General features: G+C 46.6%; 329 protein-coding genes across 329 annotated transcripts; 157 read left to right on the plus strand and 172 right to left on the minus strand.

The window, feature by feature from the left end:
- Positions 1-611: 611 nt before the first annotated feature.
- N7483_011233 (recombinase RAD51) lies at positions 612-3,685 on the plus strand (the record flags this gene model as incomplete). Its single annotated transcript, XM_057094660.1, has 7 exons — positions 612-656; positions 796-1,493; positions 1,539-1,656; positions 2,424-2,486; positions 2,569-2,648; positions 2,731-2,798; positions 2,874-3,685. The coding sequence occupies 7 exons, from the start codon at positions 612-614 to the stop codon at positions 3,683-3,685; spliced, it is 1,884 nt and encodes a 627-aa protein (XP_056940631.1).
- A 443-nt stretch (positions 3,686-4,128) lies between these two features.
- N7483_011234 (nucleoporin Nup120/160) lies at positions 4,129-8,228 on the plus strand (the record flags this gene model as incomplete). Its single annotated transcript, XM_057094661.1, has 3 exons — positions 4,129-4,768; positions 4,843-6,987; positions 7,042-8,228. 3 exons carry the CDS (start codon positions 4,129-4,131, stop codon positions 8,226-8,228), a joined length of 3,972 nt encoding a protein of 1,323 aa, XP_056940632.1.
- Positions 8,229-9,100: 872 nt separating this feature from the next.
- Positions 9,101-9,627, plus strand: N7483_011235 (uncharacterized protein; the record flags this gene model as incomplete). The annotated part of the gene is made up of 2 exons (XM_057094662.1): positions 9,101-9,421; positions 9,487-9,627. 2 exons carry the CDS (start codon positions 9,101-9,103, stop codon positions 9,625-9,627), a joined length of 462 nt encoding a protein of 153 aa, XP_056940633.1.
- A 4,107-nt stretch (positions 9,628-13,734) lies between these two features.
- On the minus strand, positions 13,735-15,758 carry abr2 (laccase abr2; the record flags this gene model as incomplete). Its single annotated transcript, XM_057094663.1, has 6 exons — positions 13,735-14,767; positions 14,819-14,941; positions 14,990-15,160; positions 15,211-15,381; positions 15,450-15,505; positions 15,561-15,758. The coding sequence occupies 6 exons, from the start codon at positions 15,756-15,758 to the stop codon at positions 13,735-13,737; spliced, it is 1,752 nt and encodes a 583-aa protein (XP_056940634.1).
- Positions 15,759-16,652: 894 nt separating this feature from the next.
- Positions 16,653-17,218, plus strand: N7483_011237 (GFA family protein; the record flags this gene model as incomplete). Its single annotated transcript, XM_057094664.1, has 3 exons — positions 16,653-16,718; positions 16,801-16,963; positions 17,019-17,218. 3 exons carry the CDS (start codon positions 16,653-16,655, stop codon positions 17,216-17,218), a joined length of 429 nt encoding a protein of 142 aa, XP_056940635.1.
- A 213-nt stretch (positions 17,219-17,431) lies between these two features.
- N7483_011238 (uncharacterized protein) lies at positions 17,432-18,124 on the minus strand (the record flags this gene model as incomplete). Its single annotated transcript, XM_057094665.1, has 3 exons — positions 17,432-17,516; positions 17,589-17,811; positions 17,914-18,124. The coding sequence occupies 3 exons, from the start codon at positions 18,122-18,124 to the stop codon at positions 17,432-17,434; spliced, it is 519 nt and encodes a 172-aa protein (XP_056940636.1).
- A 1,730-nt stretch (positions 18,125-19,854) lies between these two features.
- abcB (uncharacterized protein) lies at positions 19,855-25,041 on the minus strand (the record flags this gene model as incomplete). Its single annotated transcript, XM_057094666.1, has 10 exons — positions 19,855-20,089; positions 20,384-20,758; positions 20,815-20,895; positions 20,961-22,242; positions 22,293-23,228; positions 23,279-23,512; positions 23,570-23,849; positions 23,898-24,124; positions 24,181-24,718; positions 24,814-25,041. 10 exons carry the CDS (start codon positions 25,039-25,041, stop codon positions 19,855-19,857), a joined length of 4,416 nt encoding a protein of 1,471 aa, XP_056940637.1.
- Positions 25,042-30,220: 5,179 nt separating this feature from the next.
- nrps1 (uncharacterized protein) lies at positions 30,221-48,803 on the plus strand (the record flags this gene model as incomplete). Its single annotated transcript, XM_057094667.1, has 8 exons — positions 30,221-30,718; positions 30,780-31,196; positions 31,249-31,551; positions 31,609-43,210; positions 43,274-43,656; positions 43,708-44,368; positions 44,422-46,037; positions 46,092-48,803. 8 exons carry the CDS (start codon positions 30,221-30,223, stop codon positions 48,801-48,803), a joined length of 18,192 nt encoding a protein of 6,063 aa, XP_056940638.1.
- Positions 48,804-51,366: 2,563 nt separating this feature from the next.
- N7483_011241 (uncharacterized protein) lies at positions 51,367-52,098 on the plus strand (the record flags this gene model as incomplete). The annotated part of the gene is made up of 2 exons (XM_057094668.1): positions 51,367-51,426; positions 51,514-52,098. The coding sequence occupies 2 exons, from the start codon at positions 51,367-51,369 to the stop codon at positions 52,096-52,098; spliced, it is 645 nt and encodes a 214-aa protein (XP_056940639.1).
- Positions 52,099-52,693: 595 nt separating this feature from the next.
- On the minus strand, positions 52,694-54,423 carry N7483_011242 (MFS transporter; the record flags this gene model as incomplete). Its single annotated transcript, XM_057094669.1, has 2 exons — positions 52,694-53,539; positions 53,605-54,423. The coding sequence occupies 2 exons, from the start codon at positions 54,421-54,423 to the stop codon at positions 52,694-52,696; spliced, it is 1,665 nt and encodes a 554-aa protein (XP_056940640.1).
- A 992-nt stretch (positions 54,424-55,415) lies between these two features.
- On the minus strand, positions 55,416-58,060 carry N7483_011243 (TTC39/IML2 family protein; the record flags this gene model as incomplete). The annotated part of the gene is made up of 5 exons (XM_057094670.1): positions 55,416-56,309; positions 56,375-57,450; positions 57,513-57,579; positions 57,686-57,762; positions 57,973-58,060. 5 exons carry the CDS (start codon positions 58,058-58,060, stop codon positions 55,416-55,418), a joined length of 2,202 nt encoding a protein of 733 aa, XP_056940641.1.
- A 693-nt stretch (positions 58,061-58,753) lies between these two features.
- Positions 58,754-59,246, plus strand: N7483_011244 (proteasome regulatory particle lid subunit SEM1; the record flags this gene model as incomplete). Its single annotated transcript, XM_057094671.1, has 3 exons — positions 58,754-58,862; positions 58,950-59,061; positions 59,213-59,246. The coding sequence occupies 3 exons, from the start codon at positions 58,754-58,756 to the stop codon at positions 59,244-59,246; spliced, it is 255 nt and encodes an 84-aa protein (XP_056940642.1).
- Positions 59,247-59,951: 705 nt separating this feature from the next.
- Positions 59,952-61,378, minus strand: pgkA (phosphoglycerate kinase pgkA; the record flags this gene model as incomplete). The annotated part of the gene is made up of 3 exons (XM_057094672.1): positions 59,952-60,725; positions 60,804-61,220; positions 61,313-61,378. The coding sequence occupies 3 exons, from the start codon at positions 61,376-61,378 to the stop codon at positions 59,952-59,954; spliced, it is 1,257 nt and encodes a 418-aa protein (XP_056940643.1).
- Positions 61,379-62,300: 922 nt separating this feature from the next.
- On the minus strand, positions 62,301-63,454 carry N7483_011246 (Mpv17/PMP22 family protein; the record flags this gene model as incomplete). Its single annotated transcript, XM_057094673.1, has 6 exons — positions 62,301-62,372; positions 62,435-62,601; positions 62,661-63,003; positions 63,073-63,098; positions 63,161-63,251; positions 63,389-63,454. 6 exons carry the CDS (start codon positions 63,452-63,454, stop codon positions 62,301-62,303), a joined length of 765 nt encoding a protein of 254 aa, XP_056940644.1.
- Positions 63,455-63,971: 517 nt separating this feature from the next.
- N7483_011247 (TRAPP trafficking subunit Trs65 domain-containing protein) lies at positions 63,972-65,883 on the minus strand (the record flags this gene model as incomplete). Its single annotated transcript, XM_057094674.1, has 4 exons — positions 63,972-64,137; positions 64,209-65,319; positions 65,373-65,648; positions 65,709-65,883. 4 exons carry the CDS (start codon positions 65,881-65,883, stop codon positions 63,972-63,974), a joined length of 1,728 nt encoding a protein of 575 aa, XP_056940645.1.
- A 187-nt stretch (positions 65,884-66,070) lies between these two features.
- N7483_011248 (snoRNA-splicing protein PRP40) lies at positions 66,071-68,576 on the plus strand (the record flags this gene model as incomplete). Its single annotated transcript, XM_057094675.1, has 4 exons — positions 66,071-66,211; positions 66,272-66,426; positions 66,477-67,545; positions 67,608-68,576. 4 exons carry the CDS (start codon positions 66,071-66,073, stop codon positions 68,574-68,576), a joined length of 2,334 nt encoding a protein of 777 aa, XP_056940646.1.
- Positions 68,577-69,008: 432 nt separating this feature from the next.
- On the plus strand, positions 69,009-69,752 carry N7483_011249 (uncharacterized protein; the record flags this gene model as incomplete). The annotated part of the gene is made up of 1 exon (XM_057094676.1): positions 69,009-69,752. One exon carries the CDS (start codon positions 69,009-69,011, stop codon positions 69,750-69,752), a length of 744 nt encoding a protein of 247 aa, XP_056940647.1.
- Positions 69,753-72,304: 2,552 nt separating this feature from the next.
- N7483_011250 (aldo/keto reductase family protein) lies at positions 72,305-73,392 on the plus strand (the record flags this gene model as incomplete). Its single annotated transcript, XM_057094677.1, has 3 exons — positions 72,305-72,356; positions 72,412-72,844; positions 72,912-73,392. The coding sequence occupies 3 exons, from the start codon at positions 72,305-72,307 to the stop codon at positions 73,390-73,392; spliced, it is 966 nt and encodes a 321-aa protein (XP_056940648.1).
- A 521-nt stretch (positions 73,393-73,913) lies between these two features.
- On the plus strand, positions 73,914-75,238 carry N7483_011251 (C2H2-type zinc finger protein; the record flags this gene model as incomplete). Its single annotated transcript, XM_057094678.1, has 2 exons — positions 73,914-74,463; positions 74,580-75,238. The coding sequence occupies 2 exons, from the start codon at positions 73,914-73,916 to the stop codon at positions 75,236-75,238; spliced, it is 1,209 nt and encodes a 402-aa protein (XP_056940649.1).
- Positions 75,239-76,278: 1,040 nt separating this feature from the next.
- On the minus strand, positions 76,279-80,798 carry N7483_011252 (chromatin-remodeling ATPase CHD1; the record flags this gene model as incomplete). Its single annotated transcript, XM_057094679.1, has 2 exons — positions 76,279-76,396; positions 76,462-80,798. The coding sequence occupies 2 exons, from the start codon at positions 80,796-80,798 to the stop codon at positions 76,279-76,281; spliced, it is 4,455 nt and encodes a 1,484-aa protein (XP_056940650.1).
- Positions 80,799-81,907: 1,109 nt separating this feature from the next.
- Positions 81,908-84,104, plus strand: N7483_011253 (ATP-binding cassette domain-containing protein; the record flags this gene model as incomplete). Its single annotated transcript, XM_057094680.1, has 6 exons — positions 81,908-81,927; positions 82,005-82,029; positions 82,176-82,578; positions 82,634-82,795; positions 82,851-82,947; positions 83,009-84,104. The coding sequence occupies 6 exons, from the start codon at positions 81,908-81,910 to the stop codon at positions 84,102-84,104; spliced, it is 1,803 nt and encodes a 600-aa protein (XP_056940651.1).
- Positions 84,105-84,118: 14 nt separating this feature from the next.
- N7483_011254 (uncharacterized protein) lies at positions 84,119-84,357 on the plus strand (the record flags this gene model as incomplete). Its single annotated transcript, XM_057094681.1, has 2 exons — positions 84,119-84,215; positions 84,251-84,357. The coding sequence occupies 2 exons, from the start codon at positions 84,119-84,121 to the stop codon at positions 84,355-84,357; spliced, it is 204 nt and encodes a 67-aa protein (XP_056940652.1).
- Positions 84,358-85,233: 876 nt separating this feature from the next.
- On the plus strand, positions 85,234-86,687 carry N7483_011255 (WD40 repeat domain-containing protein; the record flags this gene model as incomplete). The annotated part of the gene is made up of 3 exons (XM_057094682.1): positions 85,234-85,271; positions 85,322-85,487; positions 85,542-86,687. The coding sequence occupies 3 exons, from the start codon at positions 85,234-85,236 to the stop codon at positions 86,685-86,687; spliced, it is 1,350 nt and encodes a 449-aa protein (XP_056940653.1).
- Positions 86,688-87,039: 352 nt separating this feature from the next.
- Positions 87,040-87,674, minus strand: N7483_011256 (uncharacterized protein; the record flags this gene model as incomplete). Its single annotated transcript, XM_057094683.1, has 2 exons — positions 87,040-87,471; positions 87,528-87,674. 2 exons carry the CDS (start codon positions 87,672-87,674, stop codon positions 87,040-87,042), a joined length of 579 nt encoding a protein of 192 aa, XP_056940654.1.
- Positions 87,675-88,516: 842 nt separating this feature from the next.
- On the minus strand, positions 88,517-89,650 carry N7483_011257 (uncharacterized protein; the record flags this gene model as incomplete). The annotated part of the gene is made up of 4 exons (XM_057094684.1): positions 88,517-88,555; positions 88,610-88,702; positions 88,752-88,966; positions 89,023-89,650. The coding sequence occupies 4 exons, from the start codon at positions 89,648-89,650 to the stop codon at positions 88,517-88,519; spliced, it is 975 nt and encodes a 324-aa protein (XP_056940655.1).
- A 741-nt stretch (positions 89,651-90,391) lies between these two features.
- N7483_011258 (uncharacterized protein) lies at positions 90,392-91,229 on the minus strand (the record flags this gene model as incomplete). The annotated part of the gene is made up of 2 exons (XM_057094685.1): positions 90,392-90,567; positions 90,632-91,229. The coding sequence occupies 2 exons, from the start codon at positions 91,227-91,229 to the stop codon at positions 90,392-90,394; spliced, it is 774 nt and encodes a 257-aa protein (XP_056940656.1).
- A 1,301-nt stretch (positions 91,230-92,530) lies between these two features.
- N7483_011259 (U4/U6-U5 snRNP complex subunit PRP31) lies at positions 92,531-94,105 on the minus strand (the record flags this gene model as incomplete). The annotated part of the gene is made up of 1 exon (XM_057094686.1): positions 92,531-94,105. The coding sequence occupies one exon, from the start codon at positions 94,103-94,105 to the stop codon at positions 92,531-92,533; it is 1,575 nt and encodes a 524-aa protein (XP_056940657.1).
- Positions 94,106-94,544: 439 nt separating this feature from the next.
- Positions 94,545-96,631, plus strand: clf1 (putative cell cycle control protein (Cwf4); the record flags this gene model as incomplete). Its single annotated transcript, XM_057094687.1, has 2 exons — positions 94,545-96,326; positions 96,401-96,631. 2 exons carry the CDS (start codon positions 94,545-94,547, stop codon positions 96,629-96,631), a joined length of 2,013 nt encoding a protein of 670 aa, XP_056940658.1.
- A 7,589-nt stretch (positions 96,632-104,220) lies between these two features.
- N7483_011261 (uncharacterized protein) lies at positions 104,221-105,003 on the plus strand (the record flags this gene model as incomplete). Its single annotated transcript, XM_057094688.1, has 1 exon — positions 104,221-105,003. One exon carries the CDS (start codon positions 104,221-104,223, stop codon positions 105,001-105,003), a length of 783 nt encoding a protein of 260 aa, XP_056940659.1.
- Positions 105,004-106,759: 1,756 nt separating this feature from the next.
- On the plus strand, positions 106,760-106,945 carry N7483_011262 (uncharacterized protein; the record flags this gene model as incomplete). Its single annotated transcript, XM_057094689.1, has 1 exon — positions 106,760-106,945. One exon carries the CDS (start codon positions 106,760-106,762, stop codon positions 106,943-106,945), a length of 186 nt encoding a protein of 61 aa, XP_056940660.1.
- Positions 106,946-107,712: 767 nt separating this feature from the next.
- Positions 107,713-107,973, minus strand: N7483_011263 (uncharacterized protein; the record flags this gene model as incomplete). Its single annotated transcript, XM_057094690.1, has 2 exons — positions 107,713-107,911; positions 107,945-107,973. The coding sequence occupies 2 exons, from the start codon at positions 107,971-107,973 to the stop codon at positions 107,713-107,715; spliced, it is 228 nt and encodes a 75-aa protein (XP_056940661.1).
- A 1,432-nt stretch (positions 107,974-109,405) lies between these two features.
- On the minus strand, positions 109,406-109,795 carry N7483_011264 (uncharacterized protein; the record flags this gene model as incomplete). The annotated part of the gene is made up of 2 exons (XM_057094691.1): positions 109,406-109,665; positions 109,771-109,795. The coding sequence occupies 2 exons, from the start codon at positions 109,793-109,795 to the stop codon at positions 109,406-109,408; spliced, it is 285 nt and encodes a 94-aa protein (XP_056940662.1).
- Positions 109,796-112,809: 3,014 nt separating this feature from the next.
- N7483_011265 (uncharacterized protein) lies at positions 112,810-113,808 on the plus strand (the record flags this gene model as incomplete). Its single annotated transcript, XM_057094692.1, has 4 exons — positions 112,810-113,101; positions 113,155-113,246; positions 113,307-113,663; positions 113,740-113,808. The coding sequence occupies 4 exons, from the start codon at positions 112,810-112,812 to the stop codon at positions 113,806-113,808; spliced, it is 810 nt and encodes a 269-aa protein (XP_056940663.1).
- A 1,554-nt stretch (positions 113,809-115,362) lies between these two features.
- N7483_011266 (uncharacterized protein) lies at positions 115,363-116,166 on the plus strand (the record flags this gene model as incomplete). Its single annotated transcript, XM_057094693.1, has 1 exon — positions 115,363-116,166. One exon carries the CDS (start codon positions 115,363-115,365, stop codon positions 116,164-116,166), a length of 804 nt encoding a protein of 267 aa, XP_056940664.1.
- A 508-nt stretch (positions 116,167-116,674) lies between these two features.
- On the plus strand, positions 116,675-121,591 carry N7483_011267 (multidrug resistance-associated protein; the record flags this gene model as incomplete). Its single annotated transcript, XM_057094694.1, has 11 exons — positions 116,675-116,875; positions 116,936-117,920; positions 118,398-119,180; positions 119,235-119,549; positions 119,606-119,717; positions 119,775-119,846; positions 119,900-120,015; positions 120,066-120,491; positions 120,548-120,734; positions 120,821-120,901; positions 120,973-121,591. The coding sequence occupies 11 exons, from the start codon at positions 116,675-116,677 to the stop codon at positions 121,589-121,591; spliced, it is 3,897 nt and encodes a 1,298-aa protein (XP_056940665.1).
- Positions 121,592-123,065: 1,474 nt separating this feature from the next.
- Positions 123,066-123,296, plus strand: N7483_011268 (uncharacterized protein; the record flags this gene model as incomplete). Its single annotated transcript, XM_057094695.1, has 1 exon — positions 123,066-123,296. One exon carries the CDS (start codon positions 123,066-123,068, stop codon positions 123,294-123,296), a length of 231 nt encoding a protein of 76 aa, XP_056940666.1.
- Positions 123,297-124,688: 1,392 nt separating this feature from the next.
- N7483_011269 (uncharacterized protein) lies at positions 124,689-125,869 on the minus strand (the record flags this gene model as incomplete). The annotated part of the gene is made up of 3 exons (XM_057094696.1): positions 124,689-125,263; positions 125,323-125,340; positions 125,833-125,869. 3 exons carry the CDS (start codon positions 125,867-125,869, stop codon positions 124,689-124,691), a joined length of 630 nt encoding a protein of 209 aa, XP_056940667.1.
- A 5,487-nt stretch (positions 125,870-131,356) lies between these two features.
- N7483_011270 (uncharacterized protein) lies at positions 131,357-133,478 on the plus strand (the record flags this gene model as incomplete). Its single annotated transcript, XM_057094697.1, has 2 exons — positions 131,357-132,717; positions 132,785-133,478. The coding sequence occupies 2 exons, from the start codon at positions 131,357-131,359 to the stop codon at positions 133,476-133,478; spliced, it is 2,055 nt and encodes a 684-aa protein (XP_056940668.1).
- A 545-nt stretch (positions 133,479-134,023) lies between these two features.
- On the minus strand, positions 134,024-138,099 carry N7483_011271 (ankyrin repeat-containing protein; the record flags this gene model as incomplete). Its single annotated transcript, XM_057094698.1, has 8 exons — positions 134,024-135,754; positions 135,891-136,032; positions 136,101-136,231; positions 136,286-137,278; positions 137,332-137,447; positions 137,505-137,596; positions 137,781-137,866; positions 137,917-138,099. 8 exons carry the CDS (start codon positions 138,097-138,099, stop codon positions 134,024-134,026), a joined length of 3,474 nt encoding a protein of 1,157 aa, XP_056940669.1.
- Positions 138,100-138,364: 265 nt separating this feature from the next.
- Positions 138,365-140,521, minus strand: N7483_011272 (MDR family MFS transporter; the record flags this gene model as incomplete). The annotated part of the gene is made up of 9 exons (XM_057094699.1): positions 138,365-138,757; positions 138,810-138,937; positions 139,026-139,529; positions 139,587-139,658; positions 139,708-139,731; positions 139,792-139,966; positions 140,026-140,077; positions 140,134-140,210; positions 140,261-140,521. The coding sequence occupies 9 exons, from the start codon at positions 140,519-140,521 to the stop codon at positions 138,365-138,367; spliced, it is 1,686 nt and encodes a 561-aa protein (XP_056940670.1).
- Positions 140,522-141,022: 501 nt separating this feature from the next.
- On the plus strand, positions 141,023-142,718 carry N7483_011273 (uncharacterized protein; the record flags this gene model as incomplete). The annotated part of the gene is made up of 4 exons (XM_057094700.1): positions 141,023-141,377; positions 141,588-141,714; positions 141,767-142,190; positions 142,242-142,718. 4 exons carry the CDS (start codon positions 141,023-141,025, stop codon positions 142,716-142,718), a joined length of 1,383 nt encoding a protein of 460 aa, XP_056940671.1.
- Positions 142,719-142,994: 276 nt separating this feature from the next.
- Positions 142,995-144,344, minus strand: N7483_011274 (uncharacterized protein; the record flags this gene model as incomplete). The annotated part of the gene is made up of 2 exons (XM_057094701.1): positions 142,995-143,726; positions 143,964-144,344. The coding sequence occupies 2 exons, from the start codon at positions 144,342-144,344 to the stop codon at positions 142,995-142,997; spliced, it is 1,113 nt and encodes a 370-aa protein (XP_056940672.1).
- Positions 144,345-145,050: 706 nt separating this feature from the next.
- Positions 145,051-146,160, minus strand: N7483_011275 (uncharacterized protein; the record flags this gene model as incomplete). The annotated part of the gene is made up of 1 exon (XM_057094702.1): positions 145,051-146,160. The coding sequence occupies one exon, from the start codon at positions 146,158-146,160 to the stop codon at positions 145,051-145,053; it is 1,110 nt and encodes a 369-aa protein (XP_056940673.1).
- An 877-nt stretch (positions 146,161-147,037) lies between these two features.
- N7483_011276 (hyaluronan synthase) lies at positions 147,038-147,661 on the plus strand (the record flags this gene model as incomplete). The annotated part of the gene is made up of 2 exons (XM_057094703.1): positions 147,038-147,325; positions 147,374-147,661. 2 exons carry the CDS (start codon positions 147,038-147,040, stop codon positions 147,659-147,661), a joined length of 576 nt encoding a protein of 191 aa, XP_056940674.1.
- A 48-nt stretch (positions 147,662-147,709) lies between these two features.
- N7483_011277 (hyaluronan synthase) lies at positions 147,710-148,224 on the plus strand (the record flags this gene model as incomplete). The annotated part of the gene is made up of 3 exons (XM_057094704.1): positions 147,710-147,961; positions 148,011-148,136; positions 148,183-148,224. 3 exons carry the CDS (start codon positions 147,710-147,712, stop codon positions 148,222-148,224), a joined length of 420 nt encoding a protein of 139 aa, XP_056940675.1.
- A 923-nt stretch (positions 148,225-149,147) lies between these two features.
- On the minus strand, positions 149,148-151,734 carry N7483_011278 (uncharacterized protein; the record flags this gene model as incomplete). The annotated part of the gene is made up of 2 exons (XM_057094705.1): positions 149,148-150,856; positions 150,933-151,734. 2 exons carry the CDS (start codon positions 151,732-151,734, stop codon positions 149,148-149,150), a joined length of 2,511 nt encoding a protein of 836 aa, XP_056940676.1.
- Positions 151,735-153,980: 2,246 nt separating this feature from the next.
- N7483_011279 (SDR family NAD(P)-dependent oxidoreductase) lies at positions 153,981-154,931 on the minus strand (the record flags this gene model as incomplete). Its single annotated transcript, XM_057094706.1, has 2 exons — positions 153,981-154,816; positions 154,871-154,931. 2 exons carry the CDS (start codon positions 154,929-154,931, stop codon positions 153,981-153,983), a joined length of 897 nt encoding a protein of 298 aa, XP_056940677.1.
- Positions 154,932-155,198: 267 nt separating this feature from the next.
- On the minus strand, positions 155,199-156,223 carry N7483_011280 (TIM-barrel enzyme family protein; the record flags this gene model as incomplete). Its single annotated transcript, XM_057094707.1, has 3 exons — positions 155,199-155,807; positions 155,934-156,079; positions 156,136-156,223. The coding sequence occupies 3 exons, from the start codon at positions 156,221-156,223 to the stop codon at positions 155,199-155,201; spliced, it is 843 nt and encodes a 280-aa protein (XP_056940678.1).
- Positions 156,224-161,611: 5,388 nt separating this feature from the next.
- Positions 161,612-162,016, minus strand: N7483_011281 (uncharacterized protein; the record flags this gene model as incomplete). Its single annotated transcript, XM_057094708.1, has 2 exons — positions 161,612-161,829; positions 162,004-162,016. 2 exons carry the CDS (start codon positions 162,014-162,016, stop codon positions 161,612-161,614), a joined length of 231 nt encoding a protein of 76 aa, XP_056940679.1.
- Positions 162,017-165,311: 3,295 nt separating this feature from the next.
- On the plus strand, positions 165,312-166,124 carry N7483_011282 (C2H2-type zinc finger protein; the record flags this gene model as incomplete). The annotated part of the gene is made up of 1 exon (XM_057094709.1): positions 165,312-166,124. One exon carries the CDS (start codon positions 165,312-165,314, stop codon positions 166,122-166,124), a length of 813 nt encoding a protein of 270 aa, XP_056940680.1.
- Positions 166,125-168,135: 2,011 nt separating this feature from the next.
- On the plus strand, positions 168,136-169,326 carry N7483_011283 (uncharacterized protein; the record flags this gene model as incomplete). Its single annotated transcript, XM_057094710.1, has 1 exon — positions 168,136-169,326. The coding sequence occupies one exon, from the start codon at positions 168,136-168,138 to the stop codon at positions 169,324-169,326; it is 1,191 nt and encodes a 396-aa protein (XP_056940681.1).
- A 160-nt stretch (positions 169,327-169,486) lies between these two features.
- On the plus strand, positions 169,487-170,095 carry N7483_011284 (uncharacterized protein; the record flags this gene model as incomplete). Its single annotated transcript, XM_057094711.1, has 1 exon — positions 169,487-170,095. The coding sequence occupies one exon, from the start codon at positions 169,487-169,489 to the stop codon at positions 170,093-170,095; it is 609 nt and encodes a 202-aa protein (XP_056940682.1).
- An 845-nt stretch (positions 170,096-170,940) lies between these two features.
- On the plus strand, positions 170,941-172,450 carry N7483_011285 (adenosylhomocysteinase; the record flags this gene model as incomplete). The annotated part of the gene is made up of 3 exons (XM_057094712.1): positions 170,941-170,979; positions 171,046-171,178; positions 171,276-172,450. The coding sequence occupies 3 exons, from the start codon at positions 170,941-170,943 to the stop codon at positions 172,448-172,450; spliced, it is 1,347 nt and encodes a 448-aa protein (XP_056940683.1).
- Positions 172,451-174,564: 2,114 nt separating this feature from the next.
- N7483_011286 (Tm-1-like ATP-binding domain-containing protein) lies at positions 174,565-175,875 on the plus strand (the record flags this gene model as incomplete). The annotated part of the gene is made up of 1 exon (XM_057094713.1): positions 174,565-175,875. One exon carries the CDS (start codon positions 174,565-174,567, stop codon positions 175,873-175,875), a length of 1,311 nt encoding a protein of 436 aa, XP_056940684.1.
- Positions 175,876-175,980: 105 nt separating this feature from the next.
- Positions 175,981-177,276, minus strand: N7483_011287 (uncharacterized protein; the record flags this gene model as incomplete). The annotated part of the gene is made up of 4 exons (XM_057094714.1): positions 175,981-176,413; positions 176,469-176,887; positions 176,949-177,053; positions 177,115-177,276. The coding sequence occupies 4 exons, from the start codon at positions 177,274-177,276 to the stop codon at positions 175,981-175,983; spliced, it is 1,119 nt and encodes a 372-aa protein (XP_056940685.1).
- A 3,241-nt stretch (positions 177,277-180,517) lies between these two features.
- On the minus strand, positions 180,518-182,486 carry N7483_011288 (allantoate permease family MFS transporter; the record flags this gene model as incomplete). The annotated part of the gene is made up of 8 exons (XM_057094715.1): positions 180,518-180,736; positions 180,792-181,026; positions 181,086-181,151; positions 181,211-181,311; positions 181,361-181,624; positions 181,681-181,999; positions 182,056-182,214; positions 182,278-182,486. Coding segments are annotated over 8 exons (1,572 nt in total), but the record flags the coding sequence as incomplete, so codon positions are not given.
- Positions 182,487-182,956: 470 nt separating this feature from the next.
- Positions 182,957-184,392, minus strand: N7483_011289 (M20 family metallopeptidase; the record flags this gene model as incomplete). The annotated part of the gene is made up of 4 exons (XM_057094716.1): positions 182,957-183,171; positions 183,225-183,364; positions 183,428-184,233; positions 184,300-184,392. 4 exons carry the CDS (start codon positions 184,390-184,392, stop codon positions 182,957-182,959), a joined length of 1,254 nt encoding a protein of 417 aa, XP_056940687.1.
- A 464-nt stretch (positions 184,393-184,856) lies between these two features.
- Positions 184,857-186,835, plus strand: N7483_011290 (uncharacterized protein; the record flags this gene model as incomplete). The annotated part of the gene is made up of 3 exons (XM_057094717.1): positions 184,857-184,890; positions 184,956-186,313; positions 186,377-186,835. 3 exons carry the CDS (start codon positions 184,857-184,859, stop codon positions 186,833-186,835), a joined length of 1,851 nt encoding a protein of 616 aa, XP_056940688.1.
- A 557-nt stretch (positions 186,836-187,392) lies between these two features.
- On the plus strand, positions 187,393-188,490 carry N7483_011291 (uncharacterized protein; the record flags this gene model as incomplete). The annotated part of the gene is made up of 1 exon (XM_057094718.1): positions 187,393-188,490. The coding sequence occupies one exon, from the start codon at positions 187,393-187,395 to the stop codon at positions 188,488-188,490; it is 1,098 nt and encodes a 365-aa protein (XP_056940689.1).
- Positions 188,491-190,970: 2,480 nt separating this feature from the next.
- Positions 190,971-191,597, plus strand: N7483_011292 (GNAT family N-acetyltransferase; the record flags this gene model as incomplete). Its single annotated transcript, XM_057094719.1, has 1 exon — positions 190,971-191,597. The coding sequence occupies one exon, from the start codon at positions 190,971-190,973 to the stop codon at positions 191,595-191,597; it is 627 nt and encodes a 208-aa protein (XP_056940690.1).
- A 229-nt stretch (positions 191,598-191,826) lies between these two features.
- Positions 191,827-192,905, minus strand: N7483_011293 (oxidase ustYa family protein; the record flags this gene model as incomplete). Its single annotated transcript, XM_057094720.1, has 5 exons — positions 191,827-192,076; positions 192,122-192,225; positions 192,276-192,406; positions 192,473-192,604; positions 192,665-192,905. The coding sequence occupies 5 exons, from the start codon at positions 192,903-192,905 to the stop codon at positions 191,827-191,829; spliced, it is 858 nt and encodes a 285-aa protein (XP_056940691.1).
- A 1,011-nt stretch (positions 192,906-193,916) lies between these two features.
- N7483_011294 (uncharacterized protein) lies at positions 193,917-195,461 on the plus strand (the record flags this gene model as incomplete). The annotated part of the gene is made up of 1 exon (XM_057094721.1): positions 193,917-195,461. One exon carries the CDS (start codon positions 193,917-193,919, stop codon positions 195,459-195,461), a length of 1,545 nt encoding a protein of 514 aa, XP_056940692.1.
- Positions 195,462-195,742: 281 nt separating this feature from the next.
- Positions 195,743-196,993, minus strand: N7483_011295 (glycoside hydrolase family 7 protein; the record flags this gene model as incomplete). Its single annotated transcript, XM_057094722.1, has 1 exon — positions 195,743-196,993. The coding sequence occupies one exon, from the start codon at positions 196,991-196,993 to the stop codon at positions 195,743-195,745; it is 1,251 nt and encodes a 416-aa protein (XP_056940693.1).
- Positions 196,994-197,850: 857 nt separating this feature from the next.
- Positions 197,851-199,520, minus strand: N7483_011296 (uncharacterized protein; the record flags this gene model as incomplete). The annotated part of the gene is made up of 6 exons (XM_057094723.1): positions 197,851-197,907; positions 197,959-198,045; positions 198,099-198,263; positions 198,325-198,588; positions 198,641-199,419; positions 199,478-199,520. The coding sequence occupies 6 exons, from the start codon at positions 199,518-199,520 to the stop codon at positions 197,851-197,853; spliced, it is 1,395 nt and encodes a 464-aa protein (XP_056940694.1).
- A 1,699-nt stretch (positions 199,521-201,219) lies between these two features.
- On the plus strand, positions 201,220-202,369 carry N7483_011297 (casein kinase II subunit beta family protein; the record flags this gene model as incomplete). Its single annotated transcript, XM_057094724.1, has 3 exons — positions 201,220-201,279; positions 201,562-201,807; positions 201,875-202,369. 3 exons carry the CDS (start codon positions 201,220-201,222, stop codon positions 202,367-202,369), a joined length of 801 nt encoding a protein of 266 aa, XP_056940695.1.
- Positions 202,370-202,614: 245 nt separating this feature from the next.
- On the minus strand, positions 202,615-203,733 carry N7483_011298 (arylformamidase; the record flags this gene model as incomplete). The annotated part of the gene is made up of 2 exons (XM_057094725.1): positions 202,615-203,527; positions 203,618-203,733. The coding sequence occupies 2 exons, from the start codon at positions 203,731-203,733 to the stop codon at positions 202,615-202,617; spliced, it is 1,029 nt and encodes a 342-aa protein (XP_056940696.1).
- Positions 203,734-204,231: 498 nt separating this feature from the next.
- Positions 204,232-205,527, plus strand: N7483_011299 (putative eukaryotic translation initiation factor 3 subunit EifCh; the record flags this gene model as incomplete). The annotated part of the gene is made up of 5 exons (XM_057094726.1): positions 204,232-204,239; positions 204,294-204,333; positions 204,408-204,590; positions 204,617-204,876; positions 204,951-205,527. The coding sequence occupies 5 exons, from the start codon at positions 204,232-204,234 to the stop codon at positions 205,525-205,527; spliced, it is 1,068 nt and encodes a 355-aa protein (XP_056940697.1).
- Positions 205,528-206,014: 487 nt separating this feature from the next.
- On the plus strand, positions 206,015-207,517 carry N7483_011300 (putative mitochondrial carrier protein; the record flags this gene model as incomplete). Its single annotated transcript, XM_057094727.1, has 3 exons — positions 206,015-206,044; positions 206,186-206,375; positions 206,610-207,517. 3 exons carry the CDS (start codon positions 206,015-206,017, stop codon positions 207,515-207,517), a joined length of 1,128 nt encoding a protein of 375 aa, XP_056940698.1.
- Positions 207,518-208,041: 524 nt separating this feature from the next.
- N7483_011301 (uncharacterized protein) lies at positions 208,042-209,471 on the minus strand (the record flags this gene model as incomplete). Its single annotated transcript, XM_057094728.1, has 2 exons — positions 208,042-209,328; positions 209,385-209,471. The coding sequence occupies 2 exons, from the start codon at positions 209,469-209,471 to the stop codon at positions 208,042-208,044; spliced, it is 1,374 nt and encodes a 457-aa protein (XP_056940699.1).
- Positions 209,472-209,538: 67 nt separating this feature from the next.
- N7483_011302 (uncharacterized protein) lies at positions 209,539-213,759 on the minus strand (the record flags this gene model as incomplete). The annotated part of the gene is made up of 3 exons (XM_057094729.1): positions 209,539-212,384; positions 212,456-212,789; positions 212,860-213,759. The coding sequence occupies 3 exons, from the start codon at positions 213,757-213,759 to the stop codon at positions 209,539-209,541; spliced, it is 4,080 nt and encodes a 1,359-aa protein (XP_056940700.1).
- Positions 213,760-215,762: 2,003 nt separating this feature from the next.
- On the minus strand, positions 215,763-216,822 carry N7483_011303 (uncharacterized protein; the record flags this gene model as incomplete). Its single annotated transcript, XM_057094730.1, has 3 exons — positions 215,763-215,852; positions 215,918-216,220; positions 216,298-216,822. Coding segments are annotated over 3 exons (918 nt in total), but the record flags the coding sequence as incomplete, so codon positions are not given.
- Positions 216,823-217,346: 524 nt separating this feature from the next.
- N7483_011304 (uncharacterized protein) lies at positions 217,347-221,019 on the plus strand (the record flags this gene model as incomplete). Its single annotated transcript, XM_057094731.1, has 4 exons — positions 217,347-217,411; positions 217,736-217,793; positions 217,860-220,680; positions 220,745-221,019. 4 exons carry the CDS (start codon positions 217,347-217,349, stop codon positions 221,017-221,019), a joined length of 3,219 nt encoding a protein of 1,072 aa, XP_056940702.1.
- A 741-nt stretch (positions 221,020-221,760) lies between these two features.
- On the minus strand, positions 221,761-223,751 carry N7483_011305 (C2H2-type zinc finger protein; the record flags this gene model as incomplete). The annotated part of the gene is made up of 5 exons (XM_057094732.1): positions 221,761-221,864; positions 221,934-221,996; positions 222,058-222,162; positions 222,213-222,353; positions 222,431-223,751. The coding sequence occupies 5 exons, from the start codon at positions 223,749-223,751 to the stop codon at positions 221,761-221,763; spliced, it is 1,734 nt and encodes a 577-aa protein (XP_056940703.1).
- A 1,367-nt stretch (positions 223,752-225,118) lies between these two features.
- N7483_011306 (uncharacterized protein) lies at positions 225,119-225,576 on the plus strand (the record flags this gene model as incomplete). The annotated part of the gene is made up of 2 exons (XM_057094733.1): positions 225,119-225,343; positions 225,415-225,576. The coding sequence occupies 2 exons, from the start codon at positions 225,119-225,121 to the stop codon at positions 225,574-225,576; spliced, it is 387 nt and encodes a 128-aa protein (XP_056940704.1).
- A 533-nt stretch (positions 225,577-226,109) lies between these two features.
- N7483_011307 (uncharacterized protein) lies at positions 226,110-226,820 on the minus strand (the record flags this gene model as incomplete). Its single annotated transcript, XM_057094734.1, has 1 exon — positions 226,110-226,820. One exon carries the CDS (start codon positions 226,818-226,820, stop codon positions 226,110-226,112), a length of 711 nt encoding a protein of 236 aa, XP_056940705.1.
- Positions 226,821-227,606: 786 nt separating this feature from the next.
- N7483_011308 (uncharacterized protein) lies at positions 227,607-229,027 on the minus strand (the record flags this gene model as incomplete). The annotated part of the gene is made up of 2 exons (XM_057094735.1): positions 227,607-228,915; positions 228,975-229,027. 2 exons carry the CDS (start codon positions 229,025-229,027, stop codon positions 227,607-227,609), a joined length of 1,362 nt encoding a protein of 453 aa, XP_056940706.1.
- A 900-nt stretch (positions 229,028-229,927) lies between these two features.
- On the minus strand, positions 229,928-230,949 carry gcy1 (putative glycerol dehydrogenase Gcy1; the record flags this gene model as incomplete). The annotated part of the gene is made up of 3 exons (XM_057094736.1): positions 229,928-230,423; positions 230,482-230,859; positions 230,930-230,949. 3 exons carry the CDS (start codon positions 230,947-230,949, stop codon positions 229,928-229,930), a joined length of 894 nt encoding a protein of 297 aa, XP_056940707.1.
- Positions 230,950-231,608: 659 nt separating this feature from the next.
- On the plus strand, positions 231,609-232,451 carry N7483_011310 (PSME3-interacting protein; the record flags this gene model as incomplete). Its single annotated transcript, XM_057094737.1, has 2 exons — positions 231,609-231,774; positions 231,901-232,451. The coding sequence occupies 2 exons, from the start codon at positions 231,609-231,611 to the stop codon at positions 232,449-232,451; spliced, it is 717 nt and encodes a 238-aa protein (XP_056940708.1).
- A 283-nt stretch (positions 232,452-232,734) lies between these two features.
- N7483_011311 (sugar porter family MFS transporter) lies at positions 232,735-234,593 on the minus strand (the record flags this gene model as incomplete). The annotated part of the gene is made up of 7 exons (XM_057094738.1): positions 232,735-233,392; positions 233,445-233,701; positions 233,753-233,996; positions 234,076-234,267; positions 234,329-234,404; positions 234,465-234,510; positions 234,567-234,593. 7 exons carry the CDS (start codon positions 234,591-234,593, stop codon positions 232,735-232,737), a joined length of 1,500 nt encoding a protein of 499 aa, XP_056940709.1.
- A 920-nt stretch (positions 234,594-235,513) lies between these two features.
- Positions 235,514-237,318, plus strand: N7483_011312 (alpha-N-arabinofuranosidase; the record flags this gene model as incomplete). The annotated part of the gene is made up of 6 exons (XM_057094739.1): positions 235,514-235,620; positions 235,694-235,888; positions 235,939-236,066; positions 236,121-236,209; positions 236,261-236,360; positions 236,420-237,318. The coding sequence occupies 6 exons, from the start codon at positions 235,514-235,516 to the stop codon at positions 237,316-237,318; spliced, it is 1,518 nt and encodes a 505-aa protein (XP_056940710.1).
- Positions 237,319-237,484: 166 nt separating this feature from the next.
- N7483_011313 (uncharacterized protein) lies at positions 237,485-237,869 on the minus strand (the record flags this gene model as incomplete). The annotated part of the gene is made up of 3 exons (XM_057094740.1): positions 237,485-237,539; positions 237,610-237,692; positions 237,765-237,869. 3 exons carry the CDS (start codon positions 237,867-237,869, stop codon positions 237,485-237,487), a joined length of 243 nt encoding a protein of 80 aa, XP_056940711.1.
- A 5,027-nt stretch (positions 237,870-242,896) lies between these two features.
- On the plus strand, positions 242,897-244,615 carry N7483_011314 (FAD-binding oxidoreductase; the record flags this gene model as incomplete). Its single annotated transcript, XM_057094741.1, has 1 exon — positions 242,897-244,615. The coding sequence occupies one exon, from the start codon at positions 242,897-242,899 to the stop codon at positions 244,613-244,615; it is 1,719 nt and encodes a 572-aa protein (XP_056940712.1).
- Positions 244,616-244,863: 248 nt separating this feature from the next.
- On the plus strand, positions 244,864-245,155 carry N7483_011315 (Nucleic acid-binding OB-fold; the record flags this gene model as incomplete). The annotated part of the gene is made up of 2 exons (XM_057094742.1): positions 244,864-245,019; positions 245,072-245,155. The coding sequence occupies 2 exons, from the start codon at positions 244,864-244,866 to the stop codon at positions 245,153-245,155; spliced, it is 240 nt and encodes a 79-aa protein (XP_056940713.1).
- Positions 245,156-245,455: 300 nt separating this feature from the next.
- N7483_011316 (putative amino acid permease) lies at positions 245,456-247,311 on the minus strand (the record flags this gene model as incomplete). The annotated part of the gene is made up of 5 exons (XM_057094743.1): positions 245,456-245,914; positions 245,982-246,331; positions 246,402-246,979; positions 247,035-247,105; positions 247,174-247,311. The coding sequence occupies 5 exons, from the start codon at positions 247,309-247,311 to the stop codon at positions 245,456-245,458; spliced, it is 1,596 nt and encodes a 531-aa protein (XP_056940714.1).
- Positions 247,312-248,523: 1,212 nt separating this feature from the next.
- N7483_011317 (uncharacterized protein) lies at positions 248,524-249,968 on the plus strand (the record flags this gene model as incomplete). The annotated part of the gene is made up of 7 exons (XM_057094744.1): positions 248,524-248,703; positions 248,778-248,882; positions 248,951-249,178; positions 249,248-249,390; positions 249,445-249,512; positions 249,568-249,598; positions 249,662-249,968. The coding sequence occupies 7 exons, from the start codon at positions 248,524-248,526 to the stop codon at positions 249,966-249,968; spliced, it is 1,062 nt and encodes a 353-aa protein (XP_056940715.1).
- A 115-nt stretch (positions 249,969-250,083) lies between these two features.
- N7483_011318 (uncharacterized protein) lies at positions 250,084-250,740 on the minus strand (the record flags this gene model as incomplete). The annotated part of the gene is made up of 1 exon (XM_057094745.1): positions 250,084-250,740. The coding sequence occupies one exon, from the start codon at positions 250,738-250,740 to the stop codon at positions 250,084-250,086; it is 657 nt and encodes a 218-aa protein (XP_056940716.1).
- A 702-nt stretch (positions 250,741-251,442) lies between these two features.
- Positions 251,443-254,032, minus strand: N7483_011319 (WD40 repeat domain-containing protein; the record flags this gene model as incomplete). The annotated part of the gene is made up of 4 exons (XM_057094746.1): positions 251,443-252,656; positions 252,876-252,946; positions 253,349-253,755; positions 253,814-254,032. The coding sequence occupies 4 exons, from the start codon at positions 254,030-254,032 to the stop codon at positions 251,443-251,445; spliced, it is 1,911 nt and encodes a 636-aa protein (XP_056940717.1).
- A 1,366-nt stretch (positions 254,033-255,398) lies between these two features.
- On the minus strand, positions 255,399-256,472 carry N7483_011320 (uncharacterized protein; the record flags this gene model as incomplete). Its single annotated transcript, XM_057094747.1, has 3 exons — positions 255,399-255,851; positions 255,934-256,401; positions 256,461-256,472. 3 exons carry the CDS (start codon positions 256,470-256,472, stop codon positions 255,399-255,401), a joined length of 933 nt encoding a protein of 310 aa, XP_056940718.1.
- Positions 256,473-257,129: 657 nt separating this feature from the next.
- N7483_011321 (uncharacterized protein) lies at positions 257,130-257,963 on the minus strand (the record flags this gene model as incomplete). The annotated part of the gene is made up of 2 exons (XM_057094748.1): positions 257,130-257,793; positions 257,863-257,963. The coding sequence occupies 2 exons, from the start codon at positions 257,961-257,963 to the stop codon at positions 257,130-257,132; spliced, it is 765 nt and encodes a 254-aa protein (XP_056940719.1).
- An 828-nt stretch (positions 257,964-258,791) lies between these two features.
- On the plus strand, positions 258,792-259,784 carry N7483_011322 (uncharacterized protein; the record flags this gene model as incomplete). Its single annotated transcript, XM_057094749.1, has 1 exon — positions 258,792-259,784. The coding sequence occupies one exon, from the start codon at positions 258,792-258,794 to the stop codon at positions 259,782-259,784; it is 993 nt and encodes a 330-aa protein (XP_056940720.1).
- Positions 259,785-260,492: 708 nt separating this feature from the next.
- Positions 260,493-264,540, minus strand: N7483_011323 (putative VPS9 domain protein; the record flags this gene model as incomplete). Its single annotated transcript, XM_057094750.1, has 3 exons — positions 260,493-264,088; positions 264,146-264,395; positions 264,463-264,540. The coding sequence occupies 3 exons, from the start codon at positions 264,538-264,540 to the stop codon at positions 260,493-260,495; spliced, it is 3,924 nt and encodes a 1,307-aa protein (XP_056940721.1).
- A 639-nt stretch (positions 264,541-265,179) lies between these two features.
- On the minus strand, positions 265,180-265,875 carry N7483_011324 (mitochondrial 37S ribosomal protein uS11m; the record flags this gene model as incomplete). The annotated part of the gene is made up of 1 exon (XM_057094751.1): positions 265,180-265,875. One exon carries the CDS (start codon positions 265,873-265,875, stop codon positions 265,180-265,182), a length of 696 nt encoding a protein of 231 aa, XP_056940722.1.
- A 397-nt stretch (positions 265,876-266,272) lies between these two features.
- tim44 (protein translocase subunit TIM44) lies at positions 266,273-267,841 on the plus strand (the record flags this gene model as incomplete). Its single annotated transcript, XM_057094752.1, has 2 exons — positions 266,273-267,114; positions 267,166-267,841. 2 exons carry the CDS (start codon positions 266,273-266,275, stop codon positions 267,839-267,841), a joined length of 1,518 nt encoding a protein of 505 aa, XP_056940723.1.
- An 812-nt stretch (positions 267,842-268,653) lies between these two features.
- On the minus strand, positions 268,654-269,801 carry N7483_011326 (uncharacterized protein; the record flags this gene model as incomplete). The annotated part of the gene is made up of 3 exons (XM_057094753.1): positions 268,654-268,705; positions 268,762-269,738; positions 269,799-269,801. The coding sequence occupies 3 exons, from the start codon at positions 269,799-269,801 to the stop codon at positions 268,654-268,656; spliced, it is 1,032 nt and encodes a 343-aa protein (XP_056940724.1).
- A 293-nt stretch (positions 269,802-270,094) lies between these two features.
- N7483_011327 (RIC1 family protein) lies at positions 270,095-273,599 on the plus strand (the record flags this gene model as incomplete). Its single annotated transcript, XM_057094754.1, has 5 exons — positions 270,095-270,406; positions 270,479-271,873; positions 271,924-272,191; positions 272,244-272,719; positions 272,796-273,599. 5 exons carry the CDS (start codon positions 270,095-270,097, stop codon positions 273,597-273,599), a joined length of 3,255 nt encoding a protein of 1,084 aa, XP_056940725.1.
- Positions 273,600-273,919: 320 nt separating this feature from the next.
- On the minus strand, positions 273,920-274,861 carry N7483_011328 (translation machinery-associated protein 20; the record flags this gene model as incomplete). The annotated part of the gene is made up of 3 exons (XM_057094755.1): positions 273,920-274,310; positions 274,435-274,575; positions 274,848-274,861. The coding sequence occupies 3 exons, from the start codon at positions 274,859-274,861 to the stop codon at positions 273,920-273,922; spliced, it is 546 nt and encodes a 181-aa protein (XP_056940726.1).
- A 288-nt stretch (positions 274,862-275,149) lies between these two features.
- Positions 275,150-276,815, minus strand: N7483_011329 (YchF/Obg family ATPase; the record flags this gene model as incomplete). The annotated part of the gene is made up of 3 exons (XM_057094756.1): positions 275,150-275,701; positions 275,953-276,510; positions 276,741-276,815. The coding sequence occupies 3 exons, from the start codon at positions 276,813-276,815 to the stop codon at positions 275,150-275,152; spliced, it is 1,185 nt and encodes a 394-aa protein (XP_056940727.1).
- Positions 276,816-277,540: 725 nt separating this feature from the next.
- On the minus strand, positions 277,541-281,133 carry hir1 (putative histone transcription regulator Hir1; the record flags this gene model as incomplete). Its single annotated transcript, XM_057094757.1, has 5 exons — positions 277,541-277,635; positions 277,695-280,457; positions 280,534-280,755; positions 280,886-280,960; positions 281,097-281,133. 5 exons carry the CDS (start codon positions 281,131-281,133, stop codon positions 277,541-277,543), a joined length of 3,192 nt encoding a protein of 1,063 aa, XP_056940728.1.
- A 655-nt stretch (positions 281,134-281,788) lies between these two features.
- N7483_011331 (thioesterase-like superfamily-domain-containing protein) lies at positions 281,789-282,628 on the minus strand (the record flags this gene model as incomplete). The annotated part of the gene is made up of 2 exons (XM_057094758.1): positions 281,789-282,491; positions 282,573-282,628. The coding sequence occupies 2 exons, from the start codon at positions 282,626-282,628 to the stop codon at positions 281,789-281,791; spliced, it is 759 nt and encodes a 252-aa protein (XP_056940729.1).
- Positions 282,629-283,700: 1,072 nt separating this feature from the next.
- Positions 283,701-285,097, minus strand: N7483_011332 (SPFH domain-containing protein; the record flags this gene model as incomplete). Its single annotated transcript, XM_057094759.1, has 2 exons — positions 283,701-284,508; positions 284,595-285,097. 2 exons carry the CDS (start codon positions 285,095-285,097, stop codon positions 283,701-283,703), a joined length of 1,311 nt encoding a protein of 436 aa, XP_056940730.1.
- Positions 285,098-288,170: 3,073 nt separating this feature from the next.
- On the minus strand, positions 288,171-291,289 carry N7483_011333 (La domain family; the record flags this gene model as incomplete). The annotated part of the gene is made up of 2 exons (XM_057094760.1): positions 288,171-288,803; positions 288,851-291,289. 2 exons carry the CDS (start codon positions 291,287-291,289, stop codon positions 288,171-288,173), a joined length of 3,072 nt encoding a protein of 1,023 aa, XP_056940731.1.
- A 4,323-nt stretch (positions 291,290-295,612) lies between these two features.
- Positions 295,613-296,158, plus strand: N7483_011334 (HET domain-containing protein; the record flags this gene model as incomplete). The annotated part of the gene is made up of 1 exon (XM_057094761.1): positions 295,613-296,158. One exon carries the CDS (start codon positions 295,613-295,615, stop codon positions 296,156-296,158), a length of 546 nt encoding a protein of 181 aa, XP_056940732.1.
- Positions 296,159-296,307: 149 nt separating this feature from the next.
- On the plus strand, positions 296,308-298,956 carry N7483_011335 (uncharacterized protein; the record flags this gene model as incomplete). Its single annotated transcript, XM_057094762.1, has 1 exon — positions 296,308-298,956. One exon carries the CDS (start codon positions 296,308-296,310, stop codon positions 298,954-298,956), a length of 2,649 nt encoding a protein of 882 aa, XP_056940733.1.
- Positions 298,957-299,155: 199 nt separating this feature from the next.
- On the plus strand, positions 299,156-300,088 carry N7483_011336 (uncharacterized protein; the record flags this gene model as incomplete). Its single annotated transcript, XM_057094763.1, has 1 exon — positions 299,156-300,088. The coding sequence occupies one exon, from the start codon at positions 299,156-299,158 to the stop codon at positions 300,086-300,088; it is 933 nt and encodes a 310-aa protein (XP_056940734.1).
- A 292-nt stretch (positions 300,089-300,380) lies between these two features.
- N7483_011337 (nitrogen permease regulator 3 family protein) lies at positions 300,381-302,913 on the minus strand (the record flags this gene model as incomplete). Its single annotated transcript, XM_057094764.1, has 2 exons — positions 300,381-301,738; positions 301,794-302,913. 2 exons carry the CDS (start codon positions 302,911-302,913, stop codon positions 300,381-300,383), a joined length of 2,478 nt encoding a protein of 825 aa, XP_056940735.1.
- A 339-nt stretch (positions 302,914-303,252) lies between these two features.
- N7483_011338 (coiled-coil-helix-coiled-coil-helix domain-containing protein) lies at positions 303,253-303,902 on the minus strand (the record flags this gene model as incomplete). The annotated part of the gene is made up of 4 exons (XM_057094765.1): positions 303,253-303,376; positions 303,501-303,615; positions 303,683-303,717; positions 303,853-303,902. The coding sequence occupies 4 exons, from the start codon at positions 303,900-303,902 to the stop codon at positions 303,253-303,255; spliced, it is 324 nt and encodes a 107-aa protein (XP_056940736.1).
- Positions 303,903-304,448: 546 nt separating this feature from the next.
- On the plus strand, positions 304,449-305,156 carry N7483_011339 (GFA family protein; the record flags this gene model as incomplete). Its single annotated transcript, XM_057094766.1, has 3 exons — positions 304,449-304,456; positions 304,485-304,781; positions 304,850-305,156. 3 exons carry the CDS (start codon positions 304,449-304,451, stop codon positions 305,154-305,156), a joined length of 612 nt encoding a protein of 203 aa, XP_056940737.1.
- Positions 305,157-307,689: 2,533 nt separating this feature from the next.
- Positions 307,690-308,811, plus strand: N7483_011340 (aldo/keto reductase; the record flags this gene model as incomplete). Its single annotated transcript, XM_057094767.1, has 4 exons — positions 307,690-307,829; positions 307,896-308,157; positions 308,217-308,544; positions 308,609-308,811. The coding sequence occupies 4 exons, from the start codon at positions 307,690-307,692 to the stop codon at positions 308,809-308,811; spliced, it is 933 nt and encodes a 310-aa protein (XP_056940738.1).
- A 272-nt stretch (positions 308,812-309,083) lies between these two features.
- Positions 309,084-309,969, plus strand: N7483_011341 (uncharacterized protein; the record flags this gene model as incomplete). The annotated part of the gene is made up of 2 exons (XM_057094768.1): positions 309,084-309,297; positions 309,356-309,969. 2 exons carry the CDS (start codon positions 309,084-309,086, stop codon positions 309,967-309,969), a joined length of 828 nt encoding a protein of 275 aa, XP_056940739.1.
- A 2,350-nt stretch (positions 309,970-312,319) lies between these two features.
- N7483_011342 (uncharacterized protein) lies at positions 312,320-312,955 on the minus strand (the record flags this gene model as incomplete). Its single annotated transcript, XM_057094769.1, has 2 exons — positions 312,320-312,344; positions 312,378-312,955. 2 exons carry the CDS (start codon positions 312,953-312,955, stop codon positions 312,320-312,322), a joined length of 603 nt encoding a protein of 200 aa, XP_056940740.1.
- A 3,588-nt stretch (positions 312,956-316,543) lies between these two features.
- On the plus strand, positions 316,544-317,206 carry N7483_011343 (uncharacterized protein; the record flags this gene model as incomplete). Its single annotated transcript, XM_057094770.1, has 1 exon — positions 316,544-317,206. One exon carries the CDS (start codon positions 316,544-316,546, stop codon positions 317,204-317,206), a length of 663 nt encoding a protein of 220 aa, XP_056940741.1.
- A 272-nt stretch (positions 317,207-317,478) lies between these two features.
- On the minus strand, positions 317,479-318,134 carry N7483_011344 (uncharacterized protein; the record flags this gene model as incomplete). Its single annotated transcript, XM_057094771.1, has 2 exons — positions 317,479-317,817; positions 317,844-318,134. The coding sequence occupies 2 exons, from the start codon at positions 318,132-318,134 to the stop codon at positions 317,479-317,481; spliced, it is 630 nt and encodes a 209-aa protein (XP_056940742.1).
- Positions 318,135-320,020: 1,886 nt separating this feature from the next.
- Positions 320,021-321,106, minus strand: N7483_011345 (uncharacterized protein; the record flags this gene model as incomplete). Its single annotated transcript, XM_057094772.1, has 2 exons — positions 320,021-320,327; positions 320,436-321,106. 2 exons carry the CDS (start codon positions 321,104-321,106, stop codon positions 320,021-320,023), a joined length of 978 nt encoding a protein of 325 aa, XP_056940743.1.
- Positions 321,107-321,486: 380 nt separating this feature from the next.
- Positions 321,487-321,912, minus strand: N7483_011346 (uncharacterized protein; the record flags this gene model as incomplete). Its single annotated transcript, XM_057094773.1, has 1 exon — positions 321,487-321,912. One exon carries the CDS (start codon positions 321,910-321,912, stop codon positions 321,487-321,489), a length of 426 nt encoding a protein of 141 aa, XP_056940744.1.
- Positions 321,913-322,241: 329 nt separating this feature from the next.
- On the plus strand, positions 322,242-324,549 carry N7483_011347 (general amidase; the record flags this gene model as incomplete). The annotated part of the gene is made up of 10 exons (XM_057094774.1): positions 322,242-322,529; positions 322,592-322,867; positions 323,004-323,085; positions 323,149-323,205; positions 323,254-323,345; positions 323,396-323,686; positions 323,745-323,792; positions 323,842-324,043; positions 324,225-324,359; positions 324,425-324,549. 10 exons carry the CDS (start codon positions 322,242-322,244, stop codon positions 324,547-324,549), a joined length of 1,596 nt encoding a protein of 531 aa, XP_056940745.1.
- Positions 324,550-324,738: 189 nt separating this feature from the next.
- On the minus strand, positions 324,739-326,873 carry N7483_011348 (uncharacterized protein; the record flags this gene model as incomplete). The annotated part of the gene is made up of 3 exons (XM_057094775.1): positions 324,739-325,043; positions 325,216-325,981; positions 326,202-326,873. 3 exons carry the CDS (start codon positions 326,871-326,873, stop codon positions 324,739-324,741), a joined length of 1,743 nt encoding a protein of 580 aa, XP_056940746.1.
- Positions 326,874-329,072: 2,199 nt separating this feature from the next.
- N7483_011349 (ubiquitin carboxyl-terminal hydrolase) lies at positions 329,073-330,334 on the minus strand (the record flags this gene model as incomplete). Its single annotated transcript, XM_057094776.1, has 2 exons — positions 329,073-329,145; positions 329,433-330,334. The coding sequence occupies 2 exons, from the start codon at positions 330,332-330,334 to the stop codon at positions 329,073-329,075; spliced, it is 975 nt and encodes a 324-aa protein (XP_056940747.1).
- Positions 330,335-330,533: 199 nt separating this feature from the next.
- On the minus strand, positions 330,534-331,139 carry N7483_011350 (uncharacterized protein; the record flags this gene model as incomplete). Its single annotated transcript, XM_057094777.1, has 3 exons — positions 330,534-330,675; positions 330,766-331,022; positions 331,086-331,139. The coding sequence occupies 3 exons, from the start codon at positions 331,137-331,139 to the stop codon at positions 330,534-330,536; spliced, it is 453 nt and encodes a 150-aa protein (XP_056940748.1).
- A 1,209-nt stretch (positions 331,140-332,348) lies between these two features.
- On the minus strand, positions 332,349-334,376 carry N7483_011351 (flavin monoamine oxidase family protein; the record flags this gene model as incomplete). Its single annotated transcript, XM_057094778.1, has 1 exon — positions 332,349-334,376. The coding sequence occupies one exon, from the start codon at positions 334,374-334,376 to the stop codon at positions 332,349-332,351; it is 2,028 nt and encodes a 675-aa protein (XP_056940749.1).
- A 1,947-nt stretch (positions 334,377-336,323) lies between these two features.
- Positions 336,324-337,337, plus strand: N7483_011352 (putative plasma membrane ammonium transporter (Ato3); the record flags this gene model as incomplete). Its single annotated transcript, XM_057094779.1, has 5 exons — positions 336,324-336,595; positions 336,662-336,882; positions 336,941-337,035; positions 337,113-337,115; positions 337,176-337,337. 5 exons carry the CDS (start codon positions 336,324-336,326, stop codon positions 337,335-337,337), a joined length of 753 nt encoding a protein of 250 aa, XP_056940750.1.
- A 291-nt stretch (positions 337,338-337,628) lies between these two features.
- On the minus strand, positions 337,629-338,475 carry N7483_011353 (vacuolar protein sorting family 37 protein; the record flags this gene model as incomplete). The annotated part of the gene is made up of 2 exons (XM_057094780.1): positions 337,629-338,115; positions 338,168-338,475. The coding sequence occupies 2 exons, from the start codon at positions 338,473-338,475 to the stop codon at positions 337,629-337,631; spliced, it is 795 nt and encodes a 264-aa protein (XP_056940751.1).
- A 311-nt stretch (positions 338,476-338,786) lies between these two features.
- Positions 338,787-339,446, minus strand: N7483_011354 (ankyrin repeat protein; the record flags this gene model as incomplete). The annotated part of the gene is made up of 1 exon (XM_057094781.1): positions 338,787-339,446. The coding sequence occupies one exon, from the start codon at positions 339,444-339,446 to the stop codon at positions 338,787-338,789; it is 660 nt and encodes a 219-aa protein (XP_056940752.1).
- A 421-nt stretch (positions 339,447-339,867) lies between these two features.
- On the plus strand, positions 339,868-342,363 carry N7483_011355 (tRNA ligase; the record flags this gene model as incomplete). The annotated part of the gene is made up of 1 exon (XM_057094782.1): positions 339,868-342,363. One exon carries the CDS (start codon positions 339,868-339,870, stop codon positions 342,361-342,363), a length of 2,496 nt encoding a protein of 831 aa, XP_056940753.1.
- Positions 342,364-342,565: 202 nt separating this feature from the next.
- On the minus strand, positions 342,566-343,666 carry N7483_011356 (zinc-binding alcohol dehydrogenase family protein; the record flags this gene model as incomplete). Its single annotated transcript, XM_057094783.1, has 1 exon — positions 342,566-343,666. The coding sequence occupies one exon, from the start codon at positions 343,664-343,666 to the stop codon at positions 342,566-342,568; it is 1,101 nt and encodes a 366-aa protein (XP_056940754.1).
- Positions 343,667-344,777: 1,111 nt separating this feature from the next.
- N7483_011357 (uncharacterized protein) lies at positions 344,778-345,157 on the plus strand (the record flags this gene model as incomplete). Its single annotated transcript, XM_057094784.1, is given in 3 exon segments — positions 344,778-344,793; positions 344,811-344,992; positions 345,152-345,157. 3 exon segments carry the CDS (start codon positions 344,778-344,780, stop codon positions 345,155-345,157), a joined length of 204 nt encoding a protein of 67 aa, XP_056940755.1.
- A 174-nt stretch (positions 345,158-345,331) lies between these two features.
- Positions 345,332-346,081, plus strand: N7483_011358 (uncharacterized protein; the record flags this gene model as incomplete). Its single annotated transcript, XM_057094785.1, has 2 exons — positions 345,332-345,660; positions 345,724-346,081. The coding sequence occupies 2 exons, from the start codon at positions 345,332-345,334 to the stop codon at positions 346,079-346,081; spliced, it is 687 nt and encodes a 228-aa protein (XP_056940756.1).
- Positions 346,082-346,288: 207 nt separating this feature from the next.
- N7483_011359 (flavin-containing monooxygenase) lies at positions 346,289-347,755 on the plus strand (the record flags this gene model as incomplete). Its single annotated transcript, XM_057094786.1, has 1 exon — positions 346,289-347,755. The coding sequence occupies one exon, from the start codon at positions 346,289-346,291 to the stop codon at positions 347,753-347,755; it is 1,467 nt and encodes a 488-aa protein (XP_056940757.1).
- Positions 347,756-348,410: 655 nt separating this feature from the next.
- On the minus strand, positions 348,411-350,121 carry N7483_011360 (putative Golgi traffic protein SFT2; the record flags this gene model as incomplete). The annotated part of the gene is made up of 5 exons (XM_057094787.1): positions 348,411-348,563; positions 348,633-348,809; positions 349,032-349,182; positions 349,488-349,608; positions 349,890-350,121. The coding sequence occupies 5 exons, from the start codon at positions 350,119-350,121 to the stop codon at positions 348,411-348,413; spliced, it is 834 nt and encodes a 277-aa protein (XP_056940758.1).
- A 5,549-nt stretch (positions 350,122-355,670) lies between these two features.
- N7483_011361 (basic helix-loop-helix domain-containing protein) lies at positions 355,671-357,227 on the plus strand (the record flags this gene model as incomplete). The annotated part of the gene is made up of 1 exon (XM_057094788.1): positions 355,671-357,227. One exon carries the CDS (start codon positions 355,671-355,673, stop codon positions 357,225-357,227), a length of 1,557 nt encoding a protein of 518 aa, XP_056940759.1.
- Positions 357,228-363,943: 6,716 nt separating this feature from the next.
- On the minus strand, positions 363,944-365,692 carry N7483_011362 (fungal specific transcription factor domain-containing protein; the record flags this gene model as incomplete). Its single annotated transcript, XM_057094789.1, has 1 exon — positions 363,944-365,692. One exon carries the CDS (start codon positions 365,690-365,692, stop codon positions 363,944-363,946), a length of 1,749 nt encoding a protein of 582 aa, XP_056940760.1.
- Positions 365,693-366,169: 477 nt separating this feature from the next.
- Positions 366,170-368,700, minus strand: N7483_011363 (beta-glucosidase; the record flags this gene model as incomplete). Its single annotated transcript, XM_057094790.1, has 2 exons — positions 366,170-368,463; positions 368,523-368,700. The coding sequence occupies 2 exons, from the start codon at positions 368,698-368,700 to the stop codon at positions 366,170-366,172; spliced, it is 2,472 nt and encodes an 823-aa protein (XP_056940761.1).
- Positions 368,701-370,208: 1,508 nt separating this feature from the next.
- On the plus strand, positions 370,209-373,373 carry N7483_011364 (uncharacterized protein; the record flags this gene model as incomplete). Its single annotated transcript, XM_057094791.1, has 4 exons — positions 370,209-370,571; positions 370,662-371,103; positions 371,846-372,870; positions 372,939-373,373. The coding sequence occupies 4 exons, from the start codon at positions 370,209-370,211 to the stop codon at positions 373,371-373,373; spliced, it is 2,265 nt and encodes a 754-aa protein (XP_056940762.1).
- A 365-nt stretch (positions 373,374-373,738) lies between these two features.
- Positions 373,739-376,635, minus strand: N7483_011365 (uncharacterized protein; the record flags this gene model as incomplete). The annotated part of the gene is made up of 7 exons (XM_057094792.1): positions 373,739-374,450; positions 374,540-374,626; positions 374,699-374,728; positions 374,816-374,856; positions 374,967-375,059; positions 375,372-375,892; positions 375,972-376,635. The coding sequence occupies 7 exons, from the start codon at positions 376,633-376,635 to the stop codon at positions 373,739-373,741; spliced, it is 2,148 nt and encodes a 715-aa protein (XP_056940763.1).
- Positions 376,636-377,376: 741 nt separating this feature from the next.
- On the minus strand, positions 377,377-380,613 carry N7483_011366 (formin-mediated actin nucleation enhancer; the record flags this gene model as incomplete). Its single annotated transcript, XM_057094793.1, has 2 exons — positions 377,377-380,304; positions 380,377-380,613. The coding sequence occupies 2 exons, from the start codon at positions 380,611-380,613 to the stop codon at positions 377,377-377,379; spliced, it is 3,165 nt and encodes a 1,054-aa protein (XP_056940764.1).
- A 3,254-nt stretch (positions 380,614-383,867) lies between these two features.
- N7483_011367 (putative PAB1 binding protein (Pbp1)) lies at positions 383,868-387,585 on the plus strand (the record flags this gene model as incomplete). The annotated part of the gene is made up of 5 exons (XM_057094794.1): positions 383,868-384,022; positions 384,369-384,552; positions 384,610-384,883; positions 384,948-387,302; positions 387,377-387,585. 5 exons carry the CDS (start codon positions 383,868-383,870, stop codon positions 387,583-387,585), a joined length of 3,177 nt encoding a protein of 1,058 aa, XP_056940765.1.
- A 1,457-nt stretch (positions 387,586-389,042) lies between these two features.
- On the plus strand, positions 389,043-391,881 carry N7483_011368 (COPI-interacting protein CEX1; the record flags this gene model as incomplete). The annotated part of the gene is made up of 9 exons (XM_057094795.1): positions 389,043-389,165; positions 389,242-389,379; positions 389,480-389,590; positions 389,655-389,801; positions 389,857-390,227; positions 390,277-390,571; positions 390,624-390,827; positions 390,878-391,050; positions 391,101-391,881. 9 exons carry the CDS (start codon positions 389,043-389,045, stop codon positions 391,879-391,881), a joined length of 2,343 nt encoding a protein of 780 aa, XP_056940766.1.
- Positions 391,882-392,645: 764 nt separating this feature from the next.
- On the plus strand, positions 392,646-394,940 carry N7483_011369 (uncharacterized protein; the record flags this gene model as incomplete). Its single annotated transcript, XM_057094796.1, has 1 exon — positions 392,646-394,940. One exon carries the CDS (start codon positions 392,646-392,648, stop codon positions 394,938-394,940), a length of 2,295 nt encoding a protein of 764 aa, XP_056940767.1.
- Positions 394,941-395,281: 341 nt separating this feature from the next.
- N7483_011370 (peptide alpha-N-acetyltransferase complex A subunit ARD1) lies at positions 395,282-396,107 on the minus strand (the record flags this gene model as incomplete). The annotated part of the gene is made up of 2 exons (XM_057094797.1): positions 395,282-395,667; positions 395,747-396,107. The coding sequence occupies 2 exons, from the start codon at positions 396,105-396,107 to the stop codon at positions 395,282-395,284; spliced, it is 747 nt and encodes a 248-aa protein (XP_056940768.1).
- A 329-nt stretch (positions 396,108-396,436) lies between these two features.
- N7483_011371 (uncharacterized protein) lies at positions 396,437-397,603 on the minus strand (the record flags this gene model as incomplete). The annotated part of the gene is made up of 1 exon (XM_057094798.1): positions 396,437-397,603. One exon carries the CDS (start codon positions 397,601-397,603, stop codon positions 396,437-396,439), a length of 1,167 nt encoding a protein of 388 aa, XP_056940769.1.
- Positions 397,604-397,659: 56 nt separating this feature from the next.
- On the minus strand, positions 397,660-398,459 carry N7483_011372 (lysophospholipase 1; the record flags this gene model as incomplete). The annotated part of the gene is made up of 2 exons (XM_057094799.1): positions 397,660-398,318; positions 398,420-398,459. 2 exons carry the CDS (start codon positions 398,457-398,459, stop codon positions 397,660-397,662), a joined length of 699 nt encoding a protein of 232 aa, XP_056940770.1.
- Positions 398,460-399,774: 1,315 nt separating this feature from the next.
- N7483_011373 (uncharacterized protein) lies at positions 399,775-401,093 on the minus strand (the record flags this gene model as incomplete). The annotated part of the gene is made up of 2 exons (XM_057094800.1): positions 399,775-400,359; positions 400,416-401,093. 2 exons carry the CDS (start codon positions 401,091-401,093, stop codon positions 399,775-399,777), a joined length of 1,263 nt encoding a protein of 420 aa, XP_056940771.1.
- A 2,024-nt stretch (positions 401,094-403,117) lies between these two features.
- Positions 403,118-403,606, minus strand: N7483_011374 (uncharacterized protein; the record flags this gene model as incomplete). Its single annotated transcript, XM_057094801.1, has 1 exon — positions 403,118-403,606. One exon carries the CDS (start codon positions 403,604-403,606, stop codon positions 403,118-403,120), a length of 489 nt encoding a protein of 162 aa, XP_056940772.1.
- Positions 403,607-404,437: 831 nt separating this feature from the next.
- N7483_011375 (M20 family metallopeptidase) lies at positions 404,438-405,700 on the plus strand (the record flags this gene model as incomplete). Its single annotated transcript, XM_057094802.1, has 1 exon — positions 404,438-405,700. One exon carries the CDS (start codon positions 404,438-404,440, stop codon positions 405,698-405,700), a length of 1,263 nt encoding a protein of 420 aa, XP_056940773.1.
- Positions 405,701-405,883: 183 nt separating this feature from the next.
- N7483_011376 (PI-PLC domain-containing protein) lies at positions 405,884-407,394 on the minus strand (the record flags this gene model as incomplete). Its single annotated transcript, XM_057094803.1, has 3 exons — positions 405,884-406,107; positions 406,166-406,765; positions 406,830-407,394. The coding sequence occupies 3 exons, from the start codon at positions 407,392-407,394 to the stop codon at positions 405,884-405,886; spliced, it is 1,389 nt and encodes a 462-aa protein (XP_056940774.1).
- An 812-nt stretch (positions 407,395-408,206) lies between these two features.
- On the plus strand, positions 408,207-409,405 carry N7483_011377 (SUR7/PalI family protein; the record flags this gene model as incomplete). The annotated part of the gene is made up of 2 exons (XM_057094804.1): positions 408,207-408,645; positions 408,780-409,405. The coding sequence occupies 2 exons, from the start codon at positions 408,207-408,209 to the stop codon at positions 409,403-409,405; spliced, it is 1,065 nt and encodes a 354-aa protein (XP_056940775.1).
- A 5,774-nt stretch (positions 409,406-415,179) lies between these two features.
- N7483_011378 (WD40 repeat domain-containing protein) lies at positions 415,180-416,533 on the plus strand (the record flags this gene model as incomplete). Its single annotated transcript, XM_057094805.1, has 3 exons — positions 415,180-415,217; positions 415,323-415,818; positions 415,874-416,533. 3 exons carry the CDS (start codon positions 415,180-415,182, stop codon positions 416,531-416,533), a joined length of 1,194 nt encoding a protein of 397 aa, XP_056940776.1.
- Positions 416,534-417,144: 611 nt separating this feature from the next.
- Positions 417,145-417,807, minus strand: N7483_011379 (dynein light chain Tctex-type family protein; the record flags this gene model as incomplete). The annotated part of the gene is made up of 4 exons (XM_057094806.1): positions 417,145-417,429; positions 417,487-417,561; positions 417,639-417,677; positions 417,778-417,807. The coding sequence occupies 4 exons, from the start codon at positions 417,805-417,807 to the stop codon at positions 417,145-417,147; spliced, it is 429 nt and encodes a 142-aa protein (XP_056940777.1).
- A 1,803-nt stretch (positions 417,808-419,610) lies between these two features.
- On the minus strand, positions 419,611-420,302 carry N7483_011380 (uncharacterized protein; the record flags this gene model as incomplete). The annotated part of the gene is made up of 2 exons (XM_057094807.1): positions 419,611-419,928; positions 419,955-420,302. 2 exons carry the CDS (start codon positions 420,300-420,302, stop codon positions 419,611-419,613), a joined length of 666 nt encoding a protein of 221 aa, XP_056940778.1.
- Positions 420,303-422,106: 1,804 nt separating this feature from the next.
- On the plus strand, positions 422,107-423,370 carry N7483_011381 (uncharacterized protein; the record flags this gene model as incomplete). The annotated part of the gene is made up of 2 exons (XM_057094808.1): positions 422,107-422,226; positions 422,288-423,370. 2 exons carry the CDS (start codon positions 422,107-422,109, stop codon positions 423,368-423,370), a joined length of 1,203 nt encoding a protein of 400 aa, XP_056940779.1.
- A 79-nt stretch (positions 423,371-423,449) lies between these two features.
- On the minus strand, positions 423,450-425,147 carry N7483_011382 (Zn(II)2Cys6 transcription factor domain-containing protein; the record flags this gene model as incomplete). The annotated part of the gene is made up of 4 exons (XM_057094809.1): positions 423,450-424,253; positions 424,302-424,376; positions 424,427-425,031; positions 425,084-425,147. Coding segments are annotated over 4 exons (1,548 nt in total), but the record flags the coding sequence as incomplete, so codon positions are not given.
- A 462-nt stretch (positions 425,148-425,609) lies between these two features.
- Positions 425,610-427,350, minus strand: N7483_011383 (MFS general substrate transporter; the record flags this gene model as incomplete). The annotated part of the gene is made up of 7 exons (XM_057094810.1): positions 425,610-425,879; positions 425,932-426,034; positions 426,412-426,560; positions 426,706-426,739; positions 426,793-426,824; positions 426,886-427,011; positions 427,072-427,350. Coding segments are annotated over 7 exons (993 nt in total), but the record flags the coding sequence as incomplete, so codon positions are not given.
- A 1,391-nt stretch (positions 427,351-428,741) lies between these two features.
- On the plus strand, positions 428,742-430,015 carry N7483_011384 (TauD/TfdA dioxygenase family protein; the record flags this gene model as incomplete). The annotated part of the gene is made up of 5 exons (XM_057094811.1): positions 428,742-428,910; positions 428,977-429,494; positions 429,546-429,594; positions 429,651-429,782; positions 429,840-430,015. 5 exons carry the CDS (start codon positions 428,742-428,744, stop codon positions 430,013-430,015), a joined length of 1,044 nt encoding a protein of 347 aa, XP_056940782.1.
- A 624-nt stretch (positions 430,016-430,639) lies between these two features.
- Positions 430,640-430,914, minus strand: N7483_011385 (uncharacterized protein; the record flags this gene model as incomplete). The annotated part of the gene is made up of 2 exons (XM_057094812.1): positions 430,640-430,816; positions 430,861-430,914. The coding sequence occupies 2 exons, from the start codon at positions 430,912-430,914 to the stop codon at positions 430,640-430,642; spliced, it is 231 nt and encodes a 76-aa protein (XP_056940783.1).
- Positions 430,915-434,697: 3,783 nt separating this feature from the next.
- N7483_011386 (uncharacterized protein) lies at positions 434,698-436,808 on the minus strand (the record flags this gene model as incomplete). The annotated part of the gene is made up of 2 exons (XM_057094813.1): positions 434,698-435,211; positions 435,262-436,808. The coding sequence occupies 2 exons, from the start codon at positions 436,806-436,808 to the stop codon at positions 434,698-434,700; spliced, it is 2,061 nt and encodes a 686-aa protein (XP_056940784.1).
- Positions 436,809-438,059: 1,251 nt separating this feature from the next.
- On the plus strand, positions 438,060-441,848 carry N7483_011387 (hybrid sensor histidine kinase/response regulator; the record flags this gene model as incomplete). Its single annotated transcript, XM_057094814.1, has 6 exons — positions 438,060-438,136; positions 438,209-439,372; positions 439,425-440,156; positions 440,209-441,237; positions 441,285-441,570; positions 441,633-441,848. The coding sequence occupies 6 exons, from the start codon at positions 438,060-438,062 to the stop codon at positions 441,846-441,848; spliced, it is 3,504 nt and encodes a 1,167-aa protein (XP_056940785.1).
- Positions 441,849-442,191: 343 nt separating this feature from the next.
- N7483_011388 (MFS transporter) lies at positions 442,192-443,694 on the minus strand (the record flags this gene model as incomplete). The annotated part of the gene is made up of 4 exons (XM_057094815.1): positions 442,192-442,902; positions 442,957-443,165; positions 443,294-443,357; positions 443,428-443,694. 4 exons carry the CDS (start codon positions 443,692-443,694, stop codon positions 442,192-442,194), a joined length of 1,251 nt encoding a protein of 416 aa, XP_056940786.1.
- Positions 443,695-445,093: 1,399 nt separating this feature from the next.
- N7483_011389 (NEDD4 family E3 ubiquitin-protein ligase) lies at positions 445,094-448,243 on the minus strand (the record flags this gene model as incomplete). The annotated part of the gene is made up of 11 exons (XM_057094816.1): positions 445,094-445,193; positions 445,289-445,645; positions 445,695-445,832; positions 445,890-446,183; positions 446,239-446,917; positions 446,967-447,497; positions 447,563-447,696; positions 447,771-447,876; positions 447,949-447,987; positions 448,089-448,111; positions 448,224-448,243. The coding sequence occupies 11 exons, from the start codon at positions 448,241-448,243 to the stop codon at positions 445,094-445,096; spliced, it is 2,421 nt and encodes an 806-aa protein (XP_056940787.1).
- Positions 448,244-449,295: 1,052 nt separating this feature from the next.
- On the minus strand, positions 449,296-450,076 carry N7483_011390 (polyadenylate-binding protein; the record flags this gene model as incomplete). Its single annotated transcript, XM_057094817.1, has 4 exons — positions 449,296-449,436; positions 449,500-449,587; positions 449,647-449,903; positions 450,011-450,076. The coding sequence occupies 4 exons, from the start codon at positions 450,074-450,076 to the stop codon at positions 449,296-449,298; spliced, it is 552 nt and encodes a 183-aa protein (XP_056940788.1).
- Positions 450,077-450,901: 825 nt separating this feature from the next.
- On the minus strand, positions 450,902-451,691 carry N7483_011391 (vacuolar protein sorting-associated protein 29; the record flags this gene model as incomplete). Its single annotated transcript, XM_057094818.1, has 4 exons — positions 450,902-451,018; positions 451,082-451,495; positions 451,549-451,563; positions 451,635-451,691. 4 exons carry the CDS (start codon positions 451,689-451,691, stop codon positions 450,902-450,904), a joined length of 603 nt encoding a protein of 200 aa, XP_056940789.1.
- A 1,331-nt stretch (positions 451,692-453,022) lies between these two features.
- Positions 453,023-454,261, plus strand: N7483_011392 (alanine--glyoxylate transaminase; the record flags this gene model as incomplete). The annotated part of the gene is made up of 2 exons (XM_057094819.1): positions 453,023-453,111; positions 453,190-454,261. 2 exons carry the CDS (start codon positions 453,023-453,025, stop codon positions 454,259-454,261), a joined length of 1,161 nt encoding a protein of 386 aa, XP_056940790.1.
- A 1,298-nt stretch (positions 454,262-455,559) lies between these two features.
- N7483_011393 (GPI anchored serine-threonine rich protein) lies at positions 455,560-455,946 on the plus strand (the record flags this gene model as incomplete). The annotated part of the gene is made up of 1 exon (XM_057094820.1): positions 455,560-455,946. The coding sequence occupies one exon, from the start codon at positions 455,560-455,562 to the stop codon at positions 455,944-455,946; it is 387 nt and encodes a 128-aa protein (XP_056940791.1).
- A 784-nt stretch (positions 455,947-456,730) lies between these two features.
- On the plus strand, positions 456,731-457,873 carry N7483_011394 (uncharacterized protein; the record flags this gene model as incomplete). The annotated part of the gene is made up of 4 exons (XM_057094821.1): positions 456,731-456,895; positions 456,949-457,357; positions 457,478-457,654; positions 457,710-457,873. 4 exons carry the CDS (start codon positions 456,731-456,733, stop codon positions 457,871-457,873), a joined length of 915 nt encoding a protein of 304 aa, XP_056940792.1.
- Positions 457,874-457,976: 103 nt separating this feature from the next.
- On the minus strand, positions 457,977-459,101 carry N7483_011395 (uncharacterized protein; the record flags this gene model as incomplete). The annotated part of the gene is made up of 2 exons (XM_057094822.1): positions 457,977-458,667; positions 458,725-459,101. 2 exons carry the CDS (start codon positions 459,099-459,101, stop codon positions 457,977-457,979), a joined length of 1,068 nt encoding a protein of 355 aa, XP_056940793.1.
- Positions 459,102-459,923: 822 nt separating this feature from the next.
- Positions 459,924-462,038, minus strand: N7483_011396 (uncharacterized protein; the record flags this gene model as incomplete). The annotated part of the gene is made up of 1 exon (XM_057094823.1): positions 459,924-462,038. One exon carries the CDS (start codon positions 462,036-462,038, stop codon positions 459,924-459,926), a length of 2,115 nt encoding a protein of 704 aa, XP_056940794.1.
- A 1,675-nt stretch (positions 462,039-463,713) lies between these two features.
- N7483_011397 (uncharacterized protein) lies at positions 463,714-464,910 on the plus strand (the record flags this gene model as incomplete). The annotated part of the gene is made up of 1 exon (XM_057094824.1): positions 463,714-464,910. One exon carries the CDS (start codon positions 463,714-463,716, stop codon positions 464,908-464,910), a length of 1,197 nt encoding a protein of 398 aa, XP_056940795.1.
- A 97-nt stretch (positions 464,911-465,007) lies between these two features.
- Positions 465,008-466,294, minus strand: N7483_011398 (uncharacterized protein; the record flags this gene model as incomplete). Its single annotated transcript, XM_057094825.1, has 3 exons — positions 465,008-465,282; positions 465,333-466,046; positions 466,132-466,294. 3 exons carry the CDS (start codon positions 466,292-466,294, stop codon positions 465,008-465,010), a joined length of 1,152 nt encoding a protein of 383 aa, XP_056940796.1.
- An 8-nt stretch (positions 466,295-466,302) lies between these two features.
- N7483_011399 (uncharacterized protein) lies at positions 466,303-466,609 on the minus strand (the record flags this gene model as incomplete). Its single annotated transcript, XM_057094826.1, is given in 3 exon segments — positions 466,303-466,393; positions 466,412-466,566; positions 466,577-466,609. The coding sequence occupies 3 exon segments, from the start codon at positions 466,607-466,609 to the stop codon at positions 466,303-466,305; spliced, it is 279 nt and encodes a 92-aa protein (XP_056940797.1).
- A 2,862-nt stretch (positions 466,610-469,471) lies between these two features.
- Positions 469,472-470,011, minus strand: N7483_011400 (uncharacterized protein; the record flags this gene model as incomplete). The annotated part of the gene is made up of 1 exon (XM_057094827.1): positions 469,472-470,011. One exon carries the CDS (start codon positions 470,009-470,011, stop codon positions 469,472-469,474), a length of 540 nt encoding a protein of 179 aa, XP_056940798.1.
- Positions 470,012-471,752: 1,741 nt separating this feature from the next.
- N7483_011401 (Major facilitator superfamily domain general substrate transporter) lies at positions 471,753-473,312 on the minus strand (the record flags this gene model as incomplete). Its single annotated transcript, XM_057094828.1, has 1 exon — positions 471,753-473,312. One exon carries the CDS (start codon positions 473,310-473,312, stop codon positions 471,753-471,755), a length of 1,560 nt encoding a protein of 519 aa, XP_056940799.1.
- A 371-nt stretch (positions 473,313-473,683) lies between these two features.
- On the plus strand, positions 473,684-474,703 carry N7483_011402 (alpha/beta fold hydrolase; the record flags this gene model as incomplete). Its single annotated transcript, XM_057094829.1, has 4 exons — positions 473,684-473,786; positions 473,856-474,137; positions 474,202-474,417; positions 474,465-474,703. The coding sequence occupies 4 exons, from the start codon at positions 473,684-473,686 to the stop codon at positions 474,701-474,703; spliced, it is 840 nt and encodes a 279-aa protein (XP_056940800.1).
- A 427-nt stretch (positions 474,704-475,130) lies between these two features.
- N7483_011403 (uncharacterized protein) lies at positions 475,131-478,994 on the plus strand (the record flags this gene model as incomplete). The annotated part of the gene is made up of 2 exons (XM_057094830.1): positions 475,131-475,161; positions 475,213-478,994. The coding sequence occupies 2 exons, from the start codon at positions 475,131-475,133 to the stop codon at positions 478,992-478,994; spliced, it is 3,813 nt and encodes a 1,270-aa protein (XP_056940801.1).
- Positions 478,995-479,158: 164 nt separating this feature from the next.
- On the minus strand, positions 479,159-480,303 carry N7483_011404 (uncharacterized protein; the record flags this gene model as incomplete). The annotated part of the gene is made up of 5 exons (XM_057094831.1): positions 479,159-479,335; positions 479,398-479,694; positions 479,746-479,805; positions 479,894-480,116; positions 480,164-480,303. The coding sequence occupies 5 exons, from the start codon at positions 480,301-480,303 to the stop codon at positions 479,159-479,161; spliced, it is 897 nt and encodes a 298-aa protein (XP_056940802.1).
- A 303-nt stretch (positions 480,304-480,606) lies between these two features.
- Positions 480,607-481,371, plus strand: N7483_011405 (N-terminal protein methyltransferase; the record flags this gene model as incomplete). The annotated part of the gene is made up of 1 exon (XM_057094832.1): positions 480,607-481,371. The coding sequence occupies one exon, from the start codon at positions 480,607-480,609 to the stop codon at positions 481,369-481,371; it is 765 nt and encodes a 254-aa protein (XP_056940803.1).
- A 577-nt stretch (positions 481,372-481,948) lies between these two features.
- N7483_011406 (uncharacterized protein) lies at positions 481,949-482,667 on the minus strand (the record flags this gene model as incomplete). Its single annotated transcript, XM_057094833.1, has 3 exons — positions 481,949-482,140; positions 482,194-482,490; positions 482,554-482,667. The coding sequence occupies 3 exons, from the start codon at positions 482,665-482,667 to the stop codon at positions 481,949-481,951; spliced, it is 603 nt and encodes a 200-aa protein (XP_056940804.1).
- A 19-nt stretch (positions 482,668-482,686) lies between these two features.
- On the minus strand, positions 482,687-485,667 carry N7483_011407 (uncharacterized protein; the record flags this gene model as incomplete). The annotated part of the gene is given in 8 exon segments (XM_057094834.1): positions 482,687-483,139; positions 483,195-483,516; positions 483,566-483,795; positions 483,825-483,893; positions 484,007-484,196; positions 484,258-484,653; positions 484,668-485,403; positions 485,418-485,667. The coding sequence occupies 8 exon segments, from the start codon at positions 485,665-485,667 to the stop codon at positions 482,687-482,689; spliced, it is 2,646 nt and encodes an 881-aa protein (XP_056940805.1).
- Positions 485,668-486,310: 643 nt separating this feature from the next.
- Positions 486,311-487,899, minus strand: nemA (Nem1-Spo7 phosphatase catalytic subunit NEM1; the record flags this gene model as incomplete). The annotated part of the gene is made up of 2 exons (XM_057094835.1): positions 486,311-486,453; positions 486,510-487,899. 2 exons carry the CDS (start codon positions 487,897-487,899, stop codon positions 486,311-486,313), a joined length of 1,533 nt encoding a protein of 510 aa, XP_056940806.1.
- Positions 487,900-488,490: 591 nt separating this feature from the next.
- Positions 488,491-490,025, plus strand: N7483_011409 (translation initiation factor eIF2B subunit beta; the record flags this gene model as incomplete). The annotated part of the gene is made up of 4 exons (XM_057094836.1): positions 488,491-488,588; positions 488,652-488,947; positions 489,036-489,882; positions 489,953-490,025. 4 exons carry the CDS (start codon positions 488,491-488,493, stop codon positions 490,023-490,025), a joined length of 1,314 nt encoding a protein of 437 aa, XP_056940807.1.
- A 1,063-nt stretch (positions 490,026-491,088) lies between these two features.
- rps23 (40S ribosomal protein uS12) lies at positions 491,089-491,662 on the minus strand (the record flags this gene model as incomplete). The annotated part of the gene is made up of 2 exons (XM_057094837.1): positions 491,089-491,267; positions 491,404-491,662. 2 exons carry the CDS (start codon positions 491,660-491,662, stop codon positions 491,089-491,091), a joined length of 438 nt encoding a protein of 145 aa, XP_056940808.1.
- Positions 491,663-492,247: 585 nt separating this feature from the next.
- On the plus strand, positions 492,248-493,009 carry N7483_011411 (DUF5315 domain-containing protein; the record flags this gene model as incomplete). Its single annotated transcript, XM_057094838.1, has 1 exon — positions 492,248-493,009. One exon carries the CDS (start codon positions 492,248-492,250, stop codon positions 493,007-493,009), a length of 762 nt encoding a protein of 253 aa, XP_056940809.1.
- Positions 493,010-493,290: 281 nt separating this feature from the next.
- On the minus strand, positions 493,291-493,731 carry N7483_011412 (MICOS complex subunit Mic12 family protein; the record flags this gene model as incomplete). Its single annotated transcript, XM_057094839.1, has 2 exons — positions 493,291-493,644; positions 493,711-493,731. The coding sequence occupies 2 exons, from the start codon at positions 493,729-493,731 to the stop codon at positions 493,291-493,293; spliced, it is 375 nt and encodes a 124-aa protein (XP_056940810.1).
- A 360-nt stretch (positions 493,732-494,091) lies between these two features.
- On the plus strand, positions 494,092-494,802 carry N7483_011413 (mitochondrial 54S ribosomal protein bL17m; the record flags this gene model as incomplete). The annotated part of the gene is made up of 2 exons (XM_057094840.1): positions 494,092-494,307; positions 494,383-494,802. 2 exons carry the CDS (start codon positions 494,092-494,094, stop codon positions 494,800-494,802), a joined length of 636 nt encoding a protein of 211 aa, XP_056940811.1.
- A 262-nt stretch (positions 494,803-495,064) lies between these two features.
- N7483_011414 (uncharacterized protein) lies at positions 495,065-495,571 on the minus strand (the record flags this gene model as incomplete). The annotated part of the gene is made up of 3 exons (XM_057094841.1): positions 495,065-495,102; positions 495,159-495,209; positions 495,274-495,571. The coding sequence occupies 3 exons, from the start codon at positions 495,569-495,571 to the stop codon at positions 495,065-495,067; spliced, it is 387 nt and encodes a 128-aa protein (XP_056940812.1).
- Positions 495,572-495,941: 370 nt separating this feature from the next.
- On the minus strand, positions 495,942-497,011 carry N7483_011415 (aldo/keto reductase; the record flags this gene model as incomplete). The annotated part of the gene is made up of 3 exons (XM_057094842.1): positions 495,942-496,311; positions 496,376-496,910; positions 496,975-497,011. The coding sequence occupies 3 exons, from the start codon at positions 497,009-497,011 to the stop codon at positions 495,942-495,944; spliced, it is 942 nt and encodes a 313-aa protein (XP_056940813.1).
- A 1,614-nt stretch (positions 497,012-498,625) lies between these two features.
- On the plus strand, positions 498,626-499,690 carry N7483_011416 (sterol desaturase family protein; the record flags this gene model as incomplete). Its single annotated transcript, XM_057094843.1, has 1 exon — positions 498,626-499,690. One exon carries the CDS (start codon positions 498,626-498,628, stop codon positions 499,688-499,690), a length of 1,065 nt encoding a protein of 354 aa, XP_056940814.1.
- Positions 499,691-499,790: 100 nt separating this feature from the next.
- On the minus strand, positions 499,791-503,718 carry N7483_011417 (uncharacterized protein; the record flags this gene model as incomplete). The annotated part of the gene is made up of 4 exons (XM_057094844.1): positions 499,791-501,550; positions 501,608-501,721; positions 501,770-503,375; positions 503,434-503,718. 4 exons carry the CDS (start codon positions 503,716-503,718, stop codon positions 499,791-499,793), a joined length of 3,765 nt encoding a protein of 1,254 aa, XP_056940815.1.
- Positions 503,719-505,428: 1,710 nt separating this feature from the next.
- N7483_011418 (alpha/beta fold hydrolase) lies at positions 505,429-508,169 on the plus strand (the record flags this gene model as incomplete). Its single annotated transcript, XM_057094845.1, has 3 exons — positions 505,429-505,674; positions 505,718-507,203; positions 507,256-508,169. The coding sequence occupies 3 exons, from the start codon at positions 505,429-505,431 to the stop codon at positions 508,167-508,169; spliced, it is 2,646 nt and encodes an 881-aa protein (XP_056940816.1).
- A 720-nt stretch (positions 508,170-508,889) lies between these two features.
- On the plus strand, positions 508,890-511,776 carry N7483_011419 (60S ribosomal uL6 domain-containing protein; the record flags this gene model as incomplete). Its single annotated transcript, XM_057094846.1, has 7 exons — positions 508,890-508,964; positions 509,046-509,433; positions 509,484-509,793; positions 510,635-510,801; positions 511,093-511,396; positions 511,488-511,665; positions 511,726-511,776. 7 exons carry the CDS (start codon positions 508,890-508,892, stop codon positions 511,774-511,776), a joined length of 1,473 nt encoding a protein of 490 aa, XP_056940817.1.
- Positions 511,777-512,262: 486 nt separating this feature from the next.
- N7483_011420 (triacylglycerol lipase family protein) lies at positions 512,263-514,210 on the plus strand (the record flags this gene model as incomplete). Its single annotated transcript, XM_057094847.1, has 4 exons — positions 512,263-512,346; positions 512,407-512,537; positions 512,603-513,404; positions 513,458-514,210. The coding sequence occupies 4 exons, from the start codon at positions 512,263-512,265 to the stop codon at positions 514,208-514,210; spliced, it is 1,770 nt and encodes a 589-aa protein (XP_056940818.1).
- Positions 514,211-514,593: 383 nt separating this feature from the next.
- On the minus strand, positions 514,594-515,439 carry N7483_011421 (uncharacterized protein; the record flags this gene model as incomplete). Its single annotated transcript, XM_057094848.1, has 3 exons — positions 514,594-514,714; positions 514,805-514,893; positions 515,335-515,439. 3 exons carry the CDS (start codon positions 515,437-515,439, stop codon positions 514,594-514,596), a joined length of 315 nt encoding a protein of 104 aa, XP_056940819.1.
- A 772-nt stretch (positions 515,440-516,211) lies between these two features.
- On the minus strand, positions 516,212-517,820 carry N7483_011422 (putative amino acid permease; the record flags this gene model as incomplete). Its single annotated transcript, XM_057094849.1, has 2 exons — positions 516,212-516,246; positions 516,302-517,820. 2 exons carry the CDS (start codon positions 517,818-517,820, stop codon positions 516,212-516,214), a joined length of 1,554 nt encoding a protein of 517 aa, XP_056940820.1.
- Positions 517,821-518,693: 873 nt separating this feature from the next.
- Positions 518,694-521,045, minus strand: N7483_011423 (uncharacterized protein; the record flags this gene model as incomplete). Its single annotated transcript, XM_057094850.1, is given in 3 exon segments — positions 518,694-519,536; positions 519,550-520,889; positions 521,021-521,045. 3 exon segments carry the CDS (start codon positions 521,043-521,045, stop codon positions 518,694-518,696), a joined length of 2,208 nt encoding a protein of 735 aa, XP_056940821.1.
- A 4,206-nt stretch (positions 521,046-525,251) lies between these two features.
- On the plus strand, positions 525,252-526,420 carry N7483_011424 (uncharacterized protein; the record flags this gene model as incomplete). The annotated part of the gene is made up of 2 exons (XM_057094851.1): positions 525,252-525,789; positions 525,843-526,420. 2 exons carry the CDS (start codon positions 525,252-525,254, stop codon positions 526,418-526,420), a joined length of 1,116 nt encoding a protein of 371 aa, XP_056940822.1.
- Positions 526,421-526,876: 456 nt separating this feature from the next.
- Positions 526,877-527,309, plus strand: N7483_011425 (uncharacterized protein; the record flags this gene model as incomplete). Its single annotated transcript, XM_057094852.1, has 2 exons — positions 526,877-527,209; positions 527,256-527,309. The coding sequence occupies 2 exons, from the start codon at positions 526,877-526,879 to the stop codon at positions 527,307-527,309; spliced, it is 387 nt and encodes a 128-aa protein (XP_056940823.1).
- A 275-nt stretch (positions 527,310-527,584) lies between these two features.
- On the minus strand, positions 527,585-528,961 carry N7483_011426 (Mob1/phocein family protein; the record flags this gene model as incomplete). Its single annotated transcript, XM_057094853.1, has 4 exons — positions 527,585-528,122; positions 528,182-528,296; positions 528,357-528,700; positions 528,939-528,961. The coding sequence occupies 4 exons, from the start codon at positions 528,959-528,961 to the stop codon at positions 527,585-527,587; spliced, it is 1,020 nt and encodes a 339-aa protein (XP_056940824.1).
- Positions 528,962-529,239: 278 nt separating this feature from the next.
- N7483_011427 (Paf1-complex subunit LEO1) lies at positions 529,240-530,689 on the plus strand (the record flags this gene model as incomplete). Its single annotated transcript, XM_057094854.1, has 3 exons — positions 529,240-529,412; positions 529,465-529,639; positions 529,691-530,689. 3 exons carry the CDS (start codon positions 529,240-529,242, stop codon positions 530,687-530,689), a joined length of 1,347 nt encoding a protein of 448 aa, XP_056940825.1.
- Positions 530,690-531,006: 317 nt separating this feature from the next.
- N7483_011428 (Zn(II)2Cys6 transcription factor rglT) lies at positions 531,007-532,089 on the minus strand (the record flags this gene model as incomplete). Its single annotated transcript, XM_057094855.1, has 1 exon — positions 531,007-532,089. The coding sequence occupies one exon, from the start codon at positions 532,087-532,089 to the stop codon at positions 531,007-531,009; it is 1,083 nt and encodes a 360-aa protein (XP_056940826.1).
- Positions 532,090-532,519: 430 nt separating this feature from the next.
- On the plus strand, positions 532,520-534,847 carry erb1 (ribosome biogenesis protein ERB1; the record flags this gene model as incomplete). Its single annotated transcript, XM_057094856.1, has 1 exon — positions 532,520-534,847. One exon carries the CDS (start codon positions 532,520-532,522, stop codon positions 534,845-534,847), a length of 2,328 nt encoding a protein of 775 aa, XP_056940827.1.
- A 501-nt stretch (positions 534,848-535,348) lies between these two features.
- Positions 535,349-537,626, minus strand: N7483_011430 (putative AAA family ATPase/60S ribosome export protein Rix7; the record flags this gene model as incomplete). The annotated part of the gene is made up of 3 exons (XM_057094857.1): positions 535,349-537,220; positions 537,279-537,518; positions 537,573-537,626. 3 exons carry the CDS (start codon positions 537,624-537,626, stop codon positions 535,349-535,351), a joined length of 2,166 nt encoding a protein of 721 aa, XP_056940828.1.
- Positions 537,627-537,780: 154 nt separating this feature from the next.
- Positions 537,781-538,616, plus strand: N7483_011431 (ESCRT-III subunit protein VPS20; the record flags this gene model as incomplete). The annotated part of the gene is made up of 2 exons (XM_057094858.1): positions 537,781-537,824; positions 537,968-538,616. 2 exons carry the CDS (start codon positions 537,781-537,783, stop codon positions 538,614-538,616), a joined length of 693 nt encoding a protein of 230 aa, XP_056940829.1.
- A 233-nt stretch (positions 538,617-538,849) lies between these two features.
- Positions 538,850-539,761, minus strand: N7483_011432 (PITH domain-containing protein; the record flags this gene model as incomplete). Its single annotated transcript, XM_057094859.1, has 3 exons — positions 538,850-539,270; positions 539,440-539,551; positions 539,623-539,761. 3 exons carry the CDS (start codon positions 539,759-539,761, stop codon positions 538,850-538,852), a joined length of 672 nt encoding a protein of 223 aa, XP_056940830.1.
- A 319-nt stretch (positions 539,762-540,080) lies between these two features.
- Positions 540,081-542,210, minus strand: N7483_011433 (putative ATP dependent RNA helicase; the record flags this gene model as incomplete). Its single annotated transcript, XM_057094860.1, has 3 exons — positions 540,081-540,212; positions 540,274-541,929; positions 541,986-542,210. 3 exons carry the CDS (start codon positions 542,208-542,210, stop codon positions 540,081-540,083), a joined length of 2,013 nt encoding a protein of 670 aa, XP_056940831.1.
- Positions 542,211-542,549: 339 nt separating this feature from the next.
- Positions 542,550-543,985, plus strand: N7483_011434 (uncharacterized protein; the record flags this gene model as incomplete). The annotated part of the gene is made up of 4 exons (XM_057094861.1): positions 542,550-542,574; positions 542,698-542,934; positions 542,994-543,239; positions 543,300-543,985. 4 exons carry the CDS (start codon positions 542,550-542,552, stop codon positions 543,983-543,985), a joined length of 1,194 nt encoding a protein of 397 aa, XP_056940832.1.
- A 316-nt stretch (positions 543,986-544,301) lies between these two features.
- Positions 544,302-544,686, minus strand: N7483_011435 (mitotic-spindle organizing protein 1; the record flags this gene model as incomplete). Its single annotated transcript, XM_057094862.1, has 3 exons — positions 544,302-544,355; positions 544,424-544,501; positions 544,609-544,686. 3 exons carry the CDS (start codon positions 544,684-544,686, stop codon positions 544,302-544,304), a joined length of 210 nt encoding a protein of 69 aa, XP_056940833.1.
- An 849-nt stretch (positions 544,687-545,535) lies between these two features.
- On the plus strand, positions 545,536-546,030 carry N7483_011436 (GNAT family N-acetyltransferase; the record flags this gene model as incomplete). The annotated part of the gene is made up of 1 exon (XM_057094863.1): positions 545,536-546,030. One exon carries the CDS (start codon positions 545,536-545,538, stop codon positions 546,028-546,030), a length of 495 nt encoding a protein of 164 aa, XP_056940834.1.
- A 559-nt stretch (positions 546,031-546,589) lies between these two features.
- Positions 546,590-549,370, plus strand: N7483_011437 (putative transmembrane glycoprotein; the record flags this gene model as incomplete). Its single annotated transcript, XM_057094864.1, has 1 exon — positions 546,590-549,370. The coding sequence occupies one exon, from the start codon at positions 546,590-546,592 to the stop codon at positions 549,368-549,370; it is 2,781 nt and encodes a 926-aa protein (XP_056940835.1).
- An 861-nt stretch (positions 549,371-550,231) lies between these two features.
- Positions 550,232-552,259, plus strand: N7483_011438 (PP2C family serine/threonine-protein phosphatase; the record flags this gene model as incomplete). Its single annotated transcript, XM_057094865.1, has 7 exons — positions 550,232-550,267; positions 550,667-550,985; positions 551,088-551,161; positions 551,213-551,297; positions 551,350-551,556; positions 551,616-551,876; positions 551,928-552,259. The coding sequence occupies 7 exons, from the start codon at positions 550,232-550,234 to the stop codon at positions 552,257-552,259; spliced, it is 1,314 nt and encodes a 437-aa protein (XP_056940836.1).
- Positions 552,260-553,151: 892 nt separating this feature from the next.
- On the plus strand, positions 553,152-554,785 carry N7483_011439 (choline-phosphate cytidylyltransferase; the record flags this gene model as incomplete). The annotated part of the gene is made up of 5 exons (XM_057094866.1): positions 553,152-553,436; positions 553,501-553,625; positions 553,778-554,128; positions 554,198-554,607; positions 554,655-554,785. 5 exons carry the CDS (start codon positions 553,152-553,154, stop codon positions 554,783-554,785), a joined length of 1,302 nt encoding a protein of 433 aa, XP_056940837.1.
- A 2,271-nt stretch (positions 554,786-557,056) lies between these two features.
- N7483_011440 (DUF3632 domain-containing protein) lies at positions 557,057-558,092 on the minus strand (the record flags this gene model as incomplete). Its single annotated transcript, XM_057094867.1, has 3 exons — positions 557,057-557,565; positions 557,624-557,687; positions 557,751-558,092. The coding sequence occupies 3 exons, from the start codon at positions 558,090-558,092 to the stop codon at positions 557,057-557,059; spliced, it is 915 nt and encodes a 304-aa protein (XP_056940838.1).
- Positions 558,093-558,584: 492 nt separating this feature from the next.
- Positions 558,585-559,706, minus strand: N7483_011441 (uncharacterized protein; the record flags this gene model as incomplete). Its single annotated transcript, XM_057094868.1, has 1 exon — positions 558,585-559,706. The coding sequence occupies one exon, from the start codon at positions 559,704-559,706 to the stop codon at positions 558,585-558,587; it is 1,122 nt and encodes a 373-aa protein (XP_056940839.1).
- Positions 559,707-560,183: 477 nt separating this feature from the next.
- Positions 560,184-561,560, minus strand: N7483_011442 (DMT family transporter; the record flags this gene model as incomplete). Its single annotated transcript, XM_057094869.1, has 2 exons — positions 560,184-561,062; positions 561,234-561,560. The coding sequence occupies 2 exons, from the start codon at positions 561,558-561,560 to the stop codon at positions 560,184-560,186; spliced, it is 1,206 nt and encodes a 401-aa protein (XP_056940840.1).
- A 474-nt stretch (positions 561,561-562,034) lies between these two features.
- Positions 562,035-564,346, minus strand: N7483_011443 (UTP25 family protein; the record flags this gene model as incomplete). The annotated part of the gene is made up of 4 exons (XM_057094870.1): positions 562,035-562,947; positions 563,004-563,578; positions 563,629-564,175; positions 564,228-564,346. 4 exons carry the CDS (start codon positions 564,344-564,346, stop codon positions 562,035-562,037), a joined length of 2,154 nt encoding a protein of 717 aa, XP_056940841.1.
- A 248-nt stretch (positions 564,347-564,594) lies between these two features.
- Positions 564,595-565,751, plus strand: N7483_011444 (eukaryotic translation initiation factor 3 subunit F; the record flags this gene model as incomplete). The annotated part of the gene is made up of 3 exons (XM_057094871.1): positions 564,595-564,693; positions 564,760-565,472; positions 565,529-565,751. The coding sequence occupies 3 exons, from the start codon at positions 564,595-564,597 to the stop codon at positions 565,749-565,751; spliced, it is 1,035 nt and encodes a 344-aa protein (XP_056940842.1).
- A 733-nt stretch (positions 565,752-566,484) lies between these two features.
- Positions 566,485-568,437, minus strand: N7483_011445 (flavin-containing monooxygenase; the record flags this gene model as incomplete). Its single annotated transcript, XM_057094872.1, has 1 exon — positions 566,485-568,437. The coding sequence occupies one exon, from the start codon at positions 568,435-568,437 to the stop codon at positions 566,485-566,487; it is 1,953 nt and encodes a 650-aa protein (XP_056940843.1).
- Positions 568,438-568,989: 552 nt separating this feature from the next.
- Positions 568,990-569,473, plus strand: N7483_011446 (uncharacterized protein; the record flags this gene model as incomplete). The annotated part of the gene is made up of 3 exons (XM_057094873.1): positions 568,990-569,008; positions 569,063-569,158; positions 569,211-569,473. 3 exons carry the CDS (start codon positions 568,990-568,992, stop codon positions 569,471-569,473), a joined length of 378 nt encoding a protein of 125 aa, XP_056940844.1.
- A 520-nt stretch (positions 569,474-569,993) lies between these two features.
- On the minus strand, positions 569,994-571,569 carry N7483_011447 (glycoside hydrolase family 76 protein; the record flags this gene model as incomplete). The annotated part of the gene is made up of 4 exons (XM_057094874.1): positions 569,994-570,575; positions 570,643-571,095; positions 571,152-571,408; positions 571,479-571,569. 4 exons carry the CDS (start codon positions 571,567-571,569, stop codon positions 569,994-569,996), a joined length of 1,383 nt encoding a protein of 460 aa, XP_056940845.1.
- A 2,617-nt stretch (positions 571,570-574,186) lies between these two features.
- On the plus strand, positions 574,187-575,896 carry N7483_011448 (uncharacterized protein; the record flags this gene model as incomplete). Its single annotated transcript, XM_057094875.1, has 3 exons — positions 574,187-574,875; positions 574,930-575,017; positions 575,084-575,896. 3 exons carry the CDS (start codon positions 574,187-574,189, stop codon positions 575,894-575,896), a joined length of 1,590 nt encoding a protein of 529 aa, XP_056940846.1.
- Positions 575,897-577,539: 1,643 nt separating this feature from the next.
- On the plus strand, positions 577,540-578,713 carry N7483_011449 (porphobilinogen synthase HEM2; the record flags this gene model as incomplete). Its single annotated transcript, XM_057094876.1, is given in 3 exon segments — positions 577,540-577,758; positions 577,810-577,950; positions 577,967-578,713. 3 exon segments carry the CDS (start codon positions 577,540-577,542, stop codon positions 578,711-578,713), a joined length of 1,107 nt encoding a protein of 368 aa, XP_056940847.1.
- A 668-nt stretch (positions 578,714-579,381) lies between these two features.
- Positions 579,382-581,566, minus strand: N7483_011450 (uncharacterized protein; the record flags this gene model as incomplete). Its single annotated transcript, XM_057094877.1, has 3 exons — positions 579,382-580,619; positions 580,764-581,284; positions 581,331-581,566. 3 exons carry the CDS (start codon positions 581,564-581,566, stop codon positions 579,382-579,384), a joined length of 1,995 nt encoding a protein of 664 aa, XP_056940848.1.
- Positions 581,567-584,022: 2,456 nt separating this feature from the next.
- Positions 584,023-587,825, plus strand: N7483_011451 (exportin CRM1; the record flags this gene model as incomplete). The annotated part of the gene is made up of 10 exons (XM_057094878.1): positions 584,023-584,088; positions 584,149-584,178; positions 584,240-584,312; positions 584,381-584,452; positions 584,545-585,257; positions 585,320-586,562; positions 586,619-586,848; positions 586,919-587,297; positions 587,362-587,533; positions 587,585-587,825. The coding sequence occupies 10 exons, from the start codon at positions 584,023-584,025 to the stop codon at positions 587,823-587,825; spliced, it is 3,219 nt and encodes a 1,072-aa protein (XP_056940849.1).
- A 576-nt stretch (positions 587,826-588,401) lies between these two features.
- Positions 588,402-588,968, plus strand: N7483_011452 (PPP1R11/YPI1 family protein; the record flags this gene model as incomplete). The annotated part of the gene is made up of 2 exons (XM_057094879.1): positions 588,402-588,606; positions 588,688-588,968. 2 exons carry the CDS (start codon positions 588,402-588,404, stop codon positions 588,966-588,968), a joined length of 486 nt encoding a protein of 161 aa, XP_056940850.1.
- Positions 588,969-589,196: 228 nt separating this feature from the next.
- N7483_011453 (shugoshin family protein) lies at positions 589,197-591,135 on the minus strand (the record flags this gene model as incomplete). Its single annotated transcript, XM_057094880.1, has 4 exons — positions 589,197-589,987; positions 590,046-590,548; positions 590,599-591,013; positions 591,087-591,135. 4 exons carry the CDS (start codon positions 591,133-591,135, stop codon positions 589,197-589,199), a joined length of 1,758 nt encoding a protein of 585 aa, XP_056940851.1.
- A 348-nt stretch (positions 591,136-591,483) lies between these two features.
- Positions 591,484-591,958, plus strand: N7483_011454 (DASH complex subunit DAD2; the record flags this gene model as incomplete). Its single annotated transcript, XM_057094881.1, has 3 exons — positions 591,484-591,685; positions 591,759-591,818; positions 591,870-591,958. The coding sequence occupies 3 exons, from the start codon at positions 591,484-591,486 to the stop codon at positions 591,956-591,958; spliced, it is 351 nt and encodes a 116-aa protein (XP_056940852.1).
- Positions 591,959-593,341: 1,383 nt separating this feature from the next.
- N7483_011455 (uncharacterized protein) lies at positions 593,342-593,686 on the plus strand (the record flags this gene model as incomplete). Its single annotated transcript, XM_057094882.1, has 1 exon — positions 593,342-593,686. One exon carries the CDS (start codon positions 593,342-593,344, stop codon positions 593,684-593,686), a length of 345 nt encoding a protein of 114 aa, XP_056940853.1.
- Positions 593,687-594,335: 649 nt separating this feature from the next.
- N7483_011456 (cytochrome P450) lies at positions 594,336-596,096 on the minus strand (the record flags this gene model as incomplete). The annotated part of the gene is made up of 4 exons (XM_057094883.1): positions 594,336-594,646; positions 594,702-594,820; positions 594,902-595,659; positions 595,728-596,096. 4 exons carry the CDS (start codon positions 596,094-596,096, stop codon positions 594,336-594,338), a joined length of 1,557 nt encoding a protein of 518 aa, XP_056940854.1.
- A 748-nt stretch (positions 596,097-596,844) lies between these two features.
- On the minus strand, positions 596,845-598,307 carry N7483_011457 (uncharacterized protein; the record flags this gene model as incomplete). The annotated part of the gene is made up of 5 exons (XM_057094884.1): positions 596,845-597,023; positions 597,081-597,246; positions 597,296-597,303; positions 597,680-598,011; positions 598,060-598,307. The coding sequence occupies 5 exons, from the start codon at positions 598,305-598,307 to the stop codon at positions 596,845-596,847; spliced, it is 933 nt and encodes a 310-aa protein (XP_056940855.1).
- Positions 598,308-600,172: 1,865 nt separating this feature from the next.
- On the plus strand, positions 600,173-602,467 carry N7483_011458 (glycerol-3-phosphate dehydrogenase GUT2; the record flags this gene model as incomplete). The annotated part of the gene is made up of 4 exons (XM_057094885.1): positions 600,173-600,603; positions 600,686-600,945; positions 600,994-602,322; positions 602,385-602,467. The coding sequence occupies 4 exons, from the start codon at positions 600,173-600,175 to the stop codon at positions 602,465-602,467; spliced, it is 2,103 nt and encodes a 700-aa protein (XP_056940856.1).
- A 215-nt stretch (positions 602,468-602,682) lies between these two features.
- Positions 602,683-602,910, plus strand: N7483_011459 (uncharacterized protein; the record flags this gene model as incomplete). Its single annotated transcript, XM_057094886.1, has 1 exon — positions 602,683-602,910. The coding sequence occupies one exon, from the start codon at positions 602,683-602,685 to the stop codon at positions 602,908-602,910; it is 228 nt and encodes a 75-aa protein (XP_056940857.1).
- Positions 602,911-602,964: 54 nt separating this feature from the next.
- Positions 602,965-603,807, plus strand: N7483_011460 (uncharacterized protein; the record flags this gene model as incomplete). The annotated part of the gene is made up of 2 exons (XM_057094887.1): positions 602,965-603,035; positions 603,087-603,807. 2 exons carry the CDS (start codon positions 602,965-602,967, stop codon positions 603,805-603,807), a joined length of 792 nt encoding a protein of 263 aa, XP_056940858.1.
- A 1,828-nt stretch (positions 603,808-605,635) lies between these two features.
- On the minus strand, positions 605,636-605,929 carry N7483_011461 (uncharacterized protein; the record flags this gene model as incomplete). Its single annotated transcript, XM_057094888.1, has 1 exon — positions 605,636-605,929. The coding sequence occupies one exon, from the start codon at positions 605,927-605,929 to the stop codon at positions 605,636-605,638; it is 294 nt and encodes a 97-aa protein (XP_056940859.1).
- Positions 605,930-608,852: 2,923 nt separating this feature from the next.
- N7483_011462 (uncharacterized protein) lies at positions 608,853-609,710 on the plus strand (the record flags this gene model as incomplete). The annotated part of the gene is given in 4 exon segments (XM_057094889.1): positions 608,853-608,925; positions 609,073-609,133; positions 609,151-609,254; positions 609,310-609,710. The coding sequence occupies 4 exon segments, from the start codon at positions 608,853-608,855 to the stop codon at positions 609,708-609,710; spliced, it is 639 nt and encodes a 212-aa protein (XP_056940860.1).
- A 566-nt stretch (positions 609,711-610,276) lies between these two features.
- N7483_011463 (putative Golgi matrix protein) lies at positions 610,277-612,183 on the plus strand (the record flags this gene model as incomplete). Its single annotated transcript, XM_057094890.1, has 4 exons — positions 610,277-610,307; positions 610,373-610,947; positions 611,006-611,721; positions 611,775-612,183. The coding sequence occupies 4 exons, from the start codon at positions 610,277-610,279 to the stop codon at positions 612,181-612,183; spliced, it is 1,731 nt and encodes a 576-aa protein (XP_056940861.1).
- A 520-nt stretch (positions 612,184-612,703) lies between these two features.
- On the minus strand, positions 612,704-614,057 carry aspD (septin aspD; the record flags this gene model as incomplete). The annotated part of the gene is made up of 6 exons (XM_057094891.1): positions 612,704-613,036; positions 613,091-613,304; positions 613,360-613,497; positions 613,556-613,637; positions 613,696-613,824; positions 613,919-614,057. 6 exons carry the CDS (start codon positions 614,055-614,057, stop codon positions 612,704-612,706), a joined length of 1,035 nt encoding a protein of 344 aa, XP_056940862.1.
- A 309-nt stretch (positions 614,058-614,366) lies between these two features.
- On the plus strand, positions 614,367-614,777 carry N7483_011465 (mitochondrial 54S ribosomal protein bL32m; the record flags this gene model as incomplete). Its single annotated transcript, XM_057094892.1, has 1 exon — positions 614,367-614,777. The coding sequence occupies one exon, from the start codon at positions 614,367-614,369 to the stop codon at positions 614,775-614,777; it is 411 nt and encodes a 136-aa protein (XP_056940863.1).
- A 598-nt stretch (positions 614,778-615,375) lies between these two features.
- On the plus strand, positions 615,376-616,646 carry N7483_011466 (SKI complex subunit WD repeat protein SKI8; the record flags this gene model as incomplete). Its single annotated transcript, XM_057094893.1, has 7 exons — positions 615,376-615,378; positions 615,449-615,485; positions 615,536-615,796; positions 615,854-616,017; positions 616,069-616,162; positions 616,217-616,403; positions 616,460-616,646. The coding sequence occupies 7 exons, from the start codon at positions 615,376-615,378 to the stop codon at positions 616,644-616,646; spliced, it is 933 nt and encodes a 310-aa protein (XP_056940864.1).
- Positions 616,647-616,787: 141 nt separating this feature from the next.
- N7483_011467 (kinetochore Spc25 family protein) lies at positions 616,788-617,624 on the minus strand (the record flags this gene model as incomplete). The annotated part of the gene is made up of 2 exons (XM_057094894.1): positions 616,788-617,332; positions 617,393-617,624. The coding sequence occupies 2 exons, from the start codon at positions 617,622-617,624 to the stop codon at positions 616,788-616,790; spliced, it is 777 nt and encodes a 258-aa protein (XP_056940865.1).
- Positions 617,625-617,901: 277 nt separating this feature from the next.
- On the plus strand, positions 617,902-620,910 carry N7483_011468 (uncharacterized protein; the record flags this gene model as incomplete). Its single annotated transcript, XM_057094895.1, has 4 exons — positions 617,902-619,198; positions 619,246-619,359; positions 619,506-619,914; positions 619,968-620,910. The coding sequence occupies 4 exons, from the start codon at positions 617,902-617,904 to the stop codon at positions 620,908-620,910; spliced, it is 2,763 nt and encodes a 920-aa protein (XP_056940866.1).
- A 509-nt stretch (positions 620,911-621,419) lies between these two features.
- Positions 621,420-621,736, plus strand: N7483_011469 (copper metallochaperone ATX1; the record flags this gene model as incomplete). The annotated part of the gene is made up of 2 exons (XM_057094896.1): positions 621,420-621,507; positions 621,582-621,736. 2 exons carry the CDS (start codon positions 621,420-621,422, stop codon positions 621,734-621,736), a joined length of 243 nt encoding a protein of 80 aa, XP_056940867.1.
- A 412-nt stretch (positions 621,737-622,148) lies between these two features.
- On the minus strand, positions 622,149-625,222 carry N7483_011470 (DUF2293 domain-containing protein; the record flags this gene model as incomplete). The annotated part of the gene is made up of 5 exons (XM_057094897.1): positions 622,149-622,305; positions 622,340-624,510; positions 624,575-624,865; positions 624,916-625,035; positions 625,088-625,222. The coding sequence occupies 5 exons, from the start codon at positions 625,220-625,222 to the stop codon at positions 622,149-622,151; spliced, it is 2,874 nt and encodes a 957-aa protein (XP_056940868.1).
- A 554-nt stretch (positions 625,223-625,776) lies between these two features.
- Positions 625,777-626,052, plus strand: N7483_011471 (uncharacterized protein; the record flags this gene model as incomplete). The annotated part of the gene is made up of 1 exon (XM_057094898.1): positions 625,777-626,052. The coding sequence occupies one exon, from the start codon at positions 625,777-625,779 to the stop codon at positions 626,050-626,052; it is 276 nt and encodes a 91-aa protein (XP_056940869.1).
- Positions 626,053-627,153: 1,101 nt separating this feature from the next.
- On the plus strand, positions 627,154-629,458 carry N7483_011472 (RING finger and CHY zinc finger domain-containing protein; the record flags this gene model as incomplete). Its single annotated transcript, XM_057094899.1, has 3 exons — positions 627,154-628,389; positions 628,442-628,806; positions 628,858-629,458. 3 exons carry the CDS (start codon positions 627,154-627,156, stop codon positions 629,456-629,458), a joined length of 2,202 nt encoding a protein of 733 aa, XP_056940870.1.
- A 1,117-nt stretch (positions 629,459-630,575) lies between these two features.
- N7483_011473 (glycoside hydrolase family 127 protein) lies at positions 630,576-632,867 on the plus strand (the record flags this gene model as incomplete). Its single annotated transcript, XM_057094900.1, has 6 exons — positions 630,576-630,982; positions 631,042-631,395; positions 631,452-631,782; positions 631,841-632,266; positions 632,333-632,554; positions 632,613-632,867. 6 exons carry the CDS (start codon positions 630,576-630,578, stop codon positions 632,865-632,867), a joined length of 1,995 nt encoding a protein of 664 aa, XP_056940871.1.
- A 720-nt stretch (positions 632,868-633,587) lies between these two features.
- N7483_011474 (RXT2 domain-containing protein) lies at positions 633,588-635,353 on the plus strand (the record flags this gene model as incomplete). The annotated part of the gene is made up of 4 exons (XM_057094901.1): positions 633,588-633,660; positions 633,721-633,842; positions 633,939-634,092; positions 634,158-635,353. The coding sequence occupies 4 exons, from the start codon at positions 633,588-633,590 to the stop codon at positions 635,351-635,353; spliced, it is 1,545 nt and encodes a 514-aa protein (XP_056940872.1).
- Positions 635,354-637,977: 2,624 nt separating this feature from the next.
- Positions 637,978-639,019, plus strand: N7483_011475 (amidohydrolase family protein; the record flags this gene model as incomplete). Its single annotated transcript, XM_057094902.1, has 2 exons — positions 637,978-638,028; positions 638,069-639,019. The coding sequence occupies 2 exons, from the start codon at positions 637,978-637,980 to the stop codon at positions 639,017-639,019; spliced, it is 1,002 nt and encodes a 333-aa protein (XP_056940873.1).
- A 689-nt stretch (positions 639,020-639,708) lies between these two features.
- Positions 639,709-641,016, minus strand: N7483_011476 (F-box protein; the record flags this gene model as incomplete). Its single annotated transcript, XM_057094903.1, has 1 exon — positions 639,709-641,016. The coding sequence occupies one exon, from the start codon at positions 641,014-641,016 to the stop codon at positions 639,709-639,711; it is 1,308 nt and encodes a 435-aa protein (XP_056940874.1).
- A 996-nt stretch (positions 641,017-642,012) lies between these two features.
- On the minus strand, positions 642,013-642,874 carry N7483_011477 (bifunctional phosphatidyl-N-methylethanolamine N-methyltransferase/phosphatidyl-N-dimethylethanolamine N-methyltransferase; the record flags this gene model as incomplete). The annotated part of the gene is made up of 5 exons (XM_057094904.1): positions 642,013-642,085; positions 642,144-642,570; positions 642,639-642,655; positions 642,709-642,748; positions 642,826-642,874. The coding sequence occupies 5 exons, from the start codon at positions 642,872-642,874 to the stop codon at positions 642,013-642,015; spliced, it is 606 nt and encodes a 201-aa protein (XP_056940875.1).
- Positions 642,875-643,256: 382 nt separating this feature from the next.
- rgsC (putative intermediate filament protein (Mdm1)) lies at positions 643,257-647,017 on the plus strand (the record flags this gene model as incomplete). The annotated part of the gene is made up of 2 exons (XM_057094905.1): positions 643,257-645,906; positions 645,975-647,017. The coding sequence occupies 2 exons, from the start codon at positions 643,257-643,259 to the stop codon at positions 647,015-647,017; spliced, it is 3,693 nt and encodes a 1,230-aa protein (XP_056940876.1).
- An 843-nt stretch (positions 647,018-647,860) lies between these two features.
- On the minus strand, positions 647,861-648,570 carry N7483_011479 (uncharacterized protein; the record flags this gene model as incomplete). Its single annotated transcript, XM_057094906.1, has 4 exons — positions 647,861-648,013; positions 648,070-648,253; positions 648,303-648,354; positions 648,408-648,570. The coding sequence occupies 4 exons, from the start codon at positions 648,568-648,570 to the stop codon at positions 647,861-647,863; spliced, it is 552 nt and encodes a 183-aa protein (XP_056940877.1).
- Positions 648,571-653,551: 4,981 nt separating this feature from the next.
- Positions 653,552-654,725, plus strand: sonA (putative nuclear pore complex protein (SonA); the record flags this gene model as incomplete). Its single annotated transcript, XM_057094907.1, has 2 exons — positions 653,552-653,818; positions 653,895-654,725. The coding sequence occupies 2 exons, from the start codon at positions 653,552-653,554 to the stop codon at positions 654,723-654,725; spliced, it is 1,098 nt and encodes a 365-aa protein (XP_056940878.1).
- Positions 654,726-655,332: 607 nt separating this feature from the next.
- On the minus strand, positions 655,333-657,366 carry N7483_011481 (methionine--tRNA ligase MES1; the record flags this gene model as incomplete). Its single annotated transcript, XM_057094908.1, has 2 exons — positions 655,333-657,154; positions 657,233-657,366. 2 exons carry the CDS (start codon positions 657,364-657,366, stop codon positions 655,333-655,335), a joined length of 1,956 nt encoding a protein of 651 aa, XP_056940879.1.
- Positions 657,367-657,541: 175 nt separating this feature from the next.
- Positions 657,542-658,039, plus strand: N7483_011482 (Yae1 family protein; the record flags this gene model as incomplete). Its single annotated transcript, XM_057094909.1, has 1 exon — positions 657,542-658,039. The coding sequence occupies one exon, from the start codon at positions 657,542-657,544 to the stop codon at positions 658,037-658,039; it is 498 nt and encodes a 165-aa protein (XP_056940880.1).
- A 763-nt stretch (positions 658,040-658,802) lies between these two features.
- On the minus strand, positions 658,803-659,943 carry N7483_011483 (MYG1 family protein; the record flags this gene model as incomplete). Its single annotated transcript, XM_057094910.1, has 3 exons — positions 658,803-659,101; positions 659,143-659,810; positions 659,888-659,943. 3 exons carry the CDS (start codon positions 659,941-659,943, stop codon positions 658,803-658,805), a joined length of 1,023 nt encoding a protein of 340 aa, XP_056940881.1.
- An 868-nt stretch (positions 659,944-660,811) lies between these two features.
- N7483_011484 (ICE2 family protein) lies at positions 660,812-662,202 on the plus strand (the record flags this gene model as incomplete). Its single annotated transcript, XM_057094911.1, has 2 exons — positions 660,812-661,333; positions 661,399-662,202. 2 exons carry the CDS (start codon positions 660,812-660,814, stop codon positions 662,200-662,202), a joined length of 1,326 nt encoding a protein of 441 aa, XP_056940882.1.
- A 1,396-nt stretch (positions 662,203-663,598) lies between these two features.
- On the minus strand, positions 663,599-664,296 carry N7483_011485 (endosulfine family protein; the record flags this gene model as incomplete). The annotated part of the gene is made up of 3 exons (XM_057094912.1): positions 663,599-663,988; positions 664,121-664,204; positions 664,261-664,296. The coding sequence occupies 3 exons, from the start codon at positions 664,294-664,296 to the stop codon at positions 663,599-663,601; spliced, it is 510 nt and encodes a 169-aa protein (XP_056940883.1).
- A 650-nt stretch (positions 664,297-664,946) lies between these two features.
- On the plus strand, positions 664,947-665,847 carry N7483_011486 (SAM-dependent methyltransferase; the record flags this gene model as incomplete). The annotated part of the gene is made up of 5 exons (XM_057094913.1): positions 664,947-665,268; positions 665,378-665,395; positions 665,446-665,556; positions 665,616-665,734; positions 665,791-665,847. The coding sequence occupies 5 exons, from the start codon at positions 664,947-664,949 to the stop codon at positions 665,845-665,847; spliced, it is 627 nt and encodes a 208-aa protein (XP_056940884.1).
- Positions 665,848-666,633: 786 nt separating this feature from the next.
- On the plus strand, positions 666,634-668,663 carry kexA (serine-type carboxypeptidase kexA; the record flags this gene model as incomplete). The annotated part of the gene is made up of 3 exons (XM_057094914.1): positions 666,634-666,809; positions 666,878-667,238; positions 667,314-668,663. 3 exons carry the CDS (start codon positions 666,634-666,636, stop codon positions 668,661-668,663), a joined length of 1,887 nt encoding a protein of 628 aa, XP_056940885.1.
- A 320-nt stretch (positions 668,664-668,983) lies between these two features.
- On the minus strand, positions 668,984-670,288 carry cia1 (iron-sulfur cluster assembly protein CIA1; the record flags this gene model as incomplete). Its single annotated transcript, XM_057094915.1, has 1 exon — positions 668,984-670,288. One exon carries the CDS (start codon positions 670,286-670,288, stop codon positions 668,984-668,986), a length of 1,305 nt encoding a protein of 434 aa, XP_056940886.1.
- A 424-nt stretch (positions 670,289-670,712) lies between these two features.
- N7483_011489 (IQ calmodulin-binding motif domain protein) lies at positions 670,713-673,667 on the minus strand (the record flags this gene model as incomplete). The annotated part of the gene is made up of 1 exon (XM_057094916.1): positions 670,713-673,667. One exon carries the CDS (start codon positions 673,665-673,667, stop codon positions 670,713-670,715), a length of 2,955 nt encoding a protein of 984 aa, XP_056940887.1.
- Positions 673,668-675,607: 1,940 nt separating this feature from the next.
- On the minus strand, positions 675,608-678,262 carry N7483_011490 (putative R3H domain protein; the record flags this gene model as incomplete). Its single annotated transcript, XM_057094917.1, is given in 5 exon segments — positions 675,608-676,026; positions 676,040-677,073; positions 677,141-677,281; positions 677,351-678,156; positions 678,212-678,262. 5 exon segments carry the CDS (start codon positions 678,260-678,262, stop codon positions 675,608-675,610), a joined length of 2,451 nt encoding a protein of 816 aa, XP_056940888.1.
- Positions 678,263-679,015: 753 nt separating this feature from the next.
- Positions 679,016-680,043, plus strand: N7483_011491 (zinc finger CCHC-type containing 10; the record flags this gene model as incomplete). Its single annotated transcript, XM_057094918.1, has 2 exons — positions 679,016-679,290; positions 679,380-680,043. The coding sequence occupies 2 exons, from the start codon at positions 679,016-679,018 to the stop codon at positions 680,041-680,043; spliced, it is 939 nt and encodes a 312-aa protein (XP_056940889.1).
- Positions 680,044-680,398: 355 nt separating this feature from the next.
- Positions 680,399-680,977, minus strand: N7483_011492 (CCDC12/cwf18 family protein; the record flags this gene model as incomplete). The annotated part of the gene is made up of 1 exon (XM_057094919.1): positions 680,399-680,977. One exon carries the CDS (start codon positions 680,975-680,977, stop codon positions 680,399-680,401), a length of 579 nt encoding a protein of 192 aa, XP_056940890.1.
- Positions 680,978-681,703: 726 nt separating this feature from the next.
- N7483_011493 (pentatricopeptide repeat protein) lies at positions 681,704-683,707 on the plus strand (the record flags this gene model as incomplete). The annotated part of the gene is made up of 1 exon (XM_057094920.1): positions 681,704-683,707. One exon carries the CDS (start codon positions 681,704-681,706, stop codon positions 683,705-683,707), a length of 2,004 nt encoding a protein of 667 aa, XP_056940891.1.
- A 370-nt stretch (positions 683,708-684,077) lies between these two features.
- On the minus strand, positions 684,078-684,409 carry N7483_011494 (protein kish; the record flags this gene model as incomplete). The annotated part of the gene is made up of 2 exons (XM_057094921.1): positions 684,078-684,198; positions 684,300-684,409. Coding segments are annotated over 2 exons (231 nt in total), but the record flags the coding sequence as incomplete, so codon positions are not given.
- Positions 684,410-684,677: 268 nt separating this feature from the next.
- Positions 684,678-685,629, plus strand: N7483_011495 (putative transcription initiation factor TFIID subunit 13; the record flags this gene model as incomplete). Its single annotated transcript, XM_057094922.1, has 2 exons — positions 684,678-685,101; positions 685,160-685,629. The coding sequence occupies 2 exons, from the start codon at positions 684,678-684,680 to the stop codon at positions 685,627-685,629; spliced, it is 894 nt and encodes a 297-aa protein (XP_056940893.1).
- An 888-nt stretch (positions 685,630-686,517) lies between these two features.
- N7483_011496 (cytochrome P450) lies at positions 686,518-688,574 on the plus strand (the record flags this gene model as incomplete). Its single annotated transcript, XM_057094923.1, has 3 exons — positions 686,518-686,601; positions 686,917-687,410; positions 687,473-688,574. 3 exons carry the CDS (start codon positions 686,518-686,520, stop codon positions 688,572-688,574), a joined length of 1,680 nt encoding a protein of 559 aa, XP_056940894.1.
- Positions 688,575-688,945: 371 nt separating this feature from the next.
- N7483_011497 (HD domain-containing protein) lies at positions 688,946-689,976 on the minus strand (the record flags this gene model as incomplete). The annotated part of the gene is made up of 4 exons (XM_057094924.1): positions 688,946-689,200; positions 689,344-689,528; positions 689,659-689,791; positions 689,866-689,976. 4 exons carry the CDS (start codon positions 689,974-689,976, stop codon positions 688,946-688,948), a joined length of 684 nt encoding a protein of 227 aa, XP_056940895.1.
- An 899-nt stretch (positions 689,977-690,875) lies between these two features.
- N7483_011498 (GPALPP motifs-containing protein 1) lies at positions 690,876-691,693 on the minus strand (the record flags this gene model as incomplete). Its single annotated transcript, XM_057094925.1, has 2 exons — positions 690,876-691,073; positions 691,142-691,693. The coding sequence occupies 2 exons, from the start codon at positions 691,691-691,693 to the stop codon at positions 690,876-690,878; spliced, it is 750 nt and encodes a 249-aa protein (XP_056940896.1).
- Positions 691,694-692,316: 623 nt separating this feature from the next.
- On the plus strand, positions 692,317-694,035 carry N7483_011499 (uncharacterized protein; the record flags this gene model as incomplete). The annotated part of the gene is made up of 1 exon (XM_057094926.1): positions 692,317-694,035. One exon carries the CDS (start codon positions 692,317-692,319, stop codon positions 694,033-694,035), a length of 1,719 nt encoding a protein of 572 aa, XP_056940897.1.
- A 2,280-nt stretch (positions 694,036-696,315) lies between these two features.
- N7483_011500 (uncharacterized protein) lies at positions 696,316-696,975 on the minus strand (the record flags this gene model as incomplete). The annotated part of the gene is made up of 4 exons (XM_057094927.1): positions 696,316-696,408; positions 696,445-696,564; positions 696,677-696,802; positions 696,868-696,975. The coding sequence occupies 4 exons, from the start codon at positions 696,973-696,975 to the stop codon at positions 696,316-696,318; spliced, it is 447 nt and encodes a 148-aa protein (XP_056940898.1).
- An 8-nt stretch (positions 696,976-696,983) lies between these two features.
- Positions 696,984-697,455, minus strand: N7483_011501 (Mur ligase; the record flags this gene model as incomplete). The annotated part of the gene is made up of 2 exons (XM_057094928.1): positions 696,984-697,028; positions 697,054-697,455. The coding sequence occupies 2 exons, from the start codon at positions 697,453-697,455 to the stop codon at positions 696,984-696,986; spliced, it is 447 nt and encodes a 148-aa protein (XP_056940899.1).
- Positions 697,456-697,467: 12 nt separating this feature from the next.
- N7483_011502 (folylpolyglutamate synthase) lies at positions 697,468-697,846 on the minus strand (the record flags this gene model as incomplete). The annotated part of the gene is made up of 2 exons (XM_057094929.1): positions 697,468-697,538; positions 697,609-697,846. The coding sequence occupies 2 exons, from the start codon at positions 697,844-697,846 to the stop codon at positions 697,468-697,470; spliced, it is 309 nt and encodes a 102-aa protein (XP_056940900.1).
- Positions 697,847-700,338: 2,492 nt separating this feature from the next.
- Positions 700,339-701,815, plus strand: N7483_011503 (uncharacterized protein; the record flags this gene model as incomplete). Its single annotated transcript, XM_057094930.1, has 3 exons — positions 700,339-700,615; positions 700,772-701,036; positions 701,221-701,815. 3 exons carry the CDS (start codon positions 700,339-700,341, stop codon positions 701,813-701,815), a joined length of 1,137 nt encoding a protein of 378 aa, XP_056940901.1.
- A 2,211-nt stretch (positions 701,816-704,026) lies between these two features.
- N7483_011504 (uncharacterized protein) lies at positions 704,027-704,764 on the plus strand (the record flags this gene model as incomplete). The annotated part of the gene is made up of 2 exons (XM_057094931.1): positions 704,027-704,183; positions 704,241-704,764. The coding sequence occupies 2 exons, from the start codon at positions 704,027-704,029 to the stop codon at positions 704,762-704,764; spliced, it is 681 nt and encodes a 226-aa protein (XP_056940902.1).
- A 2,029-nt stretch (positions 704,765-706,793) lies between these two features.
- N7483_011505 (serine hydrolase domain-containing protein) lies at positions 706,794-707,879 on the plus strand (the record flags this gene model as incomplete). Its single annotated transcript, XM_057094932.1, has 2 exons — positions 706,794-707,051; positions 707,094-707,879. 2 exons carry the CDS (start codon positions 706,794-706,796, stop codon positions 707,877-707,879), a joined length of 1,044 nt encoding a protein of 347 aa, XP_056940903.1.
- Positions 707,851-709,283, minus strand: N7483_011506 (uncharacterized protein; the record flags this gene model as incomplete). The annotated part of the gene is made up of 2 exons (XM_057094933.1): positions 707,851-708,234; positions 708,306-709,283. Coding segments are annotated over 2 exons (1,362 nt in total), but the record flags the coding sequence as incomplete, so codon positions are not given.
- Positions 709,284-710,052: 769 nt separating this feature from the next.
- N7483_011507 (uncharacterized protein) lies at positions 710,053-711,848 on the minus strand (the record flags this gene model as incomplete). The annotated part of the gene is made up of 7 exons (XM_057094934.1): positions 710,053-710,357; positions 710,425-710,672; positions 710,719-710,795; positions 710,936-711,266; positions 711,379-711,570; positions 711,648-711,712; positions 711,756-711,848. 7 exons carry the CDS (start codon positions 711,846-711,848, stop codon positions 710,053-710,055), a joined length of 1,311 nt encoding a protein of 436 aa, XP_056940905.1.
- A 24-nt stretch (positions 711,849-711,872) lies between these two features.
- N7483_011508 (uncharacterized protein) lies at positions 711,873-712,990 on the plus strand (the record flags this gene model as incomplete). The annotated part of the gene is made up of 2 exons (XM_057094935.1): positions 711,873-711,937; positions 712,213-712,990. The coding sequence occupies 2 exons, from the start codon at positions 711,873-711,875 to the stop codon at positions 712,988-712,990; spliced, it is 843 nt and encodes a 280-aa protein (XP_056940906.1).
- A 304-nt stretch (positions 712,991-713,294) lies between these two features.
- On the minus strand, positions 713,295-714,122 carry N7483_011509 (SDR family oxidoreductase; the record flags this gene model as incomplete). The annotated part of the gene is made up of 2 exons (XM_057094936.1): positions 713,295-713,466; positions 713,548-714,122. The coding sequence occupies 2 exons, from the start codon at positions 714,120-714,122 to the stop codon at positions 713,295-713,297; spliced, it is 747 nt and encodes a 248-aa protein (XP_056940907.1).
- A 665-nt stretch (positions 714,123-714,787) lies between these two features.
- Positions 714,788-715,625, plus strand: N7483_011510 (uncharacterized protein; the record flags this gene model as incomplete). Its single annotated transcript, XM_057094937.1, has 2 exons — positions 714,788-715,072; positions 715,152-715,625. The coding sequence occupies 2 exons, from the start codon at positions 714,788-714,790 to the stop codon at positions 715,623-715,625; spliced, it is 759 nt and encodes a 252-aa protein (XP_056940908.1).
- Positions 715,626-716,114: 489 nt separating this feature from the next.
- Positions 716,115-716,951, plus strand: N7483_011511 (uncharacterized protein; the record flags this gene model as incomplete). The annotated part of the gene is made up of 1 exon (XM_057094938.1): positions 716,115-716,951. One exon carries the CDS (start codon positions 716,115-716,117, stop codon positions 716,949-716,951), a length of 837 nt encoding a protein of 278 aa, XP_056940909.1.
- A 409-nt stretch (positions 716,952-717,360) lies between these two features.
- N7483_011512 (uncharacterized protein) lies at positions 717,361-717,950 on the plus strand (the record flags this gene model as incomplete). The annotated part of the gene is made up of 2 exons (XM_057094939.1): positions 717,361-717,656; positions 717,716-717,950. Coding segments are annotated over 2 exons (531 nt in total), but the record flags the coding sequence as incomplete, so codon positions are not given.
- Positions 717,951-718,785: 835 nt separating this feature from the next.
- On the plus strand, positions 718,786-719,191 carry N7483_011513 (uncharacterized protein; the record flags this gene model as incomplete). Its single annotated transcript, XM_057094940.1, has 2 exons — positions 718,786-719,071; positions 719,109-719,191. 2 exons carry the CDS (start codon positions 718,786-718,788, stop codon positions 719,189-719,191), a joined length of 369 nt encoding a protein of 122 aa, XP_056940911.1.
- Positions 719,192-719,677: 486 nt separating this feature from the next.
- Positions 719,678-720,166, plus strand: N7483_011514 (uncharacterized protein; the record flags this gene model as incomplete). Its single annotated transcript, XM_057094941.1, has 1 exon — positions 719,678-720,166. The coding sequence occupies one exon, from the start codon at positions 719,678-719,680 to the stop codon at positions 720,164-720,166; it is 489 nt and encodes a 162-aa protein (XP_056940912.1).
- Positions 720,167-725,788: 5,622 nt separating this feature from the next.
- On the plus strand, positions 725,789-726,136 carry N7483_011515 (uncharacterized protein; the record flags this gene model as incomplete). The annotated part of the gene is made up of 2 exons (XM_057094942.1): positions 725,789-725,807; positions 725,856-726,136. 2 exons carry the CDS (start codon positions 725,789-725,791, stop codon positions 726,134-726,136), a joined length of 300 nt encoding a protein of 99 aa, XP_056940913.1.
- A 2,251-nt stretch (positions 726,137-728,387) lies between these two features.
- On the minus strand, positions 728,388-728,863 carry N7483_011516 (uncharacterized protein; the record flags this gene model as incomplete). The annotated part of the gene is made up of 2 exons (XM_057094943.1): positions 728,388-728,677; positions 728,770-728,863. The coding sequence occupies 2 exons, from the start codon at positions 728,861-728,863 to the stop codon at positions 728,388-728,390; spliced, it is 384 nt and encodes a 127-aa protein (XP_056940914.1).
- A 7,851-nt stretch (positions 728,864-736,714) lies between these two features.
- N7483_011517 (uncharacterized protein) lies at positions 736,715-737,203 on the minus strand (the record flags this gene model as incomplete). Its single annotated transcript, XM_057094944.1, has 2 exons — positions 736,715-736,877; positions 737,115-737,203. The coding sequence occupies 2 exons, from the start codon at positions 737,201-737,203 to the stop codon at positions 736,715-736,717; spliced, it is 252 nt and encodes an 83-aa protein (XP_056940915.1).
- Positions 737,204-739,382: 2,179 nt separating this feature from the next.
- On the plus strand, positions 739,383-741,605 carry N7483_011518 (uncharacterized protein; the record flags this gene model as incomplete). Its single annotated transcript, XM_057094945.1, has 1 exon — positions 739,383-741,605. The coding sequence occupies one exon, from the start codon at positions 739,383-739,385 to the stop codon at positions 741,603-741,605; it is 2,223 nt and encodes a 740-aa protein (XP_056940916.1).
- Positions 741,606-744,213: 2,608 nt separating this feature from the next.
- Positions 744,214-745,767, minus strand: nscD (prenyltransferase nscD; the record flags this gene model as incomplete). The annotated part of the gene is made up of 2 exons (XM_057094946.1): positions 744,214-745,591; positions 745,673-745,767. 2 exons carry the CDS (start codon positions 745,765-745,767, stop codon positions 744,214-744,216), a joined length of 1,473 nt encoding a protein of 490 aa, XP_056940917.1.
- Positions 745,768-747,498: 1,731 nt separating this feature from the next.
- On the minus strand, positions 747,499-753,140 carry nscA (non-reducing polyketide synthase nscA; the record flags this gene model as incomplete). Its single annotated transcript, XM_057094947.1, has 3 exons — positions 747,499-751,542; positions 751,623-752,730; positions 752,818-753,140. 3 exons carry the CDS (start codon positions 753,138-753,140, stop codon positions 747,499-747,501), a joined length of 5,475 nt encoding a protein of 1,824 aa, XP_056940918.1.
- A 2,497-nt stretch (positions 753,141-755,637) lies between these two features.
- nscR (Zn(II)2Cys6 domain-containing transcription factor nscR) lies at positions 755,638-758,243 on the plus strand (the record flags this gene model as incomplete). The annotated part of the gene is made up of 5 exons (XM_057094948.1): positions 755,638-756,039; positions 756,098-756,226; positions 756,351-756,818; positions 756,891-757,089; positions 757,174-758,243. 5 exons carry the CDS (start codon positions 755,638-755,640, stop codon positions 758,241-758,243), a joined length of 2,268 nt encoding a protein of 755 aa, XP_056940919.1.
- Positions 758,244-758,561: 318 nt separating this feature from the next.
- On the minus strand, positions 758,562-759,732 carry N7483_011522 (FPP/GGPP synthase family protein; the record flags this gene model as incomplete). The annotated part of the gene is made up of 3 exons (XM_057094949.1): positions 758,562-759,179; positions 759,248-759,562; positions 759,616-759,732. The coding sequence occupies 3 exons, from the start codon at positions 759,730-759,732 to the stop codon at positions 758,562-758,564; spliced, it is 1,050 nt and encodes a 349-aa protein (XP_056940920.1).
- A 488-nt stretch (positions 759,733-760,220) lies between these two features.
- N7483_011523 (putative C6 transcription factor) lies at positions 760,221-762,372 on the minus strand (the record flags this gene model as incomplete). The annotated part of the gene is made up of 2 exons (XM_057094950.1): positions 760,221-761,727; positions 761,759-762,372. 2 exons carry the CDS (start codon positions 762,370-762,372, stop codon positions 760,221-760,223), a joined length of 2,121 nt encoding a protein of 706 aa, XP_056940921.1.
- Positions 762,373-763,135: 763 nt separating this feature from the next.
- Positions 763,136-764,431, plus strand: nscC (FAD-dependent monooxygenase nscC; the record flags this gene model as incomplete). Its single annotated transcript, XM_057094951.1, has 2 exons — positions 763,136-763,408; positions 764,240-764,431. 2 exons carry the CDS (start codon positions 763,136-763,138, stop codon positions 764,429-764,431), a joined length of 465 nt encoding a protein of 154 aa, XP_056940922.1.
- Positions 764,432-764,841: 410 nt separating this feature from the next.
- Positions 764,842-765,890, minus strand: nscB (metallo-beta-lactamase type thioesterase nscB; the record flags this gene model as incomplete). The annotated part of the gene is made up of 2 exons (XM_057094952.1): positions 764,842-765,606; positions 765,681-765,890. The coding sequence occupies 2 exons, from the start codon at positions 765,888-765,890 to the stop codon at positions 764,842-764,844; spliced, it is 975 nt and encodes a 324-aa protein (XP_056940923.1).
- A 388-nt stretch (positions 765,891-766,278) lies between these two features.
- On the plus strand, positions 766,279-766,974 carry N7483_011526 (class I SAM-dependent methyltransferase; the record flags this gene model as incomplete). The annotated part of the gene is made up of 1 exon (XM_057094953.1): positions 766,279-766,974. One exon carries the CDS (start codon positions 766,279-766,281, stop codon positions 766,972-766,974), a length of 696 nt encoding a protein of 231 aa, XP_056940924.1.
- Positions 766,975-767,844: 870 nt separating this feature from the next.
- N7483_011527 (MFS transporter) lies at positions 767,845-769,430 on the plus strand (the record flags this gene model as incomplete). Its single annotated transcript, XM_057094954.1, has 2 exons — positions 767,845-768,392; positions 768,455-769,430. 2 exons carry the CDS (start codon positions 767,845-767,847, stop codon positions 769,428-769,430), a joined length of 1,524 nt encoding a protein of 507 aa, XP_056940925.1.
- Positions 769,431-770,146: 716 nt separating this feature from the next.
- Positions 770,147-772,089, plus strand: N7483_011528 (cytochrome P450; the record flags this gene model as incomplete). The annotated part of the gene is made up of 6 exons (XM_057094955.1): positions 770,147-770,407; positions 770,519-770,656; positions 770,750-770,855; positions 770,906-771,024; positions 771,107-771,902; positions 771,944-772,089. 6 exons carry the CDS (start codon positions 770,147-770,149, stop codon positions 772,087-772,089), a joined length of 1,566 nt encoding a protein of 521 aa, XP_056940926.1.
- An 834-nt stretch (positions 772,090-772,923) lies between these two features.
- On the plus strand, positions 772,924-774,759 carry N7483_011529 (cytochrome P450; the record flags this gene model as incomplete). Its single annotated transcript, XM_057094956.1, has 7 exons — positions 772,924-772,977; positions 773,138-773,514; positions 773,575-773,662; positions 773,742-774,208; positions 774,253-774,291; positions 774,353-774,512; positions 774,574-774,759. The coding sequence occupies 7 exons, from the start codon at positions 772,924-772,926 to the stop codon at positions 774,757-774,759; spliced, it is 1,371 nt and encodes a 456-aa protein (XP_056940927.1).
- A 2,398-nt stretch (positions 774,760-777,157) lies between these two features.
- N7483_011530 (uncharacterized protein) lies at positions 777,158-778,054 on the plus strand (the record flags this gene model as incomplete). Its single annotated transcript, XM_057094957.1, has 4 exons — positions 777,158-777,171; positions 777,236-777,423; positions 777,478-777,789; positions 777,840-778,054. 4 exons carry the CDS (start codon positions 777,158-777,160, stop codon positions 778,052-778,054), a joined length of 729 nt encoding a protein of 242 aa, XP_056940928.1.
- Positions 778,055-780,631: 2,577 nt separating this feature from the next.
- Positions 780,632-781,213, plus strand: N7483_011531 (uncharacterized protein; the record flags this gene model as incomplete). The annotated part of the gene is made up of 1 exon (XM_057094958.1): positions 780,632-781,213. The coding sequence occupies one exon, from the start codon at positions 780,632-780,634 to the stop codon at positions 781,211-781,213; it is 582 nt and encodes a 193-aa protein (XP_056940929.1).
- A 294-nt stretch (positions 781,214-781,507) lies between these two features.
- On the minus strand, positions 781,508-782,900 carry N7483_011532 (ATP-binding protein; the record flags this gene model as incomplete). Its single annotated transcript, XM_057094959.1, has 3 exons — positions 781,508-781,837; positions 781,896-782,590; positions 782,828-782,900. 3 exons carry the CDS (start codon positions 782,898-782,900, stop codon positions 781,508-781,510), a joined length of 1,098 nt encoding a protein of 365 aa, XP_056940930.1.
- Positions 782,901-783,005: 105 nt separating this feature from the next.
- On the minus strand, positions 783,006-783,582 carry N7483_011533 (uncharacterized protein; the record flags this gene model as incomplete). The annotated part of the gene is given in 3 exon segments (XM_057094960.1): positions 783,006-783,264; positions 783,276-783,448; positions 783,472-783,582. The coding sequence occupies 3 exon segments, from the start codon at positions 783,580-783,582 to the stop codon at positions 783,006-783,008; spliced, it is 543 nt and encodes a 180-aa protein (XP_056940931.1).
- A 1,176-nt stretch (positions 783,583-784,758) lies between these two features.
- N7483_011534 (uncharacterized protein) lies at positions 784,759-789,171 on the minus strand (the record flags this gene model as incomplete). The annotated part of the gene is made up of 3 exons (XM_057094961.1): positions 784,759-786,225; positions 786,288-788,636; positions 788,707-789,171. 3 exons carry the CDS (start codon positions 789,169-789,171, stop codon positions 784,759-784,761), a joined length of 4,281 nt encoding a protein of 1,426 aa, XP_056940932.1.
- Positions 789,172-789,866: 695 nt separating this feature from the next.
- N7483_011535 (uncharacterized protein) lies at positions 789,867-790,181 on the minus strand (the record flags this gene model as incomplete). The annotated part of the gene is made up of 1 exon (XM_057094962.1): positions 789,867-790,181. The coding sequence occupies one exon, from the start codon at positions 790,179-790,181 to the stop codon at positions 789,867-789,869; it is 315 nt and encodes a 104-aa protein (XP_056940933.1).
- Positions 790,182-791,227: 1,046 nt separating this feature from the next.
- N7483_011536 (uncharacterized protein) lies at positions 791,228-792,823 on the minus strand (the record flags this gene model as incomplete). Its single annotated transcript, XM_057094963.1, has 1 exon — positions 791,228-792,823. The coding sequence occupies one exon, from the start codon at positions 792,821-792,823 to the stop codon at positions 791,228-791,230; it is 1,596 nt and encodes a 531-aa protein (XP_056940934.1).
- A 498-nt stretch (positions 792,824-793,321) lies between these two features.
- Positions 793,322-795,123, plus strand: N7483_011537 (uncharacterized protein; the record flags this gene model as incomplete). The annotated part of the gene is made up of 4 exons (XM_057094964.1): positions 793,322-793,751; positions 793,823-794,007; positions 794,102-794,156; positions 794,219-795,123. The coding sequence occupies 4 exons, from the start codon at positions 793,322-793,324 to the stop codon at positions 795,121-795,123; spliced, it is 1,575 nt and encodes a 524-aa protein (XP_056940935.1).
- A 1,090-nt stretch (positions 795,124-796,213) lies between these two features.
- N7483_011538 (MFS general substrate transporter) lies at positions 796,214-797,994 on the plus strand (the record flags this gene model as incomplete). The annotated part of the gene is made up of 6 exons (XM_057094965.1): positions 796,214-796,382; positions 796,437-796,807; positions 796,857-796,987; positions 797,080-797,132; positions 797,334-797,553; positions 797,619-797,994. The coding sequence occupies 6 exons, from the start codon at positions 796,214-796,216 to the stop codon at positions 797,992-797,994; spliced, it is 1,320 nt and encodes a 439-aa protein (XP_056940936.1).
- A 1,335-nt stretch (positions 797,995-799,329) lies between these two features.
- N7483_011539 (uncharacterized protein) lies at positions 799,330-799,672 on the plus strand (the record flags this gene model as incomplete). The annotated part of the gene is made up of 2 exons (XM_057094966.1): positions 799,330-799,534; positions 799,608-799,672. 2 exons carry the CDS (start codon positions 799,330-799,332, stop codon positions 799,670-799,672), a joined length of 270 nt encoding a protein of 89 aa, XP_056940937.1.
- Positions 799,673-801,922: 2,250 nt separating this feature from the next.
- On the plus strand, positions 801,923-804,582 carry N7483_011540 (alpha-L-rhamnosidase; the record flags this gene model as incomplete). The annotated part of the gene is given in 5 exon segments (XM_057094967.1): positions 801,923-803,006; positions 803,034-803,437; positions 803,457-803,785; positions 803,804-804,126; positions 804,137-804,582. The coding sequence occupies 5 exon segments, from the start codon at positions 801,923-801,925 to the stop codon at positions 804,580-804,582; spliced, it is 2,586 nt and encodes an 861-aa protein (XP_056940938.1).
- A 1,309-nt stretch (positions 804,583-805,891) lies between these two features.
- N7483_011541 (Benzoate 4-monooxygenase) lies at positions 805,892-807,692 on the minus strand (the record flags this gene model as incomplete). Its single annotated transcript, XM_057094968.1, has 4 exons — positions 805,892-806,254; positions 806,319-806,607; positions 806,685-807,223; positions 807,294-807,692. The coding sequence occupies 4 exons, from the start codon at positions 807,690-807,692 to the stop codon at positions 805,892-805,894; spliced, it is 1,590 nt and encodes a 529-aa protein (XP_056940939.1).
- An 874-nt stretch (positions 807,693-808,566) lies between these two features.
- N7483_011542 (cytochrome P450) lies at positions 808,567-809,888 on the minus strand (the record flags this gene model as incomplete). Its single annotated transcript, XM_057094969.1, has 2 exons — positions 808,567-808,758; positions 808,815-809,888. 2 exons carry the CDS (start codon positions 809,886-809,888, stop codon positions 808,567-808,569), a joined length of 1,266 nt encoding a protein of 421 aa, XP_056940940.1.
- Positions 809,889-810,833: 945 nt separating this feature from the next.
- Positions 810,834-812,952, plus strand: N7483_011543 (Alpha/Beta hydrolase protein; the record flags this gene model as incomplete). The annotated part of the gene is made up of 5 exons (XM_057094970.1): positions 810,834-811,122; positions 811,200-811,365; positions 811,430-811,692; positions 811,762-811,881; positions 812,237-812,952. 5 exons carry the CDS (start codon positions 810,834-810,836, stop codon positions 812,950-812,952), a joined length of 1,554 nt encoding a protein of 517 aa, XP_056940941.1.
- A 1,033-nt stretch (positions 812,953-813,985) lies between these two features.
- N7483_011544 (uncharacterized protein) lies at positions 813,986-814,515 on the minus strand (the record flags this gene model as incomplete). Its single annotated transcript, XM_057094971.1, has 2 exons — positions 813,986-814,179; positions 814,272-814,515. The coding sequence occupies 2 exons, from the start codon at positions 814,513-814,515 to the stop codon at positions 813,986-813,988; spliced, it is 438 nt and encodes a 145-aa protein (XP_056940942.1).
- A 432-nt stretch (positions 814,516-814,947) lies between these two features.
- On the minus strand, positions 814,948-817,998 carry N7483_011545 (uncharacterized protein; the record flags this gene model as incomplete). Its single annotated transcript, XM_057094972.1, has 6 exons — positions 814,948-815,653; positions 815,720-815,820; positions 816,530-816,722; positions 816,805-816,999; positions 817,067-817,256; positions 817,308-817,998. 6 exons carry the CDS (start codon positions 817,996-817,998, stop codon positions 814,948-814,950), a joined length of 2,076 nt encoding a protein of 691 aa, XP_056940943.1.
- Positions 817,999-818,474: 476 nt separating this feature from the next.
- N7483_011546 (MBL fold metallo-hydrolase) lies at positions 818,475-819,709 on the plus strand (the record flags this gene model as incomplete). Its single annotated transcript, XM_057094973.1, has 4 exons — positions 818,475-818,505; positions 818,566-818,713; positions 818,768-819,526; positions 819,586-819,709. The coding sequence occupies 4 exons, from the start codon at positions 818,475-818,477 to the stop codon at positions 819,707-819,709; spliced, it is 1,062 nt and encodes a 353-aa protein (XP_056940944.1).
- A 960-nt stretch (positions 819,710-820,669) lies between these two features.
- N7483_011547 (P-type ATPase) lies at positions 820,670-822,120 on the minus strand (the record flags this gene model as incomplete). The annotated part of the gene is made up of 5 exons (XM_057094974.1): positions 820,670-821,079; positions 821,204-821,268; positions 821,325-821,719; positions 821,787-821,894; positions 821,959-822,120. The coding sequence occupies 5 exons, from the start codon at positions 822,118-822,120 to the stop codon at positions 820,670-820,672; spliced, it is 1,140 nt and encodes a 379-aa protein (XP_056940945.1).
- A 1,783-nt stretch (positions 822,121-823,903) lies between these two features.
- On the minus strand, positions 823,904-824,264 carry N7483_011548 (uncharacterized protein; the record flags this gene model as incomplete). Its single annotated transcript, XM_057094975.1, has 2 exons — positions 823,904-824,163; positions 824,240-824,264. 2 exons carry the CDS (start codon positions 824,262-824,264, stop codon positions 823,904-823,906), a joined length of 285 nt encoding a protein of 94 aa, XP_056940946.1.
- A 1,208-nt stretch (positions 824,265-825,472) lies between these two features.
- N7483_011549 (uncharacterized protein) lies at positions 825,473-826,140 on the plus strand (the record flags this gene model as incomplete). The annotated part of the gene is made up of 3 exons (XM_057094976.1): positions 825,473-825,539; positions 825,589-825,682; positions 825,705-826,140. 3 exons carry the CDS (start codon positions 825,473-825,475, stop codon positions 826,138-826,140), a joined length of 597 nt encoding a protein of 198 aa, XP_056940947.1.
- A 2-nt stretch (positions 826,141-826,142) lies between these two features.
- N7483_011550 (uncharacterized protein) lies at positions 826,143-826,325 on the plus strand (the record flags this gene model as incomplete). The annotated part of the gene is made up of 1 exon (XM_057094977.1): positions 826,143-826,325. One exon carries the CDS (start codon positions 826,143-826,145, stop codon positions 826,323-826,325), a length of 183 nt encoding a protein of 60 aa, XP_056940948.1.
- A 408-nt stretch (positions 826,326-826,733) lies between these two features.
- Positions 826,734-827,964, minus strand: N7483_011551 (ankyrin repeat domain-containing protein; the record flags this gene model as incomplete). Its single annotated transcript, XM_057094978.1, has 2 exons — positions 826,734-827,181; positions 827,507-827,964. The coding sequence occupies 2 exons, from the start codon at positions 827,962-827,964 to the stop codon at positions 826,734-826,736; spliced, it is 906 nt and encodes a 301-aa protein (XP_056940949.1).
- A 90-nt stretch (positions 827,965-828,054) lies between these two features.
- Positions 828,055-828,388, minus strand: N7483_011552 (uncharacterized protein; the record flags this gene model as incomplete). The annotated part of the gene is made up of 2 exons (XM_057094979.1): positions 828,055-828,155; positions 828,193-828,388. The coding sequence occupies 2 exons, from the start codon at positions 828,386-828,388 to the stop codon at positions 828,055-828,057; spliced, it is 297 nt and encodes a 98-aa protein (XP_056940950.1).
- A 1,945-nt stretch (positions 828,389-830,333) lies between these two features.
- On the minus strand, positions 830,334-830,897 carry N7483_011553 (uncharacterized protein; the record flags this gene model as incomplete). The annotated part of the gene is made up of 1 exon (XM_057094980.1): positions 830,334-830,897. The coding sequence occupies one exon, from the start codon at positions 830,895-830,897 to the stop codon at positions 830,334-830,336; it is 564 nt and encodes a 187-aa protein (XP_056940951.1).
- A 1,562-nt stretch (positions 830,898-832,459) lies between these two features.
- N7483_011554 (SGNH/GDSL hydrolase family protein) lies at positions 832,460-833,685 on the minus strand (the record flags this gene model as incomplete). Its single annotated transcript, XM_057094981.1, has 3 exons — positions 832,460-832,690; positions 832,763-833,386; positions 833,497-833,685. 3 exons carry the CDS (start codon positions 833,683-833,685, stop codon positions 832,460-832,462), a joined length of 1,044 nt encoding a protein of 347 aa, XP_056940952.1.
- Positions 833,686-834,861: 1,176 nt separating this feature from the next.
- On the minus strand, positions 834,862-836,128 carry N7483_011555 (peroxidase family protein; the record flags this gene model as incomplete). The annotated part of the gene is made up of 7 exons (XM_057094982.1): positions 834,862-834,954; positions 835,012-835,145; positions 835,201-835,423; positions 835,495-835,661; positions 835,717-835,739; positions 835,799-835,929; positions 836,009-836,128. The coding sequence occupies 7 exons, from the start codon at positions 836,126-836,128 to the stop codon at positions 834,862-834,864; spliced, it is 891 nt and encodes a 296-aa protein (XP_056940953.1).
- Positions 836,129-837,108: 980 nt separating this feature from the next.
- On the minus strand, positions 837,109-838,074 carry N7483_011556 (terpenoid synthase; the record flags this gene model as incomplete). The annotated part of the gene is made up of 1 exon (XM_057094983.1): positions 837,109-838,074. One exon carries the CDS (start codon positions 838,072-838,074, stop codon positions 837,109-837,111), a length of 966 nt encoding a protein of 321 aa, XP_056940954.1.
- A 2,308-nt stretch (positions 838,075-840,382) lies between these two features.
- Positions 840,383-842,200, minus strand: N7483_011557 (cytochrome P450; the record flags this gene model as incomplete). Its single annotated transcript, XM_057094984.1, is given in 7 exon segments — positions 840,383-840,508; positions 840,567-840,719; positions 840,744-840,961; positions 840,973-841,436; positions 841,506-841,630; positions 841,690-841,877; positions 841,963-842,200. The coding sequence occupies 7 exon segments, from the start codon at positions 842,198-842,200 to the stop codon at positions 840,383-840,385; spliced, it is 1,512 nt and encodes a 503-aa protein (XP_056940955.1).
- Positions 842,201-843,778: 1,578 nt separating this feature from the next.
- On the minus strand, positions 843,779-844,816 carry N7483_011558 (uncharacterized protein; the record flags this gene model as incomplete). Its single annotated transcript, XM_057094985.1, has 1 exon — positions 843,779-844,816. The coding sequence occupies one exon, from the start codon at positions 844,814-844,816 to the stop codon at positions 843,779-843,781; it is 1,038 nt and encodes a 345-aa protein (XP_056940956.1).
- Positions 844,817-846,071: 1,255 nt separating this feature from the next.
- Positions 846,072-847,204, plus strand: N7483_011559 (FPP/GGPP synthase family protein; the record flags this gene model as incomplete). Its single annotated transcript, XM_057094986.1, has 2 exons — positions 846,072-846,209; positions 846,281-847,204. 2 exons carry the CDS (start codon positions 846,072-846,074, stop codon positions 847,202-847,204), a joined length of 1,062 nt encoding a protein of 353 aa, XP_056940957.1.
- Positions 847,205-847,919: 715 nt separating this feature from the next.
- Positions 847,920-848,371, plus strand: N7483_011560 (uncharacterized protein; the record flags this gene model as incomplete). The annotated part of the gene is made up of 3 exons (XM_057094987.1): positions 847,920-848,016; positions 848,108-848,184; positions 848,321-848,371. The coding sequence occupies 3 exons, from the start codon at positions 847,920-847,922 to the stop codon at positions 848,369-848,371; spliced, it is 225 nt and encodes a 74-aa protein (XP_056940958.1).
- Positions 848,372-850,314: 1,943 nt separating this feature from the next.
- On the minus strand, positions 850,315-850,709 carry N7483_011561 (uncharacterized protein; the record flags this gene model as incomplete). The annotated part of the gene is made up of 2 exons (XM_057094988.1): positions 850,315-850,469; positions 850,694-850,709. 2 exons carry the CDS (start codon positions 850,707-850,709, stop codon positions 850,315-850,317), a joined length of 171 nt encoding a protein of 56 aa, XP_056940959.1.
- Positions 850,710-854,772: the final 4,063 nt, after the last annotated feature.

Raw genomic sequence — 854,772 nt, forward strand, 5'->3', positions numbered from 1 at the left:
CTCGATTGGCCAAGGTCCCTCCGAGTATGACACTATCGTTATTTTGACAAAGCAATAGTTGGTCAAGTGTGAATTCGTTATCATCATGATACCATATTTTCATACCCTGAATAGGCCAGAACCTTGCAGTGAGAGAGTGTGATAGTAAGCACAAAAGAGAGCAAGAGTATCAGAGCTCACTATCCATGGATGAACCTGTACATATTTGCCAGGACCTTCAAGTGAGTAGATTGTTGTAGATACTCAAACAAACAATGAATTTGCAACAAAGGGTAGATTTTATGTGAAGCAGTGGAGCTTCACCACCAAGAGGATGTGGAAGGAAGACCATGGGTGATAAATGAAATGATGATTCGGGCCCCTTAAATATCAGGGATACTCATAATATAGCCGGAGTCTGTTTTGAGCTCTGACTTTTTGATTTTCGCATGAAGATTTCCAATGTTTTATCTTCCAACCTTCGAAGTAACTGCCAATCCATAAGGCAGGTGCTACCCTTGGACACCAACTTTTTAATACCCCAAGATTCTTTCGAATGTTCTTGTTCCTTCACATTTATACCTCACTTTTACTTCTTTCACGGTACAACTGCTACCACTCAGTCAGCGACCATGGCATTCTGGGTTGATTGGCAGCTATGGGAAAAGTTAAGCATGGTATGAACCTCAACTTCCTCTACTCTTCTGTCGTTCGTTCACTGACGAGAAAATTCTGAAACTTTAGGTTTTGGGTCTTTTGATAGTACAGCAATCTCCTCATCTTTCCTTAATGAAGCAGCACTGACTAGTTCTTCAGGTTATCGTGGTGACATATGCGTGTTGTGTCCTGGTATACAATCGATGGAGGGTACGCAGATATGCTGCCATTGAGGCACGGCAGAAAGAAGAAGAAGCTGGGCTATACCCAATGTTGAAGGGAGTCGACATACCATTCGGCGCTCGCGCTCTAGAGAGAGGTGTAGAGGTCCCAGGCATTTGGATCTCCAACCAGACTACTCCTACTCCCAGCCCTCGCGTCCCTGGAACACCCATCAGAAGCCGATCGCCAAGTCCGGCTCCAAAACCTTATCCAGTTCGCCCAGGCAGCATGTCATCATCGTTAATGACAGATATCATTGCAAGCAGCTCACAGAATATACCTCCATATGCTCATCATCTGCCCGCACCGGAGATTGACATGCTTGCGGCCAACAACTACCGTTACGAACATTACAGACCTGGTGGGATTTATCCGCCGGCAACCCTGAACAGCATGCCTAAATCGCCCAGAAATTTCCATCGACGAAGTGAAAGCTTTCCCCACGGCGACAAGCGTGCGAGCTTCCCCACTCGACTCTTCCGTCCAACTCACACTCACACGTTGGATGCCAAACGCAGTAGGTCCGGAACTAGCGAGCAGGATTCGGGTCTGGGATCACTTGGTTCTGAGCATGATTCCCGTCCCCCAACTGAACAGCATAAGACTTCACGTATACACAGTAAGCGGAGAGCGTGGTCTGCTGGTAACTTGGGGGAAAGAAACTAACTTGTGTCTCCCAGGAGTCCTTCGCAGACGATCATCGGAGGAATTCAGACGCAGGATGAGCCAGATATTCAACGAGAGAATACATATGAACATGCCCAACGACCAACTCCAATTGAATCCTGGATTGCCAGAGTCTCAGAGACGAACCTTTCGACAATCGATACTTTCAACCTTTCGATCTTGAAAGCGAATCTCAAACTGGGTCCAGCTAGAAAAAACGACAATGAAAAGGGAAGCGGCTGGATACTACACATATGGGACAGGACCAGTAAATACGGCTTAACATGTGCTTGGCTGGAAAAAAATTGTACTATGGCCGACTTGGATTAGTAGCGGTTGATTATGGGTGGGTTGATGGTGGGTGAAGAGAAGCTCGGGTATGAGGCTCTGATGGGGTCCTTTTTTTGTTTCGTTTGAGAGGAGGGGTTGTATTTCTTATAGACCCACAAATGAGATTCGATCAATAGAAATTGAGACGATCTCTCAATATTAGTATAAATACGGAGAAGATTGTGATGATTATACCCAAACGGTGATAGTGTTGTTATTGTTGCCTTGTCGCTTGGTAAACACACCACGTGACCTCGCGACACAATGAACGCGTCCAGTAAGGAAACATTTGGGTTCGTGTAGAGAAGCCTGATTTTGCCACAGACAGAATCTTTGTGGGCCACGGCTGCCTGGTGACTCATTTATCTATTGAAATAGACGTGTTTTCTCTGACCCCGAAGAAAACACTGGACCAAGCTGTACGAATCTTCGTTTGATACCGGAGACACGTGCTCCTCCCTACGAAGAGAGACCCTCGATCTCGACGAGCCGATTGCGATCGCGATTATTACAACAAAGCAGCCTAAAATAAAAAACCCGGAAACATGACCGCAGATACGGAGACCCAGGGCGACTATGATGAGAGTCAACTGCCTGGCCCAGGTGCCCCAACCCCGCTTTCTGCACTGGAGGTGAGAGAGCCCTCAGAAACACCCGTGGACAGGAATAGCACCACGATATAGTCACCGATGAGTATGCTAACTGTGTCATCAGGGAGTTGCAGGCTTGACCGGGAGAGATATTAAGTTGTTTGTGGATGCTGGCTACCACACTGTCGAAGCAATCGCCTACACGTACGTTTGAAGGCACATCTATTCTTATCGCTGCTTACACCTCGAGCTTCGAATATATACTGATTTGATAAAAAATTGCTAGACCAAAGCGATTGCTGGAGCAGATTAAGGGAATCTCCGAACAGAAGGCCACAAAAGTCTTGGTGGAAGGTATGTCACTATGCGCGAGGGAATCCAAAGCCTCTCTGCTGCATAAGCATTGTCTGATAACCCTCCTCTGTATAGCCGCGAAATTAGTGCCCATGGGTTTCACTACGGCCACCGAAATGCACGCCCGACGAAGCGAACTCATATCTATTACAACGGGATCGAAGCGCCTTGACACCCTTCTCGGTGGTGGTATCGAGACTGGTTCAATAACAGAGATATTCGGAGAATTCAGAACGGGTAAAAGTCAGATCTGTCACACGCTCGCAGTCACCTGTCAGTTACCCTTTGACATGGGCGGTGGTGAAGGAAAGTGTCTATACATCGACACAGAGGGAACCTTCCGACCCGTCCGACTCCTTGCCGTGGCACAGAGATTTGGACTTGTGGGAGAGGAAGTTCTGGATAACGTGGCATACGCCCGCGCGTACAACTCGGATCATCAATTGCAACTTTTGAACCAAGCGTCGCAAATGATGTGTGAGACTCGATTCTCGCTGCTTGTGGTTGACTCGGCAACTGCATTGTATCGAACGGATTTCAATGGCCGTGGAGAGTTATCAACACGACAGACCCATCTAGCAAAGTTCATGCGTACACTTCAGCGCTTGGCTGATGAGTTCGGTATTGCAGTTGTTATCACGAACCAGGTTGTGGCCCAGGTTGACGGTGGTCCATCCTCAATGTTCAATCCTGATCCTAAGAAGCCCATCGGTGGTAATATCATTGCCCACGCTAGTACTACCCGTCTTAGCTTGAAGAAGGGTCGTGGTGAAACTCGAATTTGCAAGATCTATGACAGCCCCTGCTTGCCTGAGAGTGACTGTCTCTTTGCCATCAACGAGGATGGTATTGGTGACCCCAATGAGAAAGATGTGGAGAATGATTAAGGGGCTAATGATTCCTTCTTTATGTTATCGCCTATCTTATTCCTTACTATTGACACGATTTTAGTGACTTGACGAGCCTATTCAATATTTCACGGAGAGTATGGACATTGGTGAATTTTCTTTGCCTTTAGACTATCTCATTTTGACAATTGTACTTTAAAATGCACAATCATTGAAAATAAAACATTCAAAATTTCTGCCCTTTAGTATTCCTCTAGACTAGATATGTGAGACTGAGTAAATTAAATAGGATGTATTCCAACCTTGGAAGGTTGCTGATGTCCACCTGGGCAGACATAAGGCGGTAATGTTATTGCGGGTCGACCGCGCGCCAAGACTTTGTTTTTTGAGAGCTCCAGCTTTCCGCCCTGCAACTCTTTCCCGCCTTTAAAGCCATGGTCTGAAACGCCTCTGATCCTTGTGCTGTCCCAGAGCTGTTCACCATGGCGAAGATTTACAAAGATACCAGAGTCGACCTGCGACCGTTCTCACCGACCACAGTCGCCAACATTCAGATTTCTCCCGAGAGTGCGATACGCCGGACACGCTTTTCGATCTCATCAGGTTCCGACCACCACGAAACTCCCGTCGCGAAGGATGAAGATGAATTCGCCAGAAAATATCTAGCGACACAAGGGACAGTCTATTTCCGCAAGCGCAAGACGTATCCGCGAACATTCCTTTGGCGAGTTGTCAATGACAACAAAGTGTTGGAGATTCAATGCGCAGACCTTACCAAGGCCGGCTCAGAGAAGTTCGAATACAATGTGACACTGCGATTGAATTTCCCGGAACAGATTATCCCATCAGGTGTTGCGCTGGCCGACCATGAGGACCATGAGATTCTCAGTGTGTTTGTGATTACAGCCTCGAAACAACTCCACACATTGTCTCTCCGGCCGGAGTTCTTCAGAAGAATCGATTCAATCGATGAAAATGTGTCAGACTGGTGCAAGTCGAGCGTTCCGGCGCCTTTGTCTTTCTCTAATCCTCATCGACTCCATGCGAGCAGCCCACTCGAGCTGTTCATCTCTCTCGATAACGGCGCACTTCTACGACTTACCCGAAGAGCTGGGGACGACGGTACGCTTGTGATGGCTTTGGCATACAGTGTTGGTGATACGAAACTCGTGAAACTGACTTTTGATTTTCATTAGGCTCCCATTGGACCCCTCTGACATTCGATGAACGAACATGGGGTGCTTCGATCCGTGGCCTCGTGAAATGGAATGCACCCTCCTCACTTCGACACAATGGGCGCAACATCGACTTGAATGCCGCCAATGCGATTGCCACGACATCCGACGAGACCTACGTTTTTGCTATCTGTTTGAACCACACATTGAAGATCTGGAATCTGGCAACAAACAAGTTGGCAGCAACAAAGGACCTCCTGGGTCGCCCGATGGATCCGGATACCATACCCTATACCCTGAACCCCGCCGAGACATCGTTCATCCGAGTGTTCAATGCTGAGCGAGCTCTTGATGGAAGCCATCGCTTCTACGTGGTAACATACTCACCATTCGAAGATGGGCGCTTTAAGTTTTGGGCTGTGAAGGGAGGTCTTACATCGGATCTGGTCATTGAAGATCTCTTTGCAGATGCTGTTTTCCGACCAGTGGACCCAGATGTGACTGGCAACATGTTTTGGAGCATTGCAGACTTCCAAGTGAAGCCTATGGATGAAGGCAAGGGAATGGAGCTTTGGGTGCTTTGGAGAAACCATGGTCTGTACCAGCTGTATACCCTCCACTTCGATCTTCAGACAATGGTACAAGATTGGGAAAGGAATTGGGTCTCAACGGCATTTGAAGCACATCGACAAGAACCATTGCCCGCGGCAACCTTGGATGACGTGGTTGATCCGACCGAGAAATGGCTTGAATACCTTTTGCATCCGAACCGCTACCAGCCTGAAGTCCTCGAGACCGCCCTGGCTATCTACCAAGAAGCCCTCAAGCCCCTATCTTCTTCCTCATCTGTGGTTCTGAAGAAGGATAAGTCATTGGCAGAGAGGCTGTGCTCTACCGTTGCGGCGACAGTTTCACTACGCAAGTATGCTGAAGATGAAATGGGATACAGCCGCTACCGCAACGACACAGATGCCAAGTGGCGGCAGTTCTGGCAAGTTGCAGATGACCTCAACAAGCGGAGGTTCGAGCCTGTATCATTGGCTTATGATTCATACTTTGACATGCCATGGCTCCTTCTATCTGACTCTTGTGCTGTTATTCGTGAATGCAACACCACGGAATTACTTTTACACAACTCCGGATCTGAACTCAGTGAGGAGAGGCCGATTATTGTGGATCGCTGGAAGCACCGCAATTTGAGTGCCGAGCTTGGAAACTTGTATGAGCAAGCTTCTTCGTTAATGAAGGTTGCCTCGGATTTCAGGAAACGATTCTCTGCAGAACTTGACGCGGCTTGTCAGGCTGCCCTCGATGTCGAGATCTACAACGAGCCCTCATCGTCTATTACCGACCGCATGGATAGCTTCCGTGAGCGTTGTGAATTTGCGGATCAGATTTCCAATAGGACGTTTGATGGCCTCGTTGCAGCTTTGAATGAGAACCTGGACGCAGAGAACCTCTCCGGAGAGGTCTTCTACGCTATCATCGACACACTCCCTCTTGGATTTAATGGAAAGGACTCAGAACTTCTGTCGACATTCTTTGGGGCGCGAGTACTCGTTAGTGGTGCTTTAGAGACAATTCTTCTCAATCACCGGATGCTCTTTGATCTTTTAATCCTTGTCGCGTTTGTAGACAGTGAGATTGAGCAGGGCGCAGCTTCTACATTTGACGCCGCAGGATTGTTCTCCACTCTCACCGATCTTCTCAAAGAATATGAAATGATGCGCTGGCTCAGCTCCAATGTTCGGAAATGCGCCGATCGACCTGCGAATACAAAGTCCGACGCCTCAACGCCGATATTCTCCTTGAAAGACGCCCAGTCCAAGGTCAAGAACCAGAAGACAGCGACGATTCTTGAGGATCTATTTGTCACGGATATCAAGCCGCGTCAAGCGATTGGATTGCCCCAGAGCTATACTCTCTGTCTGGGCATCCGTGATGTCTTGGCCTGGGTCACCCGCCCAGGCGAAGTGGCTTACCCAAACGCTTTGGCATACATTCAGTGCGATCTCATTGCAAAGAACAACATTGACCTGGCATGGGATTTCCTTCGATTCCAACCCAGTACATCATGGGCTACTTATGTTAAGGGACGTCTGCATGTAGCGATGTCAGAGTTTGACATGGCCGCAATTTACTTCCGAAAGGCAGCATACTTGCTTTGTAAGTTTTGATACATTTTTTTCTACTGTCAAGCATCTAACTAATTGTCTCTAGCGTGTGGCAAGCCCCTGGGCAATCTGCATGAGATGTCGTCTACATTACTGGACCTCGTCTCTGTCAACTCCTTCCATAACGGTATTCCAAAGTACTACCAACATATCCTTTCCGTGTTCGAGAAAGTGCGATCATTCTCACACGTCGCGGACTTTGCCAGCCTGGCGCTGCAGGCTCTCGATTCTGAAGCATTGGCTGAGCAGGACCCTGAGTACGCCATTATGCGCACGGACCTGCTATCCCGATTATTCCATGCATCTCTCAAGACTTGCCAATTCGATCAGGCTTACTCTGCCCTGGCTCGTTACCAGGACCTTGCTCTCCAGAGATCAGCTCTCAGCTCACTCATCTCCAACATCCTCACCGTCTCTGGGCCTGGAGCTACAGGTCTCAAGCAAATTCTCCGTTTTCCCACCTCCCTCGTGCCCAACATCGCTTCTCACATCGACGATATTCTCGTCTCCCTTGCTCGCAAACAAAGTTCCTTCAATTCATGGCTGGACGTTGAAAACAATGAATCCGACAACGCACCGGACTATCACCGCATCTTGCAAGCTTATCGTATTGCCCGCTGCGACTACCGTGGTGCTGCTGAGATAGCATACCGCAATGTCCAGCGTCTTCGCCATGCCCGAGATGCACCATCATCCGCTCTTACCCTCAAATCGAAGGAAGTCGAAGAATATGTGGTTCCCGAAGACGATCCCGAGAGCAAGGAGATCCGACACGAACTCCTGTCCTTGATCAATCTTCTGGCCTCAGTTGATAAGAGCGAGGCTTACATTCTCGTTGAGACTGGCCCACTTCCATCTTCTGGTTCTGTTGGTGACTCATCGCATGCCCGCCCTCGCAGCTCCCACACTGACGAGGACGGTAACGTCTTCATGGAAGATGCAGAGATGGAATCCCCTACAGCCTCCCATAGACGTCGGTCGTCCAATGCTTCCTTCGCATCTTCAGGCCGCCGAGGTAGCCGTTCGTCCATCAGCCTTGGACACAGCGGGGTCTTATTCAAATCAATTACTGAACAACCTCAACAACGCGTAATTGTTACACTCGAGCACTTGCGTCGCGAATACCAATCCGAATTAGATCGCGTCAGTCGCATCGAGCGCGGTGACTGGGAGTTCGGTCTTTTGGACGACGAGGAGGAAGAATTTGATAACGATGAAACGATGGTTCTCTAGTTGAGGATGGCATAGTTGATTTTACACTCTATGAAAATCTTTTTTTTCTTATCGAGGTCTGCTTAAGGCTATAGATGGCTGATACCTGACTTTGATAATCGCTTTTGATATTTTCTTTTATGTTATGTGCAGCTGGAAGTTGACATTCGGTGGAGTTTCAAGCATCATGTCCGAATAGTTTCTTTTTGTTTTATTATAGGATAGTTTTGTGCCAAATCGGATTTCACGTCTTTTTTGTGACTTGGAGCTTTCTTCTCTTCATCCATCCCATCGTGCGGAGTTAATAGTTGCACTTTTTGATATCACACCATCCACAGTCAGGGATATCTCGGATCACAGGGACCTCAGGCTGATAGTATGAGCCACTGCACCCAGCCACTAGGGGCCCGGGCCGAGACTGTTGACTGTGGCAACTGTCCGAGCGCAAGTTGATCTCAATGGCCTATGTGTCGTGCCCCGTAGCCCAAGGCAAATGCTGGAAGTAGCTCCCCCAACACAAATGGGCATAGGCTTTCACCGCAAGAAATTCATCTGCCTACGTTAACTGGTTGCCTACGCTGATAACTTATTTAAGCGCCTTGAGTCCACTGTATAAAAGTCAAGGTGATCTCTCATTTCAGGGGAAGCTCGTGATTATCCACAGATACGGAGTACTCTGCAGCTGCTCCTGTCCCTGCATATCTCATTTTCTGTGTATGTGTGTGCACGCATATGAGCCATGGACTCTATCTCCCCACTCAATACTTCTCCTTGCTTTTTTACCCCTGCAGCAGAAAACAGGAACCGTCCTCAAACCCCTGGAATTATCAGTCAGCCAGTAGTCCCACCAAAGCCCGATGGAAATGAAATTCTGGTTAAACTCCTCATCTTTAATGGTGCTCCTTTCAAAGATCATTGGGCCTATTGGGTGTGCTCTCGTGATGACCCCCCTAATCGGAGTCAAAGTGCATGTCATGGGCGATGTGAGAGCTGGCTTCGAGTTCCAGGCCAAGAGAAGCCACAGTCTGCATTCATCTACCAACCTCCCCTCGAAGCGGGTCCCACTTCAGTGGGTCTCAGCCCATTTCTTTGATGAGGAGGCCATGCTTAATCATGGAATTGAGAATGATGATGATATGCCCATTGGGCCTTTTGAAGTTACTGCCCGACTGGCTGAGCCTCCAGGGAAAACATTGAATACTGTTGATAAAAGGGTAACCAGCAGACTTTTAGAAAGAATTTCATTTCCGGAGTTATGATGCTAATCAAACGAGTCTAGAACATCTCCGAAAGGCCTGTCCGAAGACGAATCATTCAACGAGACTGCCAGACGTGGGTTTGTGAGTCTGCTGATAAGCTTGTCGAAGGTGGGATTTTCAGAGAGGATGTTGCTGCATACCTACGTGCCATCACACAGTGAACGAATTCTGGCATGCTGTAATTCTACAGACTGCCAATGCCCAGACCGGCCTGTCCAGATGTTGTCAGCAAAAGAAATTATTGGCTCATATTGGTAATGACTCCTCCAATCTTCACATATTCTAATAATGGTTATATGGAGCAGTGATGCCATAACTACCGTGTAGTATGCATCACAGGGCTCGGCATATATGCCCTGGTAATAATATCAGAGGCCCTAGGACAGAACGAAGATCATGATCCATCAAGTGCTATCTGCTCAATACTGTACGGAGTATTATTCAAGCTATCGGATAATGCCTCCGTTGGAGATTGTCTGGACCTATGAATTTCGGGAAACCGAATCCTGTTTTTACTGTGCCACATAGTTCAGCCTTGCATCCACACAATCCGGCCCGTCGGCCCTTGGAATGTACGAGCTCCCACCTTTGCTTATATTGCACTATTTCAACGTGATAGCTTATCTCCAGCATTATAGGATGTATCAAGAGGCCATACTAAAGCTAAATGTTAGACGCAGCCAAGTAGAGAAAATACCTTGGCTACATTCTTCTCAAGTTGCAGAAGAAGAGCTCCACGTGGCGCAAGTTATACGTAGAGGGAGCTCCGTGCCGACAGGGGCAGCTTTAGGCAGGAAATTTTTGAAAAACAGGATTATGTAGTCATTCATATAGGATGTGGCCTGTCTGGGCACTGGAATCAGCAACAGAAACACCTGGGCAGTGGCAACGTCCACGCAAAGATGCTGTCAATAGCAGCTCTTTTGGATTATAACTCACTCGTCTTACATTATGGCTATTTCATTTTTGTTGCTGCGATTGGCAGCATCATACTTTATTTTACTTCTGCGCAGATCTCGGATCTCCACTACGCTGACGCGTCATTCATGAGCTTCAGTGCTGTGACGGGAACTGGGCTGAACGTGGTGCGTCTAAACTCCAATCGGCCTTGACTGACTATTACTGTGGCTAATGCTGGATGATATGCATAGGTTGATCTTTCCCTCCTGACTACTGTCCAACAAGCAACCTTGCTTGCCCTGCTCATCCTCGGACATGCGATTCCGCTACTGGGAGTTTCCTCCTCCATACGTGCTTGGGTGTTTTACCATACACTAAAAGATGAATCATATAAAAAGGAAGAGCTAGAGAGAAAAATTGGTATATCTTGTTTGGAGTTCAAGATTTCACAGCTCTTGGATGAGAAGGATGGGACGAAAAACACCACATCCCTTGATATCAAATCCACAGTAGTGGAATCATCTGCGACCTCGACTCTGGATGGCCGAGATCAATTAAGCGAGGCTGGTCAGTGCACCATCATCACCGATTTGACCAATCCAAACCAGATCCAACAGTTGGTCATTGTTGATGAGAAAAGGAACACGCACCCTAAAAACAGGATCCTTTCTCGTCTAGTTGCTCGATCAAGGAAGACAGTTCAATGGACAAGGAACCATTTGAAGCCGAGGTTATCGAGTAACCTCACTAGCTCAGATGGCGTGGAGTGCAGAGCACTTTTATTTCTTGCATTGCTCATTTTCTCTTACTTTTTTCTCTTCCTCTCACTCGGAATCTTGATATTGGGTCTTTGCTTAGACCTTTACCACCCAGATATTCCACGGGCTGATGGTGTCTCACCTATATGGGCAGGCGTTTTCCTTGCTACGTCTGCATTTGTCAATAATGGCATGTCTCTAATTGATGCTAATATGGCACCTTTTCAAAGGAAGTAAGTCATCAAATACGCAAGAATGAACTCCTCTGGACAGATTCTCACCTAACTAGCGCCATTCCACTCCTTGTCTGTGGTTTCTTGATCTCAGCGGGCAATACTCTCTTCCCTTGCTTGTTGCGATTGTATATCTGGGCAATGAGAAAGCTCTCACCCAGGAAGCCCAGTTGGCAGGCTTGGCGCCAAACACTGGATTTCACTCTCATTGAGTCCCAAAATGTTAGTTTGTCAATCTCGAAATAAATAATCGTACACTGACCAGGCATACAGATTTGTTCCTCGTTGTACCCAACTTGGCATACGTGGTTCTTGCTTGGCACAATACTGGTCTTGAATAGCGTTATGTGGGGGGGCTTTTGAGCTTGCTGCTATTCAAGATACGGAAATCAAAGCTTTGCCTGCCGGATACAGAGTCCTCGATGGACTTTTCCAGTCTTTGTGTAGGTCTCCTCTGTTTGGTCGTTTGGGCGCATGTGCTGATCAATTACTTCAAGCTATACGCGGTGGTGGATTCTCCGTTGTATCATTTGACAGGCTGCCACAGAGTCTACTCATTCTCTATGGTATGTTTCTCGTTTTGAAATAATTCCCTCCATCTGGGTCCTAGCTAACAAATTTCTCCTGTAGCTCTGATGATGGTAAGATACTGATTAATAAATAAAGGAGCAACATTCTAATATTTTCTTATGCAGTATCTCTCTGCCTTTCCAGTCTCCGCTGCAATTAGGTACGATAACCCCAGCTCTTTGTACAGCATTATTCTTACGTTGAACAGAAGCGCAGAAGTAGTCACGAGGCTCAAAATGACCGACATGATATCAAAAGAGGACCCTTATTCCAAATCATCATACACAGACAACCCCTATCTCTCCAAACTGGCACGGGGCCGATTCATTTACCACCAAATACGCTCTCAATTCAGCCATGACATATGGTGGCTTTCGCTGACAACCATCGTTATCACCATTGCCGAATCAGATCATTTCAAGTCTGAACCTATTCCCTTTTCTACGTTCAACATCATTTTTGAAGTTGTATCCGCATACAGCTGTGTGGGCGCGAGTATTGGGTATCCCGATAAGACTTATTCTTTTTGCGGTAAATGGCATACTTTTAGCAAGTTGCTGTTGGTAGCGGTCTCTTTGAAAGGAAGACTCCGTGGTGTGTCTATCGCGAGTGCGAGGTCAACGTCATTTTATGAGTCTTGGAAGAAGAGGAGGGATGTTGAGTTGCAGAAAGATCATGATATAGAATTTAATGCAAAATAATATTCCTGCGCTTGATTCTGCGCGTCATGTTAGGCTCTTCTTCAATGTTTTAGTGATCTTCAGCTAGCTTCTGGGCTCTCACTCAGAGTGACTTACTATGTAGAATTTGATGGAAGTGATTTATATTAATAGTAATATCAATATCAGACTCAGAGGGTACAATATGATTTCTCTATGGCAACCTGGGTACTGCGCAGCTCAAGTTACAGGAAAATAAAAAAAAGAAAACAATGTGAGCAGGGACTGAGCCAGGGACTTTTGATTTCGCGATGAATGCGTCAAGTGAGGCATCAAAATGAGCAGGATGATGACAGCTTCAACTTTCAAAAAAACGTAATAAATCCAATAAAATAGATGAAAATATAAAATTAATATCAAAAGAAAGAGCAAAAAGAAAAAGGCTCCGCAGAAGTCTTTCGCATAGTCCGCGGCATGCTTTCTCACGGTGGTGTTCCACTTAGGCAAGTCTCACGCTCGCTGATGCTACTTGACAACCCTCAGTCCCAGCAAACCAGACTTATGGTATCATAGTGTCAAATCAACTCGGGACAGACACGATAGCCCGCATGGCTACTACGATGCGGATGGTTATCTGGACTCCAATTTACCCCTGTAACTGAGAAACCATATTAACGCCAGAATTTACAGGCAGCTTAAGTGCTATTGCCACTTCACTTCTTTGACTTGGAGAGACCTCACTACTACCTACTCTTAACCATCCATGGATTATCTAAAGAGTACTTTTCTTGTTTTTCTATATGAGTACCACACCTACACCTGCCATCAATCATTTTTTTTTTAAAAAAATATACCTACTAGTTTCTAGCCTAGGGTGTAGTATAGGTCTTAAGTTCAAATATTAGATTAGGCTGGACTTTTATGGTATAAAATTGGAAAATTAATTTCGTGGATTTTTATTCAGAACTTGAAACTATTGACACATGGCGCTCAATCGCAGTATATTATAATTATCAACATTTGAACCACTGTTATCTCCATAATCGTATGTGGTGGATGGTCCAGATATGCCGCGTCATTGTGTATCATAGCTAGTAATCTCTTGTTGCCTCATTACTTCCACAATTTATTAAATCCGAGATTTTTTATCAGATCTTAGGCCAAGCATCTACACCATCCAATAACACCATACCCATACCAGAAGCCAAATGTGTCTCCATATGACAGTGTAGGAAAAATGCTCCTGGGTTCACAACCTGATACCGAATAGCAATCCAGGATTCACCAGTCGGGGCAGTTATGAAGGTATCTCGGTAGATTGGAGTATCAAAGAAGCTTTCCGGGGATTCTTCGACTGCGTCTTCAATAGATCCCCAGGTGAACTGCCCCTGGCCTGCACCGATCAAAAATGCTTTGTTGGAGTGTTTGTGGATTGGATGAGGGGGCTGAAGTCGAGTAGGCTCCGGGATCACAAGCTGGAAGACAATATCCACCCAAGTATTATTCTTTGTCTCGATCTTGAGTGTTGAATCAAGTCCGGGCGCTTGTGGGTTGAAAAGGACGGGCTCCATTTCAGCGAGGTTCGCGGGTAGGAAGGTAGAGCCATCTAGAGTCCATTCCCACGATGAGTTGATTCTTCCCAGACTCAGAAGATGGAAATCATCCGCATAGGTGGCTGGTTGGATCTGAGGGTATGGGGGGAGATTGGTGGTGTTTAACTCTATCACAGAAGCTGTGGTGTTGAGACCTCCGTATGTAATGTATGGTGTAGACTCGCGCTGGCTTTCCTCGCCGCCTTTATAGCTGACTGTTGCGAAGCCGGAGATGATCTGATTTCCGTTTCCAGCAGCCCTGATTGTGTAGTTTGCAGGCTCTTGGTCCAATCGGACCATAACAGAATATCGTTCGCCATTATAGATTGGAACAGAATGAGCCAGTTGAGGCTCAATTGATCGCCCGTCCACCTCATAAACATACATCGGGTGCTCATCAATGGATACAGCCAATGCTTTGAGACCCGCGGCACTGATGAAATTGAAGCTAGCCCATTTTTTGTCCGAGTCGACGTTGAAAACCGATGGAGGGCCTTCGCTGGGGACGCAGCCAGAGATGATACCCCCAGGCAACTTGTCGGGATGATGGTCCCAATTACCTTCCAATGTTGGAATAAGAGGATCGCACCTATTGAGTGTCAGAGCTGGTTGTGTTAGAAGGGAGAGCCACAAGACTTACCCCTTGTCCGTTAGTGTTGCATTGATAGCTGCTTTGATTTGCGCCGGTTGCATATCAGTCAACTCCTGAGGATCTTTGCAATACACCGATCCCTGACCATTGATCAGGATACTATCAGAGCAACTGGTAAAGTTAGCCTAGTCTCACGGAGTAGTCTGTCATATCACTTACAAGATGTCATATCCTGACTCTCGCTCAGCTTGCATGTAGGCGTCCGAAGTGAGGTGGTCCCAATCCGACAGAACTACTATTTGAGGGTCCCTTCGTGCTTCTTCCATAGCACTTATTTCGGTCGGGTCATCTGTAATAATCGAAAAGGGCGACTCATTTTCGGCGGATGGTCTGATGACACATTAGCGGAGCCGATGAATCGCGATTATATGCGAACTGACCGTATGTAGATGGCGCCGTATAAGCCATCCATTATTTTTGACTTATCATGCGAATGATACCAGTAAGTTCCATACTGTGTGGCCTGCCAGTTGTACGTATATTTCTGACCAGGAAGTATGCCCCATTGCGAGAGACCCGATACTCCATCGGCCTGCGGTGTGCCCATTTGTCTGAATTGAAGACAATCAAGCCCAAGTTAGTCAACTTTTCGGCGCGCATTTATTTGCTAGGGACGTACTCAATGCCATGGAAGTGAATAGATGTATTGAAAGGTAGGTTATTTGTCACTTCGATCTTATCCGGTCAGTACATGATCTCGAATAGATACAGATGATGGTCTCAAACTCACTATTACATCATCGCCTTCATCGAAGATCAGCGGTGGTCCAGGAAACTGATCATTGATGAACACCATCTCCCGCTCAACGCCATTGGGAGAGCCCCTTTGCCAGGTGAGATCCAAGGCGAAATGAACTTGAGCCGCTTGTGCTAGCGCAATCAAGTCGATAACGCCCAGAGCGAGCCATTTTGTACGCGCCATCATCATCGATTTTCTCGAGATTTTCAGCACTTAATGACGACCAACTGAGCGCTTGCCCCAGTGGACGCGATCCCCGTGTTTTATTGTATTCAACTCATCTTTCTGGAGCCCATTCCTACATACCTGCCAAGCCACAACATAGTTGCAATGTTTACATTCTTTCGTTCGGCCCGTTCGGCAGATCTTGCACAGGCAGCAAAAATATGGTTTCATGACTCGTGGAATTGTGAACGGTAGGAATGAATGGCTGAAATCAGTTATAGGTCTGGACTGAAACTTGGTGGTGGGTGGCTGGCTCCCAGTGCCCCTAGAAAGATTGATATTGATATGCATGCACTGAAAGTCTCCCTGGTGGTTTGACTGTCCAACCTTCCGAACTCAGTCCTTGGGAGGGGGGGTGGGGTTAAATTCCTCTGTGAAATTCGAGTATTGAATTTAACTCTCACTCTAGCTCTCACCCTGTCCTGAGATATCGATTTGTTGTTTATTATGCCCAGGTGGAGATGGATCAATATGCTGAACCCCACCTGGGCACCAGCCTTGGGAGCAAGATGCAAGAATATTATAATTTATCATAGTTTATGTAATTCAGCTCACTAAAATAGTTATTATTTACTCCGTACAGATATCCCCAATATGAAGATATTTCTTCACAGAAATGATGAAATCCCAACCAAACTCATTCTCCTTACGCGTCGCGGAATACGCTGTTGTTGGGGTGAGCTTTGTAAGCTAACGCTTACTGGATGAGGTTGGGGCCGTCTCAATTGTCATCATATGACTTATCACGACCTCAAGTTGCCTGGCCTTTAATAAGAACCTTGGAAGATAAAAAAGAGTGCGAAGTATCAACATTTGAAGGTCAAGTTTCAATCCTCTCTGAAGACTACGTCCTCAAACATGGCTGTTGGTGGGTGTTTTTGCGGAAATGTCCGCATCGAATATACTGGTCAGCCTATTGCGTCGGTGAGACAACCACTCCGAGTCTTGAAAGTATCACTTAGACGTGTGTGAACTGACTTTTTTTTCTCTTTGCTCCTCATCAAAGGCACTATGTCATTGTGAGGATTGCCGCAAACTGACCGGCACACTGTACTCATACAGTCTCGTGATCAATGCCGAAGACTTGAAGGTTACTGGAAGCCCAAAGGCAGTGGCTAAGGTATCGGACGCTGGAAATCACTTAAACAACTTCTTTTGTCCAGACTGCGGTAGGTCATACAATTCTCATCGAGTCATTGAAATTGCGTCTGACGAGCTTCATAGGCACACCTATCTATGGTCACAAAGTTGACTCAGCTGATAAGCCCCTCGGAGTGGTAGTTCTTCGAGCGGGCATTTTTGATAATCCTGAGCTCCTGAGCCAGCGCAAGCCTGTGGCAGAGATTTATACTAAAAACCGCGTAAGCTGGCTTAGTCCCATCGAAGGAGCCGATCAATACCCCGAGGGATTGGCGCTGCCATAGGTCGTTGCGTCGTCATATTCGGAGAATGAGATGAAATGGATATCGTAAAATTGGAAATGCACTGATAAGACTTCCCATTGTAATTTATTGTTTATTTAAGACGGTTTAATGCGAGGCCAATAAACGAAAACTCGAATGCTAGAGACTCGGACTGTCGTGATTCAATAATATTGTAGTCTATCAGGGGCTTTGTCCTGAAATTGTTTACGACACTTAATCATCCAGGCCAGGACAGTTCTCACTAGTCTCTGAAGTGATATCAGTATAGGGAGATGGGTCAGTCCAGATGATGTTAAAGCTATAATCGGATTAGTTTTACACCCTCGACAATATTGAATCTCACAAGGGATATGATCGGACAAAAACATACCTATCATCTGGATAATCAGGAGCATCATCATCACCAAGCTTCTCGACAATATCGGTTAGAGCATCATGCTCCCAGCAAATAAGGATATTTCCCGATCCAGTGTATCCGTCAACAACATCCTTGACACAGCCAGGGTCATCCCGGTCACAAGATGTATCAACAGTCAGACCCAGATCCTCTGCCAGAGGTTCGACTGTGTCGTACGGACGCTGACGGCTGCCATCTATATCGGTCATCAGACACATGATAATCCTTAAACGAATCGAGTCAAAGACGTTTGAGAATCCAAACTGGAAGTCTCCATTGAGAAAAAAAATTCACTAACCACTTTGAGGAGTTTGTGCCATGATATGGCCAATATTGTAGCTGGAGCTCGCACCAAACACGGTCCGCAAGCACTGAGCCCGCTCAAGACCCTCGGAGCTCAGTCCATCTCCATCATCGGGCTTCTCACCATGACGGATGAGATAGACAGTTGGATCAGCAACTGCGAGTGAGGCAGCGGCCAAAAACAAAAGGGAAATAGCCTTGACCATATTGACGGTTGAATCAAGCTTGATTCAATGTTGGAAGGATCTTGGCCTTATTGCTTGAGTTATTGTTAACGAGCTGTGTGAGATGCTTGACTGTTTTATAGTTGAATCTCGCGAATATACTTTACACGATTCAATCGAATGCTACCTTCTCTTGCATCTCGCGGCTTATGCCGATTCCAAGATACCCATACACCGTTTCGATCAGGATGACATGGGTAGTCGTGTGAGTGTGATTCGTTCGGCGATCAGTTAGCTAGGCTTGTCTAGGTAATTGAAGAGAAACCTTGGAATTGCGCCCGCTCCCGCTTTTTACGATCCCGAAGCTTGGCGGGTCTTGGCTATTGAGAGCCTGAGGCTACCAGGCCACTATTTACTATCAGATTTGATTCCAAAGGTTTCTCTTGTCTTTTGAAAAAGAAATTAAATTGGTCTCGTGAATATTCGATTGTTTGTTCACTATGGGGTGTAGGCTCACATCCATCATCATCAGCAGATGGTGTGCAACTTCAAGTTCCCGTTTCCGGGTTTCATGGATCATCTCAAATCCCTCAACATCATTTCAACATCATTTCAACATATTAGACGAAAACATCAACGGAACAATTTCTCGGATTCTTTTACATTCACTCCTGGTCAATCTTGAGTTCAAGTGCGAATTCAAATTGGTGGAAAGTTTCACTATGACTCAATAGAAATGGATTCCAAGTTGATGTTCAAGTGAACCGTGACCGGCGTGAAAATGATATATATCTTCGGAGGAAAACCACACCTACTACCTAGTATGCGTGGACTAGTACGTACTACTACACAACATAGTACCTATAGGGACTAGTAAATATGGGAAGACTCGTGGTTTCCAATGTTGTATTTTTATAATAGTATTAACTTGCACATGTGAGCAAATCTATCATGCATGACTGATGAGGGAACTGGAGAAGATTACATAGTTCAAACACTTTGAATGTTGACTTTATGGAAATTTATGAGTGTCACGGTTGTGGAATTGCCAAGAGGGAAGCGACCGCTGGCAGTTGACACATGTACTAGGATGTGTGCAGACACTGGCATCGGAGCCCGAATATTCAGATTGGACTCCCGATAACTCGAGCATTAGCCCTGGAGAGTCTGACAATACAACACTGAAGTCAGGGTTTTGAGAAAGACGACGAGAAAAGCGCCCACTAGTAGTACCGCCCGTGTACCGTGTCACGCATCATCTGGTGTATCTCGACTTGATTGAAGCTGAGGACTTGAGTGCTGGAGTTACTATGGGACGATTCTACGAGCCCGAGGGAAGGAGAAATCTATGAGGTTGAGTGTTGTAATTTGAAAGTGCAATAAGAAAAATCATCATTTTCGTTAGAAAGAGACTAATGCGCAGTATATCATATTATATCCATCTTAACCAGTCAACAAATTCATAGTAAGTTGAAAAGGGGTTAACGAGAGTCAAGAAAAAAAAGACAAACCACAGTTCGAACCAGAGGCTTGGAAGTCAGACAAACGAGCGTCGAGAATCAATCAAAGAATAATGACAAAATAAGAAAAAAGGCAGAAGTACAAGAACGCCTGGCAACGAACTCTGTATGTTGACGTCGATATGTACCATAAAGACAGTGGATTGGCGCGCCAAACAAAGGCTCAATTTGTGCAGTGCCATAATGTAAAAGAAAAGAGGACAGCGAAAATTGCTGGAAGAAGCCACGTAAGTGGGAACACAAATGAGAAGCTTATTCCGAGTCTTCTGAGGCCATTGCGCTGGCGTAGAGCTTGCTAAAGTGAGACTTGGGTTCTGTTAGTAGCGTGTACGGTTCACCCGTTTCCACGATACGGCCAGCCTCCAGCACCACAATGCGGTCAAAGTCGAGAATGGTATCGAGCTTATGCGCTACAGAGATAATTGTGTGATTACAGAATTTCTCACGGATGACGCGTTGCATGATTTCATCGGTCTTGGTGTCGATGCTGTTCGAGATTTGAGATTAGCAAAATGTCTTGTGTACTGTAAGGGGTGGATAGGGGGAATAGTGGGGCGAGACGCGTTGGTCTGAGCGGGTTATCGCGCTCGGATCAGACAAGTCGCCTATGCAGGGGGTTTGTGGCAGACAGGAACAAGACACAGGTTCCAAAAAAGCAAAAAAAAGTAAATGAAATCAATATGGAAGGAGGCAAACAATCAAAAGTGGAGATTTCCCCTAAGCGAGGAGTGCAAGTGCAAACGTGAGGGGGTAAGACAATAATTGATAGGTGTGTACTCACTTGCTGGTCGCCTCATCGAGAATGAGGATGTTGCCCTGGCGAAGAATTGCTCGTGCTAGGCAGAAGAGCTGCTTCTGGCCGTGAGACAGGTGGATCTCATCGATCTCGGTATCCAAGTCACCTTTCTCTTGGATGGCTGGTAAGAGTTGCACGGTCTTCAATGCAGCTAGAATGTCTTTATCGGTGGAGACGCCGGTTGGGTCGGCATTCAGGCGAACACTGCCCTTGAACAAGAGTGAATCTTGTGACACTCCGTTAATGCGGGATCGAATCTCGGATCTTGGGAGCCGAGAGATATCTTCTCCATCCACCGTAACAACACCGTTTGTCAATTCGATCATGCGGAATATAGTCATAATCATGGAAGTTTTGCCACTGTGTTCATGTAAGCGCAGTCCGATTTGGAATAATAGTCTGGACGGGTATCTTACCTTCCTGTTCGGCCGCAGATGCCGACCTTCTCCCCGGCCTTCACAGATAAAGACACATCGTTGAGAACTGGCTCAGTGGGTCTTGCATAGAGAGTCAGTATTTCAAATGCTTTTAGAAATGAAGGGTGGTGGAGAATCAATAATACCTGTAAGCTGCTGAAACGGAGTGGAAGTTGATAGCACCTTGAGAAGGCCAGTTCGGGGGAATCTCGCCATCTTCACCGGGCAAGTCCTCTGACTCCACTGTACCGGTGAATTCCTTGATGCGTTGAATTGAACCAATGTGGGTCTCCAGATTTGTCCAGAAGGTGACCATGAGTTTGATTGTCTGGCTGAACTGGATCACGTTCAGAAGGGCGATACCCATTGAGCCTGCATTGAAAGAAGTGCCACGAAGGACCACAACCAGAACAACGAGGAGAATGGCAATACCAGCGACTAGCATATCGAGAGATAGAGTCAACCATCTTTGAATAGCAAACATGTAGTAGAACGGGCGTTGGGAGATATCCAGGAGTTCAATGTTCTTCTGTTCCATGCCATGTTGCCAACCAAACGCTCTCAAAGTAACGAGTCCTTGAAGAGAATCGGTGAAGTGAGAGAATAGAGGTGCTTTTGTCTCAAGGTCGAGGTATCGTAGCTGACGAGAAGTTCGGAGATACAGCTTCTGGATAATGAAGAGGGCACCAAGAACAACTGGGAAGGAGATAGCAGCATACTTTGACCCAACTCCGATTAAAGCCATCTGTGCCATGCAGAGGAAGACAGTAGCGATGGTGTTGATAGCGGCGATAGGGAGGTCCATGTCAATAAGCTGCAAGTCTTGACTGAATCTGTTCAGAATGGAGCCACTGTCTGTTGTGGAGAAGAAAAGCATAGGTGCGCTGAGAACAGTAGTCAATAGGCGACGGTGGAAAGACTCGCCAGACCTAGGGACCATGACAATGATCATTTGCCAGGCACCTACAACGAGAGCAATCATGCCAATACAGCCAAGCATTACATAGATTCCAAGATAATATCCAACGCGTTGCCTGGGGTGGGCAGTATCAGACTCTGCCCACCACTCAACCCAGATGCTGGGAAACGAGATGCAGAAGACAAAACCAGCCATGGCAACGAGAAAAACCAGTGTGGGGAACCAACCGATAGCATTGACGTAGTAATGATAAATGCCAAGGTCACCACCGGTTGGGCGATTTTCAGGCTCTGGGTCTAGGTCTTCCTTCTCATTCTCAATCGAATCAAAAGTACTGTAGCTGGGAGAGTCAGAGAACCGCTTGGGCTTGTAATCCCAGTCAGGTGCAGTGAGTCCGAAGCTGGATACGTATCCACCAGTCTTGTTAAGAGCGCTGAAGCTTCCCTGTTCCATCATACGTCCTTGACTATCCAAGACGACAATGACATCGGTGTAAGGTAGGCGTTTCACTATAGAATGTTAGATTAAGGACAATTAACAAAGGGAGAAAAAATCTTACCAGATGAGGAGGCAATGATGATGGAAGTACCAATCTCCTTCAGAAGACCCATGGTTCCAAACAAGTTGTAGAAGATGTTGTTTTCAGTAGTAGCGTCGAGACCGCTCAAGGCGTCATCCAGGATAATAATCTTGCGGCGAGCGTAAACAGCGCGAGCGAGCGCAATACGCTGACTCTGGCCGCCACTGAGAGCAACACCCTTGCTTCCAATAATACTACGATCCCCACGGGGGAATTGTGCAAGGTCCTCTTCAAGCGCACAAGCCTGGACAACAGAAGCATACCATCTAGGGTCGTATCCCGAGAGGGCAACAATACTGTCTTTGATGGTACCATTCATATGCCATGGGGTTTGGTCGCAGAAAGCCACACTTTCAGAAGCCAGTTCGACCTTACCTTCTGTGCAAGGCATTTCACCAAGGAGAGCTTTGAGCAGCGAGGATTTACCACAACCGGAAGGACCAATGATCATAGTAAAGCTTCCACGAGGGACGGTAAAGCTGATGTCCTTCAGAGTGGGTTCCTTCTCAGAATCCCAGGTGAAAGTTGCATTTTGGACCATTGCAGAGTTGGTGGAAGAGGCGGTAGAGATACGCTTAAATGACTCGAGGGAATCAGATGGAGTTGAGGCAATATCCAGATCACCATCTTTGGAAAGCAGCTTGGCCTCACCAAGGTCCTCGAGGGAAGGAAGCATAGGAGCGTGCAGACGCTGGTCACTGTGATCTTCCTTGTCAAGGAACTCTTGAATTCGAGCAAATGAACCAACTGATCCGGCAAATGACATAAGAGCCATGACCAATGTCAACAATGGGTCTGAAAGAAGCGAGAAGAGCGCCAAGGCGGTATAGACTTTGGTGATAGTGAGTGGGCTGCTGGAAACAGCTTCATAAACACCAAATGTGAAGATAGGGGCAAAGATGCGAGTCAACCAGGCTACGAGAGTCAGTATTGATAGAAAGAGGTGATGAAAGTGGATCTCATACCGAATGCCATGTTGTAAACCAGAAGGATACGGAATTTTCTCGAGATATTGATTTCATCAAGACGAAGCCCATGAACAAATTTCATGAATGAGTTCTGCAGTCCGAGCATCTTGACTCCTTTGATTGAGCCCAGCATGCCAGTGGTGGAAGAGATTCGTTTCTCAATAGCTTCGAGCCACTGTGCCTGGCGAGCCACGACAAAGGACATTCCAATAAAAGAGCCGATCAATGCGGCTATTGAGAGTTAGGGTCATGCAATCCATAAGGGCCATTATTGAGGGAAGAACTTACCAAGGGCAACACCAACAGGGACAACACACGAGGTTCCAAGTTGACGATCCAGAAGGTAGATTGCGATTGCAATCTCGCACGAGTTGGCCCACATCTCGTTCATAGTTTGCCAGCCGGTAGTGATTCGCTCCACATCAGCGCTCATGAGAGTCAGAGAATTGGCAGGATCGGCATTGCTGATAGTTGTGTTGGTGGCTTTCTTGTAGAGCATAGTGACCAGGACACCTCGGACCATGGTGATTCCACGGTATGTCATATGCTGGTACTGGCCCATACCAACCTGTGGTTGTTAGTGAATGCTAAAATATGACCATTCTGAAAGACTTACTGCCATGCCGAAGTAAACCAAAGCATAAGCTCCAATAAGACCATATCCGACATTTGTAGTCTCTTGGGTAACCGGCTCGTCGAAGTATGTAAGTGACCTCGTCAAGAGCAAAGGTTGACAAACGTTGAATGCCACCACGGCGGCTCGGGAGGGAATAGCTGCCAGGAGTGGCCATTTCGCAGCCTTGAAGCACTCCCACTGAAGCGAATTTCCAGTCTTGTTTTTGACTATGCAAAGTTAGCTATTAATTCTCCACTCTTCTTTGCCTTAAAGTGTTATTTACCATTCTTCCAGCGCTCCTCGAACATTGTCAACAGTCTCTCAGAGCTAAGCTCTTTGTCCAACGCAAACAAATCCTCTACATTGAGAGTGCTCGTGTAGCCAATTTTGAACAATGGGTTCAGCCAATAAAACATAGCTTGGCTATAAAAACCAGAAGTTGCCTCTGGAGGATAGCCTTGATACTCTTCCTTGAGGATGCGTCGCTTTTCAACAGCCTCCAAGATCACAAGCAAGAGTTTGACGCACATCGCAATTGAGGTGACAGTTGCGATGATATCATTGAAGCTGTTGATAGAGCGAAGCCATAGTGTTCTAGCGTGAGCGGCGTCAAACAGCAGCGTGATAAGGAGGTATGCATTCAAGATGAAGGATGGTCGGACAGATCGAGTGTGTTCCGCGTATGAGAGGACAATCAGAACCAGTGAGCCAATTGTCAGCAAGGCATTAGTCGCCAAAGAGGCTTTGGTTCCATCGGCAGAAGGCAAGGCCCATAGGACAGTTTGGGTGATTTGAAGTCCGAGTAAGAATAACCAAGCAGCCTATGCATTCAGCAGACTGTGATTAGTATCCATCAAGTTCCAGCTGCACCCAAGCATCACATTGGCTTTCGGTGAAATAGAATCAATGAACTCACCAACTTAGACATAAGCAACCATGAATCAACCACCTTTTGCCGTTTTTGTGACAGCTGGTAGATTCGAAAGGGGACAAGTATTATCATTAATGCAATTGGTAGGATTTGCAAAATAGTCTCTTCAAAAAGCAGTGTAAAATCAAATCCTCCGCGACATGAACCGGCCCAAGCCTGCATGGTGTTGTCAACATCATGGCACAAAGGCCCTGTGGAATTTGTTGAAGCCATTGCTACTCTCCTACTACCATCCAGCTGACAAGTTGAAGATGGATCAAGAGAGTAGTTATTGAATTTGGCACCACGAGTTTTGAAGGTGGAGGAGATGTCCAGAAGAAAGCACTACTTGAGGGGCAAAACCTTGGGGTAATGAGTCTAGATCAGATTAATCCGAAATTGTTTTCATGTCCTACTGACGCATCATCCCTCTGCAGGAGCTTACTATCCTGCATCTAGGAGACGAATATCCTCAGCTCCTATAGGAGCTGACCAGGCTATAATGGGTCCCTGCACTAAAGTGGAAATTTGATGCAACGCTCTTACAGTGTTTTTCATTTTCATTCTTTACTGGTTAGCCTCGAGGTCTCTATGGAGATGATTTTATTCTTTGTTTTTTTTCTTTCTCTTTAGCGTCTTATGTGGCACCCTTGCCGAGCTCTCTATTTTTACCACTATCCTTGTAATTAGTTTCCAAGATTCATTCACTAGTAATTCATTTTTCTTTTCTTTTTTTCTACGTATAGAAAAGTTTCTTCATTGCCATTACAATGTATTGTCCGGAGTAGTCCGTGTTTGACACGAATAGTACTGGTTACTATCATCTACTAGTATTAGCTCCCGGACCACCTGTTGTCCTGTCAAGGTTGAGGCCTTATTCCCTTTTCTCCTCTCTCTATTTTTTTTTCATTTCCCCCTTGGGTATGTGGGGGATGCGTTAGTATCAATAGAGCTCGACCCCCTGTTGCAAATCACAAAACGATATCAGGACACCCCTCGACAATTAGGAATCAAAAGCCTCATGATGAGCTCAGCGGATGAGATGCTCAACACGAGGGAGCCAGGTTACCTTGCAGAACAATTTTAACGATGTGCCAATCGTGATGTTGAATTGAAGACGGGCTAAATCTCCCGCACCTATTGGGTTCAGCCCCGTACTTCCCGAAGGTAATACAACCGAGACTTTATGCGAGGAGTTAACTCCATATGTACGATATATGATTTCTGCAGATCCCTTTGACGATCTCTCCTTGGCTCTTTGAAACATCGAATCCGAGCGGAAGCCTTTTACGGAACCTTCCTTGACCGCATAGCCTTGGGGTCTCAAGTCAGACAGTATGATGCCTGAGTCTGCTCGTATGACGAGATAATCGGTGCAGATGCCAATTGGGTGTCAGGTGTACCTGGTAGATTTTGTACTACAGAATCAGCCTCAGCTCTTGGAGAACTCTAATGTCATTTCCTCTTCTGGTTCCCGAGGCCGTAGAAGCCATGCATGGATTCGGACTTGCAGCACTTGAGTGTTAGTATTCGTGTCTCCATGCTTTACCGATGAAGTGGGCGCATTCGTGCCCAGTTTCCGAGGTTTTTCCTTGAGTATTGGGTACAATTGGAGAACTTGAATAATGGACTTTTTTTTTCTTCACGCGTCTGGACTGTGTGTAGACTATCCCACTTGGTACTTCTTGTTTTTTTTTCTTTTTTTGTTCCGTTTCCTTTTGTCGGGATTACTCCGTTTACTCCACCAAGCCCGACTTGGATGGGTTGGATGCTCCACTGGTCGATCCACCTTGTCATGTACGGAGTACGGGATTTGCTTTCCTCCCTCCGCTCGTAAGGAACAAAGTGCGATTCTCGTTAGCGGAATCATTGAGCCAATCAATCCACGCGTTGATGATGTATTCAGGAGTCAGAACCGAGAAATTCTAGTCTAGATGCCCACCGATGGTCGGCGACGGCTGGATGTTGTGGCTGATCATGTTCCATTGTAATTGCGACTGACATGGCAAGACATGCGTAGGGCGACGTGGAAGCCCACCCCGTGGCCCTGTCAGCCAATGCATCAGCTGGAATGCGTACCTACAGCAAGCAAGCCCGCCCAGAAAGCTCGCAAGCGAAGTGCATGCAAGATGACCAGGATACACCTGGTTTTATCCAGCGTGGTTGATGGGTGGCAATTGTGGGATGCACCACCGTACTTTTTACCCCAGAGCCCACTTCCCCTTCCAAGGTTCCCACCTTGTCATCCCTATGGAGTACGGAGTACATGATTCCAAATCCCTTTTCTCCGTTCTCCATCAATATTCGGGCCATTACATCAGGTGGATGAAGATATTTCCCAAAACAGAAGCCAACAAACAAGAAAATTCAATCTTCGATCCGATATGATAAAGATCTTGATTTGACCTGTCAGTGCGATATTTTTAGTGGTTGATCACAATGGACCAGTTCATTACTATTCTGGTGAGCCACTAGTGTACTTAGTGGACGCGGACCCCAACCACCGCGGGAACTAGATGCGTTAGTCTACTCCACGCAGCCAAGGATCAATGGTTCGTTGGCCAAGATGCCCACTTCTATCGGCTCGTTGACCTGTACTCCGTATATTGCTCTAGTTCGCAAGCCCCTCATTCCTTTATACGGCCTGTGGATCGGGATTGATACGGTCTAGAAGCTATTAGCTTGTCAATCAAACAAGCCCTGAACGGGCGGCTTTCTATCCCGCGAAGGACTAACGTCCACAAATTGTTAGTGTGACGCCTCGCGATTTGCCGTGGATGAGGTTAAAGCCTCCACATCCGTGATTTTGCAACCCAACAATGATCCAGTATCGTGTTTGTTTGCTATATGAAGATCACAACCTGCTAAGGAAAGCGGATGAAAAATCCGGGAAAAAGAAACCTGGGTTACCCGCTAGAGGAACATGGATGATTGGTAAGGAGATTCCAAGGTTATGTCACATGGACGGAGAATTGTTCGCGTACAGAGTACAGGATTTACCATACCATGCTTTTTTTTCACTGCCAACCCTACCAGTAGTAAAAAAAATAAAAATAAAAGTGGGAAACAGATATGAATTCACTTTCACACATCGGGGTGGATTACGGGTGGAGTCGAAGGAACAGGATAGACTGCATTTTTTACTTCTCATGGTCAGCACTATTAATTTTTGAAATTGCTATGCATTCATAAAAGTGATGTATCTACTAGGGATAAAAGAAAAGAAAAGGGGGACCCACGTTAGTACTAAAAAGTTGACCCCGATGCCGGAAGATTGGTCACCTAGAGGATAGGTCGATCCCCTGGAAGCGGCCCCCGGCGGATCGACCCGAGATCATCCTCTTAGTGCCCTTGCAGAGCTTGACTCGCGACCACTAGTCGTCGGGCGTATTTTAGTTTGGCGCCACTAACTTGATAAGTCGCACGAAAGTACCTGGTACGCGTCAAAACGTTGCGTCCTCCTGCTATAAACTCGTTTGTGTTACTTGATCACGACTTTAACACTCAAACCTGACCAATTATATTGATTGTCATGGAGACTTCATACCCCTTGAACTCTCAATGTAATCAGCTATACTCATCCGAGGGATTAGTCTGATTATACTATCAACATATGTAGACACGATTCATCGGATCAGATACTCGGAAAGGGATGCAAGATCCAATTGTTGCTTTTTGTCATTTATTTATTTATGTATTTTCTTTTTCTTTTTTATTGAATTATTTAATGTTTTTTCTATTGCGCCATGTGAACCTAAGCGATGGTAACTCTCTCCACCGACTATTCCTTCATTTGTTGTCAATGCAGACGGCTGAGAAGACTCATGTACTCAGCTCTTCAGCAGCGAACACGACCGCGAAATGCAAGACAAATGTAGTCATCGAAGTCCTGAAGGACCGTTTAGCCCCGAGATCCATGCGATTTCACCTCCACTTGAGAGCCCGGTGCGCGGTCAACTCCCTAAAGCGCGTTGTACATCATAGATCTCCCCGTCCCGTATTAGCAAAACCTTGCTGATTCTCATGAACTTATGCTTTGTGCGGAGCACTGACTGCAACATCCGCGAGATGCTTCTCATCTGTAACCCCAGGTGGGAGAGATGAAGGGCTGCCCCAGGTGGAGACTGCCATGTGTGCAGCTTGGGCACAACCAGTAGGTGTAACAATACATTTGAATGTAGAGAGTTTGAGATCTGGTGAAATCAGTATGGACTGAATCCCGCATTGGCGCTGGACCCTACATGTTACAATTGGAGATTCAAGATGAGGGTAATAACATGTCATCCCCCTTCATAGCTTCATGTACCTGTTCTCCATGTTTAAAACCCTACGCACCTTCTAGAAACCGTCATCGTCATCATAATCATCAGCAGATCACTTTGACTAGCCATGAGTTAATGACCCCGTGCATAGGAATGTGAGAAAAATCCCGCGCCATCTGAGATGACTTGAGTGGCGCGGCCCCAATGGCAAGCTCACGGCTGTTGACAGCCTGGCGTGCCTTGCTGAACCACGTTCGAGACTGGATGCCAGGGGTCTTGATCGGGAAATTATCAGTGGACCACACCGGCAAAGTGATCTATGATGCAAATTATTAAAAAAAAAAAAAAAACAAACAAACAAAATCGATACAGAAATTTCCAAGAAATAAAAATTACAATTAACCGGATGAATTATGCATAAGGCGTTATACTATCCTCAGAACATGATACGGCTGCCCTATTCCTGGAGTATTGCTTTTTGTCATTTTTATTTCATCTTACACATAAAATTCCAACTTTGAAAGATCAGACCCACTAAGTATGGGCACTATTCTGGTCTGGCCGCTTAGAGCTATTCTAGTAAGGCTGTCTGACCCGGTTCCACAGAGGCAAATGGTCTCCACTTAGCCCGCACTGGCTCCATGCGCCGCTCTCCAACCCTTTCTCATCGAAATTCGAACTCAATGCAAGGAAGAGATACATGCAAGATTCTGAAATTGCAAGTTTTCCCTCTAGCGTTATTATTGGTGCTTAGATCTCGTATTACTGTAATCCAATACATACAAGGCGTGAACGAGCCGAAGCATGGCCATGCAGCATCTAGTCCCAATGACCAAGAAGCGATGGTGTAACTATTTTGGCTACTAATTGCTAAAGAAAAAAAAATCAAAAATCAAAAATCAAACTACTGTTCCTTTAAAACGAGTGAGACATCCGAGTTCGCGGGACCTATGTCGAAGAGTGACCTCTAATCTGGATCTAATTTATTCGTATCCAACTTAATTCGAGGCTCTTTTCTCACGCTCTCTGTCATTACATCGTCGACTTGAGCGTATTACTTCCCCCCTTAAAAGGTATTTTTGTTTGTTCTAGAGAAAAGGAAAACGCAAAAGGAACAAAATTTGAATTTTGTAATAGAATCATTTTATACAATGGCTCAATCATCTCACTGTTACCTCCCCCGGTTTACTACCACGGTTGATGGACCAAAACGACCGATTTCGATGAAGACGAAATCATCTGCTTCGCAAAATGCGCAGTTATTAACCGCCTGGCACGAGGGACGCTTGAAATCGGTATTGCAGGCCACTTGGGCACTGGTCCTGCATTACTACCTCCGAACCGAGGACATATCCTTCGGCTACCAACATATCGACGGCGATTCCTCTCCCTCCCGAAACCTTGTACAGCAGTCGACTGCTACCCCCATTTCGACAATTCGACTGGCGATTGATGAGAATGACACGATCAACAGAGTTGTGGATAAAGTTCGCAAGGAGGATGAGAGCAATGCGCAGATTGCTGGAGGAATCGTGGAGGCTTCCGACGGCTTCTTGCCATACAATACCATCCTGATGTTGCGTACATACCAAAAGACGTCGGATCCGTCTTTTTCCCAACCAATGTTGGCGATTGCTCTACCAGATCAGGTTCGTAATCGATTCCGACCGGAAATCGAATAAGAGGAGAATTAACTAATGGATTTTTTAGTGCCAAGTTCGTCTCCATGTGAAGGTGTTGCGCCGGGATATCAACATCTTTCTTGAGTGGCGGAATGGGGACATGTCTGGAGAGCAGATGAAGAGTGTCTCCAATATCTTTGAAAACATTCTGACCAAAGTGCTTTCTGCCGAGAACCCCGCTATTACACAGCTTAATTTGTTCTCGGAGAATGACTGGCAGCGAATTCAAAAGTGGAACTCCCACACACCTAAGCTTTACGACCGATGCATTCACGAAGCGATTCACGATCAGGCCGTAAGCGGGCCAGACCGCGAGGCTATTTGTGCTTGGGATGGAAGTCTAACTTATGGCGAACTTGACAAACTCGCCTCGAAGTTGGCATGTCACTTGCGTATGCAGGGTGTTGGCCCTGAAGTTCGAGTGGGTTTGCTCTTCGATAAATCGGTAAGTTTTCGAGCATTCAATCAAAATGAATTTTAGGACTGACTAGTGACAGAAATGGAACGTTGTTGCGATGCTCGCCGTCATGAAGGCTGGCGGTGCTTTCGTCCCACTTGATCCTACACATCCAACCTCCCGCCTGCAGCGTCTGATTGAATCCGTTAAGGCGACGGTTGCGTTGTGCTCTGAGAACAGGGCCGATGTTCTTCGACCTATCGTGAAAACTTTAATTCCTCTGTGCAGCGAGACTATGGATCGTTTGGCGGATCCAGCTGCTGGGGTTGATCTCGCATCTGGTGTCACCAGCCAAAATGCTGCGTACATCTTGTTCACTTCCGGATCCACGGGAGAGCCTAAGGTAAGTTTAGAATTTCAAAAAAATGTGACGAGATTGGAAGAACTGACAAATCTGCAGGGAACCCTGCTGGAACACCGCGCGTTCCTGTCTGGCGCTATGGTTCACGGCCCCGGACTTCTCATTTTCCGGGATTCACGATGTCTGCATTTCGCAGCTCACACTTTTGACGCCAGCTTATCGGAGTCAATAACCCCACTAATTCATGGCGCCTGTGTCTGTATCCCCAGCGAGGAGACACGGCTGAATGATATAGTGGGTTTCATCAATAAAATGCGAGTCACTCAGGCGTGCTTTACCCCGTCTTTCATTGGCTTCATTGACATTGAAAGCGTACCTACATTGGAAAGTCTTGTTTTAGCTGGAGAAGCAATGTCCCAGTCTCAACTGGCGGTCTGGTCCAAAATAAAACTGATCAATGGTTACGGGCCTACGGAAGCCAGTGTTGCGTCAGTGCTAAACACAGGGGTAACACCCGAGACAGACTGCAAAGATATTGGTTTACCTATCGGCGTGAGAATCTGGGTTGTTGATCCTGAAAACCATGATGAACTGGTTCCTGTCGGCTGCCCAGGCGAACTTCTCCTGGAAGGTCCAACACTGGCTCGATGCTACGTCAACAACCCGGAGAAAACAAACGAATCTTTCATTTACGACCCCGCCTGGACGAAGATGGATCGACGAGGAATTACAAATCGCAGATTTTACAAGACTGGAGACCTGGTCAGGTACAATTCGGACAGTGGTTCGCTCAACTATGTTGGTCGGAAAGATACGCAGGTTAAGGTGCATGGACAGCGAATTGAGCTGGGCGAGATTGAGAACCAATTAATTCGGGATTCATTGGTAACCCATTGCTCAGTTCTTTTCCCAAAGGCTGGTTTCTCAAAAGGCAGATTAGCGGCTGTGATTTCTTTCGCGGGATTACTTGCGGAAGAGTCACAGACGGAGCTCGAGCCGCTGCGATTGATTCCTGCCTCCAGGAAGGCTGAATTCATCCCCACAATTCGCGAACAAATCTCTGCACGATTGCCAACTTACATGGTGCCAGCCGTTTGGTTCTGTGTTGAGTCTCTACCCATGTTACCATCCGGGAAACTTGATCGGAAAGGCATCGCGACGTGGGTTACCAGCATGGAAAGCGATCCAGATATTGGAAAGATCATCTCCAGTCCTTCACTTCGGGTGGAGGCATATCAGGCCTCAAACCAAACTGAGGAGGCTCTGGTCGCTGTCTACAGTCGTGTGCTTAATCTTCCCGAAAGTCTTGTTAATCTGAATGAGAGCTTTCTGGCCCTGGGAGGTGATTCTATTGCAGCTATGACCTGCATTGGATTATGCAAGAAGCGGGGAATTGGTCTTTCAGTCCAGGATGTGCTTCGTAGCAGCTCAATTCGCGACCTTGCCACGCGGGCGAAAGCCATTGACCATGGGACAACTTACCAGGAATCTATCGATGAGCCTTTCAATTTGTCTCCGATCCAGGTTTTGCACTTTGGTCTGCGCAAAGAGGGTCAGGGGCACTTCAACCAAGGAATCTTGACACGATTGAACAAGCCCCTCGACGAAAAGACTCTACGCAAAGGTATCGACAAGCTGGTGTCCAGACACTCGATGCTGCGATCCCGGTTTGACAACAGTGGCAATGCTACCGCATCCACTCAGAGAATCACTCGTAATGTGCAGGGTTCATACCGCTGGCGGATGCACACTGTTAACAACATGGAGGAAATCAAGCCACTGGTAGCGGAGAGCCAGTCTTGCATCAACTGCTTCTCTGGTCCACTGCTGGCGGTAGACTACTTCTGCATGGAGGACAGTAATGAATCTCACGTTCTGTCTATGACTGCGCACCATCTTGTTGTTGATATTGTCTCCTGGAAGATCATTCTCGAGGATCTCGAAGATCTGGTCCTCAACCCAAATACTTCTGCATCGGATGCTGGTTCCCTCCCATTCCAGACATGGTGCCGCCTTCAGGAGGAGCATTCAAAGTCCTTACTCACTGAGCGCAAGGCACCAACCAAGCCACTTCCAGCAATTGACTTTGGTTACTGGGGTCTTCAAAACAGCGAGACTACCTACGGCGACGTTGACTGTGCCTCATTCGAGATTGATGAGGCTCATACTCAATCTATTCTTCTAGAATGCCATAAAGCGTTGGAAACCGAGCCCATTGATATCTTCTTGGCATCCATGCTTCACTCTTTCGGTCAGTCGTTCAATGATCGATCACTGCCGGTGATATATAACGAGGGCCATGGGCGTGAAGTGTGGGATCCTTCCATTGACATCTCCCATACTGTTGGATGGTTCACAATTCTGCACCCCATCTTTGTCAATGGGTATACAGCCGATAATGCCATGAACACACTTATACAGGTCAAGGATCTTCGTCGCCAGGTGTCTGACAATGGTCGATCGGATTTCGCCAGTCGAGTCCTCAAGATTGCTGGTCAGGACTGTGGTGATTATCCCCATCCTTTCGAGATGTCATTCAACTACGTCGGTCAGCACCGTGATCTCCAGCGAAAGGACGGTCTTTTCCAACTTGTTGATCAGATGGCTGGTGAGGCTGGACAGGGTAGTGACGCTGCCGATTTCGGTCGTGACACTCCTCGATTCGGTTTATTCGAGATCTCAGCTATGGTTGTCGCTGGCAAGATCCGGTTCACATTTTCCTTCAACAAGTTCATGCAGCATCAGGATAGTATTCACAACTGGGTTTCCAACTGTCAAAAGCAATTGGTTGCCATGTCGGATCAGCTCTCGACCATGGCTCCTCGCCTTACCTTGAGCTCCTTCCCGATGCTATCCTTGGATTACACAAGCCTGGACAAGTTGCTCACGCAGAAGCTACCTGCTCTTGGCATCTCCTCTCCTCGTATTGTTGAGGACATTTATCCTTGTTCTCGCATGCAGCAGGGCATTTTGCTGGGTCAGTCGCGGGATAGTTCGTTTTATGCTGTGCATGATACTTTCGAAATCCATGGCAGTGGATCAACAGCTCCAAATGTCGACCGCCTCGTTGAGGCCTGGAAGCAAGTTGTATCTCATCATGCGATGTTCCGAACGATCTTCGTTGAGAACCTTACACCACGAGACCCATTCTGTCAAGTGGTTCTGAAGGAATACGATGCTACTCCTGTCTTCCTCCAATCAGCCGGTGATAGTGATGTGTTGGCCACCTTTGATGCTCAGGAGCCCAAGAGCTACAAGGATAAAACACCCGCATACCGCTTCACGATTTGTCAGACATCCACGGAGAGACTGTTCTGTCGTATTGAATTGAGCCATGCTGCTATGGATGGAAATTCCATTTCTATCATCCTTCGAGACCTGCAACTCGCATATGTTGGCAGACTGGAGGAAACCCGTCGACCGTTGTTCAAGGACTATATCCGTTTTCTCCAAGATGCGCCTCAGACTGCTAGCATGAACTATTGGAGTTCTTACCTCTCGGATGCCAAGCCCTGCGTCTTCCCAACCCTTCGCGATGGTGAGATGGGTCAGGAGAAGAGCCTTCGGTCTATCCCAGTTAACTTCGTCTCCTTGACTCAGCTGCAAAGCGCTTGTGAAAAGCGTGGAATCACCTTGTCCAATGTCTTCAATGCTGCCTGGGGTCTTACCCTTCGCCTGTTCTGTGGATCCGACGATGTCAGCTTTAGCTACATGGCCTCTCTACGTGATGTGACTGTTGACGGAATCCAAACCGTTGTTGGTCCCGTCATCAACCTCATGATATGTCGCATGAAGCTCTCTAGCGATTCCCGTCTCAGCGATGTCCTGAAGCAGATTCAAGATGATTACATGGAAAGCCTCCCTTTCCGTCACACCTCACTAATCGACATTCAACATGCGTTGAAGCTGTCCGATGTCAACCTGTTCAACTCGGGTGTGTCATACCGTCGTCTTCCGGGCGTGAAGGACGCTATCAGCAGCGATATTGAGTGTGTCGAGGTGGGTTCTATCCACGATCCTGCTGAGTTCCCTGTATTCATCAACATTGAAGCTATGGACACGAAGGCAAGAATTGATCTTAACTACTGGACTACGACTCTTTCCGATGCTCAAGCTCTCAATGTCGCAAATACCTATGTCAAGTGCTTGGAGACAATCATGACCCGAACTGACAGCCCACTCCGCGAACTCGATTTGGTCAATGAGCAGAACAAGTCCGACATTCTCACTTGGAATGGAAAGATGCCCCAAGCCATTCAGAAGTGTGCTCACAAGGTGGTTCAAGAGATTGCTGCCAAGAAGCCTGATGGTCTGGCAGTTACATCTTGGGATGGGTCTTTGACCTACTCTAAGCTTGATCAGTACTCCTCGCGACTTGCCAGCTACCTCATCACTTTCGGAGTCGGTCCCGGAAGCCTCATTCCAACATCGTTTAACAAGTCAGTCTGGAACATTGTCTCTATGCTCGCAATTATGAAGGCGGGAGGTGGTTGTATTCCTGTGGACAGCCCTCAGACGATGACACTCATTAAAAAGTGGGTTGTTGATAATTCCGTCCAGGTCGCTCTAGCCTCGCCTGAAAGGGCCCAGGTACTCGAGGAGAGCATTCCATATGTGGTTCCAGTCAGCGAGTCACTTCTTGAATATCTGAATGATGAGCCTCTTGCTTCCGCTGCCTCGCCCAGTGATGCTGCTTATGTTGCCTTCACATCGGGTACTTCTCAAGCGTCCCGCGCTGTGATTCTAGAGCATTCCTCCATCATGACTAGGGCTGAGGCTTTCGCTTCATCCGTTAAGATCACGGATGTGTCCAGAGTTCTTCAATTCGCAGCTCATACCAGCGACTCGTTTCTCCTCGAGGTTTTTGGTGCATTTGTTCATGGAGCATGCGTTTGTATCCCCGCCGATGCGCATCCCACAACCCTTGCCACATCAATTGAGACTCTTCACGCTAACGTTGCGTGTCTGACCCCGACTGTGGCGAGTTTCATCAACCCCAAGGATGTGCCCGGCCTGAAGACTCTCGCCATGTTTGGCGAAATAACGACCCAGGGCAAAATCGAGACGTGGCAGGTCGAAGACCTCCAGCTGCACAATCTCTATGGAACAGCTGAAACATCGTCAGCTTCATTCCAAATTCCCATGCTGCCTGGGCTTGAGTCTACTATGATCGGAGCTGCTGTATCCAGTGTGTCATGGGTGGTTGACCCGTCGAATTGCCACACCCTGGTACCGGTCGGCGCTGTTGGTGAACTCGTCCTTGAAGGGCCTGTTCTTGGTGCTAATTACCTGGGACAAGAGCAATCGGAGAGTTTCTTCCAAAATCCATCATGGTTGGCTAAAATGGACGGTCACTCTGATGTGAATGCACTCCAATCTCGCAAGTTTTTCAAGACTGGAGATTTGGTTCGGTACAATGCCGATGGCTCCCTTGTGTATGTGGGTCCGAAGAACACAGACCGCGATTATGCTCCTTGTGCCGATCGCCTCCTTGTTGAAGAATGCATCAACAACTTCTTCCGATATGGCCGTCGCTGTATTGTCCAATCATTGCCTCTGGATGGGGAGAGCCGCACCGTCGTTTTCGTGTGTGCTCCCGAATCTACTATCGCAGCATCGGGTGACCGTGTCATCCAGACCTCGGCGCCCGAGTTGAAGGCCACAATTTCCGCCTTGCACATCCATTTGTGTACTAAGATCTCCAGCGGAAAGATTCCAAGTTTATACATCCCCATCTCCGCGATCCCACTTACTCCATTTGGTAAGACCGACTTCCAGAGTTTGGCGGTTGAGATTACCAATCTCTCTACCACCAATGTTCGTTCATTTGAGATCAAGAATTGGACAGGAACGAAGGCTGGGAACAGAATCTCGCACCAGTCTTTCTCCAAGACCAATCTGGATTTCTGGAAAGAGTACCTCGCGGAAATCGAGCCATGCAACTTCCCACTCCTCTCCCAGGAGCCTGGCAAGAAGGGTCGATCCACTCGGACTCTCAACAAGCAGACCATCCAATTGCACGCATTCAGTCGCATGTATGGTGTGTCTGTTGAAAATCTTTTCCAGATTGCTTGGGCCATGGTTCTACGATGCTACACGGCAAATGACGATGTTTGCTTTGGATACTCAGCGTCCGAGACCGATGACTCTGCCTCTGTGGCCATTGCCCGCCTTATGTTGAACAATGATCGCAACATGAATGAGGTTCTGCAGCAAACAAAGACCGACTTTTTAAAGAGCAGAGAGAATTTCGCCGAGCTGACTGTTGTGAAACACCAGTTGGGCCTAGATGATACCGGCGTGTTCAACACTCTTCTCACCTATCGCGCTGTCTCTTCTCTACCAGAGCGTCGAATCCGTGACACTGCTACTTCCAAGCCGTACAATGTTGCTGTTACTGCTCAGGTTTCCAAATCTGTTGCTGAAATTTTGTTCAGCTACTCTACTGATACCTTAACCTCTGTACAAGTGACTCATGTTATCGATACCTTTGACCAGATTCTGAACGACATGATCTCCGTTGATCCTCGAAAGCACACAATTGGTAGCCTTGATTTGATGTCTCCGCGCTCTTGTCGCCAGATTCGTGATTGGAATGCCACCATGCCTCCACGAGTTGAGAAGTGCGCCGATGAACTCATCCAGCAGCAGGCTCTTTTGCATCCCCGCGCTGAAGCCATCTGTTCATGGGACAAGAACTTTACCTATGGACAACTGGAGATTGTGTCCAGTCGGTTAGCCCGCTTCATTACGGCGCTAGGTGTCAAGCCGGAAGTTTTCGTGGTCTTGTGCTTCGAGAAATCCGCGTGGGCGATCGTTGCGCAATTGGCCGTCCTGAAAGCCGGTGGGGCGTTCGTTTCCATCGACCCTTCCCATCCTGAGTCTCGACTCAAGATGTTGGTTGATGAGATTGGTGCCGATTTGGTGCTCTGTTCATCTGATCTCCAGCCAAAGATGGCCAGTCTTTGCAAGAAGGCATTTGCAGTGTCGCAGAAAGGCGTCTCACAGCTTCCCGAATCCCCTCTAGCTTTGCCAGGAAGTCGTCCGTCTCCTAGCAATGCTGCCTATGCTATCTTCACATCTGGAACGACTGGAAAGCCTAAGGCAACTGTTGTTGAGCACATTGCCCTGAGCACGACTGCCATTGCCATGATGGATGCCCTCCATATGAACTCCGGCACGAGGGCCTTGCAGTTCTCTAACTACACCTTTGATGTCAGTGTCCTTGAAATCATGATGACCTTGATGACGGGTGGCTGCGTTTGTGTCCCCAGTGAGGAGGAGCGCATGAACAACCTGGGTGGTGCTATTCGTCGCATGGAAGCCAACTACATGTCATCTCCACCAGCCATAGTCAACACTCTTGAGCCAAAGACTGTGCCGACTCTCAAGACTATCATCACTGGTGGTGAAAAGATGCCCGCCCACCATATCGATCGTTGGCACGACCGCTTTGTTATCAATGCCTATGGTCCTTCAGAAGCCACTGTGGTTGCCACTGTTGGTGTGAAGGTTGACTGGGATGGCAATCGTGTCAATGATGATCCCACCTCTATCGGTACAGCGGCTAACTGCCGAGTCTGGATTGTCGACCCCAATAACTACAACCGCCTGCTTCCAGTTGGTGCAGTTGGTGAGATGCTCCTGGAAGGTAGCAACATTGCTCGTGAATATCTTGGCAACCCCGAGAAGACCAAAGCTGCCTTCGTTGAGGATCCTGTCTGGAGTCACCACACCGGTCTGCATGGAATCTTCAAACGTAGCGACCGTATGTACCGCACTGGCGATCTAGTCCGTTACAACAGTGATGGCACGCTCACGTTCATCTCTCGCAAAGACACTCAGATCAAGTTCAATGGCCAGCGTATTGAACTCGAGGAAATTGAGCACCAGTGCATTCGCTGCCTCCCCAACGGCTCGCAAGTCGCTGTTGACGTCGTTGTCCCTGGAGAGAAGACAGTCGCCAAAGCTCTTGCCGCATTCTTCACTGTTCATGATGGCGACCTTGATCAAGGTGGAGCCAATGACCAATTTGCTCCAACTGTTCCTGGCGCCGATGCCCTTCTGTTGCCCATCTCTGTATCAAATATGGATGCTGTCCAGAAGCTCAAGACATCTCTTCCGGACCATTTACCGCAGAGCATGATGCCCCGTCTTTTCTTTTCCCTCAGAAATCTTCCATTCACCTCTTCCGCCAAAATCGATCGCAGGCGACTGCGTGCCATGGTGCAGAATCTGTCCAAGAACACTCTCAAGTCATACATCACCTTCAACAATGGCGAGCAGAGAAGCCAGGTATCGGATGATGGTATTGAGTCACAGCTTCGAATGCTCTGGGAGAAGACCCTTGATCTTGAGGATGGATCTGTTACAAATGAAGACAGCTTCTTTGCACTCGGTGGCGATTCATTCTCCGCTATGAACCTTGTTGGAGCTGCCCAGGCTCTCGGAATCACTCTCACTGTTGCTGCGATCTTCAAAGCCCCTGTCCTTCTTGAAATGGCTAAGATGTGCACTTCCTCCACAGATGTTGTGGCCACAACCGAGCAGAAATCACTCAACCCGTTCTCGTTGTTGCCGTCTGGTGTCGACCTTGAAGGTCTTATTGATGAGCTAAGTGACGGATGCATTGTTTCAAAAGACGCTATCATCGACGCATATCCCTGCAGTGCTGTCCAAGAGGGTCTCCTTACACTTTCTGTCAAGCAGAATGGAGCATATGTTGCCCAGCCAGCCTTCCGTCTTGCCGACTCCACCGACCTTGATCGTTTCAAGGCAGCTTGGGAACAGACCGTTGCTGATCTTGATATTCTTCGTACTCGAATCATGCATACGGAGGCTATGAACTTCGCCCAGGTCATTCTCAAGGATGATCCAATCTCTTGGGTCCATGCCGAATCATTCGCCGGATTGCCAAATGATTCAATTGAACTTCCTAAGTACAATGGTGGAAGATTAACCGGCTACGCCATCGTTCAGCCCCCGGGTTCCTCGGCTCGCTACTTCGTTTGGTCTGTTCACCACGCCCTCTACGATGGCTGGAGTATTCCTCTTGTGTACCGCCGATTCGAGGAAAACTACAAGGCCTCTTCCGCTAAGGAGCCAGCTACATCTTACGGTCTCTTCATCGAATACCTCAATAACAATAATATGGCTGAATCAGATGCTTTCTGGACTTCTTACCTTGCGGATATCTCCAGCATCCCCTTCCCACACAACAAGAAGGCCGTTCCCGATGCTGTCCGTGCAGGAAACACGCAGCGTCACAGCATCAAGGTTTCCCGACCGGCAAACAGCGTCAACTACACCATCCCTGTGCTTCTGCGTGCTGCATGGGGTATTGTAGTCGCTGCTCATACCGGGTCTGGAGATGTCTGCTTCGGAGAGACCCTATCTGGTCGCAACATCGACTTGCCCGGAGTCGGTGACATTGCGGGTCCCGTTCTGTCTACTGTTCCAACCCGCGTTCAAGTTGATAACGAAATGACTATTGTCCAGTATCTGGAGCGCATGAATCAGTCCACCACTGATATGATTCCTCACCTCCACGCTGGTCTCCAACGAATTCGTCAACTCAGTTCCCACACTGCGACCGGCTGCAACTTCCAGAACTTACTCGTCATTCAACCCACAGAAGGTCAGCTGGATGACAGTATTTGGACTGACGAGAAGCGTGAAACCAGCGAAGACTTTTTCACCCATCCTCTTGTTCTGGAGTGTGGTATTTCCAAGACCGAAATTGTCTTCACTGCCCATCATGATGAGCTCGTTGTCAATGGCTGGCAGACCCAGCGACTGATCGAACAATTCGGTCATGTTCTCAAGCATCTCATGTCCGTTCCAAAGACCAGCAATGACAAGCTCTCCCGTGTTGACATCTCCAGCGCGGAAGACAAGGGCATTATCGCGGAATGGAACAATCGCACACCCCTGGCAATTGAGAAGTGTGTCCATGAGTTCATTCGTGAGAAGTGCATTGAGACTCCCAATGCTCCTGCCGTCTGCGCTTGGGATGGAGAACTTACGTACAAAGAGCTTTGGGACATGGCGTCCGCTTTTGCTAAATACCTTGTGTCTCGAGGAGTTGGCCCTGAAGTCTTTGTTCCGGTCTGCCTTGACAAGTCCGCCTGGGCTATGGTTACCCTCGTCAGCATCCTCATTGCTGGTGGCGCATACATTCCCCTTGATCCGCATCATCCAACCTCCCGCCACGAGGAAATCTTGGCAGATGTTGGAGCCAACATGATTCTTTGCAGTCCAAGCTATATCAGCAGGTATACCAGAGTTGTGAAGACTGTTCTTGCCATTAGCAAGGAAACTCTGAAAGCCTATGGATCGTTACAATCTACAGTCCGAGCTGGTGCTCAGGTCACCCCATCCAACATGGCATACGCGCTCTTCACCTCTGGCAGCACTGGTCGTGCCAAGGGTATCATTGTTGAGCATCGCAACTGCGTCAGTAGTATCTTGGCTTACGCTCCAGTTTGCTACATGGACTCAACCTCGCGAGTCTTCCAGTTTGCATCATTGACCTTTGATGCCGCTATTCTTGAGACCCTGACTGTTCTCATGATTGGTGGTTGCATCTGTGTTCCGAGTGAGGACGAGCGACTCAACGATGTTTCTGGTGCCATTCGGCGCATGAATGTGAATTGGTCTTTCCTGACCCCTGCTATTGCGAGCATCATCGAACCTTCGTCAGTCCCATCAATTAAATACATGGCTGTTGGTGGCGAGTTGGTAGCACAGGAAGTCATTACGAAATGGGTAAACTGCGTGAAATTGATGATAGTCTACGGACCAACCGAGACTGTTGTCTTTGCCACCGTGGACACTGAAGTGACATCTCACCGTGACCCAGCTCGCATTGGTTACGGCATTCCAAGCACACTTACCTGGATCGTGGATGCTGAAGACCATAACAAACTTGCCCCTCTCGGCGCAGTTGGCGAACTCGCTTTGGAGGGTATGTGTTTGGCTCGTGAATACATGAACAATCCTGAAAAGAACGCAGAGTCATTCATTGAAAACCCAACTTGGGGGCAGAAGTTTAAGTCCCACCTCGCCGGCCCAAGGCGTATCTACAAGACCGGTGATCTCTGTTACTACAACACTGATGGATCTATCCAGTACGTCAGTCGCAAGGACCACCAAGTCAAGGTTCATGGCCAAAGAATGGAACTTGGAGAGATTGAACACCGAATTGTCGCGAACACTCTCGTGCGTCATGCTGTTGTGATCTTGCCCAAGGCCGGCCCACTCCAGAAACGATTGGTTACTGTGATGTCCCTTAACAAGATTTCGGCTGACAACAAGCTCATTTCAGACAAGGCTTGCGAACTTATTGATGATGATGACTTTAACAAGGATGGCCTTGCTGACCTGGTTGAGGTCCAAAAGAGTCTCGAATCGCAGCTACCCATCTACATGGTTCCGCAGACTTGGGCTTTGATCAAGAAACTTCCCATGCTTGTTTCCGGAAAGCTTGATCGGAAGAAGATCACTGCTTGGCTTGAGAGTATCGATGATGATTCATACGAGCGTATTATGCAAGCCTACGATGCCATGAAGCGTGGTCCGACCGAGAAGCCGCAGGAGCAAGAAGAAGACAGCTCTCTGAGGATTATCCGTGAAATTTTTTCGCAGGTCCTCAACATTTCTCTGTCCAAGGTTAACGTGGACCGCTCTTTTGTCAGCCTGGGTGAGTTTTGAACTGAAGTTGGTCCCAATTAAAAAGGGTCACGATGCTAACAAAATTGACTAGGCGGCGACAGCATCACCGGCATGGCAGTGATTTCCAGGGCGCGCAAGCAGGGTCTTTGCGTCACCTTGAATGACATACTCCAAAGTCGATCGGTGAAAGAGTTGGCGCAAGCTGCCACTGCTAAAGATTCTGCTCCATCCCATCGCGAGGAGAAGGCTGGGGAAGGCTTCGGTCTATCCCCTGTTCAAAAGATTTACATGAATTGTTCGAGCTCATTCAAGGGTGCGGCCCGCTTCAACCAGAGCATCACGGTGCGCATCTCGCGCAGGGTTGAAGGCGAGGTACTGCGCCGGGCTATCAAGGCTGTCACAAGCCAACACTCTATGTTCCGTGCCCGTTTCAACAAGGGCAAAGATGGTATTTGGCAACAGAAGGCGGTAGCGGTATGTATTATTGAGCTTCATCATCGTACAGCGAACTAACAAAACTCATAGGAGGTCGATGACTCCTATCGCTTCCGGGTTCACTCCGTCAATGACACTCGTGCAATGGTTCCCAAGGTTGCCGACAGCCAATCCTGTCTGGATCCTATCAATGGTCCTATCTTTGCTGCAGACCTCTTCAACTTGCGCACTGGTGGCCAGGTTTTGTTCTTGGTCGCCCATCACCTATGTGTTGACATGGTCTCGTGGCGAATCATCCTCTCAGACCTCGAGGAGATGATTGTCTCTGGCTCTCTCTCCGATGAGAAAGCACTTTCGTTCCAGAGCTGGTGTGTCATGCAGCTTGAACGAGTCAAGGCCCATGATATGGAGTTGGCTCTCCCATTCACTCCAGAACCATCCGATCTATCGTACTGGGGCATGCAGGACTGCTCCAATGTGTACGGGGACATTAAGATGGAGACTTTCAGCTTGACTGAAGCTGCGACTCAATTTATCCTGGATGGATGCCACTCAACCTTCGGCACAGAGCCCGTGGATGTGCTGCTTGCATGCATTATCAACTCCTTCCATCAGGTTTTCGATGATCGCAAGGTGCCCACCATTTACAACGAAGGGCATGGTCGAGAGTCATGGGATTCCCGTGTAGACTTATCCCGAACCGTCGGCTGGTTCACCACAATGGCTCCCTTACTTATTGATGGGGCTCAAGGTAAGTTTTCATTCCATCTGATTCCTTTCATCCCAATATCTAACGCAATCCAGAAAACATCAAGAACATCATCAAGCGTGTCAAGGATACCCGACGCAAGATCGCAGACAATGGTCGGCCTTACTTCGCTAAGAGTATGCTCCAAGCTGGGAGCGAAGACTTCCAGGTTCCCTTGGAGATCCTCTTCAACTATCTCGGTAAGCTACAACAGCTTGAGCGTGAGGACTCCCTTTTCCTTCACCAGGGTAGTGTCTTCGACAGTTCGGATTTCGCAGTCGCTGGCGACATGGGTCCGCAGACCGTTCGATTTGCCCTTTTTGAGGTCTCTGCGATTGTTATCAAGGATCGACTCAACATTGCATTCACCTACAACCGCAACATGCAACGCGAGGGTCAGATCCGCCGATGGATTCTCCAATGCAAGCAGACTTTGGAGAAGGACGTGCTCCAGCTCAAAAATGCAACTCCCGAGCCCACTTTGAGCGACTACCCATTGTTGCCAATCAACTACCAGGGACTACAGATCCTCACCAACAACACTTTCCGCAAGCTTGGCATCCGAAGCAAGCACGAGGTTGAGGATATCTATCCTTGCTCTCCTATGCAGGAGGGTCTCCTGCTCAGTCAGCTCCGCGACCCCAGTGCCTACATTTTCCATACCGTCTTCGAAATGAAGGACGCGCGAACTGACAAGGTTGACGCCGAGCGACTTGCCCGATCTTGGCGCCTGCTCGTTGATCGTCACCCTGTCCTCCGAACTGTCTTCATTGATAGCAGCTATAGTGGTGGATCTTTTGACCAGCTTGTTTTGAAGAAGATCCCTGACAACGTCCTCCGCGTCGAATGTGCCGATGCCCAAGTTCAGGAGAAGCTTGATGCAATTTCCATGCGCGAGCTGAATTCTATGCGACAAGCTAAATTTTCAAATCAATTGACTGTTTGCAAGACTTCAAGCGGCCGAGTTGTCGTCAAGATGGAGATTAACCATGCTATCATCGATGGTGGTGGTGTGGATGTGCTCCTGCGCGACCTGACTATGGCGTATGACCGCCGGCTCCCTGATAGCCCCGGGCCATGCTTCAGTGACTACATCAAGTATATCAAGACCCAAAGCCAAGTCGAAGCACTCAATCACTGGAAGCAGTACCTCAGTGGTGTCAACCCATGCCACCTTTCCCAGACGAACGCCTCTCAGTCTAAGCGCGAGCTGAAGGGAATTTTGATGGACTTCAACCGATACCCCGAGCTACTCAAATTCTGCGAGAAAACATCGGTCACCTTGGCGAACCTCACACTCTCAGCTTGGGCTATTGTCCTCAAACAATTCACCGGATCTGACGATGTCTGCTTTGGTTATCTGTCTGCTGGTCGCGATGCCCCTGTCAATGGTATCCAAGATATGGTTGGCATCTTCATCAACATGCTTTGCTGCCGAGTCCAATTCTCTCCTAAGCAAACTCTCACCGATATTTCCAAGCGAGTCAACGGAGACTATGTTCGCAGCATCCCTCACCAAAGCTGTTCGTTGGCTACTATCCAGCATGAGCTTGGATCGCAGGGCCAGTCTCTGTTCAACACGACTTTGTCGATTCAGAACCACGGAGCCTCTGGAACTAACAAGGAAAAGGGCTTGTCTTTTGATCTTCAGCATGCTCACGATCCTAGTGAGGTGAGTTACTCTCCCCCATCCAACTTACTCCGAAATTTGACTAATCAAGAACAGTACGCGGTCACCGTCAATGCGGATATTTCTCGTGGAGCTGAAGGCATTATGCTCCGATACTGGAACGACATGGTATCGGATGAGCAAGCCCAGTCTCTAGTTGACACCATTGCAAAGGTGTTCACAGGATTCATCGAGGGTCCCAATATGACCATCGCATCATCCAACTTCAACGTTGTGAAGACACCAGGTGCCGGTTGGGATAATCCCCAGGCGACTTTCCAAGAGAAGATGCGATCCAATGCCGATTCTCTGGATGGCGCTGCTATTCAGAAGATTATTGATGATCGTGTGCATGAGATTATCGGTCAGATGCTGAGGGAAGGCAAGTTGATGGTTCCACAGTTTCAGACCTCCGGCCTGTCTAGCTATGGTAACACTGATGATGGAATCGACTCGCCTTACCCATTGGAAGGAGCTCAAGGAGCGGATGACTCGGGTGTTTGTTCAGCGACCTCGCGGTGCAGTGAGGAGGGTATGTTGTCGGCGGATGTGGAGCGAAGACTTTGGAATCTTTGGAGCACTGCCCTGGGCCTGTCACCTAATGTGGTCAGGTACCAGGACAGTTTCTTCAAACTTGGAGGTGACAGCATCACTGCCATGAAGATGGTCAGTGCTGCTCGCGAGGATGGTTTGGTTCTTACTGTTGCAGATGTGTTCAACAATCCCGTCTTTGAAGACATGCTTGCTACTGTTCGGGCTTCCAATGCGACACAGCAGATTTTGGACGCTGATCTCCAGCCCGCACACAAGGAGGTTGAGTCCTTCTCGGATAGCAAGCCAACTACACTTGCACCAACTCCCTCATCTGAAAGTATTACTGTGCTGCGTCCTACAAAGCCAGTGGACGATGCTTCGGTCCAAAGTGGCATTTGCCCCAAGATTGGTGTTTTCAAGGGAGGAATTGCAGATGTTCTTCCCGTGACTGACTTCCAAGCTATGTCGTTGACTGCTACTCTATTCCAGTCCCGCTGGATGTTGAACTACTTTTTCTTGGAAGGAAGCGGTCCCTTGGATCTGCGACGCCTTCGCGAGAGCTGCTTGAAGGTTGTCGATGCATTCGACATCTTGCGTACAGTATTTGTCTGTTTCCATGACCAATTCTTCCAGGTTGTGCTGCGCAAGATCCGTCCAAGCATCTTTGTCTATGAGACTGATAAGGGCCTCGATGAGTTCACCAGCACCCTTCAGCAGCGCGACCGGGAGCATGGTCCGCGTGAGGGTGAACAATATGTGCAGTTCTACGTTGTCAAGAAGAAGGGCAGCGATCTCCACCGCATTATGATCCGACTTTCCCACACTCAGTACGACGGTGTCTGTCTTTCTAAGATCATGTCGGCCATCAAGCTTGGCTACGAGGGTAGCCCTCTTCCTCCTGTTACTCCTTATGCCGGCTATCTTCGTCAGCTTCCGGGAACTATCGGTCCGGATCATTACGACCACTGGACCAACCTCCTCAAGGGCTCTCAAATGACACAGGTGATCCGCCGAAAGGGCACATCCATGTTCCAGAACATTGGCGCATTTACTGAGATCCGCAAGACCATCGAGGTCCCACCAACTGCTCTCGGAAATGTCACTGTCGCAACAGTTATGCAGGCTGCCTGGGCCCTGACTCTCGCCAAGCTGTCAGCTCAACAAGATGTTGTCTTTGGTCTTACCATTAGCGGTCGCAATGCCACAGTTCCCGGCATTGAAAACACGGTCGGACCCTGCGTAAACGTGATCCCTGTCCGCGTCAAGTTCGACGAAAACTGGACTGGCCTTGAGCTGTTCCGATACCTCCAAGACCAGCAGGTCTCCAATATGCCTTATGAATCCGTAGGATTCCGTGAGATCATCAAGCAATGCACCGATTGGCCCGCCTGGACCTACTTCACTACAGCTGTCTTCCACCAGAACGTCGATTACGAAGGCTCCCTGGAACTCGACACCACTAAGTACCGCATGGGTGGTGCTGGTGTCAACGACAACTTTGCAGACCTTACCATGGTTTCTCGCCCTGCGGATGAGCACAATCTCACTGTCACTCTTGGCTACTCCGAAAAGGGACCCGTCCTTCCCGACTTCGCCGAGAAAGTCCTCGACATGGTTTGCGAGACTGCTCAATCTCTTATCGCAAACCCTTCAACTGCCCTTCCATCCCCAAGCATGTTGGTCTCTCTCCCTCCACAAGTCATCGACGACCTCCCTCGTACCACAGACGAGCACTTCCTCAGCGCCCACCTCAAGTCACGCTCCATCGCCGAGCTCCTTGTGCACTCGGATATCCTCTCCCGCTCTTGGAATCAGGTCTTGCCTCCTCGTGATTCAACCAAGACAGTTGACTCAGACGCAGCCGAGAAACCATCTAACCAGGCTGCGTTCCAACTGGACGCATCGTTCTTCGATCTTGGAGGCGACATCTTCAATATGGCGCAGCTCACTTGGCTTCTGGAGCAAGAGGGTCTTAAGGTCCGCCTTGAGGATCTTCTCGAACATCCCTCTTTCTTGGGTCAGATGGCTGTTCTCGCGCTCCACAATGCTAAGCATCAGGAAGACTTCCCAGCCGATTTTGCTACCGGTGCTGTTTCACCTGATCCATCTGTGAGAACTCGATCTGAGAAGAAGAAGACTTGGGAGAAGGCTATGAGTCTGGCGAGAAAGTTGACTCGTCGCAATGGCAATGGCAATAGCAATGGCAATGGAAGCATCGTGTCTAGTAAGGCTTGATCTGGATCAATGCCTTGTTAATCATTTCGGTAATCAAATTGACAATAACAAGCAAAAAGAAAAAAGAAAAGAGAAAAAAGAAATCAAAATGAAGAAAGAAAAGAAGAAGTGATGAAAAAGAAGAAAAAGCAGAAATCAGGTTTGAGTTATTTGGAGCAACGGAGTCTGTTCATTACTATATTGTTTCCTTTTTCTTGTCCATGAATAACGTGCTGTCTTCATCAAAGCTGGATGCATTCATTCTTATCTCTACGATGTTCTCTATGGGGTGTTTATTTCGATTCTTTAGATGGATCTCAACTCGGACTCTCGTTCAATCTCTCTCCTACTCTATTGTCTGTCTAGTTTTTTGTTGTCTCGTGTCTCTTATCTACTATCCCTACATCATGATGTCCACTACTTATAATGGAAACCGGTAACTACCAAACAATTCATTTCCACGTAAGATTCCCGCAGGTCCTAGCACCATAATAGAGAAAGCTATGTACTGAGCAGTTCAGCGCTTGGCTAGGCCGCTCAGTCAACTCAGGCTGTACGTACCCATATCAACCCAATCGGATTAATGTGTAAGCGCACCTACCCGGGCCCAGGTGTGTTAAGCACTTAAGAGTAAGGCCCAGGTAGAATAGAATTAAAATTATATTAACGTTATACATACAACCAGAAGGTCCACTCCCAAAAATCAATATTTGTTGAAGACTATTTGAATAGTTTAAGCACAACCTAGGAACCATTTTTCTCTTGAATAATGATAATGACCTCCTCCTTTGCTAACCCTCCGGCGCTTCACCCCCCAGAGGCCATGGTGGTGTCTAAGCAATCTGAATTACTAGCACTTTAGTAAAATAGCGGGGCAAAGAAGTTATACTTTTATCGCTGCTAGGAATATGGGCTTCTGCTCCCTGCAGTTGTTCCCACTCTCCCTCGTTCTGTCGTGCCCGCCAGGCCAAGAAGTTGACGCGGTCTATCGCCGCATCTCCAGTCCTGGCCGGGCGGGACTCTGGAGGAGGTGGAAGTTCTGGGCTCTGGTCTCGTGGTGTCCTCTCACGGACTGACCGACGTATACCTTCCCGTGCGGGGGACATTGACCGTGTCCGCTCCTGCTGGTGGTGACCTTGGCCATGCTGAGAGTTTATGCGCCTCTTACGCTGTTTGCCTTCCTTATTAGAGGAGCTGTGTTGGGGACTTGGCGGACCTCTTGATCTTCCCGGACATTTTGGAAGCCCCGGAAACCAAGAGGGTGTCCTTCTTCATCTTGGTATCTATTTCTTCAAGGCTGATGTAGGGGCTCACTGCCATTATGCTGGTGCTGGTGTTGTTCCTGTATCATGATAGTTGGCTCCGGTCTATATCCCATCTTTAAGCGACCCCCAAAATCATTCCAAGCGTCTGCTTGGAGCTAGAGAAAATGGACATAATATTAGTTATTAGAATCTTCAATTGAAGAATAAAAAAAAGAGAAAAAAAAAGAAAAAGCAAAAGAGACTTACTCCTCGTAGGGTCTGGCAGAGGATTGTTGAGTGCATACTACATATGAAGATAGTCACACTCAGCAGACCGGTGTGACAGCTGGTTGCAATAGCGACAGCGGTAGTCACACCAATAGTTCGGTGATCAGACAAGTTCCTCTCTTACCTCTCGACGTCGAGGAACTTGAACCTCACACCTAGTTTTGGTGTATCGGTAAAGAGTTAGTTAAAATCCATCAAAAAAGTAATAAGGGAGATCATCAAATACCAGGAACAAGCAGCAAGTAACAAGCAGCAAGGAATGAGGAGCAGATAATAAGCAAGAAGGAATAAGTAATAAGAACCAAGCAACAAGCAACAAGCAACTCGATTCCACTGCAACTGAAGACACCCCAGCATGAGACTATGATGGAGGCCAGGATAATCAGTCTCTTTGAACCATTCACTTTCTCCTGTGCGCTGGTAATTCGAATCAACTGTCCTGCTTCAACAAGCAACAAGCAATAAGCAATGAGGAATAAGGAATAAGGAATAAATAACAGGGAGTAGGGAACAAGTAGCAAGTACTAATCAGCAATAAATAATAAGCCATAAGTGAGCCCTGTAGAAGTAAGAAGTAACAAGCAAGTAAGAAGTACTAATAAGTAACAAGTCCTCATATCATACTTTATATGACACTATAACAGCGAAGTTAGGAAAGGTATATCCCTAGCACTCAAGTTTTTTAATATTAGCAGGGTCTATAGGTAGCTGCCTCTCACTTTAGATATCGATAGGACTGGTAGTTACCTATATGATGTTCGGTTATACTTGGATGGTATTTGATCATCTTTCTTTTGTCAATGTTATATCTTTCTTACTCATGTATTATCTTCTTTGATGGAGTTTAACTCATTCTTTATTCCTTAGCCCCGATACACCAAAACTAGTTTGGGTATGTTTTTGCTTTCAGAAAATTATGACATCTGGAGGTTCCTCACGGCTGAGAGATCAAGAAATCAAGAGAGCAACTTGTCTGATCACTGAACTATTAGTGTGACTGTGCTGTGCTACATACTGCAATAGGCTCTTACACCGCACTGAGGAGTTTGAGCATGTTCAAATGTTCACTTACACTCGAGAATCCTTCTCACCTGTGGCAGTCTCTAAGAGAAGTAAGTCGTTTCAAATGTTTTTATTTCAAGAGTTATTTTATTTCTTTACTTAAGACCATAATAGCTAACATTGATTCCTATTTGTAGCTACAGGCTGAAGCCATTCATTTGGAAGCAATCTTCAAATGGGCTATAGACCCCCCTACGAAGCCCACCAAGCCCACCAACACCAGCAACAACAAGATCCCCAAAACTACCAAAATGCTCAACAGGAGAGACCGAATATACAAGATTATCAGAGGCAACAAGCCCCAAATCCTCCCAACCTACATGAGCAGGATAGAAGACCTCAGCACCGGAATGAAGAACACCATGGTCATCAAAATGAAGAAGAGAATGGTCAGATTCAACAAGACCATCAAGACCATCAACAACAACAAGAAGAAAGAGTCAGAGTGTAGAGACAACAAAATCGACAAGAAGAGCGCCAGAACGCACCAAGACCACACCCTGGTGGTTTTCGTGCTCTCCAAAACCAACAACAAAGACAGGATATCCACCGGGAGAATCATCGTACACAAAGAGATAGATCGCCGTCTCCCAATCAACAGGCCCCACAACGCCCAATGCGCCAAAGGACTCCAGATCTATCTACACGAGGTCAAAGCACTACAACCCCCTTCCCACCAACTCCAAGCAGACGGCCGGCCAGAACCGGTGATGCCGCTGTAGACCGAGCTAACTTTTTAGCTTGGCGGGCGGCGCAGAATGAGTTGGAGTGGGAGCAGGAAATAGCAGCAGAGCTAGAAGCCCCTGCCAGTGGTAATGAAGATAATGGTATGTTCTATTTCACTTTTCTCATATCTACTCAGTGCTAAATCAGATTTCTTAGATACAACGATGGGGTCACCAAATGCCGAGAAAGATTGAAGAGGAGAGGGCACTATTACAATTAACTAATATACTTGTATCATTAATAATTATGTTAATTACTATTAATACCAACTTTAGCCTATTAACAATTAATAGGCCTTACTCTTCAAATGTTACTAGTAGGTACTAAAGTTGGTATCTTGAAATTCTTGAAGTTTAGCTTTAATACAATATTGAAATGAATCATAAGGATAACTTTTGAATTATATGTGTGTTATAAAAGTCGTATATTTACCTTTCCCGCGTTGACGCGTGCATGGACTCAGACCCAACAAATCAATCATAAAACCAAACAAGTATGAAGGGGTATCTTTCAAGTACTCAGTCTAAGTGATACTCAACTCGGTACAAACAAAACAAACAAAGACCCGAGTCGAAATCTCAAATCTCAAATCTAAACCGAACCAGCAGACCACTTTCCACGAGCACGAATCCGCTTTCCGTAAGTATAGAACAAGTACGGAATTGGAATCAAGGCTATAGCGATGAAACCCAGGGTACTGGCTGCCCACGGAACACCAAGATTATGAAACATGGCATTCGTGAAGAGTGGGAATGCACCCGCGAAAATTGAACGCAGGAAAGTGTTCGCGGCGATGGCACTCGCAGCGGTTTTCTGGAAGGTATCAACGAGATAGTTGAGTGCAGCCTGGAAGATAGTGAAGAAGCCGAAACCCATCATCACGGCACCAATGATTGGCGCAATCCAGTGGATATCCTTTGGACTAGTCCAACCAAAGACGAACATGCCAGCTGCGAAGAGAATGGAACCGATCATCATGGGTGGGAGACGAGCTTCAGGAACGGGGCGGTTGTTATTCGCCTTGAAGCGTTTGATGTAGAAACGCTGGTTGGAGAGGTTGACTCCAGCACCGATGAAGATACCGATTAGATAGGCAAGGAAAGGGAGGGCACCGACGACTTGGTTCCAGCCACGAATTTCTTGGAAGACGATTGGGAAAGCGGCGAGACTGAGGTAGAGAATACCGTAGACAAATGAGGCGTATAGAGCTACCAGGAAGCAAATTGGTGTGGCGAGAAGAGCGAATGGGCGGATAAGGTATTTGTTACCGAGCTCTTTGAATGTGACATCCCATTCTTCGTGTCGAGCGTGCAGAGCCCAGTTTCCGGTTTCGAAACGTAGACGACGGGCCTTGTAGACCAGGAGAACCGGTGGGTAACTCTCATCAATAAAGACAAGATCCAGTACAAGGAAAAACATCATCATGATACCAGTAAGCTAGGAGTTGTTAGTTTTTTACTATTCAAGTTCAATAAATGTTGAACAGGAGAAGAGATACTTACATATTGTGTCCATCGCCAACCTAAGTAGCTTTGGCAAATAGCACCACCAACAATAGGTCCCAAAACAGGTCCACCAACGACAGCCATCGCATAACCAACAATCGCAGCTCCACGCTGCTCAGCCGACCAAACATCACTCAACACACCACCAGTATTAGTAACAGGCGCTGCACCAAAGAAGCCCGTAAAGAATCGAGTCAACATAATAGTTTGTAAATCCTTCGCAGCACCTGTTCCGAATGACATAACGGCCGCGATAAAGTACGGCGCTAGCACGGCAGGCTTACGCCCATAAACCTCCGACAACGGAGCCCAGATCAGCGGGCCCAGACCCAACCCGAAAAGTAACAAAGAAGTTCCCAGCGTCGCTACCTCGGTCGATACACCAAATTCATCCGCAACTTGGTCTGTACCCGTAGAGAAAATGGAACTCGCCCACGTCGTGCCCATAGTTGTCATTCCGTATAGAATAGTCGCAACGGCTTTCTTGGTGAATGACCAATTCATCGGTCTATAAGGATCATCGGGGCCATCAAAGTCGACAATATACTCTGTGCTGGTCTTAGTGTTCGAAAGAGGGTGTGTGAACTTGGCGATCTGAGCTGGGTCTCGACTTCGAATGCGCGATACTACTGATTGTGCGCGCTCCTCGAAAACTGAGCGGCCTGATGCTGCGGTGCTTTGTTTCTCCAGTGCTGCAATTGGCTCGGCATTATCGTTGATCTCGTGGTGTTCGTTGCTTATCGAGTGAGTCTCATTATGGGAGCCCGTTTCCTCGCTGGAGTCGTAATTATAGTCATGCTCTGTTCGTTCCGCCATTGCGAAGGCTTGGTAGTATACTCTTCTCTTGATAGAGGAGATACAGTCACAAATGACTCGGAGGCAAGAAAATTATAAGAAAAGAAACTTGGATTTGAATATGCGACAGGTTGAAATTTCTGGTTCCTGGGGAAATTCAAGGTGGAAAATGAATTACCCCCGCGCTAAGATAGAATAGAACTGGCGGGCTTTGAAGATTTCATCCACTCCAAGTTGTCCCGAGATCACCGTAGGTTGAAAAAAGAGCAGGGTCCACGGTGTTGCTGGGTCGCAGCTGTATTAATACTGCTTGACTGGGGCCAGGGATTTCAAACCTAATCAAGCTTCTTAATCTTTTCATCGGACCTCCGACATTGAAGCCGCTTTATCCGGGAGCGCTTGAGAGCTCTGGTTAGATGTGGGGCGTATAGCGTAGTAACCTAGGGTCCGATTTCGGGTTTGGTCAGGGATTAGAGATGATATAGAGCGTCATTGATCGTAGTATTTTGTCTTTTGGACTGATGATAAATCCATGTTGATTCTTGACCATCATGTTTTTACATTTTTTCGAGTGACCCTGTGCTCTTTTTTTTTGAAGATTTTTGCGCCGCTCGGCGTTTGACGTTGACAGCCGAACCTCGATGGGGCACGAGTGGACATGGCAATGTTTCTCTATGGGTCAGCACCCACCAATCGGGCTTAAAGTAAAGAGGGCGAAGCATTTTGCCAACCGTATGCTCGGACTCGTGGAGATCAAGTATATCAGCCCGAAGGCAATATGTACAAGGTAGATGGTAGTCAGGGCAAGAAGGCTTGTCGCCGAGTCACATGATCAATTTTCATATCTAACAACTTGAAGTGAACAAGTCTATATAGGATTCTAAAATGCGATTGATCCAAATCAAAATGGCGGGGAAAAAAGGCAAAACAACTAGAAGGTCTAAAGCCTTCTTATTGTACATAATTCACAGATATGAACCGTAAATGAAAATATGTGCTATCCATCATCATGATCAGGTCGAGTGCGCACTCTCCCACTTACGAATGGCCTCGTTTCCAGCCGTCACTTTCAAACCAATTCGAGCATCCAGCTCATAGCTATCCCATTTAGCTGCTTGTTCCAGATGCTCTTTGCACTGGCGGACCAGCTTCCTCTCGGCCTCTGTGATGGTCGGAGTTTCGGGGTTACCCGATTCGGGTGATCCCCGACCGTTATCCCCGGAGGTAGTCTCAGTAGCTTTATCTTCGGAGGACTGTGATGTCTGCACGGGCTCCGAAGATACATGCAAAGAGACGTAATTGGGGCGCTCCATCCACAAGTTAGCGGCCATCTCGAAGTGCGCAGCGGGGAGGACCCAGTCATCCTTGAGATTGCCCTTGAACACAGATTTCTCATGGTTCAAGACCTTAGTCTTGATTATAGTCTTGGCTTCTTCGTGTCGACGCTGAGATCGGTACACAGCAGCGCGTAGAAGCTCCAGAATAGCCTTTTCCTCGGCTCCTTCACGGGACCAATTCTTGTTTGAGTCACTTTCGCACCATGCGAGTCGGTCCAGGGATTCCTGGAGTTGGCTTTCAGTCATGCGGCTGTGTCCGTTCCAGAAGAAGATCATTTCCTCAATAGGATCCACGCCAATCGCATCCACCAGTGAGACATTCCACTCCTTAGCTCGGGCTTCCCATTTAGCGATCTTGCGAGTGACAAAGACGTCAAATGGAAGTTGACGCGCCATGAACTTCTTCTTGCCTGCCAATGTTGGTGCTTTGCGAAGGTACTCAGTGGCGATCTTAGCATGTTCCTGTGCTTTTTTGGGGTCGTCATTGAGATGTTGTCGGTAAAGTGCAACATGGGATGATCCGGCAATGAAGTAGTACAATGCGTGAGACCAGGAGTTAAGATCCACACACTAAAAGAATCGGTGTTAGCCTATGGCCCTGGGTGCTTCAATTCAACCCCGAAAGATAACCATACCTCAATGAAGGACTCTGCGCACACAACATATTGGTGCAAGAATAAGGCGTTCAAACTCTGCTCAAATACACTAAGGGCCTGCACTTGTTTCAATGGGCTCTTTTTGCTGTTGGCGAGGAGTTCCAATGCACCCTCAAGATTCTTGTTAGCTCCCATCATCCGTGATTCTTCCAACAACCAAAGCTGACTGTTCGGGAAGCGAGAGCGCATGTCGGCCAATAATGCAGTCAATCTCTCTGCCGGATAACCCTCCACGGTGTCCTCGCCCTCGCCCGGAGTCGGATCAGACATGATATCACAGTAACGGACAAATCCATTGTAATACGCCAGCATGGCCAATCCAGCCATAGCACCAATGATGTTATGGAATTTACTCGCTTGCCATAGCATCCTCAAACCGCGCTGCTTATCCCCGTGGAAGCCGATGATAGCAAGCAGCTTGCTGAAGGCTGGAGGAACCATGGAGATAAGAATGAGTAGAATTCCAAAACAGAAGTTAGCACCCGAGTGAATAAAGATGTCGATATCATTCTTGAAGATTTCGGAGTCCGGATCGTGATTGATGTTCGAACCACCGGGTGTGCATGTTCCAGAGACAGGCTCCGAGGGGGTTTCAGAGGCAATATCCAGTCCAGAGACACTTTTCGCGAGTTCGGTGTCCAACGGGGTAACGGATTTGGCAGTCACAGGGGATCCTTTCATCGAAGACGTCCTACTGGTTGGTTCCAGTGATTTCGTACCCGAACTAGCGCTCAACTTGGAGAGATCACTGGATCGTGTAGAGAGGGTTGGGTGCGAGCCACGAGTTTCCATAAACTTCTCTTCCATTTTCATAATGGCATCCAGAGTAATGTATGCCTTGCGAAGTCGATAAAACGCCTTGATACTCTCGGTCAGACTCTCATTCAACACTCCAACCACGGCGCCCATAAGTTGCGCAATGGCCTGGCATAGTGCATACTCTGCGCCGACATTGTAAATCTCAGAGTGAAAAGCATTGGGCGCATTAGCATTATTCTGAGCACGTTGTTGTTCACTGGCGGCGGTAGTCTCAGCTTCGCTTAAACGTTCCGAAGCTGCACAAGGTATCAGAATTAGAACAAAGTAGGTGGAATAGTGTTCCGGTTTCAATGCGAACCTTCTCTCATAATCTCCTGTTCAAATCCCAGAGTTGCTCGAACAAAGGCAACCATACCTCTCCCCAACTAGTATTGAAGGTCAGTTACTGCCATGATGGTTCCAACTACGTCATCTGACACAGCTGAATTTCCCAGATTAAACAAAGAAAAACAAAATTTGAAGAGAACCCACATTGTGAAAGGCTGAATGACCCTTTGCCAGTCCTTCTTCTGCACTATCAACATCATCGTTAAGAATCCATGTTGTCGCTATAGAGAATTTGTTAGTTTCTGTTATGTATGATGGTGGTCCATGCGTCAGAGATAACACGAACCTTTCATCGCCTCATCCACTTCCCCGCTCGTAAAATTCCACGGTCAGCCAGAGCCTCATAATAATTCCATATGAAGGGGAAGAGAGTAAATCCGGGTACTTTGTAGCACAAAGTTGAATCCCAGGTTTAAATCTTGAGAACATACAGTCTTTCAATTCTACCAGTGAATCCAATGACTGGTTAGACGCGTTTGCTGGCTTTTTGCCATAGAGCCAGGACCCCACGCGTAACATGGTGGGATCAGAATCAAATATCCAATATATCAGAAGAAAGAAGAGGAAAAAGAAAAAGAAATGAATATGAATATGAATATGAATATTAGATCGGGATGAGAATCATGGCCAAAGCCGAGAACACAGACGGAACGGGAAGAATGTTAATGGGGCTCCATATGATGCCGGATTTCCGAGAACAGAGAAGAAAAAGGAGATCAAAGGAGATCAAAGATCAAAAGGAATCAGAAAGAGGAGAGCCTGACACTAGAGTGCATGTCAAATTCAAGACTAAGCAGTGGCTGAGTCCTTGGTTCATTTTCTATGGGCTTCGGATTGCCGGTGAATCCGAGAGAGAATGCATAATTCGGGTTTCTAATACGAGTACTAGATTAACTAGACTAGTCATTATTTATATTATTACTAACTTCAAATAATCAAGTTGAACATCCAGGTGAATATTTCAAGTTGTAGGATTTCACTATCTATAACATTATCCTAGTATAATATACAAAGATAACCCTGACCACATACTACATCATAATCACTGTTGTGCTGATCTCTGGGATTTTCTGACTAAGTCAACCCGGTCAAACCTCCGCATAGCTACCACTGACCACTTCTCCCCTCATCATCTTACATCCCCATCCACAACATCATTCAGAGAATATCAGCTTTTCAAAGTACATTTCTCTTCCTTTTGCAGCTTTCAAAATGTCGAATTCTACAGCTCAAGACAAGGTCAACGCCGAACAACCCCCACAGCAACAGAAGCCTCAGGTCCTGGAAGAGGACGACGAGTTCGAGGATTTCCCCGTTGAAGGTACATTGACTTCGCATTCATCTTTTAATCAATATTCAATCTCACAATTTATTTCGGAACATCGCCCGCTAACTGTCGATGTCTCAGATTGGAGCCAGGAGGAAGCAGAGCAGTCCGCCGCTAACGGCGGCAACGAGCACCTGTGGGAAGAGAGCTGGGATGACGATGATGCCGCAGAGGACTTCTCAAAGCAGCTGAAGTAAGTTCATCTTTACCTTTCTCCCAGCTTGCCAGATAGCTAGCTAGCTAGCTATCATCCGACAACTGGAACCACGAGAATCGCTCCATCATCCCCATCCACCCCACCCAGGCATCTATTAATTAAGCATCCTGACACTCTTTCTCGATAGAGAAGAATTGAAGAAAGTCGAAGCATCGAGCTAGACAGATCGAACAAATCAAATAAACCTTGGAACGATAGATGATACGGTCATGCATCTGCCACGGTTCCACTCCCAAATCACTACAACCGCATCGGAATTGATTTCGTGACTCCAGGAGTCTGTCGAGCGCATATCCCATAACTACACTATACCCCCTTCAATCTACTTTTTTTCTTGGGATCTGTGAATCACGCCTAGTTATACCTGGGCCCTTGCCCCTTGGTTGTAATAGGAGCCGATCGAGTGAGAGGGCCAAGTCTTATGTCCTTGACCTGATAATGACATGTCTTGCCGTGGTGGATTTGGAAGTCTTTCATAGTGGAATTAGAAACCTTTACTACTATGTGGATGAATAATGTCACTGGGCTCCCAAGAGTCCCTACCATGCCCCGCTCAATGCCAACTCAAACTTCGTCATTCTTTCTCAGGTTCGACATTATAGTATAGGATCAGTCCTATTTTAGGGCAATAATCTTTGTAGTATGTACAGTATTAGATGCCTTCCCAGCTCCTTTCCATCTAACTCACAATTTCGGTCTCGTAGCTACAGATCCACCACTTAGCTTCTAAACAAACAAGAGGAAACAGAACTATGGTTTTTAAGGGAAAAAATTGAACATTTGTTTTTAAGACGTATCGGCTGTGTACATTACAGTTTCATGATAAACAAAAAGAAATATGGGCGAGCTTCCTATGCACACCAAATTTAAGAAGACTTACTAGAGATAGCAGCAACACCAGGCAGCTCCTTGCCCTCCAGCAGCTCAAGAGAAGCACCACCACCAGTGGAGACGTGAGAGAGTTTGTCCTCAACACCGTACTTAGCAGCAACAGTAGCAGTGTCACCACCACCAATGATGACAATAGCACCAGAGGTAGCAGCCTTGACAGCCGCATCGAGAGTCTTCTCGGTAGCGTTAGCGAAAGGCTTCAGCTCGAAGACACCAGGAGGACCGTTCCAGAGAATGGTCTTGGCCTCAGCAATAGTCTTCTGGTAAAGCTTAACAGACTCAGGACCAACATCCAGACCCATGTAGCCATCGGGGATACCAGTGGCATCGGTAGCAGCGCCGATGGTAGCATCAGCGGAGAACTTGTCAGCAGTGACGTAGTCAACGGGCAAGACAATCTCGACATTGTACTTCTTGGCCTTCTCGACGATGTCACCGACTATCTTGCTGCCGGCTTCGTCGAAGAGAGAGTTACCGATCTTCACGTTCTCAAGGGTCTTCTTGAAGGTGAAGGCCATGGCACCGGTGATGATCAGGCTGTTCACCTTGGGCAGAAGGTTGTCGATCAGCTGGATCTTGTCGGAGACCTTAGCACCACCCAGAATGGCGAGGAATGGACGGGCAGGGCTCTCGAGGGCCTTGGCGAAGTACTCCAGCTCCTTCTTGACGAGGAAACCGGCGGCCTTCTGGGGGGAGCTCGACACCGACCATGGAGCTGTGGGCACGGTGGGCAGTGCCGAAGGCATCGTCTGGGAAGATTGAGTTAGTATATATGGTTAATAGCTAATGGGGACATTCTTTGGCTGAAAGGTGCTATACTTACTGACGTAGACATCACCAAGGGCAGTGAGACCCTTACGGAACTCAGCAACCTTCTCCTTCTCAGCCTTAACCTTCTTGCCCTCGGCATCCTTGGAGCTGCCCTCCTCCTCGGCGTGGAAACGCAGGTTCTCCAACAGAACAATCTGGCCACCGGAGGCCTTGTTGACAGTCTCCTCAACCTGGGGACCGACACAGTCCTCGGTGAAGATAACGCTCTTGCCGAGCAGCTTCTCCAGGACGGGGACAACAGGCTTCAGGCTGTACTTGGGGTTGACCTTGCCGTCAGGACGACCCAGGTGGGACATCAGGACAACAGCCTTAGCACCGTTCTCGATGGCGTACTTGATGGTGGGAAGGGCACCGGCAATGCGCTGAGGGTTGGTGACATTCTTGTTCTCATCGAGAGGGACGTTGAAGTCGACCTGTTTTGGAAAGAGGGTTGTATTAGCAATTGGGGTTTGTTTATTGTATGGAGAGAGGGGGAAGAAAACCCCTCCATGGGAGATTGACTTACTCGGATCAAGACACGCTTGTCCTTAAGGTCGACCTCGGTGATGCTAAGCTTGTTGGAGAGAGACATTGTGTATAGAAGTCTAATGATTAACAATGTTAGATGCAGAGAAGAGCTGAAAAAAAGGGTTGGGTATGGGCTACCTCGATAGACGAAAGTTACGGAGTAGTAAAGAAGGGGAAAATGAATAGTAATAAATGAACTTAATCAGGGCCACGGTGAGTCGCGACAACTAAAGATTGGAGGGGCAGAAGCACTTATGGTGGGGCCCGGTGAGAGTGATATGCCCGCATCCAGTTGATGTTACAACATGTACCTCTTATTGATGTAGATATGGCATGATTCAAATGTTAGTACTTAGACCCAGTATATATTATACTACTGTTCACCAAGTACCTATAGCTGCATCAGTACATCAATTCCATGTAACTCAATCCTCTCGGGCGCTTTTATCGGGCTGATGCGGGACTGATGTCACAGCTTCCGTTTATGCGGAACAGGCCGGACAGTCTGGGGTGTTCGATAGCCTCGGAGTCGGGGAATGCTGGGGAGATCGAAGAATTGGGGCTACTTCATTGGTTGGGCTGGAATTGGACATATCCGCTACATTCATGGAGTGTAGAGGTATTTTCGTGACACGGAAACCCTGCCATTGCAACCATCAGAGAGCACAAAAGCAACATTTGCATTGATAATCCTAAAATTTCGAGCAACCCAGAAAACATGTCGGCAAGAGAAGAAATGTCATGATAAAGTGCAAAAAGCAAAGGAAGAAAAAGAAAGGTGTACCCGAATTATCCCAAGCGACAAATAACGAAAGACCTTTTGAAAATGCAACCTGTTCCTCTGCCATGCGAAAAATCATATCCCCCATGTACAGGAATCCCAATAATCCTGAACCAACCAGAACGCCTGAACCAATAGACCGCAAACGAAAGAAATGTATAGCCCGGAGTGGATCGTGATCGTAAAGATGTCTGTCAAGACGAGTTTAAGACTCCTCAGAGGAGTTGGTGAGTGAGAGGTATGCGGTCCACGCAATACCAATAGATGAGACAAATGGCTAGAGATTTAGTCAGTATAACCAATTCAGTGTCAAGCAGGAGCTCAAGTTTGAGTTCTTACAATCTGGAATTGAATGGGAATAACCCGGAAATTGATTATCTGCACAGCCGGCCAGAGCACAAAGTTGGCTTTGAGAGTTGGCAGGTAAACATCTCGGAATTTTTGTGTTAAAGCTCTCTTTCCTCCACCTTCAGCAATCGTCATGTAGGTGAAGAAACAAGCCAAACCTATTCCAAACAGTCAGCATCATCCCAAGATCCACCCATTGCGACAAAGTAAAGCTTACCAAACGGCGCGAAAATAAATTGATCAAAAGCAACCCGCTTCAAGGCTGGCACAGTCGGATTTGCCTTGGTGAGAGGGAATGCCCTGGATAAGAAACCAAACCACTGGAATTGCACAGGGGCCATGAAGAAACCATACGCCATGAACCGAGTGAGTCGCTCAAAGTCGAATGGTGGCGGCGAACCTATCATATAGCCTAGCTCCCCAGCACTCGACGGTTTCCTCTTATCCAGGTCTGGAATCTCTATAGAGATAAATTCGCTATCTTCTGACGATCGTTGTTGCGAATGAGTGTTGAATGCCGTGATTAACTGCGCAACTGTGTCCGCGACCCCACCAAGCACCTATTGTATCGTCAATCCCCCATCCACTTGTTCAGGTATAATTTGGTTCGAGGGAGGCTCTGTTCTTACCGCGTTGGTGGCCATGGTGGTAAGCACTATATTGCAAGCAAGGTCAGTCACGTCTCATTCTGCAACACCGGGATGGGGCGGAGCTTACCTGGCTTATCAGCATAATAGGTATTGAATTTGGCGGCAAGGCGAGCAGCTATGGCCATTTCGATAAGGAATATGATCGTGTGCAAGAGAGGCTAGAAGGCATGACAGTCCACTGGGTCAGCTATCTTACTACGATCAGGAATGAGACTAGAGGAAGCACACGAGCCGCATATTTGGCTCCATGTCTGCGTTCCTTCTTATCATCACACCATCCCCCGGGGATACATACCACGCGACCGTAGATATATCGGCGGTTCAGTCCATCGAGAACTTTCCGCTTGATGGCGGCAATCATGATGAAGAAAGGAGGTGGCTCTCAACCCTAGAGGTTCGTTTGATGGTAAGATTTCCGGGACAGAGGTGGCTGCGCGCCAGTATGACGCAAATGGCTAGGGAACCGGATCAAGGGAGAGAAAGGGACCGGATAAAATTCCCTCAATATAGTGGAAGTCGATAAGGTGGTAGAAGGTGTAGATGAAATAATTAGAGACCTGATTCACCTTTACCCCAGATCCGAGAATCATTCAGCTCAAAGGTGGAGGATGCGACTCCGCTTATGACTAAAAAGTCACGTTTTGTATGTAACTTGAACTCCGGTGACCTCATTAGCTTAACATGAGCGATTAATGCCCAGGTGCATTACATGTGTCCTATCATATTTTACCTTTATTGTTGGTGCTCCGAGGATTGATTTATTAATAGATATGTTATATTCTCTATTTTACCTATGCTCATGCTCATGCTCATACTCGTACTCATTTTCACTATCAATGTACATGGAGGATTGGTTTCAATCCCACCTGGGCATCCTCCTAGGATCGAGGTTGGTCATCAGCCAAAATATCCGGCAAATCGCGGATATCAGTCGTTTCATTCGTATTTACATCCACAAGTCGTACAGCCTCCAAGTGAAGAGGTCCAGTTGCAAGAGGTAGCAACTTGATTTCAGTGGAGTGACAGGTTCCAGGCAATAGCGGTCTATAGAGAAGAGTTAGCGTCAGATGGGATCGGAATTATGCAAGAAGCAACTAATAAGATCATAAACTCACCCCACTCGGATATCGGTACTTAAGCTGATCAACTCAGCCTCTTGGCCTACCATACTCTTTTGCATGGCATGTACAATGTTGTCATCAGTCACTGCTTCTGCCACATTGTCCTCTTTCCGACTAGAGATAGAAGCAGAAGAGGGACGCGCAACATGACCTCGCGGATCAACACGTTTACGGCGCGGAATGGCCATCAATGCAAATTTACGGGGTATGTTGGATCGATTCACGATGAAAACACCCCAAGAAAATGGTGTTCCAACTTGGACTCTGCTCGGGCCGGAAAAGGAGATTGTAACTCCCACATCTGTAACAGAATAAGCTCGCTCTCGCAAAGAGCTTCGGGCAGCCGTGGCCGCGACAGACTGACCTGACATGGAAAGACTTGTTGGACGATTGTTCCTCTGCAATGCGGTGCTAGGCCCGCCAAATGTAGGGTTTAGCGCCAGTGAGAAGTCCACGTTTGTCTTCCATTCCATAGAGATTCTCGGGTGACAATCGTCGGACAATAGGATCACCGCACCTAAAGAGATGTCCAGCACACTCATCACGGCGGTAGATGACGGATTCGTCTCCGGGCCATACTCTGGGGTGAGTTTGTAAACCAATGTCACATCATCTCTAGGTCGACATGTCAAGGGAAGAGCAAGGCCTGGAACATCTGACATAGACTCGATAGTTCCTTCAGATAGACTGAGTGCTGCTTTATCGAACGAGACTTCACAATTTAGGAAGGGCGTTACCTCAAAATCCAGGCTAGCAACGGTCGTAGGAATGCCCGTGTAAGAGCTGAGTCTTGAGTATCGGATCCTAGCACTTGCTGCAGGAACGACTCGGAATGGATGGCCATGCTGCTGTTGGATATTGTATATGGGGTCTTCGTTGTATGCTGTAGGTACGACACGTAGCAAGCGTGATGCTGGGAGGAATGGATCTTTGTGGGAAGGAGATTTATCTCCTGCCAAGGACTGCAACATATTTGTTGACGCAGGAATAAGAGGCGGGAGGTAATCATCTTCGGGGTCTTCTGTTCGACAGCCTTCTGAAGGGTTTAAAGTTGCTGAGCCAATGAACAAGAGCGAGGGGTGCTGAATGCGGTTGCGAGGGCGTTCTTAGAAATCAGTAAATATTGATCGATATTGCAAATTCAGAATTCCAACTCACTCAAGAAGCTGTCGATGCTCCATATGAGGTAGACATGGTTCCCAGTGCCACCGTCTTCGCCCTCAAACTCATTGAAAATGACTAGTGGCTCCTCATCTGTACTCACAACGCCAGAGAAGATAACCTCCCGAGTAGGTGTTGGATTCTCTGCGACAGATTCCGTCGGGTCTATCGCAAAGACATCTAGCTTAACTTCCAGACGAGGCGCGTAGTGCTTTAGAAGGGCCTCTGTGCAGTCGGAGAGTCGGAGGACAATGCGAACGGGAAGGGTCTCATCTAAAGAGCTTTTTATGAGTAAGATAAGATCGCAAATTGAAGCTGAAGTTAGAAACCCACCAAAGAAAAGAACAGAACGTTGGCGGATTGCGGCCAGCACGGAGGGCAAATCATCGGCACCATCTTCCAATGCGGAGGTCAATGCTCCCTCTAAGTCAAGCCCTGGAGCATGAGGTACAACTGTTTCTAGAACAGCATGTCGCAAAAACTCGCCCGGAATTTCCAGACCAGGCATTGCGACCAAAATGTCCCCTTGGATTCTCTTAATTAGCTCCGGGGAAGTCGCAACAACAACTGGGCGCATTAAAGGAGATACGGGATGATAAGGTGATGATGATGCAAACAATGCAAACTCCAAGCTTGATCTGCGCGCTTCTCTTTTTCCACTTCATTGTCTCATCACCTTCCGCTCTACTGCAACCATGAACTCGATGAATGGTCCAGGTGGTGCCCCAGCTGTATGGCAGGAGGCACGCAATGCAGATGGTAGGGTCTATTACTACAATGTGCAGACGAAAGTCACACAATGGGCCAAACCCGTCGAGTTGATGAACCCCGTTGAGGTTGGTATCCCCAGCTATCACTTTCGTAGCTAGATTTGAGCTAACATTCTGCCTTTACAGCGAGCCCTGGCTGACCAGCCTTGGAAGGAGTACACAACGGATGCAGGCCGGAAGTACTGGTCCAATACGGAGACCAAGCAGAGCACATGGGAGATGCCTGAGGTTTACAAGAATGCGCTGGCACAGGCACCGCCTGCGCCGGTCGCGCCAGTAGCGTAAGTCCGCTATGCTTGATTCTGACTACACAATCCCTAATATCTTTCAGGGCTCCATCTTTTGTCGCAGGTAGCGGCAGCTCCTACCCGCATCAACAACGTGAACGCGATGACTACGATCGAGGCGATCGGGGTGACCGAGGTGACCGAGGATACAACGACCGACGTGGATATGGAAATTTTGAACCGAACAGCATGGTTGCTGCACCAGCATTGGCCACCTCCGAACCCGAGTACGGCTCCGTCGAGGAAGCCGAAGGTGCTTTTATGAAGATGCTCAAGCGACACAACGTGCAGCCGGATTGGACCTGGGAACAGACCATGCGAGTGACGATTAAAGACCCACAATACCGCTCTCTCAAGGATCCACGGGATCGCAAAACTGCTTTTGAGAAATATGCGGTCGAGGTTCGCATGCAGGAGAAGGATCGTGCGAAAGAGAGATTCGCCAAACTCCGAGCAGATTTTAATACCATGCTTCAGCGTCATCCAGAGATCAAGCACTACAGTCGTTGGAAGACAATTCGTCCGATTATCGAGGGAGAGACTACTTTCCGGGCAACAAACGATGAAGATGAAAGACGCCAGCTTTTCGAGGACTATGTTACTGAACTCAAGAAGGCCCATGCAGAGCAACAGGCTGCCACACGAAAGGCCGCTCTGGATGAATTAGTCAAAATTCTGGGCGGTCTAGAACTCGAACCATACACACGTTGGGCTGAGGCTCAAGCCGTTATCGAGTCCAATGACAAGGTGCAGGGTGACCTTAAGTTCAAGGCCCTAACAAAATGTGATCTTTTGAATGCGTTTGAAGACCATATTAAGAATTTGGAACGCACGTTCAACGACGCCCGTCAGGAACAGAAGGCGGCTCGGGCCCGCAAGGAGCGCCACAACCGAGAGAATTTCCTTGAGCTCCTGAAGGAACTGAGATCTCAAGGGAAGATCAAGGCAGGCAGTCAGTGGATGAACATCTGTCCCCTGGTTCAGGAGGATTCCAGGTACCAAGCTATGCTTGGTCAGTCTGGATCTACTCCCCTTGACCTATTCTGGGACATGGTCGAGGAAGAGGAACGCTCACTTCGTGGTCCTCGCAATGATGTGCTGGACGTTCTTGATGTAAGTCAACTACATCGGTAATATCTCTTCTTTTGAATTTTGCTAACAGACATCTTCCACAGGACAAACGCTACGAAGTCACTGCTAAGACCACGTTTGAGGAGTTCAACACTGTGATTGAAGCTGACCGACGCACCTCCAAGATCGACCCCGATATTCTCCAGCTTATCTTCGCCCGCATTCAAGATAAAGCAGTTCGTCGAGATGAAGAAGAAAAACATGCCGCTGATCGTCACCAGCGTCGTGCCGTTGACGCGCTACGCTCACGTATCAAGCGGCTTGAACCCCCAGTTCGCGTCACAGATACATGGGACCAAATCCAGCCTCGCCTAGAAAAGTACGAAGAATACAAGGCTGTTGAGAGCGACGAACTTCGTCAGTCTGCATTTGACAAGCTTATTCGACGCCTCAGAGAAAAGGAGGAAGACATGGAGAAAGACCGTGAGTTGCGTGACCGTGACCGAAATCGCCGAGACTATGATCGTGAATACCGCAGTCGGGGAGAGAGACGTGGTGGCAGCCGTGCCAGTCGCTCACCCGAGCCAGATGCCTATGAAGCAGACCGCCGCAAGGCCCAGGCCGATCGCGAGCGATCCTACCGTACTCGTGACGACCGCGATCGCGACAGAGACCGTGACCGTGATCGCTACCGTGACCGTGGTGACCGGGACCGGGATCGTGACCTTGATCGCCGCCCAGGTCGGGACTTGGACCGCCGCGAAGATGAGCGCGAGCGCCTGTACCGCACTCGCGGTGACCCCCGCGGAGGTCGTGATGAGCTAGACTATGGTGAAACCCGTACTACGGCCAGTGGTGGTGGTGAGCGCAGACGCAGACGAGAAAGCGACGCTGAGAGTGTGGCAAGTCGATCTGCGAAACGATACCGTCGGGAGAGCCGTGAGCGTGAACGCAGCAAGGGCCCACGGCGGGATCGTGCCCGAGAGCGGTCCGCCATTCCTGAACAGGAGATGAAGGACGCCGAAAAGGCTATCCATTCCGGTAGCGAAGAAGGAGAGATTGAAGAGGATTAGAAGATTCAAGGTGTTGTACATCTACAAATGTCATTTACCTAAGCTTGTTGAGCAGTTTACCGATGCATAACACTGAATGTATGGATTCTGTAGTTCTTGAAAGCCTCATGTTCAGTAATATGTATCAGCGCTTCGATGGCTACCAGACTATGTCCTGGTCAATTTGCCTGAAATTGGTGTCATAAATTTACTACCTAGTATTCCAACCTTGAAAGGTTCTTCTCGAGCTCTATGCGGATGTAGCTATAGCTCTGAGGCGGGGGTGCTCGCCCAGCTTCAGGGTTGTCAGGTGGAAAATTACAGGTAATTTAACCACTGAATACAACAATTTGAAATTTATATTTATCAAAATCTCCAGGTACTACATCTTTTCTGTTATTTTCTCCCTTCTGAAGCCTTTGATCTAAACACAATTACTAGAATCAATTTGAGATGGAAACTTCTCCATCCATAAGGGATCAAAATCAAGGCGATCCAATTCCGAGGGCCGATCAAAATGCAAGCTCCGAGCAAAATTCAAGCTCTGATCAAAATACAAGCCCTGATCAAAATCCAAGTCCTGCTCAAGATGAATCCTGGGACCTTCCTCCTCCTCCACCGGCAGTGTACGCATCTCGCGATATTGCCAAAAACCGTTTAAATGAGTTTGCTACGCAACATGGATATTCGATCTCCTTTAAAAGCACATCGAGAAACGGCAGAATCTCGTATATTGGCTGTCATCGCTCTGGAAACAGAACCTCAAAATCGCAAGGCATTCGCTCTAAAACAACTCAGCAAACAGACTGTCGGTTTCAAGCCCGTCGTACTAAGCGTTATGACGACCAGCTCCAATTTACAGTCGACAATCCAAGCCATAACCATCCTGCAACTGCTGAATCAACATTAGTGGCTAATCGAAGATTCCAAATCCGCATGTTTCAGCGATTAATCAAAAGGCTATTTGCTGGACATACGAATCAACAAATTCTTGGTATCATTCGGAGCCGAACTCGCAATGGGGAATACCATCTGTCTGTTCGGGATATCCAAAACTTTCGCACAAGTGAGCGAACTCGCGATCTCGCGGAGCGTTTATATGCTGAGAGTAGAGTTCCATTGAATGAAATACTACCAAACCCGATAACACCACTAGTCAGACCGCCAATATGCAGCAGTGGCACGGACACGATATGATCAGAATATCACCGAACTCGTTCCAGATAACGATGACTCGGAACAACATGTCTTTTCGATTTGACGAATGTCGGAGGGCGTACCATATGCCGTACATGAAATTCTCGCCTGTATTCAATGGTGGTCGGTTCTTGTATGAGAACTTCAAGTTCGAGTCAAGTTTGTGACGGTCCCAGCAGCGCAGATCTGTCTGACAGTACCAAATAACAGTCGACTGGCTCATCTACGCTAGAATTTTACCAGGTAGATGCGCTAGTCAAGGTATCAATTTCGAGGTCAACCCGTGGACGATGATCCTGAATAATACCAATTTTTTTCTGGTCAATTGGTGATTTCAACTTGGAGTTTGATGTTAGAGATATCAGGAAGCACAGGTCCTATATACATCCGACTCCAGGCTAAGAATGGGACATCTGAAAGAACAAATTATGTTTATCCATATTCTGTCAGTTCCAAGGTTATTGATAGGAGCATGAAAGGTTCAAGTTTTTACTAGTACTTGGATAGATAGAATCAAGATAATAGTATACACTATATGTCTTGGGATCATAACAGCATAACATTACTAGTAAGTAAACCTTAGAGTAAGGCAGAGACAAAGGGAACATCTGGAGGATCCCTTATAGTTGAGTAAAGGGGGAGAAAAGTAACATTTGAACAACTCAGCCCTGCTAGCCTAACGGAATAGCGGCGTCAGACTCTAAGAGGACAGATGGATTAGCACTGGCATTTATCAGGATGGTCTGGGTCCTGGTCGGTGGCTGAGTTAGTATACCAGAGGGCGGGCGGGATTCAGCTTCGGCTGGACATAATGATTTTTTTTTTAAATTTTCGAGATTTTTATATAGAATACTTTGAGATTTGCTCTCTCTATCCTTGATCACAAGTTGCCACACCCATGATGAGAATATTCGATATATTGGACTTGAAGATATAAGTTGAGTGTTATACTAGGAAGAAAGGGAAATCATCATTGGAGAAATTATATCAGTAAGAAGAGAAGAGCGAAGTAAGGAATCGATTTAGTATACATATCGTCTACTCAAAGCTCTCGCTTGTATGCTGGGCACCGAATCCTGGATCTCTCACTTTCTTGACCATTTTTAACCCCCTCCTTCTTCCAACCTACAACTCTCTCAACATCTATAAACCTCTTACCTCCAATCGAGATTTTAAAAGTTCATCTAACCTTAACTATGTCAGGTATCTATATATACAGATAATTCCCTCTATTGCTAAATGAAGCCAATGACACTAATGACACTACTTAGACGCCGCCATCATGACCCTGACGACTCTGAAGACCACTCCGTAGTCATTCCTGACCTCAACTTCGGCAAGCCGATCCATCGTGAACCCGGAGATTAGGCTCACTTTCTAAAAGAAACCTTCCTTACTAACTCACGACAAGGAGATAGCAACTTAACGAAGACACTAGATGTACTCCGTGAACTCTATCTGAAGCGAGACCTGGTTCTGAGAGAACATGAGAATTGGGGGCCTAGCGGATTTTTTGGGGCTCTGAACGAAGCCGTTGAGCATGTGGAGTCAGCCTTCTTTTTATCAGAACTCGAAAATCATCAAAAAAATGAGCGAGATATTGAGGGTAATGGCGTGGTGTCAGATGTATCAAGTGAGGCTATTCGCAGCATCTCGCCTCTCCCTTCGATGCGAACCCGATATCAATTTCCCAACTTGATTTCAAAGCCACCGGTTTAATTCCAGCTGTGATAGCTTTTTGATCTCTAAAAAAGGACTTTTTTGGTCGATCTCAAGTGCTCTTCAGCTTGCAGCACTTGAGCCTTGAGCTCACCCAGTGAATCATATTTCCTTCTGCGAATAGTGTGTAGCAGATATGTACATAGCATCCAGTCAAGCTCACAATCGTGAGTCCTGTGCCTCGCAGAATCTGAGCTCCTCTTCTTTCTTTGAAAGTTCTCTCAAATTCCACAAGGCGAGTCAACTCCTAAAAAATGAGTCCAATGTTCATATCCCATTCTCTAGTAGCCAGCCTTGTCTCCGAGTCCTGGTGTATATGTCGGATTTAGGACTTAGGTGAATAATACATTCAGTTCAAAATATTTAGATCATGATCCTTTCATAGTATTTGAATCAAACATTAGAAATAGTAAATCAAGTATAATGTTGGAGCTTACATGTAGTTCAGTGCTTAACTCCGTTGCCCCACCTATTTTTTCTCGCATTTTCACCTTAACCCCGTTGACGTCGCGGAGACCGATCGTATAATTCCTGAAGAGCTTGAATAGTCTCCACTAAATACCATAATCCAATAATGATTAAGAACAGGACCGTCGATGCAGGGAAGGTATCCACTATCAGCCACTCAATTGGGAGGAATTGTTGAAGTATGAAGACATCCGAGTCAGGGAGCCCGCCAGTGGTTATATAAAGAGCCCCTCACTGCCACGGATAACATCATTACCAACAACTCGATTCAACTTCCCTCTCTCATCCGAGTCCTCACAACTCTGAAATCTTTCCAAGGTTTCACTCAATCAACTTACCAGAGACTCAATTGAAAAATATCCATCATGCCTACTCTTGTCGGGAAAGAAGTCGGTGTCACCGGATATGGCACTATGAGTAAGTTTTTGCGCAAACTCATTCCACAACGACAATCGCACTGACTTCAACCCAGGAATTACCTGGAACCCCACCCCACCGACAGAAGAAGTTGCTTTTGAATCTCTCAACAAGACCCTGGAGCTTGGCGCCAACTTCTGGAACGGCGGTGAGCTTTATGGAACCCCCGAGCACAACTCTCTGCACTTGATGAACAAGTACTTTACCAAGTACCCAGAAAATGCCGACAAGGTCGTCCTCAGTATCAAGGGTGGCTTGAAGGCTGGCGCCCTGATTCCAGATGGTTCTGAGGAGAACATTCGTCGCAGTGTAGATGAATGTATCAGGGTACTGGATGGCAAGAAGAAGGTTGATATCTTCGAGTGCGCACGTCAGGACCCTAACTTCACTATTGAGCACACCGTTGAGGTCCTTGCCCAGTGTGTTAAGGAGGGCAAGATTGGGGGAATTGGATTGAGCGAAGTGAACGCCGAGACTATCCGACGCGCGTATGTTCGAGATATGAATATTTTTCAACAAATTCGTGTCTATACATATACTAACTATATTCTGTAGAGCTAAGGTACACCCTATCGCAGCTGTTGAAGTCGAGGTATCCTTGTGGTCCACCGACATCTTCGAAAACGGCATCGCCGAGACCTGCGCTGAACTCAACATCCCCATCGTGGCCTACTCGCCACTGGGTCGGGGTTTCCTGACTGGAACCCTGACCTCGCGATCGGATATCCCGCAGGGTGATTTCCGCTTGTTGGTTCCGCGATTCTCAGAAGAGAATTTTGGGCAAAATATGAAGCTCATCAACGAGGTCAAGAGCCTAGCGTCTCGCAAGGGTCTTGCCCCTGCTCAGGTGGCTTTGGGATGGCTTCTAAGCTTGAGCAACAAGCCTAACATGCCCACCATTATCCCCATCCCAGGAGGTACTACTGTCGACAAGGTTACACAAAACTTGGTTGGAGTCAAGTTGCTTTCTGATGAAGAGCTAGCAGAGGTCGATGCTGTCCTTAAGGAGAACGCTGTTGCTGGAGGACGGTACTAGGATCATGTCTGCTTTATCGTTAGAAAATGGTTCAAAACTTAAAGCAATGAATGACAAATCATTATGTATAAATCAATCAAGAGATCAGATCAAGTGTAGAAGAGTCAACATGCAATCTCACGGGAAATCGAACCCGAGAGTCCAATACGGAGATTGTCTGCATTGCAGAATTCTTCTTTGCGTTCATCAGGGAAGGAGAGTGAATTGTAAGAGGAATAGGGTCAAGAGCATACCTATTGATTACAAATTGATAGAAATGGAGAATTCCAAGGTTGTGTCTATTGTTAATTTTCATTTCCATAGTTGAATACATTGTGTGTGATAGAAGAGGAGGAAGAAAAAAAAAACATGGAAAATCCAAGTTAAGCTAAGACATCCTCACGTGATTCTTGGGGAACCCAACAGCTTCACTGTCTCTCACTTCAGTGGAAACAACAAGTGGAATAAATTCCCGACCCCCCTGGTCCTTGTTTCTGTCTCGACACAACTTTCTTTGTCGCTGACAACCCTTGACTTTAACAATGGCGTCCCGCGATTCCCCCGGTTCCCCCCTTTCATCAGTCGGTACCGCAGATGAGTCCGACCACGAGTCCATCAGACATGAAAGCCGCGCGCAATCCCCATCAGCATCATCGAATATGCCTCCGTCAAAACGACGCCGTACAGGCGTAGCTTCATGGGATCGCAATACTCCTCTTTCCTCTGTCCACGATGACGTCCCTCCTCCAGCTTCGCCCACAGCCTCCATCTCATCCGATAGCTCAGGCGACATCCCAAACTCCCCTAGCCTGGCTGGTCTCCTTGGCAACAATGTGGACGAGGATTACAGCGGTCAAAGTACCGACCAGGTCACTGTATGCCAGTGGGATGGATGCACAGTCGGTGACCTGAGCAACATGGATGGGTTGGTGCAGCACCTCCACAACGAGCACATCGGGAGCCGACAGAAGCGGTACTCCTGCGAGTGGATCGACTGCAGCCGTAAAGGCCAAACACATGCCAGTGCGTACGCTCTTCGAGCTCATATGCGCAGTCATACTCGCGAGAAGCCTTTCTACTGTACTCTACCCGGTATGTTTAACTTGCTCCCTTTCATGCGAATTTACAGACAAATCGGAGGAAGTCGATATCGTCATGCAATTACAATGCATATAAAGAGCATCTTCAGACTAACGTTGTATACTCAGAATGTGACCGCAATTTCACTCGCTCCGATGCCTTGACGAAACATATGCGCTCGGTCCATGAAATCGATTCCCTCCGCCAAGCAGAAGCAAAAGCTCATGCTGCTGCTAATGCCAATTCCACTCCCACTGTCAGTATTGCGCCAAGCGTTACTGGTACACCCGCCTCAAAGCTTCAGCGTATCCGCTTGAAGCTATCGCACCCACACAAAGACGGCGAAGCCGATCATCCAGACCAGATCATTTCGATGAGCGCTGCACCGCTACCAGAACCCGACGTCGAAGATACGATGCCCGAGCTTGGTCCTGAGCTCGGACTCGAACCTCACGAGCTTGCGATGCCGCCGCGCGAGCTGTACAGGTTGCTTCGGCGGCAGATTCACTGGGCGGAGAATGAGGGGTCTGAATTACGTGCAGAATGGGAGCTGCTTCAGCCTAGACGCGAGCGCGCGTGGAGAGAGAAGGATGCCGTGTTCGATGACCTCATTGAGGCTGAACTCAAGCTATTTAATGTTCTGATTGGCGATTCAGATGACGCGAATGTGAACTTGATGACCAGTCTTGAAAGACTTCAACAGCAGCAAGTCTTGTTCACGCGACAGCAGGAGGATCTTAGAGCTAAGTCTGTGGAGATGGATGTGGATGATGCTGCAGCAGTCTAGTTTGACGCATTATTATTAACTCTGATCTCTTTTTACGGAACCTGTTAAGCTTTTATTGATCGGTGTCCATGGCGTTTCTTTTCTTTACATTATGACCAAGGGTTGGAAGGGATGGACAATTGTATGAATAGTTTACTTTTATTTCTATGCTGGATGCTAGCATATTCCCGGTTATCTTTATCAAACTGATTTACGACGGACTTGTCGATATCGATGTCCCTAATACTATCTTATTACGATCTACCAAGTATCTGTGAAAGAAAATAGAGTAAGAAGTCCTGATGAGGACGTTTCATTTATTCTAAAAATAAAACATGGGAGATTGGGCATCACAAATAGTGCTCCAAGCCAGCTGAATGATCTTGTGCAAATACAGAAAAATCAGTCGACGCCGGGTAGCCACACTCCATAGGATACAATGTGCTGAAAAACAAAATGACATCGAGAAATTCCAATGTTGAATCAAAATGGGAAAGGAAGCCGTGGCCTGCTAGAACAGTTTTAATGACTGTATCTGAGCACGTTCGGAGACGAGAAAATTAGACGTGGGCAGATCCAGCTACCCTAGATCTCCAAAGGGTAGAGATCAAGTTTCGCGATCTGCCGAAGGATGGAGGGACAGAGAGAAAGAGAGAAGGAAGAAATAATAAATGGAAAAAAGCCAAAGCTGAAAAGACGAGCAAGGAGATAGAAACTCCGAAAAGAGAACCCCAAACACGCCATGCAAATATCATCTGACGTTCGAATCGTAATCCGAGTCAAATCGAATTCTCCTTCTGTGCTTGTTTTTGGGTAGCGCAAATCATTCGACGCCTTTCGCAATGCCATGCATACAGCTCATTGAATCCGTATGTACTTTCAATGAAATCATTGACTTTTCTTTTTAAAAAAGCGCGGTGAAGTGAGGGAGGGAGGGAAGTGACGTGGATCTGAGAGATAAGAAAAATTGAGATGGGCACTCCCGCCGCTCTTTATGACATGTGTGTTGCCATCTGTAAGGAAGAGTGTGGATGTGGGTGGATGTGCAGAGACGGAGAACTCTATGAGCCGGCAGAGGGCTTCGAGGCATTCTTCGCTTCCTGGACCTTTTGGAACATGGTTTGAAGCTTGGTGCCAGTAACCTCTCTGTTAGGCCAGTAGTTGACCGAAACATAGTCCCTGATTAGAAGGTTAGCAGATGAACGGATGTGTATTGATTAAGAGATATTTCATAGTGAACTTACCACAGGCGTTTTTCCAGAGAGGCCATAGCCTTATCACTGCCCAGAGTTTCACAAATGAACTCGCCAATTTTCATAATGGTGGTTCGAAGCTCGTGAGCCCGTTTAGACTTATCTGGGTAGTTCTTGGCTGTGATCTTGGACACGTTGTCCAGGATGCCTACAATAGGCTTAAACAGCATGAAGGCCATATCTTCCTTCTCTTTGCTCGATCCACCATTCTCTTGAGATTTCCGACGACGAAGCTCGTCAGCGTCAGACGTACGATGTCGAGGACGACCAGCATCATGGCCGGATTTGGGCCGGTCGTGACTGGGGGTGTGACGGTCGTTGCCATCCCGACCAGTATTAGTGTGGGAGCGTTGTCGTGCACGATCAACCTCTCTTTGACCCTTCCGAGATGATGGAGCAGGAGATGCTGACACACTGCCACTGCCAAAACGAGAATTACGCTTGTTGTTTCGGTGATGGTTGTCCACAGCCCGTCTAGCGCTGGCGTTGTTGCCGCTGCTGTATTTGTTCCTCAGAACTGAGAGCAGATACTCCGCTCGGCGAACAAGATGAACAGCGCCAGGAGATTTGGTAGACTTTTCCTCGCCCTGCAAACGTTGGGTCTTCCTTTCCACACGATGCTCCTCTAAGAAGAACTTATCACCGAGACCCAAGTCTGTGTCGTCGCGGATTTGAGTCCACGCACCGAATCCGTGTCGAGCGATACCAACCAAGAGCATACCGTCCTCTCGGGCACCCCAGGGGCAACTGTAGTCTGCTAGTTTCGTGGCCTCTGGAAGACGGAAATTCCTGAAGTCTGCGAGAGAGGTAGTCATATCTCGAACAAGTCGCATATCAGGTGGTCGGTCAACAATGGTCCAGGCATTCAACCGTTTGACACCGTGATGATCAAAAAGAACAGCCTTTTGTTCTTTCTTCGTGAGATTCTTGCCAGATTGCTTGAGAGCCTCCAACTGAGCCAAGTTCTCCTGGACAAGAGATTCGGCCTTCTGAGTCATCTCGTCGAGAGCGGCCTTTACTGTATCCCGATCGCGATTCTGTAACCGAGAATCTTCGAGGATGAGTTCCTCGCAATCCTCCATGGCACCATAACGAAGGAACGCACGAGAAAGAGCCCGGTATTCCTTTTCACCCAAGGGGCGCTTCGGGTCCAGTGAGCTGTTGTCATCGTCGTCATCTTCTTCAATAGCAACTTGAGCTCGAGCTTGTCGCTTTGCCTTGCGCTCCTCCCGTGAATCCCGGGACTGAGTGGCAGCTTGGCGTTTTCGCGGCTGATTCTGCTCGATCACATCTGCAAGATACTTCTCATCTGCTTTGCGCTTCTCCTCCGCCTTGATCTCGTTCAGTTGCTCTTTGGGGATAATGTCATCCCAGCTAAGATCATCCACTTTGATGTCAACGAAATCGAAGGCCTTCAAGAATTCTTCACCACCGTCCGCTTGAATCTGCTCAGTTTCTTCGGTCTGGTGAAGCTCGGCGTTGGCAAGCACAGACTCAATATCAAGCGACTCCAGCTTCTTCTGGTTGTCAGTCTGCTCAAACATCTTCTGGCCACGACGCTTAAGAATGCGAGAAATATCTTCTGTTGAATTGGGTTCACCGAGGACCCGAGACATCTTAGTCTGCATCTCAGAGGCTTCCTTATCAGTGACACCACGTTGGATTGTGATGAACTCCAGTAACAGCTTGTTTCGAGCTCTTTCGATAACTTCTTCTTCGATTGTGTCTTTTGAAACCAGGCGATAGACACTGACAGGGCGGGTCTGTCCAATTCGATGAGCACGAGCCATGGCCTGCAGATCAGCCTGTGGGTTCCAATCCGAGTCAAACAGGACGACTGTATCCGCAGTCATCAAGTTAATTCCAAGACCACCGGCACGCGTGGAGAGAAGGAATGCAAAATCGGTACTTTCGGGGGCATTGTAGTGCTCAATGGCCAAGCGACGAGCAGCTGAAGGAATGGTTCCGTCCAGACGCTGATACTTGTAGTTACGATACTCCATGTATTCACTGAGGATGTTGAGCATGCCAACCATTTGACAGAAAATCAAAACACGATGACCGTCTCTCTTCAGCTTGCCGAGAAGTTGATCCAGCAACATCATCTTTCCACTGCTGGTAATCATAGCGCGCAGGATATCCTCACGTCTGGTGCTTCCTTCAAGAATTCTCGCCTCTGCATTGGGAAACATGAAAGGATGGTTACTGGCTTTCTTCAGTTCCATCATGATATTCAAAAGTGACTGCTTGACTCCCCTGGCACCATCATTGAGTGCAGCGTAATTCTTGGTGAGAATGTTCTTGTAGTACTCCAGCTGAACGTCGGAGAGCTCAACTCGAATGATTTTCTCTGTCTTTGGAGGAAGGTCACTCTCCACCTTGGACTTAGTACGTCGTAGCATGTACGGTTGAATAGCATCTGTCAACTCGGCCAGCTTCTGTGATGCGGCATCAGAGTTGAGATCCATGTCAACATCAACTTGGATCACACCGGGGTTCAGAAAGTCCATGAGAGATGCCAGTTCGGCAAGATTGTTTTGAATTGGTGTACCAGTGATAAGGAGACGGGCTTGACATTTCCACTCGACCAGCTTCATGTAAAGCTGGGAGTCACGATTCTTGAGACGATGGGCCTCGTCAACGGCCATAAACTGCCATTTGAATTGTCCAAGGAATGGGGAGTCATTCATGGCGTACTCATAGGTCGTTAACAGCACGTGGAATTTTGGTCGTTTGGGATTCCCATCAACCATCAATTCATAGTCGCGCAGAACGCTGCGAGCCTTTTCGCTGCCATTGTAAACAACGTAATTCAGGTCCGGTGTCCAGTAATCAAAGGTATCAGCCCATGCAGGCATTGTTGACAAGGGGACAATCACAATGAAAGGACCTTGTTGCCTGCGAACATGTCGCATCCAATTGATGAAAGACACAGTTTGCACGGTCTTACCAAGACCCATCTCATCAGCCAGCACCACGTTACGATCTCGAACCCAATTGAATGCAAGGAAGTTCAAGCCCTTCACTTGGAAGTCTTTCAGCTCGCCATTTTCTAAGAAGCTCGGTGAGGTATGAATAGGTTCGAATGACTTGCGCGTGGCCGGATTTGTTTCCATCTTGTCGGAGACAGGGTGACGAGCAGAACGATCAATGAAGCGGTCAATCTCACGCTGTGCGATCTCACTGACCAGGTCTTCTGGTTCCCAAGTACATGAATCATAGAAGAGACGTTTCCACTTGACAAGATATTCGGTTACGCCATTGTCTTCCCGAACACCAATCACACGCTCAACCTGCTTGTAATCCTCAATGGCCTCAACGTCTCTTTCGCGATCGAGGTTCCACTTTTCACGATCTTCCGGAGGGGCATCTGGGTCATGCTGGAGGCGAAGATCTTCATTGAGGACCTTGCGAACGTAATTATCCACACGACGAGTGCTCCGATAGTTCACAAGTTCTTCATTGGGGACCCAACTGGAATGGTAGTAAGATTGGTCTTGCCACTTAATGTAGAACTCGAAGTCTTGGCGGTCTACGTCCGCGCCATTGGAATCTGAGTCGTCCTTGAGTCGATGATTAAGAACGACATCGACGGCTGGTCGGGTATCTTCTGCGTAGCTGGCAGCCCAGTAATCTGGGCCGAGCTCATCGGCATCCTCCTCAAATATCTCATCATCCTCATCCTCATTGTAATTTGACACTTTGGACGCGTTTCTGGTAGAAAAGCGAACCTCGGAGAGGGATGGTTCCATGCCTGGAGCTTGCTGAAGACGACGACGCCTCGCCTTGTCCGCACGAGCATTTTTCCCACCGTACTCATCATCACTTTCTGTCTCTGAGAACGATGACACAGTAGCTGACCGCGAGGTTTTGGAAGGCTGTTGAGATGGTTCCTTGCGCCGACGCTTCAAGCGCGGCGCAACAGCGTCAGATTCCGAGTCGGATGAGTCCACGAGATGGCGTGTTGTGCGAGCACGACCACTTCGACGCAGTCCGAAGAGATCGGCATTTTGGTTGATGTACTCGCGTTCATCCGGCGGCGATGATTTGCGCTTCATACCTCGATCGCCATTGGGTGATGAAGAGTTTTCACGACTCGACCGATCCATTTCCTCATCACTGTTTTCCATCACGACGTCTTCATCTTCGGCATCAGAAGCTTGAGATTCGGCATCATATGAATCGTCCGCGACATCGGGTTCGGGGGAGGACTCGGAGACAGGATGGGACTCGACAGGTTCGGAGGGGCTTCGTTCGCTTCTCGCAAATGCATCGCTATCTGCTCCGGCGTAGTCGGCAGATGGCGAATGCAAGAAGCCATTTGACATTGTAGATGTAGAAGGAGGTTCTTGACCTGATGGGATCACCATGCTAGATGCTATGACCGAGGGGTCAGTCAGCATTGAAGCTCAATTCAGGCTCGTGGGGATGCTAGGTTTGTGAAGTTGGGTAGAACAGTGATACGCGACTCAATTTGCAGGGATTTGAAGCTAATAGATGGTAGATTGGGGTATGATATCAAGACTTGATGGGCTTTGATGGATTTTGATGCTCAGCCTGATGGACGCGGTCACGACTGAAGCAGGCGCCACGAGGGGATTGACCACGATGAACCATCCAGTAAGAACGAGAACATCACATTTGGGTAATTCGGTTTATCAGATTCCTCCACCTCGTGTAAACCATATGATTTTGGCAATCTTGACAGTGGGTCGATGAACGCGGAGAAGTACCCGGACAAAGGTGCTCTGGCGACATGTTTTGGGAATGCGTTAACACGAAAAGAAAAAAATAATAACTTACACTCCATAGCGTGGTGACCCCAGAAGAGGGGAGACTAAGGTATCAATGTTGTAAAAAAGTAATGGTGGGTGGGGAAGGCGAAGATGCTGGAGATAGAAGACAAGACGAGTGAGGGAGATGAGAGTTGGGGGAGGATGATTCGGGTTTGGTTTGGTTTCCGGGCAAGGATCGACTGCGGGGCCTGAGGGGTCAGGCATTAACTTTCCCGGGCTTACCGATATGGACTAGCGTACTCGCTTCGCGCGTGAACAACTGTCAGTCATGTGATATCAAACGATGACTGGATTAACTATTATTCCGTGACTATTCTCTCAACCAATTAAATCCCTGATAAATAATGCGGGCATCCCTCTGGGCGGTCACTACGTTTTAGCCTGAGGCACCTCAGCCCACAATAAGAAAGAAGAAAGCCTAGTTCATTTCTTGCCCCCGACGCTGCCATTGTTGTCTTCAACTCCGCCAGTTTGAGCCTGCGCAGATACTTGCTGCTCTACTGCAACCGATCAACAGTGTCGTGCAAGTTACGCTCTTGCCTCCCCTCAACGGTCCCTCTTTGAAAATCCCTAGCGCACGCATTCCTTGTTACCCGCTTTTATACCTGACACTGGTTCCTTGAACCGAAGCCGCCGCCATCATGTCTGACAAGCTTACACGGTATGTACTTGATGTCTATGGAGAATCAAGATTCCACTTCTATAAATGCGCGTCGCTAATCAGTTTGCGTCTTGAAGTATTGCTATTATCAACTCGGACAAGGTTCGTTCCAAGTCTACCCCGCTAATGCGATGAAAAAAAACCTCGTTCACAGCCCGCTTACCAAAATTTCCGAACCATTAGTGCAAACCGAAGGTATGAGAAGTCGTATGGGATATCAAAACGAGCTTTATACTGATTTATAACAGAAATGTCGTCAAGAGTGCAAGAAGGCCTGCCCTGTCGTCCGTACCGGTAAACTCTGTATCGAGGTCACCCCCGAGTCGAAGATCGCCTTCATTTCCGAGCGCCTGTGTATTGGTTGCGGTATCTGTCCGAAGAAATGTCCCTTCGGCGCTATTCACATCATCAACTTGCCTACCAACCTGGAGAGCCAGGTCACCCACCGTTACTCGGCCAACAGCTTCAAGCTTCACCGTCTTCCCATGCCCCGCCCTGGACAGGTCCTTGGTCTTGTTGGAACAAACGGTATCGGAAAGAGTACTGCTTTGAAGATTCTCAGTGGAAAGCTCAAGCCTAACCTGGGTCGTTATGATAATCCTCCTGACTGGGAGGAGATCCTGAAGTACTTCCGTGGTTCCGAGTTGCAGAGTCAGTCTTCAAAATATGCGTTCTACAAGGAGTTCAATTTACTAACTTGAGGTAGACTACTTCACCAAGATCCTGGAAGATGACTTGAAGGCTGTCGTGAAGCCTCAGTACGTTGACCAGATTCCTCGCGCCGTGAAGGGACCCGTCAAGGAGGTGCAGGCGCTCATTCAGAGTCGTGCCCAACTTGACAACATGGAGGAGATCATGGATGTTTTGGGTAAGTCAATCGATATAAAAAAAATTGTCCTTGGATTTGGGCTAATTTCTCGCAGAATTGAGACAGGTTGCCGACCGTGATATTAATCACCTTTCCGGTGGTGAGCTGCAGCGTTTTGCCCTTGGTCTGGTCTGTGTCCAGAACGCTGATGTGTAAGTACCTATTCAAGCAAACACCAAGAAAAAGCGGAGCTCGCGTCTGACTTCATCCTAGCTACATGTTTGACGAGCCTTCCTCCTACCTCGATGTCAAGCAGCGTCTGGCTGCTGCTCGTACCATCCGAAGCCTTCTCCGTCCCGATGACTATGTTATTGTTGTGGAGCACGATTTGTCCGTCCTCGATTATCTTTCCGACTTCATCTGTGTTCTTTACGGTCGCCCTGCCGTCTATGGTGTTGTGACTCTGCCTTCCTCTGTCCGTGAGGGTATCAACATCTTCTTGGATGGTCACATCCCCACTGAGAACTTGCGTTTCCGTGAGGAATCTCTCAGCTTCCGTCTGAGCGAGGCTGGTGACGACTTCCTTGCCGACAAGGCCCGTGCCTTCAGCTACCCCAACATGGAGAAGACCCTCGGCAACTTCCACCTCAAGATCGACTCTGGTCGATTCACCGATTCCGAGATTATTGTCATGATGGGTGAGAACGGAACTGGAAAGACTACTTTCTGTAAGATGCTTGCTGGTGCTGAGAAGCCCGACCACGGCTCTTCGATTCCCAAGATGAACATCTCCATGAAGCCCCAGAAGATTACCCCCAAGTTCCAGGGTACTGTGCGTCAACTGTTCTTCAAGCGTATTAAGGCTGCCTTCCTTTCGCCCCAATTCCAGACCGATGTCTACAAGCCCCTTAAGCTTGACGATTTCATTGACCAGGAGGTCCAGAACCTGTCTGGTGGTGAGTTGCAGCGTGTCGCCATTGTCCTGGCTCTGGGTATCCCCGCCGATATCTACCTCATTGACGAGCCTTCTGCCTACCTTGACTCTGAACAGCGTATTATCGCTGCTCGTGTGATTAAGCGTTTCATCATGCACACCAAGAAGACTGCCTTCATCGTCGAGCACGATTTCATCATGGCTACCTACCTTGCTGACCGTGTCATCGTTTTCGACGGTAAGCCCTCCATCGACGCCCACGCCAACACTCCCGAGTCTCTGGTCACTGGCTGCAACAAGTTCCTGCAGAACCTGGATGTCACTTTCCGTCGTGACCCCAACAGTTACCGTCCTCGTATCAACAAGTACCAGAGTCAGATGGACCAGGAGCAGAAGTTGGCAGGCAACTACTACTTCCTGGAGGAGGAGGCCTGAAGAGGGCATCTTCAATGAGCATCATCGTCGCCATCACCGCCGTGATGGCCGCGATTCTGAGCGGCGGCGCAACCGGCGCCGGTTGCGCCGTAGCACAAAAGGGTTCAGGCGGTTAATGGCGTTCCCAGGCGTTTTCAGAGTCCCAGTGCGGATGCAGGGCGAGATGTACTCTCGTGGTGAGGATTCTCCCATGGACAGTGACGAGGATGGTGGTGGCGACGATGATGATCCTGGTGGCAAGAAATTTGGCTAGACAATGGCTCTAACTACCCTTTGGGCAATTCTTCGTCCATCTCTTGGATCATCGTGAGCTCGCCCACCCCTCGTAATCTGCCCTGCAAGCAATTCCACAGGCTCTCCGGTCACTGTTTTACACGCATACCCGGATTTTTTTGGCGGAATCGCCTCCCTGATCTTTTGGTCGGGGATTTTTATTTGCTTGGCATGATTTTCGAAAGGAGTTATTTCATGGTTTCTTAAAAGCTATCGATGACTTCATGAATGATATAGAGATGGAGGTTTTTTTTCTTCAGAAGAATCCGCCATGTGCGGGGGAAAAGTCATTGTTGAACAGCTTATCTTGTACATTGATGCGTTTTTAGACGCATTATTATGGTTATCTCTCAGTTATTGATGATATTTTCTATTCAAGTTCCTACTGAAGTCTTCCATTCAATCTTGTGAGAAATCAAGGATTCTATTCAATCGCTAATCCGATCATCCTGCGAGCTCTGGGCATAGACCTTGATAGCACAGCCAGCCTTGCATCTTATGGCTAAAAAGGCTTGGACTAGATGTGATTAGTAAACTCCCTGCATGGCGGCCCATTATCCAACCCCTGACACCATTGCCCAGGTAGCAGACACCGGAATTTACGAAACAACTTGAAGTATTGCAGTAAAGCCTTTCTCTATTCTTGTTGGAATAGGTTTCGCTGAGCCCCTGGTGATGAAAGAAGCAATCCCGAGGTCTAGTTCTTTGTTCAAACATTTCAATACTTAAGTCACGCCCGGGCGGTGTTGCTACAGCTTCAATCTCACTGGCAACTCCCCACCTGCAACCAAAGTATACCTTCACTAATACTATACCCTGGGGAACAATTAATATCAAGGTCCGAGTCACATTGATCATGGGAACTGTTTTGACCGAGTCACAGTCTACAGAGCTGTATACTTATCCTTTCCCCGAGTTGAAAGAACTTTACTGATTATCAACAGACACAAAGCGATAATTGGATATCTATCAACAATAAACGCCCAGAAATCTGTGACAACTCTACGGGACGAATTGGGGTTGAATGAAGATTATACCGACCAGACACTGCAACAGCTTTCCAAGATACTGAAGAAAAAATGGACTACCAACACACTACTTCAGAGGAGGGTATGAGGAATTCCTTTATACCCAAGTAGTCTATCATTACTAAAATATTCCCAGATCATGGTGCTAGAAAGTCAGGTCGAACAACTAAGCAAAGAACTTGAATCATTGCCTAAATCACAGCCACGCAGCAAGGACCCAGTCAACTGGCTTCCAGTACAGCCAACATATACTTTGCAATCTCACCGAGCTGCAATTACATGTGTGGCATTCCACCCTCGATTCTCCTCTTTGGCATCCAGTTCAGAGGACTGTACCATCAAGATCTGGGATTGGGAGCTCGGTGAACTCGACAAGACCTTTAAAGGACACACCGGAACCATAACAGGGCTTGATTTCGGTGGTCAAAATGACCGCACCATACTTGCCTCCTGCTCTAATGACCTACTAATCAAGATCTGGGATCCTAGCAATAATTACGCGAACATTCGAACTCTCTCAGGACATGATCATTCTGTGTCTTCTATTCGATTTCTCCAGCCGGATCAAAATATCCTTGTCTCAGCTAGCCGTGACTCATCGATTCGTTTATGGGACGTCTCAAGTGGCACCTGCGTGAAAACAATTTCTACATATTGCGACTGGATCCGGGATGTGGCACCTTCGTTCGATGGGAGATGGCTTGTATCTGGTGGTAAAGATCATGATGCAACAATTTGGGATGTTACCACAGGTGCTTCTCAAGCTGTCCTTCGAGGCCATGGAAACTACCTCGAATGCTGTGCTTTTGCTCCCCCAGCCAGCCATCGGTATCTTGCAGCACTAGCAGGCCTTAAACCAGATCCGAAAGTGACACCATCAGCTTTATTTGTTGCTACAGCCGGTCGGGATATGGCGATCAAGCTTTGGCATTCGCACGGTGCCCTGATTAAGACTCTGGTGGGTCATGACGGCTGGGTTCGAGATTTGGTGTTTCATCCAGGCGGAAGATACCTGCTTAGTGTGGGCGATGATCGAGTGTTACGGTGCTGGGATCTGGCTGAGGGGGCAAGGTTGTGGAAGACAATGGAGAATGTGCATGGCGGGTTTGTCAGTTGTATTCGATGGGTGCCTAATGCACCGGGTGATGTTGAAAACCCCAGTTTATCGACGCTTTGTCTGGAAACTAAAAGAGACCCTGGAAGTGAAAGTGGTCAGTCTGAGTTAAGATGTGTTTTGGCTACTGGTAGTGCAGATCGGAAAGTACGCATCTTTACTGCTTAGTTACCAAACCCCATGGGCCTTTGCCTTCAAATGTCGGAGATGGTATCGATTGATATGATTTCACAGATGGGATTGAAATACTAGTACATAATAGTGATGTTTCAGTGGAGAAATCGTTGAAAACAGATGAGCATATCTGAACTACAACTTTCTAAGAGAATTACCTGAAACTCGATTTCCAGTATTATCTCCAAAAACAAAGTAGTTATACAATTGTTAAGCTATAAAATCATCATAGAATAATAACATCACATCACATCATCCAATCCTGTCAAATTATAACTTCTTTTGAAAAAGAAAAATCTCCAAGTCTTCAAATCACCCAAACACAGACATATAACCTCCCAACCGATCACTCATCATCCAGGGTAAGCTCATCGGAGCTATCAACAAAATCGTTAAGCCGATCTGCAACCGCACTGTAAACAGAATCCATGATGAACGGGACATCAGAAGCATGGATCCTGTTTCCACCGTGCCATCCACTTCCAATCTGGATGTTCTCAATCGGTTTGGTATCCTTGTTCTTGTTGATGGAGGTTGTAACGGTCCAGCCATCTATATACTGAGTCGCAGAAGGAGTGGGACTGTATTGCTGGACCTTGGATGGTGTTGCGGCGACTGGTGTCGGAATGACACTCTGTGCTTTACCATGGCTTGCTTGGCTAGTTGGTGTTGCGGCCACTGAAGGGGTGCTTGATGGGACATCCGATGCTCCTGGTGATGGGATGCCTAGCATACCTAGGACGTCGGCAAGGTAGCGCTCAGTATCGGGAATAATTCTCTGTGAGAGTGTTAGAAAGGTTAAGAGAAGCTGGATCGTGCATGGCGTTGACTTACCGGGTCGCGAGGCTCTATCACTGAAGCCCGTTGCGCATCAGTTCGAGTTGCACCCGAATCATGGATTGGAACAGCGTAAACAGTCGTGGCCAAAAGCGCAGTGACCATGGCGAGTGTCCAAGAGGACCCGGATCCGAGAGAAAGCATTTTGATTATGGTTGTTGGATGAAGTTGAGGTCTGAAATTGAATGTTTGAAAAGTGCTGGAGTTACAGCAATGCCAAGGGGGAAGTACACAAGAAGAATAGAGGGTCTCCACACCCGTGGTCGATCAGGATCCACTGGTGATTCATATAGCTTGTTTTCTCAGGAGTTGAAAATTGTTTATCACTTGAAGGGTCCTGTGGAATGAGGGATTGATACAATGAATTCCGGCTCTCGCATACTTTATCCAGTAAACCTAGTGCCTCATATTTTCTAAAACGGCTACATTTAACAACCAATTGAATTTCCCGCTATTTGATTCAATCTAACTATTTTTCAGTTTACTTTGAAGATAAATTTCCCGCTATTGTGGTCTCTTAGGAGACCCTTGATGCGAAACTAGAGATGTCTGTGCACGTCGTTAATCCCTGGAATGACAACCGACATTCCCCGTCCAACCAACGTCAAAACACAACAAAACTCTGAACCTGGTATGTCATCATGACAGTGCCGAGAAGGGGCTCAATCAAAGCTCTATTGCAGTATAGGGAGGGTTGTAATCGGGGGGGGGGGGGGTACTGGGAATGAAGTGTGTTACTCCCCTGAGCCATATTGACGTCGTTTGGTTCTAATTTTAGTCGAGGAGATCTTCAAATGTTGTGTAATAACATTTGAACTTTGGAATATTCTCATCTCTCAAACTACTTAATATATACCTTTTTGGAAAATGAAAACAAAGATATCACAGCGTACGAGGTTGAATATACGACTCGACGATGGATGACAGCAGCCATGCAATGGTAGTGCCAGCCTTTGTATATGACTTCGAGTTCCTGATAAAAAATATCAAACGCCATCATTGAAAGTATAATGGTTCATCCATCTCTAAGACATCATTAGAATCTTCATCTTATCATGATCAAGATTCGAGAAACAAACCTTATCATATGGCTTTGACGAGTCACAGAATCGAAGATCGGTAGCAAGGCGGATAACATTATCCGGATCATGATTGATAGTGGATGCATGGATCTAGAATTACCATTAACTTAGGCACATCAACTAGATGAGGTCAACATACCATGTGAGGCTTATGCAAGACAACATCACCAGCTTCGTAGGCCGAGACCAGCCAACGTCGGCCATGTTCACGGGCAAATTCAGCCGGGAATTCCGACAGCAAGCCCGTTGCCATCATATTCGAATTAAAGGCATTTTTAGCCTCGTCATCACTCATCCCGGCTTCTTTTGCCTTTTTGTAAAATGCCAACTCAAGCTCAACTCCAATGCTATCCCCTGTGACATTGTTAGTATCTATGATCAGTGTAAGTAGAAGCGACGCCGCAACATACCATTTTCCAGATAGATCAGTCCACCACCATTCAACTTGATATCTCCAATAGGAACCCAGGCGGTGATGCTAGTCGGATCGCCGTGGCGCAAGAAGATCTGATCATAGTGTACACCAATCGGCTTGGAGCCGGGAATATTATTCCTTAGCAGTGTACGGCGTAGGTTAAGGGTATCCTTATTCCAACCGGAGAACTTCGCAATGAAGTCGTACAATGCGGGATGGTTGCAGAACTTCTCGGCATACCAGTCCGCGTAGTGAGCGTTTAGAGCAAGGTCGACAAATGCCGCTGCTTGGTCACCACCAGGTCTTCCGTTACCCTCGGCATGTCCTGCGCCAATACCTGGGTAGTCTTCGTGACTCTTGGATGGGTTGAAGATTCCTTCCACAGACTCAGATCCTGGCTTCAGGACACCAGTGGATTGTACTGATGAGAAATATGCGTTGCGAGCTTCGAGGACATCTTCTCGGGGGATGATTTGCTTCAGGAAGAGGTATCCGTCATTATCGTATCGCTTGCGGAGCTCTTCAAGAGGGAGTGAGGGATCAGAGGGGCGGAGGAGGACTGCATTGTCTGAGTTCAAGGGTCCGTCGGTGACTGCAAGGTTGTCTGCTAAGATAGCGACCATTTTGGATTTGTTGCCCAGTTAGTCTGGTAAAAGCACGTATGATTCTTAAGATGAATGGAATAATCACCAGGTCACACTGCATATTTATACCATTTTGAACCGTGACCTTCCAGTATTCTCTTTAATCCTGGACCCCACCATCGCGGGGAACTTGAAGACAAGAAATAAACCCTTCAACCCTCCAACCAGAAGTTAATAATTGTCATACATGCCCCGCTTCTAAGGGTATGTCAGCAGTTCTGTGGTGCTTGTGACTGAATGTTAATTCAACTGATACCCAGACCTCAACAACAAGGGTAACTATCCCCGCTTTGTTGCGGGAATTTATACTAAATTAGGAGCTGAGTGGATCCTAGAGCGCCTCCACAGCGGGGGATAATACCCTTTCCCTTTCAAGTGGGGAGTGTCAGTGGATACAAGTGATTTCATAGTGTTCCTATTCAAATGTTGAACTGGGTCAAGTTCTTCATACTATTGCTCCAGATGTCAGCTTGGACATCTGGACAGGCTTTATTCTTATCCGGGCCCAGGTGATCAAGTGATGAGGATCCAGCGTGTTGGCACATGCGTGAGTTCACCTATCTGACCATCCTAGTAGTAAGTGAACAGGGTAGATATTTCAGATGTTGCATTATTAATTCAAGTTTGTCTCATAGTTTCTCGCTTCAAATCACAGGTGATGCAACATGATCTATACACAACAAAACTAACACCGATATGCTAATGAGAGATATAGCCCCATCATTCGTCTTCCTTCGTCCATTCACTCATGCTCCAAGATGAAACACCATTCTCAATAACCAACTTCATGGTCGAGAAGACAATCTCTTCATACCATTCTCGCCCAGCCGCTCTCGCCTTGGCGTGCCACGGTCCTCGACCACCCAGCCTCGCATCATTTCTATTGCGCCAGATACCTACAAAAAATCATCAATACTTGATCACCAAAGTGAGAACTGGATGAGAGAGTTTTCCACTTACAAGTTGCCAGGTTCTGCCGCTGCTCATTCTTCGTCCCAAACCAATATTTCAACAATCCACCACTTGCGGTAGCTTCCTGGTGCGAGTAGGCATCCAATGCATGCAAATACTCATTATCGATATTTGGCTGTAACCGTGACCGAAAGGACACGACATAGAATGTTTGCGTTGTCCATGTGTGACCCTCATTCTCTGAAAAAGTCTTCAGGAGATCGAAGACTTCGGTCCAGTTGAAAGAGTCTAAGTACTCTGCTGTGGCATAGTCGTTTCGAATAGGCTTGAAATACGCCAATGCAAGAGATAAAAGTCGACTTTGGTCGTCCAGAGTCTTCAAATCGAGAAGATGCGGAGATTCATTATATGGCGAGGCGATTAGACGGGAATCAGTGTCCGAAGATGGATATTGCTGTCCTTCTTTTTGCAATTGCAATTGACGGGATGCTGCAGCTTGGAATTTCAATTCCTCAAAGTCTGATGTTACCAGATCGTGACGAAGAAGACTGTTCAAGGTCTGGTCAGGACTTGATACTTGTTCTTTGTTCAAGTCGAGTTTTGTCGATGTGATTACCGGTTTTTGGATGGGGATTTCTATCGCCATGATTGAATGCGAACGATGCTTTCTGAAATATGAATTTTGTTTAAAGAAAAGAAAGAAAAGAAAAGTCACAGGGTATATGCAAGTGTATATGTATCGACGTGTCTCGATGATGGCCTTGATAATGTTGAAAAAAGATGCTGTACTCGACAACAAGGTGCAAAGGGTATAATGAAAAGGACAAAAGCTTTTCATCTCTTATACCATAAAATGAGCACGCAAGCTCTGCACACCGCTACCATGTTTCTCTATTTGTGCCACATTCCCCCAGATTGCGAAAGACCGGCTAAAGAAATCGGCACTAGCACGCCATATCAAAGTTTGGGTCAGGGATTACGTTGACATTTACTGGTCACTTTTTTCTATATATGCATTTACTAATAGAAATTCATTGATTCGTAGTATCTCTTTGAACTTGAATTGATCTACACGGTGAAAGGGTGACAAATTACTCCACGTGTTTCAGGACAACCCTAATTTTTTTCTGATTTCGAATATTCATCTCAAGTGCTGGATCTGGTACCTGGATCCGTTGCCGCTTTTATGCGTAAATTTTGCAGGTGGCGATATTTCCAAACTTATGGATTACGTGATTTGCTACCAAACTTGAACAGTGATTGAACTTGTTTGAAATTATCTTATTTAATTTATTGTAGATTCTGCATTGTAATTGAGCACATGTGGAAGATGGCAGTAGTATAGAACGGATGAGTTGGATCATCCGACATCTCCAGGGCTAAAGTCATGGATGATCATACTACCTAGTAATATTGAAGTTGAAAATTTCCACACGTACAATCTCACTGGTCAAGATTCGACTGGAATCTGGGTTTTCTGTGGACGGAGTACTCCGTCCAACCCAATAAATCAATCAATAATAGCACATAAAGAAAATATATTCCTCTCAATTGTCGGTGTGTGTACGGAGTAAAGCGGCGAGGTTGATCAGCAACGCCTCGTAGACATTTGAGTAGTGGAGCCCAAGGTTATTCATGTTGAAGTGCAGCTGGTCAAAGGTTGCCCCTGGACCACTGCAAGGTCCTGCATAATACCAAAACGTGTCGCGGTGGCAACTTGAAGTAAGTATTTACCGTAGATCACTGATTAAAAGCGAGAGAAAGACATCTCAAATGAGACCATGTAGCTATCCATATCCAGGGCACATAAATTTTATCATTGGATATTGTCTACTATACAAAAGAGGTATCACATTAACATGAAAGCCAAGCCCCGTCATTGATCATATTTGAACGCCTCCCAAATGCAAATTGCGCAAGCAAAAGAAATATGATAAGCGCATGCAACTATGGCCTAGCGGGAGGTCCCATCTTGCCATTCCCGGTATCCACCTTCTTCTTAGGTGGCAATGTAGGGACCTTAAACCCTTCTTTATCCTTGACTTGCACGCTGCTTTGTCCACCGCCAACCTGGGTGAATGTTCCAGAGTTGAACCATCGGTCCTCCTCGGCCTTGCGCTTGCGATTCAGTTCCGCTTGCACCTTAGGATCAACAAGCTCTAGACCCTGCACCGGTGTGAAAGCAATAGTACTGGCCGTTCCAGCCGAGCCACCGCCCAGAGAAGTTCCAACTCCAGAGCTGCGGAGACCCTTGGATTGGAGAACGCTGGCTGTACCGCTCATACCACCCTGACCAAAACCACGTAGTGAGGAAGCTGTGCCGCTGGATGGTGTGGCTCCTCCCCAGCCCTTATTGTTCTTGCTGAGCTTCGCACGTGTGCGCTGGTCGATTTGTGTAGCACGAATCCGGCCATCGTTCTGTTGACCCAGCATACCCAGACCAACAGTTCCTTCACCAGTGCCGTATCCAACCTCTGATTCTTCCTTACCGAATGCAACCCGGTTCTGAGCCTTGCGCAGTTCGGTCATGGCGATAGCTTCCTTCGCCTTTCGGGCACGCCGACCACCACGCTTTCGGGAAGGCTTGTCGTCAGGTGCTGGGAGAGCCTTCACTCCAGAGTTGGGGGCAGGTTCGGTCAATTTTTCCAGACGCTTGAAGCACTGTTCTTTCAAGTCTTCGCCGAGAGAACCGTCCTTGCTGTAGTTTGATACATCGGCACGAGTAGCCAGAACCATTTTTGCAGAGACAATTCGAATAGCTTGTTTTTTCAGATCATTGGGCACCTCTTGAATGAGTGGTGAGTCGTAGAGGAATCCCTGAGACCGGACTCCATGATTCGTAGCAAAACCCAATCCATCCTGTCGTCTGGATCCCTGTGCACCGAGGTTACAGGCGGGGATCTTAGCCAGTTCGAGTAATCCACCAGTCTGGTTAAGGAACTGCGCAGCGGTTTGGGCTCCGATGAGGGTTGCGAGATTAGGCGCAATTTGATTCACGCGGGATCGGATACTCTCTGTAAGAGCTGTACGCTCACGATCCAATCTGATGATCTTTTCACATGTATCCAGAACCACCTTCAGCTCGGAATCGGTCATCTCACGGCCACGGGTAGTTGTTCCTTCGACTGCCACAACCATCAGAGATGGGCCGTCCAATACGGACTTGAGCGACTCGCCCACCATATCATCTATGGAGTTTGACAGCGCTTTGATATCGTCCAGAGGTCCATTTTTGAGGATACCGACGGTTTTCGCATACTTGATAGGACTCGTGACGAGGGTTTCTAGTTCCGGGAATCGGATAGAGTAGTGGTCGCGTAGAACTTTGTGTAGTCGGGTGAGCTCGTCACCTGTAGTGATCGAACGGTCAAACTCGTTGGTGGGGTCGGCGCCTTCTTTGGATGCGTTTAGCTCTTCATCTTGATCCATGCTTTCATCTTGGTCTTGATCTTGTTCAAGGCCGTCATCCTGGAAGTCTGAATCTTCTTCGAAATCGCGCAGAAGCTCCTCCGCGGTCGACATGGTGACGGTTTATGGAGGCGTAACCTTCCTCGGATATTGAACAACAGAAGTGAGAGGTGTTACTGACGCTGTTGGAAGAAGTCAAGTTTCTTTAGAATGATTTGCGATGCAAAGCGGAAGAAGAGCTGCGCTTAGTCACGCAAGCTAATACGGGTGCGGGTAAAACCCAGATGCGCAGGTTTATCGATTTCAATCGGGAAGTGAACCTGGAGGACCAAGAAGCTATAAATCGCCTTCACCTGTGATAGGGTCTGGGTGTCACAAATTTTTCTTGAGGAAATAGCCTGCATACTCTAGGCTACCCTCATTTCATCTAAATCCCACAAGTGCCGTCAGTTCGACGACCACTTTCCCGAATACATTTCTACTCTCCGGCCGACCTTCTGCAAATTACCATCTTTGATCTCCCCACGAACCCCGATTCCCCCAACCCGCCATAATGGAGGCTTCTCGAGGCCCTCCCCGGGTCAAGAACAAGGCCGCTGCGCCTATCCAGATTTCTGCAGAGCAGCTGCTCCGCGAAGCCGTGGATCGACAAGAGCCTGGTCTGCAAGCCCCGACCCAGCGCTTCGCTGATCTGGAGGAGCTCCACGAGTTCCAGGGTCGCAAGCGCAAGGAATTCGAAGACTATGTGCGTCGAAACCGAATTAACATGAACAACTGGATGCGCTATGCGGCATGGGAATTAGAACAGAAAGAATTCCGTCGCGCGCGATCCATCTTCGAGCGAGCCCTGGACGTCGACTCGACCGCCCCCGTGTTATGGATTCGGTACATTGAAGCTGAGATGAAAACCCGGAACATCAACCATGCTCGCAACTTGCTCGATCGCGCCGTTACTATCCTCCCTCGCGTCGATAAACTCTGGTACAAATATGTCTACATGGAGGAGACCCTGGGTAATATCCCTGGTACCCGGCAAGTCTTTGAGCGGTGGATGGCATGGGAGCCAGAGGAGGGAGCTTGGAGTGCGTACATCAAGTTGGAAAAACGTTATAATGAGTTTGAGCGGGCGCGGGCGATCTACCAGCGATTCACTATTGTGCATCCCGACCCGCGCAATTGGATCAAATGGGCTCGTTTCGAGGAAGAGTCCGGAACGAGTGATCTGGTTCGCGAGGTCTACGGCATTGCTATTGAGACACTGGGAGAAGACTTTATGGACGAGAAGCTCTTCATTGCTTATGCCAAGTTTGAGGCAAAGCTGAAGGAGTATGAGCGTGCTCGAGCAATTTACAAATACGCCCTGGACCGTATGTCCCGATCTAAGTCTATGACTTTGCACAAGGCCTACACAACCTTTGAAAAGCAGTTCGGAGATCGCGAAGGTGTTGAAGATGTGATTCTTTCTAAGCGTCGGGTTCAATATGAAGAGCAGCTGAAGGAGAACCCACGGAATTACGATATATGGTTCGACTTCGCCCGGTTGGAGGAAACCGCTGGCGACGCAGAGAAAGTCCGCGATGTCTACGAGCGTGCCATTGCTCAGATCCCGCCTTCACAAGAAAAGCGCCACTGGCGTCGTTATATCTACCTCTGGATCTTCTACGCTGTATGGGAAGAGATGGAGGCGAAGGATATCTCTCGTGCGCGACAGATCTACCAAGAATGCATCAAGTTGATCCCGCACAAGAAGTTCACTTTCGCAAAGGTGTGGTTGATGAAGGCACAGTTTGAGGTCCGACAAATGGAGCTGCAGACCGCACGGAAGACATTGGGCATGGCTATTGGTGCTTGCCCGAAGGATAAGCTTTTCCGTGGATACATTGAATTGGAGCGACAGCTCTTCGAGTTCGTGCGATGCCGGACCTTGTATGAGAAGCAGATTGAATGGAATTCCTCCAACAGTCAATCCTGGATCCAATATGCGGAACTGGAACGCGGCTTGGATGATCTTGACCGTGCACGTGGTCTTTACGAGTTGGGCATCGAACAACCCACACTGGATATGCCCGAGTTGGTGTGGAAGTCCTACATTGACTTTGAAGAGTACGAAGGCGAGTATGATCGTGTTCGGGCGCTATACGAGCGTCTCCTCTCGAAGACCGATCATGTGAAGGTGTGGATCAACTACGCCCGGTTCGAGATCAACGTACCGGAAGACGAAGAGGAAGAAGAGGAGGAGGAGGAGCGACCCATCAGTGAAGAAGCGAAACAACGAGCTCGTGCCGTCTTCACCCGGGCCCACAAAGTGTTCAAAGACAAGGACCTCAAGGAAGAGGTATGTTTTTACTCCCATTTGCAGCGTATACTATCTGCCTATGAAAATTGTATACTAATCTTTTTTTTCTTTAGCGGGTGGAATTGCTCAATGCCTGGCGATCATTTGAAAACACTCATGGTTCGCCAGAGGATATCGAGAAGATCGAGAAACAGATGCCGCGGCGGGTCAAAAAACGTCGTAAGCTGGAGGATGATCGGTACGAGGAGTACATGGACTACGTGTTCCCAGCAGATGACCAATCGGCGGCCAATCTGTCACGACTGCTCCAGAAGGCACACCAATGGAAACAAGCCCAGGGATAAAAGTTCTGAAGGAGATGTTCGAGTATTTAGTGTGATTCATAATATCCATATTGTTCTGGTACGAAGTATATCTTCAAATTTTGCCCACTATATCATCCTAATCAGATTAGCTTGTAAGTGTCCATGCGTTGACGATATACCTGTACATGTCCTGATGTGTTCACATACTTACTAGGTACTCAGACAGTACTAGTATCATCTACAGGTGCCAGTGACTGAAAGGCTAGCTGCTCATCAAGTTTATACATGTGGACATACTGACATGGTAGTACTAGTAGGCAACTGGCAGCCCTCGGGATAACCTTCCAAGATTGGAATATTTGAAGCTACCCGTGGCCCCGGGGACTAGGTGTGTATCAATACATAGACTGATTCTGCCTCTCTCCTCGGGTATTATACCAGGCGGTGAGTAAGTAAAAGAGATACGGCTAACATCCATGGATGGATTGATCCGAGTCATAGTATAAATCAAACATTTGAATCAATGTTAGCTTTCAAGTCGAATCATGATACGGGACTCCGAACTTGAACTTGAACAGCTGCCACCTGCCAGTGCACATCCATCAATCCATCATGATCATGCCAGTGGACATGATCTGGATGGGCAGTAAATCAAGCACTTGAGATATATACTACGCCATAGTACCGGCATAATAGTACGCCTAGCCATCCATCGGAAGCGCGAACATTTGAACTCCGACTCGGAGCCCGAGTCCAAGTCTTAACTTGAAACTTCAAAACTTGAACCAGGTACATAGTATCAACTACTACTACATATAGTACCTAGGCACCTGTACGTACTGGATTTCCCCCGAAAAGTGGGGCTTTCCTAATCTGGTGACCGCCGCTTTTATGAGGGCGCTCAGGCTCAGGCTCAGTGAGTAGTTTGCAGTCTGGGGCTCAGGCTCACTGAGCGAGTCTGTGAGTCACGTGAGTGCTTAGTGAGTGTTCAGTGATCCTGATCCTGATCATTCGCTGACTCATCGCATTGGCTGACTGGAGGCATCTATTCGGCACCTAAGCTACTTCCTACCTATAACAATAGTAGTATCAATCATCAACCAGGCCCATTAATGTTTTCATCAAGTTCTTGATGGCCCTTCGTTCCCACATGGTCGGCATTCCCTCGTATCTCAATATCCTTAATGTATTATTAGCTCTAGACTATGGCGCATACCCACCATCCTAATCCATGTCTTATTAATCGTCTTGGTTACCAACATAAATAATGCTTAGATCTCCTCCATTTTATCTCCATCATATCTAAGACTTGTTTTCTGAAATGATCATTCTTCATACGAGCTTTATCATTGAGATTCAAATGACATCTTCAGTGTCACCGAGGCTCAATTGAAACATGCAACCGACTCTGAAAAGGAAATTTTCCGCTCCTGGAAAAGAAGATCTTATCAAACGTAGGAAGATAAACCGACAGATACAGAATGGCTATGTGTTTGGCGCCCATGTAAAGGAGGATGCGATCAGAAATAAAGATAAGCGTTTGCCAATAACAAAGGGCATATGCGCACAGATCCTGAAGTCTTAGATGAAGTACGTTTTCATACAACTCTATGTTATAAAATGAGTACTAAACCGGATTATTGATTTGATTACAGATTCGTCAAGAAGTACAATCTCACATAATACGACTTAAGGCCAGGCAGCGCGATTCTAGACCACGTCACTCTTAAAGAGTTCATCCGCTTCTATATACACGATGCAAAAGGAAGGATATGTGAGAATGGTCGACCAGTGATGTCAAGTGTCGTCAACTGCGCAGAAAGGCTTTTTGGTGGATTTGAAGAGAAAATTTCTATCACCATTGTAGAAGAAGATTGGCAGGAAATTTATAATGTGAGTGCGGATTAATAATTTGCGATCTTCTTGTGAGTAAGTTACGCTAATCATGAACAGTGGATCAAGAATACTTTGACCGCAAAAGAAAAAGTGATTAAAGATGTCAAGTCCCTGAGCCTCAAGTTTACAAGAAAGGACTTCTTGAGGATAGTCTCCTCCTTATGGGAAACAGACCATTCTAAGTTTATGCCTGGATTGCTTAAAGTCACGATTTTACTGGCACTTTAACTATATCTGCTCACTGGAGCTAGAATAGGTATATTTATTCCATCTTATGACCAAAGGTTCGAAAGAGGTCTCTGATATAAAGTAGGTGAAGCATCTAGGAATTTTAAAAGGACCTTATGCTAAGGGGTTTGTAGCATATCAAGTTGGTATTTTTTTAATCTTCCAAAGCTCCATGGAGGGTTGATTTCAAGGTGGATTAAGTTTGGCTAAAGAACAATCAAAATGTAAAATATACTGTGTAAGTCAACTACAAGCCATCTTGAGTAACTGCTTAGCTGAATTTTCGCCTTAACAACTACTTTAGTTTTGGGATTGGAATTTGAGACACTAAAAAACCCTAATTTGCCGCTAGCTACATCCTTTTATCTCTTGCTCTCAATCATGGTGCAATTTTTGGGATTGAATCAGTCGAGGATCTAGCCTAGTTTAACCTTTTAGATGGTCCAATTCCTTTGCGTTGGAAAGATAAATATCTGGAAAAGCCTATACTCAGGTATATCATAGCCCAAGGGCCCTATGATATTCCACCCATAAAGACGCTATTCTATGAATATCTTTGGGATATGTTTTCTGCTGTAGGGTATGAAAAAAGAAAAAGACCGATAGTGCATAGTGTTCGAAAAAGTCTCGGCAGTGTTATTAAAGGTCAGTAATCGCTACTTATAATGATAAAAAAGAATACTTAACCAAAACTGGGCTTAGGAAAATATAGATCCGCCTTGGTCTCTCAAATCTATAGATATAAAAGCGCAGACACTTACCTAAAGGATTATGTCCTATACTGTTCCTCTATTAATATTGTTACGGCTATTCTAGACAAAGACCCAGACAAAGATGGAGGGTCGGAGTATATCGAGTATTTTCAAGGATTTGCCAGATATTATAAGCTGGGTTTACTTAGCTTACTTCCCGCTTAAGTTAAGCGCGATATTCTGCAAAGACCTGAACTATTGGAGATAAAAAATCATATTGAGTATCTTCAAATGTAGGGTGGTAACAAGACGACAATCGATTCGGATATCAAAAATTACAAGAAGACTCTCCTATAATACCGGCTATCTGAGCTCAAAGAGTATCAGTAGTCCTGGATAAAAAGAGAAACAAGACCTTAGAGTTCTTGTGAAAGGTAAGAGTGGGGCACCAGCTCGCGAGAATGATGTTTGAACACATGCCCTAGGTCTGATAATGCCGGAAAGCGCTTGAATCGCTACAATGATGTTGTGTATAGAAGAGCTATCATTTAAGAGGATGCTTCTTTTTATGCAAGACTTAAGAAAGTATTGTACTCACTTATGACGTGGTCTATCTTCCAGGTGAGTACTCTGTGAAAGGCCGTTGCCCTGTAAGCACCTATTAAATATCAATTTCAAGGTAAGGATCAATCATATCTATGATTTAGCGATATACGCTTACCTTATTAGCCTCCCCAAAAAGGAGAGAAGCATTTATACTTACTCCTATACTCAGAGACTGATAGCAAATGGCTTATAGGTATCTGAGGACAACCTAAAGTATTATTATGAATGCATGGAATAGGTATTAGTCGATAAATGGACGAACCATTTCCAAGATCACTTCAATATTTGGAACACAAAACATTGTGAGGTCATCACGTATCACCACACTATAATCCGGCCTGTCTACTATCCATTTTGTTTGTGGGGTAGCAGGATCCTAGCCATAGATCGATGTCGCTACTGGCTTAAAGCTAATAAGTTAAGGGAACATCTCAAAGACCAGTATATAAGTCAGCTACAATTTCCAACAAGCGAGCCGATCTGCAGCTGCTCTCAAAATTTTAAGGATGAATGTGATCTTCGACACCATTTGTACGATATACATGGCTTGAACAAGGCTATTTAGCAAAATATCGATCTCCCCAAGGAGAAGGAAAAGAAACGGACAACTAAGAGAAAATAAGAGAAACTTCCATTTTCTCCTGAAACGCAAAAGCAAGTTAGTGGGCGATACAAGACTGTCCGCTTTTCTCATTACATACCTTCGACCTGCGACCCCGAAAAGAGAATATCTTGCGATACCGTTTTACCAATCAGTACATTAAGCACTTCTGTGGCAGATAATATGGATTAATTTGACTGTTTAGGCTCTGTTCAGAGCTCTAAAGCCTCTAGCAGAAGTAGTTCAGTTGCTTATTGCCTCTCTGCAGTGAGCTTACCTATCGAATCACATGCAGAGACCGGGAATAAAATGATTAATCCCAGAGTTCTGGGCTTTGATGAGATAACGGACCAAACAAAGATGATGAGAGACATTCCTATGCAGTTAGAGACCAAAACGAGCCCAGAAGATGGAGCATTCAGGGGCTCTTTGTTTTTGATTACCTCCACTCAGTGTCCCGCTATAGAGTCTACACTCAGGTCTCATTATGATGTTATGGATACTAGTGTTCGGATCATACATTTTCCAGTGCCTTTGAAAGGAGTGGAAAGGAGATCACCAACGGAGGCAGATGAATCGCGTTGGCCTCATGACAGCCTCTGTCCACACGAAGCGACTTTGCAGGGCGATTGTCAGACAGAAATATTGAGGACTTCAAATCGTTCGCCTCCTGAGCTTCAATCAAAGGCCCCTTGCGAAAGACATGAAAAAGCGAATCTTAACGTTCTCCAGATGGGAACTGAGACAAGAGTAGGGAAAAGAGCCCGCACCGTTGAAGACAGTGCGAACGAAGATAAGAAGCGAAGGAAGCTAACCGCGAAAGAGAAACAAAGATTGTGGGACCTCAAGGACAAGAATCTTAAATTGAGGCAAATAGGATCTCAATTTGCGGTAAGCATGGGAGGAATCGGTGCCTTCCCTGAGGATTACTAGGTCGATGGCTAGAGGAGGGCGGTAGAACAGCAGCCATTGAGAGCCCCGACTACCATTCAACAGGACTGAGCATACGATTTTACTTCTTTGGGGTTTTGACCTTCGTTATGTGTCGATAATACATAAGATGGGATTCCTGGAATGGTCTGCAGCGGAGAGATCACATTACAAAATTACGAAAATAAAGCACCGCCATAATTTTGCTGTATTAGTATCTTGTATCAAATAAATTACAGTACTATACAGTGACGGGTCGTACGTATTTGCACCCTCTAAAGTCCCGCTCCATAACCGCCCATACCGCCTTCCTAATTAGATCAAACATTAAGCCATCTTCAGGACGTGACAGAGCGACCGGTCGCAATCCACATTATTGGCTTTTCCTCGTTGCAAAAGTTTAGATTAGAAGTTGCAGTCCTATCTCAGTCGCGATAATAATCAAATAAACTCTGTAACAAACTGTTATTGCGTTAAAAGCACCATTCTCCAATGTAGGCTGGATTTTCCTTTTTGCAGTTGTAAAGCTCGCATGGCATCAAAATTTATCTTGAGGTCTTAGGGCGACAATCAAATTTGATGGAATCATGACTTTGAGATGAGAGTAATTAAATGAGAGTGATGAAATGAGAGTGATGAAATGAGAGTGATGAAATGAGAGTGATGAAATGAGAGTGATGAAATGAGAGTGATGAAATGAGAGTCATAAAATGAGAGTGATGAAATGAGAGTCATAAGTGATCATTTCATGATAGTTCAATCTCGAAAGAATCAATTCTTCAGACCCCTGTTGATTGAAGAATCTTGAGGCCCATCTCTTTGATTAGGTACAACCTGGAGAGGTGGTTCCTTTTGGAATGGACGAATATCTTCCACAATCTCATATCGTGCATCTTATTTTTGAGGTTACTTTGCGAAAAAAGCAAATTGAATTAGCTCCTATTGATGTGTAGTTTGTTTGAGGGAGCCAGATCGGTGGGAGTTATCAAGGACATGCCGCGCGGCTCAATTTCCACACGTTGTTGTATCTAGAAGTAGGATCTCTATATGTATCACACTTGACTCGTCAAGGACTTCGGCTGTAGCGCTAGTTTTGAATCATGTCAGTTCAAGCATGGCTTTTACATCGTGAGGATACTCACCCGCGTAACCAGCTGTTAATTTCGCGAAATTCCATGCGCTTTCACATTTCTGTCGGCTATCATACTTCACTTGCCATGACACTGCAGAATTTGTAATGTCTTCTTCTGCAGGACAGTGCCAGAAGAAGATATCTTTTATGACATACTTATCAACTCCGTGTATAGTACAGTAAGCATCGGGACAGGTCGAAAGAATAGTGATAGCACTGTACCTTTCGAGTTTTTCTGGGTCGAATGTAATTCTGAGAAAGTGTTCCCCCATTGCTTGATGAGCGATTCTGGTGTCAGAGGCTTGTGTGAGGTGCTTTGAGGGAGATGCTGGCGTGAACTTTCCCTTTGGATTCTTTTCGCGTTCTTATGAGCAATTGTAACCTCGCTAGGTGGCGGTGGCAGTGCTAGTGTAGCGATCCATGACCAAATTGAAGACAAATAGCTCGGCTGTAGACAAACTATGAAACCAGATTCCTCTTCGGACTTACAAGTCTTTTTTCCTGTCGACCTACATTTAATGAGGCGGAATGAATCCGACCAGTAGAAGCTTTTTGATTGGCATCCAATACTGAGAGTTACAGAATTACCCCAAGGCTAGTCTCGTCCAAGCTACATATTGTAGTGGGGTACCCTGTCCCCTACTACATATACCGTACGGGTATGATATTTCGGTACTGTTCATTCCTTACGTTATGTTATGTTGTGTTATTGTACGTACAAGATTGGCGTTCGATACTAGAAGACAATACACACTCCTACACATCTCTGATCTGACCCCTACGGGTAGTCCGGACACATTGTCTTTGTTGGTTGGTGTTGTTCTTTCAGTCTAGCTGGATCGACCCGTGTATCTCGAATACACTGCCTCACGGTTCCCCTCTTTAATATGTAAAACGGCTTTACATGTATTTGTGTTTGACCGACGCGAGCGTCACGAGAGTGGTATCCGGAACGCGGAAAGCCTTCTATTCATATGATGTTAAAAAGCTAAGACTGCATCAAGAGTGAAATTCAATTTGCCAGGTTCATCAGAGACTATGAAAGATTATAGTTACATAAATAATGATATGTACAGAATGAGATTCTTCAAAGCAGATAATATCATGGCTGTCAAGATTGGCCCTCAGAAAAAGGCCGCTCTAAATCAAGAACTTTGTTCATTTGCTCCTCGGAGCTTCTCGTAGTGATGGAATTTGGAAATTCAATCTCTCCGCAACTAAGTTCAATACATACGAAAATCATTAGAACTCCCGTGTGGCTTCCTTGAGGGAGGTGACTCCCGGGAGCGATCCATGAGTGTCATTGGGAATCGTGGTGAATGATCTCCATGGAATCCAATAGAATGCAGATCTGGCTCTCAGGAATATTTTCCTCTCCGGATTTTGCTCGTTTAGGCGCAGGGCGTGATTGAGAGATGGGATTAAAATCCCGAAGGAATTGTTAGGGACCTTTAAAATGCGGCATTATCCCACTTTCTTGCTATCAAACTCATCTTGATACAAACCTGTCGACAATCATATCTGTTCATCCAGTCTGCGCAAAATGAACTCTCTGATCACTACCAGCAACAAGAGAAAAGCCGAATCGTCTCTTTTGGGCCCAATGAAGCACCCATGCAGACCTATTTCACCTTCGAGAGATCTGTCGTATGAAGAATTTGAGCTTCTTGATAATCGAACACGAAAGAAGTATTTTGATTCTATGCGCAAATGGACTAATGACTGGGAATCCTTCAAAAAAGCGGGTCCTCGCATTGATATCATGGTCCTTCAACACCACGACAGGGATAATCGCCTGACCTCGGAGGAACAAAGCAATGCCAACAGTGTGGACATGATGCTGAAGGAAATCTGGCGGCTCAAAGGTTTGCCAGTGAATGTAGATTCAGAGCACCGGAGTTCAAGAGCAAACGAACGAAAAACCCGCTGGTATGATGATGACCTTCGATGGAACCAAGACGAGTGTCATTTTGAACTTGAATGCTCCCAGCGACCTTACCGCCATGCCGTGGATATGGATGGGGCATTGAGCCAATATGGGCTTTGCAAACATATATCTTCCTCTCTTCTTTGGTATCGCCTCAATATCTTTACGAAGTCTCCAATTACCACCGATACCGACAATTATAAACAGGCTTGGGATATGCAGTTTCACCATTTGGACGGTGCGAGTACTCTCAGAGTCTGGAATAGCAAGGGAGCCCCCAGAGCAGTCTTCGACGGCTTGGAGAAGTCACAAATTGACGCTCAAAAATTTCTGAATTTCTTGACCATGTTCAAGTTTCCCCATACCTATGACGGAGTGATAGCTGGCACGGTGGCGTAGCGATCAGTTGACGATCTGCCTCCCACTGGGAGCCCGCTTCATAACTTCCAAGCCTTTTCAAACTCAAGTTATATAGTCCTATACAGGCCCTATTCGTTTCAATTCCCAATGCTCCAATTGTCACAATTTATATCGACAAGCGAGAGGTAGGCGACTGTTCTCATTAAATTCAAATACGCTCTAAATCAGTTTCACGTCCTTCTCTCTTTAAACATGGCATTTATGGTTGATCTGCCTTTGAGCTAAATTGTTGGTAGTATCTTGAGTGACCTGGTAAATACATTTCGATTTTACATAAACAGCGAAACTACTCTCCCTAATAAACTTTCATGATCGATAAGGAATATTAGAGAACCTTGTTCCTCCATGCTCTGACGCTAGCGATTTACAGCCCCCTTGCAAAGTCTGCTTCCTCCCCAACGATCCTTTCTTATCCCTCATGCCTCACTGCCAAGACCTCAACGCAGGTCTTTCATTGCTCAGGCCATATTAATTTCAGGGCTATTGTAAATTCCGTGTATTATATTTTATCTAGTACGACAACGTCATTTCTAAACTTTTCTCTGAGGCTGGAGAATCCTCTAATTGGAGGGCAATGGTCGTCACTTGCCTAGAGTGTTCCAAGCTGACATTCCATAGCGCAATCAAAGATGGTAAAACCATTGGAATTCATCGAGATAGAAGGTATTCCAAACTTTCTTGGTTTTGGCGGATATCCATGTTCAATCACTGGGTATGCAGAAACACGCCAAGGTTTGCTCTATCGCTCTTCTCATACTAGGGGTACATACACTCTTTATCATCTTAGGGGTTGGTCGTTCGTAGGTCCCGCAGACATGCTTGATCCAATGATTCTGTTTGTCCTAAGGTCGTTCCCAGTTCAGTCGCATTCTCCTAGCAGCTGATCATTCTACTTACCGATTTTCAAATTATGAATATTGCCGTTTATCACTCCTGATTGTAATCCATGATTAAGACCATTGTGGTTAATGTTAGTCGTCATGGTTGGTGCTCAAGTATTTTGAGAGGATCTCCCAGATTCCGGCCTACCCCGCTCTCAGGTGATGGATCTAGATGCAGAAGAGCTGGAGTACGTCAACCCGATCGCTCGCTTTCTTTTCTTTTTTAGACAGAGATGACTGGTTCCTAAGTGTCACCTCCCATAGTAACCCATATCCCGGTGATGTGAAACACACTGTGTGATGAAACATCCACTACGTACCTACACGTTCTATACCACCTCTTCCAATTCCTACATTGAATAATTGCCCGAGTGACGCAGAAAAAATAATCATTCAGTTTCTTATTCGATCCGTTCGTTCAACCAAAAATTACATAGTGTTGGAGTGGCAGATTACAGATCGGTATATGCCACTACAAAATGTGTTGTTTCCTGCTATGACGCCAAGATCGTCCACAAAAATGTCTATGATTGATAGCAAAGATAATATTGTATAACTTCGAGCATTTTGTTACATATGCTCACTTCTTATTTCATCATCATCATCATATTAGTGGAAAACATACCAATTTTGGTGGAATTCATGGCAGCAGAAAGGTACATAAATGTTCGTTTGCTCCTCGGAGCTTCTCAAAATGATCTCTCCGCAAATAAATTCAATACATTAGAACTCCTGGGAGCTAATTTGATCCACGTAAGCTTTCGTACTTTTCTCAGGGCGTGCGCAGCCACTGTGTTTATATATAAGAGATCGACTCCTTTGAATGGTCATTCCATTCTTTCATTCTCTCAAACATGGAGCTGTCGGCTTGTCAGCTCCTCACCGAAAAGCTGTGGCGCTGTCTTGAAAGCAACGAAGTCAAAACCCATGATCATATGCCATCTGAACTGTCCGGACTGAAGGTACTCGAAGAAAGCTTCTATTATTGTCCTCGAACAGCCAAGCCAAAGGATGAATCTCTCAAGACCAAGCTTTTATGAAGCTCTTCCCCCGCACCTATTCTTGCATTGCTCGACCCAGTCCCATAATCGTCACAAGAATTTTCTCTCATTCCTCCGAATCTCCCAAATTGTCTATCTCCGGACAACATGCCTCACATCTCTCACAGCCTTTTATTCCGAGCTACGGTCATGCAGGAGAAGATCTGGTTGGGGAGTCAGGTCTGAAGGTTAAGAGATGCGGGAAAATAGTAAAAGAGAAAGTACTGGTGATGATTTCAGTATAAAGTCCCAGAAGTAGATGTAAGTTGATGACCAGTAACCACAAGTTGATTTGCTTTTTTAAGATAGATATGCGTCACTTTACATGATAGCCGTCCCGATCAACGTGCATATCATGGTTCAGATATTCCAATGGTTGGTCATGCTCGGCACGCATCAATATTGCTTTGGTGATTTAATCTTGAAGCAATGCCACCCGTATAACTAAGAATCTCGGCCAAGTCGATCAAAAGATCTAAATTACCCGTAATGGTCGGGATCAGAGATATGTCACAATGTCGGAGTGTATATTCTTGAACTAACTGAAATCGCAAAATCGGAGCTAGATACAGGATATATCTGCTGCATTCAGCATTATACTAATATATGATGGACTTCGGCTGGTGGGTCAAGTAGTTAAAAAATGGGACTACTACCCGGTCCTCCGTAGATGCATATCACCTCACTCCGAGTCTACCCTCTTCAAAGTTTCCTCCCTTCCATTAGCCAACGTTCAATTCCTTTCTGCCAATTTCAATAGCCCAAAATTAAATGCTTCCCCCCTTGTAGGCTTGATGTCCGCCACACTCAGCGCTATCAAGACCACGCTTGCTGCAACTGTCTCGAGCAACAATCTCCTCCCGCTTGTATGCTTGATGTCCGCCACACTCGGCGCTATCAAGACCACGCTTGCTGCAGCTGTCTCGAGCAGCAATTGAAGAATATTCAGAGATAGAGGTTAGTGTGCTAGTAGTCAGTTTAAAGAGCAGAGAGAGATACCTCCGGTAGGTGCAGCAAGGCACAGGCATGGCAGAGCGAACAAAATGTAAATCAATCTCATCTTGCGTAACCGTTATCACTGAAATGGAGGATTCAATATTGAATTGCGTGGGTAAGGAGTAGAAAGAAGACAGAATCCTTAAAGGGTGGTTTTCGTCTTTGAACCGGAGTTGGCCTGGACTTTATAGAAAATCAACCCAGAGCAGCAAGCCGCTTATTGATTAGCACGCTATGCTATAGATATTGCTAAAATCAGCGTTCAGCATACACTACCCCACTTTCATACTACTTATCTCCCCTCTTTCTACATATCCCCATGGTATCTCTCTTGTATAAGCAAAAATAGCATATTGTTCTTTAGATACGCCCTTTGAGCTTTGATTACGTATACCTCTCTCGCAGTCCCACATACCTCCTCATTATGCAACCCAGTGAGATCCTTATGCCGCTTGACGCATCGTAACAAGGATAAAGAGATATGAAAGACCTACTACATGAATTTATAATGCTGGGCGAAATAAATGATCAAATCCAGTGTTTGGCGCAGAGTCTAATGCATGATCTAGCAGAACATCGAATGAGAATTCAGGAAATATAATTGCTCGAAGGTAGCAGGAATTATAAAATGCATAGAGCGTAGATAGCAAATGCTCATCTCCGGTGATTCTACCCGAGTTCATATCCTCCGTACGTCCTGTCCAGCCGAGATTCGTTTCTATGACTCAGTGTTTGGCATAGGTCGTATGAGGTATCTACAATGACCGTCGGACTCCGCCACACAGTTTCCTTCTCTCTTCAATCCAACTTACCAGATCTCCGCTTTCGTCATGAAGTTTATAGGTGTAGAAGCAAATTTGCATTCTCCGTAAAAGTGACGTGGCAGACTAGTGGAGAATTTCAAAGTAGTTCTACCTTGAGCTTTGAATGCCTAGTATCTTTACAAGAGCCACAAGTAGAGGATATTGACTTTAAATATATTTCGAAATTAAGACCTGAGAAACTGGTCTTGTACAGAGGAAATGAAAATGATCAAATTCCTGATACATATGGTGGAATGACTAGCTCTTTGTTCAATTCCGGTTTTGATGAGAGACTTCCAGATGTCCACACATCTGAGCAACTTCAAATGTTTAAGCCCCTACGAAAACTTTCGAATGGTAGGATGAAAGAGTAGATATGGATAGCCTCAGGCACTGACATCTGGAAGATAATGAAAAGGGGAAAAGGGCAGATACTCTGGTGGAGGCCATTCAAATGAAAGCCAGCGTAACTTATATCATGATGAATGATTTGCTCCTGGGAGGGTATGGAATCTCCATATTCACGTAAAAGAATCTATACCAGAAAACATATCATTCCTCCCACTGCGCGCGCTTTATCAGGGCGAGTTCCCGCTGATAGTGAAGTTGAATGGGCTTGCTGGAGTAGAAATACTCGTTAAATCCTTTCTCGTTTAGTCTTTCAAGTTGTCACAGGGCATTTCTTACGTAGCTCAGGGTGATAATTAGGATGGCGGATTAAGTCAGGATCATATCCATTAAAACTGTGAGATAAAACCCATCCCTCAATTGACTCCCAATTTGCGCATTTATGCACAACCTCAAAATTCGGCCACGGCTTTGGATAATTTGGAATCCAGTCAAATGTATTGATAGACAAATCCGCGTTGCACATCACATACTGACGTAAGCCTTCTAAACAATGGTCTCCGGGGAGATTAGCTTGACTGGAATGAAGAGGTATTGACCAGTGGCAGGCTCACCTATATGCTGGCCTAGATTTTCCTCCGTCATGTTGTAGTGGTCCTGGTGAATATATCTGCGCACCCACCTCTTTAAGACTCACATTCATCAGCATAAAGTCCTTAGATCTTCCCATTCATCTAATTCTTGAACGCTCACCAAGCAATGCAGTTGATGATAAACATCCAAGGCAGCCATATAGCCAGACCCATCCAACAGTTCAACAGAACTCCGATTGATTTTGTGAAGGGTGTCCTTGTCCACAAGGATGGCGGCGGAGGGATGAAGCAGATTGTTCCATGCTTCTTCGAATTCGGGTCTGGGTGGTCCTTTATACGGATTTGATATCTCAAGTTGATTTTCGAAGGTTCTCACTTCCCACTTCAGCGCCGACGATGCTGGACCTGAGGCTTTCTGTAAGCAATACTTATCAGTTCAACGAATGTTAGACACTCACTGTAGGTTCGGGCAAACTCAGGCCCGTCTGTTTGAGAGCAACGAATTTGTGAATAGCTCCATAAAACGAAGAAAATGGACGTATAACAGGCGAGGATGATGAGATGTATAAACCACGGGGTAGACTGCTTCCAATACCCCCTGTCTTTCTTTGCTATGTGAATATATCTGTTGCTAAACTCTTGTTCTTCATCTACGTCTGGTGAATCGGGCCTTTTTGGGAGAAAAGACTTCTCCTCAATCAAATCATTTTGTAGATTTGCCATTTCTTGTCCACCAGAGTCCTGGAAAGAGCAATATTGGAGCACCAATGCGAATGAAAATAGATTTTTGAAAACCGCTGGAGTCTTCTCGGGGAGTCTAGGATGCGGGACTCTACGCGAGATTCTGTTTATCTCGGAACCCCTCCTACCGTGATTAGTTAGACCATGTATCTACATTAGAGCTGTTGAATACATAAGATGTTGAAGTGCCAATGTGCATAATGTTGCAGGGTGGCGTAGATCCTTCTGTAACGTCGCTAGTGTGGTAAGGCGACACTAAGTTTGCCCCACAATATCTTTGAGGCAGCCACTAACGTAATCCACAAGCGAGTCGGACACGCCACCAAAAATCGCGTCTTTATACCACCCTACCTAATTCAAACACCCACCATGCCACCAATTCGCAATATTTCGGCCAAAAGAAATGCCAATCAAGAGGGCAAGATCTTATTAGCCCTTGACGATATTCAAAATGGCCGAATTGATTCTATTCGCGCTGCAGCGAAGCTATATGAAATACCACGCTCAACCTTAGCCGATCGCGTGAATGGCACCCAAGCACGCGTTGATAAGCGCCCAAACAGCCATAAATTGACTCAGCTAGAAGAGGATTCGCTTACTGAGTGGGTGATCTCTATGGATATGCGTGGTGCAGCGCCTAGGCTATCTACTATAAGAGAAATGGCTAATATCCTCCTGGCTGCACGTGGTCACTACCCTCCACCTACTGTTGGTGTTAATTGGTCTTCAAATTTTGTTAAACGTCATGATGAGCTTCGGACACGCTTCTCAAGAAGTTATGATTACCAACGTGCCCTAAACGAAGACCCTAAGTCCCTACGAGAGTGGTTTACCACCGTACAGTGTGTTATTGATGAGAATGGTATCCAACCAGAGGATATTTATAATTTTAATGAGACAGGCTTTGCAATGGGCCTTATTTCAGCACAAAAGGTTGTTACTCGGCAAGAATACTATGGTCGGCGAACTATCTTACAGCCTGGAAACCGTGAATGGGTTACTGTAATTGAATCAATCTGTGCAGATGGCTATTTACTTCCACCATGTGTGATTTTCAAAGCCAAGGTTGCTATAGCGAGCTGGTTTGATGGCTTACCACAAGACTGGCGATTTGAGGTCTCAAATAATGGTTGGACTACTGATGAGATTGGCCTACGTTGGCTAGAAAAGCTATTTATCCCATCAACAAATTCACGTGTCCGTGGTCGATTTCGGCTATTGATTCTTGATGGCCATGGAAGTCACCTTACACCCCAATTTGACCGAATCTGCACTGAAAACAATATTATCCCACTCTGTATGCCTGCACATTCATCACATCTATTACAGCCATTAGATGTTGGCTGTTTTGCGGTATTAAAACGTGCCTATGGTCGCTTTATAAGTGATCTCGCGCGTACAGGCTATAACCATATCGACAAGCTTGATTTCTTAGCTGATTATCAACGCGCCCGGTTTGAAGCTTTTCAACCTACCAATATTCAGAACAGCTTTCTAGCTACTGGATTACTGCCAATTGATGCAGAAAGGGTGCTTTCTAAGCTGAATATTTCTCTTCGAACACCTACACCACCAGCTAGCCGACCAAGCCGCAGATCTAGTGAATTTACACCCCAAACACCTAGCATTGTGGTTCAGCTACAGAAACAAGCTTTAATGCTTGAAGATCTTCTCAAACAGCGATCAAACAGCCCTCCAAGCCCATCGAAATTGATATTAGATCAAATTATCAAGGGCCACTTATAGCGTTACAGAATACTGCGTTACTAGCACAAGAAAACGCCAATTTACGTGCTAGTAATGAGAAGAAACGGCAGAAGAACAGTCGATCAGCTAGGCAAATACTATGTGATCAGGGCCTAACAGTCGAAGAGGGCTTACAGCTAGCCCGGCAGCTAGAATCGATGGATAGAGCTGCTGGTATCGGACCAGACACACAGGCTGACACGCCTAATCAGCCTAGTCAGCCACGTCCTAAGGCTCCACCAAGGTGTAGTGGGTGTCGAGAGGTTGGCCATCGGATTAATGTATGTAAAAATCGTATTTATAACTGAATTTATTCGTGTTGGGTTGAAATATTTGAATTTAGAGATTTCTAATGGGGTAAGGTGTCCGGCTCGCTTGTGGATTTCGTTAGTCGTAATCAATTATGCAGCTATTTCTGACTACTGCAGTAACACCAGAAGATAAGAACAAGATGCACTGTTTGGATAAGCACAACAGAGCGCTGTCAGAAATACTAGCTATTGCCCGCTCATGAAAGCAAATTGCATTCAGCATTACTCTACAAAGAATTCGAAGAGCTTAGTGGCGCCTGCTCCGTCTATAAGCAAAAGGCCCTCTTAACCCCCACTCTTAGTATTTACACGAGCTTTCAAGCAACATGGGCTTCAACATCAGCTCCCTTGTCGGGGATAAGTTCGAGATCAATCAGGAATACTCTGTGCTGAGCTCCAAAGATCCTGAAGTTATAGAGCCAACCAAGGCTCCGACGTCTTTTTTCGTGCAGAGAAACATCTCGCGATTTGGTGGCTATTCTCAGTTCAAGGTCGTCCTTGTATTTGCCACTATCAGCGTGGCAGCCGCTTTGGCAATGATATTCTTTGCATTCTTAGGATGGAATGTGTGCTCTGCATGCCATCCCCACTATCTTCTGAAGACTCCGGTCCCATCCTGTATGCTTTGGAAGAATATCACCTGAATGAGTCATGAACTTATCAATTTACAGTTGCAAAAAAAATCCGGTATTTTGAGTGGAATCAAACTTATGTTGACCCACCAAGTCCCGAAAGTGATATGACATGGGATAAACTATTGCCTGTATGTTACCTACCACTTACAGACCATGTTTTTAGAGATTGACTGACGGAGTGAGCATAGGACGGACGAGGGTATATTTACGTCGAGAATGGCGCGCAATACGACATGGAACCAGGCGTCATAAAGGAAAGTGGAGAGATATATGGCGTCTCAATGTTCCACCAGATTCACTGCCTCGGTGTCATTCGCCGGGCCTACTATACCTTGGCAATGGGTCTCCAGGATGATGATATTGCGGAATTGAAAGAAACGGCTGAGCAACAACTTCTTAACGAGCATATAGGCCATTGTTTTGATTATCTGAGGCAAGCGTTTGAATGTTCTGCCGATATGACCCTGGAATGGCCGAGAACAGAAAAAGATGGAAGACGCTTTCAAACGGACGGAAGAGGTATTCCTCATGTTTGTACAAATAAGGTAAGCTTCTATATTCTGTAAAGTTCGCTTATTGCCTTGACTTCTCGGGATAATAAATTGCTAATATCATATCTAGGATGCAATTATGGACTTTATGGAGATTTATGGATACCGCGATGCCACGAATCATGATATCGCAGCTTGACTTTATCCATAGCTTCATTGAAAACACCAAACAGGCGCAGCAAAGATGATACTTCAAGTTCAAATCATGTACAGGGGAAGGCCACTGCATAAAGACTCTATTTCTTTCCATTCCGGGCAACTCTCTTGCCACATTTGGCTTCACATAGTCTACGCCTACCGGAGAAAAGTGAATGCAATAGAATAGCTTTTTGTCATATCACTAAGGAATTCCCTCTTATCCACAGCTCTTGGGCATTATATTGCAAGCAGAAGGCGACTTAAATCAATGGAGTGTGATTTCGAATAGTAAAACTGTATAGATCGGGTCTTGCTTCGCTTCAATAGGCTATTTTCCCACCTGGCTGCATTTCATATGACTCCAAGCCCTTTTCGTCTTACTGCAACTGGGATTAGTGACATGAGAGAGAAAAGGAACGCCACAAAAGATGCATAAGACTTCCACATCTAAAGTTAGCACACCGTCGTAACAATTAGGGTCTGTCTCAAAGCGTCCTAATAGGAAACAAGCTAGATACTATCAATTGAAGCGAAGTCTCTCAATCGACTATATGTGGTATCTGGTGTCTGCTGATGTGGTAAGAACGATAAGGAACAATATTTCTTATGAAACGAATCAGGCTAAGAATCCCTCGCGTCATGTCGCAGACGGTATCCTCCGACCAATGAAATCCCCCTCATGTAGAAAACTTGGACTCATATAAAGTCATGCAACTATTTTGAGTTCCTGACACTACCCAGCATCTCTGAGATTAAAAGATTTGATGTCCAGAATACCTAATTTGGGTCGAGTTCCGAAGCAATGCATGATGCACATGTGCGTACCTATACTCCAAACTCATTTTGTGTTTTGTTTGCTCGAAAGTATAAGCCCGATAAGAATTCCAAAAATCCGAAATTGAGGCGGTCGCCCAGCAGAAATTGCTGCGGGAGCAATGCTAAAACGGACTACGACGGTGATCCGTGACGATTTTCAATCGGCCCCCAAAGCGAATCGTAATTGGAACCAAATGAGGGGTCTGCGGGCTCAAAGTATCGATGTGGCGTGTGTTGGAGAGACCAACTGAAATTAGAATATCTTAGCTGCAGGGCCTTTTCAGCTAGTCTTCCGCTAGTTAAAACACAGAGGGCTTTGAAGGATAAATAGCTGATAATACAGTCGGAGTCATGTCACACGGGTAAGAATTGCCGTGGGCGAGCACAAGTAGCTGATATGAACTGAGTAACATTGGAACAGATTATTATATTGTCTGTGGATTTTAGTTGGATAATCTAGAATATTACATTTCTTCTTTCCAAAAAAAAAAAAAGAAAACTGAACAGCTGTCTCACTAGAATATGCATCCATTAACCTATAAGATATCTAGAATTTCTTTATCTACAGTATATCAATGCGAGTTTCTGTCGGCAGATATCTTTACATAGTCCAATCATCACCCTTCTATATTTCCTACTTGAATTTTTTATCAAACTCTCCGAGGTCAACTTTTTACTTAAGTCGTATCGCTTTTGGGTCCTTGAGTTTGTCGCTGTGATAAAAAAAACATACACCAATATGACCGGCGAAATTTTCTCATACAAGTTCTCTGCATTAAAGGACTCCAGGGGTTCCAGGATGGATGACTCTGACCCATACGATCCCCTTTTGGATGACACAGACGACAAATCTTCACACAAAGATGGAAGTAGAATTCCCAGCCGCGTTCGACATCGTTTCTTCATCTTAGGCGGTGGCTTACTACTGGTATCAATCCTAACATTAATCATCGGAGGTGTCAATACTGCTATAATCTCGTCTGTTGCAAACCGTACTCTCAAGATGACCGACGAAGTCACATCTATGCAAGCGGCAACGACAAAAAACAGTCCATATCGGCCCTCAGGAGAATCGACTGGAGATGAATTTGGTCATTGTGGGAAGTCCATTCATGAGGCCCGAGAACTGGGCTGTATCTTCGATCCAATGTCGTGGGCCTGGCAACGACCAGAATGCTACCACGCCGATTTGGTGAATGACTTCCTAGAGAGAATGGATTGGCATTTCTGGCTCAGTAATGAAACTCTCCCATCTGAAGAGGTGCCGCGCGAAGAATGGGAGCGTGGAGACTATACCCTTCTTTGGGGTCCACGTATGTGGCATCAGTTTCACTGTACTTATTCTTGGAGGAAATTCCACGATGCCTTCCGCAATGGAATGCCTATGGATAATGACATTCTGAAACCCGAACACACACTCCACTGCGATAGCGTTTTCCTCCACGACTACGACCCAAAGATCTCGGTTCCGTGCGATCACTTGGAGAGCGGATGCCACACAACAGAGCTTCATGCAGGATTCAATCGTTGCGGTTGGTCTTGAAGGGGCGCTAAAGAGCGGAAGGTTACTGAAGGATAGTTACATAACTATATTCCAGTGCACCAAACTAAGGGGAGAGCTATTAGATAAAGAGCAAGTCACTAGTTTAGCTATGTTCAAGGTGAAAGATAGTGCCAGAACTTGAAACATACCCATTGAGGAAGTGACATATACCGATCAATGAACACATAATTATTTCTCAAATAATTTGATTCAAGACCGAAAGATGAGTTTAATCATATGGTATTGACATGGATGCTGTTAGTGCACTCGATATCCAATACATCTAGGTAATTACAGTGGCCCCAATGCATTCATCGCGTAATACTTAGATTATCGCAGATTATCGCAGATAGCAGCCTGGCTGGAGCGTCGGTTGGCTTAATCAGCCCAATTAGCGTGCAGGCACCTGAGCAATAAAGGACTCCCTACTAATTTCCCCTTCCCCCTTTGTTTCATTGAAATATGCCGTGGAGAAAAGATAAAAAGGAAGCACGACGAGATCATCACAATGCCATCCGAATGCTCGCTCCAAGCTGGCAACAGCTTCGGGGACATGATAGCTCGCGAATGCCGTGTTGGCGTTGATTTCACGCTCTCGTTTCATCTTGTTCCCACAATCGCGTTTCTTATCATCTGCCCTCTTCGATTGCGAATTCTAGCCAGAAGAGATGTGCGAACGAAACCTCACATAATGAGATTGGTAAAACTGGTAAGCCCCGTTTTATACTTACTCGTAGAGCTGAACATGACTTGACGTCCACTTCCCTAGACGACTGCCTTGATTTTCGCCGCGATTCAACTGGCCTTGCTCATCAGCTGGGTAAAGAAAATTCAGCCATACCCCAAGCTCTCTCTAACATCAAGCGCACTGAGTTTGCTAGTGGTAATGGAAATCGTGATTTTGTCATGGATGGAAGATGAGCGGTCTGTCAGGCCATCATCACTCCTCGCCATCTACCTTATCGTCACCTTACTTTTTGATATTGTACAGATCGGAAATTCGTGGCTATCCCACAGGAATTCCTTAATACCGGGGCTCTTTACAGCTTTTGTATCTACAAAAGCAGCGATGTTACTTTTCGAGAGTTTGGGGAAGCAGGAGCACTTGATCGATTCTTATCGAGATCTTTCACGAGAGTCAACAAGCGGAATTGTGAATCGATCATTCATGTGGTGGCTGAACCGCCTGATTTTTGTTGGTTTTCGCTCTACACTCACTGTCGATGATCTTGATCCTCTTGACAAGCCCCTACAGTCCAGCCGAACGGCACAGATGGCACAGAAAGCCTGGGACTTTCGCCAGCGTCCCGAGCGCCGGTTCGAGTTCCCATGGCAAATGATCCGAGCTTTCAAGAGCCCACTCGCTCTTACAATACTTCCACGCCTCTGTTTGATCGGCTTTACCTTCTCGCAGCCCTTCTTGATTACATATATTCTCAAATGGCTTGATGATTCTGGTCGCGTGGGTACTAGTAGCCTAAGTGACGGTTATGGTCTCATCGGGGTCACATCTTTGATTTATCTTGGAATAGCCCTCTCCACTGTGCTTCATGACCGGATGCTTAATAGATTTGTCACGACTTTTCGAGGGGCAGCCTCATTAATGATCTACGACCATGCCTTGCAGACTCCCGATGGAAGCATAGGGGATCGATCTGCTGCCATTACTCTAATAACTACCGACATTGACCGGATCATCAACTGTCTAGTCATCTTAAATGAATACTGGGCGCGGAGCATTGAAGTTGTCATAGGTACTACGCTACTAGCGCGTAGGCTAGGGTGGGTTTGCCTGGTGCCAATAGTGATCGTTATCCGTATGGACTCTTTCCACGACTTAAATGCGCCTACTCCTTACTGACAGTCAATAATAGTATCTAGTGGCGGAAGTATTTACATATCAAAGCACATAGGAGGACATCAAAAAGTATGGATTGATGCTGTGCAGCACCGAATAGCGATCACACGTTCAATGCTGGAGCATATTCAGTCGGTCAAGGGATTGGGCTTAGCTCTAACTTTCATCCAGCTGGTACAAAGGAAAAGGGCTCAAGAAACTCATCAGATGGCCAAATACCGATATAGTATGGTCTGGAAGAATATGGTGCAGAATTTGCCTTGGGCCTTAGCGCCAGCTTTGACCTTCATCATCTACGCTGCTCAGGGGAATGAACTGAATCCTACTAAAGTATTCAGCAGTCTGTCAATTATTACTCTTTTAACTAACCCAGCTTCCAAGCTGTTGAGCGCGATTCCTTCCATAGCAGCATCCACTGGATCCTTTGACAGAATACAAGAATTTCTTTTGTCAGAAAGGCGTCCTCAAGATGCAGCGGATGACCTATTTGGCACAATTGAAGCGGAAACACAATGCAACTCTTTCAATGGTGTATCAGAAACTACCGACCTTCAAAAGCCTGTCATTTCTATGAAAAGCCTCAGTATTCGCCCATCGCCATCGGCAAATTTTGTCTTGAGAGATGTTAGCTTCAAAGTCCCTTTTGGGGTGCTAGTCATCGTCCAAGGGCCAGTTGGATCAGGCAAATCGACCCTTCTTCGGGCTATACTCGGCCAAGCAGTCTGTGAGACAGGGTCAATGGCTTTGACCACTGGAAAGCTTGCCTTCTGTGCGCAAACACCATGGGTTCCAAATGGCACCATCCGCGATGCAATTTGTGGAACTCTTTCAGCATGTTCCGCCAAGGGGTACGAATTTGAGCCAAATTGGTACTCGGCTGTTCTTCACGCATGCGATTTGAATCTGGACCTTGATATACTCCACGACGGAGACAGGACGCGGATTGGAGATGGATCCGGGCAGAGGCTGAGTGTTGGTCAAATGCATCGCGTCGCTCTTGCTCGAGCACTCTACGCTCGTAGGAAGCTTTTACTTCTAGACGACATATTCAGCGCTTTGGACAAGAAAACCAAGATGACGATCATCTCACGTCTTTTTGGAGCCGATGGACTGCTCCGAAAGGCAAATGTGACAGTGATCTTGGTGACACATGAGAGTACGGGCCCCTTCAATATTTCCTTCTGACTATTTTAAGCTAACAAACTTTAAGATCTCCGGATGTTTCCTGCAGATCAGATTTACATTCTTTCGGATGGGTATTTTCGTCGCAAGGAGTCTTCTGAGGGGGATATTTACCAAGGAGTGGCACTTGATGTTGTGGAGACTGAAGAATTTGAGGAATCCCCAGCTTTGGGGCAAGATGACAAAGCTGCCTTGATCTGTGAGGCGAATGAGATTGACGATTTAAAGAGGGCAAGAGGGGACTCAGCCATTTATAAGTATTATTTGCGCTACGTTGGATGGCCCAATGCTGTCATATTTGTTCTCTTCGTGATGATGAATGTCTTTTCTGCTACATACGGTCGTAAGTAAAGTTTCCTTCGGGCAATGTTGTGATACTACTCACATGATGTCTATCAGAAATTTGGCTTGAGCAATGGACTAGTCGTTGCGGGGAGCAGAAAGCACTCTATGTCACGGTTTATCTCCTCCTTGGGATTTGCAACATTGTTGGAAATGGTGGTTATGTTTGGTGAGGGGCTCTAATGTTGCGGCTATAAATTATGGCATGTTACTAATAAGGTGATAGGGCTATCCTCATTCTGATCTCTCCGTCGACGGCGCGCCGACTCCATTATACCGTATTGAAGACTGTTATGATGTACATTGAACTCTTGTTTCATACAGTTGGCTCCACTGCTGACATATAGGAAGGGCAACACCTCAATTCTTAGCGGCTGCTGATATTGGGTCAATCCTCAACAGATTTAGCCAGGATATGACCCTTATAGAAAGTGATTTACCGATCGGCATTTTAATCATGGTCTCAAGTAAGGGCCTCATCGTTTGCCAATCATGAGTCTGGTACTAAGAACTCCAGATCTCTTTTCATCAATTGCCAATGCTGCATTAACTGCGACCGGGTCGAAGTACATGGCAGTGTCCGTGCCTTTTCTAATGGTCGCTCTCTTTCTACTACAGAACTTTTACTTGAAGACATCGCGACAACTTCGCCTTCTGGAACTGGAAAGCCGAAGTCCATTGTACTCTCATCTTCTTAGCACGGTCGAGGGCCTTGCTACCATTCAGGCTTTTGGATGGGAGGCAGAATTTCGAACCGCCAGTTCAAAATTCTTGGATACTACGCAGCGCACTTATTATGTGCTGAATTGCGTTCAGCGTTGGCTAACACTGGTCTTGGATCTCATCGTGGCTGCCGAAGCGATCATTGTTGTCAGCTTGGCTATATGCTTCAAAAATACAACGAGTCTTGGATTTCTTGGAGTATCGCTCAACAGTATTCTTGGTATGCTTTTCTCATACTACTCAAACCCACTGGTACATACTAACATATCCAAAAAGCCTTCAATGGTAGCCTTTCATCTCTCATATCGGGTTGGGCACAATTGGAGATATCTCTAGGCTCCATTTTCCGTGTCAAGGATTTTGAGCTCACAGTACCAAGGGAGACTTCAACTAAGCAAGGTGCTCCTCCCAATTGGCCAAGCCAAGGCGCTATCAAGATCTCGGGGATAACTGCACAATACAAGTAAGTATCCCGCACCTCGAAAAAAAATGTATAAGCCGGCATTACTATTTTTCAAGGTATTGCTTTACTAACCGAGTCACACGCAGTTCTGAGTCAACAGTACTAAGCAACGTCTCTCTGGAATGCTCACCAGGTCAGAAAGTCGGCATCTACGGACGGACCGGGAGGTGAGAATTACCTTCTCATTGATTAATATGACTTCTTGCCCAGGCTAACTTTCTGATGCGCAATAACTTAGTGGAAAGAGCTCTCTGTTATCGACCCTATTGAGTATGCTCACCGTGACCCACGGTTCAATCGTGATCGACGGCATTGATATCGCTACTCTTCACCCTGATCAAGTCCGCGAAAGGCTTATCACCATTTCCCAAACACCATTCATCATGGTTGGCTGTACCGTTCGATTCAATATTGATCCTACCGAAAACATCCCTGATGCAGATATCATCGCGGCTCTTGATCGAGTTGGAATCTGGCATGGTGTACTACTTGAAAGAGGAGGGTTGAATGCTGAAATAACCGACATCCTATCACTATCTCGAGGCGAGCAGCAGTTGCTTCAACTTGCTCGAGCAATGCTGAAACTACAAGCCAGTGATTCCAAGATTCTGTTGGTTGATGAAGGTACCAGCAGCGTCGACATGGAGACTGATGCTCGTATACAAGATCTACTGGAACAGGATCCATTTCGTTCATGCACAATTCTCACAGCCGCACATCGTGTCCACACTCTTTTGAATTATGATCTGGTAATTGGGCTAGAACGAGGAAAGGTGGTAGAGATGGGCCAGCCAACTGTTTTGAGTAAGTTGAAGGATAGCATTTTCAGCACCGCTCATGATTCTAGCCGGTCTTAATTTACCAACGGGATATTCATGGATTGATCCAATCGGACTCATTACACGATTGCTCGCTGGTGATGACGATTATTGTTGTATGGAGATAGGTTTAACGCTCCTGTGTTTTGATTCATCACATGCTCCTAATTATGCCGATCGGAAAGGAGAGGTCGTGTTCCGTGTCCTAGTACACCGTGAGCCCAACCATGATAACCAGCCCAGTCACCATGATCGATTGCATTGGGGAAAATGATGAAGCTGAGGAGCACTTCGAAAGTTCTAAAACCATGGATTATCAGTAAAGTTTCCTGACCGTAAGTTTCAAGGGGCCTTATACCCTCGTTTGCCCATGCACACATGTTCATGAGGCTGAGCGTAACGTCTTCATAAAGCGTAGTGTTGTAAAAGGTTGAGTTGTAGCAATCGTTTTCAATCTTACAAATCTCGGATTGATTCGTAGTTGTGAGCGTGAATGAGGCGTACTCGCACAGGCACTTCGCATGAGACCGCTTTGTACTAGATGCCCCAACCGAGTAGTTGCCACACTTCGCTGTATCAAAGACTGAATCATAGTACTGTTCCCCATAACATGGACGCATGCAACTTTAGAATCCGTCCACCCAAGCATCATAAGAACATGGGGTGTATGCAGCTACACTCAAGCCCAACAGAGCGACAGCAAGAAATATGTGAATCGAGGCCGGACCATGGCTCAAGAGTGGACTAGGAGGGTAGGCAAAGGAAAATTTGACAATAGTAAATGCTCTTATTGTGATGGGGGAAGCTTTTGTCTTAAGAAATGAATCCACAAGCCCCTTCATCGCACTTGGCTACATTCAGATGTCGGCTAATCTGCCGACCAAATTTTCAATTAGACTAAGAATTGATACTACTACCTGCGAGGCAATCAGAGACAGAAACATTGAATTTTTTGGGTCCTTGCTCCAGGGGCTAATATCCACCAACGCGTCTCATTGGTCACCGGAAAAATCGGCAAATGGAATTTAGGGCAGAGCCAAACCCGTGGACCAAGATCGGGAGGCCCGAACATTCAGTGGATCATCCGAAGATTGATTATGCCTAATTAGTAGGAAGGTCCACTGGTAGACCCTAGACCCTTCACTAGTAGCTAGTAAGGTAGGCCAGAAATAATCTGCTCGACTGCATTCCGCGATTGACCTCGGACATTAAGTCTACTAGTAGAATGGTGTGCTTTACGAAACATATGTAATGCACATCTAATATGTAGAGAGGCATTAGGGCGGAGATGGGCCAAAACACGGGCATCCCGAGATCTCCGCCCGGGCGCTCATATCGAAGTGATCAACCTTGGAACTGAACGACAAGATTTTCATATTACGGTGCCAGCTAATTCCAGTTTCAAGTTTGATTCATTCCACCCAAGAGTAGAATATAATGGACAAAATGGTGTATATGGATTGAGCAACAGAATACCCACGGCTGATACATTATTGAGCTGGAATGGACTGACATGAAGACTGAGATACAACCTTGGAATGAACTGTCAACTGGTGGCTACCCTTGCCGGAACTGTCCTTCCAAGGTTTCTGCCGCGGATTATTACTTTCTCAAAAACGCATATACCTCTTCGAGCTGTGACAGCAAGACTAGTGGTACTGTCGTTGATGGTTACTGCTACACCCTCAACTATCCCTGGGCTACACGGAGTGTTGCCAGTGACTCTACCTTTACGAGCGAGTAGTGATCTCAAAACGCTGGAGAATAACTACTATGTGTACATGACGGAGCTCTATCTCAACTCATACCAATTTAAAAACAAGACTGGCACTTACGGTGGAAGTATGGTCATCGGCATTATGCAAACTTCCTTGACTCTGCCGACTTGCTTTTACAACCTCCCTGTCTTCACAGTCGAGACGCAGGAAGAAGACTGCGATGAGAATTTCTATTCATCGCCCTGTTAGATTTATTACAACACTAAGACCGCCGAAATACCCGAGCTTGGTGTCACATGGTTGGCCGCAAACCTGAAGGCCATCTTTGCCGAGAATGTTTGCACTTGCACTGCAGCCGCTCTGTGTGACCGGTACTAGATGTTAATAGACTTGGAGTCTGACCTCCTGCTTAGGCCAAGGGAGGAAGGAGAGAAGGAGGATGACAAAAGTATTGAGAACCCAGTGGCAGCAAGAAGATGAACTTGGAAGCATCAACATTGAATATATCAATGGTATACAGTCCGTGGGCTTACAAATATCCAAGCCACGGGCACTGGTTCAAGTTCGCCTAAATAGTTTCTTTGAATTCCAACCTTGGAAGGTTGGGGTTTAAGACTTACTGACTTTCGATCTTCCAAAGTTCGTTCTTATTATTAGTGAGCATTTAAATATTCAACATTGAAGGATTGCCAGTGCTCGGGACTGCTCGGGCTTAGTGTTGCCCACATGAAGTGCCAGCACTTGAGTGCTTAAGGAGCAGATCTCTATGTACCCAACAACCTTGGAACACATGCGCATGTAATACCCGAGTCGCGGTATAATACCTAGGTACTATATCCCGCGTGCAGTCGGTATCTTTCTAACTCCAGGGCTTGAACCTCAAGTTCAACATTGAAGTTCCAAGATTCAAGTTGGAACAGAGGTCAAATGGAATAACAAGCGTAGCCAAGATTTTATCCATGTATTGATGGATTGAGGTGGTATCAATATATTCAAGTTTCATCTTCAATTGCTCTAGAGATCTTGCTCGACACAAAATCCTTGACATAGCATTCTCGAAGAAAGGTACATATAACACGCCAAATTTAAAGGCCCTTCACCTCATCCCTTTACTATCGTACTGTGTCATGACTTGCAGCTTCAAAGTAGAAATGACCTCCCTTGACCAGCAGATAGTCCAGCAAATTCTCTCCTCCGTCTCTTTTCACGGCTAATCCTGCCTTTTCTAGTCCATCCAATATAGCTTTATCGTTATCTGTGATCATTTGGGTCATTCCCATGCCCAGGGTGCGAACCACAGCAGTTGGGAAAGAGTTTCCCAGAAGATCGGCATCTTCAGTGCTTACTCCTGGAGTGTTCCAGACTGATGTCTAAAACTTTTCCATTGAATCAAGAGAAGTGACGAACATAGACGCACGTTATATCATCGTGACAGCGCCAACTCCATGGTTAACGAAGTCCTGGGCAACGTCATGCGCGGAGGTTCCAGCACCGATGATAGTGACCTTTTTGTTCTGCAGATCCGGGATAGTGGCTGCTGATTTGTGGGCTAAAGTGTGGTAGATCTGGCCCTTGAATAACTCCTCACCAGGGAAGTCAGGGCGAATTGGGATATCAGCAAATGATCCTGTAGCTAGCACGACATGCTTAGGATTGATTTTTTCCACACTGCCATTGCTCTCCAATTCGACTGACCACTGTTGCGTGGAATCATTGTATTCAATATTCTTCGCAAATGTATCATATCGGACTTTGAGACCCAGGGTCTGCTGATAGTGCTCCATCCATTTCAGAATATCTTCCTTGTCGAGATAGCGGGCCGAATCACTCGGGTATTTCAAAAACGGATAGTGGCCCGTTTCAGTCGGCGTGTGCAGGTTGATTGTGTCATATCTCGTTCGCCAAGCATCTCCAACTTGAGAAGCCTTATCCACGATGAGATATTTGAGACCAAGTTCTTGCAGATGAGCTGCAAGGTAAAGTCCCGAATGACCTAAAAGTCGAGTGTGAGTTGTTTATTTCCTCAAAATGCATTGAGTATGGTCGGCTTACCTGCGCCCACAATCAAAACTTGCAGAGAGTCAAGTGAAGCATTGGATTAAGTCTCTGCTTCCTGCTCCTTCAGATGTTCAAGGGTGGTGAAAATAGTCCATGCTTTCCATTGGTCGGGTCCAATACTGGCTAGCCTCAGAACTCCTCTGCCCACACCGACCGATCTAGAATTGTGAACACAGGTTTCACAGGGCCTAACTATGGTATTCAAGCCACAACAGTTGATGGACCGACTTCATTTATCTTCCGTCGCTAGAATACTCAGCAAGCCCTTTCCTCTACAGTATCAAGTTTTGTGGTCAATCGCAAGGTCGGGAATACTCGGATTGTGCTTGCAAGGCGGATGGCTTTGGCAGCAAAGAATGCTTAGGTAAATTGGCCATTTTGACCATCTGATTTATTTCTAGTCACGGGCGAATAATATGAAGATATCAGCCATACCCTTCTACCCTTGCGACGTCTGCGCCAGTTGATACATCTGAACGATAAGAAATCTTCGGGTTTGCTTACTGGTTCTTCCTTCTAAACTGCTTCCATGAAAGTCCATTACTTGTAATTTATAACAAAGATGAAAGATGCCACAGGCCATCCTGCCTCCTCACCATCACCCCGCCACCTAAGGTTATCCAAAGAAATATTTCCGAGTAACCAGGCGCCCAGCGAACTCAACTAATAAAGACTTTTCGGCTAATCCGGAAGGGTAATCCGTACATCGCTTGACGCATCCTTTCGAAGCTCCTCACTGTATAAGACGGTTCATTTCTTCTTCGCTATATTTATCATACAAGGCTTAGCGTAAGATAAGAGCCCTAGACTAGGGTGTTCTCACGGCACATTCTGTACCCAAAAGAGTATCTGGAATCTTCTGATATTTCCAGGCTGAAAAAATCTGAAGTGTGTTTCGTGATATAAAGTTATTCGAAGTGATAGGCCTTGCGTACTTTGAAGCGGCATAACAAGTACATGAGAATGTCGCACCTGCTCATTTCAAATGACATTGAGAGAGTCATGGACTGACTTGGGACTTAAACAACTCGGCATTAAAAGCTGATTCTCAGAAATTTGTGGAAATTCACCGATCAAATTCACCAGTCTAGTGGCGGTGGCCAATTGTTCGATCCGATCATAGTCTCCCATTTGCATATGTAGTGCGAAATGGCTAAAGAAAATGGGGGAAAATAGACTTAAAGGCATTATGTGACTGCCAGAGCATACAAACTACTTTCCGAGGTCGCGGTGGCAAACGGCGCTTAGTGTGTTTCTGAAAACTTGTGTATTCGAGGAATTCGAGGAGAAGACCTTGAACTGTTCCGATTTTTGCGAGATGATCAACTATTGTCTTGAGGAATTAATTGAAATATTAAAGAACCCACGTAGATTTGAGTGCATTCAATTGCAGATTAAATTAATGTAAGTGATCATCTAAAGCGGTTACCGAACTCCAGTGAATGAATTAGCCAGCTGCAGCTGTGAAGTCCAGGGAAGTAATTCAGTCAAGTTTCTCTCTACCTTGAACAGAAATTAATTTAAAAGACCAATTTTAGCAAAACAGTCATGTTGACATCGATACTAAAGTTCTTGTACATGATGTTGGGTTTTCCTAGCTCAGCTCGGTGTCCCGTTTTAATTTTGGATCAAATTGTGCGATTGGCGGAAATTACAAAACAATACCATATGTGTTCCACATTTACGAGACGATGTTGCGCCCTGCCCATGCTGTGGCTGTGTATATTGTATCGTGGCTGTGTGGAAACACGGTATGTATACCATACCAGTCTTGGTTGTTAAAAATCCTTCGCCAGTCTTACCTTCTAATAAGCTCAGACCGAACAATACACCAAAAGCTTATGGATAGGATTTGCTGAAGCCGGAGTGCCTCTTGGATGGACTTACTGCATCGATATTATTGTGTCAACAGGCCCATTCTCAAGTCTCACTAGCTCTGCCGTCTTACGAAATGTATAGAATAGACAGAGTCGATATTAATACATAGATACGAGTAATGAACATGACGCAGATTAGTTCAATTTGGCATTAAGGACACCCTACTTGATACATGTGAGCACTATACTTGTGCTATGAAATTAATAAATTTCAACTCATCATGAATAAGAACAAATGGATGGAGAAAAATCCTCTAGGATACATGAGACATCAATTTTGATCTATATGTCGTAGGTAAAAGCAGCATGAGATGACGAGTAGCTTAGGCCAAATATTACGAGTCGTATAAATATTCCAATTGATCTTCCTTGTCACACCGGCGAGTGTTTTGAAATTCTAAACCATTCTCAGAGCTCGATCTTAATCGTATAGATGATCCTCATCCGCAGCGCATTTACATGTTCCTTTTCGCAGGATAGGAGTCAGCATACTCCGTTGAACAACATTATTGGCTGTTTCCCTTCTTGCTATGATATCTTCGCATCTGTGCTGCATGATTTTGATGGCGAGTCGAAGTGCTACTCGAGAAGGATTGAAATCATGATTATCTACGCCCGAATAATCGGAAACTTGCTCTAGGTATTTCATCACGTTATCCATAAACCCCACAGAAATCTTTATTTGTTCCTTGTGATATTCCTTTCTTTTTGGAGAAGATTCATCGAGACGCCAATTTTCCCTAGCTCTCCTCAGAGCATCTCCCATGCTATGTTCAATGCGAGCTTGGTTTTCGACATCTTCATCAATCGGCGTTGGCTGCCTTGAATCAACCAACTCAGTGACTACAGAAGTAGCAGGTGATGTAGATATAGAAGCGGGTAGAGCAGCCGCGACTAGGTTACTGCGGTGGCGGTGTATGTTTGAATCCAAAGAGTACTCATCAGGGTGAATCTGCAGTCGTTTGGAAGGGGGATGATCTGTTAGATCGAGTCAGTAGACCATAGCTCTTTAGGTGTAGAGTAGAATATTCAAATTACCTGCATTATCTTTTGCATCGGGTAGGAAATGAGATATGGTGGCTCTTCACCTTTTCAAGGGAGTTGAAGACCGGCTGCGTTGTTCTAGATCCATAGTGTGTCAAGACCAAAAGGGATCGTGAAGGCATGAATAGAGCGAGAATGATTCTCGAGAAAGAGGTTCTTTAAGTACACTTTCATCCCCAAATAATGCTGAACGTTCGAATTTGATGATGAAAAACTGAGGGCGGCGTGACACTGCAAACTCGGCTGGTTCCTGGGAACCATGGGTGACATGGCTCAATAAACATCTTGATCACCGCCATTCATAGCTCCTGGGAGATGAAAATCCTCGAATCATCGGTTGTACTTGTACTTGTTCGCATGTTCCTATACCAGTGTAAGCTTCAAGTTTGCGAGTCGGCGACAGGGAAAGTAGACCTACCCAGTACTTGTTGAAGCCAACACCATCGGAGACTTCATCATAGGTCAGAATTGTAGGGGTAAGCAGCCGATCCAAGCCATAGCAACTAGCTTCCTAGGAGCAACTGTGATGGGGCAATTAATTTTTTCGAGCCAGCAAGTAGTTGAGTTGAGAGTTGAGGTGAGTGGCTTCTGGGAGCAAGAATCTACGCAGAGTCTGATAGGCTAGAAATCCTGATTTAGCACTGTTGATTCTCAAGGTGAAACGGAAAATGTGAAATGCCATAGGACTATGCAGCAGGCCATCTCTTTTTAGATGGGAGATTGATTGAAAAGTAGGTCCCCTCATTTGCACTAGCGCCGTGCGTTTTATTCTGGTGGCCAACTCATACTCTTGGCTCTCTTTGGTGTGATTGGTGGGTGAACCACAGGAGTGAGCGCAGGCTCAGTGAGCTCAGGCCCCAGCTCACTGATCGGCTCACTGAGCATGCGCCTGAGCTTACATAAGGCTCAGTGAGCCGATCAGTGAGCCGGAAGCCGTGCTCAGATCTACTCAGTGAGTAAAAGCGGCGACTCAGTGAGCACTAATCCGGAAAGAGCAACCAAAATCCGCCGGGGGAAATCCATTACGTAGGTGCTCAGGTGGCGCCGAAGTGCTAGGTCAACTGGTAGTAGTACGATTCAAATGTTCGTATTATGGATATCATTCTACCACTAGGTACTTCAACCTTGGAAGTTCCAAGGTTATACTCCAGGCTGCCCAGGTGGCACCTGGGCAGTGCACATGTGGTGACTTGCAGCCTCAGAGCGAGAGAAGAGGCCCGGACCCGGGGTTCCACTACTAACTAGCACTTGAGTAGATACTAGTACCTAGTAGTAGCCAAAATGGATCTGGGCATTCGATGGCTAAGAAACTGGATCTCATGCCCATGTGTATGTGCCAGGTGCTTATTGTGAGATACAGATTCTTTCACTGACCGATGTCAACTTCGTGATTTGGCATTTGAACCGTCCTCAAAGATAGAATTTATTACGTGACATGAATATTCAGCTACATAGTAGAGTGGAGCTAATCGTACTCCAGGGCTTCGTAGAGGCCGCCTCACAAGGTGGAGTAGACATAGTGGAGGTACATTATCGACACAGCGGACTGTTTCAGACAATTTTTTCAGGATTCAACTTCAACATTTGAAATGTTCAAGTTCAAGTTACTGCTGGTAGTTCAACTTTGGAAGTTGGTCACGGTGATGGATGATAGCTGGAGGTAGTGATACTAGAGAACAATGAGAAATTATTCATAGGATCATGATATCAGCACTTGAGACCAACATCCGTCATAGCCGGAGCTATGATAATTTATTGACACTAGTAGGAAATAACTGAAATTTGAGATTTGAGATTTTGGGAGGTATTTATCTAATTATTAGGGACTTCTAGAAGGATTCTATAGTATATGTACTACTAGGTAGTAGTAACAGGGCAACTTGAAACTTGAAACTTGCTTATTGAACCATGACCCGGAGTCAATCACACGAGGCAATAGCCGAAGCGCGTTTAAATTGGGGGCCATTTGGGTTCATTTTGCTGCGGAGATGTGAAAAGGATCAACATGAAACAAGCCATGATGAGCCCGTTTATTCCATTTTACTTCTACTTGATTTCTTGTTTTTTTGTTCCGTGGTCGCACCATGCACGAGCCAAGCTGTATCCATGGTTCCATAGTATACCTCAAAATACTCCTGAATAAACATAGGAATATAGACCACTGTGTAGGAGAAGGAGAGTACTCCCTTGCATTATTCTAGGGGCTCATATAGTTTCTTTATGTACCTTCGTACATCGTACAGGAAGAAGTCACTCCCTGTTCGAGGTCAAGGTTCTGTTCCTGAGCACGGACCCACTCAGGGGGGAAGTAGGTAGAGAATTCAGACACATGAGAGGAGTAATAAAGGAGTAACCAGAATGATAGGTTAGTAAATGAGAATAATAATATTATAGAAGATGATAGGAATATGATATAGAGAATATAATAGATCAACTCATACAAAAAAGAATCGAGCGTAAAAGTAAAAAAAGAAAAGAGATTTCGTCATTGAGGATCCATTAGGGGGGGTTGGCGTTCTTTCCCTTTCCCGTTAGGGGGCATATTGTGTCTCACTCCATTTTGCTTCTCTTTCTTCTCCTCTTTGTTTCTTTGTCCCTCATCGTGCTGCGCACTTGCTTTGTTTACTTTGCTCAACTTCCTTCTTTTTTCGCGACGTGTCACTTTCGCTCTTTGTTCACCCCTTGTCTTGTTGTTTCCCCGACGCGTTGAATCCCCCCTCCCCGATTTGACTCCGACTCCGCAATTTGGGAAGACTCGACTCTTTTTTCCCTTCGATACCTCCACTTGGATCTGGTGGATCCAAAAATTCGATCTTACGACACTCGTTTACCTCAAAGATCACAACTCGTGTTCACCCCGCGTGTTGACCCGACGCGTTATCCCCCGATTTGAATAACCTCCCCCAGTCCTTCGAAACCGAAAAAAAAAGACACAGATTTTGACTTGCCGAATGCTGGCCTATTTTTCTTGAGCTCCCCCTCGGGCCGAGATGAGATAGTGCTCTGGTAGTCGTCCATTCTCTACTATCTGGTCCGTCTTGCCGGCTGGCATCCCGCATTCTTTTCTTGTTGGTCTGGTATCATCCTTCTTTTCTTCAAACTTCAACATGACGGTCCCGCAACCCCCTATGACCTTGACTGGTCATTGCTCCGCCGTCCACAATAACACACTTTACGTCTACACCCACAATGGTTTCGCCTCCATCGATCTGCAGGCAAATCAGGTTTGGAAACCACTTTCCCCCGGCGTATCGGTTGAAGGAGCTGCTTGTGTGTCAGCCGCAATTGAGGGCGACACCGAGAACTTGGCATTTTACGTAGTCGGCGGGACCGGCAACTCATCTTCTTATCCTTCTTATTCCGGACTTCAGCGGTACTCTTACCAGGATGGGAATTGGACTACCTTGCCCGGTGATCCCACGGACATGCACAACCGCACTTCTCACGGCGTGGGCTACCTAGAGTCTTCAGGTTCGATCTTGGTATATGGAGGAAGCACAGACAGCGATGAGGCTTCCGAGTCGACCTTCACGATCTCTACGACCTATCCCTACACTATGAACTCGGAGAACAGTCAAGGTGCCCCCGCAGCGGCGGACCCGATGCTCTTGACTTGGAATGAATCGGCAGTGGCTTTGATTGGTGGATCCTCGACAAACACCGACGTCTACATTTATGTCGACCCTACGGGCTGGACAGCTTCTGGTTCGACTCTTTTGTCTGCTATCTCGGAATCCAATCGATGCGCACTCGCTACTGATGATGATGGGAACAAAATCCTGGAAGAATTTGACCTGAATGCGTCACCAAATACCGTCACCAACTACGAATTGATGAAATCAGGACAGGCATTAAGTCCCGCTACGGTGTTGAATTCTTCGTCGACAAAGCGAAGTCTCAGCGATTACCCTTCGTACAACAGCGCGAACGCCCCAACCACGATAAGCACGGATTATTCGGTAGCTCAAAGTAGTAATAACCTGGTCGTTATTTCCGGTGGCAGCGGCAACGATTCCCTATCGATCTTCAACCAAACGAGCAACAGCTGGAAGAATGTAACGGAGCTTTTCTATGGGAGTGGCACACAGAGTGCCCTGCACGGAAGTACGACTACATCCACAACATCTACGACATCTACATCACCCACTGCCACCTCGGCCTCTGCTACTATATCCGCTGCTGCTGCATCTTCTGGTGACTCTGGCGCGAAGGTTGGTGTCATTATTGGTGCAACTCTGGGCAGTTTGTGTGGTGCAATTGTCATCCTGGTCGTCATCCTGTTTCTGCTTCGCCGTGCCAGGCTCAGGAATAACCCAGCCGGTGAAGGAAAGGGCGGAGATGGCAAGGACCGTTTGAGCTTTCAAGATCAAGGCATTGAGCCCCTGGCAGAGGGTGCTTATCCTATGGCCAAGAGCCCCGTCCCCGTTGCCACAATATCAGATGACTCGCTTGCGATCATGACGGGCAAGTATACTGGAGAGAAGTCCCTGCGGCCCCCCCAGTCAAGGCTACGGATATGGATTATCCCGGAATAGCCCAATTTCCACCATCCCGTCTAGCGGCGCGATGCCGTCAAGCATGTATTCCGATGACTCGGACCGATCTGCCGCCGTCGCTGCCGCCGTCGAGGCCATCTCCAGCCCTGGAAACAAGCCTGGAGATCGCACCACTGATGAAGGATGGGGCAAGTACTTTGAGGACAATAGCGCGAACAATCTTGCTGGAATGCAATCCGATCGCTCGACTATCAGCTCCGTGTACACAAAATCCGATTACCGTGGTAGCAGCGCCTGGCCAATGACCAACCTCGCTCCTTTGAATTTCGGCTTCCTCGATCAGCCCACACCTCTTGGCCGTGTTGTCAGTGCCAGTCCTACCACAGAGAATGGAGAGACAACTGGTCGCCGTCTCATTATCCCCGAAAGTCAATCCGCCCGAATATCTAGCGCGGACTCTGTTAGCGTCATCTCTGATGATGACCCCCATGATACCAATTGGACTGGCGCAGCCCACAGCAGCTGGCTTGGACGTCCGACTAGCAGTAACTACAGCACAAGCTTTTACAACAGCAGTAACAACAACCTCCCTGCCACGAACTCTCAGAACTACGCACGCTACTCCAACGGTCGCAAGTCCAGCGTCATAATCCCAGATGACATCGAGGAGCTACCACACCCTGGAACTATGAATTCCGATATGAGTTGGCTCAACCTCAACGCTGATCGTTAACCATTTGAACCATCTCCACCACTTTGGTCACACCATCTATCTCCTACCTCATCTCATCTGTAGACCCACACCCTCTCCCTGTGTGTAGCTTTCTATCTCCAACCCTCTACCATCCCTATCTCTCCTACTGTCGAATCCTGTCTGTTCCTTGCATGGCGTCTCCTGGTCGCGGTGTCCTGTAAAAGTCTCCTTGTCGGTCCCTTCGTTGCATCTCCCTTGCATTTACCTTCTCTGCCTTGTCTGTGTGCGAGCGATTCTTTAGCGATGCCTCACAGTTGCCTTTAGTCGCCTGTTTACTGTCTGTCTTGTCAGTTGTCCATATCGCTCGGTTAACTTCTGCTCTATTGAGCTCGAGTTGATCTCGTTTTGTACATATTCTGAATTATGAATGTATGAGTACCTGGTACTCTGTTCTCCCTCGATATGCCTTACTTCCTTGCATATACCCAAGTGTTTTACTTGGTAGTAGAAGTAGATCTTTTATACATTTGAGACATGATGAAATTTGCTTGCTGGGGTTGCTAGGAGAATTCTGGCTCCCAAGGCTAGCCCTTGGGAGATGTATTTCTCTCTCTAGTCATGATCAAGGTTTCAATTAGACGCTTCAGATCCAGAATCGTCTCTCTCATCTCTTTTATCTCCCCCTTCATGTCATCCATAAAAGATTTGACGTTCTGTTGCCAAGCTTTATCGTCATCTGCCTTACTCTCTGTAATATCACTATCCTCGAGCGCAATCGCGCTCGCGGCGAGCGGTGACAAAGAGTTGATGATATTTTCCTTCTCATTCTTCATCCGAAGTCCTTTAAAAAGCCGTTTCAGTATGCGAGTACGAGACACTGGAAGAGGCGAGGAAAGTAAATGGCTCAGGATCTGGGCAAAATATTCGGCGACCACTTGCCTAAGTGCAGAATGCTTCGAATAATCTGGGTATTTGCTCAAGAAAGATTCTTGGCGGCCAATAGAGGTTGCTAAATAATCAATCAGCTCCATGGTGTCCACATCGCCATCGACTGATATAGCAAGGAGCACCAGCCAGGAAAGCGCTCGTGGTATGAAGCTCCTGCAGTCAAGATCCTCTTCTCGCATCCGTTCAGAGCAGATCACCAATGCAGTATACTCTCTTACCTGGCCCTTGTACTCTGCTAGCCTTCGAAAAGCATGGTCACCAAAGGCACGTAGCATGAAGTCTTGGTACGATGAACTCGCGAGAGCAATAGATCGGGTATGAATGCAGATGGCCAGTAGCTGTAAATCTGAGTCCACAGACAGGGGTAGAAAACTCGATTTTATGCGTAGCAAATTACGTAGCCTCTCTGTAATTCTGATTCTCTGGATGGTGGCGTAGTTTGATTCCCAGGCAGTAGCCCATGCTTGACCTCTTCCATTTTCATCTTCCATCCTAGAACCGTGCGCATCAAAGAATGCAAGAAGATCGAGATCATTGAGGGCGAGAGCCATCTGCTGTGCTGTTCCAAAGGTCCCACCCCGCAAGTTCACATCGGCCCCGAAATTGGAGATCAAGCTAATTGAAACGGCTTTTTGTTTACCAGCAATCGATGCTTGTAATGGTGTACCATAGACGTTGTCCACGCTGTTGATATCTGTCCCTGAAATCATCAAAGAAAAGATGGTCATGTTTCCTAGATAGCAAGCGGTTTGAAGAGGGAAGCCATGCTTGCCTCCCCTAGAGGTGGCGGATGACCCTTGGTCAAGACAGAATTGAACAATATCGGGCATTTCTAAAATGACGGCATAATATGAAGGGTCGGGCTCTTTGGACAATTGGAATGACTCAACAGCATCGAAAACAGAGACCCATCTCCGAAACGTGTCAGAATTTCTCATATGAAACAGACTTTTGATTTTAGCAAGAATCTCGTCTTGGAAGTATTTGTCATTGCACAAGGCTGCGTGCTTTGGCCAGAATTTGCAAGCATAAGTGAGCAATGGGCTACCCTCTGATTCCTCTTTGGTCCAGTTTTTAGAATCCAGGATAATATCCAGGCATTCAGTGCAGATCCTGGAGCTTGCTAGTTGAAGAGACGTCTCACGTGCAATTCTTAGAACATTCTCATCTGTGTTTTCCACATCGTTGCTCTCTTGGTCTGTATGGAGAAACTGCTTGATCCGACGAGATAACTTAAGGCTAAGATAATCTCGAGCCGAGGAATGTGAGAGTGTGACAGTTCCTTCATCGGAAAGAAAGAGGAAATTGCGACAAATTTTTGATATTCGAACCTCAGATACTCCGTCTGTGCTCTCTGCAATATCATCCTGGACCATGAAATAATCATCATGCGTCAGTGGCTTGACTGCTCCAAGTACCCAAAAGGGCGCTCGCTCAGCTTTCAGCTCTGATGAAGATGGCACGGCCTGGTGTTTTGTGAGGGAGGCTTTTCTCGTAAAGGACCTCGTAAATCTGGATAAAGTCCCTTGTAGCCCATTGGAACTCTGCGCTCTTAATTGATTGCCAGTTGGTGTTGATTTCTTTGGCATTGATTTCACTATCTGGATCAAGAACAGCCTTTAGAGTCAGCTCTGCCCATTTGAAACTGGTATAACGTAAGACATTATTAGTGCTTCGTAAAGATTTATGGAAATATCATAGGGGCACACTAACGTTCCTTCTGCCTTCTCTGGGAGGGTTTCGATGATATCCGCGGCTAGGGTCTCGTCGATGAGGTTTGGGCGTTGAACCTGAAACCTACGAAGTTCCCCCTCAACGAACATTTTCATGTCTGGGAAGCTGTCCTTTCCACCAGCCACTGCAGATACACCTCAAGGGAAATAGCGATCAACAGGTACCACATATTGGCTTGAGAACAGAATCTTGAGGTTGTTTGCACGATGATCAATTGTTTGCGAACTGGAGAGAAGTGAAACGAAGGAAGGGAATTCATCCAATCCATCCAGGATGAGAATGGTCTCATCTCGACTGTTGATAACTTCAACCAGCAGCTCAGACGCTTGTTGAAAATCTAGTGGTGTTGGCGACCGCAGCGTTCCCTCTTCCACTGCTCTAGTGAAATAAAGGTCTTCCTCTTCGGCAATCCGGTCACCATTTGGGGATAAAGCAAGCTGCTCTATAAGAGCCCGCAGGAATTTGGTAAGATGCATGTTTTTCCCCGAAGCACTATCCGCAAAGCTGCCGCTGAAGTAGAAAAAGGCGAGGTTTTCAAACGTTTGTTTGACATGATATTGAACAATCGAAACCAGTGATGTTTTCCCTGTCCCAATGACCCCTTGAATCCAGAATTGTCCCTGAGAGCCTTGAATCCAATCTTGAAACTCTGGTGAGTCAAGAAGCCACTTTCCGGGTTCTCGATATTGTGCGCCAAGTTTCTCCCTTGTACTCGCATGCTGATATTCCACATCAACATCATGGACCAGCCATTTCTTGACTCGATCAATATGGTCATCTAATTGTATCTCGCGCAAAGAGTCCAGAATCCCATCAGGTTTCCCAAGAAGCGTTGAGAGGCCAAGAGAAACCGTAAATGGATGGCAGTCTTTATCGGCTTGTTCTACAGCGGATTGTGCCGAAGTCCAGGAATCAGCGGCAAAGGTCCCTCGCAGAGTTCTTTTGAAGGTTGACCTAGCAAAATAACAGGAGGCCTTCATGTAGAATAGAGTGACCTTGCGATAAAGTCTCACCAGAGCTTTCTCAAAAGAAGGATCATGGTTTATGCTCCCAGAAGTGTAATCGCGATCCGATGTCGTGTATCGCGCGGTAATGCGCGTCATGACCTCGATCCCATCAATAGCTATTTGTCTTTCTTTGGTATCATTTGTAATCAACTGGAGCCTATCAGTCATGCCTGTTTATCGGGAACTGGAGATGGCTAGCATACCGGTAGAAGAACACAGACTCCTGCCCATGCGAGTCCCGCATGCTGTGAGGTATCCAATGCCGCCACACTTCCCAGAAAGCCAGAGAACTTTTCCACGATTTGCACAATCGTGGACACTTGCTTTCGAACGTTGAAGATCTCTTTTCCTTTCCACTACAATTTCCACTCCTTACTCTGCATTTCTTCAAGTCGCACGGTCGCAAACTTTCTCATGTGTGCCTCATCACCCACATTGTGCTTGGCCATGATATCCTCGTCAAGTTTGCTAGAGAACCCGGGAAGGGCTTCGTCATAATTAGGAGACAAGTCAGAACCAGATTCTGGTTTGCTTCTGCTCTGTTTCGTTCTCGAGGTTATGTTCTTCGTTGGAGTTGTCATGCAAGAGAATTCCATCCGCCTCTACCAACTTCTAAATTTCTTCATCTTTGTCATTGTCGATCTCTCAGTACGCTCTTTCCCAGAAAGTGAGCTTCTCCGTGGTCTGGATACGAGCAGCCGTATAATCAGTAGAAACGAGCTGTTGAGAAGTCTCGACCTGAAAATGCAAGTTAGATCCGCTCGGAGCGATTTGCATTATTATCGTACAAGGTGATCTGCCAGCACTTTCTCGTTCTTCATGGTTGACTGTTCACCGGTATTGTGCCCAGATTTGGGGATGAGGCTGCTTGTGGCCTCACGCTGCTGGACTCCCGCTTTTTTGGACTTCTTATTGGGGTTTCGTCTGAAATTTAGAAAATGGTGGGCCTTTGTCGCAGCCTGTTCGTCCATCTTGAATTATACAGACTAACCGGTTTCAGATTCAGGTTTCTCAAAGAGAAGCATGTGCCTCCGAGTCGTCCTGAGGGGGAAACGCCTTAAACGTTAATGCTGACCCCGCTAGTACTAGGAGGTCGCCCACTAAGTCACCTGCTCCATGCATATACCCAAGCGCGCATAGGTATATGCCGAGGTGTGCTCACATTTTCTCGGCAAGCCATACTAGTATTCATAAAATACTCAAGTGCTCAGTCAGTGGTATATACTGGTATCCTTTTCAAGCCCTGGAAGCCTGACGCTCATCCGACTCGGAGTTCTTTGCTTTCTTTACACTCTTCCACCCTAACCCGCAACCGAAAACTACAGCAACAGCAGTAGTGCCAGCTACTACATAGAAAACCTCCTTAACACCAACCATATAGGCCATGATCACGCCAGTCACCTTGTCCTGTGGTATAATTGTTCGTATTCCTGATACACCAGCCGATGAAACTGTAGCAGCAGAAACACCGGGAGCATATTTCGGCAAAGCATGATCAAGTCCAATATCAAACGCCGTTTCGGCAAAAGAGAGCAATAGGGATCCGCCGAAGTTCTGACAGAATTTGAGGAAGGCCATGCTAACCGCGATTTGTGATACAGGCACGTTGGTTTGGACTGCTACAAGAGGCTGGTTTGAAATGTCAGTAGCGTCGCTCTTAAACTAAATGAATCAGACATACCATTTGAATAGATAAACCACGCCCCACGCCGGCAATGATTTGATATCCGATCCAGGTTCCAGTATTGGTATTTTTAGTGAATGTACTGATCAACCCGGATCCAACCGCTGCCAGGGCTGTACCGATAACTGACCATGGTAAGTAGTAGCCGAGTCGGGTAACTTATAAAATATTGATTTGAGTCATCTAGGTACCAGTATAAGAAATCAGACATACCGGTAAAGCCAGCCAAAATCCCACAAATCATCTGGCCGAGGATTCTCGGCAGCGTGTAAACTCCACTCAATGTTGGTGTCTTCCCTCGCACACCTTGAAAATAAATCGCAAGGTAGTAGGCTGTTACCACATTATTTGCATAGAGAAAGAATATATTCAGACCACAGCAATAAATTACTCTTTTCTTCACCATCTGGAATGGGATCATCGCAGAATACCCCTTTTTGTATTCCCAGATCAAGAAAACAGCGATATTGCCAGCAGATCCGCAGAATAGGCCGATGATAACTGCACTATTCCAAGGATATGTCGAGCCGCCCCATTGAAGAGCTAGGAGAAACATGATCATAGATGGGGAGAATAGGAGACAGCCCATGATGTCGAGCTCATGAAAAAGAGAAATGAGATTCATCCGCTTATGATCTTCCTTGTTGAGTTTGGGGACTGCTACCCAAAGTAAAGCAGCAACCGCGAATCCGCCTATGGGAAGATTCAGGTAGAAGCCTATGGCAAGTGTGAGAAACTGTTTGTATTCCAAGGTTTATTTTGGGGACTGTTTACACCATCTCCAAGTCGTATATTCTGTCAAGGCACCTCCAATCAATGTTCCGAAGACAACGCCCAACTGACCAACTAAACCGATTAGCATCAACATCATGAAAAAACCCAATCGAGAACTTACATGATCCTGTGATACTAATATACACTGTAATATATGCGGGTTAGTTAAGTTTATGCTGAATTTTAAGGTTCAAGGCAAGCTTACAAGCTCTCTTTTCAAGAGGAACCATGGCAGAAACTATGGTGAGTGCACCATTTCCCACCCCAGCACTGCCCATTCCAGCAACTGCTCTTCCGACTATCAGCATATTAAAGGAGGTAGCAACACCGCATATGAGCGACCCAAGTTCAAAAATACCAATAAAGGCTATGTAAGTGTACTGTGATACAGAATGTCAGTTTTCAGCTTTTGTTTATAGCGAAGAGAAGAACAATTGACCTTGATACTGAAATGAGCATATAACTTTCCCGTAGCAGGCTGAAGAGCAGAGCTTGCGAATTGTAAGTAGACCGGAAGTCAATAGTTAACTTGCGAGAATGAACTCACCTTGTCAACAAGTAAGCAGCTCCATACCATCCGACATCCGGAAGAGAATGAAACTGGTCTGTAATTTTCGGGGTTGCCTTGGTAGTGTAAGTACATCATTCAAGTTCTTGATATGGATCACATTTACCGTAGCAAGTATTGACCCGTCAAGTGTTATGAGAATAGCAGTTAGGGTTACTGCGGACACAAGCGTGGCTAACTTGATCCCAGTGGCATATTGTATATCTTCAATTTCATCAGCAGCGTTAGGCTGATTCAAGTTCTTTTCTGGATCTTGTGAGACAGCATTTTTTGTGGGAACTGTATTAATGCCGCGAGTAGTACTTGTGATCTCCGCGATTGTATTCTCCACCTCAGGGATTCTGTTCTCCACCTTCGCTTCCTCCATCGTGTCTTCGATGATCGGCAGTTTGCAGGTCGTGGATCCCGGGCTTCGGATGGCGGCCCCACGATCGCTTGTTTTTTTAAAGACAATAGATCAACGCAAACTGATCTCTTGGCATTTGACTTGTGAATTTAGGGGGTGAACAGGTGAATATGATAACAAAGAAATTAATTATTTATAGGGGGGGGTTATCATGTGATCTTGAGAATAGTTATGCCTGAACAGGCCCCCAAATGAACCAGGAAAAAAACATATATTATTTTGTTACCTGCTATCTGTCCCGAGTTCTAATACCCAGGCATTACTTACTGATAAGTCCAGCAAGTCTTTTTTGTAACAATTTTTTACTAATGCGATGGCTTCCAAACGGTGGGCACCCACGTGGGGCCATAGGCCCATGTGTGAGCTGTAGTCTGTAGCTATCCCTTTCTTTCCTTCTCTCTCCTGTAACTCCTTCACCCCCCAAATCGTTTGTCCTCATTCTCGAGTTCTGCCCTCATCAGAATGATGTTTGAGGCAGATCAAAGTGAGAATACCCCTCTCCTGGAGACACCTGGACCTCAACAGGGAAGAGTCGGAAGACTGTGCAATGTTCTTCCCCAGTGGACATGGATTCAGTGGAGGGTAACGCTGCTCGCAGCCTTCCTCATGTTCTCCGTCAATTTTGGGCATTTTATGGGGACAGCTCCGCAGCTAGCAATATTCGAGAACGTCATTTGTGAAAACTACAAGCGATCTCTCGGTCGGGAAGCTCCGTATACGACCGTAGAATTCGACAACAATATATGCAAATCAGAGCCCGTGCAGAGTGAACTTGCCTTCCTCCTTGGATGGAAGAACACTCTTGATGTGTTACCAGGTATGAGTTGTTACGTCATCTTTTCAAACAATCACTCACATAAACAGCTCTTATTCTGGCTTTGCCTTATGGTGTTTTGGCCGATAAAGTTGGAAGAAGACCTTTTGTTATTCTTTCTACAGCGGCGACAGCAATCAGTGAATGCTGGCCAAGAGTGATATGTACAGCTCCCCTGGCTTGTGTTTAATTCTGGTATACTGATTATAATAGGCTGGTTCAACTGGCCTCTCCGCCTGGTGTGGTTGACAGGGATGTTTCGAGCGCCCAGAGGCGGTGATCAGTTCGCTACATTCATTCTTATGACTATCATAGCGGACGTACTCAATGAGGAACAGAGGTATTCTGCAACTATTCCAATAAGAAAGATTACATTTATTAATTAGAATTAGAACCGTAGCTTTGTTTCGGTTGGCCTCATTACCTATCATCACTGAAGTGGTGGTAACTCCCATCAGTGCAACTGTTATGAAAATCAGACCCTGGATCCCATTCTTGCTAGGTCCTATAGTTGTCCTTATCGGCGCTGCATTCAGCATCTTGGTTCCGGAAACTATTGACAAATCAAAGACAATACCAACGCCGGAGGAATCTAGTCAAAGGGAAGTTATCGGATCTCTTGCGCCATCAAAACAGAATGCACTTGGCCTTATCACAAGCAAAGCAGAGAAATTCGTCACCGAAACTAAATTTTTGTGGCAAACTCCCAAACGGGTGATCTCCCTTGGTGTTGTTTTTGCCGGAATTCTAGATAAAAGTTCCCTATTTCTGCTCATCCAGTATGCATCTAACAAGTTGCCCTGGACTATTGCCAGGGTAAGCTCTGCATAATAATATAGTGCTCAACAAAACTGACTGTCAGCACAGGCAAGTTATCTTATCTCAATTCGAGGCTGTATGACTCTGGCAACCTTCCTCGGATTCGTCCCGCTGTTGTCTTCCTACCTTACCCGACAATTGCATTACACCACTTTGAAAAAAGACCTCGCTGTCGCAAAGATCGCCGTGGTGGCTGGCTCAATAGGTTACTTTTTGATCTTTCTAGCCTCTGATGCGGCTCTGCTCACTATCGGGTGCCTATCTGTCTCAGTATCTATGCCATTTGTGGTCACCGTTATTAGCATTGCAACTTATTTTACCCCGGCCGAACGTGTCGCCACTTTGTACACAGCCATGTCCGTATCTCAATCCATCGGCATCATCATTGCCGGACCAATATTCGCCAAATTGTATAGTGCAGGTATGCATATTGGGCTTGAGTGGTCAGGTCTCCCTTTCCTTGCTGCTGCATCTCTTTTCCCTGTGATTATGATCCCGCTTCTTTTTCTTGGGCCGGGGTCTTGAATTGGGGGAAAGCGAGTGGGCTCAAGTCCTTATAGAATGAGCTCCATTTGAACTGGAAAGTTAATCATGGCATGGAATCAAAACTAATTGATGAGAAGGATTCATCACTGTCAAAAAGTTTGTATATAAAGGACATGGAGAGAGTGTCAGATGTGTTTCAATTAAATTGAAAACTTTGAGAAACTTGAAGTATCATACATATAAATGGTGTCCATCACTAGGTATAATTCAGTGACAGGGTCATACAGCTGGCTATGGAGTACTCTGAAGATAGATCTAAACAACCGCCAACTCTTCCGCCTCCCAATCATATCCTAACTCGATCTTATCTCCCACCTCCAACTCTCGCCCCAGTCTGCCCTCCAGAGTCTGCACCACAGCAGACAAATCCACCAGCATATTGTATTTCTCATCCACCGGGTCCTCCATCAGTACAGCAAATGGCTGATCCCGCATCTTCGCGCTCTCATAGAACGTGAGATCCGGCCTTGAGGTTGGCTGGAACTCTACCACCAGTGTATCCGGTGCGGTCCAAAGATGATGATGCAGGGCACTCCCATGGGGACCGACCACCGCTTTGACGTTCTGCTGCAAGTAGCGGATCAAGGTCTTCATATCAGGAAAATCATTGTGATTGAAGATCTCGAGTTTCTCATTATTTCCTCTGAAGTCAAGCACAGACCTGATTCCTGCTAGTAAGACATCCTCGTTGATCACCTCTCGGCCCTTGTCACGGGTTAAGCCGTTTGATCGCGTCATATATAGAATCAGATTTCGATCAGACACAGGAACGGGCTTGAGACTGTCAGGCGCTAGTAGCGAAAGTGACGTTTTTGTCAACCGTGGGTGGATTAACGGTGCGCGGCAACCCCAAATAAGTTTTGATGCCACGAAACTCGTGTCACGATGTAGAACATGGTCGGGTGGGTAGCCTAGAGATGACCATAAATCCCGAACGGGCTTGTCACCCTTGCGCCCAGTGTCCCGGTCGGTAGTCACGCGATTGAGCTACAACGCGCATGGCACGGTCCAGGAAGTGCTGCAAGGACCATGAGTCTGGGACATTGGCTAGAAGAACGCTGTCATGTGTAGGTGTGTGACTGCTGGGCAAGGCGTAGGAGGTCGGCGCGAAGCTCGACATGCATGAGTCCATGGTCCATGTGTCAAATGGAGCTGCGGTGGATAATGTCACGTTTTCGAACACCTGGAGGTCAGTCTAGCTCGGTAATTGGTCTGGGTACTTACATAGATCTGACCGTGCTTTTCAGGGTAGCGTAGCCGCGTGTCTAGCTTGTAGGCACGATCCCACAGTAGCCACGTCGTGTTCCACCATTTTTCGGCATCTTGGGGACGAGATGACGCAAATATTGGAGGGGTTATGCTGAGTCCCGGGTAGAGAAGCTCTTCTCCAGCTAACGCATGAGGGAGTGTCTGTGCAAGACATGGTGCATAGTAACTCGGGGTTGCATCGGTGCACTCGGTAAGACGAAGGGGATGAATTGGGTCTTTGCCAGCCCCAGCTAAAGGTTGAATATCGTGCGAGAACTCTATGTGAATGAGTTGACGAGAGTGATGGAAGTTTTTCGCTTCCAGGAAGAGCACAAGGAGGGAGGCAGATAGCGCCATGAACAAGAAGGGGCGGCGCATCATCCTTTGGGAGAATTCTATGATCTGTGATATGTTTGCGGTTCGATATACAACATAGCAGAGGGGCCTTCAGTGATCGCAAATAGTATCATAAAGTCAAACTTGCTATCACACTCAGATCACTCAGTTCACCACAAGTTGGGGGCGCCAGCACCTATTACTCCGGACTCCGTACACAAGGCTCTGCTAATTGGTGATTGAATTCAGGCACGACCGGCCAAGACATGATCTGCAGAATCAGAGCGTCAATAATGAGGCACAGCTGCAGATCATGTCAAACACGAGGATCTGCATTGCCCGAGACGGCTTGCATGTTACCCGAGCTGACACCCCGGGGCCGTGGACCCTGCCCAGCCCTGCCCAGCCCTGCCCAGGAGTGGGTCAACTCCAGGGCTTCAACCCTGGAACATTGGAAGCTCTGAGCGCCCTATTCTAATCTATACCAGTACATCAATCTGTTTCAACATTGAAGTTCGAAATTTACTAGTATATATTCATTGTTTCGGCTACACATATCCGCGACTTCTTTTTAGATAGCCACGCCCATTCTTGGTATTTGGTATTGGTATATCAAAAGCAACCCCTGAAAGTCATTCATTCTAAAATAATATCAAAATAAAAACGGTTCACTACCAGGTAGGCCGTAGATTCATGCAAGAGATATAGAAAATACTCTGAAGCTGCACTAGTGCCCGCAAAGAACCTTCTCCACCTGATACGACCACGCAACTGACCTCCGATCAATATAGCCAGCCATATAGTTCGATGCCAAGACTAGTAACAGCCCCACGATAAATCCTGCAGCCACCCAGGCCAGGAACAAGACATGCCAGGCGGACTCATCCTGCCGGGTCTGCCAAAAGTCCGTTCCCCACAGACTGTGGCAAACCCCCTCCAGGATACGATTCCGCAGGATCATGATGAATAACGGGTGCAGCAGGTAGATCGAGAAGGATATTACTCCTCGGAACTGTGCAAATTTAGGCTCAAGAGAGGCGCGCACTAAGGGAAGATGTCTGAGGGCTCCAACAACGAGTATAGCTCCGATGGCGTGCCAAGCTCGGATGCGGATTTGAGGATCTACATAGAAAAGCAGTGCAAGCTGTGACTGAAACCAGAACTCGGGAGGGAAATTCGGGTCTTGTGGGAGGCAAAGGAGGAAGATGCCAATATTGAAGAGCAGCCCCGGAAGCAAGTTCAGACAGGTTGCGCGAAGTCTGGTGTGATACCGTTTGCCCACTCCAGTGGATGGATACAAACTATTCTCCTTTGCAACGTCAAGCTCGGCGAACATAAGACCTGCCAGGAATGCCGAGATGATGGGTGATCCGAACCAAATGAACACGGCCCCCAGGGAGGCAATAGCCATCAGCCGTACCCAAGCCTTGGCTGATGCGAGGCCAAAGATCACCAAGTAGATAGACAGTGAGCATCGAAACTCATAGGAAATTGTCCACAGCTGGAAGTTGTACCCAGTCACTTGCAAGAATCTAGTAAGATCCAGCGTGGACAGGAATGTCATGGTCAAACAGCTGAGATGGGATCCAAGTGCTGACCACGGTTCCGCTCCAGGGCGTCCTTCTGTCGGGTTACCAGTGTTCCAGTCAATGAGTCCGGCGAAGAGAGCCACGTGAGACAGCAAGCAAGTGGCAAGTACAGGAATGTAGAGTCGAAACCCGCGCCGGAGAACAGAAGACGTCAGTTTCCAATAGAAGTGCATGGGGGCAGCCTCGCGGAGTCGGATAATGGAGATCGACACCGCGTATCCGGAGATCACGAAAAACAGAAGGACCATCGACTGGCCTGCAAAAAAGATACGGAATGGAGGCAGCTGAAACCAATATCGATTTGCCTCCGCGGGGTCGGCCCAGAATGATCGATAAGGGGGCCCATTTCGCCCACCGTGAAGTGAAATCAGGCCACGATGGCAGCCGCAATGCCACGGAGGCCATTTAGTCAGTGCTCTCGCTTGGTGACCGCTGCAGTTAATGCCATAGGTAGGGTATCGGAGGTTTTAGGAGGGAGTGGAAACGTCAAGCAAAAAAAAACAGAATTCCGCGGCCAAGCCAACGGGTTTATGCCCATTGACGGGCAGTGTAATGTACTTTTTACATATGTGCCTTGAAGGATCTGGATATCAAACACTGAACTGCAGGTCAAGACTGATTTGTTTTGATCCGCCACCCGAAGGTCGAATATCATACGTCAACAGTGCATTGGAGAACCTCCTGCCAAGACGGTAAGGTCTTATGTGACAGCAGCCTTCCTGTAGGGGCCGGAGCATTTGATCTACATCCAGCGTAAAGATACTCTGAGAAGACTCGGCAGCTTTGATTGGCATAGGGCATTGGAATAGGGCATTGCTCGTGCTGGTTGCAACTTTCGTATAAGTTTGTTTCAGGCTGCTTGACCAGATATCATATAAAGCAGACACCTGCACTCAGTTAGTCCTTTTTTTGAGCTAAGCGTTTCATTTTACCTTTATGTCATTGAACACCATGTACTATACTCCCAAGCCCCCGAGGCCGCATATTGGCGTTCGCTCTGGTCATCGCTCTGGTCAGGGATTGGTGTCCCTGGCTGAGTAGGCTTTAGATTTTCTTGGCTGCATTGCTGCAGCCGCCATATACGGCTATGGCTTAAACTACCTCGAGCAGCCATTAACCTTCGACATGATACTCAGTATCGTGCTGGCGGAGTATTGTCGGTGGGGAAATAACCAAAGACGCAGGCGTGCGGTGCTGCAGGAAGAGAACGGTCAGCTTGGTCTGGCTGAGAAAGGCAAATCCAGCGAGCAGAGACTAGACTGCGTGGCAGCTGTGGTTGGGTACCGAGAAGAGCCTGCCCTTTGGCGAACAGCACTGAACAGCTATTCTCAAGCACAAAACTGCCGGTTTCTCCTCATATGTATAGACGGAGATGCAGAGGAGGATCGAGAAATGGTGGAAGTGTTTCAAAATGTAAGTACACCGTGCCCGGGCCTTTCAATTGTACTCACACCTCAGTAGTTGTACCCAGAGAAGTCAGCTCTGATACATTTGGATCTGCCCTTGGCAGAGATTGCTATGCAAATGGACCGAGCAAGATCCAGCCAGACCCCAGATACAGACATAATCGCTCAGTGTTGCTCCATTGCGAAAGCGAATCTGGAGAAGAACAATATCAAACTGGTCGGTGACCAGGCAATCACCAGGTTGTGTGTTAGCCAGCCACACATGCACAAGAAGGGTGTTATGTTCACCTCGTTCATCATTTCACTGGTTATTTCAGACATGTTAGATATTGAGTTCCTGTGAACATCGGACTCGGATTCTATCATGATGCCTGATACTTTAACACGCACGATGGCGACCTGTGCTGCAAATCCAGGTATTGGAGGTGCCAGCACAGCACTCACCATTCACAATAGAGAAGACACAGTGATTACCCAGCTTGGAAACGCTGTCTACCTCAATGAACTGTATCTGGCGCGGTCCTTCACCGGTGCGGCTGCCGCAAATGATTGTCAAAGTGGACCATCTGCTGCCTTTCGGTTTAGCGCTGTCAGCGGAGAGTTGCTCGCCTGGTACAAGCAAAATGTTTTCGGTCATTGGATGGTTAGTATATTGTACCTTCAAGTTGCCTTCTATATGCTAAGCCTTTCAGGTTGTAAACGAGGATCGGCACTTGACGACACGCCTTCTCTTGAAAGGATGGAAGGTAGTCTTTGTATCCGACGTGATGACTGCTACCGAGTCACCCACAACATTCCGAAGATGGTTGCTGCAGCAGGTATGTGCACACTCAGAAATGGTCAAATATCATATTGACTCTGCAGGTTTGCTGGGCTCGAGTGGTCCACGTCGAAAGCTTTCACTGACCAGGTGTTTACCTGATGCAATCCCCCATCCTCTTCTTTGCTGCTCTCCGAAGACAGTTTGCAGCCTTTGTCATGCCAGTTATACCTTATTTCTGGCATGCTCCCGTTTCGGTCCTTTTCTCTTCATGATTACTCTTATCGGCTGGGCTTGACGATCACTTACCTCGCACTTCGTAATCATTATCGACCAACAGCTAAGGAGTGGATGTGGAGTCTTCCTGCCAATTTGTTTTATCATTTTCCATTGCCTGTCATCCAAGTATGGAACTTTCTGACCGTGCTCCATAAGGGCCCTACTGCGAGATCGAGAACAGAGGTTGCAAAGCAATCGAAGTTGTGGCTGAAGATTTGGGAAGTGGGATTTTTCATCTTCTGGATGGGGATCCTAGGAGGTGCTGCTGGTCGGTATGTGGCTACCACATTCATGCCAGGATCGGTGGATGTCATAACTTTCATCCTCCTTGGAGTAGTGCCTGTGTGGATTGTGTGTGGATGGTGGATGGTTGTTGCAAAGTGAGAGTGCGAGATTTTTCTAATCACTGCAAGAGAGGAGATGATTAGTGTCCCTCCTGTGACCTAATCTTGACGATTCTTACGAAGTGTCTATAATATAAGTGGCTTTTTCCATCCTCGAGGATAAGAATATCGCCCCAGGGGTTGATCGCTGATAAGCATCATGCTTCATAACTGCCATTCAACTCCAAGAAACACAAAAGAGGTGTCATAGTATGTCCAGTTCCAGCAATATATGGTATGATGTTACATGTCAATTTCATCATCATCATCAAGTAAGGCACCCAGACTCCATCCATTGTTTAGTGCAAGCAGGGCACTAAATATCAAATATCAAGATCACCAAAAAGCCGAAAATTCTGACTCCCATCAAAGCATAGAAAAAGGAATAAAAGATCAAGAGTAGACACTCAATAAAACTTCCCCAACCATGATCCACGCTTCGAAAGTCTCCTAAACTCATTAACAGCCGGACTCACAGGCTTAATTCCGTCCTCAAGGTCTTCATCAATAGTAACAACTCTGGCATACCCTGAGGATTCAGTTCCATCCGCCTTCGCACGAATATAGTAATGCTCATCAGTCTCTTCCATCCCAATGAACCATCTCTCATTCATCTCATTCCCCTCAGGACCACATCCACAAGCGCCTCTAAGTCTTGAACTCTGCGGACTATTAACCGCGAGCGCAAAAAGGTTCTGTGGCTCCGTAAAGTCCGTAACCTGGTGTCCGCGTGCCTCAATGATCATGAAAACCAAGCAACCAGCACTAGTCATGAACGCAAATACAAGGACCACGAAGAAAACGTTTTGCCATCCCTCCGTTCCACCGGATTGATATGCAGCCACCTGTAGCTTCGCCGTAAAGTGCTGGTATACCGGCTCAGGCAGAATATTTTCTGCGACCGTGTAGTTCCATCCTTGAACGAAGGGAGTGTGCTGCGTGCCCAGAATAGCTGTGCAACCCGACATAACCGCTAATGCTTCACTGATAGATGGTAGATCTGGATTCAGTGTGTATGTATTTGTTGAGCTATCGTACGATGGCATCATTTGCATGATTAATCGCTCGTTAGATGCGTCTGAATCCGTAATTCCCGATCCAAGATTGAGCGCGGTCGCCCAGTCGTTTGCGACATTCTTCCAATCGGAAGACCAGTCCCCTTCAACGAAGTTTGAAACTTGCTTGTCATACTGCAGTTTGTTGGAACTATCTTCACAATTTGTGTAAAGTGATGCACCGCTGGATTCTGCGTCGTAGGATGTGGAGCATACACCTGTTAATTTTGCGCGGATCGCGCACATGACATACTCTGGATTTGAGGCTTCGGGCTTTCCGAGAAGGTAGACCGCGTTTGCGGTCAAATAACCGGTTACGTTGATTATTGTGTTGTATTCTTCCGGGTACGTGCCAAAGACTGGTGGCCGTTGACCGTATTTGGGACCAAAGCCGAAAAGTGAGTCCACAACCGTGCTGTTTAGCCAGTCTGGGAACAGCGGGATGCCGGGTCCTGCACTATTACTCCATGTTGTCGAGTTGAAGTTGGCACTACCATCTGGCCAGGTGGTGTATACCATTGGTGCTAGCTCGGATTTGTTCATGCCGGCACACAGTACGTTTATGGCCGGCGAGGGGACGGAGGCTTCGATGCTGTATTTGCCTTCACCGGATGTTGGCTGGGGTTGACATATGCCGTTCTTTTCATCCATTGCCGCGGCGGGAATACCGGTGTGAGGGAAAGCCATCGTGATATTGTTTACCATACGACCCCACACTTTGGATAGTTCGGTGATGTTCTGCAACTCGATCCATGTTCCTGTGATGGTTGTATTATCCCACATTGAGCCCGTCGGCTTTGGTCGGTTGGCCAGCTTGTTTGAGGTGTCGTTCCCACTGGTAAGTAGCGTAGTCCATGATTGGATCCATTGTTGGTAGTTGTGATAAGCTGCGCCAGCATGCTCGATCGAAAGGCATGTATTATTTCTATTGGATGGGTCCATTGCTCCTGGAATGGGTGATTGGCATGTGTCTTTAAGATAGTATTCATTCGCAAAGCTCGCTTGGACTTGTCCCCAGAGGATGGTTGACTTATTTTGACCTGGATTGAGCTTTGGTGATACTGTAAAAGAGATAATATCGGGAATTAGTATTTACAATCTGCAGGTGATGATGATGACAGGTGCGCTGAGACTTACCTAGCGCCTCAGCAGCTGTAGTGTAGAGCATTGCGACGATGGTTGAGGTCAACGCGATGAGACCCAGGAAGGTCATTGCAGAGTATCGCACAGCTTCCCACCGCACAAACATCGATCCCGGCTGCATGATCCACGAGCGCATACTCATATCTGAAATGGTAATGCCGCGAGAATCCTTGGTTAATGCTCGCCGGCTGAGCACTTGACCAATGAACGCGACACATATCGTAACATATGCCAATTCAATCGTTTTGGCAAAGAATGCACAGAGGAGATTGGCCGTAGACGCACTCATTGACAGCCCAGTACCAACAGTCGTCCATCTTGGCTTCACAAACGCGACGATTAGATAAATCCCTGACCATATTGTAGCATACAATGCAAGTATGAACATGGAAATAGGAACCCATCCGAATCGTCGTTGTAGAACTGTCGAGCGACTGGGACAGTTGGGTAGGTGTTTCGACGCAGAGAACCCGGGTGTACCTAGTGGGGTTTTCAGGAAACCCGGTGTATTCGGTTGACTGGATTCACTGGATAAGTAAGAGTCTCGTTTTCCACGGGGAGGAAACGTATGGCCAGAATCGTTGGAGATTCCCAGTCCAACATCTCGAAGAACTTCATCGGTGAAGCTTAAGCTTTCGCTTTCGCGGGAGTTGTAGTGATCTAGAGCATAGGCATAATCGGGCTCAATCGCGGATCCTCTTCGGCCGAGTGGATTCCACGATCGGTTTGGGTGTACTGTGACCAGGTCCTCCTCTTCGGGGAGAAGTGAGAGCTGGGATTCGCGGGACTCAGTCATCGTGGACACACGACAAGGGAGAAACTGATGAAGCTCAAAGAGAAAATGAAGCTTTTGAAGGCATGTTTCCTTCCATGACTCGGATCTCCCCGTTTTAAAAATAACTGAACAGACCAAATATTGAGCTGAAGCCCGGGCGCTGGATTAGAAGCTTGGCGCTCGTAAATGTCGATCCCTATGTGGCTATCAACGCCGGAGTCCGCACTGGGATGTAGCAAACATCTCGATCCTGGTCAAGCTGGGCTTCATGGTACAGGAGCATTGTTTCCCTACCAATATGGAATTTCAGGTGAACCAGATGATATTGATGCTAGCTTTATCTGAATCCAGAAGGATCATTCTGAGAGAGAAAATCGGGGTTGAGGGTCAGTTCTTTCATGATCAAAACACTCTGACCCGGGGGGGCCATGCATGGGGCCAAAAAGAGGGTAAAGTGGAGACTAAAGAACGGGGTTCCCGGGCCTAATTTATGTAGAAACCTTGGAAGAATAAGCCGCATTGAAAGTTATACCAGGAATAGTGAAGTTTGAACAAGTCACTTGAGGCAAATCAGAACAAGTTAAAATAAGCATGGTGAGCCCAGTATATCTGCCTTACCCTTGAGGTGTTGAATTCCCTAATTTGGATATCATCAAAGGTCCACGGGTGTTAAATGAACACCCCCTGTTCATTGTAGATGTGACGCACGTGCCCCAGGGCCCATGTCCCATTAGGCTAAAATAAGGGGGCGTGAGCAAATTGAAAGCGAGAATATAGGATGCACATGTGATGAGAGACAGGTGAAATGGCGACTTTGCTGGTCCCCCAAATACTAGTAAGAGTATTCAGATGTCAACTTAGAGTATGTCTATTGATGTATCTGTTCTCAAGGGGACTTACAATTGAGTTCTATTTAAGATCAATATCAGGCGTCCAGCTAACAGCGCTCGACCCATTATGGTATCATACCTCAAGTGCTGGGTCAGGTGATATAATTCTGCTACTGGTATGTTGATCTGTATCCATATCCCTGAATGTTACCTATATCCTGTAAGCTCCGTTTTTACCTCCGAGACGAACCTGACTGGAACAGTGTTTCTTTTCTCCAGGCCTATATTGAAACAAGAGCATTACCTTGGAATGACTGGTCATTCGGGAACTTGGTCTCAGCGATCCCACTGGTACTACTTTGTCCGATAATATCCTCCGGCAAGTCCTGACCACACAGTGGTTATTCACGAGCACTGCCACTTCTTTTACGTGTCTGCAAGAAAAACCAAAAAAAACGCTTGCCTCTATCGGAAACAGCAGCATTATCATCATACACAGATATCGAATTCATATGCTGATTAACTTTCGGCATCGTCACGGTACGAACCACATTTGGATGCTTGATTTTGATCACTGCAACATATGGGATGAATCCGTTACCGAGCCCCGATGCAATGATATCACTAAATGGAGATGTGATATCCTTTTTTGAAAACGATCCATATTATTCCCTTTCGTTGATGGAAAGTCACTTGAATCAACGGGAAGCTTTTGCCAGCCAATATCTCAAACGGAAAGTTCTTGCATGGAAGAGATAGCAGAGATTGATCAGTGCCGATTGCCTCAAATTTCATCGATCCATGTCACTGTGAGGGCAACCTTGGAAACCCGTTACCAAATCGGCCTTTTTCAAGGGCACAGCCAAGTCCGTGCAAGCAAAGGTGGCTTCTTCGAGAACCCGAGGATTCTGAAGGAAACATGGTAATAGAGGAGTGATTCCACTATCTTGATCTTTTCAAAACCCTCGCTTTCAGTATGTGTCGAGAAGGAGAAATTGAGGAGGACATGAAAATGGCTGTTGTCATGCCTCGGTGGTCACTGCGACGACAAGCAATGGTACCTATTGGTACGTCATGTTATTTTCTTTACTCCGTAGCTCAGTTATCCCCAAATTAATAGGGTCTGAATCCCATGATAGTATTTCTTCCACAATGTGACATTCATGGATACCATCTGCAAATTTTAAAAGCTGAGGTAAACAAGCCCAGTCTTCGAATCTATAATCGACCGACAGATACTACATACATGTTTAATCGGTGATAATTTTATGCCACTGGCGGTGTAAGGTATCTTTTGAACAACCTTGAAATGCTGCCCAGCGAAGCGCTGAGTACTACTAGTGCGTAGGTAGCTTTCCAAACTTCACTACTTAGCGCGGCGCTACGAGCTGTTCACGAGTCCTTGAAATCTTGTATTCAACTTAATCTTGCTAAGGATTACACAGTCATCCTCATGCCTCCATTAGCAGAAACCACACTTCCAGTGGTCCACTGTCCATCAGGAGTGCACAACATACACACCGTACCAGCAACTTCGCTAGTAAAACCCGGTCTCCGACCACCCATCTTTTCCTGAATAAGACGAGCCTGCTCCTCTGAAATTCTCCCCATAGTATCCGGGTCACTGACATCCAATTTGCTTCCAGGGGTGTTATCCTGGAAACCTTGAATATCCTTCCAGAAGGCCTCGCCAGCCAAGAAATACATATCACCAATAACAGGACCAGGGTTCACCGCATTAACCGTCGCACGATCAGCTAACTCACGCGCCCATGTCCGTGTCATAGCTTCCAGCGCAGCTTTGGTTCCACCGTAGATTGACTGACCCACGAATCCCATTGCGGAAGATACACTGGAAATATTGACAATGCGACCGCTGCGGTCGTTGGGTAGGAACGGCGCAACCGCTTGGGTGAGTAGCAATGGAGCGAGGACATTAATTGTGTAGTGCCAGTTGAATAAGTCCGCGTCAATGGGTCCCTTGGCCGCATCGTTCAGGTCTCGGTCAGCGGAAACGCCGGCATTATTGACGAGGATGTCGATCTGCAGCTTCCCGGAGGGGCTGAACTTCTCTTGCGCAGCGCTGAGGATGGCTTTCACCGCTTCATCGGGCTTGTTAAGATCGGCTTGGACGCTTTCGCATTGGATGTTGTGGGCGGTGGCTAGAGAGGTACACAGCTCATTTGTGGGAGCGCGAGAGGACTCGGATGTGAAATTGAGAAGGAGGGAGGCGCCCTTCGAGGCGAGATTGCGGGCAATGGCTTCACCGATTCCTGGGGTGGTTGATGATTAGAGTGGATCTTATCGTTAAATGGGGGGATGCTTACCCCGCGATCCGCCAGTGATGATGGCGAACTTTCCCTCGAGAATGCGATCTGATTTAGTCATTATGAGTGAAGTAGTGAGTTGAATGGACGAAGAGAATCTAAAATTGAAAATCTATGATTTAGAGAAGACGAAGTTGCCAGATGGTCCCTTCTTTGTACTACAACGCAATTTAACCGACAATAGTATTCAGTCCCCGCAGATTCCACTTTGATTCCACTCCCGCGGGGAGAAATTGCCCTTTTAGACTCAAAAAAGGGTAAAAAAGGAGAACATCCGCGGGTAATTAACATTCCCCCTTCTCCATCTCATTTGCACCAATCACCAACCTCACTCTAACCGTACCTTCAATCGCTTAAATTGTTCTGCGTTCTCCTTGATGGCAATTTCAACGGGTAATCGCTCCATACTACTTGCACCAAAGAATCCATGCACCCCCACAGTCCTCGAAAGAACAAACTTCGCGTCCGTTGGGCGTGCAATCGGTCCTCCGTGACATAGAACCAGGATCTCGGGGTTCACCGCAACAGCAGCATCACGAATATCTTGTACAAATTTCACACAGTCCTCAAGCGACCGACCACTTAGTGCTCCAATTGAGCCGGAGGTTGTGAGTCCCGCATGCGCAACGACGACATCTGCGCCTGCCTGAGCCATCTTGACTGCATCCTCGGTGCTAAATACGTAAGGGGTTGTCACGAGACCGAGTTTATGTGCAGTGGCTATCATTTCCACTTCTTGATCATAGCCCATCCCTGTTTCTTCTAGGTTCTGTCGGAACTGCCCATCGATAAGTCCGACTGTGGGAAAATTCTGAACGCCCACAAGGCCGAGTCCTTTTAGCTCCGTGAGAAAGGTGGGCATTTCACGGAATGGATCTGTGCCGCAGACACCGGCTAGAACGGGGGCATTCTGTATAACGGGGAGAACTTCTTGGGCCTGTTCAGTTGTCGTTAGCTTGTTCCGATGCTCGGAGAATATGTTCCTGTCCGCCGGCGGCGTTCAGAACTTGAAGTGGATGTGATGACATGAGTGAATTATGACCATAAGGCGCAATAGACTCACCATCTCCACAACCACTTGATTAGCGTCGGAGTAGGGCATCAAGCCAGCAAGAGAACCACGTCCGGCCATCCGGAATCGACCAGAGTTGTAGATAAGGATGAGATCGGCGCCACCAGCCTCAACTGCTTTGGCCGAGAGGCCGATTCCTATATGAGGTTAAGATTATGAAGACATGTGTAGGATTGTGACATGGTTAGCTTACCAGCACCAGCTCCAACAATAATCGAGCCATCATCGACTGTCTTGCGAAGGCGGGCGATGACTTCGTCCCGGTTGGTTGGACGAGGCATACTTAGTAAGATTTAATCATTTAATCAAGATAGATGGATGTAGAGATATCAGTCTATTATAATCAATCTATCTCGTCGATTTTGACGATCTCTTTATGTCTGAAAGAAGAAAAAAACTGGCACTGAGTATTGAACATGTGGAATGATGGATCTGGTGCTTTTGAGCTGTCACTTCCTACCCCTCACTGCCCCACGAATTACCTCATGCTGCATCTCAGTCCCTCAAGTTGCATGATGACTCGATAACAATGTGAATGAAATCTCTTTGCAATATCGAAATACCTGGTATACTATGGAATAATTCAATTCCACATGCGGACTCGGAGTGAATTTGAATATCGCTAATCGCAAGGTTCAAATTTACTAACCGTGCATGCAGTCCCGTTCGAAATAAATATAAAATAGAATGCTTCAAATTGAAGTTCAAGCCTGAGTTACTATGGTCATAGTACTATATGTTCACTGATATCGATACCATACTAATAATCCCATGTAAAAAGGTCCCTGGGTACTTGAGATGGAAAGAGATTGAAATAGTGACCAAAAATGTTGGTTATTTTGTTGAGAGTTGCCGGATCTTCATCGGACGAAAGTAAAACATGGTTGAATATATACGTAGTGAAGATAAGAGGAAACATAATTGAGGAAGACATTGATTGACGCCCCAAGTGTCAGATTAAGGATCAAAAGGGCTGAAGACTGAAACAGTGTGTACTATGAATTTGATCATCATAACCAGTTAGTTTACATGAGTACTATGCAGAAAAAGAGCCATGGATGGAAATATAGAAGAGCCCTATGGGTATGCTTATTTTATCGATTAGTTTAGAAACAGTGCCTGTGATTAAATCAAGTTCTTGAGTCTATTGATCTTCTATCTGTGACTCGAAACATTCAATGCGTTGATATGGATCTAGTCCAAGGGACTTGATACTTTCTGGAGACGAGCCTCGGGATATCTGTAGGCTCTGCAGACATCGAGCGCGCTTTGCGCACCGTATCAATTGATATTAACATTTGAATAAACTCATGAATGAAAACTGATACTAATTCTTGGTTTGAATTCATACATATGCCAGATCAAGCATTGAAAGTAGCATATGAAGAAGTTATATACAAACCCCTCAATTTCAGCCTGTCTTGGTCATGTCAGCTTGTCACAAGATATCTCCCAGGCTGTGACACCATCCAGCCAGAACGGGAATTATGCTCGCACTTAGGGCTTCGACGGTGTAACGGCAAGATATTGATTGTGAAATGTATTTTTCTGACCCTCGAAAGGATGCTTGGACCAGTATTGGCGAGTTGAGATAAAACGACTGCACTTCAGAGTGAGTGAAGCTTGTCGGATTCTGTATCCGAACAGTAACAGTCTCCTCACCTTTATCCAAGCCGTGGGGTTTCCAGACCCAGACGTCTGGATGTCCTCTGCCATGCAACACTGACAGTGGCAGATGAAATGTGTGTCGTCAGCACTTACTCACGTGGGTTTCTCATCGACCGGTCAACGAGCCATATCTACGACATCCTCGCTGTTCCTCATTCCGGACCCATTTGTGGACTCAATCCTATCATCTCAGCGACTTATTATTCAACGCGTGCTGTGGGCTAATTATATCAGAGTGCATATTCATTCAGCCCTCAAGCACAGCGAAAACGAGCCAACCGTCCATCCAAAACCATTCAAAGACAACCAAACACTCGTGCAAATGCAAGCCAAGAAATTCTATTCATAAGTACCGAAGCCCCCAAGCCACAGCTGTACGTACGGAGTCCACCCCCATGCAGTTATCTAAACTCAGCTCAGGGACCGAAACTCTCCACCACGCAACACGTTCATAGCCGCAATATCGTCTATCCAGCGTATGCAGGGGCTAACCCATGAAGTGTCTATCTAAACGAACTAATCTCCGCTCTAGCAAAACAGAAGCAATTCCGGAAGACGACGTGGAGTGGTTGGTTAACCCACCCACCAACATGACGTCTCGGCTTACGCAGCCCGAGCAGATTCGGCGTGCTAGTCTGTCCACCCTGCGTTGAACAGTACAAGACCCACGCTTGAACTATCGTAACCTGAACGATAGGAACGTATTCAGACATACTCCGCTGGTATCGCTCATTTTAATTAAAGAAAAAGGAAACAAAGCGCAAATATACGTATCGACTCTGCTGCATCATCTCAAAAAGCGAGTCAGCCACTCTGACGACATCTCGCAGTCATAATTCGCTTATACATTACGGAGACATACATGCATGCGTGCGAATGGATACAGACTGCTCTGCCCCTGCGAATCCACACCTCATCCAACTTAGGAACATACCCTGTATCAGTACGGAGTACTGAGCTGCACTGTGCTCCGAACTCCGTCCACTCCACTGCATCATTACAATCCCCAAATAAAAAGATGAAAAAAGAAATCAATCGGCTCCACCTGGCTTCATGCTCATTTACTACCCTTGTTGCCTAGGCTCACGAGCTCCATTTCACCAGGGAACCAAACTAAGCTTCGTACGCAAGAGCTTGGTATACTCCCCATCGGAATCAACACAAGCGAAGAAAAGATCTACTTCATTTTCTGTTCTGAATGTGTCTTTGCGAATACAGGACTCGTCACCTTGTAGATCTGTGTACACAGTAATTCAACCCCAGAAGTCACAGAATCCTCTGTACGCAGGGATGTCGACTTGAAATTGACCTGTGTGTTTTTTTCTTTTCTTTTTCTAGCCCCGCCCCCACTACATCTCGGCCGGACCCTATGTTCTGCTGAACGTGTAGATGCGAAATCTTGGGGCTTCAGTTCGGTTGGAAGATTGATGAGGGGCCTTTTTATTACTATGAGTTCATCTCCAGGATTATTTGGGTACATAGATGGATGCCTAGAGGTATCTGCTTCGTACACGACTTCTTCTTCGGGATTCGCTACCACTGACGGAGAGTCCGTCAGAGCTCCGGATTATACGATTGTATGCATATAGGGTATTGCAGGAAGTCTGCGGTCAAGGCACATACATGCGGATAATTTTGTCAATATCCTCCATGATGAAAGTCCCTGCTTTAGCCGCCATTCGTGCATACTCATTTGTCTCACGTTTACATACTTGTGCTTGCTTGTAACGCTATATGACCTACCCGGGATTTTCTTATGTATCGGATTTCTTTTCCCCCATAGTACAGACAGCGTGGAATCTCCCGAGGTATAATTCAGCGTTGAGCTCTGCCATCAATCGGCCAGCACAAATAAGTGCCCAGGTGGACTTGCGAGATTGAGTGGGTTCATCAGTCCAAATGTTTAAGACCAACCGAACTGCATCGTTTCCATTTTGTCTAGAAAAAAACCCCCCACCGGAGTCAAAATGGGTATGAATAGATCAAAACTCCAAGGTTTATGGAAGCTTGTACTCTTGAATCAACAGGGATTAAAAGAAGTATACATTCGGAGGGATCGAAGGAAACATACGTGGATAGAAATAAATTAATCAAAATTAATCGAAGCGAAAAAAAAAGCCCCAAGTTCGCCGAGAAACTAAATAATTACCGGAGATCCACATCCATGGGATGTGGTATTGTGGCTTGACCTATCTAGCCCCCTGCAGATATCTCAGGCATCGCTGATTTTGTGCCTTCTAATTCTTTTTTTCCCACGCACAGGCTTTTCCATCGGAATGTATACCATACCAATTTGTATGCGTCACAACGTCACTTCATGTCACTTTTGAATGTTTTGTTTGTTTTTCGCCCCTAGGATATCGGTTCTCACAAAACAAGCTTGATTTATTGCTATTTTAGCTTTAACTTCTCACCATCCCTCTAACAATAGAAAAGACCTAGTCGTTCTCATACTCCGTCCCCGAGTCCGTCCTCGCAATATGCCAAGTTTTCACATTTCATGACCCAGTTTGAAGGTTTTAGTCAACGCATGTACCCTCTATGCATCTGGAGTACGTACTCGTACTCGCACATAATTTGGATCAAATGGATGTTCCCACTGTATTTTCTTCATCCTCTTTCCATCAAACTATCGACAGGGTCGTACGTATACCCGTGCCCCGTGTGACGGGGCCTGTCGATCAATTATCCAAGCGAGGATCAGGGTAGTTGGCAGGCGATGACTCAGCGGCAAATTCATGGATCCATATTGGCGCAGGCCTAGATGTGGCGCGGGTTTAATACATGGATGAGATCGTATCCGATACGATACTTTCGTACATTTGAATGCGAGAGCTTGTCTACGGATACATGCATGTAATTCAGAGCTTTGGCTATATTCAAGTTTGGATTTTGTGATCAACCATGGATCGCGGAGATTCTCTGCCAGTGCGTCACTCACTACCAACTGGAGTGACTATTGACTAGTATTGCTATTTTGTTACTTTGCTCCATTTACAGTGCTAGTAACACAAAGGCACGAGTGTTCTATAATTATGCCAGTTATTTTTATCATCAGGCCTACTATCTCCGGCACCAACGGCCGGGATGTCCAACTCTGAGGGTCTCAAGATCCAACAGAACTAGTGATCCCGAACTACGTACGTACACCTGGGGCATCAGGGGTATCAGGGGCCCATCGACAACTTGAACATTCAAGTTATTGACAAGCACTGACACCCATGGACCCAAAATTGAAACTTCCCGCAATGGCCGCAGTCAACATGACATGCGCCACAACGCGACAGTGGAGTGATGCTGTGTGCGGATGACAAGCTTGGTGATGTATGCAGTTTCAGAAGCCGGAATAGAATTCACGATCGGGGGGGAAAAATAAACACCGGCACTTCTTGTGCAGGATCGTCGGTTGGTATGGGACCAAATTATCTGCCGAGTGGCTGGAGCTTCTTAGCGTCAATAGTTTGTGGTGCTCTTTCTTTTTCTAGAAGCTAGGCAGCAGTTCTAAGGATGGAGTGTGGCTGATGAAATAGAAGTTCAATATTCAAGTTCCAAGATCCTGAGCTTGATCGAATGGATGGATGTTGGGGCCAGAATGAAGGATTAGTTAAGCGGGAGGGTTTTGCTGGGTTGCCACGTTTCCTGATATCCACTCATGCTAGGGGTATGATCCATGGATATGCCATTGATTTTTTTTACTCTGGAATGAAATTTTTGGAGGGATCTCGGATAGTCAATCATGATGTTTGCGAGAGTAATTTTATGTACATGTGTATGGTAGGTATTTTACTGATTTAATCGGACTCCAATTGCTGGTACTCTCGTCCAGTTATTCGTTTATCAATCGGACCAATAAATTGACATAATCTCAATTTTCCATCTACATCTCAATAACTAAAACCCCAACCAATGACAGGTGTGGCAAATGATATCAAAAGCAAGTTGGGGTCCAAATCCTCCCAGAGCTTCTTTGAACAGCACCCTGAACCAACACCAACAAGGATTTAATTGCAAGCCACCCCAATCCTGCCGATGGCGTACAGAGGAGATAGTGCAGCAAAAGGCCGCGTGGGCAGGCGTGACCGGTGCAGGAATGGCACCCAGTCGTAAATTAGGAGCTCCATAGCACTAAGCATGATAAGGTAAGGCTCAAAGACGCTGGGACCAGTTGACGCCAACGCTAAGCTATACATGGTCAAAGGAGGGGACTGGCCACGAGTCCCTGCATTCAGGGTTAAATGTATTAATATGTATTGGTACCGTAAGTGGGGTAATAAAAAAATAATGAGCCACAAAAAATTGGAAATGAAAATAAGGGTCCGCTTGAAGGAACCACACTAAAAAGTCCCTGACAAGTCAAACATGTGGCGTAATCTCGCAAGAGTGGTTGACGTACGAATCATGGACATGATGCGAGCACTAGTTGGACTAGTCAGGATAAGCACAGAAGTATAATCGCTGGATCGGGTTTAGTTCAGCCCAGTGGGGGGTGGATATACGTAGACTGCATACGTATGCCCCGTCCAACATTCTCACGGAACAAATCATCGCTCGGCTTGATACACCTTCTGTTCATTTTTTACATGATTTTTTCTTTTCTTTTTTTCGGTACTGTGTACTCAGTACGGAGTAAACCCCTTTCGTTTCTTTACCAGCACGAACCACCTATCCATTTCAGGGTCGAGATCGGGAGATGCAGAAGCTTGGCTGATCGGCATTTTACTTGTGGCTGGCTTATGCCATCGAGGGGCTTCTAGGCGTAAGAATCATGAACACCTGAATGGCTCGGTTTATTTTCTATTTTCTTTTCTTTTCGAAAGAGTTAGGTGTTCTTTCGTGATGGGGAGAGACGTGGGGTCGAGGATTCGTCAACTGGTTCTTCTGTACTCCGTATTCTCAGGAGATTGTAATTTTCACTAGTTTTGACTGCGTGCGTCAAATGACACAAACCTGCCTCGTCAACAGGGCATTTTCATCATTCATACGTCGCCGACTTACGCACGCTGGGCGGAGAGTCCCCGCGCATATAAGTTGAGTGACTCGGGGCGGGGCGGTAGACGCGTACGAGTACGAGGGTTGCACGGGCCAAAAGTGGCTCCCCCCCTGAGCCCTAGGGGCCTGTAAGTTCAGGGATACGCAGCTGAGGGTCATTAGAGGCGATCCCAAGGCTTATCTGTGTTACAGGACATTCCAATTCCCCTCAGTTAATCAATTCAGATCAAATGATTTGCAGTTTTGAACTGGGGGGTTTGTCCTAAGATTATTGATCTGTTCTTTGTGCGAGTTGAATCTCGGTGCAGGATACTATTTAGAGGAAGAAATGCCGTCGATCGGGAGGAACGCGCCACGTTTTTTGTTTTCTGCCAGAAATTTATAGAGGAGTTCATCTGGGGGTAATATCTGATCTGTGTATTTTTTTTATTCTTTTTCCCTGTTATTTTTCTTTTTTCATCCCGTTTTGTTTGACATCGAAATTCAGTACTATACAATGGGCCCTGCAGAATAGCAAAGTAGGAGACGTATGGATGATAGGGCTGCGCAAGCGCCCATTCTTTTGGAGAGAATAATCTCCACCGCCTAAATTTCGGAGCCGGAGGTGAGTTCCCAATCTGGACAGGTGACGAGCGCAACATCATCACCTTACGTACGTCCCCGGACTCCAGCGGCTCGCCCCCAAGCTCTGAATAATGTTGAAAATCTTTGAGATCTTTCAGTTCCTTTTTGAATTCATATCAAATATCATTATACTTCAACATTTGAAGTCAATACGAGAGAAAAAAGTATCATCTATATAACCTTGGAACACCATTAAGGTTGTTCTAATGCGAAGAGGCGAAAAGTCAGGGTAAATACTAGTCCGAACCCAGATGATCAGGGATGGAGTCCCTGCGCCGATTATCGATTATCGTTCCCAGGGTCCATGGAACGGTAAAAAAATGTTCATAATGATGTTGACTTTTTCTCGTACCCTGTTTTATTTTATTTTGACATTATTTTTCAATCTTTTTCTCCAACTTTTCTTTATATCCGTTCACCTGATATGCTTCATTGTACTCTGTATAGTGGAGAATATCGCTTGGGCCAACCGAAGCCCTAGTCTAGTCCTATTGGTAATCTAGACATTGGAGAGAATTAATTGCACATGACAAAGTAAATGTACACCGTAAACCAGAAATTAGGGGATAAGAAATAAAAGTTAAAAAAAACAGAACGGAATATTGCCGTAGAAATCCCGAGAGAAATGAATTTACCAAACTCATGGAGCCCTTCGATCTTTAGCTGACGACTCCCGTCCCCGCCAGGGTCATTATGGGGCGGGCCGGAAGAAACGGAGCCCAACAAAACGGGTCTGCACAGAAACCACCATAGTTCCAGGGGTGGGTTAGAGATCCTGTCGTGTCTCCGATTGGAATAGAACTTCCTCTCATTTTATTTGATTTTCCGTTAATTTTTTATAATAAAATAATTTTTTTTTTTCACTGTCCCGCAATACATACGTATACGTTTGCACTTGGTATTGCCCTGATCCGCCCTTAGACTCCACTCTAACGGCTAGTGCGAGTCCTCTTATGGTATCGAGAATTACATGGAGCTTCTGGGGAGCCTCGCCGAACAGACCCTGGAAGCTTGGCCTTTATTCTGGCATATTTATGTATTTCTTAGTTCCTGAAATGGTTGATCGTAAAAAAAAAATAATAAGAATTTATCTCTTTAACCTTTCCTTGTTTTTTTTTCTCCGACTTCGTCTTCTTCTTCTCTCTCCTACACAACAATTCACCCATACAACGCCTTATCTAACACGAATTTCCTCATCACACCCCTCCACTACGATCTTCTTTTAAGTCTCAACAATCTAGGACTACCGACTATCGCCCTGACAACTTGTGATAAGACTTCCAATCAATCTATCGAAGACATACTTGGCTGTGATCGACTAGGATTTGACAACTTGGGAGGATTTGCTTCTTATCCCCGCGGCCAATCATTTCAGACCAGTGTAACTGCCGTTGAGGATTGTGTCCCCCATGACGTTTCCGAAAAGCAGGGGCGAATAAATTTCAGAGCAAACAAACACACGATCCAGCACGATCTGGAACAAAATAAAGGGAAATTTGTTGGAAAGACGACTCAAGGGAACACCAATACAGACGACATACGCCTAGAGCTATTTTGGCTTTACCCTTGCTACTACGACTATAAACGTCCCGCAGACTGTTGTCCGCCATAACCCAGTCTCATTTGGAAGTATCACGACGGAATTCTTTTTTCTGTCAGGACCCAATTTAAAGGTCCATTTGGGACTCTTTATTCGTGGGCCTCGCCTTCCAATCGACTTTATTATCTAGACCCTGAAGCAACTGCTTCGAGTCTTCCCGGTCTTGCTACTCGCCTGCAGGCCGAAGGTGCCTACTAAAGAGGGCCTAATGTTATCAAACATTTTTCGTGAACCATTGGTGCGTTTATAATGCCGTTAAGGTGGTGGAACGACACGAGGCACAAAGCCCCTCTATGTCTCCTTCTCTCCGTCTTTCCATCCGCTTCCCATCTACATCCTGATCCGTCGGATCACCTCGAATATCTTGGCCCGACCGAGGAGGAGGCACCTTGCAACAAGTTGAGGAAACAACAAGTACTAACGAGTTCTTGTTCACTCTCCAGTATAGCTTCCCAGCCCCGTTAACCCTGCATCGGGGCACAGAGGCAATGTCCGGCAAGAGGCCGAATATAGTGTCGATCCTCAACAATGACGATAATCCATCATTTGCTGTTCGATCCAACCCCAGACTCAGCGGGTCTTCATTACATCCCTCGCACTCTGAGCAACAGCGTCTACCGCCCGTCAGTGACCTGGGCTTTTCGCGCCCGGCTACTTTATCCAAGTCTCCCTCAGCATCTCCCCGAGGACTACGGAATCTTTTCGAACCCGTCAGTGAGAGTGTGCAGCCAACATCACCGAATACTTCAGAAGACTCAACCTATGACTACCTATTAAGCCAACCTTCATCTATCGGCTACCACCCGTACGCTCGGCAGGACCTGCGACGGGATCCGTACCGGTATCCTTCACGAGGACCCGCTGCGCCGCGGACTCCTCCTCAGATTCACTCTTCTACACCATCCGAGAATAAACCTCAGTCTGGCGGTACCAGGGGCACAGGTAGAAAAAACAAGTATCCGTGTCCATACGCCGCTAGTCATGGTTGCACGGCTACATTCACCACCTCGGGCCATGCGGCTCGTCATGGAAAGAAGCATACGGGCGAGAAGAGTGTGCACTGTCCCATTTGCAATAAAGCATTCACTCGCAAGGACAATATGAAGCAACATATCCGCACTCACCGCACACATTCCGATGACATGCGCTCGACGACATCTGAACCGGATTCCGAGACTAGATGGGCTTTGTCTAGACCTGATTCTGGCTATGCCACTTCGACTACTCACCATCGAACAATCAGTCAGGCTACAGATGCTCCTATGCCTCCTCCTACCAGTGGATCGCGACTTCCTTCATGAGATGATGAGAGTTGAGGAGACTCTTGAAGTACCCATCTTTTGTCCCACTGTTTTATACACTAAATCCCGTTACAACACATGACCTCATCCGGCTTCCTCCTACCTCCCGATGCCATCCTCCAAAAGCCAAATCTATTCAAAACCACAACTGCTGTGCGGTGTGGTCATCATTTGTTTTTATAGCGCATTTGCTCCAAGGAGTCTTTTCTTTTCTTTTTTCTTCATCTCATCAATCGTCATATCCATATCCAACTCTATCTCATGGCAGGTCTCAAATCATGAACCTGGAAGAATCACCTCATCGAGAATATCAACATGAATACCTCCGATGCGAAATATGATCTCTTCAATCATCTCCGGACTTCTTCTTTCATCTTTTCTTCTTTTTTCTTATACCATTTCTGTTAATTTCATGCTGTATATCCCATGTACCATTGCATCTGCATCTATTATTCATGCTATGTTATGCATAAACTCAGGGTCAGGAAAGAGTGTCGGACGGAAACCGGGAACTTGGGACCCGAGAGACCCTGGAGTTGAGTTCGAGTTGTTTGTCTGTATAGTACCGAACAAGGAATCCCATGAATGGAATGACCCCGTGTGCGACCGATCTGGCCACACTTTGCAACATTGAAATTGTTTGTTTATGTAGTCTAGTGTTGTAGCGTCACAGTAAGCCATGAGTCCGCCAATCTTGTGTTGACTCGGAGTATTGGTGGGGCTTCCGGGGATTGATCTGTGGAACGTCAATCTCCAGATGTTCAGTGAAAACAACTGGTAGATTCTTACCATATGGCATTTTTCAACTTGATTTTAGAATAGCTGTGGCGGAGCAAGGGTCCTCATCTGTGATCCTCAATGCTAGAGCATTTATAGCCGTGCTGTCAACTGGTGCTGGCTGATGTATGCAATAGAACGTTGAGTGGGAAAATCAAGATATGCCAATACTCGTAATAAATTTCAAATTTTTGGTGAGGCTATGACCACTTCATAGTCCAGGTATCCATGATATGTGTAGTTGGGAAAGCCCATGATGACCGAAAAAAGGTGCCGCTCGACTCAGGGTCCACGGGTCCAGGTCAACCCTTCCATGTTGATATGTGGTGCTCGAATGAATATCCCAAGATGGCTAGGGTTCACTATATCTAGTAGTACACTATACAACAGGCTCCAACCTCCCCAGCCACTACAGTTATAGCCACAATCTCACATCCTTACTATAACAGGGTTGGTGGATCCATCATGAGCGATGTTCCAGAATTCTCCCGCACGGACATCCCTTCTCAAAAGCGCTAGATGGCTTGTCTTCGAGATTAATTTCAATGCAGGATGACGTCTAGCGCCATGACCATGCCATGTCATGGCCAGGACAGTAGCAAATTCCACAGTTATGAGCGCTTTTCCGTAGGATGTGTATTTCCCTCGACATTTCATCCCATTATTTCCCAGTCTCAAGGTTGATGACCGACGTCATCTTGGCGACATGGGTACATTTCTCTTCCCTGAGTTCATATATGAGATGGCTGGCCAGTTCTGGACCTTGCTTTGAAGTTACTTTGTTCTTACTTACTCTTTGAATCAAAGAATATTTGTTCTCCTGCTATTGTTCCAATTAGCATCCACTTTTTGAAGATATCAAAACTACAGAACCACGGATCCAATATTGAAAACCTGGGAATTATCAGCCTTGTGGAGTAAAATTAAGATCAAAGATTGGTCAAAAAGGGGGAATTTGTTGTGTACTTCTGATTCATATTGACATAGATCTACAGTCTCTCATCTTGCTCTCTTTCTCTGTCTCTATCTCTACATCCGGTTCTCTGTTCTCTTTCCCGCCAAGTCTAGCCGCCTTTGATCCCTGCTTGACGTCACGCCACCTTGCCCCGCTGTCAACTTTCTTTCTCTTTCACTCATCATCCCAGTGAACGGTTGATAGTTTCACATTTTGGCACCCTTTTCTCTGAATTCATTTCGCTTCTATCTTTGTGTTTCTTGGTCTTCATAGTGGGCTATGGCTTACTACGATGAGCGTCGTTATCGTGCCCCGCGCGACCGCGCCGCCCGTCCTGTCAGCAGTTATGCGCCGGAGTATTATGACGAGCCTCGCTATGCAAGGTACGATCGGGATGTCTACCCCGAGGATTCTGTTGAAGAAATTCAACGTGAATATCCACCTGGCGATCCCTACGGCTACGAGCGTGGCTATGATTCGCGTCGATCCAGGCGTCCGGTCTATGAGAATGTGAGAAGGTCCTCATCGGTTAGCGGATATGATCCATACTATGATGGTGGTTATTCTCGGTCGCGTCCACACGCGTCTCGATATGATGATCGACGTAAGTTATCATTATATCTCTTTTATGTTGATTGTTTTGTTTATAATTTCACATTCAATACTATTTCAACACTTTTGGTTCGATTTTTTGAAATGTTGCTGACTGAAGTAGGCTCTCGCCGCAAATATGACTCTCCATCGCCTAGCCCATCGCCTCCACGTCAGAGACGTCGCAAATCATTCAGTGAAAAAGCTATGAGTGCCATCGGATTAGGATCTTCATCCAAATACGACAGCGACCGAGGCCGTGATCGCTCATCTTCCCGGCGCCGTCGCTATGACTCTTATTCCCGATCACGCAGTCGCGACCGTGACGATAAAGGCCAGCGTAGCTCCCGCAGTGAACAACGTCTAGCCCAAGCTGCCCGAGCTGCATTAACAGCCGGTGCCGTGGAAGCTTTTCGAGCTCGCAAAGACCCCGGTGAATGGACTGGTGAAAAGGGCAAACGAGTTCTCACTGCCGCTGTGACTGCTGCCGGCACAGATGGACTAGTTGACCGAGACCCCAGAAAGCATGGTAAACGCCATGTCCTAGAGTCTACACTCGCTGGTCTTGCCGCAAGTCACTTCATGAATGGAGGCCGATCTAGCTCTCAAGGTCGGAACGGTCGCAGTGGCCGAGGTCGATCAGCTAGTGGCGGACTCAAAGAACTTGCTGCAACTGGCGTCTTGGCTGCGGCTGGCAAAGAAATCTACGACCGTATTTCCCGGTCGCGATCTCGACCCCGTGGACGGGCAGACTCGGATAGCGAAGATGATCGACGTGGTTCAAAGAAGCGCAGCAAGAGTGTTTCTGAATACATCACCAAGGGCATTTCTGCACTTGGTCTCAGGTGGAGACAGCCATGGCCGGTCAGACGAACGTGACCGAGGCAATCGCCGTCGATCAGACCGTCGCTCCCGACATGACTACGACTCATATTCCGATACCGAATCAGAGAACGACTACCACCGAGACAGAAAAACCAGAGACTCACAACGGAGACAAGACAGCAGAGATTCGAGAGATGTAGGTCAATATCGTTCTATGAACGGAAAGAACCCCTTGCCCCTTAGTGATAGAAGAGCTGCGCCAACTAGTGCGCCGCGTGGAAGTATCGGAGGCGATAACGCGGCGCTTATCAAGAAGGGCCGCAGCAATTCTAGTTCATCGAGTGATTCTGACCTCGGAGACAGTTCTGATGAAAGAGAGAAACACAAGAAGATGCAGCGTGATATGCTGGTTACCGGTGGCCTGGCTACTGTGGCGACTATTCATGCGGCACATAGTGTTCACAGTGGTATTGAGAAACGAAAGAAGCGATTGAAGGAGCTAGAAGAAGGAAAGATTACACCGGAGGAGGCGCGCAAACGAAAGATCAAGGCTAATACGTTGGATGCGGCGAGTGTTGGATTGGCGGCGTTGGGTATCAGAGGTGCTTACAAGGAGTGGCAGGAGGTGAATGAGAAGCGGAAGGAGCATCATGAGTTTCAGAAGGAGTGTGAGGAGCGGGCAAAGAAGAGACTGTTGAAGAGATCGCAGAGTCATGCTACGTCTTCTCGTCACCGTTGGCCTGATGAGATTGAATATCCGTCTTCCCGGAGTTCGCCCCTTGCGCACCAAAGTGCTTCGATTCAACCCCAGATCTCGTACTAGTTTTACTTGTGCATGATTATTTGTCGGGAGGTTTGTTTTTTTCTTTTTTTTTCTGTGCCTTTTTACAAGTTTGGAGGATTGTCTGGTGACTATGAATTTATGATTAATGATGAGACGGCCTTTGAAACTGGGTTAGCGGGGGTATTCCAATACTTTGATGATCTGCTATTGTTTACCTCAGTATGGAAGATTATTTTATTTTTTTTGTCTCAGTTTCTGGCCATAACTTTCACTCTGTATTATCCGTAGAGCTCTGATTATGACAGGTATGTTAATGATGCATCTCATGCATTCTATATGCATTCTGTGCTACGTGTTAGGGCAAGGTGGGGCACACGTATTTCGTATCCATATTTCTCAGGCCACCAAAGAAACTCCGCATTCCGTGCTCCGTGCGTGTCAATATCAAACAAACAATTGTTGATGCAGTCCTCAAGTCCTGTCCTTCTCGAACCGGTTAAACTCAGGAGGAGTTTTCGGACAATTCGGAGTAATTCGAAGTAAAGTACAGGTTGCTTGCAGGGTCCTCTGTGTCTTAACAGTAAATCGGCAGCTTAATGCCCGTTGCCTGCCGATAATTCTGACTAAGCTGTGGCTTCCCCCACCATTGGGTACTAGTACATGTCCGTGCATATAAAATTCTATGCACGTGGAAGTACCAAGCACTCTGGAAGTTTTCCCCTCTAAGATCTGCAAAGTCCCCTCCCTTTTCCCTCTTCTTTCTTCCCTCTTCCATCCCTCTCCCCTATTAATATTCTTGGTTTGTCCCCCCTTCAATCTTACTTTTTCTCTTTCTTCTTCATTCTTACTGACTTTAATTCAGTTTGTATTTCAATTCACACAAAATGTCTGCTCCTGCCCACACATTCAAGGTCGCTGATATCGTATGTGCCCCTCCTGGCCTCAATGGTTTACCTCAATTCGTTTCAATTTCTAACTCCTCCGTTTAGTCCCTGGCTGCCTTTGGTCGCCGGGAGATCGAGCTCTCCGAGGTTGAGATGCCCGGTCTCATGGCCATCCGTGAGAAGTACGGTGCTGACCAGCCCCTCGCCGGTGCCCGTATCGCCGGTTGTCTCCACATGAGTACGTTTTTTTCTGTCCCACCCCCCCTAGCTGAGAAGGAAAAAAAAGCAAAAAACAATCAAAAGCGGGGAAAATTTGAAATCTAATTCCCTCTTAGCCATCCAGACCGCTGTCCTCATCGAGACCCTTACTCACCTCGGTGCTGAGGTCACCTGGACTTCATGCAACATCTTCTCCACCCAGGACCACGCTGCCGCTGCCATTGCTGCCGCCGGTGTCCCCGTCTTCGCCTGGAAGGGTGAGACCGAGGAGGAGTACGAGTGGTGTCTCGAGCAGCAGCTCAAGGCCTTCAAGGATGGCAAGAAGCTCAACCTGATCCTCGATGACGGTGGTGACCTCACCTCCCTCATCCACAAGAAGTTCCCCGAGCAGCTCGAGGACTGCTTCGGTGTCTCCGAGGAGACCACCACCGGTGTTCACCACCTGTACCGTATGCTGAAGGAGGGTGCCCTCAAGGTCCCTGCCATCAACGTCAACGACTGTGTCACCAAGTCCAAGTTCGACAACCTGTACGGTTGCCGTGAGTCCCTCATTGACGGTATCAAGCGTGCCACCGATGTCATGATCGCTGGTAAGATTGCTGTCGTCGCCGGATACGGTGATGTCGGTAAGGGTTGTGCCCAGGCTCTGCACTCCATGGGTGCTCGTGTCATCGTCACCGAGGTTGACCCCATCAACGCCCTCCAGGCTGCTGTCCAGGGTTACGAGGTCACCACCATGGAGGAGGCTGCCTCCGTCGGTCAGATCTTCGTCACCACCACTGGTTGCCGTGACATCCTGGTTGGCCGTCACTTCGAGGCCATGCGCAACGATGCCATCGTTTGCAACATTGGTCACTTCGACATTGAGATCGACGTTGCCTGGTTGAAGGCCAACGCTCAGTCCGTCCAGAACATCAAGCCCCAGGTTGACCGTTACCTCCTCAACGGCAAGCACATCATTCTCCTTGCTGAGGGTCGTCTCGTCAACCTTGGCTGTGCTACCGGTCACTCTTCATTCGTCATGTCCTGCTCTTTCTCCAACCAGGTCCTTGCCCAGATCGCTCTGTACAAGGCTGACGATGCCGCTTTCGGCGCCAAGTACATTGAGTTCGGTACCTCCGGCAAGAAGCCTGTTGGTGTCTACGTTCTGCCCAAGCAGCTGGATGAGCAGGTCGCTCGCTGCCACTTGGACCACGTTAACGCCAAGCTGACTGAGCTGACCCCCGTTCAGGCCGAGTACCTTGGTCTGGAGGTTGCCGGTCCTTTCAAGCCCGAGATCTACCGCTACTAAGCGAAAAACGCAACCACCTCCCTTACTGCACTACTTACATGCAGATAGGGAAGATTTCCAATTGCGTCCGGTATTTTCATTGAATTTTTTCTTCTTCAATCTCTCTTGAGAAATAGACTTTCAACATGATTCGACGATGTTACGATTGGCATTCGGGTTCTTTATCAACTTTGAACTCAAAAGTGGTTGTCCTTCAACGGCATAAAAAGTGGTTTCCACGACTCGGGGTGTGTCTTGTTTGATTTTTATATGGCGTGTGACCGGGATGGTCTTGCATTCAACACTGCGTACGGATAGGCTTTAATTCTTGATACCTGAACTATGCTGCCTGGCCATGACTGGTGCAGCAATGAAATAATGATGCTGTGTGCAAATGGTTTTCCAATTCTCGTAGCTCGTAGCTCAAAGTCAGTAGATACTAGTAACCCCAACCCACCCTCCACAAATCCCATGGATCATCCATTCAGCCAATTGACGCTGATAGTCCACCTCACCTGGGCATCACCGACTCCAGGTTACCCTGGTCTAGTGCAGTGGCACAAAAATACGGAGTACATCTGCACATGCCCCAACTTTAAGTCAGGATTTGTGTTCTTCAGCTCTACCCTCAGGCTGTGATCTAATCGTGAGCTTTGGTTCAATTAGCATCAGTCTGCCTATAAATAATCAAAACGCACCCAGAAGAACATTTGAAGCTATCCTAAGAAACAGACACTCCTCACTTTAATCAAACGAATACAGAGCAAAAGGGCAGACAAAATCCTTCCCTAATCAATTTACGTATACGAACACTCTATCAAAAATCAAAATGCCTTCCCTCTCAGCAATATTTTTCCCATTCATCCTCCTTATTCTGTTTCGCAGTCTCTCTCCCAGCGGACGGCCCGGTACAAGATCGACTAGATAGCCCCGTACAAAACTTCGAAAGGCTTGGATCCAGCGCACTCTGTGAGTACTCCAAGTCTGGTACTAAAAGAATCATGATATCACACCAATCAATGCCACCCGACTAGTATATCCAAATTTTCTTCGGCACGCTAATGTAGAATCCAGGTTCATCACACTACGTCCTCCAACCACAAGATGATAAATGTATCACAGTGGTCGCCAAGTTCCCAGATCTGGGCTACGGTGCAAGAGGACTAGCGAATTTCTATGCATGGAATCCACAGGTGAATAGTCCTAGTTGTGATAATCTCCACGTCGGTCAGCAGTATTGTGTTGGTGCTATGGATTTGGATGTGGTTTGCCCTCTTCGTCGCGGGCGGCTTGGGGACTCGGATCTGGGTGATTGGAGAGATCGTCTCAGCACTTGGAGAGCTCAGGCTGAATAAGGCATACTAAGGGATGGTTCAGGGGTTAAGGCTGAGAGGCTAGTAGCATCCATCGAATCTTTTACCTTGGTATAGGTTTTTTGGTCCACCGTGATGGCAGTTTTTTTCCTGTGCCCCATTACTATGCGAATGCAGAGGCAATCAAGATTGTGTTTATTTGCCTAATTTCACTGAAATACTCTAAAATTCTAATATGCCCTAGTGGGTGGGTTTTTAATTTATTTATTCTACACAAAGCTCAAAACTTGGAGACGTCGAGATGGGATGAAAGTTAAAGTGCAGATTTACGGTCTTGCAGATAGTACCTTGATTGATCTTATTGTCTGATCTGATTTTCAATGGATTCTATCATCCTGGATCAGGATTTGACACATGCCTCCCTTATTATTAACAAGACCAATAGCTTTTACTATGCAATATGTGTGACAAATTATAAGGTTCGTTCGGATTTAGACTCAGTCAACAAATCAAATATCTCTAGATATTGGGTAACACACTCAGCAAGTGAATCTAGCCACGGATTACCTTATATTTCAGGTACCTGAGACACTCAAGGTACATTAGTCCTTCGCTTCAATGCATGGCAGTGGGACATATGCAGACTCCGAGTCAACATATGACGCACCAGCCCCTCATCCCCTCATCTCTGCATAACACCATCCTCTCAGCCCTGGAGTGTAAAACCTTTCTTTCCATCCCATCTTCCCAATCCATTTGGAAATAGTAGTATCTTATAATTCATCCAAACTATAAACCCAAAATTTGTAATTGCATGTTACCATGGCCCATCAGTCCAAACGCACAATCCTCCTCCTCGGCACATGCGACACCAAACTCGCAGAACTCCTCTACACAAAATCCACCCTCGAATCTCAAAACACAACAGTCCTATTAATGGACCTAGGCTGGACTGCGACCTCTAACCCCGAAATCTCCATAACGCAACAAACAATCCTCCACTCTATCCCAGATTCAGACCCAAACTCAAAAATCACCAACCTGAATTCCTTAACCAGGGAAGCATATATAAAAACCATAACCGCACCCGCTATTCGAACCGTCACAGACTTATTCAAGGAATTCTTTATTCATGGAATCCTGGGTATAGGTGGCTCCTGTGGAACAGCTCTATCCACATCAATTATGCGTGATGCTGTTCCAATTGGGTTCCCAAAGTTGATGGTCTCAACTATGGCATCTGGTGATGTCGCACCTTATATCGGTGAAACGGATATCGGGATGATATATTCCATTGTTGATATTGCAGGTCGGAATCGAGTGTTGGATATGGTACTTGGAAATGCCGTTGGAGCGATCACCGGAATGGCGAGGACATATATGGAGCGCCAGCGATTTCATTCCCTTGAACTTGAAACAAAGAAGACTCGAATTGGGATCACCATGTTTGGGGTTACCACGCCAGGTGTCACCGCTGCTAAAGAACACTTGACAAAAGTATTTGGGGAGAAATGTGAGATATTTATCTTTCATGCGACGGGATCTGGGGGACGCGCGATGGAGAGGTTGATTAAAGAGGGTCAGATTGATGCGGTTCTGGATCTCACGACCACGGAGATCGCTGATGAGGTCGTTGGTGGGGTTTTGAGTGCTGGTGAAAATCGACTTCGAGCAGCGACAGAAAGGAATTTGCCCCGGATTGTTAGTGTTGGAGCGTGTGATATGGTGAATTTTGGACCGGCTGAAACTGTTCCTCCCGCATTCTCTGATCAGGGGGCGAAGCGTTTGCTATATCGGCATAATCCCACTGTCACTATTGTGAGGACTACGAAGGAGGAGTGTGTTGAGATTGGAAAATTGATTGCAAGAAATCTTATTGGAAATTGTGGTGAGAACAATGGAGTTGGGTGTAGGACTAAAGTTGTGCTTCCTGTGGGTGGGATTAGTCTGCTTGATGCTCTGGGCCAGGCATTTTGGGACCCTGAGGCGGATGAGGCTTTATTCTCAACATTGGAAGATGGGTTGGCTGGGACTCATATTGAGATCATTCGGGATCAACATAATGTTAATGATCCTGAGTTTGCGATTCGCGTTGTGGATATGTTATGTGATTTAATCAAGGACTGTAAATGAGGCATACCTAGATAATACATTGGGAACACTACTCAACGGATGTTATGATACTATCTCCAAGTAAGAAGTCTGCGAAAATTATATTCTTCTCAAAATTAATTAACATTAGTTGACAGGGCTCTGTCTAGCACTTGTACTTTCAACCCATGTATGAGGCTCCTGTATAATATGCGCCTGACTAGATTGGCTATCTACCTCCCAATCCCTAGTCACTAGAATCTGGGTTTTCTTTTGTAGCGGAAATGAACCAAAATTTAGTTCATTCTTCCCGGGCCTTGACCTAGACTGTGTAGGCGACTGGAGGTTCGATCGCCCGTATGCATTCGCATAGTTGGTGTAGTCAAAGTCTTGGATTCGGAGTCCACTAGATTTCAACCAAGACAAGAATGGCTTGAGTTGGCCCCAGCATGCGGTAATCATGCTTAGACATTGGGAAGTCTCTTGGAGTATAGTCACGTCGCAGTAGGTATATGTAGGGTCCGTTGTGTTTGCGGCCTTGTGGGTGAAAATCAGTTCGGCGAGAACTGCACCAATAACGCTAGCGGATATAGATGTTAGATTGGAAATCAAGTGCAAGGGAGATTTAGACATACAGAAGCCGGGGTAGAAAAAGGCTTGCTATCAAAAGACGCTTTGTTACAGCCGCCTGCACACGATACAGCAGGAGAAATCCTTGAGCGAGAATGAGGAAATCGGTCACGATGTTGAGATGCAGACAAAGTAGCGCCACGCTTCCTGAAGAGACCTTTAGTGCTGAACATTGCGTAAAAAGGCTGAGATGGCTCACAATATTAAAGCATTTCCCATTCCAAAAGTCCCAAGTATTTGGCACGGAGCATTGGAATGCATATCCAAAAATACTGACCACGGCCCAAATACCAGTCACAATCTCAATCAAGAGGGCGAAAAGGTGATCTTTACTAGATGGTGTAAGGCTTCTAATAAAAATGACCAAGGATAACATCGAGAAGCAAAGACTGGCGATGTATAACATGGTGCTCGAGTAGAGGTACTAGGTTGAAAGTTGTGAGATGAATTACCAACGCTACCAGCCATGCAAAATCACCACTTACTTTCATCACAGTGTCAAATTGATGAGTGGATAATTCTTCGAAATGATTTCCATGACCCGCACCAACTGCCATAGAAACACAGATGCTTTGAATTGCACAAAATGTCTGCCAGCTTCATTAGAATGACTTGATAACCAGTGATGTTGTACAGTAGGTAAGCCCCTACCAAAGATGCAATGATAAAACAATCATCTAATGTCAATCTCTTGAATAAACGTAACTTTGTTTCCAGTCGTGCAAGAACGCCTAAAATGACAGTGCTGAACAAGACCCACTTAGTCACATTGACCGCTGGGTCTTTCGTGTTGCCAGCAAATCGAGTATTCATGGCCACTGAATGTAATAATACTGAGGCAATAAAAGTCAGTAGCACAAATACCCAGATGTCAATTTTCAGTCACCCCGGTCGCAATCGACTTTTCTTTTCATTTATGTATATCAGAGTTCAAGTTGTACCTCCCCTTGGCAGCTCTGAAGGGTCCGAGTGTCAGATCCAAACTACATTCCCCGGAATCAACCTCATATTCCAGTGGCGCCAGATTAAAGAAATTAAGACTTGCGCCGAACAAGCCCATCCCACCAAACATGCTAGTCCTTGTCTCAGGCCTGATAGCGCAATCTCAGCTGATATGTATATTCTCACGTCAATAGGTTCAAACATCTTGGTATAAGTGACTTTGCCGCAGTTCGCACGGACCAATCATCCATGTAAAGAAGCCATCACAGTGTGCCTGGGAGTGCTTGAGAACATTAGCTTTGCGCTACTTAATTTTTTCCCCCAAAGAACCATCGCTCACCCCGGGTTCGTGGCTTTGCGTACAAGATAACAGGGTATCCAGTCGTGGGCCTTGTAAACAACCTAGTTTGATATCGGCCCCACCGAAGATGCATGGATTTTGGGGTGATTGGTCTCTGTTGTTCCGCCACAGGAGTATTTCGCCGCGATCGTCGCTATAATCGCGCGATGTGGACCGTGTCTGGCCTGGTCTTTTGTTCCATAGAATCACTGTCGCTGTGTGCTGAACTCGATGCATAATCTTGATTGAATTTATCACGTTTGATCTTCATTGTAACCTGGACCATGCATGGCTTAATCATCGACATGAACGTTTGACAAATTGGACGGCACTCCCTGCCTTCCCCTGTGTTGAAAAAAGAAAGATTTCCTCTCACTATCAGTCTATTTGAAATTCAAGTCATTTGTTTAACTCAAAATGGAGTCCTATGAGATGAAAGATCGTGCTGTTTATAGCGCTCGTGAGGTTGATGGTTTCTCTGCGACTAATCGTGATGATATTCGACTCCAGCGATTGTGTAAGAAGCCAGTACTCAAGGTGAGAGCTGCATGGATTATGAGCTTCACCTCTCCTAGGCTAATGGTACTCCTTTAGAGAAATTTTGGGATTCTTTCTCTTCTTGGATTCAGTTGTACGATTCTTGCTACATGGGAAGGTTTACTTAGCACCTTTGTGGAGCCCTTGGAGAAGTATGTGCTCTTAACCTTTAAATGTTTTCTCACATCGCAGACTAACACTTGGTAGTGGAGGCTCAGCCGGAGCGGTCTACGCTTACATCTTTGCATGGACAGGTACTGGGTGCTGTTTTGTCCTTTTATCGGAGCTCTCTTCAATGTTTGTTCTCTTCCTGCCTCCTGCCTCTGAGATCCTAACATTTATAGGGCGCCTACATCCGGAGGTCAATACCACTGGTGTGCCATGCTCGCACCAATTCACTCGATGAGGTTCCTCAGCTACATAACTGGTATGCTCGACGCTACCATCTCAAATGACAATTGCTGATATTATTAGGTTGGCTTACCACAATTGGCTGGCAAGCTGCATTCGCCTCCGCGAGCTACATGTGCGGCACAGAAATCCAAGGTGTGGTCATCCTTGCTTGGGAGAACTATGATCCGAAAGCATGGCAAGGAACATTGATTGTCTGGTGCTCACTCCTTGTCGCTTTCGGTGCCAACATGATAGGAGGAGAGTTCCTTCCAAGAGCAGAGAGTCTTATTCTAGTTATACATGTCCTGGGATTCTTCGGCATCTTGATCCCTCTGGTCTATATGTCAAACCACAATACTGCCGACAAGGTGTTCCTGGAATTTCTGAACGAAGGGTACTTTGCGACAGATGGCTTGTCTTGGTTTGTTGGAATGACAGGCTGTGTCTTTTCTTTCGCTGGTGGTGATGCGGCCGTTCATGCATGTATCCCATCCCGCTTGCACATTTAGAAGTACTATACTAACTTTTCTAGATGGCTGAGGAAGTGGGAAATGCTGCAGTTGCTATTCCACGAGCTATCCTTCTTTCCGTTGTCATGAATGGTATCCTTGGATTTGCGATGCTGATTGGCGTGCTTTTCTGCCTGGGAGATATCGAACAGGCTTTAGGGACAAAAACAGGGTATCCTTTTATTGAGATCTTCTACCAAGGTACTGGATCTATCCCAGGCACAGTTGGTATGTGCTCAATTGTCCTCATTATCGCTGTGGCCTCCGGAGTCGGTATGCTAGCAGCTACATCTCGTCAATTCTGGTCATTTGCTCGCGACAAGGGAGTTCCAGGATGGCGCCTGTGGAGTCAAGTGAGTTCCTCTGATATATCTGATGTATCCAAATTTTCATTTTCTAACATTGCAAAGGTCTCTTCCCAAAGTCTGCCTCATTACGCGATATACCTCACAATGACAGTAGCCTGGCTATTGGCCCTTATCAACATCGGCTCCGCGGTCGCATTGAACGATGTTGTCTCGTTGGCTGTATCAGCCCTATACCTTTCTTACCTTGTCATTGGAACTTTACTCTTATACCGCCGTTGCAGGGGAGAGATCTCACTATCAAATGAAAATGATGACGTGGCGATCAATGTCCCCGGTGCAAAGCTCGTTTGGGGCCCCTTCCGCGTGCCTGGTATCGGGGGAATCTTGATCAACATCTACGCGGTTATCTACATGATCATTGTCATCTTCTTCAGCTTTTGGCCAAGTAAGATGAACCCCGGCGTTGCGGGCATGGACTACAGTGCTGTGGGTACTGTGGGTACAATCATCTTGGCTGTTGTGTACTATGTTCTACGGGCGCTTCATGTCTACCAGGGACCCATTCTGGAAACTATGATATAGAATTTCTATTTTCTTGGGGGAGAGGAGCTGAACTTGTATGATTCAAGTTAGTCTTGGGGCTGTCTCAGGCTACAGGGACTGCTGTACCAAAGTGGTGCTTTGGGATTTCCACTGAGACCTTTGCAAATGGGTCTCCCGCAGCAAAATCTGTCCCGCATCCCGTCCCGCAAAATCCCAGTGTGATTTTGCGGGACGAAGCGGGATTTCCTGGGATTTCCTGGGATTTTGCGGGAGGCCCAATGGGACGAGCGGGATCCATTTGCAAAGGTCTAGTTTCCACCAAAATTTCTGTCTACTCATTTTGTATTAAGAAAGTATTCACAAAAAAAAGATCTTATAAAATTCTGGAAAATTTGACTCATATGTCATCTTTCATTGATAGAAGTAGACTTGTAGTATCTATTCAATGTACATCCAACTTGAAGTTGTAATCTCGGAACCCCCTAGTACACATATCGGAATCGCAAATTCTTCCGATCTGTGACATTCTCAAGTTGAAACTCAGTCTGCATAACACCTTCTGGTTGCTTCTCTGAAGTCGGAGTCTCATATGGTATATCCATCTTATCCCTGCGGCTATTCTGCCATTTGAGATAAAACATCAGAGCAAAGCAATCAGCCACACAAATAACAAGACAGATGATAATTGCCAAGAACCCGCTCTGATATTTTGTTAGTTATCGTCGCTCTTGAGTTGGAGCTCAATGTTTTGCCTACCTGATATTTTGGTGCTTGATCGGCAAAGAAAAGTTGAGGGCCGACGATATTTCCTGCACAGTACATGATGAAGTATATAGCGCTAACCGTAGCTCTCTTCGTGAAACCGCCGACATTTGAACTGATCATTGCCAAGGATACGGGCATGGCAGCGGAATATATGCCCATGATGAGCAGACCGCCATACTTGGCAGCAATGTTTGGTCCGGCGTAGACAAGGGCGCTGCCTAGGATACTGTAGGATGTTTATCTTAGCGTGAAAATTATACAAATATCGAGGGAATAATTTCATACCCAAGCAAGAACATGACAGCCATGACAATGCATCTGCTATTTTGCACTTTGGATGAGATAAAACCACTATGTTCATACGACGAGGTTAGTACCATGAATAATCAATATGGCCTTGGGCGACTCACGACATGAAAACAAAAACACAAACAATAACACCACCTGGAAGACCCATTAGCAGGGTATGGAAGGTATCGAAGCCAAAGCCCTCGAGGACTAGACTATTGAACTAATAATTTTTAGTTAGAGCAATTGGAGCTTAGCAATGGTATCCATACTGTCGTGAAGCCTCCATTTGCGACATCGCATGCGAAAATCATTATAGCGAGCAGCCAGGTCTGAACATCCGTCAAGGCTTCGAAGATTTGCGCCTGATCAATTTCTGTATTCTTGAATCCAGCTTTGTTATCCTTGAGGCGCTCCATTGCAATCAGCCTCTCTCGCTCAGTAAGGAATTTTGCGTCGGCAGGGGAGTCAGGTAGTCGGAGTAGCATGACTATGCCGAATAGAAACGTAATAATCCCGAAGATAATGAACAGCCACTTTGAGAAACTCGAGATTAGTATCATTCAACAAAAACGGAGGATGGGTCTCTTACCTGCCATGATTCAAGTTTGCTTTTAATGTGAATAATACCAGAAGCGATAAGATTTCCAAAAATTAGTGAAAGTGAGTTTCCACAAAACCATATACCCGCACGAAGAGGTTGTTCAGAAGTACGGTACCAAAGAGATGTTAGAAGTGTGAAGCCAGGGGAAAGACTCGCTTCTGCACATCCAAGGAAGAATCGAGTCACCATGAAAGTGGCAAATTCTTTTGTCGCTGCATGACAGGCAAGAATGATTGCCCATAACATGAAGGTGACCGCAAGATATTTTCCAAGGGGGAATTTGACCATGAGTAGTGAAGCTGGATATCTGTCGATGTCACGGCTGTTAGGAGGCACACGACTGAATATGGCTTATGTACGTACGAGAAAAAGAGGTATCCAAAGTAGAAGACACTAGAGGTCCAGCTGTATTGTGTGCCCACCAAGTGAAGGTCTTGCTCGAGTCCCATTATAGCGCCATAGTTGAGAGTCTGTTTATCCAGGAATGCCATGGTGTAGGCAAAGATCATGATTGGAAGGATCCTAATAGAACCTAAGTTAGCACTTCAGTGTTTCCTGTGTCTGATTATTTGCAATGCAACGCACGTGGAGTCAATCTTTCTGACCAGTTTCCTTTCTTCCTCGGGAGAGAACTGTGGTGAGGATTGAAGTCGCTCAAGAGCTCCATTATCGACGCTTTGGCAGTCCGCTTCTTGGGTCTCCCGGCTCCCTTTGATCTCGATATTTGAATCGCTCATATTTTGAGAGATAATAAACAATGTCACTGGTGAAATGCTGAGATCGAAGAGTACATTCTACGCCATGATACCCAGATAAATGCTTTTATTTATACAATCCGCCTCAATATCATCTAGACACCTTATCATTGCCACTTGATATCAGGAAAGAAGGGGTGCATAATCCCCGCAATCTTTGCTTTTAATGTCTGATAACGCCTATTCTCATATTGATCTCGGCAAGACGTTATTGGTTGTATCGGCACGGCAGGCGATGGCTTGGCAGGATAGACCTTGAGTTGAATAATCGGCAAGCTCTCTCTGCCTAGGTGCAGGATCTAGTTCATACTGATTGGTGGTTTCGTCAATTCAGCTTCTTTAGCTCAGATAATAGAGGCGAGCTTACTCCATCGGATTTTGTCGGGAAAAGCTATGGCTAAAAGTTGCATGTGTCTAGCACACGAGCTCTTGAGTCAGGTAATGATAAAATTCTATTGCGGTATGACTACTGCGAGTAACTACTGCTAGTGATCCGAAGAATTTCCCTATCACTCCTGGTTGAAGTTACTCTTGACTGCCTCGGCAAATTTATCGTCAACTAGCAGCTGACATGCCACGACTGCCATTCCCGCGGCGCAAGCGATAGCCCGCTCGTGTCCTTCAGATGAGCCCGCTCCATTGGTAAACTGAGGGGTATGATTGACGCCTTCGGTTGGGATGCAAAAGATACCATGGAAACCAGGTACAACATAAGAGACATTTCCTGAGACTAGTGTTAGTGAAATTTACGAGGTCAATGAGTCTAGTAGAACTTACCCATGTCAGTGGATGCACCGGCAAGAGCCCCCTTTTGCCCGGAATTATCGAGAAGAGTGTGGTGACCCATCGCTCTCATTGCCGAGACGTAGCTTTCGCAGATAGGGATATTGCTCTTCAGGTCGTCGTAAGAAGGTCCCCTATAATGAAAATCAATCGCCTCTCCTTCCACTAAAATGAGTTAAATGCGTCTATCGACATACCATTCGAAATCAACCTTGCAGCCTGTTGCAGTAGCCGCGGCTTCGAAACACTTGATAACCCTCTCAGTCAAAGGCTTGAGAGTCTTCTTGTTTGGCGATCTAATATAGTAGTCCACAGTAGCGGACATCGGGATAATATTTGGTCGATCTCCTCCATTCTTGATAACTCCATGGACTTTCTGCGTCGGCAGAATCTGTTGGCGCAGCATGGATATATTGACATAGGCTGATACAACTGCGTCAAGTGCATTGATACCCTCCCAAGGTGCAGCAGCAGCGTGGGCGGGCTTGCCAGTGAAGGTCACTTGGACTTTGTCATTGGCGAGGTAACCTCCTTCTATCACGGTTGCCATACTTAAGAGCGAAGGATTTCCGGGAGACATTGGAATGGGATGCACCATCAGACAGGCATCAACGTCCTTGTATGCTCCATTGTCAATAAGCTTGACTTTACCACCACCGGACTCTTCAGCCGGAGTGCCAAGCAGACGAACGGTAAATCCTGAAACGGACAAGCTATCAGCCTGGGCTTTCATAGCTTCACAAGTAGCGATAAATGCAGCAATAGAGCTGGTGGCTATCAGGTTATGGCCACAGGCATGACCAATACCTGGGAGAGCATCATATTCAGCATTGAAGACCACAACTCGACCCCCGTTGCCGAAGGTGTACTCGACTTCAAGAGCAGTTTCAACACCATAAGCTTTTCGCTGAACTTTGTATCCAGACTGAAGAGTTTCAAAGATTTCGCAAATATTGTTGTGTGCTTCATATTCTGCGTAAGCTAGCTCTGGGTTGGACCAAATCTATAACAAGTCAGTTCCAATATTCTAGTTGGTCTTTCACATTCCAGTCCACGGCGATGATCATACTTTGTGGTTTATCTCCCTCAATTTCGAATCATACCGGCGAAGTGCCTCTTGCACGGTATCAAGGAACACTCTTTGAGATTCGGGTACATGCATCCTGGTTGATTTGGTGATCTGATTGGGTTCGGCCAAGCGTGAGGGTTTGTTCTAAAGGCGCCATGTGTGGACCTTCCACCATTTTTATATGGCGGAAACATCGGCATTGGAAATAAATCCGATAACCAGTGCCTGAATCCCACTCAAACTCATTCTCTTATCATAGAATATTCGGCTACAACGCCTCGGCACCGCTTGGAATTGCTAGATTGGAATCTGCCGATATAGCCAATCGGCAACTCGCAGTCTCCACTCGGCAGATAAGGTCGTGTTCTTCTCTGGCCTCCACTTTCCCCTCAACGTGCATTTCGTTTCCCATTGTCACCTTCTCCCGTAATAGGCCCATAGTCCCTGTTTCTATGAGCTAAATACCCCGGATTTGGGCGCCTCAAGTTCCCCTAACCGAGCGGGTCGGATTTTTTTGGGGACCAGATGTAGCCGCGACGGCTAGAAAGCTCGGCACTATGCATAAACTGGGGAAGACGCGTTCTAAGACAGGTAAAGATCCACATTCCTTTTGTCTTACCGTGCCCTCTTTTCCTTGGGCTAATGTTAGCGTGTAGGTTGTCGAACTTGTCGAGTTCGCAAGGTAAAATGCGATGAGGAGAAACACCCCGTGCCAGGCGGAGAGCCTCAATGTACGCGATGTAAAGCTGCGCGCATCCATTGTGAATGGAAGGGCGCACCTATTCCGCGAAAGTCAGCAACAAACTCCTCATCTAAGAAAGGCCGAGAAGAATCTCAGCCCGCAGAAACACCTGGAGAGTCAAGCAAGGCAGTTGCCAAACCGCCTCACACTAACAACCAACAACTGGTCGCCCCCACCCAGCAACCGACCTTACTTCCATTGCAGCGATTCAATGGGAGTAATAGCGACCAAAGCGTAACTGCAGCCAATTCCTTGACTCTATCGGGATTTGACCGAGAATGTCTCAACTATCTTCAAAATTCGACACTGGTGGTCCTTCTTGGAAAGCACTGGCCATGGTCGGCGGTTTCTTATACCTACCACAAAATTGCTGTAAAAGAACCGATGGTGATGAGCATGATACTTGCTAGCACCGCCAAAGAGATACATCGATCCCGTCTCTATGACCAAGATGTTCTGCCCAGTTCTTCACCAAATAATGAGTCTAGAGTGCAGGATGGATCAATGCATTACGGTCGAGCGCTATCGAGTCTGCGCCACGCTCTCAAACAAGACGTGAAATCACCACAGAAGATAGAGGCTATCTTTATCACTCTTTGGCTCATGATTGACTACGAAAATCGATTCGGTAGTGGGGCAACTGCAATCAACATTCACATACGCGGCATTGAAACAATCCTTTATAATCATATTGTGCCTCTCATACAAGATCAAGGGTCAGACAAGGCCCTCCCATCCCAAGCAATATCATCGCCAACACCTACAGTTGATGGAACATCTCCCTCACAATCAAGTCAAGAAGCGCAAGTTATCAATCCTCCATTGACACCAGAAACGACCTCGCCAATGCTTTACCACCATCCTAATTCATTAGAGACATTGCGATGTACATCCGTGCCGCTTTTCCTGCTTTGGACCTTATACTTTTTTACACCTGCAGCTCTGTTCTTTGGTCCTGGAACGGCGCGGCTGGACACTAGCATCTTTCAATTCTTCCTGGGTGCTGAAACCCCGGGCGCTGGACCCTTGTCATTGCCAGAACTGTACCGAATCAGCAGGCAATCCCCTGCTCGCTTCTGGGGTGACGTGTACCCAGTGTCTGCCCGATTAGATGACATGGAAAATCTTCCCGGCCTCACACTGTACCACCGAAGCCATGTGATACAATTCAAAATAACCGAAATGTTCAAACAGGGGCCTCAAGTGGAGAGTACGACGGGGATGGTGTCACCATACCAATGTCTCATCGACGAGATAAACACACTTTCTATTGTATGACAAACCCCGGATTTTATCTCCGTCCACTTACCAACTCTAACTTTAACTTGACTTCAGGAACACGATTCGCTACTCACCTCTGCTAAATCAACACCATCCTGCGAATCAGTCGGTGGTGACCGCCGCGTCATGGAGACAATTTACTGGGCATCTATCACTTTTTACAGCACAATGGTCTATTTCCATCTCTGCTTTCAGGATATACTGAACAATAGCCCGGAGACTTACGTCCGTGGCGAACTTATGTCTCTCAAAACTGCAGTATCTCATGTCCTGGAGCTGAGTCTCAAGCTGCATCGCAGCCGGCCACGCCTTATGGTGAGAATCACTTGGCCGTTGTTTATTGCTGGCATTGCAACGTCCGATCAGATCTATCAAGATTGGGTCTCGATTCGGCTGCGAGAATTGGGTCGATATGGACAGAATTATGGGCGGATCAGCCAGCGATATGATGAGATTATTCAGGGTTGTCATCCCTATGCATATGACCGACAAGGACACTTTCTGAGTTGTTAGATACCAATTTTTACATACAGACTTTGCATGAATAACCCCGGGTCTGAAGAGCATTTCCCTCACCTTTCAAAAATTGAGTCATAACTCTTTCTTTACCCAGGTCATTTCTTGGAGTTTAGATGAGAAAAACAAATCCCCTAACCAGCTTGTTAGCCCACTCATCCCGGATCGTACCGGCCACAGTCGGTAGATCTTTGTTGGTCTGGCTGAGATACCATTTCAAAATAAACAACTCTGCGAAGAGAGAATCAGGAAGTAAGCATTAATATGCGCAATAACTTGAAGGTATTAGAGGGGTGTTTAGTATCACGTGGGATTTTAGCGGCGCTTATATGTCTGCCAGCGCGAGAAAAGGTACACGCCACGTCTCATCACACCTGCTACTCAAAATCCGAAATTCTAGTACACGGCACAACTATCCTGCCTAAATTCCAGTTGAAACTACCATGATTGACCCCAATGACAGATTCTGGGCTGATGGCCAGTCCTATTTCGGCGCGAGTGACAATCCCCAAACTGAATTTCAGTGCGATGTCTGGGATTGGGATTAACTGCGCATGGTCAAAATCAAGGGGACCGCCAAGCTGTTCAAAGAAGACCAAGATATAGAACTTTCGATCTTTGCGCCATTTGCCGATTACCTCTCTCCTGAAGTTCGCTCTATCACCGTCGATGATGATGGTCTTCTTATCGGAGTTTCGACAGATTCAGGAGAGGACAATAGTCCATATGTTGCATATCCACCCTTAGCAATCTGTGACACCCTTTCTTATTGTCGGAAAATTCAGAAATCTGAGTTACAAGAGCTCGATCGGCTTGGTCCATTTGTTGATCTTGTGTCCTATAAGGATGAGGGCGGGACGCCTCACAAGGTTGTTTTCAAGTTCAATGTGATGGATAAGCCGCTCAGACTACAAATGGCCTGGGACGAAATCAATATTCTAAGCCTTTTACCGCCACATCCTAATATACTACCATTTGACCGTATTGTGGTCGAAGGAGAAGAATCCAGGGTGCTTGGCTTTACAACGCGGTATATCCCAGGTCAAACGCTGGACAATCCAAAAATCCCATTCCGGTTTGAATGGTTGCAACAGCTCACTCAAGTGGTGGATTTTCTCAATTTGGAATTAGGGATTATGCATCAAGATATTGCTCCTCGGAACCTTCTTATCGATGCCGAGACTGAAAAGATTCTCCTTTTCGACTTTGACCGTGCTGCATCCGGAAAGAAAAACTTATCTAATGGTCCAGACGATGTGACTGCCGTTGCATTCACTCTTTATAAGCTCATTACAAATCACGAGTCCTTCTCGCATATCCCTCATTGGGATCGAACTATACATCGGGTTCAAAATATTTCTGAGTGGCCGAGTCACCGCCCCTTAGATGCTAAAGTGGCCAAATTTCGCAACTTCTTGAATGAATGGATAGAAACACGATCTGATGGGGATATGAAGCGATATCTCAATGCACCACGTCGATTCACATGGCCGGACCGGCCTGAAGCGTCTGAGTACAGTGTACCATTCCAGTTGGGCACATTCACAGATGGCAAACCATATATGACAACGGGTCCTCGATCTAGAAGAACCGCAATGAAGTTGGGCAGTATTGCTTTCGCTGGGAACGACCCCCACAGAGCCGGTTGTTGAAAAAGGCCGAGTAATCCATGATATACAAAGTCGCAAGAGTATACATACTACAAAAAATCTGACCACCCGTATGCTCGGCACGGAGCTTTCAGCCATGTTGAGTCCTTAGGATGCTGAAATATGGCGTTTGTGCATACTAGTGATATAGTGTTTTTCTTAAGGGGGTACTTTTGTCCCAATGAGTACTAGTAAGCAGGTTATATTTTGGTCTCAAGTTCAAGTGCACGCTTAGTAGAGGCGGGGTAGTAATGACCTCGGGAGTCATGACCAACTTGAAGAGTTCAAGTTATGATTGCAAATATTCGTAGGAGATAACACAATCAAGAGATTCAAGTTGATATCAAACATTTTTGATTGAGGAGCTTCGGGCTTTGAACTCGGAACTCCGACGCCTAGCCGCTAACTACCTATAACGTAATTCCCGGTCTCGCCGTACACCCCATCAAAAATCACGTCCATCTACCTACCTACCTACTTCAAACATCTACCATGCCACCAATTCGCTCTGAATCTCGGCAGAAATTAATCAACCAAGAGGGCAAGATCCTATTGGCACTGGAAGATTTAAAAAATTGCCGTATCACCACTCTCCGTGCAGCAGCGAAGCTCTACAATATACCCCATACAACGCTAGTCGACCGCGTAAATGGCGTACAAGCACGCGTTGATCAACGCCTACCTAGCTATAAATTGACACAGCTTGAGGAATATTCGCTTACTGAATGGATAATATCTATGGATACACGTGGCGCAGCTCCTAGGCCATCTACTGTAAGAGATATGGCCAATATTCTACTAGCTGCGCGTGGTAGCCATCCCCCACCTACAGTCGGCAAGAATTGGCCATCAACCTTTATCAATCGACGTGATGAGATTCGAACACGTGTCTCTAGACGATATGACTACCAACCTGCCCTAAACGAAGCCCCCAAATCAATTCAAGCATGGTTTACAACTGTACAACAAGTTATCGATGAGAACGGGATCCAACCCGAAGATATCTACAACTTTGATGAGACAGGCTTTGCAATGGGCCTTATTTCAACACAGATAGTTGTTACTCGGCAGGAATACTACGGTCGGCGATCTATTCTACAGCCTGGAAACCGTGAATGGGTTACTGCAATTGAATCAATCTGTGCAGATGGCTATTCATTACCACCATGTGTGATCTTTAAAGGCAAGGTTGCAGTAGCAAGCTGGTTTGATAATCTACCATCTGACTGGCGATTTGAAGTCTCAGCTAATGGCTGGACTACTGATGAGATTGGTCTACGTTGGCTAAAAAAGCTATTCATCCCATCAACAAATTCACGTGTCCGTGGTCGCTTTCGGCTATTGATTCTTGATGGCCATGGAAGCCATCTTACACCCGAATTTGACCGAATCTGCTCAGAGAATGATATTATTCCACTCTGTATGCCACCACATTCTTCACATCTTTTACAGCCCCTAGATGTTGGCTGTTTTTCTGTGTTGAAAATTGCCTATGGTCGCTTTATAAGTGATCTTGCACGTACAGGCTATAACCATATCGACAAGCTTGATTTCTTAGCTGATTTCCAACGTGCACGGGCTGAGGCATTTCGGCCGAATACTATCCAAAATAGCTTTTTAGCTACTGGATTAGTTCCAATTGATGCAGAAAGAGTTCTCTCCAAATTGAATATTTCTCTTCGAACACCTACACCACCAGGTAGCCGACCAAGCAGCAGATCTAGTCAATTTTCACCTAAAACACCTAGAACTGTGGTTCAGCTTCAGAAGCAAGCTTCAATGCTTAAAGATCTCCTAAAACAGCGATCAAACAGCCCTCCAAGCCCGTCAAAATTGATGCTAGATCAAATTATCAAAGGGCATTCGATAGCACTACATAACACTGCGCTACTAGCTCAAGAAAACGCCAATTTACGCGCAGCGAACGAGAAGAAACGACAGAAGCGCAGTCGATCCGCTAGACAGATACCATGTGAACAGGGTTTGACTGTTGAAGAAGGCCTACAGCTACTTACACAGCTGGATTTGCCAGTGGAACCACCTGTGGTTGAATCACACACCCAGGTTGAACTGCCTGTTCAGCCGAATCAGCCAGCGCCTAGGGCTCAGCCTAGGTGTAGTGGGTGTCGAGAGGTTGGACATCGAATTAATGTATGTAAAAATCGTATTTATAACTGAATTTATTGGTGTTGGGTTAAAATATTTGAATTTTAAAAATTCTAGTGGGGTAGAGTGTACGGCGAGACCGGGTGTACGGCGAGACCGGGAACTACGTTAATGAGTCAACCTGAGTCAACTTCAGTCACTCCCTAATTAGGCTTAAACTGCGAGTTCATGGCTTCTCTCTGTCAAATTTACTGAGTAGCTACAATCTAAATGATAATGCAATACTTTAGAGCTGCAAACATGAATACTATTTATACCAACCGATTTCCATTCTTAATTCCTAGAAGTTTTCAGTGATCAAGATTCAAGACCAAACAATGTCAACACAAGCACAATCCCCGTTCCCACCCGGGTTCGCTATCTCAACTTCACGCTTACGCATCGTTCCATTCGACCCTGACAATCAAGAGCACTGCGAATTCCTCGTCCGCTTGTGGAACACAGAGCTGTTCATCAAATCTTGTGGCGCCACCGGTATCCGAGATGCCGCAAGCGCATCGAAATTCATCCGTAACCGTGTGCTCGGGGACTACGAATATCAAAAACATGGCATTTTCCTAGTACTGCTCTACGATGAAGAAACAAAGACTACAGCTCCGATCGGCACAGCCTCCCTTATGAAAGGCAGGCCTCCTGGTGCGCATTACCTGACGCCGGATATCGGCTACGCTATTTTACCCGAGATGAATGGAAAGGGGTACGCGACCGAGGCGGCGAAAGGACTGATCGACTATGCGAGGACGGACCTTGGAATTGAAGGTGTCTTTGGACTTTGTGATTCGAAAAACATGCATAGTCGCAGGGTTCTTGAGAAGATTGGCATGGATTTCAGAGGAATTGCCGAGTTGACGGTGTTTGGCAATGCTTTGAGCGCTGTTTATACTTTGCCAGGGATGGATCAGGATCTGGGTGTTTATGGAATGACTGAGACAATGCAAAAATAACCTAAAAGGCAGACATGATCATTCCTGGCTTTGAATCATACCATCTTCGAGGTTTTTTGTCTAAGCATGATGCACAGTGTTAGGGTTCTGTCTCAAGTCTCATATCATATGTGGGGAAGCTTCTGTTCTTCCCCTTCCTGTGTACCCAAATACATGTATACAAGGAAATAAATAATAAATATCAATTTTTTACATCGAAATATTATTCTTGATTATTCATCACTTCATATCATGGCATTTCATCATATATCGTATCGTGTTGTGTAGGAGGTATCAGAAAATCGTTTGGTAGATTAGTAGGCAGTTGATTCATCTCAGCCCAACGGCGAACTTTTTCAAAGTTCTTACATCGATGCTGGGTGTTAAAGTCAACATATGGCTCTGGGTTCTCAGGGTAGATCCACACTTGACCAAAAACACCAGTATCGATCGTACACATGAGCTGCTGTCGAAGAATATCGAGGCAGTGTGCTGTACGCCTGTGTTAACTAGATATGACCAACAAAGATATACGAGACAAATACCTACAAACATGGTGTCGAACAATGTAATCACCATTGCTGAAGGCTCCCTCGCCTTTGGAATGGTAATACTCATAGTTGTAGTATAAAGACTGTCGGAGAAGATCCTGAGCCGAGTTAGATATGAAGGCTGAGACTTGAGATTAGTTTAACTTACCAAGCAATGCAAATGATGAAGACCCTCAACATTGGCTGGAAACCCTCCCCCATATTTTGGGTTAATCTTGACCTGATCTGATGCTATACCCGAGTCCTGAGCATCTTCAGGTGCTACTCGAATGGCCCGGTCTATGAAAATGAGTCATGAGTAAGTCGAAAAGGAGGTTGGTAATTCGGCGAAAGATTTGAGCTTACAATTCACTCCAAGAGACTCCCAAGCAGCGTCGACTTCAGGGCTTGCATCTTGCCGAAAGATATTCTCTTTAAGTAGGGAACCATTGAACTTCTGAGTGATATACTCAACTCCAGGTTCTTTTAATACAGGCGCTGTTTGCTGGAGTCAGTATATAGTAACTGTCGAGGGTTGAGTGACCGTGACTGACTCACAGTACTGAGAAACATGGTAAGCACATAGACTGTCTAGATCACCACGGCAGAAGAACCCAACCAAAGCACCACTCATGAAAAAGACGCATATAGCAAGGAAGCGAAAGAAAATCATTGCAAATTGGCCGCAAGGACTGAAACTTTGGTTTTGAATCCATGGTAAACCCTCTTCTTCCACTAACAGGCGCTCTTCAGACCCCTTATCCAGATTCTTCAGCTCGGAAGATTTGCCCCCAATCATTATAAAACTTTGTCGAAGAATAGAACCCGCTAAATGATTCAAAGCTGCAAAAGGAAAAAGACAGTGCGCAGTGCATGAGTAAGACTTCAAAGTGACTAGGGACGGATTAAACTTCTCTTGAGTTGAATCGTTGTTAGACCGCCAGTTCTTCGAAATGTCGCACAATTTGAAGAACCCAGCCTGACTACTCCAGGGCTATCCCTCACTCGAGATGTTACTAACAATAGGAGCTCGGGCATCGTGGATGTTTCCCCTGCATGTCTTACATATGGTGTCGTCCAATGACAAACATTTAGTCTAGATGATCATAGGAGGCCTAAAGCTATCTCAAGGGGCTGGGTGCACACAATGAAAATCAACATGGATAGAAACAAGCATATACGGATTTGCCGTCGTAAGCAAACTCTTGTCAATACACCCAAGTGCTTTTGATCTGCACATCCGAGGCCCGGGTGATCATCTGAAATGTGGTTAAGCCCCTTCCGGTGCGATCTGCACTGCCAGCACGCTATTACCGCTGATCTTAATGCGAGGTTCATCAACAATGTCCAAGCGTAGTATAGGAAGACATGAAACGCGAGGGTACTTTTTCAAACATCATGTTCGCTCACGGCCTTCTGAAGTCATCGTGCGTTCTCAAAATGCCGATTTACCGTCAATTGTCCCAAGGCAGAATGATTCTTGGCCACACGTTGAGCTCGGCCCCTTGCAGTCGTGCCCTAATCCTCTGCTCAACTCCATGATGTGATGGTTTACTGAGCTCAGAAAATACCCTCAAAGCTGGAGAGAGCTCAGCAGAGGTTCGAGCACTTGAATCAAATACGTAATAATAACTTTCAATATCGAGTCTATTCATCTCAGCTCGACTATAAATACAAGTCTATCAGACGGATCAGGACTTTCATCTCATCAGGCAAAGCGACTCTCAAGATTCTCAGGATCCCAAGAGTCTGCAAAAATCAAATCCCACAACTTTCAAGATTTTCGATTATAAGACAAACTCATTCCAATATGCGCTACTCTTTGATCAATGGCATACTCCTCCTGGCTGTCTCGCCACTGACCGCGCTCGCCCTCCCGGTCGACCCCAATGACCAGTCTGGTGTCTGGGACCCCAGTGGTCAGTACCGCAGGGGTCACTATGTGAATGGCCAATTTGTTCCTAATTCTGGATCCGAATACAACAATGGCCAGTGGAATAATGGCCAGAACAATAATGACGGCCAGTACCAGAATGGCGAGTACAACAACGGTCAATACAACAACGACCAGTATAACAATGGCCAGTACGGCAATAAAAATGTCAACACCGAATACAATAACGGTGAATACAACGACAACGGCGAGTACAACCGCTACCAGCGCCGTGGCATGAGCGCCCGTCCCTTTGGCAATGGTCGTCCCCACGTCGGTATTCCTGGCGCTGGTATCCCCGGCCTGAATGCTCGCAGCTGGCCCTATGACAGCAACCAGCAAGGTGGCTGGACCAATGACAATGGCCAGTGGCACTCCAACAACGACCAGAATGGTTGGACTGGTGCCAATGGTCAGTGGCACTCGAACACTCAGAACGACCAGAATGGCTGGTACGACAACAACGGCCAGTGGCATGCTAACGCGAAGCGAGGTATTGGGCTTCCTGGCGTCGGTCTTCCTGGTGTCCATGGCGTTCCCACTGGTAACGACCGATTGGAAAATGCTGCTGCGTCTGCTCTCCACGTCCGCTGGAACCGCCCCGAGAACTACGATGGAAACGATGGCTACTACAACAATGATGGCGACTATAACAATGATGGCTACTCTCACAACAGTGAGAGCGAGCGCGAGCGTGAACGCGAGGAAGACCGTGAAGACAACCGTGAGGATGCTGCCGATGCCGCTCAGGCTGCCACCTCTGTGATCAACAACCTGAAGGCTCGCAACTACCCCAACGATGAGTACCATAACGGTGAGTACAACAACAACGGCTATTACCAGAATGGTGAAGGGGAGCATGAGCATGAGCGGGAAGAGGATCGCGAGGAAGATCGCGAGACGGCCGCCGATGTCACCTCCACCGTCCTTAACGGACTGAAGGCTCGTGAGAGCAGCAATGAAGACGCGATGTACAGCACTGGCTACCACGACGACATTCATGGTCGCAACGGCCGTGAGGCTATTGCTAATGTCCTGACATCGACCCCTACCGTTCCTGTTCCCGTCAAGCGCTGGTGGCCATTCGCTTCTGGCTTCAACCGCAACAACGACAACTACAACAACGACGAAAATGACAACTATGGCTACCAGGACAAGTGCAAGAGCAATGACGAGGAAGACCGCTCTGGCTGGGATTGTCGCCATGACTGGGACGCTAACCGCCACTCCACTCCTACTCCTCGTGTCTGGGCTCGCAACTACCCCAACGACCAGTACAGCTCGAACTACCCCCAGGCTACCCCTGGTGTTCAGAATGGAAACTATTACAGCTACAAGAACTACGGCTCTTACCAGAACTACCCTACCAATGGCCAGACTCAGGACCAGAACCTCAAGGCCGCTGGTGGTGAGCAGCAGTAAACGAGAGATTTGATGGTAGATTGGTCGATGATCCATTTCGGTACGTTCATCGCTCTTCTCATATACAACACACCACTTACTCATTTTTCAGAGAGGATCGCACGCACGCAGGAGTTGGATGATTTTCATGCAAGTGATGATTGTTTAATGATATCACGAACTGTATACGCTCTTTACTTTGTTATTTGGCTTAGATTTCGGGTGGCTTTCATCGTAAATGTTAGCTACAGCAGGTAGTTTAGAAATGAAATGCAATAAATTGATGCAAAAGACTCTCAGGATTAGGCGTATGTAGATCCAAGGTCACCCCATCTGATATTCGAGAACGTCACTGAAGTACCTGGATACTTCGCTTCAATGAGAGTTGGATTTCCTTCAGTACTGTTACAAGGCCCAGCACTGCCACTGTCCAACCAATTCATATAAGCCCCAGAGTCATTCCAGATGCTGAAAATTAAAACCATGCCTCGACCGATAGCCTTGCCAACCTGCTTCAAACCTCCCATACTCTGGAAATAGCTCGCAGAGCCCGAGCAATACTCATTTGTGATCGAGTCCGTCTCAACACCAGAAACATCCACGACAGCATTCTGGATAACTTTGTTATCCTGGACATATAACCGGCGGATCTCAGTCAATGAGCCCTGCGATGTATGATCATCCGTGATGAATTGTGTCACAACTGTAAATACTCTCGTCGTATCGACCACCTTTCTATATCCATAATACCCAGTATCACCCAGGGCATAAGGATTAAACCCACACCCGGACTCATCGCAAACCCCAGAACTTCCACATTGATCCCCCGTACATTCATACAACCCCGAAATATTGCACGCATGCGGCGTCAAAGCCGTAGCCCGCGCATTAGCCTCCCAGAGATCCATCTCGCTACAACAAGATCCCTTCCCAGCAATATTAGCCACACCATTAATCCACGGATCATCTGAGCACTGCGCATCACAGTACCCAGTTCCATACTGTGCGCCCGCAGGATTCAGAGCTCCCCGGCCGCCAGACTCCGCCATCTCAGCCAAATACAACGCGCCGTTCATACCGCAAACAAGCGATGAGACATTCACATCGAAACTGATCTCTTGGTTCAGTAAGCGAAGCATGTCGTAGTTGCGCCCACTCTCATCAAGTAAATATACACGCGGTGTTACAGCGCTCCATGTTCCGTCAGTCTCGAGATATTGATGCATAATAAGACTACCGCCCTGCGTCTGTACACCGTGTGCTGCGTAATCTGCACCCTCGAGAACGCAGTTCTCGGCGCAGGATTCCTGTGTTGCGCAGAGTATTGGGTTTAATCCTGTGTCCCAGGATCCACATGATACGCTGCTGTTTCCCTTTTCGTGGAGTGGGTGTGAGAGAGCATCGAGGACGACGGAGGTGTCTTGTGGGATGCAACCTGCTTCTGTTGTACATTTCCAAGTTTGGAGCTTAGGGTGAATTTCAGGGATTTTGCCGATTTGTTGAGCGGTTGTGAGGTGGATTATACCTCCTACTAAGAGGAGGAAACGCGCCATGTTTATGTAGTTCGCGTTCAAGTTGAGATGAATGATAGTAAATTTTCGGATTAATGATCTCGGATTCTCAGTTTCCGGTTAACATGCTTGTTCTTGTATTTCAATTGTGAATTCCTTTGCAATGGTCATATTTTGGAAGGCGCTGGCTTCAATTAATAGTGAGAAGGGGTGTGATATTAGGCTTAAAAGGGGACTCGGAACTAGAAGACACATCACAAAAATGAAAGTGAAATCCCCCTTTTCATTGCTTTCACCCGAAGACCCGGAATGGCCAAGGAGCTATTGAATTGGAATGTGAGAATCGCATTGCTCTGTTTACTCCGAATCTTCTTCTCCGCATTTCGGCCCTGAAGAATTTAGCCGCTGATACTGCAAGTTGACAACTTTCCACCAGTGGTAGCAACGCAGATAAAGTAGTATGTTTCAAGGGTCCCCTGCACTAAAGCCACTTTTCTCTTTTTGATACGGAGCATTGAGAGTTCAAATAATGATTTAGCCGTTCGGTTATTGATGATACTACGCAGGACGGATTACATTGATTGTGATCGTCGGTGAGGCTGGCCAGGGGTAGTGGCGCGAGTCATTACCATGTGAAGCTTGGCAAAGATCAGTCGACTTTCATAATTCATGCAGGTAATACGTGCTAGTAATTGTTCGAAATTAGAGTGGTAAGTTAAGTTTTCAAATAGATTATTGCTCAAAGAGTGACTGAGAGTGAGATAGCAATTCTGCAGCAACGCAAGAACCATGTTAAATGGTGATCAGTAACAATCAGTGACATGCCATGTTGGATGGCTTGAAATAAGGAACAAAAAAGTAAAAAGCGCATGCGTTTACTATTGTGCAGCTAGCTGAGCTTAATAGTCATCGCCGCGACTAATGACTTCTTTGCCAGATTGGCCCAGCAAGATGGTCTAAGACGGAATTAGAACAGTGAACACTAGCGATGAGGAGACACAACATACATGTTCAAACTGGGCAGAGTAAGAGCCTTCGATGTCCATCAGGGGTGGATAGTGGTCGACGACTCCTTGGGAAATGAGGTAGTTCATCTGTGAAAAATTAATACGACATTCCATTCAATTGTATCACGGGGAGTACTTACGCCGGCAAGATACCGGTCTACCCCGAGACGTTCAAGATAACGACGACAGAAAACAATCGTGCCGAAGTTATCGTTGATGGTCTTGTACAGAGATCGGGCTGAAGCAAGAGGGGTCATCACTCTTTTCGGAGCCTTATAACTCTTGCCGTACCCATAGACGCCAGGCTAAACATTCAATGTCAGAGTGCAGGTTTTCTTCGTGAAAGGGGAGAGTTGCTCAACATACACCGTCTACTGTACGTCCTCTTCCTGTAGATCCAAATGTCTCGACAGCAAAAACTTCGCCTTCTTCCATTTTGGTCTGGTTCTTCGTTCGCACGAAGGGAATGGATTTCCCTCCATGGATCTGGTATTGCCTGATATTGTGGCCACTGAGATCTCGTACCGCTTTGACTGGATACGTTTGACCTCTGATCTCCACTTCATAGCTTTCCATGGCCTCTTGGATGGCAGCGCTTACATCGCTGATTCGGACGTCGATACCAGCATTCTGGTCAAGAGATTAGTTGTTGTTTTGAGGATAGGCTACAGGTTCATCTCACCTTGATACCGGTGTTTGTCGCATCCTTAACTGCAGCAAGCAGATTGTCATATGTTGGATCAAATGACATAGTGAAGGCACTGTCAACAATCCAACCATTGATGTGGACACCAAAGTCCACTTTCATGACATCACTTTTTTGCAAGATAACATCTTTCTGGCCTGGGTTCGGTGTGTAATGCGCAACGCAATTATTTACCGCAAGTCCAGTCGGGAATCCCATTCCAGACACAAGACAACCTCCCGTCTCAAGGCCGGGGTTATCGAGCAGCGCTCTCACGCCATCATCAATACCATCAGCAATCTCTCTGAGAGTCTGGCCAGGTCTGACGTTGTCTTGAGTCCATCGCCGAACCTGACGATGAATCTCGGCGGCTTTACGATAGTTCGTGAGCCATGTCTTGTCCTGGACGGAACGGCGAGAATCGTAGCGAGCTTCCTCAGCGGTGGTGCGAGCCGTATTGTCGACCACGGCCTCATAGTTCTGCATTTCTCCACTCGGGTACTGCTCATTGCGGAATATGGTAGTCAGAGGGATACGTGGAGGCGACGACTGCTTGATGGTCGTCTTCTTCTTGGACTTCTTTCTTTTCTTCTTCTTTGAAGCGTCTGTTGGGGCGGGTTGGGGCGTTAGCGACTCGGTAACAGCCCCAGGCTGATTGTCGCCGTCGTCGTCATCGCTGTCCCCGTCACCCAAACTTCCATCACCATCGCGGGAGAGATGAACTCCTCGCGGTTCTCCACCAGTAGCGGCAGACTTGTTTGAGTTGGACGGGTCATCTATTCCAAGGTTAGTTGGGGAATATTACGGGGTATATGGAGTTGCATCGAAACTTACTACCGCCATTCTGGCTCTCGTTCTCAGCTGTCTTGGAGCCCATTTCCACATGAAGTAATTTATGTTGTCACGCGAGATTAGGATAAGGAGAAAAGATAAACGGCCCCTCGGAGGGTCCTTCTGTGGAGACGGAGAGCGGTGTGGGGCCACTTAGAGCAGATCATGATATGTATAGAGGCAATTCTTGAGGCTAATTAGGCGAAATGATGGAAATTGTGAGATAGTTTACAGGTATTGATAGAGTCTGCGGGTTCTTGGCTCGGATCTCAGCCTATTATGAACATGTTGGAGTCTTCATCATAATTTCCTGCATGTTTTCCAGAGACCTCCAGATGATGTAACAATCTACAAGTCTTCACGCCGCGCTTTGCGCGACACTGACAGTGTACATAGCAGCGAGCATTTGAAAATTGGAAAGATACTATGTCCCCAGCACTCAAGTGTTTAGCCAGGTGTGTTCACATACATAAGTACAGGGCTCAGTCCGAGTCAGTAGCATCTATTATAGAGGTGACTGAGGACCGACCTCTCTTTCAAGTTGTATGTAGGTACCTAGTATAGGGTTACCTACAAGGTTATATACATGTTTATCTACAGGCACTTAGCTGGAAGTTTATCTGAAAGGGAAGTTAGCTGATATGTTGTTGGATATAGGCAACTGGTATGTAGCCCTGTAAGATGTAGTCTATCCTCCCGAGGTCGGGTATCAAGATTCAAGACAGACGGGTGAATAAAAGTGCAGGAACCCAAGTAGTAAAAGAGGTCTACAGTGATCCGAATTCATATGAACATCTTAAGATTCAAAGTGCACTATTGTGAGCAGCCATTAATTGCTTAATGATACCAAATGGATTATTGTACTGTGCTTGCTTACCACAGTCTGATACCAGTCCGAGTCTGAGGGGCGATTCAGTCTCCAGATGTCTAGTGATGTAGTACCATTTAGAGCTCTATCCTGATCAAGTTCGAGCTTTAGTAGACTGCTAAAGTCTTATGAACAGCTTTCTTCTCTAGAATGGTGCAATTTTGCTGATTTCTACCCACAGCAAACTGTGCTCGCAGGTTTGTATTTCTGTCAATGCTTCGCGGGCATGGGGGTGAAAGATTCCAAGTACTTGAAGATATCCAGCCTCATGTATGGATTCCAATGTTCAAAATAGTACATTTGTCGCCTTTCAAACGTGGCCAGATCATATCAAATGCAGGTGAGACCAGTTGACCCAATAAGAGCTTGATCTTTCAGGCTGAGGCTGAAAACGTCAGGCATATATGCCTGCTAACAAGGCTCGGGGGATTTTGGGATATATCACACCATCTTATTGCCCGTGGTCAATAGTAAAATGATAGATGAAGTTGGGCAGGAAATAAATAATAATAATAAAAACAGCTTGAATGGTGCATAATGATGTAGACTTGAGCTGTGAAGTGGAACTGGAAACAATGAGCAAACCAGATCGGCAGAGATCAGTCGGCAGTACCATCACCGCCCGCCCGCTGGGCCCGCACTTTCATCAATTCCACCACCACCAGCCCTCCCATTATTAGCGACTCTTCCTGACCTCCGAGAGCTGACCGCGAATATCTATCCCTTTCAATATCTAATACCTGCACTGCGCAGTCAGACAAGTAAAGGGGTTACAGCACCCCGGGGTTGATCAACCAATCTCTGCGGCTGTCACCTACCCCTCGACTCCGCGCAAACACCGAGAACGGATACTGAGACGGACCTCTAAACCGCCAAAATGATGGAGGATTTCAACAGCGAGACAGACAGCGACTATACAAGCTACTGGCGAGACTGGGTACGTTATTGGTGGATGGGTTGCGATAGGACACTTTTTTTGCCCCGCAGATGGGTCCTCCCGGTTGTGGTTGAAGACCTGCGGTCGAAGCCTTCGCATTTGAGATCACCCTGCATCGCACTATGGAGGAATTGGAGAACGAAAATATGACTCTATGATCTCTCTTCATACCTCCTGCAGGGGAACTCTCTTTGCCAGGATCATCAGCCTTAATTCACCTTAGATCTGGCTATTTCTATGATGTTTATGAACGAAGACAGCTAACATTTGTCTCTATTTCAGTTTGTTTCGTCACGGGGAAACGAATACTTCTGTGAAATCGATGAAGACTACCTGACAGACCGATTCAACCTGACGGGTCTTAACACCGAGGTCCCATACTATCAATATGCGCTGGACCTTGTGACCGACGTCTTTGACCTTGATGCGGATGATGATCTACGCGAGCAGATTGAGAAGTCCGCTCGCCATCTGTATGGCCTGGTTCACGCACGCTATATTGTTACTACCCGCGGTTTGGCCAAAATGGTATGTCTTACATCTAGACCCGTCACTGTAATGTGCCAAGCATGGTGAGCTGATATAATCAAAACAGCTTGATAAATACAAGAAGCTCGACTTTGGAAAATGCCCACGGGTGATATGCGATGGCCACCCTCTTCTGCCAATGGGCCAGTCTGATCTCCCCAGTATGACTACCGTTAAGCTCTACTGTCCCAAGTGCGAGGACATCTACAACCCCAAATCTTCCCGACATGCCTCAATTGACGGTGCTTACTTCGGCACCTCCTTCCACTCCATTCTTTTCCAAGTCTACCCGGCATTGAACCCCGAAAAGAGCTTGCGTCGTTATGAGCCCCGTATTTACGGCTTCAAGGTTCACGCCGCTGCTGCTCTGGCGCGCTGGCAAGATAGCCACCGAGAGGACCTCCACTGGCGTCTAGGTGAATTTGATATGGCGCATAGGTTCATCGAGGAAAGCGAAAGTGAAGATGAGGATGCCTTTGAGTATGGTGAACAGGCTCCTGAGGCAAAGGTCGAGAAAGTAGCCGGGGATGCGGCATCCGGTCGCATGGATCTTGGCAACTGATTGCACCACCGCACTGGATCTTTTTATGGGCAAATTCGGCGCAATGAAGGATTTCCTAGGATTTGATCACCCGTTCTATGGGTTAACGAATAATGGCGTTCTCCGGCCTGACTGGCCTACCTCCGACTGTATCTACATCAATCCTCCGTCTCCCCAAGGAATTCTGAAATGAAGGAGATCGATACTTTCTTATCGTATTTTTTTAGAGTTCTTTAACTTAGTCAATGATTATTCACACTTCTTTACTATGCAACGCTTGAGCCCCCCAGAACCTTGGGCTCTGGTGCCAGGCCCATCTTCTGCAACTCGACAAATGCGTATTTGATTGCCCGAGCCAGCTCCTCTCCTTGACTCCATATTTCATCATGGCCACCCTCGAGAGACAACATTTGTACCCGCCTCTCGCGAGTGGACAACTCCCGCACCGGGATCTGAGCTGGCTTCTGTTCCCATCCTCGCAAAGCCTCTTTCATTTCCAACATCTGGCCCTCGTCCACGAGTCCATCATCCTTAGAATGGGCTAGCACGACTAATCTCCCAGTTTTCCAGCCACCCTCCACGCCCCGCGACCCAACCATCTGCGCCGGTGACACGCCATCCCAAAGCATCACATCATTCCCAAATGCCCCTTCAATGAACTCCCTGTATGCCCCAATCTCCCGGTGCGCATCCTGTAGTCTCCGTAGATCGTATATCCCCGCCACACCCACTATCGCTGCTGGTTGCGCCGACAGCTTCGGCGGTAATGGTCCGGGAGACATAGAGACCTGCTCCGCGCCCGCACCGTCGTCATTCGCACCTCCACTGAACGACTGCTCGCTATGACTTGCAACAGCACCCATAACAGCTTGGAAAGCCAAAGTAGCGCCACAGCTATGCCCAACGAGAATATATCGGGGACCGAAGTTATAGGTATTCTGCAAAAATGCCAATGCAGCCTCAACGTCACGGATATGGTCCGGATGCTTTGCATTGCGGAATTCCTTGGCCGGGGTTTCTAGTTCATCTTGCGGGTGGTTGGGGTGTGCGCTTAGTCTGTAGGAGATTGAAGCAATGCCGGAGATAGGAAGTCCGGGGGAGCTACGCAGGATCTTCGAGGTGGCATCGAATGAATCGGATTTTATAGTTGGATCACGCCACGCACCACCGTGTATATAGCTATTTCACGGGCCATGCGGTTAGTTATTAGGCCATCTTATTCGTGGTGTAGCTTCGATATTCCAGCGAACTCTGGTGGGGTTGCGATACATCACCCAGTAGCCATCTGGATTGGTGTCTAATAGTGTCACAGATATGGTTTGGAGAACATGGGATCGCCCGTATGTGACGATTCTTTTCCCTGGCTGAGCTTGTTGGGAGCTCATCTTGGACTTGGGATGAATGCCAGTGCAGGACTCGGAGAGACTGATATTGGGCTGATAATGATATAGATAGTAGACGATAGCGGGAAGCGGGACAATCGCCGTGTTATGACTAAGGGTCAAGCAATTGGGTACAAATTTGAGTACATGAATATCGTGTCTTAAAGAAGAAAAGAAGTAGAATAGAAACTGGGAATATTCGGAGTATATTTTTATGTGACTATTTAAATTTCAATGCTAGTATCGGTATCAGATATACAACGCAGGTTGTTGTCCTCAGGCACAATGCGGAGTTGAAGTTGCGGCGAGGGATACGTTATGATACTGTAATACCCCTCAATCTTTGAGCCGTTTGGTGCAGGGACCTTGTAATTTGATACGCACTTACCATACCACGCTAAACCGTAATAGGACCACCCGTTTGAATTGTTCTCACACAAACCGATCTTCCCCATCAAAGAGACTCTCAACCCACTCTCCCCAGTGCAACTAGCTTTCAATATGGCCGAGTATGTATCATGGAATGCTGTCACTTAGACCGCTTGACTAATGTGAAATCTTAGAGCACAAGCCCCTCTCGTGGCCGTCAAGGTCGAGGCCCTGGTACGATCCCCTCCAAATCTTGAAAATCTGGCCTAGCCCTCGCCAGCGAGAAATACTCATGCCCTATGTTATAGGTGGTGATGAAAATCATCAAGCACTGCAACCAGACCTTCCCCACTACCGCGACCGGTTCCCTCGTTGGTATGGACATCGACAACACCCTCGAGATCACCAACTCTTTCAACTTCCCCGTAGTTGATGTGCCCACCGAGTCGCACTTCGACAATGCCGCCCCAAACCCTGCTGCCGCCGCTCCCGTGCTAAGGCCAACGCCGCTTACCAGGCTGAGATGATTCGCATGGTGCGCGAGGTCAATGTTGACGCCAACAACGTCGGATGGTACACCAGCGCCAACATGGGCAACTTCGTCAACATGAACGTGATTGAGAACCAATTCTACTACCAGAAGGAGATGAACGAGCGAACAGTCGCGCTGGTCCACGATGTCAGCCGTAGCGCCCAGGGTGCCCTCAGCCTGCGTGCTTTCCGCCTTTCCGCCAAGTTCATTGAGGCTTTCAAGGAGAACAAGTTCAACTCCGAGGAGTATGTGGCGCTCTTTTTTATACCCTTTTCCAAAAGAAGAGGCTACGGAATTTCCTTTACTGACTGCGACACAGGCTGCAAAAGTCTAACCTCCGCTACCAAGACATCTTCGACGAGCTCCCCGTCGAGATCCACAACTCCCACCTGATCACTTCCTTCATTCACCAGCTGCAGACCCCCAAGAATGCTCCTACCGACCTTCCCGCCTCCCTCGCTGCTCTTGAGGCCAGCCCCTTCTCTCAATCCTCCGTTCTCTCTCCCAACCTTGACAACCTGTCTCTCAGCATCGACCCCTTCCTCGAGAAGAACTGCGACCTCCTCCTGGAGAGCATCGAGAACCACAACACCGAGGTCAACAACTACCAGTACTACCAGCGTGTTCTGGGTCGCGAGCAGCAGAAGATCAACAACTGGAAGCAGAAGCGCACCCAGGAGAACGCCACCCGCGCCACCCTCAAGCAGCCCCTCCTGCCCGAGGACGAGTGGCAGCGTCTTTTCAAGCTCCCCGCCGAGCCCAGTCGGTTGGAGAGCATGCTCAACACCCGCCAGGTGGAGCAGTTCTCGCGCCAGGTCGACAGCTTTGTCTCGTCGACTACCGGCAAGATGTTCGCTGTTAAGGGCAACCTGCTGCCCGGTGAGACTGCGAAATAGATGGGTGTGGACCTGAGGCTTTTGGGATTGCATGACCTTATTACGGCGTAGGGAGGGAAAATGTTCCTTGGATGTTTATACGACTTCCTCTTTTTTTTCTTATTTTGTATTCGTGACGTTTCGAGTCCTTTTTTTCTTGTCTAATTTTTGACATATCTGGACTCAGAGCTGTTCATAGAAAACAATGACTTTGTCTAGACATGAAATATTTATTTGCACGCTACCTTATATCAAATATATACTTCTGCTTTTTACTACCAGTTGACAGCTATGTAGATCTATCGCCCCCTTTTAGCCCTAATCTACAGGGTATGATCTGTCATGTGACCTATATTCTATGACTTCATCGATAGTGACAACATTACAATGAGTCGTAGTATAATCAGGGCAGTACATCTGGAGGAATCAGGTTGGTCCTTCACGAGATGTCTTTTCAGGCTGTCATTCATCTTAAGTCAACTCCACATCATTCAACAACTATCGTGCGATGTATAATAGTCATACGGACATCTGGATTGTGAGTATCCACTTTAGATCTATAACCAAACTGCATGTCAACTTGAACTTGGACTTGAAGGAGAATGAGCACCTCTGCCCAAAATGAATTTTCATTTCAAGCTCAAATAACATACTAACGAGCCCCAAACATTTTATTTAGGCCGGTGCATTTGCAGCGGTTGTGGTCGATTTCATCGTCTACCCTTTTGACACCCTGAAAACACGCGTCCAGTCTCCAAATTATGAGCGTGTCTTCAAAGATCCACGGACAGGTGCCGTGAAGCGCAATATATTATTCCGAGGTTTATACCAAGGCGTTTGGAGTGTTGTTTTTTCAACTATTCCATCTTGTGAGTGCAAGTTGTGAGAATTCAAGTTTTCCACCTGCACTGGCACCTTCATATATATTTCTTCAAATCTTACTAGCCTGGAGCTTGCACCATGATCCTTCAAGTTCAAGTCGGAATTTCAAGCCCATGATATACTATCCTAGTAGCTGCCAGTGCTTACTACCTAGGTAGTAGCCCTGGAGCCCTGGAGTATCTATGGACGTACCACACATGTGCATTACTAACAACCTCCAGCAGGAGCCTTTTTTACAACATACGAAGCTGTTAAATATGCCTCCTACAACTCCTCCAGAAACCCCCAAGGGGCCAGCCCAACAATTCAGACATCCCGCTCAACACTACGTCTTCCATTCGACCATTCTCTGCCTGCACCAGTAATCCACGCCATCGCATCTTCATCCGCAGAGATGGTCTCATGTCTCATGCTCACGCCAGCAGAGGTTCTGAAACAAAACGCTCAGATGGTCAATACTTCTACTTCACCCGCATCCTCTAATACTACCTCGAAACATCAAAACACAAACGCTATGCGCGAAGTTCTTTCAAAATTCAAATCTCAACCATGGCGTCTATGGAGTGGCTATACCGCTCTTGTTGGTCGCAATCTCCCATTTACAGGACTGCAATTCCCGATGTTTGAGTTTGTGCGTTCGCGTGTTATTGACTGGAGAAGAAGACGGAAGACACAGAAACACATCCTGTCAGGGGAAACAAGGAAGACACCCTCCTCAGTGCAACGAGATGAGTTGGTTGAACGGACTTTGTTGACTGGTCTTTCGGCAGCTGTATCGGGGACCGTCTCTTCTTTTGTTACGACGCCCATTGATGTCGTGAAGACGCGAGTCATGCTTTCTGCTACTGATATCCCTCATCAGCCTGAGCATGGGTCCAAATCTGATTATAGAACCGCAGAAGAGCGGCCCACAGGGAAGAAGATGGAAAGGCCGCCTACGAAAGGCACCTGGGATATTGGGAAAGAGATATTTCGGAATGAGGGGCTGAGAGGATTGTTCAAAGGGGGTGCTATTCGGTCTGGCTGGACAGCTATCTCTTTGAGTTTATATCTTAGTCTATACGAAGGCGGGCGGATGTTCTTAGAGAACCGACGGAAGGAGATGGAGGGCATAAGTCCTGGTACTTGATATGAAGAGCAAATTTAAACACGAGATATCTAGACATTGAAAGCTTTTAGACTCTGGTTGTGGATGTGAAAGAAATAATTCCGAGTCACACCTGTGATTTTGAATTTAAAATGGTCTTTAATGACTTCTCACATCTCTGTGCCTATACAGATGTCTATCGATAAAGCTATACCGGGAATCTGAAGATAATTATATGTGGGAATTCAACTTGAAATTTTGAGCACTTCATATCTTTCAATCATATTCAAATGTTGCATGTCATGGAATCATTTCGTATCTGTCGTAAAGACGGCCAAAGTTTGAGGCCAAGACTTTCATAGAAAAGAGAAGGAAACACATCAAGGGGAATATTCATCACAAAATCAAAAAAGAAAAGAGAAGGAAACAAATACAGAACCGCCAGCACCATGATAGTCAAACAAGAAGGGGAGGGGAGAGAAGGGGGAACAGAAAAGTGAAATAGATACAGCCAGGCCATGATACTCAGTTTCACACGAGTGAAGGATGTATATGTTGATCGTATTTTAAAAGTTTGCAAGCTTGCGCAGCCAACTTGACTTCTTGGTTCCAGAGCTTGGAGGAGCATCTTGACGACTTCCACGGGATCGCATACCACGGTCTCGTTCATAGTCTCCGCTACCTGAGCTGCTCTTCGGATCACGGCGCGATTCTCGACGACGAGAACGCGTGTCATCAATTTCTTCGTCGGGAATATCTCCGTATTTAGCACGACGACGGGCTCTGCGACGGACCGCACGACGAGCTTCCTCGTCAGAGGAGAGCGAGTGAGCGTTTAAGCCCTCAGCAGCAGCGGCAGCAGCAGCAGGAGGCATATCAATGAAGGTAGGGACGAGTTGTGGAGGCTCTGGTGGTTCATCGGCTTGAGAGTAGACCCAGGAAGATGTCTTATCCTTTGGTCTGCCGAGAAGGCCACCAGTCATAGCAGGTTCGGGGTATTCGTCAATAATAGGTCTGGGCCTGCGACGGGTCTTCGAGTCATCTGTACGTGAGCCCCGACGACGTTCATCAGGGTAGAGATTTACGGGCTCTTCAGCACGTGAACGACGCCGTCTGGCTTGCGCGGCCATCTCCTCGTCCCGAAGGTCCCGAAGTCGACGACGTTCGCGTCTCTCTGCAGCTCTGGCTTCGGCTTCGGCAGCGGCCTCCGCTTCACGGGCTGCTTGTTCTTCGCGTGCGCGACGTTCTTCCCGTGCAGCGCGGCGGATACGTCGTCTCTCTTCTTCCTCTGCCAGTTCCCGGTCTCGTTGCTCGCGTGCTCTTTCTTTCTCTCTGCGTCTCGCACGACGTTCCTCGGCTTCTCGTACCTCTTCGAAATCACGCGTGTCAGACGGAGCTTGTCGAGATGAGCGTTTTGCTCGTCTGGCAGCTCTACGGGCTTCTGCATCTTCAGGTTCTATCTCGAAAGCGGCGGCGCCAGCGAAATCAGTAGCGAACCCCTCTGCATCTGTATCTGGTCTAACAGATCGACGGCGACGGTCTCGGTCATCACGGCGTGCTGCTCGTCGAGGATCATCGCGTTCGGGTTCGGTCATGTACCGATACTCATCGTCGCGGTACGAGCGGGATTTACGTCGATCAGGCATTTCTGGTCGAGTGTTCTTTCTCAAAGACCCAAAGAGACCCATCAAACCACCAGACTCTTGCTTCTTTGGCGGAGCAGTATTTGCACGCTTCAAGCGTCGATCCCTTGGGTCTCTGGGCGTATCGACAAGCACACCGTCATCTGGACCAGATGGACCTTGGTCAGCATCAACCATAACGGCGTCGTCGTATTCGGGCCTCGGGCGTGACTATGAGAAATTGGTTAGAAGTGCGGTCAAGGTAAGGTTAGATCAGAGTTATTCACCTCTTTCCGTGACCTGCGTTTGGATGGTGCAGATCCCTTAGAGCTGTCTTTAGGTGATTGACCCTCGGCGTCTTCCACATCAACCATGACCAAGTCATCATCATCAATTACGTACGGGTCTCGAGGGGCTAAAGGTACAATTAGGCTTCGGACGTTAGCGTGGGATGTAAATTATGAGCTTACCTGACTTTCGTCTCTCTGTCCGTGGACGTTCACGCTGCTTCGATTTGGAAGCGCTCATGCCCATCAACTTAGCTGCCTTATCGGGCATCTCACGTCGCTCACGTCTCTCATCTGGAGAGGGTGATAGCATGGCGTCCTCGTCTACTGATGGCCTTCGAGATACCGGTCTAGAAGCTGATTTTGATGTGGGCGGCTTACGTGTTGACTTTGTCCGTGCAGATGGCGGAGTACCAAGAATGAAATTGGAAATGGCGGTGGCACGCTGCTGTTTGGAGGCGCGTGCTTCACGTTCTCGTTGTTTATCGCGGTCTGATGTCGATGATTTCTCCAGATCTTGCTCAGGCTCCTTTGGTCGAGACTTGGTGGCCTTTGGTCGTACGGCTGCAGCAGGGCGCTCTTCTCGAGTGAATTCCTTTTTCCGGGATTCCTTGGTCTTCGAAGATTTCTTTTCCTTGGGTAGTGCCTTAGGAGGCTCTTCTTCTTGCGGAGCTTCTGCTTCCTCGGGCTCTACCACCTCGGGCTCCGCTACTGGCTCTGGCTCTGGTTCCGGTTCTGGTGCTGCCTCGGGCTCAGACTCGGGCTCTGGTGCTGGTTCCGGCTCAGGCTCCTTCGGTGGTTTAGCCTCCTTCTTGCTTGATTTCTTTGGAGGTGGTGCTGCACCCCAGAAACTACCCCAGCCAGAGGAGGTAGTGGTGCGTTCCGCACGGGGGCGCTCCTTTTTTGAGAATTTGGTAGGCTTTGGTTCCGGTTCCTCAGGGGGAGGTGTTGGCGGCGCACCGTCATCAGCCGCATCAACTGGATCAGCTGCCTCCGCAGCCTCAGGTTCAGGTGCAGGCTCAAGTTCGGGCTCAGGTTGAGATTCAGGTTCCGGAGCTGGGGGCTCTTCTGGTGGTGGTGGCGCAGCAAATTCCTTGGCGGCAGCGGCTGCTGCTTGGGCCTTCTTATACTTCTTCAGCTCCTTCTTACTCATCTTGGAAAGATCAGGTTCCGGCTCAGGTTCAGGTTCAGGCTCTTGTACTACTTCAGGCTCAGGTTCTGGTTCTGGTTCTGGCTCGGGTTCCGGTTCTGGCTCGGGTTCCGGTTCTGGCTCTGGTTCAGCAGGAGGCTCATCTGGGAAACTGCCAGGAACCGAGTCTCTGGAAAGTTCTCTGTCCTCATCGGGGTCTCTTTTAGACTTGGACTTTTTCTTTGGCTCTTCTACAGGTGGTTCTGGCTCAGGAATGACTTCTGGTTCAGGTGCAGGTTCAGCTTCAACCTTCTTCTCCTTGGACTTGGATTTGGAAGTCTTTGCCTCGAGTTTTTCCCTTCTGTTTTGTTCCAGAACCTTGATACGCTCAGCGACCGAAAGCTTGGCCTTGGCCTTGGGCTTTTCTGGCTCTGGTTCCGGTTCCGGCTCTGGCTCATGCTCAGGCTCAGGCTCTGGTTCCGGCTCAGGCTCTGGTTCAACTTCAGGTTCAGCAGGAGGGTCGTCTTCAACGTCGATCAAAAGGTCTTCCTCCTGAGGAGGCTCCTCCTTCTTCGACTTGGTCTTGGCTGCTGATCCACCAGTAAGAGTTGCCCAGAAACCCTTTGCCGCGGGCTTTTCTTCCTTTGAAGCCTCAATAGCTTTGGTCTTTTTGTTCTTAGAACCCTTGGGAGCCAGCTCCGCCCATATGTCGTCGGCGCCTTCATTAAATGTTTCGGGCTCTGGAGAATAGCTCTGAGGTGGAGGCGTGGGGGCACGCGGTGGGGGCTCTTCGGCCTTCTTCTTCTTCTTTGTTTTGGTAGCACCCCATACTCCCAGGGTTCCCCAACCATCGTCTTCAACTGGCATTTCAGGTTCGGCTGCTGGCGCAGGCTCCGGGTCAGTTTGAGGCTCTGGTTCGGGTTCAGGCTCAGGCTCAGGCTCAGGCTTCAGTTCGGGTTCGGGTTCAGGTTGAATTTCTGGCTCGGGCTCGGGCTCGGGTGGCTTGTCAGAAGGAAGTAGGAATCCATCTTTTCCAGGAATGGGAAGACCTTTCCGCGTTAATGTTTTTTCTCTCTTCTTCCTGTCCTTGGAGGAGAGGTTGTGCCAATTATCATAAAGAGGATCAAGAGGTTCCGCGGGCTCAGTTTCCGGCTCCGGCTCTGGTTCAGGTTCAGGTTCAGGTTCAGGCTCTGGCTCTGGCTCGGGTATAACTTCAGGTTCAACCACAGGCTCCGGTTCAGGTTCAGGTTCCTTGCCCTTTTTCTTCTTCTCCTTGACAGGGACATCCCAGCTACCCCAGTCATCTCCATTTTTGGCGGGTTCCGGAATAGGATCCTCAATGAGTGGTTCTGGATCCTTGGACTTTTTCTTCTTGTCGGCTGTTCCCCAACTACCCATCCAATCATCCTCGGCAGGGGGGTCGGGTGCAGGTAATGGATCAGCCAGAAGATCGATCTTCTTCTTCTTTTTGTCCTTTTTACTTGGGACATTCCAGGACCAGTCATTGGATGCTTCCCGTGCCTTTTTGGCCTCTTCTTCCTCCTTGGCCTTCTGTTCCGCCTCCTCTTGGGCTTTTCTTTCCTCTTCTTTGATTTCTTTGGCAAGGCGCTCTTCTTCCTCTTTAACAAGGCGCTCCTCCTCTTCTTTAGCAGCTAGTGCTTCTTCCTTGGCCTTCCTCTTCTCCTCCCTGGCCTGAGCTCTAGCCTCGGCCGCTGCTTGTGCTTCCTTTACCTTTTTCTCCCACTCTTTCTTGGCCTTTCGCTTCTCCTTGCTGTTCAGACTGAGGTACCAGGTTTCTTGGGTGATGTCTTTTATAGGTTCAGGTTCAGGTTCAGATTCCTCCTCAGGCTCGGGTTCCGGTGGTGCTGGTGCTTCTGGTATAGGTTCAGGTTCGGGTTCGGGTTCCTGTTCCAATATGTTCATTTTCTTTTTATCCTTGGACGCACTGCCCAAGCACCCCAATCATCTTCAGGCTTGGATTCGGAAGGAGGAGGTCCCAGGTCACCAAAATCAAACCCACCGGGAGCTTTTGAAGATTTGTTCTTCCCAGTTGCCCATGGATTAAGATCTTTGGACTCTTCCTTCGGCGCAGACTCACCGATGCCTCCAAGCCAACCAGCACCACCCGCACCACCCTTACTGCCAGTATTCCAGTCTTTGCCCCAGCCGCCGAAACTGAAACCAGTCCCGCCGGTCTTAGGACCTGTGTCGAAGCTTAAATCCAGCTGTGGCGCCGCATCGTTCAAGCCGACCTCCTGGAATTCATCTACCGCAGGCTCATCCTGTTATCCAGGTCAGTTGATCGTGGTAAATCACAATTAAGAAGTAAGTCAGTGATTTTCGTACCTTGCCTTTCTTCTTCTTTCCAGCCGATGTAAAGGCCCAATCATCACCAGCCCCATCTCCTTCATCAGCCCAGCTGAGATTAGGAGCAGCAGCAGCTTCGGCAGCCTTCTTCTCCTCTTCTTCTTTAGCAAGGCGCTCTTCTTCCTCTTTAGCAAGACGCTCCTCTTCCTCCTCTTCCTCTTGCTTTTTAGTCTTCTTTTTGGACCCCGCTGTAGCCCAATCATCCCAGCCATCGTCACCACCTCCGTCGCCTCCACCACCACCATCTCCACCATTCCCTGCCCCATCACCATTCGAGGGATCATCTCCAGCCCCATCTGATGGTGCATTTTCTTCCGGCGGAGGAGGAGGAGGAGGGGCCGGAGGGGTCGGCGCAGCCTGTTTCTTAGGTGCGGCTCCCTTCTTCTTTTTGTGTTCGCGTACACCTATCGCACTCTCAAAGTCCAGATCTATGTAATTCCTCCGATCCTCAAAAAGATCAGACGAATTACCAGCCGGCCTCGATTTCGATTTCTGGGCTAGTGCTGGAATCATCACAGGCAGAGATATCTTTCCGCACTGTGCTCGCTCCTCCGTCTCATATCCTGGCGGTAAATCCTTCACGGCATCATCGTAGGACGGTGGAGGCAGGGTGTACAAGGGTAGCGCAGGAGACCGGAAACTCAGTTTGGGATTGGTCCTGGCGTCTGTCTCAACGACCAGCTGACGCTGACTGTGTCCATTCTGACACTGAACCATATCGGTTTCCCGTTGGCCCAGTACCAGTAATTTCCACACGTCATCCACGAGTATATCCACCGTATCTTCCCAGCATAGTTGGAGAGTCCCCGCACTATGGACGGAATCCACCTGCACAATGCTGGCGCATTCGCTGTACTGAGGACTTGCGACTGTCGCCATGACGAATTTCCTTTTGACGGATTTATATATGCTCACTTAATAGTGACTCCGGGCCTTCGTGGCTGTTGGGGAGGAACACATGGGGTAATCGTCCGGGCTGTGGTTGATCCCACTGCGATGAGTCAAGGATGCGAATACAAATATAGTCTTGCTAGTCGGCCGCAATAGGAATAGCAATCAAGGGATCGATTTAAGGCAATTTTTTCGAGTGTAAAACGGTGTAAAGAGCAAACAAAAAAGACACGATAGCCACCCTGCACGACCGGCGCGATTTCGGTGCTGTGAGCTCGATTCGGATAGCGTTGGCGATAGACGATAGGGATATTTGGATAGGATTCGAGTCAGGAGGATTAGTCTGTTCTTCTGTAGAATATAATAGTCGTATCTCCTAGAAATAATCAGAGACCAGCATCGAAGAATAGAGAATAGAGAGAAGCAAGAAAAGAGGAGGAGGCAGGGATGGAACGGGGCGGTGGGCGATCATCACATACTGTACTACTACTTATACTCTCAACGTTCTTTCCCTCCAGATACACTTCAACTTTTGCAACTTTCTCAATATGAATGCGCTTGAATATCTTCACAGATGAATCCTTCAATGATGCATAAGAAGATTGAAGCTGATGAACGCCTGTTCGGGGCGATCCGAGGAAACCAGCCCCAGAAAAAAAAAGCTAAAAAAAAAAAAAATCTCCAAAACTGGATGGCTGGGATGAATAACTCGATTATATTCCGAAGTACATCTACATTGGAATCTCCGAGTCTAAAAGGACTTGAAATCTCTGTTTCGCGTCTTCCTACAGATCCTCCGCATATTGTCACACTTATATGCGCACTGATATGCGGTATATGCGCAACGTACAGGATGCAGCACACGGCTCAGACCACTTAACCCGTCATCCGCCTATCGATAACCATTCTCCCCCTCCATCGGGGAATCTTACGAGGCCCCTGCTCCAAGCAGGGGATGGTTTAAAATCTCTACTTCCCTGGTTATATACATGTACTATGTACTATGCACACCGTGATACTATTCTTGATCTTTTACTCTCTCTTTTTGATACTTGATATAGTTTCTTCACCGCAATAAAATGTAAACAACCCCTCATTCGAGTCATTCCATGGATTCCACTAGTTATGTACCGTGGATGCCCGACTAGCGGGTATGCCCGCATTAAGTATACTCGGAGTAATCATTTCAATGTTCTATAATAAAGTACTGTTTACTAATGAATGCAGGGACAACGATCTAGCTACGTGCAGGAACTCGTTCTGGGTAATTAGCTAGGCCTTTATTTTTTCAATGTACCAGTACAATACGTGATTGATATCCATTCCTCTATATCGTATCCTTGACTTGATCCCTTTGAATCCCTTCCAACCCCTATCTAGGAGGCCCTGATTTCCAGTGAAAAAATTTTCAGCTCTCCAATTGACAGATTTGCCACAGGTGAAACCCTCTGCAGAGGATTCAGAGCCACTTTGGGCTGCGCTGCACGCCAGACACCTCGTTTTACTCACCGCCACTTTGTAGTGAAATCCACTGGTGCGGGGGAATGAGAGTCCGGACTCCGCTGTGGAGGGGTCCTCAATACTGATAAAGACTCAATCGAATACTATGCAGATTTTTCGGAGATCAGATCGGAAGACAGTGGAATCTCGTAAAAGTTGCATCGTAGTTCAATTGTTATAAAGGAGTAGTGCGGAGTAGAAAAGTTGAATGTCGATACTGTAGGAGGGGAAAGTGGGGAAGGTACAGAATGGGTGGTATTAAAATAGACACGCAAGCTACAATACAGGACAAAAGAAATATCAGGGAATCGAGCGAGATGGGATATGGGGGAAGACAGGAAAACAGAAAAAAAAATAAACACAATACCCAATCCATTAATCCATTGGTCTTTTTCCAGGGCTCTGAGAAACCCATTCCCTTATCTAAAACACCACACTACTAGGTACCGCCAAAACTACAGGTAAGGAAATGTGCTCGCGTGAGCTTACTCCACCTTGGTGGTTTTCGGGGGCACACCATACGCTTCCTGGTGCTCACGAGTGTATCGCTCACGGTCCTGGAGAGCCAGCTTGTGGAAGCGCTGGTAAAATAATCAGCATATGAACACTACAATGGAGACCTGGTTACTTGATGTGTTCAACTTACCTCCTTCTCGGACTCTGTCAGGTTCTTCCACTCGTTGGCAGTGCGGACGGAAATCTCCGCCACCTGCATGTGCTTGAAATCCCCGGATCCAGTGCGCTCTCTCGAGAAAATCAGGTATGAGGACAAAGGTCGCTTAACCAATCGGTCATCCTTCAGCAGAGAGCAGGTCTTGCCGAGTTTCTTCGCAAGCCGGCGACGGGCCTCGTTGGCGTCCTTGATCTGAGCCGGGGTGTGCGAAAGGATCCATGAAGCGTAGGCGGCTTCATTTGAAGCGCGATTCTGATCGGCTTGGATTGTGTATCGCTAGGATATCGTCTGTTAGCATTGGGACGAACAGCAATATTATTCGCAGAGATGCATGGGGGTTGCAGGCAAGATACCTCGAATTCATATGAAGGCATCTCCTTGACGAACTTCACTGTAGCCGCGAAGTTCTCGTTCTGGGTCTTCTTCTCGTCTCGGACTTCTGAGATCTTGTCCTGCAAGGCAAGGGTATGAGCTCTTTGAGGGAGCTTCTTCGGGGCCTCGAGGGAAGCTTCCTTGAGCTGTTTGATGAGATCCCGCTCAGCTTTCTTGGCCTTAGCCTCCTTTTGCTTCTCGGTCAATTGGCGCTTAGGCTTAGGCTTCGTCTCCTTCTTTGCGGTGGTGCTCTTGCGCTTGCCATCGGTGGTCTTGGTGGCTTTCTTGGTCTCTGTGGAGGTAGTCTGAGTCGCAAAGCCATTCGATTGCTGGGTAGTAGTTGTAGACAAGACTCCGACGCGGGAAGTAGTCAACCGAGGGACACTCGACAAAGAAAGTTGTCGAAATTGGTTCTGCACTGCGATCACACGACTAGGACGAGACAAGACATCACCGAGGTTGAGGTGTCGCAGAATGCCTGCACGGCCGGCCAACTGTGAAGCCATAGTGTACTTGTGGTATCCTTAGTGTAGGGTATGCAATTCGAAGCGGGGAAGCTCTGGCAGCAAATTCCACGAGAGAATGATATCAAAATAAAGAAGCAAATCAGGCGGTAAGGATCTATCCTGACGCAAGCGGTGGCTGGGGTCGAAGGGGTCGCGTCCGAGCTTCGTTTGGAACTTTCCGTTTTGGGCCTAGCATACATCATATGGCACGTGACAGCGATCACTCCAAGTTGACGGCGAAAATAGCTTCAACAAACACTTGCATATCTTTGGGCCCACTCTGCCTTTTTCTTCGAGCACAAGAATTGGGAATCAACTGACCGACTAGTGAGCGCTGTATGCTACTCTGGTGTTATCGCGCAAGGGTTCATTGCTCCGAAAACTGAATTCTTTTTCCCGGTGCTCTTGAGTTTCAGTAATCCTCACACATCGTTGGCCTGCAAGAATGGCTCGCCACGGGGATACTCGCTCACCATCTCCTGTAGGCAGCACATACTCTTCATCCAAGCACGGTCGCAGAGACAATGACCGCTTTGATCGAAACCGGCGGGATGAAGGACGCGGCTATCGTCGATCCCGCAGCCCAGATGTACGTGGACCACAACGCTCATACAATGGACCTCCAGTTCGTTCTAATCAAATTGAACCTATTCAGCGCCGATTCCGTGATCGTGACCTTGGACGAGACAGAGACAGCGGCTACCGAAGGCGAGACCGTTCCTTAGATCGCCGCGATGAAGATACATACCGACCCAACCGCAGAGAACGATCTCGAGACCGTCGACGGTCCAAGGATAGAGATGATTATCGCCGGCGCAGCCGGGATAGAGAATACCGACCCAGGCGAGATGATTCACGCGACCGCGACCGCAGGCGCCTGAGATGATTCTGCTGATATAAAACCCAAATCTAGACGGGAAGATAGTCGTGACCGTGGCGTGATTCGACGTTCGAGATCGGGTACCCGTGAGGTATGTTATACAAAGATTCTTGCTTTGCGACCTCATTCAGATCATATGCCTAACGTTGGTCTACAGCCATCTAAACCATCAACCCCCGCACCCGCGCCCGCCGCGCAGACAGACGAGCAGAAGAAAGCCGAGCGACTTGCTAAGCTACAAGCATGGAAAGAGAAGCAAGCGGCGGAGCGAGAACGCAAACAACGCGAGCAAGCTGCTGCCGGTCCTCGAGAGATTTTGGACGCGATTGATCGAAAATCAGTTGCTTCCCCCGCTGTTGGATCGCCTCAAACATCCGCCACCCCTGTTGATTCCCCCGCCCCAACTCCATACCCTGGGAAATTCGACCCGAAGGCAATTGCAAAGAATGCGACGAACTCATCGGCATCACCGGCTGTGCTTGGAATCGATGTGCCTGTTCCTGGCGCTGCACAGGCTCCGACAAAACCCTCAAAACTCCCATCCGTCCCAGCCCCCGCCTCTGCTCCCTTGAAGCCGAAAGGAAATGTCAGCGGATTCGGACTGGGAGCGAAGCAGGCTTCTGATAAGGACAAATCAACAGCCACTCGGACATTGGGCTTCGATGAGGAGGAAACTACACGCAAGAAGCTTGAGAGACTTCCTACCCCACCGTTGGATGATGGCAAGGATAATGGAGTGGAGGACGCCGCTGACGATGATGTCGATATGCAAGATGACGAGACGGAAGAAGATGCGGCTGCTGCTGCGCGTGCGGCGGCAGAACGACGAGAAGAGCGCTTGCAGAGTGCCATTCAGTCAGAGGGCGATGGCAAGTCTGAATCCCAAACAAATGGTGATGTTCAGATGACAGACGCAGCAGTGCAGCCAGCCGAACCGGAAAGTAACCAGATGGATGTAGACGAGGAAGAGGACCCCTTGGATGCGTTCATGTCAGGCTTAACGGAAATGGCACCACCTAAGAAGAAAACATTTGGGTCGAAGTTCTACAAGAAGAAAGAGCAACAGCAACCTCAAGCAATGTTCGGTGACGAGGAAGACGTTACCATCACAGCTGTCGGAGAAGATGACGCTGGTGATGTCCTAGCCATTGCCAATAAAAAGAAGAAGAAGGAGATTCCTGCCATTGACCATGCAAAGGTCGAGTATGAGTCCTTTAGAAAAAAGTTCTATCACGAGCCATCCGATCTTGCAGGAATGAGCGAGGAAGAGGCTGCTAACTTGCGACTTGAACTGGATGGAATCAAGGTTCGGGGTTCAGACATCCCCAAACCAGTTCAGAAATGGGCACAGTGCGGTCTGGGTGTTCAGACGCTTGATGTTGTTGAGCGACTTGGCTTTGAGAATCTCACATCTATTCAATCACAAGCGATTCCCTCCATTATGTCCGGCCGTGATGTGATTGGTGTTGCGAAGACCGGTTCAGGAAAAACTATGGCATTCTTGATTCCAATGTTCCGGCACATCAAGGATCAACGGCCCCTCGATAATATGGAGGGCCCAATCGGTCTTGTCATGACACCGACGCGTGAACTGGCTACTCAGATCCACAAAGACTGCAAGCCTTTCTTGAAAGCTCTTGGTCTTCGTGCAGTCTGTGCATATGGCGGTGCGCCCATCAAGGATCAGATTTCCGAGCTCAAGCGGGGTGCAGAGATTGTCGTATGTACTCCTGGGCGCATGATCGATCTTCTTGCCGCAAATGCAGGACGAGTCACCAATTTACGGCGAGTCACTTATGTGGTTCTTGACGAGGCGGACCGCATGTTCGACATGGGTTTTGAGCCCCAGGTTGTGAAGATCATGACCAACGTCAGACCTGATCGCCAGACTGTCCTTTTCTCGGCCACATTCCCCAAAAACATGGAGGCCTTAGCCCGAAAGACGCTGAAGAAGCCGGTAGAAATCACTGTTGGCGGAAAGAGTGTTGTGGCTCCTGAGATCACTCAGATTGTCGAGGTCCGCAATGAGGATCAGAAGTTCTTCCGTCTACTTGAATTGCTGGGCAATTTGTATTCAGATGATGCCAATGAGGATGCGCGATCGCTGATTTTCGTAGATCGTCAAGAATCAGCCGACAATCTCCTCAAGGAGCTCATGCGCAAGGGCTACCCTTGCATGTCCATCCACGGTGGTAAGGATCAAATTGATCGTGATTCCACTATTCAAGATTTCAAGGCAGGTATCTTCCCCGTTTTGATCGCCACTTCCGTTGCGGCGCGTGGTTTGGATGTGAAGCAACTTAAACTTGTCGTCAATTATGACGCGCCCAACCATTTGGAGGATTATGTTCATCGTGCTGGTCGAACCGGTCGTGCTGGAAACACCGGAACTGCTGTCACCTTCCTCACGGATCAGCAAGAACGGTACTCCGTGGATATTGCCAAGGCGTTGAAGCAAAGTGGCCAGGAGATTCCTGAACCTGTTCAGAAGCTGGTGGATGCCTTCATGGAGAAGGTCAAGGCTGGCAAAGAAAGGGCTGGCGCCTCTGGATTCGGTGGAAAGGGTCTCGAGCGTCTCGATCAGGAGCGCGAGTCAGCGCGTAACCGCGAGCGTCGCACCTACAAGACTGGCGAGGAAGGTGATGAGGAGGAGGAGAAGGAAGAAAAGACAGCCCAGGATGAAGAACGCTTCAATAAGGCTCTCTCCTCTATTCAATCTGCCGCTGCTCCAGCACCTCCTCCTCAGCTTGTGGGTGTGCCTAAGGGCATCGACCTGGATGGCAAGATCACAGTACACAGGACAGAGAAGCCCGCCGATGATGGATCTAAGAACGCACTTGACAAGGTCGGCTCTGCCGTCGCTGATATCCACGCTCGTTTGAGCCGAGCTGGTGTAATGAGATCTGGAGTTCCCATCGACAACCGTGGCCCAGACGCAGGCGCGTTCCATGCCACCCTTGAGATCAACGATTTCCCCCGTAAGTTCCTATTCCACTGTCCAGATATTCATATAAAACCACACATACTAATCCTTTACTACAGAGAAAGCTCGTTGGGCCGTTACCAACCGTACAAATGTCGCCAAGATCCTGGAATCGACTGGAACATCCATCACAACGAAGGGCAATTTCTACGCCTCCGGCAAAGAACCCGCTACGGGCGAAGCACCCAAGCTGTACATCTTGGTCGAGGGCGAAACAGAAATTACCGTTACGAATGCTATGCGTGAGCTGATGCGTCTATTGAAAGAGGGTACGATTGCTGCTGCCGATAGCGATGCTCGTGCTCCTACAACCGGTCGCTATAATGTCGTTTAGCGTCGTTTGAACGTTTGTTTTTCTCATTTGTTTCGGATTGGAAAGAGTAGAGCCGTTTTTGGTTCATGATATCTTTCCATAAATCGTCATGTATGCGGTAACTACCAGGCTGTACAATAATCTTGGATCAGAAATACTATGTCCAGACGTGACATTGATGCATACATACCCTACCATCCTAGCACTGTGTCTTTCTCACCTTAGAATCAATCTCTACCTGCCAGTGGGTACGTATGAGTGTGAACGAGCTACAGCGTTTATCCTTCCAAGTTCTAAGAGATGCGAACTTCTTGACATACCGTTCTGTTCTACTTCAAGTTCCCACCATGTCCATAGTAGATTTGCACGTTTTGAAATAAACACGTATGACATGAATATTATTCATTGCCTCTAAGCTAGATGCCAAATTAAGGCCAATAAAGTATAATCTCTAAATCCGAGATTCGATTTGAATTCAGGTCCAGAGAACGGAAGTCTGGACCAGGAGAACCATTTTTCATCTCTGGTTCTCATAACAAAACACAAGAAAAGAACCGAATATGTCAATAACGCGATAACTCCAAGGAAAATCCCAAATCGAGGCCCGCTTCAGTGAGCCATCAACGCCCAGCCCCATTGCGCCGATTCATTCCGTTTTGGGATCGTGAGTAATAGGTGGGAGGGTGTATAGATATCATGATATTTAGATCAGATTGTTCGGTATTGGGATGTGGTAATTGATCGGGGTTCAAGTTGAAGTCGTTATACCATCGTGAAAGGGGTCATGGTGAAGTGGTCAGGGCTTGGAGAGAGAAGCATAGAGGATGAGTCTTTGTGTGTTGTGCGTTGGTGGCGTTTTAATTGGTCTAAGGACATTGGCGTTAGTAAATTATTAAAACTCAGGAAATTTTTTGTTAAGGATATTCAAGACATACCGGGTCGAGTAAAACTCTTCGTGCAACCAGGATAGGTGCATTTGTGTTTGCGTTCCCCATGCGCTGCAACATGTTAGTGTTGGTTCTTTCGATCTTTCGATAATTTAGGAATACTAGCACGTACTCAATCTATGGCTTGACATATTTGAAGAGTCTCCGGTCTCGAAGTTGCATCCGGGCCAAGTACATTTGAAGGGCTTTTCACCTGTATGAGTGCGCGAATGCGTTTCTGTTTTGTTAGATGCTTCGTTCATCTCCCAAGTATAGAATGTGACTTACTCAGTTCACTGCTATCGGTGAATGTCTTGCCACAATCCTTGCACTTGTACGGCTTGTCGCCGCGATGACTGCGCTCGTGTCGGTCGAGGGTCGCTTGGCGAGCAAAAGACTTTCCGCAGACAGAGCAGCAGAAATTTTTATCTATGGAACCAGCACAGTTAGTTTCATTAATATACAAAAAAAGAAAAAAAGAAATATTGTAAAAATGCAAAACTTACAGTTGCTGTGTGTCAGGAAATGACCCTGCAATTTAGACTTCTGTGAGAACGGCTCATTGGGGCGATGGCACCCAGTCCAGCAACAGTAATAGCCATTTCCCTTGGCTCCATCAACGGTGCTCATATGGCTAGCGACAAGATGATCCTGAAGAGCGCCAGCAGTACCAAAAGCAGCACCGCAAGTCGCCCGGATCCCATTCAAATTTGTTGTCCATTTGCAGATGTGCACGTCTTTGTCCTCGGCTGAAAATTCAGGGGTAGTCAAAACTGAAGACACACCCCCGTCCAGCGGCGGTGGCGTTTCTCCGGGGCTAGAAAGGAAATGCGAGCTAATGCTTGATCGGGACTGTCGAGAGTAGGGAGAATAGGGGTGGGCGTGGTGGTGATGACTTCGGCATCGCTGATGATGATGCCGATGGGGGCCATGGCCAAGGTTAATATTCAAGTCATTGGGGTTCTTAAAATGGTCATGGCCGTGGTCATGCACATGATGATGCTCGGGGTGGGGTTGGAAGCAGCCCAGGGGGTCAGATAAGTTGTTCTTAGGGAGGTCGAGGGTATTTGAGATTGTTTGACCGTGAGGGAAGTGAGGATCACTTTGGACTGTAAAGTCCGGACAAACCCCAAGCAGCTGAAAGACATCGTTAGGGTTGACATCCGCCTGAGTGGGGAGCTGTTGGATCGGAAAGATGCCCTGCAAATCTTTCTGGAAATCATGGCACTCAAAATGACTCGCGACATTTTGCTCGCAATGAGTGGCATGCGCTTGATACGATGACAAGAAATCTTGATGGTAACATGGATCTATGATCCCCGGCAAAGTATGATCAGAAAATTTCCCCGTTTCGCTAATAGCATTTTGCGGAACTGAGCTTGGTGGCAATATCCCCGGTGTGTCTAACGATAGAGGTGTATTGAGGCCGAAGAACGAGTCAAACTCACAATTCTGCGCCTCAAGTGTGTCACAGCAGTGGTCTTCGAAGCAAACAGGGTCTGTGCTTTCGCAATGATCCTCGTCACACTGGGCATCTTCACAGTGATTATCGTCGCAATGAGCAACAGAACAGACAGTGGAAGTATCGCAGTCCACAAAGCCGTCGCATGCTGAACCGCATTCTAGCGAGCAGTCATCCACATCACAGCATGCCTCATCCACCTCGCAATGGGCAGCATTAAGCGCCGTGTTATGCGCCTGGTTCGAGCAGTTCCACTCAGACCGAGACTGTCCACCTGCGGCAGTAAACTCATCCTTGCCATCAATATGGAACCCCTCCCAACGGCACTCGAGACAAAAGTCACCTCCTTGGGGTTGAGGAGTCATCGTGCGTATGATTCAGGTACGAAATATCCAAAAATGGAATAAGGGAACAAGGAACGGGGAGAGGGAAGAAGGTTGGAACGGAATAGAGTTAAATCTAGCTCACACCACAGCCAGGTATAATATATCCAAGGAAGATGGGGAACAGACAGTGGAAGAACCAAGAGGAATGTGCGACGACAAAGTGGGATTGGTCTGGCTACGCCAGGTACAATCTTTCCTGCAGCAGGAAATCACGTAACCGGTCAAAGGCCAACGCCGCCACTCTTCTCCCCGTAGTGCTAATCCACTATGGGGTCAACTAGAGAAGCCTCAGGAACGAATCAACACCAGTTTCCACTTTCTATACAAGAGACCCTCCACAACGGGCGATAATCTCAGATTTGTGACATATGCTAGGACCGCGGAAGTGGTCTGTAGCGTCAGACCGAGGAGGGGGATCAACGGCGCAATCGGAGATTTGGCGAACAATCGTGCAGGATGGGAATTCCAAAATCCAGAATGAGGACCTTGGAAGTCATAGAAAAAGTAATAACCGGCTTCGAACTGAGAGGGGGCGCTACACTCCTAGAATTCTAAGAAGTATCGTGGGGACCTTTGGGACGACGGAGATGGTGAGGACCTTGGGGGTTAGGCGTCATGATTTTTGGACGAATTGCAGCACCGCAGTTGGCAAGCGGTCACGCTGGAAACTTTATCGATATTGATCCATAGTCGCAGGTAATCCGCCTGCATTCAAATTATGGGTATATTCTGCGGGGAGATGCTCCGATAAAGAAGAATTGAATCTCTTTACCATTTTTTCTCTTTCTCTGTTCTCGATGACTAACCGGGAAAAATGGATCCAAGGAGCGATCTGCCCCGCTGACCTGCAAATGATTCTAGGGTTTGAACCGAAGCTTAATGGTCGTGAAATGAAATATCCTTGGTCTCATTCGAGTCGCGGATATCTGGCGACAAGTAATTAACCAATCGATTAGTATCAATGGCAATTATGAAGTCGATAGATGCACCTGGGCATCTATAGATCGAACTTCGATTGCTGACGTAACTCCACGTGCCCCGGATTGCCGATAGCTTATCGGTCGCAAACAAGTCAAACATCTCAAACATCTCAAACAACCCGACGTTGCGACGGCACTAACCACTGCAAAGCACCTGGTCACAATCTGTCATTTAACAGCCTGGAAAGGACTACATTGCTTATCTCCAGATCCGATGATTTTGATCTAATCATAAACCTTATCACTGCAAAAATTGAGCATTTCATCCGATTCTCTTGCATTTCAATCCCAAGGCATCCTCCAATCCCAGGAGTCAGGACTACCCCAACCTCCAACCCCCACATCCTCCTCCCCCGCACCATCGAAATGGGTAATATCTGCTCCCGCTCCTCAAACAATGACCCAGATGCCTTTGCTGGCCCAGGCCACGTAGTTGGCACCTCCCCAAATTCAAACCCTGCTCCGCGCGCCTCCGTCCCTACTAAAACAAACTGGAAGTCCACGCCCGGCCGGACCGTTGGTGAGAGTGCAGCAAGCGGAGTGCAGGGAGGTGCAGATGAGGCGCGGTCCAATGCAGCAATTGCAGCACAGGTGAGAACTCAATTTAAAGGGCTATGACACGGTATTGTCGCGTGGCATTATAATCTAACACTGGAGGTCAGAAACGAGCGGACACCGCGTCCTCGGCGAACAAAGGAAAGCTAGGTGCCAAGTTGGCGGCTGATAAGGCGAAGACGCAGAATCAGACACTGAACGAAGCTAGTCAGGATGAGCGAGCTGCACGGGACGCGGACAAGGCTGCCGAGGCCAGGCAATGGTCGTAAATAGCGCGGTCCTTTTCGGTTGGTCTTTTCATGGGAGTTTGGGATTTTTATTTCACTTCTTCTCCAAGCGCTTCATAGCGTTATTGTTATTGTATACTCTTCTTGTTTCTTAGCTTATACCTCGCTGGGCAGAACTTTCTATATTGCAAGGTTTCTGTACCAAGGCTGCCTTACAAGCACTTTGCGCCACGCACCCGAGTCTCCGGATGCTAATGGAAGTCATATTGTCTAATACTCTTACTATCTATATTCGAATATTGACTTTCTCTAGGCGATTGACAGTGAGAAGGTATATTCACTACGCAACGCACAAGTGGTCCGAGTGACCAACCCCACATCCGAGTCCATGTCACCACATGTGCAGGTTATTAAAATATTATCTCCTAGTCCAATACTCCAAAGCTCCTACCTATGTGTTTGCACGGCGCCTTTTGTATTCAGATGCCGAGTAACTATACTAGCATTTCAGCTATACATATGCACCACTGGCAAGTCTCAACAAAGTTCAAGTAACAACCAAAGCTTTCAGGGTTCTACTCCTCCATAGCCCTCTCCTCCAAATGCTCAACAGCATTCCTCAATTCCCTAACCCTCTGCCCAACTCTCCTTCTCACTTCCTCCCTCACAGCTACCTCAACATTCTGAGGCTCAAATCCCGTATCAACGACTCTGCCCTCTCCCTCTTCTTGTCCCTCACTCAAAATAACCGATTCCCCACTGAGAAGCTTCGATCCACTCAGCTTCTCCCCAGAGCGTAGCAGGATCCCCGTATCTTCATCACCTGGCTTGTGGGTATACAAGAAATAAGTAGCGCAGAGGTCATTCAGCGCATCGCGCGCAGAATCTCGATCCGAAGCAGCGTAGATGGTTCCGCCATCTGTGCTTTCTGTTGCGATTTCGAATTCGTCTTTGGCTATTTCGTAAAGATCTTGTAGTTCTTCGATTACAGCATCGGCTGTTGGGAGATTTTTGTTGCTGTTGCCGTATAGTCTGGATTGTTGGAGTTGCAGATTCAAGTTACTGCGTGGTGATGCGTTTAGGGATCTCTGTTCGGGAGAGAGAGAGGTTGGTCTGAGGGTTTGAATTGGGAAGTTCTTGGTGGTGCATTGAACAGATTGGAAGCGTCCCGTGGTTAGACTGGATAAGCCCCGTGGTGCTGTCGGGGTGTGGGAGCTTAATCGGGCATCTTGAAGGGCGCGGAGATGGAAAGTAAATGTCCTGGAGCGTATTGGAAGAAATGCCATTTTGAGAGTTTTTGGGGTCAATTGTATCTTATTGCAGTGAGAACGCAATTTGGAATGGATTTTCTCAGAGCTTGAGTTGGGAAATGCATGTTCAAGTTGAGAGTCTTGAGCTCCTCTGGTAGACTACAGCTATGATGTAATATCACGTGCTGGCAGTCGCGATGACAAATGTCATTGTTTGAGGATTTTCTCTTTCTCTAAGAAAAAGAAGTAATATATACTGGAATTCGTCAAGTTTCAAGTTTATCCAAGGTGTGATAGAGAGATATACAGGGCTGATAAGAGACATGGAAGAATGAAAGGAATAAGGAGTACTTATAGTAGTGAATGGATCCCGCAGCTGCCATGGCCCATGGACTATAGTACTAGTAGTAGACTCCAGAGCTGATACCTAGGTACCTAGGTACCTAGCACAGACTTTGGTACTATGTAGTATCTGCTGCCAGTACCCCCTGGCAGTGCCAGTGCTTCGGGTTGAAATAATTTTGATATGCTATTCTTGGGTTTCTGAGTCTACGCATACGACTTTTGTGAAATATCGCTGTTAGCTGATCGGTATACAAGATGCAGAGAAAGATTTTCAAGGTGTTCAATAAATTCTGTACTATCGCCAGGATAACAGAGAGAAGTGACCAAAAGAAATAAAATGTAGAGAGTGGAGTGGTATCGGCGCTGTCATCATAAATCGGCTTCTACCAGGATAGCCAAATAGAAAAACCAAACAATCAAAAAGAAAATCATTACAAAGGAAGAAAGGACAGGGAATGAGAGGTCCGGCGGCATCAATTACCGTCGCGCCTGGTCACACTCGGCCAAGAATCTATAAATGCCTTGCACACCATCATACTCTAGCACGCTCTGAGACGGACAAGCGCTGGAGTCAAGGACATCTGGGAAGAAAGCACGATCTCCAAGTTCACTGATGTTAATACTAGAGTATGCCGATTGTGGCGAGGTCCACGGATTCTCACAGAACAACTCATTGTCATCGAAGCTAATCGCATTGCCAGAGTCTTGCGACTTTCGAGAAATTGGGCTGCTCTCCGGTGTAAGCATAGCGTGCCAGTCTAGCTCCGAAGTAGCCGCATGATATGGATTTGCGGGCTTCTCGAAGTAGTAATCGGTATCAGAGGACGGGGCAACACTAGGGGCGAATGGAAATAGCAATGCTAGATCAGCACCCGTGCGAAAATCAAAGTCTTCGTCCTGTACAACACGACCTCGCTGCACGCCGACCTCATCGCAGAGGCGCTCGACTGTCTCGGCGTCATAACCAGGGAAGTGTACGCGGATGGTTGATTTATCATGAAGAAGGATCGGAAGATCACCTAATGAAGAGAGACGCTTGAGATCATTCAAGATAGTAGCGAATTCCTTCAGGGCACGAGCAAAGTCACCAGAGAGCATATCCATAAGTCCATCGGACTGGAGTGTCTGAGCGGCAACAGCGCCATTCTCCTTGTTGAGACCAGCGAAGACACCGAGGGCAGTGATGGTGGGAGAAAGCTGGAAGTCAATGTGCGAGCCAGGGGCGGTACGAGGAATAGCCGTCATCTTCCGGCCAGCCTGGTCTTGAATAGCACTAACAGCCTTGTACCGCTTTTCACCCGTGTGGGGATCAATGCCATCAAAACGGACCTTTTGTCCCGAAAGGAAAAACGCCCGGACCCCCTGCGACACATTCTGAATGACCTGAGCTGGAGCCGCGGGTCCATGAGAGAAGTACCGAGCTCCACCGAAACGGCCAGCGCCGAAGGCATATCCGCTCGCTGTGCGACTCAATGTACCGCCAGTTAGGTTGGGACGAAGAGTCGAGGCAAACGGAGCACGTGCAGTGAGGCGGCTGATGCTTGAAGCGATGCGAGTAGCCTTGTAACCACTGACATCTGCTTGGGCACCACGAACGGCGGAGACGAAGGCTCCAGCAGCCCGAGTCGAGAAATGACGACTGCGGGCCTGGCGAATAGCTGCGGCGCGGCTGATAGGTTGCCCGGTGTTAATGCGGGCATAGACTGGTTGATAACGCAAGGCAGAAGTTTGGGTTGGTTCGGGTAATTTGGCCCGTATGGCCTTGGAGGCCTTCTCATAGGCAAACCTGGGATGGGATTAGCTATGAGTCACAAGATTAGGCGGTGCTATTTCGGGATATCGTACCTTGCTGCCCTCCATATTTTGGGAAGCAGCAGGTGCCCACTGGGAGGCGCCATACTGATGGTTCAACTGAAGAGTATAGATGCTTATACTGGGTAGCACAAGGAGGAGTATGGAGGAGAGAAGAGGTTGCTTATCAGTGGGCCTAAGGCAGCCTCCCCCGGTGGCGAATGAGGCAGTGCATAGCCACAAATAGTTTAGCCTGTTTACCTAATACGGTTAGAGCGTTTCCATTGGACGATCATTGTATCAATCTGTATGGTCCATGTTGTGCTGCGTAGCACACAGTATGGATTATATGGTTGATGAGGTACTGATGTAAAGTGGTTGAAAGAAGTGATAAGAGTAAAACTTGTAGCCCAAGGTGGGATGAAAAGTTTGGGTAAGGTGCAACTTGCAACTTGAAGTCACCGGGACATACAATGTAGATAGTGCATAGTGAGCATACCTACTAATAGGCTACTATAACATTCCCTTTGGGGCTCTCTTCACTCATCGAGCAGGTATTGAGTCTCTTTTTAATAAGATAGGCCATCACTTGAAATACCCAAGAAATGCTCTGTCGATCTTCTGGGGCACCGTTCCTCACTCTTGTATACACTAGGAACTTGAACTTGAGGAAAAGCGACACTACCAGTTGGACTCGTCCCATCTAGTCTCCCCAGAGACTCCGCCAAACCAGTATTGAGTCAACAAAGTCATATTTTCTATCGCTTCCAAGCTTTCCTTCGGGAGATCATACCACCACTTGGTGGCGCGGATGATGTGTGGGTCGCTACGTCTAGTGATTACTAGTAGGAATGATGTAGCATCGACAAGAGAATAGTGGAAGCGTTATCTTGCCTAAGGATCGTAAAAAAGTAGATTTCATCAATGGAAGTCATCTCTAAATTCTTTTGGTATCTAAAAACCCATGTCTCATAAAAAATGTCAAGCCGTTCAGGGTATATCCAAATTTACTCATCATCGCCAAAGAAAACCTTGACAGGCAACCAAGCGTCACCGCAAACCTTGAAGCGGTCCTTCAGGTTATCAAGCTGGTTAATTTCCTCAGCAGTCAAATTCCAGCCATCGATCTCGTAGTTGCCCTCAATGCGAGACTTGCTAACAGACTTGGGAATAACACTCCAGCCCTTCTGGATACCCCAGACAAGCAGGACCTGCTGAGGAGTCTTGCCCTTGTTCTCGGCAATCTTCAGGAGAGTAGAATCCTTGTAAAGAGGGGAGTTGGTGGAGCCAAGGCAGGAGTAGCCGGTGGAGTGGATGCCCTTAGAGGTGTTGTAGGCGACCAGCTTGGGAGAGGGGTTGTTGGGGTGAAGCTCAATCTGGTTAACGGCGGGAACGATCTTGGTGGTAGGGTCGTTCAGAAGCTTTTCCAGGTTCTGGATGCCGAAGTTGGAAACACCGATGTTGCGGACCTTGCCAGTGGCAGGGAGCTTCTGCACCTCTTGCCTACAAATATGTAATTAGCAATTGAATTTGAGGATAATTATATAGGATTACCACTTACCAGGTCTTGATGAAGTTCCAGTCGGGAAGGTGCTTGGACTTGTCTGCAGGGTCGGTCGAGCTGGGCCAGTGAACGAGGTAGAGATCAACGTAGTCGACGCCCAGGTCCTTGAGGGAGGAGTTGATTCCATCCTCCACACGGTGGTGCCAGGTGTTGTCGAGCTTGGTGGTGATCCAGATCTCCTCGCGGGGCACGCCGGAGTCCTTAATACCAGCACCAACCTCAGCCTCGTTGCCATAGGCAAGGGCAGTGTCAATATGGCGGTAACCCTTCAGCAGAGCGTTCTTGACAGCCTCACGAACCTCATTGGGCTTAGACTGCCAAGTACCCAGGCCAATGGCGGGGATCTTGGCACCGGTGTTGAGGGTGTAGGTCTTTCTGTTGGTGACAAGTTAGATATTGTAAATTTGAAGTGAGACAAGTGATATGGTTATTCAAGAGAGCTTACTGAGTGTGCTGGTTAGACATTTTGAAATGAAGATGGGTGAATGAAGTTCAAAGATTATCAAGTGGGAATTGGAGACTTTTATATCAGAGTGGCGGAATATTGCGAATAAAGTGGGCAGGTCCAAGCTATGATGTCGTGGCAGTGGTGCCCCTCCTTACAGAATGTGGGGGGATAAGACTAAGGTTACATTTCCTACTCATTATTGATCACATTATTAAGAGTTTACATTATAATATGAATATCATTTCCTTATTCCAGGAAGAATTCATGTTCAGATAGAACTTGTTTCAAACTATGATGTATATAATCAGGAACAATCGAGTAAAGACAGGGATTATCGATCTGGTTCATTTCCCGGCTAAATGCAAGTTCTTTTTGTCCTGCATTGATCCCCTGTTCTTTACCCAATTATATCACCCAATATTGACCCACCAACTATCTCAACCAGCTTCATCTTACACCCTGGCAACATCATTTCCAGAAACTTCGACTTCAATTTATCCCCTCGGTTCAATCTTCCCGATACTCCTCTCTCCTCAATCCCGTTACTGTAACTGGTCCACAGCGGATAATTATACGCTCCACCCGCATTATACCCGAGACCGGATTCCGACTTATTACGCGCTCGGGAAAAAAGAAACTCATCAACTGACCCCAAATTTCCCCAACCGCTGTCGTCATGTCTTCGGGATTCGTATCAGCCGGAACAAACGAGCAACCCATTGAGCGGGACGATGAATGGTTAAAGGCACAACAAGAGCTGGAGGAGGAGCGTCGACGCAAGGCGGAAATCGGCAAGCAAAATGACGGGAAGAGTCTATTTGAAGTTCTGCAACAGAACAAAAGTGAGCTTTTTCTCCATGATGACACTGGATAAGCTCTTCATGAGCTACACGGATACATCCAGCAGGACTTGGAGGTAAGGTTCTTGGCGGCTAACATGTTAGGGTGATTTCCTCCTCGGCGCGTAGTGGCGAAGCAGGATCAATTCGAAGAGAAAATGCGACTGAAGAACCAGTTCCGATCGCTGGATGACGATGAGGTGGAATTCTTGGATTCAGTGCTCGAGTCGACGCGGGCGCAGGAGGCTGCTGTGAAGAAGGATACCGCGGACCAGCTCGAGGCGTTTCGCAAGCAGCGGGAAGAGGCGGAGAAATCAGCCTTGGGTCCTACCTCGTCGGAGGTCACCCCTGCCGAGGAGGAGGAATGGACGATACCGGCGCGCAAGAGACGGCGTGAGAAAAAGGATTTGCTGCTCCCTGGTAAGAGGCGCAAGTCCTCCGGTGCCGAGGCTATTTCTCCGCAGGAGAAGTCCCCCGAAAAGCCCGGTCAGGGTAGTGAATCCGCTGCGAAGGCTGAAAATGCCTCGAAGCCTATACCAAATACAGCGAACGCGAAGGCCCCTGCTGTCTCTGCAAAGCCTGCGTCTGCCGGTCCGGATGCGTCAAAGGCTGCAGAGAAGCCTGCTGCTAAGCCAGCCTTGGGACTGGTTGGCTATGGATCTGACTCCGATCCAGAATAAGACGGTAATTTCGCAAAATACTGCATTTAATGGACTTGTCGGCGTATAATCTATTTCTGGTGGGATATCCACTACTCCGACTCTACAAGGGTTGCTAAAAGTCAGTATTTCAAGGGTTGTTTCAGCATTGTGAAGACATACTATGTGTTCAATATTTGATTAATGGATATCAATACTACTAAGAACCACTAAATGGAATAGTAGTCTTTTGAACAAATTCCCAGCCACCCTTGCATACTCAACCAACTTCAAGTTGAAGTTGAACACCACGCCCATGTGCAATCTACTCATAATGCACAGCATTCTGCTTAACCTCCTGCTCCTCAACCTTCCGCTCCAAATCATGCGGCAAGTAGTCCTCCTTCCTTGAACTAGGTACAATCCACGGTGCATGAGAGAACATGTAATTCATCTCCTCAAGCGGCACCTTCTTCGTCTCTGGCAACAGTGCATAGAAGAAGAGCGCATTCGTGAAATTGCAAATCACGAAAAGGAAGTAATACCGGTAGTGAATACTTCCCATGGCAATTGGCGTAACCTGACCAATCATAGTGTTAAATGCGAACGAAGTCATGGTCGCAATAGATACACCCTTGGACCGAGTCCTCGTGTCGAATACTTCGGCAGGGATGATCCAAGACAGTGGGCCGCATGTTGCGCTGAATGAGAAATTGTATAGCCAGGTCATGATGATGAAGGCCCAGTGAGCACCTGTGCTGTTGGTGGTGGGTGGGAATTTGGCTAACAACACAGTCGCAATAATGAATGTTACCATGTTGCCTAAGTTTCCACCGATCAGGGTCCAGCGACGACCGAAACGGTCGATGAACAGGATGCAAAGGAATTGGGCGATCAGGGCGATGATGGAGTTGATTGCTTGATAACGTAGAGTGGCTTCACCAGAAATACCAATTTGCTCGTAGATTGTCACGGAGTAGTATCTGGACGGTGAATCAGCATCTTGTTTCCAACCCTGGGAAAGTTTACTCTTACTGGATGGCAGATACTCCAGTCATTTGAACAGAGGCTTGAAGGGCACAGCAGAGGAATAGACGTCGGAAAGAGGACCTGTTCTTGAAGAGTTCGACGTATGATTTGGCCTCATGCTCGTGTTCAAAGGTGATACTCTCTTGAATTTGAGAGTATTCCGCTTGAACCCAAGGGTCATTTTCATCTCCATGAGCATGAAGTTTGGCCAGAGTTCGAAGACCATCTTCCGAACGACCGTGGTCAATGAGCCAACGGGGTGACTGGAAAGATTTAGTAAGATAGTCATAGATTCAGACAAGCTGGAGTCTCACCTCAGGAAAGAACATGATCAGTAGACCGAGAAGCACAGCGGGCAACATTTGTAAACCCAGTGGTAGTTGCCACTGAGCGTCGTTGGTAGAAGAGAACCCAATGTAGGTACCATATGAGATCCAAGAAGCACACAGAGCTCCCACACCAAGCATAAATTGTTGGAGTGCGGTGACTCGTCCACGGATGCTTGGGTGGCAGATCTCGGCTTGGTAAAGTGGGATCACCATGGTAAGAAAACCAACTCTGTACAAGAAGTGTTAGCTATCTATCTCTCATCGTTATACTTAGACGACAACTTCTATCAGCAGGTGTAGATACATACCCAACGCCTGCGAAAAACCGTCCACTATATAGGAAAGCGAGGGTTCGTGCTCCAGTCTGTAGACCCCCTCCTAGACAGAAGAGTAGACATCCCAGCGAGATTGTCTTTCGTCGACCAAAGTAGTCGCCACTTGGTCCTCCAAATCCAGCACCGAAGAATGCACCAGTTGTGAACATAGAAACCACAAGTCCACTAGAAATCTGTCAGTCTTGATCTGAGCTCGAAGCATAGTATCCTGTATAGTCTCGCAAACCTTTGTGTCGAATTAGCAGCAAACTTTGAAGTAAAAGAGTCACAGACAATGACCTCCGCAATTACACCGAGATCATCTTGATTCAATGTTAGATATTTTATTTCCAAGTAAATGACCTTGTAGAATGGGTACATACATCCGTAAAGGAATGAACCGAGAGAGGCGAAGACGCCTACCAGAAACTACATTTGATGCAATAATTAGTGATAAAACAAGCATGTTGGGACAGAAGACAAACCTGGTACCACGCAGGTGAGAGACGCATGATGAATCACCCAAATTTCCCTTCAAAATACAAATAACTTGAATGGACCCACGATATTATGGGGATCTCCACAAGGGTCTCATTTTTGCGGGGAAGCACGTCGCTCTATATACACCCAACCTCGGAACCTCCATGATCGCATCCCACAAGGAAACATTTGAACTCGAATGAGCCTTTACGACTCGGAGAAACTTCCAAAAGCCAAGAGTTTAAACTCTATGATCATGAACCTCGACGATTTAACCGAGCTTCAACCACGTCCTCATCCCCGCAAAAAGACCCCAAATTTAGCTCGGCAACAAAGTTATTTAACCTTCGACATATTGTACCCTAGCGCTCATTGGACCCTGTATCTTGAAACATCAAGCGACAGCCTAGATGAGCCTGGAGCTATGGGACTGGGGCCATGTGGCTTACTGCCAGATCTGCATCATGATTGATGGAAGATCTCATTGATCCTTGGCGACCCATCTCATCGCCTGATTAACCTATCAAGACATTAACAGAACTCATGAAAGCTTCGATATTGGTCCGTTCTCAAGTCCTTAATGAATATTCATGCTATCCCGCAACAGGATACGCGTCGTTTAACCAGACTGGTTTACTATTGGGCTCGGGATGGTGAACCCGGAGCTACGCGTTCCATTTACTTGCCCCGCAGGAGATTTACCACATCAAGGGAATCACGCAGAAGGAGGGGAAATAAATTCGCTTGAAGATGACCTCTATTGGTCTTGAATTTTCTTTGGCGCTTTACTGTGACCTATTTATTTTTGGCTTTGATTTCCTGAATACTATAACTGAGCTAAACTCTCTTAATAGTCTTCAGCCACACGATAAATCGGGTTTGAAGCACTTCCTATATAGTAGAGAGACCTATAGCAATATCTGACATCGGGATTTCTTTCACACTATTCACCATGACCTCCTTTACCAAATTGAGCGACCAGGATACGCCTGTCATCTCTGTTCATCCTTCTCGGCCAGTCTCAAAGATTAATCCGAACATCTATGCCGGTTTCACCGAGTAAGTCAATAATATCCCATGAATGACCGTGACTCCAGATTTACATGTTTGACTCTGTACTAATTAAAAACAGGCACATGGGAAGATGTATCTACGGTGGTATTTATGAGCCAGGTAGCCCTCTCGCAGATGAAAATGGATTTCGCAAAGATGTCCTCGAAGCTCTGAAAGAGCTTGATATCCCTGTTGTTCGGTACCCCGGTGGAAACTTCTGTGCCACCTATCACTGGTTGGATGGTGTTGGTCCTAAGGAGCAGCGTCCATCTCGGTAAGCGTAAGTGTCAGAGTATATAATGAATATCATGCTAATGCATCCAGACCGGAACTCGCCTGGCTCGGCACTGAGACGAATCAATTTGGAACGGATGAATTCATGAAATGGTGTGAGGTTCTTGGAACTGAGCCTTATCTTTGCTTTAACTTTGGAACTGGTACACTTGATGAAGGTAAGTGATTGCTGTATCATCTATCGCGATTGTATTGGTATTGATAATTTACAGCACTGGGATGGTTGGAGTATTGCAATGGCACCAGAGACACATACTATGCCAACTTGCGACGGAAGAATGGCCGAGAGGAGCCTTATAATGTATTTTGTCCCATGATCTATTTTTTCGGACGAGAAGCTAAATATTTTCAGGTTAAATATTGGGCTCTTGGAAATGAGACCTGGGGACCCTGGCAGGTAGAGCAAGCAACAAAGGAATCGTATGCTCACAAGGCAGTGCAATGGGCTAAGGGTATTTCAACCTCCGTGATCCTTATTTCATGACACCAAGTATATTGACTGGTACTACAGCTCTCAAACTGCTTGACCCCAGTATTGTCCTCATTCTCTGTGGTCAAGATGGGACAGCCTCATGGGACTACTATACTCTCAACAAATGTCTTCTTCCAGCACACTCAGCACTATCCACCAGTGCTGTTCCTTTAATTGATATGCACAGCATCCATATGTACACCTGCTCCTCGGAGCATCTCCCCAACGCAACAGCCCCACGAGCCGCTGAGCGTGCAATCGAAATCACATCATCCCTAATCGACCTTGCCCGCATTGAAAATGGTGTCCCACCGTCCCAGCCCCGCCCGACTATCTGCTTCGACGAATGGAACGTATGGGATCCCATCCGCGCAGAGGGAAGCCTAGGCGCAGAAGAGAATTACACTCTTTCAGACGCACTCGCCGTCGCCGTCTGGCTAAATGTTTTCATTCGCAAGAGCCGTGATGTAGGCATGGCTTGTATTGCACAAAGCGTTAATGTTATCTCGCCGCTTATGACAACCAAGGAGAAGACTATCAAGCAGACAACTTGGTGGCCTCTGTACCTTTTCTCGAAGTTCATGCGTGGATCTACAATTACGTCGCATGTTGCTTGTGGCACCTATGAAGGCGAGACTGCGCCAAAGTGGCTTCGTGGAACTGTTGATACTCCTTGGCTAGATGTTAGTGCTGCGCTTGGAGATGATGGCTTTGCTAATCTGGCTGTGGTGAATATTCATGAGAGCCAGGATTTTGAGACCATTCTTGAGGGTGTTGCCAGTAATGCGCAGGTCTTTACTGTTACGGGTAATCATGTCGCAGCTTCGAATATGAAGGCTCAGGAAGAGGTTGGTGTGAAGGAGTCTGTGTGGAATGGGGCTGGGAAGTATGTGTTCCCTAAGCTTTCCTTGACTTTGCTTAGATGGAAGCCGGAGTAAATTTCCAGTTTTCTATTTGGTTGTACCGCGATTATAGACTACATACTAAGTTGATGGGCTGACAAATTCAATAAATTCCGAGAAATTGAAAATTAAAATTAAAAATCATGATCGACGTGTACTATCATTTCTTTGCTATTGGCAATCCATAACGCGATTTCATGATCTAGCCGTAGTTCACATCCTTGACAGTGCCATCAGGACCAAGGTGAATATTCAATCTGAGCACCAGTTAGCACTCATAGCTTCCAAATTATGTACTCGATATCTGGCAGGATTCTCAACACATACCTGTTTGGCTGGTGATCCATAGTCTTCATGGCATCATGTTCCAGAATACGGTGAGACTCAGGAAGGTCTGTCTTGGCGAACATCTATCCGGACAAGATACGATTAGCCATCATTCATTTTCAAGTTGAAGCTCAAATGAGAAAATTCTGACTCACCGTCTCATTGGTAGACGAATCACTGATCTTCTTGCCCATCAGCTTGTTGACCCACTCGGACTTATCGCCCATGGTGGAGTTGATACCCGGAACGACGAGAGGCATGATTTGTTTTTGTTTGAGACTGGCGGTTCTTCGTAGGAAGTGGTAGTTTATTGTGAGTGAAGTGAGGTTTGAAGTTGATAAAGTTGAAACTTGAATTTATCCACTACGTCAAGAAACATTTGAATATTTTGCGTGAGGCACTTATATATGGGATGAAGTACGGCCGATGACGTAGGTGATGATAAGAGCCCCCTCAGTCTAACTACAGGATTAGTCATTTTTACCGACATCTATGATGGATGCCTAGCAAGAAACTCGGACAATATTAATTAAAATGATCGGCGATGACGGAGTTAAGCAAAGATTAATTATTTCAAGTTTGCCCATGTTGGGTTGGGCGTGTTGCGCATCAGTGATACTAGAGTACTGATAGTCGGATGATTCCAGCGGCAGGTGAAATGCAATTTGAGCATCATGATTTGAACATTGAAGATTCAACCTGAAGTTCTGGGACCCAGGTCAACTAGTTCTCGCATGCAAGTGCTGGAAGAGCTAGTGATTTCTCATCTTGATATTGAAGCCCAAATGGATGCTCAAATTAAAGGAATCGGAGTTCTGCCACATGGGTAGTGACTCATTGATATATCATAGCTCTTTCAGGCTGCACTGTTCAACTGCCAGGTGCACATCCATGTCGGCCGCTTATATATTTCAAATACCGTATTTGGTGCCAAATACTGTGTGGAATACTGTACAAAGACGATATGAGTATTCCAAGGTTCGTTTGAGTATTTGATCAACTACGGTATTTGGTGAAATACTATATTCGAAAAATGCCTCGGGGGCAAACTTTTGACGCGTCGTGAGATAACAAACCACAAAAAACCATTTAACAAATATGTAGGAACTTTAGCACATTTAACCGAGAGGCCGTTTCAATGTTCAAAAAATCCACCTGGGTTCTCTATAGTGCAATTAGATGATTCAAGCCTCTTAATAAGAATGGACGCAACAGGAGTAAAATGGCCTATGCACGATGTAACTTGAACCTTTTACAGACTCGGAATACTGCAGGGGACAAGAGTACCGACTCTGTGGACTGCTACTATCTACTCCCGAGGCCCGCACTCCAACTTGAACTTTTCTAGAAGCGACCTCGGGAACTTCAGATGTCTACTAACCGAATTCAGAGTTATAGGACTCCTGCAAGATCCTGCAGCTGCAAGTGGGGATATATTAAGAGATAGTACATAGTGATTTTGGTATAAACTGCGACTGCAACTTGAAGATCACATGGCCTCACGACCTCGCCTACCTACTAGGACTAGTACTAGATAGTCTTTCCGAACTACAGCCCCGGGGCCTCAGATATACCCTAAGTCATCGGGGAATATTCCAACCTTGGAAGGTTTCTCCGCCAATGTTCTGAGTCCTACCCCAGGTAGCATGCTATCAGTACTAGTAGTGTCAGAATTAAGCAAATTCAAGAAATTGAACCTTTATGCGAAGTATAACGAAATAAGCATTGTACTCCCGACCAAATGCCATGTGGCCATGATTCAATGCCAGTGTTTATTTCAATTTATTCTAGGACATCTGGAGTAACTTCCAAATTTCTGATTTTCGATTGATACCTATGGTTAATTCAAAATTTATTCAATATTACTACCTAGGTACATTCCACATTTCCAACTTCAAATGTTGGTTCAATTACTTCAAGTTCGAAATATTAGAACCAGGGGGGCCAAGGGCACCCCCGGACTCACACGCCAAAGTGGGGCTGATAGGTAACCTCTAGTTGCGTACGCAGTATTTTGATTATTTCTTAGTTATTTTTTTCTATATCATTTGCTTATTCTACATTTCCAAGGTTCTCTGCCATAGGATCATTGAACAACTTGAAGCTCATGGAACACAATATCCATAGAATAAGTACTAGTAACCTGTAATATCTATTTTTCCATATCTTAACCAGGAGTAGTATCCATAGGCCGGACCTTGGAATATTATATGATATTAATGATATTAAACCTGTTTTCCAACCCTACTTGTATGAATTTAAGCGGTCAAAAAGCTGGATGAGCGGCAAGCCCGAAAGGATTTCTTCCTCGAGAGCCAAAGGGACGCTAAAATAAAAACTAGATCTTGATGCTACCTAGTTATTGTTGAGACCAAATATGATCTCTTGTGTACTAGTAGTTATCTCCTTTGATACCTACTTATCCCTCTTCTTTCTAAAGCACAGTTCCCCCCACATTTACCCTATAAATAGGCTTATATTTCCTTTAAAACTGATATTTTAAAAAGTCTCATTCTACCCATCAACCAAGCTCTTCAGAATATTACACATATACTCCGAGTCGGTAGAACATTTGAACACCATGCGTCTCAACATTTTACCTACTTTTACTCTTCTCGCATTGAGCCACTTCTCATTTACAGTGACTGCAAATTCTGGCTATGCAGCAACTTGCAATAGTATAGAACTTTGCGATAAAGTAGACTGCGGATGTTTCGTGATCAGTGGTGATTGTGAACAGGAGGATACTGTTTACACCGTCAACGTGAATCTTCACCTTGGAATCTGTTTCGGGAATGAGAACGGTGTACTTGTTGGTCAACTCAAGTAAGTTATATTGAGTACATGTACCTTGAACATTTTTGAATGTTTGGATTATTTACTTACTAGTAACTTGAAATAGTGGAGAATTTGGTAATTCTTGTGAGGATATGACTCTCAGTGGCACTACCCTTAGTGGCAAGTGCAAAAATGATGCTGGAGATTATATTGATGCGTCAATTGACATGGGTGATTATTCTCTATCTATATGTGGTGGATGTCTTTGCTAATGATGATAAATATTAAATTTGATAGATGATTATATCGGGAACGTCAATGGTGGACTGTGGTGTTGGAACAACTACGGGGAAGCATGTACTGCGACGTCATACTAGTATACCTATACTACTATATCCATCTATGGATGCACAGGGTGTAACTTGAATACATACCTACTAGGCTTATGGTTTTTCAAATGTTCAACGATGTTCATTCAACCTTAGAAAGTTGTAGGATTACTTCAGAATCAAAACGTTATTCAAGTGCTACATATAGGTACTAGACCTTGGGAGCTATCCTAGTAGCAAAAGATGTTATAACTTCAAATGTTGGACTCCCGAGGTCGTATGTTCAAATGATTCCTTTTCAGAACTATTTCCAAGATTAATAGGACTGCCCTTCATGGTTATACTCAATCAACCATAGCCCACTATCAATAGCTGATATGAATTCTCGAATAGGAACTTTAGGTAGCACATTTAACCGAGAGGCCATTTTGTAAAGAATCCACCTTGGTGCTCTACAGTACAATTAAATGATTTAAAAAAGATGAGCACCCCAGGAACGGATTCCGGAGTGCACATTCATGCGAAGTGGCCTATTGAAGATGTGACTTGAACCATTCACCCACTAGCAGGATACTACAGGGTACAAGAATGTGGACTCTGTGGACTGCTACTCCGCACTCCAATTTTTCTAGTAAGAGAACTCAACCCCGATTCAGAGTTATTTCGCTCCTGCAAGATCCTGCGGCTGCAAGATAGATTAAGAGGTAGTAATTTGGGTATAGACTGCCGACTGCGAGATCACAGGGCCTTTCGACCTCGATTAACTAAATTACTAGTAGATACCCTTTCGGTACCACGGCCCCGGGGGTGTACCCTAACATTTGAAGTAACCTTGGAATATTCCAAGGTTTCTCCGGCTTCATAGCTAGCACGTTATTCTACCCTGGGTAGCATGCTATCAGCAGTTTCAAAATTAAGCAAATTTAAGAATTCATGTAGTGAGAAGTATAACGAAATAAGCCTTCTACTCCCCATGTGGCCATGATTTATTTATTCTCGGAATGACTCCAGGGCTTCCACTGGCAGGGTTCGATTGATAGCTATGGTCCCGGGCATTTAGTTCAAATTTTATTAATATTGACCATATTTCAATTCAAACATTCAATGTTTGAACCTTATGTAGAAGATAAGTTACAAAATATTAGAACCAGCACTTGAGGGGCCCGGGGGCCAAGGACGCCTCCCGCACAGACTCCCTGGTCCAAGCTGGGCCTGATAGCCATACTACATAGTTGCGTCCGCAGTACGGAGTACGTAAAGATATGGAATAACCTTGGACGTGCACATGTACTCCGTACTAGTATCGTATATGGGCGTTGGAGTTGGGAATAATAATACCATAAATAGAGGACTCAAGTTCTGGGAAAGTCGATAGATTTAGAAGAGCTGTCTTGAATTAATTACGACAAGATTTGATGTATTGGGGGATGACAGGATATGATCGAAATCAGATTCACCAGTTAGCAGTTACACCCAGATTTTTATCTCAAGCCCTCCTTCCAATACCTCTTGTGGTTTATCTACCGCGACTCCGTATCTTGGCCGTATCTTGATATAGGCGTAAATAACAGCCTAGAAATAGATTGTGTATTCAAGTCGTATGACTTGAACATGTTTCTAGAATGCCGATCTTGCAAACAAGCCAAACAAAGGGCGAGAAACCGTCTGGTCTTTCCACCAAGTAGTCCAGATGTCCGAACTTCTCGATAAACATAAGACGAAATCAGTATTTTGTTACAGTATAGTGAGTGATACTAGTGTTTTCTCCAGGGCTAGTTCGTAAATAACTTCCAAGGTTGAATACTCTATAAGCGACTGACATTTGATAGGCTCTGACTAGTGCAATACTAGTACTGGTAGATATACATCATCATTATATACTAGTGATGCAATGCCTTCAAGTTTGCCTTCAAGTTCATATCAATGACGACTCGGGGTCACGGCACCTAGTACTTGAATTTAAAGATATCAACTTTGGAAATCATAATCACCGAAGCAGCTGAGAGCCCCAGATCTAGTACTAGTGTTCCCAAGCACGCCTGCAACCTTGGAAAGTATACATGACTTAATTGAGTGTCGCTCGCGTTTGTGGCGTATCCACTATACTTCACATGTGCAAACATCATTTTTGAATTGTGTATTTGACTTCTTTCAAATGTTCTGGAATCAACCTTGGAATTATGGTCCGAATTCAAGATTTTGAGGGGATGCAATACTCCCGCGATGGGACTCCAGCTGAGAAACAAGACTACACCTACTTCAATCAGCAATATGCGACCTCAACTCACGAGGATGATCACAGCATGTACCCAGATCTCATCGTTCAGCCGAAGCGAGACGAAGACGTCATCCAGACTGTGAACTGGGCCAGAGAGAACAAAGTCGCTATCGCCATCAAGAGTGGTGGTCACCAGTACAGCGGTGCATCGTCTACCAGTGGCAAGAACATTCAGATCGACCTCAGCAACACATACAAGGACTTGATGGTTCTGAATACCCGCGACCCCGTTCACCAGGATAGAGCACTGGTATACGTTGGCGTCAGCAATCAACTCAAGGACTTCAACTCATACCTCAAGCACAACCAACTATTTGTCCCCCACGGACAGTGCGCTTATGTATGTCTGGGTGGTCATGGTCAGACTGGTGGGTATGGCCAACTTGGCCGTAGCTTTGGCCTTTTCGGCGATCACATCATAACCATCCGTATGGTCTGTCATGACGGTGTCATTCGAGACATCTCTAAGAGGAACGAGACCGAACTTTTGTACGCCATACTTGGGGGCAGTCCAGGTAATTTTGGCATCATCACGCACTATATTGTCGAGGTATATCAAGCCAAGAGTTATATGGGGAGAGTTTCCGGTCCAAATGGATTCAAGGGGCCGCATGGTATTAAAGGACTCTGGATCTACTCTCCGGAAGTCCTCAAAAATCTGCTTACTACAGTCGCACAAATGGCTGACGATAGTAATGTCCCGCGAGGCTTTGATCTCTGTGTGAGCGTCCTCAGTACCGACTTTCCCATCACGATGCTATTTCCCACATTGAAAAATGCTGGCGAATGGGAACGCATTCGAAATAAGATCAAGGGAGCCCTCGCAGATAAGTTCCTTGACTGGCTGGATGGCAGCTTCCCAGCCGTCATCGTGCTCTATGCGCAGTGGTGCCCAACCAGTAAGGATGACAAGTATGACGATAGTGTTGATGAATGGTTTAACAAGTTTCGGGCCTTGAAGGGTTTATTTGAAAACGAAACCCTGCTCATCCACGAGCTCGAAGAGGACATGTCTCAAATGACTGGAAGATGGATTTTTCCCAAGCAGCGAGAGTTTGATCTCCCTTACGTCAAGCGAACCTACTCTACGAACTCGAAGACTCTCGAAAAAGACGGCTGGGTCGAAAATGTGGTTCATCGCATCGACTTGATCTATAACCCGCACCACTTGCTCGATAGTAACCCGGGAGACATGGAGTACGAAGTCTACACACATTGCAAGCTTTCAGTGCAGATCCAATGCTATGGAGGCGACAATTCACTTTTCTTTTTAAACAAGGATAACGGCACCTCTTACAGCTGGAGGGACTCATCGGTTGTCCAGACGCTAGACTGCTTTCATGATACGGGTGAGAAGTATAAAGGGTATGCCGAAAGATGGCAGGCCAAGAATGACTCCATTATGGTTGGTCCCTCGAGCCCTTTTAGCAAGCAGGACAGACGTTTGCTCTGGGGGTCTTACGGTGACTGGGACCTGGGGAAGCAGGAGATCTGGAAATGTTATTATGAGGATGCGGACAAGTACCAGAGACTGGGTATGGCAAGGGGTAAGGCTGATCCAAACGGTACCTTCACTGCAAACCCGTTCGCTGTTTCGGCTATTGCAACCAGGAACATTTGAACTGTAAGATTTTTCGTTCACTGCTGAATCCATGTCTCAGGCTCGACATGGCACGTATGCACGGGTGTAGCAGTCTCAAGTGGTCTAGGCGAAATTGTACACATGGAGAAAATCAAATTTGGATCGACTGTAAGGAGAGTATTCAATGTTTACGAAGAGTTACGCGACTCTATTATGAATGGGAAAAAGGATTTGAAAAAAACTTCATTGTTGACATTGAGAAAGCTTCTGCACTAGATTCAATCCACATGCCAGCACCAAGAAATTTTCCCACATCAAAGAAGAAATCAAGGATAAAGCACCTTTCAGACCTCCTCGACACCCACCAGCACCAGCCGACCGAAGTCAGACGCCGAGAACTGGTAAAGATCATCACCACTCCCTGGACACGAAAAGCAGACACTGTAAACAGCACGCGTGACACGTCGAGTCGGAAGTAAAAAGGTTTCACTTTAGGGCATCGAGGACATAGAAGTCATCAGCAAGGGTGGAGATTCTGTGGCTCTTTTAAAGAGCTTAGAAGTGGGACGTCTACTCTAAAGTGATTCTTTGAACTGTAGCAGAAAAAGGTCAGTAAAAAGTCCTGAGAGAGGTGGTTGACCTGTATGGGGGTGGGAGAACATACGTAGAGTCGCTTGAAGAAAAGAAAACCTTGGAGGGAAAAGTTTCTTTATATACCCTACGGTGGATACCATATGACTGACTAAGCGACCCACCTTGTTTGCTCTGTTTGTTTTGTTTACTCGGCATATTCCACTGCACTAGTTACCGTTAGTTCAATTATTTGACCAAAAGAAGAAATTTTCAAGATCTCATTATGTAAATTATTAGAAAAAGCTCTTAAGGAATATTCCGCTTGCTCTCTGGCTGCATGACATCCATCATTGGTCCGATGTACTTCTTCCTAGCCCGGAATACCCAATCTATTATCAATAATATGCAGACTCCAAGAAAAACAGGACCTGACCAGTTCATATTAGCAGCTGTGACAGGTATCTCTGTAGGGAAGGGAACGAAAATGCAGACGAAGATGCCGAAAGCCAGCGCAAAAACATTGATCGCCATGCCATACCGTCCCAGATTCCAAGGTCCAAACTGGATTGGCCCTCGACTGGTATCTAATCGCCGGATGATCATCATGACGATCGGAATAAGATATGAGACGTAGAGAGAGCTGGTCGAAAGAGCAAGAATGGCACTCAGAGCAGTCTCTGACGCGGCGTTAATTGTAGAGAGAATGACGACTGCGGCACACACAAGGTAAATCGCGCGTTTTGGCACGCGCTGATTGCGGTCGATCTGTCGAGACGTTAGATATGGCCAAATGATAGTAGATAGGCGGCCCCGAAGCTCAGTGTGGACTTACATGGGCAAAATAGTTAGAGAACGGGAGTCCGCCATCGCGAGCGAAAGCCCAAGTAAGCCGTGAGACAGATGCAACCACACCAGTATTGGACACCATTCCAATGAGAGAGATACCAGTTTGCATAGCAGTGGCGGCGCCTACGGATTGTGTAGAGCTCTTGAAGATCCCAATCATCGGGTAAATATATTGCGGGTTCAATGCGTCTTCCACACTGTTGAGGCAGAACAGTATAACAAGCACGAAGACAAAGGCCATCAAGCCGTTGAGAGCGATGGTTTGGATCAAGATGCGAGGGATAACGACTGCCGGATTGCGAACTTCCTCACTCATGTGAATTGCTCCATCAAATCCTAGAAAAAAATGACTTATTAGTATGCAGATGAAAGTATGGAGATGTTGGTCATAGCTCAGTTTACTCACCCAGAAAACAATATGTTACTACCAACATCCCAAGACACCAAGCAACACCATGTGACTGCCATCCCTCTTCCCCTACCATCAGCTCAGTAAAGACAAACGATGAGGTACTTCGGCGAGACAAGAGGACCAGAGGAATGCAAATTGCAATGAAGAAGGTAATGTGCATAATACCCCCAAGCATCTGTAAGGCCGGCATGATCTTGATTCCATAGATGTTGATAAAGCCGGCAGAAAGGACAATCGCCCACATGAGAAGTGTGCCATGCCATTGCTTAGGATTATAGTCCGAATTATTCAATAGAACCATTCCTTGAATCTGGGTTGCCATCAAGTAACAAATACTTGCGACTGCAGCCTGCCATCCGAAAACAGTAATCCAACCCTGCATCCAGGTAGTGAAAGCGCGAATCTTGGGTGGTGCTAGAACGGCTGTCCAGTGGTATTGTGCCCCTGCTCGGGGGCAAATCGATGCTAGCTCAGCGAGCGACATGGCCATCGCCATTGTTCCTATTATTGATAGCACCATGCCCCAGACGAGGCCTGCTGGACCGCCATTCAGAAGACCAGACGCGAAGCTGCTGTGTGGATGTGAGCTAACTTGGGTGAATCTGCTTGAACGTCCTCAGTGCTTACTTCGCAATAGACTCCCATGAAGATAGTAAAATAAGTGATAGTGACAGCATTGAAAGAGATCCAAATTTTCGCTAACAAGAATTTGTGAGTGTTACTTTACTGCCATCCGTTTCCAAGTCTTTTACTCAAACAAACTTACCTCCAAATTCTTCCTACTTGACCTTGATGTGGAAACACCGCCATGATATCCACCATCTGAGCCTGAACGAGCATGCGACACGCTGACCTGAACTGACTTGGCAGCCATTTGGCCCATTTCGATGCCGTGACTCGCCATAATGACGAGAGACTTCTCAGGAGCACTCAGAACACTGGTGTAAATCTGACGCAACCGAGGTATGGGTGTTCTTAAACGGCAAAATGCAATGTCATATGTACCAGTGAGCACGTCAATAATTGATATCGAATTCCACGTGCTTGGCCCATGCAAATGCAAACTAATTGTCCAGCCTCAAGAAAAAAAAAGAAGCTCAATTCCCTACCAAGAGCCGGATTTGGTGGAATCTCCACCTTATCGGACCATGCGCACGAGCTCCTGACTATTTTGGCCTTAGAGGCTCCCTGATACGTACAAAATCCACAAAACAGGGCTTAATCAATCGCGTATTCTGATTCGCAAATGACAAGAATGGTGCAAGCCACGCATGTGTTCCAAGTATCAAGAGATTCTGATTCGATGGCGGGAGTTAGATCTAGAGGTCCACTTCTCGCTCATCGGGGTATCTCCTCCGCGTCGGGGCCACCGTCACTCCCGAGGTTCCACCTTTGATAGCCCAGAATGCGGGAGAATAAGCCCATTCTGATTCTGAAACATGGCTTGGACTATTGTCTCCTCGGGTTGAAAGGAATAATTAAAGACAATTTAGTTCAGCTTATAACGAGCTAGTGACCACCCTTGTTACGGAGCAATGTTCTCCTTGTTCATTTCTGGCCTAAATCGCTATCTTGGAGACCGAAATCGGCATTTGGTAGGGCCAAGCGAACGCCAAAGTTAATAACTTTGACTTTGAGCTTACGTCTCCTAAAAGCCATCTAGCCATGCGATAAATGGGGAACACACAGACCCTCAGGAGGAGAACCTTTGGACCCCTGTTACCGCTGCACGCCACTCCAAGCACTCCGGCCGGAGTCCGGCGAAATTTCAGATATCAACGGCGCAAGATAAAGGAATAAAAAGATCTTGGGTCTTGCCAATAAGATTCCATTGTTCTTTGGTACGAACGGACGATGGAAAAGAAAACTGCAGTTCCTCCGAATAGTCTGGTACCCTGGACGAGCGCTATCAGTATACAGGGATATTCTCGACTACTTTCTTGTCATTAAAGTTCAGGGGCATAGTGGTATGAGGTAACATGGTCTAACGCTTGTTAGACGACATTGCCACGGGCCTGTCAAATATACGCGACCCGCCGATCTGCGGGCTGCCATCCATTTTTGTTTCTGGAGTTCCTAGAATACCAATTGTGGGATTATCTTGTCGCATTTTGTGATGGCGGGCACCCTGCCTCCGCTTTTTGCTATATCTGATGAGGATCATGGCGGATATGTGGCTGTCGCAGTTTATACTCTCTTGGTATTGAGTATCTTTGTGGTGGTCACTCGATTGACCTCTAGATGGTATATCGGTCGCGTGATCCATTCAGATGATATTTTGCTAGGAGCATCCGCAGTGAGTTTCTCGCTATACCTAGGTATTGTCACTGAAGGCATTCAAAATTGCTAATTGATTGCTACGACCTATAGCTATGCGGTCTATTGCAGAGTGTTTTTGTTCAACTTGCGATTTCAGATGGACTCGGCAAGAAACGGTCCACAATCACGAATCATGCATTTATTCAGTTTCTCAAGGTATGGAACAGTGCGACTATTCCCTTTGCTTTCAATGAACAGAGACTGACTTGGTGGTTTTCCTATAGCATGAATACGCCGCACAGATCCTCCTCATCATAACGATAACGCTTAGCAAACTCTCGTCCGGGCTGCTCTTCCAGAGTACAATGACATCGCGCGGGTATACATGGGCAAATGGAGCTTTGATGGTTATTATTGTTGCATGGGCTCTTGGCACTATCCTCGCTCTAGGCCTGCGATGTTCTATGCCAACTCCATGGAAATGGAGTTCGTCTGGCCAATGTATCAACCAGGTAGGCTCCTGAATCCAGGATTTCATACCAATGACTCTCAATGAACATCTATTCTAACTCTGTTCCTAGGAAGCACTGTATCAGTCAATTGCAGCCTTGAACATCAGTACAGATGTCGCACTTGTAGTGCTTCCGTGCATTTTGCTCCGCAATGTGCAGCTGTCTCGATGGAAACGATTCCGAATCATGGCACTTATCGCTAGCAAGCTAATGTGAGATGTCTTCATCTAAAAACATAATATGGTTTCTTTACTAATAGCATGCAGGGTCTGCGCTGCTACCGGAGTTGAGATTCATCACATTCTTCTTATGCTCCAGTCATCCGATGTTACATGTGAGTTTAACAAAAAAATAATCCTCCAAATACCGTATTCTAATTTGATGATAAGGGGCCAGTACCAACTCTACTGTATGGGACCAGTAAGTAATTTGGAAATTATTCTTTCCACCGAATTTGACAGCCAAACTAACAGTATAACTCAGAGCGATGATGAACCTCAGCATTATCACAACTGCTCTTCCATCCCTGGGTCGTCTGGTTGTGGAACTTCAACCAAATGTCTACGCGTTCAAAATCCACGATGACCGTACAGAAGGACCTTCCAAAACGAATACTTACATTTCATCCAAGAGGAAATCGCATCCGGGGGATCCGCCTCTAAGCCCAGGAACATCAGTACTGGTAACCAGTGGATGGCGGGAATCATACAGAGATGATACTGAAAGCGTGGAGGGTCTAGTCAACCAACCAAATGTGATCCAACAAACGATCCACTTCGAGGTTCACTAAATTTATAGGAAAAAAACGACGATACGATACTTGATGTCACTTCTGTACATATTCAGTCTCAATTCAGCTCTTTACTTATGTCTCTTAGAAATACATGAGCCCACTTATTTCCAATCTACCACAGTCGATTCTTCTTTGCATCTCTTTTCCTCTTCTCACAGAGTGTAAGATAGGAAGTCAGAGTAATCAGACTAAATTTATCACCATATGTCATCAAAATTTCCAATGAACCATGTTGGCCTGAAGCCGAATTCACATTGTGTGCAATAGCTGCCACATTCCCCGTAAGCTCATCCACCAATTTCCAATCGGAGGAACATTTCCAAACAAAAGGCCGAGGACTCGTCAAGCTGAGCCCAGAGATACCTAGTGGATTCGCATTCCGTACTTTTGCCATGAAACGGAACTGTTCAAAGATCGAAGTCTCAGGGTCCATAGCCGACCACCAAAGTGTCGACCTATCGCCAAATGAATCCTTCGTAACGGCCATATCTACAGAACATGTCTTTTCTCTGAATTCACAGGAAGCGAGTTCCGTCTTTTTGGTTGGTTCTTTGCCGCGGTAGAAGATCAAATCTGGTTTGAGACTCCATTCATGTGGTTGGACCTTTATTCCGAGCTCGTTGTCGTGCTCAGATGTTATGCGGTATTCGCGCTCTAAGAACCCGATGTGGAATATGACGGGGTTCAATCTTGTACTCGCCGATGTCGCTGCGGGAGTTGCCGGATCGTGTGGGAGATAAGGTGGTGGTGGTTCATAGAATGCGGCCATGTTGAAATTGGAGCTTGAAAAATGTGCAAAAATGAGGAATTTCTAAAGTGATTTTTTTTTGGTTGGATTTCGGAATGTTCAATGGATCAATGTGATTTCAAGTTCTAACTTCTTATGGAGCCTGGTCCCTTCGGACCCTTCAAGCCGGATCTCCATCCCAAAATGCAACATGGACCATCGATCAATGATTATATAATCCTTTATGGAGCTAACGCTCAAGCGAGGCACCATTGATGAACTAGTAGTACAGTGGGTATTCTGTACAGGATACGGGCTCAATTAAGAAGGTCTAAGTGATAAGATGTAGGTTTATTCTAAGTTATGGTTAGAATTACTTTAATTTTGATTCTTGATTATATTGGATCAATGAAGCCTTGGCATCATCTTGGCATGGAACCATGGAAGATAAATGGAACACGGAGTATGTACTTGGTATAAATGTACCAGTTGACTCGTGATGAAATCTCTAAGTCCTGAAAAAATTTGACTTAAAGCGATGGATCGGACTACATAATAGCGCGATAGAGCCTGCTGTTTTAATTTAGTCGAGGAAAATACACCAGGGCTTGAGATTTTCGGTTTTTAGACTTGGCAACTGTTGCAGATTCTGGTGTAGAAGATTCGCGGATTCACTTCCCGAAAAACTTTTCTCTTGGAGGAAAGTAAACACAACGCAAGGAGGATGAAGTTCAACACTTTTTTTCAGAGGTTGGGAATACCATTGAACATAAAGGCCACAAGGTGGAGCTCCTTAAAGACAAATGCAATAGTATTGCCCTTGTAATCCTCTCGCAAGTCTGTGAAATTGGACTCGGAGTTATCGCCCTGAAATTTGCGTGGGAGCGCCAGTATCTTTTTGTTGTCATGGAGGATCCATTCCCCTGAGCCGTCGAGTGTATAGAAGGGCTCTTCTACCCAGGAGTCATCGGAGGAGAATTGCAAGTGTCGGACCAGAAATGGTCGGCCTTTTAATATCCACTGAGTCTCGCCCGTAGATATCACACGGATAGAGACCTCCCCGACATCCCATCCAACTGCTATTCTGGTATCTTGGGTTGAAAATGCGATGCAAGCTGGTCTCCCATCATGTTTGAACGAAAGCTTCTTAGTTTGGCCACGATTGTTCTCCAATACATCCACCCCTGTATCAAAGCCGATGGCCAACATCTTGGAATGATGAGACAGAGTTGCACAAAGGAGTTCCTCAGATAAGTAAGTTTCAAGTTCAATTTCCCCAGTTTCCACGCACCAAACTATAACGGAACCAGTCCAAGAAGTTGGTAGGTCGGGGTCATCAATATTAAGGTGTCTCGAGCAAATCATGACCCGTGTTCCGTCAGCGGAGAATTCAGCACCGAGACTGGGTGTCATATTCGAGTTGATTAGTGCAATTCCAAAATTCGTGGCATGTCTCGCAGTCTGGTGGAGATGCCACGGTGTACTATCTTCACAGAGCTCCCAAATCTCGATGAGAAGCTCACAATATTTGATATGATGGGACTCAAGAGTACTAGGATCACGTCCTCCAAATTTGTCAATAATGGCAATTCTTGTTCCACTCGAGGAAACGGCCACTGCTACAGTGTCCCACCTTCCTAAGCTTGTAGGGACAACGGTGCCTTTTGTAAGATGTGGTATCTCAGTCATCAGGCTCCATATCCATAGCCCTTGCTTTCCTTTCCATTCAATGCCGTCTTTTTCCCCGTCCATTTGATGTGAAATTCCCTGGAATACAAGGCCATGGCTGCTGTCAAGCTTCCAGTATGTCCCATATTTGGAAAGCGAAGCTACATCTTCTTTCACAAGATCCAAAATGTGAATATAACCTTTAGGGGCCGAATGTTCAAAAGAACCTTTGTTCCATCGACGTTGAGTGAAAGTAGACCAGAGAATTTGTCCATGCGAAGGACATGTGGCTGCGCAGGATCAAGTACCTGGACACAATGAGAGGCACCAGTAAGGATTCTGTTACTCTGAGGGAGCAAAGCCAGAGCGAAAGAGAAGTTAGGGGTATTGAGGGGAGTAGACCAATTGATTGGAATCCAGGTCCCATAGCTCAAAAGAACGATAACTCATAGAGTATACGAGTTTGCTTCCATCAGATGAAATAGTCAAATTCCAGATTGGACCCTTACCAAAACATCGAATATCGTGTTCTTTGTCATTTTCGATGTCACGGACTTTGATCAGTGGTCCTCCTAATGCACTATTCCGGTCAAACTGAAGGGCAACTTTGGTTTCTGATACCGCAACATTCCATATCGATCCTTTTTCATCGGGGAATTTCCAAATGCGTCTGATGCTTCTTGTATCAGAGTTTCCAATGTATGCACAGTTTTTTTCAAAGAGTGCTATCACTTTCCAATCCGTGGAAATGGATATCTGAAATTCTTCCCATGTCGAACCATTTTCTGGTTCCAATGAAAAATCTCTGTTCTGGGGATTGCCACAGTTAAATTCGAATTTCCAGCGATTGAAGTCTCCCAAAGAAAGTAAATTGAGCTCTTCCTGTGGGAATCTTGTCAAAGCTTTTCCTGTTATCAGACTCCAGCCTTTTAGTCTCAATTCCCCTTGGGCTATCCTATACTCTGGATCAAACAAAGCATACAGTTCAGTTCCAGCTGGAGAGAACCTGAGATAATTCCCGGCTTGACTGAAGCTTCTTTGATTCATAACATGTTCTAATTTGCCAGTCACCAAATTCCAGACGTGGATTCCGTACTTGGTAAAAGCCGCTGCCAATTTCTCGTCATTTGATACCGCGACAGTATGAATATGGCCGTCAGATGCGAAACTCTGTTCTTGCGAGTCCCAATCACGCTCCATGATAGGGGATTTACGCAGCCACGCCGGGAAGTGGCTCGAGAATTCCTTTTTCATAAGGCTATTTGTGGGTGTGAAAATGGCTGCCATGTAGTAAACCTGGAGAGGTGCTTCTTCAATAGTCGGTCGATGATAAAGAATAAAGCGATGAGCGTCCTTGACGAAGCTTTCAAGATCTGACTGCTCCAAACTCTGATTTTCGTCTAGCTATGCACGCAATCTCATAAGAATAATTTATAAATTAACTCACCGATGCGAGAATCTTCAAATTTGCAAGTCCATTGACCGCATCATCGATTCTTCCGATGATGGCAAGAGTCTCAACCCAATGTAAAAGATACTCATGGAGAAAATCAAGAATTCTCTTGTTATCTCCAGTTTTGAATAATTTGCTTGCTGCTTCTGTCAAATGAGAGACCCAATACTGCGAACAATACTGGATAACATGAGGGACCTTATGTGGGTCCATTTCAGAGATGAGTGTTCCTGGGTGATATCGGTGCATATTCTCTTCCAGTCCGCTCGATAGATGCCTGAAGCAGTTTTCAAATGAATTTTTGTGAGCCTCGCTTTCATCTATAAAAAACCTCATATCTTGACATCTCTCTGGATTCACAAGGAAGTCACGGAATGAAAGATGAAACAGTCGAATTGAGGTCTGTCGGTCTTGAGCAACGATCAAAACGGACAGTAGATGACTCAGTATGAAATTTATCTCTCTTGTATTCAGACCAAGCATGGTCTCCATGTCGCGCACGTTCATTGGCTCTTTGGAAACAAGTATAGTCCCTATAACCATGGGATATATTTTAGCAAATCTGGTCTTGTCTGGACCTGCTGCAGCTGCAGATGCGGAGTGAAGTAAAAGACTGAACATGTTGTCAAGAGGATTGTTATCGTTCATCGTTCTTTTTGCCTCGAGAAACTCTTGCAGTGTGTCTTCTGGAAATTTTCCCAGCTGGAGATAGCGACATGCAGGAGCCGCAGCGATGAACAAATTTCCACTCCATTGTAGAAGTTCCTGGATCTGGCTCTCTTCAGGCCATGGCTCCAACTATTTTGATATTGAAATTTTGGTAAGACTATCTCTGACGTACTTAGAGATATCGTCCCTTGTATCTATCTCTTTCTCCAATGATAGTTGAGTCACATCTGGCTTTCCTTCAAGCTGCTGTAAGATGTAGTCCTCATTTCGACTAGTCAGAAAGATCCTCAGATGAATTCGCAAACAGACGAATTAATTCAGGAACAGCTGTAGTTCCTTTGCATTCATCCAGAGCATCTATGACAACCACCAAAATAAGCGGCACCAATAACGATGCTCCGAGAGCTTGGAGGGGCCGAAGAATTAAATGATCCCATTGATCCTTGAGAGACTTGGATCGCAAGTCCTCATATTTGGGAAGACTTCGAAATAAGCATTCATTAAATCCAGAGACCTTTGCAGCAAGATCGAGGGCAAGAGTCGAAAAGAAGTTCTCGGATTTAGCCCGCTCGTCATGAACTCGGGAAAAGAAAAAGCTGGCTCCTAGCTGTCCCTTCTTATCAAGCTCATGCCCAATGGTACGAGCGACTGTTGATTTTCCAGTGCAGCCATGCCGCTCAACCAAAAGACACGATTTGCATCCATACTTGCGTCATGTATCCAAGCTCTAATGTTTTCCAATGTGTTTGCTCTGGTATCTTTGAAGCATGAAGGAAGAAGCTCACCATCCACAGTGGCATCAAACGCTGCAGATTTCACTCGGTGGAGACCTTTGATGACATTTTCTTTTGAAAGATCCTGTACTATGGTAAGCTAGGAGATCTGGCACTGTTTAGTATATGATGAAAAATTATACCTTGACATTTTTGTGTACTTCGTTCATTCGATCCATGATCTCTTTGAAGTTGCTTCTGGGTGGTACCAATTGGCGATCAACATCAACTATCGTGACGCTGTCCATCATTTGCAAAGTCTTCAAAGCATCACCCGAAATCTCCTGAATTTTTGAGAAGTTTCCCAGTGATGTAGAGGGAATATCCTGAATCGCTCGTCGAAATTTGTTGTGCGAATAATGATCCATGAGGTCAATTTGACGCTCAAGTATTTCTTTATACAGCTCAATAGTTTGGTCTCTGAGCTGGCTGTGGAGCTTTCGAATGTGATCAGAGGCTCCAAATCTTTCCTCTGGATTTTCAGATAGATCATAGGTAACCTCAATAGCACGGTATTGAATAAGGAGAGTTGAAATGCCATCCAAATCATTGAGAGCATCGTCAGTTTGCGATAACGCGGTGGAGAGGATCTAGATAGTAAGGATCATTAGAGAGCCACTTCTTCCTAATTACCTTTTTCTTCGTAATCTTCAGACGACTTCATGTACTTACTAGTAAGAGGGCAGTGATGCCACCCCAAGCAAGGCTGGCATGAGTCTCGGAAGCTACAGCCGCTGTAATTATGTCCTTGTAGCTGAGAATGGTCCTGATCACCTTCATAGCTCCATCCCTGATCTGCAAGACTTCACCATTCCGAAGCTTCAACTTCAATCTAGAATCTTTGATGTCATTTATTTTTTGCTTTACTGCATCTTGCAGTTCTTCTGGCGTTTTCTCATCCCCATCATTGACCTGTCTCTGGAGCCGATCCAATCGCTGCTTATCGATTTTGGCATGAGCCGCTTCCCAAAGCCCTTTCCCTATGGAGGAAACTCTTGCTTTTTCCGCTCTTGCGGCTCGCTCTTCGTCAGTAAAAATCGTTTTGATGGGCTCGTTTTTTCCGTCCGGTTCTCGGGGCTCGCTAGAGGACGCATCGATTTGCTGGGCTCTCGAAGAGAGGGATGGGTTTGCTTCTACATTCTTTGAGTCCTGGTCAGCATGGGTTTGTTCAAAAAGAACCTTAGAGTAGGATCACGTACTGGGCGATGCATCCTGCGAGGCTCTGGAGTCTGGACGTTTTGTTATGATTAATCTGGACTGCCACTGCGGGGGTTTGACCAGACTATCTCAAGGATAGGTCTGGGTATAGAATAGAAAGGGAACCATTCTGGCAAAGGCAAAGTCGGCAAACCCCTTAGAAATTACTAGTATGTTAGGCATACCCTCCAATATTGCCAGGCGCTTATGTAGAGACAACTTAAGCCTCCGCCCCCCCCCCCTGCTGTAATCTATGGAGCACTAGGTATCTGCAGGGCTGGATACCTGTGGGCCCTATGAATTATCGGTAAAAATAACCTGACATTAACGATATAAAGCCATGAAGTCTGCATTATGATTGGCTATTCGAGTTGCTAGCCAGTGGTTATTGTAAAACTAGTTACTGGGAAGATATGCGCCCGGCGGGTGGGCTATGCAGGTGCTTTTGTTTAGCTGGCTCAGCCTTTCTAAGGAACGCTCTACGGAGTAGAGTGAGGCAGTGTACGCTACATTCACATATGGGGGAACGTATCGACTGACAAGGCTGGCATTACCCAATAATCGGCCAGTGGGCATGGCTTCTGCGAGGTACACTCACTGATCCGGTCTCCGTACAAAACGTGCAGTACTCGGATACCTAGTATGATACAAGAACAACGTCGTGATAGCAGCTATGCTTGTTCCTGAGTGATCCAGATCTGCTCTGCCATCTGCTCCAAACTCTCCCGGGCAAAAGTGAGGTCACACTCAGTCGACTTGGGCTTTTTTGGTCGGAGGTACAGATCCTCAAATGAAATTGTGAGATTTTCAGTTATCTTGTGCGGACTTTTCTTGTTGGGACTCCTGGTGATTTCGATTTTTCCGGTGGGAAATGGAATTGGATCGGCTCGATTAGGTCGGCGATGTAGATTCCATCTTTGGATTTTTATCTTATAGCCCCTAGAGATTGAAACTGTGATCATAACTTTGACATCTCCATCCGACTCATCTACCCAAAAGATGATATCCTCCATCAGGTGCGATATGGGTTCTGACAACTTAATCTCAACAACCAGAATTGGCCACTTCCAACTTTTTCCACATGGGAGTTCTTCCCGTGGAAGCTTCAATGAACCGTCCGGCCTTATCATGCGACCCTCGCAGTTATCTCGCATCTTTCCACAGACCGATGCAGAAACTGTTGATAATATGAGAGTTTCCGATTGGCGCAACCAAGTGTCAGTGATGTAACCAAATGCAGCACACGCTACAGCGTGTATGCAGGACGGTATTTCGATAACCACCATAGACTGTTGCGGATCATAAGATTTACAACATTTCCGCAGAAGATCCTCCCTAGAATTGGTAAAGTGTTTGTCGAAGGTACGTTCATCGACTGAGGTTATAACCATATAGAAATCTTACCTTATGCCCTCATATTTGTCAAGCTCCTGATTGATAAATTGACAGCATTGCTCTTCTCCAATAAACTGTAAAACCGGTGCTTTCGCTGGAGGTTTGTACATGTTGCGAGTTGATCGTGGGGGTTGAAGTCTCGTAGAATAGAATGCAACTCCGAGTCTGGGACTTGACGAGAGAAATTCCAAATGTGGCACATACTACTAGATGTATGTAGAAGCAAACAGCCCATGAGGTTCTCATGACCACGAGGAAATTAATGACCTCATCCCATGTGACATCGGCTACAAGTAAGGACTGACAGCTCTGAGTCTATGTCATGATTTATCACCACCTCCAGGTTTAAGCACTCATCGCACACCACGTACTCCAAATTATACACAATGTTTAAATGGAGTTTTGGACCGTATATTATGATTGCAGATTGAACAATGGTACCACTAGTAGAAGCTACGGATGCGAACCAAGCATGAATGTATACTATCATGATGGATTGATGCTCCCAGGTACTAGGTACCAGTTCTCATCCCTAGTGCCAGTGACATCTACAGCTGAATGGTTACCTACTCCTCTACCTACCCATGTATGTGACCTTGGAAGTACTCAAGTGGTTAAAGGGTTAGTAACTTGAAGTATCTCAAATGCTAAGAGGCCCCGGGAGTCGCTCACTGGCAGGATCAAATCTAGAAGAAGACTCGGAGTCGTGCCTGCTACTTCTGGCCTTGGTCCCTTTTAGATCTACATTTGTGTTTATATTTGTCTTCTCCATGATTATTACATCCTTTTATCTTGCAACGCCAACAAAATCTGCAGATTGAATAGAATCAGCCCTCGCTTCTTGTTGAATGACCCGGAAAGCCCAATTTTGTGAAAATTCCAGCGCAATTCGGTCCATCATCACTTCAGCAAGCAACCACTATACCAATTTCCTCGAAATGAGAAACTACGGATTCTCCAAACCAAAGGCCTCCAGTTGGTCTTATGCCAATAAAGCATCGATTGCCGTCGCAAGTATCCTCGGAACCCTGACTTTCTTCGGCATCGTCTTCCTGGCAGTATGGTGCATCAAAAGAGCACGAGCCCGACGCCTCCGCAAAATTCGAAACGAAAGCCAAGATCTTTTCTGTCAATCTACTCTCACTTTAACCGACGATACGAGCAAGACTCTTGACACATTCCTCATGGAAGACGTTCAACCAGAACGCACATCCCTCATGTTCAGTCGCAGCCGTTCGCCTTCTTTCACATTTGTCGTTGAGGAAAGTAATCGCCAGAGCCCCGTGAATGGACTATATCGTGCAAGCTATGATGCCTCCTCAAACAATATCAGCAAACTAGACTCTCTGACAACAGTCTCAACTGATATTTCTCTACCGAGCATGATGGTCTCACCTCTCACACAGACAACATCAAACAACTCGGACAAACCCACTTCTCCAATTTGTCTTTCCAGGGCCTCTACTGTGACAACTTCACCTAGGTCATCGGCACTCTGGGTAACTACATCTGCTTCATCAACTAATACTGCTAGTACTGCATCGAGAAGCATGGAATCGAGCTCGATATTCGGTTCGCAAGAACCGGTCAGCTCAAGAACCTCGCAGTTTGCGCCATCATCGAATATCTTGCTCAGTCCTGCTAGTTCTCTTGTTCGTTCGACTACGTCTAATACATCGGGAGCTTCGCCCTCATCGAATATCTTGCCTAGTCCTGCCAGCTCTCTTGTTCGTTCGACTATGTCGACTACTTCGGGAGCTCCGAGTCGTTACGCTGGTTATAATGCTAGACACTCTGCGCCGCCCTTGGGTCATCCTCCTCCGGCTGGGTCTAGAAGAGTGCAGGTCATGTCTCATCGGCAAAGTCCCTCGGCTGTCCAGTCGCCTATGCAGTTATCATCTAACAATTCGGGTCAGTCGTCACAAGTATGATTTATGTTTTGAGTACTGGTTTTTCTTGTTTTGAATGCCAGTGGTGTAATGGTTTTCAAGTTGATGGACGCTTTCCGTCCGGAGATGATAAATATTGTGATTCAAGTTGAAGGCAGTGGCGGACAACAGGAAAGCCGTCGGCTGAGAAAATGGAGTTTGTTTTACTTCCAGTAAAGTTTTGAATGTGGAACTTCAATTGATGTTGATACTGTTTCGCTTTGCAAAAATAATATCCTGCAGGTTTATCCCCTATGACCTCTTGACGATTGCTTTTACTATGTAGGGTAGTAGTATGTGGTGACAGATTTTAGCATACTAATAATCTTAAGCTTCATGGTCATCATTTATTAGGCAGGCTATTAACTATCTGGGCAAAGGAAGTAAGGTATCATAGATGTATCAAGATCACTCCAAGGTTGATCCTTCGATGCCAGTGGTAAATTGCAGACTATCGTGGAATATGTGTGTAAGGATAATGAGAAGGGTACAACGCCCATTTACGCCAGCGCCTTGGAGCAATCGTGAACAATCCGAAATGGGGAGGGGGGAAGCAAGGAACCAAGCAAAAGGAAACATTGAGGGGATAATGAAACCAGGAACACATGTCCGTCATGAAATATACAAAATTCAACACACTCGCTCGGAACCCGCAGGTATTCGCTGCAATCAAATCTATGAGAAACATGGTTGAGTGGAAACACTCGGGTATCATGATTTCATCTCTCGCACGGTGCGTAGGCAACGCTCCATACGTTTGCCGCGCTCTTTTTCACGGACGAGAGTGTTCTTCACGAAATCTCGGATTGCTTCACGCCCCACTTTCTCGCGCCAGGTTGTCCAGCCGGCTAGTTCGCCGACAACGACATCTTTGTTCCATGATATCTCCGTCGCCAGGCGAGCTGACTCGGCTTCGCCCGTTTGAATCTTTTGTTCAAGATCGCGGACAGACTTTTGTCGTGACTCTTCAAAGCCTGGAAGGTTGATATTGAACTTGCGAGGGAGTGATGATGAAATAAGAGAGGAGCGGTTTCGTGAAACATTGCGGTTTGTGGAGGTGAGATCTGAAATAAGGGATAAAGGACGAGAGAGGGATGTGAGAACGGCCGCGGTGGTGTTGTCGATAGCAGTAAGCACAGCGAGATAGTGGAGAAGTGGGGAGGAATCGGAGTTGGAGGTGGAAAGACAAGCACCATAACGAGTGAAGGCATCTATGTATGATTGTGGAAGCGCATTCGTGGGCTCTTTGAGCGTTGAGAGGATAGGTGCGCAGAGGGCAACAGCATCCGCGCAATCCGAAACGCTATTGTGTAGCGCGTGTCCACGGCGGATCAGACTGCGGGTGTTGACATGTACACCACGGACCATGTCCTGTGCATGGGATACAAATTGCTCTGTGTCCCGCATACCCTCGAGGGAGATTGGCGAAAACTCATCGGCAATGGTTTCGGTCAGCACAGCTGCTTTGCTGCGAGATCGATCCGCCATCATCTCTGGCTGTAGTTCTGGAACAAGGAAGAACTCCCAAAGCATTTCATGGGTAGAAAATGTCGGGTGAGTTAGAAGAGCTTTCAGGAAACGATCAAGCTTTTCTTGGAGGTCGTGAAGCACAGATCGAGATGGCTTAGAGTGGATTTGGAATGGGTTCCGAAAATCGGATAGAGATGGTACATAGGAGGCAGGATGCTCGACTGAAAGCCATTTCGCTAGGTTTTCAAAATCTTGAAAGCTTCGCCGACATGTCGTAACAGTGTATGTTGTTGACCCGTAACGGGGTGATAATGGCTCTGATGGAGTATGTGGAGCACCGGACTTGAGAATGAACCGCACAGTTGCGTCTTCGACGAAGAAAGATCGCACCACAGTAGTAACACGACCTGACGGGTCACCCAAAGCCGATGGCGGATGCGATAGTAGAATCAAATCATCGATTCTATTTCGAACCTCGTCGTCTTTGGCAAGCTCGACCGCTGTCAATCCACGGGATTCCTTTACATGTACATCCACTCTTGGATCCAAGAACAGGATTCGCACTTGGTCCACGCGCCCATATTTGCTTGCCATCATCAGCGGTGTAAATTTCTTGTCGTTGGTGGCGTTGGGATCGCAATCACACTGTTGAAGGATGCGTGTAGTTATTTCAGGATCACCCACGATGTGTAGCAATGTATTGCCCTTGATGTCAACATGATCATCAAGTTGAAGAGGTTTTCCATTGCCTTGCGCTTTCTGTGCTGCTGTCAAGGCAGACTGAACCATAATCTTGTACTCTGGATGATCATATGACCGACAGAGCGCGAAGAGTGGTGTCTGCCCATGTTTGTCTCTCTGTCGCCAGGGAAGAAGACCTCCAAGCCGGGCCAGAAGTGAAGGCGTGCTAAAAAGATAATGACCCACAGTTCGACCATGGACATCCGACTTTGTCAAGTACGCTGCAATCACGCTATGATCTGTCTTGCTGAAAAGAAAGTCTAGAATGATTTCAACAATCTCACTATGTGCAAGCTGCACGGCTGCATTGAGCAAAGTGGTACCATCCGCATTTGTGTCTTCAAGAATATCCTCCAACGGATAATATTCTTCAAGACTCAACAGATACTTAAGCGCCTCCGTTTGACGGCTTTCCACGGCCATCATAGGTATTGAATCACCCGCTGGATCTTGGGTTTTTGTCAAAGTTTCAATAGAACTATCACCTTCGATGCCACTTGCCATAGATCCAATAGTAGTGGTTCTAGAAAGGAAAGAAACAGCTGATGACTCTGACAAACTGCGGACATCCATAGAAACCTTCTTCACAGGCCGAGTAAAGTCTATGACAGTGGACGGACCATTCCAGGTTTGGAATGGAAAGACGTGAGACAGGGGCGGTGCTTCAGATGGAGGGCCATCAACTGCCGATTCACCATTTGTGAACACTGGGTTGCTATAGACAGACGACGTCTCAAAAGGCGACTCCTCTGGCTCCTCGGAGCTGTCTGTTTGGAAAAGTACCGATTTGCGCTCAGGTTCGCGAGGAATGGCTTCATCAATAGATTCATGATCTCCATTTGGTTCCAAGATACTCTTCATATCTGAAACACGACCCCCTTTTGTAGCTTGCCACAGCCGTCGGTTTCGCACACTTGCGCGCCGGAGACCAGCTGAGTCTGTGACTAGATACATCAAGACTGCTTCAAATGTGCTGAGTGCGTAGCCCATCTCGCCGCTATCGACATCATCAATGTAGATGAAGTGTTGCATGTAAAGCAAGCGGGCTTGCAAATGACGAATTTGTGACCGGATAACGACAACCAGCAGCAATGAAACCAATACATCCGCATTGATTGTTATTGGCGATCGACCTTTCTCGGATCCCAGTCCATCCACTTGATTGTAACTGCCGGGGAAAGAGATCACTTTGACAGTCTCCAGCAGTGTGTTAAGCATTTCATGGGGACTTTTGGCATCGCCCATCTTGCGAAATTCTTCCACACCGCGGCCCAGCCGACGAATCAGTTCTCTTTTCCCTTCACGCCCTCCTTCAACGCTGATCCCAACTTGGGTTACATCGATGCTTTCCATGTATCGAATCCTAGAATCTAATTCCGAATCTTCAGGTTGTCGGAAGGCACATAGACGAGGAAATAGGAGAGGCTCATGAACTTGCTCAGCAACATAGCGCTCAATAAGCCGCTCGACGAGTGGACCAGTGAGATCGGTTGTCGCACCAAGAAGAGATAATTGCTGCTTATCGACCAATCTAAAGAGGTCAATTGCAGCAGTCACCGCAGTCTCTAGGCTCCGCCGCATAAGATCTTCGTCATCTTCAAAATATTCCTCTGAGTTAAATGGCAGGCGTCCGCGACGAGATGACCAGCTGCGAACGGATGAACTCTCGTCCACCAAAGTCTCCGCGCGGGACATTTTGTGATCGGGTTCGCTTCCAGATGCAGAGGGCGAACGCGATGGAGGAGGAGGCAGCGGCTTCCCAAGCTCCTTGCCAAATTCGCGAAATAGCCGTTCTAGACCAGGTTGCATTTGCTTTGCAATCATTGGGAAATTGGCCAGTAACTCGCCAAGTGATTTGATTTCTTGCTTCGCTGGTGTATTATCTCCATTTGTACTCTTTCTATCCCGAGGAGGCAATTCCACGCGCTTGACAGTTGTACCTGGGACGACGGCAGGAATTATTCTGGCTGGATCGAAGGTTCCGATCAACGGGCGAGAGATGTAATATATGAGCCATGGTCGCGATTCGCTGGACGATGTGTTATTGTAGTATAATGCGTCAGACAAAAGCTGGGCCTGAGTGAGTGACTTAAAGCCTAATAGATCCACGAGTTAGCATCAGTAAACCATCCGGGGTTCAACAATTTCCCCACCTTTGTTACTGTATACCGAGTTCTCTTTGATAATGACCGTTCTTCCATTGAATGTTGTGACCTGTTTTGCTTTCCCTCTATTATCTCGGACGTTTAATTCCTCCTTTCCATCCTTTGAGCCCGTGATGAGCGGGATCCGCAACACATGACTGCCTAGAAATTCTTCCGACGCGACTAGATCCGAGTAGTAAAGGCTAGACTCTCTGTCCCGCGAGCCGACCAGGCAATCTGTAGTAGGAACAAGAAGTACCTGGATTATTCGAATTAGGATCAATCGGCCTCCCGCTATCGATTCAGATGATCATAGCTCTACTTACATGATTCTCCACGGGTGTACACTGCCCCGGAACAGTGCTTCGGAAGAAGGCACGGAGGAAGGGATTTAGAGGGTGCATCCAAACGGTTTTGGACGGCCCGGTAGATAATATTCAGGAATCATCAAGGTCGTGGGGATCAGTTTGTTGAAGCTTGGGGAAACAAGGTTGTATGGACTAGTCGTTTCGCGGGGAAGAGCTCCGGCGCATTCGAATGCAGGCAACAGTTGATGACTTCACGAAGCCGAGGTTCACCCGTCAGAGCGGCCCGGACGACACAGAAGACCAAAAATCAATTCGCAGAATGACACGATAAAAGAATCAAGAAAAGCGCATGAAACTGGAACACGGTTGTAAGTAGGGAAGTTCGAGAACGTGATCGCTGCGGGAGCTGATTCCACGCTATACCTGCTTGGGTAATTCAGGGCCTCTTAGTCAACTGGTCAATACTGACAAATGTTGGAGTGATATCTCATCATCTACATTGAATATCCAAACTATACGGAGGTATGAATTGAGAATTGTGGATTGAAAATTTTAAATTGTTATTGTACAGTATATGGAATCATAGTAGGAAGCTATATCAGGGTAGTAGGATTCCCTGTGGTTCTCTGACCAAGCTGTCCTCCAATACAAGCATCCCGCGTGGATATGCAACAAGTCACAGAAACTCCCTCAAGCAAGACAAGATAAGAACCAAATACAACTGAGTCTTTCCCCTTAACCCAGTCTGCGAACCTTGCGGCTACGAGTACCACCGAACTTGAGACGAGTCGAATCGGTCACTCGGCTGACCAGTCCACGAATGTGACGACCCTCGTTTCCAAGAAGTACCTTGGTGAAAGCCTCTCGGCCCTTTCCGAAGCCACGGTAAACGATCTCAAGTCGCTTCAGCTCCATCAGCAATCCACGTTCCTTGATCTGGGTCATCACGTGGGCCGACAGTTGATACGCCGGGTCGAAGCCACCACGGCCAGCCTTGCGGAAGCCAATTTGACCGGCACCAATAGAGAAAATAGGAGATCCATTGGGCCGTGTCAAAGTGATGATAGTGTTGTGTTTGTGGGTGAAGACGTGCATGTGGTGAGGAGGGGCGCGGTCCGCGTAGGGGTTTTTCATCATATCGGCCTCGAGGCTCTCAGCTAGTCTGGCATAATCGGAGCTGACACGGGAATTGGAGGAGCCATCCTGCATCATCTTTGTAATAGCGGACAATGGTGACGAATCGCCGGAGCTCTGGGGGTTGCGGTTGAGGATTTGGCTCTCGATCGAGGACTTGCGGTCCTTAAGGCCGGCGCTGACATTTGGCGTGGACGAGATCGAGCGAACAGTCTGGAAGCTGACAGCCCGGTTCTGAGATTGCCGACATACTGAAGGCAGGTGCTTGGCGAGTGTGTTCATGCAAAAGGAATTCATCGCGGCGATATGGTGCCGGGTTTGTCGGCGACAAAGACCACGCGGTGGAGTAATGAGGGATATAGGGACAACTCCAATACCTTTTTAGTATTGAAAAAAAGCGACACACAAATTCCCGGAGGATCAATTGCCTTAAAGAATCCGTGACAGGCCGGGGTAGAGGTGTAGCCGTGATCGGAGACAGAGGCGGAAAAGGGAAACACTGGAAGTTTTTCGAAGTCTTGGCAATCTTGACTTTTTCCCCTACTCACATCTCTCTTTCCCGGTCCAACCTCATTCTTCAACTTTACCCCGAACTATCCGGGCTGGGCTGGATTAATACTACTTTTACTCTTTTACTCTCTTCCTAATACCTCTTCCTTTTCTCCTTCGATCCCAGAGCATGATTTCTAACAAGATGTCCTCTGCCGCGCGCGCGGCCACCATGCGGTCTCACGCTCCGGTCCTCAGAACCGTCCAGGGCTCTCGGGCCGTGTCATACTCGGCTCTGCCGATGCAGAGTTCGAAGCTGACCTCTAGCCAAAGGAGCGCTCTTCAGCACACTCACCTCCCCTCTCAGCTCGTTTCGCCGTTTGCCGCTCTTCCCTTGACTCGATCTTTCCACGCAGGCAATTCCTTGTTCCAACAGCAGAAGGAGGAGAAGAAGACTGAGGAGAAGGGTGAGGAGGCCAAGTCTGAATCCAAAGAGCAGGAGAAGGAAGGCGAGGAGGGAGATAAGAAGGAGAAGAAAGAAGAGGCTCCTCCCCCGCCACCTCATGGAGACAAGTCCCCGTGGCAAGTGTTCCGTGACACCCTTCAGACCGAATTCAAGGCTTCTAAGGAGTGGAATGAATCAACTAAGGCTCTGGCATCCTCCGCTCATCAGTTCTCAGAGAATGAGAACATTAAGCGTGCACGTGAGGCCTACCAGGCTGCTTCGGGAGCAGCCACTACCCGCACTGGTGCGGCTCTTAAGTCTACCGGAGAGGTCATTGGAAAGGGTGCATCCTGGACTTGGAACACTCCAGTGGTGAAGGGTGTGCGTAAGGGTGTCAATGCCACTGGTGCGGGTCTCGAGAAGGCCACCCGACCTGTGCGTGAGACTGAGGCTTACAAGAGCGTGAAGGATGCCATTGATGATGGTAGCAGCTCTCGCTACGGTGGATGGATTGAGAAGGAGGAGCGTCGCAAGCGTCGTGAAGAGTGGGAGGCTAAGGCTGGAGGCAAGCCCAAGCTTGAGCGAATGGAGGAAGATCCTGAGTAAGTTTTTGCTGCATGTCGGTTTCAGGTTCTGTGACTAACCTACATCAGGGCCGGTACCAACGTTACCCTCCACAAGGATGCTGCTTGGAAGGAATCCTGGCGCACCTTCCGTGACTCCAACCCCATGATGCAGAAGCTGTTCACCGCACGCGAGGCTTACGAGGAGTCTGAGAACCCACTTATCAGCACTGCGCGCAGCATTACTGACCGTATCGGTGGCTTCTTTGCCGAGAATGAGACCGCTCAGGTTGTCAAGAAGTTCCGCGAAATCGACCCCAACTTCCAGATGGAGGAGTTCCTGCGCGAGCTGCGTGAGTACATGCTCCCCGAGGTTCTTGACGCCTATGTCAAGGGTGACATCGAGACTCTGAAGCTTTGGCTTTCCGATGCTCAGTACTCCGTTTACGCCGCTCTTTCCAAGCAGTACACCACCGCTGGTCTCCGCTCGGATGGCCGTATTCTGGATGTTCGTGGTGTTGACGTTTCCCACGCCCGTCTGTTGGACCCTGGTGACATCCCCGTCTTTGTTGTCACTTGCCGTGCCCAGGAGGTCCACGTTTACCGTAACGTGAAGACTGGCAAGCTTGCCGCCGGTATGGAGGATAAGGTCCAATTGGTCACATATGCTATTGGCATGACCCGAATCCCCGAGGAAGTCAACAACCCTGAGACCCGTGGTTGGAGACTGATTGAGCTGCAGAAGGCTGCTCGCGACTACATCTAAGGCGGCAGGCTGTCTTTTTTCTTCGGTGTGCAACCGACTTCTCAGTCCTTTTATCCAATCCCCTTGAAACTCTTCACCCATTCAACCTTTACCCCTCGTCCTCTCGACTGTACAATATGATTGTTCTATACTAGGCCAGGTGGAATTGGCGCTTTTCCTACGGTTATGTCTGTTCAAGTGACCGGTTGTTTTCCTTCATGTATTAATGTTCACTTTTTTTCCTTTCTCATCTGTCTCTCTGTTACTTGCGGCCTTGTCAAGGCTCTCCACCAAATTCCCTCTGGTTGAACAGAAAAAACAACTGTCCATCCCCTCCATAGACTCGGGCTACAGCTGCATGTGGGATTTTAGCTGGTCTGATGGCATTTGGGCTTGAGGTGTTTTGCGGCGTTTTTCTCATTGCATTTTATTTCTTCTTCACTCTCCCCTCGACACTGTCTGATCTGCATGTGGGCCGTTTATATCGGTCATTGAGATTTCGGTTGGCCGTGATGCGATTAGATCGAGCTATTCAAACAAGAATAACCGATCCTGTCGCATTCAGGCCGTGTAAATATACTATCAACGGAGACGTATCTGTTTCAAGTTCTACCCTCGGTCCGTCATCTCAGTAGTAGTCATCCAGATGGATGCAATAATCAAGCTTAAACGTATTAGACTATTCTATAAGATGAGAATCCTAGTAAAACTGAGCGCAAAGTAAAGATCAAAGTAGAAATGATTTGTGTCTAAAGAAAGCGCTCGCCCCAATATCATCAGATCGTGTCTTTTTGAAGTTATCCATCAAGTCATTCAATCCATGAACCCAAAGTTTACTGTTGACCGCGTCCAGCACCGCCACCGCCACCCATCATGTTACGAGCCCTAGAAATAGTTAGTATCAGCACCTTACACAATATATAATATCAGGGGCTGCTTACATCTCAGCAAGGTTGGGGTCGCTCATCAGGCTAGACATATCGGGCATACCGCCGCCCTGGCCAAAGTTCTCAGCCATCTGGCGAAGACGAGGGTTGTTCATCAGGTTGCCCAGCATATCGGGGTTGCTCATAAGGTTTTGAGCCATGCTAGAAAACATAGGGTTGCTCATCAAAGAACCCAAGTCAGGCATACCACCACCGCCACCACCACCCATCATACCGGCAAGAGCCGACAGGTCGGGCATACCACCGGCACCACGAGAGGCACCAGGAGCAGTGTCCAGCTCCTCAGAGGGGGGCTCAGGGGCACGGCTGGCCTCCTCAATCTTGCGCGATGAGGTCTCAAGACCACGCTTCATGGCATCACTGCCACCGTTGCCCTCAGCCTCAATACCCTTCTCGTAAGCCTCCTTAGCGGCATGGTAGTCACCCATATCGAAACGGGCGAGACCCAGACGGCTCCAGGCCTTGGAGTACTTGGGGTCGACGGCAACAGCGAGCTCGGCATCCTCGGCGGCCTTCTCGTGCTGGTTAGAGGCGGAGTAGGCAGCAGCGCGGTTGGAAAGGTAGATAGGGTTGCCGGGGGCGATCTCCAGGGCCTTGCTGTACTGCTCAACAGCACCAGCATAGTCCTTGCGGGACATCAGGGCGTTACCCTCAGACTTCAGCTTGTCGGACTCAGCGGTGGGCGCACCAGCCTTGGGCTTCTCCTCCTGGGCGCTAGCACTGTCGGCCTGAGGGGTAGACTTGTTGCGCAACTTCTCGTAGACGCTGTAGATGCTGGCGAGGGACTGTCCCCCGAGCGCCTCCTTAACGGCGGCCTCATCGGTGGGGTCAACCTGGAATGTATCGGCAATACAGGACTGGGCGATCTCGATTGACTCGGCATCGTCGGCGGTCAGAGTGCCATCCTTGAGGCTGGAGCCAAGGAAGTCAATGATGGCCAAAGCCAGGCGCTTCTTGCTCTCTGTGGGGGCCTACACGTAATGCGGTTAGCACATTTCACTGAGAATAGACAATACCAGACATATCCTCACCATGATATCAATAAACCCAAGTAAAATGATGTTCAGAGAATACAGGACACGTTAACTTGCGTTTGAGGGGGAAAGAAAAAACAGTTGAATGCGGGGAGCTTGTCGCACGTGATGCCGCCTATCGTCCCCGTTGGACTGTTTAGATCTTCAGCAACTTCACCTAGAGCATTCGAGTATCTTCTCTCTTTTAATTCATTACACAATAGTGGAACTCCAATCGCATTTGCTCTCTGTCGAAATGACTCCATGTGAGCTCCACTGCCAGTCATAATAGCCCCCTGTCCAATCCGGGAGCCATGTATTGGCCTAATGGAGTCCCCCGGGTTTACGCCATCAACGGCCCCGACATTTCCGAGATCTCCTATGATGAGGATCGCCAACATATCCCTCCTTCTCCAGATCAGCGCAGCTCATTAGAGAATAGTTCTGATGCTACAGAGAGCTCAGAGGTGCCAGTCAGCGAGGCAAATGAGCCAATCACTGAACCCCGGACCCAAAAGGATCACCCGAAATGGGAGAGTGAAGCTATCAATGGCCTATGCGTTTCTCGGTCTGGTCACATATTTGCGACTATAACTGAGTCTTCAACTTCACTATGGCAAACCAGAGTATGTACCCCATGAGCCCTTAGTAAAGTCGTCTTTTTGGCTCTAGAGCTTAGATGCTAATGCGCCCCATAGCCAACCGCAGTTGTTGCTGCGTTAGTACGGTCCTTCTCTTCGCTGGAAATTTACGGATCTAATGTGGCACTTTTGATGCATCCGGATTCGTCAATATTGGTTGTTCAGACTCTAAATGGATACCTTCTCACATACACAGTCGCATCCGACCCAGCAACACGAGTCTACCAACAGCGGTTCGATCATTCAACGCATCCACGTCGCCAACAGCTCGCGCACTTCTCTGCGGTCGAAGAATCCAATGTTGTTGGAGACATCAGTATCAGGTTCCGAATGGCAATCAAGATTGAATCTGGGATTGTCAAGGCGCTGGCGCTGGATCAGGAGCTGGTTGTTGCTACAGTTAAACCACCGGCCGTACAGTGTATTCGGTGGAATCGCGATGCAAGTGGACCCCAGACTACATCTGAAATGCTGAATCGCATTCTGGGAACACCAAAAGATGTCTCAATCTCGGATATGGTTTATGATCGCGCCATGAACCTATTAATATGGCTTACAAGTAATGGTCAGGCGTATGCTGTGCAACGAGCAGCCAGGAGTCAGTCTGATTCTGAAGCGCCGAAGAAGCTCTTCCATGGACATTGTTTCCATGATCCTAAGGATGAGGGAGAGAAAGCAGTCAAGGTCACAGTGAACGCGCGATTTTCTCTGCTGACGGTCAACTGTGCAAATGGCGAGATTCTGGTTTACACAGCCAAAGACTATACAGGAAATGTACCACTTTCTCAGAAGCTACAACTACCAGCATCGCCTACAACTACAGGAGCATTGACATTTATGAGCTATTCGCCGGACGGATACTGTCTCTTTGCTGGCTTTGAGAATGGTTGGACAACGTGGAGTGTCTTTGGAAAGCCGGGAGGAAATAGCTTCACTGTTGATGTCTCTTTGGCGAAGTCAAATGAAGAGAGTTGGCTAACTGGTGTCTCGAGTGGCTGCTGGATTGGCGGTGGATCCGATATCATTCTGTCGGGACAAAATGATCGGCGTCTCTGGATTCTGGAGACGGCCCGCAGCGCTTTAACGGGCTGCTTTTCCGCTGCTAATCTTGCTCGGGGATTGTTGCAAACGGGAACAGAATTTATTCTGTATCGGGGTCATGACTTGCCTGAATTGATGACTATCTCGGGCAAAGATTCTCTTTGGCATCATGCTCAATATCCACCTGCATACCTCCATTCCCAGTGGCCCATCCGGTCATGTGTCGTGTCTCAAGATGGGCGGTATGTTGCCATTGCTGGTCGAAGAGGGTTGGCCCATTATAGTGTCAACAGTGGCCGGTGGAAGGTGTTTGAGGATTCCAAAATAGAGAATTCGTTCGCTGTTCGCGGCGGTATGTGCTGGTATGGTCATATATTGATCGCCGCTGTGGAAAGCGACGGATCGTATGAGGTAAGTGCTATTAGAGCGAAACAAACGTCCAAAGCTAATGATTAATCCAGCTGCGTCTTTACTCCCGCGAGGCGCCATTGAATAATAATTCGATGATGTTTATCGAGTATCTTCCATCCCCTGTGGTGTTCATCGGTCCGTCTGGAGAAGACTCTCTCCTGGTCTACACCTACGACAACATTCTATACCACTATATCATCAACGCCACCCAACCGCAAATCACTATTGTTCCTGTGGGACAAATTGCGTTCAATGGCATTGTACGAGCTCCAACTCGTGTTAGAGCGATTAGCTGGGTCTTGCCCGAGGAACAAATGCGTATGTTTCACCAACTTTTCGTATTCACTGCCGAGGTTCTGACACTATACAGGAAACGGTGATCCTTCGCAGGATGTTAAGGTAGCATCTGTCATTCTTCTAGTGGACGGCAATCTAGTTCTATTGCAGCCCACGGTAACGGATTCAGGCGATCTCAAATACGACATGCGGGTCATTTCCCACGATGTGGAATATTACATATTGATGCGCGATCAGCTCTCCTTCAATTTCTCGCCTCAAGTTGACGAATCCCTTCCAGCCAGTCCCTCTGTCGAGCTGGCTCTTGGGTCGTCTCATAGCACTCTATCGCTTCGAGACTCCCTATGGATGTTCCGCGGGCAAGATCTTTTGGCATGGAACGATGTGCATGATATTCTGCAGCAAGAGACGGTGCCGGCACCACTCAATATACCCCTGGACTTCTATCCTCTCTCGGTGCTATTGAACAAAGGCATTGTACTGGGAGTAGAATCCGAAATGATGCAGCGACGAGACGTCACATTCACCAGCCTGAAGTTTGCCATCCGAGTATGATCCACCCTCACCTCTGTCATTTTTTATCAGTGACATTATGAAAAAAAGTATGTCTAACATATTCATCTAGACCCATCTCTTCCTCCCATACTTCCTCCAATACAGCCTTATCAACCTCGGCACTCCAGCCACCCTCTCTCTCTGCCGACACTTCTCTCACCTTTCATACTTTGCACACGGATTAGAAATCCTACTTCATCACGTCCTTGACGATGAAGTAGATAATCAGAGTCGCGCCAACAAATCCGATGTTCCAATCCTCCGTGAGGGCCCTCTTCTCCCCACTGTCATCACCTTCCTCCAGGCATCTCTTCCAACACGCGAATACCTCGACATCGTTGTACAATGTACCCGGAAAACCGAGCTCCGGTCCTGGCGTACCCTCTTCGCCTACCTACCTCCACCAAAGGACCTCTTTGAACAAGCCCTAAAACTCGACGCCCTCAAAACAGCCGTCGGGTATCTCCTAGTCCTCCAAGCCTTCGAAGACGAGGACCATGGTAACGACGGCCGCATAGAGGAATACGTCGTACGTCTTATCGGACTAGCCTCACAAAAGGGTGACTGGGAACTCTGTGGCGAATTAGCCAGGTTCTTAATTGCTCTCGATGCCTCGGGTGAAATGCTGCAGCGTGCTATTGGCCGCGTAGGACTACGTTCCTGGACCTCGAGGAACGGGAGCAATTCCGGATTCGGATCGAGATCTGGCTCAGCGGCTGGTGTTAAGGGACTAGGACTTAGTCTTCCTGTGCGTACCCCGTCCTGGTCATCTCTCTCTCCGACGGGCTCGGGGTCAATGTCTCCGAGCAATGCTCGAGATGGGAATGTTTCGGATGAATATCCCCATTCAATAGATAGTCGAGACGATATTTAAGTTATTAATCTCCTCCTGGACATTTGTGCCGCTTTCAATGTTTATTCCCAACTTGTATATTTTTGTCACTTTACTCTCAGATGGAACGTAGATATACATCTACATATTGATGCCACTTTCGGAGCCCAACTTCTACTTACTACTGGTATCACCTCCAAATTGAACTTGAAGTTCATCCTTCAAGTTATAACACACATCATGCAATTCAATATTTTATACCAATCATCAGGAAATCCTGGAAATCATCATATAAGGGTAAATCAAAACCCAAATCTCATAACCATCATAAGCACCCCACACACCTCACACCTTCAAGCCATCTAATCCAACTGCATCTTCCAAAGTCCATCTCCAAGATAATGACCCTCATCCATAACAACACCCTTGCCCTTACTCTTCATCTCCTCTGTTCCAACCTTCAAAGCACCAACAAGACAAACTTCCTCCTTGCCCTCGGCCTTAATAGCAACAACCTGTCCAGCCTCCAACGCATTCTCCGCATCGGGTAACCGGCCACCAGGAGATGTCAAACCCGGTGCCATGAGTGCCGCGCCGGAAAGAACGAAACGGATGGCGCCACGGTCGATTTGGATGGTTGGGAGAGCGGATGGGAAAGCGTGAACGAGACGGAGATGGGGAATTGGGGGACCGTCGAAGGGTTGGAAGAAGAGGGGAGTGGAATCTATTGTGTAGAGGGTAACGCGGTCTGGACTGCGGGTTGATTATTGTTAGTGGATCTTTTCTCGTGGTTTGATTGTATGGGATTCAGGATGAAATATATTCTTGGGATGAAGGTTGTAGGTTGTATAATAGTTGATTGGAATACTTCACGTACAGTTTGACGGCCTCAAGAGATGCTTTCTTGGGGAGGATTTCCTCGATATATGGCTCGAATCCGGGGTATGTCTCCAGCAGCTTTTGGCGCAGACCTCGCTGCACGGAGGACTTGACCTTGGAGCGGTTGCTCGATGGGATACTGGACGGTGGTTAGCTGATACAGTGCTTTGTGCTTATAACCTTTCTTTGCAATGTCGAGTCCCTGAAGTGGTCATGGCGTGGTGGCAGGGTAGTAGTTCCAATCCACTTCTGTTATGTTTCCATCTTTCTTGCTTCAGCTGGAGCTGGTAGAGCTTGCAATTTTGCGGCTCGGATTTGGGACCATTGTGCTTGGTTTAAGGGATTGACTGGGTGGGTGTGGTGTGGATGTTCGAGATGGAAGATCAGAATATTCTTTCAGCCTTAACTTACTCTTTCTTAAACATGATGGCGTGCTGTAGGAGAGCGGTTGATATGTATCGGGCTGTATCAAGGTGAAGTGGGATGCGCGGGGAGGTCATGTGATGATATGGATAAGTGTCGTCAACTGGTGTATGAACTGGTGTATGAAGTGATCAAAGTTCAAAAGAGAGCAACAGTGGAACCTTTGGAACTTGGAAGCATTCAGTGTACTTTGGATTGTAGGTCTAAATTTACAGGGAAAGTTTTGGAGATAAAAAAAATATATATAGCTTCAAGTGTTCATGAATTGATTTGTTTCAATATTGGTATATCTAGCTCTTGGCAGCACCGGCCTTGATGAGGAGGATGTCACCATCCTCAACAACGTAGTCCTTGCCCTTGGTCATGATCTTACCGGCAGCCTTGACTGCGGCTTCGTCACCAAGCTCCTTCAGCATGGCGTAGTTGTAGACAATAGCCTGAATGAAGGTCTTCTCAAAGTCACCGTGAATAACACCAGCGGCCTGAGGAGCCTTGATACCCTTGCGGATAGTCCACTGGCGAACCTCATCGGTACCAGTGGTGAAGAAGCTGCCAAGGTTCAGAGCCTGACGCATGGTAACAATGACCTTGGGCAGACCAGACTTGGTGCCAAGCTTCTTGCACTCCTCCTCGGCGGCAACGTCGTCCTGCATAAGGGCCAGACGTTCCTCGAAGCAAGCAGAGATTGGCAGAATGGGGTTACCAGGAGAGTGCTCCTTGATCCAGGCAAACAGGCTGGGGAGGTACTTGTTCTTCTGGCGGATGTAATCCTTCTCGCTCAGGTTGACCAAGTACACAACGGGCTTAGCAGTGAGGAGGAACAGAGGGTTGATGACCTCGACCTATAACCATTTGAGTCAGTAAGGAATCAAAATGGATTGAGTAATTTGACTGTGCAAGACAAAAGAACTCCAATTCTTTTTCAGACAAGGATTTTATTTCAATATGTCCTCAACGTGATATAAAATGGGACATTTTCAACGAGCTGGGTTATATTCGAGCTATGCTCTTATTCATCATATAAAGAATTGGAGTTCCAATGCGGTGGAGGTGGTTGGGTGGGAAACGGGAGCAGGGATTTGATAAAACATACCTCCTTGGGGCTCCAGTCACCGTTGCGGATATCCTTGCCATCCTTCAGCCACTCAAGGATTTTGGCGGTGGTAGCCTCCTCCTCCTTGAGCTTCTTCATCTCCAGTGACTGACCACCACGGCGAGTCTGCTTGCCAAGGCCCTCGAGAGCCTTCTCGACGAACTCGATATCCTTGATGCGAAGCTCCTCACTGATGATAGTCAGATCACGGACAGGGTCGACATCACCCTCGACGTGAATAATTTCAGCATCGTCGAAGCAACGAACAACCTGGAAGATGGCATCAACAGCACGGATGTGGGACAAGAAAGAGTTACCCAGACCAGCACCAGTCGAGGCACCACGGGTCAGACCGGCAATATCATACACGGTCAAGTTGGCGGGAACCACAGACTTGGGCTTGTACTGTTCGCACAGCCAGTCGAATCGCTCATCAGGAACAATGACACGGGCCTCCTCGGGATCGATGGTAGCATAAGGGAAGTTGGCTGGGTTACCCAGAGTAGACTTGGTAATGGACTGGAACAGAGTCGACTTTCCGACGTTCGCAAGACCAACCTAAATCATGATGAGTTAGTATCTAAAGAGCATAGTATATAAAATGCAGAATATGTATTTCAATGGAAAAAGTCCATGGTGAAGTGTGAAGGAAAAGTGAAAGGGGAAGGAGAGGAAGAGGGAAGGGGGTGGTTTAAATAGTTTTTGTGTGGACTTAAAAAGTGGACTGTGCTGTGAAAAAAAAAACGCGAAAAATTTCACAGGGACAAGTGGGGACATTGCTCACATACGATACCACTCTTCAAGTTGTTTCCAGGACGGCCCAGCAGGACCTTTTCCTGAACTTGCGCCTTCTTGGGAGGCATTTTATTCGATTTCTTCTTGGAGTAAAAACGATAGAAGACCTTGGGAAGTGGGAGGTGGGGGGGATGGACCAAGGCGGAAGCGGCAAGACTCGCGCGCGGTGAAAGCAGAACCAGCTGCGGATCGATCAACGATACGAAGGAAAAAGACGGAGGAGTTGAGGAGAGACGTTGTGGCGGTACCCACCAAAAGGAGGGTCAGAGATCAATTGAGATGGCAATTGATCAAAAGAAATAGAAAATAATGAGAGTAAAAGAGTGATCTTTTGTTCTTTGAATTGTATCTTGTTGTTCTTATCTACAGAAGAAAACATGTCATCACAATTTTCTGCCCGTTTTCTCTGACCGCCTCACGTGAAGCTTGCTGCCCTTGACGTCACTGCTTACTCCATAGTACACACTTACACCACATCGTACATACTGCATAATGCAGGGGGGTTTATAAATCCACCTTTTGTGATAGTGATTTATGGGTAAGGAATATATAATAGAAGCTGAGTCTTCGGAAGAATGTATGATGCTTTTAGCTCCGTGCATATCAAAGTATAATACAAATACATCACCCTAATCGGATATTGGAATATCGGAATTTGAAAACCAGGGTAGGAAAAGAAGACATAAGTAAAAGCAAATAGAACCCACCCCAGCCAACCCCGGAAAAATAAGCACTCATGAAACGCCAGGATAAAGCAGGAATTCATACGGAATAACCGGACGGACCAGGTTCATCATAGATCCATCGCATCGGCATCTGCTCTGCTATCCACCATATCCAACAATTTGGCATACGGAACAGTCACACGTTGGAGTTCACGGTATTTGCCTGGGAAATGTCAGTATAAGACAGTGTTAATGAATAAGAGAGAGAGAGAATAAATATACCAAGAGCAAGAATCACCTCCTTCAGTAAAGTCTCCCGCGGCCAGCCACACAGATCTTCTGATCCTTCACGCCAGTTACGGCCCTCACGCTCATTAGCCTGGAGCTTAGATACGACATCCGAACCTTCTTCATCCTCAAATAGTCCACCGATTAGCCCCTTGAGCAGCTCCTCTACCTTCAATTTGAGTCCCTCTGCACCGATGCGCTTGGCATACATGTTCAGGTATAGACGGAACTCCTCCTTCGCGCCCAGAGAGAGCGCAGCAGCCATGCGGTTCTCTAGATGAGCAATCGAAACCGTGGATTCAAAGGTTTCGTAGCCCTCACGAGAGAGCAGAACTTTGATGAGTCGTTGAAGGAAGTATGCACGGCCACGAAGAAGAGTCTCATTGGTGGTATTACGCTCCAAGAAGGGAATGATGCCTGCCGACACCGCAGCTTTGGCGTCTTTGGTGTCTTGTTGTGCGTCTCGGGCCTGTAGATTGCCCACGGGCGCTTCGGTAGAGTTCCAGTATTGACTGCCAACAGCCCACCACGCTTCAGAAACTCGTTGCCACGTGTACATTGATGGTGAGTACGAGTAGCCTTCGCCATTTGTCAATGACACGACAATTCGACCTTCTGAGTTGATCCTGGCGTTCGTGACAGCGGGAACATTTGTGGGATTGGCACCCATGACGTAGATAGCGGCATCGAGAACAGGCTGTAAAGAGACGGGAGGGTGGGGAGAAGAGAGGTGCTTCACGTTCCAGACATAGCACATGCCTACGGAAGAAATGCAGAGAATCCATGGGCCATTGCATTCGAGAATCACAGGCTGTGCTTCCAGAACCAGGGCACTCACTAAACGACGACCAGCAGGAGTCCAGAGATAGACCGAACCATCCTCACAGGCAGCCGCCCACATGCTTTGGTTTCCCGTGACCAGTAAAACAGACTTAGGCAGGAAGTCTTGCCATAATGGCTGCTCGCCACGGAAAAGGGTAAGACGGACTGGTTCCCGATCCACAGCCCGGCCAGTCAGACTAGCTGGGGAAGGATTCCGAGCTTCAAAAACAACATCGACGCGAGACTTGGTGCTTGAATCTCCTCCACCAGGAGCAGGCGGCTCTGTAGGCTTTCCGGTAGAATCAAGGGCACGCAAGATATGACTTCGAAGCTTGGGCACTGCAAGTCGGAGTTGACTGACAGACATGCAAGGGTTTACGACTGCAGGTCGAATGAATTCAGGAGTAGGTTGTTGGCCCGCTGGAGCAGATTGTGTTTGAGCAGGAAGCAGCCCATCGGGAGTATTGGCCATGATGGGTGTTGCGCCGTTTTGACTTGCAACTGCGACACGTTTTTCCGTTTGTCCCTCCTCGTCACCGTCAATTTGAGCGAGCTTTCGCTTGTTTCCAAGGAGTAAAGCAGCCAGACCACCTTTGGGCAAACCGTCAAACGGTTTTGAGAGATCAACGATGGAAGTTGGCGCGTCACCTTTCACTTGACTACTCACTGAAGCCATCAGGCGAGCTTGTGGTAAAGAAGACTCTCCACCACCGGCTCCAGAAACAAGTAAAGGAGCAATACGTTTTCTGCCGTCTTTTGTGTATGTCGGACGTTGCTTAAGCCTTTCTAGCTTAGCAAGGTATGGGTCTGGCTTTTCGGGCTCACTTGCGGCGGGGGTTGACGTGGTTCCATTCGTTTGCGTCTTCGCAGGTTCTGGATTGGGAGAAGAGGCTTTGGCAGGAGTTGTGCCATTTGGTGGCTGGGTTGTAGTTCCTCCATTCACAGCGGCAGCTTCCGCGCCGTCACCCATAAGTGCCCCCATGCGGCCTTCAACACCCTTGATCTCACCAGCTTTGCTCTTCTCTTCGAGTAACAAACCGTCGGTGGTCTCCGTGATACCGGCGCCCTTACGGTTCGTTCCAAACTTAGTCAATGACTTTTCGTTCTCTTCCATCTCGGTTGCGTAGCCTAGCTCGCCTTCCTCAAAACGGACTGCCAAAATGGTCCCGTCCAATGCAGTGGCATAAAGACATTTGCCATCTGGACTCCAGGCGAGATCTGAAATTGACTTGGCGGCCATCTCTTGGGCTACCACCATCGGGCGAGCATTACTTGTGATCCAGACACTTAAGGACTTATCAGCACCCGCACAGGCAATAACGGTGATATGGGCCTGTGCACCATTTCCCTGGCTATCGGCTGATTGCTTCTGAGGTGGCTCGCGAGAGTAAAGTCGTGGAGAAAATGAGCAAACTTCAACAGGAGCTTCATGGCCAATGAGATTGATATCACCATCCCATGAGCCACGATTGATAATAGCTACCGAGCTGACAGGTCCATTGACTGCATTTGCCGCAGCAATATGCATACCATCTGGTGACCAAGAGCATCGTCGGAAGTAAGCTGTTAAAGGGGAGTTGGCGAAAGGTGCTGTGATGGTCTGCTCCAAGACAAAGTTGTTCATCTGATCATGAGATGTAGAATTTGGTGCTGGAGAAGTAAATCGGAAAATACGGACAGTACGATCGTCACTAGCCGTTGCGAAGTACTTGTTGGCAGGGTCGAAAGTAATACCCTTCACATGACTCTGGTGTACAGCTATTGTTTTCAACTTCTCGAAAGTGTGTCCTGACCAAACAACGACCTTTGAGTCCAGTCCCACGGATACAAGAATCGAGGAATCATGCGACCATCCTAGATCCTGAACATCGTTGTCGTGGCCGATCAATCGTCGGATCGTACGCCAGTTCTCAACTGGTGGTGCTTCGTCCGAACCTACATATCGTTTCATCCCAATTAGCCTCTTACCCCTCAGCACTCCACCCAACCATATATAACCATATTTACCTACCAAACGTTGATGTGTGGGTCGGAGGATTCGCATCAAGTGTGTAAACGCAAACAATCTTATCATCCGCCCCTGAAGCAAGGTATTTTCCATTGGGTGAGAATCGAACCGTGTGGATTGTGCCGGAGTGATTGCTCATCGATGCAAGTTGTTTCGGTTTGCTAGCGAATTCCGCAGTTCCGGTATTGTAGATGGCCTCGGTAGACCAAATGCGCACGTAGCCATCTACATCACAAGAAAATTCAAAGTCAGTCGCTATCTTTCGACGTTCCCAGTAGTGTATTGCTGGCCCGACTCTGCTCCTCTCGACCCCGCAACGACCCTGCTGCTTTATTTGACCTCGTTCCAAGCTTACCTCCTGCTGCAGTCACCAATCTCTTCCCATCTGGCGAAACGTCGCAACTGTAAACCTCGAAGTCTTTCCGTTCACCTGTTTAATTGTATATAATGATCAGCTACTGTTTTCGTACGATGAAAGAAGCTTTTGTTTCTTGTGCACTCAATGAAGCACCAATATTAGCGTCAAAAAGGAGATACAATCAACTTTAAATTGTAGACCCGCGTACCTCCATGGGTAAGCCAGACTGGCTTAATGATGTGCATGGCGCAAAATAGTCGGAGTGCGCCACTCCCTCAAGACACTCAAATAGTGTAAATTATTCGCGTTTTGGTCGGATTTCTGACCGGGAAATCAAGTTCCTTAAGAAGCGAAGGGTTGGCAAACGAGCGGAGCCGTAATTCGTGGTCGGGTAAGAAGGTCAGGTGTTAATCGTAAAGGACATCGCCGAGAGAAAGTGTCCTGATCAGCCTCCTCTAGGTGGTTTCTGTGGGATCTCGCAACTGTAACGAAGATGAAGCCCGATGATCGACGATGTTGAATGTGAAGGTGGATGTTGCGGGATACAAGGGGAGATGCTAATCAGGGCGCGAAATCGAAAAGTCGCGATCTCCAGATTTGGTGGCCCGAGCTCCCTTGCGCGTTATCCAGGCGGAGTATCTAGTATTCGCTACGCATCAAGTTGAAGTACATCATAGCTTCAAGTTGATATTAATCAAAGTTTAATCATAGATTGTCATTATATTACGTATCTATTTAGAATACTACGAAATATTATTAACATTGGAAAGAATATAAATGAAATTTATACTAGTAGTAGATCATGCTATTGGTACCTATACTCCTAGGAAGACTATAGTATAGTAAAACACTCCAATGCCAATTATACTAGTAGCACTCAACTAAAATTCAACTGGACTCCTATATCTTCGCCTTAATTACCCCCTTCTCATGCTTCTTAGCAGAAGGTATAATCTGGGCAACATGTTGACTAACAGCAATCAACTCCAATCTTTCATCACACAAAAGAATCTCCATATCCATCCTCCCATCCATAATACTCTTAACCTCCGTCCTCAAATAAAGCCACCGAGCACCAGAGACCGGAAGATTCTTCTTAATCTCCGTCGACATGGAAAGCGTCACATTGATAGTCTGCGTAATGGGTTCCATAGACCCATCATCCTCTAACGCCCTCCAATTCTCCTGTCCCAGTACACGAGCCTGTCTCTGCTTATCTGCAAACTCAAGCGTAGCAGCAATACTACCCATTGGTAACTTCTTCCCGGGTATATGGGGAAAGAAGTTTTCCTGTACTGGGAAGCTCATGTCGATGGCGAATTGAATCATCTCTGTTGTCCAGAGCGCCTTTTCTTCTTCATGCGCGGGGCAGGATCCTTGTGGGAGACAGTCCCAGCCTGGTAGAATCCATTGCTCTGTATATTTTATTTCAGATGACCAGAATACTGGGATGAAGTTTCGGGCGTAGGAATGGGCATGTCGGAAGCCAATTTTATGGAAAGCTGTTTGGTAAGATGTCCATTCGGGATCTTGATCGGCTTCTAGCTTGGCGAGATCTACTGGATGGGTGAGGCTATTTTCCAGCCTGTTTGTAGACTGATTCCTGGTATTTTGAAATTTGAAAGCCTGTGTAAGCTGCATCAGTACTGCTTTCCCGGACCTGGATAGTTGTGGGTAGTCCTACCAGATATCTGCAGATGCAGCAATCTTCCCGAATTGAAATGTCTCGCGTAGCTGCATTTCAACTGGCTTAGTTGCGATGATTGGACGATAGAACTGAACCAACGAATTTCGGATATCCGTTTGCGAGCGCAAGGTCTCATGCTTAGATGCATGGACGACGGCATATTTGGTCATAAGGCAAGCTACATAGCCTCCACAACTTACTGAATTCTTTTGTTAGATAATATGCCTGGATTTTGGTCGCCGAGGATAGAAAAGTGGCTGAAATCACAACCCTGCTCCAAATGCAATATCTGTGGAAAGTGAAGGAGAGAATTGATTCCCTGAAGGGGAGATGCCCAAAGCAGTAGATAGACTGGTTGGTAACTTGTCTGACATTTTTATCTGAATGTTCTGAATGTAATATGAATCGTTCATCGGATGTGCTTGGTCTGAAAACAAGGGTTTATATCCGCAGGATTAACCAGTGACGTCTGCCGTCCCGAGGTTACCTAGTAGGTTGGCCCCCACGAGTGCACATGCGTATGTACTAGGTAGTATTTCATCCTGTCAATACCAAGCTCGGACTAATCCTTAGATTTATCTGAATTTGAACTTGAGATCATTTGAATGCAGTCTCGCAAATGTAGCTGACGCCTGGGTTAATACGGTTTCCCCATACGATTGCCCCATAAACGCAGCTCTCAAGGAAGAGCCTCATGTTGCTGCACATAAAATGAGGGACACCCCATTAAGAGGAATATGACATAGGCTAATTAGGCTCACCATATCTTTCAAGGACCGATTGAGATAATTTCTGCTACACGCTATCATACAGGTGATGTCTTTTCAGGTCCTTTTCTGTCCTCATCCTGGCCTCAGTGCCCGCGATCCCTATGTACACATACAGATGGGAGCTCAATTGAGTCCCGCACCGCCAGAGTAGAAGTTCCCATCTGACTCCCAGAGAAATGCTTCCGAGTCAAGAAAAAAACACACACACATAAGAAATGAGAGTGGAATGATAAAGAGATAAGAGTGGAGGAAGCCATACAGTACAGCCGGTGGATCATGACTGGATGGAACAGATGTAGATTGAGTAACAGCTCGCTTGCCTCAAAGACGTAGTAATAGACGTAGCTGATACTTCTTACTCCTTGACTCGTTGGCTGGCCTCATCGAAGGATTTCAAGACACTCTCGGTAACCTCGTTGGGCAAAGCTTCCGTCTCAACACCCTCAGTCTCAAGTTGGGTCTGGTTCTGTGTCTCGCTGGGAGCAGACTTCTCGGACTCCGGAGCACCAATAGCCTTAGCAGCAATGCTTCTAGCCTGACTCTCACTGACCTTTCCGTAAACAGCCATAGCACTGGCAATCATACCACCGATATCACCAACATTACCCGGTACAACAACCGATGTACCCTCCTTAGCCAACTTGGAGAACGCCTCGACATACTTCTCAGCAACGCTCAAGCTAATAGCGCTCTGAGCATTCTCCTGACCTTCTTGAATAGCCTTCGCAACGGCCTCAATACCCCGAGCGGTAGCTTGTGCCTTCAGCTGAATAGCCTCAGACTCACCAGTCGCCAGATTAATCGCCTCGGCGCGCAGAGCTTCCGAAGCAAGGATAACGGATTGCTTTCGTCCCTCGGCAATATTGATTGCGCTCTGGCGCTGACCCTCTGAGTCGAGGATCTCGGCACGCTTGGATCGTTCTGCGGTAACTTGGCGATGCATAGCTGCCACAACGCCGTCCGGCGCGTGGATATCCCTGATCTCGTATCGCAGACATACAACACCCCAGTCTTGAGCGGCTTCGTTGATCGCTTGTGTGATATTTGTGTTGAGTGTGGCACGCTCCTTGAGGACGTGATCGAGGGTCAACTGACCGATCTCGGATCGCATGGTTGTCTGTGCAAGTTGGGAGATGGCGTATTCCGCATCCTCAACGCCGTAGCTATAACAAAAGCATCAGTTCATCAACCCATTCCAGCGCCAATTATATAAATCAACGGATATAATGTTGACGAGTCGTAGTCTTACCTAGCCTTGTATGCATCAAAAACTCGTGTGTAGAGTACACCATCTAGCTCCAACGTAACATTATCCGCGGTGATTGCATTCTGGCTCGGTATCTCCAGCGCGGACTCCTTTAAGCTCTTAACATAGGCAATGCGGTCGAGAAATGGGACAAGAATGGCAAGACCAGGCTCAAGGATCCGGTGGAACTTGCCCATGCGCTCAACGATCCATGCTGTCTGCTGCGGCACGAATCGCACAATCGTGTTTGCGGGGAGTGTGGGTCGACTCGTAAAGTAGGTGGTGGGAGTACCAGAGGGTTGATTGTGAGATGCAGTAGAAGTACCTCCGAATTGGGTAAATAGAGACTCGGGGGCAAGGTTGCGATTCGAATTTGAGAGTGCTCGGCTTTGTGTCGTGGTCAGGCGTGTCCGGGTAACTGGTCGTGGGAGGCGACTCTGCTGTGCTAGCAGGTTTGTGCCTCGGGATCGAAGAATCCTTGATGTTTGTCTGGATGCGCCCTCCATTTTGAGTGGGTATATGATGTAGAGGGAGCGGTTTGAGGGGGAAGAGGTGAAGGAGTCAGCTGGTCTCTGAGCTCGGAAACCAGTCGGGGAAGTTGCTCCGTTTGCCTTATTTTTGCCTGAGGCAGCAAGTTACTCCAGACGTTCAAAGATGCGGGCCACCCGGAGCGGAGGAATAACATTAGGTACTGGGTATTTGTTCTCGAACAGGGGTGTTTAAATAGATATTGGTTTACATTCCCTTGGGTTCTTAAGAGAAATGCTTATTGGTATGTAGGTACAAGAATAGGCCTAAACCCTGATTATTACCTATTAGAATATCTTTGAGTAAAAAGAGAAAGAGGAAAAATAATAATAGTAGGTAGAAATAGAAAAAAGAAGGATGAATAAAAGAAAAAAAGCTTGACCGGTGCAGGGCTTGAACCAACGACCTTGAGATTTGCTGGAGAAATTGTTAGTGAAAAGTTCGGATAATAGGTGAGTTTCAGAGTGACATACGAATCTCACGCTCTACCAACTGAGCTAACCAGCCAATTACATTTCACAGCAGGCCAGTGATTATAGATAGCGTATTTCAGGACTTGCTATAGCTTATCTAGGTAACTATAATAACTTACAAGATTGGTTTATAGGTTCTTAAGATAAATCTAGACTTATTGGTATATATCTAGGTATAAGCCTAAACCGTGATCATTACCTATTTACATATCTTTAAGTAAAAAAGAAAGGGGGGGAAATAATAATAGCAGGTATATAGGATATAAATTTACATAAAATATAAATTAAAAAAATAAAAAAAAGAATGACCGGTGCAGGGCTTGAACCAACGACCTTGAGATTTGCTAGAGAAATTGTTAGTGAAAAGTTCAGGTGATAGGTGAGTTCCAGAGTGACATACGAATCTCACGCTCTACCAACTGAGCTAACCAGCCACTGGTTGGTAAATCCGTCAGAATAACGGTATATACTCCAAGATACCATAACCCTGGTATAGTATAAAAAAGATATAGTCTTTAACCCCTAACTTAAATTAAATACTTTTGATTTAATAAGGGAATAAGTCTGAATTTTTATTTCATTAAAAACACAACCTCCATCTAGACAGGGCTTAGATTAAGAGCAGGCAGTCTTTGTATGTAACGGTCCTTGTCCATAGAACGTTTGAAATTACATTACCCTACTTCACGTCCAACCCGTCAATCTTTGAATTGTTTACTCAAAAATAACATTATGAACACATGAATTTCGTTTTATGAATCTTGTGAACCTCTCAGCTTTTAGTCAAAGCTTAATCGGATTGTGTTCCAGGTCCGTCCTCATCCTCGCCCTCTTCTCGCAGCCACTTTCTAGACTTGTCCCGATTATGTTGAATCAAGTTCCCATTATCATCAGTATATCCACCGCCAATAAACCCGTTGAGAAAAGGATATTGCCCGCATATCAATGTTGAGTGTTTTTGAACCAAGACATAACGCCGGGGTCTCTTAGCAATCTGAACAATGTGATCTCCGTTCAAAGCATCCATGAGTCCATTTGCTTAACAGGCCGCCCTTTCTCCATTTGCAGAGGGATACTGGACTTCCATCTCAGTTGTTCGAGTCTCTAAGGCTGATACGAATGGCCAAGCGCGAGCCAGGGTCCTCTAGTTTAGCATCCAAGGCCCATATTGATTCTACTAATCTTCTCTCTTTATAGACAAAGAAATATTCCGCAGAGGAGCCTAAGACACAAAATCTTCCCATTCATACAATAATCTATATAATACCTATTTTCACATGCTTTTCCCTTCTTCCAGGACTGGGTTTTCACAACTACATATTCAGGTACATAGATATCCAAATCTAGGGTGCCTAGAAAAACAATCTGTCATCATGATTCAGTCTCTCCATTGTGTGGAGAAGAACAAGGACTCCACGGTGCCTTCCTCTCCGCATTAGTAGGTAGATTGGCACTCCACGGCTCCCGAGGTCCCAGTCTACCTAGGTATACGAACGAGATGGAAATACTTTTCTTTCTAATATATCCATCCAATACTAGCCTTTTAACCTTGGAAGTACTTATTTTCAACTTAACCTTGGAAATTTTTACCAGTGTATCAGGGAAGTTCATAACCAAACAAAAAACATTTCTCATTATGCATTTACCGCATTCACTGCACCTCACAGCAGTACTCCAGCTGATCCTGTAAACCAGGTTTTATGAACAACATTTAACATTGATACGCCTATCGCAGCTCCAGCTGCAACCCTAACAAAAAACGCCCGGCATCCCGATGGTAACAAAGAAGAGAAAGAAGAAAATTCCGCACTAAGCCGCACTTTTCGGAAAATGACCTGAAGTAGACGCCACTGGTGACATGTAAAGAGAGTGTCACTCTGAGAGCCGTATGTAGATAACGTAATCGAAGAAATTCCACTGCAGGGAATAGGATGGGAAAGAGGATAGGTGGTCATTCAATACTTTTGTTTTCATTGTTGTCTGAACCATTGCTTCGCTCTTGATCGATGTAGAGTCATGCTGATCAACTTGAAACTGGCTAATATGTGGGCGTCAAGATGAACCGCATAGACACTTCAACTGCATAAGAATAGAAGTAGAAAAACTTCCCGGATGGAGGAGGAACGCAGAATGTCTATGATCAGAAGAAAAAAAAAGAGCACAACTGAATCATTTTTTAGGCCTGAACCACCACAGAAACAGGCATCGAAAAGTAGGGGGAATATCACCCATAAGATCATGCCAGGACTCCGGAGCATTTTGGAGAAAGTCCATGAATGGAAACATGACAAATTTGACGGGAAAAAAAAACATGGGAAAAATAAAATAGATGAGAAACGCCGAGGCTGCAGAAAGACGGGGTTGAGAATAAGACCCATCATGGTGCAATGGAAATATGACCACTCGGGTTTCTAAAACGGAAAAGAGTCGAGAATGCATGCAATAGAAACCTTTTTGAACACAACAATGCTGGTCATGACGTAGCGCAAAGCAATAAAAGATAAAGAAGATGAAGCAAATAAAAAATGAATCCCAGAAAACATATTCAAAAGTGGAACAATGGATAGTGATCGATCGGTTATGGGAATTTCGATAATGGTCGTCTCCATTGAGTACCGAACTTGCGGTTGAAAACATCGCGAACACGGGCGTAATTGCAGTGATCCAATTCTCGGGCAAAAACTGCAGACGACAGCATTTCAAAGATTTTATCGCGAGGTTTCAGCAGCTCATTGTAGCACAAGCCCGCCATATCATCAAGAACTTCATCGGGAAATCGACGATGACGGGTTAAAGAAGAACGGTAAAATTCAAGAAGAAGATTGAATCCATTGTCGATGTGTCGTGTGAAAAGATCATCAAGGGCTGAACGCCTAAATTCATTGTACATTTGCGAATCGAATTTGATCATCAAGGCCTCAGCCCAGGTTTGGTAGCGAGCTGGATCCTCCTGGAAAGGATCACCAATAGAAGACCACACCGGTGTGGCTTGAATCTCAGAACTTCGATTTTGAGGGGAATAATGTTGATCATGCAGATAAGCAGGCTTGTTTTGCGTATGGAAGCTCCTTCCATTCTGCTCGACCAGATGTTGACTTTGTTTATAGGGTGGTCTGTTGTTTGAATGAACGTAAGAGTAAGAGTTGCTCGGGCGACGCATCCTGCGCTCCCCATCAAATCTAATAGTTAGGGAAGAAAGGTAGTCAGCTGGCTGTTAATCGAAGATTTAAAGACTCAAGGCAACAAATTTGATCATACCCAGACTGCTGTCTCGTTAATACAGGTGGTGAGGGATGGGGGGGTCGGTTGTCGGGAATCTATTCGGCGCGCTGAGCCAGGATTGTCAATAACTGCGATTTGAAATTGAACGAAGTCAGGATAAGGGGATGCCAGTCCGGGGTGGGCTCTAGGCGAGGGGAAATAATCCTTGGGGGTCCCTACATTGGCAATTTCATTCTGCGCCGAAGGCAAAAACTCTGGGGCAGTAGACGAAAGGGATGTCTGAAGATTGCTGTGGCCGGTACCGTTGGGGATGAATTGTTGTGATCCGGGGTTGATGGAAGAACCATTTGAAACAGCGTCGGCGTGGTTGTTGAGGGGAACGTTCTCATCGTTCTTTGCGGACTGTGCAGGAGCAGCACCGTCATGTTGAGCAGCAGCATCGCGTTGGTCGTAGGGCAAGACCCATTGAGACCATCTCTCACGAGGACGCAGGCGGTCAATGCCATCCTCACCAGTCTGGATCTCCACGTTGCGAAGTTGGCGGGCGACGTGGCGCAGAAGCTCAAAGTCCTCGGTCATGCACTTGACACGCTTAAAGCTGGCAATCACATTGAGAGGAACAAATCCTTGAGAATCCATCTGACGGCGAAGGAACATGTCCTTGCACATGTTATCAACGGAGAAGTAGTACTCCAGTTGCATGGAAAGCATGGACATGAGAGAGTAGGGCTCCATATACTGTTGGAAGGGGACGGCACTCATAGGACCGGGGTTCACACCCTGGTAAGGGTACATGGTGTTGATATCAGCAGGGAAGGGGTAGACACCACCGTACACACCAGCCGAGGCAGGCAATGAGGGCGAACGGATGGGCATCCGGTTGGGCTGCTGAGAGCCGTTAGGCACGTTGTGCTGGGATCGTTGGCGGTCGTTGAAGCCAAAGTTCTTGGGAACAAAGTTGTTTCCAACGTTGCCGAACTGGGAGTTCTGGCCTCCGAATCCTCCTGAGTAAGGACCCCCACGGCCCCGGTTGGAACGGCCTCCGCGTTGCTCCCGGTTGAACTCCTGGAAGCCACCAGGACCAGCACCTTCGCGGTTAATGTCGGCTGACTTGGAACCAGACTCGAAGCGGCGGTCATTGTTGCGGGGCGCAGCCTGGGGATCAACAGTCAAGTTACCACCTTTGCCATTGCGAGAATCATTGTTCCGGTTGAACTGCTTTCCATCACGGGGAGCGCGACTAGCGTTCTCGGTGCCGTTTGCTTGCTTTCCATTCGCGACAGCCGCCTCTTCAGTGCGGGGAGCCCGGTTGTTCCGCTCAGCGGCTTGAGCCTTACGTCCCTCGGCGGCGTTCGCGTCAGTGCTGGTGGAGCGACGAGGTTGTGCGGGGAGAGATGTGGCACGGTTAGTGTTGGCTTCGTTACGACCACGGTCTCCAGAGGCCTGCTTGCCGGTAGCGGTAGGAGTAGCCTGACCAGAAGCAGCCTTGTCGCCGGCTGGAGCACCGGCACCATGGGCTCCACCACGACCACCATCGCGTCCGCCACGAGCGGGTCTTCGACCACCTCCTCCACGGCCAGCGGAGGGGAGGGGGGTGTTGAAGACAGCTGTGGGGACATAGTTAACGGGCATCCACTTCTCCTTGCCGTGAGGTCGCATGACTGGGCTCTTCTCGGTCTTCTCAGTCTTGTCAGTCTTCTCTTGGGCCTTCTTCTTGTCTTCGCCAATGGCGACCTGCGGTGTAGGCCATGATGAGGCATCTTCGACAGGAGGCAGTGCACCATCTCGGCCCTTGCCGTCAGCCTTCTTGGTCTTGTTGCTTTCTTGGGCACCATCGGCCGACTTCTTCTTGGAGGTCTTCACAGAATCTTGCTGGTTTTCCTCAGTTGCTTTCCCAGAAGCAGACTTATCAGACTCAGGGACTGGTGAAGTCTTGGCTTTAGCCTCTTGGGCCTCTTTCCGTTGTTGCCAGATGTTGACTGTTGGAAGAGGAGCCGCCTTCAGCTCCTTTGGTGGGGTGTTCTTCTCGGCCTTGTCCGATTTTCCAGCCTTTTCTTTGGTCTCCTCAGAGCCGTTCTCAGTCTTTTCAGTCTTCTCGGCCTTGGTATCAGCCTGAACCTGCTTCTCGGATGATGCATCTGGGGTCCCGTTGGAGGTATTTGAGGAATCACCCTCTTTGGTCGGTGTGGTGGTGGAACGGACGCTCGGAGATGAAGTCCTGGAATGAGGCACCTTGGATCTGGCCTTGCTGGTCACAGTAGTGAATTCACCTTCTGGGTCAACACTAGAAACCACCTTCTCGGTCTCCTGTGGGGTATCCGGCTCGGAGGTTGTGGGCACCGACTCTGCGGAGACATTGTTGGTCTGCTCTTCCGGCTTGAAATCGGTTTTCTCGGGCTCTGTAGAAACCGCCTTGGTGGCTACTGGTGTCTCGGACACGCCCTTCGCAGCTTGCGCGTAGCTGAATGTAGGCATTTTGGGTGTAGAGAGCTAAAGCTCAATCAGACAAAAAACTGGCTGAAGTATGATGTGGTAAGTTCCGTTCGGAGTCACAGCCGATTTATGCTGTGGAACGGATATTTCCTTCAGCGAGCCTGGAGAGTTCAAATCAACGCCCACGCGCGAGATATCTCCGGCACCGTATCAAATCGGGAGGGGAAAAATAAGTCCCACTTTCTTGTACCCCCACTTCGTGACAGCACTTTGGTTCTCAGAAGAGTCTCTCTCACACGGAGATTTCACTGAAACGGCGTATGTATTCGAAAAAGACACAACCGAGAAGTCGTGTCTTGGAATGTGATCGTATGACTAGGTATTGGTGTCTAGACCGCAAATCGCATCGATGAGACGTCGGTTTCGTAGAGGAGCCGGATGGCAACGAGGCAAGGAAAATATGCAGAGAAAAGATTGGCGACCGAAAGTGTCACGCGTGATTTCAGCGACAAAGAATAGGCGCCGCCTGATCAATGTCGTCTCAGAGAATCAGAAGTAAAGGCCGAACGGCGGGAAAAGGTCGAAATATCACAACAACTTGATTTTCTCTGTTGCGGTAGAAATATCCACCTCAGTTCAGACTTAGTAAGGTCCAAATAGTCGAAGAAATTTAGAGTGCACGTCGACGATATTAACGCACAGGGATGTTAAATCGACTGGGTCAGTCAAACTAAACCTGCAGTTCCTTAAAAAAAAAATGATCCCTTGTAGAAATCGTAGGACAGTCGACGCGAATCGCACGTGACGGTCAAATCAGAGTCGACAAGGAGGTAGAAAGAAGAAACGGTAGGAATTTTCGAACGGGACTCCAGTCGCGAGTTGAAGGTCCGGGGAGGGAAGATGTCGGAGTACTTTCGCACGAGACAAACGGTTTCACACTCGGAGGGAAATTCGCTAGTGGAGCACGAGTCTAGAAGGGACTCAGCACCGTCGAATCAAAAATCGAAAACAAGGGAGGAATGGAAAGTGAGGAACGGACACCCGAGAGAGGGGGGTAAGAGGGGAGGATGGTGAGGGTAAGAGGAGCAAGAACGCAAAATTATTATTTTGGGTAATAATCAGGGCAAATGATTATTGGCAGCCAAATGGTAGCGGGGGCTTTTTTTTCTTACCTTACACAAGGTCAATGGGATACTTGACGTAAAAAAAATTTCCAGAAAAGAAAAAAAAATAATAATCAAAAATTCTGGAAATATTTAATCAATGAGAGAAATCAATTTTACCTGTGTACCCCAGTTGTGGAATTTCGCATAAAAAAATCTGTTATGGAGTGGATGGAGCCCAGCGGATTAATCCCTCGGTGCCGGACGCACAAATATAAGTGCTTGGAACTTGTAACTTGGAACTCATTGGGGATTTGTACGACGGGGACTCAAAGTCACTTTGATCCTGTTTAAGTTCGAATGCTACTGATGTTCTACATATAAGATATTTACAGAATCTCGACGAGGTTATCAGAATCATAGCTTATTATATGTCGATGATTGAACTTCAATCTTGTACAGATTTCTAATTTGGGTTTAGCGTGATTCAGAGTACTCATGTATTGACATTACCAAAGTGACAATACCTTAATACAGTCATCCACGGGTGGATTTATACACTTCCAAGCTTGATGGAGTCAACTGGTACAATGTGTGAACAACATGATTTGAATGAAAAAGGCTAGAATCTCACGGAGAATATAGACTATATCCAAGTACTACATGGATAGCTGAAGTGACAAGGAATGGTACATAGAGAGATCCAATCGTAACCCCAGGGATAAAGTTCCCTCTGCTCAGGGTCCTTCCAGGAAGGCCTGGAATGGGGCAGGATCCAACCAATGGAATGATAGTAGGTACAAATTCAATTCAGTGGTACTACGAGTAATATGTATGAACTTGAAGTATTCCTATACAGAGGGATATCAAGATCTGATAAAGTATTTATTAGATGTATAACCTCAAAAATTCAAGTTGAAGATTCAAGTTACCAAGGTGGGGACCGGGCGTGGAAGTGCCTTGTATGTACATATTTACCCTGGACAGCATTTGAGTATGCGCCTAGTACTAGAAACTTGAACATGGATTCTTGAACTACTAATACACAGGGATCACCACCTGGGCAGGCTAGATACGTGTGTACTCCATATAACTTGGAGTACTACTAGTAAGAGTACCTAGGTAGGTATCATTCATCCGGCGTCATAGGCATTCAACTTGAAGCTCCAGGCTTCATCTGAGAACAAAATTGTAGAATCAAATCGTATTGCGGGGTCCACTTCCAAGTCCACGATTGGTCCCTGGGGCATACATCCGTCTAAGATTTACCTGACGCGGTGCAACGGGAAGTCAATTCGCTTTTAATTCAAATCACTCGGCCCAAATGTACTCTCAAGGTTGTGCTTCAGGCTTCAAGGGTCCCCCTCTAAAATTCAAGGTATCATGGCATATACTTTCAAATGTTATCCCATAATTTTTATCCAGGTATCATCAGATGTACTACTATTTCACCAAATTATACAGGCGGAAATCACAGCCAACACGGTAATCTCCCCAAGCGCTTTCTTCTTCCGCACAGTTCATTCGGCCGGATATATGGAAATCCTCGGGTACCTGACTGGGCCCGTAACATTTAAATGGAGCCCTCGACTACATGCGTAATAGATGTGTAATAGTAATACCATGAACCGTCGGAACTTTGGAACACACACGTACAAAACTTGAGATCCATCAACGGTGCAGGATTCCTAGTCTAATGACTCTAGTACTAGTATTATGCACTTAATACTCCGTGCTGATTGGTTCTCTCCCATACTAGTGTACATACTGTACCCATTTCTTTCCGTTCGAGTTCTCGTACTTCCCAGATGTCATGCCAAGGGCCCGCTACAGCTCTAAATGATTCATCCCCCATGGCGGTTCTGTGCGACCGAAGAATGTGAAATGTGATATACTAGGTCCTGTTAACACGTGATATCCTTGCAAGGAGTCGAGGCCAATATTATACATGTTCCATGGGGCTAGCCCTGGAGATTACTACTCATTTCCCCCTTTTAGTTTCGACTCGGAGACGATCATTGCTGATCGCACGTTAATGTGACCTGTTTCCTATTTTACCTATCTCTTTCTCAATAGGAGTACTCCGTATACTCATAAGACTACACATTCGGCAGAGAACAATTAGGGCTGAGGGCACGCGGAATCCGTCGGGATGGAGTGGAGTATGTAATCAGAATACATCGGTGGAATAAGGGACCACTTGGAAATGTCCTTGTAACGTGCCCAGGTGGATATGGCCCTCCAAAGCTGGTTCGGCGGTCATTACTAACACTCGCACAAAACCCAATTGACAAATTTTACTTCACCGCTCTATATACCGCCTTTTATTAATACTGTTATACGGAGTACACTCCATGATTTGTGCAAAAGGCATTTTGGAACTGGCAGAAACCTTGGAATTGGATTACAGTATTATGTAATTCCAAGGTTCAGTGCACGGGGTTCACGGGTTCACGGGTACGGAGTACAACGGAATGATTTAATTTTAGTCTTGAGATCGTGATCTGATATATTATCGGGAAAATATTTTAACAGCTGGTATGGAGTAGTAAAAACTGGACATTGAAACAACCCCTGGAGGTGCTTTTGTATGTATGTACAGGTAAGGACCAAGGTTGTGTATGTTAGCCTTCAGGGCTAGTTCAATGATATCAACTTCCAAGGTTGGAAACGACTTGAATTGAATGTTCCGACTCGGACTCATAAAGTATGTCCGTTTATTTTCTCTTTTTTTTCAAATTTTATTTTTGATCAATATCAATAATTCAATTTATAGTAATATCTATAATGTTAAAGATTCGGTGTTCGATGCATACTACTAGTAAATTTTAGTGGAACCTGCCCAAGTGGGGGAGCTCTATACCCCGCTAATAGAAGTAGATATACAACTTGAACTTGGACAAGAACTTGAGAGTTCCAGGTATGTATGTACTCCGAGTTTCAACTTCAAGTTTATATGTAGTAGTATGTACTCGTAGTATGTACAATACTACTATGAGGGGACTACCTAGGTACTCAGGTAGTACTAGTAGATTCTAGCAGCTCACCTACCTTCAGCCCAAAGTCTTTCAGCCTAAAAAAAATACGGCGTCTTACTAGTACATCATGCTGAATGTAACCGATGACCCCGCCAATATCTCTGAGCTATTCTCACTAGTACCTTTTGAACTTTTTTTTTGTCCATTGGTCCCAAAGTTTTGATATTTTTCGTAGTTTAAACAGAAAGCTTGCATAGCTCCACCTAAACAGCTGCAAAGCAATCATGCCTATGTTTACGTACCCGAGCCTTCAGGAGCAACCCCATCTGACTCGCATGATCCGCCTCTTGCCTCACTCGAGAAATGATGCCCCAATTGAGTGCAAGCTGTTCAATTACAACTTGTCAGAAGGAGGTGGTCGTGCCCATATGTATGAGGCACTTTCATATTGTTGGCAAAGTAACATTAGGTCGGAGACAGTGATATTAAATGAGTGTTCTCTCTCCATTACCAAGAATCTCCATACTGCACTCTCATATCTCCGTGATCGCCAACTTGAGAGAATTCTGTGGATTGATGCGATTTGTATCAACCAAGATGATAGCGATGAAAAGTGCAAACAGATTCCACTTATGCGTATGATCTATGCACAGGCTGGTCAAGTGATTGTCTGGCTTGGAGATGTCACAGACAATGGTGACCAAGCATTGAGCAAGATTCAGCATCTTGCAGAGGCTAGTTGTGTACAGATGGTGTCTAACATCGCAGAGGACTATTACAGTTGTTTGAAATTACTGCAACGTGATTGGTTTCATCGCATTTGGGTATGAAATTGGGATAACAAGGTTTCCAAGCATTGGAATATCACACTAATCAGTTATCATAGGTGCTCCAAGAAGTTGGTGTCGCTAGATCTATCTGGATTATGTGTGGATCTATTCAACTGAGTGGGCATGCTTTCTGTGAAGGTCTCATCAAAATGAGTCTTCCGTCTGATCTTTTGGCCTACATCAGTCCGGTCGTATATCTCATAAAACTTGCACTCTTGCGATGCAAATTTGAGATTGATCCACATGGGGACCTGTCAATGGGAGAGTTGATTGGCATGTACCGAAATCATTGCGCAACTGAGTCTCATGATAAAGTATATGCTTTGCTAGGTCTGGCTCAGAGTGATGATACTAGTTCATCTGATTTGCTGCCAAATTATGGAATGCCATGGCATGAGGTTTTCAGAAACGTTACAAAACACATCTTTCCTGGGAGCTCTGTTCAGACATGGGTGGATACAGATTTTGCTGTCATCAAAGGCAAGGGATGGATCCTAGGCTACATTCATGAAATTGAAAAGCGAGAACTTTTAAACGGCCAACAAAGGTTTTCGGTCGACTTCACGGCAACCGCCAGGGTCCTCGGTTATAAGAGAGAGTGGGCGTTCGAATGGGAGCTACAAACAGGAGGAGAGGGGATCAAGGAGGGCGACATCATCTGTCTTTTGCAAGGTGGATCAATGCCTAGCATTATCAGACTATGCAATGATCACTTCACGCTGGTTTTTCCAGCAGTGAGACCTCCAACGAGGGATCAGACAATAGCCCCAAGCACTCTGCTGCAAAATCGTCGTGACCCAGGCGGGCTGCATGAAGTCCTTCTGGTGTTGAGGATACCGGTAACTGGAGATCAGGCAGAGCTGGAATCTTCACTAAAGCTTTTGGAGAAGGTACCAAACTACCTGGAATCGCAACTGGAAATCGAGGTCAGGCTCGATCAAATAGCCTCCATGGTGTTGGACATTGCTACACGGGGCCAAAAGAAGAAAAATGACACCAGCTCGTACAGAGCAGCGATAAGGAACAATGTTCTTAACCGGGGAAATGAAATGCCAATCGTTGACTTACTTGAAGTCACAACCAGAGATGATGCACGTTGTGGAAGTGCTATGATCGAACTGCTCAGCCAATATCAAGCTGAAAGTCGCCTCATCTCAGAAGAGGTTGTTATGAGAGCTGCAGAAATCACAGATTATGGAGGGTATGGTGCATTTGAATTACTGTTCCAAATTCAACATGACACTATTCCAGTTTCTGAGGATGTGGTCAAGGCCGTTGCGACAAATACTGGAGATGATGCCTATCTCGCCATGGAACTGCTCTTCCAACATCGAGGAGAGGCCCTACCAATTTCTGAGGATGTTGTCAAAGCAGCTGCTCAAAACACGGGGCAGTCTGGATATAAAATCATGAGGCTTCTCTTACAACATCGAGGGGACAGCCTCCCAATATCTGAAGATGTGGTTATGGCGGTTGCAGAGAATTTTGGTTATAATCGTGGGTTTGGCCACAGTTCAGGCGCGATTATGGAGGTTCTGCTCCAATACCGAGGCGAAGGCCTTCCAATCTCTGTGGATGTGTTGAACCTACTCATACGGTATAGAGGTCAACACGGATGTGACATGATAACGCTTCTGACTAAGTACCAAACAGATGGTCGTTTTGTCACTGAATCCGTGGTTAAGACTGTTTTAATGAATATCGGAGACGATGTGCATCAAACCATGGAGGCTCTTCTCCAATATCACGGCAAAGCGCTTCCAGTATCCGAAGATATGATCCGGTTGGCTATCGAAAACGATGGATACCGCACTGCTGAGATCTTAGATATCATGTACCAAGGCCGAGGAAACAGTCTCCAAATTTCCGAGGATATGGTCATAGTGGCGGCAAAGAATACCAACACCAGCGATAAAGTCATTGACGTACTTCTAACGCATCAAAAGGAGAGCCTTCCAATTTCTGAGAATGTGGTTAAGGCCGTAGTGATGAATACTGGACATTGTGTTTATCGAACCATGGAGCTACTCTTTCAGCACCGAAAAGGTCTTCCAATCTCCGAAGATGTGGTCAAAGGAGCTGCAGGAAATACTGGACATTATGCTTCTCGAAACATGGAACTACTCTTCCAACACTGCAAAAGTCTTCCAATTTCTGAAAATGTGGTCAAATCAGCTGCGGAGAATACTGGCAGATGTGCGTCTGAGATAATGCGACTACTCTTTCAAAACCAAGAAGATCTTCTGATTTCTGAAGATGTGGTCAAAGCAACTGTAACAAACAGTGGGAGCCACGCACATGCAATCATGACAGTCCTCTTCCAACACCGAGGGGAAAGTCTTCCAGTTTCGGAAGAAGCGGTAAGAATGGCTGCAGAAAATGAAGTTTATTCCAGTGAGAAGATTCTGGAAGTACTTTTCCAACATCGAGGAGAATGTCTTCCAGTCTCTGAAAATGTGGTGAAGGCAGCGGCGGGAAATCGTGGACCCAATGGGTATGAGATCATGGAATTACTCGTTCGACACCGAGGAGAGCATCTTCCAGTCTCTAATGATGTGTTCATGATAGCGGCAGGAAATGATGGAGGTTATGCAAAAATGATTATGGAAAGCCTTCTTCAAACCCGAGGTAAAGGGTTCCCAGTTTGTGAACTTGATGTAGTCATGGCAGTTGTAAAGTCGACGGATTCCATGACAGATCAAACTTTGGAATTGCTCTTTCAACACCAAGGGAAGAGCCTTCCGATCTCTGAGGATGTGGTGAAGGTGGCTGCGGAAAATACCAGGATGGGGGGGTAAAATTTTCGAAGTACTTTCGAAACATCGCCAAGGGAGTCTTCCGGTTTCCAAGGCAGCGGTAATCGGAGCTATAGGAAACTATCAACATGGGTCTCAAATAGTCAGGGCGCTTTTACGACATAGAGCCAGTGCTTTCCCAATCTCTGAAGATATTCTCAAGACAGCAGCTGGGAAAAGTGGGGAAGATGGGCATAAGGTGATGGAAACACTCTTCGAATTCCAAGAGGACAGCCTTCAGATCTCTGAAGATGTTGTCCAGGTGGCTGCAGACAACACTGAGAACGGCTATGAGATTTTCAGAATACTCTTTGAGCACCGTGGAAGTAATCTTCACCTCCCTAGAGATGTGGTTAAAACGCTTGCTCAGAGAACTGGGTGGGGAGAGTATAGAATGCTGCAATTAATCTCAAAATATCAAACCCAAAGCCTTCTAGTCAATGAAGAAGTGCTTATGATGGCGGCAGAGAATGAGAGCAATGGGGGAGAAATCATGAAACTACTATTTCAAGACAGCAAAGAGGATCTTCCAGTGACTGAAAGTGTTCTTATGGCCGCGGTGGCAAATACACGCTGTGGAGACGAATGCATCGAAACATTCTTTCGGTATCAAGGAGATGGCCTTCAAATCTCTGAAATGGTTCTTATTGCAGCGGCGGCAAATCTCTCATACACTGGACGCCGGTGTCTGGAATTATTTTTCCAAAGTCGGGGACAGAGCCTTCAAGTTTCTGTCGATGTTGTGATTGTAGCTGCGAGCAACAGGCTAGCCGGGCACAGAGTCATGGAAGTACTCTTCCAATATCAAGGACAGAACCTTCCAGTATCTGAGGATGTTGTCAGGACTGCGACAGGGAACCATGGAGAAGATGGATATAAGATCGTGAAATTACTCATCCAACAGCGAGGACAGAATCTTCCAGTCTCTGAGGGTGTCGTCAAAGCTGCCGCGGGAAATCCTGGAAAATTTGGATATAAGATCATGAGATTACTCTCCCGATACCAAGGGGAGAACCTTCCAATGTCCGAAGACATAGTCAAGGCAGCTGCAAAGAACACTGGAGAGCATGGACATGAGATAATGAAAACAGTCCTCAAGCATCAAAGGCAGAGCCTATCTTACAAGCAGTTTTGAGCCTTGGAACCTTGAAGTTGCTCGGAGTGGTATGGAGGTGAATAAATTTTCTGATGCACATGGATCAAGTAGAGATTAAATTTTAACGCACAATATCCGCAGGTATTACTAGTCGTACTCTTTGGAATTTCGTTCTCTCTCAATGATGTTTCTCCAGGGCTCTGGGCGTAGCATAAACTTGAATTGATTAAAGGTGTGGAATAAAGAATGAAATTTCAAATGGTATCAAGTCCCATACACGCGACAACTCCACGCTTCTATAGATCCCAAAACGAAATATCAATATCCTTTTTTACCAATGTCGAACACTCACAAGCACTTGCTCACGCGCATCCAGCTCAAGAGACCCTGTCGGCACAACTCCAAAGCCCAGGCGAGTCAAGACTTGCCACACCAATTTTCGTTTTAGGTTCTCGCGAACAGAGATCTTCTCTAGCGCATCAGATCCATTGAAATATTTCAAAAACGATGGCCAGAACTTCTGCAGTAGAGACTGGAGTTCCTTCGGCGAGATGTCTGGACTTGTACCCTCTAGAAGCGAGGTATCTCTCGGCCTATCAGGGAAACGAGCAAGGATCTCATCTAACCATCGGGATTCAAGTGGAGATGCACGATGTGGAGATAAAATCAATGATGACATCCGTAGAGCAGTGGATCGGTCTAGGAGTTTGTGTGAGGTGCGGAGTTGTGCGTGCGGGTCATTACGTCCAGGTATCGGCGTTTCATCTCCACTACCATGGCTGGACAGCGAGGATGAAGAGGATGAACTATCGTCATCATCGCTGTCTGTGTCGTCAACTATGTTATTTGGACTGCTTTTAGCAAGGTAGCGATCCACTTCTTCTTTGCGAAGGGCCATTTCTACCGCCATTTTGATTTCGGGTGTCACTTTGATGCGAGCGAACGTGCGCAATTGAGTGACCCATCCGCCGCGAAGAAGCCAGGCGAGGATAGAAAAGTAAGTGTCTTTGTGGTCCTTGCTGGGAATAAAGCTTGCGTACGGGCGAGGAGTGCCGCTGAGAGCTGAGAGCATCTTGGGTAGACTGGGAAGCGTGGGAAACGCAGTCTGATAGGCAATAGTAGCAATTTCCAGTTTACTCAAATCGCAGTTGGGAGAGACAATGTATGTATCTCGTTGGTGAATTGGGGGAATAGCCCGAGCTCGCCGCCAATATACCAGGTGGCTCGCTAGCATTTGGATGGTGGAAAGTGGGATTCCTGAAGATGCTGAAATTTGGGCAAATGACTTTGTTGGCTTTGAGCAGCGAATGTAATGTGCCAATGCCGATGAAAGAGTACCACCAGATGCCTCAACGTCCTTAATGATAGCAGCTTCGCTATCTAGTAGGAGTAAAGCAAAGTGTTTTGCGAGAACTTGATGAGGCGCATTATTTTCGTCAGCTCCAGGCTCATCGACTGGTGTTGCACTGTCTGCGGTTGTTAACCAGAGACCTGGGTATGATTTGTCTGCAGGGCCAGCGAGGTACGGCGTGGATGTTAGCGGAGGGATTTGTAGCGAGATGGAAACATCGGGGCTGAGTGAGACAGAGGCAATCTTAGATGCAGATATACTGGTGTACACTGTGTAAATCGCCCTTGCTAAAGAGGACTGATTGATCAAGTCGGAGTAAAGATTGTGCATCGATGTTTCTAGACAAAATATGTTAGCTGAGGCCCCATAGCAGTGAATTGAGAGATAACATACTTGACTCTCGAGCTTTCCTCCGTACAGACAAGATGTGTTGTGATTCTTTCCAAACATAGTCTGTCCGTGCCTGCTCCCATTTCAAGGCTTTGGCAAACTTCTTGATGGCATTCTCATAGATCTCCTTAACACGACCCGAGTACTCGAGTAAAGGCGGATCCATCACAAAGACAACATTAAACATAGTCATGTGGTCCTTATCTTCTGGGTCAAGAGAATCATCCGATTGTTTCCCCAGCTTGGCACTAGCAGCAGAATGACGCTTGGTATCAGTTGGTGAGAGCGTCAACTCAGTGATAGTAGCAATGCTAGCTCCCATATCAGGCGAACCAACTCCATCTTCATCCTCAGCACCTTCAAGATTCTCATTATGACCCAGCTCCCCACCATCCCACTCCGAGTTCTGCTTCTTCTTTTTCTTCTTGCGTCGTTGCTTGCGCCATGTTCCATCCTCTCGCACAAAAACAGGCCACCCGATAAGCGCAAGATCGTTAATTCCCACCTCAAACCGCCGTTTATGCCACGATCTAGACGGACTTAACAGCTTTTCCCATACGCTACCCGGTAATCCCAGAAGTGACTCCCAAGGTGGTCGCGACGATCCCCCAGGGCCATCTCTATCTGACGCCCCATCCTCCTCAGGATCAGACCCAGCACCACCCCGCTTGCGAAGCGATGAGCCCCGACCCGATCCCAAAGACCCAGGTCGCTGTAGCTCTGTGGCACCAGTACCAGGCGACCCAGAAACAGGTAATATATCATCGACGATCCCAAAGTTACTCGCCCGCCTCCCTAGTAACGAGCCCGGTCCGGACGGGTAACTTGCATTCGGACCTAGGCTCGAACCCTGTGTAGGATTCTGGTTCTCGCGCTCTCGCTCATCCTCTTCTTCGTCTGAACTTAATCCGCTATCTTCGCTGGAACTGGAATCTGTATTCTTTGCGCCTTGTCGGTTGCGTGTGCGCGAAATGCGTCGCCCGCCCTTCGTGGTTGTCTTGAGTCGGTTCTCGCTGAGTGGATTCGGAGGGTAGTGGAAGACCAGTCGGGGTCCGGTACGTGATCGCACAATTAGGATTATGGCCACCAGGCATGGATCTGGTGGCCGGGCGATTGACGACATTGGAGTTGGTGATCGACTGAGCGATCGGGGTTGGAGTTGGAGTTGGAGCTGGGGAGCTTAGGTTGGCTTCTGTGGGCGGAACCCGGTTTCCCCGCATGCAAGAGAGCCAATTGTGAAGTTTATCTGCTGAGCATCCAGAATTACTACGGGTTGTATAAAATAATTTATGATTTTGTTTGGGTCGATTATTTGAGTGTAGATTTTTAATTTTTGCTGGGTATATTACAATTTGTATGTACAATGTTCGTTATCAACGCCTGGAAGAATGCGCAGGTTTCCCTTTTGGATGGGCTGGTTCCTTCGATATCGTACAATCATCCATTCACGTTTTCATCCCCTTCAAGCTTTGTTGTCGGTTGATGATGATGCATCTGATGAGTTTGTAGCGGGGGAACTGCTTTTTTCCTGGTCATCCTTGAATACAAGTCCAAGGTTCTTGAAGTTATCGGGTGCCATCAGGTTCCTATTGGGGTGTTCCATGTCAGCAATCGGTCCATCAAGTATATCCGTCTAATTTATGGGCTCTTCAAAATGAAAATCCATAGCTCATATGAGCGAGTAAAATCCGGGACGAAGGTGTAGCGTACTTGTCCATCCGGCAGGCAAGGTATTCCTTTGCTAATCGACGGCATGCCTCATCGTTTGTGCCTCGGTTCAACTTGATGCATTTTAAGTAACCAGAAATAATATGCTTGCATTCTCCTATGCAATGATCGATTATTAGCGGTGCTGCTTGGGTACATTCGTGAGGAGGGTATCGTTGGCTAACCTTCATGGTCGAGGGGAAAGCTACCGCGCTCAGGCCTACAAATTCAATCAATCGGTCAGTCAATGGTCGAATCAATACAAAACACATGAGGAATTGAAAGTAATGAGCCTTTCATGGCTCCATGTGAAGGGAATGTATGAATAAAGATTCGGACGAGGACGAGGACTCACGGTGAGGGCTTGTAGTTCACTGAACCACCTCCAGGGGCACCGAAACTCATTGTGAGATGTTTGACGCTGTATTCCGGTAATAAATCACCGCAAAATGAGACTTGAAGTGGCGTTGAGAGGGCGTATTGGAAGCACAAGATGTCGCCTCGAAAGCTCAAGCCGCGAGATAAATTAAACAAACGAGACAAACACTGTCTCGGCCAATCAGAAGCGCAGAATGCGGCCGATGATGTAGTCAGACCAGTCGAACGAGGACTAGAGCTGCATTCATGAGCGAATCAGTGGGAGATAGACGGTCTGTGTTCCGTCAACATCCAATCATTATATTGGCTTTCATGTTTGACTGTTTTGCTGGATTTCAATGCAATTTTGTTTCCTGTTTGTTCCTGTTCTCTACTCCTCCCACTCTCTACTATATATACTGCCAGTTATCCGTCCCATCTTTGACTAGTATATCATCCAACTCAACTCACTTAATACTACCCATTGCAGTGCTTGAGAAAAAAAACTATACTCTCAGACTACTCCCGACTCGGAGTCAAACCTAAAGATCCAAACTACTAGTACAGACTACTAGTAGAACATATCCCATCAAAATGCCGATGTATGTCATCCATTCAAGTTGAATCAAGACAAACTTCCATTACCACATGGGCATTTGAAGGGAGTGCCAGTGTTTTCAAACTTGAAAAAATAGTCCAGTCACAAATACGATACTTAATCCATACTGACAACGAATATTTGGATAGGAAACTCGACGGAAGTTGTCAGTGTGGTGGCGTCGAATTCAGCCTCCAGTCGCAAACACCAGTTCCCTACCAACTATGCGCCTGTAGCATCTGCCGCAAAGTAGGCGGATACATGGGTGCCGTGAATCTAGGCGGCATTGCTGACAGTCTGAAAGTGCTCAAGGGCAAAGATCTTATCAAGTAAGTACCAAGACCCACTGGCAGACATGGACTCATGTAGGGCAGCTTAGATCTAACATGCATGACAGAAAGTACCGCGCGATCAAGGACCGCGGAACCCCAAATGAGGAACTATGCTCCTCTGAACGCAATTTCTGCTCTAATTGCAGTACCATGCTCTGGCTATGGGATCACCACTGGCCGGAACTGATCCATCCATTTGCATCGGCTATTGATACCGAGCTGCCTACTCCGGATGAAATGATTTGTGTTATGGCTGGGTCGAAACCTGCATGGGCTCGATGGCCCGAGGGGAAGAAGAGTGTGTATGAGACTTATAATGGTGATGTTAGTATTGAGGGGTGGCATAAGCAGCATGGTCTGTTTGTTGAGTGATGCTTCCATGGGTCTTGACCAATATAGTATGCTTCCTATTTTGCTCAGAGTCTTGAGTCATGATAGTCATTATTAAACCTAGGAATGCATTGATTTAGTTCCAGATGCTTGCAAACATTTGAATGTGCGAAAATGTAGCATTCAAGCACCTGAAATGCGACCAGTGTCACTGGCACACCATGACAGTATACTTCCTAGCCTGCCGAATCGCCAACTGGTTGCGAGACAATACGGAACCAACTTGAAATCAGGTCAATCACGCCAGGCCGACTTTTAAACAGGCAACCAAAGGAAAGTCAAGTCTTTACATACGGTGCGATGAACTGATTAAATGCAAGATGGATTGCAATCTACGTCCACGACTACATGAGATAGAAAAAAGCAAGAAATTCTTGGAAGAAAAAAAAATCAATTAAAAACTATATGAAGGGTATCAAGGGTATAAAGTAAATCTGCATTGCAGGTTAGCAACAGAACACAATATGTAATGAGTGATATTGTGTGGGTAAGAGAATTGGTCAGTTCTCCAAGGTGAAATTTTTGTATCTTCAAAGTGTTTTAAGAAAGAACACAGCGAAAAAATTTGGGTTCATCAGGCAATAGGGGGTTGAATTCATCAAGTCAAAAACTCACCATCAAGATCAAGTCTGGAAACTACAACAGACAGCGAGATTCTAAAATTGATCAGAGTCAGCGACAGCACTCAGAAAAAATGCAAGCTTGATTCGTAAGATCAAAAACATGATGTCTATGTCAGGCTAGAAGCCCATTCGTCAGCATACGACTCCGAAATGAAGATCGATCAGGGTAAGCTCACCTCATTAAATCAGAATTTTTGTTTAATGTTCATTTCCGAATAAATTCGGATCAAACAGTGTGAATATCAAGTATCATCATAATAGATGTGACCATGTTGTAGGGGATGCAAAAAAAGAAGAGAGTGAATAGAATACCTAGTCACAGAGTTAGATTGATATCCATGACAAGTCTTTTGATGACTTCAAAACAATAATGTTTAAGGGCAAGAGTCAGGTGACGAATTCTCAACAAGTAGTCCACCAAACCCACATCCACAGAGTTTGTACGCTCTGTTTTTTATGGATGAGGGTTGATGTATACGTTATGTCCGCCCGTTCGTTCAAATTTCTTCATGCAAGGCACAGGGCGCAAGAGATGGGAATGATTCATGAGGGAATTGAATTTACCTAATCAGCAGTGAGTTAGCATAAGGTACGCCAATAAAGCTGATGCAAGTAACAAGAAGAGTTGCAACGAGGTCAGACAAGGCTGAAACTTAATTTTGACAAGATTCCACATGATAACTTAAGTTCGAGGAATGCCATTGCATTGTCACGATATCATCATTCGAAGCAGGGGGAGTGTGAAGAAAGAGAGAATTGTAGTCTTACCTTTTAGAAAATATTTGGGCAAAGCGAGGCCGACAACAAGCATTAATTGTCTACCTCGCGGTGCGAGCCAGCATTATGCTGTGAGCTCAAAGGAAGCATGATGAAGAGAAATGAGAGCCAAGGGCGCTCACTTTTCCCACCAGCTTGAAAAGAAAAACAAAAAAAGCTCTGGGAGCTGAGAAGCTTCAGAGATGCACAGGCAGGAAGGAAAGAAAAAATTTTATGGGTGGAGCGCGAAATTTAAATGGTCAGACTCTGTAGGGCGGTGTACAGGAGCTAAACGCGCAGTTTGTCTGCGCGTCAAACAGTCCCACTATCAACTCCACTCTATCACGGTGAGTCCAATCATCTTGAGCTTTCCAAGATCGTCAACGATTCGAATGGCTTCTTTAACAATCGCGAGACTAACGTTCGATATAATCGTAATTGCAAGAGGCCTCAGTGACACACCGCGACCATTTGGCTCGAGCCAGCACATCTAGGTGGTAAAAAGGCCTCGGATGTTTGGTTGGAGGGACTCGGACAGTCCAAGCTTCAGAAGCTCTTACTGGGAGCTGTGTCTGAAGAACCAGCCCTGCTAGATTTTTTCGACCATGCTAGCCTCGAAGAAGCTCGAAGTATTGCCAGTGACGAGACATGCGGTACTGTGCGAATGGCGGATCTCATATTCGCCAGCGTATTGTATGTCCTACACTTCATTAAGTGTGGCTGTCGTAATAAGCCATCGCCTCAGATAGTAGACAAAGACGTATTGTGACAATTGAAAAATCATGATGCATGCTGTTCAATGTTCGTAATGGACAGTCAAAAGAAGCAGTATGTTGGGAAAGTGTTGTCATGAACGCCGGGGCTGCACACATAGGTAGGCGGCCTTCCCTCTGTGAGATACTCGATCCTGGTGCCATCCAAGGTAGATTCATTATATTGAGAATAAAGTCCTTTTACTCGGAAAGTTCCTCGATCAAATGAGAGATAAACGCCTCGTGCGGGTCTTGTCTCATTAAGACGTCATTCGTGCGGTTGACATTGCCAATGACCATACCATCATCGGCTTGTAGACAATCATCCATCTTCTTACAAACACACCATTTGAAATACCTCAGGCTTTCAAAACAGTTTAAGTCATGGCTACAAAATTCAAGCTCAACACAGGTGCCGAGATCCCGGCAATTGGCTTTGGTACATGGCAAGACGCACATGCTCAAGAAGAAGCGGTGCTAGAAGCGATAAAGGCGGGCTATCGACATATAGATACCGCGCGAGTGTAAGAAATCATTCAAAAAGTACACCGGAAACTGCATGGAATAATTCATTTGAATCTCGATTACAGTTACGGAACCGAAAAGGCCGTCGGCGCAGCCATCAAAAAGAGCGGCATCCCACGAGAGGAACTCTTCATCACCACAAAACTCTGGAATAATAAACACCACCCAGAAGATGTGGAACCCGCGCTCCAAGACTCGCTGGATGATTTGGGCCTTGAGTATGTGGACTTGTTCCTCATGCACTGGCCCGTTGCTTGGAAACGCGGCGACAATCTATTTCCCAAACAGAATGGTAAAGCAGCAATGGAAGATGTTGAAGTCGTCTATGTATGTGGTCAAATATCCACACCCTTGAATCATTTACTAACATTTATGCTTGCTGCAAGACCTATAGAGCGATGGAGAAACTACTCAAAACCGGAAAGACCAAAGCGATAGGCGTCTCGAACTTCTCCAAGGCGGAACTGGAGAAGTTACTCGACAAAACGTGGGTTGTTCCAGCTGTGCATCAGATGGAATGTCATCCATGGTTACAGCAACGAGATTTTACTGAATGGCATCGGCAAAAGGGCATCCACGTTACGCATTATTCGCCATTTGGCAATCAGAATGCATTCTACGGGATTAAAGCTGGTTTTGGGAAATTGATTGAAGAGCCTGTCTTGATTGAAATTGGAGAACCGTATGGAAAAAGTGCTGCTCAGATTACTCTTGGTAAGCTGCAAACTTCAATACATCTTAGCCAACTGATACTAGAGCTAATTCGTCGTTTATGTAGCTTGGGGAGTTTCGCAAGGACATTCTGTTCTTCCCAAATCTAAGACACCCTCCCGGATCAAGTCCAATCTGGAAGGAGATTTCAAGTTGAGCCCACAGGATATGAAGAGGATTAATGGAATCAACAGAAAAGTGCGATTTAACGATAGTAGTGGTGAGTTCGGACGAGACTTCTTTGAGGACTTGGAGGATAAGACGGGATAGATTGGTTTTTATTCAGATTTATAATAAATCAGAAGAAGTATGATCTAATCAGATTAAACATATTTTCTTTCATCCTACATATATTACTAGATTAATTCTGTGAACACTAGTAGTAGTCCAACATAAGTGTGATAGTTGTATGTATATGCCTTAACCAGAGCTCATGACGTCATGGGAATAACCAAACCAGGGAGGCTTCAAATCCTCGAGCTTTATCCTTACCATTTCAGTTCACGAATTTTCTGCTAAAATTGACGATCTATAATATTGTGATGGCATCTGCCAAACATGGATTTGCCTTGGTCACTCCTGCATCAAGGGGTCTAGGCTTTGCTTTTGCTCAGCAATTGTTAGCAAAGACCCAACTCCCAGTCGTGGCAACAGCACGCAAGAATTGTGCAGACCTCCGCGATAAATTACTTTCTAGTGAAGGATTACCTCAGGATGCAGAGCAAAGACTTCGTGTACTTGAGGTTGACGTGACGGGTACGTGTAATGCAATGCAATCTTCAACAAGATCGAATCTAATCAAGGGATTGATCAGACGAAACCACAATATCATCAATGGCAGATACAATACGCCAAGATTATCCCAAAACTCCACTTCGGATAGCGTTGGCCATTCCTGGAATCTTACATGTAGAGAAATCTCCAGCACAGATTGGTGCCGAAAGTGCTCTACACAGTTTCCAAGTCAATGCCCTTGGCCCATTGTTATTGATGAAACATCTCTCTCCATTTCTCCCAACAAAATCCTCACCTGAATTTCCCATTTCCGAAAACCCGGAATCAGATAATGAGCTAAAACTACCCTCACATGCAATTTATGCTATGATGGCAGCCCGTGTGGGCTCGATTTCGGATAACAATTCCGGAGGCTGGTATTCATACCGAGCAAGCAAAGCATCTGTATATCAGATTGCAAAGACATTCGATCTCTATCTTCGTGGAAGATGTGCTGAAAAAGCATTGGCTGTGGCTTTACATCCTGGCACTGTGCGTACAGATTTTACAAAAGAGTTTTGGAGTGGTCGAGAGATGCTCGAACCTTTGGATTCCGCATATCGTATTCTACAGTTCCTCGCTGGAATGCCAGCTGGCTCTAAGGATGGCAGAGGGAGATGCTGGGACTGGAAGGGCGAGGAGGTTTTACCATGATTCGATACACCAAATCTTTATTTTGTGGGACGAAACAATCAATCTGTTTCTATCGACGCCTCTGTACTAGTATGATAACGATCTGATTTTATGCCATACATCTGGAAGTATAATATTGGAGAGGTTGCTTCACTATACTTGATTAATTCAATACAAACGAGGCTCTAGTTTTCCCAATGCATGAGTGTATTCGGCCATGTTTGGTACTGGCAAGTATAGATTTGGTGAGGTAAGGCCTGGAGGTCACAGTCCAAGGTTGTAGCCTGGCGCATTTAGGTAGAACGATTGATATCAACTTGAAAGAGCTAAAATCAGAATTTGACGCAGACTTCCTGCATAGAGTGTTTGAAGTGCCGACCAGAAAAAATATCACTCATTTCCGCCCCTGGGGCTTGACGTTTTGAATGCATCATGATGTGAAGGGCTTCAGTTGGGGTGCTAAAATTGTAAACCTTGAAATAAGCCATGAACTTGAATCTACAGGTATAACTTGTGATAAGAATCAATAGGCTGCCTCTGGTAGTAACTAGCTACATGCGAAGGTACTGTGAATTTCCCCTGGCCAGATGTACTTCCGGCCCCAATCTCGAGCAACCAACGGGTTAGATTAACCCATGTGATGCTCGAGTTTAACTGGTTGCTCAAGGCGTCATCAATCTTTGGCATCATCTATTGTCGTTTTATTCAATAGTTGCTCGTGGGTGTGAGCATTTGAGGGGTAATTTACCGGAAGCGGAAAGACTTGCATGGGCTCGAGTGTAGGGAGGGGCTTAGCATATGCAGCTGGACCCGCAATCGCTATCCAATTAAGTTATCAACTTGAAAGTGATGAGACCAAAAATAAAACAATACATGCTATCTGAGGAAAGCTAGTAGCGAGGTTGCCTTCCAAGAATCCAGTATTAGTACTACTGTACTCCGTACTCTGTATACATAGATTGCCCAGATACCGTGGCCTGCATGGCGTTAGTACTTTCTACAGAGTATCTACCACCAAATTTCTGCGCCTGAGGTACGCCAGCTGCCTTTATGGCACATTAAGCAGCCGAGCGTCCGGTTTTTCGTTTCCCCCCCTGACTTCATTCGAGTGCCAACGCCCACTGTACCTGGCCATTTTGCAGGCAAAACTACACCAATTCATTCTATCAATTCAAACAAGACACTGTGCGATTGCCTCAAGTGTTTACAACTTAACTTCTCCCTTCAAAAAATAGAAGAGAATTATTGCTTCAATCATATGATTAATTCAGATTCCATGTATAGATCCTGTTATACATAGAGGCATGTTTATGGGCAACAGAAGCCTCTGAGCCAACTTTGAATATACAAACTGGCCTTCTCCTAGTGCTGAAATAGCTCACACACTGTTTTAGGAACCTAAGAACTCACATCATATCTCGAGACTAACTATCCTTTGTGTCATACTTTGAAAGTGTTTGATTAGATTTCTCACCTTAATCACGCCGTTTGATGGGGATATCATACTGCACATGTGTCAGTACCATGTGAGTGGCCTGCATTGATCCTTATGATAACCTGGATACTGCCTACAAAGGGGACATATGGATATTTTGATTTCATGCTATAACAGTTTTGAAAATGTCTGCTTTTTCCTTACTCGAAATCTCACACTTGCACTACGATTCTCAGATGTAAGTGTCTCTGAAATTCCCCAGACGAAGGATTCAAATGTTACCGATCAAATTACCACATCTCCGAGTCGTGACATAGAAACCGAAACTTCAGGCTGCTAATAATTGAGTGTACGTAGGTAGTCCAATATCACGTTCGATACTCGAAAACATATTGTGAAATAAAGAAAATTCATTAAATATGGTCCTATCGTCTGCATGAGATCCCGTTAAGAAATTCCTGTACCCTAGGGAAAAGCAAAAGAAATGGAATCAAGAACGGTGATACAACTGGAAAAGAAAACAAAAGAACACATTCGTATCAAATCCAATGTCACGCCGATCCATGCCCAATGGCAACCATGCTGAAACCAACACTAAGGCGCCCAGATGTCCTCTCAAGATTTAGACACCCGGCTTATTTAAAAAAAGCTCTCAGTAGTAGCCCAAGTCTGTACATCTGTACAGAAAACCTGCCTCAGAATCCTTGGATCCGACAGTGTTTTAACAACGGTGTTCCTTGTATTTGTCCTTTCGGCCAAATCCTCTTCCGCAGACCTTGCACTTAAACTTATCTGGAGAGGTGTGCTTTGCTCTGATATGTCGTAACAAACAACTCTCTCGGGAGAAAGAGTCGGTATAGTCGCAACCCTCCCAACGACATTTGAACTGCTCAATATGAAGCATATCGTCCATAGCGTTGAAGCTAGAGCTGCTACTTAACTGGCATCAGCAAACAGGTCACTTTAATACAAAACGATTGAAAAAGGTACCTACCCTGCATGTGACTCTCCATATGTTTGAAGAGAATGCTGATCATGAGGCAAGATTTGAAGATAATTGCCATGACCTGCGCCGTTCATCCCCTCAAACCCCAATCTGGAGTCAACCCCCGTGAACGATGAACCCCGAGAAAGAGCGAAGCTTCGGTCGGAACCCGGGAATGATGGTCCTCGAGAAAGGGCAGGGCTCTGTTCGAATCCTGTGAGCGATGGTTCGCGCGACAAACCGAGACCTTGGGACCGCCCCAGAGGAAGACCGCCGGCACCAAAACCGTTCATATTGATACCGAGTGATGGGATTTGAGTTGAAAAGGCAGAGTCGACTGTATCCAAGTGGAGCTGCGGTGGGTTCTGGATGGCCTGGTAGTGACCATCCATCATCATGAATGGAGCACCGGGATCGCCAGTCACCCCCCAACCTTGAGTCGAGGATGTCTGATAGTTTTGTTGAGGATACGGAGGATACATGGCCAGAGAAAGAGGTGGAGGAAGCTCTGCCACCGTTGCTGCTACCCACGGTCGCATGGAGCGAGCACGTTCGTTGGAATGGGAACTGAGGCCTTGGGGATCCATGGTGTGCTAATCCGTGCTTTTCTGGGAATTTATTGAAGATATGGAACTTTTTGGATTACATGGAATTTCAGTTGCTACTTGGGTGATATGAAGGAGATTAGGAGGTGTTCTAACATGATATACTGATCTGAGAGCAACAGACGATGATGTGTCCGGGGTTCAAAGGTTATTTCAATGCCCGAAGCACCCCATCCCAACGTGGCTGAGCACCTATCATTGATTGAGACTCTTCTTGAAAACAGAATTTGATACGCTGGCTCTGACATTCTTGACGCTAGATTTCCCTCGTCCCTGAAAAAAATTGTTGTGTCCAGTCTGATTCACTGCTGCTCCGCCCGCCATGAACTTCCTCCCGCGGTCTAGCTGCTGACGTATCTGGCGCCGTGGGATTACCTTGTTTGGATATTGATACTGGAAGCAGGGCTCACAGGTTGTCCAATACTGTTGAATATTGTGTGCCAAACGAATCAATTCTTCCAAGGTTTCGACCAAAATGGACAAAATGGATCATTGAATTACCTGAGTGTTGCTAGAATAATCACTGTTGATACTTCACTTTTGTTTTATTTCTTTTTCAGCAAAGACTATAAACTTCAAGCTTTCAGGTTTTTGGAGCTTCATTAATAAACCAGTGGCACAAAAGAAAAATAAAATACATTTACAGAGGTGTCATGTGCAGTTTCTCTAAGATTGAGGATTCATTTTCTTGGATACTGTCGATCCAAAGATTTCAGTCAAAAGTACCTATCATTTATTCATAAAAAGGATTACGGAAGTTCCCGAGAGCGATGAGGAGTGTGGAAAGGGGCAGTGTAGTTGGTAGGCTGTGGAATTAGGCCCAAATTACCATGGGCACAAGAAACATCCTGGATGGGACCGGAATCACGCCTATGCAAACCTACCAAATGGGAGGCAAACCGTGACAGCGCATCGACGTAGCATGAAGGCAACCGGATTCCAAGGCTGGCTTCTTGTGATGTTCCATAATGTTGCGATAGTCTGAGGGACCGAGCGGCAGTTGTTCACGCAGAGTGGCATTTCAATCTTGCTGGTGGTCTCTCCGCGTCACCGGCGGAGCGGACGTCGAAGTCGTAGAGCCTCCTTCGGGTTGAACCGGATGTTACGATTAGATCACAGCCCAATACTACGCTTGACTTGCTGGCAATGATGGAAATTATAAGACAGCCGCCGGCGGATAACAATAATTGCTTACATGTAATAATATGAGTCTAATTATTCGAATATTGTTAATGGGTGCGAGTCATATCATGATCCAAGAACAACAAAAGTACATCGACAACTGACTCAGTGGAAGGCACATCTATACCTCTACGAGTGGGTAAAACAGCTCAAATGGGACAGCAAAGTTGCCCAGGTGGAGCATTTGATCCAGTACTCCGTACTTCATGTTTGGTATCTCCACTAGCCGAGGAATCCTTTGAATAGTGAAAATTGAGCAAGCTGCCTTGGGGCCGAGAAAATAGTCCATGGATAGAAAATCATGCAAGACATATGAAGAGACTGATATAGAGAGAGACTTCGAGTAAAGTGTTTGGATTGGCCTGGTGCGGGGGTGGGAAATGTTCAATGTTCGAAATATTCGGATTTTTCTTGTTCGAATGGGATCGTGCATGGGTTTTTAGGCGGCCAGGGTAAAGGCGTGGGCTTCTTTTCCGCCCCAGAGAAGTCTTGCAATAGCAATAAGCCCAATGAAATTGGATGAGTTGATTTATCGAGGTGAGTCTCGCAATCTAGGAGTGGACGTTGCATGAAGCATGGACGCAGGAGTGCGGGGAGACCAATCATACAAGTTTAAATAGCGAGAGAATAGTCCGAATGCAGAAGGTGATTATGCGCTGGGTTCAGCTGGTCACCTACAGTACTTTTCGAAATCAGTTATACCGCCGGATCTCATGACCTACATATGAAAATCAATTATCACTAAAGTCCGGGGTGACTGCTCCGAGTCACCTCTCACGTGTTTCCAAGGTTTGCACAGAAATCTAACCGCAATCCCTACATCAGAGCACCCAATGATGTGGCCCATGTGGGAGATCAGACCACTGTAGTCACCTGATCCCCATAGAGTCTCTCCTCGCTGGCGCCCTCTCTGTCTCCTCTTCTCTCCCCATGCCCATCATCTCTTGCCAGGTCCCCTAGCGAATGAATATTCCACAAACGTAACTTTTCGTATAACTGCGTCACTGATTGAATGCTCCTTCCGGCAAAAATTTTGAATCCCCTGGACAAACCATGCTTCAAGTTGTCAACAGACCGACAACCGAGATTACGACGGAAGATGATGAAACTATTTGCCAACCACCTCCTTATACACCTATTCATAACGGCCAGACAGTCATTCTTTCGGTGGGCCAGGGATGTATACTGACTGCTCTAGGAATAAAGGAGGTTAGAATAAGGCCAAGGGAGGATAGTAATCAGCAGAAATGGAAAGTTGAAACAAAAAAAGGGCGCTTTGGCTTCCGAAATCTATGCAGCGGCTTGCTTCTTGGCGCACATTTCTTCGGAAATGTCTTTGCTGGCAAGCTGCAGCTCAATGATTGGGAATTATTCACCTTGCATCCAGTTGATGGCGGCTATGTGTTTGAATTATGGAATTACTGGGCTTACAGTAATGGCTTCCTTGTGAGAAAATCTCTCACTGATTTTCTTCAAATTTCGACCGAAGAGGGTTACTGCAGCCCTATCAATATTGAAATTACCAAAGCTTGAAGGAGCTTGAAAGGTTGAAGAGTAATGGGCGCAACTTGGATGGTATGTCTTACTTTGTATTGCTCAATTGTGTAGCGCTTGGTGGATGACGACCAAAAGGAGAAAAGCAGTCTGAAAAGTGGAAGCAGATTTCGCTAATGACTATAATTTGATATAGTACACGAAAATTAATCTGAAGGCTCATAATATTGCTAAATCATACGGCCAAGTGATCTATGTGATGGTCACTGGTCATGACTCATAAGAAGCTCGCCCAAGCAGAGAGATCTAGTAATTCTTTTTTTTTTCCGGATCGTCAAACCTGCATGCCGAAAATGTCCCTTAGCACTGTCTTTTTTTGCCCCGATCATATTGATACATCTATCCAGACTTACAGGAAATAGTGACTTGTGGGTCGTCATGAATTTTCTGTAAGATGAATGTCGGAAGTAAAATTAAGCTTGAAGCTTGAAGTTTGAAGTAAAATAAGATAAACCAAAATATCCATAGAATATATGGAGCTAATCAAATTAGGATACCGGATAAATAGTAATTCCATTATTAGACAATCCACCTTGCATGGATTCAACTCCGCATGCCTTCTTTCACTACTTCACACACCTTTTTCATTCCAGAAAACTTGCACAGCGCCTAACTACAATTTAAACGAGCAGCCATATTATCGGAATACCATATTATTTCCCAAAATGCTTCGACGCCCACGCGATACTCAGCCCGACTCAATAACTACCGAATTAAGTCATACTTGCACCCCTTCCGGTGTATCCATGGGGGCCGTTCGCAATGACATATTTGGGAGTCCCGATCGTGATTAATGTAAGATGGCTACATATTTTCCAAAGGCCATATAATATAATGACTGAAGTTCAGACTACATCGATTGTTGTGGACGATAAGGACTATGACTCAGCATGCCAAAAGTTGAAGGACGCTGGATTCAGAGTAACAGTCCCTGATCGCAGGCCTGCTCCTGAAATTTTCGATGCTCTTCCAGACCCCGAAGAGGCTCTGCGACTCGTTAACAAAGAATACGAGCGCTTGGACCAATCCACCGCATTATTTGATTATCCGGTCAACCATGAGCTAGATGGGGGTCTCAAAGTCAACTTACTGCCAAATTCTTTTGCACATCTCCCGATACCTACTATCAGTGCAGAGTCAGAACAAAATTCATCCAAACTGTCAGAAAAATACGATGTGTATGACAATGTCTTTCACCCACATGAATCAGCGCTAGTGGAAAGTTTTGTGAAAGGTGCTATTGATGACGAGAATCATGGGGGTCTAGACTGGGGTCAATCACTGCCAACTTGGGTGGCGATGATGGCGGCATATCTGGAAGTTAATAATGATATTCTGGATGACTGCTCAGATCAACAAGCGGTTGAATGGTTCAGTGTGAAATATGGGCGCAAACATGAGGAGAAATTTGGGCCCTGGGACAGACGAGTCTCAAAGCGACTGGGATCTGGCAAAGAGATGCCTGTTAATATGAGAGGCACCTCTTTGTCCAACTGAGCCCCTCCGGAATATTCGACGCTGGATTTTCTTTTGTCATAGACAAAAGCAGGAGTTGATGACATTTACGTGTTACGAATTGAACGTGGATATTGCATAAAGTGTTACCAACAGTTACCGTACTACTTGGAAAAGAATAAGAAATTGCGCTCTTCGATCGAGCAATAATTATCGAAATTGAAAAGATAGATGCCAAGAAGGATGATTAAACAAAGTACTTGGAAGAAAATGACGACTAATGTGACGAGATACCGAGTGCGATTCTCATACCATTAGCCAAAGACAACCTTGCATTTGATAGTTCCACTGAGACGGCTTCGCAACGCCGGCATCTCCTCCAGAAGACTCGTCAGCGCGGCTTGAAGCTCCTGATCGGAATCAAAATCGAGCTCTGGCAGACCAGGTCGAGCATATCGCAAAAGGTTGACAACATCTTGCAAATCGATTTGAGATTTGAAGCCCTGTCGTTGATACCGCGATAGGATCTTCTCCCGCATGATCCACTCAGCACTAAAGAACTTAACAGGCCGGCCCTTCACCACCCGCGTCAGCCGTGAGGCTTTCTTGAGGTTATATTGACGTCGTTGCGGCCAAGAAGCCTGATCGAAGACCTCTAGTTCCACAATGCTTGTTGTACCATCGGGGGGAGATTAAGCTTGTAGCCCGGGATAGGGTGTCCTAACTGAAGTATTTGTTGGAAGTCGCCCGGGAAGGTAGTAATCAGCTTTTCGGTGAGCTTGTCTGCGGTGATCGATTGGTGATCTACATGGACGACCATGTCCACGTCTTGGGTCGCTCGCTCGGGTGTTGACGCTATGAGACAGACGGCGGCGCCTCCCATAATGGCATAATCGATTTGTAGCGAGTCAAGCCTCTGGGCAAGTACCGAGACAACTTCTTCGAGGTGGACTTGACGAAGAGGAGCCATGGTAAATATATGAAGCACTGAGGATCAGTGGGAAGAATTAGTTTCAAAGTGGAGGATGATTTGAATAAGTGATTGAAGTCTCACATAAACTGTTTGGTATTCAGTCTAAAGATTGGATCTTGGAATAGATCTGATAAATCCTGAAGACAATATTTCTTTAGGACCAAACGGAAACCCAGAAACGACAATAAGTGCAGGAGTAGTCAGAATGTGCAAAGACTGAGAGCGACAGACTGTAGGCTTAAATAGAAATTACCGCAGCATTTGAGCACGCCTAGAATTCCAGATTAGCAAGGAAAATGACAGGGATCATTCAGCCTACGGGTCTTGTACACTAGCGGGGTTTTCTGTTCGCCTATTGAAAGTACATAGGAGCTACTTAGCCAAGCACATATAAGATCCGGTAAGCAGTGACCCTCCAAGGTTGGAATGCATAATTCTGGCTTGATACATGCTATTATGATAGGCTAGTTACATGTAACTTATTAAAAATGAAGTTTTTCACTCAAAATAGAGAATTATAGTCAACCTTGAGTTTATCTGTCCTGATACAGACCCAATTGAGCCTCATTCAAATCACGGGGTTTAGTGTAACAAGAGGCGCAGGTAGCTCCACACCCCTCCCTGCCCATCAGACCAACGCATTAATGCGGAAGCGTTGGAAGTTTCCATCGTAATTTCATCCGGGTTTAAAAATTTCTGATTTTATGTGACAATATGAATTTCAACGTAAATTCTCTATTTGTTAAGTAAATTCCCATGTTCAAATGTTTTGAATATTCATAGTCAGGTTTGTACAGAAAAGGGCGGCTAGTCAAGAGTTTCATGTGGACGCCCCTCACATGTGCACCTACAAGGAGTCCCGGAAGGCCGAGTGACTCAAGGCATTCGTAGATGCAAGCGGTAAAAATGGACGCTAGCCTGGACCATCTTGATCTACCATCCAATGAATCCATGTTCTAATATTTCATGCCACACTTGATCCCAGGAAACGCCATCTCCTTCCAAGGCTAATTTATTTGCTATTCAATGATTCTACGTCTATTTTATGAGACTGAGTGTAAAGGGTATCACACTTGAGTGTTGGGTGTTTTCTGAGTAGCTCAGCCGGGCGGCTCCACGGCTTGCGTCACCACCATTAATCCCCTGCCAATTGAAGCCAAAGCTTACCCGTGATCATGCAAGCCATCAGTTTAGATCCCATGGGAATCCGTTTCGAGTTCTCCACCGAGATTATTGAGCCAAAAAGGTTCTTCCAAGCTTGCTTCGCGAAATTCGAAAGGGCCTGGTTAAACTCGGAGTTCAACTTGAAGTTGGCAGCACTGGGCCATGCTGGGAATGTAGGCTGGATCCGTTGGAAGATCCAGGTTTAATCCCGATTACATATGTTGTTAAAGACTGATCGAACATTCTTGCCGTAAATCGAGGTATGAATGATGCCAATACATATGTGTATACACATCTTTGTGATATGGTTGAAAAGCCGAGTCAGGCTCTATCTAGTGCATATAAGAATAATGTTTTTCCAAAATTTGGTTTCTTCAGACCTGGCGGATGGAGTTTGTGTACCGGTAGCTTAGGAGCCTGAGGGATTGACAAGTGCCCAGTTGTGGAGCAAAGTGGAGTACTGAGACCTTACCCAATCAGGACTAGCGTGAGAACAACCTTAAATGAACCCACACGCACTAGGCCTAATACGGATAGTCTCCACTGCCCAGGTGGTGTCTCTCGGTGTTCCAAGGTTGAATTCAAATGTTTCTTGTAGCACTGAGACCTCGGGATTATTGATAATTTGAATTAATGAATTAATGGATGTTTGTAATCAGTCATGACTATACACACACACAATGTTCAGAAGTAAAGACTCCCGAGGTCAGGAGCTATGCCTAGTAATCCGAGTCTTCGTATTGAGAAACAATCTTTTCTAAACCCTTGACCACATCATCATATATCGTACGGAGCAACCCGTCATCTCGCAGATCTTGACTCAAGGCTTCAAAGGCACAAAGGATACATCGTCGTGTAATGTTGTGCAAATCGATACCACCGTCCTCAAGGGTTTGCTCTTGCCATTTCTGAGCGGTGTTAAATCGCGTGAACTCGGTCTCTGCCCCATCAGGGCCAAGATAGAGACCATGAAAAGGCAAAGACTCGATATTTTTTTTCCAAACCAGAGCTCCAGGATAAGTACACCTAGTGAGAAAATGGCCGCTTTGGATTCATCATAAATTTCTTTTTGGAATGGCTTTTTTAGCCTTTGTAACGGAGACTCTCTGGGCGCTCGTAAACTCGCAAACTAACAAAGGGAAATTCATTTCGATCGTACCACTCAACCGTCTCAGAAAACGAATATCCTTTTTGCTCCAGTCATGGCTTAGCCACGGACCAGGACTTAGTTGTAATAATGCCCGAGCAAGGATTAAGGCGATGCTGAGTCGTCGATGGCGGGAAAATTGACTAACTGAAGCTGGTGTACTCACCGCCGGTGAGGTATCTTTAAAGTTTCTGAACAAAGAGTCCAGAGTGGCTAGTTGAGGGGAATCGGAAATAGGGAGTGCCTCGTGAACCACTGATCGCAGAATATGGTATCGTCCATCTTTATCGCTCAACACACCTATGCTCGTTTGGTCGGTCCGAATATTTCGAAGCGAGGAGCATATATCTGAGATTGGCACGAAATCTGTCTGTAAAGATGAGGCGTTTGATGTTTTTCGAGTACTCTCAGTAGATACTGAGCTAAATAATGTACCGGAAAAAGATAAAGTGCGACTGGTCGCAGTAGAACGCTTGCGTGCAGCTTGACTGGTGCTTCCCTGTTCTGATGCCTTACCTGGACTAGTACTCTTCACAGACCCTTCAGATTCTGCAGTAGTGATTCCGGGGCCCACAAGCATTTCCGCGGCAATGGCGTAGAGAATGTAATGCGGACAGTGATCAGGCTTGAGGCTATTAGACCACTGGCCAGCAGTCATTGGAAAGAAAATATTGAGCTTGAGCGGTTCACCACTGTCATCACTGGCGTATTGTTCCGAGTCTTGTTTTGTGTACGGAGATATGAGAAGTTCTGCCGAGTGGCTTTTTGAACATTCACATCCGAGGGCGATGTTCAATGCGGCATGTAGACTCGCAGCTTGTTCACAAATCTGCTGAAAGACACAGGGTAGACGTGTCTTCCTCCTGTGTCGCTGTGGTTGTAACTCGTCACTATTACCTAAAAGCTTGCTCATGTCTCCATTACACTGTTTGAGGGTACTCAGCAACTTTTGCCGTCGCCCTTTACTCAGCGTCAAGGTGAATCTTTTATATTCTTTGTGCAGAAATGACCTGAGCCAGACTATTGGCTCGTTAGATTTTAATATCCAAGTCTCTCAAGACGAAAACGAACCTTTTCTTGTAATGGTTGAATCTTTGTTTCCAATTTCTGGAGTGCCTCATGAAAGGTCTCAACGCTTTCCATGTAGCAAGAATACTCCATTTCACCTGGTAGACGTCGGCGGAGGGCAACCTCTAACCGAGGGTCCTTCCAAAGGGGATCATGGGGGTTATTCATCATCTTTGCCATCTCATGGTCAGACTGCACTGTGAGTGACAGAAGTTTCTGAATATTCTGGTAAAAGAAGAGTCTCTGTATATTCAGAGCATTCTGAAACATCTTGAACTCCTTCTCATACCGAATCCATTCCTTCATCGACTCCACACTGGACCCATAATGCTCCAGACCTGAAATCACTAATGGGAAGATCGCCAGAACCAAACCAGCGATTTCGAAGCCAGACATAGTTTAGGTCATGGATGAATACTCAAAAAAGAAAATGTGCACTAATCAAAATGTTGAGATCGTGGTAAATCATTTTCGCATGGAGAATTTTGGACGAGGAGGGCGGCATTTCCGAAAGATTTATGCTTCCTGAGTTGGGCACTGGCTCAAATGATATTCCAAGTTCATTTGTTGATACAAACAGGGATGTTCAGCCGCTTATGCATGATGATGGCCCCGGGGGTTTTGCCACACACACACGCCCGGGTGAAACGACCTGTCCCTCGCCCTCACCTAACCCCGCATTTACAAAAACCCTCATTGCGTGTCTGTCGATTTTCAGCCTCAAAATGGGTCAGATCATAACAACTGAATGGCAAACCAAAGCACAGAACAAGAGAGCAAGCTTGCGAGCGTCGATTCCAGAAGAATGGAGATTGGATCAGGAAATTCTAGATCGAGCTTCCAAGCAGCGAGATCTCACCGGGCAATATATTCAACAATATCTTGAACCTGAAGAAATCGCTATCATCGGCCATGATTCCACCACCATTGTGGAAAATATCCGGAACAAGAAGTGGACTTCCTTACAAGTGGCGAAGGCGTTTTGCAAAACTGCCGCGATATCTCAGCAGCTGGTAAGAACTCCACCTGGGATTTTGATATTATGATTACATAACTCTGATTCTGCATTACCAAGAACAACTGTCTTCACGAAATTTTTATCTCTCAGGCACTTCAGCGGGCCGAAGAGCTTGATGCTTATCTTGAGACCCATGGTACCACTGTGGGCCCCCTCCACGGGCTGCCGATCAGCCTGAAGGACCAGTTCTATGTGAAAGGGATTCCTACTAGCATGGGATATATTGGCTGGCTTGACACTTATGAAGGTGATTCCAACCCAAAGCTTGTGCACAAAGTAGAAAGTCAGATTGTCGGTGAGCTTCTCAGTCTGGGCGCGGTCTTATATTGCAAGGTTTGTCTGCCAGCCCGAATACCCTTTGAATGTCCACCAATTTATGAATTTTATTTTACAGACAAGCCTTCCACAAAGTCTACTTGTAGGATCCCATGCTCCTTGATGAGATATATGCTACTAATATCTTTCTTAGTTTGGTGAAACTGTCAACAATATTATCGGTCAAACTTTGAACCCAGTGAACCAGAACTTATCATGTGGTGGATCCTCCGGAGGTAGAGCCTCTCTGATCTTTTATCTTGTTATCATTATTTCCTAGCTGCTAACTATCTGATCAGGAGAGGGTGCATTACAGGCCCTTCGAGGAAGTTCGGTCGGTCTGGGAACTGACATTGGTGAGTCTAGCATCTTTCATGGCATAGCTGAGGCTGATGATTTTGAAGGCGGCTCGGTGCGAATTCCGGCAGCATTCTGTGGCACATTTTCTCTTAAACCGACACATGACCGTCTCTCTTACCGGAATGTGGCAAACGTTGTATGTGTGGCCTAATTACTTTAGTTTACCTGCTAACAAACTTCATGGAGATCCCTGGAGAAACGACTTATCCATCTTCGGTGGGTGTGATGGGGACATCGATTGATGCACTGCGCCTGGTATTGTCTTCTATTCTATCCACAGAGCCTTGGCTGCGCGATCCCGTAGTGGTGCCTATCCCATGGCGTGAGAAAATAGCAGAAGAAACTCTCGCACGATCCGATGGTAGCACTCCCTTGAAGCTCGGAATTTTCTGGACAGATGACTGGGTTACACCTCATCCACCGGTTCAGAGAGCATTGCGCCTAATTGTCAAAGCAGTCAAAGGAGCGGGCCACAAGGTATGTGGACTATTCATACCACAATAAATTCTAACCACTCAGCTTTCATTGATCGCAGGTGGTGGAGTGGACTCCTCCAAGTCAAAAGACCGCAAAACGCGTGCATGTATGTGGTTGAACCCATATACGCCTCAACTATCTGCTAACTTGATTAGGTGAGCTTCTTGAAAGCCGATAGTGGTTACGATATCAACAAGCAACTCGCCTTATCTGGAGAACCTCTCATCCCACAGCTTCGCGACTCATTCACACTCCACAAGCCGATGTCATTGCTAGAATATCAGGCGCTGACCACTGAAGGACGAGACTACGAAGCAGCGTATTCTGACTACTGGAACTCCACTTCTGTAGATGACGGTAAGAGAACTCCAAATCCTGAGAGATCCAGAGAAGTTGTCTAAATAAGCAAAGGACAAATCGTCGATGCGGTAATCATGCCGGTTGCCCCCCCATGCCGCGGTGATTCCAGGAAAATACTATCACACAGGTAAGTTTGCGAGACTCAATTTGCGCTATGTGATGACTTACCGTGATATAGCATACTCTGAAGCAATCAACCTTATGGACTATAGTGCTGTAGTCATTCCAGTCACAAAAGCAGATAAGGAAATAGATCAAGCGGACAAAACGTACGAACCCTTGAACGATCTAGACGCGCAGAACTGGGAAGCATGTAAGCACCCCCAGAGCTTCTCGAGAAGTTTTTAGCTTGATATACTAATGATTTGGATTGTTAAGATGAGCCGGAAATTTACCACGGTGCACCTGTGGGGCTGCAGATTGTGGCACGGAAGTATGAAGAGGAGAAGGTCTGGGCAATTGGGAAGATAGTTTCTCAATGTCTTGAGGGTGCTACCGCATGAGTTGAGTGGTCAATTTATTTAATGCACCGAAAGGACACAGAATGAAAACGAAAGAAAGTGCAGGAAGAAAACCATGAAGCGCCACATGTATGAGAGAATTATAGCCATATGATTTCTCTATACACATAGTCCTCTCTCCAAATTGAACTCTTTCATTTCAAACATCCACAATCTGCATATAATCAATTTCTATGGTATAGCATTAGTCTCAGTGAGCATCTGAACGATCTCGATCCAGCCATTCTCATTCGCAATCTCAAGAGCTGTGCGGTTCATGGGACTCCTTGGCCGCAAATCAGCACCCCAGCGGAGCAATAAAGAGACAATCTCCACATGACCCTGCTGGCAACCTAACATCAGGGGAGTCCATCCAGGCGGAGATGGAGGTGCCCTTCCACCCATGCGACGTTTTGTGAACTTTGGCACCCAAGATGGATTGGGTGATGCTCCCGCATCCAAAAGAAGCTTCACAATCTTGGTATGCCCAGAAGCAGCTGCAAGAAGCAAAGGGGGTCTCATCATGCTGGGAGCATTCCTCTACCCTTGCGCTAAACCGCAACAGTAACTGTACACCGTCCAAGTCTCCCTGATAGCAACAGTGCATCAGCGGAGTCCAATAATGGGAGGGTTTTGATTCGGGATCTGCCTCATGTTTCAGTAAGCAACGCATAATTCCGTGGAAGCCTCGTTGTGTTGCCTCGATGAGTGCGGTGGAATGATCGGGAGAGACGTGATTGACATCTGCTCCGTGGGAAACCAGTAAGTCAACCATCTTTCGGTTATTGTCCTTGACTACATGCATGAGAACAGTGTAGTTTTTGTGATCAGTCGCGTGGATATTTGCGCCGTTTTCGAGAAGAAGTTTGACCATCTGATAATAGTTTCGGGATGCAGCAACCATCAGCATAGTCTTCCCATCGCTTGAGACAATTTCTGTATCGATCTCCACGGTCCCATGTTTTTGAATATATCGTCGTACAGAGTCCAAATTGTTCATATACACATCTCTCATGACTGAACTACACTGGGAATCATCAATGAGGCTGGTCGGCGCAGACTGAGGTTCCGAGTCTTCACTGTGCTGCTCGCTTAGTTGCAATTTCTTGCTGTATACAGCTTGGAAAAGCCGAGCCTTGTGAATGTTTGCACCATGCTCGATGATGACTTGCGATATTGAGGGATATCCCGCGTGTGCTGCGATGTCCAGAGCTCTATAGCCTTCATTGTTGGCAATGTTTACGTCGGCGCCTCCCATCAGAAGTTGCTCCACGGCTGCGAGGTTTCCTTGACCAGCTGCAAGTATAAAAGGTGTGATGCCACCTTTGGACTTAGCATTGATAATCTCGGTGACACTCCCCAGTGCTGCGAATGTGATTTGGAAAATTCCACCTGGTCGGACTCGGCAGCGTAATGCAGAAGGGTTCTTGAATGACTATCTTTCAACCATAGCCGACGGGAGTCTAATTTCAGAAAGTTGCTGTATCTCTGAAATTCCCTCGATCGAATATACTGAATCCCATTATGGATGTCTCCAGATTCTCCACCATAGATTGGGTCAGTGCGGTCTGTTGTTGATTCGTGCTCCTATAGTGAGCTCATCAGCAACAATTCAGAATGAATAGTGAGACTTGGCTTCTGCTGCATAAACTCACAGTCAAACAGTGTTGAAACCAATTCCATCCTCCGAGTCCCTTGGGCTTCCTCAAAAGTCTCCATCCTTGGCATGAATCGCACCATCCCTCCCACCAACCGGCCCCCTTTGTAATTTCTTGGACCTTTGACGGCCTTGGAAGAGGAATGCCACTTGATGGGATTCCATGCAAATAGGTTAAGTGGTATTTGTATGTTTCATCGTGAATATTGACCCAGTGTCCGATCGAACAACGTCCACAGAAACCTTGCTTGGAAGTGTCATTGCCACGAACCCACCCAGGGGTGTACAAATCACCGCCAAACATTGACTCTTCTCTTCGCGGTATGAGATCCGGATCATCGTTTTCTAAATCGGCAATAGGGGGTGTGAAGTCATGAGGTGGCTGCCATCCCAGAGCTAACGGTGGTGTTGACTTCGATATATCAGGATTGAAGGAGGTCAGCTCCCGAGCAAGCACATCAATGATCTCATTCATTGGCGCTAATGAAATCCCCTCGGAACTGGAATCTCCTTGCTTAGAATTATTGTCTCTCAGATCGTCTTGCAGTTCACTTTCGCTTGATATATTTTCCTCGCCATCTTGAAGAAGGGGCCGAGGAAGCACCAAAAGTGCTAACTGCTCCAAGTGATGCCCCAGATGGGATCGGAACTTTGCAAGTGTTACTGTCATAGTGCTATCAGAATCCCCAGTACGAGCTCTTAGAGTCGCTTCGTAGTCACAAAGCGGACAAGCAGATGCAGGAATATGCGCGAGGGGCTGGCTAGCAATGGCTAACACGGATGCGTGATCTATATGTTTCAGCGAGTCGCGATGGGACCTCTCTGTGTGTGATTTCAGATCATGCGATTTAGTGGAGAGCTCTCCACAGAAAGGACAGGACCATTATCTGCGATGTACTTCCATCTCATGATGAAACAAATCAAGGTGAGAATCGAAAAGCGGCGTTGCGCAATTCTCAAAAGTGCAAACGTAGGCAGAAAGATCTTCGTAGACATGTTTCCTGTGTAATCTCTTAGTCTGATTCTCTGGAAACTATGACATGGTCTAGTTCTTACATCCATGAGTCCCCACCACTTAAGGTGACGATCGTGAAGCAGAGCGGGCATTCAAATGGCCTGCCATCAGCTGACTCACGTGGAGGCCGAGGAAGTAGCCTAAACGGCTGAAAAACACGAGAAGACATAGAGAAAAGACAAGTTACTCTCAGAAAGTGTGTCACGTATATCTGAGTCGTGGGTTTGGTAGGGATGCATTTGACTGCGGAGAGTTGTCGCCTCTGTCGTGGAGATTCTTGAAGGAATTTGCAAAGTTGATACAAGAAACCCCGAATCCTTCATTTGAGCCGGGATCTCTGTCTCAGTTACAGACTGCAAATTGACTGAATCGTGACGCGAAACCCCGGCGGTTATTTTGGAATGGTGTCGTTTCCGATAAGACAGCCACTGTCGACGTTGTGCATTTGCTTTCCCCAATTTATCCAGCAGCGCTCGGTTTTGTGAAGCGTGTGGAAAGCACTGCTCAACATGTGAGATGTCAAATCGAGTGTCATATTCCTTTTCTCTGGACGATCTGGCAAATTTATTGCGACGACTGGAGTTATATATCAGGATGGATTACGTCAGAAGACTGCCAATAGTGTCTTGGATGATCACTTGTCGCTGACTGCACTCCGTAACAAGGATAGGAACTTTGCCAGGAGTTGGGGATATGTCATCCTGTTCATCGCTGGTGGATGAAGTACTCAAGTCCTCGTCTGAATTGTCATCACCTTCATACCATGTAACTTGTTCTCTTTCGCCAGTGACCAAGGATTTTGCTATATGATACCACCTCTGTCAATACCCCTGCACCATGAAACATGATATCATGAGTACATACAGATCTCCAAAGATGAACGCAACTCTCTTAATAACCGCGAAATTTCAATACGGAGGTCACTTTGGCGCACGCGGTAGTCAAGCGATGATTTATTTTTCTGAAAGGCCCAAGATTCTCAGCCCACATTCGAAAAGGCGCCGATGCATCGGTAAATTCATTGTGTGAGAATTCCTGTAGAGGTTTCTCATTACTACTGTCTTCCAACAAGACAAGTTGTCTTTTGATGCTTGAGAAAACGGTCTTGCACGCAGATGATAAGTCTGCGATGCTAGTCAGGCCAGTCATTATTTACCTTCCTTTGATAATATCTCATTGATGCTCTGAGTATATGAAGAGTAGAATTATTTTCTCTAAGGCTGAGATCATGGGAAGAAGTACTTCTACCCCTCCTCGTCAACTACCCAATGAGGACAATCCTGCTGCTCGGGCGCATATGCATGAACTCATTAGTACTGAACAAAGTAATATATGAATTCGAACGAGACTGAATTGACAAGAAACACGCTTGACACTATCTATCTATCTACCTATCTAAATAATGAAAACTCATATTCATATACCCATTGCCAATGGAAATCAAAAACTGAACGCATTTAAACCCCCTTTGTAAAACATCCTTAGTTCATCTTAACCTTCAACCTGACACGCTTCAAGTTCTAGATATTTCCTCACATATTCATTCCAATATTCATGGCCCTGTGTCCTTCAACGCCAAAGTACTCGCCCTAAAATCAAGGAAATGATAACCGTCCTCGTGTTACTCCTGCTAGTCTCAAGAGAAAGTTTGCAGAACCCAAGATTGAACCACAATAAGAAGCGTTTTGTGCATCTAAGCATGTTCATTCAAGAATAGTCATCTTTCATACCTCCCTTCCTAACTATTCTTGTCACCAACTGCTAGTGCTCTTCTCTGAAGCTCTTCATTCTTCTTGTCCTTTATTCCTCCTGCTTTTCTTCTCCTTTTTCTTCACTTCTTTTTCTTGCTTCTTCTTACGCCTCCTCTCGCGCCTCTCCTCGTTTGTCTCCGTCTTTTTCCCGATTTTTGAAGGACTCGATAGGAGACCTTTGAATTGACTAGCGAGGCTCGACCGTGTTGAAGAAGCGCCATCAGGCTTGGGCTCAGCAGGCTTAGACTCATCAGGCTTAGGCTCATCCGGCTTAGGCTCATCCGGCTTAGGCTCTTCCGGCTTAGGCTCTTCCTCGACCTTCTTCTCACTATGCTTGCTGCCCTTACTTCCACTCCGACTCCGACTTCGGCTCCGGTTCCGGCTGTTTGCCCTTGCAACCATCAAATCTTTCAACAATCCCTCCATGCTGCAGCTCTCAACCAATTGGTTTGTGTGGTCATACCAGTTCAGAGTCATTGTGCCCGTCTTATCTCCAGGTAGCCCTACCCTCCATAATCCCTTCCCAGCACTGATAGCTGGAGGATTATATGCAACGCCTACTACATCGGTACTCTGTAGGGCAGATCCATCGCTGCCATTGAATCTGAGCTCTAACCTTCCAACCTTGTCGCGTTCCACGCCCCACTCCTCCTCAGTAAAATCCGGCAGAGGTTCACGTTGGCCCTCTGGTCTCTTTGGCGTATCGACATCAGTTTGACCATCCTCGACTTTCCTGACTGGGTCCACGAATTCTGGGTGTGGTTGAGCTTGTCCCGAGTTAATTCGACGATAGCCGAAAAGGTATGACTGGGATTCATTTCTCTGACTCTTGAATTCAGATTCGTCGAATAGTCCAGTGTGTAGGTCATCCAAAAATGCCCAGTCGCGTCGTCCTTTGGCCATACAGTGATAGTGACCTTCCTGATGGGATTCTCCATTGTGTAGACCCACCCAAAACAGCTCATAATAACAGGTCAACTCGTCCTCCTCCCTCTTCGAGCGGAATCCCCTTCTCCCACCCTGCTTAGCCAAACGTGGATCAAAAAAGGCCTTGTCTAGTCGTAAATCCTTGTTATAGCGGATCAGCTTCCTGATTTTTCGTGCCCGACCTGCTACCACATCGATTCGGTTGAGATGCAACATTAGACATTCAGGTGGCTCCCGAACCCGTTCGCACTCTTCTCGTTGACATTCACATTCCTCGCAGGCGGCTTGCATATTAGTTTTCGCAAAATACTGGTAAAATGCGAACTCTATCGTGGAAGGCTGATAGCTTGAACCCGTCCCCGGATGTGGACTGAACGCCATTCCCTCTGCGGGAAGAACCGGTGCGTGAACATCGCTAGGGAATTGAAGATGCAACATTGGCGTCTGTGAATTAATGTAGCGAGGAGATGCCTGACATGGGCGCTTCAGAAGTCCTGTCAGTCCCCGTGTACAAGTCCTCACGGTGACTGTCTGCGTATAGAAAATACGATCGAAATTGAGTATAGCATCAGCACTTCAAGTTATTTCAATTAGCTCTATGTTCAAGTAGGAAATCAGACTGGGGAAAGCCTTGAGGCTAAAGGGGCAAGTCATACATGGTAGGATCTATGTCATTACGAAGCTGTCCCAAGAATTCCGGCCAAAACTCCAGGGTGTCCTGCTGTCCAACGAAATTTCCTGTTCCATTATCCCATTGACTCCAAACCCGGTTCCACAATCTGGTGAAATACCTCGAGTAATGATGTTCCGAAACATCTCTCCAGTTTGTCTTCCTCACCGTCTGATATTCGGTCCAGTAAGTGACATACAATCCGGTAAAGAGACATAAGAGACATGGTTGTCCATTAATCCTTTCACACCAAGCACCACTTCCTTCCACCTCTTCCTTAGGAAGGTGTCTTCCCATAACATAGTCCTCCAGCCAAGCTGTAAACGCTGGCAAATGTAGAAGCATTTGAACCATCACATTGCGGTAACATCGATCGGAATCGTTGGGAAATCCATAATCAGATCTTGGTACTTCTGGGAAGTTCACTGGCCATAGACGACCTTTGCTAATATCATACTTTTGATCTCAATTAGCTTGGACTCTGGACTGGTTCTTGGTTGAAATCATGGATCTGCTTACCTTATCACTGAGTTCAAGCTGATCATCCTCGGGTACAGGTGCGAGAGAAGACATTTTGTGTATCGGGTTTGCACGCGCCGAAGCCCTGGAGCGAAATCGATGTATCACAGGTGTTCTCTCAAGGGGATGGAATATCAGGTCACAATATTGTCAACTCTTGAATTTTGAGAAACACTTTTGAGTTGCTGGGGTGATTCTTGAAAAAGACGAGATGAAAAATTGATTCGAAATTAATGACCAAGTTGTTCCAAGTACTTGAGATTTATATTTGATGCCAAGATGGTGAATGGTAATCGTGCCTTCCTCTTTGCATTGCTCCTAAATCTTTATCTGCCAACAAATTAATCAAAGAGACAACATTTGAACTTCATCCTTTCTCTTTCAAGGAAAATTCAAGACTCTGAAACAAGTAGTTCCCTTTGTCATAGCGAGTCTCTCTTCTACCATCTCCCTTCAAAATGACCAAATTCCCTCAGAGAAAAGGAACTGATGGAGAAATCTCAAAGACTTAGAAAATCCTCAACTCATGGTAGGCTGTCCATCAAAGAGTCTAAAGAAAATGCATATTTAGAGTCATCTTTATCGGTATTTTCTTTTCACATCGTCTGCGCTGACCGGTGTTTCCCTCGGTTCATCGTCATGGACAAAGCGACGATAATGCCTCTCTCCTCACCAGACTCTGCATCTCCTCCTAACAAAGAACATCAAAAGAATCTGACCTAACTCGAAGACTCGATGCGTTTACAGAGTCAATGAGCTAGATCGCCCTTTGGTTAGTATTTTCGGATCTTGTAAATTGTCGATTCTTTCTCTCGAGCTGCCTTCTCTATCGACTCTTCCATTGACACTAGATGGAATTTCAAAGTGACGATTTCATCAACAAGCAACATGCAAAATCTTGATAGAACACTAGTAAGCGCACTACATCCTCTGTCAAAGCTACTCTATGCACGCCAAGTTCAAGTTTCAATGTTAGTTTTACTTTTAGTTAGCATTTGGAGTAGATCCACAAAACAATTCTTTCTGGAACCATAGTAAGTCTATCCTTGGAAAGAATTCTGATCAAGGGTTTCATATCCATGTCTTCCTCTGGTGGTTTGTTCCTGATATGGATAGCACATGTGTGTTCTCATTCAAAATGTTGATGGCAAATAGAATTTCGTAGCGTCGGAGTGTGGGGGTAACATAATGCTTGGATACAGCCAATTCATTCGAATCATTAAACATAGGCATTTGAATATCATAAGTAATCATCTCGACGCCTTACAGACTAATCCATCGGCCCATCCAGGTGTCTACAACTGACTTCGCTTCATCCACTAAGCCAAGATCAAGCAACAATTGTGTCGTTCCACGGACAGCCGAGTCCAACGCCGAAAAAATCCATGCATGCGTATAACTCGTATGCTCACCAATGAAGATGGTCTTGAACTCTGTCTGATAGTATGCTGGCAGGTAAAGCTCTTGCTGGCCAACCAGTGGATCGGCCCACGCACCCGCTTGATCCGGATCAACAGCCCAGCATTGTCGATCGTAGATACCCGTGAACTGCTCAGCGGCAATATCACCATGGAACTCAACAATGGCACGCTGAACAAGAGCAACATGTGCTTCATCTGAGAGAGAAACGACGGATCGGGCTTCTGTACCAGATATATAAGACGCTAGGATGACACCGGGTCCGGTGCCGTTGATGTTATAGGATGGGTAACAAACATCACCCACTCCAGATACATCAACCGCTCCACAGCCACCGTAGATCGGAGCATCGAGGTGTTCCCAGAATCGCGTCCTGTACATCAGAGCCATCTTGCAAGCGGGGTCATAATTCAAGGTAGAGATGGCACGGCTGAGAAGAGACGAGTATCGTGGAAGGCCCCAGATTCTGACTCTGCCAAATGGAACTGCGACCACGGCATAGTCAAAGTCCAGAGTTTCAGGCTTCATCTGCAGTGGATCCTCACGCCATGCGATAGCAATCTTCCCAGATGTCTCGTTCCACTGTAGACCTTCGATTGTGCGGTTGAGTGTAAGTCTCGACTCAACGTGTGGGAAGAAAGCACGGGGGAGTGACTCAAGACCCTGATCGATTGTGTGCCATTCTGTTGCGGCAAAGTAAACATCATCGTAGAAGTCGCCCCAGATGGGGGTGTCAGTTGTTCCAGCAACATAGTCACTGATGTTGGAATTCACTCCGAGGGCATATTTGAGGTATCCCCACTCGGACCAGTGGAACATGCCATCCTCAAGTGCCTGTTTGTGGGCCTTGTACATATTTCGTGCGATACTCCGAATGGTTGAAATTTTATCAAGTTTGGTGTAATTATCAAAGGCGGCCTCGGCATCTGATACAGCTGTCGCGTTGGATGAGGGTGCAGTGTAGACTAGGGATGAGTTGGCTGACACTTCAGCATTGGTTGGGATTCGGCCATCCGGTAGTCGGTCACCACCTGAGTCGGCAGGGAGATTGGGTCCATTCTCATACCAGGGGATGAAGTTGACTTGAAGCTCAGGGTTACCGGCATTCATCTTATTGAGAACGTGACCGAGTTGAAATACCATGCGGTGGTCCATGATTTGTAAGGTCTCATTGGTGTCACTGTACGTAATGCTGACTGGGAAACGCATAGGGCCCATCTCTTGATACTGATATTGATCTGGGCGACTGTTGTTGAGATATTTGGTGCGAATACGCCCACCAATTCGCTCGGAAGATTCGAAGATATGCCAGTTGTGAATACCGACTGATTCGAGGAGATGACTTGTCATTAATCCGGACATGCCACCACCAAGAATCGCAACGGACGTATCCTTTGCTTTGGCGATGAAAGCGTCGCTATTTTTCTTTGACTTCATATAGGCGACGCCATCGAACCAAGGACCCTCCATATCTGCGACATCTGCAATACTTTCACGTCTCTTGAGAGGCTTCGAGACTTGGATAGGTGATGAGCGTCCCAACAATACTTCCCCAGAGAATGCATGGATACAGTTCGCGGGTGGGGCATCAGAAGGGGTAATCCAGACGAATCTCCCTGGTTGCTCATGACGCTTCACGTATACGCTACCAATCTCATGATGGCTGTATATCGGATGGTCTTTTCCACAGTCACCATATACAATATGCAGAGGTCCTTCAAAGTCGTCATCGAATTCAACATGGATGTTATGGAGTGAGCCGGCGGTCACACTCAAATCACGAAACCGAACTGTATCTCGTTTCACAACCCCAGCAAGACTGAGGCTGGATAAAGATAGTCCAAGCAGGATATAGTTGAGAGGCTCCCTCATCACTACTGTTTGATTCTTGATGGAATGGAATAAGGTGTGCGATTCATCCACAATTGCGTCAAAATTGGCTCATTTTATAGTTCTCAGCACAGATGATTGAATGCTACCACGATATCATTTCCTCACAGCATTGCCTATCAAGAAGCAAAATACTACACTATCCTCGCCTTATCATGCCAGTGAGTTCATTCCTTCTTCGTACAATCTTGGAATGAATACTTATCTCTAAGCGACACTATGATAAGGTCCTTGGGGTATGGAAGCCATTAGTAACCGTCGGGCTTTCCGACGGTGGTATACATAATTTCTGTCACTGAAGGGCGTGAGTCCGCAGAATCTATACCCACAGGCAAGACTAAACGAGTTAACAACGTCCTGGGATTCGCTCAAGTAGCCAAGAGATTGTTATCAGCGGTACCTTGCGAGACACCTTATCGAAAAAAGCTTGGCTATGAGATACTAGAAAGAGGGGAAGTCAATGGTTATCAGTTGCGTACATTGACCGACATCCGACGTGGTTGGAGCCCTAGAGTCTGATGCTGTATTAGTAAAGCTGGGGTGGAATATCCGGGGGATAACATATAGATAAGCTGGCCTCCGAACGCCCATCCACGTTCTGCCAGTAGGCACGTTGTCTGTTATCAATGCTCTTTGGATACCGGAAGCGTAGACAGCTTCCTATTTAGAACAAGATCTCCGCTAATCAAAAGAATGCGCCATGACTCGTCAACTCGCATAATACGACGCGGGTCGGCACCGCACCTTGGCATGGTGCTTATCTCGGATATATAATGTTGGTAACTGCCGCGATGGACTCGGATGAAGTGAAGTGTGGGGTTCGGAGATTTCACCAGCCGAGCATAAGTCGGAGTTAGTCATCGCATGTCAAATTATGCATTTGTTGAGATCATGCAGATCGAGATATAGCATTCAAATGGCGGCTCGGAGCAACTCCGTTATCCCCGGGCAGACTCGATGGTCAGTGCTCGGAATCACATATGCCCAACGCTACCAAGAAGCATTGTAGCTGCCTGGAAATGCTAGTTCTGAGACTGTAACCAAAGCAAGTCGACGCTCCCATCGAATCTGTTGGAAGATGGCGGATCTCTGGACAATCGGTCATCTCAAGACAAGAATCAAATTCAACTTGAACCCAGATCAGAACCCATCCGAGGAGCCTGACTGACTCCAACCTCAAGAATTGTCCAGAAATGAAGAGATCACACATGAATCAGAACAGATCTCACAATAAGCGTAAATTGACTTTCTATCAACGCCACCCAAGCGTTGGCATCGTCTAGGCAAGCCCATTCAGAGCGCCTTGGAACCTTCTTATATGTCTCCCAAGCACCACACCTATAAAGGCGAGGTATCCGACATGCAGCCGACTCAAGATCTCCCAAGTTCCTCGGGTCTTTCTTGCATCTTTTGTAGTTTCGCGGGGGAGAACCCAATTTTGGGAGCTCAAGTGATTATCCCCCGCATTTCTTCCCCACAAGGGCCACAACCCCGGACCCGCTCTGTTCCTTTTAGGCAGGACGGGATGGTATGGCTTTGCTCCCACAAATGACATCTCTTCAATGCTGTTTCTGCAAGGAACATGTTGCTGCGATCTGGATCTGTTTCAAAAAATTTACCTTGGCGTTGGGGCCATCGTGGAGTTGCTCCGGGGTAGGTCTTGTGCTGTGCTTGAGTGGAAGAAGCTAGGACGCCTGAGTTGCATTTGATAGAAATAAAAGATCGACGCATTATAAAATAGATCATCCCATTTCGTATCAATTCACCACCGCAAAGAAAGATCGAGATTATTCTTTGGGGCCACCTGCGGCCACCTGCGGCTACCTTTCTTTATTTTTTCCTCTTCTCTGCCAACCTTCTTCCTTTTTTATATCTTTTTTCTCTACGATCTTCCCTTCTTCAACTACACTCCGAATCCATTTTCTCAACATGACCGATGATAACAACAGCGACAAGCAGGATGTCTCCGCCGTCGAGATGCTACGTCGTATCCAGACAGCGGAGAGTGTCCTCCTTCCCATCCCACGCGACGCCTTTGAGAAGCTGTATCTCAGCCCGAAGCTGCCAGCAGCTGGTAATCTGCGACGAACTTTTGGTAACCCGACTCCGATCTCGCTGATGGGCTTCTTGCTTGCTGCAACTCCCGGTGCAATGCAGACCTTGGGTTGGCGTGGCTCTGGTGGTAACGGAGGGGCTATACTGTAAGTGCTATACCTCTTACTTTCACTTTACTTAAACTGGAAAACTGACTCTCATTGACACGTTAGGCCTGTCTTCATTTTCTTCGGCGGTATGGTCCAGATCCTCGGTGGTCTTGGAGAATGGATTATTGGAAATACATTCTCCTGTGCCCTCTTTTTCACATATGGAACCTTTTGGATTGTTCAAGGCACGACTCAGATGCCATTCTTCGGCGTTGGCACCAATTACTCTGCTACAGGCAATACAATTGAGGGAGCAAAGACACCAGAATATGCCGCTACCGTTGGTATGTTCTATGATCCTTTATACATTCAATTGCTGGCGTTCGACCGCTAACAGGCTAGGTCTTTACTACGTGATCCTCTCTATCTTGACATTCGTCTACCTGATCTGCTCTATTCGGACAAATTTTTGTCTTTTCCTCGCCTTGTTCCTTCTCGTCATTTGCTTTGCCTTGACGGCGGCTACTTTTTTCCAATCGGCTTTGGGAAATCTTGCCCGGCTGCTAAGTTGCAGCAGGTGCGTGTTTACATATTATCTTTGATTGTTGTGGATTGAGAAATATACTGACTTCAATAGGCTGCTGGTGCATTCAACTTGGCCCTTTGTATCCCAATTTGGCATATCTTTATCGCACAGATGCTCGAGGCAGTTGATTTCCCCTTTGAACTTCCGGTGGGCGACTTGAGCACCGTCGTACTGGGAAGATCCCAGAGAAAGAAGCGCGAGGCCGAAACCTAGCTTGCATGGATGCATCCATTCATCCATCGATCTCATCATCGATTTATCACGGACAGATCTCCAGCCACAAATCCATCGATCTCATGGATATATCATTGATCTACGGCAAACAATGATCTTATTGCGAACATCTTACGGCGTTTACGGCCTCCGGCCCCAGTGATTTAACCTCAGTGATTTAACAACAAAAAGGATAAAAAAAATGGAGAAAAAGTTATTCATATATTCATGGCCTGCGTAGCATCGTAAGAGTAGTCTATGTTCTATAGAATGAGTGAATCACCAGCTCTATTAGCGCCATCCTCCTACTCGACCCTCATCCCACCGCGCCTTGGCTTCCTTCCTCGATGCTAACTTTGAAGCTTCCGCTCGTACACGACGGACCCAATCTGTAATTTCCTTCTCCGTCGCACGCCCATGATGTTCTTCGTCTAGGAAACTCTCCTCCACAGCTTGGCACACCGCCTCTTGTTCCGCGATCGCCGCACTGAGTCGTTGGTATAATCCCTTCGGCGACCAAGGAGCTAATGCTGTATCCATTTCGGTTTGCTTCTTGCGCCATGAAACCTCGAGTGACTGGTGCTGGAGAAGCATTGTTTCCGTGGAGGCTCGGACTTCTGAAATGTGGTTCTGCATTTCAAGGACGCGCGAGGCGAGTTCCTTGTTTACTTGAAGGAGAGACTCGAGGCTTTCTTGGCGGGCGGTGTGGGAGGGGTGTTGGCTTGCAAGGGCGGAGATTAGGCTTGGATCTTGGAGGATTGATTGAAGGTCCACGGTCCTATGTTTGTCAGTAATCTTGCTGCTACTCGGTGCTCAGATGGGGTTCTTACGACTTGTCCTTGACCTCTTCCGGCAGCCACCCTTCCTCAATTGTCGGGGGCGCGGGGAGAGGGGCTTGTTGAGGGTATGGTGATTGCTGGGCGCTTGTCATTTGCGCGTCTGGACGGTAGCCAGAGGGTATAGGTTGTTGAGGCGCTGGCATGGATGGGTTCTGAGGAGTGCCTCCGCGGCTTGCTTCGTGGCTACTTGGTTTGGGTGGAGGAGGTGGAGGTGTGTCAGCGTTCAGAGCTGGGTTGATCATAGTGGGAGTTGAGTAAAAGGATGATTGTGTGGGATAGGGCGACACTGGTTGAGACATGATGTGCTATATACTGGTGTAGATGTAGACGTAGTTGCAGTTGGAGTAGATAATGTGGGGTTGGAGATTGCAGATGCCTTAGCTTGGCACCTACATAATGCCGTCAACTGGCGACACTATATACGGAATTCTAAGCTTAAGAAATCGCGAATGAACAACAATTTATTTCGCAAGTCGTAGATGTCAAATGTTCATATCATCGTATTATTTACACCAGGTGCATATTGCATCTCTCAGAACGCCTTGTGCTCATACCCACAAGTTGTTCGAGAGAGAAACGAGGTAACTTCAAATCGCAGCTTTAATCGGCGCTACTCAGTCCTCTGCCTGGATTCCCGACCAGCTGCATTCGTAGTTGAGCTGCCGATAGCCTCCATAACAAGCTCGCGCAGCTCATTCTGAGTCGCCTCGCTCTCGAAATCATCACGAGCAGCCAGCTCATCAATTCGTCTTTTGAATTCAGGATCCACCTCAGCCTCACCAGCGGTTGCTTCCTCCTCTGACATGGTACCAACGTTGACCTGCATATTCCCAGGGATCGGCGGCGGGGCGTTCAATGGCCCATCGGGCGAGTCTGTCGAGGCGGCGGGAGGGAGGCCAATAACTTCACGGAGATAAGCGGAGACTTTGGGATTCTCATCATCGGCTTCCATCTTCTCATGGGCCTTGAGGGCTTCAAAGTTCATTCTCTTATAATCCACTCCGAGTTCCTCAACTAGACACCGGGCAACCCTGGGTTCTTCCGCCACGAATAAACATGTCTCGCCATCTTCATCCAGGAGGTTGACATTCACATTGAATTCCTTCACAAGGGCGCGGAGAAGATCGAGATGACCGTAGGATGCAGCGGCATGTAGGAGTGAATAGCCATGCTCATCTTGGCACGAGGCGATTGCAGGGGTAGATCGTAATAGCTCCAATAGCGCGGCAGGATTGTCGCTAGCGAGGAGGTAGGGGTTAGGTTGGGCCATGTCGCAATATGAGTCACACGAGAAGAGTCAAAACAAAGAAACCTTGGAATACGATGAAGCCAAAAAAGAATGAGTATAATTTCAAGATGGATTGGGTGGGGTAGAAGATGGAAATTTCTGGGAGAAAAAAAAAGTCGCGATAATGATAAGAGAAAGTCCGTCTTTTCCTATTTGGTTCCCCGCACCATGACACATTTCTTTCATGGTTGTGACTCTTTCCTGTTTTCACTTTTCACATCACTGAGCGACCAAATTTAAACGGTAAGATCCCCACAGAAATAATAAGGCATCGAGTCAGTCATTTTCGGCCTTACGCTTCTTCCTACCTTATCAACCTCATCCGGGTTCTCCCCCACTCGTGCCCCTCCATCATTCCTCGCGCGATTTCGATCCAACCACCGTGATTTCGACGACCTCAATCATGAAGTTCGTGGACTCTGTGGTGTCTCAGGACCCTTCAGTGGTCAAGGAGCTGGTTCATAACTTGGAGGAGGCTCGGAAAATGAGTAACGGAGAGAAGAAGCGCGCATTCACCTGCAAAAAGTCAACATTCACGGTTCACTGTACCCAAAATGTCACAGTTGACTCATGGAAATTCATGGACTGGGATTACAGACGTCCTGATCTTCCAACCTATGCCCGTGGTCTTTTCACTACCCGACTAAAGAGTGGCATCCCCGAGATTGCGGTACGTGGATACGATAAGTTTTTCAACGTGGAGGAAGTCAACGACACACGCTGGAGGAATATCGAGACAAATACTCAGGGTCCTTACGAGCTCAGTGTGAAGGAAAATGGCTGTATCATTTTCATTGCTGGACTCGAGGATGACAAGTTGCTGGTGTGCAGCAAGCATTCTACTGGACTCCGTCCGGATGTGCAGGTCAGCCACGCCATGGCTGGTGAGCAATGGGTAGAACATCATGTCAAGGCAGTCAACAAATCAACCAAAGATCTTGCGCGAACACTACGAGAAAACAATCTTACCGCGGTTGGAGAGCTTTGCGATGACAGCTTCGAGGAACATGTTCTGGCATATGATGAGGTTGCGGCCGGTATCTACCTCCATGGTCTCAATCACAATGTACCTCAATTCTCCACCCTCCCTAGTGAAGAGGTACACAAATTTGCCGATGAATGGGGCTTTAAGAAAGCCAAGTTCGTGACCTACAATAAGATCGACGACGTAAAGCAGTTCCTGGAAGAATGTGCTGAGACCGGTACCTGGGACGGCCGTGAGACGGAAGGCTTTGTGGTCCGATGCAAGATGAGCAATGGTGAAAAGGGACCTGTGCATGATTGGTTCTTCAAATACAAGTTTGAAGAGCCATACCTTATGTACCGTCAGTGGCGCGAATGTACCAAAGCTGTGATCGGGGGCAAGCTACTCAAAATCAAAAAGCATGAGAAGATCACCGAGGAGTATCTTCAATTTGCACGAAGACAATTCATGAAGAACCCAAATCTCACTAAAGAGTACAACCTAAACCATGGAATCATTTCCCTGCGTGAAGATTTCTTGAAGGAGCGAGGTCTGAAAGGCTCGGAGATCATCGCAATGGAGGCCAAGGAAACAGGCAAGGGAGTTGAGACTGTGAACAATGTCATTATTGCCCCCATTGCTTCCCTCGGCTGTGGAAAAACAACCGTGGCTCTTGCTCTGGTTCATCTCTTTGGATGGGGTCATATCCAGAACGACAGTATCCCCAAGCAGAAGAACAAGCCAAAGAAGTTTGCATTCGAAATTACCCAAGAACTGGCTATTAAGCCAGTGGTAATTGCGGACCGCAACAGCCACCAGCGACGAGAGCGCAAGCAGCTGATGGAGGATGTCTACCCTGTCATTCCGAATGCGCAGTTCGTTGCTCTTCATTATGTGCACGAGCCGAAGCATGAGCTGTTTTCCGCCATCAAGGAAGTCACCCGTAAGCGAGTCTTGGAGCGTGGTGATAATCACCAGACTATTCGAGCTGCCACAAAAAACCGGGAGGAGACCATTGGTATTATGGATGGCTTTTTGAGCCGCTTTGAGGGTATTGATACTACCCGAGATCCAGATGAGAACTTTGACCTTGTGATCGACTTGGATGTCTGCGCTTCCTCCAGGCAGAACCTTGAGACTATTGTTCTTGCTTTGCATCGCGCATTCCCCAGAGTAGTCACTCGTGTTCCTTCAGCTGAGGAACTCGATGCTGCAATCAGCGCGTCTTTGAACGAATACAAGGTTCAAATGGACCTGAGTTCGGGATATTCCTCCCAGAATAAGAAAGAGAAGCCGCCAAAGGCGCCGAAAGCTGACCAAGGTGCTACACTCGCACCAGCTCTCTTAGCTCGCAAAATTGAGTTTTTCCAAATCGCTCTCGACCCTCATGATGTCCTATCTCCTCTTCATGCTCTCTTCACCCCCGATACCCCTCCAGAAGTCTCACGTCTGTACAACCAGCTGGCGAAGCAGCGTCGGGTCCAGAATGCTTTCCATGTCACTCTTATCCATCGTGCCGCGAGGGAAGATCGATCTGACGTCTGGTCTCACTACACCAGACATTACATCGACAACCTCACATTCAATCCTGTTCCGGACCCTGTTCAAAAGCCACCAACTCTTGGCAATGCTCAGGTTCGTCTAGAGCGTCTTGTCTGGGATGATCGCGTCATGGCATTTGTCGTTCGCATTCTTTCCACTGATGAGTCTTCTGATTCTGAAGAGGGATCAGTTCTGCCTTGTGCTAATGTCATTCCTCACATTACCATTGGCACTGCTTCGGCTGATATCAAGCCAAAAGAAAGCAATGACCTTCTTGCTCGCTGGTTGGAACATGGATCTGGTGGTGATACTGGAATCTATGAAGCTGAAGTCAAAGGTGTGAAGCTGGTGGAAGGGACAGTTGGATTGACTATGATGCGCGGAAAGTATTAGGCTCACATGCGACTCACCTTCAAACAAAAGTTAGCTAGATACCCTTTCCTGTTACATAGCTTATTTTGTCAGCTCAGTCGGTGGATATTATGACCATTGAGAGAAAAAAGCAAAGCATGATATACAATCTCTATTCATTATTCTTCTATATTGAAATCATATAGTCTACTTTCCAAAAACTGTACTAGGAAAGAAAAAAGAATCAACGGAGATGCGCGACTAATTTAGCACCAAAAACCTTTCCTTCGCGCAACAAATTTAATCCAACACTCAAATTATCCAATCCGCCCTCGATTTCCCTAAGTGGTGGAGGTCTAAGGAGCTTGGAGGTCACCGGTAAAGATGCATAAAACCTGCGCAAGGCAGCAGTATCAGATGGTACCTTGCCGAACTTGGGTCCAAATGGTGCAAGCCATTGAAATTCCTCCCCAAGGGCAGTATACGCCAACAAGAAGTCCACCTTGACGCCATCCAAATCCTTCTTTCCTGGGTCCAGAAGTGTGACGACCCATCCGCGGCTCTTGCGAACAACATCAGCACAGAACTCCGTTGAAGAGCCCTGTGAATAACAATCCATCGCTCGATCAATATTCGGATAGACCCGAATAATATCCTCGACGGCAGTCGGTGATTGATAATCAAACACATCGTCAGCACCGTACTCCTTAACAAGATCATGAGACCTTGATGAGGCAGTAGTTACAACTGTCAGACCTGCAAGTTTTGCCAGTTGAATCGCGAACAGCCCAGCCGCTGTAGCACCAGAATATATGAGGATCGGTGTATTTGAGCGACCCTCCTCCTCGCCTCCATCAATCCATGGAACGCCAAGTCGAGTGTTCAAGGCTAACATAGCAGTGACAGCTGACACTCCAAACGTAGCTGCCTCCTCATCGCTGATAGATGATGGAACTTTCCAGACAAAGTCTCCAGGGACCTTGACATACTCTGCGAAAGAACCTCGATCGGTATATAGTCCACCATGGGTTACCCCTGCGACCCTATCGCCAACTGCCCAGTTTCCTGGGGCGTTGGCCCCCACGAGTGCAACAGTACCGGCATAGTCACATCCAATAACAGCACCTCGAGGAGAGAGTATATCGATGTGTTTGAAATCTGTAGGATTGAGGGCGACGCATGTCACTTGGACGAGAATTTCATTTTCTCCTATTTTCGGCACAGGAATAGTTGCAAGCTTGACGCCGTCACCAGAAGCATATCCACATGCATAGTTTGATAAACGAGTAATGAATGAGCGATTGCCAACAAGGGCGTTCATTGATTTGGGGATTTCGATGCCCATTGTGTAGATGTGTGTTTCAAGGACCAAATCCCCCTTGAGAAGAGATTGCTCTGGATACGAAGTCTGTGCACATGGGATAAGACTCGATAGAAATAGTCGACTCAAAATCTACATAGCACTTGAGTGCATGTGTGATTGAAGCATGTGAAATGCTGCTCTCTTGCTTTATATGGTCTAGTACCTATAACTCTACTTTAATATCCACTCGGTGCTCCTATCCAGATGTCATTCCGATAATCACGTTGATCCCGACCTCGGCACGCTCACTCGGTATGGTGTGACATCTCGTCCCGACCCTGGACAAGGAGTTTCGTCCGATGCTGTTTCTTACAATTAATATTCAAATTTTCAGATGTTTATTCAGGAAATTATTTTCAGATATGCCGAGTTAAGTGATCCAGGGATGGTTCATGCACAAATCGGGTGGTTCGATCGGATTTGAGTTTGGCATTACGTCCTACACTCTGAATCAGACTGAATGGGAGGTTGAATTATGGAAATAGATCGGAACAAAACACTTCATATATGCATAAATCCGGAATGCGCCTAAATTATCCTGGTATTTATCCAAATATTTTATTTGAGGTGTTGAAGTGAAGAGTTTGTTCCATGGTTGTAGTTGACAGTACCCGATGAAGGCATGGGCCCAGGTGCTACCTAGATTATTCGATGAAGGGACTACTACCATAAATCAGAAATCTATCCCTTTCCTAATTCCATTCCTCACTTTGGGTCTTCAATTTTATCATCATGGGGTCGAGCGTTAATGCTCTCTCCCGCCACTCCTTCGTATCATGAGTCGCCTTCTTGCGTACCTGCTCTTCATATTCCTCTGTGCCAACACGTTGGTTGCGTCAAAGGAAGTAGCAATTAATCCACGAGAAACCTTTCCATGCTATGTGAATCTTCCTTTGCGATTTCTGCTTCTTGACTCGATGCTGATACTTCCAGGTGGACTGTGCCTACCAAAGCCTAGCGGAGATTGGCTGCTCTACCTCCGATATTCATTGTCGATGTACCAACAAGAGGGTCAATACTTTGATCTCAAACTGCATTGTGACAAGTTGCTCTCTCGAAGACGCACTCGGTTCGTGATAACCCCTCCCATTTGATGTCCCCTCCACTAAGTGTGTATTATTTTCAGATGCGGCGAAGTCATGGGCAAACCAGTGCGATGAGCCACACAACAACCATCATTCAGCGTTAAGAGCAGCGGCAGTCGGCAGTGGTGTTGCCGGTACTTGCATTGTGATATTTCGCGTGGTATCGCGATTATACACTGATCAACGCCTTTGGTGGGATGATTGGAGTCATATTGTGGCAGGGGTATGCTATCTCCAATTTGAATAATTTGCATGGGTGTTGCTGATTTATGAAGATATTCACCATTGCACTTACAATACTCAGCAATCTTTGTATGTACCACAATTTCCTTCACGGCATTCTAACTACTAGCAGGATAGTCTCACTAACATGAATCTCCAGGTATAACCGATGGATTGGGATATCATCTATATGATATTGAATCCTCATCTCTATCTCAAATACGAGACTTGATACTTTGGTGTCAGTTCTCCATCCCTTCAACTTGAAGCCAATCTAATACTTTCTTCATTAGACTATCTTTGCGAAATATTCTGGCTGCTAGTGATATACTTTATCAAAATGTCCATCCTCTTCCTCTATCTTCGAATATTCCCAGAGCTCCTCAGCTTCCGATATTATGTGATTGGAACAATGATCTTCGTCACTCTTTCAGTGGTTATTTTGACGCCCATGGCAATCTTGCAATGCGTTCCCATAGATGCAATCTGGAGCTTCAGTCGCGGCGATGCAAGATGTCTCAGCATATCAGGAGTCGCATATGCAAGTGCAGCAGTGAACATCGCAACTGAAGTTATCATTTTGATACTCCCAGTACCGTTACTTCGGACTCTTCGAACATCAACAACCCAAAAAATTGCGCTATACATGCTATTCGGATGTGGGATAATGTAAGCCTCAGTAAAACTCCGATCTTGAGACAATTCGAGTGATCGATACTGACCCTTTCCCAGAGTTATTGCGGTTGCATCAGCGCGAATCCCCAGCTTAAGCCATGTCGAAGACACCCATGATCCGACTTTTTTGAACGCAGGTGTTGTATACTGGACTGCTGCAGAAACGGCCGTGGCCCATTTATGTGCGGCTGCCCTAGCTATACGCCCGCTCTATGTCTCATTGCGTGATTTACTACGTCGACGGAGAGCAAGATCTGACTCAGGTACTCCTTTTCCAAAGCCGTCTGGGGGCTCTCTACAACAGTCTAATTCTAGGGATGAATCCGGCTCTCATGGAGAGCATCCTTTACAGGGTCCTGATTTAGAGGATTGTGTTTTCAATCCTACTGAGAAATTGGAAGCCGATGCTGTATAGTGTATAGTATAGACTAGCCCAATTAGGGTGTTCGACACCTAATGAATATGGCATCAACATGCCCCAACAAAAACAGTTTTCGATAAGCCCATCACATCTCAACCCATTACATAGAATACCGCATCTGAGTTTCAATAGAACGTTTTCAACAACTGGGATTCTTAACCTTTGCACTCGTTTCCTCCTAAATTCTCATCTGATCATCAGATGAATGATCCCATAATGGACACCAACTACGACGTGATCATTGTCGGTGCCGGTCTCTCAGGAATCAATGCTGCGTATCGCCTGCAATCTCAATTTCCCGATCTTCGCTATGCAATTCTGGAAGCTCGTGAGAATCTAGGCGGTACTTGGGATTTCTTCAAATATCCTGGTATCCGATCAGACTCTCCTCTCCTTACCTATGGCTACTCTTGGCACCACTGGAATAAAGATCATCTTCTCGGCGAGGGCTCGGAGATTCTACAGTATATGGACGATGCGGCCACGGAGCACAACATCAAAGAAAAAATCTTATTCAAGCATCGTCTCTTTGGCGCAGAGTGGTCTTCACTAAACCAGTCCTGGTCTCTGAATGTCCATCGAGACGGAGGAACAAAAACCTTCTCAGCCCGCTTCTTAGTCCTGGGAACAGGTTACTACAACTATGAACAAGCCCTGGAAGCAAATATCCCCGGAATAGAAAAGTTCCAAGGCCAAGTCATCCACCCACAATTCTGGCCTGAGAGTCTCGACTACGCAAACAAGAAAATCGTCGTGATCGGTAGCGGCGCTACAGCTATAACGCTCATTCCCAAACTTGCCGCAAAAGCAGAAGTGACAATGCTCCAGCGCAGTCCTTCATACGTTATGTCTATTCAAAACAAAGCCAAGAAAACCTGGCTTCACTACATTCTACCTGATTCCATGCGATACAAGTTCGAGCGTATGCGATCTTTGTTTATAACCCGTCTATTCGTCCTTCTTTGTCGCGCTTATCCCGATTTCTCGATATGGCTCATCAAGAAAGGTGTTACAAAACTTCTCCCTGAAAATATCCCCTATGATCCGCATTTCAAGCCTAGCTATATTCCATGGGAACAACGTTTCTGTGTCTGTCCCGATGGTGATTTCTTCGACTCTTTACGAAGTGGTCGTGCGAATATTAAAACGGATACCATTAAGAGCATTACATCAGATGGAATCGAACTAAATTCCGGAGATAAACTTGACGCTGATATCATCGTCACTGCTACGGGTCTCTCCATGCTCTTCGCTGGTGGGACTTCGTTCGTGATTGACAGAGTCCCATACGTCGCTTCGGAGAAGTTTGCGTGGCGTGGAATGATGCTCCAGGATCTTCCGAACGCGGCATATCTCTTCGGATATACGAATGCTTCGTGGACGCCTGGTGTGGATGCGACTTCGGTGTTTTTTTGTCGTCTGTTAAAGGAGATGAAGAGGCTTGGTATGGCTGTTGCGGTTCCTAGGCTTGGTTTGAAGGATGCGCAGGATATCAAACCCAGGAAAATGTTTGGCTTGACTTCGACTTACGTGGCAAAGGCTGAAGGTATTTTACCTAAAGCTGGTGATCGCGCGCCCTGGTTACCTAGGGAGAGTTATTTTCAGGATTGGAAATTTGCGAAAAGCGGCAGCTTGGAGGGGCTAGAGTTGGTTAGCGAGAAGGCTTAATGAACTTGTTAGTGGCATTTTGTGATGAGAGTATCATTATTGGATAGTATATATTCATACATACACGATTTTCGGATCTAAACTACCTTATGCTGGTTTCCCTGAAGATTTTTGCGTTCTGCTCGTGCAGGCGCCAACCCCAACGAGGGAGAGTCGATCTGCTGGGTGCGCATAGTGGGGGAACTTGTAAAGCAAGAATAGATCTTCAAGCTTTAGGAGGATTCAGTGAGAGCTACGGTGTCTTTGATGCTTCATGGCAGCCTTCGAGTTGCTCACGCTGCTTGACCAGTTCAACCTTGGAAGGTCTTGTTAAGTGGGAGACTAGTAGTGTGACGAACATCATCTTACAGGAAAGACTTAGCGTCTTGCTAGAGAGTGGTGACTTAAATGTATTCACGGCTTGGACTAGGAACTAGGAGCACTCCTGATATAAGTGGTAGTATTTCTAAAGTGCTGGGTATATGACCCCTTATTATAAAACAGCTTCCAACATCCTTCTATTCCCAAGGCAAAATTGATTACATATACAAGAAAGGTGATAGTCATAACGCGCAAAATCCATGCAGAGATAGATAATGATTCTCGCCGACATGTCCAAAACCATTCAGACCAGCCAGTTTCGCAGGTAACGTATCACGTACGGCAGGGTGCCACTTCAACTGGTCATCCAGGCAGACACGCGCGAGGCACCGAAACGTCCCATGTATTGCAGACCCGTGCTGCCCATGGGGAAGTAACTGACGAGGTACCAGACCAAGGCGGCGAGCTGGAAGATGGAGGAGATCAGGGTAAGGATAAGGCTTTGGAGCTATATGGTCACGTTAGCCAAATGATGTTTCACGCGGCAACGGAGGCTCAAAATAGTCCACAAGTGAACACAGCGGGGATGAGTGATGCGGATCAATACGTCCATGGAGGGACGCGCGCCGGGAAGAGTGAGACGTGGATTCAGAATACCATGGGCGTCTGGGCTGTCGTTTTCGTGATACCATGAGGCAAACTGAAGTCGCTCAAGGTTTTGGCGCAGCACCTTGGTTGCACGAAAACGACTAGCCTAGGGTGATATTGATCCTCACCCCGCATCCTCAGTCCGCAAGACCTAGCTGCCGGCGTAACAGTCTGAGTCATGTAGCACTGAGAGATAGAGGGCAAGAACGCAAGATTCCCCTTTTCCCCGACGTGCTGTACAACCAGCTGGAGTACAAGAACGTGAATGTGTGTGTGTGGAGTTGATAATGATCGACAAAGAATGATATCAAACTGATAAGAGACTTACCCCGATAGCAAAATACAGTGTGAGTGCGATCGATCCGAAATAAGCGGCTGTGAAGGGCAACCGTGGTCCCGAGATCAAATGCTTAGCGTAGGACCAGGGTCCCATGAGGACAGCCCATGATAGTAAAAACAGGACTGAGCCGACAGACCATCTATTAAAAACAGCATTCTGTTAGCATACAGATATCAAAGGGCGGCCTTGTTTTGAATGAGCTTGGCGTGAGGCGCAGAATTTTGTATCTCGACAAATCAAACTACACTAGTAAGACTGTGAAATCGCACATGGTCCGAGCCCTAGTCCACTCATGACCAGGATACTGAAATCTCGGGATTTGACTGGCCGGAACAGAGCCCGGAGAAGGGCTGAACATATATGTGGAAGGGTGGGTGGGGTTGAGAAAGACACAAACTGCAGCTGAAGTATGAAAAGAAAAAAAAACACTCGAAGACAACTTACAGAATGGCAAATTTCCGAGGCTTGAGCGTGAGTACGGGAAATAGGAAGAAGCAGATCATGAAGCACACAGCAGCGCCCAAGTTACAAGCACCGAAAATGAGCATTCGATCCCATCGACTCACTAGGTAGGATTCTCGTTAGTGTCCGTCCACAGTATCATCCTCCTCTCGGATCACAACCACAAAGACAAGCATAGCCATGATGAAATTCCCGACGCAGGAACTACAATCTCATCACCTGGACCAAGGCAGAACCCAGTCGGGACGATCATAGATGGGTCACGGGATACACGAGAATAAAAGGGAAAGGGGAATAAAAATGAAATAAAAATAAAAAATAAAAAAGATTGGAGCGAGACTAAGGGAAAAACCAAGAGGAAGTTGAAATCACAAGAATGCTTACATGCAAAAAACCCTTCTTCCTCTTCTCGGCGATTGGCTGCTGGCAAGGGCGCGCCTGGGCCATCATTATGAGTGGGTAGCTGAACATAGCCACCCTGTCCAAACGGATTCAATGACTGCAGGCGCGACAAAATTGGAGTATCAGAGGAAGCACTGGTGCGGACAGGGAAGTCCGGGTCTCTACGCGACCAACCCAGCGAGTTGACCGAGTCGCGAAACGAGTTGTTTGCCATGACGAACGCCGGCTAAGTAATCGAAGCACTGGAATGAGAGAGGGGAAATGTATTTCCAATTGAAAGACAGAGCGGAATCGTGCACGGCCGCTTCTGCAGACAAGGCCAGTGGGCCAAGAAGTCAAGAGTGGGAAAAACGTATGCAGGGACTATGCACGATGAAGTGCAGATGATCTGCGCCGGGTGATGAGCTGATCCTAAGAGGATTGGCTGCAGAGTGGGGACTAAATGAAGCCAACGGAGGAGCAGATGACGCCCACGCCGAATACGGATTCGGCTTCCCCCTAAAAGCCTGCCTACCGGGCTCGTCTCGAGTCGAGTTCACGGTTTTCGCGGTCAGAGTTAGAAGATCGAGCCCTAAAAAAGGTCGATGGCAATATTCACCAATCGAGAATGGTGTGCAACTTTGTTGATCCAAGGCAAGATGATCCAAAACCTTATGGGTGATCCACCCGCTTTCCAAATAGTGGATTCTTGCCTTGTTGCTCTCTGGCACGCACCGGAGTGTCGGAACCTGCAATGATATTCAGAAATCCGAACTTTCTATCCTTCCGTTTTTTTTCTCACTCTCAGTCTAGTGAATTTAGTTCACTAAACAGAATCAGGATTTAAAAGTCGGAGCAGGTCGCGGCACAAGCGGGATCGTAAGCTGGGGAGTATACGTCAACGGACGCGGCGGAGTTTCAAGCGGGGACGTTGAATTCGAACACGATCTTTGAGGGGTCTATCACAGCGAGAGCTATGATTGGATGTAGAAGCGCTACACTATCTGTGGGAGGAGGGTAGAGAGTCGTAGATCAAGCCGGATGACGAGTTGGCGTGGAGCTACAGATGCGACCAGCCCAGATCGGCGCTGAATGAGAGATGTCAGATGATGCACTCATTCGGACCGAGCTAGGGTTTAAAAGAGGAATTATTGAAAATTATTTTTGGGGGGTACATACCTTTGGGAACGGGGAGAGGGGGGGGGAAATAATAGTTGAAGGGGGGTGAGTGAAGGTTGGAAGTTTGGATCCCCAGACTAAACCATAAGCAGTAGGAACACACGGACCACATCTCCGCATCTCCACTATGTAGTTTGTACCATGGATAATTTAGTATGTAGTATGAAGTATGAAATTGAAGCTATTATGAATAACACTAATGAGAATGTACTTTTTTTAATTACGCGCATGCCGAAGGATTTAATTTACAGTAGTGACTAGCACTGATAATCTCGAGAAATAATATCTGAAAATCAACTCCATATTAAAAAGCAAATCCCGAGATCACTAACATAGTAACATCTATATTCCATATTAGTCGACTATTATGATATTCATAGAGGCACCAGCATTTTTTAATAATCAAATACTATTATCAGCCATGTAAATCATACTTGTATACTATATTGCTTTTTTCAACACTCCTTTTCATGGGCTCGGTTTCAGAATCCAAAATAGGATCCAGTTCAGCCCAGGTACTTTGTAGACTCGTATTCATTATTAATGGAACTTCTCCATAACTTTGGAACTCGTCATGGTGTCGATCCCTTGATGATCTTTTGGTTGGTGCACACCCTGTTGACGATCGTGTATGGACACTCTATATTAGTCTGCAGAAAACCATCGTCTTTATAGTCTAGGCGGCTCCATAGTCGTATCAGACCCCTCTTTAAGGAAGTTTTTAAGAGTCGACGTTGCACTTTACCTTTAATATTTGAACGTCGTTACCCGTATGTGCGACTTGAATTTGTCCGAATGCTGTATGGAGATATGGATATATGGACCTTTGGGTCCTTGGGTAACATTGGCAGCTACAATACTTGGAACCTTTTTTCCCACTTCCCACTTACTAGTAGTATGATTTTATGGGCATTTATTACTTTTTCTTTTACTTCAAATATTCATCATAATTGTTCCATGTTATGCCCGACGCACATGAATGCATGAATGTCTGCGGCATGGACCGTCGGCGACGTCATGTCAGGGCCCTGTGCACTGCATGAAAGAGAAAGTACCTTCGGTTATAAAGGATTGAATGTTGGTTTCAGCCCAAGTCAAACAGAAACAAAATCCAACTAAGTAAGAGATGCCTCCTTGCGTCAACCGTGGATGCTCGGCGATACCCTCCGAACCTTGACGGGACGGGACGTGTAAAGAAGATCCACGACTCTTCTTTTTCTAGTCTTTCATAGTGTTTCTTAGTATCTCTTAGTGTGTAGTATTTATTTCATAGTCTTTGGTTATATTATTCCCGTTGCGGAGATCGCCCCATTTGAACATGCATATGCCGAACTACGAAATCGTACATCGTTGATAGGTGGATATCTACTCGGTTTCTTACCCCCCCCCCCCTTCTTGGTGGCTTAGATACATTCCATGATATGGAAAGTTTGGCGATGTGGCTCAGTCTACTACAGAGAATCAGAAAGAAAAAAAAACAGGTTCGTTCAAAATGTTCTATAAAGGTGTGGTATCTTCTATAGTCTTATTGGTTTATCATCTCAGACACATTCCAGTCCCTCCAATCGTGTGCTGCCGCCACATTCTTGAGATCGTGCCTCGACAAAAGGTGTGCCTCCAGTACCACACCGGGAGGCGACAGGTTGTTATCGGGTTGCGCTGGAGCCTGAACACACGGACCAAGAAAGAATCATTTATTATTTTTATCATTTTTAGCATTTTTATCATTTATAATCTCAAAAGTTCGGAGTGACGCGGAAAGAAACAGAGCACGGTCCAAGCTCCCATCGCCCCCAATATGATCGCCACCGCTCTGCACGACATTTTCAGACCACACCACGCACTGATCTCGTTGATAAAGTTGATAGGGCTTACGAGAATGACGCTTTTGTATTTCTATTTTTTTTTTCAGATCCGACGCCCTGAAAAGATTTTTTTTATCTTTATCTTCATACTTCACTTAGTCTTTCTAATGTCTTGGTTGCAGGTTATATTCTCCGGATGATGCGTCTCATGTTCTTTTCGAACGGATTGTCGATCTCCTCCAACTCCGGTCTCATTACACTCGGAAGTGCTCGAATCAAATTAATTATTGATTTGAGTAGTAGGGAAAACTGAACCATAACCAGATTACAGACACATCTCTGCATACCGGGCGGAGATCGCCCTCTTTCCCATCACATCCACGAGGTCTTATTGGGGGATCTCTACTACCAACTTTTCACCCCCTCTCACCCTCGGAGAGACTAATGCATATTCACTGATAGATTAGGGTTTCCTTTAGACATAACTGGTTCTACCCGCTTTTCCTAGAATGCCTTGCTATGCTCTGTCTGTAACCATGTTCATCTGATACATTCTTCTGGCCTGTGCATCCAAGACCTTTCGAGTATATCACCTTTTTTTTCTTAGTTGTTTTTTATTTTTATTCTTATTTTTTATTTATTTATTGTTTTCTAATTTTTCTTCTGAGTCATGAATCCGATACAGGTGACAAACATCTACGGTATCATGGGATAGGCACGTTAACTAAATCCGGCTGTATCACCCTTCCCCCCTTCGTCCAAGTTTCGCTCTTTTAGGAGAGTTTGAACCATCTGGGTCATTTCTTACATAGCTTCTATCATCATCCTCGTTTTTTATTTCTGAAAATATATATGAATATATGAATAAACAATAAATAAAAAAATAAAATAAGTATAGGAGGCTCGGGGGTTTACCGTTGCCACCCCTCACCCTCCTTTACTGTTTACTTCTCCCACACCACAAGGACGATGAATCCCCCCCCAAAAGAGTAATCATAAAATTTAAAATAAATCAACATTTTGAAAAAAAGCTCCCAAACCAAGGCACGATATGTCCGATGCCGACCGGCAAGCCTCATCGATTCCCACCGATCGACGGGCTGCATGACCGATGTTGTAATATATCAAATGAGAAGGCGAGGGGGCTCGAGTTCTTAAAGTCTCCATCTCCTCGATCTTTTTCTTCCTGCAAGTGCTTTTCCTTTCTGCACCTACGGCTGCTGCGTTGTCACTCCATCACTGGTTTCTCGTATCCGCGCCCCATCTTCAAGCCTCATGATTCGTACAGCCAACAGAGTGGATCAGCTAGACTTACTTCCGTGAGTTAACCCCTACGCAGGTACGTTGCCTTCTACCCGGGCTTCTACCCTTTGGTGGGAGAGATCTTGTTTCCTTATTGCCCTGGTCAGGATGGGTGGTTCCTGCATTGCTGCCTACTGCTTCGCCCCAGTAGCCACGTGTAGGGGCTCTGCGGTTATTGACGTGGAAGCTGCATTACATTAATTCATTAATCTATTTACTCCATACTGATATCTTGATAGACCTTGACATTCAACTACTACGAGTAGAAGGTTGGATCATCACTGCCAGCGGCACTGTCATATCATCCTGATATATAGTATCAAGTTCAAGTTGATCAGGTAAGATCTATACTTCCTTAAAGTGCTTTCAACGTCTTTGTCTTATTATTATCCTATTTGCATCCAATTTTTATTGTTTTATTTTATTTCTATTTCCCCTGCTTTGTCTATACAAAAAAACAAGGATTACGTGTTTCGTGTCCTTGACAATCTTGGAAGTTCAAGTTCGTATTGCATTGCAATCCGAGCGTGGGTCTGAGAGTCTAAGAGTCTGAGAGTCTCCATTTATATACTGGGGGAATCAAACAGAATCAAACTGTTCAAACATTCAAACTTCACCGCCCCCTCTCTCTCCACCGCTTCTTCCAAGGTTTCCCCGCTCTCCACCTGTTGTTGATCTGGATTGTTTTGTTTTTGAATCGAGAGAGAGAGAGTAATCCAGAGAATGGAACTTGACTTCATCTTTGGTGGTCTTGTCATCAACTCTCTTACTCCCCTCGATTTCTAACTTACCCGTGCTTATCTACTTTCAATCCCGACCTTATTTTTCTTTCTGACATTTGCCCCCCCCCCCTTCTTTTTTTTTTATAAGACACTTTGCCAATCAGTTCATCTTAGTGCAACTGACTCATTGAGAATCTTCTTTATAGTGATCTTCTTTGGACTATCTTCCCCTTGTTCTTGATTGTTTCATTCCCCAGTTTACTCGGGACCCTCCGATCTGCAATCTCCCCGGACAATTTGTTCCCCGATCCCGTCGACTCATCCCACTTGTATCTTTGGGACCCAGCAGTTTTTTCCCCTGTCTGGTTCTCACCGCAAAGATCAAGAGTCGACTTGTTCTCTCCTATCACTGCGCAGAAAGGTAAAATACCTCATTTCTTATCTTCTATATGTCTCTTTTTTGTCATGGGGGCCATCTCAGTTGCCTCATTGCGCCTTGCCGACGCAGCGCATTCTCATTTGCCGACTCATCCAGTCTACGCCCCCTTCCGCGGTGAAACCAACCAACGCTAACTTTTTTTTTGCTGGCATTCAATAGATTCTCAAATCGCGCATCCTCATTCTCGCTATCATTAACGGCTGCCTGAAATTGGGCTATCCGTATCATCTATCTAGAGAGGGTCAGTAAACTTAAGACGCGACGACTTTCTCTTCTACACCTCGCCAACCCCGCGCTGCCCCACAATCTCCATCCACATCCCTTGGTGTCCACGAAAATGGTAGAAGCAAGTCTCTACATCAAACACGAATCTGACGATCACAGCAATCCTTTCATGATGTCTCATTCCGGCTACTCGATGGCCAACCATTTTGGAACCCCTAATAATGATGGGGTAGACCCTTCAGATTTGACCATGCAGCAGGGCGGCTTTATGCCTTACTCCTATGGTTCACAGCAGAACATGTCGTCCAGCTTCAACTTCGGTAACTCCGGTATCGACACCGATGAACTCTTGGACTTGGAGATTAGCGCCCCCAACGGAGGCCAGCGCAACGACATGAACTACATGCACGACCAGTCTGCAGGAGGTATCGCCATGAGTCACCAAAGCCAGATGTCACACCTTTACTCCAACACTCCGGATAATGCCCCAATGGCCAGCCCCTTCGTCCAGAACAGCTTCAACTACGAACACTACCGGATGAACCAGCAGAACCCTCATATACAACACGCCAGTTCGTTTGACCAGAACTACATGGGCGCCAAGAACCGCCCCAGCCTCCAAAGCATGGATCGGACCTCCTCGGATGCCCGTAGCCCCATGACCCCCAAGACTCCTGCGCTGGGTTCTTTAAATTTGGGTACACCGGAGTCCGGCAGTTTCCCTGGCCAGCCGATTCGCACAACAGGTTTACAGCACCGACACCAGAAGACCCTGTCAAACCAATGGGATGGAACCCCAACAAGTGCTCAATCATACGTGGACTCTCCAATTTCGTCACCTCCTCAACATCACCATGCCGGCATTTCAGAAATCCTCAAGTCTGGAAAACATGCCTCTCTCCCTGCCAAGGTTGATAATCACATGCCCGGTAGCAACCAAGATCTAGAATCTCAAGAGGCTAAGCGACGCCGTCGTCGTGCCTCTCACAACCTGGTTGAGCGCCGCCGTCGCGACAATATCAATGAGCGCATTCAAGATCTCTCTCACTTGGTTCCGCAGCACCGACTGGAAGATGACAAGGTGCGCAAGCAACTTGTGAACAATAGCGCACTATCTATGGCTGGTGCCAGTGCAAACGCCGCTACTTCACTTCTGGCTGGTGGCAATGGACGACGTGCCACACCCGGCAACATCACCATGGGTCTTCCCATTGAAGAGAAGGAGAAGGGTCCCAATAAGGGAGATATTCTCAATGGAGCTGTCAGCTGGACACGCGATCTTATGTGGGCCTTGCATGTTAAGTACCAGCAAGAGGCTGAGCTAGCTGAGATGATCAGCAACCTCGGTGGTACTTGGCCATTCGAGCCCACTGAAGAGGAGAAGCGCATGCGCAGCGAAATTGTCGATGCGCTAGAGAAGAATGACCCCAACTCATTCAGCTACACTCGTGGTCCAGGAAGTGGACTTCGTGTCCCTAAGCATACCAATCTCGCTGGTGACCCAGTGCAAGGTGGCGAAGGACTCACACCACCAAATCTGAGCCCTCAATTCCACAGTGGGTCTAGCAGCGCCAATGGCGTGCCCGGTCAGCCTCAGTTTTGGAACAGTGCCGGCCATGCCGCTCTGAGTTTCAAGGAAGAGGATGAGTACGGAATGGATATGAATTAAATTGCGTCTTTTTCTCTTGGACCACATGTTGCATACTTGGCGTCTAAGAGAGGAATGGCGTATCATGGATGAGGGCCATAGCCTCTCGAGGAGTATTATTTCCTTTTTGCATGTCTTTACTGTTTATCATGTTGCATTTTGATATTCTGATGTTCTTTATGAACACGATTTGCTTTGCTTTTACAACGTGTTTTACTTTGACTTTTCTTGCCGAATCGGGTAATGATGGTGTCCTATATCTAGGACGTTAACCAGAGGTTATAGAGGGTTGGCCATGGTTTTCTTAACTTGCTACGGCCGGAGCCTCGATTCAGATTCAGTTTCAGTTTGGGCATTGTTCTCTCAGATCGATACGTGGTGTTTCGTTTGATTATTTTTTATTATCCCATCGATACCCCGATTTCCTTTCCACTGACAGTTTATCTTTACATGTTCATTGCATTATCAGTATTACAACATGACTTTTTGACCTTTGAACTCCCGTTCGGGTACTTATTTTCAGTTTTTGACTTCAAGTTGTCTTTCTATTGATCGCTACATGCTCCAGTTAACGAGTACCGTGTGCGGTCCTTCAGCCCTTCCAGAGTTGGCCCTAATTCCACCCTACTTCTCACACTTAGCTCTCCCCGTTGTCATTTACATTCCTCAATCTTTGCATTTCGCTTGGCGGTTTGGTCGGATCTTTGTGTTTTGCATAGTCGAGGCAACAATTGATGGCTATCTCATTTACATCTGGCTCACACTGACATCTTCCAACTACTACTACAAAGGATCTGTATCAAAGTAGAAACGTGCTATAGTTCACATATCGTAGACTACTATCAAAAGTGATTACTCTCAGTACATCATCCTTGCAACATTTTTGGATTGTCAGCTTCCCCCTGCTGCTCATTCCAACTTGACGTTTGTCAAACATCCTGTTCAAGTTGAAGATGTCAGGTGGTCTATCCTTGGGGTATTTATATCAACTTTCTCTCTCCTTCTCTTTTCTTTTCTTCATACACTCTCTTCCCCCCTCCCGGCACGGGGGAGGCCAAATTGATTTTGAGGGTCTCAAATCCCTCGCATGAGATCTATATCGCCCTTGCGATACCCTCAGTTCGAACTTCTGATACCTCGAAATGGCATATTGAGAGTTCTAAAATCCAACTAGGATTCGCTCTCCGCATGATCCTATCTATGTGTCTGTGTAGGCAAAGCCGGGTTTTCTCTCTCGCTTTATGTCCTAAGATGAAAAGGTCTCATTTAGAGCCTTCGCTGAGTACCAGAAGGCATCGCTGCTGACCTGGAGAGAATATTAGCAAACCGGGATATGCAGGTGAGTTCATAATATCATCAGAATAATGAGAACACCTCCACTGACTCTGCTCAACAGTTTCGATATGTATACTACAGGCCCAGCTGACAGAGTGGCAATATCGATCCGCATTTCGATTTAGAGAGATTTGAAACTATGGTTGACCCGGTCCACATCTCTCTGTACAGCAAAATGTCAAGATGATTGGTGTTGAATGCATCAATCACTATTCCAGCCCCAGTACCGCCAAAAGATACCTTATACCAACTCATATCGCTCTCGGTGACAGAATGGGAAATTAAGTATGCATCCTTCTCCACCTACGACCGGAATAAGAGCTACTACCACCATTGTCGAGAGACGCATTACGAACCAACCTATTCCTCGGTTGAGTTGATTCGCCAACGTCAAAGAGTCATCTATTCCATGATCTCTCGGGTACAATTGTTTTACCAGGAAAGGTTTACATTCAGCGAAGTGGATGCCAACCATTTAGGTAATCCAGCCTATTCACCATATTTGAGGTAAAATATCCAGGTTTGCTGATCCGATCGTATATGCAGGGCGTTTGAATACCAATTTTCCTACGCCGAATGAGGTTGAATTAATTTTCTCACCTGCAAAATCCTACAAAAGGTGAAAGAAATTTCCAAATCCGGGTGGAAGGACCGGAGTTTAATTTCGGACATGCTGTTGAAAGGAAGTGGTGCTGCCAATTACCCAAGATATCAATGGATGAAGATCCGGCTCTGTCAGTGATTAATTCGCCCAATATCATGAAACCAAGATACGTTCCGAGCTTCTTGGGTACTCACCTGACTCCAGTCAGTCATCATATAAAAGACAGGGTGGACCACAAAAGGAGTCGCATTGAAATCAGCAAAAGCAGAACCTGGCTATTTCTCGCGATCTCCAGGCGCAGAGGACGACATTGGGGCACTAAGAGTGCTCGTGTGGTGTCTATCAAATTACAAATCTTACCACCTGAGTTGAGTGGAACGTGACTGAACGTCAATATAAGTGGTCTGGAATACCAGAAACTAGCAAGATTAAAAAGCTAGAGTCCATGAAGCTCCCGGTTCGTCAATTTCAAAAAGAAACGGGTCCAAGAAAGATGATCCAATAACAAAACTAACTATGCCTACCAGAACGCTATAAGCTTATAAAAAGACTTCTCTCCTTCACAAGAGATCGACAATGGAAAATGAGACCTTGAGTAGTAGTCAGTCCGCCGCGATGCAACCCGATTTAATCCCCACTCCATGCAGTGACGGATTTAAATACTGTTCTGGTTGTCGTGGTGAATTGACCAAATCCTCTCACCATCACTATGTGGTGAAAATTCAGTAGGAACTGATCAATCGCCGATGGTTCCTTTGTAGGAGAGAAGACCGGATCGAAATATCATTCAACCAGTAACAAAAGGCCCACAGATCAGAAGCCGTCCGCAAATATTCACCTACAGCTAAGCCCGGGAATCAGACTGGAGTGACCAGATGCGACTGCTATTACCATGGGGTAAATGCTGCCTGGCGTTTCCCTAATGACCCTTGCGTGTGGAAGCTCTGTGTTCATGGAAATTTGGGTGGGCGCTTCGAGAATAGAACGCAGCGACAAGCTCAGCATAAGCCCGCAAATGCCGAGAGATCTCAACCCCCCAGTGCCTAAAGGATATTATATTCCAAACCCAAATGAGCTCTAGCTATTTTCGGCTTCTGCGTGCAAAATACATGACCAAGGGAGGCCAAGGGTGCCAGCGAGAAAAGGTTACCCAATAACAAACGAAGCCCGAGCTTGTGGTTCGTGATTTAATACAGAATACGGTTTTGTATGAATCGTCACAACGAAGACAAAGGCATAGAAATCTAATTGAAGCTTCCTAGCTTCGTGAACATGTGATTTCATGTCTTCTGCTCCAAACGATATGTTATGAATTTGAAGAAACTTTATGTGTCGGGGACTGAGAGAGGAGAGCCCCATAAAACCTTATTCCGAACCGCTATAGCCGCCCGCCATACTTCACTCCGGGGGTCCACCAGCGCAGCGACTGGCCGACCATCCTGAAACTCCTGCACATTGGATCATTGTGGCCTTCATTGGAAGCACAAAAAGATTGCCGAAAACACTTTGAATAGCAAATCTATATTGGCAGAAAAGACATTTGACACCAACGATGAAGCTTGGCGACTTGTCCGACCCGCTTTTCTGAGTGGTTTTATCGAGAGTCTCTTAAACCGAGCGCTTAAGCTATTTCCAGGCCAGTTTTAGTGCTGGTCCTGGCATTCATAATGAGTTCAGATTCCTTAGAGCTCGGGCCGTTGCCCTCCTATCATTCTTCATCTACGAGTGATATGGAGGAACCAATTGATCTAACGTGGACATAACAATGAATTGGAAAGTCCATCGGACAGCTTACAAAAGAAGGGCTTTTCAGCGCGGCCAAGAAATCCTCAGCCAGAAATCACTTTCAATAACCGCTTTTGTCGAGAGGTCCAGGACGGCGATGGGCGATTTCCTTCATGCAACAGTCTATTGACACTACCGCTACTATCAGATGAGGGCAGAGCAGAAGTATTCGATGAAACCAGTACCTTTCATGGTGATGCCTGCCTGTCCCGGGAAGACTAGTTGAGCCAGCCGATTATCAGGGGCTAATCATCTTCATCGACCTTAAAGTCGGACGTCTACAAAACCCAAAAAGAATCGCAAGCAACAGCACCGGAGTCGAAAGCCTCGATGACGTCGCGACCGACTTGAGTCTCTCGAACCCTCAAAGGATACAGAGAGTTCACTACTTCAGCTATGCAACTCGAATACAGAGACTCGAAATGGGACCCCCTTTTCGAGATAGGAACCTCAATCTTTCAAAACTGCCAAAATCGATCGAACGCAAAAGGGAAGAAGGCATAGGAAAGCTGGAGCGATGGTGGCTAGGCATTTCATCTTGGAAAAAGACGATCAACCCATATCTTCACCGTATTTGCCCCCACAGTCGTGAAATGCACCTCTGCCCAATTTGAAGCAAGCGTCTCGCACGACGAAGAGTTCCGCTCTAAAGGGTTTACGCTTTATCGGGGAGCTTGTATCCTGGAGTGGGTTTGATCATGAAGTAGATGAGGCGCTCAACAGACATCGCTTGCGTGAAACAATTCAAGTGTCATGGTGGAAAACAAGACACGGAAGACTGTGACTTTGCGAAAGGAGAGATCACCGACGAACTTATCTCGGAAGGCATTGGCGCAACGAGATCCAGTTAGAAAAGAAAAAGCCATCATTATCACTAAAGGCGAGCTGAAGATATGAAGCGCAGGAGCCAGTTTCCCTCAGCGATCCTTAAAAGTGGCTCCTCCACACAGCATATGCGCAAGATCCACCAATGTCGAAGTTCAAAAACGACCCATACATCGCGCTCTCTCTCTCTTTCGTTTCAAAAAAGAGCAGCAAACGACCGCGCATTACAAAATGTCAGATGATAACCCAAGCTATTCACAGGCTAGACGCGCACGGTCTGGAAATTCATACAAAAAGATGGGTCAAAAAAGAGAGGTTTTAGCAGAACTGGCCAGTGCGGAGCTGCTCTATTATTGGCTGAAGACAACTTATGAGTCGCTTCTATACGTCTAGTTCCTTCTTTTTACACTTTTTACTTTTGTATCGCAGTTCACTAAAACACAGAAGAGCGGATAGAGCCAAGGATACACGAAAGACTGAGTTCAAGCCTAAGAGGTAGGGATTACCCATCGAGAGGAAAATGGAAGCAATGCGGCACTGACAGATTTCTCAAGTGCACACTCATTAGCTCGTCCTGAGCATAGGTCCATACTAAGCAAGAACAAGCCAAAGACTACCGAGGTGACTCAAAGTAGTGAAGATGATATTCCCGGATTGCTGCCCGGTGCTTAGTACGAATGAGCCTTCTCAACTGGACAGCAGATCTGATGAGCAGAGTCATGACAAATTTGTCAGCCTCATACTAAAAGAGCCCTGGACTATCGAACCATCGACATGTTTAAAGGATCTTCTCTGAGTTGTCACTGAGTTCATAACTGGGTTCAGCCATTTTCAGAACTTTCAAAACATGCTCAACTCCTCACATTACTTTCACACATATGCAGAATTTACTTACTAGGAAGTCTCGAACCGTTAGTGCCGGATCTCAAGTGACCAGCGGATTGTCCTTCTACCGGATACACAAAGTACTACAATTTCAGATTTCCTTGGAAATGAGAGCATATCTGTTAGTCCACCTCTTCCTGATCGTGATCAGATTGCCTTATTTAAGGAACTGTCAGATATGCGAGCACAAGCTGATATCAAAACTTGCTTGGACTATGCGGCGCGACAAACAGCAATGTACCCTTAAAAAGCAGGGAATACCAGGCCTTGAAGGTTGCCATATCATCCCATAAGCCCGTGCGCGCGAAACTAAGTCGAAGTATCTTAAGTTGTTTTGGGGACTAGAGGAAGCGCACGACCTATCCTAGCGAAGGATGGCCAAACTAACATGTGAATAACTTGATCGTATTACCTGGATACGTCCGACTGTTGGGACCAGTGCCTTCGCGAGTTCCATCCAATTGAGATGGACCTCCTAGAACCGGGGAAACGCTCTGGATCTACCAGGCATTGATTCTCTTTTACGAAACGGGAATGAGGAGAATTGTTGAGATTATCAAATTCTTGCGATGGCCGCAACAAATGTGCAGGCAGACACGTTCCGAAGTCAATCGATCTGAATATGAAGAAAGGCGCCCATCGAAGTGGAGAGAAGAGTCCAAGCTCTTTGAATGTTCTTGTGGCATGTTTATAGCAAGATCGTCGATCAAAAACACTTGGATCCCCTTCCCAAGTCCTTCCTGCACATCTTGCCACCACGGGTTTGACAAGCCTTTTCAGTTGATCACCATTCTGATCTTCACTAAGGCTCTATACAGGAAGGTGCCTGCAACAACCACCAACTTGCACCCTGTGACGCCCTGATCGGCTCTAGGGAGGATTTCACACCTGGATCGCCTTTAAGCGTCCTGAGTGGAGTCTTGGGACGAATAAAGTACCGATCAGTGGTCCATCTATCTCGGACCATGGCTATTGCCCGAGAACGTGATCTCGAGTCCTGAAGTCATGCACCTCGCATTCAAATAATTTCTTGCTACTACCCATGCCCAGTGGGTTCTACTTTGGAGGTGAAATACACTTATCCATCCCACGACTTGAGCTTTTTAGGAATCGTGTTCCTGTGTCAAGTCATTGATGATATGATGGTAATGACGGAGAAACTAGAAGACAATTGAATTACGTCAGAGATTAGAATGAAAACAGAATGGTCTAACAATCAAGACAACTGAGGGAAGATCTTTTTTCATTTAGGACAATTTAATAAGTATTCTAAGAAACTATGAAACACTCTCCGGTTTTCTCATCAATAGCAAAGATCAGTCCTCCGGGATTTGAGCTGCGCAATCACATCCACATCATAGGGTTCTCTAATCTTCAATATAGTTGGACTCGAAGACTCAGCAAACCCCAAAGTAAGCCGATCTAGAGTCTCTATATCAAATTTCTTCAAGATATCTTTCGGAGTCGATGAATTCAATGCCTCGGTTTGCTCCCCTCCAAGAATAGAAACAAGAAAAAGAGCAGATCCGTAAACTCTGCTCAACTGCTTCAGTGCTGAAAGACACTGCAAAAGACCCTTGAGACCTGATCGCTCTATCTCAGCATCTCCGGTACACATCCGCTGGATATGAATGATTCCCGCGCGTAGAATCATTGGAACACTGCTGCATGGTAGGTAGTGTATCAGGTGCTTTTGACAGAGATCATGAGCCACTTCTGTCATTTCGACTGCCCCACTGAGAACCGGGCTCTCGGATGTACTTAGTGAGAGTTGACGTGGACTGTCAGAGTCTTCAGATAGGAATTCCAGCTGCCGGTGTACTGTGCTGTGTATGTCATTGTAAGCCATCCATAGCCATGCACAGTGTATGTGGAAGATGAGTTCACCGTCGTTGGGTGGGAGGAAGTGCTTTGGTTGGAACTTGATTTTGGACGGTAGCTCTTCACGCCATGTTTGGAGACCTTCTTTCGACGCCAGAAGACTCTCTTTCCGAGACTCAGCATGACTGGGACTACCAACAGGTCTTTTCTTCTGTGCGTCCCAGGAAAACATATCATCCCGGATACAGCGACAAAGCTTGATTTTCTCAATGAATATGCATCCGAGTGATTCGCGATTTGCTTTATAACATCCACCAGCGTACCCTCTGAATGATTGAAGATTGAATATACCCAAACTTTCAGCAGTCGGAACATCCATTGGGAGATAGACTTCATTTTTGATAAGTGGTGGCTGCTGTAACCCGAATGCAATCATTCTGTCGCGAGTGAATATACTCCACCATAGAAGACTATGGAACTTTTGAGAAGAATCTCCTACTAGTAGTTTTGATGACTCAAGATGGAGACTAATTTTGCATGCAAGTGATATACACACGCTGATCCAGTGTCTCCCGTCTTTGTTCCGCTGCGGGTTCTCGTACCAATATGTCATGAGTAGAAGGCTCTGCACAATAGCGAGCTCATCATCCTCACTATCAAAATCGTGAAGCGTCTGCAAAGTATTAGTCCACGCCCTTCCAAAAACCTTTTTGCCAATATTGATTATATCTCTTACCCTAGCTCTTTCAAAAAGAATTTCCAATGCATTTCGCCGAGACAGGAACCCGGCGGCGTAGAGATGCTTCAAGTCAACAAAGAACGCTCCAGCAAACATGACAGCCTGAAATAAAAGCAGACTTATTCCATCCTGCCCATTACTCCCCACATGACTGTTGAAGATAGCATCCGAGAAGACATTAAGATCCAAAAACGGCATATGAGGATGAACATGCCGAATATAAGCCTTCAGAATCTCCTCACGCAATGCAGCAGGCGGAATATCAAGCGCACCCTTCCGTATCAGGAAGTTCAAATCCTCAGCCTGAATCTTGGAAGAAGGAGGCTTCAGATATGAAGGCAAAAGCGTGTTATACGGCGCCAAGCACCACGTCGGTCCCAGGAGACGGTGAACCTCACATAGTAAATTGTCCAACGGTAGAGTGGAGAGAACGGCCGGAGTTTCGACCATTCCTGGTGTCGTTCTTAATCGTTTATGGGCCCGTTCACTCATTTTAGCGATCCTGGTTGTGTGCATGTGGGTTCATGCCAGTGTTTTGGACTCAGGGTCGGCTGGGATTATTCCTCGGTAAGAATGCTGAGCTCGGTCCCTCTCGGCTGGCTCCGAACTGCGGGGATAAGGTGGTCTGATTGATCCTTCGGTGAGAAATGCGAAAATAAATATGGGGAATGAAAGATAATTTCGAAGTTTCAGCGTTTGTTCCTTATTAGCGCGATCATGTTTGTATGGTGAGACGTATAGTCGCGCTGCATTGAGCATGTGCTAACTCCTACTACGCAAGATTGATGATAATCCCCACATGGGCATAACTATTGGAAGCTGGAACTCCAATTTGAAAGGAACAGGTATTTTTCATAATCTAGAAAACTCAATTCAATTGAGTGTATAAGAAATTCATATCACCATCAATCATGTTCGACCCGTAATAGAAAGCAAGTCTATAAGAGCCATTGGGACTCTAGTCTAAATCTAACTCAAGTGCTCTGCCTCAATCAGGGCCACACTCAGATTTGAACGGAAGTCACGGCTACTGAAACCAGCCTTGAAGGTGAATTCACCAGTGGGAATACGCCAGTCCTGAGCGACAACATCCCAGTAACTCACATCTCTGCGCATCAAATCAAAGGTGACCGTTTTCTTCTGTCCAGGTCGGAGCCACACTTTATCAAACCCACGAAGCTGATTAGGTGGAGTACCAGCCGGGGTTGATGAGGGAAACTCGACATAGAGTTGTGGTACAGAGAACCCAGGGACATCTCCGGTGTTGGATATCTCGGCCTCGATTGTGTAAACAGTCTCCCAGAGAGCTGGGTTACCGCCAGGCTGAACGGTCTGCTTCTTGGGAACAGCAGTCAAGTTCTTTGCGGGGGCAGAACTGGCCTTCAGATTGTTCAAGTTGTAGGTAGTGTAGCTTAAGCCAAATCCGAACTCGTAGCGCACGGAAATGTTGTGCGCGTCAAAGTATCGGTATCCAACCTCAAGATCCTCATCAAACCAGCTCTGCCAGTCGTAAGTGCCATTGGTCTGCACGTCTGTGGTCAATGGTGCGTTGTAATCAGAATCGTTGTATGCAATCACGTAAGGGAGCTTGGCGGATGGATTGACGTCTCCATAGAGCACATCTGCGATCGCGTTTCCGGCCTCCTCGCCAGGATAGTGTTGGGCGAGAATAGCAGTAACATTCTCATTATCGGCGAAGGGCATGGTATTGATACCACCTGAATTGGTAACCACAATGGTGTTGTTGCAGAACTTCGCAACTGCTTCTACGACGGCATTGGCGTTCCAGTCCAGCTCCAAGTAGCTTCGGTCTTCACCTTCCGCTGAGTAAGACTTGAGGAAAACGAGGCAAGCATCTGGGTGTTGGGGAATTGCCAGAGCAGAGAGGCCGGTATCAACAATTTGAGTGTTGTTCAAGTAAGCTTGGACTAGAGAACCATCTTTGCGGGCGCGAGCACTGATAGCCTCCAGGGGATTGGACAAACAGGTGAATCGACAAGCGCCGGAGCTTCCCGAGTTTGCAAGTACACCGAATTCAAAATTGCCAATAGTGTCTGGACCCTGGGTCAAGGGACCAGCATCGTTGCCGGCAATGATAATATTGCGAGGCTTACGAAGTGGGAGGGCGTTCTTCTCATTCTTCAGGAGGACAGTAGAGGCTGCTCCATGTTGACGGATCATAGCACTGTGGTTACCTCGCACATCACGATTACTGGGTCCAGTAAAGTTCCACTTGTAAATCCAGGTATCAGGAGCTGAGTCAACGTTTAGTGGGCCGACTGAGGAGTCAACACTGGGGTAGTTCTTCTCCTGTCCAAGCCAGAAGTACGGCGTCATGATACGAACAATCATGTCATCCAGGCGATCCATACTAACAGTTCCATTGTGAACTGCCTCAGTCAGATTCTTGCCGAAGTAAGAACCCTCTGTCCACAATTCACCATAGACTGTAAATCCACCGGGCATGGTCATATCCATACCGCTCTCAATAGATGAAACACCGCTGTGAGTCGCACCCCAGTCTGACATGACATAACCTTGGAACCCAAGCTCACCCTTCAAAAGATGGTTTAGGACGTAGGAGTTCTGGCAAGAATGGGAACCATTCACACGGTTGTAAGAGCACATCGCACTAGCGACACGAGCACGAACCGCGTTCGCAAACGGCCACATATAAATCTCATGAAGGGTTCGGTCATTCAAGTTGGAGGAAACTGAGTCCTGAATATAAGTGGTAGCATTGGCATCCGGGGCATATGTAGGATTTCGTTGGGTTTCCTGCTCATATGCGATGAAATGCTTCGCATTGGCTTGAACACCAGCATCTTGCATTCCGAGAATAGTTTCCTCCATGCAAACACCGGTCAAATAGGGATCGGCTGCGAAGCCTTCCCATGTCCGACCATTGTAGGGGCTGCGGCCCAGGGGTCCACCAATGGGACCAAGGATAACGTGAGATCCCTTCGCTTTGTGTTCCTCAGCCAGTGCATTGGCTCTATCATATAGTAAATTGCGATCCCAGCTAGCGGCTGCCGAGACACCACTAATGAAAACGCTGGAATAACTGCCTTCCTCTACGCATTGTGGTCCATTTTGTAGACAGAGACCACTGAAGTTGAGACGAGGAATTGGCAGTACATTGCCAACACAGGGGCCTGGTTGACCAGTCGCCATCCAGGCTTTCTCCTCAGTTGTGAGTTTGTTAACCCATTGCTTCGCTTTCTTCAGGGCCGTTTCCCAGCCACCAGTGCCGTTTATCTTGGCTGTTTTGTATCAGTGATCTAGTACCTTGCTGAGTGATGAGAGGACAATATTTACTTACGCGAAGGATAAGATGCGGGAGAGTGACCGTATGGGCTTAGGATAGTGGTGTTGAGAGGCTGCACATAGCTGAAAGCAGCGCCTGGATGGTCAATGGGAGCGTTTGGGCAGACTTCCGATCCAAAAGAGGGAGCTGCCAATAGAAGCCATGCTCCTAGTAAAGCCTTGGGTGGTATCATTTTGATACAAGAATCTCGAGGCCTTTCGGTTTAAACTGAACAGAAGCAGGAGCATTCGACAGGGATTGACGGAGGCATTACCCCTCACTTAAATAGGCCTGTTTTCATGGTATCATTTTCCCATTTCCCACCCCAGATGGCTCGGGTTCCACCTCTGGGGTGCTTCGGCCCACAATCGGCGGGATAAGAAGCCTCGTGCCGGGGTCGTCCCCATGGGAAAAGAAGTGAGAGATCGGCAAGCCAAGCGAAGCCACCGTTGAGTTTTCTGTGAGATCTTTAAGCTTCGACATGAGAATACACGGTTTGCCGAATATCAGGAATCTACGGAGTGTTATTCTTGGACATTTCGGGATACCGAGTTCTTTGTTCAATATACCGAGTGCGGTAGCAGTCTGAGAGACACATAGTATGCTGCCCAGGCGATGCCTCATTCCTGTCTGGGGACTACCGGGGTTCTCTGGCAATGTGGAGCAACTTTCTCCCACATTTGCACTAAATGTTTGCAACACTAGTATGAAATGTGATGTCGAAGGATCCTGGAAGTGACGTGGGAGTACTTCTGGTCTATGGAGTCCCGGATCAACTTCGGCTAAATCCACAGGCTTGATTCGGCAATTTCCATGCCCGATATTCAAAACCACGGAGTTCAGGCCTATATTGTGAATTGAAATGATATCATGGCGTAAATAATGATAATATTTGGTCTACTGATTGGTACAAATCTTATGTTGATCTTAGCGCTAGGCGGTTTACCTTCCTAATCAAGATCAGTCGGAGACACCCCGAGATTCACCCACGGAAATTTTCCCCACAACATCACACCCCACGGAGAGACGGCTTTGCACTCTCGGGACCGATATGCCGAACGGACTACTAGTACATACTGTAGCTGATTCTTTCCATTAATACTGAGCGAGGACCCTGATTAGCCTATTCATAACAGCAGGAGCTTAGGTGGCCGACGGGTTAGCATAAGGGGTCGGTTCAAGTTATACGCCTAGAGCCTAAAGGGAAGTAGAAGTAGGCAACTAGGCTCTGGCAGATAATAAGTGAGAACCTGGTAACCTTGGAATGAATTTCAGATTAGGACACCCAGGCCTGGAAGAAGTACAACATTTAAAGCTTGAGCTAAGTAGTATGACTTTGTCAGTCTGATCAGAGTACAGAGGTCTATAACGGCCACGCGGCCAAATCCCATATTGCGCCGCCTGGAGCACATTTCACTAGTATCACCATACCAAGTGTTTAAATTTCAAATAGTACTACGGGTACTACTAATACCTAGTAGTAGAGCCCATGGATTCAATGTTTGTGGCAAATCTGTGGCGCTCAACATCATCATGATAACATTTGAAATATCATTGTAATTTCTAATGACCTTCTAAAAATTCAAGTAATCCCCCTCAAGTGATTTTACCATCTCTCTCATCAACTGAGGCTTTGGGGTATTGAATTGGGTTCTCTTTCATCTGATCCTGATTGTTATATGCCCCAAGTCATACATCCCAATGGCACCAGTGGATCCTAATACGGGACCTTCAACCGAATCAGTACCCCTTCCTCCAGTGGTAGACCACAAGATCATCGTTAAACCACACAATCATCCGGAGTCCCTTCCAACAAATACCGGGGAGAAAATATCAGAGCCTGGGTCGACTGGAAAGCCTACTGGGAATGAAGCAACACAACCTATTCATGGCGCAGCTCTGATCAGACCAACTGCATATCCAATATCAGCCCCGGATGTCCCTCTTGAATGCGACTTAACAAGTCATGAGCCTAAAGAACCATCCACAGAAAACCAGCTTCAAAAAATCCCTGATATCGAAACTCCAGATGAACCGTTGGATGAAGGAGCACTACCGAGAGCTGTGAGTTATTTCGTGATTCAACCTGATCAGGCTGATCTTCCAAAGAACTCTGCAAATATCCGTGATGTATAAATCTCCATCACAACCCAGTACGATAAAAATGGATTTTTGGATGACAATGGCTATCTTGTTGAGATAGGAGATGATGGAAAACCAACATCACTAGGTGATGCTACCCTCTTCACAGCATTAGCTGTTGTCGCTTTGGCGACTGGGAACCATAAACCAGATGGATGGGAAACGCACGCCAACGCAAACATAACAGGGTTTCTCAATGTGCTTCTTGAGAAGAGTTGGGGGAAAACCGATTTCGTTCCTAAGGGTCAAATCTCGAAAGGAGAGGATCACCCTATTCGCCATCCAAATTTCCTGGAATGGGATAAAGCGGGTCGAAGCAGTTATAGACCCTTATCGAAAGATTCCTTTGGTTCGATCGTCGAAGCTTGTTATTATTCATACAGTGGTCCAAATAGCTCTGCAGAAGTCCGAAATCTTGCCCAAACTCTGCTTACGAAGTGGCTTAATTATCTGAGTGAACATAGGTGGATGTTACATACAAATTGGAGTGGAACTGAACTTGAAGAAGTCACTTATAATAGTGAGACTCTTGAGAAAGAGAATCAGAAACTCACGGTTGATGGGTTCATGCTTTGGCCTCATGAGTTATATGCTTTAAAGGATTGCGCGCTCTCCCTCTCTGTTTCGCAGTCCATCCCAATCCCTTACCTCGATTCGGTGCTTGCATTGCAAAGTGTCCTCGAGAAGGGATTTCCAGATTTCGTGACGAAGCTTTCAAATAGTTTCGCGGAGGCTCTTGATACTATCCTTGGTTACTTAAATTATGGTCAAACGTTTGATTATAAAGTCATCCCTCGCTGGCGTCGAAGTGCAGTTAAGGGGAAGTTCAGGTTGGGCATTGATGCGAATCAAAAAAAAGGTCATCTTGCAATCTTTTGAAGCAGCTTTCAAGAGCCTCTTTTTGAATAATGCTGCGATGTTCCGCGATATTTCCATGCTCAAACTTGGATTTTCGACCACAATCACGAAATGTATTGAGCGGATATTAGGTTTATTCCCTCTTGAATTCAAGCATTTCTCGGTCCTGGATTACATTCAATCACTGTTCAAGCAGATGCTTCCCTGGTTTGATCCCGAGATTCTTACTGAATTTTATGCCTTCGCCAAGGTGGCTTTCTATACCATGTTTTCCAAAAAGGACTCCGATATTGGGTACACGGTGTGGAGCTTCATAATTGTGTCCGAGTGTCGACCAGTCCTGATCTATTGGCTCCTCCCACTAGTGTCAGGTGTTTTTGAGTTAATCTCTTCCCGTGGAAATCCGAATGGCATATGGGCGTGGATAGCTCATAAGAAGAGTGTTCTCGAGGACCAGATTCACGTTTTCGAGAATAGCCACATCAACCAATGGAAGTACTATGCGTATACGAAGAACTACTCTCAGTGGCTTAAAGAGGATGTGAACGCAAATCCTGACCAACATAATCCCGGCTCCTCGCGATTGGACTACCTTCTCTTACATGGACTTGTTGAAAAAGGAGTACCGATGCCAGGCAAGCGCGCAGAACTAGATCTGAAGATCTTGTGGGCGGGATTCAAAGCATGCATTCAAGCAATGATCGATGATGCCGTGGCGAAATTCAAAGAACTTGGGAAACTCGAGCGACAATTCGTCGACTTGGCTGGTAATACCGTGTTGGAAGTTATCAGCCAGGTTGAGGGATTTTCACGAAGTATCTGGAAAGCAGGGAAACAAACAAGCCGATTATTACATCATCTTGCTGGCGAGGTTGCATACATGGCTTGGGACGCAGTGAGCGGATCGCTGACACATTTTATGAGATGGTCAAAGGCTCAAGCAGATCTCACAATGAAACTCGAAGACCTCGTTGACTTCCAGCTGAGAGATGTTCTAAGCGGATCGAAGGCTGTATGGAAGTGGGCGAACGGTGCACTTGATAGCTTCGTTGGGTATGCCATCACATCCATTAATGGAACTGTGGCGGATCTGCAAAATTGGACTGTCAAGCAAATTCGCTCGGCTGAGGGTGTGCTGAAACAGTGGACTAAGGTTTCTGGGACTTTGCTGTCTTATGCGGTTTGGAATAATGCGTCTGGACAAGGTCTTGCGAAAGCAGGGAGTATGATTCTTCATGATATCAAGGATCCCTCAGGTCCACTCAGAGAGTGGATTTTTGAGGCTGGAATTGGGTTGAAATCTTTCAGGGCGTGGAGTAAATCCACGGATGATTTGGGGGCAAATGCCCAAAATATATGTAAAGTGAGTTTATTATGTTACACTCTGCTGTCCCATAGTATTGATATCACTCACTGAATTTCCTTTTTCAGAATGCCGTACGGGATGCAGTCGGTGGACTCACGCTGATTGAAAAGGATGGAGAACGACTGATCCGCAGATTGGTCTTCTCTAGTTCAACACCTGAAGGCATAGCAAAGTCGGCACAGTGTGTGATGTACCAATTTCGCTCGTTGGATGCCAAAATAGAGCAATGGGACATCGACGAAGCAGGAACAAAGCTGTACCGGATATGGGTGAATTCGACCCTGGAAGGGGTGGCCCCAGCAGAGAACTTGCTGAAGAGTGTGGAAAGAAGTGATGGTGGAAAGTTCATCATCCGAAGTTTCAAAGATGGATTGGAGTTTGGTGGACAAGTTGTGGATAAGTTTGGACATGAATTGGAGAAGATCGGCAAAGGTATTGGGAAAGGTGCTCAGGATGTTATAGGAGCAATTGGGGGAGCCCTTGGAGGGATACATCTATGAGCACTAGCCTTCGCAACTTGAATTTACAATAAAGTCTATAATAGTAGGACGAAAATATACCATTAGATAAACAGCATTGCTGAAATGCGATCTTCTCTATCCATCTAGCAGCCATATGCTCTATTCTGCCTGGTGGTACAGTGCACCGAAACAAAGAAAAACAGGTCCAAATTTGACAGGCTCGACGTGGTCTATTGAGTCCTTCAAGACTCGATAGAATGAGCAATTTGCAAAGCAGGGTATATAGAAACCATCGTATCGGTGAGATCAATCCAGGTGTTAACAGAATAGACAACCCCAATTGACTCAAAAGATACACAATGTATACTTTTGTAGAGTGAAGGAAAAGTTTGAGATGAACGAGTTTACTCGTCGCGCATCTTGCGGAAGAAGTCCATCATACCAGTGAAGACGACCAGCAAGATACCACCACCGGGTCCGAGACGCAGGACCTTAGGAATGAAACCCTTGTACAGGGCGCCGAAGCCCTCCTCCTTCATGACGGTGCCAACGGCAGGCCAAGCCCAGTTGTACTTGGGGGTCTGGCCGGCGACCTTGGTGGTGTTCTGGATACGGGACTTAACAACGTCCATGGGGGTGTTGAGAAGGGTACCAGCAACACCACCAATGGAACCAGCAATCAAGTCATTGCGAGTCTGCTGACCCTTGTTGCCGGGCTCGGGCTTGGGCAGCTGAGCACGGACCTGGAAGATACAGCCGAAGTAACCAGCGTTCCAGAGAATGTGACGCCACAGGGTAGACTCGAGACCGTTGTACATGGCCATAGGACCCTCGGTCTGGACAATCTTCTTAACAACATCCAGCATGCCGTTGTACTTACCAGCAGAGGCCTTGTCCTGCAGACGAATCTTGACCAGCTCGAAGGGAACAACAACGAAGGCCTCGGTGGCACCGGCAGTGGCACCGGTCAGGGTAGCCAGACCCTGGGTCTGCTTCTCAACGCCGAACAGGTTACGGTAGAAAGAACCCCAGCTGTCGTTGGCAGCGAACTTGGTCGCACGCTTAGGAGCCTCCATCAGAATGGGCGCGGAAATACCACGGTAAAGACGGGAGAAACTGTGTTTCGGTGTACGGATTAGCATTAGTCGATAGTCTCGGACACAATGCCGATCATGGCAGCGACCTATGGTGCGATAAAGACTAACCCCTCAGTCTTGATGATCTTCTTGAAGCAGTCGACCATGCCATTGTAGTGCTCGGCACCAGCGACCGGGGCTCCGGTCTGCAGCTGACTGTGTGGAGATGAGATGTTAGTGTCGTGTGCTGCATTCGGCAATTCTCCGATCGGGGAAGATCGTGCTTACACTCGAGTCTTGACCACGTCCAATGGGTACCTGTAGAGAGCGCATTGTTAGTTAAAGTCATCGAAGGTGTTTAATGACTAGATCAAGTCCAAATTTCGAGGAATCTTGCGTCGGGACCGTGCAGATGGGATGGAAGCGGAATCATACATAACCAGGATCTGTTCGTGCGGGGATACACATTAGTCACTGAACACATGCGGAGATAAAACAAGGGTACGCATATAGCTTTGGAAATCAAATTTCCATTGCAAATAGAGCTCATTCATACCTCAGAGACACCGGCCACCGCACCGGCGGCGAATTGGTAAACGAAGGGGAGGGGCTGCTGCGGCTTGTCGGACATGATGGCGGCTAGGTTGACCTGCAAGGATCAGTGTAAGTGGGAGTGATTAAAGAGAAGATCAAGATGAATATGAAGCCACGTTAAGACAGCTATCAAGATCCAAGTAAATATTAATATTAGGGTTAAAAAATGAAAAATGACCTACCAAGTGTGATGATACGAAGAAACACAGAAGTGATGTCGGCGAGGGTCGGAACCTTGACAGGAACGAACAGCCGGGTATTACTAACACTGATAAGTCCCCGTGGGGATTTCGATTTTCCACTTATACAATAACTCTTAACCACACCACCACCATACTATTAAACACATAATAATCATTGAATTCACCCTCAATTTCCTTCCTTCACTCTTTGCTGTCGCTTGTTCCTTCACAATTGTAGTCTTGGATGCAGGAGCTGTACAGCTTCCTCCACAAGTCCAATCTAATGGACAGCATCCACCGCCCGCGGTATCGGCGCAGCTAAACCAGCCCTTGGCGCATTTACCCGTAATCTCAGTTCCACCTGTCGTCACCGGCTCAATAATCGTCACTCCGTTAGAAATGAACGTTGTGGAACGTGTCTTAGGACATGAAGTCGTATCGCAGTCTCGTCCAGTCTGACAACAACCACCTTGGTAAACAGCTGAACAGGCATAGAATCCTGTGGGACAGACATTCACGCGAGTAGTTGTTGTATGAGTGGAGGTACTTCGGCCTGTAGGTCGGGCAGGCGGTGCGAGACTATTTGCAGTGCTAGTGTTGCACGTACTCGAGGAACTTGGAGGATTCTGAGGGACAGTCGAGTATGTCTTTGTAGAGAGTATGACTGTAGAATGGACTGTGACTGTGATCACAGATACGAAGGCGCCTATTCAGGGTAGAATGGTTAGACAGTGTGCTTATGACAAAAGCAAATATCGAATATTTTGAGGCTAGACAATACTCACAGCCACCAGGAACACAATGGTATCCAGCGATGCAACAACCGCCTCCCAATGCCTCAGAGCAAGTTGTCCAGGGACTCGGACATTGTCCGACCACATTCGAACATCTTTGTCCATTCGGACAGCATCCCACATCGCCTGATCCTGTATCCTTCACGTGTTGACATGTATCACCAGTACTGCAGCACCGATCAGATCGTCCAATCGACTCGCAAGCATAAGTCCCAGTAGGGCACTTAAAGTCTCTGGGTCCAAATAGACTCCTGCGGTTTGCTTCCCAAGGAAATGAAGGCTGAAAAGGGAATGATCTTGGAATTAAGATATCTGACGAGGCCTGCTCTTCGACCTTGGAAGAGTTGCTAAATGATGTTTGGTCCTCGTCCAAACCACGGTCTGATAGGCCCTGTGAGTCGTCGACAAAGCTCCAATAATCCAGAAAGAACTTTTCCCCCTCATCGTGGCTCATTTTGCGCACGCCATGAACAGGCGTTTCTGATAGCCTGAATTCGATATCAGCATTGTAGGAGAGACTTTCTGGCGACTGTAGGGTGGTTGTAGCTGTATTCGCGTCATGATCCGATTCCAGAGAAGATCTTGAGTCTTGGTTCATGGAAAAGACTGTAGGTGGGAGGATGAGCAATGAAAACAGGCAGCTTTTGAACTGCATTTCGGCGTTTGTTGACCAAAAGGGTAAAATCAAAACATGGATTGATCGGATGTATGACAGAGACTGAGAGGGTTAGTAGTAAGAAGGGATATCTGAATCTTGTGAGCTGTGGTTACCTCTTAGCTCAGAGTTGATCCGATATTCGACAAAAAAGAGAAAAAGTGTGTTGCACAAAGGGTTAGGCGATTGTCTTGGATTGTTGGTCTTGTTTGGGACCAGACTGATGGTTGACTTGATGGCTCACATGCGGCAAACCTGGTCAGGTTTGCACATGCCGCTTAAAATATTGAGATTTATGGAACAGCAAACTCAAGATAAAAGCATTATGGTCTCATTTTTGATCACTGTCAACATGATGGATCATTTTCTTGGATATGAAGTAGAAGTACTTTCTATGGGTGTCAATGATATCCGCCTGACTAGGAATGAAAGGAAAAGTTTAGGAATTGAAAATTCAATTAACTAGTACACTAAAAACACAAGATATTACCCGGGCTCCAACTCCACGCTGCGCGAATGAAAAATCTGGGAAACAGACCACTGAAGTGGCAGGGTATCGTCAATGATGACAGGCAATGCAGGGGTACATGGGAAAGGAAACACGCCGCAGGAATAATCGGGAAAATGCCATGAGATGGGCCCTTCGTAAAATGAAAAACACACGCAAAAGGCAAATCACAAAACAGAAAACATGGGAACATCAAATCGGAATCAAAATGAATCATGAGATGAATCGGGTTCTTAGATAGATCCTGGTTCCGGTTGGCTCTCGCCGTCCGTAGACTCATGAAGACTGGTCACTTCCTCTGCGCTGGTAACATTCACGGCTTGCTCGTCTTCAGTTGCTGCATCAGTAGAGGCAGCTTCGTCTTCGGGTTTCTCTTCAGCGGCTGCTGCAGCTGCAGCCTCCGCCTCTGCTTTCTCCATCTCCGCATTGCGGGCCTGCTGTCGATCCCAGACCTCCTTTCGAATGCGATCATCTTTGGCATTTCGGAGTCGCTCAGCTTCCTCAACACCACCACTCTTCTTCAATTTGCCCTCTTCCACAAAGGCGCCAAGCTCCTTCTGGAAGAGACCAATACGTCGGGTCTCCAGCTCAATCTTTCGAGCCTTCTCGGCTCGCTCAATGGCCTCAATGCGGCTTTCGTGGTTAGGCTGTAGGGCGCGAACTTCACCGAGAAGATCATCCTTGGCCTTCATAGGGTCGACAGTGGGATCAATTCCAAGGGTCCGGGAGGCGGCACGCAAAGTTGGTGCACCGGGAATACCGTTGGCCTTCTCCATAGCCTGTTCCTTGGTCGCTTGCTCGACCAAAGCGAAAGTCTGCGCAGCCTTCTCAAGATCGTCTTGCAAGTCGGCAGCCAAGTCTTCCTGCATAGTCAACTGATCACGCTCCTCGCAGACCAACTGCAATTCTTTCTCCCAGATCTTGGTCCAGATAGGCTTCTCGCGACCAAGGAAGTCTTGCATTTTCTTAATCTCTTTCATGACATTGCTGATGTCTCGGCTCACGCCCTCTAACTGTCTTGGAAGGGGTCGCACGCCACGTGTAACCACATCCTTGCGAAGATCTTCAACCAAGTCCTGGAGATCGTCCACTCGTGCGACCAGTCGTTCAGATTCGTCCGCAAGTTCTTTCTTGCCGGTATTGACACGGGCGCGACCGGCATCGCCCTCATAGGTTGGCACTGCGACATCCTCGGCGGCAGTCTTGACTTGACTTGCTTTCTCCCGAACAGCGCTCATCGAACTAGCAACATCGGCAGTGAAGTTTGAATAGGTTTGGCGCAGAACAGCGAGGTCCCGGCGTAGGCTTTGGAGCTCTGCAATCTGATTCCCAGTTGCTACAATAGGTGCCTTTGCTGTGTCAGAGCCGCTAGCACTTGAGTTGGGTGTCGAGGGAGTGGAGGCCAGGCGAGCCATTTCTTTGGCGGTTTCGAGCTGGCGGTCGGAGACTCGTTGGATGGCCTTACCCTGACCTGCCAGAGACTCTTTCACACTTTCGACCAATGCGCGGACGCCCACGAAACTGTCATCGAAATGCTTTTTGACTTCATCCAGATTATCCACATTCAGGACAAGGACTGAGCGGTCCTTAACATCGTTCAAATCTTCCAATTCATGACGAATACCGGAAATTGGGTCTTGAATGTAAATTTCAGGCAAATCTGCGCCATTGTTATGCGTGTTCCAGGCAAATTTTTCAATGAAAGCAAGTTGGAGGCGACCAATGGTAAGAGCAGCAATGCCCTCAGTCAAGACATACTTCTTGATCTTAGTCTTGTACTGCAAAAACAGCGTCAATTCCTTTCCTGGGGATGGCTGTTCCGTCGAATACTGGGGAACTGAGGGAGGAGTGGCGATATTGGCTGGTTCTAGGCGAGATGCTCTCGGTGTCTCTGGGCGCATCCCAGCAGCAGGACTAGCACTCTTCTCGGGATCAAACGCGTCACCTAGAGAGGGCCTCTTTGGTGGCTGTGGGAAGACAGGAGCTTCTTCAGTTTCGGGGAGTCCCTCAGCATCATCCTTGGCTGGTTTTTCAGGCTTTTGTCTGCTGGATTGAGGAGCCTCCGCATCTTCATTTCCAACTTCAACAACGGTTTGCGGGGAGGACTCATTTGATTCCTCCTGCACTGCCTGAGGAACAGCAGCCGCAACCTGCGCATGTCCGGTTTTGGAACTTTCTTGCAGACTTTTAGAAGACCGTTGTCGGGTATGCGTGTATGATCCCCGCAGACGGACAGCATTGAGTGATTCACGAACATCTCGGCCACGGTTAGGCACTGGGGAGTTCTGGGTGGGGAGAACAGGAACCCCGTTTGACGAAGTTCCCAGGTGCTTTTGGATTTGATATGCGGAGAAACGGCGCGAAGCTCGTCGTTCCAGCTCTCCACTTCGCTGCAAAGCACCAAGCGCATCATCTTGCTTAGGAGGTGGTGGAGGGGCTGGGAAGTTGGGAGGAGCTGAGGGTGGTAGGTGAGAATTGGGTGTAGCTTCCAGCGATGGCTGGGTCAGGGTTTGTTGGGCCTCTCGTCTTGATGCATCCCGGTCTGCATAAGTGCGCGCATCGCTTGGCACAGGTGGAGAAGTGCGATGTACCGTCTGTGGGTCCTCGAGAGATCCGTTGCTACCGTAACGACGTCCAGACCTTCTTGGGGATTGGACATTGGGCTGGGAAGACGCGGTCGACTGGGGCAGAGTAGAAGCAACGGTCTCCTCATACAGTTGACCCATATTGCTCTGGCTCGTGGTGGCAATGCTCCCTGTGCTGGCCTGTCGTCCAGGAAGTCCACGGGCCTCTTCTCTCTGTCGCTGTGTTCGAAGGCGTGCCTGCTTCTTCTTCAAGCCATGCAGTAAAGTGATAATGATATCACGGATCTGAGGCAGGTATTTATCCAAACTTGTTGCAGATGCATCCTGACTAAGAGTATCTTCCAGGATTGTGCGCAAAACATCTGGAACGGGACCCAAATCACTTGTTTCAACCCCGATGGCATTGAAGGCGCGACATGCCAGGTTAAACTCATACCCCAGGCGCACATACACGTCGGACACTTCAGTTTCGGAAGCCTGCTTTCGTGACCATTGTGTTAATGATTCAAGGAGTTGTTTGGTTGCCACGAGTAGATGGGTCACGCTTTTTTCGATTTGTGAGATCTGTCTATCAGCCTATATCGAGCAGAAAGCGAGAGTATGGTTAGCTGATTTGCGACCTTAACCTAACACACACAAATCACTTACCCCAGACCTGCTCGCTTGTGCGCGACCAGATGTGGATGAACTACGACCTGAAGGAGAAGCCATAACATCAACTTCGTCCCCTTGGAAAGTGACGAGGTTGTTATTTCCAACAAGTCGTTTGTTGACACTGATAAGCGATGACGGGGAGGGGAGAAAGAGAGAGACCCAGCCTCCCGCCTTCGGACGGAATATACTGCCGTGAGTGTTGGGCGGTGAGGCAGTGACGGCTCCATTCATGTGCCCCAGGTAGCTAACCTTGGATTAAGGCCATCACCTGGAATTACTAGGTGTAAGTTGATGTATGGTAAGTAAACCTATGGTTTCAAAACAGTTCCAAGGTTTGGGACAAGATCTATATCCATGGATGGAAATTATCAAAATAGACCTCCGGATATTCATATGTATTGGATTCGGACAATTCCTTCAAGTTCAGATGAATAGATTAGATTTTTAACCAATTTAGGATGATATGTGCATATACCTGCTGTATAGGGTGTAATACAATCCGGGCGCGTACAGGTCACACTATTCTGCATGATTCTACAATAGATCTCCAGGCCTATTGGATCTGCGGCATACATGTATAGCACATTAGTGTCTAACTTGGTTAGCTTCAGGTAGCCCTCGGCAACTCCCGTTCTTACCTTTACCCACTTCTTTTGGTGGCCTTTCCAGAATTCTTCTTTACGAAAGATATATTGATCACAGAATCAGGCTTGTCCTTTTGGGATGTGTTGAATGGGATGAATGGGATGAATATTTCCATGTAGATAATTTTTTCGCTTTCTGGCGCAGAAATAAGAAATACATAGAGTAGCATATGATCTTTAGGAGTCTACGGGATAGAATATTCTAATATTGGGCGTCACCGTTCGTTATCCTGCAGGGCGCCTCGCTTATTCCCACTGGCAACATAGTGTATGATGATAGGTAGAAAAAAGACAGCTGTGAGAAAATTACGCACATTACTGAAGTTGTATTATTGGGTTCACAGAAAAAAGAAATATCTGTGGTTTAAAATATTCTAAAGAATAGTAATGCTCGTCCAAGTTCTTATTCTTATTGGCTTTGTTTAGCACCCTACTGCAACACTTGTCTCATTTCAACACGGTTGGATGAGTATTCTAATTTTAAAATATCCCTTGCAACTTGAACTTCCAAGTTTAGAATATATGTAGTGCTCTTCACTAATACTCCCTCTACTCTTCTGTTTTCAAATATTATTAAAGAACATCATATTTTGATCGGCAAAAGGTTAGATCCAATAATCGGATAATTAATCCCTGGCCCACTTCAGGTATACTGTACTCCACATAGAGTACCCATGACCCAATCTACCACCCACCAACTTCAAACATGAAACTAGGTATTCCATGCCAACTTGAAAATATTCAAATTTGAAGAAATACCCAGCTCTTTGCACTTGTCATTTCCTCTGCAGAATATACAATAGAAGTCAATACTACAACTCAACTTATTTTTTTTCCATATCCTGGTACTCTGAGTCCGAGGCACAGTGCCAGTGTTAATATATACATTTGGCCTTAGGCTCATCCTTAGAATGTAGTAGTAGTACCGACTCGGAGCCTCAGGTTGTCAACATAAGCTATTCATCCACTGGCATGGATGTAAATTGCCCAGGTGTAGGGTGCAAAGACCTAAGAGACGGGTGATCAAGTGCACACATGCATGTGGAATGATGAATTGACCTTGGAATGAACGAGTGCTCCGGGGCTGTGTGTATGTATTGGTGTCGGAAATCGGAAATGATACAACAAAAGAAAACCAAAACAGAGGATATCTGCCAGCCCTGGAGATGATTTGTCTCGAAACATGTCAATTCAAATCATAAAATTTGTACCCGTGGACATATTGCTCTTGCGAGATCAGGATAGCAACTTGAAGCCGAGAAACATAATTGACCGAGATAAATTGATCATACGCGAGCCAGATCGAGGTCCTTATCGGCCAACTTTTTTTTGAACGTGAATCGCAACTAAAACCATGGCGGAATCTTAGAAGAGGAATACATTAGTATAGACACATGTTCAAATATCGAATGTTGTGTTGAAATGCGTTGGACACCTGCACCTGGTGGTCTATATTATTGCCAACAGAGCCTCTGAGGCTAGTACATTGGGAGACTCATGGATAATATCAACAATGATAGACATAAACTGGACGGCACAACCTGCAAGACAAACCAACATATAATGATTTGAAGTGCTTCAAAATATGGCGGATATGGAGCGGTCAGGGTTGCTCCAAGAAAGGCCCATTCGGCGTTGAGCTGCCTGCAAACCCATCAAGATCCCCAAGCGAGACACCATGTGACCTTTCGACTTCAATACATCGGGCTACATCAGGTTCTATCGCTGTTACAAGCCCTGCAGAACCCATTACCTATTATCACTCTTAATAATGAGCACTCCAGAACCTTGGAAATGGGTCAGTAACACGCCCCAGCCGGAGCATAGGAGTTGGACTACGTCCGAGTTGTCGCTTCGTTCGCACCCGTGAACTCTTCAGGCCGTGATGCCAGGTGCTGATTCCAATAAACATGTTCAGATCAACCTTGCTTATCAATGATGTGGACTTCGCATTGCTAGTGCTTGCTAGTAGATGCTGTTTCTGTTTCATGGGAGGGGTAGCGGTTAAGCTTGGGTTGCACTGTGATGGAAATTGAAATAATTGGATCTAGTCATTTTTCACTATTACTACTAGTAGCCGCCCAGATGTTCCTGGTGGCTATACTATGGATCATTATATAGTATAGGGATTCTAATATGGAGGGAGGTTCACATGTGTATGTACTGCCAGTGGTGGAATCCACCCGTGGGGTGGCAGTGTATTGATAATACACAGATTAATACATCGATACGGTTTAGTATTGTTAAGAATTGGACTGGGGTCGGGACCCAAAATATATAAAGCCAAGCTAAACCCCGTAGTGACAGCAAGAAATACTATGACTCTAAACTTCGATAAGTGTGTATGACGTCTGTCTGAAAATTTAAGATCCTAACAGAATTCTCATCTCAGTGAAGTTTTCAAGTGATAAAAATATATAAACGTAGAAATTAATAATCATTTGTGATCAATAAATTAGCGAGGTTTACAAAGCTCAAGCATTACATCAATCACCCCGGGCCCCATACATGCCGATTTGGGGGGAGGATCCCGCACCAGGGTCGCACCCAGTACCGTACATTACCAACTTCTCCCACCTGACTTGCCTTTTTCCCCAAAACAATTCCCCTTTGAATCCCCCCTCCCCTCCAGGTCTCACACCTCGACCTTTCCCAACCTTCCATTGATCCTCCCACTTTGTGTGTGTGGTCTTGCTTCTACTCTCGTTTCTCCCCCTCCTTCCATCCCCGTCCTTATTGCGCAGGCGGTGTGAGGTGGCCGAGTGCCTCATCGACGCGGACCTTCCCGTGTGAAGTTCCACGACCGCCAGCCTGCCCTGACTTGATCATCCAAGTCAATCAATGGCTTCCACTCTCAACTCCGTGCCAGCTGCTAACAGCTCATCTGGCAATGCTGTTAACTCACAGAATCCTGGTCGTCCCTCACTGAGGTCCAGCGCCAGCGCTAAGGGGGATGGCCGCCGCCAATCTGGCAGCCCCGGAGATGGTGGTCAGCGGTATGTTCCTCCCTTCAAGAGCTTCTTGTCCCCCCCCACATCAGCGGTCTCCGCTAGTCCCAACAGCCCACTTTCACTTTTGTTTCCCCGCGCATCTGAGAGCAAGTGAGATGAGGATGAAGGTCGCATTTTCTTCTTGCCCTGATCCCTCGATGTATAATATGCACGTGCCCTCCTGTGTCTCTGTGTTGGCTAGCTAGACGCGCGATCAGGCATTGGGTTCTTATCAACAACCAATTGCAAATCGCGGGTTTCAGTCTGCGATTTGATTCTCTATTTCCATGTCTCACTTTTCTTCCATGATTCTCCGTTGCACCTACTGACCAAAGCATGTTCTACTGCATAGGCGCACAAATTCCCACAAGGCCTGGACCCAAGGGACCAACCCCATCACCCAACGCTCCTCACACGCTTCGTCCAACGGAAACATGTCTCGACAGTCAGGCTCTCCTCGGCCGAACCAAAAGGAGTCGAACACCCCCGAAAACCACGCTCATGACCGCCTGGTCTTCTTATTCGCCAGTTTTATTGTATGATCGATTTTTCGATCGTGGATACTACACAAGAGTTACTAACATGTATTTCAGGGCCTGCACACCGCTATAACCACAAAGAACGGGGACAAGTATACAGGTATCTTTTCTTCTTCAACCTTGGAACCCAGCGAGTCATCCTTCTCCCTCAAGATGGTGCAACGTGCCTCAGACGATAATCAGTCCAAGACAAATGGCGTGAGCCAGGCCGCCAGTCCATACCTAGGTACTGGGATTGATCACGCTATGGCTTTTGATATCAGAGATATTGCCGATATCTCTGTACCGAATGTTGTCCCGGCACAGGTCTCTGTCAAGGAATCAAATGGTAAGAAACAAGCTAACTGGATTCGGTGTTTATATATATCCTTGCTAATGTGGTTCCTTTTTAGGAACGGCCGGATTCAGAACTGACACTGATATCTCCGGACACCTTGCGGTCCGCGAGCGCACACTGCAACGTTGGGAACCAGCTGAGACGGATATTGACTTGTCCCTGGAAAGTGCCGCTGGCAACTCCTCCGGCTGGGATCAGTTCGAGGCGAATGAGCGTCTCTTTGGTGCAAAGACGAACTACGACGAGAACATTTACACGACTGTCCTCGATCGCTCAGACCCAGCTTTCCGCCAGAAGCAAGTTGAGGCTGCCCGGATTGCCCGCGAGATTGAAGGAACCGATGTTGATAATCCCCATATGCGCGAGGAAAGAGGTCTCGTGGCTCCAGCCACTGGTGACGACGACGAAGAGGCCAAGTACAGCGGTGTTCAGCGCGAGAACAAGGCTTTCCCACCACTTCTTTCTGGACAGCCAAACAAGTACACACCCCCAGGACGCCGACAGGCAGGCGGCCCTGCGCCTCCAGCCAAGCAACCCGTATCTGCCACCACCACTCCCACTCCAGCAGTGCCTCAGGCGAAAGAGGCGAAAGAGCAAGTTGCCCCGGTTGAGAAGCAACAGACACCGGCACCCATCAAACCTTCTACCGAAGTTGAACAAAAGCCCGTTCCCGCCAATCTGCCTCCAACTCCTCTTCCGACTGCAGCCCCCGCTGCAAAGCGCCCGATCCCTGAAAATGCGACTGCGAATGTCGAAACTGAAGTTCTTGATCATTTCCGTCAGTTCGCAAACAACGAGAAATTGAAAATGCAAGAACGTCGCCGCAATCAAGCCTCTTACGACCGGACTATCAAGTTGAATGAGTTGATGAAGTTCTCCAAGAACTTCAAGCTGTCGACACCCGTTCCCAAAGATTTAGTACCTATATTGGCCAAGGATCCTCACAAACAAGAGGCCATCATCCAACGTGCTCACACGCAAGGAGACGTCAAACCTCCCACCAAAGTTACAGCCCAGGTTGCCGAGCAGAAGTCCGCAGCACGTGCTCCTGTGCCAACTGGACCAATCACGCCTGCTGCACCTTCCGATCGCCAGAATTTCCGTGGCCGACAAGGGTATCTCCCCACTGGTCCACTTGCTGGGCCAAGTGGCCGCTTTCCCCAGCAGCAGCAAATGCAGCCCGGTCGCCCAGGTACAGGTACTCTGAGTGGCCGTCTGGCCGACAATCTACAGCAACGGAAGGGAGGCATCTCGACGGCCCCTGTTTCGGCGCCCATGCCTATTCAAGATGCTCGTGGACCTCCTACTGGACCTGCCAGTGACCAACCACGAGTAACCAGCCCTGTGAAATCACAGACGACACTCAACCTATCTGCTGCATCGAAGTTTAACGTTCGCGCCATGGAGTTCAAGCCCAACCCGGCTGCTAGCACATTTACCCCCGGTGGTCCTTCTACTGGAGCACCTGCTGCCAGCCCGCGTGCTTTCTCGCGAAATCGCTCAATCTCACGGGCGACGACTCCGTCTGCATTCTTCGGAGTCCGGAAGCCACTCCCCATCTCGGAACGACCATCTATTGATGATCAGTTCAACCCGATCAAGCGCATGAAGAAGGAGAGCGGAGACTCTACTGAGAAGCCCTTCATTTTCAACGGTGGTATCCCGCCGCCATACAAAACCCTGCCAACGTGGGATGTCCCCGAAGGTAATGAGGAAAAGACTTATGATCAGATGTTCAAGGTTCCCTTGGCCGTGCCTACAGTTTCTCCCCAAGGTCGCCCTGCGTCCAACAACCCCCACTTGCCTCAGCAACATCAGATGTCCTTCCAGTTCCAGCAGGGCAACCCAGGCATGCCAGCCTCGTCTGGGCCTCCCAATGGTCCACATGTCCATCACCCTGGCCCTCATGTGGATGAACACCATCATCGCATGCAACTTTCTGCATCCTCGTCTCAGGTCTTCCCGTCACCTCGTATGCAGCAAAGCCATTTGGGATATCCTTCCCCTATGGCGCCTCCAGCGCAGCTCGCGTTCGGGCAGCCGATGCCACAATTTTATGGAGGCCCGCAGCCAGGAGGTCATATGAGACATTATCAAGGTAATCATGGACCGCAATTCGTTAACCCCCAAATGGGAGCTCCTATGATGGTACAGCAACCCTCCAACGGTCCTTATATGGGAGTTCCCCAGGGAATGTCGCCGTACAATCCCCAGATGCAGATGTACTCTCCTTCTCCTGGCCACGCCTACCCTCAGCACGCACCGGCTCAGCCACACAGCGGCTACCCCAGTCCGAGCCGTGGCGCCCCGATGATGATGCACCAAAACTCGCAATCGGGCCAGCCACCTCAGCCCATGATGTTCATGTCTCCTGGCCAACCTGGGTACGGTGGACAGCAACCAGGCCATGGTTAGTATTATCGAACTACTACACCCACTTTTCGCATTGTTTCTGATTGTCGTCTTTTTTTCTCTTTATTTCAGCACCCCCTGGACGCGGCGGTTATCCCCAGCAACAGGCTCATTTCTCCTCGAGCCCTCACCAAGCCCATCATTTCCCTCCGAACCAACAACGTGCGCCCGGCAACAATTTCAACCAAGTACCTCAGATACCCCCTCAAATGGCTTCCAATACTCCTGCCAACTCCGGATCTGGAGCACACCCCGGGGAGGCTACAGATGAAGGCAAATGAAGTGCGTAGTCTGTGGCCAAACCGCGTAGCGCCTCCCCTTTCTGTCAATAATCGTCACCTCGCTTTTGTGACCAGGCGATAATGATGTACGCCAATGGCAATCCTTGTTTTGTCAAACCACCTAGCCTGAACCATCCTGGCTCTCGTCCTCCCTGCTCACTATGATACTTACGTACTGGTGGTGCATTACGTGATGATGCATGCATTTATGAGTTTTGACAGGTATGTTCTTGCTTTTCATATCATGTCATCCCCGACTTTTACTCTAATTACCATTAGCTGCGACGAGTCAACTGACTTATTGTGTGTCTAGCTGTCGTATGACTGGCGTACATGCTAGCCGTACATGCTAGCCAAATATCTAGCACAGCCACTGCCATTGCTATCCGACGAGGCGGCACGTCGCCTCCATATTGCCTGCCTTGCCCATTTTATCGTACCGTTGGCATGGCGAATGGTCTATCAAGATTTGCATTTCTTTCCGGTATTCCCTTTGCTTTTTATTTTCTCGCTTTTTTTCTTCTTTTGGCTGTTGATCCGGAGTGTCTTCCGGCGCATTGGAGAGGACGTTATTAGTCAGCGATAGGCCGTCTTATGCCCTATTCTTAGGCGATTGAGAGGAGAGTTTCTGTGGCTACCCGGTGGGTGTTGCAGCTGAGCAGTGGATGAAGCATAAGTATGGGGAAGAGAATAGGTGGTTGCTAGCTCTACGAGATGCCAATAAGATGATTTATTCCGGCTTATATCTAAGAGCACTACATCGTAGATTCTATCAGAATATCTATTAATTCTATCATGATGAGTAAACTTCAACATATTTCAACGAATCCGTAAGATTATGCCCTAATGTCATGAATATGCCCCTATTGCTGGAGTTAGCCTTATTTCTACCAGTGAAACAGAACATGAAACCACAGATAGTATTGCAGTTTATCTCCTCAGGTCTTTTCAGTTTCATAGAGTCTTCATTCTAGTCCCAGACAAACACTCTCATATCAATGTGATAGAGTGTCCTTGTCAGGTCTTTGGTGTCAGACCTTTTACCAGGATAACATCATCGGAGACGCAACAGAGTCGCTAGGTTGTGTCAGAAGGGTGCTTAACTTACATATCATCTTGAGATAGAGTCAATAAATGCATAGCCATGGATATAGCTTAGTAGTAAGAATACAAGTGGGGAGGCCAGAGGTCACAATACCTCGGAGAATGTCGAAGTAACAGAAAAATGGTTGACTGAACGCGGTGGCCCGCACCACACCAAATAACGCCCCGCAATCCACTCCAGCTCAACATACCCCCGATCTCCCCTATCGCAGTACCGCTCTAACGAATCTACACGCATACGGTCCTTACCTCCCTCTCCAAATCGACTATTCCTAGCCTTGAGCCTATCGGGCCTCACAAATAACCCCCACGACACACCGAACCGGGACAAGCCCAGTCCTCCGTGTCCAGCTATGGACTTCCTCAAATCCGCCGTCGCATCCGCGATCGCAAAGGGGAGCTCACTCCCCTTTTCTCTGGGTGATAGAGTCGATATCGGAGACTCAATCTGGACCTTGCATAACGGTACGAAACGGGTAGGGCAGCTCTGTTGATATCTAGTGTTAGCGACTAGCTTGAACAACATCGCTGATGGGAACTTATTTGTGATAGGATGATAGCTCGGCGTGCAGTGTCTTCACATTTGATATCGCGGCGAATAAGTCACGTCTTCCTCTGGCAAAGAATGCGGTGCGCAAATCTAGGACTTTGCGCCATCCGGGTGTGATTAAGGTTTTGGATACAATTGAGGTATGTGCACTTGTGCTTCTACTCCTCTGCTCTCTTTGCTCTGGATAGGCAGAGGAAGTTTAATTTGGCTATGGATATGAATACTAATTTGATGTCCTAGACCGAGTCGACTCTCTATATTGTTACCGAACGAGTCGTTCCGCTGTCGTGGCAAGTTAAGCGAAGGAGTCTGAGTGAGGAAACAGCGAAATGGGGTCTCTATGCTATTTCGGTAAGGGGTACTTGATTTTAAGCCTGAGATGGAACCAATTCTGACTCGTTCATCGTGTTTCTAGTCTACTCTCAAATTCGTCAACGGAGATGCCTCATCTGTCCATGGTGCTGTGCGCGCCTCGTCGGTCTACACAAGTGAAAGCGGAGAGTGGAAGCTAGGTGGATTTGACGTTCTAAGCTCTATGAAGGAGGACGATGCAATTATATATGTGAGTTTTGGTCAATTGGGAATACTTGTCAGTTTGGAATACTGATGATATTTAGACATACGGAAGCATCGTCCCTGATGCGGCCCGTTATACTCCTCCTGAGGTAGCTAAAGGTGGCTGGGAGGTTATAAAGGGTCACCCTTTGGCAGCAGTTGATGCTTATGGAATTGGAGTCTTGATTTTTGAGGTCTTTAATGGTTCATTCTCTGGTGATCAGATTGGAAAGACCACAAATATTCCCCCAAGTATGCATCAGAGCTATAAGCGTCTCTGTACAGCTAACCCCAAGCTTCGTTTGAGTCCTGCGCAATTTTTGGAGCAGGGCAAGAGGCATGGTGGATTCTTTCAGACGTCTTTGATTCGGTTGACAGAGGATATTGACAGCTTGGGTCTTAAGACTGATGCCGAGCGAGAGGAATTCATTAAGTATGTTTTCTTCCTGGTTCCTTTAAGTGACAGCGCTAACTATGAATAGTGAACTCGATAATTTGTCTGATGACTTCCCTGAAGATTTCTTCAAAATGAAGGTCCTCCCTGAATTGCTAAAATCCGTTGAGTTTGGGGGCGGTGGTCCCAAAGTCTTGAGTGCTACATTGAAGATTGGTGCCAAACTTTCAGCAGATGAGTTCAATGCGAAGTTGACGCCTGTTGTTGTGCGTCTTTTCGGTAACCCTGATCGGGCACTCCGTGTCTGCTTACTGGACAACCTACCCTTGATGATTGATAATCTTCCTCAGAAAATTGTCAATGACAAGATTTTCCCTCAGATGGTGAGCTTGTATGCATCTTTAAGGGTGAAGACTTGCTAACATTATTTATTAGACTTCTGGTTTCACCGATATTGCCCCGGTAGTCCGAGAGCAGACTGTCAAAGCTGTGCTTTCGGTTATCAACAAACTGAGTGATCGAGTGATCAATGGAGAGCTTCTGAAATTTTTGGCTCGAACTGCTAATGATGAGCAACCTGGGATCCGAACGAACACTACAATCTGTCTTGGAAAGATTGCCAAAAACTTGGGAACAGGCGTAAGTACCAGCGATTTACGAATGACTCATTGATACTGACAATTATTTAGACTCGATCGAAGGTTCTTGTCGCTGCCTTTTCAAGAGCTATCCGTGACCCATTTGTACATGGCCGTAATGCTGGCTTGCTTGCCTTGGGTGCTACGATTGATGTCTTTACCGAGGACGATTGTGCTACGAAGATTCTCCCCGCAATTTGTCCAGCATTGTTGGATAAGGAGAAGTCAGTACCAATCATATCCCCTCACGGTTCTATCAGCTAACCTCTTGCAGACTTGTTCGAGACCAAGCAAACAAGACCCTGGATCTATACCTCCAGCGAGTCCGAAAAGTCGGCAGGACGATGGCAGACAGTGTGCTTCCACCCGTTACCACTGCCGAAGCTGCTACTGAGCCCAGCAAGTCTGCCGCTCGAATTGGCACATCCAATGATAACTCCTGGGCAGGATGGGCAATTTCGTCATTCACAAACAAGATTGCTGCCGCGAATGGCGAAATTGAGCCTACCGCCAGTGTCACCAAACCCGCCGAATCCGACAGTACCCGGTCTGCATCTGTGCCCCGCCCCACTAAATCATCTCCTTCTGCACAATTAGACCTCCCCAAACAGAACTTACGCCCCGTTGCCCAGCCACTAGGTCGGTCGTTATCTGACCGCCCTCCTCCGACTGCATATGAACCCCCGGAGGAAGAGGACGATGCTCTAGATGCGTGGGGTGCTATGGATGATGATGACGAAAAGGATGTGGACCCTTTCACAGCAGCTGTGGCTTCTCCAAACTCCTCATCCCCTGATCCGTCCACAACAAACAACTCCTCTACGGTTCCCTATGACGATGGCGGTGAACCCGACTTTGCCGGATGGTTGGCAGCCAAGAGTCAAGCTAAGACCAAGAACCCCTTACCCAAGGGTCTAGGCAAAGTGGGATCTACTCCATCAGCTGCTACTAAACCCTCAGTCAAGCCACGTGTCGTGCCAGCTCCAGCCAACAAGATAGATACCAAGCCCAAGGACGAAGATGAAGATGACGGATGGGGAGATGCGTGGGATTAGTGGCCCGACTTCCGGTTTTTTCCCCTCCCTAGCACGGTCAATTGCGGATTTATTTCTCTCTTATTCGAGAAATTGTACATATGCATGGTACGAATTATCGGGCAACAAGAAAAATAGTGGATAGAGCGGGTCTTTGGAAGGTTCCTTAACGAATAATTTAATATGCATGGTGTTGGTCGATCTCACGGATTCAGCCCTATGGCCCCCGGCTAATATCTTCCTTTTTTCTACCCCGCTATTTAGCCCAGTAACGCTGGCCCCAAATTTCCCCCTGGGATATTATGTGACATTGTCAATTTTTCTGACCTTCTTTATAACTTCATCTTTCCCCCCCCTATACTTATTATAGTGGAGTTCAGTACCTATTACTCGATTCGGTTGCATTCTGTCGTAATCCGCGGGTTCCGTGCTTATCTTATCGGGTACCTCCGCCTTTCTCAACCACTCTCACTCGGACTCCTCAAGTTTCCGACTCCTGAGTGTCTTTAAGGACTTTGGGATGTGGTGGCGTGGATGATCGAGTCAAGGAGTAAGAGAATCCACCCTCGAGAATAGTGTCTATGCCAAGCTTTGTGCACTGACAATCCCTTAGGCATCATAATCTTGCTGCCTTCGAACTGCGAGTGAACCTTATTGTCTTATCGCGGCATGGCTGGGCAGTGACAGCATACCTGAGCTATTCTCCGACAACACGAGACCATTTTGATCGGGGATTAGGTCTATTTTTCCATTTCTGTGCGGGGATTGAAAAAATAATTGTCAAAATGGACCAGGAAGAAGCCCCACCGCCGCCTTACTCTGCTGTCGATCCTTTACTGCCGCCGGCGAATAATAGCAGTGGGGATGCTCAGTCGACATCAGGTCCTGTGCGTGAACATGTCGCAGAGTTACCAGCTGCCGGTAGCTCCCGGATTGTGGACCTTCCTCCATCGACAACCCCTGCTATTGTGCCAACCAATTTTACATCTGCGGTAGCTTACTTCGAGGAGAGGCTCCCATTGGTATCAGATGACAATCGCGGCATTTTGCACCACCACATGACGATATATCCCCGCAGCCAGAGCAAGGATTTCCCTCGAAGGCCGCGCTGTTGGGCATCTCGACGGGATGAAATTACTCAACAAGACTGGGATACCTTCCTTCGTTATCTATTTCCCCCACACCTGGGATTAGCCGCGGCCTCACAGCAATTACATCCTCACGTAAGGGCAGAGATACAGCGAGATCGTAAGGATCGACCACAGGAACCGGATGAACAGCGGCGTGCGCGTATTATGGCCGTGGTTGATGAGTGGAATCAATGCTTCTTTGAACCTCGAGCTGCGGGTATCGTCTCTGTCTATATTGGAGAAGCGGATGGGGCGCCTGAATCTGCCTTGTGTCCTCGTTGCTATCCTGCCGCAACGAAAGCTACACAGGGTACTACTACTAGTAGTGCGTCACCATCGGTTGAAGGGCAATCATCACCATGGAGCTCGAGTACACCATCTCCAGTTCCAGGCCAGCATGCTCAATCTCCAGGGTGGCCGTTCGTCCCAGGACCGTATGGAATCCCACCTGGCCCTGTACCGTATGGCACGCCATACGGCGTTCCCCCAGGTCCTATGCACCAACAACCTCCACCACCGGGAGCAGCGCCTTGGCAATACCCTTATCCTTATGCTCACGCCCCAAATTCAGGCGGTGGGACATCCAAGAGCGGTCCATTCGGCTGGATCTCCAACATAACAGCACAAGCACAGAAATACGGAGAGCGATTCGCAGAGCAGGCGCAGCATTATGGTGATCAAATCAGTGCGCAAGCTATGCAATATGGCCGACAGGTCGAGGAACATGCCAGATGGGTTGAAGAACAAGCTCGGTTCAGCCGAAAATACAATACCTATGCGCCAGGCGGATACGGTCCACGTCCTCCTTGGCTTCCTGCTCAGACGGGCACGCCACCTGCTGCTCAAACCGCTCCGGTTGAACTCGATTCATTAGCTGTTCGTCCAACCAGTACACAGTCTGCACCAGTTCAAACCAGTACATATTTCGTCCCAGTTCAACCACAAACCTCCGCTCAAACGCGAAGCTCAGTCCAGGTGCAGAGCTTACCACAGACTCAAACGCTACCCCAGACCCAAAGTTCACCCCGACCGCAAAGCTTGGTTCAAACCGAAACCCGTAACCTGGACGAAGACAAAGATCATACCGCGACTGAGAGTTCTCGTCGCGACTCAGTTGACTCTATCGCATCTGATGGCTCACTCAGCTCCTTCCACTCTTTATCCTCATGCTCTGATCTCGACGCCTCCGATTTGGCCAAAGTTCGCACTCAGCTCCAGTCTTTGAATTACTGCCACGATAGGGTTCTATACGATGCGGCTGTCGATCTCCGTGATCAACTCGATGTTCTCAAGGTTTCTCGTCGTGAAGCCCGGTCTTCTGGCCGTCCAAGCTGGGGACGTGGCCAAGGCCGTCAAGGATCTCAAGCACGAGACCACACTGATTGGGGCCGATGGGACTCTCCTGAGGCGCAACAGCGTCAGGATAGAGAGAAGAAAGCCATGAAGGAAGAGTTACGGGCTACAAGGAAGGCTTTTCGCGAGGTCGTTCGCAGAGCTCGTGAAGAGCAGCACGAATCAAGGCGAGTTCGCAAGAAGCGTCAGCGAAAGGAAGGGAAAAACAAGTCTGTTGATAAGGGTAATACCGTGTCCAAGGACCAGGTCGCCTTGGATCAACGCTTGAGTAGTCTTTCCTTGAGCCAGCAACAGACTGCTCACCCCGTCCGGGCTCAGACCGATTCCGCTGGCTATAACTATGCAGCTCACCCTGCACCTGTGCGTGCTGATACTAGCTCGGTAATCAGCAGTGCCAGCTCAATTCATGCTCGCTCGTCTTCCCAGACAAGCACGACCGAGCCTCCTGCAGAGGGTACAGATCGGAAGAGCATGTCAGGAGCGCAGAGACTTCGTGACAAGTTGAAATCACGTTCTGCCAAGAAACAGCAGCAGTCAAGTACTGCCGAACCTGAGTCTAAAAATGGCGAGTCCAGATCGTGGAAGAAGAACGATTGAGTTGTATCTTTATTTCTTGGATCATATTTCATTTTCTTCACAAGTGACATACACTGCATGTGCATATATTGAACGGCAGTCCTCGGACAAGCCCATGACGTTACGAGTCAATTGCATTGGAATGATTTACTCATTTTGTTTTTGTATTGTACATCCATATCATTCGGCGTACATAGTCTAGAAGTGCAGACATTGGATATCTTGCCAAAAGCTCACAAAATCCACTCAATCTAAATAATCTTCAATCTCATGCACCTCGAATCTGACCTTGTCACATTAAAGACCAAATCAAAGTAACATGTAGAGAGAACGTATCTCGTCAACCACTGTTTTCGATCAATTTATGATTGCTGCGACTCATTTCTCTCAACGAGATCACCAACACCGAGTCCACGTCCAACCTTAACCTTGACCATTCGCTCCTGATCCTTGCTATCATCCTTCTTTCCAAGCTCACCGACAGCCTCACCCTCATCCTGGGTCTCATCGGTCTTCTCATTCTTCTCATTCTCCTTGTCCCGCGCCTCAATGGCTTTCCAGTCCAGCCACATACTCTGCAAGTTAAGACGCATGGCGTACGCATCTTCTCCATCGGCATAGTACTTGCTCTCGATCTTCTCAACCTCGAAGCCCAGAGTATCACGGTAAAGACGGAGCGCAGCGGTGTTGGAAACACGAACGTGCAGGGAAACGTAATTGGCGCGATGAGATTCAGCCATTGCTCGTTCTGTACCTTATATTAGCAACTGGGGAACTCCAAACCCTCAAAAATAAAACTCCGCAAGTTTTGATAAAGGTATACATACGACTCATGCGCATCAATCGCTCCGCAATTCCTAATCTTCGATGCGTCCGCATAACACTCAAACTAGTAATATGACCATGCTGCATGCCATCCGAAGGCTCTTCCTCCATCTTTGCAAGCACATATCCCACAACCTTAGGATACTGGCCTGACAGATCACCGCCGGCCTTTCCACCTCCAGCCTTGTAGCCGCCCTTAGGACGCACTACGGCGACGAAGCTCAGCTGCGGCCATGTGAGCGCATGGTACAGGTAGTATTTCAGGAAGTAGTTCTCGGGGAGATTGGTGATGTTGCAGGTTTGGATTGATGGAAGGAGGTCGATGTACGACGGGTACGAGCTTAAGGGGACAATGTCAACCATTTTGATGGTGATGGTGGTTTGTTCCTGTGGATTTGAGGTGGGGTGTGAGCGTGGTCGGAGTTGGATTTCGTATTGCCATTCTGCGTGGTCGTCACCGCTATGTACACCGCCTGGTGGTTTTTACTCCAGTTGGCGAACTTCTTTGCATCAGCCATGAATATGAATCCATTGAGATTGTTATGGAATTTTGATTTGATGAATTTTTGGGCCAACATATTCAGTTCATTATTTCGTTGTTTTCAGACTAACTCAAGCAATACCAAACATTTTCTCATATCCATATCAGGGATCAAATTGGCACCTTTCCTTGCCGCCATATCATCAATCGATCATAAAATAATTGATGGTTCATACGGCGCAGGTGTATGACTATCAATCGTTCCATTCCAGCAGTATCGCTTGAAGCAACGCGCACAGGCCTCTGGGACCTGTGTCTTCGTCCTATCAAAAGATCGACTAAGGACCGCACAGCCTACACAAGTCGTCCATTCGGCATCCAGCGTGCCATTCGCCTGAGTAGCAACATTGAAGCCATTCGTAATCATGTCATCTCGGGCAGAGGCAGTGTAGTGTGTCTGCAACTCTGTAATATTGGACATGTATGTGATAGGGTGGTTGGGTAGGTAGACAATCAACGGGGCTGGAACGGTCAAGTTGGAGCTGTTACAGCCGAAGAATGATGGACCAGCATTCAGACCCAGGTTCAGGAAGGTGTTGACATCTGGTACTGAGGGAAATGAGGTGTCATTTGCTAGGTCGACTAGACTGCGCTCATATGCGTCCCCGAGAGTTGTACCGTTCGGCCATAAGTTCCCGGTTGTCCTGGCAGAGTCGACGGCGAAGATCACATCCACGTTACGCTTTCGCTGGATAAGTGGATTGAATGGAATGTTTTGACCGTCTTCGCCGCCATCTACGAGTGTAAGTCGCTTATCCTCCGCAAATGGTGATGTGTCGGGGTTGTATTGGTAGAAGGGGTTTGGATCAAAGGCTGAAGCTCCAGCCAGTGTGGCATTGGTTGTGTTAAGAGCGAAGATGACTTCTTTCATAACGTATTCGACTCCCTCTGCCATTTCGGCACCGGAAGTAGTATTGGTTGAGAGGAGGCTCATTTCGTATTCGAGAATCGCGATAATGTCGTCCCCGTCCTCGTTCCAGATATCGCTTGATGTGCCAGTTATAAAGCCCGCGTTATCAAAACCACGGACGCAGGTCTCATTATCTGGGACTTTTCCGTCGACGAACCGGGTGCCTAGGTATTCCAAAGGTGCGAACCCGTATATAGAGTTATCGTAGGTACCAAACTCCCATGGTGTTACCTCGTAGATGGGCTCTGACATGGTAGGATCTGACTCGACATCGGAGAAAGATTGTCCGTCCAGAACTACCAGTGGCAATGGTAGATCAGCCTCTTGGAAAGCCTGATTTTTCGAAATGGAGGACCAAGCAATATCGACTCCGCCATGGCTGGCATTGAAAAAGTAATAGCCTTGCATCCGGCCCCTGAGAATTCGGTCAGTTGCGTGCTATGAAATATAGGGAGAGGTTATTATTACCAAATATCTGGATCACTAACGGTGAAGCCCGCGGCTTTCTTGGCGTGGATTTGAGTGGTCAAGTTGCCCCAAAATTCGGTTGTTGTCATGCTGGTTGGACCAGAAAAGAAGTTCTCAGATGAGAAGTCCCAGAAATCTTCCTGCAATGCTGTGACCGACGTCAAATTGTTGATATAGATCGAGCCGAGGAACCAAGACCCGCCACTGAGGGCTGAAAAATAGGTGCTTGACTGCAGCAAACCACCAAGCTGACCCTTGCCCAGTGTATCCTCAGTGCGACTATCGAAGGCCTTGAAAGCACCAGCACCATTCAAAGCTGCTGCTAGACCACCGCCAGAGATTGCAAAGCCAATGGTCGGTAAATCTGCGGTATCTTCCGCGTGGCTTTCGATATAAGCCAATGCGTCGAAATCGTCAATTTCCACATGACCGAAAAACTGCTTCAGGCCTGAGTTTGTCTTCTCACGTCGCTTCTCCAGCCATGATCTTTCCTCGGGAGAGATGCTGGTTGCAGCGCGAATACTGGGTCGGTTTATTGGACAGGTGACATTGACTGGTGCGTAGCCGTTATGGGAATTGCGATGGGCGCGAGAATTCAACCCCGTGCTTCGTACCACTGCTGGTTTGATAATTGGGGCAGGACTGGCAATGGCAACTAGGTGGACGGTTTATCAATATTTGGACAGCGAAGAAGAGCTCGGCAGCGGTGCCATGGTAATCAATTTAAGAGAAAGAAAAAGAAAAACAACAACTTACAAGGCAGGAAGCCCAAAGCAATAGGTTCGGTGAACCTCATAATTCAACACAGGCTTAAGCGAACTGATGGCTCTCAGGCATAAGAGCTATTATCATGTCTGTCCTTCGGGGAAAACACTCATATTTGAGCTTGGCGAAAAGGCTTGTGTTTGCGAAGGTGACATCAATTGAACCCCGCATGGTTTAGGCCGTATATGAGATACAAAGACAACTGTTGACTGCGGAGCCTAAGTGGATACATACAAAAATGGGTAGCATCGCGACCGAATGATATCTTGGGCCTGTTCAGGTCCTTGATCTCAGATCAAGGCTTAGCACATGCACTAATGCATGCTGCGCAAGCGATTGAGAACGTTGAACAAAGAGAAGGGTCAACCCCTGTAGTCGAGTGGACCATGATCCACACCGGCGCAGCTAGACTTTGGGGAAGTAGGACATGCGCTATGTTCGAAGCAGGATGTACCGCGAGCCGGACAAGGCTGAGCCGCCAGGGGATAGACATATTCGAACCTTTTTATCTTCGGAGATACCGGGTGCAGTATGTACGGAGTACGAAGTACGATGAGCAGTGTTATCCCAAACAAAGAATCCCAGCGGCTCCACCAGCTGTCGGGTCGTCGGATGTGATGGCAAGTTCCTCTTTGAACTAGGGCGCTTGCGGGTACTTGCTCCGATTTAATTGCCTGATACTCTTTGGGTACCAAGGAGGAAAATTTAGACTTAGCACCTGGATAGGTAGTAGTCTTTCTTCAGTATACTAGAAATAATTGCGTAGCAAAATCAGCCCCTGTTGCCATATCAAAGAAGACAATAAGGAACGATTTTGTGCTCCGCGAGCATTAGGCGTCCGCCTCCGCAACTTAAGTCCGAGTGATCGACCACTAATTAGCCAGCCACTCCCGGTTCCAGGGCTGCGCCAATCCGCGCAAGCAGCTATGAGTGCTATTGGTCTTGAGAATGGGTTGGGTGCAGGGTCACCGTTGCCTGGGAAACTTTTGTTTGAGTGGATCGAGGACGAAAAACTCCCATGTATTCTAGGGAGTTTTTGCTAGGATGCAGCATACTCCGTGATCAACTATTCAATAACTGTGCCCAAGACTGAAAGTGAAGCATTGAGGTGGATCCAGTAGGTACCCGCTCGTCCGGCCAAAACCTTGGAATTGCGGGAAGAAATATTTTCTGGGATACCGCCTGGGTTCCTATGGGATGCCGATGGGATGCCGGTGGGATAAGCTAGCTGAAAACAACTTGAATATTCATTTAATGCCATAGACAGAAATTGTAATGACCTTGAATTTGATTTATCGGATTCCTTTGAGAATGATAAAGTGAGCTAGAGCCGCCCAAAATTAGCATCATATCCATTGAAATCCTCCTTGGTGTGATGCAAATGCTCCCGCTTGAGAAATCCAACGATCTTCGCAGTCCTCTGAATTTTCCCCATTGGAAACTTGGTCAAGATTAAATATGCCTGGGAGAGAGAATTGTAGGTCTCGAAGAGAGAGAAGACACTCGTCCGGCGATTTTAATCCACCACGGGGTCGAAACCCAGACTCATCTTCCAACAGAATTCCAGGGTCGTTCACTTGAGCATGTTGACAAACTTTGTAAAGAGCCAAATTAAATTGCTTGACCTCCTGAATCCGAAATGGGCTGCATACTCCTTGTTCACTCTCTGAAAGATATTGATCGTGTATCGACGGGTAATAAAACATATCTCTTTTGAGACAGGTCCGCGCCAGACTGAATAGAAGTCGAGATGGCATTTCAGGCAAAACATGTTGCAACTGGAGATTCAAGATATCGCTTGTTAGAAGGGAAAATATAAGTTGGATTAGAATGCCTTGGTAGGTTTCAAGTGGCCATGGTCCGCCTTCCGGCGCCAGAATCTCCTGGAGTTGCATTTCGGACTCGTCTTGATCTGATATGTCCCATTTATCCTGCAGGTCAATTAGCGATCATAGCTTGTTTGACTTTGATAAGGTATTAATCCTACTCTTTGCTCCAAAATCGATGTAGTTAATCTTTGGTGTAAGTCTTTCGCCAATCCTTGCGAAGTACTATCCTGCATTACCCATAGTCCCATCATCACCACGGAGTGTACAAGAAATGGCGGTTTTTTATCAGCATTGAATGTCGTGGGATTGATAAAGGGCCAATTTGGATGAAACTTCTCAAAGTAAGCCTCGATGCACGGTTGAATCTGTGGCATACCCTCAATTGATTCCAGCCCTGGCATTGGAGACAAGTCCATTGGAAGAAAGTGCGACGGATTCAAGTGGTCCGGTTCTCCAGAGAGGAGCGGACTAGGTGGATGCTCAGGTTCTGTCCTAGCTCTCCGCTCTTGTCCTCGCACGCTTTCTCCATAGGAGCAGAACATTTCACGCTGCGAGCACGCCTGACATGGGGTCTGTCCATCACATTTTGACCTTCGGGACCGGCAGAAGGTACATGCTCGCGCTGTACGGGAGAGTTGTAAGTCTCTGTTCCTATGCTGTGTGCGGGAATGCTGTCGAAGAGCATCATTTCTGGAAAATGTACGGTCACAGAAGGGACACTCGAAAGACTGCACTTGACTGTGCCGTTTGGCATGTCGAGTCAGATGGTATTTGTGTCGATAGGCTAAGCCACAGCCAGGGAAGTCGCAGACAAAAGGGGCGTCGTTTCCTGCCATGAGAAAGATTGCCACTAGGTGGGCAGTCGCTAGATCAAGATGAATGCTTTTTTCAAATGGCCGATCGAGAAAGAATGCGTATATAGAAGTAGAAAATGTCAACTGGTAGATATGGGATACCGGGTAAAATTTGGGATACCGAGATTATGGAAGTGGGATATATGGGATGCCGATGGGATAGCGAAAACCCATAATAATTTTAATGTTCCAAATTGCCAACTCACACGGGTTTGACGTGTGCCTCAGGCAACCTTTGACCTCCACCAAATAGACAAGCCCACGCCCACGTTCTGTTGAAGAAACGCAGCCTATTATAATATACCACAAATGACTCAAATGACTTCTTAACCTTCCAAGGTTCACATGAGTACGTTCAAATGTTATCTTGAACACTTTCTCGGAGGCCGAAATCGCACCACCTCCACCTATATGAACTATTCCGTCCTCTTGCCTACAACATCAATTCCGAGTTTTCATATAACAATTTGAAATGCCTGATTACAATTGACAACTTTCATATTTTCCATGAGAATTTGAGTGAAAAATAATTCCTTGTAATTGCGAATGATCGAAGTCTTTCAATCACACCTGGATATGGGTTCACGAACCAGACAGCTTATCTCACCCAGGGCTACTAGTTACCTGTATGCGACTATATAGTAGTTTGACTATCTTACTAGCACTATTTATTCTAAATTTGCTATTTTTCGAGCTGGGAAATTGATGAAATAAACGTAGTCCACGGGTGATGATTGCGTTGGCTCAGCTCCGATCAATCAAACTCATGGAGGATATGAACCACTAGATATAGCCTTCGTTCACAACTTAAAACTACCAAGCATAGATTATCAGATTCAAAGATTCTAAAGAACGATAAGGATAGACATTGAACTACGATAGATATAAAGGCACTCAAATTATCTGCCCGTATATACTAGATCCACACTACCCTCAGTATCGCGCAGCAGGGCTTCATACCGATATGCCTTCATCGTGGGCCCCTTAATATTTTCCAATCCTGTACACGCATCGTACCTTCATACGTGCACAACGGAATTCTCGTCTGGCTTTCTGACAGGACTGGGGCCCTCCGACGCCCTCTATCAAAAGCTCATAGATGTCCACGTCGGCCGTTTAAGGCTGACATCTCGAGACAGCGGGATCCATCGTGGAATCGGTAATTTTGGCAGCGTCGGATCTGGATTTGGTGCTATGGACGGGAAAGCCTAGAGTCGAGGCTCTAAAAACGGTCGGTGGTACTGTATGGATTGGCAGGTGAGTTTGAAAGAGTATTGAAGGAGTATTGAAGGACGAGTTGATGTTGATTCATAGCCAGTCGGTCTCGTGGAGATGAGGTACGGGTTTAAACCCTGGCTTAAATCCCAAGGGTCGCCTGCGGTTAGTGCTGCATGGGAGCAGTGAGTAGCTCCACATACTTTAGAACATCAGTGACTGAAGAACTGTCAGTGCTCCTGCTAGCCCGGTGCTTGGAAAGTTTGAAAAACGATAAACGCCGACACATGTGTAGTAGAAAGAGACTGATCGAAGTCGTTACTTGACAATCCCCTTCTATGTACCGGTTTTCCATTAAACATTTTGATAAGAGCATGGATGACGTACCCCCTTGTCAATGCAGCCCATAGATTACCCTGTAAATCGTGCACGAGATCTCAATGCGCCCGTGGTCTCTGTTGGGATTTGATATTAAACTGGACACATCCGCTCATCACTGCTTGTCGCCGGTATAATTGGTCGGCAGGACACTCCGGTTGAGGAGGGGGGGGCTATGTATAATGAATTCTACAAATCACCATGATCTACATCGGCTAGCGCATCCTGATCTCTTGAGACGCGGCTTGACATACTCGGAAGGAGTCTAGGTTACCAGGAATGGTGATGATCGTTTCTCCGGCGGATAAAGGAACTCTGAGTCCATTTTGCGGGGATATTTGACTTCAAGCTAGGATACATGTTCTGGGGTGGGTGGCCCAAATGCATTGAAGAGTAGATCAATGATCAAATGATTAATCCACGTAGAGTTGTCGTATGGCCGCTTCATCCAATGGTGTATTCGAGCCCTTTCCCGGGTCGATTATTGACTCCTCTGACCTTGTACTGACTGATGATGAGGGAGATGGACACTGGGACTCATCCGGCGGGTCTTTGCTGGCCCCGTGCGTATTTTCAGTGATCCATTTGTCCACCGAGTGATCGTTGCACCGAGCATGATTGAGGAGTTCGTTTTGGAGAGACCAGACTTCGCGCCTCAATGCATCCACTTGCGCTACTAATGAGTCTCGTTTCGCCGTTTCATTCTGCAGCACCTCTTGGATATGATTATATAGTCGCTCCTCCTCTTGGGAGCATAGATCTCCGGCGCTGCTTCCTTCATGTGGAGTGGCCAAGATGATGTCTTGTTCCGAGCCGTAGGTTTTTGATTGAGAGGCTGGGTTGGAGGAACTTGAATCCGCAGAATGTGAAATATTTTGAGCAGTCGTTCTTCTGAGTGCCATTATGGGATCAAATAGTGGTAGACATGGTCATAGTCCGATATCACATCATATAAGGGGAAAGAGGCTGAACTCAGGAGGTCAGTAAGTTTTTTGAAAATTTGGGCTCCAGATTGAGGATTGATCATTACCTTTTATCCTTCATCCATTCAAATTATTTTGAAACAATCTAGTCCATTCATGACGTTCTCCTTTCCGATGCCCCGTAATTGGGATTGATGTGGAGGGGTGTCTTCGAATAGCAGAAACACGGATTTTATATCCACTCCCAGTTTGCCTTGCAACCCACGGCCCGAGCACCGTCAAGCCCTCAGCTGGAGTTGGCCTTACCGTAAGCCGTATTTGTAATGTTATCAGATCTGAGTCAGGAAATATGAATGTGCGCTGACTGAATTCCGCAGTATTTCAGCCCTGGAGTGCCCCGTTGAATATGCCAGTGCTCTTATGCAGGTGGACCCGAAGTTCTGGTTTCACGATAGTTCTGGATCTTAATTCCGCCAAAGAAAAAGAGAACAAGATTATACGCTTGCCTTAATTCAAGCTAGTTGACATGAGGTCAAGATTTTGTTTGCTAGTATGTCTCGACTTGATCTCCCTCTTAAATTCGCCAAATATGAAATATCTCCGTGTTGTCCTACATTGTTGAACGACATTACCCCTCCATCACTAAGTGGATCTAGTGGACCCCAATATCTAGCGTTTATCTCCAATTTCCAAGCCTTTCTTACTCCGATGACTCACTTAAGGGGAAAGATCGTTTAAGATTAAAAAAAATTAAGCTTAACGATCTCTAAAAATCAGATCAAAGAAAACAAAAGCCGCAAAAAATTGAAGATGGCCGAAAATCCGCTATCCAACATTCTTAAAGCCACGTCTCTGGACCTATCGCCGTACGAAGACCTATACAAGTACTTCCACACCAATCCAGAACTCTCTCTGCTGGAAAAAGCCACCTCCGAGAAAATAGCATCTCACCTATCTCAATGGAATGCCTATGAAATTCACCAAAACATAGGAGGCTACGGCCTGGTCGGAGTCCTGCGCAATGGACCAGGAAAGACCATCCTCCTCCGCGCCGATATGGACGCTCTCCCTGTAAAGGAAATCACAGGACTTCCTTACGCAAGTACCAAACGCATGGCCGATTACTCCGGTATGGAACAACCTGTCATGCACGCCTGTGGTCACGATATGCATATTACATGTCTCCTCGCCGCCGCCGAGCTTCTCGCCAAAACAACCTCTCAATGGAGCGGTACTCTCCTAGTCCTCTTCCAACCAAATGAAGAGCGTGGAGCAGGCGCACAAGCCATGGTAGATGACGGACTGTATGAGAAACTCCCAGTACCCGACTACTGTTTCGGTCAACACGTTATGCGCCTTCGCGCTGGACAAATTGGGCTTAGAAACGGAACCATCATGGCTGCTGCGGATAGCATGAAAATCACTGTATTTGGTCGTGGTGGACATGGCTCACTTCCTCATAACGCTATTGATCCCGCGCTCCTTGCGGCGCATATTGTGGTTCGATTACAAGGGATCGTGAGTCGTGAGATTGATCCTACGGATTTGGGTGTCCTCACTGTAGGAAGTTTACATGTTGGACAAGCGGAGAATGTTATCTCGGATCAAGCGGAAATCGGATTGGATTTTCGTACTGTCAAACTGGAGACGAGACAGAAGATTATTGAGGCGATTAAGAGGATTATTACGGCGGAGTGTGTTGCTAGTGGCTCTCCTAAGCCTCCTATCTTTACTCCCACGCGTCGCTTTCCACCCACGGATAATGATGACTTGGCTACAAATCTGTTGAAGGGTGCTTTCGGGGATCACTTTGGGGTGAATTTTGATCCTGATACGCCGAGATCGAATGTTAGTGAGGACTTCTCGACACTGGGTCTTTGTAGAGGGATTCCTTGTGGGTTTTGGTTTCTTGGAGGTATTGAGCAGGGTCTCTGGGATAGAGTCCAGGGCGGCTCTGAGGAGGAGATTCCATCGAACCATTCGGCGCTTTTCGCGCCTGCTATTCAACCTACCATGAGGTCAGGCGTTGATGCCCTCTGTCTTGCGGCTTTAACGTTCCTAAAGAAGGAATAGATTCGATGAAGATTTTGGGTAGTATAATTTGTGATATCTAATTTATCGTTCATACACCGTCCGACCGTACCAAAAGTTCACAGAATGACAGGTCAAAAAGAAATGATTATATCAAGCGCTGTGCCCATGGGCAGTCATATGCAAGATTGGAGTAAAATAATTGCAAGTCGTTATGTCGTGGGATCAGAACGCTGACAGGAAAAACTGTACACCTGCAGCGACCAGCATCAGAGTTGATACGCTGGACATAGAAACACCATGCACGGCAGCTGATGCAGTACCGCAGCAGGATTGGTTGTTGAAAGTGACGTTGTTCATCTCGGCGGCTACCTCGAAGACGGAGCCGTTGAAGTTGCCATCGTTATAGTAATCAACGAGCAGGAAGTTGGGAGGACGATCCCATTTTTCTATAAATATCGTTAGGATTGATTGTTACATGCATATAAACCGTATAGTAGCACTCACCAGTGCACTCTCGGGCCATTGTGCCCAGACTACCAGTAGCATTGTAGGCATTGGTCTCGCTGATCACAGCAGTATTGGGAATGAGCAGATCAATTGAGCCAAAGCTCAACTCAATGTTCAGGTTATGGTTAGCCATATACATTCGCTTCTTCGCCTGCGCAACGGTGATATCTCCCGGTCGCTGCTCTGTACAAGGGAAGGAGCGGTTTGTGGGAGAGAACGGCGTCTCCCACATTTGAGAGAACTCATCCATCAACCACGGGTACGCGGTCTGGTTGGCTTGGTAGTCCATGAAGAGGACCGCCCGCTTACCCGAGATAATCATCTCAGATAGAGTGGGCCAGTCATCAAGACCCATGGGGATCTTAGATGGAGTATACACATAATCATACAGGCCAGAGGACTGGATCGCGGGGACGAAGTGGCTCGGCGAGACGTAGTCATAGTTACCCATCAGAATGGTCACTACATCGTAGGGGTTTTCGCGGATCCACTTCGTCACCGTGGTGAGATAGTCCTCCAGAGTGCCTACATCAAGCAGTGAGCATGAGGTATGGCAGAGCTCCATAGTACCATTCTGGTTATGGGCCTGGAATTGCACTATTCGAGGATATGGTTAGCGCGTGGAATTCCCAGGTCGTAATGATTGGAATGAAGGTCTTACGCATGCGAATTCCATCGTCCAGTTGGTACTTCACAGTGAATTCCTGGTTCGCGGCTGCATTGCCTTTCCGCACGAATGGACTATTATGAGCGGCGACCATGGTGATGTTGGAGTAGCTGCGCTCGCAGTACTCGGCATATCCGTTACATGGGCGAGTATTGGTCGCTATCGCGGATGTACTCGTCGATGTAGCTGTGGCATTCATAGTGGTATTGCTCCCCAAAGTGGTAGTCCCGCCGCCGCCGACCAGCACTGTGACAGAGTTATGGGTTGTTGTATAACTGCTGGTGGAATTGCCCGTCGTTGCGGATGCGTTTTGGGTAATTGTGCTGGTGAGATCGTGGCCATCGGCGAGAGTGATTGTGGTACTATAGATCTCATAGGAACCAGTGGGAACCACGGAGCTGGGGTCTGTGACCGTGGTCGCATCGCTCAGGGCCAGGGACGAGGTACTGGACTCAGTGGTCGAAGCGGTTGTGGTCGAATCAGTGGTCGAATCAGTAGTAGTTGTATCATCAGCGACGGCCACTCCTGCGAGGAGGGCGAGCACTAGTGACCACCGCATTGCGAGGAGTTGATGGTTAGAGAAAAGGGAACTTGCATTTAATTTTTGGGGAAGGGTTTCCCCCAAGACCCCCGAAACCCTGCACTGATTTGCCTAAGGGTTTACAGTGGAGACTGGGCCGACCACCAAGGGGTCTAGGGGAGTCTAAGGAGTAATTGGTGGAGTCAATCGCCCATGGATGACGTTTGACGCCACCGTCGATGGGTCGATTGACCAATAATTTATAAATAAGTAATGGATTGGATATCAGATCCTGGTCAACTTCCTTGCTATTGTACCTTGTAAATTAGGACCTTCCAAGCATAGTAGGTAGAGCGTAGATATTTCAATTTCTATGACAACATTGATGATCCTGATGAACTGGTTAATATGATTGTTTACTATGTTCTAGCATCACCCCTGAGTCCCTGAAATTTTAATCCATATTTATTCCTATATGACTCGAATTGACTCAAAGGATATAAGAATCAATTGATAATATTTTTTTTCTCTTCATAACATTCTCCTTGATTGTTTGACCCCCCCTTAAGTCTCATGATCGGCGCTACACTAGCGCTCAGCCACTGACGATCGCACGGGAAGAGAGCTCATGGGTGGAGCTGATTCACATAATGCTAAACGTTAATGGTAAAAAAACTGAAAAAGAAAAAAGAAATTTTCAAGAACTTGAAGAGGGGAAAATATGCGTCGTCATTGCTTAAATCTGGGAACCTGGAGTACCGAGGAAACCCTGATACACTCCCGGATTTTCTCTCCTTTCAACTTCCCCCATCCTACAACCTACACAGTTCCTCCAACTTATCTGCCTAACTATGGCCGATGGGACGGAGACTGTCAAGGGCAGACGCAGACTGCCGTTCTTCCGCAGTACCCGACCCGATCGGCCCATTGCACGTCGTCGTGAATCAACCGTCCATTGGCACCGAGGAATACGTTCATTCCTTTATCTGATCGCTTGGATCTTTTTGGTGCTGGTCGAGATCGGAAATCTCTATAATAAACCTGTACTACGTGATACTTACTTCCTTTACTTGGACCTCTCCAACATTATCCCGGTCTCGGTACCCAATTCCGTCCTTATCAACTCCATTGCCCGATCAATTGGCCTCCACGATTTCTACCAGGTTGGATTGTGGAACTTTTGTGAGGGATATGATGATGAGGGTATCACGCATTGCTCCAAGCCGGAGACCTTGTACGCCTTTAACCCGGTGAAAATCCTTCTCAATGAACTCTTGTCTGGAGCTAGTAGTAAGTCTAGACCCTCGCTATTTGTCTTCCCCCTGGTCTGGTTGAGGTGGCTGTGAAGCTCTTGGCGATTCTGGGGAACCCCTATCAAGCTCGTTCTAATCATGGTTGCCTGAAACAGTTGCGTTACCTTCCAGCATCACCAGCCCCCCTCAATCTTGCCAGAGTCGCGTCACGATGGATGTTCGGCATTTTCTTGGCTGCTGCGGTTCTCAATTTTATTATGATCTTCCTCAGCCCCTTGGCGGTCTCCTCTCGTCCGCCACAGGCTATTAAATACCTGGTGGGGAAGGATGGCCAGATCGTCGACACAGTCACCAACGGGGACGCCGCTGACGCTCCACAGGGCGGCCGACTGCCCCACCGACGGCGGACATTTTTTCTGCTTCGGTCATTCCCATTTCTTATCCTGACATTTTTCACCGCCCTCCTAACTATTGTTGGATCCGTCGTTGCGACTGTTATGTTTGTCATTTTCGCCAACGTTTTCGAAAATGCGGATGAGAGCTTGAATATTAAGGCCCATGTTGGCACCCAGATGTTCGCTTTTATGTGGGTTGCTTCGGCGTTCAGTCTCTTTGGCTTTGTCGTGCAATTCGGCTCCTGCTGTGCCGCCTGTTGCGGTGGCCACAAGGCCCGCAAGAAGTTGAAGCAGGATGGTGTCAATATCCATGAGAAGAACGCTTTTGTGAAGAGACGCTCAAGTTCGCATGAACGTCCACAAGAGCCCGTGGAGCCTCATGCAGTGTCCACCGAATACTGAGCTACCCCCAAACCTAATTGTGGCTCAGCTAGATTTGATTCTTTTTGTTGAATTTTGGGTTTGTGGATATATTTAAATCTACGAAGTGAACGATCTTGACCAGCATTGAAGCTGGTGTTTACTATTTTGATTGGACCAAAAATATGCAATAGTTTATATATAGATCCGTCCTGCCATACATATACAGTGTTTTCAAATGTTATTTTGTTTCATGAACAAGTCTCCACATGTGCATCACCTTCAAGTTCAAAATGTTCCAAGGTTAGTAGCATCATGGTGCTAGTACATGTTCAATGTTGGACTACTATGTAGTACGGAGTACCAGACAAGAGTGACTTCCAAGGCCAGACAACTGGACATCTGGATGCACTACTATGTAGTAGGACTATGTACTAGCATAGTAGGTAGCCTTGGAACTTGCACCACACATGGATTCTGATGTGCATGCAGGATTGAACATCTGAAGGAACGTTGAGGCCAACTAGTATTAATATTTCATGTTGTGTCCGGGATGAGGGTCCCGGGAATCTGCTACAATAAAATACTCGACGTCCCTGTCTCGGAGTGAGCATCCTGTCCATCTACATCATTGATCCTCCTAGGGAAACAGAGCCATTCTCTGGCTCAATGTCCGCTAAGGTGAAGTGTGTTTCCTCCTCTACTTGAAAAATTAGAAAACGAATAAGTAGCCTAGCATGGGTAAGAAGTACGTACCGCTGAGGAATTGCAAAATATTCAACACTGGCAAAGCAAGAACCCTCAATGGAAGAATCCGACCGAACCCCCATTCTGCTTCATTTCCTATCACTTCAACTGGGGGAAATCCAAACGATTGAGTCTGCTGCAGTACAAAAAAAACAGCAGCCTGAGCTCAAAGGAGCAAAATAAACAATGAACCCTCGAGTCGCGTCGGTTGCCCAGTATGACACCCATTTGGGCGGGTTTCGGATAACCGAACCGCATAGAGCCAGCAGAGAGACGATGAATGCCACTCCAAACATTGTGAGTCTCAATAATGTGCGAAACCATCTATGTTAAAGATCATTCTTCCATGAGCGATACATGTCATGGGCGCAGAAGCGCTGATGTCTTCACCAGTGGATCTGAGTTTCCATTTTACGACGATAATTGACTCGACCAGCATAGCCGGAGGGAGAAGACCAATGCAAATGGTTAATAATACCAACCTGCAAGTTCCCATCCATCTGTTGTTGAGGAAGTATTTCTGTAGAACAAGGACACTCAGAGGATATGCTGATGTTGATGATGTCGCTAGGGAAGAAATAATCCGTCCGTAGTAAATCGGTATAGAATCAAGTTTCATTATCCCGATTACTTGGATTGATAAAGCGACAAGGATATGCTGGTCACTTAATCCGAGTAGAAGTTCTCGGGATATTATAGTCCATCGTTCTCGCGTTTTCTGCTCATTTGGTAGCAGACGATCTATTAGACTCAGAATAGAGCCGTGAACTCCGTCAGGTTGGTTCATGGCTTCGATTGTAAGAATTATGAGGGATATAATGAAGGATGCGATAAAAGCGGCTATAAATGAGATCATAACCTGGAATCAATTAGCGCTGACGTCCGGGTAGTACATTTGGGTTGTCTCTCTCATACCCCGATACCTGCGATGTCCGAGTTAGCGGATACAGCTGTGAGAGCTGTACAGTTCAATCCACCCATATTGATGCCTATGAGGTTGATGATGAGAATGTGACATGAGAATGATCATGATGTGTAGAGTCATAAATTTTGGAATAAGGCTGAGTTGTTGGAACACATGTTTGAACATGGTTTATGCAAAGCTGCCTGCCTTTAGCCCCTCCAACTTCACTCTATTGGTCGATTGTACTGCAGGCTATTAGCTGCGCGGGGGCTTAAGCTCTCCGTCACGGTAGCCTTCATTTCTTCCATGCATATTCTTAGAATGGTTGTAGATTATGCCAGAATTTTCCTTGAAATCTTTCCAATGGATCCGAGTGTAGTAGCGATAGAGAGTAGGTAATTTTTGGATGGAAATCCTCGATATTGAATTTCTGCGAGACTGTCGGGATCATCCTGTTTGGATTCTAGAGCCCCGGGACTCCCCAAAGTCACAAGGCTATCTTAGATGTGAAATAGATACTAGTAGATTCAAGTTGGATACTTTTCCTCGCATCATGCCTAAGTGTACACTATGCCAATGGTTACAACTCATGGACTCCGTCTTACCAGCAATTTAAATTTTCTTATACAGTGGAGTTGGGGAAGGGGATATGTGCTCTATTGTGAACAGGTTAATACGAAAGAAAATTCGAAGAATATCTGTAGATTGCAATGGAAGAGATGAGATGGACGTCAAATCGAAACTGCCGCAGTGATAAGTTCTTGCGGTCAGAGAGTTCTGCTCGGCATCGCGACTCCTACAAAGGCTCTAGTATTTTGAAATGGACTAGATCGCGGGCCCCGGGTCGGGCAGAAAAACTTCATAATACAGCCTGAAACTGGCCGCAGTTGACACCTGGGAGCATTGGGTTCGAGCCTCAGACTTCCTTTCCGATCGTCAGAACAGATGCTGCCCTCCGCCCTATTCAAAGATGTGGACTACGTTATGTTGGTGGGGGGGGACTGTTGCGACTCTCGGAATATCATTATCTTTGCCTCTTTATTAAAACATTGATATCGATGATATCATCCTCGCACAAAGTTGTGGCAATTCACGCAATTCCTACTATAAGTCAACTCTCAAACCCCGATCATTCAGTTTTGTGAATGGATTCCATAGACACCTGGATCCAAAATCACGCATTTCATTCAAACTAATTGCCGGAAAACTCCTCTTGTGACAACGAACGAGGCTGTAGATGGATCTACTGTTTATAGAAGGTTTAATCTTTGAATTTCCGTGTAAGGATCTATTCTGTGCAGGTTTATAATGGCTTTCCTTTATCAAATTCGCATCGCATCTCAGTGTCTATACATCCCCTTCATCATGCCGTCTCCCTCCATGAACATTCATGAACAAGACTCAGATCTCCATATAATGATGACCCTGGAGTAGACGCCTTTGAATCCCTCATTTATCGTTCGCAACAACCCAGCCCTGGAGTGGATCATCCCCTTGCCCATCCCGCCAAAATGAAAAAGAAGAAACTCAGAGTGGAATGATAAGTCTATGATAGAGTGTGACATTGGAGAGATTTGAGGCTATAATGGATACATACAGGAGTGCTCTATCCAGATGTCGCATCATAGCCACTCAACCTATTGCAAACATCTCCAAGTCCCCTGTCGGTGTTTTATTTGATACGAGCACTATCTCCCTTAGGAGCGGTTCCAAATGGTAATGTAGTGATCTCCGATGAGAATGGCAGTACATCTTACTGACCTTATCAATCCAAGTTTAGTGATGTTTCCAATATTATCTTCTCCATGCTCGATTCTTCGCGTTGCATCCCACACTAGCGCCTGACGTATACAACGCGTGGTCACTTTACCCACCATAGGCATCGGAGAACAACCAAATACAGAGGGACATTTGGCTTACATTGCGGTGTATCACAAGATTCAAAATTTTGCGAATCCCTGAGAGTGGAACTCTGATTGGCGGTATGTCATTCTTCTACATAATACCACCCTACCGCAAGACCAAACACCAAAGAACAACTCTTAAGGCTGGAAGCCATGAAATGGATTGTACAATGTCGTGAGTCCTCCACTTCCCTTGAGTAGTCACCATGGGCATCTTTGAAACCATGACTAATTACATTATAGGCTTCCAACCAAGCTTGTCAATCCAACTTCCGTTGACAACAACCAATTGGAATACAACCGAGTGAGGAGGAAGATCCAACTTAGGGCGCAGGCGCAATTCAGAGTCAGTGGTGGCCCCCCCTCTTCAAAGTAATTGATATTTACTTTCTAATGTCCGCGATAGAACTTCCTTGAACCACACACCCAGCAGATTTCGTGCTAGAGGATCACCAGGCTGATATAATTCAGACCACTGTGCCCTCAAGGATGATAGCTATCGCCGTGTCTGTAAAAGTTCTACTCCTCAAGCTTCCCCACAATACAGGTCATTCTTTGTATGTTCTGTTCCCAACAGGTTATGGGTCCCCTCATCCCACTGAGAACATACGAGCAAGAAAAATTTTACACCACCAAAGTACTCTACGTCTCTGGCTCTGATGTCGAGCCAAAACAGCAGTTAAGAAAAAAGCCTCATCATTGATTAGCCGGCTTTTACTGAAAACAAACACGAAAGCCCATGGTTGCTCTCCAAGTAACTATGTTGAACAACCTCACTGAACCAGACCCTGATGGATGGGGAAGAGCAGTATTCGGACGAGCCGCGTATCAGACACAAGCTGTCTCTCTTCCTACTACCTCCATAACGTTCACCAAAATTCGAATGACCCTACACAGGGATAAGGTCAAGAACCACTTCCAAGATTGGGACATAGTCCTCCGACAAACACTGGGAAGAGATGAACTCCAAGATCTTATCAATATGAAGATCCCTCACCACAAAGAATCAGTAAAAGGCAGAAAATTGGAGAGCAATGTCAGGAAAATTTGCCGAATGCTGTTGGACAACATCATCAACGAATTCCAAACTCTTTCCCACAATAAGCTGCCTTCTTCATAGGTTCAGTTCCCAACAGCTTGGCCTGCACCAGCACAGACAGTAATGGCCACACTCATGAACAACGCAAAATTCGTGAATAAGGACCTCATCAGGTGAAACTTGAAGAGTGGAGTGAAAGCGGAGTAAAGCTATCTCAATTAAGCTGCAAGTCATCTCAGTTCATTAAAAGTTGTCCATATTAAGTCATCAGCCATTGAAAAAAAGAATCAATATGGTTGCTGCCAACAACAACGACGTCTATAACTGATTAGGAAAGATGTTTCGTACTGGAAGCTCCAGGGACCAGGTGGATTACCTGCGAACAAAAACAGTTATCTCAATCAAGCTGAGACTCGGAGAAACTAGCTACCAACCAGAAATTCTGAGAGTGGGACAAGATTGGAGAACTTTGGTGCCATTATCGCTACGAATATGCTTCTTGATATCATCGAAAACGGCCACAGACTGATGCAGTGAACGGTGACAACTATGTGACCCTCTTACTTATTGTGGCCAAATTGCTAAGAGATAAAATATTTCCAAGGTTAACAATCTACACCGAAAGTCGATTTTCATTTTCTTTGCTTAAATCCTTTGCCTAGAAATCAGATTCCTCATTTTCATTTTGGCCAGGGAGGAGAGACACAGGAGATGTTCACTCTTGAAGGACTCTCAACAGAAACTTGAAGGGAAAAAAAGAAAGGCGTGCTGAAAACATTGAAGATTGTTATAATCAATGTACTAGAAAACATTTGAATTCTGTGAATTGTAAATCATGGATATATGGATGAGGCGTTTAGGTGCATGCAGACTCCAATGTGTTTGTAGTGTTTGCAGTGTTTGTGTTTGTTGTGAAAAAGAGCGAGATATCTCACTCTTCAATCTTGTTCTCACCGCCTACCTCATTTGCTGAATTAACATCCTGCACGTGACAATGGAGGCAGAACTTGAGGCTAATCAGCCTCCGCCTGGTCCTGGAGTTGAGGCTCCCGAACCTCCACTTCGTCGCCGCCCTCCTCTTCCCACCGTTGAGGTGACACAAGAGCTCAGAGATAGAATTGCCACCTGGTTCTACTACAAAAGCATCATGAGCGTCATCCTAACTACCGGTACGTCTCAAAGCTCAGCGTTATCCCCGCATTATGGCCAAAGCTAGACTAACATGCACCCATATACAGCGGGGTATGATCATACCATTCGGTAAGCTAAGACTATTTGAAGCCTTGATTTTCTTCAATTCAGACTTCATGATCCATCATTCCCTAGCTTCAACCGGTCGAATACTAACTGCTTGCCGTGTCCCAGCTTTTGGGAAGCTCTGTCGGGTATCTGTTCACGAACTATCCAGCACCCTGATTCTCAGGTCAATCGCCTGTGTATCACCCCCGATAAACGCTTTCTCGCTGCCGCTGGTCATAACAATGTCAAGCTTTATGATATCAAGTCCACCAATCCCAACCCTGTTATGACTTTCGAAGGTCACACCACCAACATCACCGGAGTCGCATTTCACTGTGAGGGTAAATGGATGGTCACTAGCTCTGAAGATGGTACTGTCAAAGTTTGGGATACTCGTACTGGAAGCTTGCAGCGCAACTACGTTCACCGAGCTCCGGTCAATGATGTCGTCATCCACCCAAACCAGGGTGAGCTGATTAGTGGTGATCGCGCGGGCATGGTTCGTGTCTGGGATCTGGGCGAGAGCGTGTGCACCCACCAATTGATTCCTGAGGATGACACCGCAGTTCTGAGCGTTAGCGTCGCCAGTGATGGCTCCTTGCTCTGCGCTGGAAACAAGAAGGTGCGGCCACACTCCCTATGTTGTGTTCTCCATTCCTAACTAAGCTTTCATTTAGGGAAACGTCTACATCTGGCGTATGGTCCAGACCGACGAAGCTACTCGAATCATTCCAGTTTGCACCTTCCAGGCACACAAGGATTACCTCACCCGCGTTCTTCTGTCTCCCGATGTCAAGCACCTGGCCACTTGCTCCGCCGACCACACAGCCAAGGTGTGGAACCTTGACCCAGAATACGCACCTGCCAAGGTTGCTATTAAGGAATGGAATGAAAAACAGGCCCAGAAGGAAACAACTGAGGAAAATGGCGAGCCCAGCGCAGCGGCCGTTCAGGCGCAGCAAGGCGCCGAGTTGATGAACCAAGCTCGGGATCTGTTGCGTATCTTTGATACGCCCCAGCAAGATCGCGAGTTGCTCCGCATCTCAGACAACGCCCCCCGCACCGAAACCCCTCAGCAGACCTTCACTCCGCAACCCGATGGACCACCAATGGACCCTGCGAATGGCACCCTCTTCCTTGAGGCTACCCTCACAACTCATCAACGTTGGGTTTGGGACTGTGCCTTCTCCGCCGACTCGGCCTATCTCGTTACTGTCTCGAGTGATCATTACGCTCGCCTTTGGGAGCTGAGCACTGGCAACATCATTCGCCAGTACAGTGGTCACCACCGTGGCGCTGTCTGCGTTGCACTGAATGACTACTCTGAGCCCCGTTAAAGTGCGACACCTGTGCCCGATCCCGGTCTAATGGCGTTTATCCCCTATTTTCATTCATAGCATGGCGTAAAGGTGGGACTTGGGTTTTACTTATCTTTTTTTTCTTTCACCTGAGGGTGTTTTCTTCGGCTTTCCCTAGCTTGGATTTGCCCATTTTTAGTTTATTTCATTTCTGCGGATTCAAGATACCACTAGCCGATGAGGTGATAGCAGCTTTACATCTAGTTCTCATTTGACTAGAAATGAATCATTTGATTTTCATTATTCAAGTTTATTCCTTCGCTACTCGAACACCACTCGACATCCCCGTACCATATTATGTATGCCAATCGATGTCTACTATAGCTCTCCTAGGCTTAGAATCTAGTTCCTGAAATTGAAGTCCCTTTTATATGTCAGACTGGGTACATGCATAGTCATCGCTAGAAATATACCATAGTAGACGAAGTCAATGCCTGCCTGTACCAACTTGAACATCAAGAGAAAACATACAAAGAAGTGAATGCAGTTCCAATCTAAACGAAAATATCATATACTGAGTTGCGAACAAACTCGGAGCCTTAAGAATATACTAACATTGCTAAATGGAATTTGCAGGCTCAAAACCGAATTCAAACGACCGCAAACCAGGTCACGCTGACAACAACATCCAGTCCCCGCTCCTCAGCACCAGGGTACTTGAATGTCCACATGCCATCCCGGTTGACATCCCAGAAAGCACCAGAGGCAGAGTGCATCCCGCGCTTGCCGGCGTTGTTCTGTGCTCCGTCCGCAGCGGCAGTCTTGTCGATAACGCCCTGTTGCACGATGGTGCTGTTTACGGTGAAGCGGTAAGGAGCGGGCTTGGAGGAGTCGGAGGGGCTGGTGGCGGCGATAAGGGCTTTCAGGACAGTGTTCTGGATTTGTTAGTATGGTCATGATAGGAGCTCAAGGTAGCGGTGAGGAATTCGTACGATAATCTGTGAGTTCCAGTCGCCAACCACAGCGTGGTCATATTCGGTGGTAGAGCTTAGAGCAGCATCGCAGGCCTGGATAAATGTTTTGTAAGTAATTGCATTGTTGATGTTTGTTGTTGTGGGTCTGTATTTGGATTCGAGGTACGTACATCGGAGGTGATCTTGGTCAACTCGGGAATCGAGATGGGCTAAAAGATAGCATGATCAGTTGAATTGTCCATTGTTTGTTGGAGTACTCGAGGCAATGCTTCTGGATCGCTCGAGTGCGGATATTGGAATCGTTCATACCGATGCAGGTGCGGAGCCGTCAACAGCCATTGTGAATGAGGTATGTGGGTAGAGTATTTCGAGTTTTGAAGCTAGTCATCCGTTAGTCACAAGTATATCTTCCTTCTGCTCTGGTCTCTTATTTGCGATTGTGAACGGAATTAGTGATGGGCGCGTCTTGGGCAGAATGGGGGTTGATAGATGGGTCATTGTCCAGGCTTCGAGAGAGAGATTCAGGAGTGCAGGTGAGGAGTATCTGGAGGTACTCACTAAAGCTCAAATTCAGGCCGAGACCGATTAACGAGGACTGGAATTGAGGGTGGACTGAGGAGTGATTGTTTGGGGAGGGTGGCATCATCGCGTGGGCGTTGCGGGTTCTGGTTGGTCGAGTAGGTGGGGCTTAAGTAAGCTCGTATCTATAACTCGTCGATCTCCTTTTTCTTTGTTTTTTTTTGACGATCATAGATCTTCTCGATCTATTGTGATGCTCTTGGGATTGAAGTTAGTTCTTTGTTCGATCGGATCCTTTTACATAATATTTCAGATCTCATTGGGCTCAGTTTTCGGTGCCTGGTGCCTCAAAGGTCCTTTGACGTGAGCTTATCAAAAGCAAAGAAGGAACTCGCCGTATAGAAGATGGGCTCTGGAGTATAACTGACAGTTCTCCATTATTAAAGTCCATTTCTACTGTGAAACATCCTGGTTCACAAGATCCTGCCATCGTTTGTCCAGGTGAGTGGCCAAAGTAAGACCACTAGGTATCCTCCTATTGTACTCGCTCGTGACAGTGGAAGATCGATAGTACGACTCCACGTTGAATCCAGTCATTTACGAATGACGTTCTTACCAAATACTGGAGTTCAAGAGATGGAATCCATATTGTGAGTGCGAAATACTGAGATGAATATGTATCATTTAGCCAGGAGATTTGTAGGATTGACCTATTCATGAACGACCCAATGTTGTATTAAACCTTTTGTCCAACACTGGCAACGTCACGGTTCAGATGACACAGCACTCAAGAGTCTAAGGCTATTAATATTCAACCTTGAGAAGACACATCTGTCTCTCCTGTCCGATAAATCAGCCGTCGAGGCCACACGTGCATGAAATTGTTTCTCTTTCTCCCTTCAAGTTCATTGAGTACCGCTTTGTCTGTTGCACGTTTAGTGAGATCCAAGATTCGATGAGAAGCTCCAACGTTCAATTTGGATTCAAAAAATGGTGAAAATAGCACGCGAATGACTTGTGATATTTATCTATAAATACCGGGTTGGAAGTTCATCAAGCTTTTAATGTCATAAGGGCTTCCAACCGCATATTCGAATGTAACTCGGGCCCGCCACCTGGGCACCCCGCTTCTTGATACTAACTATACGGGTAGTAGTTTGAGTATAGCTTCAAATTCTAAGTTTAGCTAGTACTATTTTGCATGAATTCTGAATTTCTTTTATACATAGTCCATTATTCAAATTTTCGTGAAATGCTGAAAATCATTACTGAATATAGACCTGTTCCGACGCGAGGAGCACTAGATGTCCAAGGTGGGGGAGGTAGGAAAGTGGGTGAATGTCGGCCAAATGACACGTTATGAAGTGGGAAATTATCTATGCACATGTGGAGATTTTTTATGGAGCTCATACTTCTACTTTGTATGTGTGAGTCGATAATTAGCGTCTGGTTTATAAAATTCAATGTTAACATCTCAAGGGTAACTTGCGCACTACAGACTTCGGTCCGGATGTCTACAGCTTTGTGCATGCCACCTGAAATTCCGACTTGCTATATACATACGATGTTGTTATCTCCGGGACCAAATATAAGTCCGATAATTCAATCTGAGACTTTGTCGTCTTAAAGTTTATTGCTTCCAGATTTTGGAGCATGCTGCTCATACATGTCAGGCAGAATCGTGGACAAAATAGCCATCTCCTCAGCAGCGTGCTGCATCAATGCAAATGGGAACTCGCGAGGAAGTGCAGCTTTTCTCTCCTCTGCGGATAGTCCTGGAATATCACCCAGCCAGAACCGCGAGCGCATCCGAATACCATCTGGCTCAACTTTGATCAAGTGGATCAAATGACCACCATAGACAACCTCTCCCGTTGTATCATTCCAATTGCCAACCTTGCCACAGATGGCCGTTGAGTAACCTGCGGTTTGAAAATCTGTCTTCCAAGTTGGACCAAAATATTCACTCGGGTCGCGAAATGAAATCTTGAGTTTGGCAAGGTTCTTCCCAATGTATTCGTGAACAAGATGGTGACCACCGATATAGGTGCTGCTGTTGTCGCGGGGTCCTCCCAATCGGAGAAGACATGATCGCGAGGATGCCAAAGCTTGTACTGCTCGGTGTTGTGGATCCAGCCAAACCACCAGTCTATCATAGCACCAGTCGAGGCTTTCATATATGTAGAGGCTGCGATATGATGATGGCCATCCTCAGTGACTGCTACACCAGCCTCCATAGGCAGGTAGGGGTTCTCAAGCAGAAGCTTAGCATCTGATAGTCTTAGACCGGATTGAAGCGTGGTTGGTGTCGCCATAATGTTGAGAATGTATGATAGATATGGATCCGGGAGATAGTATGAATTTTAATCGTAGGGAAATGCCTGGGTTGTTAATCTGTTTAAGTAATTTTGAGCTGCAAGCTCTCGGAGCTCGCGCATGCCCGTAGTACCTGGTGGGGAACGTGGGGAAGAATTATTGAGAGGGGTCGCCATCTTGTTCTCGGGAATCTGAGGGTTCTCTGAATCATCTTCACGAAGACATTGTGTGTATAATACCAGTATAAACAGGAATTACGGAAATAGCCCCACAAACAGTTATCCGAATGTATCCGACAAAATCGAACCAAAGTAAACATCTGAAGCTTCAGATGAGTATGGAGCTTTGATCTAAAACCTTCAAAGATTTCTATCACAAGGCTGTCGCTAATATTGATGATGTTCCATCGTTTAGAGACTAGTATGAATAAATCACCTAGGCAGTATAGTAATTAGTAGATAGGTCCTAAGAAGAACCTAAGATTCTTCTGTCTGCCTAATAAATGCTCGTGCTTATCTGCAGCATTCACAATCAGTTGTTCCTTGTACTCAAATGTTTAATGGACATTCGAAAGTACCACACATGTGCAGATCATAGAGAAAATGCCGTTTCTTGTTAAATCAGAATGCGTGGTTGCTGTAGCGAGTGCGTTGGTATGAGGAATCTGAGGATAAGTAGTGGATGTAGCCGGGCCGCTGCGAAGAGCCCCCAATCTCGTGCTTTCTCGCCCCCAACTGCAACTTGAACATGTGTGGGCTCTCCATCCCCTACTAATTATAACATTCGAAGGCACTGAGTCAAATATAATGGCGGTGTAAAAAGCGGTAGTCTACAAGATGGCATAAATTCTACGATCATCAAACAACACAAACATACCGAGAAAATCACTGCCGTTGAAATAAGGCAAAATGGAAACTCACTTTGTTTACTTCACGTAGTCGAAGAGTCGGAAAATAAGTCTAGCCTGATTGGGTCCAAATTGCGATGCCTGCATACATTCATTCTAGCCTGAATCATTAGCGCGCCAGGGGATGATGTGGATCGTGAGGATTCTGCGGGTTGACGTTGGTTTCTCGCAGAATAAGCCAGGATAGGTAACGGGTGAGAAGCTAAGGTCAACACTATCAAGACATACTTAAGATGCCACATTTGGCTTTGAAAATTTTGATTCATAGAGAAATGGTTTTTTTAAACTGGACAGGTAATTTCCCTTGTATATTTATTATTTTCAATCCTTGTTCGTTTCATTTTCAGCAATGGCAGCTGCATATCAAGCGCCCCACAATCACACTATAGACTCTGCACTACCACCTTATACTCTGACACACCCAACTTCAGCTGGTGACCAGAAGGGATCTGTGCTATTCCAAGATAATAATCCATACCAAGGTTCCGTATCAACTGCTCAGTGTGAGGTTCGATTATATCCAGTGTCGCAATCGACCTCGTCAACGCCTTATCCACAATATAACAACCAACAAGCATGGCAACATCCACAACATAACCGAAGTGCATCTCAGGCACAATACTCTCCGAGTCAATCGTACCCTGAGCAAGACTATTCTCAGCCATACTCACAGTATGGTCCACAGCCTACCTATAATTCTTCACCTCGGTATCCTCAACAATACTCGCAACAACGGACGCAACGGTACCCACAATCTTATCTGGGGCAATATCCCCATCAGTACTCGCAGCAGTACACACAGCCATATCAGCCAGGATATCAGCAGGGCTATTCACAGCAGTATCAGCAGTCATACCGACAACAATATCCCCAGCAATACCAAAATAGGTACCAAAATGTTGCATATCAACAATATCCTCGAAACAATGCCTATCCACAGGAAGACGATAGCACCTTTGAGCAAAATTCATCAATCCGATCAGAAAAATATGGGAAACGCCCCTGTGTCATCCCTCGTACGAAAACTCAGGTCCAAACCAATCAGTCCAACCACTAACGACGACAACAACTACAGAGGTCTCAAACGTCTTCGGTGGCTCATTCTTCAGTCCATTCGTGCGCGCCCGAGCCCCAGAACTAGAAGAAACATGGCCAATAACTGAAACGGAATTCCTTAAATTCCTCGATGACCTGAACGAGTCCTTCATCGCCAATCCAGCATTACAAGCCGCGGACGGAATCAGGAATCTCCTCGGCTTCGCTCCGTCCGCTACACTACAAATTGTCGGGGGAAGCATGAAACTGGCTGCGGAATTGGGAACAGTTGCCGCGTCGAAGATCCGAACAAAGAAATACATGAAGAAGGCGAACGCGGAAATTTTTGAACCCAAGGGTCTGCATGCGAGATTGTGCAAAACTGAGAAAATGCTGGCAATGGCTGGTTTGCCTAATGATAAGAATTTATTTATGCCAACTGCGCCTACGCCGCTTGGACCGGGAACACAGAATGTGCCGCAACCTCCACCAGGTGAGGATATTAAAATGGTTATCAGGAAGCGGATGGCTGCTTTGGGTGATAATTTTATGCCTTTTTCTCTTGATAATGTTGCGCCGCCTGCTGAGCAGAAGAGTTGGATGAAGAAGATGGGGCAGAAGGCTGCTGCTGATGCTGAGAAGGAGCAATTGAATAAGATGCATGGATTGTCGGATAGAAAGGATGTTGAGGAGGAACAAGAAAAAGTGCAGAAGGTTCAGAGGAAGATCAATGATCTGTTATACAGGATGCAGAGCATGAATCCTAGTACTAAGGATTATAGGAAAAAGCAGGAGGATTTGAGGAGGGATATGGGTGACCTCAATAAAGATCTACGGGATGCTGAGCGGGATTTACAGAAGGAGTTGAATAAGGCTATGGGTAAGGATGGGGAGCTGCAGGCTAAGATGAAGAAAGATGGTGGGAAGAAGCAAGCGAAGGAGGCGAACAAAATCTTGTGGCTCGTTATTGCTGACAAGAAGGCCTTCACCGAGGGCGATGATGATTGGGATTCGGATGATGGGAAAGGATCTGATCAGAAAGGTATGAGTGTAAAGCAGTCTGGAAGTGGTCGAAGTATTGGAACGGAAGAAAAGAAGTCACGCCGCTGGTGGAGTAAGAAATGATCTCAGTTCTTCAGTTTGGCATTAGATCTTATGCATTTGGTCACTCTAAATCAAGTTAGGTACAGATTTCACGAGTTACCGACACCGTGACTTGTGGTATCTTGGTCCTTAGAGCTAGTTTCTGCTTGATAACTGCTTCCGGCCAGTGTTCTTTTCTTAATTGTCCAACCTCAAATCCATGTCGAGAATTCATAGCTGCCATCAACTTCAACAGCCATGGCCTGACGCCATCCCTGTCCCCATCTAGGTGGAAGAACGCAATATTCAACGGGAAAAGAAGCATAAACGCCCCGACGCTTCGTAGTGATGTTTGCATATTAAAGTGTGCCATCCGACAGATCTCTACAGCAACATCATGTCGATTACCCTCCATTGGTAAAAGTGGAAGAGTTATAGGGTCAGGTTGCTGTATATAGGCTATCTCTACTCCAGCACGCTGAAGAGCCTTCATCGCGATTAATCTGGCAACACTATAGTTCATAAGCTCCGTGGCGCGGGGACGCTCATCGAACCATAGAACTTGATCAAAGGGTGTCCAGGAGGGAATATATGAGAATTGGTCGGGATCTAAGTCGACAACCGGGACAAGGTATACGGAGTCGGAGAATCGCTGCTCCCAGCGCCAGCGCCAGGCGTAAGCAGCTTCGAGCATGTCGAACGTGCGCTGAATGTGACCTGCTTTGAATTCCTCCCGTCCTGGTACACTTGGATCCCATGCATCGAGATGATCCATGTCTTCGATAACTCCTGGAGCATGAACGAGAAAGTCGAAGACTTCTTCGACCGGAATTTTGGAATTGAGACCCCGAATCTCCCATGGGATTGTTTTCCATCTCGGGTCCTCCAGAAAACAGCGTTTTCGTTGAGTGACGCAAGCGACAGTCTAAATCACATCAGTAAGTGGAGATAAAAATAGGATGGACGTACTTACGATGAGAGCTCTGAGCAGCCCCAGCAAAGCATGGCCTACTCCAACCTGGTGGCGGTGCGGACCTCTTAAAGCAGTCTGTTTCATGGTTAGAACATGACACAGCAATGAAAGAATAGCAGACTTACCAATCTAGCCATTCCATTATAGTGACTTATCCAAGCCGACGGGTCTGTGAAGGTGATCAATTCATATATTGACATGCAGACTATGCCAAGCAGCACCTCGTCCTCAAAGACGCCTCTCGGGTCTTGAAGCTGAGTTTGCAGCACCACCAGAGCGCGAGAGTAATACTTTTTACTCTTCGCCAAGAGTATTGGCGCTCCACTCATTTTACCGAAGAAAGCTGTCGCTAGAGCTCGAAATGAGCTGAAATTCAGTACACTGTCCTCTTCTTTCACTCCCAAAAGCGCCATAATCCATCCGGCTGAGTGCGGTGAGTGTGGGTTCTCATGCCAAGTGAACAATCTATCGACAAGATTTTTCTCAAAGACGAGTTGCTCATCCCATGGCGGATTAACTCTCAAGGGCAGGAATGGCTCCTCTATGAAGTCTTGTTGTGCCATCATCGTGTCATCCACAAATATGATGCTGGCCGGGCTCGACGCCTGGGTACTTGGAGAGCGCTTTCTGGCGACTTTATCTGTCACATCGTGAAATTCCGCAAACTGGACATATCCTTCGCAAGTTTTACCCGCCTTGTAACATCGTTGACAAGTGGGTTTTCCCTCGTCTATCGTGCGTTAGCCGAGGCGCGTTATTCGCGTTCTGGATAAACCACATACCACATTTGACTCTGCGTTTTCGGCATGTTTTACAGCCTTTGCTTCGACCACCCACGCCGACCATGTTGTAAATCCTGATGTCAGATTGAATGGGATTTGTGGGGTTGAGGAGGGATGTTCATGGGGTTCAGAGGGAAATCAAGCCTAGTGGACCCGTTGGGCCAATGAGGGATGTTGATCGGCAGGGCTGAGGGGGGCCGTGTTTAATGACGAAGTCCTCAAGATGAAATGAGGTAATGGACGTGAGGCGGAAGTAACTAGATCCCTGCTAACAGATAGTCCATCCTCCGTGCTTTCGTTCTCATCCAATCGAGTTTCAAATCGACTGTTGGATATGGGATTTAGTGCCCAACAAACTACTATACGGAAGGATCTAATTAACCAGGAAATGTGGAAATGAGTCAAAGCTCTGGGGCGGCCCCAGTTATGAGTTAAAAAATTGTGGATATTATCTTGTCCGTCCAAGCTTGATTTGGGTCATCGATGGTATGTAGTAGTGGTGCTCCGAGTCATGCGCGGCCTTAATCTAGTATGTGTACTTGAACCCAGGCAAGTTCCCGATCACTAGTTCTCCTCGATCCACTTTCTTGTTCAAGATATAGAACCGGATGGAAAGCAGCATAACCAGGATAATAATCAGGACTGATAGCCCAACACAGGTCAGAATGCCTGGATGGTACCCTGGTGCGTCTTGGGTTCTAAAAATAAGTGAGCCTGTCAACCCCCCTGAAGCTCCAAGACCCACCAATACTGCACTAGCAAATGCACGCTTCCATTGGCCTCGAATGTTATTTTCCTGGATTTCTAATCAATAAATTGGCTATCGCCTCGGAGAAATTCAGACTTACCTGGTATGCCATGGCTGCTGGGATATTAGCATTACATCCCATAGTGGTAAGAAAGGCTCCAACCATGCGAGGCGCAACCCCTGAAAAGAAATGAGTACTAAACCTGAATTTGACGAAGGATTAGACTTACTAAAAGGGGAAGTCCAGTAATGGTAACAAGTGCGTTGAAAATCAGGATAGGACCCCTGATATGATATTTGTCTCCAATCCACGACGTGATCACCATCAGAATACCCGCTGCCGCATACGGAGGGGCATATAGGCACAATGAAGTGCCTTCCGAAAGTCCCATCCCTTTTTTCATAAATCGTGGGCAGGAAAAATGTAACAGCGTAGGCTGTCGTGGTGCAGGAGAAATATGTGAAGCCAGATCCTCAAATATTGATGTCGAGGCCGGCTGCAAGGTACTTTCTCACATTGAAAGGCTCAAGAAGAACATCACCTCGATCTTTTTCGATTCTTCGAAGAATAAAATCGTACTCGTCATTCGACAGGAAGTTGCGCTTGTTTGATTTTATCCGATCGGGGAAGTCGACGAGAATGAACCAGCCGACCGTGGCGATGGCACAGGTGATAAGACCTTGAATGATGAGGATCCAGCGCCATGCTGAGAGGCCTTGGAGGCCATTCTATAAGCTGTGAGAAATCATTCACGTCATTTTGATAGACTTGTCACTTACCATGAAGGTAATACCGTATGACAGAATTCCTGTGAATGCTGATGCCACACATCCCAGCAGATAGAAGATCGCATATCGTTGTTGGATGTCATACCGAGTGTACCAAGTCGAGATAAGGTAGACTCACGCTGCGAAAAATCCAGCTTCGAGAGCACCGATGATAATTCGTATTCCGACTAACTGGGGCCACTCCTTGACGAAGCCACCAGATAACTATACTTGTGAGTTTACCGTTCATGTGATGGGTAATCAAGCAACACATCATGAGACTTACCATCACAGCACCCCAGACAAAACAAACTCCGGACAGATACTTCACAGGACCGATCTTACGAACCAGAATGGGACCAAATATCTGAAGGCAAATATATGGCGGGAAGAAAGAGACAGCGATTTTGTTCTTCAAGTTTGATCTGTGAGCAGGTAGGATGCATATTGTTTGTCTGGAATGGTAGCTTACATATCTGTTTCCGATCAAGTGAAGCTCCTTTTCCATACCTGCCACTGCAGCAGAGCCCGGATTTCCTCGATCGATAAGGCAGACGCAGTGCATAAACCCCAACATTAAGATCAATCGGATATCAACTCGATGAATGATCTTTCGCTGGTCCTTATAGGAGTATACAGGGTCATTATCAATGTGCTCCAGAGTGGGTTTCTGAGACTCGACAGCCTCCACATTGTTCTGTAAGTCCAGCTTTCTATCCTTGTCCGTCATTGAAGATAGAAAATCCGATTCGCTAGGTTGATATGAGATAGAACATGAATTGAAGTGTAGGCATGAGAGGTAGGTCTACACAAATATAAAGAAACTTGAGAGCATCATGATGCTCCGTGTTCCATGCAGGCAGTGTGGTGAAAAATGCGCCAATATGTTGCAATTGTCCCTTCCAAGCCCTGACAAAGTTTCTTTGAAGACAGCTTGACACTGCCCAGGTGATAGTGTGGGGTAATGAGCGCGATCTGTAACTCTTCAAGCCATGGCTTTTATTATCTCAGCTATTATTGGGTACTCAGGATCTTGCTCCCCGCATTCCTGTCAAGCATCCTTCGGCGTATCGGCGTTAATTTTTATGAGAGACTCGTCGACAATTCTGCTATCGCCGATAGTAATATTGAGCAAGAAAACAAATAGAGAACCAGCAAGCTCAGGAATCGAACCCAGGACCTTCAAAATCAGAAATGCGTGAATAGCGTCAACAGCCTCACTTGATACATCCATCCCTAAAACATAATCCCTTCTATCTCCTTCAATTATCTTTATTTTGAGGACCTGAAAAATGGAATAGAAAGAGAAAAGCTAATAGTATATAATAAGTAGAAAATTAAAAAATCAAAAAAAAAAAATCATTATCCCTAGCCGTAGCTAGATGCCCTCCCGCCCGCAGGTATTTTCTCTGCCACTGAAACCAGGCCCGGCATACCTAAATCCAGTACCTTTGTCCCCGTCGAGTCTGGGTCGCCGACCGCTCTAAGCCGCTAGGCCAAGCAGGGCAGAGATATTACCTGGGGAAGCCTTTCACTCAAATTTATGGGAACTCTGGTTCCTTGAATGGTGTTTAACCAGTTAACTCTCCACTTTCGAGTATAATCCTTAAATTTCGATATCGGAAAAAAAAATGAAAAAAGGTTTCGTTTTAAATAATCAAGGAAAGGAGAATTCCTCTTTTCACGATCCCGTGTATATCATGTTTTCGCCTCTGGCTGGGAGGTGATATCCATGCCTGGCTCCCGGCTTATGGCTTATCAACAAACCACTGGCAGCACTGGCATTGTACACTAAACATGTGAACCATACAACAACTGTAAACCCCCAAATCTCGCGCAATTAATAGACTTTATGAGATCAGTCAATGATTTCACAATTGAAATCCCATTGGCTGTTCTCTAAACCATGACCTTGAAGCTCCGAACGTTGAACTAGCTTAACGCCGAAATCCGATGGACCTCACCTTGAAGGAGAGTGCCTCAGCAATCACTAACATGAATTTCTATAAAAACAGCTATGTCGCAATACCAGTGGCATCTTACAACATTGATCTGATATCAATAGATAACTACAAATTGAACCTACTGATTGTCGGTTTGCACTTGAAGTTTTCCACATTCAACCCTCGCAACCTCTTCACAATGCCGCCTACCGTACGCCAACACTCCTCGGGCTCTCTCGATGCATTCGAACCTGTTATGGTGACTCCGGTGATCGGAAACGAATTCACCAAGGGTAATTGCAACATCGTGGATGATATTCTGAATGCTCCAAACGCCGACGAGCGTGTCCGTGATCTCGCTATCATGAGTAAGTTGCCCATCCCAGAATACTATACAACATATTAGTACCACATGCTAATAATTCTGGATGAAGTCGCCGAGCGTGGCGTTGTATTCTTTCGAGCCCAGGATAATCTCACAAATGACCTCCAAAAAGAACTCATTCTCCGCATGGGCCATTTAACCGGTCGTCCCGCTGACCATGGCCTCCACATTCACCCAGTGACCAACGATGCGCGCGAATTCGGAGACCCAGACCCCGCCATCAGCACAATCAATTCGGAAGGTCGCAAGAAGCTCTACAAGGACTCCGATTATACGCGCATGGCTGCTGTGTGGCACAGTGATATCGCATTTGAAGATGCGCCCGCCGATTTCTCTTCTTTGAGATTAGTACAACTCCCCAAAACTGGTGGTGATACACTTTGGGCTTCTGGATATGAGATCTATGATCGGATCAGCAAGCCTTATCAGAAGTTCTTGGAGTCATTGACTGCCACTTATGATGGTGTGGGATTCAGAAGAATGGCCGAGTCGGGGAAGTTTGAGTTATATGCTGGTGAAAGAGGTGCACCGGTTAATATTGGACCAAAGCTTTGTGCTGAACATCCGGTATGTTGAGTTGCTTCTTCAGGATTAAACTCCTAGACTAACATATTCTAGGTGGTACGAACTAATCCGATTACTGGGTGGAAATCTATCTTCGCAGTTGGTAAGTAAAGTTGATACCTTATCAAGAAGCACCCATTTACTTATTTTCCTGATTAGGATCTTTCCCATCGAAAATCAATGGCTTGAACCGCAAAGAGAGTGCTACCATGCTACAGTGGTTCAACGATCTTATAACATTTGGTCATGATCTCCAAGTCCGCTTCAGATGGAACGATGCAAATGATATCGGTTTGTATACATATACACTTCTCTTATAGTCTAAAATAAGCTGATCCTATTTTACAGCCATCTGGGATAACAGAAGTGTCTTCCATACTGCAACTGGAGATCACGAAGGATTTGGCCCTCGAAGTGGCAACCGAGCTGTTGGCGTGGGAGAGGTACCCTACTTTGATCCGTCCAGCAAATCCCGACGTGAAGATTTAGGAATCATGAATGATCTAGCTCCCTGCCATTTTTAAACATTCTGATGAGCTCAGGCTGTAAATAGGGAAATGAAAGGAGCTTGTCTTTCTGGTAATGAGTGAGGTTACGCTATTGATTCAGCAAAAGCTGCATATCTATTCCAATTTTGAATAAATTTTATGCTACCATTGTAAGATCTGGTTTGAATGGTCCGAGAGATGGTTTCAAGTTCATATTTGTCGGGACTGGCTAGTGCCAAGTAACATCCATGGAGGTGCCACAAGTGGTGTTAGGGAACCCTCAACAACGCCCGAAACGAAAAAGGTACATCGTCCTGGATGTGTCCTCAAAAAAGGTCGAAGATAGTAAAGGCAAAGAAAAACAGAAGGGTCAAAGGAGGGAAAGTGGAAAGCTATCAGGAGCGGGGAACTGATAATTCTCTCTTACCCCTGGATGAGTTGTTCGGTAGAACTCGCTCGACTTTAGGGGAGTAAGTTCGATGCATTAGAGGAACGACTAGATCTCCACTCTCCATTTTCCGACGGTTTTTCACACGTAAAAACTCTATCTCGATGTTATAAATTGCGTAAGTCTCTGTCTCGACGGCAGGATTCCACTCGGCTGGCCAAAACCATGGAGAGTCATGATGAGAAAAAAAAACCTCACCCTCGATGTTTTAATCATAATTCTTGGGCGGCATTGTCTCCCCCCTTGCTGTCTTGCCAGTCCACTCCAGACACTTGGGTCTTCTCATAGGAAGACGCACCTGGGGATTTGGCCTCAACCACAGCATTAAGAGCTGTTTGTTCCACCTCGCCATACCACACGGTATGAGCAGACTTTCCAGTGTCCTTGCACTCATTGCCAAAGTATTTGTTTATCGAGCTGATGACCCATGTACTTTAAGTTTCACGCAAAGACCGAGCGGACTGCGTGCCCTCCTCGAAGCAAACATGGTTTCGGGCATAGAGCAGAAGCGTATTCAGATATCTCCTCGTGTTTCCTCCGGAGCAAATAGTATTTACCTGCTGCAAACAATCCGATCCGTTTTTTGTTCACTTCTCCTGCATTAGAGAGTAGCTCGGGATCAAATTGTGTTCCGGGTAACTAGCCATTCATGTAGCCATAGATGCGATCCAGGTTCTTCGCTTTTTTGAGATATTTGCGAGTACTGTGTCTCTTTGACTCTCTAGAGCTCAGTATCATTGCGACTGTCATCTAGTACAAGCCAGCAGCTGGTCCTCTGAAAGCGAACTGATGAGGCTTTCTTGGTTGATGATCTTTGCTGTCTCTTTGCCGATTATTCGAACTTGTCGAAGTCATACACGACCGCATTTTTCGAAAATGAAATGCATCAGGCTTCAGGAACTTGAGTCATAGTTGATAGTCGGTGTGCGTCTATCGTGTAGAGGGGTGGAGCCTTTGGATTAACAAGCCATAACCCAGCACCAAGATGCTGAGAATGTGATACCAGGATTGACCAGGACTTTAAATTTTGTTCGCGGTGGGTTTGAGGCTGGCTCTGCTGTAACGCTGACAGGATTGTCTACCAGATGTAGCCATCACCATTTGTAGAGTGGCGTCCTGGTACGCTCTCTCCAGGATGCGCTCATCAAAGAGACCTTTCTTTCGCCATCTGGTGTTTCTCTAGGCTTATAAAATTGGGGATATCGTCCATGAAGAGGATTTGGTGGTTTTTGAGCATCTGGAGTTTTTTGTTACTTGAACGAATCCTCCCGATCAAAGGGACCCCTATCCGTCATCTCTGCCCGCAGAGTCGAGGGCATTGGCCAACTTGGTGTCATTAACGCCAAATTTTAAATAGCTGACATAGGTATGTTCGTTCTCGAATACCTAAATCTTGGCCAACACCAAATTGACCGACTGTGAAATCCCTAGCGCCCTTGAGGGTATCACCAACTTTGTCCTGATTTTCCAGACTTTGTCGCAGCGGTATATTGCCCGCCACAGAGGAAGCATTAGTCCTTGTAGATAAAGAAGAAAGGAATTCCGAAAGCTAGGGCAAATGGAGCAGGCGAGGTTGGTGCCCGATCTTGTTATCATCGGCAGGGTTGAAGGCCTTCAAGTGGACCAACGCTTGCCCCTCTGAATTTGGGGCACTTTCTTCAGTGTTGATAATGAGGTAAATTTGTGGTGGTCTCCTGCTTTGGTGCTTTTTCGCCTTCTTTAGCAAACCAATGGTCAAGACCGAATCGACATTGGAAATGAAGGACCGGGATTTGGCATGTGGTCTCAATTTTCTCTTCTTCATATTTTCGGTAGACTCTCATGTATAGATCTAGCAGAACATTTCGATGCCAATTCTTCGGAGTCTGTAGCGCAGTCTGAGTCCACAGAGCCTTCAGCTAACCTGTGAAGTCATTGTATTTGAAACGGCGATGAGAAAAGGGAGGTGAAAAGAAAGTTAGGAGATACACTTAGGTACACCGTCCACACCTCCTACGTAGTTATACGCAGGCTGTAAAACGTGACATATCGCTCGTGTATTTTTCAGTTCCCTCTTCTCCATGCGTCTTTCAACTTCCAAGATTTTGTATCACTCTCCATGGCGTTTTCATTCTGCCCACAACCTTGAGGTCTCCACAGGTATTCACATGAGAGACATAATCTCTCAACTTTGGAAAGATTTTGAATAGTGATCGCTTTCTCTATTCTGGACTGCGAATCAATTGTAAGGAAACATCGATTTGGTCGAAGACTCTTGAGTCATATCTCAAATCACCAGTATCTTTGACGCGGTTCCGACTGCAAGGTTAATTTTAGCTTGACAGGCTGGACCGTTCGGTGAGATGTTGATAAAACCTGCTTCTCTGATATCAGAAAGATGGGTGCATATTGAAGATCCAAGGAGCTTACCGAAACATCGTACCCGTTTTTTAGACACGGGGATGTTCTGGAGGAATGGTGATGTGTGTCCTGACCAGTGCCCTGTCCAGCTGCGTTTAAACTCTCTGTATCTCGCGTATAACTGTCCATATTCGATCTATCCATAATGAACTAGTTAATATTAGTCTTTCTTGCTTCAAATGGCTCTTACTATACCGGTGAGTTTAGTATAGGAATCTCCCTCTTGGAAATTTCAAAGAAATTCACATCATTTCCTTGTTGGCCCATCAAAAGACTCGTTTTATCGTTAGAAGTATAGTAGCATCTATCTTTCTCGAGTGTTTCTCGTCAACCATGATTTCAACCGGATCGTTTCCAGTCATTTTGACTGATGAAACCGGCACGAAGTTTTTCATGGATTGAGCGATGAGGTGGCGGAGCTCAACTCCAGGCAGAAACCCTAGGGCAAGATAGACTGCCGTCGTAGGATGTTTCCTAATGCGCTGTCTGCATGTTGTTTCATTGACTCGGCATGACATGCATGACCCTCCTACCACATTCCACCCATAATCCGTCGGGCCTGTTGTAGAAGTTGACCTCTCTCCACAGGAATAATTATTCCAGTGCTGCTCTTCTTCCTTTCTGTTGTCCCTTAAGTCAGGCGTACTTCAGATCGGCGAATGATTTTGCTCTTCAAGTTCAGATATCCTGTAAATCAGTCAGATCATGATTCCCATTCCCGCGGGCTTGATGAGTTCTTTCAAACCTGAACAGAGATCAGGGACTCCGATTCCGTTATGTCGTGGCCCCTTATCGACTCCCGATGGCATTGTTCTAGTTGAACGTCGCGATATATCTGAAACACCATGGTAGGTAGGGATCTAGATCATCCGCTTCATAGCCCCGCATAGCTCACGAACATGTTGAGAGTTCGAGTCCTGCGGTTGATATGGACCGTGCAGAATATCGGGAGGCTGTGTATATGTTCTTTTGGAGTTCGGTGTTGGTCCCTAGAAAGTAAATACGTTAGCTTATACTTCGGCGATGTCAGGTTTAAATGGTTGATGAATCACTTACTAGGCTTTTTGGGTCCCAGACTCGACCGCCGGTAATCGATCATGGTTTTCCAGTTTGTCTTCCATTTTGACAACATCAATCACAGGAGCCGTCGTAGCAGTGGAATTTCTTCAAGGGTAGCCAAAGCACATTGCTCTAGAGTCAGCACCCATATATAGCATGAGCTTTTTTGGTCGGCTGTTCTTGTTTGTAGCTGTATGCCTTAGCCTTGAAGATAGTGTAAGATGGAGAAACTGAGAGTTGAGGGTGTGGAATGCAAGAAGGAGTAAGAGTGCCAAGGTTGAAGATTTGGATGTAGTCGGTTGATGAAAGAAGGAAGAATGAAGAAGACAGGAGCAAGAGGAGGTGGAGTTTAAATAGGTTTGCTAAATAGATACCGAGTAGGTACAAAGGTTGCTCAACACTACTAGTAGCAATAGCAACCAAAAAGAGTGTATGAATACTTAGAGCAAGATTTCTCGGACTGGCAATATGTAAGAACTTGAGATCAATTAATTCATGCACCAAGCCAGAATAGCCCAACGCGGGTATATTCAAGCTCTCTCCGATTATATTATGATAGTTGAAGGGTTATACGAGTAGTGAGTTAAGGCTCTAAGCTCATACCAAGAGATTCGCCAAAGAGATTCCATTCGGAATTAAGGTAATCGCATATCCTATCAAGCTGACAGGAAATGAACTTGAGAGGGAGAATATTGACCTCTCTTGGTTGGTTTCTTGGTACAGTCCATTCACAATCACTTGAAATAAGTTTAATTTGTGAACTCATTCTCAAAGTTACGCATAAAACGCATTGACAGGTGAAAGTGGTGATTTATAGATTCCATGCGCCCTCTTCCAAAAACGATGTGTCAATCTCAGTTGCCCAGATGTTTTCCGAGAAAGCACCGTGGAAGGTGGTGTCCAGCATATCTGTATGGTCTCCGCTAAAAAGACTTTGTAGATTGGAAGGTAATCCTGGGATGTCTGAGAAGATATCCGCTATTTGGAAATCATAAAGCTCAGATCCCATTCCTTGTGGCTGACCATGATGAGAAGGATGCATGTGGGTTTCCACCCCTGTGATGGAGTCTGGAGTAGTAACAGAATGTGAAAATTGATTATTTTGTGCTTGCAGATGAGGAGGGACACCAGTATCATGTGATGGAACAGTCTGGTATGCAGCCTCAACGTACTCCATTGCTCGATTTATGACGGTCTCAAGCCCATCTCGGTATTTCTTCAGTTTCGGGTTCCTTTCCGCCATGACGGAAAGTGTGGATGAACATGCCCGAATATCGTTTGACACTGCAGGGGACCAGAGACTAGGACTTCGGAAAAGACAAAAGCTTGAAAGAAGTTAGCAGATGCTCTTATGTATGTGTCTAGGTCAACCTACCACATAGTAAGTCCTGCCATGAACACAGAATTGACAAGCAAGAATGAATGACCCGATGAATCTCTTTGATGAAGCTTTTTGAAGAGCTGACACATTTGACCTGATGCAAATAAACATGTGCTGATGAGTTTATCCTGCGGGGGAAGTATAGTGAGAAAAGGCTGCAAGAGGATTCGAACTGAATTGTTCCAATGCATCAGCACAAAGTCCTCTTCAGCCAGATCCAGCGAAGGAAGTGTTTCTTTGAACTCTTGTAACATTGACATGAGTGGAGGGACTTCGGGGAGCAAGATGGAATTTTGCTTATCAACGCGATAGATGCGGGTTTGTATCTGCGATACTATTCTTTGCAATCCTATCGATGCAATGAATCTCCCTAGAGTTGGCTTATGCTGCTGAGAACGAGTGCTGGGATAGTATTTGTTAATTTTTTCAAAAGCCTCGTCACTGTCGATTGCATCATCGACGTTATACGGGGATTTAGTGTCGATCTCCTCTTCCATGATGCTAAATGGTCGACCTAGAGACCAAGCAGTGTGTCTTTCGATGAGATAGACACTCCAAAAAAGGCGACGCTGTAACTGGGCTTCGTAGGGCCGTAGAGCTTTGTATCGCATCTCTCTATGGAGTCCAAAATCGACACAGGCTCTCATTGCTAGACCAATCATGTACCAGACACTAGAGTTTGACGTTGATCGAAGGTTGTATAGTACCATTAGTAACATTGCTTCTATACTGGCAATGGAAATTGACTCTCTCAGTGTTGGATCGAACTGGAGGGCTGTCACTAGAAATGCATTCGGCGGTGTCGATTCATATGTTTGAGTCATTTTTAGGATAGCTGCACCAATCGCATATACCATGAATATTCTGAATTGACCAAATTGCTCATCGGGATTTGTGCCAGCTTCTTTATGTCTTCGAGCGTGTAAGCCAAGGATCTCATTGCGATCTAAGAACGGAAGACGGATGTGCATATTCTTGAAATAGGCATCCAGGATGCGAGAGCCGATTTCATCGTCGGGTGGAGGTGCTTTAACATGATCACCATTCTGTAGCGATGAATCTTGCGTCTGATTATTGGAGTTCACAGGAAGCAACTTCCCCACGACTGTATCCTGGATCATTCGGTTGACGTTCTCTACCATGGAGACTCCTGATGTCGGCCCAAGATATTGTTGATCTTCATTTAACCCGTGACCGAGTGTCAAGAATCGAACGACTCCATCTAAGTGATGGAATTTGGTTGACTTCCAACGAGAAGACTGCTGCCTGGCTGTTATATCAGGTTGTTCGGAATTATCCCGACCGGCGATGCTATTGACTTCCAGAGCAGCCAGTTGATCTTCAAGCAGCTCAATTCGGCGTACGAGAGCCCCCTTCGACATAGCATGGTGCCATGATGGTGCGCTCTCACTGCGTGAACAGGACTCGCTGGCATTTTCGCAATTGGTACATGTTGGGAAGCCCACGCATTTCTGTTTGCGCCGATGGCATCGTCGACAGGATATTGGAATGCGCTTCCGAATTTTTGACTGGGTGTCCATAGGCGGGAGCTGGGTTCAAAAAAATTGCAAATTTGAGGTTATTGAACGGTTTCCCCGCAATATCAAGGATTCAAGGTGTAGGCCGAGGAGTAGCTGTTTAAGTTTTGTGTTGGTGCACGATGGTGGAGTAACGGGGTCTAAGCACGCCATCCGCGAATGATTTGCGACATATTAATATCAAGCTATGGATGGACTCAAAGTCAACATGGCAATAGTATTGAATGGAAAGTCAGCTTTGTCAAGACTCAAGACAGCTGGCTTGGATCTGTTTGTGCAGGGGCTTCCGTGATTTGCCGAGGATTGTGGAATAAGGGAAGAATAATGAAGACTTGGAGTAAGAAATGTGTGAGATATCATGATGCGGTCAAGTTCTTATGTTATTCCACTTTGAAGGTATACCTAGGTATTTCTATCAAAATTGTAGGTGAAGCCACAGGTGTACAACCTTTAAGTGGTCGTCGTCAACTGGTTCAGAGAAGTTGTTTGTTTGCGCCTAAACTGTAAGGCATCCAGTATCATCAGATCAAATGTGGAGAATTTGACATTTTCATCCTCGTCTATCTTGACCATATCATGCAAGAAAAGTCTTCAGAGATTTAAATAATTTTTAAACTATTAATCTCCCTCCAGAATGTACTTGAAACTGACTATCTCGTATCTCGTCGCTAAAAAGAACCGGTAGTTGACACCGACATTCCCCTATATTAGATGCAGCGTTGCATTAAACTAGCTTCTGGGCGTTGGGCATCACGGAATGTGCTAGAATAGCATGTTTGAGAATGGTACTTGCAATAAGAGATCCCAAACTAGCTTGAATAAACCAAGTGATGAAGCTCTTTTCCTGGTCGAATATTTAATTCAAGGTTGAACATGGTCATTTTCATGGATAGAGCTCAACATGTGAATAGAGACACAAATACTTAGATACTTCCCCTTCTCCAAGTACTTTCTTCAAGTACTCCGTACTTCTCCTTCAAACCTTTTACAATGTTTCTCAAGGCTAGACCTCAATAGAACACGGGAACTGGTAGATCTAACCGAGGCCTGAACTTGTCAATATTTGGTCATTTCCTCCAATGGAATGGGTTCCTGTGGGGTTCTGGGTCTACAAAACCGGTTTCCCACGCGAGCCTCGCTTCTGTCATAATTTCCTACGGAGTAACACTATCTGGGGGAAATCTTCAGTGCTTCACATCGTAACAAAAAAAATATATATCACATATTAGCAGGAAATGCTCGTGGGTGATTTCGATGAATCGATCAGGCTCTCTCGCCTACCATCTGCCACCGTGTGATGCTGAGCGTAGAAGAATCCAGGAATTATCTAGGTGCGTCTTCAAATGTTACTAGTAAAGTTGTTAAGGTTCCTGTCGATCCAATGCTGACCATTACCATAATAGGTACTATTGTACCCTGGATCGACCACCATGCCCAAATTCAAAGAATGGCCATGACGGTGACAAGAGCGAGGCTCCAAAGGGTGATGAACAACCAACTGGTGCGATCTTGTCCGCCGATATCACACTCACAGCATTAGCGCAACTCGGTGTACTTCGTATGGGATGCGAACGCTCTTTTGTATCGATCATTGATGGCGATAATCAACACATCATCGCGGAAGCCACTGCTTCAATCTCGATTCGGAATATAGATCAACACCTCCCCGACGATGGAATCTACCTTGGTGCCCGGACGCTCGACTTGGTTTGGGGAGTCTGTCCTCATACTGTTGGCCTCTTCACCGGCCAGGACCTTTCATCCATTATCGACACACCCAACGTGACTGCCAACCAGACTCGATACATCATTCGCGATTTCACCAAGGAGGACTGTTTCAAGGATCGACCTTATGTTCGGGAGTGGCCATACATGCGGTTCTATGCAGAAGTGCCTTTGTACAGTCCCTCTGGATATGTACTTGGGTCATTCTGCGTTGTCGACAATAAACCACGGGACGAATTTGGGGATGCGGATGTCGACACTTTGCAGGAGTTATCCGATGCCATTGCACACCATCTTGAAAATACCCGGATCGTGCACTATCATAGCCGCGCTGAACGACTCGTCAAAGGATTAACGACTTTCGTCAAGGATTACGCCGACTTCGATCCACGGGAGGCTTCGAGTAATCATCTGATTCAATCGACTACACAAGCTGCCAATGCTGGGGAATTAATCGGTGGCGAACAGAGACCAGCGGATTCGTCCCCAGTAGGAGCAAGTACCAGCAGTACTGTTCTTTCCAGTCCATTTGAAGAGCCCTCGCCGATGTTTTTCACTGGTCCAGCTTCGGGGAGCACTGATCTCTCGTCCATGAACTCCAATCTGTCAGATCGCCAGTTCCCAAGCCCTGGCGAAGAAAAATCACTTTATGAGGTCTTGAACTCTGGAGCCATAGCTGCTAACTCTGTTCCTGAGAATACTTCTGCGGTATCATTGACAGACAGTATACCCTTGTCCGATCGCATCGGAACGATATTTAGTCGCGCGAGTGTTCTCTTAAAACAGTCCATGAATCTTGACGGTGTCACATTTCTGGATGCAAGCCGGACAAACCCTTCTTTGTTAGTATTTTGAGTAATAGAATAAAGAAAAGATTCTAATACCTAACTCTAGTCTCCCCTCTGCTCAGCAAGATGGCTGGGAACCCCTGCCGAAATCCGCCACCACGCCTTCATTCCCAGCAGGCCCACTTTCGAGTCCGATGAGCCCCTTGACCAATGCAACAAATGAGCCGAAAACGCCATGTCAGGTTTTGGGATCATCTTTGAGAAAGTCTCCAGTACAGGGTCTTGACAAGGATGATCAGCTAGTAGTTCCGGAACACTTACTCGATACATTGGTCACGCATTTTCCACAGGGACAAATTTTCAACCTCGCTGAGCAGAATGATGCGGATGATTATTGGGGTCAAGATGGCAGCAATATTGACACCGAGGACCCGTCAAAGAATTTCGAAAAGATCTCCCTAAGCCTGGCCAAAATCATTCCCAGTGCCAAATCAGTTTTGTTCTTCCCCTTGTGGGATTATCATAAATCACGATGGATGGCAGGAACTCTTGTATGGACTCGGGATAGTCGTCGACCACTTGAAATGGAAGAGCTGCACTATTTCAAGGTCTTTGGGGACTCTATCGTATCTGAGATTTCTCGAGTACACTGGAGTACGACAGAAAAGTCAAAGTTCGACTTCATCTCATCTGTTAGTCATGAGCTCCGCTCGCCATTACATGGCATACTCGCCAGCGCTGAGTTACTGCACTCCACCCCTCTCTTACCTGCCCAAGAGGAGATGGTCAAGATGATCGAATCGTCTGGACTTACCTTGCTTGACACCACTGATCACCTGTGAGTATTCCTACCCTAAATGACTCAACAATAACCACTAACACTGTACCAGTTTGGACTTTTGCAAGATCAACAATCTGACGCAAACGAAGACCAATCGGAAGAAACGCAGTAAAGCTGAACAGTCGAGTCTAGTCTCTGACTTCTACCTCGACCAGCTTATCGAAGAGGTCACGGATATTCTGTATACTGGGCAAAAGGTCCAGATCATCGGTACTGGGGATATTAATGATGCATCTTCCCAAGGCTCTATCCACGACGATACAGAGATGTCCGTTGTGGTGCGTGTTGAGCAGTCTCAGCACTGGAATGTTCGTTCTCAGGCTGGAGCTTGGCGAAGAATTGTAATGAATCTGCTTGGAAACTCCATCAAGTGGACCAAGAAAGGCTTTGTGGAAGTTTCACTCTCGCGATCTCGACGCTTGTCCGATACACAATCCTTTATTGCCCAACTTACTTTAACTGACACGGGTAGCGGCATTGCGCCTGACTTCTTAAGGCACAAGCTGTTTTCGCCTTTCACGCAGGAGGACTCCCTTGCTGAAGGTGTTGGACTCGGTCTCAGCATTGTACGCCTTCTAGTAGCTTCGCTTGATGGACATATCAATGTGAAGAGTGAACTCGGTGTCGGAACACAGGTCGATGTCTTCATTCCGGTGCAATATGTCTCAGCTCCTGCAGAGAGCAATCACCAGGATTTTCCGGATCCCTCCCAAGATCCCTCCCCGCGCCGTCAGGCCTGTTTGGTTGCTTTTAATGAATATCCAGACTTAAAAGAAACGCCAACGGGTCTTTTGACAGCCGAAGCAAAACGCAAATTATCTATTCAGAGTACCCTGGCTGATATCTTTATGTCTCGATTTGGGTTGGGTGTCTCCCTGGCTGAGTCTCTGGATAAAATACAGGGTGATGTTGACATTGCTGTGATTGAAGAGGAGACACTGCAAACTGAGATCAGTGACCGTCACTCATTGGAGGGTCTTGCATCGACTTATGGTGTAAAATTCTTTATTGTTCTTGGGAACAAGTTTTCCATTCTTGACGATGCCGTTGGATCTAACTTTGTTCGCGTGTCGCAACCGTATGTATCACCCACAAGGTTGATCACCATTTCCTAACATTGAATAGATTCGCACCACGGAAGATCCAAGGAGCCGTACAAAAAGCTTTGGAGTTTCTCAAATCTCCCAATAGGAGTGAACTCATTCCTCAACCGGACCCTATTCCCTCTGAGAAGACCCTTCCAATTCGTCAACCCACTGAATCAGATACGAAGGAAGAAGACGAAATGACTCCAAAGTCCCCTATAGTTGAACTAACCTCGCCTCCTCTCGAAATCACACAACCATCTTCATCAACACAAACAAAGACCCTCAACGTCCTTGTTGTCGACGATAACAACATCAACCTCAAGGTGAGATCTCAATCCCCCGGTCCCAAGTTTCATACAAAAAACTAACCCTCAAAATTCTATAGATCATGGCAACATTCATGCGAAAGATCGGGTGCACATATGACACAGCATCAAACGGTCTCATCGCTCTGGAAAAATACATGGCCTCCACAAAGCCATACGACTACGTTCTAATGGGCAAGTTATACCTCACCTGCGTGGTTTCAGTTTCCCACCTCCTGCTAATGACATGCAGATATATCAATGCCCGTAATGGATGGCCTCGTATCCACCAGTAAAATCCGCCAGTATGAAAAAGAGAAGGGTATTACCCCTTCTTGCATCATGGCTGTCACTGGCGTTGCTTCCGACGCAATGCACCAACAGGCTTTAGCGGCCGGGGTAAATGACTACTTAATCAAACCACTCTCGCTTACGGAACTGAAGAGAATTATTGGGACTTGATGATACCATTGAATACGATTGGCGAATAGGAGTCTTTTTTTTCGTTCTAGCGAGAGGCAGTTGTATGTACATGCGCAAGCAATAAGCCACTTTTAATCATATTTATCACATTTATCACATGAAATTCATTTCTCAGTAGTTCAAGTTACCAGTGCCTAGATCGGTAAATTTATGGAATCAAGGTTGATGTGACTGCTCCGGCCTCTGAGCTCCAAGTATAGTCCCCCAAATACCAAGTGCAACAGCCAACATGGCCAAAAGAATAGGCTGAAGTATACACACCCCCTTAGCCTGAGAAATCGCACCGATAAAAAACGGAAAAACAGCACCCCCACCCATCGACAAAGCCGCCGCAAACCCAATCGCAGCAATATGTAAATCCTTAGGTAAAAGCCGTGTGGCAACAACGACAACACCGGGGAATATCGTCCCCAAGAAAAATCCAACAAGGGATACTGAAACAGCTGAGACGAAGAAGTCCGGCACAAGCCAGAATACAAACTCTAGTGCCATGGCTAGAACGAGGTATAGAGCTATAGATAGCTTCTGGCCAACACGCGGAGAAACGAATCCTAATACGAATCGTCCAACTGTGATACCGAGCCAGAACCCCGTTTCGGTCATTCCAGATGCGAAGGCACTACCGTGTCGTATATTCGTCATGAAGAGAACGACCCAGCCGCCGATTGATACTTCGATCCCACCATATAAGAAAAGGAATATGGCGCTTATCCAGGTCACTCTGTATGTAAGCGAAAGACGAGTTTGAGAAAATGTACCGCCTGAACCTCTGGTTCGTGTGCTTAGGTTTTCTATTCGGTACTTGGATCCTGATTCAGTCCAGAATGCTGCTGCTGAGTATGCCAGCTCGATGGCGGCAGCTCCGATCTGAAGTATGTCAGCTTTGGTAACTAGAGTAAAGTGAATTCAACATGAACTTACCATCAGGTAATAGAATTTGTACCATTCCCAATTCGCTTTTGTTATTAGACTTGTAGCGATGAGAGGGCTGATAGTTGCTCCCACTCCGAAGAATCCATGGAAAAAGCCGAGGACTTCGTTAAAATTTGCCATGTTTCCTATCCACACGTTCCATGCTGCATTTTGCAGGCCACTGCCGAACCCAACAAATATGTACGTGATCACCAACACTGGAAATGGTGGATGTATGGATATGATGATGAAGGTGAATAGATGACAAGCTGGACCGATGACTGCGATTCCGCGTCGACCCAATCGTTCGTGAATTGCATGGTTCAGAATGGCTGATATAGCATACCCACGAAAGGAGATAGGAAGATAAGAGAGATTATGGTATAGGTTTGATGATAGTATAGTTCGAGCTAAATGGTTGTCATTTGATATTCCTGGCTATGTGGGTACTCATATCAAAGTCGGAGAGGATGCACTCACGTAGGGGATTATCGCTCCATATGCAGCATCATTAGCACCCATCACAAAGGAAGAAAGAAATGTGGCTGTGAGCCTCCATATCATGGTCTTCGATTCGTTCCATCGTGGTGCAATGTTCACGGCATGTAGAGGTGGGGCATCATCAGGGTTCTGAGTAACTTCGGTATGCTCTGGGGGCTCTCGTGGGATATCTGATTGGGATCCTGTTGAGGAGGCTAGAACAGCAGGGCTGGGTTGGGGTAGTTCAGGCTCGATAGTAATGCTCATTTTGAGTAAAGGTGGCCTTGTATCTCAAACCTTGCAAGTTGGTGAAAGCGCAGACTATGAAGTTGATAATCAGATGCGGGGAATACGAGTCGAAGCCCCTCCTCAGATGCTCGTATTGAGTAGGTAGTATATTCATGCTACTACTAATGAATGGGTGGCCTTATTCTCCCAATATAAGAACAAAGATCAATTTGCAGATGCCAATGTTGATAGTGAGGAAATACTATGTATACGATAAATAATATGATCCCCTTTATTATGACTCGTTTCGACTGGAACTTGAAGAAATCATACCCCCCATACTACATACTGCCCAGGTGAAGAATAGATACCACATGGATGTATTATGTACTAGTATAACTAGTAGTTGGAAGTATTCTCCAGCCTTGGAAACAATGTGAGGCTGTATGTACTATAAACCTTTCTAGATACAACCTAGCCGACTATTTCCTAGTATGTCCACGGGTACCAACATTGAGATCATCATCGGCCCCTCTTATTCCAACTTTAATTTTCTAGTTCAAGTTAAGGCCTTGAATCCTGCCCGGAGGATTAATAATATTACCCTATTACCAGCTTACATATCCAAGAAAATGCCCAGTGCCAAGTTGAAACTAGCCTAAATACGCCATTGACGTGTAGTTGGTGTGGGGCGACGTACGTCGACAAACCGGGTTATGTTTCCAATGCTGATCTCTGTTTTCTGCATTAGTTTGTTGAGTTGATGATTCTTGCAGGTCGCCAAGGCTTGGCTCTGTGTAGGGCTGACGCCTCTATGAAGCATTTTGAATGAAAACCAGGCTTAGGTTGCATTCATACCCTCAGGGCTGAGGTGAAGCGTTGAGGTGGGATGTTGTTATGCAGTAAGGACTTCAAGCAGTTGTTGTTTGGGTGAAGTAAGTTTCAAAACTGGACCGTCGGATATATTTGGACGAAAGGAAACCAAGACTATTGCGTTAGCCCTTGAAATCTACGGTATATGCAATGTAGACTGAGTCAAAAAAACTCGCTAAGACGAGAATAAATTTAGCTCGTGATCACGATGATACAGAGATACCTATATACAAGCTAGAGAGCGCCACCGAAGCACAAAATTTGAAGCAACGCAAAGCGAGAAGATCAAAACAAGGATCGGGACTTGCGCTGCATGCCTCGGAAGAAGCCGGAACGTAAGGATTGAATAGAAAACAATGAACCGGATTCCAGATGTGAAATTGCGCCACTGCCTACAATGGACATTTGAATGTGAAACGACAGGTGAGTGTGACAAGTGGGCGTGATAAGAAGAAAACAGGAGGTATTTAGGAGGTTGAGGGAGGTGTTACGGTAGCTTAGAGAATAGAAACAAGTGATTTGATGAGATGGTCTGCATTGTGTAGCAGAGGATGAGGTGGGGCATCTATTCCTGTCCAAATCCAAGGGTCTCCTCCACGGCGATGGACATTTTATGTTCCAGGGCCTCGTGAGTCTTGTAAGGTGGCAGATCAAGACGGTTGAAGCTAGATGAAGTCAGCGGGTTATGTCATAATGAATGGAAACTGAAGCGGGCCATACCAGGTGTGAGACTTAGGGGAGAGCAGCAGGATCGCCAGACTTCTCAATAGTGAATCGTCGAGGTCCATCGGAACCTTGGAGATCCTTGAAACCGTTGACAGGGATACGGGAGGTTCCAGTAGTGAACTGAAGCAGACGAGACTTCTGCTCCGCATCCCATGTGCGAACGATCTTCCAGAAGTTTTGGATAACTTCATCCTGCTCCTGGTAACCGCGGTAATCGGTGTGCTTCTTCCAGTCGTCCACGTCGATATCGGCAATACCACCAATAAGCAACTCCAATTCTCGCTCATCAAACACATTAACAAGATCAGGGGGAATTAATTCGTTGAATCCAGACATAAAAGCATTGAATTGTTCCTCCACCCGCTTCATAATCTTCCACTCGGTAACCAACCTACATAGGTCAGTACTTGTTTATATACTTCCAGATAAAGGCGACTTACTCAATGTATTGTGGCTTGTTCTCATTGGTGACGGGGATATCCCGACCACCGGGTATCAAGTCAATGGTGCGACGCTCACCGAACTTCTCATCATCGACTGAGAATGTAAGCTCGATAATACCTTCGATATCATTATCCCTGGAATGTATTGTTAATTGATACATCAAATGCGGGCCATCGGGGAAGCGGTCTTACAAAGTCCATGCTAAGTTGCGATGGAGATCTTCATCCACACCTTCCATATCTTGCAGGGTAACCTTCTTGCGGAGCATCATCTTGTAGAATGCACCAATGAAGAATGAATCTAGGAAACGACGATGGAAAATGGCCAGGCCAACAACTCGGCCAATGAACTTGAAATAATTGAGATGCTCGGGGTTGACACCAGAGTGGGGATTAATCTGCAGGGTATAATTATCGTGGGCGGAGTATTCGAAGAGACAGTAGAAAGGATTGAACATTTCGTGGGAAAGGAGGAAGAAGAATTCACTGTACACATGTCAGTAGAGGTTTCAATAGGATGCCACAATTGGGGAAAACATACCGAGAAAGACCACCGTAGTCAAGACCGTCTTCACCGTCGAACTTGATCATCAAGCGCTTCTTCAGGTCGGACGCACTCTGTCGCATAATCTCGGCGTACGAGTCCTCGAATATATTATTACGGCGGACCTTAACATGACATTGTCCGGACATAATCCGCAGAGCAGGTTGAGACCGGAAGTAGATAAGCTTGCGGCGGAAGTCACGCTTATACTGTGGAACACCTTGATCCAACGAAGAAGGCAGACGAGGGTCATCCCAAGTCGTGGTCTTGGTGTTGTGGTCCACAAAGTAAACACGAGCAGTGTTCGTCAGACGCATTTCCCATCCACTGGGCAGAGGGCCCAGTTGAGAGACAGGCTGTTGCTGAATCGTAGTATTATTTCCACCCTGGTTCTGGTTCTGGCCATACATACGGATATACTGCTGGCGACGGGGGTCGACCCATGTTGTGGTGCGGGTATTATGATCAACAAAATATGACCGACCTTCAGGGGTATTTCGCTGTTCCCATCCTGGTGGAAGCTCACCAGTGCCTGCAGTGGTGGCCCCCGTTGCCATCATCGAAACAGCATTTGCGTGGGATCCTGGGGCAGCGGCAGATGGAGGCGCTGCGGAAGGAACTTGAACACCAGGGGGTGGTGTTTGTGGCTGCTGGGAATCCGGCAAATTGGGGGGAACTGGCGCCAGTTCGGTCCTCCGGGAGCATTCGGCTCTGATGAGCCCGACGTTCGAGCTGCATATTTGCCTCACGCTGACTTCGATGGGCGGATTCGTTGTAGTTAGCCGAAGGCCGCGACCAAGTAGTGGTGCGTGTATTGTGATCCACGTAGTAGGTGCGACCCAAGCCATCCTCTCGTCGTTCCCAACCTGCGGGCAGGCGACCCTGGCTGTCTTCAAACGAACTGAGGTTGGTTCGAGACGCAGCACTAGCACTAGGGGGAGCGGCGGAGCCGTTCAAAGCGGGAGAGGCGGCCGGCCCGCCAGAAGTCGAAGGGGTGCGGTTATTCAACGACAGGTTCGACATAGCCGCAGCCATTTGTCCATCACTTTGGCTAGGACCAGCCTGCGATGAGGGAGTCGGCGATACGACTTGCGGGACGAGACCACTAGAGGTTGAGGCTTGGGCGTTTTGCGGGCGCTGAGAACCGCCATTCTGATTGGGATGGGTGGTAGTAAGGTTTGTTGAAAGATTAATGATCAACTTGCCATGGACAATGAGGTTATCATTGGATTTTTTGAGGTCGCGAGTGAGCATCTCTGTTATATCAGGTTAGTTCCATTCAATCGCGCGCGGGGATCCCACGGGTTCCACCACAACGTACCATCACCTCCCATCTGAAGATCAATGACATCGCCGATGCGAACATTGATGACACCGAGAAAGCCCTGATCCTTCTTCTTAAATTTCTTCTGGTCGAAAATCTGGATTGCAAGAATGCTGTCCTCGTTCACCTTCCTATATCCATGATCACCGCCGTTAATAACGCTCTCTTCCTCGATCTCCTGACCAAGTGGGGCATCGTCACATACAAGTCGAAAGGTTCATTCCAGTAAGGGTTCAAAGTCTTCTTAATCACGGAGGTGGTGTGAGTTTGCTCGCCGCCGACCGTAGCTACGGCGAATGGATCAGGAAAGCCTAGAGCGAATAAGTCAGTTGGACCCCCGCTTGGGGCCGAACCACGTAACTGCCGAGTGGGAAATGACATACGGAAGACATCGCGTTTGTAGAGACCGTCCGCCGCAATAACTGTAGAAGTGAAACCCAAGAATGTCAGTTTTTCAATTTTCTGTATATCCTAACAGACCCCGCAAGGTCCCGCTTCTTGCGAGAGGAACAAGCAATCTTACTCGTGACTCGGAGATTTGCCTGACTGTAACGTGGGCAGGTTAGCATTGGTAAAGTAAAATGGGAATAAATGAGAATTCTCCCGAAGTTGCATGCGCTTTTAAGTAGGAGAGGAGGATCAAGACTAGGAGACATACGCAGGTAGATTGGAAGCCATGGTGGTTCTGGTTGCTTTTCACAGCACACCGGTTCGAAGAGGCCGATCAATCAAGGCCGATAGGAACACGGCGCGCGCATCCAGGGGAAGCGGGGGAATCGCGGTATCGTCAAATCGCCCACCAGAATTAACGTCACGAGGGTGAAGTGACCGGTATGAAAGTGGGTGGGTGGAGAGAGAGGGGGTGAGGAATGGAGAAATTTGGAGGAGAGAGGGAAGAGGGAGGGAAGGGTTGGGCGTAATTCACTTTGCGGGATGGTATGGCGTAAGTACTCCCACCACGTATTTACTATGTGTTTGGTACTTAGACAATACTTTGGCTTGGGGCTGAGCATCTGAGCCCCGGGAGATCGTCTATAACTTTGAATTATTAATTGATTTTTTTCAAATATGATCTAGATATGATTTTATGATATATTATTTTACTCTTGTCTCGTATATTTCTTTTAATTTCTCTTATTCTATCAAGCCATAAGTCATATAGTGTACGTAATCTGGGTTTTCAAGGCGGGTGGCGATCAGGGAATTGATTAGGTATATGGTACTTCAAGTACTAAATGCACTAAGGTCAAAGCTAAGACCTAGGCAGCTAGATTTACTAGCAGGAGATTCCAATGTTAGAATTACACTAAGTAAACTAGATATGGACCTACACTACTTGCTTATCATATTTATCAGACTAAACCAGAATTGCTCTATTGGTACTTATTTGCCAGAAATATCCAATTACTCACAATCGCTGAGTCTCTCAGCAAACAACTCTCGTTCGACTATCAGCTATGGTACATATCCATTACGAGGAAAGAGAGAAAGGGGGGGAAAAGAAGAGAAAAAAAAAGAAACAAATTACCCCAACTCCGATGTTCCACCCCCCAAACCCAAGGTGAAACCCCATTGCATATCTTTTTTTGAAGCCCGAATGCCATGCGCGACATTCGGAGGAGTGGGGGGGCTGGGCCCAGCCTGTCCCTGTCAGTAGCAAGGGAACTGGGCTCCAGAAAATTGTCCAAAGGGTGCAGGCCTACTGAGCCTGCATTTGCTCAGCCACGCGCTTAGTATGGCGCAAAGCCACGTCCACGGCTGCCGCGATAGGCACCCCGGTAGCCTCGGAAGACACCGCGACCACCGCGGCCACGGCCACGACCACCGCGGCCCCGGGTCATGCCAGGCAGATTGGTGCGCTTAGGAGTCACCTATAGGGAAGATAAGTTAGCATGAACTGGATCTGAAATGAAAGAAGAATATATCAATTTCACCTTTAGGTTACGACCACGAAACACACTCTCGTTCAGAACCAGGGCCTGCGCGACAAGGCTGGGCTCTGCAAATTCTACATAAGCATAGCTATTGATTTATCAGTCAGCATGCTGCTATCATATGGAATACAAGGTAATTTAACGAACCCCTTGGGCTGGCCGGAGAACTTGTCCAGCAGGATTGTGACACGGTTGATAGAGCCACAGCTTTGGAAGTGCGCTTGGATCTCCTCAGGCGAAGCACCATAATCAACGTTTCCAACGAAAATGCTGCGAGCGTCCACATCCTCTTTGTTCTCGGCGAACTCTGAGGACTGCTGTTCAAGGGTGTTTTGCATGTCGCGCAGCTTTTCGGCTTCAGATTCCATCTCAGCAACGCGTCTCTTCATGGCGGCAATCTCCTCCTATACAGAAAAATATTAGGTCAGTGGATATGATCGTGAACAAAAGGGAGTGGCTGTGATCTGCTGAATTATATGGGATCACGAAGAGCATATCGCACGTTACATACCTCCTCATCAATACCCTCCTGGTGGGGAAGCTGCTCCTCCTTCATCTCCATTCCTTCGGTCGCCATTGTGTATGCTGAAGAACAAAGGGAATGCAGGCTGCTGCAACAAAAGCTGATGAGGTTTGAGATTGAGGGTAGAAAGGCGACAGAACGATCTGGTAGTTAGGCGGAAGGATGCAGGCAAAAATGTTCAAAGGAAGATGAAACTGGCCAGCAGATGGAAGAAAAGATCAAAAAGAACAAGCCAGGACTTAAACGATGTCCATTCACTGAGGTGGGATCTTTGCGGGGCGGAGTAGAGTCGCGATGGGAGATTATTCAGTTTCCTGGACTCACGCTTACCGCTTTGGGACTAGTGCGGATAGCTGTGACTAGCTGTGTGATGGGGCTTTGTTCAGTTCCTCCGGGAGGGAGTACAGAGTAACTGGTACTGCTCGAGGTCTCCAGAACAATTCTGGGTTCTTTAATCTATGAATTATCTTTATAATAGATCAAATAAACTGTTATTTGTCAATATTGATCATATATGACGTATTTGCGCTGCTATTTAAGATCTAGCATTTAGGTAGACGTCAGGTCATATAGGAATGGAGATCTCAATTATAGATTCAATCATAATGAGCTTCTGACTGTGAAGCTCAAGTTGGAAGAATAGTTCATAAAATAGGGCAGATGCATAAGTGATAAGACAAATATTAAGCGCATTTCCAGGTAATATGGATTGAATTAATTGTACTAGCTCAAGGTATCAAACAGTTGTAATGAGAAAGCATGGAATCCAAGCTGAACAAAACAGTGGCCAGGGGATAGGAGTAGAAGAGGCTATTGACATGGATCGAAGAGTAAAGAGAGAGAGGGGGAGATGATTGTGTTGAAGACCAAAGGCAATGATTATGAGACAGGGGCATGGTTCTTGCGGAAAGAGACCTTCTCTACTGAGACATTTTCAACCCCATTGGCATCGGTCTTGAGCTGATAAACATAGAGCACAAGGACATCACCTTGAATCTGTTATATAGATTAGACAAAGTTCATTCATAATAGATCAAACAACTCAAAGATATCACTCACGTCCATCAGGCAGAAGCTGGGTGTAGGTTCTTCTCCCTCGGGCGCATATCCTGAAGTCATTGCACCAGTGGCACTGCCAGGGTTGATGAAGAAGCGGCCTTCCATCTCAAACGCCTCAAAGCGATGAGTGCCGCCCCAGAGCAATACGTCCACATCCATCTGCCGGGCTGCGATCAGCAGGGCATCAGCGTCGCCGGGAGGGATCACGGTATGGCCATGCGTGAATCCGATGCGCAAACTGCCATGGTTCACAATCTTGGAGAGCGGGAGGTTTGGAGAGTCAACATCGTAATCACCCTTGACCATCTGCAGGTCTGGCGCTACTCCACGTAGGAATTCATAGGTCTCGCGGTCAGTGAGGTTGCCTAAACATAAGATCTGGCCAATCTTGCCGGGAGTAAGGAGTTTGCGGAACTATAATGATTAGCGACAGTAGGTCTCAGAGGAAAGAGAAACTAGCTTCATACTTTGGGTGGGAGATCCTGGGAGCGACATGTCGCATTAGCTCTGGGTTCTGTTTTGGTTATCTTGGAGCTTATGCGGGTAGACTCACGGGGGCTCGGTCGGGGATGAACAAATCCCCAATAACCAACACTAGACGGGCAGTCATCTTGGAATTTCTGTAATTGATGGAGAGGGAGAGAGAGGCGCGAATGTATTTTCAATTGTCGCGACTGAGATACTGCACGCGTGGTCCCGTACCTCCGAACCTATGCTATGGCGGCATACAACATGGAGCTTCGCGGGGAAGCCACGTCAAAGCCCTATACCCTACTAACCCAATAAGGTAATGCTTATCAGTGAGGTGCTTATCGCTGAATGACTAACCAGCTGACTCATAATATAGTTATGCATCTCCGAGAACCTTGAAATGTCGGATGGCCTTCCGATCATTGTGTTAGTTCTGTAGCACATTGGTTCATTGCACCGAATCTCTCGACCGATTCATATCGGCTGCACCAGTCCAATCGAGAAACAATAGCAATATAACTCTGTCCAGCCTTCTACGGAGGTCGCCGTGGTGGAATACGGGATCATACATAGACAGTGAACTACAGCGCAAAGTCCAGACTGGAATCGTGGAGAAGATCATGATTAGGATGATTCTATATGTGGAATTGATGTCAGTCTGCCATAGTACAATATAGACTCTGTGTATGAATTTCAAGCAAATACTATCACTTGAGTACCAGCACTTTCATTTCTAGTAGGCTCACGGTAGTTCCAGATGTCCAAGGTTGTTATAGAGTAGCACTAGTCCAATAATCTACTGACGATTTCTGAAATATCAGTACATAGTAGTAGAACAGTAGGTTCATACATAGCCTTGAGACAAAAGAACGAACCAATTGATCAAATCCACGGAAGAACACTCTCGGTGTGAAGAATAGAGACTACTGCGTAGATTCTCCATGGAATCACGGCGGTAGTCGGTAGGCCCCGGCCGTCAGCCCCCGTGATGAACACCACCATCCAAACTGTTGGGGATGAACGAGGAATTTGAGAACTTTCATAAATATCTCCCCGCCCCAGATCTTCTACAGTTTCTTTAATCTTTATCAATCAATTGATTCATCTCAGGTGTTTCTCGAAGTAATATACTCTTAACTCTCTCTACGTCGTCGACCAATCCCAACCGCTCTCGTCTCCCCCTATCGGCGGCGATCCCCGATACTTGCATTATCCCTCGGGAACCCTCCTTCAATCAAGTAACCCAAGGTCCTAACCCCGCGGCTGCCCCGCCGTAAATCGGAAAAGCTGGCGCCCTCTACACAGCAACGTCTCAGCCTGATCTCCAGACACCTGGACCAGCGCTTGCCGTTGCCGAACTTGAATACTCCCTTCTCGACCGAGAGAAGCTCTCTACCTCCTGACGATATCGAATATAAACCCATCGATCGCACCATCCCAGACCCTCCTGCTACTCCCTCCAAGCCCACCATGTCTGCTCAAGCTCCTCACAACACTTTGCTCATCCCGGGCCCCATTGAATTCGACGATGCCGTACTGCAGTCGATGGCCCACTATGCGTGAGTCACCTTCTTTTGAAAGATGAGATTCATCAATCGCTGTCTCAGAAATGCAAACTAACCATGTTCTTTACCTAGTGAGAGCCATGTGGCTCCCGGCTTCGTCAAGGTCTTCGGTGAGACCTTGACTCTGGTTCGCAAGCTGTTCCAGTCCACCAACCCCGCCGCACAGCCCTTTATTATCTCCGGAAGTGGTACTCTGGGCTGGGATCTCGTCGCTGCCAACCTGATTGAGAGGGGCGAGAACGCTTTGGTCCTGAACACTGGCTACTTTGGTGATTCTTTCGGCCAATGTTTGGAGACATACGGCGCCCAGGTGACACAGCTGCGGGCACCCATTGGCGACCGCCCCTCTCTGGAACAGATCGAGCAGGCCTTGAAGGAGAAGCCCTACAAGCTTATCACCATCACTCACGTCGACACCTCCACCGGTGTTCTGAGCGATGTCAAGGGCGTTGCCCAGCTTGTCCGCCGCGTCAGCCCAGAGACTCTTGTCATCGTTGACGGTGTCTGCAGTGTCGGCTCGGAGGAAATTGCCTTTGATGAGTGGGACCTCGATGCCGTTGTCACCGCTAGCCAGAAGGCCATCGGCTGCCCTCCCGGTCTCAGCATTGTCATGACCTCCGGCCGCGCCATCCAGCGCGCTACTACCCGCCAGACCCTGCCTGGTGCCTACTACGCCTCCATCGCTAATTGGCTCCCCATTATGCAGAACTACGAGAACAACAAGCCCTCGTACTTCGCCACCCCTCCTACCCAGCTCATCCACGCCTTGCACACTACCCTCAGCCAGATCACTGCTCGTCCCATGGCTGAGCGCTTCGCTATCCACACCAAGGTCTCCGACGCTGTCAAGGCTGCCGTCGCTGAGCTCGGTCTCCAGCAGCTGGCTCCTAACCCAGATGCCCAGGCTCACGGCATGACTGCCATGTACCTGCCCGCTGGTCTCGCTCCCCCTGATGTGCTCCCCGGTTTGCTGAAGCGCGGTGTCATTTTCGCAGCTGGTCTGCACAAGGAGATTGCTACCAGGTACATTCGCTTTGGGCACATGGGTGTCAGTGTGACTGATGCCAACCGTGGGGACATTGACAACGCCCTGGCGGCGCTGAAGGAGGCTCTTGCCGAGGCTAAGCAGGCTAAGGGACTGTAAAGAACATGTCGATTGAACAAATATTAAATTAAAATGTCGCATAGAATTTACAAATGAATGACTTGAATGTACATGTTACGATGCTTTGTTCCTTTCAGCTGTAGGCTTAGATGTTGGGATCAATATGGCTCCATTAGTATATGGTACATCTATGATGCTTCAATCGCACTTGAAAAGCTGTAATGTAGTTCATTTTAGATAGCAGTATATATGTACATTCTCGACCTAGCTGACTTCATGGAGAAAAAAAAACATCGAGGTGAGCCCTAGCATTCCCACTGCCGATCTTGATAGGATAAGAAATACACAAAATGGAAGCCAGAGACTGTTATCAGACAAGTATGCTCACCAGACTTCATCTGGAATGTACTACTAGTAGTCGGGTACTTGTCACTTTGCACCATGAACTTATTCTAACATCAATATGATATGCTAAAGCCCACAAGTCAAGCGCCACTGGCAAGAATGTCATGTTCGGCTACATTAACCGAGCTTGAACTGGTAGATAGCTACGGCAACTCCCGACCACTTTAAAGAATGTCAGACCGGTAGAAGGTTTGCATCGAAATAGCAACATTCTGAATGGTAGGGATATGCTAGTCATGGATCTCCACACTATGTTCTATGCATCTTCCATGTAGTGTGTTCAATACTCCGGAGTATAGACCCATGCGGAAGTTAAACCCACTTCTACCACATGTGCAGAAGACTTCTAGGGCCGGATATGGTATCTACTGCTCTCCATTATGGAATCTGGGGAAACCTTATGAGCTTTTGACTGGCAAAAAGTAGCGAATATAGAAGAATGTATACCGATGCCAAGCTATAGGACAAAAGACTCATATCTCTCTGGTTGCGATAGAATGAGACTAAATAGCCATATACTACCTCTGACAAACTTCCATTTTATTACTCAAGTGCTAAAATATTACAGCACACGCAAACTTGAAGCTCATACCCAGATTCAAGATGCGTCCCCAGCTTTCCAGAATTCCTCTCCTGCTTGCCATATCGGCCTCACTTGCAACCGCTCAAGGTGGAACTGTCAAATGTGCAGCCCAGCCGTAAGCCCATCCTTTCTCAATTCATTAGATCTATTACAGAGCCATCATTTGAATGTTAATTATTGTACTAAACTTCGGAATAGAGTCGTAGATAACTGCCTCCAAACTATGAACTTCGAACTCGAAAACTGCAATCCCGGCGATTGGGATTGTCAATGCTCTAGTAGCACGAATATTGTCAGGTATTTGAATCCACACGCATCGCATCCTTCTATCCTTCATCTAAGACTCCTCATGTTCCCTGCCACACAAATACTGACGTATCTCGTTGACAGCTGCTACAACAACTGCCCCGATCACCCAGATAGACAACCAGCTCAACAGCTTAAGCAACAATACTGTTTAAACGCCAAAGTCTACGGAACCATGTTCCAAACCGCGTCCAAGGTCTCAACAGCTACCGCCCCTTGGCCTTCTATATCCTCCAGCTCTGCCGCGGATTCAACTGCGACAAGTACACATGCAGCTGGAGAAACTCACACAGATTCCTCAGCTGCTAGTCCTACAAAGTCCCTTGCTGAATTGCAGGCTTCGGCATCACCGTCAGAGGGCGTTGCCGCTGCCTACTCTGCGGGCTATTTTCTCGCTTTCTTGGGATTGGGGTTAGGTGTTATGCTTTGATTGATAGAGGTTCCGAGGGTGTGTGGGGATATGATACACCTTGCAATGTCTAGATTGTGTCACGCATACTATTTTGACTCGTTATTACATCATGCCTACTCATTGTAAAGTAACTGTGCATTGTGGAGAAAGGTTATGATTCATCCTCTGGGAGACCTCCATATCCAAGATGTAACCCACCATCATACAACCTCGCTTTGAACTACCCATTAAATCAGTCAGATCTGGATGAGGAAATAGCATCAAATTTGGAATCATGCATTTCTTATCGACTTGAGATCGAATCCGGTATCGGCATCTATTTTTATGGACATCCCTTGCTTTTGCCGTCAATGCTGTACAGGGATACATACTAGCCCCCAGTTTTCTCAACCAGTGCTGTAAAGCGAACCATTATCGACCAGTCAATGGGTAGTACTGCACCTGAGAATGTAACTGGGGGCCTGATTACCTTTGTATGTTTATGGAACAAGATCCGCTCCAATTTTGAACCTTGAGTATCGTGCACCACCGTGCATGCGAGGCTCCGGTTTCATCAAATCAGCTTGTTTCACTTCCTGCAAAGTACGAAGACTCTGAAACAAGACCTATTCTATTTGATTAACCAAATGTAGACCCGGTGCCTTGTTCCACGCACATGACTTATCATAGCTGCATCTTGTCTCTAGCGAGTTCAAGTTTGTTCAAATCCGCCCCATCAAGTGGTCCGACTAATTTAAATCACTGTTAAACGTTCTCGAGCCCGCCTTGATGTCCTAAATTCCAGCCCACGTGTCGATAAATCATGAGCTCTTCAGAAGTTGTACCACGTCGAGACATCATATTCGTAGCCGTCACTAATACATTATGTGTTGGCACCATAATCCTCCTCATTTTACGGGTCTACACCTACTTTTACATTGTCCGAAAGAGGGGCGGCAATGCCCTGCTATGGGCGTTTGTCGCTTGGGTACGTCTACTCCAGATTCTCACAGGCGTTTGCCCTGAGTGTTTGATTCCTAGATCATTGCATTTCCCTGTATGATGATCTATGACTATGGCACCTTCGCTCTAGATGACCCATCTCGAAACTCGTATAGATTTGCAGCATTCAGTGTCACACTCCTATCTGTTGCGTTCGCCAGAGTTGGGATACTCATGTACATCTTCCAGTTGCAGAGTCAGGTATACAATAGTCTCATTAAACGAAGCCTGCTGGCTATTGTGCTTCTGAATGTGAGTATAAGCGATCGGAGGCTACAACTTCGAATACTGTGGATTTATTCAGCTAACAAAACATTGTTTCTCACTGCGATAACGTACATTGTATTGTCGTTGATCTTCGTCGCATGTGTTGAGGAAGAGGGTCTTGAGCAGATAATAACATGTCCAACTAATGCTTCCTTGGTTTGGATATTCGTTGCTGCTGGTGGTATGTTCAACTCTCCTTCAATCCCTCCCTTCAGAACAGCCTTGAGCATCTGGAGCGTCGGAGAGCCTATGACTCGCTCAGTTTTCCTGCATCGATATACTAATATTTGATTCTATCTAGCATGGAGCGCGATTACCGATTTAATTCTCTTACTGTACCCCGGTTATCTGATCTGGAATCTTCAATTACGACGAAAGCACAAGGTCGTCATCTCTATCCTGATGGGTCTTGGTATCCTCGCGACGATATTTGCGGTGGGGAAGATTATTGACTACGGTACTTCGCACGGAGGCAAACGTTAGTCTTTCCAAGTCCCTGTAGATGATCCCGAACTCTACTAATACCATAACAGGCGATCCTCATCTAGGAAACATTTTTCATATGGTAGAGGTGTGGGTGCTACTGATAGCATCTAGTGCGGCCCCTCTATGGCCTCTTGTGAGGCAACTCGATAACTTGAAGGACTCGAAAGACTCAGATGATTCTGAAAAGGAGCCAATGGGTGGGGAATCATGACATTAAATGAAAGATGTTTCAGGGCGAGGAGCTAGGAAGGAAACAGATAAATAAATACAATCATCTTAAATACCGACATTGAGATTGAGATGAACTATTGCTCTCATTTAATCTTTCGCTTCTTCTCCTCCTGTACTCTACCCACATCAGATCTCCTCTTCCTTAAGTTCCTCCCTGCTTGGACTTCACCAGCTGCCTTTTCCTCAACCACCTCGTCAAGCTTCACCGTCTCAGGTTCAGCATCATCAGGAATCCCAGCCACACTACCATCAACCTGAAATCCCGAAACATCAATATTGTGAAGCACATAAGCAACCTTCTCGATATCATTCTGAGAAACAGGCTCCTGTCCCGCCTCCAGACCCTCGTTTAATCGGCGATGTAGCGTATTACTCGCATCCCAGAGCTCCCGATACTCGTTAAGGGTATACCTCACCTTCAACACAACAGGCGAAGGCTTCAGGTTGGTAAACCCAGACTTCACATCCTTCTCTGAGGCATTATCCTCGATCTTAGGATACGCCTGTAAACAAAGCCAAAGGAAAGCATCATCACTATAAAACGGCACCTGTCTGCTTGTATCACTGCAACCCGTCATGATGGAAAGAATCAACGATGCTGTCGCAGGACCAACACCACGAAGAGGCTGGAGTGCATCTAGACTAGCCTGTGGGAATTCCTCGGAGTCTGCTTTTGGAAGTGCAGATAAGGCAGCAGATACACAACTTGAAACCAAGGGTTCAGCGTTGGACCTTATTAATCCCATTAGCATGGGACGGGAGTGACCATGTGTGCTGTTATTATTAGTTTATTACATGACTAGAATAAGATCTCAATCAAGGATAACTCACATCTTCCACTCCATAATACTAACAGCTTCATCCTTGCTTAGGACACTCCCCTTCTTCACCTGTCGCGAAGCAATACCCTTGGACATATCCTCATACCGCCAGCGATCAAGTTCAAGGAACTTATCAAGATCAGCATCGATGCGCGTCTGTACATCTGGATCAGTGGTCTTTGACTCTTCAGCAGGGCGCTTTTTTGAGCCCTTTGTTTTGGACTTCGATTGGGCTTTCTGAGTTATTTTTCGGCGGTGGATATGAGACACGGTTTGAGGATAGCATTGTAATAGTTGGTGGAAGAGTGGAAGTGTTATTTTGTCTGGATTGAAGAGGTCTTGGTCTTGGGTTGGCTTTGCCTCTGTGGAGGATTTGAGTTTTCCCATTTTGGTTGATCTTGGTGGATTGAGATTGATGTTTATGTTGATAGTAGGTTATTGTAGGAGGTAATTGGTATTGATGGAATCTTCCAAGGTTGATCGTGTTGGAATGGGATTGTCGCGAAACTGATCGCGATGCGATGTGAGTGAGGCTTATCGCGATAAGGAATGGTATTATTGGCGTCACAATGGTATTGTGTAGGTACTGATTGGGCGTGAATGTTGTAACTTACGGTATCGTGGTACATCACGAATGTTGCCCAAAGCAGCCTGGAGCTCCAGCAGCTCAAACACTTTGAACTTAGGACTTCAACTTGATGCTAGATAAATGAATTCACAGGGTAAGATAGAAATTTTAAAGCTGAGAATTTCATTGCATAATCGAAGTAGGGTATCAAAGTACCACTACGCTAATCTATGCAAGCCACATTTTGGTCAATTTCACACCTATGTACAAATCCCACGGCCGTGAAAAAGGGTTCATTAAACAGAATATCAAATACAGCATCATGAAGAAAAGTCATCATCTCCGTCAACCATCATCAAGATGGTTCGTGGACCCAAACAACTCGCCCGGTGTCCCCTTTGGACATAACATTAAAAAGACTGAAGAGGTAACCACTGTCGAGGGAGAAAGAAAAACAAAAACAGCTAAGAATATGGTAATCTGGTCATCATAGACTCGGTGCAGAAAAGAAGAGGGGAGTAAGAGTGAGCCATAGAGATATCAAATTTGACGATCGGTGAAATGGTCCACGGTCAACGCTGACGACAGGTGTTGTGGGATTTTATTGTTTTATGATTTTATGGCTTTTTTTGTGGGTAGGTTCACTTGCGACCGTTCTCCCGATTTTTCTTAGATGGATCCTCAGAAGGGTGGTAGAAGTTCACCGGACCGTGCTTCGCAGGCTTAGAAAGCGGAGGTAGATGATCGAGCATGGGGTTGAATGGTTGCTCATCGTGACTGCGATCGTTGAAAGAAGGCATTGTCGGAAGGTGATTGGGTCGGCCTTGCTTCATGGATTTGGGAAGTGGCGGGGTGGTCTGAGGCATGGATGTCTTCAAGGAAGGACCGGGCTTAGACTCGGTAGGAGCAGACGGGGCAGTGGAACGCTCATCATCCTGAACTTCAATATGTCGGAACTCTTCTTCATCATCACCAGCCTCCGAGGAGTCGGGACTGTCGGAGTCTGAGGCAGCTTCGTAGTCATCTTCATCATCGCTAACCAGACTAGGAGCCTGGTTCGACTCTATCGTGTTGGGGCTAAGATGAGCCGGGTGGTCTATGACATCGTGAGGTGTATTCATAGGAGAACACGCCTGGCTAGCAGAAGGTAGAGAGGAAAGGTGAGGCAGATAAGAAGTCGAGTGGTGAGATTGAGACCGAGTCGGGGTCATCTCTTCAGGCAACTGAAGAACCTTTCTACTTTCAGTTCGATCCATCGCAGCCTGGGCAGTAGGCATTCGCATGGGCTGTCGCGCCGCGCGAGGACCTTGCTGCCCGAAAAACTCCTGAGGTGTCTTGGTGGCGGAACGAGTTGGTCCATCAAAGTCGAATTCACCGTCGGAAAGAAAGGTCAAGTCAAGAGGCGTCGTCGCATCTTCTACCATTTTATCCAGATTCAAACCCAAACCACGCTGCCTCGTCAAAGCAGAGAGATGAGGAGTCGCCGCTGAGGCCGTGAAGTCCGGGTTAGGGGCCTTGACAGAATCAAGTCGTCGGCGTTTACTAGAGACGCTACCCCGAGGAGTCGACATGGCGGATGGGGACGAGTTGATCGAAGGTTTGCTGGGAGATGCTGATTCCCTCACGGGAGAATTCATGGCCGACGAGGTCGTTGGCAGCTCAGCACGAATCAACGGGTGAACATATCCCGGGGTCGAGACACTGGCAGTCGATTCAGAATGGGTGCTAATCACGGCACCAGAGCTATCGAGCTCAACAGGCTCACCCGATGCCACAGCAGCAGCCTCATGGCTCGCAAAGTTCCGGTTGTGGGCGATACGACAGTGATTGATGAAACCTTGAGTACTCGAAAAGTTATCGCGTTTGCAATCAAGACAAACCAACTTGACAAGCAGCTGATCCGACTTGCGTCGAATGAGCATCGGACCAGCCTTCTCCTTGACGATGGGGTAGCCACTCGGTAGCGACTGCAGTCTCGAGCCAGTTACGCCTCGCTGCGGACGCGTCTTCCCAGCTAGGGCACTAAAATCCATCGGGTTTCCACGTGTAGAGCGACCCTCCACCAACGGGAATCCGGAGCCCGGTGTGCCCGGCTGAGCAAACTCCATCTCTCCTCCATCGAATCGAGGGTCCGGCAGAAGCCATCGCGCATAGTGACGTGAGTATGGACCATCAGTAACACCCCACGACGCCGGGGACATCGGTGCTGGGCCATTTCCAGGAACCAACACTGACGCGCCCGTGCCAGAGCTGACATCGGGAGAAATACCCGTAACATTAGATCCTGGGTATGGGATCTCTCTGCAACGGCGCAACTGTTCGAGCGCGACTTGACATTTGGCGATTTCTTGGTCGATAAGACGGAGTTCGTTATGCTTCAGCAAGACCTCAAGACTCAACTGCGCGGTCAAATTATCGCGAAGGAGATCCACCTCCACGGTGGAACCGGCAGCTGGCACAGGAGGACGTGTAGGTGTCGTGGGCATCGTGGATTGCGCAGGCGATGCGATCGAGTCTGAGGGTGAACAAGATGGAGAGGGAGTTGGCTGGGGGGAAACATTGTAAACGTTTACCTCAGTGCACAACTTCTGGGCGACAGGCGCATCGGCCGGGGAACCAGAGCGCTTTCGTTTCAGCGGCAACGACATCGTGTTGACAGCCGCTGCGGCTGCAGCCGCCGCCGAGCAGTTGGGCGCCAGCATGACTTCCTCTATCTTGTTCCCTCCGATCGCAGGCCAGGGTAACAGGCGAAACATGCCATGCGAGAATGGAATAATGGAATTTCCTCAATAGAATTGTACCAATTAATTCGCTTTGACTCGAGTGTCCATATGTTAAATTCTTTTTTTTGTCCTTCCTGTGTTTTTTTTTCTTTATATGGAAATTAAAAATAAATAGCGGTGAATGGGGTGAGAATGAAGAACAACCCTCTTAGAAAAGGGAGAAGGAATGGACGTCGACGAACTGGGGTCGTGCGACCGTGTCAAGTTAGAAGAGCCAAAGACGAATTACGATAAAGTGGCAAATCTATTATTAAGGAATTTCAGGGGAGAAAAGAAAGAGAATAGAAAAGGAAAAAAAAAAAAGGAAAAAAAGGGATCAAAAGGCAACAAAGAGTAGAAAGGAGAAAAACCAATATACTGGAGAAAGGGGGATTTGGGAGGGGGGCGGAGCATGATGTGATTCTCTGACGTGGAAACCCTGCCCTTTTTTAAGACACGTCATGTTTTGGGCGTTTGATGTATACTATACGGACTAGATATCCTATGTATCACATTTAATTGATACAGGGAATAAGTAATTTTTATTTCATTTCTATTACTATTTTACTATTTATTTTACTGTTACTATACATAAATCCCTTTCTTATTATAATATTATTATAAATTCTCGGATGTTTGCGGCTGTTCACTTCATGTTCCATAAGGTTATGGTCTGGACCTCATCTAGGTAATATAGTGATTGGGCACTTATCCTAATTAGGGAGACCGTAGGGTAATGGGGCAAAGCAAATCACATCTCTTATCCATATCAGAGTTGTTGGTGACCAACACTGTTCTGATGGTGACTGGTGCTTTTCGCCTAGTTGCATCCATTTAGCGCTGAACATTCTCAGAATCATATGGAATCACATCGAATTTGGACCCAATCCTTGAGCCTCTCCCACTAGTAGTAGCCACTAGGAAGTAGAATTCACTAGTATTGACCATCAAAGTCTGGGCAGATCGAGTCTAGACAGATCAGGCAGATTAGTAAAATAGAACTAGGTAGAAATAGGGGTCTGAGCACATGAACTACCTCGGATTCATGTTGAGTAATCGGATACTCGTAATCGGACATATCTGCCCCAGGTGGAGCGAATCATGATTCAGTGGATACCTCAGGTGCATATGCAGCCTTAGGCATCATTGAAACCTTAGGCAGACATTTCTTTTTAGGATGAACCTTGGAAGTCCATATAGGGTTAACTTCCAATGGAATATCCCACTAACCTAACATGCTGGAGTAGGGACACTCTCATAGTAAACTCCAAGTCGATCATCTGTTCGGACTTCCCGACTTCACTGGTGCTCCCCACCACATTTCCTCATTGCTTGGTTCCCGTCTGGAAAGTCCGGGCGAATCACCACCACCATAAATCGCCACAACTGGAGCTCCACCGGGTATTCTCCAGTTCGGCAAAAAAGTAAACAGTCACATGGTCTTCCTAGTGTCGAGCTATATCATCATTTGGTCAGGGTTATCCGAGATGTAATCTAATTCACCTCCACATTTGCGGGGAATATGGGGTACTGCTCGGATTGTGGGGAACCCCGGCAAAAAAAACTACACACACAATCCCCCCAACAACAGGTATAAAATGAACCCAGTACCAACAGTGAAAATGGCATTTCTACAGACAAATTGGAAATCCTCAGATCAATTCTTACCATGAGGTCCTCCCACTCCCTCCTCGCCTTACTAGGCCTCACAGCCCCCGTCTTCTCAAGACCAACTAAAGTCTCTCAAAACTACATCGACTGGCGCACTTTCCACGGCTATGGCGCCAATCTCGGTGGTTGGTTAGAACAAGAATCAACAATTGACACCTACTGGTGGGATAAGGAGTGTGAGGGTGGAACAGACCTCTGCGATCTCGGCGAATGGGGTCTATGCGAGTATCTCGGCTCCGAATGCCCTGCAGTCTTTGAACACCGCTACGCAACATACATCACCACATCTGATATCGACAAGCTCGCCAGTGCTGGTGTCTCCGTCCTCCGTATCCCAACTACCTACGCAGCCTGGATCGATTTCCCAGGCTCACAATTCTACCATGGTAATCAGCAGCACTACCTGCGCGAAATCGCTACATACGCTATTGAAACCTACGACATGCATATCCTCGTCGACATCCACTCCCTTCCTGGTGGAACCAATGGATTGGATATCGGTGAAGCTACTGGTCACTGGGGCTGGTGGTGGAATGAGACCAACTTGGATTGGTCCATGCGTGCTGTCGATGCTGTTATCGACTTCGTGCAGCACTCTGGATACCCACAATCATACACTATCGAACCGATCAACGAGCCGGCTGATAACCATAACTTCTCAGATTTCGGAACGGCTGCTGCGCTTTCCGAGCATGGTGCTGCTTGGTTGCTGAAGTATATCCACCAGGTTATTGACCATGTTGAGAAGGTCAACCCCAAGATCCCCGTCATGTTCCAGGGAAGCTTTAAGACTGAGATGTACTGGTCGCCTCATTTCAAGAAGGACACGAACCTGGTCTTTGATCTCCACCATTATTATTATCAGTATGATAATTCGACCTCGCTTAACGTGCCAGAGTTTATCTGTGCGGATGCGAAGGTTAGTGCTGGTGATGGCAAGTTCCCAACTTTCGTTGGTGAGTGGGCGATGGAGACCGGTGCGAATAACTCGTTGGAATTGAGAGAACGAAATCTTAAGGCTGGTATTTCCGCCTTCGGTCAGTACACACGTGGATCCTCGTACTGGACCGGGAAGTTCTTGAGTAACTCTACTGTTGAGGGTGAGGGTGATAAGCAGAGCTACTGGGACTTTGAGGAGTTCATTGATCTGGGTTACTTGAAGGGACAGGTCGAGATCCCGAATTACTGTTCTTAGTGTATGAGATGTGTGAGATGACTTTGAGATACTCGGAATGTTGTATATAATTCATAAATTTTTCTAATAGAGAATATATGGTTGAATGATTCGGATATCATGCTTTCGTTACCTTGAATCCACCGGGCATCTGATTTTGGAACACGCCGGTATGGTCGTATTTCTTTGCAACACGGAGAATCTCATTGAAGTTCTCTTCTCTATAGCTCCTCAAAGGATTTTGACTCTTATCCGCATAGTTGAGATAGAGGTACGGATGGTCCTGACCAACACTCTCAGCGTATGCGCGAACCTGAGCGATAATTTGGTTACCCGCATATCGGATGAGCGAATCATCCTTAATATCATCCCAAGAGAGGAACAGTAAGTAAACTTTAATCGTCAGTATTTGCCTTCTCCATTTTTGGGTGGTTTGATCTCACCTAGATGATTCTTCTTCATCCGATCAATTCCTAGCACATTTCCTCCATTCATCTCTTTGCCCTTCTGTCCAAATAACGCAGGGAACGGCTGTAGGAAACTAATAATGTTCCAATCCGTACTCTGCATATATGGCTTAGCCTCCTCGACAAGCTCTCCCTGCGTATCAACCAGCTTCTGCATCACCCGCTCATCATTCCCAAATGTAAGCGTCAGAAGAATTACCCGCTGTCCTGACGGAGGCGATGTCTCCATCATCAAGTCATAAATATCTGCAAATCGCGTCGAACTCGAGATACTAGGGATCTCCAAGAACTCCCGGAAGGGCTCGGGATTCTCTACAGGAATCAAATACTGGGGTCCTGTCCCCGCAATCGTCGTGCCAAGTAAAGAGGAGTATTGCCATAAACTGACCAGGCAGGCATTGGGATCTTCCTCGACCCTATCAGTAAAGTTGACCAGAGCTGAGATCTGCTGTTGGACTGTCGACATGTCGTGTAGAATTATCCCGCTCCATAAATCTCCTTGCTCGAATGTGCGGATGTTTATCTTGGTGATTATGCCGAAATTATTCGAGCCACCTTTCTGGGCGCGGAATAAGTCGGCGTTGATCTCGCTGTTTGCATTAATTATTTCGCCGTTAGAGAGAACGAGTTCGATATTTTCTATGTTGTCGCAGACGAAGCCATCTCGTGCAGTGAAAAATGATAGTCCACCTACATAATGTGAGATTTTATTCAAAAAATAGAATTACTCTTGATCTCTCAAATTTACGGTGATGAGAGAGGGTATTCTGCTTACCACCTGTGACCAAACCACCAACACCTAGTGTATCGGATCGACCACCAGTAGCGGTAACACCGAATTCTTTCAAGGTGGTATAAACCGATGCCCACCGTGCACCAGCCATAATTGACGCTGTCGAGTTCTCGGGATGGTATATCGTTGAGTTCATCATTGACATATCAATCGTTACCCCATCTTGGATTCCTGCTGCCCCAGCCCATGTTGTATGTCCACCACTTCGAACTGCGAATTGGCATTGCGGTGAACCGTCATCTTCCTCAACGAGAATTTTTACAGCCTGCGAAACTTCATCTGCAGAGCGTGGTTGAAAATGCAAGCAGGATATAGACGGGCATTAACAGCGTAGTGAGAATGTATGGACTCCGTATAGAGAGGATTGGAAGGGAGTAAAAGGTTTGAGTAGAGAGGTGAGTTATATAGAGCCGTGCACTGTAGAGACGTTAGCTGGGTCTTGAGGTTCAAGCCGGTACATGTCGTGGGGGATATGTACACAAGTTGAGTTTGTCACTGGCGATATCTCTTGTACAGCACTGAAAAGTGCGATCATATTAGAAGAAACCTTCATCTTCGCGATGAGCTCCGTGAAAGATGAAGAATGAGCGGAGTGAGCAGCACGAAAATGTATTGAAAATCAACACACTGTGCGATTGCACGTTCAAGATTGTAAGTGGTTACCGAGACTCTATCATCCTTCTCATCCATTGACATTCTAGCTGTATTAAGCAATGGATCAGGATCTTTCAAGCTGGAACCCCCCACCAAAAACCCAAATCCGGTTCCAGCGGTGAGGGGCTTATCAAGTGAATTCCAAGGTTTTGCGTGAGATTACTCCACATGGTCTGATCAGAACATTTGAATGTGGTCTGCTAGTGCAGACTAACATGTGGCATGAGCTGGCATGAGTTCCCGCCACGGCTTGTGGAAATAGAAGCCAGTGATTCGGATTGGACAGGATTATCCGACTAAAGCAGTTGGGACGTAAGTTCCTTGTCAATGTGTGGAAAGTGGATCTCGGATGCACTAGCGTATGTGGCCGGGTATTTGGCGGGCTATAGCGGGTACACAGGCACATCGGAGTTTTGAGTTGATGAGTTGTTCTAGTAAGACCTCGGAAGCTATGTAAGGGGTTTGGAAGATTTATGGGCTCAGGTTTTTGCGATTCGTCCGAGGTGAAGTAAACCCCAAGGCTTCAAATTTCCTAGCTTGAAAGTTGGAATGTTGGGACTTGGCACCGGAAGATATATACTGTCGTGATGCTCTAGATGGATGTCCGATATCGAAGTTCAAATTTTTGGAGTACTTCCAAGGTTTAAGCACTTCAAGTTTAAATGCTGGATTGAGGCTGATTCGAGGCTTAGTATACTCAAGTGATGATTCAAGTTGTGCATGTGGTAAACTTAGCACTGGCAGCACTCGAGTGCATAGGAATATCAATTCAAGTTGATCTCTCCAGTACCTCTTCCAACTTGAAGTTTCATTGCTTTTTATAAAAAGCACCTGGGCAGGGTATTTGGCGTTTTTTATACCATATATGTAGTAGTTAGTACTATAATGTTAATCAAGTCACTTCATCATTGTTCGAGCCCTGTGGAAGGTAGTATCTACATACAATGCATAGGTAGGTTCGTGTACTACTTAGTAGTTTCATAGTTCAGTTCTGCATCTCTCGTTCTGTAAAGTCAAATAAGTCCAATAAATAATAATTACTAGCATTGTCTCTCACTTGATAGGTTTCAACACGCATGATAATACATAACATTTGAATGCAGCTGACATTAACTGGTTTGGTTCGAAAGGTGGACTTTGAACGATTTGCGGAATATTTGAATGGTACCACCTGTCATTTTCTCAATTATTCTAAAAGAATAATGTATCAATACATACCTAGTTAGTATGTACAGTAGTAGGTAGTATGTAGTAGGTATGATGACATGGGGGCTAGAAAGTGGGGAACAGTCACATGAGGACCAGGGAACCATCCAACGCCCCCCGCCATTTCATCCATTTAGCTTTCCAGATCGTCGTGCCCACCATGGACTTACTCGATCGTTTGGAACTGCTCCCCACTGAGATCATCTGTTTTATAATTGATTCTCTAGATTTTGTGGGCCTGGAATCTCTCTTGGTACTCTCACCACGTGTCCTCGCAATCTTCAACCGGGATGCCATCTCTATCACAGAGACCATCATATCATCATGTCCTGTCACCAGAAAATTAAATGCCATTTTTCGAGAAGTCGCCTTAATCCACACTCCCTCCATTCACGTCGATTCCATAAAGGATTATGACTTACAATACCATTGTGTCACCGTGGAAGCCTTTCGCCGGAGATTGAAAGGCGTAAGCTCTTCAGATATACGATTGGTCATGCGGGATATGATATGTGTGGCTGCCCACATTCAGACACTCGCATGCACCTGCCTCAATATAATGCGACAGAACTTACACTGCGTCGCCAGCGTCAATCCTCTCTTACCCGAAACAGCGGTGAGCGCGGCATCAAGACAACCATCCTGGATCGAGGAGCTTCGAGTATACCGAGCCCTTTGGAGCTTGAAGAGCGTTTCAAATATCGCAAAAGCTGCAAAGGGTATATGGGTTCCCACTTGGAACTCTACAGATCTTCGTTGGGGAGGTTGGAATTGGCATCCCCGGGAGCAGACCTTTATCCAGGAGTGGTTCTCAAGAAGAATGGCTTTTTTCCTGCTCCAGGAAGTTTGGGCCATTTCAGATGTCCTCGCCTTGATTCCAGCACCAGATACGAATAATGCGTCTCTCAAAATACCTCCATCGTTCTGTAAGGATGAGATATACGGCAAATTAAAATATAAAACCACATGGTCTCCCACACCATGTCCTCTTAATACAGACACAGAAAAAATCTGGCACCAAGACATTGACTCTTGCTACAAAGAGCCGTTACAGTGGAATGATTGGCGGGCAGTTCGAGGACCACTCATGAGGAGAAAAAGAGGAGAGGACAGGCCTATCTTTACAGGGGACTATGGGCCTTTTAATATGATTGGAATTTTTATATGGGACAGCGCAAGGATGTTTGACTTAGGACTGTCTATTGAACGATTTCCTATTCAGGTGACATTGGAAGGAAAAGTAGTTGTATTGAGTGATCATTCAGAACCGAGCAGGAAGAAAAGGATGCTGGAGTTACGAACGCTACGCGAAAGATGGGCCTCCTTACTTCCAAGGGACGATTCCCCCGTTACGATGCAGTCTCCTATGAAATGTATTAACTTTACTTGAATGCAGATCACTATCTATTCCATTTTAAACAGGAGCAGAACAGTCCCAGACCCTGTCTCAATAGATGGGTCTTCATCTTCGGTAACCCCCAATGCCTCCAGGCTGTTTCACTGCTTTGATAATCTGTGCAACGCAGTCACTGTCTGTGCCCATCAGATTTCGGTATGCCTCTCTCCACCGGATCACCATACTAGTCGCGCCCAGGCTTTCCGGCAGTTCATTCACAGTTCTCCATTCGGATCCATAAAAAAAGATATCACCATCCGTAAGAACGCCATCTCGATCCCATTCCATTCGAGTAAACTTCGTCTTCGGAAAGGCGCTCGCTACCTTGTGGTTGCCAGTGTCCCATTGGGAGTAAGAGATTATCACAGTACTGAGCAGAAAGTTGATTTTCAGGAAGATCATATGAGAAAAGGCATCTTTCGAGGCGAGAGAGAGCCCCTTGAACATCTTCGGCATTGGGAGTTGAGGGATCTGAATCAAGTTAGCTGAATGCTTCCTTAAGGTAGTTTGATAATACCCACGGCAGTACAGAGACGAGTGTGTCCATAAAGCAACAGAGCCACCAGATTTAACGATGCGAGCAGCCTCGACCCAGAATCCTGACATAACAAACCCATGTGCCTATGTGTTATTAGTATTATAGTCTCAGAAACAGTGACTTATTCAGAATTTGGGACAAAAGTTCATACTGCCATATCAGCTGTAACCAAATCAACACCACCGTTCTCCCGAGCTGCTGGTAATGCCTCGTTAATCGCATGACCAAGATTCTCCGCTCGAGAGATCACGTATGTGATAGGTCAGTCAAGTGCGGTTTTTCCTCCTAGTTGTCGAGCCTTTTTTATCATCTGTATTCCTGAATCCAGGCCTATGACTTCGCCAAATGAGGTTGCTAATAGTCTTGTCGCGTTGCCCGAACCGCATCCAATATCTGCCAGGACACTCAGATCGCCTCCCGTGTTTAGGTGATGCCGGATAATGATTCTGTGTAGTTTCTCCGCGTAGATACTGCTACCGCTTTGTTTGGCATATTTGTAAGCCTGGGTAGTGGTATAGGCTGTGGATATTGTGTCTTGCTGAGTCGACATTCAGAGCGGCTTTCGGAAGTGCAAAGCAAGGCTTGAGACTTGAAAATGTGTGTGTGTGTGTGTGTGTGTGTGTAAATTTGAGGCTTGCAAGCGTAAAGCAAGTATGAGAAAGATATGAAGTGGAGGTAAAGTAACTGCGAGAAAAGGAAATCTGTAAGGCCCGGTTGATAACGAGATGAGAAAAGGGTAAGGTCTGTTGAAAGAAGACTATTAGAAACATTCCGAGTCCCTTAATCCGTGGCGTAAGTGTTCCATATCTGATAGATGGACATATCATTCAGTTTAGTGGTTAGAGAGATGCTCTGTGGATCAGCTCGTCGTAGTCCCTGGATTTGACATAGTTATCAGGTGCGGCGCTGGGGTCAAGGTGTTCAATGCATATAGCCTTAGAATAGTGCTGTATCTGACTGTACGCATATAGAAGTTCCTTATGAGATACTGCACTATTGAAGTATAGTCTTGTCGATATAGGGAGGGGACCTCGATGAGCTACCGCAAGACATGGTAGGGAAGAATTGTAAGCAAGATATCACCGCCAAATGTCACCATAAAATTTGAGGAACGACGTCTCCATAAAGGGATTGGTTGCAGGGTGTAAAGGAAAAAGGGAATACGTATAGAGACACAAATAAAAGAGGGAAGAAGTTAGCACACTGAGGTAAACCAGAAAGGATATAAGGCCCATTGCTAGTAATGCAATGGGCAAGGGAAAACAGAAAGGAAGAAATAAAATCACACAAGATATCATTCCCTTTTATACCCATATTAACAGCCAGATTCTAAGGTTATCATTACAGTAAAGTGAAGTAAGAGGTAAAATGAAGTGAGAGGTAAAGTAAGGTATGAGATCAAGTAAGGTAAGAGATACAAAGCTATAATTCTTAGTAGACTTTCTTTTAAAGATAAAATAAGATATAGAAGTATATAGATATAAGCTAAATAACTCTTACCATATATAACTATTTAGTTAGTAGGGTTAATAATATAAAGACAGAACTTAAAGTATTAAAATGGTACTTTGTTGTTTATTCTATCTGCCTTGATCTTTTTATAGTTATTAATAACGTCTAGTTACTAGTAATTATTTTTGATTAATTTAGCCATACACTTACTGAGTAAAATAGAGTAAAGTCAATCAAAACCTTGGAATAAAGTTCAAGTTGTGTCCTGGTATATATGCTGATCGGGAGTTAAGATGAAGTACTAGTATAAGAATAAATATCTTCCAGTTCTTATATTGAGAGTCTCTATAGTACAAATCAAACATCAATATTATCCGATACCTTAGCTGAATCAGGATGTTTTTTCTCGCGTGTCATAATCTTTTGAATAAAATCAATCCCAAATCCAGTCCATAATGTCAATGCAATAACGAAGACCAGGCCACTGGCCCATCCATGTGTTTTTGAGAAAGTTGGTGCATCCCCACTGGGAAACTGATACTGTTGAAATGGAATCACAACTGCTGATCCAAGGCTGACCATGAAAGCCATGACGAATGCTCTAAGCTGTGGGTCATTTGCGCACGAGATATTCACAGAGGCAGCCAGAAGGGGTGTATAGCATCCATAGCAACCAGTCAAAATGAAAGCAGCCATCTTCAGTCCCTTCGGTGCAGGCCAAGCTGTGAAGACTGCATAACAGAATGTCAATAGACACCCAACAGCGAAGAAGACAGGACCTCGACGACCAATTTTATCTGCAACAATACCCGTACCAACCATGAAAGCAAAGTTGATCGCCCCCATTGATGTGGGAATGTTGTTGATCTGGGGAACCGAGTATGTCCCGAGAGCCTTCAGCCACAGTTCGAAATATTGCATAACATATGATCCTGCTGTCAAGGACCAGAATGCGTATGCGATGGAGAAGGCATATAGCTGCCAGGACTGAAAAATACGCTTCAGAACAGTGAGGTCCAGTTTCCCAACTGGCGTGCGACCCTCCTCTTCAATTCGCTGACGAGCCCGGTTCTTCTCCCACTCCGTTAAATAGAAGGCAGTCGTGGTCTGCGGCGTATCGGGATAGAAGATCAAACCATATATCACGACCGGAATTGCGAGAATAAAGTCGAAGATGAACAGCCATCTCCAAGCTGAGAGACCTCCCTTACCCTCCATTCCATCGAAAAGTGCGGATTGCAAGTACCCAGAGAACATCTGGCCAAGGACACCAGACATCACGAAGAGACCACTTCGAGATGCCATTTCCGAGCGCTTATACCAACATCCAAGCACGTACTGAATTCCTGGCCAAGCTGCAGACTCAGCTAGACCAACACAAAATCTCAGTCCATAGAACTGGGACGCGGTATTGCACTTGAAAAGAAATAGAACGAAGAGGGACCAAACGAATAAACAACTGGGTAACCAGATCCGTGGGCGAACAACAGTCAAAACAATATTGCTAATCGGCCCACCGATGATCACTCCAATACTGAAATAAGTGTTCATCCAACTCAATTGATTCCCAGGTCCGAAACCAAGATCTTCCTCCATGCCTGAGACGTATGCATTGCTGATATTTGTTTGATCGAGGTACTTGATGAAGAAGCAGAGGCAGCTATAGCTGAGAAGAAACCAATCGAGCTTGAAAATGAGCTTTTTGTCGGCTTTGGATGTGCCTGGGTCGTGCCAATGGAACCATTTTTTCTTTGCTTCAGTCTTATCGAATGCTATGCCTGAGTCGTCTTGACTATGAATCGATTCTGTTGTGTCGTGTTTATCATCGTGTCTCTCCTTAGCCCGAGCCTGATCATTTGTTGAAGAGGCAGTGCCTACTGCCTTGTTGATCTCGAGATCTTTCATGGAACTCGCCATGGTGAATTGTGGATAGGCCGACAAATCCAGATCGTGGGAAACTCATTGTTTAAAAATTCGGATTGAGTCCGCCATATCTTGAATAGACTAGTATCTAGCCGCAGCTGTGGCGTATCACGATGAAGAATTCAGAATTATGCATATCACGACATTTGCTGTTATATTGACGTGGAGCCCTTGTGAGGGGAAACTGAGATCTTTTCCTGATTCAGGTTAGTTTACGGCGTGGGGCCGACAACGGGAGATAATCGTACTTTTGACACTCACATACTGAGATCAGTGAGATATCTGACTCTACGAGAGATTTCCAAGGTCGCTCAATAAAGCTTGTTCTTACATTTTAATCAAGTTCATCTGGAGTAATCAACATTATGGTGGAATACGTCCCTATCAATGGAGCTCAGCTGGCATACAGATTGATCGGCCCAGAAGATGCACCGCTAATCATTACTCTTCATGGTGGTCGAGGGTTCGGTAAAAGATCTTTGATTCCTTTCATCTGTTACGGAACTTTCTGACTTGACTTTTTCTTGCAAGCTTAAGGAGACCATCAATCTGATTTCAAAGCGTATTCACCGCTATCCACGAAATATCGAGTACTATCCTTTGATTACCGAGGACATGGCCAAAGCTCACGAACAGAGCCTTATACATTTCATCAGCTTGTTGAGGATATCGAGGCATTGAGATTCTTCTTTGCTGATGATAAGCAATGTATCATTTGTGGTGGTAGCTTTGGCGGATACCTGGCGCAGCAGTATGTCATCACCTACCCTGACAAGGTATCGCACTTGATTCTACGAGGAACTGCTCCTTCATATCATCGTAAGTCATTATTTAACACTCTTTCACTATTTGTTAGGTCTTCATATGCTAATATTCAATATAGATGAAGAAATGGCAATCCAAACACTAGAACAACGCGCCTCCAGAGCCCCAAGTTTCTCAATCAATTTCCTACGAGAAAAGGTCTTCGGTCGATTCGAGAGTGACCTCGAATTCCAGCTCGTCATGTTTGCCGCAGCATCGCTATACAGCGAACACTTTGATGCAGAAGCCGCACTCAAGAACAACCTCTCGACAGTATTTTACGCCAAGGCACATAGTAAGTGCCTTACCCGGTATGCTGAACAGCCCCACTAACTTCAGAAGATGATCTTTACTCGGAGACGGAAAAGTACTTCGACTACAGGAACCAGCTACACTTGATAACCGCAGCTACTCTTGTCATTGTTGGTGAGCGAGATTGGATCTGTCCGCCTGATCAGTCTAAGGATATTGCTGCAAGAATTCCGAATGCGGACTTGAATATCGTTCCCAATGCTAATCACTCAGTTCATTTGGAGAAGAACGATGAGGTCATTGGGTTAATTCAATCGTATTTAGATTAGTTTCTCTTCGGTTGACTGCAGGATACTTTTGGAGTGCTAGTATGAGGCTTTTCGGCTTCATACTGTAGCATTCACGTGGCACTAATAGTACAATATTGATATCTCCTAAGGTGCCATATTAAATTATTAGGCAAATTCCATCAAATAAAAGAAATTTGACCATTCAGGATCAATATTATCACTAATTTATTCCAAAGTCAATTTGTATCTTTCGCGGGGTTAACTAACACTGTGGGCGGGGTATCGGTACTCCTCCGACCTGAATTCCCACTTAGAGATCATTTGCAATGTCGCCCCCACGAGATAGCAATATGTACCTGGGAGAAACTTAACCACATATCATACAGTATAAACACTATCTGCAGCTTGCCGATCTGCTATTCTCCGACTGGCTCTTGCGACGCCTCTCGCATATCACACAGTCGCGATGGCCATACCTGATATTAACATCTCAATTGGTATGTGACTCAAAATTCCTCGAGAACGAGCAGATCTAACCTAGCTTATAGATCGTGGAGGCACATTCTGTGATGTCCTAGTCCAGGTCCCTGGACGAGAAGACCTTGTGTTCAAATTACTCTCTGAGGATCCACAGAACTATCGTGATGCACCAACAGAAGCAATTCGCAGGGCATTGGAGACTATTGAAGGGCACGCGATACCCATCGGGCAAAAGCTAGATGGCTCAAGGATAGTATCTTGTCGCATTGGTACGACCATAGCGACGAATGCTTTGCTTGAAGGGAAAGGTCGGGAGTTTGCCTTTGTCGCTACGAAAGGCTTCAAGGATGTCTGCGTTATTGATGATCAGACTCGTCCGAAGTTATTTGATCTGAATGTCAGAAAGCTTCCTGCGTTGCATGCAGTATCCGTTGAGATTGATGAACGTGTCACTGTCGAAGACTATGATCTTAATCCATTCCCTCTTGACAAGTCAGCAGAAATCACTGATCCTGCGTTGTCAAAGACTCCGAGTGGGGAGGTTGTTCGGATTTTGAAACCTTTGGATCCAGACAACGTTCGAACAGTTCTCAGTGAGCTCCGATCGGCGGGTCATACTTCGGTAGCTATCTCACTCATGCATTCGTATTTAAAGAGCGACCATGAAGATCAGGTTGCAAAGATTGCGACGGAGATGGGATTCGAGCACATTACTAAAGCATCAGATGTTAGCCCTGTCATCAAATATCTCCAGCGCAGCAGCTCAGCCTGTTCCGAGGCTTATTTGTATCCTATTGTGAAGGATTATGTGTCAGCATTTCAGGCTGGCTTCAGTCATCTACCACGGCGTGTGGAATTTATGGGTTCAGATGGAGGTCTCAGAGAAGCCTCAAAGTTCCGTGGAAATGAGGCTCTGCTCAGTGGCCCTGCTGGAGGAGTCGTGGGTATTGCACAGACATGTTATGACGTCTCAGATGGAACCCCTGTTCTGGGTTTTGATATGGGCGGAACAAGCACGGATGTCTGTCGTTATGATGGAAAGTATGACTATCTGACAGAGACCACGGTCGCTGGTCGAAAGATCACTGTTCCGATGCTGAATATCGCGACTGTCGCAGCTGGCGGTGGCTCAATGTTATTTGCACGCCATGGTCTCTTTGTTGTTGGCCCGGAGAGTGCAGGCGCCCATCCAGGACCAGCATGCTATCGAAAAGGAGGGTCACTTACGGTGACTGACGCAAATCTATTTCTTGGTAGATTGGTCTTGTCTTCTTTCCCAGCGATCTTTGGTCCAGAGGCCAACCAACATCTGGATTATGAGGTCACGAAAAAGAAATTCAACGAAATCACACGTGAGGTAAACGAACAGACAGGTCAAGACCTCACCCCTGAACAGGTTGCATCGGGCTTCCTTAATGTCGCAAATGAAACAATGACTCGACCTATGCGAAATGCGACTGAGGTCCGTGGCTTTGCGCCCAGTCGCCATACTTTGATTAGTTTTGGAGGAGCAGGTGGCCAACACGCATGCTCAATTGCCAATAAGCTTGGAATTTCCAGGATTCTTATTCACAAGCATTCTTCGCTCTTGTCGGCTGTTGGCATCTCCCAAGCTGATCTGCAAGTTGAAAAGACTTTGCCGTCTACCGGCTTCTTTCATTTTGATGAGCTTGAGATTATTAGAGCTCGGATAGACACGCTCAAGACGCAGGCTCAAGAAGAACTCCTTTCCCAGGGAGCAGATGCATCGACTCTTGTCTTTGAGGAGTCTTTGAGCATGAGATATGCGGGCACTGACACAAACATCGCCATTCCAAAACCTGGGGATGAAGATTACGGAAAGTCATTTGAAACCATTCATCTCAGGGAGTTTGCCTTCAAGCTTGAAAGGAAAATCTATGTCGATGCAATCAAAGTCCGCGGTGTTGGTCGAATGGGTATTTCCACGAAGACCGAATCGCCATATCCGCTGCTAGATTCGCTTAAGAAAGCTCGCAAGGATGTCATCCAGAGTGAAGTTACACAGCCAGTATTCATCAATGGTACATGGCGAGATGTTCCTATCTTCAAATTGAACTCTGTAGAGAGGCCCAGTCAGTGTCAAGGCCCAGCCTTGTTGATTGATGCCACTCAAACGATTTTTGTTGAACCTGACTTCGACGCTTACCTTCTGCCAGACCATCTGGTACTAGAGAGAACGGTGAAGGATGTCACTCAGGCTACCAATGAAAAAGAATCAGAAACCATTGATCCGATTAAGCTGTCCATCTTGTCTCATCGCTTCATGTCAATTGCTGAGCAGATGGGACACACTCTTCAACGCACATCCATTTCAACAAGTATCAAAGAGCGTCTTGACTTTTCATGTGCGATATTCTCTCGAGATGGAAAGCTAGTCGCCAATGCACCACACATTCCAATCCATTTAGGAAGCATGCAATACGCGATTCAATATCAACATCGTTTATGGGGAGATAAACTCAAGCCAGGTGATGTTCTTTTGAGCAACCATCCTGAATGTGGTGGAACTCACCTTCCAGACTTGACTGTCATTACTCCTGTGTTTGTCGATGGAAAGTCGAGTGTTGCTTTCTACGTTGCAGCTCGAGGACACCACACCGATATCGGTGGTCTGGGCATTACATCCATGATGCCAGGTTCGAAGGAGCTTTGGGAAGAGGGATTCAACGTTCGATCGATGAAAATAGTCGACAGTGGAAACTTCCTCGAGGAAGACGTAAGAAAGGCCTTCCTAGCTGCTGGTGACTTTCCTGGATGCAGTCCAACGCGCCGACTAGATGATAACATATCCGACATCAAAGCGCAAATATCAGCTAACCAACGTGGAATCTTACTATTGCAGAATCTCTGCAATGAGTTTGGCTTTAAATCAGTTGTTCATAATATGAACGCTATCCAAATGAACGCTGAGCTGGCTGTTCGAGATTACCTTAAGAGAGTGTCTCGTTCTAAATCAATGCCCTTGACAGCTAGTGATCATTTCGATGATGGGACGGTCATCAAAGTCTCTATCTCGATTGATGAGAACGGTGGAGCAGTCTTTGATTTCGCAGGCACTGGTCCTCAGATGTGGGGGAACTACAATTGTCCCATCTCCATCACTCATTCAGCGGTCATCTACTGTATTCGCTGTCTAGTCGATACTGATATCCCTCTGAACGATGGCTGCCTCGCCCCAATCGATATTCAAATCCCAAGTGGATCCGTTTTACGGCCCAGTGCTTCCGTGGCAATTTGTGGCAGCACACTCGCCAGTCAACGAGTTATCGATACAATTCTTAGAGCATTTGAGTGCTGTGCTGCCTTTTCCGGTTGCGCAAATAGCTTTGGGTGGGGATTGGGTGGGAAAAATCCCCATACAGGTGCTATTGAACCTGGATGGAGCTATGGTGAGACTGTCGGGGGAGGTTGCGGTGCAGGACCCAATTGGCATGGTGAACATGCTATTCAGGCTCATTCCACGAATACAAAGATCACAGATGCAGAGGTCGTGGAGAAACGTACTCCTGTTATTATCAGGAGGCATGCAATCAACCCTGACACGGGAGGAAATGGTCAATACCGAGGTGGGAATGGTGCGGTGCGTGAGATTGAGGCGAGAGTACCACTAAAGTTCAGTATTCTCAGTGATCGTCGTGTGTTTACGCCGTATGGAATGAATGGTGGATACCCGGGTCAAGTGGGGAAGAATTATGCGTTCAAATGGAATGAGGACCGAACGGGGTTGGAAAGAATGTCACTGGGTGGAAAGGCTGCGCTTTCGTTGGAGGCTGGTGAGATTATGCAAGTAAACAGTCCTGGTGGTGGAGGATGGGGCTCTCCAGAGTAAATTAATTAGATTATATAGACAATAGAAGAAGCATTCAAGATGATCACTTCTATTGAACAAGGCGGACTTCGATGTTTAATCTTGTTAACTCCGAGTCGCAAGACTGCAGGTGTCTTTCTTCGCATATACATCAGTGTTGTCTGCCATGTAGATCTTGGGATTGGTTATTTATCCCATTTTACATGAGAATCAGTAGACCAAGAACTCTCTTCAAGTATATCAGAAATCTCTTCCTTGATCTTCACATAACCCTCGTCTTCCACAGATCCAAACTTATTAATCATATTATGACTTGCACTGATCACAATATATGACGAGTTGATCTGTGATGAAGATGCATCCTATTAAGCCAAAATGTTAGTCATGATATTCTTCAATACCTCGATCCCTTCTTTTCACGTACTCCTTTTTCTTCTTTTTGTATCGCCTCTTGACCATTGCGAGGTGTAACATAGACATTTCGATATTTGGCACTGTTTGATAGGTACTGATTCAACACACTCAGCAGCCATTTTGCTTCTTTGAAAATATCGCTGTTCTCTTGATCCGATCCCTCTACACTTTTCAGATATTTGCTCATGCCATGAGTGCTTATTCCCAGTTCAGTGGTATCAAAGAAGAATATTCCCCGGGTGGAAGCACTGATAACATCAAGGCGACTAGCAGGGCGCTCACGCTCTAAATCCGAGAATACCAGAGCCTGCGAAGATTTAATATCAGAATATTTCAGTAGCTTCGGGAGTCCACTTACACTTTTGACTATGCTACCGCCGAGACTGTGAGCCATGAAGATGATCGGCCGAGTTTGCGTCTAACCCGGGCCGATTGTAAGTACCCGGCGGATAAATAATAATGGAAATTCATTTTATGTCAGATTTTGGAGTGATGTGTTCTCTTACCTTGGTCATCTCTCTCAGTCTATACAGGTCCAGCACTAATTTCTCAGACAGGTTCTGTAAAGAGTGTTGTTCTTGTCCAGGACCAGATGATGCATTATAACCCCAGCTCATAATTCTGCTATTAGGTATATCTTGACTTAATAAGCTTCGAAGCCAATTCACACCATCAGGCGTTGTCCATGACTTCTCTCTGTGTCCACCCAGTCCGTGAACAGCAACGATACTGTGGACATTAGCTTAGCTCTTTTCCATATCAAAAGATGTACATACTCGACCTTTGGAGCTGGCCCGACATGAAACAGTTTAAAACCATCGTCCGGTTTTTCTACCACAAGCACAGGTTGGACCTTTGCGAAGTTAGTTCGAGAGCAGATCATCCGAGGTAGTGGAGCATACGCTTTTTGGTCCATTTGATTGGTCTTGTGGTCGCTTGAAGGGCCATAACCATTTCAATGGCGCTTTTTCAAATATTCCCATTTTTCATAACCGGAATTCTGGCGTTTGATCACAATTAGATTCTCTTCGAAGGTCAATTTATCATCATGACTCGGAACATTTTGAAGCTGTTCAAGTGAAGGTTTGGGGGCCAAAAATATACATCATAATCACGTGTAGTCATAATTATGCATTACATAATCAATGCTTGTGAGCATAAATTTCATTTTGAGCTTCAACATCCCCACTTGGGATGATTACTCAATAGTATTTCAAATATGTCATTGGATGAAGGAAACCCATCTGAGGTAGCAGAGAACCCCTCTGCTCCTGCGGCCGGATCTGCGGACTCTAAAATCAACCATGCCGCCTCGATCAACTATTGGAACAGTGTTGCTAGCACTTCAAGTGAGATGCTAGGCATGCTAGGCACTTACCCCTGGTACACACGTATTGAACTACTAGGATCCAAGACCTTCTTAACGAAAGTCCGTCGACTGGTCCCATCTCTTCCTCAAAGTGGAAAACTCGGTTTGGGCGTGGACTGCGGAGCCGGCGTTGGACGTGTAACCGAAGGCTTCCTAAGGCATGCGTGTGAAGTTGTGGACGCAGTTGAGCCCGTTGAGAAATTCACCAATGTCTTGGCTGAGAGCAAGCTCAAAAAGGATGGTGTGGTGGGTGATATCTACACCGTTGGTCTGGAGAACTGGAATCCACAAAAGAAGTACGACTTGATCTGGGTTCAATGGTGTGTTGGGCATTTGACAGATACACAATTGACTGAGTTCATTATGAGGTGTCGGAACTCCTTGACAGAAACTGGAATTATGGTCATCAAGGAGAATCTGTCTACCGATTTCCAGGACCAAGATATGTACGACGACTTGGATAGCAGTGTCACAAGGACAGACGCGAAGTTCAAGCAGTTGTTCGCTGCTGCTGGAATGGATGTCATTAAGTCAGAGATTCAGACTGGATTCCCTAAACAGTTCAAACTCCTTCCTGTCAAATCCTATGCACTGCGACCAAACATGAAGGCGTGATTTCGAATTCTCCCGAAAAATCCACCATGCATATTATATTCCTGTGAAGGAACACCGAATTTCAACTCCGCATGTCTCCACCGCGCAGATTTAATTTCCTCTCTTATTCGAGGGGATTTGAATTTCCAACCCGAGATTGAGCGATGCCTTATCCGATGCATCTGCTGAAAGGGCTATGGCGGTGGTGCCTGGGTCCAGATACGAAGCGATTTTATTTCGACAAAGGCTGTCTCTGAAGCAAAGGCGAAGGAAACGAAGGCATCATGCCTCTTTCCTGTTATTAAAGCATGGGCCGCATGGGCCATGCCTATACACATACCGATACCTGAGACATTGTCATTCAATCTCATTTTTGCAATCTCTCCAAGTCACGAACTCGGCGGCACATTTTGATTTTCCTATTCTACTACGTGTGCCGAAGTTTCCAACCTCTCAGGCTTTTACTAGACAGTTCAAAGGTTTGGGATAATCATATTTGATATTGATACTGATAACGAACATTGAAATACAAATATTTGCGATCATGTCAATCCTTTCTGGTATATCCGACAAACGCAGTGTGTCACATTACAATAACTTATCCTGGAACAACTGACCAATGGCCAGTATTATTATGGAACTTGAACTTCAGTTCCCCAGACTGCCTAAGCTGTTCCGGGTCAACGTAAACACACATCCCAACATCCGGGCCCTGTATGAAAAAGACCCGACAAATCATATAAATTTCCGAATAATTAGAAGCCTCATTCTTTCTGTGCATTTCGCCCATCTGGATACCGTTAGGAGCTGTGAATTACCGACATTCATACAAAATTTACTTACTTCTTCAAATTGATGCCTGCTCATGTAAAATGGAATCTTCGGTGGCCCTGCTGTGGTCTTGACTTCGATGAAGTACTTTGGACGTCGGTTCATCCATTTCATGGGATCAAGATAGCCATTCAATATTAACAAGGCTGTAAAGAGTCCCTCATCGTAGACAATATCTACTGTCTCCGATCCATGCCATGGTTGAATATTAGTGTGTGTGCTGTGTATCTTGACATGGTGTCGAATAGTGCTCGGCCAGTTGTGATACCCCCAGTTTGGAAGGGATAGGCCACGAGGAAGGTCGAAGACCTGTATCAAGTTAGTGAATTAGTATGAAACAAGACCTGTCTTTGAAGATCAGGGGCCGTATACGTACATAAAGTTCTCCTGCTGCCCCAATCTTACAGTCCCTTTCACTGTTGCTTTGGCTATTGCTAGCCCTGGCATGAAATTTTCGCTTGAGTTCAACTCCAGGGAAGCCTTCATAAAAATTTTGATGTGCGTTCTACGGTAGTAGTTGTCTTCTTGCACTCTTATTGAGATCTCCTCTGGAAGGGAAGTTGGTCAATCGTGCAAGTGGGACGACACGATTGAGAATATGCTTGTACCATTGATTTTCCACATTTTCCACTAACGAAAAGCCTTCAATTTCAAGATGTTGTCTGAACAGATCTGCATCTTTGCTGGATGGAGATTTGGTAGTTATCTTTTTAGTGGAATGATTGGGAATCGGCGATGAAGGTTGGTCATCCTGAAAATTAGAGTAATAGCCAGTATATCTAGACTGTGGGAGATTTCCGGTTTTGTTTGTTTCACAAGTATGAGGTTTTTCTGAGATCTTTTCTGAAGACAGACTTTTTTCAGTATTTTGGTATGGAGCATCATTTTTTGTCATTTCAAGACCTGTGACTCCATTTGAAACTTTCCTGTCAATTGAGATGTCAACTTCCATCACTCCCTCTTTTTTTCAAAAGTGATTTTATCTGGGAAGCGTTCATTTCCAATATCTGCACCATTAAGCTCAACAATTTCCCTATGTGGGGAATATGGACAAAATCCCCCATGAGCCATTGGGCAAGCTCCCTTGGGAGTAAATCACAAAAACAGTACTCTTGTTCTCTGATATCATCGGGAATGTAAACATTGAGACGAGATCTGTCTTCGTCGATGTGTATTTCTGCAACATTTCCCTTGGCCTTAATCACCTTACCATCTTGAATGATGCACAGAGAAGTAAAAATGTTGTCTGCCACGTGAATAGTAGCGTTTTGAAGTAAGCTAAAGAGCTTTAGTTCGTCGGCTTGGTATCTTGGGCTATTGAATGTTCCCGCAACACTGAAAAGTAATAAAAATTAGCCTTATTCCTCAATTTTTGGAATTCCACTTACCGGAGGATTGCATGAGCTTTATCCTTGAAGTCACGGCATCACCTGTGTTGAGTTGGTTGTGGAGTCCAAGGTCTATTCTTGCCCAAGACAGACCCCGATCACTTAAGACAATCGGAGAGATAGCGAGAAGAGAGGCCAGCCCATTTAAAAAAAGGCTTCTAGATCCCAGACTTCCCTTGCAGTGAAGTCCAGGATTTTGATCACTTTTCCAAATTCGGATGCTAAACTCTCAGAATCCCCGATAGCAAATTGCACAGAAGCCAATTCAATGGCCTTCGTTCCATTAGGGTTGACAACAGGAAAAATGGGATTTTGCATGAGAGGCTCTGGATCAATATATCGTGTTTCGTGGAGAGGAATGTATTAAGAGATCGTATTTTTGCCTTAATCTCGTTTATCCCTGCTTGTGCGTTGATTTCCAGGAGATCATCGTAAACCATCTGGATTGTAAGCGGTTGAACCCCTAAACTCTCGATAAAGAAGCCCTTTAGTTCTTCATGATACTCGTTCAGTGCAACCTTCCCGGGCTGCTCTATGGTACTCGACCATAAGCATTCAGAGGGTTTGTACCAGCCAGGCTGTGAATGTTTGGTTGCAAGGACGAGGCTCTCATCTTCGAATATCCTTCTAGGACGGATGGTCAGTATTTATAACAAGCCATATTACACATATACAGAACCAGGCTTACTTAAGTGTCTCAGGCTCAACGGGCAAACCACCAATGTGGTGAAGATATTTGTAAAAACCAGAAACCACAGCAAAGTCATGGGAGTGTTGCTCCCTCTGAAGCATGAGCTCACTCATCAAGTCAGACCAGGATATCGGTCTTATGTCCAAAATTTGAGTCAAGAGAAAAGAAATGGATGGCACTTGAGATTTATCAATCAGTGACTGACAGATTGGCTCAAGTAGCCTTTTTCTCATCATCTCATCTGGTCCTTGCCATGAACAATCTCCGGGATAAAGCCATGAGGCTCTATATGAACCACCCTCGACAGGGTCAAAAGCGAATATGTACTCTTCCCTTTGAAAGAATAACCTGAAAATTATATTAGGAGCCACTCCGATCATATTTCTGATATTTCTGTGATCACTTACTTAATAACTTGAAGTTCCTTCAACTTCCAGTTACACCCAGCACGAAAAAACTTGGTATTGATGGCACTGTAGAGCCTCAAAATGCGACTAGGGTCCTCGATATGACCTGACTTGTCGTTTGAAATCTTTATCCATTTTAGAATATCAAGCAGAAACTCGATATTATTATGCATTTTCACCCCAAGCTCAGTGTGAAGAACCAACCATGAGTTTATCTCAGCCACATCTGATACCTTCTCTAGCTTCAAGAAAGGAAATACCTCATCTTTCTCCATGAACTGTGAGCATATTTCTTTTAGATACGGAAATGGGAGATATGTCTCATCAAGTCGGCATTTTTGCTGAGGTTTGGTATGACAAAGTTGACTTGCATCTGTTTCCTGAAGCATACGCTTTATTGAATCATCATGCAATCCTTTTGTGCCCCGAGAATCCCAAACATGTTTTAACCCCTTGAGAATTCTTTGTGGTTGACGCTCAACTAGTTCGTTCCAGGCATCAGGGAGATCTTGACCTTCCTTGGTGATAAGAGTCGTGTCTGTCTCTTGTGATGTTTCCTGAAGACCCTTCAGGTCCTGACCTTCATTGGTAATAAGTTTCTGTTCTGTCTCTTTCGATGTTTTCTTAAACTTCTTCCTTCCTCGTAGCCATCGCCATTCAATCAACAGATTTTTACCTGTCTTAGGTATACCGATGTATGTCGGTGATAACTTGAATGCCTTAATGATCTCTCGACCTAAGCAGATAGACCGAGATTTCTCCGAGTCTGCGGAGATTCGCCTTCCTGCCACTCAACAATAATTCGATCAGCATAGAATTTGAAGCAAATCAAAGGTTGTTCCTCCTTTCCTTTTATATTGGCATTTGGAAGCAACGCGACTGCGTTGCTACTGCAGATGTTATTGATGATTTGTTCAAGTTGATCGAGGAAATACTGAAGAAAGCCGTATTTAAGGATGGGATTCATCACGTTCTTTTTTTCTTGTTTGTTGGTGGTCATTTTGGTTAACTTGTTGTGTAAAATAGTATCTGGAAGGATGCATGAGTCAAGAGTGTCTTAAATAATTACAACTTGAGGTTGCTTACTATTCCAAGGTTGTGATACTATTCCTATAATGTCTATGTTCAATCCCAAAGGTCTCGGCAATTCTCTGTTGGGTTTAGTGATAGAACTATGACCATGGGTATGTAGCTTGAAGTTGCTAAAAAGGAACCGGAACTCGGACTTCGATTACTCTATACTAGCCTGGAGTACTAGATGGTAATTTGAATCTCATCCATGGTTAGGATTAGAGGGCACCGTACTAGTAGCAAAACTACTCCGAGTCAGATTAATCAACTTGAAGCAGGCAATGAATTTCCATACTCAAGAGCTGCTACTACTAGTAGAACCAGATACCAGGAAGGAATATGAATCAAAATCAACTAGTAAAAGAGGGGGGTATGTACGTCCATTCGCCATTAAACAATACAAATGCTATTACAATAAAAACTGCGTGGGAGCCTTGTAGCTTCGTTCATCGTCCATATATCCTCCGTGGATCCATTCCTTTTTTTTGTCGTTTTTGTCTTGACCTCGCTTCTAATAAACATAAAACTCCCTTTACACCTACATGCGCATTCCATGGTTACAAAGGTGAAGATCATGATTCGATTTCACCTCGACGAAGAGCCAGTAGTGCCCGAACATCCGTAACATATTGCAACGCCTCAAGCATGGGAATTAAGTGCAGCAAACCGTTATCCGTAGGGTCGTTGATCCACCCCTCAATGGGGATCGCATTGTCTAAAATACTGTCAGTGGATATGAAGGAAACATAAATCTGGCTCAAGTAGTCTCACCCTCATGGAAGATGTAGCTCATTGGACTGTTATCCAAGATCATCACTTTGCTGAGATCCGGTTCCACAGAACTAAGGTCTTTGATGTAGGCGCCGTTGCGGAGCGTGCAGTGCTGTCGGTAGTACCGGGCCTGGAAGTACTTGCGTTCTTGTTCGAGCCAGTCGATTACAGGGTCGGCGTACTCCTGCACACTCGCTGTGAAGATCACGAGCTTGTACCACTTGGAAATCTTGCGCAGGAAATCGTCACAGTGTGGTCGCTTATGCACATAGTATAAGATAGGATGCTGAGGACCAATAGTGGCTTGCGGGCCTCCGGGAGACAAAGCAGTGGTCGTAGGCATGGAAAGCTTCACTTCAACCATGTGTCCGCTGGACATACGACCGCCCTTGGCGAGCGAATGGATAAGTGTCTCATCAAGATCTAGCACCAAGGTTTTCTGAGGGAGTCTAGCATTTCGAGGCGCCGCTGTATATGAAGGCAATCGTGGAGGTAGAAGAGGTCGCGGCGGAGATGGTGAATGTGGGTATTTCGTAATGCGATGAACGGACGGGGACATGGGAGATTTCAAGCTGTCCAGGCTGACAGCCTGTACTCGATTCACACCCTCCGGCATTGGTGGGCCAAAATCGGCGCTTTGAGTTCTTCGTTGTCTCTGGCGCTGAAGCGTTTCCTCGTTATGTAGCTTGATTCGTATAGACCGACGTGGCGTACTTTCATCAGGACTAGGTTCTAAACTAGGTTCCGCTTTATCAGGTCGACTCTTGCTGCTTGTAAGAGCCTTAACATTTCTTCGTTCTGTGTCAGATTCGGACGTCGTGGATAGGATCGATTCTCGTGAGGTCTGTGGTTTCAACTTGCGGGTGGAGGCACTTCTTCGCCTATTCCCTACTCGAATGGATGGCGCTTTATCCGGCCGGTTTCTCGAGTTGGCAGGAGTTCGCCAAATCTTCCTCACCGGAGCGAGGAGCGAATAACGACCCTCGTCGTTTTGGAAGCATTGAGCAACGTATACTCCGGGGGCAGCAAGTGTTGACAGAATGAAGCGGATCGTTTCGGCAATCGCATCAAAGATGCGCCTTGTGAAGAGTCGCCAAGTGCTTTTAGTCACGATGGGGCCATCGTGTAAGGTACCATGCAATAAAGGTGTCTTCTCATCAAACGAATGTACCGTCTCTTCTTCGTCGCCGTCTGCTAATGATGCGGAGCCGTCGTAGCCTCTCTCCGGGACGAGACTAGAGCGAAAATTATCCTCACTGTATGATCGAAATTTGGCGAGATCGCCTGGCGGGAGCGCCCGCCGTTTCTCACTCTGAGACTGCGATCGTGGACGTGAAGAGCTGGAGGACTGGCCAATGACTCGCGATGACAAGATGTTCAATGAGTTCATCTTCCAACGGAGCCCACGGGAGATACGGGCGCGCGGGTTCTAAAAGACACGGAGATGGATGAGTGAATGGTCAAACTCGGATTCTTTGGTTCGTGGAGCATGATAGAATATCGGTATGATCGGAGATTGTCAAGGGGGAGGGGGCATCGTAGGGAGGCGTAAGCTAGACAACAGTTATGGGTTCTACCGACCTCGATGCGCCAGTCACCCGTTTGCCTCGGATGTAATTCCGCACTACCCCGGGTATTCTACCGTGAGCACAAAAGAGGAATAGCGAACTGCAAGAAAACAAAGCAAAGGATGAAAGAATCCAGATCGCAATAGAGACGCGACGAAAAGGAGAGGAAGGGACGAAGTGTGGGGAAGCGGACAAAGGACGTGACGGCAGAAAATCGGGTTTGCCCACTTTGCTTCTTCCCTTCTTTGGATATCTTTCTTCAAACTACACGGAATTCGACTCGGAAAAGATAGAGGGACTGAGGATTGATTTCAGAAGTATGTGTATCATCTGAATTACTTATTCCTGCAGAATCGCCAGTCTAACTTCACCAGCAGGTTTTCGACTTTGAATATCTCATCCCACCTTCCGCAATGCCGTCAACGGCTTTAGCCCTGACACCGGGCCTGGCGTCCTTCTTGAAATCCCTCAAGACAAACCCGATTGATACTTCTATTGAAAATTTGGTCTCGTAGGTTTCCTTCTTCAACCTGTGTGAGGATTCTCGAAGCTAACTCGACCTTTTTCTGCTTAGGCTGCTCAAACGACGCCAAATCCGTCATTCTCGATCATGCGCCACAGCAACTGCCTACTTGCTCCTCCGAGTAGTCTCAGCATGTCGTACCTCTGAATCTGCCAGGCTCATTGAGCGTGTGCAGAGCGTTGGTAGACGTCTCATGGCGGCCCAGCCGCGCGAGATGGTAGTGGGGAACATTGTGCGACGAGTCCTCGGCCTTATCCGTGACGAGGCGGAAGATGACCGCGAAGCTGAGTTCGCATTGAGCGAAGCAGGATCTGAAAGCCAGCCACAAACTCCTCGTGCTTTTGACGGTTAGTTTCCATTCTTCAAGCTAGTCTTTTTGCCTTTTTGTCGCATTACCTTTGTGCCTCGATGTTGTGACTCATAACCTTTGAACAGATTCATCCTTGCCTTTGGATCGTGATATGCTTGGTCTCCGCGGCGAAGGCGCAGAACGGTCTACCTCGCGACCTCCCTTAACATCCATGTTCAGTCTTCTTTCCCACCCCGAACCCGAACACTCCCTCCCCAGTACCCCGGGTACCCAGTCGCCAAATGGCCGTTTGTTCAGCCCTGGTCAAAGCAAGGATGTACGAGCTGAGGTCTTGGAGGGTATCAACGAGATCATTGATGAGTTGGGTCAGGTAGATGACCAGATTGCCGCTTATGCGTTGGACCACATCCACTCCAACGAAATCATCCTCACACACACCTCCTCCACAACAGTACAGAAGTTCTTGCTGAAGGCTGCTGCAAAGCGCAAGTTCACTGTTATCATTGCTGAATCATTCCCGAACAACCACGAGGCTACACATGCTACTATCAGTGGCACTAGCCTCGGTGATGATGAGAATCTGACCTTCGACTCTTTCCAAAAACCTTTGATTGCTCACGGCATTACCGTGATCCTTATTCCTGACTCTGCCGTCTTCGCCCTAATGTCCCGTGTCAACAAGGTCATTCTGGGAACTCACTCCGTCCTGGCTAACGGTGGCCTGGTTGCTTCTGCCGGTACTCGTGTTATTGCTCGCGCTGCCAAGGTCCACCAGACCCCTGTGGTTGTTGTCAGCGGTGTCTACAAATTAAGCCCCGTTTATCCATTCGACTTTGACTCTCTCATTGAGTATGGTGATGCCAGCAAGGTTCTGCCCTATGAGGATGGAGATCTCGTCGACAAGATCGATGTGCAGAACCCCATTTACGACTATGTCCCAGCGGAACTGATCGATCTCTACATCACAAACTTGTAAGTGAAATCGTCCTTCCAACACCTCGGGTTTTCGTGATGTACTTTTACTAATATCTCCGTTTTACAGAGGTGGCCATGCCCCAACATATCTCTACCGTATTGTGTCCGATCACTACCGAAAGGAGGATATCAGCTTTTAGGCTATTAGAGATAACGTGGAAAACAGTTGGCAAAGGTCTTCTTAAATCAAGACTTGGATATGAAACCTTTGGCCAATACTGGAAACGATACCCGAAAAATTATGTGCGATGATTGTTATGTGGGTCAACTGGTGTTGATTAATCCTATCTCCGTAGTTGAGGTATATATATCAGGCATAAATCGACGCGAAATGAAGCGCAAACTCGAAGTTTAACCGAAATTAAGTTGTAGAAAGATGTAAATCAATACTATCATAGACCTCTTTCAAATGTTATTACTTCAAACTTGAATTGGTATCACTCGCGTTCGGACTCGGATTTAGTAACAAGTTGAACGTCTAGATAGCCCGTCATAGTACATAGTCTGCAACTTGAACTTGAACTTGAACTGCCCACCTGGGCAGGTCAACTGGTGTGAAATCTCCACTTTCCAGATGTCCTAACAGCCCTGAAGCACACCTGGGCACCTTTTCCAAGGGTTGAAATCAATGTAAATTCTGGGGTCATTTCCAAGGTTTAGAGGTGTGCACACCACATTTGCAGGACCCGTGGACAGCTGGAGGGCTGGCATGAAATTGAGGTGGAAAGGGCCCGGGTCCAGCAAATAATATTACGGCATAAAGTACGGAGTATCCAGAGTCAGATACTGCCCAGGTGGAATTATACGTAGTCTGGATGTCGGTCCTCAGGCTCGAGCCCTGGGCCCGCTCGTGCCTGGATAGCACAATTTGAAGGGCCCCGGAGTCGCGACTTGTCCAAATCGCGTTTATGCTTAAATATTGGGATGAATACGGTCCCACTTACATCTACACAGCTGTGTACGGAGTAGATCACATCTGAATGGAAAGGGCATTGCCCGGGTATTAAGATCATAGCGCCATTGTTTTTTGGAATTGTATCAAATCATTGTAATTCGCACGCAATCCCAGACGAAAGCCCGCCCGGGTGATATTTCCCAAAAAAAAAATTCTCATGAAATCCAGGCGCTTATGAGGCGGGCTTTCTGTCCGACACCGATGCTACTCCTCCAACCCCTGCATTTTGCTTTTTTGGAGCTCTTTGCTTAAGAGCGGGGCTTCTCCTTCTTCTCCTTCCACAGAGCGAGCAGACCGACACCAGAGACCTTGACGACCTTGAAACGGACACCAGGAATATCACCCTTGGCCTTGCCCTTGCGACCGAAACCAGCCAGGAGAACCTCGTCGTTCTCGTCGATGAAGTTCAAGCAACCGTCATTGGGGACTAGTAGAGAGGTGAATATGTTAGCGACTTGTATTCGTGTTTGTGTAGAAGCGATGGATGCCATTTCAATTCCGAAATAATTGAATCTCATGCAAATCCACGCATTCCATCAGGAGTATAGTTGTTGGGCACCCACCGAAAGCAGCGACCTTCTTGCCGTTCTTGATCAGCTGGACCTTGACACACTTGCGAATGGCGGAGTTGGGCTGCTTGGCCTCAACACCGACCTTCTCAAGAACGATACCCTTGGCGTGGGAAGCACCACCGAAGGGAGAGGACTTGTAGGCGGTACCGAGAAGGCGCTTCTTGAAGTGCAGATCAGCCCAACGCTGATCCTTGCGGTGAGCCTCGAGCTTGCGGGCGGCGTTCAGACCACGGGGCTTTCCTTTACCCATATTGTCGGATTATGCTTGACGGTCAACTATGACGAGATCGGCGTTAGTATATCGGTTTGTTCTTGTAATTCTGGCGCTTGATTGTGTCCGGGAGGTGATTCGATTGTGTTTTCGATGAAGTGTAGGTGAAAGTAGAAGAGCGAGAGTCTGGCCAATTTTCTGTGCGCAGGACGAGGTGGTTGACGGCGTCCTTTTTTGTTGTTTTTTCCTCACAGAAAATAATCCCAGGTGCTCTTCTCTAATGTGATGAGGAGAGGGATAACGGTATACGTACCGACTGAAATGGGTGTTGTTGGGTCGTGGGGTGTCGAAAAGTCGAAGGTTTCGGAATTGCCTTGAACGCCAGCGACTCGCTTGCTTGGGACGGCTTCCCCCGTGACTTTGTGCGCTTGCCCTAAGCGAGTCACCTGACTCCGCTAACCCCCCAAATATTGGATTATGTCATACTTCCCGGATAACTCTGATAAGCCTTATCGATAACGCTATCGTCCGCGTGGAGCTTCTTCCAATGTTGCTTCTCTGACCTCACTGTCAAGTACAGAGTACCGTTACAATCTTGATCTTCAAAGATTACACAGGGTAGCAATGAGCTCGTTAAAGAAGCTTCCAAGCACACAAAGGCTACCGCCGCCAGCTTTATTCCAAGGTCCTCCATTCCATGATGCTTCGAATATCTCCCTCTCAGTTCCTCCTGCTTCAGCGCTTGCAACACCATCTGGTAGCCAACCTCCGCCCCTTGATCGCCAGCCACGCAGCAGTGCGCGTGTCAATCCTGGAAACCGCAACACACTATCTCCTTTTCTCTCAAGACGTTCTTCCAAAAACGATGTGGACGGATCAGACGCTATCTGGCAGGAGATGCAAAGCGCCTTGTCCGAAGTTGAATTGAGCGCCGTAACCAGCGAACACGTATTCGGTGAGAAACACGCAGAAGCATTAGAGGATCTGCGCATGAAACAGTTGAAACTCGCCCAGGCCTGGGGACGCAGCGAGGCAGATGACGAGGTTGTGGATTCGAGTCGCAATACAGTTGAAGGAGATGCCGCAGCTCGACACCAAGCCCCAGGGGCAGATACAAGCAATGATGCGCCGTCGCATGAGCAGGATCCTATAAGAGAACGTGTTTCATACCATACGTTGGATGAAGAAACCGAGAAGGATATTATGCTTGCTCGGAAAAGGCGGGAGGCGAATGACCGGTACTTTGATCGTGTTAACCAAGGGGTGTTGGATGTGGTTGCCAAGCTTGAAGAGGTCTCGCAGGCGATGCGCACGGTTGAGCGGGAAAGCAAAGATATTTGGAGTGATACGGAAAGTGTCATGACAGCGGAACCCTCATCTGCTTAGCGTGTTGAATTCGCGGACTACCTACTAGGTGGTTGTTAACGCCGTTATGATCAGCGCCGGACGCCGTATATCAATTCATAATTCGCATGGCTATGAAGCGTAAAATTCCATAGCCACTGGATTGCATATCTAATTAGCGAAATCAATGCATCAAAGATATTCCATTCAAACACATAAAACCAAGGGGTATCCAAACTCCAGTGCTAGCAATGCAAGTCCACTAATAATACACCATCAAGACAGAACATAACCTCTCAAGTGATACAGTTTTCAAACACCGCTCATTCCTTCTTGAAGAGATCCCTGGCTGTTGTCCAGCTATGCACTGCTGTATCTCTGATATCCTCCCATCGAGTCTCATGCGCCTTCCGGGCGAGTTTCTCAACTTCTTGGTTCCACCGATGCTTCAAGACCTCCTTCATAGTAATCTCCTCCTCCTTCTTGGAATGTCTGTCTTCAATGCGGCGGGGAACATCTGCGGGAGCAAAGCGACGGTCATATACGCCAGCGGAGGAGGCGAGCCAGCTGATCTGATCAACTTGTTCCCGGATTACTCGGCGTTGTTCCAACCGGTTAGTGCGGTGGACTTGTATAGTGATGTACAGGACCGAGCTAGTAAGGGCAAAACCGCTGAACTATCCGATTCCAGGAAATATTAGCAAATCTCTCGTCGCAGGGAGTATTGCATTGCCTTGACATACAAATCCAGCGAAGAACCCCATTGCGCTTATTTGGTGTGCGAGGGTAGTTTGTGTTCAGGCTCTCTTGCGCTCGTCAATATGACTATTGAATAGTCGTAGGATAATATTTTAAGAATCGCGATAACAATGAATTGTTCACTGAAGTAATACAGTTCCTGAGTTAGTCGAAAAGTTGAAGTTGGCCAAGGCGGTAGCAGATCTCCGATTGGCCGTGACCCAACGTCGAATCTTTTGCCCGGAACTTGTCCCTGTCGTTATCAAAACCACCGCAATAGATTCCCACCAATTTGAACCGGAGAACCTTTTATTAAGTCTCCTGTATCAATTGGGATTTCATTTTTCTATTTCCATCTTAATACCTTTTTCTACCGACTCGCAATCATGGCTGGCGGCGGAGGAAAATACAGACACCTGGGTCGCAAGTCCTCGCATCGACAGGCTTTGCTCCGTAACTTGGTTACCTCCCTCTTCGAGAACGAGTCAATTACAACAACATGGCACAAGGCCAAGGAAGCTCAGCGGTTGGCGGACAAATTGATCACACTGGGCAAGAAGAACACTGAGGCGAGCCGGAGACGGGCATTGGAGATTTTCTACGTACGTGAACTAATCTTTAGCATGAGTTCTTTTTCTGCATGAAATGTTCTTAGGAATCTCACTAACACTACATAGAAACCCCATGATATCCTTCCTAAACTCTTCGGTCCCCTCCGTGAACGCTACGCCGAGCGCCCCGGTGGCTACACCCGCGTTCTCCGTGTCGAGCCGAAACAGAAATACGAGTTCTTCTCCGTCGCTAAGGGTAACAAGAGTGCTGCTCCCATACGCAAACCACATGATCAGGCCCCTTCCGCAATTCTGGAGCTTGTCGACGGTCCAAAGGATATGCGATTTGCCATGACGGCTCGCACTGTTGCGCGCCAGCGTGAGCGCGGTGTCGAGGAGTTAAACGATCTTACATCATTGAACGTACAAAAGGTGACCCGATTCCGGAAGGGTGGCATGGAGGCTCTGGAAAGTGCGATCTCCAAGTTGAAGATTTCTAAGACTGCTAAGGGAGATCCGGAGGTTGATTCATCAAGGGGAAACTAGGATTAAGTCTCTCTTGACTTTGCTTCCTCATTCTGTGCTATATTGACCCCGCTGTGAATGATCAGTGGGTTGTCGTTTCTGTCTGTTTCCATAGGAGTTTTGTTTCTGGCATTTTTGTCTTCGCTTCTGCGCCCATGTGACATAGCCTGTGTACAGTATAAAATATTTCGATACCTTTTTATTATCTAGATTCTGTGCTATTTAGATTGGGTACCATATGCCTTGTACTGGGCTTGTAGCATTTTCAAGTTGTAAGATATCATTATACTACCATGGTAACCTCAACGGATGCGGGCTGGTCTGGAGGAGTGTGTCAGTCAACAGTGTCCGAGTCAGTATAGAAAAATTTCCCTTACCTTTCATCAGGTCAGCAAAAAGCATGTTGTCCTCGTTGATCAACGGGGCACCTATCATCCACGGAATTAGCACTGATACAGAAGTAAGGTCCCCAACACTTATGGGATGAATCACCTGAAAACAAAAGAGAGTATGAAGTCCCGGATGGTTCAGCAGAGACCGAGTGAATCCAATCGGGTTCTACACCACTTCCCTTGCGAAACCAGTACACACGCTTGGGGAGGAGACTCCTGTCCTCGACCAAGTATCGACCTAAGTACCAGCAGTTGCTCTCAAGGCGCCCGTCCGTCAAGGTGAAAACTGCTGCATCTGGACCAAACGATGCTTGGATTTGGTCTTCGCCGTTGTCGTTGACTGGCGCAACTGCTTGGCCGTTGATTTTGATTTGGAAAGGTCCTTTGATAGATGACATGGTGTTTTAAGGGGTTTGTTTGGGGCAAGTTGTACAGTGCTCGATGTTTTCAAGGCATCTCGGGGATGTCTCTGCCTGAAGGTATGAGACACCAAGGAAATGATCTACAGCTAATCGTCATTGTGCATGGCTATCCTGGCAGTGTTTCATGATTACCTTGCTGTGGTATGCTGGTTTCAAATGAATGACGATCTTTAATATAGTCCTAGGATACATACTACCGTGACATAGTGGACTGCTATGGTAACTCACGATTTATCCGATATAGTGCTAGTACTTGACAATAGCAGAGTTGAACAGATCCCAAGAAAACAAATAATCATGATTTCAACATACATAATTATACCATAGATGAATCATACCTAGGTCTTTAGGTCAACCAGTTACCATCTGCATCTTCCCAGCCAAACTCCTGCTTCGTCCAACCCTTGATTGTTTGCTCGCCATCTCTTTCTCCTGCCAAAGTGGATATATGGTCTGCCAATCGAATCCGAGCAATTGTAGTATGAGCTTCATTTATTTCCTCCATCTCCGCCTGGGTAAGTGTCACAAGATGAATGTTCTCCTCAATACGACTGAGAGAGCTGCTCTTAGGAATCACGCAGATCTCTCGCTGAACTGCCCACGACAGAGCCAGGCCTCCTGTGGAACATCCATGATTTGCTGCAATCCGCTTGAAGAGTGGATGTGCCAGGATCTCATTAGCTTTAGGCGTATGTTCACCTCCACCACCCAAAGTACTGGTCACTCGTTACTATGTCATTCGGTCCAGAGTATGAGATTATGGAGAGGAACATCACCTACCTCCAGCTTATCACTCGAATACCCTTCTCATGACAGTACGGAACGAGTTTCAAATTAGGATTGAAAGCATGTAACTCAACCTGATTAACAACAGGAACGATAGTAGCAACCGCCAGCACTTCATCAAGTAACTTCTGCGTGAAGTTACTAACGCCAATAGCTTTGCAACGGGATCCAACACACTTCTCCATAAGTTTCCACGTCTCAACAAAGGTAGGACTCGCTGTGATTGGTAAAAGGTTCCACTCATCCCCATCAGCTGCAGAAGGCCAGTGCATAAGGAAGATATCAATATAGTCCAGGCCTAATGCGTCGAGGGAAATTTGTAATGCGTGCAACGGGTCATGATGCCACTCGCTTGGGAACTTCGTAACAACTGTAATCTCGCTACGGGGGATTCCGGACTCTCGAACTGCTTCGCCAACGGCTGGCTCGACGCCATAAGATTGGGCTGTGTCGATTAAGCGGTAACCGGCGCGTAGAGCGTAGATTATGGAGTCTCGTACGTCTTGGTGCTTATTCCTGATTCCTAATCCTGGTTCGGTAGTATGTGTTATTAGTATACTAGTCAGAGGATAATATTCAATGTTTGATCTCACCTTGCCATGTCCCCAGACCAACAGCGGGAATAGTCATTCCTGTGCTTGTTTAGCAGGAGACTCCTCGTATATGGAGTGTGGATTGCAGACCATTGTTCAGTGGAAATACAGTAGTGCATGGTCTCTTCTCGGTCATTTCAGAAAAATGATGGACCTCTCAGTATAAATCTAGATTAACGATGACAGTCGAATCTTGAACAAAGGGCAAATTAGCAAGAATCGCTTTACTGGGCCAAATGATACTAAATAGTAAAGGTTTGATGTTGTGGAACATCTAACCCCTCTAACACCGTGAATTGTGACTTCATATTGTCCCACATTTCCAATTATTTGACCAATCCATAAGGCCAAATCTGAGGATCTCAGGAATACAATCCCTGTTGAAATGATCATACCACTGGCAGTATTCTCTCATCATTTGTCCATGATTTGTCACAAATGTCCTAAGTCCGAGTCTCCGAACTACTTCACGATGAGACAGCTGGTGATAAATCAACTCATGTCACTACCTAAAGTGATGAATACTCGATCCGCTAATCAATTTAATACTCTCATTTTATAGGGACTCTTTGAGCTGTCTCTTAGTAGTGTGAGAGATCACATAGAGAGTTTGTACTTGTCGCTCACTGGGTATGAGCTATCTGCTTAAAGTGTCAACTGAGAATCAGTCTATACTTAAACAGGTCTTAATTTTCCTTATTGCACACCTGGACATGTGATATCATAATCTATTTTTGATAGAGTCACAAGCTATTATAGCTACTAAAATTGCCTAGGTTGTGCTAGTATACTACCCAAATTCGGAATGCAGGATGCGCTTTACGCTGATACGACAATCATTTCTTCATATATCAATCACTACTAGTATCATGTACGTGCGTGCCTCTAAAAAGCTGCCCATCCATATTCACCCAGCTATTTTTGGAGATAGTTCTCTTGTACCTGGTTTTCTCGTGATCGTCTCCAAGTCCATGCCGACACTCTTCCTCGTTCACTGAAGTGGTTACAACGAAGCCCTGTGACACGGTTTTGAATCTCCTCCATTACGACGTGTTCAGCCTGAAAAGCAACCAGTGCCTGATCTACAACAATGGAAAAGGGGAGGTGCCCATCAATATCTATTCTGGAGGTGCTTGTCAAGATGATGGGTACAGAATGCCAGCCGCCTACGCTAGCAGGATGTGTAGTAAAGGGAGGAATAGAAATGCGGCTCGAATGACCAACCAGCATTATCCGACCAATACTCACAGATCTCATTAGTCCCAAATATGAACAATTTAATGTTACTGCTACTCTGGGGCCCCAGAATCTCAGTGGATCTCCCCCGCCTACCCCATAGGCGATATCCGGCAACCGAGGCAGACGCCTCAATCACAAGTTCCCAAGTTCTGAAGATCCCCACGCTAGACAAGCCTAACCTCCCAACAATGTTTAAATGGGTCTTGAGCCTTGAGATGTCTTTGATGATTCGTTTAAGTCTGATAAAGTTCTTCCATGAACCTCGTATGTGTCATAAGTGGCGATCCTTCACATGCACACAGTTCATAGTAGCCTGTTGACCCACTATATCAAGTATAAGAATCCCATATCTGCTGGTAAACTGGACAATCTTTGCGAGTAATATCTCTGAGTGACAGTGACAACCTTCAAAATGTCACAGCCCGCACAGAAACCCACTCATACTCGCAACCCCCAAGATTCCATGGTATCAACCTGGCGTCATGACCAGTCCCAATGGACCTTCTGGCACTGGATGATCGAACTTCTGGGCCTCCACCTCATAGATTTAGACAGACCAGTGCCAATCTTCTCTGAGAGTGACAAAATTCCCGCAGTACGCGAATGGACTCTTCACCTCTGGATCCTCCTCCACGCCTCCATCCCTCTGGTTCTCCACCACATCTACGTCTCCTACACAAACTCAACCCTCAACCTCCTAGCCACATTCGCCCTATATTCCACCGCATTCAAACTAAATGGAATCCACGAAATGCACATAATGCGTCGTCTAGGACAGATATACGGCTTCCTAGACGGTGACAAGCACCCACGAGACGAAATCCCAAATATAGGCGTTGGGAAAGTCATCCGAGAACTAATCTCCACCTCGACTTTTCGAATCATCATGGCTATCTACCTAACCTATACGCCTACTCTTTCACCATCTTCCTTAAGTTGGAAATGTTTACCCCTTGAGATAGGGCTGTACAGTATTACAGTTGATTTCTGGTTCTACTGGTACCACCGTCTTATGCATTCTACAAACTCGTTATGGAAATTCCACCGAAGACACCATCTGACCAAACATCCAAACCCCTTACTCTCGGCCTACGCGGATCATGAACAGGAGTTTATGGATATTACAGGTATCCCACTTCTAGCGTATACGACTTTGAAGGTTCTTGGGTTACCGATGGGATTCTATGAGTGGTGGATTTGTTTTCAGTATATTGCTTTTTCAGAATTTATTGGTCATAGTGGACTTAGGATTCATGGTGGTGCGCCTTCAACACTGAATTGGGTGTTAGAGTTCTTTGATGCGGAGTTGGTTATTGAGGATCATGATTTACATCATCGATATGGATGGAGGAAGAGTCATAATTATGGGAAACAGACTAGATTGTGGGATCGGGTTTTTGGGACTTGTCATCAAAGAATTGAGAGTGTCAAGGAGAATGTGGATTATAAGAATCGGGTTACTATGCCGATTTTTTGAATGGGATTGGAACTGGTGATGATTTATGATGAACGATTGATGTTGATTTTTGTACTTGATATAGGAGTGCATTGAATTATTTGTTTTGCTGAACCTCTATCTAATCCTCTGCGTCAATCCACATCAAAATACCCTTCTTATCTGAACGCATATCCCCAGTTGGAAGTACTCGTAGGGTCTTGTTGAAATAAGTATCCACAACCACAAGCTGAGGCTGGATCCAGAGTCCGCGTTTCGCTGCTAGAATATTATACCGCACGGTATGACGGCTGAGTGGGACCAGCTGGACCACCGTGGTCTTGGGTCCGCTGAAAGCAAAGTGCTCACTAGCTTCCATCATCAAGTTGAATGTAAGGAAATGCGTGGATGGGTTTTCGAGTGTGTACTCAAGATGCGCAAGACCCGACATGGTGGTTGATTGAGAGGCCGAGGCAAGGACTCGTGGTTCACCCATCGGCACTACAAAGCGAGGGACCTCGAGAATAGTGGTGGTTTTGTCGTTTGAATCACCCTCGTTGGCAGATGCACGGTGCCAGACTATCTCCAAGGCGAAGTTGACTGCCGATGGACGGCGGTCACCCAGTGTGAGCTTTTGGAGATCGACACAGAAGTTTGACTCGCGAAGTTCCTCGGCGGCAATTTGCGGCGTCTCGGGACTAACTAGAGTCTCGGACTCGACGTTGCAGACGGCACCTCCGCTCAGGCTGAGGAGTTTCAAAGACATGTGATCTATCACGAGAGGTTCCAGTGCAAAGGAAACCAATTTGGAGTTGAGACACCATTTCTGCAGTAAACCACTGGGCTTAGCTAAGGAGTCCTCTCCAACCAAGTCATCCTCAACTGAGAAGAAATCAGGCCATGGTTTGGAATGGACCCGGGGCAGGAACTCGTAGTTGGCTTCGAATGGTCGGATAAACGACAGCTCGACACTGACTGTCTTAATGATAGGAGTTTGCACATCGGACAGAAGGTGATATACTGCTGAAACCTCAAGCGTATGTTTCGCCGCCTCTTGAGTATCACCGAGAACAACAGTAAGATCTTGATTGGAAGCACGCTCCATAGCTCCAACAGATCTTTTAATGAAATGAGAGGGCCCTTCAGTTGGTGAGCTTGTGCCTGATTCTACAGGGTCCACAGCTGGATCTGCATCCAGCCATTCGAGCTTGGTAGTAGACTCGGGGCTACCAAACAACCTGACCTCCGCTGAGATATTAACAGCCTCGTCTTCTTCGTTGTGAAATCCGATTTTCAAAGCCACACGTTCATTCGTGTAGTAGGTACTCTTGAGGTTAGGCGTAGAGATGCGAATCTTGGGCGGCTTGGGCATGATCTTGCACTTTCCGGTGTCTCGATCTTTTCCAATTCTTCGCCGAGCCGGGCCCTTCTTGGTTTGCTGCCACCAATAGGACTCCCGAGTGGTGTGCTCTGTGATAACATATGTGAGATCGAACTTCTCCTCTTCTAAAATCATCGCGATCGAAGCAACCTGGGCTTCTCCAGCTTCGCGTGGAATGCATGTGAGGTTGAAGACCTTCATTTGAGAAGGCCCTATTGTCAGATCTGCAACTCCGACTAAAGTGGCCAGCCCACCAGTTGGGGACTGGAGGACTGAGTCATCTGGAGTACTGGGTTCACGGAGTGATATTGATGAAATGCAACACGGACTAGTAGTGTCAGAGTTCTGGTTTTGATCGGACTGAAGCCTGACGGGACGAAGACATCCCTCGAATCCAAGTTTCACTTGGGACAGTCTTATAGGAGATGAAGACTTTTGGGCACAGGATGAGATGAGGAGTTGAGCCTGTAGCGGCTCACCGACATTGCCCTCCGGGTTCTCAAAGACAAGAGATGCGGTCACTAGAAAAATAATTAATCACGAAGTTGACTTTTTTTACTGAGTAGGGTAGGACTCACGGCCAGTCATAACATCCTCAGCACGAAGGACCACAGATGGTTTGGGCTTGTCAGTGGAAACATCTTCAAGACTCTTTTGTATGTCATAGCGCGAGGTGGATCTTGATGGCAAGGCTGTTTACAATCAGTACTAGCACTTATTTTTATAAAGTGGCGACCTACTGTTGTTTAGAAGCTCCCAGTCCACCTGTAATACTGTCTCGCTCTTTTGTAATTTGAGAGCAGATTCCCTTAACGCCCAGCCATAGTTCTCCAACAAGGACCACCACCCTGACCGCCGCCAGGTCAGGGTGGACCATCGTGGCTGAAGAACGTCGTATGCTTCTGACCAAGAACCATTTCGCATGTATTCTTCGGCGAGCTCTAGGCTCAATTGCTCTGCCTTTCGAATTTGACTGCGCTTGGAGAATTCCTCAAGTGAATCTTTCAAGGTGCTTAAAATCATATTTGAGTGATCAAAGCCAGTCTTACCAGGTTGAGATTCAATGTGTGGCTCTGGAGCAAGATATGAATCGTACAAGTATGATTTACTGGCTACTTGGGAGGCAGGTGATTGACCAGGAGATAGCCGGTCCTCGTCGGGAATCAACTGTGCGAGGGCTCGGCGGCGCATGGTATGCTTTGCTGAGCGGTGCAGCCAGTATCCTTCATGGTGTAAATGTTCCCATGGGCTGACCAGTTCTCCACTAGGAATGGCCTTCTCGGGTACATTGAAGATCGAGGATGTCTCGGACGCAGATTGCTCCGGTGAGGGAAGAGATGCCCCCGCACGGCGAATGAGCTCAGCCATCATCATGGACCATCTTGCCTCCCACGCCTCCCATCCGTAATTCTTGCTTCCTTTACCTCTTCGGTTGACGATGTCCTGCGTGCGAAGACGATGATCAACCCAAAAGCGTGTCGCAGCCGTCGTTTGGTTCGTCCATAATAGGCACCGAATGATACGGATAGCAAGGGCATCACCCAGAAGTCGTGCATCGTTAAATCGAGGATCCCAGCCTGCGATATTTTCAAACACCTCCTGTCCAAATAATGTGTCATATGCACTCTCGTAATTTCGACACGCAGCATCCATCTCCTGACGAAATTCTGCGAAGATTCCAAGCTTAAATTCATATCTTACATTCCATCCCTGAAACGATAACGTCTGCGAAGTTCCGCTTGTTGGCGGTGCCGTTGGAGGAGGGATATTACCGCGGTTGCGCTTGCGCCGAGCATGCTTCGACAAGTCCCGATAGTATTCGACCACCGAGGGTTGCAGCAGCGAGAAAAGCGAGGTTGCGAATTCTGTCAATTCGGAAGATGTCGCGTCAGGAGGGATAACAAAGATCGATTTCTGATCCAGATTTGTAGATCGTCGAATTGCTGCTATCCGATCATCAATTTCCCCCGCAAGGCCTCCGTCGCCGTCTTCTGAGATTAAGACCACCAAAAAGCGCGTTTTGAATCCCGACGAAGACCATTCCTTTTTCAGGCTGTTTATTTCAATTTTCAATTGATTATCTCGCAGCGAGTTCATATTGGGATCCAGGGAAAAGGGGAAGAAGTTGATCACCGCAGCTGGGACCAGGTTTCGGTGCTTGGTCACCCAAGCTGGAGTAAGAAGGCCATCGGGGAAAGTGGGCGAGCCGGGAGATAGGGGAGAGATGGGAGAATGAAGGACATATGGGACGTTGGAAGCGGGGATCTTGGTATCTGGATCACTGGAGGGGCTCGTTGGAGCCGAACTCTCTGGAGGGGCTGCTTTCTGCGGGGGGAGTTGATAAGACTAGGAGATCTGTGAGCATGGTACTTCTTGATATTGGAGCTTTATATGAAGTACTAACACGACCGATGCTCTTTATTTTATAGCCTATCTGGTGAGCAGTTCCGCTTGCATTGATGGTCGATCTCCAGGGGTTTTGGGTACCATCTTGTTCCAACAGCACACTCCGCAATTGTTCCGCGACGGTTCCGCTTAATGATGGGAAATCCGAGAATATCTTAGGTCCCGTTTCTAAAAGAGGATAATCCAATGCTGTTCCTTTGTCCTCTTCTGCATCCGCCTCCAGTCCAGAAAGTAGGACTAGAGGCAGGTTGTGGTTGATGTAGGCTTCGGGGTATGCGTCCATTGCGGACAAAGATACTCTATGAGGCCGGTCACCGCATATCCGGTTCAGGGACACAGGTTTTTGGATGATTAAATTGAAGTTTTGGAGGTAGTATTGGAAAAGAGGATGTATTATTTCAAATGATCATCGTCAAGTCCAGATGTCAATAAAGTGACGATAAGTGTTACTGCCAGGTCTAGGCGGTGAGTCCCCACATTGTTCATGTTTGATGGACCATGGTTGCTAACAACATAGTATACTACCTAGGTAGATTGATTGATATTGATTATAGTACCCAAATGTTTGTTCAAACTACTTCAAGTTCAATGTTTGAGTTGATTAAGAAATATAATATAGGAAAACATATCAACATTTGAACTTCTACTATTCCTAACTCCGAGTCCGAGCCCTGGAGTCAGATCCAGATATATATCGGGACCCTCATCTCATGCCCCACTAGTGTATAGGACTGAACCCTGGTCCTACTAGTAGTACTATAGACCTCTTTTACTACTTGGGTTCCTGCACTTTTATTCACCGACTGTCTTAATACCCGAGGAGAACCTACAGTTTATCCCTAGGGCTACCAATTGCCTATATCCAACAATATAACAGCTAACCTTCCCTTCCAGATAACCCTCCAGCTAACCCTGTAGGTACCTACACACAAATGGGGGTCGGTCATCAGTCACATGTAGATGCTACTCCAGGGCTGACTCGGACTGAGCCCTGTACTTAAGTAGTATGTGAACACACCTGCCAGTGGCCAAGCACTTGAGTATTGGGGACATATCTTCCCAACTTCAAATGCTCGCTGCTATGTACAGTACACCTGGGCACATGTTAACAGTGCCGCGCGAAGCGCGGCGTGAGAACTTGGATATACACATGTACAGAGTACATAGTACCTAGATAGTGGTATAAACATACACTACTATTTCGAGTGTTTGAGGTCATGGTGTACAATTTTCGGCTAGGAGAGTTGGGATGAAAGTCAACTTCCAAGGTTGAAGATACTAATACTGTATTCAAACATTTGAATGGTCTACACTACATAATATGAACTTGAAGCTCAGGGTTATACTATCAACTGGTCATATCAGAACATTCCAGGTGTCAATCCCACGTGGAGCAGAATGAACTTAAACTTATGCATATAACATATGATATAATCTGGAGTACATATTACTTCATACTACTATATTCTATATCTACTTTCTCTCAGCATGATCAATACCCAAATTAGTCGTCGTTCGGGAAATTGGGATCCATCAGTGGAGCAGCGAAGCGCAAACGCTAAAAAAAAACTTCCTCCGATCATCATTCAAATGGTCCCTCTTGTTCCTCGTTTGCATATCCCACATTCCTTTATTGATTCCTCACGTTCCTTACCTTCTCTTATTTGAGATTCAACCCTTTTAACCCAGTCTTTCTCCCTGTTGAATCGCCCTCTCTCTCTCCCCGATTCTCATCATCTCCTTATCAGCATCTGCGCGCGATCCCGCCCCACGTCTATCCGAAAAGTAAGGGGGAAAAGCGACTATTACGAGCCTTCGTGACGAACCGCGGACTGCGCGCATATCTTTCATATTCTTCCAAGGTTTCTCTCTGCAGGAAAGATCATGCGCGTTTCCTCCCGCAATCATTAAAAAAAGCCCTGCATAATTCCGTTCATGTTGATCCTGGCCAAACCCTGAGTCGACACTATCCCTCGAACTATTGAAATTCGTCATGCAGCTGAACGATAGTGCGCCGGCACTCAAACCGGCCGAGTCAGCCCTGCTGAGCCGCCGCCGCCGTCGCAAGTCGCTGCCTCTGCGTGGTCAAACAGCTGGTAATTCGGCCGATCCAACCTCGCCCGAACTCATCTCGTCGCTGATCTCCTCCCTTTCCACTATCTCCGTGCCCCTGAACTCTCATTTCGATAACGTGCCCCGGATCGACTCCAAGGACTCGTCTGATCCCGGCTTGCCCGAGGTACCACACACGGCACCCTGCTTCACTATCCCCCCCATCCCAGCAGAATGGCTTCGGATTGAGCTTTGGTACTCATCTGGAGGAACCCGAACTCGAGCACGGCCCATTCTTGCATCCGGATGATGCTGCAACATCGCCTGTCATTCGCATGGCCAGAGGCCCCTCATCGCCTAAAGCCCCTTTATCGCCCCGTTCGCCAAAATTCAAACCATTCAGTAAACAACCCGAGTCATCTCCCCGGCCCGCATCGAGGGACTCCTATTCTTCGGTAAGGGCCGCCCCGGAGGACACTGCTTTCGGGACCATCAGTACAGAGCCGGGTCCTCGTCTATCCACAGCGGTCAGTATCGCCTCCAACAGCTCGGCCGGCCGGACCAAGAGTCTCAAGGGTCAATTCAGTCTGCTTAAGAAATCATCTTCGAAGGAGCTCTTCGGCGACAAGGAAAGTCAGCTAGAGCGACTGAGAAAGACAAGCAGTCTGAACAATATTCCTCGTAGCCGAGCTAGCCTGCGCTCCATGCATTCAATGGCGGATGTTGCCGAGGAGGGTGGTCTCAAGGGTTCAAGTGATGGTCTGCAGGCAAGCACACCTCCTACAAAGGAGCATCCGTCCGTCGAGAATATCCCGGAAGATGAAAACCCTGGTGGGATCGGAAGTGGCAGAATTATTCCCACACGCGACTCTTCCCTACGACACCGCCACAGTCAGTCCTCTGGGAAGCGGAGGTCTGCTCGCCATAGTCGATTCCCGTCTACGGCCAGCAGAGAATCGTACGCCGAGAATGGATTGCCCGGCACTAGTAATGACGCGGAACAGGTGACGCGACGGATCCAAGAGTTAAAGGATCAACAACAGCGCATCAAGACTGAGCTTGAAGTAGATGATGCTCCGGCAAAGTCTACCAAGGGTACCCCGGCGAAGCAACCGAAGACTCCACGCAGCACTAGCCGGGTTGACCAAAACCGTGGAGCCACGGATGGAGCAGCTGATATGGATGATAGCGCGCCGTCGCCGTCTGTGATGACCGGTAAAAATCGCTCTGGAAAATCCGGGCCCTTGGCATCGAAGCCTACGAATTTCCCGCCCCAGATGCCCAAGTCGGTGTCGGATAAGCTTGACGACAAATCACGATATAGAAAATCCTTGGAGCCCGTTACGCCTACGAGAAGCCACCGTCGATCTCCTTCGGGTCCCAGTATTGGAGGACGAACCTCAATCACCAACGAGCGACCATCGAGTGCTGATTCAATCGACCTGGCTGTTGAGGACTATGTCTTTTCTCCAAAGTTGACTCAGAAGGTGGCGCATCCTGCTACAGGTCGCATAATCGCATTTTCTGAAGTTGGCAACCCCAAGGGCCATGTTGTTCTTTGTTGTCTCGGCATGGGATTGACCCGATATCTCCCCGCATTTTATGACGAATTGGCCCGTACTCTTAACTTGAGACTGGTGACATTGGACCGCCCTGGCGTTGGTGAAAGCGGGCCACACCAACTTGACGAACCAAGCAACCCTCTCAGCTGGCCTGGTAAGTCGTGGAACACTTGAGCATAGCATGTTGATACTAACCACATCCTCAGATGATGTCGCTATTGTTTGTAACTATTTACGAGTTACTAAATTTTCTATCCTGGCCCACTCTGCCGGAGCTATTTATGCCCTCGCTACGGCCCTTCGAATTCCACAACATATCCGAGGACGCATTCACCTTCTTGCTCCTTGGATTCCTCCATCTCAACTTTCCACCATCGGCTCCCAAAAGGAACCAGCTCCAACTCATGCCGTGCCATACTCCCAGCGGATCCTACGTGCCCTCCCAGCCTCTCTCCTCAAGGTGGCTAACACCAGTTTCATGAGCGCCACTAGCGCAAGCATCACGACCAGTCTGCCCAAGTCCCCCAAGCGAGCCAAGCGGAAGGCCGTTAAAGAAGCGCCCCCTGCAGACAACGATTATGTCGCACAGGATATCGCCGAGGCCAAGTCTCAAAGTGAGAACCCTGGGCAGTTAAGTGGAGCGAAGCTTTCCAACGTTTCTTCATTCCGCAAGAGTGACGCCACGCTTGGATCACGGGCCAAGTCTCCCGAAGAAGAGCGCGAAAGACAACAAGACTACGATACTCGTCTCACACACAAGATCTGGGAACTTGCCACGGCCAATGCCAACCCGGCTGTCGATCTGTTGATCTGCCTGGAACGACGACAAACCATTGGCTTCCGCTATGTTGACATTACCCGCTCCGTCGTGATCCACCACGGCAGCAAAGACACCCGCGTTCCTGTCGATAATGTGCAATGGCTGGGTAAGACTATGCGTCGATGCGAGGTGCGAATCCTCGACGGCGAAGGTCACGGTCTCATGGCTTCAGCCAGTGTGATGGGCAGTGTTCTTACGGAGATTGCCAAAGAATGGGAAGACTGGACTACCATTGTCCAGGGTAAACGCCGAGCCACTGCTTCACACTCTACTCGACCCAGTCTTTCGATCCCAACCTGATTGATCTATGATCAGATGATATGCATCTGCTTCCATCTCTATTCCTATCCTGCGTTACGTTCCACGCACACATCGGCCCTGGGCCATACCACCCCTACCTAATCACCTTCATTTTAACACTTATCAGCACAGCTGGCTCTGTGAACCTCTGCGCATTTGTTATGCCCACCCCCCGTTACCTTACCCGACACAATACCTAAACCTAATAGTGGCCGATGTACGCCCGTCTATGGATTCACACGTGGAGATGTCTCCCGATCAAAACATCCGTGTATTTAGCATAATACCCATTACAGCTAGTTTGAATTAATCTTCCATACTCCCAGTTCTTAATTATCTATGTAAATAACTGCCAGTGCCAAGCATCGCTCAGACGGAGGTGTGTCCCGCATTCAGGGATGACTAGTACGCAACCCCTTAACAAAAGCCCTCGAGTACTTTTCCTAGCTGCCCCTGAATGCGAGGATTCACCAATTATCATTTCCCCTGACATTTAATGAGCGCTTCCACAATTTTCTATATTTATCATTCATATTCTTCGAAGCTTCATCTCAATATTTGATTCGTCGGATTATCAACTGCGGAGCTAATCACCGATAATCTCTTCTTGGCGCGCGGGTACGACTGTCACGTTGTCTACAACTCGCGTGTACATAGACAAGATCTAGCCCTTTACCTCTTCTTTTCTTCCTTTTCCGATTCCTGCAACAAACATACATCATGCCTTCACCAAGACGGGCTCGATTAATCGCCCTTGCGATAATCGCAATCCTAGTCCTAACATTCTACTACTCGGTACGTACGATCAGCGACAGACCTCCAACCCACTATATGCACGTGCGGAGTCCCGAATCCCGATACTAATACTATGGATAGGGCGAGGGAAGCAGTATCCAAAACCAACAGTTCTACAAATCTACATTGGAAGCTATGAAGGCCAAGGAGGATGCGAAGCAGGTGGCGAAAGAAGCGCTCAAGGTTAAACCGGCCGATGTGGAGAAGGCGGCTGTTCCTGTTGCCAATGTTGCGAGTGAGGAGATGGAGGAGATTCCTATTGCGGGGAGGACGAAGATGACTGTTCCCAAGAAACAAGAGGCTTTGGGTTCTGAGCAGGTTGTACCTGTACCTGCCTCCGGGTCTGGATCTGGAGTTGGATCTGGATCGAGTTCCGAGTCGGAAACAAAGAAGACCGAGGAGGAAGAGGAGGAGGAAGAGAAATTGGACGCGAAGGCTGAGTTGAATGATATTCTCAAGCGCGCACCAAGTTTGTCAACTCGATTTAACTGTGTCTTGAATTCCGCTAATATGTTTCAGTTATCATCTTCTCGAAATCATACTGTCCTTACAGCAAGAAAGCGAAGCATATCCTCCTGGAAGGATACACCATCTCGCCGAAACCCTTCGTCATCGAATTAGATCAACATCCTATCGGAGCGGATCTCCAGGCCCTACTGGCTCAGAATACGGGTCGTCGTACCGTGCCGAATATCCTGGTCAATGGGAAGAGTATTGGTGGCGGTGATGACATCGCGGCGTTGGATCAGAGTGATGATCTTGCGTCGACGTTGAAGCAGTATGGTGGGAAGTGGATTTCGGATATTACTCGTGGTCCTCCGAAGCATGAGTGAGCCCTGGATAGTCCCGTCTTTTTTTTTTGTGTTTCTGCTTGAGGTGGGCTTGGTAATTCCCCGGTGTTGGTGATTGGCGTTTTATATCCATTTGATATTGTATATACCGGTGATTGCATGTGGGTTTCAAGCTGTGACCTGGGTTGGTAACTCAGGTGTGTGATGTACGTATACCAAGATTGGTTCAAGTTCAAATTGAGTCATTGAATTCCGTGGCTCCAAGGTTATAGTAGGCCCTATATACACTAGCTCCGAGTCTCGCTCGGAGCAGTTGACATGTTAGAATTACTATGTTGTATGGATATGAGTGCGTTCTATATCAATAAGCATCGAGAGGGCCTCCAGGGCTGGATATCACTACATATGAGCACAGTCACAGTGTGAGAGGGGGAGAGGGAAATAAAAAGAAAGAAAAGGACATCCCCAGCACATTTCACATATTTCTATGCTAATACTAAGCACTACCTAATTAGGCAGTCAACAGGCCAGGGTTTGCAGGTAGCCCATCCGTGTGACTTGATAACTCTTTGAAGGCGAAAGCGACATAATCGAAGCTTTTCGTACAAGAAACCCAAAAGCTTGCTCGTAGGGTGTTCTTTGTTTTTTGATGATTGTAGTAATGTCAATGATGATAAGTTTTCCTAATGGGATATGAGGACTGATCAGATCAAGATCAGATGTTGATCTCATCTCCAGCTCTCCAGTGGCTCGTGGCTAGGTCCGCGGGTGGATCCTGGAGCGTCCGGGCGCAAGTGGAACCCTTACCTAATCCAAATATCACGTGTTGATAAAGAATGATGACTAACGATAAGAAACCCTACGCTAACCCGATTCAAGGCTAAGCGACGCACAATCCCGTGACGTGCAATTTCGCTCCACCAACAACTCCAACCCGAAATTTGATCCTCCCGACATCGACAATTCACCCCCTCGGCCAACACCAACCCACGCAGTCAAGATGCGGTACATTCACTCCGAGGAACGGCTGCCCATTCCGGACAATGGTGAGCATACGACTTTTTTCTGTTTTCGAGAATCCCAGGGAATTGTGAGAGGGTTGTGGGAGGCGCGCACTATTCATGGGGATCATGAATAGACGAATTTCTCGACGAGGATAATCTTCATCGGAAGACGCCCAACAACACCCAGGATTAAGAGGAGGAATATCTGCGATTTTTTGTTCCCGTCTGTACCAGCAGGGACCTACTGGACGAAAATTGCACGATCTTCAATTTGCGCACATTTCAAGATTCAAAATGGACCGCAGGCTGATTCGGTTTCTCTCTAATCTACAGTGAAGGTTCACATTCGTTCGCGCACTGTGACCGTCGAGGGTCCCCGTGGCAAGCTCGTCAAGGACCTCTCCCACATTGCCGTCACCTTCGGCCGTCCTGAGCCCAACGTCATCTCCATCGAGCTGCACCACGGTGCTCGCAAGGGTGTTGCTACCCTCCGTACCGTCCGCACCCTCATCAACAACCTGATCATCGGTGTTACCCGCGGTTTCCTCTACAAGATGCGTTACGTCTACGCTCACTTTCCCATCAACGTGAACATTGAGAAGAACGCTGAGACCGGCCGCGCTGAGGTTGAGATCCGGTATGTGCAGATGTGATCTTGGCTAGCATTGACTAGTCATGGGTTCCTGGAATGGAATCTGGTCTTGTACATCGATACTAACATCTTTCAGTAACTTCCTCGGTGAGAAGTACGTCCGCCGCGTGACTGCCCAGGCTGGTGTTGAGATCGCTCCCTCCGCCAACGTTAAGGATGAGCTCCAGCTCTCCGGTAACTCCCTCGAGGGTGTCTCCCAGAGCGCTGCCGACATCCAGCAGATCTGCCGTGTCCGTAACAAGGATATCCGTAAGGTATGTGAAGCAGCCACTCAATTCTTACTACGTTTTTTCTTTATACTGATTACCTTCTAGTTCTTGGACGGTCTGTACGTGTCGGAGAAGGGCAACATTATTCAGGAGTAAAGAATGACGCTTGATGGGTTTTCGGGTGTCCGGGAGAGCTTCTTTTTAATTTCGCCTACTTGCATATAGGGAAGCAAAGCGAAATCACAAAAATCAAACGACTTGCAAATTCATGATCTTCATGTTGATGAGTAGATTGGACCTGTAAATCCGTATGGAGTATTCAAAGATTTGAAGATTGTAATGAATTCAAGGTGGGACGTATTGAGTGGATTCTCATAGAACAGTCTCAAAGGTTCCGGCCGACTTGAACTTCAACTTCCCCAGTTCCCCTCGAGTAGACCCACCTCAAATCTACCTTGTCTGTTTGATCCAATTCTTCAGATTGATACTCTGATTTACTAAGAGAGTTCTGTCATTTCTTTTTTCTCATTCCTTTTTCTTTCCCATTCTTGATTCCCGCATGCGCGTGACGCAGAATAGCATGTGAAAGCCCCAGTCTCCCCGAGTTCTCCCCGTTAAAGCTGGACCTCTTCACCTCTCACTATGAGGTCTTGGTGGCTCAAGATGTGGAGTATATTCACAGCCATATTCAGTATGATACTAGATGTTGCCCAATTCTGGAAAAATGTGAGTCGAGGTCGGCGCGGGGTTTAGCACAGTACCGCGGACGCACTGACAAGCTAATAGAAGTTCCTCTCATGGTGGAACTCCAAGTCTCCTCAATCACGACTTTTTCATACTCTGGAAACAGCACAAAGCTATGAGCACTGGGAAGGAGCCGCATTTGAGCTGGATGAAATTCTTAATAAAGACCTCTGGTGTGTGCTACTAGTAGTATTTGGATGATGTTCTTCCAAGTCATCTCAACTAATATCTATGATAGGCGCCAAAATAATATCAGCAGACACTATGATCATCGTCTAATCCTGGGTCGATTAGAAGCACTTATGCTCGCGCGAGAGAACGAGAATATTCAAACTCTTGTTAATCTACTCCGCTCAGGACTCGTGCGTAATCTGGGCAATATCACTTCTACGAAGTTGTTCACGCACGCCTACGCGGGTACTAAACTTCTTATCGATGATTATATTACCCAGGTTGCTTTATCAATTCAATATGTTACATCCCTCCAGCCTGTGCCGGGTCATGCAAATGGCTTTACCTCTCAGGCAAAGCTGGAACTGTTGCATGATACACGACAAGCCTTTGGGCGTACGACTCTGCTGCTACAAGGCGGGTCGGTATTTGGGTTGTGCCATCTAGGCGTTGTCAAGGCATTGCATTTGCAGGGTCTCTTACCACGTATTATCACTGGCACTGCTACTGGTGCAATGATCGCGGCTCTTGTCGGGATTCATCCAGAAAGTGAACTGCTTGCCCTGCTCGATGGGGATACGATTGACCTTTCGGCTTTTGATCGGCGGAAAGGTTATTCGAATGGGAAATCGGGTGATGACAAGACTGATAATTGGGTCCGAAGATTCTTTCGTCGGGCGAAGCGCTTCCTGCGCACTGGTCACTTATTTGATATGGAATTGCTGGAGGAGTGTGTGCGGGCGAACGTTGGAGATCTGACATTTGAAGAAGCGTATGCCCGGTCAAAGCGGATCTTGAATATCACTATAGCCACTGCGGGTAAGACGGGTACCCCGAATTTACTCAACTACCTGACAGCTCCGAATGTGGTAAGTTGCCTCCCCTTTGTTCCCATCCTATATATTGATCTGACATCAAACAGTTGATCTGGTCTGCCGCCGCCGCTTCTAATGCTTCCTCTTTCTCCGCCCGCTCTTCTCCAGTCATCATCTACTGCAAAGATGAAACAGGATCAATCGTCCCATGGCAACACGCCCAAGACGCAGTCTTCCAACCCTGGCGACACGTCCACTACAATGAAGGCGAATCCCCGCTTGCGCGAATCGCGGAACTTTTCAACGTGAACCACTTCATCGTCTCCCAAGCAAGACCATACCTAATCCCATTCCTACGCTCTGAACTTAATCTCCTAGACCGTCGCCAAACAGGCTGGAACAATCTTACTCGATCCCTGACACGATTAATCCTAGTTGAGCTACGCCACCGTCTCAGACAACTGGATTACATAGGCCTTCTGCCTGGGTATATCAGTCGTCTTTTAATCGATGAAATCATCCCCGGTCCGAACCTTACTTTGGTACCTGATCTCAGTTTCTCGGATCTGGGGAGACTTTTTCAGCAACCTACTAGGGAACAAGTTGTTGAATGGACCTTGAAGGGAGAGCGAGGGGTTTGGCCTGCTGTTAGTGCTTTAAAGGTGAGGGAAGCTATTGAGATCGAGTTGGATCGCGGGTATCAGATTGTTAGGAGGAGGAGACCGAGTGATCAGGCGCTTCCGGCTCCGGTTTATCATTTTTATAACGAGGAGGTCCCAAGGAAGAGGAGAGTTGGTGAGAACGAAGATGAGAAGGGGAATGGGGGTCAGGATGAATTACTTCAAACTGATGGAGAGTAGTTGTAATGTTAGAAAGGATTCATTTGCATTTCTATGGCTATATCGCTATGATGAATGGGATTTTTGTTACAGTTACAGGACTATCTTACAAAAGTGGAATCAGATTTCGGTTTTATCTATACTACTACATGTACCAGCCAACTGCTAGTAACCTTGGAAACAACTACGTATAAGCGGAACTAAGGTACCCAAATAGCAATGAAAATTCAAGTTGGATTGAATTCAATTAGCAAGAGCTACCATTCATTGATCCCACGCGTTCCATCAAGGTATCACAACCTTGGAAATTCGCACGCCTTGCATCCGTCGCTCAAACTCCAAATCAAAACCATAATGCGTGGGATCAAGTATTTCGATCCAGAAGACTCCCATGGTGGGATCGACTACTGCCACTCAGAAGATCCGGAGTTGGACTTGGAAGCAGGAAGAGTGTAAACCGAATCCCCTTTGTCATTGTTGTAATAGGTGCTTCCATTGGGGTTCGAGTAGTAGTAGGAGCCGTCACTATAATCGTTAGTACCTTATTTGGATTTGATTTCTTGTAGCTCCTCTTCGGCTGGTTTGGTATTCCAGTTGGTCAGATTGAGAACTTACGTGTTGGAGTAGTGGTAACTGTTGGAGTAGTGGTAACTGTTGGAGTTTGAGACATTGGCGCCGTAGTCACGGGCACAGTAGTGATTTCCCTGTTCTTATTAGCTGACTGTTGTGGTGAGGAAGATTGGACACGCTGGGATTGGTATTGTTTTTATGCTTGGTCTGAGTGCAGGTCATACCTGGGTGTTCGTGCCGGAGCTCCGGAGTTAGAGCTGGAGGAGGGTCCAGTGTAAGTGGAGCTTCCACTGCCACTGTTGTAGTAGGTGCTTCCATTGGGGTTGGAGTAGTAGTAGGAGCCGTTACTATACTCGAGTTAACACTTAATTCAATGCCAGAGTCAGGTAGCAAGATTGAGAACTAACGTGTTGGAGTAGTGGTGGCTGTTCTAGTTTGAGGCGCTGGAGCCATAGTCACGGGCACAGTAGTGGTTTCCCTGTTCTTGTCAGCTGTGTTGTTGTGGTGGGTATTTGACATAGTGGGGTGAGGTTCTGAGATTGTTTTGATTCTTGATCTGAGTGTGGGATATGTACCTGGCTGTTTGTGCCGGAGCTCTTGTAGCTGTATCCCTCTCCAGAAGGCATGGTGGTGGAAGTAGGTGTTGAGGTGTGGTGTGGTGTGTGTGTAGAAGGTGACATGGTGAGGAAGAAGAGAGACGACACGGGTGAAGTGGGGTTTAAAAGGCACGAACCAAATTTGAGATGAATCATGACAGCACCTATGTGGGCAGATAAGATGAATTGCGTATTTGACTTCTACTATTGTTTAATTGGAGTTCTATGTAGTACTAGTACGATGGATTGGGATAAGCGTGCATAATTTTAGACATCCAAGGATACGATCTACAACCTTGGAAATAATGTACCTCCTTCTCCCGTAGTATTCACGATCTATCATAATCTTTACTGAAACTTGAAGGATCGAAGGATTCGATCTGAGAATTATTTAAGACTGCTTAGGTGATGTAAGAATGATCAGGGCTAATCTCAACGAAGTATAATACTAGCTATCAGATATTGAACCTTGGATCCTAATGTTTAACTTGAGCAAATTCAGTACCAGAGCGGGGCGTCTTTCACTCCAGATGCCAGAAACCCGTTCATTCTCACTAACTTGGGAGTATAAATCCTATAAATATTCATTGGATCCTCTCTCACCGCCGATTCTGATTCTGATTCAACTAGTAGTTCAATCTGGATATATCCATTTCGTCCTTTTGCCATCCTGCGGGGCTCCGTTTTTGGACTAGACGCGGGGTGGTACGTTTTAGTACTAGTCTCCAGGGCTGTTGGTATGATACGAAGTAGGTAGATATAGCTGAATTTAGTTTATTTGGTATCTGGTACCTCCAGGAGCATGAAATCAACATTGAATGTTTAAAGGTATTCGAAATCTTCCAGACTAAAAAGTCTACAACGCATCCGACTCTGGAGGCCCCTTATAATCTATATCAAGTCAGCATGAATGATTTCATCTCAGGAGGTAAAAGGGAGAACTCACGTTTCCTCGCATAAACAAGATACCAAATTGCCGAAATAGCCATAAACCCCACAAAAACAACTGACGCATAATTCATCGAGGTAGCTGTAACAGGTAACGCAGTCGGCATACTAAATAATACCAGCTCAAACGCTATCCAAGCAAGCGCAACCACGTTCACAAAGTAGCCTGACACATTCCCACAATTCCATGGCGCATTCTTCACCTCTTCACGTCCATTCAACAGGCTCAACGAAATCGGAATTGCGTATCCCGCTGCTAACGCTATCACGCCTACCGAAACGAAGGCTGTGAATGCACTTGAACTTCCCAGATTAATTAACCCCAGTAACATCTGGATCACTGTTAACAGTATTAATGACCATACTGGAACACCAAGGCCTGGGTGAACGTGTGCCCAGATTTGTGAGAGTGGAAGTGCATCGTCTCGCGCAGCAGCCCAGGTACACCGTGATGCTGCGACGGTTATACTGATTGAACAGAAAAGTGTAATCACCAATACCAGAAACACGAGTCCAAGTCCACCACCTGGTGATCCCATCACTTGGTGTAAGATATAAGGTAGTGCCTGTCCACCTGGCGAATTGATAATATCTTCCAATGGAGGAAGAGTAAAGCATAGCGGAATCACGAAGAATAAGCCCGCGATCCCACCAACAGGGATACTAAGTGCTATAGCACGAGGTACTTTCGTAGCGGGGTGCGCACATTCTTCAGCCATCGAGGAGATCATACCAATAGCCGAGAATGTATATGCTGGTGGTAACAATCCTATAAAGAACGTAAACCTTCCCCATCCGGAGAAACTCTTATCATAGTGCGATAGAGCCCAGGATGCACTGTGTCGACCTGCATCTGCTTTCACGGATACGGCAATGAGGATTACCACGATGGTAAGGGCTGTCCAAGTCGCACAGGCGATATCGACTTGAGGGAGGTATCGGTTTGCGAAGGTGCAGATAATTAACGAGCCCAGGCAAACAGCGTAGAATATTAAAAGGAGTTGCCAGGAATTAGCAGTCCAGTCCGGATGGTACATTGATATAGTTGCGGAGACCAGGGATGCGAATCCGAAATTAACAGATAATGTAATTGTCCAGTTCCCGATTAACCAGATCCAAGCATTAATAAATGAAATCGTTGTCTTGGATGATCGGGCAATCTGGAATGACCAGTAATATGGTCCTGCAGAGGTTGGGTAGCGAGAGGCTAGTTCGGCGAGTGATAAAGCGATACATTGATCGAGAAGACATACCACAATCCAGCCGATGAAGATTGATAATGGTCCACCGCCATAAATCGCGCTTAGAAATGGACTCCCTTCTCCATAGGGTATTGCGGCTATGGCGAGCGTTTGGAATAAAAGTGTGATCACTGATCGGTTGCGTTGCATCTCTTGCTTGTATCCTAACCGATCTAGTTCTTCGCGTTCGCGGACGCTGGAGATTTCGCCGGTTTCATGGTCGTGTGAAGTATCAAGTGGAGAGATCTTCTCACTTAGGGACTCGAGGGTTGACATTTTGCAATTGCCGAGTACAGCAGTTAAGTGAAAGATTGAGAGTGAGGTCAAGTCCTAGGTTCTTGTAAAGAACGAAGGGGTCGTGACGTAGAGTATGCACTTGGACAGCGTTGTATGTGGAATTTGAACTTCAAGTTGAACCCAACAAAAAACGTCAATTCAATAGAAAGAACGGAAAAAGCAAAAAGTGATCGCAAAAAGTAATCACGGCCTTACCGAGACATCCATGCATTATATCGCATCAATTAACTCTGCACTTCCCCTCTTGAGTCTGTAAATCTACTGGTCGCACAGGGCACCAGAATGTTAGATCAAGGTCACACTACAGTATAAGTGTAGATCTCATACTCATCCTGGTGAGACTAATTTTTTGGAGATAAGCTTCAGATTAAGGTCTCCGCAGCTGGATCCTGCATACTAATTAGGAATCTTATACGGATATCAGCGGGGTCGATGCGATCCGAGGATATACTCTACTCTTTAGCAAACATTCAATGTTTGATATCAATTCAGACCGAGTTTAGATATCTCTCAGACATCTCTCACTAAAGTCACTACGTGCTTATCCCTAGCAGGGATATTTCTTTGTTCATCTCAAGTCGGTGTGATAGACACTCGCACTGTACATACCCAAGCTGTCAAACTGAATTAGAATTCAGCATGGCTAAGATAAGAATGAGTTTAAACCGTAAGTAGTAAGGGAATACGACTGAGCTTTGAGTTGCTAATCCCTATCAGGCAAGTTGATGCGTGGGGCTAATCTCTGCGTTAGTTACATAGTTGAATTGAATAAACATTAGAACATTGACATAGAATATGAGGTATCAAATAAAGAAATAACAGTGAAGAATATGTTTTTACACGCAGTTACAATTATTGGGCAGTTGACGGACGTCTAGAATGGCCTTGCGCATCCTGGCGAATATCTTGACGCGAGATCCGAGAGCGAAGACTGTGTCGGGAAGATGGAGGTGGCGCAGTAGCTGCCAATGGAGGAACTATAATCATGTTAGCGATTGGACTAAATTTATTCCGCAGAGTGTAGAGTTCGGGGTACTTACTGCTGAATCCATAACCCTCGGTAGTTCCCTTCCGGTCGTGGGGATCGATCTCCACTCGAATAGACACATCCAATCCACCATACATACTACTCAAACTGAACCCATCGGCGGCCTTGTGCTTGGTACCAGCACCAACCTCACCCTTGTGAAGAGGCGAGTGACCATCCTTGGGTAGGTGCTCCAGTTTGGCACTCTCAACCTCGACAGCTGTGCCGTTGGCAGCCGGGGCTTCAACCTCGGTCAGGATCGCAAAGTTACGAGATGGCATGGTAACCTTATTCCATGTCGCACTCTTCTCCTGGCCTCCGGGTTGCTCATCAAACATCTTCATCAAGGTTTCATCACAGGTGCGGTCCAGATGATGAATCTTGTTCCGGCGAGCCAGCAGGTTAGCTACAGCCTTGGGAGGAGGCTTGTTGGTGATGGCACTACTGATCACGTTGACAATGTACCGATGGTCATTCTCTCCAGCCAGATTTAATTTAGAGTGAGAGTAGAATCGTCCGATGGCTGCCAAGTGGACATCACCACCGAGGATCGTCACACGAACCGAGTTGGCGCGGGCAAGCTCTTGAAGACGCTGGATAAGCATCTTTCGCTCGCGCTTGTGTTGACGGGCGGTGTAATGATCGTCCAGATCATCCAGCAAGTCAACCTGTCCATCAAACTCGTTGAATAGACCCCCCCGCGACACCGAATCGCTTATTCAGAAGACGAATCGGGGCGATGATAGGCGATGTGAGAATGTTCTCCAACCATGCCAGACGCGGGTATGCGATCGGAACACCGAGCAGAACAACCAAATGCTTGATATCCCCGTCGGCCGCAGCGATCTCCTCCTCCAGTCGCTGGAAGATGATGTCATAGGTATCCTCGTAGTTCACCTGGTGCCGGGTGCGCTCTGTGCGGGCATCCAGTCCCACAAACGCAATGCGCTTTCCGAACCGCATGTACAGACTACGGCTGCGTTCCTCCACATAGGGACCTGGACGCTTACCGATGATCCAGCTGTCATCCTCAACCTGGTTCTCCAAGACGTAAGTGTCCTCCACCTGGCGTGGGTCCACACCAGATGTGCCATTAACAGCGTGCATAGTCTGGGGCGCATCAGTGGTGAAAGTCGACTTGGGAGGAGCAATGTGATGCTGGAACAAGCAGTAGTACTTAAACGCGACACCGCCAATACCACGGAAGACGGCACACTTCATGAAATGATCCGTGTACGATCCAAATCCATCAATGATATCGTGATCGTCCCAGATATTCACCTGAGGGATACGACCATTGGCAGCTCGGAAAGGCTCGGTGTTGTACCAGCGAACATAATTAGCATAGTAGTAATCGTCACAGTCGGCGCGCATCTGGTTATTGAAATCATGGGTTCGGCGCTTGTGCGGGTTCCCAATAGCAGTCCACGGTTTCAAGGGACCATCAACTCGGATCCCATCATTATAGATCTGGTCACCACCACCAACCATAACATGGAAAGGCTTTTCTCCGTGAACGCGCAAAGCATCATTCCAGAGATTAGGTCCGACCCAAGCTTCCATATCAGTTCCAACGGAGAACCCATTGCACGAGTGGAACATGATGCGCATGGATTGCTCCTCTGCGGGAACAACAAAATTCCAGGGGCTATTGACCTGCTCGCCTGATTCATTGTATAATCCTGGGATCTCATATTCCCAGCGCGCCTCGTAAGACTCGACCGGTACTTCCAATGAGAATCGCCAAAAGGCCTTGTGGGGATCTTCGTAGAGCTTGAGACCGTCGATGGTTTGGTTTGCTTGGGACTGGGATTGGGAATGACCCTCGGAGATGGGACCCAGTTGGTGTAAGTGTAGCTGTGGTTGATCCTGACCGGGCTTGGTGACGATCAAGACACTTCCGATCCACAGGGCGGCGGAATCATAATGCATGTTCTTGAGGTTGATTAAAGGACCGGAGATGAGTTCGAAGCGGTCGGACCCGGACTGCGCAACCGGAGCTGTGTCATTGGAGTGGACTCCTATGAGATGTCATATTAGCTATTAGTTACCGCATGCGCCGGTTATATTTTCTTTTGTTTGTACGAGGCGCTGAGCTGTTGTGCGCATCTCGGGGAATTTGAGGTGAATTTCAACAATGAGTCAAACTTACCATTAGGAACTGCGGAGTCAGCCATTGGTAAAAGATTGAGGCGATTCGCAAAAGCGCCGGGGGTATCGAGTAGGATTAAAGGGGGAGTAACAGGGAGTTGGGGGAAGTGGAGGTCTTATTCTCCTTGGAAAAGGGAATGTAAGATTAGGCAGACTTGGCCAACTGTAGGGCTACAAGGCTGAGAAAAAGAACGTAAGGAATTGAAATAAATAATGAGAAATGAGAAAACCAAGGAATATGAAGCGAGATTGGATGCAGATCGGAGTAAAAGAGACCAAACTCCACCAAGTCCACCAAGTCCACCGAGTCCACTGAACTACATGACGCCCGCCAAGACCCACGTCTTTCTTCTCCATTATAAACCCTGTGATGAGCCACCTCGCGCCACATAAACCGGTTTTAGAGGTATGCTGATTGGTGAAAGGAAGTGGCGGTGCAGATATACTCTGTAGCTTCGATCCATGGTCAGAGTAAGTGGTCTCTCTAGTCGAGTCCTTGCATTGCTTTTTGCGTAATGATCGGAGATGAGCGATGTGTTCTGCAGGCTACGTGTTCATTCGTGCAGGAGATCAGGAGATCAGGAGATCCTCGAGTATACTACTCATGCCTCCTACATGTACTCCATACATATTAAGCTGATGAAAGAAAAAGAAAAAGAAATGATCTATTGTCTTGGCTGTTGTGATCCACTCGGATTCGGCGTAGACCAGGTTAAAATATTGATTGAGATGAACATGTTACCACTAGGTCGCGATATATGATTGGCAGTGATCTAGTAAATCTAGTTATTATGATATCCAAATCTTGATTAAAACATGGAATATTGAATAATGTAAAATAATAAAGACTATGGAGTGCAGAGTGTTCCAAGGGTAACGGAAGTCGCGGAGCCCTAGAGTCTCTAAAGCGCTTGGCATGACAACAAACAACTCATGCACAGTGATGTACATCTGGGCATGTACCATGAGTTCAGTTCAATGTTGGCCTTGGAATCATGCTGCCTATTCATTCTATAATATCTATTTCATATAAAATTTTAATGACGAGTATGAATTTTTGTAAAAGGGATAAGGTTCCCATTAATTCCAAGGTTAATTTATACCAGGGTCATGTATACCAGCATCGATCCTATGTATAATATCTAGTCTTAGCTTATGTGTATATTAAGCACCCAATGGAACCTTAGAACTACTACTAGTACCTGTTAGATATGTGCCTATAGCCCTAGAGAGATCGTGTTCTGACTTTTCTTCCAAGGTTCTCCTTCCTCAGAATCACAGCCTTAGCCCGTAGAACTAATAGTGATATACTAAGAAGTAAAAAAGAAGTAAAGGAGGAGTAAAAGACAAGTAAAAGACAAGTAAGAGAGAAGTAAGAGAGAGCCAACTGGGTAGCTACATAAAAATTGACTAGTAATCCTCTCTGATCTATGATTAAAACTGAATACACAATACTCTACCTAGGTACCATGCGGGAGGTCTGGGGGATTTGAACATGCCCCTAACACAGTGTAGACACTATTCGAAATAAAATATATGTTGAAAAATTAAAGAGCGGTACCACTGCGTTGGTCCGGAACATATTTTAGCGGTCTAATATATATCTTAGGGTTAAAGTATTAGGCAAATCCTAAGATTATTTTAGATGAGAAAACGTTTTGGACCAGAAAACATTTCGGGGAGAAAAAACCGGTACACCCTCATACAGGCCAATTTCAGTCTGGTAACTTTCATCTATATAGCTTCATACTTTATACCTTCCTTCATTATTCAGGAATTCACAGTATATCTTTTTTCTTTTGATCTACAGGGGAATTAAACCCAGGACCTACAATCTACAGTTTACAGACTACAATTCACAATTTATAAGGCTTTACAAGCTACATTTTACAACACTACAGCTATACCTAGGTACAAAGTAGTACATATTAAAAGAGCTCTCTAGTTTAATTAATTTATATTCTTAAAGCACTCTAAGGTTCTTAAGTGGCCTACCTCTGCCGTAAATGTCGATATATGTAAGTTTCAATGCAAGAAAGTTGTTACATATAACACAGAACGGGAAGGTGAAGATTTTTCATGCCAAATATCTTGTAATGTTGATATCAATTCACCTCCAGGGCCGGATTTCAATGTTGGCGGACCTCGGGACTCTTAGGTAGGAATTGCACGACTCTTGTACTTGCGGTACACTGGCAAGTCACCCCAAGACAGGGTTGAATCCCGACTTTTGGCATTCTTCTGAACAACGTCCTCTCCTACCACTCTCAGACTTTCAAATGGCACCTCATTGAGATCAGTCACGTAAACGTGCGCCTTAAGTTTGCCCTGGTGCGAAGGTCAATGTGCAATGCCATGCGTCTGGCCTTGTCACGTTATTAGCGGTTGGTGAGAGCTGGGTGGTGGTATTATGAAAGGTGCCCCTGTCAAATAATTCAAATGTTAGTCCTAGATGATGTTCTGATTAAATGTGAAAAAGGCTCTACTATGAAAACTTGAACATTTGAACCTTGGAAGTACTAGTAAAGGTATATAGCCTCATACATACAAGATTCGGACACTGGGTTTCTTTATTATTTTCGCAGACGCCACAACCACGTTCCCTGTGACTTTTTTCAGCCGGCTCAATTCACATTCATAGGCTTTTGCATCTTCCAGTAGGGTTTTGATTGCCCCTGGGCCCCATAAAACATTTATCCCATCAATCTTACCGACATAAGAGTCGGCGGGGATCTTATTTGCGAAGTCAAAAGACATGCTGGCAGGAAGTAAGAAGAGATAAGGTCTGAATGGAGAAAGTATGGATAGTAGGGAGAATGGGAATGGAGAAGGTGTGAACGGAGAAGGTGTGAATAGATATCTGGAGGGAGTAGAAAGAGAGAATTTGAATGGTATTGGACATAAGTTGATATGGACGAGAGAAGTTGAATGATATTGATGAGATCTGAGTCTCTAGATGTCTTTGTAGGTAGAGGTAGTAGAATAGAGAATAATTTTGATATTGGAAAGATTCAAGTTCAAGTTTGAAAGAGCCTAGGTATTGATGATCAAATTCCTCAGCCGGTAAAACAATAGATGAATGCTCAGGTATTAGACTCAGAGATAGTAGGAGTACCTTCAGATGTCCATCCCTACTGTGTATGGATGTAGTATATGGTAACATTGGTAAGTAACAAGTTGAAGCCTCACCGGCAGCACCAGCACTTTGGACAAAGATCTCAAACCTCGCTCAGGTTTCATATTTCCCTCCGAGTCTGCAACACATTTATATTATGCATATATATATAGAGCATACAAAGTCATTCAATGTTGATGATCAATATCTATCTAGATATGTACTAGTAGACGCCATCATGACCATTCATCTGAACTTGAAATCTTCCCCAATTCGTCTTAATCTTGAAGGCTGATGGTATGGACAGTTCCACTATATCTATCTGGCCATTGAAGCAATGTAAGAGAGACTAGCGTCTTCAAGTTAAATTCTTCTTCAAAGCCGTCAGCGTTCAAAGCTCGGGGATATCTGGGTATTTTCTATGATTAGATTCAAATGTTCGAAAAAAAAGACTCCTTGGTGCTTCGAACGTTCTTGAAGAAGAAAGGTACATACCTACCTAGGTAGTTGCCTCTAGAGTATGACATCTGGAGTCTGTTTGAATGGGGTGGTATTTCCAGTTCCGAGAAAAGGTGATTCGAACCTCCAGGGCTTTCAACGCTTCAAGGTTGGAAAGTGGTTCAAACTTGAAATAAACCACATCTATCACCTCAATTGCTTGAACCTTCCCTGAAAGCAGTATACACCTGGGCAATACAGCTAAGCTGTACCTGTGGACCTAGCCATCTGCGCAGTTACTAATAGCACAGTGGGTCCTCCAAAATATACTGAGTATTATATCATTATCAATATCATGATGCATGCCGCGGCCCATCTGACAGAGGGCTATGTAACCGCGTTCAGGAGCATACTACCTAGTACTTACACTTGTTCCAAGGTTTATTATTTATTATTTGTTATCTCTTATATAGACGGTCACCTGCATAATTACAATATCTAGAAAAGCGGGCGGTGGGATGAGGCACCATAGTCTCTCTTTGTCTAATCTTGATCTATCATCTCTCCACCTGCCCGCAGATCGTGACTCCGATTCGTGAGACCTCCAGCCTTGAACAGTCGACCTTCACCTTGAATATCCACTTCCAGTCTACCTGTCATCAGCACCTGTTCATCTAAAATGGCGAGTGCTGAGATACCCCCCGAAAACACGGATGACTTTGGTGATGTCGTCGATAATTTCAATGATGAAGCAGAACTCGAAGAATACGCTGAGCCATGGTGTCGATACGACATAGAGGATAACCCAGATGTCCTCTACCCCATTTACCTCGGAGAAATACTCAACGAGCGGTACCTGATTGAACACAAACTCGGCTTTGGTGGTGGCTCCACTGGATGGCATTTGACATGCAGGAGAAAAAAAGATGTCGCCCTGAAAGGCATGGCTCTAGGAGAATGGGCCGATAACGAAGCCGGAATCCAGGATGAAGTTATCAAATCGGTACAAGATACATCGCACTTGGTTCTGGCCACTGATACTTTTCTGGGTCCCCGAGATGATCAAAGTTACCACCGAGTCTTGGTCTTCCCTATGAAAGGGCCATCTATTCGCACATTCGCATTGCAAAAGACTCCCATGGCGGCTCGCATATCTGCTGCAAAACAAATATTGGAGACAGTTGCAAGTTTACATGACGCTGGAATCATGCACCGCGGTAAGTTGCAATTCTGGTATGTCGCCTCTGATATGACTAAAAGGAAATACCAGATCTCAATGCAAGGAACTGTATGTGGGGAATCAAATCCACCGATGGTCTAAGTAGAACTGCCAAGTATGAATTACTTGGTCGACCATTGAAAGAGACTATCCCCTGTGTCGATCTCTGGAAAAAAGGCGAACTCGTAAGCAATGCCGAAGTTCCAGATGACTTTCGCACAGACGAATTCTACCTCTGTGATTTTGGTCTCGCCAAAAAAGTCGGGGATCTAAGCACTCAAAGCGGTTACCCACCTGCGGAATATTGCTCTTCAGAACGATTTCATCGGCATGAGCCAAGCTTCGCATGCGATATGTGGAGTTATATGGCTATCTTCGGCATGCTATACATTGCATACCCTCCGTTTTTTAAAATTGATGGTGGAATTATAAGTAATATGGTCCAAACCCTAGGTCCATTGCCAGAGAAGTGGAAAGATCATTCAAATGGAGTGGTGCACTGGATGCATGGTATGAGCAGTCTCTGGCTTCGCTACATACTGGTCGCCTGGAGAGTCTTGTGGAGAAAGTTGCTCGTCTTCGTTTTGATGCTGATCCCATCGAGCGGGAACTTGCGATATCGATCATGATAAAAGTTTTTATCTAAGAGCCTGAAAGACGACTCACCGCAAGAGAGCTTTTGAATGACCCTGAGTGGAGGCCCTTATGGATCGGTATGGATGTTGAGGCCGAGGAGAGATTGTATTTACAATTCATGACATGCTACGAGCCTACGACCTACATTAAGCCTCATCTAATTTTTTTTTTTTAATATCCAACATACTAGAAATATGAAATTTACCTTCTCAGTCTAAATACAAACATTTCAGACGTCCATTTTATCTTCTAACCGTGTTACACCAAGGACTCGTCACACTAACTTGACTCGCATAAGCCATAAACCTTGGAATTCAACTTCCCGTCCATCCAGATCAGCCCCACCAAAGCTCCCGTTCAAGTTTACAAACCTCACCTCAGCTCCACGCTCCCATAACCAACTGAGTCCAATTTAAATCCTCCGCAGTGCGTGAAACTCGCTGTTAATCATGGCTATCGAACCTCTCTCAATATCCCCCACCGCCTTCGCTGAAGCAATCACCGAACTCCCCATCTCAGCACTGTACAACAAAGTCTTTGAACTCCGAAACTCGATTGCGCATCTCCACCGCTCGAATTCTGAACTCCGGCTCTTTGTGCTCGAGTCGACGGAGTCTGAGCAGGATAAGAAAGAGTTGGGGGAATATATCACTGAGAATGAGGGTGTTATTGTCTCTATGAATGAACGGGTCGCATTGTTGAGAACTGAGGTTGAGAGGAGGGGCCAGGAATGGATTGAGGAGAAGGTGAAGGTGGATCAGGATCAGGATGCTGATGGAGAAGTACCTGGGACTGGGACTGGCCATGGGAATGTTAATGGGGACTCAGCAGCCCCGGGGGGATTCTACCCAGGATACACAAGAGGACGGAGTTTATCTTTGAAGCACGAAGACTACGACATACAATTACGATTAAATGAGCCTGGATGGATCACCTGGAAGAAATGCAAGATGTATTGTAAAGTATATCACACCGCATGCTAAATGCTCATAGCCCATCGGGCTTATCATCGGCAGACTCGTTCCAATTTGCCCTCAACAGAAACATAAAAATAAACAGTCGTCAACGCCAGGTTGATGATCAAGTAGGAAAAAAAGTATTTGAGAAAAATTTAACAAACGTGAAATGAAAATGCTCGCTCATGCTCCGAATATCACTTAGATCGAGGCTTGTGCCCAATGTCCACCATTGAGTGCCTCGGGAGGTACACGCTGCTGTTTAATAAACAGATCAATCAAAGGCTGCATGGGCTCCATCTCCTTATCCGAGACCAACTGGTAGTACTTGGCCACTGTGACAAAGTGAACGAAGCACATGTTCAAGATATCGTGCTTGTTGATGTGCCAGAATGGGTTCAACCAGTGAGCATGGTACAGATGCGCGTAGCAGCGGAACATCTGCTTCATGATACCCTGGCAATCCTTGTAGAATGTCTGAGGGAAACCACTTGACTTGCCGACCCAGTCATCGGTGCCGTTACCAGTGGTGCCTGGCGCGGCGCCTTCTGAGGGGGGAGCTCCAGCGGCGGCAGCTGCATCCTTCAAGGCGGAGGTCTCGGGGATACCGTTCACTTTCTCGGTAGGGAACATGACTGGGTCATGGATCTTGCTGACAATCCACTTCTCGACGCGGTTGATGAACTTGGGAGCCGAGATCTTGGCGGCGCGGCCATCGACGAGCCAAGTGTAGGTCAGTCTATAGAGTAGTATATTAGTTCCATGAACCCTCGTTCGCACTCGCATTATTCCACATACCGTCCAGCAGACATAGTCGGACATGTGCTCTCATTACAAATGGACACGCCAGTCACACTGTTGACCTCCTGGATCACCTGGAGCATACCATGAAGCAGACGGTATTGCTCAACAACTACATCCCATATATCAGCATTATCCTCCGACTTGCATATGCCTTATCGATTATGCTTACTCTGATGAGCTAGCCATTCGCCCAGCTCCACATTCTTAGGACAAGCACACAGGGTCAAGAAGTTACCCCTCACATTCAAAGGGGCATACTTCTCCTGAAAGAAGTACTTGGGAGCATCGGCGTCATTTCCGGCGAGGTTATCAACGGTCAAACTGTTCGACAGCGAAGGCGAGTTGGACATGGTGCCGGATCGAGGGTCTTGAGGTGCTTGTGCAGGACTTTTAGGGGGGGTTGTTCTTGTTATTTCCTCCCCTGCCAAACCCTTGGCGACTGAATAATTAAAGGGCGGATTAGCAATAGGTCCGGGGGGCGGGGGGGGGGAAGGGGTGTTTTGGGTCAGCGTCCTAGGGTGTGGAAAGTGAAACAGAATAAAAGCTTGGGAAGAAAGGAGAGCATCAAGAAAAAGACCAGGGGTATGTTTAGACTTTGGAATCGGGAATGTTATTTTGTGATGTGGCGCTGTGCTTTCAGATGCATTGTATATGAGGGGGAATATTGTGAGACCGTAATATGGAGGGGGGGTAATTCCAAGGTTCAATAATGTACATCACCAGGCTTCAGTGAATTTCTGGTTCGACTTACACACTCTGAAAGAAAGTAGCCATTGTTGATAATGTCGAATGATATATATAAAATACTCAATTCAATTCCCCCAACTTGGAGCTCGAGTGAATAAGAAACGGTGAAAGACGGCCATTCATTAACCCCCCTGGTCCCACTTAGCCCCATTCGGCCCGGGTACGGATTATCATATTTATCCGCCAGATCCCCGAATATCGCGATTATAATAGCTTTAGCTTTGTCTCTCTTCTATAACAACATAACACCATTCTCAATTGATCCGTGTGGTGCGATTTAACACCACCTTCAACAGAGAATCCCCATGTCTTCCGATGATGAGTCTGTCCACCGCCCAGGTCGCAGAGGCGGCCAGAGTCCCATGGGCGACGACCATGATTCTGACAATGGGAACCAGAGCCCATTTGGAGCTGGAGATGATGATAACGATGCTGATCTGTTTGGATCTGACGGGGATGACGATAGAATTGACAATGAGTAGGTCACAAAGAACACTAGTTGGAATCACAATGATACTAACTTATCTTAGTCGACCTCCCCGTACTCTAGATGACGAGCAGCTGGACTCTGGAGATGATGAGAACCGCCATGATCGTACTGAAGATCGCATGGATGAGGCCGACGATTATGGGTACCCGGAGACAGTCAATATCATGGACATGGGCCTTGCGCGTGCGCCAGTACCCGAGACCAATGATGGCCAGGTAAGAACAAACCATTCGTCTTTTTATGATTTCTGTCTAATTGAGTTCTAGGTCTATACTATGCGAGTCCCCGAATTTCTCTCGATCGAAGCCGAAGAGTTCAACCCTCAGACCTACGTTGCGCCTGCATACTCTACCGCCGCTACATCACTCTGCTGGCGCAAAGATCCCAAGGATGGTTCCCTGATCCAGTCAAATGCACGCTTCATCCGCTGGAATGACGGTTCCATGACCTTGCAGCTTGCGTCCTCCCCTCTTGAGCAATACCGCCTCGTTACCAAACCCCTAGTCCCTCTCAACAAGGCCGGAGAATACGATACAAAGCTCGACTCCCACGTTTACCTCGGTGCTGCGATTGAAACCGCCTCTATCTTCCGATTGACTTCACATGTTACACACGGTCTGACTGTTCTCCCGACTACCTTGGAAACAGATGACGCGGTCCTGAAGCTCCAGGCTTCCTTGGCTGCTGCTGCTCGTGGTAGTAAGCAGACTGCTGATGGCTCTTTGCCGGTTATCGATATGAAGGAAGATCCAGAGATGGCCTCCAGGAAGGCCGAGATGCTGGAACGTGAGGCCATGCGTGCTGAGCGCCGTCGTCAACAGCTTGCGGATCGCGAGGCTGATCGTGGTCAGAAAAGAGCAGCACCTGTTCCTCGTGCGGCTATTGGTCTTCTTGGCGCTCTTGAGACTGAAGGCATGCTGGGTAGTCGTCCTCGTGCTAAGCCTCGTCGTGTTAACCGTCGTGGCGAGATCAACACAGATGATGAGGAGGACTACGGTCGTGGTGGCCGGACTCGTGAGGATGAGTATGATGAGGACGATGGCTTCCTGGTTGGTAGTGACGAGGATATTGAGGAAGATGCCGACGATGACGATGACGAGGTTGAGCTGGAAGATGAGGATATGGATGCTGAGGGTGAGGTTGATGAGGAGGTTGCTCCTAAGGCATCTCGCAGCAGACCCTCAGAACCAGAGGCTCGTGCTGGTACACCTCCAGCTCGTAAGAAGCATCGTTATGTGGTGGATGACGAGGACTCTGATGAGTGATCTCTTGCCTTTTCCCTTCTTCTCATACATTTTTATTCTCATTTGATCTGTACATGGCCTGGCGTCAAGTCTCTGGGGGTGGGCATTCGATTTGATTCTTTTTGAGCTTTTTAACAAGTCATTTTCGATACCAAAAAATTTAATGAAACGTTTTTGAATCATCGATGATCTCCATTTAACTAGTATGCGAGCATGGAAGCTATATCATGGAATGTTAACATTGAAGTGTAGATTGATCGTGGTATATAAGCAGTAAACCCCATGAAATAACCCCAATGCGCCAAAAATACAATAAACCCCATTCCAAATATCATTACTTATTCGTTTCCATGCGTTATACCAGTCAGATCAGTCCCTCCAGGAAATTCATGTGGCTCAAAGTTGAATTTCGAGATGACTGCCCTTGCACTCCCAACAACTCGGAAACAAAGTAACTCCTTTTCTTCCTTTCTTTCACAATCGTCTCCATTCATCACGTGCCCAACTCCAGCTTGTAATGGATTGTTAGGACATGGATGATTACCCGGCTGATGCCATCGACGTTGCCGATTCTCAACCTCGTTGATAAGAGCTAGCAACGCCGGCTGATTCTTGCACCGAGCCTGGACACTCGGGTCGACGGGTCCGCCGATGACAGCCCGGCGTACAATCTGTCGCAACCAGCTATTCCACTGCTGAGCGGGATCTTCACTTTGAAGAACAAAGGAAATATAGTCCTGTGGTGCAGACTGCATGCCTAGTTCGACGGGATCGCTCTGATAAACCCGGAACCAGGCGTCTGCGACAACAGTTAAGAGCGTACCACAGAACATAACATTTTGAAGACCCGAGGCAAAGTTCTTGGGACAGGATTCACAGCGGATGATATCTTGGGCTGTTCGAGCGGCGATATAAAGAGAGCAAAGGGTATGGTTCGTGACAGGGAAAGAGGCAATAGAGGATATATGGCTTAGGCAGAGATATAGGTAGGAGAGACATGTACATTGAGGGACGGTGGGGTCTGAATTAGGAGATTGCGGGGTGAGTGGCATGGAGAGGAGGTCGGAGATGTTAGTTGAAGATGTGAAGGGCATGGCTGATGATTGAGATACAGTTGAGAAATCTGGCCAAGGGCTGGAGGATGGAGGGATTGGGAGGTTGGGATTTTTTGGTCTGTCTGAACGTTCATGGTCATGCGAGCCCGTATACAGGTCTGGTTGGGCCGAGGGCGAGCGACTTTGGGATTGCCAGAAGAGCTGGGGGCATAGATGGTGTGCATCTGATGCTGCGATAGGATCTGGAGCTATATTGAATGATTCTGGTGGTGTCTTTTCTGGACTGGGCCATATGTTTTCATTTGATTGTGTAGAGAAACTGGGCGCCTCATCGTCTGCGCGAGCTCGTTTCTTGGGTCGACCCATGGGTTTTTGTATGGAGTAATTGCAAGAAATACACTGCTTTAAGCAGCGGGAGCACCCACTAGGCTCACCGGAGCATTTCAACTTGCGTTTTCCTGAATATCAATTTATGATCAGCATAGATCTAGCATGTCATCATACTTGGCCACTCACTGCATTCATCGCAAGCCGCATGTCGTTTTGGTTCCAAGTTCGCCGTTGATATATCAGGTCGCGCAGATATCCCCGAGTCCGTCATGACTTGTGAATCAATTTAACATTCCAATATTTTCAAGATCAAATTATAAATTGGTAATCTTGCATGAAAGCATTCAACATTGGAAATCATCGATATACGATAAGATTGGGGGGCAGTCATGTGGGCGGTGAGCGGAGTCGACAGAAAAGAAGAAAAAAAAATCGCGGAAGAAACAACCCAAGCTCCACGGCAATCATGGTCGCCAGAACAGCCTCTAAAAAGCGCAAGGCGGTGACTCGCGATGTGGAGGAGGAGGCCGGAGTATTCTCCGGTGATGAATTGAGTTCAGAGAACCTCGATGGCGCTCTGTCAGATAACGACAATGATCTTTCTGAGGGCGAGGACGACAGCGGCTCCGAAGGCGACTCCGAAGTCGAGTTGATTGACGATTTCAGCGACGAAGAAGAGGATGAGGATGAATTGGACAGCGATGAAATTCCCTCGGACGTTGAGGAGCAGCCGAAACTATCCTCCAAGAACCTCGACGAGCCCAATGTTCGCATCGTGAAAGACGCCAATGGAAACGAACGCTACCTGTACGACGAAATCAACCCGGACGACAACTCAGACTACTCCGAAGCCGAAGAAAACGCCAACACTATCGGTGATATTCCTCTGACATTCTACGACCAGTACCCTCACATTGGTTACAACATCAATGGAAAGAAGATTATGCGCCCGGCTAAGGGTGAAGCGCTGGATGCCCTGCTCGACAGCATTGAGATCCCCAAGGGCTGGACCGGTCTGACTGATCCTTCCACTGGAAAGCCATTGAACCTGAGCCAGGATGAATTGGAGCTGTTGAAGAAGGTGCAGATGAACGAAATAACCAGCGAGGGCTTTGACCAGTATGAGCCATTGGTGGAATACTTCTCTAGCCAGAAGGAGATCATGCCTCTGAGTGCTGCTCCTGAGCCCAAGCGCCGATTCGTTCCATCCAAGCACGAAGCCAAGCGTGTGATGAAGATTGTGAAGGCCATCCGTGAGGGCCGCATTCTTCCTTACAAGGCCCCCGAGGACCGCGAGGATCAGGATGAAGAGCTGGTTAACTACGACTTGTGGGCTGACGAGGCTGAGCGACCGGATCACCCTATGCACATCCCAGCGCCCAAACTGCCTCCGCCTGGCTACGAAGAGAGTTACCACCCACCTCAAGAATATCTTCCCGATAAGAAGGAGCGTAAGGAGTGGGAGCAGACTGACCCTGAAGATCGTGAGAAGGACTTCTTGCCCAATGACTACGGTTCTCTTCGTCGGGTTCCTGGTTACGACAACTTTGTTCAGGAGAAGTTTGAGCGCTGTCTGGATCTCTACCTTGCACCCCGTGTGCGCCGCAGCAAGTTGAACATCGACCCCGAGAGCTTGCTTCCTAAGCTTCCCAGCCCCGAAGAACTCAAGCCCTTCCCTACAACATGTGCGACAGTCTTCCGTGGTCACAAGGGCCGTGTTCGCTCGCTCGCTGTGGACCCAACTGGAATCTGGCTTGCAACTGGTGGTGATGATGGTACCGTTCGCGTTTGGGAACTCCTGACTGGTCGTCAACTCTGGAGCGTCAAGGTCAGCGATGAGGACGCTGTGAATGTCGTCCGCTGGCGCCCTGGTAAGGATGCTATCGTTCTTGCCATTGCCTCTGGAGACGATATTTTCCTTGCCGTGCCCCCGATTGCCGACCCCGAGATTGAGAAGAACAGTCTGGATCTTCTTGATGCCGGTTGGGGTTACGCTGCCTCCGCCCCTGCCCCCGTTGGCGCCGAAGCAAACAAGGTCAACAAGCCTGTCCAATGGATCCGACCCTCGTCTGCTCTCGCCGAAGCCGGTGTTTGCGTTGTTATTCCTCTCCGCTACGTGCCCAAGTCTATCTCTTGGCACCGCCGTGGTGACTACTTCGTCAGTGTCTGCTCAGGCGCCTCGACCCCAGCCTCAGTCGCCATCTCCATCCACACTCTCTCCAAGCACCTCACCCAGTTCCCCTTCCGCCGCCGTCTCAAGGGTGGTGGTCCCCCACAGACCGCCCACTTCCACCCCTCAAAACCCATTCTCTTCGTGGCCAACCAGCGCTCCATCCGTGCCTATGATCTTTCACGACAACTGCTGGTCAAGATCCTGCAGCCCGGTGCGCGCTGGATCTCCTCTTTCGATATCCACCCCACTTCCTCTACTGCCTCCGGTGGCGACAACATAATTGTTGGTTCCTACGACCGTCGCCTGCTCTGGCACGATCTCGACCTCTCGCAGCGTCCTTACAAGACTCTCCGTTATCACCGCAAGGCTATCCGTGCCGTCAAGTTCCACCCTGGTGGTCGCTACCCGCTCTTCGCTGATGCTAGTGATGATGGTTCTTTGCAGATCTTCCACGGTAGCGTTACGGGTGATATGCTCAGCAATGCTACTATTGTTCCTCTTAAGGTGCTTAAGGGTCACAAGATTACTGGCGAGCTGGGTGTTTTGGATATCGACTGGCACCCTCGTGAAGCCTGGTGTGTTAGTGCCGGTGCCGATGGTACATGTCGCTTGTGGATGTAATTATTGGGGGGTTTTGTGCATGATATATTTCCTTACTTATGTCCTTGATGGCGTTTCTTTGTTTGTGCATAGTCTTTTTATAGCCTATACTATGTCTAAAAGTGTTCAATCTTTAATCCGATCTTTATCATATAGTTTTAGTGAGTGTTTGTATCATCCTTGTAGCCCGGGAGGCTGCGATTCTGTGCCCAGGTGGCAACCGGCAATTATTACTACTAGTAGTATGTCTTGCGAGTACGATGTTCCAATTGACCAGACTGATAGCGGTCCAAAGTTTGACATCCTCACGTTTGGAGATTAAAGATTCAAGGGTAAGGGACTTAAAGACGATCTACGGCTAAGCAGGGCTCAGTAGGAACAACTGGAATATTGCAAAATTTACATATTGCTTCATGTTCATAAATCGACTGCAATGCAATAATCACAAGCCTGAGGGTATCTATATCCATGTCTACCCACATAACAACCAACGCTCTATACAGCATCATCATTCAGGTGGTCTCAAACCGCACCACCATCCCAATTCCTGCGCAATTTCTCATACTTCTTCAGATCAGTAACACTAGGTCGAACGAATGACCTCGCAGCTACAAAGTCCTCAATCTTAATAGTATCACGACGCTTAATAGCCAAGTAACCAGCACGGCGTAACAAGCTGCCCAGATCCGCACCACTGAATCCCTCGCATTCCTCTGCAAGTCTGCGCAGTTCCTCATTGAACTCAACGGGTAAGTTCCGGACCAAAGTCTGCAGAATCTCGGCACGCTCCAGTGGTGAGGGAAGGTTAACGAAGAGGAGGGTCTCCAGACGACCTGGACGAAGCATGGCTGGGTCAATAATGTCGGGCCGGTTAGTAGCGGCAATGACATAGATTCCCTGGCGAGTGCCTAAACCGTCAAGTTCGGTGAGAAGGGTGTTAACGACACGTGCTGAGGCTTCGGAGAGCGCATCGTCACGACGGGGTACAAGAGCGTCTAATTCATCGAAGAAGATAACACAGGGAATAGAGGAGCGAGCGCGAACGAAAACTTGACGGACGGCACGCTCAGATTCACCGACGAACTTGTTCAGTAGCTCTGGACCCTTGACGCTGATGAAATTGGCGCGAGACTCGTTGGCCACGGCCTTGGCAAGCAGTGTCTTACCGCAACCTGGAGGTCCCCAAAGGAGAACACCGGTTGGCGCGGTGATACCGACCTTTTCGTAAATGTCGGGGTTCCGGATTGGCTCCACAATCGCAGTACAGAGTTCATCGCGCACACCACCCAGAGCACCGATATCTGCCCATGTTGTGTCGGGAATGGTAGCGAAGCCTTCACGCTTGGAAGAGGGTTGGATCTTAGGAAGTGCAGTGAAGAAGTCTGCGTTTGAGACGTGCACGGTCTCTGCTTCGTCGCCGATGGGGTTCTCTTTTGCGTGTGTGATTAAACGACGAAGTTCTTTAACCCTGGGGCTGATCTCGTCCTCCCCTTCAATTTCCATCTCCTCGCCGCTGTTGGACTTGAGGATGTCTAGGTATCGTTTAATGGCAGCTGATCCTGCGGTGGAGACAAGGTCGTTAAGGTCAGCACCGACGAAACCAGGTGTTCGCTTGGCCAGTGTCTTAAAGTCAAGGTCATCAGCTAATTCCATCTTCCGGGTCAAGGCTCGGAGAATCAGCTCTCGGACTGGCTCAGAGGGAACGGTCATATTAATTTCCTTATCGAAACGGCCTCCACGACGCAATGCGGCATCTAAGCTGTCTGGACGGTTGGTAGCTGCCAGAACAATGACGGGCTTTCCGTCGGTCTTCTCAAGAGCAATCTCGTCCATGCAGGTCAGAAGCTGGGCGACAATTCTCTTCTCCATTTCTCTTTGGGCACTCTCTCGCTTCGGTGTAATAGCATCGATTTCATCAATGAAGATCAGGCAAGGTGCAAGTCGCTTGGCCTCATCGAAGTGTTCTCGTAAAGCCTTCTCGGATTCACCCGACATGCCGGATACGATTGAGGGAGCTGAGATCGAGATGAAAGGCACACCCAGCTCTGCTGCGAATGCGTTGGCGATCATAGTCTTACCGCAACCAGGAGGACCATGCAGCAAGACTCCACGCGGCGGTTGTACGTTTGAAGAGAGGTAAACCTGTGGGCGAGTCATGGGCAGAATAACCAGGTCACCCAGTTCCTGTACCACATCGTCCAGACCACCCAAATCCGCCAGACTAACATGTGTTGGCGGGGACCGATCGACTGCGGAGTCTGCTTTGCGTCGTTTGGATGCTGATTCTCCGCCGTCTCTTCTTCTCTTCGAGGAACCTGACTCAGATTTCTTAGAGGACGCCGGTTTCGGGGTATTCCACATGCCGACAATGCTCTGGTTCACGCCATTGGGCTCCTATGAAATATTATCAGCCTGAAAACCAACACTCAGGCTACCCAGCATTGTGACATACAGTAGCAGGTGGCTCCTCAAGTCCCTCAAAGTCTCCCTCCACAGACTCCTCATCTTCGTCTCCCATATCGGCCTTAATAACTTCCAGTACTCGCTCCACACTGTCCTCTAGTAACTTCTTCGGCTTGCGGTTCAGACTTGAGTTCGATTTTTTGATCTGCTCGTAAATCGCAGAAGGTGAAAGACGAATGCGACTGGCGTCGGGTTGGTCGTCAATAATTTTGCGCACGACCTGGTAGACCTAGAAACCACTGTCAATTGATTTCCCCTTTAAACATATTTATAATGATCTTACCTCACGGTCTAGACCCTGACTTAGGGTCGGTCTTCCTCCACGATTCCTAGGCATGTTTGTAGTTGCGATAGCAAAGAAGAAAAAAAAATTGGGGAAAAAGCGGAAAGATGAGATTTAGCCGTGATTTTCGGGGTTAGCGGCCATGGCGGTGGAACTTCCCCCACGTCATTAACGAAATCAATGTTTCTATCCTACATTATAATGCGATATGGGAAACACAAGCAGTTCACAGAAGATTTCATCTCAGGATCGGTAAGTTTGAGATCCATAACAATTATTCCTCTTTGGAGTCTTGGAGGCCCTGCATTATGGCAGAATTCCCCTCACGAGACCCCTCCTTCAAACACTCCACTATGACTCCATGGCAACTGATAGCTGATTATTGAAATCAATAGAGCGATCCTCGATCTCAAGAACCAGCGCGATAAGCTAAAGCAGTATCGGAAACGTATTACGGTCTTAACTGACCGCGAAACCGAAATCGCAAAGGAATGTCTGGCGCAGAATGATCGACGACGAGCGCTGCTTGCGCTACGACGCAAGAAATACCAGGAGTCTCTTTTGGATAAGACCGATGGCCAACTCGCACAGCTGGAGCAACTAGCAAGTCAGGTGGAATTTGCACTGGTGCAGAAGGACGTGCTCTTTGGCTTGCAGCAGGGTACCGAGGTGCTCAAGGCTATCAACAAAGAGATGGGTGGGATTGAGGGCGTGGAACGATTGATGGGAGAGACAGAGGAAGCACGCGCTTATCAAGAGGTATGGAAAGCTACTACTTTCTCTACTATGATGCCTCTGGAATCAACTGACGGGACTCGATTACAGGAAATCAGTCAGATGCTCGAAGGCAACCTGTCCAACCAAGACGAGGACGATGTGGAAGAGGAACTGGAGGCTTTACAGCGCGAGGTCGCAGGTCCACAAGCTGCACCGAATTTACCAAATGCCCCAACCAACGCTTTACCTACACCGGAAGAGGTCGAGACCCCGGAGGAGCCAAGAAGGGCAAAAACAAAGACAAGAACAGCTGCACTAGCTGCGTAGTTGCTTCATCTTGAACTGGGTATAATTTGCATGACTTTGATCATAACACTGCATGGCGTTGGTGGTTTCTTGTGAACTTATGCACATTGTTTTGCTCATCATTCATAATCATTGCGTGTAGAAATCGTTAATACATTGAAGTTGAAGTTGAAATCGCCTTCCCATAAAAAGAAAAAGAAAAAAAAAGAATACAACCCGAAGCCCCAGGGTATCTTCAAGAATCAATTCAAAGTCTACTGACCAGGCATAACACGGCCTCCGAGACCACTAACACCTGGGATAGCGACATGGTCACTAGGATTGGCCGCCGCTTCGTAGAGGAAGCTCACAGGCTCCCGGTTCAGTGCCATAAATTGACCTTTGAATCCAATGTAGCCGACCTTGGTAACATCTTCATCTCCGTCGCTCCAGTTATCTTCAAAGAAAAGGGTGATCGAAGTGGTAGTGTTCCAGTGGGCGCGATTCAAAGGCAGCTCAAAGACATCAGCTCCGGCTTGGGGCTGTGGGACTTCAATGGTTTGAGTTGGGGAGAGTTCCGAAGCGGAGGGAAAGTCAAGGTCATCACGGTTCTTGAATAGTTTTACTGTCTTGGGTGCGGAGGAGGTTGGGGCTGTGTAGATGAGCAGAGAGTGAAGTTTGACTTGGCCCGTAAATCTAGTTTGTTATATTACGTTAGTTATAGTTTGAGCAATGTACGTGCGCCCGTGCTTTTTGTGTATCCGACAATGAGGGGCATAGCGGGGTAGTCAAATTTCGCAGGGAATAAACAATAACAAAGAAACTGATCAGAATTGAAGAATTGAATTGATTGTATAGTACTAACGGAATAAACATGAGGAGTTGCTCATCGGCATCACTCTCGAGCTCAGGCTTGTCATTCATTCGTTCAGCCCAAGTCTTTCGAACAATTGCAGCGCCACCTTGAGGAGTAGACTCTAGTCAAGAATGTTAGTAAATGCTCGATCACAGGTTTTCATATTGAGCTTGCTGCCCAGCAGAGACTTACCGTTCAAGGTGTTGATCATATCAAAGTCAATCTGCGAATAAAGAAGAGACTGGATAGCAGGGGTGATGTCGTTGGAATGATCATGCTCTGCATGGCAGTGCCCGCCATGGCCATTATCGTGGTGATCGTGACCAGACATGGTGAGTGATTTATCAAGTAAGTTGTGGAAAAAAGAACTCGAAGTAGATGTGAAGATGAAAGAAATGAAAAGCGGAAATCTCCCCGCATCCCGTGACATAGATCTACATTGCCTAGTAGATCTCATAGTAGATCTCACTCAAGCCATACATAGATATTATAGACAACTTGAAGGATATAGTTTATAGAATTATAAATATGAAGCTGAGTATACTGTGATATTGCATACCTATTAATGAGTAGTATGAAGAATTTTATGTTTTGCATTCATCAGTTCAACGCCTGGGTATCTTTGGATTTCTATTCTGGTTTGAACTAAGTCAAGTCACCTTATAATATTCAGGTGCATATTCCAAGAGATAATTCTTTTCAATCTTGGTAATGTCGCGGATGTATGTCTTGTCGCCTGTTTGCATGATTTCATGAAAAATCACCCAGTCTGCTTTGCGATTCTAAGAAAATGTTAGTAACATCCTCGAAAGGCACCTGGGAAGTTATATAAACTACACTTACAAACATCAAAGAACTAGGGTGAGCATGCAAGGTGAGGCCCCCGCTGACTGTCTTGAAAGTTCCATCTGGCTGCATCTTAGCAGCATGGGCAAAATAGCCGGTAGTAAGACATCGTTGAATCTGCTCTGGTTGTCTACTCGTATCAACAGTTTGTTGACGAGATAGAGTCTCATCAATCTGGATACCAAAGCGCTCAAGATATCGCTTCAATTGACCCCGAATGCTAACTGCTCGTTGCATTGCACGGTAGTTCAGAAGGTGCTCACGGCACCATTTGGAGTCCTTCTTGCCCTTGGTCACAAATGCCTGGTATACATTTAGGTAGGTAAGGTGATCACCTTCCTCGACGGCGAACTTGCGCCGGTGGCTTTCTGCGGCCTTCTTGTTGTCATGGCTCTGGACCCAGACTGTCCCTTGAAGACTGACCATGGCTGCAATGGAAAGCATCTCACTGAGACAGTTGAATGTGGGTGCTGCAAGTAGCACCTTCGCCATCATAGGATCAACTGCAAGCTCTGCCATACGCATACCAAGTGGTTTAGTAAGTTTGGCATAGTCATCCACTGCACCCAGGGAGAATAAAAGTTCAAAGGCTCGGATCACCAGCTCTGCTGGGGGCGATGTTAAGAAATCAAATCGGACGATGTTATCAATTCCCAAGGCCTTGAGGTGCATAACAATGGGAGCAAGATTTGATCGCTGAATTTCAGGAATGGTCGCTTCCGGGAGTTGTTCATAAGTTTGTTCTGTGTAGAGGCGAAAGCACTTGCCAGGCCTGGTTCTTCCCGCTCGGCCAGCACGTTGGGTGGCAGATGCTTTTGAGATGGGCACTGCCGTTAATGTTTCAATGCCGGTGCTGGGATTGTATGCTCGAAGTTTGGCAAAGCCACAGTCGATAACATAAACAATCCCGTCAATTGTCACTGATGCCTCTGCAATATTGGTTGAAACAATCACCTTACGTGAGTTTTCACTAGTTGGCTCAAACACGTACATTTGCTGTTCGGTGGTTAGACCGGCATACAGCGGCAATGGGACCAAAGAGGGAGATTTTGGATGAAGGTCGGCCGCCCGCTCAGATATCAATTGAATTGCTCGATCAATCTCTTCACGGCCAGTGAGGAAGACAAGAATGTCGCCTTCTGATTCTTGAGTGTGGATATCGAATACGGTCTTGACGGCTCTCTCCACATAGTCCTCTGCAGCTGATTCAAGGAACAACGTATCAACCGGATACATCCTGCCCTCCAGGCTAATGATTCTTCCAATGCTTCCACCCAGCTCAGCGGGATCTGCGTCGGGATGATACTCATCGCCTGCAAAAAATCTCAGAAAATCCTCTGCCTGAAGTGTTGCACTACTTATAATAATGCGAAGCTCGGGGCGCTTTTTTCTAATTTTCTTGAGGATTCCAAGTAGGACATCCGTACTCAAAGACCTCTCATGGGCCTCATCGACCATGATCACGGAATACCTTGATAACAGTGGATCAACAAGTGCTTCTCTGAGCAGCATTCCATCTGTGAGAAACTTGACTCTGGTTTCAGCAGAAGTAAGGTCCTCAAACCGAATTGAGTAGCCTACTGCCTCTCCGACCTTACAGCGCATCTCCTCCGCAACTCTTGTGGCAACTGTGGTGGCAGCCACGCGACGGGGCTATATAAGAGTATTTAGCAAGATCCCATTCAATTCATTCTAAATTTTTTACATACCTGAGTGACAGCAATGAGCTTTCCATCTTCACACCAACCTGCCTGATCAAGATACTGGGGGAGTTGTGTTGTTTTTCCACTGCCCGTCTGGCCTACCACAATAGTGACCGGGTATTTCTCAACCAAATAAAGAAGACTTGCTTTGTGTCTTGCAATAGGTAAAAGTGCAGCTGGTTTATACAACGCTGGAATGAAGGAGGTCGACAACTCCTGCTCTGTTGTCATTTTTGCTTTTTTTGCCCCGATGAAAATTAAGACTGTAGATTGTTGCTTAACATGCCAGATCACGCATAGATGTAATAATAAGAAACCATGCTGAATATCCTCTATCGAGATAATTGATCATGGTAAGAATATGTGGTGATGTACCAGTAAGATTCCAGTATAAAAGCTCCCGCTGAATTCATCACGTGCACCATGTCACTTGTTTGGAGCTTCCCCGATTTATCTGCCTGCGCCACGTTCTACACTTCTTATATCTACAGGCAACAACTTTCTTTCATTTCAAGTTCGTCTGCTTTCACCATTTCAAATATTGATCTGAACTCGCAAACACCATCCAAGATGCCCGACGAGGAGAAAACCGTAGGTGGTCATTTCTATCTGCAGCTATGAAGGAGAAGGCTTACAATTATCAGTCTACTCCCAGTAAACCTTCGGTTGCGCCGAACAGCCCTAGAGCCGAGTCGCCGACTACTGCGCGCCCCCCTAGACTTCGACGATGAGCCCCAGGAGAGCGGCGTGCTCACAGTCAACAACACTCCATCCCAGCAGACCGCCACTGAAGCTACCCTCGCTGCCCCGCCTAAGCCTCCCCGGCCTTTGAGTCCCAAGCAGCATGCGGAGAACACACTCACAGAGGCTTTCCCTACAATTGATACATCGGTTGTCAAGGCTGTGCTGACAGCAAGCAATTGGAATGTCGAGCGAGCATTTAACGCACTCCTCGGTTCGTGCACTATGCGCTTCGGATGAATATACGTGGGGACTATAAACTAACGTCTACAGGTATGACCGACCCTACTGCGCAGGAGGATATGGTTCCTCCCCCGAAGCCACCTCGTCCCACTCAACGACAGGCCACTTCTACCACCCAGAGACAAATGGAATCCGACGAAATGTATGCGCGCCAACTGGCTGAGCACTACAACTCCCGCCGCGGACCGTTCCAAGAGTGGCAGAACGACCCTCGGTATAACCAGTCACGAGGAAGACAAGAAGAGGAGGAGGAAAAGGAATATAGCTTTTTTGATGGTAATTATTGCCTGTTGGTCCTTGAATAAGTTTATAAGAACTGACAGAGTGGGCTCATAGATGATTTGCCGGTGATTCGTGAGAATCTGCGCAAGGGATTCTTGGAGACACAGTCCAAAGTGAACTCATGGGTCACAAACTTCAAGAAGAGACTGGATGGTGATGATCTGGATGAGGAGCCCAACCAAGATCGCGAGCAACAAGCAGCGTACGGGCGTCCGCGACGAAGCGGCGATACGAGCCGTCGCAGTGGAGATAGAGAGCGCTATGATGCAGACCCACAGGTGCTAGGAGATGACTTCTCTGCTCTTGAACTGAGAGACTCTGAAGGTATAACATGCCCCTTCTCCAGATCTGCTTTGTATCCAACTAACACTACGTCAGCTCCTCCGCCCCGTCCTCCTCGCCCTCTGGCCAACACAGATTTCAAGAAAACATCGTCGCCATCCCCCGATCGACGAAAGGTATCATTCCAGGATGGACCACCCACCGAGATCGATACCGGACGCAATGTTCCCAGCGGCAGCAAGTCCAGCAAGTGGCAGCCCTTGGCAACAGTGGACCCATCCCCAGTAGCGGAGAACGACCCCTTTAGCCTGGGCGATAGTGATGATGAGAAGGAGACCAAGCCTAAGGAGCAACCCACTGTTGCAGAGAGTGACCAACTCAAGAATGCGACAGCTGAGGCCATGTCTGCTGAAATTGGCTCGAAAGAGAAGGACGATAAGGCCGAATCCTCAAAGTAATGTGTGGATGGTTATTTGATCCTTTCCTTATGGTATTCTTTTCCTTTTACTCGACCTGGCTTTATTTTCATGATTTTCAAATCTCTTAGCCTTCATGATTCCCATTGATAGCCCTAGGGCTTACAATGCCCGATATTACACCAGACACATGTGTTTCTAGTTAATGATATTGAAAGAAAGTAGTCAATTTCATAATTTGAATATCATTAAAAGGATAGTTAAACAAGGGTATCTTTCAGATAGATCACATAGACCATTCAACGCCGGAATCCAGAGCCACAAATGGTGGAAGAGTCGTAGAATTGTCAACACTGGTCTACTGACCACGATTGACAGTTGCTGCCTCTTTGCGCAAATCTTTGATCACCGCCTATACCAGAAAATCATTAGTTCAAATCACTTGCTTAGGCGAAGACAAACCTGCCGAGTGATTCATACCGCAAGAGCATCAGGATTAACACCATTTTCAATCAAGGACACACAGAGAGACAGTTCAGTCCGGTTCAAATTGGTATTCTAGAGCAGTTAGAATCAGTTCGATTGGTTGGCACTAGCATAACATCTGGATATCTGAATTCTGGGCATCTCGATGAGAGGTTGCAGGAGGTATTAAGGTGACACACCAGTATTTTAGAGATATCCTCTAGAATATCGATGACATCTCGCGCTGCCTGGCGCTTGTTATCAGCGTCGGTGGGCATGAGGTCGGTTTCACTGGTTCTCTGTTACTGGGATGCGAGATGATGTTGATGCCGAAGTGACAAGTTTGTTGGGGTGGGCGGAACCCACCGCGTTCGCCCACATGTGCAGTCTTAGTGGCCGTGACCTATCTATATGCCGAATGTTGGACAAAATCAATAATGATTTTGTATATTGTTTGTTTTATATTAGACTCATTTGGTGCCCAGGTGAGGATTTTTCTGGCGATTTTTAACTAATATTGAGCATATTTTATCTTATGTGTTCTCTATGGCACGTTCAGTTGCGTACTAATCTCGCCTCGAGTCCTATAACGAGGACTCTAGGAGTCTGCCAAAAAAAACACTAGTAAGTCTAGTATGTACTCTGGCACTCACTATCATAGAGTTGAGACGAGTTCATATTAATTACCAGGACCCCTTATATCCATCCATATGAGCTTAGATGGGGGTACTTCCCCTTGTTTTGGTCCAAGGGCACTCTCCTTGAAGATACCGTGCACAAGTATAGCCTCTGAGGACTTAGAGTAATCTAAGATCGACCAAATGTCAATCCCGTTACAGCTCCACTCAGACTTAAAATGATTAACTGAAATTAGACTAATTAAACAATATCACTAGGAATGTCAACTGGTGTAGGATAGTTCTGCCTTAGGCACCAAGGGCATTGCCGAACAAATCCTGCAAACCATCACCTTCACCATACAACTGCCTCACTGCGCCTCTGTCAAACCTGAGAATTCTTTCTTAAATTATAACTCCGCATCCAATTTTAAGAGTGGCGTGTTTCATTCGCTCAAACAACTTTGTGTCACGTTGGAATGAACTGGGATCTTAACGGCGCGATCAAGAATGCCACCAACATTAACCTTCTCGGACATTCATTCCTTGAAAAGGAACGAGGCAATAGAAATTCTTACCCAGATATCGCGTATCGAGAAGAAGACATTCCCCACCAATGAGGCATTCGCCTTTGGAGAAGAATTGTGGAGAAAGAAGCCCAACACGCGAGTACTATACGCGACTCAAACCAGGGAGGGCAGTAAACCAGAGCTTATCGCCTATGGAGTGTATGTGCGCCAGAAGGGCGTTGCTCTCCTACACAAGGTCTGCGTGATAGAAGCCTGTCGACGACAGGGTGTTGGGCAGCAACTTATGTCCTACATTCAAGAGCGCCTGCGAAAGGAGGGCTGCCACTACATTCAACTGTGGGTAGACAAGGCCAGGGAACCTGCCCGGGCATTATATCAGCGTGGTGGATTCAAGGAGCAAGAGGAGATCCCTGACTACTATGCCCCTGGTCGGACGGGGATTCGAATGATCCTAGACTTGGAACGTGATGGGTGAAAGCCACCTGCAGCTATCCGAAGCCTGGCGGCATACCATACTGTAGTAGAACGTTTGGATCTGTTCTCCTACTCTTCTAGACACGACACGGTTCCTTGCCTGGTAGGCTCTTTGGAAATGTGACGAGGGGCAAGAAATCATGGGAGTGGTTGGGTCCTATACTCCTTGGCTGCAGAAGGAGCTACCCCTTGCTGCTTGAAACGTGAGCCCGAAGCTCCGACGCGCTGTCCCCATTCCCGGCTGTCACTTTGCACTCTGTTGCATACTTCGGTGACGTCGAGCATATCCAGGCATGGCTACACGCGAAGGGCATGCCTTGAATGGCTCCCTATCAGTCCCTTTGGCACGAGAGGGAGCGGATCTCCTTCCAAGAGATCATGGAGACGTTTCTTTCTCATCTTTGCTTTCTGTCTCTTTTCATCGTCGTGTTTCTATCTACCTGCGATTCTGAGTGCTTCTTCTTGGTTTGAATTGATCGTGTGAATTGGGGTAATTCTTGTCTTTCGTCGTGCCCGCTATACACAGTCTTATGGACTTGCTCCGGGCACCTCGATCAGACATGGCGCTTTTTCTTATTATTGTCCTGGCATTTGTATCCGCCGTTAATGCCGCGGCGCTTACAGCGAACTATCCCATCAATTCGCAATTACCTCCAGTTGCGCGAGTCTCCCAGCTCTTTCGATTTGTGTTCGCCGGTAGCACGTTCGCCAACTCAGACTCAGACACCAAGTATTCACTCTCAAATGCTCCATCGTGGCTGTCAGTGGACAGTGGCAGTCGCACACTTTCTGGAACTCCAGAATCCGGCGACACGGGCGCTAAGACGTTCAAACTGAACGCATCTAAGGGATCGGAGTCGGACAGCATGGATGTTACCCTTATTATAACTGCAGACGAGGGACCCACCGAGGGAAAGCCTCTTATACAACAGCTCGAAGCTATCGGCCCAGTATCCTACCCATCTACGCTTTTCATTCACCCCGGACGCCCATTTGCGATTGAATTCGACTCGGTCACTTTTCAGAATACTCATCCTTCAACGATATACTATGGCACTTCACCTAATAATGCCCCACTGCCATCGTGGATTAGCTTCGATCCTGCTGCTCTCAAATTCGTTGGAAATACACCACCTTTTCCAGGATCCGGGTCACAGGCTTTTACATTCCAACTCATTGCATCGGACGTGGCAGGATATAGCGCCGCTAATATGACCTTCCAACTTGTGATCGGCCCTCATATACTTGCATTCAATGAAACGGTGCAGGTATTCAACCTCACCAGAGGCGACAAGTTTACCAGCCCAGACTTCCAAAGTTTACTCTCCCTGGACGGTTCGCCGGTTTCGAGCTCAGACATGACGAAGATCGAGGCTAATCTGCCTGATTGGTTGTCCATCGATAATAAGACGCTTTCCCTGAGTGGCACACCTCCAAAGAATGCTATCAATCAGAATATCACTCTTACAATCACCGACAGCTACTACGATCAGGCGGATCTTATGGTGCGCTTGGATTTCCTGGAGCTATTCCTTGAGTCTGTTGAGGGTTGCGAAGCAACTATTGGCGAGGACTTTGAGTTCGTTTTCAACCAATTCACTGTAACGGACAACTCAGTGCAGCTCGATGTCAGTCTACCTGAAGACCTATCATCATGGTTGACCTACTTCCCGGATAATAAAACGCTATATGGCCATGTGCCGTCCGGTATGAAGCCGCAGAAGTTCAACATGTCTTTGACAGCGCACCAGGGCAATACAGAGGATGCGCATAATTTCGAACTAGATGTGCTCGAACCAGCTGATACTCATTCGAGCTCTGGGGATCCATTCTCGGACCAGTCTGGTCACTCTCATAAGAAGGCCGGGGTGATAGCCATATCAGTGGTGATCCCAGTTGTGGTAATCTTAAGCTTGATGATTCTCTTTCTCTGCTGGCGTCGCCGAAGAAAGACTATTACCGTGGAAGAGGGCGATGCGCAGGGCAAATCACCACCGCCGCGTCCTGCAAGGCCCGATATGCCCAACTGCCAGCCTGGCGGTACTGAAAGGGCCATACGAGACGACAACTCCGAAGACTGGGTGAGCAATATCTCTCCTACCTCGGATCTTCCCAAGTTGGAACTCGGACCTACGTGGAATGTTGCATCATTCGAGAAGCCACAGGATTCGATGGAGCCTATTCCAGCACCCAACCCACCACCACGGTCTCCCAAGCGAAGTGCCTTTGTGCCACTGCGAGATTCTATCATTGAGGAAGACAAACCGCTTGCGCGGTCTCCTGGCAAGAAACAAAGTAATCGTCTCTCCCATACAAACAGTCCTCCGGTACGGCGTCGCCGTTCTACCAGACGTGAGCCGTTGAAGACAATACAACCTCGGGCGATGAAGCGCGAGTCCGTGCAGTCATCTCGTTCCAAACGATACTCGAAGCGATCCAGCGGAATTTCCTCCGTTGCCTCTGGGTTACCAGTGCGTCTAAGCGGCGCTGGTCATGGTGCTGGTGGATTCGGTCCTCTTGGCCATGGGGTGGTCCACATGTCATGGCAAAACAAAAGAGGGTCAATGATGAGCGATGAGAACAGCATGATGAACATTGCACCACTATTTCCTCGACCCCCTGCCGCCGGCCGAATGAGACATAGCATAACATCCAGTATCCCCGAAAAGCGAGTTACACTACGTGCTGTGGAACCTGATGAATCTACCATCTCGGAAGCCGACTCCCTAGAGGCATTCGTGCACAGTCGAGCAAAGCACCGCAACTCCGCCAACCCACTTTTTTCTGCTCAGATCAGCCGTCGCACTTCTTCTGGTCTCCGTGCGCTGGACCGTGCACGCAGCATCCGGAGCCGCGCAGACACGGTATCTGTATCAACATTCACCGATGAATACCGACAATCTATTCAAGAACGCCCTCACTCTACTGCACTTTCTGTTTCTGAATACGGGGATGAGAACCGCATGTCTCATTACCAGACCGTTCAGCCACCCCACAACCTGTTCCCATTGGCTGAAGGAGGCAGTCAGAGTCAGCTGAGCTTGGCGCAAGATTACCGCGGTGTCATCTCTCCTCTTCCTCGATTCTGGAGTGAGAATAGCTTGAGCAGTGCTCGGCATGTGGACTCTGGGAATTACTCGAAGCCCGGTGAGGGATCAGCTATGCATCTTAGCTCATCCATTGTTTCTGATCTTGATGAGCATCTTTCGAGGAAGGCTAGTCCTCACAAGAACTCGAATAATCCGTTCTTGAACCCAACACTGGCCCGGCCATCCCCGATTCGCGATTTGAGTCATCGAGGGCTTCCTGTTGCTAGCAGTGGGGAGTTAGCATTTGTTTAGTTTAGTTCTGTCTGGCCTTTTTTTCAAGCATCTCATTGATTGTCTTACATTGTGGTTCAATTTTGTTTTGGAGTTTTGGGCATAACATGATATCCATTGGGTTTTTGATAGCTCTGTGGACTACTAGGTAGTCTTAGTTTAGTGATCCTGAATAGCACTGTTTGCAAATATTGCAATAATTCAAGTGGGCCTAGATCTATTGATAGAATCCAACAAAGGCTTAGCTGCATAGTACTAATAGTAATAGTGTAGAGTGACTGTGCATAGTGCATCCCTCGCATACTATTACTGAACTCCTAATGCTTCACCGGAGATGATTTCCCTTGTATGGTCTCATACAGAATTCAGATGCCCCAGATTCCTTAATGAAAAAATTACAGGGATTCTAACATTATAGTGATATTTGTACTTATTATTAGTGATTTTAATTTAATCTAATATATGTCTTATTTGTCTTATTATCACCTCTATTCCTCATATTAGCCTATTTCTTTGGGCATCTACTAGGCAGTCAAGCACACGACTTGTATGTAATGTCACGGGAAATCTCTGCCTGGCAGAAACACGATCTCACCAAAATCCTTTTTTCTCTCCTTTTCTTCTAGATTTCCTCCTTTCTCTTTATATTTTAAATTCACTTTTCATCTCTTCATCTTCTACTGTATTTTCCTCTTTTTCCCTTGATTCATCTTCCCCCAGAAGCCCTAGATCGTCATTGTTCCCCACTCGGCAGGCGACTTATCGCGGGACCCAGAAACGCGAAAGACCTTCCTCACCTGACCTTGTTCCTTTCTCCTCTCCCACTCTCATCTACTTCACTCCGATTTCCCTCCCCCCTCTGTATTTCCAATCCGTGCCATTATGGGTCAGACCTTATCGGAACCCGTGGTTGAGAAGGTGAGCTTCAATTTTCCTTGCCCCTCCCCAAACCCCCTTTGCCTTTTTCCCCAATCCGAGGCACATCAGCCACATCAGCCCTCCCCCCCCCCCCGGACTCCCCGCCCACATATCTCCCCGATCTGGATCTCAGACTCGATATCTGGTTCTTGAGCTTGGATTCTATCTTGTTGATATTGAATCGGGCGCAATTCCCTACTTAGAAATGTCTGATTTCTTGAGGTGGAATCCGATATGCGGGGTCCGCTGACTTGGAGGGGCTGAGATCGCTTCGGCAAGAGGCCCTCGAGAACCCAGAATTTCGCCCCCAAGAATACTGAGATTTATCTATCATATTGAAAACTTCGTGGATTTCGTTTCAGAGACCTGGTTTAACTAATTATTTTTCTCTTGATTTAGGTGTCTTCCGAGGGCGAAGATGACTGCTGCTTGTACGGTGTCTCTGCCATGCAAGGATGGCGAATTAGCATGGAAGATGCCCACGCCGCCGTCCTCGATCTTCAAGCGAAGTACTCCAACAAGGATGGCAAACCGACAGATCCGGCCGAACGTCTAGCCTTCTTTGGTGTTTACGATGGTCACGGTGGTGATAAGGTTGCGCTGTTTGCTGGAGAACACCTCCACCGAATTGTGGCGAAGCAGGATGCTTTTGCCAAGGGAGATATTGAGCAGGCTATGAAGGATGGTTTCCTGGCTACTGACCGGGCCATTTTGGAAGGTTAGTCTTTGTGTTGATTTGGGTTATATAGAGCCCTTTTCTTCGTCTGTGCGGTCCTCTTCATTTGAATAGTTTAACTGATTGCGGGTGTGTGTGATACAGATCCTAGATATGAAGAAGAAGTGTCTGGCTGCACTGCTTCAACTAGCATTATCTCAAAGCACAAGATCTGGGTGGTATGTACACAGTGTTTAGGATGGTGAATGAGCAAATACTGACATGAGCAGGCCAATGCTGGTGATTCCCGCTCAGTTCTGGGTGTGAAGGGCCGTGCTAAGCCACTCTCATATGATCACAAGCCCCAGAACGAAGGTCAGTTTATAACGGGAGCAATCTCTCATGTCAATTGCTAACACCCAGATAGGCGAGAAGGCCCGTATTACTGCAGCCGGTGGTTTCGTCGACTTTGGCCGAGTTAACGGCAACTTGGCCCTATCCCGTGCCATTGGAGATTTCGAGTTTAAGAAGAGTGCCGAGTTGTCTCCTGAGCAGCAGATCGTGACCGCGTACCCCGATGTGACCATGCATGAAGTGACTGAGGATGATGAATTCCTCGTTATTGCCTGTGACGGTACGTTATACCCTCAAATGTCTCTTTTGAACTAATCTCATATACCTCCCATTATCTAGGTATCTGGGACTGCCAGTCCTCTCAGGCCGTGGTCGAGTTTGTGCGACGAGGAATTGCTGCCAAGCAGGACCTATACCGGATTTGCGAGAACATGATGGATAACTGTCTGGCTTCCAATAGCGAGACCGGTGGTGTTGGATGTGATAACATGACTATGACTATCATCGGATTGCTGAATGGCAAGACCAAGGAGGAATGGTACAACCAAATTGCAGAGCGGGTTGCGAGCGGAGACGGCCCTTGTGCTCCGCCCGAGTACGGCAAGTCTCACGAGGAACCCGAAGGAAGCCCCTCTTCGTGCTGACGGTCAGAGTTGCGCACAGCCGAATTCCGAGGCCCCGGGATCCGGAACCAGTTTGAGGATCAGCTCGATGACTATGACTTGGAGATGGATCGTTCGCGGGCTTTCAATGAACGTGCGGGTCGGATCATTCTGTTGGGAGATGGCACCGAGGTCATTCCGGATCATAATGAGGAGGAGTTGTTCGACCAGACAGAAGATCAGGATCTGGTTAACCAGGTGCACCCAACTGATTCAATTCGGAATGATCGTGAAGCCACCCCTGGACCTCAAAGCAAGAACGATGCCTCTCAAATATCCGAGTCCCCGGCTTCCACTGACGACAAGGACAAGTCGACGTAGTTTGTTTTTCTCTTTGGATCCTTTGCCCACCCTTAGCAACGACTTTGTTCCCTGTCCTCTTGTTTTGGCTGTTTGAATTTCCCTCTCCTTTCCTATTGTCCTCCTCCTTGTTTCGACTTACCTCCCACCGTTGTCTCCGCCCTTTTTTCACGCCTTTTCTTTTTATTTTTCTCTCTAGTTATCTTCGGGTTGTCTTTTTGAGCTCCTCTTATTCAGGTGCCCACCTTGGGGATGGATTCGGGTCAATGTGAAATGGGAACAAAGAAATGGGAAAGGGAAGAGACAACATGGGGTTTGAAGATGGATTAAGGCCCTTTGCCGGGAGCCATGGGCCTTTGATGAGCACGTCCTGTCTTTGATTTTTATTATGCCTTCACACCCACGAGATACCGCAGAAAATGCCCCCGCTATTGACGAACCATTACACGTTTTTCTTCTTTGCTCTCAAGTTCCTACCTAGAAATGATTTGGAGGAACTGACCAGACTGGAATGTGCCTGGATTATATGAGCTGAAGGAGAAGAATTCCCTGGATGTTCTAAGGTAGACCTGTTTATTAGCAGAGGAGTTCCGGGAGATGGTGTGTCCTACTATACAATGATCCTTTGATGGAGTATCAGGAGAGAATATAGGATACTAAATACTCTATCTACTTTTATCAGCATTTTAAATGCTCTATATAGTATAGTATAGTATATAATAGATATAACTAGTAGACTTGATAGACTTGACCAGATCTACAAGGATCATCTAGTACCAAGTTACGCCCCCACTCTTTTCTCTATGATCCCCAATAAGAAAATTACCCCCTAACCGGTTCAACCCGCTTCTACTTTTTCTCTAGCTAAGCTCCTTCCAAGGTTCTTCTCTCTACTTCAAGTCCAAAACAAAAAATGTCTTCTACCTCTCCAGCTGGTAAGCGCAAACGAAGCGCCTCACATCTCCCTATCCCTCAACCTACCACCGACATTCAACCCTCTTCACGCGACGCGTCCGGCGAAGAAGGCGAAGACTCAACCGGTCCATCCAATGCGCTCCCTAAATCCAAGAAGCATGATGTTACTCCTCACAAACGCGCCCGCAAAAGCTCTGGAGATGACTCGGCTGTGACGAATGGCGTCGCTGATGCCATGAACAAGGAGGATCCCCGGGGAACCCTCGGAGACTACCTTGGCTTCGTCTGATATTGAAAACTTCCCCAGATCTCGTCCTGGTCTGCATATTGAGTTGCCCTCCGATCAGGATTCTATGCCTCCGCCGCAACGTGGTGTCTTGCAGGACCCCGTTGGATATAAGACGAACCCGCCGCCGGTGGGTAGGCCGGTTCGTGTTTATGCGGATGGTGTCTTTGATCTGTTTCATCTTGGGTATGTTACTGGATTGATTGTTTTTTTTGTGCAATGGATTTGGATGGAATTTGAATACTTGGGATTTAAAAGTTTGACGGCATGATGGGAATCAGGGTTTCTCTGATGGTGTTGAAGTTGCTATAGGTGGCCAGATGCTAACAATCTTCCAGTCATATGAGACAGCTTGAACAGGCTAAGAACGCCTTCCCCGATACCTACCTCATTGTTGGAGTCACCGGTGACGAGGAAACACACCTCCGTAAGGGTCTTACTGTCCTGAGCGGTGCCGAGCGAGCCGAGACCATCCGGCACTGCAAGTGGGTGGATGAGGTTATCCCCAACTGTCCCTGGGTAGTGACTCCGGATTTCCTGTCGGAGCACCAGATCGACTATGTTGCCCACGACGATCTACCATACCAGGCTGCGGAGGGTGATGATATTTACGAGCCTATTAAGGCTCAGGGCAAGTTCCTGGTTACCCAGCGAACGGAGGGAGTCAGCACGACTGGCATTATCACTCGGTGAGATCTCAATCAAATCATTACGATCTTACCGTAGTGTCGATTATACTGACAATCGATCTCTACTAGCATCGTCCGTGATTACGATCAATACATCTCCCGCCAATTCAAACGCGGCGCATCCCGCCAGGAACTCAACGTCAGTTGGTTAAAGAAGAACGAGTTGGAAATCAAGCGTCATGTCGTGGAACTCCGCGACAACATCAAAAACAACTGGACCATGACCGGTCAGGAACTTGGTCGCGAACTGCGCCAAATCTGGCAGAACTCTCGACCTAGTTCCCCAGCCCCGAGTACCCGGAACAGCGTGGACTACGGTAGTGCCCGTGGACCTCTTGCTAGTCCGACTGGTGGGGCTAAATCACATCTGTCGAGGGTGGAGGCATTGAACCGTCCCGATAGTCCTATGGGTGGTGCGCGCAATGAAGACTTTGCGACTGGCTACAGCCTAGGATTGATCGGGGGGAGTTCGAGCATGGGTGAGTCTGAGTCCTACTTACGAGATTATGAATCCCTGCTAACTGAGTACAGATGATGCGTAGTCGTCAATCCCTTCAGGAACCTCCTAGCCAGATGCACTCACCCACAGAAGAGGAAGAACCTGGTTCGGAACAGAACGGGTTCGAAGAAGAGCCTCGTGGACGTGTCAAGGCTTAGATATAACTCAAGTGATATATCTATGGATCTGGATCCTATTGCATTTTTCTCATCGCTATCGCTTCTTGCATTCGGTTCATGTCTTATACTTTGATCTTTCCCCAAATTGCTGGCGATGTTTTTTGGTGTTGGGCGTTTTTCTTCTTCCCTAATATTCTGAGCCTTTTGTTCTCTTGGATTCAAAGTCGGTGCACTGTCACTTCAACTTACTGAGTACCTGTGTGGTTGACTGTTCTGGATTATATACACGTTTAGTTCTTTTCGTCCTTTCGGCTATGGCTTGGATTGAGTCGGTTCGAATCTAGATTGGGATAATGCAAAAGCTTGGGTTTGGCTTTAAGTATTGTATAGATTAGATTTTGCTTCGGATGTTGGTTAATGTCAACTGGTTTTGGAAGTCAGACTGGTGGTGCTACATCCATGGATATTATATGATAGTATCAAGTTGTGCACATGTGTTGAGTGAAGTTTCTTTTATTCCAAATAACTGGATAATCTTTCAAAAAATGGATAAACAAAATGACTCGGATTTATCATGAATGACCGTGGGCTCGGGCTCTTTTTAGCTGACGGAGTCTTCCCTGCATTGACCGAGTGCAGCTCCTTCAAGTTCAGCTGGTTTTGCCTTCTCTTGCATCCGATGTCTATATCGAACAATGGAGGGCCGAGTTCTCTTCCTTCTCCTTTCTTAACTGGTCCATCATATGAATGAATACATAATTATGCCTGGGTAGCCCCTGGTTCTTGTTCCTGACTTGTTCCTGTTGGGGATCACGAGCAATTTGCGCCTCTGACTGCGGTGTGTTGATCCCAGATTGACGCTCTTTGCTTTCTTAGGTCTCTTGCACCAGCCCACAATCTGTATTACTCGATGTGGAAAGAATTGACCAGCTGCAACATAAGTTCCGAGTTCGAGGCCGACTCGGAATTTTCTTCTAACGGGCAATAGTTGGGCAGTATCTCGTCCAAAAATGATCCACGCGGTCTTCACGGCAATTATGAACAACTGCGTCCATGTATTTGCCTAATCAATCTGCGCTGATTCAACTGTGTGTGACGAAAATGTAGTAAGTGTATGATCTTGTTCATCGGAGATATAAAATACCTTACTAGTGAGTGCCATGATGGCAGGGTTTCCGACGTAAATCGAGGATGATTTCGACAATCGGTGAGCCCCAACAGATCTCGATTCCATCAATTTCCCCCACAAAGGAATCGGCCGGGATGCCGTTTGGGAAGTCAAACGTCCGTGGCATGATGTCAGTTGGTATGAGAGAGTTGATAGGTATGGAGGATGTTGAAATGGAGGATGTAAAGATTCTAAGTTATAAGATGCACATGTGAGTAACTAAGAAATAAAAACAGGCTGTAAAGCCCGAGGAGAAAGCGCAAAAAGCGATGGTTCAGTTGACTGCTGAGGCAACGCAGCAGGGCAAAGGACATTCTACCTACCTGTATCGGTGCAACCGAATTTCCTATGATGAAGTTAATACTAAGATCTTGGAATTCATCATAGAGGTGGAAACAGGAAAACCATGAGCATGAGGATTGTTTACTCACCCCAATCATGGAGCGCTTTTTCTTGCGCTTCACTGCTTCACTGCTTCACTGCTGACGGAATATATGAATGGAAGCATATTTGTAACACCGCATTTTCCCTGTAGACTGCAAATTTGAGTGTTTCGTTCCCTTAGTTTCCAGTCCACCTTGATTCAAGGCCTGCGCGCATTGCTTAAAACACCCTTTTGCTAGTCATGATTAGCATATTGATAGAAGTATGAATGCTTGGAATGAGGAGCTTACTAAAAGGCAAGCGAGTTGTAAGTCGTATGACATTGATTAGCTTCTACCTGTGGTCAGGATTTTGGTTGATGGTGGTGACCCTGCATAGTGTAAGACGAATCGAAACCATAGCCATGATGGTGATGATTACCGTGTAGACATGTAGACGCGAAAAGTTGGGGGTTGATAAGGAAAGATTGACTGCGATTAGAAGTGTGTAATAGGTGTCAACACCATTGGTCTCAAGGTGCCATGTTTGCGCATAGACTAAGTGTGTGTTGATTTCTAGCTCTTCTCTTAAGCTAAGGTTACCCTACATAGATGAAGTGTACCACCTGGGCATCACTACTATGTAAGTGAACTACCTCTCACATTCACTAGTTTCAACTCTCTTCAGTGCAACACTTGATTTCAATTCCCATAATAAATACCATAGTACATGGCAGTTGACTCTGACAGTTAAAAGAAAAAAGAATACAGGGCTCTGAACTAAGAATCTCTAGTAAGGCTTAGCTCTGCCATGTGCAGTGCAGCTTTGCGACATACACATGCAGTTTCTTCAGAAATCCCTTCAGCCTTTTCCCCTCCAAACGCACGGAATCCTGCTTCCCAATAGTCCCACAGCTCACGTGAAACAATACCTTCCCATTTATACAGAGGAAGGTCTGCTGTTTTGGTGGGCTCCTCGGGTTCCCGGGTCAAGAACTCAAGTTCTGCTTTCTGGAAGATGATCTCTCTGGAATGTTCGATCCACTGTGCGGCTGCACAGATTTGATAGTCCTGAGTCTCCCATTCACGAGTTCTGTACATCTCATGGGATAATCGTTCTTCGAAAGCGTAACGCAGGGCTATTATAGCAAAGCTGATCCATCTTTCTGTGGTGGAATGGGTCAACCAATTTGGCAGGCCCGTAAACCCCGACTGGAGGAGCCGCGCCGAGAGTGCAAAGAAGTTGATTCCTTGCTCGGTCGGGTCAAAGGCGCAAGAGTCGGAAGTCCCTATTGAAGCATTAGTTATGCTGATAATTCTGTCAAATGAGTATAGACTGGTTCTTACCGTCCCACTCATCCCACCAACATACTCCTATGAAAGGCAAATCTGCCCAAATGCGAGCCTTTGCCTACAGTCGGTCCGCTTAGTTAGTTTGATTTGACAAAGACTTGAAGCTAAGACTGACACTCACCGTCTCCCAACCGTTGAATTCCTCTGATGGCAACAATGTCAATTCTCTGATCAAGGAAACCAGTTTCTCCTGTGATGGGTGTTGATAAGGAATTTGCTTGCAAATAATTGTAAAGAAGACCCAGATCTCCCTCAAGTAGCTTTCTGGTTCCTCAACATCCTCCTCACCCCAGGCCTCCCGCTTAATAGGAGTAAGCTCATTTATCTGAAAAGCCGCTTCAGTGAGGGACATATGGCTGGCTGGCTGCAGGAAGTCGTTGATTATAGCGAAATTATTTTGCTCGATGAGCCAGGGGTCATCGTCTTCTTGAGACTTGAGGCGAAAATTAAGCGTTGCAGTCATTTTAGTGGATAAGAGTAATAATCCGAGCAGTGGATGAAGGAAGATTCATTGATTAAATTTGAAGAAAACTCAAGCACTTGAGTGCTTGAAGATTTGCGCCGGTACGTGAATCTATACAGAACTAATAAGAGGAACTGCCTAAGGGTGCGGGCCATGTATCAAATCGCGCGCGCTTCAACTTGAAACACTCACCTGGGCAAGTGCTGCGTTAACATTTGAACATAAGTCGAAGGATTTTAGCCTCTGGTCTATTTAAAAGTATAAGATACATATTGTGTATCTCACCTTACCTTTTATTAATCTTAAATCTGTTCTAAACTGTAATATTGTAGTGTCTTTAGTTTATCAAGCGAATAGCATCAAATTTAGATTGTTAGACTTCTAATCTCGATCTGAGCATGTATGAGTCTTTCCAGGCTGCAATGGGTATCGTCAATATAATCAACCTTGGAATATAAGGAAAAAAAGAACTTCATCCAGGTCCTAGGTATTTCACTCAGCAGTAATCAACCTTGGCCCAGTAACATCACGACTTTCCTCCCTCAAAGCCTCCAACGCACAAGCTAACTTGAAATCCTTTAATCCTAACTCCATCTCCCCCAACTCAACACCCATTTTCGAACACATAATCATCCTCAACTGATCCCTCAAGATCCCCGCATCCCTCACCAACTCCCCTTCAATGACTCCCTTAACCACAGGATCACATCTCGCTGTAACCGCCATCTCAAACGCATCCAATCCCCTCACACTGAGCAACGGTAAAACCCACGCTTCAGTGAGTATCAAGGGAATCCGTTGTCCCGCAACAACAACGACTCCTCCACCCCCTCTGGTCCCAGTAAACCTCCCAAGATCAATACTTAATCCCAGTTCCCGTAATCCAGTCATACCAGAAACCACAGCCCAGAACTCAGTCCATAACGCATCACTATGCGTGTGTGCGTATATTGATCCTTTATGATCTTGTCCTGATAAAGGTTGCCAAACAGGCATCCATTGGACTGATAATCGTCGAATCGTATTAAGTAACACTGGTCCGATCGATGAGGCAAACGCAATAAATGTATATAGATCATCCACGTCAAATGTATTTTGTCGATAAAGTAGATCGATACTTTCAGCATAGATAGCCCGACAACTAAGTAGTAGACCTAGGCTACTAGAACTCAGATTTGATGGAAGTGAGGTATGTGTATGTGGATAAAGTAGATCGGATTGTGCATGTCCTGATCCTGGTGCCGTGGGATTCTGGATTCGCCATCGTGCAGCTGTTGCGGGACAGCAGTTTCGGTGTTGAGTTAAAGAGGTAGAGTGACTGCAGCGAACGTGACGGATTTTGTTCTTTACCGTTACGAGGCGAAGGGTTTCGGCGCCAAAGACGTAGCTCCAGATCATTTGACGAATCTCGGGTGGGAGTTTGGAAAGGAGATTACATTCTGCTTGGGGATGGGCTGGGAGTGAGAGATTTGGTGAAATTGATTCTTGGATTGGTGAACAGATCTTGCGCTCTTGGATTAAAGTGCGGATTGTATCTTGCCATCGTCGACCTGTAGAATAATAGTGGAAGATTGAGTAGGGGTCTCGGACGACCCAGGCGTCAAAGTGGCGCATTTTGACTCGGTGTGGCTGGAGTATAGAGTATAGAGTCAATGCTATCAATGTTCTATTGCATCTTTACTCTGTATGAACTGAATTGCGGGGAATCGATATCCACAAAAGAAAAATGGGGCAGTGGGCTTTTAATACTCCACATTATGAAGTCTTCTTTAATCTCCATAATAAATCCAATCAAAGAACTCGGGCAAACCCGGATTATGCTGCAACGTTATGACGTCGGGAAGACAGATGCGGACATAAGGAGGAGTAAAGTAGGAGGAGAGTACTCCGGATTAGAACTATTACTAGGTAGTAAACTAGTAAATACCACTACTGCACACTACGCGTCAGATAATGATCTGTGCGTTCTTAAACCCAGAGCTTCATTGTTGCTTCAAGCTTACACAGAGAAAGAACTCAATGCATCTCTACTACTACTATACTCGTGTCTCATTGAGCGCCTCCTCATCACCATCCTTGAATTGCGGCTGATCATCCTCCTCCACCACTGAATCCGGCTCCGATCGTCCCTCCTGCAGGAGCGCCACATAAATCGCACAGGCCAGGATGAGCACTGACCCCGCCGCACTCACTGGAGACAGTGTACTCCCCCCACACCACCTTATCATAAAACACCGCAAATACCATCTGCGTATACACCATGCTTGTCGCCCGCGATCCTTGTCCTGCTTTACTCGAGGCAACTTCCCGAGGAGGAACGTAGGATAACCCAGCGGTTAACAGGAACTGGAGTAAGAATCCACAAACACCAAGTCCGGCCAGAAGTGTCCACTCGATCACTGTGGTTGGGACTCGAAATGGGATCCAAGGGGTAATCATCGCTGCCAATGAGATGATTGTTGTCACACTGGAAAAATATGTTACCGATACGAGGGGGTGTGCTCGTTTTCCAATCATTCGGATAGAAGTGTAAGCGCCTGCTGCACCGAGAACTCCAATAAACGCGACGATCGTCGCGAAGATATGTTGAGTGGAGTCACTACCAGGACGAGCTGACTCCTCTCCGGTTTCTGTGTTATCACGAGTACGGAATGGTCGTGCGATCAGTACCACACCCGCTAGTGAAACTAGTGCTGCGAGTTGCTGTCGCTTAGAGAATGTTTCGCCTGGTATTAACAATGAACAGGCATAGCAAGTTAATATCGGTGCGAGGAAGGTCACAACGGTTGCTTCAGCCAGCTCAAGGTATTGAACTGAGTAGTACATCCCGTATACACCCAGAAACCCGCATACAGCGCGAGTAATAAGAAGGCCTAGTACTTCGCTTGTACCGAATGGTGAGGGTACACGTGCGTACCACATGTAAATGTAGCTTGCTAGTGCGGTGATAGACATTCGGGCGAATAGAATCTGTCTGAGTTAGTAAGAATATTGCAGGGATGTGGAATCAGCCGCGATTTCAGTACTAGTGCCAGCACTCGAACGCAACTTGGGCTTTGCTAGATTCTTGCACTGTCACGATACCCGTACAGAGTACAGCACTATCCATCGCACTGACTACCATGAACATTTCAAACCCACCTGAAAAGGATGCATGGAGCTTTGAATCTCCAATAACTGCGTCATAACATTCATAGATGCTCCAAACGCCTGCGCAAGGAGCACTAAGAACATCCCCTTATTCCGTAACCAGAAAACTCGAAGTTTCGCCTGCCATGCATGCCGCGGCCTAGCAGCCTCCGCTACCTCTTCCCATTCACCATCGGCTAAAGGACGCGGCTCGTATTCTACTAGCGATGGTCGCGAAGACACACGCGAGCATTCGTCATCGTGGTAGGGCTCGATCGGCAGGGGTGCGTCCGGGTGGTCGTCGGTTGAATTTGAATCCGGTGGGGCGGATTGAGACATGAAGATTTTTGTAGAACCGAACCCTGGTATGACAGGGTAGGTACTAAGGCGGAATTGATATATAGGATACTTTTGGAATAAAGAAATAACCCTCGAATTGGGGAGGGGTGGAATATAAGGTGAATATGGATTACCTATAAGATCATATCGGTGAGAAGTTCTCATGACAAGTGGATCCTGGATCATCGGTCTGATGATCATTATGACTCTGATCTTATAAATTCAATTTATTCAGCTTTAGGCATCTGTATGTACTTTCAACTCTGTGTTACATTTAGTACATTTTCATTTACATATTCAAGTCGCAAGGCGTGTCGATCTCTACATAAAACGACATACATAGCTGCCTACATAGTAGCCTACAGGTACTCTGTAGAGTCTGGATCAACTCACTGTAATAACAAAAGTACACCAGATGATGGATCTACATAACTAGCAAAATCGTGCATATATACAACACCGTGACTGAATCCTTCAAACAAATGTAAAGGTATCACCCCCCTTCTCTCGCAACATATTCCCCACACGAGATGTTCCCACCACACGTTCCAACTTCATCGCATCCCATTTAGAAAATAACACTCGCACACCTCCCTCCGCAGCTTCAACTAACTCCGCAGGATCAAGTCCTAAGTAACCCACAATCTCACAGTAAAATGTCGGGTTCTCAGGCAACCCATACATAATCACGCGTTTCACTCCGCGGATCTGATACCGGCGGAAATGGTGAGCGCGCTCAGTGTACAGCAAAACCGAGTGTCGTCCATTCATGAAATGGCTTCGCGCCCGAGACATATCTCGTGTCTCGGTGTACTCGGAGATCGCGCTGAACGAAACATTCGTCGTTTGAGCCGAGGTGGCGAAGTGGTTGCGCACGCGCACGAAATCCAGGTACGAGGGGATGAAGATCAGCGTGCCTGCGCTGCCTGCACCGCGTCCTGTGATGTTCTTCACTAGAGTAGATAGTACTGTTGTCGTAAAGTGCTTGAATCGCGCATCCGGGTCTTTCGCGGGTGAGAGACTGTCGACTCGGGAGAAGGTCTGTTTCACTGAAATTGGCAATGGAAGCTCGGTGATAGCTCCGGCGTATACTGGGGTAATCTTGATTCGGCCAGAAGCGTTGCGCATTTGGCTGGAGAAAAGAGAGTTGATCTCGGGTGTGATAAATGAGGAGAGCATGATTGTCTGTCGTACGTAGCGCGCTTGGTCGTCCAGGTACCAGTTGCGTACGCGGCTGAAGTCGCAGCCGTGGGTTTCCTTGGGTTGCAGGTTCAGGTGCTGGAAGATGTAGGACATGTGGTCCCAGTTTTGCATGAGAAGGGCATCGGCGTGGTCCACGATAACCACTTCAATTGATGAGAGGAAGTCATAGTCTCGCTTTTTGGCGCTGTTTGGGGTTAGCAGTGTCCTAGAGTTCATCACTAGTAGGGTGGTAGCACTTACTCAGCCTGGTCCAGAATTGTTCGCAATCCCAGTGGACTAGCCAGAATCACATCTGAGCTGTAGAATTGTGCGAAATACTTCACCGTCTTACGGGTGAATTTCAATCCCAGTCGGAACATATCGTCATTGTTACCGCCGAACAACTCCAGTGCATCCTCGGTCTTGTGGTTCCATCCTTCGTCGGACGCAGAGAATGTATCAGTGAACCGTTTCTTGTTCTCCTGCTGGTCGGCATGGTAGAACTTAGTGATCGAGTTGACAACCCGCACGCAAGCCTGTCGAGTCGGAAGAATATACAGGACCTTGGGTCGGGTAAATCCTTGGTCTCGGCACTCAACATCTGTGTCGGGGTCCTTGGCTAGACGGGCATTGTTCTTGAGGACCTGGTCTCGGGTTTTGATGAGATGGTTGACTGTGTGGAGGGCCATGACGTCGCGCATAGCGTCTGCAGTATCTGTGGAGCGGGCGCCATAGAGAACATCCTGGTAGTCGAATACATATGGTGCGATATTCTGGGCGGAGCTGTGGATGGTTGGGAGGAACTCGGCAGCGCGTGGCTTCAGCTTGTTCTTGATCTGATATTTGTTAGCTTAGAATTCATATCTCATATTAGCAGAGGTCATACCTTAAGATTGGCTGTGGTCTTCATCGCAGGGAGTAGTGAGACCCTATCGCCAGTATCAGGGACTGTGCGCACCAGTCGCATACCATCCACTTCCTTCTTTGCCGAGGCCCATTTGTTGGCATCAACTTGCTTCGCTTGCTTGGTAAGTTCTGTGCCTTCTCCAATGTTGAAGTGCTTCTCAAATGGCCCAGTCGCATCATCATCCTCATCATCCTGGCCCTGTTCATCTTCTTCTTGCTCATCGTCTGATGGCAATTGAGTCTCCAGCGCATCGTCCTCTACTTCTTCTTCCTCCTGCTCTGACTCGTCATCCTCCTCATCGACTGCACCCGGCGCATCTGACTTCTCGTCGGTAATCTTTCTCCGTTTCCGAGCTGGTCCCTTCGAATCCGTATTGGCGTGCAACAATTGAAGCAATTCGTTGTATGGGCGAGCTGTAGATTTCTCCTCCTCTTCATCACTAGAAGACTCATCATCCATCATAGTATCATCTTCAACATTATCCTCCACTGGACTGTTGCTTTCTTCGCCGGAGGATTCATCCGACCTGCACAAGTTAGCTACTTCCTCTAAGCTATGTACCAGGATGATAGACTCACTCAACCTCATGTAATCGCGAAGAGGTAAAACCTCCACGACCGCGACCACGACCACGACCACGACCTGGTCCTCCTCGATTTCCGCGACCTCTTGATCCGCCTCTTCCTCTAAAAGGCATGATGAATTGTAGTTGGTAGTGGTGGTTTACATGTAATTATAATTTTTTTTCTTCAATGTCAAATTCAAGGTCCGTTGCTTATCTTATCTTAGCGCGAAAATTCCCACACACAAAGAATCGGAACCCAACACGACCAAGTAACTCCACTCTGCAAAGGAAAAATTGTCCCTCCGAAGTCTCCAAGATCGTGAGAGTGTGACCCGTATTCAATTTACCCTTTTCCTTCCCCCTCAATTATCCCCCCCATCATGGCCGACTCTTTCCTGCACCTTGCCCGTCCTTTGGGCCCCGTCTCTGTGGGGACCGCTCCCACCACTGCCCCTCTGAACGTGGTGATCCAGCCGCAGGTATGTATCTCCCCAATGATGTTAGGGCCTAACCTCCCACCTGGCGCTAACTGATTTCCCTTCTAGGCTATCTTCTCTATTCTCGACCATTCGCTTCGCCGTAACGCCGATCAGGAACGTGTCATCGGAACACTGCTGGGAACACGATCGGAAGATGGAGGCGAGGTTGAAGTGCGCTCCGCGTTTGCCGTGGGCCACTCCGAGGCTGAGGATCAGGTCGAGGTCGATATGGAATACCACAAGCAGATGCTCGCCCTGCACTTGAAGGCCAACCCGCGCGAGGTTCTCGTCGGTTGGTACGCCACCGCTTCCGAGCTCAACACTTTCTCCGCCTTGATCCAGAACTTCTACAGCGGTCAGGGTGATGGCACATGGCCTCACCCCGCTGTTCACCTTACTGTCTCTACCGAGGCTGGCAAGGACCTCGAGACCCGTGCTTATATCTCCGCCCCCGTTGGTGTCACCGCTGAGCGGGCCGCCGACAGCGCCGCTTTCATTCCTGTTCCCTACGAGCTCCGATACGGCGAGGCCGACAAGAGTGGTCTTGAGGCTATTGCCAATGCGAAGGATTCTGAGGAGCGCTCAACTTCCGTCACTACTGATGTTGAGGCTTTGGAGCGTGCGATTGAGGAGGTCATCGCTATGATTGACCGTGTTTCACGATACGTCGAGTCTGTTATTGATGAGGAGGCTCCTGCTTCTACTGCTATGGGCCAGTTCCTGCTGAATGCTCTTGCCCTTGCTCCTAAGGTTGAGCCCGCTGATATTGAGCGTGACTTGTATGTTACCTTTTCTCCCCCATACTATGTTAATTTTCATACTAACTCGCAATTAGCAACAACCACATCCAGGATGTCCTGGTTGTTTCTTACCTCGCCAACACCATCCGCACACAGATGGAGCTGTCTAACCGACTAGCAACTGCTCAGCTTACCCTGGGCGGCGGCGAGGCCGCTAAGGAGGGTGGTGAAGGCCAGCGCAACAACAACAACAACCAGCGTAAGGGTGGTCGTAATCAACGTCAGGACCGTGCCCCTACCGAGGAGGCCCGCGCATAGACAGTTATGACAGAGAAAAAAAACGATGCATGATATGATTCTCGTGAAGCTACCACTTCGATGTTTCTTATGTCTCGAGTCCTTATGGGTATTTTATATGTTTTCTATTTCCGTTCAATTTTTTTTTCCTTTCGACCTCGGGAGACATTCGAGAGATACAATTCGGTTTTTCTGAGATATACAATCCTCTGCATTCTCTCAGCGTGGCTCTGATAGCCTTGACAAAAGCAATGTGGCGCATTGGTGTGATCTGCTTTGCAGTCAGATCATTTGAGGAGGTCCTGCGTATGCAGGGTGGAGTTGCAGACTATGTTAAGAGGATATCCCATATCCCGGGTATGTCCCGGTTTCACGAAGTCGCATCTTACTTGGGCGCGGCGTTTAGTTATGATGAAATGGACATAAAATGTTAGACCTGAAGTGTTGTAGTAGTACCTTATCAAGGTAGCATGCCCAGGTCAATGAGATTGAGAACAGATATTTATCTGTTCTATATCAATGGACCCTGATATCCACTTAAATTACTCTAGTATACTTAGTAGATCAGGATGATCTTCTTTAGACTCATAATATCAGACTGACTGAACTCGGCCCTTCTAGGTGGAATCGGTTTCAAGGGAACTATATCAATTTTCAAAATACTGGACCAGATGGGTTCTAAGTTCTAACTATACTAAAAATATGGACTGTTCCTGCTGGCTTTTGGGTATGTTCATCAATCTCCATGTACCACTCAACGCACCACAATCCCCTTCATGCTTCCCTCATCCCTCCACTTCTCAATAACATCTATCCAATTCTCAATCCCCCACCCCCAAACACTAGACCGTGCCAAAATCATCCTCTTCTCGGGTGGCACCTTCTCGATATCCCCCTCTAGGTTAAGGTACCCCGGCGTACACCCAGCCATTACACCAAAAGGTGCTGAACGCATTATAACCTGCATCGCCCACTCCTCCGTCGCCTCCACAGACGGCGCAACAGCAAACTTAGCACCCTTAGCCCGGCGATTACATTCAGCCAAAATATATGCAGTGTGCTTGGCGAGTTCGTCCAGGTTGAACCGGTAGTTCCCACTAGTGGATGCTTGTTGTGGCCCGGATAGAAACAAATTTGGGAACTTAGCATCAAGGACCCCGTGTAGTGTTGCTGGACCTTTCACAGCCCATTCCTCACTCAAGGATACCCCGTTCACGCCGATCATAGTCATGTTGGCTTTTTCGGCTGGCGATCCAGAGGGTGGAGCTTGGTATCCTGTTGCGAAAATGATCACATCCACGTTATATTTCCGATCTCCTATTATCAGTCCTTCGGGCTTGATCTCGTCGACTCCTTTGCCGTCGGTATCGATCAGTGTCACGTTGGTCCGATTGAATGCCTGCAAATAGTCGTCGTGAAATGCAGGTCGTTTGCACCAGGTTGGATACCAGGGTTTGAGTTTCTCGGCGATGATGGGATCGTGCACTTGCTGATCCACACGAGCTCGGATACGATTCTGGCGTGGTGTATCCAGTTCGATTAACCGTGCTCTGTATGCTGGAATTTCATCTGGTGTCATTGGTCCATTTGGATGACCCGTCAAACCAAGTAAACCAGGTGCGCGAGTCCATCCATCATTGACCAGGTTAATAGCCGGTTTCTCGGTCTCGTCAAGCACAAGATGACGATGGAAGTTCTTGATCCTCGCTCGCTGCCATCCAGGACCACTCGCAACATGTTGATGGAACCACTCGATATCAGTCTTTCGTTGATCCCGAGTATCAACCGCAGATGGTGTCCGCTGGACAACATATAAATGTTTGCACCACTTCGCAAGAATAGGTACAATCTGCACGGCTGTAGCACCAGTCCCGATAATTGCAACTCTCTTCCCTTTCAACTTATGAAGTGATAGATCCTTCTCCGATCCACCAGTAATTTCATAATCCCACCTCGATGAATGAAACATCTTTCCCTTGAATTCCAGCAACCCCGGAATAAGAGGCAACTTAGGCGAATGAAGTACACCGGACGCGAGAACCACGAAGCTAGCTCGAATCTGCATCTCTGTTCCGCGTTGAACAAGGTCAACAGCCCATTCCTTCTCATCCTCATCCCAGACTATCTTCGTTGCAGTAGTCTGGAACACAGCACTTGATGTTAATCCCCATTTCTGCGCAACGGTCTCTGCGTACGAACGAATCTCAGATCCGTATGCGTATTTGTGGCGTGGGATATATCCTGTTTCTTCGAGGTAGGGTAGATACATGTGACTCTCGATATCACACATCAGTCCTGGATACCGATTCCAGTACCATGTCCCACCGAAGGAACCAGCTGCGTCGATTATGCGAATCTTGGCCGCTGGAATTTTGCTGATTGTAATGATTCGGATCGCGTTTTGGAGTCCGCCCCATCCTGCGCCGATTATGAGAACCGAGGTACGCTTTGAGGGGAATTTGGTCTCTAGGGACCCTGTGTTACCGAGATCTACCCAGGGATCCTTAGAGAATTGAGAGTATGGATTGGAGGAAATTGGCGATGGGGTTGAACTGAGATTGGAGGGCTCGATGTATTGAGCGTTGCCGTCCTTGCGGAGGCGTTTTTTTCTTTCGGCTTCATAGCGCGCTGTTATGTTGAGTAGTTCTTGAAGACTCGGAGTCAACTCTGCTCGTGAGCGACTTGGGTTGGTATTGATGTTCGCCATGGCCAGGTGTGGTCCGTGTGGAACCCGGTATATACTAGCTGACTCGGAGTGTGTGAAGATGGTAAAAGAGGAAACTACAGGTGTCTGCGTTTACTCTTAATTTATAGGTCAGAGATTCAGCAAGTAGTCTACAGAAACCTTACTCTTCACCTGGGCAATTCTACCTACTACACCTTGCACATGTGGCAGTATACCTGCTTAAGAGCGGCCCACCCTAATGATTCTGCCGCAAATATCGACTTCAATGTAAGCAGGCTGTCATAACACATGATTGGAAAATCTCTTATGGCAAATCTCTTGTAAGGCTGATGTAAGTACAATATAGAATTCTAGAAGCTGCCTATATCTAGGGCCACTCTTAGGCAGGCATTCGTATACTGTAATAGGTATGGAACGTCAGAGGGTTGGGCCGCGTTTCAGAAGACGGTGGAAATATTTTGCCGTAACGTCCATAGATTGAAAATTCCAATCTCAAAATTTCCTAACCAACCTACCAACTATAGTTTTTTTTTTGGCCGTGAACCTTTACCACCGGTGAGCCTTTTCAAAACAATGGATTCTGAATCTGCAGGTAAGCTCACGAAATATCTGGCGGAGCATTTTCAATGAACTAATAATATTCCAGCATGGCCCATGGCCGACGAGTCTCTGGCGCAGGAGCTTCTGAATATCCTCCAGCAAGGTACTCATTCGCGACAAGTCAAGAAGGGAGCAAACGAGGGTAAGCTAACTTCATTTCCTGTTTGCTGATCATGGCTGACTCTCCTTATTAGCTACGAAGGCAGTTAATCGTGGCGTTGCCGAGCTCGTCATCATGGCCGGTGATGCTTCTCCCCTTGCTATCGTGATGCATCTCCCCCTCCTCTGCGAAGATAAGAACGTTCCATATGTATTCGTTCCTAGCAAGGTCGCTCTTGGACGTGCATGTGGCGTGAGCCGATCTATTATCGCTGCCAGTATCAATACCAACGAGGCTAGTGATCTGGCTTCCCAAATTCAGGAGCTTAAGCTCAAGGTGGAGAGACTCATGATCTGATATCGTGTCTCGAAAACCCAATGTTTTGAGTTTATGCGCTTGGGACTCTTATCTTCCTGATGGAGGTTGTCTAAGTCTTCGGGGTCTCTTATGTAGTGGCCTAACCACGTCGTGCCTAGCTTGATGCGCTTTTTGCAAATACAATCCATGATGATCTGCGCCCTTAATTGGACTGCGGACCTATTTCAAACATATCACCTTGGTCACAAGTCATTGAATAAGAGTACACATAGTGAATTAACTGACTGAATAGTAATTTCTTCCGTCTATATAGTTAAAATGTGAGTACATATGTAAGTGCTATACCCACCTGGGTATCCATCGGCGGCATGCAGCCTGATTAGATCATCTAATTAGTGCCTCGTTAAGTCTACATAGTCCATGGAACCATTACAAAATGGTTGATACAATAAACCGTTCCAGATGTTCTTATAAAATCACAAATAGACTCTCCAAGTCAGTATGTGTATAGTATGTGCATCAATATCAGATCAAAGGTACAGTCTATCTCAACATCAAATCATCCCATAACCATAAACGTAGCCATCCCAACCACTGCTCCAATTAAAACAACAGTCAAGATCCCAGCTCCTGCCTTATCCGCAGTTGAGACAATGGTCGAACTAGTGTCGGTGGTATTATCCTCATTCTGTCCAGCATTAACATTGCTCGTACTATTTCCACCCGTCGTAGATGTAACAGGCGCAGCATCATTGGATCCATTCATCCACTGTAGCATCTGAACACTGAACACATTGCTAGCGCTGATCTCCTCTTCCATGCCCATCCAACCATCCCATTCTTCGGTGTACCATCGCACGCCACAGGTATTATTGCTATATCCTGTACAGGACTTCGCGGCGCCTGCAGCGGAGGATTGAAGTTTCGCGAGGATCCTGTCGTACAATGATGGGATAAGAAGGGCGGTGTTGGCTAGCCAGGAGACAACAAGTCCCTTGAAGAGGATCTCGTTATCGTTGCAGATCTCGGTGGGCTCACATTCGAAATCTTCCATGATGTAGTTGTTTGCCTCGGTGAAGAATTCACTGAAGAGTGTGTCCATGAGCCCGGTTGTACAATTGAGCCAGTACTCATCTTGGGTCTAATCAGTGTTAGAATTTACCCTGTGGTGTACTCCGTAGATGCCCGGGGGTACTGGTATTACTCACCTGAGCATACAGATATGCACATCCACCCATATAAATCCCATAGTTATAACTCCACTGTGTCGCATCTCCATTGGCGCATTCTTCTTGACCATTTGTGGAATCGGCGATCGTCCATGTCTTATTATTAACCAGTGGAACCGAGCACGACCATTCGTAGCTCTTCTGAGCCCATGTTAAGTATTCCGTGTCGTTGGTGTATCGATATAGTCGTGCTGCAAGTTGAAAGAACCCACCATTGGAAACGGCATTCTTCAAATAATATCCACTCCCCTCATAACTATAGATCTGCCACCGTAGTCCTCCACCACACATCGTTGTATCCCATCGATCCTTCTGTGTATTGAACACGCCCTGTGCGAGTGAAAGCCAAGAGAATCCGGTGGCGCGATCGGGGAATTTGTATTCGACTGCTGTCATTGCTGCGAGGCCCCAGAACATTTGATCATCGTTGCCCTGCAATCATTTCAAGATTAGTTTACTGAATAATCATCATCATGGTTGACACATACCAAGAAACTACTATAGTTGGCTGGCATATAATCTCCATTGGTCCCGCTTTGCCATTGCAAGGCTACACTGAGCTCATCGTTGTAGTAGTCATCGCCCACAAAGTGCCAATAGTTCAGAAGAGCCATCAATAGTGCAGACCCTTCCCACCATTTCGTTGGAAATGCACCTGGAATCCCGCCAGTGTCGTTTCCCGTATAATATGTCATCATCGCATAGGTCGCGATATTGGCGGCATTGCTGATGGAATCTGTAGCCCCTGATTAGTAAAAACAACATGGGAATAGGTACCTAGGTACCTCATCTCCAACCTGAATGGAGGTTGTTACCTTGACTGCTAACATCAAGATCGATAGCCAATGCCCTTTGTCCAAGTCCCAGGATATTCAAGAACAGGCATATTGACCTGAAGATCTGCATGATTTATCCTGGAATGAACGAAGCGGATCGATGCCAAGAGGGGCCAAGAGAGAGGGGATCAAGTTAAAGTGAAGTCGTGGAGCTGCCAAGGCAAAACTTATCCAGACCTGGAAGTTTATGGAGTTTTCCAACGGATATTCATATTCTGGGCAAAAAAAAATATATATAAAAATAAAGAAACCTGGGGGATGATGGGAGAAGAACCCCGCCAGCCCTGGAGCCTGCTCATTCTTGCTCGGCTCACAGGGCCCTGAATGGGATTTGTGATAGACTCTGTACCAAGTGGATCCTGGCGCAGTTTAAGGGTCTTTATGACTGGTGCAACAGGGTCTGAACTCCACTTGTTCTGACCAATATTGAATGTTTTGGATGATTTGATCCAACAGGATAAATTAGTTCTAGGTAAGAGAGTGAGTCCTGTGTTACATTATTAGATGGTTAATGGGGGTTTTAGATGCTATTTCTGTTGGATATGAACAAGTTATGGCCACTGGCATCGTATATTATTATGTCTCATATCCATGGATATTAATAACCTTGGAACTTTTCTTTCAAGTTATGATTGGATTCTCGTATCAGGGCTTGCACATGTGGTGGGTACCTGAACACCCAAATATTGAATTAATTGGTTCATTTATAATAAATCCTCCAATGGTTCCACGTAAAAACGGCATCTCATGGGTACCTGGCCTTGGCCTTTGCTTATGTTGTAAGCTCAATGCTTAGCCCCGGGACTGTGCGGGTAAAAAGTGCGAAGTAGAACTCACGAGTCACAAGCTGTGTTTGCAATTTTAACCGCCAATTCCCGGGGTCCAAGTTCATTAATTAACAGATGTAATATGGGATCAATCTTCTGACCGTGTTCACGGGGTCTTTGTCTAGCTCTGTGAAACTCAATCCTTTATGTATTGAATTTGCCGTAGGCGCTGGTGGCAATGGCTGATATCTCTAGAACGCATGTTTCAGTGGTTCCACATCCAGGTGCACTTTCTCTGTGGTTGGGACATATGAAGTATCTCGCCCTCACCATCTCAGAGTTCCGAGATCTTATCTTTCTGGTGAATCTTTCTTGTTTTAATGCATCCATTTGCATGACATAGAAAATCTCAACATGAAAGGCAGCCTATAAGTTCTCGCGAATGGTTTCGTATTCGTATAATGGAACCTTGGAAGTTTCCGGGGTCCGAGGCCCTTTGTTCGATTTCGACCTGGTTAAAAAGACGTTGCCAAATTCTCACGACTCAAACATCGAGGTGTCTCTCTCTGGCTCATCAGGTTCCTCGAGATTCACGTTTGATGGGTTCAAGTCCTCGATAGCAGCCATTCTGGTCATACTTCAAGTTTTTGCTTGGACTAGCTGAAACTTGAAGTGAGCCTGGAAAAAATTTAGTGACCTATTGAAAAATGAAAGACTGCGTGTTTTTGTTGCTTGACTCACTGAGCATATGGGAAAGGGAAAGTTCGGCGCGCGCGAGAGAGAGGAAATTTGAAAGGTAGAGCTACGTGCAGACCACATGACCCTTAGGGATTTATCTGATATTTTTGTTTGTAGAAACCATTAAGGATGAGGACTTTCGGTAAGATCAAGTCCACGCGGCGGCGAGGACAATGGGACTCCTGAGGGGACGGTATTATACCTATCTTGGTACAATGAGGTAGCCCGTCGCCAAGTTTCAAAGCTAGGTATTCCTCAAGTGCTTGCTGGTGACCAGTGCCTTCTTTCAGAATGAAGATTAGACTGTGACAAGCTAATCCACAAGCTCGAGATTCCAAGGTCCCAACATTGCACTCGTAAGTCATTATCAGCCCCGCTCACTTGAAGCCAGCACCGGGGGATCTTCATTAGATTACTAGTAACCCTGAGGTAGAATTAGTGACCTTTGAATTTGTTCATTTTTGATTGAGAGCTTCGCAGGCAGAGTATCGGTTTCACTTGATTGAGAATCCCAGGAAAATACCAAGATTTAATGCCTTGCCAATCCCAGCCACCTCTGACGCGCTCATGCGCTACCCATGCATAATATTTGAACCAAGCAAATGGAAAATCACTGAATGGCAAACAATTTACTTGTACACATCACCATGAGCAACCCTTGGAAGCCGCCTTATGATCCTAGTTACAAGCGACCTAGGTATTCGTCGCCTCGTTCAACGAGCGCATAATTGGAATCGCCTTGATAGGGCGTTTAGCTGCATAGAATATCAGAAAGACAGGGGATTTATTGGCACAAGACATATACCAAGACTCATATCACATTTCACAATTCATCTGGCTAATAAACCCTGTATCAAGAGACCAGTGCGGGGTTGAGCTACCTTTCGCCCCAGAACACGTTGCTCGGTACCCCGGTCCTGCTGCCTGCATATGCAAGACAACTCAGCGCGGCACGGACCTAGAGGTTCAAGCGCTCGAGTGCTCAATATTGAGGCTGATATGGGAATCTGCGAATACTCTGCTATTCCCCAACTGCAAATATGAAATTGATGGCATCGGTTTACGTGCTTAGGAGAAGACTGCGGAAATATTATAAATAGGGACATAATTGCCCTACTTTAAGTTGTTTTCATTCCCATCGATCTCAATCAACCCTTTTGTCACATTTTGTTCTGATCCAATATGTCTACAACTCAAACAAAAACCCAACCAACACCCGTCTCCATCAAGGTGGAACCCAAGAATGACTTTCTCAATAAAATCATTGACAATTTCAACCAACTCACTCGCGATCCCGACTTCCAGAAAGCATCTGCAACCTATGTACAGGTCAAGGAGCAGCAAGAACAAATCCGACTTCGAGATGAAAAGCTCACAAGGTTGCAAAATGATATGAAAATCATGAAAGAGAAAGAAATAGTTACGATCAGTCAACTGTCCGAAGTGAATCAAACTCTCACCACTCAAAAGGACGCTGCGGACAAAAAAAATGAAGCTCTGCAAAAAGAGGCTACAGAAAGAGAAAAATCCACGAGTGAGATGACCCGACGGATTCAACAGCTTCAGGAACAGGTACAAGCACGACTCTCGGAGAAAGATAAAAAGGAGCTTGAGATGAAAGACATGGAAAAGAAACATTCCGGTTCCCTTGATGATCTTCAAAAGAAGCTCAAAAAGGGAGAGGTCTTGATCGAGGGATTGAACGCTACGAATGCAAATCTTACAACTCTTCTTAATGCTGAAAAGGCGAAGAGTGGCTCTCTTGAGGAAGAGAAGAAGTCTCTCGATCAAACAATGAAATCGACTCAGGGTCAACTTGAAAAATTCAATACCTTTGTTGTAAAATCTCCTCAGGTTGAGGAACAATCAATGTTGGTTTCCCCAGTAGTAATGTGTATGTGCTGCATTTACTGACTTGGTTCCAGCATTAAAAATTTTTCGAACCTCTGGAACTTTGCGGCGAAAGAGCTCTGGGTTGTGCTGCAACAAGATTTGAATTTTGAGAATCTCAGAGTGTGTCATCCCATCCCTTTTCCATACAACTCTCAGTTGACAAGTTGAAACTAACATTCATGCCAGAATGATGACACATCCTGGAAGAAATTCATCTCAGCTACTAATACTGCCACCCGAGATCCCACCCATGGACAGTCCATCCCACTATGTGCCTCGAATTCCGATAGTGCCAAGGGAATGCGCCTGGCTCTGATGTTGTCTATTCTATCCAGAGCGATTGACAAAGAGATCTTCCAACCAAGCTACTTCCCATCTGAGACTGGTCATCTCAGGACAAGCTTAAGCAAACTCGTGGATAGTGATCACAAAAAAGAGCAGTTTTATCGCTCTGTCTTGCTCTCTATTGATCGGGATGGTCAGGAAGCCGAACTCAAATCTAGAGCCAAGACTGTGGTTCATAACGTATCTTACTATCTCTTTGAGCTTCTCTCCACCACACAGTACGGTGAGCTTAAAGAGAGAATTGAGAATATTGTTCAGAGCGCTATCAAGGTCTGGCGTCCTATTCAACATGCTCCGAAAAAATATGAGACAGAATTCGATTCAGATGATTGGAGCCATGAAGACGATGCTTTATTCCAGTTTCCCGTGGGTAATCCGGATCAAATTGGCGCTGAACAGTCGAGTCATCATCTTCTTGTTATCTTCCCAGGACTATACTCCTTTGAGCCTGAGTCCTTCATTTTGGCGCCTGTCATTCCGCTCATGAGCTCGCAGAAATTCTGTGTGGCCGCTACGCAAGAACTGAGGGAAGAAGCCCGGGGACTATCTAGCCCTGTGACTAAACAATCCAAGACCAAAAGAAAGAACTCGATTGCTCAGTCAAATGTGCCAACTTTTTTAGGGAAACACTCCTCCGGAGCTTCCGGCAACTAAGGAAACATCAGCCACGTCGAGTAACGAGGTTCAAGCCCTCTTCGGGGAGTTTCTATGGGTGATATATGCTTATTGATCTGTATGATTGTTGATATTTTGTTTCAAGTTGTCCCTTGAGCTTGAGTTTTGCGTGACTGCGCTTTCTTGTATTACTTATTTGCTGTTGATCAGGGCCAGAATGTTGATAGTATATGAATGGAAGTTGGATATTGAAATTCGTGACTTTTCATGTCAATAAAGACCGAACTACATTGACTGCGCTTTAAGGCTAAATTTGTCTGATGTTAGCTAGGGTTATTGACTTGAATTTTCTAGTCACTTGGATTAAATCTCAATTCCGCTCTTTGTTAACAATAGGCAAGACTCCTGTCCAAGGCTGCCCATGCCCAGGTGCTGAAGGGCTCCAGCCCTGGAGGGCTGAATCGGATATTACTAATCCGGGGCCGAATGGATAAAGTTGCGGGTATCCCCACTACACTACGCCTTCCGTCGACAGTCTCCATGTACTCCGAAGAAGAGCATCGGATTAAGGGGATGAGAAGCCCTGGAGTCGATGCCAGCATCAATGGATTCTACCCGGTGATCGCATTGATAACGTATGGGGATTGATATCTTGACTGGTTATTTTACTGACCATAGCAAAAGATAAGGCCAAGCGGATATTAGTGCCGCTCCTTGCCGCGGTGGAAAAGAGCATAGATAGAGGGTATTGAGTGGCGTTGATAAGAGTACCCCGGTGATCTTGATTCAGTGCCATTCTTAGGTAGATACCTCTGTGTTCTCGTAGTCACTGCACATGTGAGTAGTAAAGAGCCACTACGGTCTTGGACTCGGAGAACATCTTTATATTATGCCGCAATGTTGAGTTGAATGGATCACACGAGCTACATATCATGGGACAAAAAGTAGCAATCCAATTTGTCACCTGGGCACAATGCGACCTCTGGAGTAATTACACTTAAAATAGATTTATCATTTATAGTGCCAGTACCAAGTCTCTGATCAAAATCTTTCTTCCACATGTGAATACTATATAATGCCTAGGTCTCCTTTTTACTCCTGCTAGTCGTATACAGCGGAATACCCCGCGTATGTTATCCGAGGTCCGAGTCTTTTCAACCAGAATTGTATAAGATGAAAGCTGATTTTATGCAGGATATCTTGGATATTCGTATTTCATCTAGCTTGTGATTTAGAATTGGCTTCATTTGGAATCCACGCCCTTGGGAGTAATAAATTGTGTTATTCCGAATACATAAGTTATTCCGATTCCAAGGTTCGGAATAGATTTGGTCAAGTGATCACGACTACTCCGTGCATTCCGAAGTATACCCAGATATAATCGACAATCAAGTCACATATAACAATGTATTAATATATGATAGAAGCATTGAATAGAATTATATTTTTCATTTCGACATTCATAATATAAAAATAAATTAAGAATAAAGAATAAAGAATAAGAATATAACGATATAGACGTGGAAAAGTCATTTGCTCCGGAGTATAGTTGACCAATCACGGGTATCGGCATTCGCCTTACCGACATCAGCATATTTTAATCGACTCCGATCCGCCACTTCATGTTTTTCTCTTTTTTCAACATTTAACATAACCAACAAAACATTCCTTTACCAGGCAATATGTCGTTCTCCAACCTGGTCTCAGATATCGCATTCCGCGATTCCAACGCAGATGAGCGTGGTTCCACGATCTCCCACGCTCAATCCCGCGCCGCTCGTTCCTACGCGAGTACCACTGCGACCAGTGTTAGCATCTCTGGCGATATTTCCAGTCAACTTCATGCTGGATACAGCCACCCGTTGACACGATCATGGCAAGCAGAGAGACAATTAACCAAGGTGAGTCCCTCAACCCCCCCAATTCCAGTGCTTGATTCCTAACATCCCTAGGAAATGCTTATCTACCCCCTCTTCATCACCGACAACCCGGATGAACAAACCCCCATCCCCTCGCTCCCTAATCAATACCGTTTCGGTATCAACCGTCTCGTCCCTTTTCTCTCCCCCCTCATCCGAAAGGGTCTCCGCTCCGTAATCCTCTTCGGAGTCCCCCTTGCACCCAACCGCAAAAGACGCCCTCGGCACAGCAGCAGATGACCCCGCCGGTCCTGTCATCTCCGCAATTCGTCTGCTTCGCGCTCGTTTCCCAAACCTGTACATTAACACCGATGTCTGTCTCTGTGAATACACTTCCCACGGTCACTGCGGTATCCTCCGCGAAGACGGAAGTCTGGATAACGCCCAATCCGTCGACCGCATCTCCGACGTTGCGCTCGCATACGCAGTTGCAGGTGCGCACTGTGTCGCGCCCTCTGATATGAACGATGGTCGTGTCCGCGCTATCAAACTCAAGCTCATTGAAGCCGGTCTTGCGCATCGCGTTCTGCTCATGTCATATAGTGCTAAGTTCAGTGGTTGTCTTTACGGTCCTTTCCGTGATGCCGCGGGCTCTTGTCCTTCTTTTGGTGATAGAAAATGTTACCAACTCCCCCCTGGTGGTCGGGGTCTCGCGAGACGCGCTATTCAGAGAGATATGAATGAAGGTGCTGATATCATTATGGTTAAACCTGCTAGTCAGTATCTCGATATTATTCGTGATGCTAAGGACCTTGCGCAGGATATGCCTGTTGCGGCGTATCAGGTTAGTGGAGAGTTTGCGATGATTCATGCTGGTGCAAAGGCTGGTGTCTTTGATTTGAAGGCTATGGCTTTTGAGAGTACTGAAGGTATTCTCAGAGCTGGAGCTGGAATTGTGGTTACTTACTTTACTCCGGAGTTTCTGGATTGGTTGTAATCTGTTTAAGATTGACTCGCATTTTTTGTACAATTTGCGATTGTTTGATTTTCTGAGCCTGAGGTTCGGATGTTTGAGTCTTGATTGACTTCCCTACATTTCTTCACATTTCATCAGGATCATATTGGCCATTCTGCTCAGACTGGTTACATGATGATACCCCCTACCAGATCGATACCCCTCTGACTTTTTTGTTTTGTTTTTTCTCGGCGTTTAAAAGACCATTTGAAAATATCTATGTGTTCTTATCTAGATGTACGCGACCAGATAATCTCAGCTCTTTGTTCAATTTTATCATTCAAAATTTGGATCACTATAACCATTCCTGGTCTTATTAGACACCTTCAACTTGAGGCTACTATGTCTATTCTGGACTGACTTGTGGATCTGATGCTGAATCGTATCATCAACTGAAATTGAAAGATTATGTACTACATGACAACTCGCCTTGCTCCGGTCCCCTTCCCTAGGGAAGATAATCCTCGAGCGCCATAGAACCATGTACCGTAGAAATAGAAAGCGAGAAGAAAGAAAAAGATATAAAGAAAATAAAACAGAGCCAAAGAAAAGAAAAAGAAAAGAACAAGTCAAGCAAATAAGAAAAATCAAACATAAGTCTGGGAATCATAAAACCGTGTGCAAACATCTCATCCTTTCACCATCTCATCTCACATATAATTCGGCTTGAACCCTTGAAACCCGTAAGGTACTACATCACTTTTAACAATCTCCCCTGGAGCAATATACGCTCCTCGGCCCAGAGTCACGCCGGGGTAAATGGTGCTCCCAGCACCGATATAACAATCTTCCATGATTCGTACCCGACGACCCTCGTATCGACTCTGCGTACCTTTACGCTCTTGCATACTGGAATGCGCCATAGAGGTAAGGATGGTAACATTGGATCCAATCCACGTATGAGCGCCCACAAAAATATAGCAGTCGTCGATAAACACACAGTTATGTGAGATCATCACATCTTCGCCGATACTCAGGTGTCCGTAGTGACACGTAAAGGGGGATTCCACAATTGCGCCAGGTCCAATGCTAGGAGCAGGACGACGCATAGTTGGGGATGAGATTCCAGAGGATCCGGGTGGTTTGAGAATGGATGTTGGTTGGGGAGCGAGGATTTCCTTTAATAGTCTGTTTTGTTCCTTGGAGCTTAGCCCATTGAGTGGGTTACAAGCATTGTTGAATCGCGCGAGTGCGCGTCGACATCGATCTCGTTCTTCGACTAGTTGCACATCGAAGGGTCGGTAGAGATCGCCCTTGATCATCTTGTCCATTTCTGTATCGTCGTTTGGCACGGGCCGAGCCGAGAGCTGATTTTCAATACTCAATGCCATCCGCGCTTGGACCTGCGGGCTGTTGGTATCCATTGTGGCGGTGGCTGCGGGAACTGGTGGTGCTGTCGCTCCTTGGAACAGAATAGGCATGCTTGATTTTGGTGGGGGTCCGTGAGGGATCTCTCGCATTGGGGGCACGACCGGGTAATCTGGTTTGGGTGCTGTCTCCCGAGGAGTAAGTTCATGGAGTGATGGAACTTCGCGATACTCCGGTGGCTTCGGTATATGCTCTGATGGATATGTAGGGGGGTGGGGAGTATTTGTCCATGTTGTTCGCTTTGGCCAGCAGGTTGCGCTGTTATCGGTGGGACTGGTATTGTATTGCGCGGCAGATCGCTGCGGCTCCTCTTCCACCACGATTGGTCGCATTTTCCGGGAATTGATGTGTTCGGTCAATTGTTGGTCATGCTGATTGTCGGGGATATACTGGGGGCTCATTTCGGGATACCCTTCTTTCGATTGCAATGGAACCGGGGTCTTGGAGGTTGAAGGCTTCTGCCATGTACTTCGCGACGAGTACCCTTCACATAAAAATCCCCCTCTAAGACAATTATTACCTGATTTAACAATGTTAGCCGCAGAGCCTCTTTTTTTTTCCACGTCGTATCTAATTCCACCGCGCATTATTGTGGGGGAAGAGGGGATACGGGGCCGCCCTTCTTGTTTTTTTTTCTTTTGGGATTATGGTGGATTCAACTCACATGCTGGGTGTTGCTCATCACATTTCTTTTTTCGGCGTCGACAAGTCATGCAGCCAGTCTTAGTCCGGTTGCTAAAGACCCGCTTGCGCTTGGGCGCCACCTGCACTGCCGTCGTCGGGCGCTCCGAGGAATACGCTGGTGACGAGGCGGGCTGCGCCGTGGGGGCGGGGTTCGAACGGGCCGCGTTCAAGCTTCGATGATTCGGGTCCTGGGAATGCGCCTCTCGTTGAAGAGCATCCGCCAGTTGAGCATCAGATGCATCGATCTGTTGGGCCCGTTGCGCTTGATTAACCAACTGGGTATCATATTCCGGCCATGGGCCATTCCCGGGGGGCTGGGAGCCTTCCTGGGGATCCGACCGGCCGGACAAATGGGGCACTGGTTCATTATCTGAGACAGATCCCGAACCCGCCCCGCTGTATGTTGGAGGACCACTGAAGTCCGTAGCATGGCTGAGGGAGCTCCTGCCTGTGCCTTCTGGTTCTGATGGATGTCGCGATTCCTGTTCGCCCGACTCAGATCTCTTGCGCTTATGGGTATGAGCGGAGGCCCCCCGGTGGAGATGACCTTAATCCTCGATCCTCGGGGGTATGTTCCTCTCGCTCTGAGATATCCTGTCTTGGTTGATCCCGCGCATCTAAGCTGGGTCGATCTGATGAAATGACATGCGCCACGTTGACCGCGGTAGTGACGGATGATTCCTTGCCATTGACTGCTGTAAATCGGGAGGGACTGTGTTCAGGTCCTGGCTCTGCACCGGAGTCGTGGCTACTCATGACTGGTGCAGATGCAATGGCTGTCATTTTCGATGCGTCAACTGGGTGGTTTTTGTCTCACCCCGATGTATTGTCGCAAAGTCTTTTTGTTTTTTTGTCTGTCTTACACCGCGGAGAGAATAGTAAAAAGGGAAAAACGGGACAAAAGAAAAAAAAAAAGAAAAGAAAAAAAGACAATGTCTCTCTCAGTGACCTCGAGGATGCGCCGGGGGACACGGTCTTTGTCTTCCGCAGACGCGCGCGGGAAGTTGCCGAGATTCAACACGAGCGGCTTGTTCAGAACTCCCGCGCTTAGGATCAATGGGGGTATTCTGTGTTTTGGAGGAACTCTTTGAAAGGGAATTTCTTTGAGAATGCGATGACAGGAAGAGTGAAACTTCCTGAGATAGATCGCGTTAACCTCGTCTCGGTGTCGTCTGAGCGTCGTCTGGGGTGGGGCGCTCGAGGTGCGGGTTGGGATCAGTGCCCGAGGCTAAGACCTCTCACCCAGAAAGGGGAACAAAATTTATTAATAATAAAGGAATGAATTGGGGGGAAAGTAAAAGGGGGAACAAGGGGAAGGGAGAAAGGTGAGAGAAAAGGGAAAAAAGGAAAGGGAAAAAGGAAGAGGGGCTAATAATATAGAGAGTTCCTATAAGAGAGACTACAAGTAACCAGAAGGGAATAAGACTAGTTAATAAGAGGGAAATACAGTGTAAAGAGGGAAAGAGGGAAAAAAAGAGGGAAAGAGCGTGTGTGTGGGAGAGAGAAGCCGCCCTTCCCTTTCTATCTTATTTTCCCATCTACATACTCTTTAAGAGTCTCTATTAAATCATGTCTTCTTCTAACGCCCCCAATGGCCCCCAAGTTTACAAAGTTGAGGGATGAAAAAAAAATCCCTCCCCCCTCCTCCACCTCCCTCCCTTTTTATTTTTCCTTTTTTCCCCCCTAGGTTTGGGTGGAAAAGGAACGGATGATGTTGGCGCGCGAGATCGGCAAGGACGGCGTCACACCATCTACCAATCGGAAGACACAGGCGCCATGAAGAGAGTGAAAGTGCGCGGGTCTGAGACACCCATCATTTCCCAGGCGACCGGGAGCGATAATGGCGCGCGTTCCCAGGCGCCCCGTGTGTCCATGCAAAGTCGAGGTAGAGTGGGGCGCGCAAGTTTTGGGCGGCTTCGGTCTTTCTGTAAGTGGACGCGATTCCACATTCGCCATTGGCGCCGCGTGGGCGCATTGGGCGGTTATGCATCGCTTATCAGCTGGTCACCCTCCGCGCGCTGCACTGGCTGACTCTAGTCACCTAGTCACATCCTAGTGTGTTTTTGGTCTCCCCTCCATTATCTCTCTCTTTTTAATCCTTTTTCCCCATAATTTTTATTTTAGATTATTATGATCTGATTTTTTAGTATATTATAGAATAAAATTAAATTTATAGTATTAACTATATATGATGTAGTATAGTCTTCTCTTTATTGTTTGTAGTACTGGGTACGGAGTAATGGGCGGGGAGGGGGGGGGATCGCTTGGTCGCTTTCTCTCTAGTGGGAACTCTCTTTTCGTCCCCCGGTCCCAACCTTGGAAATACCCCTGCAACAAAGAGGGGGCTGTGGGAAAAAAAAAGAAATATCAAAAATAAAATATTAAAATATTCCCAAAAAATCTGAAATCCGAAAATACCGAGAAAATTGAAATTGGTAAATCGACTCGACCACACTCCTGGGTTCGGAGCTTGGGAAGGTCTGGCCCTGCCCCACTAGAGTATATGTACGTAGTTTGTAGTAGTCAACTGTTCACCTTATATGCACATGTGCAGTCTAAGGCTGAATAATGCCTTGAACATTATACCTTGGTAACATTGGATCATTCATATCTAGGTGGAAAATATACATAATAAGAGTTGTTAAAATAAAGATTTCAGACTATTATTGAATCACGTAGTTCCAAGGTTAAATACTCAAGTGTGCTACCTACTTCCAAGGTTAGTGCCTAATACACTCAGTTAAGTCTGCCAGTTGCCCAGGTGGTGGACCGGGAGGTTATAGCTACGCTGACTAAGATCCCGAGTCCCTCACAACACAATCAACGGCAACGCGCTTCACCGCCAGTGTCAATGAGAGCTCTTCTCGACTTCCCTCTTAGAGCCTCTTGCGGTCGATCGCCTCTTGCGTCCCTTCAAAGTTGATCAAAGCTTTGACTGGCTTATTCCACATCTCTTCAAGTCCAGAATTATTCAACCCCTCCAACATTTCTACCTTACCCCACCAGTCCTCCTCCCCTAACCTAACCGGTTCTTATTCTTCCACCCCTCTCTTCCTTTTCCCCTCTTCCATCTCCGACCTGTGACGTGGGTGTATCGGTCTCTGCCAATTCTTTTTTTTAGACCCCCCTCGTCGATCGCCTCTCTTTTCTTTTTCACTTTCCCCTACCTTTTTGTCAGCGGGGAGGGATTGTTGTGACGCCTGCGTCATCCCGGCGACTTCGCCAATCTCTGCGGCGCCATGTCTGTTTCTGTACAAGAGCTGGACAACACGGTCCGCGCCTTCTTTGAAGGCAAGGGCGACGTGGTAAGTCTTCATGCAAATCTCTGATACCCCTCTCCGGATGGCCAAACTAACCTGGCGCAGCAAAAACAAGCCCAGCAGACCCTCACCGAAGTAAGCCTTTGTCTATCCACGATGCGATACCTCGCCCCATAATACTCACCCGTTCATTTAGTTCAAACAAAACCCTGATGCCTGGGTCACTGTCGGAAACATCCTGCAGGAGGCGACATATCCCCAGACCAAATGTACGTGTTGAATATGAGACGAAGTAGTTTGGCTATGCCATGGATGTGTAAATACTGATCAATCCTAGACATCGCCCTCCAAGTCCTCGACGATGTGATCATGACCCGATGGAAAGTGCTTCCAAGAGATCAGTGTCAAGGTATTGAATTCTCTTTTCTCCGTGTTTTCCATTCTTCGTTTCTTTTGATCTTCTCCTCTCCCCGTCCCGGTCTAACAAGCTCTATTTCTTAGGAATCCGAAATTTCATTGTCAACTTCATCATCGAAAACTCCGGCTCAGAGGAGAAACTGCGAACCGAGCGCGCGTTCTTGAACAAATTGAACCTGGTCTTGGTCTCCATCCTGAAGCAGGAATGGCCTCACAACTGGCCTACCTTCATCAACGAGATTATCTCCTCCTGCCACTCCAGTCTCTCCATCTGTGAAAACAACATGGCAATTCTGCGTCTCTTGTCCGAGGAGGTCTTCGACTTTTCGCAAGACCAGATGACATCGGTCAAGGCCCGGAACTTGAAAACCTCCATGACCCAGGAGTTCGCCTCGATCTTCCAACTTTGTTCCGAGGTTCTGAACACTGCCAACCAGCCATCTTTGGTGAAGGCCACCCTCGAAACCCTACTGCGCTTCCTCAACTGGATCCCATTGGGCTACATCTTCGAAACCCCCATCATCAACACACTTCTCACCCGATTCTTGGGCGTCCCCGAATTCCGCAACGTCACCTTGAAGTGTCTGACCGAGATTGGTGGTCTGCAAATTGGCGCCCCGTACAACTATGACGAAAGACTCGTTCATATGTTTACGGAGACATTGGAATCCGTCTCCAGCGTCATTCCCTTGACCTTGGACCTCAAGGAGACCTACGCGCAGAGCAACAGCAGAGACCAGGAGTTTGTGGCCAATTTAGCTCTCTTCTTGTCCAGTTTCTTCAGTGCTCACTTGGACGTAAGTTGTCTTGTTCTTTTTTGACCTTGTTATCCCACGCCCATGTGCTAATAAAAACCTAGCTCATCGAGAAACTGCCCAACCAAGATTATCTCACCCACGCCCACTTCTACCTGATTCGCGTCAGCCAGATTGAGGACCGAGAGGTCTTCAAGATTTGCTTAGATTACTGGACCCGACTGGTGCAGGAACTCTACGAAGAGATGCAACAACTCCCCATTACCGACATCAACCCGCTCGTCTCGATGGGTGTGAGTGGTTTGGCAAACGGCGGTGCCCCTCACCCCAGCACTCTCGCCAACTACCCCCTCCGCAAGCACAAGTACGAAAAGGTTCTCACAAACCTCCGTCAGGTCATGATTGAGAAGATGGTTCGTCCTGAGGAGGTGTTGATTGTGGAGAATGACGAGGGCGAGATCGTCCGTGAGTTTGTCAAGGAGAGTGACACCATTCAGCTCTACAAGACTATCCGAGAGTGTCTGGTTTACCTCACCCACTTGGATGTCGTGGACACAGAGAACATCATGATCGATAAGCTGGGCAAGCAGGTGGACGGATCGGAATGGTCTTGGGTGAACTGCAACACCCTGTGCTGGGCGATTGGTTCGATCTCCGGAGCCATGAATGAGGAGACCGAGAAGCGTTTCCTTGTTACTGTGATCAAGGATCTGCTTGGTCTGACCGAGCAGAAGCGTGGAAAGGACAACAAGGCCGTGGTGGCAAGTAATATTATGTACATTGTGGGCCAGTACCCTCGGTTCTTGAAGGCGCACTGGAAGTTCCTGAAGACCGTGGTGAACAAGCTCTTTGAGTTCATGCACGAGACACACGAGGGTGTCCAGGACATGGCTTGCGATACGTTCATCAAGATCGCCAACAAGTGTCGACGACACTTTGTGGCTTTGCAGCCCGGCGAGAATGAGCCCTTCATTGAGGAGATCGTTCGCAACATGCGGAAGATCACCATGGACCTTTCCCCACAGCAGATTCACACCTTTTACGAGGCTTGTGGTTACATGATCTCTGCCCAGGGTCAGAAGGGTCTGCAAGATCGACTCATTGAGAACTTGATGGCTCTTCCCAACACAGCCTGGGACCAGATCATTGCCCAGGCTAACCAGAATGCTGCCATTCTCCAGGATGGCAACACGATCAAGATTATCGGTAATATCATGAAGACTAATGTTGCCGCTTGCTCATCAATTGGAACCTACTTCTACTCCCAAATTGGCCGCATCTACCACGACATGTTGAACATGTACCGTGCGTCCAGTCAACTAATCAATGATGCGGTGGCCAGTGATGGTAAGCCCTTTTTTTCTCAAGATTGGTGCCTTTTTAGTATACTGACATTATAACAGGACAAATTGCCCCCAAGACACCTAAAGTCCGCGGCCTTCGAACCATCAAGAAGGAGATTCTGAAGCTTATCGACACTTATGTGGAGAAGTCAGATGATCTTGAGATGGTTAACGCCAACATGGTGCCACCTCTCCTTGAGGCAGTTCTCATCGATTACCACCGAAATGTGCCGGATGCACGCGAGGCGGAAGTCTTGAATGTGATGACAACAATCATTCACAAGCTCCACGTATGTAGTCCCTGACGCTTCCATTGACCCCGTGTTAGTCTATTTAGTGTTTAACTAACTGTTTCTACAGAACCTCATGGAGGACAAGATTCCGGCTATTATGGATAGCGTGTTCACCTGCACGCTGGAGATGATCAACAAGGACTTCCACGAGTACCCTGAACATCGCGTTCAGTTCTTCAAGCTGCTCCAGGCGATCAACTTGTACTGCTTCCAAGCTCTGCTGAAGCTGGATGCTTCTCAGTTCAAGTTTGTCATCGACTCCTGCATGTGGGCGTCGAAGCACGACAACCGGGAGGTGGAGAACACCGGTCTCACCATGTGTCTGGAGTTGATGAACAACATGGCCGAGACTGATGTTCAGACCACAACCATTTTCTTCCGCCAATTCTACATCCCCATTCTCCAGGATGTTTTCTTTGTTCTCACTGACAGTGATCACAAGGCGGGTATGTGAACATTCTCACCCCATTTCCAATCTCTACTGGGCTAAGTGCTAACCCAATTCTTCAGGCTTCAAATCCCAGGCCATGCTTCTGTCTCGCATGTTCTACTTTATTGAATCTGGAAAGATTTCTGAGCCTATCTACACCTCTGAACAGGCTCCTGCGGGCACCTCCAACAAGGATTTTGTGCAGCAATATGTGGCCAACTTGCTTCAGAATGCATTCAAGAATCTGCAAGAGTATGTCAATATTCACCCCCGCGAACTATGCACTTACTAACTTTATTGCAGAGTGCAAATCCAGCAATTTGTCATCGGATTGTTCGCCTACACTGAAGATCTTAACAAGTTCAAGACTCATCTGCGTGACTTCCTGATCTCACTGAAGGAGTTCTCCGACGACAATGCCGAGCTTTACGCCGAAGAGCGCGAACAGGCTGTCCGGGATGCACAGACTGCGGAGCGCAACCGCGCGATGAAGGTTGGAGGCTTGCTGAAGCCTTCTGAGATGGACCAGGAGGATGAACTGTGACTTGATCAGGAACTGCGCTCAGAGTTTCCCCAATCCGCATCGACTCGCTCAACTGAGAACGCCCCGTTCAAGTCTAAAAATGATGGACTTGATGGTTGGGATCTCTATGAGCTTTAGATGATGGGTGAACCAGCTCGCGTAAGCTGGAGTTGGGAAAGCACATGCATACAAGATAGATTCAATTTTTGCAGCTCTTTTGCAGCTCTTTTGCTTTCTTGAGTCAATATTGTGGTGAACTTGATCATGCCAAAATTTAGCCGTTTTCTACTCTGGACTTGCCTCTGGTGGGGGGCGATCATGTTTAATATCTCTTAAGATAGCTTTCTTCTCACTAGTTTATCAATTAAAATGAACTTTCTTGAGAATTCCAGTGGTTTATAGTGTAACTAGTAATCAACCTATATAGCATCTATATGCTAAGAACCTGGGCATTCATACTATGGTACTATTCAAAGGCGGTGAGCTATTCTCATCGTTAATCGTCACTTATCAGCCCAACCTCAAAGAAATCAAAAAAATCCAATTCTCCAACTTCCCTTTCAAATCATCTCTTGATATTTGATTCAAACCACTACAATGTCTCAAACACGCCAACCACAAAACTCTCACCTTCACTCAAGTACCCAAACCTCCCGTGATTCATCCACCGTTCGACTCACTGGAACCCTGCGGTTGAGGGGCGAGGAAACACCTGCATCCACTGATGAACCGCCCGCCCGACGAATTCGCTGGAGTGAAGATGTGATTGATAATGAAGGAATGGGAAAGAAGAGTTCAAAAGGTATATTATTCCTCCTGTTCCATGATATTTTTAGACTGTTCTACCATCCATTGAGTCCTTGTAATGCTAACCGATATTTAGTATGCTGCATATACCACAAAGCTCGCCCAGTAGGCGAAAGCTCTTCAGAAGAATCCTCCTCAGACTCCTCAGACGATTCCGATTCCGATTCCGATATCAATTATAGTAAAGCGCGCTCGTCGAATAACCATAACCATCGCGGACGAGATACCGATTCGGGCGAAGGTCCTTCTCAGGAATGTCGTGGTCATGGTCATGGTCATTCTCATACCAGGAAGGTGAAGAGAAAGCCTAGTCCCAATGCTTATGAGAAGATGCCGAAGTCTAAGTCTAAGAATTAAGTCTGGATTCTGGAGTCTGGATTTGCTGGGTTATACATCTTCAAGATTGGTTTATCATATGATTTAGTGATTGCATGGTTATGAGCGAGCTGATTAGGAGTTATGGTTCAACTCTTTATATTCTGATTAAAAGATAATGAAATGAATGTTATTTCTAACGACAATGGGTATCTGTATCGACTGTAACAGTTTAAGATGTAAATGAATGAATATTAGACATGCCCTTGGCTACACCATCATACTTCTCCTTCGAGCTGCTACTCTCGTCTCGCGACGGTAGCTTTCGGAATTCTTCCAGTCTGGCGAATCATCCGCTTCGAAGGAACTGTCTGTTTGTATGAACGATGAACTTGTGGCTGGGGATTGCTTTTTCAAGGAAACGGTCTCGGATAATCGTTGCGAAGGTTCACGGGTACTCTTTGGGTTCGAAGAGTGTCGTCGAGATTGTCTTCTTCGGGAAACAGTCTCTGATAATTGGTAGCCATCAACTCGCGAAGTATTCATCGGGTTGGAAGTGGAGTCGTCTATCTCATTCCTAGCTGGACAAGGACTATGTGTTGGCCTTTCTCCGTTATCCGCATCACCCGAGTCAAGTTGGAAACTGGATGATCGGCGTGATCCATTCTTCCCAACTGCGTCAATGAACCCCTCTGTTGGGCGACGCATCTTGGCTCGAAGGTTGGGCTCTGCATAGCTAACTACCGCACCTCGACGCCGTGAAGATCGGGATGTGGATGCGTCATCGGAACTGTCGATGGAGGTCGTTTGGACAATTGGTGAGTCCTTTGGTAAGACTAGGATTGGTTGATCCACGGACAATTGAGAATGCTTCTCTGTTTGGGCATCCACTGTACGAGGACGACGTGCTGCCTGACTCAAGCTCCTTTCGGGTTTCTCTACCATCTTTGATTTCTGTGGCGAGACGGTGTTTTCGTCGCATCTTGACTGGGAGATCTTCTTGTCCGGATGCAATGATGCACGGGCTTTCTTGGGTGAGTTCAGATTTAAATTTGCGCTCTCTGTGGAATTGGTTAGTATCGTGAGTTTGAGATAGACATTGTCAAGATGCAGCCTTACTTGGTTCAAGAACCTTCCGTTTCATAGTTCCAGCCGCTGATCCTCGTCGTATGCTCACGGGAGCCTTGATTGGCGACAAGGCTCGATCTTCAAGCCCTAGGTCTAACGTGGTGGATTTTTGAGGACTTTGAATATGTCGGCTAAATTGGAATTCGTCGCTTTCTGAAACCACATCTGACAACGCCCCGTCCTCATCCGGGCTGAATTTGCGTTTGGACCCTGACTTCGTGGGTCGTTTTGTTTCGCCACTCAAAAGTGTGTTGGCCTCATTGGTAGGGATTGTCGGGTCTGCTTTCTTTTTCTTCTTGCGCGTCTCAAGGGTGGGGGGAAGGAATGGATCGGGACTGGCGGGTTCCTCGAGGGGGATGTTTGATAGGGGTTCGTGCTTCTTCGGGCTGGGTGTAGGGCTGTCGATGCCAGGAGATTTTTCTGATAATTCGAGGTGCAGGACTGGCTGCTCTGGAGTGGAGTCTGACCGAACGAGATTCTGGATCTCTTGTGTTCTGCACGAATTAGAAGGAGTCGAGATTATTTTAAAGTATAATTGACTTACTCAAAGGTTCTTCGAGGGTAATATTTGTCCTCTAGAATGGCAGGTAGTCTTCCGTCGTCCACGCCATTCTCCAAATCCATCGGCTGCGGTCGTGCTTCCGCCACTTTTGGGCGCTCGTGGTCGGGTTTGTCAAGCTTGGTCGCTTTCCGAGGCAGCATGCCCAGTTCAGATGCAAGATCGTTCAACTCTGCCAACTTCGTGTCGAGTCGCGACTTGATATCATAGATGCCCGAGTGCAAAGTTTTCGCTGCCGCCAATCGCTCCGTCTCTTGGGTCAAATTGATTACTTCCTGGCGCAATGACACGTTCTCGGCCAGAAGATGCGAAACTTCTGATTCTAAGCTGCGGATACGAAGAGATTGCATGGAGTTGACTCTTGCGATTTCTCGGTTCTGTCGCACAAATCGTCGCTTGACTAGAGCGAACGAGTTAGTTGATCCCAATCGTAATGTAGATTTTTTTTCTCCTCCCCCCTGACTTGCACTTACGGGCTTCGATTGACTCTGCGGGAGCCGTATAATCGTTGAGCCTCGCCATGATGGGTTATGACCACCGGGTGGAACAGAAGGCTCGCGACGATCAAGATTGTGAAATGTGAAACTCCTTAGTATGTGCTCCCGTAGTGTAAACACCATTGTTGATGTTTGGCCATATTAGGACTAGTGCATAGCTGAGTCCCGTGATTTTCTGTTTGTCGTGTTTGTTTTGCGACCCCCGCTGAAACATACTAAACAAACATTCAAACATTGAAGAGAGCCATCTACAGAAACGCCAGGAACAAACCCCAAGTCACTAACAAGAGGGGTAAAAAAAAAAGAAAGAATAATCAAACTTTCTTTTCTATTTTACCTTTTACTCAATCCACAACAACTGACACTGATCGTCATGGCCTACTCGTCGCGACCAACATCCATGCTTCCTGGCGGGAGTCGTCAGCCCCAGCCATCATCAGCTCTATCCACTCGCATTGCTGCCAAAAAAGCCGAGCTTGAGAATCTCCGCCAATTGCGCGATTTGAGCGGCACCCTCGCTATGCAAATGCAAGCTCTTGAGAGTAAGATAGCCACGTTGAAGGACGGAACCGAAGGTAAGGGTCCTTGCTCATTCTTTTTTTTTTCAACAACCGCAACAGTACCCGACTAATTCTAATTCCCATCTAGCCGTTGCATGCGTTCTTGCCAATTGGGACAATGTCCTCCGAGCTATCAGTCTCGCATCCAGTAAGCATTGCATATAGCTTATCAGTTAAAGATTTCACTAACGGAATGCAGAGAAAGCTGGTGGGCTGCATGACCCGGGTCAAGCCGAAGATCCTCCGAGCTTGCCAGCCACCTTGGTTCGCATCCCTGACCAAAGCTGAGTGAAACACAAAAAATAAAATGATGATTATTATCAATGGGACCCGGGGGGCGCCCACGTTTTTTCGATAATTGCGAAACTTACCCGGAACACGCATACCTTTACCCCTCTTTACGCACTTTATGTCTCTAATCAGTTACTCTATGGGTCCTAGAGTACTCTAATGCTCCATACTTTAAAGAAGATATCAGGACAAGGTCAATGATAAGGAGATTTACAGTGGCCAATATTAGAGGGGGAAATCAATTCCCCCTAAAGCCAAGGATCTTCGACCAGGTTCTCCTGGGGGCAAAAAAGACTATGTAACGCAGCACGAGCCTATGTCAAAGTTTCTACATATGTATGATATGTTTTAATTCTATTTACTTTTTTCTTCTATTTTGATTTTGATTTTGATTCATTTTATTTTAATTTTAATTATTTGAAAGTTACTCTAGAGTAATGAAAATCTTCCCCGCATTTTTGAAGGGGCATTCTCGCGTGACCTAAACATAAAATGCCGCTAAGATTAAGATGGATCAAAATGGATCAGAATGGAAATGACAGAGAGAGGGGTGCATTAAACTAGTGAGTTTAAGCATGAAAAAGTACGGGAGGAGACCATCGGGGAGAGTCATGGAGAGTACCTTGGATTAATAGTGTAAGTACCTTCATAAGTACCTAGGTACCTGAAGTACCTGAAAAGTTGCCAGGGTTCTTGAGAACCTTGATAGTAAATAGTGCCCAGGTAATATCTCCAATTAAAAACCTTACAACCAACCAACTACACTTCGATCTTCAATCACAATTTCCTCATCGGAATCTTTGCATCTCTGCAGCAATGAAATAACCCATCTGGGATGGTCACCCTTTCTTATTCGCCCACCATCTTTCCAGTGATCAGGCACACGAAGTGAACGCTCAGGCCTCAGATGATGCAGATGACGGGCTTGAGGGGATTGCACTGAACCAATAACCTTTGGATTCAAGTGGAGACTGTCGATGGTTGCCCGTTCCAGGTTCCTGCAGCTCGCATAATTCGCTCGCTCAGAATGAGGTTGACTGCGGTTTTTGCCTTAAGCGCCCGAGCCACGCCATAATGGCCCCCGCAATGTATCCTCGTCCGACTCTCTAATAGGTTGACTAAGGTTGACTATCCAGCCCAGGTGGTCATGGCACCCTGTGGCATGATGGGTTGCTCTTACCTGGTGGAGCCCGGATGAGGTGATTTTCAATGTCGTTAGATGAGGATATTTTGGCCCATCCATACCTTCAAATAACTTCATCTTCCCACCCCCCACCCACTATAATTCTACACATCCACTTTTCCATCTCTCCACAACCATCTATCACTTCTTTGCTTATTTTTGCAAAATAACCAATTTCTCATAATCCAACCATAACCATGTCTACAGAATGGTCTTTGGATTTCTGTCTCGCCTGTGACAGGCAGACCATGGGCGGTCCTTACTGCTCTCAATCTTGTCGTCTCGCTGAACTCGATCGTCCGGCCCCTGAAGATGACTCCTCTCAAAAACCTTCGCACTCGCGATCCTCCTCTATCGAATCTCAACCACAAACCCGTTCGGCTCGCAGTCTATCGGCCTCATCATCTCAAACTTCTCTCTCCTCGCTGCGGAGTCATTCCTCCAACGCTGCCCTCTCCGATCATCTTCAAGATGAACTACGAGACTACGCTAGCTCATTCGATACTGTTCGAGACCTCAAGCGACGATTGACTACTTCTTAATACGATCATACACACCTCTCTGTCATCCCGACTGACTCATCCCGTCGGAAAACTCTGCCTCTCAGCGACATTGCATATTTCGGACAAAAACACACTCAGGCGTATTGCTTCCAAAAAAGGGACTGGATTATTGGAATCCCACCTCGCTCTTCACTTCACGAACCTTATACCCCCCTTGTCTTTTTACCTCTCCACTATGATACATGGTTACTGGCTATCTGTGATACACGGCGTTGGATCTAATGGGGATAAACCGGACCAAATTGTTTGTATTCTGGTGTTTCTGTATTCTGTTTTTCATATTCTTTTATTCTTGTTGCAACTCTCAAATTCTATGATACGCGGATACAGAATGTAGATTAATCAATTGAATGGCTAAATAGCCTCCTGAACAGAAAGATTTTTTTTTTCTGAATTCTAGTCCTTGATCCTTGATTCTTTCCAAATATCACAATGACTCAATAATCCACTTGTGGAGATCCAAATCGGGTCTCCACTTTGAAGCTGATCGTTCCGTGGCATCACTCCTCCTCCTCCCAAGCCACCACGTTCATGAGAGTCTCCACTTTGAAGGGGAAAAAATGACATAATATCTTTCCCTTCCCTCGCACTCATTCGTCATATCCCATTTGCGTGCCTCTCTCTTTCTTTATGATTGAACCAACACTTTCCCCAACGCCACTGGATCTTTGGGCACAAATCGCACCTGATACCTTTGTGGAATAGCCACCAAACTACTCGGATCCGAACATCCTCGAACTGGGTGCCAATCCGTATCATCGTGCGGTTCAATTCGGAAACTATTCAGCGTCCGCATAAACACTAGGTAAAGTTCGCGGTTTGCAAGTAAGGAGCCTGCACACATCCGGTATCCCATCCCATACGTAAATAATGGTGCATCAGGTTGCTCTAACCAGCGCTCCGGTCGGAATGACTCTGGATCTGTCCAGATTTCGGGATCTAATTATTTGTTATTATTAGTGCAGCTTGATTGGATTGTGTGACGATATCTTACCCATATTGCAGGCCCATGCATTTAAGAAAAATACTGTTCCCTTAAGGATCACTATTCCTTGATAGGTTATATCCCGAATTGATGTACGAGGTAGAGCCAGTCGGAGCACAGTAAAATATCTACGATAAAAAAGAAAATTTGTCAGTGCATCCGTGATGGAGGGTTTCAACACCAGATTTGGATGATGATGTGGAACCTACCGGAGACATTCCCGAACCAAAGCTGCAACATAGGCGCATTTTTGATCGTCGTCCGATGAACACATGGGCTCATCCTGGCCATACATTTCCGCAATGGCCTTGGCAGCCTTATCTTGGACATCGGGGCGTTGTGATAGAAGCCCTATGCTCCATGCGACTAGTGTGGTTACTGTATCCAGACCTCCAGATAACATCGTTAGACTAATCGAGGTAAGTTCTTCGGTGTTTAACTTGGCTTCCTTGTCCAGAATCACATTCGCTTGAATGCACGGCTTGTGGGTCCCTTTCTCCATTCGATCGTCTAGATCGCGATTCAGTGATCCTAGGTACCGATCACGTCGGATTCGCATCTCTGCTGCCTTGGCGGAGTTCGTGCTAAATGGGTTCAATCGTAGAAGTGGAATGTAGTCTTGAAGGTTACCGGTTGTACTGCGGAATTTGCTGATCTCTTCCTCAACGTGCGTGATCTCGTCGAAAAGTTCTTCTTCTTGTGAGGCAATTCGAACACCCCAGTTTAATGTTAAGGCGAGACTGAGACTCAGACGCTGGATCATAGGCATCGGATCGACGGGACTCTTGCCGCTTTTGCCATATCGGAATAGTTCCTCCACGAAGGCTCTCGATTCAACTTCGAGGTGCGAGACGTAGGAATCAACGGAGGGTCGGTTCAGTGCAGATGCGGCTCCCTTGCGGCGACGCTTCAGGGAATCGCTGTAGGGTGATGTGCCGATGGTAGTACCTGCAGTATTGGAAACGATCTAAAATTGTCAGCACAGTCCATAAAGCTTACTTGTCGGTATCAGCTGAAGTCAGATTCTTGACACACCTTATGGAAGGTATAAAACTCCGGTCGCGAACTCAAAGCTTGAGCGTTCTGTCCAAAAAGCACCTTCGCAGATGCAGCTGAGTTAACCACCACGACGGGAACATTCCCCAGCTGGATCTGGTAAACAGCTCCAAACTTCTTAGACCAGATCCGGTACTGCTCTGCTGCGTTGACTCGAATCTGATATAGGTTTCCAATTAATGGGAATCCGCGTGGTCCTCCCATGCCCTTAACACGGGCGGAGGAACGAATGAATTCATTGAGAATGATGTAGAGGATTGGTACAACCAGAACTGAGATACCGAGTGAGTGCCATGGATACTGGATCACGGTGCCTTTTAAGGCTAGGACTGTCGATGCGGTCGCCATAGTATGTCTGGGTACTGTGTAGTTGTACTACCCAGAGTTCGAGTTGATGAATAGGTAGTAATTACTTCTCATCGGTCCCATCATATATACTGTCACGGTCCGGTAAGAGTTCATGGATGCAGTGTCATGATGGAACATTTCCGTAGTCATCTACTCTGGATTTCCTCCTATAGGTTCCTATGTAAAGATGTAATACTGGGGGTTACCCCACACTCTTCCCCAGCTTAACCCTGTCATTCACAACCGAGTGCCGGACGGAATTATGCCGCACTCTCGGAAATATTGCGCAATGCTCATCATTCCAAGGGTGATATTTTAATATTAGACCTAGTCGGTAGTACTTTCGAGGATCCTTCAAATGTTATGTTTATTCCCTCCAGGGCTATTCTCATATGAAACGCTTCTAAGGTAGGTATGTACTATTTGGTACGAGAAGTTCAAGTTGACTGAGGTCAACGAACTTGAAGTTCAACCTTGGAAATTCTTATATATCACTATTACTACATACCACCTAGTATCTCCAGGGCCGTTGGTGTAGCTAGGTACCTCCCGAGGCCCAGAGCTATGTAATATTCTCAGCTCTGGCAAGCATAGGTACTATCACTGCCACTGGCAGTGCCAGCTGGCCCAGGTGCTGGCAACCCTGGAGCCCTGGAGGTGGCAGTATCCATATACACATGCATATTCAAGATATGTACCACACTGTTGCAAGTCTGGATGATAATTATCTAAATGATATTGGCTGTAATCAGACCAGCCACGGATCTTCAAGCAGCTGCTTTGCGGTCTTACGCTCTTCTGGCAGCCATCTAAGCATGGACCTGAGAAAACAAAGGAAGGATTCCTTCTCGGTGTCAGAAAGTCGTTTCTCTAGAATTTCCAGGGAAATGGGTGGTACAACCGCATCTTCATGGGCAACCCAAGCGCCTACAAAAATACCAACTTAAGTTAGTCGAAATGAAAAGCAGGGCCGAGGGCGCTTACCATTGTGACTGAAGCATTGACCAGTTGTTTCACTGCGTTGAACAAATTCAATTGGCGGTGGCCCAATTAATGCAACCATTAATGCCAGATGTTTGAATGGGTCGTGGTTACCATTATCATCAAAGATATCTCCAAATAGATGACACCCTTCAAAGAGGTCCCAAATCTAACCCCTTTAGTACAATAATCAAAAGAGTACCTTAAGCGTTACTTACTAGAGTTCCTAAGTTCCAAATATCAGCAGCACTTCCCCAAGCCATCTCAAAAATGATCTCTGGAGCTCTATAGATATTTGGTTGTATAAAAGGACCAGACTCATGTGTCTTCCCAATTCTTGCCTCTCCAAAATCACAAAGAATAGGTAGACCAAAGCTCTTCCCTTTTGAGGGTTGGCGGAACTGTCAACTTTGGTATATAGTGCGAAAGTCATCTATCTTTTTTTGAGGGCTTGGTTGTCTGATTTCTTCATTTGCAAAATCAGCTAACATCCTGTTATCCTCTAGACTAAGCATTAGATTATCAGTCTTTAGATCTATTTCAAATTTAGCTACTATTTTCCTATTGGAGTTTAAGGGAAATGACTCGGAGAGAAATAATACCTGTGTGAGTGATGTTGGCTTCTGTATGTAAAAAGTCCAGCGCCAATAGTAATCGTCGCAATGTCATTTTTAGAAGGGGTAAGTCAAAGGGTCTTGGATTTAGTCTCATCATTTCAAGAAGAGTCATATGCATCGGCTGAAGGACCAGGCAACGGTGTTTCCCAGCATGGCCATGAAGCTCGAAGGAGTCATAAAGCTCTCGGATTAGAGATTGTCCTGGGTGGCTGGATTTTATTTTCGCGAGGTGCTCGTAAACCTTGAACTCGCGGTCGGTTGCAGTGGGGAATTTCCGCAGCGATGTAGACACCTTCAGCACGACATATCTCTGGCTTCTGGGAAACATTAGCAGTGACGATTTCTACACTTTGATGACAACATACCGAATATCGTGACATAGCCAACTCGTTGAATACGCTCCGAAGCCAAGCTTCCCTGTGACCCTGTACCTGTCATTGAATACATCTCCAATGTGCACAGGGTAAAACTGTTCCATGTCATAGTGAGGTAACGTCTCCTCATCGACCGGCCGTTCTAGTGGCAATCTGACGAATGACCTTTGAGAGATGCCTTGAGAGGAGCGCAGGGCTGTCCTAAGTACAGATCTGAAGACGCCCAAGCGTGGAGCCATGTCTGTTGTTCGTGTCAGGAGGTTGTTCACGCTTGGCTTGGCAAGACTCGGGGAATGTTGTTATTTCCGCCTGAGGCAACTTCAACGTTGAGCAACTGTAATATATGAGAGGAACCTGAAGGATATAGTTAATTCAGGTCACCTGTGTTGAAATTCCATACTAAAGCATCTGTACATCTACGATATACATATACCTATTCTTTTCTGTGAACTTACTACTCAAGTACCGTCAACTGGTATAATGGATGTAATATATGAGAGGAATGGCTTTTTGGTTTACTAGTAGTGACTAAGGCAGTGATACTGGAACCTTGGAAGTCTGTTTTATCATCACACACTTCAAGTTCTGACTTTATTTCCAGAAAACAAAAACCCAATGGTATAGCACACACATGAAATATTCATCGGATCAACAGTGGTAAACCAACCTTCACTTTCCACCTACCCGTGGACGGTACTATCAAGCTGTCTCACACCAGTTGACCGCCGACAGAGCCACTAGCAATTCCACATGACCCTTCCAAGGTTATTAGGCTATTGGCGGGTATAAAAAAGGGTAAGACATTAAGGGATTTGATTTGAACACCTGGGCAAGGGCGCCGCCACTGACAGGCAAACCTTCTTCATTCACTCAAATGATTTCTTTTTTTTCTCTTTCAGCATACCACAATGCAGCTCCACTGTGCTCCGCTCCACTGGCAGAGCTTTCCCGTGACCCGTGGCGATGTTAGGGGATTTTCATGACCCACAGCTTGGCCAGTGCTGAATTATTGCATTGCAATGTGATTAATTTCTATAGCTCAAGTTTTAAATGGGACTGTAAGACAGTGATTATACCCAGGTGGATTAGTGTTAATAGAACCAGATATCAATATTATGACCTAGTATGATATCAATTGATGTGTTCCAAGGCTCAATTGCTAACAAGGCATATTCACATGTGCAGGTGGATTAAATCCGGGTTTGGAGAACCAGTTCTCATTTCTGGTTCATTCTCAGTTCTCCTTGACAAGAACAGTGGATCTTACGGAGTCTACGCCCCTGAAAACCGGGGCCGCGATCGTAGTGGATCTGAGCCGCAGTCAGCTGCCCATGCAGAGATTTGCGGGCTAGACCAGACTATGATTGATCGGCAGATTAATGTTGGTAGATTAATCTATTGAAATGATATCTGTATACGGAATAAACAGAATTTTATCCCGTATTTATCGAATATCTGTATATGGAGTAGTCTGTAGATATGGATTAGATCAATAGGTAGTACAGTGTACAGTGTATGTCTACATAGAGTAGATGTTTGTAGATCAAAACCGGATTAAGGGCCAAAAGCAGGGCAAACTCGAATTACATAGAGCTTTGACATCAGATCATCGACGTATCCATGTCTATTATACTATATGGATAAAAGTAGTCTAATACATTCTAGATTTTTTTTATACATTCTATTCTTCCATACATATATTAATTTATACTATAATCTATATATAAATATCTATATTATAGGTGCAAAATCTTATCCAGAAAATTCTGTCTGGTCACATGCAATCGGGGTGGGAATCCGACCTGGATCGTCCCGAGTCTCTAATTGGTGGGAATATACCACAGCTGACCAAGCTACCATAAACTCCACTTACCAAATGACGCATCGTGTTTGAACCCGGTTTAATCACCGCTTTGGAAGGTATCCCGAATTCTTATCCTTGGCTTAATCCCTTACTCTCCGCTCTACATTCTCCTCATCTTACATTCTCTCATCATCCTCATATTCGCGTCCTTGAGTCGCATTTACTCCAATTGGGACTATTCCTCTGTGAATATCTATTAATCTCTATTTTAAACGCGTCTTCCAAAATACATAGGCACTAATGGCCGCTCGTCACTCACGCAACTTCCTGCGACCGCTGCTCTATACTTCAGCGGCTGCCGCCGCTGGAGCGGGCATTCTCTACATCTCCTACCGTCCACGAAATATCCCCGGTCTCGAAGCCCCTGCCGTTCCTCCACCAGGTTACCATGAGGGTAAACTGGTGCCCCCGAACTTCCCTAAGATCAAATCCCGTCTGGAACAGATTCAGGACTTAAAGCGCAGTCAGGATGAGGAGGAATATGATTTGTTGGTCATTGGTGCTGGTGCGACCGGTTCAGGTATTGCTTTGGATGCTGCCACACGAGGACTGAAGGTTGCCGTGGTTGAGCGTGATGATTTCAGTGCTGGAACTAGTAGCAAGTCTACCAAGTTGGTGCACGGTGGTGTCCGATACTTGGAGAAGGCCTTTTGGGAATTGGACTACAACCAGTTAGTGATCCCAAACAAAGATCTGAAGACTTGGGTGAATGAACACATGTGTGGATTTGGTTACTAACCAGGGACACATCAGATACAAGCTGGTGAAGGAGGCTCTCCGTGAGCGCAAATATTTCTTGAACACAGCTCCTCATTTGTCACAATGGCTACCCATTATGGTGCCACTCCAGAAATGGTGGCAAGCTCCTTATTTCTGGGCAGGTTGCAAGGCCTATGATCTCTTGGCTGGTTCCGAGGGTATTGAGACCTCATACTTCCTTACCAAGAGTAAGGCAATTGATGCTTTTCCCATGCTCAAGCGGGACAATGTCCTCGGAGCAATGGTTTACTATGGTCAGTGGTTTCAGAAATATTTGTTGAAAGATTGCTAACAGATGAAAGATGGTGCACACAACGACTCTCGAATGAATGTTTCATTGGGCATGACCGCTGCCTTGTATGGCAGCACTGTGGTCAACCACATGGAAGTTACCGGTCTTACCAAGGATGCCTCTGGAAAGTTAAATGGTGCTGTCTTGAAGGATGTGATTCCCGGTAAGGATGGTGAGGAGACCCAGGAATTCAAGATTCGGGCCAAGGGTATCATCAACGCCACTGGACCATTCACCGACTCCATCCGCCAGATGGATGAGCCCCAGACCAAGGAGATTGTCGCTCCTAGCTCTGGTGTTCACATCATTCTCCCCGGATACTACAGCCCTTCAAACATGGGTCTGATTGACCCAGCCACATCAGACGGTCGTGTCATCTTCTTCTTGCCCTGGCAGGGAAACACCATTGCTGGTACTACTGATGCCCCCGCTGAGATTTCCCGCAACCCCGAACCATCTGAGAAGGATATCAGCTGGATTCTGAACGAGATCCGCGGCTACCTCGCTCCAGACATCAAGGTCGACCGAAGTGATGTCCTGGCTGCTTGGTCCGGTATCCGTCCTTTGGTGCGTGACCCTGCTAAGACCAGCTCGCAAGCTCTGGTCCGCAACCACCTGATCTCCGTTTCTGCCTCTGGTCTCTTGACCTGTGCCGGTGGTAAATGGACTACCTACCGCCAGATGGCCGAGGAGGCCGTTGACGAGGCTATCGATGTGTTCAGACTCAAGCCCGGCCAGGTGAACGCAGTGCCTGATATCAGTGGTGTCGGCGGTAGCGGACTGGTTGCTGATGGTGCCGTTCTGGACGGTAGCTGTCAGACCCACCAGGTTCGCCTGATCGGTGCTCACGGTTTCTCCAAGACCCTGTTCATCAACCTTATTCAGCACTTTGGCCTTGAGACCGATGTCGCCAAGCATCTGACCGAGTCATACGGAGACCGTGCCTGGCAGGTTGCTGCTCTTTCCTCCCCCACTAACGCCCGATTCCCTGTGCGCGGCCAGCGTATCTCAACCCTGTACCCCTTCATCGATGGTGAGGTCCGCTACGCCGTCCGCCACGAATATGCTCAAACCGCCGTCGATGTCATCGCTCGTCGTACCCGTCTGGCTTTCTTGAACGCCGAGGCCGCTCTGGAAGCGCTTCCCAACGTCATTGATCTGATGGGCGAGGAGTTGAACTGGAGCGCTCACCGCAAGGATGTGGAGTGGAACGACTCTGTCTCATACCTCCGGTCTATGGGTCTTTCCAAGGCCTTCCAGGGTATGTCCCGTCGAGAGGTCATGAATGGTCGTGTGAGGGATGTGGATGAGGTGGAGCACATGTCTGTGGTTCGAACTGGTAAGCGGCCTAAATTAAAATCCCCGTAGCTCTTTTATACTTTATTAACAAATTTTTTTTAGAACCACCGGCGGACATCCTGAAGAGCGACGCTGTCACTACCCCTGCGGCTGTCAGTGTCAACGCTGCTGCATCTGCCAACTAGATGTGAAATATAGAATCTTGTACAAATAGAAATGTCTTAGTTTATTACTGTTTATCAATTTCCTTTTGAGTCAATTACATGAGCGGGCAAGCACGACCCGGATGGTTCCAAATGTGGTTCTTATCTTTTTTCAATGTTCCAGGTTCACTTACTTCCAACTCCATTTCTTGTACTCTTAGTGACACATTTCTTTGCATTCTTTCTCTCATTTCATCATGACTTCTGTATCTGATGGAACTGGATATCCTTCCAAGACCCAGTTCACAGAGCTGGAGTTAGGTGCATCCGAGGTCAAAGATGAAGGCTCCCTGCCCAGCCAGGATCCATTTGGTGACGAGACCAATGTTGGGATGAAATACAGAACGATGACTTGGTGGTCAGTGAAGTTTGGATTTCCTGGCCAGGGTCCGATATTAACCCTGCATCTAGGCAAGCCGGCATGAGTTGGTTATACCTCACCACTACTCGCTTTGCATGTTACTAAGAAGTCAACAGTCATGATTGCGGAGACGATTTCACTTGGGATTCTTGCGTTGCCCAAGGCACTTTCAACTCTCGGTCCTTTGCCGTATGTAGCGCCTTTGATGTAGTTCCATGACTGCCGCTGACCTACTTCTAGGGGTGTTACCGCCATTCTGGGAATCGGACTCGTTTCGACATATACCGGTTATACGATCGGTCAGCTGAAGGAACGATTTATGCATATTCATAGTATGGCGGATGCTGGCGATCTCTTGTTTGGAAGCCCGGGTCGTCGACTCTTCGGAATTGCACAGTTACTCTTTTTCGTCTTTATAATGGGGAGTCATATTTTGACGTTCTCTATCATGATGAACGTCTTGACCGAGCATTCCAATTGCACAATTCTGTATGCATCAATCGGCGTCCTTGTCTCGTTCATTTTGACTCTCCCGCGTCGCCTTGAACGATTATCTCATCTCTCGCCCATTAGCTTCGTAAGCATTATCGGTGCCGTTCTCGTGAGCATGGTTGGAGTCACTGTTGGACGACACTCGCCTAGTTTACAGGCTTTATCGACGGTTCCAACGGTGCATGATACCTGTCTTGCTATTGCAAATATCGTTTTCGCATATGCAGGACATGTTGCCTTCTTTACTCTTTTCTCGGAGTTGCGAGATATCAAAGATTTTCCCAAGGCTCTTGCGCTTCTCCAAACTTGTGAGATGGTTCTGTATACCGTCACGGCTATTGTCATCTATGCATACGTGGGCCAGGAAGTCACATCTCCAGCTCTGAACTCAGCGGCAGAGCTGTTTCGCAAGCTCTCCTATGGGATTGCAATTCCGACGGTATGTATTCGGAATGTTTGTCGTAGTTGAACACTAACAAATCCATAGATCGTCATCGGAGGTGTGGTGAATGCACATGTGGCAGTCAAGTTCATTTATGTGCACCTATTTCGGGGTACCAATGCGATGCATGCCCAATCTTGGAGCGCCCGGCTTAGTTGGTCGGCAATCAGCGCAGTCTTGTGGATCATATCATGGATCATTGCGGAGTCACTTCCTGTGTTCAATGACGTACTTGGACTTGCAGTATGTATGTCCGGAAAAGACCAAGTGCGCAGCTAATCATTCTTGCAGAGTTCCTTATTTGCCAGTTGGTTCTCGTTCGGTCTCCCCGGCATGTTTTGGCTCTATTTGAACCGAAGTTGTTGGTTCATGACTCGGCGACAGATAGCTCTGTTTTCGGTGAACATGTTATTGCTTTTCCTAGCGATAATTATTGTATGTTACAAGCCCGTTCAGTGTCACCGAGACTAACATCTTCTATAGTGTTTTATCGGGATTTATTCCTCTGTTCGATCGATTTACATAAACTTGGTTATGGGGGCTGGAGGCGGCAGCTTCTCGTGTGCAGACAACTCGCGCTGAGACTGAATTATTCTTATGATGTACACGTCAGCAGTCGAGTTCGGGTCAGGAAATATTCATTTATGATTCTGTTGACACCAGTTGTGAACATGCAGGTTGCATGGAGGTCAGTGTATGGAGAGTTCTCAGAAATACACAGCTCAGTCAAGGTAGTCGAAGGTGTATGAAAAGTTGTATTATATCATAGCGCAGCAAATTGATCATTCAAGTTGTCAATTGGTTCGATCTCTTCGTGTATTAGGTTGGAGCCTGAGAATCAGAGTCGGAATGGATGAAACCATATCTCCTCGGATACTCGAGGCATTCTGCATTGATATACTAGTGACCTGGACTGCACCTGGGCATGGGCATGTGCAAGGGCCCAGTACTAAGTGCTACACCTCGGTAGTAGCCGGATTTATTAATAGTAGTCTCGTAATATCAGTTATTAATCTCATGTATCGTGACATATTACTTTAGCTTCACCCTAATTGCTAGTTTCAGTACTAACAATTTAGATGCATAATTCGGATATATGCGTTTCAAGTTCATACTACTAGTTACTACTAGTTACTACTAATTACTACTAGTACATAATCGTACTAATCGTATATATCGTATCACGCTACGACCGGAGAACAGCTTATCCTTATCCACATCAGCCGAGCCACTCGGAAAATAGCGACTGGGTCCAAGATGCGTGTCATTAGCTCTCCCCGCGTGCACGGGTAAATTGGTGATCTGGTATATCATGGTGAGATATTCGAGCTCTACATTTGAACATTTTTATATACATGCATGAGATATTATTTACATTTTTCCCTTCCAAATATCCTTCTCCTGGAATCTCATAGAATCCGTACTTTATAGCCATGCGGAGATACCCTGCTTGATGCATGGGGTCCCGACTTAGACAGGGGTTCATCTTTTTGACTCCTAACGAATCATTATACCCCCATTACCGCTAGAAGCGCAACGGTTTGTGTCACCTTTATTCCTCCGGTGGAATTGTTCCGCCCATGTGTCGAATCCCTGGAGGATATGGGACTAAGACTGAGCTGAGACAAGGTTCTTTGTTCTTCTTGTTCTGATAGGTGTCGGTTCATCAGAATCAATGTCATAGAACCCTGAAAATATGCAAGTATACCCATCAAGGGCTACTTAGTTTTTTGCCCCTCCATCAGCTCATCGGCCTCTTCAGCTTGCATGCATATTGAAAGCTGGTCTAGTGGCGAAAAGAAAAGAAAACAAAAAATGGGGAAAAAAAGTTGGTAGGTTTTTTTTGGGAGGGGTTTTATTTCTTGCCCCCCACTTCAGCATTTGATGCTCCGTGTGTATTGTTCCAAAATCGTGTCACGGCTCGTTGAGCGATTGTTGTACCCCGGAAGCGTTCAAGGAAATAATTGAATAATGCGAACTCGTCCCGGTTTAACACGTAGGTATCTGGTTCGGCTTGAAGTCGACTCCATAGATCTGTGATTGCTGCCTCGAGAACCATAGTGGTTTGTGTATCCACTGTTCCATTTTCACAGTTTCGGGCGCGCTCTAAGGCTTGTCGAATTGCAGCTTGCTCTGAGGAGTTTGGCATGGTGTATATATTTTTGCGGAAGACTTCAATGTTGATTCGTGAGGGGTTGGAAGAATGTCCAAGTCGATGCAGATTCCCAAGGATTTGAAATTTGTCTGAGGGAATGCAACGATTGCCCAGGTAGAATAGGTGGCGTAAACAAGAGAAGTATTATACCACATACGACCAAAGGGGAAAAATCAACCCTTTTCAATCATGAGATGGAGCCGAAGTGGAGAAAAGGGAAGAAAGAGAAAGGGGGCCAGAGAAAATAAAAATAATAATAATAAATATTGAGAGAGAAACTCGGCCTAGTAAAGCCGAGATTATCGGAAGTAATGAAAATGAATTTTTAGTTCATATTTTATTTTCTGTTGCACAAAGGTAAGGTACTAATCGGCGATCATGCCGAGTCGTAGAGAACCGGAAGAAAGGTAAAATTATAAATAAAGCGAAATTCGTCCTCATCGGCCGAGGGGGTATGAAGGGGGAAATCGGGATAGACTTTTGAGAAAGAAAAAAAAAGCATATCTCAAAAAGCAAAGCCCGCGAAGGGCGAGTGGGGTGGTTTGTTCATCGGGGCTCGGGCTCGCCCGCAAGGCGTAGGCGTAACGGTTTTCGAAATGACACTAGGGATCGAATATGGATCGAGACGAGGACCAGTATGATGAAGCTGATTCGTCGATACCAGAAAGTATAGGGTTCAAGGGACATATCGCTTAAAGCCTTTTAGATTAGAGGCGCCATTAGAGGAATCGCTCATGTTATAGTACCCGAACCTGGTTATCCAGTCCGGTGCGTCAGTTGAGTGGAGAACTCTGGACTCCGTTCCGGAATGCATTGGGTGAGGCTCCTCTGGGATCTTCCGGAATTTCCTCGATCACATCGGTGGCGTTGTTTCAAGTTGTTGTATATGGTGTAGTAATGTAAGTAATGTAGTGTGAGGTGGTTGTTGTGGTGTTGTGTGTCTGTAGTGTTTGAGATGTTTGTCTTCTAACACTCACTCTCCCTCCCTCTCCCTTCCACTGGAATACTTCGACTTCAAATGTTTCTGATTTATCTTGACTCATGTCAGATTGATTCATAAGCGGGGCTCGGCAGTTCAGGAGTCAGTGTCGATCGAGTTATGTCGATCTTTTTTTCTTTTATTTTTTTTTCCCATTCCGGTGGAGATTATATTATAAACGGAGTACTTCCATGTACTCCGTAACTTCGTACATTTGTACGTAGTACTCCGTACTCCGTATACTTCATGGCGTTCGGAATATCACATCGGGGATTCAACGGAGATTCGGGGAAGATTCCATTGCCGCGTCGTCACTCGCAGGATCTGTGGATTAAAGTCCCATGTATGAAAGGTCTATTCATGGAGACTTACTCCGCTCTTTATCATCTTCCCTTCTCTGAATCTCCCCCTTCTCCTATAATGGAGAAGAAGGTTCTCGTTCTCTCTCAAGAGACCCATTGATCTCGCGCTTCCCGGTCCGTTTCAAAATGTCTCTGGTACAAACGCGATCGATGGAGCCGCCCCGTTAAGGTTAGGGCTGTCCAGGTGGATGAAATCCCGATATCATAATCACACCATATTCAAATTGGCGAGACTATCGGGAAATGAACAAATCAGCGGAAATGAGGGATGAGCTGTTGCTATTTAGTGGCTTCTGGTTCTGACTTTCTCGCACGAAAGGGAAAAAAAAAGAATTTTTCAAAATTTCTCAAATTCAAAATAAAGGGGGATTTGGTGGAGTTATGCAACCCTTGAAGCTTTGCACCAGAGAAGCTAAAGCCCAGACGGGATATTGCGCCGGAATTGAAGTCCATTTGCTTTCCCCACGTCCCGTCGAACTAGACTCTCAATGCCGCAATAAAGCGGTTTGTCCTTGGTGGAGAAATTGAAAAATGGCCTCATACCGATTTACCGATGATGCTAATAACGGATTTCAGGATTCAGGAACTCGGCAGCTTCCAAGGTTTGAAGGTCTCCACACGCAACTCTAATGCGTAAGTGAACTGTGGCCCTTATCAACTTGCAGGGCGAAATGAATTAGACCAGAGTCAAAATTTGAATTGGCTTGTGAATTGAAATTGGGTTTCGTCATCATCACTAACGGCATTCGAGCTAATATTTGGAGGTAACCTTTCGCTAAGGGACTGTCAGGACTGGTCAGGACTCAGACCGGTCAGACTTGACAGGGCTGGATGATATAAAGACGGAGTATTCCGAGTGAGTTACTCCGTAACGAATACGAAATGGATCTCATATGATATGAAGTGGACTCGCAAAGGTTTCGGATCATGATGTGTTATCTCTTGCGGTTGAAATCTCGGGTGGGTGGTGGTTGCACCCGTGAACTGAAACGACTTGAGGTTGGAGAACGGGAGAGTGAACAATCTCGGGAAGAGAAAAGTCTCGGGAAGAAGCTGGTCAAAGCTGGTCATGCAGATTTTGAAGGGATACTTTCTCCCAAAGTTTGTGCCCTCGGAAGATCCCCGATATCTACTGCGCTTTCCCGACCTGTGCTTTCCCGAGCAAGTCAGCCGAGATCTACTTAGTATCTCTATAAAGGAGGCTCTATGGTATATCATACACCAGTGACTGGAGATACTTTATAGTAACGACAATGGAATCCAGACTTGTCTCCTTCTAACTTCGATGTTGGCACATGCGTAGATACGACTTAACTCATGATCTTGCAGCAACACTTGTAACCTTCAACCCAGTTCCCTATATAGAACCTTCTAACAGTTTGATGCAAATATGCACACATTTATATCGGAATATTGAATTGATAATTGATAATTGCTTATAACTATATGAGATAAATCACAGATTCAATTCTCTATACTACACATCGGATCTATATGTGCTGACTAAGACATGTCACTTTTCCCCACGAAAAGATTCAAGTTTCTCACAATCAGGTCAACGTACTCAGCGCGCATCATGGTCTATTACTTTACCTCCAATGTGGTCAGCCCGGCGGCCTTTATCTACGTCGGCAAGGACAAGTTCGAAAGTATGTGTCCCACATCCTGGGAGTGAGAAACATACCTAACCAGTCTCGGCAGATGAGTCTTTAATTGAATTTGGATTGGAGTCGGATGTTTGGTAGGTGATCACTCAATTTTTATGCAGATTTTCAAACAGCTAATCTGTCTCACAGGGTCGGTCCCCTTGCGCATTCCCAATGATCCCCGCAGTCCCTCTAACCGTACCAGTTCCACGTCGATAACCTTTCCAGCGCGCACGTCTATGTACGACTTCGAGAAGGCGAAACATGGGAGCAGATCCCAGAGAAGCTTTTGGAGGACTGCGCACAATTGACCAAGGCGAACTCGATTGAAGGTTCGATTATACCGTCGCATATAGTACGAGTCCACGACTGACGATGCTTGTACAGGAAACAAGAAAGACAATATCACCATTATCTACACACCCTGGGCCAATCTCCAGAAGGATGGATCGATGGCTACAGGACAGGTCTCATTCCACAACCCCAAACTTGTCAAGAAGGTTCTTGTCCGCGTCCGCGAAAACCCTATCGTCAACCGACTCAATAAAACCCGTGTCGAGAAGTTCCCTGATCTGAGAGCGGAGAAGGAGGAGTACCTCAAGAAGAAGCGCAATGATGAACGGAAGGTTCGTGATCAGCAGAAGGAAAAGGATAAGTTGGAGAAGAGGGAGCGTGAGCAGTTGAAGTGGCAGAAGGCTCATGCTTATGATGATATGTTCAGTGAGGAAAACATGGAGGCCAGCAATAACCAAAATCGGGATGCGGATTTCCTTGATGACTTTATGTGAGACTGTACATTTTACAGGCTGAGCTGAGTTTAGATGGATATGAAGATATGAATCTATGATATCAAGTACATTGTTCTGGTTTCGAGTCTTGGTTATACTACCATCTGATATTTTATAGTAATTGAAAGTGAAGCCTGGACGAGTGGGTGTTTACATGTGACTTGAGTATTAATTTCTTCCAAGGACACTTCAGTAGTCTTACCTAGGTGCAATTCTTCAAGTTTAATTGCACCTGGGCACTTGTGTTAACAACAAAAGCTTGCATGAACCTATACTAGGTACATATGTCGTATCACTAGTAGTTAGCGTGGATTGCTTAACAGATAAGCAGAAATTTCGAGTTTCAATATTTCCAAGAGAATATTAAGTATACATCTGAAACTAATTACAGATCTAATAAAACCATTGCGAATGCATAGATCATCGTTGACATTACTGTGTCAGATAGATTAATCATCGCGACGGGGCGGAAAGTCCCCCCCCCCCCAGCCGCCAAGTGGAGAGGTGTTGACAGCTTCCCTGTTCTCCAATTCATCCCGGGTTCATCTCTGACCACCAACCACAATATGCCCGGTGAAAACTCTCAATCCGCTTTAGGTGCGCGCATGGATCTCCCTTTTCCAAATGACATTTAACTCACTACCCCCCCTCGGCGATCCCAGGCGCGAAATCAAAGAAGTCAAAGAAGAAGGCCGCGACAGCCAAGGACAATGCTCAGACCACTGAGTCCGTACCCCGCGGGGACTCCGAAAATGCAGAGACCGCAAAGGTATACTCGTCCTCGTCGCCGCTTCTTACTATAAACCGCATTCCTAACGACTATGCACAGACCGATCCTAATGAAATAGGCAACGATGAAAACCCCTCCGCTGATGCCCCTCAACCTGATACCACTGAGACCACCGACGAAAATGCACAGAATGATTCTTCGAACGGCTCTAAAACTGTTATCGGCGCGCATAAGGATTCCGATGATGCCCCCGCGACGGACGCTGAGCCTAATGATCGCTTCGATGCATTGGTCCGAGACCGAGACTCCCTACGGGCGGAAGTCATTGATATGCGCAAATCGTTGGAAGAGATCCAGTCCAAGCATAAGGATGATATGGAGGCATTGCAACAGAAATTGGGCGACTCAGAGACTAAGAAAGAGCAGGCGGAGGCACAGTTTCAGATGCTTTTGGAACGTGTAAATACAATCAAGTCTCAACTAGGACAACGGCTGAAGGAGGACGAGGTATGTACATGGATGGAATTGATGAAGTTTTATTGGAGGCTTGCTCACATCTTTACAGGAAGAACTATCCCAAGCCAGATCCCAGATCGAGGACCTCGAGGATGAGAACGCAAACTTGAAGTCACAGCTTGACTCGAAGTCTTCGGAGCTGACCGAGGTCTCGGATGAATCGAAACAGAAATCTAAGGAGATCAACACGCTTCGAGATCGTACCACTTTGTCACAGCAGAATTGGCTGAAGGAGAAGGACGGATTAATCGAGCAGGAAGCTTACCTGCAATCCGAGTTCGAACAAGCCAAGGAAGCTATGCATAATTGGGAGATCCTTGCGATGGAAGAACGATCTATTAGAGAGAACTTGGGTGAGAAGGTCGTTGATCTGGAAGAACAGTTGGGTAGTCTTCGTGATGCCTATGAAAAAGTATCGGGAGAACGCGATGGCCAACAATCCACTGTTGATGGTCTTCAGCGTGCTTTGCAGGAGATTCAAGCTGCGCGGAAACAGGAGCTTCGTGAGCTGGTAGAAAGCTCAGATACTCAACTGGAAGAGCTTAGGCGATCTCTACGAGAGGCACAGCAACAGGCTAGTGATGCGGATAAGAACCTTCACACTGCGCAAGAGGAGATCGAGCGAGTGCGTCCGTTCGAGAAGGAGGTAAAGGAAAAGAACCTTCTTATTGGGAAATTGAGACATGAAGCTGTCACGCTGAATGATCACCTTACCAAGGCTTTGCGATTCTTGAAGAAGGGCAAGGCGGAAGATAATGTTGACAGGTGGGTTTTCTTCATCAGAATATCCCTGAAAAGCCATGTACTAACTTGACCAGAAATATCGTTACAAACCACTTCCTGCACTTCCTCGCACTGGATCGATCAGACCCCAAGAAGTTCCAAATTTTACAACTCATCGCCGCTCTTCTAGGCTGGGATGATGGTAAGTTGCTCCACTGTATGCACTACGGAACCGAGATCCAATACTTACAATTTCTAGAACAACGTGAACAAGCCGGTTTAGCTAGACCTGGTACCTCAAACCAGCCAGGTAAACTACGCGTCCCTGGAACTCCACTGCGCACACCGAGCACACCTAATCTCGCTGGATTCATGGACAATGGAGGATCCGCTACCAAGGAGGGACTAGCCGAACTCTGGTCGGATTTCTTGGATCGGGAGGCTGAAGAGAAGCAGATGAACTCCATGAGGAGAGGTAGCCATCCTGGTCCGGCTAAATCATAGTTCTTGGTTTAATATCCCAGGCGTTTGTACTTTGGTAGTCTTCATCTAGACGGAATCGACATAGATTGGCATTGCCTCTCATTTGCATTGTACTTTCCAATCGGTTTGACTTAGTTAGAGCTTGACACAGTATGGCGGAGTTTCATCTGGATTGTTGTATGTTACATTGATCATCTTGGAAGTATGTAGTACACGTAACTGTAGTATTAAACCGGAATCAACAAGTTCTCATGAGGGATAATTAAGCTAGGTACATAGAAGACCAAATAGCAGCGCTGGATGCCAGACACTTTTCCCCGGAAGTAGAAATGATAAAAAAGAAAAAAAACCCCGATTCTCATCTGAAGGGTTTACACAGAATGTGGTAAAAGCAACGCAAAGAGAAAAACTGGGATATCTGCAAGGCTGGTGTCGAAAGAGACGAAAATTTTCTGAATGATGTTGTGTCCAGAGGCCAATTACCGTTTCACATCACTCAATTCACCAAAGATGGAGTATTTGCAACGCCATTCTTGGGCATCTAGTATCCGTTCATGGCCCCACGTTGAGAGTTGCGGCTGAGCTCACGGTCGGCTGAGGGACTGATGGGACGACCACCGGTGTGGCCGGCAGCGCTGCTCTCCTTGAGAGCCAACAGCTGCTTAGCACGGAAAGTTTCGTAGTGGATCTGGCTAGTGGTCTCGACCAGATCCTGGAGGTGGGTGCGGGTCAAGAAGTTGCGCAAGTAAACGAACTCGCAGTGGTTCTCATCCTCGACGTTGATGACACCCCAGCGGTTCTGACGGCCACGGACCTGCTTGCCGTTGACGACGATGGTCTTCTCACTACCGACAACGGAGAAGGGGATAATGTCCTGGAATGATGTTAGTTATCCGTGCAAATTTGCAGTGCTGATCTCGATCCGTACCTTGATCTGCGCATTGATAGCTCGCTCCTCATCATCAAGCTCGTCATTCTCGTAGGGGTACATCTTCAGGTGGTGGAAGGCGAACTCCTCCTTGATGCGCTCCTTGAAGGCCTGACGCTCCTCCAGGGTAAGGGAGTCGGACTTGGCGATGACGGGAACGACATTGACGACGTCGGAAAGTTTCTTCAGAACAACGATATCAATGGGCTTGAGACTATGATGGGGGTCAGTGGGGGTTTGATTCATTTCTGGGGATAGGTGAGGCTCACGCATGGCCGGAGGGCTGGATGAAGAACAGACAGCAGTGAATACGGGTATCTTGGATGTAACGCTCACGCTGAGCAGTGAGTTCCTTGCGGAGGTAGGCGGAGTGCTGATCCTTGATGTACTTGACAATGGGATCCCAACTGGAGACATGTTAGTATATGATCGGGCTGTAAGATGTAAATCTCGTGATATTCATACCAACGGTCGTTATTGACCTGGTCTCCGTATCCGGGAGTGTCAACAATGTTCAGGCGAAGACGAACACCGTTCTCCTCAATAACTAGTCAAGTTGTGAGCTATTGATATCCCCGCTCGACCCATATCCATAATAAACATACTGTGCGAAACGGTCTGGATCTCGGTGGTGGAGCGCACGGGCTCATTGGGGGTAAGACGACCCTTGGAGTCGATCAGGTGGGACGCGAAGATGGTGTTGACCAGGGTAGATTTGCCCAGACCGGTTTGACCTTGTATAGGGTGTCAGCATGATTGATTGAGCTTCAATAAACAAAGCTTGGTGATAACAAGATCTGTATTTTTAAGATCTGGAGCTGCACATACCAACACACATAACATTGAACTGAAAGCCGCGCTTCAACAGCTTACGCTCAATCTGCGAGGTGATGCTGTCAAAACCGACATGACTGTGGGGGAAGACGGTGGGCTGCTGAGCCGAAGCAGCAGTGGTAGCGGCAGCCATTGTGTAAAAAACGGGGAGGGATTAAGAAAGGTAGAGAGAGAGGGAGGAATGAATGAACAAGAAGAGAACAGAAACGAGAACGAGAGTGATAGAGATTCCCCAGAAAAGAGACAAACCAGGTAACAATCAGGTGAAGCCCCTTAAGTTGTTCTTTCCTATCGAACAACTCAGGGGTGGACGCTATACCCGATTGGGGTTAGCGTATAGAGTCGCAAACTGATTTTCTTTTTGGGAACGAACCATCCTGGGGAGGCTCTTGATACCTCTCAATACTTCAATTCCACTCCATCAACTCCCAACAACTTCACAATGGCCTTGTCCATGATGTCGCCGCTCTCTAGAGCCGTTCCTCAACTACCTCGATTCGGTTTACTCGCCACTGCAATCTCCCTGCCTTCCATCTCCGTGACTATTCCGCCATTCCTCTCCGATCTCTGGGACTCAGTCCTCCGTGCGGTTCCCAAGAAGAAGACCTCGCACATGAAGAAGCGCCATCGTCAAATGGCTGGAAAGGCCCTGAAGGATGTTGAGAATCTGAACAAGTGTCCCGGCTGTGGTCAAGTCAAGCGGGCTCATCTGTTGTGTCCCCACTGTGTGAATGGTACGTGGAGTCTCGACCCTCGGAGCCTTGAAGAAGGTTTTGCGCAGATCAGTGGTGGCGTTGATGGTGTCTATGGTGCAGCGGAGGAATATCAATGGCGTAAAATAATCAATTGCTAACTTGGGGAAACAGAAATTAAGCAGTCGTGGAAGACGGCCCAGACCGCATGAAGTCACGATGACAATGTGAGATATCTCGAATGATGACTTCAATCGACTGGCGGAGTGCGATTATCCTACAGAGCGAACCTGGATAAAACGCACTGCGCATTGTGTATTTGTATAGCTTATTTCTTTCGTTATTGGGGATCTGCAGATTATTGATCTGCTGCATGGCACTTGGCGTCTGGTACATATATGGGTGAAAAAACCTGAATTATGCCCAAGGGTTCTACTGAACTCGAAATTTTATTTCAAATTTTCAATTCTACAATATTAAAAAGACAATAATCACCCAAGGTATGGCCTATGTATCACCTGCGAAATGTGCAGCTTGAATGTTTGCTATGATATTGAGTGGTTGCCCAGGTGGTTTCTGTCGTTCCCCGTAGTACTCCATACAACGCTATCCCAAAAGCTTAGGCGGAGAACAACCTCAAGCTAAACTGCCAACAATATTCCCAAGGCGGGCACCCAAGGCAGATAGACGTCATATTTCACGCCATGGATCCCACAACTACGCGCGGTTCTACGGTCATCCCGCCGTCCTGACATAACAATGGTAAATATTGGAACCAAAAACGCACCTGGCAATATATATTTGATGAGATCACCTGGCTAATAATCAACAGTCTAAGCAATACATCTTATTGGGTTCCGCTACTAATGGTGCGCAATTATCAAGTTGCAAAAAGTAAGAGCTAACGCGAAGCCTCTAGCGCATCCCGCGGATATTTTCTCTCTGGCAGTAACGAACAAGCAACTGTTATCTGCATCAGGATCGCCCGCCTTGAAAGTCCATTCCATCACAGATCCAGAGTTCCCACTGGTCCAATCGATTGATGGAGCTCACCCGCTGGGCTGTCACCATGTGGTCACTGATGGTTCAGGCACTCGAGCAGTCAGTGCAGGTTTTGCCAGTGACTTGAAGGTCTGGTCCTGTGTGGACGGCCATTGGTCTGCAGATGAGGCTGCCACAGGTGTGTTATAGCTCAAGATAGCTCCAATGACGTGAGAGATGCTGACTGAATGTGTAGCCAACCTTGCGAATGCTAGAGTGTGGGCAATCGCCTTGTCATATGATGGCTTCTACCTGGCAGGCGTGAGTTCAAATGGTAATATCGGTGTATGGGATCTGGCTGGCGGCGAGCAAATTCGAAACCATGAGACCAAGAACAGCTTTGGTCTTTGTATTGATTTAGTATGTCTTCGAAGAAAGCACTGCTATGTCATTGATTACTGACAGGTATAGTCACCGAATGGTCGATTGATTGCTAGCGGTCATGAAAATGGTGCTGTTTATGTCTTCAGCACCGAGTCGGGCCGTATGCCATACTCTGTGACAGGTATGTCAATTCGATAGCCATGCCCTATTTTAACCCAACCTGACAATTCTACAGGCTTGGTCAAACCCGTTCGAGCGGTGTCATTCTCACCTGGAAGTAGAATCCTGGCCGCAGCGGGCAACTCCAAAGTGATTCTCCTGTATGATACCGCCTCTGGTGAACAGATCGGAACCCTGTCTGGTCATGACGCCTGGGTGGTGTCTCTTTCGTGGAGTTTCACTGGTGAATATCTTCTCAGCAGGTATTTAACAAAAGTCTCACTGCTTGACCAAACCGAATATCTAACATTGTCCACAGCTCATACGATGGAAAAATCAAGGTCTGGAACATTGAGACCAAGACCTGTGTTAACACCCAGGCTCAGAACGACCAGGTGGTATGGAGCGCGAAGTGGTTCGTGAAGAGCGGAAATGGAAAGTCTGACGCTTTCGCAATGGGCGGCGCAGACAAGAATCTCCTTTTCTACCGCGAGGCCTCGGGTTAAGTTTAACCCAGGCGTTTCTGTACTCGTAGTTTTACAACCTTGGAAGTGATGATGAAAATTAACGCACTGATGGCCTGCGTAAGAAAATTCATGAAATGAACGTCATATGAAAAAAATAATCATACTAAACCCATTCTTTCTTCAATTCATCGTCTCAACAAATAATTTGCGCATGCGCTTAAGGAAAGCCCCAAAGTCCCGGTCCTCGTTGACAAGTTCTACTTCACGTTCCAAAGCTTCCCGGTCCACCTTGGGTCGTGTATGGAAAACCTCGTAATCACGACTAGCGGTCCCAAGCTCAAACCAGGCTTCGGTCTCCCAATCCTTCTCCACTATGTGGCTGTAAACAAACTTCAAGCGATCGTCTCGCCCCGCCCCTTCAATCCGTAAACAGAGGTAGTCCTGCCAAAATTCCAGCTCTGGATTATTCAGACGAGATTGCGCATCCAGTTGTTTTGCGTGGGCTTTTTGTGCTTCTAGTCGTTGGTTGATAGCCTTCTGGGTCTCTGCGATTTGCTGCTTGAGACGGTCGCGCTTCGTGAGTCGTGAATCGCGCTCCATAGTGACTGTAGAGATGGCCGCGTGCATTTCAGCAGCCTCTGCTGCTTCTTTCTGGAGAGTCTGCTCATGTGTTTGGGATTTCAAGTTCAGGATTTCAATATCACGTTGTCGCATTCGCTCATCCTCTGTATTCTAGTCAATATCGCGCCATAACACCCCCGTCATTCTTGGCGGTCCCAACGCACCTTGTAATTCTGCGAGATTGATGTGGAACTGGTTTCGTTCCTCGAGAACTTGTTTGCGGCCTCGTTCGATAAATGCGTCGAATTTCGCGGTGAAATGGGCCATGCGATTGCGTAGGTCCTCGAATCCGAAGTTGATGTTGGGTAGGGAATCAGCCATGGATGGCGCATCTGCGGAGGCCAAAGGTGGGCGCATGCCGCTCGTTGAGAGCGATGGTTCAAATGAAGATGTCATTGTGATTGAGAGGAATTCTGCGTTCTGGATTGATCAGATGTAAAGCAGAATATGAAGATGCTAAGGGTAAACGCGAAGTTGAAGTTGTTTGGGTTGCGGCGCAACGGAGCTTATCGATAAGCGCTCCAAAAACCTTCGCCAATTCTTCATACTGTAATTCGATCTATCTGCACTGAAGAGCTTCTCTTCGTGCTTGATTGAACCCAATTAATCTTTTACATACCCGACATGATCTGGCCAGATTTGGCGCATATTGCAAGACGCAAATCAAGATCCGATGGATGAGCATACTAGCAGTGCTCTACACTATGGGCACGTTGGAAGACCGATCTACCTCCCAGAAACCAGAACATGGAGCTTCGAACGATCATTTATCCGAGCTCCCGATCTAGAATACACGGGTACAACGAAGACTATCATAGCCTCGCCTTCGAGAACCGCCCAAGCTACTCTCTTCGGTCCGTACGGTCGACCACTCAATGCGAACTCCATTCCCCATGCGCTTCCGGAATTGGGAGTACCCTGGTCCTCCATTGACGGGCATGCAGCTTCCAAGTTGATCGCGAGAACCAATGAACTCTATGATCCACGTGCTTCTACCCTTCTGGATTTGGGTTATGCGCTTGATGTTGGAAAGCAGAATGGAATCGTATCTATTGCAGCGGCTGTGACCGGAGAGTCTAGGAATATCATTTCATTACGAGTGATAGCCGAAGAAACCACAGAATTGCCACTCGATGAACTCTCAGTAAAAGTCCCAGCAATTGGCGACGCGGAAGTCACGGAGTGGTCGACACAAGGCGCACGGATCCGACAAATCTGTTTCTCCCAGCCAGCGCAAGATGAGGAGGATAAAGCAACCTGGATGGCTGCTCGCCTTCCCGAATCTATCACAATATTCCGGCCGTTATATCTCCAAGATCCGGCGCCGATGCATCTTCATCATGATGACCCTGCGTTGCTCCCATTGTCACTGCGCAACTCCCGCCTAGATGCCAACCCAGTGGTGGAGATTCTCAGCTCGCATACTGGCGGATTCACGCACGCTGATATTGCATTCAACCCTTGGTATCAACGGCAGATAGCTATTCTTGATACGAGGGGTAATTGGAGTCTCTGGGAGATTCAAACTAAGCGTCACCGACGAAAGGCTGATGGGCTTGCCCTCCCTGGCCGAAAAGGTTCGTTACCATCAATTGATCAGGAGGATGTCAACGCTGCCAGACATGACGGCTGGGGGTCTATCCAGTGGATTGTTGATTACTCAACCCTTATTGTTGCTGATCGTCGATGTGTGATGATCTTTCGGGTGGAAGGAGATGAAGTTCGTACCCGGGCTGTCGAATTGAAATTGGGGAGGCAGTCAGAATGGGTTCTCGAGGTGCGACGAAGTGTGAAGAATGCATCACAGTTTTATGTTCTCACAACAACTCGATTGATTTTGTTTGATATGAGAACGGCACGAGAAGATGAAGAGGGGGTTAGACTGCCTCTGCAGTATTCGCTTGCCTGGCGTCATTTCCGAGACACTGAAGACACTTCCATGCGGCTTAGTGAACTATCTCTCAGAGGAGGTAAGTAATCTACCAGGTCTATGGAAGTCCATTACTGACTGAAACAGGTTTATACCTCATTTTGTATTCCAGACTCAACGAACTTGTTCAGGTTTACCCATGTCCTGTTGTTAATGATACCCAGACGGATCCAATCGAGGTTTCAGATCCGTTTTTGTTGTGTATGCCACTAATCGAGAAAAAGAATATTCTCGACGAAAAGCCAGGACGTTACTCGACGTTTGTGTTCAGAGAAGTGAACTATTCCCCGGTCCCGAGGCAACAAATTACACTCCTGATATGAGCCTTGTTAAGCTCTTCTGGACAGACTCGTCTCTCGGTGTTCATGAATCTCTTTTCAAGAACCTATTGAGCAGCTCAGAGGAGTTGGAGATGGATGACGAGCTAGATGACCGAACAGTTCTTCGTGCAAATGAGCCTCACACCTTGGACACAGACTGGGTAGATGAAGACGATGATTTCGTTGTCAATGACTGGCACGAATCCGTCATGGCCCGAAGGGCTGCATGGAAACCCGGCTTCCCGACTTCATTAGCTGAAGATCTGAGTTGGACTATGAACTGGACACCTGTGTATAAACTCGCCTTGGTTAATGTACTTCGCGGCACCAATCACCTTGATGACGAGGAACCTCGGACTACCTTGAATCAAATCATTGAGGATGTGGAGAGTGGGAAACTTTTGGAATTGGATGATTGGCAGAACAGCGAGACGATGTAAGTGTGGAACTGTACGATCCCGCTTTTTTTCTTAGCTAATTCATTTCCAGGTTTGAAATTGCCGGTGGTCGTCCGGTTTCAATGGATATTGAACAGAATTCTATTGAATTGAAACATCTTGTCTCGACAGTTCTTCCTGAGAATACTGATGCTCAACCTCAGTTCATGATCGTGCCTCTACGCTTCTCAAATCTATTCCCAGGCATGCCGATAGCCCACCCAGAGAGGCAATCGGATCTCGACTTCGGATATACCTATGATCGAATGGTGGATGAGTGGCTTACCAAACTTTCTCTCGAAATTCCCAATCAGACACGTCTAATGAAAGGGAGAACTGTGCGCGGTATTGCTCTGGATATTCTTTTATCACGCCTCATTCGAATTTCCACCGACTCTACGAGACTCGCAGCATCACAATTCCAAGAGAACGAGACACCCGCAAAGCAAGAACCGACGGATTCTCAAGATTTCGATCTAGGGATGGCATCTTCCCAGCTCGCCTCAAGCCAGGGTACTGTAGTAGGCCACCGCAGTAGCCAGCTACGCAGCGGGACCAAAGGTGCACTTCCATCTTACAGCAGTCTTGCTGCATTCACAACATTCAAACCACCCCGTCCACAGCCTCGAAACGTGGCAAGTCTACTCTCGCACTGGGATCTAGGTGCAGACCCATCGACTTATGAATGGCAAAAGGCGTCCCAGTCACAGAACGCAGAGTCCTCACAGATGGGTCCTCCAGGCACACCACAGCGCCGAGCACGTAAGAAGCGCTCTCAACAGACACTCAATGTCGAAAGACCAGTTCAATCACTAACACCCACCGCTCCAACTCTTCGAGCATGGGGCAGTCAACCTAATCACTCGATGTTGGTGAGTAGTCAGCCTACCGTGGATGATCTGCCCATGACTCAGACTGAGCGTGGACAATTTGGAACACGTGAAGTGACCAAGAGCAGCAAGGCGAAGAAGAAAAGACGAGCAGGAGGTTTTTAGTCTGGTTTATTGTATATACTGTGGATCATCTTGAAGATATCAGATACCCGATCATGACTACAACTTTTCTAAAACATCTAGATTCTTGCAAGCCTAAGGTTGTAATTGACAAATACTACTACTAATATTAATTATTATTCAACACTCCATATAAATACTTTTATCACTAATACCTAGGTAATCATATCAGCACTTACTATCTACTAGGCAATGGTATAGTGATATCCATTATGAAGCGGGGGACCTGAACCCAATGGCGAAAATAACTCAAGGGATGAACCACATGTGCACACAATGTGAGATTATAAATCCATCTCACCCTTCCAAGCTATTTAATAAATCTAAATCTGTCACTTTCTACTTTATATCCCCTATACAATATCTTATCATCAGCATTTGATTTGTACCGTTTTCACACTGCTAATACTATAAGCGGCTACTCCATCGGGAATTTATTATCTGATTTCTTCTCTCCGCGCCCCGCCTCTCTTAAACACAACACCACCAAAATGTCAGACCACGAATACAAATTCAACGTAGCTATGAGCTGTGGTGGATGCTCTGGAGCTGTTGAACGAATCCTGAAAAAATTAGAAGGTATGTACCTGCACTTCCTCTCCTCCTCTCCCTCGAGTTTACAAGTTCCCACGTGGCTAACTGCTTGCTCTTAGGTGTCAAGTCCTTCGACGTTAGCCTCGAATCCCAGACTGCTACTATCGCTACCGAGCCCAGCCTATCCTACGATACTGTTTTGGCGGCTATTAAGAAGACAGGGAAGGCTGTGAAGAGTGGAGAGGCAGATGGTCAGGCTATGAGTGTTGAATAAAGTCGCATTCGGTACATGTCTCGATCGAAGTTCTGATTTGGTCGACTTGAATATCTACATTTGAGTGGTTAGGACTATGTGACTATGGGCTTCTTGGTTATAGCGCAATATACCTTCAATTTTTGCATCCCTTGAATTATTACTCTGGTATAGGCTATAGGCTATATGGAAAGAAAGTGCAGTAGCAGTACTGATAAAGGTGGTAGTACAAGTGGATATGTGGTTTATTTCTAACTCGTAGACAATGACAGCATTTTATTGACCTCCTATGAACGCAGACGTTCTAAGAATATGCAGATGGGTATCATGGACAAAGAGACAAAGGCAGATGCAAGGTCCGAGATTGTCAAAGGAAAAGAAAATCATCACTGCCATAATAGAAAAGGAAAAAAGAGCATGCCGTAAAACTTTCTTAATCAACAATCACCACTGGCCTGCCATCAGCCTGAGATATGGAATATTGTGGTGGTTGGGATTCAACTCGTTGCACATAAATTGGGCGGTTCTGTTCTACCATTTGGAACGCCCGGGGATCATGAACGCGTCTGTCGCAGGTTAGCTCCGGGGGACTGAATGTGAGTAAGATTTTTTCAGCCAACTTACCGCGCATTACTGAGCCCACTGCCAGGTCGTCTTTCGCGAGGAGGGATACGTCCATGAGGCTGGCGGCTTCCTGGAGTACTCTCCGGATGATGGGGTATCTGGTGATGAGCAGATGTTTGTACCACTCGCACAGTAGGGAGCTGGCGTTGCTCCGAAGGGGCTCGAGGCTGTGAAAGATCCTGGGCATGTTGGTCGGGAATCCGGGTCCGGATAGGCTGGTGACTGGGCTGGTGACGCGGGTGCTCGATGAAATAGTCCAGCGGACGAGACTCACGCACATCGACAGAACGAACAAAACCATCGGCATACTGTTTTCCGGAGGCGGGATCATGGACCAGGGGACGGTCACCATCAATACGTGGATTCCAGGTAGTAGGACGGGGCTCCTCAACCTTTGATTGTCGGACATGGTCCATGCGGGGGCTACGATCAACAAAGTAAGGTGCCCGAAGCTCAGGGCGAGAGGTGGGATCCACTGCGGCTCTGTATGAACGATCCCCAGAAATACCCATAGCGGCACCTACTCCAGAAGAGGGCGGCATGTTTGTATGCACAGGGACATAGCTCATTGGGTCAATGACACGCGGGCGATCCATTTCTCGTCGAGTACTTAGATTGACCTGTGACGTGAAGGGGGCAGATGGCCTTTCACGCTGGTGACCTATCAGTAAAGAGTGCTCCGCTGGAGGAAGATAATCCCGACGGAGAGATTGTTGCACATCCTGCGAGCGGTGCTCAGATCCCAGACCATCGACGCTGCGATATTGGACTCTATTTTGTTCTTCTGAAATAGTGACAGGGATAGACATTCCAATAGGTCTCACATCCCGGGGGACATAATGAGAATCATGCTGGAGACCAGGATAATAGGCCAATCTTCTTCTCTTAGAAGTTTGATCATCCGGGCTACCGGGACCAGAAACATTGCCATAGGTCTCTCCAGAGGGGTGACCTGGGGTTACAGAACGAAGCGACATTCGTTTCGTCATATGCTCTAAGCGGGTATCTGCACGTCGTTTTTCCAATGGCCACGGGCCTTCGATGGATGGTAGAACGTGATCCTGAGGATATGCACCAGATCTCGCTTGAGAAGACATAGCAGTCTCAGTCCTAGGTCCAAGACCAGGTCCAAGTTGTCCCTTGATGCCATGTGTGAATTCTTGAGGTCCGCCTGGGAATAAGGGCGCATTAATCTTCTCGCCAGCTGGTGGCATATAATTTCTTTCGGGTCGCGTTGACTCCACCATGAATTGAGGTTTACCTTGATGAGTGGCACTGACACTTCGTGGGTCCGAAATTTGGACATCATGTGGTTTCTGCATAGTTAGTACCTGAGGCCTTCCACTCATCCCAAACTGAGGGAATGGGCGCTGTTGTTGTTGGCTTTCCAATGGAGCACGCCTTTCAGTAATACCTACGTGGTTTGAAGTGGCCATTAGTGGTCGCAAAACCGGTATTTCACCAGAAGGGGGTCCAGAAAAGATCCTAGGGTTGTTGGGTTCCATTGGGTGTGTGGGAGGGAGTTCCCGACGTCTGGCAGGCACCGGCGGATTTTCTTGAACGACAGTTGATCGGTTGGCATATCGTGGACTTTGCTGTTCAATAGGGGCATCGCCGGGTTGAGGCTGTTCAGTATCCTGTGCCTCGGCTCGATATCTACTCAAAGCACGGTTCCAGGCTTGGTATCTGCTAAATCCACGACGATCGATGGTCCTTTTGGCGGGCATCTTGGTAAAAACACGGAATCCAGCTGCAACTTCCTCGGAGAACTCCCGGGCGGGATCCTGATTGGAAACAGCTTCGGCACTGATCGGCTGGGTCTGGATCTCGTGAGTCCTAGGAGTGTTCGATAGAATTACCACACTCTCGTCCCGAGTGTCTGAGGCAGTGACTGTCTCATCATCCGTCTCACTATCATCGTCATCATCGGATATGACGATCACCTCACGGAAGACATCTTCTAACTCGGCCTGACCGTTCTCATCGTCACCACGCCACGCAACCACCTTGGCTAGGGTAGGTTGCTCGACAGCGGATCTGGCGTCATGAAATGACCCCTGCTTGAGAAGACGATCATAATCAGTGTAGAGGTGACGAACATGTGCCACTACCGCCAGTTGTGCTCGGCGAGCCAAAGGTAATTCTGATGCAGTTCCAACTTTGCGTTGACCCTGACATCGTCGATGTCAGGCAACCCCGATCTTACAGTTTGTTTGAGTCACGAATGGGACATACCTTTTGAAACGAAGTTTTGATAATTTGCCAGAGGTCTTTGTCCGGGATATTAGGAAATAAGTCTTTGATAGTATCCCTTGCCTCTGTATTGATCACTTCTTGAGAAGCTTCAGGGTCAGATGATGGGCGATTGGCAAGGCTGCCCAAGGTGTGGAAGGGTACTGCCTTCCCCGAGCTGGTGAGATACAGCCCAAGTTCTGAGCAAACTGCAGCAACTACTGTACTCGGGAAGTGATACCCTATCCGATGGACATGTTGGGACAGATTATGCGTATGCAAATGGGGGGTAGTCTAAAACCTGTAAGCAGCGTTCTCTTGGATCCAGATTGATTTGCACTTACCGAGACAGCATAGATCTGGATATTTTCTTTCCTGCACCGCTCCTTACAAGCTGTTGTGAGGTGCGGATTTCCAGCTGGAATGAAAGTATAACCAGTGGGGGCCTTCGCCTCGAAGCATATCTAAGCTAAAGTGAGATTTTTGCTCCGCAGGGGAGAGTGGAGAAATACCTACCACACTTCGAAGCTTCTTCTTCTCCTGGGTCACCGATTCCATAATAACCTTGTGCTTTCGAGCTCTTCTCTGGATGGCCCGACTAGGAGCGCGCCAGGCCGCAGCCGAAGCAGCTCTCCTCACGACTCGGGCCATTCTTTTTTCTTTTTTTTCCACGGTTGGTAGTCAAAAACATACCAAGAGGAAGAGTTTCAACACATGGTTCTGATCCAAGGAGCGTGGGGAGATGTGGAGGATCGGAGAAGTAAGGATGGGGCGGTCAGGTCATATAAAAACTACCACTTTTTTTTCTAGGTCGAGACCCAAGTGTACAAAAGTTCAAGGAAATCCCCGAATATTAGATATCATAAATGGAGCCAGCTCACATAGATGAACTGGGGAGGTTTCAAAAGATAAGAAAATAAAGAGAAGGATTTCCCGAATCCTTAACTCTTTTTAAATGTGAAATATCAAAAATAAAATAAGAGGGAAGAAAATATCAAAAAAAATAGGAAGGTTGGGATGGTGTACGAGGTAAATTGTGAAGTGTTGCGGCCCAAAGTCACCTGCTTCATCCAGGTAAAGTGGGGCCTGAGGCTGCAGCTTCATCACTTCAGGCTTTACTTACTCCGTATTTCTCCACTCCCCAATCTTCACCAATCTTGATAGTGTTTTTACCTTCGAGTTTCTTTATTCTGGGAAAATACAATATGACGTCCTCTCAAGTCGTTCATGCATACCGAAATCTTTACCGACAGGCTCTTAAAGCGATTCGTTATTCTACTCCTGCTCGCCATGTCTTACGATCCACCATGCGGACTGCCTTTCGCTCAACCAACGAATTTGATCCCTCCAAGATCGCCAACACATTGCGCTTTTTGGAACGAGCTACCGAAACTCGTGGTCTGGAACATAAAATCCTGAGGAACATGATGATAGCAAGATATTGGGAAGCCCCTCAGAATGTCAAAGAGTCACGCGTGTAAGGTGGCCCCATCGTTACAACGGAAGAAAAAAAGGACTAGTTGTCTGACTTGGTCGCAGATTAAAAGTTCTAGGTCTCGGTAAAGTAGAGAACCGAATACGCAAACATGCCTATGATCACTATAAACAAACCCTCGAACGCCTAAATGAAAGCTTGGGGACGTGCCTGAAGTGAGGAGAGACAAAAGATCCACTGCCGTTCCGATTCGCTGCACTCCAGATCCTCCGTCAGGCTCCCGTACGTCGCCTTGGGCATAAATTTTGAACGGGGCGCCAAAGCAGCTCTCCCAAAGTGGGAATGGACCCGGGTTTCATTCTCTTCTCAATCTACAAGGGTGTTTCCTCTCCACTCGCCCCGGATTTGGTTGGATATGATCATCTATTGTCATTAAGGTCGGTGATACCCCATTCTTTTTTCGGGTTAGCCCTGCATTATTACAACCTCAACCGAGGTAGCAGATGACGTAAAATCTATCGGGATATCCTTTTACAATCATGCCAGATCACCATGATTGGAAGTAACTCCTTGCTCTGGATCACGTTGTTCTCCCACAGATGGTACGAGAGCTATGCGTCCTGAGGTGTGGATGAGATTAAAATATCAATCTGATATCCGAAGACACCGATATTATCCTTAAATACTCACCGCACCCTATTATACTACATATATGGAGTAGAATTATACGTAATTGTCTGGCACGAGATCATCCAGGTCTACACTGGTTTACGTGGACCCTTGTTACGTACGTTATGAAATCCAAGTCATGAATAAGTTCCAAATGTACTACTAATCAATTTACAACATACTACCCCAACTAATAAGTCCAATTCTTTGTTCTTCGCCCCCTCATCTATATTCATGTATCCATGTAGTCTAGACCCGTTGATATACATAGATCCTTGTCAATAATTCGGCTCCCGTAAAAGTGGATGATTCAGCACAGCTCCGACGTCACATGCCAAATCCCCAAACTTCATGTTACTCGATCTTCATTGAGCTTCAAGTTTTGAGGCTGTGAATATTCATTTTTTTAACCTGATTTTTATTTCTCTTACATAGTATTTCTTATGGTGTTGTTGCTAGATGTGACTCTCAGCCCTTCATGAGTAGCTTCATCTCTTCGCTGTTCACTAACCTCGGACTTCTCAATCGGGAACCTCCCCGCCACTCTCAGCTTCAACAATCCGACTCCCCTCCAAGCGGACCAACAAAGCCTTCCTCACACATCCATGTCGACCATATTTCGGGTCACACATTCCTAGATTCTGTCGAGTCTGAATCGGTCATCGGAGATGCAGGGACATTACCCAGTCCTCCTTTCTTCACAACCCTACCTAAAGACATGGATGGCCTCACTTCCGACTTGGAGGCCACACGACGAATGCCTCAGAATGCCTCGATAACTAGTGAATCTGGAGACGTTCTTAGAAACAATACACTTGAGGGCGAGAGAGACAATACCTCGACCAGCGAGGTGCACATACAACCTGACGATGGCGAATTGGCAGAACTACCGAATCACCTCGCCGATAACGACTCTATACCAAGGCAGGAAACAACGAACGGGCTTCAAACCAACCAGGCTCAACCGTTTAATCTAGCTGACCTGAGTCAGATGTCATTACCAGCGGATGATGGCATGAGATGCCTCAGGAACAAAATACATGCTATCCGGGACCTGGATCTAGGGAACAATGAAAAGGCAAGAATGGTCCACGATTTGATGACAGAAAACTATAAGTCTTCTCGGCCAATTCCACTCACGTCTCCAACGTTACCATCGTCAAACCTGGACCCGCCCCTCAGTCCTTTATCACCCGCTGGGAAATTACCAGACCCCACTCCAATGAGCCCGACGCTGCCAGAGTCTGACTACCAGGATGAAGAAGTGTTTTCAGTCTCGGAGGAAGATTTACAGCCCACATATGTACCAAAAATAGAGTCCGAATCGCCTGACTCGCCTGTGGCCGAGACAGGCGACGAGGATCCGGATACCGAAGAGTTAGACGGGGCGCAGCTAGGTTGTCAGCACTATATGCGAAATGTAAAGCTCCAGTGCTTCACCTGTAAGAAATGGGCTCCGTGTCGCTTTTGCCACGATGAAACTGAAGATCATCATTTGATCCGCCGAGAAACGAAAAATATGCTGTGTATGTTGTGTGGGCATCCGCAGCCTGCAGACCAGAATTGCAGGCAGTGCGGCGAGCAGAGTGCGCAATACTATTGCGATATCTGCAAACTCTGGGATAACGACGGGAAAAAGAGCATCTATCATTGTAACGATTGTGGTATATGTCGGATTGGACAGGGACTTGGGAAGGACTTTTTTCATTGCAAAGTAAGCAACTACAACTCCAAGATCACAAACTGAAAATACTGACCCTCTTCAGACATGCTGCGTTTGTCTTCCCATCTCGATCGAAGATACCCACCGATGCATCGAGAGATCTACCCAGTGCGACTGTCCTATTTGCGGAGACTACATGTTCACTTCCCCGGAAACTGTTGTGGTGATGCGATGTGGCCATAGCATTCATAATAAATGCCTGGGAGAATATTCCAAGAGCTCCTTTCGTTGTCCGATCTGTAGTAAAACTATCACCAACATGGAGTCGACATTTCGAAATCTGGATCGGACCATCGAAAGCCAGCCTATGCCCAGCGAGTTCAAAGACACCAACGGACTGATTTATTGCAATGACTGTGGTGCAAAATCAGTGGTCAAATATCATTGGCTTGGCTTGAAATGTGATTTGTGAGTTGAGTCAAATCTCTTCTTTAATGAAGTGGAAACTAATGAACCCAGATGTGAGTCTTACAATACCGCCCAAATTCGACTGCTACAGGGAGATGTCTCTGCTGTGCTTGAGGAAGAAGGCGTCAACGATCCTCCGGCTCGAGCCCGAGCAGCATCCTTGAGTACGGGCGAGGATGCGACTGCATCACTAGCAGCACTGCACCTCAGTGCGAACCCGGCACCTCAGGCCCGACTCGGCGTATCATCGGCTGGTGGGTCAGATCAAAGACATATCTCTTACAATATGACTCGTGGTCGAGCAATTTCGCCCGTTGTTAGCAATTATTTTGGTCTCCCCACAGAGCGGGAATCGGAGAAACCTTCCTCTATGCCATTCTTTGGAAGCATGTCTCGAACGGACAACGATACCGATTTTGGCGCATTGAACTTTTTAAGCAAGAAGCTTCGAGACCACTATGGATTCCTTGCAGGTGATACAGCAGTGGAGGGGGTGTTAGAGGCAGACGAGGAAGATGAAGATGAAGAGGATGAGGAAGAAGAGGAGGATGATGATGATGTTGATGCAGAGTCTTCAACCTCCTCGGTCCCAGGCGAGCAAGAAGAAAATGAAGAGGACGAAGACGAAATTGACATTTTTGGCCATCGATGATTGTCACGAAGTTTTGCGTGATCACCGAAATGATACATACCAGCAATTGAATTGCTGGACTACACCATTTTTCAGTCTTTTTGGAAAATTGATCCATCAGAAATTCCAAATATCACATACTTGTTTCCAACACTGGTCCACAGCCCACTCCTGTACTGGACACACTGGACACACTGGATATTGGCGGGAGGCACCACTTTTGGATCGTGCTTTCAATGATACTTGGGCCAGAATCTATACAATTCCGTGAACAGTTGGATCGCACTTTGGACATTGCGACTTGGAGCCCTTGAGCTGTCCTCACCATCTAAGCCTACCACGAGTATGGCACATGCATATTTTCAATTTAGCACTCGCATTAGCATCGCGATGGGACGAGCGTATGCATTACAATTCCAATATCATTCCGTTTTTTTGGTTTCCATAAAATATCACTTTTTCATATGAGTCTTCTTCTTAGTCCGAATCCCAGACACATACTGTCTCTATCGCTACTAGTAGTACTACCTGAGTAGTAGTATATAGTATTGATAACTTCAGGTTCAGTTCTAGGCTTAGCTTGTCACATCTGTGGACATGTAAATTAAAATTCTTCCACCAGTGACTCCATTAAAATTGTGTTGATTGAAACAAGACAAGAAGCAAATGCCATATAAATGGCCCGCGCTGGTATAGGCCGAAGTATCATCTGATCTAGTACGTATTAGTGATTATTCCTAGGGGCTTATAACTCATACATATTAAACTCAATATTTCTAAAAGTGAGAACTTAATCGGATGTTTAGATTAAATTCATAATAGCAGTCTATCTTAACTTGAATCTACAGATCTCAAGTCGAGCTACTAGTACCCCCACCGGAGGGACCCCACCGGAGTCTTCCCCTTCGGGTCTCCCACTCGGAGTAGATGCTCTCCAGGTATACACCGGAGTACATCATGATCCTCAGGTTTCTCAAACCCCGGGAACAGTTACACGGGATCGCTCCATCTCCGACATGCAGTTCCGACGAGGGGTTCCTGATCCGATACTTAAGAAATCATAGCTTGCAAAGAATCCGAAAAAAACCCTTTTCTCTTCTCAAAATCAACTCAATATCGAATCTTCACCTACAAAATCATGAGTTACCCACAAGAGAGTTTTGGTGCAACTACATTCGCACCAGGGTCATTCTGGGCCCGGAGACGTGAGGTGGTTCGGGTTCAGACTCTTCGACACCAGCTTCACATGCTCAAACAGACAGGCAGATATGATGCCTTTAAACTGAAGTGGCATCCTAGCTACTCAGATCCACCTACCTCCTATCCCATTCCTAATCATCAATTTTGGGACTCTGATGTGGCGAAGTGGATTGAAGGCGCGTGCTACTTACTCATAGATCACTTTGATGCTGAGATTGACGCCGCTGTGAAGGAGATGGTGAGCATGATTCAAGGAGCACAACACCCAGATGGATATCTGAATATCCATTACTCTGTTGTGGAACCTGGAAAACGCTTTACTAACCTGCGAGATATGCATGAACTGTAATTACCACCTTGATACATGCTTGATTTTATGTATAGGGCTAACATGTCTTTGGCAGGTATAATGCAGGCCATCTCATCGAGGCTGCACTCGCACACCATCTTTATTACAAAAATTTCGATCTGTTATCACCGATCCTCAAGTATGTGGATCTTCTAGCTTTAACTTTCGGTAATAAACAGGACCAGATTAATGGATATCCTGGTCATCCGGAGATTGAGCTCGCTTTGTTACGTCTGTACAAACTGTCTGCAGATCCCAAACATCTTCAATTAGCTCAATTCTTCATTGAAGAGAGAGGTAATTCCAAAGGCGGCGCAAAGCAACGTCATTTCTATGATGTTGAAGCTGAAGCTCGTGGTGAAAGTGAGCATGAGTCTCCGGTGTACTATCCTGCTCCAAGAAGTTACTGGTATGATTTCAGATATCTACGTGAAGTGATATAAATAGCTTACGAAATTTCTACAGGTATCAGCAAGCGCATGTGCCTATTGTCGACCAAGAGACAATTGAGGGCCATTCTGTTCGCGCTATGTACCTACTCACAGCCGTAGCAGATTTGGTGCGGATCTGCTCACCTGAGAGTTATACTGGGACAAAGTTCTTGCCAGTTATACAGAGACTCTGGTCTAACATGGTTGAGAAGAAGTCTTATGTGACCGGTGGTATTGGGGCCATGAAACAATGGGAAGGCTTTGGGCTTGATTACTTCTTACCCCAGGGTACTGATGAGGGGGGCTGTTATGCAGAGACCTGTGCTACTATTGGAGTTATGATGTTCGCTGAACGTTTATTACAGGTAACTTTTCCTATATGTTGAAATCATTTATGGATGGGCCTCCCGCTAACGAAATCAGATCGATCTGGATAGCCATTATGCAAATATCATGGAGCTCTGTCTTTATAATGCAGTACTCACTGGTATGAGTCTGGACGGCAAGGCCTTCACTTATGTGAACCAGCTGGCATCTTCAGAGAAAGATATCTCTCAGCGTTTTGAGTGGTTTGAGTGTGCTTGTTGTCCGCCTAATGTCACTCGTACCTTGGGTTTTCTTGGAGGATATCTCTGGAGTCACACGGTGAAGGAGCAAAGTGCCGTGGTCAATGTGCATCTGTACTCAGCAGCAACTCTGAAAATCAACACGGGAGTCTCCACTATGGTGATCAGCCAAAAGACGGATTGGCCGTGGAGTGGTGATGTGAATTTTGATATCCACACTGAGGGACCGGCTGTTGACCTGGAATTACGGTTGAGAATCCCCGGCTGGGCAAAATCATGGAAGGTATGTCTATACATACGACTCACGAGTCTCTATTTTCTATTCTCAAGCTAATACCAATTCTCCCAGATCACTCCTTCTCCTGAGCGATTGGACGTTCGAAATGGATATCTATTCTTGAATTCAGAGTGGTTACAAGCAAACCCGCAGTTTCAACTATCTTGCCCCATGCAACCCCTTCTAGTCCGACCCAATCCGTTGACATTACAACCGGTGGTATATGTTACACGAGGACCAATTGTCTACTGTGTTGAAGATGTTGATCATCCCTGGGAAAAGGAGCATTTTAAGGTAGGTCAACTGACGATACCTGACCTTATTCTAGTAAAGTCCATACTGACCGATTAAGAAAACAATCTTCGACCCCAGTACACCTCTACGAGAAGAGGTACGAACACAGCCGGATTCTTACGTTGCCATCATCGCTGAGAGCGGAGCCGTGGGCGAGCTGGATACGTTGCCTTGGAACCGAAAAATCGTAGCAGATTCTCACAATGAGAGTGCTGGAGAGCTACGTGACTTGTGTTTTATCCCATACTACCTTCGGGCCAATCGAGGCGGGAATGGGCATATGAGAGTGGGATTGAGAGAAAAATCGTTTTAGTACTGACTTTTTGGTTTGAATGTATCATGGTGATTTGGCGTTTTACGGTTAAAATGAATAGCCCATGTCAATTCACTGATAATAGTACTGGTATAGACTTGGTACAATGGTAGATTATTCAATCCTAGAAGAATCGCCTGATTCAGTCGACTTCATCTCACCGTTCAATATTGTTTCTTACGTCCTGTTCACTCCTCGGAGGTTTGAATGATGTTTCATGTGAAATGGTGATCTATCGAAATAGTGACCTCAGTTCTAAAAATCATCACTGAGCTTCACGCGGCAATGTAAACAACGACCTAAATTTTGAAAAATAAAATTCTGTGAAAAAGTTGTTTTTGGTGGTCTTGAACTCTTAGTATTTCAATGAATTAAAAATTGTTTGAATATATAGAACTTGCAATATTGATATGCGATGCTCATACTCATCGTCAACTGGTCAACAGTCAAATTGTATTAATGTTCTCCGCTCTGCTCTGCACTGCTCTGCACGTGACATTCTATGGTTGCAGCTCTCTCCGCGCGCTTCGTCATTCGCGGATAAGCAATCCCTTTGCCGATTGTGAGATTTGCTCTTTTCCACTTCTTTTCCACTTCAACTTCCATTCTTTAAGCACTGTCAATATTCTAAAATTCATTTCCCCTGTCAAACCTCCAGCCTTAACCCAAACACCATACCAACGTGCCTGATCCCAGCAGTCGCATCGCAGACTCGCTGCTATGGCGACTCAAGCGGCGTTAATCGCTGATACCATTATTGGGATGAAGAGGGCATTGCGAAGAGAACAAGATGGTATGTTGAAATTGACTACCAGTCTGTTTGAATCGTCCTGCTGATATTTGTCTCTCATAGATTCCGGCCCCGATGATCCTATCATGCAGCCTACGAACCGTGGCAATAAAATGAAAGCAAACGCCAAATATGTTCGAGAGGGGGCGATGGGATATATCAATTCTAAGGAGTTTTACAGAGAGGTATGTTGTGCATTGCAAAATGATTTTCCTCGAGGCCGTGTGTGGCGACTTGAAAGATCCAAAAAACTGATGCATACTTTCTTTTTTGGTCAATAGAAGATCGAGCACGCTGGCTATACTCGTCATATTCTGCAGCGCAATCCCATTCGCTATGACTCAGAAGGAGAGGAACTCGATGAGGAGGATGAAGATTCTGAGGCTGACACCGCAGCCGCCGAAGAGAATCCATTCTCGGGAATTGCACTAGAGAGTCGGTTACCCAGCTCCAGCTAGAATTACTTCAGGGCTGTATACTGACTTGTCCACTTTTTGCAGCACTCTTATGTCCTTTGAAACATCCGTCCGAACTTCCAAACCATCCTTCGCTGTCCCAACCATACACTTCACAGGCCTTAGAGCAGATGACAAAAGCGGTCGAAGAGAAATTGCGTCAGGAACGGGCTCTCTTATGGCGTGCTCGAAATTTGCATCGACAATTCCTGGGCGATGGTGGATGGATGCCGTGCGGTGATGTCGAGTCTCTCGATGACCGCTTCATCTTTGAGCCGAAAATGGCACACCACTCTCATAACAGATCTGGGGATCCGCAGGAGCCGAATCATACCAGTACCTCTGGTAGCGGTTATCTGAATGGAGTTCAAGATGCATCACCTACAACGTCCACCAGAGAACCCCACTCAAGACAGAATGGGACTGAGAGCGAGATTCAGGCCATGGAAAATGATGTGGAGATGGCAGAGGCATCAACAGACTCTAGGGAAAGAGAAATAGCGAATGCCGAGCCTGGGGCACTAAATACGGCATTGAAATCCGAAGACATGGATGCCGCTGTCAATGATCTCCCACCACACCCCAAGGGCGCAGACGACTCTCAAAACCAAGGGAGTGACTATTTCCAATCCAACTCTAATGACAGGCATGAAGATATGGATACCACTGGTGATGGCGATAGGCACGATGTCAACGCCGATCCCAACAACCAGCACGATGAAGCCGAGTACGATGCAGATATGCAAGACGGCTCTTCGCCAGAGCCACCACGGCGTATGACTACTCGTGCCCAGGCCAATGCCACCAACCCCCAAGATGATGAGAATGGATCTCCCATGTCTCCGGCCGATACAGCAGGTAGCCTTCCGGCCCCGCACCCATTATTCCTGATTCCTGATAATGTTCGACCAGATGCGAACTTCGGTCTCCCTGCTACGGAGGCAGAAGAAACTCGCCGTCTGCTCTGGTCCTACATACAGAAACAAGAAGAAACAGTGCGTGGGTTTGAGCATATGCTTGACTCTTTACTGCGGGCTTGTCACATGAAGGCCGACGTACTGGAATGGTGCAAGGCAGAGGGTCATGTGGGCGAGATGAGTGATGGTGAAGATTGGTATGATCGAGAGAAATGGGGTTTAGCTGAGGGTGAGGATCTCAAGAAGGGAACCGACGAGGATGAGGTTGAGACTGTGGATGATACCCGAACTGCAGCTAAACGAGGCCGTGGACGACGAGCTTAGTGTTCTCGTCCCTTTCCCGGTTCTTCTGTTTTAAATCCTTTTTGTTCTTGATCATAGCGTGGTGTTGGTGGAAATACCTAGTCTTCGGTTTTTGAGGGGCACAGCCAGGTGGCTTATGTATTGACTGATGTTGGTGTCAATATACCCTTGAATAAAATACATACTCTTTTCTCTTCTTCTCATTGTGTCAAATTTGGCTCCTACTTTGAAATATTCTGAATGATGTTACTTATCAAGATTCCAAGGTTACTCGTCGGTGTCACATGCAGTATGCTAGACCCTTACTCTGCTTTTGATATTGGTCAACCATGACTTGGACTTCGAATCTCCGCTTATATTCCAAGGTTGCAAGAATCGGACCTGCTTCTACCAGTGCGTTGAATTAATTCTCTCCATTAGAAGAAGTTGTGGTGTGGGGTGGTATCCAGAACTACGACTACTGGTCCTCAGTCTACTACCTAATACCATTCCTTTGTTCCGTTATACCGGGCTTAACTATAGGATGAAGATAGACCCAGCCACCCTATAATTATTTGTTTTTCCCCTCATAACCGCCCTTTACAGAGCCGACCAAGGAATATAGGGAATGTCCTAATTCGATAAGACGAGCCAGTATATCCGAAATTTGCCCGGGCTCGACTCTCGAGTAGGTATACACACGAGATCCAGTCAAACAAGGCAGATAACATGTTTTCCTATTTCCGTAAGAAGCGCAAAAATGGGCGTTGGGTAACTATATACCGCGAAGATATGATCATAGCCGTTTTCTACCTATCAAGAGAGTCATCTACTGCGATACACATCACAGCCATAATGGGATTATAAACATTTGAAACAAACGACTATCAGTACTACCCAGTAGGTGGATGGGCAGAACCTACCACACCACGACACATACATACTAAACTCTCTTAACGCCCAAAGAGAGGAAGAGACCAAGTTACTGGTATCTCAAGTACTATAGGCGCCTAGGTAGCATAAAGCTCAAGATGTCAGTGCTTGTGTTCAGATGTTTGATAGTTGACTCATACATAGGTAGTGCGTAGTTCGGACGACTGATTCTACAACATTGGGCTTCTCGCTAGTGCTCATGGTTCTCGTTCTCAAGACAAGAGCGTAGAAAATCCAACAGTGGGGGTAAATCATTAGATTCCCCATTCAAGGCTATAGATGGACCCTTTCTCTTATAGAAAGGGGCTTCAAATTATGGCGGCCAGAAGCCAGAGCCCTGGAGTATTCCCAATCTATAATAGCCACGATCTTCAAAGTCTCTGGATCCACCATAATATTATGTTGTGCGAAGTCGTTGTGGCAGAAAACGTACTCCGGAGCTTCGATTTTCTTCCTCGGCAATACATCATGCTGGGCCTTGCCAATGCTCGCCAAAGTGGTATCATAAATCCAGAGGGTCCCCCAGTTGTAGACGACTTAATCTCACGGAGAGTGGCTAGGTGTTGCTCAATTTCAGGCCAAACCTGTTCCTTTTCCTCTTCCGGTAGATTATCCATCGTCACACCAGAAACCCTTTCCATAATCAGAGAACAGGCCTCATCAACCATTAAGGCCCATACAACCTTGGTACAGGAATGTTGCTAACTTGGCGGATGAATTGTAGAGTTGCTGCTTCGTTCCGGAGTCTTTCTATCCCAAACCATGGGATCACGGTTTCCCCGTCTGGACAAATTGGCCACTCGCTGGGACGTAGAGTTCGCTTAACCATCAAATCTTGGGTAAGATAGTACTCCCTCTCATTTGTCCGCCAAGTGCACTCTGGTATCGCCTTGTCTATGTACTCTGGTGTCGCCTCGTCTGCCGTTTCGGGTAGAGGATCCATATTGGCTATAGTGAATTAATAGGCTGGACAAACTATGGAGGGAGCTGAAGGGCCCAAAGCTGAGAGAAAGAGAAAATATGGCCATACCGCTCGCGGACTACTGCTTCCTTATATCTTTCCAGGGTCAGAATTACACTGCATGGGGGTCACTAGGTACGCCCCAGTCTCAGCCCAAATTCCCAACACGATTTAACCGTGTTCTTTGCTTCTGGCTGCCTCATGGTTTGACAATCCCTGTCAATATTAGGCAAAGTAAATCACAGAATAAAAACTATTCACTCCTGAACGAATACAGACTAATAATTCAGGAGTGAAGCAAACAATACATAACAACACATTGGAAATCTCTTGAAGATTCATTGTCATGCTGGCCAAAATCAACGGATATATGTGCACTGCAGCAAACTGGTGCCCGTGAGATATAGGAGTCTACTCAGGTGCTTCTGTTACCAAAAGTGGTAATCGGAGTTCGAAGTTCTAAAAGAAGAAATCATGATTCCAGATGATCCGAGTTATTTCACACCTTTACATGCATGTGTATTCAATCCAGAGACTCAGAGCTATGTCCGTCAAAGCGTTGTCAGGATGTGCCGATATCCGTCAACCCTAAAACAACATCAACTTATTGCCGCATATCCGTGAACAAATGAGAGTAACGTCATAGTCGGCGGATCTGAAATGCGAGAACCGACATAACTCATCTATATATGTAAGTCAATCATGATATTGTTTCATTCAAAAAAACATTCATCATACTCATCCTATCTCTTTACAAACTCCATTCGACATCATGTCTAAGATCGACGTCCACCACCACTTCTATCCCCGGTCTTCACCGAAGGTAACTTAACCCTTCAAGTTTCAATTCAAAATGTTGATAGCCACATATAAACATTCTAATATCTATCTTAGCCCTCAAAAGAGCCGGCGGCGATCCATCTGGCTGGTTCATCCCAGACTGGACTCTACAGGCAGATCAAGAACTTAACACCAAAATCGGTACCGGTACATCAATCCTATCTATGACCGCACCAGGTGCATGTATCGAAAAAGATCCAGTCGCAGCCGCAACTCTAGCCCGAACATCAAATGAGCATGCGGCAAATATTCGAGACAATCATCCGAAATCCTACGGCTTCTTTGCATCTCTTCCATCTCTACTAGATACAGATGCCTGCTTAACAGAGATTACATACAGTCTTGATGTCCTGAAAGCAGATGGAGTCATTATTTTTACTCGTTATGGTGATGATAATTATTATATTGGACATCCGGATTTTACTCCGATCTGGGAAGAGTTGAATCGTCGACATGCCCTGGTTTTCGTGCATCCTACTCACGCGGTTGATACGGCTCTTGTGAATTCAAATCTCCCACAACCTATGTTCGATTATCCGCATGAAACAGGTCGCACAGCTATGGATCTTATCACTCGTGGTACGCTGAGGAAGTTTCCGGATGTGAAGATTATTCTTTCGCATGCTGGTGGGACTCTTCCTTGGTTGATAAATCGTCCGGCAACTATGTTGCCATATACATCAGTTGATATTGCTCTTTCGACAAAAGAGATTCTCGATGAAGCGCGCAAATTCTACTTTGACACTGCGCTTTCAAGCGCTCATGTTATGTTGGATCTGCTGTATAAGATTGCGGACCCAGACCATGTGCTTTTTGGTTGTGATTTTCCTAATGCCCCCGTTCCGAGTATATCAGTGTTTACGGAGCAGTTTGATTCTTATAAGCATGAGGGGATGGATCATGTGAAGCTTACAAGAAGGAATGCGTTGAGGATTCTTCCGAGGCTCGACTTGCAGGAGAGATTATCTGAGTAGCTTTGCTTTTCTCTGGTGTTTCCTATAAATTGATATTGGTTAAGTAACTGGAATTTTAATTTAGAATATACAGTTTTTATTGATGTAAAGGCTTTATAATTTGTCATAACTGTTTTCGAGTTTTTTTGGGTTTTTTGGATAACAATACATGGAGTTAGAGTACATGAGAGTAAAAATACAGAGCACTGGAGAGATAGATGCTCATACATCTCATCCTCATCACCATATTGATCCCGATATCAATATCCGCCGTGTCAACCTCATTCCCATATTGATACCCTCCTCATAACCATATTCCAATACCCATATCAATATCCTTCTCCTCACCACCATATTGCGTCTCCATGACGATATTTCATCCCCATATCAATGTTTCCATCCGCAGATAAATGTTTTCATCCCACCCTCAATAGTTCCAAATCCTCAATCAAATGATAATCCCAGCGGCAATTTGAAAATAGCAAATATCACCAAAATCAACCTTATCAGCCCCATGGTATCGATAAACCGGCTCTTTCACCTCATAGAGTCGAAACATTCTTCCTCCAGGAACACGCACGTAAATACTAGTTCCAAGCTGTTTGCCACGCTCCCAAAGCTTCTGTCGAGGACCCTGAAGCCAGAGCCAAAAATCAGGCGTAGGAGTAAAATCCAGATTCACGCGGCGGAGTCTCGGATGAGTCTCAGGACTATGGTGGGAAGAACTCCTTCACAGGACCAAAAAGCTCGTCCCACTGCCGTTCAGGCCAAAACATGTCCAGTGGTTGATCACGTAGTTCGAGGTTCTCAAGGGAGCTGGGGAGATTCTCTGCGAGACTTTTGCGGTTATAACCGCCGCCTGTCAGGTAAACAGCTGGTACATTGAGAGAAACCAGCTTTGGGAATTGCTTGAAGAATCCGGGGGTGAACTTCAGCTTCGAGGCGGGAACTCCGAGATGTTCTAAATGCACACTCTGGTACCACAGGGCCAAACTGAAATATGAAAGATGCGAGGGTCGGAATGAGAATTTCTCGAGATTTGGTGCGATGCTCTTGAGTCCTTCTTCTATGGCGCGCGCACTGGACCAGGCTTCGAAAGGGAAGGTGTAAGATAGTCCCAGACTCAATTCTCGAAGGTTTTTCATGTTCATCAAAAGAAATTTCATGTCGTAAGTATTCATATGTCCTCCTTCCACATGGAAAGAGAGGATATTTTTCATTGTGTTTTCTCGCATCTTGTTTGCCTTGGAAATTTCCTGCGTGAGAATGGGACTGCCCATCCAAAGTGAAAGTGCTTGCAAAGCAGGTAAGAAGAAAAACCCGGTAAATTGATATGGGTTGTGCTGTCGACGAACATGCGGATCATGAAAAGGATTGTACACGGCATCATAGTTGGGTCTGATGCGAGCGCTGGTAACTCCGTATTCAATCCAGGAGAGATGTTCAAATTTGGACAAGGTCCCCGCGGGTGCGGTTAACATGGCATGTTTGAGCATCATGCCTGGCCAGCCGCTGTAGATCACGAAGCTGCAGTCGAGAGAGAGGCGTCGCAGATTAGGAAGTTGAGATATCAACAGAGTTGCAAAGAGATACGGATCACCCCTCTGCATGTTATGCTTCCATCCTGAAATGTCCGGCATATTTGATCGTTCTAAAATTTGTTGGCAGAAAAGGTAAGCACTGCGGTAACCGCGAGGAGAGTTGATCAGGCTTTCGTTTGCTCGAGTGTGTGAAGAGAACAAGCGAGAGTCCTCTAGAGGAACGGTAAAGTCAACGCGCTGAATCAATGCAAGTAGCTCTGGATGAGCCTCAACTGTGCGAAAAAGATTAAGTAGACGGCGTAAGGGATTCCGATTCCAGTTCCAAATGAGGTTTCGATACAGATGAGGCTTTGTATTCTCGTGCATCGATCGACAGACCTTAGAGAGGGAGTTGAGGTCTGAGGGCTGCAGATAGTCCAGAATCATGAACCAACAGTCCATAGGCAGGCCGTTGAAAGGCAAAGCACGAGTCGACATCTTGTCCAACGTCGATGGTATGTAAAAAGTGGGAAACGAAAGGAGTGACAGAGTAGTTGGAAATGTAGTTGGCATGTAGTTGAGACAGTATGAACGGTCTCTCAGGAACGTTGGGGGTGAGTCGCGATGGAGATGAAGGGTGGGAATAGAAACAAGGAGCGTGAAGGAAAGACACAAGGAGCGTGAAGGAAACAAAGCCTTTAAAAAGAGTGACTGAAAGTGGGAGTAGGCTTCATGATAGAATCATGAATTGGTGCCTGAGTAGGTAGAAGTAGACGACGAGGTAACAACAACGCGAAGTGACGCGACGAATAAATGACGCGACTCTTGTCGTTGTCGAGTGGAAAGTGACTGGCTCGCTTATTTCTGATGCCTTGACCCAATCAATATAAGACCCAAAACCCCCATTGAATACAGTTTCCATGCCCTTCAATAAACAATGTTCAAACGAGAATGACATAGTCAAGGTTAATGTGATCAATAGCAACCGAGTAGACATGAAATGCAAAAAAAAGTAATATTGGAACACAAATAGCCAACTGATAATGATTAATTTTATTTTTGAAGCTAACCAGAGTCGAATAACATACAATTCCTCATCACTAGGCCGAGGTCTCCAAACAAAGATATGGCTGGGAATACGCCTATTATATACGGGAAGCAATAGGAGCGTCGGGATCAAAGGGTTGTCGCAATGGGCGTTCTTTTGGAGTCGCGTAGGGGAAAGAATAAGGAGTATCGAGGAGCTGAGAGTTGAGCTTCCTCGCCGGTGTGCTTGGTCATAAGACGGGAGCAAATGTCTATCGTTTACTTTTGTACTCCCAGCATCGTTGAAGATTTGGAAGGGTCCGTGTGCTGGGTTCTCGTTTCGTCTGGAAGGTCCCATCCATGACTGGATGATGGGGTCCAGGTTTAATATCTCGGCATACATGCCTGAAATGTGTCTGTGTGGGCGGTGGATGTTGAAAGTTCCGACCCTATTGTCCATGAAGTAGACTACTGCTTCTTGCCGCCTTGCTTCTTAGCGTGCTCACGCTCACGCTTCGCATAGATCTCGGCAGTGAAGGGGCTAGATTTTCATGATTAGCATGAGGTTTCATAGTTATTGGGAGGATATTCAAACTTACTCTTCCCATTGCAAAGCAAACCAGTACAGAACAAAGACTTCGGCAGTCAAGAGAAGACCCGCCACTTTGCCCTTGTAAAGTGCGACTCCCAGGAAGTTCATGGTGCTGCCCCAGTACATCGGCGAGCCTGTCACATTGAATGGAAAGCCAGTAACCGGGGCATCCATGAGAATTCCGAAGTAATCACCCAAGTAGGTGCCAGTGATACCAAGAGCCCACATGCTGGAAAGAACCAAGACAGAACCGGTCGCAAACAGAATACCGCCGATAATGGGCTGATGCACCGGAGCGTAGAATGGCTGCTCATCCAGAGCAAGCTGGTAGATATGATCACGGAGGATACCTATCGAGAAAATGGCGAATGCAAGAGCATAGCATCCCTTGTAGGCGCCTCCAAAAATTCTAGTCAAGATATGGTTGTTGTACTCTGGTGGTGGTTAGCCGAGAGATAAAGATACGTGGCCCGTGATCTGGATAGTAAAGTCATCGACTCACCTGCACGAGCAACAATACTATTGAGAATTAGTTTCTTTTCCTTCTATATGACAGTCGGGACACTACTTACTTCCAGAAAACTGGGTTGAACGCAATTGTGGCCGCAGAGACTGCAAGGGTCAGTTCCCGCATCACATGCAAAATGCGGAGAAAGCAGTTCATCACCGAGAGACACAGTGATACATACCGAGGAGAGTAGTCGACGATAAGTCGACAAAATCAGTAAGAGTGGCCATGGTACGAGGTGCTAGGAAAGGACTTTGAGAAAGGGGAAAGAAAAACAATGAGTGGAAGAGTAGAAGAGTAGAAGGAAGTAGAAAGGGAAAATGCGGGTTAGAACAAGCTTAAGTAAACAAAGTGACGTTTTCTCTCCAGGTCACGGGATTCTATCTGCAATCTTGATCGATCTTGTGCCTTTCTTCTTCTACACTTTAACGCTTCATTTATTTGTCGCTACTGTCTCACTTCCACTTAAAGCTGACCACCATCAGTGTATGCAGTTTCCATTCACGAGTTAACCTATTCGTCCCCCCGTCAATGCCGAATCGAGCTACCCCCTCCTAATCTACGCCGACGGGCCGTCATGAGACGTGGAGCTCTCATGCGTATCAGGGGAGAATGGCCCTTCACCGTCGAGAATTACTCCTAGCTGGTTTCACCGGATTCGTTGCTTGGGGATATGCAGTACATTGGTTACCGGTCCTGCGTTGGCTGGGATATGCGCTAGCCCTCGGTGTGGCCCTATCCTCCGCCAGTTTCCTTGCGTTGGTTATTTTGACAACAAGAAATCGAATTGAAAGGCCCACTAGCTCAAAACAAGTGTTGGCAGCATTTCTCAAACCAGAGAACTGGCGAAAGGAGCTTTCAAATGCGCGCAAGACCACACGATACCGACCGCGGCCCCTCTATCCACAATCCTTTGTTGTCTCTGAAGGGCTCGACGAGCTTTTGTCCCTAGTGACCCGAGATTTCATCTCATCTTGGTACCACAATGTTAGCCCTAGTCCAACATTTGCGAACGAAATCGACCGAGTAATACGTGTTGCACTCGAGAACCTTCGAGATAGACTGTTAGCCGAAGACCTGATTTCGTTGGTTGTATCGCGGGTATTTCCCATAATAACCTCCCACCTCAAAGAATTCGATGTCGCCGAGCGGTCAGTTCGCGGCCGCAATCTTAATCGAAATGTAACCGAGTCAGAGGAGCTGGACTTGGCGATTGCCAACAAGTTTCGCGAGGGCCGTCTTCACCCGGCAGTTGGCCTGCACTCGGCTGACCAGAAGACCCTACAGCAAGAATACTTGCGCAAAATTGCTACCGGGCTACTTCCTCAGCTATTTCCAGAGGGTGTGCTTAAGAGCAGAATTGTCTCGGTCTTGATTCGTGAGATCATTGCATGCGCAATTCTGGTCCCAGTCGCGACGGCCCTGTCCGATCCCGACACATGGAATCAGCTGATGGAGGCATATGGACGCACGACTTTACAGGATCGAAAGACTGTTCGAAAACTACGCGCTGCGCTCGACGAGCATGCATCTCCTGCTCCCAAGTCGAAGCACGGGCAAGCGTTTCCCAAACTCTCAGCGCATGATTCGGAAAGAGCCTTTGAGCGTTTTGTACGGGCCATCAGACGTTGCAATAACCTGTCCGATGCGCGTCGGTTTCGAGCACTGGTTTCTAGCCAGCTAAAAAGAGAAAGTATGGTCGAGGGACAAGACCAGGTCTATCTCAGGCGGCTAGAAACAGGGAAAAGAGTTCTGGACCAAAAGGTCGCCAAGCTATCTCTGCCAGGACAGGCGCCCCCTGTAGCTCCTGTGGCAAGTAAACATGTGCGTCATGGTAGTACCTCCTCTGTGCGCGAGTCATCGCTGGCCGATGTGCTGCACAGTGCATGTGGCTTGTCCTATTTCATGGAATTCATGGATCGGCAACAAATGATGTCAATGGTCCAATTCTGGATCGTAGTCGACGGCTTTCGAAACCCCTTAGAAGATGACTTTGGAGACGAGACTTCGTCCAGTTCAATAACCTGGACAACTGCAGATAGAAATGATTTGGCGCTTCTCAGTCAAACTTATCTTTCCAAATCGGAGCTGAAGGTCTCGGAAGAATCTCGACGGGCAGTCAAGACATTCCTGAGTGCAGGGAAACGTGCAACGCCTGAGCAGTATCGAAAAGCTCGGACAGTGGTTTTGACGACCCAGTCGTCCGTGCTGGAACGCATGGAGAGTAATTTCTACCCCAAATTCAAGGAATCTGACCTTTACTGGAAATATCTCGCGGCCGATGAAGCCTCGCAAACTCAAGCCCCACCACGCCCTCCATCTCCAGTGGCAGCCCCGGCTGGGCCTCGCGAACGAAGACCCCTTCCACCTCTTATGGTACGAACGGCCTCGCAGCCAGCGAGTAGACCTTCAAAGGATCTGCGTAGAGCGGCTGTTTCATCCGGTGATGTTCGGGGCATGGGCAAAATCTTTGACGACAACGATTCACTTCGACGATCTATGGACTCTGAACGATCTCTACCTCTTTTTGATGAAGATTACGACACTGATCAACTTGCAATGTCCACTCACAGCTTGGGCAAGGACTCACAAAACGGCGACAATGAGATGACCCAAAGCACTGTTCTTGAGACCATGGAGGCTGCTCTCAATGACATCATTATCAATGAACCGAAGAACACTGGTTCGGAGGATCTGAAGGACAGCGATGTATCTCTCCTCGGGATAAACCGTTCGGAAAATCCCTCTCGTCCTTTATTTGATGCCCCGCGAGGTGACGGACCTGCCAGCGAGAAAGCAAAGAAAAGCATTGCATCTCTGGGATTGGTTGATCATGCCTCTCGACTTGGTGTTTTCGATGACGATCTCTTTCCAGACCAGCAGAAATTCATCGAGGATGAATACGAAGAACCAATTGGTGGCGAGGAAAGAGACCCAGCTGATGAAGTGCACGAAGCTGCCCCTGGTGATCTTGGTCTCACCGAGGCGATTGAAGTACTGACAGCGGAGATTGATAAGCTGACTGCTCAAGACTCGGTTCTTGAGGCATTGACACGAAAGGCCGAGCTAACCAACAACACGGCCGAATTGAGAATTCTACGCAAGTCCAAGGCCAGCATTGAGCGCGAAATCAATCGCAAGGAAATGCAGCGACAGCAGTATATCATTCAGGAGAGTGACAACAGTCTTTATGGCCGTTCTACAACACGCATAAAGTCGATCATGGTTGGCAGGGAAGAGGACGGCCGAGAGTTTGCTATGTGTAAGCAGCCTTTACATTTATTCTTGATCAAGTCCTGATCCAAGAACTCTGCTCACTCTCGCCCTTAGATGTCGTCGAGGTTCAACGGAATGCCGGTGAACAAATGCCAGCTGCTTCTTGGGCAGTTCCTCGCCGCTACAGCGAATTCCACGAACTCCATCAGAAACTACGAATGAGTTATCCATCCGTTCGACACTTAGAATTCCCTCGTCGGCGCGTAGTCATGAAACTTCAGAAAGAATTTCTCCAAAAACGCCGCCAAGCCCTCGAGGCCTACATCCAAAAACTACTTCTCCTCCCAGAAGTCTGTCGCAGTCGCGATTTACGTGCCTTTCTCTCGCAGAGGGCAATTCTCCCTCAACAAGACAACAGCTCACGAAACACTGATGCCGACGCAAAGGATCTGGTCACAAGGATCTACAATTCCGTCGCAGACGGCATGGACGATTTCCTCGGTAACTTTGGCGTCCTCGACCAGTTATCTACCGCAGGCCAAAACCTCATCTCAGCCGCAACGAACCAAGTCAACGTCAGTATTAGTCTAGCTCATGATCCTGCGCTAGCTACCGAAGACGCCGTTACAACCGCCGAAGCCGAAGCCGAGCTAAACGCATTCGAAGATCGAGAACTAGAGCCTTTCATCAAACCGATCTGCGATCTCTTCCTAGAAGCTTTCGAACTAAACCGTGGTAACAACTGGCTCCGTGGCCGCGCCGTGGTCGTCGTTCTGCATCAACTTCTCGGAGGAACTATCGAGCGCAAAGTTCGTGATGGAGTTCGTTCCGTTCTACAGGAAGACTCGGTGTCACGATACATCAAGATTGCGAAAGATAGTCTATGGCCTGATGGTGTCTTGCGCAAATTCCTCCCTCGATCCATGGCTGATCGTCATAAAAGTCGCACAGAAGCTACTGTTGTCTTAGCTACGCTCATCCCTGATCTGGCCGGCAATGTTGTTGGTCGTGCGAATGCCCAGGCGGCTGCTAGAAGGATCTTTGCGACTCTGAATAATAAACCGCTTAACACTCATCTGGCGTTTACGCTTCTGGATGAAATTGTTTTGGTTCTTTTTGGTAGTCGGGAACCTGGTCGTTCTCGCTTACCCGCCTGACCTGTTCAATGGTTTTATGAAGCCATGACATGATTGATCTCTAAATTTCGTTCCTTTTGTTTATTCTTGGGTACTTAGCATTAGCATTAGCCCGCACTTTGTTTTACGTCTTGAACTTGATGCCTGTAATTTCTGTTCCAAGGTCACGATTAGGTACATACTCATAATATTATTGACATGATAAAATATTTCAGACGACAGTACTCCTCCAGCTCCGAGTATTTGATTTTTCTCCTTATTATACTCTTAGCTTTACTTTCTGGTGTCTTTCAGTGAGACTGGAGGATCAAGCTAATAAGCGGGTTGTGGGCCCAAGTGGATACGCTCTAACATCCACCTGGGCTGGGCATTCTTGATCCACGTACATACTACGAAGCACATACTACATTTCACAGATTCAATATTAAAATTGATTGATTCGAGGGCTAAAGAATGAAGAGATGAAAACCATCTGATCCCACTCAGATCAAATAAGGAGTATAACTCCTGAAGTCCTTGAAGTCATAGAAAGACCGTAAAAGTGGGTAAGGAAAATACACAGCGAGATAAATGACGAAGATAAAAAGGCTCAATTTCACCCCGCGCCCTCTTAATTCTTGCTTCTACTTCCCGAAACCAGGAGAAACGCGCAATTGCAGAGCAGCCGATCGGGAATCCCGTAGGATAAGGTAGGAGAAAGGCTAAAAGATCAGAAGGGGTTAAGAAGAAAAAGCGCAATAGAGAGGAGAGGGAGTCGACCCTTGTCGTTTCTGGTTGTTAAGGAATACGCAGCAAACGCAGAAATCCAGAAGAAAGGGGTTGCCTTCGAGTCTCACAGAGACATATAGGCTGAATGGGGACAATCTATGCCTCCTCCTTCTTCTTCTTTTTGGACTTCTTATCGCTGGATTGCGGGATACCGGCGCTTGATTTTTGGTGCACGATTAGGCGAGTCCAGCATTCTTCTTTATCCCACTCGAAACCTGCGAGGTAGGGTTTATCCAGCTCGTCGTCCGCCTGGAAGAATTAGTATAATGGATTGGAAGAGAGGGAAGTGGGGAAAGAGAACTGACCTTCTTTTTGAATTGCTTGTAGATCGCATCTAGGGCGTCCTTTATTGTGACTCCCTTCATGTTTCGAGCAGTGACCTCGAGTCCGAGGGGGAAGTGCAAGTCAATCTTCTTGACTGGGGGATTGATGAGGAGAAGTTTGAGGATGTCCTTGTCCTCAATGGTGTTTGGTGAGGTGTTGAGTTTCCTGAGATTGTTAGTAAAATGAAGTGAGAGATGAGGACCATGATACTCACCACCCGGTCTTTTGAGTTTCGATGGGGAGAGTGATCTCGATCTTCTGCTCCTCTGTTGATTATTAGTTAATTGTCTGAGCTATGAACAGAAAATTAAAGCCTTACCCAGGTCCTTGATGCTCCAGACATTAGGGGCGGCAACAGAAGAGTTTCGCTTGGACTTCTTCTTGACCTCAGTTTCTGTAGTTTCCGTGGTTGCCGAAGGCTTCTCATCTGATAAAGACAAGCCAGCGATGGCGGAATCAACTTTGGTTAAAGGGGCAGACATGGTGATGGTTGGGATCAGTAGAGATGATGGAAGAAAGGGGAAGGAAGAAGGGGAAGAAGTAGAGATAGTGAGAGGGGGGAAGAGCGAAGAGCAGGTGACCTTGAGAGCGGGGGTTCCAAGGTTGCAAGTCTAGGATGTCATTCCATACTATTATGGACTGAGCTATGTACCTCTGTTACTCTTATATCTCTATTACTTACTCTACTCATACTTGTACTTGTGGTCATGTTCATACTACACTCTCTCATAGATCCAATGAATCACGATTACTCAAAATAGAATCTCGTTCCTTGAACCCCTCGATTGACCCAGCGGGCTAACTCATGAAGTCCAGCGGTTCTCGTATTTTCAGAAATGTACACGGCATCCCCGGATCACACGAGCAACTGACATCAGGGGGCATAAGAGTGGGCCAATCTGGATGCTGCACCCCGCATTCTACTCCACCCGACTTTATTTTTGCGCCATCATCAATTGACCATTAATTGAGTATGTGCTCAAAATGAAACTTCCTTTGAATCGAGTATTAATATCTTATGTTCCAGATTCTATCACAGATATATCACGGTATTTTCTTTTCCGGATTGTGTGGATGAATTACAAATGGTGAAACCATCTTCATAGATCACCTGACTCGGAGTATCAGCCAACCGAACATGCCATCCCTTGACCCCAGAATGACATTGGGTGATCCTACTAGGAGGACTCTATGGTCATAATACGCGGGGATCAATTGATGTTGATTGAACTGCTCTCATATCCGACTGCTTCCATACCTCATAAAGTTGGTGACGATCCTCTTATGGGTCCTGGTGGATCATTCCCCACATCGGGTGAGAGGCCCAAGCCACATTATGATGCCGGCATATTGAAGAGTATCTACACCCTCGACCACCGAGTCTCTTTCTTCGACTCTCTGGAATGTAATAGCAACAAAGAGTGATCGTACTCGCAGTTGAACGGAAATTGAGGGTTATTGTCTACCGAAAACGGTCTTTTTTGTATAGTAGGTTTGTCCCCAGACTTTTCTAACTTTAGTGGATCCAATAGGACCATTGTTCTTCGAGTCAATGACCATATGGAACGGAATACCCCGGATCTCAGTTCATTATTACTCAAGGCCTTATGGGTCTCAGCTCCATTAATTGCTCATCTCAGGCTGGTTTGTATGGGAACCCTAATGGGACACAAGGTATTCATTCAAAAGTATCTCGATTTTTCATCGAACATTTCTGGAATTTGATTTGCGAAAAAGACACCGATATCGAAAGTTGACGTGATTCAACGGCGGCGCAAATAATTGATAAACTGCATCATAGCCACGAACGACTGGTAGCCAATTAAAAATGACCACATATACACAATCATTCGGGTCCAAATATCGAAATCGAGCACGTAGTCTATATCTATGATCAGTATTTACCCATAACCTGTGGGGAAACATACTTTGCTTTTGGTTGGCGATCAATCGGTTGGCTGTAACAGAAAAGCAACGACAATTAGCCGCCAGTTCCTCAAGCGTTAGATGGAAGATACCATCGGAATCGGGTGCGGAAAAACAACAGATAGGATCTTCGTTCTATCATGGTACCCAAGTGTTAGTTCACTCATATAGGTTCTTGATGACCTGTACACGAGAGGAGATTCTTGACAGGCTGTGTTGTAACATTGTATCCTAGCCTTGACATTCGTCGGAATCGCTAGTGAATGAGGGAACGGAGTCGCGTATCGGGCTCTTTGAGCTGACTTGATCAGGTGCTTAGGGTCCGGTGTGTCCAATTTGAGCTCTCCCATTCGCGCCTCTCATGGACAAGGTCATATCAGGTGAAAACGAATGTTGACTTACGGCGTCATTTGCCAAGGCCAGTGAGGCGAAGAGAGAAATCAGGAAAGCAATCATTATGATGGAGATGATAATGGTGCTGATGGTTGATTGATGGTTAGAGATGAAGGAGGGATGGAGGTAAAGGAGAGAGGGGAGTAGGAAGTTGTTGACAGTGTTAACATCGCTGCCTTTCCTATTTAGGCGACAGCGAAATCAATACCTAGGTCCTGTCTTCCTCTCTCTATAACTTCCAAGGTTCTCTCTGCCAGTCCACGGGTGTTGTCGAATATTAAAATCAAAATCAACTGACCAAGATCTCGCAATTACCATCAGTACTCCAGTTTGACAATTCAACTCACAAGAATCAGCTTCCAGCTGTCAGGTCTTAATTCTCATAGTGTTCAAGTTATCATGGGCCCCACGCACCGACTAATGCATGCTAACATTGCACAAGACATTTCAAGTTTAGAGCTGATCTTTCAATGTTCTTTGATAAACAACTACCTAGGCAGAGCTCGAGAAGAGTTCAAATTCCGGTCATGGCTGGCTACTAGTTTAATATGTATAATCCAAGTAATAGTAATATCACATATAAATTTTTGATGTTTTTGCAAGCTTATATGTATTTCCAAGTTGTTACTAAAAATGCACCTGGTCCTGAAAATGATCGCCATTTGCTCATTGAGACCAGTCAATCTCCCCATAGGGGATATTGACGTGCTTCAGCAGGCATAGTATACTCTTCTTCCATTTCCAATGTCTGACAAGGCTCAGACTGCTTGCAGGGAACACTGCAACATTTCCCATGTCCTTCCTCTCGCAGGTACTTTTCAAGAATGTACTTTTCATGAGAGTACGAGATATACCACAAGTTCATATCGAGCTCAAAATAACACATATGAGTTTTGTATCGGTGATTGAAAAGATAAGACAGGTTGCGGGAGCTCAGCTTGTTAAACGATAGGCGCGACGTGAGGTTAAAATATTGGGGGATTTCAAAAATTTGTTGCCTTCGGTGTCTTTCTAGCACCACGCGCTGATTCGCTGTGCATCAACCACAACGGGTCGCTTTTACTCAGCCTGGGACCCAAATTGACCCATCTTGTAAAGATGATAGCGGTTTTGGAACCGAACTTGAGTATCTGAAGTCTGGCATCTGTATTGCACTCATGACACATAAACTCGAAGGTCCTTTCCTCCGGGTAGCTGTCGAACAATAACTGAGGCGTGGTACAAGACACCTCTCGTAACTCTTGTGACTACATAATTCAAGATACAAAGAAGGATGCATTTTTTTGTCCGTGTCAGTGAATGGGTTCATTTCAATCAGGATTGATCTTTTCTCGTGGTCGAAAAATAGAATATCTTGCATCCGAACATGGAGACCCACAGGCATGTCGGAGATCTGGGTGTCGATTGCGAAAAGCGATATGATATCTGGAGTAACTGAATTTTCTGGGAACTGGCGGACTTACGTATATGAAAGAGATTCAGGAATTATTCCAAATTTAGGCCCATGGTAGAACCTTTTCATGGCAAGTTTCAAGTGGAGGAAAGAGATAGTGTATTCTGAGTATAAAGGAGTCCTGTGGGTTCTCATACATAAACCTGTACTTCCAAGTCTATCAATATGAGCACAGGGAAGTTTGCACGTTCTTTCATGGTCAAGTCCACTGATACCAAAGCAGTCAGTTCCATCATGACGATGAAATACGCAGCAAAATTCACAAGCGAAGTACCCTGGGAGGTCTCGCTCTAGCCGGGTCAATATTGAGATCTTGGGACAAGGTATGCGCTTTGTTTGTCTCTGAATAATGTCGAGGAATCTGCGACTGCAAAGAGACAGACAGACCAAATTGACTGGTGAAAGAAACCAGATATCGACAGGACTAGCTCAGGGGGGGATTTTGGTAAGCGGAGCTAGCTTTGAAGGGGGTATATTGATCATCGAGTAGGTCACGGTATAATCGGACGTTTCTTCAAGTTCTGGGCGCTTTAGCCATAGGCTAATATAATACCACAAACACGACATATTTAAAAAATTCACAGTGACTGAAAAGTGAGGAGTTTTCTTTGAAGAAGAATAAGAGACTCGGAGGAACCAACTTGGATTTATTTGTAGGGGAGTAATAAATGGAATGTATGATTTAGGACAAGTCGCATAGCCTTCAAGTTGTAGGAATCTACGGTCTATCCATGGTTAGGTAGAAACTTAGAAAACCTATGTAAGTACATCAGAGACTTGGTAGGATTTCAAGATTTTGAGTCCTCCGAGTCCTAATACGGTGTCAGCCTTAACCTTGGGAATACTAGTATGTAGTACATAGTACTAGTACTGGACCTATAGCGGCCATCATAATGTCGCCCAAGTCCTGTAGAAACTTGAGACATTTGAAAAAAAGAGAAAGAGAAATAGAAAGAGAAACTTGAAACCCGCACAACTTAGCTACTATCTCTCACTTGTCTATCATTTACTTTAGATATCTCTCACTTTAGCCTTATATATTATTAAAGTTTTTATTTCATGATAGTAAAGCAACGAACAGCGAGCTAGGGAGCCAAAATTCATCATACTAGTACGTACTATATGTAGGATTCAACATTTGAAATGTTTGAATGGGGTTCAAGTTCAACTTGAAGTTCGGCCGTGCCAGTGGCTGTTATACTACTAGTAGGTGTAGTAGTAGTAGTACCTGGCAGTATATAGTTCTACTAGCCTCTAGTAGTATTTCGCATAGTAGTACTATATTAGTAGTAGCAGATACATAGTAGCCTACCAAGGTTATGTATGTCAGTACCTAAATAGGTACTTAAAGGAGTAGGTAACCATGTACCTACAGGTAATACTAACTGAATATTCAAATACTATTAGAGAATATGAAAACACCTCTGCTCCGGATAGTAGGGCTCATAGTTTAAATCCCATATAGGAAGGCGGTGAATGCTATTTTTCTGCCTCTGCGTCGCGCATCTCGATCACTACGAGTTTCCGCGCAGTCATTTTTCCAGCTCTCATACGCTGCTCCCAGCACCCTGTCTCCGCCTTCCACACATTTCTCTTGAGACTCGGGTGCAGCTTCGAAAGTTGCCTTTTTTTCTCTTCCGAAGCCTCTCATACCTTCTCACCCAACCTCAAACCCACCACAGGAGCTCTCGATGTCCCTCTTTGGTAGTGCCGCTGCTGCGCCGGCGTCGTCGGCTGGTGCGACGAATACCACTGGTGATATCTCGAAAGATGTCCCCCTCAACCAACCCCCAGAGGACAGCATCTCGGACATGCGGTTCTCGCCTACAAGTGAACATTTGGCCGTCGCCTCGTGGGACAACAAGGTCCGCATCTATGAGATTGGCTCGAGTGGTCAGAGTGAAGGAAAAGCTATGCTCAATTTGGATGGTCCTGCCTTGAACTGCTGCTGGTCTCCGGTAATATCTGTCTTATAGCTTCTTATAGCTCTCCAAATATCTCATACTTATCGCATCTGCTAACACTCTTTTCTAGGACGGAACCAAGGTCGTTGGTGCAGGTGCTGACAATATGGCGAAATTGCTCGATCTCGGTGCTGGTAGCACAACTCCTGTCCCTGTCGCGAAACACGATGCCCCGATTCGAAGCTGTCACATGTTCCCCAACCCCTCAGTAGGAGGTTCACCGCTCCTGGTAACTGGCTCTTGGGATAAGACTGTCAAATACTGGGATCTGCGACAACAGAATCCCATCGCCAACATCGATTGCCAAGAACGCGTGTACACAATGGACGTGAAGAACAAGCTCCTGGTTATCGGTACAGCGGACCGCTACATCAACATTGTCAACCTTGACAACCCTACCAAATTCTACAAGACTATGCAATCCCCCCTTAAGTGGCAGACGCGGGTAGTCAGCTGCTTCACCGATGCGTCTGGTTTCGCCGTTGGCAGTATCGAAGGTCGCTGTGCCATCCAGTACGTCGAGGAGAAGGACTCTGCCTCCAATTTCTCCTTCAAGTGTCACCGTGAAAATCCCCCAACCTCTCGCGATACCTGCAACATCTACTCCGTCAACTCTATCTGCTTCCACCCCGTTCACGGTACTTTCAGCACTGCTGGTAGTGATGGAACTTTCCATTTTTGGGATAAGGATGCTAAGCATCGTCTGAAGGGTTACCCGGCTGTTGGTGGACCTATCTCGAGCACTGCTTTCAACCGTGATGGTTCTATCTTCGCCTACGCTGTTAGCTATGACTGGAGCAAGGGTTACTCGGCCAATACTCAGGGCGCTCAGAATAAGATTATGCTTCATCCTGTGGGCGCGGACGAAACTAAACCCAGACCAAACCCTCGCAAGCGATGATCGGTGAGCGATGTTTGCAGGATTCTGTGGGAATGGGGTTCAATTCTGGATTGGTTTTTTCCCAGGACTTTCGTGGAGCGATTGGCGCTACGAGCATTAATGAAACTTTTGTCATACCGGCGTGTGTATTGTTTAAAATCGAATTGCAATGGATCTTTTGAAATGGCTCTTGACTGGACTTATTAGATAGAATAAAAGGTCATAAGTTGACTACTCTAGCTGATCTTGACTGGTAATCTTGACATGGAGCCACCTGGGCACTACGTAGATTGTTCACAAGTAGACTCAACTCCAGGTCTCATCCATTTTACCTCAGCCTTGTATGGCCAACCTTGGGAAGATCACACTAAACAAGACTAATACTGTACCAGTGCCAAGTAAGTCGTAGAGCTACTGAATTCGAACCATAGACAAGCGTAAGCAAAAGTTAAATGCAAGAATTCCATCCAAACACCATTCTCGTAGATTCATGTGTATGATAGACATATCAGTCGTACATCAAGTATATCAAGTCCAGTCCCACCTCATCCCATGACCATGACCCGACCATACCCAAAACCCAACCACTCCAACCTCAATGCTAAGTCAATGCTATACCAGAATTGATCTACGATGTAGGAAGAGTAACCTGCGCAACTCCATCGGCGATCTTCTGCACGGCCTCATCCTGAGATCCCTCAGCAGTAACGCTAGGGCTCTCAGCACCACCCTTGGCGGTAGCCTCGACACCACCAGGGGCCTTAGCCTTCTTCTCCTTCTTCTTAGCCTTGTTGGCAGCCTTCTTGGCAGCAATCTTAGCGGCCTCCTCGGCCTTCTTGGCGCGCTCAGCTTGAGAACCACCAAACAGCTCACGCCACTCATCGGCCTTCTTGGGGTCGATACGCGAGAAGAGGTATGCGGCCTTGCCGATCTTGTGTCCGGCCTTGATGCTCTCGGGCTTCCATCCATCCTTGAGGCTCTCAAGGGAAGGAATCAACAGAGCAGGGACATTCAGCTGCTCGAGGATTGACCTGGAAGTGGCGGGCATGTAAGGAGAGAAGACAGCAGAGAGGAGGTGAATCAGGTTCAGAACGGCTCCGACGACGGCGGCAGCACGCTCGGGCTCGTTGGCGATCAGAGCGTTGTCCAGACGGTTAGCCTGGATCAGACCGTTACCAGCTTCGGCGATACGCATGGCGGTGGAAACACCAGCGCGGAGGTGAACTCCCTCCATCTCTTCAATGTACTGGCGCAGAGAGCCAGTAACCTCCTCCAAGAAGGGGTTGAAGCTCTCGGGGATGGTGAACTCAGGAATAACGGAACCGTAAGAGGCAGCGACGAGTTTGACAACTCGGTTGACGAGGTTACCCAGCTTGGCGAGCAGCTCGCTGTTGTTGGCGTCCACGAATGAGCGCCATTCGAAGAATGTGTCGCCAGTCTCAGGACGGTTCTTAAGCAGGTAGTAACGCCAGACATCAGGGGGCACACCGGTCTCTCTAGCGTTGGTGCCGAAGACACCAATTCCTCGGGACTTGCTAAACTTGCCACCCTCATATTGAAGGTACTCGGTAGCACTGAGGTGGTGGTTCATGGTCCAGACATCACGGGTACCCAGCTGGGTAGCGGGGAAGATGACACTGTGGAAAGGCACATTGTCCTTACCCAGGAACTGGTACAGTTGCACCTCCTCGGGGTTGCGCCACCAAAGCTCCCAGTCCTGGGTGTAGTTGGCTGTGATGGAGGGGTATCCGATACAAGCCTCAAACCACACGTAAAGCACCTTGTTCATGAAGTCCTCCTTGTTCTCGAATCGATCCAGCGGGACGGGAACACCCCACTTGAGATCACGAGTAATACCACGGTCCTTCAGTCCCTCCTTCAACCATGACTCGGTAATAATACGGGAGTTCTTGGGCCATTCACCCTTAGCAATTGACTCATTGGCCCACTTCTCAACCTCGGGCTGGAGCTTGTCCAGAAGCAGGTGAATGTGTTTTGTCTCACGGCGCACGGGGGTAGCTCCGTCAAGCTTGCAGCGCGGCTTGATGAGGTCGAAGGGATCGAGGAGATGACCACACTTGTCGCACTGGTCTCCGCGCGCATCGTCGTAGTGGCAGCGAGGGCACTCACCCTCGACATATCGGTCAGCCAGGAACGAGCCGTGCTGTTCACAGAAGGGCTGCTCGGCGGTGCGCTCCGCGAGGAATCCATTATCTTGGAGTCGGTTGAAGATAGCCTGAGAGATCTCGGTGTGTTTTGAAGTAGGGGTACGACCAAAGTGGTCGAATCCAATATCGAACCATTTGTAAACTTCCTGGTGGATCTTGTTGTATTTTGCGCAAAGCTCCTCCGGGCTCATCTTCTCCTCCAGGGCCTTGGTCTCAGTTGCGGTACCATACTCGTCCGTTCCACAGATGTATAGTGTTGACCGGCCACAGGCCTTGTGGTATCTATAAAAAGAAATTGAATGTTAGTTCGAGCCTCTAGACTCAAAGAATGTAGTGGGGTTAGATGGTGTTGACTCATACCTCGAGAAGACATCAGCACTCAACACGGAGCCGATCACGTTGCCGAGATGGGGCACATTGTTCACATATGGCAATGCGCTAGTAATGAGGATATTCCGCTCGCCCTTCTTGGGCAGGATAGGATTGGAAGCCATATTGTGGGATGTAGATGAGAAAGATGGAGGGGAAAGCGGAAAATCGAAAAAAGTGGGCTTTATCAGCTCGTGACATCCGCCCCGCATATCAAAAATTCCCTTTACATCTTTTTTTCTTTGACTCATCGATTTACATTGACCCCCTTGCTTTCGGATCTTTATCATTCTTACGAGGATGGACTCAAATCTACTAGACAGTCTCCTTGATTTGGAGGAACAATTCTACAATGAGGGTTATCAGCTAGGTGTCGCCGATGGTGCTGAAGCGGGCTACACGGAAGGCAGTGTCTTCGCTGTGGAGAAGGGATTTGAGAAATTCGTCGAAATGGGACGGCTGTATGGGAAAGCCCTTGTCTGGGCCCAGCGGCTAGCAGATTCCAAACAGGATGGAACATCCCAGGTCACACCTGAAGTCACTCAGCCAGATGCCTTATCTCTGGACCCGTCGATATGCAAAGAGATGCCCAAGATTCCAGCCCATAGTGCTCGTCTAGCACGAAACCTGGCTACCCTGCTGGAGCTTGTTGATCCGGCTTCACTGGATATGAGTAACACCGAGGATGCTGTGAATGATGTTGATGAGCGATTGAAAGGTGCGGCGGTGAAAGCTAAGCTTATTCAACGAGCTATGGGGGGAGAGCGAAGAATCATCGAGTGCGCAGTCCAATGCTAGGGATGTTTCAAAGCCTGGAGATGGAACTGGAAGTATCGAAGATATCAGTTCATTGAACATTCGCCATTGATCCAATAGCTGTATTCGATCGGCTCTCACCTCGTGTTGCCATGCCCCATTTGCAAACGATCCGACTCGGAACTGCCGGAGCTCTTATGCAGAGCTCTTACGATCGATAGTTCAGACAGCAGGACATTCTGTGGAATGCTCTCAAGCTCTACTTTCCACCAATTCTATGGTGGTCAGCTTGAATGCGTTTGTTCTTGGGCAAACCTATATACCCAGAGCGAGCTACACAGCTACTAGTACATCCCATACTAAGTCTTCCACGAGCGGATGGTCAATATATCCAAGTCTCTTTCCGTTCTCTCAATTATCAAAACGGATAGACTGTGTGACAGGACACTGTGGGCAAACCTTTGAAGGGATAAAACTATTCATTGCCAGCTTAACGGCAAATCAAATAGCGCCAACTGGTCAAATCATGTGCACTCAGTACCTAGTCCGACACCTGAGCATACTTCACATACTTGGTTTCAAGTTCCGAACGAGTCTTAATTAGTACAAAAATTTGAATGAAACTCATCGTCAGCAATCATTTGAGAACTCTCGTTACTGTTATTCAATTAGATTTCAAAAATTTGAAGCTTGAAATATGGTAGTATTCTCTTTCTATTCAAGATCATGCATAGCTCATTACATCAAGTAAATATTGGTAATCGTTATAACTTTTGATTTCTTACTTTTGAGTCACATTGAACAATTACTCCAAGCTGCGAATAGCCATAGCCAAGGCACCCTCCTTGGTCTTGTGGCCACCAATGAATCCGCTAGCGTGGACAAAGATAGCACCCTCAGGCAGCTTCGCCTGGCCCGCCTTCTCAGCCTCAGAAGCCAGAACGCCATCCAAGTCCTGGTCACGCACTCCGCGCCAGGCCTCAGGGAGAGGCTTGCGCGAGACGAAGCTACCCTCAGACTCAGAAACGCATTGCACGCGCCACTTAGAATCCTCAGCAGCGCTTTCGGGGTACAGAACATAGTAAACCTCGGAGCTAGCATCGGCTTGCTCGAAGTTGTACAGGTGCTCCTTCCAGGAACACCACCCTGCGGGAAAACGATGATACGGCCAGAGGAGTGAACCTCCTTGCGCGACTGGTACGCATCGCCAACGATGGTACGGGCTGGCAACCAAGAGTTGCAAGCGTGGTGCAGCTTGCGAGCGAAGACGTTACCGATCAGAGTGCTAGCACGACCGAATAGACTGTCCTCATCTTGGGGCTCGCCGGCTGGGCTGGTGGGGTCTGGGTTGTTCATGTCGCCGACAATGGAGGCAAGAGTGACGCCACCATCCTTGAAGCGCTTCTGCAGGTTGGCGGCAGAGATAGCAGCCGGTTCGTAGGCGGAGATACCGTTGTCATTGGCATCAATAGCTTCGATGAAGTCAGTGTAGAGCTTCTCGTACAGAAGGTCGACATCGGGGTGGTCCTGAGGTTGGGAGAGAGATTGGGCAATAATGGCTCGGCCAAAGTGCATGTAAACCAGACCAGCGGAGGAAAGCTTAGTGTTGTGCTGGGGGAAGGTGGTGTCGAAGGTGCGCTGGTGGTGATCATAGCGGTTGGTCTCAGCATCGTAGACACCACCCACATCGACCACAGTGTGGCAGGTTTCCAGCTGGGCAGGATCGCGAGTGCGGATCAACGGGGATCCAGCATAGCTGGGCAACAGGCGGAGCAGATAAACTGCTAGAGCCTCATCAGCATGGAAGTGGCCGCTATGGTTGAGAGCTTGTTAGTTACTTTTTTTTTTTACTAGAGTCGAGCAAGCTTGGTCTCTCAAGGAAGAACACACTTGTGAGTCCCGATCAAGGGAGCAGTCTTGAGCTTCTTTGCAGCGGTTTCAGCCATTTTGAAGAAAGAACGGAATCTGAGCATAAAACTGAGTCCAAAGATTCCGATTATGATTTGCTTGAAGCTGGCTGGTCCAGCTTATCAGCGGGGGGCATTCTATATCGGGAAATCAGGGCTGGGGGGTTTGAAATATCATGTGATCTGATGACAAACAGCTACCTAGCATGTGACTGATGATGAAACAATGATGTCAAAACACTACGCCTTGTTTCATCCCAAAGCATGTTAGCTCAGGGGAAGAACACGTGATATCATGTGATCAAACAAACCAAACAAACCAAACTAACAAATTCAAGTTCCATATGCATTGGGCGATAAACGAGGATATCATGATGGTATTCTTTTTTTTCTCTTTATATTCTTTATATATTCCATTGTTACTTTCTCATTAAGAGAGATATATCCTATTGATAGCCTTTACTATAACTATCAAAATTATACTTCTATTGTCATTCTCTCTCTATGACAGAATATAACGCTCTGACCGCCGAGCCACGACCCTAGTACAACATCACACCTTATAGTACATGTGTAGTGTAATCTCTAAGAACAAAAAGAACTTCAATTTGGATCTAAGAAAGTGAAAAATTTATTCTTTTATTTTTATTCACTCTATTTGATTTCTATTTTCTTAGATTCAGATGTTTTTTTGATCCTTTCATACTATCTTATTACATTCTTTCTCTTACATAGAGAGAGAGACCTTCCCCCCCTTGCCCACGTGAAATCCTGCGATAAGCTCGAGAAGAGAAAAACGAAAATAAAAAAAAAATAACCCGCTCGTGTGCCTCTTCTCCCCTCCTTTCCCTCTACTCACATCTTCAACACCTTTATCCTCACGCGCTCTCGCGCGTCCACTTCTCTAATGTGGCTCTTTCGAGTCTTCTCATCGGCCATCTTCTTGGCCGTCACTGTCTCCTCCATCCCGCTGGCCTTTGACGTGGGCGGGAAGACCTGCGGTCTGGCCTTTTCGCTATCCCTAGCAACTTTCTACTTTCTCTACTCCCTTTTGCGCGTTACCACGCCAGTCTCCTCCAACGTTCGCTCGTCGCTTATCACTGTCGTTCGGTCTACGCAATGGCTCCTCATTCCGATCTTATTGATTTGGGCGCTCAACCGTTTCTCCGTCGATCCGGAAAATAACAGTGAATGGGTGGAGCGCACCTTTAGCGGGACCCGTGCGCAGGATACTTCCATCCAAGAGTGGCTCTTTGGTCGCGGTGGCCTGGTTGAATCTGTCACCTTGGGAAACTGGGATCGACTGCTGCGATGGTCCACTCCGGTGTTCCAGCTGGCTGAGGGGTTCTGTAGTCTGTTGGTCATTCAAGCGGCTGGTCAAATCACCCGATGGCTGGTGAATCGTGGTGGGCGCAGCGATAGCTGGATGGTATGTTTATCTCTCTTTTCTTGTTGCGCATCATCGAAACTTCCGACACTAACTCTGACTCCCAGATCGGTCTCCTCGTTCTATCTGCTACCATCATCTCCAGCTCCGTCTATTTCCTCTGGCGCGTTCTGCAATTCCCTGAGATCTCCAATGTAGATGCTGCCCTTATCGGAGTCTCGATTACCTGTGCGGTCATTCTCTGTGCTTGGGGAATCGGCAGTGGGCGGGGAAATCCAGTGGAGAGCTCTCTACTCTTCGCCTACATTGTCCTTTGCATCTACCAGATCTTCACGGACTACCAGCCATCGTACCCTGTGGAGCAAGTCCCGTCTCCTTCCCAGGCCGGCGACTTTCCCCCGCTTCCACCGATCTTCATGGCATCATACACGACTCTCATGCATGCTCTATCACTCTTGCCCTCGATTATCCATGCTGGATTCAATGTGATCACTGCTGTTTTCAGTGCCGTCACTCCATCGGTTCTAATTTCGCTGGCTTATCGACTACTTGTCCTCTACGCATCAACACGGATCATTCCAGCTGTACGTGAGTCTGGGGCCCGTGCGCTGTCCCAAGAGGCTTCTTTAGAGGACTCTGATGGTGCTGGTCAAGTTCTAGCCTTCCTGAGCTACTTTTCACCATCTATCCTCATCGCGGTTTATACCAGCCTTTTGATGCAACACTTCTCGTCCACTTCACAGGCAATGGGAGGTAGCGGCGAGTGGTGGAGTGTCCAAGGTGCTGGAGGCGGCAATCTCTGGCGCTGGATCAACCTGGCCTGCACCACAGCGCTTTACGCTGTTGAGCTCTGGCTTGGAGAACATAATGATCTCGATAACGGACTAGCTGGTCATTGGAAAACGGATTGAAACCGTACAGGCCTATAGAGTGATCGAGTGGAGGCTGATTTTTGGTATCTCCCATCAAAGATTATAATTTCACTGATCTCCCTTGACAACTGATTGATCTATTCTCCTGGGTTTGAAATTACTTTAAATCCAAGGGACCTGGCAAAGATATCTGCCCTAAACCCCGCAACTGGGTATATTCATCCGGCTACCCTGAGTCCCTTCTCGAAGAGCTAGTCGAGAAATCCGAAATCCGCCCGAGGCCATGTGCCGCTAGTCTCACTTTCGGAGATCATTTGCTTATCTGTCGCCTTGTAATTCATGGTGACCTCGCCTTGCCTCTTTCCAGATGCTATAAATGAGCCTTTCATGGAATACCACACCTGGCCCCAAGGCTCTTGCTCCTCGTCATGTATATCTCGCCTTCATGTTCCAAGAGCCCCTTCAAAAGAACTACCCCCTTGCTTTAGCCTCTACTTTGAGTCCCCTGACGACTTCGTCCTTGTGTTTTCCTTCTTGTTCTTTCTCATGACCCCATGATACCAGCTGCAGTTCCTTGCTATTGCATTAGCTTCCACCACTTCACGTCTGCTACTTATACCCTTGCCCACCATCTTGGCTTAACTACTTCTTTCCTGGCCTATGAACCTGCTCTTTTCCTCTCTCCGTAGTGTCCCACTTGCTTCCAATCTCTGTACATAAGATCCTGGATTCATCGGTTTATCTAGTGGTGTTGTCTGCACCGTGCTTCAATTAGAGAGATCTCTTATTGTCTTATGATTGACTTTTCTAAAGTAGATCTACTAGTACAAACTCCAAGTCCGTTTACCAGTATTGAGGATGGTGGTCACATAAACTGAGAATGATATGATGGATGACTATTCTGCATAAATCAAGGAAAGGGGGAAACCATGGGAATGAATACAAAATAGAATGCAAATATAGACCAGTAAACGCGATGACGAAACTAATCAATGTAGAAAAGCCAAGGAAAAACCAATGCCAACGCGCTGATGTTCCATGGGGATCAATCGACTTGACTTGATCTTTCTTTTCATAAGAAAGATTAAGTCAGTCAAACTTGAGGCCGTAAACCCATTCCACTCCAAAGTCCTTTTATCCTTTTTCGCTCTTTTTTTGATAATTTGTAAAAATGTCATCCTGCATCCTGCATCCTGGTCCTGTCCCGCAGTGTACCTCACCCCCGAGAAAGTCCCCATAGCGCCAGGCTTTTGAACATCCAGCATATAAGAGGTGGTAAAAAAAGAAAGAAAGAAAAAAGAAAGCAAATCCTTCCCAAACACATATGGAGATTGTTAAAAGAAAATCAATATCAAAGAAAAAACAAGAAAATAAAATAAAACCCATGAGATATCCATGCAATGCATCAATTTATCGGTGACTCAACTCAATAGAATCACCGATGAATGGGAACTCCCTCCCGAGCAGGTGGAGGACTCACACTCGGTTCCTTAGGCTCCTTATCCTGGGAATCAGGTCCAGTTGAACCCTCACTAAGACTAGAATTCCGGTGCAGGTACCCCTCTTTAATGGGGCTACGGCTCTGGAATCCGATGGAGCCGGGGTGTCCGCTCAGACTGCCGGGGATCTGTTGACCACCTTGAGCACTAATGCTACCACCGTTACCGGTAGCAGCGGCGGGGTTGTTGGCTCCGGGAGAGGTTGCGGTGAGGTGTGGAATGTTTTCGGGGACTGGGTGGCGGGATCCGATGTTGGTTACGCCGACATCTGAGGCCTTGCCGGCCTTGCTGAGAGCGTAATCTCCAGAGTCGAAGTATTTACGCTCCTATAGAGAATAAGAAGAGAAGGATTAGTGTTTTGTTGGTGTAGGATAGGAAATAGTTGAGGTGGGGGAATAATATAGAACGATGCACGAATGATGGAAATCGCCGCTAATGGTATAGGGGTGGGATCTTACCTTCAGCTTGTTCTGCAGAACATCTTTCTTGTTGGGCATCTTGCCATACATGCGGAATAGACGTTGCTCATCTGGGCTCAGAGACTAGTGGAAATGAGTACTCCATTCTGGAAGGAGGGGCATGTAGTTCGAGGACTCACGCTGATATCGACCTTATTCTGTTGATGAGGATTCATGATGGGCAAGATTGTTGAATTTGAAGAATGAAGAGAGAGAAAAAAACAAATAGATTTGGGGGGAAGAAATCCAGGAGCTTTTTAAAGGGAGGAGGAAGTGGAGAGAGAGAAAGAAAGTTGGGTGCTCGATTTATCGATAACGACTATCCGCGCCCGATGTGAAGAAACTCTCTAAAATGACTAGACTGATTGGTCTCTGTTTTATTTCCACTGAGTATTTTATGGTGATAATTCTTACATATTAAAATAATGTATAAATAGATTTCAATATTGCTAAATAAGAACAAGATATCTATTATTTTGTGGAAGGGAGAAATAAGTACTCATTTTCATTACAACCAGCACTGTACGTCATCAAAACCAGAGCTTCGCCATCTACTATTCACTCAAAGATAATATGCCCATGTGGACAACAATGAACATTTGAACATTTGAAACAGAGATAGAAAAAAAGAACCAAGGGAACCTTACAAGATACAGATCTCTTAACCCATGCATCTCCCTCTCATGAAATCGCTACATTCGCACAAAGAGTTCTACAAATGACCTCGATAAGTGTGGGACCGCAATCCTCTACCAGATTTCCCTCATGATTTTCCCGCAATTTGGCAATTTTTTTTTCTTTCAACCCCAGATTCCTCAACCCCGCCATGACTGATCAGAAGACCAGGGCCTTTGTGGTCGAACACCTAGATCCCGAACTGGGTCCGTGGTCCGCGTTGGAATATGCTTGCATTGCTCGCGAATCGCACGACCGCGGGGCTCGGTTCCTTCTGAGCTCTGTGCCTGCCGAGCTGCAAATGCCCGCTGACCTTGCTGCTACCCGTGGACTGGAGGTCGAGCAGCGTAGTGTCGAGGATGTCTTTGCGCATTGCAAGGAGAGAGTTTGTCTATTGGATCCTTCTGCTACTGTGGAATTGAGCCCCGAGGATGGTGACAACTTTGATGTGTTTTTGTTCGGTGGTATTCTCGGTATGTATGAATATTCACTTGCCCAGGTGGTACCCCGCGGATCATCCTGGGAACTTGAATTTAACCTTGAACTTATGTGGAAATTGTGGGCTAACTTAATGGCTATTAGGTGATGATCCCCCACGAGGTAGGACATTCGAATGAATGGAGAACAGAAACAAGAAACTAACATTTTAGACCGTACTTCTGAACTCCGCAAAAAGGGCTATGTTGGTCGACGTCTTGGTCCTAAGCAGATGACCACTGATACCGCTGTGCGAGTAACTCGCATGGTCGTACATGAGAAAAGTATTTGATCCGCACTGTCATTCAAGTTCTCATTGGTCTGGTAGTTAACCAGCATTTAGTCCCATTGGAGAAGATCAACTATGTTGATTACCCCGAAATTCTGATCAACCAACATGAGCGTACTGAGATGCCCTTTCGCTATGTGACAGATGAGAATGGAGAACCAATCATGCCCGCAGTAAGTGAAGCCCCTGAAAGACATTAATAATTAATAGGATTGTCTGACTGGATTAGGGGATGGTGGATCTGATTAAAAATGATGCCGACAAGGACGTTGGTGATCTTTTCTAAACTGGTTTAATCCTGAAAAACTATTATATAGTCCAGAAAAGAATAAAATAATTCGGCAATTCCCACTTATACTAATACTCCAGAGCCAATGTCGTAGTCTTTATCATCATGATGATGTACTAAGTACATGTAACGGTCTGAAGTATCAACTTGGTTTCAGACTTAAACGCCCATCTTAGGGGTAATGATAGTACATGTGCCAAGTAAATCCATTCTAACTAAATATAGAGGATATCCGAAGTAAGCGTACTCGCATTACAATCCCCCCCCCCCCCGTACTCGTACTAATAGTTAAAATGCGCTCAATGATCCACATCTATATAGTCACTAAAAGAGTAATGGGGCACTTGAATAATGCATGGGGCTGGTGGCGGCTAAAGTATTGTACTTGTATAGTATTGATCATTCGGGTAATTATACACACTTCACCGGTGTATTATTTGTATCTTGGAGTAATATAAATACCATATATAATACATGACGGTCCAGGCCACGCCAGCAAACCCGCTTTGTTCCGCTACTCTTCGAGTCCCTTTCCACTTTTCTACTTCACTCATATCCCTTGATATTTAAGCGAGAAGGGTCGATCTCTCCTATTGCCGTCTTTCGTTCGAACTCCCCTTCATCCTTCGCCATCCTTTTCGGATTCCGATGATCGCTTGATCCCGTCATCTTACGTCCGTGACGGACCTCTCGATAACCCACCTAAGCGCTTCCTTCACTGGAAGGCGTTAACCTGAACGAATACAATAAGGCGAAGCTGTCAGCCCTGGACACTCTTTTAGGATGCTTTTCGTGCCCTCGCTCCCTCGTTCCAAGAGGGGCGGGGCCCTGGCCATGCTATCATGGTCCGCCTCCTTGGTACTAGGCCCAACGCTCGCTGCGGCTGCTTCAGCCGCCGATTACTATGTTCATGATTTACCAGGAGCTCCGGAAGGACCTCTCTTGAAGATGCACGCTGGGTAAGTTTCTAATCAATCTGTACTGTGCCCAGAGAGGGGTTTGCGCCTAACTAAAATCAACTCATTAGACACATCGAGGTCGACCCCGAGACGAACGGCAACCTTTTCTTCTGGCATTACGAGAACAGGCATATCGCGAATCGCCAGCGCACTGTCATCTGGTTGAATGGTGGACCCGGATGTAGTTCTATGGACGGTGCCTTGATGGAAGTTGGCCCGTATCGACTCAAGGATGACCACACTTTGGAATATAACAAAGGATCGTGGGATGAATTCGCCAACTTGCTCTTTGTTGATCAACCTGTCGGCACTGGCTTCAGCTATGCGAACACAAATAGCTATCTGCATGAACTGGATGCCATGTCAGCACATTTTATGATTTTCTTGGAGCGCTTCTTTGAACTGTTTCCCGAATATGAGAGAGATGACGTACGTGGCCCCCAAATGTTTCAAAGGAAACTCACCACTGTTAGGAATTCGCGAAACTGACAGTTTGATTGATAGATATATATCGCTGGTGAATCTTACGCGGGTCAACATATTCCCTACATCGCCAAGGCTATCAAGGAGCGCAACAAGGATGCCGAAACAGATGGACGACAGAAATGGCCGCTGAAGGGTCTTCTCATCGGAAATGGCTGGATTTCACCGGAGCAATACCCCTCATATTTCGAGTTTGCTGAACGTGAGGGCATCATTGAAAAGGGATCGGCTGTATACGAGAAAGTTGAGGCTCAGAACAAGATCTGCCTGTCCAAGTTGGAGACCCCTGGTGCCAAGAACCAGGTCAATATTCGAGAGTGCGAGGATGTTCTGCAAGGCATGCTCCAATATGCCCAGTTCGACGGCCAGTGTGTCAATGTATACGACATCCGGCTGCGGGACTCCTGGCCTTCATGTGGCATGAACTGGCCCCCAGATCTGACTTTCATGGAACCATACCTCCGGCGTGATGATGTGGTCAAGGCGCTGAATATTAACCCCGCAAAGATGACTGGTTGGCAGGAATGCTCGGGTGGTGTGAGCAAGGCATTCTCAGCTAAGAACTCCCAAGCTGCTGGCACGTTGATTCCTGGTCTGATTGAATCTGGAGTCGAGGTTCTTCTGTTCAGTGGTGACAAGGACCTCATCTGCAACCATATTGGAACGGAGACATACATTCATAGCCTGAAGTGGAAGGGCGCTACGGGTTTCGAGACTGCACCAGGTGTCTGGGCTCCTCGTCATGACTGGACTTTCGAAGGTGAACCGGCTGGTATTTACCAACATGCCCGTAACTTGACCTACGTCTTGTTCTACAATGCTAGCCATATGGTTCCCTTTGATGCCCCTCGCCAGACCCGTGATATGCTTGACCGCTTCATGAATGTCGACATCGCTAGCATCGGTGGACGTCCTGCCGACTCGCGTATCGATGGCGAGAAACTGCCCCAAACTTCTGTTGGTGGTCACCCCAACAGCACCCTCGCTGAGCAGGAAGAATTGCAGAAGATCAAGGCAACTGAGATGCACGCCTACACCAAGTCCGGCGAGGCCATCCTCGTGGTTGTTATTATTGGTGTCAGTATCTGGGGATTCTTTATCTGGCGCAGTCGCCGGGGCCACAAGGGGTACCTCGGTGTTAACGAGCGGGATATGGATATGCGTGCTGGGTCTGTCCTGGATCGCTTCCATAACAAGCATTCGCGTGGCGATATCGAAGCTGGTGACTTTGACGAGTCAGAGCTAGATGAGCTGCATTCGCCTGGTCTTGAGCGAGACCAATATGCTGTTGGTGATGTTAGCGATGAGGAGGACCATCGTGCGGACTCTCAGCCCATCGCAAATGGCCATGATGCTCGCAACCCGTTATGATACGAATCGTCCCAATGATTCTGTGTGATGTATTCCATGTTTGAATCTATTTTCGATTTCTCCATTGTTTTAACTTTTCAAGTTTCCTTTTGCTCCTTGCCCATGTTCCTTTATCTGGCTGGGTTACTTGGGATATGCATTTGTACAAAGGCGTATACTTCTGGATCTCCGATAGACTCAAATCAATTCTATGATTTTTCAAGTTGACTTCCAAGTTGATCCTTGGGTATAATCGATGCAGTGTATTTTATGCTCACCACCGTAGTGTCATTCTATATGACTATCATGTAAATATGACTTCGGTCCTTATGTATACATGTTCATCCGTGCAGTGTCCACACCTTAACGCTGCCATCATCTGCGGTTGTAACCAATACCTCCTCATCTCCGTCAGATCCACGGTCTGCTCGCTTAGCCCAGGCAGCGTGGTTAATCTCATATATACCATGTGCACCGTCCACCACCGCAAGAATTGCCCACTCTGTTTGCAGTAGAGTCTTACCCTCCGCAGACTCAGTCTCCATGGCATCCGAGTCAGTCGAGCGAACAACCCGTTCCTCGTAAACGACAATTCGTCCATCCGCACCAACAGATGCTAGAAGACCAGTGCGACGACTCCAAGCAACAGCATATACCGGCAACTCATGCGCATGGGGCAGTGTCGCATCTTCATCCCATGTCTCATCCCCACCCGAAGGTCGAATAATACTCGGGATACCAGTAGTAGCCGAAGACATCTCACCAGGTTGCATCATCTGCTTAGGAAGACGTCTCCAGATCCGAACAGTGCGATCATCCGAGCAAGAAACCAATCTAGGTCCAGAAAGCGCATGCTGGTCCCGCCATTGATTTCTTAAACCCTCGACATCGACACCCTCAGCTGGCAAGATCTTAGGCGCGGATTCCGTTCCCTCCCAATCAACAAACCAAACCGTCCCTTCATGCTTCTTTATACATGCGACTTGGCCCCAATCGTCTAGATCTTCCCGCCAAAGTCGAATTGTATCGTCGTATCCACCACTAGCGAGACACTCTTCAACTGGGTGCCACGCTACACTTTTCACATCTCCACCATGCTCTTGCAATACCGCAACAGTCTCAAAGTTGTTATCGCCATCATCCAGATCTTCCCAGATCCAAATAGACTTATCGCGTGCACAAGTCGCTAGTAACATTCCAGATGGTGACCACGAAACTGATTTCACTTCGCTGTCGTGTCCATCTAGTAGAACTGCGAATCGCCACTCTTCTTCCTCTCCATCTTCGGTTGTCTCTGCATTCGCATTGGACTCTCCGTTTTCTCCAACTCCCCATCCCTCGGAATTCTCGCTACGTCCGTAGCTATCCCATCGTCTCCAGATTCCAACAGTCGCATCAAAGCTACCAGTAGCTAGCACGCTCTCGCCTTGGATATGAGGTTTCCAGGCACAAGTTCGAACACTGCGCTTATGGCCGCCGGTAATGGTGGAAAGGAGTTTGAAGTTTTGCAGTGAGTATACGCGGACCGTCTTGTCGGAGCTGCAGGTTGCGACGATAGGTAAGGTGGGGTGGGGTGCTGTGAGCCATGTTCGCTCCAGAGATGGCGGAGTTAGATCTGAGAGGAGGGTGAGGGTTGGTTTGGCCATGATATAGAAATTATCCCCAGTAGGAATTAAGGATTGAGGGGAGGTAGAAGAGGGTTGAGAATTGGTGGCGGAGGGGAAATTTTAAGTGAGGTTGATACTAGGTATGTGGGGTTACGATTAGATATCGAGATATCGATATGCATAATTTTAATCTCATTATCTACATACGTGACTAGTAGATGAGATTAATATGAGATTGATCCAATTTGATTCAAGTGATCTGTATTCTGTCCAACGCCTACAATTCTTATTGTCATATACATTCCATATCCCAGTCCTGCCAATCTGCCTGTATCAAGCACAATCAAATGCCCAAAGACCAAAATCAGAACAAACAAAACGCAGAAAATGATGAACACCACTCAGAACCATGATATTAATGAAGAACAAAGAAAAATCAAACATGCAATCTTATGAAACGCCATTACTGTGAAGAAACGCCTTCATCATATATGCCCTCATAAACTGTCCCATGGCAAAGCCAATCTACTTCGCGCACTTTCTCTAACTCCTCCACCAGCTGTCCCACCTCACTCACAAACTCGGGCATTCCTGCACCGGCCAGACTTTGACTAGCCGTAGTCGTCGCACGTACTCTCTCCGAAGCACTGGAAGCACTCAGTCGGGAGAGGACATGACTGCGAAGTCGAGAGAGAATCAGCCGAGCTACCGGGTCGGTGAAACTAGATGCGAGGGATGCATTTCCAGAAGACTCGGAGTTCAAATCTCTAGAAGATGATGATCTATCAGAAGAAACCTCGTATTGCACATGGAGGGCATTGTGCGGTGTGGCCGCGGTGCTTGCGGAGGCGACAGGTGCGAGTACTCGGCGGATTGTGGCGGCAAGTTGGGCACTCGCAGCCGGTGGCATGGGATGGGTTGATTCCAAGATAGACTGTACACGGTCCGCACGAATTTCATTGAAGTCTAGGGAAAGAATGCGATCCGCCTCGGGCTTCCATTGCGATCGGGCATCACGCTTCAGCAGATTCTTAGCAGTCAGCAGGATCGATGCTGTGGCTACGATCTGGAAGACCCTGGCATGCAGGCGCTCCAGTCGTTGGTGATCCAGGGCTAAGGTCTCAGGGATCAAGTCCTCTGATACAGTGGCATTGCTGAACACAAGGTCTGCGAGACCGTGGGCATAGACTTTCGTGGTAGATGGACGGGGTTCTCCGTGGATATTCTCTGGATCTCGCTTCTTCATCTCATCAACGATAATCTTTCGATAGGTGCGCCAGAATCGTCGAGTCTTTCCCAGAGAAATTGAGCCATCAGCAACTCCCCGCTCGAATGTGCGCTGTTCATACCCTGGCGCTTCTTGAATCAACTGTGGTGCAGCCATCTGAATCATGAAGTTGGTATGATCGAGAGAGAGCAGATCGATGATGCTCATTAATCTCGCCAACCGGTCAATAGCATCGCCTGAAGTATCGGCTGCAAATGCCGTCACCACGGGATCACGGTATGGTGCACAAAGTTGAGGAAGAATATTGTTCATAAAATCAAAGAAATTATCATACGAGAAAGACCCAGCCTTGCACTGGCTCTCCACTAGCTTTGGATCCAAGACCTCGCTGATGAGCACATATAGAGAATTACCCGGACGCAGGGAGCGCAGCAGACGGTCTTGGATCACAGTGGCCATGGAGACTGTCCAGGCTGTTCCTTGCCCGGCTTCAACATCTTGCCTCATCTGTTCGCACATATGCTCCATAATCCGCTTCCGCGGCTCGGCATATGACGATTCTTCGATTTTGAATTCCTTATTCAGGAGAAGCTCATGTACCAATACCCGGTTCTCAGGCAGAGCTGTGAGTATCTTGGTAAATTGCTCATGCGGGGAAGACCGTTGTTTGTCCAGCTCCTGCAAGACTGCAGCCTCAACATTGTTGAAAGACTCGCTGATAGGAGATGTAACGCTCTCCGTCAAAACATCAGTCGACGATGTTGCGACCTCTGCAGACCGAGGAATAGCCTGCTTAGAAGCAGACCGCTTTCGTTCACGTTTGGCCTTCTTAAGTGCATCCCGAACCATCTGCATGGCACGGTCTGAGCCTGCAAGGCGCTTAAGTCGGGCCAAAAGGAGAATCTGATTCTGTCGAATACCTTCTCGGTAGTCCTCTGCCACGCCACCAGCCGTATCATCCTTAACCGTTTGCCAAATCATTTCCAGTTCGACAAATTGGGCAAGCATGATCTCGATTAGGACTGTTGAATCGTGGGACTTCCAAGCATGAAACGCTGAGAAGAAGACATTGTGCGTTTCACATAATATTTGAAGATCCGCGGTGATTACAGTGGGTGAGCAGCAGCCCGATGACAATAGTGCAGCAACCTGATCAAAGGCTACCAGGAGTTCCCGCGCCTTGGAAATCAGGTCTTGCTCCTGTTCACCGTCCCCGCTCATGACCTCGGTTGGATGGGTGACGATGAGATAGCTGCTGAGGAACGTACGCACAGCGCCTCGTTCACCCAAAGCCCCGCCTTCCAAATCGTTCAGACCACACAAGCGAAGGACTTTGCTCATGGTATCAAGTACGTCCTTGTTTGAGACGAAACGACCAACTTCTTCAAATGGCATCTCCCGAATCCGATCAACTGATAGATTAAGGGTTCGGAATTCTCCCATTACTTTCTTCGCATGATGAGTTCTCCAAACTCGTTGGATCTTTCGAACAGCCGCATCTCGAGTAAGCGATTTAGTCACTGCGCGTGCCATCTTCTTCTCCTCCGCAGCTGGTAAACTGCTAGTACGCTGACGCCGATGGGTTTGCTGATAAAGAGCTCGCCGTTTTTCAGCCTCGACGAATTTCTCTTCCAATTCCAACCTCTGGCGCGCGTATTCCGCAGCTTTCTTCTCCCGCTGATCCTCAGCCTTCTTCTTAGCCCGCTTGACCTGTTCCTCGCACTTGGCGGTAATACCGGCCAGCAGACGTTCCCGGGCTTGTTGGGCAGCCAAAGCCCGTTCTTCAATTTGCAAGTTCCTGGTAGCCGCCTTTGCTAGGGCGGCACGTAATCTGACCTTCTCAGCGTGCAGGGCACGATCAGCCAGCCGTGCCTTGCGTGATTCAAGGATAGATGTACGCCGGAGGTGTTGAGCAATGTGGTCCGTGCTTGATGTGCCATGAGAGGATGCGTTCGAGTGGTGGGAATGTAGGGACGAAACGGAGCTTCTTCGCGACGAGGCGGCGGACGAGCGTCGTACCTTGCTGCTTCGGCGGTAGAATCGGGCAGCGATATGAGGTGGAAGAGTCAGTGGAAGAGTTGCGTCATCAGATAGCATTTCCACATCAGGCTCGGTCATAGAATCCGGGGATAGAGGCGTTGGTCCTGCATCGGGAAGTTGGATTTCTATATCGGAGTTGCGACGCATCATTGTCTAGCCAAGTGGGCACCACTACTGTGGCAGGGTGTTCGGCGGGGCACAACTGATAAGCGATTAGGCGAGGCTATATAGATTTTCCTGTATAGATTCCTCTACACACCTGTGTATCGTCGTGTGCTGAACAGGATTCCAGCTTCAAACAAGAGAATATGTGTACGTTTAGGCCTCAAAGGAGGGACCGGAGGAGCATGCTCTTGCTAAGGTGGCCGGGGTTGCGGAGGGATCCCGTGCTTTGTTTCAAAGTTGGAAGAAGGAGGACTTAGTTCATTTTGGCAGGGAGTAAAGGAGTGATAAAAAGCGACTAAGGGAACGAAAACCGACAGTTCTCCAGGGGATCACGACAGCAGGAGCTGTTGTTGCTGACCAGATGGAATCTAATGGCCGCAAGCAGAAAGACGTCAACGGAGCTTAGCTAAGCGGGCCTCGTGGTGCAAGGAGGTCTTTTCCCTGCTACATACACCTAATATTTAATGCTAGGATCTTATTTCCGGTCTGTTTTCGGCTGATTTACGCGTTGGTCGAGTGTTTCTATATTGAAAGCTAAGAACGTCCTAGGTACGTCATGTTATATGCAGGAATGACCAAATCCATGTGATTGATAATCAGCAGGATATCTCCAGGGCTGTCCAGGTGTATACTGAGTGCACATGGTCGAGTACTTGAATTGACTACTAGAATTGATGCCAAATAAAATTCAGGTAGATTATCACAATTTTTGTGGTTCTAGATATATCAAGTACTACAGAAGGTAACTTGAAGTGGACGGAATTTATGGTAGTATCCTGAATCCAGGGGTTCGCGATATACATAACCTTCACGCGTCACAAGACCCACATGCACTATAAGTACTATTAAGCACTGGCACCGTGACTTGAGGGCACTACTAGCACTTGAGTAACTAGCCTAAACTTATAACTTGAATTTTGTATTTTACATACTACCTAGTTAGTGCTTCAAAAATTCAAGCTCATAAGAACTTTAACATTTTGAAGGTTATAATTTAAGGGGATAACCTATATAGGCCTAAAAAGAGGCCTCTTTTACTACTTGGGTGCCTGCACTCGTATTGACCGCCCTGAGGAGAGGGGCAGAATCAGCCTACTATCCCCAGGCCATAGGGCTGCCCAGGTGCCAGTTGGCTATACCCAACTTTAAATATGTAGCGGCTAGCCTTCCTTCCACTCCAGGTAACCCCGTAGGTACTTACATACAAAGAGGTGTAGGTCACCGGTCACATGTAGATACTCCTGACTGAGCCCTGTCCAGGTATACTTAAGTATGTGAACATCTCAAGTGCTCTGTCTGAGAGGATGTGAATACACCTAGCCAAGCACTTCCCGAGGTCAGTGCTGGGGATATTGATGCCTTTCCCAATTTCGCTGCTATAGTTGTTGGACCTCAGGACCACGCCCACTGGCAGGTGGTCCACACGTTCCCTGTAGATATCCCCTTCACTCTCTCCTACGTATGACACACAGATGCACACATGCAGATATTCCATCACGTCCTCCATCCCTTCTGACAATAGTGCCGCGGGCGTGAGGACTTGTAGTGTTACTACTCAAGTGCTTAACAGTGCTAATAAATATGTATGACTTGGTTCTTTGAGGCCCCAGGTCATTCGTATACTTCAAAGTTAAAAGACAAACTACATACTTCTTCGTAACGTCCGATAATATAAAGTTTACGACGAAAGGTAAGGAAGATAAGTCAAGACAATGAATATGTAGATTCAGAGTTGCTAATGACGAGTTTCACTCCCGGCTCCCAACATTGAATCGCTTTGCAGTTTGGAACTGTACAATGCTGGCATGCAGGTAACTTTAGGTGCCCGTTCTAACGACCAAAACGAGCCATCACCAATCTTCATGGCCAAGTCATAGGCCGAATGCACAGAAAAGAGAGAGAAATGAACAAAACAAGCGTCATGCTTAGTTTGTTTTTGATTCGGTATTACCACCAGAAACCACAAGTGGCCCATTCTTGGCTCCGACAATGCCGTTGGTGTATGGCGTGGTGGGCATCGTATTGGATCCTGCGCGGTGCTTCACGTCAAACTCAGAGGGCACTTCAGACGGAGGAGGTTTTGGTGGGAGGTGAGAGGGTGTGCCCCATTTGGCGATTGAATCGCGAGTGTTTGGATGAGGAGGACGTGCTGGGTTACTGTGGTCTGGGTTACTGTGGTTCAGGTTCCTGTTAAATGCAGGATCTCCATAGCCAGACCATTGACCCTGAGCCGTGGGTGCCATATTGTTGTATGGTGGCAGTGGATGCTGCATACCCTTCATTGGATGACGGGGTGCGGCAGTTCCGGGGACAAATGAGCGAGTCTGGGGGGTTGAAGTGAGATCTAGCCAGATTACCAGCCATGTTAGGTCCATTGGGAGCTTGAAGTCCAGGATTCAAATGCTGCCCTGGATATTGAGCGTAGGGATAGGATGCCATGTTGGGAGCCATAGGCTGAGAAGGAGGGGGATAGTTTGGCCAATGAGCTGGAGGTTGCTGACTACGCTGAGGCTGAGGCGGAGGAGCCTGTTGATAGTTTGCTGGATAACCCTGCGGACTCCAACCGGGAGTTTGAGGATATGGACCAGACTGGGGGATGGCAAAGTTGTTCATAGCTGGAGAAGATTTGGTGGATGGTTGTTGACCTATCATTCCAGGCTGCTGATTGATTGACGCATACCCAGAGTATGGTGATTGCTGCGGCATATTTCCCCCCTGCCACGCCGGCCCATTGTTAGGCATCTGCGGTGACATAGCCATCTGATACTGCGGCACGTTGTTCATAGGCATATTTCCTCCAGGATACATCGCATTGTTCCCACCTGAAGGCACATAGCCATTAGTTGGTGGTGCCACGCCTGGTCCAACCAGGTAAGGTACCTGGCTATTGTATCCTTCCCCAACAGAAGGTCCATTGGCTCCAGGATATTGGGCTGGGCTATTGTTGTATGGCACTCCAGGATAGTAGGCATTGAACTGAGACCGAGCTTCGAACCCATCGTCGTGGGGGGTACGTTGTCGATTGTTCTTCTTGCGTCCGGTCGTGGAGCTAGAGCGTGACATGTTGGCATTCGAATCGCCACTAGCTGGATCCGATTTGGCGGCGTCGGGAAAGTCGCGGAAAATCCGCTCACGAGCCTGGGCGTATTTGGCCTCGCGTTCCTCCCTGGTCAACGCTAAGCGATCCTTGGCTGGGGTACCCGCCGAGGAGCCTGAATCTTGACCGTCGCCAACTTCGGAGGGAGCTTTTGATGGGACAGATGAGCTTGCAGCCACGCTGCCTTCTGTGGAAGGACGTTCGCCGTCTGTTCGGCGCATGATCTTCATAGCAGGAAGAGTCAGCGGTGGAGTCGTGTTAGTAGCAGCGTGTACTTCAGACAAAGGTGTAGGACTGCTGAATATTAGCTCAAAATCGACAACATCATAGAGGGAAAAAGGAAGATATGGAGTTGACTTACAGACGGCAAAAGGGCGTCCGATGAAGTCGAACTGATGTTACATTGTTGTCCACAAAGTGTGTGAGGTGGTAGTAATCACCCAATTTATGTGCAAGAAGCCGTCCAAATGCATTTGATGGCGGAAGTTCTAGTGAATCGTCACTGGCGGGGAGAAAAGAGATATTAAACACTGAGTAGAGAGTGGGGCTCAAGTTAGACCGTAAGACATACCTGTCATCTCTGATAAAAGAGCGTATTTTCTCCTCCAACTGAAGTATCAAGAGCCGATCCTTCGGAGATTTCATTGCCTCCAGCAATTTCGTATCGGGTTCAAGAGGGAATGTATTGAGGTTTGGGTTGTCTTGCAAAGTGCCAGGATCGACATGAACCACAAAATTATTGGCTACCGAGTCTGGAGGGATCACGACAGCCCCTCGTTGGTTCCCACTAGTGAAAGGGGGCCCAGGCACTGGGAGAATCCCACGCGGCCGTGGAATATTGCCATCTCGGAAGTTGTCTCGGAAAGCACGAGCCCCAGCCTCAGAGCCTGTGACAGAGTTGGGTGCTCCAGATGCATGCCCGGAGAGAGATTCTTCTTCATCAATAGCTTGCACACTAGCACTGTCATCAGGTCGGACAGAGTCTTTCTCGTCCATAGCAAAAGTCGTGACTGAGGCCAAGCTTTTGGAGTCGAAGTTGGTCATTTTTGTGGATGAACTAGAAAGGTGGGTGCGATCATCATCGAAATAGGTATCTCGTTTAAGCAGTCCACTTTCTTGGCCATCAAATGAGGATGTTGACTCTGCACGGTCTTTGTTGAGGTTGATATCAATATCCTGCATTGTTCTTCCAAGAGAATCAACAAGAGGATCGCCTAGATGGCTCTCTGGCTGAATTGTGTTCAAAGGATGGGAATCAGGCAAAGATGCCCTGGCTTCGAGTGATGGCGGATAATTCGGTAAAGGTCCTGGCTGATTACCACTCATATTGGGCATGGAGGGGGATTGGGAACTATTGCGCGCGGGCATAGCAGCGATCTGATAGCGGGTAATTAGCACTGAATATCCAAAGTTCACTCAAGACATGACGAACCTTTGCAAAGGAGAAATGACTATCTCCCTGCGATGTACCCGTTGATCCCATGATTGTTGTAAAGTTCCCACTGTGAGGGTTGAAGGATTCCTAGAAGAATAGAAATCAAGTCGATGCGATGCCAAAATTACCAAATCTTGGGCAAAATTATCGAGAAGAAGCTGGCGATTGAACCGAAATGATGTGACTGTAGAGTATCGCTTCACACAAGCCCAAAAAGAAAGACATATCTTAGGTAGAGGGCCTTCGCCATGGGGAAGAAAAGCTGGGAGATAACAGACGTCAGCAAATTATTACAAAAAGAAAACCAGAATACATCTCAAAATGTACCCAAATAGTGGGAGAAAAGTGAGAGTGACCAACAAGAAGTGGATCTTACACAATGTCAGAGCTGGTTCATGGTCAGAGCGATAAAGACCTCGAATTGAGATGGACCACGGGTTTTGGTCCGAAGAAGTGAGAAATATGTGAGAACCCCAAGGTCTATGACCACAGTTCTCCTAGTTTCAATTCTGGAGGAATCCCTAAACGGTGAAAAATAGGGACGAAGAAGGAGCGTTGGAAGGTCATAATTCTGAATCTTCAACGCCCGAAGAGTTTCAGTGGGCAATTTAATTGCCGCGCCCGACCGCCTCTACCGCGCGCCTGGAATTTCCTTCAACAGGCGCGAAACTTGTGAAGCGATTAATCCAAACTGTGACTAGTGACTAGGGGGGGGTTGATCGATTCTTTGATCTGGCTTAGAAGTCATTCTTACTTTGAAAAACTTATCTTGAACTCTTTCATATTCCTAAACCCTACACTATGAATCGTTATCGAAATGCCCCAAACCTCAGAGGTCCTAGCAAAGCCTCGGCGACTACAGTATGCCAAAAATGTCTAAAACGAGATATGTTCTCCTCAATATCTACTTTGAAATGGTCTTGTACTGACTTTGACATACGTCATTATAGCTATGAATGCAAGGCGACAGCACAAGAGCGTCCATACATATCGCGACCGTCACGAACTCAGCAATTGCAAAACCCACGGTTAATGCCTAAACTATCGACAGAGGTCCCAGATGACCATGTGCGCACGTATGTGACTACTCTATCTGTTTTTTTGGAGTCCTTTTCAACACTCATCGATACTTTGTGCTCATGATCTCAAGCTGATATATTACTAGCAATGGCGTGGCCGATGAGATACTGGCCAAGCGGGAAGAAGAGCGTGGCCGCAGGAGAGACCAAGATAATACAGATCGTCATGGTCGTTCTCCAAAGCGAGCAAGATCTGTTTCATCTCATTCTACCCATTCAGTCGCCACAATATCCACAACCCGCTCTGCATCCGCATCACCTGATCGTGATCGCAAGCAAAGTGGACATGCTAAAGATCGTCAACCCAAAGTCTCGCCTCCTCCCGGGAAAAACCGCAAGAGAAGATACAGCGATTCTGGCGATAGCCTTAGTGGATCTTCTTATTCATCAGGTGCCAGTCATCGTTCTAGGTCACGAGAGTGGGCCGAAGATAGAAACATCCGGCGTCGTCGCCGCGAGAGCAGCCCGGAAGAACGTGGAAGACATCGAGACTCCCGTAAAGCTCGAGACAATCCACGCAGTCGCAGTATAAATAAGAGCCAAATCACAAAGGAACGACGGTCCATGACCCCGAATCCCGGGCATGACCGCTCTGAACAGCGGTCCTACCGGGATCGACATGATCCTTCTGCTCAGCCAACACGACCCAAACAAGAATCTCGAGCTCGCCCAGGTCCACCTCGAGAGCGCAGTATGAGCCCATATAGCAGGCGCCTTGCTTTGACACAGACTATGAATATTTCTCGTTGATCGAACGAAGCCTTATGATTTTTTTTTTTTGCTTTGGAAAATTGGGATTTATTTTCATTTCCTGAATGCAGTTGAACTGCGTCCCCGATCTTCACGATTCCATCTTGAATCAGTTGTATTATTAGCATACATATCCATACACCCCAATGTGCAGGTTCATTTCCAACGCCCCGTTCAAGTCTCTGAGATACTCCCACTTTTTGGGCTAATTGGACGTCAGATTCATAACAAAATCACAAAGGCGCATTTATTTGGATATTCAGTAGTGATGAAAAGGAGAAAACACAAGAAAAGCAGAAGAACTAGAAGTCATGTCCGAACCTCTGCAATATAGGGTATCATTTTCAAGGTCAAATCAGTCTTCGTCTTCAGCCTCTTTTTCGCGAAGATGAATCCCCTCCACCAGCATCTGTCCCTCAATACCAACTTCCTCTCCATCCTCTCCATTGGACTTCGCTCCACGTTCCCTAGCTTCCCGCTGCGCATTCTCTATCCGTTGACGAACAAGACGGGCAATAGCATTCTCCGTCCTCACATTCAGCGTCTTGAGCTTCTCGTCCAAATCTCGCCGCAAGTCCCAGTTGGGTTTCTTCGGTTGTAATTTGAATAGATCAATAGGTTGATCGGCTTCCTCTTCCTTCTGAGCAATTTCTTTCACAGCATCGGCGATCTGGGCGGCCTGGGTTTCCACAGTCACTTGGCCCTCTTGTGGACCTTGCTCAAAGCCCAGCTTTGGCCCGCGAGTCTCGGCATCGTAATTACGCCCAGATAAAAATTTGTTGGTTTCTGAAGGAATATCGGAGGGTTCTGAGGCATCTGCGCCCAGGTCTGAGGTGTCTGGTTCGGGCTTTTTGCGCTTTAAAGCTGCGAGCTTGGCAAGACGAGCTTTGCGGTCATTGGAAGCAGCATCCAATGAGGCTTGGTTGGAGGACATTGTTGGAGAGATATTTAATAGAAGTGTAAAAAGGTGAGACCGGTTTAGTATGTTTAATTGGTAAAGAAGAGGGTTGAACAAAGCCGCCAAAGTCCTCCGTAGCTTTGGAAAAAAGTTGGAGAGTTGACAATGTTGCGGCGATAACGGGGAGAAGAACGCGCCACACACTAGCCACAGCAAAATCGGGGAACCTGCGCTCCAACCTTTCCGCGCTTCTTTAAACTACTCAACTTTTTTTTTTCTATTTGTCGCAACATAACCCTTTCTACCTTGTTTTTACTACGATTGATTGTGAACTACGAATGCTCCATGTCGATCGCCACAAATCGCTGAATGTCACTGTGTTCACGCCGAATCGCTCACCCCCGGTTTAACGGGCTGTTGACGGCGCAATATGGCAGTCCTGGTCAATCATATCGGAAATTGAGAGACCTGAATTATACATATGGAGCTTGCCATGTGTCTACAGATGCGTCAATTGGTAACCACATAACCGGGGAAGATGATGCGGCATCGGCCACAATGGAACCTAGGTTTAGCCCTGGTCTACTCCAAGGTCTTACTTCGAAGCCCAAGAAAATCCCGATCAACAGTCGTACTACTCGGGGGCGACGGCTCAGAAATCCCGTTTCTCGGAAACCATCATCCCTTCGATCTTCATCCAGCAGATCATTATCATTGAAGCAAGTTGAACGAGTCCTTCATGAACAAGGCGCCAACCCCAGTATGGCCGGTCGTTTGGTTGGCCCAATGAAGATCGCGGTCGAAACCGAAGCACAAAACAGATTAATTACGGAGGATCAGATGAAAATGGCAATGACAATCCGGGCGAATTCTCTGTACTCTCGACCGCTGGCCCTCGTCCAGTGGAAAGCCATGTACAAGGAGGTCTATAAAGCCAAACACTACCAGCGTGAAATTGAAAACAAACGTGTCATGATGGCTCTAGGAAAAGAAGGAGAGGCGCTCCTTGCAAAGTTACAAGAAGATTGCCATGGTAAATTTCGAAACAAGTGGCGACGCATGTCCTGGCAAGAGAGGGGCTTTGCCTGGCAACGTTTAGCCATCTGGCTGATGCAGAATGATCCGAAACTGCTGATGGAGTTTCTTATCGTCACGATAGAGGACCAGAGGAGACCAAATTTCACCATGCTTATCGATTGTCTGTTGTATTTGGATCGTTTCCATTATGCGGACTGGCTGCAGGATTGGAGGTACGGTACCTGGACTTACCAGTCCTTTATCGAATTAGTCCTTCATCCAGATTACTGGCCCATACTCTCACTACCTCATAAAGGTATACGTTTGTATATCCGCCGTGCAAGATCCGAAGCCGTGCTTTTGGGCTTTGAAACTGTCCAAAAAAGAAACATCACGATGAGACCTGAAACCGCACTCTGCTTCATGTGGCGATTTACCGAGTTCAAGGACGTGGATAGAGCGCTCCAGGCACTGGAATTTATCCCCAAACTTGAAGACCCTGATTTCGATCTGAACTCAGAAGGCGTGAACCGACATTGCTGCAAGCTTCTCACTCTAGATACCGTCGAAGACAATGCAGGCGAGCGCAACTTCAAGATTCTGCCGCGACTTTTGGAGATGGGGGTTAAACCAGACCGGGATATGCTCAACGTTGTCCTTTCTAATGCCTTCAAAGCGGATCATCAGTTGGGAGGAGATATTCTTCACTTCATGAAGAGCCATAACTACAAACTTGACTCCTACAGCTACCTCACACTTTTGAATGACGCTGTCACTCGTGGGGACCGCGCTCGCATTGAGGCCTTCGTACGTGAAATTACAGCGCAAGAAGATCTACGCAAGAATCCTTGGATTGCCAGCAAGATATTCCATTCGCATTACATTTTTACCGTCAAGCACATGGATGCCGATGCCGACCCTTCAGGCATATTCTATTCAATGCTTGACATTTATAACAACGTCCACGATATCATCCCTCTCAGAGAGCTTACTGTCGTCCCTCCCCGTTATGTAACTCGGTCTGGGGATGACAAAATTCCTCCCTCCCCAGTCGCCTTGTATCTCATTCTGGCTACTTATTTCCGCTGTCAGAACCGTCTGTTGAATGTACAGCGCATTTACGGGCGTTTCCGTGAACTTGCCGCTGAGGGCCATCCTTCCATTGCTCCTTTGGTGGAGACTGACCACACCTATAATGAATTCCTCATCGCCTTCCGCAACAGTCCTCGTGGCTTAAGATCATGTGTGCAACTTGTTGAAGATATGCTCCACTCCTCAAATATCATAGACCAGAATGGCAAGGCCATCATCGCGGCGAAACCCACTGTGCGCACCTGGACCTTGCTTATGAGTGCTTTCATCTACAACAGGCAACCTAGTGGAGCAAGCAAAATCCGAGAGATGATGGATAAGCATCATGTCAGGTTCAACGACGTGACATGGAATCACATCATCAATGGCTATGCCAACGCCCAGAAAATCCCCGAGACAGCGCGTGCGATTCAAGAGATGGAGAGCGCTGGGTTCTCTATCGATCCCTACACAATGAAGAGCCTGCGTTATCTTCGTGATCCTGAGCGACTTTGGGTAGCCATTGAAGAGCTGGATGAGAGTGCTTCTAAGGTGCCTCAAGCTGTTGTCACTCTCTCGGACTCTGAGTCACCTGCTGCTGGCAAAAAGCAGCAGTATGAACAGCTCATTGAGGACGGACTGGAGAAGTTGGGCACCAAGCTGAAGCCCAAACTGTGACATGGATACCCATTTGTTTTTTTCTCATTTCTTGTATCAACCCCTTCTGTATCATAGATTATCTTATTTTGAATAGGCCTTGGGCTGGCCTGGGGATTTCAGCATTGGTTATGCGAATCTTATGTTTAATTCGGCTCTCATGTACTGTACATAGAATCATTATAGAAAGTCGCCATACGCTTGAAGAAAAATTTTCATAAAAACTGAAAGAAAAAAAGCCTCCGAGTAAACACCTTTCTCGTTTAGCCATCTTCGTTCATTCTGTTTAGTTCCAACATCCACTCTTAGCTTCGAGTCAGAAGTCAACTCGAGAAACTTAACCACCGATCAACATGGAAACCTGCAAATTGAAGTGATATCTCGTAAGCTTTCATCCTCCTTCCAAATGAGTGATAGGTGTGAGTCTTACTGCCATCAGAAAGCAGCATATGCTAACATATGGACTGAGTCGTTCTCCGATACGTGCGCATTTCCAGAATATCCCAAACAGCCTACATCAATCAGCTTCTTCCCACTTTCAATTTTCCCCTCTCTTCCATCACACCTTCGTCGGCCAAGTCTGAGCCCTTGGAAATCGCGTGGGGGTCCTTACCCGTTCTGGTTGCGATCCATGATTCCGGGCATGATCGAGTGCGCATAGGTGCTGGTGCAGATAAGCAAGAGAATCACCAATACAAGTGATTGGAGATTGAACAAGGCCGTCTACATAAGTATCATAGTTAGCAATGACGTCGTGTGCGATATGCCAGGTGTACAACAAGTATGCTGATATGGAATAGCCTGAACAGCTCCAAATCTCAACCTCTCGCAGGTGCGATTAGCTCAAAGCGCGCAATAAACATACCATATTGAATCACAGCTGGGCCCTTCGTCCTCCTAGAAACAAAAAAAACAGATCGAATTCGAGCTGCAAAGTGGAAGAAGTAGGTTGCTTAGTCGTCGTTGGGTCCCCCATTACATTCTGCCCATCATGCCCGCCAAACGCACGGACCACCGGGGAAGAGGTGTGCTCCGCCTCCGGTTGACGATGCCTCGTCCTCCTAGCTCTACTCATAGCTCGGGATCATCTCGTGACCCTCGTTGTCCGTCAGAATCGAGACCAAGTGAATTACAGCCATTCACTCAGGGACAGGGTTCTCAGCTGTCGGCCCCATCTGAGTCCTTCACTGCACAGCCAACCGACTTCTTGCATTATTATCAACGCGCCTGGACCCCTCCCCCGACTACCACTCCTACTCTCCCTCCTCCGACATCTGTTCCTAAAACCTCATCAACTCGCTCTAAACGTCCTCCTCGCAAACCCGCCAAACCCGCCAAACCCGCCAAACCCACAATGGCCGAACCAAGAGCCCGTGCCGCTCGGCACAAAGGCCAGATGAACTTCCCATCTGAGCGTAAGTCCCTGTGCAAGTTTCCAACATTCATTCCATCCAAAATCTAATAACCTTCTAGTTAAATTTTTCCTTCTCGCCTACGGTGATCCAAGCCCACACGCTCCATACATTGCAGAACCCCTCCCAGAAACAATCCGCGTTCTCGACGAGATCGTCACAGACTTTATCCTCGAACTCTGCCACGGTGCGGCGCAGGTCGCGCACCATGCACGACGACAAAAGATCAAGGTCGATGATTTCCGATTCGCGCTGCGCCGGGATCCGAATAAGCTGGGTCGTGTACAGGAACTCTTACGTATGGAGCGTGAGCTGAAAGAAGCGCGAAAGGCATTCGATCAGAATGATGATCAGGTTGCTAAGGATGCCGGGAAGAAAGCCCCCGCCGCAGAAGTTGAGGAGGTTGATAACAATGATATGGCTTCTGTTACGGGCAAGAAAAGCAAGGGTAAAGGGAAGAGAGCTGCTGGGACAAGGAGAGGGTCTGATGCTACTGAAGAATCAGTCTCTAAGAAGAGAAAGACTACTTGATTTTTGTTTTTCAGTTGAGAAGTCTTGAGCTTCTCGTTTTGCTGCATAGTGGAAACTTCATTATTGGCGTTCTCTGATTATGTTAATGGGTTATGGCGCACAGGAGTTATGGTGGAACATATGTGACTTGAAATACCCATGGAAATAGATTGGAATTGAATTTGTTTGTCCTTTTGCATTCTGATACTCCGGGATAGCCCTAATGTCTATCAGAGTAGGTACCTCTACTACGAGAAAAACCGACAGGCTCAAGTGCTTCTATAATCTCACTTTCTCAAAATTTCAAAGTTTCAGCATAGATGGCACTGATGGAGCGTCTAGTGCCAGTGAATGCCGAAATTCTATATGGATAATATCCGAGTCCCCTCGCCGTCAGGCGATTCTTACTAAATTCACATGTGCAATGTTGAAAAATTGAATTTAGTAGTGTAGCATCATGTCTCTTTTTGGCATGATACTAATCTCAAATTTCAAATTTCCTTCATAGGTTTCTGTATAATGATGGTAAATGGATCATAAATAACACCTCAAACTGTCTTCCTCTTCTTCCTATCCACGCGTTGAACTGAATTGATATACGGAGTCCAATCTGGAATATCCTTTGATAGCATTGGTGGCCGAGAATTATATGCTATGTAAGACTAAAACTAACAAAATTCATGGCTTTGAAAGGACTGAATCCTTCAAAGTCTTCCATTGCCAGTGCGACAAATAAAAATCAAATCATTGGTCTATCAGAGACTCATTAAACAGCCCTGGAGCTAAGTACCTGGGGGCCAAATATTCCAATGATCCTATACATCCACTTCACTGTTATCGAGCCAGTAAAATTCATTCACCGAATCTTTTATTGGCTACGTGATCTTAGACCGCTTCAACGGCTAAGCTATGAGCCCCTTGTTCGAATTTGAAAGTGCGCATTGGCAGTTTAATGCAGGCCCATCGACATCAGCGCTTAATCCCTGTTTCGATGTACGTCACACTACAACTAGGCTCAGCTTATAGCCTAATTTAAATACGCGGCCCCAGGATTCTCTGAACCAGGAGGATTTCCCCCCTCTCGATGATCTTGGTGCGGAGTAAACCATGACATTACTCGCTACACTGGTCAAATTGGCCATCCCCTCACTTTTGACGGCTCTGGGCTATGGAGTATATTGCACTTACCAACACCGGTGCCAAATAAATGAGTTGCGCAAAAAAGGCATCGTAAGTCAAGACTGATCCTATGTGAGTCGGATTGCAATGGAGTCACACCGTCGTTAACTGATTATTAAACTCTTCTAGCCCATGCCAAAATGGAATTGGTTCACGGGTCACCTTCTCGTCCTCCAAGAATATGTTGACCGTCTACCACCCGATGGCAATGTGCAACTTGCCATTCAAACCCTAGCGTTGGAGAAATATGCCGATACCGAAGTCTTTCTCATGGACACTTGGCCCGTTTATCCACCATTCTATATGGTCTTCGATCCACAAACAGCTTATCAAGTTTCGAACAAGTATAACCTGCCTAAGCTTCCACTGCACCTCAAATTCATGCATCCAATCACAGGTGGGCCAAGTCTTCACGGTATGAATCATGAGGAATGGAGATATTGGCGTGCTATCTTCAACCCCGGATTTAGTGGTGGTAGTATGATGGATCTTGTACCCGCGGTGGTAGATTCGGTTCAGGTATTCTGCGATATACTACGTGAGAACGTTGGATCAAAGGACCCAGTTCAGTTGAGCGGCTTAACAACACGATTGACGATGGAAATCATTCTGAAAGTGAGCTTGTGAGTTGATTCCCCATTTACGCCAGACCTACATATAGACCCAATACTAATTTAATGTAAAGGGATATGGACTCGAATCATCAGCGCGTGGAGCATCCGATTTCAATTTCATTGCGAAAGATTTTGGCATGGCATTCTTTTTGGGATCCACGTGTACTCATCAATCCTGTTCGACCATTTGTTCAAAAATATCATAGCAAGCTCATTGATATGTCTATCAGGAAAGAGCTTGAGAAGAGATTCATCGAAATGAAACAGGACCAGGTACAGACGCAGGAAGAGGGAAAACCAAAGGCGGCCTCTAAAAGAGGGAAATCTGTTATTGCACTTGCCTTGGAGGCCTATCTTGCTGATCCTAAGAGTGGTGAAGCAAAGAATGTCGGAGAGACAAGTGTGTTGGATGAGCATTTCGCCAAATATGCCTCTTATCAAATCCGCCTCTTTCTTTTCGCAGGAAGCGACACAACCTCAAGCACCATTTCCTACGTCTACCATCTCCTTTCCAAAAATCATGATGTCCTTCGTCAAGTGCGAGAAGAGCACGATCGTGTTTTTGGAAGCGACCCCTCAGCTGCTGGTCAACAGATCAAATCTGACCCAACTCTTCTGAATGATTGTCCTCTCACACTCGCAGTAATCAAAGAGACCCTTCGGCTTTTCCCTCCTGCATCGACGAGTCGAGGAGAGTTAACAGATACACAGGCTACTCTAACAGATCGACACGGCAACTTGTACCCTATTGACTATGTTGGCGCTAATATCCTTCACCCCGCCTGTCACTTAAATCCTCGTGCCTGGCCAAGAGCAAGGGAGTTCCTTCCAGAAAGGTGGCTTGTGGAAGCAGGACACGAACTATACCCAGTCCAAGGTGCATGGCGCCCATTCGAGCACGGCCCTCGCAATTGTATCGGGCAAACACTTGTGTATAATGAGATACGCGTGGTTCTCGCGATGAGCTTGAGATCCTTTGACATCTCGCCGGCTTATGATGAGTGGGATACACTTAAGCTGCAGAGGGAGGGGCTGGTGAGTCGGTTGACTCGACGGTTTGGAAAGGAGGTTCCTAATACTCTTAATGGTGAGAGAGCCTACCAAACTGAGCTGGCTGGTTATCCAAAAGATGACTACCCATGTCGCATTGAATTGCGTAGTCCATCAGTCTGAGTATTTTCAAACACTATGGAAAGATATCATTGCAAGGATGAGAAGTGGCCTTGGAACTGTTATTCATACATGGAAAAAGACTCAGGTTATGATATCATAATATAGTGTTGTACATAACACCAAGCCTCAAATGATTTGATTATTCCAAGTGCGCAGTAACAGCCGAAACGTCCCTCGTACCCCTAGATCGCTGAGTCCTGGTGCATGCTTCCTCATACCTAGTAGGTAAGAGCCCACAATACAATTATGCGTTTCATTATCTATTGCAAAAAGCCCTGGAGGGATCCATGGTATATTTCAAGGGGCTATTTCTTATTTTGATACCTAGGTACCTAGTATATCAAAACTGCCGGTCACCAACGGCTATACCCTTAGAACAAAGATGCATAGTCCCAGTCCTTCAGCACGGCAATCTCTTCATCCCACCATGTCTGAAAAGCCAGAAGCCGCTGAGTTCTCTCATGAGCTATTTCCCTCCCAGTCTCTGTTTTCATCAAACCCTCAAGCTTCACTAGCTTGTGAGAAAAGAGATCACGCGAGTCCTGCATATTGCGGTTCTTTGCTCCACTAAACGTAAAGGTACGTCCAATTCCTGCTGCTCCAATAGAGTCAAGACGATCGGCATCCTTTGAGTTACCTGCAATCAGAGCAAAGTCCAAAATTGATAATAGGGTGAGGATGGAAAAAGCAGAGAGGATGGAAAAAGCAGAGAGGATGGAAAAAGCAGAGAGGATAGACAAATCGCCACTCCTTTATAGCACGAACATACCTGTACAATAGCCAGCTCTGGTATTTCCTTGATAGCATCCTGGACTGCCTGAAGGTTCTTGATTTCTGAGGAATATGAAACCCCTGTGCATATCTTTTGGACCTTCTCTGCGAATATGATATTTTCAGGAGAGTTCTCCACCTTGGATATGATGAGTTCCTGCACCATTTTGGTGATATCCTGGCCTGTTGGCATCAAAGGTTTAGCTAGAATTTCATTTCTATCATGATAAAAGTAGCAGTAAAGTCGGCCAATAAATGTATTTATGACTGAATGTCGTATGCGGGTGCATATTTGGAACTGAAGATTTCATACCAGGTTTGGAGTATTTTTGATCGCCAACATCATGAAGAAGAGCACCAAAGAAAATTAGAGCAAAATCATATGCAACTTCAGGATGTCGCTTCTGTTCACCCATCGTAACCTCATGTGCATTTTTCAGAACACGCTGGTAGGTTTCAATATATGGTCCAATATTAGTAAATTTGGCCTCTGTCTACTCAAAGTTGCCAGTAAACTTACCTGGATGTGAGTCATGTCGTGAGAGCCGTCAAAATTGTTCATATAATCTGTGACTTCCACCTGAAGCTCCTTGAAAAGCTTTGCTCGACTTTCTGTGCTTGGTCCTTCCATTTTGTTTGTTGATTCGAATGCCTGTCTGAGATATGGAACTTGAAGATGAGGACTCGGAACTAAACGAGAATGGCACATAAAAGGTTGGTAGGAACACAGTACATTTTGAAGGGATCTGACAGACTTAAACTTCTCAAGATACGAGACCCGTATAAGGCTAATATAGGTGGGGGTTTAGCGAGGTACCTACATAGTACCATAGGTCAAGATTTTATCGTGATTGATTGAGCATCATAACATTTGAACTCGTTCAAACTGCCCTGGTGCCCATGCTCAACAAAAAACTGTAAGGATTTTGGGTGATCCCACGTAATATTCATCGCATTAGGAGGACAAGGATGCCTAGTATGACCAGGACGCAAAGACCTAGCACGAAGCGGGGTTGTCTGGCCTTGTCACGAAGTCAGCGAAGTGCATATTCGACTCAACCGATTTAGCAATATTGTACTGACAGCAATGAGTCACATCCCATCATCATATTCACATTGCAGCCCTGGAGCGAGAGACACCGTTCTCAAAAGAGAGTTTCTTTGCCTTGCGCATAGGTAGTAGGTACATCCGTGGACCGTACTACAAAGTATTCGCAAATCCATATGGATCCAGTCACCCGTTATAACATTTTGAATCCAACTCGTGATTATTTGTTTCGAGGTCTATTCAAATGTTCCAATTTTCTGACCTTTCAATGGTATCCCAAGTGCTAGGGAAAAGGAAACGCTATATTTGGATTCTCTAGTAGAATTATCAATCCCAAGAGCTACGATGGATTTCATACTCAACTGGAGCCAGTCTACTAGACTCTGCACATGCGGCTCGTCCCTATCTGTAACCGGATTTGTGATGATCAGTAGTAATCCAGAGTTTAATCAATATACTATATATACACCCAAGTCTCTCCCTCAAAGGAAATCACCCTTTGTGAAGCGGGAACTATAGCCACTAGCACGGTTCACCATATCTCGACGCTGAGAACTAGAAATCTTAGATGCAAGGCCCATATCCTTTTCTCGGTCAAAGGCACGAGCCGATGGATCATCTTCTGCTTCCTCGCGCTCGGCTTGTGGCTTTTCCAAACGACTTGCTTTTCCAGTGCGATCCTGATCAGAAGAGAGCAATGTTAGTTCAAACTGTCCTCTCTCCCTAGCTAATGCGGTCAATCACTCACGTTAAATTTTTTGATTTTCTCCCCCATGGATTGAGCCTGAGCTTGAGCTTGACTGCTGCGGGACTGAGAAGGCGGATTCGAATTATTAGAAGGGTTTCCTATCCCCATGACCTGGTCCCCGATTCGTCGCATTCTCTCTTCGGGGGTCTCAGTCCATGATGAATCGACATTCTTGGAAGTCGTTGTCCGTGCAGATTTCCCAGTCTGAAATTTGCGATTGCGTAATTGTGTAGGATCAATTTTATTGGCCCAGTCACTTTGCTCAGGCGGATTCAGCATCCATTGATCTCGCTGGGTCTCAGCCTGTTCGCTCTTTGGTACGGTGGAATTGGTCGAGGGTTGTAAAGGTTGCTCGTTCTTAACAGCAACACCGTTTGGCGGAGGTAGACTGGGTCCGAAATCATCATCACTGTCTGAATCGCTGTCTTCTGCGGAGGAGGTTTTAGAATCGGAGGGTTGCGCAGCGGGAGGTAATGAAGGACCAAGGACTCTCTTCTTCAGAGGACCTGGATTATCTTTGTGATCATCGATCTTTCGTTTTTCTGACTCCATTATGAGATGATTTAAGTAAGATGAGGAATAGAATGTAGGATGTAGAATCGCAAGACAAAAAGATGGTCGGAGATGACGCTGATCAAACGAGTCAAACAAGCCAAACTAGTCAAACAACCTTATCTTATCAGCGCTGATGTCATCTTATCGATTACCTTATCACCTCGACTTTATCTTCGGTGTGTGTTGGGAATCTGTATCCTGTACTCCTCTCTCTGAACCCCTGCTACTTGTCCTTATACACAGTCTTATCACATACTTCAAATCTCAATCTCACCCCATACTCTCATATTGATTGGTATCTCTCTTTCGTTTTTTTTTGTCAATATCATAACTGAAACCCACTCTCCTAAGTGACTGAAATCCCCGATCTGGGTCACAACATCCCACCCCGCTCCAAAAATAATGGTTGTGTGGACCAACTAGATCCTGGTCAGAATTTTGCAATATCGGAGCATGGTGCTCTGGGAGTGAGGAAGATTGTGTGGAATTGAAAATGGGCTTTCAGACACCAGGATCTCAGTCACCATGGAACCCCCCCATCTGGACCGATAAATGAGCTGGAGGCCGGCACAACCTCGACCCCCGAACCACCACTTGGAAATAGTAACCAGCAAGGAGAAATGGGTGCACTGGGAAAAGAGAGTGTATCATCACCTGAACGCCCTAAGAAATTTTTGGTGCAACCCATTGAGACTTCTTCGCGAAGCTCCAAACCTTCATCAACCAGCGCAGATACTGCCAATAAAGTCACTTCCACAAGTTCTTCAACTCCTTCATTAGAGAATGAAAATGGGGATCGGCTTGGGGACCAGCCTCGTCGGCGAATTTTGCCTCAGCCCATTGAGACCTCCACAACCAGCCGCCATGGGCCATCGCGACCGCAAGAACAACCACAGAACCCAGCTCTTGTGACTTCTAGTCCAAGAAGATTCAAGCCGGATTTGATTGCAACAGATTATAGGTCTGTCAAGGGAAAGGATATGAACGATTCTCATGGGTTCAATACTCAAGAAATACCTTTAGAGAAATCAAATCTTGACTCTCGATTGAATGTTCGACGAAATACCTTCCCTTATCTTTCTGACTCTCCTTTCTCATACACAAATCTGCTCCGTCGTCAGGAGGTCCGCAGACATTCATTCCGTGTTCCCGATCTCCCATCAATCCCATCAAATAGTAGTGAAGGTTCTGATGGAACTCCTGGATCCCCCTTGACATCGTCATCCCAGACTAAGCAGTTACTGGAGAATTTTTTCGATAAGCCAGATACGCCAATGCGAGGGGCCTATGATGGTGAACTTTCTGAGTACCTCTCATCACTTGCTGCTCGTTCGGAGCAATGGCAACTGAAAGAGCAGACATTAGCGGCCTTTCCCAACGAACAGGTCTACGAACCCGTGGATCATTTCGCTGCCGATGAGGAAGATGGAGATTCAGAAGATCAAAAATCCCTTTACCCACGAGCAACGGACCATCTCAAGTCTCGGCGACAATCATCTGCCGATCTATCCTGGGAGTTGGAGTACATGCGTCAACATAAGGAGGAAGCAGAACAACGGCTGAGGGCGATGGGTACATCGCGTGCTAAAAGACGCCTGCTGCATCATCAACCGTCTAACCCAAAACCTCTTGGGCCGAGTCCTCCAATGCTCGGGGGTGACATTGTTTTGCCCTGGAGTGATTCTCCAGAGGGAACATTGAGTGAGAATACGGGCACAGATAAGCGGGAACCTACATCTGAAGATCGTTGCACTGACTGTGGGGGTTTATGGTGTGCGGCCACGGAAGGAGATGGAGGGCGAGGAGCAGGTCTTTGGATGGGTACCTGTCAAAAGAATGGAGACTCAGAGCAAGAATCCCACTTCTTTTCTGGAATCATGACTCCCATGATGCGAGATGACGAGAGCGATTCTGGTCCCAACGTTCAAGTCACCCCTGAACCGAGTTCACCAACTATGAAAGATCCAATCGGTCTAGGACTGAGCACAGGCCCGAGCCTTTCAAAGACTATAAGTGATGAATTTAATGATACCTTTGTCACCCAAATATACAACTATCTCTCTTTGGGCTATCCCTGTGTGGCGCGGGACTATGATCAGGAACTGAGTCGAATATCAGGGATACCCGTGGATGATCTACGGCGAGATGATCAACATACAAATGCTCGAGGTTATGTGGTTGCTCCCGAAGAGGACCGGACAGTAGAAGCCTGTACACGCTGGAAGGCTCTTCGTCTTTACATTCGGGAGTGGGCTCGACAACAACCTAATATGGCGGAGGAGGAGACGGGATTAGAGTCTTGGGGCATGCGTGAACGAAGAGGCAGTTGGGCGATTTGAATATACAAGATGTTTGGTCATTTTAAGAATTTGTTCTGTTCTGTTCTGTTATTTTTCTTCGCATTTGTACTTATTACTACTTCATAGCATACATACCCGAGCGGTGTCATAATTTCTTCGATCAAATTCAACTTAACACGAACTTAATACATATAATCCCCAAGAACGATTCAAATGTTGTGTTGACTGATATAAAGACATACAAGCACTTGAGAGAATGTATAAGGTTATATCATGAATCACCTAGCGCCCACAGTTGGCGCGTGGGCGGCTGGCTGCTCCTTTCAGTCCCCTTCAGGGCAATCTGGGGCATACTATCATCCAGCATCACCCACCCGAATATTGAGCCCGTGTAGCAAAAAGCACAGTTTAACATTTACTCCACACAAGTATCAAGCTTTATTGATATGATTAATTCATTCATTTTCTTAATGGAAATGTATTGGTTATTTTTCCCCGTCGTGATTGAGTTTTTGAAAAAAAAAAAAAAAAAAAAACAGACTTCATGGTTGGTTCTCTTGATCTGGTGTCAAAAAAAGAAGTAAGGGAAAGAAGAAGAAAGAAAAAAGACAAAAAGATAAGGCTGCGGTCCTATATAGGTCCAGCTTGCTAATCTTTTAACCAAGTAAGACCTCGATCGGGCCTGGCCGTGGGAAGCCAGCTTACTTGGATTTGTACTGCCCTTGACCTCTTGTGACCCTGCTACTTCGACTGGACGTCTCCAGACTTCAGCAGTTGGGTCGAATCTCGCGGCCGGATAAGAGCAGGTCATTCTCACCCTCCATCATGCGACGACTCCACAAACCCTCTTTCGCCCGGGCTTTTATGCAACATCATTAGCTCGCCTTGGCCTAGCTGAAAACGTGGACTCTTGGCACTTGTCTATCCACTACCCATAATTGGCTAGATGATCGGTGAGGCTAAAGATCGGTGAGGCTAAATTGGCCTGAAGCGCAACATCAGACTGCATATTGTATGCAATAGCGCGGTCCAGCTGCATTTGAGCAGCTTGTGAGATTGCTGCACCGAAGAAATCGGGAACGGACTTGCTGAGCTGCAGGGCTGATCAAACTTCTCCTCACATTTCTTGGCTAAGAGAGAGATATCACACCACAGAGAAAAAGAGACAATATTTGGGAAGGCCTTCAGCCGGCGTTTCAGTAATATACATAGGGTCGTCTAGAATTTAACATCAGTTTCCAAGTTTCCATAGTTCGATGCCGTTGCTTATTAAGATACAGCTCCTGTTGAGAACCAGCCTTGTTAATCGCTGAAAACCGCCTCGTTCCATACTGCTTTTGTATGAAACATTTTGAAGATGACGCGTCGTATTCATGGATGCAGGTGGTATGGTGTGCTCACCATTAAGGCGTTACTGCAATTTCTCGGGCTTCCAGTCCTGTTTGGCCGCCTAGCTGGCGCAGGCATCGTTTCTCTCGCATCCAGATCCCCTCTCTTTAACAGCTCCCCTATGTAGAACTCCATAGATTCGATGTTTTCTGGGCAATAACAAGCAACAAGAATACTGGAGGCTTTCAAGAGATCCTGCTTGAGCCTCCATTGAGTCTCTTTTCTCAACTTTCTTATTTTGCGAAATCATCTCTGATGAACGCACTCGCTCGGGTAGGGAAAAAGGATACAAAGGCCAAACAACCTCTGAGGCTAGGGTGCTGCAAACACTTTGTTATAGCTACTGCACATGTGGGGCTTTTTCCAAAGAGAGGAAGAGAATGATGGCCCGCAGATGTTTCTGTATATCCCTGCACCTTCTTTCTACAAGTCTCATATTGCAGTTCAAACTTTAAGCCAACAACAGCCTGTAAGCTGTAACCATAGCGAATTCATTTACTCCTCAAGCTTAGTTCAAATGTTCTATCAAGATGCAAGTTTCCTTGTTTCTACAGCGAGTCCCCCATATGGTATTTTTGCAATATGACAATACGTTAAAGCTTCGACATCGAAATTTTTAGAGCAAACTCAAACTTTGTGGCATTCTATGCATCTATGGGCCTGAATTACCGAAGGGGAACCAAATTGATTGATAGAAGACTTGAGAAGACTTGGTGAACAAAGAGTAAAGAGTGTGGGAGACAATGGGCATGTTGAATACCCACCTGGGGACAAGAGAGGGGCCAAGGGGTATGCTCGAGAACCCTCAGCAAAGTTGCCTCGACCCAGAATCACTATAGATACATAGCAATAGGGCACTGAAACAACCAAAGAGAGAGGGTTAGAAGTAAGTTGCCGCTTTCGCCGACAAATTTATGCAAACATACCATCCTATTCAGCCGCAGATCTCGCAAGGGCAAAGTTCTGCCCTTCCAAAACTGACAGCGCACCACCAACAAGATGAAAGCTTCCGGTGACCAAAATCTACATCTCTCTACCTCCACTGCCAATTTTTCTCACGTAGTCAATGGCGTCTTCGATTGAGGGCAGTGCTGCAACGTCTGTACTCGGATCCATATCATGCCAAGCGGCTGCCAATTCTCTCTGCAATTTGAGGCTCCGAAGTGCACTCGGATCCGTCTTCCGGTTGACGAAGTCTTTTTACTAACACCAATTGTTAATGTCTCTTACGATCCGTCTAATGGAGTCTTTGAAACGTGGCAACTTTGTATAAATTTCCTTTGTGGGTAACATTTGTGCAGAACAAGGCATGCTGAAAAGTGAACTTAAAGTGATTGTATATGGTATGATGAACGACTTTCAGAAGTGAAACAGCATCTTGTGTTGACTGTTGATTGAAAATAAGCACGTGTGGAAGCTCACTGTATATGGAAATTTAGTATGTGTAGGTAAAATGATGGCAAATGTAACATAGTGACTAACTTTCCCTTTGAAACCTGCCCAAATCAGGAGCACGCTACTCCCAGGCTCTCCTCTGTATGCGCACCATCGAGATGCCAATTTTGCTTCCCGGTTTTTAGGTTCTCGCATTGCTCTCTCTACACCACACCCTTGAGGCCCTGAACAAATTGTTCAGGAAGTGCCTCCAGGCTATGGTCAGTTGCAAACCCCAAGCCTTTCCAGTATAGTAAATGAAAGTTTGACAGCCAACGAGGCATTCTTCCTTTGGAAATCTTCTGCTGGTTTGATGTCAACATTTTGAAGTAGAGAACCAATCTCAACTGTGGTAAGTTCGACATGTTTTTCTGCTGCCCGTTGATTGAGTACCTCCATGGCCTCAGGTACCTGTTTGACTGTGAAAGCTAGGCAACCCTGCTTAGAGATTTCAGCTTTATGCCATGCTATCCTGTCAATGGTATCACCAAGTGCAGCAACATGGTCAATCCCAAGGCTAGTGATACCAGTAACTGCTGGCTGTTCAACAACATTTGTTGAGTCTAGCTCACCCCCAACTCCAACTTCATAGATAGCTACGTCAACATCTTCTCTCAAAAAGACATGGAACAACATCAATGTCAGAAATCAGAAATATGTCGGTTTAACAGCAGGGTCAAGGCCTTCTTGGATAGCCGAAGATTCGAGAGCATTCCAGACTTCAAAGAAATACCTCGTAAATTGTTCCTCAGATATTGGCTCGGAATTGATTCAAATTCTCTCACGTACGGCAACAGGGTGAGGTGAGGTATAAAGTCCAATTTTCGCGAGGTGTCTCATGCGACTTGTGGTATTGTTGATGGATTGAGTTGACAAAAGCGCACGTTGTACCTTTGCTTTTTGTGCCGGCAACATGGACGATATTGAGGCGGTTAAGATCGCTGGTCTGAGATACATATTTCAGTGAGCTTTCAAATGTTGCCGTGAAGAATTGCTGGAGATACTCACGGCATAGCCAAGGCGGCATATCCACTGTCGCATCTGCTCTACAACAGAGCCATCGATTTTCTGGTCCAACCGTCTGCGTTCCTGTAAACTTTGAACCCTTGTTGCGTGCTATTCAACAGCTGCACCGCATCCTGTCTGTAGTCAATATTAAATCTTTCCTTAATATCTTGACAGGTCCCATACATCATAAGTTGGCTCTCCTGCTGTTCCATCCATCGCATAGGTCCGGTCAAAGTTGCGGCAATTGGTGTATTTTCGAAAAGGTAAAGGAAAGGACGTTCGCCTGATTGATCCTCTGCAGCGTACTGTTAGCTCTGGGATGACTTTTGCACACAGAATGTCAGCCCTTAATATTCCCATGTCAACGACTCCGAGACACTTTTTTGTCCCTAGAACCCCTCTTTTAATGGTTCACCAGCCCCACAAAAAGTTCCGGTCCGCCCGATCCGTGGCGTCCCTGTGACCCATAGTAAGACAGCACGTATTTGTTATAGTGCTCCAACCAGAACGTGTTTTTCAAAAATCGAGAAAGATCGCCTGCAGATCCGTTGGTTCTGAGACTGGGCTTACGGTCCACGGGTGCATGCGTTAGCGCTTACATGTATTGACCAGTCACGCTAGACCTGCCCAGGTGGCCACCCGGGCACTCAATGATGACCTCTTGTTGGGCTGCTAAGGCCATGTCCCCTGTCTCTTCTTATCTCAAGTGGTAGCTGAGACTTAAAAATATAATACCCCTCAAAAAATCCTTTCGAACAAAATTGCCTTGCGCATCGTTCCACCTCCATTTCCATTGTGATCTTACTGTATTTCATCTCCAATCGATCACATAGCAGGCCATCGTCATGGACCAAGTTGCTCAGTATGGAGTCACGACACTCTACGAGCCGGCCCACTCCGACGATGTTCTCTACAAATAAGGTCTCATTTCATTAGTCCTTAGTTCCAACGGACTCCCTTTCTCGCGACCCGACTACTTCTTCCTAGTTCTGGGCCTTTAATCAATAAAATGTGCCCTCTATGGCTGTTTGAATCACTCAATCGAATTTCAATGTCACTAATATCGCTCTAGTCTTGTGGCTGTTCACGGACTGAATGGTGACGCATTTGAAACGTGGACACACAAGCAAACCGGGGTAATGTGGTTAAGAGACTTATTGCCAAAAGAATTGCCCGACCTTCGAATCATGACCTACGGCTATAATGCTAAATTCCGCAACTTTACCGGCCATCAAGATCTGAGGAACATTGCTATGAAGTTGCTCTCTGAGCTCGCCGACTTGTGAAAGACTGGAAATGTGAGATCGTTCCCTAACTACTCCGGAATAAGATTAATTTTGTAGGAGCTCAGTAGGCCTGTGGTATTTGTCTGTCACAGCCTGGGTGGAATCGTTGTTGAAAAGGTCGAGTTTGAGCATTCTTTGAGCACTTTCACATCCCTAACTTGCTGTAGGCGCTTCTGGTTCGATGCCCCGAAGAACAGATCAGAGTCCAGAATGCGACATACGGGATTATATTCCTAGGTAGGTCAATCCCTATCCCTTGTTAGAATGAGCGGGTTTAATGAGCGTAGCAACACCTCACAGCGGAAGTGCTGTTGCGAACAACGGAAGAGCCATCGCGAACATTATCCAAGCCTGCTCTCCGTTTAGACCCGCTCGAGGACTGTTAGGCTCGCTTCGGAAAGATTCCAAAGTATTATTCGAAATCACTGAAGATTTTGTGGAAAAGTTATCAAACCTATAGATCGTAGCTTTTTTTGAGATGGAGATGACTAGTTTCGGTATCTTCAAGCGCCTTGTACGTTTCCACAATTTGCGTTTTGCCGGCGAAATCTGACCACATTTTCAGGTTGTGGAGCAACGCTCAGCTATCCTCAACGTGCCCAACGAGATTCCAATTGGGCAATTCGCTGATCATCGAGATATTGCGCGATTCTCTTCCACGAAATATCATAATTACAGACCTGTGATCACGCGTCTTCTCAAATTCAGGCAAGATATCACCAAGAAGCTCGCGTCAATCACTAGCGGCTCTCGATTTGCCGAATGTATTCTTCCCGTCCCTTCGTTCAATGGCATTTATTAACAATGCTATAGCCCCCAAAGGGGATGTCGAATCAATATTTGAGGTGCCGTTTGATAAATGCGTCTCATTCCGAGGAAGAGAACAACTTCTTGAGACAATGGAAACATACTTCAACCAATCCATTTGTGGGAAGCCATTGGTATACGCATTGACAGGACTTTCTATTTTTCCTGTCCTGATATAGGAGCTAAATCGGCTAGTGTTTATACAGGAGGTGCCGGTAAGACCCACAGTGCCTTGCAATACGCTCTCCGAAACCGTTTCAAATATACAAATGGCGTGGTTTATTTCAATGCGAGTTCAAATACGACGCTCATTGCCGACTTCCACCGTGTATACGACCTTTTGAGCTTGGGTAGTGCTTCAAACAAAGTAGACTTTCTCAGACAATGGTTCTCCAAACCGAAAAACTACAACTGGCTGATGATTTTCGATGGTGCCGATGATTTGGAATCGGTTCGCCTCTCGAGATACTTCCCCAGTTGTCCTTGGGACCACATCATAGTCACAAGCCAAGACCAGGCTGCTGTCGGTCTTGTTGCTCCAGCCGGGCAGGCAATTGAGCCCCTTGAAGAAAAAGCCGCCATTGGGCTGCTTCTTGAAAAGGCAGCTCTTAGTGAACCTTCTTTGGATGATATCAAACAAGCGACTACCATAGTACACAGTCTGGGATGTCTTCCGTTGGCTGTTGACCAAGCAGGTGCGTTTATTCGGAGGCGGGGGAGGTCTTTGAAAGACTACCATCGTCTTTTCGAGGACAAATAGTACGAGGTTCTGAACACCACACCTGGCATAAGCGGCTATGAGAAGACAGTTGCAACAGCCTGGGAACTCAATTTTCGCCAACTTGAGAAAGATGCCTCCGAAGCCTCACACCTTCTTATCCTATTCTCCTTTCTTGAGGCTGGAGTGATATCGGAATCGATGCTCCTCAGAGGGTGCTCTCCCAAGAAGGTTTGGGGTCGCAATGGTGAGATGGCAGAGGTTAGTCCCGCCGAGGCAGGGCTGGATTCAGAACTTGTCACCCTTCTCAACAATGAAATGCAACTTGATAACGCAATTGAACAACTCCTTGCATTCTCATTGATTGAAAGTGCCAATTCCGTTCATGAAAGAAGAGCGTTTTCAGTTCACCCTCTTGTTCAACATTGTGCATCAAACTGAGTTCCCTTGAAAATTCGTGAAAAATGGCGGGCCCAAGCTATACTATTAGTCGCTCATGCTTTTCCATTCAATGTTTACGTTGACGAAGAGTAAGTGGATTGTTTAAACTCCCTCAGGATCCATGCTAATCTCATTCTCTAGTTTTGGCAATGTTGGACGCGAAATGTTCGCTCATGTTCCGCGCATACTGAAAAAGTTTGACCAACTTGGACCTGATTGCAGCCAATACTCTAGGGTCAAGCAAGCACTTTGTGTGTTATTAATTTCCGCTGCAAGGTTTCATTACAACCCCTGGAAGCGTGAATGCATTCACAGAATCAAGGGTCTCCTAAATGACAAGCATGACTCTTACCTAAAAGCGCAGGCGGTCTTCACGGATGCTCTTGTCCGGTGGTACCGTGCATTGGGCATCGTGGAGAGGTCCGGATGGACCGAAGGGTTCAATCATGGGGTTATCCTGTTCTCTATTGCTCAAGTGCTCATTCGAACTGGGAAGCTTGTTGAATGCCATTCTGCTCTTGAGAATGCACAAAAGAGCCTGGCCGCTGAAGAGCGAAAATACTGGATCGTGGGTCTTGGCTCTTACTGGTACGATTATGTTGTGACTTCACTCGGCAAGGCTGGTCCAAGCCCCGTGGTCATGCGAGACAAAGAAGTAAACGATGCTCTTATCAATCAAATCTTTGGTCGGGGAGAAACAAATGCATCTTTGCAGAGAATGGCTGATGGGCTCTAGGGTTGGCATGGAATGCTATTGCGTTATAATGATGCAGCTGGAAGCATGTCTTTACATTACACCACACTAATCCATCCATTGAGGATATCCCACCCATAATATGAAAGTTGTGATGAGTGTAATGATGTAGAACTAGGGTCGATGGATTGATTGATTAGAATGAAATGCGCATGGAAGGGATTCATGGCTTGTCAAAACCCTTACAACCCATGAACTTCCTCCTCTTATCTTCCTCTCCTTACTTCCACTGTCTTCTTCAGAATAGCACTTAATCGATTATTCCTTTTAACTGGCCTGCCTCGAAGGTCATGTATGTGATTGATGGCATATATGGAAAGGGAAATGCCATGGCTACCGTGGGCACTGATATATACGGATGGGGAATTCAAAGTCATTTCGCAATGCCGACTCAAAATTTTGACATCCGTCCCGAGAACCCTCTTTATCCATGCATGAAACCGGGGAGGTTCAGATGTCTTTCAATGCTTGCTCCCGTTCACAGTGAAAAATGCTACGGTAATTTGCAAGCACATATTAATCCGCTGAAAGCAAAGATGTAAGGCTCAGGGTGTATCATGATCCCATTGACCAGACCTTCCTACTATTTGTCCATATAGAATCACTATTTTTATGGCCTAGGGCAAGCCTATCGGAAGGAAGGGTACAGGCTAATAGTTTGTGTCTGGTTTGTGGCTCTAGTTCAGCTGAGAGGGTCAGGGCGTGGATGTTGCGTGACGGAGGTAAAAGCCACCTGCTCTGACTTGATTCAAATGTTTCCCGCCCTGCTATTGCGCACCCCTACCACCCCTTGCTCACCTTCGCTCGCTCAACGCTAAAGCGGCATTCACTCTATTCTTAATAGCGAGAGACACACCCAAATACTCGCCGCAGATAAGCCATACGCCCATCCAATGGGTGACCACATAAAATCCCAGGCTTTTTGTACATCTCAGTTTGACAATACTTTTGATTCGTCAGGAGAATTACCCTTTGCTACCCTGCTCCTTACCTGGGCGGCTCCTTCGTTTGAACGCCACTAAGCCACTCTCTGCTTCACCTACCTGCATCTGAAGCGTTGACGTTGCCCCCCTAACTTGTCTCAGGCGATCATTCCCATTTGCCAACTCAGCCCCCATTTTTGCTTTTTTGGGTGGTCAGAGTGGCGGGGCCAGATTCATTCTGAACTGAAAGGACCTATGAAAAATTACATTATCTGTGGTAAAGGCGACCCCATGGTCTTGTTTCTCTTCTCTAGGGAGAGTGAGATTTTTGACGGCAAAGACTAAGGAGAGGTAGGGATAGATAAAATAGAAACCGCTGAAATTTCTGGAGAGTAGTAGATCCAGCACTGTCAGGGAAACGCAACCAAATTCGACCCGTTAGAACATCTATCTATTCAACCCCACAATAGACCGGGCCTTGATGATCTCCCAACACGGACCCATTATTTCAGATGACGCAAGTTCCAGGGCGTAGCCCGTTCTGATGAATAGTCCGACAACAGCACCAACGCGGAAGTTCTTAGTTCCTAGCGCTCTTCGCTCACCACTTCCTCCAACACTCCTATAGGACCTATCATGCGTGGCCTACCTCTTCAACTTCACTCTTTGTCGAACACCCTGATTCATTCCAAGAGAGTAATTGGACAATGGAAAGTAAGGTACGCATCTCGGAACTAGCTGTCTGTGGCCTTTCCGGTCACCCGTTGCATTAAATATACGATCACCTGTTCCTGATACCATACAGAACAAAGTACTGAGGCCTCCGTTTTCCTTTCGAGTGTCAAATACAGACAATCTTTCCGTCCATGCCCATCGAGTTCCTACTACAAATGGAGCCCTTTCACTGCCAAAAGATGCCGCGGGCATTGTCCCCCAAGATCCCAGCCAAAATAGCCCCTTGAAACCACCAACAAATTCCCCTGCGAGTATCAGTCAACACTTTACTGCAAATGACAATCAAAGACCCCTCACAGGGGAGGTCCAGCCGCAACTGAAAGGCACACCTGTAGCTGGTTCCTCTTCCGAGTCTGTCTCACTGGGCAACTTGCCGACTATATCCCGGGATAAAAACCACCGGGTCTTTTTGGTAACAGAAGATATAGAGAGGTACCTGAAGCGCGATTTGGACCACACTAGGCTCAACAAAATACATCAGCATCTTTGGATGGCCGGGAGACCCCTAAATGCCAGGCCGATACACCGACTGAAGATGATGGGGTACGATATCCTCCTAACAGAGCAGGCGGACCTCCACCTTCTCAAGTTTTCAAACAAGTTCTTCATCAAGCCGCTCCCAGATTATATGCTATGCTCCATGTTCTGGGACAAATATCTCTGCGAATCGGAGGAGCTTCATAAATCCGCTTGTGGGATCTTACTCTCCTATATTTGGTTGATTTGCTCTCCTTTTGACTTAAATTTAGGTCAAAAGCTAAATCTTCTCCCGTGTGACATAACGTGGACCTGGTGGAAAAGTTTTGTGGCAGAATTTCTCTCCCATATCGATGCAAATACGCTCAACCAGGTCAACAAACGCTACCACTTCGGCGAGCTTCGACTAGGAAGAATCAATTCCATATACAGGATCCGATTCTTCTCCACACACTTCATTCGCGGCTATTTGTACGGCTACAACCGCTATGCAGTCTTTTTTCAGAGGAATTTTGCCTGGATACTCATCGTATTGGTATACTTCTCCCTCGTACTCTCGGCGATGCAGGTTGGCGCCACTGTACCACCACTGAACACGAACCATGCCTTTCAGCAGGCTTCCTACGGCTTTGCGGTCTTCTCAATTGTCACTGTGGCTGCAGTTGTGTGCTTTGTGGGAGTCTTGTTCGCTGCAACTTTCTTGATAAATATGGTACTGGCTATTTCACACGAGAAGATGAAGAGGCGAGACCGGGATATTCTCGCTCAAGAAAGCGAGGGAACAGCTAAGGCCTAGTTTACAATATTCAGAGAAGAGGAATGAATCTCAGCAGAATTAATAACACGTCCCTCGCATCTGAAAGCCCCATCAAAAACATCGTATTCCTAGCTCAGATCAACTTGAAAGATTCCAAGAAGCCCACGAAGGTATCTGGCGCACCCGAATGTCAATTTGTACGAGAATCTAAATATCACCAAAGCAGAAGCTCCTACTACTGAGGGCCCACGAGTATTTCACGGCTCTGGTAACTATCGACCTGCTACTTCAGCCTGGGGGGGATAGAAACGAAGTATTTGATGATAGGAAAGAAACTAGTTTATACTAGCATTCCTGAGTCCTCACCATTAAGAGCTTCCTGGAAGCACTATACTTGGAAATATGGTAGCTCTCTCCGTATTATAACGGCAATAGCCTTACTGAGAGCCGGTCAAAATATGCCTGAAATTCCTGCACGTGTGGGAGGCAAAGGCTTATGTACTGTGTCGTGCATAGAGTGTTCTTCTTTATATATCAAAACCTTCAAATGTTAGTCCAATTCATGAACTTGAGATACTCAGATGATTTAAGATATCATACCACTAATATTGGACCCGTCTGGATTGGTCATATTGAACTCTGGTACAGAGGTTAGTGGATACTTTTTCAACCGAAATAACAAAAATATCAAAAACATATAACAGCATATCTAAGGTTGCGGTCTTCTAGCGCCCACGTATTGGGCTTGCTGGTATCACTTAAAGAAATAACTTGAAATATTAAGCATGAGCCGGGCGAAAAACAATGTAGGCGCTTGAGACCAGGGTACGCCATAGCTTGAGGAGCTCCTAAGCACCTGTAGCTGTCGTCGCAGCTTAGTTGGTAGAAAATAGAGCTGAATCAGAATTGTCTCTTGATCAAGACGAGGCTGAGAAACTTGTCTTCTCCTGGTCCCGAGGGCTTTACGGACATCTCAATACCCTGGTATCATTGGCTTAATGAGTGTCATACCAGCCACTACTTCATATTCGTGAAGTAGATAGATCAGCTCGCGAAATATGTCCATTTTCAAAGCGGGATTAAGCCACGATCCTCGAGGCTAGGCCCTGCACATGTGCTTAGCCAGGGCAATGCCTCAGCTGAGATCCACGCAACACCCCGCCGCGTGAAGTCCTCCATGATCTCTCATGTCTCACGAGAAAAGTGAACGATAACCCTTAAGTAAACGAGGCTACAGAGTCAACTTTATACTTTTGGATTGGTGGTCAAATATATTCTACGATCTTGCTTGTCTTTGCGTAAATGGCTGAACAGTCGTGCCGTCCCGAGGTATATCCAGTACTACTCAAAGTAACAGTAATTACAGTCATCCTGCGGCTGTTGCATCATACTATTCTACTCAAGTGCTAGCAGCGAAGTCCTTCGGTAGAATATCTCGATCTAGTAAATAATAGTACAACGTCTCCTTTAGTGCAGCGATCAAAAGCTCACATGTGCATGTCTTGAGCTATTGATTATTATGCTCTTCAGCTCTGGGTGTAGGCATATCTTGTTCTTTAGTCAAATTCGTGATTTCAAAGGCATAAATTGCGGTATAAGTACCTAATTAGGATATATAGGAGGTATATCAGCACCATAGAGTAAGCAAGAGGAGACGCGTTAGGAGATTATTTTTATCTTTAAGTGTATAGGGACACGAGGCACCTAGGTAGTGTATGGGCGGTATGGGCGGTGTACGGAGTAGGCAGCGAAGGAATGGCGGCAAGGAGGCGGGTTCCCAAACTTTCCGACCGTCATTGTACCACACTCGACTCCAGGGCTACAACTTGGGTACGACCCGGGAGTTGTATTGGAACAAAGGCCAAGGCTGAATCAAGGCACCACAAACTCCTTACAACATTAGAAGCGCGACCCCAAGGTGACATACACTTGCATAAAGCAATTATAGCTCTTTTTTAGGGGCTGTTCTGCTCTAGTATTCTCTTGTTTTAATTTTCTTCTTCACATATTGATTCACCGCTTCTATTGCCAAGTCCCTTCTTGACTCCCATCCACCCAGTAGCAAAATATGAAAGGTCTCCAATGTCTTCAGGAGCTCCGGCCCACCATTACCGAAGTCCTCAATATCTCTGGGGCCGCTGGTGCTTCTATTGGAGTTATACAAGGAAATGAAGTCTATACTGCAGCGTTCGGAAATCGTGACCTCCTAAGTGGCCTTGAACCGGACGAGAACACCATATATCACCTCGCGTCATTGTCGAAGAGCTTCACAGCAGCTGGAATCGGCATTCTTGTGGATGACAACAAGCTTAGCTGGGACCAAAAGGTTTCCGACATCCTACCGTGTTTCTAGCATTTCGACCCCCAGATACAAAAGGAGAGCACGGTCATGGACTTCCTGTCACACCGGACGGGCTTGGCAACTAAGAATGCCCTATGGAAACAGGATGGGCCTGAGCTTTTACTAGAGCAAGGGGATACGATCGCATTGACATCCTACCTCGAGGTCGTGGAGCCCTTTCGCTCCAAGTGGCTGTATAACAACTGGGGCTACGACATCGGTTCGCACATCACTGAGCAAGCCTCCCAAATGTCGTGGGGCTCCTTCTTGCGTGAACGAATTCTGACTCCTCTGGGATTGAACAATACGCATACCTCTGTCGATGTGCCTGATGAGAACTACGCGAGGGGATATATGCCGGACCTGTATGGCCGGCTTACAGATGTAGGGCGGCCGATGATTGGGGAGGGAACAGTCCAACAGGGGTCGAATGGTGTGAAAAGTACTGTGTCGGACTTGCTCAAATATTATAAAGCCATTCTCGGCGCCTGGAAGGCAGAGACGACTGCAACCCCGTCATCATCGCCCCTGAAGAACGTCCGGGACCTATTGACAGGACAAATTCCGCTGGATCCAGATTCCAAGGCCGGGCAATGGTACGGGCCGGGCTGGGCCATTGCAGAGCTACCAGCGCCGTTGCGAGCCATGGGAACCAACCCGATGTTCGTGTCTGCTATGCCTCTTGTGGGTAAAGGCACCGCGAAGAAACAGATTGTCTGGTACCATAACGGTAGCCTGGTCGGCCTCTTCAGCTCTGTCCACATTCTTCCAGAGAGTGACACGATCATCGTCGTTCTAGGCCTTCAAGGATGACCGAGGCCCTGTCATCCATACATTCCCAAATTCGAGCGGTTCCATCCCCCGATGCGAACGCCAGCCGACCGTCGGACGAGAACACGATGCAGTGGATCCCATCTAAGTGTCCTCGCAGTATACGATGGAGTTTCCCTGTTGCAGAGTGCCAGAGCCGGACCGTCTTGTCCTCGGATGCCGATGCTAGTAACTGGCCGTCTGGTGAGAATGCAACACGCCAAACTGACCCAGAATGGTCATTCAGCGTCATGCAATCTTCCGTATTTTCTTCCATTGACTGTGGCGAAAACCTTTGCGAGACCTTTTGCGCCGGGATTTGGTCTCGGACGAAACGCCGGGGGTTTGTGCCTTCCATCTGGTCAGCACGACTTCCAATTTCTCAATTTCTTGACCAGCGGAAGGGTGTCGATTCTGTCGCTCCCTCACAAAGGTTCGGCGTGTTGATTCGTTCTTCTGGGGGCGGGGCTCGCGTGCCTTCTGCGACAGCCACGACATTTCCAGCGCCCTCTCTGCGGAAATGCGCTCTTCAGGCCGTGGGGTGATCAGACGTCGGACGAACTCCATGCCATCGGCCCCTATTCTACCATGAAGCGCGACGCCCGGGAAAGGCTTTTGGCCTTGGTAGAATCGGTCTTTGTCACCCTGCGTTTGGAAAGGCACAATTTTGAAGATGAGCTGGTAGACGACACACCCGAGAGACCAAATGTCGACTGACTTGTCGTATAACGAGGTGGATCGTTCGGGATCGCTGATTTCGGGGGCTTCATAGTGCGGTGTCCCCACCTGCGTGTGGAACTGGGTCTCCCCTGGCCGTGCTCTCTTGCTGATACCGAAGTCCCCCAGCTTGACCCACCAGCTGCGGGAGTCCGGGGGCTTGGCGGCAACGAATATATTCTTTGGCTTGAGGTCGCGATGCGCAAAGTCTAGCCTGTGCATGATGCGGAGCCCCTGGAGTACATCTGTTGTAATCTCCTCTACTTCATTCTCAGGGATCGTCAGCTGCATATGCTGGCTCAGATCCCCAAGGGGGAAATACTCCGTCGTCAGGTAGAGCGCTGATGGGTCCTCAAACCACCCGATGAACCGGACCAGGACTTCCTGCTGCTGGTGCTGGTGCTTAGCGAGGTCGGTCAGTGCTATCAGCTCCTTGTGGTAGTCCACTGCGGCCTCATCGCGATCCATCCGACTTTTGACGACGATTTTGAGGGCTCTCATCTGTTCCGTCCCGCGGGCCTGTTGAAGAACGACATCACCGAAGGCACTGCTACCCAACAACCGTCGAGTGTCCCATAGCCTCTCGACCTTTTGTGGGAGGATATCCCGAGCCCGGTCGGAAAAGCACTTTGTCTCGATCGTGCCATTTTCAGTCGCCAGGGCATCCAGGCGGAAAAATTCCAGAGGTCTCTGGATTCATCTCTATCTCCCGAACGTCGAGTCCCCGGACCCATTGTGTGAAGAATCTATGGTTGAGCAAAATTGCCGGCACAGCGCAAGCCAAGGCAGTCAGTCAGCTGGTCGCTGATAGGTTTGAGAAGCAATGAATATTGGCGGTAATATCGGAGCGTAAAGCAACCTAAATCCCTCTTGAGTGCTGGGCGGTAAAGGTCCTGAAGGGGATGAAGAGTAAGGCGGCAATAGCAGTTCCCCAACGAATCAAAAGCAAAAAGCAAAAAGCAAAAAGCAAACATTTGAAAACGTAAGTCAGGATTCGCATGTGGTCACCTAGTACTATACTACATAGCAAGGTACATTAGGCATGCTAGCTGTCTAGATAGGCGCCCTGCTTGACTCACAATGTATGAATCACACCGTCGTATGTGCTTGATAAGTCGAGATATAGGATCATAGTGAGTGTGTACTGCCTTCGCCTTGTTAATCAAGAGGAGACGTCTTTCCATCTGGGCTGGAGGTTTGCCAACCTTGGAAGCGGATGAGAAGGCCTGGAATGCTAATGGTATATAATTTTTTATTCATGTGATGGTAACAACATGCAGTGTAGGGTCAACAAGGCACAATGACCTTGAAATAATGCAAGTCGTCTACTTTTAGTAAACCCAGAGACTGCATGTGAGAGTGTGTTCCAGGTTTCTTGATCCTGCTGAGTTTGCAGTCTGATTGCGCAACGAGATCTTTGTAAAACTTCAAATGTTGGAGGATAGGAGGCTCAACTGAATCAACCCGCCGTGCCAATCACAGGTGTACTCCCCAGTCTCCTCATTGGAATCCAGCTTACCAACACCGCTAATCCAGCCAGTGCAATCCCAAACGCCCATGATATCTTAATACCCTTCAAATAAGCTAGTACGATCAGAGGTATCTGAGACTGCGGAAATACTTGTCGGATCTCGGTCGCGCCGGTGGCGAAGACAGACGCTGGGGAGACAGAGGCACCGTACATAGTCAAGCCGGCGACAAGCTGGTTGTCGAAAATACTCTGTGCAGCGGAAACAGACAAGGCACCACTAATCAGTTGAAAGACTAGGTAGCTTATTATTAGCATGTAAGTTCGTGGCAAGGCCGAACGACATGGAATGGAAACTCGTACATAAAACCATAGACGTCACGACAGGGATGTCCACCGCATCCACCAAGCTCTGGCATGCCATCACGGGAATCTGGATACTGAGTCCAACCCCAACTCCTACCAGGATTTGATACCCGATGTACTCCCCAGTAGAAGGGTTGAGGCCCATCGTGTAAAGCATACCTGCACCGATGGTTAAGATGGCAGATCCTACCACGAGGAAGAGCTGAAATCGACCCTTGGAGTATTTCAGAAGGGTTCCACTAAGGCTGGGTTTTGATGGTCAGTAATTTTCAACTTGCTCAATATGCACACAAGATAACTTTACAGCTGGCGAGCATCAGCGGGAGATTGCGAATGCCACTTCCCATCGGCGAGACATTCGCGATATCCTGGAAATACTCAGGAAGATTTTAAATGAGCAGAAAGTTGGATGAGTTGAGGCTATGCATCGTTATTTTAGGCAAGTCCAGATGTCTTTCGTCAGAAAACACAAGGGGCAGACATACAAGAAGATAAACACGCAGCATACAGTGATCTCACGATGCCGTAGGAACCGTGCCACTAGAAGTGCATTCTCACCTTGCATCCACTGGTCAATAATAAACACGACAGTGAGTAAAACCCATGCAATCAGCGTCCCTATTACCCGTGATGCACTCCACGCATCCTGGACGCCGCCCCATTGGAGGGCCAAGCAATAACAAACCATGGCACATAGAATGGTGAGAAGCCCAAGAGGGTCCATCTGCAATAGAATATCCCTCCATGACGCCGGCGAGGGCTTATGACGACCAGGGGCATGGAAGAAGAATATTAGTATGAGAAGCACAGTTCCACCAACGGGCAGATTAATGTAGAAGCTGTATGGACCGAGAAGTGGATGTTAACAACTGTGAGTCTTCGTAATAAGCACTTGAGAGTTATAATGGTCATAACGTACCACCAACGCCATGAGGCCTTGTCCGTGAACACTCCCCTAGCAATGGACCACAAACACTGGCAAAGCTGAACACGGCACCCAACAGACCCAGGTACACGGGGACCTGTGTAGGCTTGACGATCAGCGCGGTGACGATATATACGCCGCCAGTGATGCCCGCACCGCCCAGTTCTGTGATAGCGCGACCAATTATGAAGATGATATTATTCTGCGCAACACCTGGACTTGGCTCAGCTTTGGCTGAGTCGTAAATACTGATGAAAATGAGAGCATACCCGCAATGAGACTGCCTGTCTCAAACAGTGCGACGGAAACAAAGAAAGTTGTCTTGAGAGGAAAATACTTGTAGGCCTTGCCCCAAAGAGACTAAAAGCAGGCCAATGTTAAAAAAAGGCCGATGCATACTAACCCACGGTATCAATGCTATGAAATTCATCTGTGAGTTTTGGGATCGCCGTCGATACAATGTTCTACACCAGTTAGACCTTACATTTACTCTCATATTCAGAGGTAAGGAAGATTTACCATGTCCAAGGCAACCTGGAAATTAACCACTAGTGAGTCTTCAGCCTATCATCCAAAATTTTGGTGGTGCGTGGCTTTACCAAAAACATTCCCAACAGGAGTGCAGTCATCACCAGGAACAGCCGTACGCCCGTCAGATGGTCTGATTTCTCCTCCAAGAGCCCCTGAGCAAGCTCCTGAACTGGTGGCAGTTTTTCATTGTGTTTTTCTCCCTCGGGATTTTCTTCAGGAGCCATGATACAAGATCGGTTAGGTATACAGTATGTAGTAGAATGATAAAAAAGCGGCCCACTTAAGTCCGGCCGAAGGAAAGCTTTATTGACGAAGATTTAAAGGATAAGGGGTCAAATACGGGCTTATTTGCGTTTCACGACCAATGCTGGAGCCACCGTGAATTACTTGGTCACTTCATCGGCTTTGACCGTGGAGGCGATTACCCTAGTGAAGGGAACTGCAGAGGACATCCACACTTTGCTGCAGCCACTCTTCCTCTATCTCAACCAGTTTAATGTGACCCAAGCTGCGTACATCATCAACTCAACTACTTCTACCGACTTCTTATCACACTATCTTCGGTATTTTGGCCCATTGCCCGATGGTGCATACGCCACAGCCAAATTGATTGGTGGTCGTCTGGTCCCTCGGTCAACGTTACAAGATTCGTCTAGCCTCTCGGACTTGATGACCCTGATCCAAGATATAACAGTTTCCACCTCATTTTATGTTGTCGGCTTTGCAGTCAATCTCTCCATCACTGCAACCAGGAATCCTGTGGCGTCCAACGCAGTACTTGCTGCCTGGCGTGACGCGGGAGTGTCGCTCATCCTGCCCTCCGTGTGGAATTTCACCATACCTCGCTCCGTCGAAGTTCAGCGTGAATTACAGCTGACCAATGATCTGGAGCCACAATTACGCGAGCTTACCCCGGGCAGTGGGGGTTATCTCAATGAGGCCAATTTTATGTTGCGAACCTGGAAAGAAGATTTTTATGGCATCAACTACGACAGTTTACGCGCAATCAAGAAGAAATACGATCCGGAAGATTTGTTCTATGCGCACAGTGCTGTGGGTAGTGATGTCTGGAAGGTGGCGGAGGATAAGCGTCTATGTCGAGCGTAGAATAAACGTTGGAACTAGACAAATCGCGGTGATAGAGGGGGGAGGGGGGACTCGGAGTAGATAGTCCAGTTCGCTAGGCTTCTATTTTAGAACTTTATTTTCAACCTGTTTCCTCAATTTCCCAGGCTTTTGAAAGGGATATACGTTGACATATAGATAAAGTAATTTATCATCTGTTTAGAATATTGAATTCTGGAGAACTACATAGAAATGAGGGATAGTATTTAGATAGTATTTAGATCCTGCCCAGTTGGGCGGAAATATGGATAGAACCAAGTATTCAAGTTACTCTAATACATGATTCTCACCAGGGGAACTGGGTGCCATCCCAAATGCGCAGCTGAGCACCAATTGACTCGCGGGTTCCTTCATCAATCGCATTCACAATACCACCGACACTCTCCTCGACCGTCTGGAAGGCCTTCTCGAGGCCGACGGCTCGTGCACCGGCATTGCCCATGTCAGTTTGGGGTAAGCTGTAAATATGTTAGTATATTTAAGGCGTATTGTTTAATAGAGAGAGAAGGTGAAATGAGGAGGGAGAATAAGTCACATACCCAGGATCCGCAACGAAGCTCACAAACTCTTCATTCTCGAAATGAATCTTGCGCACGATCCAGTGTAGAATTGCCTTGCTGGGGCCGTACGCCGCACACGGGTATGGGCGCTGTTCCATGCCACCGATACTACCCAGCGGACTACCAACTCCAACAAAAGTGGGCTTCTCGCTTTTCTTGAGCAGAGGGTAGACAGCTTGGTAAAGATAGATGGGGCCAAAACCGTTCACCTCTACGTGCTTGCGCAACACAGGAATGGATACTTCATGCACGGTCGAGAAGTCCTTGCTGATACCGGCGTTAGCAATGACCACGTCGAGGTGGTGAATGCCATGTTCATTGATCAAGGTCTCCACAGCAGCTTCTGGGTCGGTTGGAGATGTAGATTCAATCTTCACAGTAATGAGGTGCGAGGACTCTCCCTTAGGGAGAGACTGCAGCGATTGGGATGAAGCACCAGCGGGTTCACGAACCGCCGCGATAATGGTGTTGTTTGGACGAGCGAGGAATTTTTCGACGAGGCCACGGCCGATTCCGCGGCTGGCGCCAGTAATGAGATAGATAGTGTTGGGCATAGTAGCTATGGTGGCTATTGGTCATCTTGTTTGTGATAGAGATGGCGAAGTTGAACCGCCATTGGGGGCTACCTAAATATGCTTTTAGTAGGTGATTTCTAAACAGATTTGGGACAGCAGGATTTGATTTCTAACAACATTAGATGATTTCTAATAACGCCATCAGGCTGACAAATTTTATTTGGACAAAGATCTGTTAGATCACGTGGTCTGTATAGTTCAGACCAAGGTGGCTAGGTAGATAGCTCTCGACGTGTCGGGGCAGACTTCCCCTCCGCGCTCCCCCCCCCATACGTGTTCTTTCCTGTAGCTGTTCCAAAGGCACACCTCCTAACAAGATCAGGAGAGGGGTAGAAGCAGACTAATCTTTAAAACTTGAAACTGATTCACAAACAAAGAGCCGCCAGGTCATGTCATGGCGGTGTTCTCCGTACAGGTGCAGCCTGCAGGTGGTTCTGACTGCAGTAATTACGGTATAATCAAACCCTGGACCCTGCCCAAGTGGATCCTTCCAAGCATGTGTAGGGCGGTATGTAATGTAATATTGATATCGGGTAAATTTCAAACGTAATTATAATTTACAGTCTCAGAGTCCTGAAGTAATCCAAGGTTATCAATATCAGAGCCCTGGAGAGGGCAAGTGTTCTCCTCCAGCTCATCCAAAAATGATTATTCGCATTCTGTCCCTCCATGGAATGGGCACCAATGCTCGTATTTTCGCCGCCCAAACAGCACAATTCCGCAGTCTTCTAGCTCGAAATTATGAATTTGTCTTCGTGGATGGCATGATTGAGTGCGATCCAGCGCCCGAAGTCTCAAACAGTTTTGAGGGGCCGTACCTAAGCTGGTATCACAGTCCCAGTACTGCCGCAGTTGCTGTCGCTCATGAAGCTGTGTACAAGGCAATAGACGAACAAGGTCCGTTCGACGCCGTTTTGGGCTTTAGCCAGGTATTTAGACTTCTATTCGTTGCCCACGTCTACTCACTGACAATTGTTTCCATGTTCTAATCATATAAAAATCACCCAGGGTGCCGCTGTCGCCGCATCCTTGCTCGTCCACGCTCAGATCATGGACCAGAAACCTCCTTTTCAGGCCGCCATCTTTATTGGTTCGCCGCTTCCCTTCTCGCTCAGTGTGAACTACGGTATAGACACTCGTACATACTTTGGCATTGCCGCTTCCTCGCCCAGTCGGCCCGGTGCACTCATGCAAATACCCGACTACCTAGTAACGGATCCTGCGTATTTGAAGGGCGATAAGGGGAATAAGGAAGTCTTCTATCAGATGTTTCATGCTACTGTTGACCCTTACCGCATCGGCATCCCGACAGCCCATGTGTATGGACTGCAGGATCAGTGGTATCGCCACAGCATGGACGTAGTGCAGCTATGTGATCGTGTAACGGTTGTAGAGCATGGTGATGGTCATGGCGTGCCAGGAGAGTACAGTGAAGAATTTGCCGATGCGGTTGAGACAGTGATGATTGGGATTGGGAGGTAGTCGCGCGTCTCGGAAAACGTTCAAACCGGCGTAACATATGAACTTTGATGTGGAGGTTGAAGCGTTTAGGTTTCGGCCTGAAAGCTTGACTTCGAAGGTTGTTTATACGTTCAATGTTTACATATTTCCAAAGTTTTCTTTTTTTAAGACAGTCAACCTTGAAAGAAATATGTTGGACAAAAAGTCTCTTCCAATTTTGCGTTAAATATGCTCTATGATTTAACTTCAACGAAAGAAATCCAGTGAACTAGTGGAAGATTGCGAGTACTACTAGTAGTAATTGCGGGGAGAAAGAAATACGAAGTGGGGAAATACAACCTTGGAACCCGTCCACGGTCCTGATACTTGCTTGTTAAGCAACATTTTGAACATTTGAAAGCATAATATATCCATGTATTCCGCTTATTCCTTTCATCTCCCCTCCAAGTCTCAAGTGCTGTCTTCACCCTCTCCACTACCCATTATATAAATTCCTCTCATTTGTATATCATGTCCACCATCCTCGTTACTGGGGCCACTGGCCTACAAGGTGGAGCGACAGCTCGCCATCTCCTGGCCCGAGGAATGCGGGTCCACGCATTAGTTCGGACAAAGCAAAGCGCTGCCGCACTTGACCTACACGCTCGCGGTGCTGTGCTAGTTGAAGGCAATTTCGATGAGCCCGAGCAGCTCAAGGCTGCCTGCAAGAACACAACTGCAGTATTTCTGAATGTGTCGCCCTCATTCCGGGGCGACGGCGCGGAGCTACGGCAAGCAAGTAATGTCATACGTGCAGCTCGTGCTGTCAGTACCGTCACAACACTCGTTTACACAAGTGTCTGCGCCATCGATCAACGCGAGCAATTTCCTGGATGGACCGATGGAAACATGTCTGGTCTAATGAAGGGATATTTTGAGAGCAAGGCTGCTATCGAGGAGCTCGTGCGTTCTGCTGGCTTTATGTATTGGACAATCCTTCATCCTCCCGTCTATATGACAAACTATCTTCTTCCTAGCGTGAGAGGATACTTCCCTGAACTGGCCAAGTCCCGTACTCTCCGTACAGCTATGGCGGTGGAGAAAAGAACAATGCTTATCAACCCAGACGATATCGGACGCATTGCTGCCAGTGTCCTTATAGCGCCAAATCAGTTCTCGCATCGTGCTGTGGATATTGGTGGCGAGGCATTGACAGCGCAGCAAATAGCAGACGCTATTTTCGAAGTGAGCGGGCGCGAGATTGTGGTCGATCATATCATCCCCAGGTTGAAGCGCAGTTATGGTTCTGGGAGCGACAGGATAAGTTCGACCCGCTGGAACTGGAGGCTGAGTTTGGGATCAAATTGACCAAGTTCAAGGAGTTCTTGGTTTTGGATAAAGAGCTGGTGAGGCAGACGTTTGGCTAGATAAACTTGGTCAAGTTCATATTCGTTCTGTGGTATGCATACGTATGGAAGATAAATCAATTTCAGGAACTAAGCTATATTCCTTTACCCGTCTCTCATTTTCTTTCTCTTTGATGGTTCCCCTAAGACGAGTTTATTTAACAATGACTCTCACTCCTTTCGTTCCATCCGCCGGCATCGGCACAAAAAGCTCCCTTGCCATATCCACCACCTCCCTTCCTGTCTCCCATAGCTCCATATCGACTCTTCGAAACAATGTCGCCAGTCCAATATAGATCTCCGCCTGTGCCATATTCATCCCGAGACACATACGCGGCCCGCGCCCAAAAGGCACCAGATACTGGCCTAGGGGCCGGCCATTCGGAGCGACCGGCTCACCCAACCACCGAGCAGGCCGAAATTTATCAGGATCGGGGAATATACTGGTGGTCCCTGGAACGTTCAGCTCGTTGCAGGCTTCAAGTCAGGTGGAGAAGACTCTGCACACAAGTGAAGCTGGCCGGAGAATACTACATACTATCCAAAACCCTCCGCTCCTCGTTATTGCCTGCTTGTTCTCCATCATTGCTCTTGGAGCTTTGGTGTGGCTTCTACGTTTTGAAAAGCTCAGAAGGAACTTCTCGTGGCTGATCAACAAAATCCTTGTGTGAGTTCAATATCAACCCGGAGAGGACGCAGAGATAGAAGATTCTGACATACAGATAGGCCTCGTACTCTTAATGCTACAGCTGGGCTTCTGACTACTCTGATCAGCGTCTATACCTCAAAAGGAGGGGACTGGTCAGTGATGGCTATAATGACCATCGCAGTTACTGGCACGACCCTGTTAGTATCCGCAACCTTCCTTGCGGTATATAAATTCTACAAGTTGGACCCACTGGCCCGCAAGGATAGGGGCATCAGACGTCGCTGGTATTATAAGATCTCATCTGTTGGATAATACGAACGGGATACGAGTGGTCGGAGCGCAAGGGTTTTCTTCTGACTGAGGTGGACAAATTCTCGTTCTGACCTTAGGAGCTGTTAAATTGCGGACTGGATTATGCTGATTAATGTGCCAATCTTTGTATCTCGCCGGATCTGAGCCGCTCGGTTTGTTTTTGCAGGTATGGGAGTCCAGTGGAGCCAATGATATTGGCTAAGTTAGGATAATAGAATAAAAAAGATGTTCCTTATAAGTACTAGAATGTTTTTCACTTCAGCGTATGATACGTACATCTATCACCTTACAAGCGAGAAGGAATTTACTATGCTCTCTTCCATCTCGCACGCTATATAGCATTTAAACAGTGCTTGCAAGCTATTTCCTACATTCTTATCTGCATCATGAGATACATATTGCTCCACGCGCAGATCAGATTCGATCAACAATGAAAGCCAATTCCTAACAGCATCCTCTCTCAGAAAGCTGTACTTGACGTAAGAATAACCGGCGAGGCCGTGAGAGTAGCCATAAGCTTGTCTTGAGACTGCATGAAATGGAGGGTTCTCAAAAATGATGTTAAACTCCACAAGAGTTTCTCACAAGTTGTCAACGAGCCCACTGTCACCGAGGCCGATGTTTTTTGACTGCCGCAATTTGATGGGGATTTCGTTGATGAGCTCATCCAAAAGTAGCAAAAGGTCTTATATTGATACAAAGCTCACCATTGCCTATTTAATAAGGATAGTATTATCCTCAATAAAACCCACCATCTCTCAAGCTCTTGAGAACATAAATAGGCCAATCACCCCCGGCACTATTCAGTAAAGATACATCCACAAAGTCCGTCCAAATGTCAGGCCAAGGAGGAATCGGCAAGAGCGGCAATTCACGCCCGAACGCACCAAATCGTCATGAAAAACTTCGAGACATGGAGGAGGCAGCGGTGAACGGGTCACTCCATCACCAAAAAACTCAATCTGCAATGCAGCAGGCGTCTGTGTCCCAGCCCAATAAAAATGTGCAGGAACCCATGGACGAAACTCCGGACCAAGCGCAGTTTGATGAACACGAAGCTTCCAGTGGTGGTACACAAGTATACAACAGCCAGGCGGTCATGCCGTCCATAGAGACGGACAGTACTCATGGGATTGAACTACAGCTAATGGAACCAAGGAATTCCGCTGAAGCTCATCAACATGAAGGACGCCCTTCACAAGCCAGAGTGGACCAACCAAGTCAAGAAGTCTCTGGACTGACACAAAAACTCCGCTGTCTAGCAGTTATTGGGCCTCTTGGTCAAAGAAGCCAGGGTGCTTTTCAAGATGAATTTTCACATCTCCCTGTAGACGGATGGGGAGTTTACAGAAAGTTGTCCTTTGTGATCCTATAACAGGGCCCGGCTTCTGCTGTCAGGTTTGTTTTCAAATATAGGGCTGGCTACATGAACAAGAAATTACCCTGCATTTCCAATGATGATTTATATATTACCTCAATCCACTACAAAGACTTTTGCGGCAGGAAATTCTTCCGATACACATGGGAGAATGTCGTCGAGATTGTTGGAGTCGCTGCCGAAGAACGGAAAACCTACGTTTCCTATAAGAAGAACGAAGAACCCAGGTTTTTGGGTGAAAATTGAATGACAAGACTTGGATGAAGCAGATTTCAACAAGGTCGTCAACGGTTATTCGTGGATTCCAGTCAAAGGCTTGGTACGGCTTTGTGGTGGGCGAGAGGCAGCGATGGCCAAAATCCAGGAGGTTTGGCACATTCAAGAGGAAGGATATCTTGAATTGGTGAAAAAGAATCCGGGAAGGCCCAACTATGAACGATCGCCCACACCATGCCCGTTGATCGTCTCCGTAAGCCCGGGCCGTCAGCGACGAGCTACTTCTCGCTTGAACACACCCGGCGTCACAGTGTCTCCGCCAGAGAGATGGGACTCTACTACTCCCGCACCTTCCCGACGTAATGGAGCGACTGGTATTGAGGATCAGCGGGACCAGCGATCCTCACTTGCTCCACCAGACCCCACTTCTGCCCCTGGTCGGCCTCGAGACTCTAATCGGATCGCGTCTTACTCTCCGGGGCCTATAATCCAAATAAATATAGAAGAATTCATGGCAAAAATGGCAAGAAAAGAAAATTGGGATCAAAAGAGTGCAGCGGAGCGGAAGATAGCGGAAGCGAGGGCCCAGGCTCTGTTTGAGATGCTTCAGGAAGGAGTGTGACCGAGAGGAGTGATCAGGGCTGAGAACCTGGCAAAGAATAAGATTTGAGTTGATTTTTGGTACTTCCATTTTTTGGTCTTCATGCGTCATTCTCTGATTGGATTTGTTCTTGGACTTGGATTTCAGAGGGGAAGTATACACACAGGCGATGTAGGTGATTAAATAGTCAAATAGTTCGTTCCAGTAGAGAATACAGTCATTCTACTAATCAGCTCATCTGTCATAAGTAGTATGGAGATTGCGATATGTGGGATAATAGGTATCTTTGCGTAGTAGCAATGCATACTTAATCTACAAAAATGATCGAATATGCAGGCTTCAGTGGGCTTGTCTGAGCCGATTTTATTCTACAATAAAGGCGTACCCGATGTACTGTCTTTGAAGTTTAATGAGCAACGGATCGGATAAGTGAAGAGCTTCGGGCTCATCGGTATATTCCTGGAAAAGACAGAGCTCCTGGGGCCTCTGCGTCACTCAGCTTATATACGTATCAATGAGATTGAATATAAGTCCTAGGTTCGCCAAGTATTCTACGTCCTTCTTTGCACATTGGCACATGTCATTCTAAAAGCCTCGCTGCCAAAATACTTCATCAACTACCAATCAAACTTTGATACATATCTGTATTCTAAATAGAAGATCATTATGGTATCGCATCAAGTCTCAACAACATGGAAACTCCAAAGTGCTCCTGTAGGTCATTGATCAGATTTTTCCCTCCATTCCTGCGAAGAAGCTGTGAAATACTAAGTTTGCACCACATATTATGATAAAATCGCACATTTTCGATTCCTTAAGATGTGTCAAATACTGTCATTCCTTCAGGATCTCAGTGTGCTCTTTCAATATTACAATGTACTCAGTATGTTTAAGATATGGTTTCTGATTTCTTGACTGTACTGTAGTGGACGGACAACGTTTGATGATTTTCTGAGCCGTCATGTCCTTAATAAACCAAATTGAGGATGACTCGACCTTTTTGGTCCCTGCTGAGTATAACCGTGCAATGTTGTCTCAAAATACCTTCCACCGAAAACCAGATGTGCGGCATTGGTAAAGTGGCTATCTTGTCGAGAATTGTTGCTTCAGAAATCAAAATCATCGATACAAAATCAAGCCACGCATACCACAACTGGAGCCGCCACTATCTGAATAACAGCTTTTCCTCCCTCATACGCCACATTTGCAACAAACAAAACAGGAACAGCAGCGGTCAACACAATAGCACCAGCTCTAAGCTTCAAACCCTTAGCCAGTTTTTCTTGAGTTTCTTTCCTCTTCCCCGCCCTGTATGGAATGGCGTCTCTTGCTTAGGTATGGCTTTTGGTACAGACACTAGGAAATCGTGTTCTCGGGGCTTTAGTATGGATATGTGGGGAGAGGTCTTTGGAAGAGGATCTCTAGCGCGCTCTGTATAGGGTGGGGTGAGCTAATCCTGTAGTCCTGGCATTTTGTTTTGCTTAAGTTTTTGCTTTTGTGGTTGTTTGATGAATAACAGATGGCGTGGTGAGATCGGAAAGGTCGAGGGTTTATCCCGCTATTTATAGGCTCTAGAATTTCAACAGGAAGCGGACATTGCTTCCCAAAGAAGCAGGGGCAGTAATGAAAACGGTTAATGTCGTTCAAGTTTGCGTGTTTCTCATTGACCTATGTGGCAAAACCACGATCCCCTTGCAGGAAGGTGAGAGTGAAACTGAGATAAATTTCAATTGGCTCCACATCGCAATCTATGTCCTTGCGAGCATCATTGGCGCGGGGCTGTGGTTTCAGAGATTGAGAATCTATAGGAGTTTGGATGTTTGGTCGCTGACCAAAAATTGTGCCTTTGTGGCCAGATGGCGAAATGATCAGACCCAAGCATCCCCGATCCATCACAAGTAGGCACTGGGCTCCTGGGACTGCTCAGCGGTCTCATTGTCATTTTCTTCTGTCACCCTATTAAGATGCCAGATTCTAGCAAAATATTCTGACAAAGCGTCCTGTGATTTGTCTCCAGGACCAGTGGAGCCTCTCGCGGTGTGTTATGACTGACACCCCATCTTGCAATAGATTGCTTCTCATGATTGGGAGGGGTTGAGCTGTCAGACTACGCTAATTCAACAAACAACACTTGAAAGTGGCAATGAGTTTTTCGATCTCATATTCCCAGGATCAAAAAGCTTCTAGAACCCACATTTGTCAGTTCTGTTTGCGCATCAAGAAATCGATTTAAATTCACGATTGATTAAATGCTCCACGTGCTTTCTCAACTTTATTATTCTCCAAATACTGTACCCTCAGCGAATACTGTTTAGTTCATGGACTTCCAGCCAAGCTGCTTGACAGGTTTGTTCATATCTTGACAAGGTTTTCTTACTCAGTCTATGTTTCGTACAGTACATATGTATCAGATGGTGTTTCTATAGAGAAAGCAACTTTCTAGATGGTGACGAAATAATAGTTCTTGATACAGTAGTTTTCGAAATTAGTTTTACCTCTACACCTTCTTTGATTGATTCATAAACTCTTTGCTGAAACACACTAGTCTTGAAGTAGTATAGTGGCTGATCAACCATCCCTAGACCGCTTCACAAAGTAAACATTGTATTTTGCATGACATAAGTAACCGTTTGGAAATGTATTTTACACGAAACTTCTATATAGTACGTCCCGAAACTGATGCAACCACCTATATGTACTCTTTGAGTGATGCTGTCTAACGAGGCTCATATATTAACCCCGCCTTTCGTTCTCTCCCATCTCTCCATTAGAAAATCGGACAAGCCTACCATGGTTAGTGTACATAATTCACGGAACCGTCGGGCTGATTGCATTGACGCCTCATGGCGCCTACTTCGACCTCACTGCCCCTCCTCGATAATATTTGGATTTTCCCACGCCACCGTATTAATCCACCATATTCTTATCTAGTTCACTCATTTCCAGACAACTTATAAGATTATCACTATGTTGCTGAATGTAACTTCCTTAGGCAGCGGGCATAATCCGGCTACGCAAACCATCCCGGAAGCCGACGTTATTTAGTGGAATATAGAAGATTTCTACGCTCAATGTCCATTCTACGACGGGATTCATTGACTTTGAGGCAGCGAAACCTTCCACAATGGATGGTGACCACCATTGTCCTTTATTTGGTATATGCAAAGATGCGATATTGTAAGATAAATCCAGATAGTGACGCAGATATCAGAATGTAAAGGAAATTGGTTTACTATAAAAGGATAATCAGAGAAATTCATGCACGGACTTAGAGTAGTCACCGATTGTACAATGACGCTATAGGCCGTCCAGCGAAAGGCCCTGAGAAATTCCAGGACGATAGGAAAAGTTGACGAGCCTTGGAGGGGAAGACCAAGGGTACAGGGTAGCGGTTTTTGATTTGGAGATACCAAAATCCTTACGCCTACAGTTTTCGGCCACTTGGTGGCACCGCTCTACCTTAGCGCGCAGTGCGAAAAACTACTACGTACCTAGTGGCTTGCTGACCACCGTGAGCTATTGTAAGAGCCAACGTCAAACTTATTTCTATCTTAGCTACACTCTACCTTACATATGCTCACTCAGTTGCTGTTTTTATGTCCCTTGGTTTTATTACTATCTCAGCTGCACGTTTAGCGCTGTGTTACACCAGATATGAAACATATCTACTAATCCACTTATGCTGTGGCAGTGATGCGTTTGTCCTCAGGAGGTATAGGTGCTGCTTTGTTTGGAGCGGGGTAGCCTTTCTCCCAGAAAATTGTTCATAAGCCCATTCAAGGCCATATTTCGATCAAATTCCAAGTTCTCAGCGCAAGCTTTTGACATCATTATCATTCTAGAATTACACAACCGGCACTCAGTTTCAAAATGCCACGCAAGGGATGCAAAGCTGCGAAATTATGGTCGCTACACCCAGAGCTTCACGACGACGTAGCTCAGTTATTAGACAAGGAAGGGCTTCAAATAGACTTCTTTGACGCCGATGACGAGGAAAGTAACATTTAGGAACGGGACACAAACGTAATGGGTCGATTTATATGCCAAAACAGCGGATGTTACTCCAGTGGTTGGTCGAGCAAAAAAGTCGCGATTACGATTCGCATGTACTCTCTACCGCGATATAATGCACGAGTATATCATCAGCGATACAGAAATTGTAGAGTAGTTGGTCGGTTAGTCCTGGATACCGGGTGCTATACGGAGAGAGTGATATACTGGCTGAAAAAGTGGAATGGAATTGAGGTACTGCCGCCCAGGTTTTCTGCCAGAGCAGAGGACTGTACGATAGTGAGTTGTGTGAAGGGTGTAGAGTTGGTCATTGCCCTAACTCGAATGGGGATTTAGTATTGGTGCTAGCGAGGTAAGTTTGGTACTAAGAGTTCTTATATAGTAATTAACTCTTCTAGGTTGTCTATCTGAGCGCTCTAAGGCATCCCATTCTTGGTACGCAGGCTATCCTCGATCTGAAAATCCTTGGACCAATTATCCAGACCAAGTGGCCACAGCTTTGAGATGAAACTACCAGAGTCGACACTTCAACAAGATTGATCAGCAACCAAGTGTTACTCCTTGATCCCTGGTTTCTGGTGTATATTTGGGGAGCAAAAAGCAAAACAGGACAAGCGGCTGGGAATAGGCGATCGTGCCAGATCATCAAAACAGTGATTCTATGCATCTCTATGGAAAATTACAGTATTATTACACTAGCCCAATAATTATGGTATTGCTATTACGGTACATTTTTGCCGACACTATAAACGCGGTGATCAAAAGCAGATTAGTACTAGCATTTCGGATCCTTCTTTCCGGGAATTAAGTTAAAAGAGTTTTTGGTAAAGCTGATTTCGAAACCTACTGTAACCCACCTCACTTTTATAGCAGCATCACCTTGACAGCACATGCCGGGCGTCGGAACGTATGCCCAGTGGCGGGCTTCTGATAAAACATGCGAGACAGTTCACAGGCATTGTCAGAACACTTTGCTAGAATCCAGTATCTGAATAGGGCATGGGATGAGAATCACAGTCAGACCTTGCTTCCTAGCACTCCCAGGAGCCTGAGGCCTGCTTGCGGGGGTGCTAGAATGCTATAATGTTTGTTTCCTGCCTGATTTGTCCAAACCGGTGGGTTGGAGATTGGGAGGTATAGCAATGTGCAGGCTGGATTGAATAAACCGTCATTTATGAGGTAATTGCCACAGATGATGGGTCTTTGCATACGCATGCTTTGAGAAACTACCGGAAGCCATTCTTGCTCCTGGGAGCACGTGTGGAGCTCAGCCTACTTCGTAACGTACCCATCTCCCCTTTCGACCAGCGATTCCGATGCCTCATAGATGAGGTTGAAAGACGATATAGAGGGCTAGGCGGCCACAGCATTTCATTTAGTCTTGGGATAAAGTCTTGAATCCAAAATGTAAAATGTGGAATGTGTTGATTGATCACCGAGTTTATTTTCAGTGGCGGTGATTCATCAATGTTTGGTGAGGCCGAACGTTGAACCATGAGAACGAAACCAGAAAAGAATAACTCACAAAAATCACTTTTAACCTTCATAAAAATGATATAAATTCGCTTTGCTTCTTGCAAATTGTTTCTTGTGTGAGCTCTGAGATCGAATTGCCAGCACCTGAGCAACACCATGGAATATGTTTGGAATGGTTCGTATGGCCTGCCTCTGTGACTTATTTTTGTTGATAACCCATTAGAAAATGATTTTGATCTCGATCTCCACCAGATTTGGGAAGAGTCTGATCTACCAGCACCGCCTCCGTGCCTCGCGACAGAGTTTGACGAGACCAAGCCCGAAAGCCCGCATGCGGAAAAGACCATGCACATCGCGTGCAAGATCCCACTGTGGAATGCTTATTCTACTCCAACAACAAGAGCAATCATGCTTTCCGGTGGATGGGGCCGAGCCCACTGCTTCTCTCGACAAAGCCCGAGGATATCTTCGTCTACATTTCAGCCTTCTTGTCAGAGGAAATAGGCTGGTTGGAAGTTTGCCTTGCACAGCTGGATCTATTTACCAGAGGCGTGGTGGACGAGCATCTGTTCTTCATCCCTCGGATAGAAACAGCGTCCTGGAAGTCTCAGCACATACGACAAGAGATACTTGGCATTGTATTGTAATATTATACCTATTGTAGTTAGACTACCACTGACCCGGTATTTTTCCGTATTCCATGACACTGGTGACTATACGGATAAAAATAGGCCTTGTATTCCGTTGTGCGGGCTTTCTGCGATCTGCGGTAGAAGATCTAGAACACTCCTTGCAAACTAAGCAAACAATGTCGCTGGTCTGCCCACCGCTGCATCTTCAATTCTCACGATCAGTCAATTCCTCTATGTCAGGTAAAATCTGGCGGATGGGGAAAGGACATAAGCAGATTGGAGAAAAAAAGAACAGAACTGGTGCGGTATATTTTTCACGTGTTCGTTATCTGCCCTAGTCAAACTTGCAGTCCTGACTGATTCCATCACCTGTTGAACCTGGACGTTGATTCTTCGCTTTCCCATCAAGCTAAAGGAAGGTGATGAAAGCTTTCAATTTTGATAGCTGCTCTCCAAATCCTATGGTGGCAGGCTTTGCATTGATTCTTAGGTTGCCAGCTCAGCTCTCTCCGGCTGGAGGCCCAGTGCCTATATTGGATAACAGTGAAGCTTGTCTCGTAATTCAAAGTATGTCTTTTCAAGGTAGATAGGTAACTCTTCCTGACTTTCAACCGAATCAATCAAGTTTCCTGGCCAACCGAATGGAGTTTTCGAGTGCGTGAACAAAATACTGAGTTTCTCGATTGACAACTCTTCGTATTCCTTGCATCCATCCTGTGGGAGGACTCTAATTTGAGAAACTGTGGTGCCAACGATCAAGCTCATGAGCTCTGTGACAAAAGAAGGGCTCAATTCCATTCCGCTCAATGCTCGACAGAAAATTCTCCCACTCGCTTTGGCTTAAGATTTTGCGATTTCCTGAACGGCTTGGCGGCGCTCATTCGGCGCAAGAAAGTTGCTTGTTAACCAACCCAGGGCTCTTGTGCTTTTCATCGAGAAGGCTGCGTTGAGTAGGTTGATTTTTGCAAAGGATCCGTCCGGCACATAGCTTTCTTCGAAGAGATCTTACATAACTGGTGTAGGGTCAAGACCTTTACCAACAGAGGACTCAATGTACCCAATTGTGGCCATAAGACACCGAGTATAAAGCTGCTCATGCCTAGTATAGCTAGAGAGCAGGATCATTTTCAGAGTTTGAAAAGCTTCCTTCGGCAAATCGGCTAGCTGACAGTCATCCACATATAGCTTCTCATAAGAGTGCATATCGAAGAAAGGTATGTAGCTTTGCCTTTCTTTAATTGATGAGGACACAAGTTCAATATAAGGGCAAGTCAGGTGAGAAGGAGTTTGAATGATTCTGGCAGTTTTAGGTCGTTGAAAGTCTAGATTTCCACGGCTGCAAGAGAAAAGTGCACGGATTGCTAGGCCAAATCAACCTTTTATAGCAATTTTCTTGGACGTAACCCGGGAAAGAACATTCTACCTCGTTCCCAATCGGTCACCCTCTCCTTTTCTCTATACATTTCCAAAAAGAATTGTCCCTGATTCACGTACAGGAGACTGTGGAACCTCCAAGTTACTTAAACCTCAAAAAGGGACCTTTTTGGGTGCCAATGATTACTAGAGAAAAACTACAAATCTCCCTCAGAATCAGTCTTCGCCCTTAAGAGTCATCCATATAAAGCTTAAAATAAAACGGATTTAGTTCATGTAGCATCTTTCTAGAAATCTATGATTTTGACAATCCATACACTCTCGGGTAGTAGGTAATCCAGAAATTCTGCATAGAACTAGCACGGTTGAGATATTCCCAATTTTCTTTTTAAACTAAGATTAACTACTGAGCTCCATGGCTTCGGCCTAGGGTCAGGATTTTGACCATCATAATGTATAGTACTAATTATCCTACACATATGCAATTGACGCATGATGTAAAGCTTAGAAGTACATATATACTATTTGCTTGTACATACTATACTATGTAGTACATACAAATATAACTCAGAGCTAGGTCCTGGCCAGCCCTTCATACCAAGATTGGTCAAATAGACTTACCAGGTTCAGGGCTGGGGCTATCAAGCTGACAGGCTCGGAAGATGAGTGATACAATTCCATGCACCAAAAGAACTCACCCTCTGAGCACGTGCCAATTAGCATTGGGTAGAGTCTTGCCACCTTGGCTCTCACTTAGCGTCCTGTGTTTCCAGTAATCCAAAATTTCCCTTCCAATCCAAAAGTATCACAAGCTGGGCAAAAGCAGTTTTTGAGGAGCTGGGAACTCCTATATTCTTGAGCATATCGATCAGATGGCTGTGAATCTCCCTTAACATGCTGGTATATTGATTTGCAGAAAATCTAGGATCAGTCGAAAGGACGAGCTGGATCTCTGCAAGTTGGAAACGACAACTCTCTCGGTGGAGAAACTGCTTGCAAGCTTTGCTAAGTTCATCGTCGATCGGAATAAATGCTTCGTCTACAACAATAGAATGGTTAGCTAGAATGAGGATTTCTGTATGGCTGGTTGTTGAGGTAACACAAGATAAAGGCATCTTGAATGGCTCTTACCAGATGAGACAGCTAGGAAAGCACTAGGATTTTCGGGTAAATCTCCAACCCATGCAGCTATGCAGCAGAGCTCAACTTTCAAAGCCACAAACATATCTACTGAAAATTTCTCCTTCAGAACGTGTCTAATTTCTTCAAAGCAGAACCTGTTTGTATCACGTGGGAATAATTCATAGCAGGCGGCGGTCAGTTGACAGTGAACCGGGATAAAGCTGTGCTCGTCACTAGTCCCCGAGACTATCAATATGACATCGAATTCTAGGTTGAGTCAACATGGTCCACGGGTATAGTCCAGAGTTATATATCCCGAGTTAATTTTTCATACGTCCATCCATCTTCCATATACCCGGAATTTTGTCCGCCTCTTGGTATAGCAACATCGAAAAGGTATCCATTTGAAATTTCGCTAGTAAGCTTGAAGGTTTAACTTGAAGCCCTGGATTTCTCTTCAATCTTTAGTCTCAGTCAGGACACTCTTTGAAAATATATAGCTCGAATCCCGAGGTCACTGGCACCAAACTCTCAAATATGACCAGTTGACTTTACCTAGTGAGGTGGGGAACGTAGTGGTGTGTAGTCAAAATACACGCGTAGAGATAACCATAATATGCATCAACAAATACCACCAAACCATGTACTAGGTGTAGCCTGAGAGACTAACCCCTAGGGTCAAGTGAAAGAGGTGTAGAAGTGTGTATTCCTACTCGTGTCCTGCGCCACTATTATGGTACGGTATTGTACATGAAGACATCTTTGGTGTACCGCGGTCACGTGTAGTGGGAAGAGACTTCTTCCCCACTACACTAGGTAGGTCACATATAAAACGCGACCTATACAACACTTGAGATTTCTTTTTCGTCCATTTTCTTTTAGAGAGATAGCCCACAGCTGGGCTCAGTTGGAAAGGTAGTTATACTTCATTGATAAGTTGAATGATATGAATCAGCAAATCTATCATGTCAAGAGTGGTGATAGACTTTTCTCTCAGTAGCTCTCCTATATAGGCCAACCTCTCATCATACCTAGGCACCCATACTAGTGTAGTATTATCTTACCCTTGCCTAGGTATAGTATCATAAAGTCACTTTCTCATAACTGGAATCATGCTGGGCCGCCTCCGGTCCATTCAATGCGGCGTATTTGGCGGCTCTGATCTTTTGTGAAAGATCGCGGATTTGGCCATCCCGGAATTGAACCTTCTTGTGGATTGACATCTCATTGAAATGATCCGGTGTATTGCTGTGCTAGGTCTTGGACTCGTGCTTCCTTTCGGGACAGAAGCGAAACTGGCATTTTTGGGGTATCGTGGGATTCGTCTTGAAAAAGTGGATTCGGCCTTTTTAAAACGCGAGGTGGAGCTTTGATTGCAAAGCTGAGATGGAGTCTCGCTCCGTTGAGATTGGTTTCTGAGTTCATGATTGAGAAAGAGTGAAGGTGGATGGAGGTCTCTCAATCAGAAGGGATTCATACCTTATATCAGATAAAACAACTTGAAGTGCGGGAAGCGTTTGATTTAGAATTGTGTATTTCAACCCGCTCTGGACTAACTAGGGAAGAGAGAAACGCTCTACGCGATGCATCCAAACTTCAAAGGGTGCATAGGTTGATTCGGCTTCAATGGATCAAACCATCTAGGCACTAACAGAATTCTAGCTATACCGGGATGACCCGTAAGCGTACCTTTAATTGGGAGATGCATAGGACTTTGTGAAAAATTTCGGACCTATAAGAGCTGGAAATCTTGTATGTACAACCTCAGAACATAACATAAGGAAAATACAATTTAGTCAATTTCAATGTAATATGTATAGGAACACTGTTCCCTACTACACTAGGTAGAGTCTCCCATCGCCTGATACAGCTTAAATGCCAGACGGACTACCAAGCACTTAGTTTCCTTCATACTCCATTCATGCCCATTCCCCCCATCAGCATAGGCCTTCATAAGTTGCTCCTTAGTTTTCTATTCACTCTCTGGCGTGGAAGGTATGGATACTTGATTGTGGTCGCAGATAAAGATAAATAGGAGTGTTGTGACGGCTTTGCTCGGCTTCATGGTGTTATTATTGAGCACTGTACTAGTTATGCATTTGTCATGGAACGCTGTCACTCCATACACATTCCTTGCTTTTTCAAGTGGAGACTCCTCTGTCTCCATTTTAGTCATCTCCAGATCTTGTGACATTATGCTTTCGCTCTCGTCACTGGCTTTTTTTATAACCATGATTCCTGAGAAGCATCGATCAAATGATGGGAGCCATTTGATCTCGATGAGGGGATGTCGAGTGAGCTTGGTAGGAATCTTGATTGCTTTGTTAAAGCCCTCGGCGATCAAGAGAGAAGCTTCGCTGAAGTTTTGTTCGATATCTGAGTAATCTGAGGACTGCCTTCGCTTGAAGACAGTTGAGTAAATTGAAACATTGCTCATTGAGGGGGAAGGAGTCTCTCTTATAATTCTTCCTCTTGTTCAGTGTACTCTCCTTAAAATTTCCATATGCTAAGCAAAAAAGGATACTCAGACTTATTTACCAAACTAGACTTATCTTAGGAATTCAATAAGCAGGGTATTTGAGTTAATTAAAACTTATGGTCAGCATTTCCTAAGATCCCTCCCTTTTTCAATACATAGGGGAGTCTTTGAAAAATGTGAACAATTAATACCTTAATGTCTAACAGCAACTTGAAACTAATTAAGAAACCACTCAGGCTCTTTTTGAGATGTTTTCATTCATTATTCCAATGAAAAGGTCAAGATCTCTCAAAACAGGAAGCAATTTAGATAACAAAAACTTGAGCTCGATGACTAGAAGTGTCAAACAAATCATGAAGCTCTTTAATAGATCCCTCCTTAGAGATTCTATAAAAACTAGGTGTTGAAAGACTAATAACCCATTTTCCAGTAGCTCTGCCATTAGAATAGGTTGGCTTCAATCCATCCAGGATTACTTCTTGGTAGGGTTTTCCTGCTTGATCTCTGGTGATACCAAGAGCAGCCTGACCTTCGAGTTGGTACTCATCCAGTATATCCTAAGGTATCAAAACTCTATGATGTATAGCAATTACCAGACCAGTTAAGTACTAATAATCAGTATAGGCTGGTCCAGACTTATATTATTACCATATAACTTCTTAGACGTTCCTTCCAAAATCGGCTTGTAGTGTATAGTAGGGCAAATTTATGGCTATAAATAGATAAAGATAGGCTGTCGGTATAGGCTGACTAGGGTTAAGCCACATAAATCTCTCTATACATTCTTTACGAAGCTTAGGTAACGGATTTGCAAAAAATCCATCGGAATCAGTAAGAACCAGGACTATCACATCAGCAATTGACTTAAGTTTTAACAGGTAGAGAAAGGTATTCTTACTTTCTGGAATTTGCTATAACATGAAACAGTCTATTTTATATTGAGAGCAGGGTGACCGATGTATTCTTGTTTGTAAGAAATGATCCAACTTTATATATCCTTTTCCTTTATCTCATCCGATATCTTATCCTGTTTGAAAATCCTTTTGAGATATAAAGAGCAGACAAGGATAAAAATAATGATATACTAAGCCACAATTATCCAGAGAATCCAAATCACGTGGTTGTCAAGAAAGTCCCAACTTGAAATCAACATCTTAAGTCGATGATTTTTTGTCTAGATGATGTATTAATGGCACCAGGCGCAAAATAGCAAATTTCAGGATACTAGTTATCCTATATATACTATCTCTGGAATCTCTGGATTTTTATTCATGTGGGTTTATATGTATATATATATATATATGGATCTACTATGATTCAGATATTTCTTCTTATATTCAACCTTTTCTAGTAGTTCAAAAGCTTGAATGATATTACTGTATAGGTATTCCTATTGGTTAGGAATATATGTAGAGATTATAATAAACATATATTCGAACTTAAAGAAGAAATTGAATACTACTATTAATATTCAAGAAGAGCTTTCATACATTCATAAACTTCGATCCCCAATATATCAGATTTATTTCGGAGTTCTGTCACAAGCTCCTTTCCTTTGGAATATTCAAGAATACCTGCAATTTATAGGCGTATAAACAGGGAAGGCTCACATCCATATTCAAGAAGCCTCAACACAAGAAGAGTATATTATAGCTTTTTTGTTCCTTCTTCGTCGATATTGCACCTTAAGTCTAGCAATTCTTCGGTCAACATCAGAGGTGCATATCCTATTTTATTCAGAAGAAACCTCCTCACAGCTGATAATGATGGAGAGCTTGAGGATTCTAGCTTGAAACACTCGATAATATACTCTTTGACAGATTTATAGTTAATGACAATCAAATTGCCCTCCTCCTTAGTAGCTGCAAGTGTCAATTAGTCAACTTCAATCTTATATAGGATGAACGTATATACACCAAATCTGTAAGAAACTTTCCAGGCGATCATGGTCGTTAACATAAGACATCTTTAAGTACTTTACTTTAACTTATACACCTAGTGTTAAAAATTTAGACTTATGAGCATTTAGAAACAGCGAAACATATTTTTTATAGTAAGTAGCATCTAGGGGATTTTGAGCTGGTCTCTGCTGGATCTCTGAGCAGGTATAATATAAAAGTAGAAGAAGTCATCCAGATCAAAGTAGCTATACCACCAGACTAGCTTCGCCACTTTATAGAAGTACTTAATTTCAAGTTACTATATATTAGTTCATCTTATAAACGCCATAGAAATCTAAAAATATCTAATGACTATCAAACATAACTCTTTCTTACAGTAAGACTTAGTAAAAGATCCTAGCTCTAGTAAAAGAATTTTAAATAAAAGAATAAACAACAAGACTATTAGGATATTATTTATCATTCTCTTATAGCCATATAATCCAGGGTGTTCTTATCCAGGTCCTATATAAGAACTTTGTCTCTTTTCATCTCTTCCAATTTTTATTCAATATATTCATCTATTAAGTCATACTCCTCTGGTTATAAGAGATTAAATCTCTCCTTCTATATATCGTAGAAACGACTGGTATAACTTTGCCTTCTAGGCCAAAAGAATCGCTGGTCAATCTTCTGCCAGTATATTCTGTTAAATGCAAAACCATCTCTTACAGCCAAAAAAAATATAACGATATAGTATTAAATATAGTAGCCGCCAGTAGTAGTTATAGCTTTAGAAATATCTTAAGCTAAATAAGCTTATTTATATATAGAAGAATAGTAAGACAAAAACTATAGCATTCACAAATCTTAACGCTTGTCGGTAAGTTTAGTCAAGTGCGATATATAAAATATTGATTACCAAGCCCTGGGATATTATTTGAGCTTTTCTGATGTGGATTATCTCTCTAAAGACTAATTTATCTGCTTTGGATATTTTTTTCTTTCGTAATAGCTCCGATATTACCCGTAGATCAGGATTTGTTAAATTACAAAAAGTACGAGCAGAGATTTTGATTCGAGAGACTGTAAGTAAAATTAGCCATATGCCTGACCTATAGAAACAACCCCCTATCTGATTGTGAGTGATTTTCATTTATATTTAAAGCAAGAACCTCCAGCCACTCTTACTAAATATTGCGGAAGACACTTTTTGGTAAGGCATAAAGGCCCTTTTTATAATATATCTTAACGCTAACTAAATCGTTAAGATAGAGAAGTTTAGGCGGAAGTATTGCTAAATATTTATCTTCCAGGGACAGATTCGCCTAAAAATTGATCAGCACTGCCTTTAACTGGTTATTTTCCATCTCTCCAGGCCAGAACAGTGGAGATTTCGCCAGAAATGAAGATAAAGTATCTATACGATCATGATTACCCTAAGTGTTAATAGACTAGTGGTTTTCTATATTGGATATTATCGAAAAGTAGAAACAGAGAAATACAATATATACCCTGCTTCCCATCCGTCGTTTTGGTCGATTATAGTATTCTTGCTATAGGCCGAATTTTGCTAGCTCCGAGGGGCTCTATATAAGAACAGCCAGAAGATAGTTTAACTATATCCAAAGCTCTATAGTTAATATTGATGGAAGCAAACTTATACTTATCAAGCAATCTTATGATATAAAAATACGTCGCCTCTTCCGGAAAAAATTAGACTGCTATTACGGTTCGGTCTATATGATAATATTAGGTAGCTTATTTCCTTTTTTAACACTAGATATAGTTATGTAGAGATAACTTAGTATTAAAATGGCTTAAGATATAGTATAATTAATAGGTATAACAAATCTAGGAACCCGGTAAGATAATACTAGGCTTATACTATTTATCTTAATAATAAAATTAGCTGATAGGGTCTAATATGATCTTAAATAAGTGTTATATTAATAGAGGTTTGACGATTATGGAGAACACTATCAGGTGAAGAATACAGTAAGCCAGAGGAATAGATCAAAATATTTTGCACCTAACTCAGAAGAGGCTAAGGAGCGTTGAGATAAGTATTAGACTCTAGGAATTCCATCTAACTTAGGAAGTATAATTTCCCTCCTGTGGTATGCCGACCAAAATCTAACAATATTCTGTGATAGAGTATTTCTAAGAGCTTTTATCTCATCTAGTAGAGTACTCGCACCCCCCTCATTCACCAGATAGTCACACTTATCAAATACTTCAGGAAAGCGGACCTCTTTAAGGTCAAGAACAGTCACATTACCGCTGGTGGTAAACATAAAATTAACAATTTTTTGATCCTAGTAAACAGCGCCGCATTTGGTTAATAAATCGAATACCTCTCTTAACAAAACTTCCAAAGTATTGTAATCGATATGGTTATCAAGGTTAGATGCAAGGTCATATAGAGATAAGCCACCTTCGTCTGAAAGAACCAGGGCCGGGTATCTGTTATAGATTACTTGGCTATAGAGCTTTGGTATAACACATCCTTAAAGCTCTAAGAGTTTTTCATAAGCTACTCGCTTATCTTAGAAGCAATTTTCCCATCCATCCTTCTGTTGCTTTATGATAACTGTATTTACATGCGGTGGAATTGGCGATTGATATAAACCAGACTCAAGTTCAAGGCGGTATACTGTGCGCCGGATCTTGAGTAAATCGATCCTTCTCGCAAAGAGGGGTTGATGATTGAGAAACAGGATCTATAGCTATGAGTAGGTTGTATTACTTTGTGGTATCTGTCTTACCTCCGAGTGGCTTGTAAGGGGTGAGGTTGAAGTCATTAAGGATGTATCAATGAAAACACAACACTAGGTATGGGCGGTTACGTTGCGAATAAATAGAGCTTCAGTCCGCATTAATCAGGTGATATGGGAATCGGCAAGGGGTAAGAGGCACGTACACCGCCTGCTGACATTAACGCTCCCAGGCGGCCAGCCACTCAGACAAAAACAAGTAAATGCGATCCATGCTAACCTTGTAAACTCATGTCCTGATTATTCAAGCTTGACATGGTGACTGCTTAATCAATTTTGTTTTTCCCGTGCCCTGACTACGACTTTACTAAAAACACAAATCTTAAATAGACTGTATAATACTGAAGGATTTCCTGTCCCCTTGAAATACCACGGCGACTAAACAATTTCTCATCCTCCTTCCCCTCATCCTTTCCGTTTTTACACATGGTTAGGCTTATTTTGTAATATATATGGAATATGTTTGGAAAAACTGTATTTTTAGCCCCTTAGAACAAAGTGTGCGTGATATAGTACGGGTCTCAGACAATTTGTAGGTAAAAAAAAGAAAAAAAAAACAAGAATTTGACTTCACATGAAAGAAAGGAACAAGACGCAGTAAATATATCCATGGATGACATCTGCAGGCATATAGGCGGCGAATGTAGAGTTATCCTAGGGGGTGGGTAGTAAGGAAACAATTCCGGGTGTCATTAGCAATTGTCCGGTCTTGGTCAACCCATAGTTACCCAGTACCCGATTATTAAGACCATCCCTCGTCGATCTTCTGTACGCGTGATTCGGAATACACGTCTCAGACGTGGATGATGACGGAAGAGTCAACCAGCTGCATCAATCCATTTTGGACGTCCTGAGTACCATGAATAGTGTCGCTCGTAGCCGTCGATGATGTCCAGGTCCAAAGATCTCGGGATTGGGGGATTGTGGGTTCGGTCCACGTCCAGTGTGGCGGAACGGCGCATCCAACCTTCTGCAGCCTGCCTATACAGGCTGTACTGTATAGTACACGGATTTTCTGTATACGGATCAGGTTCTCGAGGAATTACGCAGCAGTCCACTTCGCAATTTGGCTCCTTAAGGTGATCTCGATCTGATGCACGAAATCGAAGGATAAGGGCATTATTCATATCGAATGCAAAGACATGAGTGCACTTGTATTGAAATGCATACCTTGACGTGGTTAACAGGGCTCATAAACAAAGATCAGTAGATACTTACGCCCTAAGTTCTTTGCCAAGACGAAGAGTTTTTGATCTCGGGCGAGTTTCACTTGCGGACTCCAAGTTGGCAAGATGCTCTAGAGCCATGTTGGAAGTTGATCCAGTATGCCGAATGACAGCTGCTGCCGCTTTGAAGTTTTTTCATACTCCTCAAGTGCAACAGCAGCATATGTTGAATAAGCGACCGATCGAGCTCAGCCAAGCTTGAATGCCTCCAGTTTCATACTCAAGTGTAACAGCAACCCCTGTTTAACAAGCGACGGATAGAGCTTAGCCAATTAAATACCTGATTCCTTGAATCAGATCTAACATGAGGTTGATTTAAAGTTGCATCATGATTATATTTTATCGTCTTTAAGTATCTTGGAACTAATCCATTTCAATAAATACTACTATCAACTTGTGTAGCTAGGTATATTTTAAAATACTAGTAGATGTCACCTTAAGCTAGACCTGGTCCGATCAAGTGTTCTGTAAAAAATTAATTATGCGCTAGAAGTCCTTATATGTTTATTCCACTCCGACTTTGATGGACTGTCTTGTCGCGAAAGGGACGGCTTTGAGAGTATGAGGGGAGGTTGACCGCGATGCCGAGGTTTACTATGTCCTACAGTGTGCCCAAGGATCGGCAGTTCTAATGTTCCTCAAAACTGCTGACCTTTCCGTAGACTTTTCTAAGTATGTATATTCCGCTATTGGGTATTAAAAATCTAGAGTCATAGCTCCTCTAAGTGTTACAAAGTATAGATTGAACTGTTAAAGCAGGTGATTTGTGCGGTCCCGTGCAACTGCATTTTCAGGAATAACAATAATCCGCCGGTATGTCAAATCGGTGACATGTGACAGACTAACCAATTTCAGATGCAAGCATTGCTTGGGACCAAGAATAGGTGGTTCCCCTAGGAGCAGTCATGCATTAACCGACGAACTGAAGAGTGAAAGACTAGTACCAACCTATGATTTCATCGGAAGATACAGAGTGTTCAACGACGCTCTTGCTGCACTGAAGAAAGGGCTGATTACCTGCTTTCCCTCAGTGCACCCCTAATCGTGGTGAGCCAAAATGCCGTTGAAGGTGGGTTTTGTAGAAGAGATTTGTGCTGAGATTATTCATATAGTCTAAAGTAGGCGCATGTATCCTGATATGATCGGGCATGATGGGAGCAAAAGTATCGGTCCATGGCTTGCTAGAAAGTGCTGAGGAAGACTCATTGAATAACGGGCGTGGCGTGAATGTTTGTAAAAGATCGACAACTCGCAGTGACATCTTCGGCGAAAAGAACTCGAAACACAGTGTTCTAGAGGTGAAGTGGCTTTGCAGGGGAAGGATAATGGACACGTCAGCACTCTGCCCAGGTGGATGAGAAGGAGGGGAAGGCTACATTCGCATTGGTCTGTATGCGGGTACAAAACAGTACCTAAATAATATTCAGGCTATTCAGGTTGTGAGCCTGAATATGGCCTGAACGCCCTGAATAGTAGGGCGGCAAGGGCAGTTTCCCGGACAAATCAAAAAAAGCTGGTGAGCACAAACATACAACAGTCAGGATTCGCATGTGGTCACCCACCATACTACTAACTGACCGGCGTGTGGCTTAAACGCGGACAGTAGTCTGGTGGGTGCCGCCGGGGTGAGAAAAGGGTGAGCGCTGCTTTAGCTCTACGTCATCGGGGGTGAGAAGGGGTGATGACCGGGTGAGAATAACCCCTGCGTCGTGTGACCCCGCACCGACTCTTTCAGGTGAGCTGAAGCTGGAATATAATTGGTCCATGTGCCTCTCACTGAAACAACGGGTCTCATAGTATCTGCACTTCGCCACAGTTCGAAGCGATATACCGGAAGGGTATATACTGATCCAGCAAATGTGCTGCGCCATGCCACACCACTATGATCCGATAACGTAATCCACGGTTGAACGGATCACTCCGAACACCATACTAAATATGATTTTTTGTAACTCCATATCTCAACGTTCAAGATAGATCGTATAGTCCTAAGGTAGCTTAGTGCTAAAAATATTATACTAGGTATTTAAGCATAAAAAGTGCTTGACACAAAAGATCGCGATCGATCCCAGCGAACTTGCATAAGCGGCAGAATCCACACCGCCTATGCCTATCTCAATAGCTTATCCGTCCCCGTTGTAAGGTGCACTGGCCGGACCATCTCATTTACACGTATGATTGATACCATCAGCACCCTCTATATCATGCATGTATAAGGTCACTACTACTCCCCTCGATCATATGATGATACAATGATGCAATGGCCGACAACAGTTCTCCCGATTACAAAAGTCTCTATCTACAAGAGAAAGAGAGACGAGAACAAGCCGAAGCGCGACAGAAGCAAGCCGAAGCGCGACAGAAGCAAGCCGAAGATGAAGCTGGAATAGAGAAAGAGCGTAACCGATCGCTAACCTTCATGGAACTCATACGCCATGGCCATGACCTACTCTCAAGACCGCTTAGAATCAGAACACCCTCTCGCTCGACTACAGGGACAATACCTCCTCCTACCGGAAAGTACTGCCCGGTGCGACTAGAACCATGGACAAATTGCGCACTTGAACAGCAAGAAATCTACGATGCTGTATGCAAATACCTCCAGCCAACCAAGGAAGCCCCGTCACGGTTACCTACGTCCTTGATCACCCTTGAAGCTGATGCCCGACGATTTTGCCTCGACCCAATGCACAGCGAACAGAGCGTCGAGAGCTACGAGCGAATTGCAGTAGAAGGTCATGTCCGCGATATAGTCGCGGAGCTATGCAAAATTGATGCTGCCCGTAACGACTTTAGCCTCGGTGATGGAATCTGGTTCGACAATCACAAGAACTCTCTTGATCATGATGAATGTGTAGAAGCGGATTTACATCAATCATCAAGTATACACAATCCAAAACCTGATCAGTTCTGTATCCATCGGGTTAATGGGAATACCTCTACCCTCCTTACCACAGTTGAATACAAGCCACCTCACAAGCTTCCCACTGAAGCCCTTCGTATAGGGCTTCGACCAATGGACTTATGGAGGGAATTGGTTTGTTCAAAAAAAATACCACAGGAAGAAGCAAGCAAATTGAAGTACAACATTGAAAAACTTGCCTGCTCCGCTCTTGTCCAAGAGTATCATGTAATGATCCAGGAAGGTCTTCAGTATTCTTGGTTAACGAACGGGATTGCTCGTGTCCTTCTTCGCATTCCTTACGACGAACCTGGTACATTACAATATTTTTTCTGTGACCCAAACGGAGAATTGAAGGGCGAAATCCGACAAAATTTTCAAGAGCCAAAAACCTCAATTGCACGCGTCCTTTGTCTTTGCCTAATGGCATTTCGTGCGCCTCTACGTGACCATGAATGGAGAAATAACGCACGCTCGAAGCTCCCTCTCTGGACAACCAGTTTCGACCATACTCGTTCTCAGATTCCTAGTCTAGAACTACAGCAACTGCCTTTACACTCCGATAGTACTGATTATGCCAGCCCTGAATCAACTGTGGATCCAAGTCCCGACTATCAAGCGGGTCCTTATCCACTAGATCACCCAACAAAAAAAGGTCGCCGAGCTACGAGATCTCAAGCTGGGTGTGCGCTCCCAACTACGCGGTACCGCTCGCAATCACCAGACTCTTCCGGCTCTGAGCCGAATCAAGCCCCCGGGCGTAAACGAGGCTTCAATCAAGTTGGGTCTTCGCCATCTGCCCAACAAACGGCACGTGAAAATCGTACCAGACATAGCCAGGGAAGCCAGTCCCGCGATGCGCAATTTTGTACACAAAGATGTTTACTTGGGCTACAGAATGGCCATATTCTAGACGAGTCTTGTCCAAACGCAACGCTTCATCGCCAGGGTACAGGTGACCTAAAACACCCTATCACTGCAGACGAATTAATGCATTCATTAAAAGCGCAATTGGATGAGAACATTGATCGTTGTGTATCACTTGGAAGTTGCGGGCAGTCTGGAGCGCCGTTCAAACTAACCTGCGCCATATATGGCTACACCGTCATTGGAAAGGGAACCACGTCGTCCTTATGGAGAGAAGTCTCCCGCGAAGCACAGGCGTACCGAATTTTGCAGAAGGCTCAAGCATCTGCTGTACCTGTCTTCCTCGGTGCAATCAATCTAGCGAAAATTTACTTTCTTCATGGGGCTGGAGATATTCGCCACATGCTTGTCATGGCCTGGGGAGGCGAAAGCATAGCAACGATGGAACTGAAGCCATGGCTTCGTAAAGAAATTCATAAATCGGAGAATGAAATCAAAGCTTTGGGGATTATCCATGAGGATCTTTGGTGTGGCATTGATGAGGGCCTTCGGTCTGGCAATATTCTCTGGAACGAGGAACTCAGGCGGGCGCTGATAATTGACTTTCACCGCTGTACATTAAAACGTCGGTCAATTCAAAAAAGGCCACAACCAGCGAAGAGGCGGCCGTATCAGACAGAGTCGGCGTATTCCAAGCGTTTACGAGTTTTGTGAGTGGCGGTGTTGATCAACGATATACTATGACAACAGCCAGAGAATCGGATTGGCCAGGGATGGAGAATGATTAAAGCTGTGTTAAGACGCATAATAGGAATCAAAGATAGTGACAATATTTTGGAGCTAAGGATCCCTCAATTTGGCAAATAGCTTAATCTCATACGCGAGAAATGCACCGTTCTATATAGCAATATTTCTTGATCAGCTAACCCAAATCAAACCACCCCGCGTGCGATTTCTTAGTCGGTAAAGGAAACCGATGTCATTTAGATAGCTGGCATAGTTTTTATGAATGTTCGGACAAATTCCGCAACTGGGAGAATACCTTTATTATTCTGAAATTAAAATAGATGAACTCCATGGAGCGCTTGGACACAATGCTAGATGCAAATTCTTCACGAAGCATCGATCTTTCGAAACGTTGTATTGTACACATGACTTATAGATAACACCACCGCCTGTCATTCGGATATATATATTTCCGTTTCCGTACGGCACCATTTTCGGTGCCCGCGTTTCACCCCGCTCAATGGTTCAAGTATTGTTATATAACCCGCCGTGTTGATTTTCGTCAAATCTATCGACCAAAAGATTATATTTTGGGTCCGTGATTCTCTTCTCCCAACCTTCATTATACTAACGTTTCCACGTTAAACAGCCAGTCCCTCACTTCAGTTGGCCCGGCCGCAATGCCTTAAGACGACGATCAGTCCAGAAGATAAGATAGTCAGAATCTGGGATCTAGCCACTGGCCAGAGCATGTTTACTCTTAAGGGGCATAGCGATTTAGTCAATTCAGTCACCTGGTCATATGAGGGGGGGCCAACTTGCATCAGCATCGAGGGATAAGATAGTCAGGATCTGGGATTAAGCCACTGGTCAAAACGTGTCTACCCTTGAGGGGCATGGTGATTGGGTCAGCAATATTGCATGGTCATGTGATAGAAGCCAACTGTCAGAATAAAGGCTTATTCAGCAGCATGTGGCACCCAATGGGGTCCAATTGTACAGATGTGTGTATGTGTGTTCAATTCTGCTAAATCTAAGAGGTAAAAATACAGTGTAGGTTTACGTAATCTCAGGCAGTAAGGCCTCTATCCGACATAGATCCGTGGTCACGTGCTGTCAGGTGCTCCTTGCCTAACTGTCATACAGTATTAACCAGTATATGTCGAGACGGTAAGTAACAGGCCATATCTAGCTCCCGTTGGTGCCTGGGGCACCAACGTAGCCCTGCGCCCCTCTGGGCCGTGCGTCCACCGGTTGTCCGTACTTGGACCGGCCGTCAACTGATTGGATCATAGCTGCTCCTGGGAGGTCCCTCCGTAGTGGGCCCGTAACAAGGAAGCTATATATACGATTAGGGAGTTATATGTCCTACTATGGGTTATGTGCTGGGCCGTACGATCTTGATCACGTGTGTATGGGGGCGTACGTGGGGGTTTATCGGTATGTGGGGGTTTATCGGAAGACCTGATGAACCCTTGTCCTTTGTCATCTGTTGGGTATGATCGTACAGGTGAATGGCTTGGGCTTGTTGAGGCTTGACAAGCCCTTTGTCACAGGCTGAATCCCTGAAAGAGTACAGGCAAGGCCTGTACAAAGCTCAACCATCCACGTGACCCATAACATTCCTCCTCTTCCTTGACGAATCGTGCCCGAAGTCTACTTCTTCTCCTTAAGCTTCTTTTTGTACACAGTTCGTGGTCCGAGTAGATTGAATCAAGTCCGCTTCTGCCCTTCACACCCTTGTTGGGTTCAACCTGTTACATTCCCCACTATAATAAGTAGGTAATCACCACTAAGGTAAAATTTTCGCTACAGCTTAAGAGCACCCAACAAAAATTTAAATAAAATAGATAGAACTGATAAAATAAATCCACAAAGACAAAAAGATAAAAAGAAAATGACCAGACCCGGGCTCGATCCGAGGACCTTATCGGAATAAGAAGTCATGTGACTTGTTAACGATACGTGATAACCAACTACACCATCCGGCCAATTGATATTGGGAGGTGGAGATTTTGGCATCATGGACCAAGGCTTTCTTTGCCATCCACAATGTGGAGCCAAGGACTACCGAACCCGTAAATGGTTTAGTCTTGAGACTCTGTGGACAGCCGACAAGAATTCACTTGCACGTATTGATTCCAATTCCAAATTGGATGAGGTTTATTGCAAATAAAATATCTGATACGGTGGCGTAAGCCCTTTTGAATCAAGATTGTCAAGCTTCCACCTGGGCAGCCTCGGAAAAGGAATTGGTTGGAAATATAGAGAGTGCAACATGGATAGGATAATATATATCTGTTATATGGGCACCATCAAGCTTACAGATTCACAGAACCTCCTGTAAAAGGCGCCAATCGGGCATCTCTTGACATTCTATCACGCAGTTCTTACCGACACCTGAATTATGACAACCTTGGCATTATCACAATGTATCCATGTGCCCAGGTGTTCCCAATAGTCATCGACAAGCTTACGCGATAAACCAGCGAACTATCAACAGAGATAACATTACTAAAACAAAGAGAGGCATCTACCGGCAAGCGTCCGCTCTGCAATCATAACAACGTTCGCCAGACCCTCTTTGGTGAGTGAATCAGTCCAGGGACGCAAACCGACTCCGCCGTTGTCCTGTGCGAGTGGATGGGTTCATCTCTGCCTGAATGTAATCAAACCTTCTATACACCTGTGGAAGGAAGTATGATGTAATGTCTATCTCGCCATTCTTGATCGCAAATGCGAAGAACGCCTGTAACCCACGCCGTGTCCGTAGTTCTTCCTCCGGGACCATTCCTCGCAACAGGTTCATGTATGCCCTTGCATCGCGTTCCTGGCCACGGCGCTGCAGAAAGCCAGTAACCGCCTCGATTCCAACCAGGTCGCTTGACGCGTGCTTGCTCACATCTACCTGTAGTTTGACGTGTGAGACGGTGTACTTGGGGTGGATGTCAAAATAGAAGGTCACGCCACTCGTGTTCAGATTAGACAGAGCAGCAGTACCATCACCATTCGCAATGAGAAGAGAAGGGGCCTCGGTGGAAGTGGGGAAGTCGGGGCTCAAGCCTTTCAGTCCGTACCATAGCTCGCGAAGCTGGGCAAGTGACTTGGCAGACTCTGGCTTGCGACCGCCCAGGGTCATGACGGCGGCAATGTGGTCGAAAGAGGTATTGCTTGTTGTGACGTACACCTTGAACCGGGAGGTTTCCGGTTTGCAGCAGTCAATGGCTGTGGTGCCCAGTACAGTGAGGTAGCTTCCGTGAGGGTCGGTCTCAATGAAGTCGCGGACGGTGTTAAGACAGTCTAGGGATACATCGGCCCCATAGGCATCCCTCATTGCGTTAGGGAATATGGTGCTCATGAGCTCGCTGACCTGGCCAGGGGCTCGCGTCATCAAGCCTGCCATGAAATCGACCGTACCGGACTCACCCGGCGACCACTCTAGGCCAACAAGCATCGAAGAGCCTGCAACCTCGCGAGTCGCCTCATCTGTCAGGGTAGGCCGGATGTGGGCGGCAAATTTCCATACAAGGTCAAGGGAGGTTGTGGGTAGGATCTTGCCGAGCTCCCACAGCATCTCCTTGTTCGCGATTTCGTTCAACGGGTCCGCTGCGGTTCCTGTTAGGTTGCCTATGGGCTCGACGTAGTGGCGGATCAAAGGTTTGCTGTTAATGCCAGTGCCCCATCGCCAGCTATATCCAATTGGACTACCATCTCCGACTCCGGGGGCAACACGGCTTCTGAACGAGGGGTCTCCTGAAGTGGGCTTGGGGCCGAGGCGCGGGACAACGACGAAGCGGTAGAAGAGAAGAAGTTCAGCCTGGCGCTGCTCCGAGTATCCTGCCTCATGCATCATCCTTGCGACATGGCGGCCGGTGACCTTCCACCAGAAAACCTCGTGCTCGTTTCCTTCTGGGAGAAAAGCGAGAGACCGTGTTAAAGACTCGAAGCTGTGCTTCGGAATCGAATAGGGCCACCTGTCTAGTAGTCAGTGCGTGCTCCTGAGTGGATGAAGAGGCCAGAATATAGGAAATTGTAAGAGAGAAGTATCATTAAACACCTGAGTATCGATGGTTCCGCCTTTTTCAATACCATCAAAGGTCTTGTCGCCGCTAAGAGAAGATTTGTCGTCAAACACAGGATGGGGAGACATTGTATCCAAGTGTTTCTTCCTATGTTGGCTTTGTAAGGGAAAACAATTCAATATTGACTTGGACAGCTCGGTGAACTTAGTTTTCTACCTACCAAATAGTATACTTGAGCGACGGCACTGATAACTGTCTTTTGTATCGAATTCTGCTCGGCTTTTAACCAAGGTTGCGGATTTTGATCGAGAAGTCCGAATTCGGTTCGGATTTTGTGCACCCTGCCAGATAAAATCAGATCTCTATGCACTATTACTAAAAGCCACCAGTAAAGAGTGAAAATGTTGCAATGGACTTTATCCAGTGTGGACGAAGTTTCCGGACGCAATCTTGCCTTGGTCGAGGATTGTAGCTTAATTGAGCTGAGACCCGACGAACCTAACCGGTGTGCAAGAGCTGTGAGAGCGACAACTGTAAGGCTTTGCGGCCTGTGTGAAAAGAAGCCAGTGTGAATATAACCTGTAGATCGGAGATCAACCACCCTTGCGTGATAATAGGGCTGATTGCTCCAATGCGTTCGTCGCCATATTTGCTGGCTGCAAGGATGAAGACAACTACCATTCTGGATACTGGAGCCTACATAGATAGGAGCATACATCAACCAAAATCTCCAGCTCACATTCACTTTCTTAATGGCACTTGACTAACCGGGCTAAATAGAAAAAGGTGGCCGTACAGCTCAGAAAGAACGGTTACACTCGAGACAACTTTGTATGTGCAGTATTGCGACCGCTCTCATCGAAACTATCAATAAATAGATAGAAAATGTGCAGAATAAGATCAGACATCTGTTATAACCTTGTCAAGGACGTAAAAATGAGCTTGGCACTGGCTGGGTTGTCTACAGTACCCTACGATTCCTATAAATAGAGCGAGTCCAGCTAGTTTATATCGAAAGTAAACGAAAGGAACGATAAAAGGATAGCTGACATTGCATCAATAAGAATAGAGAAGCCCCCAATTGCAAACTTCCCAGTTCTTATGTCATGAATACAGGTTGCAAGATAGACGGACTTCTTGCAAAGCACTGATTATTATATACGTTTGGGATGATAAATTATCACGAGCCTGAGAAGTGTGGTGCCTCAGGCATCCGGCGGTTCGCCGCTTCACAGCTGATCTGCAAGATCAGCAATAATTTCCTGTCTCATACATTCGACAATCAGGCTGAGATACTATAATGCTTGTATGTCAAGTGAAGCGTTCTCTACCAGCTCATGCTATATTATGTTCGCACATAAATAGTGGGATCAATTCCCTCTAGTTCTAGATTGCAAGCAATCCGAATTCATTCCCTGACCAATCCATGTTCGGAGGAGTAAAGTCGAGCTCCCCATAACCGCAACATAAATAAATACTACTTACTCTATACTCTGTAACCATATAATAGTTATAGTTACTGAATATATATACTAACATACTTAGAGAGTAGGTAAGTAGATAGATAGTAATATATGATATCGCAACTAGGCCTGATGTCAAATACAATATTCGGAAGTGTTTTATTTTCACCCGCTCTTTGGAAGCCTACGTACATTATCTTAATACATATTATATCATGTTTACCAATACGTATATACACTATTGAGATAAAAAAGATTTTCCATTAGGCGTTGCTGCTCAATACTTACAATTACTTGAAAACTTCATACAGGGAAAGACAAAAAAAAAAGGCAAAAGGTATCTTACTAGACAAAAGTATACTGCAAACACAGTCGGACACCCTTGGGACAGTCTGATCAACAATGCTGCTCCAGCCAACCCTTCATTTCACCAATAGTTGGATACTCAAGGAACAGTGAACTCTTGATCTCCATACCGAGCTCGGAGCGGAACTTCTCAGATAGAACCAGCGACATGGGCGAGTCGATACCCAACTGGACAAAGGTAGCTTCGGGAGTTAAATCGGCTCTGTCAAGACTCGTCTCAGTCGCGATAATATCTAGGCATTGACTGACCAGTCCAGAGTCGGTCGTAGTGACTGACTCGGCTAGTGTTGCTGTGTCCGGTGTCGTTGAACCTATACTCGATGTCCCGCCTTGTATGAGCTTGGTTGCGGACATATAATCGGTGTGGCCACGTTGAGGAACGGTCATCTCTACAAGAGGAGTAAGTGGCTCTGGTACCACAGGAGCGAAAACCTTGTTGGCATTAACATCGGCACGAGCTGTGTTCCTGGGCTTCTCTTGTCGGAAAGGGAGGATGGTCGCCTCCGTGACTTTGACTTGCGGAGGGGGTGCAAGGGCATCAGTCCCGGGAGATGACGACGTTGGCGAGAAGAAGCGATCCATCAGCAGACGTGGCACGCGACGGAATCCGATCTGGCCTACCATGCCCACGACTTTGCCATCCTGCAGGATGTACACGTCGCCTGCGTACATGCTCCCGGCATCGACAGGAAGAGGAAACATGCGAACATAGCTCTGATACTGGGCACCAGCCTCAAGTGGCTTCAACAAGCGAAAGCTCTCGCAGCCGGGTGTCACGTAGAAATAGTCGCGCGTGTTGGAGGCATCGCTACCGTTCATGATCAAGCCTGCCAGATGGCAGACACTGTCGATCCAATGCGGGGGGGGGGTGTGCCAGGTGCCGTGGCGCTCAACCGACAGTCTCACATCGGCTACAGCCTCATAGTGGTGCAGGATCACGCTGTCCATGCCGCGGTACCGGTCGGCGTAGTCGACGACGTTCTTGAAGAGCGTGTATGCCAGAGGCTTGGAGAGCCGGCTCGCCGTGCCCTCGGTAGCCATGTCGCGGAGTGTCTCAATACGGCCTTGCACGAGATGGGTGACTCGCGCCCACTCCGCTTGCCACACATCGGGGTCCTCGAATCGGACAGTTGCTGAAGCAAATGCCTCGGCGGCGCGCTCGCCTGTCTCGCCGCTGACGTTGTACCATGACAGGGACATGGACTGGGTGACCAGGTCAAGATGGGCGTGGAGAGCGAGAGGCTGCGAGCTCCCTTTGGACTTGTTGGCCACCTGCGCATGAAGGACCTCGAAGTTGCCGACATTCATATGCACGTCCTGGACCTGAGGGACAAGTAGACGGTACAGATACTCTCCCACGGACATTGCCATGTCTGTCCAAATGGACGAGGTTGCCACACCGCAGTTGTTCATCTTGTGTCCATGGACAGCGTCGAGGAATTCGGGATGCTGCATATCGGAGATAACATGAAGGGTGGCGGTTGTGGCTTCGACCGTCTCACCTGTGATCTGGTGAATGAGAGACGTGCGCAGAGCCGATGAGGAGGATATTCCGGCTGCCCTATTATTTCCAGTTGCTCCAACGCCGTACTTGAGGAGCGCTTTATCCAGGGTCCAAGTACCAATGTAAGGGATCCAGTAGTCCGTCTCATTCCAGCTGTACTTGGGAAGATGCAACAACGAGTACATCTGCTCGTGAGGCCGGAAATAGTCATTCCAGCATGGCGTAAAACCGCCCAGATGCATTGTGACCAGACTCTTGGCGACGGTCGTCAGGTTATCTTCATTCCGATGACAAGAGGAAACCATGCGCGCCTGGGGAAGCAGTTTGCGCACAAAGCCCGTGCAGATTGGATGGGGTCCAACTTCCACCCACAGTGTCTTGTCATCGACCATCCCCAGTTGCTGACCGGACTGGATGGCGGCAGCAAAGTCTACAGCATTTCGAGTTTGTCGGCGAATGTAATTGGCATTGATTGTCTTGCCATCGAACACAGCAATTCCAAGCAGCGTTGAGAGAACTGGGATGCTGGGGGCCTTGAAGGGAATTCCCCGGGCCAACGACTCAAGCTCGTCCAGCATGGCGTCGTCCATCTGCACGGTATGGAATGCATAGGGGATGTCGAGCAGCACGCACTTGTAGCTGTAGATCTCCAGTGTCTGGCGAATCGTGTCCATGGCATCTCTGGTTCCGCCCAGGACGGTGTCTTGGTGCGTGTTCCGGCATGATACCTCGTATTGCACTTGACAGGCAGCATCTCTTATCACTCGCTCGATGTCAGTGGGGGATGCCAGTACTGAAAGCATCGCGTGGGTACCGGGGGTGCACCGCTCTTCAATCAATTGAGCACGCCGACCAACAAGATACAGTGCGTCAGCGGCGGACAAAATACCCGCAACGGTGAAGGCTGCGAATTCACCTAGACTGTGTCCGATCACAGCGCTGGGCTGGATGCCGAGGAGGGTCCAGAAGTAAGCAAGGGCAATCTCGAGGACCACCACGCTGAGCTGACTGCGGACTGGTGAGTTGGCCTCATCATCCTCCGCGCTGCCATCAATGACCGGGACGACAGAGGGAAAGCCCAGCCGCTGCACCAGCCGGTCGAGCTGCAGAACCTGCATGCGGAAAGGAGGGAAGTCGGCGAAAAGTTCCTGGCCAATACCACGGTAGAACGCACCCTGGCCCGTGAAGGTGAAGACGACTGAACCAGGATCGAGCGGGATAGGACGGATACCAGTGAATGTTGTTTTGCTTTCCAGAGAGGAGCGGAGAAACTTCTGCAGTCCAGCGACAGTGGACACGCAAGTGGCCACTCGGAGACTATGGTGGATGCGACGCGCGCAGGTCGTGTATGACAAGTCGGCAAGTTCTGTTTCTGGGTGCTGCTCTAGGTAGGATAGAAGATTCTCCATATTTGCCTCGAGGGATTTCTTGCTCTTGGCCGAGAGAGTGATCGTGTGCGTCAGACGATCACCTGTGCTGCGACTGCTGCCATCGATCTTCTGTTTCTTCTGGGGTGCATCCTCCAGCAACAGCGAGGTGTTGCCCCCATGTGCGCCGAAGGAATTGACTAGCGCCACCCGCTTCTTGCCCGGCAACCTTGGCCATGCCGTCATGGTCATGGGTAGGAAAGCATTGCGTCGTTCGAGTTTCTTGGGGATGGCCGGGTTGATCTCCGTCTTGATGCCAATGTGCGCGGGGATCTGGTCCTTCTGGTACATCAGCAGCACTTTGATCAGCGAGGCAATGCCGGCAGCCGCCTCGCCGTGTCCAATGTTGCTTTTGACAGCCCCCAGGTGCAGCTGCTGATCAGGACGACGACGTGGCGCAAGAGGCGCAAACACATCCAAGACTGATTCGGACTCGATAGAATCGCCAGCCTGGGTGCCCGTGCCATGCAGCTCGATATAGCTCACATCGAGGGGATTGACCCCGGCCTTGGTGAGTACCTGGCGATAGTTGTCCTTCTGGGCTCCTGCATGTGGGTGTGTGATCGAGATAGCTTCAGCGGAATGGTTGGTGTTGGCAGACAGCACCACGGCCAGGATGTTGTCGTTATCTGCATCGGCATCTTCCAACCGCTTGATCACCACAGATCCCACCCCATCTGCGCGGCAATACCCATCGGCGTCCATGTCCCAGACCTTACACTGGCCCGTTTTCGACAGGAAGTAAGCGTTGCACAGCCCGGCATAGTTGTCTGGATCAGTAATTATATTGAGTCCGCCCGCAAGGACGGTGTCGGCCTCTCCTGCCCAGAGAGCTGAGCAGGCGGCGTGCACGGCAGCCATTGAGCTAGAGCACGCAGTATCAATATTGAATGATGGGCCGGAGAACTTGAAAAAGTAATTGATGCGGCCATTGGCAAAGGCACGTTCTCCACCGGGTACTGCGTAGGTGCCGATATTCTGTGAGGCATTCAGTTCGCGCCAGTCATCACTCGCCTGGCCATAGAAGGTCCCAAAACGTGATGGACGAGAAGATGCTATGCGGCCGGGAACAATACCGGCCATTTCAATAGCTTCATACGCGGTGACGAGCGCAAGTCGTTGCATGGGGTCTGTTTGCTCAGCCTGTTACAGAAGGTCAACTGGTGGATGTCCTAGTCAACTTCGGCAGGGTTTGAAAAGAAAAGAAAGAAAAAACTACATACCTCTCGCGGAGACATTTTGAAGAAGCTGGCATCAAAGAAACCAGGCCGATCGATGAAATTCCCATATGGGGTCTGCGTAGCATTCTCAATCTTGCCGGTAGGGTCATGGTGCGTCTCGAGGTCGAATCGATCCGCCGGCACAACCGTATGGGTATCACGACATTTCTCAAGCAGCTCCCAGAAAAGTTCGGGGTCGTTTGCGCCGCCTGGCAAGCGGCAGGCCATGCCGACGATGGCCAGTTTTGCACCCGCAAAGGAACTAGGACGTTGGGCGCCAAATTCCTTGTATATCCAGTCAACCATGTCGCGCCGGGAGACCTCTAGGGAGGGAAAGGTGGTCTCGATGGCTTGCAGAATGCCCTTCATGACAAGAGACGTGCGAAATGTGTCAACCTGGCATTGCATGGTGGTGGAGGACATGGCACCAGTGTGATCCAGGATTCCTGCTGTGACCTTGTCCAAGTAGATGGTCCCTGTTAGCAGCTCTGTGCCGATCTCCAGGAATAGCTCCTGGGCAGTGCTGGCGGCGAACGGTTTGCCTGTTCGTGACGAGAGAAGAGGCAAACGGACTGGGCGTGAGCGAGGGATAACGGACTCGGAAATGTTGGTGACAAAGTGAATATCCTCTTGGGTGTACAGGTGTTTCGCGTGACACAATCCATCGTAGACCGGAAGGGGTAGCGATTTAGAGTAGCGAAGGTCGTGTGAGTGCTGAAAGGCGGTTTTAAGGCGCGAGGGTGGCCCACTGACACTAACGGAGGCCTTGTCTGCGGCGCTAACAAAGACCTTGGAGATCTCTGGATTCCCCGACTCTGCATTGAACCGTGACAGCTCGTCTTGAATGACCTTTGAGGACATTCCTGTGACGACGTGAGCCCAGCTTTGGAGCGCTCCATCTGGCTGAGGTGCTTCGAGCTTGCGACTCACTTCACCCACGTAGACCCCGATTCGGAAGGAAATCCGTAAGCTCTCGGCGCCATTCTTTACCACTTCTGCAAGGCTGGTGGAAAGAGCCACGGCGGCGCCGGCAAAGAGGCCAATGCTGAGGCCGGCAAGCGTGGTGTGCTTGGGGTCCAAGTTCAACTCGACATCTTCAGCTTCGTGGTGCCTATATTCAAAAAACAGAGGAAAGCTTTGGTTAGTCCGGTTGATCCGATCCGATCTATAAATCACAGGAAATAAGATGATGAATTACCCGATAAGCATGCCGAGTTGAAGCACAATCAGCAGGGCACTTTCCATCGCAGCTCCCAGAGCTCCGGCGCGAAAGTCCCCGTGTTCAACCAGGGTGAGGACTGTATCAAAATGAGGGATCTGATCCTTCAGTACCTGTGAAAGTTTCGAGATCTCCTGCTTGAGAACCAATGTGGACTCATCTAGAAAGGCAGCCAGTAATCTGAACCGTCTGTCCTTGCCGTGCTGGACGAAACGGCGAAATAGATCTTTCAAATCATCATTGGGGAACTCATTACCGAAGAACAGAAGTTTTACAGAAGTGCTCTCCTGAATCGTGTCCATTGGTGTGGATTGATGCATCTTGTATTATGAGGATCCTGTCGAAAGGTGAAGAGCGAAGTAAATAGCAATCAAAGAACAGTAAAAAAAAAAGAAAATTGATAGAATCGGTTGTAGTCCTATAATGGCAACTGTGTCCAAATCCGAATGAATCAAGGCTGATATCCCTTCAAGTTATAGTTGGCCCGTTTCTGCACTGTAATTTTATAGACAGGATACGTGAGGACCACCGCCAAAATGCTACTTAGGGCCGCGGCTTTTGAGACGGGCTTGGCTGGCAGTAAGGAAGTGCCCAATAGTCCGCCGGACTCAGTCCTAACAGCGTAAAATCCAGCGAGCATTGAAGGTAGGTATCAAAAGCCGGAAGGATCTCGACAGAGTGGGCAGAATGAATGCCCGGACGCTATCTGGTAGCTTTCACCTATCAAAGATGATTGATTGCAGATTAGAATCTAGTTGCCAGGATCTTACCTGCTATAGATCGAGGTTATCAATCTATCCTCTACAATCTACCGTCTGTCCATGGTCACTTGGCTCGGCTGCAGGATAATCCACCCGATTCTCGTCGATCGTGCGAACTCCTGAAACACTTGCCATATTAGCACTAGCTTATGTTGCAATTTCCTCTCTGAATCTTGAGTCTGGTATTCGTGGAAGCGAAGAAGACGAACCCCGCATTGACTCTTATCGTCCCATATGGTAGACCCCCAATCCCTATTCTCAACTATATCAACCCTTTTAGTCTAATCAGACCCCGAATTATTTACGTACGTTTTGGTTTCTGGAACGCATTCCTGCTAGGCACTTCTGTCTAGGGGAACAAAGGCTCCATCAACAATGTATTTTTGACAGATCGCAGAAACATGAGCCAATGGACCCCTTCTTTCCCTTCCCTCTTCTCTCATGTTCTCTCAATATGCGATGGTAGGCTGATAGCCAGTCATTCACAGAAGATTTTTTCAACCCACAATAAGCTTTGCTGGATTACTACCAAGAGTCAACTTAACGAGAGAGATCGTTGAAGGAGAAATGAACGAATGGGATTTTGAAGGGAAAGGGTCCGTGAGGGTGAGGGTGTACGGGGATCAAATCCGAAGAAGTAAAAAAAAGCAAAGGAATACGTACTCATCTGAACTAGTCCCTAAAAGGCGTCTCCTCAAAAGCCACGGCCGGCCGGGCCGGTGTTGATGGTTGCAGTCTTGCAGCCTTGCAGGCCAGCGCGGCTATACTTTACTCCGATATCTGCATTTAAAGCAACAGTTGGGCCCATTCACACAGTACAAGGCCACGTGGACCTTCAGTGATTAATGTACTTAACAGGAACTAACTAACCGCATCCTGTTTGGGTTGGTTGGGCACCCAAAAGTCCATCTACCCTTCTCGGCGATGATTCATTGAATATGAACCAGAACAAAACTGATAGAACCAGATGTCGCATAAAATACGACCCTACCATTCCTACAACATTATAGCTATGTTGCCAGAAAGTAGTGTCGAGACACCTTTTTGGCTCAGTGGCTATCCGCGCGGAAGACCCACACGGTCCACAGTATCCATCTTTCGGGAATTGCCGTTGTCGTCGTGGGAAATGTGCTCTCTAACCTCGCAACGCTTGATCGCTAGGATGTAGGAACACTCTGGATCTGAACTATCGCCAGGAATCTTTTCAAACTCGAAGCTTGTCCAGTTACTCGAAATGTGCGTTGCTCTGGATTCGGGGCCGAAAATGGGAGTCGGTTCGAGGTACGTATAGCTTCTTTTTGCCGAGCCACTAGATTGACACTATTTCTGACATGCATAGCCGACATTACACCCACGGGGGCGCTTTGCCTGCCCTGTTGGGGTCCAACAGCCTTGGGCCTTTTTTGTTTCTGTCTGTCCTGGAAGTATTCCCAGTGGAAAGATGCGACATGGCTAGTTATCTAGCTGACGGAATACAGAGGAATGATATTCTTTACGTGGCTATGTACTGTAGTGGGGAGCCTGGTCCCTCACTACTGGTATCATACCGGGTGTTACATTCTTTACATTTCGGTATTATTTGTATCTTAGGTTATGTCATTGCAAGTACAAGAATGGCGCTTGTTACTAGACAGCAATACACACTCCTACATATCTCTGACCTGACCCTAGGGGTAGTCCACGCGCGCACTACGTCTCAGTTGGTGTTGTTCTTTCAGTCCAGCTGGATCGACCCGTGTACCTTCGAGTACACAGCCTCACGGTTCCCCTCTTCAGTACATACCGACCTATATCAAAACAACTCTACCACCGTCTGGATGCTCCACAATGACCTGCAGGAGGCTTTCCCAGGATCTATATCCTTGACACTATCTGCACGGGATCTCAAATTATCTACCCCGCGGTTAAAGAGGGGGGGTAATCTAAGTAATCTGTTAATAAGAAGGCTAGATGTCGGCGTCTGGGAAAAACAGAATCAAGCCTTCGACAAATATTACTTTTTCAAGCGTAAACTATCTCTGAGTTCAGTCGATCATTCATGGATAACAGCTCTGCAAGCATGGCCGACGGAAGAGGCTTGGTAATCCAGCAGAACGAGCACCAGCAAGTTGACCCGGCTATTCCGCAACTCAGCTGTGCCAGTTGCCGTGATCGCAAACTGAAGTGTGACAAGCTAGATCCTTGCACCAACTGCACAGCCTCGGGGCTCGTCTGCATCTCGATCTACCGGCCGCGACTACGACGGGGTCGGCATGCGCGACGCTCAGGCCAACAGTCATCACCGCCACCGGCCATCAATCGAGAGCAAGTGTATGCCCGGAGTGCTGCTGAGGACACGGCTGTGAATAAAAATCTTACCGAGCGGGTCTGTCGGCTTGAGAGCCTTGTCCAGACCGTGGGATCGGTGACGACAAGTGCGGATATGCGCCATCGAGAGCTAGTAAGTAAAGCCAAGGGTGATTGTGGTTGACAAGAAGAGACGCTAAACCGTCTCATAGTCAGAGCCTGGGGTGAATTCTGACGTATGGCCCGTCACTTCTGCGCCATTAAGCCCTACGCTTTCCAGGAGCACTAAGAAACGAGGTCTCTCCAATTCCAATTCCCTCTGGGTAGACTTGGTTCAGGAGGTAAGATGCATCAATGCGAATCACAAGGCGGCTGCATATTCGTCCTTGATAGCCATCATTCTAACCCGAATTTTACCGCTGCCACAGCGATCTCAACTGCGAGACGCCATGGGTTTGGCTTCAGATGAAATGGACAGCGAAGGCAATCTCCCCCCCTATGCAGGCCGACCTTGCTGCCGATAGTGGTATAAGCGCTCTAGGCTTGTTCGACACAGTTGATCCATTCGCACCCAGACAGGTTCAGATACTGTGCGAGGATCGGGGAGCTGTTCGTCAGCTATGTCAGATTTACCTGCAAAACGTGGATCCGATCATTAAAATCCTCCATCGACCGTCGCTGGGGAAGTGGATGATACAAGGAGAGAGATATCTGGACTATCCCGAAGAACATCCAGCGGTCAATGCTTTGGCCTCGGCCGTGTTTTACTCGGCCGCCAACAGCATGACGGAGAACCAGTGTCAATCGATATTCCATACCAGCAAATCCAGTTTCGTAATGGCCTATCGAGGAAGATGTGAGGTCGCAGTCGAGAAATCGGGTCTATTGACTACTCGCGATATAACTACTCTGAAGGCGTTCATTTTATACCTTGTAAGCACTCTTTCTTTTTTCTTTCTTTAATAGCCCTAATACATAACGTGATCTCACCGCGACAAATTCCAGACCAGCAGAAGCTCCGAAGATAAAAGTGTGGCTATTTGGACACTAGTCGCACTCGCAGTCAGGATAGCAAAGGCCCTCAACTTGCACCAGGACCAGGGCGAGAACTTCTTCGAACAGCAGATGCGAAAGCGACTCTGGCTGACCATTTGCCTGATCGATCTTCAGGCATCTTTTGCCCAATCGTCCGAACCACTCATCAGTCATAAGGAGGTGGAATCCGCTCTAATTCATATCTGACATATTAATGACTCCGATATGAATCCATCCACGACTGATTCTATAGCTGACCGTGAAGGGCTCACTGATACCACATTTGCCCTTATCACGTACCATGTACAAGTCGCTGGGCGTCTGCTGAACTTTCCAGATGTCGAACCAACATTTTGTAACAGCAATGGTAGCCATGGTGGTAGCAGCAGCAGCAGCGTGACATCAGTCTCATCTGTCACGATAATGAACGACCAGAAAGCCCGGAAGCAGCACGTCCGACGATTCAAACAAGAAGCACTCGAACTTCTAGGTTTCTGTGGTCCTGAATCCTCACCATACGCCTGGTTTACATGGCATGGCACACAATGTCTGCTCGCCGCGGTGCGTCTCTCCGAACTACGTCCATTGTCTCGCTCAGTGATGGGAAACCAGGCCCCACCTCTCCCATCCGGAGTTGAAGCAGGAGACACGGAGCTGCTCCGCCAGGCATTGCACAACCTCGAAAAGGCACAACTGATCTGCAACGATCCACGGGGTGAGGGCTTTCGCTGGTATATCACCATCCCACGAGCCGCCCTTGTCGCCAGCGTTGCCGAGTGCTATCTGTGTACCGACAAGGTTCTCCTTCGACGCGCTTGGCCGGTTATTGAGGCTTCGTATCGGCATCACGAGGCTGTTTTACGACAGAGCGGTGAAGCGGTGCAGGGCTCTTTACCACAGATGATGCGCCAGACCCGTGAGAAGCTAGCTCCGCTTCTGCATGGAGATCATCCTATCAATGGGATTCAGAGTCTTGGTATGGCTGGCAATGGTAGTAGCAACAGCTCGACCACCCAGAGTTTGCATCCCACAGAAGCCCCCCTACGAAGGCCCAATACAGCTCCTCCCTCCAAAGAGACTGCAATTGATGCGACGGGCTCCGATATGACCTTTGAGGCAGGCTTTGCGGCGGCGACATCAACTCAGCTACCTCCGCGGCAGACGTGGGATTCGACCTCCTTCTTAACGAAGGGCCAGCCTATGTTGACTGCTCCTCCACTACCTACCACCACTGCAGGCTGGTGTCATCCGCTCTCTTCGTCGGACGTGCTAGGGCCCTCTTGGACGATGGGGCAAGAGGAGGAGGATATGGGGTGTTTTTAGTTTCTGCTCTGTTCCTTTTCTTCTCTCTTTCTCTCTCTTCAGGAGAGTACTCTATTTTACGTTAGAATTTATTGCGCATAATATATACACCATTCGTTGCTCGCTTACACCCGCTTTCGATATGAATCCTAAATTGTAGGAGTAGCTCTCCTCGGAACTCGGATAGCTCTAATCAGATAAAACTGCACTCTCCTCTCTTCATGATGTAGGTACATCCTCTAAATCTCTCTAAAGTTTGAGTGTTTGATTATGAAATTCCAACTCCATGTCCTAGGAGTGAGTGACTCCTCTAACAAAACAAATATAACATGAGTTGTTTCACTTACTCCTCTTGTAAATCTTCTTCAAAAACTCCTCAAAAACATTCTTCTTCAACCCCTGACTCTCATCCACTTCTTCGATCCTCGACCTAATCTCCACCACTTTCCTCTCATCGTATTCTAAATACGCCCTCTCCAACCCCATCTGGTCATAAAGTTCCTTGATCTTCGTCACATACTCTTCAACTTTACTGTGCTTGCGACCGTAATTCTCCTCCAGAACCTTCCTCTGCTCAGGTGTACATCTCTTCAAAGCCTGATTCACAAGCCAGGAACACTTATTATCCTGGATATCTGTCCCGATTTTACCCAATACCATCGGGTCGGCGAAATTGTCCAGGTAGTCGTCCTGGATTTGAAAATATTCGCCCATGGAGGTGAGGATGTCCTTAGCTTGTGAGAGATTAAGTGGTGTTGCCCGACTGGTGTATAATAAGGACAGAGCGACAGACAGGTAGAAGCTGTAATAGGATGTCTTGTAGGTCATAATCTGGGTGTATCTCTCGAGATTAAAATTATCTAGGTTGACTTGGTCTGATGGTACGGTGAGCATATCGCAGCATTGGCCCAGTTCAACCTGAAGAGTTACTTCGTGGATTAATTCTAACATATCGATCTAACAAACGCAGACGAACAGTTAGAAGAAAAGTCTATTAGCAATAGAGAATTTAGTGTATAGTTCACATATGCAGGATGATTCCGAAAATATTTCCTCAAAAGCACATAAATCGCACTCTCCAACATCGGCCCATCATTCACAGCAGTCATGCCCACCTCGGGCATCCGATACCAACATGGCTGCCCCCTTCGAGTCTCCGAGACGTCCATAATATCATCCAGTACGAGCATCATTCCTTGCAGTAGCTCGATCATCCATCCCAGTGTCGCGCTTTGGAAGTATTCTTCTTTCGTCAGGTCGCGACCTAGGAGGAGCTGTATGGTGTCGATTACGGAGAGACCGCGGTTGCATTTTCCACCCATAGTATTATGGACGAGGGACTAATTGTCTCGTTGGTATTTGATATATATAGAGAGAGAGAGACAATGCCTACCTTTTCGAACCATTGCCATACTTCGATGGGAAGTTGGTACTGCTCACAACATTGCTTTCGGAGGTCTTCCACCAGTGCAGGGAAGACAGCCTCAAATTTTTTCAGGGAAGCAGGCATTTCTGATTCTGAGACGGACTGTTTTGTTTTTCAGGAAGATTTTGATTTTCGATCCTTTTGTAGGGTCCTGATATTTTTATACAGAGGATTCGTGCATAGAGCGAACAGCCACAATTCAGCTATAGTGAAGTCAGTAGACAATAGATGGATGAAACCTTCCTGAGAAACCTTATATGAATGGTTTAATTTATAGTGGGAATGAGTCACAGATAGGCAGAGAAAATAATGTAAAATCCGGTCAGGGGTCTGAGGTATCGTATATCTGCCCGTTGTGGCATGCACCGGGTTTTAACGATTCTTGCTGCAGCATTTTCGTTTGTAGCGTTTCGTGACTTAAGCAAACCCAGTTAGATCCTAGATATTATTGGATAGGAGATGCGAATATACAATGACACCAAGTCTCCGTCGCTACTTTAAATATACATATCAATGCTGACAATACATTGAAGAAAGAGATGTGGTTTGAGACAGACTAAGCCTAAATCTAATCAGCGATATGATTGATCCCAAAACGTCCAATCCGCAGACCCAAGATTAAAATTATTCTCCCCAAAATCCAATTTGGCTCCATCCAAACTCGCAAAAATATCTTCCAGCGAGGGGGACAAGCTCTCTTCTGTCACTGCATCGTTCGTGATATTGTCATCGTTGTCGTCGTTGCCGTTAGGGTTGCTGGTATTGTTGTAATCGGCACTCCCTTTTATCTTCGGTTTCGTCTCACGGTACAAGGAGCGCAGCGTCGTGATGAAGGCCGGCTCAGCGGGGCAATCATAATCGCTGGGTGAATTTGCTGCCCAAGCCTTAAGCGTTAATTTCCCCACGGCGATGTGAAGAGCTCCCCCTTTTCTCGCCTCGAGAATTTCCGGATGATTAGAATAGATTTCTCCCATCTTCCTCCAAGTGGTATCCAGTTCGGCACTAGATAGAAATCCAACCTTGGCCAGACTGGTCAGCATACACAAGAGTGCATCCCAGAGGAAGAAGGCCTTGATTTGCCATTGAAAATTTTTCATATTGGGGTTACTGCAGAGAACGATGTCGGTATCTAGAATCGTCTGCGCTAGATGAAAGAGCTCTCTCCTTTCCCGATCATCGATGTTGGCCCGCTTCTTCATTCGATTGCGCAGTCGCACCGCATTGGCCGCCGACCTAGCGATCCCCAGCGTCAGGAAGTGGAGTGGGTTCACTATATCACAGTATCGCAGATACTTGGCTTCGATGATCCCCAGGACCCGGTCTATGGCACTCTCCAGTTCCGTACTGGCGCGGAATTGAATCGAGGCGCCGACTTCCTTCATCCGCACACCTGTTCGTGTGTAGAAATTGGACATTTCCGTCCTCGTCAGACAGAAGATCATCTCCGAAGCACCTTCCTGCTCAAAAGGCTGCTGTGTCATGCCGGGATAGATCTGGTCATCGTTGATATTCAACGGCTGTTTGGTATCCCAACTATCTGGGGCCAAGGCAATCCCCGTGCCTGAAACCTGGCCCGCGTAGCCTTCCAAGGGGAGAAGCTGCCAGAAGAGCCGACGCCGAATCTCAACATCAAAAGGGGGCAAACCAAGACTCTCACCGTCGCGATGAAGCCCCATGCGCTGCGCAATCCGGACTGCAACGCCCGTCAAAATCCAAAACGTATGCGGATCCATTTGCGTGCGCATCGCAACCAGAAAAAGGACAAGGGCCTGCAGAACCGGCATTTCAGTAGTCTTCAGCCACGATGCATTGACCAGTGCCTGTTGAAATGCATTTCGATAAAGCAACATCAGCGGCGTGCGTGACTGACTGAATTCCTGCACGCAGTCCTCGTCTGTCATGGAGAACACTGCGGAATGGTAGATGGCAAAGAGCAGACACTCATTTGCTTTGGAGGCTGTGGCCGGTTGCTGGGAGGCGATCTCTACCATGTTGGTGGTCGTAGGGATATGCAGTATTTTGCAAAGAGGTTCAACGTTGTGAACATGTACCGTCCAGAGCTTCATCGCATCCACGTGACTGGGATAATATTGGCCCAAACTCTGCAAACCCCCCCAGCAGCGCACCCGAGATCGGATCTTCAGTCAGTGAGCCGGGCCCGATCGCTGTTGGATCGTGTTCTTCCTCTTCTTCCTCGTGTTCAGAGATTTCCCGCATGTCGACTTCTTCCGCATCGAGCCAGAGGCTGCTGTCAATATACCGCGATTTGCCATCCCCGGACAGCAGTTTTCCGGTCGTCCCCGCGTCGGATTGATTGCTATTGCTAGCCTGGAGAGGGAGATGGCTGAGTTCCGGCGTGCTCTGGAGGCTCTTTTTGGCGATGATGTCGATATTGTTGTTGTTGCGGTAGGAAGAAGGCCCTGCCGCCATCGTTGCATCTGCTGGAGTCAAAATGCCATGTTCCTGAAACATCTGTTCGCATCGCGCCAAGCGCTTATGCTCATCCATGTCAACGCGCTTTCGTTTGCACGCTCGCGCCGCCGGTGGCTGGTAGATGCATTCTAACTTGGCTTTACCACAGCTCAAGCATGCTGGAACGCTTCTGTCGCATTTGACTTTTCGGCGTACGCAGGGTTGGCAGGTGAATGGCATGACACTAGGAGGGGCCGAGTCAATTCTACTCTGGCTTGGTGCTGGAGCAATTATCACAGGCCGATCATGCATGGCGGGTTTCTGATTTGGACACCATATATGTAATTTGTTTTCTTTTTGTCTCTTTTGTGCTGCTTCCTTGCATCTTCATAGTTGGGAGATGATCATTGAATGGTGAATGAGTCGTCGCCACGCGTCGTCAGTCGTTGCAAGGTCGGGGGCTCACGTCCCACGTGCTACGCCATAGATGCCCCACTCACCGAAAGGCGCATGTACATACATATTGTATTGTAAGGGGGAAATCGCCTACTGGCGAGGTCTCTGATTGGGTGGAAGGAAGCTGGTGTACATTCATTTGGGATATAGTCTCTATCTGCTAAATATAGCTGCGGGCTTCCCCAGTTCAGTATTTAGTTATATACTACGAGAACTCGGAAAGCTTCGACTGTTGGGAGTAAGAGGACATTCGAGTAGAGCCATGTCTAGTATGAATATTACATCTTTTTCGTGTACTGGGACCCTGTTAAAACAGTGATGACGGCCCCGGTCGGTTGAAAGCCAGTGCCCATCACCAAGGAGGCTTAACCCGGTAAATCCCCCTCCTTTCCCTCCTGCTCGGCTTTTAACCAGTCCTTCATGCATGACTAGTACTTCGAAGCTGGTCGTGGAGTTTGGCAGGCGGCTTTTTTTATAGAGATCACCATAAGAGGAATAAATGATCTGTTCCTCCCCTGCAGATGGTCCTCTCTCATCGCCTACACATCCTTCGTCGTCCACTATTTTCATCACCGTCAGCAGTGAATGGAGAAGGGAAAAGAGGCCTCATTAGACACACATGGCTCCCATCTTGATCATCGGAGCAGGCCTTTCAGGGGTCACCACCGCCCGAATACTCACCAACAGCGGCATTCCGAACATCGTATTCGAGGCATCTGCTCCAGACCGCAGCCAGGGATTTGCTATTAGTCTGCGTGACTGGGGCTATTCAGCACTGCTGGATGGACTGGGAGGCCTCCCTCTCCGCAGTCTAATAAAAGCAGTTGCTCCCGACCGCTACATCGGGGTGGAAATGGCTGGATCGATCAGGCATTGCGTGATAATTCTACCGGTGAGGTATTGGTCGCGCCCAGCCCGGCGAGCAAGCAGACGATCGTGCGCGCCAATCGCAATGCGCTGCGGGCTTGGATTACGGACTGTGGGGAGGAGGAACTGGATGTTAGGTACGGACACAAGCTCAAAAGTATTCAGGGGACGGCGGGGGATATGACTGCCGTGTTCGAGAATGGGGCCCGCCACCACGGCGTTCTGGTGGTGGCAGCTGATGGTGTGCACTCCACCGGTATGTATAGTCTGACTGTAATCCTCCAGGTCCATCCGACTGCTAGTATTTTACTTAAGCTGAGTTATACAGTTCGGTCCCTGATTCTCCCACACCTTGTCCCAGAAGTTGTTCCCGTAGTGGTATATCACGGCAAATTCCAGCTCACCCGCGAGGATTTCAACTCTCTCATCAAGCCCCTCATCGGCGACTCAAATATTCTCGCCGGCGTGGGCGATGGCTTCAACACCCCCATCACTATCTGCAACATCACCAAGACGCACGTGCACCTCGACTGGTCCTACTCACGACCTGCCTCTGGCGAAAACGACCCGCTACTCCGAGCCAACGCGTCGATAGAAGAGGCGAAGGAAATTTCTCGGGCTCTGCTGGACGAACTAGCAATGCGGAAATTGGCGGATCCCTGGGGGGCAATTCCTAAATCCCGAGGCTATCCAGACGCACTCAGTCTTCCACTGGATTAGCCGGTGTGTCTCTATGGCCATCGACGATACCCAGCGGGGTACCAAGCAGGGAGTTGTCTTTGTCGGAGATTCCTGGCACGCAATGCCCATTTTTGGAGGTGAGGGCGGAAACCACGCCCTCGTGGATGGCGTCGAGCTTGCTGCCGTGCTTGGTGAAAACCTTGGAGATTTGAACAAGGCTGTCTCGAATTATTATGACGGTGCGTGGAAACGGTGCCAGGAGGCAGTCAGGAGGTCAAGAGGGCGATTCTATGTGTTACACAGACCCATAGCTGAGTGGCAGGAAATTGCACAGAGAAGAAACGGAGAGCCAATGACTGGGGTTTGAGATGGGGTGTATTTACATTATACAGCATGTTTGGCAATGGATTTGGGCTTCTTTTCACTGCAGCAATCCCATATTTGCCAACTTGCCACGTTCAATGAACTTCCAACATATCGACATGTATAACTTAGCCAAGTATATACATCCACGAGAGTGATTAAGACGGAGAACTGACATTATGGGCTATGGAATTCTTCTCTAGAAAAGAGGTAAACGGGTTCATGTACGGCTAAGGTATTGACCTCGTGAAAATGCAGAGAATGTGCAAGACAGACTTGGAACGTGCAAGACAGACAACGTGCAAGACAGACAACCAAGGCAAAAAGGTGCAAGAGAAAACGTGCAACCTTGGAAAGACAGCAAAATAACAGATCCTATCAAATAATTCACAGAGGTCTAGGTTCTCATCCATCTCAGTCGGAATCTGGCTGCACTTCACGGACCGACAACCCAAACCACTTCCTCTTCATCGGCTCCCCCGGTTCAAACCCAACTTTTCGATCCTCGGCTAGTTTCCACAAGACCTGGGTCAGAAAGGGCGCAAAAGCCTTCTCGACGAAATCGACCGGTACATCGCCATAGATAGACTGGACGATCTCTGCCAACGTCATACCACCGCCCTTGCCCTTTCCTACTACCTGCGGCACACTCACTGAGGACTCAACAATCCTATTCTGTGATAGCGTCGAGAATACCTGCTGAATTCGAAACTCCTTGTGTGTAATGTACTCCTGCATCTTAGCCGACATATCTTCGATTTTGGCTCCGTGCGCTGGGTAGCCTGTTGTACAGCGCAGCGCAGCCATCCGCACCAGACTCTTCATGTACATTGCAAGGTCCTGGATGACCGAGTATCCATGACCAAGCACGTTGTCGCCCGTGAACAGCGCATTCTCCTCCTCCAGGACGAAGCACATATGGTCCACCGCGTGACCAGGCGTGAATATAGCTCGCAAGGTGGCGCCCTCGATGGCGAAAACCTGTCCATCAACGAGGCCATTTTGGCCGCGATCGGGTTGGTTTTTGTACACTCTCGAAGCCAGTTCCGTGTTGTAGGCGACGAGGTCAGCGACACCGCCGGTGTGGTCTCCATGCCAGTGCGTCAGCAGAATGTGTGAGATCTCAAGCTGATGGTCCCGAACAAGTTGCACCACTCTTTCAATCCAGCATGGCAGACCCTGGAAAACGAAGGTAGTCAGAACAGATTGGATAGTATAAGTTCGAAAAGAAATACAAAAGGTCCCCAACCTACCTCGCCGGTATCAATAATAATCCTAGATCTACCGGTCCCTACAAGATAGGTATTGGTACCTTGTAACTGCGTGAGACCCGGATTCCCTCCCATTACGCGCACAACTCGATCGGTTATGTGTTCAATGTCATTTAGAGGAGGTAACTGGGCTTCTTGACCGGCAAGGTATTCATACCATACAGACTGGTCGAAGGGAATTCTCATCGCCATTGTGTGGTCGGATGGGTAATTGGAGATTGCATACAACAGAGCGAGTGGATGGCTCTTAAGAGACACAATACAGAGTCGGGGACTCCGCAGAACGTTTTCTTCTTTCTCTTCCCCTAAAGGATCCTGCCTTTTACGGGGGTAATGGGTCTCGGAAATTAACCCGTATCCGGATTTTGACCATACACTATACGCAAGTTTATACTTGCAATCCATAAACCCCGAAACTATGGCCGACTCCGTGTTCGGTTGTAAAAGGTATGGTAACAGGTATGGTGGCAGGTCCGTTCAGACTGAGACTATAGGTAGAAGCTCTCATCCCCTCGTGCTTGTACCTTTCAAAGAAACAACGCAACCTCATTCCTATCGATCCCTGGAAGCATATCAAACAATGACCGAATCAACCTCCACCATCATCCTCAACAAAGAAGACATAGCCGCAGAAGTCGTCTACAAACCCTGGGACCTCTTCGTCTACGAGATCTGGGTCCTGGGCATTGTCAGCACCTGGGCCTGGGGCTGCGCCACCGACGAGTACCTCCTCCCTCAATTCCGATCCAACGTGGGTAAGAACCACCTCGACATCGGGACTGGAACCGGCTACTACCTCCGCAGGGGCCAGATTCCAGCCTCAACCCAACTCACCCTATTAGACAAGGAACAGCCTGCGCTGGAAGTGGGTCTCAAACGGTGTGGCCGATCGGATGCCCAAGGAGTGATCGCGGACATTCTACATCCGCTGCCTTTGCCGGAGAAAAAGTTTGATTCGGTCTCTCTGTACTACCTTCTACATTGTATTCCAGCTACGGTGGAGGAGAAGTGTGCGATTTTCGCGAATATCAAGCGTAACATGACCCCCGATGGTGTTATCCATGGTGCCAATGTGTTGGGTAAAGGGATCAGAAAGGATAGTTCGTTCGCGGCTTATATTCGACGGGGTGTTCTGAGAGCCGGGATCTTCCATAATCTGGATGACAACGCCTATGATTTTGAGCATGCGTTGAGGCAAAACTTTGAAGAGGTTGAAGCAGCGGTTGTTGGGTCCGTCTTCATGTTTCGTGCTGCAAAGCCGAAGTACGATTTATAGGATTGAGTTATATGTATATGAATTTCCAACCAGCGAAGAACCGACAAAGGAGGGCTTCTATGCTAATTCTTGTGCAGGGAATCACTGATAGAAGCACAGGAAGATAAAGAATACAGCTCTTGATTTGCAGAAGTTGCGAAAGGGAGTAGGTCGCGCCAATTAATAGGGGGATCAGCTAGATTTCTCAGCGTGTCAAATATGTATAAGGTGGCCTTTTATCGTTAGCTGTTTTGATTTTCATCCTAGGCTCCTACATAGTGAACTAGATCTACTATACATAAACTAGTCGTATTCTGGAGCCTATATAACAGAGAATTACGTACTGTATCTTGTGATTATACAAATTACGGCACAGTTATGCTTAGGGCTACAGTTACAAATTCCGGGGTCAGCGTTGATCTATATATGGCTGTTTTTACGAGATTGGTTTAAACATAAACTCGAGTCACACTCGTTGCTGTAAGCAATCAAGCATACTTGAATGTTACTCCATGAATATGGACTCCTTCAACTACGTGCTTCTTCCTCCGGAGCACTGTCTCTAATCTGTACTTGAAAGGGGATTTAGACAGAAGAAGAGAATTCTGCGTGGCTTCGGCATCGCTAATGATTGGACCCGGAAAATACTGTAGGAACCACCTCCGATTGGCTCCAGTGAGCATTGAGGAAAGGGCTGCGACTCGGGCCCGAATCCTTTTCAGCCCCTCCGATTGGCTCCGAGTTTGACCTATAGCGAAATTCGACTCTTGACAGGGTAATAAATTGGAATAAATAGAAAAGAAAGCCCCGAGGAAGGAAACAGGAGAGAAAGAAAGCGCGAAGAAAACAGGTCAGAACGAACCAATCCATTACACAGGAAACCTGTCCATCATGAGCAAATCAGAATACGTTCCCTCCCAGTCGGAGGCCCATTCATCCACATATTCGAAAGAGCGAGACCTCGAGACGGGCACACTTACGCAGCGTGATACAGATTCTGCAAGCATCATCTCCAGAGATCTCAACCTTGTTACATGGGATGGGCCAGACGACCCCGAAAACCCCAAAAATTGGCCGTCAAACGTCAAATGGCACTACACCTTGGCCGTCTCGGTCTTCACCTTCATCTCCCCAGTCTCATCAGCCATGGTCGCCCCGGCGCTGGACAAGCTTGGAAAGGACCTCCACATGACGAGCAAGATCGAAATCGACCTGGCGCTTTCGATCTTTGTGCTAGCCTACGCGATTGGTCCTTTGGTCTTTGGCCCTGCCTCCGAGGTGTATGGTCGCGTGCGCCTCTTTCAGTTCAGCAATCTATGGTATCTGGCGTGGAACCTTGGCTGTGGCTTTGCGCAGACACCGGCCGAGTTTTTTGTCTTCCGCTTTCTTGCTGGTCTCGGTGGAAGCGCTCCGTTGGCCCTGGGTGGTGGAGCGATCAGGTAAGACAGACAACGAAATCAAGAACTTACCCTTTCCTTGAGCTAATCCCGTCCTCGTCCAGTGATGTTTGGCATGCAGAGCATCGCGGAAAAGCCATGGGTATCTACACCTTAGCGCCAATCTTGGGTCCAGTTATTGGACCGATTGCCGGGGGCTTCATTGCCCAATATAGCACATGGCGCTGGGTCTTCTGGTCCTCCAGCGCTTCGGCCGTTGCCATCCAGGTCGTCGGCTTGATCTGGCTACGCGAGTCCCACCCAGCCACCCTTCTGAAATGGAAGAGGAACCGTCTGGCCAAAGAGACCGGGAACGACCAACTGCACACGGGCGAAAAAGTCGAGACCCTCCTCCAGAAGATCCGAGGCGCCATGATTCGACCAGTCCGCATGATCACGACGCAACCCATCATCGCAGTCACCGCAGTATACATGGGCTACCTCTTTGGCATCTCGTATCTGATGGTGACCACCTTTCCAGATGTTTGGGCAGGCTGGTACGGCGAAAGCGAAGGGATTGCTGGACTCAACTACATCTCGATTGCCATCGGCTCCTTTGCGGGTCTCTTCCTCAACGTGCTGTACATTGACCGGATCTACCGAAATCTTAAGGCGAAGAATGGCAATGTGGGTTGCCCCGAATTCCGCATGCCCACCATGTTCATCGGGTCGTTCATCTTTACCGTTGGCCTCTTCTGGTACGGATGGAGCGTGCAGGGCCATGTGCATTGGATTATGCCCAATATTGGCGTGGTGATCTTCGCTGCCGGCACCATGGGATGTCTGCAGGGGATGCAGATGTATATTGTCGATTGCTACACCACTTACGCAGCCAGTGCCATGTCCGCTTGTGCTCTCCTTCGCAGCCTAGCTGGCTTTGGGTTTCCCCTTTTCGCTCCTTATTTATACTCAGACTTGGGCTATGGATGGGGGACCAGTGTATTGGCCTTTATCAGTATCGCAATTGGTATCCCGGCTCCAATTATCTTCTGGAAGTATGGAGCTCAGCTTCGTGCTATGTCAACATATGCCAGTGGTTGAGTGTGGTTGCGAGTTGGCTGGCTGATGGAGGTGTCTGGCAAGAAATCTACATTCTCGTTCGATTAAGAGGCACTGTCTGATATATTTTGGTTGATATAAACTATTTCGCATGCCTTTTTTATAGACTGGCACGATATCTATGTAGAGGATATGATTGTTTCTGTAATAATTCTGCACAAGCAATAACAAAACACTGCTCTTTATTAAGTCCCATTCTCTATCATCCCTTCAATGTGAGTAAATACGCCACCAAAACACAATATATAAACACCCCTTGAGCTCCTATGGTAAGCTTTTATGGATTCTTATTGTAGTAGGGACCACGTGAGAGGATTGATTGGATGATATTTTGGGAGGTTAGTCTCGGAAATTGACCACTACCCTTTAGGGGCTAAAATCCGCAAAAGCCACAAGGAGTGCTCTTAGTGCTTTTTTGGATGTGAACTCAAGTCTGCGTATTATTTCTTATTCAGGTTTTACCTCCTTGCCTATAGAAGTAAAGTCTGTACAAACGCCTTTCTTATAGAATGTCTCAAAACCCAGGGAGCTCGTCTTGAGTGCATCGAAAGAAAAAGAAAGGAAGAAAAAAGTGCTTTCCCACATTTTACTCTACCCGTCTTACCACACCATACAATAGCTTCTACTACCTGGTCTATCTCTATTCCATACCCTCCCAGCTAAATATTATGTTCCTTGCACTGTTATACGGAGTTACCATGCTCCTTTTCCTTCTCCTATGGACCTTGTTACGCAATGCCCTCGAACCCGGTCTTGTTGACATCCCGGGCCCTTTTATCGCAAAGTTCACCGACCTCTGGCGTCTTTACAAGGTTTGGCAATGGAAATTCAAGGAAGATCTCCCTTCCTTGCATCAGAAATACAACTCAACTGTGATTCGTGTGGGGCCGAAGATGATCAGCTGTTCTGATCCAAAGGCTGTAGAGTTGATTTATGGATTTCACACTAAGTTTAAGAAGGTGAGAATCAGAAAAAGACGGAAGAAGGAAAACAATGGCAAAGAAGGAAATCTGGAATTTCTTTTCTGGCTCTCATTCGAGCAAAACACTGACAAAGAATTCTTATGATAGTCTGATATGGTCAAAGCCATGGCACCGGTGTATAAGGGCAAGAAACAGCCGATGATGTTTGCAGCGGCTGATAACAAAACCCATGCCCGAATTCGAAGACCGGTTGCTGGAGCCTATGCCATGACAAATATCATCTATGTAAGTATGTGTGGCAAAAAGGCTGCACTTTGCTTTCTTACCCTCCCTATATCGATCCGTAAAACTTTTGGGCTAATACTAGCAACTCAGCAGTTTGAGCCTTTTGTCGATGAAAACACGAAACTATTCTATGCCAAGATGGAGGAGCTTTTCATCCAGCCCAAGAAACCTTGTGATTTACACAATTGGGTGCAATACTGTGAGTACTTTTCCTTTTTTTCTTTCTCAGTTACTGACATCCAACTCCAGTTGCGTTTGATGTGGTCTTGCAGATGACCATGAGTCGTAATCTGGGCTTCTTAAAGGTAGGTGGAGATGTTGACGGTGTCTTGAAGCAACTACAGAAGGACTTGGATTACCGGGGAATCGTAAGTCAAAGAATGAATAATGATGGCGCATAATGGCCTTTGATGCTCCTTTTGACCGAATGGCTAATAAACACGACAATAGGCCCTGGCAATGCCTATTATTGATCGAATCTGTCGATTAAACCCAGTCAGCAGGTTTTTTAAGCCAAATCAATCCGCACAATTCGCCATACGCTGTCGACGTATTCTGAAGGATCGCCTTGATGAAGGAAAAACCAGCACAGATACAGGGAAGGAGAGCCATAGTCAAGGAAGACCGCATAATTTCGCGCACCGCTTCCTGGAGGCGCAACGAAAGGACCCCAGCATCTCTGATGGGCAATTGATCGGTTATGTTCAAGCAAACCTCGTCGCTGGCAGTGATACAACAGCCATTGTCCTACGCAGCGCTATCTACTATGCCCTCAAAAACCCGTGGATCCACAAGCGAATCATCGAGGAATTGGACTCAAAATACCAGGGTACATTCCCTGTCCCCTTCCGCGTGGCTCGGTTCGAGCTCCCATTCTGTGCGGCGGTTGTCCGTGAGGCTATGCGTATGCACTTCGCTTTCATTGGCATGATGGAACGGGAGACTCCGGCGGGGGGTGTGGAGTTGCCTGACGGGCGCAGACTTCCTGGCGGCGTGGTGATTGGGATGCACGGCGACCTCATCGGGCGCGACAAGGGCATCTTTGGTGACGATGCTGATGAGTTTAATCCTTGCCGTTGGCTGCAGCAGCCCAACGAGCAGAATGAGCAGTCTGAAGCCCGTCTTAAGGTGATGAATGCTCACGATCTTGCATTTGGACATGGCCCTTGTGGTTGCATTGGAAAAAATGTTGCGGAGATGGAAATCTACAAGTTTATCCCTACATTTTTTGGGCTTCTGGAGGCGAGTTTAGTTTCTTTCTATGCAAAACTTTTTAGTATCTCCCAGTTCGCACTGACACGTTTGTTAGCCACAATTCGTTCGCCCGGAAGAGCCTTGGAAAGTCCGCCAGCTTTTCCGTCTACAAGCAGTCGGGCATGGATATGTATCTGAACTGGAGAGAGGGGAAGAGCTTGCGGAGTCTCGAGAAATAGGCAGTGAGAATAGACTAGACGATAGCTGATCGTAATATACAATCCAAAAAGCCTGATTTCAAAATTCCGGTAGCTGTTTATTGTATCATTATTTGACTGGGTGGCGCAATTATATGCAGTAGAGTAGAGGGGCCAAGAGAGATATTATACAGTTCCTTTAGCTGTTATACTCCATAGTATCACCCCTTTCCAGCATAGATATTATCAGATTACATTTATCTTAGAAGAACCTAAGGATGGTATAGCAGTTATACCCGTCTCCATAGTTAGGGTAGTGTAGAAGGCATTGGAATGACTGTATAGATCGATTCGATTAAACAGTGGGAAAAAAATGGCGAGACAATTGATTATGGGTTTAAATACAAAAACAACGAAACTCTTGATTATTCCCAGAAGCCCCGTCAGGACACAGTAACTACCGCGATAATGGGAAACCTTACCATACCCTCTGCTACAACCTTGGAATATCTAGCCACTGCACTGATTGGGGAAGTCTGGCTTTAACCCCCGTACCCCTGCTATTCCGCTTCATGGGTGGATCCGGCGCACACTAGCGCTCAGTTTCCGAAACCCTCAATCTAGATCGGGCTTTGACGATTGGGTTCTAGCCATTAAACCCGATCTTGCTTTTAGACCAAATAGAGGCCGAAGCAGTCTAGTTTTCCAGAACCCGGCTTGCCTTAACCCGGAAACACGCATGGCTTGAAGTAAATACGGTTTATTTTCATCCCTTTATAGCATCGATGATTTCACCCTTCCACTCAACTCTTCTCCCCCGTAGCAGATATACACAGTCTCTTCGCAAAACATGGATCGCACCGTTTTCACAGAGATATGCCAACGTCTCCCTTCATCGCCTCTATTCCTTCTGGTTTCTGCTTTGGCTCTGTACTTCTTTGGAGAAGCCATTTACAATCTTTACTGGCATCCTCTTGCCAAAGTGCCGGGGCCGTTCACCTGCCGCATCAGCAAGCTACCATAGGTATGTGTATGACCTAACTCTTCTCCTCCAGAATAGTTTCTGATGACTGAACTGATATGTAACTAGGATTACTGGCAATGGATCGGTCGCCTTCCACAGCATACCGCTAAGGTTCACGCCAAATATGGCGACATTGTCCGCTTGGCCCCCAATGAACTTAGCTTCGCCAACCCTCAAGCCTGGACCGATATTTACGCCAAACTGCCTGGAAAAGAGCAATGGCCGAGGAACCCACGCAGGGTACCTCAGGGTAAGAATGGGCTCAAGAGTATGATGAATACCGCCGGCAGTGACCATGCCCGATTTCGTCGATTGCTCAATCACGCCTTCTCGGAGAAAGGACTCCAGAAGCAGCAGGGGTTGATCACCAAGTACATTGATCTATTCATTAAGCGTGTCGATGAGTTTGCGCAGACCGGTGAACCGGTGGACCTCACTAAGTGGTATTAACAAGACCCCGACACCGCATGCATATCGAAATCAGTTCAACTAACTTTTCGTAGGTTCGGCATGGTGGGCTTCGACATCATCAGCGACTTAGGCTGGAGTGAAACTTTCAACTGTGTCAAAAGAGGAGAGCCACATAGCTGGGTAGACAGCCACAACTCCCCTCGGTTGTTTTCGACCAGGACCCGCTTGCTGACCTTTGTATATTTTCTACTCTTTCCAGATGAAAACCTTTGTCGGTACAGCATTCGATACGCAACTGAAATTCCTCTTCCGCGAACACGGCTTACTTTGGCTCGCTCCATTCTTAATTCCAATGCGCCTCCAGCTCAGCCGGTTCGAGAACTTCAAATACGCCCGCCAAAGAGTCGAAGACCGAATTCAAAATGGCGGCATCCGCGGCGATTTCTGGGACCGCATCGCAATCAAGAGCGCCGACGACAATGCCAGTGGAGAGGGCCTAACCAAGGAAGAAATGATCGTGGCAGCCGTGACTCTTGTGGGGACTGGTTCAGAGACCATCTCCACCGTGCTGGCGGGTCTGGTGTACTTCCTGGGCACTAATCATTACGCCATGAAGAAGTTGGTGCAGGAGATTCGAACTTCCTTTGCCTCCCCTGCCGAGATCAATCTTGTCTCTGTCCATAAGTTGACGTATCTCACGGCTTGCTTGAACGAGACGATGCGTTTGTATCCCCCCCGTTGTGACGATGCTTTGGCGTGTTCCGCCAAAGGGAGGAACCACAGCGTGTGGCCTCTTCATCCCAGAAGGAGTAAGTACAGGGAACGGCTATGCCCAGTAGAAGATTGAGTTATTAACACCTACTACTACAGACTGCGGTCAACATGTCATTTGGCGGAATTGCCCAAAATCCCGCCTACTTCCATCGACCTGGCGAATACTGTCCTGAGCGTTTCATGCCGAACCCCCCCGGCTGAGTTCGCCCATGACAACAAAGCGGCTTTCCATCCGTTCAGCATGGGCGCTTTCAACGTAAGGATATCCAAGTTACTTTTCTCATCGATAGGCACGAAGAACGTGCTAACATATATAGTGTCTTGGCCAAAACCTGGCCCAAGCGGAGGCACGTCTGATCATGGCAAAGTTATTATGGCACTATGACCTCGAGCATGGTCAAAAGACACCGGTTGATTGGCTTGATCAGAAGTCCTTTGCGGTCTTCAGCAAGAAAGAGCTCTATGTGAGGTTTACCCGAGGCCAAAACTTGCCTCCCAACTAGGTATTTCTTCCACGAGCTATTTCTTCGACAGCGAATCGCTCAAGGGCAGAGGAACGAGGTTGGTTGGAGACTGTCGCTATGAAAAGCCGAGCAGACGGCAGTGTTCGACGGGTAGAAGTGATGGCGTAGAAGAGCTCAGGTGATTGCTTCGTTCAAGTCGTGTAGCCTGCTAGGTTAACGTAACCCGTAAGCGAGCGGGTCATGTAAGCGGGCGGGTCACCCACCAAATTTCCGACCGCGAAACACAACTCGCGATCTTCAACCAGCAACCATGCCACCCAAGCGCACTATTTCGGCCGAAAAATCAGCAAATCAAGAGGGCAGGGTATTACTTGCTATTGAGGCTTTGAAAAACGACGAGATCCCCTCTATACGCGAAGCGGCACGTCGATTTGATATACCTCTTACTACGCTACAACGACGCCTAGCAGGCCACCTACCTCGGTCTACTACACGCGCAAATAGTCATAAATTGACCCAATTAGAAGAGGATTCGCTCCGTAAATGGATACTCTCTATGGATACGCGGGGTGCAGCACCTACACAGCCTATGGTGCGAGAGATGGCAAATCTATTGCTTGCAAAGCGTGGAGAGACCACCCTACAGACAGTTGGGACCAAATGGGTATATAACTATATCCAACGCACACCTGAGCTTGCTACACGTCTATCACGTCGATATGAATATAAGCGTGCTTTGTGTGAAGATCCAGCTACTATAACGGAGTGGTTTAACCGTGTACAGCAAGCTATTCTCACATATGGTATCCTTAATGAGGATATTTATAACTTTGATGAGACTGGCTTTGCTATGGGTATGACAAGTACATCCCATGTTGTTACACGTGCTGAGTACTATGGAAGAAGACGCCTTCTTACATCAGGAAATCGTGAGTGGGTTACTGCTATTGAGACAATCAACAGTCGGGGATGGGCACTGCCACCATATATCATCTTTAAAGCAAAGATGTTTAACCAAGCCTGGTTTTCGGCCGAAGCCCTACCATCTGATTGGCAATTAGATGTTAGTGATAATGGCTGGACTACCAATCAACTCACATTAAACTGGCTCCAGAATCACTTTTTACCGCTTACAAATAAGCGTGTAGTAGGGAAGTGGCGGCTTTTGATTATGGATGGTCATGGTAGCCACTTGACACCTGAATTTGATCAAATATGCGAGGAAAACCATGTTTTACCATTATGCATGCCAGCCCATTCTTCCCATCTTCTTCAACCTCTTGATGTTGGGTGTTTTGGTGTGATAAAGCATACCTATGGGCAGGCTATCCAGCAGAAGCTTCGATATGGCACACACCACATTGATAAGCTTGATTTTCTTGCTATATACCTATCTATCCGGGACCAAGCTTATAAGCCAGCTACAATTTCAAATAGCTTCTTAGCAGCTGGCTTAGTTCCGCTTAGCTCGCAGCAGGTGCTTGAGAAGCTTGATATAAAGCTACGTACACCTACACCACCCCCTAGTAGTGGAAGCAGCAACTTTACCCCCCCCATACACCATATAAGCCTACCGATATCCGACGACAGGCTTCATCAATTAAAAGGCTATTAAAGCAACGGTCATATACACCTCCCAGCCCAGCTAAAGAAGCGCTTGAGCAGCTGATTAAGGGATGTGAGATTGCTATGCATAACGGCGCATTTCTCGCTCATGAAATTGAGCAATTACGCGCTGGGAATGGGCGGCAGGCACGTAAGCGTACCCTACCTAATAGGCAGATGGCTAATAAGGGCGGAATGACTGTGAGCGAGGCAAGCCAGCGTATACAGAAGGAGGATGATATAGTAGAAGCAGAGCGGGTGGTAGATGCAGAGCGGCGGGAAGCTCGAAAAAACGGCTACTGGGAGAGCGTTGCCAAAGTGTACGAATTGTGGAAATATCGGACATAAAAGAAACACTTGTACTAATTAGGATAGATGTTATTTTGATTATTTATTTTTGTTGCTGCTTGAATAATAGTATAAAATATATATGGGTGGTAGGTAGCTGACCCGCCCGCTTACATGACCCGCTCGCTTACGGGTTACGTTATCCAAAAGCCTAAAGGCCGTAAGGGAAATACCCAAAAATACAACGCCAAAATGCATAATTTATGCAGTAGCAAAGTCTGGGCATGTTTGCTCTGTTTGTGACCCAAATGGGTACCCATGGGTTGGGTCGGGTCCAAGGGAAAAACCCAAAACCCAGGCCTGGGTCTAAGATTTGGACCCAAACCCAACCCAATGGTGGGTTGGGTCGGGTTGGGTCTTGGGTCGGGTGGGTTTTGGAGAAGTCTAATCCTTCATCCACATCTACATCGACAACGACATCTTCCACCAGCTGCAGCTCTGAATCAACGGTTACCGACTACTGGGTCTCCTGTGATTCTACATCATGCTCAACCACAAGTACCGCTACGGTCACAGGATGCGATGTGACAGCATCTACGACAACAACGGGTCTCTACTGTAGGGCCACCACCTTCAGCGATATCTGGTCCGCTGATGATCAAGGTCAGAACGGCGCTCAATACTCCACTAGCAGCACGGCAACTGTTCCTGAGGAGGTTGTTGCAGCCGGTACCACCTATATTGCTGGTTCCGACGGGGCCGTCACACTCGGCAATGGCGATGACATTACTGTCCCTACCAGCGTCGCAGGTACAACTACCGTTACCCTTGGTACAGTTGTTGCTACAATTGACCCCGCCTAAGTGACTATCGTTGCGGTTGTTTACACCACAGAAATGGCCAGTACTTCAACCACATCTAAATCCACTACCTCTACGTCTAAGTCTGAGACTACAACATCCACGACTACCAAGAAGACTACTACCAGTACTACCACAACAGTCTCAATCCCGACTGCCACTGAGTTTTGTGCGAAGTATGTCATTCCAAACGAAGACACCTTATTAGACAAGTATGGTTCCAAGTACAATCAATTTATCTTCGCTATGTGGGGTATCCAGTGGCCGGAAGCAGACCATGTTGAAACCGATATTGAAGGCTTCTTGGCGAATTGTGGTGTGACAGCAGATACCCATGTTTCGGTTGACACTGCGGAATGGGTACAGTAGCAATGTGGAATAACGGCGAGGAGTACGTTCTCACCTCATGTGTCAAAGAAAGTATCAAGACTTTGGGTGGCGGTACACCCGACTGCGAGTGGATTTACGACACCTCAGAAGATGTGTCCTACAGTGCCAAGGACTCAGCAGAAGCCGAGATGACTTGGATTTATAACAACGACAAATCTGTGATCTCAGCGCCATATCCTCTGGCGACATGAGCAGTTTGATTTGAAATCTGATCTTATATTCTCAACAATCAGTCAAATTTCTCTTCCCAATCTTTTCTTTACATTTTTTCTCCCAAACCTTGAACTATTCCCTTTTCAAAAACAAACCCATTCACTCAACCTTGTCTTTTCCTTGTACCTTTTTGTATCCTTGGCTCATGACTGTTCCGAATAGTTTACACAATTCCCATCATCTTCCTTTGAGAATTTACCCTACTGCTTGAAATCGTGTGTACCAGTAAGAACTTGAAGACTAACGTGCTAGTTCCTTATTGTATGATTAATTTTCAACATGAATGGCTCTACGTGCCAACTCAAACCATTGATCTCAAACTTGAATTAGTTCCCTCGATTTTTCCTCCCCAGCCCTGGAGACTCTCCACATTACTTTAGCGACGATCGGGTAGTCGGATGTGGATTGAATATTCCACCCCGGGAGGTGAGGTAGTTCAAACCGATCTTCAATCTTGAGCTCGCAACCATGGACTTTTGATTACAAAAGAGCACTTAAGATCAATGTGTTATGCTCTCTATCTCAAATGTGCATCAACTCTCTTTACATGTGTGTATACCCGTCAATGGCAGCCTATGAGTCTTTAGCAGAATTTATAATGGGAAAGTGGACTTCAAAGTAGATAAGAAGCAGATCTCAACCAACTAATCATTACGCAAGTGGCTGAGAAAACTCCCTTTACAAGGAGGACCGATGTCATTTCTGGATTAGAAAAAAGCTTAGCAAAGAAAGGCTTTGATCAAAACCTTGTCAACCATATTGTTTGCTTGTTTAGTGTGGGGTGGAGAACGGAAATGATCGGGAGGGATCGGGATTCGGGATGGATCCGAACTACCCGAACTAACCTTGGAACAATCCAGATGTCTGTTAAAATTACAAGAAGCACCACTTTAACTCCTCATATACATGTACTCAACTTTGACCCTGTAGTGAGATTCGAACATGAAATTGAAATCTGCTTTGTGTAGTATGCGGCAATTTCCTGCTGCCTGATTCAAGTTTTTCGTTGATTTTTCCTGTTACGTGTACAAGTTAGTGCGAAGTTTAGCCCCATGATACTATTACGTGTAAGCTCAGGCTACAACTTGAAATATTTTGGGGGCGATGATGCCCAGGTGGTAGTAAGGATATAAAATACTGGGCCTTTCTACCACTTCCAAGCTTGAGTGCTATTTAATTCCTTTGCTAACTTGAAAAGCACCTATTCACAATGGACTGCCTTTTCGAGATTGCTCGTTTTTTTTGTCTATCCGATCTGATCATTTTCAACGGCCTTGCATACTTTTCTTCTTCTCCAAAGCCTCATGAGGATATATTCTTGGCGAATCTTGCCACGGGCTTCTTCTTGATCGTCCTTTTTGGATGGTCAGCCATAACCAGCCAAACGGCTTCAAATAAACTTGTACGAGACCGCTACAACTGGATCCAGCCTTCAGGCAGTGGATTTAAAACTCGATTTTGATATGTGGAGCAAACTGACGTTCAATCTTTTTAAGCGGATTTTTGTTGCAACTTGCGCCTGTGTGTCAATGGCAATCCATCTGAGATCTATTTCAAAAAACGTCATTGGCTACTAGTACAGACTTTAGCCTTTGTCTATCTGGCGGTAATGGCGATGTTGGAATTGCTTTATGAGATAAGGTGATTGGGAATGCGTGAAGGCAAGGGAGGAAAACTGGAAATTGGGTATTTGGAGCCACTGGCATCAACTGGGAATGCAATACTGCGGTAGTCTAGTTTCAAGTTATCCCCTTAGCCACTAGATGTCTTGAAAAATGCCATATACTTAATCCTGCTAAATTTGTGAAGGCCTGGAATGATAAAAATGTTTCACACCTAGGAAGTGGCCGTGTTTACCTGAGTAGTGAATCAAATAGACTAGCTGTGTGTTTCTCCGAGTTTAAGGCGCCTTAATCTCTCTATACTACCTGGGTAAGGATCCAGCCGAAAGTTATACCATAATGGGACAATCATCTCAGAATTTCATGGAGTATTACATTATCGCTTCTTTGATCACCTTGAACTACGATATCATGTCTCACGAGATACTCCGTGGTACTCCATGCATATCGTGACCTCCCAGTCTGTGATGCATAACCTAGCTGATGATACACTCTTCCAAGGTTACCTAGTCCCTACCTACTTAAGTGCTACTGGTAAAATATATAAGATGTGACCCCACAATTTGCATGCGATAAGTCATGAGTGTCAGCTTCGGATGTTGTCCCTGGAAGGACAATACGATACACTAGGCCCCTGAAAAGCAAGGCTCCGAAGTGGGTCAACCGGGGCTCGCTTGCCCGGGTGGCTGAGAGTGCAAAGCCCCAGCCTTGTATCATTCCAAGGTTCCAAATTGGCCCCAAGTACTATGCACCTATAAGGCTTAGCGTGATTTTTGGCACAGGCCACTTTAGGCAACATGATAAAGGACGCGCGGTTCCAATCCTTTTCAATTCCTTTTTCTAAAAAAACAAAAACTTATTTGTGCTATACCTGGTAGAAATTGCTCATTTTTTAGGTATCCGGTCTTATCATTTTCAAAGGTCTTGCCTACCATGCGTCTACTCCCAGGCCTCCTGACGATCTACCTTTGGGGGATATTAGTGCAGGCTTCATCTTGGTCACAATCTATCGATTCTCAACCAACACCCCATGCAAACAAACGGGCTCAAATCAGCTCGAATAAGACTGATATAACTGGATTCCACCTGCAGGCAGGTGCATTCACAATCGATCATGTCAAAGTTGAGCGAACTCAAGTTGGAATTTGTGAGCGGGTTCCATTTGGAACTGAAGCCTGTCGTTCGATTATAGGCTATCTAGTTTCTTTTACAGAATTCACGGGCGAGGCTATCAGGGAATTATATGGTGAAGATTCCTGTAACGCTATGCTTGGAACCTATGAGTCTCTCTCCTGGTTCTACCACTCCTCCGGCCGAGACTGCAATAGAAAATGGCAGCGGACTCTTATCACCAATGCAATCAAAGAGTATCTCAAAGATACTGATGTTGACAGGTTTCGCGGCACTGAATGTCTTCGTCTGGACGAGGGAGGGGCGATGGATGGATGCGTGAAACTCGGTCCTACAGCAAGCTTTTCATCCAAGCCCTACTGTGACTCTCATTCTGAGCTTTAGCCATTGTCTATATGGCAGTGATGGCGATATCGGAAATGTTCGATGAGACATGGGTAAGGTGGATGAGGTGGATTGAGAATTGGCAAGGGAAAGGGAAGAGAAAACAACCGGAAACCGGGTATTTGGATGAACCGGGAATGGAATACTCGGGCTTGCATGTTTATATTTCTCAATTTTGTTAGAGAGGGTCTGTATATGCACTCAGGCTGATGAACATCGGTTTCTTAGACTGGGGTAACCAGGGATGCTAGTCAAGTTATGAATTCTCCCTTAATTCAAGTTGCCCTTCCATTCTCATGCGACGATGGTTCCTGCATTCTCATGATCTCTCAATTTCAAGATTATTCGAATGTGGTTGAAGCCTAATTTCGATCCCTCCTCCTGAGCTAGCAGATGCGCAATCTTTACTATATTTTTGATCTTTCTGCCATTAAGATCCTGACCGGAGACTGACTCGAGTTCAGCCTCAGATAACCGCTGAATGCCCTTGTCATTGGTGAATTGTCTCCAAATATGGCATCTTGAATTTCCGGTCAGTTCTGGGTAACGAATTGAAAGATGAATTCGGGAGTCAAAAGCAGGGTCGATGCATGCTTCACGATTGGTTGTCAAGAAGAGAATTCCCTATCCGAGATGATGTTAGTCATGCGGTATCTTATCCCAAGAGAAATCGAACTCCCACCTCGTAGTATTCCAAAAGTCGTAGGAAAACAGTAACCAGTTCGTTTCGTGCCAAGTCAGTGGTGTCCCGAGCTTCCATAAAAACATCTGCTTCATCCAGTAGGATGATGGCACCCCATCTAGGAATCATTTTCAGGATATCCCGGAGTGAACTTTCCACCTTCCCTACGGTTGTTCCAAGGTCAACGGCACTGAGAGTGTAAAGTGGCACTTTCATAACCTCCGCGACACTCTTAGCAGTAAGCGTTTTACCCACTCCAGGAGGTCCTTTAAGAAGCATGATTATACCTCGACCTTTACCCTTGATAAAATCATCAAAGTTATCACGACTATTCGATTGGGCGCGAGTAAAGCCAAGAATAAGTCTTTTGAGATCCTGTTGGCCATGTGGCAAGACCAAAGTATCGAAGGCATTCGAATTCCACACAATCTCCTTCACACAATCAATAAAGAACTCCAGCCACATCTTGTCTTTCAGAGAGAAGCCACGAAGAACAGGAGTGGAGATGATCAGTTGTGTATCAGACAAAGATCCGAATGATATCTCTTCCTCCATCCCATCAGTGGGATTACTGAGGGATCCTGGATGAGGAACAGGTTCACCATCAAAGTTGGGCACGTAGATTTGGTGTGGATTTGATGGATATATCTTATTAGGATCACCACTCCTCTTGAGACGTCTTTTATTCTCCTGCTCTAGCAGCATTAGTTAAAATGAGTAGTCACTCAGGATTCTCGGCACAGGAGGCTGGGATGATCTCTTTGGGAACGTAATTTCTCCATCTGGATTGAACATATTGAACGCTTCTCCGTCAATGGCAACTCGACTATCGATCTTAAACTTGATATCGCGCTTAAGCTTCTGAGAATAGCCCTTTGCAAGACCCTCATAGTACTTATAGTGGTACCCTTTGTGACTTTTCCAGAGCTTACCTCGTAGAGTAAGTTCAGTGCATATCTCAGCCTTGCTCTTGTGATAGACAAGTGGAAAGACAGGGAGATCCATGATAGCTGATGTGCCCTTGTATGGTTGAATGCAAAGCTGTTGGTATCAGTATCCAAAACTTATGCCGTCACTGTCTATGTAACGGGTAGTTATCAGGAAATCCCCTTAGTCGGGGTTGGGGTCAAAGTCGCCGGAGAGGAAAAGAAAAGCACGTTGACAATCATCGATTACCGAGTAAATAACTTTTCCCGGTTCAAAAAGCGCCCAGATGAGTTTATGTGTCATTACAGCACTCTTAAGTAGGTCGCTTATCTCTGATATGAGATCAGATAGCTCCTCCTTCAGGATGCCGTAGAGCAAGTCGACATGAGATTTAACCTTGGGATCTTTAATGTTGTCTCTCTCCTGACAGAGATTGTCCCACCTGTGAATGACGGTTCAAAATGGCTCTTGAACTCCACCCTAGTGAGGGTAAATGTAAGCCCTGGATAACCCTTCATCACCTTGGCAAGAAAATCTTTCAAGGGCTGGCTTTGAATGACAATAGAATCCATCTCGAAACTTCTCCTTCCATCATAACACTTGACTTTGCGTATAGCCATGGCCTTCTGTCCTGAAATTGTATACTCACCTGCTTTGTAAACATCCTTGGGCTGATCTTCCGACTATGAACTGCAGCCTCTCTCGTCAGGCGCGGTTTGATAGAGGTAGTGTGCACCGCAAAACGAACCAGGCTCGGCATCCTGACTGGGCTCGGGCATTCAATCTGGCAAAGTTAGCCTAGGATTCCCTTTCATATTCAAGCTACCTTACCAGGAGAATTGCGATCCATTTTTGGTTGAAGGATAAGTGGGGTTTTGAAGGAGGGTCGAAGTTGACCTTTGAGAGCTGGGAATGGGAGAATGTAAGTTTGACCTTTTGGAACTGAGAATGAGTGAAGGACAAACCTTATAAGGACAAGGTCAAATGGTTGAAGTGAGATAAAAATATTTACACAGAGAGAGAGGAGGAAACTTCAGCCCCTCATTGCATCTCACATGTACATGCACCTAAAGGTACAAACAACGAGATGTACACAGCCGCTCTACCACCAATAAAATAAGCCTAGTCCAGGCCAATTCCTAAAGATATGATATAAATATGGCATTTACCTCACATTCAATTAAATTACCGCCCTTTGGCTGCCCAACCGTCATCCATGATCCTTGTCCGGATGTCGTGGCACTACTGGGACTCCATACCAGCCTCCCACATTGTTAGACTCGTAACTATGCACGCCCCGTATATGACTTCAACGTGCAGCAAACAAGTCTGGGACTGCGACTATTATCCTGCCACGTCGCTGTGGTTACACATTATTGCGGCTGATTGCGGCTCCTAATTTCCCAGTGAAAAATCACGCAACCTAGATATAGCGCTTATGCTTGCCGATCATTGTTACCTCGGTTTGAATACGGGTCTGGCTCGATCAACGATAGGAATAAATGATAAGTTTCATTGGGCCAAGACTCTGGATACTTAATCAACTACTATGTAGTACATATGGCTGCTTTGGATTGCGGGAACCTTTCTAAAACAGTGATTTGCGACCGGCTATCCATTCAACCTTACAAATGTCATTGGATATTGAAAATTACATATAGGTGAGACTACGCAGGGGTATAGGTGCCAGGGGTTCATATCAATTAATTTACAACTTCAGTACAATTTCGGCCTGGATTGGTGCTTGATTTATACACCGCCCTGGCCACCGCTCTTACAGTAATCTGTATTAAACATGCCTACCACTTCATTCAATCTCTAGCCCTAGAGGGCTATTCCACACGCCGATAAGGTTAATCACTGTGACCTCAAGACCAGAAGAATTCTCCAGATCTCGACAGCCCGAATGTGGAAACAAATAATATTTGTGCCATCTTCAGTTCTTTGTTTGAATATAGTCCTTGTCAATGCGAGCAAGCCAATCCTCAAAGGAGATGACTTCATCTCCAACCGGCACCATTCGAGGCGAGGTGAGCTTGGCAGACTCATCCATCTGGGGAGCGTGAAGGAATTGATGTGTGTTATTACAAACTGAAAACGGAAGCGCGTTCAGTTCGATCTTCTGAGCACACTCTTTTTCGAAATGGGCGTCGATGCAATCCTGACACCACTGCGTCTCCTCCGAAACAGGCCAAGAGCGATTGCACTCGCCATCGCAAGCAACCGATTGCGCCCCGCCAAAATTTAATGCAATGAGCGCCCGGGTCGCCAGAGCGTGAGTCATATCCCCAAAGGCGATGAACACCGACAAGAGCTGGTTGTAAGCGGGGAGGTCGTTGCTTTCATCGTCGTCAGAGAGTATATCCAGACTAAGGTGCACAATTTCTCGAGCAATCTGCTTTGCCTGCACCTTGTTACCCTGTTTCCAGTGATAGCGAGCAACGTAGACCCTCGGAGAAATGAGGACATCTGCCTCAGGAACACCTTCGGGAAGAAGCGTTTCAATTTCCTTGAGATAGGTCGACACGGCCTCGGCATCGGATCCGGACATAGCGGCCTTTTGCAAGTAATAAGGCGCAATACAGCTGATTATCAAAGACAAGAGATATGGGTCTGCATGTTCGAGAGCCTGACGCCAATGTTGAACCGCTCTGGACGAGCCGTTCTGCAGTGCATGAGCTGCTCGCCCGCAGTGGTAACGGAGATTGCATAGCGTTGCGCGCTCTCCGCGCTCATCAACAAGTTGAATCGAGCGCTCATAGGCCGACACGATGAATTCTAGCTGCTCTGAATGAAGAGCCGCCCGCAAAATTGTTTTATGGGGGAATGCTTTACCACCACCTGCGGCAATTAATTCAGCTAGACCCTGTAGCTGGTCCGTGGATTTCTCATCCACCTTTCGCAGAATCGTGATAATGTCTGACCATTGCTCTTGTTTAGCGAAGCATTGTAGACACTTGATTACGCGACCGTAGTCAGTGAAATCGACCTCCACTGCTCTGATCCAGAAATTGATGGCGGCATCAGTTTGCTTTTCTTGCCAGCTGAGCTCCGCAAGAATAAACAGCATCTTGGCGAGTCCCACGCGCTCGAGATTGGATCGCTTCCATTTTCCGCTGGACTCGAGGGTATCTGCAGCAGGCTTCAAGATAGCGAGGCCATCGTGAGGTTCGATCAGAATAGACAAAAGAGTGGACGCTCTCCAGTTCTTTGGATCCATTTCCAAAGCTTGCCGGGCTCGGCCCTGCGCCTCCTCCTTGTGTCTGTAGATTTGTAGAATGCTGCCAATTTGCGTGTGCCACAACGAATCCTTCTGCGCCTTCAATACTCCCTTACACCACTGCTCGACCTGTTCAATTTGTTCCACGGAACCAACTTTGTGCAAGTTGTCATTGAGTTCAAACTATTTGTCATCGTTAGCAAGGTCCCAACCAGTCATTACATAGGAATAAAAATACAACTGACCTTCTTTAGGAAGCTCGTGATAAATCGAAAGGCATCCAATGTCAGTGGTAAGAAATGAGGCTTTTGGACCAGATGAATGGCCATCAGCTTCGCAGCTGGACTCAGCAATGCTCGGTGGCCTTCCACTTGAACCAGACCATTAACCCAATCCCGTTCTTCACTGCCAATTTCCAACATGACCGCTGTGTCATTCAACCAGCGAAGAATGAGCTTGGCGTTGGCATCACTGAGCATAAATTCCCGGCCGATTTGGCGTTGTTTAGTCGAGGGACCAGGTAGCTCATCATTGTTGAGCGCGATATCGATGGAGGCGGGATTCATGAAGAGTTTGATCAGATGAGGCCCAAACAACTTCTTGTATTCAATATCGACAAGCGCTAGGTTGACAGCGGACAGATGTTGTGCGAAATTACTTCTCGCATACGATAAGAGATCTGCACTCGGTTGCTCTGTCTCCCCCGTGAGCAGGCGCAGGCAAGTGAGCGCCATCTTGGCCTCCTCGATGTGCGGTTCGTTCTTGTAGATTCGGTTACTCCGACTCTGCTTTTTGCTTTCAAGAAACTTCTCGAATTCTAACTTGCTGTATGTCTCTTGTGGACAAACTGTGGAGAGAAAATGCTTGACCATGGCCAGCTCACCTGGTGAGACCACTGCCTCTGTGCCATCTTGTCCTTCCGCCTGTGCAGGAGAACCACATTTATCAGGGATAGATTCTTCAACTTCTGGAGCCCGGAAAGTTATTTCACCCTTATTGGTAATCTTGAACAGAGGGTATTTCTCTTTGATCTTATCCGCTAGCGTCAAGAGAGACAGTTCTCCAACTGCCGCATACAAAGCCGCGGTCATCTGTCTCTCCGTCAAGATTTCGCGATAGCGTCGAATCCAGATAATGATCTCATTGATCTCAGAGATTTCTGTCTCGGAGCAGTTTTGGTTGAGACCTTCCATTTCCTTCTTGATTTGCGCAGCACGTCCTTCACCTGCGTTCTTCAAGGCATTCGTAATATCGGAGATATACTCTCGCTTGCTGATGTCGTCAAGAGCCAGGTTGATTCGGAAATAGTCACCAGTGGTTGCTTGATAGAGTTCATCGCAAATCCTGGCTCTTAGCTCTGTAATTCCCGGGCGTGTCCTATCACTTAAGGCGATCATGGAATCCATTCTCGACCGAATAACAATTTCCACGTCCGTTCGACTCTTGGAGCTAATGGGGATAGAATTTAAAGAGACACCATCCACAGTTGCCAGCTGCTGGGAACACTCAGAGTCGACAGTGAGAAGTACTCGGACGCGTTGATTCACATTTAGAGCAGACGCCCGTCTTAGGAAACGCAGCATGCCTTCTCCCATCTTACCACTCAGTCCATCGATAACAATATAGAACAGGACGTTCATATCGAGTAGATCGGGGTTTTCAAACAGGAGTTCGCTGGAGATAGAAGCCGGGTCGATCTCTTGGGTCTCGGCACAGATCTTCGCCACTGACTTCTTGTAGTGTCTTTCAGCCTGGGTGAACTGCCAGACAACGGATTTGGCCGCAGTTTCGAGATTGCTTGCGTTTTTCACAGCATCCCGTGCTGTCCCTTCAAAGAAGTAATACGCAGTGGAAACTCTGGGACCCGTGTCTGTGATCGATTTCTTGTGCAGAAGATGTTGGATGATCGCCGAGGCCAGAAAGCTCTTGCCGGTACCATTGCCTCCTTCAATTGCGAGGATGTTCGCTGCGGACTGCCCTGTCTCCCAACTGGCAAATTCCGGTTCATTCAAGATCCACTGACCTGTCTCCGGCAGTCTTTGATTTAAATATTCTCGATATCGAATGCGCCAGGGTGTAGCCGGCTGCCCTGCGAACCCCAGCGCCTGCTTTATGACGTTTTCGCTATCGATCTCCTTCTCCTTAGCCTGCATCTCCGTGATGACGCCCTCCACTCGCTTGGTCGTATCCAATCCTTCGCGGGCCGCATCGGCTGCCTGGCGAGAAGAGAGGAACGTCTGTGCGGACACCAGATTGCGCTCTCGGTTGACGAGTTTGGCCATTTCTCCCAATAGAGGTTGAACCCCATCGTCTGCCAGAAACATGACCTTGAATGCCATTTTGACTTTTTGACCCGCTGAGTAGCGCAGGCTTAGGGCCGCGTCACAGACTCTCACAAATAAGTCCAATTGCTGGGCCGCCAACCTGAGCAATTTTGCATCCATTTTCCCCTCAACGTAGTAGGGGAGACGATTTAAGTAGTCTGTACATTCTTCAAAAAGCTCACCCAATCCGTCGAATGCACCCTGGTAGCCCTCATACGCATCAATCAGAAAGCTGATGGCGTTATAGCACTGTGCTGCTGGTGCAAAGACCTATTATTCGGTCAGTCATATTCAAGGCGACAAACCAATAAACGAGCAGAGTAGGAAAGGGGATAGCTACCTGCGATGCGGCATCCGAGACGAATCCACCAACCTTCTTGATGACCGTCAGGGTATTACCGAAACACTTCTTTACTGTGTCCTTCTTACCCGGCTTCTTTTTATCAAGGTTGTCTAGGACTTCGCCGATGTCCATGTTTTCATTGACTGGTTTGTTCTCTCGCCTCGCTAGATCCTTCACCCGATCCTGAATCTTAGCCCAGAGCTCCATCAGCTCTGCGTCCATCTCCGGGACATCTGGATGTAGCGTTACATCTTTGCATTCGCTGTCGGGACTTCGAACTATATCTGTCGCTGGTCCATTCGACTGTGCTTGCCCCGGCTCACCGAGTGGTGAAACAAGATGCGTTACCGGTGTTTTTTCAATCGGTTCTTGTGAAGAACTCTTCTCCGGTTGAGCTTTTTCCGCAGGTGGTGGGACCACAGCCCCCTGGTCCTTCTTGCTCCTGAAGCGACGGAAATGCATGGCCGGGACTAATGGTTTGTGAAGAACCTCACTAGGAAAGGCAACAAGTGGACATGGGGGTGGTTTTTCTTCCCTTTAGAGCTGGGGAGCCCAGTCCTAGCCAGCCACGCACGCCATTCTGTATCGATCGACAAACTGGTGGATGGTGCTAATGCACAGAAGTGGAGTCCATGATGGAGACATCGGTTACCACAATTGGCAGGTCGACTTGATGATCAAAAAGATACGAAACAACGTGGATCAATAATATGAGTTGAGGGGAATAAGAGGGGACATGTTTTCATATTTCAAGTTTTCGCCGTTCACAGGTTTAATACTGTAAACTGGTCAACTGGTATATTCCAGCATTTGTGTCCCAATTGTTTACAACGCGGCCGTGCCCTGGCGCGGTAGAGGCGGTCCAGCCAACATATGAATGGGCTTAAAGGACCCGTAGGGTTTCAGAATTTTTGAATCGTCACTGTATTGGCCTGAGTGATCGCATCTTACACACTATTTGAACATAACTACCTATGCGCGTGTATGTACTTCCAATTTGACAAATCACTGGGAAAAAATATCCGATAAGCCTCCAGGGCTTCTCCACTGTTGCGCGTCGTCGGCATTCTGCTCATTCCACATGTGCAGTGTTAAACTTGGATCTGAAAACATCCTATTTTCGAATATTCCCCCATATTGAAAGTCGCTTAATCTTCTTAGAAACTGTCTAATACAACCTCTTCTTCTTCACCAGGCATCAAACTCTCAGGTACCATAACTGAGGTGTCCTTACAAAATACAAATGAATCAGTATTAGCCGTTTCGTAAGAGATAAAGAAGGGGGAAATACGAACAACGGTGTTTTCGCTTTTGAAATGCTCTACCTCGCGAACGGCTTGAATGCTTCGCTTTGTGGGCTTGATGGAGATCGTCTCAACTGTTGTGACCTGGAGGTCCGAGGGTAGGGTGTTCTGCTTAGTGGATTGGTCCGCCACGGACTTTGGCTGCTCCTGCTTCTGCTCGGAAGACATGATAACGAAGAAAATTAAGGTGGTTATAACTGGAGATGAATGGAGTTGAAAGGGAATAAAGGGCCGAGAGATGTGATCCATTATAAATAAGATTATTTGTGGTTCCTGTGGCGCTAGCTGTGAACTCCGAGTCCGAGTCCCAGCATCTTGGAGATCTTCATCCAGATGCAGGTGTTCCATCTAGGAAGGTGGGTAAACCATTCCCCACAACCTTCGAATCTCATCTGAAGCGCCCATCATTTGTTAATCTCCAGTTTTATGACGTTATGGGTGATTGAGAACTTAGAAAGGGGCTGGCTACAGTCTTTGCACTTTGGCTAACGTCAACCTTGCAATGCGGTCCACATGCCCAACTAGGAAAGTGATCATCTCCTATCACGTGTAGTGTAAATACCGTATAGTCCTACGGTGTAAAGTGGCATTAAAAAAGTTTCTATCACAGTTTCTACCACTGATACACTCATTTTCTGCTAGGTGATTCAATAAGTTTGAAACTCCTAACGTTGAATTTAGAGATCATTTTTTGACTAATATTACACTTGAAATGTAGGAATGCTGAATTATACGTTCGAATGTTCTATGCGTGAAATAAAGCCGTGGGCCTTTCGGCACTTCAAGTTCAATTCAACCCCTAACTCCCGAGGTCGGAAGGACTAGTACGCGTTACAACACCCGCAGTTTGATTAGCACGATGCTCACTATCGACATTAAATGAAATTCACTCTCAACCACGTCGGACGGAAAGAGTATCAGTTTCAAATGTTTTCTTGTCTAAGCGCGATTCATTTGAGACGATGCTCATACCTAGTCACTCCTTGTCTGATAGCAGGGATATAAATATTTTCGTCTAATGTAAAGTTCGGAGTAATACCAACTGCCTAGCTGAGTAGTCTAACTATACCAGGGCCAAGATATCAAAATGAAAATTTAATTCTATGATTTCTCCCTAGTACTAGACTCAGCTGCAATTCAAATTGCTAGAATATTCGGATATACAATCTTGGGAATTGATGGGTAAATGAAATATTGTGTAAACTCCGGTAGCTTCAATAGTCTTCTGCCTGCTCTTTGACGCTGTAGGCCGTGAATTCCGCCAGATACGTACGCGCTGGAATCAACACCGCGATCGGGAAACCTCCATAATCCGGATTGTCATTCGGCATCATCACAACTTCACTACCACGAAGCTCATCGCCATTTAGCATACGGAGCGTGGATAAATTTCCATCTGCATCTACCGTCTTTTTCTCCGCCGACAGAATACCTGTGAAAGTGGTACCCGGTGTGGTGTTGCGGAAGGAAACCTGAAAGCCCCAGCCGATGAGGAGGAATTTTGCATTTCCCTGGTAAATCACGATACCATTACCAGGGCCAGGCTTGCCAAAGACGAAGGATCGCTCAATATTTATCTCCCATTCATCGAAGTTCTTGATCCAGTGCGTGAGTGCTTGTATTTGCGCAGTCAAGTGGTCCAACTCATCGAAGAAAAAGCCCATCATGTGCTCAGGTCGAGTCGCCTGCGCCTTAAGAATATGCTTGCTAATTGAACCTAGAAGCTTATATACTTTTGTCATATCGCTGGATGATGCTGATAAGGTATCAATGCCAAATGGTGAGCAGCCGATGGCCGCGTATTCAGTGTATGCCAGCATCATCCGTCGAACCCCCTTGCTGTCTCGTCGTTGTTCCGGAACGAATAGGATATTATTGTTATGGCGATACTGCTGACATATGTACGTATAATTGTGCAGGTAGAGGTCCGGGGCGATGAAATCGATGGAGGGTGCATTGTGTTGCCAGATATCCAATACGTGAGGGCAGGCTCCGCCAGATGGGTACACGCCTGGGTTGGCGCTGCCGCCAGCGACAGTTTCGGCCTCGGCGGGCAAATTCACTCCAGCTGTATCCAGGACTGCAGGATCATTGAAATTCAACCATACATTCGAGTACATGGGAATGTTGTACTCCATTTTCCCAGCAGCAGCTACGTGTTCAACGTATTTTGAGAATGCGTGGGCCATAAAGGTCTCATTCGCCTCCACGCCATCCCCAAAGACCTCTTGCCACGTAGAATTCATGACCGCTTTGGTTTTTATGTCAGGGAATCGCTTCATGAAGGTTGGATGTAGGCTCCGATCAGATTGTGCAAGGAATTGCACTAGATCAAGAGGTACAGGCTTCTGGAATTCTTCGTCTGCAAGATGGGACCGATCCCTGGAGTCCCCGAGAAGACCAGTTTCATTTTCGACCTGAACCATGATGACGGTGCTGTGCGCCTCGTCATATGATTTCAGATGCTTCATTAAAGCCGCAAATGCCTTGGCATCGGCCTCCCATGAATTGTGACAGAATGGACTCAAGAGATTCAAAGTTCGTGCATTGGCACCAGTTGAGTCCCGGAAATGGGCTCTGGTAAATCGCTTGACATCCTGTTTGACCCAAGCCGGAACATAACTGCTGAGACCATTTTTAAAGCTGCCAAACCATAGCAACACCAATTTTTTTCTGTATTGGCGGGCTTCCCGAATCAAATTATCGAGTTTATCGAAACAGAACTGGCCCTCCACAGGTTCGATCATTTCCCAGGTCACCGCACCCAATAGGGTATTCACATTCATCGCCTTCATATTGCTCCATACCATGCTCATATATAGCGGGCTAGATAGGGATGAATTGTGTAGTTCGCCTGCGAGCATGGGAAAAGGCTCGTCATCCACGATGAGCTGATGTGAGGTTTTGGGGTTTTCCGCAGATGCGGTATTGGGAGTGTGCTTGTCGACATCTTGGTGAAATGATTATTTTGGGTTTTAATGTGGGATAGCGATAATTGGCAGGAGTTCGTAAGGCCACTAATTAAAACATATGGCTTTTTATTTCGACCCGCATACCCAGTGTTGTGAATTGTAGAGCGAGAGTCACATATGGATAAAATCCACCGTGTGCTTTGTCCGTCCACTGTGGAGGCAGGAGAGGAATAAAGTGGACAGGGGTGGCGCGGGGGAGTGGGAGGTCGGGAAAATTATAGCCGATGAAGAAGAAACCAGAGTCATAGAAAGATAAACAAAAGCGATAAGAATCCCTCTCAAAGCAATATTGTTGCTCGCTTGGATCTACCACCCGACTTGTTGCTCATGCTTCCAATGTTAGTCTCTACCAATCTGTACCCTGGGCACAGTCCCGTTACTCTTCAAGTTTTTCCCGATCTCACCATTCAAGGGACTAGCGGCCCCGCCAATGTTATAAATTTCCTGGGCTTGAAATATGCATCTATATCGGCACGTTTTCGTGAGGCAGTGCCCACTGGCAGCCTCAAAACACATACTGGTGAAATCGACGCCACACAGTACGGACCGCGTTGTGCCCAATGGGTGATGCCCGCCCTGGATTCAGTGCAGGAGAGTTTTTCGGGATACAATCCACCTTCCAAGCTTCCTGATTCGGAGTTCGATTGCTTTGTCGTGAACGTGTACACTCCACCGGATGGATTGCAGAAAAACGAACGCTTGCTTCCTGTCCTGGTACAGATTCATGGTGGCGCACTCTCGTTGGGGGACGGTAACTCTATGGCCGGTAAGGGAATTACGCTGTATTCATCCATGGATGTTTGGGCCAGATAGAGCTAATAGCTATCTTATATGTAGATGGAAACGCACTCGTCCGACACGGAATCGATCATGGAAAGCCCTTTATATTCGCCTCATTCAATTACAGGCTGGGACTATTTGAATTCCTGAACTCAGATGAGCTGGTCAATGATGCAAAAACTCAGAGAGAGACTGGTTATCGTTGCTTGGGCTTTCATGATCAGCGGCTGGCATTGCACTGGGTAAGTACGATTCTTTCTTCCACAACCATCACCTCCCCCTTGCCCTGGCGTTGAAAGTACACGTGGACCCCAGCTAATGTATCGGACTGAATAGATTCAAGAAAATATTCACCTATTTGGTGGAGACTCCCAGAATATCACCGTAGCTGGTGAGTCGGCCAGCGATCTGTCAACGCTTGTACATACCAAAACTGCGATCCCAATTTTCCAGCGTGCCATTATCATGTCGCCGCCAAGTTGGCCTTTTCAAACCCCCGAAAGGCGCAAGAAAAGTTCAATGAGTATGTCTTCCGGTGTAGTCTGCCGCTATCTACTTCTGCGGAAGCCAAAATTGAGGCTCTTCGTCATGCTTCCGTGGAGCAGATGGTGGCCCTGCTAGGTCATCCAGCCGTATCTGCAACGTATGATGAATCTTTCTTCGGATCCAAGTACGAAGGTCTCACTTGTGAGCAGATGAGGACGCATAGCTGGTTGGGAAAGTTGGTGGTTGGCTGGACCAAGGATGAAATGGCTCTATGGAGTCTGGTATGGCGGAAACTCAACACTTCACAGATCATAGCAAAGATTACCAGCACAGTTCCGGATCCTGACTTCGCAGAAGAGATCCTCAGTAGCTATGGATTCTCAGAAGAAATGGAAGATGCAGCAGCGCTTCAACAAATGATCCAACTGGGTACCGACTCCCTCTTCACAGGTCCTCCCCTCCTGACAGCAAAACTCAGTCCTGGTCCTGTGAGCGTGTATAGGTTTGATGAGATAGATATGGATCCTGAGAGCAAGATGAAGGGCTACTCTCCCCATGGGTTTGATTGCAATTCCTTTTTCCGACTACCCTCCGCAGTAGGACCGACTGCATCAACCAGTGCGAGGAAAACAGCTGACGCCATGGCAGACATGGTATTTGACATTACTTACGACCAAGAGCCTTGGCTATCAATGGAAACTACTAATGATGTTCCGAAATTCCAGCCCATGGTGTTCAGAGATGGCCTGTCTGGACCATATCCCATTGATGGGCTCGATCGGGTGGCGCGGTTGACTTCAGATCAACGGCGGCACGACATGTTCACTGAGATAGGCCATCTTTTTGTTGCTACAAGTTCCATTTTTGGATAATCCAGTATGCATGATGTTGAAGTCTTGAATATAATTCTACCCGACCAGGTCTGAACCTTGAAACTCAATTTCTCCAGTAGTATGTAGATCCGAGTCCTCATTTTTCACTTGGGCAAATTTCCTTCTTCCACAGGCATTTTTAACAAGATGATTCTTTGAATGTTCATCCATGAATGAAATCCGCCATAAATATAAAAGCTATAAGATAGATGTCTGGGTTATCTCTTGATTACGAGCGCTGCTCATTTCAAGGCAGCGCACTCGGTGTATGCAGCAGAGCACAAACCACCACCACAACTTGAACCCCGGAGCGAGCTCAGCTCGTAAATATCGACTTGAGGAGCCTAGTATATGGGTTCCCCACTACACTATAGTCGGAGAAAGACAGTTAACTTTGTCATTTCAATAGCTGGATTCGGGATAAGCCTCAGGTCGCTCACTTCGGAATTCATACAAGGGGAAGTCGACTGAGAACTTGGAACTTCACTGTAAACCCCGGGACTCTCATGATCGGATATGCCCCATGTGGAGTATGGAAATCCGGATTACGGGGTAGACGCCGTGCATCTTCGCTCGCGATGAAGCATCCCGAGATAGAATTGAACGCGCGTTGCGTGGAGCAGGTCTCTAGACACTTAGTTCTCCAGAATCTCTCATCTCTTAGGTTTAGGCCTAATGTGGCCCACTTCAGTTCAATTTATCGCTAAATAACAAGATGTTTTTGATTACAGCTAATAGCAGGATAGGAAGGTCGCTCAGGCCGCACGCCACACGTGCTTCTTGGCTCCGAATACGCGTATAGAGGTCTTATGATCCCACGAGGGAAGTGCCCGCTGGGATGATCCATTAATGTGACATTTGGAAAGGTCTTGAAATACATAAATGTTAAAAGTCAATTTGGGTTCCCCGTCCACTTTTTTCTGGGGAATGTTCATGCGGGGAAAGTGGATTGCCTCCATTTGACCCTTAATTGGATCTAAAGAAATGTTTATACAGTTTTCATCCAACACTCTACCTTTGTGGTCCGCTACAAATATGCCAGTGCTACGCTGAAAAGAAGACAAGCAGACTCTCTTTCCACGATCACAAAATGTCTAGTGACAACAAAACCCTCAGCTCTGAGCACGTGGAAAGCATCTCGCCTGCAAAGGGCGATCAAGCTGCCGATGCAGCCCACCGAGCAATGTTGATCGTTGACAGCGAGATGAAAATGAGCCTGGGTGCCAATATCCTCCTGCATAAAAGGGCATTCTTTTACTGTGCGAACCCCGGTGGACCCTTGCCATTCGATAGATGTTGACATTTCTCGACAGGTATTTGTGCTAGCACAGCTTCGGTGTTGTTTGGTTATGATTCCGTTGTCAATGGCGCCTCAGTCGCCATGCCCGCGTTCTTCATATACTTTGGTGCTGTGGACTCTTCTGGATACTATATCCCCTCAATGTGGTCTTCGCTTTGGGGCGCCATGTCTGTCCTCCTACAGGCAGCAGGTGCTTTCTTTGCTGGTTATACTGCCGATAGATATGGTCGCAAATGGGCAGTTTGTACATTTGCATCACTCACAGTTGTTGGAACAGCAGTCCAATTCACCGCCGTCAGCCGTGGTGCATTCCTTGCCGGGAAAACGATCAATGGTTACGGCATTGGTGCTGCCGTAGCCGCTGCGACAACTTACGCATCGGAGGTTAGAGAAACAAGTTCATTTCTCACGCTGCGTATGCTTACCGAGTCAGATTGCCCCTCTCAAGCTTCGAGCCCCCGTTCAACAAGCGCTGGTCATTGGTGGCATTTTCATCCTTGGACTAGGAATGGGCATTATTCGCATAGTTGTCCCGAATGTACACGAGTCGAGCTTCCGAACTGTGTTTGCCTTGCAGTGGATTTTTGCAGCTATAGCCACCGTCTCATTCGCGATCGTTCCCGAGTATGTTCTACCTATTACATAGTTTGGTATAGTATCGCCGTTGACAAGATTGAAGCTGCCCGCAAAGCCATGACGAGACTATACGGTGAGAACGCCGTCGAAAAGCGTTTGGCTCTTTTAACCAAGGAAATTCGTGAAGAAAAGTGGACAGAGAGCGGGGAGTCCGATTCTTACGGGGAGGGCTTCAAAGAAAACAACCTTCGGAGAACACTGACTGTGATATTTATTTACACAGCATCCAACTTCGGAGGGACTTGATTCCTATACAATGCGCTCTAATTCCTAGTCATCGCTGGTCTTGCTGCCATTCATTTCTTCGACATCTCCATCGGTGGATTTGGCCTCTCCATTATCATCATCATCACTACCTGGGCATTCGAGGGCAAGTTTCAACATCGCAATGCTTTCATTCTGGGCTGCGTTATCAATTGCGTCTTCATGATGACGATCGGAGCCCTCTATTATGTACCTGGGACTGGCGCCCTTTGGGGAATTGCTGTATTGATGTACGGTCCATGCCAAAGTTTCTTGAAAAATCTTTTCTCACTAAATGCTGATATATGCTTTCTAGGAATGTGCTCATTGGGTTGCAGTCCAGTCTCTTGCAAGGCATGGCTTACCCAATTGCCGCCGAGGTATCCAAATACAAGTTGCGAGCAAAGACTCTCTCTATTGGTAACATTTCACAGACCCTACTCGCTTGGGTTTTTGATTTCGTCACGCCATACATGTTTAATGTTGATTCTGGGGACCTACTTTCTCGCACAGGATTTGTCTTTGGCTCTTTTAGCTTTGTTCTGCTCTTTGCCGCCTACTTTATTGTGCCCGAAACAGGAAACCTCACTGCTGAAGCAATTGATGCGGCCTTTGAAATGAAGGCACCTGCGCGCAAATTCCAAAATCTCCCTCGCGGCGCGACTGAATTCCAACGTGCCCCGGAAATTTGAGAATGCTGCACTCCTGACTAATTCGCTTATTGATTTTCTCGTTACTGAGTTCCATATCACTAAAATGTCCTTAAGTGTGTGCATATTGTGCAGTCAGAGGAATTTCTTTTGTACAGCGGCGGAATGAGATTGCTTCACGTTTCCTTTGAATATAAAATACATCAAAAATCAAATGTAATCAATTATCTTATTCAACCCAATTAATGTGTGAACTTGAAAAAAAGTCAAGAAGCACCGAGACTAGCCCGCATCGGAAATTTACCCGATTCTAGCGATATTAATGCCCTGTGGTGAGTCTAGAGTGTGGACCCCGGGGCAATTCAAGTTCCAGTACTCCGTATGCGGTATGCGGTAAGAGTGGGGTATGGGGTAAACCTGGTTCAAGTTTCCCATGTTCAATTCTCCCTCCACCTCTGCCTCTAGACAATCACCACCAAGCTGCAAACATGCGAATCGCATTACAGACCAATGATCGCCGGAGATCCACCCGGGCACGAGACTCACCTCCTTTCGCTTGCCAATCCTGCAAGAAGACCTTTTCTCGAGTAGAGAATTTGACGCGGCACGCGGAGACTCGTACGTATACCTGCTAACCGCCCTAATTTACCTACCATTGAAATGTTTTTCCCTTGGCAGACAAAACTACCGCAAAGTTTATCTGCAGAGTCTGCCAAAGAGGATTTACTCGAAGGTGGGTGGTTGACCTCAAATCCCTGCACATAAACGCTCCATTTCGCGTCAACTACAGGGGGCCCGGATTCTAGTCTCGCAGCTTAATACCAATGTCTGCTTCTGGGAAGAAGAGCCTGAATACTTGGCTGAAGTTTCCTTTTTTCCCTTCTTTTTTTAGTCCAGTCACAGTTGCGTGGCCCACTGCTGACAGTTTGGCATCGATTTATCAGCGATATTCTGAAACGGCACCGAAAAGTCCATTCGCTATCCCCAAATGATGGAGTGACACAATAAGTGACCTCGGAGTCTATCTGTAATAATGATGAAGGGTTATATGAGCCTCATGTGCAAGATAATTCTGCGACATCCACCGAGGTTGGAACGCAATTGTACCCCCAAATCTCTGCTACATTTGATTTGGATAATACACCTGCAACCGATCAAAACCTCGGGCCATCTAGCGAGTTAGCTACAACGCATACCTCTTCGCAATTCGGAAACGATGATACAGTTGGTTCTACAACCCGTCCATCTAACTGGTCGACGAATATGCCGAGAGATTCCTTGCCAGATGATTCAATTCATTACCCAGTGTGGACTGCAAATTGTTATGGTGGCTATGGCGAGTGGTCTTTTGACCCTGATTTTTCCTGGATCTTAGATATGTCTTCAATGGATAATATGGCCATGCAGAGATGGCACCAGTCAACTCTGAGAACTGCCAATATTCCTCAATCACAGGCTCCATCGTGCCTCCACGCAAACGGCGATGGCGAAGACAACCAGCTCCCTGATAATGAACGTCTCACAGATAATGCCCTTGATGAGAACGAGAATCATCGAATAGTTCAAGACTTCCTACCCAGAGGTTTTGAGCCAACAGCCCCACTTAGACCTGACTCTCGGTCCTGGGTTCAGCGAGAAGAAATTGTTTCATCTAGTATGCGGTCGAGGCATGCGCGCTCTCTATACTGCATCATGGACTCTCAAACTCGAACCAGATTGATGGCGACGTTAACCGATAATTCCAAATTCTAGCCGTAGGGTGAATACTTTCCACTCAATAAGTCCGTCTTTCCGGACTTGGATACTTTAAACCATTTCCTTGCCCTTTTCTTCGAGGATATTGATGTCCGGTTTCCTATAATCCACCGACCAACCTTTTTGCCTATAACCGCTCCACCCTTTCTCCTTCTTTCCATGATACTGCTAGGCTCTATGCACTCTAGGACCAACTATGGAAAGTTTACTGCCATATATCTAAGACCTATTACCGCTATCTTTTCCGGGTTGCAAATTATGGATGTCTGGTTTGTAAGTTCAAGACCTTTTATTTCGATAAACTTGTAAAAATCAATTCGTCGCTGATTCAACTGTTCTTCCCTAGTTCCACCCAACCGACAATATAATCACATTGCTTTGTTTATGCATCTGTGCTGCATGGTGTGGACAGAAAGCCGCGTTCGAGTATGCAGAGGGTACTCGAGGATTTCTTGTAACTGCTTGTCGTCACATTAGATTATTTGACTGTCGCCAAGTTCCACTCTCGGATAGTTTGCGACAACCACGCTCTTTACGAGCTAAAGTTCACGATACGTGGAAGTCATGGATTATGCTAGAGCAGCGGAAGCGTTTAGCCCTCTCTGTCCATGTGAGCTCTATTCAACTTGCACATGAGAACGGAAATTGACGTGATCTGTCCAGATGTTTGACCTACACTTTCCTGCACTATTCCAGATCCAACAGTATATCCCCAAGGCTGAAGCTGTAAACTTGGTGCTACCTTGCGATGGATTATATTGGGAGGCCAACTCCTCAGAACAGTGGAAGGTTCTGCTCGGTCCAGCGGAGATGCCTTCATCTATATACTTCATGGTTCCTATGGACACTTGTCTTCTATATCCTTTCCTCGGACAGAAACCACCATATGCGCCAATTGACTCATTCGGCAAGACCTTCCTGATGTATGCAATGTTCTCCCAGATTTTTGAATGGAGACAGTCAATGAACCTTGTGGTGCACTCCACCTTCATTCGAGGTCCAGATTGCAATAAACCAGGTGAAGGCTTAATCGAGCGCCAAGTCTGGCTTCGAAAAGCTCTCCGTGCCTGGCTTGAAAATTACCATGACACAGACTCTGACCGCGGCAACCGATCCCCAGCCCTTCCAGCGGCGCTATTGCTCAACCTTCTGGCTATGATATATTTGGAGATGACTATTTCCCATCTCCACACTTTTTTTCGCGCGCTCCGGTCGGGATGAAGATATAGACCTGGCTGAGCAATCTTTACGCATTTGGTGTCAAAACTCAGACTCGATTCAAACGACCAAAAAGGTCCACGAGATGCTGGAGCTGGCGCACCAAACGATCGAAAATGGGAGGGATAAAAATTTCTTTTTGAAGTATCTATGTCACTACTCACCGGAGGGCTTGTATGCTGGATGTACGAGAAGTTGGGAGGTTCATTACCAGCTAGAATTGAGGTACGAGATCTGCAAGATACAAATTCCACTTCACATCGCATTGAAAGAAAATACTAAAATTTGAATGTGGATTCATTCAGTTCCTCAAGGCCAGCGAAGCGCTTGAAAATTTGACAGGCTGGGGAATATCTGCTAAATTTGCTGAAATCATGAAGAGATTTATCAAGTAATATCTCCGCGATTTCTTTCAAAATATACTATAAGCTTATCGGGCCGGAATTAATAGTAATTGATGATAGTTCTGTTTCATTATTCAAAGCTCCCAATATCGTTCCGCTAGGACTTTTTCAAGAAATGAGGTAGGTGCCGGTAGTCAACTGGTCGACAGTGCCAGTGACTGACAGGTGTTTCTTAATACCACCTTGGTGATTCAACTTGAACTTTTTCCAACCTTAGGAGGTCCGTTCGTTTTCGTATCATGATGGCATATCTATTATTCAACGTATTGGTGCACTCTGTTTCCTTGCTCATTTTGTCTTATCCGCCTTTGGTCGGCAAGGATCAAAGAATGAGTGAGACTACCCGAGGAGATCGTAGAGCGGAGTAATCTGCAATAATAAACTTGAATCCTGCAAGATCGATGCCACCTGGGCACGGGTACCAAATACGCTTGGAAAATGTCACCGATTAGTCCCGAGGTCGCAATGGACGGTGGACGGTGTACGGCGCACCTGCCAGTGAGCATTTATCCCTTTATTCTCCAAAATTCAATGAGAAATACTTGGATAATCATTTTCGCCACTCACTTGAATATACAACCGCACTTTGAAGTATGGTCAATATCGAGAAAGTCTGGTTCGAGCATCACGAACCCAACGCCATTGGAATTGGGGAATCCGCACCACGTATCTCATGGACGATTGTAGGCGATGATAAAAGTTGGGAGCAAGCCAGCTATGAACTTCAAATCAAGCGTGATGGTCAAGAAACAGAGTCCGTGGTGGTTGAGTCAACCGAATCGCGACTCGTACCTTGGCCCGGCCAGGTATTAAGCTCGCGGGAGCACGCAACAATACGCGTGCGAGTGACCAGCAATCTCGGAGTCGTTAGTGAATGGTCAGATGTCTTCATAGTAGAGGCAGGCATTCTATTCCCAGGGCATTGGGAATGTCTCCTCATTGAGCCCAACGACCCCACCGAAACATCGCCTCAAAAACATCGCTCAGTCACCTTCCGACGTCGCTTTTCCTTGCCAAATAATTCTGATATTGCTCGAGCGCGTCTATACATCTCGGCACATGGAATATATGAGTCCCGAGTCAATAATTCTCGTGTAGGGGATCATGTCCTTGCACCTGGCTGGACCGCTTATCAAGAAAGGCTTCAGTACCAGACCTTCGATATCAGTAATCAAGTATGTGTCGATCAGGAGAACGAGATTGAGGTTGATGTGGGAGAGGGATGGTTTTGCGGATCACTCGCTTTCATTCGCAGGAGTAATATCTATGGTAATCATCTGGGGTTAATTGCCATGATGATTGTTGAACTCGAAAATGGAGAGAGCTTCCATCTGAACACTGATGAATCATGGACTTGGGCTCATGGAAGAATTCTCGATTCTGGGCTCCTTGATGGCGAAACATACGACTTTGGTCAGGTTTCATCACCCTGCAAGTCAGTACAAGTCCACAAATGTCCCTCATTTACTCGTCTAGTTGCTCCTGATGGCCCACCAATTCGCGAAACACAAAAGCTTGAAGTCGAAAGGATAATTGTTTCTCCAACCGGGCGGTCGATCCTTGACTTCGGGCAGAATTTTGTGGGTTATATCAAGGTGGAGCGAGTCTCTGGATCGGCTGGCACGACCATTCAGTTCCGTTTTGCGGAGGTGCTAGAAAATGGGGAAATTGGAGTTTGTCCCTTGTGATCGGCCAAATGCCTAGACACCCTCATCCTTGATGTAGGAGGCCCTACTACGTGGCAACCGAAGTTTACATTTCACGGCTTTCGTTATGTCGAAGTGAGTGGATGGCCAGCGGGATCGTCCCTCAAAAAAGAAGATTTTATTGGCATCGTCATTCATTCTGATATGGATTGCACTGGCCATTTCCGTTGCTCGAACCCTCTGCTTAACATGTTACATGAAAATATTGTTTGGAGCATGAAAGGGAATTTTGTCGGGATTCCAACAGACTGTCCTCAGCGTGACGAACGACTTGGCTGGACAGGGGATATCAATGTTCTCGGTACCACCGCCAGCTACCTCTTCGACGTTACTGGTATGTTGGCATCATGGATGAAGAACTTGCTAGTTGAACAAAACGCTGCAGGGGGAGTCGTACCTCTCGTAATCCCTCACATCCTAGGCGATTCTGGCCCAGGAAGAGGCAATTTGGGGTGATGTCACGATCATGCTACCTTGGACCTTATATCAAGCCACTGGAGATCAAGAGCTCTTGTTACGGCATTATGAGAGCATGAAATCCTGGCTCAAAGCTATCCCTCGTTCATCCACCGGATTATGGAAGTACGACGGGTACAAATTAGCCGACTGGCTAGACCCCAGTGCCCCGGCTGAAGCGCCAGCAAATGCCATGACAGACATGTATTTAGTATGCGATTTATTCTTGGTTCACGCTACATCTTTGATGACGCAAATATCTGCCGCGTTGAGCAAGTACAGTGCAGAAATCAAGTACTGAAAAGAGGCGAGGCAGCTCAGGCAAGCGTTTGAAACTGAATATGTCACTCCTGCTGGTCGCCTCGCATGTGACACTCAGACTGCATACGCCCTCGCCATACAATTTGATCTGTTCTCATCTACAGAAAAGACGAGGCACACTGCTGAACGCCTTTCTCTTCTGGTCCGCCAACGGAGCAGGTTCAAGATGTCCACTGGCTTCGCAGGAACGCCCTTTCTAGGCCATGCTCTAAGTAAGGTCGATATGTCCAATGTCTTCTACCGCATGTTACTCCATCGTGTGTGTCCTAGCTGGCTATTTCCCGTCACTATGGGCGCAACGACAGTCTGGGAACGTTGGGACAGTATGCTTTTCGGACGGATCGGTCATCCCTGGTGAAATTACCAGTTTTAATCACTATGCATTCGGATCTGTCGCCAGTTGGATATATCAAACCATCTGTGGCCTCAAAAACATCGAGCCTGGGTGGAGGACATTCCAGGTTGAGCCTGTCCCTGGCGGCGCTCGGCGATGGGCTGAGGCTGATCATCGGAGTGCGTATGGATACTGCCGTGTTCATTGGGAGATCAGGAAAAGCACAACCGAGCCCGAAGAACAATTCTGGCTGGAGGTGGTTGTTCCACCTAATACAAAATGTCATATTCGGCTGCCAGGATCAACGTATTTGGTTGTTGTAGGATCAGGAAGAGTGGAATTGGAAACAGCTTACCATCCTCAACAATGGCCGGCAAGAGCGGTACTACCCCCATTCAGCCCATCCAACGATGAGCTTCCAAAGATGAAGTTCTAGAGAAAGATTGATAAAAATCTCGATAATGCCAAAAGTTCAAGAATTAAAATTGAAGAATCCCCTCTTTCCCGAGAATTGGGCAGGTAAATAGTGGCTTGTGGCTAGGCATGGGCCGCATGGTGGGGAGAGGGCTCATTTACACTGTAAGGGAATACTCTGCATTTACGAAGAATAAGACTTCCTATCAATTATTTGACGTCTGCAACCTCTGATCCATAGCTTGGAAAATCAACATGCATTTTCCTGTATAGTCTGGATGTATTGATCGTAAGCCTATGCAAGTCTTTGCTAAAAAGGTAGATCCATAGTCCCAGCATACGGTGCATACATGCTTGAGGTATCCTAACATACATGCACCCCCACACAAAGATTTTATGCCTTGGCAGTGAGTAAAAGAAAATAGAAGGAGCATTCAAATTCTTATTTGGAGGAGGTTCCAAGGTTATGGAGATAAATCCTGGCTGGCCTATTATTAGACAGAGTATGTATGAATTGAGTCTCGCGAGATAAAATGCCGGGACTCAGACTCGGACTTTAAAAATATCAAACCACGTGGATATCATTTCACATTGATTTGGCACTGAAAACTGGCAGGGGCAATCGTGATATCAATAACTTGAACGCCCACTGATAGGTGGTCGCTAAAATGTTCTATACAACTCGGAAGTTAAATAATCAGACATGACACTAGCAAATATCCCATACATGTTCATGGCATCCTAGCGCATCTCAATCACACATCCTAACATTGTACCATCCAACTCCAGCCGAAGGAGTACACATGTCGACTCGGGAGAGAACATTGTGTCTAGATTCATGTTTTTACCGGCTGTCGCCTTTCCATCTCAACTTAGAACCACCATGTTCTAAACGAGGTCAAATGCTTCCTGTTAGTGAGGCTGACTTTGTTTGAATCATTAGAAGCTTACCATTATCAGCTACTGCACATGTAGGACTGTTTCGGTCATCTGGCACACTCTCAGATAAATTATTATGATATGAGATGATATAAATGTCTGTTTGAATGATCAATCGATCTCAAGTGCTATTCCCAAAAGCAACATTGCCATCTTCAATGTTCAAATTTGACGACTGACTTGTAGCAATACGAGTGTGGAGGGAACTAGTACCTACTCCTTTGGCACTACTATGCGAAGAATTTGATATTAAGTTGATTTAGATCAGCCACCTCTAAAGGGCGCTCGAATGCGAAAGCCTAGCCATCATTCCCTATATATTTTAAGGCTGACTCTTATTGACCTTGTCTTACTACCTAGATACTAGGTAGTAATGATAGCTGCAGATGTCCCTATTGCATTCGTGCCCGGTCACTCGCTTTCACCATCAACGATCCCTTGAGGTCACTAATACCGACGCTAACCTGGTCGGGGAGCTTGCCATAGAATAGCCCATCCTCAACATCTTGCTGCTCTTTTTCATTCACCAATTGAAAGGAGAATCTCGCTAAAAGAGTAGCGGTCGTCTTGTAAATAACCGTCAATGCGAGCGATTTGCCAATACATTGTCGCCCACCAGCTCCAAAGTGCATGAGTAGCTTTCCCAACTCGTCGTTTGCCTCATCTTCCCATCTTGAAGGGTGGAAGCAGTTGTGATCATCTCCCCAAATTTTTGGGTTATGGTGAAACGCTTGGTTGCAAATCGCAACGGAGGTCTAATGTCATATACCTCCATGAGTACCGCATCAAATAGGACGATTAGAATTGATTTGGACTTACACCAACTGGCACCAAATTTCCTTCCAAGACAATTCCCTCACTTTGTGTTACTCTTCTGGCCAAAGGCATAGTAAAGGCTGGTGAGATGCGAAAACTTTCCTTGATACAGTTTCGAAAATATGGGAGCTTTGTATCAACCGCTGATCTCGAGTAGACATCAGCTCCTGGCGTCATAGGTGGCAATTGTAAGTCAATTTCCGCAATAGCCTTATCCAAAACCTCTTTGTTATGAAGCAAATTATAGAACAGAAGTATCATAGTGGCACTTGGAGGGTGAATGCCGGCAATTCTGCATTCAGGTTAATTATTTTTGAAATGTGTATCAATCATCAAATGGAACGCTGATTAATTGAGGTGGATACTTACAGAAACCCAAATGTCTCTGCGGCCAGGTTAGCCTCATTGAGCTTATTCTCAAGATCACTATCCTTCAAGCCAATGATGCGTGAAAGGATATCTTTTCGCTCTGTGCATTGCTCGTTCAACATCGCGACCAGCCGATTTTTGACAATTTTCTTTGCCTCCAGGAAATAACCGAGCATATTACGGAATGACATCCAGCTCCGAGGATGAGGAAAAAGGAGCAAAAATATGGATAATATAGGCTGTAATGTTGGCCATGAACCAATTGCGGCACTCCATAAAGATATAGTATGGTCATCAGGCAAGGCATCTACCGAATTTCCTTTTTGGATACCTAGATCCTCGCCATACATGAGATCCGATATCGCGTCACACACAAAATGATATATTGTCTTTTTCAAATCGAATGATTTTCCATCGCGACAATGTCCTTCAATATTCTCAATCAGGCGATGAGTGTGAAAATCCAAGATCGGCTCATAGGTTTCCACAGCCTGTGGGGAAAATGCTTTAAGGAGTACACGACGGCGTACCGCATGATCCTATATTGCTCAAGTTAGAAATATTTTTTTCTCAAAGATGGAAGAGAACATATTGGCATGGGCTATATACAGCTTGATTTCGTTGGTTGAAAAGATTCGGATCGTGCGGTTGTCCAAAGGCGTTGTAATATTCTGTCTTTGGCATTGTTTTATGCCCGCGAACATATACAGTTTGAACTGCGTCCTTGCAAGTGACACTGAGCTTATCTGGTCCATATCTCACAATAGGTCCATATTTCGCATGGAGGCGAGTTAAGCGGTAAGGTTGCTTTCCAGTCAGCCATTCCCTCACTTGCCAGACATCGGTCAAAGAGGCGAGGAAGGGTCCGGGATAACGTGCGAGTGGATGCCAAAATCGTTGATAGGAGATATAAACAGTCAATAGAAAGACTAGCACAGTGACTATCTTCTCGTTAGTCCCGAATGAGACTGAACGAAGTAGAGCTTCGAGATTGAGAGATTCTTTCATGGAGCTTGACGTTATGCTGTATAAAATTGATCAGAAGTGTGATCATGGGGCATAAAAATTTTCGATAAGACTTATAGAACACAATTCCTCCTTAAAGACTCTTAGCAGAGTTCAAAATTTTACTAGTAACTTGATTTGAGAGAATGATTTTTCAAAACCTTCCGCGTGAACGGACTCTACGGAGTATGGTGGTGGGGTTCCCCGAGATCTGCGTCTCAACTTCTACTCTATGGTATTACTATTGGCTTGGCAAAGCCGACACAAAGAACAAGTAAGTACTTTCGACAAACCTGCCACTTGATGAGACTTCTGTTCACTAGTAACGGAGACCCCGCAAAATCTCCAAAATTCAAGCCACCGGGAAGTGGGACAAAGACTCGAGGAAATGTGGAGAAGGTAGACCTTGAGCTCGAAGCTTCGTTATCGTCCAGTCAACCCCACATGAGGTGAAATCCTAAAAATTTATCTTGAAACCGGCGGTAAGCCGAATATAGATGCTAGAGAGGAGAGAAAAATGTGTGGAGATGGTATGGAGAAGGAAGAAAGGGAAGCAGTACTTGGGGGTCTATCACTTGAGGGCTACTAGGTACTACATTTGGAAATCAAAAACATGTCCCAAATAGAACACGCCTCTGAAAGGGTACAGGCCCTCCTTTCTTTCCAGGCCAGTTTTTCTCAAAGTACTATGTTTTTGCATAAACCAACTACTATGAAATACCAGAAGAGAGATACTAGGTTTGAGTGAAATATTGAATTGTTTGTAAGATATGTAATTGTAAGAATCCATTTTCCATATAATGCACCATTGCTAGTACTTAGGCACTTGCAAGTCATTCTATTGGGCATAGAAAGAGTCCTTGGGATTTTACAACAGCTATACAAAACGCGGCTTCGCAACACTCGACGCTCTATTGAGGGGTGCGAGTGTCTCCCTGGCAGCTCTAACCTCGTGAAGAATGGTCGAGGCTCGTTCTTCATTGCGAGGAATAAAACGAACATTGAAAGGCTCCGGCCTCATATTCTCAGACTGGCTAAAGGCAAAGATGTCAAATTTTTCCTCGCGACCCTGCATGATTAAATTAGTTCAGTGTTCATGTATTCGATGGGGAGTTTTGATCATACATCTTGCATCAAGGCGGGCTTCATCTCAAAGGACCATAGAAGCCGAGCAAAGGTTAGAAAGAGGCCCTGTTCTGCCAGAGGCTGGCCACTGCATTGACGCCGGCCCCAACCAAATGCGCTATGTCCCTTTTTATTAGGGAATGGTCGTCTTTCTTCTAGGAACCGATCAGGATTGAATTGATCCGGTTCTGGAAAATCTTGTTCGTTGCGATGGATACTCCAGACATTTCCTGCAATCCATGTTCCCTTTGGGATGTTATAGCCGTCGTAGACGTCGTCTTGGATTGGAGCATGTGGGATCCCTCCTAGGATAGTGACTGTTCGCCACCGAAGACTTTCACTAACGAGAGCCGCACAATAAGGCAGGCTTTCCTTGTCCGTCCAGTCTGGCATACAATTTTGACCAACTACTTGGTCTATCTCTTCAAAAGCCTTTCTTTGCACATCTGGAAATGCACACATGGCAAATATAAAGCTCAAGGTAGTACTGGCTGTAGTGTCGACCCCTCCACCAATTAAATTTCCAGTCAAGAATGCTATCTCATCATCGCTCAGATTAGACTCTTTCTGCTCCTGGATCAGCATTGTTGAAAAATTTGGCAATGAAGTCTCAGAGGCACCTTCATGCGCCAGAGATGTGAAGAATGCTTTGAGTTGAACACTGCTATCTTTCATGGTTCTGGCTAGAGGATAGACAATCTTTGGTAGGTTGAGGAGGAATGGAATTGATTCCATAATGAATAATCCCGGGATAGCCATGTCAACGCCTTCCATAAACTTCAGAGCAACTTTGGCAACCGTGTCATCCATCCTATCGATGCGTCGGCCGAATCCGACACTTGAGACAACCGAGACGGAATATCGTTCAATTGCCTTGACATAGTCTTCAGGTCTCTCAAGTAGATCACCGATGAGAATTTTGATTTCGTTATCTTGGATAGGTTGGTGGTTTCGAACAGCTTGCGACCCAACCACATTATGCATAAGTCGACGGTGGTGGCGCCACATATCTCCATAAGGAAGCACGGCCTGGTCATATGCAGTCGCATCCCGTGAGTCCCCGAGCATTGTCATTTCCGGCCGAGAGGAATATATATTTGACCTTTTGTCAAGGATCTCAGAGATAGACCAGGCATCATGAAAAAATATCATCGGCCTATGACCTCGCCAAATCGTGATGGTGGAGCTTTTATATTTCTTGGATTGCTCGTCCATCCACAGCCATGGACGGGGAAGCTTCACTTGAAAGTGATTCCCAACAAGTGGCCAGGGGAAAGGGCCGGGTGGAAGCTTTTGACGTAGCCTCAGGATTCGAATGTAGTCTCCAAGAAAGTAAAGGATGGATAAGAGAAGTATATATAAAACAGCATCGGCCATAAAGCGGGGAACGGATGAACCTCTCAGTATGGGTTGTGGATTGATGAGAAACGCGACCATGGTTAGCACTTTCAAGGTAATCAAGAGACAAAGAAAAAGTGAAAGTGAATACGCATGAACGAGATGAAGTTGACAAGGTTGGTAGTGCGTGATTACCAGTTAAGAGTATGTGCAATTTCAAAATGACGTATATGCGAGAAGAAAAGCGAAAAACGGGTCTTCAAAACATTGAATGTTCAAGTTTTCATCCACTTGAATGTTTCTCACTTGGGTAGTCAACCGTTGATGAGGTATAGATACATTTTCCTTAAGCTTCGAACATGATTTGATTGTTCTCCCCTCACTGTGGCGTTGCGGGGAACTCCACATCTATCACGGATATATGTATCGGCTACCCCACAATTCAATGTCACTTTTCATTCAACCTTGGAAGTTTACAAAGCTCAGGATACCCCAGGATTCCAAGGTTTGAATCCTCCCCCACATTATCCGCACCTAGTGGCTGAATTTTGACTTGAATATAAATCCGTCGGGAAACAATCTAAATCCGGTTTCAAGTTCATCCATTTCATTTTTTCACTACGTAAAGTGCATCCTGTTACAACCACTTACTCTCGAGCTCAACACATCAATCTATTTAACATGGAAAATACGACCGGAAATATCTCCATCATCCAAAAGGATATCTCCTCATTGAGACATCCTCAGGCTCGCTACAATGGGCTGAATCCTGGTTCGGTCGTTCTAGACAAGGGTTCCCAAAAGACGCCGCGCTCTCGGCCCCTGCAGGTCGATACCATATGGGAGAGAGACATCATAGTGTCACTCAGAGATGGAATCCAGCTTCGCGCTGATATATTCCGTCCCCAGAATGCAACTGAAAAGATACCCATTCTTCTTGTTTGGACCCCCTATGGAAAGTCCGGAACTGGTGAGTAGTGTTCCTCACATACATTAATTCTTCACTATATTCTCCATTAATTTCAATGTTCTAACATAGGTTGTTAGGAATGTTCTCTATGGAGCTTGTCCAGGCACGTGATGGGATTCCAGAAGAGATGCTGAGTGGATATGAGTGCTTTGAAGGCCCAGATCCAGCGGAATGGAATTTACATCAATATGCGGTCGCTCATGTAGATGCAAGAGGATGCTTCAAGTCACAAGGTGATCACGTGTATGTTCAACTGGAATCTATAAAGTATATCCACATGTCCAATCCAATGCTAAAAGAGAGGCAGATGGCATGGAACAACTGAGGGCCTTGATGGCTACGATACTATTGAGTTCCTGAGTCAATTTGAATGGAGCAACGGGCGTGTCGCTTTGATAGGAAACTCATGGCTAGCCACTTCGCAGTGGTTTATTGCGGCTGAGCGTCCACCGCACCTCGCCTGTATCCTGCCTTTGGAGGGCTTGAGTGATGTATATCGTGAGACACTTTGCCGTGGTGGTGTTCCATATTTGCCTTTCTGGACATTTTTGCGGGATAATGGACTCTATGGTATTTGAACTTCCTGTTTCCGACTCCTGTTATGCAACCCATGAGGTACAAATGGACTGATCTGTGCAGGCGAGAATAAGCAAGAAGACGTAATTGCCATGGTGGAGAGACACCCGCTCATGAATAAGTACTGGGAAGATAAACGAGCCAAGGCTCACCTGATCGAGGTGCCTGCGTACGTTCTCGCGAGTATGTCCACGGGATTACATACTGTCGGATCAACAAGATGCTTTGAAGATATACCCCATCAAAATAAGTGGTAAGTACTTTTCTCATTCGTGCTTCTCTGAAATAATTTTCTGCATAAGACGACTTAATCGAAAAAACAAAAAGGTTACGTCTTAATCCGACCCAGGAGTGGCATGACCTCTATCAACCTGAGACCGTGTCTGATTTAAAGGGTTTCCTTGAGCATTTCATGAAGGACGTCAAAAATGGCTGGGAACAGATGCCAAGGGCACGGATATCTGTTCTTAGATTCAATCAGGTATATATTTCATTTCTCCTCGTCGTCCTATCTATTGTGGTATACTGAGGCTAACAGCTCAGTCACCATTGGTCAATATCCCATTCTCCAGTTGGCCTCCCGAGAAGACTGTGTATGAGAGATACTACCTCGCAGATGATGACGTGCTCCATCAACGTAATTCTTCAGAAATCGGAAGTGTTTCATATCAAAGTGATGTACCTGCCATGCAGATGGATAATGACAGTGAGGAGGTAATGTTCAAACACACATTTACTCAGAAGACGACGGTGGTTGGTTCTTCCAAGGCCATTCTTTTCATGTCATGCCCAGACCATGACGATCTTGACATCTTCGTTCAACTGCGGAAACTCGATCGCAACGGTAAAGTACTCCAGAACATCAACATTCCTCTTCAAGATCTTGGCGTAAAGTCGGATGAGGTGGATGATATCAATGTACTGAAGTACTTGGGACCAACTGGTGTGCTCAGAGCCAGTCATAGAGCCCTTGATACCCATCTATCGAAACCACATTGGCCGATGCACGACCATGCAAACCCGAGAAAAATTACACCCGGCCAGGTGGTGCGAGTGGAGATAGGTATATGGCCAGCGGCTATACAGTTTGAAGCTGGAGAAGGCATTTCTCTTAAAGTGTCGGGTCATCAGATGATCTTGGCTGAATTTGCTCCGCTTCGTGGTTTGTTCAAGAATGGGAACAAGGGCAGACATGTAGTGCATTTTGGAGGTGATTTCGCTAGTCATATTTTGATTCCCACGGTATCTTTTTAAAGCTGCATAATCAATGTACCTGGAAGATAATCTTATGAACATAGCTCCTTGAGATAAGTGAGTTCAATAATACACAAAATTATAGCCAGGCTGTAGCTGGGAGGGACTGGAATAGAGGAGTAATCTTTGATTTTTCATTGGGGCACTTCCGAGTCCGAATTTCTCATGGCCCTAGCCGGAGACGAATGGTTGAGGACTGCACAGGTGCATCTAATCATACCCTCTCGAAGAGTAGGCCACCCTGTTCGAGAACCAACTATCTGGAGGAACTCCTTCCACAAACGCTCTGGACTTCCTTGGTTTGATAGTATCCCAACCCCCGTGACATAAAGATGGATACCCGACCCGGTTTGAACCCAGCGTTCTCGGAGGGTTGGATCATGATACTGGTCAATCCTGAGGAGTGTTGCGGGAGGTTGGAGTAGGGAGGTTTCTTTATGTGCGTTGAGCTCTGCGCATTGGAAGCGTGTGAAGACCCATAGGTATGAAACAGCAATCAACAAACAGAAGGAATGATAGTACGCAGTACTGGTAGTGGATCGGATTTCACTGATGAGTGTCCCTGCATGGACGACACATTCCCGCGAGAGCACTGGATTATCGCGCATCCAATCGACTAGGCAAGATTCTGCAGCTGCCGCCTCTTCTTCCGACGCGTACCATCCTGAGGAAGCGTAAAGCTGTTTCCTTGAGACATGCCTCAGAATCTCAAGTAAGTGGTAAAAGGTATTTCTGTTATCCGGATTGCCAGAGAATGAGGACAGCGAGAATGGATCTGGGGCTAGAAGTTTATACTTCCAATCTAGTCTCCTGTAGGATAGTAATAAGCGTCGACTATTTGAAGATGCCCCTTGATCCTGGGCGTTGAAGTCGGAAAGAGCACAAGATTGAGATGTGTGTATGGCTCGACTTTCTTCCACAAATAGAACAGCAAGTAGAACCAGCTTATTAAATTGTGATAGTTGCTGCAGTACGTCATTTAATGCCCAATTCATGCAGAATATCTGGTTTAGGCTCATTGGCTCCGATTGGCCTAAAACTTGTTAGCCATGAATGCTTTAAGGCCGGGGAATCGAGATTGACCATTCAAAAGATCTGAAAAACTGCCCCATTGATCTTCGTTGCGCGTTTTCCACAGAATATCGGACGAAGGAAGCTTTTGTCCGTAATCCCCTGCAGTAAATGAAATGTCGACTCCCAAGAAGATGAATGACAAGCAGTCCACGACTAAAACAAGTAATGTCAATTTTCATGAAATAGTGTAGCGAACATTCGACCGGGAAGTTCTGGAAAGCAATACAAATCATGAATCAACTTACTAGCAAAACAGTATGCCAGCCGTCTTGCCGACTCGCAACGAATCCAGGACTGCCATTGATTTTGGGATTGAACATTGTTCATCTCTGTAGATAACAGGCAATCTTTATTTGTAGACGATAGGACAAATCGCCGCATGAGTGTAGCTAGCCAGGCTCTATATGCTAGCAAATTCACAGCATTATCTTTAAAACCTGTAAACATTAGGTCGACAACCAAGAGCAAGGCACACTGGGCCAAAACCATTGTGTCATATCCCCGGGATTTCAAGGCCTATGGCTCGGTTAGTTAATTCGAAATGGAGGTGAAACGGCAACTAGCGATCAAGTGCAACATACATCAATTGGAATGGAGAGTCTCAGTAGCTCTGTAAGCATCGAGGCATACTTATATCGTTTAGAAGCCTTAGTATATTGGCATCCAACGGATGCCACAGCCAGGGCGAGGATCCAGGGGGTATCATTCTGCTCCAATAACGACGGATGAATAAACGACAATTGTTCATCAAAATACTCATAATACAGTTGAATAAAAGAATTGAAAACAGAACATTGCGGAAAGGGAAATGCCTTGAATCGAGGATCCGCCTGTTGGGCGTAGAACGCAAGAATAATTTGGTATGCATCATCCAGATTCGTTCTGACGTGACAAAAGTTCTCCGCCACGGCGATATCATCATCACTCAGTTTTGCAGCGAGTAGATGGGTGGAATTTGATGTTGCTGCCAGGCCATGACGCTGCTCTCGCTGTTGATTCAGTGCGGAAGCCCCCCCTTTCCGGTGTCGAAGGCTCTTCTGTACGCAACAGACCCTCGTGGCTTTGTGGAATAAAGGCACCTGAGACAAAAGGGAGCGGAAAGTAATCTAATTGAGTTGCTGATTCCAGCGCCGAATGGTCAAGCCCTGGATAGCTTTCGGGGAAGAAAGAGGCGTAGTCGAGCGTCCAGGGGAAGTCGGCGTACACGTTCAGACCCGCCCATGAGACGTTGTCACTAGCCAGAAAAGCGACTTGGCCAACCTGCAGTTCATGAGAAGTACTCGGGTTTAATTGGAAATTCGAGTGATCAGATGGTAATTGTCCGGCCGGCGATGAGATTTGTACAGCATCGCCCACGATACTGGTGGTTGGTACATCAGAGTCTGACTCATGCGCTTGGTTTTGCCAATCTTCAAGACGAGATAATCGGCCATTGGAGAGTCGATTGGGGTTACGGTTTCGTTGAACACAATTGCGGCCTCTGTCCTGACACCGGTCACAGGGATTTCCGCCGCTGCATTTCACCTTGTCTTTGGAGCAACCTTGACAAGCACCAGCGCCTCTTGTGCGAGCAAGTAGTCCTTGAGCTTCAGTACCATGTATTGCAACATGGCGAGATAGCGTATCCCTTCAATATAATTTTATAAGCATGAAGTTTCCCGGTCAAGGTGCCAATCAAATGCTGAAAACTCACCGCCGTGAGAAGGATCGGGAACATAGGGGGGCAGGCGTACGGGCGCGCTCCCGAATGACGGCGAAGATGACGCTCAAGATGCTCGCGTCGAGTGAATTTCTCTTGGCAATAGTTACATTCCATACCAAAATAATGCAGCACAGCCTGTAGCCTGGACTGAATAATGCGTCTTACCCTGACTTAGAGGGGAAGTTGTAACTTGAAGTGTTGAGGCGGAAACTGGCGGCAAACCCCACAATTTCCCCACATTTTACCTGACCATTTTAGAACGCCACAGGGATGAAGGTATCTGGAGGTGCAGACCCCTCAAACCGCGGGGCCCAGAAATTTAATTGAGCGTTCAACTAGAGATGGGTTTCGTGAAATTTGATAGGTTATCCTACATTACCGGCCTCAACTCGGACTTCTTTACTACTACGTAACTAGACTCGAATCTCGATGGAACATTGAAGACAAAATGAAAACAAGGATAAAAGGAGTAATACACATCTGCATGTACTATTTACACGAATCTAAAGGCCATACGGGACATCTGTCATGAATAAATATACACATTCGGATAAAATATATCGCTTGCAGAGTTACAGATGGGAAGAAGATGCAGTTCCTGACCAATCCGACTGCTGCTTGTCTGAAGATTGCATAAACGGCAGGCGAAGAATAGCAGAGATGAAGGGTAAGCAAATTTTGCTAGCAATTGAGATAGACTTGCCCAAAACTCCATCAAAGTCCAACGTCTATCAATAGGGGAGCAAGTTAGTGCATCTGTGCTTGAATTTTCAGTAGAGGTTCTGTTCATGCGACCCTTACCGGCATTGAGACTCCTCCACTTTTCCAAACCCAGTTGAAAGAACGCTCAATCATGGCAGCCTCATATTTATCACAGGCCAGTGAGATTTCCTTGGTCTTCGGTGAGGATCCACTTAAGGCTATATCGTTCAGTTCGAGCAAATGTGGGAGAATATCGGCGCAGTCATGCATTGCTTGGTTTCCGCCCATGCCACTATTGGGTTGAAGACAGTTGTTAGCCCAATTACGTTTGACTATGTGTTGTGCAACTAGCTTTGAGGATTCAAAATTCATACCGATTGGGTTGCATGGCGTGAACTGCATCACCTAAAAGCCAGACTCGAGCATGGCCTTTTCCTGGCTCTCCTCCATGACTCGTCTGTCGAAGTTGTGATCTCCAATTTTTATCTGGCTTGTTACTGGCTCGCAAAGCTGTAACATAGATGTCGCTCGATTCCTCGTCATCTTGACCTGTCTCAAGGAGAGTTTGACTATATTCCAGAATAATAGCATTTTGTCAGTAATTCTTCTCTCAATTGAAATGCGGTTGTGACTGACAAATCAGGGGCCCAGTCCTTGATCATTTCAAGACAAAACTTGAGGCGATCCGGAACATCCTTATAATTATCGTATTCCTTGGATAGAACCTTTGGGATATTCAATCCCCAGTAGAACGAGGCATCGGCCTCGTCGTAATCAACACCGTTATTGGCCGTCTGGTTTTGATCGCGCTTTGCGGGTTTGTACACTATAAACCATGTCAGTGGGACTTTCCGATCTGGTAGTCACTGCATCTTACAAGCATAAAAAAATGAGATCCCGTTAGAAAATACCAGGACGGGACCCTTTTGAACTTGTGCCGGGAGTTTGTCGAGTCGATCCCTGGGGAGCTTTCCTTTGGATAAGAAAGACCAGTGAGAGTCAATGTTGACTATGTTTTCCAGACCAAGTGCTTTGTTTACTCGAGAGCCGCTTCCATCCGCCCCAATCAGGATATCGCATTCATCAGATGTGCCATCAGCAAAGAGAACCTTTACCTTCTCATCAGCACCAGAGGCGTCACGGATGATCTCAAAAGTAGAGAATGCCTTATCGTAGTGAGCATTGCCGCGCGGTTTCACCGGGTCAAGAAGTAAATTTCGACAAGTTACCCGGTTGATCGCGAAAGATTTGGAATACGTAGGCAAAGTAGTCAAATCAAGGATTGACTGGAACTTCGTGGAGTACAAACATGGAGCTGCACCTTCTGACGAAGCGGTCTGTCCAAATCTTTCGATAATCTTTTTTAAATCCTCATCTGCAAGACATGCCTTGAAGCCGGTAATCGCGGAGTCTCCTAGACGAATCTGATAGCCCTCTCGCTTACTATTCTCCGGGTCTCGCTCGTAAATAGAGAAAGTGACATTGTTTTTGAGAAGTCCGTTGGCTAGCAAAGCACCTGCGAGGCCAGCGCCAATGATAACAACCTTGAATGGAGCTGGCTCCGACATCTTCGGCACGAGCTGGGGTAAGGGGATGGTTTCTGTTAAGAGCTTTGCTTGGTCCCAAAGATTTGAGAGGCAAGTCTTACAAAATATTTCTTTTTCTCTCTCAAAGCCCTTGAATTCTGCTTAAATCTGTCACCTACCGCTATTGTGCGTCACATTATCTTGGTAATAAGTATTGGAAGGCTGGATGTCCTCGTGATCGACATTCCCTCCACCTTGCTCCGTTGCGGGGAGCCGATGCTGCAATATTCCAATATTACCAAATTTATTCGGAAACCCCCACCGGCACCGGCTCTCCACCAGTCAATTCAATTTTTGGATATGTTGACTACACTCCGCGTCTTCTTCTTGGTCTCTAACATTAGAAAAAAGAAATATCCTTTTTCTCATTCGAATTGGTATCCCATAAATTGGTCTTTCAACGCAGCTATCTGAGTACGAAAAATTCATTTGAATGCTCAAAGGGACATAATCTAATCATGACAAATGATACCACACTTGAATATTTTGGTACATGACCTGAATCAATTTATATTTGAATATTCTTTTATCTAATTACAATATTTCCAGGTGCCACAACATTCCGCCTCCGGGCAGCGGGCTTGGCAATCTTCCACGATACATGGTTGGATCGGCCATCACGGATGCCAAAGTGGTTAGATATCAACTCCGTAACTGAAGCGGATTACATTCTTATATCACACGCCCATTTTGACCAGTAATTGATCTCTCATTTCAGTTTGTTTACACACAATTATTAACTCTTCATAAGTCTTCCTGGTGCCGACAAAATTGCCTTAAATACAGGCGCCATCATCATCGCCAACTGTGAGGCAATCAACAGACTTCGGGATAAAGGTGTTCCAGACGATCAACTTGTCCCAGTCTCTGGAGGTGAGCGTATTCCATTGTTCACCAAGGATGTGCGTGATGCGGCAAAATCTGGACAAGTCGCTCTGCGCGCTGGCCCTCCCGGGGCACCTGCCGAGCCTCATCATTCGCTAGCTGTGGCGGATGTTCATATCTGGCCAAGTCTTCACTGCCTTATCCCTGGCACCCACGATACACTACCAGATATATTCGACTCTGGTACCGAGTATGCCGGAAGTGCAACGCCATATGATGGTACTTTAGACATCACTCGCGGGATGAAGTACGGGTTGTTCAGATTGAAGGAGATTATCGGAGAACAAAACATGGATAAAGATACAAGATCTTTCACAGATTGGATGGAGGATAAAAATGAGAACGTGATGTCTGCGTGTGATGGAGGGCAACTGTTGTTCAACGTGTTAATCGGGGGTAAGCAAGGGGGAAAGTCTAAAAACGTTTTATTCAACGGGCATCTCGGCGCGTATGAGGGTATTGTGAAGGAAATTCGACCAAAACCCGATATCGCAGTGCTGGGCATTGCTGGAAGGGCAAACCTGAATGGGAGACCATTTGACGGATCCGCAGCCATGTTTGCCACGAAATTGGTCAAGTGGATGGGAGAGCCGGAAAGAGTCATCTGGTGTTTGCATGATGAATGGTAAGTTTCCATGAAATGAGTCAGAGGGTGCTGCTTGGTGGCTAACCGGATTGACGTAGTCTCATAAAACCCTACCGGGTTGATACGACAGCTGCAACGCAAGCCGTAGAGGCGGATACGAGATCAAAAGTAATGGATCTGCAACATGGCCAGTTGTATAGCCTATTTTCTGAAGGGCCGTAGAGTGTGCTCTATAACCAGAAATTCGAGGTGGATTGCACATGTGGGCGAGAAGAAGTTACAAAACCAAGGAAGCAACAGAAAAAGTAATGTAAACGTTCAGTCATCAACTTGGACATTCAAAAATACCATACTCAAGTCTCCAGCAGCAAACTTGGAAGATATCTTTTCATGCCTCAAATGCTCCATCTGGTAAGATTCCATCAAGTTACTTACCCTGGGATAAAAAGGACCTCATCCATTCAATTTTCAGATGTTTATATTGCCTCCACAGCGTAAGCAATTTCTCCGCAGATGCTCCTTACATTCCAAGGTTGCTAGGTTCAAACTCTCCTTCCAAAGACATATACTAAAATGTAACGCGGCAAGTTGGATTACCTGGAATTCCATTATGTACCAAGAGCCAGGGAAAAAAATACAAAAAACAAAAACATACAACAGTCAGGATTCGCATGTGGTCACCCACCATACTACTAACTGACCGGCGTGTGGCTTAAGTACGGCTGAGCGGACGGGAAGCCCTGTTCTCCACACCCTGTGGTCGTATGTACTAGGTGGATGTAGATTTTGGACTATATAGAGCCTGAGTGTTAGACAACACAAGAGAGATAGAGAGTAGGGACGACTTGATCATTTTTGAAGATGATAATGACCGTGGGAAGCTAATAAAAACCAGTGCCATCATAGGTATGTTGATGCTTGGAAAATGTCATAGTAACAATTGGAATGATCCCACCAGTAGAATATCAGAAAGGCTTTTGTGAATAGCTTAACCTTGGAAGTGCTTGTGAAAACTTGAATTTGAACATTAGAGCTGTGTTGCCCAGATCGGTGGCAATGGTACATATTCAAACTAGATAATCATACTAATTCAAGTTCAAGGAAAAACAAAGACTCGGAAAGATGTTGTAAACCTTGGAAGCCCGGGGCCTGGAGCCAAAACTGAACATTAGTCATTCATTCCTATCGCTCTTCTACTACTTGTACAAATGTCTTTTTCACAGTCACTCCAGGGGGTTGTCCGTATGAAGCCACTGGCCTGAGCTCAGGATTCAAAGCCTCCTGGCTACCGTTGTCGTCTGCAAAATTGTTTGACCGCGGTGACGAAACGGTGTTAATCACGAGTTTGCCACTGCCCGCATCTATGTCAGGCCGCCAATAGCTTGGGTCATCACTTTCTTTCACACGATTGCTCTTGAAGCTATACAGCGGGTAGCTGACTGTTTTTCTTCCTTGTTTTCGCGCATTTCGTCCATACGAAATACTTCCATCCAGCAGCCAACGGAATAAGGGACGAAGGGTGATAAGGCTCCCAGCGATAATTCCAAGGCCTGTTTCGATGATAGACCAAATAGCAATTTGATAAGTGGAATCTTTGAATCAGAAAACCGAAGAAGGTAGAAGATCATTAGTACAAGGTCCGATCTAACATCAGCGATAAAGGGGATTGTATCACAGACTGTGTAAATCTAAAATACAACTTGAAAGGTCACTCACATAGGAAATCTGAATCAGCATAGTAATGCAAAAATGGAAGTCGAATCACCACAGCCACACTTGCACTAGTAAAAATCAGCCTTTGACCATTTAGCGCGTCAAAGGGGACAAAATTACTCACATGGCCCCCAAGCTCAAAATACTGCCAACTGCTACTTTTGTTCTTTGGTTCATCTGCAAATTCCAGACCAAAATGATTGGCAATATTCCAAGGGTGAAATCACAAATTATCGTGAGGGAACTGTAAAGATAGGCAATATCAAGCAAAATTTTGACGCTCAGACATGTCCCAGAGCCTGCTGAAGGATCTGCTTGATCCCAGAAGTATGATATTGGGTGACAGTCGAGAAGCAAGACAAGCCAGAACATGAGAGCAATGATGATAGCAAGACCAATGACTGCATACAGTATCATTCGATGTAGCTTTTTGACTGTCAACCGGAGTAGTGCAAGCGCAATAGATACCTTTGCAACAACGGATGCCCATAGATATAGCATCTGACCAAGCCACCACCACTATAAAGATCTGATTAAAAAATTACACATTCAAAAATAGGGTGAACATTGAAGACAAATGGCGTACAAGGAGTGCTCTTTTATATAACTCCAGGTTTTTGAAATCGGTTTCAGTGTGACCAATGCCATCCTTTGACCCAATCATGCAACATGTACCTAATACGATGAACAAAGCCTGTGAGAGATAAGTTAGAACACAAAATATACCAAGTGTATTTGAACCTCCGAAGCAAGAATACCAACGCTGCAACCATCAGAGTATCATCCCAACCGAAGGCCCGGACAATATACATGCGCACGAAGACTCTCAACGAGACAGTGATAAAAGACAGGACCATCATCACGATTGAAACGGTAAAGATGGCCAAACTCCGACCCACGAGGGGCATCGAAGAGGCCATTTCGAAATTTCAATGATCTCCTTCTGCCTCCTGTTCTACTGCATTGAGATATCGTTGCTCAATGCCCGCCTGGCCAAATTGTGACAGGAAGTACTTTATCCACTCGCAAGGAGAATAAGAAGCTCGAAATTGGTCGAAAGGGGAAAAAGAGGAGAAAAAGAAAATTCTCAATCTCACGGAGAACGGAAGACGAGATATAAGCGATGCGGCTGGGCAACACATAACATCTCAAGCCGACGGCGCAACCACGCAATGGCATAGGGGCGTGAAGTGGAGTTCCACAGATCTCCGCCTCAACCCTTTCACTGATCGATTAAGTTGCTGAAGGCGATGGACGGGACGCATTGTAACAGATATTCTGATCTCAGGCAAACGTCCGTGTACTAAAATCTGCTAGGCCCCACTTTGTGGAGTAAATCGGCAATCTTTTGTCTGGGCTCGTGAGACGGAGGGAAATCCATCCAGTTAAAAAGCGCGACATCTCCACATTGGAGAACACTATTGGGGCCAGGATCGGGATATTTTTCCCGGAAGGGGTACGGCATTGAGATTTTAATCTATTCCGCCGAGATCTAAACGAACGCCCAGAACACAAATATCCCGCAAGAAGCATAGTGTATAGAGAACAATAAGAGCTAGTGATTCTCCATTTCAAAAGTACGGAGTACGGAGAAAAATTAGTCGAGCTGAGATGAAACAATACCTTTTTGCCGAACTCCAAAGAGGAGCTTGAAACATCATCCGCCGGATGACATATAATTGCCAGTGATTTATACCTATTGATATCTATTATTGCCCAGGCACTTGAGGTGGCCAATCCATCATCCTCAACTATAACATTGAAAACTGGACATCTAATTATCTTGCGTACAACATTTGCACGATCCGTATGGGCAATCTTGGAATACATGTCATGTGGGAATAGAGGGGGTGTAAGCTAGCCCAGACTGTATTTCTATTGCTTGGTTTGTGGCCATCAATTAGCCTATGAGCCCGGATACCAGATTCGAATGCTCTACTCCGGACGAGTACTTGATTTCACAGTTTGATAACCTCAAGGCTCACAATTGACTTGATATTTGCACTATAAGTTCCACTTTTATGTCGTATCCGGTACATACGACCACAGGGTGTGGAGAACAGGGCTTCCCGTCCGCTCAGCCGTACTTAAGCCACACGCCGGTCAGTTAGTAGTATGGTGGGTGACCACATGCGAATCCTGACTGTTGTATGTTTTTGGTTTTTCCCTCTTTCTCCTGGCTCTTGATGAGGGAATTCCAGGCAATCCCTTCACCTGAATCCCCTCTTTTTCATCCCCAACGGAACACTCACAATTGCATCTGGGTGGGAATTAGCTACTAGTACTTTGATAATAACTTGAACATATTCCAAGGCATTCCAAGCTTGTCTGTCTTCAAGTTGTCAACAAAAGAAGACACCACTATAATGATGCCATTGATATGTAGAGGGTAGGTCCTAGGGGTGCAAATCGTGATGGCTCACTACATAAGCAGGAATAAAAAACCTCTAGGGCTTGGAAACCTTCCAGGTTAGGATGGAAGGTGCCCAAGTGCCAACGAATTGATGGATCAAATTAGCCAACAAGAGCAGAGCGATGTATTGGTTCCCATTAGTCTGACTGATTCCTATTGTTTGATCAATTGAATCTTCAAATCTTCTTACCCCAGATTCAAGGCTCATTCGAGTCCCTCCTCTGATGCTAGCAGGATAAGAAAGAGAATGTGCAGTTAAATTGATGTGATAAGGTTGCTATGATATATGCTCAGCCTAATTCCTTCAGAACATCGACTTTACGGCCATCACTTGGCTGGGTTTCGTCGGGTAGGTCGACCGGTCCATGAGCAACCGTTCCACCTGAAATAACCCGAATGCGAAAGACGGGCTTTTCTCCAGAAGTCTTCATGCATTCATGGTGATATTTCCCACCGCTGCTTGACTTGTTGTCACCGTGTGCTCTGTGCCAGCGTCCAACAGGGTCCCCGTAGCAATTGAGATTTCCATACTGGATATGCTCAGCGTAGTCTGCTAATGTTGCCTTTTTATCCAGCTCACGCTTTCCCTTTGCCTGCAAGAAAACAATTAGCGGGGGAGGACAAACGCTTCAAGTGAGGATAGCCGACCATATTGGGATTCTATTTGGTAAATGTAATCTGCTGGCAAGTGCCAATCCGCAGCAACAGAAAAAGCTTCCAGTGAACAGGTCCCGAGGTCGACTGGAGGATAAAGATAAAGGAAGCCCTTCAAGTTATTTTGCAAATATATAGGTAATGTTTGTTTGTCTAGATGTCGGCGAGAATTCGACTCTTTGGTGCCGTCAGGCTTTGTACGGGAACTGGGAATGGCATTAGAAACTTGCAATGTTTGAATTCAATGGAGTGTGATCTTACCTCGTCCACAGATAGCTAAGCAAAAATTTACTCTATCAAATAGCCGCAAGGATACTTGGACGTATGGAAGACCTGGTTTGATCTTGGAGTTGAATTAAGAATGGAGAGCAAGGAAAGTAGGGAAATTCCACTGAGTATTTATGTTTAATAGACAGACAGTATTCCTATCCAGACAGGGATGGGATTTAGTGCTCATCACATCCAGATGTACTATTAAAAGTAAGATACATGAGTACTCCTTATATACATTCGATCTAGAATAAACTGCCCAGGCTCACTCAACCGTAGGATCGGCAGAAAGACCCACCGAAAGGGGCATTGCCGCACTGCCAAAAGCCACCATCGACCAAAAACGCAATTTATAGAATTCAATCAAGACCAATTAAAGCTCTACAGAGATTCGAGGGCTTCCTGGCGGCTGTTGATTGATTATCAGTGCTTTTAGGGATATGAAACATTTGGATACATAGAATGAAACTTGGTAAGATAAGATCATCCTGAGATCAAGTGCCGAGTTTCATCTTGCTGAGCTGGGTAGCTCAGAACCAAATAGACGCATGTTTCTCCATACTCCGTATATTAATCCGAGTCCACCTTGGCATGTATATGGGCAAGTTTCACTACGCGCTGCGAATTGCTTCCTTAGGCAGCGTGGTGGGCTAGGCGCCCTTGGCTGAAAGCAGTGTGTTGCAGGCCGTCACTTGGCTCCCTAATTGGCCAACTCCAAACTTCCAGGCACCCCGCCAAAAACTATCCTAGTTCAGAACTTCGGACTGCCCTTTACACAGACTCTACCATCACTCCTCAGATCCTCTATATCCAGCCAGCAAATTATTCTCTCGGCCAAAATGGACCAGAAAGAATCCTAGTGGGTAAAATCCCCGTCGAAATCACCACGAAATGCTAATAATCATCGCAGTGAATGTCTATATGTGGTTAGGAATATGATTAAACTGCATCTGGAAGCCCGGAATGATGAGAAATCAGCAACCGCAGATGCGACAGTCATCAGTGTCTTTGAGCCTTTTACTTTATCCTCTGTGTTGATTGTTTGAATAAGTGAAAGTCTTCGATCGGCGGTTTGCTACTCAGCTTCAAAAAGACGAAAAACTTCAACCTTGGACAGCCATTATCCAGAAAGATTATCATCATTTGTTCGCGATAGTGGCGCTGAAGGTTTCTTGTTGCGCTCAATAATGATGGTGACGTCGCAAAGCAGGATGAGCCATGGAATAAAGTCCAGGAAGAGGCATATCTGCATGATCATCTCTTAGATCTATACAAGACAGAACTTATGGTCTACAATTTACTGAAGGATTTACAAGGGAAAGATATTCCTGGTTTGTTTGCCACTGTTCTCATACCAGGAACTGATACAGATATACTAGAACCAGTCACTCAAGGCTTTCCTGGGATTCTTTCAAAACATATTGAAGGATTTCCTTTGACTAATATCGCTCATCACGCTCCAAAGGAAACCTGGCAATCTATCTGTGATGAAGCTATCAGGATTCTTCATTTACTGGGCGATCGGGGAATTCTCAATGAGGATGTTAAAACCAGGAGCTTCATCGTCAATCTGGATTCCGAACAGCCAAAAAATTCAAAGTGACTATGATCGACTTTGCGCTCTGCAAATTCCGGGAAGATTATAAAGACGAACAGGAGTGGAGTGAATCGAAGGCCATACAAGAAGAAGAAGAGGCAATTGGACTCATCATGCGAGATAAACTTAACGGCGGATTTGTGTATCAACGATCGGAGCGATACAAAAAGCCAGCTAGTTACTACGAATGAAATTTGAATTCAAGTTATTTTGGGAGATGGCCAAACGGTCTTTATTGTCTCATTATATAGCACTGGCAGTCAACACTTGAACTCAAACCCTGGAGTAAAGACCCCAGCACACAGCGAGGTTGGAAAGAACATAGCGTGTGAGTTTACTAGTAGTATCTTTCATTGAAAGAAGCTCTCAGCAAGTTGATGCCAATGGTATGGACTAAGTTGAGTATTCATATCACCGCTAAAAGAATTATAGCCGCTTGCAGTGCCTAGCCTTAGGTTCTAAATCAGTTTCTCTGTGTAAAATGTGGAAGCAAATTTCGAGTTTGAGTATTTATCTCTACTATCCCTTGCCATCATGAAACAAGCAGATTTGCAATATTCTGGGTCTCCTTAAAATGTTCGCGACAATGGAAGGTGGATCTAATAAAATGTGCAATATGAACCGAGATTTGGATCTACACACCAGTCATCTGGAGACAGCCGGGCACGATCCAAAAGAGTTTGGTAATTCAACCCGTCGATGTTTTTGATCTCTGTATTAGCGTTTCGCGCACAAAGTATCCCGATTGTCTCCATTTTGATATTCCGAGCGGCCTTGTGAAAAGAGGTCTCACGGGTGCACGCATCTCGAACATTGATCGAAGCGTGGGCATTCAGAAGAACGTTGATACCATCTACCCATCCCTTGGCTGCAGCCAAGTGTAGCGCCGTCATATCTTCCGCCATTAAAGCATCAGGATCAGCCCCACTCAACAAGAGTAGCCTCAAGATTATTGGCTCTGGCCGCAACGTGCAACGGAGCAGTCCCTGGAGCGTAAGGTTCGGAGAGAGCGGGAAGATCGAGTAAAGTTCCATGCTCGAGCAATAACTGGAGTATATCAATTGGTTTACCGTTTACTGCTTCATGTATCGGTGCCCAACCCTCATGAAACGTCAGCTAGGTAAAAAAAGCAACAGATTGGGAGGTTAAACCGACATGATTATAGCTTCGAGCATTCAAGTCCGCTCCGTTTTTTAGCAGCAATTTTACCGTTCTTGGATCGTTTTCCATGCATGCTTCCTGTAAGGCGGTCCAACCAGCGCTGTTTCTGGCGTTTGGATTTGCACCATACTGCAGTAAAAGCTCTAGAATAATAGCATGCTTTCCAGGCATAGCCCAATGTATGGGAAATCTACCGCTGGTCATTGCAGACCGCTGGTTGATCTTGTTTACCAGACGATAGTAGCTCAGGCTGTACTGTCGGATATTTGGTATAGCTCCCTGGACCAGCAGAAACCTTGTAACCTCTGCGTCTCCAAGCTCGGCCGCTATTGAAAGCGCGGTGCGTCCAGTACGAGGATCCTGAGCATCGATGTCGACATGACTCAAAATTATCTCTATTATAACCAGGGAGCCTCGTCGTATCGCGTACAAAAGTTCCTTAACGTATCTCGGATCAGGAGTGGCCTTTCTTGTGTGCAATAACGAAGCGAGCGAGGACGACGTTGCAGTATTCGAAAGCTGCTCAACGTATTCGATAATTAAAAATCCAGCATCATCATTGAATTTGCGCTTTTGTTCTGGAACTGAGGCTTCTGAGTCGGTATCACCAGCATTATTATCAAGTTTCTCGTTTCCCGTATGTGAGACAGGGAGGTCTTTGGTCATCATTATCGAGGTTCTGAAGGAGAGAAGACTTGCAAATGTTAGTGGTTAAATTTGTGCAGAACAACGTAGGATCAATTTCAAGTACACAAAGTGTTAGATTCCCCATGGCATCCGAGAACATTCCCTTTGTAATTTGAAAGCGCGAGATGGAGGCAAATATCCCGCCTCTATTGAAGTACCACGAAACAGACCCACTTTAAATGCGTAGGATACGATGAATCTTTGAATTACCTTCTAGATTCTGAGCGAAGGAGGTTTCGGGCTGAAAGTGCCTTTCAAGCCTCTGCTGAATCTGAAGGCAGTCCTGATGACAATTTTCGATGGGATCAAGCAGATCATTTAAAGCTTGTCTAAGCTGAGAGTCTCCATCAATAACTTCTCGTACATCTGGAGATTCTAGAGCTGTCTTCAAATTTTTCAGTAGCATGTTAAAGTTTTTTCACGTCACGATTGATGCTCAATATCTCGCGTGGAGCGTCTCTGATTGTAGTGAAAAACTGGTAAAGTTTCAATGAAGCTGTAAGTGAGGTTTCTGCCAGTGCCGATATAGAATAGACCGTCCCAACAGCTTCCAGAGCCATTTTATTGCTCACTCGTAGCTAAGAACTACTAGTAAGAAGCGATTCTAGGTTAATATATCACACCAGTCCTTAACCTCGGAACTTTATCAAACAGGAGAATTGACGAAGAGTTGCCAATCTTGGACTTGTTTTGATTCCGAACGGAATCTTGCAAGTCACAATCGTAATAGTCGAGAAGAACTCGTGTCAGGATTCGAAACTCTACCTCATGCGTCAGAGGGGTTAAAACCCTTGGAAGTACCAATTCAGCTGAGTGGGGTTTTGAGCGGGGTCTTATGCTTAGAGAAATGCACAGACCTGGAGGCTCAATGAACAGCAAACCGCCTCTAAGTAGTAATACTAGCAATATGTAGGAGTGATCCACTCCTAGTGAATACCATTTCTGAGTCTCAAACTATGTACGTGTGGGTGTTTTTGTAATTCATTTACCCTGCCCATCACCGAACCTTCGAAGTGATATGCAGACACTCCACTCGATCGCCGCATCCTTTTGGACAAATTAATCATCTAAGCTTGACGCAAGCTGAGAACTTCAAAAGAATCAGTCGTCAGCTTTTCGGAATCACGGTGAAAAAAGCCTGAGAAGAGATTTGATTACTGCAAAGTTCACGCCCATACCTCCCGAGGCGATCTTCCCTATCAATTCACTCCTCGGCTCCGTTGAGACCTTTCTGAACGGCATTTAATGCTCAAATATACAACTTACGCCAAGCCACTTGCTTGCGTCGATTGAGGATTCTAATTCCCACTCATTTCGGTGGATTATTTGCCTTGATTGACATTTCTGATTCATAAAGCTTGCGCTAAGCAACTTGGTTGATCTCGGTGTTCACATCATCACCTCAGTCCATACCATTATGGCTTCCAACTTGATCTCAGTTTAGTCACTGCATGGCTGGACCTAACCTCCCTAACGTCCCCCGGAGGGGCTCTAATACAGAGGTAGTGGCACAGGAAAGCAGCATGACCGTCTAGAGCACAGCTACACAATCTTGCTGCGTCGCACTGATCTTCAAAAGTTGCGGACGATATTCAGGTGGGTGCGAGGGCGGCGAGCCGCTCACACTAAATTCATGGACGGTATGTGACCACCACCTTAGACATGCTGTTGTATTGTTTGCATTTTTTGATCCTCTTTCCGACATTCAAAAATCAGGAGTCATGGCCTATAGAGGCTATCTTTCTGATCAAACTTCAGCAGAGATCCTTCCGACCGAAAATGACATCAAGATGAAGATTTGTTTTCATACTACTAGTATTTACCATTCATTCACATACCATCCAGAGATGGAAGAAATTCCACTTTTCTCAAATTAAGCTTAGTTCGGTAGTTTTGAATAGCTCTTTTTGAAAATGAATTACACGGCTATTGCTTGGTCCTCGCCCGGTGATGGTTTCCAAGGTTGATGGCTTGGGCTCTTGCCTCGGTACTGATCTGTTACGGTGTAGCCGCATAAAAATGGCCGGTTTATATACATATCTCTTCTCATTCAATCCTTCAACAACTGTTTTCATATTTGTGTACTAGTACCAGTTGACAGCTTTGGTGTCTTATCGCTGCCTAGTCTAGTAGTTGCCTATATACAGTGGAGAATCCTAAGATTACGTTTACTTGAATGCAATTTGAGGAATCTGAGATCTCATATTCAACTATTTTCCTGAAAGGCTTCAAAACGACTGTGCCTTTCCATACCCTCAACTCTCAGGTAGATTGTGTAGTAGATTCCTCTTGTAGATCTCTTGTCGTTCAAACTCTCCAAGGAGTACCAATAGTGAGACCTTTGGGCCCAATCACTCCACGGTATGACCTCCGGGACAAATAGCAAGGAAAAGTCGCTTCAGAATATCCTTCTGGGGACCATCAGGAAGCCCATTGATGTCGCGCTTCACCAAAGGTACATAATGGAGAAACAGACACATGTCAAGGAGACCCCGAATGTCCGAATCCTGATCGTGGGTCATAGGGAGATGCATGAAAATTTGCTCATAGAGCACCATTCGTTGGACCAAGCCGTCATGGCACAGTCTCTCCAGGCATGCGTTAACCACGACGCAGTTGTCATTTGCCACGTGAAGACCAGAGAGTCGGTGAATAGCCCACATGAGTGAGCGGTGATTGCTTTCCAGGGTCGCTCCGTTGATGTCGTTGACCACCTCGAGGTAACGGGGCTCCAGAGTAGAAGGCAGCAACATATCAGTATGCAGCGGACGCGGGACATGCGTGAATGGGCCTTGGGCCAAGGGGGAATCCGGGCGAGGAAGTAAAGATTCAGGAATCACAAGGTTCTCCCCATGGGCTGAGGTACCCTCAGGGTGCACGTGGGAGGCATCTTGGTGGCTGGTGTTGGAACTCATCGTCTAGGATGAAGGATATTGTTTAGATGAGTCTGTCTGAATAAATATCCCGAGATGGGGGAAGAGATACTCACCAAAGGAATCAAAGATTTCTGATTCTTTCTGACTCTGAGGGGAGTTGTAGTGGAGAGGGGACAGTGGAAGGATGAGGAGAGGGAAGAAGGGAAGTGATGGAAGTGATGGAACAAAGAACAAAGGCCAAACCAGGGGAAGAAAAGATTTGATCGCTGCCTAAGAGTATTCAAATTGGACGGAATGGAGTAGAATGATGTTGACGATTTTAACCCTGTTAGCCCTCTCTCTTGAGATCAAATGGATTGGATTTACCACTATTACAAGTGTATATGTATCCATATCACCTAAGTAGGTTAATAAAAAGTCTTCTAGAGACCTTTTTCTTGTGGTAGTCTCCTTGAGCTCTCCTTTTTGTGACGTTTATAGGATATTTACTTCAATCTTCACTATAATGCCAGTGAGAGCTTTGGGGCTCATATTGGCCCAAGGCGATGCGCCTACTACAGCCTTCTAATAAATCATCAAGAAGTTTATACCCTCTGTCAGGCTTTTTCAAGCATATTAAGCACTATAAAAATGAAAATTATTTCATAATGTTTTTTTTTTCATTTCTTTATCTGTGGTTTTCTCTTCGTACACATTTCACTTATACAGATATCTTCATGGCTTGAATGTCCATCACTATCATGACTAGTATAATTCCAGGCCCACTACCTATTTATGTGTTCTAAGGTTGCCTTGGTAATATTGTTTGCCTAATTGAATGAATGGATGTGTGTGTGTGTGTGTGTGTCAGTGTGAGGGAAGGTGATATCTAAGGACGAGATCAGATGGTATACACCCACCTGGTATCAACAGAGTTGACAGAGCATTTTAATCCTTCAAATTTTCACAATATCACGAGCTAGCCATTGGCTAAACCTCGGTTTTGGGCTACTACCGTCTATAATTCCTGTGAAATACTCCCCAGAGTACCCATCATCTTCCATATCTGAGACACCGCATCGCCAAAATGGCCCAATTGTCAGAATAGATCCATTCCATGAAATGAATTTTCCCCCAATTTTACTTGAACTGATATATGCCAGGTCTCTAAAGCATCGTCACTCTTTGAAGGGCCCTCCCTAGTGAAGGAAGCAGCATGGCAAGACAAACTCAATTCCTCGTGCTGCCAATGCTTTGCAGTCCGTGAAAGATGATGTTGCCAGCAACAGACAGATCCTATGCCCTTGCATGCCTTGTGACCAAAGGAAGTTTAGTAAATACGACAACAGTGTGTACAGAATAGGACTTCCCGTCATTTTCGACGTCCAACAGGTACTTAAGCCATAGTCCGGTCAGTTAACTTTACAAATTCTCGGAATTAACGCGTTTACAATAAGAATCTATGCCGCTAAAGGTAGCAGGAAAATCTGACACCCCGTACCCTATAATAATTCCATTCAGTCATGAGCAATACTATTGTATTATTGTCCAAAAATGCATCCTCGAATGCTAAGTTTTCCAACTTTGTACGCAGATTCCCGATCGCGATGAAAGGGCCGATTCTAGCTCTGCCAATAGGTTGCCCACTTACTCTGCCCCTTGACAACTTCCACGAACTCCCGTGCAACAACACGATCAGTTTGCTCTGATGGATGCAAATCGTCATACCACATATAACTGTCTCGAACAGCATCAGAGTCGCAAGGAGATCCACAACGGTGTATGGAGCTGGTAACGTTGTATGGAACCGTGCCATTCAAGTAATTTGCAGGATTTTCCCAGACGTCCGTTATCTAAAGATCCAATGTTAGTGACAATAGTCTCAGGAATTATTCATCAGATGAATGATCAAAGGCTTTTCGTACTAAAGAATGAAGATCATAGATAGCAAAGCTACTATCCGGATATCTGTTGGCGATCCGCAGCGAATAAGGAGTTTGATACTTGTATACGGCATTCACCATAGTAGCATATTCGCGTATCTTCTCGCTTGACTGGGTGATATTGGCATCGTAATCAGACTTCCACGTCCAATACTCTCCTACAGGCAAGCCACCATTTTGTGGCGTCGCAAACTCGGGCGTCAACTCCAGAGGAACCACATTCATCAGCACAAAATTGCGTGCACCAATGGCGTGAAGCCGATCCAGCTGTGTGTAAACACAGTCGGTAAAGTATGTAAGTGGCATGCCCCTTGGCTGGACTTCAGTGAGAAACCCGTCATAGCCGAGGTCATTGGTGCCGATCCAGATGGCATATACCGTCTCATCTGCGTGGTTGATGAGCGCCGTCTTGCCAGTCGTCTTGTTCACGAAGCTATTGTCCGAAAGAAAGGTAGGCATTTGATCTTGCTTGATTCCATTTCTTACTGTCTGCATGGTGATCGAATCACATACTGCCCCAGACACAGCATAGTCGTAGAGGTTCACGCCCGAGTATTGTTGAACATAGCTGGGCCATGCCCAGCCGCCATCCGCTTCGGATGAAGACTATTATGGATACGATAGCTCAGTCAGCTAAATGTTCTGACGTATATGTAACTTGGATTGCTCCTGTGACAAAGTCTCCGGGGCTCATCTGAGGAAATTATTATTCTTACCTGCGCTGCAACAGGTGGAGTGTACGAATGCACACCATCGTCGGTATAACTATCACCGAATATGACAAGTGACGAGAACTTGTTCACCAGCCCTTGCGATCGCTTAACTGGAGTACAAACCACCGTGTCGGGTGCTAGAGAGATGATGAGTGCAGCAAGTGCAGCAAATGCAGACTTTACGGAGGTCATAGTCGTATAATTCAATGATGTATTCGGGAGAAAGGATGAATTACACTGTTGATTATGGAATAGACTTGACCACAGTTCCAAGGTTGAGATTCAGATTCAGCGACCATAGCTTCATTATAAGACAATCCGTGTTTATGATGGTCTCCATGGTTGGTGGAGAATTGCAATGAGACCTTGCCAACAGGTGCGGAGAAATGATCTGATCCTACTCATTATCATGGATGTGGGGTATTCGAGGTCTGAAGAATAAATTAGCTTGCGGGGTATATGCATGGTTCCCATCTTTAGGCTAAGTTCTTGTCTCCTTGATAACCGAGAAAATTTTTCAAAGATCATCCATCATTAGTGGGAATTCCAAGGTTCTTAGCCTATTTACATTTGGACGTTGCTCGCTTGGAATAAATGGTTGAAGTATCCCCCTTGGAGTTAGTCGGTGCTATTAACAAAGTGGTGACAGAGAATCGGGTAATGTTGTCAAGCTGAATTGGGTTGGGGTGACATGCTTTGTAAACCCCTCTTGCAAATCAAGCACTTGAGGCCTGTAGAAGACAAATTTTGGCAGGGGTTGCGGCACCATTGACCTATTACTAGTAGTACACGTGTCTAGGGGCCAGCGGTTCCAAGGTTATAGATAGTATAAATGGTGAGAAGGTAGGTAAGATGATCTCAGGCGGCGACTGAATATGACTTCAAATGTTACAAGTAATGCCCTGAATAGCACTTTTATCAGGACCCACTTATCAAAGGATAAATATCTTTCTAATACTAGTTGATCTCAGGACTGCCAATTGGTGATGACTTCTATTGAAAAGAATCTAAAGTTGTTAACAGTGGAACCTTGACTTTCCATATACTCTTTATTTTACTATCAGGTCCATTTTCAAGCCATTGTAAGTACATACGACCACAGGGTGTGGAGAACAGGGCTTCCCGTCCGCTCAGCCGTACTTAAGCCACACGCCGGTCAGTTAGTAGTATGGTGGGTGACCACATGCGAATCCTGACTGTTGTATGTTTCTCGATTTTTTTTTTCCTTTTTGCTGCCCAGAAGTCTTATTGCTGGCAGACTCTTAGCTCACATCACACACAGCCTTTGACTCCAACTCGAAATTCTAGTCCTCTGGTATAACATTTGAACACATTCGAATGCAAAAATACTTATTCGGCGTGTCGAATCTAAAGCTCATTCTGATAATAAACAATATCCCCAGGCCAGTCTTGCGTCTCACTGATATTGAATTCAATGATGAGGGATATCCATTGTGCTTTCTATGCGCAGAAAAAGTCAGATAGGCGGGCACGCGAAGGGGATTATCGAAAACCTACTGTGATAGTATGCCCGAACGCTTCTCTGGTCTTCGGCTCCCACCCTTCTGGAAAGCGCTCCTCACTGAGAAAGACGCGCAGGTCTTTGACATCGCCACCGAAAATCGAGTAAATCAGTTCGCCGCCCCCAGAGCCTAATGTAAAAGAGGAGTAAGCTAGGCGTTATCACTGAAACAATGAGTTACCTACCAATAAACTCGTGAAGGAAGTTCCCCGTCATTGAGTATTGGCCATTGCTGCGTTTGCACTCGGCGCGGCGATTACCGGAGGCGTTTGAAATGTCACCAATTGAGAGGGATACTCCGTTTGACGAGTAGGTGAGGAACCTCTCCACGAGATCGGGGTGCGGGTAGCCTTGGTCGGGGCAAAAGGCGATGTCAGGGCGAGTGATCGAGGCATCGTGTTGGACAACCTGGAAGACTAAAATTCAGCAGCATGGCCAGGATTTGAAATGGATATATGTATTTGTATTCCCCTACTCACGTTCAATGCATTGAGATCATGCAAATCAATCCAACCTCGTCCTTGGTCGAGCAGTTTAGCAGAGGCAGTGAGTTGGTCGGCAAGTGTTGGTGAAAGGTTAAATGCGTGCTGGATTGCATATGAAAGCTGGCCATAGGTGATTTTTCTGCCATCGTGGGGCAAGATATCTAAACCATACGCATTAGTCAACAAGAGTTCGCAAAGAGATTTCGCTATACGCACTATGGTTGGCAAGGCAGTTGAGTCTATGGAGAAGAACATGCGTGTTAGAAATGAAACTTGAAAATCCGGCGGACATACATACCCGGGACACGGGGATCGGCTCTCTTTGCCTTGGGTTGGGGGTAGGAATTTCGGCCATATCCCACCATGGCCTGGATGGCCAAGAGGCACAACGCTTCCAACGCGACGACTGGGGCGGAAAAGGTTTGCGGTCTATATAATATTGTGTCAGTTTTAGCAACAGGTTCACGCAGCGCGAAGCGAAAAAAAAAATTTGAGAAGGAGCACTAACAAGATAGAATATGTCCCGAATTTCGAGCCAGATAGCAAACCAGATCCAAGGAGAAAGGGCAATCAATCCATTAAAAGCGCGTGAAAATATACCGATGACAGTAGTGAGGAAGTTGACCATATTGGGCAAACACCCAATGAAGGAGAATTTTGGGTGTTAAAAAAAGATGAGGATATGTTGGAAGAGACCATGCCACAATCCTAAGCTTTTTGTGATAGTTGCGATCTCAACCCTCTAGCAGGATATGAACCTAGATATAAAAATGTGGCAGCGAGACTTCCTATCGTAGACGTCTTATATGATTTAAAAATAGATGTGTCTTATTACATATGCGCTCGGTCGCGTTTCAGCTGTAGTGGCAAGGTCTGCCGCTTCTTCTGTATCATTTTGGGTAGGTCGAAGAAGCCATATATAACAGTCATTTTCAGCAAATATCCCACGTTCGGTAATATAAACAGAAAATTAGAATTTCCAGCCAGCCTTAATACAGGATATTGAAGTTTTTGGGACATCTGGCTCGAAAGTACGATTTGAGGCGTTTCTCGTTTGTGACGTGGCTTGTAGACTGGCAAAACAGGCTGGAAGTCCCGACCGGTTATCCTCACCCGAAATTAAAGAGATACAAAAGCGACAACAAAACGACATCGCGTCGATAAAAAGGCCACAAATTTCGATCTGCTTCTTTCTATCCAAGTGGACTAAGTTTCGGCAACCCCGCGAATTATTCACCTGCGAAGGATGGTGAAGCTCCGTGTGTGTTGACCTAAGGCGGCCTAGATGATACAAACCATAGAGGTTTCAAGATTCAGAACATGCACCGAAAACGGAGTTCCCTTCACGAGGACAGGGTCTTCATCTAGCAGGATCAAGCAGAATTATTTCAAGGAAAAAGTGCGATTGAGAGCAGGTTGAAATGCTCTCCGTGACTACTACACCAGAGTCGCAGATTGATGTAAGATTAAATACAAAAAAAAAAAAGGAAACTCAGCATTTATCTGTAAATTATCACTTCATGCCCTAGCACATACTTATAAAGTTAGCAAGATTCTCACTATTGTATGAAGGAATGCATGGAACGACAAAGATGGATTCGGGTTATCTCACCTGATCTTAGCCTTCAAGGAAGGTATATTCAGTTCGCTGATCTTATAGCGAGGCTCGGTGACGTGGAAGCCAAGATAGCCGCGGACATAAGCCATTGCAATCTTAGATACCTCCGGATCACTAACCAATGTGGCTTTGATACGATGAATTCTTGCGTGAAGCTCATCGACAAGACGATTCAAACATTCCACCACAGAGATCTTTTCTGCTTGAACTCGATGATAGACATAACCATCATGCTCAGAAGATAAAATTGCTTCCTTGTAAAACGAGAAAAGGTCGTTTGTGTGGTTAGTGAAATCGCATAGGTCTGGCGCGGCTTGGATAAACAAATTCAGAGCTTTGTCATAACCAGCGCAAACATCTTTGGATGCTGCGAAGTAAACAAAGGGCTCTGGGTTACCTGTCATCCATCTGAAATAATGAGGGAAAGCCGAGGACTTCTGAAGATGAGAGAATTTTCCCATCTTTCCATCCTCCAGGGCAGTGGAGTCCATGTGATTAATCAAACCAATCACGGCTCTGTTCGCAATGAACTCCAGGTAATGTTCGTCCAATTCTTTGAAAAGAGCCGCGCACCCTTGAAATGGTTTTGGCATAGGCCTATTTTCGAGGAGGTTTTGGCGGAATCGCAGCATGTCGCTTCTGCCTTGCACGGAATTGGTATCATCCAGAACAAAGAAATATGCCGTGTATAAACCAGTAAGACGGCGAAGCTCGGGGGGTTGGAAAGGATAGAACTGCCGGGACACCAAGGCTCCTCGTACCGCATGGATCATTGCATTCTTTTCATCAACACCCTCTTCCAGAAGTTGCTTGAAGATATATTCCTCAATCAGGGCATCGTTGTTGGGTTGAACGTCAATATTGACGCCTTGAACGAATCTTTCGATTATCTGGGCAAATTGATGGGCAGAAATTGAGGTATCGGTACCACAGGGGGTGGATTTGACGTTACCCATTGCGTTGAGGTAATGTTAGGTAAAAATTGAGAATATGAAATGATTAATCAATTGATTGATTGATTGTTCGCAATTTCCTGATAGTAGTTTCGAAGTTTTGCAGTCCCAGGAAAGGTTTCGCATATTTATAATTATTTCAACTACCAAGGTCCTAGTTGGCATAGTAGTAGTAGATGCTAGTATCTCTCTCAGATCCCAACGCTGCTTTTGGCTCTAGTCCAATCATAATTTTAACTTCTTGACGCCACTTCTGAAGCATATGATGCAGCTCTCAACTACTTGAAGAGTGGACATATCATTTTGCATTATCAGCATCCATTCTAGGGCCACAAGGTTCATGATAGTTCATCAGCGAATTCTCATGCAGCATTGGTGTAACCATTGTCCATTTTCCATAATTTTCTTGCTAGTGCTACTTTCGATCCAGTTGGAATCCCCATTTAAATACTCTATAGAAGGTTAGATCAATTAGATCAACGGTCGTAGTTATGGTCAGGCAAATTTTGATTTATTTATATTCAAGTTGGCAAGGTGTGACATAGATGTTTCGATTCTAGGTCTAGCTGGGTAACAACTCCGAGTCCTGATCCTATACTCCTCCGGGCGATACCTACTGAACGGTCACAACTCAAGAATCGTTGCAGCCTAGCTTCAGAAGTTTTAAGCCAAGCAAGGAATTTTCTGTATCTGTCGATAGCAGTAAGCTACCACTGGCTTTTTCTGATAGGAAGAAATATGCTGATAGGATGTGCTTTGATCATCATACTTGCGTTTTCGTCTCAAGTTGGCTCTCTGCCGAGCAGCGCAGTTGCATAATTTTGAGATTTTTATAAAACGTTGATGCAATTATATATTATCCCTTTGATGCAAAATCCTCCATTCGGAATACAAAACTTATCATCATTATCTTGAAAGCCCTATAGATCGATGATAGACTTCCACATCATCTAATCTGGTCGAAGATCTCCACTCAAATCCCAGATTTGGATCCAGTTTCGTCCAATCTGAAATTTAAGTTGTGGGATTCCTCATCAAACAGGTTATAGCCTTGGAAGAAGGTGTGAGTGGAAAGGCAGTCGAGCAGGCAAATTTCGAGTGGTAATTGACCCGCCACAACACATTTGGGCAATTTCTTGAATATCACCAAAAAGCCTACATCTAGCAAATTTTGAAAAGTATCCAATTTCTCTTTTTCTTGAAAATTCATGGTTTTAGGATCAAATTGTATCTGTGTGTGCGCATGGGGGGGGGGTGTATTGAAGTCAATTTTCTTGGTCAGATAGGACCTGCAGCTAATATATCATATGTGTGTGTATGAAAATGAGATGACGTGGAATATGCACTGGTACTTGTATTCTGGTCAGTTTCATATAGTATATCATAGGCCCGTAAGGGTGTCTGAAAAGCAGGGATAGATAGCAGACCGCTTCCTCTGCATGTCCTTAATGCATAGGATTCTTAGACTTCGAGTGCACTTGTGGATGCATGGTGTGTAACAGGAAGAAATTGATCGGTTCTATATGGGAGACCTATAACAACTCCACATTTGGGCACCACCATTGATCAAACGGATTAATTCATGTGTTGTTGAAGGAGGTAACACAGTCTTGGAATTTATGTACCCTTGCAGTAATTAGCAGCTTTTGGATACAATTCAGTCATAGATTGCTGTATCAAATTGAATCCTGTACTTGAGGCCTTTGTCTTGTCTTTTGAATCATCCTTATCATTCTCCATTAGGAAACTAGTAAGATTTTTTTATTGCCTTCGTAAGGACATTGGCAAGATTGAAAATTTTGAAGGTAATGCTCCAGGGCTAGGAATAACGATATAGATATAGTCTTTTGGGATCACCTCCCTCAATAGCATTATCTCGATCCCAGTGCTACGGTCTGGATGGAGCAAAATTAAAATGTGGCTCATTCTGAGTGGCAATCACTACGGGTAAATGTGAATAATTTCAAAATGGTGGTTAATGTCGATTCCAACCTTGGAAACAAATCGATGCGTACTAGTACGGAGATGAACCAGAAAATCCTTGAACCATACTGAGAATTTGTTGTTCTAAATACAGAATGATATGCAAAATGAGTGAATTGAGAGTGCTGGATCAGCAGTTGATGCCGACCTCCAGGGCTCCAGGACTCCATGGAATGATAATGTTGCAGTGTTGACAGAGGCTAGTGAAATCAACCTCCAATTTCTCTGAAATTTAAGAGTAAATGTCATTGACTCAGTAGACTGTTGCCCAAGTTATTCTTAGAAAAGAACACTGAAGTCCACCATACCTCCTACCTAAAGTTTCCGATTATTTCCCAGGAGACTTCTGACGGAGCGTGATCCAGACATCGATCCATGATGCAATCCCACCATGGAGCACAAATTTTGCGGCGGGTTTTTCAGAAACCTGTTCGAAGCGGTAGCGACGAAGGAACTGGCCGGTCATAATTAATTTTTACTCTTGATATAACCCCGGGGGGACTATCACATACCTGCAACGGGGCCTTGAACAATTCCATGGTTGCAATATCCTTTCCTAGACAAGCTCGGCTTCCATAGCCAAAAGTGAAATCATACTTCTTGAACAATTTTGCCCGTTCTGGATTCAGCCAGCGGTCAGGGCAGAAGTCCTCCGCATCTTCACCCTATAAGGCATGATCTTGATGGACAATCCATGAATTGGCCGCGACTTCTGTTCCAGGGGGGACAAAAGTCCCGTAGAGGTCGGCGCCTGGTGCAGAGACATAACGGGGGAGAATGGTAGAGCCAGGTGGACTGAGACGCATAGTTTCGTATATACAAGCAGCATAATATGGGAGGTGCTCGGTAACTTCACTATACTGAGCCACCTGGGAGATAAGACCACTTTGAGCTGCTGATTCAATCTCTGCATCAAACGCTTGTAAACATGTGGATTCTTGAGAAGGTATTGTACTAAGCCTTGAAAAACGGATGCGATAGTATCTGCGCCTGCGGTCAAGACAATCAAAAGCTCTGCACGAATGACTCCGTCATCTAGAGGCTTATCATCTTCGGTTCTGGCGTTGATAAGAAATTGAAGAAAATCGGTTTTATCAATAGGCTTGCTCATCTTGACATCTTCTAGGCGCTTGTCGATCAATTTATCACGGAAGCGCAGAAGGACACCCATACCCGAGTCATCAGTGGACTTTGCAACGAGATATTTCTTCAAAAATGTGGTCTTGATCCAATTTGTGAGGTGATGGAGGCGACCAAGAAGCCCAAACATCGTAAACCCCTGATGAAGGCTTCGGATAAGGTTTGCGACGTCCTTACCTTGCTCGATAAATCCAAAAGGAACACCGTACCCAACTTCACTGATCACATCATAGGCTAGGTACCTATTTCTCGGAGTCTTGTCAGAAAGAGATATATCAAGGAGATTCAAGCCTAAATGTTAAAGCACTTACACAGACCACCATGAAAAGTCAAATGCATCACCTGTTTCAGCGAATTTGTTGTCTAGTTGGCTTAGCCAATCACCGATTCTATGATCCATTAAGAGCTCTAGCTTTTTCATATTGGAGAACTTATACTATAAAATCGTCAGTTGGAGCCCTGGAGATGTTGTTTCACAATGGAATTTTCATTTACCAGTCCTGCAATATGCTTTCTCAATGCAGCATGTTCCTTGTGTGGTCTTATGTTGAACATAGCTTCGGGATCCCCAAAAGTCCCAGTAGTATAGAACTCCGTTTTGTCTGCACTGCGGTGGTAGAACTCTGGAAGCTTCAAGGGATCATTAAATAGCAAAAGTGTTGGAGTGATCCGCACAACAGGTCCTAGATATTGGTCTTGATGAGCAATCCTTCTACTACAAAACGAGACAATGGCTTCTGAACATGTAAGAAACGATAGAATGCTTACCATATTTCTTTTTCAAAGCATATAGTATGGGTAGCTCAGTATCTCTCACATTATGCCACGCGATCCAAAGCCTGGTCACACTAGCCCAGAAGGGGCCAGGGAATCCTGACAAAGGATGAAAGAAACGATAATGAATAACCTGATAGATAGATCGAAGTCCAATATATGCGAAAATAAGAAGGATAAAATTGGTCGCATTTATCTTGGATAAAAGTTCCTCTCGAGTCGCAAACTCCATTGCTGTAATTGGTTGACTTTTTGGAAGTTGGAGGACTTGTAGATATCAATATCTTTCCAGAATGTCATATGGTTTCGATTTTGCTTGAGGATTGCAGCCTACATAAATTGGGCTACGAGTCGCAATAAGTAATATTCAGGCAATACATGTACTTAAACAATTGACATCTATACAAGAAAAAGAAATATAGATCAACAAAATTGGGCCTCATGAAGATTGAAACTTTTGAGAAACTTGGAATTTGATTCCAAGTTGCCACCTTCATGCAGATGTCGCCCGCGGGCAACATTCGAAAGCATGAGCCCAGCTGATAATAAGAGCTTTAATATCCCAACTCGAACGCATAAATATTGATACACAGAGATTTTCATGGTTGGAGAAACTCAAGAATGATGGTAACGATTCAGGTGCAACTTGGATATAGGACCTCAAGTTTGGAGTAAGGGTTATCTGTGGAGTAACATGCATGTATATGGAATTGGAAACTTTTTCTTGGGCTCAAAGCCTGTGCGAAAAGACTCCTGAAGGCTATATCTGCTCATATGTATAGTGGGCCAAGTTTGATAGGCAAGGTGGATGATGATGGAAAGTGTGCTACTCCAAGGCTGCACATGTGTGTTGTAGTTCTTAGTACAATGTGATCTGATAAAATTTCCTTAATACCGTGACCTATCTAACCTGTTAGTGACATAAAGAAGTAAGATCTCAAATCACGCACCGGATACAGCTTGGCCAGTAGATGAATCAATGACATCTGGAATATGTATATTCTGGCCTGTTCTTATAAAAGAATTACAGGCTATACAACCACCATAATGCACTGGCAGGTAGAGATCGTATGTCCGTATAGATATAAGTCTATATAGGAATGGATTTACTTCTTTTGGGAATCTGCATCACCAATTCCACCATCAGACAGGGTGTTATCTCGCGATAGATATCAGCTATTGCTACCCGACGAAAACATTGAATGAACCGAATAGCATCGAACCTTCAATGTTACTCGGCATATCCAGGGAAAGGCTGATCTGATAAGTAGTACCACATATGCAAGAGACAGTTTTCAGATGTTTAAGCATGATTTTCTCTGAGAATCAGTTCGATTCGAACTCTGCATTCGATAATTTCTACTTTGAGGAAGACCATCCCCGCCACCCGACATACATAGACTGAAGTATGGTGTAATTGAAAGTCTATACATATGCAATGTGACATATTTGGCAATGAAAAGAGAGAGCGCGTGCGTGGAATGATGCATGTGTTGCTACTATCTTCGAGGGAGAGGTAGTCGCCTATTCCCCATGACAAAAGCCGATCTGGTCAATCAGTCCGTATCATGAAAGCAACTCAGGATTCAATTAAGACTACTTTTAATAACAAATAGGCCGTGGGAGGCTACACGGGAGTTTTCAAATGCAGAAATAGAGCCTGCTTGTACGGGTTTTACAGAGCCGGCGGTGGAGATGCTGATTTTCTGTCTCCGCCAAGAGCATCAGGGATAATCGGGTGAACAAAATATTGCTGTTTATTGAAAGGTTTTTATAGTATTGATATCTCACAATCCATCAGAATATGTCCTTATTGACTATAGGAACGGACTTTATTCCGCAACGAGACCGACATGGGGAACCGGACTTTTTTCTTTCTCTCCCGCGCGCCATCCATGCCGGGAATAAAGTGCAAGCCAGAAGACACGTATCGACTTAGAAGTGGCGCAGTCGGAATCATGTGGAGAAGATTCATGTACTTCAAGTAGACACCTCTGAATTCGGGCTCTAGACACTGGCGGTACTCTTGAGAATTCACCGTAGCCGGAATAAGCGAATTGCTTACTAGTTCCATGGCCAGGGTATCCATAGTGATTGTCATCTGTGAAGCAGTATCGAAAAGGCCAGGCGACTTTGACTTATTCGCAGCCATGAGGGTAGCAGTAGAGCCATATGTGTTCGCCATAATATCTCGCCATCTAGCTCGACATTCAGAATCAGATCGAATTGTCTTGCTGAATTTGGGATCCTTCTTGTCAAGATATTGAACAAGGTATTGTTGTAGAAGACATTTTTCCATAAAGGCTATAATGTCTGCAGAAACATTCTCTTTTCGAAGACCATCCAACATTTCAGCAAGAGAATTTCCCAGAAGACGAAACTCTCCATCCAACAAATGCTGCGGGGGAATGGCGACGTCTTCTGGGATGGTGGAAAACGCAATGTATATGTGTTTCCAGTAGTCATCCACCATAGACCTGTCCCAGTGTGCCCACCACTGGATTGCATCACGCATAGAGTGAGCCGCGAGGTCATCTATCGAAATACCGACCGTGTCCGAAGATAAGGAATAGTCTTTCGTGTGGAAAGAAGCAGTTACCTCCGTAACACTCCTGATCATACTATGCAGGTTCTCAGCTGCTCTATGCGGACTCGAGTCAGAAGATGCTTTTCTCAGGTCTGCTATAACAGATGCCAGGTTCAAGACATCTGCTTCTGGAAAAGCTTTGTATCTTTCTTTGAGAGATAATGCGACCTGGTGGGAGTCACCGCTTTGGTGAAGAAGCTTTGTATGGGGACTATCAAAGTTGTCCAAGTAGTCTTGCGGGGAGTAGAGATAAGAAGTCATGATGTGAGAGCGGAATTTGGCTCGTACGTCTTTCGCTGGAGATTTCAATACAGCTAATGAAGTTTTCACGATGAATAATTCTAATCACAAGGAGTTTCTGAGAGTGATTTATAGGGTTTAAAGCTATTTTCAACAGTAAATTTGTGCATTACATGGCAAGAGGCATCTGAAAGTTTACAGGCCTCCTAGGAGTATCCTAGCCTGAGGAGCTAAGTTTGGGAAATTCGCACGACAGATACATACTAGTAAATTCAAGTGATGATCATCAGAGGTCACATGTGCACCTGGACATCTTCGAGTGACAAGTGATTTCCGGTCCATGCACGCAGCTCAATAGTATTTGAATCATATTCAAGTTCAAATTCTTTAGCTGCCCAACTTCCCAGTCCTGGAGATTGAGGACTCGGAAGTGAAACTTGGAAGGCCACAGTGACACTGCATATGCAGGCAATCAGGTACACCTACATAAACTTTGTATGAAATTTTGGAACTTGAATCCACATGTGCATGGAAAGAGCTGGGATTACTTCAAGTTCCTACAATGTCTTCCAAGGTTGGTGCACCGTGCAGAAAATACATGGATACATCATGATGGATGTGCCCACGTGGATACCTACTGGTATTGACAGATGCGAGTCCTGCTCAGATTAAATTTCAAAATTCAACAAAAAGATTTCAACACGGCTTTGGAGTATGTAGCTCCTAACAAATCCACTCAAGTGCTGCATCATGATGTTCTGGAAACCTTGGAATATATATCCAAACCATCCAGATCACCTGGGCATTCGACTCCCGAGGTCGGAACGTGCGTATTTGCCACGCACTAACTTTGGAAATTTCAAAGTTTTGTGTAACTACCAGCTTCACTCGGAGTGCATTCAAACTTGAACATTTGAATGTTTATTTTGCCATCAGTAAGGGTCATTATCTAACATTTGAATGGCACAGTTGTGTAACTACAATCCGAAAGTGGTTGCCTACTCCGAGTCCTTCAAATGTTTTGTATGAGAGGTCAGGAAGTCTTGTGATAACAGCCCTAGAGCACTGTTCCAAATATTTAACTGCATTATCTCATGCCTAGACGCCCACACGTGCAGATTAAACGTCCATTAATCCAAGAAATATAAGTATTAATGACTGAGCGACCTTGGAAGTCTACAGGTTCAGTTTCATAGATTTTCATGCTTCATAGCCGAGCCTGGAGTCTTGAACTTGATCATTTGAATTTATAGCTCGAAAGGTACTACGCCAGGCAATGAATATCGTTACAAAGAGCATAGAGCCTACCCGGAGAACTGATTTTGAGGCCATATTGCCTTCAATTAAATTTGACATCCTCGAATATATCAACCGGCAAAATTTACCTCGAGAAGTTACCACAAAATTTGAAAAGGTACATTGATTGAAGTATACTCCCAAAATATCCGTTCAAGACCTCTGAGTTAATTGATTGTCCATTTGCAGTGTTTGCAGTATAACCTGCAAGGCGGAAAGCTGAATAGAGGACTCTCGGTCCCAGATTCTGGCAGCATTCTCTTAGGACGAGCAATTGATGATCACGAATTCAAAGCTCTTACTACGTTGGGATGGCTGACGGAGATTCTCCAAGCATTCTTCCTGGTCCACGACGACATTATGGATAACTCCTTCACTCGGCGGGGTCAACCCTGCTGGTTTCGACAGCCAGACACAGGAATTATGGCTGTTAACGATGGTGTTTTGTTAGAGTCATCCATCTTTCTCATCCTCAAGTCTCAGTTCAGCACCCACCCGTCATATTTGCGTCTGATGGAGGTCTTTCATGAAGCCTCTTTTCATACACAGCTGGGCCAGCTATGCGATATGATCACAGCTTCTGAGGACAGGGTAGACTTGGATAAATTTTCTATGGAGAGATATGAGTCCATTGTCCAGTACAAGACCTCTTATTATAGCTTTTACCTTCCTGTTGCGTTGTCTTTGTATTGGCTTGAGCTAGATACGCCTTTGAATCTACAGCAAACTCATCAGATAATGATGAGAATGGGGCACTACTTCCAGGTACAGGACGACTACCTCGATGTTTTCGGAAATAGCAGCCTTACCGGCAAAATTGGCACAGATATCTCGGACAACAAGTGCACTTGGCTCGTCAACAAAGCACTCCTCTTGGCGACAGAAGAGCAACATCGTCTTTTATATGCAAACTATGGCCAAAAGAACAAGGCCTGCGAGGCTAGAGTTAGAGGGGTTTTTGATGAGCTTTTTCTTGAGGAAATATATAAGGAATTTGAAGATATGGTTGTTCAGGAGCTTCAGGATATGATCGCAGCTGTTGATGAGAAAGAAGGTTTATGTCAACAGCTTTTCACTGTTTTTCTATCCAAGATCTGTCAACGAACTATCTAATGAAAGTCAGGAGTTTAGACTAAAATGAACATCTTACTCTCTTTTCCCAAGTCTCCAAATTTTTCTCAATCGCGAAAGATGAAGTGCATGTGCACAGTTTATTATTTTCCATGCAATTTTACTATTACCCTATTTTTTTCTCCCGTTACTGTTTGGCTTTGAGTTGCTATAAATAGTATTTATTCTCCTCTTCTGGGTCTGTTTCTTGGGGATTTGCCGATCATCCAGCAAAACTCTGCAAATTTCAGCCCCGGGGTCCACGGGCAGTACGATTCCAAGAGTGGAGTCAGACGAGACCCCGACGCACCCTGAGATTCGGGGCCGGCCCCTGCTGATCAATGCGGTCATTGTCAGGCAAAAAAGCTTTAACAAGTTTAGCACGACTTCGTTGGCCCTTCCTTTAGCTAATCCGGCAGAGATGATCATGGGGCCATCCGAGATTGGAAATCAATTTCATGTCATTCATCTGGAATTTCGGTTTCTAGATGATCAAAAATGAAATATGGGACTGATGTAATTGAATAGTTTGTCGAGAACATCCTCCGGGAACTAGCATAAATAGCGAGATATCCGGAACCCAGACTCAGAACTATCATCCATCTTCTCCTCCCAAGTTGCAACAAGAGCATTCAGGCTTAAACTCTCGAATTTCGAAAAGAAAAGAAAAAACTCCATCTCAAGAAAAGTCACATCCAAAGAATTTACAGCAATCAGAATGAGATTCCTTAACATTCTCCTCGTCGCCGCTCTCGGGGCTGCTGTTCAAGTTGCTGGTGTTGCTGTTCCATTTGATATGAATGGCGAGTGTTGGAGTATGATACCTTGTGTTCTTCGGAAAAGAGCTTCATATGCTAACATTCGATTCAATTCTCTTCTGCTAGATCCCCTCTTTTGCACCCTCAGTGACGAGTGCTGTTCTGGATATGAATGTTCACCCGTGGGCGACGCAAAAATGTGTGTATAAAAAGGCAATGACTAGGGTGAGAACATCTTTGTCTGGTCCTTCGCTTCTGGTATGAATCTCTTCCTCGCTATTGTGAGGCCGTTTAAAGAAACATTTGCTCTTTTTCTTCAGAGCTTTTCAGATTTCCAGGGCTAATATGTTATCTTTTTAAGGGAAAGCGAGTGGACCGAAATGCGCAAATGACAATTGTCGCAATCGCCTGATCTAGTTATGATCCTCACATAAACATGACTTTCTTTTTTGTCTCTTTTTCGATTATTTCAGCGGATAGACATGCATACCACATTCTTTTATCAGCACCAATCTACCTATACATAGCCATATTTTTAGGATTTGACTTGATGCCAAGAACGAACCTGACAGACAATCAACGTTCGTGAAATAAAACTGTGTTTATTTTCGGTTATTAAAATGGACCATAGAACTGATAGAGTAAGTGTTAGGAGTGATAGTTTGATCAGCTCTCAGAAGATGGTCTTTTTGTTGTCTCATCTCCTGAGCTAGTAGAAGTCAATAGAGCTTTGGAATTTATTTACATCGTCAATTAGGAAGTGTCAGTAAGCTTCCTAGAACACAAAAAATGCAAAAAACAAAAACATACAACAGTCAGGATTCGCATGTGGTCACCCACCATACTACTAACTGACCGGCGTGTGGCTTAAGTACGGCTGAGCGGACGGGAAGCCCTGTTCTCCACACCCTGTGGTCGTATGTACTTGGATTCACAAGATAGAGAAGTATATTGAAATTAAGTGCTGGTCACTTCTTTTTGATGGGATAGATACTTCGTGACGCCAGAGCTAGCGTTATATGGAGCAGAATTTTTTCTGTCCAATCATCTTGCTTAGGTATAAATTTAAGTTGGAATAATTTTTTTCAATTTTACACAATTTCAACAAATACCTTCAATTTTGATTCCTCAAGGGGAATTTGTCACTTAAAATAGATTCTCAAATGTGAGGATGGCGACTTACGTCGAGCGCGCCTAATCCATTTCGAGAACTAAGCTGGTGCATGGGAGTATATAGCGTAGAGAATAGAGCTTCCTACTTGGCCGCAGCTAAGAGAGTACCAGTAGAGATCTCGCATCCAGCAGAGATATTCTTCAAGTTCTGATACCACACAGACTATCAACTTTTTTTTGTTGATCAGCTGTTTCACTAAGGACCCAAAACCCGAATACCACTTTTCTGGCTTCTCTGGAGTCTCGCCACGGAGTAGAAAGTTGACAAGTATTGGAAAAAATAGCTTGGCATCTCTATTACGATTTTTAGAGGTATCACAACAATCGCTGCGCATATGTATGCACAATGCCGAGTGATTGTAACCAAAAATATGTCTTCAAAGGAACGGTGAAGAATCTCAATGTATTGTTTAATGTGAATTTCAACCTTAAAAATGTTATTTTGGTATCGGGAATTATGGTTAGATACAGACCTCACGCGATAAACGAAATTATCCCAGCTCTGACACTGATTTCGACAATACCACCAAAGCCGCCCAGACGGAGTTTTCTGTCGATCAAATCAATGCGCCTTGAGTTCGCCAGTAAATAAGTTTGCTTTGATACTATTCCTCCGATATCCGATTTATTCCTTTGTTGAGCTATTTTGCTAGGATTGAAATTGAATCATGAAAGCAGAAGTTATCATGGAAAAAAGCGAGATAACACTATTTTTCTTCTTATCAAATCATCAGAGGTTATTTTCTTATCCCTTCAACAAACTCTGTAATCAATTATATTTCAGACTTTCAAAGTTCGATAGAATCTTTTTCGGGGATGTAATACTAGAAAATTGTTGGTTCAGCGAATATACGTAGGAATATTAGGGAGATCGGAAGATAGCTATGGAGTCTACTCTCTCACACTAGCATATTTCTCAATACTTAAAGAGAGAATTATGTCAACCAAGTCAATAGGATTATAAGACTAAAGCTTCTTCATCACCTTATGATAGGCTTGGTAAATATGCTCTTATTTAATGAGAAAGCAAGGGTGGATGATCGATAAAAAATACGTCAATAATCAAGTTCTTCATTCCCCGCGCCAGCATCGTCTCAACTCCAGATTCAGCAGCCTTCTTTTCAAAACGTTGCCTCCAGATTTCCATGCCACAACTGTAAGGACTTCGTTTGATAAGCGGTATCACTCGTCGTCGTCTGCAGCAAATGCCTCGAGGATTCTCTTTCCTTCTTGTACGTCGTCGTTATCCCATGGCTCAAGCCCAAACAAGAACATAAAGTTGGCCCAGCTCCCATAGGTCTTCACAATAGCCCGTTCGGCCGAGGTAAGAGGTGGTTCTGCCAGGTGAAATTCCACGGTTAGTTATACGCCATTACTCACTTTGGGGGAGCTCCCAGGTCACATACAGAGTGAGTTATAGGAAGGTATATTGCTCTGTAGATATACAAAAGCAATATCGGGGCTCAGATCAAGACAACTGTTTCGGTGTGAAATTAAGATAATAGAGTTGAGATAAGAGATGTAAGTGGAGCCATAGCGCCAGTCTAGTATTTTAAAATACCAATAAAATACCACATATCAAACAAAAGACGCCTAGGCAGCCCTGGAGGTTTTATATAGTATTTAAACAGTATTTTACTGAAAATGGTATTTATATAGTATTTTAGAATTTTAAGTATTTCATGAAAGACAGTATTTCATATTTGACATGTTATGATGTTGACAATTTCGAAATTGTTGATGTTTATTCTTTAGTGTTGAAGGTAGTTTTTATTTTAACTAGTTGGTTATATAGACTTGAAAATCTTTTTATTTATATTTCCAAGGTTATTTTAGACATGTTAAGGTTGAAAGGTTTAGTTCTAAAGGTCTTATAACTAGGCTTTTAGCCCTATTGGGAATGCTGAGTAATCTAGCCTTAGTAATATAATAATAACGTCGGTTCAACTCCTAAGCAGAGCAAATAAACCTTGGAATATAAATATGTCAAGTAAATATATAAGGTAAATACGTAAATAAAAACACGTAAGGTAAAATATAGATATAAAAAAAATATTATTATTATTATTTTTAAAATATTAGAACATTGAACTACCCTACCCCTAAATTTACGGTATTTCAAGACATATAGCAGGCGGCATGGAGAAAGAAGTGGGGAACTGCCAGTGAGAAGGAACAAGGTGCGGAACCTTGAGAGGTACCGCGCCGGGCGGTGGGTTCAAGTTGACATCTGGAATCGTTATGTGCACATGTGGGTAAACATTTCAAAGTCAATATGCAGGGCCAAATTCAAGTTTTTGGAGCAAGATATGTAAACGGTATAAGGACATCTGGAAGAAGATGGGAAGATTGAGGTCAAATATATCCTAAGGGAATATCATGCTACCTACTCCATGCCATAGATAAATCTGATTACCAAGAAATCGGTCTGAAGTACCTAGGTATTTAGATGCTTTCTGCAAATATGGGATTTAATGAGAGAAGAGAATATTTAAAGAGTCAAGAAAGCTAGCTAATATAAATCTCTTGCGGACAAAGGCCATTCAACGGTCAACTTAAACTATATATAAATTTGGAAAGCTTTGCAGGTTGAACCAACCTTGGAAGGTGTAACCTGAACAACCTGGGAAACATTTGAATCTATCAATTAAGGTATTGATTCTCTGGGATAGCCTTGGAGAGGAATCTAGGTTCAACTCAAGACAGATCTGGAAAATCATGAACATTCAAACATTGAAACATTGAAACTAATGGGAAATCTGAATACATGAAAATCAAATCAGTGCGGACCGGTGCAGAGAACTTCAAGTCGAATATACTATCAACCTCAACTGTGAGAAACTTAAAATCAGTATAGAATCTCCGAACCTTGGCTTCAAGATCAGTTTCAAGGTTCAAGTTCTAATTTTAATTTCAAATATCAGAAGACCTTGATTCTGCTCGAGGAGGTACAGGTCTATTTGTAATAAGATCACTTCTCTCCACATCGCTAATTACTTTAGGATTAATAAATTAAGCAGGAACGCTCTTATCAGCCTTATATTGTATAAACCGGTTAATAAGGCTTAGGCGTTCCTCTTTTTCAGACTAGGAACCATAGGGAGCAAGGTATTGTGGCTATCGGCTATCTTCAGGGTAGTGTGTTTATCAGGGGAAGTCATGTAATAGTAAAATTTCCTAAAATACCCTTCGTCTAACCAGGGATTATCTTGGGTTCCAGGGACTCCAAAAGAAGAAGGGTTTGCTTGATAATCCATGGTGTCAATCCGACACGGTAACTGAATCTATGGACCTATCCTGTGTCTGTTTGTGTTAAGTATAGTACCCTTGAGTTCAATGATTGGACTTAGAAGATTTCTACCAATACTATGGAAATCTTCAGTTGTGACAATCCGTATTAGATCTTAGTTTGGCCCTGCGATAAGATCGAGGTCGTCTTGGTAAATTAAAATATCCATACACCCAGTGTCATACAAAAACTCAAATTCTGTCCACCAATTCCGTCCAGGAAGACGAAGTACAATATTATACTAGATATCCATATTAGGGACTAGAGACTTTAAGTTGAAGACAATTAATATTTGGCTATAACTAACTAGAACTATAGGTTGTTCAAATTAAGGATATTCCAAGGCTGCTTACAGAATTAGTTAAATTCTTATACGGAGTACAAGGCGAGATCAAGCTCAAACTTACCAATCTATTCTTCAAGCTCAATAACTAGTAAGGTTTAATGTTAGAAAACATATACCCACTGGCATGGAGACTTAAAGTTCCAAGGTTGAATCAATGATATTAATGATGTGATTCAAGAGTTACATACCCCTTCTACCCAAAAACTTTCAGATCTATTACAGGCATTGTTAATTGCTTCAAATTCATCCCAACTAAATAGTCTAGGTTGGGAAAGCTACTGCCCTCCTGACCAGTATGTTACAAGTCCAGCAGTCCAATCCAAAGATTTCCTCCGATATACAGCTAGAATCGCCTGGATATTAGCAACTTGGCTTGTAAAGCCTTTCTCCTGAAGGGCGAGTTTAGTCTCTCGAAGATATGCTATTCTTTAATGGTAGACTCGCTCAAATTCTGGCTTTCTGATCTTTGAATATTTATAATAGTAATATTAGCCTCAAAGTAGAGAAAGACAATTAACCTTAAAACATTATCTTAGAACCTTATAGCAGTGCATTGTTTTCTGCTTCAAGCCGCTTAAGACGTTCCTCAAAGAACAAAGGCATAATATTTTCCTTAATTCTTTCCTTATATCGCTGAATCTGACCATGCAGATCACTAAATATATAAATAGCTAGTTGGTTTTGTCTGTATATAAATATTTTATATGTAGGAAAGAATATTATGTTAAATCCAAATCAGGCTCTCTCGTATCCCATTCTATTTCAATAAGCTTTAAAATATCGGTTAACGGCTCCTGTCCCTTATAATTCCATCTTGGTCGGCGTGGAGGCCGCTTGCTTTTGTCTTTTCGCGGTTGTACGATTTTTCCAGCCTTCCTATAAGCATCAAAATATGATTTGTGCAAATCGAGATCTTCAAATTTAGATACTTCCGCTCTGTAGGATCCCAAGGTAACCCTCCAAGGTCTATCTCAGAGCCGTCATCGGAACATATCTCTATCTTTTCTGATGTTTCTCCCTTTTTCTTGCCAGACTTTTCTCTCTTTTTTGATTTTTTCTTATTCTTTTTCACTCCATCCTGGGTTTCGACTGGCTTCTGTTTCGCATGTTAACTTCCAAATGTTGATAACTTGCCAGGCCCATTGGATTAGACCTGTAAGACTGGTCGATAGGCATCCTACTGGCCTAATAGCGAACCCTAGGCGGTCATTTTGGTATATCTATAGACTAAGTGGTTTTCAGACTTTTCTACTTTAAACTTCCCTATCCAAGGGATTTTACTCGTATTTCAATTATTTCATATCTATCTATCAGATTTGATCAAGACTTGTCGTCAAAGAAAGAGAATAGCACAAAGAATGGAATATGCCTATATAAAAATAGACATATTTGATGATTTAAGTAGTTATATGATAAAGAGTAACACGTATAACTCGATCATTAAAAGAATGATCAAAGCACTGAAGAGAACTAAAAAAGAAACATCACCATATAAGCTCATATATATACAAATCCACAGATAAAGACGTTCGAAGAAGCAGAAAGACACAAGGGCTATATATAAGAGCTTGATTCGAAGTCTCATCTTTCAATGCTCCTAGAAAAAAGCCTTAAACAAGATAGCGTAGGGTTGGGCTATCACAAGACTTAGACCCATTGAATTTGATGTTTTTATATCAATAAAAATTGATCTCCTACAGAGGATTCCACAGCAAACCCGTAGCCACTCTATGCGTTTTATGGATTCTTTGTAAGAATCATCTCAGCTTTTATTTTATCTTAGACGCCAAAGATATCCATCAGAGCTTTAAGAACCTTGACTTGGATTATTTAGAGCCATGTTTAAGCAAAAGCATTGATAAGACATTTTTGTTTTGATTAGAGCTAAAAATAGGATTAATATAAATTGCTGGGCAGAGGCTCTGAAGGGATGAAAGGGTTAGGTGATGCTTGAAGCTGCGAGTGCTTTTATGCCAAACGCGGCGAGGTTCTTGAATGTTGGATT

Source organism: Penicillium malachiteum (assembly GCF_028827825.1).
Source record: "Penicillium malachiteum strain IBT 17515 chromosome Unknown utg000005l:1.0-9002435.0:326005.0-9005861.0, whole genome shotgun sequence".
Taxonomy (NCBI): domain Eukaryota; kingdom Fungi; phylum Ascomycota; class Eurotiomycetes; order Eurotiales; family Aspergillaceae; genus Penicillium; species Penicillium malachiteum.